At 45.3% G+C, this 1,153,433-nt stretch overlaps 15 protein-coding genes, 3 long non-coding RNA genes, 1 other non-coding gene and 3 pseudogenes across 41 annotated transcripts in view; 9 read left to right on the plus strand and 13 right to left on the minus strand.

Annotated features, from left to right (window-relative positions):
* The window catches only part of LOC118534657 (uncharacterized), a 7,404-nt gene extending 6,717 nt beyond the window's left edge, over nt 1-687 (plus strand). The window contains exon 5 of the mRNA XM_078066752.1: nt 1-687. This exon is cut by the window's left edge and continues 275 nt beyond it. Coding sequence (XP_077922878.1) covers nt 1-645 — 645 coding nt within the window. The 3' untranslated portion in view covers nt 646-687.
* Nucleotides 688-24,438: 23,751 nt separating this feature from the next.
* Nucleotides 24,439-33,287, plus strand: GPX3 (glutathione peroxidase 3). The gene is made up of 5 exons (XM_036090652.2): nt 24,439-24,605; nt 29,576-29,729; nt 30,926-31,043; nt 31,511-31,610; nt 32,214-33,287. Exons 1-5 carry the CDS (start codon nt 24,519-24,521, stop codon nt 32,433-32,435), a joined length of 681 nt encoding a protein of 226 aa, XP_035946545.1. The 5' UTR covers nt 24,439-24,518; the 3' UTR covers nt 32,436-33,287.
* Nucleotides 33,288-33,822: 535 nt separating this feature from the next.
* On the minus strand, nt 33,823-82,550 carry TNIP1 (TNFAIP3 interacting protein 1). Of its 4 annotated transcripts, none has more exons than XM_078066755.1 (18): nt 82,531-82,550; nt 62,392-62,563; nt 61,078-61,212; nt 59,633-59,718; nt 58,206-58,289; nt 55,419-55,610; nt 51,725-51,819; nt 50,028-50,148; nt 46,072-46,161; nt 44,179-44,244; nt 43,887-44,018; nt 41,730-41,858; nt 39,706-39,837; nt 38,288-38,413; nt 37,767-37,832; nt 37,267-37,458; nt 36,339-36,429; nt 33,823-34,576 (listed from the first exon to the last, which is right to left on the minus strand). In XM_078066755.1, the coding sequence occupies exons 2-18, from the start codon at nt 62,525-62,527 to the stop codon at nt 34,542-34,544; spliced, it is 1,908 nt and encodes a 635-aa protein (XP_077922881.1). In that variant the 5' UTR covers nt 62,528-62,563; nt 82,531-82,550; the 3' UTR covers nt 33,823-34,541. The 4 variants fall into 4 exon arrangements, with proteins under 4 accessions (XP_077922881.1, XP_077922882.1, XP_077922880.1 ...); XM_078066756.1 differs by lacking the exon at nt 82,531-82,550 and adding an exon at nt 76,976-77,151 and having other exon boundaries at nt 36,339-36,425; XM_078066754.1 differs by lacking the exon at nt 82,531-82,550 and adding an exon at nt 76,976-77,150.
* Nucleotides 34,861-46,588, plus strand: LOC144381082 (uncharacterized). Of its 2 annotated transcripts, none has more exons than XR_013445564.1 (3): nt 34,861-36,283; nt 37,082-37,736; nt 40,540-46,588. It is a non-coding gene; the product is annotated as an uncharacterized LOC144381082 (long non-coding RNA). The 2 variants fall into 2 exon arrangements; XR_013445563.1 differs by lacking the exon at nt 34,861-36,283 and adding an exon at nt 36,424-36,573.
* A 10,818-nt stretch (nt 82,551-93,368) lies between the features above and the next one.
* On the minus strand, nt 93,369-139,461 carry ANXA6 (annexin A6). 3 transcript variants are annotated; one of them, XM_036087685.2, is made up of 26 exons: nt 139,329-139,461; nt 130,188-130,231; nt 125,379-125,469; nt 124,566-124,660; nt 123,905-124,018; nt 122,852-122,942; nt 121,862-121,941; nt 119,990-120,046; nt 119,073-119,166; nt 118,552-118,647; nt 117,379-117,437; nt 116,206-116,328; nt 115,114-115,172; nt 113,431-113,509; nt 111,702-111,783; nt 110,445-110,539; nt 109,738-109,851; nt 107,737-107,827; nt 107,003-107,082; nt 106,407-106,460; nt 100,998-101,015; nt 100,121-100,214; nt 98,859-98,954; nt 97,364-97,422; nt 95,919-96,041; nt 93,369-94,163 (listed from the first exon to the last, which is right to left on the minus strand). In XM_036087685.2, exons 2-26 carry the CDS (start codon nt 130,203-130,205, stop codon nt 94,104-94,106), a joined length of 2,022 nt encoding a protein of 673 aa, XP_035943578.1. In that variant the 5' UTR covers nt 130,206-130,231; nt 139,329-139,461; the 3' UTR covers nt 93,369-94,103. The 3 variants fall into 3 exon arrangements, with proteins under 3 accessions (XP_035943578.1, XP_077922879.1, XP_035943580.1); XM_078066753.1 differs by lacking the exon at nt 139,329-139,461 and adding an exon at nt 130,380-130,461; XM_036087687.2 differs by lacking the exon at nt 100,998-101,015.
* An 11,200-nt stretch (nt 139,462-150,661) lies between these two features.
* On the plus strand, nt 150,662-150,761 carry LOC118532848 (U6 spliceosomal RNA). The gene has a single exon (XR_004915916.1). It is a non-coding gene; the product is annotated as a U6 spliceosomal RNA (small nuclear RNA).
* A 9,198-nt stretch (nt 150,762-159,959) lies between these two features.
* CCDC69 (coiled-coil domain containing 69) lies at nt 159,960-195,184 on the minus strand. The gene is made up of 9 exons (XM_036087681.2): nt 195,024-195,184; nt 179,381-179,450; nt 176,766-176,872; nt 176,169-176,256; nt 166,618-166,691; nt 165,543-165,644; nt 164,920-165,039; nt 163,942-164,039; nt 159,960-163,215 (listed from the first exon to the last, which is right to left on the minus strand). Exons 1-9 carry the CDS (start codon nt 195,069-195,071, stop codon nt 163,038-163,040), a joined length of 885 nt encoding a protein of 294 aa, XP_035943574.2. The 5' UTR covers nt 195,072-195,184; the 3' UTR covers nt 159,960-163,037.
* On the minus strand, nt 190,838-195,011 carry LOC118532847 (uncharacterized). The gene is made up of 2 exons (XR_004915915.2): nt 194,493-195,011; nt 190,838-193,802 (listed from the first exon to the last, which is right to left on the minus strand). It is a non-coding gene; the product is annotated as an uncharacterized LOC118532847 (long non-coding RNA).
* A 23,135-nt stretch (nt 195,185-218,319) lies between the features above and the next one.
* Nucleotides 218,320-231,629, plus strand: GM2A (ganglioside GM2 activator). The gene is made up of 4 exons (XM_036087680.2): nt 218,320-218,628; nt 223,857-224,009; nt 229,424-229,606; nt 229,960-231,629. Exons 1-4 carry the CDS (start codon nt 218,539-218,541, stop codon nt 230,113-230,115), a joined length of 582 nt encoding a protein of 193 aa, XP_035943573.2. The 5' UTR covers nt 218,320-218,538; the 3' UTR covers nt 230,116-231,629.
* Nucleotides 231,630-243,801: 12,172 nt separating this feature from the next.
* On the minus strand, nt 243,802-267,894 carry SLC36A3 (solute carrier family 36 member 3). Its single transcript, XM_036087663.2, has 10 exons — nt 267,640-267,894; nt 264,504-264,594; nt 262,013-262,101; nt 259,093-259,188; nt 254,250-254,334; nt 253,090-253,308; nt 250,695-250,793; nt 250,149-250,315; nt 247,182-247,351; nt 243,802-244,070 (listed from the first exon to the last, which is right to left on the minus strand). The coding sequence occupies exons 1-10, from the start codon at nt 267,777-267,779 to the stop codon at nt 243,802-243,804; spliced, it is 1,425 nt and encodes a 474-aa protein (XP_035943556.1). The 5' UTR covers nt 267,780-267,894.
* LOC118532840 (rab9 effector protein with kelch motifs-like) lies at nt 257,127-258,713 on the plus strand (annotated as a pseudogene).
* A 3,963-nt stretch (nt 267,895-271,857) lies between the features above and the next one.
* LOC118532834 (proton-coupled amino acid transporter 2) lies at nt 271,858-348,181 on the minus strand. Of its 2 annotated transcripts, XM_078066761.1 has the most exons (17): nt 347,902-348,181; nt 335,643-335,776; nt 323,910-324,125; nt 317,703-317,869; nt 308,425-308,572; nt 306,445-306,530; nt 305,956-306,121; nt 295,756-295,962; nt 292,661-292,751; nt 292,003-292,091; nt 291,387-291,482; nt 287,880-287,964; nt 284,873-285,091; nt 283,415-283,513; nt 278,316-278,482; nt 276,187-276,356; nt 271,858-273,294 (listed from the first exon to the last, which is right to left on the minus strand). In XM_078066761.1, the coding sequence occupies exons 8-17, from the start codon at nt 295,917-295,919 to the stop codon at nt 273,023-273,025; spliced, it is 1,452 nt and encodes a 483-aa protein (XP_077922887.1). In that variant the 5' UTR covers nt 295,920-295,962; nt 305,956-306,121; nt 306,445-306,530; nt 308,425-308,572; nt 317,703-317,869; nt 323,910-324,125; nt 335,643-335,776; nt 347,902-348,181; the 3' UTR covers nt 271,858-273,022. The 2 variants fall into 2 exon arrangements, with proteins under 2 accessions (XP_077922887.1, XP_035943562.1); XM_036087669.2 differs by lacking the exons at nt 306,445-306,530; nt 323,910-324,125; nt 335,643-335,776; nt 347,902-348,181 and adding an exon at nt 323,403-323,818.
* Nucleotides 348,182-348,266: 85 nt separating this feature from the next.
* Nucleotides 348,267-624,003, plus strand: SLC36A1 (solute carrier family 36 member 1). Of its 7 annotated transcripts, none has more exons than XM_036087674.2 (11): nt 348,267-348,414; nt 355,518-355,665; nt 362,092-362,182; nt 363,050-363,138; nt 363,595-363,690; nt 365,919-366,003; nt 366,406-366,624; nt 371,331-371,429; nt 374,155-374,321; nt 379,055-379,224; nt 408,809-409,042. In XM_036087674.2, exons 2-11 carry the CDS (start codon nt 355,523-355,525, stop codon nt 409,018-409,020), a joined length of 1,371 nt encoding a protein of 456 aa, XP_035943567.1. In that variant the 5' UTR covers nt 348,267-348,414; nt 355,518-355,522; the 3' UTR covers nt 409,021-409,042. The 7 variants fall into 7 exon arrangements, with proteins under 7 accessions (XP_035943567.1, XP_077922889.1, XP_077922890.1 ...); XM_078066763.1 differs by lacking the exon at nt 408,809-409,042 and adding an exon at nt 623,954-624,003 and having other exon boundaries at nt 348,269-348,414; XM_078066764.1 differs by lacking the exon at nt 408,809-409,042 and adding an exon at nt 557,886-557,999 and having other exon boundaries at nt 348,269-348,414.
* LOC118532838 (small ubiquitin-related modifier 2 pseudogene) lies at nt 377,832-378,727 on the minus strand (annotated as a pseudogene).
* On the minus strand, nt 402,218-483,999 carry FAT2 (FAT atypical cadherin 2). Its single transcript, XM_078066758.1, has 24 exons — nt 483,760-483,999; nt 459,928-463,207; nt 458,076-458,390; nt 451,995-452,053; nt 450,286-450,597; nt 449,118-449,328; nt 447,437-447,576; nt 446,545-446,826; nt 445,253-445,463; nt 437,825-441,883; nt 434,070-434,266; nt 431,556-431,709; nt 429,266-429,499; nt 426,458-426,841; nt 424,204-424,418; nt 423,093-423,230; nt 422,346-422,489; nt 419,850-420,047; nt 415,779-416,589; nt 412,098-412,243; nt 407,840-408,281; nt 405,759-405,912; nt 403,850-404,307; nt 402,218-402,779 (listed from the first exon to the last, which is right to left on the minus strand). Exons 2-24 carry the CDS (start codon nt 463,184-463,186, stop codon nt 402,247-402,249), a joined length of 13,056 nt encoding a protein of 4,351 aa, XP_077922884.1. The 5' UTR covers nt 463,187-463,207; nt 483,760-483,999; the 3' UTR covers nt 402,218-402,246.
* Nucleotides 544,284-567,429, minus strand: SPARC (secreted protein acidic and cysteine rich). Of its 2 annotated transcripts, none has more exons than XM_036087684.2 (10): nt 567,269-567,429; nt 556,997-557,066; nt 555,652-555,714; nt 554,940-555,027; nt 553,327-553,448; nt 551,228-551,348; nt 549,217-549,350; nt 548,379-548,527; nt 545,947-546,095; nt 544,284-545,481 (listed from the first exon to the last, which is right to left on the minus strand). In XM_036087684.2, the coding sequence occupies exons 2-10, from the start codon at nt 557,051-557,053 to the stop codon at nt 545,453-545,455; spliced, it is 912 nt and encodes a 303-aa protein (XP_035943577.1). In that variant the 5' UTR covers nt 557,054-557,066; nt 567,269-567,429; the 3' UTR covers nt 544,284-545,452. The 2 variants fall into 2 exon arrangements, with proteins under 2 accessions (XP_035943577.1, XP_035943576.1); XM_036087683.2 differs by having other exon boundaries at nt 555,652-555,717.
* ATOX1 (antioxidant 1 copper chaperone) lies at nt 593,560-619,914 on the minus strand. 2 transcript variants are annotated; one of them, XM_036096113.2, is made up of 4 exons: nt 619,772-619,914; nt 613,532-613,607; nt 610,832-611,000; nt 593,560-594,713 (listed from the first exon to the last, which is right to left on the minus strand). In XM_036096113.2, the coding sequence occupies exons 1-3, from the start codon at nt 619,775-619,777 to the stop codon at nt 610,876-610,878; spliced, it is 207 nt and encodes a 68-aa protein (XP_035952006.2). In that variant the 5' UTR covers nt 619,778-619,914; the 3' UTR covers nt 593,560-594,713; nt 610,832-610,875. The 2 variants fall into 2 exon arrangements, with proteins under 2 accessions (XP_035952006.2, XP_035952005.2); XM_036096112.2 differs by lacking the exon at nt 593,560-594,713 and adding an exon at nt 608,208-608,333 and having other exon boundaries at nt 619,772-619,913.
* Nucleotides 624,004-625,106: 1,103 nt separating the features above from the next.
* Nucleotides 625,107-633,768, minus strand: LOC118538256 (uncharacterized). Of its 3 annotated transcripts, none has more exons than XR_013445568.1 (5): nt 633,634-633,768; nt 632,572-633,165; nt 632,011-632,374; nt 626,827-626,885; nt 625,107-626,373 (listed from the first exon to the last, which is right to left on the minus strand). It is a non-coding gene; the product is annotated as an uncharacterized LOC118538256 (long non-coding RNA). The 3 variants fall into 3 exon arrangements; XR_013445569.1 differs by lacking the exon at nt 633,634-633,768 and having other exon boundaries at nt 632,011-632,140; nt 632,221-632,374; nt 632,572-633,351; XR_004918530.2 differs by lacking the exon at nt 633,634-633,768 and having other exon boundaries at nt 632,572-633,351.
* A 56-nt stretch (nt 633,769-633,824) lies between these two features.
* On the plus strand, nt 633,825-745,553 carry G3BP1 (G3BP stress granule assembly factor 1). 5 transcript variants are annotated; one of them, XR_013445565.1, is made up of 15 exons: nt 633,825-633,953; nt 645,834-645,946; nt 650,565-650,646; nt 651,090-651,263; nt 653,445-653,535; nt 655,128-655,221; nt 656,442-656,643; nt 657,885-657,986; nt 658,418-658,529; nt 658,734-658,862; nt 659,682-659,791; nt 662,697-662,808; nt 677,024-677,137; nt 677,430-677,545; nt 744,344-745,553. XR_013445565.1 is itself a non-coding variant. In XM_078066760.1 (13 exons), exons 2-13 carry the CDS (start codon nt 645,852-645,854, stop codon nt 674,173-674,175), a joined length of 1,320 nt encoding a protein of 439 aa, XP_077922886.1. In that variant the 5' UTR covers nt 633,826-633,953; nt 645,834-645,851; the 3' UTR covers nt 674,176-674,336. The 5 variants fall into 5 exon arrangements, 2 of the variants coding, with proteins under 2 accessions (XP_077922886.1, XP_077922885.1); XR_013445567.1 differs by lacking the exons at nt 677,024-677,137; nt 677,430-677,545; nt 744,344-745,553 and adding exons at nt 674,159-674,328; nt 675,750-675,837; nt 676,492-677,014 and having other exon boundaries at nt 633,826-633,953; XR_013445566.1 differs by lacking the exons at nt 677,024-677,137; nt 677,430-677,545; nt 744,344-745,553 and adding exons at nt 674,159-674,328; nt 675,750-677,017 and having other exon boundaries at nt 633,826-633,953.
* GLRA1 (glycine receptor alpha 1) lies at nt 683,227-764,003 on the minus strand. Of its 2 annotated transcripts, none has more exons than XM_078066766.1 (9): nt 763,948-764,003; nt 731,171-731,298; nt 725,204-725,271; nt 705,339-705,562; nt 702,525-702,607; nt 701,191-701,328; nt 698,888-699,102; nt 689,553-689,699; nt 683,227-683,517 (listed from the first exon to the last, which is right to left on the minus strand). In XM_078066766.1, the coding sequence occupies exons 1-9, from the start codon at nt 764,001-764,003 to the stop codon at nt 683,227-683,229; spliced, it is 1,350 nt and encodes a 449-aa protein (XP_077922892.1). The 2 variants fall into 2 exon arrangements, with proteins under 2 accessions (XP_077922892.1, XP_035952011.2); XM_036096118.2 differs by having other exon boundaries at nt 683,227-683,541.
* Nucleotides 744,603-745,553, plus strand: LOC118538252 (transcription initiation factor TFIID subunit 9-like; annotated as a pseudogene).
* A 7,864-nt stretch (nt 764,004-771,867) lies between the features above and the next one.
* COA5 (cytochrome c oxidase assembly factor 5) lies at nt 771,868-778,943 on the minus strand. Its single transcript, XM_078066509.1, is given in 3 exon segments — nt 771,868-771,947; nt 771,950-772,069; nt 778,931-778,943. Coding segments are annotated over 3 exon segments (213 nt in total).
* Between the last annotated feature and the right edge of the window lie 374,490 nt (nt 778,944-1,153,433).

Below are 1,153,433 nucleotides of genomic sequence, written 5' to 3' on the forward strand. Positions count from 1 at the left end.
TTCCAGAAGTCAGACCTCATTATACATAAGAGAACTCATACAGGAGAAAAGCCCTTTGTGTGTACGGAGTGTGGAAAGGCCTTCAGCAAGAAATCCAATCTTGTTATCCATCTGAGGATCCATACTCAAGAGAAACCGTACGAGTGTACTGAATGTAGAAAATCTTTCGCCCATAAGTCACACCTCATCGAACATCAGAGAATCCACACTGGGCAGAAACCCTATAAATGTGGTGAGTGTGGGAAAGCCTTTTTCCAAAAGTCACACCTCAACATTCATCAGAGAACTCATACTGGAGAGAAACCCTATGGGTGTGATGAATGTGGGAGAGCCTTCAGCATGAAGTCACACCTCTTTGTACATCAGAGAATACACACAGGAGAGAAACCTTATGTGTGTACCAGGTGTGAGAAAGCTTTCAGTGAAGTGTCATGCCTTATGAGACATCAGAAAATCCATACTGGGGAGAAACCTTATGAATGTAATGAGTGTAAAAAAGCCTTTTCTGAGAAGTCTGACCTCATTATACATCACAGAACTCACACAGGAGAAAAGCCCTACAAATGCAATCAATGTGGAAAAGCCTTCAGACATAGCTCAGCCTTCTGTCGACATAAAAGGACTCATCAAGAAAAAATTCCTTAAAAGAAACTAATATGGGAATATCTACAAATAAAAGCCTCAGTAGAAATCAAATCTTAGTATGTATCAAGAAGTCAAGCCTATTCAACATATTTTTAAAGTATGTAGCTATGTTTTTGTAGAAATCATATTCCATATGTGATGCCAAAGCATTTCTCAAAGATATTACAGAAAGTACACCTCGTTGAAGGATAAACGCTCACTATGGCCTACAAAGACCTTTGGAATATTAGTAAGTGGACTAGTCAGAACAAAATTAGAAAAGCATATGTGGACAATTTGCAAAGTATGAAAGCATTATAGTCCTAGTTGTATTATAATATGTTATATGCCACATAACATAAATCATATATTGGAATTGTATATTTGCAGTTAACATAAATATGAATATAAAATAAGTATTACATGTACAATGCCATCTACCAAGATCTTCCACATTGAATAATACTATTTTTCTTCTATTTAACAGAAAATATGTCATTCAAGAAGAATTTAAAACTAATATTGTATGTCAACTATACTTCAATTAAAAAGATTCTGAAGTGTAAAATTAACTTTTTTTCCTGTTCATTGCTAGTACATATGTGTGTGTGTATGTATACACACATATATATGACTTCTGCTCATTTTGATCAATGAAAGAATATGAAAAGGTGTTGTTGTTGTTCATATGTACATATGACATAGGTATATGAGAATGAGCGAAAGAAAATAGCCATGGCTTCTTACGGCATTCACTATGATTTAAATAATTGTTTTTGGTGACTAAATTACCCTCTTCTTACATACTGTTATTGTCTTCCCTAATTAAAGCCCTAATGCCCAGTACCTTAGAGTGTGACTGTATTTGGAGATAGGGCCTCTAAAGCACAATGAAGTTAAAATGAGGCCATTAGGCTGGCCCTTACTCCAATCTGACTGGTGTCCTTATAAGAAGAGGAGATTAGGACACTAGGGATGCAGGTGACAGAGGAAAGACCCTGTGAAGAGGCAGCAGGAGGGTAGCCTCAGAGGAAACCAACTGTGCTGGCACCTTGATCTTGGACTCCCAGCCTCCAGAAGTGTGAGAAAATAAATTTCTGTTTCTTAAGCTACCCAGTTTATGACATTTTGTTATGGCAGCCCTAGCCCAAGCCCTAGCCCTAATATATACACTACTGCTCTTTTTCACTGGATTACTTCATAAAGCTGAAGATACAAATTATAAGTACTCCATAACCCAACAACATGTTTGGGGGTTCATTTTACTGTGCACCATTTCTGTCTATTTGGCATTTCCTAATTCACCTTGTGATAGAATAGTAAGAAATACTTTAATAAGGATTTTACAATTCAGAAATGTAGGGACTTTTTTCAGAGAGAATCATTCATTTTTATTTTATATTTTTAAGATTTTATTTATTTAGCAGAGAGAGAGAGAGAGCGCACAACAGGGGAGCAGCAGAGGGAGAGGGAGAAGCAGGCTTCCCGCTGAGCAGGGAGCACGACGTGGGGCTTGATCCCAGGACCCTGAGATCATGACCTGAGCCGAAGGCAGATGCTTAACCAGCTGAGCCACCCAGGCACCCCAGAGAATCCTTCATTTTTTAAAATAAAATTTGCGGAGATATCCTGCAAATTTACATATGACTATCTACGGCATTAGAAATCAACTTGTTCCTTATTTATTAATTCAAGATGGAACTTCATTCTTTGGAAGTGAGTTTTAATAGAGATTTAGGAATACAGACAGGAAACATACAAGAGTTGGTGTGAGAGGTCTCGTTCTGGAGCCAGCTAGATCTAGATTCTGGATTTGCTTTGAGCCTCATGTTCTCTTCTGTGAATTAGAATCGTGCCATGATTTCTTGGGTTATTGCCAGGATTATACAATATAATATATGTATGGTCCTCATAAGATGTTAGCTATTTTTGTATTTTCCAAGGGTATAATTGGAGTTCCCATTGTAATTAAACACTTAAGGAAACAGTTCACTGTGATCAGCGCTTTGATGTAGGGAGATTGGCCTGTGGGGGTTGCATGCATCATTCTGTTTCATTCTCACAAGGGTATGGGGCTGGAATCACTGCCCTGCATCGTTCCTGTATTAAGCTACTTTGTTTAGAGGTTGTTCCTAGAAGTGTACTGCTAATGTAACAAAAACTAAAAGAGGTGACATTCGCCAAATACTGGGGCAGTGAGAAAACCGATGTCAGAGCCTGGAAAGATGGTGACACACTGGCAAAACATATGGTAAAATTGTCTCCTCTACATAAGCCGACTGTGCTGACACCTCTAGAAGATACTAGAAAACAGAATATTGGCAATATTTGCTGATTGATCTTAGCTGTCTTTAGCAAACTATTACAAGAAAGAGATAAACTCGGGCAAAATTAATGATTGACCAGCCAAAATGAAAGCAAATAGAGTCCAGACATTTGGAGTCTTACAGAGTTAAAGAAAAACCAACTATTCTAGATTTCAAATGACAAGAGAATGATTTAAAAGACTTTATTTTCTTTATTTTCTTTAAATAGGCCCCACGCACAGCGTGGAGCCCAACATGGGGCTTGAACCTTACAACCCCGAAATCAAGACCTGAGCCGAGATCAACAGTTGGACGCTCAACTGACTGAGCCAACCAAGCGCCCCTAAAAGACTTTAAATATCAACAACCTGATAAACCTTTTCAGTGAAATAAAGGGACTCAGAAAAAAAAGATCCTATTAAGGGGCTAAAATCTCATTCAAGCCTGTCATCCTCAAAGGAGAGCCTCATCTGCCACTCTGGCTGCATATTACAGAAGCTCAATTTTAGTCAGCTGCAGCTGAGAAGACTGGGGCTTCCATGCCCAACCTAGCTCCTGCCTTATACAACAGAGGCTTTACCCAAGGCAAGGAAGGCCAAGAGTCCTGGGGCCCTGATCCCACCCCACCCCCCATACTCTAGTTTGTAGGGCAGATGTTTCATGCTAGGGGCCAGGATGAAAGGACAGCAAGCTATCATTCTCCCAGGTCCCACTTATAGAGCAGAGGTTCTATCCTGGAAGGAGTGACTCAAAAAGACCTTGGGCTCCCATTTCTCCTCCAAAATCCCACTTGTAGGGTGGAGTTTCTATGCCAAGAAGAGAAGCCAAGAAGTTTCCTCCACTCCACTTGTAGGATAGATGTGTCACTCCAGGAAAAATAGGCTGCCCCTTCCACCTCCTCTACTGATCTGATGCAGTAAATGAGACACCTGTCCAGAGGGAGAAGAGGAAGGGGTGGCTGGAGCTCCACAGCTCCATGGAAGGAGCTGCCTTTATTTGCTACACAGTGGGGGGAACGCATGACTTAGGCATTGGTGAATATAGAGACCTTAGTTGTAAGCGATTATAATTCTAATAGTCCTATAAAACAGCAACAAATGAAACAGCAGGCCATCCAGAAGTTTAACAGAAAGAATCAGGGAAATAGCTAAAAAGTGCCCTGTAAGATCGTAGTTATAATAATCCATCTGGAAAGCTGTGCACATGTCTAGGTATTACACACATATCAAGGACCAACCGGAGCAGGCACTTGAAAGGCACTAGTCACTCTTAGACATGGGGCAGGCTTGAAGGAATTCCCAAGTCCTACACAGATCCATGAACAAGGAGTGGAAGCCTTACTGGCTCAAGGGGCCTAAGCTCAGCCTCTCACCGATCACTGGCTAAACATTACGTTTTTTTGAGCCTGGGTGACTCCTAGGAAGCACATGGGGAAACTGAGCACTGACATCAGAGGCTACACACTGTTGGGGAAAATAGACTCCACGGAAATTAGTCCAGGGAAGCCATGAAGCCAGCTAATAAAATTAACAAAACAGAGCAACATCAATGAGCCCTGAGAGGGATGTATCATAATCCAAAGTTGCCACACTGTATTATCTCAAAAACTATGAGAGATGCAGAGAAACAGAGTATTATCACCTTCAATACAGGAAAAATAGTGGCAATAGAAACTACTTTGAGGAGGCCCAGATTTTGAACTCATATGGCAAAGACTCCAAAAAAGCTATTATAGTTTCAAAAAGCTAAAGGAAATTACGTTTATGACAGTAACTCATCAAATAGAGAATATCAGTAGGTAAACATTATTTGAAAGAGCCAAGTGGAAATTCTGGCATTGAGAGGTAACAGTACCTGAAATGAAGAGTCACTATAGGGGCTCAACAGTAGATTTAAGTTCGCAGAAGAATCAGTAAATTTGAAGCTAGATCGTTAGTATACATTCTGAGAACAGAAAAAAAAAGAACGAAGAATAATTAACTGAGCAGCCTTCTGGTTTCTTGTCTGACACGGAAGAGTCTTAGAGTTATCAATCCCATTTTTTAAAACAAGAAAAACAATCTGAACAAACTGGAAACCAACAACTCTTCTTGGATCTTGCAAAGAATTGAGGTCACAGGACAAACCACTGCTGTGAATACTAGCAAGGAAGGCAGACACTGGGAGGTTAGAGGGGAGGATGGCTAAGGGCTATAGAATGTGTTTCCCAGGGGATGGTGACCCGTGTCTGTGCTTTCACTGAAACCCTTGAATGCTATGCTTTGAATGCGTGAATTGTATGATATACAAACTATATCTCCATAAATATGCTTTCAAAAATTGAGTTGCTGGGTCTGTAACATAAAGAGATATAATATTACAATACAAAGGAGAGGAGAAGAAAAGTTATGGGGAAGTAAGGAAGTATTAAGTAAGTGTGTGTGTCTTTTCTTCTCTTGGTTTCTTCAAAAGATGTAAAATTAGGTAAAGCAACAATTACAACACTGTATTGTTGGGTTTTAATATATAGAGACATGACAACAGTAGCATAAAGTGGGGGGGTGGGGCAAATGTTCTATATATCTTGGAATTAATATTAATCTGAAGGATATTATGACAAATTAAGAGATACTGTCTAAGCCCTAGAACAACCACTGAGGAAATAACAAATAGTTTAAAAATCAGTAGAAACTCTGCCCTCAAGAATGGAGAGCATAGGGCCCCTGGGTGGCTCAGTTGGTTAAGCGACTGCCTTTGGCTCAGGTCATAATCCTGGAGTCCTGGGATTGAGTCCCACATCAGGCTCCCGGCTCAGCGGGGAGCCTGCTTCTCCCTCTGACCCTCTCCCCTTTCATGCTGTTTTTCTCTCTCTCTCTCAAATAAATAAATAAATAAAATCTTAAAAAAAAAAAAAAAGAATGGAGAGCATAGCTTTTCTGTCCTTAAGTGTGTGCTGTGATAGTGAGCTCCAAAGTGGACAGTGTAGAAAGAGAGGGGGAAAGAGTAACTTTACAATGGAGAAACGTGACAAACACTATCGCAGATGATCAGTGTTGATACCAACACTGCTAAGTCAGGCTGATAGCGGGTACCCTTGCTATAATATGATGAAACGGTACTTTGCCTCTGTCATCTTCCTCCCTAAAAACACACAACTGCAGTCTAAGCATGAGAAAAATATCAGAAAAATCTCAATAGAGGGGCATTTCACAAAGTACCTGACCAGTCCTTCTCGAAACCGTCAAGGTTCTAAAAACAAGGAAAGTCAGAGAAACCGCCTCAGCAAGAGGAGCCTGAGGGGACATGATGACTAAATGTAATGTAGTATCCTGGAGGGAATCCTGGAACAGAAAAAGGACATCCGATAAAAGCTAAAGAAATCCGAGTAAAGCATGGACTTCAATTAATAATGTATCAACATTGGTTCATTTATTCTAACAAAAGTTCCGTAGAATGTAATCTGTTAATAAAAGGGAAACTACTTAAAATAATAGAATCAACAGTATATATAATCTTGACTATCAATCTACATGCTAGAGAATCCACAAATGGTATCCGCCCACAAATGGAATCATCCACTAGAAGTTCTTGAGAAAGCCCTGTGAAGTGGAACGAAATTTATAACCAACAAGGCAGGGTAAGAGGTTTCTGGCCCCCTTCCTTTTTCCTTAATAGAAATTACTTGGGAAGCATCCTGACACCTCCCCATACACAGGGCATGATGGAAAAAGACAGAGTTGGCAGGATTGGGGGAGAGTGCAGGGGAAATGGGGCAGGGTAGGTACCATACATCTGGGATTGGAGTGATTTTGAAACATTTTTGAAGCTGAGGGTCTTACCGTCTGTTCACCTCACAGAACAGCAAATTCCCTTGGTAAGAAAATTCCCAGGGTAAGAAACCCTGATGAAAGACCAGACCTCCATCTCTTTTTCTCCCAGGGGACTGGTTTTCCTTTCCTGGTTGGCTGCAAGACAGAATTCTGCTGGGTCCTCTCCTCTTCCAGGGAGTTATACCATCATCCAGCATTGGCCCTTGAGAAGAGTCACCATCTTGTATTCAAGATGGGTTCCTTGTAAGAGGACGTATTGACCACTCCATCCATATTTGCATCTTTCTCCACAAACTCATCTGAGCCTAGTGGCCAATAGACTATGTCTCTTTCTAAAAAAACTTAGCTAGGGTAGTTTTTCAATGTCCTCTCTCCTCACTGGAACTTGCCTGCCTTATTGAGCATAAGGATGGTTTTTGTGGCTGTCTTCTCCTTACAAGGTAGGTCACATAGACCCACAGGTGGGCTGTGTTTACTTTCTTGAAGAAGATATCACTTGGCTTGGGAATACCCGCCAGCCATGTCTGAAATCCCAGACACAGGAGACCAGAGAAGAGGGTGAGGCTGCCTGTAACTGCCTTGACAACTAAACCACCAATGGATTAGAATCTTAAAACCATAGCACCATGGAAACAGAGTCACAGAATTTTGGATCCAGGTGGTACTAGAGAGCTCACGTAATCTAACAATTTAACAACAACAAAAAATTATCACTTACCTGATTAGAAGAAGTTTTTAGACATGTGGCTTATTTTCTTGAACCTGAACACACAGGACAAGAATAGTAATATCTTCTTGGTTGCCTGATGAAAGCATAAAATAAACCCAAAACCCTGACATACCAGAAGCTATGGGAAAAAGAAAGATGATTTGATGAGGAGAGTCAGAAGCATTTACTGGATCAGGGTTTGAAGGTGTTGAAAGTGGAGAATGGAAGGTGCATGAGGTGGGGTGGAGAGATCAAGACTGCTACTTCCTTTATCTTTTCCCTTGAAATTTCTTCATTATTAAGACTTTCATTCACCTGCCTTTGGTTTTAACATATAAGGTACAAACTTTAATACAGATGTGAATGCTGCTACTTCTGAAATCAAGTTCTTATAATCTTCAGTCTATTGACAGTTAACCTGGCATATCTTCATAACCTTGCATAAGACAATAGATACTTAAATATTACACCAAAAGCATAAGCAACAAAGTAAAAAAAAAAGATGAATTGGATATTATCAAAATTTAAAAATTTTGTGCTTCAGAGGACACTATCAAGAAACCAAATAGATATGGGACAAAATTTCAAGGAATTTTCAATTCCTATTGAAAAGAAAAATAACCCAACTTAAAAGTAGATATAGGAGGGGCACCCGGGTGTCTCAGTTGGTAAGCTTCTGACTCTTGATTTCAGCTCAGGTCATGATCTCAGGGTCATGAGATCAAGCCCTGCATCAGGCTCTGCACTGGGCATGGATCTTGCCTAAGATGCTCTCTCTCCCTCTCCCTCTCCTTCCCCCCACCCAACTCACGTATATGCTCTCTCTCTTAAAAAAAAAAAAAAAAAAAAGTAGATACAGGATCTGAATAGATGTTTTTCCAGAGAAGATATACAGATGACCAATAAGCCCATGAAAAGATGCTGAACACCATTAGCCATCAGGAAAATACAAAGCAAAGCCACAATGAGATACCACCTCACACCCCTTAGTGTGTCCATAATTGAAAAAAATGGGCAAGAGCAAATGTTGGAGAGGATGTATAGAAACTGGAACCCTCATATACTTCTTTGCTGATGGAACTGTAAAAAAGCAGCTGCTTTGGAAAACAGTCTGACAGTTCCTCAAAAGATGAATTGCACTCGTAGGTATCTACTCAAGAGAAATGGAAACATACGCCCACACAAAAACCTGTACACCAATGTTCATAGCAGCATTATTCATAATAGCCAAAAAGTGAAAAGAGCCTAACTGTCCACAAACTGATGAATGATAAAGAAAAGCTGGCATATCCATATGATGGAATATTATTTGGCCATGAAAAGAGGTAAACTACTAATACATGATACAAGGATGAACCTTGAAAACACTATGCTAAGTGAAACAAGGACCACACGTTGCAATATTCCATTTATATTAAATGTCTAGATTAGGAAGATTCAGGGTCAAAGTATATTGGTGGTGGTCTAGAGATGGGAAGGTTGGGGAGATATGGGGAGTGACTGCTAATGGGTACAGAGTTTTGGGGGGGTGATGAAAATATTCTAAAAATGGTAATGGTGATGGTTGCACCAAGGATGTGAATTATATCTCAAACTGTTATATATAAAAATGAAACCAGATCTGGGATTGGGAATGCTTGTTGCTATTGGAGCATCACAGCTTCTAGGCCCTGTCAGCTGAGAGAGGAAAGAAATATGTTTATATTAACTCCTGTATATCCACAAACCTGTAAGTATCTCTGTACGTATCTATACCCACCGTCACTAAGCATGATTTCACAGTCTCCAGCTCTAATCCAGTATCATGTAGACCATCCTAACCTTCCCCACATACTTATCTATAACCTGGCACTCCAACAATGAGAAACCTGGCTCCCCCATCTGCCACCCATTTATTTGATTGTTCAATCCAGTATACATGTGTAGTGGTTCAGGATTATTATCCCGTACCTCTGTGGAAAACAACATTAGCAACCAGGGTACAGTGTGTATTTGCCTCTAGTCTTACTCTTCCACCCATTTCCCAAGTTAATTTAGGCTAATACTTTTTCCCCTCACCCCCTGCAGTGAGGTTACTTCATACATGTGTACTACAGTTAGATTCTTTTGTCAAAGCCTAAACTCCATCCTGAAATCCTCCTACTGCCCAGATTATGTTTTTAATTGATTACGTTCAAGTTCATGGTTTGTGCTAAGTTCTATGGGTTTTTACAATTTCACAGTGTCATGTATATTCTTCATTACAGTGTCACACAGAATAGTTTCATACCCTAAAAATCACCTGTGCTTCCCCTGTTCAACTCCCCTCCCCTTCTCTGAATTCCTGAAAGCCACTGATATTTTTACTGTCTGTGTAGTTTTCTTTCCCATAGTCCTATCAATGGAATCATACAGTATACAGCCTTTTCCATTTGGCTTCTTTCACTTAGCAGTATGTATTTAAGATGCAACCATGTTTTTGTGTGGCTTGATAACTCATTTCTTTTTTGTCACTGGATAATATTCCATTGTATGGATGTAGCAGTTATTTTTTAACATATTTTATTATTTATTTATTTTATTATTATTTTTGACTGAAGTTCAAAAGAGGGACAAGAATGAAGAGTAGGAGGGACGCCTGGGTGGCTCAGTCGTTAAGCGTCTGCCTTCAGCTCAGGTCATGGTCCCAGGGTCCTGGGATCAAGTCCCGCATCGGGCTCCCTGCTCGGCAGGAAGCCTGCTTCTCCGTCTCCCACTCCCCCTGCTTGTGTTCCCTCTCTCGCTGTCTCTCTCTGTCAAATAAATAAATAAAATCTTAAAAAAAAAAAAAAAAAAGAATGAGGAGTAGGAGAAGCAGCCGTCCCACCAGTCAGTACAGGATACCATCAGTAAAGCACTAGGAGCCGGGCTCCTGTCCTTGAGAGTGAAGGGAGTACAGGAGAGTCACGAGCAGCGACGTGAGAATGTGATGGGAGGAGAGCAGGTGGGCAGTGACAGGGCTTGATGTCTTACTGACCCCTGAAAGAAAATCTCAAGTTGTGTCCATTTTGATTATCATCTAACAGGTTCCAAAATTCAGGCTTTAGAGGCATGTGGGAGGAACAGCCTGGAAGGATACCCACCAGGTATTTTTAGTGTATCCTCGGACAAGTGTTCTGAGGACCCAGTGGTCCATTTGTCATCTACCCCAGGAACCTCTCTGCCATGCAACTGAAGGGAACCCACATGCACTTTCTTCACAGGGTTTACCCACCTTCTGAACCCAGATAGAAGATACCAAACAAGTACTGAATTTCCCCCAGATTTCGCCCCCATGTGGAGATCGTCAGCTCGGGAAGAACATTGCACAATAGCCTGGTCTAAGCAGAGGTTTTTGTAGTGACCTAGTCCAGCCCTCTAACTCCTCCACACCAGTGCTCAAGTGGCTTGGGGATCCTCCAGGAAAGCCCACCAATTCCCCATGCTCAAGGAGGTATTGCTGCCCTGGCACCCTTCAGAACTCTTGAGAAGGAGCACAAGGAGAGCCTCATTTCCATGAAACAGGGACCGTGATCTCAGAATTCTAAGTCACAGACTTGTGTAAGCAGCAGAGTTGACTTACACTCCAGAGTTTATGGCACAGTGTCCTCCTGCCCTTCTTCTGTCCAGAACATTGAAGATTCAAGATAATATCTGCAAGCCATGGAAATCTTGTAAATTCATCATGATGTTTGCACCAAAGGCGCCAAGCCTTTTAAGCTTGCCCCATGTATTCATGGCTCTGTAAATGGTTATTCTGCCCAGAGCCACTGCATGTAACTGTCATTTAGATTTTCACTTGCCTTCTGGTACTAATGGGGTCAGTTTTTGTCATTTAAGTTTTAAAAACTCTCTGGATACCTGGGGAAGTAGTATAGCTCAGTGATTAAGAGCACAAGTTTTGGGGTGCCTCATTCCAGTTTATTTAGGTATGTACCTAGAAGTGGAACTGTTTGGCCATATGGTAATTCCATGTTTAATTTTTTGAAGAACCACCATACTGTTTTCTGCAGTGACTTCTGATGTACAGTTTTAAGTTCAGACTTTCTAATATGATAAAAAGAAAAAGAAAAAAAAACTGGAAGCAGAAAACTGACCTTCCCTCATAGAGCCAGATATACAGGCCCTGGTTAAAGACTGAAAACAGTATCGTCACCCTTCCTGCCGATGATATGAGAGTGTTACTTTTTTATAATTTAAATTTTGTTTTAAGTCGTGATTATTAAAACACTTAAACTGTAGAGTCTTCATGTGCTCTGGATGTCCGTGAAGTGGCCCTTGGGTGTGGAGTCTTTTGAGAAATGCTGAGTAAACACTGAACCCACATCTATTAAACTTATTTAAGCCATCTCCTCCAGGAACTTTTCCTACCCTCTGCCCCAGGAGATTCTTCCTATCCCCTGAGCTCCTGGAGCAGACCCAAGGAGCAGATAAATGACTGTTGACGCTGCCACTCTCGGAGGCCCACGTGTCCCGGGGTGACTTTAGCGTCAGCTTATGGTGTGTGTGCATTGTCCTGGAGCATGGAATCTTTTTTAAAAATATGATTCAGAATACTCCCCAAATCAGCTTGGCTTGTCACAACAGGTAACTCATAGGTATCTGGTTTTACTGACAGGTTCCCCCACGATTAAAGGAGCTATATTTTTCTTTATTTTTTTTTTTAAGATTTTATTTATTTATTTATTTGACAGAGAGAGAGCTATCACAGGTAGGCTTGGCGGCAGGCAGAAGGAGAGGGAGAAGCAGTCTCCCTGCTGAGCAGGGAGCCCGATGCGGGGCTCGATCCCAGGACCTGGGATCATGACCTGAGCCGAAGGTAGATGCTTAACCAACTGAGCCACCCAGGCGCCCCAAAGGAGCTATATTTTTCTAATAGCAATAATTCATGCTTATTGTGAGAAATCGGACATACAACTGTAAAGAAAGTGAAAAGCAGCTGTATTCCACCACCCAGTGTAAACACTATTAACATTTAATGGGTTATCCTTTCATATGTGTATAGATATTTACAAAAAACAGGGCGTAGTTTATATGTTTTTAACTAGAGTTTTACTTAGCAGTACACCATCGACATCTATTTCATTATATTCAAGTGGCTTGATAACATTCCTCTTTATGGATGTGCCACAATATATTTAGCCAAACGCCTGTTTGGAGGCCTGGTTTGTGTTCAGTTTTTCAGTAATCTAAACAATGCTGAGATAACCTCTGGCTTCTAGATTATGAGCTTAATATGCAGTTTGAATTTTATCCACAAGGGGGAAGCAAGCTACTGTGAGAAGACAAGCTAAGCTCTAAAAGCAAAAAACAACTAGAAAGTTCTTTGGCATATATAAGCTCACCCCAAGCTTGCGAGGTGGATATTAATATTTTCCCCATTTTCTACGTAAGGAAACTGGGTGTGAGGAGAGTCATTCTCACCAAACAGTAAGTGCTGAGGTGGGATTCAAAGCTGTCTTCTGATTCCATTCAGCTTGCTTGCTTCGTTTCCCTGCGCTTCCGAAGTTGACAGCAGTAAAACTTTCTCCCCACGTTCAGTTCAGTTCTAGGCACTGGGCTGGCACACTATGCAGAAATAAATGGGAGGATCCCTGCCCCTCAGAGGGTCATTATCAGGTGTGAGGACAGATTTATACATAAATAACTGAGTGACTAAATGCCCACCAGAATAGAGAGCCCAGGAAGGCAGGAAAGTCACTTTGTAGTGAGACTAGGAATGGCTTTATGAAAGAGACTTGATAGTTGTAAGAGCTAAGGTTTATTTAGCTTTTACTCTCTAAGAGGCACTGTGCTAAGTGCTTTATATGCATTTATTAGAAATTCCCCCATATGGGGCACCTGGGTGGCTCAGTCTCAGGTCACCTTCAGCTCAGGTCATGATCTCAGGGTCCTGGGAGCAAGCCCCACATCGTTGGGCTCCCTGCTCAGTGGAGAGTCTTCTTCTCCCTCTCCCTCTGCCCCTCTCCCTGCTTTGTGTGCTCTGTCTCTCTCAAATAAATAAAAATCTTTTTTAAAAAAGAAAAAAGTTCCCCCATAGACCTGGAAGGTGTTATATCCTTTTTACAGGAAAGAAAATTAATGGTCAGAGAGTTAAGAAATTGGCTACTTGTAGAAGAATGCTAGAATCCACATCCTTCAAGTCAGTTGATAGGACCTAATAGGGATGGTAGACCTTCAACAGGCAGAGCTCAGAAAGAGACTTTTAGGAGATGAAACATGGAAACAATGTCTTGGAGTCAAGAAATACCAGTACGTTTGCAAATGCAAGGTGATCAATGTGCCTGGAGGGTGAAAGAAGAGGAATCTGAGGAGATCAAAACTAGAAGAAGACTGAACCAGATTGGAGAAGTCTGGGAATAGCAAGCCAAGGAGATCCTAGTGGATTTTGTAATCGGGGGAACCAACCAAAGAGAATGACATGACCTGTGCTTTATCAAGATGAAGTTATTGCATTGCATAAGGGGACAAGGAGACTAGGTAGGGAAAATCCATAGGATTTGACATATCATGAGATGTTGGGGAGAGAGAAGGGAAAGCTATGATTAAAGTTCCAGGTTTGGGTAACGGAGAATGTGGATGTGTATTCCAGAGGAGAGGCTGCGGGGAGGGAAAAGGAAATGACGTCACTTTTCTTATGTGAGATTGAGGGGCCTGAGGGAGCTCTGGGTGGAGATGCTCACTGAGGAGCTGGAAGTAGGAAGCTTGTGCTTTAGATATGGTACCTGGGAATCACAAGAAATTGCCCCAGGAACTGGCTAGGGAGAATTTATACTTAAGATTCAGCAGCGGACATTCATACCCTGATAACTTGTAATTCCACTGCCAGATTTCTGTCGTAGAGAAACAAAATCACCTGTGACAAGATGTGTGAAGGATGTTCAGGCAGCATTGGCTGTCACAGCGAAAGGATGCGTGAGGGGAGGAGTGAGCAAATAAACCATAAAATGTCCACATTGTGTAGGGGTTAATAATTCAGTAGATTTAAAATGCTCACATGGACAGATTTCTAAAACACACAGTGGACAAGGAAGGCAAATTGTAGCACAATAATAATGTGCCATGAAAAAAATAAAGGAGAGGGACGCCTGGGTGGCTCAGTCGGTTAAGCGTCTGCCTTCGGCTCAGGTCGTGATCCCAGGGTCCTGGGATCGAGTCCCGCATCGGGCTCCCTGCTCCGCGGGGAGCCTGCTTCTCCCTCTGCCTCTGTCTCTCTCTCTCTCTCTGTCTCTCATGAATAAATAAATAAAATCTTTAAAAAAAATAAAATAAAATAAAGGAGAAAAATGCCAAACAAACAAACAAAAAAATGCTGTCACGTACGTATTTTAAGTGATGGGTGTGGGTGCACAGAGAAAAATTCCAGAAGGATAAACAGACTGCTAACTATGCTAGAGGAGAAGAGTTGTGACAAAAATGGAAAGCAGAAGGGGTGGAATGGGATTTTTGCCTTAGTTATCAAGTTTTGATTTTACAAGAGGAATGTAATCGTATATTATGTGAATGAAAATTCTCAAACTATTAAATCTATAGGTCCAATGAGAATAAGAGAGAATGGAAGAGACAGGGACATATTCCAAGACTCAAGGTAAGTCAATATTAATGGGAACACTGGGAGAAGTTTCTGGAAGTGCAAGGGGGTGGGGGGAGGGGGATCCTCTACACTCACCAACTCTGTAGCGACAACCAGCAGGATGAGCCCTGTGAGCTTAGCTAGTTTTCAACAGCTTTCAATTATAGCCAAGCTCCTGTGTCCTTGAAAGGTCACCATGTCCTACCACTTGCCTTGGAACAAGCTGGTGTTTTTCTGTTCTTTCTGACTTGTAAATGTCCTAAGACATTTCATCCAGTTCTTGTGTTTGGACATACCCTCCTTTCCCAGAAATTCCACAGGGTTCTTGGTGTTCTCATTCCAGTCTTTCAGACTATGAAAACCCAGTAAATACCTGCCATGTCTCTTGTCCCCCATTCAAAAATATTCCTGTTCCAGGTCACTTGCCATGGGAGGTTTTTAATGGAATTTCTCAAGGGACACCTGGCATGGATGTAGCTAACACTGATTGAGCACATGGAGGTGCCATGCATGGTGCTAAACTTCATACAAGTATCTCATTTAATCCTGCCAACAACCTAGTTGGTACTATTATAACCCTCATTTCTGGGATGCCTGCGTGGCTCAGTGGGTTCAGCATCTGCCTTCGGCTCAGGTCATGATCCCAGAGTCCAGGGATTGAGTCCCACATTGGGCTCCCTGCTCAGCGGGGAGTCTGCTTCTCCCTCTGCCCCTCCCCCCCCCCCGCTCGTTCTCGTTCTCTTTCTCTCTCAAAAATAAATAAAATCTTAAAAAAATAATAATGACCCTCATTTCACAGCTGAGACCTGGTGTGTGGTGGTAAGCATGTGGTGGGTGAGTGTGTGTGTGTGTGTGTGTGTGTGTCTCCTTGTGTTAGTTTGTCCTAAGGGATTAAGTAGGGACAGTGGTAATTGGAGAGGCATGAGGGACTGGACTGGAAATAAATTCTCAAGTGCTCAGGGGGGTTCAGTTTGCCAAGTGCCTTTATAACCACCATTTCATTTGTTTTCACCATTAGTGCTCTAATGATGGTGGTCATTAGGAAAAATAATGAGATGAGTCAAACTTTAATTCCCTTGAAGTGGCAGCCATCGGGTCAAGGGTTTTTCGGGCCCATTAACCCACCATGCAGCCTTGGACAATTCTGCAAGGGGGTGGATGTAGACAGAATGTGTGCTCTCTGTGGCTTCTTTTGACCCACCTATTTAAGGATCATTGAGTTTCCAGCAGCCGCTTCTGCCAGTCTGGACACTCTTGGCCAGGCACCCCGTGCTCTCCAAGCCCGTCCATCCCAGGAGATAAAGCTAAGTGGTAGAGGAGCCAGTTTTCTGGAGTTAGTAAACAGGCTGTTTATAGCCAGGAGCAGTCACGAGGCAGGAACAGGCAGGCTGGGAGGTCATGCTCCTTCTGAATGTTGAGATTTCTCATAAACATCCCCCGTCAGCCTTCTGGGATGCAAGGACAACTCTGGGCCCATTGCCCTTGCCTGGCAGAGCGCCAGGGCCCCCACACCTTACTCCCTTCTTCTTTCTCCCTGCCATGGCTCTCCTCCTCTTTCCTTTCTCTTCTCCTATCCCCTTCTGTCACCCTTCTTCCATAATGGAGAGAAGATCCATTTCCACATTAGACACATTTAATAACTTTGGGCAGGTAATTCATCCCTCAGAGTCTCCGTTTCCTCCCTTGTAAAATGGGGGTAATAACGGGGCTCTCCTCAAAGAATATCGGAGAAGGTGCCTAGCACTGTGTTTAGCACACACAATGGGTATTTAAAACATGTTTGCCTTTCCCTTCTCCCCCTCCACCCCATTCCTTCTCCCTAATCCTGGTCCCCGCCCATGTTGTTTACGTTGGAGTTGGGAGAACGGGATAGACCTTACTTAGATAGGTAGATAAATAAATGAATGAGATCACTTAAAATTGTGAAAAGTAATAAAAGAGTAACAAAACAAAGTGATGTGGGGAAGGAGGCTGCTTCTGTCTGCTGTCCTCAGGATAGAGTCCAGGGTCATCAAAGCCCATCTCCATCTGCCTTTGTTTACCTCTCCAGCCTTACCTCTCCTCACTTTTCACCTTGAGCTCTCTGCTTTAGCCATGAAGAGCACAGAGTATCAAAGCTGGAAGAGGCCAGGCCAGTCAGCCTTTGAGCCAGTGGTTCCTTCGGCTCCCGGCTCCAAACACTCTCTCCTGTGTCTCACTCACCGTGAAGGAGTCCTCCTACTCCTTCCCAGATTACTAGTTACTTCTACCTGGAAGTCAGCCCTGCAGCCACCGAGCTGAGTTCAGTTTCTCACTCTGTATTGCCACTTTCCCCTGTGAGAGTATCCATCACCCTGCACAGCCGGCTTATGGTCACCTCCCTCCCCAACTGTGAGCCTCTTGAGGGCAGGAATCACTCTTTATTCACTCTGAGTCCCTGAATCCTCAGCAGTTGGGATAGTGCATAGCACCCGGTAAGTGCTTAATAGACACCTGTTGTTTACTAATGTGCTTATGGAATACTTGGTTTAGTAAGTTTAAGAGTTCAGTAATATGAGGAAAAGGCACCGACAAGGCATGGCTCGAGAGAGAAAGAATGAATTGGAAAGGAAAAAAACCTCCTCAGTTCTTGTTGAAGTTCATGTTCTAGTGTCCTTCGGCTCCAACACTCTATCAGAGCCCTCTAAAAGGCTTACTGAGCAAGCAGGGCAGAAGGCGTTGACCCCATTTAACACCTCCCAGGGGAGGGTCATGCCCCAGAGGGGTGAATCTGCTTTGGCTGAAGTTACCCACGCAGATAGTGTTAGAGTATGTCTGAATAAGGTTAGGGCCCTAGAGACTTCGGCCCAACCTCTTCACCTTGTGGGGGATGTCCATGGGCATGGTAATATGCAGACTCTGAACTACCCATGTCCTAGCATTTCAAATCAAAATAGCCATTTGAGAGAGACAAAAGCCATGAAGGAGGAGACCATATGATTTACCCACAGTACCCCCTCGCCCTGTAACCCAGCCCAGATTCTGCTAGGCACCACCCCATTTGTCCTCATGGACTCCTCCCTGGGTTCGGTTCATGAGAAGCTGCACCCTCTTAGACTGACCAGGATGGACAAAACCCCAGAATTCTAATTTCCTCATTTCTGAATTGGAGGGACTGCAAGGATCAGAGAGAAGGGACTAGTCTATGGCACCTACTGAGAAAGGACCAGGACTCCAGACTGTCACTCCAAAACCTTCTCAAGTAGACTTCACAAGCCCCCTTGACATGAACCTTCTGAGTTGGGGAAGGGGTAGGAATGATATGGACCTGACCTGGCCATTTGTTAGCTGTGGTCATGTTGGGAGAAGCCAGTGGGGGAGGGGCAGGGATAAGCTACTTACCCCATCTTGTTCTGCTCTGGAGTTTACCAGTTCCTTCCAATCCTTATTGGTTTTGTGCATTGTTAGTTAACCCACAGGAAGTAGGATGTGGGTTGTTCACTGGTAAGTGATTATTTATGAGGGTTACTACTGCTCTTCCAGCACTAGAGTTTCTCCCAGCCCAACAATAACCTAGAAAGGATAGAGGTGGGCGGGGTGAGGCCAGCAGAGACATAGGTAGGACTCCCTACTACTAAGAAATGGGAAAAAGAGTTTGGGGTTCTAGCAGCATATAAGGGCATTCAAGAGAATGGAAGGGGCATTTTGGCTGAAAGCCTGCAGCTGCATTTAGCCTAGGTGTCACCCTTATAGATGCTTGTATTTGCTGTGGGACCTTAAATCATTCAACCTCTCAGATGAGAGGGTTGAATGAGATAGTCTCTAAGAGGGGCTCTTCCCCTTTTTATAAGTCTCCCTCCCACTAAACAGGCTTTGGAGCAAATGGGAGTCATTCACTTCATGTCAGGTAAACTCAACAAACCTGGTCAAATTTGTCAGGCCAAGTCCTGGTCAAGTTTAATTGGGAGATCTGCAGAAAAGAGTAAACATAGCAGGACTGCTCTGCTTAGAAAGATCTGCTTGCACAGTTGGCCCTTGGTTGGCTTTGGGAACTTCAGTTTCAGAAGAATTTCCACCATTCCCAGAATTGGTAAGAGTGGGTCACTGTGCCCAAACTGTTGATACAAACAATGTGGTTTATGCTGAACACCTGCTCTCCTCCTGGGAGTCTGGAACTTTGGTACATGCAAAACAGCGGATGCCTACATGGCTAGCCCCCAGGAAAAGCCCTGGGCATTGAGTCTCTGATGAGCCTTCCTGGCAGATAACATTTTACATGTGTTGTCACAGTTCATTGCTAGAGGAATTAAGCACATCCTGTGTAACTCAACTGGGAGAGGACTCTTGGAAGCTTGTTCCTGGTTTCCTCCAGACCTTGTCCCATGCATCTTTTCCCTTTGCTGATTTTGCTTTGTGAGCTTTCACTATAATAAGTCATAGCATAAGTATGACTATATGCTGAGATCTATGAGTCCTTGTGAATCACTGAACCTAGAAATGGTCTTGGGGACCTCAGACAGGTGATAAGCCAAGATTTCACAGGCAACCATAATCCTTTACCAATCTCTTAAGATTATATAGCTTAAACTAGTGCTGTCCAGTAGAAATATAACATCAGTTGCCTATGTAATTTAAAGTTTTCTAGCAGTCACATTTTAAAATGTAAAAAGAAGTGAAATTAACTTCAAGAATATATTTTCAGGGGGTCCCTGGGTGGCTCAGTCAGTTAAGTGTCTGCCTTCTGCTCAGGTCCCAGGGTCCTGGGATTGAGCCCCACATTGGGCTCCTTGCTCAACGGGAAGCCTGCTTCTCCCTCTCCCCCTGCTGCTCCCCCTGCTTGTGCTCTCTCTCTCTCTCACTCTCTCTGTCAAATAAATAAAATCTTTAAAAAAATATATTTTTTTTTTCAGGGTGCCTGGGTGGCTCATTCGGTTTAGCATCTGACTCTTGATTTTGGCTTGGGTCATGATCTCAGGGTCGTGGATCAATCCCCACATTGGACTCTGCGCTCAGTGCGGAGTCTGCTTGTCCCTCTCCCTCTGCTCCTCCCACCACTCACAGGCTCTCTCTCTCTCTCCCTCTCTCTCTCTTTCTCTCTAGCTCTAAAGTAAATAAATAGTCTTTTTAAAAAAATATGTTTTCTTTAACGCAATATATAAAATATGAACATTTCAACATGTAATGATATAAATATTTATTGGGATATTTTACATTCTTTTTTTTTCATATGAAGTCTTCAAAAACCCATGTGTATTTTATACTGGTGGCACATCTCAACGTGGACTAGCCACGTTCCAAGCGCTCACTAGCCACACCTGCCTCGTAGCTGCCATGTTGGACAACACAGGCTGAGAGATTAACGGCAAGGGCTCTGGAGACAGAACATCTGGGTCAGAATTCTGGTTCTACCATCTACCAACTGCATGACCTTAAACAAAATTACTTAACCTCTCTATGTATTAGTTTCTTTATCTGCAAAATGGGGATAATAATGTTAGCTACTTCATGAGGTTGCAGGGATTTTTCAAAAAGTTAATAAATCTAAAACAATACCTGGGACATGTAGGATGTTGGGTGAATGCTGGCGGTTACTCTTACTGTCCAACAGTTTTGCCCTTGAGATCAACTTGTCCAACTCCTCATTCCATAGATGAGGAAACTAAGGCCCCGAGTTTGAAAGGCCCTAGTTTCAAAAGTCAAGGCTCTAGCTATGTCTCCTCTTGACGGACTCCCTGCCTCCTGGCTGACTCTCAGATTGGGTCGGCCAATTAGTCAGAAAACCAGCAGCAACAGGCCATACCTGGGTTCTGCAATCTCTTCTTGATTGCAAAACAGGGCTACTGTTTGAAATTGGCACTGAGGTGATGGGGGCTGGGCCTCCCCTCTGTTGCCCCCATGTCGACCCATCAGTTGGGCTGGCTGACCCCATCGTCAAGTCCAGTGCCTACTCAGCAGTGATAAGGCTGGCTTCCATTGTTCTGGCTTTTTACAGCCCTTCTTGTTTATTAGCTCATGTTCTGTCTTCCTCAAAGACACAGAGCATCAGCACTTTTTTAAAAAACCTTCTTTAAGTCATCTGTAGTCCCTACCTACCCACCAAACAGGTAAGTAGTAAGCTCCCTGTGTATGTCTCCAAAAAAAATGGTCAAGAGGCACTGGGTGCCCACTTGTCTAGGACTCTGTAGAGCACATTCTCGGGCTGGAAGCATAACTGGCTTCTGATTCCTCTACAGCATCTGTCTCTACCCTTCCTTTCCTGAAACCCAATGCAAATCATTTACTCTCCTGTGATAAGCTCACTTCGCATCACTCACATGTCTCAGATCTTCCTAGCTGCTAGAATCCGACCAGTTTTGTGGGCTCAAATTGTTAGCACGTGCTGACCTGAAGCTCTGCTTATTCTAGATGCTAAATAGTGTTTTATTTGACATTTATTTAATATTTACTGAGCATCTACTATGTATTAAGCCCTGTGCAAAGTTTTGGGAATGAAGCCTTTGTGGACCTTGTGACTTGGTGTAGAAAGTAAAAAAGAAATGATGATAAAGGACAACAAAGGGTTGATATAGAAAGTATCAAATATTCTAGGAACAATACTAAAGCAAGGGGACCTGAACAGAAGTGGAGACCTGAAACATGGTGGAAGTGAACCAGTTAGGGAGAGAATGTGGAGTGCTCCAGGCGGAGGGAACAGCCGAGACAAAACCTGGAGATAAGAGAGAATTAGGTATGTTGGAAGAACGAGAAAAAGGCCCAGTACAGCTGGGCTAGAGAGAATGAGAGGAGTGTGGCTGGACTTTGAGGACATTGTCTAAAGCACTAAGGAATTTGGACTTCAACCTGAGGCCAAGAGGAAACAGCCTGGTGGAGAATAACATCTTTCAAAACATACGGTTCTGGGAACAAATCAACTAAATGAGCTCATAAGGTGGGCAGTGAAAAGACTGGGGCATACTATTTCCATGTTTGTCTTCATGTTCTTGGTGCAAAGGCTCAGCCCTCTTGAAAGTAGCGTGCAGGCAGTCCGCAGTGCCCGCCATGTTCCCCCAACCCCCAGCGGTCCCCCCACCCTGTCCATGAAGCCAGTACTCATGAGTTTCTTGTAGACACGCTTTCCTTAGACCCTTCTGGAACTGTAGAGCCGCAGAGACCATCACCGAGAGACTGCCAAAGACTCTTGATTAAGAGTTGGACCAGTTGAAGCCCAGAGAAGGAAAGTAACTTGTGTGTGGCCCCACAGCAAGCCTCAGGCTTCTGACTCCTTCTTATTTCCCCCAAAGAAACTGAACACCAGGGCTGGGACTAGGATGAGGCAAGTCAGGCACATAGGGTGCAAAATTGAAGGAGGCTCTCACTCTCGGCTGCCAGTTGAGCACTTGCAAGACCCTAGGTGGCCACTGGCCTCCTCCTACTCCTGGCTCTGTGGGACACACCTTGAGGACGGAGATTGCAACTTCCAGAAAACTCTCTGACGTCTCTCATGGTGCTTACATGGTGCCAGGCACATATCTGGAGGGTCGCTAGATGCCTACTGAGGATAATGAACAATGGATTTCTGACAAACTGATAGGTGTACAGACATTTGTATCTTTGGGTAAATACGACCTTCAAAAGACAACAGAACAAAGGGAAGACTGCCTGAGACTGGAGTCTAGAGATCTTGGTTCTGGTCCCTGCTCTGCCACCGATTTACTGTGGGAACTTGGGCAGATTGTTCTTCGTCTCTAGGCCTCAGGGAAATGAAGCGGTTGAATAACATTTATTGAGCACATGCTCTGTGTCAGCTGCTGTTCAAACGCTTCTGCGCTTTAACTCACTTAAAGACTTTCTGGACTTCAAGGTTGCCTTCCTTTCAACAGGCTGTGGTTTGAAGAAAGGCTTTATGGAGATGTGGGACTTGAGACAGAACTTCCAAATTCCCACGGGGATAATATCGGCAGTCAGAGGAAAGGCATGCTATCTCAAGGCACTTCTCTGCCAGAAGACAGGATTGCCTGCCTCAGAACCACCTTTGGAACATGTCTGAAGGCAGATTCTCAGCCTCTGCCCCCAGAGATTCTAATACAGTGATTCTGGAGTGGGGTCTGGGAATCGACTAGAAGCTTCCCAGGTGACTCTGGTAGTCGGGCAGATTTGGGAAGCACTGGTCCCAACACATTCCCCTATCTATGAACAGGATCATACCAAGATAGCCCAGACCTAGAGTTGCCTACCTCATCAACAGTATCTCCGAGCAGAGAAATGAATTCTTTGGTTGATTAATGCAACAAATATTTAGCACCTGTGCTCTAGGCCCTGGGCCAGGTGGTGATTATGGTCCCTACTCTCAAGGAACTTCTGTTCTAGGTCTCTCACTTATTTTAGAAGCTAGCCAGAACCAGAAGGGCATCAGGAGGTCATCAGCTAATCCCATCATTACACAGTTGGGGAAACCAAGGCCCAGAGGGGGAAAGCAACACATTCAAGACGACACAGCAAGCGGGGCGCCTGGGTGGCTCAGTCGTTAAGCGTCTGCCTTCGGTTCAGGTCATGATCCTGGGGTCCTAGGATCGAGCCCCACGTCGGGCTCCCTGCTTCTCGGGAAGCCTGCTTCTCCCTCTCCCACTCCCCCTGCTTGTGTTCCCTCTCTCACTGTCTCTCTGTCAAATAAATTAAAATCTTAAAAAAAAAAAAAAAAGAAAAGACTACACAGTGAGCAAATGTATTTTCTGCTCCCAAATCGGCTGAGGTATCCCAGTGTTCTTTCCAGGAGGGGGCTGCATTCAAAATCTGTGGCATCCACTCTTTGCTGCTTTTTTAAAAAGGGGGGGGAAAGGATTTTATTTATTTTAGAGAGAGAGATGGTACACAGGGGGAGCAGCAGAGAGAGAGCGAGAATCCAAAGCATACTCCTCCCCAAGCATGGAGCCTGATGTGGGGCTTCCTCCCACTACGGTAGATCATCACCTGAGCCCAAAACAAGAGTCCCATGCTCAACGACTGAGCCACCCAGGTGCCTCCACTCTTTGCTTCTTACTTGCTAAACCTGCATGGAGCAAATGTTCCTAGCAGTCTCACTTCAGATCTTGCTGTCATTTTTAATCCTCAACATTCCTTCGACTGGAATGGAGGAAGGAGGAAAGAGGGAGCACCACGGGGTGTTTCAAAACCTAGGAGTAAGAAATGTTTCCTAGGATTGAGGCTTCCATCAGTTCTTCAGTGATATTTTAAAGCCCTGTCCCCTGGCTGTGCTGGAGGACGTAGTGCCTGCCTCCTCTTGCACTTTAGAGCCCAAAGAAGAGAGGGCAGCCTCATGGGTTGACAAGGACCGGCTCCCATTTCTGCCCAGACTTGCTTATGTCACTGTCGCCCGGAGCCCAGGGAGGAGAAGGAGGGTAAGTTGTGCCCGCCCCTGAAATGCCAGGCGCCCTGCGATTGGCTGCAGGGGCCCCGGCCCGGCCGCGGATTGGTCATCGCTGAGGGCTTGAAAGGTGGCTGAGAGCATCGGACACCTCAGACGGCGCTGGCCCGGGCTCAGACCGCAGACGCGCCCCCTGCCCGCCATGGCCCGGCTGCTGCGGGCGTCCTGCCTTCTCTCACTGCTCCTGGCTGGCTTCGTCCCGCCGGGCCGGGGGCAGGAGAAGTCGAAGGTGAGTGAGCCTCGGGGGTGGGGGCCCGGCGGGACGAACAGAGCCCCCAGGTGTCCATCTGTCGGTGGCGAGGCACCTCTCTTCCCGGACTCCCCTCCAGGAGAGCCAACACCTCGTGCGCTGACCCTTAACTCCGGTACCTCCCTCTCCGCCTCCGGGACCCCCACCCGGCGCGCCCGTGTCTTCGCAGTTTCATCTATAGGAGATCTGGGTGCCCTGGGTGGGCAGAATGAATAGGGAGGAGGGTCACTCTCGCCGAGTTGACCCCGTCTGCCCCAGGGCTACCTCAGTGTCGCCTTGCTACGTGCATGCCAAGACTGTCCCCAGCTAGTCCCCTCCAGGAGGGCCTGAAGGGGGTGGGGGCACAGAGAAAGGCTAGAGACTCGGCGTCTGGGTTGGCTGCGGAGGTTCCCCGGGGAGATTGACAGGCAAGGAGAAAGGGAAGGAGCTGGGTGGTCCCCGTCTGGAAGAATTGCGACGAGGCCTCTTCTAGCCCAGGAATTAACGCAGGTAGATATGCCCACTTGGATTCCAGGGCGTTGGTAGAAGAGGCAGCGATCTGTGACAAGAAGCACTCTGGATTGGCAGTGCACAACCCCCAGGACCCTGGCTAGACCCTCAATCCTTTCTGGCCTCCATTTGTCCATCTGTGGGGGGCGGGGTGGAGTGGGGAGGGTGGGGGAGGGGCACAATGAAGCTGATGGTTTCAGAGCGAATGCTGGGAGAAACTGCAAAATCCACACGCTGCTCTGTGAAGGTCTGTCTGCGGCAGCCTCACTACCCACCACCCACTGCCCACAGCAGCCTGAGCAAACCTGGTAGTCGGAGAAGGTTGGGGACTGCCAGCTCAATAGTAAAGGCAGAATTTTCCTGAGCCTTCATCTACCCCCAGCAGTGTGTGTGACCCTTAGCTAGAGTGGGGATGCTGAAGCCAAGAGTGGGGTGACCCAGCATGCTTATCTCCTAGGATAGCACCTGCAAAAGTGGGCCCAGTAGGGCGCCTGGGTGGCTCAGTCGTTAAGCGTCTGCCTTCGGCTCAGGTCATGATCCCAGGGTCCTGGGATCGAGTCCCACATCGGGCTCCCCGCTCGGCGGGAAGCCTGCTTCTCCCTCTCCCACTCCCCCTGCTTGTGTTCCTGCTCTCGCTGTCTCTCTCTCTCTGTCAAATAAATGAATAAAATCTTTAAAAAAAAAAAAAAAAAGTGGGCCCAGTAGACCGCTCTTCTCACCCAGGGTGGGAGGCAGAAGCCAGGCTTAGGTATAGACCCAAAGAGAGAGATTTGTCTCCACCCTCCCAACACACAAACACACACACACACACCCCACATGCTTGTGTAAGCTCAAGAGAAGCTTTGAGCTTCTTTCTAAAATCTTCTGGGTCTTTATTTTAAGATCTTAGGAGTCCAATTCTATTTCCAAAGTTCTATCTACTGTTCAATTAGCCCATTCCATGCACAGGGTTCCTTCTGCATGTTTCTAACCTCCCATCCTGTCCTGTCCTCAGCTAAATCCTATTCAGTCTGTTTCTTTTTGGAGTAATCCTAGAAACTGGATGGCTATGAAGGCATTTCGTCCCCCACTTCCCCTTTGTATCCAGCCCTGTTCATTATCCCCAGCTCAAAAGGCATTTTCCAGGTTAGGGATGGGACTGAGTTTCAAGATTATGATGTGGGGTAGAGGTAGGCGTAGGCAGGCCAGCACCATGGAGTCAGCCCTTGACTCTCAGTCTGGGGAAAGCCATAGAAGATTGGGCCCTGACTCGAGAAGGCTGGAGGGAAGAATGTGGACCTCATGAATAACTCATCATAGCTGTGTTTTCTTTGCAGGACTCTGGGGGAGGAATAGGTGGATTCAAAGAGAACAGGATGGGTATGGTCTAGAAAAGTCTTAGGGTGAGGTATGATCCTATCAGATGCAGCCGGTTAGGACTTGCTTCCTAACGACAGTCTGGGCATGTCCATCTCTGCTCCCAGGCCCTTAGAGTCGAGATGTCATAGCTCCGGATTCTAAGACTCAACCATCTACCTTACCTCCAACTCCCAGGGCCAAGGGTAGGATGGTGGGGCATGTGAGGAATGGGATGGGCAATAGGGGACAGTCTTGGAAGGATGTCTGCCTCCTCCCAGCTCAAAGGGAGGAGCCGGATAATGAAGGAAATCCTCCTTCCCTTGCTGTGTCCCCTCTGCAGTCCAGCTTCAAGCTACTCAGGCTCCCTGTTCTTGCTGTGCAGAAGGACCTGCAGAAGCTGGAGAGGGTAACAACAGCTGACGTGCACGGGATCCTAGTAACCGCTGGTTTCTAGGTGACTAAACGAGGCAGAGAGAATCATGGAAGCGCAGGCTGACAGAGCTGAAGAGCCCTTAAGACAACACTGACTCTGAGCCCATCTGACAGGCGAGCAGCCAGAGCCCCACAGAAGGGAAGGGAGTGGTCACACAGAGTCAGAGTCCCAGCCAGGCCCAGAACTCAGGTCTCCCGCCCCCAGGCCCAGGCTCCTTTCACCACCCCACACTTATGGCAGTGGTAGATGGGAGAGGAGAAAGGTCCAAGCGCAGAAGTCCAAGCCAGCCAGGGTTCTGGCTGAGACCCCCTCCAAGGCCAAGCCAGCAGCACTCTGCCATATTGCCCAGCCGTAGCAGGACGGGGGCACCTGCACTGCCCACCCCCCACCTCAGTCCCCCGCCTGCCGCCTCCTCTGGCCTCCCTGTTTAAGGTGCAGGGTCTCTGGCATTCATGGGCCCCAGAGGAGGGAAGGGGGCCCACAGCTCACCTAAGGAGAGCTCACAGCTCACCTAAGGCTCAGTCCTGATCTAGGCCATGGCTTCCACCACCATGGGCCACCCTCTGACCCCCATCCATCTGAACCCACAACCCTGGTCTCAGTGGCCCCGGTAGACAGCTTGGAGGCTCTGTCCTCATCCCTTCTCCCGGAGACACCTTGCAGCAGCATCTTCTCTACACTGGCTGGGACCATCAAAGCTTCTTCACAATCACGGAGGAAACTCAGGGCTTTTCACTCTAGCTGTAGGCAGAATAATCACTATCTCCTGATGTGGGGATTTCTCTCCAAGAGGGTTTCAAGACTATTTTGATTTGCACATAGATTCTTACAGCCATTTGGGGAGGCAGGTGGCATTATCCTCGCCTGTCAGCCTACTGAGGCTCAGAGAGTAAAAGTGACTCACTCGCCAGGGCCACAGAGCCAGCAAAGACTAAAAAGCCTAGTGAGAGGAGATTCCCCTCGCCCCACCCCCATCCCGAAGCTGTGCCCAGAAGTGGATCGTCCTGTTGTTTACAAGCTTCTGTTATTTCGACCTCCTCTTGGCTTTTGTTCTCTTCATTTCCCAGAATCTGTCTTTGGATCAGGGTGGAGGGGTGAGCCGGGAGGCCTTGCCTTCCGGCTGCTGGACCTCTGCGGCCAGCAGGGCTGGGTTTGTTGGGCTCTGGTTGTATTCTGTGGGGGAACGGACCCAGCTGGGGCCAGCGAGGCACAGGGGCTAGAGGAATTAAGGTTTGGACCTGCCTCCAGCACCCACCGGAAGTCACGGGGCATGGAATGCCAGTCTCACGGAAAACAGGGAGTTAGCACTGAAGCCAAGAAGAGAGCTTGCAGCTCTCTGGGAATGGCTTGTAGGAGGCCTGCGACAAGGCCTGGCTCAGCAGGCCTACGACATCTTCCAGACTGAGATGGCTTTTCTACACCCTCCTGGGGCCACACCCCGCCAGCCAGATGACTCCCTTCACCCAGCTGGGCCCAGGTACCTCACCTCAACAGCGAGCCTTCCAGGACTGATGGGGAGGAGAGGGTGTGGATTTGCTTCTCTAACTCCCACCACCTGTCTCTGTCTCTCCTGATCTATAAGGCTAGTTTGCACTTCATTTGCTTATTGTCTTGGCACCTCTCTCCTCCTCCATCACAGCCAGAGATGACCTGATACAATGCTGGCAATCATCTTCCTTGCCCGTCATGACCAGCGCCACTGCTGACTGCGTGATGGGTGCCAAGACACCCTTTCAAGAGTAGACCCGGCTTTTCATGGCCTGTACCAGAGCTGGGGTGGGCGTCGAGTGGAGTGGGATGCAATGCCCTGCTGGTTGGCAGTGGTCCATTCCTCCTCCCCCACTGCTGGCGACGCTGGGAGCCATCACGGTTGAGCGTAGCTGATCCAGCTCAAGGTTCTCATCTTAGAAAAGAGGAAACTGAGGCCCAGAGAAGAGAGAGGGCTAGCCCCCGACCACACAGGGAGTTAGTGGCAGAGCTGGACGTGGAATCCAGGTCCCCCACCCGAGTCTGTCGTCCGATACTTGTTCTAGATTTGACTGGGGGCAGCAGCCGGGCACGGAGGAAGCCATACCGGTCATCCCAGCTGCACGCTTACAGAGAACGTGTCCCATGGGCGAGGCCCTGTTGCTTTCCCCTTGCCGCCACACCGAATCCTTCTGGCAGGCCTCTCCCCTTCCTGGTTCCTCCTGCTTCCCTGTTTTATAGCAACAGCCTCAGCTTTCCAGTCCTCCAGATCTGAATCACCCCTCTCCACACGGCCCCTTCCTCCTTTCTGTTCAGTTCCTCCTCCACAATGCTGTCATTCAGGCCCACATCGTCACCTGCCTGGCTGGTTGCGACGGCCGCCCCAGGAGCCTCCAGCAGCGCCTCCGATGAGGCAACCGCCTGTCCCGGCACGGTCTCTCTCCGGGCCTGGCGAACGTTTCCATGCGAGCACGGGAGGCGAAGTAATGGTCACAGTAAGCAGTACGGCAGGGTTCCGCACACTCATCAGCAGATTAAGTGCTTTCATAAGCATTCCCTTGCACAAGGAAGTAGACCTTGGTTCTGGTCCAGTTCCGGTTCTCGGAGTGGTCTTGGGCAAGTCACTCTCCCTGTTGGTATCTTTCATGATCCCGAAAATGGAGATGCCCAGGTTCCCTTCCGACTCTCACCGCTCCCTGGTGCTGGTCTTCCTCTGTTCCAGACGGACTGCCACACTGACGTGAGCGGCACCATCTATGAGTACGGCGCCCTCACCATCGACGGGCAGGAGTACGTCCCCTTCAAGCAGTACGCTGGCAAATATATCCTCTTTGTCAACGTGGCCAGCTACTGAGGCCTGACAGGCCAGTACATTGGTAAGAGCCCAGCCCCGCTCCCCTGCTGTAGGGCTGTTTCTGCCAGTTGGGCACATTTTAATCACAGGAGCTTTTTTGGTGCAAGTGGGAAGGGGTGACCGTGATCATGAGATTCCAAGCCCTGTATCCCAAATCTATTGTCTTCAATATTTCCGTGAAGATGACTATATAAGCCTGAGGTCTGATTGCCTTCAGATTATGTTCTAGAAGATTTCCCAGTGACCTTCATCCCTGGGCACCCCAACTGCCCTGAAAGCAGAGGGATGGAGGAGATTGGTTCTGTGCCTGGAGTGTTCTTCCAGTGGAGTAAGAAATGGTAGCTTTATCCTGCTGAGAATTTCCCATCTGCCCTCAGCCCCATCTGCCCTAGTGCTTCTGTTGGCCCCCATCTGGAAACCAGGCAGTTAGACCGAGGCCCCGAGTACGTGTGTCAGTGGCAATCCCAGGTGTTTCACCCAGGTTTCGTGATCCTGGTATCCTCACTCCCCTCTGCCGAGCCAGGGCAGAGGAGCTAGCCGGAGGGGACAGGCAGGCCAGAGGCATCTGACCGCACCCACAGGAAAATGTCGGGGGGCTGGCACAGTCTGCTGGCGGGGTTGGGGGGAAGCAAGGGCAACCTGACCCTGAATGTCTGCCCGGCAGTCTCAGGCAAATTCCTGGAAGTGGAATGATGGTGGGCCGGACGGCCCAGTGGGCACTGGGTACTCTTGTCTAGAATGCTTCTGTCCAGCCCTTGGAATAGAGCAGAGTGTGTTTGTGCAAGAGATGGGCTGGTTGCTGGCACTGACGGAACTGGGGAGCTGGGCCAGGGCCTCCCTTCGATTCCCAAACTGCCGGGAAGTCCTCTGCCTTCTGCCCAGGGATGTATGGCTCTTGCTCGAAGAAACTCAATCCTGAGAGTCCTGAAGGAGCCCTCAGCCTACTGGCCCAGTGGCAGCGGGCAGCTGACTGACTCCTGATTTGAGAAAGGGTACTGCTCTCTTTCCTCCCAGACCTCCAACCCAACCAGATTGGTCAGGAGAATGGGGCTTGTATCCCAGCATTGTCACACTCCCTGGGCAATCTTGGCCAAGGCCCTTCCCCTGTCAGGCCTCGGTGATTTCAGCTCACAGTGGGTGAGCAGGTAGAGTGGTGCGGACGAGGCAGGGGTCCTTGATAGTCTACCTTCATCTCTGCTCTCCTTCTCCCTGGCCCAGAACTGAATGCACTACAGGAAGAGCTTGAACCATTTGGCCTGGTCATTCTGGGCTTCCCCTGCAACCAATTCGGAAAACAGGAGCCAGGAGAGAACTCGGAAATCCTACCCAGCCTCAAGTGAGTGCTTGCTTGCTTGGTGTCCTGAGAAAGCTCCTCTGAGAAAGCACAATGCCCCTGTGCCCCAGCCGAGGCGCCAGGCCTCTCTTGCATTGGCCCCTACTTATGATGGGTACTTAGCCACCAAGAACTACACTCCCCTTCCAGGAACCCCGTTCACTGGCATGAACGGAAGAGGGGTTGGACACAGGGATGACTGTGTGTGCGTGCATGATGGGATGGCGGGGGGAGGGCGTGGGTGGGGAGAGTGCAGGCAGGGGACAGGGTTACTGAGAAGGTACCAAACCAGAAAAAGAAGCTTGCACACCCACACTATGCCTATGCCCATTCAATACTCATCAGCTCCCACTGCCTGGTGAGGAATAAAATCCAGATTCCCAGCGCCCCCTCCCTGTTCAGTCCCTTCTTGTCATCTCTGAGCCCTAGGCCCCATCTCCTTGGGACCCACATAAGAACATTCCTTGTAGGTATGTCCGACCGGGCGGGGGCTTCGTCCCCAATTTCCAACTCTTTGAGAAAGGCGACGTGAACGGGGAGAAAGAGCAGAAGTTCTACACGTTCCTGAAGGTGAGAGCACAGCCGCCCCTGTGCCCAGCCCAGCTGACCCTGGTTCTGGACAGAGCTGCAGTCACTCCTGGCTCCAGCCCACGCGGACACAAGGCCCGTGCCACCCGCCGCACTTCTGGGCCCCTGGGGGGATTTCCTGGCATCTCGCATTCCAACCATAAGGCTTGGCAGACTCTAGGATCTCAACAGCCCATTTTATAGATAAGGCCCAAGCAGGGCCCCAGAAGGGACAACCTGCTAGAGCCAAAGCCAGTCCTGGGATTCCATTTTCTTTTTCTTTTTTTTTTTTTTAATTCATTTGACAGAGAGAGACACAGCGAGAGAGGGAACACAAGCAGGGGGAGCGGGAGAGGGAGAAGCAGGCTTCCCGCAGAGCAGGGAGCCCGATGCGGGGCTTGATCCCAGCACCCTGGGATCATGACCTGAGCCGAAGGCAGACGCTTAACGACTGAGCCACCCAGGCGCCCCTGGGATTCCATTTTCAACTCAAAAACTGGTGCTCTTTGCTCAGTGCCAGGCTTCTCCTACCTCCACCCCGGAAGGCCTGGAGAGGGAGGGTGGGAAGGGCCCAGAGCAGGGTTGACGCTCTTCTCCCCGCTGCAGAACTCCTGCCCTCCCACCTCGGAGCTCCTGGGCTCACCTGGCCGCCTCTTCTGGGAGCCCATGAAGGTCCATGACATCCGCTGGAACTTTGAGAAGTTCCTGGTGGGGCCGGATGGTGTACCCATCATGCGCTGGTACCACCGGACCACGGTCAACACCGTCAAGATGGACATCCTGGCCTACATGCGGCAGCAGGCGGCTCTGGCAGTCAAGGGGAAGTAAATCAGACCTGCCCCCCCACCCCGTGTCCCCCGTGCGGGGGCTGGGGAGGGGCTCCGTTCAGGAAGGAATCCATTTCTCCAACCACACCACACTCCCACCATAGACCCCTCGCTATTCCACAAGGCCCCGGCCTGACGCAAACATGTGCGTGCGATTGTGTCTGTACTGCCGTGCACGTGGGTGTCTGCACGCATGCCCGCAGGCGCGTGTGACCACGTGTGCGCGCGAGTGAACAGCCACCTGTGTCCACCTGCAGGAATACGGGCAACGCGTACCATATGTGTACGCACAGCTGTGTGCTGCAGAGAGTGCGAGAAAATACCTCCCCTTTCTCTCCAATTCTGACGCTAACCATTCACTTTCAGCTGAGCCCACGGTAAAACCAGCTCTCGATCCAACTGTTCTGTTCTGACCTACACCTCGACTTCGGGGCCAGCATCTCCCATTGCCTCCAAATACCACCACTGAAGGGCCCAGAAGTTTCTGGGTCTACCACACTGCCCAGTCTCCCTACTCTCCACCATGCAGCCCCTCTCCTTCCTGAAGGGCCCTCCCAAGCCCCCTACCCCACCCCATAGTGCTCCCTGAGAGCAGCCAAGGCAGATGTGAGAGCAAGGGCCACGTTCCCCGGGTCAGGAATGGCATCTCCATGAAGGAGGGGCCCGAAGCCCTTATGGGCGGACCTCCCCTGAGCCTGTCTGAAGGGCCAGCCCTTAGTGCATTCAGGCTGAGGCCCTTGGGCAGGGATGCCGCCCCTGCTTTTCTGGAGGATGTGCCCTCTCCCCTCACCCTGGTCCCTGGCATTAGACTCCCCCCACCCCCCGTCTGCCCAGTAAAGGCCTTTCTGCAACAGCTGAGCCTACTGTGGTGCTTCCTCCATGGGGCCACCCTCGGTTGGGGGGGGTAGCGGGGGGAATTGGAGGAAGAAAAAAGAAATGGAGGGAATGCTTTGGGCCCCTGCTGTTTGGTTTCTACCTAGACCCACTCTGCTTCTCTAACTTGGCATTTGGAGTTGACAAAACCAGTTCCCATCCACGCTCACTCCCTCCCACAATTCTCCAGGCAGCCGGGGCTGAGACGAGGTAGTCCATGTGACAGGTGAGGAAACAGCCTCACTGAAGGGCCGGCCTTGCCCACTGCCCCCTGACGTGTGAGGGGCAGGACTGGAATTGAAACCCAGGTCCCCTGACTCTCGGCCCAGACTCCTTCCACTGGCCCTGGGTGCCTCACCTTTGGAGAGGCTCAGAGCAGAGGCCCGGGGCTATCTGCCCAGAGCCCTGGTGATGCTCTCAGGGGACTAGGGGGAATGGGACACAGAAAGCAGCACTCTCACTCATTGGGAGGGGAACGCTAGCCAGGGCATAAAAGAACACAAATCATAGAACACTGATCTTCAACTTGGATTTATGTCCAAGATTCGTGCAAACAGCTGCCCAGGGACAGCCAGCCGCCTTGATCTGGGCCTCTGGCACCCCAAGCCTCCAGCTTCACGGTGGGCCCCTCAGCACATGTGGCTGGCGGGGCCTTTATCCCAGGCTGCCATGGTGCTGGCAAGGCTGCCGTGGGTGGAAGTGGCCCTGCAACAGGACGCCTGTCATTCTCTCCTGCTTCTGGGAGCAAACCCGCTCTTCCCGCAGCTCCTCAGAGGGGAAGGCTTGGGCACGGGGCGGGTCCAGCTACCATAGAGCTTGAAGCAAAAATTAAACACACACGTGAATGGGACATGTTCCACCGAGGGGCTGGAACCACTTCCAGGGAAGTTTCGAAAGGAAGGGGTCTCCACTGCACCCCACTCTTGAGACTGAGGTTCCCCAGTGATTCCACAAAGCATGGCAGGTCAAAGTCGGATGAGGCCTCTCGCCACTTGGCTGCAAGGTAGTGAGTTTCTCCTGGGCACCCCAAAGGAGGGGCCAAATGGAAGCCTTCCGGGTGGAGCCTCTCCAGTCCGGAAACAGTTTAGTTCGGGCTGGGGCACAACCCAGTGGCCCATCAGCCTCCCGTCCAACCAAGGCTCTGGCCACACAGAGAACATGGCCTCTAGTTTTTCAGCAATCAGATCAGGTGGCTCTGTAAGACGAAGGTGGAGCCGAGTGACATAATCCGGTCTCACTGAGGCCCCTCACGGTCATTTTTCGTAGACTCTAAATAAAGAAAAACATTGAGGACTTTAAAAATGATGGGGTACACGGGGCGCCTGGGTGGCTCAGTTGGTTAAGCGACTGCCTTCGGCTCAGGTCATGATCCTGGAGTCCCTGGATCGAGTCCCGCATCGGGCTCCCTGCTCGGCAGGGAGTCTGCTTCTCCCTCTGACCCTCCCCCTTCTCATGTACTCGCTCTCTCTCATTCTCTCTCTCAAATAAATAAATAAAAATCTTTAAAAAAAAAAAAAAAAAAAGAGGATATTTAAAAAAAAAAAAAAAAAAATGATGGGGTACAGGAGGTTTCAAAGGCCTACAGAGACCAGCAAGTAACCATGGAAATCACAGAGTTTGCTGCCGAGCACCAGGCCCTGGGCTAGGACCTCAGGTCCATCTGTCATTCAATCCTTGCCCTGCCCTTTGAAGCAGGCAGATTATTTTCCCTTTATGGAGGAGGGAATAAGGACACAGAGAGATTTTTAAGAATTTGCCTAAAGTTCCAGATCTAGGAAGCGTTTGGGCTTAGCCCGTCTGGCTCCAGATCCCAGAGGCGGAGCAGTTCTCGGGGTGGGGAGAGCCCTGCCCATTCGCCCCTCATCCCAGCAACATCCCAGGGGCTCCACACAACCTCTAGGGCTCTGCCAGGAGCCATGAGAAAACAGCTGAGCAGCCCGGTGCCTCCTCCCACCCGCACTGCCTCCACGTCCTGCTGCAGCCCCTGCTTGCATCCCTTCTGTGAGGGGCCCTCTCCCTCCCGGCACGGCCACAACCCGTGGAAAACACCTGTTTGTGCTGAGAAGGACTCGGCTCCCCTGCTCCCCCCCAGGAGGCAAGGGAGTGCCTTCGGCCCTACAGAGCCCTGCAGAGCCCCGCAGAAAGCAAAGGCAGTCACTGGGGCCCCGGAGTCCTCCTGTGACCTGTGAACCAACCTCCGGTCCTCAGCTGCTGCTGGCCGGCACCATGACCGGATGGAGCTTTTCAAAATGCATATCTGATCTGTCACGCCACTCTGCTTTAAACAGGTCCAAGGGGAGCACATCGTCGCTAGGATAAAGACCAGCCCCCCTGTCCATCATCTGCAGGTCCCTGTTCAGCCTGGACTCACCTACCTTCCTGACCTTGCCTCGCCCAGCTCTCCTTCCCCACCTTGTCCTCGGCTTCTCCAGTCTTCTCTGGCCTTCTCTCGATCCTCCAGTTGGCTTCCCTTCTCCCCTCCCTTCCACCCACCAGGGCCTTTGTATTTGTCATTTCTTTGCAAGAACATCCTCCATTGTCCCCCCTTCACCTGGTTAATGCCATGCACTCTGAGGGTCCCGACTCCAACATCACTGCCCCCCGGCCCAGGTCAGGCCACCCTGCTATCTGCTCTCATAGAAACCTGCTCTCCTTCCTTCACGGCACCTAAGTGCAATCAAAGGCCCGTCTGTGTGACTTTGTGTGTGCATTTTACTCATTTCTTCCTCCCTCACTAGGCAGTAAGCTCCGCAAGGGCAGGAACCATTATCTGTTTGTACTCACGTGGCTTCCCTGGCACCCAGCAGAGCACCTGGCATTTGGACACCACACTCAGATAAATGAATGAATGACTTCAACCCCCTCCCTCCGCAGTCACCTCCCCATCCTCTCAACACTGTTTTGGAACGTGAGGTCTCTCTTCCACCAAGAGCAGAAGGTGGTGACATCATCCCCAGACTGGGGCGTTCCTGGCAGGTAAGACGTTATCTCCCCAAGGGGAAGACAAGACCCAGGACTAGACCACGCTCACCTGGTTCCACAGGCCTGGCTGTGGGCGAGTCCATCACTTGGGAGCTCTGATTGCGCATGCCTCCAAAGGGCGGCCGCCAGGTGTATTCTGGCTGCAACGAAAGTGGTGCTTAGTAGTCAATAATCACACTCAAAAGTTAGAGTAGTGGCCACCACGCCAGCACGGCACTGAGCACGTGCTAATCCAGGACAACTGAATCCTTACGACAACCCAGGGGGCCATCCCCATTTTACAGGTAAGGAAACTGAGGCTCAGAGGGGTTAAGAAACTTGCTGAAGGTCATCTAGCTAAGAAGGTGGCCAAGCTTCGGTTCTAGGTCTCTATGACCCCAGAGCCCTTCTCCTAAGCCCCGCATTCCACTCCAGTGTAGATTGCCAAGAGGATGTGTATAAGGACTGGGCAGAGCAGAAGAAGCTGGGAGAGGCCAGGCAGGAGGCCCTGCCACTGTCCAGGTGGGAGTGGGGACACCGAAGCAGATGGAGAGGACAGGACAGGTGGCAGGAGCTCTTTGCAAATAAAAGGAAAGAAAGAAGAGAGGGGAGGGGACAGGAATGCAAGGGAAACTGGAAAAGGAGAAAAGAGAAGGAAAGCAAAGGAGGGAATGCATGGTGAGGGCCTGGTACCTGGTTACAAGTGCAAGTTCTAAGAAAAAGTCAAACCCAAACTCTGATCCCCGTGGCCCGCTTGGTTGGAGGGAGCCCTCCTTCCTGGCCTCCCTCTGAGCCTTTCCCGTCCTACACCAGAGACCCTGAGCGGCTTTGGGCTGGACGGTCCTGCCTGGCTCTGGACATCTGCCTGCACACCACAGTGCTGTTCAGCCAAGAGCCAAGGGTGCAGCCTCAGACCCCCTCACTTGGCCTCGCCCTCCGCAAAGTGCGTGGGCTGGCCACTCCGTGTGTTCTGGACTGAAGGGGGGACACAGACTCACCAGATGGAAGAGGCGTGAGTTTGGGAGCGGGGGTGGGTGCTCCATGGCCATGGGGGGCGGGGGGTAGCGGATCTGGGACCAGTCCTCAAAGCCGTGGTGTGGCACCAGGGCTGGCATGGCCGTGTAGGCATACTGGTAGGCCCCGCACACGTGCTCTGGGGGGGGCTCCATGTGGTAGCGCTCGGCCGAGGCCTGCAAGAGATGTTGACATCGGGCTCTGGCCTGTGACAGGCCATCCCCAGTGACACCCGTCTCCTCTCCCTTTCTCTACTTGGTATCTTAGTTCTCTGAAGGCTGGTCGATGGGCACAGATGGCTACCCACCGATGACAGCGCATGTGTCCCGAGCGCCTACTCTGTACCAAGCACTGTTGGAAGTGCTCGACCTGCATCACCTCCGTAATGAGCTGGGCGGCTGAGCAGACACTGCCTCTCCCCTCAGACGGCAGCTCCCTGAATGAGTAAGATGAGGTGAGTGCTGCTTCCTCCCTCAAACCTCACCTTTGCTTTCCTCTTCTGCTGTTTGAGGGCTTCTTTTGTCTTCTCCTCATCTTTGAACGCTTTTAGCTGAGAGAAGGAGGGAGGGAGAGAAGACTGCTGGCACAGGTGCTTCCCGGCCAGGCCTGCACCCAGGCCGGCCCAACGCACTGACGCACGGGGCCGGCACTCTGGGCGCCCGCCTGGCCCAGCCCGGGGAGGGAAGGCCCCAGGGGGCAGAGCACTGCTCACCGTGGGGGGTCCGAACACAGGTCAGGAGGGCTCACACGAGCCTCCTACTGCTGTGCATCCCTATTAACACCCTTTAGTTCCACTCGGTGAGAGAGTGGGGGGCTCTGACTGTGGGGGTGGGAGTCAGAGGTCAGAGAGGGGAAGGGACTTGCGGAGGTACGCAGAAATCTGGTAGCAGAGCTGGAAGAACCAGTGCGTGTCCTGACTTCCAGTCTCACCAGGGACCCTCCGATCCACACCCCTACCCTGTGAGGACAGGCTGGTTGCCCCTTCCTTGGCCCAGCTGCTCTCACCTGGGCATTGGACAGGGTGACCTGGGCCTGCAGTTTCTCCACCTGCTTCTTCAGCTCTTCCTTCTCCTCATTCATGCGTTCTCGATCACTGCGCTCCCTCTGGAAGTCCTCCTCAAAGATCTTCACCTGGAGGGGAACAGAGAGAAGGGGAGGGGTGGGGAAGGTGAGGGAGGAGGGGCTCAGGCCGCTCTGGCCTCCTGCTGGTTTCACCCCATCCTCACAGACATTGTGAAGAGGGGAACGGGTGTACCTCTGGCTCCCCACCCCCCACCTGCAAACAGGGTAGATCTGGGTCCCTCTATTTTATATTCTGGGCTTCAACATAGGGCTTTATTTAAACAAGGTATCTGGGGCTTAAAAAAAAAAGGGGGTCACAAGCCCCCAACCAGTCCAATCCTTTCATTCTGCTAAGGCCCCCACGAGAGGCGAAGCCACAGGCCCAGAGTGTGGGTGCAAGACTGGAGCTTGTCTCCTGGCTCCCAGAGGACCTACAGAACTCTCCCAAGGCTTCGAGGGTGCCTCGCGGCTCCCTGCTTCTGAGCCTGCACTTTCATATCCCACTGCAGACCAGTGAGACACTGGCCGGGTTAGAGATGGTTTACGAGGCTCCAGAGCATGACATCAAATAGAAACACATGGGCGAGCCCTAGCCTTTCCAGTTTCCTTTCAGTCCTTCTGTGCCCCTCAAGGAGAAAGTCTCCATTTATGCTCTCATGTCTTTAACATCTTTCCAATACTTATTAATTTCCCTTCCCTTCCCTCAAAGAGGACTCAAGTTCAGAGTCTTCATCAGGCAAGAGTATCCAGTTAGAGTTTAATAATACTGTTTTTCTTTTATTGTATTTATTGCTTACAGTTACTTTCCATTTGTGGCAAATTATAAATAGTGTTTTCCATTTATAGTAGTGATATAAAGTTCCTTTTTAAATACATTTATTGAAAGTAACTAATTTAAAATTTATTTTTTTATTATTTTTTAAAAGATTTTTATTTATTTATTTGACAAAGAGAGAAAGAGCACAAGCAGGGGAAATGGTAGAGGAAGAGGGGGAAGTAGGCTCCCCGCTGAGCAAGAACCCGACACAGGGCTCGATCCCAGGACCCCGGGACCATGACCTGAGCCAAAGGCAGATGCTCAACCTCCTGAGCCACCCAGGTGCCCCTAAAATTTTTTTTTAAATATTAGGTAAATAATAGCACAACTGGGGTATAGAGATGGTTAACTCAAAAAGGTGGCAGAGGAATGACCCAGTTAGGGACACAGTGCTAGAAAGAATAAACCTATAACCAGACAGGGGTCCAGGCCAGCAGCCAGAATGTGGACTACTAATTAGAGCTTCCACATGATGCCAAGCCCATTGTGGGTCCTCAGGAATGCTCCAGCTCCCCACTCAGCACCTCCTACCTCTCGGGCTCACCTGCTGTTTCAGCAATTCGTTCTGTGTGACCAGCTCCTGTTTCCTTAGGAGGCCACCAGCTCCTTCTGGGCCGCCAAATGCTGCTGGTGGAGAGGAGGGGGAGGCCTGGATGCTCAATGCTTCCTCCAGGGCCTGGGATTGGGAAGAAGGGAGACAGGCCCATTAGCAGAAGCCCTGGAAGTCTGGCCCCATTGGAGAGGTCATCTTCAGTGACTGCCTTCCTGACATGAGTGACAATAATAACTGCCACCACCAGGACTATTTAATAAGTGCTACCGTATTTATTTACACTATACACACATCATTTCATTGGATCCTCTCCACGGTCCTATGAAGAAAGACTATGACCGTCAACCCCATTTGACAGATGTGAAAACTGAGGTTCAGAAATCCATGACATGTCCAAAGTCACACAGCTTATAAGCAGACTAACTGGGGGGTCCTCACATAGAAGGGAGAATCTCCCCTTCCCCGAGCAGGTGTAGCTCAATTCCTAGCACCCAGACCTAGAGAGAATATTAAGCCCTTCGGGGAAGCTTCCATGTCCTCAACCACTGCCTTGCCCTCTGATTCTTGAGCTTTCCAAACCTATGGTTACCAAGCCAACCTTTCTGTCCCCAGCTCTTCTCTAATTAGATTACACTGGAATTTAATTTTGACTTATTTAGTATTTTGCCTATCTAAGCCTGAAAATGGGCTGAAACATCACCAACCAACATTTTGAAAACAGAAAAGAAAAGCACCCTTCTTCTACCATGCTCACAAAATCCTTTCCTTTATGGAAGCAGTGTGCTCAGAACTTAAAAGGTCTCTATTAACGGGTTTTCCCTTCAGCTCAGTGAACGCGGTATTCGAGAACTCTGGAACGCTGCTCAGCACCCACCACGCTCACCGCCACCTGGACTTTAGCCCCCGGCGCAGCGGGGCTTCTGCTTGCCACACATTAGCAGTGCCCACAGCGCCTCCCTAGACAGTGGGGGGACAAAGAAAACCTCCCCCAACTTGGACTTGGGCCCCGCTTAGTCTCTTTGACTCTCCCAGAAACCCACGGAAACTGCTGAGCCGAGAGTAAGCCCTGGATGCTGCAAGGGGAAGTCATGGCTCTACTTTATCCTCCTGCTCCATGTGCCTATTTTTTAGATGAGAAGACTGAGGTCCAGGGATGGGGAGAGACTTGCCTGAGGTAACAAGCAAAGCAGTCACCCACAGGTGTGTCTCTGTCCCCCGCAATGCCAGGGAAACCTGGAGGGCAGTGATCCAACCTGAGTGACCTCTAGGATCTGGCACCATGTGCAATACCGTGCCCAGATTTAGGCCCCCAAGTCCCCCAGCTCGGGACAGGTCATTCTTTTCCTGAGAACAGGTCCCAAGGTTCCCCAGACTCGGCAAAATCAATGCTTATCAAACCCCAAAACCAAATAGAAAGGGTTCCCCTAGCAGGGCTGGGGCCCAGTGAATATGCCAAACTCATGACAGAGCCTACTGTGGGCAAGGTCAGGAGGCGGGGGGAAGGCAGACAGACAGGAAAGGAGGCAAAGATGAACCACGGACAACTCCTCCAGGCTTGCAGAGAACGTTTCCTTTCAAAGCTTCCTCTTGTTAGTTCGCATCTTTAACCCCTGGGCTGGAAGGTAGGCAGGGCTGGAAGGTGTCCAACCAGGGTTCAGATGGCAAAACTGAGGCCCGGAGAGGCTGGAGTGGGTAAGCTGGGACTAGAACCAGCCCCCAGAGCCAGCCTCACCCCTACTCACTCACCTTGGCTCAAAACAGCAGGCCTCTGCTTTAAAATCCAGCCTCCACCCGGATGCCCCATCTCCCTGGGTCCCGATTCTCAAGGGCAGGAACCCTCGGGCCTCTGCTCATCCACTCCCTTCAGCAGGTGTTTCCTGAGCATGCGCTTGGTGCTAGGCACTGTGCCGGGTGCTGGGGGCACACAGGCTGGTGAAGAGGAGCACCTCCCCCCACCCCCCGGAGGGGAAGACAGATCATCAAACAGGCCATCAAAGGAGATGCAAGGCGCCCACCTTGTTGAGCCTCTGGATCTCCTTTTCCTGGTATTCCCGCTGCCGGGTGAGCGGGCTCAGCTGATCCTGCAGGTACTTGACCTTCTGGCGCAGCTCCTTGGCCTCTGCTGTCAGCTGCTCCTTGTCGGTCTGTAGGGAACACAGGGCTGGTCAGCAGGGAGCCCCTCCAGGAGGCCTGAACGCACCGCACCGCCTGCCCCAGCCCCCCGTCAGCCAGGCCTCCTCTCTGCCTCTCCCTCAGCAGTCCCCAGTGCTCACGTGAAGACACCATGCAGGGCATCAGAGCCGTAATGCCCATACCGTCCTGTCCTCAAGGAAAAGGCAGCTCGGTTCATTGAAAGACTCTGGGTTCTGATACCAGCAACTCTGCCAACGAGCTGAGACCTTGGCCACTGTCACAGTACTCTCTGGTCTATGTTCCCCTATCTGCCATGGGTCGGGGTCTCTTAACAGGAGTCACGGATAGGTGTCAGGAGGTCTGTGGGCCCCAAAACGGGATGCAAAATTTTGCCTGTGCAATTTTCTAAGGAGAAGAGCCATAGTTTCCACGGGATTTGCACGGGGTCTTCTGTGATGCACAGAAGTGATCAACCACTGAGAACACTGATAGGACCTTTTAGCTCTTACAGCCTCTAAGCCTAGGAGAGAAGACACTTAAACAAATGCAGCATAAAAGGTAGAGAGTGTTCCTCCGCAGAGGAACAAAGTACTGCGAGGTGAAAAGAAAGAGCGCCACAGCTAAGAAACCAGGGAGGGCTTCCAGGTGGAAGCCCCGCTCCCACACCCACTATGGAACAGGCAGGGATCCTTCACTGCAGAGGGCCACAGCTGGACTGGCCTTTAAGAGAGCATCAAATCCTAATCCCTGATGTGATGGCAAATGAATGTCCAGAGAGGAGACGTGACTTACCTAAGGCCACACAGTGAGCTGGGGCTAGAAGCCAGGTCTCCTAATTCTGGTGCTCCCTCTCCCCTTGCAAGTCAAAGGAAGTGTTTCAAATAGGGGAGGTCAGCCAGAGATTGGGGAGAGCAGCCTTGGGAAGACCTTGTGGGAGGTGTTCTGGACTCCCACTTGAGAGGCTCCAGGATTAGCATGGCCTCTTATCACCATGTGTCCTTAACACAGGGCCACCTCCCCCCCAGCTAACAGGGAGGACGGTCCCATCCTGGGGACTTATCTCACCCATGGATGCAAGCTGGGGGAAGGGACAAAAGAGCCAGGGGTCCGGTGGACAGTCGCAGATGTCACTGCACTCGGAGAAAAGACAGGCAGGGTCCTCCCTAACTAACACACACGTTCAAGGCAAGGGGTGGTCACTGAGGCAGGCTGACCCCTCGGATAAAGCCCCTGGGCATCACATGCTGACAGAGGGAACTCTGAAATGCAATCCGTGTTGAAAATGGCCATTCTTAAGCTAGGCCAAAGCAGCCTGTGCCCAGTTCCCACGAAGGGGAAGACACTATGACACAAATACAATCTTTCAAGAGTCTGGGGGCCCCGTGGCCTTTCCTCGTTAAGCTGGCCCAGGATCCTGGAGGCCTTGGCTGCCATCGGTCACACACTGACGGATCAGATGCGATTTCTTCAGGGCACCTGCTCCTGGCCCCCCTCAGACTGACCTGGTTCCCCTTTACGCCCTCCCCCTGCTCCCTGGAACTTCTCCTGTGATACTTGAACACACCTGTTCGTATTTGTTTCTGCAATGACTTGTTTCCCACCCGCTGATCTGCTCCCTGCTGAGTCTCTGCGCCCAGCACGGCGCCAAGTGCACGCTCTGTTGAACAGCGGCTGGACGAGTGAAGAAAGGGAGCTCTGTCTAATATTTGAGCCCCCCCTCCCCCCCAAACAGCCACCACTACTCTAAACACTCAGCAGCAGCCCACTCCCATCAAGCACCCGGGCAGCCTGCGTGTGTCCTTTATACTCTGTGCTTCCCTGGTCCGCACCATTTTAAGTGAACAAACAGCTCTTCCGCGTGCAAACACGAAAATATGGAAAGCGAGAGCTGATCCAATCTCTCAATGTTCAGATGGGAAACTGAGGCACAGGGAAGGAAAGTGCTTTCGCCTGTGGCCACACAGCCCTTCGCGCTTGAGCCGGATCTGGAGCCCCCAGGCCTCCCGAGCGGAGCCAGCAGGGACCAGCAGTCAACTTGCCTCCTCCATTTCGATCTTGGACTTGGCCAGGAGGAGCTTCCGGTCAAAGTCACGCTGCTTCTGCTCCCGCTCAGCCTCCAGGTCAGTCACCTGCTTCTGTAGGTCAGCCAGCTTCTGGCGAAGCTCAGTGATCTGGGTTCAAAGGCAGAGAGCGGGAGTGCGTGAGGGAAGGGGTGAACCTCCAAGGTTCCAAGCTCCTGAGAAGGAAGCAACAGGCCAGAGACTGGGGAGGCCCCGAGAGCACAGCCGGGAACCTGGGGCTCAGCCTTGAGTCCCCATCACCCCACACTACCTTCTGCTCGTACTGCTGCTTCATAGACCGGAAATGCTGGTCCCACTGCTTGTTCACTTCGAGCAGCTGTGGGGAGAGACGGGTTAGCAGGAGATAAGCTGCGAAGAGACAAAGAGGGACAAGTCCACACAGACCAGCTGCCCACGGTGCGCGCGGCGTGTGTGGGAGAACGGTGGCCACGGACGCTTTGCCTCAAACCCTCCCTCCTTGAAGGCTCGGTGATCCCCAAGGAGGAAGCTTCATCAAGTGCTCTATTTTATCCTCGCCAGAGAAGCAAGGCTAACACCAAAGGGACAGCACGTAATTTTGGTGTAGTTACACAACACACGTGCGACCTGGGATTGCATACGAAAGCTTCCTTCGTCTCTGAAAATGAAACCTGAAGAAGCACTTGCACAAGTGTGTGTAAGTACACGCGTACCAGGCTGGCCGTCTCAGCAACGTGTGTGTGCCTGCAAAATCTAGAGGACTACCACCACGTAGGAGGTGGGTTAAGAAAATCATACTACAGACTCAAAATGAGGTGCTGTGCAGTTATTAAGAAAATCAGGCCCCCGATACACGGCTGCATTTCTAAGATGACCCCAATTATTTGCCATACGTGACAGAACACTTCCTCAGGGAAGAAAAACAATCCTATACCATTAACTACATAAAACAATGGGAAAAGCTATCCCCATTTCAGACATGTTAACATATGATAAAAGAGTACTCAGAAGTGAAGAAATATAGTGTATGCTTGATACATAAATAACTACCCTTAAAGATACAGCTAATCTGGGAGGAGAAAAGAAAAACAGTAATCTGCAATCATGCAGTATCAAGGATATAAATTTTTCTGCTTATTTTAAAAAACAGATTATAGGGCGCCTGGGTGGCTCAGTCGTTAAGCGTCTGCCTTCGGCTCAGGTCATGATCCCAGGGTCCTGGGATCGAGCCCCGCATCGGGCTCCCTGCTCAGCGGGAAGCCTGCTTCTCCCTCTCCCACTCCCCCTGCTTGTGTTCCCTCTCTCGCTGTGTCTCTCTCTGTCAAATAAATAAAATCTTAAAAAAAACCGATTATACATTAGTAAGTACATAATAAAACTTAGGACTGTTGCCAACTTGTGGGCATCCCTAGGTGGTGAGGTTCTCAGTATTTTTCTAATGAGCATTATGTTACTTTTGTCATCATAACAAAGACCTCACAGCAATACAAAAAGAAAACTAGAACTGATATGCACACGTAAGCGAAGACTGATGGAGGCCTGACCTGCACATGTGCTGGAGGCCCAGGGAGGGCAGCAAGGCCCAGGAATCCGGACGAGAAGCTGAGCTGTGAGGGGAGGAGTGGCTAACACAACAGACAGGATCGGGCTTCCACCTCCAGTCTGGAAATACTGGCCCGGGATGGGAGATGGAGGAGGCACATGGGCACGGCCTCAATTCTGGAGGCTTCCAGCTGGTGAGAAGCAGTGCTACTAGAAGGGGTCGGATCCTCTCCTTCTGTGACAGTGCCCCCCCGCCCCGGACCCAGCTTCCCCGGTGACAGAGGAGCCCCAGGCTCCCCATCCCTGATGCTGCCACCTGCCTACCTCATCACAGCCTCCTTCCACCATCCAGGGTGTACCACGGGAGCCTTCCTAAACTATCCCCCTGCCAACAATTTTAGGCCAGGCCCCAAACACCACCTCTTCCGAGTGACCCTTGTAGGCAGGGGAACTGATTAAGAAACAAGAGCCCAGGACAAGGCAGCAGGTCTCTCCCACGGACAGATGGTTCCGTGGTCACCATGGCAACTAACCACGGTGACCTGGGATGAGACAGGGGGCCAGGAGGGCCTTTGTCCTGCCAGGCCCAGGAGGGAAGGAGGGTCCTCCCTGACCACCACCACCACCCCCTCCAGCCACCTACCTCAGTGCGTTGTTGTTCCAGCATCTTCACCTTCTTCTCAGCCGCACCCAAGGCCCCCACCTCTGGGGTCTTCCCTGCTGCCACACAAGCCTGGGGAGCACCAGAGAACGGCCCTCAGCAAAGCCTCAAAGAACAGTTCTGTCGCCCACTCGGTGCTCCTTGAAGGCCTACACCCAGGGACTCAGCCCTTGGTCTCCCACTTCTCTAATCTGCCCACCGGCCAGGACACCACTATACATCCCAGCCGTGACTAAGCCTGCTCTGGAAAGTCTACCCAGATCATCATTCCTCCTCCCCTGCCCTCCTGCCCTCCGCTCACTCCCCTTCCCATGGCCACCTCTTCCCCTGCTCACACTCCATCTCTAAGGTCCTGCCACCGTCCCCCACCCAGCATCAACCAGAAATCCTCTGACCTAGAAGGCAAGAGTTACAGATTTTTTTTTAACATTTTCTAAAATGTTTACTTATAAAGCTTTTTAGAAAGATATGGAATAAAGACGTGTATGTGTGATCAGTACATGTATGTGTGTTTCCTAGCTCTGTCCTTTGCGAGAGCCTAACACGGTGACACTCCAGTGGCAGTGGGCACACCTAGTGCCCAGATCTTGGTTTCTAAGTGCTGTTCTCCAACAACAAGACATAGGGTTCCTTAGAGAAGTGGTTGATTCCAGGGGCAGGGAAAACGTAAGCAAGAGTTTGGAGTATCTTGTACCAGAAAATAAAGTGCCTGGACACCTGGGTGGCTCAGTCGGTTAGGCACCAACTCTTGGCTTCGGCTCAGGGCATAATCTCGGGGCTGTGAGATCGAGCCCCATGTCGGGCTCTGCACTGGGGGCGAAGCTGGCTTGAGATTCTTTCCCTCTGCCCCTCCGCCACCTCTCTAAAATAAATCAATCAATCTTATTAAAAAAAAGGAAGTGCTCAATAATAATATGAAGAAGAAAGGCATGTCTTGTGGGTACAGGAGACAACGTGAAAGAGCGTCCCATGGCCAAAGCTGGAACAATCTGAACAAAAATATAAATCATGGTTGTATTGGATTATAACCCAAAGAATAAAATAAATATCCTTGAGTCCATAACTGGTGGAAAGGAATAGCTGAATAAATAAATAAGTGGGGGAGAAGGGATGACTCTCCCCTACAGAAGAATTCCAATTACTGAATATAGAAGGAGCGAGGGAAATTCAAAATCTATGACGGTAATGATGATCTCTGCGGGTGAGATCCACCATGGATACTAAAATTAGTGAGAAGTATAAGGAGAAACAGGATATTTGCACAGACTTAAAGTTTCTCCTCAAAAATAAGTATTTATTAACTACAAGGGTAAAACTGTTCCTTTAGTATGGAGAAACTGACACACACCCCCTCAGCCATGCAATCAGGTGGACAATGGTAAGACACACTGACGTCACGTGCCCTTGCCAGGATGCACCGGGAAGTGCACAGCGTCACTCCTGTGGTGTTCTCGTCCAAGTGCACACCCTTCATCTAATCACAGTTAAGCCCACATTGAGGGACGCGCTACAAAATCACTGGCCCGTAGAACTCCCAAGTGTCAAGCTCGTGAAAGACAAGGCGTGGCTCGGGACGGTCACAGACTGGAGGAAGCTAAGGAAATGTGGAGTGCCGGACTGGCAGCGCCCACACGGAAAGTGCAGGAGGAGGACGCGAATGAGAAACTGGTGAAATCTGAACAAAGTCTATAGTTTAGTTAATAGTATTGTTTATTTTCTAGTTTCGATCATTGAACCGCAGTTATGTAACTTGTCAAGGGGGTATGGGAATTCTCTGGACTACTTTTGCAACTCTTCTGTAAATCTAAAGTTATTTCAAAATAAAGTTTAGAAAAAAATTTTTTTGAACTAGGAAATGCTGAGGCGAAAGGGCAGAACAAGCTCAGGAGGCCAGCAGTGGAGTGCTGGTTCTCGCTCCGAGTCCAGCATGAGCCCAAGACCCACACACCTTCTGGGCCTTGGTACCAGGAGGTCAAACAAGATGGGCTCCAAAGGCCCCAAACTCTGATATCCTATGGGCTTGTCAGCATCTGTCCTGGGGTCACTGCCCACATTCTCTCTATCCCCTGCCTTCCTGCCCTCTCTGCACTCCCCCAGTGCTGGCGTGGGAGTGGAGGGTGGGGCGGGCCATGAGGGCAGAACTCGTGAGGCTCCAGTGCCCCCTGCAGGCTAAGGTCTGTCAGCACACCACAGAACCAGGGAGAAAGGGGAGCTGGCTGGGGAGCCCTCCAGGGACCCTCGCCTTTACGGAAGGCAAGAGATGGGCCTGCCCCTAGAAGCCCGCTGCCTCCTTACAGGGCAAGGAGGAAGAAGGGATGGGGGCTCCTGGGGGTACACCCTTAACCTCCACAAAGAAGAGAAGAGTCAGCCCACCCGGCTGCTAGCACCAAAGCGGCCATTAAAAGCAACAGCTAACGTTCATGGGTTACCACGCGCCCAGCGCTAAACCTACTTCACGGGTATCACGTCACTGAGCCCTCCCACCATCCTTTGAGGCCAGTGTTACCGCTTCCATTTTACAGAAGAAGAAACTGAAGCCACATGGTTGGTTTACGTAACTCATCCAAGGTGGCCGTGCTGGCCAGAGGTGGAGGCAGCATTCAAGCCGCGTGTGGCTCCAGGGGGCCAGCTCCGCCACCGCCCGAAACACATGCCCCCCACGGGCCCTGCCTCCCCGGCAGGCTGCTAAGATGAGCTGGACCTCCGGGGAGTCGAGCGGCATGAGCGGACACCGAAGCGCTCGGGAAAGTGAAGAGGCCTGCCCACTGAATCCCACAGCCGTGGTGGCTCCGGGAACCCACGGGAGACCAGGGGGCTCCGCCAGGCACTTCCACAAGAGGACGGCCAAGGCAGGCTCTGCCCTGAGGGGTAAATGGAGGAGGGGAGGGGCTTCACGGGCTGGAGTGCAGACAGTCATTTAACAGCATGGGTCTCTGCCGCACTGCTGGTCGCCTGCTGGCAGGTGATGCAGGGATCTTGATGACAGGAAGTCACGTGACCTCTCCACACCTCCTGCCACGGCTGTGTCATGGAGTAATTGTCCCGGCCCTGCCTAGCATACGTGCAGAGCGGAGATCCAAATAGGAGGACAGATTTGCAAGTCCCAGGTACGTTCCACATTGCCACATAGTAACGAGGAATTAAGTTATTAAGGTAATTGTTGCTATTACATAGGTATGGGGTTTGTTAAAGGTGTTGAGTCCTGCTGTGCAGCCATTAAACCCCATTAAAAGGGGAAAACGTGTCAGGAAAAAGCTGGGACTCAGCTCTGCAGGACGGGAAAAGGCACAGACCGGGCAAGGGAGGAGAGCCAGCTCGTGCCAGCTCGTGCCAGCTCGTGCGTGGGAACTGGATGTGAGCCACAGCTGGGAGCAGCCGTGGGAAGGGGTGCCCGGCCATGGCAATGTCAGCTAACCCCTACTTCTCTCCAGGTCAGAGGCCCCAGGACGCAATCCCAGAGGCTTACCAGAGTCCCCTGAGGGGCTTTCTCCACCCAACACCCTAATTCTGCCAGGAATATCTGAGATGTTAAACTGACTTTTGAGACCCACCCAACAGAGATCTTCACAAACGGGAACACGTTTAGGGAATGTGCCCAGACCGAGCGAAGGACTCGACACCACTTTCTATGAGCAGTGGCCGAAGGAACTGGAGCTACTCAGCCTGGAGAAGAGGCCTGTGGGGGCCACCGAGCCATGGTCATGGCCAGCAGCCCAAGCGTGTATGCCAGGGGATGGGATGCGGAATGAGGGCTGAGGAGTAGAAGCTCCAGGGGCGCGGGCTGTCAGGCTAAGCTAAGGAGACACGGTCTATCGAGAACCTCGTAAGAGGGATGCTGGCTGCAGCAGGAGATGGTGGGCTCACCGCCGTGGGAGGCAGCAGCAGAGGCCTGGCCCTGGTGACCGGGGATGCCGCGGAAGGAGCTTCTGGGCACGTACCTGCTGCTGTCCGGCCACTCCCCTCTTGCCTGAGCCTTCTGTCTTGGGTGAGCCTGGCTGCCCACAGGCATTCTCTTTGCCACAGCTCATCAACAACTTCTTGAGCTCCATGTTTTCCTCCCTGCGTCAGAGGCAAACAGAGAGGTCACATTGCTGGCCCTGCGTTAAGGAGGCTGGGGTCCTCGGACCTACTACTCGTCTGAAGTGTAGCTGCATCCTGGAGAAGAAGCAGGACCCTGAAACCTGCCCTTGGGGAGAACAAAAGAAGGCACCCCTAGGCCCCTTTGCTGGCAATCTGGGCTTCTCTAGAAGTCTCTGGTCATCAACAGCAAGATTTCCCAATTGTGTGAGGTCTGCATACATGAGATCTCCAGGATGCATCCAAACCTGCATTAAATGACCCTGATCGCACTCCAGGGAGAAAGGTACACCCTTTCCAATCAGCTTCAAACTTCCTGTGTGGAGCAGGGGAACAGTCTTAGCTGAGGCTAACAGGTCTGGAGCTCTCCTCCAGGACATGCTGGTCTGTGTTGTTCACAGGGAGAGGGCAGGCTTCAGGCTCAGAGCCTCCCGTGGGTCGCGGCACTTGGCCAGAACTTAGTAACACCCCTCCATGTTCATTTTATTTATTGTTGGGGTTGTCTTCTATTCATTGCAGGTAATGCTGTTTTCCATTAACTCCAGGGCAAGTTTTCTTTATCATAATTTTAAGTAAAAACATGATTCAAATCAAAGCAAATTCTTAAATCAGTAAGGTAGGTGACATAGGACATAATAAAAAGTGTTGATGTGGGTTCAGGTATGACTGAAATAGGGAAAATATTTACGTTGTATCTGCCAGCTAACTTTCCATGTAATAGTAGAAAAACAGAAAAGTAAAGTGGCTTTCCAAAGGTCACACAGCAGGGACTTGCACTCTTGCCTTCTAGTCATGAGTCTTTCCTCCAGCCTGCGGTCTTAGATCCATGGATGGAGTCATTATGGCTCTAACACTCCCAACTGTTAGGCCATGCAGAAGTAAATAAACATATGCTGACTCAAAATGGCACAATGGATCAGTAGTTACACATTGCGCTCTCTGGGCCTCAGTCTCCCCTCTGCACAATGCGGGGTCTGACCTGCTTAACCTCGAGGGGCCCTTCAAACTCTGACAGCCAAGAGCAGTGTTTCTCAAGTGTGATCCTGGGTCTACCTACATTGGAATCACAGAGGCCCTCGGGAAAATGCCTAGGCCTGCCTCATCCACTGAATCAGGATCTCAGCAGAGGAGGGAGGGGTGGGAGTGTGAACGTGTAATGCCTTCCCTGACCCTCAGTGATCCTGAGGCACAATGAAATCCAAGAGCCGGCAGGCAAATGAGGGACCCCCGACGGTCAGCAGGAAGACGGCAGGACACGATGGTGACCAGCAGAGGGCAGCAAAGCGCTGAGCCCTTGCCCAACAGCAGGCAGGCCGCTGTTACCAGGCTAAGGGGCCAAGTTCCCAAGGAGCACAATTTGTGCGGACCTTCTTCTGAAGCTCTCAAGGCACTCTAGAACAGTATTAGAAGGGTCGGAGAAGGTGCCCAAGGAGAAGGACCAAGAGACCTGACATCCAAAGCCTCAGAGCCCTCAACCCTCAGCCCAGAAATCGGTGCCAGGCACTACCCCTCTCCTCCTGCCTGTCTGACTCCTCACTCCTGAGGAGCCTGGACTTACCACAGCCTCTCAGCAGCCTGATCCCGCTGTTCCAGGCCCTTGTCCAGCTTGGCCTTCAGGGCCTCATTCTCCTTCCGCAGCTGCTCACACAGGGTCTGCAAGGCAGAGGGGTAGACAGGGGGCAAGGTGAGGGAAGGGGTGCATCCCAAATGCAGGCTGAGGATGGAGGACAGGGGAGGGGCCATAGACACACCAGGTCCCAACACATTATCCCCTTTGCGTGGCCCTCACCCAGGCCCTCTCAGGACAGCTGGGAATCCAGGTGCTAGGCCCATGCAGGCTCCTCTATGCATCCTCTCCCTCAGGAGCCAGCCATGAGGATGCCTGACCAAGAATCAGCCACAGGACCTTCTGGTCTTGCTAGGCAGAGGGCTCCATCCTTCCTCCTCCTCCACTGCTATTCCCACAGCGTAGAACACTCTTCCTCACCAGCCCTCCCCCAGCTGACTTCTACTCCTGCTTCAGGTCTTAGCCTAAACATCACGTCGTAGAGCAATCCTCCCCGGCTCCCACACCTCGGGTGAGTGAGGTCACTGCCATTATCCTTGCTCACAGGCCCCGTTCTCACCCTGCTTAGGACTTGTGACAAGTACAGCTGAAGAACCACCAGTCTGTGAGCGCCCGGAGGCCTAGGCCCCCCTCCCCGCTCTCCTGTCCGCTGCCAGATCCCCAGCCCAGCTCAGGACCTCACGCAGCCAGCGTTCAACTCTGTTGAAGGAATGCCCGACCGCATGACCGAGGGGTCCAGTGAAGGAACCAACAGTGAGGAGCGGAGTCCTAGGAGGCCTGTGAGCTAGTCAATCTGGAGAATGTCAGAGGCTTCTGGTGTGGCCAGATGGCAAGACAGGGCATTCGGTCAAGACCTCAGCAAGTTCTCAGGTGCAGCTCGGGCTTGCTTCACTTCGGAGACACAGATCCCCCGTCTCCGCATGGGGACAACGTTCCTCCTCTGCCTCCTTTACAGACAAGCAAGAGCCCTGGGGTGCAAGTGCCCTGTGGCCTGCTGGTCCCCTGATGCTATCTGAGGACTCCTGCTGGGAGCACGGCGATGGGGTGGGGCATGGAAGATGGCCGGCCAGGCCCAGGGAGGGCAGGGGTGCCGACTAGGAATGTGCTGCAGGTGTCCGTACGAAGTTACTCCCTCTTCCGACAAATACTCGGTGAGCACCTAGTACACGTCACGTCCATGGCCAGGTGCTCTTCTGCTCGCTGCTCGTGGGAGCTGCACGGCTTCCCCAAAGCTACTTAACTCATCTCTGTTTCAAAAGCAGCCAGTGCAGGTGATGTGATGTGCATGAGGTTGCACAGCTGCTAAGAATCACCACTGGGATTGTACTCCATGTGGCAGACGGAAAGCGGGGTGCCCCCCCGCCCCCCGGCCCCCGCCATGCCGCAGGCGCAGAGAGGGGCAGGAAGGCCTGTAGCCCATGACAATCACCGCCTTCCATGGCTCCCTTCCGGTTCCAAGCCCCGGGCTCTCTGCCATCAGCTGACTACTCCTGGCCCGTGAAAGTGCGCAGCCATGACACGGGTCCACTTCTGGGCTGGCCCAGGCACAACTCTCCGGTCTCTCTCTCTTGTGCCAAAGGGCACGAGATGCCGGGCTGTCTGTCGGCATGGGCCGCTCAGTAACTGAGGAGCAGAAACAAGCCCCAGCCACACGGAATCTGAGAGAAAACTGCACAGTAGCCAGGGAGATTTCAGAGTTGCCTGTTTCCACAGCAAAACCCAGCCCTTTCTGGCTAACACAGGGGAGACCCGGGAAGGCTGCGTGGAGGAGACAGCCTGGAAATGGAGGCTGGTAGGACACGAGGGATCCGAGGCCGAGAGGACAGAACACTACCGTGACTGGTTCCAGTGTCTAGCAGAGGCCTTGCACCATACGTGCCTTTGACAGTGTTTGTTGAGTGAACCAAGAAACAAATCAATGAATAAATGAGGAGGAACCAGATTAATGTGCCTCCACCTAGAGGCTAGACAAATACCCAGGATGCCACAGCCCTGGGTGGGAACAGAATGTCCTGCTCCCAGTCACTAAGGGAAGGCCGGGACGAGGACTCGTGTGCTGTCGACCTCCCAGTCCAGAGGGCTGTTTCCTCCACGTCTCTGGGCAAATGCCCCAGAAACAAAACAGCCGATGGAGGGAGGATGTCACTAAGATCATCACCTTCCATCAGAGGGGCCAAGAGAGCTTACCTGTGAGGTCCTTTGATCACTCACTCACTCACCCGCTCAAAAATGTGCACGAAACACCTGCTAAGTGCTGGGCACTGGGATACAGTGGTGAATATGACAGAGAAGGTGCCTGCCCCGCCTTGTGAGCCTTATATTTGAGCAGGGAGCGCAAGGGAAAAAAAATGAAGCACAAAGTAGATAAACCACCCAAGAAGATAAAGTTATTAACAAAGTATGGTAAGAGCCAAGAAGGCAACACACACAGGAGCTCGAGATATAAAAAAAATACTAGAGTTTGGCAGGACCCTCTTTTATGAGGCCTGGTATCAATCGCCATTTCAAAGCCAAAAAGTTGACACTCAAAGTGATCTCACTGCATGCAGTGCACCATCTTCACCTCCCCAGAGCTCGGCTTGGACACCTCTAAGCCTCTGTGATAGCAGAAAGACTTCTCCCTCAGCCTGGAACCCCCAGGCCCTCACAGTGTCCCCCACTCACTCCCCTCAACATGCCCTTCCCTCATGGTGGGACGGGAGTCCTGCGTTCTCCCTGGAGTCCTCTGCCCCTCACCTCTCTCCTCACACCTGTCTCCAGCCTGGACGCCCCTCCTGCTCTTGTCAGCCCAGCCCTTCCCGAGGTCACACACAGCAGACTACCCCCTCACCACTGCCCCCAATCAACTGGACCATCTTGAATGTCTGCTGACACGAGTGAGACCATAGATCTGTGACCGAACAGTGACTGGCACAGAGGGAGGAAGGAGACTTCAGGTTATGCCTTGTCACTAAGGTGACAGGCACTCAGGTCCTCCTAGAGCCTCAGTTTCGCTATCTGGGAATCCTTCCCTACCCAAGGCCCTTGAGGCTAAGATCCCCTGCCCGGTACAGATGACTGATCCCCACGAAACCCTACCAGTGACCACTTGCTGTGTTTGAGGCTGCCCTGGGTGCTTCATTAATACAGCAATCCCAGGAGGCAGGCATTCCCAACTCCATGTTACTGAAAGGGACAGTGCGGGACAGAGAGGATAAGTGACCTGTCCATCGTCATACAGCAAAAAACCCCAAAAAGTCACTACTAGAACCAAGGACCATTCTATTCCAAGGCCTGGCCTGGCCTAGGAAGGAATCTGACTTCACTCCCACGGTGCAGGGAGGGTTGGGAGGCAGGTGAGGATGATGCTTCGAGCATGGGATTTAGAGCATGACAGGGCTGAGGTCTGAATCCCAACTCTTCCACCTACTAGAGGTAGGACTGCTGCCGACCTGCCCACATCCACACCCCGGTGGTATCCCCAGCCATGAAATTTGCATTGCCCACCCACATTTTCCAATTTCCTTCCTCTTCCTTGTGCCTTCCCACACCTTCCTGACCTTGCTCACCACCCTGAGGTAAGCCCGGAGTCAGCCCCCAACGTCACCCTCAGAGGCGCCTGTTGTACCCCTGGCTTCCCAGGAAGAACGGGGGCAGGTGGGGGGGCACACCTGCCGTCCGCGGCCCCCCTCCTAGCTGGCCTCACCTGGAGGATGGAGGTGCGCTGCTCGTTCTTGTGTACTTTGGAGGCCAGCCGGTTGAACTCGAGGGCCATGCGGCCCAGGTGCGTGAAGAGCTGGCTGCGGTCCGGCTCCTCGGCGCACACGCTCAGGGTGGTCTCCAGCCGCTGCAGATGCAGCATCAGGTTGCTGTCCTCGCGGGGCAGGGGGTCGAACGCCTGGCAGGGGGGAAGGCACACCGACCGCTCATCACCGGCCATTCTCCCTTGGCTTCCCCATGCCTCATGACTCAGTTTCCCCTCTAAGCCTCGCTCAGCCCGGGGAAATTCTCTAGTTACACAGGTTCCCTGTCTGGGGCTGACTCATGGGGCAGGACCTGGGACTCCCAGGCCACAGGCTGGCTTACCAGCAGCAGGCCACCTTCCTCCCACACTCTGGGCCTGAGTGCCTGTGGGTAAACCACTCATCCACCAGGCCTCTAAATCCTCCTCTACTAAATGTACACACACTCCTCCCTTCCCTTCTACCTCATAGGGTTCTTATGAGGGTGAATGACATGTGAAAGCTGCAAGCCCAGGAGAGGGGTGTCACTCTATAAACAGCACTGCTTCTTCGGTTCCGGGACCCTTGAGCAGGGAGCCATGCAGAGACCAAAACTGTCTGACTTTTATGTCTACAGGTGTGTCTTCTAGGGAACGGTCCAAGCATTTACCAACTCATCAGAGAACCCCAGAGTCAAAACGGGTCAGGAACCATTGCTTTAGAGGGTTCAGAGAGTCCCAATCTAGTAAAGTATATAAGAAATGAAGCAAACTGTGGGAGTCCAATCTCAATAATCAGTCTCTCTCTCTCTCTTTAGCCACCTCTCCTCTGTCTAGAACATTCTTACCAAAGACAATGGTGCCCTAGTTATGCCAACACCATGCCCAAGGATCCTCACTGGCACCTTACAGCTCACCGCATCGAGCCCCGCTCCCCTGACGGGTATCTGAGTCCCCACCCTCTCCTGCCTGAGCCTCCACACACCAGGCCCCGTGCCTCCTCAGTCTTCATTCCCGCAGTGTCCCCTCTGCCCATCCTTCCCAGCCCTGCCCACGTTTCAGCTCCTCTAGCAGCCTCCCCGAAACATTTATGGAAGTCACAGACGTCAGTGCCATGGGAAGCCTCAGGGCTCAGGCTGAGAAACCACAGTACGGGCAGAAGGAACTTGCCCAAAGTTGCCCAGTGATTCAGCAGCAGAGCCAGGACTGGAATGTAGGCTTCTGACTCTTGATCCAGTTCAGTGCCCTACCACACTGAGCTCCCTTGTCTCTGTGCTTCGCGGCCTGGAAATGCCCTACGGCCACAATGTGGTGTTCAGTGAATGCCTCCGTAGTATTGTTAGCACCTTATCCTAACAGGAGGGAAAGCTGCTGCTTCAATTGGGCATTCATTCCCCCACTGCCTCTTCCCACAAAGGATCTGAGGTGGTGAATGCTGCTCTATTTAAGGCTCATGAACTGCTTCATGCCTACGATTTCTCCCACCAGCCTGCAAGCTCCCAAGGGGCAGGGAGGCCGTCTTGCCTCTGCTTGGCACAGACTAGGCACATCGTGGGGCTAAGAAGGAACTTATTAACAAGATGGTTAACTACTGGTCCAAGTGAGAGAGTGAAATACTCTCTGAGCCGGGGCGGGGCGGGGGAGTGTCTTTCCTCCTCAACCAGCATCTCAGAACCTTCAGGGATAGAGCAGGAGAACCCTTCTGATACTCAGACCTACCTGATACAGTGAGGAGCCGCTTGTCACTGAGGGCATGCTAGTGTAAGCCGGATGACCACTTAATGGGGACCTTGCACTGGGGGGGAGGGGAAACTAACAGATACAACATGCCTCCAGTGAACTAAGGAGCAACATCTGCCCCCTAGTTCTTGGTGGGAGGAGGAAACAGAGACCACGGGGAAGAGTCAGGCCACTTACTGCCTTATAACCACCACCAAAAAATCTCAAAGTGGACACGGAAGGAGAAGGAGGAGAGGACAGCACTTTAAGACTTTTCAAGAATGTTCTAGACCAGGGGGCGCCTGGGTGGCTCAGTTGGTTCAGCTCGGGTCATGATCCTGGAGTCCCGGGATCGAGTCCCGCATTGGGCTCCCTGCTTGGCGGGTCATCCTCTGACCCTCCCCCCATCATGCTCTCTCTCTCAAATAGATAAATAAAAATCTTTATTAAAAAAAAAAAAGGATGTTCTAGACCTTTTACATGGTTCTCCACCAAGTCTGCCACTTTAAGAGACAGCAGAGGGGGACACAGTTGGAATAAAGGCAACAAGTAGGGTAAGGTAAGGAAAGAGGATGCTGGACAGACACCTCCAGAGCTGAAGGAGTGTGTGTGTGTGTGTGTGTGTGTGTGCATAAATGCCCTGAAGGGGTGCCTGGGAGGAACAGAGAGCCTGCACAAAAGGTAAATCACCTGCCTTAAGCTGTTCTGGGCTTCTCTGGCCGTTTCTACTCCAGCCAGGCTAGGAGCCCACAGGCCCAAAAGCTGAGTCATAGTGTGTGGAGGTGCCCAGCACAAGGCCGAGACCAGCAGGGCTGGCAATGTGCCCAGACTTTCTCAATGGTCCGGTGCCTGTATGGCCCCAGTAGGGGAAGTCACCAGCCAGGAATTTGCATATGTTAGCGAGAAGCACCCCCTGCCCTGGCCCCTTGTGTATCCCCAAGTGACTCCAGAGTGCCCAAGGGATCCGAGTGGATCCTGTGCCTCTCCACCAGGGCCAGGTGACTGAAACAGAGAGGAGACGTGGGATGAGCCGGGGACCCGCCATCTACTCACCATGGTGTTTCTGGGGTGGCCGCCGCTCGCTGGCGAAGAAGTCTGCTCCTCAGCGGGGACCACTTCAAATTCAGAGGAGGTGCCCTGTACAGAAAGGGAGTTAGGGACTGCCTGAGAGGAAAACACCTCGCCCCTCCTCCAGGGCCTCGTGACAGAGCAGCAATTCATCCGGGCAGCCCCTCCGTGTGGAGGCTGAGCTCACGGGGCAACTCCATATCACTTCCTGTGAGACCACAGAGCAGGATTCCCGCACCCCACTGTGTGATCTGAGGTCACTTTCCCCTCCGTGGCCAGTTCCCTCATCTGTAGAACAGGGATATGGGACTAGTGACCTTGAACCGCTAGCACTTTACAGCTGTATTCTAAGGACCTTGCACTTTTTAAATGTTTTCACAAATTCCATTATTTCTCAAAGCAACCTACAGAGAGGTCAGAGGGCTATGTCCCCTTCGGACAGATGCGGAAACCGAGGGCATGTCGTTAGTTCATGCGAAAGTAGGCAACACAGAGAGCAGTTAATCTGGCCCCCACAAGGTAGTCCCGTGCCAGCCTTGCCAACCCAGTGCCAGGGATCCCAGAGGAGTGGACCAATCTGCAATGAGTCCTAAGGGTACACCAACAAATTTGGACAGACCTCCAGGGTTCACCCAAAAGCAGGGTGGTCAAGGACTTCCAGACGATTCACACCTCTCAGCCATACCAAGTGGAATGCACTGGTTGTGCAACCAACGGATAGGCCACTGATTCCCCTCAACCTGGAACTGGCTATGGGATTGCTATTAAGCCTGGTCTCCAAGGACTATCCCAGCCTTCCCTCGTCCCAGGAATGGGCAGACGCATAGAAGGATCTCTGCACTCAGCTTTGGCTGAGCCTCCCGGCTACCAAGAGCCCAGCTCTGGATCTCAGCCCTGCCCGAGAAAGTCTCCCTTTCACCTCCACTTCCCAGTGGTCTGTGCGACCTCACGACAAAACTCTCTTCCCTCTCTGGACCTCATCTGTAGGATGAAGACCCTACACAATATGGCCACTAGGGTCCCTTCCAGTCCTAGGATACCAAGAAGAAATTCTCAAGGCAAATCTGGAGAAGACACTTTCTGAGCCCCCTTGGAGAATGAGAGTTCCAGGTCACATCTATCCATTCTCCCAGCACTGTGCACGGTCAACACAGGGTTGGCATTACGCAACTCAGCAGATGGGAGGAACGCCTGTGCATCCCGGGGTCTTCCTGGTAAGTGTTAACTATGACCTTCGTTTGAAAACAGGGAAACCGAGGCCACAGGGAAACAGAGATCAACTCGTCCAGTATCACCTAGCAAGTCAAAACACAAGTTTTTTGACCTCAACCCTCTCTCTCCAAGTTCTCGTATCTGCCAATGGGCCCTTGAGGTCCAGACAACTTTCAGCCATGACTCCAAATGGAACTTACGCTGGATGGAGGTTTTTGGACCGGCTCTGGTTTGTCGCTGGGGTGTGCAGGGTCAGCGGGCGGTGCTGGGCCACCTGTATCCTTTCCTGGAAAATTGAGAACACATGGATAAGCAGCAGGAAAAGTGGGGAAAGCCCACATACCACGCCCTCGAGGACAGCCTGGGCCAGAAGAGTTCTCAGCATTCCCTACATGAGTCTTGGAAAATGGGAGGTGGTCCCACCAGGGACAGGTAGCCTAGGAAAATGACTGAAATGATGAGACGGAGCCTGGGAAAACAGACCATCTTCTTTGGAGTTGCTGGGAAAATCCCAAGGTGGCCACTGCTCCTCGCTACCCTGGACCTGCCTTGGTGATGACAAGGGGGACACTTTACGATTAACAAAGTATTTTTATATTTATCATCTCAGCCAATTCTTGGGTCAGCTTGGTATCTCCATTTTCAAGTAAGAAAATGGGAGGCAGGGAAAGGTCACCAACCAGCGCACAGTCACACGGCCAGCCGCGGCAAAACCAGGGCTCAGACTCGGCCCTCCCCCTGACCTCCTGGAGCCGCTGGAGGGTGGCTGCACCTCTCCCTCGGGGGGTGGGCCCGGCGCCAAGCTGGGACTCTGCAATCACCGCTGAGTGGACCAGTGGAGGCTGGAAGCGCCCACTGACTGCAGCACAGTGGACTCTGGTCTCATCACTTTCCTCCACTTGTCCATTAAGCAAATGTAACCACCAGCCAGCGGAAGGCCAGCACACCGGCCTGGGCAAAGACTGGAGGAGGGCTGCAGCAGAAGGCACCTGAGCCTCATGTGTGGGGACCTTTTCTTTCCTTGTCCCTGACCTTGCCCTGTACTCGGAGACACGCTGAGGAATGCACGGTGACCCCACTCAGGACTGCAAGCCTTCCTCATAGCCAATGCTTTCCTTTAATAGGTAGTATGTGTACCTTACACCTGAAATACACTGCAGCAGGCTAATAGGAAATCCAGATTCTTCCAGGGGCCTCAGCTTCCCCCGTGGTAAAATGCAAAAAGGGGGGCCAGCCCAGAGAGCTTTCAACCCATGTGCCAACTCTGAGCGACCCAAAGTAGCTGCCCGGAACTCTATGCCTGGCACATAGTAGCTGCTCATTAAAGATCTGCTGAATAAATATGCTGCTACAGATACTGAGGCCACGTCCTGGGTGCAGGGGATTGTGATCCATCACTAATGTCTGCCAGGGCCTCAGGAGTGCTGAGTCACCAGCCATTTTTGGACAGAATTATTCTGAGGTCCCTTCCATGTCTGACCTTCCGAGGGATGCTGTAGACAAAACATGACTAGGAGGAGGGTCTATGGCCTCAGGATCAATGGAGGAGATATGGGTTTCCAAATGAGGAGGGAGACCACTGTTCAGCGTCTAGAGAGTTAGGAGTCTGGGGAAAGGCAGAGGTCCACCTGGGCCCCCCTCGTACCTGTGAGCTCAGCCAGGTGGTCGAAGGAGGCCAAAGAGGGAGATGGTGGTGGGAGCAGCTCGCTGTCCTTGACCAGCTCCTCTGCCTTCTGCCGCAATCTGGAAGCTTCCATCTGGGACTCTTCCAAAAGCTCCCCTGGGGAAACGACGGGGAGCAAAGGAGTTACTTAGCTCAGTGCACCCGTTCTCCTGGCCCCACACCCCTAAGCCTGCTTCTGTGTGGCTCCTGATGCTGCGGGCCCTGGGCTGTGCCCCCACCATTGCCCCGTGGGCTGAGTGCGACACACATCATTCCAGCCCCCAAGTAGAGATGGGCCAGAGAAAGAAGGGGCCCCGCAATCAGGGAAAATGGAGTAGAGGGGAACCGAGGACAAACTCCTGGCCTCCAGGCACTGTCCTCCTGCCCCACTCCTGCCATACCTGGCCAGGGACTCTACAGAAAGCCAGGGGCTCTCCAAGACCAGCCATCATGGCCCCTGGGGGCTACCCACAGCCTACATCCCCCAGTCAGGGGCTGCCTGAAGGGAGGAGACATTTGGTAATACCACCACCCCTCTGGGCCTCAGTTTTCCTTCTACAAGTGGAGAATGGGAAACTCCATTCCTCCTTCTCTAATCTGCCATTCCAAGCAGAGATCTGCCAAGCAAGGAGTAAGCAGTTGGAAAATCAGGGACCTATGCTCACCCCCAAAGCCTAAGGCCAGAGAAGGTGGCAGCAAAGCAAAGGAAGAGTTTTAGGGGTGTGGAGAGCAAAGAGACTCCTCTGGACAGGGTATCAGTGAATCCTGCACATGGAGGACGAGATGGCATCCGGGCTGGTTCAGTCATGGGGAGATAAGCGGACATGCTCCAGGCAACGGGGACAGCTCGAGCAAAAGCCAGGAAAAAAGAAACCAAGGGACCTATCCCCGCTTTGCTTCAAGCCAAGCTCAGCTCCCTGCTCCAACACTTGGGGACTGTGCCCTTGTTGCCCTGGTGAGGCCAGCTCTCCCATTGCTGGTGCTTCCAGAAGACGACACCATTCTGTTTCCACGTGCACAAAACGGCCATTCCAGCCCCTCCTCCCTCCCCCACCCCACGCCTCCTTCTAGGTCCCTCGGGTATCCTGAGTCCTGCCATCCTGGTGCTGGGGTGCTGAGAATCAGGGCTGGGGATGCTGCCAACATGCTACAGAAGTGCACAAAGACAGAGCTGCGAGGCAGGAGCCAACGCCGGGCCAGGAGGGACAGAGGGACGACTCGGGTGGAGGCAGATGCCAGCTAGCATGGCAGGCTGCAGGGAGGAGGCTTGCAGGGAGAGCGCAGGCTCTGTTTTACCTAACATCTTTATCCCTTGCATTTTTTCCTTCAGTCGGGAATTCTCCTCCACTAGGCGCTCAAAAGCCGCAGAAGCCTCTCCCAGAGGTACGCTGCCCCCAGGGTCGTAGATCCGGTATGGTCCTCTCCCTTCCATGAGGGTGGCTCAACCCCTGCCGTGGCGCCCACCTGGCTGTAAGGACAACAGCAGTAGATGAGGGGGCTGGCCAGGCCATTGGCGCATCCTAGTCCATCCGTGCCCCCGGAAGGCGGTCCCCATCACCCAGAAGAGAACACAGCGCTTGAGGCTGCTCTGGCCACAGGATGGCGGAGCGGCACGGTCACCTCCTTTGAGCTGGACACTGTGTCTCTATTAAGAGACAACCCCAGAGAGGCAGCAGTTCCTTTCAGCGGCCTCACTGCACTGCTGGTTCATTTGGAACAGCAATCTGCTTGAGCTGCCAGTGGGGTACAAGAAAGAGCAACGGACTTGGGAGTCAAACAACCTGAGTTCATGTCCTATCGGTGGGGTCCAGAAGGATGGGGACCCTGCATCGCCGCAGCCCCAGTGCCCAGCTTGGTATAGCTAGAAAGCGAGTGCCCAGTGAACACTTAGGGAATTAATCAATGGTCTCGCCATTAATTCACTGCGGGACCGCGGGCAGTCCCTTCCCCGCTCTGAGGGGAAATGAAAGTCTTACACTGAATCAGTGATCTTTAGAGTAACACGCCTGGGCCCTAAGGGATAAGCAAGTCAATCCAATCCCAAGTTTCATTTATAGGTACATTCTCTTCTCTAAAAGAAAGAAGAAGAAAAAACCCTGACTAATATTTAATATACTAATTGACACTGTCACCCTTGTCCTTCAGTCCCATTTCGTGTACGGTCTGTCCCCTCCAGTTCTAATGAACAGACGAATTTTCCATCCAACCACTATCTACTCATGCAGCCAGGGTTTTGCATCAATCTGTTCAATTTCGTCTGCTTTATTTCATTTGACACCGCCGTGCAAAGTGACTTCAGAATCCTAGTTCTGTAACTTAGTAGAGAAACGTCCTTCTTCCATTCATCCAGCAGTTATTTACTGAGCATCTACTCTGCACTAGGTACCAGTCCAGGTGCTGGGAAATGATCAGCTAATAATACAGACAAAAAGCCCTCATGGAGCTCACCTTCTAGTGGCCAAGATAGACAGATTAGAGAGGAAGATAAACAGAGCTTTAGGAGTGATTAAAACATCTATGGACAAAAGTTAAGCAGGGAAGTATGACGCAGGGACTTTAATTTTAAGTGGAGCTGTCAGGAAAGGCCTTGCAGAGAAGGAGGCATTTTAGCAAAGACCTGAAGGGGTTGAGGGAACTAGCCATCTGAGGGAAGAATATTCTAGGCAGAGAGAAGAGTTAAGTGCAAAGGTCCTGAGGCTGAAAAACTGATCCAGCTTCCAGCCCTGCAAAGAGCTGGCCAACGAGAAAGAGCTCCAAAGGGCTCCACTGGGGGCCTCAGAAGGACTTGGGGCCCCAAAACCTCCCTCCCAAGGTCACCACCCCTAGGGCAAAGACTGTTTCAGTCAGGAATCCGCAAAGCCCCTCTGAGCACCCACACAGGGCTCACTGAAAGAAAAGAAAAGAGTGAACAAGGACTAATAATGTCAGCCCCATTCATTAACCGGGACTAATCATGACAGGCCCCCTTGCCAGGCACCGCACTCACCGTTTCGGGGGCATTATCTCCGTTAAGCCATTCAACAACCCTAACATATAGGCCTTATCCTCGCTGCGTGAGGGAGGCTCCGTGAGGTGACGTAATGCAGCCAGGATTACGTGGCCGGCACTAGAGAGTCAAGATGCAAATCTGGTTCTGCCTCAGAAAGCGAGTTAAATTAACCACCACCACCCCCGCCCCCCCCCCCCCCCCCCCGCCCCGCTACACTGGCTCCACATCCCCAACAAGACTCAGGCCCCAGCGAGTTCCAGCCTGGGGGGTAATACCTGCCCAGCCATCAGGTACCCTCTGGGCTGTTTCCCTTACCTTGCGGCGCAGGAAGTAACAAGGATTTTGCCCCGAGGGTCCATATTAGCGCGGAATGACGTGGGCCAGAAAGAAAAACAGAGTTCTCGTGAGCGGGACCCCTCCCCCAAAGACTGAGAAGCAGAAGATGAATACACACTTTGAGAGGCACCCACGCCCGGCTGGGCTCCACAGAAGCAAAGGACAGCTGCCCACACGCCCAACACAAAAGTCATCACTTAGCGTAGGGGGGGCTTGTTTTCAACTTGAGAAGGTCAAAGTTACACAGCAGAGCAGTTCAAGCACCCAAGTGTTCACTGAAGTATGAGACGGGGTAAGGCACTTAGCACATTGACTGGCATATAGTAAGGTGCTCAGAATGTTGGTAGACATGGGGGGCGGGGAGTCCTTCCTCTGTGCTCCCCACTCCTCCTCAGGTGCCTCTCCAGCAAAACCCTTACTGCCCAGGATGCAGTGCAAGTGACTGGTGTAAGCACCTGCGCATTTGACAGAGAAGGTCCTGGAGGGGGGAGCGTGCTCTGCTCATCTGCCACCAGCACAGGTCTGGTGCTTGGAAGGTGAGCCATGACTGAGAACTGAACGGAGTTCCCAAATGGGGAGACAGAGGGCTGGAAGAGGCTTGTAGCCACTTTTGGTGATAAGCAGTCCCATGTGTCCTGGATCCTGCTCACCCCTCTACACTCGCCCTGAACAGAACTCACAGCTGACATTACGTGATGATGTGGGTATGTTTTTCACTCCACATCTGGCTTGCCCAGTAGACCAGGAGCTCCCTGAGAGCAGGGCCAGGTCCACCTTGTCCGCCAGTGTATGTTCCGAGTGGCCCAGAACAGAGCTTCAGTAAGCCTCTAATCAGAGAGACTGAAGGACCAAAGGAGCCTGTGACCTGGCTCTGTCACAAGAGGCCATGTGAAAGCATCCTGAGAGCCCGGCTGTGACCCACCGACCAGTGGTACTCTGGACAGCCATATACTTCTGGAACCAGGGCTAGCACAACCGTGCTCCCTCAGAGATGCCCAGACATACGGCCAAGCGACAGAGCAGGATGTGGGCTACAGGAATCGAAACCCCATCTCCATGTCCTCCAAATTGTGTGATGCTCAGGTTCTCCTTCAGCATTGGGGAGCTGACATGGAAGGGGGGTCAGGGAAGCCAAGGAAGGAGCAAGCAGGGCTACTCCCCCGGATTCCGGCCTTGCAGGCGGAGCTGGGGGGCAGGGCACGGACACAGGATGGCAGGCAGTAGGCCAACAGAACCCACACAAAGCAGCCTGATGTGAGAAAACCCTCTCTGGAGCTCAGGGGGAGCCACCCCAGGGAGGGCCTGGGCTTCCGGAGGGAAGAAACACAAATAGAGAAACGGGGAATTTCCACGTCCTGCTGACCTCATGCCCAGATGGTCAGGGACAGTTCCAGGATGACTTCTGGGCAGACAGGAACTCTCCTCCTGTCAGTGTAGTTTCTAGAATGTTTCCTGAAAAGGGGAATCATTCCCAGGATGACAGAGCTGGAAGGGAATCTCCAAGAGCAACAGGATGACCATTAGCAGGCATCCAGAGGCCCTCTGAGGGAGGGGCTGCGTCACTCCCCTGCCTCCTGGGCGGACGGCTGGCCTCTGCTCGTCACAGACGGCACAGTGTGTGTGGAGGGGGGAGGAGGTGCGGACCCCAGCCCCTACACGGGGCAGTACCGGAGGTCAGTGCCCAGGCATCCAGGGCATCAGCTCACCTGACTCTCCCTCACGGTGTAAGGGCAATGAGTCAGGGCCCAGAACATGAAGACCAAGGTCACCCAACAAGTGAGGATGGAGCTGGGACTGAAGGTCCTTGCTCTCTCTCTAGTCTGCCCACTGCCCTCGCACTCCGTTTCAGCTCCTGCACTGAAGAGCTTTGGCCCAGCAGAGACTGTCTTGTGATCAGCCACGTGCTGGTGCCGGGAGGGGGGCTCCCAGGCCCTCCAAAGGAGATGAGTTTGCAAGGCCTGTAACATCTGCAAAATACCTAGTATCTTCCCAAGCTTTGTTTTCCCATCTGATTGTCATAACAGTCTTGGGAAGAAGGCAGGGCTGGTGTCCGTTTGACAGATGAGGAAACTGAGGCCCACTTGGGAACGTTAATAAGCTCAAACTAAGGCCGCCGGGCACTGGCAGCACGCTGGGGGTAAATGAAGTTCTCCCCGCCCCAGAGGGAAAAGTCCAAGCCGATCTCTGGTACCGGGAGCCAGGAGGTCCCAAGAGGTCCCAGGAGGTCGCCAACGGCCACCTCCCCAGGCAGAGGCCGGGGCTGCCCGGGATGCCAGTGGGAGAGGCTAACAGAGGGCTGAAGGGAAGTGGTCTCTAGGACAGAGAGTCAGAAGGTGCTAGATCTACTCTGCTGCCTTTCATGGCCATGGGCAAGCCTGTGCACTCTGCACGTCAGTTCCCTCGTGTGCAAAGGGAGGAACCTGGACTAGAGAAACCAGGTGATGGTGTCGAGCTGGCCTAAGGATCCACAGAGACCCAAGCCTTGGGAGCCAGCAGCAAGGCAAGGAAAGAGAGGGGATCTGACATACTCAGGATGGTACAGCCATGGAGTCCGGAAGAAAGGGTCCCGACGTGCCATTTTCTTCAGTCGGGAAGAAAGGGTCCCGACGTGCCACACCCGGGTGTGGGGTGAAGCAGGTGAGGCACGCAGCACGACACTGAAAGGGGTTCTGGGGGGCAGGAGCCCTGCTCCTGGGCTGCACCTGGGGGCCTCACCAGTGTCTGCCCCTCCCTCATCCCAGCCCTGTCTGCCCCTGTCCACTGCTGGAGGCTGCATGCCTTTTCTGAGCCTCCACTGCGTCTGCTGCAAAACAGGGATAAGGAGGGCACCTGGGTGGCTCAGTCGTTAAGCATCTGCCTTCGGCTCAGGTCATGATCCCAGAGTCCTGGGATCGAGCCCCGCATCGGGCTCCCTGCTTGGCAGGAAGCCTGCTTCTCCCTCTCCCACTCCCCCTGCTTGTGTTCCCTCTCTCACTGTCTCTCTCTCTGTTAAATAAATAAATAAATAATCTTATATAAAAAAAAAACACAGGGGTAAGGAGAGAACCTACCTGCTGTCAGATTAATGAAATTAAATGCAACGATATGTGTACGGTGGGAAGGGAGTTCTCACTTTCTACTTCGTACTTCCTGATTACTTGATTTACTCAACAAGAAACACATTCATTTTATAATAATAAAATTTCCAAAGTAATAATGATTTGTGTATAGCACCTAGTTAAATGCCTAGCACGCAATGGGTTCTCAGTAAAAGGTTGGGGCAGCCCCACAACTCTGCCCCACTGATTTAGGGCCAAGTCTCCCCCACTCCCATCTACTCCCCCTTTTAACGGAGTTTTTAGGTTCCTCTGCGGGCTCAGTAAGCTAGGTTGTGACCCCCACTTAATTTCTGGTAACTGCAAAAAGCCATTAAGCAGGGACACTGGTCCAACCACAGCCAGTGAAGATGCGGCCCCAGCCCCATTCACCATCAGGGGAACTATGGACCCAGGGTCATCCATCAAAGAGCCCACCTTGGCATCCTTGCCACGAGCCCAGGGCTTACTCGGTCTTTACAACAATTCAGTAATAAAGAGGCTGCAGGTATATCATGTAATACAAGGAACTGGGCCCAGAAGCTGTGGGATCTAGGCAAGGACCGCCAGAGCAAACATCTGCCCCTCACTGGGCCTCAGTTTCCCAAAAGGAGGGGTTTGTATTTGCAACACTAGCAATAACATAAAGGATCGACTAGACAACCTTTACGGCCCCTTCTAGTTCTGACATTCTGGAACCTGCAATTTATTATCACCCCTTTCTATAACCTTCTGACCTTGAGAAGGCTGCTCTCCTCAGCTCCAATCCCTCCTAATGCCCAGGTGGATTTCCCTGAACCAAGAGGCCTCCTACAAGTGCTATCCGGGTGCCTTCACCTCCCCCAAGGGCAGTCGGAAACCCACAGATGATGTCTGCAGCCCTTCGCTGGGTGCTCCCCCCACTCCCTAGCATGCACCCTGGCTCCAGCCCCGCTTGAGGACTGTGTCCCTCACGCACAGCATGCATCTTCTCTGTGTCCTCCTTCCTTCCCTCCCCTGCGCGGACTCACCCTCCGAGGGAGGCACACTGCCTCCACTCGACCTCCAACACCCAGGCTCCATACCACAGCCTGGGGCCAAGGGGGTGGACCAGAGCCATGAGCCAGCTGGAACCACTGGGAAAGAAGGACAAGGAGCCTCTGCTGAGGGCTGGGAGAGAGGCCGGCAGTCAAGGGCCACCAGAGGCCTGGCGCTGGGCTGCATCATGAGGCACATGGCCTCATTTTCTTCTCACTGCATAGAGAGGAAAATTATCCCTGTTTTCCAGCAAGGAAACCTCCTCCCAGCTAGACAGTGGTATCTCTATTTTTCAGATAAGGAAGCGGACTCAGAGAGGTGAAGTCACTTGCCTAAGAACACACAGCTGGCGAGCGGCAGAACAAATAATTTGGCCTCAACGTGCCAGGCTCCAGCACTGCTCCCCCCACCCACCCCACCCCCTGCTCCCTGCACGGCCTGAGAGACAACAGGCTGAAGCTCAGTGGGAGGAAACCAGTCCTGCCACCTGGCTATCTGGAACAGACTCCCAAGTTCGCAGCCCCTGCCTCTACATATCTCTAACTTTGTGTACAGTCGGGTCCCAGTCTGCCCCTGATCACCTGCAGTCACCGGGGCTTAGAATCTCAGGCTGCAAGGAAGCTCAGGGGAAATGCAGCCCTGTGCTTCTCCAGTCCCCAGGGGAGCCAAGGGACTCCGGATAACCATCTTTGGTGACCCAACTTCCTCCCTAAGGGCCTTCCCCTGGGGAGCCAACACTGGCTATAGTCAGACAACTCCCAGCTCTCCTTCCACCAGCCCTCACTCTGCCCTCTGGGGTTCTGCAATCAGGAGTCTGGAATCAGTTCAGCCCTGAAGACACGTGGAACCTGCAGCATTCTCTTAAAGCTAATCAGACCCTGTTCCCTGTGCTGTTCCTTGAAGGACTGGCTTGCAGACCCCTCCCTATCCACCCCGCTCAACCCTCTACCCCTACCCTATCTGTAGTGGGTCCTGAAACTGGACACAACACTCCAGGTGTGGTTTACCTGACCAAACAGAGGAACTTTCACTTCCACCTTTTTAGGTATTATGTTTCTTTTGATGTAGCCTTGTATACACTTGTTTTTGTTAATAGCTGGGCCACCCACAGCAAAGAATGTCCTTTCTCAATGATGTCAACACCTGCTTGCACACCTGATTAGCTGAGAACAAAGTTCTCTTACAGAAAAGTATGCTTTGAGGTTTTAGTTATCTACAGGGCCAGAGGATACTGCCTGAATCAGTAATCCTCTACCTAAGATTCTAGAAATCTCTTCGTCACTGCCCACAGGGGCTGAACAAAGATCTGCATTGCCACAGCTTTATAACAGCAAAAATGTCCTATATGTCCACCAGGGAGGCACTGGTTTAATAAACCACGGTGCGGACACTCACTGGAATACTATGCAGCCATCAAAAAGAATGGGGCACACTGCTTTGCAAGGAGATGTCCATAAAACATCATTAAGAATAAAAAGCAAGGGGCGCCTGGGTGGCTCAGTTGGTTAAGCGGCTGTCTTCAGCTCAGGTCATGATCCCAGGGTTCTAGGATTGAGTCCTACATCGGGCTCCTTGCTCAGCGGGGAGCCTGCTTCTCCCTCTGCCTGCCGCTCCCCCTGCTTGTGCTCTGTCTCTCTCTCTGACAAATAAATAAATAAAATCTTAAAAAAAAAAGAATAAAAAGCAAAGTATAATAGAACACTATTTTTTTAAGTTTATTAATTTTTTTAGTAATCTCTACATCCAATGTGGAGCTCCAACTTATGACCTGGAGACCAAGAGTCGTATGCTCTTCCAACTGAGCCAGCCACACACCCCAGGATACTTTTTTCTCTAAACATACAACTACATACATGTCTATATGTATGTATGTGCATATATATGTATATATACATATACGTATATAAAATCTTAAATGTGTATAGGAAAAAGTTTGGAAAGATACACACCAAACTGCTACTGGTAGATAGCTCTAGAGGAGGACCTGGGATAGGGACTGGAAACAAAAGAAACATTCATTTTACCTACAAAATTTAAACTCTTTACAAGGGAAATCTAGTCCTGTTCTATTGAAAAAAATTAATTTAAAAATATAGTGGCAACAGGGGCAGGGGAGAAGAAGGAGAGAGAAGACAGCTTTCACTTTTTACTTTATATCTTTTGTATTGCTTGAGTTTGGGGGGGTTTTCCTTCAATGAGAATGTTATTTTGTAGCTTTTTTTAAAAGGGATATTTTAAATTAAGTTTTAAAAATGTAAGTGTCTTGACAAGGTCAGAATAATAGGGAAGGCCCCTTGTTCTAGCACCAAATGAGGCTGGAGGGCTACGGGGAAGGGTGAGAGCTCATTATGTACCTGCCTCATACGGACACACAAGGCTGGAGGGATCTGATCATCAATAAGGAGGAAAAGTCTAGAAACAAGTTTTCTAGTCAGAAAAGCCAGTGGGTGGAGAGTTGGCAACTGCAGAGGAGAGTTTCAACCTGGTACCTGGATCTGGCTTCAGGAAGGCCAGGGCTGGCCTTGAGGTGACAAAGATGGGAAGAGAAGCAGCGACTTTGGATAATCACCCTCAACCGGGAACAAGTACAAAGCTCCCCGCCCACTGCCTGTGGGTCCTCACACCAGGTACACCTGCTTTGCTGGAGAGGAAGCCGAGCCCAGACAGGTGCAGGGCTTGGCTCAAGGCCACACAATTCCCAAGGGACGAAGCAGAACCCACACCTGATCATCACATCACTGGTCCCACCCGGTACTCCCCGTCGCCAAAAGCTCCCTGGGAAGACAGCCCAGCAACCCCAGCCCACCTTCCTTCTATTCCATGCATGCCTCCTCTCAGCTTCTGGGATCCACAGGTACACAAAGTCCACACCTAGAAGCCGGCTTTCCTCCCAGCAGCTGGGACCTCACTTAGCCCACAAGGACTGCCTCGACTATCAGCTAGGGGGACAAAGGGCACTAGGTCCACTCTTAGACAAAAGGGATGAAGGACTTGGCTGTCCTTCTGTCTCCCCGTCCCCAGTGTGCCCAAAGCTGGTTTACCCAATGAAGGGTTTCTCCAACCCTGTAACTCCCCCCTCTACGGGGGAAGAGGACAACTTTTAAGAATTCCCCGTCTCTAAATATGGTGGAAGGAGGGCTCATTGGGTTCAAATCCTGGCTCTGCTCCTTGCCATGTGACCCTGAGCTGGCCTCACTTCCCTTGTTCCTCCCTATGGAAATGCTGGGAGGACCAATTAGGAACCACAGAGCTCTCTATAGACCTAGAAGTGCCACCCCAACAGAAGCCATAATGGCTAGCAAGGGGACAACTGGACAGGGGTAAGACCACTCAGATAAAAGCCAAAGATATCTTGTTCTAGCAGCAAAGGCTAGAAACTCCCTGATGAAGACGAAAACAAATAGATACACTGGGGCAAGTTCATACCAGGGAATACGATGCAGCCGTGAAAATGAATGAACTACAGCTAGAGATATGAACATCACTGAATCTCACAAATATAATATTATGCAAAACAAGGAAGTTGCACAATACGGACAGTATGATGGCACTTAAACAGCATTCTTAAACATACAAAACTGTACTACGTATTGTGTAAGGAGCCCTACGCTTATAATACAAGTATAGAGAAATATAAGAGAATAAACTTTAAATTCAGAACACTTGCTACTTCCAGATGGGAGGGAAAGGGGATGATCAAGGAGAAATTTCAGGTGTACAAAAATGTGTCATTTCCGAAGCCAGATGGGTGGGTGCCCGGTGCGTGCATGTTACCCTCTACGTCTGAAAGATTCCTTCGTGTTTTCCAAAAGTTAGTGTTGCTCTCCTTCGGCTCCTGTTCTTCCCCGGGGTTGGGCCTGGGGAGGGGAGAGCACTGGCAGGGGCAGAAGTGGGGATGTGGAGGCACCAGGGTTCCCCAGAGCACTGCTGAAGCTGGCCACAAGAAGGCCAGGATGATGGCCTGCCAGACGGTGGAAAGCGGAGCGAGCACTCTCCAGTGTGGGTGGAGACCAAACCAAAGGCCCCTGACTCATGGGCCACCCCCATGCCCGCCCTAAAAATACCAGCTCTGGCCTCTGAGTATGACTCCTTGGTGACACAACTCCCACGGCGCCCCCACCCCCCCCACACACATACATCTGCTGGGCCACCTGGTTTGTCCACCCCGTAGGTGTTCAAGGGCACAGGGAACAGCTTCAGGGTGAGGTCCCTGGGGAGAGAAGAGCTCAGCCTTGCCTGGAGACAAAGAGCCAGCTAGCTGCTCCTCAGGCCAGTCATCTGTTCCTTTTGGAAGAGTGACTGTCCTGGGCCAGTCACGGGGGGAAAAACATCAAAAACTTCCTGCAACTAACAGGCTGAGGTGACTGCCAAGGTCTGTCTCTGGAGGCTGGGGAGCTCTGCTCCGTGGAACAAAGCGAGCTTCCCCCTGCCTCCCTGAGCCTTCCTTTTGGCAACTCTCCAGAGGGCCCCGGACACCTTCCCTTCCAACAGGGACAGGGCAAAGAGGAGCAGGCAGTGCGGGCCGGCAGGGGGGCAGCAGCAAGGAGAAGTGGGGAGGGAGGGGGCGCCCAGAGAGGCCTGGCCCCCCGGGAAGAGCTCAGGAATGGATGGAGCCAGAGAGAGGGCAGCCCGGTCACTGGGCCACAGAGTTTTTAAGAGCTGAAAGAGAACATTCTAAGACGTCAGCCAGTGCAATCTCCACGCTGCAGCTGGGACACCAAAGCCAGCGAAGGAAGAAGACCTGCCGGAGGCTGCACAGGATGGCAGTGACGCAGAGGGGAGGCAAACCTAGGCCTTCGGGTGCCAGCCGTGCACTCTCTTACCGCACGGCACCGTGCCCTTCCTCCCTCCAAGTGGTCAGGTGGGCAAGGAGGGAAAAGGGAGGTGAGATTGGAAGAAGCTGCACCTAGGGGGGCTCACTGAAAGCTAACCAGCCATGACATGGGAGGAGGCTGTCTATAAGGTACAGCACTCCCTGACTCTGGGGGTGGGGGTCAAGCCAAGACTGGATGATCACCTGCGGAGGGGCTGGGTGCTGTTGAGGGGACGGGGGCCAGATGTCCTCTGCGCCCCTCCCACATGTAAGTGTCCACGTTTCCAAACAGGGATGGAAAGACATCGGACCCAGAGCAAAGGACAACCCATCCAGAGAGGACACAGCATGGTCCATAGGTGGCAGAGGGGTTAAAGGCGAGTTATCCCAAAGCATGAAAAATCGGACCATCCCCACCATCTCCTACTGAAATCCCATCAGCATGCTCACGATTATCCTCACTCCCAAGATCAGCAGCTAGCACTGATCAGCCCTGTGCTGTCCCATTCATTCGCAGCACCAGAGAAGACAGCACTGACATGGGACGACCTTACAGACCAGGGAGCAGGGGCCGCACCCACTCAGGTGTGCCAAACTCTGAAGCACACGCTCTCCACCAGGGGTTCCCACAGTGCACCACAGCCACGCAGCAGCACGGCCACCGCCCTCTGGATTAGCCCCTCTGGGGACACGGTCCGATATGTGTTTAACAAGCCGCCCAGGTGCTTCACGTGCACGCTTACGTTTGCCAACCAACCACTCTAATCACTTCCCGATGCTGCCACAGGGAGAAACCACAACTTCTCTGCCCGGTAGCCAAGACCTTAGGGTTTTTCCTGGTCCGGCTGGCCAGCTCCCCCAACCCAACAGAGCCTTACCCCAAACCCTCTACCCAGTCTACTACGTTCCAGAAGGCACGCAGGCCCCACTCTGCACTCATCATCTTACTAGAGCCTGGCCTTGAAGCTACCTCCCCCGAGAAGCCCCCTGGCCCCCTGGTGCCCCCGAATTGCCCTGCACTCCAGTGAGACTTATGCTGGGCACCTGCTGGCATGCAATGCCTTCCAGACCACACTCAGAGCACATTTCTCCCCATTCCACTACAAGTTTCTGGAGGGCCAGGCTCGTTCCTTATGCACCTGAGCATCATGCTCCTCTAGAAGCCTGGGCATGAGGCCAGTCGGGGAAAATTTGCTGACTATAAGAAAGAAAAAAAAAATCCCCTCGGGGAGCAAGTTCTGGTTCTCATCCTGACGTTGCCACTACCCTTCTGGGACAAGCGCCTTCCCATCTCCTGGCCTCAGTTCCCGCATCTGTGAAATGCACCATTATTCTTGTTTCTTCTACTCTACTCATCCACTGAACAAACCCAGCAGAGCCTTACCCCCAGACACTGTGATCCAGGATCAGAGATGCACATGCACTAAAGTGGTTCCTGCTCTCCCCCTTCTGCTCCAGGAAAAGAGAAAGGCAACAAACAAGGAAACTCTAAACGTTATTATATTCTAGACACTAAGTTCCATACATATACTTTCTCATTCGCAAATAAACAAGATTATTTCAGAGCATGATGAGCGTACAAAAACACAATAGTAATATGACAGAAAGTGAAAAAAGGGGCCACTTTGCATAGAAAGGTCAGGCAAGGCCCCTCTAAGGAGGTGATATTTGCGCTGAGACTTGACAGATAAGGAAGAACCAGCCATGTAAAGAAATGAGAAAGGCGTTCCAGGCAGAAGGAACAGCACATACAAAGGCCTCAAGTCAAGAACAAGCTTGGCACGTTGGAGGGAAAAAAAAAGCAGGCTGTCCTGGCTAAATAGCAGAGCAAGCAGCTGCCGTACCCAGGAGTACTCAGAGAGACAGACAGACAGACGACCACCTACAATTGTGAGGTGCTCAAACCAGGTGGGCCTGACCCACCCCAGGACATCTGGGCCCCAACTCACAGGCAGCATTAGGGGTAAGGGTATGAGTCAGACCCCACGGCTTCCTGGGGCCCCCAAAGACCTGGTGTGGGCATAGGGGCGGGTACCACCCCTCAGCATGAGAACCTCACCGTACCCCCAGGACACCCATTGGTGGGGGAAAACAGGATCACAGAAGTATGTAGAATATAAGACACTCACAACTGCAGCCCCCAGGGGGCCATGATCAAGTGCTTCCATGAAGGGCCAGTTCCTGATTACACTATTTTCCCAGGACACAGAGAGGACAGAAAGCTTGGTCAGTGGAAAAGGAACAGAGTGATACTATTCAAGGCTTATTGGTCTTGGCCAAGTCTTAACCTTTGTGGGCCTCAATTTCCCCATTTGAAAATTGAGGCTACTATTAGTGACTCTCTCCCAGGGTTGTTGAAAAGATTAAATGAGACACTGAATATAAAGCACTGTGCCTGGCAGAGGTAAGTGTTCATAAATGTACGCTGTCATCATTACCGCTCTTGGTTTTTCACTACCTCGGTTCTGTCTTCTGTAAGGATATTAATACAACATCACAAGACTCCTATGCCTTTGTACTAATAAATATGCCGCCTCCTAATGCAATATCCATGATCAGGAATAAAGAAAAAAATTGAGATTCATGTTTCCTGACCTCTCATCCGATGCTGAATTCCCCTCTACCATACCCTGCTGTTTGGAAAATACATGCTGATTAAATTCTATTTTCATGATACTGTGCAATTAAAATGATGCATTAGGAATCCACAGATTTCTCTGTACTGTCATTCTGCAAGAAGGTGGGGATGGACGTTGCTGATTCTTCTGCATCATCCACAAACCACCCCAACCAAAACACAATCTCTCACCCGGTCCCACAAAATTCACGCCCACCTCCATACATACAATTAATGAATGTACAATGTAATCACTTCCATATGTACCATCACACACACACACACACACAAACACACACATACACAAATGTTCTACAGTGGAAAACTCACCCATACCTAAAAACTGCACACCTAAAATCACTCCCAGGAACTCACTACAGCTACCCTGCACCGCACATGCACACAAATGTTGCCTCCAACAGTGTGCCAAGTATGTTCAAAAGAAACTGGACAGCAGGAACGCTGGAGCCAAATGCCAGGCTTTGAATCCTGACTTTGCAACTCCCTAGCTGTGTGACCCCAATCTCCAGGTGCCTCGGTTTCCTAAACTGTAAAATGGGGATGATAATAACAATATTCATTTTAAAGAAAGATGTGACAATTACAAGAGTTTAATACACGAAAAGGGTTTAGATCAGCACTTGGAAAGCACCCAATAAATTATTATTTTCTTCTTCATTCCGTGCGCACACTGCTTCCAAGCTGGTCTCGCACACGAACCCAGACCCGCGCCGGCCCACTTCCCCCACCCGGCTGGTCCGCACGCCCTGCACACCGCCTGCACGCCGTTCCCAGACGCGCTCGCCCACGCAGTGCGCAGGCGCGCCCACCGCCCTCCGCGCGGGGCAGGGATTCGCCGCCGCCGGACCCCGCCGCCGGGACCTCGCGCGCCGGGGCCCAGGAGCCGAAAAGTCCAGGCCACCGGGCCGGGCCCGACCAGCCCCTTCCTCCGCAGCCCGGTCCCTGCCGAGGCTGTGAACGGCCGGGTCGCGGACTCCCTTCCGCCCCAGCCCCGCTCCGGCCGGCCGGCTTACCTCAGGTTGGGGGCCCTGGAGCACACCGTCCCCCTCTCTGCGTCCAGCCCCGGGTCCCAGGACGGGTTATCGGCCGCGGCCAGTATCTGGCCCTCCTGCGCTCCGCGGGCTCCTGGGCCGGGGCGGAGGACGGCGCCGGGGACGAGGAAGTGTCAGGGGCAGGGCCGCCCTACCCCTGGGAAAGTCCCCGGCGATTGACAGGCCGCTCGCCCAATCGCGCTACGCCCTGGGGGCGGGCCCGCGGCCGCGGGGGTGGGACGGAGCGAGGTAAACAGCAGCCGCCCGGGGAGGTCCGGGGCTGAGAGCGGCTGAGCCGGCGCGGGTACCCCTGCCCGCGGGCCAGCCCCTCGTGGCACTCCCCGCGCCGGAAGCCCCAGAGTCCGGGATGAGGCCGGAATTTCAGAGCGGAGACGAGCCGCAGAGACCACCCCATCCTTTCCTTGCTGCCAGGGGCTCGTGGACCAGAGCGGGGAGGGGACTTGCCAAAAGGCACGTAAGCATCTGGAGCTGAGCCAGAGCTAGAGCTCAGGGCCCCAGAGTTGGGTCCAGGGCGCTCCCGAACAACTTCGCAGAGCTCCCAGAAATTCAAGCTGAAAGGACCCCCTAAAGAACTTTTCTTTCCTTTTTTTTTTTTTTTTTTTTTTTGCATACTTACTGCCCCAGACATTGTAAGCATTTTGCATGCTTTACTTTATTTCTTTCGCAGGGCCACCCTTGTTTACTGTAAATAAATTAACATAACAGGCACTGAGAGGTTAGTTGACAGTAAGTGGCTGAACCAAGATTCAAACCCCGGTGGGCAAATCTAGAGTCCGCCTCCCACCCTGTCTGCGTATTTGTGGGACAGATCGTCCAAACAGCTGTGGGATTTCCCAGACCCTTAAGGAGCGGCTTGGTTTAACGGTGGGAACACTTTCTTTGGTTTCTCTTTAAGCCCATCATTTTATTTAAGAGAGTTTTAATTTCAAAGAAGGACCTAAACTGGGAATAAAGGACAGCTCTGTAAGTGGGGGTAAATATAGCTTTATGAAAAACCAATTGCAAAAGACTCATTTCCCGGGAACTGATGAAAACTTAGTCATTGACAGGCCCTGGTCCTCAGAAATGACTTGGCGAGCTATTTCATACAGGCCCTCATTTTACAGAAGAGAGATCTGTCAATCAACTGCGACTGTGAACAGACACACACACACCCCTATCCAAGTAGAAACCTAATTGGAGGATTCTCCTCTCAGGCCTTGTGACTTCGATTAATTCAAAGCTGTGTTGAAATTCTGGGATGCCTTTAGTTACTTCAAAAGTGTTACCACATTCTCAAAACAATACTAATTTTTGTTCATTTTAACTAGGAAAAGAAGTACTCATAGACTCTGATTTTAAAGAGGGTGGGGAGAGGGGGATGCAAGGGCCAAGCAAAGCACCTTTGAGTGTCACCAACGGGCGGGTACAGAAGGATTAGAGTCTGGGGCTGGTTCACCAGCGGCTCACAGGAATCACCCCTACCCATTAGGCTTCCCCAAACTGGCTTTCTTCCTGCTCTTTGTCTACAGCTCCCAATTTGCCTCCTTCTGGAATGCTGTCTTCCTAATCTCAACCCAAGTCTTCTCACGAACACTGAAATTTACTTTAAAAAAATGAAGAGTCTCCACCTATTTGCATTTTGCTTCCAAACAATTTCAGCTGTTTTTGTAAAATGTCTGACCTTCGAGAGTTAGGCAAATAGCTTCATCCCTTAAAGTGCCTGATGACCCCTAAGTGGACTTGCTGGACAGTACTCTGGTATGACATAAAAAGGTCATGTGGTCATTTTTTTTTTTTGACTGATTCCCTATTTTGACATAATTTTTCTTAACACAATGTTTGAGAAAATGCTCTTCAAAGTCATGACCACACCCACCCCTTCCCTCCTTTTAAGTCTTAAATTGAATTTAGAGTTTGAATTCAGAACTTCCTACCATGTTAGAAGCCATGGAGACCATTGTTCACTATCCCCTATTTGACAGATAAGTAAACTGAGGCCTCAGTATAGTAAAGGATTTGTTCAGGGCCGCATCCATTGAGTGATGCCTGTTGGAAGCCAGGACCTTGGTTTTCCAGTTATATGTGCTCTTTCCACAGCACCATGTTGTCTTTCCAGTGTCATGATTTTTCCTACAGAAACTCAACACTCATTATGAACACAGGCTATGAATTTAACTAACTGGGTTCTAACCCCTACTCAACCACTTGCTACCTGGGTGGTCTCCCTAAGCCTCAATTCCTCTCTGAAAAATGGAGGAAATTGTATCTTACCCCTCAGGTGATCATGAGGATAAATGAGTTAATGCAAGGAAAGCTTGGCACCGAGTAGGCATTCGAGAAACGATAGTGGTGTATAGACACAGATTGCAGACACTGGACAGAACTTCACTGTTAAACCCAGGAATGCACCCTCCCCAAGTTCCATGTCACCATCCACATCCTCAGTGGTCCCCGAGACCCCTGGCAGGATAGAAATAGGGCCCCTAGCCTGGCACCCCCTGCCACCCCCAGGTCTGGAAGGAGATGTCCGAGCCAAGAGCTGAGTGACTCAGGCAGCTGGAAATTTCTTGCTCTTCCAGAGTGACAATAAGCACCTGCACAAAGCCCCACCTGGGAGGAGAATCAAAGGCCTGTGTTTTATTTTGTTTTTGTTTTAAAGCATGCAACTTCCCAGTCTCCTTTCCACCACTCCCTCCCTCTGCATCCCCTCCATAAGGATGCTCCAAAGTAAGACCGAAGTCCACATTTGAGGGAATTAAAAAACATACCAAGAAACTCACCCATAACCGACTGAGCTTTAAATCAAATGCCTAAAAAGGAGTGGCGGTGACGTATTAAAAACATTAAGAGGTAACATTTACGGAGTATTTGCCGTGTGCTGGGTCTGCAGTTTGACATAACAGGGTATCTCCCAACCACCCTGAGGTCATTACCCCTGTCATCCCCATTTCACAGATGAAACTGGGGCTTTGAGGTGTTAGATGACTTGCCCAAGGTCTTACACAGCAACAAGTCCTAAGTTCTTTCCGCTCTTAAGCATTAGGTGATGGAGTCTTGCCAGCCAGTAAGACAGAGCTCAAAATGCCAGTCCTTAAAGGCTCGTTTAGAAAGGATCAGACCCAGGCTTTCTCTCACAAGGATAAAGCCACCAAGGGCTCGAGAAGGGTAGGGACTTGCTAGAGGTCTCACAGCAAGTTTGTGATCAGTACTGATGGCTAGAACCCAAGGCTCCTTCTCCCAGAGCAGTGCTATTTCCACACACCCCACGGCTGGGAAGACGAGCTTCAAAAGCCAGCCAGCTCAGCCTTACTCTAGTAGGTGAATTTGTGAGTTGGGGTCTTGGCTTCAGGGGAATGAAACTCAAGCTGAGAGGCTAATGAACTAGGAAGAGAGGGATCCCGGGTCTGGGTCCCTTCCTTCCACCCAGTCTCCCAGCTCTATAGCCGGAGGCAATCTGGGGAATATAAAACCCATGGTGGATTCTAGCTGCTTTTTGGTATTGGGTGTGTGCACATGAGAGAGAGATTTGAGTGATAGTTAAATGAGAAATGCATGTCAAGCCCATGATGTTGACTGAAATTGTGGTAGGTAATCATATTTTTTTGGTAAGAAATAAAGAAGTGAGCAGAACCTATGGTCCCTGTTTCCCACCCTTGGCCTCAGAAGCCTTTTTAACTCTATCTTCCTCCCAAATCACCGCATAAGGGGTGGACAGACGGCTCTGAGAGATCCCTAAGTTTTCACGTTCATTAGGCACCTGAAGGTGAATCAAACCCTATCATACTCACAATTTGCCCCTCCTCCAAGAGGATGTGGGTCATGCAAGGGTTAGGGTATGGGCTCTGGAGTCAGACAGATCTGGGTTTAGGTCACTGGCCTGCCCGCCCTTACACCTGTGATTGCTCTCTGCCTCTTTCTTCACCAAGAACACGAAGGGCAGAGTCCAGTGCATAGGGTAGAGAAAGAATGAGGTGCCACAGGGACTGGCATGAGTTAAAGGCAGCAAAGCCCAGGGCCCAGAGCTGCGGAGGAACTTGCCCTAGACCTCACAAAGTGTTCTCAGAAGCACCGGGCCTAGAAGGCATGTCTCCTGACTTTTTCTCCAAGGTCTTTCCTGTTTTCCTCCTTTTCCCTCCCAGCTGTTTCCACTGTGGCCCTGGGCCTGCCATTTACGATAGAGTTTCTAGGATGCCACTGGTGGATGGAGAAGAAAGAGCCAAGTGACTCTGGGAGGAAATTCCCGGCCCCAGAGCATATGTGGCCGGGCACCTCCCACAGTTCCCAGGAGCCCCAGGCTTCCCCTAGTGCACCTCCTCTACCTCTGGCCTCCCTGTCTTCAGGTCACGGTGTCAAGCCAGATCTGAGTTTGGATCCAAGCTTGCTTTTTGTCATCCTCCTGGAAGTGGGGAGAGGTCAGCCCAGCCCAGCCCAGCCCCTGAGGGAGGCAGCCCCGTGGGAACCAGACATTTCCCAATCCTGGGAAGCCCTGACAGGGCCCAGAGAGCAATCCTCCTACAGCCTCACCCCACGTCCTTTCTCATACTCCCCCTTCCAGGGTCCCCCCCCGCTCCCTCCATTCTTCTCTAGCCCAGAAGCCACTGTGACAGTGACTTGGTCTCTACACCTTGCCCCTCCTAGCCAGGGACTTCCCTGGGCTGGGCCTCTGACCAGCTCTGGAAAATCTGGACTGTTGGTGATTAAAGAGGAGGCCACCACCACTGTCTGCCAGCAATCACCCCCTCCCAGTGCCTCAGACCCTGTGTTGAAGGTTCAACCACCGAAGGGCCTGGCCAGCCCTAGGAGGAAAGCAGGTGGGAGAGCCCTCCAGAGATCCCTTTGCTCCAGCTCTGAGGAGGGTCCCAGCCCTCCATCGTGTTCCCCAGGGAGGCAGGGCTAGGCTCCCACCTGGTTTCTTCCTACCTCGCTATATAGACCACTAACGTGCCCAGTACACAGGCACACACCCACCCTCCAAAGCTCACATTCACACAGAGACACACACACATTCACGTAATGACCCAGACACAATGCAAACATAGACATGCTTGTGAACTTGCACTCACACGTATGCCTCAACAGGTCTGACACATGCTCACAAACATAGACACACATTCTCACACCAACACAAATCCACGCTCACACTTGTGAACCCAATCCCTTTCCTTCAGGGAAGGATAAGACAAAAATAGACTTTTCTTTTTTCCTTCCCTTGGGAAAAACTAGCAGCGATGAGAAAGAAACACAGTGGCTGAGGAGGGGGCAAGAAGAGGAGGGCAGGAAGAGGAAATAAGAAATGGAGGGAGAGAAGCAAGAGGAGAATGAGGCCAGGCAAGGAGGTAGAGAGACCCAGAGCCGAGCCCCGGGTGGGGGAAGAGGGAGCTGGCCCAGGGGAGCAGCCGACCCCAGCTGGCAGGAAAGTAGGAGGCCAGGCGGCTCTTGGCGCAGAGCTGGGGGGTGGTCTGGCAGCCCCGGCACCCTCGTGCAGTGAGCCCTAGCCCTGTCCTGGCCCGCTGCCCCTGGGCTGGGTCACTTACCTGGGGCAGGAGAAGACGAGGGTGGGTATAGCTGGGGCTGCCACCCTGTGAAGGCTCCTCGGCTCACTGTGCTTCTGCAGGAAGGAGGGCTGGGCTGGGCTGACTTTTAGGCAGGAGGGGAATTCCCCGAGCTGGAGGAGCCAGCCGCCAGGCAGCCCCACAAGGCCCAGCTGAGGCCCCATCCTGCCCCCCTGGCAGAGCACAGGGCCCTTCTTTGTCAGTGCCCCACCTGTCACTTCCCAGACTGGCTATCACTTGCCAAGCATTCTGGGAGGGGAGGGAGTTCTGGGGAGTCGCTGGAAGCCTGATGGTTCTGCGGCTGGACCAGGAACTAGCACAGGGGCAGCCCGGTCTGCCCACCCAACAGCCCACTGGCCCCCCCGCCCCCCCCCACTTCTCCCGAAGACTGCTAATTCCTTCTTTGCCTGAGGTGGGGGATTCCAGCACCCAGGGCCTTCAGGAAATGGCCAGATGCCCAGCCCATATCCTCCTCCCCCCATCCCTATTCCATCTGTTTCCATTTAGTGTCTGTGGACTCTCCACAGGGAAGGAAAAGGCCACTCCTTCCCTCTGTGCTGGGTCTCATTTCCATGTCCAGTGGGCCTTAGCGACCTACCCACCAAGGAGCAGCCCAGCTCTACACTAACCAGGTGGTTCTCCTGCGCCTCACTTCCCCATCCCAAGGGAGCCTCAGTAATCCCCTGCTGTCAAATGGGGATAATGAGTCCTTCTGGGCCTGCCTCCTGTGAGGGTGATTAAAATAGAATAATTCGCAGACATCCTTTCTAAAGGATTGAGTACTTTACAAACATAAGATCTTAGCTCATTATCCACCGAAAAGATGCTTGGTGAGGCCATGGGTTGGCTGTGGATGAGTTGGCCTTTCTTGATCATTGCAGATTCCGGAATTTGTTTGTTCTTTTTTTTTTTTTTTAAAGATTTTATTTATTTATTTGACAGAGAGAGAAACAGTGAGAGAGGGAGCACAAGCAGCGGGGGAGTGGGAGAGGGAGAAGCAGGCTTCCCGCGGAGCAGGGAGCACGACTCGATCCCAGGACCCTGGGATCATGACCAGAGCCAAAGGCAGATGCTTAACGACTGAGCCACCCTGGCGCCCCTGGAATTTCTTTGTTCTTAACAGCAACATTACAGACCACTGAGGATACAGGAATGGACAAGTCAGACCCACTTCCTGCCCACTCAGAGGTCACAGACCCTGGGGCTGCCCTGTCCAGTACGGTAGCCATAGGCCACCCATGGCTATTTAAATATAAATCAGCTAAAGTTAAATAAATGAATAACTAGTTCCTCAGTAGAGCTCGCTATATTTCACGTGCTCAGTAGCCACATGTGGCCATCCCATAGGCTGCACATGTATAGAACATTTCCATCACCACAGAAAGTTCTACTGGATAGCATTGTTCTGGGGGCTGTAGGCTAATAAGTAATTATAATAAAGAGTGGTAGAGATGTGTTATGACAGGAGAAATACAGGGAGCTACAGGAGCATCTAGTCAGGATTTTGGGATCTGGGAAGTCTTCCTGGAGGAAGTGACACATCAGCTGAGAACTGAAAGCAGCCAAGCAAGAGCACAGGGAAGAGTGTTCTTAGCAAAGGGAATAGAATATGCAAAGAGAGAATACATTCATGGAACTGAAAATTGTTCACTCTGAGTGGAACATGGAGTGTGAAGCAAGGGGGAAGTAAAGAGGTGAGCCTGGAGAGATAAGCAAGGCCAAGTCACAAGGGGCCACACTCAGCTTGAGCAGGAGGTTGGGAGGTGGAGGATAGGAGGTGAGTGCACTGAATCCAATCCTCTGCTGCTTCTGTGTTCTCCAGACTGGGATTCCATGGGGAATGCTGGAAAGAACTCCTGGCCCAACAGATGAGGAAGGGAAGGCCAGACAGGGGAAGTGACTTCCCAGGTGAGTAAATGAAGGGACTTCCTGACTCCTAGTCCAGTGCTCTTTCCCACACTGCACTCAGTCCCTTGGTCGCACTGGCCACTTTTTCAATGTTCAGTAGCCCCATGGGCAAGTGCCTGCCATACCAGACTGTGCAGGTATTTCCATCAACACAGAAAGTTCTACAGGACTAGCAGCACCAATCCTCGAGCTAGATCAGGTGCAAAGGATGATACACTTCCCAGCACATAGACCCTTTTCTCTGCAGGGAGTAAATTACACCACACGCTGACAGTATCAGATGCTCCCCTCTCTGTCCTCTGATACCAGCTTGCAGGGTCTTCCTCACCCATGTCCCCAACTGGGCAGGAACAGGATGGTGACAGGACTCAGCATCAGGGAGAATGCTCTTGTCCCTGGCTCCCTCTGGGAAGCCTCCTGGTGGCCTGTGACCAGCCATCTGGGTCAGCCAGGGCCTTCTGTGAAATTGAGAAATGTCCCTTCCTTGAGGAAAACGGGTTTCAGATTCCTCATCAATATAGTGTGTAATTCAGCCCTGACGTTCCTGGATTGCAATGTTTCCTCTAAACATGACATTTTCTCTCCACAGGCCATGGTAATCATAGATCCTCGATGAATTCACAAGGCCTTGCTTGGACTGGTTCCTGCTCATGGCATCTTAGATGGTGGAATGACCTTGAAGGGCTAAGGAGGCTCAAGAAGCTGGCCCCACATGAACTAGAATCTCTAGGCAGGAACACTTGGCTTGCACGTCCTGGGGAATGATTGGCTCTGGGCTCTCTGTGCTGAAATGCTGAGCACAATTAGCTTCTCCCACCTTCTCTCACACCTCTTCTTCTTTCAGCCATGGATTCACTGAAGTTGCCTTCCTTGTTCAGGCCGTGGGATGGACATCAAAGAGGAAGGGGCCCTTGGACTGCGCATCAGAGGAGCTGAGTTTGAGTCCTGGCTCTGCTGTGTGGCCTGGGCAAGTCCCTTCCCCTCTCTGGTCCTCAGCTTCCCCTTCTATAATGTGAAGGAATCAGACTAGATAATCACTAAGGGACCTTCCATTTTGACACTGTAAGGAAGTCCAAAAGTTGAGAAAAAGGAGAAATCAGGGCAGGCCAAGATGGTTAGGAAATAATAACACTAACAGCTAATTTTTTAAAAAAGGTTTTATTTATTTATTTGAGAGAGAAAGGGAGGGAGAGGGAGAGCAGAGGGGAGGGGCAGAGGGAGTGGGGAAGCAGACTCCTCGCTGAGGAGTGAACCATGCTGGACTTGATCCCAGAATCCTGGGATCATGACCTGAGCCGAAGGCAGACACTTAACCAACTGAGCCACCCAGGTGCCCACTAATAGCTAATATTTAAGATTAACGTGTACTGGGCGTGATACTAAGGGCTCTTAAACTGTTTCATGCTTTCCTCATCAGAACTCTATGACATAGGTACCCCTGCTTTATGGATGACGTGGCTTAAGTCACACCTAGTACATAGCACAGCTAGAGTTCAAACTCAGGTCATGTCAGCAGAACTCACCTTGGGGGAGACATGATCCATGCTGGACCTCAAAAGATGGCTGAAATTTGGATACACACAGGGAACCTCTCACAGGCCCACTTCTTTGATACCTAATTGCCCAGCCCCACCGCTCCCACCCTGACATCTCTGGTCTCGCTGATGTTGTGAGAACAGAACTGGGCCAGTCTCATCACAGTCAATCAATATTTATTTAGCAAATGAATGGATTTGATTCCATGGGTGTTCTGATTCACCAAGTCTGCTGAATGCTCCCCAAGGATGGGAATTCCTTTTGCCACAGGGACTTAGTCCAGGACTCTGGGCAGATTTCTGGAACCCACCATAGACCTAAGAAATCATACTTTCTGGGGAGTAGGGCCCTAGAGGCAGCATTTTTAGTAAACTCCCAGGGGTTATCGTAGTACTTAGTAGTTTGAGAGGCCCAAGCTCCCTTACTGGGTCTTCCAGCTCCAAAGTAAGCATTAACTGCTCATATAAAGGCAGCCAAGAATTCACTGTCATGGACCAGTGGGAGATACCTAGCGTCCTGGTACTTCTCTGGGTCACCCACGCATCAAATCCATGACTTTTGCAAAAATGCTTCAAGTCTACAAGTTTCCACTAGGGGCCAGGCCCACTACTGTTACTACCTCTCTGTGTGACATGAGCAGCGATTCCTCTCTCTGTCCCTCACCTTCCTCATCTGTGAAAGGGGGTTGCGATTCTCCTTGCCCATCTATAATCCTGGGAATACCTGTGTGCATAGAAGTGCCCGTGGAGATCATTTCATAAAGAATATCATAGGTCAGGCGGTCATCAATGTGAGCGTCTGCCAGAATCATCTGACCCATTTAGTCTGGAGTGGGGCCTGAGATCAGAGGTTCTCAATCCTGACTGCATGTTAGAATCACCCGAGGAGCTTTGTAAAAATACAGATGCTCAGGCCCCGCCCCAGACGAATTATATCAGGATCTGGGGGGGTGGGGTGTGTGGCCTGGGATTGGCATTTAAAAGCTCCCCAGGTGATTCACAGTTGTGAGTCCTGCTCTCAAAGCTGCCTTTCTAACCGTTGTTTTTGATACAGCTGGTCCCAGGACCTCACTGCTCCCCTTTTTGTTCCAGGGAATGTGCCTTCTCAGTACCAGCATCAGAGACTAAGAGGACAACAGATCTTAGAATCTGGAGAGAAGAGAGCTCTATTCCATGTTTTGTGGGCCACAGGACATTATACATAGTGGATTTGAAAGGAAATATTCAACCTCAAACCAAGTCACTACGAGGAGAGGAGGTACATGTAATTCTGGCAGCATCTGAAAAAAACGGGATTCAGGAATGCATTTTGCAAAATTGTGCTTTCCAAGGAGAGGAAAGGAAATGGATTCAAGGCACTATGTTGCAAGGTTCTTGTCAAAGGAAGAAGATCCAAGGACAAATGTTGCAAGACTGTGCTGCTAAAGGAAGTGGCTTTTTAGCTCATTTGATCTGGAACAAAACATAGAGATTATCTTGACCACTCCCTTGGCTGGACAGAAAGGGAAACTAAGGCCTGGGGAGGCGAAGGCATGTGCCTAAGGTCAGGTAGGGCATTGCTGACAGAGCTAGTATTACTAGGCTTCTCAACGGCCTCCTGCCTACAGTCTTTCCTCTAGGCCTCCAGTATCTATCATTTCTGACTTTGCTCCGGCCCCCAGCCCAGCCTCTACGCTCACATTCTCTTGGACAGCACCCCCAGGTCACATGGCGGGACTAAATCGGTGAACCTGGATCTCCACCTGCCAGATAATAGGGGCCAAAGGCAGCGGGAGGCTGGGGCAAGCTGGAAAGGAAGGCGCTGCGTCTGATGATGTGGCCTGACCTCAGAAAGGAAGCCTGGTCACCAAGGGGAATTTCCCCGGGGGTGAGGTCTCATGTCTATGCAAATAATGCAGTCCAATTAACCTGGACCCCAGGATGGGAGAGGGGCTGGGGCGAGAGGCCTGGGAGACAGGGAAATGGGGAAGGCAAGCGATAGAGCCTGATCACAGAGCCCTGTGCCAGGATCCTCGTATGCTGCATCTCATTTCGTTCCTGCAACAGCCTCCCAGCCCAGGAGAGCTGGGAGCCTGAGGCCCGGTGAGGGGAAGGTACATTTGCCCAAGAGAACGCAGTACCACCCCGAGGGGAGAGCCGGCCTGGGAGAGCCACGAGGAGGGTGGATTTGGAGCTGCCGCTGCTGCTGCTGACCAGAGTGACAGTGACAAGGCTAGAGTCAGAGAACTGCAGCAAAGTTTCATTTTGGGTTTCCATCTCACTCACCTGGGGAGTTTTATCCTGTGGACAGCTAAAACGCAGATGGGGAGATAGTTGACCCTGACCTCCCTTGGGCAAATCCCTGCACTCAGGTTTTCCAAAGCCCATGGGTGGGGTGTGTGGCCTGGGCACTGTTAACCCTTTCACTGCCAGCTTCTAGAACATTCCTAGAAAAGGGAACAGAATGGGATGGGGGCTTTTGAAGGAAAAACCTCTCCCTCCTGTCTCTTGCCATCTCACTCACGTTGAGCCTCACTACTCCAGGAAGACCTCCCTGGGGATTTTGTTCCTTCCGAAGGCTGACCCCACTTGCAGCCTGGTTCTCCGAGAAGCTGCTCCTGCCTCCTCTGAGCAGGGCTGCAAGTAGGAGCAGGGCTCAAGTCAGAGCAGTTGGGTGCTAAGTCTGCCCTCCATAGAGTCCGGTGGTTGGCTCTCCTGTGGAAGAACGTACGTAAGAGAGCAGGCAGGTCACTGATGTCTGGAGTTGTGTGCTAGACACGAAGGCTGTGTGCTGAGCAAAGTACAAGTGCATACACGCCCTGGTGAGTGCATGTGAAAGGCAAGTGTGTGAGAGGCAAGTCTAGGTAGCTGTGCGAAGAGATTCCTGTATGGCCCGTCGTACATGCATGGACGACAATATCTGTACTTCCGAGCAGTGTGTTTGTGGGCGCAATCACTGTATTTTTCCCCACGTGGTCTGCAGTGTGTGTTTCTGTGTGTGTGTTACCAGCAGTGTGCTTCTTCCTGATTCTGGATACACAGTGTGTCCCTGTGGGTATGACTGGCAGTGAGTTGGAATTCTGCGTGTGTGATAGATAGTATTTATGGGCTTTGAGTGGATACCAGCTGGGTGGGAGAACAGAAATTACTGGCCCGGCACAGGCGTGGGATCTCTAGGTCCATTCCCCACCCTCCCGGCTCCGCCTGTCAGGCCATCCTGTCCCCACCCATGGCTATCTCCAGGTCAAGGTCCATGGTGATGGTAATGGGGTGGCCGCTAGGTGGTTCTGACTGCAGTTGGCAGCACAATAGGCAGATGGTGGTAGCTGGGAGGGGTGAGACCATCCCACAGAAGGAAATGAATGTTCTGGAAACTGCTACAATAGCTGGGCCTCAGGGGGAAGGGTTTGGTTCTGGTTTAGGACTTCTTCGGTCCTTACCTGAGAAGCAGGCACCGGCGGCCTCTGGCATCACATCTTGCTTTTTAAAAGCACTTCCTGCCTCTGGGTCCCCAGGTGATGACATCTGGCTTTGTATCTCTGCCTCCCTCTCTAATTCCCCGCAGCGGGTAGGGCAGCTTCCTGGGTTTCTCACACCGCCACGTCTTTCTTCTCTTTTCTCCATGTCTGCTTCTTCCGTCCTGGCTCATGTCCCCATCCCTCCATTTCTGAGAAACACTGCAAGCCTGTCCACTGGTCTCCCGGCCAGTTTCCTTCTCCACACTGGCCGCAGAGACCTCTTTCTAAAGACAGCTCTACTCACGCTACCCTTGTCCCTGGTACCTTCGGAGCTGGCCGGGGCCTGGAGGGTAAGGTCCACACTCTAGCCTGGACTCTCTGTGACCCTCCCAGACCGTGTCCTCACGCCCTGGATGTGGGGTCCAAGGCCCCCAGGGGCACTTCCCATGGCCTCCACTTCCCACCTCTGGGCCTTTGCTCCCACTGTTGCCTCTGCCTGGAACTCCCTTTCTCCTTCAATATCCTTTACTGTTGAAGGCATCTCTCCTCACCTTTTGAGGTGCCTCGCACATGCCCCTTTTCCAAGGATCCTGTGTCAGTCCTTCTGTGGTTATCTATGGCCTCTGCACGAGGTACCCCTTGCTCTGTGTCTTGGTTGTATTTTTCTCTTCTTTCCCCACTTAGCTCTTGAGGGGTTAAGGGGCACAGTGTAGGGACTCAGTGGTCATCAGAGGTTGTTGATAGAGACTCCCCCTCCGAGTCCTTCTCTAGGACATGGAATCCAGCCTATGTATTAATACCAAAGACCCAATATGGGGCCCTTATTATGTCCCAGATAGTGTGCTCAGAGGTATCCATGCGTTGCTGTATTTAATCTTCACAAAACCTTGTGAAATAGAAACTTTTGTGATTCCCATTCTACAGATGGGAAAATCAAGGCATAGAAAGGCCAAGTGACTTAGCTACTTCTAAATGGTTGGCTGAGTTTCCAATCCAGCCAGCCTGCCTGCCTCCATAGATAACTGCTGAGTAGAGGGCTCAGTTAGGAACTAGAATTTCCTGCTTGCCTAACTCAGCTGTAAAGTGGGGAAGTCTGCCTGGGGAAACCTGAGGTCTCAGAGCCCTGCTAGAAACACCGATTTGCTGCTTTGGGGTTCTGAAATTCGGGTTGGGCAACTTGACACTTCTCCCTCCCATCCTCAGCGCGGTCTGGCTTCCCTTAATCAAGAGGAGGAGGAAGGGGACATGTCAGTAGTGAGCACAGCAGGAATCAGGAGACCGGGGTGCTGACCCCAGATCCAGCCTTTAGCAATACCATGGTCACGGGGCCTTGATTTTCAAACTCGTGAAACAAGAGCGTTGGTTTGGATGAGCTCTCGGCCCATTTCCGGCTCCATCCATAGCAGTTATCTATGGAGGCAGGCTGGCTGGCAGGATGTGTCGCCTGTACCTTCAGGCAGTTTGCTTCACTGCTTGGTCCCTTGGATTCCTCATCAGGAGAATAAGGGGATCACCCCGGCACTACCGCAACTGAAGTCTCGGCTGCGGAGGAGAAGCTCCTCCCGCGGGATTACGGGATTACTGGCTGCTCAGCAAAACCGGGGCACCGGACAGTCAGGGGGTTTCGGACAGCCAGCTGTCCCCACGCTGCTCTCCAACGGCTGGAAATGTGGCCACGGCGGTTCCCGGCAACCCCCTCCCAGCCGGTCACTTGGGACATTTCCTTGTGGCCCCGAAGACCGAGGTCGGAGCACCCCGGTCTAGAACTTCTGAGAATTGCTCCCTCGTTAGGGAAAATGCAGGAGTGGAGGCAGGAGTGGAGGCAGGGGGCGGGGCGAGGAGCTAGAGGCGGGGCGGGGCGGGGCTGCGGGAGGGAGAAGCCGGGGTCCAGGGCAAGAGGGAAGGCAGTGGGAGGTCGGGCCGGGCAGGACTGCAGGACTCCAGCTCGGTCGTCCGCTGAAATGCCAAGTGCCCCGGGGCCAGTCGCTTCCTCTGTGGAAGTGACAGTTGTCTGTAAGTGCGAGAAGGAGGTGAGACTTTCCGAGGGCCCCTTCCACACTGAGAACATCACCATCCTCCTTTTCTCCCTCTTTGAGACAGCAGCGGTCTGGGCTTCTGCTTTCTCTTTCCTTTTAGTTTTAATTTAGTCCCTGCCACTTGTCTCCGTTGAACTTTGGCCACAGAAACGATCTCTGGTGTCACTCAACACCGCGTTTTGGAGAAGGCTGGGTGGGAGGGACGCTCGTGTGTCAGCTCTTGGGGATCAGGACACAACAGTCTCCCGTGTTACAGCTTTAGCATCAGGCAGGGCATTCGGTCAGTATACGCTGCCTGCGTGAATGACCGATGGAGGTGCCCGGGATTTGGAATAGCGGCCACTCCGCCCTCTGCCACAGCTCTAAGGGGGAAAATGTGGCTTGTTCTGCAGGCACCTGGGTCTTACCCCAAGTGGGATTGTTACAACAGCCTCCCAACTGGCCAGCCCTCCTTCACACGTTTTTCTCAAGTGGGTGGCTAGCCACATACTTTCCCTCTCAAGAACCTCCGAAGGCTCCCCCTGCGTTCTAAGAAAAAACCCTGACGGCCTCTGTAACTGGAGGGAGCAAACTCCCATTTCCAATCTCATCTGCCTTGCCCGACAAACCCTGAGGGTCTCCCTCCTACCAGAGACCAATCCCAGACGGCAGCCCACCATAACTGAAAAGTAAGTGAAAACTGCCCGGTGAGGAATTAGAGCGGTCTTGTACATTGCAAGCGCTCCGTTTGAGCTCATTCCTGGTTTCTGGGAATTCTAGAAATTCCTGCTCTGCCTGTGTGTTCCCCTTGGCCTCAGGGGGCCTCCCAATTCTATTCCCTCAGATTCCATCACTCTTTCGACTCCAGAGCTATTTTCCTCTTGGCACAAATTTTTAAGGCACTTTCGTGCTTGTCTTTGGATGTCTCTGTGATGTGCAGCTGACTTCTGGACAAGAGAGCTCAGAAATCATCTCGGGATCCACTTACCAGCTCCTACAATGGGGCCTGCCCCCAGGCTGGTGGTGCTGACAGCCAAATCCAGGCAGGGCAGCCCCCTGCTGAGCGGGCTGCCCCTGCTGAGCGCTTGCAGGTGTCACCTCATCTCAAAAGGCTAGGGGATGGGTGTAACCGGAGGCTCAGAAATGCCATGCTCACGGTCATTTGGTGGCAAAGATCTGACTCCACAGCTCTTAACCACTTTGTTAATTCTATCTTTTGGTAACAGTTGCGTGAAGTTGGGTAAATCCCCCCAAAAAGCTCTCAGCGGACCCTCCTGGTGTCCGGGCTCACAGCCTGGTGAAGAACAAGGTAACCTTCTTGCTTTCAGCCTCATTATGGCAGAGATGAAGATGGGGCTCTTTAAAACTGGTGGGCCCACCCCCGCTGTCCAGATGCCCACGGAGGACAGCGGCTGGCCCAAACCCCCTGTTCCCTGGGCAGCTACTACCGCAGACGTGCTCTGAGTTGCCAGCAGAGGTGAGGCCAGTCAGGCCAGGGAGAAGGGCCCTCCAGCCAGCCCGCACCCTCACGGCACTCAGGGGACAGCTTCACACCCAAGTGTCAGAGCAGAAACACAGCTCACAGAAGGGAGACCGAGAAGTTGCAGTTGAGCCTGCTGCTTATCAGTGATCTTCACAAAGGAGAAACTTTCCACAGGCCTCCCCAGATCACGATCGCATCTGGTGCCCTTGAAGAGCTCAAAAGAGGAAGTTTGGGTTGAGTTGTAATGGATGAAGAACGCAGAGAAACATCCAGGCAGCAGAGGGATGAGAGGGAAGCCGAGACCTGGAGGGGGCTGGGCCAGCTTTCGCTCACGCTCTCACTTGGGATTCTCAGGCGACAGGAGGAGGCGAGGACTTACTCCCTGGTGGGTGAATACCTCAGGCTGCAGGTCGAAGTCAAAAACACAGATCCCCCCTGGAAATGTGTTTGTGAGTCTGTAGGTCTGTTTTTATTTCAAGAGGGAAGTGGAAAGGGGATGATTTGGGGGCACATCCTACAATGTCAATGTTAAAAGAGAAAGTCAACATCCTTTTGTCCAACTCTCTCATTTTGTAGATAAGAGAAGTAGAGACTCAGGGAGGGAAGGAGATTGGCCAGAAGCTGGAAAGCACGTGCGTGCGGATGCAAATCTGAACCTCGGTATCCAGACTCCTGCTTCCATCTCTCGCGCAAAAACCTGGATGGGGGCGGGTAGTGAAACGGTGGGAGGCCTGGCAATTGGCGGGAAGACACCGACCGTCCCTCCCCTCCCCTTGAACACTCAGCTGGTACCGGCCACCACACCCCACCCATTCAAAGCACACACTCCACTCGTTTCACAGACAGAGGCTCAGTATGTTTCTGGATTTGACAAAGCCCAAACCAGGGCAGTGGCTGCAGCGAGGGACGGAAGCCAAGAAGGGCTGAGGAGGAAGACGGGGAGTGGAGGTGGACGGGATCTGTGGCTACGGTTCTTCAGCTGCTCTCACGGGAGCAGGGTGACCGTGCTGGGCCTTTGGTGGCCTGTGGGAGCGGAAGCCTTCCCTAAACCCCAGTTGAAGACAAGAGCCCACCCGACCCCCCCCCCCCCCCCCCCGCCGTCCCTTCCTTCGTCTCAACAGCTGGAGCAATCAGGCTCGGTCATGGCGGCTGGTGCTCCTGACCAACGCCGGTGGCCCTAGTCCTCGCCTCCACAGATAGCCAGCAGGGCCTTCAGGAAGTCTCCAGAGGTGTCACCCTGGCAGGAGCAGAGGGAGAGCAGTGAGTGAAAACAATCCTGATGGCCTCAATGCCCCTTCCTCCCAGCTGCTGTCAGCGTAATGTCTCCCAAACACACAAATGTGACTGCGTCCTTCTGTGGCTCCCCACTACCCTCAGGAAAATGGCCAAGCTCTCAGCTTGGCTTCAAGGCCTTTTGTGGTCTGGCTTCACCTCCCCCCTCCCTTCTGGGAGCATCTTGCTTCATCTTCCTACTTTAATACCTACCACGCCTCTGACCAGCACGCCCTCTGCACCGCCCCCAAATCCTGCCTGCCCTCTGATGCCCCCTCCTCTGCGACGTGTTCCTGCCCTCGATTCTTGCCTTCCTCCTCCCACAGCCATTAACACAGGTATGAACCAGACTCCTCATCTGAACAAACACTATGGAACACTTACCGAGTACCAGGCCCTTGCAGGAATTTAGGGGAACCTCACTGTACTTATGACACATCATAATGTCTGGCCTACAGTAGAGCGATGGGAGGCCAGACTCCCCCTCCTTTACAGTGGCTCCTGTCATTTTTATGATATATGCTGTTTTTCTTTTCTTTTATAATTTTTGGTATTTGATTTAAAAAATCATTATTATAAACAATGTAAGTCAAAGGAAAGATTATACGATAAAAATCTCCCATCCCTGACCCCTTTTTCCCCAAATCAAGAGAGGGGCACGGTGACTATTTTCTTGTCTGGGTTTCCAGCAACAGTCTGTGCATCTAACAAGTGTAGGTGTAGAATGTCCCTTTTCTACACACATGGACACACAGCACTCACTCTTCTGGGACATACATTTTTGACTTCGAGAAGATCCCAAATCAGCACATAGAGCCTCCACGCACTTTTTCATGGTTGTATCGTATCCTATCCTATGGATGTACCACACTTTCTCTAACCAGTTCTGTAGGAAGGCTTCTAGTCTTTTGCTCCTGTAAACAATGCTGGCATAAATTCATAAATTCTCCACATCTTTGGGAACATGTGTAGCTATGTCTGTAGGATCAATTCCCATATGCAGAATCACCAAGTTCAAAGTGTATGCGTTTAAATTTCTGAAATCTGCCAAATTACCCTTCAAAGATGTGCTACCACTATACATCCCCACCAAGTCTGGGTGAAGCCGCTGTGAGATTTCTCACAGCCTATCTACCAAGCACAGTATCAAACTTTAAGATCTTGGCCAACCTCTAAGACAAAAAAAATGGGCTCTGTGAGTGAGAGAAGCCAGACACAAAAGATCACATATCACGTGACTCTATTTCTACGAAATACCCAGAAAAGGCAACCCTACAGAGATAGAAAGTCACCTGATGGGTGCTTACCAGCAGGGGTGGAAATAAGTAAGCAGGGACAAGGGATCTTAGTGCGGTGATGGAAATGTTTTAAAACTGCATTGTGGCGATGAGGCATGACTCCTTCAACTTACTAAAAAATATGAAATGCACCTTAAAATAGGTGCACTTCATGGTATATAAATTATGCTTCCATAAAGTTGTCTTTAAAAAGCCCCCCCAAAATGGGCTATTTTATTTAGAAGTCCTTCATTATAAACCTCTGAGCCATCTGGAATTTATTTTTGTATACACAATGAAGTAGTTCTTTCATTTATCAACATCTCTGTTGTCAGAGAGAACTCATAGAGAAAAAGACTGGAAATGGAAAGGACTCGTAATCCCATGGTCAGGGATGTGACGCTCACGCCCTTCCCCACTGATCTCTAGCCCTTCCCCCTTACTTCAATGGCTTGGTGGAGAGACTTGTCGTATTTCTCAATGAACTCCCGCCGGATGTTGAGCAGGTCGATCTCACTCCGGGAGACCATGATCCTGGTGAGGGCCTTCTCATCTGTGCCAGCACCCTGGTGGAGCCAGGGGAGAGGGAGACACAGAGCAGGAGGGGAAATAGGGTCAGGTCAGGCAAGAACTCGTGGGTGTCCATCTGCTTGTCTTCCTTTTCCCTCCCAAACCAGGTGAGATATTCTGCCTCAGTCTTCCACAAATAGTCACCCAGATTCCCCTGTGCCTAGGACTGGCCAGACACAAGAGTTGTAAGAGTTGAATGGTGTGCCCCCAAAATTCTGTCCACCTGGAACCTTACAACATGACCTCATTTGCAAATAGGGTCTTTGCATATGTAATGAGTTGAGGGCACACTGGATTAGGGTGGGCCCCAAATCCAACAACCGATGTCCTTATAAGAAGAGGACACATGGGTATACACACAGAGAAGGTCATGTGAAAATAAAGGCAGAGCCTGAGGGACGCATCCACAAGCCAGGAAACACCAGGATTCCCGGCAACCACCAGGAGCTAGGAGAGATGCACGGGAGAGTTCTCCCCTCAGAGCCTCCAGAAGGAACCTAACACCTTCATTTTTGACATCTGGCCTCTTGAACCACGAGAAAGTAAAATGTCCATCATCAGTCTGTGGTAATTTGTTAAAGCAACCCTGGGAAATGAATAGGGGGCTCAAGGAGCAGCCACAGGACATGGAATGTGTGGGCCCTTCTGCTCCGAGGGAGCTCAGCAACACCATCTTAGGAGTCAAAGCTGGCAAAGGCGAGTGCTCAATGAATGGCCGTCATGTTTGGGGACTGTAGGCGGAGAGGGGTCTCAGGCTCGCTCCCACCAAACAGCCTGCCCAGGCTCTGTCAGCAGCTGAGTCTCCACTCACTGGGCTGAGAGGGTGGCCAGAGCGACCTGGGTTTTCAGGAAGCCAGGGCTAGTCCCGGCGTCCAGCACTGGCTACCTTTGTGATCATTTGTCACAGGAGACACTGTGTCACCTGCTCAACTGTGAGCTCCAAGAGGGCAGAGACTGAGCCCTACTCAGCCCTGTGTCCCCAGAGCAAGTTTCTCAACCTTGGCCTCTGGGGCCATGTCATTCTTTGCTTTGGGGATCCGTCCTGTGCATTGTAGGATTTAACAGCACCCCTGCTCTCGTCCTACCAGATGCCAGCAGCAACACTCCCCAAGTAGTGGCGACCAAAATGCGTCTGAACACGGCCAAATGTTCGCCAGGGGACAAAATCACTATCCTAGAGCCAGATACGGGGCAGATGCTGATAAACATCAAGGGGGAAGAAACAGTGGCCACCAATCCTGACCTAGGGGACTGCACACATCTGTGTTTGTGGGTGGGCAGAAGGGCTGGAAGGGAAAGGAACAAACAGTTTGTTTACCTTCATGGACTTGTAAAGTTTGTCGGCAAAGAAGAGAGGCTTGTTCTTGACACTTTGAACTGGGAGGAAGAGAGAGATGCAGGAAACTTGGTCAGAGGCGGTGTGCCCAGACTATGGGCTGGGCTGTCTTCTCCCACCTCCTCTCCCTCCAGCCTGGGCTGCAGGTCATGGCCAACCCCAGGCTCATACTCAGGGCCTGAGACCTTCACTCCTCCTTCCCGATGCCACCTCCTCTGGCTCGTCCTTCCACTTGGCTCTCACTGGGTTGCAACTCACTTCCTGCTAAGGGGCTTGCAGCTAACCAAGGTCAGTCGAGGACTCAAAGGGAAGAAACTCCTCATTAACCCCAGGCACAGGGCCTCAAACTTCGAAGCGCCTCAGAATCACTGGAGAAATTGATTAAAACTTGGGTTTTAGGTGCCACCCCACAGATTCAGATCCAAGAAATATTCTGCGAAGTGGTTCGCAAAGCGTGGTTCCTGGACGGCTCCAGCAGCAGCATCTGGGAGCCTGGTAGAAATGCAAATTCTCATGGCCCATCCCAGATGTGCTCAGACTGCAACTCTGAAAGGAGGTGGCCAACCTGTCCCACTCCGCCAGGGACATCCCTGGTTCTAGTACAGACCAGAATGGTTGGTCTCCCTACTCGGGTGCAGCCTCATGTTGGAGAGCGACTGATGTAGAGGAAGACTAGGCCAGAGAATGACTGTCTGTAGGTGTAATTTAAGGCACTGTGCCCATCCCTGGGGCTGAGTGTTGCCCCAGAGCCTGCCCACTCTAGCTGCATTGGCAGCCCCGGCTCCCCACGTACCCCCACCCCACATAATGCTGCCTGGCTCTACCAGTCCCAGCCCCTTCTCAAGGCCTGGGGGGGGCTCCAGCCTTCGGCAGCTGCTGAATTTCAAGGCTCCAGGGCCCACACAGGGATGTCTCAGGCAGCTTAAGGAGCAGGAATCAGACACCTGTATCAGAAATCCAGAATGACTCTGGATATAAAAGTATCTCTGTGAGGAGGGCAGGGGCCAAGAGGCTGGGGTTACACACTCCAAGGGCACAGTCACTCGGGCTATGTGTCATGCACGGGCTCAGGAACCCACGGGAAAGCTCACATCGTACACCAACCTTCCCAGCTCCTCATGTATAGTATGTGTGTGTGTGTGTGTGTGTGTGTGTGTGTGTGTGTATGCACGCGCATGCACACCCTAGTCCTGCAGAACACTGGGCCCCTCCCCGCCTTGCCACCGCCTTCCCCGTGACCTCTCCTGGGGAGAGCTGTTCCGTCATCCTGCCCCGCAACCTGGAACAAGTCTTCACGATAACCCCCGCCCCCAACCACATGCCGGCAGGACCCCCCCCAGTGCTGGGGTTTATTCTCTAATACTAGGAGCTCAGGAAGCTGCCAAGGCCACACTTGTCCAGTGAATCTGGCCACGTTCCCAGCACCCCCAGCCTTTTCCCAGGACATCCATCCCCTTCCCTTGGTCCCATCAGTTACCGATGGCCACAAACACGTCCCTGACGTCCCCGGACATCTCCTTCTTGATGGTGTGCTCCACATCGTAGTTGGTCATCTTGACAAACTCCTGGAAGACTGGCCCCAAGAGAAGCCCCACAGGTGGGGGGTGAACTTCAATTCAGAGGGAGGGGAGAGATCACCATTTCCCTGCCCACCCAGCTCCCCTCGCAGGCCGTGCCCCAGGAAAGGGAAAAGGGACAGCAGGTATGGTCGCAGCCCAGGCCTAAGGCAGGATCGTGGTGGGAGGGAAATTCTGACCTCAAGGCTGCCTTGGTCTCAGAGCCAAATCTGTGTCAAGTCAGATGCTGCCCCAGAGCCTTAGACGCGTTCTAGGAACCTCAGCTGGGGTAGCAAAAGGAGCTTGGGTCCTGGTAAACGCTCTGCCCTGAGCTCACTGAGTGACCTTGGGAGAACCCCTCCCCCCTTCTGGGCCTCCCCTTCCTCCTGTGTCAAGTTGGGATAGAGATTAATGTAAGTAATCATAACGAGGACACTGAGGAAGTTACCATGCGCCAGGCATTATGCTAAGTGCTTTTCATGCATTATATTTTTTGTATCTTTAGAACAATCACATGAGGTAGAACTAAAATCCCAATTGACAGGTAAGGGAATTAAGGCACAGATATTCGCTAACTTGCCCAAGGTCACACAGCTGATAAGTGGGAGATTCAAATCAAGGCAATCCGGCTCCCAAGTCCATTCTTCCGGCCACTATGCTAAAGCACCTTAAGTATTTTACTCAACAATGCCAGGCAAATCCATGTTAAAATATAAATGTCCTAGTGACCAGGGCACTTCATGAGCACCTAATGTCAGGTGCGCCCTGCGCATGTGGCCGCCTGGGGCTCCAAGACGTGTAGGTGGTCCTGGTGCCATCAGCACACCTCATTGCCTTGTTCCTGGCAGACATCACCAAAGGGCCATGACACTGAACCTTTGAATCCTCAACACAGCACTGGAGGCAGCCACCACCAATCTACTGGAGTGGCCTTGGAGGTGGCACCCACCTGCCATCCGTATCCCAGGCATCCCACCTGCTTCCCTAAGGAGGTGAAGGGAGTTGGCCCCAGGCTGAGTGTTAGAGCCAGGACCAGACTCCCCACCAGCCACAATCTTCCGTTGCTGGGGTAAGGAATGGGTGGGTGGACACCTGGCTCCTCTTGTCATAGAGAGCTGAGAGGCTCCCATCAGATTTGGGGACCTTCCTGCTGCATCGGGAAGGGGAGGGATTGAGACCTCACCTCTCCGGAGGTGCGGATAGCTACGTGTGCACAGGATCGTCATGAAACGGGTCTCCAGGGAAGTTTTGTCTCCACTGGGTGTGTCTGCTATTTCCTGCGGATCCCAGGTGGGGGCAAGGATTTGGGAGGGAAAACACCAGAAAGCCTTGGTTATTATGCACTTTCATGTCTTTGACTAGGCTGAGGGTGGTCAGAAGCTGGGCCAACCCACCTAAGGAGGCTGACATTGGCCCCTTCCTTCCTCAGCCTCTGCATCCCCTCCTCCAGTTTCCAGGAACCCTCTGGACTGACACAGGGCGGGGCTTAGCACAGGGCACTTCCACTCTGGCCTCAGGACCTCAAGACTGGGGCCCAAGGGAGGGCAAACAGGCACTGGGCACGGGGACTCGGAGTTCTCCTGTTCTCAAGCCCTTCTGAGAGGTCCTCTGGGGACGCGGGTCTGTCATTGCAAGGAAAATGGCTGAGCCAAGTGTTTCCCCCAGTGTGGCAGACGGGCAAACATATTGTAACACACCGCATATATATGTTCCCACAAGCATCTTCCAGCCAGTTACTAGCTCCATTCATATCGACACTAAACTTCCCTTCAGAAGAATTCATTTCAGATTAAAAAGGATCCATTTAAAGAAAAATACCCACAGCTGGTGGTATATAGCACAAATCATGTGGGAGGTAAGTGGCTGAAATTTGGGAAACACTTGCCTGGCCCATTTTTTACCCAGTGGGGCTCCTAAAAAGTCATGAAAGGGAGAGAGAGAACCTATGGGCAAGCCCCCCAACCACTGCCTGCCTGGCCGCTCGTCCCGCCCAGAAGCACAGCCACTCAGCCCTCACTCGGAGAAGCCATGGAAATCCCCTTGAAGAACAGGACACTCACCAAGATCTCAGCAGCCACCTGAGAGCAGGGAGGAGAGAGAGGAGGGAGAGAGGGAAGGCTTGAGTCAGAGGAGGCCGAGGAGGCTGGGAGAGGGGCAGGGGCAGGGGTCTGGTGGGGGGGCAGGAAGGAGGGAAAACACCTTTCCCTGATCTTTGGGCTGGAGCCCCAAATGGGGATAGGCCTGGGAATTAATTTTAAAGTGTTCGCCTGAGGGGTCGGGGAGGACACAGAACAGGGCACTCTACCTGTCACTCCCGGCCACCTAGGGCGACTCCACCCTCAGCCTGCTGGTCTCCACAGAGCTGCCCAGAAGTGAGAACAAGAGAAGTGCTGAATCCCCCACACCCTTTACCGCAAGGGGTCTGAGACCTGCCATTTTACCCCTTTATGTTATGGGCAGGAGAGACAGGGAAGCTGAGGCTGGAAGGGGAGGGGACTTGTGGGGGGGCACACAGCCAAAATCAGGTGGGAAAATGCCAGCTCTCCAGTCATTTTACAAGGGTGACTTGATCACTGCATTATGCTGAGTCCTTAGGACGCGATTCTGTTAGGCAAGCAGCAGTGCCTTGGAATGCCTGGGAACAAAATCTAGGCAGCCCCGTGTGCCCCAGATTGGGTTTTGCCCTTGCCTGTCTCCCTACAACTCTACTGACCACTTGATTCTATTGGGCAGACCCAAACCATCCTCCTTGTAAACTTCACAATAGCCTTATGCTTTAAAAAGCTCTTTTCAGGGCACATGGGTGGCTCAGATGGTTAAGCGTCTGCCTTCGGCTCAGGTCATGATCCCAGGGTCCTGGGATCGAGTCCCGCATCGGGCTCCCTGCTAGGCGGGGAGCCTGCTTCTCCCTCTGCCTCTGCCTCTCTCTCTCTCTCTCTCTCTGACTCTCATGAATAAATAAATAAAACATTTTTAAAAAAAAAAGCTCTTTTCATTATATACACTAGCAATGTCTTTCAAAATTTTAAATGCACGTGACATTTGATCAAGCAATTACGTTGCTAGGAAAGCCTTTCAAGATATCATGCAAGGGTGCTCACTGCAGCATTCTTCGTAATAGAGAAAAACTGGAAACTACCAATAGATGATCTGTTAAACAGACTATGGTTATTCAATAATGGAAATCCACACAGCTATTAAAAAGAATGAGTCTACAGTGCCCATAAGGAGAGTTTCCCCTTAAATTAAGCAAAAAAGTAAAGTATAGCATATTGTTTACAACAGTGTTCCTTTTATCTAGATAAGAAAAGATAAATGCACTCTTGAAAAGACAAATGTCACTCTTCCATATTTGATGGGAAGTCATGCTAAAGGCATGGTCAAGATGCCATGGGCAGTGGTGTTACCTTTGAGAAGGACTGGGAAAGCTTTTGCATTTGATTTTTCCTGAAATGTTTACATTTTCTCAACATGCAAGTATGTTCTTTTGATGTTTTATTTTAATGTCAAATAGGAATTATCAGGGCCACTGGGATCATGGGATACCTCTGGTTTTTATTCATCCCTTTCTGTATTAAAAACCTAGTTGAAATTTGAGGACATTATGGTAAGTGAAAATAAGCCAGTTATAAACGGGTAGATACTGTAGGACTGCAATTACACACAGTCCCTAGCATAGTCAGATTCGGAGATAGAAGGTAGAATTGGTGGTTGCCAGGGGCTGGGGGAGGGGGAGGGGCAGTTACTGTTTAATGAGAACAACACAGTTTCAGTTTTACAAGATAAAGAGAGTTCTGGAGATGGATGGTGGTGATGGTTGCACAACAATGTGGATGTACTTGATTGACGTCACTAAACTTTACACTTAAAAATGGTTGAGATGGCAAATTTTACTATGTGTCATGCTTTATTATGTATTATGTGCATTTTACCACAATTTTTAAAAAGCGATGCTAAAAAATACCTGTGTTTTTTTTTTTTAGAGAGGGAGCAATTTTAAAAATCAAACAAAAGGGGCACCTCGGTGGCTGATTCGGTTAAGTGTCTGACTCTTGATTTCAGCTCAGGTCGTGAGATCGAGCCCTGCGTAGGGCTCCACACTGGGCGTGGAGTCTGCTTAAGATTCTCTCTCTCCCTCTCCCTCTGCCTCTGCCCCTCCCCTCCCTTTTTTTCCTCTCTCTCTCTCTTTCTCTCTCTCGCCCCCTCTAAAAAAAAAAAAAAAAATCAAACAAAAAAGAATCTAACGTGCCATTCTTCATTTATTTGGGTCAGAGAACCCCAGACATATTTGTTTTGTCAGAGCATCTTTAAGACAATAATATGTGTAATATGATAAATGCAGTAGGCTACTAAAACAAATATCCAAATACTCAACATTAAGGCTTTTCCTTATTAGCCTAGCTACTTCACGCAAAAATTAACCTGGGAAGTTCCTCCAAAACCTAAACATAAGAGTTATCCTATGACCCGGCAATTCCACTCCTATCTACCTGGGAGACATGAAAATATACATACACAAAAAACATGTACACACATGTTTACAGCAAGTAGCATTATTCTTGAGAAGTACCTCAAATGTCAAGGAGCTGCTGAATGCATACCAAAAGCTGATATGGCCATGCATTGAAATATTATTTGGCAGCAGAAAGGAATGAAGTAGCAATACAGCCTAAATACGAATGTTGGAAATAGTAAGTGAAAGAGACCAGTCACAAAGGGCCACATACTGTATGACACCATTTATATGAAATAGGTGAGCCTAAAGAGACAGAAAGTAGATTAGTGGTTACGCAGGGTGGGGAGGAAATGAGGAGCGAGTACAGGTTTCTTTGGGGGTGATGAGACGTTCTAAAATTGACCTGTGGTGATGGTTGCCCACGTCTGTGAGGACGCTACAAGCCACTGAAGTGTTTGCTTTCAATGCGCTGATAGCATGGTGTCTGGGTTCAATTTCAACAAAACTGTTATATTACAAAACAGCCTGGGGATTGAATCATCCTGAACTGGCCACAGGTCTTCACTTCCCTCTGGATTAGACTGCCTATGTTATTTGTTGCTCAAACTGGAACACGGAGAAAGGGAAGTGGTCAGCGATCCCTGTGGGACCATGGGTGAACATCGCGCACTCGTATGCACTGCGGTCGCAGACCCGGACCTCCAAGAGCTCGGGGGCGTGCTGGACGCCCAGGGTAGAGTGTGGGAAGGAGGAGGCGTGACACAGACTCTGCCAAGTCCCCCTGTGCGTCATCTTCCTAGGAGGAACCTGGCCCTGCAGATCGAACGCCTTCCCTTTCTGTGCACATCCTCCTCTGGCATTCACATTTCGCCTCCAGAAAACCTATCTAAGGAAAACACTCCTGCATACGAGGGAAGAGTTGGTGACCAGGAAGAGGGCTGTTCAAATAAAGCTTGGTAGTAGCTTCTTAAGTGGAATAGGACATGGCCATTAAGTGACGTCGGTTTTTAAAAATAGTATGAACCGCATTCACGGCACATTACTTTCTAACTGTTCTAAATCAGGGATCCACTTATATATACGCATAAAAAGACAACTAGAGTGACATATTCCAAAATATTAACAATGGCTGTCACCAGTAGGTTATGGATTGATTGACTGATTGGTCTGTTTATTTATTTAGGCTTGTCTCTATTTTCTAGAGTTTCTACAAAAGGATAGGTCTTACTTTAGAAACCGAATATTCTGGCTCTAAGAAAATGAGTCCCCACTAAGACTAATCAGGGTCCAGCGTCTGTGAATCTGGACAGGCAGCTGAGTTGGGCAGGGCTCCCTTGTTTCTGCACCCCCAGGTTCTCTCTCACCCCTTCTCCTCTGCAAAGTGTTTGCCAATGCAGCCCACCACTGCCCCCTGCTGGCAACAACTGGAAGCACACCCCCCAGCACAGCACCCAGGTGGAAGCATTCCCTAGAGGGTGAATTTCAGGGTAGAGGATGGCTTTGGGGTGAGCTCTAGGGAGGAAGCCAGGATCAAAGACCTTCAAGGGCGCAATGAGACTACTACAAAGTGTATTTGTAGTAGTACTTAATACATATATGTTGAGTAAGTGAATGAAATGTGGCCTCAACAGACCACCCTAGGGGCTGGGTTCCCAAGTGAGCCCTCATAAACACACTCACATGCAGCTGGAAAACCACATTTAAATGCAGCCCTGCAGCTTCAGACAGCTGCATTCCAAACCGGGGGCTGCATAATTGGAGAGTAGCAGCTACCTGGTCCAGAGGCTGTAGGGAAATTGCTGTACTGGGTCCTGGAGGATATCAAATAGTAGGAACCTAGGCTTTGGAGTCACGCGGGCCTGGGTTCAAATCATACCACAGCCACTTAGAAACCATACCCTTGGATAGGAGTTTCATTTTCCTCCAGTAAAAAAGGGGGCATAATAAAGTATAAAATAGTCTTAGCATCATGCTCAGTACTTAGTACGCACTTTATAGTTTTGTAGCTGTCGGGTTTATAGCTAAGGGTTCTTGCAGCTCAGATGCTGCTGTAACACTCCACACTTCTCTGTAAGTGGAGCAGGGCACGGAGCTGGTGCCTCCACTCCCCATCCAACAGGGCTCTTTTCAACCCAGCAACTGTCGAGGGAGGGGGCCGGATCTGCAGTCGGTGATGTCTGTGCCCAGCGCCTGGACCTGGGCCAGGCCAGAGGGTGCGGCGAGCAAGGCACAGGCGAGTGGGGACGGTGCACGGGGCCTGAAGAGGGACTGCCCAACCATAAGGACCCTTAGGGGATGTGGGGTTGTCCAGCCTCCATGAGAAACCATCTCCAGACCTCAAGCTCCTCAGCCTAGGGGGCATGGCAGAAACAGACCAGCCAAGTGACCCAAGAGAACCCCTGACTCCCTTATTCATTTAATAACAAATATTTACTGAGTTCTGACCATGTGACCACCTGGGATGCATTAGTGAGCAAAACAAAGATCCCAGCCCTTGATGAACTCACTTTTAGGCTCTCTCAGAACACTTCCTTCAACCTTGGTCCCATTTCATAGATAATAAACTGAGACCATTAGCACCTAGGCCCCCTTCCTAGCAAGCTCCCCAGACCTGCTCCCTCTGGCTCAATTCTACCTGGGCCACTGATTTGCTGTGTGACCTTCAGAAGTTATTCCTCCCTCTCTGGGCCTCCATTTTCCCACTGTAATATAAGGAGTTTGACCTGGCTGATCTGTAAGTCCCTTCCAGCTCTGAAGGTCTGGGGGCTCTCAGCCTACTTTCCACATAGGAAATGCCGGTAAGACCAGCACTGCACTCATGAGAATCTTTCTGAAAGTTGTGAAAATACTCAGTCTCGCTTCTAAGGGTAGAGAGGTGCAAGGGGTCCACAAGTCTAAGGGTTCACCAATTGAATCAGCCATGTCCCTGCCAGGAACCTTCCCCACTCCTGGACAGCCAGGGCCTGGCATGGACAGACATGAGCTGGAGCCACTTGGAGGGGGCGGTTCTCACCTGGGCATCTTCCCGGGCCTGGTCCCGGTCTTCTCCTGCCTCCTCACGGTTCCCCTGCAACAGGACCAGCGAGAAAGGTCAGTCCCCAAACATCCACCCTCTTTGTCCCTCAGCAGCCACAGGACCTTGGCTCAGCCACTCTGCCTCTCTGAACCCTCTTCCTGAGCTATAACAGGGGGACAATGATCCTGCCCTCATGGGGGAGTCTGTGGTGAACATTACATTTGAAGACACTCAGCCCAAGGTGACTCAGACACAAGGATCTTCAATACTGGGCGTCAGAGCCTAGTGTCTGGGCTGCAGGAATACAAGTGATGGCGAAGGAAACCTGCAGGTAACATGCGGGTCACGCACACGGCCTTGTCCTGTCAGCTGGGAGCCCAAAAACCCAGGCTGAGGGCCATCAGGGAGGGCTGCCCGGAGAAGTGGCCAGCTTTGAAAAGTAAACAGAGGAAGAAGGCCTTACACGAGCCAGTCATGGCCTCAGCAGTGGGACCGAGAAGGCAAGTGGGGAGGACACCCTTTCTTCATTAGGACTGGGCTCCTAGCTCCCTGCCCCTCTCCCAGCCAGGCAGGCATTGGGGCCACGAACTCACCGTGGCCAGAGAGATAAGGATCCTCTTGAAGTGGCCGGACGTGTCTGAGCTCAGAGCATCCTCTAGGGACTTGTGATAGTCTGAAACAGAGAAAGGGGGTGTGGGCAGCTGCTGGCTAAGGATGGGGGGTGCTTCTAGAAGCTGGTTCTTGGCAGCAACCTGCCATGCCACTGCGGATCTTGACACACTGACGCCCCAGTCCATCGCCTCCCTCCCCGTCCCAGCTGAGGGCTCCTGGAATCCTGCCTCTCCTGCTTCACAGCCACCCTGTCCTCCCTCGCCTACCTTCCCTCCCGTAGGACAGGCGCCGGACCCACAAGCTCTGGCCACAGTTCTGGCCAGGTCACTCCCCCACTCAAAATTTCTACCATTTTAAAGCTGCTTACCAGGGGAAAAGTTTAAACATTTCTGACTGGTACTTAAGATTCTTCAAAATAATATTCTGACCGAGCACAGGCCTTCTGAACGAGGGCCTGGAGTGACTGCATAGGCTGCCCACCCAGGAGGCCGCCCTCCGGCTCCCCAGCAGCCTGGACACGCTCTCCTCTCACTCCTCCCCTCCAGCCGGGACTCTCTGCATGGGGTGCCCTTTTCTCAGGCACAGGGCTGGGCATCCCCAGGGGCTTATCAAAGCCTCATGCCTGAGAGAAGGGAGGTGGGCAGTGCTGTGGGGTGAGCTGGCTCTTTCGCCACCACCTCCCAGTGGTGCTGGGCCCAAGGCCTCCCACACTCACCTTCCTTATAGGCCTCACAGATGGCCCGGATTTCTGCATTGGTCCGAGTAGCGAGGATTTCAATGAGAGCCTTTTCATCGGTGCCAGCCCCCTAGAATGTCAAGACCAAGAAGACTTGAACCACAGCCCTGACCCCCATGCAGAGACCCGAGGAGCCCTGGCCAAGAAGGCCCCTGTTCAAGAAACCACCCAGGAGGCAAACGCTCAGACCACCAAGCCTTCCTGGATTTTCTCCTTACCCCCAGACCAGAGACAGCACAATCAGGGCGGAACATGCCAGCTTGTCAAGATTTCCAGAACCTCCCATGAGAATTGCTTTGGACCAAAAATTAAAAAGGAAAGAATATATGGTCTATAGGCATGTGTATATTAAAAGGCATACACACATATGTATCTGAGTAGAAATATTTATGTTTAAGTATATAACAAGAACAGAGATCATGCATTATAGTGTAACAGTGATTGTGGTCTCTGGGTGGGCGAAGGATCACAGGCGATTTCTCGTTTCTTCTTTTTTGCTCTGTGTAGACTTTCTCACATATTATTTTGTCAGAAGAAAAAAGGGTTTTGTGCTTTAAGGGAAAAACATGCTGTGTCTGTTGATATTTGCATTTGAGGAGTGATCTAGGGACCGACACATTAGGTCCTCTAGACTGAGACAGCTCTGGGAAACAGCTGCTCAAAGGTCCTCACTTTGGGGGAGGGGAGGGAGGCAAACGAGACGGACGGATCGATAGATTCAAGTATCTGTTGAACACCTGCAATGTGCCCGTTAATGCACAAGCCGCTGCGGCCACAACTATAAAAAAAAGGTAAGGAAGCACATTCACTGCCCTTAGAGGTCAGTGCCTGTGCGGCGGCCAGTCCCCACTGTGGGAATGGAAAGGGCTGGGTCAGTTTAGCTCACTAGTCCCTTTAACGTCTAAACTCCATGTTTTCAAATCCTTTGTTTTTTTGTCTAGGCATTTTAAAAGGACGAGAACCTCAATTTGCTTTGCCCAGGGAAATGTCTGTTCTTCCCTGAATCCTCCAGGGGCCCAAAGCCCTAGTGGTGTCATGTGGTTTTCACGTCAGGCTCCAGAGTCCGACAGATTGGGTCTGAACCCTGGCTGTTAAACCTCGTAATGCGGTGACTTTGATCAAGCGATTTAGGCTGAGCCTGACTTTCCTCATCTGTAAAATGGGGACAAAACGATAGCCTTGCCTTGTGGGTTGATGAGACAAGGAGCTGGGCCCAGGACGGGTCTCTGTATGCTCTAACGACCGAGAGGAGCCCCGGACAGCTGGTGCCTTGGGAAGCAAAGCAGCTGCAGCAAGAGCTGGGCCGGGACACCATGTCCTTTCTTGCTAAGCAGTCGTCAGAGTTAACAGTGACCTTCACACCCATGACCTTGCTTGACCCACTCCAATGCTTGAAGGGCAGGGATGATTGCCGAAGGCATGGAAGTTTAGAAAGTGTAAGGGGCCCAACATCACAGAGTGAGTTAGTGGCAGGCCTGGACTAGAATACTGACTCCGACTGCTGGTGTTTCCCTGCCAGACCCATCCTGCTTCCTCCAGCTGCTCCTTGAGATCCCTCTGACACCACTGATTACTGGGCATGTGACCTCACTTGAATCAACCAGAGTAGAAGCCAAGACTGGTGGAACTCCTGGGGAGAAGGAACAGAGGTGCTCACTGGTAGGACATACAAGCACGAGGAGAAAGGCTCTCTGAGAGTGAGGCCACCACAGGAGAGAGCCAACCAAGGTAGGGGAGAAACAAGAGTCCATATAACATTATTCGAGTCCCTGGATTCAGGCACGTCTAAAACCAGATGGAGTCCTGTATCTTTCAGTTATGGGAACCATGTCCCCTTTGGTGTTCATGCCAGTTTGAACTGGGTGTGGGAAGGGCTCTGCCAAGCAGCTACAGCCAACCCACACCTGGGCTTGTGGGGAGCATCTGTGTCGCCCCAACACCTGCAGACTGGATCCCATCCCTTTGGTGCCCCCACCATACCTCCATGGCCTTCTTCAACTGCTTGGCATCGTAATGGGCCGGTGGCATCATGAGCCCTAGAATCAGCCTCGCCAGGTCTCCAGAGATCTCAGACTTCAGGTCAGCCATCAAGTCCTACAAAGGGCAGGGCTGAGGTCATGCCAACATCAGCACATGCTCCCGTGTGACCCAGGACAGGGAGATGCGGAATGAGGAAACAGGGGCTCCGTGTGAATGCAGGGGATGGCGGGAGCCCGCATCTGTCTCTGCTGATGTTTACTCCTTAGAGGACAGCAAAGAGGGCAGGGGAAAAAACCCAAGCAGCGGGAAGATCCACTCTCCTTGGTGGCAAGGAGACAGGACAGGAAAGGGGGCAGGGCTGGAGGCCATCATTCCCACCCTGGGGGTGACTCGCCAGCTCCCCACGAAGGCACGGTAATCACTGACGCTCAACCTTGAAGCCTCTGGAACTTCGAGATCCAGAAAATGCTGTGTGAAAGCAACTCATGTCCCTCATCTCAGCCCTGCGCTGAACCATTCCCACAGGCATTGATCCCAAGGAACTGGGGGATGGACAGAATGTGTTGCAGGCAGCCCAAAACCAATGAGGGTGGTATTCCAAGAACAGGTGACCGTGAAGACCCGGGCGCCCAGGTGCACGGAGCTGGCTGTCACAGGCCAAGCCCCGGGGCGGGGGAGGGGGTGCAGGGCCCCGGCTGAGGCCTCACCCGGCCGAAGTGGGACTTGAAGATCTGGCGGATCTGCTGCCGCTGGGCGTTGCTGCGGTGCGTGATGATGTTGATGATGGTGTCCTCGTCAGTTCCTGAATCACCCAAGCCGCGTGGCTCAGAGGGAGGCCATGGCCCAGCTTCCCCACATCCCCCTGCCCATGGGTTGCACTGATCTTTGTGAGGGCAGAAGCCTGGCTAGAGCTCCAAGCGCCTGCAGGAGCCCTGCTTCTGGCCCACACCGCTGACTTAGCCCAGGCTCCTCCCTGCACTGCCTTCTGTGGGGTCACTGCTGAGAAGACCCCCAGGGGAGCAGAGAGCCCTGCCTGCGGTGAGTCAGGGCCCCTGTTCCAGCCCTGCTTCTGGCCGTGGTGGAGCAAGGCCTGGCCCCTGTCTGGGGCTCAATTTCCACACCTACGCCACGAAGTGGCCGAGTGGCTACTAAGGGATCCTTCCAACCTGGCATTCTAAACCCCATGGGGACCCCGGGTCCTTTCTCTTCAACTCCCCGGGAGCTGGAGCCCAAGTCCTTCTAACCGGTGCAAGTCAACTCTGGAAGACGGCAGGACGCCACTGCCCGCCTCTCGGATTAATGCCATCGACCTCAGAGCCGGCACAGGACTCTACCTTTCCAGTACGCCTGTATTCTCACAGTCCTACATATGCTCGGTGGGTATTACCATTCCCAAGAGACAAATGAAGATGAGGCCCAGAGGGGGAGGATTTAAGCCAAGGCCTCTGGGAGGTGCCGTTAGATGGGCAGGGGCGAGGGAGGGGGAGTGACAGAGGCCAAACCTGGACGCTCCGTCCCCGCTGGCCTTTCTGAGAACAGGGCATCCACCCATAGAGTAGCTCTTCCCACTAGTTCCAAATGGAGGCCCTGAAGGGGGAGCCAGCAGGGGGCGCTCCCGTCCCAGAATTGGGTCTGTATCTCTTCTACACTTGGGGAAATGGACGCTTGGAGGCACTGAACGACCTGCCCAAAGTCACACGGTGAGTCTCAGGCAAAGCCAGGGGGAGAACCCAGGCCTTAAGCCCTAGTACCTTCTTCTACACCAGGACACTGGTCCTGACAGGCTGGGGACATCGTGGTCTCAGGGAAGGGCTTGTGCCCAGTTCCTTACAAACTCCCTCACTCCCCTCCTCCCCAGACTCAGGGAGCCAGGACCCTCCCTCGTTCTGTGGACCCTAGTTTGAGGCCTCAGCTCCCACACCCGCTGCCCCAGAGGCCAACCCGCCCCTTTCCTGTCCCCTTACCGAGTCCTTTCATGGCCTTCCGCAGTGCTTTGGCGTCAGCGTCAGGGTTGAAGTTGTCGACTGGACGCACAGTTCCCCTCAGCTGGGAGAAGCAGAAAGAGACTCAGCAGGTGTCTGGAGGCCCCCCTGGGGGCCAGGCCAAGAGAGGAGCATGCAAGGGAGGGGAAGCTTTCCCCACGAGCTCCAAACCAAGCAGCTTGAGGGGAAAGAGGCGGGGGTGAAGGCACAGCAGACAGACCCCTGCCCTAGAGCTGAGAAAGGAGAGGGGGAGAGACAGACCCAGGCCTGGGAGCGTGGCAAGTGCTGGTCAAGCCAGCTTCCTGCCGCAGGAGTCGGCTCTGGCCTAGCTGCCCTGGGGCCTCCCCAGTCCCTCAGAATCCTGCCCTGTCCCCAAGGCCCTCCTGCCTCTTCAAGAGCCCCTCCCCTTGAAAAGGCAACCAAAATGTCTGAAATACCAGAGCAGAATCTCCCAAATTTCAGTCACTCCTTAAGTGGGGTTCTCAGTGTTTCCCTATTTGCATACACCCTGTGCTATTTCTTAATATTTTTACTTAATTCAACATCTGTTCTGTTTTACTTAAATGCATTCATTTTTAAGTGTATTTAAATACTCCTAAAGGGCAAGAGGTTTTGTTCATTTTGTTCTTGGATAGATCCCAAGTGCCTACAACAGAAGTAAGCACTCAAGAAATATTTGTTAAATGGATTAATGAATGAAAATAATTTTATATCACTATCATAAAGAGAAAACTGGTATTATGTGCCATCAACAGATGATAACCCATGACAATAAATGTAATAAAGAGAAAAAACTGTGTTGTCAAATATCACCAAATTTAACGAGACGTTGTTGCTTGTCAAAAGCTCTGCACTTAAAGCTAGCTCTCTCAGCTCTGTTTGTGAAAAAGGAAAGCTAGTGAGTGTAGCACCAAACCAGACTCTGACAGAATGAGGAAGGTGGATGCAATCGAAAAGGAGTCACTCCCTCACTATGTGAGGTTCCGTGTTACTGAATACCATGGAGGCTCCCCTCACCCAAAAGGATTCATTTCTTACATAATTTAAGGTCATCTGCAATGACAGTTCTGCCTTGTCATTTGGGAAATGCTGTTCTGGGACATCAGAGCTCAAGAGCCCTCGGAAGACACTGGGCTTGCCATGTCTAACACCTCATTCCGAAGATGGAGACAGAGGCCCAGAAAGGGGCAGGGACCTGCCAAAAATGGCTCCGTGAGTCACAGAGAGAAGGCAAGGTTCCAAATATTTTCATGTGGACCAAGTGCTACTAGTCCCGGGAATGGTTTGCCCCAAGTCCGTCTGTGGACCCTGGGTCTCAGGATGGTCAGAACAACCTTGAATCATCCAGTGCACCGAGCAGTGGCCCTCTGTTCGTTGTCATGCCTCCAAAGGCCAACTGTCCGACCCAGGATGACACAGGCCCCTCCACAGAACCAGACATGCCTCCATTCAGCAAGCCCTGTTAGTAGTCAGGGGGCCAGAATGCTTCCCGGCGCGTTAGAAGTTGCAGCAGGAATCAGACGCCCACACCCGAGTGCCCGCCCACCAGCTCCTCACTCCTAGAAGACAAGGAAGCTTCAGATGTGAGAACCAGTGTCTCAGGTTGGCAGCCAGGGGGCAGCTGGGTGCCGACCAGAGCAGCAGGAAGGTGCGAGCAGAAGACTGGAAGCTTGTGGTCAAGAGGTCAAGCAGGAGGAGGGGAGGGTCTGACCTCTACTCGGGCCACTGCACTAAGCTCCCACATCTGATAGGCCACCTGCGCTGCCTCCGGGAAGAACTGGCCAGCGGCACTGGAAGGGAGGGGGTTGGGGAGAGGATAGGAGGGCCCGTCATCGTGGGCAACACTCCACACATACAATACAGCCACGTGTGCGCACGCGCACGGACACACACGCACACACACAGCCACATGTGCGCACGTGCTCGGACACACGCACACACACAGCCACATGTGCACATGCGCACGGACACACACGGCCACACAGCCACGTGTGCACACGCGCGTGGACACACACAGCCACGTGTGCGCACACACACGGACACACAGCCACGTGTGCGCACACACACGGACACACACAGCCACGTGTACGCACACACACGGACACACACAGCCACGTGTGCACACACACACACACTTTAAGTGAATGCGTTTGGCTTCACCTTCTCTCAAGCCTCATCCATTCAGAGCCCTCCCCTCCATTTCTGAGAACCTTCTATCTTCTCTTGAGACCCCCTACAATGCTGGCTCTCCCCAGCAGCCTTCTTGGTTCCAAGTTCCAAGCAGGACAGGAGTTCTCGAATCCTCTGACTTCCCCTTTCTTCCTCATGATCTGAGTGATTTCTATCCACGTCTCCCCTCTCAAGTCAGTGACCACCTTACGGCCACGTCACCTCGATATCTCCTCCTGCAAAGCATCTGGGTGTACCACATGCTGAGTAAACGTCTGAGGAACTGAAATCAGCCCCCAAGGCATTTGTCAAAGGTTAACAGGAGGTTATCATATCCCTTACTTAACTGGATCCTTATAAGCTCTGGGAGGGAAAATCAGAGGACCCATCGCTCCCCTCCTAGGGCACAAATCTGGTCAAGTTGTGTCCAGTGTAATCTCTTCCACAGCTCCCCACTTCCCCTAGGAGAGGTTCTTCTGCCAGGAGGCCCCCAGGCTCTGCCCACCTCTCAGCCTCCTCTCTTCCCCAGCCTGCTGCAAAAGTGCAGCATCAGTTTACAGAAATGAACCAGGCTGAACCTGCACATCTCTAGGCCTTTCCTCCGCCCACTCCTTCAGACCCTGTCTTCTCCTCCTCCTCAGGCCTCTGCTTCTTTACCCCGAGGAGCCTCCCCCAGTCTGGGATAATGCCCTGATCTGTGCGTTCCCAGGCACAGATACTTTCCCCATCCCAGGACGGCCCCACGTGCAGGTCCTGGTCCATTTGCCTCACCGGGCTGGGGGCTTGACCAGCCCTTCCCCACAGGGCCTGCTCACAGAACGTACTCGGTACAAACATGCTCAATGAGTAGGCAGAGCAGGCAGGCACCTGTATTTCTTCCATCAAACAGATGATGAAACGGAGAAGTAGCTATGAGGTAGCAGGGTCTGGACCCCCCTAATTCCCAGTCCACACCCCCAGACTGCCTTTCCAAGTGCACGGGAGCAGACACCTCCCTGTCTGGGAGAGCACATTCCCGTCACACACACACTGGGAGAGCACATTCCCGACACACACACACACACACACACACACACACACACGTTCACCTGCGCGTCGCTCCTGGCACCGAGGAATCCCCAACTTCATCCAATCCATCCATCCATCAGGATGAGGGCCAGGGGAGCCCAGGCCTGCCACCCCCAGAGGCCACTCCCTCCAGCCTGGGGCCCTGGGGGCCACTTACTCATCATCACCCCCACAGAGTTTCAGCAGAGCCTTCTTGTAATCGCCAGACGTGTCATTCTGGGGAGAAAGAGAGAGAGAGAGAAAGGTGACCTCACTCATCCCTGGGCTCCCCTCAGACAAGGAGGGGACGTTCTGCAGAGCCCAAGATGGGGAAGGCTGAACACTTTTTCGTAGCTGCCCTGACTCTCCTCTGGTCCGGGGGTGGCTGAGACCGCCAAACAACGGTGTGCTGGCAAGTATTTAACAACCGGCTCTCGGGGGAAAAAAAGTTAAAAAGCCCCGATTTGTAACATTTGGCAATCTCTGTGGGGTGAATACATCCAACCAGGGATACTTTCAAGCTACCAAAATGATTTCACTGAACGTGGAGCCAGCGCGGGCCAGGCCCAGCACACCACTACCCCGGATAATCCCCAGCCCGGCCCTCCCAAGTGAAACAGTCCATGAAAATAGGGCTCCACGAGCAAAAACACCGGGAAATGCCAAACCCAAACAAATGGATGTAGCGTATTTTATACCCCTGTTAGAGCTTCATGAAGGATTTAACATATTAAAGGCTGTGAGAAGTTCTGAAGTTAACAAACTGGCTTGTCTTTACTTATACTAGTTTTTTCGAAACATTTCCCATGAACCATTTTTGCATGTAATACCTATAAAATTCCTCTTTGGAAACATAGTTCAGGGGACATAGCTGGAACTCATAAAGCTTTACCTCACCCACCCCAAAAAGAAAAAACCCAACTCTCTGTCTCTTGGCCAAGTGTCATGGGCTGGACACCCCAGTCATCACAAGTCACCTGGCCCGGGGCCAAGAGTTCTACCCCAACCGCCCTTGGGATGGAGTCCTCACCCTTAATTCAGCCTGCATGCCCTTCCTGACCCAGGCCGGCCTTCCTTTTGAGCTTCGTGACTCACAAGCACCGCCAGACACTTACTTCTCTGTTGAATTGTCTCACATTCCCTGAATGTGCCATGAGACAGGGGCTCCTGGAATTCCCAAGAGACTCCCAGCTTTCCGGGACAGTTCTTTTCCCCTGGGAGTGGTTCCCAAGCCCTCTGCTCCTCTCTGTACCCTGTTAGCTCCGCTCACCTTGATCATGTTATACAGGGACTTCTCATACTTGGTCCGGAATATCTCCCGAATGTCAAGCATGTCCAGCTCACTACGGGAGACCATGATGCGGATCAGGGTGTTGTCCCGAGTCCCCAGGCCCTGGAAGACAAGTGGGTTAGGGGGACAGGAACTTGAGAGGAGGCCAGAGTGCTAACAGCCCCCAGCTGAGTTGGAAATACAATTTTTGTGGTAAAACATTAAATTTAAGAACAAAAGAAACACAACATTGTCATTCCCCCAGAAGCTCCCCATGTGTCCCTCTTGCTTTGATTTCCTTCCTCCCCTCATACATCAGCCCATCCTTGGTTTCCCTTGTAATTTTATCATAACTTTGTAACTCTAAGCATAGATTATTTACGTCTGTATATCTTGGAATGCTGTAAACACACCACTTCGCATTTATTTCTCCTGCTACTCCGGATGGACATTGGGTTGTTTCTAAATTTTTCCTAACACAGATAACACTGCCACATTCTTAGGAACGCATGCACACAGGAACCTTCTCTCCCGGGCTGAGCGGCCTGACCTCACTCTGGAAGACAGTGAATGGGCCATAGTTCCCTTGCCCTTGTGGGATGGGCAACCAGGGCCAGGAAGGCCTGAGCTCCCGGGCCTTGGGTCTGTGGCCTCTGCATTCATGTACCCTGTTGTGCTATGGAACTATCATCAGTTTCCATGTGTCCTGTGTGCAAAAGAGTGGGAATCACTGTTCTCAAGTATACATCCAGAGTAGAATCGCTGGGTCACAGGGACAAACATCACGAGCCTTAGTAGACAATGACAAGTATCTTCCAAAGTGGTGTAATCTACATACACTGTACAGAAACATTCTGGTCAATTAATATTTTTGAAATGTGTGGGTTTCCAGCCCATCTGGCTGGATGAATCAAGCGCAGGCTGTCATAACACTTGGTGATCAACCCTGAGGTTGGAGCAGGTATTTGGGGGGGCAGGTGTGCGACCAGAAAGCATCCCAGGCTCGGGAGCTCACCTGGGAAAAGGGCCATCCCTCTCTCCTGCGGCCAATCCCGAGGGCTCTCTTTGGCCAGTGAGTGGGCCCTACAGACTTGTCAGAGCGTCTCTACAGTCCCGTGGGGATGGGCAGAGACCCCCTCCCACAAGCTCATTCCCACCGACCCTACCACACACCTTCATGGCTTTGAAGAGCCTTTCCGCAAAATACTCTGGGGTGCTCCGGATACACTTTACTGAGAAGAGGGAAGAAGAGGTAGAGTTATTCTGGCTGCCTCAGAATGGGTTGGGGTGGCCTGACCCCTTCTTTATCTTTACCTCTTGGGGACCACCAAGTGCAAACCAAGGAAGAACCCAGGCTCCTGATAACCCGAGGCCCCACCCCCTTTTAACACAAACCCAGAGCATAAAGAAATCAGGAACCGGGCTGCTGAAATGTGGGTTGTGCATCTTAAAGACCCACTTCACCTTTCTAGTCCTCTGGGGGGTTTGCGGAACCGGGCCGGGTGGGGGGTAGCGTCTGGGGCGGAGCTGGGAGAGGTGCTTCTTTAGATCCTGCCGCAGCAGAAAGTACTGGCAGCTACAGCACTCTGGATCCTGCTGGCAGAGCAGGCCAGAACCTGACTGCTTGAAACAGAGTTGGGAGCGGGACAGCTCTGGGCAGGAGGATGAGGCTGGGGATACAGCTCTCCCCCACAGAACACACATACAACCCAGCCCAGACTCAGACATACTGATTCTTGCAATGTCTAGCTTCTAAGGGCCTTGGGGTCAGGCAGTCCCTCACCCCTGCCCCCATTTATCAGATGAGGGAGCTGAAGCCCAGTGAGGACAGGGGACTTGCTCCAAGTCAACAGCGGATTTGGGAGAAGCCCGGAGTTTGAATCTTGACTCCACCACTGGCTAGTCAGCTCCTGGCAAGCCCCGTACCCGGGACACCCCCAAGTCATGACAGAACTACCCCTTGGCAAGTGACACAGCCTCTGTGAGATGTGGTTTCCTCATCTGTGAAATGGAGATCATGCCCCCCCCCCAGGGCTTTTTTAAAGATTAAACACCCCACGCAGCACCCAGCACACGGTACGTGTTCTACACAAGCCTGCTCTCCTTCTGGTTCTTTCCCCGAGCTCGGGCTCACAGCTCTACCTCGCCCTACCACATACACCCGGGGAGGAAGTGGTGGGAAGTCAGTACCTGAGCCTCCACTCTGCCCCCCTGACCAACCTGCAGAATTCACTGCCTCCTGCTGCCAGATCATATAGTCCCCCTTTCCCATTCTTGGCCTCTTGTTCCTGGGCCAGAATCCCAGAGTCCCTCGAATGCCCCTGGGAATGCAAGGTCAGGACGTACCCACAGCCAGCATCAGCTTCTCAAAGTCCCCAGACAGCTCCCCTCGGATGCTGGCTTCGATCGGCTTCCCCGTGGTCTTCAGATACTCATCAAACACTGAGTCAGAAAGACAGGGATGTTGAGGGTGACCCAGAACGCAGGAGAAACCAGGACCTCAGAAGGGGAGGCCAGGACCAGGGCGCCCAGCATGAAGGTAGGGCCGATCTTTGGGGAGCTAACTGGCAAGGAGGTCATGCACACCACCAGCCACCGTGCACTCAAGCCGGGTATGATGTGAGGGACTCTGTGTACCTCACACTCCAACAGGAAGACAGGACTGGTACTCAGATGGGAAGGTAGAGCATCCTGTCAATGACTTTGCTGAGGGACTACACAAACCACCATCTAATAAAATCAGGACTAGTACTTGCATTGTAGATGAAGTAACTATCCTGCTCTATTAGTAGAAAAGGAAGAAAGAATGGAATTCTTGGCACAACCCCCAAGGGAGCAGCTGTAGGTCTTTCTTCTCTGGAACTTACCCAACCGAAGATGCTGTTTGCTGCGATTTCCCAAAATGTAAATGAACTGAGCTTCATCTGTTCCCCATTTCAGTTCCCCTGCCTCGTACAGGTCCTGAAGGGGAAGAGGAAGGACTTCATTGAAAGGAGACAGAACTTGCTGGCCAAGCTAATCAACTGCTGCTGGATCCCTGAACATACAAGTAACTGGTAGTCTCAGGACCTTTGCATACACCTGTATACCTTCCTTTCTTTCTGGGGAAACTCCTACTCAACCTTCAAGGTCCAGATTAAATGTCCCATTTGTTCTCGAAGTACTTCTTGATCTCCCCAAAGCAGAGTTCGCTTTCTTCTCCTCCTTCCCTCTTCTAGGCTCCTATAGTTTTTTGCTTCTTTATTGCTTGCTCCACTGTATATTATAATGACTTTATGTGCCTGGCTCCCCACTATGGCATGGGCTCCTCAAAGACAGGGACTCTGTCTTAGCCTTCTCTGTATCTACCCCTGCAGTATCACGGGCACAAAGTGGGGCTCAAAACACCTGGAATGTAATGATATATCCCAGAGAAGGTGTGTACGATGAACCTATGCCTATCTCTCCCAGTACTGATTTTGTTCATTAGTGATTCCCCAGTGCTTGGCAGAGTGCCCAGCACATAGTAGGTATTCAGTACATATTAATTAACTGAATGAATAAAGGAACAAATGACAAAAGCTCCAAAATATAGCTCACCAACTTTATATATGTTGTGTACCTTTGAAAAACAATTTAAGTCCTTTCTTCAACAAAGCACTGTATAAAATGCTGGCCACGAGTCAGTTATTTCTGGTATTTGATGCAAATTACTCGGCACCCAGCCCTTCCCCGGATCCCCAAGCTCCCTGCTCTCGGGGCTCCCTTGCTGTGCCCCAAGAGCCCTCGGTCAGTGCTGGTTTACCTGGACGTCCTGTTGTACCAAGTCCTCGCTCACCACATCGTCCTCCTCCCTGGTTCCCTGGGCAGAGACACAGGGACACAGGGTTCAAACCAGAGCCGGGCGGGGGGGGGAGGGGGGTTGGCGGGGAGAGGCCTGGATACCAGGGGTGGAGACTGTGAGGGCAGAGAAAGCGTGGTGGCCCAGACGTATCCTGGAGCAGTGACTTCAGCTGCCACCGCATCAAGACCGAAGCATCTGTTTTGCGGGGAATCATAGGGTCCCTCTCATTGGCTTTTCCCTTCATCCTCAGAGTTGGGACCAAAGAGGGGAGTCCTGGGAATGACCAAGGTCCCTCCAGGAGCCCCATCCCAGAGCAAGCCAGAGCCTGTACTGAGAACAGGACCCCGCACAAGTCCCCGCATGGCTCACGATGCCCGCCAACAATGATTACCGCAGGGCTAAAAAGTCTGCACATTTGCGTTCTACCGGGGGTTCCCAGACCTTAACCTAGAGAACTCACCAGGGAGGATCTGAGACTTGGGCCCTGAGATCCGAGCTCACAAGCACTGAAAGCACCAAATCCTACTGGTATTTCTGCTGCCCCACCCAGGCCCTGTGCCCCATCCGGCAAAGAACAGAACTCGTAGGGGACGGGGCCAGCCCTAGCGGGCATCGTGCTTCCGTGGGCACGGGCATGCTTCTCTCCTCCTGCCCCTGGACTGGGCACCTCAGGATCTCCGAGCCCCTGGTTCTCCTGAGGACTGAGCTTCAGAAGACAGAGCCCGCACATTTATAGTGCATGCTGCGGCACTGCCCATCTGGTGGTAGATGTTGAGAAGGAGCTGGAACTCTCCAGAACAAACGGCTTTGCACTTGGGGGCAAAGGTCACACTTTCCCATTCCTGATGTTTCTGGTAATTCCCCAGCTGCTTAATATGGGATATGGACTGCTATGGCAATGGAGAAAAGACCTGGGAGCAGCAGGGGTACACTGTGTATGGGACGGGAGCAAGTGAAAGAAACAAAGAAGTGGCTTAATTTCTATACAAAGCTTCTGACAAGTGTCGGCTTGAAACTGATCGATGCCTGAGGTCAATGCCAGAGATTTCCGGGGAGCCAGGCAGGTGAAGGGGAAGCTGCGGGGGTGCGGGGAAACGACGTTTTCCAGCCCCCTGCAGCCATTCAAAATGCAGGCCTGCCAGTGCCAGAACTTTCCATGGTTCTAAAGCACCTAGAAATCTGGCTTTCGAGCAAAAACTCCCCATTTTTAAATGTTAGCAACTAACTCAGAGTATTTTTTTAAAAACACACTGTGTAGAAAACCAAGGGGGAAAAAACCAGCTTGGCAGACGGAAGCCACTCTGCAGCCTCTTCATGGTCCTTTTTCATGTCTCTGGGGGTGGGAGAGAGGAGCGGCGGGGCTTGGCTGTGGGAGATGCAGCGCAGGAAGCCCCAGAAATGCCACATCCCTGCTGGTGACTCGCGGGCCATGCCGGCTGGGGAAGCAAAGGCAGGAGGGAGGCCTGGAGAGCAGGGGGAGCGGTGGGGGTGAAGAGAGGACGGAGGTCACAGGGGGGGATTTTCCCGGGGAACAAAAGTGGAGGGATGCGTGCAAAGGGAAATGTGGGTCACCTGCCTGTGCAAACCAGGGGCGGCCCAGCAGACCCCTGGGTGCTCGGATTCTACACCCAGGTGAGAGAGAGAAACCATCTCAGGTTCGAGGATAAATGGGCAGTTGGGGAGTGGCCACGGCTTATGGGGACTTTACACCTGAGGAGCCACCAGGTAACCCCTCACAGGCTACGCTGTCTGGGGCAAGAGGAAGAAGGTGCCGCCAGCCCTCTGCCCGCGCTCTGCTAGAGAGCTTCCGGGAGGGCCCCAACGTGGACCCACCTGGAGCAGGACCACGAGCATCTTCTGGAAGTGGCCAGAGGTGTCGCCAATGATGTCAGCCTCCAGGTCTCGCTCATAGGCTGCAGGGAAGGAACAGAAGTTCTAGTCCCACCCCCGTGAGACCTCGGGGATCCAGGATAAAGGTCGCTGCTGCCCCCTATATGATCCCAGCACCCAGTCTCTGGGCTGGTCATGGAAAGACCCAGGGGGTACCTCCACAGGTTTCTGCACGGACCCCTGACACACTGAGATGCAATCTGTCCACTTCCTCCATCCCCACCTGTGCCATCCTACTCCAGATACCGTGGTCGACAACCTGGACGGTGGCTACAGCCTTCTAACTGTTTCCCCTGCTTCTGCTCCCCTCCCTCTCCAATCCACAGCAACAAGGGTGACTCTTAATGCCCTCCCTGATCACAGGCTCCCTGGCTTCCCGCTGGACTTGGAATCAAACATCGCCTCTTTCTCTTGGCCTGCAAGGCCCTGTGTGACCCTGCCCTGCCCTCTACCACTCTGGCCTCACGCTAGCTACCAGGCTCATTTCCGCCCCAGGGCATTTGGGCTTGCCATTCCGCTGCCAGGATCTTCTCGCCACTCCTTACACAACTGGCTCCTTCTCATTCCCTCCCAAGGGACACGCTTTCTCTGACCACTTGTCTGGAGCAGGTCCACCCGAATTAAAGTCTGATTCTTGTTACTCCATCGTATAACAATGTGTCATCATCGTGTTTACCTGTGTGTCGTCTGTATCCCTTGTTACCTCATTAACCTGTAAGTTCTAGGAGGCAGGGACTACATGGGCTCTGCCCACCACCATATCCTGAGAAACTAGCACATTGCTGCACAGAGCTGCTATTTCTGACATGGAGAAACGATGGACAGATCAGAGGACAAGAGGAAAGAAGGTGGATGGATAATCTTAGGGTCCCCACCCTTGCAATTACCCTCATTTCATATCTAAGTCCTGAGTGGCCCCCCTGCCCATCTCACCATCTTTGTATGCTGCCACGAGCTGGTGGATCTGCTCATTGGTCCGAGAAGCCAAGATCTCAATGAGACACTTCTCATCAGTGCCGATGCCCTGGGGGAACAGAAGAGACGTCGGAGTCAGGCTGGGCTGGGAGGCCACCGCCAGCCATGGGCTGGGTTCCTGGAGTGGCCAGAGCTATGACACCCCCAACACTCAGGGTGCTCCTACCACAGCTTGCAGGCACCACACTGGAGCCACTGCCCTGAGAATCAAAAGACATAGGTTCTAGTCCTGCCTCTGCCAGCAGCTTGCTTTGTGACCTCTCATTAAGAAGCGTCTTTCTGGGCCCCCGTTTTCTCATCTGTAAAATGGAAAGGCTGCCGGTGGCTCTGCCCAACTCACAAGGACATTGAGAAGGCAATCTCTCACATCGCGAAACTTACCAATGTGTCAAGTAAATCCATGCTGAATAGCTCATCTGAGGCAAAGTTCACAGCACCTTACACATTGTAAAGTGCAGGTACACTCGAGGGCTTTGATCCCTCCCTGCCTGCTAGGGAGCCACCCTCTCCTTCAACCGGACCAAGCCGCACTTCTGCCCCGGACACACCTCCACCACCTCTCCTGACCTCTTACTCAGCCTGGAATGACCTTCCCACTCTGATCAACCAAATCTTCCCTGGAGCATCTGGGCCCAACCTGATCTCTCATCTTCTGTGACACCCTCTTAAGCCACCCTCCTGCCCTCCTTTAGTATGCCCTTGGCCTTGGGGTGTCGGGCACAGTTTGTCTTTATGGCCCTGTATCCTGCTTCCTCAGGGCTGTAGGCTGCCGTGGTGGAGTCTAGGCCAAGGGCCCCCTTTATGAGGTCTGTCTCACACCAACATCTGTCCCACATCTGGCCATCTGGAGACTGTGGCACCCCTCTGGGACAGGGTTTGAGCAAGCTGCCTCTTACCTCAGGGCACCTTGCTGGCGGGCGCAGGGCTCGGTGAGTACTTGCTGCAGAGACCAGAATCTTCCCATTCATCACACCCCCACTCCCAACACACACACAGATCCACACTTCTTACCGAGATGGCGTCTTTAATTTCTTTGGCATCGCAATAGGAAAGTGGCCTCATGAGACCCACAATCAGTCGTTCAAACTTTCCCGTCAGCTCATACTTCAAGTCAGCAAGGAGGTCCTAGGTCAGGGGTCGGGGGGAAGGAGGGAGGGAGGAGATGGAGGAGGGAGGGGAGGAGTGCTTATAAGAACTGCATTTAATGAGCACCTACTCTGTAAGGCACCAGGCTAAGTAAGCCCCTGGAACTGTCACTCTGGGAGGTATGGGCTCTCATCAACCCTAAGAAACGGGTGTAGAGACGTCAGGTGACTTGCTCAAAGTCACGCAGCGAGCAAATGGCGGTGCAGGATTCAAGCCCATGGCACCGTGCCTCTCCCCCAGCACCGTTTGTTCGCTTGTTTACTGGGTGTCTCTCCCACTATCGTGAGTCCACAGCGCTGACGCCTCACAGGTCTCGTCACCTGCGTGCGCCAACACCTAGCCCAGCGCCCAAGCATAGAGCAAGTGCTGTAGAATTATCTGTGGCGGAATGGGGCCTGACTAAAGAGCAGAGCAGAAGGAGCGCAGAATCGCCAGCACGGAGGCTGAGCCGGAATACAACGAACACACAGGCAAGTGAGACCAGCCCCCAGCACCACCCCACCTGCCCTGTGGTTGCCACGGTTACCTTTCCGTAGAGGGACTTGTAACTCTGGCAGATCTCCTGCCTCTGCCTGTTGCTCCGAGAAGTGATGAGCTCCAGTATGGCCTCCTTGTCACTGCCTGGAAGACAGGAGGGCACCGGTGACCCCCCCCAACCTGCCTCCAGGAAGCCCACCAGGGCTGCTCCCCGCAGACCTCAGCACCAGCCTTCTGTTCATCAGGCGGTGGTGTCGGTGGTGGAGGATCTGTGGGGACCTGTCAAGCCCCTACTGAGAAGGATCATAGCATCCACAGTATTTGCGCTCAGAGGGCCTGTAACCCAGCCCCTCATCAGACACATAAGGAAACTGAGGCCCAGAGAGGAGCAAGGACTCATCCAAGCTTTCACAATGAGATCTGGCTTAGAAAAACTCAGGTATCCTAACACCCAAGTTAGGGTTCTTTCAACAAGAAAAGTTAAAGAGAATAATCAGCACCAAGTTTGGGGTAGTGGTTACTCCCAAGAGGAGAGCCGGGCCTGATGCTTCAGGAAGGGACCCACCAAGGAGGTTTCAACTCTATGAGGAAGCAAGTGCTATTTCTCAAGTTGGGTGGCAGGTCTGTGGGGGAAGCTTCTATTACTCCCTAGACCTTTGGGCTGGTCTGGAATATTTCATTATAAAATGATGAAAAATAGTAAGAAGAGGTGACAAAAGAATGAATGAGCACATCTCAACACTTCACCCCCACCCTCACCCCCAGAAGGGCTCTGGGCTGAGCCCACATGTGGGAACACCCCCAGCTCCAGTGAGTCCTGCTCCCTTTCCTAGGGCCTCACTGCTGGTGGCCAAGCACCCACCAAAGCCCTTCATGGCGGTATACAGGGCCTCGGCATCCTGGCTGGGGTCAAAGCCTGGGAAGTCATGAATGGAGCCACGGTACTTGGCACCCTGTGGAGAGACAAAGCAGAAGGTAAGCTGCTGACCTTAGCCTTAAACGGGGCTCCCAGCCCCAACCCCAGATCACACTGTCAACCCTGGCCATAGGCAGAGTCTAGGCTGCGTTCCCTTCCCCGAAAATTAAGCCCTGACTACAGAAAGCCCAGGCAAGGGTAGGGACGACTCTCCCTGTACCTCCTGCCACAGCCTGCCCCAAGGACTGTGCCCTTTCCCTGCGGGACGGTGGCTCTGTCCAGCCCACAGCACCGCACAACCTTCCTAGGACCCGGGAGAGAGGAAAAAGCCAGGCTGAGTGCAAGGGGTAGAAATGATCCCTGCAAGGGTAACAAGAGCTCCTCATACCTTTATGGCACTTTACAGTTTACAAAGCCCTTTTGCCTCCATTAATGTGATTCCAACTTGCAGAAGCACTTAAGATGATCTGTATCACAGAAACAAAGAAACTGAGCCCAAAGAAGAAAAGCCTCTTGCCGAGGGTCCCACAGAGCCCAGATCTCTGGCCTGTTCCCCTCTGCTCTCCAGCTCCAGAAATCTTGCAGCGGCCAGCTTCTGAGGGTGAGGTTGTGGCCCAAGGGAAGCCCGGAGCCACCCTCAGACTCAGTGCCAAGACAAGATGCTGCCCTTTGGGCCCAGTAAACTGAGCTAGCAGCTGGCATCTGAGGACAAGCTGGCTGGGTCCTCAGGCTGAAAGGGAAGAGAGGCAGAGCCAGAGGATCCCAGACACTGAATCTGAGTGCACAATGGGCTGGTTCACAGAGAAGTCAGATGTGGGTCAGCTACGTGGCCCCAGAGAAGTATGGGGCCAGGAGAGTGGCCAAGAGCTGGGAGGGCTGGGGATGCGGGAGCCCAAGCACTGAGCCGACAGCATGGTGAGAGGGCACTTAGCCTAGGCCAGGCCCAATGCTAAGGGCTGAAGATTCAGGGAGAAAGAAGACCTGACCCTGTCTTTCCTGAGCTTCGGACCCAGAGGAGAGAGACAAGCACACAAATTAGCATAGAACTCACCATAAATACCCTAAGAGAGAGGCAGAGTAATTTGGGAAAACAGGGGAGGCCAATTCCAGCGAGGGGAGGGAACCAGGAAAGGCTCTGTGCACGGATTGGGGGTGGCCCACACACACGGTGCCTTAAAGGAGTGAGAAGCAAACGCAAAAATGAGCCTCCAACCATCTCCTGCGTCCCCTGCTGCCCACACTGAAGGACCTGGCCAGACGTGTGGCTGACTCCTTGGTTTATGTTTGCAGTTGCTGTTCCTCTGAGGTATGCATGCGTGGGTGCAGGGCTGCTATTTAAAGCTCTGACATGGCAGGTGACCAGAAAGGGACACGGCCCTCTTCCCGCCATCCGTGAGTCCCCTGCAACCTGATCACACCCCTGGGCACAGCAGGAGAAACACATGCCAAATACCCAGACCAGAAAGAGACAGTCCCTTTAGAAAGCCCTAGGAGTGCTGGTCTTTCTCACCGACGCACCCCTGCACCCAGCAGAGCCTAGCACAACCAAGCACCCACTGAATATCTGTTTCCTGGACGGACAGGCACATGGATGGATGAATGACTGAATATATTCTGAGCAGAACAAAGACGACTTCCTGGAGGGGAATTCTACCTAAGTGCTAAAGGATGAGAGACAGCAGGGCCCCAAGGGCTGGGGGCGGGGACAGAAAAGCAGAGACGGGAAGGCTTCACACAGGAAACAGACGGTCAAGTCCTGGAGGCAAGGGCAAGCGAGAACATTCGGGGAGGCAGCTCAGATGCTTCAGGGCTCAGTGCAGACGCCCCAAGTTGGCAAGACCACGGGACTCCAAGTTGCCAGGAAGGAAGGAGAAGAGGAGAAGGTGCAAGGGCAGAGGCCTCCGCAGCAAGCTGAGGACCCTCCCCCTTGCAGCCACTCCTCCACCTCAGCCTGCCCCCCCTCTTCCCACAGCGGGGGGGGGGGGGGGGGGGGGCGGTGCTCAGCACAGGGCTGCAACTGAAAGATGAGGCAACGTCCTCCAGGGGGAAGGGCAGTCTAATGACTGACATGGCGCTGGATCCGCATGTTCCCTCTGCCACCGTTTAGTGAGGAGCGGGGGGCCAGCTTCCCAGGTGTATCTTTGCATAAGGATAATCAACTCTCCCAGGGGCCCTCGGGATCACGGCCACTAGAAGAGGCGGACATGGGGGTGTCTTAGCACTGGTCACATTTAGAGGCACAGAGACAGTCCTTCAAATCACCCGGGCCTGGTTTCCCATCGTCGGTCATCCTCACGCCAACCTGATGAAGTCTGCGTCCCCTCCTCACCTAGCCAGCCTGTTGCTCCTCTGGCAGACAGGCTCCTGGCCACAGGTACCCAGGGCCCAGGGGAGGGGCGAGCACAGAAGGGACTTTCCACCGTGAAATATTCAGCAGGTCCTGCTGCCAGCTGGTGAGCGGCCTGGCCCCTGGGGCTCCGAGGTCTCGGGACCCACCCCAGCAGCTGCTAGAGTTAGGAGCCTGCGGCCTCTCCTGAGAGACGCTGCCGGGCCAGGACCCCAGCGCAGAGCTGCCCTGACCACACCTGACCGGGGCCTCATCTCTGCAGCTGCTGGGGTGCCGGGCACCAGCCCCTGCCCCTCTCGCCTGGTCCTCAGTGTTCTCATGCCCAGCAGCAAGCTCCAATCCAGAACATCCCTGTGAACTGAACGCCACAGAGCCATGCGTCCGGGACCTTTCTGACACCACACTATTTCTTCACATCTCTGGGCCCCAAGTTCCCCTCTTCTAGAAGGAAAGCCAGGGAGAACAGCACAATTAACACAGCAGAAATAACCGGGGGTAATCTGCACCGGAGAAAAGAGTGAGTGACTTGTTCTGTGCATGTGTGCGTGGGGGTATGTGTGGGTTGGGAAGGGGGCGCACAAGATGCAGAATTGGGTGTTAATAATTGGAAGCAACAGATACAAACTTCAGCTCAAGAATGGAAGGAAGACCTTGCTCAAACTCCCCCGTTTTGTCTTCTGCAACCTCCTCCCTTACCCAAACCCTTGCACGCCAAGCGTGCCAAATTAACCTTTGCTGCCCCTCACACACCACGCCATCTCCTCTCTGGCCTTCTGTTCCAGCATCCCGTCCCCCTGGAGCACATCAGCCCCTTTCCTCTCCTCCGGTATTTCTCTCCAGGCACCTTTCCCAGCTTCCCTAACCTGTGTGCCCACAAAGCTCCTTTATTGCCTCCGCCAGAGCATGAGTGCCGTGTGTGTGGGGGGTTCCAGCTCATCTCATGGGATGAGGGACCCCTAAGGCTCTGCCACTCTGGGACTCTTGCTTGCAGACTGTCTCCTGGCCCCTGGTCCATCCATGGCAACAAGAAACCATGGGTCAACCAGGCAGAAGCATGGCCAGGAGCACTGGAGCAGGATTCCAAAGATCCGTGCCCTGGGTCCTGGCCCCTCTGACCTCCCAGGATCTGCTCTGTCCACTCAGGTCATGTGGAACCCTGCAATTTGAATGCCTCCCAAGAAGTAGCTGCGGTATGACTACATATAGAAAATGGGGAACAGCAAGTTCTGCCTTGGGCCTTTGCCCATAACCACTAGCACTTTCTCCTCCTGGTCAGAGAGGCCACTTGTGCAAAGTACGATCCTTAGAGGCTGATAGGAAGGCCACAGCTGGGACTCTTTTGAGGGCTGATCCTATATCATGTGAGACACTGTGCTCTTCAAAAATTGTGAATAGATATCCTTAAGGCCCTTGTTCACTGGCAAGTCGTGAAACCTGAGGCCCAGAGAGGGTAAAGAACTCTCCCAAGATCACACAGCATTTGTATTATGTCTGTGGCCAGTAGCTCTGTGACTGAAGTGAGGAGCAAAAGGGGCCTAGTCAGACATCCCTTGGTTTCATTCTCCCTTCCCCATCCTATCACTGCAGTGGCCGTATCTCCTTTTCTAATGCTAGCCAACAGGGGTCAGTCTCGGGTGAAGCCTGGCAGAGAAGGACACCTAGCTCTGCCCAAGGACAGAACCCGATCCTGACCACACCCAGGAGTAAAAAAGCTCCACCACACCTCAATTTCTACTGCCCAGCCAAACGGTCCTACAGCATGAAAGACGGAGGTCTCCTAAGCAGGGAAACTTAATCCCAGATGCATGTGACAAGGGACACTTCCATGTCCAGAGCAGAGAGAATCCTCTCATGCTTTTGCCTGTCCGGCAGCCTTCTCCTTGGGGAACCACTTCTGGACCATGCAGTTCAGGTAGGACCAACTCTACCGCCTGAATCCAAGTCACCATTGGCCCAGCCAATGAGAACCAAACCTAGGACTCGCCCTGGAATCACTGGGAATAAAGTATATTGTGTCCTCCAGGCTGCCCAGGAAGCAGAATGGAAGCCTGGGGCAGCTGGTGGCTAGAGTGCCAAATCAGGGAAGAACCGCCCACGAAGGAAGCCACCCAGAGGAAGTTCAACTCACAGAGGCAGAATCCTGACAATACCATCTGGGTCCCTGGAACGAGCCAAACCTGAAGCTCTGGGCTGTTCAGTCACGTAAGCCAATACACATCTTTTCTGCTTAGAATGTTGTGTGCTGTCATTGGGCACGTGCAACGGAAAAGGTCGTGACTTGTAACGGGAGCAAGCAAAGCCTGAGAACCTCTACTGCTCCCTTCTAGATGAAGAGGAGAGCGGGCCTAGTGACTCTAGGAGCCCACGTAAGGCGGAGCACAGTCTTCAGGAGGGGAGAGGCTCCTTACCTGTGCTGGTTTGGCCATGGTCTCAGGTTCTGCAGCAGGTAACACTGTGGAGAAGAGAGACCCATGAGATCTGGTCCCCTCCATGCTTTCCCCCAATTTCCTCACCCTCCTTGCCTCCCAAGGGAAGGTATGCTCCCCCTGCTGCTTTCCAGCTGCCCCCAGCCCTTTAGGTTAAATTACACCCAGACCTGCCTCAGGGCCAGACGCATTTTCAGAAGACAATGGATAGACTGGCCTGGGTCCACTCACACCAGGATGGGAGAGGGACCTGGAACTGAGAGGGAGACAGGGCATGATCACTGACCACACGACTCCTCCAGGCCATCCAGGGCACTTTCCCACATGTCCCACTGAATCCTCGTGGCAATCTTTCCCATCATCAGATTCTCCCTTTCCCCAGGGGAGGAAATGGAGGATGGGGAGTCAGGGAGGTTGCATCATCTACCCAAAGTCACACAGCTTAAAACGGAATTCAACAAAGTCCAGATTCCAGAGTCCAAGCTATCTGCACCAAGCATGCTCTACGTCTAAGTCACCAAGAATGGTTCCAGAGGCCAGGGCTTAACGTTCTGCAGGTGAGAATGCTCGAAGGGCTCTGGGCCACCTGCTGCAAGCATCTGAAGGGCTAGCGTTCCCATGTAAGTCCATGAGCATTTCTTGAGCATCTGCTCTGATTAGGCACTGCTCTAGGCACTGAGGGTATAGCGATCAATAAAAGAGATTTTTTAAAACTCTTGTTTTTCTGCAGCTTACTCTATAACGGGGAAGAATAACAAATGCATATGGCAAAAAGTAAGGAGAAAAGACAACGCTTGGTCGTCAGGGGAGAGTGACAAGCAGTAGAAGCCCAGGCCAAGTGGTCAGAGGATCATGAACCACATGGCTACCTAGGGGTGTGCGGTCAAGGGACTCGGGCGGCTAATGCGGCAGCAGGGAATGGGGGCTGGGGACCAGTGCCTGAGGCCACGGTAAAGGCTCTGGATTCTTCCCCGTGAGGACAAACAGGACAGAGGATCTTATCAAAGGAGGGTGTAGGAGACAGGGTTTAGAGGGAAGAAATCAACAAAAATGTCTTACACCTAAAAAGAAATGGAGAAAGGGCCGTCACTGGTTTGGGAAGATGGAAGAGAAGGGGGCGCGGGCCGGTGAGCACTCTCAGCAGGAAGAGCAGGAAGGCAAAGGTGGAAGTGAAGCAATTTTCCCAGGACAAGAGGAGAAAGAAGGGCCGGTGCTTTCCATTTCAGTCAGGGCTGTACCATTTGATCTTTTTAAGCCATGTCTATGTATTACTTTTTTAAAAGTAAGAATAATAAACTCTATCTGGCTTATTCAGTAAGACCTACAAGGAGCTGAACTAGAAGAGGAGAAACCAGGGCGGAAAGCTCAGTGCTTTCCAGTTCTCCACACACCCCACCACCAAAAAACAAAAACAAAACCAACAGCTTAGGGGAAATCGGCCCTTCTTGACCTCAGCCCATAACCCTGCTGGAGACGGTGCGACACAGCGGGGAGAACACAGGTTTTGGAGTCAGATGGACAATCGCTTCTTGGCCTTTTGGCTAAGATCAAGTGTGGAGTCAGATGGACAGAACTGGATTCAAATACATTCTGTCACTTATTAGCTCCATGACCTCGGGCACATTGCTCATCTCTGAGTTCAAGGTCACCTCAAGTACAAAACTGGGGCTTTCCCTTTCCTGCCTTGTAGGGCTCTTGGAGGATGAGACATTAACATACGTCAAGGGCAGAGCCCAGGACGCCAGGCGTTCACTGTACTGGTGGCCAGTTCTGACCGGGCTTTGTAGTGTTTGCCCGTAGCCCCAGCGCCTGATCATGAGTCCCCCAAGCTGCAGTCAGCAGACAGGCAGGAGGTGGGGCTGGGGATGAAGGGCAGAGGACAGAGATCTGCCTGCAACCCCAGCCGAGCTGGAGGAAACCCTGCTGTTTCCCTGACAACCAGGGGCCCCTCTGTACAAATGTGCAACTCTTCCCAGAAAGTGGAAATTCCCCCCGCAGGGGGCGGGGAATCACATCTACCCCAGGGTCTGGCCAGGCTCCGGCTTCCCCGGCCTGGGGCACGGTGTGGGCTGGGGATGAGGGACCCCCCAAGGCGAGCACAGCAACAGGGACCAAAGGAGGGCCGGGAAGTCCCCTGGGCAGGGAGGGCTGAGGCCTGTCACCTGCACCTCCAGTCTGGAAGCATTTTCCTTTGGCCTTGTTGCTGGAAACTTCAGCTGCTGGCTGCAGCCCAGGACCATCTGGACAAGAGCCTCTTTCCAAGGAGAGACAGCTTAGAGGAAGGGCCTCTGAGTCTTTGGGAAAATATTCTCAGTTCAGAGAGCAGTTTACATGGGCTTCATGCGAGTGCAGGTCTTGTGTACACACAAGCTTCTTCCAGAACTAGATCTGGAGACTGCAGTTCCAACAGCCCCTCCTCTGTGGGCTCAGGGAAGCTCTGGAGGTAATCACAGCGGTGCCGTTTACCTGGCTTTGCAAGGGTCTCTGCTCCCTCCCAGAGCAACCCAGACCCTACCTCTCAAATTGGCTGAATAAATGTTTTCTATACAATGTTTCAGAATCCCAGAGGGCTCTTAACCATCCACTACACCAGGCCCCTCATTTTCTGGGTGAGGTAAAGACATCTCAGGGAGGGTAAGTGACTTGCCAAGGCCCAGACCATGGACCGTATCTGTGCCTCCGAGCTCCAGGTCAAAAGCCCCACACAACCATGGACTCTGGCTGCAACAGGAGATTAGGAAGAGGCCAAAGAAAAAGACCTAGGTCTGGTTCCCAATCTGTCTGTAACCTCAGACAAGTCAGGTTCCCTCTCTGGACCTCAGTTTCTTCATCTGTAAGATGGGGATAATATCACTCTCTCCTTGGGAAAATCCAGAGTGGATGAGAAAGGTTTTTATAGATTCCAACCATGGATTTTCACAGCAGAATCTCAGAATATCAGTCCCAGGAGGGGTCTTCCCCAAATCTCCCCCTTATCCAATATGCAAGTTTTATCATCCTGGCTGAAACAGCTTCTCAAGACTGGCAGGTGTGGCCACTCTAAACCTGTGCCTCTCTCCTCCGAGGAACCCTGAACCTCTTCTGACCTGGATATCCATGAGGGTTCATCCTGGCTGATCATTCCAGAAATCCATTTTAGGGTAGAGTCTCCTAGTGGCTTTGGGCTACTGTGGGCAGCCCCTGCCTTAGTTCTTTAGCCCACAAGCAATCATGTTTCCTTCCTTTCCCTCTGGGAGCTCCAGATTGATTCCAGGAGGAACGCTCTGGGGGAGAGAACCACCACTTGTGGCTTGCTGCTGACCAAGTGCAAGAGTTGGGGAAACCAAGAACTGGACAGGGGAAGGGTCTTGTCCAACTCATGTAAGAGGCATGGGCTTTGAGGTCGGGCCTAGCCGTGAGTCACAGCTCTGCCCTCCCCACCCCCGTTTGTGATTTAGGTAAATTACCTTCACTGAATCTCAATTTCCACATCTGCAAAATGCACATAAAAATTATCTCCAAGTACTGATAAACAAATGAAACAGCAGATGAAGAGCCCTAAGCCCAGTGCCTATTACAGAGTAAAGGCTCAAGAAATGATAGCTTTTATTATGATAAACCCAAACATTTACAAGGGAGGCAGCCTGGCATCATAATAAAGAATGCAGGCGGGCGCCTGGGTGGCTCAGTTGGTTAAGCGACTGCCTTCGGCTCAGGTCATGATCCTGGAGTCCCAGGATCGAGTCCCGCATCAGGCTCCCTGCTCGGCAGGGAGTCTGCTTCTCCCTCTGACCCTCCTCCCTCTCATGCTCTCTGTCTCTCATTCTCTCTCTCTCAAATAAATAAATAAAATCTTAAAAAAAAAAAAAAATGCAGGCTTTGCAGTCCTGGCCTGAGTTCAAATTCAGACATTCCAGAAAATTCCTAGTTCGTGACCTAGGGCAAGTTCTGTCATTTCTCTCTGACTCAGTGTCTTCATCTAGGAATTGCTAATCCTAAGGTTTTCTGTGAAAATTCAATGGGCTAATGCAGGTAAAATACTCAGCATGGCCAGAACACATTAAATGTCTAATAAGTGGTGGCTTCTGTCATCCCAGTCACCGTTAGTGGGTTACTGGGCACAATGAGCCATCGGGGTGCAGAACAAAAATATTACAACTTTCTGACTTTTTTTTTTTACCTTGTCCTTTTCTGTTGCATGTGTGATGCGTATCAAGTTACAGACACATGTTAGGGGTTCAGGCTGACAGGTGAGCACAATCAGGAGTCTGGCATCACGGAATGAAGCAGACGGAGGAGAGAAGGGATATCAGACGCAACGGAAACACCAGCCTAAGAAAAAGCATTTCTGTCCTCTAAAGCTATCTTGCATGCTTTGGAGGAATAGAGCGTGCTTTTAGGGTGGGAGGAGATGCTGAGTGTAAGGGGGTGAAACCAGATATGTGTGGGGAAGGCAACTGGAGAAAAATAAAAAAATAACGTGGAAGGTCATGCAAAAACTCACCCAGACCTCTGTGTGGCAGGGGAGCCCAGGGGACTCTAACTTGAGCTGAGTCACTGCTTGCCCACGTGATCCCAGTGACCCCCTTCAATGTAGGCCCTTGCAGCTCAGCTTTCAAGGCCCACGACATCCTTCCTGATTTATCTGCCTTCCCCTCTTTCCTCTTCACCCACCACCACCCGCCCACCCCCCCCCCCCCCCCCCCCCCCCCCCCGCCTCTAAGCCAAGAACCTCTTCCACCACCATTTTCTATCCAGCCTTCGAGCATCAAAACCAGCGCTTTTCGATTCTGGCTTCATTAATCCCACCTGGGGAGTTTTTCCAATTTACCGAAGTGTAAGATCAACCCTCCGAGATTCTGATTCATCAGTTCTGGGGTGAGGCCTGAGCTTTGGTAATTTTCAAAAATTTTTCTAGGTGATTCTCCCAACTCTTCCAGGAAGCCAAAAGGGATTTCTCTCTCCTCTGAAGCCCCACGGTACTCAGAAACCACCTTACATTTGACTGGCTTGGATTCAACCATTGCGGATTTACCATTCCTCGAGTAGATGGAGGCTGCCTGCCTCCAGGTATTCTAGGAAAAAAAAATCTCTACTTCCAACTCTCCAGGTTATGATTCCAGTCTGTCTGAGCAATTTTACAGCTCAGTAATTTGTAGGTAAATGGTGGTAATGTAAAATAATTCTTACAGACATGCTCATACTGTTCTATTTGGTGACAGCCCAATTAATCTCCCTCCCCTTTGACCAGAAAAACCAGTCTGCCTCCATTTGCACATTCCTTTTAATAAGTGTCTACTTATTCTCTTTCAAGCTGGCCATAACATCTGCCTGTCCAGTCATTAGTAGGTGAGTAGAATCAAATCTTTAGCACATGATCATTTTTCTATCTTTTGAATCATAACTTTACTGTCTTTCTTAAAAATTACTGTGTCTGCTTCTTTGCTGCTCCCATGACCACAGGGTGGCTTATAAAGATTGTTGGGTGAAACGCACTGAGTTGTTTTAATGCCTCTTTAGTGACCCCCCTGGAGGGGGGGAAATCACATAATAAAAGAACATCCAGCCTAGGGGTCTTCAAAGTGTGCTTTATTCCTCATTATATAGCCAGGAGAGGAAATAACTTGAGGGGTTAAGTATAATTTGTCCAATGTGATAAAGAAAATTAGTGATTAAACAGGAGCTCATTTTTCAAAAAAGTATTTACTGAGCACGTCTGTTGGTAGGAGATGGGGGAGGAATAAAAAATGAGACAGACGAGTCTCCCACCCACACAAAGCTGGCAATCTACTGCCGTAATCTGTCATTGCTTTGATCCTATGTACCACCAGTAACCAAGGAAAAAAAATTGAGTATCCATCATGATAAAAATATATTTTATAAGCATGAGATTAAAAGCATATGTAATAAGAGGCCTAATAGTTTCTTCCAGAAAATCATCTTAGTGCCTCCCAGGATGTGTGCACCCGACTTCAGAGGCCCCTGGCCTATAAGGTCATGATCCTTCCCCTCCCCCAGCCCGCAGGAAGACACCAGGACCAGCCCCACCGTCCTCCAGGAGCTAGCCTCTGATGAAGCCCAGGTAAATGCCATTCCTGGCCCTGTGCCTGGGCACACCCCCCCTCCAGCTCCAGACACTCGGGTTTCTTAGAGAGCAGTGTCTTTCCCTCTCCTGACCCAGAACCATTGATCTCTGGGCTGGGCAAGGCCCCAGGAGATCATCAGGCTGCCCCAGGCTTGGAACTGCATGGGCCCGGGTTTGATTCCCAGCTCAGGTCACTTTTGTGAGGCAGAGAAGCGTTGCGTCTAACAGGACAGAGGCTGCAGCCACCTTGCCTGGGACTGAAGCCTGACCTGCTCTTTAGGAGCTGTGTGGCCTTGGGCAAGTACTTAACCTCATATGTAAAACAGGATAAAAATAGCGCCTATCTCAGAGGAGTCGTGGTGAGGATGAAAAGAAGACACACCTAGAGCTTAGACGTGGCCTTGACACACAGGAAACACATGGGCATTTAGTAGTATTTCTCCCCTAAACTTTTGAGGGCTGACTTTCCACATCTGCAAAATGGGCATGGTAGCAGCATCCAATCTACCAAGGGTTCAGCCAGGGCCTGGCAAGTTGGAAGGTTCAGTAAGTAACGGAGGTTATGATTTAATTATTATTTAAGAGGTACCAGGACACCCCTTTTACAGATGAGGAACCTGAGGCTCAGGGCACCACACCCTTTCCACGATTACAACAGCAGCCCCGGCCTCTCTGTGCACAAGTACCAGCCTCGTCTTCCTTTGACAGGTGCGCAGTCTGAGGCTCAAAGAACCCGAAGACAGTCATTCCTCCTTAGCCAGTGTCTGTGGGAGCTTCTCAATTCCAGGAAGAAAGGAAATGCAGTGTGGCCAGGATTCCAAGCCAAGAAGTTTATAAGCATAAAGGATCCCCCCCCCCCAAGACTTCCTCTCCTCTGTTGCGGGGGCAGCAGGGATGCAGATAAGACCCGGACTTGCATGCTCAGAAATCAGGGTACAGACCACATCCTGCACTTTGTCCCCACCCAGGAAGTATCTTGGTGAAGCTGGGTGGGGTGAGGCTAAGTGATACCCCTGGGCCTCCCCAGAAAATCCTAGAATAATGCAACATCAACAGTCATGGAGCCCCAACCCACTTTACAAGCTGGGTGCCCTGGGCACATCTCTTGCCCCTCTAGGGAGGAAGGAACTAAGGCCTAGAGGGGTAGGTGTGCCCAGGGCCCCTGGCTGCTCAGAGGCAGGGCAGAGCCTGGGGCCGGGGCTGGAGCCTGGTGGCCCAAGGCTCCTGCTGGGTGCTGCAGTGCAGATGCTCCAGACGCTGGCAGCGCACCAACACTGCAGAGCGTCCCCCACCCCTTCCCGGGGTCAGCTCCGACAGGCAAGGTCCTGCACTTCCCAAGGACAGCCCCCTACTCTGCACACTGGTATCCACATTCTGCCCCAGCAAGAGCTATGGCCCTAACCCAGAAACCGCAAATATTTTCTGAATCCAAGCAGCCAGTACCTTGGGAACAAAGGGTGGAAGGCAAAGGAAGATGGATGAATGACTGTCACAGCTGCAGAGGGGGATGCAGGCCTGGGCCTCCCTCCCCAGCCCCACCCAACTCTCAGAATCCTAAGTCTTTCGAACAGTTGAATCCTAGAATACCAGCGCTGGAAGTGGCAGCTGGTTTAGCAGCCTTTGCTACTGATGGTTAATGAAGGTCCAGGCAGGGAAGGACCTTGCCCCAGGACCCCTCCAGGACCTGGAACGGTAACCCTGCTTTCCACAGACTCCCAGGCCAGTGCCCTCTGCCTGGCACAGGGCCTGCCAGCCAGAAGGGCAGGGTTTTTATGGGAGCTGCAGCGGGAACGGTCATTCACCTGGAAGGGCAAAGCAGGACAGGATATCCCTTCAGGGTCGGTGGGGCCAGCAATTTCAGGTGTGCTTTGTGTGCGGCAGGAGGGGGAAGTGAGTGAAAAGGGCAGACTGAGGAAACCAGAATCCTTTCACCAACCCCGGAGCCATATGTCCAAATTTGGAATTGTGAGAAAGACCCGCGGGGGTTTAGAGAAAGGGAGGGGTAGGAAGGAAGCAAAGGCAGGATTCTCTTCCCAAAGGACCCCTCCCCTCCCCTCCCCGGGCCTACAAGGGTAGCCCAGGCTTCCCAAGCCTGCAATCAAGACTTCCCAAACTTGAAATGATTCCTTGCAGCTGACAAATAAATCAATTTTAAGGGCAGCCATCATTTCCACGGAGAGGGGCTGGGTTTATCAGCTCTGGACTTGGAAGAGTAAGCTGAGACTCGGAGAGGGAAAGCTACTGATTCAAGGTCACACTGCAAGTCGATGGTGGAGCTGGGATTGGATTCAGGGTATTTCAGTCCCATGCTGGTATTCTGGGAGTTATCTGAAGACCTAAGTTTTGGGAAGGCCTAAACTGGGCTTCAGGAGAGCAGGAAGAAGGGTGGGGCGTCTGCCCTTAGGGCCCAGCTGCTTTCAAGTCTCCCTCAGGCCAGCGGTGGTCCAAAGGGGACGCGAGGGTCCCTCGGGTGTGAACCAGCCAGTTCCCCACGGGTCTGCACACCGAGAGCCCTCCCCCGCAACGACACACACAAACCACTTCACAGGCGGCTGGAGGGGTCTGCCTCTTCCTGCAGCCTCAGTCTTTGGCCTCAGCCACACCCTTCCCTGCGGGTCCTTAGACCCCCGTCCTGCTGCCCCCAACCCCAGGTCTTCTAAGTCTCTCCAGCCCCCGACCCCTCCCAAAGCACGGCCAGCATCCTGCGCTGCCTCCGCCCGAGAGCCCCCGGCCCCTAGACTACACCCGCCGCAGAGTCCGGGCCCCCTCCCTTCCCCTGTTCCCCTCCCATCCCCCAGTCTTTGCTTCTGCGCCCGCCACCCTAGATTTGTTCCACTGCGCTCCCCCAGACACATTCAGCCCGCGACCCTCTCGGGTTCCCACCCCCGCGGCCCCCCACCTGCCCGCGCCCGCCACCTGCCCGCGCCCCGCCCCGGAGCCCCGCGGGAGGCACGGGTCAGCGATGACTGGGCGTTTATCGCTCGTCCCCGCGTCCCTGCAGCCCTCGGGGGGTGGGGTGGGGGCTGATGCGATCCCCTCTCCGGCCGCAACGCACTCACCGCGCGGCGGAGGCTTCCTGTCGCGACCGGGCAGACGCACGCGCGGACGCGGAGCTCGCGGGGTGGGAGCCCGTTAGCCGAGCAGAAGCAGCCGCCGCAGCGCGGGGGCGGGCCTGGAGGACAGCTGGCGGCTCCGGGGCCGGACACGTGGCGCGCAGAGGCCAATCGGGCTCGCCCCGCCTTCCCTCCTCCATCCCCACCCCCCAAGTTCATTCGCTCCTGGAATCTTAGAATGTCACCGGCCGAGAAGGGCCCCGCCAGGAGAGCCTACGTCAGTGCTCAGACCCCGGCCGGGACCTAAAGAAGGCAGGGGGATTTGGCCAAGGACACATGGCCACTCAGAGCCAGAAGTCAGGGCTTCCGAGTCCCTGATCTGGACATTTCCCCCCAAATTCCTACCACTCGCCAAAGCTTTGTTGAGAAACAGAACATTGAGGCTTGACAAAATTGAGGCCAACCACTTTATCTGCCTGATTAGATTACATTCCTCAATAGCCCCACCAGGCTGGTGACATTACTCACCCACTTTGCGGAGCAGGAGAGCCCAGAGACGTCCAGTTATTTGACCAATGTGGCACAGCTAGTAAGTTGTGGAGCTGGGATTCGAACCTGGGTCTAGTGACTCCAAAGGGACGCTTATTCGAGCTTGGCTCTGGGGAGTGCATAGTTCAGAGGAAAGGCAAAGAGACCAGCAGTTAAAATCTAGGGCTGTGTGGAAAATGCTAGAACACAGAAAATGATAAACTATTTGGGAATCCAGAGGAAACAGAATGATTGTCCCCCAGGGTATTCGGTAAGACTTCCTGGAGGAGGTAGCCCTGCAGCAAAGGTGGGTAGTATCTCCCATCCCCTACACCGCCTTAGAAGTTCTGCTTGGGTGAAAAGATAGACCTATGGCAACCCTGGGCTGCCATTCACCTGCTTAGTTTGCATGGGCAAGACACTTACCTGTGTAAGTGTCTTGATTATCAACTTGCTCATTCAAAAGATAGCGATAATCAAAGCTTTTTCCAAGGGTTGTCCTCAATCCGTCACTAGTTCAGAGTCCTCTAAGCGTCCCACAAGGAGACCTGGTTGGAAAGTATGTCCTTTCATCTATTTGTAGGGGCCAAGGCAGGCTGCTCCAAGATAGACCACTTTGGCATGAAGATTATTTTGAGTTAAAACCAGATTCAGGAAGGGTGCCTGGGTGGCTCAGTCGTTAAGCGCTTGTCTGCCTTCGGCTCAGGTCATGATCCCAGAGTCCTGGGATCGAGTCCCACATCGGGCTCCCTCCTCGAGGGGAAGCCTGCTTCTCCCTCTCCCACTCCCGCTGCTTGTGTTCCTGCTCTCGCTGTCTCTGTCTCTGTCAAATAAATAAATAAAATCTTTAAAAAAAAAAAAAAAAAAAACCAGATTCAGGAAGAGCTCTTTACCTCCCCCTCAACTGCCTAAATTTACATAGGAAAGAGCCTGTACCAAGAAGAGAACTCTTTTTAAAAGATTTATTTGTTTGAGAGAGAGAGAGTGCGTGCTTGCACGAGTGGGAGGAAGAGCAGAGGGAGAGGGAGAGAATCCTTGTGCAGACCCCCCCCCCACTGAGCGTGGAGACCAACAGGGGGCCAATCCCAGGACCCCAAGATCATGATCTGAGCCAAAATCAAGAGTTGAATGCTCAGAAGCACCTGGGTGGCTCAGTCGGTTAAGCGTCTGCCTTCAGCTCAGGTCGTGACCCAGGGTCCTGGATCAAGCCCCTCATCGGGCTCCCTCCTCAGTGGGGAGCCTGCTTCTCCCTCTCCCTCTGCCGCTCCCCCTGCTTGTGCTCTCTCTCTCTGTCAAATAAATAAAATAATTTTTTTTTTAAAAAAGAGTTGGGTGCTCAACCGACTGAGCCACCCAGGCACCCAAGAAGAGAACTTTTAACAAGACATTCCAATTTACCTAAGAAACTTATCTTCATAACAGGGCAAACTTTATTTTCCAGACATCTCTCACCTTCCTGCTAATGGTCTTCCTCAGACCCCTACCCACCTCCCTAGCTCATATAAGTGTCATGTTGCCTCAACGTCTAGAATTTCCATATCTGTATGGATTCCCCTTACATATGAAACTAAATTTGATTTTCTCCTGTTAATCTGTTTCATATCAATTTGATTCTTAATCCAGCTAGAAGGATCTTGAAGGGCTGAGGAATTTTTTCCTCCCCAACATATTCATTCCCCCAACAAAATGTATTGAGTCCCGGCTGCATGCCAGGCACTGAGCGGGGAGACTGAAGTGAACACATAGGAAGTGGGGCCCTGACCTACCCACATGGAGCATTCACTCTCACAGAAGACAGATGGTTAGGTCATTGTTACAATAAAGTTTGGAGAGTGGTAATCTATAAACTATAAAGTGCAATGCTAGCCCACAGCAGATGAACCCAGCCCAACCTGGGCATCTAAATGAGAGTGATGTTAAGTTGTGACCAGAAAGATGAATGGAATCTAGCAGGAGGCTAAGAAAAAATTAACATAATTACCTTATGATGAGATCTGTTCAAAATAAAACCACTGGCCCAAAACAGTGTCATTGAGACTGAATTCACAAACCGTGGCCTGGGGATTAATACCTAATCTGTTTCAACCTCCCCCAGAAATGTAGTCTTAACCGGTCAATCAGGAATTTTTCAATCAGTGCCAATGAATCTGCCATTGGGGCCCTCCAGAGAAAGATGAGATAATTTGCAGGGTAAGACCCCTTGCCCAATGGGAGGGGGAGATTTGAACAACAATGTGGAAGAGGTAAGGAAGGTAGCCAAGCTGTAGGAAGAGTCTCTCAGCCAGAGGAAACAGCTGGAGCAAATGCTTGGAGGCAGGAGTAGTCCTGGAATGTTCCAGGAACAGCAAGGAGGCCAGTGTGGCTGGAGTGGAGTGAGGGGGAGGGAGAGTACAGGGAGAACAGAGATAAGGAGGGACCAAATCAAATGGGGGTGGGGGAGGGGGCTTGTGGGTCCTTGTAAGGACTTAGTCTTTTACTCTGAGGCATCTGGGGAGCTGTTGCAGAGTGCTGAGTAGAGGGGGGACATGACATTTATTTTCTTCTTTCTTTGGGAGTAAAATTCATGCAACATAAAATTAACCATTTTAAAGTGAACAATTTTGTGACATTTAGTACATTCACATTCTTATCTAACCACCACCTCTGCATAGTTCCAAACCGGTTTCATTCCCCTAAAAGAAAACCCGAACACGTTAAGCAATTACTCTCCATTCTCCCCTCCCCCAGCCCCTGGAAATCACCAATTTGCTTTCTGCCTTCATGGATTTGTCTATTCTGAACGTGTCATACAAATGAAATGGTACTATGTGTGGCCTTTCGTGTCTGGCTCCTTTCACTTCACATAGTTGTATTAGGGTTCTCCAGAGAAACAGAACCAACAGGGTATATAGAAATAGATATAGGAGGAGATTTATTATAGGAATTGGCTCAGGCAGTTTATGGAGGCTGAGAAGTCCCGTAATCTGCTGTCTGCAAATTGGAGAACGAGGAGGGCCAGTGGTGTGATTCTGCTGGAATCTGCAGGCCTGAGAATAGGGGAGGTGGGGGTGTGAGGGCAGGAAGATAGACATCCCAGCTCAAGAAGAGAGAGAGCTGAATTCACCCTTTCTTTGCCATTTGTTCCATTTGGCCCTCGATGGATTGCATGATGCCTGACCACATTGATGAGGGCAGTTCCTTAGTCTACTGGACCCTAATGCTAATCTCTCAGTGAATCAAATGCTAACCATCATGGACACACCCAGAAAGGATGTTTTATCAGCTCTCTGGGTATCCCTTAGCCCAGTCAAGATGACATGTAAGATTAACCATCATGACAATGGTCTTGAAGTTCCTCTGTGTTGACACATATGTCCATAGTTTATTCTTTTTATGGCTGAATAATATTTTATTGTACATATATATCACCTTTTGCTTATCCATTCATCAGCTGATGGACATTTAGGTTGTTTCCTCTTTTTGGCCATTGTGAACAGTGCTGCTATCAACATTTGTGTACAAATACTGGTGTGAGAACTTGTTTTCAATTCTCTTCCATATTTACTAAGAGTGGAATTGCTAGTCTGTATGGTAATTCTATATTTAACTGTTTGAGGAACCGCTGAGCTGTTTCCACCAGCAACGCACAGGGTTCTCCATGTCCTTGCCAACACTTGTTATTTTCTGTTTTTTATTTTTTGTTTTTAATGCCATCCTAGTCAGTGTGAAATGTTATCTTGTGATTTTGTGTTCTGTTTTTATAATTGAAGTATAGCTGAATCTTTTCTTTTCTTTTCTTTTGGTATCTCCTGATTTTGATTTGCATTCTTCTAATGACTAATGATGTTGAACCAACCTTTCCATGTGCTTATTGGCCATTTGTACATACATCCTCTCTGAAGAAATGTCCTTCACCCATTCAAGTTATTCAAGTCCTTTACCCATTGTAGTTTTTTTTTTCCTGTGCTCATCTTTAAATTGGGTTGTCCTTTTGTTGTTGAGTTGTAAGAGCTCTTTATATATTGTGGAGATGATATATTTCTGTGTAAAGAATACTGAATACTAATAGGGGGCAAGCGTAGGAGCTGGAGATCTGGTAGGAGGCTTTTGGAGTAATCTGGGTGAGAGATGCTGGTGGCTCAGCCAGAGTGGCATAAATGGAGTCAGTGAGAAGTGGTTAGAGACTGGATATACTTCAAGGTAAAATTAACATGATTTCTGGAAGGATTGGATATAAGATGAGAGACAGAGAGGGGAGCCAAGAATGACTTCAAGGATCTTGGCCTGACCCACTAGAAGGATGGAGTTACTATGAACTGCAATGAACAAAATTGCAGGAGGACAAATTTGGGGAGTGAAAGTGGGAAAAAACTGACTTCTGTTTTTGATCAGTTTGTTTAAGATTTCTATTAGATATCCAAGAGGAGAGGTCAAAGAGGCAGTCGTATAGACAAATATGGCATTCAAGAAAGAGATCAGGGCTAGGGATACAGATTTGAAAGTCACACACATAGAACTACTGTTCAAGGCCAAAGAAAGCTATGAGCTCATCAAAGGAGAAGAGAACCAAGGGTCACTCCTACATTAAGAATCAGAAAGGGGGCACCTGTGTGGCTCAGTTAGGCATCCGACTCTTGGTCTCAGCTCAGGTCTTGATCTCAGGGTCATGAGTTCAAGCCCCACGTTGGGTTCTGTGCTGGGCAAGGAGCCTACTTTAAAAAAAAAAAAAAAGAATCAGAGAGAAAAGGGGTGCCCGGCTGATTCAGTTGGAAGAGCATGCGACTCTTGACCTTGGGGTGGTGAGTTTGAGCCCCATGTTGGGTGTAAAAATTACTTAAATAAATAAAAAACTTAAAAAAAGGAAAAAGAATCAGAAAGAGGAGAAGAACCCAGCACAGGTGACTGGGAAAAACTTGCAGTGAGGTGCAACAAAACCCAAGAGTGTGGTGTTTTGGAAACCAAGTGGAAAAAAGTGTTTGAAGGAGGAAGGAGTGGTCAGTTGTGCCAATGCTGCTCTTAGGTCTCGTAGGACAAGACCCAAGAATCCATCATTGTGTTTAGCAATATGAAGGTCAACATTTCCCATGAAGAGCAGTCTCAGTGGACTGTTGGGGGCAAGGGCCTTATAGGAACGGGCTTAGGATAACAAGTACCAACTACTTATTTCAAGAGTTTTGCTGCAAAGGCCAGCAAAGAAAATGGGGCATCCTTGGCAGGGGGTGGGGATCAAGAGGAGGATTTTGGTTGGTTTATTTGTTTAGGATTGGTGACATCACAGCATATTTGTGAGCTGATGGGAATGATCAGATAGAGTGAAGAAATGAAGAGAGAGGGAAGCGATATTTGGAGAGAGAACGGGATCTAATGTACAAGTGTAGGGGCTGCTAGTATCCTTCATTTGCAGTAAAGATGACTGAAGTTCAGAGATAATATGGCATTTGCCCACAGTCAGCCCTGACGACTGAGGCAGGATTAAAAGCCTGGTCCCCTTGACTGCTGAGCCCAGGCCCTTATTCCCTGAGCTGCAGAAGAAAGGCTAATAGACTGCTCGTTTTCTTTGACTGATCATCTCATTTCTGGGAATCAGTCCTAAGCAAATAATTTGAAATACAGAGAAAGCTCTTTAGGTCCCACACGGTATTTTTAACCACAGAAAGGAACAACGTAAACATCCAGGGGCCATGGAATAGCAAGTAAACATAGGTCACATAACCTCACTGGCTGGTGGACACAAAGCCTGAAGGAGGCAAATGTGGGACGGAAACACGCTAAGATGACTTCATCTTTTTGGTGCTGTTCCAAGCCCCTTCCTACATAGAGTGGCTCTTCTAAAGTGTTTGTAAAAGAGACAATATGGTGTGGAGATGTGGGCAGAACAATGGATTGGGATTCCAGACTCTCTCCCCTCCTTTGTCTGCGCTGTAGTTTCTCTGATTTCAGAGGAGAAATGTTCCAGATCTCGGGGTTGCCCTCTGGGAAAGCTGCAAGTGGTCAGATAATGCCACCTGCTGGCAGATTCCAGTTCTGCCGGCCTCCATCAGGAGAGTGTGCCCGGTGTGGCGCATTCCCAGTCTCACTTTGACCAAAGGAAGGAACCCCCAGGGGTTACTGTTCACAGGGCCACCAGGAAGACCCTCTTCTTCCACAAGAAAGTCCTGTCTCAGTGCCTGGTATTCCTCTGAAAGACTTGGGGATTGCTCCTCTCAGTGGGAAAGAACATAAGGAGTTTCTAACCACTTGGCATGAAGCAGATTTTCCCCTATAGGGTCTCAGTGATGTGAGGACACTTAGTTTTGAGCAGGCAGGTCACTTGGAGGGTGGAGAGATGGAGAAACAGCAGGCAAACAAAAAATAGGCTTAAAAACCACAGAATCACTTTTCTAATGATTTTTGTTTCTCTGGTTTCTCTTATTGTAAAAATATTGAGTGTCAATAATCAAAAGATGAAAATTATTTATTTATTTATTATTACTGTTTTTTTAAAGATTTTATTTATTTATTTGACAGAGAGAGACACAGCGAGAGAGGGAACACAAGCAGGGGGAGCGGGAGAGGGAGAAGCAGCCTTCCCGCCGAGCAGGGAGCCCAATGTGGGGCTCGATCCCAGGACCCCGGGATCATGACCTGAGCCAAAGGCAGACGCTTAACGACTGAGCCACCCAGGCGCCCAAGATGAAAATAATTTAAAGCCATAATCCGACAGTCCGAAGGTAACTTACAGCAACATTACGATTAACATCATTCTTCTATTTGTAACAACGATAACAGCAATAATTATAATTGCCACACTGCTGGAGCATTTACGTGCCACACACGTATACTTCCATTCACAAAAACCTGGAACTTACCGTAAATATTATTTTATCTTTGATACACCTTAATTTGTTGTGGACACTGTTTTGTGTGATTAAATATTTTCCAAAACATTGAAAATAACTATATCAAATTCCATTCCATGGTAATAGTATAATTTATTCATCTCATCACCAATTATTGGACATTTAGGTTGATTCTGAATTTTTCAGCCCAGCTTCGATATTGTTTCATAAAACTTGAATTCAAGATAAAAGAGTAATCAATATTTTTTGAGGCTCCTGATATTTCCAAATTACCCCCCGTATAGAGGAGATCCATCCACGCTCTTATGCACAAGGTAGAAGAGAAACCACTGAACCTTAGAATGCTTACATATATTTCATGAATCACAGAGCGTGTTTGCATGCATTATCGCTCCACACTGAGGTGGACAGAGCAGGCACTATCCGTAAAAGACATGGTACCTGGGACCCAGGGAGGCTCCATCACTGAGCCGGCGTAACATAGCTATTTAGTGCCTACCTTAAGATGGGAACTAGGTTTCCTGATGCCATGCTGTTTCTTGGATCCCATAAACAGACTCACTTCTTTTAGGTTTAACAGCACATTTCGGTTTCAGAAGGCTCCTTTGACATGAGGGTGTTCTACAGACCTTCTAGGATGCTTATCACCCCACAGCAGAGTCCCAAGAGATTACCTTGACCCCTAAGGTGGAAGTTACAGGAAGGCTGGGGTCCCTGTGAAAAGGCCTGAAAGCAGCTGTAATAAGAAAAAGCTGCGTAGCACCATGCTTTAAAGCACAGTGTTTAAAATAAAAAGCAAATAAGCAAAAAAAAGCCCTAAGGTTCTGGTTCTACCTCTTTCTAGCTGAGTGACCATTAACCATCCTTATTCCCCCAAGATTCTGTTTTCTTAGTTATAATACATGGGTATTATACAACATCTACCTCATGAGTTTGGTGTTGGAATTCACTGATAGTAATGATATAAATTACTTAGCAGCAATTAGCATCTAGTAATGAGACAATAAATATAAGCATTGTTGCTATTATTTTTATTTATTAAATGGTTAGAGTCCTAATCTATTAATAATAAGAGGCGAGGGTTCTGGCTGGGTTCTAGGACTGTGCACTTTTGTTCTGTTACTGTCTGTACAATAGTAGAGAAGGGGGTGGGATAAACTTTCTCTTAAGATTCCCTTTGCTCGGGGCGCCTGGGTGGCTCAGTTGGTTAAGCAACTGCTTTCGGCTCAGGTCATGATCCTGGGGTCCTGGGATCAAGCCCCGCATCAGGCTCCCTGCTCGGCTGGAAGCCTGCTTCTCCCTCTCCCACTCCCCCTACTTGTGTTCCCCCGCATGCTGTCTCTCTCTCTCTCTGTGTCAATTAAATAAATAAATAAAATCTTAAAAAAAAAAAAAGATTCCCTTTGCTCTTACATCTGAAGACTGAATCTCTAACACTCAATTCTAAGGTTCCATTTGCTGTTGAAGAGTCTGTAAGTGTTTGTTTCAGGATTCTGCGGGATTAAGATTCTGTAACTCTGAGATTCACTGTCTGGAATTCTAAGATCCCATGACTCACTCAAAATTCTATTGAAACATTCCATTTCCATGGAATGAAAGCTCTTCTTGTAAGCCTGGTAGAAGCTTAACTATTCTTGTGGGTTTCTCCTTAAATAGCACTTCTTCAGAAATTCCTTCCTAATCCTTTCTCCAGTGTACTTTATATACCCCTCCCCATCATCTCTCCTAGGATCCTGTTCTTTCCCATCATAACACTGTCCTCACTGGTGATTAGATATTTATTTGTGTGATTTTGGCAAATACCTGTCTTCATGTCTCCATTGCTTGGTAGAGTCTCAGTAAATATTTGGTGAATGAAATAAATGAATGAATGGATGAATGAATGCATACTACAATTCAAAGCTTCAGTGAGTATTTTTTCCCCAAGGACTACTATTCCAGACCACTCCCCACCCGAGGGCTGACACTCAGGAAGGGAGTGACCTTTCTAATTCCTAGATGTTGCCTAGACTGTTTGTACCCTGTCCCTTCTGCTCCCCACTCCTCCTTATTTGTCTCTTTGGGAGCCCTTGGTTTAGAGAGAAGGCTATGTCTCTGTTGTTGAGACCAGGCTGGAGCAGCTCATTTATTCATTCAGCAGAGGTTTGTCTAGTGCCCACAAAGAGTTAGGCACTGTGCTAGTGGACTGGGATAAAGGGTGAGCAATATAGACCTGGCCCCAGCTTTCACAGAGCTCCTGCCCTAGAGGGTGGGAGATGGACATTTATGACACAATCACACAAATTCCCATGAACAACAAACTGTGGTAAGTGCTGTAGGATGGAGGCAAACAGGGTGCTCCAGGAGTATATAACAGCCCACAGTCCAGATCCAGGACCCTGGGCTCAAGGCCACAATGGCCTTGGGCTCAGCTGGGCTGCATGGATGCTCTCTTCATGCAATCTCTCCCCTGGGGAATGATCAGTGACAGCGTGGGTTCAACATGGTGCCCTGCCTAGCTCCCAGCACCTCCCTTGACAGCACTGTGCCCATGCGGGGGCGCCTACACCACCACTGCTCAGAACTCCTCTGCTCCTTTAGGGACTCGGTCACTGAAAAGAGGCTGGTAGGGCCCTGAAAGGCCAGGGAGCTCTAAGAGTCCCATAGCCTCCTTAAACAGCTGGGGAAACTGAAGCCCAAAGAGGCTGCTCAAGGTCACACTGAAAGTGGGAAGGTGAGAACGGGGCCCCCAAGCTCCCAGGCTCCCCATTCTCTGCTACTTCCCACCCCCACACACTACCTTCCAAGAATAACCATTGAGTTTGTACAGAAGGAATCCTGTTTCAACCGGAAGCCAGGAGGCTTTCTACCTGCTTACAACCAATAGTTGGCGGGTACACAACACTCTGCAAGGAGAGCAGGAGGCTTCCGGCTACATTGGGAGGGACTTGCCTGGTGGTGTGTCCTGAGTCACAAACACAGATGAGTAAGAATACATCCGCTCACATGTCTGTATGGAATACCATTCTTTCATTTAACAAGCTTTCCATGTTCAAGGACATGTAGCTAGTTGAGCCTTGGAATGCTCCTTGCTCTTTGCAGCGTTGTTTCCAACAGCAAAAAGGAAACACGCTTTGTGTCCTTTGGTAAGGGAATAATAAACCGCAGAGCCAAGTCATAGAATATTATGTAGCATTTTAAAAAGTATCAGGGTAGGTCTCCACAGGGGGCCAAGTTCACAAAAAAAAGCAAGTTTAAAAAAACTATGCAGGGGCGCCTGGGTGGCTCAGTCATTGGGCATCTGCCTTTGGCTCAGGTCATGATCCCAGGGTCCTGGGATCGAGCCCCGCGTCGGGATCCCTGCTCCGCGGGAAGCCTGCTTCTCCCTCTGCCACTCCCCCTGCTTGTGTTCCCTCTCTCGCTGTGTCTCTCTCTTCAAATAAATAAATAAAATCTTTAAAAAAATAAAAAATAAATAAATAAAATAAAAAATAAAAAATAAAAAAACTATGCACAGGCACCATCTAAAACCATCTACAGAAAGAAAATTCACCAAACGATCCTTTATTTTGCTATGGATATGCACAGATGCCGATGTAAATGCAGGAGGAAGTCTAGAAGAAGGCGCACCCAGGCTGTGACTTCTGAGGAAAGTGGGGGGAGGGGGTTGGTCAAAGGGAACTTAAGCTTCATCTGTCATCTTTTTTGAGCATGAATTTTATTTACATATTATTTACTTCAGTAAAGTTATTTTTTAGAAATACCAAGCTTTCGAGCAAGAGTTGACATTTTCTACAGAGGGCCGGACAGTAATATTTTGGGCGCTGTGGGCCCCGCGTCTCTGTGGCCCCTACTCCGTCCGCGGCTGTGGTGTAAAAGCCGCCCTAGGCAGGACGTACTCCGGTGAGTGTGGCCGGTTTCCAGTACTGCTTTATATAAGGACACTGAAATTTGAATTTTATATCATTTTCACGTGTTGCCAAATATAGATTTTTAACCATTTAAAAATGGTAAGTGCTCCCTTTGGCAGCACATCCCCTAAAATTGGAACCGTACAGAGAAGACTAGTGTGGCACAAGGATGACAGGGAATTCATGAAGGGTTCCATATTTTTTTTTAAAAAAAATGTTAAGCCATTCTTAGCTTGGCTATGCCGAAGGGGGCTGCTGCCTGCAGATTTGGCCCCCAACACCCCCCCCCCCACCCCGCCGCGTTAAGGCCACTTCAAGCCCCACCTCCTGCCGGCCACACTCACCTGCTCGGTCCTCAAGTAGTCCTGTCCTTCAGGCCCCCTCGTGACCTTCCGAGGCCCACCAGCTGCATCCCAGCTCTGCCTGTCTGCCCTGGGGGACACGCCTCTCCTGGCTGCAGGACTTTTTTCCTGAACAGGGAGGGCTCGGAATAGCTCTGCTCACCTTGGCAGGGGGAACCCTGAGAAAGGAATTTTGTTTGGAGTCCTAGAGAAGCCAGGACTCAGGACTTGGATTTGCCTTTGAAATCAGGCCCCTCCTCTCCCATTCCCAGGGGTCCCTCGCCAGTTCCCTGCTCCCACCCTTTGGCCCCATCAGTGTCTCCCCTGCAGCCCCTGGGCCACATCGCCTGAGGTCTGAGCTGCGGGTCCTTCACAAGAGACCCCCGAGCCCTCTGCTGGCTGTCCTGTTGCCTGCTCATCTGTGTCATTTCAGGTATGGACTTCTATCTTGAATCTTTTTACTCCCCTGGGGCATCCTGAGACCCCTTGTTTCTGCCTTTCCCAGGAGTACCCTGTGGACGGCATGGTGGGGGTACAGGGGAGAGTGAGCACTCGAACCCCTAAGCTCAGCTCTCCCACAGATTGTCTGCGCTGCCTTGGCAGAGTCCCCTCTCTGAGCTCTGCTTCCTCATCTGCACAATGACAGGATTGGGCTGCGTGATCTTCCAAACCCTTTCCAGAACCCTTTGTGAGCATTAAATAACATAATGCATGCAAAGCACTTTGCACAGCACCTGGGTGCCCACTAGTTTTTAGTTAAGGTCATTATCATCATCCTCAGATCCTGAGAGCAGACTTGATATCTTCCGTAAGTTTTCCTACGTGACTTGCTGGCTCTGCAAACCCAGAGGCTCCAAAGCTGAGGACATCTTGATGGCTCTCAGAGAGTCACCTCCCCCCCGGCCCAGCGGCCCGGCCCTGGCCCTCGTGCTGGGAGGTGGAGCCCCTGCTCAGGAAGATGTGTTGGCAGCATGCTCCCCCAAAACAGAGGTCCTTGTGGGCCCTGTCAGAATCCAGCCAGCGCAGCCCCAGCTCTGGGGGCCTCTTGAGCCCAACCCTTGGTTGAATTTCAACTCCAGATCAAATAGGATTCCAGACCCAGGACCCAGAGATACCTCCAGCTAGCGGCTCTAACAACAGCTTCCCAGTCAGGGCAATCAAAGAACCAGCAGGTACCCCCAAACCTCTCTTATCCTGCCCTGTGATTGACTTGCTTCTGCTTCACGGAAGGCCTCTATCTATGCAAGTTTGGCTATGAAAGCATTAGCTTTATATTTGCATTTAAGAAAAATATACTATTTGTGGCAGAATAATAGCCTCCCAAAGATATCTACGTCCTAATCCCCAGAACCTTCCATGGCAAAGAGGCATTAAGGATGAAGATGGAATCAAGGTTGCCAATCAATTGACCTTAAAGTAGGGAAGTGGTCTTGATTATTCATTCATTCAGATGGGTCTTTGAAAGCAGAAGAGGGGTCAGATGGCGGATCCAGGGAGGTGGTGGCATGAGGAAGATTCCATCCAACAGCACTGGCTTTGAAGATGGATAAATGGGCAGCCTCCAGATGCTGGAAAAGATAAGGAAACATTTTCTAAGAGCCTCCAGAAGGATTGCAACCCTGCTGACACCTTGATTTTAGCCCAGTGAGACCCAATTTAGACTTCTGACCTCCAGAACCATAAAATAATAAATTTATGTTGTTTTAAGCCACCAAGTCTATGGTAATTTGTTACAGTGACAATTGGAAATGAATACACTATTCTTGACGACAGGGATTTATTGAGCTTCTGTTATAAGCTAGACACTGCACTCAGTGCTTCATTTATATTATCTCATTTAATACACAGAACAGTCCTGCAAGGCAGGTGTTTTCTAAATGAAGAAACTGGGCCTCAGAGAAATGAAATGACTAGGCCAAGGTCATACAGCTAGCTTGTAGTGGAGCAAAGATTCAAAGTCTAGCACCATTGGCTCTAAAGTCCATATTCCATCAGCTCACCCGGGCTCCCCACCCCTTCTCTGGAGCAGCCTAGATAACTGCTTAGAGAAACTTTGTTTTCAGATGCTAGACTGCAATGTTCTATGTCACCTCATTAATATGCTGAGCCCAGCTGTTCTCTCTGATGCTTAGTTTCTCAACCTTTAAAAAGGAAATAATAATGCTTGCTGGGTGCTTTTTCCAGGCTATGGCAAGGATTAAACCAGACTATGCATTGGAAAAATTCTCTGGGAACTAAGTACTCCTCCCATGTAAGAAATTCACAATAAACCTGCTCCCAAACTACCAAAACTTCCCCAAACTATTTGGGGAGTACCCTATCCCTCCAAGGCCAGGCAAGGCTCCCATGATAGATGTTCCCACTAGGGAGACTTTTTACATTGTTGTGAAATAATAGAAGATAAATATATTGGTCTCTGCCCCCAGTTCCTGGCACAGGGCTCCTAAAACCTTTGCAATTTCCTAAGTGTTAAGAGCACTAGGAGCATCTTTTGTTCTAATATTTGTCTTTGACCCGGGTTCCTGACTCAGAGTTCCTAAATCTCCTGGAATTTCCTGGGTGATAGGAGTGTCTTTTGTTCTAATGAGGTGACTCTGGGTGGGCTCCTGGAGAGCTTCAGGATGGGGGCTGATCACCAGGAAGACCAAGCCATGATTGGAAGCTTGGAACTTTCAGCCCCACCTCCCATCCTCCAGGAGGGGGAGAGACAGGGGCTGGAGACTGAGGTAATGGTGGATCATGCCTATGTGATGAAGCCTCCATAACAGTCCCCAAAGGATGGGGTCTGGAGAGCTTTCGGGTTGCTGAACCCATCGAGGTTCTGGGAGAGTGGTGTGTGGGGAGAGGGCATGGAAGCTCCGAGCCTCTTCCCACACACCTTGTCCTGCGAATCTCCTCCAGCTGGATGCTCATCTCTATCCTTTAACCTAAGTAAATGTAAGTATTCCCCCAAGTTCTGTGAGCTATTCTAGCAAATTATCGAACCCAGCCTGGGGGTCATGGGAACCCCAATTTATAGCCAGTCAGCCAGAAGCACAGGTGACAACCTGGGACTTGGGATTGGCATCTGAAGTGTGGGAGGGGCAGCCTTGTGAGCCTGAGCCCTTAACCTGTGGGGTCTGACGCTCTTTCCAGGTAAATAGTGTCAGAACTGAGTTGATTTGTAGGATACCCCTATGGTGTCTCAGAGAATTGCTTGGTGTGGAAATCCCCCCTCCCTCAATCTGGTGTCAGAAGTGTTGTGAGTGGTAGTCGTGTGCGAGGAAATGACACACACACAGAAGGTGTGTAGTTTTTTCTTAACAGCTGTGAAAACCAGAGGTCTCAGGCTTGAAAGTGGCGGTTTGGGTCCTTTCTTTGTTTTGTTGTTTTGTTGGTTGTTTTGCCCATTGGTCCCTGTGTGTGTTGGTGATGGTGGTTTGGGGCCATAAAAAAAAGACAGTTGCTAAACTCCATTGGGATCTTTTCTGTTGCTGCTGCCCAAACACCATACCCGCCCCTTGCCCCTGCCCCCCCCACACCCTGCCCGCTCCCCGTGATGGATGGGGTGGCCCAAGGCTTTTGTAACTGGTCTTAACATGATAGTTTCCAAAGAGGTGTGTGATGCGTGTCACATTGGAAGCAAGAAGACCAGCTGGGAGCTACTGCAGTAGACTAGATGTGATCTGACCAGGGTTTGGACTGAGTGGTGGTAGCAGTGGGGACGAAGAGGGAAGGATGTATCTGGGAGCTATCAGGACAGAAAAGAAAGAGCCTCGGAACTTGGTACAAATTGCACAACCTTCTCGGTGTGAAGAGAAAATTGGGGGCTGGGTGGCAGGCAGGCATGTGGAATGGCTGTGTCCTCTTCCACGGGGAAGAAAAATTAGATCAGCAGTAAAAGTTGAAGACAGGGGGTCTGCATCTGAAAGGTCTTTCTAGCAGTCAGAGCCATTCAGCCTGAAGATACGCTTTTGGTGGAACTGTCATGGGCTCTGGAGCCAGGCTGACCTGGGTCTAAGTTCAGGGTCTCCTGCCCCTTGGCACAGCACCTGGGGAAAATGAGCCTCTGGGAGCCTCAAGTTCTTCATCCGTAAAATAAGAATAACACTTACTTTGCAGTCATTAGGAGGATGAAATAAGAAAATGTATAGAAAGGGGCCAGTACTCTTCCAGAAACACTGTAGGCACCATCAATGGTAGCTATTAGTACCGTTAAATACTGAGCTCCCCATCGCTGGACATATCTAAGTGCAGGTTAAGTGACCTCTTTTGGAGCGTGTCCTAGAAGGTTTTGGCACTCGGATAAGAAAGTGTGTAAGTTCCCTTCCATAGCCCACCAGCTATTCCATTTCTAAGGAATTCATTCTAAGGAAGCAATCTGATCAAAGGTGCATGCAAGAAATAATTTTTTTTTTAAAGATTTTATTTATTTGACAGAGAGAGCACAAGCAGAGGGAGAGGGAGAAGCAGGCTCCCCACTGAGCAGGGAGCCCGATGCGGGACTCGATCCCAGGACCCTGAGATCATGACCTGAGCCGAAGGCAGCCGCTTAACTGACTGAGCCACCCAGGCGTCCCCATGCAAGAAATAATTATTGCAGAACTGATTATTTTGGCTAAGAATGTGGAAAAACCCAAATACCCAACAACGAAGAAATAAATTGTTACATCCCTACCATGAAATACCATCGAAATCGTTCAGAACGTTTTGGTACACGTGTGTTTATTGACATGGAATGGTAATCACAACATATTACTAAGTGAAAAAACAGATTATTAAAAATATGTGTTCTATGGTTCCATTTTATTTTTTTAACAATGTCTTTAAAATATTTGCATTAAAAAGCCTTGGAGGGGCACCTGGGTGGCTCAGTCGTTAAGCGTCTGCCTTCGGCTCAGGTCATGATCCCAGGGTCCTGGGATCGAGCCCCACATCGGGCTCCCTGCTCAGCGGGAAGCCTGCTTCTCCCTCTCCCACTCCCCGGGCTTGTGTTCCCTCTCTCGCTGTGTCTCTCTCTGTCAAATAAATAAATAAAATCTTTAAAAAAAAAAAAAAAGCCTTGGAAAAATATGCTTCAAATAATCATGGTGGTTATTTCTGGATGGTAAGTTTGGGGGCAAATTTAATCCCTTTTTCTTGGTTTGTCTGTATTTTATAATTTTTCTCGAAAGAGTGAGGATTCCTTACAGAGCTCTGAGGTTCTGCCAACTGCTGGGGGGAGGAGAGGACCCCATGTGAGATGAATGGTGAAGGCTGGTGGCCCCACACTCACCCCGTCTACCTGCTGCTGAAGTCCAGGAGCTGGCCAGAACTCCAAAGGCTCCGAAAAAGAGAGGCCTCAAAGCCACCAGCCCTGGAGAGGTAGCCCTCAGGAGCCACAGGCAGGAGGAAACCCAAATCAGACCTGAGCCAGAAGTCCCTGTAGATGAAGACTCCCGCAGAAGCGGAGGTGGCAGCCCAGCGCTGCGCCCCCGCCCCCCCCCACCGCATCCTGACCCAGGGGCTGGGGAGGGGCCGCTTCCAGAAGGCGGGGGACTCTCTGAGCCTGCGGGCTGGGGATCCCCTGGAGCTGCGCTGGCGGGGCAGGTAGCTCATTGGAGGGTACCTGCGAACCTGGAGGAGGAAGGCGAGGAATGCCTGAGGTACGAGGTGGAGGAACTCCTGTGACAGCATGAATGGGTCCAGGAGGGGGCAGCAGTTCACAGACAACTTGAGGACAGTTTTTATGGTGATTAGAGTGGTCCAGAACCCACGACGGGCTTCCAGTAGGTACAACTGCAGGCATCTAAAAGAAACAGGGGGCGCCTGGGTGGCTCAGTCGGTTAGGCGTCAGACTTCGGCTCAGGTCATGATCCCAGAGTCCTGGGATGGAGCCCTGTATAAGGCTTTGTGCTCAGCGGAATCTGCTTGTCCCTCTCCCCCAGCACGCCCCCCTCCCTGCTCATTCTCTCTCTCTCTCAAATAACATCTTTTAAAAAATGTTTAAAAAAAACCCAGTAAGATGGGCTCACAAGACCCATCAGATGCATAGTGGTTCAACAGAAGGGGAGACATGGCTTCCCACAGTACTGGATGTCATTTCTGGGGCAGCACATGGTGCCTGTAGGGAGAAAGGTGGCCGTGGGAAGGGAAGGAGGCTGACTGTCCTGCCTGTGTTTGAATGTCAGGCTGAGACACCCTTATGTCGGGGACACCAACATAGGGAAGGCAGAAATAAAAGCAAAGTTGACCCCACCAGCATTGCTCACCCCAGTCCAGAAGAAAATCAGGCAGAGGCTGGGATATAAATCCGGGTCAGGAGATTTGTCTACCCTCTCTCAGCTCAGCCTCTTAAAGTGAGATTTGCTGGGACACTGCCTCTGTTAGGGGGTGGAGTTGCTTAGAGGGCATTTGCCGGCCTGAACAGAGGGACACATGGGAGGAGCCAAGGAGGGAGCACAGAGCAGTTTGGGGCATGCCATTTGCAAAGGAAGGACAAGCTCTGTGACGAGTAGATGGACCCATTAGGAGATGTGCATGGGGCTGGTGAGAGGCGAGCAATCAGAAACCAGGTGAGGCCACTACAAATCCTCATGGTGTCAGTGGGGAAGGGCGAAGACTGGGTGGGCGGCGTGCTGAGCACGGGGGAGGAGGGCTGTCAGCCGGCTAAACGCTGCTCACTAGGTGTCCCCGGCCACCCCCATCTGCAGCCCGCCGCACCCTGGGCCAGCCTCACGACTGTCTTTTGGAATCAAGCCCTTCGGCTGGCACAGCCCGCAGCAGCTGGTGAACTCCACGGGCGCGGACGCCAGGACTACAGCTGCTGCGCTCAGCTCGGCCAGGACAGCGCGTGCGCCGAGGGCGAGGCCGCCAGGGAAAGACCTTCATCTTCTTCGCAGGTGCCCTGAGGTCGGGGTCTCCAAGAACGCCAATCAAAATGACGAAGCTGGAACTAGCAGGCTGGGCTTCAGTTCTCAGTCTAGGACTGAGAATGGGCAGGGAAAGTGGGATTTTAAGTCCCCATGACGGACCTCTTGCTCGTGGGTGCTGGAGCATCAGGAAACAGCTAATTTAGGCCATGCTCGTTCTTCTCTATCCCGCCTTCCTTCCCAGACCCAGAGGAGCTCTTTGTCCCCACTGAGGATTCTTATGAAGTGGTACAGTTGCGCAGCCATCAGCCGTTCCTGCTTCCCTGCCAGGTGACCAATCCTCTGGCCCAGGTGACACTGCGTTGGGAGTTCCCCCCGGAGGAAGTCCCAGTGGATGGGATCGACATCTCCTTCGATGTGAATAAGGGCTTCACCATCGACTGGCCCCGAGATTCCTTGGCTGGCCCTCTTCTGCTTGGCCAGCCTGGGCAGCTTGAGACAAATCTCTACCAAGTACATGCTGATCTACATCAACTGCGTGTGGGCCTGGGGCCTGGGTGGGCAGGGCAAGGGAGGATATGGGGAGAGATGCCTCCTTTAGCGACCTCAGATTTGGGTTCTGTGGATTATGGAACTCTAAACAACCAACCAGCTTTCAACAACACCCCATGTAGTCAACTATCTTGTTCCAGCCAGCCAGCCAATCAGCTGTTGAGCGACCACCAGCCTTTCTGTCCATCCATACTCATTCTCAGTCATGCCACACCATTCTACTCATCCATCTTCCCCCAAATCAACCACTCCATTCACCCATCCTCCATCTGTTCCATCAGCTACCCATCCTCTATCCATTCAACCAACCCAACCGTTCATCCTCTATGAACGTAACCATTCCGCCCATTCATTTAATTCAATTGTTCTAACAATCAGTTCAACATGTTTGTCCCCATTTCTCTCCCATCTTTCCATGGCAGACCCGTCTTCCTCCCCCACACCCACCGTCCAAGCTTCAGCCACATCAGTCCAACTGAGGGAGAACTTTGGTGTGACTTGTACAGTTCTGGGTGAGCCGGAGATTGCTGTGGATTTTATCTGGGAATATCCAGGGCAGAAGGTAAGCAGAGGGGAAGAAAAGGCTGCGTATGTGTGTCTGTGGTGATGGTGTGTTGGCCAAGAGCATGGGAGTGAGGAATTAGGATGAGGGTCGGGCGCGATTGTGGCGGAGTGGAACCACTGCTGGACTGCTACTCTGAGTGACACTGGGCAAGTCACTTCCCTTTTCTGGGCCTCAGTTTCCTTGTTTAGGTTACTGTATAAAATGTATAATGTGTTCCTTCGTTAATTTATCCAACGATAATTACTGAGCACCCACCACATGCCAGACACTGTGCTTAGCGCGGAGACCACAAGGATGAGGCCAAAAGACCTCTGACTTGTGCTGTCTTCCAGCTTACAATCTACCCAGGGAGGAAGAAGTGGGGAATGAACATGATCATGGAGAGAATACCAAGCGCTACATCAAGGATACAACAGGGCAGTGTGATAGGGTCTTCTTAAGAGAGAGTGGTCAGGGAGTCTTCTCTGAGGTGACATTCAAGCTGAGGCTGGACTGGCCCGTATCTCATGAGCATGGGGCTGGGGCAAGTGCTCAGGCCCTATGGCTGGTGTGTGTGTAATAAGAGATGGACAAAATCCTTTAGCAACTGTTTCCTGGGCACCTGCCGTGGGCCAGACCTTCCTAGAGGTGTTACTCGATAGGTGGTAGTGATGGTCCTTCCTCTCAAAGAACTTAGCCCCATAACCTCAAACACCTGGAGAGCAGCTGGGTCACACAGTAGATGCACCAGTACTGACAACTTCAGGAATTCCTAAAAGGGCTTCTTGGAAGAGCTGGAATTTGATCTGAGCCTTGGAGGGAGGGCTGGACCAGCAAAGACATGGTGAAGGTGAGCTCCCCAGAGGCCTTAGGAGGGTAAGAGTGGGGGATCATTCTCCCACTTGTCCACAATGGAAATGGGGACCCAATAAGGGGAAGAGGACACACGGATGGTTGGGAAGACATGGCTTTGCTGTGCTATAGCCTTGCCCCAAACACGTTCCTTGGAATGGTGGGATACCAAAAAATCCAGCCCCAAACCCAGAAGAAAAGTGTTTTCAGGAAAACACTGCCTCTTATAACCATCACCTGCCTTGGAGATTCAAAACTCACATGCACACGTGACAGACTCGGTGCTCTGAGTCTCTCCAATTTAATTTTGCTTGACTCAGTGTTTTCCAAACAATTTTCATAATAGAACCCCACCTCCCGCCCCGCCTTAGGGGGGTAGCACCCATTAACAACCACACAAAACCAGAGTGCCATACTGGGGGGGGTATTGCTCCCAGCCAAGTTACTTCCTGCATTTCCTTGGGTCAGGGAGGAGACCCCAGCTTCTCCTCAGGGACTTGAGAAGCTCACATTTGCCACAAAGAACCTGGCCTTTCAGGTGCTCTGATCTGCATGTATGACCTTGGACGAGTCCCCATCCCTGACAGAATACACAGTGCCTCTCATTTGCCTGAGTCAGAGAGGACACCTGGGCTGGCTGATGGACAGTTATTTTTTTGTCCCTGCAGTTGGGCTGACCCCCCTATGTCAGCGAGTGGGCCAGCGTTGTTCGCCGAGGGGGCCAGGTGCTGCAGGAGGCAGGGAGCACCCGGTATGTGGAAGAGGCCCGGGCTGGGGCCTCTGGCATCTACACCTGCCAGGCCACCAACTTGCAGGGCCCGGGGCTTGCCACCACCCGTGTCCATGTGACCAGGAGCCCTCATGTTCCCCCTGTCCCTTCCTAGCTCCCTTGCTAGCTGCAGGCATGCTGGGAGCAGTGGGCAGGAACAGGGGTAGGTAACGGTGTGAACCTTGGTGTTTTTGATGCCAAGGAGTTGTCACTCCCAAAAGAGTGCAAAAAGAGCCTTTGCGCTCACCCCTTATACTCTGCCCGCCCGTCACTGCTTCTATGCCTTGCATCAACCTCACAGCCTCCCTCCAAGCCCTGACCTGTTCTGATGGCCAGCCTTCACTCCAACAGCAGACCCCACTCCAGGGCTGGGCAAAGCTGGGCCAGTGGGGCACCAGTACCCCAGGAGGGAGCGCAGAGCCAGGGGCAAGTCACTCAGGCCCGGGACATACTCCTCAGTGGTCCCTGCCACCAGCAGGGGTCCTCAGCGAGGAGCCTCCTCCTCCCTCTCCCAGGAAAACACAGGGGCCAAATAAATAAAATACCATAATTTCCATGGCTTGTCTGCCGCAAGGTGAGGGAGTGACCATAGTTTATCTCCCCGCCTCCGCCATAGGCTACATGAGGGAAACCCTGCTCCCCAAAACTTGCCCGTTCTGCAGCCTAGCCCTTCTCATCTTTCTAAAGTGCATTCTGCAGCCTGAAGTGCTTAGGTTGGGGTAGGAAGTTGGTCGAGGGAGTATAGAAAATGCTGGATACTCTGCTTCCTTCTTGGAAATTTGCAGTTCACATTAGCATATTAAAGGTTCTGAGAAGTCCTGCACTTTGCAGATCTGTTTAACTTGACTGAATCTAGAGTTTCTCAAATTACTTGGCTATCAATTTTTCTCTTGGTCATGCCTATTAATGTGCAACGAACTAGTGTATCCCAGACAAACTTTGGGAAAAGTTACATGAAGAAGTACATGTGTACTTCACTCCAGAGCTGTCCCCAAGGCTCCCAGATAGATAACCTGTTTGCCCATGGCCGGAGAAGCAGCTCAGCAGTCCCCTAGCCCTCCTAGGGGAGAAATGGAGAAACAGAGTCACATCTGAACTCCTCGAACAAGAAATGGCTGAAGACCAGATCCAGGGAATGAAGAAGGCAGTCTGGGATGATGGAGCAACCTTAGTTCTACTGGATTGACCTTTCTTACTTGCTAGTCTGGGACCTGGAGCTGGAGCTGGGGAGTCTCAGGCAAGGCCCTTCGACTCCTGTGATCTCAGTTTGCTCTGCTGCTGAAGAGGGGTAAGAACTGGTTTCAAGAATCTTAGGTAGCTGACGGGAGGGAGGTGTCTGTGAGAGCATTGAATTAAAATGCTCTGGGCAGGGGAGGGGTTCTCATTATAGTGTCCAGCTGACCCGAAGCTTCCTGAGAAGAATAAGTCCACAGACGGCCAGGGCTGGACAGGCCTGCTGAGGTTGCTCACTCTGGCCACCCCTCTGCATGGATGGGGAAGCTGAGGGCCAGGCTCTGGGGTCCTGGCGCCTGGCATCAGTGGTGGTAGAAGGAGTAAAGGTAGGAAGCAGGAGGAAGAGAGAGCCTGGAAGTGGGTGGGGGCAGGTAGAGGAAGGAAGAGAAAGACTAAGTCATACATCTGATCTTTCCAGAGCCTGCGGAGAAAAACAAGCACAGCAAGCTATGAGCTGGATGACAGATGAGGTCCTAGTCCTGGCTTTGTGGGTCCCACTCCCCACCTTGGTTTCCTCATCTGTACAGGGACGAGGTTCCCCACTCTGGCAGTTAGGTGTACCCAGACCCACGAGGTGGCCCCGTGCCCAGGTGGCACCGAGACTGAGAGACCCAGAGGGCTGAGGAGTGAGCCTTGCCTGGTCAGGGAGGAGGAGCTCTGGCTTAACCCCTGGGCTGACCAGACTCTGGGACCAGGAGCAGTGGCATGCCCTGGGTCATGCCCAGCCCTCGCCTTGGCTGGGTCGGGCCCTGGCACCGTCAGCCCCAAGGGCCTCCAGTGACCCCCTTTCCAGCTGCCCACCTTTCCCTGTTGGTTCTCAGGGTTTGGCCCACTTCCTCTCCTGTCCCCCAGCCCCTCGTCTGATCTTTAAACAATCCTAGAATGGGACACTGTAGTGACTCAAGGATCATTCGTTCAGTCCCCTGGCTGTTTTAGAGGAGAGGTAAACTGAGGCTAAGGGAGGGTCTGAGCAGAGGCGAGAACATCTGGGGGAAGCTAACGAGTCAGGAGCAGGGGGTTGTCTCTTTGTCAGGTGGCCTCGGCGGCACTGGCTGCCCCTGGAAAAAGCTCAGGACTTCCCTGATTTGAACAGAGAGAACAGGGAGGGACGGAAGGACTCCTCTTGCTTGTTCCCTGGGCCAACTCAAGGGAAGGCGCATCTGGGGCCTCGAAGCCCCATGGGTGATCCTGCACAGCCCAAGCCCCCGGGGCTCCCTGGGCACACACCCTGGCTCCCACCTCACCCCTGCCCTCCGCCCTTCCTGGGAAAAGAACGAGAGGCTCCTGCTGTCTTCTCTGGTAAGTCCTCAAGAGGGAGCTGTGACCACAGGCGTCATGGCGGGCCCAGGCCCTGGGCCCTAGCTGGCGAGGGAGGAGACCTCGGTGGGGGTGACAGAGGCCAGGGGGAAGGCAGGGGAGGCGTCAGTCCCCAGGACCCGGTACAGCAGCTCCTCCTTCTCCTGCTGGAGCTGTCGCCGCAACTGGGACTCCTTCTCCAGGGCCTCGCGGGCGAGAAGCAGGTCGTCCGAGAGCTGCCTGTGGATGCAGACAGGGGCCCGGGTTGCCAGTCAGCGGCTGCACCGAGCACCCCGGTCCTCTAGGAGGCCTTCCTCAGATGGGCCGCCAGCCCGCATCAGGGCCCCCACGGCCCTGTCGTCCGCCTGGATGCAAGAGGTCACTGGATCCCTTGACGGAGGAGCGTGGCCCTCACAGGCAGACATCTCTGGGTTCAGATCTGCCCCACCACTTAGCTGGGTAACCCTGAACAAGTTCTTTACTCCTGCCAAATTTCAGGTTCCTCATTTGTAAAATGGGAGTGATACTAGGTGGACCGGTTCTTTGAGTAATTATGAGGATTAGGTGAGATAATATGTAAAGAATTCAATGAATTATGTCTGACACATGATCCTGGCTCTCATTTACCAAGCCTTTAGAACAGGTTCATTCATTCATGTACATTCATTCATTCATTCGTTAGGTCACCCCAGCTAGAAATTTCCTGTCCCCTCTTCCTGTATTGGGCTTTGCCATGGAGTCGACTCAGCCAGGATGGGGACAGATACCAGTCAGGGCACTGAGACCTAGGTTTCTGGGCAGAGCTGGTCCGTTGGGATTCTTGCCTCTCAAGGAAAGAGGGAACCACATTCCCCGGAAAGGCCTGGGCCCGCCTGTCAATCCATTCCCTGGGTTCTCCGAGACCCTCCCAACTGGAGGTGTGGACCACGGTGGTGATGGGAGGAGAGGAGGCTGGGAGACAGCTACCTTGACATAACCATCTGGTTGCGGGCCCGGACATGGAGGTCCTCGTTCTCCTGCTGCAGGGTGCTGATTTTTTCCTCCAACATCAGATTTTTTTCTTTCTGTAACAAATCAGAAGGAGCTCAGAAAGCCACCGACCGCACACGGCACAACGGAGGGCATTGCCTCCCTCTTATCTGTGGTTGTGAAAACACTGACTCATTCTGGACTCGATGTTACATTTCGCGAAGCAGTAAGATTACTTTAAAAAACATAACCAAGGAGTGAACACAGGGCTGCCAATTTTTAATTTTGCCACATGAGACGTAACAAAAGAACACAGCCACTCCCATCTAACGTCTCCATCGGTGCGTAAGGGAAAGGATATTTTTGGTTCTCCAAAGTCAGAAGGATATAATCTATATAAATAAAATTACATGTGTCTGTTATGCTATTCCACAGAAATGGCTGGACAGAATTCACAGGGAACATCGGAGATGGTCAGATTAGAATAGAGGCTGTGTGGCACACACAAGCAGGGAGACTTCTTCTGGAGTAACACAATCTCTGTTTGGATTCCACCCGAGGTTCCCAAGGCCTCCCTTTTCCTGTGAACAAAGCCATCAGTGTGTTCCATGCCCACCACTCCCCAGGCCTGTCCTTGATGATTCTGGCCTCCTCTCTGTCTGATTTTTCGGCCTTGCCTTCCTCCCCAGCCCCTGCCTGATTAGCCAGGGTACCTGCCCTCGTGTCCCCCAAGTTAGAGCGACAGGAGTAGCCAAGAAAGCACAGGGCCCAAGTGAGAAGGGGCCACTGGTTGACCCATCCTGGCCACAGACCAGCCTCAGCTGTCTCAAGGGCCACCATGGGTGGCAGGTCAAAGCAGGTGTGGCCCAGGCTGGAACCTCCTCAAAGTGCCTTCCCTCCACACGCTTTACAGAGAAAATGCCCAGGAAGGAGAAGCCTGGGGCCACATCCCCCCAGCTGCTTCTAAGCACAGACCACTGTTTCCATGAGGAGCAGCCGCTTGTCCAGCTCGTGAATGCGCTCGTTCTTCATCTCGATGACAAAGTGTAGGCTCTCCAGTTCCTGCTCCCAGAACAGGCTGGGGCTCCCATAATCCTAGACAGGGACCCAGAATGATCGCATCAGACCAGCAGGCAGAGAGAGAGGGGCACGGGCTACCTGCCGCTTTCCCATTCTGCCTCCAAATCACTGTCTGCCTCTCACAAGTCACTTCCCTCCCTTGGCTCACGGTAAGTGAGCTTGATATGCTTGATCTCCTTCTGGCCTAATAATACCCTCTGTGGCAAGCCCTGTTCCCACCATAGATGAGGAACTGTAGCTCAGAGAGGTTAAGTTGTTTATGCTAACTGGTAGGTTACTCTTTGTACCTAGTTCCTTCCGAATCCAGAGCCCAAGCACTTTACTATCCCCTATGCTTCTCTCTCAGCCTTACCTGCCCCCTCAGTGACACGCGGACCCTGTTTCTTCCAGGCCCTTGTGAAAGTAAGAGTGTCAGGTCTAGCCCTGGCCTTGAAGAGGGCCTGGCCTTTCCTGTTGCCCGGGCCCTGACCTCCCCGGAGATTTGAGAAGGAAAAGCTCCCAGGTGTACTGCCACCTGCCTGGATGTGCTTCTTATAGTCTCGGCTCAGAATGGACTCTTCTACCCTCTTCATCTTGGCCTGGAAGACCTCCAGCTGTGAGGACAGTCCATCTATGGTCTCCTGGAGAAGGGGATGGGAGGGAGATGGTAAAGCCTGGTTCATAAAGGCTGGAGGTGGACTTCTGCACATCCCACAGAGGGGGCAGTTTGGGTTCTTCCATCTTTACTCTGCCCTACCCACCAATGCAGGCTTGATTTGCTTTAACTGCTGCCTGAAGCATATGAGCCCCATCTCTGGTCATAAAGCCTTTAATGACTCCCAATGCCCTCGGGGACAATGTCTGGGTGTTCAAGGCTGGTGGTGCTAGCTTGGTATTCAAAGCCCACCCAAGGCGAGCTCTGCACTTTCCCAGTCTTCCCTCTTAGTCCTCCCACTGCCAGGTGCATTTTTGCCTCCTACATTCCCCTCCCAAGAGCTTCCCGCACCCAAACCTTGCCCAATACCTTCAGGATACAGCACGCCTTTCATGTGGCTCATGGGCCCTACCACTGGGCTCTCGCCTCCTCTCCAGCCTCAGTTCCCTCCCACTCATACTCTTCATCCCAGGACATCTTAGACTTCTTTCAGTTCCACAGGTAATCATATTTCCCCCTCTTCTCTATGTCTTCAAGCACAGTTTTTTTTTTTTCCCTACCTGGGGCACCCCTCTTACCCTTCTTCATAGGAAGAATTCCAACCCATCCTTCAGGTTCCAGCTAAGGTTTCATCCCTCTGGGAAGTCCCTGACCTGATAAATTGGCTCAGATGCCTTCCTTCATGCTTCCGCAGCTCCCCGTGCATCCATCTGCCAGTCTGGTTGCACCGTGGTACCCGGCCCATGGGGTCTCCAAGATCCTCCAACCACAGTCCTCAGAGAAACAGGCCAACCCTGATCTCACACCAAGTCCTCTTGAGCTAATAGCCCAGTCACCACCTCGAGGGGCTGGATACACAGAAGACACTCACCTCTGTCCCTCACACCTGAGTAGAGGCCAGGCGGCTTTCCCGCAGGTCCTCCCCTCCCCCGCAGAGATGGCCATGAGACTCCTCTCACCTGCAGGGTCACCTTGGCCTCCTGGAAGGAGTGGGTAAGGGCTTCCTTCTCTTGCTCATGTGAGGCCTGGAGGACTGTAGGGAAAGGAGATCTCTGTGAGTTGTGACACCCAGGCACTTTACCCTAAAGCCTTCTGGCAGGCCCCATGAGGCCCAGAGAACCTGGGTGATCAGCTGGGGCCCATGGGGGCCAGGGGGCTGGGGATGGTCTTATTCATCCTACGTATACTGGGCTTGCAGCTGTGTCAGAAATATAGTAGATATTTAATAAAAGCTCATGGAAATGGAAACAAATTATATCTTGGGAGGAACTGTGAAAGCTTCCAGATTATGGGAGCCACCCACGCCTCACTGAGGCTAAGACCCAAAGATCCTGCAGCAAGCTTGTTCACCATGCCATGAAAATGCATAGGGCCGATGTTTTGCAAGCTGGGTTACCCAAACTTTGAAACCATTAAATCGTTATTTCTCAAACCATGGCACAAAACTGCAGTAAGTACATTCGATCTGGGGCCAGGAAATCCACCTTGTCCTCGTTCTGCTTCTTCCACAACTAAGGAAACTTGAGGAGATCACTTCAAATATTGAAACGTTCTACTGCCTCAACTGTGAAATGAGTTGTTCTAAGGGATGACCAAGGATGACATGAGAAAGGGATGCACGAGTGTTTTCCAGACCGGGCAGTGCTGTGCAGATTTGCTATTATCCCCCCAAATCAATATAGTTCTGTTTCTTATCCCACCTCCTCTATAGAGGTCCTTGTGGAAAATTCCAACCTTGTCCCAGCTGAAAGAAGACAACTAGAAAGTGACCAATCAATGGGTGGGATGGAAAATAGGACAGAGAGGACAGGAAAAAAAGAAGTTTCATACGACCAAAGGCCCGGGTATACGGTATACAGTGGGCCTGTGTCATAGTGGTGAGAAAACAATGTTCAGTAGTAGTATAAATGTGATAGACAGTCAAAAACTCAAGAGATCAGCTGTATAAAAATTACAGGCTGAATTTTTTCCAATTATGGGCTGGATTGAATTTGCCTATCAAGACAGTTTCTGATTCCAGGTGAGCTAGAGGGTGTGCACTCCATGCAGTCTGTCCCACTGAATGTAGCTATAAAACCTGGACAGAACGAGTGGAATAGCTATTTGCAGACTCTGAAAAGTAAATGGTAGCAGGGAGACTGGGCAAGAAGACCAGAATTTGAAGTACCATGAAACCAAGAGTTTTAAACAAGACTCAGAATCTCATGTTTTCAAATATTTCAGGATATAATACAAAATTGCTCAGCATATGAATCCAAACGGCCCAGCATACAAATCCAAAATGGCTCAGCATACAAATCCAAAATGGCTCAGCATACAAATCCGAAATGGCTCAGCATACAAAGAAGCAGGAAAACCTGAACTTGGCTGAGACAGACATTCGGCAGATGCCAACACTGAGATGCTACGGATGTTGGAATTATTAACCGAGACCTTAAGACAGCTGATATAAAAATGCCTCATGAAGTAAGGGTGAGGACTCTTGAAAAGAATGGAAAAAGAGAAAGCCCTGGCAAATATATAGTAGCTATTAAAAAGAACCAAAAGGAAATTGTAGAACTAAAAAAATGTAATAAATGAAATTTAAAAAACCTCACTGGGTGGGCTCAGTAGCAGAATAGCGATGACACAGATAAAGAGCCAGTGAACTTGAATATGGATCAATAGAGATTATCCAGCCTGAACAACTGAGAGAAAAATGATTGGGAAAAAATGAACAAAGCCTCAGGGACCTGTAAAACAATCCAAAAATGTCTAACATTTGTGCATCAGAGTCTCAGAAAGAGAAGAGAAACAGTGTGGTACAGAAACTGTATTTGAAGAGAGAATGGTTGAATGCTTCCCAAATCTGGCAAAATATAAACCTACAGACTGAAGACACTCACTGAACCCCAAACAGCAGAAACCCAAAGAAATCCACACCCAGACACATCATTTTTGAAAACTAATGACAAAGAAAATATCTGGAACTGACCCAGAGAAAAATGGTGCATTACTTAGAGGAGACAGCAGTTTGAATGACTGTGGATTTCTTATTAGAAACCTTGGAGACTAGACAGAGTAAGAACATAAATAAGGAATAAAAACTGCCAAAATAAAAGAACTGTAAATCTAGAATCCTATAGCCAGTGAAAATATCCTCAGGAAAGAAAGTGAAACTAAGACATTCTCAGATGAAGAAACGCTAAGATAATTCCTCATCTGCAGACTTTCTAAAAGAACTGCTTAAGGAAATTCTTCAGACAGAGAGCAAATGATACCAGAGGGAAGCTCGGAACTTCAGGAGTATAGGAAGAGCAACAGAACTGGTGAATGCCTGGATAATATAATAGACTAGTCATCATCTTCTTCTCCCCTAGTGCTCTTTAAAATATGATTGATGGTAAATCAATGTTATAAATGGTATAACATAGTCTGATGGGGCATTCAATGTATGTGGACATAATACCTAAGACCAGTACAACAAAAAGGAGAGAGGATAGGGATCTACAGGATGGTAGGCTTAAAAAGATTTTTATTTATTTTTTTGAGAGAGAGAGCACAAGCAGGGGGGAGGGCCGAGGGAGAAGCAGACTCCCCACTGAGCAGGGAGCCCAATGTGGGGCTGGATCCCAGGACCCCAGGATCATGACCTGAGGTGAAGGCAGATGCCCAACCAACTGAGCCACCCAGGCATCCCAATGGTAGGCTTTCTACATCCCCCTGGAAATGGCAAAATGTGAATTCTAAGTAGACTCTTAAGTATTTTTTAATTCTTAGAGCAATCACACATAAAAAAAGAACTATACAAAGAGATATAATAAAAAAGACCAGAGACAAGTTAAAATGGAATACTAAAAAATGTTCAAATACTCCAAAAAAAAAAGCAAGGAAAGGAAAGTAGGGCATAAAAAAACAGAACAACCAGAAAACAAATACAAAAATGACAGACCTACATCCAACCATATCAATATGGACACTAAACTAAGTGGTCTAACCATCCTAAAGAAAAGACAGAGATTGTCAGACTGGATCTTCAAAAAAATACCCAACTATGTGCTATTTACAAGAAACCCACTTTAAATATATGTCACGGTAGATTAAAAATAAAAAGGTAGAGAAAGCAACATGAATCAAAGGAAAGCAGTGGTGGCTATATTCATTTCGGATGAAGTACACTTAAGAATAAGGAACAATATCGGGGATAAAGACGTTGACATTACATAATGATGAAGAGGTCAGTTCTCTAAGAAAACATAACAATCCTAAATGTTTATATAGCTAACAAAGGAGCTTTGAAATACGTGAAGCAAAAACTAACAGAACTGAAAGGAGAAATAGACAAATATACACAATTATAGTAGGGGATTTCAACACTCTTCAGTGTTCAGTAGAAAAAGGAGGCATAAAATCAGTAAGAATTTGGAGAACTGAACACTGTCAATACCCTGATTTAACTAATTTATAAACTACAACTTACAGTAGCAGAATACACATTTTTTCAAGTGCCCATGAAACATTCACAAGATAGACTATATCCTGAGTCATAAAACAAGCCTTAACAATTTATAAAAGGAGCAAAATACAAACTATGTTCTCTGACTATAATGAAATCAAACTGGAAATCAGTCACAGAAAGAGAACTATAAATCTCCAAACACTTATAAGTGTTCAATGGCCAAAAAGGAAGTCTCAAGGGAAACTAGAAAATATTTTGCACTGAACAAAAATGAAAATACAAAACATCAATCTGTGGGATGCAGATAATGCAGTGCTTAGGGAGAAATTTATAGCACTAAATGCTTCTGTTAGAAAAGGAGAAAGGTCTCCAATCAGTAATCTAAGCTCCTAGTGTAAGAAATCATAAAAAGAAGAGCTAACTAAATATAAAGCAAGCAAGCAGAAGGAAATAAAGATAACAGAAATCAATGAGATTGAAAATGGAAAAATCAGGAAAAACATCAATGAAACCAAAAGCCGGTTTTTGGAAAGGATTAATAAAGTTGATAAACCTTAAGCAAGACTGACAAAGAAAAAAGAGAACACACAAACTACCAATATCAAGAATTAAGAAGGAATATCACCACAGACATAGAAGATATTTAAAACAATAGTAAGAGATTATTACGAGCAATTCTGTGCATATACTCTCGACAACTTAGATGAAATGTACCAATTCCTGAAAAACCACAAACTACCAAAACTCACCCAAGGTAAAATACATAAGTTGGGCATTTCTATAACTACAAAAGAATTCAAATTTGTACTTAAATACTTTCTGGAAAAGAAATGTTTGAGAACAGATGGTTTCATTCACAAATTCTACTGAACATTTAAAAATGATACAATACCACTTCCATACAATCTCTTCCAGAAATGAAAGAGGAAGGGACAGTTTTCAACTCATTCCATGAGGCAAGCAAACCTTGAAACTAAAACCAGATGGTACAGAACAACAGCCCTCGTGAACACAGACACAAACATCTTCAGTAAAATATTAGGAAATCGAATTCAGCAATATATAAAAAAGAATAATATAATGTGACCAAGTACGGCTTATGCCAGGAATACAAGGCTAGTTCAAAATTTGAAACTCAAATCAATGTAATCCACAATATTAACAGTCCAAAGAAGAAAAATCACACAATAATATGGGTCATGGATCTAAATATAAAACTTATAATCATACAAATTTTGGAAGACAACATAGAAGATCTTTGTTACCTGGGGTTCAGCATAGAATTTTTAAGATATGATGCCAAAAGTATAATGAATAAAAGAAAAAATAATAAACTGGAATTTATCAAAATTAAAAGCTTTGCTTTATGACATACATTGTTAAGAGAATGAGAAAAAAAAAACAACAACCCTACAGCCTAGGAGAAAATATTTGCAAATACAAAGGACTTGCATCCAAAATATATAAAGATCTCTCAAAACTCAACAGTAAGAACAAGCAACCTAGTTAATGGGTAAGAGATTTGAATGGACGTTTGATCAAATGATATACAGACAGCAAGTAAGCACAAGAAAAAATGGTCAACATCATTAGTCATTACTGAAACGCAGATCAAACCCATGATGAGATATCACCACACACCAATTAGAACAGCTAAAATTTAAAAGAAAAATTGGCAAGTGTTTAGTGAGAAGGAACAGTGGAACTCCTATATTGCTTATGGGAATACAAAATCATGGCCACTTAGGAAACCAGTTTCCCATTTCTCATAAAGCTGAACATATATTTATTATATGGCCTATCCATCCTAGTCCTGCATTATTTACCCAAGAGAAATGGAAATTTATGAACACACAGAAATATGTACGTGAAGGTTCAGAAGAGGCTTTATTCACATTCACCTCAAACTGGAAACAACCCAAATGTCCTACAAGTGGATGAGTAAACAATGGAATACAACTCAGCAGTGAAGAAAAAAACCCTGTACTATTAATACACGCAACTTGGATGACTCTCAAAGACATCATGATGAGGGGGCGCCTGGGTGGCTCAGTTGGTTAAGCATCTGACTTCGGTTCAGGTCATGATCCCAGAGTCCTAGAATGGAACCCCACATCTGGCTTCCTGCTCAGTGGGGAGCCTGCTTGTCCTTCTCCTTCTGCCCCCCCTTCCCCCTTCTCAATAAATAAATAAATAAAATCTTTTAAAAAAAAAAGATGCCATGATGAGTAAAAGAGGACACGATCAAAAATTAGGTATTACTTTGTTTATAAAACAGCCTTGATAAGAAAAAACTATAGTGACGGGGAACGAATCAGTGGGTGTCAGGAATTGGAGTAGGGTGGAGCTGAGTACAGGATGGCCTGCGGGACACCTGGGTGGCTCAGCCAGTTAAGCGTCTGACTCTTGGTTTCTGCTCGGGTTATGATCTTGGGCTTGTGGGATGGAGCCCCCTGTCAGGCTCCTCACTCAGTGCGGAGTCTGCTTGGCATTCTCTCTCTTCCTCTCCTTCTGCCCCTTCCCCTGCTCGTGAGCTTTCTCTCTCTTTCTTTCCAATAAAAATAAAATAAAATCTTACCCAAAAAAGGATAGCCTGAGAGAATTTGGAGGGGGGTTGGAACTGTTTTGTATCAGATTAGAGTGATGGTTATGTGAATGTATACCTGTGTTAGAATTTATGGAACTGTACGCCAAAAAAAGTCAATTCTACTGTATGATAATTTAAAAAATAAAAACAAAAAGAAAATAAAAGACAACAAGGGGTCATCAAAGGTGAAGAACCACCACTAGCTTCTCCCAGTTATCTATGTACTGTCCCCCAAACACATAAAATCCTATTTTTTCCCTCCCACTATGCTTTTATTCATTCATTTAACACACACTTATGTACCACCTAATATAAGCCAAGTGATTTAGAAATAACTGTGAAGGAATTCTGACTGATGGGAAGAACTCAAGACTGGCAGTGTCTTCTCCTCTGGGGTTTTTACAGGAGGAAAATTTTCTTATTAATTTATTTATAATACTAAAAATAGTATCAAAGCAATGCACGGAGAACAGAGCTGTTTTCCTACCATAGCCTCATGACAGGGGAAGATAGATTTTAGAGATATGGAAAATGACCTGAGATTCAAGGTAGCTTCTAGAGATGGAGAAACTTAGCTGAGGTTGAGTGACAGGCCCAACACTGCACAGCACAGTAGAATTAAAACAGCTCTTCAGGCTTCAAATCCATTCCAAAACATTTTGTGCTAATGTTGCAATATGTTTCAAGAATCTTAAAATTGTTCAGGCCTCTGTTCTAGTTATTCCATTTCTGGGAATCTAAGGACATATCGTGAAATGTGGGCACATCTTTATGCAAAAGACGTTTAGTGCGGTGTTATTTACAGCAGTTAAAATCTGGAAGTCTAGACTCACAGGATATAAGGAAAACCATGTATGCAATGGTCTAACTTTATCAACATTTACAAGCAGCATAATTATTTGGAAACATGTTGGAAACAATGTTAAATGAAAAGAACAGTATCTAAAATTTCTAACTGGGGGCACCTGGGTGGCTCAGTGAATTGATCATCTGACTCTTGGTTTCAGCTCAGGGCATGATCTCAGGGTCTTGAGATCGAGCCCTGTGTCAGGCTCCGCATGGAGTCTCCTTGAGATTCTTTCCCCCTCCTACTCCCTCCCCCCTGCTCCTCAAATCTATCTATCTTAAAAAAAAATCCTACCTGTATTTTTAAAATATAGTTCTCGGGAAAGATCATGCAAATACCAATGCTTAACGGAAACACTGGTATAACATTTTCTAGGTCTGCTTCAATAACATTAAAAATGTATATAACCTTCTCCAAAGAAGATATACAAATGGCCAAAAAGCACATGAAAAGATGCTCAGCACAATTAGGCATTAGGGAAATGCAAATCAAAAAAAACCATGAGATACCACTCCACACCTCACTAGGATGGCAACGATAGCAACAATAACAACAACAATGGAAAATGACAAGTGTTGGCGCGGATGTGGTGCAATTGGAGCCCTTGGGCGTCGCTTCTCGGGATGCAGAATGGTGCAGCTGCGGGGGCAGACTGTTTGGCCGTCTCTCATAGAGTTGAGCACAGATTTCCTGTATGACCCCACAAATCTACTGCTGGGTGTACACCCAGGGGAACCGAAAGTGCTCGTTCTAGTGGCACTATTCACGTCGCCAAAGGGTGGAGGCAGCCCAGGTGTTCATCAACTAATGAATGGATAACAAAGTGTGGTGCGTCCATGCCAACGATAATGGAATATGACTCTGCCATAAAAAGGGATGGAGTAGCTTTTAAAATGGGAGAGAAAAAAAGAAATAGTTCAAATGTACAGTGCAGCATAGATGTGCCCTGCAAACCTCATGCTGGGTGAAGAAGCCAGACGTGGGGGTCACAGATGCCATGATTCCATTTAGTGAGTGTCTAGAATGGACAAAACCATGGCCAGTGAGTGGATTGGTGGCTGCCAGGCGCTAGGAGGTTGGGGAGGGGCAGAGTGACTGCTTGGTGGGGATGGGGCTTACTCTCAAGGTGATGAGTGTGTGCTGGAATGGGATGGGGTGATGGATGCAGGGCACTCTGAATGTACGAAATGTCACTAATGGAAATGGTCTTATGTGTATTTTACCAAAATAAAAAAATATGTATATAAACTTTGTCACACCAACTCTACTAGTTTCTAAAGATAAAATCATGAATGTGGCCAAGATTTTACAAAACAGGGTTCACTGTGTAAGTATCATTGCTATTATAAACAATGGCAAAAGTTTGAAATTACCTAAATGCCTAACCAACTGGGGCTCAGCTAAATGAACAAGGGCTGACAGTGGAATGCTGAGTAATTACTAAAACTTATGTTACAGAAGTTTAATGACAAGATGTTAATAGAATTCAAAGTGAGAACAATTTATCTCCTCCCCCCAAAGTCTGTGTGTGTATGTGTATAGATGAATATCCCAGGTAGACACACACACACACACACACACACACACACACACACACACAGAATGAAAGGGATCTCTAGGGGCCCCTGGGTGGCTCCGTTGGTTAAGCGTGTGCCTTCAGCTCAGGTCATGATCCCAGGGTCCTGGGATCAAGCCCCGCATTGGACTCTCTGTTCAGCGGGGAGCCTGCTTCTCCCTCTCCCACTCCCTCTGCTTGTGTTCCCTCTCTGGCTATTTCTCTCTCTCTATGTCAAATAAATAAAATCTTAAAAAAAAAAAAAGAAAGGGATCTATGTCAAAGGGGTAACAGTGACTAGTTCGGGGTGGAATTACACACAATTTTAATTTTCTCAATAAGAAAATAATAAGTACTAATAATTGTTTGCTAAGTATCTTGTGAAATATTAGGCACTGTTCTAAATTTTATCTACCCATCCATCTATCTGTACATTAAATCATTTAATTCTCACAAAGACCCTATGAACGAAGCTAACCCAATTCTTCAAGGTTACACAGCCAGTAAGAGGAAGAGGTGAAGCTGGGATCCAAACCCCAGGACTGTGGCTGCAGAGCCTGAGGTCCTAACCACGATGCTATAAGATCATTTTGTTTAACCCATAGGTTCTAAATTTTTATGATGGTCATATCACATATAAAAGGAAAAAAAGTTATTTGAAAAAAATAACCTAACTATAAATTTTAAGAGCTGTCATTGTTGTAGGGAAGGAGTATGGATATTTAAAAATTATCCTATTTGTCTAGAGTTTTCAAATTTCCTTTAAGGAATGTGACTTCCTTTTAAAATGGAAAGGGGAAAAAAACCTCTCAATTAAGGTTAGCCAAAGCATGGTGTCAGTTTTAAAGTCATGTCCAAAAGGACAAGTCCCAAGGACCCTGAAGACTCCAGCCCTGAAGCAGCCAACTATTTGTGGACCAGAGGCAGGGGGAGGGGCCAGTGATAGGAGGGAGGGGCCAATGGTCGGAGGGAGGGGCCAGAGGCAGGAGGTGGGGGCCAGTGGGAGACCCCTGTGAACTCAGGAGGTGGGGACAAAAGAAGGAACCTTCCACACCCTTGCTAGTGAAGCATCTCCATCCTTACCTTGCAGGGTCTCCTCATGCTCTCCCTCCAGGACTCTTCGCTGTTCATCCAGTTTCTCTCGAAGCTCTAGCTCCCTCTCCTTCTCCACCTGGGGGCGGGAGGTGGCCAGCAGCATGAGAGTGAGCTTCAGCGCAGCCTTGCTTATTCACACACCAACCGCTGGAGCTTTGTAGAGGTTGGTGATCAGAGTCCCACCCCATTGTCTGTGGGACGGGAACGACCTGAGCTCAGCGGGCACAAGACCTCCAAGACCCAGCAGGTGTGGCTGACCCTGCCTTCTTTAGATCTTAGAAGGGGGCTCCCAGAGAATTGTCTAGGAGAAAGGGATGTAGGAGTCTTCTAATCCTGACGCCCGCTCCAGGAAGGAAGTCTTTCTACTGTGTTAGTGTTTCCTGATCTTTCACTGCATACAATGAATATAATGAATTATATGCAAGCAATTACAACTATTTATTCAAAAGATAAAGGACTTCCTTCTTGGTAAAGGAGTAAGAGATACTTAGAACACCTAAATCCAAAGGTGATCCTCGTTCTGGCATTGAGCAAGGTTAGCTATGCAGGAGGAAGAGAGAAGGGCCGGGTGTCACCTGGACTTACCTGTTGTGCCCATTTCTTCCTGTCCTCTTTGTGTTGCTGGAGAATTCTGCTTATCTCCTTCTGGCACTGCTCAGCCTCCTCGGATGCACGGAGCTGGACAGCTGTGGCTACACGCGAGGAAGCAAAAAATTCACACAGAGCAGAAGTGAGGCCAGGGCCTGGCGGAGAGATGTGGGAGGCCAGGGCTAAGGGGTGAGAACTCCAGTCTCCACCACAAGAATGGTTTCAGTTGGGAGATCAACCTCCAGCAGCAGTCACTCACATCTCTCCAGCTTTGGAGACCCTCCTTAGTGCGGAAGCCAGGGGTCTCATTCTGCCCCCTACGGTCTACAGCAGAGCTGGTAACTCACAGGACGGACTCAGCCCATAATGGTGTTATTTGCTCTAACTGATATCTAAAGTAAGAAAAAAAAGGTGGGGGGGGGGCGCCTGGGTGGCTCAGTCGTTAAGCGTCTGCCTTCGGCTCAGGTCATGATCCCGGGGTCCTGGGATCGAGCCCCGCATCGGGCTCCCTGTTCAGCGGGAAGCCTGCTACTCCCTCTCCCACTCCCCCTGCTTGTGTTCCCGCTCTCGCTGTATCTCTGTCTGTCAAATAAATAAATAAAATCTTAAAAAAATAATAAGGTAAAAAGAATTTGCTGAGATTTAATAGTTGCTGGGCAACTTTTACTTCATACACAGATTTCCAACTTTTCTTCAAGAAGCCAAAGAACTGGTAGCGTGTACCTTCGTGCCAGCCAGGAGCTGAAGCCGAGGCACAGCTGAGAGTCTCCCGCTTCGTCTAGGACGTGGCTCTGCCGTCGGCCACAGGCACTTGCTCTACCTGCTGGGGCCTGTGAGGGGCTGGGTGTGTGACCCCTGACCTTAGCATCGCCCCCCCCCCCCCTCCAGCTGGAGGCAGAGGGGCTGCTGTGAGTGGGAAGGAGATGCAAACAGGAAGTCTAGCCCTTGCTTAGGGAGACTCCACAACAGGCCCTGCCAATGCCCCTGTGAGTCCAACAGGCTCTGGGTGTGCCCTGAGGCACGACCCGCCCTCTCTGTGCCTCAGTTACCCAGTGTGGGAAATCGGGATAATAATACCTAGCTCACAGGGCTGTGGAGATGATTAAATCAGGAAACGATGGCAACAGAAATAATACCAGCAAGGTAAAGAGTGCTGAGAGCTTACCGTGCCCAGGAGCATGCCAGCCCTGTCCCAGGTGCCTCACAGGGAATACGCAGTCCTCACAACAACCCACTGTGGTGGGTACTATGTTTAACCCCATTTCACAGATGAGGAAACTGAGGGACAGAGAAGTTACGCAACTGGCCCGGGATCACGCAGCTCACAGTCGGGGGAGGGGCCGTGAACCTGCACAGTGTGATCCCACGGCAAGTCCTCCTATCACCTTACTCTGCCTGCTGACGCACACAGAGCAGGAAGTGTCGTGCCAGGCATTTAGAGATAGCTCAATAAATGTGCCTTATTGTTGACTGAATGCTCTCTAGAGTCATCGTTGCTCCTGACAAGCATTAGAGGGGTTGGCATTACTGGTCCAGTTGGCATTATTACTGATGTTAGTATTATTATTACAGAGTGCCATAGACAGGGTTGGCAAAGGGCATGAGGAGAAAGGTGAGGAGTGGGGCTGCTAGCCAGGAAGCTGGCCCTGGGCTGCCTGTCAGGATGGGGGCTGGGAGGAGCGAGTCAGTGCCCTGGGTCCTGGGGAACCACAGGGGTCAAGTTCAGAGAACCCCAGACTCTCACAAACCATTTGGCTCAGGGTCCCAAACGTTGGTCCACAAGACCAGTACCCGGACTGGCGCCTGCCAGGGAGAAGCTTATAACAAAGACAGATCATCACTACCAGGACAGAGTCTTCAGCCCCACTCCCAGAGACTCTTGTCGAGTTGGTATGCGGTGGGGCCCAGAATGTGTATCTTTGAAGTTCCCCCAGGTAATTCTTGTGCACAGGCAGATTACAGAGCCTCTGAATTCTGATCCAATTGCTTATCTGGTACTTAAACTTCGTCTACAATGGCCCTGCCAGTCTCCAGTCTGTAACTGAACACTTTCCGAGAGAGCGCTCATTTCATTACTAGGTAGCTCTGGTGGTTTTAAACCAACAATCACACAAAAAATCCTTTGAGGTTGAACTGAATTCTGCCTGCCTGTTTCTGCCACCTTGAGGCCCTTGTACGGACCTCTGGGTCACACTGAACAAGGCTTATCTTTCTTCTCTATGAGGGTACTTCAGACACTTGGAGAGAACTGTTGTTTTATTGCAACATCTTCTTTCCAGGTAGAACAACCTCTGCTTCTTTAACTGCTCCTTACAGGACTGGGTTTCCAGATTTCTCACCAGCCTGATCTGTCTCTACTGTACTCCCTCCAATTTTTCTGGATTCTCCTGAAAATGTACTTTCCAGAAATAAACTCAACCCTCCAGGTGTGGCATCAGTAGCCAGGAACAGGCAAGTACAGGTCAGGAGTATCACCTCCCTGATTTTAGACATGATACTGCTATTAATGTAATCTACTTAAGGTCTCATGAGATAATTAAATATCAGCTTTGTTGATAAAGTAGCAAACCTCATGGATGGTGGGGAGGGCATTTATAGGGCTGGCTACTCACCTGTGTCCCCATTGAGGGGACCTAGTTCCTGTGGCTCTGGTCTGGGGGGCTGATCTGGTTTTTGGCGCCTCTGGAAGAAATGAGACAACAATGAGGTGAAGGTAGAGGGTAGGAGGTCAATGTGAGGATGGATGCTGTAGCCGGATCCTTCCAAAGGCAAGACAGGACTGACGTCCAGCTATACCAGACCTTGCCTTGGATCCAGTTACTTAGGCTCCCTCCCTCACTAGCCAAAGGCAGCCCTCCGTCTGTGGGGAAGGGGTTCCCAGAGCAGGATTTCTCATCATTGCCACAGAAACCCTCAGTGGGGGGTTTGATACTCGACCTCTCCTTAGATTTTTGTGGTTTGTGCCACCACCCATGAGGCCCTCCCGGCCCACCTCTTCCTTCTTCCAGCTCTTGGCCAGACCTTTTGCTATTACCCTCACCCCAGTTATAGCTGAAACTTCCCAACCTCTAGTTCAGAGACAATTACCCTTTCCTCTCAGGACCTATGGTTACCACCTTCCAAGGAAGTTGATCCTTCCCTGTATTCGGGGCAAAGCATCAGAAGTCCAAGCCATGGGGGCGCCTGGGTGGCTCAGTCGGTTAGGCATCTGCCTTCGGCTCAGGTCATGATCCCAGGGTCCTGGGATCGAGCCCCGCATTGGGCTCCCTGCTCAGCGGGGAGCCTGCTTCTCCCTCTCCCTCTGCTCCCCTGCCCTGGCTCTCTTGCTCACTCTCTATCTCAAGTAAATAAATAAAATATTAAAAAAAAAAAAAGAAGTAAGCCATGGGGGGAGGGGAGTGCCTGGGTGGCTCAGTTGGTTAAGCGTCTGACTCTTGGTTTAGGCTCAGGTCATGATCTCAGGGTCCTGGAATTGAGCCCCATGTTGGGCTCCATGCTCAGTGCAGAGTCTGCTTGTCCCTCTCCCTCCTCTCTGCTTTTCTCCCTCCCTCTCTCTCTCTCAAATAAATTCTTTAAAAAAAGAAGAAGAAGGAGAAGGAGAAGGAGAAGAAGAAGAAGTCGTTGTCATCCAAGCCATGGTTTTACCATGCTTATTCTTTGTTAGAGGGGGTGTTTCGCCAACTATAAGGAGGCAGTGGTACTTACGTTGACAGATGGGGTAAGACACCGTACTCAGGATGTACTGGGCACTATCATGTCTACACTACCTCAGCTAATCTTCAGAATGATCCTGGGAAATATTAATATCCCCAAGTTACAGAACAGGAGGCTGAGGCTGAGTGAGGCAGATTATTCACTAATCAAGTTAGATTAGTGCATACCTGGCAGAGTCAAGGACTTGAGCCATATTTGGCCAGTATTGGTTGAATCTGATCAAAGGAGGCAAGAGACGCCAAAGGGCTGAATCCTGAAGCAGTGTCAGTGGCTCCCAGATTTTCAAGTTTCGTAAATAATATTTTTTAATAGGAGAGTTGATATGGGTTGACAAGCAAGGATGCTGAAAAACATTATCTGCAGACTAACACTATCATTTCATAAAATAGAGGATATTATAATCTTCCAAAATATAGTAAGGAAAGCTCAAGACACTTCTTCCAGGAAAGGGGAACTGACATCCTTACTCAATGTTATACACACACTTACACCTTTAATTTTCTCATTTCACCCCAGATAGGTGGAAAGTCAGCCAAGGCCTGGCACTAGCCACTGGACCAGAATCTGGGGTAGAAAAAATAAATTAAGCCATCCTGTAACTTTTTAAGATGTTCTTGGATGTCTTTTTTTTTTTTTTATAATAACATCACTTTTTTTTTTCTTTTTAAAGATTTTATTCATTTATTTGAGCAGAGGGAAGAGGCAGAGGGAGAAGCGACTCCCCGCCAAGCAGGGAGCCCTATTTGGGGCTTGATCCTAGAACCCCAGGACCATGAGTGAGCCGAAGGCAGACACTCAACCAACTGAGCCACCCAGGCACCCCAAGATGTTCTTGGATGTTAACTAGACGTATTGTGGTGATCATTTCACAATACATGCAAATATCTAATCATTGCTGTAGACCTGAAACTAATATAATGTTTATATGTCAACTATCCCTTTAAAAAAAAAGATGCTCTTAAAAAAATGGAAAAAAAAATTCTAGATCGCATTTTAAGAAACCTTAAAAGGGGCGTCTGGGTGGCTCAGTCAGTTAAGAACCCGACTCTTGATTTCAGCTCAGGTCACGATCTCAGGGTTATGAGATAAGAGTCCCATGTTGGGCTCTGCATTCTCAGGGGTCCACGCTGGGTGTGGAGCCTGCTTAAGATTCTCTCTCTCTCCCTCTGCCCTTCCTCCCTTTCTCCCTCTCTAAAAAAAAAGAAAAAAGAGAGAGACACTTAAAAAAATAAGTCAGCCTGTGGAAAGGCTATGAAAATGTTCAATTAACTGTACTTTTTACTATAGTCACAGATTTTTAAAAGTACATTATTGCATAAAATTATTAACAATTTCCTGAACTCAAGAATGATTGAAATGCTGCTGGAAAGCATACTTCTGGCTGGGGAAGGAAGGTAAGTCAAGGGAAGGCTTCTACAACCTTCTGCTCCTGCCCCCCAGTGCCCGGCACAGAGCCCGCTGCAGCGTGAGCCCCTGGCAAATGGAACAAGACATGGCGCCTCCCCCCGGCCCTCAGTGGCTGGGCATGCCTGACAACTGAGTTCTCCTTCCACCCTGGGAAGACTCGGCTCTCCCCGCCCAGGGCAGAGGGGATGCCCGACCCAGGCACATGTCAGGGAAGCTGTCCAAGCAAGAATCTGGGGAAGTGACAGGAGCCAGCGTCTCTACCCTGGGCTGTCAGAAGGACGGAGATCAGTGGTTGTCTCATCCCCGTCGCCACCACTGGTTATGCTAATCCGGGGATGCTTTCGTGGGACTGAGAATTCCTGGATTCCAGTCCCGGCTCTCCTACAAAGCTGGACAAATCTCTCCCCTCCTCTGGGCTCCTGTTCCCTCCTTTGCCGAGTAGAGTCAAGAAGGGCTTAGGGGACCCCTGTGTTCTTCCAGCTCTGAGCCTCTGACCTCAGCTCCTCTCAGTAGCACTGACAGGCAGGGTTATTACAGCGAGGAAACCCAGGGCGGTAAGACACGGTGACACTGCGCCTTGATGGCAGACTCAACATTAGAACCAGGTCTCAGCACATTAGAGACTGGAGCAGTGGGGTTAAGAACGTCGGGATTCTAGGAGTGCCCGGGTGGCTCAGTCGGTTAAGTGTCCAGCTCTTGGTTTCGGCTCAGGTCATGATCTCGGGGTTGTGGGATTGAGCCCCACGTCAGGCTCTGGGCTCAGTATGGAGACTGCTTCTCTCCCTCTGCCCCTACCCCCCATCTCTAGCTCTAAAATAAATAAATAAATAAAAACTTAAAAAAGAAAAAAAAAGAACTCTGGGATTCTAGAATTACCCATACCAGGATTCAAATCCTAAATCTAACACTGCGTGAATGCATGGCCTCTCCAAGCCTTGGTTTCCTCATGAGATTGTTTTAAGGATTAGATGGGATAATGCACCTATAATGTCTGGCATATTCTGAGAGCTCAAACATTGCCTGAGTTTATTACTTTCTGTTTGAAAAGCAGGGCAAGAACAAAGGCCCTACAGTGCTTTGGTAGATCTCCCTCAGACTGGCCTGAAGTAAGATCATAAAGCTCATGAAAAACTGTCTTCTGCTAAACAACCACCACAGAAAGGTGAAAAACTTTCCTCCACTAACAGCTTCCAGACCACAGACAGGATGGGACCCTGCGGTTGAGTCCCCAGATCCTGACAAAACCACTCCCAGGACTACGGCTTCCCGTGACATTCAAAACTTAGCACGGGGCGCCTGGGTGGCTCAGTTGGTTAAGCGTCTGCCTTCGGCTCGGTCATGGTCCCAGGGTCCTGAGATTGAGCCCCGAATCGGGCTCCTTGCTCCGCAGGGAGTCTGCTTCTCCCTCTCCCTTCCACTCCCCAGGCTTGTGCTCTCTCTCTGTCAAATAAATAAATAAATAAACTGAGGAAAAAAAAGACTTATCACAGTCTGTCCTCAGGCGAGGATCCTCCTCTTCCTCCCTGTTTCCTTAATAAATATTTGTAAACATCTTCCTCCAATTACAGTAGTAGTAATAATAGATCTATTTATTCATAATTGGAACATTACATATACTTCCTTATGTTTTATTTTTTCAAATACATTATGAGCTCTTACTACATGGCATTAAATATTCTGTAGATATGTTAATTTTAATGACTCAAATATTACATCCTTGTGAATGAATTCAATCATTAAATAATCTGCATGAATACTTCAATTATTTCCATTTCTTAATTTCCAAATTATGCTTTCACTGATCACTTACTGATTTATACGTATTTTTACACATCTGAAACTACTGATTCTGCCCTCCAGAAAGGTTCTACCAATGAACACACCCACTGTTGGCGCACGAGAAGGTCAGTTTCACGGCAACCTTGCCAACACGGAATAGTATCACTTTTAAAAAAAAATTGGCAAATTTGCTGGGCCCAAACCAAACAAGCCTATTGTACTCCTGGCCCCAGTAGGCGCATCCCTGTGTTCGAGACCATACTCATCCCAGCATGACGCACCCTCCACAGTTCCTCAGGCTTCCAGGCTGAGCTCACGTCCCGTTTCTCCTCTGTCCCTCCCCAGCGCTGAGTTAGTCCCTGGCAGCTCTGTGCCCGGGTGCCTGTTCGGACACCCATGTGAGGACCTACCTGGTTACCTGTGCTTTTCCAGCTAGGCCAAGGGGCTCCTTGATGACAGGGACCATGTTTGAAACCCGCTTTGAATTTGTCCCAGCATCTGTTATGATGCCCAGAACACTATTTCTAGGAGTGTGGTCTCTGGGTCTCCTGTATTATTAGAAGCACCTGGAATGCTTGCTTAACACAGCCCCCGGGCCCAGTTCTAGACCCACAGAATCCGAGGGTGGTAGATGTGCCGGGAAGCCCCAATCTGCCGATCTATGCAGGCAGCTCTGTTGCTCACAAGAGCCTGAGGACACATAGCCCAGAGCTGAGTAGGAATTGATAAGCAACTACGACATGGAAAATCCCCAGGTTGGGGCTCAGGCAGCTCCCTCCTCAGAGGCTACGGAGCAGAGTTCACCCCGCAGTGGGAGAGGACAGGAGCTGGGAGGGGGACATAAGAATTTCCCCTTCCAAAAGCAGAGTGGGGAGGCCCAGGGCTGGGGTGGGGCATCCGGATTGAGCTCTGGAAGAGGGGGAGCGGGGTCAGTGGGGTTTCCTGAGTCGACAGAAACTGGGAGAAGAGAGCGAGGGGGGGGAGCTGACAGCACAGGACGTAGGGAGAACCCAGGACTGGGGGAGACACCCGGAGACCTGGATTCCAGCTTTCCTATGAGACTTGAGGCGAGTCCCTTGCCCGCGCTGGACCTGTTTCTTTATCTGCCACGCGTCAGGGTTGGAACAGGGGTTCCATTCAGTTCTTCTGATTCCAGGACAGCCCTTCCACTACGGAGGCTGGAAACAGGGCCCTTGTATCTTGGTAACACACACAGTTCTGGGGCCCAGCTCCTTGTTGTCAAGCAGACCAGAGCCCCGCTTTGGGTTCAACCTGGAGCAAACCTGGTCTGCAGCAGGATGCGGCTGCCAAATACAGGCGCGGAGTCCGGGTAACGTGGGAGGACAGTGGCCAGAGCTGTGGAGGAGCCAGATGAACTCACGTCGGGTCCAGTGAGACCCCCAGAATATGCTTGCATTTTGAAGGGTAAATTGACAAACTGGAAGGCATCCAAAGGGAGCTGACAACATGTGGAAGGAGGCCCCAAACCAAATTATAGGAGGTACTGCTAACAACAGTTGGTCAGCCTCAAGAACAGGCAAGAAAACCTGGCCACTGCCTTCAGATCTCTGCGGGACTGTCATGACGCAGAAGCTGTGCGGTCCACAGCCTTGGAGGGCAGGCTAGTGGCTAAGGGCTAGAAGTTTCAAGAAGTTTCAGTTCAACATGAAGAAGAATTTCAGAACTGTCCCAGACAGAGATAAGCTGCCTGACTAGAGGTGGGGGTTTGGTGGTGGTAGTGAGATCTCCATCACTGGTAGCAGGCAAGAAGAGGCAAACTTCATTCTGCAGGTTGGACGGAGTGATCACAGAGGACCTTCAACTCCAACAGTCTGTAATTCTATAAAGTATCCTTGATGTTGAGCAAGTAAAGACCTCTGATAAGCCTAAAGTGCAGGTGGAGAGTGAAAGCCACCAGCATGAACACGGCCTTGGAGGGCTCTGTTGAGTATTCTCCAGGTTGTAGTACTTTGGGGTGAATTTCCATAGTCCTGTACTGAAGCCTTTGGGGCAGAATCCTCAATTTCCCTCAAATTGTGAGCTGCACCAGGCAAGGGTGAGTAAGGCAGAAGCAGCTCAGATGGAAGCTGCTCGGTTATTCCTTATGTTGGTGCCCTTGTTAGGATGGAAGCCAAGAGCAGCCCTGAGGATGGCTCAGCCTTTCCTGACCACACTTGGTCTCACCTCGTCGGAAGAACCATCGCTCCACACTTTCCATGGGCCTTCGGGCTTTGTGTATTGCTGATTGAGTGGTATCATCTATGTCATTATTCCTGCTTCGCTTAGACAATTCAGTAATCAAAGGACCCTCAGGAGTTCCCTAGCTCCTTTCCTGTCCCCTGGCTTCCCTTGGCCACAGAGTTCTATCACTCCCATTCTGGCTGAGGGATGCTTCCTGGGATCCAGCAGGCAGGGCTGGAAGGGCCCCTGGAGAGAGTTTATTCCAATCCCCATCTCCTATTTCTAGATGGAGAAACTGAAGCCCAGAGGTGGGATGGACAATACTTGTCAGAGGCCACAAAGTAGGGGAACAAGTGCCCTCACGAGAATCCAGATTCAAGGTGGAGCCTGGAGGCCCTTCCATTTCCTTTCCTGTATGCATACACCAGATTGATCCCAGTAGCCGAAGTTTAGGGGACAGACGATTCTGGGCCTCATGGGACTCAGGTCACAGCCTTCTGCAATATCAGAGCTGCCTTTCCGGCATCTGGACTCAGCGTGGGTGGGGCCCCGCACCAGTAGTTTCAGAATCTTAACAACCACAGGCAGAGCCTATTGGCTGAGGGTAGAGGCAGGAAGGAGGTGGGGGTGGAGGCCCAAAGGGCCCCCTCCAGAAGGCAGAGGAAAGGCAGGGCGTAAATATTCAGGGCTGTTGAGAAATATTAGCGTTCACACGCAAATCACAGAGGCTCCGATGGAAGATCCCCATAAACACAGGTCTCAGCTTCCCTATCTCTAAGATGGATGGACAGAAGTATTTTGGCAAAGTAATGCCTGAATCTGATTTCATTTTCACATGAGATGAAGATTTAGTTCATCTCATTCACACTACAGAGTGTGGCGTCAGCATCGCCCACTGCCTGCCCGGGATGGATGAGCGTGGCTATGAGATCAGGGTGGCCTAACGGTGGGAGGGCCAGCCTGCACCACTCGGCTGTGCTGGGGGCACCGCCCATTCTCAGAACACCTGTGATGCCCCCAGCGCACCCCACTCAGGGGCGGATGTGGTCTCTAGCGCTTCTATCTGATTGACTGAGGAATGAGATCTTAGAGGAGGACAGAACCACTTCCCTCTTCAGCGCCTACTGAGCCGGGCCATGGCAGACTGTTGGGGGTCCCTGAAGCACCGGGCCCAGCCTCGTGCACAGATGGAGAGGCTGAGGCCTAGAGAAAGGCTTTCCGATATGCAATATTCCTTGTCCTTCTCCCCAGAGCCCACGTTTTCCTGTCCCCCACCAGCTTCCCAGGATGTCTGCCAGTTCTAGTCTCTTCCGAGGGCTTGGAGCTGGCAAAAGCACTCAGCACCACCTCTGGCATTCGGGTCAGCCTGGGACCCTGAAGGAGTGGGACAGGAAATGATAGCAGCATCCGGGGCAGAGGAAGAGACATGCTGAGGGCACAGATAATATGCCAGACATCCACCGGTCTCCCCAACACAATGGCAAACTCCCACATGGGGGTCTAGAGTCGAAATCCCAGCTTGCCACTTGCTGTGTGACCTTGGGAAAGCACCCAGCCCTCTCTGGGCTTCTGTTTTCTCTTCTCTATGGCATGGAGTTGGGCAATGGGATACATCAGAGTCTTTCTAGTGTTGACATGCTTTGGATGTAGAAGAAGGGGCAGGGTGAGGTCATCCTGCCCCCACCATCCTGTATCAATCCTGTCACACTCGTGTGCTCGGGGCGGAGCAGGGCAGGCGATCTACACACGGCTGTCAACCCCTGCATGAAGAGAGCTTCTCCAGAGGACAAGAAAAGAGGCGCCCTTGCTCAGGAGGGCCCGGGTAGGTGTCCTGAGCCCTTCACACCACCCTCTGTTCTCGAGCAGCCCCTATGGGGAGGACATGCCTGGAGCAGAGGGTGACAGGGAGTCAGTGGCTACCCGAACCCCCAGGTTATAGTCAGCGTGCCCCACCACCCCACAATTGCCTTGCTAGCAGAGAGACACCCACTCGCGAGGACAGCAGCACCTCCCCAGGGTGCTCAGGGCAGAGTTGCTTGTAAGAGGGAAACACTGGAAACCAGCCTCATGTCTGTGGTGGGGACTGGCTTGATACACTAAGGTACATAACACCACGCAAGGTCACTCATAAGTCTAAACAATGAAGTACATTTTACATACAGAGTTGGGAAGGCATTTGGTAGAATACCAGTATGCAAAATAAACTATTTTCCTTGGTACATCAATGCACACAAAAGAACAGAGAAAAGTACCTAGAATAGCACCGACTGATGGCACTTGTCATTTCTAGAGAAAGGACTAAGATTCTTGTAGCCGAGGAGGGGGAGCTTTAGTGTTACCCGAATTCTTAGAATTTTTTAAACAGTGATGTGGTCAAGTTTTCTTTGTGTGCAAAGACATTAACAAGAAGAAGAAATACCTCTCTTGAAACCTACAAGCAGCCAAGGCAGTCATTTTACAGATGGGGACGTCCAGGCCTAGGGAGAAAACCTCCTGGCTCAGACCCCCAGCAAGTTAGGGGAAGAGGCAGGAGTCAGACCACAGTTGACTCCCAGGGCGGTGCTTTCTTCCACGGATGCTACGGCTGGTGGCTGAAAGCCTCTGGGCCTTGTCCAAGCACCTCATTGCCTGCCACTCTCCCTACTCTTCCAGGGAGCCAAGGGTCCAAATGGGAGGCTTTGGGTTTTGGCTGCCCACCTTGATCGATGGTGGAGGGTGAGAGCGGGGGTCATTAACCTGAAGATATAGGTTTCCCAGGGCTGCTCTAAATTACCACAGAGTTGGAACCCTAAAACAAATTTATTCTCTCACAGTTCTGGAGGCTAGAAGTCCAAAATCAAGGTGTCGGGAGAGTTGGTTCCTTCTGGAGGTTCTGGGAGAATCTGTTCGATCCCTCTCTCCTAGCTTCTGGTGGGTGCCACAATCCTTGGTGTTTCTTGGCTTGTGTTTCTGCAGCCCTCTGATCTCTGCTTCTGCTATCCCATAGCCTTCTCTCTGTCCAAATTTTCCTGTTCTTATGAGGACAACAGTCATTGGAATAAGGCCCACCCTAATCCAGTAGGACCTCATCTTAACTGGATTCTATCTCCAAAAAACCTATTTCAAATAAGGTCACATTCATAGGTTCTGGGTGTACCTGAGTTTTGGGGGGGGGGTGCTCACTGTTCACCCCGGTACAGATAACTTTCCTAATCTAATGTCAGGGCTACATACTTAAGGAATGGGCAGTGGGTAGGGTTGTATGGAGCTGTGGAGAAATGGCAAGGAGGTCTACGAGGTTCCTCGTATACTTGGTGAAAGAAGAACTCCACCACTGGGGGAGAGGGAGAAGTGGAATTAGGTCAGGTTGTACATCACTTACCTGGGGGAAAGCATGGACGTGGGATGGATGTTTTATGTATTGTAAGGTGTTTGGCCTAGATGTTCTGGAAGATTCAGGTTTGAAAATAAAGTGACAAGATAAATGATTTTTAGGGATTAAAATTCACCTGGCAAGAGAAACAGGATGACCTGTCTTCAGGTAATGGACAGATTTAGATCTACACATGCTAAAGATGGATGGATTTTTTTTTTCCTCTTGCTCCTACTCTCTGCCCACGGCGGGCTCACAGGAGTTCCTCCTCCCCCGCCTACGGGTCCTGCTCTCCCTGGTCATCCAGCAGGGCTCACAGGGCTCTGAGGGTGGAGGACACTGAGGGGACAAAGGTGGGAACCCAAGTGCCCCCAAGATGTCAGAGCCAGAACTCGGGCCAGCCATCAGGCTCTCCCTTTTACTGGGGGGGGTGTCCCTATATTTTCCAGGTTTCTTCTTTGAACATGAATGTTCATGAATGTTATACTAAGACCCTTTAGAACCCCCTTTCCAGGTAGATTTCAGGCTGTGGTTTACTAGCTGATCTGTGACCACTGAGAGGTCAGGTGGCAGTGCCCAGCCCCTCCCCCCCCAGGACCGTCACCATCTTGACTTGCATAGCAGCCTGCTTCTGGGCAACTAATTTGAAGTTTTATCTTTTCTGCCCTCTTTACAATAAAAAAAAAAATGAAGCATGGGCCCCAGACTCAATACCGAATTGAGGCAAAGATGGAAGTCTTTAGGTGGCTGGGGACATATCCTGCCCTTGGGGGACCTACATTAGCCACCTGGGAATTCGACTACAAAGGAAAAGAACAGAATTAAAACCACATACATGTGCAGAAAACGTGTTGCCAAAGATTGCGTCTCTAAGGCGAGGATTATCAGAAGGTTTTCTAACGTCTTAGGTCACTGGGTACAGATGTCCTTTTATAAAATAGAAATCTGGCTTTCGACCTCCCAAGATTTTCAGAGTGCATGCATATGGAAGCCTATATTGGCTTTAGCTGTGGTGATTTTATGGGTTGGGCAAAAACCACCAGCTCAGAGGTTCCATACACACCAATGTCTCCATGATGCTTGGGGCAGAGGGCTCAGGGCCCAGGAAAGTCCTCTCAGGTTCCTTAACCATCCCACCCTCAGCAAACCAAGCTAAAAGGTCAGATTTGCCTTGTTCCTATTGACGAGGTGTCAGGAGCCCGGACTTTCCTATATACCACTCAACCCAACACAACTGTCTAGCCCCACCCCACCAACCTTCAAAACCCAGCCAAGAGGCCAGCTCTCTCAGGAGAGGCCTTCTCTCAGCCCCTCCTCTCCCCTCTGAGCTCAGAGCCACCCCTCCCTCACCCATTAGGATGAACATGCGAGGATGCTCATGAAGAATGAGGGTAAGAGTGGGGAATGCAAACAACCAAGTGTCCAAACTGGTTACATAAGCCACAGAATATTAGGTGGCCATTAAAAATCATGTTTCCATGGAGTATGTAACAGGAATGCCTCCAGCAAAATATTAACTAGAATATAACCACTTTAAAATATAGTCCCAGTCGTGTAAAAATAGTCACCCTCATGTATATTATATATATAGGAAAAATAGAAGGACAGTGAAATGTGCACAGAGACTAAGTCTTAATGGTGATTTTTAAACATCTTTATATTTTTCCAAGTTCTGAAATTTTGCCTCAAACATTATAATAATCAAAATTAGATTTCTTAAGCGGAATCCTAAACATTTACTAGTCCTAGGCTCACATCCCCTCTTCTAGTCTTGCCACAATGTCACCTGCCCTCTGTTTGAACTCCTCCGGAGATGGGGAACTTGCTACCTCTCTTCCTCACGAGAAGTAGAATCTGGCTTCCTTTAGCTTCCCCTCACCGGCCACAATTCTGCCTTCTGGAACAACAGAGAACAAGGCTGCTCCCCACGTCCCCTTGGCAACGCTTCAGAGGTTCAAAGGCAACAGCCAGGCTCCAGGCTTCATGTCCCCAACCCCAACAGCCTTCCGAGGACATTAATGTCCCCCTGTCTCCCACACCCCGGTACAATCCAGGCAATGATGTCCGTGAGGTATAATTATGTCTCCCTGGCATTACCCACATCACCTCTTATCAAAGGCATGCCACTTGCCAGTCAGTGTCTCAGGGGCTCTGCTGCATGCCTTCTTTCAACTAATCTTTAGAACAACCCTATGACCCAGGAGCGAATCTCACACCTATCTCACAGATGAGGAAACTGAAGCATGGAGAAGCCAAGCCCTTTCCACAGCCACTTAATGGAGTGCGATGGAGCCAGGACTGAAGCAGGACCTAGCACCCTGCCCACTGTGCCCAGTGAGGAAATGAACGCATGAGCCCAGCTCTAAAGCCCACACGCTCGGCGTCCATGGTTTGTTTCAGGGTTCTGTATGCCTACGCCGGGCTCTTCCGGTCATTCACTTCTGCATCCGTCCCCCTCTCTCACCGGGCCTGCTAACTGGAAGTGCTCATGAAGGGCTCCTGAAAGCCGGACCCATTGAGAACCCGTTGCCCGAGGCCCAGCTGTGGGAGCAGCACTGAGTGGGTTCTCTGACTCTCCGCTCGGCGCTGTGGTGCCGTGGCCAGAGCCAAAGTCCTGGGGGCTGGGGAGGTCGGACCTCATACCAGGCACACACACAGGGGGTTGGCCATGAGGCACTAGGTGCCCCTCCCCACCCCTGCCCAGGGGGGCCTCTGGACTCCCCTGTCACTCCTACAGGCAAGTCCCTGGCAAATTTGTTTCCTTGGCCCCTCCCCTCTCTGTCCATCCTCCTCCCAAGTCCTCCCGGGGACATGACCACAGCACCCATGGTCTCAGTCAAGACGGGTTTAGGAAGGACCAGACAGTGCAGATGGCTCCTGAGCACCCACCTGCCAGGGATCCCCACTCAAGCATCCATCAGGATTTCAACTCATCCCAATAAGGCAGTGACTTAGCCTCAGGTTGGGTCTCCTGGCTAAAGCCACCAGGCACAGGAGACTACAGAACTCAGCAAAGCCTCTAATCCTTGAACTTGGAAGGACGGAGAGGTCCTAGCAGTCAAGCCTCTGTCCCTAGCCAGGGTAGTCCCCGCTAAAAGCTCCGGGCTCATTCCTTGCTGCCTGCCACCTCCACTTTCCACAGTGAGCCCCGTCATCCTGCACTTTCTCTGGCTCAGCCTCAGCTCAGGCTCTTCTCTCTGCCTCGACTGTAACTCCTACCCAAACCGTCAACGTTCAGTCAGGGCATCCCCACCCCCATCTTCCCCCATTCAAGGAGTCTTCCTGTCTCTCTTGAGGCTGGGTGAGGTACTGCTGCTCCGGGCTAACCCCTAGCCTGGCTGTCGGGCCCCCATTTGTTCACTCAAACAGTTCCGCAGCACCTGCTCTGTAGGGGGCTATGAGCACCAGATGGGGGGTGCAGAAAACAGGCTCAGGTGAACAACTTTGTCGTCACCTGGCTCCATGACTTTGAACACATCACTCCTCCCTGAACCTCCGTGGCCTCACCTGTGGAGTGGCAAAGATTTGGCAGCTCAGCCGAGCTTCCAGGGCTTTTGTAAGGCCCGCGGGACGTGAAAGCTCTCTGTAAACTGCCCTTCAGGGTGAGTCATTGTTGCCATGACCTAACCCTTCTGTGGTGTGAGCTCATTTTTGTACATCCCATCCTTACAGCCCTGTGTCCCCCGGGGGACTGACAGCTGGTGGGATGGCCTTGGGAGCTCAGGCCTTCCAGGGTTTGGCATCTGGATGAGAAACTGGGCAGGAGCACAGCCTGGGGAGATGGAAACAGGCGTGAACTTTAAATGAACTGGATTATGGATCCTGCCACATGGGGGCAGGGGCCTGGCATTTCTGGGGCAGGAAGACATGCCGGACTGCCCTGAGGCAACGGAATGAAGGCTTTAATGCCAAAGGGCTTTGGAATCAATAAGAAGCCACTGGAAGCTCAGAGACAAAGAGCACCGGACTAGGGGGCCGGATACTGGGGTTCCACTCTAAGTTACTCTGTGACCTCAGTCAAGCCCCTTCCCTTCTCCAGGCCTTACCCTCTGATCTGCGCATCAGCCCAGGTGGTACCCAGGGCCCTTTCCCACTGGGATCATCTGTGCGGGCTTTACTTGCCCTTCACAGCTTGTGTGGAGGGGGTATCGTCCAGTTCAGACTGTGCCAGGGACAGACAGGGACAGCTGGTAAGGCTCTTGGAAGGGCAAGGAGGCAGGGGAACCCATGCTCACTGTGGAAGGGTCAGGCCTGGAACAGGGCCCCTCTTTCGGTCTCCTTCCGCCCCTGCCTAGATGGAATTCACTCTTGGCCCACTTTGCAGATGGAGACGTTGACACAGGTACAGAGAAAACAGACTCTCAGACCCTTAGAAGTCATCCTGCTCATCTCCCTCCCTCTCCATGTAGAGGGAGAAACTGAGGCCCCGAGAATGGTACGGGCTTGCTTGAGGTCATGTATCATGTTCACGGCAGAGCCAGGACTGATGTCCACCTATCGCTGGCTCCACTCTGGGTCTCAAGCCAGGCTCAGCTTTCTCTGCCCACCATCCCCATCAGCCAGCCCTCGGCTTCCACGGCTGCAGGCAAGCCTCAGTTTCCCTGTTGGAGTAAGGGAAGACAGGAGGGTTTCCCGGTCAGAGCTTGGTGAGGTTTCTTGAACTAGGAATAAAGGAGGAGTAAGAGGCATTGTACTTAGGGTGAAAACTCCTCTCCCTGAACTAGCACAGGGCAGGGAAAGCTTGCCTTGGCCCCAGTAAAGCAGGAGGGGGAGAGAGAGAGAGAGAGAGAGAGAGAGAGAGAGAGATTGATTGATTGATTGGAGTTTTATGAAAAATAACGACATTTGGTTGCAGTGTGGGGCCTCTCAGGGTCTCCGGAGGACTGCTCATCAAGTTTATGGGACCACCTCCTCCCACCTGGCTGAAAAGCAGGGAGTAGTAGGAAGAAGGTTTAGAACTTGAGGGTCCTTCTTTCCCCCTCTGCGCCTCGGTCGTCCCCCCGAAGGAAGTTGTCCTCTGGCTCCAGGCTCTGACCTTCTGTGCTGGTCAGAACCCAAGGGGCACCTGGTCCCACTGTCAGAAACCCGAGTAGAGTCTCCTGGGCCCTAACCCAGCTCCGAGGCCCCTCGGGGGAGGGACAGGAAGGAAAGGAAGGGCAGCAGCAGGCGGTAGATCTCCTCCCTCTTTGGCCCCTCCCAGCTACCCCCAGGACAGCCCACACGCACCGGCTTTGGGGCCTGAAGAGGCTCGAGACCCGCGCTTCTCAAACTTTAAAGCCTGTTGTCATTACCTGGACATCTCGCTAAAAGGCAGGTTCTATTTTAGCAGGTCCGGGGCACTGCCTGAGATTCTGCATTTCAAACAGGTCCCGGGTGGTGCCGCTGCTGTAAATCCGTGGACCACTCTGCGAGTAGCGGCCTCAGAGATTGTGTGCCTCAGAACGGTGGGAAAAGCGGAAGGCCCAGAGAGGTCAAGTCATTTGTCCGTGGCCACACAGCGAACAGCCCCGGACGGAAGGAAAAGGGCACCTGCCATAGCGCTAGACGTTTCCCCGCTCGGGCCGCCGGAATTAGCCGCGCTTCCCGGGCCCAGGGGCCGTGTCGGTAAACTCGGCTGCCCCGCGCGGCTCAGCCCGGGGCCGGGGCTAAGAGCGCCGCCCGGCCGAGCTTTCCCCGCCTCCCTCCGCGCCGGCCTCTCGCCGTCCTCCGCCCGGCTCCCCGGGACGACCGGAGGGGGCCGGCGGCGCCGAGAGTCCCTGCGGCGGAGCGGTTCCGCACCCTCCTCCCCTCCCGAGGCAAACTTCGCCGCCCGAGCCCTTTACCTTTTTGGGGGCTTTGCAGCAGCTCAGCCTGCTGTGTCCGCAGCCCATCCTCCTCCGGGGACTCCCGGACGCCGCCTCCCAACTCCGGGGAACCCCCCGGAGGACCCAGCCGTCGCGGCCCCGCTGATCGCCGCGCGCCCGCCGGCCGGGGCTGCCGGCGAGACCCTGAAACTGAACCTGGAAGCGCAGACTTGAGCCGGAGCTGGGGCGGCCGCGCGCCGTAAATACCCGAAGAGCAGGGCCTCCGCGAAGCCCGCCGGGTTCGCGGTGCCGCCGCCCGAGGCAGGTGACCAGAATCTCGGTAAATGATAACAACCTTGGGCCAGGGCAGAAGAGATCCCTAGGAGCAACGGATGCTTTTCCGGGCCCTTGGCGGAGAAAAGGCCAGGAAAAAAATTAAAACAATTACTTAGAAAATACAACAGCTACCATTTCTTGAGAGCTGTTTCTGTGTCGGCTACATTGTACATATTACTTTATTTTTTTCCATCTCCTTGCAACAAAGGTATTATTCCTTCCACATTACAGGTTAGGAAAATGAGGCTCAGAGACGTGACTTGCCTTAAGCTCATGTTGCTAGTGAGTACCAGAGCCCAAATAAATTCCACTTCTAACTCCTGAACCTAAGCTTTGAACCACTTCCCTACAAATACATAATGATACTTATTTAGTTTAATTGTAATGCCTCTTCACTTCTGGGTCAATAGTTCTTCCCAGCTCACAAGCATCTGTAACACTCTGTCCATCTTGGATAGATGTTACCCATTACAACACCTCGTGAAGCAGACCAGCAGATGCAGTAGGAGTAAGGGACAGAACAGGTCACTACCTGGGGAAGAGGACTTTTATTTACCCTCACTCTGTTACTATCTGAGGTTTCTGAGAGTGGCAATGCAGCAAAACCACACCTAACTTTGAAAATCAGTGTGCATGTGTATCTGTGTGTCTATTAGCAAATGATACCAGGCCAGAGACACTTGGGAAGGTATGCAAATGTGAAAGGGACTTACAGTCATGAGTGAGGAAAGAGTATGAGACTACAAAGGAACTTCCCCCTCCACAGAGTATAAAACCAATTGTAGTAGGTTCTAAGGAAGGAAACTAAGGACACAGATGATATGAGGTTCTTGGAAGGAAGAATAATATAGGACAGTGGTTCACAAAGTGTGGTCCCCAAATCAGCAGGATCCGCACTACCAGATAGCTTTGTTAGAAATACAAATTATCAGGCCCCACCCAGACCTACAGATCCTAGACTCTGGGGATGGGGCTCAAGAATCTATAGTTTCACAAGGCTGGCAGGTGACTCTGACCCCTGCTAAAGTTTGAGAATCACTGCCGTAGGATGTGCTAAACAGATAATGAGGAAAAGTGTCTCCTTAAATTTACAATGTTTATTGAAACAGTGCTCAGGATTTAAAAACAAATAAATAAACCAACAAACAGGCAAAACCCAAAACAACCTAATATCCAAGAAAAAGGAGGTTGGTTAAATAAATTAGCATATATCTATAAAAACAGAAAGTCATGTAACCAGTAAAAATACTCATGAGGGTGAATTTTTTTTAATTAAAAGAAGTAACAAATCCATTATTATTTTTAAAAAGTATTAATAGTGATTACCTCTCTATAGGTGAGATTTTAGATATTTTAAACAACGAGTATATACTTATGACTATTGTTATAAGAAAATCATTATTGTGAGAAGAAAGTTTTAAAAAAAATATGTTTCTAAATCCGTTTGTGAGACTGAGACCAGTTTTTCACCATCAAGTGAATACATGGATTAAAAATATATGAAATCCCAAAGAAAAGGACAATGTGAATTAATTAGGTAGAAAAGAAAAGAAAAAAAAAGACAAAATGGCCAAAAATGTGTGGGGAGATCATAACCAGGAGTGCCCTGTTTGATCCTCAACCAGTTGCTTCCCTTTTTGGAGAGTTTCCCATCTGAACACTGAAGAGTTGCACTTTCCAAAACGGATCTGAAATTTTAATGCCAACAATCGAAGTCAATGGCTTGGGCTGGTGGGTAGGAACTAGGAAGGCAAATTCTATTCCTGGAGCCTCTGTTCTCAAGAGCTCTTGCCTCCAGCTTCTTTGAGCTTCCTGGGAGACCCGGGCTCAGATTTCCCACTTCTATACCACTGGCTCTTTGGTCATATGCTTTAAAGCTCCTGCCTAAGAAAAAACTCTAAAGAGTTCTTTTGATTTAGTAACTTGAGTTTGAATAATGAAATTTTCGGTGGTTGATGTGCCAGTCAGGTTAGGTTAGGTTTTGCTGAGGTAATGAAACATATAAAAATGCAGTGACTTATCATGAGTGAAGCTAAGTTTCGCTCCCACTGCATGTCCAGCATGGGGAGGCCGGGGACTCTGCTGCACACAGACGTTCTACACCATCCTGTGATGCAGGCGTCTCAACACTAGGCCTTCAAGTTTTGCCAGCGCATGAGAAGAGCGTATACAGAGAATGAGGCATAGGGTCTTAAATGCGTCCACTCAGAAGTGACACACATTAAGTCCACTCACATTTTATTGGCCAAACCAAGTCACATGGTCATGCTCAACTTCAGGGGGATGGGAGAGGACAATGTGTACCCAGAAGGAGAGGAGAACTAGAAATACTGGTGAACCGCAGAAATGTCAACCATCAATGCGCCCATTTCTTGGGCAAGTAGGGTGACTGACTCATCCTGGTGTGCTCAGGATTTCTGCACTTTTAGCTCTGAAAGTCCCATGTCTCCTCAGTCCTAGGTCCACTGGGATGATTGGTCACCCTTTGGGCAAGGCATGGTGAAAGTACAAGGGAAGGAGACTGAATTAGTTATAATCTGCTTTTTTTTCTTACATTAGAGTTATATATAGAACAAGAGGGGGAACAATATAAAACAGGTTATAAAGCTAATGTTAAGTTGTGGAAAGTATTAGTATTAAAGGAAGATAAGAGACTATGGTGGATAGGGGTTAGGGAAGGAGGACTTCCTGGAGGAATACCAATGCCAAAGGATGTTCATGCTGAAAGGAATCCTACCATCTCAGGTTGGTGTCTGTTGCTTGCAACTAAGACAAATTTGTTTAATAATTTCCCTTCTAGGTGTTTGTGCAGTCTCTGATTTTGTACTTCTAGTGATGGGGAGATCACTACCCATCTTCCCATATCTAGGGGGAGAGGAGAAGCAGAGAGGAGCCATTACAAGGGGAGGAAGAGCATGAGTCCAGTCAGGGTAGAGGGTGAAGGTTGGGGAGCTGGGGGATGAGGAATTAGAGTTGGTGGCTAGGTTGTGTGTAGGGGGACAAAAGTCAGGGACAGGGTGGGCTCTTTTGGGAAAGATTGGAAAGAACACTATGGGGATTATCCTGAACTTCGTTCATAAGAGAAGTACAATATACCTATATATAAAAACTTCTGTCTAGAATTTCAGGGACCCTCGAAGCCCCTGCAGTAAGGGCTGTATGTGCATCTCTGGTTAAGAACCTTTGAACTCGGGGCGCCTGGGTGGCTTAGTCGGTTAAGCGTCTGCCTTCAGCTCAGGTCATGATCCCAGGTTCCCGGGATCGAGCCCCACATCGGGCTCCCTGCTCAACGGGGAGTCTGCCTCTCCCTCTGCCTCTTCCCCTGCTTGTGTTCCTGCTCTCGCTGTCTCTCTCTCTGTCAAATAAATAAATAAAATCTTAAAAAAAAAAAAAATAAAGAACCTTTGACCTCAGTGATGCTAAATGTCTTTCTAGCCCTGAAAGCTTTTTCTGTTCGGGTTCTTCCGACTGAGCTCAGTTGTTCCCCAAGCGTGTGGTGTGCCTGGAGTGACTTTCTGTGCCACCCTTCTGTGTGGGTTGTGGTCCCGCCGAACACCCAGCAGCAGACCGAATGCCCTCCCCTCCCGAAAGCCTGTGGCACCCGATCTGCAGCTCTCTCGGCACACGTGCGGCTTTCCTCTGACTTACACTTGTTTGTGGGCTCAGTGTGTCCCCACTCCTGACTAAGGGTTACACAGCTCCATCTCCTCCTTCCTTACCCCAGCCGGTACTTAGTAGATTGTGGCAGAGACTTCCAGTCACCTTACTCAGCTTCCATTCTTCCCTCTTCCTTAGTTATAGAATCATCCTATTCTCGGGGCAGCAATGTGTGGGCTAGCAGGCTACTTGCCCAGCTTCCCTTGCATCTAGGGTCTACGGGTGGCTGGTGATATGTAAGGAGAAATTACTGGTTGGGGCTTCCAGGAAAACTTTTTTTTTTTTTTTTTTAAGTGAGAGAGAGAGGAGAGGCAAAGGGAGAGAGAGAGAGAGAGAAAATCCCAAGCAGGCTCCATGCTCAGCATAGAGCCCGGCATGGGATGGATGCCACGATCCCGAGATCAGGACCAGAGCTGAAATCAAGAGTTAGAGGCTCAACCCACTGAGCCACTCAGGCGCCCCTCCAGGAAAATTTCTAATAAGGAAATGACTCAGCTGGGAAGAGGGCTCCCCCTTTTCCTTGACCCCCCTTTTCCTGCCTGGAATACAGACATGATGGCTGACTTCCAGCAGCCATGTTATTCCCCTGAGCAAAAAGATAGGAGCCTGGATCTCTGATGAATTTATCAAGCCCCCATACCAGCCTTGTTCAATTGCTTCCTAATTTTTTCACACAATAGAATAAAAAACAAATTTGTTTAAGCCACTGCCATGGAGATTCTGTCACTAGCAGCAGAATGCAATTTCTAACCAATTCATAGGTCACTAATTAAGGTTTATTATATTGGACTTAACTGGAATGTTTTCCTTTTGGAGACCCCAGCTTCAGTTCTGGAGGTAGGAAGTGAGGCTCTGTTGAGAAAGGTTTGCCGGACCTTTGATGGAACTGTTGGTTTTGCTAGCTTCCTCTTGAAATTATATATAAGAGAAAAAAAATAAGAGAAAACCTAAAGTTTTTGAGCCTTTAGGATTTTTGTTGTTGTTAAGTAAGGTCTACCCCAAGGTGGGACTTGAACTCATGACTCTGAGATCCCGAGTAGCATGTCCTACTGACTGAGCCAACCAGGCACCCAAGTCTTTAGACTTCTATTGGAGTATTTCTCAAGGAATGGGCAGGCTCATGTGCTTTGGAATCCTCTGGAGTCCTCCCTCTTTTCCTATCTATCAGGAACTGGAGAATCCAGTCTAAGGAATTTTCATACTGAAGTTGGAGCCTCATGACTCCAGTGGTTGTGGTGGATCATCATCTCTGCAGGGAGTCAAGTTGCTACATTAATTATATTGAATTGTGTGGAACTGAATTAATGGGGAAGTTTTGGGAAAGAAGAAGGGAGCCTGAGTAATGCTAATGAGCGAGAAGCCACCCTTGCCTATTTTCCCAGGAGCCCCGGAGTTTGAGATTTGGGGCTGCCTTGGGAGAGCAGGCAGGTGAGATTCACTTTACCATTTTCTTTACCAAAAGTTGATTCGTGTCAATAATCATTGGTTCCTGTTATCTCTGTTGGATAAAGTTCAGATGGAAGTTCTCAAGAACCTTGTATGTAATGCAGAGTAGGAGAGGATCAGCATCATGCAGGGATTTTCTCGGTTCCATTCCGTTTCAAACATATTTACTGTATATCCTTGTTCAGTGGGATCCCAGTTTCTCAGGGCCCATCTCATTCTTCAGTTTGAAAAATGAATACTTGTCCATCTATGTCAACTGCTATGTACTCACAATTTAAGCCACCCTTTCCCAACAGATAACTGCCCCATCCCCCGCCTCCCAGTCCTCCTGGCCCTGATGCCACCCTCCTTGCTCCGTTCCAATGAGAGCATCTTACCTGTAGGAAAGTAACTGGATTGAGAGTCAGAGGATGGTGAGGACAGACACTCTGCTTCCCAAGTCCAAAACTGGAGCATAAGATTTGACAAAGGAATGTGTGACATTTATATTTTTTATTGACCTGATTCTATTCATTCATTTACTCTTTGCCAACAGACTGGAGTTTCTGGAATACCTAAATAGATTATAGGGACAAGGAAGTCAAATATTGGTAAATGGGAGTGGCCCAGAACATATGTAAGAAATGATGTAGGTCCAAGGCTTAAAACCAAAATGTCTACAGGGCTGGGTTGGTACATTAATTAGGAGGGGGCCAGCAGGAGACGGGGGTGGGGTGCAAACTGGGGACCCCCATCGCCATCTAAAAGGAGCACCGGTGGGTGCGCTGCAGTGGATGGGCATCAGTAGGATATGAAGGCCCAGGCTGGCCTGGCTTTCCAATTGTTCAAGAGAAACTAGAAATCTGTCTTTGTTTTATTTTGTTTTTTTAATGTAAAATCTGCCCCCTCAAACCATCATGCAAGCTAAACAAAATATTTGCAGCGGATTACATTGCAGGGGCGCCTGGGTGGCTCAGTCGGTTAAGCAGCTGCCTTTGGCTCAGGTCATGATCCTGGAGTCCTGGGATCGAACCCCGCATCCGGCTCCCTGCTCAGGAGAGAGTCTGCTTCTCCTGCTGCCCCTCTCCCCACTTGTGCTCTCTCTCTCTCTCTCTCTCGCTCTGAAATAAATAGATAAAATCTTTTAAAAAAAAAAGGTTACCTTGTCTCTGGTCCAGGAGACATGTAATGTAACAAGGGGTGTGGAAAAATACCATGAAGCAGGAGGAATAGCGAATCCCATCTGGGAGAGAGCAGTGCAGGGCAGGCTTCACCAAGGATGTGATGTTTGAGGGGGGCTGGGCAGATTTAGTAGGGGTTCTTCTTGTCAAGAAAGTGATGGATGTAGCTAACCTTACTGTGGTGATAATTTTGCAAAATATACGTGTATAAAATTAAAATTAAAAAAAAAGAGAGTAGAGAAGATCTTTCAGTCCAGGTGCTGTGTGGGTTTTCAGGGGGGCTCAGTGGCTCAGTGTGGCCGGAGGGCTGGCGAATGCAGGGAGCGAGGGAGGTGCAGATAGGCAGGCAGGAGAGGCCTTGAAGGCCCAGCTTTTACTTTGTCCTGTGGGCAGTGGGAGCGGGACGATGAGACTGGTGTTATAAATGGTCACTGGGGGCTCCAGTGGAGGGTGGACAGAGAGCTCTGGCCTAGAGCCGTCAAATATCTACCTGAATGGTTCGGGAGAGAACTGGCGCAGGCCCAAAAGGCACTTCAGTCCGGAAGGACCGCAGCCCCCAGGTCCAGCTCCGGCCCTGCCCTCACTGAGCTCCCAGCCTGATATAATACGGGAACTACGGGAACTACAGTGGCGGGCGCTGCAGAGCGTGGGGTGCCTCGGGTAGGCGGGCAGGCGGAGAGCAGTTTCCTCCCCTCTTAGCCTGGGAGGTGGCAGCCAGCAGCCGCAGTGTTGTGGTTACCAGGGCCTTGGGTTACAACACATGTTTGTTTTTTAAAAAACGTTGCAATACCTTTTAAATCAGGGCCCTGGACAGGATCCAAGGACAGTAGCAAGGACCAGCCCCTTGGCACTTCTTAAAGAAGCAGCTGCAGAGGGTGGCAGCCTCGGGAACCTGGATTTCTGCGGGGCTTGGAAGCTGGGGCAAGGCAGAAGCAGATCGCATCTCCAGCTCACCCATTCCCGCTCTTCCTTCCTCAAAGCACTTTTGCATCCAGAGGACTTGAAGATGATCAGTCTCCCAAGCTGTCTTGAAAAACCAGAGGCAGCGGGTGGAGGCATCCAGGAATGTCAAGTCCATCTCCTTGGGAGGAAAGATCTGACTGGTCCAAGATTCAGGGGTCTGGTTTGACAAGGAGTGAGTGCCCCATGGCAGGAGGTATGCAAACAGAAGGGAACATTGGTAGGGCATGTTGGAGAAAACATGCAAGGATCTGCTGGGGTAGAGGTCCTGAAACAAGGGATGCTTAGATCCATTTTCATTGCCACGGGAAGAGATCTTTGTTGTGGTCCCTTTTCAGAGACAGAAGTTATTCCTCAAACGAGTCAAGATTGGGATTCAAGACACTTTTTATTCTGGTGCACTGTTGGTGGGGTTGTAAAATGGTGCAGTCACTACGGAAAACAGTGTGGAGGTTCCTTTAAAAATTCAAAATATGGTAATATGATCCAGTAATCCCACTTCTGGATATATACCCAAAAGAACTGAAATCAGGATCCTCAAGAGATGTCTGCACATCCATGTTTATTGTAATATTATTCACAATAGCTAAGATATGGAAACAACCCAAATGTCCACCGACAGACGAATAGGTAAAGAAAATGTGGTGTGTGCATACAGTGGAATATCAGCCTTGAAAAAGAAGGGCATTCTGTCACTTGTGACAACATGGATGGACCTGAAGGACATCATGCTAAGTGAAAGAAACCAGTCACAGAGGGACAGATACTGCCCGATTCTACTTATATGTGGCATCTCAAATAGGCAAACTCGTAGAAGCAGAGAGGAGCGAGGTGGTTCTAGAGATCTGTGGTACACTATTGTGCCTAGAGTTAACAATCCTCAGTGGTGCACTTAAACATTTGTTAATAGGGTGGCTCTTATGTTAAGTGTTCTCACCACAAAAACAAAAGGAAAAATAAATGGGCACAAGGAAACTTTGAGAAGCGATGGATATGTTTCTCACCTTGATTGTGGTGATGGTCTCAGGGGTATATGCATATGCCCAAGCTCATGGGATTGTATACATTAAATATATGCAGTTCTTTCTATATGGATTATACCTCAAGAAAGGTGTTTTTATTTATTGTTTTTAAAGATTTTATTTATTTATTTGTGAGAAAGAAAGCACAAACGGCAGGCAGAGGGAGAAGCCAGCTCCCTGCTGAGCAAGGAGCCCCATGTGGAACTCGATCCCAAGACCCTGGGATCATGACCTGAGCTGAAGGCAGACGCTTAACCGATTGAGCCACCCAGACGTCCCATGAAAGTTGTTTTTTAAAGAAAAGACTTTCTTTCTGATCCTTGGCTTGCTACTGATTTGCTTTTGACCCTGGGTAATTCACATGCACTCACTTCACTGGCCTCACATCCCTGCCCCATGTTTGACCCAGTGCCTGGCACGGAGTGAACTCAAGCAAAGATTTGTTGAGCAAATGATGAATGGATTAATTGACTGGATTGGGTCTGATGTTGGATCGAGATCCATGGGCTTCAGAGGTTACGCGAACCTCTTGAAATTTCATTCACAATTGTGTATGTATGAATGACCCCATTTTTTCCTGGATAGGGTCAATCGCTTTAATCACCATTACCATCATTTATTGATGATTTATTATGATATGCTAAAGTCTACATCCTTTATCACATTTAATCATCAGGAACCACCCACTGTACTAAAGTGAAAACCCAGGTTTGAGGAGTGTTAAGGCCTTGCTTAGGGTCATATGCTGGATCAGATGGACGTCAACCAGACTTCCCAACCTGAGCTCTAAACCACTGTGATGAATGACTCAGCTTCTCAAAGAGATCTGTGACCCCAGAAGGCAAAGAGGAAACATTCTAAGACCCCAGAGCTTTATTTCTTTTTGGGACTGTGGGGAATGGGGGACAAAGGGCGGAGGTGGAGGAGAGAGCCAACAAGCCGGAGCAGGACAGCGCCCACGCGGGCAAGGCTGCTATTTAGAGCCGCCCCAGAGCCCCCAGAAAGGATGATAAGGGGGCAGGCAGGGGAGAGCAGTTGTAAAAGGAGCCCGAGGAGGGGGAGGGGGCTATCTCCTCTCCCGCCCCTGCTGCCTCCCGCTCACTCTGTCGCCTGATGTCTAAATAAGGCTTACAGGCACATTCTAGGCAGCTAAAAATAAACTCCTGCTCCCCCTCCTGCCCTTGGGCTCTGGCGACCTCCCCAGCCCCGTCAGGGTTCCCCGGGGCAGGACCAGCTCTCTGGAGCACGCCGTCTGAGCTATAGAATCGGGCTTCGCTGGGGACCCCAGGGTTCTGATGGGTGTTCTTCCTACCGTGAGAGAGACCTGAGCTAGATGTCAGGATTCCTGAGTCCTAGTCTTGGCTCTGCCCTAACAAACCTGGACAATTCCCTCTTTTCTCTGAACTCAGTCTCCACACAGATAAAATGCTGGCGTTGAAATAATGATATAAAGCTCCGGCATTTTTGAATGAAGTCAGGATCCCACACTCTGGGGTCAAACTTCAGTTTGTCCACGGAGGTTGTTGAGGGTACATCTGTCTTGCAGACTTATTTTTAGCTCACTAAGTCTTTTATAACGATCTGAATTTGCTGCCCACACTTAACGATTTGAAGAATTCACATAAAATTCTGTATTTCCAGCTTCCCTTGAAAAATCAGACCTGTCCACTCTAGGCCCGCGTGTCTGCCAACAGAAGCTCGAATTGGGTAACGGCCGCCCCCTGCCGGCTGGAGGAATGTACTACAGGTGGCCGCCGAAAGCTCACCCAGATTTCCACCCAGCCCTGCAGGCAAGAGCGTGCGAGGTGCTCGGAGTGATTGCGGTGAGTACTTAGAGCGCAGGCCCATTCAGTTTTGCATCCCGGGCATGAGACCCTGGCATTGCTCTGCCCAGTAAATGCTTGAATGAATGATCGAAAGAGCTAATGGAATGCTTTGGAAACTGTAAAGGACCTGTGTAGAGGTTGTGACGATGGTGTTGGCTAGAGGAAATCTGGTGCCAGGCAGTGCATTACTAGCCCCTGTCCCGGAGTCCAAGTCCCAGGTCCTACTGATGTGGGAAAAAAAGGCAGAAGGAAACGTAGATAAGATTAAGTGGCCTTATAACCTGCAGCCCATGGACAAATACTTGAGGAAGTCAGAGTATAACCTTCCTCCAGGAAGCTCCCAACTGTCTTAATGCCTTGCTAGAGGGAAAAACAACCTTGGTTTGACTATAACAAGGCCTCAGGTTTCCTGCATCTTCTTTTAGCATATGAAAATCCTTTTGGAACTTCCCTTATCTTTACTTCCCCCAACCCCAAAGTATATATACAAGCAGTTGCTCTTTACCATCTGGGGCGGCAGCAGCTCTTTCTGCCCATGGGTCCTGTCCCTGTGCTTTAATAAAACCACCTTTTTGCATCAAAGACGGCTCAAGAATTCTTTCTTGGTCTTCGGCTCCGGACCCCACCAACTTCACCTGTATTCCAAAACTACATCACTAGGAAGGGGCAAGATTCTTATACTCCCAACCTCAACCCCCAACCCTGTTGGGAGTTACCAGACAAGGTTCTTTTAAAGGCATTGCCTGGACCTCCTGAGAAGTCAGTGGGATTGTCCTTGGTTGGAAAATTACGGACAGAAACAGCCAGGGTCTGTTAATCCTTCAGAGCTACTTTGGAGACAAGCAGGGGAGCAGAGAAGGAAGCAGGAGGGAGGAAGGGTAGGAAAGGTAGAACAGAGCTTTTCAAAGAACAGGCTTCTGGTCAGCCTGCTTGGATTCCCCCAACTCACTGGAGTTGGATGCTGCCTTTGGACTGACCCTCAAACATCACGAAATCCACCTCACCTCAACATGCAGTAGGGTGATGTGCAGAGATGAGAACCTAGGAACGCCAGGCCTTGTCCTTCCTGCTCTAACTCGGTAAGCTAGGAGGAGTCACCCGATGCCTTCCTTGGAAGGAAACAGTGACTCCATAGCCTATCTCTGCCCCTCGATAGCAGAGGAAAGTCCATCAGTCTGGACCTTGCTGCTCTCATCGTGGTCCTCTGACCAGCAGCATTGACTTCAAGGAGACTTTGTTAGAAATGCACATTCTTGGGCTCCACCTCAGACCTGGGGAATCACAATCTGCATTTTAACAAGATCCCAGGTGTTCTGCATGCATTTTACCATTAGATAAAAGCATCTTTAGACCAGCGGTTCTCAATGTTGGCTTCACCTTGGAATACCCTGGGGGACTTTTAAAAATGCTGCTGTCTGGGGCTCCTGGGTGGCTCAGCAGGTTTGGCATCTGACTCTTGATTTCAGCTCAGGTCACGATCTCAGGGTCGTGAGATCGAGTCCTGCATCCCGCTCCGCCCTCAGCGCAGAGTCTGCTTGAGATTCTCTCTCCCCCTCTGCCCCTCCCCCCATTTAAATACATAAATAAATCTTTTTTAAAAAATGCTGATGTCTGGGTCCCACCCTCTGGCGCAGCCTGGACATGGGCTCTCAGGTAATTTGTTTAAAGCTCCTCAGGTGATTTCAGTGTGTGCCAGTATTGAGACCACAGCTCTAGGCAAAGGCTCTAAGGTGATGAAAATCTCTGGGAATCAGAGCCATGCATATTTGTACAGGGGCCTCCCACCCTGGGCCCTCAAACTCAGGCTGGCCGAGGGGAGGTCAGGTAGGCCGGGCTGGTGCTCAGAGGCACCTTCCCCAGCACAGGCCGCCCCCCCATCCCCCCCCCCCGCCTGCCAGACCAGGCCAACCCCTATCCCCCAGGGCATTGTCAGGCCACCAGGTGCTCAGGTTTCAGACAGGTGGGGTGAGAAGCAGGTGATGCTCCTCTGAGTTCCAGCAGTCCCATCCAGGGGTGTGGCCCTGACCCAGGAGACTAGAAGGCATTGCCTAAAGTCAGAAATACCATTCACCATTTAGAAAAAATTCTTGGCTTCAATGCAAAACTGTTTATTGCCTAGAGTGTCCCCTTGCAATATGTGCTTGTGATTCTATGGGTGGGCTCCATGCCTTTCATTGCCTCTGAAATTGTAGATAACTCATGACACTGGAAAATCATCTTTGCTTATGGACATGTAAATGCTTGTCCTGCAGAGGTTAAATGGACTTCTCTCATCTACCATGGAAGAGGCAGCTTTGCCTCCATTTGCACATTTATCTCAATATTCCTGATCTACAAGTGTGTTTGTTCTTTAGACTTTCCTTTGCACTGGTCGTAGCATCCGTATCCCTCCCTGAAGAAGTTAAATAAAATCTCTCACGTGTGCTCATTTTCTATCTGTATGAGAGCTATGATTTTACCTTCTTTTTGACAATGACCCTTTACTAACAAGCATAGCCATGATTTAAAACTAGATGTCCAGACTACACTTGGGTTGAAACCACACAGAGACCAGGCTATAACAGAAATGAGAGATGCAAACCGTATACCCACAGGGGCTGTGGAGACTGCTGAGCTCAGATCCTACAGAAGGGGGCAATGACAGCTCAGCTTCAATGGACTGTTGCCTGTGGGAGTGCAGGCTGGTGCGTCCAGATTCTCTGATTTTTCCGAAAAAGTTGGAAATCCACAATCTAATGAGGAATCACTTGTTTTTATTGTACACTGCCAACCATGTAAATTTCTAAGAAATACCATACAAACAAATCGTGAGTTTGAGGCTGGTGTTGCCTGTCTGGTGACTTCTGATCTGACTCAGTGCCTGCTTCGTATACATGTAAAGTGGTAAACACTCCTCATTACATTGAGGGCACTCACCATACCAGCCTGTATGCACCTGCTGGGTCCCCAGCAACACTGACTCACCACACAGGGTAGACGGTAGGTCATCCTGGGCCATGTTATGCCAGGGCTCAGACCCAGTTACTCCTCTAGGAAGCCCATGACCATGAACGTTAGAGCGATAACAATTTCCAGTTTTCCAGCCCGTCACTCCTAGGATGCAATTTCTTCAAGGACAAGAGCATTGTTTTAATAATTGCCACTTTTATGTATGTGTGCACCTGTTGTCGGCCAGGTGCTTCATGTCACCGGATGTCACTTTTGGCTACATATTTGAGTTGTCTGGAATTAAAAAATGTGCTGAGGCCAGAGATTTAGATGTAATTGGTCTGAGTGTGGGCCTGGGGATGGGGATTTTTGAAAAGCTGCCTCGATGATGGTGGTGTGCAGCCCTGTCTGGGAACCACGGCCTGATGGTCTTGACCATGTGTACGTTTCCCGTTGACTCTTACCCCAGATGTTTTTCACTTCTCCCAAGGATGATCGTCTGTCTCTTCAGAGAATTCTTACCAGACTCAAGAAGCCCTGTCACACTTTGTATTTTTTGTCTTCCGGTATAATTACTCTTAGATAGTATCTTGTTCATGTCCTTACTTGCTGATTGCCTTTCTGGAATGGACTTCGTTGGGGGTAGGGCTGGGATTATAAGGGTGGGGGCAGGACCTTTATATAGTTCAAATCTTTCTATAGTTTAAATCTGTAAGTATTTGTTGAATGAGTGAATAGTTTAGCACTAACAAGTAGTTGTTTATTATTAATTATTATTATTTTAATCTTTGTTTTGTTTTGCAAATGAGGAAACCAAGGCCAGAGAGGATAAGGCCCCTTCCTAGGCTCTCACTGGACAAAGACCTGGGTCTGCCTGACGTGGAGCAAGTGCTCTGAACAAGACACTATCCTTGTGGTTTCACCTTCCACCTTGGTTATGTTCTTGGTTTCTAGTCACTGTGTCTGTGGCCTTCCAGCATCTCCTCCAAAGCCCTTCAGATGGAGGTCAAATACTCTCATCCACAAGGAGTGTGCCAGCTCACTGAGAGATCCTCCAAGATGGCTGAGAGCATTAACCTTTGATGCCCACGATCAATAAGGGCTTGTGTGAAAGAGTGTGCCTGAGGCTGAGAGACTAGAGTATTCAGGAGTGGGGAGGAAGTGGGTAATGGGGTTGAAGGGTCTTGGCAGGTGCAAAGATGGAAAAAGAATGATGCTGGAAGGGAGTCGGTGCTGCCCCTTTCCTATTTCCCAATGAGGTTCCAGGGCAGACTAGCATTGGCTTCCAGTTCCCCTTTCTACCACACACACAACCACCAAGGAGTATAGCCACATGGGCATCTCTCATACCACTATGAGATTAGCTTCAGGAGAAGTGAGTTCTAAATTTTCTTTTGCTGTGGGTCATTGGGCAAATCCTCTACCTCAAGGGGACTGAAAATGCCCTTTGCATATAATGAGGACGCTGTTGTAGATGAGAGAAGGAAGAGCTTATCAGAATGGGAGGAAGGTGTGCAATTTAAAAACCATATTAATTTTAGCCATTCTGACAGGTGTGAGATGGTATCTTTTTGTACTTCTGATTTGCATTTCCCTGATGATGAATGATGTTGAGCATCTTTCCATGTGTATGTTGACTATCTGTATGTCTTCTTTGGAAAAATGTCTATTCTTGTCTTCTGCCCATTTTTAATTGGATTATTTGTTTTGGGGGTGTTGAGTTTGACAGTTCTTCAGATATTTTGGATACTATCCCTTTATCAGATATCTCTTTTGCGAATATCTTCTCCCATTCTGTAGGTTGCCTTTTAGTTTTGTTGATTGTTTCCTTCACTGCACAGAAGCTTTTTATTTTGATGTAGTCTCAATAGTTTATTTTTGCTTTTATTTCCCTTGCCTCAAGAGACATTATCTAGAAGGAAGTTGCTATGGCTAGTGTCAAAGAGGTTGCTGCCTGTGTTCTCCTCTAGGATTTTGATGGTTTCCCGTCTCACATTTAGGCCTTTCATCCATTTTGAATTTATCTTTGTGTATGGTGTAAGAAAGTGGTCCAGTTTCATTCTTCCGCATGATGCTGTCCAGTTTTCCCAAAACCATCTGTTGAAGAGACTATCTTTTCCCATTGAATATTCTTTTCTGCTTTGTTGAAGATTAATTGACCATATAGTTGTGGGTTTATTTCTGGGTTTTCTATTCTGTTCTATTGATCTGTATGTCTATTTTTGTGCCAGTACCATATTTCAGCTCCATAATACAGGTTGAAGTCTGGAATCGTGATGCCTCCAGCTTTGCTTTTCTTTTTCAAGATTGCTTTGGCTGTTTGGGGTGTTTGTGGTTCCATACAAATGTTAGGATTGTTTGTTCTAGCTCTGTGAAAAATGCTAAACAACAGGCGTTGGCGAGGATGTGGAGAAAGAGGAACCCTCCTACATTGTTGGGAATGCAAACTGGTGCAGCCACTCTGGAAAACAATACGGAGATTCCTTAAGACGTTAAAAATAGAACTACCTTATGCTCAGCAATTGTACTACTAGGTATTTACCCAAAGAATACAAAAATACTAATTCAAAGGGATACATGTACCCTGATGTTTATAGCAGCATTATCTACAATAGCCAAATTATGGAAACAGCTCAAGTGTCCATTGACTGATGAACGGATAAAGATGTGGTATATATACACGATGGACTATTACTCAGCCATGAAAAAGAATGAAATCTTGCCATTTGCAATGATATGGATGGAGCTAGAGGGTATTATGCTAAGCAAAGTAAGTTACTCAGAGAAAGACAAATACCATATGATTTCACTCATTTGTGGAATTTAAGAAACAAAACAAATGAGCAAAGGGGGAAAAAAAAGAGAGAGAGAGTTAAGAAATAGACTCTTAACTATAGAGAACAAACTGATGGTTACCAGAGGGGAGGTGGGTGGAGGAATGGATGAAATAGTGATGGGGATTAAGGAGTGCACTTGCTGTGATGAGCACAGGGTGATGTATGGAGGTGTCGGATCACTATATTGTACATCTGAAAGTAATATTACACTGTATGTTAACTAACTGGAATTTAAATAAAAACAAAAGCGTATTAAAAGATCAGGTAAAGTCTGGAGCTTACTTAATAGCAATGTACCAATGCCAGTTTCTTAGTTTTTATAAAAATCCCTGATCTTTTTTTAAATTTAAAATCAATAAGTTAAGGCTGAAGAGTCCAAGAAGGTGGAGGAGTAGGAAACCTTAGTTTTGTCAGGTCCCAGGAATTCAGCTAGAGAGCTATCAAATCATTCTGAATACCTGAGAACTCAACCAGAGATCTAAGAAAACAATAGCTGCAACTCTATGAATAGAAAAGTGACACTTTCTGCAAGAATGACAAGACAGAAAAACTTACCTCAAAAAAGAGAACAAGAGGCAGTACTGACTGCCAGGGACCTAATCAGTATGGATATAAGTAAGATGTCAGAGCTCGAGTTCAGAATAACAATTATAAAGATATTAGCTGGGCTTGAAAAAAGCATAGAAGACACTAAAGAATCCCTTTCTGGAGAAATAAAAGAACCAAAATCTAACCAAGTTGATATCAAAAAGGCTATTAATGAGATGCAATAAAAAATGGAGGCCCTAACAGCTAGGATAAATGAGGCAGAAGAGAGCATGTGATAGAGAAGACAAAATGATGGAGAAAAAAAAAAGCTGAGAAAAAGAGAGAGAAACAACTACTGGATCATGAGGGGAGAATTCAAGAGATAAGTGATACCATAAAGTGAAACAATATTAGAATAATTGGGATCCCAGAAGAAGAGGAAAGAGAGAGAGGGACAGAAGGTATATTGGAGCAAATAATAGAGGAGAACTTCCTTAATCTGGGGAAGGAAACCGGCATCAAAATCCAGGACCTTTGAACTGCCGTAGGAACCCCACCTCAAAATCAATAAAAATAGGCCAACACCCCATCATATAATAGTGAAACTTACGAATCTTAGAGCCAAAGAGAAAATCCTGAAAGCAGCTCAAGACAAGAGGTCTGTAACCTACAAGGGTAGAAACATTAGATTGGCAACAGACCTATCCATGGAGAACTGACAGGCCAGAAAGGACTGGCATGATAATATATTCAAGGTGCTAAATGAGAAAAATATGCAGCCAAGAATACTTTATCTAGCTAGGATGTCATTCAAAATAGGAAGAGTGATAAAAAGCTTCCAGGACAAACAGAAACTAAAAGAATTTGTGATCACCAAACCAGCCCTGCAAGAAATATTAAAAGGGATCCTCTAAGCAAAGAGAGAGCCTGAAAGTAATACAGACCAGAAAGGAACAGAGACAATATACAGTAACAGTCACTTTACAGGTAATACGATGGCACTAAATTCATATTTTCAATAGTTACCCTGAATGTAAATGGGCTAAATGCCCCAAATCAAAAGACACAAGGTATCAGATTACATAAAAAAGTAAGACCCATCGATATGCTGTCTGCAAAAGACTCATTTTAGACCCAAAGGTATCTGCAGATTGAAAGTGAGGGGGTGGAAAACCATTTATCATGCTAATGGACATCAAAAGAAAGCTGGGGTGGAAATCCTTATATCAGACCAATTAGATTTTAAACCAAAGACTGTAATAAGAGATGAGGAAGGACACTATATCATACTTAAAGCGTCTATCCAACAAGAAGATCTAACAATTATAAATATTTATGCCCCTAACATGGGAGCAGCCAATTATATAAGCCAATTAATAACAAAATCAAAGAAACACATCGACAAAAATACAATAATAGTAGGGACTTTAACACCCCCCCTCACTGCAATGGACAGATCATCTAAGCAAAAGATCAGCAAGGAAATAAGGGCTTTGAATGACACACTGGATGAGACGGACTTCACAGATATATTCAGAACATTCTATCCCAAAGCTACAGAATACACATTCTTCTCTAGTACACATGGAACATTCTCCAGAATAGATAACATCCTGGGTCACAAATCAGGTCTCAACCAGTACTAAAAGACTGGGATCATTCCATGCCTAATTTTGGACCACACTGCTTTGAAACTCGAGCTCAGTCACAAGAGGAAAGTTGGAAAGAACTCAAATACCTGGAGGCTAAAGAGCATCCTACTAAATAATGAATGGGTCAGCCAGGAATTAAAGAAGAATTAAAAAAATTCATGGAAACAAATGAAAATGAAAACACAACTGTTCAAAACCTTTGGGATGCAGCAAAGGTGGTCCTAAGAGGAAAGTATATAGCAATACAAGCCTTTCTCAAGAAACAAGAAAGGTGTCAAATACACAGACTAACACTACACCTAAAGGAGTTGGAGAAAGAACAGCGACTAAAGCCTAAACCCAGCAGGAGAAGAGAAATAATGAAGATCAGAGAAGAAATCAATGAAATAGAAACCAAAAGAACAGTAGAACAGATCAATGAAACTAGGAGCTGGTTCTTTGAAAGTATTAATAAGATCGATAAAACCCTGGCCAGACTTACCAAAAAGAAAAGAGAAAGGACCGAAATAAATAAAATCATGAATGAAAGAGGAGAGATCACAACCAACACTGAAAAAATGCAAACAATTATAAGAACATATTATGAGCATCTATATGCCAACAAATTAGGCAATCTGGAAGAAATGGGATGCATTCCTAGAGATGTATAAACTACCAAAACTGAACCAGGAAGAAATAGAAAACCTGAACAGGGCGCCTGGGTGGCTCAGTTGGTTAAGCGACTGCCTTCGGCTCAGGTCATGATCCTGGAGTCCAGGGATCGAGTCCCACATCGGGCTCCCTGCTGAGCAGGGAGTCTGCTTCTCCCTCTGACCCTCCCCCTTCTCATGTGCTCTCTCTCATTCTCTCTCTCAAATAAATAAATAAAATCTTAAAAAAAAAAAAAAAGAAAAGAAAACCTGAACAGACCCATAACCAGCAAGGAAATTGAAGCAGTCATCAAAAATCTCCCGACAAACAAGAGCCCAGGGCCAGATGGCTTCCCACCAAACATTGAAAGAAGAATTAATACCTATTCTTTGGAAACTGTTCCAAAAAATAGAAACAGAAGGAAAACTTCCAAACTCTTTCTATGAGGCCAGCATTACCTTGATCCCAAAACCAGACAAAGACCCCACCAAAAAGGAGTATTACAGACCAATAGCCCTGATGAACATGGATGCAAAAATTCTAACCAAGATACTAGCCAATAGGATCCAACAGTACATTAAAAGGATTATTCACCACGACCAAGTGGGTTTTATTCCTGGGCTGCAAGGTTGGTTCAACATCCGCAAATCAATCAATGTGATGCACTACATAAATAAAAGAAAGGACTAGAACTATATGATATTCTCAATAGATGCAGAAAACACATTTGACAAAGTACAGCATCCTTTCTTGATTAAAACTCTTCACAGTGTAGGGATAGAGGGAACATACCTCAATATCATAAAGCCATCTATGAAAAACCCACAGCAAATATCATTCTCAATGGGGAAAAACAGAGCTTTTCCCCTAAGGTCAGGAACACGGCAGAGATGTCCACTATCACCGCTGCTGTTCAACATAGTACTGGAAGTCCTAGCCTCAGCAATCAGACAACAAAAGGAAATAAAAGGCATCTGAATTGGCAAAGAAGTCAAACTCTCACTCTTCACAGATGACATAACACTTTATGTGGAAAACCCAAAAGACTCCACCCCAAAATTGCTAGGACTCATACAGGAATTCAGCAAAGTGGCAGGATATAAAATCAATGCACAGAAATCAGTTGCATTCCTATAAACTAACAATGAGACAGAAGAAAGAGAAATTAAGGAGTTGATCCCATTTACAATTGCATCCCAAACCATAAGATACCTAGGAATAAACCTAACCAAAGAGGCAAAGGATCTGTACTCAGAAAACACTCATGAAAGAAACTGAGGAAGACACAAAGAAATGGAAAAACGTTCCATGCTCATGGATTGGAAGAACAAATATTGTGAAAATGTCTATGCTACCTAGAGCAATCTACATATTCAATACAATCCCTATCAAAATACAATCACCTTTTTTCACAGAGCTGGAACAAATAATCCTAAAATTTGTATAAAACCAGAAAAAGGCCCAAATAGCCAGAGGAATGTTGAAAAAGGAAACCAAAAATGGTGGCAACACAATTCTGGACTTCAAGCTCTATTACAAAGCTGTAATCATCAAGACAGTATGGTACTGGCACAAAAACAGACACATAGATCAATGGAACAGAATAGAGAGCCCAGAAATGGACTCTCATCTCTATGGTCAACTAATCTTCCACAAAGCAGGAAAGAATGTCCAATGGAAAAAAGACAGTCTCTTCAACAAATGGTGTTGGGAAAATTGAACAGCCAAAAGCAGAAGAATGAAACTGGATCATTTCCTTACACCATACACAAAAATAGACTCAAAATGGATGAAAGACCCTAAATGTGAGACAGGAATCCGTCAAAATCCTTGAAGAGAATACAGGCAGCAACCTCTTTGACCTCAGCCACAGCAACTTCTTCCTGGACACATCGCCAAAGGCAAGGGAAGCAAGGGTAAAAATGAACTATTGGGACTTCATCAAGATAAAAAGCTTTTGCAGGGGCGCCTGGGTGGCTCAGTCGTTAAGCGTCTGCCTTCGGCTCAGGTCATGATCCCAGGGTCCTGGGATCGAGCCCCATATCGGGCTCCCTGCTCAGCGGGAAGCCTGCTTCTCCCTCTCCCACTCCCCCTGCTTGTGTTCCTGCTCTCGCTATCTCTCTCTCTGTCAAATAAATAAATAAAATCTTAAAAAAAAAAAAAAAAAAAAAAAGATAAAAAGCTTTTGCACAGCAAAGGAAACAGTCAACAAAACCAAAAGACAACTGACAGAATGGGAGAATATATTTGCAAATGACATATCAGATAAAGGGCTAGTATCCAAAATCTATAAAGAACTTATCAAACTCAACACCCAAGGAACAAATAATCCAATCAAGAAATGGGCAGAAGACATGAACAGACATTTCTGCAACGAAGACATACAAATGGCCAACAGACACATGAAAAAATGTTCCCCGTCACTCGGCATCAGGAAAATACAAATCAAAACCTCAATGAGATACCACCTCACACTGGTCAGAATGGCTAAAATGAACAAGTCAGGAAATAACAGATGTTGGCGAGGATGCAGAGAAAGGGGAACTTCCCTACACTGTTGGTGGGAATGCAAGCTGGTATAGCCATTCTGGAAAACAGTATGGAGATTCCTCAAAAAGTTGAAAACAGAGCTACCCTATGTCCCAGCATTTGCACCACTGGGTATTTACCACAAAGATACAAATGTAGTGATCCGAAGGGGCATGTGCACCCCAACGTTTATAGCAGCAACGTCCACAATTGCCAAACTATGGAAAGAGCCCAAATGTCCACCTACAGATGAATGGATAAAAAAGATATGGTATATATATACAATGGACTACTACTCGGCCATCAAAAAAATGAAATCTTGCCATTTGCAACGACATGGATAGAACTAGAGGGTATTGTGCTAAGCGAAATAAGTCATTCGGAGAAAGACAATTATCACATGATATCACTGATATATAGAACTCAAGAAACAAAACAGGGGATCATAGGGGAACAGAGGGAAAAAAAAAAACAAGACGAAACCAGAGAGGGAGACAAACCAGAGAGGGAGACAAACCATAAGAGACTCTTAACCATAAGAAACCTAAGAAACCATAAGAGGGTTGCTGGAGGGGAGGAGGGTGTAAGGATGGGGTAACTGAGTGGTGGACATTAAGGAGGGCATGTGATGTAATGAGCACTGGGTATTATGTAAGACTGATGAATCACAGGCCTGCACCTCTGAAACCAATAATACATTATGTTAATTAATAGAATTTAAATAAAAAATGTTTAAAAATTTAAAAAATACAATAACGCTTTTTTTTTTTAAGATTTTATTTATTTGACAGAGAGATACACAGCGAGACAGGAAACACAAGCAAGGGGAGTGGGAGAGGGAGAAGCAGGCTCCCCCCAGAGTAGGGAGCCCGATGAGAGGCTCGATCCCCGGGCCCTGGGATCATGACCTGAGCCAAAGGCAGATGCTTAACAACTGAACCACCCAGGCGCCCAAAAAATACAACAATGCTTTTAAAATAAGATTTTAAAAAAAAGTCAATTAGTTAACATGTAGTGGAGTTTAGTGATTCTTTGGTTGCCTAGAACACCCAGTGCTCATTACACCAATTGATAAAAATACCCTGATAGCTTAATGTTAACAATGGGGAAATTGGTAGCATTCTGTACTAGTTTTGCAATTTTTCTGTAAATCTAAAATTAATTCCAAAATTAAAAAAATTATATATAAAAAAGATTAGGTAAGTTTTAAATTCTACTCATGCGTTCATTTATGCAACCAAGATTGATTGCTTATTATGTGTCAGGTCCTAAGCACATGTTAGTGCCACCCCTTGCGGGGTTTACAATCTAGTGGTGATTTGGCAGGAATAATATCCCTATTGTTTTTTTAAAAAGCAAAACTCAACTACAAAGCATTATAGCTTAACAAAATCTTGGCTGCGGGCTCTATAAGCTTTGTAACCTTGGCAAAGCTAACCTCGCCGTGTGTGTTTTCCTCAGTGTTAAGAAGGGGCAAAAAAAATAGATTCCCTCATAGGTGTTTAACAGTGCTTAGCATGCATTAAAGCACTTACTCTCGGTTATTACAATTATGATTATAATCATTAAAAAGACACAGTGATTCGTAACACAGATACAGGAGAGCGTACTATGAACAGGGAGCGCGACATTTGCTCAAAGAACGCACCCGGGTCTGAAAACCAAAACGCTTTTCAGGCAGCAACGGTCACTGCCTGCCTGGGTTTAGAAACAGCAGCTCCTCCCCGCCCCCGCGCCCCGGCCCCGCCCCTCGGCCCCGCCCCTTTCATCCTCGGGCTCCGCGGTCGCCGGTCAGAGGGAGGGGCTTGACGCCTACGCCAGAGGGAGGGGCTGAAGCCGGAGCCTCAGCCGGGCTGAGTCGGTAGAGGTCTGTCCGCCGCCAGGCCTTGAAATCTCACATCCCCCACGGGGCGGAGCAAACCTGGAAGTGGCCGCGCTGTTTTGCATAGCAATGACCAGCTTTGCATAACCGGCGTAGGCAAGCATTTAAAGGCGCTGCCGCGGCCACAGACCTGGTAATCCGGCGCAGACCCACTGCTCGAAATGATCCCGAAGATGCAGGCTCCGCTCCTGATGGCCTTGGGCCTGCTCCTCGCCGGCCCTGCGGCCCGTGCACGCGTCCATCTGAATCAGGTGAGCCCCCCTCTCCTTTCGGTGGCTGCTTCCAGTTTGCCGGCCCAGTTGGGGTGGGATTATGGGGGTGGCTACTCCGCTTTCTAGAATTACTTCTCTTCAACAGAGCCTCCCAAAGTCACTAACTGTGGGACTCTGAGTGGGTCCTTTTCTGTCTCTGAGTTTCGTTAAGTCATCAGTATAGTGAGGGTGGGCTATTAGGCCTTGTCTGCTCCAGACTTTTGGGGAAGGGTTAATCTCCCTCAGGTCTCTACTCTCTTGTCCTCTTCTTTCTGAACATCTGAGTGAAATTTGGCAGAACTGCAAGGCTAAGGAACTGCTCCCAGGCCCAGAGACTCAGCCTTGTTTACCAGCCTCCCCTTCCACCTCCCATAAAAAGGCCTGGCACCCATCCCTTCCCCTCCTGTACTGATCTGTGGCTCAGCTTGTCCTGATGGGTGGGTGGGTTTGAGAGGCTTGTTCTTCTGGTGATTGAGATCCAGCCCTGTGACCCACTGCTTCTAGTTACAGGCCACGAAGAGTCTCCAGCTTCCTCCTTCACTTTTCACTCACCCCATGCTCCAGACCCTTGGAAAAGGGAAGTTCTGTCATTCTAAGACCAGAAGAAGCCTGGTTCCATTGCCTCTTTGCTGCATAGCTGTGGGCAAGACGCAGATGGTCTCCTCATCTGTAAAATATGCATGATGATATCAACCTGCCTTTCTCAGATGCATATGGGCATCAGAAGCATCTGGAAATTTGAGTTGTATTTCCTTTTCTAGCATTAACCAGTCTCGTGTCACCGGGCTGAGAAAGGCAGGTTGAGAATGTCTCTCCTGGCTCCAGGCTGACCACTGTGAGGTGGAGTCTGGCTAGAGCTCCAACTTGCCCTACATCCCCATTCTCTTATATGTCTTGGCCGTGGATGCCCTCCCAGACCAGAAGGCTTTAGATAGATCAGCAGTTTTGGGGAGGCCCTGAGACATCATGGAGTTCACCCACCTCGCTCAGGCCCCTAGAGAATACAGGCGCACCTACCATTGTACAGCAAGAGGTACTTTGTTTTTTCTGGGCTCATGGTTATTCAGAGCCCTGTGCCTGAGACCCTGGTCCAGATAAAGGCAGTGGGGCGATAGTGAGCATTTAAGCATCTAGAAACTTGAGTTTTATTTCCTTTTCTAGCATTAACCAGTCTCGTGTCACCGGGCTGTGGCCAGCATTAGACAGCGGGGAGAATGTCTAATCCTGTGCTACGCATACAGTAAGTGCTTAATAGGCTCTGTGACACTGTATAATGACTGTCATTTATTGTGCACATACTCTGTGCTATGTGCTGAGCTGTGTGCTTTTTCTTCTAATAAGCTTTCTTGGGGGAATACTTTTATTTTTTTTAAAGATTTTATTTATTTATTTGTCAGAGAGAGAACAAGAGAGAGAGCACAAGCAGGGGGAGTGTCAGGCAGAGGAAGAAGCAGACTCCCCGCTGAGCAAGGAGCCCAATGCAGGACTCGATCTCAGGACCCTAAGATCATGACCTGAGCTGAAGGCAGATGCTTAACCAACCAAGCCACCCAGGCGTCCCTGGGGGAATAATTTTAGATTTATAGGAAAGTTGCAGAGATAGTATAGAATTCTCATATACTCCTCACCCCGTTTCCCCTAATGTTAACATCTTCTATTACCATTGTGTGTTTGTCCAAACTGAGAAACTAACATTGGTTCATCACCATGAACTGAACTCTAAATTTTATTTGGATTTTACCAGTTTTCCCACGAATGTCCTCTTTCTGTTCCAGGATCCAGTCCAGGGCACCACAGTGCATTTGTCATCAGGTCTCCCCAGCCTCCTCTGGTCTGTGACAGCTTCCCAGTCTTGTGTTTTCATGGTTTGACAGTCTTGAGGAGTGATGACCTGTATTTTCTGTACAGACTTCTCTTTTTCCCAGTAGCCCTGTGAGAAGATATAATTGTGCCCATTTAATAGATGAGGAAACTGAACCTCAAGAGGGTAACTTCACCCATGGTCTCAGCTGGTACGAGTGGCTGAGGTGTGATTGGAACCCAGGTCTGTGATGTATACCCATATTTTTGCCTCCAGAGCTGTGCCTTTCCCCTCTGCCCTATGTTGCATCTTCCCACGTGTTGGCCTCTATTGGGGATGGTAAATACAGTGGTCTCCCCCTTATCCGTGGTTTTGCTCTCTGTGGCATGAGCCCAGTCTGGAAGCAGATGATCTTCCTTCTGACGTCGTCGGAAGGTTAATAGTAGCCTAATATTCTATCACAATGCCTGCATCATCCCCCTTCCTTACTTCATCAGACGGGCACTTTCTCGACTTACATCATCAACAAGAAAAAGGGTGAGTGCAGTATAGTAAGATATTTTGAGAGAGAGAGGCCACATTCACAAAACTTTTATTATAGTACATTATAATTGTTCTATTTTGTATTAGTTATGGTTGTTAATCTCTTACTGTGCCCAATTTATAAATTAAACTTGATCATAGGTAAGGATAAAAGAAGTATGCATAGAAAAAGAAACCATAGAATATATAGGGTTCAGTGCTATCTCTGGTTTTAGGCATCCACTGGGGGTCTTGGGACGTATCCTGCACAGATAAGAGGAACTCCTGTGCCAGGTCTGGCCCGCAGTGGGCATTGCTAATCCTTCATGCCTCTGTTTCCAGACGAGGCTGGACCCAGCTGTAGAAATCATTGCCACAGAAACCTCTAGTCGGGCACTGGGAAACCGCATTGTTATGCCTCCCCCAGGGCCTGAAGGAAGGGAGCTTAGGAGAAGGGAGGGAATTCTTCATCTCCAACAGGACACTCGGGATACCTGCCCCAGCCTGGAATGAGTCCTCGATGTGAAACAGGTTGCCTTACAATCTGTGAAAGCAGCCCCAGAAAATGGCTAGTCCTCCTACCGACCCTCCAGCCCAGCTCTTAAGTCCAGGCCTTCTTTCATTTGACAGTGGCCTCCGAACTGGTCTCCCCCTTCCAGACTTGTCCCTCTCCAATCCATTCTCAACCATAAACCAGAGCGTGGCACTCTCTTGCAGTGGGATTCCATTGCATTATAGTAAATCCAGGGTCCCAATTGTGACCTATGAGGTCATACATTAAATGACCTTGCCACCCCTCCAGCCTCATCCGTGTCAGTCATCTGCTACACCTAGCCCAGTAGCCTTCTTGTAGTGCCCAGACCGGCTAAGCTTCTTACCACAGGGCCTTCGCCCATGTTGTCTGCCTAGAGAGAACATTCTTTCTCTCTGTACTTACATGGCTGACTCCTCATCCTGCAGAAGTCCAGCTTAAGTATCATTTCCTTACCACCTTATTTAAGTAAGCCCTTTATTATTCTCAACATGACCTCTGTGCATTTCTTTTCTGGCACTCAGAAATCATGGTGGGTAATATTTATTGGCATTAGACTCTAAGCTCCTCAAGGCAGGGCAAGAACATTTCAAATTGTTTACCACTGTTAACACAGACTTAGCCCAGGGCCCGTGATCATTGCTCCCTAAATATTTGTGGGATGAATACTGAAGGAAACATTTATTGGTACCTACCCTGTGTAAGGGGCTGTGGGGCATGCGGGCATGAATCAGACCCTATTCTGTTTTTCTTACTCATGGCATGACATTTCATTCCAAGGGACAGAAACCCATTCTAAGAAGCTCAAGTAAAGGGAAGTTTACTCCAGGTATACAAGGAATCTCATGGAGCTAATGGCAGGAAGTGGAGGCTGGGCCATATAGTGGCTTTCATTCTGTGAGCCAGCCCATTCTTTGGGCCTGGCATTGTTTTAGGAGCCTGCACGCTCTCATGCACGCTCTCATCCTCACAATCACCCTAAGAGGAAAGTATAAAGCCTTCACTCCAAAGATGTGGAAATTGGGGTGCCAAAGGGGAAACTGGCCTACAGAATCATGTGATAAGGTGGCTGAGCCACGCTTGTTGACTAAAGCTCTGCTTTACCCCATATCTGTCTCAGAGTCATGCCTTTCACTGCTACCCCGTACTGCCTATTTAGACAGGGGTGGGGGTGGGGAGGGGACATTTCTGTTCTCTCTTCCAGAGACCAGCAGAGCTCTTAGTTCTTGTCTCTTCCCAAACTTCGGCTTGGTCGTGAGTCTCAGGTCTAGGTGTTCTGGCCTCATCCCAAAGGTTATGACCCAATGACAGCACAAAGTTCTCTAAGTGATTTTTGCCTCAACCTCCATTTCCCAGAGGCAGAGAGAATCTGTCAGCCTAGCTTGGGTTACGTGTTTCCTTTCAGCCAGTTGGCTATGTTGATGATGGGGTCAGCCTGGGGATGTGGGGCTGGCCGGTTTTCCTTCTAAGATGGGGTGTGCATGGTGGGAGTGCCTAAAATGTGTCTTAGATGGCCTTCAGGGGGCTGGGAAAGGGGTGAGTGGGTGGGCAGAGTCTGCACGGTACATAGACATAGACAAGTAGGCAGGGTTCTGTGGGAATGGGGAGTCAGTGGTCTTGTGTAGCCAGAGGGGGGATGGTGGAATCCGGAGACCTCTGGGGGATGTGGAGGAAGAAGAGGAAGTAGCTCAGCAGAGGTGAGGAAGGTGATGATTCAGATGGGGCAGGGCATGGGCAATGGGATGGGAGGCAGGAAGCACTGGTTTGGATTGGGGAAGCTTGTTCACTGGGGTTCATCAACAAGTGCCCCACTGGGGGTCTCTCGACATGTGTCCTATTCCCTCCCCAGGCTGATTGCATACCCCTTGAGGGTGGGGTTTCCCACTGTGTTAAGTTTCCTTTTATTCCTGGCCCTGGATTGGGCATGAGGTGTGGCATGAATAAGGTCCTGGGCATGGGGCTGCAAAGGTGAATCCTCCAGGAGCTTCCCTCTAAGGAGATACCAGGACTGGCTAGAGAGAGGGAGGGGGCCGGGGGTGGGAGATCAGAGAAGGTACCTACCAAGGGCGATGTGGTTAGTCACCTGTTTTGAAGCTCAAGGTCTGGTATATTGTGCTCTATAGTTTACAGCACACTTTTGGGAGATTATGTCTTTGGAGGCTTTTAGTATAGTACTATCTAGGAAATGGGTACCATAAGTGTTATCCCGGGCTTCCAGATACAGAGTTGCAGATAAAGCTCAGGGGAGGGGAGGAGGTACCTCGCCCAATGTCACACCATCAGTAGCCTGTTCTGTTGGTGCTTCTGACCTGTGAGGGTTCCTTTTGTCAATGTTTCTTTTCTTTCTGCCGGATTTTTCCTTGGCCGTCCCAGCTGGGTAGCTTTTACTGGGAGAACTGCGATGACGAGAAGGACCCTGTGGTGCTCAAAAGCCTGACTCTGAAACCTGACCCCATTGCCTTTCCTGGGAACATGACTATCAGCACCGAGGTCCAGATCGGTGTCCCCCTCAGTAGTCCTCAGAAGGTGAGCCTGGGCATGGGTAGGGTTGGGGAGGTGCTGGAGGGAAGGTGCCGGGGCCAGCTGGCAGGGGCCCTGAGGGATGTATGTTCAGCCTGTGAGTGATTTTGCAATCCTGGATTTCCCAGAGCAGCAAAGGATGCATAGATTCGTCAACTGTCTAACAGCTCCAGTTGGGCAGTGTTGTTGTGGTGCTGTTGTTAATTATACAACAGACACATCACTTAGTAAATACCATGTAGTCACTTTAGAAATCACAAATTGTCAAAAGGGGGGGGAGAAATATATCATCTGAAATCTCACTACCCAGTGATAAGGGGTAAGCACTTTTAACATTTGGTAGGCGAGGCTTTGGAACTGTCCCCCATGCAATCACATATAACACACATATTAATTTTGAATGGATAGGTATGAAAAAAAAAGCAGTGCTCCTTGTAAATGTCCTGCAATGTGACTCTTCAGGAGATAGTCATTGTTAGCTATTTACATAATTGTCAGAATGTTTTCTACATTTGTAAATATATGTACATTTACACTAGTGGGTTTTTATGGCATGTGCTATTAAACTTGCTTTTTTTTTGGCATCATCTTATAGGCTCTGTACCTCGTTCTATCGCATTTGGCAGCAATTTACCTAATTTTTTTTTTTTTTTAAGATTTCATTTATTTATTTGACAGAGAGAGCATAGGCAGGGGGAGCAGCAGAGCGAGAGGGAGAAGCAGGCTCCCCGCTGAGCAGAGAGCCGGACATGGGACTCGATCCCGGGACCCTGGGATCATGACCTGAGCCGAAGGCAGACGCTTAATGACTGAGCCACCCAGGCGCCCCTACCTGATTCTTTTTAATGGCAGAAATATTCTGTTGTAGATCTGTCCTGGTGCACTTAACAAATCTACTGCCAGACATTTAGTTTGTTTCTGTGGTAGTTTTTTGTCTGTTTGGCTTTATTTTTTGGCTGTTAGAAACACCTTTGCTAAAATTATCCTTGTAATGTATCTTTTTGTCCTTCTCTGATTATCTAGTCACAGCCTTTTTAGGTCTTTAGATACAGATTGCCAGAGTGCCTCCAGATATTTGAACCCATGTATCCTCTCCAACAGATGTGCCAGCAACAGATTTGCTTTTTTCACACATTTGATGATTCTGAGCATTTTCCAATAATGTTTTCCACTATTTTATGTCATCCCTAGTGAGGTTTGATGTCTTTTCATTAATTTTGTTGCCTTTTGTATATACTTTGGGATTGGCCAGTTTGATCATGTCTGTTTTCCTCTTTTGGGGTGGCTATTTACATGCTTTTCAACAGAACAATAAAGGCTTTTCATATGTCTATTGTAACACCATACACACTGTACTTCTTCTCACTACTTTGAATTGCTGCCTTTATAGCATATTCTTACATGCCCTTCAGCTTGTCCCGATGCAGATCTATTCTGGCACCAGTTTTATTCTGATTCTTTAAAAGGTTTCTTATCTGGAATCTATCCCTGTAACTACCCTTCAGCCTGGCCGAATTGCAGCCTCTACCTCATAGGTTGCTGGTGGACAATTACTGGGTTAATAATGTGGAGAGTGCTTTGCACAGGACCTGGCCCACAAGACCTGCTCAGAACATGTTAACTCTTGTTAATAGTTCAGTTAGTGTCAGTCTTTTCCTGCCGCCCCTGGGACCTGGACAGAAGCCCCGGATGTGTGTGGACCACTCTCGGGCCTGCCTTCCTCGGTACCTCCTTCCAGATCTTCTCCGGGCGAGATCATTGCATTTTCTTTAGCCAAACTTCAGCTGATAATCTAGTAGGGTCACACAAATGCCATTTCCCTGCTCCTTCTGCTGAGTCTGGGGTGCAGGGCTCTCTGGCAGGTGCTCTCCTGCCACTGTTACGTAAAACGCTGGCTTTTCCATGACACTGTGTGTCTGACTTGGAAGGAAAAAACTGGCGATCTCCTTCTGCCCCCAGCCTGCTTTTCTTGGCTTCTTTGAAGGCCATTAAGGACACCCCCCTGTCCTATTACTTAATTACCTGTCATAAATTTGGCCATTGCACTTTTTAAAAACTGCTCAGATTCCCTCTGCCCCTCCCCTTCCCCCTACCTTTCTCCTCTATATTTTTGGTTTAGTTCTTTTACTTTTCAGGTAATGTGCATATTAGCCATTAAATGAAAGCCTCTGAACACTTGTGTAGGAGAAACAATGATTAACCTCATTTTACAGATAAGGGACACTGAAGCTCATAGAAGGGTGCAACCTGCCCCAGGTCACAGGTTATTAGTACATTCAAGGCCGGGTGTCCTTATGTTGTGTAGTTCCCTCTTCCTGAACTCTTTCAGGCAGGGAGGTGGACTTAGTGCTGGGTGTGTTTGTAGGAGAGTGCTCCAGAACTCTCCCTTGCTCAGCAGAGACCCCCTTGGGACAGTACCGACTCCAGCCCCGTATGAGCCTGGAGGCCTCAATGGTTCCACCTCTTGTTACTGAGGCCCAGAGGGGAGAGTAAGTGTCCAGGCCACTGGAGAGCCAACCCATCCTCTCTTCCTCTGACCTTGCTGAAGTGGAATTTTTTTAATCCAGAGTCTCATCTCGGACTTGGATGGATTTAACCCCAGCTGCAATGCTGAGAAGCTGGATGCCCCAGATTCCATGTGCCATGGGCAAGACAGGGGCTACCCAGGAGCTCCCTTTTCCTCTTTTGACTTGCTTCATAGGATTCGGCATAATTTATAACTCCCTTCTGTGGGCCCTCTCTCAAGTTCCAGCCTCTGGGACCCTGGTTTTCCCATTCTCAGGAATCAAATTGCTGTTTTATTTGGCATATACGCTTATTTGGGGCTTTTAGACATGGCTTTCAGGCCTGATGGTTTGGCCTTCTTTCCCCCCTAAAATCATGTACCTGCAGTGCCCCTGCCTGAGGCCTGTGACCTTTATAACATCCGCCTTCCCAATGCATCACATGGCTCCCCTTCAGTTGCTATTAGTGTATCTTTATCTAGAGCCTTTGTGTGCCTCTCCGTGTGGGAGAGGCCAAGAGAAATCATTTCAACCTGTAAGAAACAACCTGTAAGAAATTTTTACTGCTAGAATGTCAGAACAGGTAGGTGTCTTTGAGATCATGAGATCCAAATATTCCATTGTCAGGGTGGAGGAGCGGAGAACTGATGGGAAAGGGACTTGCTTACAGGCCCTGGCAGGTGCAGGGCTCCTGCCCTGATTACCTCTCAGTGCCTCTGTCTTGCTGTCGGGATAGGTCCCATGACAGAAGTTTATTTAAATCGAGCTACCTAACTGCCCCGAAGTCTTGGGCTAGAGAGATGGACGGTACCTTATTATCCAGCCTTGTTTGCTTTCCTGAGCCATAGGAGCAAGTAGGTTGAGAACAAGGGCTGGGAAAAGAGCCATAGTTTGCAGTCCCCAAATGGTAGGCACGGCTGCTACCTCAAAAGTGCCTGTTGCCTTATGCTCTGTGCACCCCCACTGAGCACCTCTGATGCTGTGCTTGTCCTGGGTGGGGGAGGCATGGCTCCTTCTGGTAGATACAGCCCCACAGGCTTCCAGCCTGATGGACGGACCCCAGACAGGACTTGGCCCCCACTGGTCCCCTCATCTGGGTGTTTCTGCTCAGGGCATAACCGACTCAACCGTTTTCCTGGGGATACTGGTGAAACAAGGGGAGGGGAGACGGTATTGGCTGAGGGAGAAGGTAGGACAGATAGTCCTGCAGGAGTTAATGTTTGGATTTCAGGCACAGTGCCAAATGTTTTATAGGCACTATCTCACTGATAGGATCTTGTGAGAGAGGTAGGCATATCCTGCTTTTGGAGATAAGGGAATGGAAACTGAGAGAAGTAGCTCCAGGCAAGGGCACAATACTAGGAACTGTCAGGAATAGCTTTCCAATCCAGGCCCTGTGACTCTTCCTAGGCAAAGGGCCTGGAGCAGGCTTGGCAGGAGAGCAGAGAGGAGGACGGGGAGGGGACTGTGTGTGAGTGGGGGTGGGGGTGGGGGATACTGTGTGTGTCAGCAGAGCGGGATGAGGTCAGCAAGGGAGGCAGTTTGAGTTTGTCCACTCAGGATCCAGAGTACACTGATGTCTCCCTTCCTCCTGGGCCTGGATCCTGACATCTAGGGCGGTTGGAAGACTGAGTCCACAACCTGGGGAGCCAGCCCAAGCAGCCCCCCAGCAGGCTCTGGGGGGAATAAGCGCCCATCCAGGATTTGTCTCTTAAACACAAGAGTCCTAAATCAAGTGAGCCTGGAGGCTGGGAAACATGGAATTGCTAGGATGTCAGAACCGAAAGGGGTCTTAAAATTGTGGTTTCCCGCCATAACACCCACAAGGAATCAGATGCTCCAGTGAGCTAACGTCCTCCTGCTGTTTTCCCTTGATACATTTTGGGGGGTTGAGGGCACGAACATGGTCAAGAGAGACAACTCACTTAGTGAATGCGGGGCACACACCAGGCACAGCTGGGACCGTCCCCCTTGAGATCCTGGCCACTTCTGGGTCAGCTGCAACCTCTAGAACAGGAATAGCATCATGGCAGCGGGAGGCGTGAAGCACATCATAGATCTTCTCGTCCAGCTTCTCTCTGGATGTAGAGCTCCTTCAGTGGCTTCCCCAGCTGAGTCCAGGGAGCCCACCACTTTTTGGGGTAGTTCTTCTGTTGTAACCTAGCTATGATGGTTAAGAAGATCTTGCTTTATATCAATCCCAAAGTGACCTCCCTATAAATTCCTGTTGTTTTAAATTCTGTCTTGGGGCACCTGGGTGGCTTAGTCGGTTAAGCGTCTGCCTTTGGCTCAGGTCGTGATCTCAGGGTCCTGGGATCGAGTCCCCACATCAGGCTCCCTGCTCAGTGGGGAGTCTCCTGCTCCCTCTCTCTCTGTGATCTCTCTTGTTCTCACTGTCTCTCAAGTAAATAAATTAAAAAATCTTTTAAAAAAATAAATTCTGTGTTTGATGGCTATACACAGGAAATTTGATCCAAGGATAGAAAATGGGTTTCTGCTCCAATTGGCTGGCAGTAGCTGAGGTCCTACACAGACAAGGGCTCTGAAGCCAAGATTGGACTGAGAAGGGAAGTCTAGGAAGTGATGCTAGTTAGCCAGTTAGCAGTTAGACAAGTGCATTTCAAATCCAGTGTTAGCTTCCACCGATGATGGTAGTGACTACCTAAAGAATTCTAAGACTGTGGTTCAGTGAAGGGGGGAAGAAAATCACAGCAATGATTAATACCTGCCATGGGCACAGGAAAAGGTACCAGTGCGGTATGTGCCACAATATTGTCTCTTCTGGATCAGAGTGTCTCCAAGACCCCATCTGATGAAAAATTCTGTGATTAAAATAAAATGCTGACCTTTTGGAGATGTAGAGGGTCTGGCATGTTTGCCTTGGAATTCATACTGTGTCAAACTCTTTCTCACCAGCTGGAATTAACTGTGGAGAAGGAAGTGGCCAGCTTCTGGGTCAAAGTCCCATGTGTGGAACAAATTGGTAGCTGCACCTATGAAGACTTCTGCCAAATACTTGGTGCTTTCATTCCCCCTGGACAGCCCTGCCCAGAGCCCCTGCACACCTATGGGCTTCCCTGCCACTGTCCCATCAAAGTAGTAAGTACTTAGTAGGGAAGGAGTGGCTGGAGTAAAGACAGGGGTCTTGCATTCTCCTTCTGCAGATCTGGATGTCTGTGGCTGTAAATCGGTGTGATCTATCCCAAATTGCTTATGTTTGGAGGGCCTTGGTTTATCCATCTGTGAATTGGGAGACTTGAACTGCAGTGTGCCCTCCAGTGCCCGTGAGCTGTAACATTCCATGCTCTGTAGACCTCCGGTGATCTCTAATCTCACGTGGCTCTCGGGAGAGTGGGAGGAGGGGCAGTTCATGACTGCAGTCTTACAGGAGAGTTCCAGGAGAGTCCCATCAGTAGGGTCCCACTGACTGTGATCCATTGGTTTTCCCACAGGGCATCTATTCACTGCCCAAGACTGAGTTCACGCTGCCCGGCACGGAGCTGCCCAGCTGGCTCAGCTCTGGGTCCTACCGCATCAAGAGCATCCTCAGCAGTGGTGGGAAACGCCTGGGCTGTATCAAGGTCTCTGCCTCTCTGAAGGGCAAATAATGTGGCGCCAGCCACAGCAGAGTGAAGGGGTATGAGGAAGATGTCCCTCTTCTTCTGTCTTGCATTTGCCAAGGTCAAATTCTGACTCTCTGTCCCCCTTCAAGCTCCTTTCTACAATGATGCCACTTCCCTCACTGAAAATCCGTTTGTGCCACCTACGTTTTAGGCATGGGCAGGCAGCCCTAACCTAGGGAGGAGCTTGGCAGTTCTTGATAGCCCACGACACCTGCCAGGCCGGCTGCTTCATTTTCCTCGTCAAACCTGTGATTTTCTCTCTAAGAGCTTAACTCATTTTCTAAATAATCAAGGAATGGGACGAATATATTTTGTGACCCCAAGTTCAGACTGACCCAATCTTGGTTTCCTGAAGTACCTTCATGATTTTCTTAAAAAAAAATTTTTTTTTGGTCACTGACTTAAAAGCAGAATGAGAGTATTAATAGTTTTTGTTTTACTCCAGGCCCCTCTTACGATGAAGGGACTGAAGTAGTTCATCTTAGTCTATTCCTCCATTAACTTCTATGATTAATTCAGTATTCTTTTCTAGATTTGCCCCATGAACAGTGGGGCCTAGCGTATCCTGGGGAGGTAGGGCATGTGGTGGAGGGCTTCACTAGGAGAGGTTATTTAAGAATGCTCTATGTATTTAAGGTAGTTTACAAACTCAGGCGCCTTCTGGGCCAAGCACAAGACCCAAACGAGTGAGGATGACCACAAGGAACCTATTGCTTCCAGGTGTGTCTTTTTTTTCCCCCTTTGTATAGCAGCTCATATCCACTGTTACAAGGCAGCTGATGTCCAGGCTTGAGCTTGGTAATATTAGCAGGGAAGACGGGGCCTGAACTGAGTTAGAGAGGGTGCGTTCAGCCCTTGGGGGCACCTGCTGTAGTGCTCTGGCAGTTGGTGCCACGTGAGAATGTTGTGGGCCCAATATTACCAAACAGTCTTCATTGTTTTTCCTTGGAAATCCAGACTTTTATATGAAATCTTATAGTTTTTAAATATTGGCAACTAATTATTTTTTAAAACACTGTGCAGGCCAAAAGGGCCAAACAGACTTGTCAGTGGGGAAATCTGGCCCAATGTGGCCAGTTTGCGACCTCTGACGTAAGAACATGCATTCCTTGTCCTTTTGGTCTTGAGACAACTCCTCCAGTGCCGTTTCTCCCTCCCTAGGGCCAAATCCATAGTATCTGACCCACGGAGCAGGCTCTTCCAGGGCTCGAGGGGGGGGAGGCAGCCTCTCAGAGATGTGAGCTGCAGGGATCACGAGGCTGCCTGCCCCAGCCTAAGAGTGTTGTTGGGGTGAATGGGGCAAACACTGAAGAGTTGGAATCCAGCAGCAGCTCCTCTGTGGAGCAAGGATCCCACGAAGAGGGGTGGACTCACATCAGGTACCTGGGTTTGTCCATCATCCCATCCTCCGTGACAGCCTACTGACCCATGGATTGCCCCCAGTTTCTGGGCTCATTTGAAGCCTGGAATGGCAATAAAGCTTTTTGACTTGCTGAGAATTCCTCCTTTGTCTTGGCTGCATATTTGTCCATCTTGGGGTTTTTGGAGCTTGTTCATGGTGGGCTGTTCCTGCTGGAAAGTTTTGTTGTGGGTGGCACAGACGAGCCGAGGTGATTCCAGGGACTGTCCCTCTGTTTCCGCCTTGTGAGCTGCTTGTTATCCCTGCTTCATTCGGCCTCATCGCCGTACAGTGTCCTTGGTTTGCTTTTTTGCTTTCCTATTGCTCTGTGACCATGCCAGCCTTTTCCCCTTTTGGCTTTTTTGACCTGATTCTCACAGTTGTTCTCAGTTCGTATCCTATAATGGAATCTCATTAGCTCGGTGTATCTTTCCATGTCATGCCAGGCTCTTGGGTCCAATGTTCCCCCCCCGGTATCACTGAGGAGGGGGTGAGAAATTTCAAATCACAGGCAAAATAGACTTTTTAAGGAATGGTACTGAGCCAACTGGAAAGCCATTTGGAAGAAGTTGAAATTAGATTCATTCTTCACACCATATGCAGAATAAACTCCGAATGGATCCAGGGTCTAAATGTCAGAAAATGAAACCATACAAGTACTAAAAGAAAACATAGGTGAAAAATCTAGAGGTGATAAAAGACTGATACGTTTGGCTACATTAAAAAAAAAAAAGTCACTTAAGAAATACCATAAAGTCAAAATACTGGAAGAAAACATTTACAGCACATATCATAAACAAAGTGTTAATATTTCTACTATATAAAGAATGAAACATTGAAGGGACTAAAAACCTGATAGAAAAATTGAGAAAAGACAACTCTCCTCTCTTTCCCCCACACATACTCACACTAAGATGTAAAAATGGCCCTTAAACATGAAAAATGTACACACTTACCCATGATTAGAGAAATGTCAATTGAAACAATAGAGAGAACGTCACGTCTCAGACTGGTGAACAATGGAAATACAACCACACTGCTAGGCAAGGCTGTAGGGAGACAGGCATTCCTACACAGCTGGTGGGAATGCAAAGTGGTACAATTCTTGACAAGAATTTGTCAGTACCTACCTAACCAAACTTCAAAAACACTTACTCTTTTTTTTTTTTTAAAGATTTTATTTATTTATTTGACAGAGAGAGACACAGTGAGAGCAGGATCACAAGCAGGGGGAGAGTCAGAGGGAGAAACAGGCTTCCCGCAGAGCAGGGAGCCCGATGCGGGGCTCGATCCCAGGACCCTGGGATCATGACCTGAGCCGAAGGCAGACGCTTAACGACTGAGCCACCCAGGCGCCCCCAAAAACACTTACTCTTTGAGCCAACATTCTACCACTGGGATTTCCTCTGAAGTTACACTGCCAACAATACAAAAATATGCCCACATGTGATTATTCATTGCAGCGTTGTGATTGTAAAGACTGGAAATGTAAACGTCTACAAGAAAGTGACTGAATAGGGGCACCTGAGTGGCTCAGTCGTTAAGTGTCTGCCTTTGGCTCAGGTCATGATCCCGGGGTCCTGGGATCAAGCCCCACATCGGGCTCTCTGCTTAGCGGGAATCCTGCTTCTCCCTCTCCCACTCCCCCTGCTTGTGTTCCCTCTCTCACTGTGTCTCTCTCTGTCAAATAAATAAAATCTTAAAAAAAAAACCAAAAACAAAGTGGCTGAACAACAAATTAGATAATCTGGAAGAACTGGATGCATTCCTAGAGATGTATAAACTACCAAAACTGAACCAGGAAGAAATAGAAAACCTGAACAGACCCATAACCAGCAAGGAAATTGAAGCAGTCATCAAAAATCTCCCGACAAACAAGGGCGCCTGGGTGGCTCAGTTGGTTAAGCGACTGCCTTCGGCTCAGGTCATGGTCCTGGAGTCCCTGGATCGAGTCCCACATCGGGCTCCCTGCTCGGCGGGGAGTCTGCTTCTCCCTCTGACCCTCCCCCCTCTCATGTGCTGTCTCTCTCATTCTCTCTCTCTCAAATAAATAAATAAAATCTTTAAAAAAAAAAAAAAATCTCCCGACAAACAAGAGCCCAGGGCCAGATGGCTTCCCAGGGGAATTCTACCAAACATTGAAAGAAGAATTAATACCTATTCTTTGGAAACTGTTCCAAAAAATAGAAACAGAAGGAAAACTTCCAACTCTTTCTATGAGGCCAGCATTACGTTGATTCCAAAACCAGACAAAGACCCCACCAAAAAGGAGTATTACAGACCAATAGCCCTGATGAACATGGATGCAAAAATTCTCACCAAGATACTAGCCAGTAGGATCCAACAGTACATTAAAAGGATTATTCACCACAACCAAGTGGATTTTATTCCTGGGCTGCAAGGTTGGTTCAACATCTGCAAATCAATCAATATGATACACTACATAAATAAAAGAAAGGACAAGAACCATATGATACTCTCAATAGATGCAGAAAAAACATTTGACAAAGTACAGCATCCTTTCTTGATTAAAACTCTTCACAGTGTAGGGATAGAGGATACATACCTCAATATCATAAAAGCCATCTATGAAAAACCCACAGCGAATATTGAGAATGCTCAATGGGGAAAAACAGGGTTTTTCCCCTAAGGTCAGGAACACGGCAGGGATGTCCACTATCACCACTGCTGTTCAACATAGTACTAGAAGTCCTAGCCTCAGCAATCAGACAATAAAAAGAAAAGGCATCCGAATTGGCAAAGATGTCAAACTCTCACTCTTCGCAGATGATACGATATTTTATGTGGAAAACCCAAAAGACTCCACCCCAAAACTGCTAGAACTCATACAGGAACTCAGTAAAGTGGCAGGATATAAAATCAATGCACAGAAATCAGTTGCATTCCTATACACCAACAACAACAGAAGAAAGAGAAATTAAGGAGTCGATCCCATTTACAATTGCACCCAAAACCATAAGATACCTAGGAATAAACCTAACCAAAGAGGCAAAGGATCTGTACTCAGAAAACTATAGAATACTCATGAAAGAAATTGAGGAAGACACAAAGAAATGGAAAAACGTTCCATGCTCATGGATTGGAAGAACAAATATTGTGAAAATGTCTATGCTACCTAAAGCAATCTACACATTTAATGCAATCCCTATAAAAATACCATCAACTTTTTTCACAGAGCTGGAACAAATAATCCTAAAATTTGTATGGAACCAGAAAAAGGCCCAAATAGCCAGAGGAATGTTGAAAAAGCAAAGCAAAGCTGGTGTCATCACAATTCCGGAAGCTGTGGTCATCAAGACAGTATGGTACTGTCACAAAAACAGACACATAGATCAATGGAACACAATAGAGACCTCAGAAATGGACTCTCATCTCTATGGTCAACTAATCTTCCACAAAGCAGGAAAGAATATCCAATGGAAAAAAGACAGTCTCTTCAACAAATGGTGTTGGGAAAACTGGACAGCCACATGCAGAAGAATGAAACTGGACCATTTCCTTACACCATACACAAAAACAGACTCAAAATGGATGAAAGACCTAAATGTGAGACAGGAATCCATCAAAATCCTTGAGGAGAACACAGGCAGCAACCTCTTTGACCTCAGCCACAGCAACTTCTTTCTGGACACATCGCCAAAGGCAAGGGAAGCAAGGGCAAAAGTGAACTATTGGGACTTCATCAAGATAAAAAGCTTTTGCACAGCAAAGGAAACAGTCAACAAAACCAAAAGACAACTGACAGAATGGGAGAATATATTTGCAAATGACATATCAGATAAAGGGCTAGTATCCAAAATCTATAAAGAACTTATCAAAATCAACACTGAAGGAACAAATAATCCAATCAAGAACTGGGCAGAAGACATGAACAGACATTTCTGCAACGAAGACATACAAGTGGCCAACAGACACATGAAAAATGCTCCACATCACTGGGCATCAGGGAAATACAAATCGAAACCACAATGAGATACCACCTCACACCAGTCAGAATGGCTAAAATGAACAAGTCAGGAAATAACAGATGTTGGCGAGGATGCAGAGAAAGGGGAACCCTCCTACACTGTTGGTGGGAATGCAAGCTGTTGTAGCCACTCTGGAAAACAGTATGGAGGTTCCTCAAAAAGTTGAAAATAGAGCTACCCTATGTCCCAGCAATTGCATTACTGGGTATTTACCCTAAAGATACAAATGTAGTGATCCAAAGGGGCACCTGCCCCCCATGTTCATAGCAGCAATGTCCACAGTAGCCAAACTATGGAAAGAGCCTAGATGTCCATCAAGAGATGAATGGATAAAGAAGATGTGATATATATATACAATGGAATACTACTCAGGCGTGAAAAAAAAAAAAAAGAAATCTTGCCATTTGCAACGACATATATGGAACTAGAGGGTATTGTGCTAAGGGAAATAAGTCAACCAGAGAAAGACAATTATCATATGATCTCACTCATATGTGGAATTTAAGAAACAAGACAGAGGATCATAGGGGAAGGGAGGGAAAAATGAAACAAGACAAAACCAGAAAGGGAGACAAACCATAAGAGACTCTTAATCTCAGGAAACAAACAGGGTTGCTGGAGTGGAGATGGGTGGGAGGGATGGGGTGGCTGGGTGATGGACATTGGGGAGGGGACGTGTTGTGGTGAGCGCTGTGTATTGTGTAAGACTGATGAATCACGGACCTGTACCCCTGAAACAAATAATACATTGTATGTTAATTAAAAAAAAAAAAGAATGAGGAAGATCTTTGAATTGATACAGAGTTATTTCCAGGGTATAGTGTTAAGTGCAAAGCAAAGTGCCGAGAAGTGTAATGTGCTACTTTTCAGGTAAGACAGAGGGGTGGGTATAAATAAATATGCGTGCATTTGCTTATTTGTAAAGATGAGACAGGACTAGTGAGATTAGTTATTTACAGAGGTTAGGTAGGAATAATGTGGAAAAAGGGGGAAATGATAACAGGGTGTAGAGAACGAAGAGGGTGGGACACTTCTGAGTATATCTTTTTGTGTAATTGTGACTCTTAGAACCATAATAATGTTCCTCATACCCAGAACATGATTAAGATCATCCAGGAGATGAGTGGAATTCAATATGAAATACAAACAATAACGAATGGTATTTCAAATGAGGAATGCAACCACATTGAAGGAGGTGATAAGAAATATAACTAACTGATGTTACAGTATTTTGATGGGATACTATACAGCTAAAGACCAATGGATCTGCACACAAATATTGGACTTGAATTAGTCAATCTGTTTTTCATAGGAGTAGGGATTAGAAATTCTGAAAATATTTGGAATTGAAGGATTGAAAAAAATAAATATATTGTGGATAATGAGATCATGGGGGCATACTGAAAGGACAAAGGAGCCAACTTGAAGGAGCTCTCAATAGCCAAACTTGGACATTTTGAGCAATAAAATAAATAATGACAATAATGTATTCTAATCCCAGAATAAAAAAAAAATCCATGAGTCCATACACAATAGAATACCAGTTAAATGTAGAAGGAATGTCAGGAAGAGAAAAAAAATCACCTATGAATGCTAAAATTATTGGGTCAAAATATGATTAAAAACAGGATTTCGCAGTCAGTTCAGCGACCAACTCTTGATTTTGGCTCAGATCATGATCTCAGGGTCATGAAATCAAGCCCCGCATTGGGCTCCACACTCAGCAGGGAGTCTGCTTGAGGTTCTGTCTCTCCCTCTGCTCTCCCTATCTCCTCCTACTCTCCCCATCCCAGCTTGTGTGCTTGCACCCTTTCTCTCTCTCTAAAACAAAACAAAACAAAATAGGATTTTCATGGTTTCAAGGTATTTCCTTACAAGATATCAACTGCAAAGGGGAAAATAGTCACTGTGGTGAGAAAACTGGCAGGTGCCATCTTAACCAAATGTACATCACCAAGTTAACATCACTAGTAATAAGACATTGATCATGTGCACCTCCTGATATGATGCACTGATAAAGCACAATGAGACTTCTGTGGTCTTGTCAAAAATGGGTTAACCTCAGTGAGGAGGAAAGAGGAGACAAACCCAAATTGAGAGACCAGTACAAAATAAATGGCCAGTATTCTTCAGAAGTGTGGGGCCATGAACAATAAGGAAAGACTGAGGAACGGTCACAGATTGGAGAGAATAAAGAAACTGTGGGCTCTTGAATTGGTTGCTGGATTAGAAAAAGGCCCAGAAACAGGATCTCACCAATGTTAATTACTTGGCTTTGATCATTGTATTCAGGTTCTGTAAGATGTTAACATTAGTGAAAGTAGGTGAAAGGTATATTGGGAACTCTGTATTATTTTTGCCACCTTGAAGTTTTTTCAAAATAAAAAGTTGTAAAAATATATTGCTGAAGTTTCCATTTTGAGGGACAAAAAGGGTATGAGCTAGCTCTCATGCAACTTCAGTCCAGGAAGGGAGATAAACATGTATGCAAATAAATACCGCAACTGTGGTGGGTTACAAAATAGAAGTTCCTGGGGACTGCAGAGTCTGGGTCGGTGCATGAAGTCAGAGAGGGTTGTCTTTAGGAAGTGGTAGCTGACATCTGAGACATGAGGAGGAATGAATCAGGGAAAGAGAGAGAGGAATAGTGTACGTGGAAGCTCTGCAGCAAGGGGGAACATGGTGCTTTTAGGGAATTGCATGGGGGCCGTTAAGACTGGAATGAAAAGGTGCTGCTGGTGCAGGAAGAAGCTGGAGAGGTGGGGAGGGACCAGATCACCCAGGGCCTTGTAACTGGGTCCCAGTTTTTGCCAAAGCAGCACAGACAGCAGAGAATTTATCCTCCATTGTTGCAACTAGACTGATCAGTTTGGGTCCTATCGGTGATCTTCAGAGTGCTGATTGCAATCAGCCAGTGTACATTGTACCCATCACATGGCGCCTGAGGTTCCTTGTCTGGTAGCTTACCTAACCTCCCTGACCTGTAAGTCTAGCTTCTTAAGTTGGAGTCCTCCTAAAGATTTTCTCTTTCAAGAGTCATATCACCTCAATTTCACTTTTAAGTGGTATTGGCATACCAGGCAGAAGTTCTGCCCCCTCACCCATTTTTTTTTATCTTTGAACTCAGGGACTTGCTCGAGGCTCTCCTATGTAGGTCTAAGTCAGCCTGGACATTATTTGCCAAGAGCAAATCTTGTGCGTCCTTAGGAATTTGCCTTTCAGTCTCATTGCCAGGAGCACTGTGGCTTATAAACTGTTGCACTTGTGTCACTAATGTCCACTTGGAGTCAACTCTGAATGCCTCCATTTCACATGGGTGACTTCTGCTGCCCGCCACCCCCACCCACCCAGGCAGGGCTTGTGTTGCTTTAGCAATCTCAACTTGAGTTCTGTAGCAATCCCAGTTCTCTTATTGCTCCTTCTTTCAGTAGACTTGCTGAAGATCCAAATTAAGCCTCTCCTTAAAATGATTTTGTGTCTCATTCCACTCTATGCCCCAATCGTAGTCCAGCTCTATCATTTTAAGACAGATCACATTTGTCCAGCAGAGAACTGCAATGGGAAATATTTCTGAAGGTCCTGGGGCGGGGGCAGGAATCCCCCTCCATCCTCGGTATCCTCTAAAATATCTCTATTCCAGCTACCAGGTCCCAGTTTTTGCCAAGGAAGCACATAGCAATAGAGAATTCAGCTTACACTGTTGCAACTGGAATGGCCAATTTGGGTCCTATCAGTGATCTTCAGAATGCAGGTTGCAATCAGATAGCGTGTGTCGCGCCAGTCACATGGTGCCTGACGTTCATTGTCTGGTGGCTTACCTCCCTAATTTGATTTTGCATTGCTTTATTTTGCATGCAAACCTTTGTGCCAAGGTTGGCTATCCACTATCTGTAGATTGTTCGATGTTATGAGAAGCAGAGATTCTTGCATTTCTTTTTCCAGAGGTTCTTTTGCAACCCAGGGTCTATTAACTTCATGGACTTTGTGATTGTTCCTCAAATTGCATGTAAAACTTAGCATGTGCGCATATATGTGAATTTTATGAAGGAGGATCTATGGCTTCCATTAGAATCTCAACAAGGTGTATGACCATCCCCTACCCCAAAGTCATAAACCACACTGTCTTACCTGCATTTTATTGCTCTATATTCTATAGGAAGGCTTCCATATATTCCCCAAAGCCTCACTTTCTCCACACTTGTGGTCTGGGTCTCAAAAGGGCAAAGATTTTATTATTGGCTTATAGTTTTCTTATCTAGTGATAGGATGCTTCTCTCTACTTCCCTCTCTTTCATAGCTACTTCACATCTCCTCCAAGAGCTTGTTGCTTGACATCTGACCATTGGTAAATGGATGATGACGCACAGAGGATGAGAACTCTCCTAACTCCAGCTGGGATTCCTGGTGTTCCATAGCATCAATCATGTTATAGAAGGGGAGGTTGAAAAGTGACATTACTTATAAGTATTCACTATACTGTACATTTGTGGGGCATTGGTGGTTCGGTGGTAGAATTCTCGCCTGCCACTATACCGTACATTTATGCTTTACATATTTTCCCATATGGGTTAAAAATAAAAAGTTTTTTTAACATTGTGTTTCCATTATAGTGAAACAAATCATCATTAAAATTTCCCCTCACATGAAGTTTCTTTAGCTGTAAAGTCAATACATTACTGTTAAAAATATAATAACACAGGCAAGCAAAAAAAAAAAAAAAAAAAGCATAAAATTTCACTCCTAACTCAACCAACTTGGTGAAAATTCCTATAACGTTTTATGTTCTGCATACCTTTCAAAATTGCTCGACTATATGCAAATGACCTCTTTTTTAAAAAGAACCAAAATGGAATCATGCTTCACATTTTATTTTTAACAGCTGTATTGAGGTATAGTTAATATTAAACTGCACATATCTAAAGTGTATAATTGGTAAGTTTTGAAATATATACACACTCCTGGGAAACCATCCTCACAATAAAAATTGTGAAGACATTATCCGTAACATCCAAAAGTTTCCTCATGCCCCTTTGTAATATCTCCCACTCACTCTACCCACTCCTCCTTTTAGAAACCAGATTTGCTTTCTGTCCCTACAGAACAGGTTGCATATTATCTACTATGATAAAGCTACCATGAACATTTATGTACAAGTCTTTTTATAGGTATATGCTTCCTTTTCTTTTATGGGAGTTCCAGTTCCTCCACATCTTTGCCAACACTAATATGGTCAATCTTTTAAATTTTAGATATAAAGTAGTATCTCATTATGGCTTTTATTTGGATTTCCCTAATTACTAATGATGTTGAACATATTCTCATATGCTTATTTACCATCCATATATCTTCTTTGGTAGTGGGTCTATTCAAACCTTTGCCTATTAAAAAAATAAGTTGTTTCCTTATCACTGGGCTTTGAGAGTTCTTCATGTATTCTGGGTATGAGTGTTTCAATAGACATAACTTTGCAAAGATTTTCTCTCAGACTGTGGCTTTTCCTTCCATCCTTTCAACAGTGTCTTTTGAAGAGCAAAAGTTTTAATTTTGTTGAAGTCTACTTTAGTGATTTGTTCTTTAATGGATTGTGCTTTGGGTGTTGTATCTAAGAAATCTTTGCTTAACCCAAGGTCACAAAATTTTTCTCCTATGATTTCTTCTAAAAATTTTATAGTTTTAGGTTTTATATTTAGGCCTAAGATCCATAGGTCTATTTTGAGTTGATTAATAAATATAATATAAAGTATGGATCTTTTTTTTTTTTTGCATATTGATATCCAATTTTTGTAGCTCCATTTCTTGAAAAGTCAATCCTTTCCCCACTACTTTGCCTCTGCATCTTTGTCAAAAATCAGTTGCCCACATATGGGTAGAATTTATTCCGGGCTCTATTCTGGTCTATTCATCTACTTGTCTATCTTGGCACCAACACCATGCAGTTTTGGTTATTATAGCTTTGTTATAATTCTTGAAATCAGTGTTAGCCCTCGATTTTTGTTCTTCTTTTTCAAAGATATCTTGGCCATTCTAGGCCCTTTACATTTTCATATGAATTTTAGAATCAGCTAGTCAGCTTATAAAAAAAAAAAAAAGCCTGCTGAATTTGGTGAGAATTGCTATCTTAACCACAGAGAGTCTTCTGAGTCATGAACAAGGTGTATCTCTCCATTTATTTAGGCATCAATTTCTTTTAGCAATATATTATTGTCTTTATAAAGATTATATATGATAGTCTTTAACAGGTGTTTCGTATCTTTCATCAGATTTATCCCCCATTATTGCATATTTTTGATGCAATTATAAGTGCAATTTCTGATTGTTCTCAGCTAGTACAGAGAAATACAATTGGATTTTGTATATTGACCTTGTGTCCTGAAGCATTGTAAACCAATTAGTAGTAGCTTTTTTGTAGATTCCATTGGGTTTTCTACATTGGTATCATGCCATCTTCATAAAGACAGTTCTTTCTTCCTTTCTGATCTGGATGCCATTTATTTCTTTTTCTTGCCTAATTTCATTGTCTAGATATCTGACACAATATCAAATAGAAGTGGCTAGAATAGATGTCTCTGATTTGCTTCTGATCTTTCTTACAGGAAAAGCATTCAATTTTTTCCATCAAGTATGACATTAGCTATATGTATTCATAGATGCTTTTTACCGGTTGTGAAAGTTCCCTTCTATTCCTAGTTGCTGGGAGTTTTATATGAGGAGTAGATGTTGGATTTTGCCAAATGCTTTTCTGTGTCTATTGAGATGATTATTTATTTCTTTTTTTAGTTTGTTAATAACGGTGAATTACACTGATTTCAAATATTAAACCAACCCTGTATTCCTAGGATAAATCCCATTCTGCAATGATGTATTACCCTTTTAATATATTGTTGAATTGCTAAAATTTTGTTTACAATTTTTACATGTATATCCATGAAAGATTTTGATCTGTAGCTTTATTTTCTCATACTGTCTTTGTCTAGTTTTGGTTCGCATGTTTTTAATAAACCAGCTTTTTCCCACTGATCAATCACAAATATATTTGCCTATCAATAGATGCATTTTTGCAGTGTGTGGGGGCATCACACCATTTTATTTTGGATGAGTCATAATTTAACCTAATGTTGGATGTTTGTTTCCAACTTTTTAATATTATAAAAAATACAAGCTCTCCTTTTGCATAAACTTCTGCAAACACAAAATATTCTTAGGATAAATTCCCAGGATTAGTGGGTCAGAGGGCCACTAAGTATCCCTCAGAAAAGCCATAACAATGTATACTCCCAACTGCAGAGTACAAGATTGTCTGTTTTTCAAAACCCTTCCCAAAACTCGGTATAATTTTTTTAAGTAGGTCAGTAGTCCTTGCACATGATGAAATCCTCTCTCACACAAATCGCACAGCCTCTTCAGCCTAAATAGCTCTAAGTGGCCTTGAGATATGAGAGAAAAAAGAGAGAGAGAGAAAGAGGTAATGTCCTTCTAGGTAGGGAAGTCACCATAATAACAGATGGCTAAGAAATATGTTTGTATCCCTTACCCTACTTCTGGTAGGCCCATATCTCCAGGGCAATACTGTGGCTTGCTAGATGGCAAACACTTTGATTTTCACACATGTGGTTAAAGGATAAATTAATTTCTTGGTTTAATATTTGAAATCAGTGTAATTCACTTTCAGAATGTTAGATCTAGATGAATCCTTAACAACCAATTCTTCCAGTCCCTCATTTCATAGATGGGAAAACTGAGACAGAGAGAGGGAAGAACTTGCCCAAGATCCCATAGGAAATTAGTGGCAGAGCCAAATGGTTGGATAAAATTACTGCTAAGTTCTGTTTTTGTTCTGTCTGTGACTCTTCCACTTAGAAGAATATTCGAATAGAAAACTTCACTTGCCCAACATATACTTCTCTAAATCCTATGCTTTAAGAGAAGCAACTGTAGAATAGAGAAAAAAATTGCTTTTGCATTTACATTTATGCTTGGTCTGTTTCCAGGGATATCATGGGCAAATGGCATCCCTTTTCCCAGTAAATGAGGCTGATGGTACAAATAGTTGAATGTGGTTTTGGTTCATAGGTACAAAAGACCTCCGAAGAAATCCAAAACCAAAAAAGGCATAGTCTGAGAGGTATGAGTACTGACTTGTGTCATGTACATTTCTCTTGGAAAGATAAAGAAGCCGCTAATTAATATAGAGATGTTGGGGTTTGATGAATGTATATAACATCCACAATGGCAGTCAAGTTGGGGATGGGAGGAAGGGAGAGCTATTAGAATAAAAATAGATAATTATACATAGACACCTGTGGAGTTGGCTATGGAATGGTTGATGGGTTGGATCAACTCATAGAGGGCTTGGTATGTTCCAAATACACACCCCAGAAGGCCCAGGATACTGATCATGATGTCCTTTGCAACGGTGACATAGCTCATGTCTTCAGCATAAAAGGTGATGAGCTCCAGGAGGGGTGGGATGATGAGGGCCAGGGCACTGCTGCTCACGGAGCCCACAAAGGAGATGACCAGGTCCAGGCGGGGGATGAGGATGGCTGAGACACCTGCAGAGAGAGAAGAAATTTAGAATCACTGATTGTTTCTGCAGCAAGGAAGTTCAGAAACCAACCACTTCCTTGTGGCCTTATAATCCCACAGATGCCAGACCATTTTGGAAATGTGGGAAAGAGTCCCAATGCAGATGTGAGCAGTAGGTCAGGCACTGTGGTTCTGGATTCCCCCCTCTGTTTTAAAGGCCAATATAGATGCTCTCCTTTTATGTCTTATCTATTGGGTTTTTCTCATATAATGGTTATTAGAAAGGCTCCTCTACCACCTATCTATTATCACCTTCTCATTAAAGAGATGGGAGAATCTAGAGCTCTAGAGGGAATGGGATGTGGCCAAGGTCACACATTCTCTGAGGTGAGAATCCATTGAAATGCCTGTCTAAGGCTCTTTCCACTCTACTATGCTGCCTCCCTTATATATGAAAGAACTTGTACATCATAGGTGCTCTTACTCAGACACTGAATCTACTGTGAATCTGTACTACTCTACAAGATACAGCCACCGTCTAGAAGCAAGAATGAATAAAAAATGAGAGATGGTTTTTTTGTCAGAATCTCAACTATGTGTTTTCCTACTCCTAGAACGATCCTGGTAATTAAAAAGAACATAAACATGAAAACAGCAATAGGCTGCTTCCTCCCCATTTCTTCTAAACACCATTTTCTTAAATCTCCATCTTTTATACAGATGATGAACATACATTATGAATTGTCCAGGGGAGTCCAATTTCAATAATGTATGAATGAATAACTATACCACTTATGTGATTTCACTTTGCACAACGGTATGATTTTCCTATGAACAAATTAGGGAAAAACTGTCCTGGAAAGCACTCATACTAGCTTGCTGGATTTGAAGAAAACCTCACCTCTTTCTGAAATTGCTGCAGCACATCTAATCAGAGAATGAGAGAGACTCATCAACTCTTGCAGTTGAGAATTTGTCACCCCTCTGATGGGATGGTCCTGTCCACAGCTTTCCCTTCTCAGATATTTAATAAATTGCTTACTGGACGAGGCACAGAGAAGAATCTGTCTGTTCTCCAGGAGACCTCACACTGACAGGGCAGAGAAAATATTTTAAAGGAAAACTATAATGCAAGTTAGACTGGAGGAGTTCTCTAGAAAGATCCTATCTGGTGATGCCAACCCATTGCTCACAGACCTTCCATGGCTCCCCATTTCCAGATCTCCTAAGCACAATGTCTCTGACAACTTGGGCCCTGCCAGGTCCTCTGGCCTCATGTCTTATCCCTCCCCACTGCTTTTAGTTCTCAAAGAGGCCATACGTAAGTACTTGCCTCTGATCTGTGCACAGCCTGCTTCCTACATGTGGTACATTTTTCATTCCTCCATCTACCTTCTACTTATCTCTTAGGTCATTTTTAAAAAAAATCATTTATTTATTTGGGAGAGAGAGAAAGAAAGAGAGAAAGAGCACAAGCAGGCAGAGGGGCAGAGGGAGAGAGAAAAATAGACTCATTGCTGAGCAGGGAGCCTGACTCAGGGCTCCATCCCAGAACCCTGGGATCATGACCTGAACTGAAGGCAGATGCTCAACCAACTGAGCCACTCAGGTGCCCTTATCTCTTAGGTCTTAACTGAAATATCATCCCACTGAAGAGGACTCCCTGATCTGGCCTCAGCTAAAGTATAGGACCTTCTAATGTGCTCTCAGAGCATCCTCTTCTTATCTGAACCATTATATGGTACATCATTAGGTACCATCTTAACATTCATCACAATATGTTGTAATTATTTCCTTGCATATATTTCTTACTCAACATGTCTTCTTTATTATTCATTATTGTATCCCCAGTGCCTAGCACAATGCCAGGCATACAGTAGGTGCTCAACAAATGACTGTTGAATGAATGAAGGATAATGGAATTGACAGCTGAATAAAGGAGGAGGAAGTGGTCATCCGGCATATAACAGAAACAGGGCCTCTCATTAGACGGTCAGCTCTGTCTAGCACTGCCTTCCCTGACCTCAAGTGGCCTGAACTACTCAGTTTTACTCTTCAACTTAGACCCTTCCTATTAGGAATGATCTCAAAACAATAGAGCTACAGGTCCCTAATGTCTTGGTACAGACCGGAAACTCTGTAATACCTTAAACCAGCAGGTGTGTTGTTTCTGCTTCTAGAAATCCATTTATGTGAAGCATAACATCTGATAGCATATTCTTCTGCTGAAAGGCTCCAACAATTACACACTTTCTCCAGACCTTGAACTGAAACTGCATTTCCTCAACTTTAAACTCCTGGAATCTTTAAGACTAAATTTTCTCTCTCTCTTGCACAATATACCACAGGTGTTTGAGGACAGATAGAGAAGTTACCTTTGCTTCTCCAGGCAAAACGTCCCTAGTTCTTCCCCTCTTTCCTCATGAGGCACCTTTTCTGATGTTCTTTCTCTGGACATGCTTCAGAGAAAAAAGTCCCCAGCCCTGTTCATGATGTTCCCCAAACATCTACAACAGTGCCTAATGTAGAATGAACGAGTGAATCAGTGAATGAAGGAAGCATTAAGGAAGGAAGATGGCAAGAGGAGAGGAGAAAAGATTGCATCCAAAAAATGATCGCCAAGGCTTTAACAAATCAGCCCCTTGTTTTCTCCTACAGTTCAAGGCCACTCTATGATAAGGGACTCGATCTTAATTTATAATAGGAAGGAATATGGCACACGATGGAAGACAGGCTTAGGTGCTCTGCAGCCTGCGCTCAATTCCCAGCTCTGTCACTTAGCAGCTGTATGATTTGAGTGTGTTACCTAAACTCTCTGGACCGTCGTTCCTCCAGTTGGTAGTATTACGTCGCTAGGCTGTCATGAGTATAAGGCCATGCCGGTACGGCACCTGGCGCCCAGCAGGCACATAGGAACATAGCTGAATGAATGGTACTTCTTCCTCCCATAAACCAGCCAATGGATACTTTCCATGTGTAAGCCCATTTTTCAGGTGGAAAGTTGAGGTTCAGGGAGGTGAAGTATCTTGCCCAAGGTCACAAAGAAGGTAAGTGGCTGAGCCAATGATAGCGGGGTAGATGCCCATGTGACTAGCAGCCACAGCTTTGGGCGACGAGTGCCCTTCTACCCTACTCACAAGTCAGACAGACCAAGGCTGTGCGGACAGACAGGTCTATAAACAGTGTCCAGCTCTCTGACCCCTGGGAGATGACGAAGGGGATGATGATCTCAGCCGGGACATAGAACTGGAGGGCGTAGGTGAAGAAGATGCCGATGGAGTACAGCAGCTTGACCGACTGGTACAGCCTGGGGACAGACGGATAGGACGTGAAATGTGACGTGGCTCCTGGGCAGGGCCAGTCAGGATTCACTCATTGCTCACAAGTTGGTCCCTACCCCTGAGGTACAGCACTGGCTCAGGCCTGACCTGCCATCAGGGCCACCGGGGAAGCTCATTAAAAGTGCACATTCCTGGAGATTCTGATTCAGTAGGTCTGTGGCTCAGGCATCTGTGCCTTTTATTCTTTTACTTTCTAAAAAGTTCTATCTGTATAGAGTAAAATTCCTGGTTCAAAAGTCATACAGTGAAAAGCTTTCCTCTGACCCTTGATTCCCATTCTTCTTTCCATAGGCAGCTCCTCTAAAAAATTTCCTGTAAGAATTTTCCTGTAGCCCTTTCAGAAATAACCAGTGTATATAAAGGCTTATACCAAATGTAGGTATACTACACACACTGTAGCATCCTATACACACTGCTGAGCTCCGTTTCTGTTCATGAAATACTCCTTGGACATTGTTTCTTATCCGTGCACATAGATTTGGCTCCTCTATTTAATAGATGCTTGGTATTCCAATTGCATAGATACACTATAATTTTTTTTGACCAGTCCCCAATTAACGGATATTTAGATTATTCCCAGTCTTTTGCTAGTAAACGATGCTACAAAATATATCCATTACACAGATATCTATGCACATTTAGCATACAACCTGAGAGGTAAAAATGCTGGCTAAAAGTATATGTGATTTAAACTTTGGTTAGCTACTGACGTATTTCCCCTTTGTTGTCCGAGCATATTGGAATGCTTGCTTCCCCACATCCTTATCAAAACACAATGTGTGAAAATGTGTTGGTCTCTGTCATTCTGTTTTTTTCTGGCATTTCTGTTATTATGAGGGAAACAAAGTATTTTTTCAAATATATAAAATGCCATTTAAAAAATCTGCCTGTGAACTGTGTGCTCGTGCCCATTTCTTCCTTGGGTTGTTGGTCTTTTTCTTATTGGGAAGGGGTATTTGTCTAAGGCTCCTCTGGGGAATCTGGTGGCCAGCCAAGTTCAGAGTAGATGTGCAGTTCTCATGGTACCTGATGCCCACGTTTTCCAGCTGAGGCCCCCACAAGAAAAGTGCCCTGCCCAAGGTAGCCAATGGCAGCCTGAATGGCCCGGAATAGGAAGAGCATATTAGAATGATATCTTACTTGCATAAAGTAAGTTATGACTTCAAAGAAATTCCACATTATTACCCCACCTAGTCATTACCACAACACAATGAGGTGGGTGGGGCTGGTGGTATTTTTCTCATTTTATAGCTGTGGCCTTGTGGGAAATGCATACCCTACCACTCTACTCACCTCTGAAAGAATAAGGCTGTGGGGAGACCTAACAATGACAATAGCTAATATTCGACGACTACTTACTATGTGCCAGGCACTTTTCTTTTCTTTTTTTAAGTGGGCTCCACACCCAGCATGGAGTCCAACGTGGGTCTTCAACTCATGACCCTGAGATCAAGACCTGAGTTGAGAGGGGGACGCTTAACCAACTGAGCCACCCAGGCGTCCCTGTGCCAGACGCTTTTCAAAGCACTATATATATGTTAAAGCAGTTAATCCTCACAATCACTGCCCCCCCCCCAAGACAATGCGACAGCCATTTCTTTACGATGTTCATCAATACTTCCTGTTCTTCCAGGCAATGGTAGATTTTCACTTCCTTGCCCTTTGGAGTGGGATGTGGCCATGGGACTTGCTTTGACCAATGGATTGCAAGCAGAGGAGATGTATGTCACTTCCCAGCAAACCTTTAGCAGCTTCATGGTGAAGGGCATGATTCACTGCACTCTCTGCCATGGCAACATTTGAGGGAGCAGCTGTCATCATTCTGTGTCCTTGAGTGGGGATGGTGCGGAGCTGAGCCCCAGCCACCCCATAACGGGCATGTAGCATGAGCATAGAATTAAGTGTTTGTGTGTGTTCAGCCATTGAGATTTTGGAGTTGTTTATTACTGGAGCATAACCAAGCCTATATACATAGGCATTAGTATTATCCCCATTCTACTGACGATGGAAATGAGGTCTGCAAGATTAGGTTGCTCGTCCAAGGTCACGTAAGAACCAGGATGCAAATGCCTTTACCTAGCTTTAGAACCTGTGCTCTTCAACACTTGGCTCTACTGATTGCTTAGTCGCAATGCACTCCATATACTACCAGCATAATGACAAAAGCTAATACTCGATGAGCGCTGCGAGCCGGCCCCGAAAACATTACCTGGATGAAGGAGGGGACGAGCAAGTGAATGAATGATCAAATGTAAGAATTTCAAACTAAATTCCAACGGGGGCATAACAGTGGCAGCCTAGGTCCATTTCTGGAACTGGGGCCTGAGGAGTGGTCCATCTGCAGGACTCGCGATCATTATTCTGGCGTTATACTTTTGTTGTTGCTGTTTGTGTTTCCCAAACACTCCCAGATCATTCTGTTTTAGGGTCTCTGAACCATAGAGTCAGACAAGTTCAGTGTCAAGTTCCAGCTTCTCACAAACAAGGTGAGCTGAGAAAGCTCCACAGAGCTTCTCCAAATAGCAACTTCCTCATCTAGTGAATGGACTTGATAATAATCATGCTGACTCATAGGACTATTGTGAGAGCTTAACCAGATAATGCACAATGCCTGGATTATCAAACCTATCTGTTATCATCATACCAATATTGGCAGTTAATATATGGTGCTAGTGACAACCCAAGGGAATGCCACATTCTGTTGCTCAGGCTCAGATCCCATGACTCTACTCCCCTCGTCAACCCAGGCAGGCAGGGACGTACCAGCAATTGGGCAAGTTGAGGGTGATGCTGGCCTGGGTGTTGGACCCAAACTTCATGTAGCCCAGCGTTCCCAGGCAGATGTAGAGGATGATGACAAGGGACATCCCCAAGTACAGAACAAAAGAAAACTGTTGTGGATGCTTCATCTGATTTTTGAGAGGCAGAACCTAAAGGTGAAGGAGGTTGAGAAAGAAGAGGTAGTCAGAAGTGTGGCCCCTCATGAAGAAGCAGGCTTCCCCCTCAGGCACAGATGTCCTTCGCAGGGTGGCCCAGGGTCAGGAAGGGCCACACTCCTTTTTATTTTCTTCCTCTCTCTTTTGCCAGGGGTGCCCTACTCCAGCTGGACTAATGAGTACATTCGCACTCAGTCTTCAAGGCTTAGTGTGGTGCATGGAGCAGTTGGTGCCCGGGACGAGTCCTGATTTTCCCTTCCACCAGGAGAAGATCATATCCTGCACTTTTCATAAATACTTTAAGACATCTGGAACAACTGGCTTCCCCGGAGGGCACCAGAGACCATTCACGCAAATCCCACATCCATCTTACCATACCAACGCCTTCAAATGTGAAGATGGCTGTACCAAAGAACAGCAAGAAGGTCTTCCAGCTTGCCATCAAGGGGAGGCTGCTGGGATCTGGAATCTCCTGAAAGGAAGTAGAAGAAGGGCATTGGTTTTGCCATGGTAGAGGAGTCATCCTCAAACTTTTCCTGGTAGAAAGCTGGGCCACACCTGTCATCATGGGTGTCACGAGCACCTGTGAGATAGCTAGAGCTGAATCAGCCTTCTTATCTTTGAAAAAGTTCTTGGGGTGCTTGGGTGGCTCAGGTTAAGCATCCAACTCTTTTTTTTTTTTTTGAGATTTTATATAATTATTTGACAGAGAGAGAGAGCATGACCATGGGGAGCAGCAGTGGGAGAGGGAGAAGTAGGCTCCCCGCCCAACAGGGAGCCCGATGTGGGGCTGGATCCCAGGACCCCAGGATCATGACCTGAGCTGAAGGCAGATGCCCAACCAGCTGAGCCACCCAGGTGCCCAAGCATCCAACTCTTGATTTCGACTCAGGTCATGAACTCAGGGTCCTGCAATCGAACCCCACGTTGGGCTCCATGCTCAGTGGGGAGTCTGTTTGAGACTCTCTCCCTCGTCCTCTGCCCCTCCCCCATTTGTGCTTTCTCTCTCTCTCTCTCAAATAAATAAATCTTTAAAAAAATTAAAAAAAGTTCTTTCTTTTTATTGTGGTAAATTACACATAGCATAAAATTTACCATTTTAAACATTTTTAAGTGTACAATTCAGTGGCTTTGAGTACATTCTCACTCATGTACAACCCTCACCACGACCCATCTCCAGAACTTTTTCATCCTCCCAAATTAAAACTTTGTATTCATGAAATAATAACTCTTTATTACCCTGCTCCTGGTCACTCCTATTTTACACTGTTTCTATGAATTTGTCAACTCTAGGTACCTCATGTAAGTGGAATCATATAATCCCTGTCCTTTTGTGACTGGCTTATTTCGCTGAGCATAATGTCTTTAAAGGTTCATCCATGTTGCCACATAGATCAGAAGTTCATTCCTTCTTAAGGAATGCATTGCATGTATTTAGCACATTTTGATTTACCTCATCTTTACATGTGGGCAAAGTGGGACCCAGGGAGGAGAAGGGAGTTGCTTAAGGCTACTCTGCAAGGTGGTGGCCCAGCCCGGATGAGAATTGAGGTCTCCTGTTTTCCCCATTCTCCAACGCCTCTTTTTCATCACTTGTACTACAGCGGCAACGTGCATGCAGAGAGAATGGTTATTTTAATAGACTCCTGTGGTGGGCAGAATAATGGCTCTTTCCCAAAGATGTCCATGCCCTAGTCCCTGGAACCTGTGAATATGTTATGTTACATGGCAAGGGAGAATTAAGTTTTCAGACTGAATTCAGGTTGCTAATCAGCTGACCTTAAAAGAGGGAGATTATCATGGGTTATCTGGGTGGGTCCAATGTAGGAACAAGGGTCTTTAAAAGTGGAAGAGGGGATCAGAAGAGAGAACTAGAGAGATGGTGGTGTGGGAAAGACTCAGCCTTGCATTGCTGACTTCGGAGATGGAAGGTGGCCATAAGCCAAGACATGTGGGCAGTCTCTAGAAGCTGGAGCAGGCAAGAAAACAGATTCTTCACATAAGCTTCCAGAAAGAAACCCAGCCCTGCTGATACCTTGATTTTATCCCAGTGAGACCTCCAGAACTGTAAGATAAATTTGTGTTGTTTTAAAAGGCTAGATTTGTGATAATTTGTTACAGTAGCAATAGGAAACTAATATAGCCCCAAAGACTTTCAGATTCAAAGAAATTAAGCTACAATGGTAGAATTTCAGGGCCTGTGATAATAACAAAGCATGGGCTTGGGAGGCAAACTGGTGGGAATTAGTGTAAAAATTACTTTCTGTTTATCAGTTTCCTTGTCTATAAGCTGAGTACTTACAAAATATAAAACATATAAAATAGTATCACTGGAAAGATTCAATGAGTTAATATATGTTAAGAACTTGACACCAAGTAAATAAAAATTCTTTATCATACATGTATCCCTTGTCAACCTTTTGTTGGTTATTAGTTGAGGTTTATCTCCCCCGAATGAATGTGACCTCCATGAGAGCAGATATGCCACCAGTTTCACCTACCACCGAATCTCAGTGCCTTGCACCATGCCTGGATCACAGAAGGTATTTAATAACTAATTGTCAAATGACTCACTGTTATCCAGAGTGACGATGATGATGATGACGTCGACTAGCTCTTATAGCTTGTGGGGCTGAAGCGTTTATGGATGTCACTTTAGCAGGGGCTGCTCAGAGCAGGTGACCTTCCTCACCTTCACCTGCCCATAATGATACTAACCTTCCCCAGGTGTCTCAGAACCCCTTCTGCCGTCAGTTTCAGGCACAGACCTGTATGATATACTCAAAGATCAGAGCCATGCTCCCCAGGGTGGTGACGTTGGCCAGCGTTGAGAAGATGGACAGCATCCTGAGGTTCTGGATAAACACCAACAGGACCAGGAAGGGCAGGATTGTCAGCATGTAAAAGCGGATGTTCAGGATGGGGGTCAGCACCAGGATCTTCCTGGGTTGGCAGTTGTTGGAGGTCATGTGGGCTTCTTCCACCATCTGATGTAGACATAATGAGGGGCAGTGTAGTTAGAGTTGTCAGATTAAATACAAAAGGCCCAGTTAAGTTTCTTTTTCTGATAATTATCAAGTGACTTTTTAGAAAAGTATGTCTCAAATATTCCATAGGACATACACATAGTAAAAAAATACATATATTTGCTGTGTATCTGAAATTCCAATTTAACTGGGTGTTGTATGTATTTTTTTTTTTTTTTGCCAAATCTGGTAACCCCAACTGTGGTGCCCAAGACTGTGACAATAAGAAACCCTTAGAATCTTAAAATCTCCTTTTGTCATCTAACCCAACCTCTTCTTCTCTGTCAAATGGTTTCCTTTCATATACTCAGAGAATGGAAGTTGATTACACAAGAATATCTTCTCTAACTTTAGATAGCCCTAAAAGTTAGAAAGCTCTGAATACTGAGCAAAATCTATCTGCTTGAATATTTCATCTACAACACTTGCCATAGTTCTAGCTGTTTGAATGCACAAAACCGATTATGCTCCCTCTATTCCATGAAGCCAAGAAAGAATGCTATGATTGATTCATAATGCCTCTTGGGAATGCAATGAGGGCAAGATTGCAGCTTGTTTGTCTCATATGTAGTTAGTCATCTTCTATGTGACAACCCTGAGATACCTAAAGTGAATCTCACCAACACTTTTCAGGTTAAAAATTCACAATTATTTCTGATTGGACAGGATTGCAAGCCTCTCTTTCCATCCTGGCTACACTCCTCAGATGTTGCTTTGGCTTCTGAATAATCCTCTTTTTTAACAAGTGATTTCCAGGACTGAGAGAACTCCTAAGTAGTCTGATCAGGAATGACAAATGAAACCATCTCCTCCCAAGATCTGAACACTATACTTTTGCTAATGCAGCTCTAGCAGTGGGATGTCTGCTTTTCTCCCACTCTGCCCAGAAGAATCCTCTTCACCTGTTGTAAGTTGTCTGCCATAAACATAAAATAAACGCTGCAGAATCCCAGTTGGGTGGTGATTAATAAGAAGTTGACAGTGTACCTGAACAGGAAAAGAAGAGACAGAGGGAGAAAACAAATTAACTTTTAAAATGTATTTATTTTTATTTTTTGAAATGATTATTTCTGTTATTATTTTTAATACTTTGCTACATTTTTTTATTTTGAAAAATTTCAAGCCCACAGAAATAGTTGGTATAATTAACATCCATATGTCCTTTAACTAAATATGCCAATTGTTAACTTTTGGCCCTAACTGCATTATATAAATATGTATGTGTATATGAATGTATGTATTCATCTACACACACATGCATTCTTTTTCAGAACCACTTGAAAGTCAATTGCAGATTTCATAATACTTCAGCCTTAACTCCCTCAGCATATCCCTCTTGAGACTATGATATCCAGAATATCAACTTCAATGTCCTCAAATATATAGTCCATATTTTAAATAACCCAATTGTGTCAAATATATCTTTCAAACTGTTATTTATTTTTTGGATTCAGGATCTAATTGAGGTTTATATATTGCATGTGGCTATGTCCCTAGTCTTTATCCACGTAGACCAGCCCTGTGAACACCTGCATTCTTTGGTTTTCCATGATATTGGCTTTTGGGGAAGAATTCAGGCCAATTGTCTTGTAGAATATCCCACACTGTGGACTTGGATGATTGCTTCCTCATGATTAGATTCAGGTAAGTATATTTGGCAAGCATACCACACAGGTGATATTTGGTACTTTTTCCATCACATTGGGAGGCCCATGGTGTCCCCTGGCCCCACTGTGATTATGACTGTCAGATGACTCCATTGCAAGTGCACATTTCCCTCGTTAAAATCTGGAAGTAAAGCTTTGAGATGTATGAGTATTCTGCTTCTCTCCAACTGAGGGTTTTAACATTCATTGGTGATCCTTGTCTGAATCGGTTATTTCATCAGTGACAGGGTGATGGTTTTCTCATTCTATCTGGCATTTTTTTCTAAATTTATCAGTTGGCATTTAAGAAAGATATATTCTTCCTCTTTTTTGGTATTGCAAAAAAACCCCTCACATTGATTTTTAAAATTTAGTATATTATACTCTATTATTGTCATAATTCTTTTGAATTCTTCAATTGTCCCAAATTTGGAGATGCATTTGTTGTTTAAGGGAACAAAAATATGTTCCTCTACTTAGATCAGTTTAGACCAGATTGAGTGCGTTCAGGGTAGTATGGCCTTAGATCAGTGGTTTTCAAAGTTGGTTTGCAGTACCACTTGCATTAGGATTACCTGAGGTTTATGCAAAAAGTACAGATTCCTGACTCTTGTGTCAGCCTATCAAATCAGAAGCTTGGTATCATGTGAGACCAGAATAAAGATGGTTTCTCTCTTTATTATGGAAATTTTCAAACATATACAAAAGCAATGACAACAATCCATGACTCCTCATCTGCCAATTGTAGCTTCAACAATTATTAACTTTTTGCCAGTCCTCTTCTATCACACCTTTACCCCTACCACACATATGCTTATTTGTTGGAGTATTTGTAGCAAACTAGAGAATTTAAGGCACTTCATCTATAAATAATTCCATACGCAACTCTAATGGATAAGGACTTACTATATATATATATCCAACATGCCATTATCATCCCTTGCAAAATTAGTAATAATTTCTTTATATCATTTAATAATAGTCCATATTCAGATTTCTCTAATTGTCTTAAAAATATCTATTTTACTGCTAGTTTCTAAACAAGTCTATACATTGCATTTTGTTATTTCTATTACATCTCTTAAGTTTTTAAAACGGCTACATTCCCCTTGCTCCGCTTTCTTTTTTTTCCCTTGCAACTTTTAACTTTTTAGGGGGTGTTGAAGATACCAGATAATTTACCCTATAGTATGTCCCACTTCCTAGATTTGGTTGATGACTTCTTCATAATGTCAGTTAATGTGTTTCTCTATCCCCCGTCTTTCCTCTAAACTGATCTTAGATCTAGCAGCTTGACTACATTGAGGTTCTTTATTTATCTCTCTGGCAAGGATCTTTCTGGGGTGATACTCTGTACTCCCTACTGTATCCCATTATAAGACACATCGTGTCTGGCTACCCCATGTCTAGACATGAGATGCTATGATTAATACCTGGGGTCAGGTGGTATCAGTGTTGTCTTCCTTTATAAAGTCTCCCAATGACCTTTCACCTAGAAGCTTGAGCATCCATTGATGATTGTTGCCTACATCAAGCTCCCAGGTATCCCTCAGCACACTAAAAATAACAAATCATTGTTTAAAATATGTTCCCAACTCTTATTCAGTTACTGGGCCTCTCAAGAAATGGTACAATGTAATGGGTGGGAGCTAGATGTTCAGGATTCTAGTTCTTGCTCTGCCACTCAATTCCTGTGTAACACTGGGCAGCTTTATTGCCCTATCTGGGCTTTATATTTCTCCATTGACTAGGCATGGATATGGTGGTCTCTAAGGACGCTTCTTACCCAAAAGTTTTATTCAGGAGTCGTCAGAAACAAACCTTGGTGAGAAAGGATGAGCATTTGTGAGTCATTCATTATTACTGCCCCATGACCTCACCTGTCTGATAATCAGAGTGTCTCCTGATCAAGAGAGTGATGACCTACTGAGAGTCCCAAGAGAGGAGCTGCAGAAGGGATCTTGGCAGCCACAATACTGACTCACTACCTCCTGAAGGGCTCTGCTGGGAAAGGCTGAAATGTTAGGTTTGGGTCGAGTTTCTATGCAACCGCTATCTATAGCTGTTTGTGGACATGTTATTTTTTTCCCTTATGAGCCTTGGTCATCTCATATTTCCAGGACGATAAAGACCCTCCCTGCCTATCTACAAAGTCAAGGAGATGATCAGAGGAGCTAAGACACAGAAAAGCATCTTGTATACCAGGCACTTTTTATCAAGCAAGGGAGCAGCCTGAATGCTCACCATTAAGAGAAGGCTTAAATGAAGCTATGGCACATGTCCCCACTGAGGAACATCGTGAGCCTTAACAAATAACCAGGTAAGCCCGGGACCATCCTAAGCTGCCACAGGACACCATGAAGCTGCTGCCAGTCTTGGAGCCTGGATACAAGCCCAAGAAAGCAACATGTACACCTTGGCCATACCCGCCCCCCTGCCCCCGAGATAGCTCCTGTGCTCGGGTGGGCCACAGTTGCTCATATTCACCCCCAGTTGGTGATTCCAAGAGAGGGAAGGTCTTCATTGTTGGGGGGGCAGATCCAAGCAAGAGCTTCTCAGATGTGCACACCACAGGTCCAGGAACACACCAGTGGGATTTAGCCACCCTGGAGGGCCTCTTACCCCATTACAAGCATGCCAGCTCCATTTCCTCTTTTTTTTTTAAAGATTTTATTTATTTATTTGACAGAGAGAGACACAGTGAGAGAGGGAACACAAGCGGGGGGAATGGGAGAGGGAGAAGCAGGCTTCCCGCAGAGCAGGGAGCCCGATGCGGGGCTCGATCCCAGGACCCTAGGATCATGACCTGAGCCGAAGGCAGATGCTTAATGACTGAGCCACCCAGGCGCCCCTCCATTTCCTCTTATGCACCTCATAGCACCTGGGTATTTGGAGGTGTTGACTAGTCAGGAGACTGAAATTGCCTACAAGTTCTGAATCCTGAAACTAGGACTTTGGACCATGCCAGAGGTGAGCATCCCCCACCACCCCGAAGAACATTGCACACATCATCTGCAGCCATTAGAAACCAGTTGTATGTCTGTGGGTGGAGAGAGAGGTGCCCAGCCCATCCAGGGTGTGAAGCCGCACGTGTCTGACACAGACACTCTGACCTGGTCGCAGACAGACACTTGGAAAGCCTCCATCCCTCTGGCATGGTCATGTGATGGCGTCAGCAGGGGACAAAGCTCTTCATCCATGGAGGCTTGGCAGCGGACAAATTCTATGATAATGTCCATTGCACTGATAAAAATGACATGAAGTGGCAGAAGCTAAGTCCCACTGGGGCACCTCCCATAGGCTGTGCTGCGCACTCAGCTGAGGCTGTGGGGAAACACCTGCGTATCTTCGGAGGGGTGACTCCCCTCCAGAAGCACTGGATACAATGTACCACTATCACATAGAAAAGCACCATTGGATGGACCTTGCTTAAATTTGAAAATTTTCTACCACCTGGATGTTCCAATCATTTTGTGTGTGTCATTCCATAGCCAGTGATATGTACTTCTGAGAAAGAAGATTCAAATTCTGTCACTCTGAACTGTGATACTAAAAAAGGGGCTTCCACTGACAAAGGAGTGACCCAAGGTGGTGATTCACATGAATAAAGTCAGACTGCCACAGGGCTCTGTTTTGCATTTGGTGGGATGAATACAGAATACAGTGATTGTATTGTGACTGTGGGTTGACTAATAAATCCCATATTTTTATTAAATGACAAAAAAAATAGGTAGATCTCTATGTCCCAGTGTGGAAAGAAATTAGAGACATATTGCTAGATGAAAGAGCAAATTTCAAAAAAAAATTCGAATTAGTGTACAAGAAAATGCAAAATGAAATCTGTACATATATTTATGTACATGCAGAGACAAAGCCTAGAAGAATATTTACTAACTAGGTATCAGTGGTTACTTATTGGATGAAGAGTGGGATGGGGATGGAGAGATCAGAGGAGATTCTCTGTATTGTTCGATGGTTTGTAGTAACATCATATTCACTTAACCCTGTGTAACTCGGAACAAAGGAAGATCAGGTGAGGATTATTATTGTTCTGACTACTCACTCCCACCACTACTGCTACAACATCTATGAGTACTACCTGCCCCACACCGAGTGGGTCCTCAGCCAGGCGTTTGGGCAGGTTTCCAGGCTGTACATCATGGCCTCTCCATAGTTCACAAAAGTCTTTTGCGATCTAGGGAAAGGGCAAGCAATGTATAACTTAAAGCATTTTTGTTAAAGGTAGTCCTTACTCTCAAAGTGAGTAATTATTACATATTTGTGTGTTAGCATGGAATGTTCTGGAAATTTTCTAGCAATGGTATTAACAAGATATTTTATAATACACTTTCACAACTTTCAGGAGGACTGCCTTTTTTTCTTTTTTGTAGTTGTCTTCTTGAACACTAATATTTAAGTGAAAAAAGATTTTTAAGGAAACAGTAGCTTTGCATTGACTTAAGTCTACAAACCAGAAAAGAGGGGTCATGAAAGGTGTGAGGTGTGCAAACCAAGTCAGGGGAGGAAGTAGAAGAGGGGGTGTGAGTATGGCCAAGCCAGCGATGGTCTTTTCTGGACTTTATTCCCTCCCTCCCACTGCTGAGGGCGTTGGAACATTCGAGAGGCCTGCCCCAGACGAGGTCCCATGCAAACGTGGTACTTAGGCTTCTGCCCAGCACCCCTGTAGGATGTGACACCCAAGTTGCCGTCTGTCTTGTCCCTCTGCCCTAGATGGCCCTTCCTAAGGGCAGGCAAGGCCCTACTGAGGAACCATCTGCAGGCGGTGGGAGCAGCAGCGGGTGGCCGAGGGACGGATCCCCGCTGCTAACTGCGTGACTGAGGGGAGTAGCTGGGAGAGGGAAGGAGACCCAGACTTGGGTCTTGGGTTTAAATCCCAACACGCCCTCCCCCCTCAGATGACTGAGAAACCTTGAGCAAATCTCTTTAGACTTCTGAGCCTCAGTGTTTTTCACACACTGTCTGGGCTTGGGGGAGGAGCCGGTGACCGATGAATGTGGAGATGCCACTGGAAACAGGGCATAATCCTTCTATTTTTATTATTGTTCATTGTGCTTGGCACTCCCATATAAATGAGGTCATGTTGCATAGGAGTGGCAAATTTATTAGTCTGAGGGTTACAAATTCAAAAGCTATGGGGCCAGTCAGATATCAGTGATATGGGGAGAGGGGCTGGGGTACCACAGAAGGGGGAAAAGTAGAGACCATGGCAAGCCCCTGGTACACATTCTGTTCTAAGAGGGATCGACCGGGATTCGGTTCCCCCTGAGCAATGAAGGAATGAGACCCCAGAGGTGCCGGATTGTCTAACTGGCAAGGAGAAGGTGGAGTTTGATTTTTTCTCTAATGTGAAATCTCCAGGTTTGTAAACATAGGCTAAAACAAAACAAAACAAAAACTGCAAAGCTCTTAGGCCATCAGTCTGTAAACTTTATATTAGAAAAAAAAAGAAAAAATGAGTCAAAAAAAAAAATCAGGGGGCACCTGGGTGGCTCAGTTGGTTAAGTGTCTGCCTTTGGCTCAGTTCATGATTGCAGGGTCCTGGAATAGAGACCCGCATCGGGCTCCCTGCTCAGTGGGGAGTCTGCTTCTCCCTCTGCCCCCTCCAACCCTCCATGCTCTCTCTCTCAAATAAATAAAATCTTTATTTTTTTTATTTACTTTAAAAAAGATTTTATTTATTTATTTGAGAGAGAGTGAGAGAGAGAGTGCATGAGCCGGGGTAGAGTCTGGGACTCCAAGATCATGACCTGAGCCAAAGGCAGTCGCCCAACCAACTGAGCCACCCAGGTGCCCCAGAATAAATAAAATCTTAAAAAAAAAATCAGGAAAAGGCTTATCAGGAATGGCTTAGGCATCAGAAACCTACAAGGTGATATAATTGTCCTAGCAGGTGTGAAGGGAGAGAAGATTTGCAGAATGGTTGGAGTGGGTCCCACAGGCCTTTGAATACCAACTTTGCCCTTCCTAGCTGTGTGACCCTGAGCAAGGCATTTAATTGACCTAGGTCTCAGTTTACTCATGTGTAATATGGGGATAATAATAATGCCTGCCGTAAAAGTTTACTGTAAGGAGTAAATAAAAGGCGGCTTGTAAAGCTCTGGCCATGTACCTTGCACATGTAATTGCGCAATAAATTTAATTGTTGAATAAGTAAATGCTCTTAAAAGTGTTTTGCGAGCTGGAAAGTGCCCTACAAGTTAGGTGTGACTGATGTATACTCCAGACACACCAGTTTGGGTTTGATAATTTGGCTTTATGAGGAGTTTCAGTTACTATCTCTACTTTGACCTATGAGGAGTCTCTGCATATCTACAAGGACCCCTTTTGATTGGCATGCCTTGGGAGCAGCTAAGTGTTGCAGATAGAGAGCCACCAGGCAGTTGGCTGTAAGGAATTACTAATCATCCATGAATTGTTGGTTTGTAAATATGAAACTCTCAGCATTGTTTGTCTTCATTGCATTTGTCTTCCCTTTTGGGAATTTTTTTTTCTTTGTGCTGGAGTTTCAAATATGGAAACATTGAGTATTGTATGTATGCTTTATTAATGACTGGAGCCATTGTGAATTATTCATTTCAACTATATGTTTTTTGCTTTTACTAAATTACAAATTACCCTTACAAGGTGCGTGTCTTGGAGTTAGGGGGAGGGTGGGTGTGGGGAGATAAGAGGGAAAGAAGGACATCCTAAGTATCTCGCATACTCATGGCAGTTTATAAAGCATGCTTGCATCTTTTATCACTTTTGATCTTTCCAGGTCAGATATTTAGGGTCAGAGGGTGCAGGAACTTGACAAAGTCATCCAGCAGGTTAGCAGAGTTGTGCCGGGACCTAGGAGTTTCCAGTTGCGATTGTATCACCCTCTCCACCACCTCTATAGAATCTAGAGCAGTAGGTGAGGTGGCTGGAGAAGTGGCTGGTTAATCGGGTCAGTGGCCAAAGGAAACTCAGCACAGATGGGGCCGGGCACTGGGGGGAGAGAGAGGCAGGATTCTCACCTCTGACTGAGGTGATGGGCGCAGTTCAACAGGATGACCATGCAGTGCACAGTGAGGATCCCAATGGCCAGCAGGCTAATAGGACCCACCTGGAGGGGAAGGAGAGTGGGGACAGTGAGCCATACACTGATCATTCCCATAACTGGCCCTCTCCCAGTCTGGGTGCTAGGGCCCCTCTCATCATAAAGCTGCCTCTGGGATGGAGGTCCTTGCCTGAATGTCCTTGTGTCCCTAGACAGTCTAGTTGGAATGCCCTTCTTCCCACTACCTCCACAGATAGCCCATGTCTTTCCTCATCTGCCTTGGGGTCTGCCTTCTAGATCCCTCTTTCCTTCTTCACACCCCAGCCCTCACCTCCTCCAAGATACTTGAAGACCAAGGTTTCTCTTAGGACTTGGTTCTCTTCCTCTAGCATAGAGTTGCCAACGGGGGCTTTAGTGAAATTTTGGACCAGATGATTCTTTGTTGTGGAGGCCCTCTTGTGCATTGTAGGATGTTTAGCATATGACTTGGCCTCTATTCAAGGGTCAGCGGCACTCATTCTCCCCATGAGTTGTGACAGCTGAGAATGCCTCTAGACACTGTAAATGTCTTGGGACGTGTGTGTGCAAAATTGTCCCCAGTTGAGTATCATTGCTCTAGCATGTCTAATTTGTCATTAACCCTATTATTTTTTAAAGATTGTATATATATAAGGTGTACAACATGACAATTTGACATACATATACATAGTGAAATGCTTATACTGCAGTCAAGCTAATAAAACTATCTTATCCTCACATAGTTTCCATTTTTTTGTGTGATGAGATTAAAAAACAGAACTCATTATTAATCCTAATCTCTCAGATATGATTAGAGGGGCATAGAGTAAAGAGGGACTCCCTCACCTCCTCTGTGCTGGACACCTGTGCCTTTATAGATGTGACCTGATGTAACATTATCACAAAGTAACAAATGAGAGATCTAGATTTACTAGAACATAGCCTCCATATAACAGAGACTTCTTTTGATCTTGTTTACTTCTATATTCCCAGGGCCTAAGAATGCACATAGTAGGTTCTCAGTATGTATTTCTCAAATGAGTCATGGTCAGAAGTTCTGGTGGGAGATGGAGGGCAGAGAAATCATCAAATGACTCTTAGGGAGCAAAAATCAGAGGATAACAGAGCTATCTTCAACAGCAAATATCACATGGCTGAGGGCCATGTGGTAATAATACTCTTCAGAGGTTCTAGAACCCTGAGGATTTCAAAGTGGGAGAGTCTCATCTGTGGGTCGGAACTGCTACAGATTACAAGTCACGTCAGAAGAAGCCAGAGTCTGGATATGCCCTCTTTTGACATGCGGGCCACTTACGAGGCCTGGAGAGAAGGAGAAATTAGCATCATCTAAATGGAAGTCATATATTTGGCATGAATTCAATTCAATAGACATGAATTGGGACTTCCTTTGTGTCAGTCTCTACAGCAGGTATTGTGAGGAGGTGTAAGAATACATCAGAGAGTTCCTGCCCTCAGGGCTTTCAGGTCAGTGAGGAAGGTAGGTATTCTAAAAAATTATGTCTCATCTTTGTAAGAATTCCGGGTGTGGTACATATAAGTTCTAGAAAAACACAAGGGGAAGTTGGCATTAATTTTAGTAGGAAACAGTAAAGTTTCACCGAGGAGGCATACTTCAAAAGACAGAAACAAGGGAGAAGAAAGAGCAGAAGCCAAGAGACAGAGGTGGGATGATGCAGGGTGTCAGGGGACTGGCGAGGCCTTCACTATCCTCCTCTTTCCAGCCACTTTCTCAGTCAACCTCAGGGTTTGAAACAAGAGCCAGCACTCACATGTCTGCAGGGACCAGGCTGCTAAGGTAAATGAGTGAAATGAGCTGGGGACGTTCTAGGGAGTGGGGAGGACTGTGGCAAAGTGGATTGCGCATCAGTATGTGAGTATGGTGGGTCTTTAAGAACAGTGGTGGGGTGGGGGAATTGGATGAAGGGGGTCAAGAGGTACAAAATTGCAGTTATGGATAAACAGGTACAACATGATGACCATAGTTAACACTGCTGTATGGTACGCCTGAAAGTTGCAAAGTATATGATAAATTATATATGTGTATATGAAGATACGGATGTTAACCAAACTTATTGTGGTAATCATTTTGCAATATGTGTATACCAAGTCGTTATGTGGTACACCTTAAACTCATGTACGTCATTTATATCTCAATATAAAGGTGTGGTACAACTTAAAGTACTGTCTGTCATTTATATCTCAATAAAACTGAGGGGGAATAAGAGTAATGGCCTGTCCCCTCTAGAAACACTCCATTTGGCTCCAGGCTGGCTCCATGGGATGGATGCCAAGAGGCACATTTCCTATTGCAGAGGGTACCCCCAAATTGCCCATTGATAAACAGTGCAGAGGCCTTAGGGGCCTACTACCTCTTCCCCTTTTCCCCCCAAATGGGTAAACCTAGTTTTCATTGCACAGGTCCCTCTTACCAATAAGCCGGCATTTTTCATGGCCAGGGGAAGCCCCAGGAGCCCTGTGCCAATGTTGCATTTCAACAAATGGATCAACGTTTGCATGATCCTGTAGGAGGAGAGTAGGGAGACAAGAGGTTATGTTAGTGGATGGGAAAGGTGACCCAAAGCTCAGGTTCCTTCCAGCATCTCCAGCACCCTCTGTTCGGAAGAGGGACAAAGCCAGATAAAGTGGACCCTGGAATATCTGATGCAGGGCTGGTGCTAGTTTAGGTGACCCAACAAATATTTAACACACAATAGGCTCTAATGAAAAGATTCACAATTGCTACCATTCTGGATAACTCCCTAGAAGCAGCTTATGCATTGATTCATCCAGTGATCTCTTTCACAACTTATTCACTCACATAATATTTATTGAGACCTACTAGCTGCTTAGCATTTAGATGAACAATGAAAAAAACCTGATAGTAATTTTCTCAATTTCTAGAGTAATTATTAATGCCAGGTCATTTGTTAATTTCACTCACTAGAAAAAGCATAACTTCTCCTGACATATGGAGTATTTACTGTAAGTTCACTCTATCCATTTACTCAACCAACATTCCATGAATTACTCCATGCTCTGCATTGGGTACAATTTAATAACGATTGTTACTGTGCATACAGAATGCTTACTACGTGCCTGGCTGGGTGCTGGGTACCAGGGTTCTAAACACTCTCCATGCCTGTGCTGGCAGCTTCTGCCCAGGCACTACCCATCCATTGGGAATGAGAAGGTGGGACAGGATCATGAGAAGAGAATCAAGAAGGAACTGAAATGAAAAGCTGAGTGTAAGAGCAATGAACTCAGAGGTAAGGAGCACTGAGTTCTGAGTTCTAGCTCTGCCATTAACCTATGAAGTTTGGTCACTACTTTGGAAAGACCCTTAGCTGCTTACATCTTCTGTTTCTTCATCTGCCAAGAAAGAGAGAGAAAAAGGGAATAATTCTTGCCCTTACTTCCAGGGAAGTGGTAAGAATCACAAGGGGTATTGGCATGACGAATCTTGGAATCATGAAGTGCTTCTAAGATGTGACCATCGCCACCATCATCACCATCCTCTTCATCATCAGCATCACTACCACCTTTGGTCTGAACTTATGGTGCTCACCTGCTAGAAGGGCCCCCTTGAAGGGGAAGCCGAGCTGGGCTGATAGAAAAAAAGGCAAGTAAGGGCTGCTGAAGCAGGTAGAGGTGTCCCCTCCTCTTGGAATGAAAGGCACCTTGAGGAGGCCATTGCAGGTACCTCCTTGTGCAGTCTTAGAACTGTCTAGAGGCAGCCTGCCTCGGTCACAGAACGAGTCCCTTAGAGACCGTGCTCATGTCTCCAGGTCTTTGTCCCATCGGTTAGGGAGTTAGGGCTGTGTCCAATTTTACAATTCAATACTGACCTGGGAAAGGGTTGGGGCTGAAAGAACAGGGTAGGCCCTTGGGACCCCCCTGACTTCTTGCTTCTTCATTAATTTGGTCTATTCACCTGGGGATGGTTGGGGGGGGGGCACCTATTGTCCTTTCACTTCCAAGAGGACATTTTTATGACTTTTATTTCTTGATAACTGTAATTACTGGAAAACATGTCAAAGCAAAAACACAAAATACTACTTTTTATGTTTTGTCATTTCTTAGTAGCAATTTCTCCAACAGATGTGCTCTTCTCCCCGCTTCCTGCCCTCTGTCCTTCCATTCCTTACTTCTTGCCTCCAGCACCATCTTATCCAAGTTGAATCAGATCTCTTGGCAAAGGTGAGATCAACTTTTGGAGAAACCAGATGCCCTAGCTAACAGCATTATAGATCAGGGCCTTGGAGAGTAAAACACATGTTGGGATTAAAACAAATTTTTTTTTATTTTTCTTTGAGAAATGATACATTGCCATTGTAAAACAAAATACCAAAATTCCACTAATTGGAAATAACCACTGTTAGCATTTTGACTAGCATTCCTCTGGGCATTTCTGTTTGTTTTTGAAGGTACACACTTTTAAACATGCAGGGCCATTATAATACTGTATCCTAAATTAATTTTCTTTATGAATAGTATGTCCTACACATTTTCCACAGATTTCCTTCATCATTTGTAATGGCCATATTGCATTCTACTGCATGTGTGTACCATACTTTATTTAAATAATGTCTTATTGTTTCCAAATCATCAATATTATAACCGGTGCTTCAATAAAATTATCATGCATACCTGTGTTATTATCTCATTAGGAAAAAATTCCTAGAAGTGGTATTTATTGATCAAAGGATATATTTATTTACATCTGTACTTAAAAAATACTAAGTAACACACAGTATGAAATTCAAAAAGTAAAATAAAAACAAGAACCGAAAAACCTTATTAGTGAATATAAATCTCTCTCCCTCTCGGTCTCCCAATTTTCTCACCCCCAAGCTGTGTGTGTGTGTGTATGTGTGTCCTTTCAAAGGAAGCATATGCCAAGTAAGTATTTGTATGTTTTATATAAATAGGTGTTAGGATTTGACATACATTACAACATCGCCATTTGGAAAGGTACCAGTTTCATTCTTCCTAGAAGGACATGAGTGAGGGCATTTCCTGACATCCTTATTGACACTGGCTATTGTCATTTACAATCTCATTATGCCCAAGGCTATTATCTGATCTGATTACTGGATAATAGTCTAATTGGCAATAAAGTTCTAAGAAAAAGTTCCATCTGTCTGAGTTTACAGCAGTAAAAGTAGGGAAATGGGGCTAGGAGGTGTTGTTTCCTGGGTGGGTTTGTAGGAAGGAGGGAGGGAAGGAGAGAGAATGAATAACAGCAGATGCAGAAAGAGAGGAAAGCAGTCTCAAACTGTGGAAGAGCACACGGCCAGCCTATGATAAAAATCGTTCCTAGAACCAAGTTCATGTTGGGATGGCTACTCTGTTTGGGTTCTCTGCAAAAACTGGGAGACAAGTGTAATAATACCCAGAGCCACATGAATCAACCTTCTTAGATCTGGCTTTCATTTTTCCTCCATGCATCTCCTGTTCAGTCCGGGGCTAGAGGTGTTAGGAAGAGAGAAGTAGGCTGATGTGGCCCAGGGTTGTGAAGGCAGCGGCGCTCGGCCTCAGGTCGGGAAGGGCAGTGCGGCCACTTACGAGAATCCACTGGCTTCCTCAGCAGGATGCACGTTCTCTGAAGCTAAGCTGCCCCTACTCTCCGAGAATGACTTGGACCTGTCGTCCAAGGAGCCGGGCTCACTGTTGAAGTCCTTTCCGAGCAGTGACGTCTTCAACATGGTGGGTAGGTGGTGCCAGCTCAGGGTGAAGGCCTGTGACAGCCTTGAACCAGCCTCCCATGAGTTTTTCTCCAGAGAAACTAGGGCTGCAGGCCCCAGATGCTGGTTCCTGTTTCCCGAGGGTGCCTGACCTAGACTGAAGCCCAAATGTGTGAATCAGTGAAGCGCTGGTGGCAGAGGAAGCTGATGTTGACTGTGCCTCACCTGGCTTTTGGGGGACTTAGGAGAGTCTCAGCATGACCCTCAGTGCCCCTCAGAATTGGTCGGCCACAGGCCAGGACTCACCTGGGCTTCCAGTCCCTCCCAGGTCAGCCCTAAGCGCTATAGGGCACAGGGAACAGTGTGACTGGGAGGAGGAAGTCACCATGGGACTGCAGGTCCTGGTGCCTGGACGTGGGGCCAGGTTCAGCGCTTGTCTACCTCTGAGGAAGAGGCCAGAGCTACCTCACAATGAAGGCTGCCCGGCCAATAAGGTGCTACAGAATCCCAGGAGGCAGGTGTGGCCCAGCCGAGACTGATTGGCCACCACCTTCCCTGGGTCAAGAGTGGCTTTTAAGCCCAGTTCAGGTGCTACCTGCTCAGAATTCCCGCACAGGAAGGGCGTATGTTCTGTACCTACTTGGAAGGGAGTAAAAGTAAACTTTTAAAAAAAATCATTTATTCAACAACTATCTATTGAGCACCTAAGATATACTAGGCAGTGTTGTCCCTACTGGGAATACACTGGGGGAGAAACTTACTACAATCTCTACCCTCATGGAACTACATCTAGTGAGGAGACAGACAATAAACAAATATGTCAAGTTATGTTAGTTGGTAGTAAGTACTATAGAGAAAAATAAAGGAATAAAGGGGAATGGGAAGTGCTGGCTTGTGGGGGGCGGGGGCGTTGCAATCCTAGATGGGGTGGTCAGAGAGAGCCTCACTGAGAAAGTGACATCTGAGTAAAGGGCTGAATGGGATGAGGGAGCATGTCTCGTGTATGTCTTGGGTAAGAAACTTAAAGCAGAGGGAACAGTAAGTGCAAAGGTCCTGAAGGAGAAGAGGGCCTGGACATTTTGGGGATGGTAATAAGGCCATGTGGCTGGCTCAGCATGCACAAAGGAGAGGGGAGATGAGTAGAGTCGATATATGTCTGGTTTGTCCAGGACTGTGCTGGTGTGTGTTTACTGCCCTGGCATAATTACCAATAGTGCCTCTTTTCATTATCAAAATTGTCCTGGTTTGGATGATAAATTACATGGTCACACTAGAGATGCAGTTAATGTAAGTAGAAGTAATGGCAGAGGGATGGAATGGGATGGGTAAGATCTTATAGGCCACTGTAATGCCTTTAATTTTTACCCTGAGATGAGGAATCACAGAGGGGTTGAGAAGAGAAGTGACATGCCTTGCATTTTAACAGGATCTCTCAGGGCCATTTGGTTGGGAGCAGACTGAAGGAGGGCAAGGGCCAACTCGGGGAGATAATTAGGAGACCACTGTGATGAGCCGGGTGCCTGTCAACAGTGGTTTAGACCAGGGTGGTAGCTAAAGAGCTGGTGAGAAGCGCCTGAAGTCTGGGTACCTTTAAAAGATAAAGCCAAGAGGATGTGCTGATGGACAGATGAGAGGTGGGTTATAGAAGAGAGGGAGGGGTCAAGATGACGCCAAGAACTTTCATGTAAAGGGAAGGATGGCGTTGGCGCGCACAAGCCTTGTCTTGAAGTGCATTTTGCAGAGCAAGCCTGGGCACACCGTACTTGGCCCGCATGTTCATTTGGGATGGTCTAGACAGGCCACTTATGAAGATTATGGGAGCCACGTGCTGCCCATGTCAACTCAGTACTGCTGCAAAATCTGCTCCAAGGGCCACTTCCTTCCTCCGAATGTCCAATGAGACCTCTCCTTCCTCTGATGCCCCAAAGGCTTTTCCTCACGTTGGAAAGAGTTTCCCCTCCCCCACTGCATTTACTCACTGCTTTAATACTTTCCAGTGAATGTCTACTCCATGTTGGGCACTGCAGGCTTAGCAATGAACACTTTCAAGGAGTCCGCACTCGAGTGGAAAGTAGGAAGATGACACTACACATGTAATCTAACAGTGAAAGATTATAGTAAATCTCCCCACCATCCAGGGAGGACAACTGTGAACATCTGGATGTGCCTCATTATTTGCACACATCCCACCACCGACTTACCGTGTAATAAAAATAATTGTGTTATGCATAACGTAAAATCCATCATCTTAACCATTTTTAAGTGTACAGTTCAGTAATGTTAAGTAATCCCCAATGTTGTGCGACTAACCTCCAGCCCTTTTTTCTTCTCACAAAACTGAACCTCTTTCCCCGTTAAACCGCTGCCTGCTCCTCTCTCCAGCCCATCCCCACCATTCTGTTTCTAGGAGTCTTACTACCCCAGGTACCTCATAAAACTGGAATAATGCATTGTCTTTTTGTGACTGGCTTATTTCACTGGACATAGTGTCCTCTTTTTCACTTTGACCATCACCCTTCAAGGTCCCTCTTGGGCCCTACAAAGTGAAGGGTGTTGGTGCACAACTGTGAGTCCTGAACCCAACTACATGTTTGATCATCAGCCACTTAATTCCTATGTCTCAGCCTGTTTCCTTATCTGAAAATAGGGACAATGACAGGACATATCTCCCAGCACTGTTGTAAGGATTAAGTGAGACCCCATGCAAAACACAGTAAGTGCTTGGTGAGGGAAGTAAGAAAGGATTTTCTATGATTCTTGATTCAAGAGCAAGCTCCAAAAGTTAAAGAATCAGTTGGGATGGGGAGGGTGTGTGTGTGTGTGTGTGTGTGTGTGTGTGAAACAAACAACAAAATTTAATACCCTCACCACTCAAACACAATTCCAGCAATTGGTATTCTTTAGTGTTGCTGACAATTACTAATGAGTCTCCCCAGCTTACTTTTCTTAGTTGCATCTATGTTACTAAATTTATTTTTTTCTTCCCCAAATTGAACTTTAGCCAGATTAGTCTAAATGATAAGATTGACCTGAGTATCTTACATGGTAGGGGCTAGTCCCTGGACAATGACTGTGACCATTTTTTAATAACGGAGGACAATCTTAAACTGAGCAAGCCTGGTTGGGGCGATGGAGGAATATGGCGGGAGAGGCAAGCACAGAGAGAGAAAGAAAGCTTTGCCACAGCTCTGAGCCCCTCAGTGGAAGTGCTTTGGGTCTGCTGATGACACAGAAGTGCAGGGGGGAAATGATCAGCCAGCTCTCTGGTCGGGTGGGCTGTGGACCACTGCATAGGCTATGAGTGCCCTGACTCCCAGCAGGTACTCTGCAGTCTAGGGGATCTGGGTGCGGTCTGCTGGCCCTTCTCTTACGTGAGCAGGGCTGGTGAGCATGAAGTACCTCCTTGAAGTCTAGCAGGTAGAAAGTAACACACAAAAGGAGCAGACCAGGATTTAGGAACTGGGACAGACACTCTCCCCCACCATCTTCCCTAGGCCATACAGGAAGGCTCATGGTTGAAAATAAGCAGGAAAGGGCTTCTTCAAATACTCTCTTAAAATGGAGGCAGAAACAAGCATGGGGCATTCCCATAAATTACAGGAAGTATGATGCGAAACTCTCTCCCCTGGGATTATAGATCTGCCCTATAATATCTACTCGGTTATTTGGGGGCACTTTCCTAATTTTAGTGATTTTAGGGAGGAAGGAGCAAACACTACCTGGAAGGCTGAGATGGTGTTTCAGGTTGGCTGGCTCCTGCTGCCAGCCAAGCTCAGACATGAGAAAAGGCCCAGGACTGTCAAGGAAGCAGGTCGGAGTGGAAGGAGGGCAAGATTCAGTGTCAGGAGACCCAAGTTCTCCTCGAAATCCAGGTCAATGGCGCCACCTGTGGAAAGCCATACTCAGTACTCCAGAGCAGTCAGCGTCCCTCTGCCCTTAAAAGGACCAATGATGCTATCGACTTAGTTGATTACCTGTAATTCTCCCCCAGTGGATAGTGAACTAGCTTTTGAGGGCAGAGATGCTTTTCTCATTGGTATATCTCCTTTAGAGTGAGTATCAGTTAACTTTTGCTGCATAAAAACTCCCACACTTTATGGCTTAAAACCACATTTATTATTTCTCACAATTCTGTGGATCATCTGGGCAATTCTTAGGATCTGGGTCAGCCTGGCTGGGGCTGGGTTTGGTCTAGGAGGCTTCCCTCATGTGTCTTGAAGTTGGCAGGCTGGTTGATCTGAGGGATGGGTTCAACTGGGATGATTTGCTTCTGCTCCACATGGCCTCTCATCCTCCAGTAGGCTAGCTCAGGCTTCTTCACCTGATGGTCATGGCTCCACAGCATAGCGAGAAATGAAAGTCCTGATGCACAAGCTATCACCAAACCTCTGCTTGCATCACATTTACTAAAGTCCCATTGGTCCAAATAAGTCATGAGGGCAAGACCAGATTCAAGGGGTAGAGACATAGATTTCACCTCCTGTTGAGAGGAGCTACAAAGTCACATTGTCAAGAGGAATTTGTGGCCATTTTTGCAACTTACTCTAAGGACCTTTAACTATGCTTGACACACAGTAGGTAGAATGCTTGTTGCAAGAATTAAGAGGTAAATGTCAGATACTGTAATGGTATTGTCCACTCCCCTCCCCCCTGCCACTGACACATCTACATCCACACCTCCTATCTGCTGCTGGCATCTCCGAACTGGGCTAAAACTTTATCCAGTGGTTTAGAAAGTTTATTGCCCTTGACTTAAATATGATGGCTCCTTTCTGAGAGTTGCAGCTCACATTGGACCTCTTTGCCGTATCTATTTTGTCACAGGAGTTGTGTATTCCTTGTTGGATTATAGGTTATGTCCCCTAGTCTATGCTCTTTGAAACCCTTTGTCTACCAGCTCAGGGTCAGCATTAGCCAGCTGCACCTCCTTCTGCCCGTTGCTGTCACTTGGTTTCCCCCTGGTGGCCTCTTCTTGCATAGCACCACTCAAGGTACAAAATCCACCTTGTCAATTGCCAAGAAGTTGGATGAATCAAGAGCCTTCCATGGGAGACTCTCAACTTAAGGGAAAGCTAGAGATGGAAAGAAAAGTAATTAAAAACAAATCTGTAAATTACCATCTAGACCCTGTAGCTGGTGAGTCCTTGCTTGCTTCACCATGACTTGGCCCAGAAAAAAGAAAGAGGCAAAATAAAGATAAAGCATACACAAGATATCCATACCAGCAAAAGTCAGGTGCTGGTGGATAAGGTGCAGTGCCATTCTCACTGAATAAAAACAGTGGAGTTGGAAAAGGTGAGGGGTTGTCCCGAGAGGATCAGCTCGTCCAGGGCCTGGTAGGTCCCCACCACAAAGCCCACGAAGCCCAGGATGCTGATCAGGGCGTCCTTGGCGATGGTGAGGGGGCTCATGCCCTCCGAGTAGTAGGTGGTGATCTCCAGGAGGGGCGGGATGATGAGGGCCAGGGCACTGCTGCTCACGGAGCCCACCAGGGAGAGGACCAGGTCCAGGCGGGGGATAAGGATGGCCAAGGTACCTGTGGGAGAGGATACGGGATATATGGATCTTCGGGACTTAGTCAAGCTTCCCAAGCTTGGTTTTAGAATCCTTTTCTTAAAACATAAACCAGTTGTTTCTCAATTTTAGTTACATAAGGAAAACACTGAAAGTCCTATAATACTCCGATCACGTCACTAGTGGCTATGAATTAAAAATCTGGTGTGTCTCCTAATCATTTTTCCAAAATAAGCATTCATATTGTTGGGAAGAGAAATCTTCCCTCTTCCTACTATAGGTTCAATGATGGGGGGCAGGGAGGGGCTGGGGATTTACTGACAGTAGACAAAATTCACACGACAAAAGACAGTTTGCTTAGGGCTAGGGAGACTTCAGAGGAGTTGGCTCCCAGAATAGCCAAAGACAGGGGTTCACATGCCCATTTCATAAGGGGAAAGGAGGGGGCAAAAAGAGCATATGTAAGAACAAGTGGAAGTTATGACTGGTTCAGAGAGTTTATACAAGGAATTAGTCTGTGATGATGGTTAGTCTCCTTTCTGGCAGAAAACCTTCCAGAGAGGGGATTTATGGAGGCTGTACTTTGTCAGAAGGTCCTGCTTAATTCAGCAAAGGAAGTTCAGATAAGGATTTATTTTTCCCCTCCCTGTAGCTGCTGTTTGTTCAGATGTTTTTAGCTTAAAATAATTTTTATGCCACCAAGGCGCACTTCAAATCCCCACATTATTCAACAATGATTAAGGGGTGCTTGGCGGGCTCAGTCGGTTGGTGTCCAACTCTTGGTTTCAGCTCAGGTTGTGTTTCGGGGTTGTGGGATCCAGCCCCACATTGGCCTCCCTGTTCAACAGCAATCTGCTTGTCCCTCTCCCTCTGATCTCCCCTGCCCCTCAAATAAATAATCTTTTTAAAAAGACAACGATTAAGCTCTAACTTAATAAATAACATTAAATAACAGTGCCGGGAACTGTCCCATCTGTTTGGGACACATCAATGTACAGAAGATACAAAAACTAAAAAAAAAAAAAAAAGCCTTTATAGAGCTAACATTTTAATAATGAACATGACTACATGCACCTCTTACTTGCAAATGATTAGAATGTGAAATTATTTATAGGAGAAAGGGGTCTTCAGTTGGAACAAGATCGCAGGGTCTCATTAAAAGAATGTCTTCTCCAGGTTTTACATACATGTTAGAAAACAACAAACACCAGAAGCTAAAGATTTTGAAATTATCTATTTTTTACTAGGATGCTTTATAGGCCTGGGCTTCCACATTTTTTATTTGACTTGTTGGAAGACTTTCACCAATAAGGCCCAGAAGCCTCTCCCAGGCCTCCTGTGGAGGAGGAGTGTGGTATATCAAAACCAAAACAGGTCTGGGAGGCAGGATTCTGGCTTCGCCTTGTGTGGCCTTGGGTTAGGTCCCTATCTCCTCCTCAGCTTGTTTCCTCCTCTGCAAAATGGGGATAAATGCTATTTATCCTTTTAGGTGTTATGGTTCACACTGCAAATGGCGTTCAAGTTTTAAACTCATTTATATGCCCCAAGATAACTGAGTTAATATAAAGCACTATAATATAATATAACTCAGAAAAGTTTGTTATTTCAATTTATTTCCTCATTTGTCTGGATTGGGGCAGTGCATGCAGAAGCTGTAGGCTTCAGGGATTATTATCTTCACATTTAGGACAAATGCCTTGATCTCTCTGGAGTCTCTTAAGATTCCGAATGGCAGTGTCCCTGCTTCCTGGGCTAAACTGGGAACAAATCATTTCAAAGAAAGAAAACTGGTGTCCATTGAACTGCATGGGTTGGTCTAGCGCAGCAAGAAGCAAGAATCTCCCTGAGGGGGGCACCTGGGTGGTTCAGTCGGTTAGGCGGCTGCCTTTGGCTCAGGTCATGATCCCAGGATCCTGGGATCGAGCCCCACATTGGGCTCCCTGCTCAGTGGGGAGCCTGCTTCTCCCCCTCCCTCTGTGTGCTGCTCCCCCTGCTTGTGCTGTCAAATAAAATCTTAAAAAAAAAAAAAAATCTCCCTGAGGAAGTGTTAGAATCGCAATTAAAAGGAGCTAGGGACAGCTGGGGAACACCACACTCCGTACAGGAAATCTCTATCTTCTCCTTCACCCCTGCTAAAACACTTGCACAAATGGGGTGCCCTGGATTATGGGGCCTGGGGCATAAGGAGGACTGTGAGGGGGTGAGCAGGGCCAGCTGAAGCCTAGGGGGCAAGTCCAGCTCACTGCTGCCAGTGGGGAATGTGATCCTAGGCTTGCCAAAGCATTTTAATTGAAAATGTTAGAAATCTGGATTTGTATGTGAGATCTTGGACGTTTTAAATGTTGGCACAAGTTTATACAACACTCTGAGGCTCAAAAACACACCTCTGCTGTTAGATTAGACTCACTGGCCACTGACCTCTGTCTCGGAGGTGAAGGGTGCTGACTCTGGACTTAGATGATGTGGGTTCAAATCCAAGCTCTGGCACTTCCTGGCCAGTTACTTATCGCTCTCTGCTTCAGTTTTCTCATTTGAAAAGGAAAGTTTATCATAGTCCTACCTCCTAAGAGTTCCTGCAGGGCTGAATGAAATACTATGAAATACGGCCTAAAAGAACACAGTGGCTGGTACACAGTAGGTGTTTAATAAATATCAGGTATTATCATTATGATTATTGTTCAACCAGCTGTGTCACTCCCTCAGGCTGGACACCTGTGAATCCGACTAATTAGGTACATAGAAGAATTAGTTTGTCCCCGAGGCTTACATGAGTTACACTTGTAAAGCTTTAGTGCGGTCTTTGAGACGCAAATGGCGCTCAATCACTGCTGGTTATCAGGACTATCCTTCACCATCTGGCGGACTCCTGACAGCCTCGGGAAAAGAGCAACATTTCGCTCAGCCTTGTACTCACATGTCAGGCAGACCATGGCGAGGCGGATAGACAAGTCCAGAGGCAGCGCCCAGCGCTTTGATACCTGCGAGGTGGCGAAGGGGATGATGATTTCTGCAGGGACGTAAAACTGCAGGGCATAGGTGCACAGGATCCCAACGACGTACAGCAGCTTGACTGACTGGTACAGCCTGCAGGACAAACCACAGCAATGCTCCCTAAGGCCACCACGCTCAGGCACCTGGCCTCCTGGAAACATTAACCTCTGATGGTGGAATCGCCCCTTGGGCTCCAGTCTCCTTGTCCGAAAATGATGGGCAGGGGACTTCCCAAAGCCAAGAGAGAGTCACAGCAGAGCACGCGGTGAAAAGAGAGTGAGGGATCATGGATCCAAATGGCAACAGGGGGTCATCTCTAAAGAAAAAGAATCTTGAGCGTGGCTACGTGTAACCCCTTCACAAACCACTATCACTTGATGGTCAATTTTAGATTTGAGGAACTAGAGGCCTAGGCCAGCTGCCTTGCCCAGGGAGACACAAGTGGTAAGTAGTGAAGACCAAAAAACCTGGGTCTAAAACATGTTAGTCCCTTGTGATCTAATGCCAGTCCTTAGCAATTCTCTGGATTCCCCCCAGAGCTCGTGGCACATAACAGGCCCCCAGCACATGCTTCTAGTAGGTTGAGAGAACTGCAGAGTCCTGAACCCTTGGGGAAGGAAGCAGTCTACAAACAGGGTTGCGTGGGGGTTGGGAGGTAAAAGGAGAGGCAGGGTTACTTGCAGGCGTTGGACTAGGGGCAGAGACAGGGTGTGATGGGGGGTGTGGAGTTTTACCAAAGCCTTTTTTGACCTATGGAGATAGGACTTTTTCCTTGATTCCACTAATGTGGTAGCTGCATCTCACACGTTTAGTAAACCTGTATGTATATGGGGGCTGGGGAGCCATTCCTTAGAAAGATTAACTTCCACATTTCTGAGTTTCTTGCTCACACTAGTCCTGCTGTCTGAAACACCACTTTAGTCCATTTCCATCTGTCCCATCTTTTGAGGTACACTGCATGCCCAACTTAATCCCCATGGTAACTCCGCTTTATAGATGAAGACACTGAGTGTCAGAGAGGTTAGGTAAATTGTCCGTGACCACACGCTAGGAGGTGGTGCAGCGAGGACTTGGGCCCATGAATGGCAGAGTTGTCCTTGTCTGGACAGAGTTGTCTTGTTGCACACAAAGATTCTCATTCGGATGGATTTCTTTCCTCAAAAGTCCCCAAAGCCTCTTTGCTACTCTGGAGGGCTCCTTGTTCTGTTCTATTTGTGTATATACACTATTCCTCCCCCATTGTCACTGGATCATGAGGTGGGGAATGTAGTGAAGTTCAAGATCACAGCCTACTCCATCAGTACCCTCCATGCCGTGTATGTCTAGACTGATATCTGCACATAATTGGCGTGCAGTAAATGCTTGATGAATGACATTCACCACCTTGGGAAAGGAGCCCCATTTAGGCAAATTAAGCCTCCAAGTGACCCTTAAAAAGACAGGCATCCTATAATTAATGACATGCCTCCGTGTGGGAGAGTGCTGCACAACGCAATATGGGTTCATGTGTCTATTTAAATATGGTACTGTTGAAGTCTGGGTCAGCTAACTGTTGCATGAATTAGGTGCATTTGAACATAGAGTTTTTACAGTGGTCTTCCCAAATTGGTTCTTGTTTTACTACTTTTTTATCCTAGCTACTCTAACTTGGAGGATGTGCACCCTTGTCTGTGGCAAGCAAGCCTTGTAGCACAGGCCTCAGGAAATGTAATCAGAGATGACTGTTGCCACCCACCAACTCCTCTCTCTGCCTCTTGTTCTCCCCGAGGGCCCCTCCCTTCTCTCCTTAGGTGACCAAGAACTGTCACTTCTCTCTCTTCCTAAATCATGTCCTTCTTCATCCTAAGCTATCAAGGCTTCATTCAACATGGCAGGCTATTGAAGGAGGAGCTCCTTGGACAGAGAAACCAGAGCCCAGGGTTCTAATTACAGCTCCGCCTATCACTGTGGAGGCTTTCTAGACCTTAGTTTGCCATCTATGGAAGGGAGGCAGTCACCCACACATTCCCACCCGGCCCTGAGTGCCCACCACCTGGGGGCCTGTGAAGTTACCAGCAGTTGGGTAGGTTAAGGGTTATGCTGGCCTTGATGTCATTTCCAAACCGCAGGTAGCCCAGAGACCCGATGCCGATGTACAAGGCAGTGATGATGGACATTCCCAGAGACAGGATGGCTGGGAAGCGGCGGGCATCCTTCATCTTGTTTTCCAGGGGCAGAACCTACAGAAGGATCATAGTGTAAAAAGACAGAAGGAGAAAGAGGAACATGAACAAAAGAAAGGCATGCCACTTCTGAGTATATCACAAAAAAACTGGAAGCAGGGATTTGAATAGATATTTGTACAACTATGTTCATAGCAGCATCATTTACAATAGCCAAAAGGTGGAAGCAACCCAAGTGTCCACTGATGGATAAATGGATAAACAAAGATGATATACATACAACAGATATTACTCAGCCTTAAAAAAGAAGGAAATTCTGACCCATGCCATAACATGGATAAATCTTGAGGTCATTGCGCTGAGTGAAATAAGCCAGTCACAAAATGATACATACTGCATGATCCCATTTACATGAAGTACCTGAAGTTGTCAAATTCAGAGAGTCAAAAAGTAGGATGGTGGTTTCCAGGGACTCATGGAGGGGCAAATGAACAGTTATTGTTCAATGGGTACAGAGTTCCAGTTTTGCAAGACCAAAAGATAGATGGTGGTGATGGTTGCACAATAATGTGAATATACTTAACGTCACTGAACTGTATGCTTAAAAATGGTTAAGATGGTAAATTTTATGTTAGGTATATTTTACCACAATAAATGAGAAAAAAGGGAAGAAAGGAAGGAAGGCCTGGAGTCACAAGATGAGCCCTGGATCATCAGAGCTGGAAGGGCCCTTCTTCAGGTTGTGCAGATCAAGGAACTCAGCCCCTGGGGCAGCCTGATCTGGCCAGCAGATGCATTTTGTTTGGCCAGCATTGCCTTTTAGACAATTGAAGGCGAATGCCTTTGGGCACACTATTCTTGCCCCATTCACCGGTCCCACCTCTCCCCCTCACACGGACATATACCTGGTTTCTTCACTCACATTGCCTTCTAAAGGCATTTGAGTTTGAGACTTCCAATTCTAGTGCATTCGCTGCTCTCTGTTCAGATGGGAAGGCTGCGACTCAGGTTTACACAGCAGACTGTGGCAGAGCTGGGACTGGAGGTTCCTGGTTCCCCAGCAGGACATTTCCCTATACACCATGTTCTCTGGATCCTTCTTCCCCAGATGTATACCTGGCTCTGAGAGAATCCAAGTTGAGACAGACTACCTGGAGCCTGCTGGGCATCCCAAGGTCACTTCTGTTTTTGGAACCAACCTTCTGGCCTCTCATCCCATAAATCCCTTCTTAGGCTTCTATCGGCTGAGAGCCCCCCCTCCACCTTCTCCTTCTCTTTGATCAGGCCATGGACTAAAGCACCCTTTGCATGCATCATTAGGCTGATCTGTGCCTCAGTTTATCTGAAAACTCACCTATTGCAATTTTTTTGAGATTTATATGAGCACCATAATGGCATACAGTAAAGGCTTAGTAAATGTCAACTGTTATTTTTTAATACTGTGAAGATTACATCTCTATGAAGATGGTGCTTGTATAATTCTTATTTTACAGATGAGGAAAACAAGACTCTGAAGATGGAGTAACTTGCCCCAAGTTACAACGCTTGAAAGTTGCAGAGTGAGGCTGCAGACTGGGGCTGTCTTCCAAAGTTCAAGTACTTGCTTCTCCCCACTCTCCAGCATTGGATATATTTATTACTCAGTAGGACCTGGGCGTCTACTCCCTTGTACTGTTAACTCCTTTGTTGTCCTATATGCATCTCAACCCCATGCAATGGAAATGCTTGAGGGGAATGCCATGTCAAGGTCATCACTGTGCCTTTCCACTTTCTTCCAGATTAAAGGCAGGTTCCTAGTAGCAGCTGGTGCTCAGGAAAATGTCTGGGGGGATTATGTGGAGAGTGAATGATCCAACCTGAGCTTTCACACCCTGCAATACATTTTCGCTGCATAAATTCTCCAGGCTAAAAATTACCTTTTTTACTCGGTAGCTGGCTTTCTTCTTCTCTCCTTCCCACAATCAATCAAATTGATAAATTGATAAATTTACATAAAGTGCTAAGGTCTCTGGAAGTAGCATCAGGCTTTAGCCACAGCTGCAGGTGTTCCCAGCTGGTGACCTGGCTCAAGTCCCTTTCCCCTTCAGGGCTTAGGCTCTTCAGAAAGTTCAGAGACTGGGCTAGAAGTTTCTAGAGCTAATGTGAACTCTGATACTAATCATCATTAGCACATAGTAGGTGTTCAATACTTACTGAACAATTACTACCATCATTTAGTGGGGAATTAGTGTGCAGAGAGTAATCCATGGCCAAAGTAAGATTCCAGCATATTCTGCTTCCAAAATCATTTGCTCAACCATCGCACTCTGCTTTTTGCCATGAGTATCCAGAATTCTAAATATAAAGTGCTTCTACTTCCATTAAGATGGTGTAGGCACATTCCACCATAGCTCTCTTACTGATTAAAACTAAAAGCCCTGGACAGAATACATAAAACAACTATCCATGGACTCTGAAAAGTACAAAATAGCACGTGGATTGATCAAAACCAGTAAAAATGACCATTATGGTATTGGGTTTCTTGATTTTTTTTCTTCCTGTATCTCCCAATTTAGACTCAAGAGGACCTCAAATCCTAGAATCCTATGCAGTAGATGGAGACAGAAAAAAGTCCAAGAGAAACCCTCTTTCCGGCCAGAAGACATAAAGCAGAGGCCTCTGTGGGACAGACAGTATGGAGGGGGCCCCTTTTTTACTCTCTCAAGAGCACACTTCCAAGGCAAGTCACAAAGCAGCATCCTGGTGTATCAGTGACTGTGGTGGTCATGCAGGCACCTAAAAATCTGACACAAATTTTTCTCTTTGAGCAAAAGAACTAGGAAACGGGGTTTGGGAGTCCAAAGAATGTGGGGATAAATCAGCTCTGCTACATGATTTATAGGGTCCTATGCAAAAAGAATTTTCATTTGCAGGGCTTCTTGTTCAAAAATCAAGAATTTCAAGATGATGAAAGCAGAGCATTAAACCATGAATAGGATCCTTCCAAAGACAGGTCCCTATGTAACTGCATAAGTTGCATGTCTATGAAGCAGGCCCTGGAAGGAATCGCTGTTAGTTCGTTCGTTCATTCATTCATTCATTTTTATTTTAGTTTTTCCTTCTCTCTTTTCTCTCAGTGCTTAACCCCAGTCAGACTCAGTCACAGGAAGTGCATAGCACTATAGGGAGGCTATAACTCTGGCTTTCTAGCCAGAGAATCAGAAAAAGAAGCCCCTGGAAGCTGGTGACTGTGCAAGAAAACATGGATAGGAGGATGCTGGAGAAAGTGATCCCCTAAATCTGTAAGTGAAGTCCTGGGCTCTGCCCTAAGTTGTGAATGTGTGGGAATGATGTGAAGCATCAAAGCATTGTTTAAAGAAATGAAAGAAGACCCAAATAAATGGAAAGACATTCCATGTTCATGGATTGAAAGACAATAATGTTAAGTTTTTTACAAAGATGCAAAGGCAATTCAATGGAAAATGGGCAGTCTTTTCAACAGATGATGCTGGAACAATTGGGTATCCTATTAAAAAAAGAACCCCAACATACACTTTTATCAAAAATTAACTCAGAATGGATCATAGATCTAAATGTACAATGAAAACTATAAAATATTTAGAAGAAAATATAGGAGAAAATCTTTGTGAACTTGGGTTAGGCAAAGTGTTTTTAGATAAAACACTAAAAGTGTTTATAAAATGAAAATTTTGATATACTGGACTTCATCAAATTTAAAACTTTTGCTCTGTGAAAGGCACTGTTAAGAATGAAACAGACAAGCTACAGACTACAGAAAATATTTGGAATTATATATCTAATAAAGGACTTGTATTTGTAATATATAAAGAATTCTTAAAACTCAACAGCTCAGTTTTTTAAAAGTTTGCAAAAGATTGGAACAGATACTTCACCAAAGAGGATATACAGATGACAAGCCCACAAAATGATGCTCAAAATCATTGGTCATTAATAAAATGCAAATTAAATCACAATCAAACACTACTATGAACCTATTAGAATGGCAGAATAAAAAAATGCTGACAGGACATACAAGAACTAGCGACAATGAGAGCAACTGGAATGTTCATCCATTCCAGTGGGAAAGCAAAATGGTATAGCCATTATGAAAACCTGTGTAGCAGTTTGTTATAAAGTTAAACAACATACATTAATATGTGACTAGCAAACCTACTCCTAGAGAAATGAAAACATTATGTTCACATAAAATCCTGTACACAAATGCTTGCTTATAGCAGCATTATTCATAATTGTCAAAAACTAGAAACAACCTGTTCTTCAGCAGGTGAACTGATAAAAAAATCCTGGTGTTGCCTGTTCAGCAGGTGCTCAGCAATGGAAAGCAAGGAGTTACTGATGCATGCAACAACATAGGTGATCTTACATGCAGTCTCAACAGGTTACATACTGCATGATCCCAGGTATATGACATTCTGGAAAAGACAGAACAATAGAGACAGAGAACAGAAGGTGGTTGCCAGGGGTTAGTGGGAGGTGAGGAGCTGACTACAATGGGACAGCACAAGGGAGTTTTTGGTGGTGAGGGAGCTGTTCTGTATCCTGATTGTGGCATATCTATGATTCTATGCATTTCCAAAACTTACAGAAGTGTATACACTCCCCCCACCGAAGTGAATTGTACTGTATGCAAATTTAAAGTAAAATAACATCACATACACAGCACTATCCTTCCTCAAGTGTGGAAACACAAACTATGTAATAATCCATTGTAAATATATAGTACTTCCCAGCTTAAAACTCCTTTTGTTTGTTTCATTAAATCCTGTAAATTGTATGCCTCCACTTGTCTTGATTTTAAAAGATTAGGAAACACATGTTGGTATGAAGATAAATGTTTAATAGATGTATTGGGACAAGAGGTTACTTTCCCCTGTATGCACACAGAAACCCAGAAACCTAGAGTTCCTGGATCCTGTTCAAAAGGCCACCCACAGCACGGGGGAAAGATCACCCCAATGCAAACCTTACCACACCAATGCTTTCAAATGAAAAAATGGCTGTTCCAAAGAAAAGAGGGTAGGTCTTCCAACTTGCTATCAGTGGCAACCGGCTGGGGTCTGGAATTTCCTACAGGAGAGAGAAATGTAGTAAGACCTTAACTCTCATAGCACGTTTCAGTTCATTTAAAAGGGGAGTATTCTGAGAGTAGACCTAAATTAAAAAAAAAAAAAAAGGGAATGTCAAGAAATTCGGAAAACTTCAAAAGGAAGTAGGCATCAAAGTTGATTTTAACACATACAACACCGAAGAGCCAAAGGACAGAAACATTGAGGTATTGTCCAAGTACTGAATACCTCATGGGGGGAATACGGTTTACCAGAATCCTCCAAAAGAAAATCTCATGCACCACAGGTTGGTACCAGCCTGAAGTGCCCACGGACAATTGGAATGTACCAGTGATTATGGGTGACAGAAATTGCTGTTGACTGTAGTTAGTGATATTCTTGGGAGTCCAGAGTAATTCGTTAGATATGACAGTCCCCTTTTCTTCAATGAGCTATAAACTGAAGGGAAAGAAAGTGTGTGGAAAAAATATCTTATGTACCCTGTGACCTGAATGGGACAATAATTACAGAGCCATTTCTCTAATTGCGCAACTTCAGGAATGGTCCAAAAATGAATCAAAGGTAGCTATCTTATTAGGAAATTCAATTTTGTAGAATTTATCAATGTTGCCTTAAGGAAGATAAGACCTATTTGTAGTTATCCTAAAATATTTGACTAATTTATAATTTTTACTAAATTCCATGGACACAGTAACTTTTCATGTGACTTCTGAAATATAAAAATATCTGAATGATACGAAAGATATGTCAAGGGCCTTCTGGGTTTAAATTTCTATGTAGTCTTGTCCAGTAAATAAACATTAGAAAGGATAGAAAAGTAGGAAATTGAGGGAAAATCAATATCCACGGCTCAACCTTGAAGGTGTTGTAATTTGCACTGTGATATATTTGCTTGTGGTCTTCTGAGACTATGCCTCTGTGACTAAGTATTATTATTTTTTTCTCTTGAGTTCCTTTGGGTAATTTTGGACACCTGGAATTGCAGCCTAGAGGATGTAAGACTATAGGGAATTGGTAAGTTTCAGCTTTAGTAGGAGATCCTGCTTTTCATTTGCCCTTTGCTGCTATCCAACCATTACAGGAATGGTCTGTGGTTCACCCATCAAGATGTTTTCCTTGCAAAGCAACATTTTTTTCAAAGGCCAGAATTTGACAAGGACTGGAGCAGCAACATAAAAGAGGACCTATCCAGAAGAATGAGATGGCACAGAGACATCTTTGTGTAAATAATGGTACAACGGCATGAGGCTGAAGAGTGAGGTACACACCTACCCTCAGGGCTGGCCCTAGGTAGGTATTAGTCTAGTATTGATAAAAGGCTCTGCTCACTGGAGGAGTCGGGTGCGTCGTGTGCACTAACCTGGACGATGTACTGGGTGATGATGATCAAGCTAACCAGCATGCTGATGTTGGCCAACAAAGAGAAGATGGTCAAGACCCGGAGGTTCCGGATGAGGACCAGCAGCACCAGGAAGGGCAGGAAGGAGAGCATGTAGAGTCGCGAGTCCATGGTGGGCGTGAGAAACACTGTCTCGTTGTAATGGCAGTTGTTGGTGGTCCCATTAACTGCTTCCACTACCTGAGGAAGGAACAGGAAAAGCAAGAGGGGAAGATTCAATACATCTACTGGCCACAGGATTTGCTTAGTGCCTGGCCCATAAACTCCCTCACAAAAAGCATGTCTCACACGCCAGGGCCTCACAATGAGTTAGTTAGAGTTTCTTTTGCTTATAACCAAAAAACTCATCACTTACTGTTTCTCAATCGGACTCACACTGTCATTTGAGTGAGAGAATTATTCCTTATGAGGACTGGACCATTCACTGCAGGACATTTAGCATCCCTGGACCCCACCCAATAAGAGCTATTTGCATCCCCCAATCACTGTGACAAACAAGAAACACCCCCCTGCACACAGTACAAACACCCCCTGGCAAAGTCAGGGGAGAGGGGGAGGAGAGGGATGGTACTACCCTTGTTCAGAATCAGCCTGACTTAATGGGTAGTCTTACTGTGCAAGCAGTATTGCGGAACATTGCGGAACAATCCACTGCAGAACAATTAGAGACTAGAATGAGGCAAGAAGAAGATGTAAAAACAATGATGATCTCAGTACGCATTGGTAGCCAGGGTGATGTCCTGGAATATATTCATCTCTGCATTTTCTATACCATATCACAAATTACATGTAGTATACTCATCTTTTTTTTTTTTTTTTTTTAACAAGATTGCAATCCATATACTCTTATTTTGAAATCTCCTTTTCACTTAAGAACATACCAAGGTTACTTAAATGAACCATTAAGTCTTATTTTTTTCTGATTCCTCACCTTCTGATTCCTTTCAATAGGAAAAGTACTTGAAACATTAGCAGGCATTCATGGCCCTCCATCATGGGCCCCATTCAACCTTGAAGGCTCTTCCTCTCCCAAAGTCCACACCTTCTTCTACAACCAATTTTATTGCCTCTCCGGAGCCAGGCCTGTACATTCCTGCCTCCAGTGTTCACTCCTCCCTTCTTGGCTGCCACCCCTTCTTCTCGAACCCGTCCTTCAACACCCAGCTCAGATGCATCTCTGCAAGGGAGCCTTCTCTTGCTGCAATGATCTTTCCTGCCCCCGCACATTTTTGCCCCTTAAGTTCACCATGAAGCGGCCCTGCCTTCAGAGAGTTGTTAGTGGTGTCCTGACCCAGCACCAAAATATACTGAGAGCTAACTTGTTTTAGAACACATCCTACTTAGCCTGCAAACTCTTAGAAAGAATGCTTGCCTTATCTCTAGACAGATGATAATGTTCTGTTGATAGCTGATTGATTTCCAAGCGGCAATCTGGCCATGTTTAAGAGCCTTCAAACAATCAAACTCTTTGTTTTTGTTGTTGTTGTTTGTTTGTTTTTAAAGATTATATTTATTTATTTGACAAAGAGAGATCTTTGTGGGAGGGGAAGTGGGAGAAGGAGAAGCAGGCTTCCTGCCTAGCATGGAGCCCGACCCAGGGCTCAATCCCAGGACCCTGGGATCATGAGGGGAGCCGAAGGCAGACGCTTAACGACTAAGCCACCCAGGCTTAAATTTAAATTCCTTAAAATTTTACTTTAAGGAATATATGCCAAAAAAATAAAGGGGTGTACAAAGACTTCCACGGATTATAGTAGAAAAACAAAGGGAAACAAATAAAATATCCAACAAGAGAAGATTACGTCCTGGCCAATCTGTGTGATTAAATATTATGAAGCTGGTAAAAATTACATTAAAAAATGTAAGGACAAAAAAAAATGTAAGGACATTACAAAATGCTAACCAGTTAATACCAACTCAAAATAATAACCACGAGTGGTTGAATTAATAATCATTTTTTCTTTCTTCCTTCCTTCCTTTCTTCTTAACTTTTTAAGTAGACTCCATGCCCAGCATGGAGCCCAATGTGGGGTTTGACTCACGACCCTGAGATCAAGACATGAGCTGAGATCAAGAGTCAGATGTTTACCCATCTGAGCCACCCAGGTGCCCCAATTTTGTTTCATTTTGAAAAGTAATATAGCATAGTGTTCAAGAACTTGAGCTCTGATGTTGAAAAGGCCTGGATTTTTAACCTTGGCTCTGTGATCTTCTATACATTATAGAGTTTATAGCTTCGGTCTTCTCATCTGCAAAATAGGAATAACCACAGTACCTACAGTGATAAGGCCACAGAGAGAATTAAATGGGAGAAAGCATATATAATACTCCCTGTTCCTAACATAGAATAGCAGCTAACTCTGAATGCATGCTATTTTTTTCCTTCTAATTTCTTTACGTTTCTAAATTTCTGGTTATTACTATAAGCGGGGGAAAAAAAAAGAGAGAGCCCTAAAGAATAATTTCTTTTTTAAGCTCACTGATTGACTAAGGATGGCCTTTGTCATTACCTACAATATTTTGCTTAAATTGCTACAAGATAATTTCTGGGCTAGATCAAAACAACTTCCTGGAGACAACTGTTAAACCAGAGGTTAAGCAGCTAAAGGTAGATAAAGATGGTCCAAAGATTAAGTATCATCCAAAAAGAGCATATCAGTCTTAGGAGAGTTAAGGATGATTAAACTCCAAGGCAGGACAACTGACAAAAATCCAAGGTTTCTTCCAGCTCAGTTTTAGAGACCGGCTTTGCGAACAGGTGCAAGATACTGGAAAAAGTAACCACTTGTAGAACAGATAGGCGAACTGGGGAAGTCTGGATTCTTTCATAACATCTAGTTTAACTTCCTTTATTGTACTGTTGAGGACACTAGGAGCCCAAAAGAAGAAGCCACATTTGCTGAACAACTCACAGAGGACCCTCCTTTTCCATGTCCTTTCCCTTTCCACCTTCTCTAGACGACTCTACCTGTTTTAAATTATCAGCCAGAAACACAATGTACACACAGCAGAAGCCCAGCTGGGTGACTATAAGGAAGAAGCTCACGATATTCCTGGAAGAGAGGAGAGAGAAAGAAAACGTGTTATAAAAGAAGAGTTGGTCTGTCATTTCTATTTCTGTCCCCAGGGGTCGGTGACCCTGTACTAGCACCCTTGCTTCTGCTAACACAATCAGCAATGGGGCAGTAAGAAGTGAGGTAACAATAGTTCTTTAAAAAAAAAAATGTTTCTCAACCACCCTCACACTCCCAGCTCAGCAAGTGGAGGAATTATTTATGGTTGGGAACCTCCCCCCACACCTGGCTCTGCGGCATTCCTCATAATTGATACTAATTGATGTAGGGAAGTAAGCATACCATTTTTATTAGCTATCATTAACATGAAAATTTGTTCTACCATGTGCCAGACACCGTATTAGGCTCTGAGGAAACACAAATAACACATGGTCCCCTCCTCGAGTGGTTCATAGATTAGTGACCAAAAAAGAATATGGCACTAAGAGCCACAGTGAAAAGGATATTTTATCCTAATTATAGAGCAGATAGCCTTCATAGAAAAACCAATACCTGAGCAGGAGTCCCTTGGGAAGGGGAAGAAAGAAATTTTTAAAAAGACGAGGAGGAGAACATGGAGAGGAGTGAGGAAAGCATTTCAGCAGAGGGATTAGGCAGATTTCTCTGGCTGTGGGGAATCCACTGGAGGGTGCAAGACTCAGGATGGGTGCGCCGCATAGCAGATTCTTAAAATAACAGAGGTGTCCAGCAGCCTGGACAAAAACGTGGTCATTAGGAGGAGAGAATTAAAGCAATTTAAGAGGTACTAGGGAGCTAGAACTTAACCGAACTTGGTCACCACTAACATGTGGGGGAAAGGGAAAGGCAATGATCAAAGGTTCCTACAGGCTTTGGCTAGGACAACGAAATGAACTGGAAGGAAGGAACAGGTTTTAGGGGAAGGTGAAGAAGTGACACATTCAGTATCTGAATTGTTGAGCCTGAGGCTCCTATAGGAGACATTCAGGAGACGACTGTGTATGAGGGTCTGGAACATTGATTTGTCAGAAATGGATAAAGCCTTGAGAAGGCAGGTCAGTGTTGGGGAGCATGCAGAGGGAGAAGAAGAGAAGGTGGTGTTCCAACCCTAGAGAACACCAACATTTAAAGGGAAGACAGGAACAAAGGAGCCTGCAATGAAAGCCAAGGACTGGCCAGAGAGGTAGGTGGGAAACCAGGGGCAGGGGAAGGGTTTAATAGAAGCCAAGGGAGGAGAAAACATCTGGAGAAGAGAATAGTTCATTGTACCCACACTGTTGAGAGGTTCTCTAGGGCAAAGAAGGTGCAATAAGGAGGTCTTTTAGGACATTGGTGGAAAGACCTTCAACAAAAGTCTAAGGACAGAAAAGCCAGGTGACCCACGGAAGAGGTGTGAGCCAGATGAATGGAAGTAAAGTCAGAGGGTGTGCTGTTCTTTCACAGAACTAAGTGTGAGCTCCAGTCTTGATGGTGCCCATTCTGGTCATCATTGTAGACCCATTGCCACGACACATCCTGACACACTGTAGGTATTCAATAGATATCTGTTGAATAAGCAGCTGCTGAACAGAAGATTGGATAGTGGCTAAAGGACGGTGTGAGGTCCAGGAAACTTCATGAGTTTATATTACTATTTTTTAAGATGGAGACACGTGAATGCATTTAATTGTTGAGAGGAAGAGCCCACAGATCCAAAAAGAAGTTCAAATTATAGGAAAGGAGATGATTAGTGGAGCAAGGTCCCTAAAAAGAGCAGGAAAAGCTGCTTTCTATGTCCAACGATGGGTAGAAGGATTTGAGGAGTAAGGGACAGGCAAAGCCTCCTCTTGGGTCACACACTGGGAAAATACTGGTTATCGTCCCAAAGCCTTCTTCGTCTGCTCAGAGGCTCAATTTATTGATTCAGTATGTGAATGGGCTTTGGGCCAAGGGAGGTGCCAGAGCCATGATGCTCTGCAGACTACATTTCGTGAGAGGACACACAGCAGGGCTGTAATGGTTCAGGGTACACGATTCAAGAGAGACTTTGACCTAGATGGTACTCAGAAAAGAGTAGGCAGATGGAGTGGGCACAGGCCTGAAAACAAAGACAAAAGAGCAGATTTAGTTCCAAGTACCGAGGATGGAGGGGGTTGACTTGTTCTGTGTCAGTCCGGAAAGCAAAAGGCAGCAGTTTGCAGGAGGAGGACGTCAGTTCAGCAAAGTGTCCTTAACGTCTTGTGTGTGTGTGTGTGTGTGTGTGTGTGTTTTAAAATACACTTTTCTTCTTACTATAAACTCTCTCCCTAAGGGACGTCTTCTGCTCCCTGGCTTCATGGCTGATGACGTCAGTTCTGTATGTCCTGCATGAAGATAGGTTCAAACCTATACATATCACTACCCACTTGACATCTCCACTTGAACCTCAAACCCAACTTGTCTAAACTAAAAGTCATCAGAAATCTGAGTCAACCTTGACGTTTCTTTTTCCCACAGTCCTGGGATCCAAAGCATAACCAAATTCACTTTTCTCCATCCCCACTGCTACCAGCTTGGTTCCAGGTGTCATTGCTATCTGCCTGGACATTGCCAATAGCCCCCTCATGGGTCTGACCTAATCTATGATTGCTTGCTTACCATGTATTCTCCTAACAGAAGCCAGAGAGATCTTTAAACAATGCAAATATGATCACTTGCCTGATTAAAACCCTCCAGTGGCTTCCTTGTTGTTTTAAAGAAAAAAACAAAAACCTTTAGGAGGGTCTAAAATGTAGTTTGCTTGGACCCCTGGATTCTTCTTCAGCCTCATCTCCTTGACTCTGCCCTCAAGCTCCCTGTCGTTCTGTACCTTGAAACTGTCACGCATTCCATCTTGCTTCAGACCTTCATGCTCTGTTCTTCCATCTTCCTGGAAGGCCATCCAGGCTCCTGCCCACTTTCCCCTAGGTAATTCCTTATTCTTAAGAATTCCTTCCTTCAGGGCTCATCTCAACTGTTCCATCCTAGGAAGCCCACATGAGCCCACACACATCGCCTTACCTGCTCAGTAGCAACTAGTATTTCCTTCCTTCATCACACTCATCCCAGTGGTTATGAATGACTATCTCCTAAACTGTGTAATGCTTGTCTTTCCCACTGGATTATGGGTTCTGTGAGAGCAAAGCCTGTTTGCCTTGCTCCCCACAGTATTTCCAGGGCCTGGTCCATAGTACAACAGGATAAATACAGTTTCATAAATAAGTCAATAATATTAAAGCTGCATAACAAAGGAATGAGCATGCTGTCACTGGAGGTATACAAGGAGGGGGGCTGGGTCAGGAAGGTTGCCAGTGAACCCCTTCCATGTGGAAAGCCCAACATTCTGTGCCACACGAGGCAGCTTTCCAGGGAAGAAGGCAACCCTGAAAGCCGCATTTCCACCTCCTGTAGCTCACTCCACTTCCAGCAGAGCAAGAACAAGGTACCTTCCCCAGTGGGCATGGGTCTGGAGCCAGGCACTGGGGCTGGCTTCCAGGCCGTGCATCACCGTGTCGCCGTAGTCCATGAAGGGCTTGTTAAGCCTGTAGGAGAAAGTGCACACAGAGTTACCAAGAGAGGGTTTAACCTCAGATCCTGTACTAAAAAGTCAGGAGACACACAGCAAGGCAGGACCCAGGGGAGTAGAAAGAACACTGGGGCAGAGACCCAAGTTCTAGTTCAGACTTAGACACCTGGCAGTATTTCCTGTGGGTGGTTCCTATATAAGCAGGGCAATAAAGCACACCTCACATGGGCACAGCAGTTTTCGTATCCATGATCCCAATGGGTTCTCATCACAATTCTCTGAGGCAGGGTTAGGCATGGATTGTTTATGCCCGATTTACAGATGAGCCAAGCAGATCATCACAGTGGCCTGATTGAGATCACCTAATGAGTCACATGGCAGAGCCTCATCTTAGGTCCCTATCCCAAATGCTTTTTCTCTTTTTCTTAGCCTTGTTGGAAGAAAGAAGTAAACTCTTGTTTCATGTAGGATGTTTCTGGGACATCCCTGAGAACCAAGTACCAAAGCAATCGACATGAAGATGCTGTTTTCCTCACCTGTGGCAGAAGCGCTGGGCACACCTGACCAGGATGTGCATACAGTGGCAAGCGATGAAGCCCATGGCCAGCAAACTGAGCGGGCCCATCTGAGGGAAGGGGGAGCCAAGGGAAATGGGAAGAGAGAAGAGAATGGATTTATGAAGAACAATGCAAGGACAGATTTGGTAGCACAGATACCATTTGGCACTCAAGGAACTTTCTAGCAAACTGCTTTGCAAGTCCTTTTTGGCAGCAATACCCATTCTTTCAAATATAATCTCAAGTAGTACTCCAATAAAGTACATAAAGCAATTACAATGGGTGTTGTGGTGGGAGTGGGGGACTCAGGATTCTGACCCATAGTGGCCTCTGAGGTGTCCCTGAGAACTAGTGCTTCACAGGGCACAATAGGAAAACTCAACATCATCCAACCCCTGCATTCTCCAAAGGAAAAACTGAGCCCCAGGGAAGGGACAAATGACCTGCCAGGGCCACTCAAAGTCTGTAGCAGAGCCAGAACTCAAACCCTGGCTAGATGTCTAGACTCCAAGTCCGGACCAAGCTGCCTCCTAGAAAGACTGCTTCTTGTAAGCCATTATAAACCCTGAGAGGCTCTCCTCCTACTTCCCTGCTACAACTCGGTCATGCTCGCCCCACCTGCAGCAGCCCCTCTTACCAGGATGCCCGCATTCTTCACAGCCAGGGGTAGCCCCAGGATCCCTGTACCCATGTTGCCTTTCACCAGGTGAACCAAGGTCTGGAATGCTCTAAAGGAGAGGAAAGAGACATAAGGGTGTAGGTGCGTGAAGGTGAGGAGGTCCAACCAGCATTCCCTCACAGCATGCCAACACCTGAGTTCAGCTGGATAGGTGGGCTCCTGGCCATCTCTCAGTCCCTGTGGCCTTGATCGGCACCTCTGGGTCTCCTGTAGGGTGACCAACCATTTCAGTTTGCCTGTCCTGGTTTTAGCAGCTAACACTCAGTATATGCCATGCTAATATTTACTATATAATAGATACTATGCTAAGTACTTTACCCATATTACCTCATTTAATCCTCTCGTCAAGATTAGGAAGTAGGTTATTGCCTTTATTTTGCTGATGAGGAAAGTGAGGCATAGAGATTTTTTTTTTAATAACTTGTCCAAAGATATACTGGGGAGTCAGGATTTGAACCCAGAAATGCCTCAGAGTCCCTGTTCTTCACCCCATTTCTACTGGACCACCTCCTGGTAATAGGTCCAGAGAGATATATAAAAGGAAAAATCCCATTTTGTAACAAAGGAAATGGAAGCTCAGAAAGGGGATGGCCCAAGGTCATAAAACTAGTAGGTGAGACAGGATAAACTCAGAGAAAAGGGAAAAGGGCCAGCAGCAAAGACACTTTAGACACTTCATGGTGACTTCTGAATTAAATAGGTCAGATGACTTGGGTCCCCAGATGGGATCTGTTGAGACAGGGTCATTTGGGGATTGGGCTCCAGAGGAATTTTTTGGGCCCTCAGGCCAGGACCTCAAGCTGGGGAAAGGCAGGTCTCCTCCCACCCTCCAAAAAAACAAAAATAAAAACTGAGACCCCCTCTTTAAGACAGATGGGAAGGTGGTCTGAAGGGCACCCTCAGGGATAAGTTCCAGGGAGGTACCCTCTGTGTTGATGAATTACAGAACAACTTATTACTATACCTCTTTGTACCTGGACCAGGTTCGACCAAGGTGAGTGTTGGGTTTACATCCACAACTTTTGGGAAACATTGGAAATTCCCTGGGTGAGCCTTTCAGTGAGGACACTGACTGTGAGGGGCACCAGAGGTATTCTGGAAGGAGCCTGGTCTCTGAGGTTGGACGAACCAGAGATTAAATCCCAAGGCCACTACTTAACTAGCTGTGTCATCTTGGGCAACAGGTCTACTTTGCTGAGCCTCTGTAAATGTTGGGAGGAATGATATTTTGAAAGAATTGCCCCAACCACCCTTATCTTTATGTTAATCCCTAGATCCTCTAGCTTTCAGAAGGATCAGCCCATCGGCCCATTGATTTGTTATGGGTTAAAGAGAACAATTGAGGGAGAGAGTGGGCGGAGAATCGCGTGCCCTTCTCTTTCCCTGTGGGTGTCAACATCGCTGAGCAAGCACTTGTGCCCTACGGCCCTCCAATAATGGGCTTGTTTTGCAACAAGGAAAGGGTCAACAGGTCACTTTAGAAATTTCTAACCAAAGGACTTAAGAAATCAGAATTTAACTTTGGGCCACGCAGCCAAACGTAAAAACTTAGTGTGGTGAGCTGGGCACAGCACTGGGCTGGGAGGCAGGACACCGGTGTTCTAGCCCCAACTCTTCTGGTGACCTTGGACCTTCAAGGTATTCGCAGTGGCCAGCTTTTAAGGGTGCTGTGTTTGGGGGCTTTATGCACAAATCACCTTTGCAGCCATCCTGGGAGGAGTGAAATGTCATTTCACAGAGGAGAAACTGGGGTAGAGAGTTCTGCACTTGCTCGAGCCAGTTAGCAGCTAAATGGGCATCTGAACCCAGGTGAGCTGACCCGAGTTCCATGCTTGCCTGACTTACTTCTCTTCTGCTCCAAACCGGGAGGGCCCCTCTAGTTCTCTCATGCTTTCTGTCTGATTCTTAAGTAGTTGAAATTGCCACCAAACCATGTTGTCAGTTTAGGACACGAGAGCTATTCGGTTCCCCCCAGGCCTCTGATTGAGAAATAGCCCTGCTCCTCAGTGGATGGCCCCAAGGCCTGGAGAGTTCATTCTCAGTGTCAGCAATTCACAGCCCCAAGGACTAGTCCCTGGGGGAACCGAACCCTGTCGGGGCCATCCTGGTGCTGACCAATAGAAAGGGGCTTCGCCTGCCCTTGTGGTAACATCTCCCTCCTAACTGCACACCCCCACCCAACAGATGTAATGCCCACAGGCAGCCTCTTTAAATTCGCACTGCCACCTGTTTACCCCTGTTTTGCATCTGGGGGACACCGAGGCTGGGGGAAGGGAAGGCGCAGATCACTAGTTGAGTGCAGGTGTTCTCTCTACCATACCAGTGCTGTCAGCATTTTCTTCTTGAAGCAGCAGCACGCTCCAGCAGGCCACCCACCCACATGTCCTAAGTAAACTGGCCACTCTGCTTGAGCAGTGCAGGGGGAGGCTGCTGAGCCCCGCCCGTAGCGTGGCTCCCCCACCTAAACTCCTTCTGCAGACCCTTCCTGGCCATGGTTTGCAAGCCTCCCCAACCCCCACACACACCCCAGGGAGGTGGGAGAAAAGTCTTCCACACGCTGTGCTTTTGATGTCCTCACAATTGAAGTACAGGCCCAAGGCGAGGCCAGAGTAACTGGAGGAAGGAGGCAGAGAGGAGTCAATGCCTGGTTGTCAGTGAGGCCAAGGTTTTAAGCTCAGATCTCACCTCCTTGGAGAAGTTAGGGATTCTGCCAATGATCAGGACTGACCAGCAACAAAACTGACTTAGGGCCAGCACTGGATTCCAGCGCCCATCCTGCCAATGACCCAGTGCGTGGCCCGGGGTAAGTGGGCCTTAGTGTCCCCATCTGCACCTGTTGAGTGCGGGACCATGAGAGCCTAGGGCTTTCTGGAGTCTCCGCTCCTGCCCCTGTAAGCTCTCACCTTGACTCAGTCTCTGCCTGCACTTTTTTTGACCTTGGTTTTCCCATCTGCATAATGGGATGGGGGTCAGACACGCGGCGCCAGGGTTTCAGTCAGTGCAAGCTTGCAGGCTTGGAGGCAGAAATGGGGGTGGCAGAAAAAAGCACTCACGTTATGCCCTTGGTCTTCTCTAAGCCTGGTGACTCGGAAGGGCGTCCATCCCAGAAACTGGAGTCCTTGTTCTGCAGCTTCTTGGCACTTTTGGGAGGGGACCTGAGGTCCAGTTTGAGGTCTACAGTGCCCTGGGGGCCCCCGGCACTTTTTGTCACAGGCATGACTGCTTCCGAGAGAGGGCTCTGGGTGTTGAGGAGGCCTGCTCTGGAAGGAGGCAAGCAGGAAGGTGTCCGTCAGGTGCAAACCCCAGCTCAGCTGCTTGTGCCTCGCTCTGGCCGAGCTGGAATGAGGCCCCGCCTACCTCCCTCGGAGAGTATGCTCCTCCTGCCCGAGAAGAAGCTCTGTGCAAGAGAAGCTGGAGCAGGAGAGGCAGGAAGGGGTTTGAGAGGGGAGTCATCCACTTCACCTAATAGCAGTGACTACAATACCCATCATTTTCCTAACTAACATGTATGAGGCACTTCACTAAGAGACAGACATTCTCCTGAGTGCTTTACCTTTTTTTCTCATTTAATCCTATAAATTAAATAATGAGGAAATCAAACTCTGGACTAAAGGGACCTGCCCAAGGTCACACAGCTAGAAAGTGACAGAGTAGGGACCGGTGCCCAACTCGGCAGGCTTTTTAACTAATACCCTATGTTTGTCTCCAAGAGAATACCTCCATACCCCATCTCCTTATTCATCCCAGGTCAGGGGCTCACTTCCCACTGGCTGACATCTGTTATAAGGCATCCTTCCGGGAGATCCCCTTCCCGGGGAAAAGTTGGGGGGAAAAGGAGCAAGCCCTCACTCACCTCTAGCTGCTTCTTAGCTTTTGTGAGGCTCCAGGGAGAAAGCAGTGGGGGTTCTTTGGGAAAAGGGCAGAGATTGTACAACCCCCAGCCACATTTCACTGGGTAGGACACTGCCACCAGGAAAGCACGTGATTTGCCTAAGGTTGCACGTGACATTCAGGATAGAACTCTGCAGCTAAAGAAGGCCTTTTGGGGGTTTCTCTAGTGTTTCATTCTCTGTCATTATCTCTGCTTTAGTGACAGATGAACAGGCCAAGATTTCCTCCTTCCTCAAAATTATAGCATTTTACTCAAGCCAGACCACTCTCCGTACCACCATCTCATGTGCCAAGGGCTTTACTCCAATGGTCTCTCAGCTAACTGGTAGCATCCAAGACAGATTTGTCTAGCCCCTCCCTTAGGTGGGACCCCTTCCAAGGTCCTGTATGCAATTTTGAATTTGTAATTTTGTATTCCTTTTCTTAAAGAGGCCCTCTCCACCCCTTACCGGTACCCCCCTACCCCCACCCAAGGGGTATAAGCTTCAGGCTCCAAAAAGCCTGGCCACTTCTCTGGGTAGCATTGTCATTCTGTTTTTACAGATGTGGAAACTGAGGCTTAGGGAGGTATAGAATAGCTTGCCCGAGGTCACTGCTAATCTTTGGCAGAGCCCCAAATCTACCCTAGCCAGATCTTTCTGTCTCTGAAGCCTGTGGCTGTGACCACCACAGTGACCTCCTGGTTTGAATCCTGGCCCCACCCTGCGAGTTTCTTGCCCTGAATCAACTGAGACACTTGCTGTGGTTTAAGAAACGTCCTCTCTTCACTCGTCTGGCAGCATTACGTGGCGGCATTCCTGGTCTGTGGGGCGGCAGGCTTCATCCTTGGGTCTGCTCATTCGCAGCACGAGATTCTATAATTTGATTCTAATCTCAGCTCTCATCTCACCAACAGATCTTTGTTCCCGCTTAGGCAACAAGATGCATGAATAAGATTGTCAAGGAGCTGGAGATATTTAGATATGGGGCTAGGTCCTGTTTTCCTCCCCAGGTTGTGAGAAGCCTGAGTTAATCTTCAGACCTTTGCTGGAATACGGGAATTTGCTGGGGCCCTTCCCAGACGTCATCAGCCACAAGGAAACTCACAGAGCACTGCCTGCAGACATCCAACTTGCCGTACCACCTGTCAGCAGGCAAGAGGGCTCCATCCAGGTGGGGGCCTCCAAAGCAAGCCCTTTAACACTGACCCAGGCATCTGTAGCTCTTGGTTCCACTGTGGCTCTTACCATGAAGCTGCTGTGACCCTGGGAAAGGTATTGCTTCTCTCTCTCCCAACTTTGTGAAATGGGTGCTAGTTTGTAGGGGACTTCTGAAACACTGAGGACCCTGGGGCCTGTGCTTGTCATCCCCCCCTGGCCACTGAGCTGCAGGCCCAGCCTTCCTTGTGTTGGAACCCATGGCACTTATGTGAGCACAGCCTACTCACTTGCCATTGCTCTGGTGGGTGGAACAAATGGGATTTAAATAATGATAATCATCTTTTATGACCATTTAGAGTAAACTGAGGGCCTTGTTTCTTTCACTCTTTGATGGCTCTTCTGAAAGCTAGCGTGTATCAGAATCATCTGGGAAGGTGATAAGGCACAGAGAGACTCTGACTCACTGAAGTACGGGGAATCTGGGCCTTTGCATTTTGACCAAGTTCTCCAGGTGGTTCTGACACTGGCCAGAGTTCGAGTTCCACTGTGCTATGGGGTAAAAGTCATTGCCCGCCTTTAATAGATCAGAGGCTGGGAAGTGCTTTGCCTGAAGGTGTAGGACTTGGCGGAACGAACACAAAGCACTCCTTCAGGCAGGAAGTTGGAGACTCCAGAAGCAACACTGAAACCCCTACCCAGGTGGGAATTCATCGCATCCTCGTTCCCCAGGGTAGCTCTTCCCAGCCTGTGGCTGATTACTCTGACTCTCTCCCTGACTGCACAACAGTGGCGATAATCATAACTCACTGTAGTGAGTCTCTTCTGTGCGCTAACTCAAGACTAAGTGCATTACAAAGAAGGCACTGTTATCACCCCCCTTTACAGATGAGGAAATGAGGCTCAAGCGGGTTACTTGACTTGCCTAAGGCACTAGAGGCTGAGCTCTGATGTGAATCCGGGCCTCTTGGAACGTGCCTTTGAAGCTGTAGTTTATCCCCGTGTGCCTTGATGATGCTTAATGTATACTAGAAACTCCATAATAATAATAATAATAATAAATAATAAACCCTTCCATGTACATAATTTATGTGGTTGAAGACTTTGGCATTTCATGTAGCTATCAAATTTCCAGATGAACTTTAGGGATTGGCATAGATGTCCAAATTCTCAGTTTTCTCTGTAAGTATCTTAAAAGGGTCATTTCTTGGGGCGCCTGGGTGGCTCAGTCAGTTAAGCGTCTGCTTTCGACTCAGGTCATGATCCTGTAGTCCCGGGATCGAGCCCTGCATCGGCTGAGCCCCGCATCGGTGGACTTGCTCAGTGGGGAGTCTGCTACTCCCTCTGCCCCTCCCTCTCTCTCCCTCTCTCTCTCTCTCTCTCACGCGTTCTCTCTGACAAATAAATAAAATCTTAAAAAAAAAAAAGGTCATTTCTTAAAAGAAAGAATATTTCAATCCCCAAAAGCTGGAAGGATACAATCTCAGGATAAAGGACAGTGTTTTTAATGCTGGAAGCACTCCTCCCCTTTCTGGCAGGTCACTGTTCTGGGCCTTGGTGTTGTTCCTCACCTGTGAAATGCTGACAAGGGCGTCTGTACCTCTCCGGGCAGGAGTGAGGAGCAACAGAGAAAAGGGACAAGTGCAGTGCCTAGATCACCATCAGTGCCCCAGAGAGGGGAACTAGCTATTTTTTTTTTTTTTTGGGAGAGAGAGCGAGCGCGCGCGCGTGCACGCGCACGTTGGGGGAGGGGCAGAGGGAGAGAGAAAGAATCTCAAGCAGTCTCCTTGCTGAGCATGGAGGCCAAAGCAGGGCTTGATCCCACGACCCTGAGATCATGACCTGAGCTGAAATCAAGAGTCGCCGACTGAGCCACCCTGGCGCCTCTTAGGGGAGCTGTTTTTCTCATACCATTTTATCACTAGGGGGAACTCGAAAGGTCATCTTGCTGAGTTGTACTATCTTGCCAGTCAGGAAACTGAGGCCCAGAGAGGGAAGGGACACAGTGAATTAATGGTGGTACCATAGCAGGGCCAAGACTATGACCCAGTCTAGGTCTCCTGATTTCCCAGCCCTGCTGCTTTCACCACTTCCCAGACACCTTGAAACGCAGTGCAGAAGAGAAGTTTCATTCATTCATTTAACCAGTATTTACCAAGTCCCTGCCATGTGCCAAGTGCTACGCCCTAATGGGAAGAAGGTAACGAACAAACAAAACAAGTGCCTGTGTCTTAGCTAGAGCTGCACGACAAAATACCAAAGGCTGGGTGGCTTCAACACACACATTTACTTCCTCACTGTTCTAAAGGCTGGAAGTCCCAAGGTCTGGCAGGTCAGTTCTTGGGAAAAGCTCTCCCCCTGGCATGCAGACAGCCTCTTTCTCCCTATGTTCTCCCATGGTCTTCCTGGGTGTGTGTGCATGGAGAGAGAGTGAGTTCCCTCTCCCCTGTCTCTTAATAAGAACATTAATCCTATTGGATCAGGAACCCACCCTTGTGACCCCGTTTAACCTTAACTACTGTGTTGGAGGCCCCATCTCCAAATACAGCCATACTGGGGGGCAGGGGGTTAGGGCTTCAAAATCTGAATGTTGGGGGACCCAAACATTCAGTCCATGACAAACTGCCAGATGACTCACAGTCTAGTGTGGCAGCCAGACGATAAAGGAGCAGCAGATAATCATAAACTGTGGTCAGTGCCTTGAAGGGAATGAGCATGGTGCAGTCAAGGAAGATGGGGGGGCAGGGAGGGAAGAGGCAATTCAGGTAAATCTGTCAGGGAAGGACTTTTGAGAAGGTGGCACTGGAGCTAAGAACCAGAAAGAAGGGGCCAGCTGTGGGAAAATGGGACATGGGTGAGGCGAGGAGTTAGCAGTGTGTTCCAGGCAGAGCTGGTAAGGGAAGGGGCCCTGAGGAGGGGGTGGCCGAGAGTTTGAGCAGCTGAAAGGAGGCCAGGGCAGGGAGTCGTGTGAGTGCAGGGGACGGAGGCCAGAGGAGGGAAGAGGCAGGCGGGGGCCGTGCAGGTCATGGTAAAGAGTCTGGGTGTTATTTGAAGTGTGCTCTGCAAGATCTGTGTGGAGAATGGGTCACCCGAGAGCAAGAGAGGAGGCAGGGAGACCTCCAAGAAGGTGACTGCGGTCTAAGTGAGGTGGAGGATCCGGGCTTGGGTTGCTGGGGTGCTGGTGGAGATGGAGAGAGGTGTGTGTGTGTGTCTGTGTGTGTGTAGAGCGAGAGAGAGACAGACAGACAGACAAAGGCCCAGGCAATGATACCGTAAGTTTTCATGATAATATTGTATCAGGTCTAATCGCCAAAGGTCCACCAGCCTTACCATGCCATTTTGAACATTAAAAACTATCCCTCAGAACTCCTTGATGGCCTAAGAATGTATTTGTGTCAGCGGGCATGGGTTCTGAGACATTCTAGGTTTCTGAACTTGCGGGGGCGGGCAGGTCAGGGAGGGAGAGAAGGTCAGTGGCTTCAGGGAGTGGCTTCTGGTGAGCAGGAATGAGGACACAATGGCGCCTCTTTCACCGGCTGCAGGTGTCAGCTCTGCTCGCACTACCCTACCCAGTGTGCGTTGTGTTCAGCCCAGTTTGTTTTCAGTAGCTCATAATGATAACGATGGTGATGGTGGTGGTAATAATAATACCATAATGAGAGCTTCGCTTATTGGCCATTTCCTAGGTGCCAGGTATTTAGCACTCATTATGTTACTTAATGCTTACAGCAGTCCTTCACCCTCACGGTCCTCACCCTCATCCAGGCCAGCACCGCTTCTCACTTGGAAGATAGCAAGAGCACCCTAGGGAGTTTCCTTGCCTCCCTCTTCCCCACCTAAAAATCTATGTCCTCACAGTAGCAGTGATGATGCCAATTCCCTGCCTAAAACCTCCCACTGCTTTGAATTGCCCTGAAAATATAATCTATAGAATCCTCACCATGGCTCACAAGGCCCTGCATGTTCTGGCCCCTGCTGCCCTCCCAACAACCTCCCCTTGTTTGTCCCTCTCTCTAGAACAGGACACCCAGCCACTCCAACTGCCTTTCTGTTCTCCAAAACTCTTGTCCTTTCCTCCTTTTGCTCCTCCCTATGCCTGCACTGTTCCCTCTGCATTTTGCCTTGCTGGTCTTAGCTGGAGTTTCTTCTCCTCCAAGGGCCTCCCCTGATACCCCTCTGCCACCTAGTTACTGCGTCCCACACCCACTGTTTACCCTCAGGTTGCTTCCCACAATCTGTAATTGTCTTGCTTATGTACTCACTTCCTCTCACTAGAAGTTCAGCTCCGTGAAAGTGGGAAGGCCTTGGTCCCCTGCTGTCCCCAGTACTTAGGGCTAGCCCATGGTAGGCTCTCAAAAAACATCTCATGAATGAATGTGTTATTGTTCCTATTCAACAGATGGGAATAAGGCTTGGAGAGCTAAAGTTCCTTGCCCCTGCCTATATTAGTTTCCTTTGGCTGCCTTAAGACATTGCCACAAACTTAGTGGCTTAAAACATCACAAACTTATGCTCTTAGAGTTCTGGATGCCAGCCTAAAATCAGTTTCAATGGGCTAAAGTCAAGGTGTCGGCTGGGCCACGTGCCCTCCAGAGGCTCTAGGGGAATCCGTTTCCTTGTCTTTCCAGCTTCTAGAGTTGCATTCCTTGCCTTCCTTGACTCCTGGCCCTTCCTGCATCTTCATGTGGTGGCTTCTCTTTCTGACTCAGCCTCTATCACATGCTTTTCTTCTCTTCTGCCTGTCATCAAATCTCCCTCTGCCTCCCTCTTAGAAGGATACTTTGTGATTCATTTAGGGCCACCTAGATAATCAGGATAATCTCATCTTGAGTATCTTAATTTAACCATGTCTGCAAAGTGCCATATAAAGGAGCATTCACAGATTCTGGGATTTGGACCTGGATATCTTTGAGGCCATTATTCACCTGATTACCTTACCCAGCCAATCACCAAACCCGGATCTGTCTGACTTCAGAAGCAAACCGCCGACCTTAAGCTGTAGTGTTCGTATCTAGGCATTTCTTTTCCCTGGCTGGGTTAGTGTCCCTAGCACATGGTTGTGCACACAATTACCTCTCACTTAGTGCTCATCAAATAAATTAACAGTCTCCCTTGGGGCATTAGAGCTTTTCTCATTCAAGTAAGACTAAAGACTCAGATGTGGCTTCTGGGCCAACCCATTTTCCTTGTCTATCTACCCAAAGCTCAACTTGCCTTCTTCCTTAGTTCCTTATCTACCACTTGATGACTCTGTGGTTTTGTCCCATTTTCCTTCCCCTTTCCCTCCTCTTGCCACCTCCCCTTTCATCTTCTGCCTGTTTCTCTCTCTTCCTCTCTCTCCTTCTGTCCTTCCTTTTTTATCTTAGATGTCACAGAATTGTACAATCTGAAGCACAGACTAGTTTCTTCATTCTATCGATCATGAAACTGAGGCTCAGAGAGAGGAAATGATCATACACAAAGACCCACTGTGTTTGGGACAGAGCCAGGAAAAGAGCCTAAAATATGGTTCTCAGTTTAGGAACTGCCTACCTAAACCTAATATTGTCTTAAAATTTATTATTATTATTAATAGACTTTATTTTTTAGAGTAGTTTTAGGTTCACAGTAAAACTGAGTAGAGGGGCGCCTGGATGGCTCAATCGGTTAAGCATCTGCCTTCGGCTCAGGTCTCATGATCCCAGGGTCCTGGGATCAAACCCCGCATCGGGCTCCCTGCTGAGCAGGAAGCCTGCGTCTCCCTCTCCTACTCCCCCTGCTTGTGTTCCCTCTCTCGCTGTGTCTCTCTCTGTCAAATAAATAAATAAATAAATAAATAAATAAATAAATAAATAAATAAAATCTTAAAAAAAAAAAAAACTGAGTAAAAAGTGGAGTTCCTATTATAACCCCTGTCCCCAAATACTCACAGCTTCGAGCCATCCCCACTATCAACATCCCCCACCAGGGGGGTACATTTGTTACAATCAATGAACCTACAGTGACACATCATTATCACCCCAAATCCATAGTTCACATTAGCGTTTAGTCTTGGTGTTGTACATTCTGTGGGTATGGACAAATGTTTAATGACATGTATCCACCATTATATTATCATACAGGAGAGTTTTTCTGTCCTAAAAATCCTCTGCCTATTCATGCCTCCCTCCCCCTAACCCCTGGCAACCCCTGATCTTTTTATGTGTCCATAGTTTTGCCTTTCCCAGAATGCATGTAATTGAAATCATTCAGTATGTAGCCTTTTCAGATTGGCTTCTTTCCCCCAAGTGATATTCATTTAAGGTTCCTCCATGTCTTTTCATGGCTTGATAGCCCATTTCTTTTTAACACTGAATAATATTGCACTATCTGGATGTACTACAGTTTATTTATCCATTCACCTACTGAAGGGCATTTTGATTGCTTCCAAACTCTTGCAATTATGAATACACCTGTTATAAACATCTGTGTGGATGTTTTTGTGTGGACATAAGTTTTCAACTCCTTTGGGTAAATACTCTCATCATAAAATGATGTCCTCATTTTATTAGGTCTGGTTTGCGGAACAGCTGTTCTGGAGGAAATGATCTTTTACCTAGATAAATACCTGCACTTCAGACAAGTCCCTGTGCTTCTCTGTGCTGAATCACATGAGCTAAAATGACCTTGGAGAACAGAGTCTAACCTCCTTATTTTATATATGGGGAAACAGGCCCAGGGAGATTGACTCTGCCCTGGACCTGGGGCTCCCCACCTCTCAGCTGGAGCTGGGGGTTGCTGGATTGAACTCTATTTTGGTAGGACAGGAAGGAGGGATGATTCTAGGGCTACTCCCCCTCTTTCTCAGTCGCTCTAGAAATAGTCCTGGCACTAGCTGCTATTGACCGGACTGGGACACACACACAGCCCTGAGCCAGCTACTGTAACTCTGATGGCCCAGGATTGGGTTATCTGTTCACCCCTGGAGTGGGGGACAGAGTCAGCCTCAGTCATGGGGGGTGGCAGAAGTGTTTTTCCAAAGGAAATCAGGGAACAACTACCAGAAGAAGGGAGGATGGATGCTGGGCAGCAGAAAGAGATGCTCATCACAAAGGAGAAATAAAACTTGAACATTAGGAGCTGTAATGCAAGAGACAGCATTGTAAGACCTCTCTACTGATCAAAGATAGGCCCACTAAAATAACACTGACATAGCACTGGAAGTTAACTTGGTCATATTTATTGAAATTTTGAAAAGCACATTCCCCTTAACTCAGCAATTCAATTTCTAGGAATCTATCCTGCAGAGATGCTTGCACGGCTGTACACCACGGTGTTTACTATAACATTATCTGTACCAGCCAAAGATCGGAGATATCCTGCAAGTACATCAAGGGGATCATGATTAAATAAACTACTGTGATTCTATTGAGTAAAATGCTGCTGCAGCTGCTAAAAAGATTCAAGTACATCCGTACATACTAACATGGAGGGATGTTCAGGGTATATTATTGTGAAATATGAAATGCTCACCTAAGTATAATATAATCCCTTTTTTTTAAAAATAAGAAGCCACATACACATACAACCACAAATACCCACCCACACATAGAAAACACACATGCACACACACACACTGCTATGATCTGAGTGTTTGTGTCCCCCTAAAATTCATATGTTGAAATCCTAATGCCCAATGTGATGGTATTAGGAAGTGAGGCCTTTGGGAGGTGATTAATTAGGTCATGAGGGTGGAGCCCTCCTGAGTGAGGTTAGCGCCCTTATAAAAGAGACCCCACAGAGCTCCCTTGTCCCTTCCACCACATGAGGATACAGTGAGAAGTCTGCAGCCTGGAAGAAGGCCCTCAGCTGACCATGCCGCCACCCTGATCTTGGACTTCCAGCCTCCAGATGCGTAAAAAACAAAGTTCTGTTGTTTAGAAGTCACCTAGTCAGTGGTGTTTTTGCTACAGCCCCGTGCATGGACTAAGACACACACATATCACATCCATGTGTGTATGTGCTTGCAAAGGTCTGGAAGAATTAATAATAGTTCCTCCTACATTGTAGACGTGTAAGTGGAGACACAGGGCTAGAAGCAGGGGTGGGAACTTCACGTTTTAATTTCAGTGCTTTAATTTTTAAAGACATATATGTTATTTTTGCAACAAAATTCAAAATTTAAAAAGGGTATGTTAAGAGTACAGGGCAGCTCTGATAAAGTGCTGGAAGAAAAACAGAGGAGTGAGAAGTCTGTCGAGTACTCACGTCCCCGCCGAGCAGGAGCCATTCAGCTCTAAGGGGAGAGGGGCTGTGTGCTGGTGGTGACCTCTGCGTTCCTTTCCGTTTTGAGGGCCGTGTCCCACACGTAGTACACGCCTGTGCTGCACCGTCTCTTCCCTGCAGTTCCAGGACCGGCTCTCCTCCTACACTTCTGCAAGGAGAAATGCACTCACTACAGTCTAGCTTCAAGCCACTCTCCCATCTACTCAGACAAAGACGAAGAAGGAAGCAGGTCAGCAAAATCCTCCCATAGTGAAGTTAACTGCTGGGTTTTAGGTTGTGGGTAACCCGTCTTGTTGGCCGTAGTTCTCTGCTATAAATTCAGTAAAAAATGTGCTACCAAACCGGGGACAATTTTCTTCCTCAAATTTAACTTCAGAGGTATCTTTTCCCCTCTACCTGCTTGTGATTCCTTGTTGAAAGGTGAGGATCATTAAGGAAGAAAAAAAGAGAGATCCGGCAGCTAATATTTACCCAGGCAGGGTGCTCCTGTGGGGACAGGACTGTGCAGTTCCCCAGGAAGTAACCCATCCAGAATCCTGTTGATGTGAACAACAAACCTGGGAGGAAGAAGGGGAGGGGTTATAGTCCCCTTGTTACAGATGAGCCACTTGAGGCCAGAGAGGGTTAGTGACAGGACCACATGTGTTGGTGGACAACCAGAAAATCCTCATTTCGGTCTTCCATTCACAAAGCCACAGAAGGTCTGTTCCTAGGTCAGCTTTAGCCACAGGCCCACATAGCTAAGGAGTTTATTGCTGTGTGATAATAGGCAGTAGTAGGCAGCAGGAGAAATATTGTTGGCAGCCAGTATCCGCGGACAAAACTCATCACTCTTCCTTGTACTAGAAGGAACATTCTAGCACCAGCCAGGTGGGGTGTGTATTCTGACACGGGAGAGATGGAGCTTCCATTGCTGATTTTGTAGAGTAGGAGACTTTAGTGACTTGTACTTTTTACAAGATGAGTGGGATGCCAAGAATTGCTACTGATCTTGTTTGATTTCTCTTTTTTTTTTTTTTTTTTAAGATTTTATTTATTTATTTGAGACAGAATGAGAGAGAGAGAGCACATGAGAGGGGGGAGGGTCATGCGGGACTCGATCCAGGGACTCCAGGATCATGACCTGAGCCGAAGGCAGTCGCTTAACCAACTGAGCCACCCAGGTGCCCCTGATTTCTCTCTTTTGTGACAACCTAAAGCAGGGATTGGTAAACTATGACTTTGTTTTGGCCAAATCTATCCTGATGCCTGTCTTTGTAAATAAAGTTTTATTGGAACACAGCCATGTCCTTCCATTTACATATTGACCATGGTTGCTTTCACACTAAATAGCAGAGGTGCTTAGTTATGACAGAGATTGTAGGGCCCACAAAGGTTAAAGTATTTGCTATCTGGCCCTTCATAGGAAATGTCTGCCAACCTCTGACCTAAGTCAATCAATCTTTTTTGAGCATGAACTCTGCGTCTTCTTACTCTTCCACTCCCAGAAATCCATTGCTATTTTATAGGATCAGAACTTGAATTTTGTGACTTGTTTTACATGGTCCCTGAGAAATTTCCTTCATTCCCACCTAACTAATAGCCATTACTGACTGGAGCAGTGGTCCTCAAGCTTCAGTGGGCAGGCAACTACCTGGGAAACTGGTTAACATACTGATTCCTGGGCCCACCCCCTAAGGTTGATTTAGGAATCTACATTTTTACAATCACTGAGGAGTGATTCGAATGCAGTCTTGTGAGAGACAGTATATGTGACATTACTCAGTCCTAGAACTTTAAAACACATATCAAACTGATGTCCTTTTTCCAGAGCAATGACAGCTGCTTAAACCACGATGCTTTCAGCTTCAAACATTTCCACACTTTGCTGAGTTGGTTAACTTGGGCACAACATCCGTGAATGTTCTAGATCTCTCCTGGCCATCCCACTCAACCTACATCTCTACTGCTGCTCATCATGCTGCTCATGTTATTTAGATGTTATACTAGTGCCCAGCTGCATCTTCATCTGGCTGAAGTGACCAGTGGCTGCAAACCCATTATCATTCTGTCTCTACTTGATAGGCTCAGGGAAAGCAACCAGTCAGGGGGCTACAGAAGGCTGAAGGCAAGGCCACAACTGGCCCCAACAACTGGGGGCAGGAGAGGTGGAGGCCAGCCTCTTGTTAAGAAGACTTTGAAGTGTGCAAAGATGGTTTAGAATGGGCCCTCAGAGATCTAGCCAACCCTCCCATTTTACAGATGGGGAAATTGAGTCCCAGAGAAAAATCACTTACGTCACACAGCTGAGGTAGTTTCAGGGTGTAATGGTTATGAGCATGGGCTTCAATGCCTACTAGGCCAGTGTTTAAATTCCAGTTCTGCCACTTACTAACTGTGTAACTTAGACCATAACCTAATCTCTTGGAGCCTAAGTGTTCTCTCTTATAAAATGGAGGAGATACCATTTACCTTATTGGGTTCTGAGGATGACTTAATGAGATAACGTATGGGATGCATTTTGTACATTGCCTGGCCCGCAGCAAGCCTGGATCAATGGTGCCTGCTCCTGGGGTTGCTACAACCAGGTCTCCTGGATCACGGTTCAGTGTCTTGTCAGCTGTTAGGACAAGAGATAAGTTAGCCTGGCTTGAAGAAAGGGAGGTTCCCTTCCTGCCTCTCTGGCCCTCAGAGGAGGAAATAGCAAAATAATAAGAATCACTGACATTGGTAGAGCACTTTATCTTTTCAAAGTATGCTTGTCCACATACCTTCACTTGTTTTCCACAACATTCTGAGGTAGGTTATGCTAGACTCTTTAACCACATTTGTAAAACTGAGGCACCTGAGGGTATGTGGCCTGGCCCAGATCAGGGGGAGTAAATGACAGAGCTCAGGATTAAAACTCAGATCTTCTGACCCCATTTCTGCCCAGCACCATGGAGGTCTCATAAAAATAGATATTAGCAATGAAAGGAGGATCTTTGCTCAAACAAGGCTAAAATGTTAGTTTAAGGATTGAAGGGAGAAGTGTCAAGTTGAAAACTAGTCACTCTTCCATGGTGCCAGTGGAATTGGGAAAGGTAAAAGTGTCTCCCGGCTGGATCAGCTTGTCTGGGGCTTGGCAGGTCCCTACCACATAGCTCACAAAGCCCAGGATGCTGATTAGGGTGTCCCTGGTGATGATGACGGTGCTCACCCTCTCTGAGTAGTAGGTGGTGATCTCTAGGAGGGGTAGAATGAGGAGGACCAGGGCACTGCTGTTCATGGACCTGACTGGGTCCAGCTTGGGGATCAGGATGACCATGGCATCTGCAGGTGAAGAAGACACCTGATTTCCAATTGCCCTAGAGGGAACACACCTACAGTAACAGAATCTTAGCATGGCGGGGCATTAGAAAACATTTCACTAGACCACATCCTGCTAATAACACTTTACGGGGACAGGTTATTTTCATGGGGCAACTTCAATGTGGCTATGTTGAGGCTGCGATTTGATAAACTCTGAAATACAAATCAATAAACTTCTGGTCTTTTGTAAGAATACCAAGTTATGTAGAAAATATTTCTCACCCTGTTCCTTAGCTTTATTTCGTCTTCCCCATACTTTTTTCCTGTACTCCCTGGGGTATACCTGGGAGTGAGACACACTCAGGAACGAGGAAAGAAACAAGTCTCTTCAACCATCACATGGAAAGAAAAGGTGGTGTTTGTGGATTTTGATGTATTAATAACAAAATGCCCTCTGAGTCAAAATGACTACAGAATATTTGTGGGGCTTTTTTTTGTTTTACTGAAATATAATTGACATATAGCACTACGTAAGTTTAAGGTAAAGAGCATAATGATTTGACTTACATATATCATAAAATGATTACCACAATAAGTAAAATTCATCATCTCATATAGATACAAAAAGAAAAAGAAAAAAGTATTTTTTTCCCTTGTAATGAGAACTCTCAGGATTTATTCTCTTAACAGCTTTCACATACACCACACAGCAGTGTTATCTATGGTCACCATGCTGTGTATCACATCCCCAGTACTCACCTACCTAAAACTGGGAATCTGTATCTTTTGACAACCTTCATTCAATTCCCCACCCCCTGCTCTGGTAACCACAAATCTGATCTCTTTTTAGATAAGTTTGTTTTTTGTTGTTGCTTGGATTCCACATATAGGTGGGATCGCAGAGTATTTTCTTTTTCTGTCTGACTTATTTCAGTTAGCATAATGCCCTCAAGGTCCACCCACATTTTCATAAAGGGCAGGACTTCCTCCATTTTTATGGCTGAATATATTCTATTCTATATATGTACCACATATACCAAATATACATATATATATACACACACACCCTACATATACACATATACGTTATTTTTGTTGCAAAAGGGAGCAGGGATCACCTCCAGTTGAGAATCACTGGTGTAAGTAAAGAGGGAAGATAAATAAATTCAACTCAGGGAGGGGCTCTGTATGGACCAACAGCAATTATTTCTTGTATTTGTAAAGAACTTTTGAGTTTTTATGTAATCTGGCTTTCTAAAAAATATATTCAATGTAGAAAAGTTGGAAAATATACATAGAAAGTGTATACACAATTCTGCCACCTAGAGATCAACTGTTATCCCCCTCTTTGGACACACACATACAAAACACACACCCTCACCAATCCACACACACACATACATTCATTTTTTACAAATGGCACTGCAAAATATTCTTGTCCTACTATATGTTTTTCTCAGTTAATATATCATTAGCATTTTAAATGTTATATTATGGTATTTTATTTTTTATTTTTTATTATATATATATTTTAAAGATTTTATTTATTTATTTGACGGAGAGAGACACAGTGAGAGCAGGAACACAAGCAGGGGTAGTGGGAGAGGGAGAAACAGACTTCCCGCCGAGGAGGGAGCCTGATGTGGGGCTCGATTCCAGGACCCTGGGATCATGACCTGAGCCGAAGGCAGACACTGAACGACTGAGCCACCCAGGCGCCCTCATTATGGCATTTTAAAGCCTAAAAAGGAAACAGAACAGAAATGGATTCCACTTTAGAGAGAGATCATTGAGGCTTAGTGAGGTTAAAATAACCTCTAGTTAATAATCTGTCTTATTATTGGTTCCAACTATCAACAAAGATTTGGAAAAGCAAATTCAAGAAAAAGAGATGTTCAAGAAGGTTAGGGCATAGTCTTGTTTTTTATCCCTTCCTTTTGAGAAGGAACTAAGACTCCATATCCAGTAACATTATATAACACTTTAAAGAAGACAAGTGTTTATTGATATTCCGTAGATTTTCTTCTTCCTATCAGTGGCTATGTCATTCCTGGTATATGCGGGGGTGAAGGTCAGGGAGAGGGGAGATCCTACTTTTGTTGTGACTGTGACACTCTGATCAGGGACTGACCTCCCTCTAGTGGTGCATTAACATCATCAATCCGCCTGAAGGAGGACAGCATCTTCCCTTGAACTCAGCTGCCTTGTGAGCTGGTGAACGCCCTTCCCGGGAGGTATTCAAGTTCTAAAGTTCAACTCTAAAATCCTATGAATTTTTTTTGAACCCTAGCTTCAAGATTCCAAGCTGATAAGCTTCTAGAATTCTGAGATTCTGCGACTCTAGCGGAGAATCCCTAGGTTGTTGTCCTGGTTGTCCTCTACAAAAGGCTGCTTTCACAAACTGATTCAGCTCCAAGACTGCTCCCCACCATCCCAGAAGGCCAAAAGAATTGAGAACATGACTATTTCTGAGTACTTCATGGCATTTCTGAAATTGATTTGGACAAAAGGTGTGAAAAAATGGAGAATTCAGTGGAGAGATGGAAACTATAAAAATAGTAAAAAAAAAAATGCTATGAAGAATTTTTGATAGGATATTAAGAATTCTTTTGATAGGATTAGCAGTAGACTAAGGAGAGCCAAGGAAAGAGTCTGTGAACTTGAGGACAGGTCAATGAAAATTACCCAAATTGAAATACAAACAGAAAAAAAGAGTGAAGAAAAACCTGGAACATCAAAGAGCATAAGACAATATAAAACAGTCTAACATATCAGTAATTGGAATCCCAGAGGGAGAAGAAAGAATCTGGCAAAAGAAATATTTGAAGAAATAATGGCCAAGAATTTTCATAAAATAAGACATAAAACTACAAATCAAGAAATTCAGAGAGAATCACCAAAACAGAATAGGATAAACACCAACACCCCCCCCACCCCCTACATACACTCTCACTCACCTAGACACATCATATTCAAACTAATAAAAACCAAAAATAAAGAGAAAGCCTGAAAGCAGCCAGGGGAATAAGACATGTATCTACCGAGGAAGAAATATAAGAAATGTAGCATCCTCATCAGAAATCATACAAAACAAAAGACACGAATGACATCTTGAAAGTGCTAACACATAAACACTCTCAACTCAGAGAAAATATTTTTCAAAAATGAAGGAGAAATAAAGACAAGCAAAAACTGAGATAATTCCTTACCAGTGGATCTGTGCTATAAGAAGTGTTAAAGGATATTCTTCAGGAAGAAGGAATATGAGGACAGGCAGTTATGGATCTACAAAAAGAAATAAAGATCTCTGGAAATAGTTAAAGGAAAGGTAAATACAAAAGTTTATTTTTTCCTTATTTTTAAAGAGACTGGATTATCTAAAGCAGGGATCAGCTAACTATGGTCTGTGGGCTATTTTCATGAGTAAGCTTTTATTGAACACAGCCATGCCTACTAGTTTATGTATTGTCTGTGGCAGCTCTCAGCTATAACGGCAGAGTTAAATAGTTGTGGTACAGGCTATATGGGCTGAAAGCCTAAAATATTGACCATCAGGCCTCTTAAGAAAAAGTGGCTATCCCTGGTTTAAAGCAAAAATAGTAGCAACATATTATGGGTTTATAGCATATATAAAAACAAATATATGACAAAAACAGCACAAAAATGGGAGGAAGGACTTGGTGGTACACTGCTGAAAGATTCTTACACTACACATGAAATGGTATAATATTACTTGAAAATACCCTGTGATTAATTAAAGATGTATATTATAAAACCTAAAAAAGTTGAAAGAGGTAAACATAATTTATTTATTTAATATATTTAAATTATAAGACATTAATCTGTTAAAATTACGGGGGAAAATGTATTCCATGCAAATACTAATGTAAAGAAACCTGGAGGGGCTGTGTTAATATTAGACAAAGTAGGGGCACCTGGGTGGCTCAGTCGTTAAGCGTCTGCCTTCGGCTCAGGTCATGATCCCAGGGTCCTGGAATCGAGCCCTGCGTCTGGCTCCCTGCTCAGCGGGAAGACTGCTTCTCCCTCTCCCACTCCCCCTGCTTGTGTTCCCTCTCTCGCTGTCTCTCTCTCTGTCAAATAAATAAATTAAAATCTTAAAAAAAAAAAAAGACAAAGTAGATTCTGGACAAGGAATATTGTCAGAGATAAAGAGAGACATCATACAGTGATGAAAGGGTCAATTCATCAAGACAAATCCAAATGATGTAAATGAGCACATATCTAACAATGAAGCTCCCAAATATATGAAGCCAAAACTGATGGATTTGAAAGAATATAAAAATCCACAAGAGTATTTGGAGACTTCAATACTCCTCTCCTGGTAATTAACAGAATAAGAAGGTGGAAAACCAATAAGGAAATATAAGACCTGAACAACACCATCAGTCAAGTTGACCTACTTAATATTTATAGAGTGTTCCATTTAACACCGGCAGAATACACATTCTTTTCAAGTGCACATGGAGCACAGACCCAGATAAACTATATTCTCGGCTGTAAAACAAACCCACATATTGGAATCATACAGAAAGAATGTTCTCTGACAAAAATGGAATTAAAGAAATCAGTAATGGAAAGATAGCTGAAAAACCACCAAATATTTGCAAATTGAACAACACACTTCTAAATAACCCCCATGCATCGGAGAGAAAGTTGTAGGGATAATCAGAACCCTATTTTTGCTTTGAATGCCATCCCTCTCTCACTGGAAGGGGGTCTTGGAGGCAGTCAATCTGAATGCCCCAACCTCCTTCACCCAATGAGTGGGCCTGTGTGATTGAACTTGATTTCCATAGAATTTGCACAAGGATCGAAGAGTTGGAGGAAATTCATCCCAGAGGCATTCTCTTAATTCCTCTGACTTTAATCTCAGGCTCTCCCTGGTTTCTGTCTTCTTCAAGGTTTGCTTCTGTAGCTTTTCCTTTGACTCTGTGAGCTACCTCCAAATCCCTTTGTTTTAGCTTAAGTTGTCCAGAGTTGTATTCTGTTTCTTACCACTAAAGCTCCCCTTAGGTTTGGCTTAATTCCACAAACATGTACTCTGCCTGAAATTTTATACTGCCCTGGGGAGGCCCTGGGAGCCTGACTTCTGGAAACTTTTGGGGCCTGTGAGGCTCCCTGCCTTTTACTCACATGTCAGACAGACCACAGCAGTGAGGGTGCCCGGGTCTACCATGAAGGCCCAGTGCTTCAGTGAAGGGCATGATGATCTCCACAGGGACACAGAACTGCAGGGGTATGAGGCAGATACTGCCCAAGGAGAGGAACTTGACATACTGGTACAACCTTTGGAAGGCAAAGGGGATCAGAAAAGATCTATCTGTAGATACCAGCAGCCTCTGGAGAACCTGCTGAAGGACAGCAGGGAAACCAGTTTTGCCAGAGTGAGGGGCAGAAATGGGGAATTGTCAAAACTGCCCTGAATAATCCCTTAAACACCCTAAAATACAGCAATGTGTTTAGAGGCAATATAGTATAAAAGGTTATACACATATATCTAGGCCCTAAAGTCCTACTCAAGAAAGAGTAGCAAAGAGCCTCAGTCTATGAAGGGCACAAAGGGACCAAGACCTACAGAGAAAGTGGTGGATTCACATTTCCCATCTCACCTCCTTCAGGGACATCTACCCAATGAGTGGGGATGATGGGTGAAATGGTCAGCCCTTTAAAAATAGCACACTCTCCCTCTTTCATAATCAAATTTGCATGAGGTCAGAGTTATGATGTGGATGTTCAAAAAACTAGGTAGAGTTGCAGGAGCTCTAAATCCTAACTCATCCCCTATCATTAATTATCAAGGTCACTTTACTTCCTTGAACTTCACTGGCCTCATCTGTAAAATGGGGATATACTCTGTACCTGCTAAAAGGCAGGGAGGGGCTGGATCTGATGGGCTCTGATCATAAAATATTAAACACATGGGACTCCTTTTTATCAAGAATAGAAAAAAAAAACCGCACTACCTTTTAGTGGACATAAGACAAAGAAGAGATGAGTGATTATGTTACTATAATGCTCAAAAAGACCTTAATAGTATCTTATCGCCCATAAGAAAGACTGTCAAACCCGAGCCTGGGATTAAAAGCCCATATTTCGAGTGCAATTTCCCACCGCATCATCTCAAACAGTCCCTGCCTCGGCCCCCACGCCCCATGCTCAACGCTGCAACCGTACCAGACAACGAGAGCTATCCCGCTGAGCGTGAGACATACTGTCAGCCATCGGTGCCTCTCCATAAGTTGTTCCCTCCACCAGGGATGCCTTTTCCTCCATTCCTAATCCGTCACATTCCTGCTCATTGTTCAAGTGTCAGAGGCCCCTGTGAAGCCTCTCTGTTCCCTGGTCAGGATTCACTGTCCTTTTGAGTTCTCATAACACTTGGTCTTCGTCCAGGTTCCAGAGCCTTTCACACGCAATACGAATTGGTTGTGTGTGTGTCAGCCTTTCCACGAGGCTAGGGAGTGTGGCCAAACGGTGTCAGGACTCCTTGACCCGGTACTGTCGTCTCCCCTGGCAGATGGGGCTATGTTAAGGACAAATGAGATCATGTCTGTAAACCACTTGGGAAGCACTTAGTAAATACCTGTATTCTTTCTTCGCCATTGTATTAACGATGAGTGTGAATTACTCATTCAAAATGAAATCCAAGCTATCACATCAGATGTTTCTAAATTTTTATTACTTATACATTAAATTAAGCATTTGAATTTCTGTTCTTTTTTTTTTTTTTTAGAGTGCAGGCGAGGGTGGGGGCAGAGGGAGAGGGAGAAAATTTTAAGCAGGCTCCACACCCAGCACAGAGCAGGGGGCTGGGGGTGGGCTTGATCTCAAGACCCTGAGATAATGACCTGAGCTGAAATCAATAGTTGGACGCTTAACTGACTGAGCCACCCAGGCGTCCCTTAATTTCTGTTCTTTAGGCCCGTAACTTACAGTAGCCAAAAGTCAATTAAGTGGTCACACACAAGGGAAAAAAATGTATCTTGGTTTAGATTTTTTTTTTTAATATTTTATTTATTTATTTGACAGAGAGAGACACAGCGAGAGAGGGAACACAAGCAGGGGGAGTGGGAGAGGGAGAAGCAGGCTTCCTGTGGAGCAGGGAGCCCAATGCGGGGCTCGATCCCAGGACCCTAGGATCATGACCTGAGCCGAAGGCAGATGCTTAACGACTGAGCCACCCAAGCGCCCCTAGATTTTTTTTTTAAAGGGAATCTCATGTATGGGATTGTATTTACAGGGGAAGATAATAATGAAAATTTATTGAGTCGCTTCTATGTGACCATCACTGTGCTAAGCTCTTTATTTAAACTTACATAGACTATTCCTGAGGATGTCAGTGTAAGGGTATAAAGCAGGGAGCAGAATCCAAGAGGGGGTCTGTGTACCTGAGAACCTGAGCACTTCCGGGAAGTCAAGATGGTGAGCAAAAGGGAAAAGAAGCTGTTAACCACCCTCTAGTGATATCCCATTTACCACCTTTGTAATGATCACCTTCTCTGGCTTACTAAGAAGTTGTAAGAATGTCTATCAAATAATCTATGGTCCTCAGATTTGACCACAAGTCTGATCTGTGTTAATGCACTTGGTTGGATTAACTGACCCAGCAGCCAGCCCCCCATCAGTAAGCAGGGGTTACCCCGTCCTCACTCTCAGTCCGCTAGGTTCAGGGTGCTCCTGACCCACTCCAGCAAGGCACAGGATCCCGGCCAGCCAATCAGCAAATTTCATCTACCGGCCATAGCATTGATTCAGAATGGACATGACTCCAGCTGCAGGGATCAGAATTCATTCCAAGGATTTTATGGCCCTTTTGGAAGAGAAATTCTCTTTACATGGGGCTGATGGGAGAATGGCCTGTCACCGAGAGGCTGTCAGCAGTTATCTGCCACTGTATACTGCATTGAAAAGTCTATTTGATAAAGTCCATGCAGAGGAACACAAACTGAGAGATGAAGACAAAGTCCTGCTGATGCTACTTAAACAGCTGGATCTAGCTGTGCCTAAAGTTAGATATATGCATGGACTTCTCTTTTCTTTTTTTAAAACTTAGGCCAGACTGATTGGTTTTCAACCACTTGCAAATGAAAGAGATCTGGTTAATACATCGATCAAAGTTGGGAGGGCACTTAGAAAGCATTTAGTCTAATCCCTGTGTTGGGTAGATGGGGAAACTGGAGTATATAGGAAGAGGAAAATATCCTGTCCAGAACATAGAATTAATGGCTGTGCTGGACAAGAATTCAGAATCCAGATCTACACACCATAATCCAGAACCCAGTCCACCTCTCTCCACGGTGCAGTTTCCTGGCATCTCTTCTCCACACTGAAGACCCGATCCACATTCATGCTCTTGCTACTCCCCTCTGATAAGGGGAAACTAGGCCAGTCCCACCCTGCACATCATCCTTTTGGCTCTGAAGCCTGAACTCACTCACCGGCAGTTGGAGAGATTGAGGGTGATGCTTGCCTGGGTGGTGGCCCCAAACTTGAGGTAGCCCAAGGCCCCTAGGCTTTTGTCCAGGGTGGTGATCTCGAATATCCCTCCATATAGGATGAATGGAAACTGAGCATGGTTCTGCATCTTGTTTTCCAGAGACAAAACCTGTGAACAGAGGGGCCATAATTGCACAGTGGCCCCCATTTATGTAGAGACCCCATTTACCACTGTTTATTATTCTAAATTCCTTCATCTCAGCCATCATAAAGCTTGAGAGAGAAAAACAAACTCAAAGACATGGCACCACTACGTACAAGGAACTACTGAATTATAACAGGATCAGTTACTGAAAAGACCTTAAAGGTCTTCTAGTCCAGCCATCCATACTTGAGTGTCCTCTTCCATGCTCAGGAAAGGCTCCACCTCTGAGCAGCTTTGTGGCCCATGGATGATGATGATGATGATTGCCATTACTGAAAACCTCACAATATAGGAGCTGGTGTCTTTGCGGGAGTTGTGCTTCTGCAAACAGCCCACCAGGGGGAGCACCATCCCTAATTTCACATCTGGAAGGTGACCTTCCAGCAAGAACAGGTGTATGGCCTGCAGGATAATTTTGGATTCCTTTTGCCTGGAGTGTAGAGGGGAGACTACCTTACACACCATAATATGCAACAACTCCTGACTGAAGGATGGAAAAAGAATATAGATTGTACTGAGGAAATGTTTCCTAATTTGTGGTGTTAGCGTCTAGAAAAATCTATACACAGTCATGCTTTAATCCAGCTCCAGCTGTCTGTGATCTGTGATTCTGTGTCTCCGAGTAGTAACATGGGGACATCAGCTCTGGACAAGAGTTCAGGAAGTCTTACTCATGTGTGTGTGTGTGTGTGTGTGTGTGTGTGTGTGTGTAGGGAGGGAGGGAACGGTGGCGGAGTCGGCGGCAGGGAGACCCAGCGACACTCCTGTCAAAGGAGAACTAACAGGGAAACTGTTTGAAAAGAGGAAGATCAGAAGCAGCATCTGAGAGGAGAATGCATTGATCTGTAGGCTGGAAGGTGAGGGCTTGAGCCTTGGCTTTGGAATTTCAGAGCCTTATGTGCTCAGACAAGCCTCGTCGCTTCTAGTCCCTGGTTTCATGACCTGTGTATAGATGTGAGCACCACTTCAAGCTGGGGATAAAATTCTGATCTGTCTCTTTATTTATTTGGAAGTATTTTAGGCTTGTGGAAAAGTTGCAAGAATATAGCCTTATACCCTACCCATATAATCTTCACCAGTTCCCCAAAGGTTAGCACATTTACTATTTACTTCTCTCTATATGTGGGTGTGGGACATATATATCCCCACACATGGATATAAGTATGCGTGTATATGTATAATTTTTTTCTGAGGTATGTGAGGTAACTGGTTTGTATTAAATACTGTGTTCCTCTTGTGATTTCATTCACAGGGTTCTCAGGATAAAAAATATATTTGAATACCATTGCTAAATTCCCTTGTAGTGCTGGTTTTTCTAGTAATTTTTCTCAGGCTGCATTAAAATATCTCCAGGACCCAAAAGTGAGGATGAAGGACATAGCAAAGTAAATAGTAAATTTTTAATATGAAGACCATGTGTTTAAGTAGGGTGACTTGTTGGCTGGGATTGTCATAAAGAGGTTTCCAGTTCTCCTATTTTACAGATGGTAAAACAAGGCTCATTGAAAAGAGAAGATTTGCCTAACATTCCACAGCTTTCTGTCAGATATTTTTCTCTAGCATGTTAGTATTCTCTCACCCACACTTGGTGAAGGACTGGTGAAACAAAATAATGATAGTGACTTACTTTGTGCCAACAACATGCTATTTTACCTACATTATCTCATTGAGCCCTTACAACATCCTTGCTTCGTAGGTATTATAAACCCATTTTACAGATGAGGATACTGAGGCTCACAGAGGTGTTAAATAGCTTGTCCAGGATCATACAGCTTGAAAGATGAAGCCAGTCTCAAGCCCATATCTGTCAGCTCCACAGCCAGTACCCTTCACCTGGACTATCCTGCTTCCTCACTCTCATCGGGGGTGGGGATCCTCACGCCATCTCCAACCTTACCACCTCAATACCTTCGAAAACAAAGATGGCTGTCCTGAAGAACAAAGGGTAGGTCTTCCAGATTGCCACTAGGGATCTGGGATTTCCTGACAGAGAAACCCAGGAGGGGCAGGGGGAATGATAATGGTTATGATCAAACCAGCCTTGAGAAAACACAATGGAAATCCAGCACACAGAGAGCCAGCCTGCAGAGTTCTACAGTGTGTTCAACCTTCTGCTGACCCAAATCCTTGGCGGATGGACTTTAAGAGGACAGAGGCAGTAGGAAACTCAGGAAGAACTGAGAATAAGCGGGGGAGGCGGAGTTCTAGGACAGAAATCACCAGGCAAGGGTGTGGGCCTCAGTATCTACATGTGTAGAGTGTGCTGGGGAGCTGGGTGGAGTGGGGGTAGAGGTTGGCCTTCTGCCCTCAGCCACTCTGTGGAACCAATAACCTGCGGTCAGTGAGAGAACGAGGGAGTTGGGAAGCCACAGATGCCAAGCCCTCTGATCTGATGCCTTAATTATACAGACGGTGAGCCTGAGGCTCCGAGAAGTGCTCCTATGAAGAAGGTACCTCTCTAACACATATGTGAGCCGCTAATATTTCTCAGGTCTTTATGAGGGGCCAGGCATGGGCTAAATTCTTTAAATGTACTGTTTAATTCTCATCATGACCCTACAGAGTAGGGATTATTATCTTCATTTTAAGGATAAGAAAATCCAGGCTTGGGACCTCTCTAGCTTTGGTTTCTCCTTCCATAAAGCAAGGAAGTTGAAATAAAACAGCATGTGTTCAGTCATTTATCATATGTGTGCTCCACCTATATAATTTTTCTCAGGAAGTCAATGTTTTAAAACAAAATTGGTTTTAAAAAGAAGTATTATAATGCAATTCTACATTGCTATAAGTAGAAGAGAACAAGTATCACCTAACCCTCTCCCCGCTAAACTCATGACACACACAACACCAGAGGTATGGAAACGTTTTGAAAAACCAATGAGTTAGGGCGCCTGGGTGGCTCAGTTGGTTAAGCGACTGCCTTCGGCTCAGGTCATGATCCTGGAGTCCCTGGATCGAGTCCCGCATCGGGCTCCCTGCTTGGCAGGGCATCTGCTTTTCCCTCTGACCCTAACCCCTCTCATGTGCTCTCATTCTCTCTCTCTCAAATAAATAAATAAAATCTTTAAAAAAAAAAAAGAAAGAAAGAAAAACCAATGAATTAAATGATCACTCAGTCCAGTCCTATCTCTGACTCTAAGAACACAGAATCCTAGAGTCTGGTGAGGCCTGACAGCTTAAGAACAATGTTCTTCAAGAGACACCAGCCATGAAAAGGAACACCTTAAAAATCCACTTATAAACAAGATGATCTCTAGGTTATTTACAGCAAATGGTCTCCAGGAACCTCTGAAGGTACTTTATTCTTTCTGGAAACAGAGAGACCTTCCAGCCAGGGTGACCTGAAGAGGTGAGTAGGGGCTTCCACTGTTGTTCAGGCTTGGGGAGTGGGGGGTGTTCCACAGGAGATAGAGACCATCTGGAGTTCACATGCAGTATCCTTTCCTTACCTTGCTTTTGGCTACTGAAAAAAAGAAACAGTGGCAGCTATCTGAGCTCAGTCCTGATTGGAATTCGACAGGCTTTGAGTCTACTATAGGGCTCAGACACCATAACATGCATGTATATAAAGTGCTTTGGAGCTTTGTGATTCAGAGTGTGGTCAGAGGACCGGCAGCATTGGCCTCACCTCCCCACCTGGGAGCTTGTTAGGAGTACGGATTCTCAGGCCCCACTCAGATCTCCTGAATCAGAACCTGCACTGTAACAAGGTCCCCAGGTGGTTTGTATGCACACTGGAGTTTGCGCGGCCCTGCTCTGAGAGGCTGCTGATGCTTCTGGTCCCAACTGGGCATAGCAATGCTTCAGAGCAGTCACCCCAATGCTTGGCCCATCATCAAAATCAGCTGGGTAATTAAAAACAAAAAACAAAAAACAAAAACCCCAAAGATTCCTGGACTCTAATTCCAAAGATTCAGATCCACTACAACTAAAGGAGGGCCTGGGAATCTGTAATTAAACAAGATCGCAAGGTGATTCTGCTGCTTAGCCAGGTTTGGGGGAGGTAACAGCTTACATTTTTAGTGGTACTTACTAAGTTCCAGACAGGGGCCCAAGCTCTTCACATCTCTTAATCTGTTTGACCCTCAGAACAGCCTTAGGAGAATGGCTACTAGTATCAGTCCCATTTCCCAGATGGAAAAACTGAGGCACAAAAAAAATGAGATAACTTGTCAAAGTTGAAATGGGGGAGCTATAAATAGAATTCAGGTCACTTGTCCTGAGCACTGCCAGATGTTTAACAGCATCCCTGGTTTCTATCTACTAGCTGCCAGTAGACAGAACCGTCCCAGTTGTGACATCCAAAAATGTCTCCGTGAGTTGCCAAATGTCCCCTGGGGGGCAAATTGCCCCTGCTTAAGAACCGCTGCTCTAGAGTCTATACCTGAACACTCTAAACTTGCTCTGTTGCCTGTCTGAGAACCACTGGGTTTTCACAAAGTAGTTTTACACAAGAGCCTAACAAGGTAAGAACTGTTAGCTTGATTTTAAAGCATGACTTCTTCAGGGTCACATGGCTTGTGAGTTGCAAAGCTAGGACTCAAATCCACATTTCAGGCCATTCCTTGATTGACCCTACACATGCTGGATGTCTGGGGGAAGGTTTTATGCCTTGTGGATGAGCAAAGTTGAAGGCTAGGGATGGACTATACTCAATCTTTATTCTTCATTTCCTTTTTCTTTCTTCAAGGTTGTCAAAGATATCTATGGGATCATCTGCTCAGCAATCCTCCTTCCACATTCTGAAGTGGCCTGAACCCTTTGTATCAGTTATAGTTTCTATGAGTGCTTCCCCCCACTACAGTTAATAGGTTCAGGGGTGGCACCTGACCCAAGCTGAACCAGTGAATTCCTCCCCTGGATTTTTGGGATCAGCTAGAACTCAGATTTGTTTCCTTCTGGTGCCCAAAATGGTAAAATCTAAAATTTAAGATCTGTGGACAGAGCTGGTTCACATCAAGAGAAAGAAAGCCAATACACAGAGCCAATCTGAGCAGAGGCATCAGAAGCCCTGATGTGGCCTGACTCCTGGGTTTGTGCTACTCCCAAAGCATAACTGCCTTGGGATCTTTCTTGGGGCCTGGCTGTTCCATGGAAGTTCCCTGTAGGATATTTCTCCTATACTCTCCTTTCCCCCCAATTACTTTTAGTTGAGTTGAATAAGAGTCCTTATTACAGTTTCTCCCTGATGACAAAATGCCTATTTGCTGTGGGGGGGCGGGGGTGGGGGGGGTGGAGACACCCTTTCTGGTATCAGTAATCTGCTCCTAAAATTTCATGTTCTGTACAAACATGCTGATGATCAAGTTCCTATTATTTTGAATGGGAAAAATTATGTCACATGACACATCGGCGGCAAACACACAACCAATTTTTGAAATATAAGTAAAACTCAGTAAAATGTTTATATGTAAGCAATAAACTATGGCTATAAATGCTTACAATGTGATATTCAGCACAAACTAATGTGGCTGTTACAGAAAGTTGCTTTATTTACAGTAGCATCTTCCATATCCTCTTTGTGGACACTTGTTCTGCTTTTTGAGCTGTGTGGGATTCTAACATTTGATTGTGTCTGCAATATAAAACACCGTAAGAAATGCCTCAAGACTTTTCTCACAGATTGGTTAAATCTGTTATATTGAGTTTGGGGACATAAATGTAAACGTTACCTATATAAACAGAGTACAGAAAAGTTGGAGCGGCAGAAATGCATTCGTTCTGTGCAGTTTGGGCTTAAAAAAAAATTGAGAGGTTCTCTTAAGAAAACAGAGGAAAAAATGTTCTGAGACGATCCTGTATACATGGCAAACAGTGCAGACACAAAAAACACATCCCAACCTGAAATTTCCTCCTGCAGAGGAAATCATTTATAGTCTGGACGGTGTGTTTCCAGACTTTTGTTCCACACACACCTGTGTGTGCACCTGCATGTGCGCACGCCCACACCCCCACCCCCACAAGACACATCTAGCAAGAGGAAGGCCTGGGCTGGGGAACCTGCCTGGGAGAGGCGCTGGAAGATGAGGAGGAGGATTCCAAGCATGAGAACGTTGGCCAGCACCGAGAAGGTCCGAAGGCCAGGGAAGTTCTGGACGAACACCGGCAGCGCCAGGAAAAGGGTGCCCCCACTGCGCAGATGCGGGCGTCCACGGTGGGCGTGGGAAGCTCCGGCGCAGTGTCCCGTCGTCGCTTGTGGTCCGATTGGCTGTTGGATAGCCTACAGATAAGAAAAGATGACGTAAACCTCAGCTAGACCCGCCAGTCCCCGCCCCCACGCCCTCCGGCCTTTCCTGCCAATCTTCAGCCCTCAGAAGGGCCAAGCCACTGGAGGAGGTTTCCTTTGTAGGACATTTCCCTTCTCTCTCAACCTTCTCTTAGTGACTGCTCAGCCTTCAGACACAATGCTTGGCAAACTAGATCAGGCCTCTCAACTAGATGAGAGCCCCTAGCCCATTTCCTCAATGGGGTTTATCACAAGCTGTGATTTTACACTGGCTTAGTATGGCTAAATGTTGATCTTCCCCACTAGAATGTGGGTATCCAGTTTGCTCAGGGCTGTATTGTCAGCACAGTGACCAGCCCATGGTTGATAGTCAATACCTATTTGTTGAATGAATGAATGAATGAATGAATTGAAAGAGAGTATTTAATGAAATTCTGAACAGAGACAGAGAGGTGGCCCAGATACTTCATTTTTTTAAAATAAAGGTTTTATTTTATGATGATAGAAAATATTTGTAGTTAGAAATTTAGAAAACAAAGAAAGCAAAATTATCTCTAGAGATTTTGTCTTGTTTATAATAGCAATAACATAAACTAAAATAGACATAACCCAAATGTCAATAAGGACTTGGTAAATAAACCATCTGTGATGAATTTAGGATATATCATTAAGCAAGAAAGAAAAGTAAATGGCAGATCAATATCATAGTTTGAAAAGAATGATTATTACATAGGATATTTGAATATTCATAAAAAAACTTGAAAAACAATTCATATAACTTTTAATGGTGTGTTTTTGCAGGGGAGAGATTTATAGGGATCTTTAATTCAATAATGTTTATATTATGGTTTGATTTTGTTTACGAAAGAGCTGTGCTGGTTTTGTGTTCTGAAGGGATAAAATCAATCATAATGTTTTAAAAATGAAGATAAGGGATGCCTGAGTGGCTCAGTTGGTTAAGCGTTTGCCTTCAGCTTGGGTCATGATCCTGGGGTCCTGGGATCGAGTCCCGAATCATCGGGCTCCTTGCTCAGTGGGGATCCTGCTTCTCCCTCTGCCTGCCGTTCCCCCTGCTTGTGTTCTCTCTCTCTGTGTCTCTAACAAATAAATGAATAAAATCTTTAAAAATATAAAAATGAAGATAAAAGATACACCTGTAGGTTCATCTCAGAGAGGTGACTGCTGTTACTATTTTAGAGTAGATACTACATATAGTTAGACATTTGTAGATATACACAGGCAGACATAGATATTTACAAAAGTGAGACCTAAATGTACACAGTACCTTGTAGCCTGCCATTATGGCAAGCTATATCACTTGAGTTTGTTTCACCACTAGGGCCTGAAAAACTATGTACTGAAAATACACACCTAACAAATATTTATGAGCAGATACTTTGTTTTAATAGTTCCAGAGGAAATATCCTAATCTCAGTGAGCTCACAAGCTAGTTATAAAAAAGGAATGTGGACAGAGAACTATATTTAAGGGAAGCTATATACATATATATATATATATACACACACGTGTGTGTGTGTGTATATATAGATATATATAGATGTATATAGTTGAATTGAGAAGGGAAAAATAAGGTAGCAATTCTGCTGTGTGGATCAGGGAATGATACCCAGAGGAGGATGGGTGTGATTGAGATGCCTGGAAATGTGTGGAGGAGGAAGGACATTGCATGTGGGAAGAATAGCATAAGTAAAGACTCAGGGGTGGGAAAAGACAGGATATATTTGGGAACAGTAGATAGCACAGCTGTGTTGGAGCATACGGCACATATAGAAGAGAAGTGGAAGATCAGGCTGGAGGGTAGGTGAGTGCCAGGTGACCCAGAGTCTTGTGAGCCAGATTAAGGTGTTTAGAATAATATCCTCCCCAAGAGAACGACCTTGAATATTTTCAAGTGGTGCTTGGTTTTATCTGTCGCTGCTCTGAGGTAGGGACCTGGAAATTCCAAAGCAAAGGCTGAATTGTTTAAGCTTTCACTAACTTGGTTGATTTGGAGAAAGCTGCTCAAACTTAAGCTGGGCTATCTCTTGCCATCTGTGTTTCTGTTCCAGGGCTCTGCCTGCTTACAGTTATCTGTCAGAAACAGAAGGAACGCACAGAAGCCCAGGTGATCCACAACCAGGAAGAAGAACACGATGTACCCGGGTGTTGGGAGGAGATTATTTGTTATAAAAAGAAGGAAGGCAGAGAGAATATGGGGCCACCTAATGTGCTGTGTTATCCGCCCCTGCCTCACCTCTCCTACGTGGGAGCTCTTGCTACCCTACAGCCACGGCAAGGAAGTCTTGCAGCAGCCTCAAACCTCCTCCAGCTCCAGAAGGGACAGGAATGACCCTGGCAGGCTCATTACACCTGTGTCCAGGTATGTTTTCAGCCAGAACCTTTGTGTCCACATAGTTATGGAGTCAAGAGGACCTGCCTTGGCCTCCCTATCCCAATACCTGCTATCCAATCTCATGTGCTTGGAGAAGGAAGTCTCTGTCCCCCTGCAAATTCCAACTGACTTGACTTGGACACTGAACACTTGATCAGTATGGGCCATCCCTTCTCCCATGGAATGAATCTGCTTCCACTTTATCCCTCCAATCTGTGCTCCACACAGCAGCTCCAGTGGTCTTTTAAAAATTTATTGATTCTAGGGATACCTGGGTGGCTCAATTGTTTCAGCATCTGCCTTCGGCTCAGGTCATGATCCCAGAGTCCTGGGATCGAGTCCCACATTGGGCTCCTTGCTCAGTGGGGAGCCTGCTTCTCCCTCTGCCTGCCACTCCCCCTGATTGTACACATGCTCCCTGACAAATAAATAAATAAAATCTTCCCCCCAAAAATTTATTGGTTCTATCATGCCCCTCTGCTTAAAGAGGGGGCTTTTCTCTGCTCTTGAAATAACATTCTGACACATGATTGGCTCCTGCCTGCCTTTCTATTCTTTCCTTCTATCTCTTCCTCCTCGGAATGCTTCGCCAGCTTCTGGACTCTGAGCTCTTCCCACTTCATGGCCATTTGCAATACCATTCCCTAAGGAAGCTCTTCCCACACCTCTTCAAGTGGTTGCTTTTACTTGTGCTTTAGATCTTAGCTTAAACCCCACCTCTTTAGACAGGTTTTCCCCAACCCCCTATAACTCTTATCCTAATTCATAATTATACTTCTTTTCTTATTTATTTTCAATCTCTACTGATAGGTCATAAAACTCCATCAATGTAGGGATCATAGCTGTATTATTCACCCTTGTCTCCTTAGCACCTAGCATGGTGCCTGGGTCTAGAGTGGGTACTCAGCTGATACTTGTTCAGTGAGTGAGTGAATGAATTAATGAGTGAATGGGACCCTGATTTCTCAGTGAATGGACTTACCTTCTAGAAAGTAGATGGAGCCCATCTGACTTTGAGTCATTGTGTGCTGGCTGGCATCCCCTGATGTTCAGGGTCATGAGCCATCTCAGACTCGCCCAAGGCCTCCTCAGCCTGACCCCTTTCTGCTTACATGCACCTTCTAGTTTCTGAGCCCTGGTTACTGCAGCCATTGGAGATGGAGGGTCTCCAACCACCCACATCCTACACCCTGGTCCCAGCTTGCCTTGCACCTATGCTCTTTCTGTTTATCCAAGTTCCTGATTTACAGAACCAATAGCATTGAATAAAGAAGTTCACAGAGTACCCCAAATCACAATTACATCAAAATGGGATATCAAAATGTATTTCTTACAAATGATTGCCAGTAAAGGTTTTACACCAGCATAACATCCACTGAATTGAGAGTGATTTATTTCACACTGTGAAAGCAGTATCCAACAGCTTCATCATTTAAACTTTTGAATTCCAATGACTATGGAATAGTGGGCAGTGGGATGAGGGGGAGGAAGAAAAGCTGGCAAAGGCAATATAGCTCTGCTCTCAGAATGTCCCTGACTGCCAAGACAGGTGACTCCAAACTCTAACCACCAAGAATCAGTTCATCTACACTCAGAGTAACTAACAGTTATTCTTTTTCCTGGGAGCACTAAGAGCTGACAGCATTTATATATAACATGTTTGCCTAGAGTTGTGGTTTTCAGTCTGTTATGATTCACTGTGTACCCTTGGGCAAGTTGTTCCCTGTCTTGAAGGTTCAGTTTCTCCATCTGTACTTTTAGGGGACTGGGTTCTAGAAGCTCCTGTCTCGGAACCTATAAGAATCCATCTGGACCCATGTGCAAGCCTTGAGTCTTGGTTATTGTTCCATTGCTATCTTCCTTTTAGGATTGAAGAAAATTCTCCAGTTAAACACGGGAAATGTCAATTTTTTATATATTAATTTGCTCCTAGAAGCTTTCTACAGTCAACACAGCACAGTCATTTCTTTAGGGCTGAGTTTCTCAAACTTTCACGTGCATCAGAAGTATCTGAAGGTCTTGTTAAAATAAATTGCTGGGCCCCATCCCCAGAGTTTCTGACTAGTAGGTCTGGGATGGGGCCAAAAAAATGTGCATTTCTAACAAGTTTCCAGGTGACACTGATGCAGCAGCTGGATTGGGGACCAACTTTGAGAACTGCTTTAGGACATCCCAAAGTGTTGATATTAATTAGGTATATGTTTCCAGAGGGACAGATATCAACATTGGGCCAGAAGCCCTCTGGGACCTCATTGGGACTCACCATCCTACCCCATTCCAGGCAAGGAAAAAACAAGGTACCTCCCCCAGCGGGCATGGTCCCAGAGTCAGGTACAGAGGCTGGCCGCCAGTGCCGCATCATCATACCCCCATGGTTCATAAAGGGCTCATTAAGTCTAAGGGAGAGAGCGCAGGAAATGGGTCTTTGTTGGGTTCAGAAGTATATTGTGGGAAGAAAGCAAGGCAGGTCTTTCTTTAGCACAAAGCTGAATGGAAAGATGAATGGTAGATGTATGGCAGAAATGATAGGTACCAACACCCACTGGTGCCCACTCTGCCTCCTCGTTTTCCCTGAAGGGTTCCAAAAATCATTTACAACTCACTAAACATTTAGTGAGTAGCCACTGAGTGTTTGCAGCTGTGCAAGGCACTAGGGTACATGTTATTGAATAAGAGACACAGGGCGCCATCCTCCTGGAGCTGTTGGCCAAGTGGATTAATGAGTCACATGTACTCACTGAATGCATGGGGACACTTAGTCCCAGAGGGGGCAGGGCACATGTCCAAAGTCACACAGTGAGCTGGGGCAGCATCAAGACTTGACCTCATGTGTCCTGGCTCCCACCACAGTGATTTTCCTTTTATACCCTGCTGCTTCCTTGAGAGCACACAAATTGCTGGTCTTTGTGCTAGTGATGAAGATTCTCATGCATGCTACCCCTTGGTACAATGATTTTTACCAGGAGTACAGGGGCTCATACTCCTATGGGCTTATCAGAATTTCAGGGAACTATAACAAGGAATATGACTTGCTTTCCATTTAATTAAAAAATACAGCAGTGATGAATGCCTATTATAAAAAGGTTAAATAGTATAGAAATATATAAAGAAAAAAGGAACATCCCTATTCATATCCTCCCCTGCCTCATCCCAATTTAATTCTCCTTACTTCTTTCCTCAAAAGTAGCTACTTGTAACAGTTTGGTGTGCTCAAATCCAGACCTTTTCTATGTATTTGTAAACATTATATACAATAATTTATAAATGTTATATGTATAAATAGGTTTTTAAAAACGAGTTTAAACAGCATACTTAGTATTATTTTTAAAATTGTGTGTAGAAAGTGAAAAAAAGGACACTGCTTTTGTGATAGAACTGCAAAGAGAAAAACTGACTAAGTTCTTGGCTGGTGGGGCATGATTGAGTGGCCTTGTTCTGGAATGCACATAAAGAAAGGTGGCAGGACACTGGGCAAAACATGGCAGTGGAACTAAAGCAAAGGAAGTCTTGTTCACGAGGAGGTTTGAAGGCTCTCACTTGTGGCAGAAGTGGTGGGCACAGTTACCAGGACACCCACTGCAGTGCATGGCCACGAGGCCTATCACTAGCAGGCTGACAAGACCTAGCTGGAGATGGGGGTGTGAGCAGAAGGAATAGAGTTGAATAGGTATGTTAGGATGAAAACACAGGACAAAAATGGATTTTTTTTTTTTTTTTGAGAGAGAGCATATGTGGGTGGGGAGGGGCAGAGGGAGAAGGAGAGAGACAATCCTAAGCCGGCTCCATGCCCAGCATGGAGCCTGAAATGGGGCTTGATCTCACAACACTGAGATCATGATCTAAGTTGAAATCAAGAGTTGAACACTTGACCGACTGAGCCACCGAGGTGCCCCCAAAGTGGATTTGTCAAGAGAATGGGAAGACAAGCCACAGATTGGGAGAAAATATTTGCAAAAGATATAATGGAAAAAGGACTGTTACCTCCATTAAAACTCAACAACAACAAAAAGAACAACCCAATTAAAAAATGGGCAAAAGACCTGAACAGACACCTCACCAAGAAACATATACAGCAGGCAAATGAGCATACGAAAGATGCTCCACATCTTATATCATCAAGGAATTGCAAATTTAAACAACATGGAGATACCACTGCACACCTATTAGAATGGTCAAAATCCAGAACACTGACAACATCAAATGTTAGCAAGGATGTGGAAAATAGGAACTCTCACTCATTGCTGGTGGGAGTGCAAAGCGGTACAGCCACTTTGGAATACAGTTTGGCAGTTTCTCACAAAACTAAACATATTCTTTTTTTTTTTTTTGGTATTTGCTTTTTATGCTTTTTTCAGTTTTGAGTTTTATTATGTTATGTTAGTCACCATACAGCACATCATTAGTTTTTGATGTGGTGTTCCATGATTCATTAAAACTAAACATATTCTTTTTTTTTTTTTTAAAGATTTTATTTATTTATTTGACAGAGAGATAGAGAGAGAACACAAGTAGGCAGAGAAGCAGGCAGAGGGAGAGGGAGAAGCAGGCTCCCCGCAGAGCAGGGAGCCTGATGCGGGACTCGATCCCAGGACCCTGGGATCATGACCTGAGCCGAAGGCAGCCGCTTAACCAACTGAGCCACCCAGGCGCCCCAAAACTAAACATATTCTTAATATATGATTCAGCAATCATGTTTCTTGGTATTTACTCAAATGAGTTGCAATTTATGTCAGTACGAAGATCTATACATGGATAGTTATAGCAGCTTTATTCATAATTGCCAAAACTTGGAAGCAACCATGATGTCCTCCAATAGGTGAATAGATAAACTGTGGTATATACAGATAATGGAAAATTATTCAGCACTATTAAGAAATGAGCTATTGGGGCACCTGGGTGGCTCAGTTGGTTAAGCATCTGGCTAGTAATTTCAGCTCAGATCATGATCTCAGGGTCCTGGGATTAAGCCCCCATCAGGCTCCCCACTTAGCAGGGAGTCTGCTTGGGATTCTCTCCCTCTGCCCCTCCCCCTGCTTGTGCACTCTCTCTCTAAAAAATAAATAAATCTTTAAAAGAAATGAGCTATCAAACCATAAAAGACATGGGAGAAACTTAAATGTATATTACTAAGTGAAATAAGCCAACATGAGAAGGTTAGTTACTATATGATTCCAACTATATGACATTCTGGAAAAGGTAAAACTAAGGGGACAATAAAAAGATCATTGTTTGCTAGGGGTGAGGGGAGGGAGGGTTAGGTAGAGCACAGAGGATTTCTAACACAGTGATATTATTCTGTGAGACAACACAATGGTGGACACCTGTCATACATTTGTTCAAACCCATAGAACATACACCACCAAGAGTGAACCCTAATGTAATCTATGGATTTTGGGTGACAATGATGGGTCAATGTGGATTCATCCATTGTAACACATGGTAACTCTGGTGGGGGATGCTGACAGCGGAGAGACTGAGAATCTGTTGTGGTGGGGGTATAGAGGAACTCTGTACTTTCTGCTCAATACTGCTATGAGCTTAAAACCGCTGTAAAAAAATAAAGTCTATTAAAACAAAATAAAACAAAACAAAAAGCCTGCATATTTAAGAAATGTATACAGAGGGATTATGAATTCTGCAGTTTGATATTATTATTGATATGAGTATATAACTAGTCAGTCTCATGTGGACCGAAATAAGACACTACAGAGAGTAGACCAGAGCTGGAGCAGTTAAGTGGCCAGGAGGAAAGGAGGAATAGGATAAAGAAGGGGCCTAACCCCTTCTGTCATGGGCTCCATCAGAACACTGGAAACTCATAAAATACCAGATGGCTATATATATTTGTGCTTCTGATAACTGCAAATAAAATTAAGCTAACCATTGTAAAAAAAAAAAAAAAAGTGGGGGATGAGGCTAGGATTTGTAACCCACGCCACCCTGTGCAGCTTGTGGGCCAATAGAACAGACCTTGTGCTGGGAACTCAGTGCCTGGTCTCTACCTGGCACTGCCTCCGGTTTCCTGAGTCAGGTGAGGTGGTGCTGGTGGGAGCAGGGGGTGGCCTAGCTCCTACTTCACTCTCTAGGCTATGTCTCCAGGCCCTGGCTGGCACAAGCAGACGTGAGTTTGATGTGCAGTGACTCTCCTGGATCCATTGTTCATTCTTGTTTCCTTGGCACAGAGGCTGACTCTGGATCTAATTGTACTCAGGGTTCCAGGACAGGAGGCCTGATCTTAACTTGGGATGTTCTGGGGACAAGTGATAAAGAATATTTCCTCCACCTTCCTTGTGATCTCATAAAGATGGGTCAAGTTGTGACAGAAAACCCATGGGAAGCCAGCACCAGACTCAGACCTGTCCTGCACAGGATCTGAGGGAGAAATCCCAGGTGTAAGTGCTACCCACACGATGCTTTATATCCAATGCGTCATGTATCTGTTCAACACCTGCAAAAGCAATAGGATTTATTCTCACAAGAGCTTGCCCAAGGTCACACAGCTACTGTGGGAATAGCAGAGCTGGGAAGGGAGTGAACGCATTTTTCTGTGGTCTTAGCACAGGTCGTCTGGCAACCTTAGAGGTCATCTTGCTCAACATTCTCTTCCCTCACATAAAATGCCTGAATTGTTCCTACTACAGCCAATGCTCAAACCCTACTAGAGACAAACCTCAGGCAGACCAGTGCCTTAAAGGACAGATGATATTTTATCTTCTTAAAAAATCTTTGGCATGAACACAGTCTTCTTTAAAACTCCTTCTAAAAAAAATTAAAAAAAAAAAAAAAAAAAAAAAAACTCCTTCTAAGATTCAACCATACTCATTCCCCTAACAACCTTCCCTCACCTGCAATTTAAGAGATTGATAAAGAGGATGTCTCCTCTGTCCAATCATTCATTTTGCAAACCTTTACTGGCTCCTTGTGCCCAGTAATAAGATTGGGAGGATTCAGAGGTAATTGAGGCCTGGTCACTCTCCTTAGGCTGCTCACTGTCTGGGCAGCCAGTCAGACCCATGCTACAATTACCTAACCTTTTCAGCAAACAATTACTATGTGCCAGGCACTGTGTTAAGTGCTTTGCATGGCTCAACTTAATTGGTCCTTAACAACAATCATCTGAAGTAGAAACTATTGTTATCCCCATTTGACAGATCAGAAAATTGAGGCTAAGACAGGTTTAGTAACTTGTCCCAGGTTACACAGCTAGTAAGTGGCAGAGCTGGGATTTGGAGTAAGTTTTTTCTGACTCCAAAACTGGTGCTCATTTCCACAATGTTCTACAGACTCAGATAAAAGTCAAACCTGAGATTCTTTGATTCTGCTGACAAAGGCTTGGTCTGTCTTCTTCAGTGTCCTCCCTGGCAACACCATTTCTCCAAAGAGTACCTTAGATGCTACCTCTAACACAAGACTTCCCTGTTTTCACCATATGGAAAGAATACCTTTCTCTTCTGAACCCTTGTAGAACACTGACTTCACTCATGCCATTCCCTCTGGGATTTCAGCTATGTCTTTCTCTGTGAACTCTGAGAGCCTTAGAGGCAGGGACATAATAGTGTCTCATGTTCATTGTTGTAACCCCACGATGCCTGGGTCCTCAATAATGTTGAATGAAAGGATCCTTAAAAAGTTATGCTTATAATTAGAAGCATTATCATCAAGGTACATTATCTTTGCTCCTAACACAACTTCTCTACATCTCTCTTTGCCTGTCAGAAATGGAGAAGAGCTCAGATTTAGATTCTTTGAACTACTGAAAAGAAGGAAAGAATTCCCACAAAAGTTTCAAGGTACAAGATCCTAGACCCAGGAGCTCCTGTTGGGGAGGAAAGACACTTACAAGATCCTATTGACCTCCTCCAGACAACAGGGGCCCTGGTGGGAGAGTTGCTGAGCCCTGCCTGGGAGCCCCAGGGGCATTTCTTGGGCTGCACCATTCAGGGACTGGCTGCTGGTGGAAGTGCCCCCAGCCCCAGGTAGGTGAACACCTCACTCTTTAGCTCCAAACACTGTTGTGGGTGTGGGGTTAGGAGCCTCCGTGACTTTGGCAGAAGCTTGAGCAAGAACAGCTTTGGCATGTAGGAGCAGCAAGACCCAGCTTTTGGCTGCTTGAGACTTAGCAGCCTCAGGAACCTAAATACAGCTCCATCCCCATGGCCTGGAGTGATGCAGGCTCTCTGCTCCTTAGGAAGAACAAAAGACCAAAGACATGAATGGGTGGATGAATACACTGCTCTTCCACTCATACAGAGAATCCTCACAGTTGCTCTAAGAGTATGTTCTTTTCCTTCTTCCTTCCTGCCACCAATACTGGTTGAGTCCGCATGTGCCAGGCACTTTGCTTGATGCTGAGCACCCACTGGTTCCAGGGAGTGTGGTGCCTGCTTTCCATGAGCTTAGTTGGACATCATGAGTATTTATCAGGGCTTCTCATAAATAAGTAAAAAATTTCAACTATAGTCAGTGCTCTGAAGACTTATATGTAATAAAGCAGATACTCTTGCAAAGGGGTCAGCAAAGGTTTTCCTGAGGAAGAGGGAAGTCCCCTGCGTGGCAGTGTTCTTTTCACCTCTTTGCTCTAATTAAAATGTGGCTCTCCTGAGGTCACTACTTCCTCTGCAGGTCACTGCTTCTAAATAGTTTACCTTCCACCCTACCTTAGACACCCACTGCCCTCATCATACCCTAGACTTTGTCATCACCAAAGATTTCACCACCTTCAAAATTTCTACTGCAAGCATCCTGTTCTCTGGGTGGCTTACAAACTCCTATCGGTCCATCTTCTGTCCACTAGTTTGCAGACTGTACCAGATCTTTATTATCAGGGCCTCTAGTGTACCAGGACTGTTCTGCTACCTATCTGCAGCTTGGCCCCTCATATCCTCACTCCCATTTTTATCCAGTGATTAGACAGTCACTTCTGTCACTTCTGCTACACTCTCACACCCCTCTTGTCCTTCTCCTTGTATTGTGCCTAACTTTCAAAGCCACAACACATCTAACACTGGTTAGATGCACCTTTGTCTCTACTTTGAGACTGTACCCAAGCAGTTGAATGTGTCAAGAGAAAAATACACAGATTTGCCAACTGGTTGCATCTTAAATTTATGAACACAAACCTCAGGTGGGTCCTAGCACCGCTGGGCAAATCTATAACTTGTCTTGTTCATGTTGCTCTCCCATTCTTCGGGAAGACTATTTCTCTTCTCTTGATTCAAACCTCCATGACTCTCAGGTGTTGACATTGTTCTTACTTCATTGAGGAAATAGAAACAATCAGAAAAAAACTTCCTTATCCTCTGGCCGTTAAATCTAACCACTGACCTATTTCTGACTCCATATACCAGGCTTTTTAAAAAAAATTTTTTTATTGTTATGTTAATCACCATACATTACATCATTAGTTTTTGATGTAGTGTTCCATGATTCATTGTTTGTGCATAACACCCAGTGCTCCATGCAGAATGTGCCCTCTCTAATACCCATCACCAGGCTAACCCATCCTCCCACCCCTCTCCCCTCTAGAACCCTCAGTTTGTTTTTCAGAGTCCATCATCTCTCATGGTTCGTCTCCCACTCTGATTCCCCCCCATTCTTCCCTTCCTGCTATCTTCTTCTTCCTTTTCTTTTTTCTTAACATATATTGCATTATTTGTTTCAGAGGTACAGATCTGTGATTCAACAGTCCTGCACAATTCACAGCGCTCACCATAGCACATACCCTCCCCAGTGCCTATCACCCAGCCACGCCATCCCTCCCACCCACCCCCCCACTCCAGCAACCCTCAGTTTGTTTCCTGAGATTAAGAATTCCTCATATCAGTGAGGTCATATGATACATGTCTTTCTCTGATTGACTTATTTCGCTCAGCATAACACCCTCCAGTTCCAGCCACATCATTGCAAATGGCAAGATCGCATTCCTTTTGATGGCTGCATAATATTCCATTGTATATATATATATATATATATATATATATATATATATATACCACATCTTCTTTATCCATTCATCTATCGATGGACATATTGGCTCTTTCCACAGTTTGACTATTGTGGACATTGCTGCTATAAACATCGGGGTGCACATACCCCTTTGAATCCCTACATTTGTATCTTTGGGCTAAATACCCAGTAGTGCAATTGCTGGGTCGTAGGGTAGCTCTATTTTCAACTTTTTGAGGAACCTCCATACTGTTTTCCAGAGTGGTTGCACCAGCTTGCATTCCCACCAACAGTATAGGAGGGTTCCCCTTTCTCCGCATCCCCGCCAACATCTGTTGTTTCCTGACTTGTTAATTTTAGCCGTTCTGACTGGTGTGAGGTGGTATCTCATTGAGGTTTTGATTTGGATTTCCCTGACGCCAAGCGTTGAGCACTTTTTCATGTGTCTGTTGGCCATTTGGATGTCTTCTTTGGAAAAATGTCTGTTCATGTCTTCTGCCCATTTCTTGATTGGATTCTTTGTTCTTTGGGTGTTGAGTTTGATAAATTCTTTATAGATTTTGGATACTAGCCCTTTATCTGATATTTGCAAATATCTTCTCCCATTCTGTCGGTTGTCTTTTGGTTTTGTTGACTGTTTCTTTTGCTGTGCAAAAGCTTTTTATCTTGATGAAGTCCCAATAGTTCATTTTTGCTGTTGCTTCCCTTGCCTTTGGCGATGTTTCTAGGAAGAAGTTGCTGTGGCTGAGGTCAAAGAGGTTGCTGCCTGTGTTCTCCTTTAGGATTTTGATGGACTCCTGTCTCACATTTAGGTCTTTCAACCATTTTGAGTCTATTTTTGTGTGTGGTGTAAGGAGATGGTCCAGTTTCACTCTTCTGCATGTGGCTGTCCAATTTTCCCAACACCATTTGTTGAAGAGACTGTCTTTTTTCCATTGGACATTCTTTCCTGCTTTGTCAAAGATTAGTTGACCATAGAATTGAGGGTCTACCAGGCTTTTTTTTGAAAATAGAAGAGCCGTCCTCATCTGTCTTAAGTCTCTTTACCTTGAACACTGATCTCATCCCCTTTCCCTTACTTACCCAAGAGGTTTGCTCTTGCCATGATCCTTCCCTCTCTCTTGGACCATTAAAATTCCCCTTCCTATTGCATTGTTCCAATGAACATATAAACATAATAGAGTAACTTTTCTCTCATCTCTCTGTTCTCTTTCATAGCAAAACTCCTTGAAAAAGTTCTCTCTACTCATTCTCCAATTTCTCATTTTCCATTCTCCTGAATCTACTGTGGCAGGCTGTGGTCCTTATTACTCACTGAAACTATTCTTGTCAAGGGTAACAATACCTCCCGTTCCAAAATCCAATGGCTCAACCTTAATTCTCTTTTTGTCTTAGCAGGAGTTAAAATTTCAGTTCTCTTTACACTTAATTTAAGTAGAAGTAGAAATTTCAGTCCTCTTTACACTTATCTATCTGGTGGATAAACTCTAAGGTGCCACCTCTCTTGATACGGTATTTGTGCTCTTGTGTATCTCCTCTTGAGTGTGGGTGGGACCTGTGCTTGCTTCTGACCAATAGAATGTGGCAAAGGTGATGGGAATGTCACTTTCATGATTACATTATGTCATATATGATTTTTCTCTTACTAGCAGACTCTCTCTAGAGGCCTCAAAGTCTAGCTGGCTTCAGGGAAGTGGCAATATTAGGAGTGGCTAGGTGGCTAGGTGCTGAGGGCCAGCAAGAAGCTAATGGCCAATGAGAAGCTGGGGCCTTCAGTCCTATAATAGCAAGTAAATTAAATGTGCCAACAACCTGAGTGAGCTTGGAGGAAGAATCTTTGCCAGTTGTGCCTCCAGATGAAAATGCAGCCCATGGGGCACCTGGGTGGCTCAGTCATTAAGCGTCTGCCTTCCGCATCGGGCTCCCTGCTTGGTGGGAAGCCTGCTTCTCCCTCTCCCACTCCCCCTGCTTGTGTTCCCTCTCTCACTGTGTCTCTCTCTGTCAAATACATAAATAAATAAAATCTTTAAAAAAAAAAAAGAAAATGCAGCCCAGCTAACACCTGCCTGCAGCCTTGTGATCCCTGTAAGCAGAGGACCCAGTTAAGCCATGCATGAACTCCTGACCCACAGAAACCATGAGACAATAAATGTATGTTATTTTAAGCCACTAAGCTTGTGGTAATTTACTACACAGCAACAGAAAACTAATATAACCACTCATCTTTTATATACAGTTATTGCTATGTTTTTTTCCATAATGGCATCTTATATGGGATTTTTTTTAAAAACTCAGATACAATTTGTTTGCATATTAAACAGGTACCATTCTGTGCCTTCATATGGCAAATGATAACCATGGAACCCTAGGGTACAAGTGAGGAGTCATAGGAGAACCTAGAGGTTCTCACACTTGTTACCAAGTGTAACCGTGAATAAATAACTTTGTCTCTCTGGGGCTGATTTCCCATGTGTAAAATGAGTGGGTTGCAGCAGACCATCTCAAAGAACTCTGAAACTCTGAGGTGTGATATATGATGATTCTGTGGCTGACTTAGGACCCGCCCAGTCATCTTTGGAAGGAGGAAGGCAACTGAAGCAGGGTAAAGGACTCACAGAGCTGGAGGATTTAGGAGATGAATTTCCTTCCCCTATTCATTTCATTAGTGAGAAGCTGAAGCCCAGACTGAAAGGGACTTGCTAGTCAATGGCAGAGCTGGCCTCAGCCTTTTCCTTCGGGCTCCTACGTCAGTGCTTTTTCAGTGGCAACAGGAGACCCTTCTCTTTTCTTAGCTCTCCCAGGCCCTTTGTTAGCATTGTGAGGTAAACCCAACGTCTGCCTGCCCTACAGATGGGGCTTGAGGGTTTGCTCCAAATCTCTTAAAGTGCTTGGGCCCAATCCTGGGAACATTCCTCATCCAGCAGTGCTTTCTCCTGCCTTATTTCAGGAGAACCTACCAGTTGGCCCTGTCTTGTGCCAAGGAAGCTGTTGGCTGAGTAAAAGGTTAGGGGAGGGTCTGTGGGTGAGGTGGATCTGTAAGCAGGTAAGGGTGGGGGCTACAGCTTTGGAGAACCTGAGCCCAATAAGCTCTTGGAGGCTTCCCCCAACACAGTCTTACTTTAAAAATTAATACTCAAAATAAAATATACATGCCCGGGGTTAAACTATTAATTTTTTAACCAAAAGATTTATAATAAAAAACTAGAGTCTCCATATCTAACCCTCTCCATGCAGAGTCCCTCTTTCTGGGGCTAAACTTTTTTAAATCAGTTTTTTTGTTCCAGTTCTTTAGTTTTCCATCTCTCTATGCAATATACTTTAATGATATTTTTCAACTTATCAATACGATGTTAGATGAAAATTTATACCTGTTTTAGTTATTACTTACCTTTGTAACTTAAAATTATATAAACATAAATATAAACGTATTGTAAATTATAAATATTTGTATTGGCTTCCTTTTGCTGTTGCAACAAATTATCACAAACACAGCAGATTAAAACAACATAAACTTCTTCTCATACAGTTCTGGAGGACAGAAGTCCTAAAATCAATGTTGGCAAGGCTCTGTTCTTTCTGGAGGCTCCAGGAAGAGTCCGCTTCCTTGTTTTCCCAGCTTCTAGAGGCCTCCCACGTTCCCTTGGCGTGTAGCTCCTTCCTCCATCTCCAAAGCCATTAGAATAGCATCTTCTCTCTTCTCTGACCTTCCTGCCTCCCTCCTTTAAGAACCCTTGTAATTACACTAGATCCACCCAGACAATCCAGGATAATCTCCTCACCTCCAGATCCTTAATTTAATCTCATCAGCAAAGTCCTTTTTGCTATCCAAGGTCATATATTCTCAGGTTGTGCAGATTAGGATGTGGACATGTCTGGGGGCCATTATTCTGCCCACTCCACCATACATCCCAGTTTCTCTGGAATAGTCCCACTATATGCCTACTGTCCTGATGCAAATATGAATACAGCCCCTTTCATTCTCAAAAGTGTCTCCATTTCAAATGATATCAACACCCTACTTCACCAGGGTTTCCCAATCTTTTTTATATCATAACACATGTAAAAAATGATAGCGTTTTATAGATCCTCAGGATAAAAGAACAAGCCTGCTTATAGCTAGAGGTAACTGTCTCAGGAGCTCCAGCGGCCTTAGGACCTGCCTGGCTGCTTCAAGGGGCAAGAGGATCAGTATCTCAGCACCATATAACCCATTTATGGTACCCATTGGCCATCGCACACCATTGGGAAAGTCTTCCTTACATTAAAACAATTAGTTTAAAGTCTATTCTTGTGATGCCCTCCTGTGTGAGCAGCATTTGGTTGCAATGAATATAGCTGGGGCTCACTCACGTGACTGATGCTCCTGCCATTGTAATCCCGCTGGTTAATTTAGGTTGTCAGACTGATGTACCCCTTGCCATCTTTTCACATATAACTCCCAGTTCCGTGCCGGCAGAATTTGCTGTGTTGGCACTGGTGGAACAGTAGTCCTACTAGATTCACACGAGGGGCTTCTGACGAGCTCACACAATTTTTCTCTGGGACTCCAGAGTCCATAAGTCTTTTAGCTTTGTGGCATATTTTTCTTCTTTAAACATACTTTGCTTACCACAGAAATATTAAGGGTAAACATCTTATCATCATTCCTGCCTTTCAGATCATTAAAACAAAAAAAAAGCATAGTAGCTTGGCCAAGAGGCACATTACAGTGTGTCGATCGGGCACCAGCACTTTTCCTATGTACTTGAGCTGATATTTGTTTCCTTAGCAGGGTCCTTGCTTTAATTGCTGCTTTTCATTTCCACTCTGTTCCTCCTTTACTTTAGGGGATGCACTCTCCTTAGTCATCAGCATGTCATGTCATGATGGTGTTTGGCCTCTGTTATTTTTATCTCTTCTAATATCCATACCCAAATTAAGGATTTTAAAATTAATTTTCAGCACTTGTGCCATTTAATGAATCCTTGAATTGTATTGTTATGGCTTACAGAATATTTTAAATTATACTGATGATGAATGCTTATACTACAGCTAATAATTACCCACACCACCCACAGAGGTTCCATGTGACCAGTGGCATTTCTCTGTGGATTTCACAGGAGTGGGTGGGCACCTCTGTGTGCCAGCCAAAGTGGCCACTGTGTGGTAGTCATAGCATAATGCCCTTCATAGCTTCCTTCTGAGCATTAGTCTGGCTATTATGAGATACTTTGTGAAATATTAGATTTGGGTGGGATACTAATGTTGTAAATTCTGCATATGAAGTGGAACTTTACTACTATTTTTATATCCCACTATCTTAAATTCATGTAATTCAGATTTGCATGCAGACTGTGTTGTGTATATATGCACCCTGTTTTATTTTTCTTAACAAAATGTGATCATTCTCTGTTATTTTTTTCCTCTTGTATACCTCATATAAGGGCTCATACAGGGGGCCAAGGGCTCGGAAGCTGGAGTGAAGAGACACGTGACGTGTGTGTGACTCTGGGTGTATCTTTTTCTCTCTGGGCCTCAGTTTCTCCACCAAAGGATGAGGGACTGGACTCACTGATCCCTAGAGGCCTGCTCTTGCTATTGTCTTCCGGGTCTAGTAGAAGGAGGCTCTATTCTTCCTGTGGCTCAGGCCAAAGTATTTGTCTCCCTTCTCTCATACTCCATTTCCTATCCATCGACATTTGACTTTTCCAATCTACCATAAAAATATTTTCAGAAACTGACCACTTCTCACCACCTCCACTGTGGTTATTCTTGTTAAATCATCATACTCTTATTCCGGATTATAGCAACTGCCTCCTGACTGGTCTCCCCTTTCTGCCCTTGCCTATATCAGCCCAATAGACAGAGCATCCTTCTAAACCCAAGTCAGAGCACAGCATTCCTCTGCTCCGACTCCTCTAATATCTTCCCATCCCACTCAGAGTAAAAGCCAAAGTCCTTAAAATGGCTCACAGAGCTCTACAGAGTTTTCACCCACTTGTTCTTGCTCTTACATAATTTACTTCTTTTCCGATAGCATAGTCTGCTACAGCCACACTGACCGCCTTGTATTTATTTAATTCCAGTATATTTAATGTACACCGAGTGCACTATTAGTCTCAGGTGTACAGTGTAGTGATTCAACACTTCCATACATGACTCAGTGCTCATCATGGTAAGTGTACTCTTAATACCCTTCACCTATTTCACACATCACCTCACCTACCTCCCCTCTGGTAACTATCAGTTTGTTCTTTATCGTTAAAAATTCTTGGTTTGTCTCTCTTTTTTTTTTTCTTTGTTCATTTGTTTTGTTTCTTAAATTGCACATATGAGTGAAATCATCATAATGGTGTCTGTCTTTCTCTGGCTTATTTCACTTAACATTATATCCTCTAGATCCATCCACATTGCCACAAATGGCAAGATTTCATTCTTTTTCATGGCTGAGTAATATTCCATATTATATTCCATATATATATTACACCTTCTTTATCCATTCATCTGTCAATGGACACTTGGGCTGCTACCACAATTTAGCTGCTGGAAATTATGTTGTAATAAACATAGGGCTGCATATGTCTTTTCAAATTAGTGTTTTTGTATTCTTTGGGTAAATACCCATAGTGGAATTACTGGATCATACGGTAATTCTATTTTTAATTTTTGAGGAGACTTTCCACAATGGATGCACCAGTTTGCATTCCTACCAACAGCACATGAGGGTTCCGCTTTCCCCACATCCTCGCCAATAGTTGTTTCTTGTGTTTTTGATTTTGGCCTTTCTGACCAGTGTGAGGTGATATCTCATTGTGGTTTTGATTTGCATTTCCCTGATGATGAGTGATGTTGAGCATATTTTCATGTGTCTGTGGGCCATCTGTATGTCTTCTTTGGAGATTTGTCTGTTCATGTTTTCTGCCCATTTTTAAATTGGATTTTTAAAATGGTGTTGAGCTGGTAAGTTCTTTATATATTTCAGATACTAACCCCTTATTGAACATATCATTTGCAAATATCTTCTCCCATTCAGTAGGTCGTCTTTTAGTTTTGTTGACTGTTTCCCATGCTGTGCAGAAGTTTTTTATTTTGATGTAGTCCTAATGGTTGATTTTTGCTTTTATTTCTCTCACATCAGGAGACATAACTGGAAAAATATTGCTACAGCCGATGTCAGAAATGACTGCCTGTGCTCTCTTCTAGGATTTTTATGGTTTCAGGTCTCACATTTAGGTCTTTAATCCAGTTTGAGTTTATGTTTGTGTAAGAAAGCAGTCCAGTTTCATTCTCTTACATGTAGCTGTCCAGTTTTCCAGCACCATTTGTTGAAGAGACTATCTTTTCCCCATTGGATATTCTTGCCTCCTTTGTCATAGATTAGTTGACCATATAATCTTGGGTATATTTCTGGGCTCTTTATTCTGTTCCATTGAATTATGTGTCTAATTTTGTGCCAGTACCAACTGTCTTAATTACTACAGCTTTGTAGTACATCTTGAAGACTGGGATTGTGATACCTCCAGTTTTGTTCTTCCATTTAAGATTATTCTGGCTATTTGAGATCTTTTGTGATTCCATGCAAATCTTAGGATTTTAGGATTTTTTGTTCTAGTTCTGTGAAAAATACTGTTGGTATTTTTTATAGGAACAAATAACAATATTTGTTCTCCCAATCCATGAGCATGGAATTGTTTTCTGTTTCTTGGTGTCGTCTTTAATATCTTTCACCAATGTTTTATAGTTTTCAGAGTACAGGTCTTTCATCTCCTTGGTTAAGTTTATTACTAGGTATTTTATTCTTTTTGGTGCTATTGTAAATGGGATCATTTTCTTAATTTCTCTTTTTGCTGCTTATTATTAGTGTATAGAAATACAACAGATTTCTGTATATTGATTTTGTGTCCTGTAACCTTACTGAATTCATTTATCAGTTCTAGTAGTTTTTTGGTGGAATCTTTAGGGTTTTCTATATATAGTATCATGCACACTGACCTCCTTTTAATTTTTCAAATAGGCTAGGCACATTCCCTCCTGGGGCCTTAGCACATGCTATTCCCTCTGCCCAGAATGCTCTTCTCAAGAAATGCACAGGGTTTGTTTCCTCACCTACTTTAGGACTTTGTTTAGATACCACCTCTCAGGGGTATCTTCCCTGACTGTTTAAAGAGACTGCAATCCCTTCTCTCTGCCCCCAGACTCCCTCTCCCACTTTCCTGATTTTTCTCCATAACAGATACACCTGCTGACGCGATATGTATATTACTTATTTATTTGTGTTGTCTATCTCCACTCACTCAGATGTAAGCTTCAGAAGGGCAGGGATTTTTGTCTCTTTTGCTCACTGTTCTATTCCCACTGCCTGGCATATAGATAATAAATATTTATTAATGAAAAATAACAAATTTCCTTATCCTTATCTTCTTACTCTTCCATTTGATTCTTCATTTTTGTCATTACATTTTTAACTTCCAAGAGCTGTTTTTCCTCCTCAGAATATTTTTTAAAAGCAACATTTTTGCTGTTGTTCTTATGTCATGATTGCACCATCTTATCTTTCTGAGGGTATTTGGTTGTGCGTTTGTTTTTTGCACAGTCTCCTCCAAAGTGCTTCATGGGTTTGCGCATTTGATTATTATATCTTAGAGACTTTCCTTGGATGTCTGATAATCTCTTTAACATTTTAAAATTAACCTTAAGGGGTACAATTTATTTACAATCAAGTTAACATATTTAATATTCCAGGTAATGGCTTTTGACATGTGTATAAACCCACATAACCAGCATCCCAATCAATATATAGAATATTAGCATCACTCCAGAAAGCTCTCTGTGTCTCTTTGCAGCCAATCCCCACCTGACACATCCCAAGCAACCATTGTTCAACTTTCTGTCACTGGACTCGGTTTTGCTCATTCTATAAATTTATATAAATCGAATCATATAGTGTGCAGTTTTTTGTGTCTGGCTTCTTCCATTTAACATAATGAGATTCATCCACATTTTTGCATATATCAATGGTTCCTTTCTGCTCTACATGCCATCGTTTGTTTATCAATTCACCTATTGGTAAATATGTGGGTTGTTACTAATTTAGCTTTATTGAGCTGTCTGCTGTGAAAATACAAGTCTGTGTGGACAACAGCCTGGATGAAGGTGAGGCAAGCCAAGAAGCCTAGGTCACAAAATTTAAGGAGGCACTCACTCTTGGGTTCGTGTAAGTGCCAACCCTGCACTTGTAGAACCCTGAAAGTGAGTGCCTCATTAAATTTCCCACTTGAAGCACTTTGCTTGCCTCACCCTAGTCCATGGCCCTGGTGTGGACAAACATCTTGATTTTTCCTGGGTGAATACCTAGGAGTGGAATTGCTGGATCACAGGAGAGTTATGTGTTTAACTTCATAAAAAAAGAAAACTGTCAAACAGTTTTCCAAAGTGGTTGCATCATTGTACACGCCCACCAGCAGCTGATGAGACTTCCAGTTGCTTTACATCCTCACCAGCAAGTGTATTTCCAGTCTTTTATGTTCTGGTGCCACAGAACAATTGCTTCTTGTAAATATGGCTCATCCCTGTGATTCTTGTCATCCTCATCTTCTTGGCTTCCCTAATCCAAACCAGATTCAGGAGAGCTTTTGCTGAACTGTTTCCATGTGCATTGTTGTAAACAAAAAAATACAGCCATGCAGCTCTAAGTGAGCTCTTCGTCTTCAGGAAGAGTGTTTTCACTGGAACGTTTCTGAGATCTGCCCCCACTGGGTCCCTTTACTTCTCTTTGAGTTTCTTTTCCATTCTCCTTCATAGCTTCTATCTGATCTCAGCTGCTTTTTTTAGCCCTTACACGTGTTTTGGTACCTGTGGATTCTATCTTCTACCTTCGCTGAAAATAGAGTTTTCAAAGTTTTTCCTTTTTGCTTTTGCATAGTTTTCTAAGAGTAAAAGAGTCAAAGTGCTTATTTATGTATCCATATTGAATAGAAAATCTTTATTTGTATTTCTGAGTAAACTGCGGAAGCAGAGGTGGAGATTTGTATAGTTGGAAGGAGACAAAATTGTGTTAATTTCTAATTAGGACTGCATAATGATAAGGTTGATAGAATCTAAACAGTATCTGAAAATGATGCAACCTTTTTTCAAGGGTATCTCCAGTAAGAGTGTGGTGACCAGGTATAAGAAAAAATCCTTATTATAGTCAATGCACCCCAGGAGCAAATTGGGGAAGGTAAATTCCCACTTGCATCAGTAATTCCAACAGGGAGTTCTGTGGTTCTCATAAGATTTGGCTTACTTTACTAAGATTTTAGAAAGAGCCATAGAATCAATGAAATTCAAGGCCTGGAGGTGATATGGGCTCAGAAGCATTCCAAGCACAGTTCCTGGCACTTAGCAATGAACTGGTGGGTTCTTCCAGGGATGGGATGAGCTCACTGCCCTTCCTATTTTAAACTGAGCATGAACCTGCGTTCTTTTCTCTTTCCTTGGTGAAATGAACCAACTGGGGTATATTTTTAAAAACATATGCATAGGTTATAGAACATATAAAGATTTTAAATGTATGTATATAAAGTAATGTATGTTTATAAAATAATTTAGACTGTATGGACAGTGAAGAGTAAAAGTCTTAAGCAAAACAGTAAGTACTGTTATTCATAATTCTAGATTTTAACACCACAAATCTCTGTATGTCTCTATATACAAACATTTCTATAAATACATAATATAGGGTATGGAGAGTAATACTCATATGCTGGTAACTGTAATTCTTTGGAGAAGAGTGAATTTGGGAGAAGGGAATTTTTCACTATTTATATACTTACATATTGTCTAACATTTCTAATACTAAGAATATATTAATGTATTATATAATTTTTATTATCTTAACAGCTTTATGGAGGTATAGTTGACATACAATAAACTAACGCATATTTTAAATTATTTATTTATTTATTTAAACTGCATGTATTGAATGTGTATAATTTGATAACTTAAAATCTATATTCACTTGTGAAACCATCACCACAATCAAGGCAGTGAAAATATTTGTCACCTGGAAAGTTTCCTTATGACCTTTCATAATCTCTCCTCTCCTGACCTCCCCACCCACTCCCAGGCCACCACTGATACGTTTTCTGTCACTGAAGATTATTTAACACCTTCTAGAATATGAAATTAAATGGAATATGTTTTCTGACTTCTTTTACTCAGCATAATTATTTTAAGATTTATCCATTTTGTAGCTGTATCAGTAGTTTATTCTTTTTTGGGGGTGAGCCATTACATAATTTTTATTTTATTTATTTATTTTTTAGTTACATAATTTTTCAAGGGAAAATTCAGGGAGAAGGAAGCAAGAGAAGGCTACATAACACATACGCCTCAAACATACTGAAATGTTGCCATCCATTTTAAAGTGTTACTTAAATTTTTAAATGTATTAAAAAGATAATGTTGCCTTACCTCACACAGTCCCATTTCCAGGAGCAACCACAAATGAGTTTGTGCAAGCTTCAAAAAACCTGACTAGGTGATTTTTTAAAGATGTATTTTTTTAAATTATAAAAGCAACATATGCTCCCCACGACGTGTTAAGGAAAACACGACGTGTGTAGACAGGAGCCCAGGGCTCGAGGGACAGAGCTAAAGGGACTCGCCGGCCGCGCTCAGTTGTCCCAGGCCCCAGGTCCCAGGTCCCCGGAGCAGGGCCCTGCCTTGCAATGGCAGCAACAGGTCGCCAGGTGGTGCTGTGGCGCCGGGCTCCGGAGCTTCGTGACAGGAGGGGAGCTGCCGCGCGCGCGGGGACACGTGACCCAGGTCTCTGGCTGGGGCGACGGGATCACGTGACGGGGCCCGGAAGCCGCGGGCCCCGGCAGCTAAGGGGGATGGCTGGGGCTCCGCGCTGAGGCGAGGACCGGTGGGCTGCGCTGCTGCGGGAGCCGGAGCCGGAGCGGAGCCCAAGCCGGAGCTCGAGCGGTGAGTCCTCGCGCTGACGGGCCGGGGCTGGCGGCGAGTCACTGCCTCAGGCAGGACCCACGTCGCCTATCTGTGGGGCGCAGCGGATGCTCCGGGGCAGGCACTGACCGGCTCGGGGTGCGGGTCCGAGTGTCCTCGGCTTCCCCGCCTCAGCCGCGGTAAGATGCGGGCACCCCTCCGGGGATGAGGCGAACTGCAGGCACTGTCTCCCTTGACCTCTCCTTGCCGTTTGACAGGTGGGGAAACTGAGGTACCGAGATGGGAAAGGTCACCCAGACGACCAGCCAGGGCTTCTTCCACGCTTCCCAAAGGGGCCCAGTCGTCTCGGGCAAGTCACCCGCCCTCTGGGGAGCCCTGCTGGGGACTTGCGAATAGTGGGTCTTTGGGTCATAGAACACCAGAACTGGGACCCTTCCCGGGAAATCATCTGGTGCAACCCCCTGCTAGGACAGTTGGGGAAATCGAGGCTCGGGGCTTGCCTAAGGTCACCCAGTGAATTAGTGGCAGCCCTGCGACTAGAATCCAAGTCTCCCCAAGCTCCAGCAGCTGTTTGCTTTTCAGCACACTGCCTCCTGCGGACAACTTGACATGTGAAAAGGCACCCTTTTCCTGTCCTCTCCTCTTCTGGCGCTCCCTCTTTTAGCTCTGCATTCTCCATCTCCCAGATTGGCTCGGCTCTGGGTGTGGTTCCCTGTTCCAATGTTCACGATTTTTTCTGCAGCCTCATCACTCTGTAGGTTTTGCTTCTAACGCCCTGCTATTTTGTGTAAATGGTGCTGAAATATGCAATAAGAATTGGATTATGCTCCTGGGAGGGTAGGTGGCTCCCAGCAGGAGTTGTGGAGAGCCCTGGCATTGACCTGAAGAATGTAAAGACCTGGGCTTTATTTATTTATTTTTTTTTAAAGATTTTTTATTTATTTATTTGACAGAGAGAGACACAGCAAGAGAGGGAACACAAGCAGGGGGAGTGAGAGAGGGAGAAGCAGGCTTCCCGCTGAGCAGGGAGCCCGATGCGGGGCTCGATCCCAGGACCCTGGGATCATGACCTGAGCCGAAGGCAGACAGACGCCCAACGACTGAGCCACCCAGGCGCCCCAAGCCCTGGGCTTTAGTTTTTCTGTAGCTTGCTTGTCTCATTTGGGGAATATTGGTTATTTGGATGCAGTCATTTGAGGCTTGCTGAAATGAGATAGCGGCATGGTGTAATGGAAAGAACCGAGATTGGGGAATTGGGAGATTTTGTTCTAACTCTGACACTTTCTTTGCAACCTTGGGTGACTCCCATCCTCGAGTGGGTTTGGGTTTCCCAGCCTGTACAATGATGGAGTTGAATCCCTCAGGACCTCTTCTGCTCTGACATTCTGTGCCTCTAGCTCTGTCTTCTAATCCGAGTGGGCTTCCCCCCGTGTACATTACTGTCGCCTTTCGACAAAGGTTAATCCAGTTGTCCAGGAAGCAGTCTCCCTACTTCACTTATTTCTAGGTTACCATGGAATCCTCCTCCGTCTTATCACTGTATTAAGTCCAATCTAAATGTTGACAGCTGAAAATGATTTTGACTGTCTTTAATTACTTTAACCACGATTAAGGCCCTCTTTGACTCTTGTTGAGAGCCTAGTCTACAGTAATTAACTTGTACATTTAGAGTACGTTTTCTTTAAAGATGTTTTTGTGGAGGAAGTAAAGGGGACACAAAAGACAGTCTTTTGCTCTGAGTTTGAGACTGTGGGGTGGAGGCTGTATGAAGAAGAGGCTGCTATTTTGCCGGTATTAAGTCTCTCTTCCTTTGTTTTCTGATTGTGCCATTTATAATGGCCTGCTGTTGAGTCCTTATTTTCCCTTTAAACCATGTAGCTGTTCATTCAGCCCCATCTCTCTGGCAGCTTGAAGTTGCTCAGAGCTGTCTTTGTCTGTTTTAAAGGCAGATTCCATTTCTTCTGCAGTATTCCTGAGACTACAACTAGGACCAATGGATGCAAGTGCCAAAGGGAAGTGGTTTTTGGGTGAGCGTAAGAACTTTCAAAGAATAAGAGCTCTTTCATGTTGCAGCACACAACCTGTCACTGGAGGTAATTGTCACTGGACAATTACATTTGGCAATGTTATAGGTTATGTTTATTGTGTTGGGTAGAGCTTTGGACTAGATAAAGTTTGAGGTTTTCTTCCAACTCAGGGTTCTTGTGAAATTCTAGGACTGGACTTCTTAGCATGTAGAATGTCAAGTAGAGTGGGTGTCCACTTTTGTGACTGCTTTATTTTTTCCCCTTGCCTCAGACAACTACTTTCTCTTGTGTTAAGTACTCTTGTGTGTGTGTGTGTGTTTTTTTTTGTTTTTTTTTTAAAGATTTTTTATTTATTTATTTGAGAGAGAATGAGAGAGAGCACATGAGAGGGGGGAGGGTCAGAGGGAGAAGCAGACTCCCTGCCGAGCAGGGAGCCCGATGCGGGACTCGATCCAGGGACTCCAGGATCATGACCTGAGCCGAAGGCAGTCGCTTAACCAACTGAGCCACCCAGGCGCCCTGTGTGTGTTTTTTTTTAATTCCTCCTCCCCTCCCCAGGGAGTGTCTCAATTCTTAAAATGCTTGCTATCTCTTCCAAGATCAGATGCTGAAGAGTCATTGTGCTGTTAATGATACATTTCTTCTTTCCACCCTGACCTGAAAGCAAGGTCCTAGAACTGGGCTGAGTGAATGGACTTTGGTTTCTACTTTGGCTGGCCTGGCTCTGATAACCCCTTCCAGAAGTGTGTGACTGACTGACCACTAACATCTAGGCTAGCTTTTCTCTTTGTTCCGCAGAGGAAACTCACACTGAGTCTTTTTACCTCAACCCAAACCTTGGAGGAATCCTGAGCCTCCCTCCTTCAGCCAGGCCTTACTGGGTCTAAGCACACAAAGCTAGCTCTGTTTTATGGGTGTGGGGTCCCATGGATGAGACATTCTAAATGCGCCAAAATAGAAACCTCATGATGTTGCATTTGGTGCCATCTCTTCTTTTATCTCCCAAACATTTCTCTTGGAAGCCTTGACACCCAGGGCCAGTTCTCAATGACCCTCTATAGTACGAAATACTCTTCTGTGCTTCCCTATTCCGTGAAGTCAGGAATCTATCTGTGTTCCTGGGATGCTCATGGCACATAGACCACCATTTCCAAGATGAGGACCTGGCTCAGCTCTCCAGAGTGATAAAATGGAGAAGAACTGCAGAATTGCACATTTGCATAGTGAACTTTCTGACTTCCTGCTCTTGAACTTCTCTATAGTGATAATTGCATCTAGCTCTGAACTCAGGTACTTTTTGTCATGCAGAATTCCCCCTGCACACCTAATCTTGCCCCTGTTTTGTTCCAAGGGAGATTGCAGGGAGGATAGATAATTTATGTGTGATAGAAGCATGGACTGAGAATCTTGTATGTTGTATTCTAATCCCATGTCTTTAACAGCTGGGGCCTTGGTTTTCTCGCCTTTGATGAGAAGCTGGGGCTTTAGATCTTCTGTAAGTCATGCATGGTACTAACATTTTAGTGGTTTTTAGGATTGTGTGTAAAAAGTGAGCGTGTTTGTCTTGTCAGCCCCTCCTGTGCAGAGCCTGCTGAGGTCAGCAGCTGCTTTGCGGCTGCCCTCTCACCAGACTCTTTTAGGCAGGAGTCAAATTATGGAATGTATTTCTGTGGTAGGTTAAATGGATTTTTATCTGATGCCCTTTAAAAACAAATCATGTGGAAGTTAGAAATTTTCACTTTCCTCCTTGTAGACCACACATAGCAACACAGTCTGTGTCCTTATTCATGACTTTGGAATTCCAGCGATAGAGAAAAGTGCATCTAGAGAATTTGCTGTTTCCTTGGGTTCCAAAGTCTAACGCAATGTAATTGTTTCAGAATAATGGGTGGCACTTGCAGTCTGCAAATATCACCTATCCATGAACTCTGGTAGGAGATGAGGCCTGGGGTGTACCTATCATGATAAGATCATATGTATTTTTCTAGTGCCTATAAATCCACCTGTAATCAAGATCATTTAGGAAGATGGTTAAAAATAAAAATGCTTAGGTTGAATCAGATTGGGCCGAGAAATCTGTTTGGTTTTTTAAAGCAGTTTTATTGAGATATAATTCACATGGCATGGCATACAGTTCAACCATTTAAAATGTACAATTCAGTGGCTTTTAGTATACTCACAGAGATGTGCAGCTATCACCACAATCAATTTTAGAACCTTTTCACCACCCCAAAAGAAACTATTCCTTAGGTGTCCCCTGCTAATTCCTTTTAACCCCGTACCCCAAGCCCTAGGCAACTACTACTCTGTCTCCTTATGTCTAGCCAAAGACCTGCCTCTCTCTACTTTCCACCTACTGATCCTATTTCTGAACTCATCTTCGCCATCCCACAGGACAAGTCTTATCCATAGGACAGCTTTTAAAAGCAGTTTTTATACCTGCCAAGTTGCCAGTTCTCCAGTTTGAACCTTCTCAGTGCCTCTAGTCATCCCTCCTCAGGCTGGTGCTGAGCCCTGGCTACACCACAGTTTATTATCCCCTTAATAGTATACGGACTGGAACAGAATATAATGCAGAGCAAAACAAATGGTGCTGTCATTCTACCTGTGGTTCTCATCCTCGTGCAACCTAGAATTAGCTGATTTGGCATCTGTTACTAAATCAAGGACTTCTGTCGAGCTTATCATCAGCTAAAACTCATAAGTACTGTTATTTTTTTCTTTTCAACATGCATACAGTTGCCAAGCCACATTTGCCGGATCCTGCAGTTGTTTCTCAGACCTTGGATCTATAGATTTTAGCTTCTATTTGAGCAGTTTCTTAGCAATATTCTGCTGGGGGTAACTTCAATTTTTATACAAATGTAAAGAAGCCTCTTTGCAGTATTTGAAATAAATTGAGTGTCTGGGCCAAGTAAGCAATAGAGTGGCTTCTTCGTTGTTGGGGAGGGGTAGGGGAATTTGTCAGTCCCTGTATCCTGTCCCTTCTCCCTCAGTAATATGCAGGATTCACCTGGAAGGCTCTATTCCTCAGACACTTTGCTATGTTGGAAAATACTAGAAATTAGCTGTTGTTTGCATAGATGATTACATTAGTTGATTCCTGGAATATTAGCACTAGAGAGATGCTGAGAGGTCTTTCAGTTTATTGCCCCTTACCCCTTGCTGCACATTTGGGGTAAATAGAATTATTCCCTGTTACTAAAGAAACTGGCGATAGAGTCAGCCTCAGAACCCAGGCCTTCTGACATACATAGATGCTGACCTATTAGCTTTGCTTGGATAGCAGCTTTCAACTGTTCATATTAAGATACTTTATAGATATTTTCCCCCTAGCCGTCTTATGAGTTTAATTCCCCCAGAACTAGATGACTTCTTTGAATCCTTCCAGCATGCGAGTAAATGATGCCCTCTTAGATATTTAGCAAAGTCACTCTGGTAGTGAAGCTGGGCAGCATCCTCTCTGGGACTTCCAGAGCCTTTACTGGCTTTCTGCCAGGCACTTTCCCTGTGGGATTATGTGGGTCCACTCTTCATTATGGTTGGTGGGGGAAAATGAGATACCCTGGATCACTTAGGGGCCAGAGTAGGGCCAGTTTCCAAAGAGTCCCCTGGGACTTGACCCATGGGAGCCTTCAGCACAGAGCTATCCTCTGGCAGCTAGTGTTGGGGGTTGGGCAGGATTGTGATGACCCACAGAGATCCTGTCTCCTCACCAGGTATTTGAGACAGCGCAGCAGATTTACAGTGGGCTTCAGCTGCATGCTGGGGGAGAGCCTGCTTATAGGCAGGCAGTTGTGCCCGTCTGCCAAGTGTCAGAAGGACTTTTTTTGTAATTTTTAAGGTACATGTACTTTTCTTTCCTCACTTGATTGCAGATTCTTGGAGGGTAGGAAGTTGGCTCTCTCTCGTTGTAATATTCCCTCATTGCAAGTGGCAGTGCCGTCAGTAGATGTTTCCAGGTTCAGGCAGGGCAGCAGGATCTATGTTTACTGCTTTGCTGCTACCTGCCTGTAGCAGAGCAGGTTCCTTCATTTTGGGGGTTGATTCTTCATTTGTAAAATGATCACTTTGGAGTGTCCTCTGAAGGCTCTTTTAGTAATAGTGTCTAGGGTTCTGGGGGCTTACAGAACTCCCAAAATGTATCCTTATCATGTGGCTCAGAGAAGTTGTTCTTCTCTTTTCTGTAGTAACATTACTGAGAAAGTCCACCCTGGAGACAATACCCTCACCATCCTTCCCCAGCACACAACAGAAAGGGTTTCTTCTTTCACCATCTTTACAAAGTTGGCAAATCCGTAAAAATAAAAAAGAAGAGTCTGGAGGGGAAGGATTGAAATGAGGGCCAGTGGTGAGCCCTCTCATACTCCTGCTCTTCCTCTGAGCTGCTTGCAATTCTGGCTTATTGCAAGATAAGAGTCCTGGGGTCAGGGAGGAGGGTCACTGGTGACCTCCAAAGAGTACAGGATGGGCCAGAGGTCATGGTGGAGAGAGAGAGAGGAAGTCATCTGTTGGCTCTGGAACCTGGTGGGGAATCTGAGCAGAATTGGATGATTTGGAGGGGATTTTTTGAATGCAACAAGGTCCTTTTTCTAATGCATGCAGGAGAAAAATAAGATGCCGTGAGGACTAGTCAGGTTCTCATCCTCTGAGAGCTTGACTCCTGGGGAAGATGGACATAGATACAATATAACTGTTGTTCAGTGTTCAAAGAAATCAACTCAAAGGAGGGGATAGTTACTCCCAACCAAAGACACAGAGAAGGCTTCCTGGAAGCACCTGTCTCCATCTTCCCCCACTCATCCCACGCAGTGCCTCACCTTTGCTCTGTCCAGGTGTATGGTGGCAAATTTAGAAATTTATGAGTGGGAGATTGAGAAGGTTGGGAGACAGAAGCCAAGTGAGCTCAGCCCGCCCATGTGTACTTTGCACTTTTCCCATTTCCCTTGGTATGAGCCACTGTCACTGTACTTAATTCATAGTGCAGCGGTCACTGAGCTGCTGTGACAATGGCTGCTTCTGCCCCAGAGCCCACCACAGGCTTGGAGCTAAAGGCCCCAGCTGCTGGAGGTCTTAGCAGTGACCCTGTCCCCCCAGCTACCATGTCCACGCAGAGACTTCGGAATGAGGACTACCACGACTACAGCTCCACGGATGTGAGCCCAGAGGAGAGCCCATCCGAAGGCTTAAACAACTTCTCGTCTCAGGGCTCCTACCAGCGGTTTGGGGAAAGTAACAGCACAACGTAAGTAGCTATTTCTTCTTCCCTCCTGGGTGTGACTCATGTTTTTACGTTCTGTATTAGTAACATAGTCTCCCTTAGAGGTATTTTTGCTCCCCTATTTTATCAATTCCCCGTTTTACAGATGGAAGGAAGATATAAAGAGATTGGGTGAGTAACAGCTCTGAGATTTGAGTTCCTTGCTGGCCACTGTCCCTCCCATATGTTTTATATTCTTTGCTCCTTTCAGCTGTGTTGGTCCCGGAAGGCTGGTGCTGAACATAAGAGAAACTTCTAGAGAGAACATTCTCTTAATTCAGGACCATGGGTCATCTGTGCTAGAACCTCAAATACTTCTAGGCTCAATTGGAAGCTTCATTTGCAGAGTCTCGCCTAGACTTCTGTCCCCATCACCAAACAGCCAGTTCATTTGGCTGAAGAAGTGGTAAGAGGGAGGAAGGAATAATTTCTCCTGCACTTAAAAAATTCGAGGTTGAGGGGCGTCTGGGTGGTTCAGTCGGTTAAGCGTCAGACTCTTGATTTTGGCTCCAGGTCATGATCTCAGGGTTGTGAGATCGAGCCTCACATTGGGCTCCACACTGGGCGTGGAGCCTGCTTAAGATTCTCTCTTTCCCTCTACCTCTGCCCCTCCTCTCCCCATTCCCTCTCTTTCCTCCCTCCCCCCACCTAAAAAAATTCGAGGTTGAGAAGAAGAGGTCTGCCTAGCATTCCCTATGGAGGGGTAAGTCTTATCTCTAGAAACTGAATCCCATTCATGACTCATTTGGGTGGAGTTTGGCCCTCTCTGGGCCTTAGTTTCCCCAAATGTAAGAGAAAATTGAGGACCCCACTGTGAAGCTGTGCTGACTGCTAATCACCCACTTGAATTAGAAGATTCAGAGGAGGGTTTTCTACCCCATTGATTTCTCTGACTCAGTCCTGAATCTCAACAGACCCCTGATATTTTCTCTAGATCCCAGCATTCCATCTTTTTTGGCCTTTCTGTTTATTCCCCAAGCTTAGCTATTATCCTTTCTGCGTTCCCTTGTGGGTTGGGTGTGACTTATCGAGGGATCCTTCATGTGCTAGACTTACGCTTTCCCATGTGACTGCCCAAGCCGACTATTGAAGCTTCTCTTGGAGGTCATTACTGGTGAAGTTCCCTCTGGCTGCAGTCTCCCCTGGAGCAGGGCATTTTCTCTTGTGAACTGGGATAGAACTAGAGGATATGGTCTGTCCACATTAGCACTAGCTGATTTCTGCTCCTAAAGATTCAGTCTCTATAGCTTATTTCTCATGTGGCATGCTTTTATAGATTCCCCCATTTGCTTGCAGTGTTCCTGATGGAAAAGATTGCATAGAAAACAACTGGCAGCAGTGAGGACCATCTTTCCCCTGTTTTCCTAACCTGTCCACTCAGTTGGCTTCTCCCAGGTAGGAGGAGCTCCAGATGCAGCCAGTGGCATGTGATAGCTTCCCTTCAGAGGTGAAATACTTCTGAGCTTCTGTCTCCATAGTTTCCTTCCAGTTTTTGCTCCTTCTTGTTCTCAGGCATCAGCTTGTCTGTGCAATGCTTGCCATATGGGGTCTAGATTTTCATTTTTAAAGGGACCTCTCTGAAGTTCAAAACCAACCACTAGCAACTTCAGGATGGTAGTTCACAGGTTTTGTACGTATTGAAAGTAATGTGTGCTTGTTAGCTATTCTGATTACCTTTTTTTCACATTGGGTTATAACTGGTAGTCAACCTAAAATTATTTCTCCTTGCTTGTTAGAAATTGAGAAAATCAGGAGATACCTTCCTTGGGCTTGTATTGGCATATTTTCCAGGGTATGATTTGTTGTGAGGGCCCATCCTGCCCTGATATTGTGGTATATGGAACCAGGAAAACCCATCTGTAAATGAGATTAGGTATCGCAAGTGACCCGGGGAAAGTTCTCCCTTGGACTTGGAGGGTTGGTTGAGTACTTGCTTGGGGCCCGGATCCACGTAAGCATTTAGGTGTAGAAAACGTGCCAGGTGTGCTTAAGGTATAAGCTGATTCAGGTGTGTGCTCGCTTCGGCAGCACATATACTAAAATAATAAGCTGATTCAGGTGACCATGTTAGCTCTCATGAATCTCTGATATGTCAGACTGTTAGAGATAAGTTTTTGAGCTGGATTTCTTGTCTACTGTGCCTTGCTCCACCCTGTTACTAGTTTGCCAAGGAGCAAAGAATGCAGAACAAAGTACGAGGAACAAAATACAAGGAATAAAGTACATACATGCACATAACTGGCTGTTCTAAGGGTTAGGGATTCAGTGAAAATCCCTAATCGGGGGTGCAGATAGGAAGCCCAGACACTTCCATAATGGTGTGTTTAGTGAGGTTATTTCCTAACACTTGATGTTGTCAAGCTATTGACTGCTTTGACAACAGCCTCATTTTATTCTATTGGGCAAGTTTTTCTTCTTGTTGCCCTATTGGGTCACATTATACCAGCTGTTGATCGAGCTTTGGTACTTTTTCCCAGGCTGGCAGGCTGAGAATCCAGTTGACCGAAACTGCTTTCTCTAGGTTATCTAGGGCAGCTGTTTGCAAAGTGTGGTCTTCAGACCCTTTGGGGTTTCCGAGACCATTTCAAGAAGTCTGTGAAATTGAAACTATTTTCATAATAATGCTGAGATGTTATTTGTCTTTTCACTGTGTTGACGTTTACACGGATAGTTCAGCAGCAGTGGTGGGTAAAATTGCTGATACATTAGCATAAACCAGGGCAGTGCCACCAACTTATGCTAGTCATTGTATTTTTTGCTGCCACACATGTACGAAGAATAAGCCAGTTTCACTTAAGCAGGTCCTTGATGAAGCAGTCAGATTACTTATTTTATTACTTAACCCTTCAGTATAGAGTTTTAAATAATCTGCGTGACCAAATGAGAAGTAGACATGAAATACTTCTACTGCCTACCAAATATGATACTTGCCTCAAGGACAAGACTTGAGTGATTATTGGAATTGTGAACTGAACTAGTTGCTTTTTTTATTTTTTGTAGAGCACTATTTTTGCTAGGAAGAACTAACGAACTGTAGGTTATTCAGACCTGAGTATTTGGCAGTACTGAGTACTTCATTTCTTGAAAATGAAAGGAATGAGACCATCACCTCAAGAAAAAACAATCAATGGTATTTGTTGCCCACAATAAAATTTGAGCTTTCAAGCAAAACTAGAAAAAAAAACTAGTATCCAACACTGAGCTTGACAGCTTCCCTCTACTTAAAGACTTCTGATAAGATCAGTGATATTAATAAATGGGATTTTTTTCAGATACTGTATAATGAAATATGCCAGCATTTGGAAGATCTGCATAATTCAGGGAACTAGTATCTTCCAAATGGCCAGTGTGATACTAGAAAATTGTGCATGAGTAAAAGATCCATTTGAAGGGCAAAATCACCAGTACGTTTTAATGTGATAGGATCCTGAAAAGTTCAGACTCCACATTATAACTAACTTCTAAGAAACAACCACGTGTCGAATTTCGGTGTAGTATCAAAGGAAAATTACCACAATTGTCTGAAGAGACTATTAAAACACATTCCAACTGCATGTCTGTATGAGGACAGATTTTCTTTATGTACTTCAACCAAAACAACATATCACAACAGATTGAATGCAGAAGTAGATAATCCAGCTATCAAGCAAAACATTAAAGAGGTTTGCAGAAAAGGTAAATTAATGCCATTTTTTATTTTGGAAAATAGAACTACTTTTCATTAAAAATCTGTTATTTTAAAAAATAATAACAATTTAAGGGGCACCTGGGTGGCTCAGTCAGTTAAGTATCTGCCTTTGGCTTGGGTTGTGATCCCAGGGTCCTGGGATCAAGCCCCGTGTCAGACTCCCTGCTCAGCATTGAGCCTGCTTCTCCCTCTCCCTCTACCCTTCCCTCCCTTGTGCTCTTTCGCTTGCTGTCTCTCGCTCTCACGAATAAATGGATAAAAATCTTCAAAAAAAATAATAACAGTTTAAAAAATCTGTTATTTATATTTACATGTAATTTCTTATTATAAGTAATTAATATTTTTTTAATTTCTCAACTTGTAATATATATCACCAGACGTAATTCATATAAGCAAAAGCTATTTGGTATCCTCAATAATTTATAAGTGTATAAAGGGCTCCTGAGGAAAAAAAGTGTAAAAACTACTGATTTAGAACATAAACAGAACTATAGAGATTTGCAAGGTTCCCTTCCTATATCCCCCATAGTTAAAACTTTGCAGTCCGTGGAGTTTATTTTTTGATACCCTGTGGTTTTGGGTGATCCAAGCTTGGGGCCATTGATTAAAAAGAATAATGTTAGCCAGTTGCCTAGAATCCTGGTGTTTTAGAGCTGAAGAGATGTTGGCAAGTATGCTGTCCTATCCAGTCCCCTCATTCTACAGCTGAGACAAAGGTCCAGACAAGGGAGGGGAATTGTCATATGGAGTTAACTGGCAGAGCCAGGGCTAAAAGAGACATTATCTCCTATAAAACCCAGCTCAGAGACATTTTGGGGAGGCCTCTGGTAGGCAGGTGAGTTTTGCTACAATGCTTACTTTTGCCTGGAGTGGATTAAACATTTGCTAAGATAGACATTTGTTTGGCCCATCGCCCTGCCCATAATCTCTTGGTCACTTGGCTGCTGATAATGAAGGAGTCACCCCTGTACCCTTGGTCCTTAAGCTGTTTCCCCAGGATAGTCCAGGAGAGTGCTCAGCCTCTTCTCATTTAGATTCAAAGACATTTTCTTGATCTTTCCTGAAAAGCTTTGGGACAGTAGGAAGGTCAAGAGGTTTTCTTCCTGGAGGTAGGAGAAAGGTTACCAAAAGTAAAATTCCATTTCAGAGAGTGTAGATAGGTCATATTTATTATGGTCTTTAGGAGTTAACACATCTTATTTGCTTTCAGTTTCTACTGAATTGCAGATGTGAAGAAATATATGGAAGCATCATTTAGGAGGGATTTAGGGTATTTGTGCAAAAGAATTTCCAGACAGTGCCAGGGGCCAAATCTTGAGTGAGTCTGTGATTGGGGGCAAAGTGATGCTGTATTTGACCTGTTTTGTATCCTAGAGGTAACAGGATAGAAAATGCAGCAGATGAGGGTACTTCTCTGCTGTCAGTCCTTTGAGGAGTTCCCATTCTCTACAGATTGCTCACCGTCACCCCACCCAAGTGGCCACAAAACTGACACACTCCTCTGTGTTGGTGCCCCGAGTCTCTCTCTGGGCTTGTGTTCCCAGGCCTTTCTTCCCCATGGGCACACTGGCAAGCTCTGCCTATCCTGCTGGGCTGGGCTCAGGTCTCCCCTCTGTGAACCCTCACCTGCTTCCCCCTCCCCCCTCCCTGAGCACTGTTCCTGGGCATTTCTTAAGAAGACATCTTTCTGTCTGGGTGGTTATTAATGTATCTGCCTTATTTTCATTGAGACATTATTAATTTCTAGAGACTGAGGTCCATATCTGATTCATACTTACTTCTACCACTGTATTAACACAATGTTTTACATATAACGGATAGTATTTGCTGAGTGAAAAAATGAATGAGGATGCATGAAAGGCTTTATAATTACAGCTTGAGGTGGACAGTCTGTATAACAGGTGAGGGGAAAATCTGTCCTCAAAGCAGAAGGATAAATTAGGTGACATTTGAAGAGGCCTTCTCCAATCCTAGGACTCTGGCATTTGACTTTTTTTATATTTTGTTTTATTTTATTATGTTATGTTAGTCACCATACAATACATCATTAGTTTTTGATGTGGTGATCCACGATCCATTGTTTTCGTATAACACCCAGTGCTCCATGCAGTACATGCCCTCCTTAATACCCATCACCGGACTTTTTTTAAATGCGAAGTACACCAGGGACTGGCTGATTGTAGTGCCATATTCCTTTTGATCTGTTTACTTTGCATAAAATTTTCTGTTATGGGTTCTGGGCTTCTATTTTTTATTTCCCTCATCTTTCTCTCACACCAGTGTCTGTACTTCACACTTATGCTTGTCATCCTCTGTTGCAGTTTTGGATCTGAGTCTTTACAGTGGACAGCTCCGGTGAAATGTAGGCCAGAGCCACTAGGAAAGGATAAAGTGCCTACAGAGAGCCCTGGTGTCCCTCTGGTCTAATCTCCAAGAGAGCTGGGGTTCTTGGAGATGCCACAGGGAACAGAGCTTATAGCACAGAGGCCAGGAGAGGACTCGGGGGTCAGACTGCCTGGGTTTGAATCCTGACTAAACTCTTTACTAGGTGTGTGACCTTGAGCAAGTGTCTTCCTCATGCATAAAATAAATACATATCTCAGGGTTGTTGTGGAAATTGAATGAGATAATGCATGAAAGCACTTAGCACAGTGCGACATGATTAATAAATGTTAGTTATCATTATTGTTAACATGCCCTTGTCTACTTTCTTCCCACTTCAGATGGTTCCAGACTTTGATCCACCTGTTAAAAGGCAACATTGGCACAGGACTCCTGGGGCTGCCTCTGGCAGTGAAAAATGCTGGCATCTTGGTAAGGGTCTGCATTGGCAGAGGGAAGAATCATGACAAATTTTAGGAGATGGTGTGTGTTTTTTTTAAATCTATCTCATTTAAAACATTTAAAAATGGAGAGCTTTTTAATTCAGCTGCAGAAAGAGCAAAATTCAAGTGTTCATTCACTTAAACATATTTATTGAGGGCCTTCTGTGTGTTAGATGTTGTTCTATGCTCTGAATATTATTGGTGAATAAAGAAGAGATTCTTGCCCTCATGGCGCTTACTCTGTGGTGAGGAGGATGTACTTAAAATGTCTCAGAGAGTTTCTATCAATAATATTAACTAATGAATTAGTAACAGAAGTTTGTTAGTTTTCTACATAGTCCTTCCACACCCCACCCCTAGGAGGCCAACTCTGAGAATTTTACTTTTTCTTTTATGATTCATCCCCTATAGGCTATAATCTAAAGCCATTTGGTTTCTCTAGAGCTGGAGATAGCTCAGAGATGTGGATGGCCCTTAGCTAAGGGCCGTTTTTCCTGATCTGGCATTGCTCTAATGAGAACTTTCCCCTTCCCTCCACCCCTTCACCTGTCTCTTCTTCCCAGACCACAGGAGCCTTCTGTTTGGCTGATTTATAGCTGTTTTAGAACAGCCTTATCTTGTGTCATTCTTTTCCACGAGGTTAACTCTTTCGAAGGCATGCTAAGGTTCAGATGGTGCCCTTCTCACCAAGCTGATCTCCATGATCACATTTCTCTCTGTAATGCTGTGCCAGAAGTTCTGTCACTGGAAGGTGCCTTAGTAGCGTTTTGATCATTTCCAAATCCAGTCTCCATGGACTCACTCCTAATTCTACCTGCTTGTCTCTCTCTTTCTTGTCCGCAACACCTGTCTCCAGATGGGTCCCCTCAGCCTGCTGGTGATAGGCCTTGTAGCTGTGCACTGCATGGGTATCCTGGTGAAATGCGCTCACCACTTCTGCCGCAGGTGAGAGCCCTCTGAGCTGCCAAATTGTCCTTTTGGGTTCTGTTACTAGCACTGAAAGAGAGGACTTAGGCAGACCACTCTAAATTCTTTGTGCTAGCTAAAGGTGACTGCTAATTATTGCAGCACTCCCTTTCCCTGGTTTTTTTTTGTGTTCTTTTTCAGTTTGTTGTCATCTGTCATATTTACTTATGTCCAGGGGACAGAGACCACATTCTACTTCCATGCGCTTTGTAGTATTTACCCCACTGAAATGATTCTACCAGATGGCTGTTAATTATAAGAAAGTAACTGGCCTGTCGACTTAACATTTTCTGGTCCTTGAAAGCATTAGATGCAGGACTCAGTGGTTTCTCCAGGGTGACAGGTGGGGAACTGGTCCCGGTCTCAGTGAGCTACCTTTGTTCTGCCACTTATTGTCAAACCCACACACTCTGCCCTTCCTCTCCCCAACCCCAGGCTGAACAAGCCCTTTGTGGACTATGGGGATACAGTGATGTACGGACTGGAATCCAGCCCCAGCTCCTGGCTCCGGAACCACGCACACTGGGGAAGGTAAACAGTTTTCTCTTTTGTTGCTGCTGTGAACTCCCAGAGTGGAGGCCTTCAGACAGGGAGGAGAGATGTGGCAGATAGTATGAGCAATGGAAAGAGCATTGGGTCTGTGGATTTGGCTTCTAGCTCAGATCTGCAAGCACTCTTCTAAGGTGGCCTTAGCTCTGTGACGCCTTTCTTCTCTGGTCCTTGGTTTCCTCATTGGTAAACTGGCCGTTCTAGCTTTGGCAGTCTATGATGAGTGATTATTTTTTAATTCACTCATTTGTTCAGTAAAGATATTTAATCACTCTCTTATAAGTGGTGCACTTATTCTAGGTATTGGGAGGGGGGCTCCTCCTGGGGTAAATTATGTGATCCTGGTCCTCTAGGGACTTGTAGTCTCTGTAAGGAGAAGGATGTGTGGGAAGCTTGAGGACAAGAGATCAGGAATAGTCTATACCAGTAGAGAGAGTATCATGAGCTAGCAGTGCATCCTAGAAGCTCAGACAGGGAGGAGATTTAAGGACTATTGCCTGTGCCAGATGAGAAGTGCACATGATAGGTGCTTTAAGGGAAGGACACTGGGCAGGAGAAGGAAGGCTTAAGGAAGAGATGAGCTGAGCTAGAACCAATGGTTTATTGGGGAAAGACACATTTCAAGAAATGGGGGGGTGTTTGGAAATTTCTCCTTATGGTAGCTTTTCATATGCCTAGAGGGAAATATCTAATTTTTGTTTCCTGTTTGAGTAAATGATATGTGCATAGATAGAGAATTGATATCATTAGGTGCCAATTCCTTTTCTATTCTTTTTAATTTTTTTTAAAGATTTATTTATTTATTTGAGAGAGAGGTAGAAAGAGAGCGCACTTGTGTGCATGAGGGTGGGCAGAAGGAGAGAGAGGATCTCAAGCAGACTCCCCGCTGAGCATGGAGCCCGAGGTGGGGCTCCATCTCACGACCCTGAGATCATGACCTGAGCCGAAATCAAGAGTCAGATGCTAACTGACTGAGCCACCTAGGCGCCCCTCTGTTCTTTTTAAATTGAACTACATTAAAGCTCTGTTCTCCAGGAAAACTTCTTGTGGTCATCGGGAGGCTTTTATAGTTCCCACGTAGTCAGCTTCCTCCTGTGATGCAGGTTTATTTTGCGATTCTGTCAGCAGGATCATTCTTTGTGACTGGGAGAAGCCCTAGTGCCAAGTGGCCACCACTGGTTGGCTGGTTGGTTGTTGATTGATTCTTTCTTCCCTCCCTCCTTTCCATCCTTCTTCTCTTCTCTCCTATCTTCCCCTCTGTTTTCTCTCTTTATCCCCAACTCCCACCCCTCTTTCCCCATCCCTCCGCCTTCCTTCCTTATTTCCTTTCTTTCTTTAATGAAGTTAATGTGTGTTCATGGTAAAAAAAATTTTTTTTGAACAAAATAGGCATTCATAAAGTGAAAAATAAAAGTATATGCTGGTCACAGTTGCATGGGTATACTTCTGGAATTTTCTGTATGTATACAAACATACACATGTTCTTAACCTTTTTTTTACACAAATTGACCATACTGTGCATACTATTTGGAAATTTGTTTTTTTTTTAAAGGTCCTAGACATATCTCTATCAGCACATATAGGTGTAACATATTCTTTCTCCCTGCTGTATACTGCTCCACTTAAGAATGGTCTGTCATTTAATCATTTTCCTTTTGATGATCCTTTAGGTTGTCACCAGTTGTTGTTGTAACAGTGCTTCCACCAGCGGTCTGTTCTGGTACATCTATTCCTGTGTATTTATGTGAGAGTAGGTTGGTTCTTGGATCCAAGTTAGAGAAAGAGATGGTGAAGGGGTCTACTTCCTGGACTTTATGCTGAGGGCTCCCTGTAGTTTTAGAAGAAACGGTGTGAGATGGCATAGGCAGGCCGTGGGGAGGAGGAGGACAAAGGGACTAGTCTGTGGTCCTGGTGTGTATGCTCCACTCTGGCCATTCTGATTTGGGATTGCCTGACCCCGTGCAGCATTCCACACAAGACATAGGAAGGGGACCTCAGTCACCACACAGGACCTTCTTCACCTTCCTCCAAAGCTCCAGACTGGTGGCACCTAGCACAATTTCTCCTTTTATCAGGGCACACTCATCCTTGTCATCTGGTGGGAAGGGTCTATGATGACCTGGGAAAAAGCACTGTTCAAACACATATCTCTCTGGGAATCTTGCTTTTTATCCTCCTGATCTTTGTATTCTTCCCTTCCCCATCTGCAGGCACATTGTGGACTTCTTCCTGATCGTCACACAGCTGGGATTCTGCTGTGTCTATTTTGTCTTTCTGGCTGACAACTTTAAACAGGTAGGGCCCTGGTTTAAAAAAAAAATGGCAAGAGATGAGTGGACTTTTAGTTTAGGATTCCTTCTAAGCCAGTTTTGGTCAACAAAAGAATTAAGATTTTTAACATCTTACATAGAATAGTGTCTTTTGCTTAATTTCATCTAAAGACCTAGGGCACTGAGAATCTTCAAGATACCATGTCTAGCCTCCTGTCTTTAGGTAAGATATGATCAAACCCAGCTGAGACAGTTGGGTTACTGATGACAATTATGAAGATCTTGGAAGATGGTTCACCGGCTGTGGACTTCTGTATGGCCTTGTTCACATACGGAGCCTTTAGTTAGGAGCCCCTTTTGGTGGGAGGTACACTGGCCTTTGCCATTTGAGAGGCCTTTTCTGTTGCATTTCTTCCCCTCAATTTAGGTGATAGAAGCAGCCAATGGGACCACCAACAACTGCCACAACAATGAGACAGTGATTCTGACGCCCACCATGGACTCGCGACTCTACATGCTTACCTTCCTGCCCTTCCTGGTGCTGCTGGTTTTTGTCAGGAACCTCCGAGTCCTGTCCATCTTCTCTCTGTTGGCCAACATCACCATGCTTGTTAGCCTGGTTATGCTCTACCAGTTCATTGTGCAGGTAAGAGCCAAGGCTCTCCCTCTGCCTATTATATAATCAAAGAAGCAAATGAAACAAGTAAGTGGAACGTGAATACGGATATGTAACTTATGTGTGGTATATTTATATCAGGGGTTCTCAACTTTGGCACTAGTGACATTTTGGGCCAGATAATTTTTTATTATCTGAATTTTTTATTATTATGGGGGGGGCTATCCTGTGCAACATGGGATGTTTTGCAGCATCCCTGCTTTCTACCTACTAGGTGCTAGTAGCAGCCATGCCCCAAGTTATGACAACCAAAAATGTCCCCAGACATTGAGAAATGTGCTGGGGGGTGGGGGTGGTGGTATGTGTGTGTGTGCAGAATCATCCCCATTGAGATCACTACTTTAGACTTTTTTCCAATTGGATAGTTAGTACATGAATCATTGTATAATGGGAAAATAGAAGAATATTAAGGTGAAAACAAAAATCAACTTCTCTGACTTAATACTTAGATAAAATAATGCCTTACCACTCCAGTTATGTATTTATTTGTCAGAATTATAAATCCAGTTATTGTCTCCCCGCCTCTTACAGAGCCCATGTGGGCAGGTGTGTAGGTAGTCCAAGAGAGGACATCTGTATGTTGATGGGTAGAAGACCAGGCTGAGAAAAATGTGCCCTCAAACACTGTGGCTCTTTATAGATGAGACAGTGCATTTTGCCAAGACTTGAGAAGAGGAAAAGAGTGAAAGCCAGGGAATAAAAGCATAACTTTAAAAAAGATATTTAAATTTAATTCTCTAAAGAACTCATCAGTACCTTTTCATTAAGATGCAGACAGCACAAATGTTGAAAACCACATGTCCACCCTGAGTCTCTTTCTGTCAGGGACCCACTGTATGTGATTGGTCTGTCTCTGTCTAGGTCTTATGAATGTATCTACACACTGTATTAGTATGTAGAGAAATATGTAAAACAAAAGTATGTCTTGTTTTTTTTTAACATGGTTTTAAAAATTATTAGATATAGGGGCACCTGGGTGGCTCAGTCAGTTAAGCGTCTGCCTTTGGCTCAGGTCATGGTCCCAGGGTCCTGGGATTGAGCCCCGCATCGGGCTCCCTGCTCCACGGGAAGCCTGCTTCTCCCTCTCCCACTCCCCCTGCTTGTGTTCCCTCTCTCGCTGTCTCTCTCTCTGTCAAATAAATAAATAAAATCTTTAGAAAAAATTTATTAGATGTAGTGTTCATCTACCTTGCTTTTTCCCCCCTGACAATGCCTCAGGGAGCTTTCCATGTTGATACACATAGTTTTACCTCATTCTTTCTAATTGCTACATAGTATTTCAGAGAATAGATGCACCACAGGTTATTGAACCAGTCCCCATTCAGTGGACTGTTAGGTCGTTTATAATTTTTAGTGTTATTTTAGTATTAGGACAGTGAGTATTCTCCGGCCTCCCTTTTTGTAGACACGTATAAATACTTCTCCAAGGTATTTATGTAGAGGTGTAGCTGCTAAAGAGTGTGCACTTTTGAATTTTTATTTTGCCATGTTGCTTTTTCCAAAAGCTACTTACCAATTTCATATAGACTCCCTCCTATAGTGCATAAGTAGATGTATTATCAATCTTTTTAATTTCGGTCAGTCTGACAGGTGAACATTGACTCATTTTAATACGGTCTGCTTAACAGTGACCCGGTCGCTCACTGATACGGTTTCTAGGAAAACAGTGCATTGTAAAACAGCACTTCCTGCACTGAGGATATGATATAATGAATTTAGATTAACATTGTACTCAGTGAGCATTTACTGGTTTTCCCCTGTCTTAGGAAGTCGGATGGGTGGCGGATAATTGACTCTTCTTCTGCAGAACTGGTTTTTAAAAATAAAATAAACTGCTGTCCGTTACCTGTTTTTTCTGTGAATGGAAGGAGGTCCCGTGAACGCATGATTGACCATTTCCAGAGAGTTTCCATCTCTACCTCTGTCAAATTAAGATAAAACAAGGAAGGGTAAATAAATGCATGATTTAACTTTGTAATTAGAGATCTCAATCAGTGCCTGGGACACACCGCAGTGGACGTTAAAGTGAGCGAGGCAAGCTCACATGGACGCGCACAGGTGCTGCATTTAATTTGAAAGCACGGCAGGTCGTTGGACTGCGGTGGTTGCCGTGAACGCAGGGCTGGGATGGGAATATGGGTTCCGACAGTGTCTCAGTCCCAGGTGAAGACAGTGTCCGTTCAGAGCATTGTCTGTGTGTCATGCAACTGGCATGTGCGGATGAGGCAGCCCTGCTGATTTCTTCAGAGCGAGTATGAGCCTGCCTCTGGGCCCAGCCAGGAGCCGTGTGTAAGATCACACAGTGCTCTCTGCTCTGGGGGAGCTGGGGAGGATGGTGGTTTGGCTGAGTGTTGAGTAGCTTCATTTTGATGTGGTATGTAGGTGTGTAGGTATGTAAGATGCTCCGTTTGGGTCACTTTTGTTGCTGATGCTGTTGTTACTGCTGTCTTGTCTCAGCATCTTCTCTCGCTGTCCAGTGTTTCTGAATTTTTTCCCAGTCCTGAGCACGTGTGTGACTGGTGCTCTTGCTCCTCATGCACACGCCAGCCCAGGAAGCTGACTGAGGCCTTCCGCCTGTGCAGGTTTCCCCTTAGCTTCATCACCTGGACTGACAGATGGCACCCAGAGGGGGCTCCCAATAAATGTATTTATCACTGCATTTCCTTAATTCTGAGATGCAGTTTTTTCACAGGTATAATATTTCCAAAATTGAGTACATCTTGCAATCCTATGTACATTTAACAGCATTTTCTCAAAAAGCTATTATCACTGAAATTGATAGTATCCTAGAATTGAGGAGACAATATGTTGATAATGAACTGATTTTAATGTGTTTCTTTCCCATTAAACTTTTTTCATTTAATGGGTTGGGCTCTAAGTCAGTAGCAATCATTAAGTATGTAGAATTATAAATTCCTTCTGCTGGTCTCCTTCACACCAGTATCCCCAGACATGTGTTCTGAAATTCCCTCTCTGATACTTCAGCCAGATATGATGTATGAACCGGGGCAGTAGTCATCCACTAACCAACAGATTGCTCCTGTTTCCAAGAACTTAAGTTGCACTGTGATTCAGGAATAATTACAGGGCAATTTCACTCTTTGTCTCATTGTAGAGCAAAAATATTTCTTAGTCTGTCTTCATTCCAGATACTGAAATATTTATTTTTCTTTTCTTTTTTTAAAGATTTTATTTATTTATTTAACACAGAGAAAGAGAGAGAGAGAACACAAGCAGGGGAAGCGGCAGGCAGAGGGAGCGGGAGAAGCAGGCTTCCCGCTGAGCAGGGAGCCCGATGTGGGACTCTATTCCAGGACCCTGGGATCATGACCTGAGCTGAAGGCAGACGCTTAACCAACTGAGCCACCCAGGCGCCCCTGAAATATTTCTTATAAAGAGATCTTTATAGGCAGGGGCTCAGGAAAAAAAAAAATTTTTTTTTAAATTATTTGTATTTTAGGGAGACTATAGTATAATTGCTTTGAAAACTTTCAAAGAGAAGCTTATTACAGAGATTGGTATTAGATCTTTTGTTCACTGATACTATTCTGTTATACTGTTGGAGTGTGACCCATATTTATCTAAATATCTCTATAGTTAAATCAATTTTAAAACATTGTAAAGGCAGTTTTAAAATCAATTCTCATTTTAATGTAAGCAGTGTATGCACATCTTTGAAAAAGCCACACTCTGAAAGGACAGAAGCTTCTTTCCCATGCTGAGTCCTGTTCCTCTGATGCTATCCATCACTGGGGCTATTGTTCAGTGGTGAGCCGGGGAGAATTCTGTGTCTGCACCTCCTGCTTGTACCTCTTTACATTGTACCTGCAGTTAACAATTGCCTTGGTTTTTATTTGCCTCTATTTTTAAATGCTTTTTTTTTTTTTTTTTTTGCTATTTTGTCCCTAAATGTTCCAGTACTCCTGTCAGGTGTTTATCAATAAAATTTTTCAAGTGTCCACTCATTCACAAGAATTAAGAGAAGGAAGGAAGGAAGGAAGGGAATTCCTCCCTTCTCTTAAGGAAGGAAGGAAGGAGGGAAAGAAGGAAGAAAAGCAGAGAAAAAAAAGAAAAGAGCTCTTTTAAAAATCTTCCACCTTTCCTTCCAGCTTTATCTGTGTGGAGTGTTTATGTAGTTGTATTATAGTGAATATGTAAATTTAAAAAGTTAATGTTCTAGTATTTCATAAGCAGTTTTTCATTTGCTACTTAGTTATCTCAATTTTTACTTTTAAAATAGTGCATAATATTCTGTGGTATGGTTGATGTGCAGTAAACTAACTTGTTTCACTTGTTTGGGAATATTTAGGTTGTTTTTAATTACTATTAAATAACTTTGCTCTAATTTTTTTATATTTTGATTTTTTTTCCTATTCGGATTAAATTTCTGGGGATGGGATTACCTAATGAAAGAAGGTAACTATTTTTATGCAAGCTTCAGCATTTGAGTTTTTTATAGTACACTGGGCTATAGTCTTTCCCCAATGCAGGTAGGGTTTTCTCAGCCTGAAGGGAAAAAAATACAAAAGCTAAATGTCCCCCAGATCATCTGTCAGATGTCAGACTTTCTCCCTTCACAGGATCTTGGATTTAGGAAGAGATGTGACCTCTCTGATGTTGGAGTTCAAATCTCAAATCTCTGTATAATCTTTACTTTGTTTTATTTTCTCTTTCAGAATATCCCAGACCCCACCCGCCTCCCCTTGGTGGCGCCCTGGAAGACCTACCCTCTGTTCTTTGGCACAGCCATTTTTGCATTTGAAGGCATTGGGATGGTAAGAGTTGCATTGTGATGATCTGTTGTCCTTGGTGTCCTTGAGGTTGCTTGATGGAAGGCTGAGGAAATGCTATTAGAAATTATCTTCTGAAACTTATTGGCCAGTTAACGGACAGCATTTCAGGGATTCCACTGGAGTTCCCCAGCTCTAGCTTTTGAAAATAAATTGTATGTGATTTAAGAACGTTTACATTCAGACCCCCTGTGTTGCACAGTCATCCCCTGTGTGTGCAGTAAGCAGTAATACGTGGCAATTGGGAACCCAGGGTCTAGAGTCAGACTGACTAGGGGTGAGTCCTGGCTCTGCCAAGGAGTAGCTGTGTGACTTTGTAAGGACATAACTTCTCTGAGCCTTCATTGTTTGCTTCTGAAAAGTGAACTTAATCATTAGTATTTGTTAGGATTAAGTAAGATATGTGTGAAGTGCTTCACATAGTCCCTGACACATAGTGAGTATTAAATGATTTTTATTTTTATTAATAATACTATTGATTTTATTATTAAATCACTAAACACGCAAATTATCTCTCTGTCCTGGAACATTGATGTGCTGTATTTTTTTGTGTGTAGATAAATAGCCTTAGCCTTCATTCCTGGCTTAGCTTCCCCCATCATTGCTGTGATTTCACCCAATTATTCTCCTTAAGGAGAGGAATCTGCCACTCAGTTGTACCTAATTTGATTTTTATTTATATTTTTCATCGTAAAGGTCCAGAATTCTTCTTTGAAGAAAATTATTAGTTCTGCTGGCCAAGAGCTTAGGAAAAGGGAAGACACTTTTCCTTTCATGGAATATCTTTTTATCCTCTTTTGATTTCTCTATCACTTTATATACTTTTAAGAAAACCTAGAAGCTGGAGAGTTTTTTTTTTTGTCAAAATACTAAGAAATTGCCCCGGTGGTATTGATGGAATGGGTTAAGGCTCTAACATCATAGCGAGGCTTTCTAAGTGATCAGTGTGTAAGTTGTTGTCCTGAGTTTTAACACCTTTCGCTTTGCTCTTTCTTTGGGCTTCTCAGTGCCCAGGAAGAATGTCTCCCCTTGATTCACAAACACAATGTTTTCCTGCTGCTGGGGTTGAGGCCTGAAATGGCCCATATTGCACCAGTGAGGAAGAGGCCCCACGTATGTGGGACTGGAAAGAAAAGATTGAGTTAAGTGTGGAAAGCTGCCCGGAGACCCTGGGTTCTTAAGGAGCATTGTGCTGAATAGATCATTTTTCCCTAACAGCGCAGTGCAGAAGTTGCTCTTTGCATCATTTCATCAGCCAAGGCTTGGAAATGGAGTCATTCTATAATCATCATTATCTGTTACTTTAAGGTTTCTCTGTTTTCTATTTTTATAAGGGGGGAAAACAATGCTGTTTTGACTCTTAGTTTGGACTTGAGGGCTACTGGGTGTGACTGGGTGAAGGGCCCCTGTTCGCTGTTTGTTTGTTGTGCTCTTGCTCTCTCTGTGTTTGTGCCACTGGCCCAGGCCTGGCAGACACGGAGGAGATGGGCTTCCTGCCCTCTGGCTCTCTAGACTCTCCATAAAAGGTAATGGAAGGAAAGCTTACAAACTGTTTCTAATTGGATGTGCATCAGCTGCAGCTTGAGCCCCCTGAGCTGGGGAGGGGTGCGGTGCTGAGGCCCGGTCGGAAGTGCGGAGCTGTGGCGCCCCTCGCGGCACCAGGCCTGTAGCAGGCCCGCGGCGTCTGGCACCGACCCACTCCGCCTCATGGCCGCAAGTGTTTGAGGAGAAGGAGTGTCATGACAAGATCAAAGACGGTTTGTGGGGCAGCTAGACATTGCCCTGCGTTGCTTTTCCTTGCCAGCCATGCCAGATGCAGTTGATAGCAGGTTGTGAAGCCTGTCAGTCACAGCTTCTGTTTTCCCTGTTCCTAGAGGAACCAGTCTTCAAAGGGACCTTTGCTTTGCTTTGGAATGTCCTCTGCTGTGAGGGAAAGGGCAGCAAGGTCAGTGGTTTGGAATAGGAATCTGGAAAGTGGGTTTTGTTTTACATTTTGTGAGCCTGGATCTCTCCGTCCTCTAACTTTGTGTGACTTTGTAAGGACATAACTTCTCTGAGCCTTCATTGTTTGCTTCTGAAAAGTGAACTTAATCATTAGTATTTGTTAGGATTAAGTAAGATATGTGTGAAGTGCTTCACATAGTCCCTGACACATAGTGAGTATTAAATGATTTTTATACCCTCAGCACCCCCGTTTCTCTAAGTCAGAGGTTTAACATGTCACTGCTGGCACCTGCCCTCTTGGAGGTAAGGAAACAGTTTCTGGGAACTAGAGTGGCAGTTTTCCCTGACCTACATTTTGCATTCTTTGGACAGGTTAGCAGAGCTGTGATCTCAGACGAGGTCTGTTCTCCATTGCGCCGGGTGGGCATGAAGCAGCTGCCACGTGGCTGTGCCAAGAGGCAGAGAGCACCCCCAGCCCGTGGGGACCCTGGAGCAGGAGTTCAGAGCGCTGGCCTGGGCAGGAGTCCTGGGGCCAGTCCTGCCTGCCCTCGCCCTCAGGACTTTCCCCGCTTCCACGTGGGAAGCAGGATATCTCCTCCAACTCTGAGGAAATAACTTGCCTTTGTTTATCTGTCTGGTAAAGGATAGATGTGCTTTTGGGGAATCCTGGGGATAAAGCAGTTACTTTTTCTGAGAAGATTACAATTTATTTTGGCCATTAATGTTACTTTTTCCCGTTTTCTCTTCTCTCTCACTACTCTCATAGGTTCTGCCCCTTGAAAACAAAATGAAGGATCCCCAGAAATTTCCAATCATCCTGTACGTGGGAATGGCCATCATCACTGCCCTCTACATCAGTCTGGGGTGTCTGGGGTACCTGCAGTTTGGAGCTAATATCCAAGGGAGTATAACCCTCAACCTGCCCAATTGCTGGTATGTGGGGGAGAATAGAAGCCTGGGAACACTGGATGATGTTGTTGTTGTTTTTTAATTAATGGGTCAGAATGTGGATTTCCCTCCTCCTTATACCTTTAATCAGCTCACTTCACTTTAGCCCACTGCTGCCACCCCCACCCCCAGGCCAGCACCATCCCTCCTTGGCTGTGCACTGAGCCTTTGGACCCATCCACCTGTCTCAGTCTTACTCCTTCTCCAGACCTGTTCTCTGTTACCTGTATGAGCCATCTCAGACTCAAGTCAGTTGTGCATCTCCTTGTTGAGAGCCCTGAGGAGCTTCCCTTTGCTCCTCTGATTGAGGCGAAACCTTTAAGGTGCCTGTTAGTCCCACTCAGGTTCTAGCCCTACCTGCACCTCATTCCTACTCGGCCAGGAAGACTTAGTCTAGGAGTCACTCTTTTTTTTCTTTTAATTGTATTATGTTATGTTAGTCACCATACAGTACATCATTAGTTTTTGATGTAGTGATCCACGATCCATTGTTTTCGTATAACACCCAGTGCTCCATGCAATACGTGCCCTCCTTAATACCCATCACTGGGCTAACCCATTCCCCCACCCCCCTCCCCTCTAAAACCCTGTTTGTTTCTCAGAGTCCATAGTCTCTCATGGTTCATCTCTCCCTCCGATTTCCCTCCCTTCATTTTTCCGTTCCTTCTCCTAATATCCTCCATGCTATTCCTTATGTTCCACAAATAAGTGAAACCATATGATAATTGGCTTTCTCTGCTTGACTTATTTCACTTAGCATAGGAGTCACTCTTTTTGAGAAACTTTCTCTGCTGTCTTACCCACAACTTCCCGTCTAGGTCTGATGCCCCTTTCTTCTGCTCTTGTGGGATCCCATTTGGACCCTAGCCTAAATCTTATTCCATAGTGCTATAATTGCCCGTTTACCCGAACTGTGATCTCCCTACATGATCAGCTCTGGGAGGGCAGGGCTCCATTGCACCCCAGCACCCGTCATAGTGCCTGGCACATGATCATCACCCAGGGGATGACTTTTGAATTAAAAGGAGGACTAAATGCGGGGACTGAGCATTTTATAAATGAGGAGATGTTCTCAGGAAGCAACTGGTGTGTAGAGGATAGAGGTGGTCTGCCACGTCCAGCTCTGTGGACTTGGGCATGTCACAGCTGCTCACTGCCTCAGCTCCCACTTCTGGGAACCAGGAATAGTCATTTCTTTCTGCCAGGGTTGTCATGAAGACCAAATGCTATTCATGAGAAAGCACTTTGTAATACTGTTCTGATGCTATCAGAAGGAGGACACTGCCCTGAGCTTTCTACTTGGGAAGAGGAATTCCTGTGAAGGTGTACGCCAAATGGATTGGTTATCAGGTGACTGAAATACCATTCCTCCCTAGAAATCTGAGCCTGGAAGGGCCAAATATCCCATCAGTTCACTTAAACATTCCAAATAGGGAGAGAGGAGGGAGAATTGGCTAGGTTCTCAGGTTCTGCTGTGCCTCTCCCATGGCAGTTACTGGCTTGATGTGCAGGTGGAGGCCTGTCACCATGGACGAGGGCTTGTGGGGAGCCCTTCTGTATCTCACTTTGCTTAGCTCTTGGTTACTGTATTGCAGGGCAACACTAAGACATACTGAAATGCTAACTAAAAAGGTAGCTGTCAGGGGACCTGGGTGGCTCAGTCGGTTAAACATCTGCCTTTAGCTCAGGTCATGATCTCAGCGTCCCGGGATTGAGCTCCGTGACAGGCTCCCTGCTAAGCAGAGAGTCTGCTTCTCCCTTTCCCTCTGCCTCTCCCTACCACTCATGTGTGCTCGCTCTCGCTCTCTCTCATATAAATAAATAAATAAATAAATAAATAAAACCTTTAAAAAAGATGAAAAGGTAGCTATCACAGGGTGTGTCTGAAGCAACAGTTCCCTTTTGAAGATTAGAATTTCATTGCGGAGGGCAGCTGAGCAGACACTGAAAAGCTTGTTGAGTGCCTTGGGGATCAAAAGGACCTTTCAGGCTGGCCTGGTTGACCTGCCTGTGCATGTTTTTAGAGCTCCGATCAGTGAGGCATTGTGCAAGGACAGGTGGAGAAAATTGGGAAAAACATTTATTCAGCTTGCCGTTGGTGTTTAACACAGGACACCCTAACTAGCAGGGGTCTGGGGACAAGATCTGTGGGGTGGCCAGCCAAGTGGTAGCCTTGCAATGGGCTAGTGTTTTCAGAAATCTTTCACTCTGATGCCTGCTTTTAAATTTCCAAATGTTCCTGTCCTTTCAAGAGCCAGGTGGTAGCTTGGCATAACTGGAGATAAATGGATCAGCAGGAACAGAAGCAGCCCACATAATCCGAAGCTATAGATAAGCACCTGTCTTCTTTCCTCTGATGCTCCAAACCCAGCTACTCTAATCTTCCTCCCTCCATTCTGGTACAATTTATTTAGCTGTCCCTGCAGGTGACTATCCTGCTTCCAGACTTCCTGGCACTCCAGAAGGCTTTGGTGTTGTACTGAGTTTAATTATAGAACCACCAGCTGATTTTTCCAAAGCCTTTTTATTATCTATTCTTGGAGCAAGTAAGACCTTTTGTCAAACTCAGTCTCTCCCAGGGTGTTCTCCTGTTTATAGGGTAAGAACATCTTCTAGGTATTAAGTTCAACCACAGAGAAATTCAATGCACATTATACACAATATAGTTACCACTTTTAAATAGATTTCCAACGAGGTGGGGGAGGCCCATGTTTCTTGCTGCCTAATGCAATGAGGGTCCTGTTTGAAGTGGAGCTTTGCTAAGGGGCAGGGTGGCCTTCCCTTTTAATGATCGTGTCAGATCCATGAGTACTTATGGATCAGACTTGTTTTCTACTCTGCACAGTCCTAGGCATGAGATAAGATAGAGATCCCAGATGGTGACGTAATGGTCTCCCTGAGAAGCCGCATGTGAAGCCGCAGTAGGGAGACGGCCACAGTGGAGTGGAAAGATGGGTTTTGCTCCTGCTTCTTGGCTGTGTGGTCGCCATCTGATTCTAGGGAGCACTGAATTGGAGGAGAGGCTATAAAAAGGCCTGTTATATTTTAATTGTTTTAATTTTTGAAAGGATATAGGTCCCTGGTAAAGATTGCAGATGTTCAAAGTCTATACAGTATATGTTTATTTCCATTTGCCTCCCCCAAGTCCCCGGTGTTACAGTTGCCCATTTCAGAGGCAATATCTTGTATTTCCTTTTGGAGATGTTTAGAATATGTAAGAATATCATATGTATGTGTGTGTGAGGGGGAGTGTTTTCCCCTTTTTTCTTTTTTTGGACAATTTATAGCATACTGTAGACACTGTTTCTTCACGCGGTTTTCACTTAATAATATCACAAAGCTAGTTCCATATCAACACCTATAGTTCTGCCTCATACTTTTTCTTTTTTTCATTTTAAACAAGAAGTTTATTTAAACAACAAGACGCTTGACTTGAAGGGAAAACTATCTAGGATTCATTTCTTTTATTAGAGTAATTTATCCCTAAAGACAGATTGCCCTACATGTAACAGCTATGTACAAAAAAGTTATAAAATTGTCCTTCGTTTTACAATGATAAATGAAAAACATTAAAATTCTGCAATCGAACAAGGTATGCGAGGATTTTTATGTTGTTCTTTTTTTGTTAAACAGTGAGAGCAAAATAACTTACTGGAATATAAAGATAAGAGCTGACTGAGCATGCCACTAATGGAGAGAGGGGCTATTTTCACAGAAGCAGTATTTTCCCCCCATCCCATCTCCATTTGATGTCGATCAAAACATACCATTGGCCATTTGGTTTAAAAAAAATGCAATATGCTTGTGCACATACAGTTACTTTATGTACAATAAAGGAATGGGGAAGGGGAAAATGAAAGAATAGAGAAAACTATACTGTAGTAGTCAGGATATGGTGGAACCAAATTGCAGCTTTCTAACTGAGAATGTCTTCTTGGTCTGGAGGAACAGAGTTCTGGAGTAAAGTAGCAGGTTTTTTAGTAGACACCTCCTGTCTGCTGCTGGAACACATCAATGTATCTTCATCCTCCATTTCCAACTGTGCAGGTGTGTCTATTTCATTGATTGGCTGCCCATCAAATCGGAATCTGATCTGCCTCATTGACAAACCCTGTCGTTCACAGTAGGCTTTCATTAGTTTACTAAGTGGTGTGTGCCTCTTAATCTTAAACTGCACCACAGAGCCATCCTGCCCCACCACCTTCAAATTAATATGATCGTTGTTCTCAGTCTTGACTCCTTCCTTGGGCTTTTCGTCGGCCATGGCGAGCGCCGGAGTCTCCTCAGCTGCCGCTTCACAAAAGAGGTACCAGGTGCGCACCGAACGAGCACACAAGCAGCGCCAGGAGCGGAAGAAGAAGGAGGCAGCAGCGGTGGAGGAGGGAGAGGGCGCGCCCTGCCTCATACTTTTTAACAGCTATATGGGACACCATGATTTATTTAACTAGTTGCCCACTGGTTAACATTTAAACTGTTTTTAGTCTTTTGTACTTAAATAATGCAGCAGTGACATATGTTGAATGTCAATTTTTTGTGCACATGTGCAAATATATCCGCAGGATAAATCCCTAGACATGAAATTGCTGGGTCCAAAGGACCACGTGCATTTGTGACTTGGATAGATATGGCCACTTCACCATGAGACCATTTTGCCCTCTCGCTGCTAGTGCACATGGAAGCAGAGCAGGCTTTTGAACATGTCTTGGCTCTCTCCCCAGGCTGTACCAGTCGGTCAAGCTGCTGTACTCCATTGGCATCTTCTTCACCTACGCCCTCCAGTTCTATGTCCCGGCTGAGATCATCATCCCCTTCTTCGTGTCCCGTGTGCCCGAGCACTGGGAGCTGGTCGTAGACCTGTTCGTGCGCACCGTGCTGGTCTGCGTGACATGTGAGTAGAACACAAGATACTTGCTTTGTTTGCTTTCCCAAAGGGCACCCAGTCCCCAGGCCTTTCTTGAGCGAGAGACTGTTGGGAGTGAAACAGTTGTAGCGTGTGAGCAGGAAACTTGACCTGTTGTCTCAGGTGCAGATTTGAGGCCTGGCTAGGTGGTGAAGTGAATTGATTATATACGTGCTCTAAAGGACGTGGGAATGAGAACAGTGGTTTATTTGTAGATATGGCATAAAATACTACGGTGATGGTCATAATTCATAGCAAAGATATAAAATTACGATCCCATGTCCTTGCGATAGAGTAAGGTAAAAGTCTATAGAGAGCGATTTAACTCATCTATATGAGTGTAGGTTACTTTGATAGCAGGTGCATGTTTATTGGTGTTTTCAAATAATCATTTCCCAGTGTGACAATCTATTCCTTTAGATTTCATTTTTGAGCCTACCTGATACTATACTAGACATATACTAAATGTGTTTCTTAGAAAATCTGTATGGATTAACCTAGGTGTTTGATTTTTTACTTTGTGTTTTATTCTTCCTCCCTGACCACACACCCAGGAGTGTGAGTTAAGACATAATATGTTACTCTATTTGCTGTTGGTTGAAACCAGTATACATTTTAATTTTTTTTTTTTTTAAAGATTTTATTTATTTATTTGATAGAGACACAGCGAGAGAGGGAACACAATCAGGGGGAGTGGGAGAGGGAGAAGCAGGCTTCCCGCTGAGCAGGGAGCCCGATGTGGGGCTCGATCCCAGGACCCTGGGACCATAACCTGAGCCGAAGGCAGACGCTTAACGACTGAGCCACCCAGGCGCCCCGAAACCAGTATACATTTTAAAATAAAAATAAATTTTTCTTTTTTTCTTTTTCTTTTTGGTAGCTTCTGTGAGTTGTTAGAATAGAGAACCCCTGAATAAATTGATCTATAATATCCAATTTAAATTTGCAACTTCTTTCCAGATTGAAGTGCTGGAATCTAGATTTCACTTTTTGGCTATGTTTGGCTTTTTATTTTATTTTTAAAAATTGTATTGTTTTGGGAAAAGAAATGTCTTGGTTTATTATATTGAGACTTCTCTGGGAACTTCTTAAATTATCCAGTCCAAGCCTCTGTCTTTGGAATAAAGATAGGTCTCTGTGGTTTTTAAATTGAAGCAGAATGGAGCGTTTTAGGGATAAATGATGTGAAAGTTGTCTAGCATTTGATCATAGTCTGGAAAATCAGAAATGACTTTATGGGTTGACTGATAGCAAGGGGAGGGCAGTAGAGGTTAGACCTGGGGAATAAACTAGTGCCTATCCCAGAATAAACCTCTTCAAGGGAACAGACAAGTGCCCATCCAAGAATGGACTTCTTCCAGGGAATGGACTAATACCTATCCCAGATGGGCCTCCTCAAGGAAACACACTAGTGCCTGTCCCAGATGGACCTCCTCAAGGGAATAGCTTAGTGCTTATCCTAGAATGGACTTCTTCAAGGGACAGCCTAGTGCCTATCCCAGAAACAACTTCCTCAGGGAATAGACTAGTGCCTATCCTAAAAAGGGCTTTACTTCTCTTTAGTGCCTATTCCAGAATGGACCTCCTTGAGGGAACAGCTTAGTGCCCATCCCAGAATGAACCTCCTTAAGGGAACAAACGAGTGCCTGTCATAGAAGGACCTGCTCAGGGGAAGCAATAGTGCCTATCTCAGAATGGTCTTCTCAGTAGAGCTGAGAACTCAGTAGAACTGATATTGCTTATCCCAGAATGGACTTCCTCAAGGGAACAGACTAGTACCTCACCCTAGAATGGTCCTTCTCCAGAAAATAGCTTAGTGCCTATTCCAGAATGGACCTCCTCAGGGAATAGCCTAGTGCCTATCTCAGAATGGACCTCTTCAAGAGGACAGACTGGTGGCTATACCAGATAGGACCTCCTCAAGGGAACTGAATAGTGCCTATCCCAGAATGCATCTCCTCAAGGAACAGACTGGTGCCTATCCCAAAATGAACTTCCTCAAGGAAATGGACTAATGCCTGTCCTGGAACAGATTTCTTCAAGCCACCTGCAGTTCTCTTTCTCATTGTACTTCAAGGATGTGGGTGAAGCGTAGTGTCCTGGATCTTTGTATGGAAGGAACTCCGTAGAGCAAAGGAACTTAATGCCTTCCCAGGACCTTCTGATTTAATGTTGGGCAGCATTCTATCTAAGGATTTATTACAGGATGGGGCTGGGTAGGAGCCAGGCAGAGGGTGGACTGCTTGGTTTTGCCAACTCCAGCAAGTTGATGGCAATCAAGAATCTCACTTGTCCTTGTATGTAGCCTCTGTTTTGCAGACCTTCTGGCCCTGTCTAGTCCAGTCCATAGGAAAAGCCCACTCAGCAGCTAATCCAGTGCCTGGAGCTACCCATAGGCCACTATTGCCCTAGAGCAACTGAAAAGGAAAGAATGTGATGTATCTTGCTTTTCCAGTAATTTGCCTTAATATATGCTAAGGTACTCTTGATTTTGCTTCTGTCTTCTGCTTGCAATTCCCAATGCTTTGACTCAGATATATATGTTTCTCTGTGGATGGATTTCCAAGTGTTGAAGAGACACTTTCATGTGTACAGAGTTTATGATGACAACTTTCAGCGTTCCCATTCTGGAATCCAAAGGGCGCTGGAAGAAAGGGTGGGGGTAGTTCATTCAGATAATTGGCTTTTTTCAAAGTGATTCCTCTAAAAAAGGTAAGTCTGTCTAGGTAAAATGTGCTCTAACTGCCTAGACACCAACTTACTCCTGCTCGAAGAGCTGGGGCAGTGATGCTGGGCCTGATTCCTCTCCTGGCCCCATTTTCTTCTCAAGCCTGGCTTAGCCTCCAGTAGTGTATGTCTTGCTTCCTGCCAGGTTTCTTTCCACTGCGCCCCACAGGAGCCAGCAGTCTCTGATTCACAGACCTTGCGCTATCCTTAGATGTCTCTTGGTTTTTGCTTCGCTTTTCCTGACTCTGTCTGGGGGTTTCATCTCCCTTAAAGAGTGTGACGCTCAGAGGATACAAGCTGGTTTTGATCTTCAAGCTTACTCAGTTATTTTCCCCTTCTGTGATCTGTTGTGACTTAGCATTGCACAGTCAGCCTATTAAATGATGTGGCCTCTTCGTCTCTGAGCACTCGGCTTTCTCTTACCTTCCCTGGAGACTTTGAAGTGATTGTGGGATTGAGGAGAGGCATTTCACTGTAGCACCAACTTAAATGTATTTATGTGAGTTTATTTTGTTTTTGTTTTTTTCTGTACTTTCAGATCTTTTTTGCATAAGGTTAATTGGTATATGATTTTAGAACTTTGCTAGAACTGATTATTTTCAATTATACCCATAATTTTAATAGCAGTTTGTTTTATTGCTATTTATGGTGTTTTCTTGTCCTTTTTCCCAACTTTTCCTCCTCTTCCTCACCCTCCACCCCCCAAGGGGAACAGGGGAATTTGGTCCAGACTCATTTTTTTTTTTTTTCCATTTGTAATTACCTTTCTTACCACTCTCTTTAAGGGAACAAACCCAAAGACTGCTGTGTCTACTTTTTGGTGCTTAATTCAGACTGTTGGAGAGGAGGGGAAAGGGGAATACGCATGTCAGGGAATGGTGCTCATTTTGTTGTGATTGCATATGGAATGGTATTTATTTCCGGCCCATATGTTTGAATTGCACTTAGCAGGTCACCTGTGTGCAGAGTTTGTGTAGGAGAGGCTGGAAGAGGCTGGCTCCATAGGGAGTTCAGAGGTATAGGAAGAGTCGTTTCTTCGGGTTCCATGAGGCATTAACCTGTCCTTCAGGGGTTTGTGCTAATTCTCTGTGGCATTTGCCACATGAAATATCTTAACTTCAGTGAAGTATGAACATTTCAAAAACCTATTGTTGAAGATGTAATAACATAAAACTATATCAATTAAAAGGCCTGTTTGGACTGGAATGCATAGTTGTAGAACATTCCAAACAGCCAGACCCAATCGAGTATGAAGCTCCCAGGTCCAAACAGAGTGGCTTCTCGGCACCTTTTGGCCTCTCACACTTCTCCATCCTGCAGCTGCAGAGACAGAGGGCAGCAGTGTTAATGAGCTGTGCACCATGGGCCCCTGAGAACCCTCCTGAGAGAGGCCTCAGGTTCCTCAGCTGTAAGACGTGCAGGGTATCTGATTGCTAAGGCTTCTCTCAAGTCTAAACTGTGATTCTGCACAACTGCTTCAAGCCTGATTTTAAATTTCTACCAAAATATTGCTAAAAAAAAAAAAAGCTAATGTAAAAACATTTCAAGAATGTCTAGATCTGGGGTTACTGAAGAAGAAATTCTGAATATCCCACTGACTTAACAAAATGATATTTTTTTTTTTTTTTGCGTTTTATCTTCTGTGTTACTCCTCATGGCTGCATGTTGCATAGTATACACAGAACTTTGTCTTTTGCTTTTTATTTGATATTATATCATGAATATGCATATCCTTCATAAATATTTTCACGGCCACATGATATTCCATTATATTGGCGTATTGTATTTACTAAGCTATCCTTTACTGTTGGACATGTAGGTTGTTTTCCTTGCTTTTGTACTTCTTAATTTATACTCCCACTAAGTGAGATTATATATTGTGTTCAAGACTGTTGTTAATTTTCAAGGTAGATTTCTAGACATTTGAGAGTAACACAGGTAGGCTTCACCATCATCAATCACAGTGAAACAGCAGAAAGAGCTTCTGGACACAGGGCTGTAGGTGTCCAACATATTTCTCTAAGTGTGTGTTTGTTCTCTTAAGTGCTTTCTCTTCTCTAGTGCATAAGTCAGCTTTTCTGTTGCTGGTCTAAAACCACAGGCTCCAGAATCCCAATCAGTTCCTTCTCTAAACATGGTCATTTGCCTTGTGTTGCTTCAGCAGTTAAAAGATCATATTTTTAGTGTCTCTTAACCCTAAGGGAAGATGTTTTGTAATACCAGTGGGGCCCTCTTGACTAATCACATGGGCTAGCTGAGTTGTCCTCGGTCCTCCATTGCTGTACATGCCACAGCCAGGCTGCTGCAGACGGCGGTGACTTGCTAGTTAGGAGTGTGCTGTCTTCCTCTCTGTATGGGGTGTTCTTGTGAGGGAGCGGGGAGAAAGTAGGGGCAGGATATTCCTGGTTGGCTGCTTCCTGATGTCTCTACCTTCTTTCTCTTTCTAGAGGGCTTTAACTCAGAGTAAAGACATTTAATGCTAGAAGAGGTTTTGGTTGCTCCCATATCTTTCTTAAGTACCTGATTCTCTCTCTGGAATTAGCTAAAACTAGTTTGCCACATTTTGCATGGGGGCAAAATAGGTACCCCTGCTGTTTGAGCCCTTGGGGCTATTTGTGCTAATTTGGTTGGGTCCTCTTGTCTTCCTCTTTCCCCAGCATATTAGTGGGAGGCTCACAATTCTTGCCTTCTCCCCACCCCTCCCCCATTATCTTTCTCCAGTGTCAGGCTTTATTTGGGGTTCAGTTGTGGTGTCTGGTCCAGCTACGACAGGAAGAGGGCCTTTGCGGCCTGTGATCCTGGCTTTAAGAGAAAACTTTAGCCACTTTTAAAAGATATTTTTGTTAAGCAAGCTTATCTTGTATGTCCTTTATAGTAAAAACAAGGACAAGTTTTTAGATTGCTTTTAAAATGTCATGATGAAGTGGAACATCTCTGTCTAATCTGAGAAAAGATTCTGATCATATAAGCTTCTGTTGCTGTTTCCACTTAATTCTTATCATAGAGTTGAGCACATCTGACCTCACTTAAGTCGTATCATGAAGTACCATATGTCCTCCAGGTTAATGGGAGGGAGAGAGGGGGGATGGCAGACTCAGAGCCGGGAGGGCCTGGGCAGGTCATCTGACTTCTCTCCTCCTCAGGCTCATTGTCTCTGATAAAGGTCTCCCTTCTCTTGAGTGGGCTGGAGCATTCATGGAGACTAGGGGCTGGTACCAGAAGACTAATTCACACTCCCTTTAATGACACAAAACCAGGCAGGCTGGAGGCTATGTTTTTGGCACAACCATGTGTCCTCGGAGAGGAATCCCATTGCTCTGCTGTGCCACCATTGAGCAGTACATGGTGCTTCCCAGTTGACAGTGAGCTGAGGGACATATCCCAGAGCACATTCCTAAGTGACTAAACCTACATTGTGTAGTTCCTTAACATTTCAGAGCTGGGTGAGACTTCAGTGACCACCCAGTGTTAGTACAGTCACCTGACCTCCTGGGTGACCGAGCTGAGGCTCCGAATGGTGAGCTCATTTGTGCTAGGACTGGTGGTTGCATTAGCTCACATTTATGAAGCATTCATTGTGCACTTAGTGCTGTAAGTTCTTTATGTGAATGATCTCATGTGACCATCCCTATTCAGCAGTAGGTTAAATAGCTGGCTGGTTAGTGGTGGAGCTGAGATTAGAGCCCAGGTTCTGAGTCCAGAGCCCACACTCTTAGCCACCTTCCTGTACCAGCTTCTCCTAGGGCTCAGTTCTGATTGCTGCCTCGGTGCCATTGCCACCTCACTACTCCCTTGAATTGGAACCATGGGAGCCATCACTATGATGTTGACAGTAGGCGGATGCAGACCCAGACCCCAGAGAGGGCAGGTGTCCTTTTCCGGGTCACACAGCAGATCAACTCTTGTTGAGCATTCGGTTGCCCATGATGAGAAAGCCATCATTTTGTCATCAGCTTTCTATATTTTTAACTTTCCTCCAAATTCAATCCTGAAGATCTGAGGGAGGTCACCAACTCTATTTAGAAAGAGCTAACGGCTGAAGCAGACTATTTTTAACTTGGAGGGCAAGTTAAAAGCCTATACATTCTGTGGACTTTCTGAAGACTTCAGAACACTGAAGGTGTTAATGGATACTTGCCATTATGGTTGGACACTAGAATAAGGAAAGAGGAAGGCATTGCCCCCGGGGCTGTAAAACCGTGGCAGAGGCAGATCTGAGACTCAGTATCCTTGTATTCCCTTTTGTCATCAGGCTTCAAAACCCTTGCCCTACTTCCTTTACAGAGCAGAGAGAGGTCAGGGCTGGTTGTATACCGGTTCTCTGCTAAACAATTGCAGTGTATCCCTGTGAGTGTTAACCCACCATCTGACTCCTCCCGTTCTTCACAGATAGGCTCTTTCTGCTGATCAGCCAGCTCCCCTCTTCTCCCTCCTGCGGGTATCATTTTGCATTTTTTCTTAATCGTCAGCTCTGTGATGTGACTGTACCAGGGGCTTGAGGCCCTGGATTCTAGTCTCAGGTCTGTCACTTTCTATCATTTAGCCTCTCTGGGGACAATAATAATGTTGTAAAGTTATATATCCGTGGACCCGAGGCAGATTCAGCCAGTGAGGGGCTGCCTCACAGTGCTGTCTACCAGACACTGAGGTTCTGCCGTGATGGAGGTGCTCTGGGTCTGTGCTGTCCAGGATGGTAGCCATTAGGCATAGGTAGCTGTTAAATCCTTGAAAGGTGGCCAGTGTGAATGAGGAACTGAATTCATTTTAGTTGACATAGCTTCAGAATAAATGTGAGACAGGTGATGAATCTGTCCCTCCCCTGGTAAATCTTGGACCCACCTGCCTCTCCTCTTACTGCAGGGAGTGCTATTCCAGTTTAAAAGCAAGTGCTTCTCATAAAACCTGGCTTCGACTAACATAACATAATAAAATAAAATTTAAAAAAAATTTTTATTTTTAAAGTTAAAAACAACAACAACAACAACGACAAAACCTGGCTTCTAAATGCAACCCAGTCCTTTTATCTGTAGCTCAGCCAAAGAAGCAGTGATCAATGCAGGCAGTCCATCAGAGGAGTAAAATTGACCTGAGGGAAGATTGGCACCCTTGGACTGAGGTGTTCTGGCAATCTCACCACTGTGGTGCCTTCCTCAGAACGACTTGGCTACATTGCTTTATGAAATGGAGTTGGAACAGAAGCTCCCATATAAGACGTAACTGATGGGAATCAGTGAGGTCAGGGATATGCTCTGGATCCCAGTCTCAATGCTGAGGACCTCCAGTTGGAGTCTGTGGGGAAGACAATTCATCAAAATACATTTGATTACTAATGAGTTAATGATGCACTTTTCATGGGCGGCAATGTATATACTAGCAATGATTATATGACCTGTATTAGGAGCCTGTTGTATGCCAGGCCTTGTGGTAAGTGCCTGTGTCAGCTCATTTCATCATCATGATCTCTCTGTGACTCAGGAGTCATTTGTATCCTCATTTTGCCAACGAGAAAACCAGGGAATAAAAGGGGGCTGTAACTTCCCCCAGTGTCACTCAACCAGAGCCAGGATTCAGAGACAAGAGCCTAATTCCAGAGCCCATAATCCTCCATCAACTTGTGAAACATTGGCTTTCATTCCGCACCCCCAGTGGAAGGCTGAGTCCGATGGGCATGGTGGGACCAGCGGGCACTGGAGTAAGTGCGGTCAGTGGAGCCTCCTCCCCGTAGTTGGATGGCGGGGCACTTGGGGCTGGGGTGTGGAAGCCGACAGGATTTCCTAATGCAGCCCGCCATTCTGTGTTACTTCCACGTCCCTCTCATATGCCCGGGCCTACATTTCAGGTGTGGGAGCCGCTTGATTGTCCTGGCATAGGCATGTAGTCATTGTGTGGGGCCTGGCTCCTCAGGTCAGCCTGCACCCTGAACTGCTTCTACTTCTGTAGGAAAATACTCTGTGAAATGGGGTTTATCCGTGATATCGTTCCAGGACGGCTTTTCCCCCTGTTTGGTCCTTGTCAGTTAAGTAGAGATGTTTGTGACGGAGGTACCCTCAGTGGTACGAAAATGACCAGTCGCTCAGAAATAGTCCACCTCCGTTTCTGCTCCAGCCTCTCTCCCCTGGTAGGGACCAGACTGCCCTGGAATGTAATTTTGTTCGTTTGCTTCAGAAAGATGGAAGTCATGTCCTGTAGCAGAAAAAGCTGAAAGCCAGGAGATCTGGGTTCCAGTCCCAGTTCTGCCGACCTTGCAATGAGACCAGGTTGTTCCACACCTGTGGGCATTTGTTTTCTCATCTGTGGAATGAGAGATTGGACTGGATAATGTCTGAGTTCCTGCAGAGCTCTCCATTTGAGATGAAGGACACTTTAGCTAAATTTGTTCAACAGTGAGGAGGTTTCTTCCAGCTCTGGGCAGTCTTGAACAGACATGTCCTCTCTCCTGCAGGCATCTTGGCCATCCTCATTCCCCGCCTGGACCTGGTCATCTCCCTGGTGGGGTCCGTGAGCAGCAGTGCCCTGGCCCTCATCATTCCGCCCCTCCTGGAGATCACCACCTACTACTCGGAGGGCATGAGCCCCCTCACCATCGCCAAGGACGCCCTGATCAGCATCCTGGGCTTCGTGGGCTTTGTGGTGGGGACGTATGAGGCCCTCTACGAACTGATCCAGCCAAGCAGTGCTCCCATCTTCATCAACTCCACCGGTGCCTTTGTATAGTGATCTGGGTGCATTCCCTACAGCTGCCCACCCCACCCCTGTGTGTTCCCCAGCACCTGGCCCCAGAGCCTCTGGTAGGGTTCAGGCTCTGGGGAGAGGCAAGGTTGCTGTCGGGGAACCCCTCTACCTGATACCTCGGCACCCTGGACCAGGTGGGGCTGAGGGCAGGGGAAAGAGTGGGTAGCAGATATGCAGAGGTCCCTCTTAGTGGCCGTGCCATCCCTGTTCATTTGTACTTAATTTAACCTAGAACTTTTTAACTTTTTTCCCTCATCATGTCTCCCTTACCTGCCCCCCTCCTTCTGACCCAAATTATTCCTGTTGCACAGCTCACTTTATTTAAAAATCTTAGCATCCCCCACCTCATGTTTTCTCCTTTCCAGGCCCAGGCCTGGATTAAATGAGTGGGAACCCCCTCTCCTTATAAGGCTGGACCTATCTCTTTCTCAGACCTCTCCCAAATATTTTACCTCAGTATCCTCCTACCTATTCAAGTCTCCAGGAGATGTCTGGACCTACCTAGTAGTTTAAAACCAGCCCCCAAAGCTGGAGCTTTTAATCTTTACTCTCTCTGGCTTGTGACCCTCGGCAACACCTTCTCTGAATTCCTCGTGTGGGTCACAATGTTGTATTCTTAGTTGCTTTAGCTTCTGAAAGGTATCAAGTGCTGCCTAAATTGAAAATATTTATATTTTATTTAAAATCAGCTTTTGTTTTTAGACTCTGTCTCTAGATCTGGGGTTATTGTGAGTTGTTCCTTCCTCAGTAAACTTTTACTAGGCTTCTCCTGCTGAAAAGAAACTTGCTCCAGGAAATGTGTGCTTAGGTCCTCAGCATTCTTGGCTGAGTACCCCCAAAGGTTTTAATCAGGATCACCTAAATGTGTACCTCTGTGGGGAGGCGTGTACTTTACCTCCCACTGACCAGCCTGATTTCATATTGAGAAGATATGAAGGACTCAGGATATGTTTGCCAGTGCACGAGGCCGAGGAAAGGATGGCTGAGTGGGATGTGCTTCTGTCCATGGGGGGCTTATAAAATGGGCCACTTTGTGCATTCAGGCCTGTTTTTCAGCCTCAGCCCCTGACAGGCACAGGGCACGGTAGCATTCAGTTGCCAGCATGTCGGGAAGACACCCACACTTTGCCGTGGGTGAGAAGATGAGGCCAGTGTGCACAGAGAGTGTGAAATTAAGTTCATAGAATTAAGAAGCAGCTGGTCTGACACTATGTGTGGTGCTTGGTTGTTTACAATCAACGAGCCCAGGGCAGCAGCAGTGCCTTGCCCCGAGCTGCCTCCACGACCTAGACTTCTAAAGGGAACCACTTGGTAGGGACTTCGGTCCCCTGTGTTCTAGACACTAATTGTGACCCCGTCCCTCCCCTGCATGCCTCCCTGAGTGTCAGAAATAGCCTCGGGGTGGCTCACCTCAAGGTCAGCCTTCAGATTTGGGAACAAACTGCAGAGAAAGCAGAGAAAGGTGCATTGCCTTCGTTTTGGCTGCCTCTTCTCCCCTCTTGGTGTGAGAATTATTTCAGGAGGGCATTCATTAGCTCCCCATCCCCTGAGCTCTGTGTGTGTGTGTGTGTGTGTGTGTGTGTGTATGTGTGTTCATGCACATGGAATAGGGGCGTGCTGTCCTCCACTCCTGTCCCAAAGCTCTTCCTTCCTTAGAGATGCAGTTCACCCTGCAAGTTAGAGAGCAGCACAACTTCATCAGGGGTCTTGTTCTTCTGTGTTTCACCAAAGCTCATAACCTCCCCCACACACACATCCTAGCCCTAGCTTTTTCTTTCTCTTCTTTTCCAAAACCACGTTCTCATTGCAGTGACTCCCAACCTACTCATAATTTATTAAGTTAGAGAGATGTGATCAGTTGTGACTTGGTCTCCCTTAGGAGCATGATACTTTTCACCCACCCTTTCTGTGGTCACCAGCAGGTGCTTATATGACTGAGGCTCTAACTGGAGGTGGCAGTGGCGCTTCCCTGTGAAGCCTCAGGCCTAGAAGTTACCAAAGTGGGTTCAAGGATTGTCCTCTTCTCTGTGCAAGCCCCAGGCTCCAGCTGTCTTTCCACCGCAGTCCTGAGAGTTGTTCACAGTGAGAAGGCATGGGCCAGTAGAAGGATCAGATGTGTGTCCTGCCCACAGCTTCTGTGACCTGGGGAGCTGCTAGAGGCTGTCCTGTCCAGGTGGGTTGTAAGACTGGATCTGAGGACTGGGCAGTACAAAACTGTGCATTTTGCAAAATGCAAATTATTGCTTCAGGGTCCCTGGCCTGGAAAATGTGGTGTGTAGGAGAGATGGCACTAGCTTTGGGGCTTCTGGAAGCTAATTTGGCATGGCCCTCTCCCTGTTTGTTCTTTTTCTTGTGCTCCTGCTGCTTCAGAAGACCTAGGCAGGGTGCATCCTGTTGGTGGGCCTTTCCGGTTGTGCACTTAGGTGTAAAGTCAAGGGCCAGCCAGAAGACGGAAGTAAGAGGAAGCCCTTTCTCTTCTCCTGGAAGCAGCCCTCTGCGCCAGCTCAGGGAAGCTTACTCTTCTGCCCACGAGGCTTCTTCAGTCAGGGAGCCTGCCCTGGTATCTTCCCAGGGCTCTTTAGGAACCAGCTGCCTGGGTTCTCCCCATGCCCCCGCCCTGGTGCCTGGTAAGAAGGCCCAGCACGAGCAGAAGTCTGGTCAAGGAGCAACAGAGTGAGGCTCTCTGCAGTGCGAGGCTGCATCTGCGGGGCCACAGGCAAAATGTGCAGCTTTCTGGCCCACTACTGTCAGGTGCTGTGTCCCTCCCCCAGGCTCCCCAGTGCAGCCTCAGACTTCCATGAGCTCTGAGGTAGCTTCTCCGAGCCCCTTGTTCCCTCCTGTAAATGCTGCTGTCGGGAGGTGTCCACCTCTCTTCTGGCAACGTACCTCCCCTTACATGCAGGTATTTGCTGGGGAGAGCATGATCTGGCGTCTTCTGTTTAATTTTCCTAGAAGTTGTCACCATTCACAAGTGTCATTATTTATATTGTGCTGCTCTCTGGCTGCTAGGAGCCCTTCAGCTGTACAAACGCTGGCCAGATGTATGTGAATGTGTGGCGGCTCTTAGCTCAGAACCTGCAGCTCAGCCTTCCCTCTCTGCCACTCACCTCTCCAGCCAAATTCATTGGCTGGTGCTCACTACTTACTCCACCCCCATGAAAGGTACAATTTGCCATTTTTTCAGTTGTCTTAAAGCGATGATCTCAGGAAGGAACCTTAGGAAATCTGTCCCTCTTCCCTGTTCTCCTAGCTTACTTTTTTCTTCTCAAATGTCTCCCTTCCTAAATTATAGAATATCATCTCTGTTTAACACTACATATTCACCTCATGTTTTTTGGAAGTGCAAAATCTCACTTTGTGTCTGTTTACAGCTCTCTCTATTCACTCATTACTCACAGCCAAGAGGTCCATATCAGTGGGTTTTATTTCATAGCTGATCGGATGTTAAGGCGAGCCCCAGCATCAGCCCTGATCGGAACTCGAAGCTACTTCCTGACAGCAGAGACACAAAGTGTCAGTGGCATGACGTGATTAGGGAGTCGGCTCCAAGTCTGCCTTAGAATTAAATTTTCCAAAGTACATTACAAATCTCCAAGACCATTAGGGGAAAAGGAGAGGGTGTGGTTTGTCTTTGAAAATCATGGTCAACACTTTTAGACAATTTAATTAGTCCTGCTGTTTGCAATGCTATTTGCTCTGACAGCATCAGCTTGTGATATTTCTTCCCTGTTCTTTGTACCACTGGGCCATTCTCAGGCCAGGGGATGTAAGTGGTGCTGATATGTGGTTACCAGAGTGGGGAGTGGGGGATGAGGGTGGAGGGTGCCTGTTTTAAGCCGTGTTCTTTTGTTTAAATCAAGGTGATGCTGGGGAAGCTGTTTTGTTTTAGTGAACAATAAAATCATGTAACTCTCTTGTAAACCATGTCAATGAGTGTGTGAATAAGATGAATATGAGAAACTACCATCCCCAGGTCTTGGTAGCCAGACAGGACCGCATGTATCATCCTGTGTGTGTGCCTACGTGGGTGTCTATTTCTCACATGGTATGTGTAGAGATGGAGACCATGCAGGAGCTCCCAGAAGAATTTGTTTTGGGTTCTGCAAATGGATCATGTGTTAAACTTTTCTTTTATCAATAAATGAGTTTTATTTTTTATTTTTGAGAGGTTTCGGTCTGCATCTTTGTTTTCGCCTTTTTTTCTTTTTAAATATCACTCAGATCTCTTTACTAGATCTTACTAGGTCAAAATGTTTGTAGTTTATGTCACAGAGCTCATCCGGGGGAGTAGTGCAAACAGTGCAACCACCTATGGAATTGAGAGTTCCCAAGAAAGGGAAGTTGTTTTTTTGTTAGACAATCCTGCTTTTCTTGAAAACTTGAGTAAGAACTCTCAGCCCTGTCTGTGTATATCAGATGACCGTAGTTGACAGGGATGATGGTTAGTTTCACATGTTAACATGGCTGGGCTATAATGTTGAATAACCCAGTTATTCAATCAAACACTAATCTAAGTGTTGCTCTGAAGTTATTTTGTAGATGTGGTTGATGTCTACAATCAGTTGCCTTTAAGTAAAAGTTTATCCTCAAAATGTGGGTGGGCCTCATTCCAATCAGTTGAAGGGCCTTAAGAGGAAAACTGAGGTCTAAATGGGGAAGAAGAAATTCTGCCTCAAGACAGCAGCATCAGCTCCTGTACAAGAGTTGCCAGCCTGGTAGCCTGCCCTATAAATCTTGGACTTGCCAGCCCTGACCATCACATAAGCCAATTCCTTGAAATCCCACCCCCTCCATGTATATATATATATATATATATATATACAAGTGGGGAGATTGATTTCAGGACAGTGGAAGAGATGACTCCTGTCCCCTGTTGTCACATTAAGAGGGAAAACAAGACCATCTGAGCTGCTTCTTAGGTGATCTGAAAACCAATCTTGGGTGGCTACTGAATTAGACTCGTTTAAAAGCGGAGGCCTCGAGGCACACTACTGAAGTATAGCACTTTACGGAGAGAGGAAGGCAGGGAATGTGTTATGACTCCTTTTGATTACCAGTATTATTTCTGGAACTCGGGGTCACAGGGGTTCAGTGACTGTTCCAAGTCATCAAGCCTTAAGTGGCAGCATTAGGATATACACTGCAGCAAGCCCTGTGATTCCAGAGCCCAAGGGCTTCCCAAAGGCACTGACTGCCTCCCCCTCTGTTACAGCCTCAGGAGGGAGGTCCGCCTTTAGGGATTATTGTGAGGGTTAGAGAGAATGTTCTGAATTCCTTGGCATGAGAGCTTATGAAGCATTTTCTGAAACATTAGCCGAATTGAAGAAAACCAAGACTCAGAAGCAGTTTTACTTGTTTTGTGGTTTTGCGTCCATTCGTTATAGTCATATCTCACTCACTTCCTTTGTGGAGAGCATTCAAAACTTTTTAGATTGTTCACCTTTTCACGTGTTTGTTCCTGCTTATGTTTACACTTAATGGCTATAACCCCTCCTTCCAGGTAACAAGGGCCCTCAAAGTAAGCCACTGCACTGCTGGAGGCATAAATTGAGTGACAGTGGACTGAATTTGGACCCTAAACTTAGGGCTCTTTGCTAAATAGGCTTGCTTCCTCAGATTCCGCCCGTTGCAGACATATGCAAGAAACTGTGTGTATCTTTAACTGGTACACTTTACTAGACCCTTGGTCATTGGTCTCCCTCCCCCTACTCATTTTGGGGGAAAAAATTGGAGTATAATCTACATGTAGTAAAATTCAGCTGTTTCTTAAGTGTACGGTTTGATGAGTTTTGACAAATGCATTTGACTACCATTTCAATCAAGATATGGAATGTTTGTTTTACCCTAAAAAGTTCCCTTGTGCCCCTTTGTAGTCAATTCCATCCCCATGCTCACTTGACCCTTGGCAACAACGGATATGATTTTTCTGTCTCTCGTTTTGCCTTTTCTAGAATGTCATATAAATGCAACCATTAAGTATGGAGTCCTTTGTGTCTGGCTTCTTTGACTTAGCATAATGCTTTCTATATTATCTGTATCGTGCCTTGTATCATTAGGTTTATTTCTTTTTATTGCCAAATAATATTCCATTGTATGGATGAACCATAATTTGTTTATTCATTCACCGATTGTTGGACATTTGGGTTGCTTCCAGTTTTCGGCTATGATGAATAAAGCTGCTATAAATATTCATGTACAGACCTTTGTGGAGACATATGTTTTCATTTCTCTTGGGTAAATACCTAGGAGTGGAATTGTGGGTTTGTATGGTAAGTGTATAATAACTTTATAAGAAATTGGAAAATTGTTATTCCAGAGTGACTCTGCTATTTTGGATTCCTACCAACAGTTTTTAAAAGCTCCAGTTGCTCCATATGTTCACCAATACTTCATATAATGATCTTTTAAATTTTAGCCAGCTTAATGGGTATATAGTAGTACTTCTTTGTGGTTTTAATTTGCATTTGCCTAATGACTAGTTATGTCCTGCACCTTTTCCTGACTTATTTGCCATTGGTCTGTCTTCTTTAGTGATGTATTTTAAAATTTAGCTTTCTTAAAAATTGTAAAGCTTTTTGTTTTGAAGTAATTATGGATTCACAGGTACAAAGAAATGTATGGGGAAGTCCAGCACACCCTTCTTCCAGTCTCCCCCAATGTTAAAATCTTGTATAACTATATTACATGACCAAAACCAGGAAACTGACATTGACACAATATATAGAGCTCATTCAGATTTCTCCAGTCACATATGCACTCATTTGCACATGTGTGTGTGTGTTTGCGTGTGTAGCTGTAAGCAATTTTATCATATGTGTAGCTTCCACCACCCCAGTCAAGATGCTTACCTGTACCATCACCACAAGACTCCTTCATGCTGCCCCTTTATAGAGACACACTCACCTCCTCTGCTCCCCCTACATCCCCAAACCTGGGCAACCACTAATCTGTTCTTCATCTCTATCATTATGTTACTTCACAAATGTCATATAAATTGAATTACACGGTATGTATCCTTTTGAGATTGGCTTCTTTCACTCAGTATAATTTCCTTGATGATCATTCAAGTTGTTGCCTATATTAATAGTTTGTCTTTTTTTTATTGCAAAGTCATATTCCATGGTATGGATGTACCACAGTTGTTTTAACCATTCACCCATGGAAAGAAATCTGCATCATTTCCAGGTCTGGCTATTACAGATAAAGCTGCTATGAATATTCACTCGGGTACAAGTTCCTGCATGAAAATGTTTTTATTTCTATGGGATATATATCCAAGAGTGCAATTGCTGAGTTGTATGTAAGCCCATTTTTAGTTTTAAAAGGAATTTCCGAGCCATTTTCCAGAGTGGCCATACCATTTTACATTTCTACCAGGAATGTGTGAGTTACTTAGTTTCTCCACATACTCATCAGCATTTGGTATTGTCATTATTTTTTATTTTAGCCATTTATCAGATCTTGTAAATGTTTTGTTGGATATACACCTAAGTATTTAGTTTTCTTTGGAGCAATTGTAAATGGTAATGTGTTTTTAATTTCGATTTCCATGTGTTCATTGGTAGTCTGTAGAAATGCAACTGATTTTTGCATGTTTATCTTGTGTCCTATAGCCTGTCTATACTCAGTAGTTCTATGAGTTTTTGTCTAGATTTCTTGGGATGTTCTGTGTAGACAGTCATGTTGTTTGCATATAGAGATAGTTGTATTTCCTTTTTTTCCCATCCTGTATACTTTTTTTTTTTCTTACTGCAATAGCTAGAACTTCTAGAACTATGTTAAAAAAAGGAGTTGGTGACAGTAAACATTCTAGTCTTGTCTCTGATCTTACAGAGAGAACATTCAGTCTTTCACCCTTAAGTATAATATAAGCTTTAAGATTTTTATGGAACTTTCCCTCTATGTCTGTACTGAGAGATTTAAAAAAAAAAAATCATGAATAGGTGAATTTTGTCAAATTTTTTTTCTTCATCAATTGACATGATCTTATAATTTTTCTTTTTTCACTTATTGATATGGTAGATTAAATTGATTGATTTTTCAATATTGAACCAGCCTTGCTTACCTGGATTAAATCCTACTTAGTCATGGTATGTTATTCTTTTTATATATTGTTTTGTTCTCACCCAGACTCCAGAATGGTGCCTTTTTGTAAATAAGCAAAACCATATGCCATAAGTGCTATTCTTGGCATAAGTGTACTTTTGCCTCAGGCCAGGTTCCCAGCTGCTAAAGTGCTGCATAAAGCCTGCACGTGTTTCCTTAGGACAGTTTCTCAACTTTGGTATTATGTACATTTGGGGGTAAATAATTCTTTGTTGTGGAGAATGTCCTGTGCATTGTAGGATGTTTAGCAACATCCCTGGTCTCTAGCCACTAAATGCCAGTTGTGGAATCCAAAGTGTCTCCAGACATTGCCAAAGGTACCCTTGTGTGGGGGGTTGGGGGTGGAAATCATCCCCCTCTCCTATTGAGAACTACTGCCTTAATACATTTAAGCTCCTTCTTACCCCTAGCTGGAGGGATTTTTTTTTTTTTATCTTGGCCATGGAACAAAGGTAAGTGTGTGGTTATGGATGCTGCAAAAAGATCTGCCTTTTTAATAGTAGTGATAAAATATATAACATCTTTTGAGCCTTTACTATGCCAACTACGCTAAGCACATTACCTATATTCTCTTCTAGTACTCATGTCCAGTGAGGGAAGGTGCTGGTAATATCCCCACTTTGCAAACTGAGGCATAAAAGGTTAAATAACCGAGAACACACATTTTCTGAGTGGTGGAGTCAGGTCTGTCTGACTGCAAACCTCGTACTGCCCCTGAGATCTGCCTCCCTGCCACTAACTCTGTTACTCACAACCCTCAGTGGACAGGGGACATTTCCAGGCCCCAGTCTGGATGCCTAAGTCCTCCCACACTCCAACCCCAACATGTCAGGACTACCCACCATTGCCCAAATACTTAAAACCTCTAGGCCTTTGCCTTGGGCTTTTCCCTTAGCCTGGCTGGCCCTTCTCTGTGCTAAATCTGAAGCTCAATTTTAAGATCCAGCTCAGATGGCTGCTCCTCTTTAGAATCTTTCCTGGCTACATCAGTCATAATTTATGACTCCCTCCTCAGCAGAGCAGTAACATCCCTTCTCTGGCTAGCCTCCTCTCTACTTATGCTAGAAAGCTGTGACTACTTGGTCACTCCCTAGATCACGGGCTGCTGGCGGCATTGATCGGATCAGGCTTGATCTTCCAGTCCTTGTCTGTGGGGGCTAATCTTGTATCTGGAATTAGCTGGTTACTAAATTCAATGTGGTTTCCTTTAGTAGGGAATGGTGCCTGGCCTCTAAGGAGTTGACATCGTTATATATACTTTTAGTTTTGTATCAGTCTAACCAAGCACTTTCCTTGGTTGGACCCTGTAGATTTGTTGAGGAATCTTAAGAAAATTCTAAAGGCTTGTCTTTTCCCAGCTGGGTCCTTGAGAAAGTTCCTGCTCTTCACTTGGTGAGACCTCTTGTGCCTCTCCTCAAGACAGAGCTAGCAGAGGCTGCCCGAGGTCTTCTAAAGTCTGTCCTTAGACGCTGAAATGTGGGTTGTTGTCCAGCACCTGGGCCCAGATGCCCTCGTAGGCTGGCATTCACCAGTTCACCATGGGCTATCAGGAAGGGCCACCTGTTCTATACCAAACCAGCCGTGGGCCTTGGGCAAATCACTCCATATCTCAAAACTTTATATACTGTATTTTTCTCTTTCTGTCTTTTAGAATCTCCATAATCTTCAGTCCAAAAGAGAATGGTTTTCCTCCCCAAGGTCTAGGGCTCTGCCCTTCTTCACCCAGCTACTCATTTTGAGGTTCTAGCCCTGGCCTAAATCCTCCCCGCCAAGACCTCAATGTGTCCCCTCCAGAGCACTGCTCCAATTTCTAGAAGATACATTGGCTTTCTCTGTTAGGCCTTGATAAACCCCATGTGATGGTGTAGTTGTGCAGGCCTCCTCCACAGCCCTCTGAATGAGCGGGCTCACAACTCCTTTGCTGTTGTCCAGTGGATTCCATCTGCCCTCCCACCCTGGACATGGTTGTGAGTCCTCACTTCCACCCATCCTGCTTGCTGTCTAGCAATGCTCAAGGTTGCTGCGGCACTCTTAACATCCAGTCTCAGAACTGGATATAGGATCACACAAGTGGCTTGGGGTTGAGCTGACCCCACCTCCCAGGATCCAGACACTTTGTCTGTTAATACCACTTAGAATTACGGTGACACTCTTGGCCTGTGAGCTCATTAGACTAAGCCCTCTCAGTCCTCCTTGCTGCTCTTCCTCCATCCCCTGATGTCCTATGTCAGGAACCCAAATGTAAGGCAAATATCGGGAGTCAGACAGCCCCAGATTAAATCCTGGCCCTGTCACCTGTGAACCGGGTGACCTCACTTTAAGTCACTAACATAAGTTACAAACCACGTAATTTATGTGTGTCTCTGTCCCTCTGCCTGTGAATGGAGACAACAGTACTTACCTCATGGGGTTTCTGTGAGGATTAAATGAGACAAGACCTGTCAAGTGCTTGCACAGCACCTGCCATATAGCAAGTGCCAGCGAGCAGTGGTAGTGAAGAGGATTATGGTGAACTGTAAAAATGCCCAGCCTGGAGGTCAGGAAACCTGTGTCTTTGCCTTTCTTTGCCACTGTTATGCTGTGTAAGACTCGGGACGTTTGGAACCAGAGCCCCAGGGGCTTGAGATGGGAGAATTTCCCTGAAAACCTTTGAGTCTATCACAGCCCAGTAGGCTGTCTTGATCCCAGAGCGCCCTCTGGTGGTTGACAGGTGAAGGTGCAGGCTCGGGAAGACAAAGGGAAGGAGGGGCCTGTTCTGGAAAGGTGGGCTGGGTGGAGAGAGGCTCCCCCTTCCTGAAGGTGGAGAGCAAGTTGTGTTTTAGGGAGATAACCAGGCTGGGTGCAGACCTGAATGTGGGTCTTATCTCTGTGAAGTGTTAGCTGCAGGACCTCAGACAAACCCTTCTCCTCTGTGGGCCTTGGGATGAGGAACATCAGGAATGAAGATGCACTAGATCAGAATTTCCCAAAGATGATTGAGCAGACCCTGGACAGTCATTTTAAAAGTCTGAATGTTTATGTGTTTTCATGTGTTCTAGAAAAAATAGTAACTTTCAAGGCCTTTAGTTTATGGATGTGTCATTTTAAGGTGAATAAAAATATTTTTTTAAAGTTGGAATGCACTAAAAGAAAATTATTAAGTATATAATGATACAGGTGGTATTAGAACAAAAATCGTAAAAGTGATAAGCCAAACAGAAGTCGGGGCAACACTGGACTTGCTTATATGTGCTTTCCTGCACAGTTCTGATAAGTTAATCTTACCTACATACTATCTGGTATTATTTCCTAGTATAATGGTCACCGTTTATTGTTTATGCTTCTAAACAACAGGAAGCCAATTCATACCTGCCTGAGGCCACACTGGTGTGTGGCAGAGGGGGTTTGGAACAGAGCATGTCCAGCCCCAGAGCCACAGTGTGCTGGGGTGCCTCTCATGGATGTGCCTTCTCTGCCCACCTGCACCGGGAACTCAACGGCAGGGACTGGGCTTTCCAGTCTCGGTGTCTCCTACAAGGCCTGTGTCACAGCTGCCCGGTGATGTTCACCTCCGGCTGGGCCTTGGGAGTGAGCCGTGGAGCAGTAGCCGTAGGCTGGCTCTGGGCACCAGGAGGGCTGGCTTCCCAAGGCCTGTGCTATAAAGCTCACTCTCCCCGTCCAGTGCCATGTGGTGCAGAGGGCGCTGGCCAGGGTCGGCAGTCCTGAAGTCTTGTCCCAGGCCATTCACGCACCTGCTGATTAGTGGACTTGTCCACTAACTGTGGGCAGTTGTGTTGGAATTAGAGGTGTTTTCCCTGAAGAGTGTTCTGGGCCCTGCCCCCAGAGGTTCTGATTTTTTTGTCTGGCTCTGGGGCTCACAGATCTATATTTTAGCCATTTTGCTAGGTTTGGGAATCACGGTGCTTGATGACCTCAAGGGTCCCGTCTAGCCCCCAAATTCCTTGAACCTCAGCTTGGCAGGGCTCATAGACCCTCGTGCCCTTCCCCTGACCCAACCCCAAGCAGGACAAGTGACATACAAAATAACCGTAAAAAAGACTCTTTATTATTAAAAAAAAATAACAAATGACCAGTGAAACTGTGCATTCTGTCACTCACATGCACAGTTACACACACAGCTGTGAGCCATTTGAATGAATACGCCCTCACCCACAGAGCTCCCTCTGTCAGCAGCAACCCTGTGGGTGAGAGTCTCTATTGCTCATCCTTTTGATTTGCTTCCAGAAACAACACAAATGAAAAATCAGTGGACCGGAGAAAGGGATTGGTAGGGGCGGGAGTGGCAAGGCCACCAGAATTCTCTGGTCCCTGCCACTCCTGGCTACATACACATGTCTACACATGTACACACATCTATACATGAGGTGCCCACATGTGCAGACATGTGCCCACATTGACCCTCCATGCATAGGGTTGAGTCACTGCAGGTAACACTTAGATTGGCAGGCATCTGAGATGGAGGGGCAGGAAAAGGCAGAGTGTCCAGCCTGGACACTGAAGTCCAGCTCCACGCCTCCACCCTGCCCTGATGCCCTGAATGGGGAGTTCTTAGTTCCTTGTGTCTAGGGAAGAAAAATCCCTTTGGGGCAACTCATCCAGACAGCAAGGTTGAAAAGTGCCTAAGAATTTTAAAAAATGAAGAATTAGGTCCTCCCTGCCTTTGGCCCAAAGTGCTTGAGAAACTTGGGCTGAAGAACCCAGAGTTCCATGAGGTCTGAATTCCTTAACCAAGAAGGTTCAGGGCTGCAGGAATCCTGGCAGGCCCTGCCTGGTGGAAGGTCATATGACTTAATAAGGCAGAGCAAGTTCCTTGGACTCTGCATTAGAGGAGTGGGGCCCCAGGAGACTGGGGCCAAGTGATGCTCCTCGGGAGCCCTTGTCGCCCCAGGCCTAGCACAGTGCCTCACACGGAGCAGATGCTGCAATTATGTGTGAACGAGGCAGGGTGCACAGGTGACTTGGTGACCTGCCCACCTGCTGCTCACCACTCAGCCCCTAGAGGATGCCTTGTGGCCCTCCAGGGTCAGAGGACCCTGGACCTTGTCTCTGTAGCTGATGTAGTAGGTGCCTGTCGGGTGGATGGCCTCCAGAATGGAGCTGTGGGCAGCTGTCAGAATGCTCCCTGACAGAGCCACCTCCCTGGGGACTGAGAGATGGCGGGCAGTGAGACAGACTGCCTCTTGCCCATCCTAGGAATCAGTTTGTCCTGGTTTCCCAGGGTTAACTGTTCTGTACCTCCCCTTCCTGCCGAGGGCCCTTGTGCTGTTTTTGGAGCTCCACCCTCAGCTTCCCTCCATCCTCAGGGACTCGCTGGGGGTCTGCAAGAGCACATTTCAAGGTATGGCAGCCTGGACTGGGGATGGGGGCTTCCCTCCCACTTTTCCAGCCATGTTCAACTCACTCCTCCAAGTCCTTGGCTTCCTCCCTGCCTTCCTCTGAGGATAGCTAGAACATAACCTCCTCACAGCTCCCATAATCACTCTCCACCATATCAGAGCCCTCATAGTTGGGGGGAGCCTGGGTCTGGCCCCGCCCTGTGAGATGCCCGCCCCCAACCTCACAGTCAGCATAAGAGGGCCCAGCCCGGCTGAGGCGCATACTCACCCCTTTGTAGCCCCCCTCTGCCAGGCAGGGCCCTCCCCCTCCCTGCTGGAACTGTGAATGGTAGTAGCTGATGGCCGTGTACTCGTTGAGACAGGGGGCCAGCAGGCGTTCCCGGGGACTGGGGGGCCGTGGGGGCATCAGATCTTCCAGGTTCTGGTTGCTGTAACGGGGTGGGAGGGGTGCCCGCTTGTTTTCCAGCTCCAGTGGGAAGGGGAAGCCCCCATAGAGGCCAGTGGAGTCCGGCATCACGGGTGGAATCTGGTGGTGGTGAGGCGACGGCGGCAGAGGGCCAGGCGTCACTTCCGAGTGGGGGTATTCCCAGCGTTCCTTCCTGGAGTAAGTAGGGGGCCAGACCGTAGCTCCGCCTGGGCACACTGAAAATGACAAGATAGGGTGAGCACTGAGTCTCCCTGGTGAAGGTTTCAGCAGGCCTTTTAGCTGCTATATATGATTCAGCATGTGGTAGAACCGGGCAGAAGAGTGCATGGGTATGTGGCCATCGATGTGTGTTTGTCTGGCAGCTTAGACTGGTATCTAGAATTCAATGGGGCCACCTTCAAGGCCAGACGTTTAACCCAAAGCCAGCTCATATTGTAAACCTGTGCCAATGGTCTAAGAGTCAGTGAATAAGGGAAGAATATGGATGACTCCATGTAGCCTGCTCGCCTCTGCTGGAAACAGCAGCTCTGTCCCAACTCCTGCTGGTGACTTATGTCTCCTTAACAGAAGGAAACGGACACAGTTTGGACTGGGGGAGTGTGATGGCATCTGTTACAGAGGGTGATTAAATGAGATGTGGCTTGGAAGATTGGGGACCAGGCTTCCTTGGTCCTTCTCTGTCCCTGCTACTGAATAGTTGGGTGAGTTAGAAAAAGTTACTGTGTCTTTATGGGCCCCGATTACCCTATCAGCAAGAAGTTTATGAAAATATCTTTTTTAACTATTGGTGAATAAGCCAGAAAATATAAAGTGCTTTACAAATTCATCTCCTTTTGAGCCAAAGAGGAGAGTGAGGTGAAGACCCCTCCTCTAGGTCAGTCAGGTCTGGCCCAAGGCTGTCATACCTCTAGACCAGGTGGCCAAAAGCTTGGACTACTGCTCTTTCCTTTCCCAGAAAAGCACAAAGGAGCAGAAGCCTCCCCTTTCACCCCGGGGTTCCCATTTACCCCTATCCAGGGTCTACAGGTTTCTGCCGTAGATATCAATCCTATGGAGTGAGTTGGAATTTAGAGGAGGGGGTCATGGTGCAGTGGAATGAGCCACAGATTCTGAGTCCAGAGACCTGGCATCTGGTCCAGCCCACCAGTGCACTGTGACCTTGAGCACATCCCTTCATATCCTATCCCAAGGGATTGGACGGGATGGTGGCCTCACCTAATGGAGTGTTTAGGTCTACCACCTATTCCATCAATTCCAGAGGCTAAGGGCCTCTGGCTATACTGACCCATCTCTTCGCCTGACCATGTCCTCTTAATGACAGGCTCGTTGTCAGAGTGGGAAGGGGCCACAGCTGGTGGGAGTCTGGGAGGCACACTGCAGACCACTGGCCGCTGCTTAGAGCTGGGTCCAAAAGTGACCAGTTCATTTGGAACTGAGGTCTTGCTGGGCTCCAGTTGGTTCAGGTTGTTGCAGGAGCTGGTGCTTAGCGGGTTGAGCTCGATGGCAGGCATAGTTTGGGTGTCAACACCAACACTCCTGGCCAGGAGGTCTGGGTCCTCCATGGCCACGGGCTTGTGGGACTTGCAACGGCGGCAGTAGAAGAGGAGCCCGACGGTGCTTAAAATGATAAACAGCAGGGCCACTATGAAGATCAGAATCTCTTGCTGCCCCCAGTCACCCCTTGTGATCTCAGGGGTGACTAGGCAGTGTCCTTCTGAGCAGCCCCTTGCTTCCATTTCACACCTGCAGAGACAGAGAAGTAGTCAGTATACTTCCCTTTCCATGTCCCCTCTCACAAAGATTTATGGACCCCTGCACTCAAGCCTACCTTCTCCAATTTTCAACCAAAAAAAAAGAAAAGAAAATGGATGATAACGATCACACATATCAACATCAGAGCCTTCCATCTTCCACGAGGAAGGTGTGGCAGTCAGTTACAACTTCATTCATGACCATTTGGAATCTAGGCTCTGGGCACTTCTGTTATTTCCCATTCATGTGATCTAGGCATTGGATATATGCTCCACCACTGGGGTGAGATTTGCAACCACATACTGTGGTGGAGGCAGCCAACATACCCAGCTGTCCTCAGCATTAATGTCACAGTCCCAGATACAAGTCAGCAGCACCCAAACATGACAGCTGGGCAACAGTGTTGCCCACTGTTCTTCAGGAGATCACAGGAACCCGGCGTGGTCTTGCACAGACCTTCCATTGGACAACTGTTCAGAGCGAGCACTTGGAATTGTATGACCTCCCAGGTCACCGTCAGCTTGGCATTCCATGGTGTAAGGCTCCTAGGAGGCTTCCATGGCCAGTTTCATTCACTTTTGAGGGATATTAAGAAAGGCTCCCTTCATTCTACTTGAGTCCCAGTGTCTACATATTCACCACCAACACTTTGTCCTTTTGGGTTAGACATTATCCTCCCCACGTTCCTCTTTTAAATTGCAAACACCACCACTTTCAGCCAGGAAGTATCCTGCCAACACATCGACTGCAGAGCGAGGTGTGCAGTGGGGCCAGAAATGCCAGGTGCTGAGAGAAAGGACTTGGTCACAAACACATGGGGGGATTTGGACAAGCCCTTTCCTTTTCTGGGCCTCAGTTTCCCCATCTGTAAAGTGAGCGGGTGGACTACATCATTGGCTCTCTTATGCACACGCTGACAGCAAGGGGATCGCTTGAGAGCTTGTTATAGATAGAATCCCAGGCCTCATTCCTTGGAGATTCTGATATAGTTGGTCCAGAAATCTGTATTTTTCACAAGTATCCCTGATGATTTTTTAAAGACTCCTAAACTGGGGAGCCATAAAACCAGATAATTACCAAGCCTCTTTACCTCTAGGATTCTAGGGATCTATGGATTCTTGCAGTCCCCCAGGCCAGCATAATACAAGGCACAGGTAGCTTGCAGTGGGGTTTGAGACCCACAGCAGTGTTTGTACCTAGTGGAGTCATTGTCCCCAGGCCACTTTCTGGGAAGTTAGAACCCTCCTTCCCTGAGTGTTCTGATGCAGGTGGTTGGAGGGAGAAGCCTTGGCACGTGGAAAAGGCTGAGAAGCCAGGTCGCTGGAGCACTGAGCTCCTGGTCTCCCATTGGCTTCTCTGGAGATCAGAGTGTGGAGATCATTCCCTAATGGTGCCAAACCCAGGGTGAGGAGCCAAAGGCAGGTGGCCTCCCCTGTGCTTACCTGTCTCCCATATAAGGGTGAGGGCAGTTACAGGAGGCGCCTTCAGGGGACAAGACGCAAGTGCCACCTTCCAGGCAGGGTGTTGAAGTGCAGTTCTCCCTTCTTTGTTCACAGTGCCTCCCGGAGAACTGGGGGGGACACTTGCAGACATAGCCTGGGAGGGAGGGCAGAGGGGAAGAGAGTCAGGCAGCTGCAGGCTGAGAGGCCCTCCAGGACAGAGGGGGGCCTCGGCGTGTCTGCAGATCCGTGTGTCCGTGTTGAGTTACTGAGTGCCTCCTTCTGTGACAAGCACCATGCGGGGCACTGGTGCCCTGCTAGACAAGAAGACATGATCCCGGCCTCAAACCACGTGTAGTCTACAGAGAACAGGCATCTAAAGAATAGTAATCATCCTAGACAACACTTATTCAGTGCTAGTCACCGTGCTAACAATCTGCATGTGTCAGCTCATTTGAGCCTCATGACAACTCTGAAGTTGGTTACTGTTATCCTCATCAGGGGACAGGTACAAGTTGATGGCAGGGGAGGAGATGAGGCACAGAGAATGCGTGACATTTGCTCAAGATCACCCAGCAAGTAAATGGTAAATTTGGGATTCAAACCTATTGAACCAATTGTGTATAATATCAGTATATTAGTAATTATCATAAAACGACAGAGCCTAGCGAGCCAAGGGAGAGTGGGGACTGCAGGGCGAGGGAGGTGGGAGGGGCCAGAGCATCCCTATGAGCCAGATGCAGGAATTAGGAATTAGGACTCTTAATTCCTAATTCCTAATTCCCCTTCTTCCAGCAAGGGGAAGCCACTGCAAGGTTCCAAGCAGGAAAGTGATGCACTCAGACCTGCTTTGTATAAAGGTCACTCTGGTGCCCTGCTGGAAGGCGCAGGTGGAGGGCAAGAAGGGAGAGAGCAGGGAGACAGCTGGCCCAAGGGTGAGAGATGACAGCTGCCTGGTAGTGCGGACAGACAGAAGTGATGGACCCCTTAGATATTCTGCAGATGGAAACGACAGTACTATTATCCAGGCAAAAATGAGAAAATGGGATAATGCTGAGTGTTGACAGAGAGAGATACCGGATCCTTCTGCGTTGCTGGTAGAAGCACAGCTGCTGTGGCCATGCTGAAGAGCAATTTGGCCCTAGTTAGTCAAAATAATGATTTACATCCTCTGGGTATGTGAGTTCCATCCCTGAGTGTGGTGTGTGTGTGTGAAGGAAGTTCTCGTGCAGGTTCACAGAAGATGTGCATGAGGATATTCATGCAGCATTGTTAATGGAGGTGGGGTGTTGAAGCCGCCAGGGTGTTCGGTGCTAGCTGAGTAGAGAGGGAAGATGTGACTGCATGCACACACATCGGGGTACGGAGCCACAATAAAAGCAATGAATATGAATTGTGGCAGCGTGGATGGAAAACTATAAAAAATTATATATCACTTATATGATTAGAAATTCAAGCATGTGTAAAACCAGTAATGTACATTTTGCAAGAACTCGTTTAAAAACTTTAAATGTTTGCCTATTGGTTTGGGGAAGGGAAAGGCAGCTGAGTATAGAGTAAAGGGGAATATAAAAGAGAAATCTGGCATGGACCAATCATAATACTAAGGTGTGTGATGAAGTTAACCTGTGGCATCAGAGGTCCCTGTTCATGCTGGTCCCCCATCCATACAAGTAGAAAGTCAGTCCTTGTTGAGGGAGAACAAAGACTCCTGCTTCCCTTAGTGTAGTGGATCCCAACCCGTTACTCATGAGATAGTAAGGGGAAGAAAGAGACATTTGGCATCAGGGGGAGGATTGCTCCACTGAGATCTGCACGCCAAAGGCACCTCTCTCACTTAACAGCCATGTGACCCTGGGTGAGTTCCTTCACCCATCTGGGTATCCCTTACGTAGCCCAGCAGTTTCCTATGCTGTAAAATGGAGCCATTGACGGCTTTCTTTCAACCCCTCTCTCCCTCATGGGGCTGTGCTGAAGGAATATACTTGGTAAACTCTCCAGTGATACATGATTGCTAGTACAACATGCTGGGGTCTTCTGAAGAGCCTTCTGGGTTAAGCCTTGGAGTTATTTCCAGCCCTTACCTGCCCCGCGGGTCTGTGAGCACTTGCCACCATTGAGACATGGGTTTTGGCTACAGTCATTGCTGTGTGAGCAGCACTGGGTGAGGGCCTGCCTCTCTTGCAAGCCTGATGCCTTCTTGCCACGGACGAGCAGCTCCAGCGCCTCTCCATTGATCACGACCGCATCCAGGCAGCCTTCAAAACCCTGGGACACGATTGGGGAAGAATGCAAGAGAACAAGGCCACCCAGAAAGAGGTCTCCTTCGGGCCTGAGACCCTGGCAATTCTCTGGGAGCACAAGGGAGGCGTTGCCTGAGCTGTCAACCAACAGGCGAATGGAAGTGTCTGTCTCCTCCACCACAATGGAGTGCCACTCTTGGTCATTCACGTGGAGCCCGGAGGAAAGATTTCCATAGAAACCACCTGGGCAACGGTATTCCAGCTGGAGCACTCCATCAGCCAGCTGCAAAGAAAACCCAGATGGCCATCAGCAAAGCCAAGAAGTCCTTATAAAAAGTACTGCTAACAGGCTACCAGTGCAAAGAATGTTGGTTGTATTTTCATGGGTGGGAGAGGTAGTGTTTGGGGATTTTCAAGGCTGTTTTAAACATTGTCTTTGTAGAGTATTAAAGCCCTCAAATTGCTGTTCTGTCTGTGGTCTCATTTGGCCCTTACCATATTCCATGGGATGGTCCAGGCAGGGATGGCATCATTTCACAGATGAGGAAACTGAGGCCCCGAGAAGCCTTGCTGACCGAGACTGTCTCTTTTGGATTCTTCTTTGTAGGCCTCTCCCGTGTTCTATGCTCCTCAAGTTGGCCCTCAAGGACACCAAAAACCTCCCTCCCTCCCACTCTCTTATTCAGCAGTTCTGCAGTTCTCAAAGTGGGTCTCCAAGACCTTTCCAGGGGACCCACAAGGGGAAACCATTTTTATAATAATCCTAAAACATTATTTGCCTTTTCTACTCTATCTCTCACAAATATGCAGTGATTTCCAGACATGTGCTATCACAACAGATGAACGCAGAAGTAGATGTGAAAATCCAGCTGTCTACTATAAAGCCATACATAAGAGAGATTCGCAAAAATGTAAAACAGTGCCACTCTTCTTTTTTCTTAATTTTGGAAAATGTAATTATTGTTCACAATAATATGGTATTTATGTCAACATGTAATAGGTTTCTTGCTATTTTTAAATGAATAAATAAAGATTTTAACATTTCCCAGTTTTAATTTCTAATACTGAAAATACTGATAGCTCTAGCCCACATAAACAAAACTTCCCTAGGATCTTCAATTATTTTTAAGAGTGTGAAAAAGTCCTGAAATCAAGAAGTCTGAGAACCACTGGGTTAAATCATTTTAGTTTACCTCAGCCCAAGAGGTAGGACTACTGTGGTCACTCTGGGTTGTGTAGAGCTTTCTCTGGGCAAAATTTGAAAATCCAATCCAGTGTTTTACAGAAGTTAGCCATTTGTACATCACCTTCCCAATTTTTGTCCTGGTTGAATACTACCTATACAGTTATTTATGTAAAAGGAAACTTACTATTGTTCCAGTATGTAGACTCAAAACATTGTCCTTAAATCACTCCTTTCACTTAGCTAGGACCACAAATCCATTGGTCCCACCATCTTTTCATTGTCTCTCAACCTCTGTAAGGTTCTCACCTCTCTCCTTCTCCAGCTTAAATTCCATAGCCAAACTCCTGTCCTCACTTACTTGGTAGAACTCATTTGGCAAACACACAAATCTGGTAAAATCCAACTCTCTCTCTGCTGTATGTGAGCATCATTGAGCTGAACATAGCTGGAGAAAAACACGCAGCCTTGCTTATTGATCTCCCTTTAATTTCATGACTGCAAGTTTCAAATGAGCCCTTTGTGGTGCCTAATTATGGTGCTATCTTCCTTGGTTTACTCTCCCAGGTGACTATTTTCACAACCTCTCTCTCCTCAAACCCCTGATGCTCGCCTCCCCATCCTTGCTCTCAGCAATCAGATGGGGACTTGCAGGCACTCTTACCATCATATCTGTCCACCTTGGTGGAAGCCAGTCTCTCCATTCATGTACTTGGTCTTACCTCCTCAAGGACAAGTTTCCATTGACCTCCTTTCTCTTCCCTACATCTTTGTTTGTTCATTCTCTACTGTACCATTCCAGTCATCACACAAACATGCTGTTATTGCTCTAATCTTTAAAAAAGTTGTCTTGAACCCACTTCTCCCACCAGAGATCACCTTCTTTCTTTGCTCCCTCTTTGCAGCAAAATTCTACCCCCAACCCACCGACCCACCACAATACTGAAACCACTGGTGTCAGGGTATTTAGTGGCCTCTGTGTTGCCACGTCCAGTGATTAATATCACTTCCCATCTCACTTGACCTCTCAGCAGCACGTTATCAGCTGGTCACTCCTTCCTTCATGATACATGTTCTTCGTTCAGCTTCCTGGATACAATACTCTTGGTTTTCCTCCAACATCACTGGTTGCACCTTTTCAGTCTCCTTTGTTGGATCCTTCTCTTCCCCCAGACATCTCAATTTGGAGTGTTACATGGATGAATCCTTGGTCTACTCTTTTTACAATCTATACTCCTTGGTGATCTCATCCAGTTTCATGGCTTTCAATACTAAGTATATGCTGAAGGTTCCCAGATCTTCATCTCTTTCCCAGACCTTTCTCACAGACACTAGGCTTGTTTATCCAGCTCCACTTGGAAGTCTAATAGGCATCTCAAACTTATATCTCCAAAACTGAACTTATGATCTTCCCCCAAACCTGCTCTCCCCATAGCCTTCCCCTGGTCTGTTGGCAGCAACTCCATTTTTTCTAATTACTCAGGCCCAAATCTTACTCCTTGCTTTCTCTCCCAGCCCTCATTCAATTCATCAGAAAGTCCTGTTGTTTTTGCCTTCAAGAATCTATCTAGAATCTCAATTCTTCTTCCCAGTTCACTGTCATTACCCTGATCTAGACCACCACCATCTCTCACCTGAATTATCGCAGTACCCTCTTGGCTGGGTCTCTGCTTTTATCCTTGTTTCTCTAAAGTTGTTTATCAACAGAGGAGCCATGATGACCCTTCTGAATATGTCACATCATGTCAATTCTCTGCTCAAACCTTCTCATGCCCTCCATTTTGCTCAGGACAAAAGCCAAAGTCCTTCAATGGCCTATGAGAACTTTATAGATACTCCCTCATCCCACTGTATCTCTGACCTCAACTCCTACTACTACTGTCTCCCTTGCTTACTTTACTCAGTCCATATACACAGCTGGACTGTTCCTTAAACATGCGAAGCATTCTCCTACCAAAAGGAGGAGAATTTTACATTGCTATTCCCTCTACCTAGAATGCTTTTCCTCAGATGTCTACCTAGCTAATTCCCTTACCCCCTTCATATTCTGGTTCAGTTACCAACTCAGTGAAGCTTTCCCTGATCACCTTACTTAAAATACCAACTTCCCACAGTCCTGATCCCCCTTAACCTTTTTTTTTTTTTTTTTTTAAAGCCAAAGCACTTATCACATTTGGACAAACTATAATTTTCTGAGTTATTATTTTTATGTTTATTGTCAGGCTTCCCCTGTAGGGTGAAAGCTCTCAGAGGGATTTTTGTATTATTCACTGATGAGACCCAAGCACCTAGAACAGTGCCTGTCACTTAGCAGATGCTCAATAAATATTTATTGAATAATTAACTTCAACTAGCTGCCAAAGTCTGCTTGTTCTTTGTCAAAGTGGGAGATTGGCTTTTGTGTTGGAGGTGTTAAAATCAGACAGGCAAACTGAGATAGTCTACAAGATGTAATCAGTAGGACTGAAAGACCATGAGAAAGAAAATTCATTTTCCTTCCATGTGATTCCATGTAACTTAATGCCAGGTTTGTAGTCTTGAGAACCCCAGTGATAGCCAGCCTCCCACCCATCTTGGAAAACACTGGTCTGTTATTCAGCAAAAGTGATAAAACAAAACAAACCCACCATGACTAGATGGCCTCCCATTTCTCCCTCTATCTTCAGAGGCTCTCTCTCCTCCCACAGAGCAGCCCAACCTCTGGTTGTCTTTCGCTATATATATCTCCAGGTCCAGGGCTTGGGCCATCACAACTGGAAAGTCTTGTGTCTTAACCCAATAGTCACACCAGCATCCCTGAAAAGCATGCAGGGTTTCCTTTGCCAGAATTTGGGCTTCATGGCTGTTCCTCAGGCTGTCCCCACCTCCCTAGCCTGGCACGCCCACGTGAAATCTCTCAGGCTGGCAGTGCCTTACCTTCAGGGAGACGTACACTGTCTCATTGCTGAACAGGACAATAGCCTGTGATTGGAGTGTTTTCAGGCGGAAATGGATGTACCAGTTCTGTGCCTCAGGAAGCCTGTACCGCCCAAAGCTTCGTCCACTGAATCTTGTGGCAGTACCTGTAGAAGAAACCAGAGATGTCAGCTCTCCATGAAGTGGTCCCCACAAAGTCCTCCAACTGACTTTGTCTCATTCAACCTTTGGGTGACATTGCTCACATTTTATAGATGAAGAAGTGAGGCTTCTTGGCGGGTGGGGGGTTACCTGTCGAGGATCATGCAGCCAGACAGAGGCCATCACACTGCACACCTTCTTTTGGCCCCAAAGACCCTTGCCTCGGGTCCCAGCTTGAGTCAGGAACTATGAGCTCAAACCATTAAGAAAACAAGGATCAAGCCAGAAATGTTACCAATGAAATGTGTGGAAATCAAAATTTCTATCCTACACAGTTTCTGTGTTATTTCTGACATCACTGGGGGAAAGAAGGAAGCAGAATTGAAGAGGATTCTGCATATATGTGTGATTTCAGGAATACCACAAAGGTCACTTGCCTCAAGATCTCCCCTTTGCAATTAGGAGTGTAACCATTTGAGAAGCGCGTAACCAGATGAAGCGCTGCTGAGAGGTCGAGAGTCACTGCGATCAAGGAAGGGGTGCAAAGTTCTGGGAAGTCCTGCATGTGCACCCCCCTGTAGCAACTGCTAGCGCATAGTTGCAGAGTCAGGAGGCTCCACTTCAACTTGACTTTCTCCAGCTTATTTAACCATGGGACCCTCTTATGTGGACTACCTCTTCCAAGCCCTAGGAAATAGCATTCTGCAGCCCGCCTTGGGGAATGCTGAGTTATGTATATTAAGCACTACCCTCCCCAGAAATGAGTTCAGTTGTTAAATCCCTAAAACCTCAGTGTGAATAAGCTTATCAGTGGTCAGGCAAGGGGAGGAGCTGTATAGGCCCCAGATACCCCAGATTGTTGAAGAGAGGGAACAAAGGCCAAGAGGAGAAAGAAGCACCAGGAAGCCGGAGGCGCATAGAATTTCAAGATCCTAAGAGTCTGTCACACCTTAGATCTAAAACTCTCTGCTGCGGGCAATTCTGTTGTAGTAGGTCGTTACTGGAAGGGATATTGAAGATGATCTAGATCGTCTAGGAATTCCCAGACCTGGCTGAATATCAGGATCAGCTGGAGGGAGTTTTAAAATACAGAATACCAGACTCTACCCTCAGAGAATATGACTCAGTAGTTCTGGAGGCACATGAGAATCTGCATAAAAATCTCCCTGTGATGGGTGTGCTCCTGAGAAGCTGGTCATATGGTGATCCTTGGTATAGGTGCCAGTTACACGGGTGTATTTGGTTTGTGAAAACTAGTTGAGCTGTACACTATAGCACATGGACCTTTCTGTATGCCATATGAATTTCACCAAAATGTTTTTGAAAACAACAACAAAACCCTCTCCTCCAAGTGATTCTGGCAAGCCAGCCTCTCTAGTATTTCTCAAAGTGCAGCCCTTGGGCCACCTGCTTCAGAATTGCCTGAGGTGCTGGTTAAAAATGCCAATTCAAAGGAAAGAGAGAGAGAGAGAGAAACCAAGAAACAGACTCTTAACTATAGAGAGCAAACTAATGGTGTACCAGAGGAGAGTGGGTGGGGGATGGGTGAAATATGTGAAGGGGATTAAGAGTACACTTATGAGCACTGAATAATGTACAGGATTGTTGAATCCCTCTATTGTACACCTGAAACTAACACAACACTGTATGCTAATTAAAATAAAATACTTCATAAAAAATGCCAATTCTAGGCCTCACCCAAGACCTTCTGAGTAATACACTTTGGAGGTGACACCCAGGAGCAGGTCTCTTTAAAATCACACTCCCCATGGTTAGCACTTAGCACAGTGCACATAGCGGGTGTGTCACAAATACTAACTGAATGAATGATGTTACTGTCTTCCACCAGTGTACATGTAGTATGTTTTCCTTCTCTCCTGTTTTCCAGTTTTATAAGGCAGAATAATGGTTCTATAATGTAGTTTCTTATATTAAGTTGTTGGCATTCCACTTTTTTTCACTTCATATTTCTTCTTTAGCGGAAGTTCATATAAGACACTCTTCTTGGGTTGCACAAAAATAATCATCTTTGTCAACTCTTCCAATGAGCTAACAGTCCATGATAAATTTAATTCACTGTACTATTTTAAACACTAAATTGTACTTTATGTTCATATCTTGTGAGTGTCAATAGATCACTGGTTTAAAAGAGTGTAATAAATGAGTTCTTAATTGGAAAAAAAAAAAAAACACTCCCTAGATGATGTTGCACAAGCATGAATTTTAGAACCTCTGCTCTTTGGCCAGGTGACCAAGAGAGAACCTTCGGCCATCACAGCTTTCCTTGCAGGCAACTCTGGAGCAAGAGACACAGAAGGGAAGCACTCCCCCACCCTGCCCCATAAACACACACACACATCAAGAGTAGCTCACCCAGCCAATATACAGTGGGACCTGGAGAAAGTCCACAAATCTTTAGAGAAAGAATTTCCCTAATGCAATCAGGGGGAACCCATAAAGGGTAGGCCAGGCAGGGGGCGATGGTGAATGGGACACAGTGTCATTTTCCTTTTGCCAATGCTCCTAAGCTGGTCCAGGGCATGGATTCTTGATGCCAGGGGTGTTGGAGTGAGTCTGCAGGAGGAAACTGACTTCCTGTAGAGCTCAGTGAAGAGCTCAGGCTTTAGAGTGGGACACACAGGTATTTAGATAACCAGCCCTTCACCGGAGGCCATGAAGTTTCAGGTAAACCAATACACTCCCCATCCCTCAGTTTCAACTGTAGTTAGAACTAATGACCCTGCTTCGTAGGGTGTTGGTGCCAATCAGTTTAGGTAACATATACAGTGCCTGGCACATGGCAGAGTCCTTCTAGCAACAGCTGCTACCATGTGAATGACGGCCATCATGGACAGGGTGCTTATGGGCCAAAGGCTAAGTGCTTTTATAACCATTAAATAATATACTCCCCAAGCCAACTCCAGAAGGCAGGTGATAGTATTTTCATTATTTTATAGATGAAAATCTACAGCTCAGAGAATTTAGTAACCCATCCAAGGTTACACAGCTAGTAAGAGATAGAGCTGGAGTTAAAACCTAAGCTGTCTAAGTCTTAAGGTTATAGCCACCAGGCTGTAGTAATAATAGTAGTACTATTAGTAACTCATGTTAGTGACCACTTTCTCTTTATATGTCAGGCACTTTTCTAAGCAAGCCCTTGATATTTAATACTCATTTAATCCCTATAACAGCCCAAAGACACAGAGAGGCTAGATAATTTTCCTAAGGTCACTTGGCTCTCAAGTGGCAGAGCTGGGATTTAAACCCAGGCAGTCTGATGCCAGAGTGTGTGCTTTCAGTCGTCATGCTAACTGCTTCTTGTATCCTTACTGTTATTTTCAAAACTCCAGAAAGTGGCCAGGAATAGGGTGCTATTCCATGACTAGATTTTGTGAGGCCACTACCCATCCCATGGTGGCCTGTGGCCCTGCTGAAACGCCCCTCTTACTACCCCACAGGGCCTCCCTGGGATCTCCATCCCTGCAGTCAGTCTGGCTGAGCCCTGCAGTGCTGATTGTTATGGGGAAGCCCATTCCTCACCATTGCAGGAGCAGCTCCTCTCCAGGCGGTGCCGTGGGGTCAGGATGCTGAGCCTGGCTGTGCTGTACGTGGGCCCCACCCTGGGGTCCAGGTGCACTGTCTCTTGGCACATTTGACCCTGGCAGCTTGGGCCCTGGCAGGGCACCACGGGCATGGCTGACCTCATCTGAATTCCCACTGAGTGCTCCATCTCTTTGGCTGAGCGAGTGATGACAGATGCCAGCTCCTGGAGCTTGTAGAAAGTTCCAGAATGCCCCTCAAAGACCAGGAGCACATCCACCCCAGCTGTGGCCTCTGCAGGCTGAAGGCTGGCCAGGTGGATGTTAGCTCGTTTGATGTCCAGTTTGTTGCTGAGGAACCTCTGTAGGTTCCTCCAGTGGTCGCTCACCAGCTCCTCTGGAGTGAGCTGGTGGAAGCCCATCCACATGGCCTGCTGCAGAGCCTCTCGCCCCACATGCCACACATGGACGTGGACCCCAGCAGTGGCGGCGAAGGTCCCGTCACTGACTGTGACGTTGAATGCATAGCGGCCACGAGGCAGGCCCTGGGCGGCGATAATCTTGCCATCGGGGGCGCCCACTGAGAAGTGCCTGGCCAGGGTGTCCTCTCCTGCCAGGCTATAGGTCAGCGTGTCCTGTGGGTCTCGGTCTGTGGCATGGATTTTGCCCACCATGCCACCCTGGAACTCCTCCTCCCCGATGGTGATGAAGATCTCCAGTGGGAGGGCGGAGGGTGGGTAGTGGCTCTGCTCCGTGACACGGACTCTGACAGATGTCGAAGACGAGAGGGGAGGGATGCCGCTGTCTGACACCTGTGGGCAAAACAAGCACTGCTGTTAGCCCAGGACTGCAGCTGTCTGTGGCCCGAACGCGTCTGGGCCTCCTGGGGCAGCCACGTCTCTCTGCTTGAGGCCAGGCTCAGCATGTCGTCACAATCGAAAAAGAGGACAATAACTCCAAAGCACCGAAGGTCTTGTGGAGGGAGTTATATCCCATACCTCCCAGTAAAACTTAACTCCGTTTCCTCATCTGACAGCTCTCTGAGCCTCTTCCTAAGTCTCTCCAGCCACTTGCACTCGTGCCTCCTTCCTCTCCAATGTCCCTCATTCTGTCTCTTTCCTTAAGTGAGTCATCAAGTGTCTCTTCATGATTCCAGTGTGCATCCTTCGTGGCCCCTGTCAGCCGAAGGAGGTTCTCTTTGGGATCCCCCTTTACTATGTGATTGGGGTCAGGGTGGGCATTGCGTCCTCAGGTCAGCCAACAAGTACTTACTGAGTGCTTTCTACAGGCCCTCTGCTGTGATCGGGAGAAAAGAGACCGTCAATACGTTACCAAATAAACAAGAGAATGTCAGACATGGATAAAGTGCTGTGAAGGAGATAAATGGAGCATGGGACAGAAATCTGAAGAGTGAAAGGGTCCTAACTCAAATCAGGTGGGAGGGAAGTCGTGACACTTGAGGAAGAGGTGACCCTTGAACTGAGTCCTAAGGGATGAGAAGAGGTAAGGAGAGGAGGTGACAAAGGGAACAGCAAGTGACCAGCCCCAGAGTAGAAAGAATGTGGTGAGCTCGACGGGGCGGAAGGGCCACGGCTGCTGGAGCGAGTGGGCAGGGCTGAGGACCAGAAGGGGGCGCAAGGGAGGCCACCCTGTCACTGATGGGCTGAGGAGCCCAAGGTCGGGTTTTATGTCAGAGCCGTGAAAAGCCATTGAAGGTTTTAACAAGGCCATGCTATGACCTCAGTTAAGCAAGGAAAAGAATGTAAATAAAAAATGCCTTTTCCTTTCATATTTTGCCAAGCGTCCCTGCAACTTTCTGTCCAGATTAGCAAGGACGAAGTTTCCTTCAGTGACTTGTTCACTTTCCCGGCTGTCACCAGGGGCCTCCACAACTTTCCCTACAGTAGTATCTTGTTCACGTGTGTTCCAGTGCTTTGAGTGGGCGAACAAGTTGTGAAATTATACCTAGTGCTGGGATTTGTGCATAACACAGGTGGGATATCAATAGCAACAGCAATAATTAATACTACTGCTAAGTATAACATACAGCTGGCATCAACTGAGTGCAGACTGTATGCTGGTCACTTCTAATGCTTCTGATGCATGATATGAGATATCCTATCAACCCTAACTGTAACCTTAACCTTTCTTAGGAGATAGACACCACAAAGTCTCCCATTTTACAAAAGCTATCACTTAGGCTCAAAGAGGTCAAGTAACTCGCCCAAGATCATATGGGAGGTAAGGCCAGAGCAGAATCTGTCCTCCTACCTGTGTCCATGGCCCCTTTCTTTGCTGGCCTTTAGTGCCTCCCAGTGAACAAAAGCGGAAATACAGGACACGTGCAAGAGATGATAGTTACTGAGTGATTGTCTGGGTCAGGAGACAGAGTTCATTGTTTCCTAGGCAATCGTGTCCATGCCCTTCGCTCTGAGAACCCTCTGTGTTAGCCCACACCTGTCCTCTGAGCTGCAGACTTCCATTCCCAACTACCTACTGGACACCTTCATGTCGATGTCTCATGGGCACCTAAAAGGTGACATGTGCAAAACGGAGTGCTCATTTTACCCCCATAAACCTGTCCTTCCCCCATCTCACCATCTTTCCAGCCTCAGCAATGGCCACACCTGCCCAGTCTTCACTAGAGTCTGGAACCTGGGAATCACCCCTGATTCTTCTCTCTCTCCCCATATCCAGTCTATCACCAACTCCTGTTTATTTCCATGCAGAGCTTGTCCCTAGTCTATCCACTTCTTGCATCTTTGTTATCTGCTCAAGGTTTCCACACCACTCTCTCCCACTGGGATTGGAAGTAATACTAAAAGTATTACCAAGGCTTATAATTAGGATGGCTGTACTTCCTGGTTTGCCCAGATCAGTCTTGATTTTCACTAATTGATCCTGTTGTGGCTCAGTGGTCACCAATTAACTATTTTTAGTGCTTCTCTCCCTCTCAAGTGCCTCAGTTTGGACCTCAGGTAGTATGGTCACCCAAGCTATGAGGCCTCCATGATCCACCCAACCCATCTCTTCAGCTTTATTCCCATTAGGATGACTATGCTGACCACATTGGCCCCATCTCAGGCTACTTCAAGCTCTTTCCCAACTCAAGAATTGGCTTATCTTGTTCCTGCCTGTGACACTCTCCTGCCCATTTTTCACACGGCTGGCTCCTCTCAGGTCCCAGCTCAAATGTCCCTTCCTCATGAGGGGAGCCGCCCTCCGAATATGTCTCCTCTGTGCCTTTCATAAGGCACTTTCTTTCTTCATTTGTTTATGGTGTATCTCCATGACTAGAATCAAAAGCCCACAGGGACAGGGATCATCCCCTTCTTTCCCCCTGCTATATTACTAGCAGCGAGTATAGGGCATGACACAGGATGGCTGCTCAATATTTGTTGAAAGACAGCAAATCACTGACTGGCTGGCTGGATGAATGGTTGGATATATCATCCTGAGCTCAGAAGAAGTTCACAGAATAACAGGGTCCACTAGGACTTGAGATTTAGGAAAGGGATTTTGAGGGAATGAAATGAAGAAGAAATGTTTAACTACCATCTTGACCACTTCCCTTCGGCTATTCTTACTCTACCCTTTGCAATACCACCATGACCCCCTAAACATGTATATCTTCTCCAGTTTGGACCCCACACCAGTTCCTGTGAGGTTCAGAGAGCTGTCCTGGCCAAACTCAAGCAGTTAGAGCCAGGGTGAGGGTGTTTGTTGTTCTGCCCGGACACTATGCAGGAATTCAGAGGTTAGGCTCCAGGGTCAGAGTATTTGGTCTGAGGCAACCCACCTCTGCCACTTATTGGTAGTATTACTTTAACCCAGTCACTCAACCTCCCTGTGCTTCAGTTACCACCTCTATAAAGTGGGGGTGCTAATTGCACCCACCCTAAAGCCTGTTGTGAGGGTTTAATGCAATAATGCATGTGAAGCACTTAACCCAGTGCCCAGCACCTAGTAAGAGCTCTGTACATTTTCTCCTAATAATAGAAGCACTGATAGTGCTTTTGCCAGCACATTACTGTCCCCATGGTCACCACCAGTGGCCCAACACAGCTCTCACCTTGATCTGAAGCTGATACCATTCCTGAACTCTTCTGCTCAGGCCCACAGCAGTCACTAGCCATCCATCAGGGGTCACTTGGAAGGCAGAGCCGTCATTCCCCTTGGTGATTTGGAATGAGTAGGGTGGACCATTCTCTGGGGAGTCCAGGTCACTCAGGATCAGCTGCAGGACTTTGCTACCAATGGGTGAGTTTTCCTGAGATAGAGAGTACCAGGAAAGAGCAAAATGAGTTCCAGTCCTTCCTTTTGCATCTTTCTGGATCCCCTCATCTGGGATGAGTCCTCAGCACTCTGGCTGCTCTCAGGCCATGTCTGGACTTAGAGCTATCATTCATTCATTCTGTGAGCCTGTGAATTAGTTGTTGGCTTCGCCAGTCTAGACCAGGAGCTTCCTGAGGGCAGTGCTAAATCTTAGAAACAAAGCCTATTAAGGCAGGAAGGGTCCTTAGAGTCCCTTTATCCTATAGAAGGTGACTTGACCAAGGTCACATAGCTGATATAATTCATGTACATAACTTAGTTAGTGCTTGGGATCCATGTGGAAGTTTTGTGATTCATAGGGTCAACTGAACACCTATAAATGGTTTCCTGCTTAGAAGGATGGAACACCCATCCTTGGATGGAACACCCAACTCAATGAGAAAATTTAAAAATGAGTAAGCATGCAACTAAGAAAAATTGATTCCCTGGGTATAATTCCAGTCTCTGTTCTATAACATAGGGATTCAGTATCTGTATCTTTTTTGCAACAAAATCCTATCTACAAATAGAATCTTATGGACAGAAATTAATGGTTGCCTATCCAACAGGCATTCCTTCCTTCCTTTCTTACAAAACCTGACTTTTGTGGGGTGGCAATATCCTCACAAAAGATATGCCCTTATTAAGAGGAGATGGACTGGGACACCTGGGAGGCTCAAGTTGGTTAAATGTCCAACTCTTGATTTCAGCTCAGGTCACGATCTCAGGGTTGTGAGATTGAGCCCTGCGTCAGGCTCTGCTCACTGGGCATGGAGCCTGCTTAAGATTCTCTCTTCCTCTGCCCCTCCCCACTCATGCTCTCTCCCTCTCCTTCTCAAAAAATAAAAAAAAAAAAAGGAGAGAGATGGACTGTGATTGGTCTAAGTCAGTTATAAAATCTGATTCCCTGTGCTAGTTTTTGGTGTAATGGTGATCATGTAATCTGATTCTGATCACTGGAGAAGTCAACCAGGTGAGGGTTCTGAGAAACTTTCTTTGATAAAAACAGAGCCTGGGGTGGGGGGAAGTCCTTTTCTGTTTGTCTTTGAAGATGGTTAGACAAGGATGTGATGCTGGAGCTGCAGCAGCCATTTTGTAACCATGACAAAGAAGGTGAGGGAATTTCAAAGAAGCTAGCCCAAAGCTGTGATACTGTTTTTCTGCTGAAATAACCAGTTCTGGAATAGAACTTCCCACCATCACACCTTTTGTTATATGAAAAAATAAGCCCTTATTATTTAATGACATTTTAGTCAGATAATCTGTTATTGGCAGTCAAAACATCCTAACTAATAATATACAAACAAATAAAAGTGGAGAGACTCTGTCTGATACATAGCAGGACCCAGGATTCTGCCTTCCTATCCTCTTCATTACCTCCCTCACCTCTTATGGTCGTAATTCCCATTGAATCCCTAGGCCCTCTCCAGATCCCATTTGTAAACCACTGGTATGGTGGAAATAGTTTGGGGATCTGGAAAATCATCTGGGTTTAAATCCCAAATTTGCCACATTCTAGCTAGGGTACATTTCTGCACCTACATTTAAAAAATCTGTGAAGTGGGCAGAGTAGGCCTCCTTATCCACAGGGATATGTTCTAAGACCCCTAGTGGATGCCTGAAAGCATGGACACTATACATACATCTCTATGATAAAATTTATCAATTAGGCACAGTAAGAGATTAACAGCAATAACTAATGCCAAAATAGAAAATCATAACAATATACTATAATAAAAGTTATGTGAGTGTGGTCTCCCTCTCTAAAAATATCTGTACTCCCCCATTCTTCTTGTGATGATGTGAGGATAGTAAGATGCCCATGTGATGAGATGAAGTGAGATGAATGACATAGGCACACAGAATGTGTGATGTACATTAGGCTACTATGGACCGTCTGATGATATGTCAGAGAGGGATCATCAGCTTCTGGACTGTGGTTGACTAGGGGTCAGCCTGACTGAAACCACAGAAAGCAAAACCATGGATAAGGGAGGACTACTGTACCACCTGCTTCATGCAGCTATGTGAGTCCCAAATGAGGTACTGGATGTGGAAATGCCTAGCACAGTGCCTGATTATTTTTAATTCCATAATTCATAGTCCCCTTTAGCAGGCTGTGTTGCCATTAGGGATATCAGTGGCAAGGTCACAGCCACTGTTTTGGTAGACTGATACCAGTGATGAGCACCCTCCACTAGGAGGGAAATGAAGGGAGGAAGGCTTCAGGATGTCTTTGGAAGCTCAAGTGTACCTGGACAGAGGTGCTGTAGTTGAGCTGGAAGAATCTCGGTGGGTTATCATTGACATCAACCACTTGGATAGCAATGTCTGTGTCCTCATGCAGTGGGGGCCGCCCGCTGTCTGTGGCTCGGAGCCTCAGGGAATAGCTAGAAGTCTGTAGCAAGATGCCAATGGAGAGTTAGCAACAAGACCCCTCAGTTCTGCCCCATGACTCATCACTAATGTTTTCAGAAAAATAAGATGGAGACATTCCCTATGCCCACCTCCACTACCCACCCATGCTATTTTAGGGTCCAGGTTTTGGAGTCAGGAAGAAATAGGTTTGATTTCCAGTTCCACCACTTACCAGCTGTGCGAACTTGGGAAGGTGACTAAACATCCGTGAGGATATCAGGACCCACCCCCTAGGATTATTTTAAGGACCAAATGGCACAATGTAATAAAGCACTTAGCAAAGTTCCTGGCACAGAGCAGGCGCTCAATAAATGATAATTTATTATAATGATCTAATGATTCCTGGTCAATAGTAAGAAGCTAGCCCGACCTCCTCCAGTGAAGGTTAAGGGTCACTTAGTCCCTCTCCTGCCTCTGGCCTCACAGGTCACAGAGACCACACAGAGAAAACAAGTGTGGGATGCTGAGGACAAGTCTGGAGAAGTCAGCATGGGGTGTTGACCACAGTTCATCCTCTGGACCTGCATCGGGGCCATATCTCTGCTCTGATAAGCTCAGATTGGGCCCCTCCCACATGACTCACCTGTTCCCAATCCAGGGCCTTGGCGACTTGTAGCTCCCCCTTCTTGGGGTGGACAGCAAAGTGCCCGAGCTGGTTCCCTCCTACCAGGCTGTAGGTGATGGCACTATTTGCAGGTCCATCTTCATCAGTCGCTGACACCTGCAGCAATGGGAGGGTAGTTGTGAATGGAGGGCAAGAGGGACCAGAAAGGAACATTGGCCCCTGGGAGTGTAAGGGGACAGATATGTCCCCATTCCAATGACTGCCATTGGGCTGGCAGTCCCTGGACCACAGTCATCCCTATGAAAGGAATCTCTTCATTTTATATCCTAGTATAGATTTCAGCATGCCATGATTCATTCATTTACTCATTCACTCACACTGACAGGGTACTAGGTCCTGAGCCAGGAGGTGAGGGATGTGCCAAAATGAAGATGCCCACAGGAAGTTTAATGTCTAATTTTATGGGTAATTCTAATTTGGGGCAAAGTATGATCAGCTTTACGAGAGCACAGAGAACACAGTGAATCTACCTGGGGAGATTAGCAAAGCATCCCTGAGTCTCAGAAGGATAAGGAGGGCTTCTGGGAATAGAGCCAGCGTTCCAGGCAGGAGCCCAGAATGTGTGAAAGTGCAGAGACTGTTTAGGGAAAGGCACATCTTCCTGTGTGGTTGGAGCATAGGATGCATGTCTGAGAGTGGAAGCAGATTAAGACCAGAAGGCAGAATAAAGAGGGATCATAGAGAACCTTGAATATGGGCATACAGAGTTTGGTTTCACTCTATGTAGCAGGGAGCAATTGCGTGTCTAAATGCAAAGAGGTGTTATTTGGTGCCCCTCCTCCTATACACACACTAATATTCCAGGCCGTTCCCAGACCTTGGAGCCTCTGGCGGTCCTCTGGGGTCTCTCCTATGTCCCGTTCTATCAGTACCTGATCTAGACCTTATCAAACATAGCCCTGAGACCCTCTGTCATGAGAAACAGTTTGGCCAAGTGGCTGCAAGTCAGAGTTAAGTCTATAGTGTATAAATTGATAAACTAACCCATGCTCGTAGACATCTGACAGAGGGGGGGATAAAAGCCCACCCAAGTCCATGCCCCCTGAAGGGCAAAGTTGCAGGTCCTTACTGTGAGCACGACGTCACCCACAATGGCATTCTCTAAGACCCTTGTGCTGTACAGATCCTGGGGGAATCTGGGTCGGTGTTCATTGACATCAGTGATGTTGACCACGATTGTGATCATGTCACTGAGGGAGGAAGAGCCTTTCCGGCTGCATTCTATGGATAGGAAGAACTTGGGGCTTGTCTCAAAGTCCAGGCTCTTGTTGACATACAGGATCCCTGAGGAAACAAGAGATGATGAGAACAATGAAGCATTTGGGACTGCAAAGGCAGAGAGCTGAGGGGTTTTGAGCCAGACCCCAGGAGAGGCAGCTCAACAGGGTTGGGAGAGACAGATCTCCTCCATCATCTCCTCTGTCTCCTCCATAATCTCTTCCATTTTCTCCTCCACCATCTCTACCATGTCCTCCATCTCCTCCTTCATCTCGTCTATCATCTCCTCCTTCCTCTCATCCATCATCTACTCTGTCATCTCCTCCACCATCTCCTTCCTCTCTGTCATCTCCTTCATCTCCATCATCTCCTCCTTCGTCTCTTACATCACCCTCTTTGTTTTCTATTTCGCCATTACCTTCCCCTCCCCTCCCCCTCCATCTCCTCTCATTTTTCTTATTGTTATTCTCAACAGCAATGTTTCCCTCACTTATTTCTATAATATTTCATTGAAATCTCACTTAAGTCTGTAATATTAAATCTTTCTCATGTAGATCAATAATTCTGTAGAGTAGGAACAACTGTGGTTCCCATTTTCTAGGTGAGTCAACTGATACTCTCAACAGGTAAATGACCTGCCCAAGTTCATCCAGCTAGTAAATGAGAAAACTTAGATTATAAAGAGTTTTATAATACCCCAAATTGTTCAATGAACTACTAGGGCATAGATTTATTTTTCTGAAAATTGGAAAAGAATAAGGATTTATCATGCTGTTCCTGGATAACCAAATATTTAATGGTAGAAAACTCTTCTTTATGAAAGAATTCCAGTTAGTAAATGAATGAGGAATGATAAAATCAGAAGATCACCATTTTGCTGCCCCTAATGAAATAATGTATCTAGGAAATAATCATCTAAGGTTGCTAAAAGCATTAGAAGGACAGCTGACGAAGGACTCTATAATGGATGGGTCAGGCTGACAACACGCAAGCCCATTGTCAATCTTAACCTCAGAAAAAACCTATCAGTTTTATGCCTCCCAACATAGTGACAAGTACAGCCCAGCATCATCTATGAAGCACTGTTGCCACAAAATTAAGCTTGAACCTGATCAAGATCATTAATCCAAATGTCATTTATAAGAAATATAGGGGCTAAAGAGATATATGACATCAAAAAGATATAGCCAGTATTCAATCCAAAATAGAAAAAGTTCTGCCTGACACATGACCCAAGTTTCATTAGTTAGATGGTGGGGGAAATAGAGAGGGGGAGGAAAATGTTAGAGATTTAAAGAGACTTAAAATACTGCCTATCAATCAAATGCAATTATGTGTGAATGGGGGTGGTGGTGAAGGGCAAATGTGAAATCAGACAGGCACACGTTGACAATTCCTGAAGCTGGGTGATGGGAACGTGGGGTTCATTACACTGTTCTCTCTATTTTTTTATGTTTAAAGTCTCCATAGTACAACCATTTAAAAGTACTGCTTAATGATAAGACAGCTGCTCTGGGAGGTAGAGAGTACCATTGCAAGGGTGCTATGGGGAGGAATCTGACCTGGGCAGCCTCTGAGGCCCTTCCACAAGGTTCTGTGAGTCTGACTTAGACTCTTCTGTGGCTAGGAGGAAAGAAGAGACTGTTTCCTAGTTCTCTTCATGAGAATAAGGGGAAAGTCAGGGGTGCTGGGATATTTGGGAAGGGCTGTAGGAGGGAAGCAGGTAGCCCTGCCCTGGGAAGCTTATGCCCCAGATTCCAGCAAGTGCTTTGTCAGCCAAGGACAGAGAGTGGCCTCAGCCTCCAGGGGCTGGGCCTGAGCTGGGACATCTACAACAGCTACAAACTGTGGAAGGAGAGTGGGTTGCCAAGCATCCTGGGTGGGGATGTGGAGGAATAAAGAGGGTCCCCACAGGAGCCGGCCCCAGGGTGGAAGAGGGACTTGGGACCTGGAGAGATGCAGAGTGGAGAAAAACCAAAGGAGTTTTGTCCTGGGAAGGTCTGCATGGGGCACACACACCCCATGTGTGAAGAAGTCACTGTTCCCCAAGACCCAGTGTGTGCAGGTGCATGTAGGGGGTGGGGTTGCCTCAGGCACTGGCTCACCTGTGCGGGCATCCAGGCGGAACCTCCCCTGCTCGTTTCCGCTGACCACGCGGTAGCCGGTCTTCTCGGCAGTGGGGCGAGTAAGGGTGGCCAGCCGCAGCACCTCTGTGCCAAGCTGGGCGTCCTCGGGCACCTGCACACTATGCTCAGTGTTCAGGAACACAGGCAGATAGTCATCGAGGCCTACCACTGAGACAGTGACTGTGCCCAGAGTGGACAGTGGTATCGGGGTTCCCAGGTCAGAGGCACGGACAGTGAGCTCCAGTGCTTCCTGTGGCCTGACCCGTAGTGGCTTCTCCAGCCGAATCACACCTGTGGTGGCCTCAATGGAAAAATGGCCTTCGGCAGAGTCCGTCAGAGAGTAAACCACCTGGGCATTGGCACCTGTTGGGGAGACCAAGGGTATGGTTCATATTGAGAGACCCTCTTCTGGCCCCATCTAGCCACAGGAGGGCCTGGGATGGAGGGTCCCCATAAAGGCTAACATGCTCAGGCTGCGTTAAGAGTGAGAATCTCTCAGTGGGAGATTCTTCATCAGGGAGTTCAAGCCTCACAGAAAGGTTTCTGGGGGTAGGGCATCTGCAAACCTATAAAATTATCTGAAAATGTTTATGTGGGGATTAGATTCCAAGGCCAGCTCATAAAGTGAAAATTGTGCAAGGTCAAAACCATCTATAGCGAGTTCCTTGGTTGTGATAGAACAATTCTATATCTTGATGGTGGTGGTGGTTACACGGCACTCTGTGGGATAAGATTGAATAGAACTATACACACAAAGCCATGCGCTTACATGCACACATTCAAATGAGTGCATGTAAAAACTGGTGAAATCTGAATACAGCTTATAGTCGAGTTACCAGTAATGTCCCAGTACCAATTTCCTGCGACAACTAAAATGCCACCATTGGGGAAAGCTGGGGGAAGAGTGCAGGGGTCTCTCAGTACTATTTATGCAACTTCCTATGAGCCTATAATTATGTCAAAATAAAAAGTTAAGGAGGGGCGCCTGGGTGGCTCAGTCGTTAAGTGTCTGCCTTCGGCTCAGGTCATGATCCCAGGGTCCTGGGATCGAGCCCCATGTCTGGCTCCCTGCTCCGCGGGAGGCCTGCTTCTCCCTCTCCCACTCCCCCTGCTTGTGTTCCCTCTCTTGCTGTGTCTCTCTCTGTCAAATAAATAAAATCTTAAAAAAAAAAAAAAGTTAAGGAAACACACATACCCATGGGAAGTTCTTAGCAAATCAAAACACACAGTGTTTCTTCACCTTTGACTCAGATTCTATTATGTTCTTTGGTTGTGTAACTAGATGAAGCATTAGTGGTCTTTGTGTATGAAGAACACCAGTACCGAATGCTCAGCTGTGAGATCCTTACCCAGTGGGAGGAGTGCGGGCTCTGAGCCTGAGGGAATCACATCTCACATACACATGGGACATACACCCTTTTGGTGGAATCACATCTTACATACACATGGGGACACACACCCTTTTGGTGGAATGGTGGCAGGAACTGCCTAGTAGAATAGGGGAATTTACATAAATTAAATGCACATACCATGCAATTCCCCCATATATACATTTTTCTGGAGAGACCATAATTTTTCTAGAGAGAGGGAGCTTCTGGTCAGGCCACATTTGGAATATCTGAGTAGAATATTTGGATTAGAATTATAACAGTTTTGAAGGGTTAATGGTAAACTGGTACAAGGGCCACAGGATGTGTCCTAGAAAGAGGATGTGAGCAGAAGCATGTAATGGAAGAAACTAGGTCTCCTTCACACAGAAAGGAAAGCTTGGGGCTGGAGCAGATAATTACCCCCTGCCCGCCTTGGAAGGGCTGTCATGGGCAGAAATCTAGGAGATGTGTATGACTACAGGAGGCCAGACAAGCACTGGTGGGTGCCAGCTCAAAATACGTAGCACCTGATAATTATCTGAGGTACCACAGAAGGTCGGTAGGGAGCTGCTAGGAAGTAGGGGGGCACCATGGAAGGTAGGTGAGTAGTTGCCTAGGAAGTAGGGAGCTCCTTGTCCCTGGGAGTGTGCAAGTACGAGCTAGTGAGCACTACAGGGCCTTGTAGCCGTTAGATGCCTCTGCTCTATTTGCCCTCTCTAGAACCCCTACATCCCTCCAAAAATCTCCCATCTCCTTCAATGCCAAGCAAAAACTCAAGAAAATTGGACATATGTACTGTATATATAAAAATATATATACACATATATATGCACACACAAAATGCTTCATGGTGGCAGAAGTTATAATTGGTACAATATGGAACAAATACTCGTGCATGAATCTAATTTGCCTTGTCAATTCTAAAGAAAAGGAATTAACTCTAGTGCAAATAATGTCATTAAAATTCAAATGTAAAATACTGAAAGTGATTCCACTTTATTGTCTAGAAAATGAATCAAGGAATTTAATAGGCTTAATAGAGTTTGTGCCAAAAATTCCTTTCTTGTGACAAATTAATTGGAGTTGAATAGTTCCGACTGGCGTATTTCAGATTAGATGTTTGTATTTTAAGTGTCCTTGAGGGTAAATGGCAGAATTGAAAGGGCTCCAGGCCTGACAGCCAGTGAGAATCAATGAGGCTGAAAGGCCCTGTACCGGCCTCAAAACATTGCCCAAATCTTTTGTCACCTAGCACTTAGGTATGTCGTTTGTGGGCAAACATTTTCCTCTTGTGAGTGTTCATACACTCAGCAAGGAGACAGAGTCCTTGCCACGTCCCAGAGCAACACACAAAGAGCCAAACCCTCACCTCAGGTGACCCTGTGAGCAAATGGCCTCCAATCTTTCTCCTCCTCACCTTGGTCAGGATCCCGAGCCAACACCACAGCCACGGGGGTCTTAACTGTGGTGTTGTCGAAGACAGCCACAGCACAGTGGCTGGGGAAGAAATGGGGGGCGTTGTCATTCACGTCCTCCACATGGAGGATCACGTCTGCCTGGCACGACTGGCCACCTCCATCCGTCGCCTTGGCAACAAGGCTATACGTATCCTTCTTCTCGCGGTCCAGGGCTATAAGGGTGGTCAGCTCCCCTGGCCGGAGAAACGACAGCAGGTGAGGTTTCCCTGGGGTACATTACTCCAGCACTTGCATTCTAGGTATCTATGTGAGACAACCACAGGCACACAGGGGTTTGTCACTTTGTGACAAAAAGGGGTTAAAGAAAAGGGGTCAGTCCTACCTACATACAGTTAGGAAAGAAGTTCAGTCCCACACCTGCCTACCTCTCTAATTCTCCAAATGCACTCCACCCCCACATCATCGATTTAAGATCCTCACCAACAAGCTACAAAGAGGCACATTTTTATTTATTTTTTATTTTTTTTAAAGATTTTTATTTATTTGAGAGAGAGAGAGAGAATGAGAGAGAGCACATGAGAGGGGTTATGGTCAGAGGGAGAAGCAGACTCCCTGCCGAACAGGGAGCCCCATGCGGGACTTGATCCAGGGACTCCAGGATCATGACCTGAGCCGAAGGCAGTTGCTTAACCAACTGAGCCACCTAGGCGCCCAGGCACAACATTTTTAAAGGGCAAGGAGGCAATTTCTAACAACACGTAAACTGTGTTTATCCTTTGGTCCACGATTACACATCTAGGAATATATCCTACAGAATAATCAACCCAAGGATAAAAATGTATATATAAAGATATTCTCTCCAGCATTGTTTATAATAGCAGCATACTGAAAATACCCTGTATGTCTTTCTAAAAGGGACTGGTTGAATACATCATGATTTAGCCATACAGTAAAATACTGTGCAACCCAGAAGGAATTATGATAGAGCTTTATGTAATGACTTGTTATAACCTCCAAGGTGTTGCTATGTGAAAAAAAAGTAAGTCACAAAATAATATTCTAGAGTGCTTATCTTTGAGGAGGGGCTGGTTATCACATAGACTTTCCAATTTCTGCATAATACATGCCTACAGTGTTTGAATTTTTGTACAATGAGCATGTATTCTTTCCATATTGAGAAAAACCACCCAGTTTTCTTTTTTAAGACCTCACCAATCATCCTGCAGCTGAATAAACAGCAGCAGAGAGAGATTAGGTAACCTACCTGGGGTGACTCAGCATGCCCATGCTGGAATGAGAAAGGACACTGTTGTCTCCTATCTATCCAGACAGCTTCCTGGGACACCATTCTCACCTGCCACCTCCCTGCTCAGGAATCTCCAAGCCATCCTTTGAGCTACTGGTTCCTAGTCATATGTCAGCAGCTGGCTCTCTGTGACCTGGGCCTTCTGTGCTGCCTGTCCCCCACCCTCCCTGTAGCAGCAGGACAGGGATCCCACTGTGGGGCTGCTCTTCCAAAGAAAGCAGACCTCACCCTGTCTTCTCCATCAGACTCTCACAGCCCAACCTCTCCCAGGCATTGGTGGTCTACCCTGCAGGCTCTCTGCTTCCACCTCTTACTTTGTCCTCTAATAATAATGACAATGGCAACCACATCTACTGAACTCTTATTATGTGCCAGACCTGGGCTAGACTTCTATATACTTCATCTCTTGGGATTTTTACAATAATACATTGAGGTCTGCAACATATGCATGTTGAGATCATGTCCTTGACCATGAAGCTCACCTGCCTAAATCCTCTAGTGGCTCTAAAGGAGGGGTTTGCACCCCCCACCCCCACCCTTTGGCCTCTCTCCTCCCCTCTGTGCACTAGTTTCTGGCCTTCCATCAGGACCTCAGATGTATGCGCTCTTTCCTAAAACAAAGTCCTTGTATAAATTCTCCTTCTGCCTTGAGCGTCCATCCCTACTACTCCTTTAACTCTGCTCCTAAGCCTCCCTCCCCGCTCCTATCGAACCTCCTCTTCATCCTGCATTTTTTCTTAACTCAACACATTTCAAACCACTGATTCAATGACTGCCTTTCCCACAAGACCCAGATCTTATCTGTCTGTTGATTATGTCCCCACCATCTAGTGCAATGCTTGGCACATGGTACCAATATGTTTGCTGAGTGAATGGATGGATGGGTAGGTGAATTCCTATTTTTTCTCCAAGGAACCCAACATGGTATTGGGCACTGGTATTCATTAAGTTCTCGGCTTGATCTTGAAGCTCAGGAAACCCACCTGTATGAGGATCCAGCTTAAATTCATCTGCCCCAGGACCATGCAGAGAATATGTGATCTGAGCATTGGTATCAGAATCCAAGTCTGTTGCAGAAACTTTCAGAATGAAGTGTCCTGGAGATATATCTTCACTGACTTTGCCAGTATAGAGAAGCTGGAAACAGAAGACAAAGAAGAGGGAGATTGTGGGAGATACACCTAGATCAAGAGAGAGGCAGAGTGACAGAGAGGGAGACAGAAACAGAGAGATCAGAGAGCAAGATGGGGAGAGGGAAAGAGAGAGAAACAGGGCAGGGGTAGAACAAAGAGAAGAAGTTAAACATGCAAGGAAATTGGGAATAAAAACAAGGAGCAGGAGGCGCCTGGGTGGCTCAGTCGTTAAGCGTCTGCCTTTGGCTCAGGTCATGATCCCAGGGTCCTGGGATCGAGCCCCACATCGGGCTCCCTGCTCAGCAGGAAGCCTGCTTCTCCCTCTCCCACTCCCCCTGCTTTTGTTCCCTCTTCGCTGTATCTCTCTGTCAAATAAATAAATAAAATTAAAAAAAAAAAGGCAGGCTGACGAGAGGACTAGTCAGAAAAGACAGAATGAGAGAGAAGTTCCACCATTGAAAACCCACACTCAGAGCTAGAAGGACCTGCTACCACCTACTCCACAGGGGCCTTTTGAGCTTCTGGATGATGAGATGGGCCTGATATGAGGCATTCTGGAAGGTGTCAGGTCAAGCCACTCAGCCCAGGCCAGGCATCTTGGTGAGGCCATGCTGTCAGGCTCACCCCCTGCCACACCCCAAGACAGAGCCTTGGCTGTTTGAGTCAGGTCTGGACCCCCATGGCCCACAGGGCCCCTCCCTCCACTACAGGTACCTTCATAGTAGGGGACGTGGCACAAGGGAGAGGCTGGAACTCCTTTGAAGCCCAGTGTTCCTATAGCTGCTGTCTCTGGGTACAGGCTCCAAACAAACTGGTTTCCCCCACTGCAGGATGTGGGTGAGCATGAACCCCTGTATGTGCTCTGGATAAAGGCTTTGGGCCTGGGTGGGATGTGTAGAAATGGACTCCCCAGGCTTCTTCTCCCTGGCTCTAGTGATGTGGTTGACCACCCCTGGGAAGGCCAAGGTGGGCTTGATCCTGGCCTCTTCCAGCATGGGGAGGATGCAGGCTGGTTGTAAGGATGGCTAAGGGGGAAGAGGAAGAAAGTGTGGCCACCATCCTCCCCAAAAGGGCTGCCCTTCTGAGACCACCCAGAAGGTCGTCATCTTGGATCCTGCAAAGGCATTTTCCATGCCTCCTGATAACATAGGTTCTCTTTTTCTACTATGATTTTATGTGGTTGGAGTGTAAAAGACAGAGGAAGAAAAGGTGATGGAATATATGTATTTTTTTGTGTTACAATGTCTGGGTTGCATATATGTATGCAAATAAGTGAAGTGTATATATGTAAATGCACATATAAGTATGTATGAGTTATATACATATATTTCCATGTATGGATGGGTATACAGATGGATGAATGTTGTGGGTATGTAGGTATATGCTTCTGTATCTGTGTGTATATATGTATAAGTACTTGCATGTATATATAGAGTTGTAGATGATCCTTTGTGTATGTATATATGGGTGAGTATGTGTAAGTTTGCATTTATGTATATATACTGAATGGCTGGATTTTTTAATGCAAATTTGAATTATTGTAATTTAAAATGTTATAAAAGTAAAATAGTAATAGTTTAACTTTATCTGAAAACTTTGAGGTAATGCAAATCTCCCAAAGTTAAAAATTATTTACTGTATTTAAAAAAATATGTTTAAACACAAAGCTATAGGACAATGATTGTTCATTTATGTCCTCTAAGAACACAGTTCCTTCCCCAACACACACAAACATGCACACAAGCATGCACACACACACACACACACACACCACCACCATTCAACATTTGTTTTCACAGGAAATGTAGGGTTGAATTAAATGAAGTCCTCAACAAAAATGTAACTGCCCTGTCTGCATGTTTGTGTATACATATAACCTCAAGGAGGGCATCTGTGGTGGTCTGTATCACCCATGTAGATGTGGGGATATGCATAATATGGGCATGGGGGCAGTGCAAGGTGTCTCTGGGGGCAGTACTCTTTGGATGTATTTGATAATGAGCCCAAGCTGAGTGGTGGAGGGGTTTTCCCACTGGGCACAGCAGACTGTTTGGAGAATGAAGAAGTTACTTTACTTCTGGATATATTTTGCAGAGAAGTAGACTTTTGAAGGGAGTGTAGGGGGAGAAATATGGACCAAGGGTTCTAAAGAGCTTGGTGACCTCCCTATGCCGGGGGTGGAGGGGAGGAATTACCTAGAATGTACCCTGCCGAGGGCACTAGTCTGAGGCTAGCTGGGGAGAAGCAAGGGCTGATCAGTGATGCCCAGCCTCAGAGAACGTCCCCTGAGTCTTCCTCCTTCCTCTTAGCCTTCACTCCAGCTTCTTTGCCTCCAATGCCACCTCACCCTCATGAGGCTCTCACCTGTGAGCACTGTGGGCTGTTATCATTGATGTCCAGGACGAAGATCTCTACAAGGACTGAAGCCTGGAACTTGCCATCGGAAGCTGTGATTCTGAGCAAGTACTTGGCCATGTGCTCACGGTCCAGGGTCTTCCTCGAGAAAATCCTCCACTCATCTCCAGCTTGGCTGATGCCAAACTGGCCCAAGGGATCTCCCTCTAAAAAGATGGAACAAAGCTTCCAGAAGTCAAGGAATAGGAATGAACCAGGCTATGTGCCTAAGGTGGCTGCCCAGATGACCCTTTTTTTAGGATTGCTAGGAAAGACAAACATTTCCTTCCTTAACTAGTGACGCACAGTTCTATATTGAGTCAGTTGTTTGGTGTTTTGAAGGTTCTTCTGACTTCAAAGGCCTCCTATTAAGTGGAATTATCACTGTGAGAAGCACCACTCTAAAATATGTAGTTGAGGGGCAGGTTTCTTATTTTTTTGTGTGCTTTGGAAAGCACTGGGGGAAGTTAAAAGGAAGCATATTTCAATTTTGTACAAGAACCTTCTGGTATCTAGTATCTGTTCAACAGTAGGAGAGTGGGAAGTGATCAACAACACTAAGCTCTCTGAGGTTTTATTTTACAAATGAGGATAAGTGGAGGTTCCCATGGATCACTAAGTTTGCTTCTGAGTCATCTTTCCTTGACACCAGTCACTGATAGAGGAGATGGATTTATGAGATTCCAAGATTCCAGAGTTCCAAGACTCAACTATTCCAGGAATTCATGATCTATTGACATTTATCCTATTACTCAGAGATGTTAAGACTGTGTTTTTCAGAGTCTGTTATTATAAGATAATAAGATTCTATTTCCCTAAGTTTCCATATTTTGAACGGCTCTGATCCAGGATGTTTCTATAGGAGTCTATGATTCTTGGTTGGAACTTCAGATTCATTAACTTCCTGTCAGAGAGCTGTGATAGCAGAAAGAGCCATATTTATGGGGATGGGATGACATGGAACCCAGGAGAGGGGGAAAGGGACATTGAGAAGTAAAGAAACTCTTTTTGGCCACTGGCTAGCTGGTTCAGCCACTGGACAGGGGTTGGGATAATTTAGGTTTGCAATAGGTATCCACTGGGGAAAATAGCTCATAGGGTGTGGTTTTAATCCCAGACCTCACTCAAGCTTGGAGTGTGACCTTGGTTGAGTTTCTGCCCCTATCTGTGCTTTGGTTTTCCTGTGTGTGAAATGAGGGGATTGAGCTGGAATCATACCTATGGAAGTGTTTTCACTCTGACACTTAAGTCCTGTGATGACTTAAGGAACATTTCTAGTATCCATAACTTGCTCTAGGCAGAATACACTCCACAAGGACAATCATCTGACAGAGTTTTCAGGGATCACACCATTATTGACATCTTCTCCATCCTCTAGAAGCTAACTGAGAGCAGTTACAGTATCTCCCTTCTATTCTGTCTACTCCACCTAAAGAAATAAGAAATCCTCTCTGCAAAACACTTTCCAATTTATAGGAGGCTCTCAAGAAATTTTTTTAAGTTAAATCTTACCAATCTAACCAAAGAGGCAAAGAATCTGTACTCAGAAAACTATAGAATACTCATGAAAGAAATTGAAGAAGACACAAAGAAATGGAAAAACGTTCCATGCTCATGGATTGGAAGAACAAATATTGTGAAAATGTCTATGCTACCTAGAGCAATCTACACATTTAATGCAATCCCTATCAAAATACCATCAACTTTATTCTGAGAAACAAACTGAGGGTTTTAGAGGGGAGGGGGTGGGGGGATGGGTTAGCCCGGTGATGGGTATTAAGGAGGGCGCGTATTGAATGGAGCATTGGGTGTTATACTCAAACAATGAATCATGGAACACTACATCAAAAATTAAGGATGTAATGTATGGTAACTAACATAACATAATAAAATAAAATAAAATAAAAATACCATCAACTTTTTCACAGAAATGGAACAAATAACCCTAAAATTTGTATGGAACAAGAAAATACCCCAAATAGCCAGAAGAATGTTGAAAAAGAAAAGCAAAGCTGATGGCATCACAATTCCGGACTTCAAGCTCTATTACAAAGCTGTAATCATCAAGACAGTATGGTACTTGCACAAAAACAGACACATAGATCAATGGAACAGAATAGAGAGCCCAGAAATGGACCCTCAACTCTATGGTCAACTAATCTTCGACAAAACAGGAAAGAATGTCCAATGGAAAAAAGACAGTCTCTTCAACAAATAGTGTTGGGAAAATTGGACAACCACATGCAGAAGAATGAAACTGGACCATTTCCTTACACCACACACAAAAATAGACTCAAAATGGATGAAAGACCCTAAATGTGAGACAGGAATCCATCAAAATCCTTGAGGAGAACAAAGGCAGCAACCTCTTTGACCTCAGCTGCAGCAACTTCTTCCTAGAAATACTGCCAAAGGCAAGGGAAGCAAGGGCAAAAATGAACTATTGGGACTTCGTCAAGATAAAAAGCTTTTGCACAGCAAAGGAAACAGTTAACAAAACCAAAAGACAACTGACAGAATGGGAGAATATATTTGCAAATGACATATCAGATAAAGGGCTAGTATCCAAAATCTATAAAGAACTTACCAAACTCAACACCCAAAGAACAAATAATCCAATCAAAAAATGGGCAGAAGACATGAACAGACATTTTTCCAAAGAAGACATCCAAATGGCCAACAGACACATGAAAAAGTGCTCAACATCGCTCGGCATCAGGGAAATCCAAACCAAAACCTCAATGAGATACCACCTCACACCAGTCAGAATGGCTGAAATTAACAAGTCAGGAAATGACAGATGTTGGCGAGGATGTGGAGAAAGGGGAACCCTCCTACACTGTTGGTGGGAATGCAAGCTGGTACAGCCACTCTGGAAAACAGTATGGAGGTTCCTCAAAAAGTTGAAAATAGAGCTGCCCTATGACCCAGCAATTGCACTACTGGGTATTTATCCCAAAGATACAAATGTAGTGATCCGAAGGGGCACGTGCACCCCAATGTTTATAGCAGCAATGTCCACAATAGCCAAACTATGGAAAGAGCCTAGATGTCTATCAATAGATGAATGGATAAAGAAGATGTGGTATATATCTATACACGATGGAATATTATGCAGCCATCAAAAAATGAAATCTTGCCATTTACAACAATGTGGATGGAACTAGAGGGTATTATGCTAAGCAAAATAAGTCAATCAGAGAGAGACAATTATCATATGATCTCACTGATGTGTGGAATTTGAGAAACAAGGCAGAGGATTGTAGGGGAAGAAAGGAAAAAGTGGAACAAGACGAAACCAGAGAGGAAGAGAAATCATAAGAGACTCTTAATCTCGGGAAACAAACTGAGGGTTGCTGGAGTGGAGGGGGGTGGGAGGGATGGGGTGGCTGGGTGATAGACACTGAGGAAGGTATGTACTATGGTGAGCACTGTGAACTGTGTAAGACTGATGAATCACAGACCTGTACCCCTGAAACAAATAATACATTATATGTTAATTTAAAAAAAGTTAGATCTTAACAGCATCCTTGTGAGGTGAATGAGAACAGGCATGCAGAGTCTACAGATGAAGCACCTGAGGTCCTGGGAGGTTAATTAATATACCCAAGGTCACATTGATAATAGGTAGAAGAGCCAGGACTTAAATCCATGTCTTAGGGCACCTCTTACTATACTTTTTTCAATGTACCCCAGTGCCTCCATTCCAAGACAGTTATCCTTACCTGTGATATAGCAGTTGACCTGTCTGTTCTGCTCAGAGATATCAGCATCCAAGGTTTTAAGAGTGACCACAAGTTCACCAGGTTCACTGTTCTCAACCACAGATCCTCTGTAGTCTTCAGAAGCAAATCGGGGAGCATTGTCATTCTCATCTGTAATGGAGACTTCAACCAGAACCTGAGAAGATAGCTGGATGGTCCTTCCATGGTCATAGGCCACCACATAAAAGTGGTAGGTCTGGTGGGTCTCACAGTCAAGTTCCTGGAGTGTGGTGATCCAGCCAGTCTCACTGTCAATGGCAAAGAGCTCATGGATATTGCTACCAGGGTCCACTGGCAGCCTGTAGCTCACCTGGCCATCATCGCCAGTATCCTGGTCATTGGCAGTCACTTGAATGACTGAGGTCCCCACTGGCATATTCTCAGTGAGAACAGCCTTATAGGGATCAGCCTCAAATATAGGCCTATTGTCATTGACATCCTTCACTTGGATATTGACAGAGACCAAGGAAACCAAGTGAGTGTCATTATGGGGACAATGTGCCATTAAATCAATCTGGTACCATTTGGTGGACTCATAGTCTATGGCCTTTCTCACCTTTAGAACTCCTGTGTTTCGGTCCAAGGAGAAGACACCATCCTTGTTGCTCTCTGGTGTGGTGCCCTGCACTAGACTATAGATGACTGGATCTTGCGCAGCCACTGCTTTAACAGAACCAATTTCAGACCCTTCTGGAAGATCTTCAGATGCAGAGAAAGTATACAGAGGTTCAGAAAATTTGGGCAAGGATACTTCATTAGGAACCACCTGAAGTCGTAACAGCACCAGGGAGTTCCAGTGAGGAGGGCCCCCATCTTGGGCTTTGATTTTTAAGTCAAAGGCCCGATTTTCCAATCCCAACAAGCTCTCCTTCACCTTGACAACACCAGTAGTTGGGTTGACTTCAATGACCTCTTCATCCAAGTCCTTTATTGAGTCCACTGAATAGGTGACATCTGCATTCTGACCCTCATCTGCATCGTAGGCCAACACCTGGATAACTGGGGAATCTTTACTGACATTGGATTGAATGGACACTGTGTACTCAGATGCTTTAAATTGTGGAGGGTTGTCATTTTCATCTGTCAGGATGATCTTCACAGTGCAGAAGGCCACTCGTCCTCCTCCATCCTGAGCCATGACTTTAATAGCAATAACTCTTTCTGTTGAATTTTCCCGATCCAGTTTCTGCAGAGTGGTGATCTGGCCATTGGGGTTTATGGAGAACTTCTCACCTGCTAGTTTATTGATGATGGTATAATCTACAGTGCCATAGGGACCACTGTCTTTGTCTATGGCTAGCAACTCAATCACCTTCGTTCCCACCTTCGCATTCTCTGCTAATTCTGCCTCATAAACATGCTGCTGGAACTGTGGGCTATACTTGTTGGCATTTGTAGTGTTGATATACACTGGCACAGTTGCTTGGAAGACCCCATCAGAAGCACCTACCCTCAAATTGTAAGAAGAGTCCAGGTGCTTTTTGCAAAGGTTGAACATAGAAATTATTCCTGATGAGCTGTTAATGGAGAAGTGCCTGTCCTGATTGCCAGAAAGGATCAGGTACTCCAGATGGGAGGCATCCCTGCTGTCGGGGTCAAGAGCTTGGACTTTAAGAACCAGGTGTCCACAGGTTGCCAGCTCACTGACATTGGCTTCGTACTGAGGTTGCCTGAACTCTGGGGGGTTATCATTGATGTCAGATACATTAACAACCACAAGGGTTTCACCAGTGAGTGGGGGGTCTCCTCTATCCATGGCCCTGACCTTCACATGAAAGTGTTGTTGAGTTTCATAATCCAGCTCTTGAACTGTGGACATCTCCCCTGTGCTCCCATTGATCTGGAAGAATTTGGAAATATCTGAGCCATCCTCTATGATCTGATAGGAGACATCACGGTTCTGCCCTGAATCCTGGTCAGAAGCCAACAGTTGGATCACAGGGGTCTGAGCAGGCAAACCTTCTGAGACTGAAGTAGTATAGACCAATTGAGAGAAAGTGGGAGGATTATCATTGACATCCTCCACCAGGACTTCCACTGTGGCTTCAGAAAATGACCCCAGAGCTGTGTCTGTGGCTCTGACCGTGAACACATGTTTGGTCTTAGATTCATAGTCCAAAGGGCCTGTTACTGTCAGAACACCAGTCTTAAAGTCAGTGGTGAACAGCATCAAGGGCTCTTCCTCCACAATGTTGTAAATGAGTCGGAGTCCCTCTGGACTTCGGGCCTGGGTGTGGAGAATTGGCGTATACAGTGTGATATTTTCAGGCACTCTCACTTTGTAGTAAGGACTCTGAAACAGTGGGTTGGATTTATTTCTCACGGTGACAAGTACCTCTTCCTCAGTCTGGAGGGATGGGGTTCCTCCATCCCGAGCAATGACTTTGAGGTGATACTTATTTAAAGCTTGATAATCAAAGGGTTTCTTCAGTGATATGTCCCCAAGATAGGGGTCAATTCGAAAATATGTGTAATCTTCTGCAAATGCATATGTGACAGCACCATTTACCCCCAAGTCCTGGTCAGTGGCAGATACCTGAAAGAGGACATCCCCGGGCTCTGTGCCATCTTGGATAATCGTGTAGTAGGGCAGATGCTTAAATTGAGGGGGATTGTCATTGACATCCTCAACAGAGACTCTGACCAGAGCCTGAGCCACCCGCTGAGGGGTCCGATTGTCCCTCAATTCCACTGCCACCTCATAAGTGTCCTGCTCTTCTCTGTCAAACACCACACCTCTTGTCTGCAACACACCTGCTGACTTGACCATATGAAACATATCCGTGCCATTCAACAGGAAGTAGGAAAGAGTGTCATTCAAATGATTGCCCTGGGCGCCAAGAATCACCAGTGCCTTTCTACCCTGTAAATTCTCCTTCACGGTTGCCCTATAGATAATCTGATCAAACTGTAAGCTTGTGTTAAGGGCTTGTGTCAAAAAAATTTTTATGAGTGCAGTGTCTTGATACAGGCCATCAGAAGCCCTGATGGTGAGCTCCCGAGAGACCCCCAGGAAAGCAGGATTCAACACAGATATATGACCCATGATGGGATGGATGGCAACAGCTTCATCAGCATTGCCAGTTTTGATGCTATAATTGACTTCTGAGTCATCATCGCTGGCCTGCACGATGAGGAGCTCCATACCCCGATGGATGGGCTTCACTACGGCTACTTCATATACATGGTCTGAGAACCTGGGAGGAGAGTCATTTACATCCCTGATGTTGATGATGACCTGGACAGGCCTGGATGCAAATAAGATAGGGTTTCCTTGGTCATGAACATAGACACTGAATTGGAAAGAGGGCATGCTCTCATAATCCATCTCTGATATGATGATTAGGGTTCCCATGCTGGGATCAATTTTGAAAAACTTCAAAGCCTCTGGCTCCAAAATTTCATAGACTAACAAGGAATTAGCTTCTTCATCACGGTCAGAGGCACGAATCACAAGGGGGTTGTTGTTTTCATCCATGATCATGCTGTATAATGGAGCTGCTTCACTAACTTGGCCCACAAAAATGGACTTTAAGAACATGGGAGGATTGTCATTTTCATCAATGATGTAAACAAGAGCTATGACATCAGTAAATGCACCTGCCATATTGCTGCCTCGGATTTTCAGCTGGTAAGATGAAATTTTCTCATGGTCCAGTTTCTTCTGGGTAGAAATGAGGCCAGAATATGAGTTCATGGAGAATACACCATCCTTGTTTCCCTCTCTTAACTCATAGGTAACTTCTGAGGAACTTGTAGCTGACACAAGAAGGATTGGGGAGCCAATAGGGATTGATTCAGGGATCTCTACAAAGTACTCAGCTTTGGAGAAGATGGGGGCACTGCTATCTGAGGGGTAGACATTAATGATCACTGTAGCCAGGTCATGCCACTGTGGGGAGCCTTGATCTTCTGCCTTGACTGTCAGACTATACCGGGCATGATTTGCCTGATCAAGTTTCTGGGCCAGAGTGATGATGCCTAGCAGGGCATCGATGTTGAAGAAACCCTCACTGTTCCCTGAAACAAAAGACAAGACAAACTGAAATTCACAACATGTTCAAGAGATACTTTCTAGATCAGTAAAGAGGCTATCACACAAAACTTGTACAGGACAAAAATCTATATCCCATGTTACCCTGATGTAGTTTATAGGGAAGATACCTACTTTATAAAATACCTTACATGAGGCACATAGTAGGTACTCCATAAATGGCAGCTTCAGTGATCACTCAGTTTTGGGGTCACAACTTAAGCTGCAAACCAAAGCTGCAGAAGGTCTTGAAAGCAAAGGAAGGAAATGTATGGTTTGTAGGAAAATACACTCCACTCTATTTCACTGGTGGCTTTTATAGGAGAGACTTTATAATACACTGCCGTGTCTGCTCGCAGTATAGTCTATGGTGGGAAGATCCTTTCCTGTCCAGCATGGGAGTTGAGTGGCACAGAGTTAAGTGGGGAGGTCGTGGATAGAACACCCAGACCTTGAGGCTCCTGATCAAATGCCCTTTCTACCACACCTGGATTTCCTAAACTGCAGGCATTCTCACATTGCCTTTACAATTTTTTCAATACCCAGCCCCTACCTTTACTATTTTGTACTATTATTGAATGGATATTTTCCCTTAAATGGACTCATTTTCTTAAATTTAAAATATTTGAACAGGCAACTTTTGTGTCGCTACTTTAGAAAAGAAAATCATTATTGCTTGCCATAGATCAGAGGTTACCATAGAAACAAGTCAGTGGGAAAAAATATCTTATTAAAATCTGGGTAAAATCTATTGCTTGTTATAGGATGTGAGCCTGAGACCTATCCTCTTTCTATGGTAAAAACAAAGAGTAGCAAGTGTTAGGGAAGAATTAAAGAGATTCTAGTACCCAGGGAAAGCGTTGTCCTTGACTTATCAGGAAGCCCAAATGAGAATCAAGGGGGAGTACTTTTTCCACATCTGGTAGCCTATTTTTTGTAGGCCTTTTAAAATTTAATAAAATTAAAATTTAATATTTATTTTGATAAATGCATAATAACATTTCAAATTTAAGTTTTAAAGAAAGTTACAGTTATACATTATATGATTCACAAAAAATAATGTGGAAAATTAATTGTATTTCCCTAAAAAATAGTGTCTCAAAGTTATCACAGTTTTAAAAGTCTAACCTAACAACAACACTTCCTTCCTTCCTTCCTCCCTCCCTCCCTCCCTTCCTCCTTCCCTCCCTCCCTTCCTCCTTCCTTCCCTCCCTCCCTTCCTTCTTCCTTCCCTCCCTCCCTTCCTCCCTCCCTCCCTCCCTCCTTCTCTCTTTCTTTTTATGGTAAGAACAGATAACATGAGATCTACCTCTTAACAAATGTTTAAGATTATAGCACAATATTGTTAACTATAAGCACAATGTCATACAGCAGATCTCTAGAATTTCATCTTGCATAACTGCATAACCCCCCCCAGTTTTATTGAGATATAATTGACATATAATATTGTGTTGGTTTAAGGTGTACAACATAATGATTTGATGTACATATATATTGTAAAGTGATTGCCAAAATAAGTTTAGTTGACATCCATTATCTCCCATAGGCACATTTTTTTTCTTGTAATGAGATGATTACCTATTTAATGCCATGACTCAGTAACACCTGAATAATTCTGCTTACCACCAGGGGTACAGGTCTTCCACTCAGGGAAGTATTGCTCTTTACTATTCTTATGCTGTTTATCCCTCAGGTATGTATTTTATTATTTCAATGGGAGACAAATAGCTAGGCTTCATCACAAAACAGTCCATCTGATTCCCCCCACTCATGGAAGCCATTCTCCAGCTGACTAGTGAGGTGGTTTCCCAATTTGCCCATGTGATACAAACCCTAAGTTCTGTCAAAGAACACAGTTTCAATAGGTAGACTGCAGCTTAAAAATAGTTCTATTAGAAGTAGCCAAGGAAACTACCTAAGCATAATTAAAATTTATGTTATATTGCTGAGAGAAAAAATTGGGGCACAAAATTGTATATTCACTTCAATCTTACTATGGCAAAAAGATGCACCAAAAAGATAAGAGGGGCGCCTGGGTGGCTCAGTCGTTAAGCTTCTGCCTTCGGTTCAGGTCATGGTCCCAGGGTCCTGGGATCGAGCCCTGCATCGGGCTCCCTGCTCCGCGGGAAGCCTGCTTCTCCCTCTCCCACTCCCCCTGCTTGTGTTCCCTCTCTCACTGTGTCTCTCTCTGTCAAATAAATAAATAAAATATTTTAAAAAAAAGATGGAAATACACAAAATTATTTTGTCTGTGCAGAAAACTATGGCTGAGTGCTATTTTCTTCTTTATATATTCCTGCTTCTCTCATGTTTTAAAAAATGAGCATGTGTTATTTCTATAATCAGAAGAATAGTTTAAAACTAATCTTAACTTATCTGGAAAATAAAATTAATACCTCCATCAATGGGGTTGTCAATGAGATAAAATGAGATAGAAGACGTGAGTATGCTTCATAAATCACAAAAAGTAAGCAATTAATGGGTTAGAATTTGTATTATTGTTCTTCAGTGATGCAGATTTCTGTCGCATGGCGAAGTATAACAACTTCTGTTTCTTAAAAAAAAAAATGCAAAAGCTCTGATTTCTGGAAAGCATATAAGCAATAAATGAACATTATACTCTGTGAGAGCAGAAAGCAAGTCACGTTCATTTTGTCCCTCCACAACATCTAGCTCTATGGAGTATTAACTTTATTAAAGATAATAATAATTATTAAATATCATTGATTATGAATTATCAAACATTAAAACTATCATTAATAATTAGTTGGATACTAGATATTAACATTTTAATTAACACTCATCAATGATAGCAATAAACCCTTGGCATTCATATAATATTTTACAGTTTATAACATGTATTAACATACATTTTCTCTAATCTTTACAAAGACTTTCTGGCACAGGGAATATTGTTCCAGTTTTCGAGAGGGGAAAACCATATAACAGATATGAAATCATGATATGGCCTTAACAGAAAATGTTACTCCTAAATGTAATTCCTAAAACTGTGCCATACATCTTATAAGGTATCTATAGGTCCCTTCTATTGTAAAGGCACAAAGATACTACATGGACTTCATAAGCATCTTTTACAAATATGGTTGTTAGTGAATTTATATAATATGTATAGAAATTCTTCCATAACTTAAGTAGGCCCTTAGTTATTATTCTTACCATCTTCGGAAGTGTATTAAGTTAGGTTATTATAATCCCAGAGAATGCTCTAGAAATGGTATTTGCCAAAGCTTAGAGAACCTGGCATTTGATTCACTTGCAAATTCATGCCTCTGGTGCTTTTTCTTATTGTCAGAGACTCTTCCCTCATGCTCTGGACTCATGGCCAAGCCTCTCACCTTTGAGGAGGGAGTAGTGGACCTCAGCATTGGCTCCCCGGTCACCATCCATGGCTCGGACCTGGAGCAGCTCTGTGCCAGGGGCCGTGGTGTCAGGAACACTTGCTTCATAGTGGAGCTGGGTGAAGTGGGGTGGGTGGAGGTTTCCATCCTCTACGTAAATGGACACCCACACAAAGTTCCTCTTGATGGGCATCTCCTGGTCTCGGGCCTATGGGCCCAAGGGGATAATTCCATGAGCAGCAAATGGAATGGGAGGAGGCAGGGTTAAATTAAGGTCAATGAAATACAAGGCCAGTGAAAAACATACCTAATTGTAACTTTCTGTATTCATTTAAATTTTGCTCTCATTTATGCTCTCTTTTTTAAAAAATAAATTTATAAATTAGTGATTATTAGGCTTAGCTATTTTCATGGATAATCCCACTTTAGGAGAAAGGCAGAAATAAGCACAGAAACAGTATTTTCCAAATTAGGTCTCAGAGACTATTAGTTCCTCAAGATGTTAACATGTTACGCAGGGAAAAAAAATTCTATGGTCGACTAAATTTAGGGGGCACTAAATTAAATGAAGTTAAAGTTTTCTTTGCTGCACTACTTTGCAGAGCCTTTAATGTATATTTATATGCCCAGAGGATGATAAACTAGCACATAAAACCCTGCACCTTGAGTCAGGGAGGCTGGCTTTGATTCTGGTTCCATCATAAAGAACTGTATGATGGTGAGCAAGTCTCTGTCCCTCTGTGGGCCTCAGGTGTAAGATGAGAGAAGTGGGTCAGGTCAGGGCTGGGACACAGTGAGACACATGAGGCACACAGGGCATAGATTGAAGGAGGCTCCCTCTCAGGATCACAAAAGTGCGGGCACAGAACCCTGAAAGGGAGTCCTTCAACGTTAATGCCCCGCACGTCTCACTTCCTCACCCCAGTGCTTGCTCTAGGGGGGGATGGTCTTCGGTCCTTCCCAGCTTGACACCATGTCAGTCCCCATTGTGGTCATGCAGTCATGGAGTGGGGTGAAAACTTTTGGGGGGTATTTGGAGTGAACCCAGAGAAAGCTGGGGTTGTGGGAGATTCCTTGGCAGCTCTCCCCTCTTCTTTACTCTCAGGCATCCCTAATGGAAGGTGCCCCTGGCTGGCTGTAAAATGTCACATTTCATGTCATGGGTCATCATGAGCATCAGTACACCTGGCTTGTCAGGGGAAAGGGAACCTTCAGCATGCCTCTGTGCATGTCCACCCCCACACATCCACATACAAGTACATCTTTCCCTGATCTCTCAGCTTACTCACCATAACTGTCAGTGTGTGCTGGGAGGGGCCCAAGCCCAGGTCCAACCTCCCCACAGTTACCAAGACACCACTACTTGGGTCCAGCTGGAAGAGGCTGGCACTTTCCGGGTCTTCGCTGCCATGTAGGGTATAGATTAGGCCCTTGCCCTTGTCTGGATCCGTGGCCTGGACTCGGAGGAGCTCCACCCCAGGCAGTGTATCCTGGGGAACTCTGACTTCATAATGAGCCTCCAGAAACTGGGGCCGATGGTGGTTAACATTGGCAATCATGAAGATGTAGACCTAGGGAGGAGAATGAGAGAGAAGGTAGACCGTAAGCTCTAGGGGGTCAGTGACCTTGTCTGTCTGGTTCTTCACCATATCATCTGTGCCTAGCACAGTGCCTGGCACACAGCTGTTACTCAATAAATATTTGTTGAATGAATGATAGGATTTCAAAATCACAAGGCTTTGAAATAACATGCAGTCTAGTGGTTTTCAAAAGCAAAATTCTGATCCAAAGGGCCTTTTCTTCAAGTGAATTTTTTTGTGAAATTCCAAAAACATCTGAAACAGATAAAACTCTGGCTGAAACCATGGTAGAAATCCAGAGCCCCACTTACTGTCCTTTCTCGTACCCCTGGTAGTCCCTATGGAACTCTATCCTTAATTGAAAACTGCTCATTTAGACAAAGCCCTTGATTACACAGAGATCCACACAGAGAAACAAGAATTGTCCCAAGAGCACAGAAGTAGAAAGTGTATCAGGTAAGACTGGAAGGCAAAACCTTGATTCCAAATTCAGTGCCCTCTGAGCTATACCACATCCACTGAAATTCTTCTGCAGCTTCATCCCAACCAAGGAGGCCTCCCATCCCCTCTCAGCTCAGGGGTCCCCGGGGCGGCCTCTAACCTGAGTGGCAATGGTGTGGGACCCATCGGTCACCTCCACGGTCAAGTTATAGCTCGACCTCCTCCTTGTGTCGAGAGGCTTGGCGATGACGATGCTGCCCGTGGTCTTCTCAATATCAAAGTCCATGTCCTTGTCACCACCTAGAGTGGGAGCAGGGGGTAAAGCACATGCACCCTCAGTGATGGGGGCGGTAGTACTGTCCCGGCATTCGGCCAGCAGATTGAGAGGAGGTGGTAGTAGATCCTGTCAAGTTATTGTCAAATTTTTTAGCATCTAAGTGATTATACAGAAAAAGATAGACTTATAAGGACTGAAGAGTACCAGAGGATGTCCAGTATTTGCCATAGAACGCGTTCTGCTGCCAGGACTGAAGCAGGCAGGAATGATGGAGCTCTACCTCATGGTTTATAGGACAGTCTGCAGAGTCTAAAGGTGCCTATATGCAGGAAAGAATGAAACTAACTCTGTTCAACATGAGGGAATTGATTTCATAAGCTATACAAATCTAAAATATAGAATCAATATGCAGCTATTTAAATGTCTACTAAATAGAAATCTGTTTAGTGGCATGGAAATATGTTCACGTTATATTATATTTTAAAAGGTTATAAAACAATACTTTAATATAATCCTAAGTGCACGTGTGTGTGTGTGTGTGTGCGTGAAGAAAAACAACTAAACGGAAAGACATCAACATTTTAGCAGTGGATTATCTTCTAACTGGTTGGAGTTTTTGGTGATTTTAATTTCTTCTCACATTCATTGGTGCTTCCTAAGTGATCTACAGAGTATACATGTTAATTTTGTATGAAAGAAAGAAAGCCAAACAGGAAGAACAGTGAATCAGAATTAAAAGTAGATCCAGGAGGTCAAAAAGCTTGGGACAGGTGTACAACCAATCTCTGAACCAGGCTGGGAATCTCTATAATAAGACTCCATGGTTCATGTGGTCCTGAAACTCTCAGAGATTCTCAACCTGGAATCCCTGGGTGGGTTTCAGAGAATCTATAAATCCTTATATTTGTATGCAAACGTGTGTGTGTGTGCACATGCAAATCTTTCTGGGAAGAGGGCCTGAGCATTCATTAGATTCTCAAACGATTCATCAGATTCCCAAAGGGATCTGTGATTCTCCTCTCCCCAGATATTTTAACAAAATCTTGGTTTAGAGACAGAAAGAAATTTCAGAGAAGACCATGAGAGCTTGGACCCAAGTTGTTTCCTATAAAGAGAATGGATCATGAGGATGCAACCTGGGATTAGAACATTAAGCATGGCCCCAGGGTACAGCAGTCCTCAGACTCCTGGTGAATGATGTCAGCTCTGCATGGATCTCACATTGAGGCAGGAGAGGAAACACAAAACTTGTGCTTTCTCCTGAGTCTCCCAGGCCCTTGGGGTAATTGAGGTTCTGTCCAACTCTGGTTAGGGGGGGCACCAGCAAGGCCATGGAGGCTCTCCTCTCATGAGATCATAGCTGGTGTGAAAGGCAAGTTTGGCAGAAGTGGTGCTTCTACTCACCTGCTCCCCCGGAGAATAAGGGAAGAGACAGTCACCACTCATAGCCAAAGGGGGGGTTCTGGGGAGCATGACCTGAATGAGAGCACTGAGAAGGACTGTTCTGTGAGGACCAGGGCTGGGCTATAAGGTTGGGAGGGGCTGGCCCTCCCAGGGCTCTCACCGGAGATGTTGAACCAAAAGAGACCTGGTCGGCCCTCCACACTGATGACGCCCACCATATGGTTCACGGGGTCTGTCTCCATGACTGTAAAGCTGTAGTGGGGCTCGTCAAAGGCCAGTGGTATGGAGGAGGACCGGGGCTGGGGGATCCACTCGATGTGTAGCCGGACACTGGCTGAGAGTGGTGGCTGCCCACTGTCTGTTGCTTTGATCTGAAAAGAAGCCAAACCTGAAATTGAGGCTTTGTCTGTAGGGTTGGGGCCAAGAAAAAGAAGACCCGGGTGGTCAGCCAAGAGACAGAGTGCCCTGTGACTGGTGGAGCTGGACTTTTAGCCATTCATCCATTCATTCAACACACTGTAAACAGGCACCATGCTAGTTGCTGCAGGCACCGTGGTGAACAAAACAAATAACCTGTGCTCAAGAACTCCATGTGTAGGGAAAAAATAGTCAGAGCCACCACTAACTGAAGCCTTACTGTGTGCTAGTTCCCAAGCTGGACTTGGCATACACGGGCCCTTCTTAACAACCATAAACATAAACTAAATAGAATTTATGGAGCTCTCACTAGTATCTGGCCCTGCTCTAAGAGCAATATGTGCAATATCTAATTTAATTCTCATGACAACCCTGAGAGAGGTACCGTTATATCTCCCTTTGGCAGGAGGAAATGTATTCAGCTGCCAGGGATTATCTGCCTGGCCAGCAATGAGGCTGGGGTTGGATTCAGGCTGTCAGACGCAAGAGTCCATGTCTTAACCACTTGTTATTTGGCTTCCTACAAGGAAAATGTTCTTATCCCCATTTTACAGATGATAAAACAAAGTCTCAAAGAGGTTCAGTGACTTGTCCAAAGTCACACAGGTGGAAGATGGCAGAACTAGGGCCGGAACGTAGGCTTACCTCCAAAGTCTATGCTACTCTCACCAAAATCCTTACCTCTAAGGATAGAGCAGATTTCCCAGGCAAGGACCTTATTGCCTTCAAAGAGAAAGGCCCAGAACTCTGATGCTTTGGCTGATGTCAGGGCTCCCATTTCTCTCGGAGAGAGCCAGGGAAGGTACCACCTCCACCATGCCTGATGACTGTTTCCCTTCTCCTGTATCCTCAAGTAAAATCCCTTAGCAGTTATGACACTCCCCTGTCCACAGCCTCCATCCCCTCCTCACCGTGAGGATATTGTACTCTCCGGCTGTGAAGGTGCTGCTGGATGACACCACGCCTGTGACTGGGTCGATACCGAAGCTCCCCTCGTCACTTTCCTCGATACTGTAGGTGACCCTGCCGTTGAGACCCTCATCAGGGTCTGAAGCCACCAGCCTGTACACGGGCCCGGGGGTGGCTGGGCTCAGCCTCTCTGGAAGGCGGACATTGAAGAGCTTATGGGAGAACACAGGGGGGTTGTCATTGACATCTAAGATGTGTACCACCACCCTGGAGGTGGACTTTAAGGAGGGCTCCCCGTTGTCCAGCACAGTCACCTGGGGACAGAATAGAGGATGAATTGCCAAATGCAAAGCAGTGAGTATGCATCTCCACCCACTGCAACCCTACCACTACCCCTGCCTTCCACAGCCTGGAAACATTAGTCAGTCTGTTCTTTGGTACATGCTTGTGATTTTTATTATCATAACTTCACCTACTTGGAACCCAGCTCTCTGGTAACCTCGCCCACAGGAAAGCCAGCAAGAACAGAGAAAGAAACCAGAAAGAATTGGAAGAAAACAAAGCCACAGAGGCTCTAGAGAAAAGCTGGTGCTCTTTACTCAGGAGGCCCATGGGCCATTTTCTCGGAGACCATTTACTTTTTATTTGCTTGTAACTCTTATAAACTTTGTTCTCCTGCTTCCTTAAGCTACTGGAGGTTAGAAAAAAACAAATGAGAAGATGTTTATTAAGGAGTGGGTGGTACCTTTTGAGTCAGACATGTGGACCAATGCATGAAATGAAATCCAGAGGGAGAGAAAAGGCACTAAGACGATTTCAGAATTAGGGGCTATTACATGTAGGAGCAAATCGTCCCATGCATCAATAGCCCCAAGGGCATCCTACAAGATACGACATTTCCACTCTAAGTGGTTCTGAATTTTTAAAATATTTTGGTATTTAAAGAGAAATACCTCTACTGAACTAGGGAGAATGCCTCAGTCCCAGAAGGCCATTTAGCAGCTGCTTACTAATAATACCTATTTCTGACAAAGGGAATGTGCAGACCTGGGAGGATAGAAGGCCAATTTATTTCAATTCTGCTGAAGAATGTGTGTCCCTCCCACCTGATTCTTTAAGACTAGAAGAGATGCCTGTTCATCAGTTATGAATCGCTCCAGAGGGGACATAACTAGATTCCTTCTGATTTATTCCCCTCTTATCTGATTTACCGACTCCTCTTGTTGGAATGGGCACCAGGGATGTTTATGTGATTTTAGAAACATCCTAGAACCCACAGATCTAGAGAACAAAGGTCTGGGTTTTCATCTGGCCCCAGCTACTGACCTAGTGCTTGACCTGGGGTGACTCTCTCTCTGGCTGTAAGGATGAACTGGAAACCAGACTCAGCAAGTACATAGCATGTGTGCACCACTCCCTCTTCTTGCACTCACTGCAGGCTTTACTAATCAATCAGCGCTTCCTGCCCAGCCCAGACGTGGTTTCAGATTCCTTCCCTTTCCAGTGCTGGAAAGCCACGGAAGCCCCTGAGAGTCTTTGCCACCAACCACAGCAAGATTCAGCTTAAGAAACTCCCCCGCGCTAAGCCCAGCACCCTCCTCAGCCACAGTGCCTGGAGACACGCGTGTGGCCCCAAGGCCTGGCTCAGCTTCCGCTTGGAGTTCTTCAGGAGGTTTTTGAATCCAGTGAATGAGTTCACACCACTACTCACCTCCAGGATATGTTCGTCCTTGTTCTCTCTGTCCAGCTGCCGGGCTGTGGTTAGGAGACCTGGGGGAGAGGTGGAAGGAGGGAGACCTGAGCAAAGGGCTCCCAGGGCCACTTTCTTGGGAGTGAATTGGCAGATACATCCAAATCTGGATTTGGGGCAGAATTTTTCTGGTCTTTGGAGAACAAGGACATTAAGGGGGAATGGGACTCTGGAGAAGGAGAAGGGCAAGTGAGGAAGTGAAGAAGTGGGAGAGTACAGCAGAGATCATGGGATCAGCAGAGGCTCCCACCTACATCCCACTTTCACCATTAGGAGGGATGCTGTGCACAATGTACTGTGGGGGGAGGGGAGGCAGCTTGTGTCCTCTGGGCTCCTCTCAGCTTGCCTGTAAATTGAGGAAGGTGGATTTGGTTATCTGTAAGTCTAGTTTTAATTTTCTGAGGCACTACGGCTATAAACTGAGGGGGAAGTCAAGATGGAGGTTATGCGAGATGGGGCATCCAAGCCCACGGACGGAGCAGTCAGGGCTGGGTAGGGAAGGTCTCTTAAAGGAAAGCAGAGCAGATAGGGGTCAGTGGATCATCTGGAACTTTCAGTAAGTTTTTTTTTTTATCTTGTTTAGGCAATTAAATGATGCAGTAATGAAGTGTGGGGATGGGGGCTGTGAGGGGAGAGGGGAGGGGGTTCGGTGTTGGGGTGGAGTCTCCAATGCTGGAAATGGGAGCACGTGTGAGGAGTGGTCTCTGTTAGTTAAGTGTTCTTGCCTTTTTCAGTAGAACCAAGTCACCAGTACAGCCAAGTTCCCTCTGTCCTCTGAGCAGTCTCGGCCTTTTTCTTCCCTGACTGAGGGCAGGCATGAGGGGGAGCAGAGAAGGTTTCTGGAAAGCCCCACAGCCAGAGGCCCTTTCAGTCAGGGAAGAAAGACACATTCTGCTGGGACAGTGTGAATATTGTCCCAGGTGACCCCACCCAGCTCATCCCCAAGATGAGGGGCCTGACAAGGAAGAACCCAGGATCCAGGGGGCCCAGGAAGAGTGTAGGGACAAGAGGGCCTCAGCTGGTAAACCATCGCTTTGGCTGCGTGCTGGCTTTCCTCCTGGCACCTTCTCTGTCTCCATCCCCTCTTGTCTCTTTCCCTCCTGTCTCTCTCTCTCTCTGTTTCTCCCTCACCATCCTCCTTCTCTCTCATCCTCCTCCCCCTCTCTGCTGCTCTCCCTTCCCCCTGTTTACCTCTCTGAATCTCACAATTCTTTCTCTGTCTCTCTGATTTTTCTTCTTCCTTTCCTTTCTCTCACCTCCATATACCCTGACCTTCTAAGAGCCAGTGTCCCTATAATTGCTGCCTGTGGCTTCTGGGTCTTTGCCTGGGTTGTCAGCCTCATTCCCCTCTCTGAGGTCAGTGTCCAGATTCCCAGGAAGCACCGTGCAGAATGGGGACGTGGCAGAGCCACCCCAGAGGGCTGTGTGAGGGCCCACTGAGTGTCCTTCCTGGCATGAGGTGGGCCCTCATAATTTCTCCTCTCCAAACAAATGTTTCCCATCACCCATCTCAGGCCCATCTTTGACTTTTCCTCATCCAGTGATTTTCCAACCGCTGTCGATTCCACTTCTAATGGATTCCAGATCCTTCTACGCCATTCACCCTGACCCACCACAGTCTAGGTCTTAACCCAACCACCTGCCCAGCTCCCTTTCTATCAGGATCCTAACAGCCAACACTCATGGAGATCCTGCATGTCCAGATGTTCTTCCAAGCTCTTCATCTCTCTCTCTCTCTCTCAATCAACTCATCTAATCTTCACAACCACGTGGGAGGGGGCCATTATCATCTGCACTTCACTGGTGGGAAAACTCAGGCATAGAGCAGCTGAGTAACTGTCCCAAGATCCTATAATGAATAAGTGGGGGGAATGGGATCTGCCTTTAGACAACTGACCTACTAGCTGGCTCCTCCTCCCTGCTGGCTATTGCTCCTGTGGCCCTCCCTGCCCACGTGCCCTTGCAGACTGCTGCCTGTCAGTCCTCCTCACCCTTCAGCTCAGCATGACCACCCCTGCTCCATGCAGCCATTGCTACCCCACCACGCTGAGCAGCTCCCTCTCTCCTCTGAGCAGTCGTGGCCCTGCATCTACACGTATATTATAACAGGCTCCTTCGCACTGGCTCATTCAGTTTTTTACGTTCAGATCTTCATGCTTGTGATGGGTCAAATTCCTCCAGGCCTAAAACTGTGTTTCATTATCTTCACATCTCAACATAGCACATATTTTAAATGCTTCATAAGGGCAGACACCTTTAAACATCTGCTGAACAAATGAATGAAGCTCTGACTTCCCTAGAGATTGTAGATGCGGCAGAGATTCATTCATTCATTTCCTTCTTATTTATTGAGGTCCTACTGTGTGCCAGACACTAAAGATACTATAGAGGGCAAAAACAGTCAAGGTTCCACCCAAAGAACAAACAATCCAATCAAGAAATGGGCAGAAGACATGAACAGACATTTTTCCAAAGAAGACATCCAAATGGCCAACAGACACATGAAAAAGTGCTCAACATCACTCGGCATCAGGGAAATCCAAACCAAAACCTCAATGAGATACCACCTCACGCCAGTCAGAAGGGCTAAAATTAACAAGTCAGGAAACAACAGATGTTGGTGAGGATGCGGAGAAACGGGAACCCTCCTACACTGTTGGTGGAAATGCAAGCTGGTACAGCCACTCTGGAAAACAGTATGGAGGCTCCTCAAAAAGTTGAAAATAGAGCTACCCTATGACCCAGCAATTGCACTACCGGGTATTTACCCCAAAGATACAAATGTAGTGATCCGAAGGGGCACATGCACCCCAATGTTTATAGCAGCAATGTCCACAATAGCCAAACTATGGAAAGAGCCTAGATGTCCATCAATAGATGAATGGATAAAGAATATGTGGTATATATATAAATGGAATATTGTGCAGCCATCAAAAAAATGAAATCTTGCCATTTGCAACAATGTGGATGGAACTAGAGGGTATTATGTGAAGCAAAATAAGTCAATCAGAGAAAGACAATTATCATATGATCTCACTGATATGAGGAATTTGAGAAACAAGACAGAGGATCATAGGGGAAGGGAGGGAAAAATGAAACAAGACTAAACCAGAGAGGGAGATAAACCATAAGAGACTCTTAATCTCAGGAAACAAACTGAGGGTTGCTGGAGTGGAGGGGGGTGGGAGGGATAGGGTGGCTGGGTGATGGACACTGGGGAGGGTATGTGCTATGGTGAGTGCTATGAATTGTGTAAGACTGATGAATCATAGACCTGTTCTCCTGAAACAAATAATGCATTATGTGTTAATAAAAATTTTTAAAACAACAACAACAACAACAAAAAATAGTCAAGTTTCCTTTTCTAGGAAGCCTTTGAAGTTTAGTGGAGGACAGGGATAATTAATGGAATAATCACACGAATGAATATAATATTCTATGTGATAAGTGTTTAAAAAAAAAAGGAGTGGATGGTGCTAGGAGATGTATTGTAGTATCAGGAAAAACTCCTCTCAAGAAAGAACAGCTGGGCTAGGATCTGAAAGAAGAGCAGGAGTTAGACAAAAGGAGAGGAGAAGAAACTTCTGAAAGAAAGTACAGCGTGTGCAAAGGCCATGTGCCAGGACAGGGCATGGACTGAAACAGGCCACATGGCTGAAACCAGAGAGTGGCAGGGTGAGAAAGGGAGGATGAAGCCCGAAAGGTCAGCTCGGGCCATGTCAGACCCAAGTGTGTGAGACATGATAGGATCTGACTTTATCTTAAGGATGTGGGGAAACCATCCGAGGTATCCAAGCAAGGAAGTGGGACAATATGATGGTGGTAAGAAAGGTGGGCTGGGGGCTCCATTGCTGACTTATTATTTTTATTTATTTATTTTTTTTGTCCTTAAAGATTTTATCTACCTGACACAGAGAGACACAGCGAGAGAGGGAACACAAGCAGGGGGAGCGGGAGAGGGAGAAGCAGGCTTCCTGCCGAGCAGGGAGCCCGATGCGGGGCTCGATCCCAGTACCTGGGATCGTGACCCGAGCCGAAGGCAGATGCCCAACGACTGAGCCACCCAGGCGCCCCTTATTATTTTATTTTTAAATGTTCATGCTGATTAAAATTTCTTCTCCTCCACTGCCGGAAGACTAAGAACATCTCTGTTTTGTGGGGCATTTTGCCAGACCCTGTGTCAGGGAACTGTTGACAGTAAACAGAATAGGGATTTGGAAGATGCTGAGAAGCCAGTGCCTTAGGTGAGAAATCTCTTCTTTCTTCTGAAAGGGGAAGGACAGGATGAGCCCAGGTAGAGAGCCAGCTTAGGCCTATTTTCCAGGGTGAAAGGGTCCTTCTAAAAGGACTAATCCATTCCCTAAGGTCAAAAGTTAACAGGAAAGACTCCAAAAAAATGTCCCTGTGTAAAGATACTCGTGTCCTCCACCCACTGTCTGTCCCAGGACTTCCAGGCTCATGCTCCTCTTCGTTTCCTTTTGTCTTAAAGATGGGGAACTAATTTTCTCCCTTTCCACCTCCTCCAATCTCACCAGGGTGCTGTTCTCCCAAGAGCCAGTTGTTGGAAGGGCTCCTGGGTGGCTCAGCGGGTTGAGTGTCTGACTCTTGGTTTCAGCTCAGGTCATGATCTCAGGGTCATGGGATCGAGCCCTGAGTTGGGCTCTGTGCTCAGCGGGGAGTCTGCTTGAGATTCTCTCTCTCTCTCCCTCTGCCCTTCCCCATGCACATGCGTGTGTGCTTTCGTGCTCTCTCTCGCTCTTGCTCTCTCAAATAAATAAACAAGTCTTTAAAAAAAAGAGTGAATTGTTGGAGCCAGAGAATAGGATCTTGGGTTCAAAGGAGAAAGTGTCAGCTTCCTCTGCTATAGGATTGTTGTTCATCCTTTAGGAGTAAGATGTGGCCTTGGAGACATATCCACAGTAGTGGGAGCTAGCTCTCAAATTCCAACACCAACAGGAGCCAAGCAGATAGCATAGATTCGGGGAGCAGGCTGGGAATAATACAACAGGGAGTGAGGCAACCATGGGGACTGGAGGACATGCACCTGCTCTGCATAGAAAGCTGCCGTTCGCTCCAGGCAGTTGTAGCCCTGTGCAAATGTGGGGTCAGTGTGGCCAGATCTCCTAGTTTTTTTATGAACAACCAGAAATATGGTGTGTTTTATGGAATTTTCTAATTTTTAAATGTTGTCAACAACTTGAAAAGTCGTTGTTTAAAACTCGTGCAAGCCAAATAAAACACCTCTGTGGGCTATGACTGGCTCACTGCTGCAAGCTCATGACCTCTGGATTCCCCTAAACCATCCACTGTCCTTGCCCCAGATGGCCTTGGGCCAAGGATAGTTATTTGTGAGATGGTTGACTCCACTGAAGTGGCTCTCCATTGCCACCACTCTGTGGGCAGAGTTTAGAACAAGGATTAAGAGATTCAATCTGGAGGGGTGCTTGGGTGGCTCAGCCGTTAAGCGTCTGCCTTCGGCTCAGGTCATGATCCCAGGGTCTTGGGATCGAGCCCCATGTTGGGCTCTCTGCTCCTCAGGAGGCCTGCTTCTCCCTCTCCCACTCCCCCTGCTTGTGTTCCCTCTCTCACTGTGTCTCTCTCTGTCAAATAAATAAATAAAATCTTAAAAAAAAAAGAGAGAGAGAGAGAGATTCAATCTGTAGCTGTGACTCGGGAGGGGTGGGTATGGAAGCAAAAGGAGGTCTGAAATAGTCCCAGCTTGAACACCAGGCAACCTGCTTAGCTTCCTAGGCCCTGAGGAAAGAAAGCCAACATACTCTTATTTTCCCAGAGACATAGAATTTATAGAGCAGTGGTTCTCAAGCTTAGCACACATAAGAATCCCTTAGATATTTTGTTAAATAAAATATGGATTTCTGGGCCCCACCCTGTGTTCTGATTCAGTAGGTGTAAGGTGGGGCCTCAGAATTTGAATTTCCAACAAGTTCATAGGTGATGCTGATGATGATGCTAGTCTAGGACCAAACTTTGAAAAACACTCTTGTAGAGATCCCAATTCACCCAGATTTCTGAGGTCCTTACCTGTGAGAGGGTGGATAACAAAGAATCCCATGTTGTTCCCACTGGTGATGTTGAAGGTCAACTTCCCTTTGGAGCTGGAATCCGGGTCCCGGGCATCCAGCTGAAGCACAGAGGTGTGCAAGGGTGCATCCTCACGGATGGAGGGGTAGAACACGGGTCTGGACATCTGAGGTGGGTTGTCGTTGACATCCGTAACCTCAATGTAGACTTCGGTTACAGAAGAGAGAGGTATGGAACCCCTGTCCACTGCCAGTACCGTCAGCCAGTAGCAGGACACAAATTCTCGGTCCAGGGGTGCCAGAGTCTGAATCATACCTAGGGACAGTTGATCACCAAACCCAAAATATTTTAGAGCCCACACCTTACTTAATAGCCCCCAAATGGTACTATGGAAATAGGAGTTCCACAAGAAAAGGTGCCAAGGTGGCATGGGAGCTGCTGAGTCAAACTCAGGGAATTCATATCCTTTTGTAGAGCCTCTAGGAGCCCATGGCAATTGTCCTTAAACCAGTTCCTTCAAGTTTCAGATATTATAGGTACCAACTTAAGAGTTAGGGATTTGATGAATAAATTGCTGTCCCCCTTTCCAGCATCTTCATGATTTCAGAGTCATTAGTTCACTCACTCCACAAATTGCTTACTACAGGCCAGCACTGTTCTAGAAGTCACGGGTCTAATAGTGAGCAAAAGAGGCTTACACCTAAGTTCTCATGGGTCACTCAGCTGGAAGGACTTGTGCGAGAGGACAGGGCCCAGGTCCACAGCCATAGCGTGTCAGAGCTGAAGGAACCTCGTTTCTTTTCAGGTGGGGAGATGGAGGCCCAGAGAGAGAATGTGATTTGATCAAGATCATGTAGCAAGTGGGCGGAAGAGCTGGGTCTATCATTGACTCTCAGTCTAATGCTCTTCCTACCACATCACCCTGCCTTTCACCCTGGAAATAAATTGCCCATCAGATTATAAGCTCCTCGAGGACAGTGACCTACCTTTATTCACCAAAGTGCTTATCTCCAGAACCTCACAAGCAGAGGGTGCTTGCAAGTGTTTGTTGAATTGTACTTATTTTCTATGAAGCTTAAAATGAATAAATAAGTTGGTGCTACCTTTTTGGAGGGCAATTTGGAATTATCTATTAACATTGAAAATATGCATTATCCTTTGACCCAGCAACTGCATTTTTAAGAGTTTTTCCTATAGAGATTCATGCATATGTGCAAAAGTATATGATCAAGGATATTACATCTATATGATAGAATAAAATGCAGCTATTAAAAAAGAAGGGAAAATATTTATAATCACTGATATATAAGATATCCTGGTGTTATGTTATGGGGAAAAAAAGTATTGCAGACTTAGTGTGTTTTGTGTTATTTTCTCATACAATAAAATAAACAGTGATGATATATCAGACTCAAAGAAGAAAAATTTACAAGATTATAGACCAAATTGTTAATAAAGATATCTGGGGAGGTGGGACACACAAAAAAATACATTCATTTTAAAATTATATATAAAAATTTATAACCATGATGCATTACCTCTATAAGCACATACATATAATATGTTATATATATAATAGTTACATATAACATATAATATGTATTATGTAATATATGTGTGTATATAAATATATACACAGATGCCAATGAGTTGGGTGATTTGACTTAAATGGACACACACACACACACATCTCCAGTATGACAAATTTAAAACAAAAGGAACAAGAAGGAGAGTCCCTATTTATTGCCTTTCTTTTTAGCCTGCAGCCTGCCTTCTTTCAGGACAGCACCTGATCTCCTTAGGCCCATTGTCTCCCAGCACCTGGCATTCCCATCCACCCCACTCCCAGTACCTGTGTCTTGGTTGATGCTAAAGGCTGCAAGACTGGTGCCAGCCCTCAGGAAGTACTGGAGCTCCCCATCCAAGCCACTGTCATCATCGTGGGCAGCCACTACCATCACCTGGGTGCCAGAGGGGCTATTTTCCTGCACCTGGCCCTGGTGCACAAAGGAGGCAAAGCGGGGAGGGTGGAGATTCTCATTCACATCCAGGACTATCACTTCCACATGGCAGAGGGTCCTGCGGGCCAGGGGCCTCCCACTGTCGCTGGCCCACAGGCTCAGATTGTATCCAGCCTGCCTCTCAAAATCCAGCTCTCTCTCCAGACTGAGTGCGCCAGTCATCAGGTCCACATGGAAGGTCCCATGGGCATCATCCAACAGGACATAACGCACTTCTCCCGCAGGGCCCACGTCAGGATCAGAGGCATCCAGAAATGTTAGAATAGTTCCTGGAGGCATATCCTCTGGGACTTTCAGGCTGCTGAGTTCTGTGATGCATTGAGGAGAGTTGTCATTGGCATCTTCCAATGTGATTATCAGGTCAGTGACAGAGAAGAGCTGGTGGCCCTTCCTGGGCTGATCCCTGCCCTCCACCTTGAGTATATATTGTGGTTCTGATTCCCGGTCCAGGTGTCCTGTGACAGCCAGTTCCCCAGTGAGGGGATGAAGGGCGAACTTATCTGTGGGGTTTAGCAGGGTGTAACGAACCCTCCCATTGTCATCCGAGTCAGCATCTTTTGCTTTCAACTCTGCAATTGTGGTTCCAACTTCTGTGTCCTCTGAGATGGTTATCTGGTACCCACCAGGAGGAAATCTGGGTGCATTGTCATTCCAGTCTTTCACATTCACCGTCAGCAGCTTCCAGGATGACTTCTGGGGAGTGCCCAGGTCATACACTGTTACATTGAGGATGTAGAAATTGGTGGCTTCATAGTCCAAAGGGGCAGCTACAGTGAGCAGCCCTGTCTCCAGCTCCATGTCAAAGCAGCCCTCGTCATTGCCATCTGCAATCACATAGACCAGTTTGCCATTAAAGCCAGTGTCAGGGTCAATGGCTGCCAGGCGGGCCAGGGAGGTATTGACAGGAACCCGCTCAAGGATGTCAATGGACTGTGGGAAGTGGTCCTCAAACTGGGGGGTATGATGATTGATCTGATATGCACTTAAGGAAATGAAGTCCTCATCATTGGAGTCCTGGTTCTGAAACCCAACAGAATGGAGGATGGTCTTTGTGAAATGTGTCAATACTCCTGTTTTATCACATGTTATAGGGACCTCAAAACGAGGGTCTTTTACGACAGTAATATTCAAAGTTGTGGGTGAGGCATAGTGTTTCCCATCTGAAGCTGTAATTTTCAGGGAATAGTTGATGGGTTGACCAGAAGTATGATTGATAAAAGAGCGTTTGAGTGATATCACCCCAGAGAAATGATTTAGATCAAAATACTGTAGTTCATTGCCTGACACAAACTCATATTTTAGATTCTGAAGCTCATCCACATCTATAGCTGACATGGTCATTACGGATTTTCCTACTGGCCAGTCTTCACGGATAGACCCAGTGCAGTTGACTTGCTCAAACATTGGCTTGTTGTCATTCAAGTTCTTGAGCCTAAGAGATATAGACACTTCCTTTTCCTGGCGAAATGGGGATCCCCAATCTGATGCCCGTACTCGGAAGGTATAAATTCTTTTCATGAGCTCATAGTCCATGGGTTTGGAGGTGGAGATGATCCCCAGGTAAGGGTCGATAGAAAAGGGCACAGCTTTTGGACGAGTGATGGAATAGGTGACGTATCCATTCTCTCCATGATCCTGGTCTGTGGCACTAACTGTCAAAACACTGGTGCCTGGTGGGATGTTCTCATCAAAGGTACCATCATAGGAGGACCTGCTGAAGATGGGGGCATGGTTGTTACAGTCCACGATATTGATGACCACGGTGGTGGAAGCCAGGCCCGGTGAGGTTCTGATGTGTAGCTGGTAGTGGGTTCGGTCACGGAAGTCCATGAGCTTTGTGGTGGTGATGAGTCCAGTGCGAGCATTAAGTCTGAACCCCGCATTCCCTGAGGATGGCTTTAGAACATACTGCAGGTTGGGGAAGGCTCGGGTTACTTTCACCATCTCCACGCGGCTCCCAGGAGGGGAAAACTCACTAAGCTGCACTCTGTAAACAGCCTTCTCAAATTTAAGGGAAGCCAGTTTGGAAGGTGGTAGGTGAAAGCCCCTAATTTGGGAATAAAAAGAAGGCCTGCTCCCACTCCTGGCCTGCAGGCTGAGGTTGAATCCATGAAGGTGCTCCAGCCAGTCGATGTCTTTGACCGACACCAAACTGAACTCATTGCTGAAGGTGTAAGACTTGATGGCTTTGAAGTACTTTCCAGGGTCACCACCAACAATTTCCAGTGAGTCCACTTCAGCACCTGAGCTGTTTGCATCTACCATAACAGTGGCATAGGTGGTACCCACACTGCTGTCTGGTGGAGCCACCACCACGGAGGTGATGGCTGGGGGCTTCCTGAGGGCAGGCTCCACGTGGATGATGAGTGCAGCCAGATTACCAAAGCCATTGCCCTCTGAGATTTTCCTCATGCGGTCCACAGCCATCACCTGGAGCTCATACCTCCCTCGCCAGGTGACATTGAGCTTCCCAGCCAAGGTGACCACGCCGCTGGTGGGATGGATGGCAAACATCTCCGACCTCGTGTTAAAGGCATAATAGAACTTGGCATTTTGGCCCAGATCAGCATCTGTGGCGGTCACCTTGCAGATGGGGCTCTTGAGGGGCATGTCCTCAGAGATCGTGACTCGGTACGAAGGTGGGGAGAAGAGGGGCTTCAGGTCATTCTGGTCCAGGATGTGGACCACCACGCGGGTCAAAGCTTCTAACTCCAAGGTCTTCTCCGTGGCTTGGATGATGAGGGTGTAGCTGTCTCGCACCTCCCTGTTCAGAAGGGCCGTGTTGCTGCTCTTTGTCCTTATTCTCAGAAAGCAGAAGTTGCCCACCACGTACTCCTCTGTTTTAAACACATTGGCCACATCCCCGGAGATAATCCGGTATCTCACTGCCCACTGGGGCTCAGCCAAGTAAATGCCCATTTTCACAGAGCTCTCCACGTAGGTCTTGGGGGCAGAGTTTTCATAGATGGTTGCATTATAGAGAGAGTGTGTGAAGCGCCAGGTGGAGGAGGAGAGGAGACCTTCTCGGGGCTTTTCACAGGTTGTACAATGGAGCAAGAAAATGAAAAAGCCCAAGAAGGCAATAATCATGATGGAAAAACTCCCGAAGCCCTAGGCAAAAAAAAGGAAGGGTGTAAGTTAGGAAAGAAATGTCTCTTACTGCTGTGGTTCTTAGCTGGGGTGATTTTGCCCCTCAGGGGACACTTGGCAATGTCTGAAGACATTTTTGACTGTCCCAGCTTGTGGGGGAGGGGGAGATACTGGCATCTAGTGGATAGAGGCTGGGGTGTTTACTAAACATCTTACGTGACACAGGACAGCCTCCCAACAACAAAAAATCATCCAGCCCCAAATGTCAATAGTGCTGAGGTTGAGAAACCCCATATTTGAAGACTAACAGACTAGTTTAAATGCTTTCTCAGGGGTACCTGGCAGATACAACACAGTCCTGACCACTTGACTCCTTTTCCCAAAAAACCTTCAATGGCTGGATGGTGGAATAGTTTCAACCAGGTACCCAAGCTTAGCAATCTGGCTCTAGGTACTTCCTACAGGACCCCTCCATCAGGGCTAAGGTCCAGCCAAACTGAGCTGCATCTGCACATGCAGGGGCTGCAGAAAAGCAAAGTGACCAAGATCACGGGCCTGGCATCAGGCTGCTTGGCCATCAGCCCTGGCTCCACCACTTACTAGCTGGGTGATTTTCTGGGCAGGTTATTTAACCTCTATGAGCCTTGATTTCCTCTTCTGTAGAATGGGGATAAGGATATTATCTACCTCATTGGATTGTTGTGAAAATTAAATGGACTAACAAAGGTAAATGACCCAGCAGGGGGCCTGGGACATAGAAGTTTTAACTTAATATTGGCTATTATTAGTAATAAGAAACTCAGTTTCATAAAGGGAAGGGACCCATCCAGGGCCTTACAGCTAGATAGAGGCAAAGCAAGAATTAGACCTGGGGCTCCTTGCATCATTGGCCAGGGCTGCTTCCCCCATCCCAGGCTTGCCTGCACCTGTCACACCACTAGTCCCTTTGGATGGGGCCTGATTCTGACTCGTCCGGTAAGTTCAAATCTCCTGGAATGTCAGAGCTACAATGGACCTTTGAGACACGGAGTTCTGACCCCACTCTTCTGCACAGATGGGGAAATAGAGCCCCAGAGGGGAGATGAGTCTTGCCCCATTTCACATATTGGGTGGCAAGGAAAGAATTCATCCCTGGGAGTTGTTGAACTAGCGCTGAATGAGTACTTCTCCCCCTAAGACCTGCTGCAGCTCCCATTCTCTCCCATGCCATTTCCCACATGGCTCATCCCTGAACTCCAGCCTGGGTTAAAGTCCAACTTCAGGGTTAAGGACAGGGAGAAGATAGAATGGGAGTAGGGGAGGGCAAAGTTTCGTTGCCAAATTAGGCCTTCCAGAAGCAAAGTATGAGGCTGCGTACACCAGGCTGGTGCCTGGCCTGCTCGTGAGAGTCCTGACTCCAAGGAGCTTCATGGCTGGCAGCCAGATGTGCAGAGCATTCCTGGATGAAACAGGCAAGACTTGTTTTTCCAGTTGCCTCGCTCTTCAAAGGCAAGGAAGAGTTAAACTCCTGGGGCAAGAGGGGAAAGGAGAGGCTTGCATCTTTGTCTTTCCAGAGTCCTGAGGGAGCTGAATGCAGCTTCTTCAGGACCTTGCAGGGAGCATCCCAACATGGGAGGCGGGAGTAGAAAAGTCTGCCTAACTTGGGATCTGCAAGCCTGTGACAGGAAAGAATTTGAAAATGCCCCATCCTTCCAGCCTCCCTACCGCCATCCTTCTCTTGAAATCCTATTGATGGCACCACAGGCCCAGCACCTCAGAGAAGAGGGGGGCAGGAATGGAGGCAGATTCTACACTTGGGGTGGCTATTCCCCATCCTTCCTGCCCTTTACTCTTACCCCTCACTTACTGCTGCAGCTCACAATGGAGCTGACCCCAGGCAAAAGCCATATTCCTTCCATTCCACTCACCCCATCCCTGACACAGTCTCCTGCAAGAGGGGGTGGACCTCTGAGTCACGGGGACCCCAACCCCCCAGGGTGGCATCGCATTGGAAGTTGAAGCCCCAAGGAAAAATGAGTTCTTACCCTAGTCCCAGGTCTGCTCACTCTGCAGCCCAGCGAGCCTGGGGTGCGTACAGCCTCCCTGCTCAGCCTGCCCTGCTTTGCACAAAGCTTCCTGCTCACCAGGTCAGCACCTGTGTAGGGCAGGCCCCAACAAGACACACCACTCGGCCGCTGCACAGGCGTCTTGCAGAGATGAGCTCAGGGAAGGGAGCAGGGGCAAGGTCTCCCTGGAAGGGGATAAGATGCAAAGAGAATGCACCCTTGGATGAGGGTTTGGTGAGCAGGGCTGTGTTCAAGCTGTAAGACCCACAGACCAGGCGAGTGGTTTGCTGAGGAAGGGCCTGTGTCTGGACATTTGTTTCCTAGCACTATGCCTAGGCAAGTGAACAGGTTTGCAAGGTGCAGAGGCATGTTGGGTTCCCTGGGCTGCCCTCCCAGCCCACAGCACCTGGGACCATTATTTTGAAACACCTTGTGAGGGGCGCCTGGTGGCTCAGTCAGTTAAGCATCTGCCTTTGACTCAGGTCACGATCCCAGGGTCCTGGCATCGAGCCCCATGTCCTGACTCCCTGCTCAGCGGAGAGTCTGCTTCTCCCTCTGCCCCTCTCTCCCACTTGTGCTTGCTTTCTCTCTCTTTCTCTCTCTCAGATGAATAAATAAAATATTTTTTTAAAAAGAAACATCTTGTGAAAACATAAATCAATTCAGATCACTTCCCTTCTTAAAATTTTCCAGTGGCTTCCCATAGCATTCAGATTAAAATCTAAACTCCTTATTATGGCCTACAAGGCCATGTGGGCCCACATGCCTGCCTGCTTTTCTAATGATACCTCCCAGCACTCTCCCATTGTTCATCAAGCTGCAGCCACATGGGCCGCCTTTCTCCTCCACAAACATGCCAAACTAGAGTCTGCCTCAGGGCCCTTGCACTTGCTCTTTCCCTTAAGATTCTCACATGGCTGGCTCCTTCTTGTTATACTTCTTCCTGGTTCAGCTCTCAGATGTCACATTCTAACACCCAGTTTGATGTAGCCTCCTTCCTAGCACCCTTCTTTATCATACCACCCCATTTTCTCCATGGCACTTAGCACCACCCAGTATGCTCTTGCTAATTTGTTTAGTGACTGTCTCCTACACTAGACACTGGGCTCCATGAAGACAAGAGCTTTGTGTATCTTATTCATGCATGAATTCCCAGTGCCTAGTACATAACCCTACTTAATAGGTGAAAACTGGAAGGATCTGGACTTAGGAAAAGCCATGACAGAATGAAAACTGAATTAGTGATTATCCTTTAGTGATTATCCTTTCCTTTCTGAAGCTGGAATATGAAGTCCCCCCAAAAGAAAGGGACTTGCCCAGGATGCCCAGGTGGCTCAGTCGGTTAAGTGTCTGCCTTCAGCTCAGGTCATGATCCCAGGGTTCTGGGATCGAGTCCCACATCTGGCTCCCTGCTCAGCGGGGAGCCTGCTTCTCCCTCTCCCTCTGCCTGCTGCTCCCCCCTGCTTGTGCTTGCTCCCTCTCTCTCTGACAAATAAATAAATAAAATAAAATCTTTTAAAAAAAGAAAGAGAAAAGAAAGAAAGGGACTTGCCCAAAGTGACAGGGTAAGAACCAGAGCCAGGTTCTTTCCTCCAGACCACACTGCCAGAAAGAGAAGCTGTGGCTCCTTGTGAATCCGACCCTTTGGGGTTAAATCCAAGCTCCACTGCTTGCCAACTACATAACCTTGGGTAAGCTAACCTCCTCAAACCTCTGTTTTCTCATCTGTAAGATGGAGCTATTAAGAGTACTGCTTTCCTAGGGTTTTATAAAGACTAAATAAATAAGATCATGCCCATTAATGTACTTAACACAGTTCCTGGCCCGTAGAAAAGCACTCAATAAATATTAGTTATTATTAGTTTGCAAAGCCAAGGCCGAATCAAAACCTGAGGTTGGGGTAAGGGTGGGGCCCACTGAACCCTCTGGAGAAGGTCCAGCCTGTGCCCCAGCAGAGCAGGAAGCTGCCGGTCTCTGGTCGAGTCTAAGCTTGCTGGCCCAGCCACAGGCTGTTCTGGTAAACTGCGAGCAGGTGCTTGTCTGGGGTGGGGCCTCCTGTTCTTGGCTCCCCAGACTCAGAGGAAAATCTGCATGTGGGTGAATGTGCACATTTGCAAGAGAGCACACACATACTTAGGTGGCAATTTTGGAATAGTTGTATGGATACATTAATGGTATGTGCCTGCTTGACAGATGAATATGATATGAGCAAATGAGTCGGTAGCTATAGGGCTTGTGTGTGCACAGGTGTGAGCAAGTGCAGGGGTGAGGGTTCATGCATGGACCCTTTTAGGATATATGTCTGAATCAAATCTGCCTCCTTGGAACTCCCAGACCCATCTCATAGATGGGGAAGACAGCAGAAAAGTGGTTCATAACACACAGTTTCTGGCTCTGTGACCTTGGGCAAGTGGCTTACTGTCTCAGATTTTCATTTCTCTCCTTCATAATACCATTTTGAGAATGAAATCAGTTAACGTACGTAAATGCTGAATATAGTAGGTGACACAGTTTTCAATAAATATTACTGAGTACTATTACTTTTAGCAGCCAGCTCATATACTGACTGCTGAGTTTGTAGGTAATGAAAACGCTCAGATGTATTATCATGCCATCCCAAATCTGTTCTTCATGAGCTGATTTCCTCCACTTCAGTGCTGTGGGGCTTAAATGAGACCATGATGCACTTGACCCTGTGCTTCAGCTCACTGCTCCGACTTCTCAGAATCTGAATTCCAACATTCAGAAACTTGGTGGTTGTGACATCCATGTCTTTATCCAAGTCACTGATAAAAAGTCTAAGCACAAATGGGAGGAGAAATGCTCTAAGATCTTTCCTCATTCTTTTGGTTAGTGACCTCAAGTGCAATTCTGGACTGAGTCATCTCAGAATACAGAGCTGCCCATCACTGAGGAGCCCCGGGCAGAGTCTGGGTGGCCACCTGTGAAGGATGGTGCTACTGTAGGGGGATACTTGCCCTTGGGGGAGAAGAGGAGAGCTCTAAAGTCCCTTCCAACTCATACAAGTATGATTCTTTGGGCTGTGCAGCCCTGTGGTCTCTACTACACCCTAAAAGAGCCCTCAAAGGCAGGGAATGGATTTCCTCTGGCTGTGAATGAGGCTTGCACACTCGCCAATGCTTGCTCAATGGTCCTTGTAGCAAGCTACCCTGGCTCTTGGGAGACCTGGATCAAAAGTCACTTGTTCCCTGGTGGCGTTGGTCAAGTCAGTCACCTAAGCGCTGTGAACCTCTTTCCTCCTCTGTAAATGATGTGCTGTCTGTTGGGTGAAGGGCTGGAATAGATCCGTGATTTCAAACCCCTCTATTGCTTTCAGGGGCAGAATCTCTTTTTTCCTAATGAAATCGTAAATAGATTAAAGCAGAGTTACACTATTAGGAGCAGGGGTGGAGGGCTAGGGCCCTGCCCACAGGCTTGCCCCTCACCCCACTGGGAAGCGTAGGTTTGAAAAACTGGATAGATGGCCTCTAGGCCCCTCCAGATCTGACAGGCTGGAGCTCTGCTACTCTAACGTCTTGTGTCCTGTCATTAAAAAGTCCTAAGGCACACAGTTGGATGTGCTAGGATCCTAATGCACTATGATCTATATTTGTAAGGCCCATGTGCAGTGACTTTAGTCTTTAGTTCTAGAAGTCTGTGACTAATTCTGTTCCTTCCATGGGGAACCAAATGTACTTGGAGGAATTCAAAGCCAAATCAAACTCCCACTAAAGAAGCTTTTACTAGATTTCTTCACACTGTCAGGCTTTGTTTCTGGCAATGAATTCACCGCCCCCCCCACCCCCATCACTCCCAGAAGTACCCAGGCACAGACCAGTGATGACATTCTCCCTCATGGCCCAACACCTTCCCTTTTCCTAAGCATGTCCCAGATGTTCATTAGCATCCCACCTAATACTCCTAGGAAGCACATCTGCCCTTTTACTCCCACTTTGCAGATAGGGGGCCCTGAAATTTGCACAGAACCCCCAAGGCCACCTAGAAAGTGGTAGCTGAACTGAAAACACGCAGCCAGACTTCCTGAACCTGGGTGCTCTTGATTTCCTAAGCTGTAGGAAGAAACAATGAGATGGGATATTATTTTAAGTTTAGAGAGCCTTTCATTTAAGAAAGAGTCCCTGGATTCATTTTTTCTGGATTGGAGAATGTCCACACTCCCCCCAAAATCCAAATGTAAACTTACCGTGGATTTGGATGCCCTCGGTAAATATGATCCCATTCCCCTCCCCTCCACAGAGTCTGCCTCAAGCATCAGTGTTAGGGCTGGCTCTTGCTACCTCTCAAGAATCCTAAGTATATTCTATTTGTGACAACAACTGAAAGGCGGGGAGGGACAGGAGGGATTGTGCCTTTGAACCGGAATTAAAATCATCAGTGAAAGAATATTGACATTCTAGGTACCTGCTAGTCATGAAGTCTTTAGCTACTAAAGTTATTTTTCCTCTTAGTAGTAGGGAGCCACTGAAGAATTTTGAGAAGAAGCAGGACCAGAAGAGAACTACATGCTGAGATCTTATGTCAGATCAAAGGGAGATATTTCCATTCAAGACTCCCACTCTGGTGTGGACTGGGCTTGAACAGCAGCTCTACTGGGTTAAGCCAACTGGAATTCCCTGTGGGGAGAGAGGCTTGATTTACTTCTCAGAAACTTGGATGAGCCCTTGACTCACTAGCTAGTTTGTAGGCAGCCCCTGCCAGATCCTCCTGTAACAGAACAAGTCAAAGAACAGGATAGAAGCATGAAAGGAGCCAGTGGCTTGAGCCCTTGATGGGTCATGTGACCTTGGGAAGGCCATAGAACTTCTTCTGAGCCTCACTTTATCTGTCTGAAAACTGCAGATGATAATAGGTACTCCTACCTATTTCCCAGGGCTGCAGGGGAGACAGATAATGCGATAGGTGAGCACGCAGGGAGGAAGAGACGCAGAGGAACACCTTATTAGGACCAATAGTGGCTTGGTAAATGGCAGCCTGAACCGCCAGCGGACTGTGAGGCTCTCAAGAGAGCTGTCAAAGGCCAGGTCTGCCCACGCCTAAAATTAGAAGGCAGAGATGACTGACAAAGGAAGTCCTCACCTAGGACATGGGGGAAATGGAGCTGGGACTGGGGGGTCCCTTCATCATTAGTATTCTGATATTATTGTTGATGACAAAACGTATACTGTCATATCTATATGTAATCCTTAAGTTTAAAAAAATCTGCATGCATTATCTCACTTGGTTTTGAGGGAGGGGGTGCAGCACTGGGTAGAATTGATAGTCAAGAAAGTGGGCTTTCTGGGGCGCCTGGGTGGCTCAGTCGTTAAGCGTCTGCCTTCGGCTCGGGTCATGATCCCAGGGTCCTGGGATCAAGCCCCGCATCAGGCTCTCTGCTACGTGGGAAGCCTGCTTCTCCCTCTCCCCCTGCTTGTGTTCCCTCTCTCGCTGTGTCTCTGTCAAATAAATAAATAAAATCTTTAAAGAAGGAAAAAAAAAAGAAAAAAAGAAAGAAAGTGGGCTCTGGAGTCAGATAGACCTGGCTTCAGATCCCAGCTCTACCATTCACCAGCTGTGTGACCTTGGGCAGTTATGTCACCTCTCTGGTCCCAGTAAAAGGGATATGGTCTAGGTACCTATTTCACGGAGTTGCTGAGAAGGCTAAATGAGTCAATGCATGACAAATAGCCAGCACTGGAATACACTCAGTGCAAGTTAATTATTGTACCAACATCACCATTATTATGAACTTATTATGACCCTCATTTTGTAAATGAGAAACTGAGCCTCAGATAATTTGAAGGCTCTGCCCAGGTTCATCCACCTAATAGGTGGTGGATTCAAGTGCCAGCCAATATTTGGAATCCATATTCCAAGAAGAGACACTCAGAGAGGGCTGGTGTAGCTGGAGCCAATTATTTAGAACAGCACTCTCCAAAAGAACTTTCTACAATGGTGGGAATGTTCTATATCTCAGATGTCCAATATGGGAGCCACTAGCCATGTGTGGCTATCAAGGACTTGAAATGTGGCTGGTACAACTGAGGAGCTGAGTTTGTGATTTTATTTAATTTAAATTTAAATAGCCACATATGACTACTGGCTACTGTGTTGGCCAACTCAGCTCTAGAGAACGAGGCACAGAAACCAGGAACCAAGGATGCTTGGGATTCAGAGAAGGATGCAGGGTCCCCCTATGTGGTAGGCACAGTGGGCACACCCAGGGCCATGGTACTTTCAGGGACCCCTGAAAATGTTTTAATTTCTATTAAATTCAGAAGAAAGAAAACAAACTTTGGGGTTGAAGAGAATATTTTCATATAGAAAAATATATTTATCTTTATACTGACATTACCATAAGATATAACTTCTAATATTTTTTCATGGATGAAGCAGCTATATTGCCTGGGACCCTTGGATATCTTAATGGGACCCTGGGGAGATGAATATGTGATGGAAACAAAGGACTTCCGGGCACCTGGATTTTGAGGACACAAAGGGACAAAGTGGGGAAGGATGAGAAGATGTTTTGTTATTGGGCCTCCTCTGCCAAAGTCATTCATTCATTCATTTATTCGTTCAGTGCTTATTTACTGAGGGCCTACCTTGTGAGGGCATTCCAGAACAGAAAACAGATGAGGTCCCTGGTCTTATGGGGATTCTCTTCTAGTAGCAGAAAGAAAGAGATGATAAATCAGGGTAACAAGTGTCATTAGAGCAGGGCGAGGGACACAAAGTCTTCTTGAGAAAGGGTTTTAGGTAGAAGAGAACAGGCAGTTCAGAGTCCCCAAGGCAGGAACAAGGAGGTTGTGCACATAGACCAGGGGGAGCAAGCACTCTCCAAAGTCTTGAGAGTGCTTCCCAGACACTGAGGGTCTTTCAGCTACTGTTTATCACCAAGGTCCATTTTCTAATGGAAGAGAAACCCATTTGTGCCCACATCTCTCTCCACATCGTGAGACGATGGCTATAGGCATTCTAGTTTGCAGACCCTGACACTCAGTGAGGCCCAGAGGGAGCAAGGTCTCTTCCTTTTGGGATCCCATATGGATCCATGGGCTTTGCATTTGAAGCTGAAAACTCCCTAAACCAGAAGCACCCCAGAAGCAGCGGGCTCAGGGTGGAGAGACAGGAGGGGAGGAGTCCTGCCCCATTTCTTGGGGGGCTCTCTGGCCAGAGTAGTTTGTAAGATGAAAACCAGCTCCAGCTCTGCAGAGCAGAGAATATTTATCCATCAGAAGCTTGAGAGACAAGCAGGGGAACAGAGCATGTCCTCTAGGTTCTACATTTGTGCCCTGGAACAGATGGGGACGCGAGTGTGAAGTCAGCCTTGTGGGAAGGCCCGTGGGAGCCCTCGATTTTCTCCTTCTGGCTGGAAAGGCACTAGGAGGTCCCATATGGGAGGAGGGGTAAAGAGAGGGGAGAAGGGCTGTCCTGAAGGTCTGGGTTTGGGGTGGCTCTCTGGGAGGGAGGAAGGTTGTATTCTGAAGTTATGGGATAGACTCCCCCAGAGGACTGGAGAGCCTCTTTCAGAGAGTAGCGCATCTTGCAGAAGCCAGAATGTCCCTGCTACATAGCCTCGTCTAGTGGGGCACTTCCTGTCTGTGCTTCCTGCCACTCTGATCCAGTGGAATTCTTTGAAAAGGGTGAGTTTTCAGACATGTTGACACCAAGTTCCAAATTGAGTGACCTTGGGTAACTAACCTAACCCTCTGAGCCTCTGCTTTTCCTCATCTTTAAAAGAGAGATACTAAATGAACCCACCTGAGACAGTTGTTCGGAAGGTTTGACTAGATGGTTCATATTAAATGTTTAACACAGTACATGGCACCCAGCAGTCAAAGTAAATGCTAGCTGCTGTTACTGTTAAACCATCATTATCATTATGTAAAGTGGATTCAACAGAGCTGGTGCTGCGATAGATGTGAATTGGGGGTACAGAGCCCTGTCTCCCATTTGTTGCCACCTCCACCCTCCCAGGCATCTCTGTGACAGTCCCAGGCCTCCTGAGGGCACAGGTGAAAAAAGACTGGGAGTCTAATCTGTTTAGAAAGATGGGAAAACTCTGCCCAGGGAAGGGAAGGCATTGTATTAAATCACATAGGACGGCAGTGGCACAACTAGAACCAGAACCCAGTCTCCATGTCCTGGGCTCTCCACACTGACCAAGCTGCTCCCCCAACCCAGCCTTTCTCCCAAGGTGCAGGCTCCTCGGGAACCCACAAAGTCACCAGCCAGAAAGAGATTGCAGGGGAAGGAGCCAGGCCTCAAGGTCAGACCTGACCTCCATCCTGCCTCTGCTTGCATCTAGGGGCATGGCTTTGTCTGTCTCAGCCTCAATTTCCCCATTTGTGACATGGAGATAGCAGTTCTTACCTCATGGAGGATTTAATGAGCTTCTGCATGGACGGCATTCAGCACAGTGCCAGGCACACAGAAAGTAGCTAATGTTATTACTATTATTAATTATTACTATTGTAAAAATCCAGTAATGTTACTACTATTACACTAGGTGTTCAAAAAGTACGTGTGGAAAGAGGGAACTATTCTCTGTATGTGTACTGATCCCAGCCTATGTCCCGGAGCTCCTTGCTAAAGCACCCTTCTACACACACACACACACACACACACACACACACACACACACACACGGGTCTTTGTGACTTCCCTTCTCTTGTGCAATGATCTGTAACAAAGCACAAGCAGCAGCTTGAACAGCATCAAAATAATAAGAATAATTTCTATTCTTGGGCGCCTGGGTGGCTCAGTCGGTTAAGCATCCAACTCTTGGTTTCGGTTCAAGTCATAATCTCGGGGTCATGAGATCAAGCCCTGCTTCGGGCTCTGCACTGTGCGTGGAGCCTGCTTACGACTCTCTCTCTGTCTCTCTGCCTCTGCCCCTCCCCCTGCTCATGTGCACACACACACTCTCTCTCTCTCTCTCTCTCTCTCTCTCTCAAACAAGAAAAGAAAAGAATAATTTCTATTCCTGTCACCCTTTCCCCTGCAGTGGGTGCAGAGAGCTATTTGGTGTGATGTCATTCAGAGGCTGAGGGGGGCAGTGTGGTGGGCCTGAGGTGGCAGTGAAGACAGAAGGTGGAGAATGTTGTGGACGTACCCCAACAACATGAATTTCCTGATCTTTTTCATTCTGACACTGGCATGCTGGGCCGGCCTCTCCAGGCCCCATCCTCTGCGATCTGTATAATGAGGCCATTCAGGACAGCTCCCCTCTCTATCCAGGACACAGCAAGCTGCCTTGCCAGGAGCTAGCAGCCCCATAGCCACCAGTCAAGTGGACCCTGTTCCTCTTAGCTGGCTCTGAGAAGCTGCTGGAATGGAAGCTTCTCATTGTTCTTTGTGCACGATACCATCGGCCACCCATGGCCACTCGCAGTCAGGTCTACTCTAACACAGGCACCCCGGGGGCAGGGAGGCTACTGTCAGAGCCACATAACATGGTGGCCACCGGCTCAGGCTCGGGCCTAAGGCAGCCTGCTTTTGAGTCCCGCCTGGGTTTATGACCGTTGCTGACCGACTGAACCTGACTGAGTTTCAGTCTCTTCACATATAAATTGGAGAAGATAATCATCAGGGTGTAGTGAGGCTCAGTTCAGATGAAGTGCCTAAAACAGTCCTCACAATGGCTCACACATGAGCCGTCACCTGCAGACACTGTGATGATGAACCCCACTCCTTGGGTGTCAGGGGTCCTCGGTAACCCATCAGAGGGCCAGACAGGGGACCCAGTGGGAGCTGAGCAAAACCCCCTCATTTTATGGGACCTCTACTTGTTTATCTGAGAATTGGGACTGGTCCCTGCTCTCCTGCCTTAGTGGAGCTGACCCTCCACTGAGCTATTGTCGAATGATGCCCCAAGGATGCTGAGGTTTGGGGAATATGAAATGTTTACAGAGGTACAAACACTGGCCACAGCTGACATTTATTGAACATTGGAGAGGCCCCGTAGTAAGCCCTTGGCATGCAGTATAGCTTTTAAACTCACTCACAGCAACCCTATAATTATCCTCATTTTGCAGATGAGGTAAATGAGACTGAGAGAGGTTCCCTAACTTCCAATGCACACAGCCAGCATGTGGCCAAGGCGGGATTAAAATTCAGATCCCCTGTGTGTGATCTGATCACCTGCCTCTCCATGCTCGGGGGTTGGAAATAGCACTTGGGAGAGGGGAGGGATCATATAACCGTGTGTCCTCTCAGCCCCGCAAACACAGATTCTCAGCAAAGGCTCTATCTCTGGCTCTCCCTCTCCATCCCATTCCCTCTGGCCGGGCCCAGCCTCGCCATGCTGTCTGTCCAGCGAGTCCAAACCCCTCTGAGCAGAAGTGCCTGGGACAAAGCTGGCAGGCGGGCAGGCCTGGGCAGGCAGGGAGCAGCATTCTAGCGGTGGGGCACGACAGGCAGTTCCGCTCTCTGAGGCCCCTGTCAGTGCAGTGCAGCTCGCTGAACCTGACCTCGGGGCTAGAGGCAGGAAAGGGTTAGTGATGATTGCGAGCAGCAAGGTGCATACTAATGAGATGTAAACCAACCTCTGCTGGTAGGCTCTGGGCCAAGGCCTGGAGTTCCACACTCAAGCCCCCTGAGCTCAGTCCATACCGATTTCCTCTTTCCCACAGTAACTCTGTGCTCCACTCCTCCAGGGCAGACACAGAACAGAACCACTGGGCCCACTGTGTTCTCCCCAGACAGAGCTGGCCATTGAATGGAACCAGTGGTTCCCACCACTGGGAATTCCCTAAGGGGGTGGGGTGCCAGCCCCCAGCCCCACCCCAGATCTACTAAACAAAATCATTAGGGGTGGGGCTCAGGAATAGATGTTTAACATGTTCCCAGGGTGATTTTGGTGGGACTGGTGTTTGGGATCTGCTGAACAAGGTCATCTCTTCCTTTAGAATCCTGTGTTCTACCATGCCTCCTTTCAAAGTGGATATCCCATACCTGGCCCTCTCCTAGGTCCCAGTGGAGAGGGGTAGGGAAGGGAGGAAAAGACCGCAAGGTCCTAAGAAGTGCTTCTCAAATGTCAGTGTGTTAAAAATCACAGCCTCATCTCTGTCTGATTGAGTAGGGCTGCGGCGTGCTCAAGTGCACGCTGTCCCCTGTAGGTGGTCTGCTGACTACTGTGGGGGGAACACTGGCCCCCCGGGCAAAGCAGACACAAGGTTATCTCTAGAGTCAATTAGCAGAGCAGACAGAAAGGGAAAGTGACAGGTCTGATTCCTGTGTCCGACTTTCACCTGAGAGTCTCTGAATCTGCAGATCTCTCCGTGCATCAGCATCTCAGACCCCGGAGGCGATTGTTTATCTTGCTGTGGTCGGGTCTGTCTATCTTCTGGATAGACACTCAGCCCCATGAACCATGTTCTACTTGCAGTAAATAGAACTGAACCGGAATAAAGGGTTTCCAGCCACATACGTGTACACCTCATGACCCAGTAGTCCCACTCTTAGGAGACACAACAGAAATGTGCACACATACTCACCAAAGGCTCACACAGAATGTTCAGAGAAGTGCTATTATAATAGCCCCACAGTAGAAACACGCTGAAGGTCCACCAAGAGCAGAATGTAGGATGCTCATCTAAGGGAAATACTAAGCAGCAATGGAAATGAAGTATTGCTCCAAGCAACAATGCAGCTGAATCCCACTGACATAGTGTGCAGCAGAAGCAGCCATATGCAAAAGAATACATACTGTACTCTTCAGCTATATCAAGGCAAACTTATCTGTGGACTAGAGTAAGATAAAGTTGCCCTTGTGAGGGTATTAGTGACTGGAAGGGGCACAAAGGAGGTTTTTGCAATGGTGGTAAGGCTCTGTTTCTTCATCTGGGAGCTGGTTAGTTTCTGGAAAGTTCATTGAGCCATACACTTATGATTTGTGCATTTCTTGTATGCATATTATACTTCATTAAAAAGTTTTCTGAAAATGCTAGTAAAGGACTTCAAAGAACTTTTAATAAAAGGGAAGACATTGAAATAATAAAAGCATTCTGACTACGGCACATTGCGCGGGATTTCATTGCTTATGGGATCTTGGACTCTTCCTGCCCCAGGACCAGGAAGGAGATAGTTCTCAGAAACCAAGAAGCGCGGGAGCTGTGCCAGGGCATACCAGGACCATGGAACACCAAAGACTCAGCAGCTCCCTCTCCCCACCCCCACCTGGCCTGCCCTCCACAGAACCGCAAGGACAAGGCAAGCCCGCTTTCCACCGGGTTCCCAGGCTCAGCTGAGTCCCTGTTCCCTGGGGTTTACTTCCTGAAGCACTTTCTATCCTCAGAGCAGTTTTTGATCCCCTCAAAGACCCTATGAGGGGAGCAAAGAGTATTTCCATTTTATAGATAGGGAAGTTGAGACCTGGGGGTGGGGGGCAGCGGTCAAAAGATTTGGCCAAGGTTGGGGCGCCTGGATGGCTCAGTCATTGGGCGTCTGCCTTCGGCTTGGGTCATGATCCCACGGCGCTGGGATGGAGCCCCACATGGGGCTCCCTGTTCAGCGGGAAGCTTGCTTCTCCCTCTACCACTCCCCCTGCTTGTGTTCCCTCTCTCACTGTCTCTCTCTCTCTCTCTCTCTCTCTCTGTCAAAAAATAAATAACATTGAGGGGCGCCTGGGTGGCTCAGTTGTTAAGCGTCTGCCTTCAGCTCGGGTCATGGTCCCAGGGTCCTGGGATCAAACCCCGCATGGGGCTCCCTGCTCAGTGGGAAGCCTGCTTCTCCCTCTCCCACTCCCCCTGCTTGTGTTCCCTCTCTCACTGTGTCTCTCTCTGTCAAATAAATAAAATCTTTAAAAAATATAAATAAATAAATAAATAAAATAGGGGGAAAAAAAAAAAAGATTTGGCCAAGGTCATACTGCCAGCAAGTGGCCCAGTCAGGACTCAAACACAAGTCTTCAGATACCAAGCCCAACATTCCTTTGGCTACACCACAGATGGGCTCTTCTCAGGAATAGCCATGCTTCATTACTGCGTGAGCACTTGGCCTGTGGATGTCAGAGTCCTTCAACAACCCAAGGATGGAGGTACTATCATTTTATCCCCATTTTACAGATAAAAAAACTGAGAGTCAAGAGGTCCAAGTGCCTTAGTCAATGGCCAGTAAGATGGCATGTGGATTGGAAAAATGGCCTCTCCAGAGTCCGAGCTCTTTAGTGGTTCCCAAACCCAGCTGGACCTCACCTAAAGTTCTACTGGAGCATGTAAAAATACAGATTCTCTGGTCCCACACCCAGATCCCACATTCTAGTGCTATAGACTCAGGATGGGGCTGAGGAATCTGTATTTTTAAAAACAGCCCTGGGACACCTGGGTGGCTCAGTCAGTTAAGCGTCTGCCTTCGGCTCAGGTCATGATCCCAGTGTCCTGGGATCGAGTCCCACATCGGGCTCCTTGCTCAGCGGGGAGTCTGCTTCTCCCTCTGCCTGCTGCTCCCCCTGCTTGTGCTCTCTCTCTCTCTGTCTGTCCCTGACAGATAAGTTAATTAAAATCTTTTAAAAAATAAATAAAATTAGTCTTTTAAAAAAAAAAGTAAAAACAGCCCTAGGCATTTGGGTAGCTCAGCCCTAAACTAGGCTGCCACTGAAATAGGACAGTAAAAATAAAACAACTTAAAGGTAAAGTTTCATTTACAACTTCCAAATTACCTCACTGAGCCTCTCTAATAATTAGAGTTCTTCTAACGATGGTACACAACCCCACAAGAAGGTATTTGACAACAGCCCAGCTGGCTGGGTAATCACTATGTCTGTGTGTGTGAGGGGGTGGGGGAGTGACTGGGGAGAGGCATCAGGAGGGCTCTTGGGGAGCTGCGGGGTCTGCTTTTGCCCTGGTTGCTGGTTAGCCACTATTGTGTTCACTTGGTAAAATTCATCAAGTTGTAACTTACAATTGATGCGCGTTGTTCTTGAATGTTTACAAGAAGAAAAAAGAGCACAGTCAGACACATTGTATAAGGAATCTTTAGAGTAGAGACTTATATAAGGGATCCAATAGGGTTCTTCTAATCATGTGCTTCCAAGAGTTTGAGATTCTAGGATTTGAATTTTCCAAGATGCTATGATTCTCTTGAGTCAATTCCCAAGACTTCAGGAGCCCCCCAGTCTGTCATAGTAGCTAATGTCTAATGAGCTTTGAACGTGTGCTGGGCCCTATGCTAACAACTTCTGTGAGGCAGATAGCATGTATACCCTGCACCCCCAGAGAGGGAAGTGATGTGTCCAAGGTCACACATAGACAGCAGTGCAGGCAGGACCGAGGCCGAGCACCCTGGCTCCGGAGCTCATGTGCCCAACCCTGGCGCAGTACTGATATCCAGCTCTGCCCCTTCCCAAGGCTAAACTCCTAGGCATCTAAAATACTGCAGTTTGGGGCCACGCAGTCATGCATTTGCTGGGAGGATCCAGAGGGAAGGGGATGCTGCAGGTACGGAGAGCAGCCCTGACCTGGGACGCGTGAGCACGCGCACACTAACGTTACCCCGCAGCTGGCCCATGTACGGTCCTGCCCCGCTTGCACCCAGCCAGGCCAGCTGCTGTGGGCATTGGAGCCAAATGGGAACTGGAAAATGGAGAATTCTCCACTGCGGGCTCCCTGCCCCCAGCACGGGGATGGACAGGTGCCTCACAGGGGCCACTCCAGTCTCAGGAACTGGAGAAGACTCAGGACTGAGAGAAGGGGAGGGATTTCTCTCTTCCACGGGCTCCGAACTGGAAAATGTTTGAGGCATCACCTCTTTCATACTCCTTGGCCTGTCACATAAGGCCTGCAATGACCTGGCCCCAGCCTACCTCTCAGTGCACGCCTCCAGCCGTTCTGCACCCAGCTGATAGTCTCCTGCATGCACCTGCTGCACCTTGACACATGCTACTTTCTCTTTCTGAATTGCCTTTCCTACTTGTCGTTATTCAGACTTCAAAACTGATGTTTAGTACCAGCACCTCCAAGAAGCCTTCCTTCGCTGACCTATAACTGGGCTGGCTGTCGCTCGTGTGGGCCCCCAGGCCAGTCCGAGTTTGTCTCTATATTACCACCTCCCTCAAGGTACTAAACCGTCCATTTATAGGCCTGCCTCCCCCAGCCGTGAATCTCTGGGGGCCTGACACACCGTTGGCGCTCATTAGGTGTAGTGAGTAAGTGCCCGGAGGACAGAAGCTGTGGGACAGAGGGGAAGTGGCTGAGCCTCTCTGGGGGTCTCTGTCTCCACACGGAGAACAGCACGGACGGCAGAGGAAGCGCTCCCGGGCCATGCCTGCTGACGTCCAGGGCAGGTGTGCAGAGCAGGAGGTCCTCGTGGAACGGTCTAACCTGGCGACAGGCACACAGGAGGGCCGGTAAATGGGAGCTGCCCTTTCCGTGTTTAAATCCCGTGCTCAGCAGTGGCTCCCCGCGGCTGCAAACGACCCAGGACACCGTTACAAACTGGTGGCTTGAGGCAAGAAATTCAAAATCTATGGTTCCATCCGTAAAATGGGACCAACGATTCTTGGAGACTCCAGGGAACTCCTGAGGCTCCTCTAGGTGTACAGTTATGATACCTGCCGACTCGCTGGCGGGAGTGACGACGCGGCGGGCTGGTGGGCGTCAGGGGCCGGGTCCGATCAATGAGGTTTATGTCCCCTGTCCCCTGAAGGGCAACGCAGAGTCTAGCCATCGGCCTGGTTGTGGATCCCAAATTGCATTCTGAGGATGTGAAGACGATTCGCTGGCCTCCTAGATGGTTGACCCCACTAGGAAGCAATACCCTTTCCTGAGCCAGACGCTGAGAGAGGGGCTGAGGTGAGTGAAAAGGTGTGGGGAGTAGTCCTGCCTTCCCCGCTCCCTTGCTGTGTGACCTCAGCCAAATGCTCAGCGTTCTCTGGCCAGGCTGCCGTGTCTCCATCTGTCTGATTCAATTATCTCTAAGGATCCTTCTGCACCCCCGCCCCCCACTCTTATTGATCTGTGATTGGGTCAGGCTAATGCTTAGTTCCTCTAAGTGACAGTTCTCATCTATGAATTAGAAATGAAGATTCATTTGTTCTCTCAGCAGCTATGCAATGAGCATCTTTGATGGGCCAGGCACTGTGCTGGACACGGGGGCCAGAGCAGTGAGCAACACTTGGTAGGAGAGACAGTACCCGAAAAAAACCCCTCAGATAATTAATAACTGCAACTCTGATTTGTTTTACGAAGGAAGACTTCAGGGCACTGTGAGCTGGTCTCCACCCAGGGGAAGCAGAGTGAGCTGGTTAATTGATGACCGTGAGCATAATGAATACGACCTTGTGTGCTACATGCATGACCTCATTTAAGTGTCACATCCATCTCTGAGAAATGGACTATCATTAGCCCTCTTTCTCATATTAGGAGACTGAGGTTTAGAGAAGTTGAGGCCCAGGTCATATAACTAATAATATCCAGGATTTGGATCCACATGTGTCTTTGTAAGCCTGTCTAGAAACCCCCATTATAAATGTAAGCATTAAGACCATTAGCCATAGAAATAGTAGCATTCAGATTCTGAGCCAACTCGGCTTGTGCTGGCGACCCAGGAAGCATGGGAAACTTCTAGAGGCTCTGCCCTGTCCATTTCCAAAGGAGCCCAAAAGGCAGGGCCCATCCAGGGGGCATAGAAGGTCCCTGATTGTACCGACATCATTGCCTGGTTTTCTTTAAGACATGGCCCTTACCCCACATTCTCCTACCTGGCCCCACCTGGCCAGCAGGAGTGCCAGCACCATGGCCTGTCATGGGGTAGCTGGAAGGAGAACTTCTAGCCTGAGGTGAGTTCATTTGAACCCAGGGAAGAATGTGCAGGGAGCGGAGCATGGTGGCCCAACTCACAGAGGACTGGTGTAGAGCAAGCCTGGCCGCCCCTCCCTGTAGAAAGCACAACCGCAGCTGACACAGAGGGGCTGGAGAATGTCCGTGCCCTTCTGGGTCTGTCGCCTGAGTCCTTAAAGAGACCACTAAGAGTCATGGAATCATGGGGGGGCGGGGTTCCAGGGAGACCTTGACTCCCTCTAGCTCCTCTTCCATTTTACAGATGATAAGCCGGAGGCCTGGGCAGCTCATGGGAGAGGGGGGTGTCACTGCTGCATTCTGTCAGGCTAGCCAATGTCATGGACTCAGCACCTCCCTGCCACAGTGTAACCTGTGGTCCCTGGAGAACAAGGGGGGAAACCTGAGCTTGCCCCCAGGTTCCTCACCTGCAAAATAGACAGCCATTCCTACTTTGCTTACCCAACAGGCTTACTGGGGTGAATCAGTTAAGAATGGATCATAACATTAATCTAGCCACCTTTATTTTATATGTAGGGAAATAGGCCCAAAGAGGTATGGAACCATCTTACACCACACAGCCTGTGAGTTTCAGAGACATGAATAATGAAATTCTCTTTCCATCCTCCTTCAAAAACTCACAATTTTCAAATGACCATGCATACTCAGCCCAGTCCCTAAACACAGGAAGCATTCAGCCAGGATCAACAGTAACAGTAACTATTAGGAGTGCTCTGCACGGAGGGCTCTGTTAATCTGCCCAGGTTCAGCTCCCCATCTGTAAAAGGAGCCCCGAGCCTGCTTCTCTACCTCTCTCTCCTGAACCAAGGCCGCCAGCGCCAGAGTGTGGCAGGGAACAGAGGCAGCCCTTCTGAGCCCTCAGCAAACCCCAGCATGCTCTGCTGCTCCCCACAGTTGGGGCATATAGCACACCCTCTCTGCAGTGGAGGGCTGAACTCTGGCCTGGTGGCTCTGCTCAGCGTTCCACTTCAGCTCACCTGCCTCCAAAGATATGCATCGGATTCCTGCTTCCCCCAAGACAGGGGAGCAGAACTGTTCCCACTCACCCCACGCCGGGGCTGCCTCTGCTGTCTCTCAGACTCACAGCCTTTTACAACCCTCAGAGATGGTGAGCACCCTCATTTTATAGCCAGGACAGCTGAGGTTCTAATCAGGGTGCCTCAAGAGCCACACAAGAGCCAGGGCTGGCCAGGTTATCTGACTGTCCCGCAAGCCCTCCTTCCCTCCTCTACACCAGGTGGCTTTTCTGTAATAGGACTCCTTTGCCCCCCTGGACACACACAAGAAGCCAGCACTTCTTGGTTCCCTGGCCCCAGCACTTCCCCTCTAAAACCATGCAAGAAAATGTCACCACATCCCCCGGAAGGCTCATCTTCAGAAAGCCTATGCGGAGACTTTCATTCTTCCAAGGACACGACTCCAACTTTTCACACGTGCAAATATGACCTTGCTCCTTCATGAGATCAAAATCCTGGCCTTGTCCATTCCTGGGCCCCAATCCCCAGCCCGCAGGCTTGGGCTGGCTACATCTCTGGCTTCATTCAGCGTACCTAGGCACCTGGGGCCCAGGTGTCCCTGCCCTACCCCCACCATGCCTGCCCCTTTCAAATCCTGGTCCTGTCCCCACCGTCCAAGAGCCTTGGAATGCCCCCACCTGCTCTGGAACAAGGCACAAGAATGGATTCGCTTTGCAACCCCCTCCCCCAACCACCCATCCTCCAGCAGTCCTTACCTATGCCCTTCAGGTAGGGGAGGGTGCCCCAGGGTGGGCTGCTGGGCTGGAGCCCTTTCCACACGAACCAGGCTGACAGGCTCCCGAGGGAGGTGCAGAGACTCAGAGCAGGAAAGCCCGAAGCACTCGCACTCCGGAGAGGCTGCTGAGAAAGTTGGAGTAGGTGTGTCCCAGCCCAGGAGGGGGAGGAGGAAAAAAGAGGTGGGCGAATTGAGGCGGATCATCCCCTCCTGCCAGCTCTCTGTCTCACGGAGAGGGAGGGAGGAAGCCAACTGGTTTGTGGCCCAGAACTCACAGTGGGGAATCGAGTCATGGAAAATGACGGCTGGAAAGTTGCTGAGAAATCAGGCGCATCTCCACCTCCCTCCTGGGTTTGACAGAGGGATAAACTGAGGCCCTAGGCAGGTAATACTCGCGGGGGGACCAACAGAGACCATGAGGGGACTGGGGAAGGACCCGGGTTGCTAAGCTCTCAGCCAGTGTTCCCTCCACATTCCTCCCTGACACTACAGGTCTGAGACCACCCCCACACCCCCACTCCTGCCCCAGGCCCAGTTCAAAACCCTGGTGCTCCCACCTACAAGCTCAGTAACCTTGGGGGAAATACTGAGTCAGAGCCTCAGTTTCCCTTTTTGAAAAGATGGGGATAATAATAACTCTTACCTCATGAGGAGTCAATGAGATAAAGGTTAAATGGAAATCACTTAGCAGGGAAAGTCTCCTGTAAGAGGTGATTCTTCTTCTTACTGTTACTAGCTGTGACTTTCTCCATAAGCGGCTTAACCTCTCCAAGCTCTGGCTGCCCCATCTGTGAAATGGGGGTACCAAGAATCCCGGCTTCATAAGGTTGTGCAGATTCATGGGATAGATAATGTGTGTAAAGTGCCAAGCACAGAGCCTACATCTCACTGGGAAGCAAGACATCTTAGTTTTGGTACGATTTATGGGGTGCCTCTCTGCTGTGGTTCCCCAGATGACTCTAATGTGCTCCCTGGGTTGAGAACCAGTGTTTTAAGGGAAGGGAAGAAAAGTCAGACAGGAATTAGCCCTCCTCCCTCTCTCGCTGCTGTGCTTCTTAGTTATAGAATGCATTCATTTGCTTGTTTTCTGTGAGACTCTATACCTACCCTCTTCCAGGGACTGTAGCTGGTGCTGGGGACATAGAGGTAAACGAAACAGTTCCTGGCCACCCCCCACCCCAAGTTGAAAATGACTCTACAACCATCTATCCAGTCCCTTCCCCGCTCCCCAGGACTTGCAGCCCCTCTGCAGCTTCCCTGGTGAATAAGTGAGACTTTGCTTGCATACCTCTAATTATAGGGAGCTCATTACCTCTCCCAGCAGTCAGTTCTGACTCTTGGCATCTTTATTTGATGTTCAGCTGAGCCCCAACCCTTGAACCTGCATAATAAACAAGAATTCTACATATCTCGGGGCGCCTGGGTGGCTCAGTCGTTAAGCGTCTGCCTTCGGCTCAGGTCATGATCCCAGGGTCCTGGGATCGAGCCCCACATCGGGCTCCCTGCTCGGCAGGAAGCCTGCTTCTCCCTCTCCCACTCCCCTTGCTTGTGTTCCCTCTCTCGCTGTCTCTTTCTCTGTCAAATAAATAAATAAAATCTTTAAAAAAAAAATTCTACATATCTTTATTATTACCATTATTATAAGCTATGTGATCCAAGGCAGATGATTTAAATTTGCCAAGTCTCTGTTTCCTCGATTTTTAAATGGGCTGACAATTCCTGGGGCTGCTCAGAACAGGTCTGTTTTCTCTGCCATGTGACCACAACTGAGGTCTGTTTTTATGGCTAGGATGTGGTTTTCTAGGAGTTTAGGCTGGACCCTAAGGATAACTGGAAGCATTAAGGTTCTGGTCTCGGTGCTTATGAAGGAGTAATGAGGCTCTTGGCTCTTTCCCAGCTCTCAGGAGCTATTCGTTCATGAAGCCACTGTGGACTGCACGCTTGGGGATCTGTCACTAGCACTGGGGAGGACCACGGTGCCAAGCAGGCTGCCATGGTATGTTGCCCAAGACGTCCAGAGGAGAATCCCCCAGGCCTCTCTCCTGCAAGCTACCTCAGCCCTGGATGAGAGGCCTGGGGATAGGCAGCATGAGGGGAGCTCCAGTGGGAAGACTAACCTGGGCAATTATCCACCTGACTGATTGCCGCCCAAGTCTCTGAGTCTCGGCCGATTAGGCATTAACCCGAGGGAAGGTGGCTGAGTGGCCCCATGAGCCCTTTGACTAGTCATGTGCGGAATAGCAGGCGGCTGTCTTCCCTCAGGTCCCTATCTAGGCCAAAGCTGGCCTTCAGCCTGTCCAGTGCAGAGCAGCCTGCAGCCTAGGGAGGGAAGGGAGGGATGAATATTGGTATGGATTGCAGAACCCTGTAATGCCACTGACATTCATCCCCTCTCCACTTCCCCGTCACTCCTGACCCAGGCCCTGGTCCTTCTTCCTTCTGGCCCCAGGACCTGACCGGGGCATCTGCTGGCCTCTAGTGCCCTGTGCACCAGGGAAATTGGACTCCTCAGGGTCCCCCAAGCATACCTGGAGACTTCTTGAAGACAGCTTTCTGGACATCTAAGATTGTCCCTATCCTAGTACAGCCCATAGGCCACCTCCCCTCCGTGAGCTCCCCCAACCATGCCCCTGACCTGAGTGAGAAGTAATAATAACAATAATAGCTAATCTTTATGTCAGGCACTCAACTCAGCACTCTGCGGGGATTATCTCATTTCTCTGAACACCACCATAGTGGATTAAGCACTGTTATCATGCTCTATTTTTCAGATGAAGAAACTGAAGCTCAGAAAAGCTTTAATTACTTGCCCAAGGTCACAGGTCTAGACTAAGCTAAGTTTCAAGCTCCCTTCTGTCTGAACTCCTGAACCACTGGGCTGCACTCTCCTGGGTCTGTCCGTCCCCGTGCAGCCCTCTGACGGAACCTCCTGTGTGACCCTCTGCTTTGGGTTCTACTTCCTATGTGCCTCTCTTCAGCCTGGCCCGCTCCACTGTAAGCTCCTCAGGGATGGACCTCTGTCTAACTCAGGGGTTCTCCACCAAGACAGCACGTTGGCGTCACCAGCATCCCCGGCATCACCTGGGTGGGCCTGGAGCACCAGGGTTTCCCACACAGCACCAGACACATTGTATTAAAAGGAATTACATGTGATCTGAATCATCTGTAGGCACCTAAATTTCCCTATCTCAACAAAGCAGGTGTTTGAACTCAGATCTTTAACTCCTAGCTCTGATGTTCTAAAATTCTAATATTCTTTACAAGGATGTTGTCAGCTTCTAAAGAGAGACCTAGCGAATAGTCTCTGTCCACCCCCCTACGTGCCTGAGGAAAGCCGTATTACCCTGTGGACTGGATGAGCTCTTTCTCCTCCCTCCTAGGTTTTCCTTTCCAGAACAATCTATCCACATTTGCCATGGGACAGAGTATAAAGGGGGGACCTGAGCAGTGATGAAAACTCTGACTAGGTGGCCAACTTCAGGGCGCCCATAAAGTCTGAAAGCACAGGTCGTATTATTTTCATTTTCAACAGACCGCACCCTTTTGATTCCTTTTGGGGCAGGCTAAAGTCTCAGGTTTCTTCAGTGAAAATCAGACACACATCATCAGAGACAGACAGCATATCACAGATGTGTGTGCAGGGTCAGCTGACCAGCATCCAGGCTGGCCCAGGGCTGAGGGGTTCCCAGGGATCAGGACTTTCAGTGCTACGACCAGGACAGTCCCAAGGAAACACCCTGGGACTGCTGGAGGGAACTGCTGTGTTCCTGCATTATGCGTATGTGTTGTATACCCAGAGTAGGTGCCCAGTGAGTGGGGTCCACCTGGGAAGACCAGCCTCGAGAGAAGATTCAGCTCACTGGGGACAGCTGGCTGAGGGACTGGCTACTTTGAGACAGCATGTCAATGAACTTGAAATGCACCTGTCATTTCCAGGGCTGGGGTCCCTTCCATCACACTGCCTTCTCCCTGGAGAGGGTCACACAGCAGGATGGGAGTGAGGCTGGGAGATAGGTACAGAGCAGAGACCCTGGAGTCTGGGCTGTGGACCTGTGGACAGGAAAGGCTCTAGAGGCCTGGCTGTCAAAGGGACACGATGCCTTTAAGGAGGATGAAGTCATCGGGGGCCGAGGCCACCTGGCTCTGTGAGGGCTGCAGCCTGCAGCCGAGAGGGGGAAGCAGAAGGTGGAAGGCAGGTGGGCCGTGGGGGCCGAGCTTGGGATGTCAGCTCTGCAGCGGACAGACGGGACCCAGCAGGAGTTGGAACAGCCAGCCCTGGCATTGCCTGGGGTGCTCGGGAATGTAATCAAACACTCAGCAGACCTGCTGGCCATGGGCACCTGGGCACCACCGGGCCCTCCAGCTCATCCTGACCCCCAGCTGGCAGTTCTGACAGGCTCCTGCCAGGAGAAGCGTCCGGCCTTGTTGGCCGAGCCGGTGAGCATGAGCTCATCTGCTGCCAATCGGCCCTCAGTCAGCCTGCCCCAGGCTGGCGCTGGCAGGTGGGGCTCTGGTGCTGAGAGCTACTGGAGCCGGGCTGGCTGGTTCAGTGGCCTTGGTTAGGTCACCCCATTAGGAAGCTGGGAGGGGGGGAGTCACTCTGAGGTCTGGAAACAGAGCCTCTGCTGTTATCCCCACCTTTACCTGCCCCCAGACTTGGGGCTCAGATGTGCTTCTGGCCAGGGAACCAGTACCCCTCCCATGTCCCCTTCTCCACAACCATGTGCTACATTTCCAGACTCATCTCCCCTTTCTCCCTCTTGTGTAGTAACAACAGCAATAATAATGATTGTGGTAATAGTAACTCACATTTGTTATAATTTATTAAGTGCTAGGCTAAGCATCATCTCCTATGATCCTCAAATAAATCGTCCTGATGAGATACTATTATTTTCATTCTCATTTTGCAGAGGAAGGAACTGAGATTCAGAGAGTTTAAAGTGACTTGTCCAAGGTCGTCATACCCTTAAACGGGAGATCGAGGATTTGAACTCAGTTTATCTACTTCTAAAACCCATGCTTCTATCATGGACATATTTAACCAAGTGTGAAAGCAAATATTGAGGCCACTCCATCTACCATGAAAGTGGGATGTGTCCCCACTTCAGGCCTGAGTCTGTTGATGGATCTTTTTGCTGCTGCTGATGGGGATGGTGGTGATAGTGGCTGGGTTTTTTTTCTTCTTATTTGTTTTAATTTTTAAACTGTTTCTAGGAAATAATTGTTGGGTGATGGCTTTATTTAATTCTGGAAGGCAAAAGGGACATAACTGAGGACTCATTCCAAGGCATATTTTAAGATCTCTGTGTCAACATTTATGGGATGACTTATTATACTTTTCTGTTAAAGGTTCTTCAAGTAAAACAACTTCATTTATTTAAAAAGAAAAACAAAAAACAAGAAACACATGCTTCTAGCCTCCCCCTTTATGTGATGCTCCAACCAAATCACAAGATTTGGATCCAAGGACTTGCCACCCGCATTTAGAAAGGCCTCACACTCGATTCAATGCTCCGCTGTATCTGTCTTGGAATCTCAATTAATTTGGCATCAGGTTCCCATCATCGCCACTTTGCACTGGGTCCGGCAGGTGATGCAGCCGGTTGGGCCCATGGGCCCGCCTGCTGCTGCCCAGCCTTGACCGAACCCCGTCCCTTTGCTCATGCTGGGCCTCTGTGCAGACTGCCATCCCTCCTGCGTCTACCTGGTTGTGCACCCACCTGGTCCATCACAAGGCTGCCTGCTCACGGGCATCTCTTAATCTCCCCCACTGCGCCTCCCCACCAACTGCGAGGGTTCCCGGGCCCTTGTGGAGCAGACTGCCTTGTTCAGGTCTCACAGTGAGGTCAGGGCGGGAGATCACTGTGTGGTCCTCATCCCCCTTGCCGTATTTGTCAGGGGGAAGGGAGCACAGGGTGAGGTTTGGATTTGAAATTAGATAGATGGATTCAACCCCAGCGCTGCCATCTGTATGTGCAGCTGTGTGGCCTAGGACAAGTTACTTAGCCTCTCTGGGTAGCAATGTCCTCATCTGCCATACGGAGGTAGTAGCGGTTCTTATCTTGCAGGAATTGTCGGGATTAAATAAGGGATGAATCAATAAAACACTAAGCAGGATGCCTGAGGCAAAAAGTGGTCGTTTTCTGGATCAGTCTGGTGTCTAATTCATCTGTGAATTTCCCATAGCTCTTCACATGGTGCTAAGGAAATGTGTGCGATGCGGAGGATGGATAGATGTGAAATTGCTTTGGGGATGCTGCAGGGCCATGAGTGTCGAGAAGGAGGATGTGATTTTACAGATGAAGAAACTGAGGCCTAGTGTCAGCTTTGCTGACCTGTTCAGGGTCTCACAGCCTCCCTTCCTCCCCGCCCTTGGTGCCTGGGTCCTGCTGGGTCACTTGAAGGCCATCAGGGCAGAGGCCCTCAGGGGCAGGAGTCTACTCTCTGCTGCCTGAATTCCAGAGGCAGCTCTGGCAGCCCAGGCAGCCCTGTCTCCCTCAGCAGCCACATTCCAGACATTCTGCCCAGGTTATGAAGAGGCTGGCCCTCAGGCTGGAACCCCGGAACCAAGGTGGCAGGGAGAGGGGCTCCGGTCTCCTGGGAGCAGGGATCGCTGGCCACTCTGGCTTCTTCAGCACCCCAGGCCCTCCTCACAGGCCAGACCTCAGGACTGGTTGTCCAGGGAAGGCTGCTCAGGGAAGACAGACTAGTAGCCCAGTAGTTTTCTAACTTCAGACCTGTAGGAATCATCTGGTGGGAGGGGGGAGGGGGGATGTTAAAAAGGCACATTCCAGGCCCCACCCCCATTACAGAGGGGCCCAGGATTCTGCTTCTTAAATGAGCCTCCAAGAGGGTGCACAGCCAGGTTTAAGGGCCGCTGATTCAGTCCCCTGTACAGGTGATCAATGGCGCAGCTGAGGTCAGGAGACAGAAGGGGTTGCCTACAGTCACTGGTTCCAAGGCCGTCCTCCCAAGAGCCACTGTTCCTTCTGGAAACAGGAAGCGCTCAGACGAAAACTGCACAAGGGCCGGGGAATGCAGAAGGGTGAAGGGCTAGAACAGGGCAGCTCAAAGAAAAGTTAGAAAGATGGGCAATATTTGCCCTTCTCACTCCACCACTGTCCTTGTGTCCCCTACCCACACCCCAGAGGCTGCCAACTGGTCTGACTCAGGGGTGCACGGAGCCCCAGCCCCTCCCACTTTGCTCTGGAAATTTGTCTACTGCCTTCATGTTCACTCTCCTGGTGGCTTTCCTTCTCGAGTCACCATGTGTAAGAGAGAGAGCACCGCCTTGGAGTAAGCATCCTGGGCTCAGGTCCCAACTCAGTCACTGCCATGCTGTGTGGTTTTAGGCAAGTTCCTTACCCTCTCTGCCTCCCAAGTTACTCATCTGTACAATGGTGGGCTAGACTAGCTTTTCTCAAAGTGCACTTCATGGATCAGCTGCACAGAAGCCCCCAGAAACTTGGTTAAAATGCAGATTCTCACACTTCCAACCAGATAAAATGGGCAAAAAAATTTGGAGAAATCTTATTTAAATTTTGCATTTACACAAATAAAACATGATACATTTTCCTCGTGAAATAATAAAACAGTACACTGAAGGTTAAAGTTCTCTTTGCCACCACCACAAATACCTTCTCCAAAGGCAACCAATATAATCATTTAGGTGTGTAACCTTTGTAGATATTTATATTCATACATAAATATACCAGAATGAAATATATAGCATCTGGAGGGTTCTGTTTGTTTGGGGAAGGAGGGTGGTTGTTACCATAGTGTCTTGTGTGTCATCCTGCAACATATTCACTCAACGGTTTGTCTTGGGGTCTTTTCATGGACTACACAGAGATCCACCCACACTTGGAGCTCTCCAGGTCATTCTGGGGCTCATTCAAGTTTGAGAACCTCTGAGCTAGATAAACACTGACATCACATCCTGTGAGTCTGACTGTAACATAGAGAAGGGGCAGAGTTAGCAGGATATTTCCCAAGAAGGATGGAAAGTCTGGCCTAATTGGAGTGTCCTTGGAACTAGACTCCACCACTCGGATGGGGCCCCCTACTTCCCTTCCCTTCCTCCTATTTCCCTTCCCTTCCCTTCCACTTCCTTCCCTCAGTGCCACACCCTCCTTCCCTTGACAGCCCCTGGTCACCCTGATGTCATCTGTGCAGGCGAGGACTGACTCAGGCTCTCCCTGCCACCCAGAAGGCGGCTCTGCACGGCTTTTGATGAGGCCTGACTGGTTTGACTTGGTACGGTAGTTCGTGGTTTCCCAACACCTCCCCTCTAGGGACTTTCAAGCACACACCATCTGTCTCTATGGGGAACTCAGGAGCTGTCTGGGTCTAAAGTAGTAACAATCTCTTCACTGTCCTCAAGGCTCTGCCATAGCTGTGGAACCTTGAGCAAGCCCCTGTCCTTCTCAGAGCTTCCCTCTCCCCAACTGTAAAATAAGGCTGTAGTCCGTAATCTCTGTGCCTGCAAGTACATCTAGCAAGCGAATCTATGCAAGTTTTGTTGAATGAATAAAAGTTGAAAAGTCCTTTCCAACTCCCAAGGACAGTGAATTCAAAGCAACCATTATGAATAAAACATTTACCATGTCCATGGCCCTAGACTGGGAACTGAGGAGGACAGAACCCTATAAAAGAAATGATGCAAACAGCCTAGTTGAGGGTCCAGTCATCCAGTCAATCAGTATTTCCCTGGAGTCTACCATGGGGCAGGAATAGAGGAACCAGGTCAAAGCAGTCAAGAAAGGACCAGGGGTCTACTCACATGCCATTGGGGAAGAGTGGAAGTCAGGAGAGAGGCAAATGGAGATTGTGGTCACACAGATTATGGGTCCTGCAGAAAGGTTGGAGAAGAAAGCATTCAGGGGGAAGATGAGGTATATAGACAGTGAAAGCAGGAGATATAAGTAGGGAGACTGTATGACACATGACGGGCTCTGAATAAATGTTTGCTAAATTGAATAGATAGATTATTATAGAGACAAACTCATGATAAATGGATACATAGAAATAGATGAGGGCATTAAATAGATGACAGAAATAAGCAGATGAAAGTAAGTTAGCAATGCATGGATAGATGGACACACGGATGGATGGGTGGATAGACGGGTGGATGGATAGATGAGTGGGTGGATGGATGGGTGAATGGATGGGCAAGCAGAGAGATAGATAATCTTGGTCCAGGATTATTGAATTTTGGATCAGGTATCTAAGTTTAGATTTGAGCCCCTCTGCTTATTGACTCTTACTGGCCATGTAACCAATGAGGGTTTTGTGCTACAAGTAGAGATGATCAGTCCAGTCTGCCCCCATCTCAGGAAATTATGAAAATTGCCTGAAATACTAGATGACAGCTCTGCATAAAGCTGCTTGCAGTTGTCAGAGTATAGTGTTTGTAAGCGAATCTAAAGGACTTCTCAGGCCTAGTTATACCTAAATAGGACAATGTGAGTGATTCATAAGGAATATAGTCAATGATATTGTAACAACATTGTGTGGTGGCAGATGGTGGTTACATTGGTAGTGAGCATAGTATAATGTATAGAGAAGTTGAATCATTATGTTGTACCCCTGAAACTAATGTGACATTGTGTGTCAACTATACTCAAATTTTAAAAATTAAAAAAAAAAAAAGAGTGACTGATAGAGGAATAGATGTGGGAGCTGGAATTTATATGACACACAGTAGGTCCCACTCCAACAAGTAACAGTTGAGCAAACCAAGGGCCTGGTGTTTAGGGACTGCTTCAGGTCGGTGTCTGGCTTACACACTTCTGTCTCGCCGTCCAAAGCATGCCATCTTCCCTGACGCAGCCCCGGCTATGATGCTCAGCTCTGCTTCCCTCTTCAGAATTATCCTGATAATTCAGCCTCAGGGACACGATGCAGAGCCCAGCAGCCATCAGGATCATCGGGGTGCCCACGGATTGTGGGGGCCCTCCCCTGGCCTCTAAATCAGAGTCCTTGGATGTGCCCAGGTTGAGGGTACCAAGCTGCTGTGGCTTGCACAGTTTCACTGGTTGGTGTCTGGCAGGGTTGAGACTTGAACCCAGCTGTCCTGCTGACTATTCCAGGGCCCCTGCCAGTGCCTCCTGCCCAAGGGCCAGGAAATGGCCCAAATGACCTCTTGATGGCCCTAATCTCTGGGATTTCAGACCCCTCAGCAACTACCAGACACAGCCTCCTCCAATTGCCTAAGGATTTTGAGCTAAGCCCGCTGGCTTTCTCGCGGCTGCTGGTGGGATCCTTGAAAACCCAGGGATAAGGGAGGCCTAAGGCAGATAAGTGGTTCTTGCTCCTCTTCCCATCTGGCTGGGCCCAGATGAAGGCCACTGTAATGCCTATAGTAAAGTCCCAGGCATGGAGCCATGGAGCCTTGCAGAAGTACTCGCAGAAACCCCAGGCTTGTTTCCCACAGTTGTTCTCAGCCCTGGGTGCTCGTTATAATAACCACCAGGGGGAGGTGCAGGTGGGGTCTGCCTGGGCCCACCCCCAGAGACTCTGAATGCATCAGGATGAGATGCCAGCCTGGGCATCAGACTGTGAAGACTCCCCAGGGAGCCAGAGTTAGGAAGCAGGGCTCAGAGGCATCCCCTCCCCAGGGACTTGCTGTGTTCCCACCTGGAGTGCTAAGCACTGAATCCCCATTTTCCAGATGGAGAAAATGAGACTCAGAAATGTTGGGCACCATGTCCCAGAGCACATAGTGTGCTCTTTAAAAGGTGCAGAAAAAGGGGCGCCTAGGTGGCTCAAGTGGTTAAGCACCCGACTCTTGATTTTCGCTCAGGTCATGATCTCAGCGTTGTGAGATCTGTGCCGGGCATGGAGGCTGCTTAAGATTCTGTCTCTCCTTCTCCCGCTGCCCCTCCACCCCCACCACCCCCACTTGCACTTTCTTTCTCTCAAAAAAAAAAGGTACAGAAACCAACCCCACCTGCCTACCTGGTGCAAAAAGGGAATTTAATGCATAGATATGAGCAACACAGAGAATGAATGAGAGTGCAGGGGTTATAGTTAGACCTCCCCAAAAGAGAAGAACCAGGTGGGAATGGGCAATCCACTCAGGCTGTCACCCCCAGAAGGACAGATGCCCCTTCTCTCAAGATCCAGATTGCTTAAGGAGGGTGGAGCTGGCTGAGCTTGGGTCCCTTGCCGGGCTGGGATGAAGGGAGGCTGACCCTGTACTTGTCTGGCCCTGAGAGTCAGTGCATCCTTAAATTTTGCACCCTACGGGCGCCTGGGTGGCTCAGTCGTTGAGCATCTGCCTTCGGCTCAGGTCATGATCCCAGGGTCCTGGGATTGAGCCCCGCATCCGGCTCCCTGATCAGCAGGAAGCCTGCTTCTCCCTCTCCCACTCCCCCTGCTTGTGTTCCCTCTCTCCCTCTGTTTCTCTCTGTCAGATAAATAAATAAAATCTTTAAAAAAAATTTTTGCACCCTAGGTGTCTTAGACACTTGGTGCCCTTCACCCTAGTGCTCGGCCGGGTCCCAGGCCTGCACCTTGGCCCAGGGTGGAGGGCACTTAGAGTGACAGCCCACTGAGACTGCATCAGATAGCCACTGGATGCCTCCCCAAAGGACACTGGGATGCCGTCAGTGAGAGGAGAGAAATAGATGCTGGGCAGGTGAAAATACAGGGGCTCACGCCCAGGCTTTAGAGCAGAGCAGTTAAAAACATGACTCTGGAGTTGACTGACTCTGGATTTAAATGAAGGGTCTCCCCTTAATATTTACTTGGCTTCAGACAAATCAGCTTGCTCTCTGAGCCTCCATGTGGTTATCAACAAAATGATGCTAATAATGGTACCGTCTATTGGTCTCTGTCTTCTGGCCCTTCATTCCATGCCCTTACCCCTACACCAGTGTTCTCAGATTTTCCAGTGTGGTCACCTAACTGCCCCTTTTAAAGAGCACACTATGTGCTCTGGGACATGGTGCCCAACATTTCTGAGTCTCATTTTCTCCATCTGGAAAATGGGGATTCAGTGCTTAGCACTCCAGGTGGAAACACAGCGAGTCCCTGGAGAGTGGACTTGGGTCCCTGGGGGCCTGGGGGTAGAGTCTGAAGCCACACACAGCAAGTACTACCTCCTCTGAGACATACAGCAGCCGTACCACCAGCAAGTGCACGTGGGGCATAGACCCCAGGAAGCCAGCGCCTATGTCCACACATGGTCATAGCAATGTCACTCGTAAAATCCAAACACTGGACACAAGTCGAATTTCCATTGGTAGTAAGATAGGTAAACAGAGCAAGACTGCATGACCAGAAAACTAGCAAACCCCCGCCACATGTAACGACACGGACGTCTCTCAGACAACATGTGGAGAGAAGGAAGCCAGACCCCAGCCAGCATCTGCTCTAGAATATGTGGAGCTCAGGATCAGGCAAAACTAATACTTCGAGCTGTACTATAAGTTCAGTGAACTTTACTGTATGTAATGCCCATGAAAAAATTTCTTAATTTAAGGAAAAGGAAAAGTATATAATTTTTGCAATCTATCCAAATACGTTTGTGCTTACTGTAACAATGATTTCTTCTGAAACGTCTCAGTAAAATGGACTGTCCTGGAATATAGGTCTTGTTTGTTGGGTGTATTTCAGCACCCCCTTCCGGATGCCCACCAGCCCTTGTAGGCACACTCCCTGGTTAAGAAGCTCCCCGCCCCCACTCCAATTGGCATGATTTCCATAAGCCTAGGAAGCCACGAGTTGCAAACTAATGATCCATGAGCCACAATCACCCCTCCTCATGTTCTATTTGACCCGCTCTTTTTTTTTTAATTTTTAATTTCAAAAAAGCCTTAATTCATTGCCAATTTTTAAAAATCGGGAACTTTTACAGAAAAACCCAGGCTTCTCTTGAAAGTTTGGATGATCTCAAAAGGGGGCATGTGGGCAGCAAAGCTCTAGAGCTCAGATGCTGCACATTTTCAATGGGACGCGAGTGCGTGAGTCCCCCCCAGGCTCCCAGTCCCACCCAGCCTGCTTTGCTTATTCTCTTGGAGTCTTCCCTGGCTCCTGCTAGTGTTTGAGTGTGTGTCCTTGCTCTCACCTCTGACTCAAACCTCTGCTACTCCCCCTCCAAGTCCTTCCCTGGCTTCCAAGTCCCTCCTTCTGAAAGCCTCCCAGAAAGGCCACCCGACACTGTCCTCTCCCCACGCGTTTGTGTACTGCCTGTAAGCTACGCACGGTGTTACATTTGTAAATGATTGAAGAAATCGAATCAAGTGTGATATTTTGTAATGTATGTAGTTGAAACCTCTGCATCTATACATAGTTTTATCGGAAGGCAGTCACGATCGTTCATTATGGATTGTCTGTAACTGCTGGTACCACAGCGAGGTGAGGAGCTGTGCAGACACAGTATGGCCCACAAAGCGTAAAATACTTACTATGTGGCTTTTTACAGAAGAAGTGAGCCAAGCCCTGCTCTGGCTCCCGCCTTCCACACAACTGTTGCTGGGTCTCCCTTACATACTTTATTGTTTGGCTCATGTGATAATTTGCCCTGTCTTACAGTCTTTAATGAGATTGTGTCATAGGTCTCCTTCATACCACTCCCTCACGGTCTTCACTCTGGTGGAGCAAATTGTTATCTACCTTAGGGGGTGGGAGAGCAGGAAGAGCCTGAACCCCTGAAGTGGATTCAGAAAGACTCTGAGGAAGATGTTCAAGCTAAAATACCTACTTCCTCTTTTAATTGTCCCTGCTTACAGGAACTCTAGAACCCCAAGTCACTCGCCCTGGAAGGAACTTCAGAGCACCTTTCTTTCTTTTTATTTTTTTAAGATTTTATTTATTTATTTGGGAGAGAGAGAGAGTACATGGGGGGAGGACCAGAGGGAGGGGGACAAGCAGACTCTGTGCTGCACTTGGAGCCCGCTGCGGTGCTCCATTCACAACCCTGAGATCATGACCTGAGCTGAAACCAAGAGCCAGATACGTAACTGGCTGAGCCACCCCGGCGCCCCTTCAGAGCACCTTTCATCCATCCATCCATCCATCCATCCACCCACTCACTCACCCGACACTATTAGTTGCCTCTGGTGTGGTGCTGGTTTAGACTGCAGGCTAAAACTTGGTTTCTGCCCCCAAGGAACATAGAGCTAAGTGGGTGAGACAGATGTCTAAAGACAAAGTTGTATTTTGGTGTGAAAATCCTTAGAGCGAGATGTGAGCACACAGCCAAAAGAGATGGTAACTCTAATTCTTTAACTTTGCAACTGAAGAAAATGAGGTTAACTAGAGAAGGGCAAGAAGCTTGCCCACAGTCACACTGCACGTTAGTGACAGAACTGGAAAAAGATCCTTCCCCAACTTCCACTTCTTGGCACTTGACTTTTTTGTTCCTTCTTTCACTCACTCAGTCAACAAATAGTATGGAGTTCCTCCCAAATGCCAAGCCCTCCTTTGGGTGCTGGGCATGCAGTCGTGAGCAAGACAGACGCACGTCCTACCTGCCAGAGCTTCCACTGGGGGCTGAAGACAGAAAATAGACACATCAGCAAATCAGTCAATCAGTTGATTTTAGTGAGCTGTGTGCTCTAGAGAAAATAAAGCAGAGGGGCGCTGGGGTGGCTCAGTCGGTTAAGTGTTTGCCTTTGGCTTGGGTCATGGTCCCAGGGTCCTGGGATCGAGCCCCACCTTGGGCTCCCTGCGGAGTGGGAAGCCTGCTTCTTCCTCTGTCCCTCTCCCCACCGCCCCCCACTTGTGCTTCTCTCTCTCTCAAATAAATAAAATCTTTAAGAAGGAAGGAAGGAAAGAAGGAAAGAAGGAAGGGAGGGAGGGAAGGAGGGAGAAAATAAAGCAGAACCAGGGCTAGAACAGCTTGGGACTGCTCGGGTAAGACGGCCAGGGAAGGCCGCGCTGACCAGAGGACCCGTGAGGGGACCCGGAGTGAGAAGGAGTCAGAGAGGTGCTATTCCAGGCCAAAGGAGGAACAACAGCCAAGCCTTGTCTTGTGCTACCTCCAAGATCCAACCCCTTACTCCACTCTGACTGAAGAGAACCAAAAACTGGAAGATATCTTGAGAGTATTTCTCTTTTTGGGTTTTGCTCCGGTTTTTGCTTGTTTGGCGTCCGACTGCTGTACTAGATGAAAGCCCCACAAAAGGCGGTGCTGTGTGGGTCTCGTTCACCACTTTGTCCCCGCGGCACAATGGGGGGTGTTGACGTGAACTGAAGGGGAACGTGGAGGGGAGAAAATGCTGGTGAAGACGTGGAAAGTCGGAGGGTTTATGTCTAAGTACTCCACTGACGGTAAATGAGACTGCAAGATGCCAGTTGGTTACCAAAAAGTAACAAAGCCTCCTTCTCCCCTCCCATAATTGCCCCACTTAATTCATTAAAGGATTATCCCTGAGACTGGGGGAGGGGAGGGAGCCCGACCTGGGAGTTCTGGCGGCAGCACAACCTCTGAGGCAGCAGGGAGACCTGGGGACCCCCAGGTGGGGCAGCAACAACCGGGTTGGGATCAGGGAGCCAAGGGTCTAAGCTCTGCCCGAGTGACTGTGTACCTTGGGTGGGTACCCCCCCCCTTTCTGGGCCTCAGTGCTCTCCTCTGCACAATGAATAAGGATGGGGTAAGAAGAGTGGCTTCAAACTATGCTTCGAGGAGCCTTGGGGTGCCAAAGAGGAGTTCTTAGGGTCTGCCTTGCAGGGAGGGGCAGCAGAAGATAGACAGGACAGTTTGAAGTGGGACCCTCACCCCCCTTTTCAACCAGAACAGCCGGCTGTAATTTGTTTCTCCCTCTGGGTTTCCTCATAAGGAGGTGATATGTGGAGTGATAATGAAAGCAAACATTGAGCCCTCACACCTTGTTGGGTGGATTCCATGCCATAATGCGTGCCAAATGCTTAGCACAGTAACACTGCACAGTACGTGTATCACGAGGACGCACATCTTACAGGAAACCGAGGCTGCTAGATACCTCGTCCAGGATCCGAGCGAGGATGCAAACACTTGCAGTCAGGCCCCTTTTAACTGCCCCTTGATCAAGAGTACGGATGTTTTGTATTAAGCTGGCAGGCTCTTGAGGGCTCCGCTACTGGCTAAACTGTGGCCCGGAGTACCTCGAGGGTTACTGAAGGAGACGATACGCGTGAGACGCTTACCATCATACTTGGCTTGTGGCACAGGCTGAAGAATCGTTAGCTATTACTATGATTAGTAGTATCTTAATGTCACGTGAAGACTGATTCCATTCCTAAAATGTGTTTGGGTCCCTACAGCTCTTCCAGCCCTGGAAGTCTCCTGCTCAGAGGGAGGGATGATGCTGTGGGTGGGCAGCACCCTGCTCCCCCAGGGGGGGAGGGGGGAGGGGGAGGGTTGGGGGGTGCCGGCCAGTACAGAAGCCTTCACTAGTTTTTACAAAATGAGAAAAAGAAGGACAAGCCAGTGAGATTTTCATAAAGCTCGCTTTGTTTCATTTAAAGGACTGTCCTTGAAGCAGAGATGAAGGCCTATCTAACAACAAATATGTCTGGCGAGTTTTGAGCACTCGCTGTGTCCCAGACCTGAGTCACCTGACACAGATGTTCTTGTTTATTCCTCATCGCATCCCCCACGTAACTCAGGAAACTGAGGTCACGGTTACTAATTTGCCTGAGGTCCCACAGCTGAAAAGCCGGAGAGCTGGGACTCACCCTGAAGACCTTGGCACACCAGAGCACTGCCCTCCCACCTAATATGCTGTCCATCCTCGGGCCTGCTCTTATGTTTAACAGCTCTACTGAGAAAGAATTTATATGCCATCAAATTCACCTGTTTAAAGGGTGCAAGTCAGTGGTTTTCAGTTTATTTACAGAATTATGCAACAATCCCCATAATCAAATTTTCGAATATGTTCATCACCCCAAAAAGAAATCTCATACCCATCAGCAATCTCCCTGATCCCCATCCTTCATCTCCAGCCCCTCCCAACAACTAATCTACGTTCTGTCTCTGTAGATTTGCCTATCCGGACATTGTAGATAAATGGAATCATACTGGATGTGTTCTTTTGTTACTGGCTTATTTCACTGAGCAGGTTTTTGAGGTTCATCCATGTCATAGCATGTATCACTACTTCATTCCTTTCTATGGCTAAATAAAACTCCATTGTATGGGTATACCTTACTTTGTTTATCCATCATCAGTTGATGGAGATCTGGACTTTTTCTACTTTTTAACTATTAGGAACAATGCTGCTATGAACATTTGTATATGAGGCTTTTGGGGTTTTTGTTTTTTTCTTTTTTTTTTAAGTAGGCTACTTGAACTCACAACCCTGAGATCAACAGCTGAGCTGAGATCAAGAGTCAGATGCTTAACCAACTGAGCTACCCAGGCACCCCTTTTTGTTTGTTTTTTATGGTGTTTTTTTTTTTTTTGTGGACATATGTTTTCATTTCTCTTGGGTAGATACATAAGAATAGAAACATTGTGTCATATGGTAATTCTACCCTTCACATTTTGAAGAACTGCCAAACTGTTTCTTAAAGCAGCCATTTTCATTCCCACCAGCAGAATATAAGGGTCCAGTTGCTCTACATCCTTGTCAACACTTGTTAGTAGCAATCTTCTTGATCATTGCCATCCCAGTAGATGTGAAATAATATCTCATTGTGGGTTTGATTTGCATTTCCCCAGAGACTAAAGATGCTGAGCATCTTTTCATGTACTTATTGACCATGTGTATATCTTCTTTGGAGAAATGTCTGTTCAAATCCCTTGCCGATTTTTTAGTCAAGTTGTTCATCTTTATGCTGTTGAGTTGTAAGAGTTCTTTATATATTCTGGATACAAGTCCCTCATCAGATACACAGTTTGCAAATATTTTTCCCATTCTGTGGCTAGTCCTTTCACTTCTCAATCATGTCATTTACAACACAAAAGTTTTCACTTTCATTTCACTTTTCATGCACATGGAAGTGCATCACTTTCATGATGTCCAATTTGTCAATTTTTTCTTTTATGGCTTATGCTTTAGGGGTCGTATCTAGGAATCCATTACCTAATCCACGGTTGCAAAGATTTACCCCTATATTTTCTAAGAGCTTATAGCTCTTTAATTTGGGTCGAGGGCCCATATTGAGCTAAGGTTTGTGTATATGAGAAAGAATCCAAATTCATTCTTTTATATTTGCATATCCAATTGTCTCGGCTATTTGTTGAAAAGGCTACTCTTGGGGCGCCTGGGTGGCTCAGTAAGTTAAGCATCTGCCTTCAGCTCAGGTCATGATCCCAAGGTCCTGGGATCGAGCCCCGCGTCGGGCTCCCTACTCAGTGGAGAGCCTGCTTCTCCCTCTCCCTCTGACAGCCGCTCTGCCTATCTGTGCTCTCTCTCTAGCTCTCTGTCAAATAAATAAATAAAATCTTTAAAAAAAAATAAAAAATAAAAAAAAGGAAAGAAAGGGCTATTTTTTCCACATGAAATTGTCCTGGCACCTTCTGCAGAATCAATTGACCATAAATGTCAGGGTTTATTTCTGGACTTTCCATTTCCTTCCATTGACCCAGATGCCTATTCTTAGTCAGTACCACACTATCTTGATTACTATAACTTTGTAGTAAGTTTTAAAATTGGGAAGTATGAGCCCGTCACTTTTGCTCTTCTTTTTCAAGCTTGTTTTGGGTTTTCTGGGTCCTTTACATTTCTGTATGAATTTTAGAATTAACTTGTCAAACCCTGCAAAAAAAAAAAAATAACTCCTACTTTAAAAACTGTTCTCTTATAAAATATGGTGATAGGAGACAGTAATTTTTTTAAAAAAAATTAATGACCCTATTTGGGGAAAAAAAAAAGCAATCCTGTATTGAGCCCTCAAAAATTGTGGGGCATTTTACCAATCTGTAAAATCCAAAAGTGACTTAGAAAGTCCTGGAGTGTGGGCCAGATTTTGAGGTAGGGCAGAGTGTGCCCTGCTGGGGAGGAGGAGGAAGAAGGAATAAGATGACATCGAGTGGAGCGTTGAGGGGCCCCTGGGCCCCTGTTGTAACATAGATCTAGGGGCAGCGTCCTAAGGACAAGAGGTGGGACATGGAATGCCCTGTTTGCATAAAAGGCCCACAAGGCTCCTGGGGAAGAAGTCACGGTCAGCAAAGGGAACCAGATGTTGGCGCTGCAACAGGCTCTGCTTGTCAAGGTGAGGGAAAGGAGTGATCTGGAGCTCCGCCCCACGTCTGAAGGTCAGATAGAGCTCACACTGACTGAGTACTTCCCCCGAACCAAGCCCTTCCTAGGCAGCATTGCATTTACTGCTCCCTGCAATCCTGGGAGTCGGAGCTGACCGTTGAGGTGTCAAACACAGCACTGCCCAGCAGTGAAATTCAACAGGTGAAATTCATTTTAGTAATATATTTTTATTTAACTCTATGTATCCGAAATGTTATTTCCAACACATAATCGATACCTAAACATTTGTTAGTGTAGTATTTTTCGTTCCTCTTTTCTTTTTTTTTTTTTTTTAAAGATTTTATTTATTTATTTGAGAGAGAGAATGAGATGAGATAGCATGAGAAGGGGGAGGGTCAGAGGGAGAAGCAGACTCCCTGCTGAGCAGGGAGCCCGATGCGGGACTCGATCCCAGGACTCCAGGATCATGACCTGAGCCGAAGGCAGTGGCTTAACCAACTGAGCCACCCAGGCACCCTCGTTCCTCTTTTCTTACTGACACTTTAAAATCCAATGTGTTTTTATACGTGTCCAGCACATTTTGACTTAAATGCTAAATGGATTTCACAAAATTTGCAGTTGAAAAGTAGCTTCGGGGCGCCTGGGTGGCTCAGTCGTTAAGCATCTGCCTTCTGCTCAGGTCATGATCCCTGGGTCCTGGGATCGAGCCCTGCATCGGGCTCCCTGCTCGGCAGGAAGCCTGCTTCTCCCTCTCCCACTCCCCCTGCTTGTGTTCCTGCTCTCGCACTCTCTCTCTGTCAAATAAATAAATAAATAAAAATCTTAAAAAAAACAAACAAAAAAGAAAAGTAGCTTCACATTCCCATTGTTTCAAGCACCCTTAAAAGCAAACCAAGTATCTGTTTTTAAATTTAAATTAATAAAAATTAAATAAAATGTAAAATGTTCCTCGGTCACACCAGCCAGATGTCACACGTTAGTGGCTCTCCCATTGGACACACAGGCATTCCTGTGGCACCGTATCATGAGGGCAGTGACAAAGTCAGCTTGTTGAACACTGTACCCCTTGCTTTGTGTGGGCACGTAGTAGGTAGTCTTAAACATTTATTGAATAATGCATAAATGGATGAGTCAACAAACAAACTGAGCTAATGAACAAATGAAATAATGAGAAAAAAAACAAGCAAACTAGGCCAAATGCTTACAACAAGTAAGTGGCAAGGAAGGAATTCAAAGCCGGGTCTGACTCATTCCAAAATCTATTGGCTGCAAGAAACATATGTGGACATAGGAAAGGAAAGCGGAAGCTTAGGCCATCGAGCCAAGGATCATCAGGGTGTCCTCCAGGCCCTGCCAGCCCTCCATAGGCCCCCTCTGGTCCACCTACCATGCCTAGCCTGCTGCGCCACCTTTCCCCTGGCCAAGCTCCGGGGATGCTCCAGGAGCCCAGAGGATGAAAGGCTGGTAGGGGCAGGTGACACCATGAGCATGGTGACAGCTGGCTGCACCAAGCACAAGGACAGGGCTCTGGGCACAGGAAATGGGCACGAGCTGCACAGACAGAGCCCTCGTTTGTCTTGAAATCGGCAAGACTGACCTCATATCTGGTCACAAGTCCTGGGGCTGATCCAAAACCAGAAGGAAAAGCCAAGGGAGACTTTAGTTTCAGTCACAGGACTTCAGAGCTGGAAAAAGTTGGAGGCACCATCTCATCCAAGACATTTATTTTGTAGATCAGGAAACTGAGGCCCAGGAAAGGCAAAGTCCCACGCACAGTTGCACAATGAATGGTCTCTTTCAAAGGAAAGGCCACATCTTACTTCAGCTATGGCTGATGCTACTATTATTTCCTTTCTCTAAAATGATACCAGTTCCAGGTTCTCTTCCAGCACCTGGCAGTTCTTCTGCTCCCTGCATAGTGCTGGACCCCAGTGTTGTAAGGGAGTAGCCACGGTGCCAGAAAACTGGTCCTGCTTTGAGCTTGTGCTGATTATTTTCTCTGCATGAAATGCCTGTCCTCCCTTGCTCTTTACTACTCGATCCCTCACAGTCTCAGCCCGGCTAGATACCTGTATGCCAGCATAATAATACTAAACTTCCTCTGTCCCACTGAACTAGCACATCTCCTCCTGCCCTTACTCCATGGCAGCTGTTGGACAATGGAGAAAACCAGGTGGCTTTACCTCCTTCGTCCAGGAGAATGTCCGTGGCTGAGACCCCAAGTTTTGGAGGAAGTTGTGGAAATTAAGATTGGAAAGCAAGGGTGGGGCCAGATGAGAGAATGAGGCAGGTTGTGAATAATTAGAAGGGAGGACCTGGAGGCCCCACTGTGTCTGCCTGGAGTGGGAGTCTGGAGATCCGGTCCTATAACGGGGACATTCTTTGGGGGATTCCCTTGATCCCATTTTCACAAGAGATGGAAAACAACATCGTTGAAGACAGGCTCCCTGGCCTCCCGAGCCTCAGCTGTAGTAGAGGCTTATTCATCCATTTAATAAGTGCTGAGAGTTTACCTCGTGCCAGCCACCGTCGTAGCACTGAGAGTAAAGGTAGGTTTGTGAGTGTGTGTGTGTGTGTACGTGCACATGCACGTGTGTTTGCAGAGTGGAAAGGATAAACACGTAGCTATTAATTCTTTCAATGTGCTAAGCACTGGTCTACATACTGGGGATACAACTGTGGATAGGCAAGTATGTTCCTGCCTTGGGAAGTTCCTGTTCTGGTGTGAGAAGACAGATATTGAATAAGTCATGACAAGTTTGACAAGTTCAGTGCATTTTATGAAAGGAGAGTAAGGAGCACCTTGGGAACACACAGCAGGGGAACCGATCTTGATCCAGTGCCTCCACAATGAAGCGACATTTCATCGACACCTCAGAGATGAAGTACAAAGATTTCACAGACGAAATGTGAAATGTAAAGTGCAGGGTGCTTTGGGAGTACATCAGGAGGGCACAGAACTTTGACAGCGTTGAAAGGAAGGCCCCTTGGAGGAAGTGACATCCAGTGATCACCTACATAGATATAATGATAGATGGAATGTCGATCCAAGGAACAATGAAAACCGGTCACAGCAGATCTGAGCTGAGGAAGTGATATCTGAGATCTGACACCTATATGGCAGTTAACTGGTGAGAAGTGAAAGACAGTGCAGGTGTCCCCAGCAGTGGGACGGGCATGTGCCAAAGCCCTGAGGTGGAGGGAGGACGGCTCTCTGGGAACCACTTTTCTTTCCAAGCCCTTTGATGGGGATGTGCAGGTCCAAGCCGTCAGTGTACCCAGAGAGGACTCAATGTGTTTGCTGTGCTCTGTCCATGGGGCTTTCCAGGCACTGAGAGGCATCTCCCCCGGGCCTAATCCTGGGTTAACGTCATCCCTCCCTTTCCTGAAAGGGAGTTGAGATGCAGAGAAAAAGCAAGGGACTTACCGAGGTTAGACATAATCATGCTAGTTAGTCACTTACTATGTACCAGATACTGTGCTCAGCTCTTCACTGTTCAACACGAGGTAGAGACAATTATTGGTCTCCTGTGACCAGTGAGGAAACTGAGGCTCACAGAGGGCATCTTGTCTCGGGTCACATGGCTAGACAGCCCCAGAAATTTGGAAGCCAGGTAGCTGACCCCAGAGGCTCCTCTCCAGTGGAACTCTTTGGCAGAAGCTGGTGAGAGTCCAGGTTCCCTGACACTCAGCTTTGTGCTTCTGCCACTGGGAGGCCTCCATATCCCTGCATGAGGACGGACTGACTTCAGGCAGGGCACTAAGCAAGAGTGCCATTGGACGGCCCCAGGGCTTCAGCCCACCTGCCTTCCCTGCCTGCCCCTTGCTCTCCCACAAGGAAGGGGCTTACACCTCTCAGCCCAAGCTCCACCCACACCACCCTAACTCCTGCCCAGCAAACAGCAGCAATTTGGCCCCCCCACGCCCTTTAGGGGTGTACAGCCTGCCCTTAGAGGAAGATGTCTGGCAGAGGCTTGCTGCAACGGCCTAGGAAACTAGCTGGGGGTCTTTGAACAAGAAATCTAGATCCTGGGTGCCCAGAATGTGATCAAGAAGTGGGGGTCATAGGCTTGGGGTGAACCATCCCATTGGCTCCACAGACTCTCGATTCCATGGGGAGAATGCAGCTGCAGGAGGGGCAGGCGGGCCCAGTAGCTCCAGGGTGAGGGGAATCCGAACTGCAGACAATCCTGGGGTTACTGCTAGGTTCCCCTTTTGCCCCCATAAGGCAACTTTCCAGCAAGACTGTTGGGTACACATTCCTTGTGCCCCTACGAGACACACAGCCCATACCCATACTTCCTCCAGGGCCCTTACCTAACAGTGACCCCCACCCCACACCAGAATCACCCCATCCCCGCCTTGGGTCATGCCCCAGCTTGTGCAAACCACAGGCCTCATACGGCGCGAAGGCAGGATGAGTCAGGGGCAGAACTCGAGGTGCTGAGCCTGGGAAGCAGCTCCGAGCAGGAAGAGGAAAGCTCTGCGGCCCCGAGAGGAGTGAATCAGGCAGGAGTGGTTCCGATCCTGGGTTCCAGCCTCTACTCAGCACACACTTGTAGCAGCAAGGGATGTGGGGGAGGGACCCAGGCACAGCCGGTTTGGGGTCAGGCGTTGTTGAGGAAGTGTTTTACCAGGAAAGTATGTAGATGGCCTCTCCAATGTCGCCAAAACTGCAATTTGCTCATGGGGGGCAGGGAGGACTGCAAGAGGGCTCTGTGTGTGTGCACACGTGTGTGCCTTTGCGTGTGTACATCTGTGCCTGTGTCTGTGTGTGATATGTATGTGTGTGTGTCTCTGATGGGGGCACATGTCTATGCATATGTCTGTGTGTGCGTGTCTGTGGGCTTACAGTGTGTGTGTGCGTGTGTGTGTCTGAGAAGGTCTAGGTCACTGCCTACGCCTATGTGGCTGTCCTGTAGGTCTATATGTAGGTCTTTGCGTCTGTAATTTAGTTTGCGTCTAAGTGCAGCAAGCAAGGGACCCCCAATCTTGGTGCCTGGCAAACAATACCAGAACCTATCACCTCAACACTACACTTGACTGTTAGCCCCTTGAGGACAGGGAGCACTTGTGATTTTTCTCACTATTATGAGAACATAGTAGATACAAAATACATGTTTGTTGAATTAATATCTCAGAGAGGCCCCCACCTGGTTCAGCTGCCTGGGAAGCCCCGGAAGTCCCAAAGAGGAGGCCCAGGAGGGGAGAGGAACGTCAGCCAGGCTGATCCCATTCCTAGCTCTGGACACAAGTCTCAGAGGACTTGTCCAACCCTCAGACTTTTGTTTGGTGTTTCCCTCTGCCCTGGTCTAAAGTCAGGGATCAGGGCTCTGAGCTCTGCAATAACCTTGCTGTGTGAACTTAAGAAGTCCCTTCCCCTCTCTGGACCTCAGGTTCCTTATCTATTCACAGAGCAGGGTGGATTGCAAACATCAAAGGCCACATCCAGTCTCAGCATGGTGTGGTTTTTACCTTCAAGCACTTTGTTCAGTGGCCCCTGCCCAGCTGGACATTGGGTCCATGTAATTGCCTCTCAGAGCACACTCCTGCTCCTTGTGCAGCCTCCCGTGGTCCCCGCTCAGGCAGCAGGCAGAGCTCCTAGCAGGTGCTGCTCTCCAAGGCTTCACACTGCTGCTGGGCTCTCCGCCATGCGTGCCCATGGGTCACCCCCAGGCATGAGAATTCAGAGCACCTTGCTAGAAACACACAGGCTGACATTTATAGGCTTGAGGAGGGCACATCTTGGGACAGTGGTGATGAAAAATGCAGTCCCCTAACACCTTGGCCTCTGGGCCTCTAGGGAAGGAAGCATTCTGTGACTGATTTTTCTGGAGAGTTGGGTTGGGGAGGGGGGAAGTGGGAGGTATAGCTGATGAAAATGCTAAAATTTTCTTTTAAGTGTTTCAGGTAGGAACCTTCCCTAGATGTATTACATGCTTCCCTGCCTTCTCAAACAAGAGGTGAAGCACCATTTCATCTTTCTTTGATGACTCAGGGCCATTATAAAACATTAATGATTGAATTGAGTTTTAATACAGCAGTGTCCTCAGGGCTGTGCAGGTCTGTTAGGCTATTTTTGCCTATACTGAAAAAGCCAGGCCTCCTTTTTTTGTATTTTATTATTGCTCAGTCAGTGACAGAATGTCAGCTGTCACTTATTTCAGGGGCCCTTATCTCTCCCGTCTTTACAACAGTAAATCTGTTAGATCACTACATGCCTACACTGTGTAGAAAATGAGTCTATCAACTCCGGGCAATGGGGCTCTTTTATGAATAAAATACATAGTAGAATCCACTGTGGCTACTCAGAAGCCTTTTTGTCTCCAGCACTTCTTAGCCAAGTGACCCTAAAAAATATCTTTCTGTGGCTCAGTTTTCTGATCTATAAAATGAAACTAATAATAGTATCTGCCCATAGGCTATTGCAACTGAACCTAAGGTTATATGCTACTAAAGCACTTAACACACTACCTGGCAATAATAACTACTCGATAAATGTTATTTGTTTTTCTCTTTTGTTTTCCCCTAAGGAGCAAAAACAGACTGGGTTGTTTTATTCTTAAATAGCATTCTTGTCTGAGTTTTGGATCAGTGACATCACTGGATAGCTACTTGAGTTCTGTGTGAATGAAGTGACTCACTCCTAATGACTGCTTTGAGCTGCAAATAACAGAAAATCCAACTAACAGTGGCTTAAACAAATAGGTGTTTGTTTTATTCTTTTACAAGAAACACACAGGCAGACAGCTCTTGGCATTAGTTTAGTGGCTTAATGATGTAATTCTTTTGGTCTCTGCCTCATGGTCACAATGTGGCTGCTGCAATTCCATTCATCACATCCTTTTTCAAGGCAGAAAGAAGGAGACAGGGTGATGCTAGCTATCTACTTTCCCAGACACCTACTTTCCAGCAGTTTTCTCCTTGTTTTATGGTCTAGAACTGAGTCACATGGTCACTGTTAATGCAAGGATTTTGAAAAACAAGAAACAGGGTTGTTACAATTAACTTAGACCAAGTATCACATCTCTCCTGGGACTTAACCACACTCTCTCCCTGCTCCCATCCCCCATCCAGGGTTCTATTAGTAAAGAAGAAGGGGAAATGGAAATTGGGCCACAGTTAATATTATTTATTCCAGTAACTATCATAATTCTTTCATTGTCTTAATTAGGAAATTTTGATTGCAAATGACAGAAAGCCAAATCAGACCGACTTAAGCAAAAATAATTGGATAGAGAGAGCAATTAATAGAAACAGGACAGAAAGAAGGAAAGGAAATAATATTTTATTATTATATATTGTTATATATATTATATATAAATAAATTGACTTCTATTCCTGAGAAGTCCAGGAATAGTTTGGCTTTCGGTAAGTCTAGGACTGAATGTGCAAACAACACTGGCAGAAGATTGCCCTTCTCTGCCTTTTGTCTGTTTTGCTTTGCATTTGTTTAATGATCAGGTAGATTCTCCTGACACCTGATGGTGCCTGGGAGCTCCAAGTTCTCATTCTCCCAGGCTCTTGTCCAGTAGAAAAAAGGGTGAGTCATTTCTCCCTGTCTCTATAAGCCAAAGTTCCAGGATAAATGTTAGTTGGCTGTGATTGGATCACAGTCCCATCCCTGAAACAATCACAGTGACCATAGGGAGTTCAGAGCTCTGATTGGTAAGGCCGGTCTTAGACCTAACACTGGAGCGGAGGTTGGGTCAGCTGCCCCAAACCTCTGGTCAAAATTGGAGGTCAGAGTGGGCTGGATGTCTCATAGAAATCAGGTGTGGAACCAGAGGAAGGGGGAATGGACACAGAGCAGGCAGAGAGCTTTGCAGTTTCCAACATAGACCTATGAATTGGGAAAAACAGGGATTCTGGCCCCATCTTGCAGTGGGCCAAGCTGTCTTAGAAAAGGCAAAGTGACATGCCCAGATCTGTTTAGCTCATGGATGGTTAGGATGAATCTGGTGCATCTGTGCTCCCAGTGTTTCTCCTACACCACATCCTGAGTGGCTGGGCAACTGGTCAACCCAGGGATTGTTCAGGAGCCATGGGGCCATGGGACAAACTAGCCAGAGGAACCACCAAGAGAGACCACTGGTTCCACATAGTATGAAGCTCCTTTACCTCCATTGTCTTATTAGGGCTTCACAGTACCCTGTGAGGAAGGCAGGCCCAGAGATAGGTCCATTCTACTGAAAGAGAAGACAAGAAAGATGGTGATAGAGCACCCAAGGCAGAGGAATGCTGGTAACCACTGCCATTTCTTTGTGCCTGGCCCTGCAGTATCTCATTCATCTCTCCATGGTGCTGTGAAGAAGGTACTATTAGCACTACCATTTGACAGACAGGTAGCTCAGATTCAGAAAAGTGAAACAATTTGCCCAAGATCACACAGCTAATAAGAAGAGAAGCTGGGGCTTGAAGCAAGTCTGTTTTAAAAAACTGGGCCCTAAATAAATAAAGGAGGCTCCACCCAAGCTGGGGTCTTAGTAAAAACAAACTGGCCTACTGTGATCTGAAGATCGAAGGGATAGACATTTGGGGTGCCTGGACAGCCTGGCAGAGGCAGGATGAGTATCAGGAAGGTAGCCCCCAAAAGCATTAACAAAGAGTTAGTCCCTTTTTCCTGCTTCAGGACACCTGGGGTTATACCCCCCTCTGCTTTCCTTCTGGGCCCCCTCCCAACGTTATCCATTCATGACAGCTTCAGCCCAAAAGACTGTCCCCCAAAATCCAGGTATCAGCCCAGGAGAAAGGATTTGGTCTGGGAATCTTGGAACCTGCATTTGTGTTTATCCCTCAGTCACTGGGTGAGCCTAAGAAAAGCCCCCTCTCTGGGCCTCAGTTTCCCCACTTGCAAAAGGAGCTAGCTGGACTCAATAATTTCCAAAGGCACTTCTGGCTCCAGCCAGAATCATTGTCTCAGGTTCCAAGATTTCTCCACCCCTCGTGGTAGCTTCAGATTTCTTGCCTGGGGGAAGAGCCTGGGCAAGTTGCTACAGTTCAGCTCTCTCCCAGCAGAGAGGCAGAGAGGCATGGCTCCCAGCCCAGCAAGGCGTTTTACCTAACCTCAGCAAGCTGAGCAAATCCCTGAGAACAGAAAGGGGAGAGGACCCGAAGAGGGAGGGGATTGAGTGAGTCTATTCCTGCCTTGCTGAGCCAACTTTAACCCCTTCCACCCTGTCCCAGCAGCAGGAAGGCCAGCAGAGATTCAGGGCAGGGCATGCTTGTGCTTCTAGGAACCGCTCTGCACCCAAAGCCACCTTTCCCTAAGGGAGGCCTCCCAGGGAGCAGCTGTAGCTGGAGATGCCATTTGTCCTTCATAGACCCAGACACAGTATGTCACTGTTGGAAAGAGCTGGGAAGAGCCCCACTCCCATCATTTGCAAGTCAGGAGGCTGAGGCCCAAAGATGGGGAATAACTTGCTCACAACCATATAGCTTTAGACTCAGAGGGAGGAGCCTGGATCAGCACAGTGCCAAACACATAGATTACTAAAATTTGTTGAATGGCAGGAACCTAGGCCTCCTTGACTATACCATATTGCCTTTTAGGATTCTTAAATCAAAGTTTCCATCCCAAAATTAGAAGCAGATTGTTGAGGCCTGTCTATAAATTCCTCACTTGAACCTGCAGTGACTAATTCGCCCAGGAGTGTAGGATCAAACCCACCATGGCTATTAAAAATTTAATACAAAGCCCCAGTGCCTTGGGGCTGTGCTTTTTTATTAGCCCTGGAACAGGGTGAAGCCTGCATAATCAGTCAGGCTGAGCCAAGAATGCTCAAAGGTCCCATCCCTGAGAAGCTCTGGGGGAGCACTCTTCCCCTCTGGAGGCATCCTGGGGAAGACCTTCTGAAAAAGGGATCTCTTTTTCCTGTATCAGCCTCAATCATAGGCAAAGTGGGGATCTCCTCAGCCAAGAGAAGTATGTATTAATACAGACCACACCCCTGCCCCTAACATCCCCCCCCACCCCCCGTACAACTGACATTTCACCTTTAGTATGAGGCAGACTCTCAGGTCTCCCAAAAGCCTCTGTGAATGTGTGTGTGACCCACAAGGGAAGAAGGGGATGGGGGTCCAGACTATTGGTGAATTGTAAGCAGGGGACATATTTTTGAGCTGGAAAAGCAGCCAGACTGCATCAAAATTGGGCTCCCGGGCTCCTGCAGCCAGTGAGGGGGCACAGGGCAGGAGAGGGCTCTGGGTGACCTGAGCATGGCCGTGGGAATGCAACACAGCTTCCTTACCTACTCTGATTGGTTCATTGTGGGACTGATAGCACTATGAGACAGCAGGTGGCTTGTGAGCCCAAGGATGCCTTCTCTCTGGCCCAGTGTCCCTGGGAGGTCCTTGGGAGAGACACAAGCTCTAGGGACTATTCTGACCATTATGAGCGTCACTCTCTGCCTGGCATTGTGCTAGGCATCAGGGTAAAGCAACAAAACCCACATGGTTCCTGCCCTCAAGGACAATGACAAGTAGGAAACACAAAGGTCGCCCATTATAGTTCAGATGTGCCCAAACCCCAATGCTGAGCTCTTTGGCAAACTAGCACCCCACAGGGATCACTGAGCCATGTTTATTATTCATAGCTTATTAATTGTATCCCACATGCCTCCCCCTCTCTCACAAGCACATCTAATCCATCACTGAGCCCTCTCAGCTCTACCTCCAAAACATACACCCTGAATTCCACCAGCCCCTCTGCCCTTGATCCAGATGCCCTCTTTTCTCCCATGGGTGGCTGTTCTTCCTGCCTCTTCTCTTGTCTCCCTTTAGCCTATTCTCCAAGAAGTAGCCAGAATGATTTGTTCTAAGATATAAGTCACTCTCCTCCTAAAACCCTCCACCCTAGCATGAAGTGCACACTGTGTACCAGGGCCCCTGGACAAGACCTTCATCCCTTATGTCCTGCCCACCAGACACTCTCCCCTTCTGCACAGGCCTTCCTTCTGCTCCTTGAAGATAACACCCTCGTTTCTTTCTCTGCGCCCCTGTACCTGCTCTCCTCCTTGGAATGTTTGTGTCAGCTCACTGTCACTCAGGTCTCAACTCAAAAGTCACCTCCTCAAAGAGGCCCCCCTTGACTATTCTAACCAAAGCCTCTGCCATGGTTTACTCTCCATCACATTCCTTTATTTTTATTGTTACAGTACTTACCAGTAAAGCTGAAATCATCTTGTTTCTATGTTTATTGTCTGTTAGTCTCCATCCACTAGAAAGTATGCCCCTTCAGGGCAGGCTTTCCATCTTATTTTTTCACCACTATTTACATAGCCCCTAGAACCCTGTGCCCAGTAGGGTCTTCAAAAAATTTTGTGGCCTCTGGGTACCTGGGTGGCTCAGTCGGTTAAGTGTCCGACTCTTGATCTCAGCTCAAGTCTTGATCTCAGGGTCCTGAGATCAAGCCCCGCATTGGGCTCCACACTCAGTGTGGAGCCCACTTAAAAAAAAAAAAAATCCAAAAAAAAAAAGAAATTTTGTGGCCTCATTAAATGACTTGCCTAATGCTCAGACATATATTTTTGAAAGGAACATAGAACTTAAATCCATCTCCCTATTTATCAGATGGGGAAATGAAGATACAGAGAGAGACCAGGACTTGCCCAGTCATATGATCCATTCAGTCATTCATATAAACTACTACATGGATAAGAGGAGGCAGCTGTGAGGATCTGAGAGGAACAGCTAGTGCCAATGGCCTGAGGCAGGACCTGAATAGGGAAGCAGGTAAGAGATGAGTGAGGAGAGACACATGAGGTGAGGGGGCCAGGCAGGCAAAAGCCAGGCCAGGCAGTTGCAGCTTGGATGTCGTTCCCCCTGAAGCGGGGAGGGGAATTATTCTGCGCCCTTGGGTAGGGTGCAGAGAAAGCCTGGAATCGGGGAGACCAATCAGGCACCCACGAGAAGCCCAGAGTGAAGATCCCAGGGGTGAGCAAGTCCCCCGGCATATCTGCCGGGACATCAAAGGTGCTGTGGGCAGTGGAAGCCACCTGCCTGAGCTCCACATGGGCAGAAGGCTGCACCCAGAGCCCAGTCAGTGCGAAGGCAGCGGTGTCCACACCACCCCATTGCTGCTGGGGGCGCACCGCGTGCCAAATTGCTGCACGCTTAGTTACTCATGCCACGGGCTTTGGACCAATTTAGTGAGCAAAGAGGGTGGTTAACAACGAGTAAACAATCTAAATGCCCATAATTACACTGAGGCTTTGCTGTAATACATTGAAGCCAAGGGGTGGGAGTGGGAGCAGGAGGAAACATGGGGTCTCCTCTTCTTTGTTCTCTGTGGTCTGCCCTGCTGAAATTTCTTCCAGCCAGCCCGCCCTGTCTCATAGTCTGATACGGCAGTCTGCAATTTTCTTGTCTTTTTATTGTCTATTGCTTTTATTCTGGTGGAGGAGGGTGTGCATGCTCCGTTCTAAGCATGAGGATTACAGCAGAACAAAGCAAAGTGCCCGCGCTTGTGGAAGTGACACTGTAGTCAGATAATCGACAGGTAAACAAATAACTATAAAATGCATACGTGCAACAAAGAACACTGGCGTGGTGTAAGGGGAATAGGAGAGCTCCAGGGGTAGGACACATAGAGTGTGTCCAGAGAAGGCCTTCCTGCTAAGGTGACATTTGAACAGAGATGGGAAGGAAATCAGGGCCCAGCCGTGCAGTTACCCAAGGGAAGAACATTCCACGCAGAGGGTGTAACAAGTATGAAGGCGCTGAAACGGACTTGCGGGCCTGAGCCAGCTGGGATGCAGCAGAGCAAGGCACACTGTAGGACCACTTGGGGTTACACTGATACACGGCCAGAGCGGGTTCCAGGGAGGCAGATCAGCATGCGGGAATTCCTCCGGAGAGAGACAAGCACTTTCTGTTTTTCAAAGTTACCTTATTTGATCCCTAGAACAAAGCTGTAAGGGTAGGAAGGGTCAATTTCTTTTTCCATTTCACAGCCGAAGACCTGAAGCTCTAGAATGTCTACCCATTCAGCCAGGCTCACTACCTTGCAGGTCAGATCTGAAGCTCGTTCCTTTTGACACAGCGCCATTGTGAGTTTCCAAAACAAGAGCAGCTCTCAGGCAAGCCTCTGCTTGGGTTACAAAGTTCAGAGCAGAGCTAGGTGAACCACATCACCACGCATAATACAGAATGCTCTGTGGTGCATCTACAGAGTATTCACACATCCCGTAAGACTATAGTAATTTAACCAACACGGCTGAAAAACATAGCTCTCGTCTTTTCAAGAAACCTTTATAGAAGCACTGAAAGTTAGAATCATGTTCATGTCAGATCCTAACTTAATATTTCTGGAATGAAATTCTTCTCAAATGTTTTTGTCCTTCGGAAATTCTCCAAGAAGTTTCCTGCAGAGTTCCAGATAAAAGGTAATATGAAAGATTAAATTAAGATCACCATCCAGAAGACCAGATTCCCCTGCAAGTGACACGTATACAGATCTTGTGAACATTTCCAGAAAGTTTTCTCTAGATCTGCCATCTGTCTCCATGCCATCCATGTTTACTGAATATCTGGTATTATTGTTACCATCATTTTCATTATTCGGTTTCTATTTGTCACCATAGCAAGTGAGAACAACTAACCGGGTGGTCATAAAATTTGGCAGAAATGTTTGTGAGCATCTTGTGTAGAATACAGGCTGTGTAGGAAACAACAGCTTTTGGCAGGGCTCAGGTTGGGAGGGGTGCACCTCGAAGAGTAAGGGAGTCATCTTAGACACTGGCGGGGTTGCTGATCAAGAGAGACAAAGCCACAGCCCTCAGGAAGCTGTAGAAAGAGAAATACAAGGAAGGATTTACAATTTAACTCCCATATTGCAAGTCACAAGGGTAGAACGCTCTGAATCACAGGCATTGATCTGTGATAGGGCTGGTTCTCCCATGGGCCACTCCATGCAGCGTGATCCAAGGATCTATTTCTTAATAATGTTAATGATACTGGCAAGCAGCCCCAGGACCACACCCCCAGGAGGCCTCGCTTGGAGCGTTATACCCATGTTACATTGATTGTGGAGTGTTTCTGTTTAGTGAGTACAAGCTTTGTGGTCTCTGGACCCCTTTACATTCTTACCTTATTAAAACTGAGAAGAACATTCTAAGTATTTATGTGGCGATGTATTTAAAAAGTAACAATAAACTCATCACATATTCATATAAGTATCCCTATGAAAATATTTTCAAAATTAAAAAATAGAAGAGCGGCATTGTTGTACATTTTTTCGAACATCTAAAAGAGACACCTGGTTCTCCTGTCTGCTTGCTGTGATATCACAAGTCATGCAGCTTCTGGAAAACTCCATGGTGCATTCATGAGAAAATGAGAGTAAAAAAAGGCAAGCAGTTTCTTAGTAATAATGAAATTTATGTTGACCTTGTGGACCACATCCAAGGGTCTCTGGGACCCCAGGGGTCCCCAGACCACTCCATGAGAATCTCTGGTGTAGTAGTTGAAGCCAACCTTCTGGAGCTTTGGGCGAGGCATCTAACCTCTCCATGCCTCAAGTTTCTTGCCTACAAAATATGGATAGTAATAGCTGTCGTTGTAAGACTCTTATGACAATAAAGTGACTTACTATGGGTAAAGGGCCTGAAACATAGTACCAGTTCAGTAAACACTGGCTGTTCCTATTAGCCTCTCAAGACTGAGCGCATGGATTCATCAGTCCTCTGGTACATAGCACAGAGTAGGCACATGACAGGACTCAGTCATGAATAAAAGACACACATGAACCATTCTCTTATGTGAGAGGACTCTGCAGCCCTTCCTGGCACTGAGGAAAGTCGGCTTTCCTGCCCCGATTAAATAAGCTAAACAAATCAGAGAGGCCAAGTGACTTAGTCACTCAGCAAATCCCACCGTACCCGCTGTCATAGCTGAGAGCAATTCTCCTCCACCCACATCTGGCCACCTCTAAAGGCCCCCGCACACACTTGGAACAGAGACCCCTGTAGTACCTGATTTTGTCCTGATAGGAGATGTGCCCCCTCTGCAGACGTATGGGCCAAAGCAAGCCTGCAGAGGGCTTGGTTTAAGATGCCCGGGCTCTCTCCTCCCTCTGCCACGCCATCCAGGGAGCACTTCTTGGTTATAATTACTGATTAACTTATTTGAGGGGACGGGCTCTTTTGTTTCCATGGTTGCCATGCCTGGGATGTGAGAGGGGCCTCTTATAAATATTTGGGTGTTTGTTGAAGGAAAGAAGGAATAAAACTGTGTCTTTTTAATTGACAAAAAAGAGACAACTTGGATAGTTTTTCTAGATAAGTAGATGTTAGGGATAGTGGAGAGAGGAGGAAAGAATGGTAAAATGTTGAAACAGAAAATCACACAAAGATAGGGTCTCAAGAGTTAAGGTGTTGTCTACCCAGAGCCCCGGCTCTGCTTAGCTTTTAAAGCAATAATGATAATAATTGCAAGAATGGCTTACGGGTATTGAGGGCTTGCTGTGTGCCTGGCACCATGCTAAGCACTCTGCATGTCTTGTCTCACTGAATGCTGTCAATACCCTAGTCAGCAGATAATGCTGTTATTTCCATTTACACACGGGGAACCTGAGGGCCCGAGTGACTCGCCTGACGTCCCCCAGCCAGCGAGGGGCACAGCATCACAGTGGTGTGTCTCGCAAGGCTTCGGGAATAGAATGCACACCTGAGCGGGTGGAAGGAGGCTGGGATGAGAGGGCGGCAGTTTGCGGCACTAAGCAGTAGAGGAGGCCCCAGTGCAGGTGCCAGAAGTTCAATGTCTCTGGTGCTACCCACAGGTGAGCCAAAGGAAAATGCTGCTGATTTCTTAATTCTGCGACTCAACACTGACTCAGGCACCAGGTGCAGAGCCTGAGCACATCTCATTTTACAAGAGAGAACACTGAGGCTCAGAGAGGGAAAAGGACTTAACCAAGGTCACACAGCAAGTTAGAGCCCAGCCCAGACACTTCTCCCACCCCCGTGATTTTGGCGCTCTGCCAAGTGCCCCTCTTCCGACTAAGATTCACACACTTCCACCAGCCACCAGCTCTCCTGAGTCCCTGCGTCTCTGCAGAGAGGGTGGCGTGGGAAGGAGCAAAGCAAGGCCTTCACTCTAGGCTTCCCCTCCCAGGGCCGGAACGAGAGAGTGGTGGGGGCATGACCAGGCCTGCAGTGGCTGCCTGGGGTTCTCCACCACTGCTCCCCCTGCCCCTCCAGAACAAAGCACTCTTAATGAGAGCAAATTACAAGGGCTCTGAGAATGGAAGGGGCCCTTTGATGGCTGGGGTAGGAGCTGCGATGGGACGAGCCCCTTCTCTGTCCTCTCGTGCACACCCTTTCACCAGGGAGCAGGCTCGCACAGGATGGTGCCCACAGAAGCATCCATCATGGCAGTCGGTGCTAGGGCTCCAGGTTGGGTTTCTATCCCCCAGTTCTCCACCCCCAGCTACCATAAAAACGACAATTTCTGAAAACCAGGCACCTTGGCAGAGTTCCCCAGCCATTCCAGACTTAGGTCTTAAAGCAGATTTGGGGGAGAAGCTCCAGGATACCTCCAAGCCCCTGGAGAAGGGATCAGGGCTGAGGATCGCTATGCGTCATCCCTGTGTCTGGTTAGCTTTTCTCTCTGTGGTGAGGGAGCCGACATAGTAATAATCACTAAGATCTGTTAAGTTCTTAGTCTGGTACTAGCACAATGCTAAGGGCCTACATACCTTAATCCCCACATAAACCTATGAGATGGGAATTACCAGCGTCCCCATTTTAGTAGCTTAGCACAGTGGTTATCCAAGTATAGTGCCCACGCCAGTATCACATGGAAACTTGTTAGAAATGCAAGTTCCCAGGCCCCACCGCCTTCCAGAGACTGAGCACCGGGTCCGAGTCAACTAACAGGTGGTAGGGCCAGGAGTCAGACCCGTTCTGGCTGCTCTGGGGCTCCCACGTCTCACCTCCAGGTTGTACTGCCTGTGTCCTGCCATCCCCATGTCCCTTCTGTGGGACATCATGGCTCAGAGAGGCTGAAAGGAATTTCAAAAGGACAGCATGTTCCCTGGGGCACCGCCTCTAACTGGGAAAGATTGCCGACAGCCTAGATGTCCACCAGCACCCGGCTGGTTAAATCAGCTATGGGGCGTCCACGTGACAGAACATAGTACAGCTTTTCGTAGAAATTGAATGGGGAAGTGTTTTATATACTCTATGGAATGACCTCCGTATTACAATATTAAATAGTAAGAAGCTAAATGCAGAACTGTATACGTAGAGAGAGAGAGAGAGAGAAAGCTACCATTTGTGTAAAGGAGAGAATTTCTAAACCAATTTGTTGATACACACACGTGTCTCTGAAAGAGCCACCGGCTAACCTCTTTACATGCTTTACCTTCTCTAATCCCCTCAACAAACCTGTGAGGTCGTTACTCTCATTAGCCCCATAAAAACAGAGTCACAGAGCTGGTTAGTAACAGAGCTGGGATTTGAACCTCCCTCTGTGTGACTCCAGAGTCAAGCTTTAAATCACTTTATTCTATAAACATATACATTTTATTTTAATGTATATATTAAATATTTATATTTATTTTATATATTTGTTCACTTAAAACTCCCAACTCCCTTTTGAGGAAGTTATGATTTTTCCCCTTTACAAATAAGGAAATAGGGGCCCAGATAGGTTAAGTCCCTTGCCAAAGGTCACACAGCCGAAGCATGACTAACCAGAAAGAGAATCCCTAGAAAGGATGAAGGAACCTTGGGGCCTCTATTCCAAGTTCCCAGTGGAAGAGACTCCTCCTCAATAAATTACAGGTGAAAGGCTGTGATGTCCATGTTTATAATGGTAGGGAGTGTCCATCATGTTAGCTGTTTCCCCAGTTCCAGGCACAGCACCCAGGGCATGCTGAGCACCTGAAACATTGGGAGGAAGAGAGGAAATGAGGGATAACAATACTGACCAGTGATCACCTGGGAAGAGGTTTTGTAGATCAGCTAGGCCAGGTGGGCAAATCCAAGCTAGAAAGGCAGAGGCACTTGCTTAAACTGGTTCAATAAGGAATTCTAAGGAGACTGGACATGAGGGTAGATGACATTTCTTAATGATCCACTTACGTTGAGGATTGTCACAATCTCCTTCTGACCTCCTCCCCCGCCCCAGCGAGGATGGAAGGGGACAGGAATTAGCCATTTTGATTGGGGCAGGAGGAAATAAGGTATCATAAGGTTCAAGCCTGTGGGGAGGAGGGTCCCTCAGCAACTGTGGGGTGAAAGGAGGCAGTGAGTATAAGCAAGAAGCTCAAAGGAAGACAGCTGAGATACAGACAAAGGCCAGTGGAATCAAAAACAAGGGACCTGGTTCTGGTCTCAGTTTTGCCTTTCACTAGCTGTGTGGTGTGGGCGGGTCACTTCACCTCTGACCCTCAGTGTCTTCATCTGTAAAGAGCCGGATTATTGTGGGACCCAAATGAGAGTGCGTAAGAATGCATGGTGCAAAGTAAAGAAAGCAAGAGGTTAACACGAGGAGTTATTAAGGATGCAGAATGGTGCTGCTGACAGTCAGTGCATGTTGGACAGCTTGCTTCTCACCAATGTCTATTCTTTTCATTCCAAATGTAGTGTGGAGCCGAATCCATGCAGATATCCCTTACTAATTAAAGGGAAATAAACTGTCTTAGCTTGTGAGGCTTTTGCTGACCTCCCTTCCCCCAGGACGGCACTTACTACATTCCTTGCTTAGGGGTCTGGCTCCTTCACGAACAGCTGATAGAGGGCAGTGACCATGCAGTATTCATTACTTAATCCTTAAACCTAGGACACAGTAGTGGTGGTGGATAAATGGATGGATGGGTGGATGGATGGATGGACAGTTGAATATTTTCAAAACCCAAAGGAAAAATAATTTGGATTCTAAGATAATAATTCTTTTTTTAAAATTTTTAAATTTTATTTATTTGAGGGAGAGAGGGCACAAGAGGGGGTACAGTCAGAGGGAGAAACAGACTCCCCGCTGAGCAGGGAGCCCGATGCGGGACTCGATCCCGGGACTCCGGGATAATGACCTGAGCCAAAGGCAGTCGCTTAACCAACTGAGCCACCTAGGCGCCCTAAGATAATACTTCTTAGAGAAGATAAGTTTGGACTGTCTTCCAGGGTGGGTAAAATTTCAGCCAGGGAAGGACAGGAGGTTAGAGAGGAGTGTTTGAGGAGGTGAGAACAACCCGAGCTGAGGCATGGGGCAGGAGAGCTCAGGTGCTCGGCAGCAGTTGTTAGCGGTCTGGGGTTGATGGAGCACAAAGAGGGCTGTGGTCCGAGATGCAGCTGGAAAAGTAAAACCAGGCTAGGGCAGATCCTGAAAGTTGGGCTGAAGTGTCTGGACTCCTCTACCCTGCAGGCAGGGAGGAGTGACCTGCTGGACCTGAGCTCCCTCCCCCGGCCACATGTGAAGGGACAGGCTCCAGGCCAGGGCTGGCTCTGGGAGTGGGGGCCTCACCGCTCGCTGCTGTTGGCCAGGCCTTCCTGAAGAGCTGCCCAGAACCGGGGTGAGAAGGGTTCCTGGCCAGGCCACACAGCTGCACACGGGCACCCGTGCCTCCCCGTGGGGCAAGACGCAGGGGGCTGGGGATCCTCCCGCAGGGAAGGCCTCCCCCTAAGGAATGGCTGGAGTGACACCACGTCGCCCAGGTGCCCCCGGGCATCCACCCATCTGGCAAGTCTTACCCTCCCCATTCCCCCAAAGCACACCAATAGGGCTGTCTGGGCTCCAGGGGCCGTCCTGACTTGGAGTGGCTGCGTGACGTGGGCTAGTCCCTGCCTCTCACAGGCCCTGCATTTCACAACTCTGAGAAGTAACTGTCACCTGGAACACAATGAAAGGGTGCCCCCAGAGTTGTGCAAGCCAGCAGCCCTGCCCCTGCTCTGTTTCCTCAGCTGTACGAGTGAGGACAAAGCTTGGCATTCCAAGTCTCACCATGTCGCAGCCTGAGCAGGGCTTTGGGACAGGAGGAGGGATGGAGCCACGGCCTTTGTCCCAGGCCAGAGACGGTGAGCAACAAGAAGGTCTAGGAGCTGGTAGGAGCTGGGAGATAGCCAATCCCCGAAAGTAACAGTGACCTCTTCCTCCAAGAGCCAGACCTGGATTTGCATCCCTGACCCCATCCCTCCTCCTCTTTCCAACTACATATAACCTCTCTAGCCAGGTTTCCTGCAGGAATAAACCAGGGAGAAGGAAATATACCTCATGGGGTCACTGTGAGCATTCATATAAGTAATGGCAGTCAAGCGCTTAGCAGAGTGCCTGACCGAGGATAACAGCTCAAGAAGCATTATGGTCGCCACTAGTTCTGTTTTATTTTGTAAGACAATTTAAATGTATCCACGCTTAGGCATTCTCACTTTGACCTACCTAAGGCTCACAATAAGTTCCATCAGGGATGGGTCCAGAGCAGAACTCAGATGTGCGCTCGAGAAAAGCACAAAAGGGGTTCTAGGGAGTGAGAAAAAGAAAAGCAGGACACCTCCCCTCCCGACAAACAGAATGACTCCAATCTCCTGATAAACTCTAGAGGTAGACATAGCTACCCATGGAATTTGGCCAAAATTTAAGTTAAAGGAATGAAGCACTAACTGTGAAATTCCAGGTAGGACAATGCACAGAGGTTTTCTCATGCTGGCCCCCCAAAGTCAGGTTCTATGAGTGGTACCCAGTCCTTGGGCTAGCCCCAACTCAACCTCCCATGGGGGTATGAGAAAGAATCAGCAGGGAAGACTCAGGGCCTTGGTGTTTTGCTGATGGCAAGCCGCTAACACCCTGCTGAGGAGCAGAGTCAAACCCTGCCCTGTTTTGCCCTGCCCTGCCCTGCCCCAGCTGCTGGATGGAAGGAAGGGCCAGGTGGGGGGCCCAAAGGCAGAGCAGAGAGCTCCATCTGGTCTCTGGAGATCCTTAGAGTAGGAAAACCAGCTAGCAAATCCAACAGATTTGATTACTCAGACTTCTCTGTATTTTCAGATCTTAGGAATTTTTTACATAATTAGAAAAAGTAACACTGTATATAGTAAAAAAACAATATTAGGCTGGTCTGAAATTCACAACCACATGGTCTCGAATCCTGACCCTGCCATCAGGGGGCATCTTTGTAGTGTTGAACAAGTCAGCCCCCCAACCCCCCACCTCACCCCATCCCTGCTTTGAGCCTCAGTTTTCCCCCACTATATGGTAAGTGGGGATTCCCTCCTATTCTAACAGCCTGTACCTGTCAAACTGGTGTCAACATTAGGGTAGTGGGATTATAGATGCCTTTGCTTTTTGCTTGTCATTTCCCTATTTTCCATACTTAAAATTTTTCTATTACTACTTTAAATCTGGGAGAAAGGCAACCATTGGAGAGTCACCGCCTCCCCTCTCTTTCTCCTCAGTAGGAAGCAAACCCCATACCCCAGGATATTTGACAAAAATGGGCAGGTTAAGGGGCGCCTGGGTGGCTCAGTTGTTAAGCGTCTGCCTTAGGCTCAGGTCATGATCCCAGGGTCCTGGGATCGAGCCCCGCATCGGGCTCCCTGCTCTGCGGGAAGCCTGCTTCTCCCTCTCACACTCCCCGTGCTTGTGTTCCCTCTCTAGCTGGCTCTCTCTCTGTCAAATTAATAAATAAATAAAATCTTAAAAACAAAACAAAACAAAAAAACGGGCAGGTTAAGACAGAGTGACCCCACACTTTGTCAGCCACTCAATGGGTCACCTGGTTGATCCCGTGATTCCACAAACCCAGAGCCTCAGGTTTCCAGAAAGCCAGAGCGACTCTGTCTCCAAAGACCATCTGCCATCCTGTTTCCTCACCTACACAGTGGAGCCTTAGAACCAAAGAGAGACAGGAAGCTGCTCAAGATCATACTGTTCACCAATGTCAGAGTGAACACATCCCAAACCCAGGCAGGTCTCAGACACCATTACGTTCTGTCACTTTGTACCTTGTTATCATTTCAAACTTACCCCCCAAAGTTGAAAGAATAGTGCAAAACATTTTAATAAATCCTTTACCCAGATTTATCATTTGTTTATAGCCCCATTTTCTCCACTATTTTCTCCTCTGCACGCATGCACACACACACGTCTATTTTTATCTGAACCATTGAAGAGTAAGTCAAACACAGCATCTCTCAGTGTGTCAGTGTGTATTTCCTAAGTAAGAACATTCCCTGACATAACCGCAGAATAGTGATCAAAATCAGGAAATTTAACTTTGATACAATACCATTATTTAATCCATGGTCCATATTTGAATTTCCTTACTCGTTCCCCACTCAACCCCATCCCAACCTCAGCACTGGTTATTATTTTTACTCAGTACCCCTGTGCCCAGACACCCCTCCTTTCCACCGCAGGCAACATGAATAAGACCTTTCATCCTTTCTCTCCCACCCCCTACCTCCTGCTTCCTGCCCCTTTCCACTGCCCTCTCCACTGGGGCATGCCCAGACCAGACCGAATGGGAGGTGCTGCCATGAGCCCTTCAGCTCGCCTCCTCTGACCTGGGAGCACAGACACTTAAGCCTCTGCCTCCAGCATGCCCAGCTGGGAGAGGTGGGTGGAAGGTCCCGTGGAGCACATTCCAGTCCTCATTAATGCTCACTGGCCTGCCCTGTCTGTCCCGAGGGACAAGGTAGGCACGGCACATTGGCTGTGCTGAGGAGCTCAAATTCTATCTAGTTCTAGAGACAAAACCCACTCCTGCGAAAAATCCACACACTCCAAAATGTGTTTCAGTTAAGATGGGTCTGTGACTACCAGTCAGAATGGCTAAAATTAACAAGTCAGGAAATGACAGATGTTGGCGGGGATGCGGAGAAAGGGGAACCCTCCTACACTGTTGGTGGGAATGCAAGCTGGTGCAGCCACTCTGGAAAACAGTATGGAGGTTCCTCAAAAAGTTGAAAATAGAGCTACCATATGATCCAGCAATTGCACTCCTGGGTATTTACCCCAAAGATACAAAAGTAGGGACCCGAAAGGGTACGTACACCCCGATGTTTATAGCAGCAATGTCCACAATAGCCAAACTGTGGAAAGAGCCAAGATGTCCATCAACAGATGAATGTATAAAGAAGATGTGGTATATATATACAATGGAATATTATGCAGCCATCAAAAGGAATGAGATCTTGCCATTTGCAACGACGTGGATGGAACTGGAGGGTATTATGCTGAGCGAAATAAGTCAAACAGAGAAAGACATGTATCATATGACCTCACTGATATGAGGAATTCTTAATCTCAGGAAACATACTGAGGGTTGCTGGAGTGGGGGGTGGGGTGGGAGGGATGGGGTGACTGGGTGATGGACACTGGGGAGGGTATGTGTTCTGGTAAGCGCTGTGAATTGTGCAAGACTGTTGAATCTCAGATCTGTACCTCTGAAACAAATAACGCAATATATGTTAAGAAAGAAAAAAAGAAGAAGAAGAATGTAGCAGGAGGGGAAGAATGAAGGGGGGGAAATCGGAGGGGGAGAAGAACCATGAGAGACGATGGACTCTGAAAAACAAACTGAGGGTTCTAGAGGGGAGGGGGGTGGGAGGATGGGTTAGCCTGGTGATGGGTATTGAGGAGGGCACGTTCTGCATGGAGCACTGGGTGTTATGCACAAACAATGAATCATGGAACACTATATCTAAAACTAATGATGTAATGTATGGGGATTAACATAACAATAAAAAAATTAAAAAAAAAAAGATGGGTCTGTGACTGGGGAAAGAGCAAGAAGGAACTTTCTGGGTACTAGAAATGTTCTGTATGTGAGTGGTGGTTACAGTGACATTTTGGAATTTATGGAAAAATTGGTCAAGCTGTTATCATGAGGTGTTGACCCCTCACTCTATATATATCTCAATAAACAGTCATATTTATCTAAATTGTATGTGTGTGTGACCAAGAATCTACAAGGTGGGGCACCTGGGTCGCTCAGTCAGTTGAGCATCCGACTCTTGGTTTTGGCTCAGGTCATGATCTCAGGGTGGTGAGATCGAGCCCCGCGTCGGGCTCCCCATTCAGCACAGAGTCCACTTGGGAGTCTCTCTCCCTCTCCCTCTGCCCCTCCTGTCCGTGCTCTCTCTCTCTCTCAAATAAATACATAAATATTTTTAAAAAGAGAGAGAGAGAGAAAGAGAATCTACAAGCCAGAACACAGCGCAGTAGAGCGATGAAGCAGAGCTCCAAGAGGAAAGGATAGCTTCTCGTGGTGTCCAACCCACCTGGAGTAGCTCACCTCTATCACTGTTTAGACACCAAACAAACTGTTGAATAAACGAATGAATTTGGTACTATGACCATATTTCTTAGCATGGGAAGATGTTCATGATATTTTGTTAAATGGAATAAACAAGCTATGAAATAGTATGTGAGAATGATTCCATTTGGGGGAATACTTGTGCTTGCGTATTTTCTTAATATCTGGTCTGGAAGAATGAACCAATTTTCTAATAAGGGTTCTCTCTGGGTGAAAAGATAAGGACAATTTCTTTTTTATTCTTTTTTTGGTCACTTTGTACTTAAATTTTTTTCACAGCAAATATGAGGTATTTGAGTGAGAAAGCAAATACTTTTTTAAAATTATCCGTAAAAAGTGCCAGAGAAGCAGTGCAGGTCCTGAGCATGCTGGGGTTGAATGTGAGTCCACCTCTAAAGGGGGCTTATAGGTAGCGTGGCCCAAATTTATCTGACCGAAGACTTTGGGGAAATGCTGCCCTAAAAAGAAAAAGATAAAAGGATTCCAGATCCCTGATAATTGCACAGCATCATCACATCAGTATGGGACCCCTTGTGTCAGACCTCCTTACAAACAAGAAAAACAAACCTGCTATGTGTCAGCCATGGTTACTTGGCTTTTTTGCTATGCAGTGGAGCTGAATTCTGGTTGACAGGAGTTTGTACAGGGCCAGGCACGCAGAAAGTGGTCGAAGACCCAATGGCTGATGTTCTCAGCTCTCCAGTGGGACACTGGCATCTTATACCCAAATAGAAGCTACTTTCCCAAGCCTTCCACGTGGGGTTCCTGGGGTGGCTCCTGAGCACAGATGAACTCCTCCTCTCTCTCTGAGCTCCAGGTGAACTAGTTAGGGATGGAGTCCAGCTCTGGGGCTGCAAACGGAAAGCCTGGAAGAAATCCCAGGCTGGGCATGTCAGAACCAGATGCATATGGACTCGACGGAGCCTGGAGAGTTTCAGAAACTGCAGTGCCCAGCTCACCTGGGGCTGGCCCCCACTGAGTGCTGACAGCCCCTGGCTTCCTGAGCAAGAGGAAAACTTAAAAGGCAACCACTCCAACCTCCAACTGAGTGCTTATGCCTTCCCTAGTATCCCCTCCAAGAGGTCCTCCACTCTCCATCTGAGAACTCAGTGATGGGTACCTCCCCAGACAGCCTGGCCCTCCTTCAAAGGATCCAGAGAAAGTTCTTTCTCATATTGAGCTGTGACTTCCCCACTTTGGGCCCTGGCTCTGCCCTCCAGGACTGCACGAAGCGAGTTGTCCCTTCAGAATCACTCAGACGTTGTAGGTGTTCCTCCTTAATTAAAATAATAATAACAATAGCTACCATGAATGTGGTATTTGCTGCGGCTGGACACTGTGCTAAGCACATTACATGCCTGATCTCATTTACCCCTCACAAGAGTACCACGAGGGAGGGGTTACTCTTGTCCCATTTTACAGGTGAGGAGTCTGAGTCTCAGGAGAGATGAAGAGCCTTACCTAAGGTTGCTCTACCAGTGAGTGTGCAGAGCTGGGCTAGGAACTCAGACTTTTCAGAGCTTAACCACTGTAGTCGGCTACCTCCCGTGCACACACACGCATGCACATGCACACGCACGCACGCACATAGAATCCTTCTCCAGCTATATCCACACTGACAACCCTGCAATGCAGCAACAAAAATTCTCATGTGGCTCTGAAGGGCGCAGAACCTTTTAGGCAATTCTATCTGCCTCTCCTCTGGCTCACCCACCGCTCCCTACCCTCAACACCTCCTAATCCAGCCTTCGGTTTCTCCTCCCATCACTCCAAATATCCCTTACTGGAGGGTAGGTGTGCTGTTCCATCCAGCAGGCCTTCCTCCCTCCCTTGCAGGTGATTCTCAGGGGCCCGCGGGTCACAGTGCACCCGCCCAAACCACCTCCACAGACACATCCCTCAGGCTGAGCAGCCGTTCTCATTTGCCTGTTCTGGCACCAGCGATTGGTACAACAGTCCCATGACCTGATTGTGGCCAAGGAGAATCTTTGGCAGTCTCCTGGGGACTTTGGGAGAAAGGAACTTTCTCCACCCCCATAGACTACTTGGATTAGTACCTAAGAAGATATAAACCTGGAGACACAAGCCCATTGTATTAATTTCCCATTGCTGTGGTAACAAATTACCACAAACTTGGTGGCTTAAAAGAACATGCATTTATTATCTTATAGTTCTGGAGGTCAGAAGTTCTAAAATCAAGGTGTCTCTGGGTCACATTCCTTCTGGAAGCCTTAGGGAATGATTCATTTCCTTGACTTTTCCAGCTTCTAGGAGCTATCTCCATTCCTTGGCTTATGGATTGCTTATTCCTCCATCTTCAAGGCCAGTAGAGTGGCATCTTCAAAACACTCTCTTTCTCTCTGACCTCTGCTTCTGTCTTCACATTTCCTTCTTCTAGTATGACCCTCCTGCCCCCCTCTTATAAGGACTTACATTATTACATTGGGCTCACCTGGATAATCCATGATCATCTCCCCATCTCAAGATCCTTAACTTAATGATATATGTAAAATCACTTTTACCATGTAGGATAACACATTCACAAGTTGAGAATTAGGACATAGACATCTTTTGGAGGCCATCATTCAGCCCACCACACCCATCCATGCAGAGGAAGTCTAAGAGCAGCAAAAGAAAGAGGCCAACACCAATAGGCAAAGAGAGAAGAGCTAAGAGAGAGAGAGAAGAGAGCCCTTGATCCAGCTATACCTGAAATCCCAACTTATTGGTTACATAAGCCAATGAATTCCCTTTTTGCTTAAGTTCATTTGATCTCAGTTTCTGTCACTTGCAACCTAATTTATTCTGACTGCTATGCATGCTACTGGCCAGGATTTCCCTAGCCAATTCAGTTCTTCAAGGGCAAGCTTGCTGAGTTATTGCCACGATGACCTTGTTTCACAAGTCCAAAATTGACACCCATAGTACAACAAGTACACATAGATGTTTGGGGAGGAAGGAGGACGGAATAGACAAATTGAACAGAATTACCCTGGGAACTGAGATGGAAGAGTAGAAACAGCACTGCACTGGGAGTCAAAAGACTTGGGTTTTATTTGCTTTCTGGTGGGAGAGATCCACCATCCATATGAAGGATTATGTGGTTGAACATTACAGCTGCATCCCTTCCAGCTTCTTTGTTTTCTAGTTCATGATGCTGTTGACAGAGACCTCAGTGCTAAGAATACCCTTGTTGCTCTGTGTTTCTATCACACACAAAGGCATCACACCAAAAGGGAATGAGAAGGCTGGGCTTTTGTGGTACATAGCCAGGGGCAGTCACTCTATTTCTTTCCTATCTCCTTCTCTTCCAGCTTTTGGCAGCAAAACAATGACTTTGAGAGAAAGCCAAGAGGGGAAAAGGAAAAGAGGCAGCTGTTAAAAAAAAATTACACATATACACACATATAAAGCCCATCCACCATGCAGACACCTGTACCCCTGACTGATTCACAATCCAGACAAGGGAATAGTCTATGCTTGCTTAGTACGTTTCTCTATTTTTAGAATTTTTTTTTTTTTTGCAATAACAACTTACTAATTTAGGGAATTTTAAGAATAAAGTTTTGTGGGCTTTCTTTCCTCTTTCCTCCTTCCCTCCTTCCTCCCTCTCTCTCTCCTTTTCTCTCTCTCACTCTCTTTCTTTCCTCCTTTTTTCTTTTTCTTTCTTTCTTTCTTTCTTTCTTTCTTTCTTTCTTTCTTTCTTTCTTCTTTCTTTCTTCTTTTTTAAGCAAACCATAAGATGATCAGATCTTTAAGGGCCCTTCTGGCACAATCTTGTTAAGCTTCTTGGGAGTGTGTTGTCAGGGGGAGAGGCCAGAACAGAACCCTGGGAATGGCCAGGGTGTAGCAACAGTCCCACAAAGAGCAGGTACAGCCCATGCCGTGACTTCAGCACCATCCAGGCAGAGGGGAATTAGGGGCCCAGACTGTTCCGCTCCATAGGTGCTTGTGTGGCACTGTAGGGGGTGTGTTCCGTGCAGGAGACGTTGCACTTTGTCATCTTGGAACAGTCATTTTCCCTGTTGGGCCTTAGTTTTCTCTCCTGCAAAATGGAAATATTGGACCAGAAATCAATAAGAGTCTTTCCAGGAGACACGAAGGGACTTCTGGAGAGCTGGTAATGTTCTGTTTCCAAAACTGGGTACTGATCACATGGACGTGTTCAGTTTCCGAAAATTTATCGAGTTGTACATGTATGATTTGTGCACTTTTCTGTATGTATATTTTGCTTCAATAAAAAGTTTACATAAACAATAAAAAAGGGGGAAGTGGGTGTGAGTAGATATGAAGCAAATGGAAGTGAATTGTGTAAGAATGCAGAAGAAAGGATGACAGCAAGTCACAGCTCCCCACTTCGAGTCAAGCATATTGGGGAAGAGAAGGAATATGGCCAAAACAGTCACTGTAACAGAAATGAGAAGTATTGTGCCCTTCGGACATAGTTATTTGTTTGGTTTTGTCCAGTTTCAGATATGGTTTGATATCTTCATGTCTGATAGGGCAAATTAACAAAGAGTGCTTTGAGACATGACTCTTTATTTAAGTTCTCCATAGGAATGCTAGTGAAGTCTGGCGCTGGATAGGTTCTGGGTTATCACAGCGCACGCACAGTCAGCTCCCTCGCTCTGGCACCAGCTGCCCTAATTCAGCTGGTGGCAAGACGTAGGGGAAAGGGCAAGTCCCATAGGACCGGCTGGAGTTTGGCTTGACATTCAAGCAGTGGTTGCGATGTCACCATCACACTTACAGGGGTCATGAATAGGGGCGCCCGGCTGGCTCAGTCAGTAGAACATGTAACTCTTGATCTTGGGGTTGTGAGTTTGAGCCCCACATTGGGGGTAGAGTTTACCTTAAAAAAATTAAAAAACATATATAGGGATGCCTGGGTGGCTCATTCGGTTAAGTGGCTGCCTTTGGCCCTGGTCATGATCCTGTGGTCCTGGGATCGAGTCCGGCATCGGGCTCCCTGCTCAGCGGGGAACCTGGTTCTCCCTCTCCCTCTGCCTGCCACTCTGCCCACCTGTGCTGTCTCTCTATCTCTCTGTCAAATAAATAAATAAAATCTTTTTAAAAAATTTAAAAAATAAAGGGGTTGTGAATAAATCATCAGTGCAAAGTGGCTAGGGTTCACTCACTCCCTAAACATGTTCTGAGCACCTGCTCCATGCTGGGCACCCTTCTAGAGGCAGGGAACACAGCAGTGCATGAAACAGATAAAAATCCTTGCCCTTGGGGAGCATCCATGATTCACTACATCACTTAATAGCTTTAAAGACTTATTTAATTTTTTTAGTTTGTGATAAAAAATATATAACATAAAAATTACCATTTTAACCATTTTTGAGTGTGTCCAGTTCAGTAGCGGTAAGGATATTTACATTGTTATGCAGCCAGTCTCCATAACTTTTTCATCTTGCAGGACTGAAGCTCTGTCCCCATTAGACAGCAACTCCCCTTTGCCCCCTTATCCCAGCCCCTGGCACATCCCACTCTACTTTTCTGCATCTATAACATGAGGGGAATAGACAATCATGGTGACGTGGGTTCCATCGGGCTCCAGGCTTTTATCAGGGGGTATCCTCTTGTGTGCTCAGCATTGTGCCTTCAAGGAGCTCGAGGAGGATTTGGGGATCCAACAACCAGTGGAGATATGGGGCCACCTGTGCAAAGTGCCAAGGGAGGAAAAGAGCCCTTGGAGCTTAAAGGAAAGAAGCTGCCATGGACCAGAAAGGACTTTAGCTGTGCCTTTTCGAACAGATAGGCTTTGAATAGGGAGAGAAGAAGGAAAAACACTATGCACTTTGGAAGCCTATTCAGCCAACCTCAAACTAAGCCTCGGAGGCAGGTCCTGGCTTCATTTCCCTCCCTGGAGCCGCAGAGGTTGAATGAACAAGCCTTGCTGACGGAACCAAGGGATGCTCAGCCCAGGTCTACTGGTGACATTATTTTGTTCCATTGTGCTTCTTGGAGGTGTTTCTAGTTGATGACTGCAGGGAGTAGGGTGTGGACAGTTCTGAGCTTTTTAGCTAGAATGTCAAAGTCTTGCTGAACTTGCTTGTTTTCTGCCTGTTCCAGCTGTCCAAGCACTCTAGATAGACCCCCTGGGTCTCCCTCACCTCACCCTGCAGGAGGGCAGGATGAATGAACAGGGGCTCCGATGGGGTGGTGCAGCCCCCGGGGAGGTGCCTCCAATGCAGACTGTTCCGAGGCTCAGGGGTGATGGCCAGGGTGGCCTGGGGAAACAGGGGATGGCCCTCTCCTCAGCTTTCTAAATGCTGTCTGTCCCAAAACCTGAGCCTTGCTTTCCGCTACACCCAAACCACCCGTGGGACTGGTTCTCCCCAGCACAAACAGCTCTTTGTTTGCTGCTGGTATTCGTTTGTTGGCATCCGAACAGTTCTCTGTGGTTCCCATTTGAGGCCAGCCTGAGGCAAAATGAGATTGGCGGAGGCTGGCAGGGGTGCCACACCTCGCTTCCACTCTCCCGCCCCCAAGCCTAGACCCCCCAACTTCCCCCTTTACCACAAATGCCGCCTCCACCACCTGTGGAATTTTCTCCCCACTCAGGGTCCCATCCTTCACTTTTCCACGTCTGCTTATCTAAGAAACAAATCGCTTCTAAGGGATGAGATGTTGATAAAGTATTTCTGTTTTCAGAGGAGTCTTCCATAGATGCTCTACCCTGACCCTGATGAAAGAAAAATGGTTAGGAATTTTGGGTACCGTGACAGGTTTCTCGGAGCAGATCAGGCTGCCCCCTAAAGTACATTACCCACTCAGTTCTTTGCCTATACAACGGACACCGGGGTACACTGGTCCAGCAGCTCTTAATTTCAGCTCAACTACTAATGTCTGTGTCTTCTTCCCCTTTGGGAAGGTCTCAGTTTCCCCCACCATTACAGTAAAGGAGCTGGATTGGGTCGTTACTACCAGCCGCACCATTCAGAAGCCTGTGCAGGCAGGGAGGGATAAAATGATGCACTGACCCCAAAGAAAAGTTCTCCGTTTTTTAAGAACTTATGAAACTAGGGGACACTAAGTTTCCTCTGACTTTTTTTGCTCTCAGCTACCTGGGATGGCTTTCATCCAAGTACAACACTTTACGGTTTCAAAGGTGTCATCACTGCCCTGACTCAAGTCAATATTTGTTAAATAAATAACTATGAATGTCTGTAAGGTCCCATGCATTGTGCTGACTCTATGGATATAAGCTTAATCTGTCAGCTGCTGGGAAAAGGAAGAGCATATTCAAAAGGAGCACAGCTCCTTGTGGATGGGACCTCGAATGTAAGATGGGAGTTAACAGAAAGAGCCCATGGCTGAAAATAAGATGAACATTCAATAACAAGAAGCAGCCAACCTTGGGAAGGTCTAGAGGCAGCCTGTGCAAAGGCCCTGAGGCAGGAGCTAAGGCCACTAGACCTGTCTGGGGATCAGCAAGGTCAATGTGTTCGCAACTTAGTGAGCCAGTGTGATGGTAGGACATAAAATCAGAGAGGAAAATGAGGCTGGATCATGCAGAGAGATTTGTGGGTTTTATTTTCGGTATAATAAGAAATCATTAGTTTTTTGGTTTGGGCATTAGTTTTTTGGTTTGGGGTTTTTTTTTTTACATTTTAAAAAGATCATACTGGCTACTGTAGAATGGTCATCAGCACCACTTTGTACCTCTCCTGGGCACCGTTCACAGCACCATCAGTGTAAACAGAGCCCCCTGGAGTTGTGCAAGGTAAAGCAGCCCTGATTGTCCTCCCCAATCCCCACGAAACTTCAGGCGCTCACAAGCCCCGATGCTAAGTGGCTCTGGGATGGAAAGAGTCCGAGTCTTCCTCGGGGGCTTTGATGATGTCAATCCTCTGTCATCTTTGAGAAGCGGAGGGGAACTTGGGCCCCTCCGGTGTGTCTGCCCTGATCCCTGTAAACACTCGCTTCTCCCAAACCCTTTCATCTGAGAGGTCGAGCCAAGTGGCAGCAGACGCTCCCTCACTCTCTCCTCCCTTCAAGCTGACACCCTCTAAGCCTTTAAGCAGCATGTAACCCTCTCGTCTCAGTGCCCCTTGGAAGGGAGTAGCCAGCAGATTAAGTGATTCTGGGATCCAGGCACTGAGGAATTCAGGGCCTCTCAGGTTTCTTGGCAGGATTTACAAGTACATGCAGAGACTCTTCTTCAGAACAAGTGAAAATAATTCCTTCCAGGGGCAGAAAAAGGCGTGCTTTTGGCAAAGGCCTTCATAAGATGTTATCTCAAGAGCCCCTCATAGGAGCCCCTGCGAGGGAAGGCAGAAGCTGCTAAACCAGGTGGGAAAATGGATGGGCAGGCGGGGAAGGACTTACAAGGTTCCCACAGTGACTCGGGAACTGGAACTGGGGTGACCTCACGTGATTTCCACACTCCTGGGACCGGAGGGGGACAGGCAGAGAAGGGGCATTTAACTGTGGGACATTTGTATCGTGGAATGGGGTACAGGCACTGGAAAGAAGGAAGGAGGCAAATACACATCATTGCTGTGGAAAGATCACTAGTGACACTTTAAAGTACAAAGCACATAATAAAATGTATAATATAATCCAATCTGTGTAACAAAAGGTATATATCCAGGGGTGCCTGGCTGGCTCAGTCAGGAGAACATGGGTCATGATCTCAGGGTCATGAGTTCAAGTCCCACAGTAGGTGTAGAGATTACTTAATAAATGAAACTTTTTTAAAAAGTATGTATACGTATATATGTACATACAAATATCTTTACATATTATATTACAATATTTCTCCAGAGGGACGCCTGGGTGGCTCAGTCGGTTAAGCGTCTGCCTTCAGCTCAGGTCATGGTCCCAGGGTCCTGGGATCGAGTCCCACATTAGGTTCCTTGCTCAGCAAGGTGTCCCTATCACACTTTCATTACAGACAGAAAGTTGGGGGCTCAGAGATAGGAATCAGGTAGTCCTGCAGTTATTGCCAGGGTTGGGACCAGGACCAGGTCAGCTGGCTTCTCTCTTTCTCCTCTAGCACACCATCTTCTTTGCTAAACCCAGGGGCCAGCCTTGAGCACAGGAGGGCTCGGACGCCTGGCTGTGTGTCCCATGGCTGAGAACCAGAGATGTGAAGTTAATGTTTCTCAGGGCGCCTGGGTGGCTCAGTCGGTTAAGCACATGCCTTTGGCTCGGGTCATGATCCCACAGGGTCCTGGGATCGAGTCCTGCATTGCATTCCTTGCTCAGCAGGGAGTCTGCTTCTCCTCTGCCCCTCCCCCCGCTTGTGATCTCGCTGTCTTACGCTCTCTCTCAAATAAATAAGTAAAATCTTAAAAAAAAAAAGATAATGTTTCTCAGAGCACAGGGATGATGGCATTACAGGGCTTTGGGCTTCCGCTTCTCAAATTCCTTCATGTACTATACCACTGAAGTAGATGTGGAGCAAATCTCCAATCCCTCTTCCTCTCTGAGACTCAGTTTCCCTCACTTGTAGAATGGTGTGCACTGGGGGCGTGTAGTGGAGCAGAAGATCCCTCAGTGTCCTGAGAAAGGACAGGCCCTTCTGCTCCTGGCAGACCCGGGGAGGAGTTCACCACAAGGCGTAGGATTTCCCATTTCTTGAGTCAGGCTTCCCCCTGCTGGTGTCAGGTAGTACTCAGCAAGTTTCCAAGAAACCGCTTCTCAGGGGTGGTCATTGCCCCCCACCCCCGGGGGGTCCTTTTGGAGTTGTGGGGTCCACCACAGTTTCGGGGTCACAGCCGGCATTTAGCGGGCAGGGACGGGGACCCAGGCGTCCCGCAGGGCATGCAACAGTCCCGCTCCATGAAGAATTGTCTCACATTCCGCATGGCTTTTGAATGAACGAATGAAGAAATCCTGTTTCTAATGATCTGAGCCCGGAACCTAGCTCTCCTTTGCAAACATTAACAAAGCTGTTTGGGTTTTTGTTTGTTTGTCATTGCTTTGTTTTGCTCTGCTTTTAAGCTATTCTACAGTGCAGCAACTCTGAGGGTTGATGGATGCTCGCACTTCGCTCTGCCTGGCACTCCCCCGGGCTCCTGCACCGCCGCATAAACTCGAATCACCAGCAGCACTCGGGCTGTTACCGTCTTGACCTACTTGTACCGCCGGCTTTGTAGCCCTTCTCTCGGCAAATGCGCGACCAAAAAGATCTGAGGCTTCTTTTCACAGTTGGAGAACTATATATTACTAAATTATCAGAGATCTAGGAAAGGCAGAGATTTTGTTTTGTTTTGTTTTTTCCTGCTTTGTTGAGATTAGTATAGACAAATAACATAGGTAAGTTTAAGGTGTACAATGGGAAGATTTGATGCACGTATACATTGCAAAATGCTGACCACATAAGGCTAGTTAACATTTCCATCCCCTCACAAAATTACCTCTATTTTCTGTGTGGCGATAACATTTAAGATCTCTCTTAATAACTTTCAAGTATATCACACAGTATTGTTGATTATAGTCACTGTGCTGTACATTAGATCCCCAGACCTCACTCATCATATAGCTTGGCATTTATACTCTTTGACCCACATCTCCCCATTTCCCCCATTCCCCTGCCCTGGGCAACCACCATTCTACTCTCAATTTCTTTGAGTTCAGCCTTTTAGATCCCAGATATAAGCGAGCACCTACAATGTTTCTCTTTCTTTGTCAGATTTATTTCACTTCAGGATAGTGTTTCCATTTCCTTCAGATCTATACCCAGAAATGGTATACTTGGATCACATGGTAGTTCTCTTCTTAATTTTTCAAGGAGTCCCCATACTGTTTTCCAGAGTGGTTGCACCAATTTACATTCCCACTACTAGTGGACAAGGGTTTCCTGTTCTTCACCTTCTTGCCAATGCTTGTGATCTCTTGTCCTTTTGGTGACAGCCACTCTAACAGGCATGAGGTGATACCTTTGTGCTTTTGATTTGCATTTCCCTGATGATGAGTGATCTTGAGCACCTTTTAGTGTACCTGTTGGCCAACTGTCTATTCAAGTACTTTGCCCATTTCTAAATCAGGTTGTTTGGTTTTTTGCTGTTGAGTTGTATGAGTTCCTGATATATTTTGGGTATTAACGCCTTATCAGATAGACTGTTTGCAAATATTTTTGCCTATTCTGTAGGTTACCTTTCCATTTTGCTGGTTGTTTCCTTTGCTGTGCAGAAGCTTTTCAGTTTGGTGAAGTCCCACTTGTTTATTTTTGGTTCTGTCACTTGTACTTTTGGAGTCAAATCCAAAAAATCTTTGCCAAGACGAATGTCAAGGAGCTTTTTCCCTGTATTTTCTCAGACCCCATTGTCTACCTTACCCTTTTCCTCATTCCAAAGGCTTTCCCTATGCAGGCCTTGCCCCGCCTCTCATTCGTTCATTCATTCATTCACTCATTTAACAAATATTGAGACAGGGAGAACTTAATATGTTCCAAGAAATGTGCTCAGGGCTAGGGGCACGGCAGTGAGCAAAAGAGATCAGGTGCCTGAGTTCACAGATTTTACATATTGCATCGGGGTGAGGGTGTCAGGCAACAAAAGTGAATAAACAAGATAATAACTACAGGTTGTGATTGTTGATATGAGGAGAGAAAATGGGAATAAGAAGGGTAGACAAGCAAAGGTCTCTCTGAGGAGGCAACATTTGAACTGAGACCTGAGAGTGATGAAGAGGCAGGCACTAAGGAAAAGCTGGGGAAAGAGTGTAGTTCCGATAAAGGCACAGCAAATGCAAAGGCCCTGAGGCAGGGCAGAACTTGTCATGTTTCAGGAACACAAGGAAGGCCACTGTGGCTAAAGTGTAGTGACTGAGGGGGTAGTGATAGGAGACAGGGCTAGAGAGGTCATTTATTGGACACCAGCTGTGAACAAGACACAACCCTAGTCTCCTGGCACTTACCGTCCCATTTGCTCAGACTACTTGCTCCCTGACTGTGATACTTACCTCTGCTTCTCTGAATCTTTCCCACTCTTCAAAATCAGGCCCTGTCAAGCTTACCCCAGAAATTCCCCTGATTCTCCCAACTCTTAGACATGGAGGGCAACCAATATGTATTTGGAAGTAGGCAGCTCTGTCCACTCTCTTGCCTCCTAAGCCAGTGTTTCTCAAACAATGGTCTTCTGACCACCTACATCAGAGTCCCCTAAAATGCTCCTAAGTTTTACAAGTATTTTTAGTGAAATATTTATGTTACAGCAAATAGAATATTGTATGTATTCACATACTCACTATCTGCTTTAAGAAAACCTTATCATTCATCCATATTTGCTTCAGTTCTGTTTTTGTTTCCTAAGGAATAAAATACAGGGACGCCTGGGGTGGCTCAGTCGATTAAGGGTCTGCCTTCAGCTCAGGTCATGATCCTGGGGTCCTGGGATCGAGCACCACGTGGGGCTCCCTGCTCAGCGGGGAGCCTGCTTCTCCCTCTCCCTCTGTCACTCCCCCTGCTTGTGCTCTCTTTCTCTATGTCAAATAAATGAATACAATATTTTTTTAAAAAAGAAAAGAAGTATGTCTGAAGTACTGCATGGGATGTACTTACACAAAAGAAAAAAATCATTGTTTATCTGAAAACAAATTTAACTGGGGATCCTGTGTTTTATCTGGCAACTCTACCTGAGGGAGTATCTTTCACTCCTGTGAGCCTCAGTTTCCCCATTTGGAAAATGAGGGTGTTGGGCAGGATGATTTTATGGGTCCTATGGCTTGGATGCTCCTGCAGTCAGTTCAGACCCATCCCACAGCTCTGAGAGCCTTTCTCCCCAGTCCCGCCAGGAGGCGCCCTCACCCTCCTCAACAGCCTGGCGGGCTTGTGGTTCAGCCAGGAGACAAATGGGTCCCGCTGGCTCTGGGGAGCCATCTGGAAACCAGGTTGTGAGGCCTCCATGGCCCCGGGGCCTTACTCATGCCTAGGACAGCCTGTTCACAAGAAAAGAAGGGGAAATCTCATAGACTTTGTGAAGATAAGAACCGTCTCATCCAGCTCCCCTCTACCCTTATTTAGAAGCAGAGATGGACCCCTAGAGGGGAAGGCACTTGTCCAAGCCCATACCACTGGTCCAGAAACTAGACTCCTATCTTCCTGACCAGGACCCCTTTACCCCCTTAGGGGGCCTTATTTCTCTGTTTCCTGCTGGACACGTTTAACCCTTGCAGTCCTGTAGCCAAGACCATTAACAGACACCAGGCAGCCCAGCACAGCCTAACAGGGAAGATCCCTCAGAGCCCCTTCGCAAAGGGAGTCTAGCCTTGAAGCTGCAGCCTTTACAACTGAGAGAGGACCAGGGACAAAGGATCAGTAGAGGGTGGGGGGGAGATGGGGAAGGGCAGGCACCTCACATTTAAGTTGGAAGTAGTAGTCTTTTTATTATTATTGGCTCCCTCTGTGTCAGACACAATGAGCTATGAGGGACCGCTATCATCAGACAAGAAACAAGCTCAAAGTTAGGTCATTGGACTCGAAGGGCTCAATCCAGTTCTGTAGCAGATATTCAGAAGGAAGGAGCCTTCTGTTACCAGGGACTCAGATGGTCTCCAAAGGACCCACACTCCTTTCACTGCGGAAAGGAATTGCCCAAAGGGGAGGGAGACCCCTCACTCTGGACCAGGAGATGATTTTAGGAGAGTCACAGATTTAGCATTACTTAACACTGAATTAATTATAATTCAGTTCTTTTTGGGGCCATCTGGTTATCAAAGAGAAAATCTCTTAGTTTTTTTTTTTTTTTTTTAATAAGAAACCTACCACCCTTCAAGCATGGGACACATTCATAATTGCCTAACATTGTTCTTTCACTGTATTTATATTTTTACTGTTTTTATCTTTAAGGTTTATCTCTAGTTATGGTAAATAATACTGATTTTCTACCTAAGGTAATGAAATAATTTCCTTTAAATGTTAAGTTGTTTTGCTTTAAGTGATTTGATTTAAAGGTAGGGAAAGCACAAATAGCAGGAGGCTATAGAAACACTGCCTTGAAGATTCTAGATTTGGAGGGCCCCTGTTAACTGAGCTGATCAGCGGTTCTGCAGCAAGCAGGGGGGCAGCCCTGCCCTCCCAGGGCCCTGGGCTGATTCATGCTTCATACCCCTCTGAGGCCGCCTTGCCCTGGAAAATCTCCCAGAGGGAGACATTTCAATATGGGGGAGACAGCTCTGGGTTCCAGTTTCCTCTTTTTCTCATTGTCTCATCTCATGACCAAGTCACTCAGCTTCCCTGAAGCTCTTTGCTCATCTGTAAGTTGGTGGCAGAGCTGTTACAGTCGTGGGCGCCAGGCCTCTCACGGCTAATCTGCCCTTCGGTTAATCAAGGCATAAGGACTACACCCTGGGGTCCTGAGGTCAGAGGCCACATCTCCCTCCTTACCCAACAAACGCTCTGTAAAGCCATGCTCCACCGTAGCTCCCTGCTTTATTTCCTTTATAGTTTGTGTTTGCACCTGAAATGGTATTATTCCTTAACTTGTGCGTTGTCTGCCTAGCTAGAAGGAAAGCTCCAAGGCAGCAGGGACCAATACCTGCCCTACTCACGAGCCTGTAGGACATGCTTAGCACCCTGCGGGCACCTGATAAATACCATCGAAGGAATGAATTAATGAATGAGCCAATACCTGAATTGACTTGAATCTGTCTCTGCTTGGATCCCTAGAGATTGAGACTACTAGTCATATGGCCAAGACCAAGCCAGTCAATTCCTCTCTCTTGAAAAAAGAGAACACCAGAATACAATTTGATTTTTTTATGAATTTGTATTATTTTAGTGATTTGAAAATGATTTCAAATAAAAGGGGTGGGAGAGAACAACTTGGCACCCGAAGACTCAGCTCTGTGGCCCATTGTAGTGGAGCATACTTCTTGAGCCTATTTTTCCATCTCTAAACGGGAGTCTTTAATTACCAGCCTGAGCTATCACACTAGCACGATGAACATGCATGAACTTTGAAAAGTGCTCTGTGGACTTACAAGGTCATTAACTCTTTCCTGAATCAGAGTGCTCTTTTTAAAGCAAATCTAATCCTGTTTGTCTCTATGGTTTAAAACCTTCCAATGACTTCCCAGTGCACAAAAAATAAAATCCAAACTCCTTACCATAGCTTTTGAGACGGCATTGTCTGGCCTCTGCCCACCTCTTCAGCTTCATCCAATATGACCCACCCCTCACTTTGTGCACCAGCCATACCAGCTTGGGACTCATCTTGCTCCCCATTTACCTCCAGGCCTTTGCACATGCTGTTCCCTCTGCCTGGAATGCTCTTTCCCTGCCCTTTCCCTGCTCTCTCCCTCCTCCACACACTTCATCCCTTCTGTTCCTTTGTGACTCAGCTCCAGTTTTCTCAAGAAAGCCATGGAACAGCCTTTCCAATAGAACTTTCCACGATGATGAAAATGCTCAGATCGACCATGTTCAACAGGTAACCACTATTCACATGTGGCTAATGAGCACTTGAAAAGAGTCTCATGTGACTAAGGAACTAAAGTCTTAATTTTAATTAATTTAAACTTAAATCTAAATAGCCACACATGGGTGGTGGCTACCATGTGGACAGTGAAGCTCTAGAGTAATGCTGTGTCCTCCCATTGTACATACTCATGGTTTCTCTTACTCTTCCTTTACCGCACTTCTCACTTCTTGTCATTTATATTTAGTTGTGCAATTGCGGTTTTTTTGAGGTTTTTAAATTTTATTTTTAAGTAATCTCCACACCCAACATGAGGCTCGAACACACAACCCTGAGATCAAGAGTTGCGTGCTCTACTGACCAAGCCAACCAGGCACTCTTAGTTGTGAAATTGTTTAATCTATTCCCCGCTAGACTAGAAGTTCTAGAACAAATGCTTTGTCTGCTTTGCCACAATGGAGTCTCTATCACCTGGCATGGGACCTGGTGCATAGTAGGTATTTCATAAACATTTGTTGAATGAACGAATGAATGAATGAACCATAAGAGACTCTTAAAGATAGAGAACAAACTGAGGGTTGATGGAGGGAGGTGGGTGGGGGATGGGCTAGATGGGTGATGGGTAGTAAGCAGGGCACTGGTTGGGGCGCCTGGGTGGCTCAGTTGTTAAGCGTCTGCCTTCGGCTCAGGTCATGGTCCCAGGGTCCTGGGATCGAGCCCCGCATCGGGCTCCCTGCTCAGTGGGGAGCCTGCTTTTCCCTCTGCCTGCCACTCCCTCTGCTTGTGCTCTCTCTCTCTCTGGCAAATAAATAAGTCTTAAAAAAAAATAAAATAAAATTCTTAAAAAAAAAAAAAGGAGGGCACTGGTTGTGAGGGGCACTGGGAGCTGTATATAAGTAATGAATCACTGAATTCTACTCCTGAAATCAGTAGTGCACTGAATGTTAACTAAGTAGAATTTAAGTAAAAATTTAAAATAAATAAATCGCTGGGTGGCTCAGTTGGTTAAGCGACTGCCTTAGGCTCAGGTCATGATCCTGGAGTCCCTGGATCGAGTCCCGCATCAGGCTCCCTGCTCAGTGGGGAGTCTGCTTCTCCCTCTGACCCTCCCCCCCTCATGTGCTCTCTCTCTCTCTCTCATTCTCACTCTCTCAAATAAATAAATAAATAAAATCTAAAAAAAATAAAAAAAATAATAAATAAGTAAATCGGTATGAGGGGGTGGAAAAGAGAATGGATGGATGGTGGAAGGAGATATTTGCTTAGCCTGGTGCTGCTCATAATGAAGTACAGTAATGAAAAAAGTTCAGCACACAGTTCATAAAATTAAAAGTAAGCTTGGGGCGCCTTGGCGGCGCAGTAGGTTAAGCATCCAACTTTTGGTTTCGGCTCAGGTCGTGATCTCAGGGTCATGAGATCAAGCCCTGTGTCGGGCTCCATGCTCAGTGGGGAGTCTGCTTGAGATTCTCTCCCTCCCTCTCCCTCTGCCCATCCCCCTGCTCTCTCTCTCAATAAATAAATAAAAACTTAAAAGTAAGCAGAACTTGTGCTTATAGGAACCGTACATTCCCTGTGTACAAATACATCCCCCGTGTATAAAGACACGGTGTGTGCACCAAAGCAGTGTGTTTGCCAGGGTTTGCAGCTGTACAGTTGTGTGTAGACACGTCCATCCTTGTGTCTGCATGTCAGGGTAATGAGGTGTCTAAGACTGAGACACATGCAAAATCACTCAGGAAGGCAGTTTCTAAGTCGTTACTTTTTATTTTGAAAGATTTGTCAAACTCCCCACGTTGGGGTGAGAGTTTGCACGATTAATAAGGAGCAGCTTTTTCATGAAATGCTTGGAGGTGAACAAGTTCTCAGCCTGTGAGATCTGACCATCCCATTGACTTTGAAGTTTCTCTTGATTAATAGAAGGAAAAAAGGTGGGGAGGGGGAGAAAAGGAGGAACGTGCTAGAAACCGAGGGAAAGACCTCTTGTGACAGCTATCCAAATGTGAAAAAACAAAACAAAACAAAACCAATTCACCAACTCCACTTTTTCTACTTTACAATTTTCTACACCTCGCTCTTGACCTTGGCCTTCCCGGTGGAAACAGCCTCCCAGTCCTGCATTCCCCAAAGACAGCTAGGAGGGGAGAAGCCCTGCAGGGTATGGTGATCCACCCTCCAGGGGCCTGGTGGATTCCAGAGTGCTGATGGTCCACCCCGGCTCCCAAAAGTTTGGACAAACAGCCTAACATGAAAAGAAAGGGCACTGAAAGATGAGGGGGTGGGGAACGGTAAGGAACTGGGCTTATGTGAGAGTTAATACGTTTTCCTAACACAGACTCAGGTCCTTTCTCTGGGTGACAGCCTTGTTATCTGCGGTTCTGGCTGGTGGGTTCTGCAGGGCTTTCTCCCACTAGTCCCCTTGTCCCAGAAACATCTTTGCCAGCATCACGTGCCTATTACTTCCCTTTGCCCTCCTTCCGGCCATGTGGGGATGACCCCCTGGCAACCAATACCTTGAAATAAAATGAACACAAAGACTAACTTGGTGAGTATTAATTTCAAACTGAGAAATGGAGAGAAAATCTGAAGATGCGGGATGTGTTGAAGGCAGACTTGAGCAGATCAAAGTTCCCACCCATACACCACTAGGACACGGGGCAGCACAGCAAATGGCAAGAGAAAAATGGGACCATTAGTGGGTGAGCAAGAGGCGTCGGCAGCCGTGTTACAACTAAGAATGTCATGACTTGGGTTACAATTTCCATTTTTAGCACCGTTAATGTATTCATTTAAATCTATATTAGCACCTTGTCCCCAGGCAGAACAACAAACCATCCAAACATTTTAAACATTGGGGGAAACAGGAAGGGGAAGATCAAAGAGGGAGGATCCGGTACTGCGGAAGGAGGCGTGGATTTAGATCACCAGATCCTTGTCAATATCCTCTGCAAAGCAAGACAAGAAAACAGGATTAGAAATGAGCCCTGTATGGAGGAAGATGCGCTTCCCCAGGAGTCAGTGGGTCCCACCCATCCCCGGGCCAAGGGTCAGGGGACCAGCCCAAGGTCACCCAGGAAGTTGGGGACTGAGGACCTTGGTCTCCCTGCCCCTGGCCTGTTCCTGTCACTTACACACGCTGCCAAGTTACACTTCCTGTCCCCTCTCTAGGTGCCTGCCAGCTCCCAAAATAGCACTAGGCACAGACTGAGCGCTATGCTTGAGGAAGGGAAAGAGAAAGCGGATGAACAAGACTGCCGGAGACAGCAAGGCCGGCCCAGACAGGGAGAGCACAAAAAGGAGTTAACTAGGCACAGAGAGCAGAACTGGGCAGAGAGGATGGACACAGAGATGACAGAGAAAACAGAGGGGAGTTGGGGAGAGGATGGTGGCCCCTTTGCTCAGACACTCACGCTCCTTGATGCCAAAGCAACCGGCCCACTCGTCCAGGGCGATGTACTTGTCGTGGTCCAGGTCACAGGTCTCAAAGAAGCGGGTGGTGCAGTGCTCCATGGGGATGAGTGGCGCACGCAGCGGGGCCAGCTCCGTGTGGGACAGGTACCTGCAGGCGAGAGAGGGAGGGCCTAAGGACACTCCACGAGAGACAGGAGAGAGCGAGCCTGCCCCACGGGGCAGAAGGGAGGGACGTGAAAGCAGAACAGGAAGCCAGGATCCCGGTCTACCCCCTTGCTGTACCACTGACCTGCTGTGGGACTTAGAGCAGGCACTGCTCACTCTGAGCCTCAGTTTCCCCTCCATCAAAGCAGGGAGAGTTGACCATAATGTCTTAAGAGCTCTTCCCGTTCTGAGATCCCATGGATTCATAACAAAGGTCTCTTGATGCATTTAACTGCTTCCTAATTGGCTGCGAATTGGGGCATAGAAACTTAAATAGAAAATAGAAAATATACTGCCATTGGTAGCTCAAAATCTGCCATAAAACACAATGTGTGTTTCTGGTGAACACACATTTATGTAGCTACAAATGCACAGAAAAGAGTCTAAGGGTACCTGGGTGGCTCAGTCGGTTAAGCGTCTGACTCTTGATTTCAGCTCAGGTCAGGATCTCAGGGTTGTGAGATCGAGCCCCACATCGGGCTCCGTGCTGGGCATGGAACCTGCTTAAGATTCTCTCTCTCCCTCTGCCCTACCCCACTCTCTCTCTTAAAAAAAAAAAAAAGAGATACATCAAAATTATGACAGTGCTGCCTTCTGGGGAGAAGTGGGAAAGGACTGGGATTGGCAGGAGGGTCAAAAGAACCGAAACCTTCATAGAGCTTTAATTTTTGTATATCATACTGTGCGAGAGAGGCCTTCTCATTTCTCTCCCACTGTCCTCCATTCCTGCTCCTCCAGCCAGCCTTGACTCCAGAGCACATGTATGAATTTTTTCCTTATTTCCCAGAGCCCTCAAATAGTTTTCCTGAAAACACTCTTCCCCAAGGGGCTGCACTGCAATTCCAACTTTCTCTCTAATCCCCAGACCCCCTCGCCCCACCCAACTCATGGAAGTAATCACACCATGTTTGAACCAGAAGGAACACTCCCTCCCTTTACATAGTATATCGATGGGAAAACTGAGGTCCCCAGGGGGCAGGGACTCAGGCAAGGTCACCATGCAGCTCTGGGATAAGAAGAGGGGGCGGATGGATCTCCTGGCCTAGGCTGGAGCACTTTCCCAGATGCACAGTGCGAAGCCTCTCTCCTGGTCCTTTCATCCTGGTGGAATCCAGTTGCTCAGCCTGAGCTCCAGATGTCCCCCTGACTTTTTCCTTCCCCCTCCACAGCGAGTGACTCAGTTGGATCCCAGCCATGGAACGAGCCTGGGAGAGAAGCTGCAGGGAGTTTCCCAGAGCTCAGGAGACCCCAGCCCCGGGGGGTTGCCGACAGGGTGGACGGGCTCCAGGCACACAGCCTGGACCGAGAACGAGGGGTGAGCCTCCAGAGAGGAGCATCCCTGTACAGAGTGTGCTCCCCCAGGCACATAAACAGGGTGGCCCACCTTTCTATGCTCCTCCAAGAGCACACAGCTAGAGGAGACCAGAAAGCTGCGGTGAGGGTCGTGACAACCCCCGCGGGGCCTCCCATGCAGCAAGCCACCCCTGCGCCTTCTGGGGCCTTTTCGCTTTTTCCTTCTATTGTGAGCAGCAGATCATCAGCCACGTTGTGAGCGTCCCGGGGGCAGGGACCGTGCCAGCCCTGACTACTGTTAAATCCCCTGCCTTGGAATAGCGCTGAGCAGGTAATAGATGCTCAGTAAGTGTTCGTTCGCTGACAGCCGCCTGCCTGCTCGGCCGTGGGGTTGCACGGCACCTTCAGGACTCATTTGGACAAGAGGCAAGAACAATGAAACCAAGGGCTTGCAATGAGGATGGAATTGGCTGTGTGGATTTTTTAAGAACTCCCCGGGCCCGTTCGCCCGGTTGGGGCGGGGTCTCCGGGCTTGCTGAATGAAGGACTGAGAGCATGCAGGCTGCCCCCTCCCCGCTGCACCGCGCCATGGAGTCTGCGCTCCTTCCTAGCTCGCTCTCCCTCAACTCGTGGATACCCAAGGCCAGCAAGCCCAGGGGTCAGGGGGATTTTCAGTTTCCGCCGACGTCCGCTTCTTCTGGCGTGCAAATGTACTGTGGCTTTCTTCCCCTCGGGTGTGCATCTTTTCTCCTCTGCCCGGTCCTTCCCGCCTCGGCCCCCACACAGACTGTGGGCTCCGGGGCTGGGGGCAGCAGAGGCTGCTGAGAGGTCTTCGGCCAGACCCAGCGCGCCTACCGGCCCTGACCTGTGACGCCGTCTACTCCAGCGCCAAGCCAGAGCAGCCCCCTGGGATCCTGCCGGCCGGAGGCCTTACCCATCAATGGGGTGCTGGTCCAGCTGGCCAAACTGCCAGTGCACGGGGAAGATGTACATGTTGTAATTCTTCTCGAAGTCCCGGGCCAGCAGCTCCACGGGGTGGTCTCCGGCCTCCAGGCGCTTCTCGTTCTCATGGATCTTCTTCACCTGTGGGAGCAGATGCCATGTGACGAAGGGTCCAGGGGAGACGGTCCAGGCCAGTCAGGGCCCCTCCACCGCGGACAGCAGGCCAGAGCCAGAAGAGACCAGCCACGGCCAAGGTTCAAAGTGAGGGAAGGAAGTGGCAGACATGGATACCAGGCTCTCATCCACAAGAGTGGAGGCCTGGGGTGATCTCAAAGCGTTCTATCTGCACAGAGCGGCCCCATCAAACTCATCTGGGGAGTTGGTTAAAATGCAGCTTCCTGGGCCTGGTTTCATGGAGACACTGATTCTATAGGGCCCTAGGCAGGGCTCAGGAACCTGCACTTTATCAGTACTCCAAGTGCTTGATAGATCAGTAAAGTCTAAGATCCACAGACTCAGAAGGAAAAAGGAATAGGGCAGTTTCTGTCCCTTTTGTTTGACACTGGGCTAAACAAAGTGAGCAGGTATCTTCATTACAGGACTTCTCAGAGTCTTTAAGGGGTGAATGCATACTCTTGGCCTCCAAAGGCAGTGAGAAGTCTGTGTCTAGCACCCAGGATAAGGGCACTCATCAGAGCAGGGGTGTAGGCTTACCCTTGGGGGTCTAGTTCTAGGAATGGGACTGTGGACCTCAGCCAGCCCGGGGCCAGGAGCCATCTCGCTCAGTGCCAGGCAGGGACCCTGGGACAGGCCGGAAAGAGCGCACTTACTCGCAGCTTCTGCTTCTCGGTCAGAAGGTTGTTGTCCTCGTCCCTTTCGTACAGAGTGACCAGGACGTTCTTGAGCCAGTCCCGCATGCGCAGGGGGAATTCAGTCAGCTCGGAGTCCAGGCAGGGGGGGATGTCTGGGGTCCAAAACACAAGAGTTGTCAGCACAGACCAGGACTCTCCATGCGTGAGGGCCAACATACTGGCTAGACCACACTTCCCACCCCAGGGCCTCCTCCTACAGCTGTTTCAGTCAGAGGCTTTGGCACAGAAGAGTGGCTCGGCCTTTCTGGGCCAGTTTCTTCACACCACAGTGAGCACAGGAGAGTCTGTGGAGAGAAGAATGCTCTGCAAATGGAGACACAAAGACATGTCTGCTCTTCCCTTGACCTGATCTGACTTGCTGAGGTGACCCCTGCATCTCTCTGCATGATGGGGCCTGAAAGCAGAGGCCCAGGTCCCACGCCGGGGATGCCAACCATTGGGAGGGGTTCGAAGCTGTGAGGCTGAGGAATAACATCTATCCATAGGCCCAGCTTAGCTGGGGTGGGGAGGTCAGGACTGCTTATCCACCAGAACGTTCTTCGTGATAATGATTCCATCCTAATCTTTGGAACTTAGAATCCCAGAATGTCAGACCAAGTCCACTCTCTTGTTGGACTTAATTAAAGGTCAGCATGGGGAGAAGGGGCTTACTCAAGGCCACATTATCAGAACTCATCCGCCATCCAGGGTATGTGGTTGTCCCAGGGCTTAGAGGCCTGTCCTTCCCTCATCCTAAGTCCAGGGAAAGTCCCCTCTGAGGACCACTACCTTCTCCACCACCAGCGGGGGAGTGGAAGGGAGCATCTGCGGGGGACACACTAGGAGTTGGAGCAAGGGAGCAATATGCCCCAGAGGACAGCAAGAGCCACTTGGTAAAAGTCCCCTTGGCACATTCCTCAGTCTCACTGCCTAAAGATTCCTGTCAACCTTCCTCCCCCAGCCTCCTTCCTGTGCCTTCGCATTTCACACCCTGGGCCCCGTAACTGGGAGAGTGGGGCTGACCACAGGAGAACCTGCTTTTCTCCTCCACCGTTCTGCACTCTGCACACCCGAGGCAGGTGAGTGGCTCTCCCCAGCGCCATCTGGTGCCAGAGTGTACCAGACACACAACATGGGTGTTATCTTGGAGGACTGGATGTGGCCTTGGGTGTTTCAGATGGTAAGGAGACGGCCAATGCTGAAGGAGGCACCTGGGCCAGTGGCATCTGCCCCTGGCATCACTAACAAAAAGCTAGACAGCATCCTGGCTTCCCTTCCCGCGAACACCTGACTCCCAGGTTTCTAGAAGAGGGTGGTTAATCATATGTCTTAAGTAGACAGATAGGGATGTGATGGAGTGATAAGGCCAAGGATGCGGCAACACTGAGTAACAGGGCCTAACGGGGACTGGCAGGCATGCCCCCTATCTTAAAGCATTCAAATTCAAATATTTTAAAAATAAACTTTATAGGCCCAGGGCTGCCTGGCTGGCTCAGTCAGAAGAGCACGTGACTCTTAATCTCAGGGTCTTGATTTCAGGCCCCATGTTGGGTGTAGAGATTACTTAGATAAATTAATTAAATTAATTAATCAGTAAATTAATTAAAAACAAAAACCACTTTATAGATCCAGATAGAACATCATTTTTGCTTTACAATGTTGAAGCAGTAAAGATTTGGGTTAGCCCTACACAAGAACATCCTCATCATTAAAGAAAAAGAATGAGTTGTCTTGGATGCAATGAGAGGCTCCAAAAATCCTCCCTGATCTTGTGCTTCCACAACTGCTCAGTCCTTCCTGGGAAGTGTCCTGAATGCAGAGTTGAGAGGAAGCTCCTCATAGACAGTCCTCTCATTTTGTAAACGGCAGCGCTCTAAGAGGCTCAGAGAGGGGAAGAGCCTTGCCCGATGTCACACAGCATGGGACGGCAGAGCCGCTCAGTGCTCTCTCTGTGAGCTGGGAGGCTGGCAGTGCCCAAGGACAGACTCACATTTGCAAGGCCCAATGTAGTCCAGGTGGAGTTTGTGGCCCTTCTTGGTGCCCTCCAGGGTGCACTTGGTGGCAAAGAAGTGGCAGGAAGAGTCGAAGGTCTTGTTGTCATTGCTGCATACCTGTTGGCAAAGCATAGAGCACCTCGCCTTCATTCCCAAAGCCCGTCGCTGGCACCACCGTCTTTGCCCATTTCAGAGATGGGGACACAAAGGGCCAACAAGGAATGTGATTAGCCCAAGATCACACAGGGAGTTAGTGGTGGGGCTGCAAGAAGAACCCACTCTTGGGGCTCCCAGACCAATGTTCAGCCCCTGCTGAGAGCCTCTGTTGGTCTCTGAGCAGAGGTACGACTGAATCTGGCTGAGATAGGGGAAAACAAACCTGGCATCTCTGGAAAGGATGAATTAAAGATGGGGATGGCAAAAAAGCAGAGCGTACAGGGGAAAGTTAACACAGCAAGCCTGGGATTGTTATGCTTAGAAAGGCCTGCTTGCGATGCTGGCCCTTGGCTGGCATCCGGGAACTTGGCCGGTAAACAAGTCCCTGCGCCGCTATAAAACTTTCCACAGATGATAAGGACGCCTCACTGTGCCTAGACCGCTTGTACAAACAACACGGTTTATGCTGAATGTCTGCTTTCCTTCTGGGAGTCTGGAATTTGAGTACGTGCTAGGCAGCACTCAATGAAAACTTTGAGTGCTAAGTCGCTAATGGGCTTACTTGAGCAGAAACATTGCTCACACGTGGCTGCATCTTCGTAGCTGGGGAAAGACTGCATTTTGTGAGACCCCTCATGCAGGTGGAGAAAGTTAGCAAGCCTGTACCTGGATTCTTCCAGACTCTCCCTATGTCTTGTTCCATTATTATTTAGCTGTGTATCTTTAACATGTCACCGTAATAAGTCTTCGCTGTGAGTACAACCCTACATTGAGTCATGTGAGTCCTCCTAATGAATCTCTGTACGTGGGGGTGGCCAAGCAGAGGTGCCGAGGGCTGAACAAGGACAGTGGCAGTGAGTATCTGTGTTAGGAGGCAGGAGCCTTGTCACACGTCCTGTACTTACTTAGAATTGCTTATATATCACTGCAGAGGGAGAGGTGATGGGCACTGGTGACCAGTGGGATGGGGGTAAAGGGATAAGGAGGAGGGAAGAGTTGACAATGATGCTAAAATTTGGAACCCAGAGGAGAAGTTGTACTGGGGAGAGACTAAAGTTGGAGAACCCAGATAGGAGGTTGTGGGAACAATGCTAATCCCAGATTTTCTGTCCTGAGCTAGGTCATGACTAGCACATTGGTGGTCATGAGCGGGCACTCAATAAATAACTGCACAGATGGATGGATGGATGGTTGGATGAAGAATGGATGGGTTTGAAAGATTTTCTAAATAGCATATATTGGGGGGCGCCTGGGTGGCTCAGTTGGTTAAGTGTCTGCCTTCAACTCAGGTCATGATCCCAGGGTCCTGGGATCGAGCCCCGCATTGGGCTCCCCACTCAGTGAGGAGTCTGCTTCTCTCTCTGTTGCCCCCCCGCTCATGCTCTCTCTCTCTCTCAAGAAAATAAAATCTTAAAAATAAATAAATAAATAGCATATATTGGGTACTAAGTACTAAGTACTACCTAACAAATCCCCACAACAGTCCTAAGAAATAAAGACTATTTCTATCCCCACTTTAGAGATGAGAAAGCTGAGACTTGGAAAGGTTCTGCACTCGGCAAAGATCTCACAGATAACAAGGACGGAGATGGGGTTCGAAATCAACTTCAGTCTGAGCCCAGAACCCATGTTTTTGGACCTGATGCTTTGCTAGGCTGCTCCCAAGCCGAGAAAGCCCCTATCTCAGTGTCTGATGTTCTTGATGTATTCCTTTCTGGATCTGGTGTGGAGCTGGGAACCTGCTGGTGCCGAATAAATTCTTGCTGGTTGCTGGAGGGACCCAGTGACGGGCAGAGCCTTACCTCCACTTTCCTGCCGTGACTATCTAGCAAGGGGACTTTTGAGACTGGAGCTGCCCCTAGAGCCACGAGCCACCAGTGTTCTGGGCAGCCACCCCCCATGTTTGCAAGGGCCCAAGCCCCTAGCCCCCTGCCTTTACCTTCTCAAACTCGCCAATGGGGGCAGGGCAGCTGGTAGGGTCCTGGCACACGCACATGGGAGTGTTGTTCTCATCCAGTTCACACACTTTGCCATGTTTGCAGTGGTGGTTCTGGCAGGGGTCTGGTAGAGTACAAGGTATGTAGTTAGCACCGCCGGGTCCACCCCAACCCACCCAGATGGATCCTTGGGCAGAACTCCTCGCTCTGGGCAGCCCTGAGTCCTCCTGTCTCTTCTGCTGAGCCCAGCAGTTGGCACTTAAGGGAGAAATTGGCTCAGTCTGGGGATTAGAGATTCAGTGTGAGGTCAGGGTCAGGCACATTTTGGGGAGCTGCAGGCTTAATCTGGGACCCAGAAGCACTGGATACCATATAACTCCCTTGAGGATTGAAGCAATCACTGTGTTTTCAGCTCTCTGTTCCTCAGTGATAGTGAGGCATTTTTGGATCATAAAATGAAGTTTCAAAAATAAATAAATTAAATTAAATTAAATAAACTTTCTAGAATGACTTGGAAAATCGGCTGTTGTCAGGGAGCCAGGGAGCTGTGAGGCCAAGCAAAACAGACTTGAGTGGCTGTAAAGGAAGAGGGAGAAGTGCCCTGAGGCCCACGCTGAACAATAGAGCCCAGCTGTGTCTGGTAAACACCGGATGAGGGTGGGCCTGGAGGAGGGAAGGAACGGACTCAGTAGATGCCCCTCCGCTCCAACAAAAACTCTATGCCCTCGGGATGACAGCTCAATCCGGCCGTTTCCTCCTGATGCATGATGTGGGGTATTTGAGTCATTCTTTATTGGACGCCTGCCCTGCCAGGCACTGGGCCAAGTGCTCTTGTGCCTCATCTCATAAGCCTCCAGCCGTGGGGTGAGGGTCTACCGTCCGCATCAGTCCTGTGTTAGAGACGAGGAAGCTGGGCTCAGAGGAGCTAAGTAGGCTGTCGGAGGGCGCTCTCAGCGGGAGTCAACGAGTTTAGAGGCAAACCTAGGTGTCTTTGCCTCCCAAGGCCATGCTGTGAACCCCTTGGGTATGATGCCTCTCCACTGTGTGGGATGGAGATGCCAGCACAGTGGGCTGGAGGCGGAGGCCCTAGGACATTTCTCTCTTTCTGGCACCTACTCCAAGCATAGCATTATATGAGCTCTATCAGGTTCCCAGGCCTTATTTCCTCGCAGCTGTATGCAGATCAAATAAGCTAATGTGTGTGGAAACTCCTGGAGTCCCTTCAGGTCTGCACCCACTTGGGGCATGGGCTGAGACAGAGGTCGTCTAGGAGCGCAGTGACCACATGGGACCTGTGACCTCTGTGGGAACATGAAACCCAACTTTGGCATCAGGGCAAATAGCTGTGAGGGGAGAAGGCCATTTCCACCTTGGGAACATCCCTTCCTGACACTCAGAGCATAGATAGCCTGGCTATACGTAGATCATGCCCAGATTCCAGAGAAGATTTCCAACTTCCAAGTCAACACTGTTTCTCCTCCACAGCCCACCCTGCAGGGAGGAGCCCACCCTGAATTTCCTTAGGAAGGAACCTCACGTAGGCTGTCCCCATGCCCCAGGCTCAAACGGCAGAGGGCAAAGACTGGATATGACAAGACATGAGAAAGGGACCTACTTTCAGCCACCACCTCCTCTTCAGTTTCCTCAGCACCTTCATCAAATTCTCCTACTTCCACCTGCACGGGGTTGGCTCCCACAGGTCCCTGGGGTGGAGGGAGAAGGGTGAGTCAAATGGCTCCTACCCTCGGGGGTAAACGCTGGAGGGGACTTGCCTGGAGCTTCAGGTCCCACAAGAGGAGAGACAAGCTGGAAAGGTGTGTCAGGCCCAGGGCGCAGGGCACACAAATGCCCCCCAGGGTCCAGAATTTAGATGGACTTATACAGGCCTACCGAGATGCATCAGAGGCCACCAGGGGTGTTGGGACAGGAGGGGTACCAAGCCTGCCACCCCATCAGCCATACCACAGCTGCTTCCCCTTTATGTTTAACATATGGGGAGACTGTAGGTGATCACCTAAGAAAAATTGTCCTGCAGCTTAAAAATAAAAAATTTCAAAATCATAGTTCCCAACTCTAGGGTGCCATGGAAGGTTTGGGAAGCATTCAGGAATGTGTCAGGATTGGGGGACATACAGGATTCACGTCTATGATTTTATGAGTGGAACAGAAGAGAAAGCATCAATGGAGGACTTGTCTGCCAAAATGCCAAAATGCTGCGTGTGCCCACGGGAAGGGGCAAATGCCCCGTTCCAGAGTCGAGACCCCACAGCACCCATTGGGTTTCTCCAGGGAATGAATGTGGAGGTCTGGGCTCCCCACCCACCTACCTCTGCCACCTCAGCCACGGTTTCCTCTACCACCTCTGTCTCATCAGGCAGGGCTTCCTGTTGCTGCTGGAAAGAGAAAATGGAGTTCAGAGAGGTCAAGGCCAAGGCCAGCTTGAAGTGCCTCCAGCCAGGGGAGCTAGGAGAGCGGCTCCCTAGAGATCCCCAAGGCTGTGCCTCAGGGACTGCCATGGGTGGGGTGATGAGGGCGAAAGATAAGCCAAACACAGGGGTCCTATGGAACTCTGGAGCACCCCCATTTCTGTATTTTATATCTGGGGCGTCTATCGAAGATTTAGCTTAGAAAAGCATTTCCATTGCTTTGAACTCCTATGAATCTGAAAACCACTGATGCAGACGAACTCCTTTCAGTTTAGAGTGGGAAAACAGAGACTAATGGGGCAGGAACATCATGCATGTTAACAGATGTCGTTATCTTTCCGACAAGTATGATACTATTATTGTGATTTTGTGATTCCTTCTTGCCATGTCAACTTGGGAGTAAGAAGAAGCAAGATAACATACAAGTTTGAGGTGCCTGGCTGGCTGGGGCTGCTTCTAAAAGTAATGCTAACCCTGCCCAATCTTTTGGCAGAATCTACCTGCCAGAGTCTACCATCGCTCACACCTCCTAGTGGAGAGAGGACGAGGGAATCAGGGGTTGGGAGAAACGGTCGGTCGGCAGCATGCTGCTTCCTCCCTCTTCCGGTAATGGCTTCTGGTTTAGCTTTGGATGACCACCACTGGCCCCCTGCATGCAAGTCTTGGAGGGACTGTCTGTCCGTCAGTGTGCTCCACACTCCCCTGGCCAAGAAGCAGGGCCAGGACCCAAGCTCAACCAGATCGGTTCTCCTTGAATTGTTTTTAAATCTTCTCGGCACATTTTCTCAAGATGTGAAACTGCTGGAGCAGATCTATTCAGATGGCTGCATCTCCAAGACGGTCTGTTTGTTCTTACCTCCCAGATCCTGAACCTGCCCTTTTCCAGTCCTCCCCAACACCTTTGATTTTATAATTTGCCCCTGTCTCCTTTCTCCCACTAATTTGGCCAGATTGGAGCCTATTGCTTGCAACCAAATAGTCCTCACTGATTTGGAAACTAACCAGCCCTCTCTGTTCACTTTCTTCTTACATGGAAATCTCTCTTCCCCAGACTCTCCATCCAGTGGTCCTCATCTTAATTTTTCTCCTGTGCTTATTAGTGTAAGAAACAATCTTTTTTTAAAATAAGTAAAATAATGAGATAGGGACGTCCCTGACCCCTCCAAGCATCCAAGGCCAGCAGATTTGATGCCACTGAGCTGATGGTGGGAGGAAGACCAAGCAGATATGCTCTTTGGGTACTTACAGGGGCTGCCAAGGCCTTCCCGGCCAGGCAAAGGAGAAAGAAGATCCAGGCCCTCATGGTGCTGGGAACCCTGTGAGGGGACAAAGATTGACAGTTGAGTGAGCGGGGGGCTTCTTGATGGAGAGCTTCTTCTGACACTGAATTCCTGTGATATGCGAGGTAATTTTAGATGGTGCATGTTAAGTTATAGTGAAAGATGAGAGAGAAATTTGCTTCTACTCAATTCTCTTCCAATCCCAACTATATGAAGAAAAAGCCTCAGTTTGGTGCTGTCTTTAATACCTTTTTAGCACTCATCTATCTCCTTGTAACAGAGAGCAGGCCTCTGGCTCAGAGCCTCCACAGGAAACTATATCCAGCTGGAATTCAGCGAAGTTGTTTTGTCTTCTTTGTGTTTATTTTTATAGTTTCCTTCCATTTATGACAAAAGACAAAGATTTTTCCATATATGGTAAAGATATAAAGTCTCTTTTGTCAGTACACTTATTGAAGTTTTTAAATAGTGGTTCACCTAAGGTGGTTGGCTAACTAGTCAAGCCTGGGCGATGCTGAGGCAGATCATCTTCAAGGACCCTTAAATCCCTGATGTTCTAGGGTTCTTTTTTTTTTTTTCTTATCCCCTTAACCCTCCTCCTCTTCCTTTTCCTCCTCCTTCCTACCCCGTCTGAAAGAAGGAGGGGGGGAGTTAATAGACAGAAACCTCCTGTCAATTTGAGACAACGAGATCTACCTTCTAAAACAAAGAACAATAGTCTCGGAGTGTGACCAGTGGAAACTTGAGGGTAGCCACATTTTTCTCTGCTCTGCCCAGAAGGGACAGCACTTCTCTGGAGGGAAACTATCCAAATACTTGCATGTGTTCATGTTTTCTCCTCTTTCCCCTTCACAGCTAAAGGATGTTAGCTGAGATCTAGAACATTCTCCTGCCCTGGTCACTGCTGAGACCTCACTCTCCAGATGCTGAGCTCTTCACTCCAAAAATCTCATGACTGAAAGGGATTTGGGAGCAGAATCTTCTCTGATGGTTCATTGCTAAAATGCCTTCTCGAGGAACTGTAGTGGGGACATTTTATTTCATGTTCTCACTAGATGGACTTCTATTTCCAAATGGCTTTAGAAAGCTCTCCCTTGTATGGATCTAAATTTGCCTCCCTCAAACTTCTGGTCTACTCTGTTCCTCCTCCTGTGGCTACACAAAACAAGAGTGCTCCCTTGGCCCCCGAGCAGCTTTTAGTCAAGGTGACCAGTGGCCATGTCTTCCCTCTTTTGCCCCCACAAACTTCTATATTGGACTCATCATCCCTAGTTCTTTCCAAGACTTTTCAACCAACCAAGGACCTTGGAGGTACCCTGGCATCATGGAAAAAAAAACAAAAAAACAAAAAAACCCAACATTTGGCTTGGAATTAAATGCCAGGGGTCCTTGATCTGCCTCAAAACTATCTGGGTATATTGGCTAAATCACTTGTCCTCTCTAGACCTTGTCCCCACTTCCATTATTGAGGGTTAGACTAGGTAAGCCTTAAGGTTGTAGGCTGGGTTCGTGAAATGCCCTTAGGATGTTGCAGGCACACGCTGGTCTCGGCGTGTGTCATCCTGTGGTACAACCCTTCTTCACTGTAGTAGGTGAACCACAGAAATAGGCAGAGGGGGGCGCCTGGGTGGCTCAGGTGGTTAAGCGACTGCCTTCGGCTCAGGTCATGATCCTGGAGTCCCTGGATCGAGTCCCGCACCGGGCTCCCTGCTCGGCAGGGAGTCTGCTTCTCCCTCTGACCCTAACCTCTCTCATTCTCTCTCTCAAATAAATAAATAAAATCTTTAAAAAAAAAAAAAAGAAAGAAAGAAATAGGCAGAGGAAGAGCAGACTTCATACTGGCCCTTTGTTGTATTAAAACAGACACAAAACCTCACCTCCTATTTCATGGCATATGTTTGAAATAAAACTAACAGAAATTTAGAGGAATCAGCCTGGGGGCCTGGCATTGTGTCCCCCTGGCTCCAGCTCCCAAAGGAGTCCAGTCTTCCAGTCTTCCCTTTGCAGGCAGCTGTAGAATGTTCCTGCCCCACACAGTTGTATGCTTGTTCCCTCCCAGGCCTAGAGGTGGAAAAATCTCCCTGCTTGCTTTCCCATTTGGAAGATACAAGCAAGACAACCCCGGCCTATGATTTTATGAATGGAACAGAAGAGAAAGCATCAATGGAGGACTTGTCTGAGACTGTTTGAAGTCAAAGCGGCAGAGTGAGACTGGTAGCTAGAAACACAAAAAGGTGTTGTATGAGCTCCAATGACAGAAGTCATGTCATGGACTTGACTAGTCCATGCTAGGGCTGGAAATGTAATAAGCTTCTGGTTAAAGAGCCAGGAAAACCAACATCTCCAGAGTCCGTGTCCTTCATCTGAGCGGAGCAACCACGCTCCCCTCTCTGACCGTGCTCCCCCTTCTGACCAGCTCTGGTCAGCTTTTTTGTGTGCCTCCCCGCCCCCTTCCTGCACGTCTTTCCCAGGGGCACGCTCACCCTTCCTGCCGCTGGTTTTGCAGCCAGAACTGAAAAATAATTCTAAATCTTGTAGTGCTCATGGTGTCTAAAGGCCCCACATACATGCTGTCCCCTGGGAAGCTCTGACACACTGGCAGATAAGGCACGGGAGGGCCCTTAGTCCCACTTTCCCGATGAGCCTGCAGTTGAGAGCAGGAAACTGTGCAACATTCAGGCCTCCTGCAAGTCAAACTGCCTTGACAAACTCCCTTCTCGTGCGTGGAGTTGGGTTGGGCCTAACAGGGACTGTGTTCCATCCGGCGTGGGAGTGGAGGAGAAAGGCAGGAAAGCGGTGACAGTGTTAAGAAAATGACCCGAAATCTCAGAGAAAGAGTTATTTTCCAAATCTGGGGTTCTGCCCGGTGCCCAGTGCTCCATCACCAGTCCCAGAAGCCTTTCTCTCCAGGTGATGGGATGAGAGGAAAGGGTAACAGCTGCACACCCATTCTTCCTACACGTGCTTGGACGCCTCCCTGAGGCTCTCTGAAACAGGTCTGGCACCCATCCTGCACAGCTCGTGGGGGGCAACAGTAACCCCAGGGAGGTCACAACACAGAGCCAAACCCCAGCATTCAGAACACATCCTTTGCCAATCAAACCTAAATCTGGTATGCCCAGTGAAAATCTCAACAGCTTTGTAGAAATGACTAGTATTAAATGAAAACTCCTTCCTTTGTATCTCTTTAGTTTGTGATGATGCCTGTGTCTATCCTTTCCAAAGTGTTTTGACAATCAGGCATCCCACTGGAGGCTCAAGGCGTGTCTTGCGGTCCCATAGTGCAGGTGAGAAGACTGAGGCCCAGAGAGGGGAGGACACCTTCCGAGAGCCCCAGGGAGTGAGCGGCAGGGCTGAATGAGGCCCCGGGCAGCCCAGTTCCACCACGGGCCAGCTCTTCATCTCACACGGTTTCTCTTGGCAGCTGATCCCTCCCAGGTGCTCACCTGAATAGAGCCCAGTTGGGCTGTGAACCGGCCCGAGGTGCAGGGAAAGCAGCCTGGGCCAGGGCAGGAACACGGGGTGTTTCCCTTGGCTTGGTGGTCATCAAAGGCAGACACTGCTTACCCCCACCCCACCGCCACCTCCTCCCCCTGTTCCGTACATCAAGTCCCTTCCCTTTGCCTTTATTTGCTCTGGAGACGGCTGAAAACCCGTCCTTGGCTGCCAGCAGGACCCGAAGCCGAGGTCACTTCTTTCTCTTTAGAAAGACTCTGGGGATGGAAAAGTACAGCCAGCCCCCCAGTTCATCTCCCTCAAAATATAAAGGGCCTCCTTCGGGCTCTCCCTGGACACTGAAAAGTCCCTGAATGTCACAACTGGGGGAAATCTCAGACTCATGGAATTTTATAGATTTTGAGTCTTGGAATCATGGGCTCTTAAGAACGGGAAGCACAGGATCTGAGTTGTAATCATCAAATCTGATTTGGGTAGAAAGAGGTTTATGGAGCAGTGCAGTCTCATAGAACCCTTTGGAGATGATGAATTTATTCTATATCTGCATCGTCCAGTATGATAGCTACTGGCCACATGTGGTTGCCGAACACTTGAAATATTGCTAGTGTAAATTAACTGAATTTTTAATTAGATTTCATTTTAATTGATTTAAATTTAAGTAGCCACATATGGCTAGTGGCTACCACATCAGAGTGGTTATAAAGGTAACCAGTGGTCAGGAAGAGTGGTTATGCAATGTAGCAGAAAGGCAAGCACATGGGCTCCGGAGACGGAACGTCCAGGTTCAAATCCTCGCTCTGCCACTTAGCAAATGTGTGACCTTCAGAAAGTGACTCTCCCACTCTGGGGCTCAATTAATTTCTCCATCTGTAAAATGGAAATAATACACCTACCTTGAAAGGCTCTTGGGTGATTTATATGAGAGAATACAAGAAGTAAGCAGTGTTGTTTGGAAGAGCATCTTAAAATCCGCTGATCCCAGAATCTCCATCCCCCTCAAGAATCCAGGGCAAGAATCCTGGCTCTTTGTCTGTGGCCCAGGGAGAAAGGGTGTTGGGGTGGAACAAAGGAGACATTGCTCCTCTTGGTCAAGGGGACACCAGCCCAGCCTCCAGAGAACACAGTGACGAAGGCTGGGGCCCGGGCTGGCCTCTTAGTTAGGCTGCTGACGCACACCAAGCATCTCTCTCCCACTGTTTGGCTTGGAAACAAGGGTTCCTAAAACACACGTTCCTGGTAAACAAGCTCAAAAAGAGAAAAACAAGTCTGGAGGCTAATAAAGGAACCCCCTCTGTGAGCCAGGCCCGCCAGGGAGCTGGGACTTGGAAGGAGGTCCGAGCCAGGCCAGAGAGGCGCCACCACAGCTGGTTCGGCCACCCTTGGACTCGCCGGGGAACAAGCACAGCCCCTCGGAGGTGGTCTCGTGACACGGACGTCGGCAGTCCTGGGATGCAGTCTTGGCAACGCTGCTCCCAGCTCACTGTGCAAACTTAGGGAAGGCTCCTCTCCTCCCCGGACCACACCTGGCCCTGCTCATCTGCACAATGAGGAGGTTGTTTCAGATCAGTGGTGGTCAAAATTATGTAAGCCCTCTCTGTCAATGAGGTCTTCTGCGGAGTCCAATATTTGAAGTAGCTAAAAGCCTTTCGCATTTGTTGAAACATGAGTTCATTATAATCTGTTCAATGAATCAGCTTGAAATTAAAAACAAAAAACAAAAGCAGGTACAAGGGGAGTTGAGATGAGGGCTGAAAGTCCTCCACACTCAGACACTGCTGAGATGCCTTGGAGCATCTCTGGGGTCTCCTATGAACACACTTTGAAAATCCCGGGGCAAGGTGGTCCCTGAGGTTTCTTTCAGCCCTGGCTTTCTAAGTCAGCTCAGGCAGAAGCCTTTCAGAGTATCATCCCTCCCAACCTGTCCCTTGACTCTGCTTCCAATTTTAATATTTCTTGCCAGAAGGGAAGAAGCTAAGGGAAACTTTGAGGGTGTTATGGGTGCTCAAGCCTAGGAGTGAAGAGGTTCTGGGGCAATTCCAAAGCAGCCCTGCAGTTCGGGACTAGAATCAGCCTAACTAAGGTTCCACAAAGTCATCTAACATGCCACGTTTCGCTCTTTCATGGTGGTTAGGAGAGGCCCAGGGTGGAGCTTCAGGCTTTCCTCCTTGGCTCCCTCTATGGGCCACTGCTGCGTGGGGGTGACCACAAAAGGAGGGGCCGAGAAAGAACATCAGAATGCAGGTTGTCACATACCAAAGATAGCAAATACATGGTGAAAATGTCTCCACCTGCTCCTGCAGTGCATGTGGCAGACATTACTAATCGATCACATGACCCTTCCCCCTAAAGTGCAGGGAGGCATCTGAATCCTGAACACAGTTCTTCTGGCAGCCGCTACCAATGACTGGTATCATCAAGCCACGTGAAACCTCTTTGCCATGCTTCTGATTTTGAGGAATTGAGGCTCAGAGAGGGAAAATAACTCACTCGAGGGTCACACAGCAGGCTGGTAGCGACACTAAACTTCCAGATGTTCAGAAACATCCAGATGTTCACCTTGTTTTGCCCTGTTTCTTTTTCCATCTGATCAGTCTGGGATCCTAATGCCATGACTAACATAAGATGACCCAGAGGGATCCCCAGATGAGATAGGTTAATATCAAGTTTCTGAAAGAACCCAGTTCTGGACAGAGTTGTACAGTCTACATCCTTGTGGGTTTGTGTCTGTCCCTGTTGATCTCTGCACATTTGGCTCCATCCATATTTTTTTCTCTATAGACACCAAGCTCTATGTCTTGAGAGTGAGGGTAGAGCTAATTTCCTGTCTCAGACATCTCTTCCTCCTGGATAAGAGGAGGCTGCTTTTCTAAATAATTCTGCCAAGTCACTGCTTGCTGGCTCTGGCTCTGCCCAGCCCAGCCATCCCTGAGTTCAGGGTTGGGGTCAGGATCCAGGCTCTGTGCTGCAGAGAAAAGGCAGTAGCTTCATTAATCCCCAGGTTCGGCTGAAGGCTCAGCTCCAGCCCTCTCTTTCCTCCTTTAAAGACGGGTGAAGTGAGGAGCAGGGGGAAGCAGCCACTATTAGCCCTTCGTGCTGCCCTCATGGCAAAGGCCACACTGGCCAGCCAAGAGAGAGAAAGTACTGCTGTCACTGATCATCCGTAGGGCTTGGTGCCTTCAGAAGGAGGTGTACGGGCGTGAAACCAAAGTGACCAGATGAAAACCAACAAAAAAAAAGTGAACATTTGGACAGGTCTGAACATCTGGAAGTTACGCACAGACATCAGTTGGCTGTGTGACCTTCGGTGATTATCCTCCCTCTCTGATCCTCCGTTTCTCTGCCTGTAAAGTACAACCAGTGATTTGGTCGTGGATGCCTCCTCTTCGTAACCTGTAGTCATGTCTGGATGTGCACATTCGCGTGCGGCTACAAACGGCAGTCCCGTCTGCACTGCCTGGCAGTGTGTCTATCACGGGGACCTCTGGCCTTGAGGACCTCTACGTGAAGCCGTGTAGGGGTCTTCGAGTGTCCACCTGGCTCAGCATCTGTCTGTTGGGGCCCGGGTAAGTCAGCGCCAGGGTTTGTATGTGCATCGAGTTGTATACCTGGAACTTGTCTGTGAGTCAACGAACGGCTCAGGGGGAGGCGTGTGAGGGCGTGACCCTCTGGACTGGCGCACGTATGGAGGCATTTATTTTTAGCTGTGCCAGTGGGTGCCTGTTGGTAAAATCGATGTTTACAGTCTACATCCTTGTGGGTTTGTGTCTGTCCCTGTTGATCTCTGCACATTTGGCTACCTATCTAAATAACCTCGAAAGCCAGATAGTCTCCCGTTTACCTCACATCCTGAGTTCTTGCCTTTTCTCCACCATCCTTTGCCTTTTCTCCACCATCCTTTCCTATTTATAGCTTATTTTCAGCAAGGAAAGCTGCTCTTGTAAATAGCAAACCCCAGCCATGCTATTGGTTGACAAGTCTCTACAGAGGGATAAAGATTTTAGCAGGACTGTTACACAACCCAAGATCCCTTTGCCCCTCCTCTCATTTCCTTTCCAACTAGGGGCAGGGGGTGGGGGTGGGGGTTAAAAACGTAGGCCAGCTATTTCTTCTCATGAAAGCAATCTCTGGGATTTAGGTTCGCAGGACTTCAGACCTGGAAGGGCCCCTGGAGACCATCTAGATTCCCCATTTAACAGATTAGGAAAAGGAGGCCCAGAGAGGGGAAGGGTCTTACCCACTGTCACTCAGTGCGAGTTATGACTCGCCTCTACCATCGCCTTGGCCAATGCTCTTTTCACACTGGAGGATACAACACTCTTGGGAAATACGAAGGTGCCCAAATCAAAATGGATTTAAACACTTATTTTGTTTAAATGTGCCTATTAGCACTTTTAATAAAGAGAAGTTATATACAAACCCCAAGATGACAGAGCTGCCAGACAAAAAAGATGGAAATGATTTCACCAAGTCTTTGGATACTATGTTTATCGGTTCTAAAAACCCACCACTTGGGGGGGTTGGGGGGCCACAGTGTACCAAGTGCTTCCTGTGTATCATCCCATTTCTTCCACACCATACCGCCTCGAAGTGACCATTGTTATTGCTCTTTAACCAAGGAATAAACTGGGGCTCAGAATGGAGAATCTATTAGTTCAAGGTCAAAGGGCACCTCCCGAACAGCCGTGCAACTAAAACTCTGGTCTTCAAACACCGGCTAAGGGAGGCTCATCACAGCCCCACAGCTGCCCCGCGATCCTGGGAGATCAGCAGGGCAGGACCTAGAGTTTGCTGTCCTGATATTTGGGGAGTGAGTGGGGTGGGGGACATTCAGACTGAGCCTGATGTTCTGAGTGTTTCAATGTCCCCTCCCAGCCAGCAGGCAGAGACCCTGAAAAAAGGTTACCGTGGCAACTCACATTCCTCTCAGAATGAGTCATGGCAAAGAAGAGCCTTTCTGTGGGTGGGACTTGGAGAAAGTTTCAAAAGTTGATTCCTTCTCCAGGCACCCCTTCCCCCTCCCCCCTCCCCCCTCCCTTTGCTTTGAGCTTTGTCGATGTGGCAGCTGAGCACTGTGAGTTAACCCTCTCTTCCCCCAACCACTCCCTTTCAAAATTGTTTATCCTCCTGCAAATATACATCTGCTTCCAGTCCCACACTCCATCTTCCACATCATCATGCCCTCTGGCTCTTTGGGAAGTAGTACATCCATTTGAGTATATCTTAAGACTAAAGGCTGTGAATACCTCTTGTTCTCCTTCTCTCTCTCTCTCTCTCTCTCTCTCTCTCTCTCACACACACACACACCCCACTACTACCACTACTACTATACATAAAATTTTACGTGGCTTGCAGATGTCTTAAAGCCCATTCATAGGCCAGTCTGTGGATTCTGGTTTAAAAGACTTTCCCTTGAAAGTTTCAGATGACGTCAGGCTCCCCAAAGACCATCAAGTCCAACCTTCCTAGTTTACAGATAAGGAAACTAAGTCCAAAGGACTTACTTACCTAAGACAGCACATAGAATGTGTGCTTAAGTCTGCCAACCTACTTCTTATTTGCTTCTCACTCTCCCATCAGCAGGTGGAGAAGACAGAAATTTAACCCTAGAGAATCGCTGGTAAGAACATTCTCCCTGTGTTCTCTGTAGAATGCTGTCCTTTCTGGAGGAAAATGTGTTCCTCTCTGTTCTCTCTTGGGCAGACTGGGCTTCCTTGAAGACATGCCTCATCTCAGTGCCCCCTTTTCCCTTGGTGTCCCTCAGACCCCAGAAGTCCACTCACCAACTGGCCAATGGAGCCAAGGAAGGTAAAGACAGGAAAGAGTGTGTCCAAAGAGGACTTAACATCCTAAAAGGCTAGACCACCATCTCAGTGTAGAGTTTGGGTTTTCTAAACAAGGAGGTGTGAGAAGGTTGCCCTGGGAGTCTCTCTGGCCTGCCTTCCCCCCTTCTCCCTTTCCTGGAGCATCCTCCACCACACCCAGCCTCCCAGAGGACCCAGAGGCTTGGTTGGATGATATCAAATGTCTGGGGTCTTCAGATCCACGTACACTAAGGGCTACGGCCAGTGAGTTCCCGTGCTTACACCCCGGCAGCCCAGGATGGGAACAATGCCTAACCCAGGAGTCTGACGGTGCTATTTCAGAGTGCGTGTGTTGCGGGGGGAGGGGTCAGTGGGGGAGAATTCCAGGGAAACAGGCGCCTTCCCAGAGGTGCTGATTTGAGGTAGAGACCCTCCATTTGCCTTCCAGAGCTGAATTTATCATTCATGCAAAGTTCCTTTTGGAAAACAGAACCCCTGACCGAAAACCAAGTCTAGGAAGAGTCTTCTCCTGGAATGGGGAGCAGAACAGACCGTGGCTGCCAGCCAGCCCCGTGCAGCTGTGAGCAGATCAGATTCCTAGGAAAGCAGGCTGCCACATTTGCGAAGGGAGCACAGCGGGGAAGCCGGCAGCCTCTGAAACCAGAGAGGCAGGCACAGAGACACACACACACACACACACACACACAGAGAAAACACTCCCCCAAAGACACAGTGAGATTATTTTCTGCAAACCTAAAAGGGAGACCAAGTTACACCACCTGAAAAGCAACAGGCAGTGAGTCCGTGGCTCCTGCCCTTAGCGGGAGGAGCGCGGACGGAGCCCGAAGAGATGCGCGCCCGTCCCTGACCCAGAGACCTCCCCAGCACAGCTCCTCTTTCTGTACACACACTGCAGGAGGGAACTAGGGGGTCGGGATGGAGCGACCAGAGAGGGAAAGGCCGGGCAGGGGGCGTGCGTACCTCGGCGGCAGGCGGGTGGCTGGCGGAGTGCGCTCCGGTCAGTGTGAAGGTCTGCGGGAATGCGGCGGGTTTAGAGCCGGCCAACAGGAAACCAGTCGGAGCTCTGGGCTGGGTCTGTCTCCCCTCCACCCCTCGGGCCCTCCTCCTCCTCCTCTGTCTCCTCCTTCTCCCCCTCCCCCTTCTCCCCACCGCCGCCGCCGGCTAGGTCTTGCATTTCTCTCCTCCTCTCCTTGTGGTGGGCTGTCCTGACCAGACTCCCCAACCCCGCCTGCCTCGTGGGTTCTGGGGCTGCTCCCTACACAGACTCGCGGAGCACCAGGGCTGGAAGGGTCCACAGGAATCATGGGGAACCACCTCCTCCTTGTTCAGACGGAACGGAGGCTTGGAAGGGGCAAGCGATTACCCAAAGGCCCCCAGGGGCAGAGCCGGGCCCAAGGGTCCTGACTTCCTGACCAGTGATCTTTACAAGATGAGGCAATGTGGAGGAGGGCATTGCCAATTCGAGGGGACCGTATCTGTGACAAAGGCAAAGCCAAGCCTCACCTCTGTACAGACAGAAGCCTCCTCTGGTGGCATCATCGCTGATGATGGCGGATATGATCTAAAAATAACAACTCTGATTCTCGTTGCACCACGCATAGACATATAAGAGATTTGCTTTCTAGCTGGGGAGTCTGTATCGTTAATATAGAACAGATGAAGTGACTGATGATAATCATCATAGCAGTAACAACAGCCGAGGCTTACTGAGACTTCGTAATCTTCACCAGCAACCCCTTGACTTAGATATTGTTATTGCGCCCCTTTTACTAATAAGGAAACAGAGGCTCCATGAGGCTAAGTCACTTGCCCAAGATCCCCTGGTTTAAAGGGGTCTAGGCAGGCTGGGTCTACTACAATTCAACTGGTTCACTCTTGTGCTACATGAACTTCTTGGTGCAACAGGTCTTGGTTGAAAGTTTATGAGAATATTGATGAATGTATGAATGTTTTTGAGTGCATTCCTAGAACTTTGAGGGATACAAGAATTACTATCTGGTCCTTGTCCTGCAGGAGCTTTGGATCTTGCCAAGAGGGCACGCCTTATGCATACACCCACTCACACGAGTGCTACAGAATGTGAGGCTTATCCCAAGGTTCAGAGTGGAGGGATGCTTGGACTGGGGCAGTGGAGAAGGCTTGCCGGAATAGATGGTTCTAGAAGCCATGGATTTGGTTTGAACAACATGGAAGGGGAGAAGACAGAGAACACTCTCATGAACTTCTACATGATACGGCCTCTGCCTCTCTTACCATCCTGTCCTCCTTGCTTGCTCTACTCCAGGTCACTGGCTCCGTTGGGTTCTTCAACGACTCCAACGTCGTTCCTACCCCTGGTTCTTCGCACTTGCTCTTAACCTCTGCCAGGGTCAGTTGTCTATCTGAATGTCCTGTGCCCGGACTCTACTCATGCTTCAGGTCTCTGGTATTACATCATCCCTAGAAGAGCTGCCCCCCGCCCTGCGCCCTGCCGACCACCCAAGGGGAATCAGCCTCCTTGCCTCTCCCACAGGCAGAGTTCACTGACTTACACTGTCTTTCTTCCCTCCTAGCATTTGTCCTGCTCAGAAACTCTTTGTCTCCCCCACCAGACAGATGATCCACCAGAGCAGGGGCTCACGTGTCGCGTTTGGGCAAGGCTCAACGTGGCTAGAACAGCGGCCAACATCGAGCTGGCATTCTCTCAATGAGGGGTTGTCTTCTAATAGCGATGCCACCTGGAGTAGTGCCCAACACTAGTCTTCCAAAGACCCTCAAACCTACAAAAATTGATCATAAAAGTTTGGGTGTCTGTGCATTTTTCTGCGGAGAAGTCCCATGGCTTTCTTCAGGTTCTCAAAGGCACTAGTCAGGAATCCAAGAAAGGACCTCTGCTCCCCATGATCCCCAAAGCCTCTCCCTGGCCCAGGGGCCAAGAGCTGATGCTCGGCCTTGGCTGTTCAATGCAGACTGCTGGCAGCCTCCTCAGATTTGTTTCACCATCTGGACAGATTGGTTGCTATAGCTCCCAGGCATCGTGGGGACTAAAATTAACTTAAGTGTTGTGTTTTTTCTTTATAAACTAGGATAATGTTTCTGATGAGAATGAGCCAATGGAACCATTCCCATGTGGCCTTTGCTTCAGGAATTGGAATGCTGGCTGGAACTAGGCTAACACTCTGGGACAGAGGTCCCATTCAGGGGTGACTCACAGGCCCCCGTGGGGATACCTTGAGCCGGGATCCCTCCGAGGAAAACTAGGTAGAGTTTCTATCTAGGGTAAGAGCACCCTTGGGGAAGCAGGAGCCTCGGAAGCAAGAATGACTTTGACCTAGGAAGGGAAAGTGCTAGTACTGAGGCTGGTCCTCCTGCCACCACCAAGGGCTTTAGAGGAAGGGAAAGAAGCACAACTGGGCCAGGGGTGGTCGACTGGGGTGTGAGTCCCTGCTCTGCCACGGAGTCAGTGAATGACTTTGGGCTCAACACCACCCCCACCTGAGCTACACCTTTTCCATTTGTAAATAGATTGGACAGCATAATAGTAGTATTATGAGCCAGAATTTATTAAACACACTGAACTAAGTCCTTTGTATATATTTTCAGATTTAACCTTTATGAAATAAGAACTTTTATCATCCCCATTTTATAGATGTGGAAAATGAGGTTCAGATCAGATCAGTAGTACACCCAAGCTCATGCACCCAGCACGTGGCAATTCAGAAATTCAAAGGCAGGGTTAAGGGACACCAGAGCCCAAGTGCTCAACCACGACACTCTACCTCCTCCTAAATTTCCCTCCAGCTCTGACATCTGTGGACCCTAGACCACACAACCATTTGGTACCCCTCTTCTTAGTTGAGAATGCGGCTTACCCAACATCAGCTTGCAAAATGAGACGTCAGTACCTTGGGATCCTCGCTACCTTCCCACCACCCCGTCCAGCCACTCTGCAGCTTTGCTGTCTAGGTATTACCTGCTCTACCTCGATCCTGCCCTTTCTGACCCTAGCACCCAGCCACAGCCTGAGAACTCCAGGGGGCTTTACTAGCCACTGCCTTGGGAATGCCAGGTGCATGACAGATGCGTGACATCCAGGCTCTCCACACGTCCAGAACGTCAGCTGATCAGCTCCCTCCTTCATCGTTTATTGACTCCACTGCATGGGGGACGCAGCAGTAAGTAGGACAGAGACATTCTAATAGCTAAGGCGGGTAATACACCTGTTTCAGGTTGTGATCAATTCTATGAAGGAGAGAAACAGGATGAAATGAAAACGTAATGGGGGACTACTTCAGATAGCGTAGTTAGGGTAGGCCTCTTGGAAGAGGCAAACATGGAGAGAAAAGTTGATGGTGAGTCTGTGAGAAGGGCTCCAGGAGGAACTTTGTCGTCAAAGGGAGAATGAGCGCCAAGACCCTGGGGTGGGGACAGCTTGGCCTCTTCAAGTACTGAAAGTGCACCTAAAATGGCCCATCGGAGGAGATCCCCCTTCTCCTCCTGTTCCTCCTTGTCTCCTTCCTCTTTCCCCTCTTCATTCCTACCATTTTTACAGCCTTTCGGCCATTCTAAGGTTATTTCCTCGTGTAATAGCTCAGTGAGTGACAGAGCAGTCCGGTGAGGGAGTCACAGTAGGGCTTACAACTCATATTGTAGATCTGGGGAAACTGAGGCCCCAACCCCCAGGGGAGCTGGGGCTCAGAGCCAGGTCTCCTGACCCCTGACTCAGAGGCAGATTCTCAACTCTGCTGAGAACTTGCTTGTCTTTCTGCTGGGTAACTCCAAAGTCTCTGTCACCTGAACCACCTGGGGGACCATCTCTGGGAGCTGGACTGGGGCCAGGTGGGCAACCAGTGTTCCCATGTATGGTTAGGAGTACCTGGACAGGGAGCAAGAGGTCTGAACTCTGGAAGTAGATCAGGGTGTCTCTGTTGCTTTGGCTTCTGGCAAGAAGGAAAGCAACCAAGAAAAAGTTAAGTAAATAAAAACAGTGCCAAGAAACATCCTCTAAAGCCTTCCATTAGAAACAGGGTCAGAATCTCAGTGTTTCAGATATCCAGGCCATAAATCCTGAATGGGCCTTGCAGGTAGGAAGATTGACAAATTGTGTGTGTGGGAACTTGAAGCCCCCTGGGTACCAGGTCCTGAAGGAACAATTATGACTAACAAGGAAGAAAGATAATAATTCCACTAAGACTGAGCAGACACTGGGCCAAACATTTTATATTCATTATCTCATTTAATCTTCACTAAATATACACACTTAGGTAGTGTATTAGGTTTTCTCTTATTGCTGTAATAAATGACCACAAACTTGGTGACTTAGAACACACGTTCACTACTTTAACAGTTCTGGAGGTCAGAGGTCCTAAAATCGAGGTGTTGGAGGCTTGAGGGGAAAAACTGTCTTTTTACCTTTTTCAGCTTCTAGAGGCCACTTGCATTCCTTGACTGGTGACCTCTCCTAGTCTTCCAAGAACATCACTCCAACCTCCGCTTCCTTATCGCACCTGTTTCTGGACTTTGCCCCTCTTGCCTCCTTATAAAGACTTGGGATTACATTGGGCCCATCAGATCATCTAGGGTAATCTTCCCATCTCAAAACCCTTAATCCTTGAAGTCCCCTTTGACATGTAAGATAACATATTTACAGTTATGGGTATTGAGACATGGACACCTTTGGGGGGCTGTTATTTGGTCCACCTGAGGTAAGTACAATTACTATTCCCATTTCAAAGATGAGGAAACAGGGACGCCTGGGTGGCTCAGTTGGTTAAGCGCCTGCCTTCAGCTCAGGTCATGATCCCGGGGTCCTGGGATCGAGCCCCACATCGGGCTCCCTGCTCAGCGGGGAGCCTGCTTCTCCCTCTCCCTCTGCCCCTCCCCCTGCTTGTGTTCTCTCACTCTCTCTCTCTGATTAAAAAAAAATTCAAAGATGAGGAAACAAAGGTTCAGAGAACTAAATCACTTGCTCAGAGCCCCACAGTGTGGCTCAGCTCCAGAGCCCCTCCTCTCCATTGCTTCTGTACACACACCTCTGCCCACGCCACACTTGTGGTGAGGCTGCCTCCCGTCCCCCATCTGCCCCAAACCTACCCATCCTTCAAGAGCAGGCTGAATCTCTCCTATTCTTCAAAGCTTGGAGCTGATAAGCCCGGAAGCCCTCCTCAACCCTACACCTTCCCTACAGGGCTGAGGAATTTGAGGATCATAGAGCCCAGGGTCACAGTGCGGACAACCGGGCTAGAGCCCTGGTCTCCCAACTCCAGGCCCAGGCTGAGGCCAGCTCTGACTGCTCCAAGTCTCTGGAGGCAGGGACTGGACCTGCTGATCCCTTTGGGCCGAAGATTATGTATCAAAACTCTGCAATGCCCTCTTTGTGTGTCGGGCTCAAAGTCAAGGCTGCCGAGCTCGCAAGGCCTGGGTACACACAGACGGACTCAGCCTGTCGTCCTGTTACTGTATCTATCCCCAGGAAGGCCCTCCATTGGCTGAAGGGCACAAAAACCCCATTGTCATCTGGCCCTCGGTCCCCTGGGCAGAGCGGCTGCCGACGGGGGCAAGGCCAAACGGAGAGGACGATGAAATTTCACTTCAGCCCTCTCCCCACTTGTAACACTCCCACCGAGCGGCTTCAGGCTTTTTCCCTCAGCTCTTTACAGTTCACAAAGGACTTTTAAATTTTCTTTTAAGATTTTATGTAATTATTTGTTCATTTATTTATTTAGAGAGCTTGAGTGTGGGGAGGGGCAGAGGAAGAGGAGAGAGAGAATCTCAAGCAGACTCCCCGGGGAGTGCAGAGCTGGGCTTGATCTCACTACCCTGAGTGAAACCAAGAGTCAGACCCTTAACCGACTGAGCCACCCAGGCGCCCCCACAAAGGACTTTATACCCACAATCTTATTGAGTGGCACCGTTAGTCTGTAAGGTAGAAAAGGCAGGATGTGCTAAGCACGTGTTGGGCTTGAGCAAACAGTGTCCCTCTGGGACTTGCCCAAGATCACACAGCTGGCCCATAGTGGAGCTGAAATGCAAAGTCCAAACTTCACAGCCAACCCAAGTCTCCTTCCATTGCATCTGCTGCCTCCCCCGGGGTTCCAGGGAGAGCTTGCTGAGGCACACCTCACAGAGCCCCCTTCTTCACTGAGGTGACAAATGGCTGCACTTTCTCACGTTGACACAAACCCACCCGAGGAAAAGTGCTAACCTGAGTTCCCAGTTAGATTCTGCCCTTAGTAGGACCTGTGTCCTCGAGCCCTACCCATAGTCTGTCCTTGAGCAGCTCATCTCTCCCCCTGGCTTTCCTTATCTGTAAAATGAGCATGATTACACCTGGGTACAAAGTCAGCATAACTCAAATGAGCATGGGTTTTAGAGAGTCGGTAAGAGGCCCAGCTTTGGAGTCGGATCTCTGGGCTTGGGTTCTATGGCAAGTTATTGAACTCTGGACACTTGGGGCATGCTATTTAACCTCCAGCTGCAGTTCCTCAAGTGTACAGCGTAAGCCCCCACTTAATAGGGTTCTTGTGAGGAGTCATGAGATCATCTATGCCATACATTTGGCTCACTGTTGCATATCCTGAGCTGCCCATAAATGTTCGCTCTCTTATCATTAGAGCATGAGATTATTCAACATTTCTCAAAGTGTCTTCCACAAAATATTAGTCCTCAGGAAAAAGGGGGACCCTGGCTGGCTCCAGTGAGTTTGGGAAATGTGGCGTTCATCGCCTTGCTCATGGATATTCCTGAGGCACATCAGAACATTAAAGCCTCTGAGAAGTTCTGCAGAGGAGAAACCAGTTGAACTCTGTTGAGCCCTCTTTTTCGTAAATTTGCAAATGCATCCCACAGAGCTTGTGTTCCATGAAGAGCTCCTTGGGAAAAGTTTATTTGATCCAACGCCCTTGTCTTTTTTAAAAGATATTTATTTATTTATTTATTTAAGAGAGAGAGAGACACAAACAGAGAGAGAGCATGAGCAGGGGGAGAAGCAGGCTCCCTGCTGAGCAAGGAGTCAGATGCGGAGCTCAATCCCAGGACCTTGGGATTATAAACTGAGCCAAAGGCAGATGCTCAACCAGCTGAGCCAGCCAGGCGCCCCTTCCAACGCCCTTGTCTTAAAAAGAAACTAAAGTCCTTGAAGGTGAAGGGACTTGTCCTGGCCAGTAAATAGCAGAGCTGGGGCTCGACCCAATCTAATGACTTGTTTGGCCTCTTGCTCTTTCTATTAAACCACACTGAGAAAATGCCTTCTGCCACTGATGTGGACACGCACTCCCCAAATGTTAAAGATCTGTACAGTATTGTGTGGAACTGGCGGGTCCTTCAGCCTTTCTCCGGGTTCTGGTTCCTGACTGATGGTGCCGGGCTCCCTCTGGCCTGGGCGGGGTTGGAGGAGCTCGGCGGTGGATTGCTTCTGTCTCCTCCCATCCCTGACTCATCTGTCCTACTGCCGAGGCTGGTCCAGGTCCAGGGAACACTCACACGCAGGCACCAATTTTCTTCTGAAACCCCACACGCCTGGAAGCCTTCCCTGAAGGAGGGGGAAAGCCCAATAACCCAACCCTCCAACGTGGCAGCTCCCAACTGTTGCCTGACGTGGCCCGCAAACCAAACCTCTCTTCAGTTTTGGTAGCTCTGCAACCAGGAGTGCGAAGGGCCCACCAGCCCAGCGACGTGGCCGCAGTGACTCAGCCGACCTAGGGGACAGCTTGGGGGATGAGGAAGGAGAACTGGACTAAGCGGCTGAGCCCCTACCCCTCTTCTCCACTGACGGTCTCTTTTTCTCCACCATTTCCAAGGCGGAGGCCTCAGTGCCCTCTTCTGAGGCTGGTCCAGCACTGCCTCATGATGTCCTCTCTCCCCACTCCTGGATCTGACAACTTTCCTCAGACAGGAGCTTCTAGTATGGAACCTTCCTGATGCTCCATGCGGTGGTGTTCAGACTGCCTTCTGTGCCGCTCTAGGAGCCCCTGCAGGAGCCTTAAGGGGGCAGATCTCCAGGCCCCCAGCCCATCCCTGCTTACACCAGAACTGCTATTTTCCATCTGACATATTGGACTTTTGCCTAAGATTTCATTTCTTAAAATGGTTTCACTACTTAAGAAAACACCCCTGAAATGCACAAATTTATTTTCAGCCCACTGGCTCTACCAGTGAAAAAAAAATGAGCATGGAGAGAGGGTTATCTGTCCAAGGATACAGAGTATCACAAACACAAATGGTACTGGGCACCGTGGGAAGGGGCAGGTTCCAAGAGCCATGTGTGAGCCCCAGAGGATGTCAGACCCACTCCCCAGAAGCTTGCAGTCTGCTCACCCTGGGCAGACAGCTGGTAGTGCCTACCTCCTCCCAGAAGCAGGAGGAAGGGTCTCCATCCCCCAGCCCTGTACATCCCTGGAGGACAAACTGGGGTTACCAGCCAGGCAAGCTCAGTGTCTTCAGGGACAGGCAGGTGACAGATGTGAGCATCCCTTCTAAGAAATACACCAGGACTATACCAGTGGGGCCTGAGCCCACCTGGAGAGAATATGCCCCACCCAGAGGCTTTCAGATCCCTCCTTGCCCTTTTTAAAGGTTTTCTCCTCAAACAAAATTCATGCACTGGAGAAAAATCCCCATGGGCCACCAGTTTGGTACCTTTACTTATGGGGGCTGGATTCACCTTTCTTTAAGGGGATTAACCATCCCTCTTCTGTATTCTTCTGGGAGAAAAGCTAGCATTTAACCTCCTGGTTTGGAAAACTTGAAAGAGACCAAGCCTCTTGCTTCCTTCCCTTTCTAATCTGTTCTTCTTCTCTTTCATCTCATATCTCTTCTCTCCTTCCTTTTCTGTCTGGACCCCTCCTCTTTCTATCCTTCCCATCCTTTTAAAAAGAGCACTGAGCAAGTAGGGAAGAGACCCAGGCTCTTTACCCACTCCGTAAATGCCTTGGGAAATCTTCTCCCCTCTCTGGGTCTTAGTTTGCTCATTTGTAAAAGGAGGGTGTTGGATTGGGTCATACAGTGAGTGATGAGGACCAAGAGGACCAAGAGGCTCAGGTTCTTCCCCTAGAAGTTCCAGAGGCAGCTTGCTTGGCTATTTTAATAGCAGTCCCTCATATGAGCAAAGGGTTCTGCAGCTAATACAACTTGAAATTCCCTAGGTCATTTAATTGAAGGCCTTCCAGTCTTTAGATTCCGTGTTTCCTCTTCTCTTTCTCTTCTGTCTCCCGCTTCTCTTCCCCCCTACCCCCCATCCCCGCCCCTGGATCCCTCGCTCAGATCCTCAGGTTTGCTAGCAGAGCTTATGATCCTTCAAGGTTGCAACCCTGAGTCTAACTTGCTATCTCTCTCGAGGCCGGGCTCTGTGATTTCACTTGCAACATGAAAGAAGAGAGCCTTTCTTTCCTGAAATCCCAGAACAGTGAGGGACACCCAAGGGCCACGATGAATTATAGTCAGCCATCTATCTTGGCCCCTGGTCCCGACATCGATCTCCAGCCCCCACTCCCCCACTCCACTGCCTGCCTCCCAGCCACATCCCAAGTTGGGTTATTCTCCTGATTCAGACATTTTTGTGGTGTGAAATCATCTCCACCCCAGCCAGCTGAGGCCGGGAGCTCGCTCACAGCCCACGGCAGCTGGCAGGCCCTCCCTTCCCCGCCACGTCCCACACCCTCAGCTCCTCTCCTCCGAGTGCTCAGAATTTCCACTTGATTTCCTTCCAGTTCTGGAAAGAAATGCAGACAGAGCGCAAGGGCTTGTGGGACTCGGCTCTGTCCTCTCCCAGTAGCTGCCGGTGCAGGTCCTGGCACATAGTTGACTCCCGGGCCAAAGTGGCTAAAATGAGCTGGTGAGATCAAGAGAGAACAGTAGAGCCAAAGGGAGAGAGAGAGACACCGACGGTCTGTCACGATCGGGAGGCAGACAGAGCCGAGGAGGTAGACACGGGAGGAGACACACATAGACACAGGTGTGGGGACACTTACCCCCAACTTAGCCGTAAGACAGGTGACTGCGTGTCCCCTCCACATCAGCCTGGAGCGTGGTCTGACGGGCCCATCGGGGACCACCTGCCCCTGTCGGGACGCACTGTTATTTGACTTGCGACTTACTACTGATTAGGACTCTGACTCTGCAGGTACATATTAACCTATAGGTTTCTGTCCAGTTAAAGGCAGAAGAAGCTCAGAGGTTACAGTTTTGGTGCCTTCCAGGACATTAACCCGTTTTGTAGATGAATTCTCTTTGAACCAGCTTTACCATCCTTCGTCCCTCTCTAACCGGGTAAAGAAATCATTGACATGTGCTCATTTTTTATCTGATAAGAGTTGCGTTTTTAACTTTAAAAAGAAATTTTTTTTGGCAAGAGAGGCAGAAATAGAATGAGAAGACCGACAGACACTGAGAGGGAGCAGGAGAAAGAGACAGAGACTCAGACAGAGAAGGGCAGGGGGCATGGGACCCAGTCAAACCCACACAGAGTCAGAGTCTGGGGCGGCCGCGCACGCGCACAACCAGAAATAGCACCGGCCTCGGCGGGGAGGGGGGGAGGAGGGAAAACAGAGGTGAGGGGGACCTTCAAATTCACTTCTTATGAGCATTTATGCTTTTTAAAATAGAGAATCAGGCATAAAGGGAAAGACAAAGAGCCTGGGAGAGAACAAGAAAGCACTAAAGAGAGGCGACATCAGAGTCGGAGCAGAGGCAGCCAGATTCTGATGGATGGCTCCTGAGGGCAGGGACCGTGCCTGGTTCCGGTGCGGGAGGCAGGGAGGAAGACAGGGGAAGCAGAGGAGGCAAACCTGGAGAAGGCAGGCAGAGGGAGACAGGGACAGAACAGGAACAAACAGGGCCAGGAGCAGGCAGAGGGGCAGACGGGCGGGGGGCTGGACCTTCTCCCTCCTTCTGGAACCCGGTGCTCAGGCTTGAAGGAGGACAGGAGAGCCACCCAGAAGAAATCCAGGAACTGGAGATGCTTCTCCAGGGCCCAGACCCAGCTCTGAGAGCGGCCAGGCCCACAGGCAACCATCTCTAGGTTAGCCTCATAAGGAGAAATGAGCTGAGTGCCTGTCAAATCCAACCCAATTTAAGAAATGAGGTAACTCAGGCCCAGGCAGGGGGAGAGACTTGTTCAAGGTCACATGATTGATTTGTCTAACATCAGGACCAGGAACCAAGTCTGTGACTTCCTCTTTGATATTCTTCCCACTCTTGCCTCATTACTGTCCATTATACACATCGCAGCTAGAATGATCCTTTTAAAATGCAAATTGCTTCATGTCCCTGCCCTGCTTAAAACCCTTGCAGAATCATATCCCCCAATATCCATTTTCTAGCCAGCGAGATGTGTGGAGCTGGAGAGGGATCCTTTCAGGAATTTGACTCCCCTATAAATTTCATCTTGGTTTTTTTTTTTAAAGATTTTATTTATTTATTTGACAGAGAGAGACACAGAGAGAGAGGGAACACAAGCAGGGGGAGTGGGAGAGGGAGAAGCAGGCCTCCTGCCGAGCAGGGACCCTGGTGTGGGGCTTGAACCCAGGACCCTGGGATCATGACCTGAGCCGAAGGCAGATGCTTAATGACTGAGCCACTCAGGTGCCCCCCTTTTTTTTTCTTTAAATCAAATTGTTGGGACGCCTGGGTGGCTCAATTGGTTAAGCTTCTGCCTTAGGCTCAGGTCATGATCCTAGGGTCCTGGGATCAAGTCCCACATTGGGCTCTTTGCTCAGCAGGGAGCCTGCTTCTCCCTCTGCCTGCTAGCAGCTCCCCCTGCTTGTGTTCTCTCTCTCTCACTCTGACAAATAAATAAATTAAATCTTTTAAAAAATAAAAATAATTGTTTTAAAAAATAATAAAATAAAATAAATCAAATTGTTTATATAGATAGGGGCCCCACTCCTCCCACCAAAAAATTTGACCAAGGCTATGTACACCCTAAAGGCAGCTCTGCCTCGGGCTAAATCCAAATGTCTCATGTATTGTGGACTCTCCTCCTCAGATTCCTCATGCTCACTCTTGGCGGGCAGAACAGACAAAGCTGGGCCTCTTCATCTCTTCTCCCTCCCAAGATGGCAGAGACTCACTTCTGGTGGGATGAAAAGGGACTCCAAAGGACAGAATTATTGTTAATTTCAGTAATACTTTGATTAGCATGTGGAAGTTCACCTCTTTTGCCCTTCCTTTCTTCCTTTTTCCTGCTGCCTGGAATTCAGACACAATGGCTGGAGCACCAGCAGCCATCATAGACCACAGAGTGACTTTAAGGATGGAAGCCATTAGCTAAGGTGATAGAACAGAAAAAAAAGAAAACAAAAAAAACAAAAAACACAACAGCTTGGTGCCTGATGACCAAGGAGCTGCCATATCAACCCTGGAATTTTACCTGAGAAAGAAATAATTTTTAACTTGTTTAAGTCATTATTATTTTGAGGTTTTCTATTGCATGCAGCCAAACAAACTTAGTTCTAACTGATTTACCCTTAGTGCTGCCTATTCCATTAGAATAAAACCCAAATGCTTTCTCTTGACCCTCAAAGCCTTGTGTAAGCTGGCCCCACCTTATCAGGCTTCAGGTCCAGCCACTCCCTCCCTTACTCCATACTCTTTACATACCTTCTCTATGCCAAGCATAATGATTGTTTCCTACCATCCAGGGACGTGGCACTTGCTGGTCCCCTGCCTGGAATGCTCCTAGCTAAGGTCTTCACAGACAAGCTACAACCCCTCCCTCCCATCCATCTGATCTCAGCTTGACTAATTCTTGAGAGAAATCTTCACTAGGCACCTAATCTCAACGAAATTCATTACGCGCCCACAATCTCCAGTCATTCTACTATACCACCCTGGGGTATTTTCTTTATAGCACTAATCACAAGATCAAATGAATTTGTGTGTTTATTTATGGGCTTGTTGTCTATCTCATGCTCCCCAGAATCTAAGCACCACATAAACAGGGACTTTATCTGTCTTCATCACTGATATAGTCCTTGTGCTTCACACAATACGTATATTGGTTTGGCACTGATGATTTTTCCATTATCAGGAACTCACCATATGAATTTTGTACGTTTGCTTTATCACCATTTAACAAAATCAGTCTTCATTGATGCAAAGGTTAGAAAGTTTAAGCCTTTTTTTAAAAAATATTTTATTTATTTATTTGGCAGAGAAAGAGATAGTGAGAGCAGGAACACAAGCAGGGGGAGTGGGAGAGGGAGAAGCAGGCTTCCCGCTGAGCAGGGAGCCCGATGTGGGGCTCGATCCCAGGACCCTGGGACCATGACCTGAGCCGAAGGCAGACACTTAACGACTGAGCCACCCAGGCACCCCAGAAAGTTTAAGGCTTAATGCTACAATTAGTATCAGGAAATTTACGCTAATGAATGTTCGAGTTAACTGGAATTTTATCTTGATGTTTACCTACTGGCAAGGTCACACAGTGTAATCTTTTCTAAGGACAATACATTAATTTTTTAATGTATTTTTTCCCTCCTTATTTACATTGAAAATGATTTCACAGAAAAAACGAATTCACCGTACAGCAGGCACGTGCTATGGGCAATAAAGGCAGGAATCAGACAAGAATTGTGCCCATGAGTGACCAATCTCTGTGGGTGAGAAAAGGCAAACATACACATAGTTTAAAGACACTAAGGTAGTCCAACCAAACCATGAAAGCACTATGCTTAAGTGAAAGAGGCAGTCACAAAAGACCATATATTGGGACACCGGGGTGGCTTAGTCGGTTAAGCGTCTGCCTTTGGCTCAGGTCATGATCCCAGGGTCCTGGGATCGAGTCCTGCATCGAGCTCCTTGCTCAGCAGGGAGCCTGCTTCTCCCTCTGCTGTGCTCTCTCTCTCTCTCTCTGACAAATGAATAAATAAAAAATCTTTTTAGAAATTAAAAAATATATATCTACAAAAGACCATATATTGCATGATACCATTTACATGATATATCCGGAATAGGCAAATCTATAGCGACAGAAAGAAGGATAGTAGTGGTTGCCTGGGAAGGGGGTGGGGGCGTGGGCCTAGGGGGGATGGGAAATGGCTGCTAATGGATATGGGGCTTCTTTTTGAGGTGAGAAAATATCCTAAAGCTGCCTGGGTTGATGGTGGCACAACCCTGTGAATATGCACTGACTTATACACCTTAAATGGGTAAATGGTATGATGTATTACTTTGCCGGGGCTGCCACAACAAAGTACCACAGGCTGGGGGCTTAAACAACAGAAATGTATTTTCTCCTAGTTCTGGAGATGTCTGAGATCAAGGTGTTGGCAGGCTTGGTTTCTTCTGAGGCCTCTCTCCTTGGCTTGTAGATGGCAGTGTTCTCCCACGTCTTCACTAGGTCTTCACTCCAAATTTCCTCTTCTTATAAAGACACCAGTTGTGTGCGATTAGAGCCCACCATAATGACCTCATTTTATCTTAATTACGTCTTTAAAGACTCTGTCTCCAAATAAGATCACATTCTGAGGTACTAAGGGTTAGGACTTCAACATATGGATTTGGGGGGGACATAATTCAGACTATAGCATATGATATGTGAATTATATATCACTAAAACAGAAAGAAAGAAGAAAGAAAGAAAAGAAAGAAGAAAGAAAGAAAGAAGAAAGAAAGAGAGAGAGAGAGAGAAAGAAAGAGAGAGAGAAAGGGAGAAAAAAGGAAGGGAGGGATGAAGGGAGGGAGGGAGGAAGGGAAGGAGGGAGGAAGGAAGAGGGAGGAAACAAGGAAAGGATGGATTCACCCAGAGCAGAGGCACAGTGTGCTGGGGGATTCAGGAAGGAGAACTTGCTATTGCCGAGGCCCAGGGAATGACAGTAAGGATAGAAATGTGGGGACAAGTTGAGAGCTACCTCCAACGTACTATGAGAAGTCTCTGGAACACAAATCTGATTATGTCACTCCCCTGCCTAAACATTTCATTCCCTGCAGGCTGCCCTACAAGCTCCATCAGGTGGCTGCAAGTCCCCGAATAAGCCGGCCTCTCTAGCCTCCCCACCTGCTGGAGCAGGCACCTCCCCGACGGGCTCTGTAACTGTTTACTCACCTGGGAAACAGAGGGGGAACAGACCTTGTCCCCATTGTGTCCCTAGCATTTGCACAGGACCTAGCGCAGAGGGCTCAGTCACTCATGGGAGTGAGTGCGATTGTATCTAGAGATGGAGGCATGGACAGGCAAGAGGAATGCCTCCATTTAGAACTGTCTCTTTTATCCCATCCCCCCCCCCCCACCCAGTTGCGCATCTTTCTGCCTCCCTGGGTTCTTGGAGAGAACCCAAAGCTTCTCTGAGGTCATTACTCAGCCCTTAGGCGCTGGCTGGCTCGAGAGGGAGGGCCAGGGAGGGCTGGGATTGAACACAGGCAGGGACGCTTCCACCCTGTAAGGTCCTTCTCCAGTTTCCCACCCAGATGTTCAGCCCCAACGACAGGCAGCGTCTCAGCTGGCCAAGGAATAAGAAAGAGGTGCCTGTGCTCCCTGGGAGGGTGGCCAAGGGCGTGGGTTGCAAGGTGGGGGGAGCAGTCGGTGGAATACCCAGGAGAGCATGGGTCCATTTCAGGGGCTCTCAAACCCCTTTACCCCGTGACCTCCCAGGGCCTCTCCTGCTCTTTCAATTAAAAATATCCTTTCCCTAAAGTTTCTCCGCAACTCTCAAAGGTCCCAAGGAAAGACGGCCAGGGAGGGGCCAGGAGGGAGAGGAGGCCGTTACCCAACATACAAGAGGGCAGTGGGGTGCGGAGCAGGGCTCCCAGACTTCTGTCACCTGGCACCACGTTCCCCTTTCTGCCACAGCCTCATAACACCTATCGTATTATTTGCTTTACTTCAATTTATTTTTTTAAACCTAAGGAAAGCTTTTATCACTATTAAGTAGAAAAAATAATCACTTGCTGCGCGGGCTGTGTGCTGTTTGTCCCTCTGATCCACTCTCCACCACTCCGGTCTGCTCTGGGGCAGAGAGGCTGAACTGAAGCCCCGCATCAGCGATCTCCCATGGTCTCTGTTGCCATCTGGGATTGGTCAACGGGGAGCATCAGTGGGAGATTGGGTAGGGAAAGCAAGAAGAGTGTGGTTGGAGGATTTGTCCCCCCCAGCTCGTCCCTTGGGATCAGCACAGGCTGGCTGTGCCCCTCAGCCCGAGGGCCCGGCTCCTGTTGACCGCCCCTCTCTGGTTTGAGGAACCACTTCTCCCCTGGCCCCTCAGGCCCCTTGCATTTGCTGGCCCCGAGAAACTGCACCATCCCTGTGGTTTACCTACGTGGGGCCCGCATCCGTAGGAATAGTTCCTTGATTCACTTATCAGATTACTCATTTTGAAAGTGCCATTCGTCCCTGCCAGACACCTGACTGATACACTTTTCATAAATAGAAAGCAGTTGACACAGTGCTAATAAAATTATGCTATCAAATTCTAACTCAGCGTAAAAAGAATGAAGAAGAATTTCTACACAATGCTATAAAATGATCTTCAGGACATATTAGGTGGAAAACAAACAAGCAACAACAAAAACCAAGTTGCAGAACAATATTTAGAATGCAAGGGAGAGAGAAATAAAAATATGCATAGTTGATCCTTGAACAACACAGGTTTGAACTGCATGGGTCCACTTACACATGGATTTTTCTCGATAAATACGGTACAGCACTGTCAATGTATTTTCTCTTCCTTATAATTTTCTTAATACATTTTCTTTTCTCTAGCTTACTTTATTGGAAGAATACAGCATACAATACATATAACATGCAAAATATGTGTTACTCAACTGTTTATGTTATTGGCAAGGTTTCCTGTCAACAGCAGGCTGTTAGTAGTTAAATCTGGGAGGGAAGTCAAAAGTTATACTTGGATTTTCGACTGTGTGGGGGAGGGTGCCCTTAATACCCACGTTGTTCAAGGGTCAACCGTATATGTATTTGCTTATATTTTCAAAGAGAAACAAAAATTAATAGAAATAGTTCCCGGGGCGCCTGGGTGGCTCTGTCGTTAAGCGTCTGCCTTCGGCTCAGGCCATGGTCCCAGGGTCCTGGGATCGAGCCCCTCATCGGGCTCCCTGCTCAGCGGGAAGCCTGCTTCTCCCTCTCCCACTCCCCCTGCTTGTGTTCCTTCTCTTGCTGTGTCTCTCTTTGTCAAATAAATAAATCTTTAAAAAAGAAAAAGAAAAAGAAAAAGAAATAGTTCCCTTACAGGGAGAGAAGAAAAAGGTTGTTGATAAAAGCTAGTTCTCTGAATATATCTGGTTATATAGTTCTAACTTTGTAACTATTAAATGTCTTACATAATTAAAAATACTAAAGCATATCAAAGAGGTAAAGTAAATTCTTAAAAAAGTACAGAAGCAAATGAGCCTAATTGTATACCAAGTTGGTGGCATAACCATCCTGAGAATCATTATTTCAAGTAAATTTAACAGTGTTTTAGCCACTCATCCTTAGTGAGATATATACTGAGGAATATATATATATATATATATATATATACACACACACATATATATATATTTAATAGTCTTATTCCCAGTATTAATTTTAGGATAAACTAATTATATATGATAAATAAATTATGTTAATATCATTAGCAACCAACATGTACAGCCTGAGAGATTGATTTTAAAATAAAAAGTTAATAATCTCAGGAAACAAACTGAGGGTTGCTGGAGTGGGGGGTGGGGTGGGAGGGATGGGGTGACTGGGTGATGGACACTGGGGAGGGTATGTGTTCTGGTAAGCGCTGTGAATTGTGCAAGACTGTTGAATCTCAGATCTGTACCTCTGAAGCAAATAATGCAATATATGTTGAGAAAGAAAAAAAGAAGAAGAAGAATGTAGCAGGAGGGGAAGAATGAAGGGGGGGAAATCGGAGGGGGAGAAGAACCATGAGAGACAATGGACTCTGAAAAACAAACTGAGGGTTCTAGAGGGGAGGGGGGTGGGAGGATGGGTTAGCCTGGTGATGGGTATTGAGGAGGGCACGTTCTGCATGGAGCACTGGGTGTTATGCACAAACAATGAATCATGGAACACTATATCTAAAACTAATGATGTAATGTATGGGGATTAACATAACAATAAAAAAATTAAAATAAAATAAAATAAAATAAAATAAAATAAAATAAAATAAAAAGTTAAATGAAAGCCTCCAGTCATCTGAGCTGGGAAATCAGCAGCCCTGAGCTCAGGATTTTCTTTTCCTCCCTTTTTTAGCACCCTTAGAAGAAACCAATCCACTGCATTACATTCCTTATTCTAAGACATTGTAGGACAGCAAATGCTCAGTCGCTCAGAGCCTTGCCTTCTACAGGTACTTGATTATAGCAATCTGTAGCTAATAGTTTGAGTAACTGTTTTGCCACCACATTCCATGGACTACAGGTATCCCCTTTAGCCTGGAAACAAGGTCATGAGTGCCTTTAAATCTAATCCAACCAGAAAATCAACTCAGAAAACCCATCTTTAAGATTCTGTTCCTCAGGAGCCACTTTCAGTACCCATCTGAATCTGACTCTACAAGAAATACAAAGGGATAGAGGAACATATTTAAAATTACCACAAGGGGCACCTGGCTAGCTCAGTCCATAAAGCATGCAACTCTTGGTCTCAGGGTTGTGAGTTTAAGCCCCATGTTCGGTGTGGAGATTACTTAAAAATAAAATCTTTAAAATAATAATAAAATAAAATCACCACAAGTATCCGACCAGGCAAATCAAGAATGTGGGAAATTCTACAGGATAAATACATAGTATCTTTATTAAATAAATGGCATGAAAAGAGGTGGGGGGGGCGCAATGTGTGGCCGGGAGGAACTCCAGTAGATTAAATGAGACATAAGAAGAAAGTGTAGGGGCGCCTGGGTGGCTCAGTTAGTTGAGGGTCCGACTCTTGATTTCAGCCCAGGTCATGATCTTGGGGTTGTAGGATAGAGCCCCAGGTCGGGCTCCGCGCTCAGCAGGGAGTCCGCTTGGGATTCTCTCTCTCCCTCTCCCTCTGGCCCTCCCCCTGCTTGCATGCTCTCTCTTTCTCTAAATAAAATATATAAAATCTTAAAAAAAAAAGAATAAAGTGTAGTGTGTGGGTTTCTTTGTATCTTAATCACATCAACCAAATGTAAATAAACATTTTTGAGAATCTGGAAAATTTGAACATAGGCTGGGTATTGGGTGATATTAAGAAGTTACTTTCAGGGCGCCTGGGTGGCTCAGTCATTAGGCATCTGCTTCGGTTCGGGTCGTGATCCCAGGGTCCTGGGATCGAGCCCCGCATCGGGCTCCCTGCTCAGCTGGAAGCCTGCTTCTCCCTCTCCCACTCCCCCTGCTTGTGTTCCTGCTCTCGCTTTCTCTCTCTCTCTGTCAAATAAATAAATAAAATCTTTAAAAAAAATAATAAGTTACTTTCAACAGTGTTAGGTGAGCTGAGAAATTGTAGCGAGTTTGAAAAGAAAGTCCTTATCTGCTAGCGACACATACTGAACTATTTATGGGTGTAATGATATCATGTATGAGATTTGTTTTGAAATATTCCTGAAAAACTGTGTGACGGAGTTGGTACGTAACATAACCTTGATAAAATGTGGAGAGTCATTGAAGTCGGGTGATGGGCACATGGGAGGTTAGAGATTATTCTCTTTGCTTTGAAGCATGCTTGAATATTTCCATGAAACTTTAAGATAACAATATTAAATTAAATTCTGTTGCTTGTGAAGGCTCTTAGCCTAAGGTTGACTCCCTTGCTGTTAAAACAACGCTTAGCAAGTGCTAGAAAGGTGTTAGCAATTCAATAGCTCCAAACTAAGACTTTTCTCCTTGATGTGATTGGAAGGCTTGGAAAAGATTTTAAAGGGAGATAATTTCCTTATCTGTGGATTCCGTGCAATTTCATGCTAAAATACCCTTGGGAACAAAATGTGGCAAACTCTGACCTTGAGAAGCTCTGGTGTTATAAAGCCAGCCCTGGACCAAGGGGCGGGAGGCCCAGGACCCAATTCTCACTCGGTGCTGGTCTCACCGGGAATCCCCTTGCCTTGGTTTCTTCTTCCGCGAGATGAGAGTCATCAGACTCCAGGACCTCCGGGATCTCTCCAATCAGGTCAAGCTGTGATTCAGTAAGTGATCAAGGTGTCTAACAGCACATTCAGTTGACCGGCAATCATCTCCTAAACACTTACTGTGCACTGTGCTTTATGCTGCGATGCACCTGGGCTTAGTGCCTGCTTTCCCAGATGCACCTCATGGTCTAGCTGCAATCCGCCATTGCCAAGAGCATGTTAGCTCCTTTTTTTTTTTTTTAGATTTTATTTATTTATTTGTCAGAGAGAGAGAGAGAGCACAAGCAGGCGGAGCGGCAGGCAGAAGGAGAAGCAGGCTCCCAGAACCCTGGGATCATGACCTGAGCCGAAGGCAGCTGCTTAACCAACTGAGCCACCCAGGCGCCCCATATGTTAGCTCTTCTGAAAATAGACACTGGCCTAGTGGTACATTTTGGAAGGAATATGAGGCCGTTTTCTCCCAGAGCTCCTGCCTTCTCAATGTCCTGACCTCCTCCCCAGACCGCCTGCACTTCTGAACAGCTGAGGGAGCAGCTGTAGCCTCCTTGCCACCAGGGCATGCGATGCTCAGATCGGCCACACTGAGGGGCATTCTGGTCCTGCAGCTGGGGAAGGGCCTTCCCATCCCCACAGGTGCTAGCAGTGGGAGGAGGGGTCCCCCAGGGGAAAATCAGGGTGCTGTGACTGGAGAAGGAGTCAAGCCCCACTGCCCTTCCTATCTAACTGAGTACTAGAATAAACATAGGGAATTTTCCTATTTCCTCTGAGAAGAGACAACATAAAGAAATCCAGTTATGGGGCGCCTGCGTGGCTCAGTCGTTAGGCGTCTGCCTTTGGCTCAGGTCATGATCCCAGGGTCCTGGGATCGAGCCCTGCATCGGGCTCCCTGCTCGGCGGGAGGCCTGCTTCTCCCTCTCCCACTCCCCCTGCTTGTGTTCCCTCTCTCGCTGTGTCTCTCTCTGTCAAATAAATACATAAAATTTAAAAAAAAAAAAAAGAAAGAAAGAAATCCAGTTATGCTTTTTAACTAACCCCATCAAGAGGAATCAGTCCAAAAAAAATTTGTTAGCCTCTCAATTTCAGTTTTATTCTCTGTATTATAGGGATAATGCTATCTATCCCCATATAGCAGTTAAGAAGATTCGGGGAGATAATTCACGTAAAAGGCTTAGCACAATGCCTGGTGCATGAAAAAGGCTCAGTAAAAGGCAGTGGTTTCAGTACCCCTTGTCCACCCAGTCCAGCTCAGCAGACCCAGAAAGCAGCTCCTAGGCTTGCCCTGGAGGGTGACCTTCTTGTTGATTATCTGTGACCCCTGCTCCCAGACTCCCCAGAGGACCCAGCAAACCGTGCCTTTGCTCATTCAATTTATGGTTCCTGAGTCATTCTCTAGGTTGAATGCCCAAGCAACTTTGCTTAGAACTCTTAAGAAACCTGGACACCTGGGTGGCTCAGTCGGTTAAGCGTCTGCCTTCGGCTCAGGTCATGATCCCAGAGTCCTGGGATCAAGTCCTGCATCGGGCTCCTTGCTCTGCAGGGAGCCTGCTGCTCACCCTGCTTGTGCACGCGCTCTCTCTCTTTCTCTGACAAATAAATAAATTAAAAAAAAAAAGAACTCTCAAGAAACCAATCAAATTCTTGTTTATGTGTGTTCATTAAAATACTAATGGCCATCCCTGCAGATGCTGGGCTAGATCTGCCCCATTGTTTTTCTCGAAGACTTTCCCAGTCCCTTGGGCAGACACACCTAGCCCTTCTCTCCATTAGTACTAACCTGGTCCTATCTGCCTTGTTTTAAAAAAGTGCTCTACTCTCCTTCCCAGAACAGATTATTTTACCTTGGATTTAAAGAGGCACTCCCCAGAAACTCCCTAACAATTCTAAACTCTGAAATTCCAACATCAGTGGTTTTTTCATCACCCACGTGGTCAAGACCAGTATTCTCAGCTCACCTCCAAAACTCTCCAACACCTGACCTCAACCACCACCATTATCTTTTTATGTGACCTGTGCCTGATTCATACTTTGTGATTACTCTCTGTAAGAACACTTACCCACTTCTTGGTTTCTCCCAAGTTCAACAAATCCTTGCTGGACTTTAACTGTTTCTTTCTTTCTTCTTCTTTTTTTTTTTTTTTTACTATTACTTTTTTTTTTCTTTCTTTTTTTTAGTAAGCTCTATGCCCACCTCATGACCCTGAGATCAAGAGTCACATGCTCTACCCACTGAGCCAGCCAGGCAGCCCTCCTTGTTGGACTTCAGGCAAGTCCCTTCTGTGTTATAATCTGATAGGCATTTCATTTGCCTCCAGAAATCAGGCAAACCTTAAGATTTTGTAAGTAGGAAGTTTAACTCACAAGGGTGGGGTGGAGCCTGTGGTAAAGCTGAGAATACCTGGCCTATCTCAAGCCATTCAAATTCAAAATGCTTAAGAATACATCACTTCTTGGCCTTTTGGCTAAGATCAAGTGTAAAATGCTTCAGAATACAGTGAAAGCTAGGCAAAATACATCTTCTGCCCTGGGACCTTCAGAAGATCATTGTTATCAAATTCATTAATAATATGTCCCAATTCCAAATGAAATTAGACACAGGATCGCATTATAAAAATAAATAAAAGTAGTGTTTTTTTCAAAATAAGTTTATTTTATGATTTTAAACATATTGCTTTATTTTTGTTTTAAAACCAGCCAAAGAGAAGAATAGGCATTGATGATCACAAAAACTTGAAACTGAAGCTGGGTTTTGGATGACAATTGCAGACTTGAATCAGCTTCAGCAGCCAATTCACTGAACAATAATTTATTGTTCTGATATTGAGAAAAATACCAACTTGAAGAGATAATAGATATAGTTGAAAATGGTCACCATTTTTAAACAGCTCGCTTTGAAACAGAGGATATTTTGCAATTAAACAGGGAATAGAGGAGAAATTTTATTCCACGGTCTGCACAAACAAGTTAACTTCATAGCTGACCCCTGATATTTTATATACTTTTCTTTCTTGGGAATAAAAACTCCGATTTTAACTGGGTATATGACAAACTGAATTTGAAAAACTGAATTTTTCAGACTCCTTTGCGGGTAGGCCGCATGACTATGTTCTGGCCAAAAGAGTATAAGCAGTGGTACCATATGCAATTTCTGGAAACGTCTTGCTGACAGAATGTAATTGGGGTGGGTGGAGTTTAAGCAGCTATCTGGAACATGAGGTTTAACCCCCAAGCTGAGTGTGGCAGAGCAACAAAATAGAGTAAATCTAGGTGGTTGTGATCATGGAGCCACTGTCCTAGCCCTTGATCACTTTCTTCCACATTTTGTTTATATGAGAGCAAGACAAATTTTTACATAAGACATTGCTACTTTTGGTTTTCTGTCACTTGCAGTTAAACCTGACTGATGGGAAAAGTTAACCGATGAGGGCCTAGAATGTGGTAAAACTTGTTATGTAGGGATGCCTGGGTGGCTCAGTTGGTTGGACTTTTGCCTTCGGCTTGGGTCATGATCCCAGGGTCCTGGGATTGAGCCCCAGGGCGGGTTTCCTGCTCAGTAAGGAGCCTGCTTCTCCCTCTCCCTCTGCCTGCTTAAGTTCTCTTTCTCTTTGTCAAATAAATAAATAAAATCTTAAAAAAAAAACAACTTATGTGACTTTACTTAAGATTTAAGAGTGTCTTATTTGAGATTTTCAAGTAAACTAAATATCTAAAACATTAAAGGGTAGCAGAAATATGCTACTTCAAAATAGGCCACAGTGATGTGGGGTGGTGTGTTCTGCTACCCTTCACAATGGTTCTCAAACCTTTGGTCTCAGGACCCCTTTATTTTCTTAAAAATTATTGTGGCCCTTAAAGAACTTTCATTTAGTGGGCTATAAACATCAATATTTACTGCATTCGAAATTCAAGCTAAGATCTTTTTTAAAACACAAGAATGTGCAAACCTATCAGGTGTCAGAGCTGCGTGTCACGTAACCTCTGGAAAACTCCACTGGACACTTGTGAGAGCAGGAGAATAAAAAAGGCAAACAACATCTTAGTAGTAGTATGAAAATAGTTTGGACCTTCAAACGGACCCCCAGGTACCCTGGACCACACTTTGAGAACCACTGATCTAAAACATGAAATTTTAATCAAATGTTTAGGAATCTCTCCCACACCTTCATGATTTAAGAATCTCTGAACATAAGGATGCTGAGGTTTGGCAGGAGAATATTTGTTTATGATTTGTTGGGTTTGATTTGGGGCCACCAGCATCCATTTCCACTTCTCTGGGAACTACGCCTTCATTTCCTTCTCGGGTAATACCTTCTCCTGCACTCTTAGTCCAGCTTTAAAAAAAGAGCATGAGACTAGGCTAAGCCATCCCATTCTCCACGGCCGCAGGAACAGTTTCAGGGAGGAACACGAGGTGGAATGCAACACAGAATCTGGCCTTTTCCTCCTGGGCTGGACTAGGAGTGGAGGTCAGATCCAAAAGTAGCGGCAGCCTTCCTGAGCTCACACGGAGGCCTGCATGAGCAAGAAGCCCACGTGAAGGAGGACAAAGTGGAGAGAGACAGAGACAGAGATAGAGATTGGCCCTGGGACATTGGCCTGGGCCCCTAAACCGGCCTGGGGCAGACGCCGTGACTTGTCTGCTCTTTTGCTGACTCATCAACAGACCCTCAGTTTTGCTCAGGGAGCTCTATGTCCAACCCCAAATACTCCACTTCCTAGACTCCGTGGCAGTGCAGGGAGGCCATGTGACCTGCTTCTGGCCAACGACCTGCAGCATAAGTCAGTGCCTGGGGCTTCTGGGGAAGCCTGTGCAGGGAGACTTCGTCCGTTGTCCCCTTTCTTCTGGGGTTGCAGACGGGAGTGTGCGGGCCACCAGGGCTGGCTGACCCAAGCAGCTGTGGCAGCACCGTGGACTTCTACTCTGCAGCATCCCAAGACGGCCCAGTGCTTTGCCAAGTGAAATACAACCTTTTGGAATCGCGTTTCTGTGACCCACAGCCGAGGGCAATCCTTATGTGGTATACAGCCCTGTTCTCAACTTCTTGCTAACAGAAGCCGATCAATCCCTTTTTGCTTCTGCTCTTTTGGGTTGGGTTTCCTGTCGCTTTCAAGAGAAGAAACCAGATTTCTGGCTCTGAGGAGGTCTCATGTTTATTCAGCAGGCATAGAGCCATTTCTCGTTGTCTATGAGACAAGGTGAGCCACAGTGAGACCTTTAAGAGAAAGGAGATGACCTTAGTGGCAGAGGAGACTCACCCTCTGGCTATAGAGAAACATCAAAGCAGGCTGGGAGAGAGGAAGAAAGATACCAGGCAAGGAGCAGCCTTAAGGGGAGGAGAAAATTGGTTCCAGCTTCGGAAAGGGGCTGATGCAGTGTCTGGAGCTGCTGTCTGAGTCACAGGCATAATTTTGATGACTCCACAGCCAAGTTATGTAGGGGAGGCTCCTCCAACTTTTAGCAAACTCTGGCCCTTACTCTTTTGAGGCATGTGAAGAACTACATTCCTTCAGGGGCTGGGCCTCTAGAATTTTTCCTCTTTCCTGGAGAGGGTCAGGAGGGAGGGGATGGGGGAAGAATTATTATAGAGGCACCTGGGTGGCTCAGTCAGTTAAGTGTCCAACTCTTGATTTCGGCTCAGGTCATGATCTCAGGGTCATGAGATCCAGCCCCACGTCAGGCTCTGAGGCGCCTGTGTAAGACCCTCTCTCTCTCCCTCTCCCTCCTCCACTGATGTGCGTGCTCTCCCTCTCTCTAAAAAAAAAAAAAAAAAAAAAAAAGAATTCATGTAAGCATGGACAAATTCTGGAGTCAAGAAATCTGATTCTAAGTCCTAATTCTGCACCAAATTGCTAAGGATCTTGAACAATGTATTTAATTTTTCTGGGACTCAGTTTCTTCTTATGTGAAATGGTCATGAGAATAGTGATCTCATGGAGTTGTTGCAAGGATTAGATGAGCTATTAAAATTTAAGAGGAAAGAATTATGTAAGATGTGACCATTGTAGGACACTGGGTAAAGGATACATGGGACCCCTGAGTACTACTGTCTTTTCAACTTCTTGTGAATCAATGGCTAGTTCAAAATAAGAAGTGCTAAAGAGGTGTTTTTTTTAGTTAATAGGAAGGAAGGAAGAGGCAAAAATCCACAGGTCCCATGTGTGGGGTTTTGCAGTTTCCTGGCAGTTAGGCAATAGGAATGAAGAGATGAAGGAATCTGACAGAACAGAAATGGATTTTGTATGGATTATTAATTAGATCCTTTTTAATGCTCTTAGAGATACAGAAGTAAAGATTATAGAGCTTCTAAAAATGACTTGTGACTGTGGGACTTTGTTTTCTTCCACTGGGACTCTGCACAGACTGGGCCATGTGAAGCTCTGGGATTTTCCAGGGTTATGCTCTTGACAGAGACAGGTCAGTGATGCTGATGGCCTTTCACTGTCCCAACCCCCCGTCCTCTGAAGGGGCTGCCCAGCATGCGCAACCCCCACCAACATTCCTCTCAGAAAGGTGGTCCGCCTAAGGACAAAAACAATACCTTCAGCCCCTGGGCCCTTCCAGAACCTTCTCGAAGATGAAGTCTCTCAGGCCCATTACCTCATCCCATCATCCTTCCTTGGCCTCTGGAGTGGATTAGAAGCTTCCTGTGCTGGAGGACAAGGAGAAACCTGAAGAGCTGGGGTGAGCTAAACAGCTCAGGTCTCCACAGCAACTCCATGGTGCTCCAAGTCCTGAAAGCTTCCTGTTGTCCATTAGGTCGGACAATTCCTCAGCTCCTTTGCCCAGGGGAAAAGTGAGTGATAACAGGCAGAAAGGCCCTGGGCTGTGGTGTCCCCGTATACAACACGGAAACCTGTCACAGAGGGGGACCTGCTGCAGGCGTTCGGGCAAGGTCCCAAGACAGTCCAGAGATGGGGGAGGTCATGAGATGTGTCCCCACACCTAAGGCCAGGACGTTTGCAGAGCCTGATGCTCCATTTGGTCACCTTTGCAGTGTTGGAGGATAGCTCACACAGACAGCGTAGGACATACAGGACAGGTGGTCGTGGTAAATTTGAGGGACGGGCTCTTGCTCTGCTGGAAAGTCTGGTATGCACACCTCAGGGCACGTTATTCCCTGTGCTGAGACATCTTGAATTAGACATCAAGCTGCTGCCGACGGAGCACAGACTGGGGGCAAAGGGGGTCTGAACGGATGTGATACCCGAGTGGTGATGAGGTGCTTCTGCTCCGTAGTAGTCTGTCCTCCTCACTCCAACACCATTAGTGGAAGGCAGTCGTTCTTAGCATAGAGGTCAAAGAGCAGGCTCCGCGGGTGCACTGTCTAGGTCCGAACTCTGATCCAACACCAAGGAACAGTGAGGCCTTGGGCAAATCGAGGTTGCAGTTTCCTGGTCTGTAAAATGACCAAAAAAGAAAAAAAAAAATTGAACCTATCTCTCAGAGTTTTCATGAGGATTAAATGAGATCTTGCATGTGATGTGCTTAGCCCACAGCCTGGCACATGGGACACGTACATTAAATTAAAGCTATTGTAATTAGTGGTGGTGGAAAGCATCTGGACAAGTCAGTACGCGGCCCCGCCCTGCTATAAGTTGCTGGTGACCTCAGATAATCTTCTCAACCTCTCTGGATCCGTGCCTCTTCCTCTGAAAATATGAAAGAGTTGAACCAAAGCTAGGCCCTTCTACTATAAAGATCTCTGAAAATCTGGAGGAAGTCTGAGCCACTCGCAGCTAATTCACAGCTAATTCACAGGCAATTTCAGTGCCTCAGTAAACTACACCTCCTCTGGGGAAGCAGCTGAATGACAGGGTGCTTTTCAAGATATTTGGCCAGGGTGTGATGACTCAGAAGAAACAATGAGCACAATTCTCAGTCCTGAAAGTAAGGAGAAGTCCCCTGCCAGTCCCCAGAGAGAAAGCCCTTCATAAGCTCATGGAAGGGGGCAGGGCTTTCATAGAATTCTAGAATGTCAAAGCTGGAAAAGCGCTTAGGGAGTTTCTAGTTCAGGGGGTTTTAAGCTGCGTTCTGAGTGCTTCTACAGTGCCATAAACTATTAATATTCATCTCATTTTGTATACCTCAAGCTATATTTACAACTATGACTGAAAAACAGCAAAGACACCCACATTACTCACCCATTAATTTTAACACATCAGAAACCATAATCCATTAATATATTGTGGCAGATTCTGCCGGTAGTCCCCCTAAATCTACTCTTTCATTTTTACCTTTGTTGTGGAAACTACAGTTGGGCGGGTCCATGGCCACTCAGATTAAAGACTACATTCCCCAGCCTCCCTTGCAGCTAGGTAAGGCTTTGTAATTAAGGTTTGGTCATGGGATGTAAGCAGAGGTTGTGAGTGCTACTTCTAGGGGTTCAAGTGAGAAGGTATGCCTTTCTTCTCATCCCTCTTCTTGCTGGATCTAACGTGGACATGATGGTGGAGGTCAGTCAGCCTCTGGATTGGAAGTTTAATGTTGAAGATGGGGGTGGACAAAAGAGAGAAGGAGCCTTGGGTCCTCGATGATCACTGAGCTCATCCCTGTTCACCTGAGTGCCTTGGACGGCTCACCTCAGACTTGATTTACATGAAGGAAACATAAACCTCTATCTTGTTAAGCCACTTTTATTTTGGAGTTTGTGCCTTTTGCAGCTAAACCTAACTGACACAGTTGTGTTCTCAGTGATTGACTTTATAACATATTAGTAACATTTTTCTAGTTTACTGAAAGATTCTAAGGAAAACACCACTTGTAACTCCCACTCAGGTCAAGAAATTTGCAGCCCTCTGTATGCCTTGACCCAATGACAACAAACTACTTGCTCCTAAAAGCACCTCTATCCTGACTTTTATAGTAAACACTTCCATAATATAATGATGTTATACCTTAAAAACACTTTGGTTAAAGAGCACTTTTATCTGTTTTAGATGGGATGACTCTTAAGACTTTGACAGAAGTCTTCCTCTGATCAGAAAGTTAGAAAATGATTGAAATAGTCTGACCACCTCATCTTACAGAGGAAGAACGTAAGGCTGGGGGAAAGGAAAAGCTTTCTAGTATCAATCAGCAAATTAGTGGCAGAGCGAACGAAGACTCAAGTTCTCTCTGACTCTTTAGCATTTCATTTTCTAGTTCTTTCCAGGAGAAAGGACCCTAGATACAAGGTACCAACCTTATCCAGTGACTCAAGGATGGGAAAGAATGGCCAACACAGCCTCTATTACAGGACATTCCATCCTCCAACACCGAATCTGGCTCTTGCCACATAGATGTCAGGGCAGAGAGGTTGCTAAGGACCTTGGCAATGGTTCTTCCCAGATGGCTTTGCCTTTTAACCTAACAAAATGCACCAGCAAAGGTCACGGAGGAGTCACAGACAGAGGCCACACAATGGAGATGATAATGAAGTGGGGCATCTCTCCCATGGTGCTATGTGCGCTGAGCCTCACACACAGAAGCCCCAGAGATCACTGTGGTGAAGTGTGATGCTGAATCTCTGGGACCAGAAGAACTGAGAGGCAGAGATGCAGGCTGAAGCAAGCCCAAGCTCTTCTGCCATATTCACTCAACTGTTTTCACCAGCGTGGGGCTGCTCCTAACTCAATTCCAGAGAAATCGCTCATGCTCATGAAAGTCAATTATTTTTAAAAAAGATGCCCATCACACTTTTTTGTAGGACACGGCAGAACCCGATAGCTCTCACTGGCCAGATTCCATAGCCCCCTCTGTCCCAGAGTTTTGGATGGTTTACAGGTAGGCCTGTTGGCTTCTGCCTTTTCCTATGGACTAGAATTAGCAAACACCATTTAGTAAAGATGTTACTATGTGTTCCCTAAGGGGGCAGCGGATATTCCAAGGACGCAACGTTTAGGAAACAATGTATACTTCATCTCCCTTTTAAAGAGTCAGGAAGTACAGTGTCAGCAGAGTGAAGGCTCTGAGAATCCCCACAGTGAAGAATTTTGCTTGATTTTGACTGACTTGCCATTTCCAGAACTTTTTTGACTTTTGGATCTGGTGTTTCACTAATAGCATCCTGCATAGAACATTTTGGCAAGTGATGCTGCAGCCCCTTTGAAGGATAAAGGATGCATTGATACACATGTATCACACACCCCATGACTAGAAAATCACCTTTCTGGCTCAGGTAGCCCATCTCTCTGGAAAAGTACTGAATTATCCCCTACTCCGTAAAACTCCATTCCTTATAGTCCCAAAAAGCAATTGCGGAACTGACCTAACCCTGCCCAGTCTGGGGTGGGATCCCGGGGGATGGCTGGCTGGGCCTCGCCGCCTGGCACCGGCCTTGTTGTACCAAGAAGCCTGGCCAGCCGGCAGCCACCCAGTGTGTGTCTGGGCTTGTTTTCCCTTCCTCTCCCTGCTCTTTTTGGAACACAGCTGAATGGCTCCAGTCTCTCAGCCCTACTCCTGGCCAACATTGGACCCCTCGAAGTCTGGCCAACTCCTCTCCCACTGCCCTTGCTAAACACCCCCCTCCGCACTGGGAAGCACAGCATTGGGCTGTTTTTCTCCCTCGTGCACCCCAGGAAGCCTCTCCTGTGCCTGGGCTTCTTTCCCAGACCTTGGCTGCCAACCCATTTTAAACTCATCCTTAGCCCAGTCAGTCACCTGAAGAAAAAGAGACTCACAGAGAGCCCAAGATGAAAGAGTCTTTAATCTTATGGCTTTTTGAGTTTTGTTTTTAGCAGGAAAGCCTGCTCATTCTCAAAACAAACTATCATGTGGAATTTACCAGTTTATAGAACAAATAAGCAAGGACATTTATGGAAGACTTGTTTGTTCCAGCAAAACTCTAGAAAGAAACAAAATGTCCATTAGTAGCAAGCAGGCTTAATAAAGTTATGGTAAAGTCGTACCCCGGAATACTACACGGCCACCTAAAAGCGTGAGGGAACCCCCAACACTAGCAAACGTCCTAGGAAAATCCGTATTTTGGATGGACAATATTTGGCTAATGATTTCATTTTAGGACAAAAGTGAAGAGGGGTTTCCGGGACACAGGACTTTTAAGTGATAAGATTGAGAAAAATCCCAGGCAAAAAGATGAGTTGGTCACCCTACACTTAACAGAAATTAAGACTTTGTTTTAGAAAGAAAAGATACAAGTATATTTGTATATTTGTAAATTCACAAATGAAATTGAACCAGTATTTATACTATAAATACAGAGGCAAAACTGTGTGGACTGATAGGAAACACAAAACCATCTCAAGATATAGTAATAAGTAAGAAAAAAAGGCAAGGTACAAAGGTCAAGTGTGCTCTCGTTTTGTAAGTTTTCTCCCTCTCTCTCTTTTTTCCCCTAAAGGTCAGAGTGGGGGAGCAGTGGGAGATTTATTCATGTAATAAAGTGAAACTTGTGACTTCTTATCTACTTGTGTACCATATCATAAGAAAATGGCCGGACTGGGGGCGCCTGGGTGGCTCAGTCAGTTAAGTGGCTGCCTTCGGCTCAGGTCAGGATCCCAGGGTCCTGGGATCGAGCCCCGCGTCAGGCTCTCTGCTCAGCGGGCACCCTGCTTCTCCCTCTCCCTCTGCCTGTCGCTCCACCCGCTTGTGCTCTCTCTGTCTCTGTCAAATAAATAAATCTTTAAAAAAGAAAAAAAAAATGGCTGGACTGATTTTCACCAAATTCTAAGGACACGTTTGGGATGGTCTGACTTAAAATATGGGTTGTCTGGCATATGAAAACTTCATCCTAAGGAGCCTGAGGAGGACACTTCAAAGGGATAAGCCATCATTCTCCAGAGAAGCTGATCGTAGTTAGTAAGAGAGGCCCACATAATCACCAATTGGGAAAGACACACAATATGGGTTCAGGTCCACTGACAGAGAAAACAAAGAGTGGCTTATAGTGAGTGTCCAAAATAAAGGATCACAAAGGATCCTAAAGGCCAAACAGAAGGCCTCATTGTGCAGGTCTGCTCCCCACATGGGTGAGTAGAATCAGACATCTAAATATGTTAGGATGTAGGTATGTGTATCCAGATGTGTAAGGATGTAGGTGTGTGTATCCAGATGTGTAAGGATGTAGGTGTGTGTATCCAGATGTGTAAGGATGTAGGTGTGTGTATCCAGATGTGTTAGGATGTAGTTATGTGTGTAGGTATGCTTCCGAGTGGAGCGGCTCTTCTGGTTATTAAAGCTTGCATTTGCATACCCCTGAAATTAATAATACACTATATGTTAACTAACTTGAATTTAAATTAAAAAAAAAGAAAAAGCGGGGCAGCGTGGCTCAGTCGTTAAGCATCTGCCTTCGGCTCAGGTCATGATCCCAGGGTCCTGGGAGCCTGCTTCTCCCTCTCCCACTCCCCCTGCTTGTGTTCCCTCTCTCGCTGTCTCTCTCTCTGTCAAATAAATAAATTAAAAATCTTAAAAAAAAAATCTATTAAAAAAAAAGAAAAAGCTTACATTTTTGCAGACTACCCTGAAAGATAAATACGAAACTGGTAATAAGCAGTGTCTCTGTGAGGAGGAGGATCACAGATCTAAAATGAACAGGTACTTATTTTTCATTGCATAGCCTTTTGAACTGTTGGCAATATTTTCCATTTTTATATAGCAAGTGCTTTTTCTTTTAATTTATGAAATATTTCAATGTACAAAAAAAGATATAGAGGATAATAAAGTTAATATTTTTGTGTTGGGGCCCCTGGGTGGCTCAGTTGGTTAAGTGTCTGACTCTTGATCAGCTCAGGTCTCAGGGTTGTGAGTTCAAGCCCTATGTTGGTCTTCATGGAGCCTGCTTAAAAAAACAAAAAACAGGAGCCCCTGGGTGGCTCAGTTGGTTAAGCGTCTGCCTTCAGCTCAGGTCATGATCCTGGGGTCCTGGGATCAAGCCCCGCGTCGGGCTCCCTGCTCAGTGGGAAGCCTGCTTCTCCCTCTCCCTCTGCTGCTCCCCCTACTCTCTCACTCTGTCAAATAAATAAGTAAAATCTTTTAAAAAAATAAATAAAAATTAAAAAAACAAAAAACAAACAAACAAAAACCTTTGTATCTACCTGCAGGTTTGACAAATCTTAACATTTTGCCATATCTGGTTGTACTAGAAAACCCTACAGCCCCCTTCTTGTGTCTTTCTCCTCTCATTCACACAGAACACCTTGGACACTTCTGGTCATCAGATGTGTGGGGTGTTGTGTTTTTTGGTTTTTTTTTTTTCCCCCACAGCAAGCAATTCTTTGACACCAGCTGAGTGTCCTACAATGTAACTCAATTCTGACATTATCTATCTGAAGATAGTATCAGATCCCAGAGGTGAAAGCCTCAGTCCCACAAGACTCCCCCTACTCAAATGCCAGTCCCAAGCAGTAGATCTGTGGTAGACCCCCAGGTGACCTACAACTTCTATTTGACTTGGCTACAAATTGGAGGTTCTCATCACTCCCTCCCCTTTGGATGTGGTTATTTACTACAACAGGGAACTCAGGGAAAAACTTACGTTTACCAGTTTATTAAAGAATATGATAAAGGATGCATTTGAATAGCCAGATGAAGAGATACATAGGCAGAGGCCTGGGAGAGTCCCAAGCACAGGTGCTTCTATCCCTGTGGAGTTGGGGTGCACCACTTTCCATTCCATGGATGTGTGCACCAACCTGGAAGCTCTTTGAAATGCAACTCTTTCAGATTTTCTACGTGGATGATCATTCATCTGTAAATAAAGACAATTTTATTTCTTCCTTTCCAATCTGTGTAACTTTTTTTCCTTTTCTTGCCTTATAGCGTTATCAAGAACTTCCTGTACAATGTTGAAAAGCAGTGGTGAGAGAGGACATCCTAATCTTGGACCTGATCTTAGTGGGAAAGCTCTAAGTTTCTCACTATTAGGTAGGATGTTTGCTGTAGGTTTTTTGTAGATATTATTTATCAAGTGAGGGTGTTCCCCTCTGTTCTAATTTATTGACAGTTTCTATCATGAATGGGTGTTGGGTCTTGTCAAATGCTTTTTCTGCATCTACTGATATGATCATGTGGTTTTTCTTTTTTAGCTTATTGATATGTTGGATTACATTGAGTGATTTTCAAATGTTGAAGCAGGCTGGCATACCTAGAATAGATCCCTCTTGGTTATGATTTGTAATTCTTTTTAGACATCATTGGCTTTGATTTGCTAGTATTTTGTTGAGGATTTTTGCATCTGTGTTTGTAAGAGATATTGGTCCATAGATTTCTTTCCTTGTAATGTCTGTCTGGTCTTGGTGTTAGGGTATTGCTGGCCTTATAGTATGAATTAGTATTCCTTCTGTTTTTATCCTCTAAGAGAGATTGTAGAGAACTGGTATAATTTTTTCCTTAAGTGTTTGGTAGAACAACTAGTTAATTTTAATAAATAAGGGGAGTAGTCTTGGTAGAAAGATGCCCCACCATCTACTACTCTCTTTTTCCTGAGGTACCTGCATGGAACCTTAGATTTCCATAGAACACAGCTCGAAATCACTGATCTAGATCATGAGTCAACAAATTTTTCTATAGAGGGCAAGATAGTAAACATTTTAGGCTTTGTGGGTCATATGGTGTCTGTTGCAACTCTTCAACTCGGCCAGTGCTGTGCAGAAGCAGCCCCAGATAACAGACATTAGAGATAAAGGCGTGGCCATGCACATTTAGTGAAATAAGCAGGCTACAAAAATACTAATAAGATGGTTAATGCTCGTTGAATGCCTACTACACACTAGCCGCTGTAGTAAATGATCTACCTGGATTATCTTGTTTAATTCTCAGAACTGCCCTGTGATATAAATGCAATGATCTCTAATTTATGGATGGGGAAACCATTTTTGTTTTTCTATATATACAGTTGACCGTGAACAGCATGGGGGTCAGGACACCGACCCTCTGCGTGCCCCGACCCCCTGCACAGCTGAAAAATCTTCGTATAACTTTTTTTTTAAGATTTATTTATTTTAGAGAAAGTTCACGGCGGGGAGGGGCAGAGGGAGAGAGAAATTCAAGGAGACTCTGTGCTGAGCGCGGAGCCTGATGCAGGGCTTGATCCCACGACCCCGAGATCAGACCGGAGCTGAAACCAAGAGTCCCACTCTCAACTGACTGTGCCACCCAGGCACCCCGAAAATCTTTGTATAACCTTTGACTCTCCAAAAACCTAACTTCTAATAGCCGGCTGTTGACCGGAAGGCTTCACCTCTCCCTCCAGCCCTTCCTACCATCTCAATGGCTTTTCTGGCCTCTCTAATTACCAGGAACATAGAGGGAACCACATCTTCTGTTTAGAGCAAAAAAGGAGTTAGATACCCACAAATGACTGCCTGGTGAGGGCTATTTCCAAATTGGATCCTGGGAGGGGCAGTGACTGAGCACAGTCAAAGCCAGGTCTGCTGGTGGGTGTGGCCTGACTGGGCAGGCCCGGTCCTTCTACAGAGTGGAGAGTGGTAGGATTCAGGGACACGTCCTCAAAAATGTGAATTTTGAGATGCATTGCTGGGCACTCTGTGTGTATTACCTGTGGATTAGGTGCCACCTGGAGCCGCATCTCCCAGATGAAGAGAGATGGAGTTAACTTGCCCAGGTTCCCTCTGTTTGAGGGACTTGTCTAGCTCTTTCCATGCTGAGCCAGGAACCATGTGGGCTGGCATAGGATCGGTGGGGGTCCAGAACTGCTTGGCCTTTTCCATGTTTTCTCAGCTCCCACTATCAGGAAGGCATCAACAAAGAGGCTAGTGACCAGATGGTCCGTTAACTCCAGCTCTGTCCCTGAGGAAAGGCTGAGGAGGGAATTCGGGATACTCCTCGTGAGGTAGGCCAGGGAGGGGTGATAGGCATAGGAAAGGAAAAGCATGTTCTGCCTCTGAGGAGCCACCACAGGGAAGGGCTAGACTGATGCCCCACATGGCAGGACTAACCCAGCCCCAGTCGTGAAAACTGCCAGGAACGTAAGGATGGGTTCAACACCAGATCCTTCCCTCACAGAGCTGTCCAGGGCAGAACAAGCTGCTAGTGGTGCTCCCTATCAGGGATGGTGTGCAGGTCAGGCCCTGGGGCCACCCATCAGAGTTAGGGGACGTGGACATTGGGTTGGATGACCACTTAGGTCTTCTCCTTCCCTAGGATCCTGTGATGGTAAGGATAGCCAAACTGAGTACCCTTTGTGTGTGTGCATTACTCACTTCACTCTAAGAAAAAGGTATTGTTATTATTCCTATTTTATAGATGAGAAAACTGAGATCCTGGGCAGTTAAGCAGCTTGCCCAAGTTCACACAGTTGGTGAAAAACCAGGCTGGGACTGAACCCGTTTGCAGAGCCTGCGTTCTTATCCAAGATACAGCCGGCTTCTAGCTGTTGGGGATCTACCACTCTAAAAGGATCGGGATGCTAGGAACCTCTGATAAGCAGACCAAGGGGAGATAGATCCTTATTTCCAGAGACTTTGATATTTTATTTCAAGGCCTTCATGAGATTTGTAGATCTCCCCCATCCTAGGTAGCAGATGAGGAAACTCATCTTGTCCACTTAAACTAAGTAGCCACAGCCCCTAAGGACATGGAAATCTAAAATCAGCTCTGACAGACACTCCCTAGAAATTGCAGACTTGAGGTTTTTAGGCGACTGGCACTAATTCAAGGAGAACACAAGAGAGGACCGCGACCCGAACCAACTGCTCACACCCACACGGTGCAATGCTGAGATTCCGTTTTTACTTTTTGTAGTCTGCCACGGCCAAAAGGAGGGAGATCGGATGTTTTTCAGATTTCAGTTTTCAAACTTCAAATTGTATAATGGTGAAACTTCTTGTTCAAACAAAAAGCTTCATTTGTGGAATGCCGTCAGCAAGCATTTGGCATGTGATGATCTTAAGCCTCACAATAGCCACATGGGGTAGGTACTATTATGACCCCCATTTTACAGGTGAGGAAACTGAGTTGCACAAAAGAATCAGTAGCTTTCCCAAGTTACCATGGTTATTAGGTGGTGAAGGAAGAATTTGAATCCAGAGCTGCTGAAGTCTAGAGGATGTAGGCCTGGGCTGAAGGAGAAAGCCAAGTTGATAGAACCATCAGCTGAGCTGCCTTGGTTTGGGTCTGGGTGGGTTGGGTTGGAAGAGTCCACCCCCTGAGACTCTCCCTTGTGCACTGCGGAGCCCTTGGGGGACCTTGCCAGTACCAGAGAGCAGTATAAAACACTGGAAACAACCCAAATGTCCATCAATAGGTGAATGAATAACCACTCATGGCTTGTGGTACAGCCATACAATGGAATACTTACTATTCAATGATAAAGAGACACGAATTGTTGATACCCATTAATAACAGATGAACTTCAAAATAATCATGTTGAATGGGAAAAAAACAGGCAAAAAATGAGTATATACTGTATGATTGCACTTATATAGAAGTCTAGAACATTTAAACTAATTGTGACAGCAGAATGGTAGTGGCTTGGGGTGGAGGGAGGGGTAGAAAGGATTACCAAGGGACCTGAGGAAATTTTCTGAAGTGATCTAGTCACTGTCTTGATTGGGGTGATCATTTCATGAGTATGTGTTTGTTTATTAAAAAAATCATACCTTGGGGTGCCTGGATGGCTCAGTCGCTAAGTGTCTGCCTCCGGCTCAGGTCATGATCCCAGGGTCCTGGGATTGAGCCCCGCATCGGGCTCCCTGCTCCGCGGGAAGCCTGCTTCTCCCTCTCCCACTCCCCCTGCTTGTGTTCCCTCTCTTGCTGTGTCTATCTTTGTCAAATAAATAAATAAAACCTTAAAAAAAATCATCATACCTTAAAATGAGTGCAATTTATTGAATGGAAGGAATCATACCTCAATAAAGCTGATAAAAAAAAAAACAACAGTCAAAAATAAAAATCTTGTATTTAACAGGAGGTCAGGACAGAAGGTGACTAGCTCAAGCTCACTCAGCATGTGGAGGGGCTCCCTCTGGGGCCCACACCACCATGGCGGACACAGTCTCACTCATGTCCAGCCCCCAGGCTCTACCTCCAGCCCCTTGAGGGGTAGACGGCTTCTCTGTAGCTGTGGGCTCGGTCAGCACGGGACAAACCAAGGCTTTGGCCACAGGATGGATGGTTGACAGAGGCAAAGTGGCTGGGAGCTTTACCCCATCAGTCCCAGAAACAATGACAATGACAGTTACTGGGACCACCGCAGAGGCCACTCTAGGCTGCTGTACTCACCACCAGGGACCTTTGACAAAAATATAAGCCTGCTGAAAGGATTAGACCAGGCAATCTCCTCCTCTGAAAGATTTTTTTTTTTTTAAGATTTTATTTATTTATTTGACAGAGAGAGACACAGCGAGAGAGGGAACACAAGCTGGGGGAGTGGGAGAGGGAGAAGCAGGCTTCCCGCTGAGCAGGGAGCCCGATGTGGGGCTTGATCCCAGGACCCTGGGATCATGACCTGAGCCGAAGGCAGACGCATAACCGACTGAGCCCCTCAGGCGCCCCTCCTCCTCTGAAAGATTAACCCAACAAACACCTACTGCACACCTACCATGCACCAGGGTCTGTCCTCGTCCACTGTCTCGTGGGGACCCGACAGGATGGAATGACATTAACTAAGGGCACGACGCACAATAAACACCCTCCCAACGGTACCTATTACACAGCCAGCAAATATTCGCTCGGTGCCTGCTCTGTGCTTTGCCTGATGCTGGAGGACAGGAAAGACACGTGGACAAAGAGCTGTGTCCCAACCCTGAAGCTGGTGGGATCAATGCTGTGAGGGCCAGGAGAAGAAATAAATTACTTCCAGTTGTGGAGAGGTTTCATGGAAGCTGTGGTATGTAAGGGAGGGAAAGGAATTTCTACATGGAGACAGGGTGGTGGTGGGGAGGCAGGCGGAGAACATTCCAGTTACAGGGGGGCAGCACGACCCACAGCCCGATACCTAGGGGACCCGGGAGCGGTTTGGCTGTGGCGAGGGCTGGCTCAGGCGCTGGAGGCCCTGCGTCGTACGTGGACACATCGGCTCCCCACTCCCACCCCCACAGAAGCCCGCACCCTGCCGGCTGATCTCACTCTGTGGGCGGCCAACTGCGTGGCTGATAGGCGGGGCAGCTTCCCGGCCCTTCTGGAGCCTCAAAGAACAGAACCAAGGGCCTCAGCTGGAAACTCGGAAGGGGGGCAGGGGGTGGGGAAGAACTCCTCCCGGGCCCACTCGTCTCAAGCGGCACCGGCACCTCAATCCTGGGGTGTTCTCAATGGGCCAGCCAGCCTGAACCAGGTCTCCTGGGAGGCGCCGAAAATGGAAAAACCCTCAGGTTCATCCTTCCAGAACCCACAGGACCGGTCTTAAACTTCTCCTGATGGTCCAACCCAAAGGACACTGCCATCTGGTGGCCATGAAGGCCAGCTACCATGAGGGCCGGGAGCGTCCCTGTGCTGAGGGCCACTAAAGGCAGAAATGGTTGAGAGTTCATAATCTCGTAAGGGGACCAAAATTATGCTAGCACACAGCTTAGAGTTGAAACAAAGTCTTATTTCTGGCTACAAAGCTCCCCAAGGTGCAGGCATTATCCACGTGCAGAGGAGGGAACTGCTTCTGGGGACATGAGGGGACAGATCTAAGGTCACAGCTGGGTCAGCTTCAGAGCTGGGTCGCATCTGAGCCCAGCAGCGCTGGTCCCCCATCAGTGCCCCATAAATGGCTAAAGCGATTCTCCACATGGGGTACCCAAAACCCTTTCAGAAGGTAAAGGGGGGGGGAAAACGATTGTCATGAGATGCCTTTTCCTTTCACTTACAATCATACAGTGAAATTTTCCAGAATCTAAAGATGTGCAATGGCTTCATCTAGTCCCAGTGGCTAATGGGATATGGGCTCGTGTATTCTTGCATTTCAAAAATTTGATTTCTGGGGTGCCTGGGTGGCTCAGATGGTTAGGCGTCTGCCTTCGGCTCAGCTCATGGTCCCAGAGTCCTGGGATCGGGCCCCGCATGGGGCTCCTGGCTCAGCGGGGAGCCTGCTTCTCCTTCTCCCTCTGCCTCTCTCCCTGCTCATGCTGTCTCTCTCTCTCTCTCTGTATCTGTGTGTCTCAAATGAATAAATAAAAAATCTTAAAAAAAAAAAAATCCCAGCAGGTATTTAAAAAAAAAAATTTGATTTCTAATAAGGCATAACCTACATAAGCAAAAGCTCTTTGAGATACACAATAATAATCTTTAAGAGTGTAAGAGGTTCCTAAGACAATAAAAGTTTGAGAACTTCTGGTTTAAAGAAATATATAGTTTTTAATAAAATAAAGCTACACACAGTAAAACATACCCTTTGTTTTGACATGATTGAATGAACTCTGTGAGACACTATTTTTAGGCTGACTGGAATCCTAACTGCCATTTCTATAGACCTATGATTAATGGAATACACACAAATGAGTGAATAAAGAATGTTTACTAACTGGTAAGCACCACTTGAAGTGATTTACACGTGTCACCTCATTTAATCCACACGGCCGCCATTTGTAGTGGATGCTATTACTACATTTTAAGCCTGTGCACACCGAGAAATTAAGTGGCCCAGCTGGGAGGTACTGGAGCATGGACTCTATCCCAGGCAGTCTGTCTACAAGCCTCTACCCACTTTTCTAACTGCTCTAAGATTTAACATCCCTTCAGTGCAATGCACTTGATGATAGAAGTCTTTCAAAATATTGAAAACAAAGGGGATCACCCATCTGGCCCAACATCTTCACTCTGCAGATGGGAAAAGTGAGGTGCAGAGAGGGGAAATGACTTGCCGAAGATCACAGAGCAAAGAACCACAATCTGTCAGGCCTGGTGCTCCCAGTGGGGAGCCCTTAGAACTCCAACCCCATTAGGCACTGTAATTATTCCTTCAGAGCATGTGAGCAAGTAATATCCAGACACTGCAAGAGACAACACCTCCAACAAGAGCGGCTCAACTTTATTGCAGGGAAGCTAGGGAGGAGCAGGGCAAGTGAGGGTCACTGCCATCGCTGAGCAGGACTGCCAGGCCCCTGGTCTGTCTGGAAGGCAGGAGATCAGTGCCCTGGAAGAGACGAGAAGTTAGGTGGAAGGAAAGCACCATCTGCTGTGCACATGAAGGCATTGCAAAAGCAGCAGAGGTTCCCTAAGGGGCAGTTGTGGGAGGTAAGTGGGAAACCCAGGCGCTGGAGCAGAACGAGCACCGCAGCATTCAGCCCTGCACTCTCCTCCCACCAAGTCTGTAATAGTCGGGTTGGCTGGAACCCATTAATCTCGCCAAAGCCAATCTCCACCAACGCCTTCTCCTGGGGAACCTCCGGGGCTGCTGGGATGGTAGGTTCTCCCTGTCCTATTTCAATTCCCACTGGGAAGAGAATGAACAAAATCACCAGCAAACAAATCTGCCGATGAACAGACAGTCGAGGTGACTTTATGACCCAGAAACACTCTCTCTCTCTGAGTCCCAAACCTGGCTTCAAATCCGTCACTGGGGAGTGTCTGAAAACAGACGGAGACAGATGCTGCAGGGATGTGGCGGGGGGAAGCTCGCTTGACGGGTGAGAATCACCAAGAGCTGTCCATCTGAGTCTGCAGGAGCCTTTCCATACTATACATTGCTTGCTAACATGCTTGCCCAGATAAAATTAGCTGTTATCTAGAATTTGCTTCAAAATAATGGGCATAGATGAAATAGAACAATGATGGCAATGACTTATCAGTGGATCTGGATAATGGGTACACAGGGATTCATTTTACTACTTATATGTTTAAAACTTCCATAATAAAAAAGCAAAGATAAATTAATTAATTAAAAACTGTGAGAATTACTCAGCCACAGAAAGGAATAAAGTGCTGATCCGTGGTACAGCTTGGATGAATCCTGAAAACGTTATGCTAAGTGAAATTGTATGGTTCCTTTTAAATGAGCCATCCAGAAGAGGCAAATCGAGAGGCCGAATGCAGATTAGCAGCTCCCAGGGGCTGGGAGAGGGGGCAGTGGAGAGTGACCGCTTAATGGGTTCGGGGAGTTTTTCTGGGGTGATAAAAACTTTGAAACCAGAGCTGCACAACATCATGAATGCAGGAAATCCACTAAATGGTACACTTTAATTGTATGTTATGTGAATTTCACCTCAATAAATATAAAAACTACTATGAGAAGAACACACATCAAGTTACCCATGGTTTACAACTGGCAGGAGTTGAACAAGATTCATATGCTGGGGCCAGGAGTCTCCAAAGGGAGGGGTCTATGTTGGGGCTCCCCCATGTGGTTCGCCTACTCAGGAAGTTCTGGCTCTTCCCTCCTTCCATCCTGTCTTGTCAGAGCACTTTTATCAACCACAATCTTATAAACTGACACAGAGGCCCCTTACGAAACAGGGCAACCAGGGACAGATGGAGGGGCCCAGAGTGCCACCCATCATTCTCCTCCAAAACCCCTCAGGGTTCAGGAACCATGTGACCAACACTGATCCGCAGCATGGTGGAAACATATCTTCTCTTTGAGGATCATCCTTCATTTTCAGAGGGATTTCCCAGTAACCATCCCCCACGGCAGGAAAACAGGATAGAGGTTGTGGCCCCATTTTAGAGACGAAAGGCCTGAGTCTCCAGAATGTAAGAATTATTCAAAGTCACAATGTGAAATGAGGACATCATTATTCATCCTGGGCTCATTCCTGACCATGGGCTGTGTCCATGGACAGAAAGGGGATGAGGAAAACAGATGCATCTGACATGATTTCATGTGATGTCACCCCCTACACAGGACACAGCCACAGCCCACCAGTCAGCTGCGGCTGGCCTCTGCCTGGGGAGCTCTCGTGGGCCCACACACAGGGACAAGGCCACCGGCCACGACAGAACTCTGATTCAGGACGCCTCTCATCCTGCCTCTGCCACTCGCCTGTGTGGGGCTTGGGTCAAGTCCCCTCCCCTCTCCAGGCCTCATGTTTCTCAATGGCACTGAGCCCTGATCCACGGCAGGGATGTGGCAGTCACTGTAATTCAAGCACGACAAGGGCAGTGACAGCCAGGGAGGGAAGGATTCTGTGCCGTGAAGGATTCTGGAGCAGGGTACAGAGGGAAGGAGCGCTGGATCAGTCAGTGAGGTCTGTCCTGGTTCCACAGCGAATGGTTCGGCACAGTGCCACACTTACGTGCCTCTCTGGATTGTGGACATTTAAAGGGGACATCCAGCCTGGACATGACGATTGCTTTTGTACCAGTCGGGGCAGAGGGCATGCTCAGGAAGCTGACACCAGTTCCGAGTGGGGAGAGAGGCCAAGTTGAATTAACTTACCTGGTCAGGGCACAGGAGCATGATGCCCAGGGCATAGGGTCCTCTTGGATGGGACAGTTTATCAAAGCATTGCTCAAGCTCTACGCTCTATACTTAACCCCTGCTGATCACGAGATACACTCCCCAAGTCATAAAAGGGACCCTGGGAGACATAACACAGTGCTCTGTGTACTCTCAGGGGGCTGTAAGGATTCCCGGAACATGGGATTTGCATTAGATAATGACATATTTTGTACAAGGGCTGGGGCTTTACCCACCTGCTCCCTTTGGTCCATCTTGGGCCCGGGGGTCTGGGCCCTCGCTACTTGGGGCCGAGGTAGGAAACAGCCTTTCCTGTTTTCTCCAGGGTCTCCAGCAGAATGTCCACGCTGTGCTCAGAGTTGATGCAAACCTTCTTGTTGGGCAGGTCAATGTCAAACTCAACTCCTGCAGGAAAAGGAAGTGAGGTGTGTAGGGAGGAAGCAGAGACCCTCCCAATCAGAGCCAGAGAGTTCAGGCTCTAGAATTCTTATTCACAACCACCTTCCCCTTTCCTCCATGCCAGGGATCAGCAAACTCTTCCTATAAAGGGCCAGAGTCATGTTTTAGGCATCAGGGGCCACATGGACTCAGCTGCATCATCTTCTCTCTCTGTGTATCGCTTTTACGCCCCTTTAAAATGAAAAACCATTCTCAGCTGTACAAAAACAGACTGGGGGCTAGATTTGGCCCACAGACGATAGTTTGCCAATCCCTGCTCGAGGCTGGGGCTTCTTTTAAATTTTTTCTTCTTTTTAATTTCAAAAGTAGTTAACACAGACACACCACTGAAAAAAAAAAAAAAAGCAAACATTTCTGAATAAAACTAGAAAGTGGAAGGCCTCCAGAAGTCACTACAAACAGCATGGCATCTACCCAGTCTTTCTCCCAGACAGACAAGTGAAAAGTAATTCCCCCAAACGGCATTGCACTCTATAAACAGGTCTTGCTATATTTCACTTTCCAGTGTCCAGGGGATCTTGCCATCTCAGTACATACAGACTTACATCATCCTCTTTTTAACAGCTACACTGCATTCCGCAGTGTGGACGCCCCGTACATCCACTCAGTGCCCTGCTGCAACGCTACAGTGAACATACTTGAACATATAAAACTTGTGAAAATATTTCTATACCATGAATTTACAGAATGGAAACGGGGGCGCAACGGACTGGCACATTTTAAATGTTGATATTGTAAAACCACCCTCCTAAAGGGCTGTGTCAATTTCAAGCCACCCTCCCTTCCCCGAAGAGCAGTCCATGGGAATACCTAGGATGTGTCTTGTTGAGAAAATGGGATGCAGAGGGGAAGCCCTTGACAGGTTCTAGGCCTGGCTTCACCACTGACTTGTTGGATGATTACAGGTGGGTCCTGCCCCTTCTAGGCCTGTTTCCCCATCTGCACATGAAGGAATTCAGGGTGGCCAGCCCCTATGGTCTCTCCAGTTCACATATGCCATTAGCTGCGATTCCTCAGGCCCAGCACTGCTCATCTAAGGCTCCAACTAATCCTTCTGACCTCAAGAGGCCACCCAAGTGGGGACAGTAGTCAAAGATGGGGAGAAACCCATCCAAATTCAAAGGGAGATCCCCAAACATCAAACAGCCTTAAAAAGCCCAGGGCACAGGATTTAGTCATAATGTCTGCAATTTGTACCTAACGGATACTGAGGGAGAAAAAAACGTAACGTGTCCTTGCTGCACACTGGATTTTTGTGTTTTGGTTCAGAAGTGTCTCCCTTCTCTTTGGAACAAATATTTCGGTGGCATCATAGCGCTGGAAGAAACTCTGGGATCATCCAACCCAGTGGGTTTCAAAGGTGTTCCTTGCAGCCCAGATTCCTGGTCGGGTGTCTTCAAGCTGTCAAGAGTGAAAGCAGGCCCGCCCTCACCCCTCACTTCATCCGGAACGTGCCACGTCATACTGGAGGGGCTTTCGAGCAGAGTTTCACTCTTACAGGATCCACAGCAGAAGCTGAAAGAGGCTGACACGCCCACACACAGCTAGGGTGGCCCCAGTCACACGGCAAGTCAGCAGCCAGGTTTTTCCTCCTGCTTCAGATTCTTTCATATTAAGATTCCAGTTTCCAGGACTAGAAACCAGCCATTGACTCACTTTGGGCAAGTGCCTTCCCCTCCCGGGCTCTGGTGTCAACATCCCCATTCCACAGACGGAAAGGCCAGCTCAGAGGAATGCTCCAAGTGCTAATGGGATCCCATCCACGTGGAAGCCCTTTGAAATCTGGGTATTATTTGGGTTTTAAACGTGAAAAATCTTAGAAGACGGACTGCCCAGCACTACCAGAACTCTGATCACAGCTCAGTCATTACCTCATGGAGCCCCAGAGCCAGACCCCAGCCCTCTTTGGGCCTCAGTTTCCCCAGCTGAGAACCAAGGGGGCTGGATGAGAATAACGGTTTTCTAAATATGTCCAGAAGAGGCGCTTTAGGACTTCTGCATGTGACTTGAGTCAAAGTCCATTTTTAAAAAATATTACAATTTTCTAAATGTTAATAGAAAATGACACTCCAATGTATCATCTGCAAAATGATCACACCGAAGATCACCAACATGTTAACTAGTACTGCCAGGACCGTGAGCTGGACTATGTGGCCAAATCCCAGCTCTGCCACTTTGACTGTGAGATCTCAGTGAAGTCGCTCAACTTCTCTGAACTTCAGTTCCTCCTGCTTATAATGGAGACAGTCTAAGGAGCCACCTAAATGGCTCTGGTGAGGAACAGATGATGTGGTCCACAAGAAGCCACCAAGCAGAGTACTGGGCACATGCTACGTAAGTACTCAATACATTTTAGTCGTCCTGTTATTATCGGCTTCAACTCAAGCCTCTCCGGCTCCGTGGCTGCATGCATTTGCACGCAATTTAAGGGCACCGGCCTCCCCCACCTCACCCCTACCCGCGGGCCACTCACTCACCTCCCAGCTTGTTGAGCACCCGGCTGACGGCATTTGAGCAGCCTTCACAGGTCATGTCCACGGAGAACTCGTGCTTCTAAAACAAAGGGGACCGTGAGCCAGTCCTGCGGCACGACCCACACCCCCCACCAGCATGCAGGCTCACCCAGGGGCCAAGACAGAGCGCAGAGAGACAGGGCCAGGCTGGCTGTCATCAGACTTACCAGCAGCCTGTTTCTGAGTTCCACTCTATTAGAGTGTAAAGTGGAATTAAGAAAGGGTTCCTCCATCTCACAGGCTGTTGTATTGAATGAGATAATCCCTACAAATCCTTCAGCAGTGTCTAGCACACGATGAGTAGAATCACCTGGGAAGCTAGTTTAAAGTCTTACCTTCAAAATCTTGGTTCTTGAGACCACCGACAACTCTGACATAGGTGGGCCCATGGCCTCTGAGCAATGCTGATCTGGTGGTCTTATTTATACATCAGAAGATCATCATCTGCATTAGAATCACCCAAGAACTTGCAAAAACTATTCTGATCAACGAGCGTGGGCTGGGGCGTCTATCGTGGCTAATAAGCGTCTCTGGTATTCTGATACACGGAGATCACTGTGCTCACCCACGTGCCTCACGGTCCAAGGCAGCACCTGAGTCCCAGGAAGGGATTTGCCTGGGCTCCCAGTGGGTCGGAGGCTGGGCCAGTAAGGGGGCCCAGACTCCTCGACTCTTCATATGGGCTCAACATCCTATAGTCTCCAAGGGCCTGAAGGCAAGCTTTGTTCAGTTCACTGCTGTGACCCGATCCTTGAACAGCGCCTAGCACACAGTAGGTGCTTACTACATTTTGTAGAGTGAGCAGATGATTGACATAGCTGGTTGAGGACTTCTGGGTCCTTCCTTTGCTTTCAGACAAAATTTACTATACCAATACATCTTCTATTTTAAAATCTCTGGAAATAAGCCCAGCCTCAGTCCCCAGCTCTGGCACTTACAAGCTGTACCACCACGAGTAAGTTATTTAACTCTTCTTGCCCTGGTTTCTACATCTGAAAAATGGGTATGAGAGTCCCTTCTCCAGGTTAGTGAATGGGACAATCATTTTAAGTGTGGGAGCCAGCCTGCAAGATGGCCCCAGTGACCTCCACCTCCTGAGTATTTATGCCCTTGAGAAGTCCCCTTCCACAATGTCTCAGGGTTGGTGTGTGTCTGGCAGAATATGGCTGAAGTGATGTTATGTGACTTCTGAGGCCAGGTCATGAAAGACACTGGGGCTTCTTCCTTGCTCTCTCTCTGGAGGAAGCTGGCTGAGACGTCTTAGAGACCCTCAAGCAACCCTATGGAGAGGTGCTCACGGTGAGCAACTGAGTGTCCAGCCAACAGCTATGTGAGGGAGCCATTGTGGAAGCAGACGCTCCTTCAGATGACTACAGCCCGGCAGACATCTTCATGCATCTTCATCAGACACCCCGTGCCTGGGACACCCCGCAGAGCTACCCCCAGATTCCCGACTCTCAGAAACTAAGAATTAATAAACGTTTACCCTTTTCAACCACCGAGATTTGGGGTCATTCCTCAGGAGCAAAAGGTAACTAAAACATTAAGAGGTTGGAACCTACTAGTAGTCTCCACTGGGTGAAAAATTAGCTGCTGCATTATTATTAGTTTGTTCCACAGCTCTCTTTTCCTTCACTTCAAAAAACAATGGCTACATGCTTCATGGAGCATTCCAAAGTATTTTTTTTTTAAGATTTTATTTATTTTAGAGAGAGAGAGGGAGAGAGTTCGTGAGCTGAGTGGGCGCAGGGGCAGAGGGAGAAGGAGAAGCAGACTCCCCGCTGAGCAGGGGCAGGCAGACGCTTAACTGACTGAGCCACCCAGGCGCCCAAGCATTCCAAAATATTTCAACTTTGTTACCTCAATTGGAATTCTGGACATATCAATGTTTCTCGCTGGAAGACCTCAGGCAAAAATCCCTGTGCCTTTAAAAAAAAAGAAAAAATCCCTGCGCCTTAAGGGCCCCAGTCACCTTATCTTACCAACAAGGTATTAGCCAACTCAAGTTTTCTCAAGCTCAGTGCACAGAAGAATCACTTGGGGACTTGAGGACATGCAACTCTGCAAGCAATTACCTCTACCAGCTCTGAGGCTCTGGGCTGGGCCCTGGGACTCTCTCCATTTTTAACCCATTGGGGAGACACAGGGAGGCAAGGCCACACACCTAGAAAAATTGGACTAATGGCTTCTCAAGCTCTTTCCAAGTCTCAGAACATGTTTGGGTTTGGCTTCAATCATCATGCTGTCCAGGGGAAACTAAGACCAAGAGTTAAGAGTTTGGTTTTCCACTATTTTACTGAGGCCAAATCTGCAAAACCTGCCTTAAAGAAAATGGTTAGTTTTTCTTTTCTTCTAGTTAAACACCTCTGATTCCTTTAGCTTGTATGACTACTTAACAACAACCACAACAAATTCTGGAAAACAGGATTTGTAGCAAGTATTCCAAAATCTTGTCTTTAAGGTGTGGTCCTCAGACCAATAGTATCAGCGTGACCTGGGAGCTTGCAAAATGCAAAATCTTAGGTCCCACCCCAGGCCTCCTGAATCAGAATCCTCGTTTTAACAAGAAACCCTGGAGGGCTCAGTCCGAGAAGCGTGCAACTCTTTATCTTGGGGTCGTGAGTTCGAGCCCCAGGTTGGGTGAAGAGATTGCTTAAAAATAAAAACTGAAAAACAACTCCAAGACACCCAGTTTATTGCTGCCCACATTACAGTTTGAGATGCTGTTCTAGAATGTGAACTGGCAAACTACAGCCGGACTCTGAGCTGGTTTTATGAAGTTTTACTGGAACACTGCTAAGCCTGTTGGCTTACTTTCACACTGGAATGGCAGAGTTGAGTAGTTGTAAAGGGACCAGATGGTTCCTGAAGCCTAAAGCATTTCAAGCATTCACCTGGCCCTTTAAGAAAAAGTGTGCTGACTCCTGCTCTAGAATAACCAACAGACAATCCAGATTTGTCAATGGTTTGCACCTGGATACCCACGCAAAGACTTAAAGGGTCTGCAAGACCGATATAAGACCTAAGTCTACTGAGTGCCCCTGTGCGCCAAATGCTCGGTACACAGAATCTCAGTTCTCACTGGGCTTGGGAAGGGAGCTAGAGACCCTATTTCACTCCAGAGGAAACTGACGCTCCCAGGGGTTCACGGAGCGAGTCTGTGCCGCGGCTGGGATGCGAACCCAGGCCTTCCTGGCTCCAGGGACGTTTTGCTAGTGAGCTGCCAACAGTGCTGCCAGGTGCCATCCTGTGACCCTGACTCTCAGCAGGAGCTCCGGGAGTGGGACAGCTCATGAAGAGGTACAAGTGTATGCTGCCCAAGAACCTCAAGTCAACAGAAGTGAAGCTTTCTGCTGCTACCTACAGAGCACGGGTCCCCTTTCATCCTCCACAGTACAGAGGTCAGAAGCCAGGAGGCGGCTTCTGGGTGGCCAACGTTACAAGTCGGTGCTCTTTCCCTCTACTCGGACTTGCACAAGTCCATTTGGGGGTGGTAGAAAATCTACTTAAAGGACAGAGTAATCCATTCTTTACAGAGAATCCCAAGGCCAGCCCCCTATTGCCTCAGCCCCTCAGACAGGCCTGTCACCTCTAAGGTCCTTTAAAGCAATGAAAAAATCCAGTAAACTGTAAAATTCTTTAACAGAATCTCAGAACTGGAAGGGCAGAAATGCAGTGGAGTCACCTTGTCCAGCCCCCTCCCAGAGAAGGAAGTCTTTCTCAAATATCCAGGATATTTAGTCTTTGAACACAACGTCAATTAGTTTACGAATACTAATATTTGAATAGGACTACATGCCAGGCATTGTTCTAACTTTGCACACATTACCCTGTTTAAACATCACAAGGTCCCCATGAGATGGCCATTATTATCCTTTCCTGACAGACAAGGGAGCTGAGATTCAGAGGTTAGGTCACTCACTCAGGGTGACACAGCTAGTGAGGAACAGAGCCCAGACTGAAAATGTCTTCAAAGCCTAAACTCCTAACCACTGTGGTCCTTGTTAAAATGGGGTTAACACTTGCCTGCCTCTAGTTCTACCCCACTTGTCCTAGGTTGACACAAGAGCTACCATTTCTTGGGGACTGGCTATGCTACGTATTTTACTGGTGTTTTTCCAGGTAATACTAACAATAGTCCCCTGAGATCAGATTTTATCCCCATTTTACAGATGAGGAAATAAAGGCAGAGAGGTAAAGCGGCTTGCCCAAGGTCACGCAGTTGACAAGCAAGGGCACAGATTTTTTCAAAGAGGCTTCTGAGATTCCAAATTTTTGTCTGAGAAACCTCTCAGGTGACATGCTGACCAGTTTTGACCACAGCCCCTTGACTAATACCCTCCTCTCTTCAGCTTCTCATCTTGTGATGTGGTGCCAAGTGCCCTCTTCATTCTGACCATCTGCTCTGGAGGGTCTTTTGCCTGTCAAAATCTCCAGAAGTGAACACAGACTATAGAGTGATCCTCAAACTGGTCTTTCCTTCACTGCCACCCTCTACAAAAACCTAGTGACCTTGACTATCCTAGTCCCAGGGTGATTAATGCTGTCCTCTTAACATTGCCACAGGCAGATTTGCTCAAGTAGGAGGGCTGATAACGTCAGGTTCTTTGTCCATACTTTGTGCTGAGGATTTGTCTCAAGGCACCTGGCAAGACCCAACGGAAATGACACCTGAGATGTTTGTGACTTGGCCCAGGGGGCCTCTGGCTTACCTGCCAGCTCCCCAAAGCTAGGCTGCTAAGACACAGGGCATCTGTGGGACACCTCTGGGTATCCACTTGAAGCAGAACCATAAACCAGGCACCCTGGGGGAAACTGCTAACCACCACATGACCCCAACCAGGCTCTACAGGACGGGCTTGGCATCACAGCTTACTCTCAATCCGGTATAACTACTTTTGTCTGGCATTTATTTCCCAAGTGGTCAGGCCAGGAGAGACTGGGAGCCTGAAGATAAGGGGCTCAATCCTGGCTCCACCCAATGCCTAAAGGAGACCTCCAGTAAGTTCCTGGGCTTTTTCTCTTTTTATCTGCCAAAGTCCTTAATTTCTTATCTACAAAATGAGACCCTGAGCAACCACGTATGTGCATTAAGACTGAGTGAGTGGCAAAGGCCCCTAAGACCTGCTCATTCCTCCCCAAACCCTGTCTTTGAGCAACTGGCAATTTTTTTTTTTTTAAGATTTTATTTATTTGACAGAGAGAGCACAAGCAGAGGGAGAGAGAGGGAGAAGCAGGCTCCCTGCTGAGCAAGGAGCCCGATGTGGGACTCGATCCCAGGACGCTGGGATCATGACCCAGGCCGAAGGCAGCCGCTTAACCGACTGAGCCACCCAGGCGTCCCTCAACTGGCAATTTTTTTTGTTTTTTCTGTTTTTTAAAAGATTTTATTTATTTATTTGAGACAGAGAGAATGAGAGAGAGAGCGCACATGAGAGGGGAGAGGGTCAGAGGGAGAAGCAGGCTCCTTGCTGAGCAGGGAGCCCGATGCGGGACTCGATCCAGGGACTCCAGGATCATGACCTGAGCCGAAGGCAGTCGCTTAACCAACTGAGCCACCCAGGCGCCTTCAACTGGCAATTTTTGAGCAGGTCCCTTAACCTCTCATGGGCTCATGGGTTCAGGTTCAGAAAGTGATCGGTAGGAAAGGTTAAAAGCACTGTTGTCTCCAGTCGGTGTCGCCCAGGGCTGAACTGAAAATGGGCGAGTGGGCAGGTGGTAGGAAAGAAAACCGCGGATCTCTGAAAACCTGCCCCGCCCAGGAGGCAATAGCCACCCCACCCCCTCCCCCACTCCCCCTTTCAAGCCAGCTCCGCAGACAGGGGCAAACAGGGGTAAGGCACAGGGACTAGACGTCCCAGCTCCAGCTCGCCACCCGCTTCCTGGGTGAACTCGGCGACTCTGCCCCCTCCCTGGGTCTCAGTTTCCCCGTCTATGCAGGGAAGGGTTGGGCTTGTAACACCTGGAGGCCTTGCAGCTCCGATGTTCTGAGGCCTGACTCCTACATAAAACCCCTTTCGGATCGGATTTTCTGGAGGGTCGCAGAAGCTGGAAGTAGATGGGGAGGGAAGGAGTGAGAAGAGAGGCAAAAGCTCCGGCGGCGGCCTGAGCCCTTGCAGAGTGACGTGTGGCCGATCGGCGGTGCAGCCGAGGCGCAAGCCGGGGACCCGGGTCTGCCCGGGGCGGGAGCGAGCAGGCACTCACCGGCATGACTGTGGATGTGGTGGTGGCGGCGGTGGCGGTGGCGGCGGCTGCGGGAGCGACGCTTCTGCCGGCTCGGAGAGCTCGCGCGGCTGTGCTTCCGGGGCTGGGTGCCGGGAAGAGCCGCCTCTCCCGCCAGGCCCCGCCCCCACCCGGCCCGCCGGCAGTTAGGCCCTGCCCCCTGGCCCGGTGGGCGGAGAGCCGCCTGACCGCCGTTGGCCGTCCCGCCTCCTTCCGGTGGGCGGGGCCGGAGACCCCCCGCTCTCCTGCAGCCGGCTGGGCCAGCCTCCAACGCCTACTGGTCATTTTTCGGCCACCTGCTTCGTGTCAGGCCTGTATTAGGGGCTGGGAATGCAAGGTCCCCGGAGTGAAGACGACAGACTCCGCCCCTCCCTAAAGGGACAATCACATTTACTGGTGTAAACGAGTCCCAGCCGTGAGCCAGCACAGTGCTAGGTATCCAAGATGCACTAGTGAAAAGGACATGGCCCAGTCGGGAGCCAAGGGAGCAGGCGGTGAAAACGCGGTGTTAGACGGGCTGTATCATGGGAGCTGAGAGAGGATCTCTAACTCAGACTGGAGTGTGTTGGGGGCGGGAGAGGGGTTCCGAATGCGGAGGTTTCGGGAGGAGGTAGTCTGAGTCAAGGTTGGAGAGTACACGTTCATATAATGAAGAGGAGCTATTTGGGAAGGAGGGAGGCAGAGGGAACAGCAAGCACAAAAGTGGGAAGACAAGAGTGGGCTTGAGAGGCAGACACAAAGAGGTGGAGAAATGAAGCGACGAGGATGTGAGATCCACAGCCATGGGTGAAGATAGATGAAGGCAGAGGTGCTCTAGGACACTAACAGAGAAAGAGGCTTGCCAGGACTGGGAATTGCAGTCACACACACACACACACACACACACACACACCTCTACATACACAGGAGCATGGGGGTGGGGGGTGGGGGGACGGACACACACTCTCCTTGGAATATCCAAGGAATCTGCCAGAGGGGCCCAGTCTGAGTTAGTAGTTTCAGAGAGCTCTCATCAACAGAACTGTTTGGACAGCTTATTAACAACCCGGATTTCTAGGCTTCATCCTAGATTCACTGCCCCTTAATCTCAAGGTATACTTTTAGTACCCCTCCTCTGCTTGGTTGGGGGAACCCCTGGTTGAGGTATAGTCTTAATACATGAAACCTTTTTGAGAGTGTGCTCATTATTGATTTATTGTCTCACCTCCAATTCCTTTTTTTTTTTTTTAAGATTTTATTTGACAGAGACAGCGAGAGAGGGAACACCAGCAGGGGGAGTGGAAGAGGGAGAAGCAGGCTTCCCGCCAAGCAGGGAGCCCAATGCGATTCGGGGCTCCATCCCAGGACCCCGGGATCTTGACCTGAGCCGAAAGCAGATGTTTAGCGACTGAGCCACCCAGGTGCCCCAATTCATCCTTTTTGTTTGCTCTATGAAAATAGATCCGGGGCTCCCTGCTCCGCGGGAAGCCTGCTTCTTCCTCTCCCACTCCCCCTGCTTGTGTTCCCTCTCTCGCTGTGTCTCTCTCCGTCAAATAAATAAATTCAATCTTTAAAAAAAAAAGAAAAAAGAAAAAAAAGAAAATAGATCCGGACCCTTTAATTTTTTTAAAAGATTTTATTTGACAGAGAGAGAGTGAACACAAGCCAGGGGAGCTACAGAGAGAGAAGGAGAAGCAGACTCCCCGCTGAGCAGGGAGCCCCATGCGGGACTCAATCCCAGGACCCTGGGATCATGACCTGGGCCGAAGGCGGACACTTAACTGCTTAACTGACTGAGCCACCCAGGTGCCCCGATCTGCACACTTTAGATATTTTTTTTTTTCCTTTGCCCACTGGCAGGATGTTAAACCTTGTCAGTAAAGGTTCTGGAGACACACTGGAAGGGGAAAGGTTTTCCTTCCTGGTTCCAGTGTGCTCACTTGCCAGGCCCTTGCCATGTGGGCGGTGGCCCCATGCCCATCTTGTGAGGATGGCTCCCTCAGCACCAGGCTCCTGCTGTGTACAGGGACTGGCGGCACCTAGCAGCCAGCAGCTTCCTCCATTGTCTGTTCTCCCTTGTGCACTTTCATAGCAGAGTGCCTTCAGTGAAGTGCCTCTGTGAATAGCTTTTTCCAGCACCTGAGAGGGAAATTTTTCAGCCCAGAGGGTGGATTTCTAGCAAGATCCACCAGCATGGCATCATAGCGACTTCTCTGCCATTCAGTGGGCCCTGAGGCCTGGATCCCAGCCTAGTGGGGGTTGAGAGATTCTTCCTTGGATGCTCTTACTATCTTGGCCCTACCAGCAGTGGCTCCTTCTTGTATCTGCTGTTTTTATATTCTTTAGAGTTCTCTTTACTTGTTACTAGCCGATCCCTCATTATCCCAGACTCATTATAATCTTTAAACTGCTTGTTCAAGTTATGGCGTGGTTTCTCTCTCCTGATTAGACCCACACTTATACAGGGAGTGACCACAAGCTGCCTACTTCAGTTTAGAGAAGAGGCTAATGGATCCACCCTTGGCCTAGGTTCAGGGAACAGGAAATGGAAGGGATAAATCTAGGCCAGGACCAGTCACTGACTCATACTGACTGGCCCTGAATGAGGAGGCCCACCTCCAGCATGGTGAGCAGAAGGAGCATGGAAATGAGAGCCTGTCTTAGTCTGCTCAGGCTGCTATAACAAAATATCACAGACTGGGTGGCTTAAACAACATTTATTTCTCACAGTTCTCACAGTTCTGGAGGCCGGAAAGTCAAGGTCAAAGTGCTGGCTGATTTGGTCCTTGGTGAGATTTTTCTTCCTGGCTTGCAGATGGCTGCATTCTTGCTATGTCCTCACATGGCAGAGAGAGCTGGCTCTGTTATCTCTTCCTCCTTTTATAAGGGCACCAAACCTATTGGATTAGGGCCCCACTCTTAAGACCCCAGTTAACCTTTATCAACTCCTCAAAGGCCCATCTCCAAACACAGTCACATTGGAGGTTAGGGCCTCAACATTTCGGTCCATATACACCATACAGAGCCACATAGACCAGAGTTTGGATTTTAGCCCTATCATTTGCCAGCTGTATAACCTTGGGCAGATTACTTTCTCTCTCTAAGCCTTAATATCCTCACTTAGACAACAGGGATAGTTAAGGTGACTATACAATTTTTTATCCAAGCCTTCTGAGAGTGAAAGGGGATGCCAGGACAGTAGGCAAATACCATGACTGTCACAGGCAAACCAGGACACATGGGTTCCTTAAAGACACCTATTGTGTGGTATTATTGGGAAGAATATATATGATACTGTATGCAAACTCCCTAGCACATTATTTGGCACAGGATGGGCATCAAAAAATATTAGAATTCTTCTAATGGCTGGAATCACTCCTGGCCTCCCTGGCCCTGGCTCCTCCCCTACCAGCAAAATGCTCATCCCTTAACCCTTCACACCTCTTTCCCACCTGCCAGGCACTTCCTTAGGTCAAGTGGAGGCAAGGCTCAACATTTTGGTAGCACTGGGCACAGCTGTGTACTGGGACTGGGAACGCAAGATCACTGCAGAGGGGTACGGGGTGGGGGGCATTAAAGGGAAAGGAAAGGTAGAGAACTGGGGAAGAGGGGAGGTGAAGCAGAGAGAGAGCACAACTTCATGAGAGGCAGTGTTATGGAAACTCATTAGATATGACAAATGAAGAGAGGAAAATGTGCAGGATTATAGTTCCTGTATGTAAATATCCACATAAATTCCAGTTATTTACTTACAAATAAGCCTGAAATGAACTACAGCAAGTGTTATAGAAGTTATCTGGAATGGATGCAGGATTACAGGCTCCCAATGTACGTACTATTTTAAAAATTTCAATAGCACAAAAGGGTGTACAGGGAAAAGTCTCCCTCCTACCCTGACTACCCCTTTTTAAACAAAAGGCGACTATACAGAATTTTGCACCTTGCTTTCCTTGTTTTACAAAATATTGTAGAGCTTATTCTTTAATTGTACATATCCCCTTCATTCTTTTTAATGATACCTAATGCTGTATTATTCAGTTGTACCATACTTTATTTAACCAGGCCCTGTGGCAGAACCCATTGGTTGGCTAATCCAGTGCTCATTCCCAGCCTTTTTACTCTTGCTACTGCAGAAGCCAGATCCCTAAGAACCCTCAATATTTGCTTTCCCATCTTCCCTTGCAGCCAAGTGTGCCCACATGATGTGGCCTGGCCAATGAGTCAGAAGCAGAAGTCTGCTACGACGTTTCTGGAAAGCTCTTGCTTTCTTCAGGGGAACAGATACCACTCCTTTCCCCTTGCTGTGGAGAATACTGACGTGATATCTAGAGTACAATCATGAGGGAAACGCCAAGAGAATCACAGAGATGCTGGTTCTGTGTGTTCAGCTGCAGCTTGTCTGCAGACTGGTTAGCTGGGAAATGTAAGCCCCTCTTCATTTCAGCAACTGCTACTCAGATTTTCTGGTACTTGCTCCTGACCCATTCTTGATACATTCCCCCACTTATAGACATACATGTGGCTTCCGATCTTTTACTGCTAATAATGATGATGTAATGACAGTCTGTATACATAGATCTTTGCTTAAAAGTTTACGTAGAATAAATTCCTACTGTGGAATTGCTATTCATTTTCAATTTTGATAGAGTCAGATTGCCTCTCAAAGAAGATTTATTAACTATGTTTTCATATCTTCAGATCTACGTGTACTACCCTGACCCATTCCAATATTATAGGTGATTTTTAGTTCTGTTTTTCTACTTCTCTTTGCCATATTTTCTATAATAAATATGTATAGGAATCGCAGAGAAAAATATTTTTAAAAACAGAATTCAGGAATTCCGAGTTCCAGACTACCCAGCAGTCTCCTTAGTAGCCTTGTAAACTTGGGTAAGTCAATTTATCACTAAGCCAGTGGGCTTGGGAAATGGGCCCTTTCTGGCTGAGAGTGCTGTTGTGCGGATAGTAGTCATGTGCAGACGACAGGCTCACAGACAAGGGGGTGGTGCCTTCTCCCTGGTATGCCCTACCCTGGACCCCACCTACTGGAGTGACCCTTCTGTAGATGCTGGGTCAAGCTTTGCAAAGAAAGGCCTTTGTACCTGTTGTCTACTCCCTCCAGAATGCCAAGGGGCTGTTTGTTGTGTTATAACACAGGTGCACGCTGCTGCCTCATTGCTTCATCTGCCAAGGAACTCTCAGCTTGGGATCAAAGGTTCTGAGCTGAAAGGGCCTTCAGAGAAGCCCATGCAAGGGAAGAGGGGGGCTGCAAAGCACAAGGGCTTGGGGTGCAGGCTTCGCCCAGGCAGCCTGGCATCAGATGGAGATGCAGATTGGGTGAAGCTGGTCTGCAAACATATTTTATTTAGTTCCTAGTGTGCTCAAAATATTTTTTGATTAGTTGACAACATTTACAAACACGGAGTTTGGTTGCACAACAGCGTGAATGTACTTTTAATGCCATGGAATTTTACACTTAAAAATGGTTAAAATGGTAAATTTTACGTTCTGTATATTTTACTACAATTTAAAATCTATTTGTAGACTGACATGTAAATGTAGTTGTTCCTTTAAGACCAAGAAAAGCATTTTTTAAAGTATTTTTATGAATAATAAAAATTCCAAATAGTTTAAAAAAAAAAATCCAACTATAGTCCTCTTGTTCTTTTTTTTTTTTTTAAGATTTTATTTATTTGACAGCACACAAGCAGGGGGAGCAGCAGAGGGAGATGGAGAAGCAGGTTCTTAGCTGAGCAGGGAGCCCGGTGTAGGGCTCGATCCCAGGACCCCAGGGATCATGACCTGAGCTGAAGGTAGATGCTTAACCGACTGAGCCACCCTGGCGCCCCAACTATAGTCCTCATAGAATGAATATTTTCATTATAAAATATTTAAAGGTGAGAGCCAAAGGGCATCTGGGTGGCTCAGTCGGTTGAAAGACCCATTCTGGGTTTCAGCTCAGGTCATGATCTCAGGGCATGAGATCGAGCCCCACACCAAGCTCCGTGCTGGGCATGGAGTCTGCCTGAGATTCTCTCTCTCCCTCTGTCCCTCCCCCCACTCGTGTTCATGCTCTCTCTCTCTCTCTCTCTCTCTCTCCAAAATAAATAAATAAATAAATCTTTAAAAAAAAAGCGAGGACCAAACACTTTTATACCATTAATAAAATGTTAAAAAAGAACAGTGAGTAATCCAGATTTTGAGTGCTAAAACACTGGAAAATCTAGAAACTTATCTGTAACTGGCAAGAAAGGCCTGGTAATGCTATGGCAACAAACCATCACAAAACCTCAATGGCTTGAAACAACAGATTTCCTTCTTGTTTATGTCATATGACCATTGCAGTTTGGGCAGTTTGGAGGATTGGCTCTGTGCAAATGATTTTTGCTCAGGGACCCAGGTTGAGGGAGATTCCCCAAGCGGAATGATATTGAGTATGGGGGCTAATGTGGGGAGGGAAGACCTCAGCAAATAATCACTAACTCCAAAGACTTCTCTTCCTGGAAGAGGTATGTGTCACTTCTGCTCACGTTGTGTTGGCCAAAGCAGGGCATGTGGTCATGCCTGTCTATAAGGGTGCAGGACAGAATAATCCTGCCAGGCACCTAGAAGGAGGGGAAACAGCTATGTCAGAAAACAATACAATACAATAAGTCATCAAAATGAAAAGAACAGCATAGGGAATACAGTCAATAATATTGTAATAATGTTATATGGTGACAGATGGTGAGAACATTTTTCATGGTGAGTATTGATTAATGTATAGAATTGTTGAAGCCCCATGTGGTACACCTGAAATCAATATAATATTGCCTGTCAATTATACTTCGATAAATACATATATATATATGTACACAAATGACTACCCAGGACTCTTCAGATAAGGCATGAGCTCTTTGGGCCACCACAGTACCCAGGACTCCTTGGGGTGCTCCCAACACTGCAGCCAAAGATCAGAGGACATGTGTCATGCTGTCCTCTGGCTCCTTTATTCTCTGTCAGACTTCTCCAGGCATCAGGGACTTAAAGCTGTGTTTAATGAGAGATACTAGACAAACCTGTGTTCAATTCCTGGCTGTTTTGGGCAATAAACCTCTCCGAACCTCAGTTTCTTTCCCTGTAAGATAAAGATAATAATTAGACCTATCTCAATAATTAGCATTATTGTGAGAAATAAGACAATTTTCATAAAATGTTCAGTTCAGGGCCTGGTATATAATAAGTACTCACAAGCCACTCTTAGGGTTATGCCAGGTTACTTTTTTTTTTTTAAGATTTTATTAGAGAGAGAGAGAGCAGGGGGAGGGACAGATGGAGAGGGAGAGAGAGAATCTCAAGCAGACGCTGCACTGAGCAAGGAGCCCAATACGGGGCTCGATCTCACAATCCTGAGATCATGACCTGAACTGAGATCAAGAGTCTAATGCTTAACTGACTGAGCCACCCAGGTGGCCCCCAAGTTACTTTTTAAATTATATAATACATGGAAAGGTTTTTTTTTAAAGATTTATTTATTTATTTATTTATTTATTTGAGAGGGAGAGAGGGAGGGAGCATGAGCAGGGGGAGAGGCAGAGGGAGAGGGAGAAGCAGGCTCCCCGCTGAGCAGGGAGCCTGATGCGGGGCTCCATCCCAGGACCCCGGGATCATGACCTGAGCTGAAGGCAGATGCTTAATCAACTGAGCCACCCAGGCGCCCCTACATGGAAAGTTTAATGTAAAAATTTTTAAACAATCCAGATAAAGTGAAAGTTTCCTTCAAACCCTCATTATCCATGTCTTCCACAGAGGAAGTAACTACTATCAGATTGCTGTACAGACTTTTTAAATTTTATTTTTATTTTTTTTTAAGATTTTATCTTTTGAGAGAGAGAGAGAGTGAGCACAAGCCAGGAAGACAGGCAGAAGGAGAGGGAGAAGCAGATTCCCCGCTGAGCAGAGAGCTCAACTTGGGGCTCAATCCCAGGACCCTGGGATCATGACCTGAACCGAGGGCAGACGCTCAACCAACTGAGCCACCCAGGTGCCCCAATTGCTGTACATTCTTTTGAGACCTTGTTCTGTGGTTTCACAAACACTGATAAACACATATGCATATATTGTTTTTGGTATTTTTTAAAGCATGCATGACATACTGTACATAATTTGTAAGATGCTCTTTTTAATAAACTACATGCTCTGGGGATTTATGTTATATATGGGTACTATTGTAATATGTGTTTTAAAATTTTTTAAATCCTGCAGATTACTAGGATTTGCTATGGATCCCAGAATTCTCAAATCACCTGGAAAGCTGTCTCTGTAGCATTACTTGATGGTATGCTTGAGGACATGAAAGTATATTCCAGGCTTTCAGGCATTTCTGAGGAGGCCAAACCCCTTTTCTTACTTGGGGCTATATTCTTCTTCCCTGGGCAGTATTGACAAATAGGTAAATGAACATGGGCTTGAAGTCAGAGAGTTCTAGTTTCCAGCCCCAGCTGTGTGACCTTGGGCTAGTTGCTTACCGTCTCTGAGCCTGTTTCTGAGAAATGAGAAATATGGTTGTTGTCAACATTAAAGGAGATCATCTTTATAGAGAATATTCACAGGGTTGCCTGGCTCATGGCCAGTATTCCATAGAGTTTCAGGAAGGTGATGTTGGCAGACAGTCAATGCCAAAAAGAAGAAATCCAATTAGGCACGTGTTTCTACGCCAGTAAAGGGTCTCTTTAGATTTTTGTATGGTAAAGAGCAAAAGGAAAAGGTGTTAGTAGTCTGGTAGGCAGGCTGATTAAAACTTTGATGCTTCGGGACGCCTGGGTGGCTCAGTCGTTGGGTGTCTGCCTTCGGCTCTGGTCATGGTCCCAGGGTCCTGGGATCGAGCCCCACATCAGGTGCCCTGCTCCCCGGGAAGCCTGCTTCTCCCTCTCCCACTCCCCCTGCTTGTGATCCCTCTCTCGCTGTGTCTCTCTCTGTCAAATAAGTAAATAAAATCTTTAAAAAAAAAAAAAAAAACTTTGATGTTTCATTTTCAAAATCCCTCATATACCTAAAGGGATATTTTTTTTAATTCTACTTTATTTTTATTAAAGATTTTATTTTTAAGTAGTCTCTACACTCAACATGGGGCTCTAACTCACAACCCTGAGATCTAGAGTCACAGGCTCTACCTACTGAGCCAGCCAGGTGCACCTATTTTATTTTAATTCCGCAGTAGTTAACAACAGTGTTATATTAGTTTCAGGTGTACAATATAGTGATTCAGCAAATCTATATATTACTCAGTGCTCATTAAGGTAAGTGTACTCTTAATCCCTATCCTGTTTGTTTTTTTAAAGATCAAAGTCCATATTTGTAGTTCCTTTTTTTTAAAAAGATTTTATTGGGCACCTGGGTGGCTCAGTCGTTAAGCGTCTGCCTTCGGCTCAGGTCATGATCCCAGGGTCCTGGGATCGAGTCCCACATCGGGCTCCCTGCTCAGCGGGAAGCCTGCTTCTCCCTCTCCCACTCCCCCTGCTTGTGTTCCCTCTCTAGCTGTCTCTCTCTCTGTTGAAAAATAAAATCTTTAAAAAAAAAAATAAAAGATTTTATTTATTTGACAGAGACACAGCAAGAGAGAGAGAGAGAGAGAGAGGGAACACAAGCAGGGGGAGTGGGAGAGGGAGAAGCAGGCTCTCCACTGAGCAGGGAGCCCGATGCGGGGCTCGATCCCAGGACCCTGGGATCATGACCTGAGCTGAAGGCAGATGCTTAAGGACTGAGCCACCCAGGCACCCCATATTTGTAGTTCCTACCCTTAACATCTACACTTAACAATGAATTTCTTTTGAAAAAGAATACATGCACATGTTAAAAAAAATTATCAGTATCAAAACGTACTTTGGATGAATGAAAACTAAGCTGTTCTCCTACCCTGGCCCAAGTTCACCTCCCTGTTAGCAATCATTAACAGTTTGACTCCTTCCGGGCATGACCTGGGCATGCACAGCAAAACCATCCAGGAATGTGCAGAGATAACTAGAGCAATACAGTATATCTTAATAGAAATAATTGCCCCATGGCATCGCTCCCCCTTTTTTACTCTTTCCATGATTCTGCACTTTGCAGATTGCTCTGTAACTGTACACATAGATCTGCCTCATTTTCTCTATGGTTGTATGACAGTCCCCTGTAAGAGTAGTTCCATATAGCTCCATATTTGGGTCGTTTCCTGTGTCTTTCTAGTACAAGCAGTGCTGTCATGAATGTTATTACACTAGATCTTTGTTCACAGGTGAGAGTTTAATGGTTAAAGACATATACAGGCATGTATTTTTAAGCATCCTGCATAAATGATTAGCTATGTTTGGGAAACACTGATCAAGTTGATATTCTTAGGATCATTCCTTACCTAATATTCCCCGCCCCCCAACCCCCCCCCCCCCGGCCACTAAACTGTGTTTTCTGGGGTCTTGGCCATGTTTCTTCCTACCCTGATTCTCATAGCTTTGGGGAGAATTGGCAGAAAGAGAAGGGGGTGAAGTAGTGTACAGGAGAGGTTTGCAGACTTTGCTTGTCGGTGGAGAGAAAGACCAGCAGGAGGCTAGGGACTCTCTCCTACGTGACCCAGGAAGCCAGATCAGGGTCTCTCAGCTTTGGCACTGCTGACTTTTTGCCTGGAAAATCCTTTGTCATGGCAGGGGTGTGGGGAGGGTGGAGGGTGTCTCTCCTGTGCACCTGTGCCTCCCTGGCCTCTGCCCACTAGATGCCTGTAGTCCCTCTACCCAGTTGTGACTGAAGCCATAAGTCTCCTGGGGGTAAGATCTCCCCTGACTCCCCTGCCTTAGAAACAGTGCTCCAGACAATTCATTGGTGATAAATTACTCACTAAACATTTACTACGTATCTAGCACCTGGGGCCTGAGGGTTTTATGATCTGAGTGGGGAAGCTACCACAGAATGTCAACTTGCCCTTTCCCATGGAAGACAGCAATGGCCACATGAGGGTTCTTGTCCACGTTCTCTCTCTGGTAATCCAATTCCCCTTCCTTTCTTTCTACCTCCCGTTACGCAACACAGTACACGAACACAGTCTCATTGTACAACTTCAAATAATACATTATCCTTATCACTCCCAACCTAGGGGATTCTCTTGGGGGAATAACTATTGTTTTAAATTTAGAACTCTTCCTATGCACTTACATATTGATTTTAACATACAGAAATCAGGAGTTTCTTGCTTTTTTAACCTAAATGGGAATTCACTGTATATTTTGTTGAACTTGATATTTTTCAATTAATCCAAATAACAAACGGAAACCCGTCCATATCTGTATAATTCTACCTCATTCTTTGTTTTTTATTTTTTTTAGAAGATTTCATTTATTTATTTGACAGAGACAATCGCGAGAGAGGGAACACAAGCAGGGGGAATGGGAGAGGGAGAAGCAGGCTTCCCGTGGATCCCAGGACTCTGGGATCACCACCTGAGCCAAAGGCAGACGCTTAATGACTGAGCCACCCAGACGCCCCTACCTCATTCTTTTTTAAACTGCTGCATGGTATTCCATATTATATGCACATCACTGGTTAATCAGTTTGCCAATTGATGAGCAATTACATTTTCAGTTTTTAAGTATTTTTTTTTTAAAGATTTTATTTATTCATTTGAGAGAGAAACAGAGCACAAGCAGGGGGAGAGGTAGAGGGAGAAGGAGAAGCAGACTCCCCACTGAGCTGGGAGCTGGACATGGGGTTCCATCCCAGGACCTGGAGATCAGGACCTGGGCCAAGGGCAGACGCTTAACCATCTGAGCCACCCAGGTGCCCCACTTTTTAAGTATTCTAACAAAGCTGACTGCTGCAGTTGCAAGTGAGGGTATACACTTCTTTGTTTTAAAAAAAAAAGGTGTGGCTATATACCAAGGTACTATTATTGATTTGGGTGATATACACAATATTAATAGTGATTGCCAAATAGCCTCACAAAAAGAGCAGTTATCACTTAAAATTCGCTCCAAATGTGATTAAGAATAGCCCTGACTCTCATCATAAACCATTTGGGTTAAATTACCAATCTGTAAATTTTAAAGTTTTGCAAGTCTGCTCTCATTAGCATTTCAATTTCGAAAGTCGTCTTGTAAAAGGAAATCTCTGAGTCCAGCCTTTAAGAACCCTTCCAGGGGCTCTTCTCTGCCGTCAGAATAAACTCCAAATGCCTTAGCAAAGCCGACCCGATCCTGGGGGTGGGGGTGGGGGTGGGTGGGGATGGGTGTCCTTACTCTAGAAAACTTTAGTGGATTCTCTCCTCTGGGTTGAGTTCCATCCGATGCCTTTTTAGTCCCAGACGCTTAGTCCCAGACGCCTGCCTTTGCGGGGCTCCCGGCATCCAGATCATCTCTGATCCCAGTCCTTAATAGGAGTTTCATAAATGTTGAATGAGCTGGGCCGATGGGGCAGTGGGACCTGGGGGGCCAGAGGGACGCTCTCACCAGGCTCCTGGGGGCGGCCGCGAGTCTCGTCTCGGGCCAGTCCCCGCGCAGGGAATGAGAAGGGACGCGCCCGGGTCCCAACAGGCTGCTGCCGGCGCCCCTTCTCCCCCAGTAGAGACGCTCCAGGTGCTTCATTCCCAAATTCTCTGCAAAACTTAACGGGAGATCACATGCCTGGAATGAGAACCGACCGAGGCATCTGTGTATTTCCTTACAAAATGCTCATGGTGACCAACAGAGGGCCCAATAAAACACCTAGAGACGTGGACAGGACCGGGCTGGTGCGCCACTTAGCCTCTGAAGTGCTTCGGGAAACCTCTGGGGTGTCCGTGTAGGAGTGTGACAAATTACCTTTTAAAGACGTAACGACGCGGGGCGCCTGCGTGGCTGAGTCGTTAAGCGTCTGCCTTCGGCTTGAGTCATGATCCCAGGGTCCTGGGATCGAGCCCCGCATAGGGCTCCCTGCTCCGCGGGAAGCCTGCTTCTCCCTCTCCCACTCCCCCTGCTTTTGTTCCCTCTCTCACTGTCTCTATGTCAAATAAATAAAAATTAAAAAAAAAAAAAGACATAACGACGCGAAAGCAGCCCCCACACCCCCAGCTATTGGAACAGTAAATGGCAATGGTGGTGACGCACAGGATGTTGCATTAAGGACCAACCAGAGCGGAGACTTTACGGACTACGGTTCCTTGGCAGCAACAGAAGGGGAAGACCTCAGCGAGCTCCCACCAGCCGGCCATCCGGCCAGCCCGCTGCAGCACTTGCCACGAACAGCAGGGTAGAAATCTGTGTTCTCAAACTCAACAGCACTTTTCACGTGCGGCCTTTTTACACGATCTTAGGTACACGACGGGCGCTACTTTCCCCTCTCGCCTTCTCTTAAACTGTTGTCCGACAATAGTGCTGACTAATGGTGAGAGCCAGCAAGTACCCTTAGGCGGCCGCCTGGAAATAAAAAAGTTGCTATAAGAAGAAGAAAAAAAAAACTAAACAACGGGAACTTTCCCACTTGGTTTCCCTGGTACTAAACAGTGCAGAAAAGGCGGGAGAGGGGCCTCAGGGAGGGAAAGAAAGTAAAGAGGACGGGGACAGGAGAGCCTCCGAACCTGCCCAGAGGGCACGGCGGCCCTGGGGCTCGGTCTCCTTGGCGCAGTCCAACCCCCGCGTCAATCAGATCTTTCCCGCTTTGCGATTGGCCAGGGGCTCCCTTGGCCTCCCTGGCGCCCACCTCCTAGTTGCTTGGGGTTTACTTCCCCAAAGTACACGGGCCCCACCTTGTGGAGCAACCGCTCCTGTATGGAAAAAGGATCTCCGCCCAAGGGAACATATTTTAACGAATGGGAGCGGCCCCACGCATTTATTGGCTGCTATGGGTATCGGTCAAAGAAGTTCCCACCCTCTTTTCCGAGGTACCTTTAAGTCATTGGTCTATTTCAGTGCCAATCCGTTACTAGGGAAACGAGATCCTCACAGTCTCATAGGCATGAGTCAAAGCCAATCAAGAGCCACGCCTTCATCCTGAGTCAGTACCCAATTGCTGCTCGAAGAGCCCAGAGGACGCAGTCGGGATTGGTCACCAGCCTGCTCGACCTGGCCGCAACAAGTTAGGCTGAGTCGCGGTTATATAGACCGGCGACGGAGCACGCGTGTGTGCGGACGCAGTTGCGTGAGGTGATTTTGCCTTCTGCCGTACTGTGGAGCAAAGCTTGTTCCTCTCCCGCTCAGCCGCGCAGGTACGCCGGGGTGTGGGCGGGGCGGGGCGGCCCAGGGACGAAGACGAGCTGGGACGCTTGTGAGACAGAGAAGTCGCAGCGGCGGCGGCAGTGGCCGCCGCGCGAGGCGTGCACCCTACCCCCCCCCCAACGGCCGCAGGCGGGCGCACGGGCGCGCGGAGTTTCCCCGCCCCCTCTCGCCGCGCTCCCACCGGCCGGCGCGCGTGGCCGTGTCCGCGTCCGCCGCGTGCGCGTGCCACGCCCAACGGCCGCGCGGGGGGAGAGCGAGCCGCGGCCGCCGCCCGGGCCCCAGGGCGATCTTGGGAACCCGGGGCCCCGCGTGGCCCGCTCGCCGGCCTTTCCCGCCCGTCTTCCTCCCCGCCCCCCGCGCGCCCGCAGAGCCTTTTCTGCCCGGGCGACGGGCTCCAGCTTGGCTCGGACCGGAGGAGGCTTTTATTTAGCGGCGGGGGCGACACGAAAACGCGAGGAGGTCTTTGGCTCGGGAAGCAGAGGTGCTGCTCCCGGGATTTACAGGGAGTAAAGGGGGAGCAGCGAAGGCACGGGTAATGAGTGGAAGTAATGATTACTGTTTTTTCTGAGCCCTCGCTGTGTGCCAGGCACTGTGCTGAGCAACTTGTGTGGCTCTCCGGTACTCCCACAACGGTCCGGTGAGGTAGGTACGGCGATTTTCCTTTTTGCAGTGGATTCGGACGCCCAGAGGTGCAGAGATGTGGGCCCAGGCACGCCGACGGTAAGGGACAGGTATCGGGTGGAACCCAGGCCGTGTGACTGCTAGGCCCCCAGCCTGTTTGCGTCCTTGTGCCAGCGCCCTGCGGCCTCAGCCCGGAGAGGCCAGCTGCTGGGCGGAGTGCGGCGGTATTTGTGCTTGAGCCACTTGTCGGCTTCCAGGGAGACGCGGCTTGGAAGTGGGATTGTGACAAAGGACACCAAGGGCTTTGGGCTTCCTTTCTACAGTGTTCGCGCGGAAAGCTGATGGATGTGCCGCCTTCAGAGCTTTCGGAAAAGTAGAGAAAAGACGAATAAGTGCAAATGAATGTGGACGGTGTTCCTCCTCCGATTTAATACTCAAGAGCGCGATGGTGGGAAATTCCTGGCAGCCCCAAGTTAGGCTCTGCTCTTAGACCCTGAAACCTTTTTTCGTCTTTTCTTTACCGGGGCAGACTTTTGAGAAAGACCTTCGGGAAGATAGTTTCACTTCCTCGTTTTGTAGTTGGAGAAAATGCGGGTCAGAGCGATGAGTTTCAGATTTCTCCTGCATGTGTGAGTTGAAATGTGAAGTTAGAATGGAAAGGATGGTGCCCAGTTACAATATAAATTTAATCCCTGGAGCTTATGCTAGGTGAATTACGGGTGCTTGAGGTGTGTTGGAAATCTTGCCCTTAGGGCAGTCGGGATCTTCTGTGGATGAAAGCCTCTCTACTCGCGGTTACTGTTAGGCTCCTATGTATGTGGAAGATACCTTCGAAGACGAGCATATATTTGCGATTTTTAAAAGCCAGTATGCTCCCTTGCTTTAGAAAATCGTTGCAGATCCAGACCATTACTTGACATCACAAATGTCTCTACTTGAGATAAAACTAATAAGTTTTGGCACTAGCTCTTCTGAATTTTGCTTGGAATGGCTTTCAACCTTTTATTAGAGCCTTTAGGATTAGTCTTTTAAGAAGTTATTGCAGTCAGAGGGAATACAAAATTTCCATCCTTGGAAGTAAATTAAAAAACTACAAGGAAGCTTAATATTTGTGTTTCCATTTACCCAGTACTTGCCATGTTTTTTAACAAAGTAGCAATAGATAAAGGATCAAAATACTGTATGGCCCAAGTTCTTTAGTTGGTGTTGCCATAAATAACAGATTGCTTTAGAATATAACATTGTTTTTACTTAGAACGTGCCTTCATGTAGCAATTCTAGTTTATTTAGATGGCGTTACCTTACTGAATTCGCATTTTAGGTTTAAAATTTTAAAACATAGTGACAACATTTAAACTTGGCAGTCCACCTAATGGTGTTATTCCTTGGAGTAAAATATATCAGAATGAAATTTTCTTGTGCATTGAGAATTTTGATTCCCTTTCAAATATTTCTTAGCCTGTTCTTTCCCTCAGGTGAATGGTTATCCGTTGGGTAGGAATATGAAAACTGGTATTTTACAATTGGTAGCCTGGCATATCTCCTGTGCATGCATTTATTAAGAACAAATGAAGCAGATTGTAATAATATAAGACTGGTGTGCCTTCCTTCTGCCCAGCCAAGTCAGATTACTTTTATTATTGTTAAATCCTTTCTAAGTTTTTGTACTTCTAACCGATAGAAAAGTAGGCAGTTCTTTGTTCTTTGCTGTTCTCAACTGACAGTCTGCTAAGGGTGCATCAGAAGAGTTGGTAATGTTTCTTGCTGACCTATTTCGCAGTAGTTCTTTTTTCTTGTAATTTTCACTATTTTGGTACTTTCCCTTGAAAGTAAAAGGTAAAGGTTAAAGTTTTTATAGGTTTGTGAATTGTGTATGGTTCTTAGGATGGGTGGGGCAATGTTAAAAGATGAAATTTAATATAAAGCCTGAATTTGTGACAAACCAGTTTTTTTTGCCAGTTTAATAAAATTACCTCTTTGATCTTTCAACATTTTGTAATTAGATTTTTTTAAAATGATATTTTAGAATTCAGATATGCATTATATGTTCATTTGCAAAGGGAGAGAATTGTTGGAGTAGGTGGGTTGAAAAAGTGTGCACTGACCCCCCCCCCCCCCGCCCCCAAGTTAACAGCTAGTGGGAAAAACCTTTAGTTGCAACACTGTCCTTCCAGCAATGGAGTTAAATTTAGACTCAGCAATTGTAATCTCACTTGTAGTTGGTGATCACACTGGTGTTAATTAGGTTTATATGTTTTTAAATCTCAAAAATCAGCTTTTTCCTTTTTTTATTTAAGTATTCTTGGACACCCTGTTTGTCCTTGGTGGGGAAAGCTAAATTGCAAGCCAGGTGATAATGGTAAAGAGCTAGGAATAATCTGCACATGAAGAGGGGGCTTTATAAAACAGAAAATAATTCAAAAAATTTCACAGGTTGTGGCCTTAATAAATGTCTTTAGATGACTTTGATAGATTTCTGCTTTTGTCCTCTGGCAGTCAATCATGTAATATTGTTAGCTGTTCAGCTTGCTGTATTTCAGTTATTTAATAATAATTATTTTTTAGAGATTTATTTGTTTTAGTACGAGTGAGCTGGGGGGGGTGGGGTGGGTGGGGGGAGGGGCAGAGGGAGAGAGAGTCACAAGGAGACTCCACAGTGAGTGGAGCCCCACTGAGGCTTGATCTCACAATCCTGAGATCAGGACCTGAGCCCAAACCAGAGAGTCAGCCGCTTAACTGAGCCACCCAGGTGCTCCAGGTATTTAATAATTATTAAAGTAAATTTTAGGGGCGACTGGGTGGCTCAGTCGTTAAGCGTCTGCCTTCGGCTCAGGTCATGATCCCAGGGTCCTGGGATCGAGCCCCACATCAGGCTCCCTGCTCAGCGGGAAGCCTGCTTCTCCCTCTCTCACTCCCCCTGCTGTGTTCCCTCTCTCACTCCCCCTGCTGTGTTCCCTCTCTCGCTGTCTCTCTCTCTCTGTCAAATAAAACCTTTAAAGTAAATGTTAGAGATGGTTCAGAGAAGGGCGCTTCCTAGATGGGACAGAATTCTACTTTGTAGGGATGTCATCCTTGGTGGCTGTTAATTTAAGTGGCTATGTAACGGCATCATTGTGTATTTGTATAGCTCTTTTATGTTCTAGTGTTTTTGTTTATAAAGAGAACTGAAGCTCTGAAACCCAAATAGTTGTCTAAATTATTTTGTAAAGTTTGTGTATCTACTAGGGGACTGTAGACCATTATTTGCTAGCTATTTCCTTATTCAAAAAAGTTCGAAAGATTCAGAATTTGGAAGGTATGAGTGTGACTACTTTTCAGGCATTTTTAGACTGTGCCTCGAGTATAGCCTATGTGGATTCTCTGAGCTTGCTCAGTACTGCCTCATCTATATATGGAGGCATGGATTTTTTATTCTTTGGGTTGTAATCCAGTGTTATCTAACTTACTTTGCTTTTTTACTTATTTTATTGCTCACACAGTTCCATTTTTGGCCCTTGTGTCCTTTTATTTTTATTTATTTTTTTTATTTTTTTATTTTTTTTAAAGATTTTATTTATTTGACCGAGAGAGACACAGTGAGAGAGGGAATACAAGCAGGGGGAGTGGGAGAGGGAGAAGCAGGCCTCCTGCGGAGCAGGGAGCCCGATGCGGGCTCGATCCCAGGACCCTGGGATCATGACCTGAGCCGAAGGCAGACGCTTAACGGCTGAGCCACCCAGGCGCCCCGGCCCTTGTGTCCTTTTAATGGTGCCCCGTTTTTGTTTTGTTTTTTTCTTTTTAAGCATTTTCTTTATCAGGCATTTAAGGCTCACCTTGTATTTTGCCTTTCCCAGCCCTAGAGTCAACTGTTTCTCCAAGGAGCTACCACAAAGAATTTTGAAGGGAAGTGACAGGTGGTAAATGTGAATAGTTTAGAAAATAGATTGAACAGTGATGGTGATACAAGCGAGTGCATGGGCAAGGGGGAAGGACAGAGGGACAAGCAGACTCCCTGCTGAGCAGGGAGCCTGACTCCCAGGCTCTTGGGGCTCGATCCCAGGACCCTGAGATTATGACCTGAGCTGAAGTCAGACCAAGTGAGCCACCCAGGCACCCCATTGAGTTAAATTTTAATATGTGATATATGAAGTGAGGTTCATTTTCTTCCCTATATATGGATGTGTAATTGTTCCACCATTTGTTGACCAGAGTATCCTTTTTCTGTTGAATTATCTGCACTTAATATTGAAAATCCCAGTTGTCCATTTATGTGTGGTATATTTCATAACTATTCTGTTCCGTGGATCTATTTGTTTTTACACCTAGGCTATTTTAAAAATAAATGTACTTATGAGCAATATCTGATGTTTTTATGTATACTAAAAACACTTCTAAACATGTTGAAGAGCATACAGTACATATTCAGCAACTGACTTTTCATTTTAATATTGTTTTTGAGATCTATTTCATGCTGACTTTGACTGCTATAAATAGGATGACTTTATGTCTTGGTTTCCCAGGGACAGTCCTAATTCACTCCAGTTAACCTGACATAATTACAAATAGTACAGCTTTTTAGTCTTTAAGTGCCTCATATAATTATCTTAGATACAGGTTTGAATGATATGCATAAAGTGCAACTTAGTCTATTTCCTGTTTGACAGACACATAGGTTGTTTTATATTTTAGATATAAGGTGGCAGTTAATTTCTCAGTTTATATCTTACGTACATGGGTGAGTTTCTGTGTATAAGTCTAGAAGGGAATTGCTAGATTCATTGGAACATTTTGGATTTTATTAGATAACTGCAGAATTGTTCTTCACTGTGGTGGGAGCAGTTGACACTCCCTTCAGTTTCACAGGGCCTCTTTTCCCGACTTCCTTGCCAGTGTTTGATACTGACTGATAATGTATACTTTTTTAAGATTTTATTTATTTGCGAGAGAGAGAGAGCCCTAGCTGGGAGGAGAGGGAGAATCAGGCTCCCCATTGAGCAGGGAGCCTTATGCAGGACTCGGTATCAGGACCCTGAAATCATGACCTGAGCTGAAGGCAGATGCTTAACCAACTGAGTCACCCAGGCAGCCCATATATTGACTGGTATTTTAATACTTCGGGGGATTTTCCGTGAGAAGTGATAGATTTTATCTTTTTAATTTTTTTTTTTTAAAGATTTTATTTTTTTGACAGAGAGAGGGAACAGAAGCAGGGGGAGAGGCAGAGGGAGAAGCAGGCTTCCCACTGAACGGGGATCCCGATGCGGGACTCGATCCCAAAACCCTGGGATCATGATCTGAGCCAAAGGCAGACGCTTAACGACTGAGCCACCCAGGCGCCCCTAAAATTTATTTTTAAAGATTTATTTAGAGCATATGCAAGTGCAAGGGAGCGGCAGAAGGAGAGGGACAAAGAATCTCAAGCAGACTCTGCACTTAGTGGGAGACCACACTTAGTGGGAGACTGACTCCAGGCTGGATCCTGTGACCCCGAGATCATTGATTTTGCCAGAGTAAGCTCTACTATTAATTCAGGTGGATTATGGTTGCCCTTCATGCTTCCCTGCTCTTGGAACGTAAATGCTCACAGCTTTTTAGACTCAGTTATAGGAAGCCCATTTAACATTCTTCGTGAACTTCAGCAAAATTATTGATGGAAATTTCTTTAAAGTTGTCGTGCAGTCTAGTAACTTGGGATTAAGTAGACATTTTGAAATTTGAGTATTTCAGAAATCGGGGTCAGTCCACAAAAAAATCAGTGATTATGTTCATCTGTGAGAGATCGTTGACATTTCCATTGAATGTTATTTTAGAATAACATTTATTGATGATGTTATGTGCTTTTCAAAAATTAGGTAAGAAAAGGATGAAAATTACACTTTTCATTCCATGTAGGCAACTAATAATTGTTGCCTCAAATTTTTTTTTTTCTGTACTGTACCTTAATCACGCTTTCATTGTTTGCTCTGAGGGATCTGAATGCCAACACAAAATGGTACTGTTGGAAAAAAGATAGTATTACAAGCCAAAAGTGAATTCTTTCCTAAAGTTGGAAAACTTGAATAGAAAGTATTCTAATACAACCCTTTCAAAAAGGAAAGTAAATAGATATTTAAGACCAATTTGAAGGTGAAACTAAGAACTTTTTAGGAGAATGCTTAGCTCTTAGACCTTAGCCCTGAAAGTTCTGAGAAAGTAACCAAATGGGGTGCCTGGGTGGCTCAGTCGGTTAAGCTTCTGCCTTCGGCTCAGGTCATGATCCCAGGGTCCTGGGATCGAGCCCTCCATCGGGCTCCCTGCTCAGCGGAGAGCCTGCTTCTCTCCCTCTGCCTACCTTTCCTCCTGCTTGTGCGCTCTCTTCTCAGTCAAATAAATAAAATCTTAAAAAAAATAAAGTCAACCTAGAAGTTCTCTGAAAAGTTAGTGTTACATTAAGTGCTTGGGCTTCTATAATCCAAGGTACTCTGTACACAAATTCTTACTCACAGGCATCCTATATTTTAGTACTGCTAGCAGAGTACTTAAATAGTCTTCTGGGGACAGAGAAGGGTGGAATGTGGAAATGCTTTCTTTAGAGTTAGTTAATAATTATACTAATAGTAATAACAGCTGACATTCAGTGCTTGCTATTTAATAGACAATTCTTAAGTTATTTCAGTTTTATAGATGAGAGAACTGGGGGCACAGATTGTTACTACCCCAGGAGCACAGCAAGTGAATGATGTGGGAGAATTTTTCACAGTGAGAATTGGTTAAAGAAAATTTGGGGGGGGGTTTCTTTTTATTGCATCTCAAAAAGTTTTTCACTGTTCTAAACTAGAGCACTCAGTTTTAGATTTGCCTTATTAGACTTGGATGGTTCAATGAAAACTGGTAAACTGAAGGTAATGTTTAGTATCTTCCCTCCTTAAGGATTTCTTTTTCTTTTTTTAATTTTATTTATTTAGGGAGAGTGCGCGCAGGCACTTGCAAGCAGGGGGAGGGGAAGGGCAGAGGGAGAGAATCTCAAGCGACCCCGCACTGAGTGGGGAGCCTGATGCGGACCTTGATCTCACGACTCTGAGATCATGACCTGAGCCAAAATCAAGAGTTGGACGCTTAACTGACTGAGCCACCCAGGCACCCCTGAAAGCATTTTTTATATAGAATTTTGGAGGCATAATTTACAAATGATGAAATTACAGAATTTAAGGATTCACTTGAAAAGTTTTTCTATTGTATATTTATAATCATTACCCTGAGAAACAGTTGACCCTTGAACAAGAGGAGTTTGAACTCTGGGTCCACTTGTACATGGATTTTTTTTTTTTTTTTTAAGATTTTATTTATTTATTTGGCAGAGAGAGACACAGCGAGAGAGGGAACACAAGCAGGGGGAGTGGGAGAGGGAGAAGCAGGCTTCCTGCCAAGCAGGGAGCCCGATGTGGGGCTCGATCCCAGGACCCTGGGATCATGACCTGAGCCGAAGGCAGACGCTTAATGACTGAGCCAGCCAGGCGCCCCAGGAAATAAAATCTTTAAAAAAAAAAAGAAAGTATTTCTATTCTTTGTCAGACACAAGTTTTTGGGGCTAGAAAGTTACATAAGAAATGGTCTCTAAAGAAACATTTAGGAAGAAGCTTGCATTCTTTTTTTTTTTTTTTTTTTTTTTAAAGATTTTATTTATTTGACAGAGAGAGACACAGCGAGAGAGGGAATACAAGCAGGGGGAGTGGGAGAGGGAGAAGCAGGCTTCCCGCGGAGCAGGGAGCCCGATGCGGGGCTCGATCCCAGGACCCTGGGATCATGACCTGAGCCGAAGGCAGACACTTAACGAGTGAGCCACCCAGGTGCCCCGAAGCTTGCATTCTTTTTTCAAAATGTTTTTATCTGACCTTGACTAATGTAGAATTCTTGAAATTTTTGGCTGTTTTAATTTAGAAATCAGTCTTTTTTTTTTTTTTAACAGTGATACAATAGTTTTTTAAATTTTTCTTTTTAAAGATTTTTTTATTTTATTATTTATATGACAGAGAGAGAGAGAGAGAGCGAGAGAGGGAATACAAGCAGGGGAGAGTGGGAGAGGGGAGAAGCAGGCTTCTCGCTGAAAAGGGAGACCGATGTGGGGCTCGATCCCAGGACCCCGGGATCATGACTTGAGCTGAAGGCAGATGCTTAACGACTGAGCCACCCAGGTGCCCCTATAGTTTCTTTTTAATAAAATGCTGTACATATTTAGTCACATGGAATGTTACTCTTTTTCAGTTTTATTGATATGTAATTGACAGGATTATTTTATTTTTTATTTTTTTGACAGGAATATTCTTTTTAAATAGTGCTACCATTTGCCTTCGAACTCATTGGTCCATATTATAGAAGAGCTAAAAGGAGAGACTTTAAGAGCCAGAGCTTCTACTTTAATGGAATCATAAAGTGCTTGTAGTATAAGTGTAAGCCTTAGGAGGCTGCCAAGGGTATTTGAGGCAACGCTGATGACTGACATTAAAACTTATAACTTGAGTAGCAGACTATTGAAAATTTGGTTTCACCATAGCTATTGCATGTTTCTCAAGTTGAAAATTTCAACCCCAAATAAAGTACCATCTATTTGGAAAAAAATAAAAAATGCTAATTGAGAACCTAAAATATTCAATTCTATTAAACCATTAAGATAATAAAATATTGGAAACTTGATAAATGATAAGGATTTTAGTATTGGTTTCAGAATTAATAACTGTTAAGAAAAGTCCACAAATGAGGAGCTCCTGGGTGGCTCAGTTGTTCAGTGTCTGCCTTCGGCTCAGGTCATGATCCCGGGGTCCTGGGATCGAGCCCCGCATCAGGGTCCTTGCTTAGCGGGAAGCCTGCTTCTCCCTTTCCCACTCCCCCTGCTTGTGTTCCCTGTCTCGTTATGTCTCTCTCTGTCAAATAAATAAAACCTTTAAAAAAAGAAAAATCCACAAATGAGATGAAGATCAATTTAGCATATAAATGTTTAGGTTTACTTTTTTCTTGGCTTTAGGGGGATCTGAAATAAAATATTTATAATGGTATAATCAAACCAATAATGATCTTTCTTTATTCTTTGAATTATATAGGTAATCTCGAAGAAAGGGAAAAGAGAAGTTCTAGAGGTCTACAGATTAAAATTTTTCTTACCTTTGATATATAATCTAGAGGATTTTTATTATATTGCATAGGAATATTGGATGAGGAAGTAGTATTTGGTAAAATGATTTTTAGTAATTTATCTTATAATGAGACTACTTGGCAGTATCAGAGAATGCAGTTAGGTTGATAATACTGGCCTCATAATGACATTTGTAATATTGACTGGGAAATAAGAGCAGGTGGTACTCAAGAGAAGCGAGTGCAACTAGAATAGAAAAATAGGGGTTTACTTAATGTGTATTGTTTTCTTTGATTTATCTATCCTGTTGTGAAGGTTCCCTTTAAAAGATTGCTTTTTTTTAAATTGTGCGATGTTTAGCATTTTTTTCTTTTTTGATTTTTTTAAAAAATTTATTTATTTGACAGAGAGAGAGACAGTGAGAGAGGGAACACAAGCAGGGGGAGTGGGAGAGGGAGAAGCAGGCTTCCCGCGGAGAAGGGAGCCCGATGCGGGGCTCGATTCCAGGACCTCAGGATCATGACCTGAGCCGAAGGCAGATGCCTAACAACTAAGCCACCCAGATGTTAGTGATTTTTGAAGAGAGTAGCTAAGTCCTTTTAAGAAAGGAAAATTTATACGGAAACTAATATATAAAAAAGTGCAGTTCTGGTTTAAATGAAGTAATGGGATATATTAAAAACTTGAAAATCACAGGCTAGATGACTGTTAATATTTTCTGGTGTCCAACTGTAACTTTGAAGTTCTGGAAAATTTAGGATCATTAAGAACATCTGAAATTCGTTTTTTTTGGACTATGAGCCATGGAAGAAAGAGAACAATTTCTCATTCTGCATTAGTCTAAGTACATTAGTTTAAGACTTAAGATCCAGATTCTTGTTATTGATGCTCTCTTAACCATACGTGCAAGGTAAACTACTCTCCAGTATGACTGGGAAGGTATTATTGATCTAGTGCCTGCAATCTGGAGAAAGTACGGACCGGCCTTGAACTAATTTCTTAGGTTTTGGTGAAGAATAATGCAGATGCACTAGATAAGGATAAATAAATCTCCACAAATTGTTCAGAATTGACCAGTCTGTTTTGCCCATCCTTTGAGGAAACTGAAATAAAATTTCTTGCCTTTTATACTGTAACTGATCTGTTCACGTCTCTCCGTTTGCCTGTATGTTTAACTTCAGGATGATTTTATCTCCTCAAATGAAAAGTTGGATTATCTCATGGCAAATATTTTTTCCAAAAAGTTTTATTTTGATAATAACTGACAGTAATTGAGGACTTACTGTGTGCCAGCTGCCTTTCTTAATACACAGAGATACTAAAGATACTAACTTTAAATCATCATGATTTTGGGGCACCTGGGTGGCTGAGTCGTTAAGCGTCTACCTTCAGCTCAGGTCATGATCCAGGGTCCTGGGATCGAGCCCCACATCGGGATCCCTGCTCGGCGGGAAGCCTGCTTCTCCAAGACTCTCCCACTCCCCCTGCTCGTGTTCCCTCTCTCGCTGTGTCTCTCTCTGTCAAATAAATAAATAAGCTCTTAAAAAAAATAAATCATGATTTTGAGGTGCTGAGATCATTTTGTTGAGTAAAAACATTGTGTTCACCCATTTTCAGATTATTTTTGGTTTCATCATAAAGTAAGCTTAAAATTTTTAGGTTTTGTGGTTCTCTATTAAAGATACAAAAAATTTTCCTGATTTAGTTTGACTGAAAATGTGATCATATGTGCCTGTATGTCAAAGCTTATCACCCTTGAATCTAATATTGCCACAGATAAGAATGTGTTTGGGAATCTTAGAACTGGAACACTCTTGAGTTTAAAAATACAGAGAAGTTATGATAGGGTGCATGCTGGAAATATGTACCTTTGACGTTCTTATATTCATTTTAAAGAAATTGACTCTTGGGAATAATGAATTCTTTATTGGCAGTCCCCTCCCCCCCAATTCATCTCCTTGCAATAAATTTGACTAAAAATTTCACCTGATCTGTGTGGGGTTTATTTGTTTTATGGTCTTTATTTTTTAAAACCAAGAACTGTTGACGTGCCTTGTCTTACTTTGTGTTGGTTTTAGTTGAATGATTCAGTTTTCTCCCCTGCCGCTTTTCCCCCTTGTACTTGATATTTCAGGTTGAACATATTTGACTTTTTTTTCCCCAGGTTGAATTGACCAAAGCAATGGTTATGGAGAAGCCTAGTCCCCTGCTGGTCGGGCGGGAATTTGTGAGACAGTATTACACGCTGCTGAACCAGGCCCCAGACATGCTACACAGGTAAGACATCGTTTTTATCCTGCATCTAAAGTTTTTTAGCACGTAGGTACTTAATACTTTAGAACCTCTTATGCATCATGCACCTTGTAGGGTTGTTGCATATAGTGCTTGGTACATAAGAGCCAGTAAATGATTTCTGTTAAAATTTTTATTTTTAAGATTTTTAAAGATTTATTTATTTGAGAGATCGTGCGCGTGCACATGCGCTAGCCAGGGGAGGCGCAAAGGGTGAGGGAGAGAATCCCAAGCAGATTGTCTGCTGAGTGTCCAGCCCATGGTAGGACTATCCCACAACCCTGAGATCATGACCTGAGCTGAAATCAAGAGTCAAATGCTTAATTGAGCCACCCAGGTGTCCCTAAAATTATAATTTTAAGTAGAATATACAAGTAGGGGGCGCCTGGGTGGCTCAGTCATTAAGCGTCTGCCTTCGGCTCAGGTCGTGATCTCAGGATCCTGGGATCAAGCCCCGCATCGGGCTCCCGGCTCAGCGGGGAGCCTGCTTCTCCCTCTCCCTCTGCCTCTCCCTCTGCTCATGCACGTGCTCTCTCTCTCTCTCTCTCTATCTCTGTGTCTCAAATGAATAAATAAAATCTTAAAAAAAAAAAATGTGTTGAAGACTATTCCCGTAATAATATTTTTGTGGCGTTGTGCTTTTAAAAATTGGGGAAACTTCAGTGGAAATGGTATAGGCATTTAAATTGAGTTTATGAAATAAACATGGAAAGCTTTAGTAAAAACCATGTTTACAATTGTTCTCTGTATATGCAAACATTTTTTACCTACTGTCTTTTAGCTTTTTTACTTGGTAATCTGGGGTCCTCTTTAAGGGTACTACATGTATCACATTAATTTTAGTATCCACATTCACACAGTTTTTATTTTAGAGATGTAGCATACTTTAATCCCTACTGATGAATTTTTGTTGGTTGCTTCCATTATTTGCTCTTACAGACAGTCCTGCGTTATACAGAACTATAAATATATTTATGTGGACTTGTTAGAATAATTTTTTTTTTTTAAGGTTTTTTTTTTATTAGCGAGCGAGAGCCTGCGTGTGCATGCAGGGGCAGGGGGAGAGAGAGTCCTAAGCAGACTCTGTGCTGAGTGTGGAACTGGGCTCGATTTCGTGACCCTGACATCACGAACTGAGCTGGAACCAAGAGTTGGGACGTTTACTGACTGCGCCACCACAGGCGCTCCTAGAGTATCTCTTAGAGATTCTAAAATGTGTATTTGCTGGACCAGACTCTTTTCCTCTATACTTTGACCAGCCCGCATATTGGATATTACATGCTTATTGGGTGCAAAAGAAAATTTATACATTTGTTTTGAGTCCTTGGTCTGAAAATGGAAAATACCTCGTATATTTTTTTTTAAGGCTTTACAGTTTTCCAAACAGTTTTGCCTGTTTCCTATTGATCTTTACAAAAACCTTTTTAGTAAGGCATGGTTAGGATAACCTTATTTTGCAGATAAAGATGGTAAGGGGTTAAAAATTTGCTGGTGTTGGCATGACTATTAAGTGATTGAACAGGTTTTCTTTTTTTAAAGATTTTATTTATTTGAGGGAGAGAGAATGAGAGAGAGAGAGACACGTGTTCAGCAGGGAGCCCGATGCGGGACTCGATCCTGGGACTCCAGGATCATGACCTGAGCTGAAGGCAGTCGCTTAACCAACTGAGCCACCCAGGTGCCCGAATGGGTTTTCAGCCCTCTTCCTTTTTTCTTATTATTTTTGTTTTTTATGTCAAAATTTGATTCTATGCCCTCAGAGGTTAGATAAGTTTGGAATTTGAAAAGGAGCAGGAGTTGAAAGATAACTAACTAAATTAATATGTTTCTTGTCAATATTGATATTTTTTCACATTTTATCTCTGAAGTGCAGCTTAGATATACAGGCATATCTCATTTTGTTTTGCTTTATGATGCTTTGCAGATATTTTTTGCAAATTATAGGTTTGTGGCAATCTTAACACGGAGCAAGTTTATTGGTGCCATTTTTCCAACAGTATTTGCTCACTTTGTCACATTTTGGTAATTCTCAAAATATTTCAAACTTTTCCGTTACTATAATTGTTAATGGTAATCTATGATCAGTGATCTTTGTTATTGTTATAGTTATATCGGGTCTTATGCCCATCCATATAAGACCGTGAACTTAATGTTCAATAAATGTTTTGTGTTTTCTGACTCCACCAATGGCTGTACCCCATCTCCCTATTCCCTGAGACAGAACAATAGTGAAATTAGGCCAGTTATTTAACCTTATAATGGCTTTTAACTGTTAAGTGAAAGGAGGAGTCCCATGTCTCTTCTTCACATCAAAAGCTAGAAGTAAGCTTAATGAGGGAATGTTGAAAGCTGGAATGGACCAAAAGCTAGGCCTCTTGGGCCAGTTAGCTAAGTTCTGAGTGCAAAGGAAAAGTTTTTGAAATTAAAAGTGCTACTCGAATGAACACACGAGTTATAAGAAAGCAGAGCAGCTTTATTGTGGATATGGAGAAAGTTTGAGTAGTTTGAGGATTGAACAAGCCACAACATTCCATTAAGCCAAAGCCTAACCCAGAGCAAGGCCCTCACTCTTCAGTTCTTTGAAGGCTGACAGATGTGAAGCAGCTGCGGCAGTAGAGTTTGAAGCTAGCAGACGTTGGTTCATGAGGTTTTAAGGGAAGAAGCTGTCTCCGTAAAATAAAAGTGCAAGGTGAATCAGCAGGTGTTGATGTGGAAGCTGCAGCAAGTTCTTGAGAAGAATTAGCTAAGATAATTAATGAAGGTGGCTACACTACGTAATAGATTTTCAGCGTAGATGAAACTGCCTGATATTATTAGAAGCGATTCATGGGAAGATGTCAAACTATCAAGGTGAACAGGAGTTAAGAAGTTGATTCTAGCCCTCATGGATGATTTTGAGGGGTTTAAAACTTCAATGGGGGAAGTAACTGCAGATGAGGTAGGAATAGCAAGAGATCTAGAATGAGAAGTGGAGAAGTGCTGCAATCTTATGATAAGACTTTAACAGATGAGGAATTGCTTATGGATGAGCAAAGAAAGTGGTTTCTTGAAATGGAATCTACTGGTGAAGACGCTGTGGAGATTGTTGAAATGACAACATGCTAGGATATTACATAGACTGAGTTGTTAAAGCAGTGTCAGGGTTAACTGAGAGGATTAACTCTCAGTTTTGAAAGAAGTTCTGTGGGTAAAATGCTGTAAACAGCATTATATGCTATAGCAAAATTGTTAGTGAAAAGATGAGTCAGTTGATGGGGGAAAACTTCATTGTTGTCTTTAAGAAATTGGCACAGCCACCCCAGCCTTCTGCATCCACCACCTTGATCAGTCAGCAGCCATCCACATTGAGGTAAGACCCTCCACTAGCAAAAAGATTAGGACTCACTGAAAGCTCAGGTGATGGTTAGCATTGTTTAGCAATAAAGTGTTTTTTTAATTAAGGTAGGCACACTTTATAGAAGTACTATTGCACACTTAATAGACTAAAGTATAGTGTAGACATAACTTTTATATGCACTGGAAAACCAAAAAATCTCTTTGACTGTTTATTGCAGTATTCTCTTTATTGTGCTGGTCTGGTACCAAACTTGAAATGTCTCTGAGGTATGCCTGTAATGAAAAGTGGATTAGCCAGGAGTGAACTGATTCACTGGCTGACATGCAGCCTTTTAATAACTTTAAAATTTGCAGGGTACACTTGGGGTAACTGTGGGCCCAAATCTGTCCTCTTTTGGGGGCGCAGGCAGGATCAGAATGTCGAATGACGTGTATGGGTTCATTTGTGAAAAGTTGTATACCTGTAGTATAGTTATCAAGAAATTCTAATAGCAGTCATCTCTGCATTGGGGCACTTTGTGCCTGTGTCAGGTTTTCCTGATCCAGTATTAAAATGAAAACAAAACAATTGAGGATATAGATGAATTAAAGCTATGGGGAATTAAAATTTGAAGCTCTTAATGCATCAGCAGAAATTATTAAAAGTTACTCTTAAACTTCACCTGCTTGAGTTACTGAGTTTTATTTTAAGTAGGCTCCATGCCCAGCATGGAGCCCAACGTGGGGCTTGAACTCTCAGGACCCTGAGATCAAGACCTCAGCTGAGATCAAGAGTCAGACTTAAATAACTGAGCCACCGAGGCGCCCCAGTTACTGGGTTTTTAGTGGAAACCCTTCATATGCATTCTCAGATATACAGAAGGATTGGACTCTCCAAGCCTGTGGGAGGGTACAGATGTCCTTATCTGTATCAAAACTGCCTGTTTTTTCTAGAGTGAAAACAGGAACTTCTGTTTCATTCTAAGTAGCCTTCCTGACATGAACTACAGGATTTTTCCCAACACAGTCATCCTGCTCTGAAATCTGGAGCTTACTTACGTCTTGTAAACTAAAGTGTTCTGCCTAATTGACCAAATCTATTTCCATTCAGCAAATATTGAGTGACATGAAGGGGGTAGATCTATGATTGCATACAGAAATGAAAAAGCAAACCCATTCTTGCTTCCAGGAGTCTGTCAGTGAGGCACGTGGGTACCAAACATGAAAAGCAAGTATCTAGTCTTAGGCTACTTGAAACTGACAAGTAAATTATCTCTCTGTTTTTCAGATTTTATGGAAAGAACTCTTCTTATGTCCATGGGGGGTTGGATTCAAATGGAAAGCCAGCAGATGCGGTCTATGGACAGAAAGTAAGCATCTCAAGTTTTCTGTAGGTTGTTATGCAGTTAGAAAATAACCCATACAATTGAGGCAGATACATATTTGGTAGATTTACTGATATTTAAAGATCAAATTTTTTAATTTCTTTTTTAGAAATTTCGGTATTCATAACGATTTGGTAAATATGATAGCCATTGAAAAGCTTAAGGTTTTTTTGTTCAGGATGTAATTTGTTTTAGCATGGGGATCATTCATTTACTATACACATTTTTTAGGTCTGTCAATTCAGGACAATTTTAAAAAGTTCAGGGTGGTCCCTGGGAATAAACTGTTCTAAGGCAAATTAGAGTAGGGGCTGTGTAGTTTGTGATTTAAACATGGAGATTATCTCTACATCTGTTGTATTAGGAAGTTCTTTGTTGTTGGAGATTTTGTAAATTTTACGTCATTAACTCTTGCCTTGATTCCTTAGGAGATCCATAGGAAAGTGATGTCACAAAACTTTACCAATTGTCACACTAAGATTCGCCATGTTGATGCTCATGCCACTCTGAATGATGGTGTAGTGGTCCAGGTGATGGGGTTGCTCTCTAATAACAACCAGGCTTTGAGGAGATTCATGCAGACATTTGTCCTTGCTCCTGAGGTATGAAAAAAGAAACAATGAAAGGTTATGCATATCTTTTAGAAACTATTCATTTTTAAATTTCAAACTTAAAAGTTGTAATTACCTAGAACCACTGCCAACACTTGCCTATATGTTTGTAATTCTTTTTGTGTTTACCTGTCATTTTAATTCAAAACCATTTGAAAATATGTTGGAGACAATCATGCCTAGTCATCCTTAGATACTTTTCCTAAGTGTAAGGAATACTCTTTCATAACCACAGCACAGTTATCAAATTTAGGAAGTATTGATGTTAATACAGTTAGCAATCTGTAGCCCATATTTAAATTTTGTTGATTGTCCCAATAATAATCCTTTATGGTATTTTTTCTTTTCCTGGTCCAAGATTCAATCCAGGATTACACATAATATAATATAGCTGTCCTGTCTCCTCAGTCTCCTTAAACATGCAATAATTCTTTAATTTTTTGTTTTTCACGATACTGACATTTTTGAGGAGCACAAAGTACTTTGTAGAATACCTCAGTTTGAATTGTCTGATATTTCTTTATGATCGGATTTAGGTTATATTAGGAAGGCACTAGATGTCATTTAGTCCTATCAGTGATGTTAACAATTGATTACTTGGTTAAGGTGATGGTCACCATGTTTTGCTGCTGTGAAGTTAGCATTTTTATTTTTCTTATTAGTAAATTGTGGTGGTTATCCTTGAGACTATGCAAATACCTTGTTCCTCATCAAACTTTTGTGTGCTAGTTTTAGCATCGTTCTTGCTGGAGTCAGCTGCTACTCTAATGGTTATAAATGGTGATTATCTATTTCTATCATTTGGTATTCATTAGTTGGCATTTTACAGTAAAGCACTCTGCCTTCTGTCTGCTGTTATTTGTGGAGTGTTTGTTTATTTCATGGATTTAACCCACTAATTAACTTAATGTCTAAAATGTCCCAGATCTCTTAAGTCTGAGCTCCTTCAGGCTGGCTTCTGTTGTTTGTTTTTGGCGAGGGGAGCACTTTATAACTTTTGTGGAACAAGATGTTTCAGGCTCATCTTGGACTTTCCTGCTCTAGCCCCAGCCCCCGTTCTGGTATCTGCTGTTTCTTCAAGGAGCCCTGGTTCTTTTTAGTTACCATGCTCGTCATGAAAGGGCCACAGGTTTATGTTGAATAATTATATTTGTACTGTCTTTCTGACTGGTGCAGACTGAACGGAGTCAGGACGCCTATCTGCTAAGCATGTGGATGGAAGTGGCTCAGTAGTGATTAGATGTTTTCTTTAGCATTACCCCTAAGATAATTTTCTGTCCAGAATGATGAATCTAAAACCCCTATCCTTTTACTTTAGAAAAATTACAGGTTTCATTTTAGTTATGAGTTTTAGAGGATGGCTTAGATTATCTGTAGTATAAAACTTGATGGAGTTCTAACTATACAAAGAATCACGTAGGATATGATTACCAGTTATTTCCAGTTTGCTTAAAGTTCCTTTTCCCATTAAAGAGGAAGAATCTAACATTACCTTAGTATGATGCATTTTTACATGAACTGTCTCAAAGCAAATACTAATACTCAAAGCTGTGAGGTGGTATTTTTTTTTTTTTTTTAAATAGATGAGACAGTATTAGTAACTGAATAACTAGTTAATAACATAGTTGGATTTATATTCTGGTGTGTCTTGTACCTAGTGTGGGCAAACGTTTTCAGCTCTACCACCATTGAGTGCTTATATCAATATTGTTGGACACAGATTAAGGGAATTTTAAATACCCACTGCAGTTGGTATTATGTTTTTATTGTTCAAAAAATGATTTGAGGTGTGTGGCATCTTACATACTTAGAGCTTTACCAGTGTTTGGGTGTCCGTCTGCTGGTATTTTAAGGAAGCAATATATTTGAGTGTAGTTTTTAATGGCTATAATGTAGAGCAGGGTTTTTCATCCTTGGTGTTATTAACATTTTGGGCTGAATAATTTTTTTGTGGCTAGCTGTTCTGTGCATTGTGGGATGTTTAGCAGCATCCCTGCCCTTTTCTCAGTAGTTTCAGTTGCACTCCCCCATGTGGAAACTGAAATCTCTCCAGACACTGCCAGATGTCTTCTGGTGGTGCAGTATTTTCCTTAGTTGAGAACCACTGGTGTAGGGTGACTTGGCTTTTTCAAAGTCTGCTGAATAAATGAAAAGTTTTTGTTGGCATTGCAGGGCTCTGTTGCAAATAAGTTCTACGTTCACAATGATATCTTCAGATACCAAGATGAGGTCTTTGGTGGCTTTGTCACTGAGCCTCAGGAGGGTAAGTTACTTGTCTAAATTTTTTTTTGATGGCATCAGGTTGACTTGAAGACAGTATGGGTTTCTTGAAAAAAATTTTTTTTAAGATGTTATTTATTTATTTGACTGAGAGAGGGAACACAAGCAGGGGGAGTGGGAGAGGGAGAAGCAGGCTTCCTGCCAAGCAGGGAGCCCCATGTGGGGCTCGATCCCAGGACCCTGGGACCATGACCTGAGCCGAAGGCAGATGCTCAACGACTGAGCCACCCAGGCGCCCCATTGAATGTTTTTATTATACTCTATATTCTTCATCAATAACTTCTAATTGTCAAGACGGAGGAAGGGTCTGTGTTTTTAACCTACATGGAGCTAATAGGTTAGCCTATTTCATGGAAGACCTGGAACTCCTAAGTCAGTAGTAGGTATACTCACTGCAACAGTGTTAAGCATTTTTGCCACAATTTCCACAGGACACCATGAAGTCCAGATGATAACCTGCATTGGAGTAGGGTGCATTATAGTGGAACCCTAAGTTTAAGGAATCAAAATCTTTTATAATGGGCAGTAAACATACCTGCCCTTTGCTCTAGAGGGAGACACTGTTTTTCTGAGGCTGTTTGCTGTATAAATGTTCTTAAAAGATAGTTTGAAACAAAGGGTAGCCATTGCCTTAGTTGTAAGATGTGCAGATACATGAGAAACCCATGACGAATTGCCTCTAAACACTAATAATAATCAGTTTATTAGTGTTTTCTGTATGGCTGAAATGATTCTAAGTGCATTATATTTATTGTGTAATACAACAGGTTTATAGATAAGTACTTTAAGTACTATTCTTATTTAATGGATTAGGGCAGTGAGATGCAGAGAAGTAATTCGCCTGATATTGTATATCTAGTTAGGTGGTAGAGCCTGCATTGGATTATGGACAATATGACCTCAGACTCCCATGTTCTCAGCCCAAACACTATAATTAAGCCTTAATTCTGTCCTTAAAGCCTTTGCCATGATATTACCAAATTGCTGTGCTTTATCTATATATATGTGTGTGTGTGCTTATTTCATTACTTCTTTTTTTTTTTTAAGTTTCGTGTGTAAGATACAGTGATTCCATACTTCCATACAACACCTAGTGCTCATCACAAGTACATCTTTTAATCCCCAACACGTATTTAACCCATTCCTCCATCCACCTCATTACTTTGTTGATCGTGATGAGCATTGTGAAAGTGAATATAAAGCTGACCTTTGAACAACATGGGGGTTAGGGGCACTGCCACTGCCCCCCCCCCGAAAATCCCCGTGTAACTTTTGACTCTACAAAAACTTAACTACTAATAGTCTACTGTTGACTGGAAACTTTACTGATAACATAAACGGTCAATTAACACATATTTTGTATGTTGTATGTATTATATATTCTTCAGGTAAGCTAGAGAAAAGGAAATACTATTAAAACTCTAAGGAAGAGAAAATACATTTACGGTACTGTACTGTATTAAGAAAAACCTGCGTGTAAGTGGACCTGCACAGTTCAAACCCTCTTGTTGAAGGGTCATGTGTATTTGAGAATTAAATAAGCACTAATTACTTGAAATTTGTTTTTTTATATAGAATCTGAGGAAGAGGTAGAGGAACCTGAAGAAAGACAGCAGACACCTGAGGTGGTACCTGATGATTCTGGAACTTTCTATGATCAGACTGTCAGGTAGGAAAAGCTTTGTTCATCTGTCCAGAGCTGCATGAGAATTTAGGTTGTCTCGTCTTTCGCTTTGTTGGAGGGCAATCATATTCTCTCAGAATTATTTCAGAATATAACAGTAATTTCCTAGAAGAAAGGTTTTGCTTTTGATATCACTGAGCTAAGAAAAATAACTTGCTTGGCAGTAAGTGAAAAATAGATTTTGCGATCTCTTATCAAGTATTTAATATATCAAGGCATTGCATTAAGTGCTTTGGGGGGAAATAAATATGTTCAAGAACTTATTTAAAGATCAGGCATAAATTGATAGAAATTCAGACATGAATTAAATAGCAGTTAATTTCAATAAGTAACTCAGACAACAAACGTGTGACTGTCTTAAGCTGTGTTTTTTCCTCTGCATCCAGAACAAAAATGTTTGATAGGAATAGAAATGAATATTTACTTGTTGCCATGTGATATGAAACCGTTGGTGTTAGTATTTAGTGCTTAAAGGATATTTTCATGTATTTATTTCTCAAGGTGTGGTGATGGACTAACCACATTTACTCATCTGGGTTGCTGGTTGAAAATCTATTGTCCCATCACAGACATGCCAAATTAGAATTTCAGGGGGGGAAACTGCAACATTAACAAACACTCCTTGTGATTTATGTGGAAGTTTTAAGAGCTAGTATTCTGAATCATAAGTAATGTCTTTTTTTTTCTCTAAAATTGTGATTTATAATGAGAGGCTTTTTTGATGGTAAAAATTGCATAATATAAAATTTACCTTCTTAACCATTTTTAAGTGCATTGTGTAGTAATGTTTAATTATATGCACATAGTTATGCAACCAGATCTCTAGAACTTTTCATCTCTCAAAACTAAAACTATACCCATTAAAAAACTCTTTTTCCCCTTACGCACAGCCTATTAGTCTTTTGTTATGTGTGGTAGGTAAATTGTCAGAGTTTTGGGATTATAACAGAAACCATGATTTGATTCATTTTGATCTATTTTGATGTATTTGCTTATCAGAATTTAGCAAATCTGATTGCAGTTAAGATTTGCTCATTGAGTGCTCTTCTGAAAAGTTGTCTTTTTTTAATATTCAGATATGGAATTCCTAGATTTTTTTTGGAGAGCTATTTTTTGGTTCAGGTTTCTATAGTTAATAAATACTTGGGAATTTCTTGCTAAATCAGTAGAGTCAGAATGATATTTCTCTCATTTTCCTGTGAAAGCAATGACTTAGAAGAACATTTAGAGGAACCTGTTGCTGAACCGGAGCCAGATCCTGAACCAGAACCAGAGCAAGAACCTGTATCTGAAATCCAAGAGGAAAAGTCTGAGCCAGTATTGGAAGAAACTGCCCCTGAGGATGCTCAGAAGAGTTCTTCCCCAGCACCTACGGACATAGCTCAGACAGTACAGGAAGACTTGAGGGTATGCAATATGTCTTTCTTCTTACTCTATTTCTGGTTGATTTTTAAAATCTCTCTTCTCCTTTATTATTGTTACATTGACTTTTGTAGGTACATTTTTTTGGTTCAGGGAAATTTCTTACATATTGAGGCATCCCTCAGATAAGTAAGATGCATATTGTTTTATAAAACTAACTCTCCTCCTCTCCCAAGGAAACTTGAATACTTTTTATTAGACCAGAAATTTCAGGTGTTACTTTATCACCATATTAATAACCCCTCATTTTTAAAATATTTTGTTTCAAATTATGACATGCTTGTTAGAACCAGTAAGAGAGAATGTATCTTTTTGAAAAACATCATGGCACAATAGACTTACTCCTGCTTTTTTTCTGAAATCTAATTGAGGATAACTTTACAGTAGAAGTAGAAATAAACTATGAAATATAGCTACTTTTTTATTTAGAATACTTGATTTCAAAAGTTTGAAGCTTTTCAGTTAGTCCTGAATCTCATCAGGGTGATGTTAACTGAAATCATAGAACCTTTACATTTGTGAAGGAATATGTTTTAATGCTTTATTTATGGGGTCAGGGTTCTTACGTCATTTATCTAATAGTTAATTCAGGTGCTTCTGTGCAAGGCATTGTTCTAGGTATGGGAACTATTGGTTAAACCGATAGTGTTCTTGGTCTCTCTCTGGCAGTAATGAGGTGAATAGGAAAGAGAAATGTGAAATGACTTCAGCTTGCCAGTAGAAAAGTAGGTTGGCTGGATTGGGAAGGAATGACTAATTAGGTGGCTATTGTAGTAGTCCTGGAGATAAATACTGATAACTTGGGATGAAGGTTGTGGCAGTGAAGATAACGAGGTAAATAGCAAGATTTGGTAAGTTTGATATGGATTAAAAAGGTGTTCAAGGTAATTCTAAAGTTTGTCATTGAATTGATGTTTGTGCCATCAGTTGGAATCATAGGAGGAAGAGCTGGTTTTGGAGGAATTTTCTTTGATTCACAAACTTTAAATTGAGTGAAAGGAGCTTCTTAGGACTAAACTTTTCATATTTTGCTGTACTTGATGACTAGTTCTAGGGAATTTTAGTACTAAATTTTGTAAGTAGGGGGAGAAAAGGAATCTCGAGATACTTACAAAGTAACTCCATTCTACCTGTGAAAATGTGATTCATATGTACAAGAAATGAAGAACTAATAGCTTTTATATTGTTTTGATATGGGTAATCAATTAATGTTGTTGTTCCCTTAGACATTTTCTTGGGCATCTGTGACCAGTAAGAACCTTCCACCCAGTGGAGCTGTTCCAGTTACTGGGATACCACCTCATGTTGTTAAAGTACCAGCTTCACAGGTGAGTTTCTAAGCTTGTATATTAGGCCCATTTGCTTGTATTTCATGTAATTTGGTTTCACATAGGTTTAGAGAATGTGGGAGCTGGTACATAGAGTAGAGAAGAGGTGGTTTTTAATAATTTCTTTTGTGAGAGAATTGTCATTTTCTCTTTTATTTATTTGAGAGAGAGCATGAGCGTGCACTTGTGCGCGAGGGGAGGAACAGGGACAAGCCCACTCTGCACTGAGTGCAGAGCCCCACATCAGGCTCAGTCCCAGGACCCTAAGATCATGACCTGAACTGAAACCAAGAGTCGGATGCTCAGCCGACAGCCACCCAGGCACCCCTGTCATTTTCTCTTTTAAACCTTATTGTTAGCTAAGAAACTTTACAAGAAAAAAGGTCAGCTTGCTTTGTTTTTACGTAGACGTTGACTTACAAATTTTTCAGCCTCGTCCGGAGTCTAAGCCTGAGTCTCAGATTCCACCGCAGAGGCCTCAGAGGGATCAAAGAGTGCGAGAACAACGAATAAATATTCCTCCCCAGAGGGGACCTAGACCAAGTAAGAGCTCAGAAGGGTGACTTGTCTAGTTTGGGGGAATTTGAGGTGAGAGCTTGTGTCTTAGGGGTGGTTGATATTTTCTACTTTAAAAAATTCTGGAGCTGGGGGAATTACCTGGGTTTAGGGGTGGAGAAAAAAAATTATTGAATGAAATAGTCACTGAAAAATGTCTTTCTCTGTCTTTCATTGCTGTTTTTGTTTAAGTCCGTGAGGCTGGTGAGCAAGGTGATGTTGAACCCCGAAGAATTGTGAGACACCCTGATAGTCACCAACTTTTCATTGGCAATCTGCCACACGAAGTGGACAAATCGGAGCTTAAAGATTTTTTTCAAAGTAGGTTGAGTTTGTTTTATGTATTAATTTATACATTTTTTTTTTTTTAAAGATTTAAGAGCGAGAACAAGAGGGGGGATTGTGAGAACGAGTGGGGGCGGGCAGAGGGAGAAGCAGATTCCCGGCAGAGGAGGGAGCCCAATGTGGGACTCGATCCCAGGACCCTGGGATCATGACCGGAGCCGAAGGCAGATGCTTAACCGACTGAGCCACCCAGGTACCCAAGTAGGTTGAGTTTTAAACACTAGATTCATCTAATGCAGTGTTGTCCAATAGAAATAGATGGGCCACATACATAATTTTAAGTTTTCTAGTGGCCACATTTTTTTTTTTTTTAAAGATTTTATTTATTTATTTGAGAGAGAGAATGAGAGTGGGGAGCGGCAGAGGGAGAAGCAGACTCCCCGCCGAGCAAGGGAGCCCGATGCGGGACTCAATCCAGGGACTCCAGGATCATGACCTGAGCCGAAGGCAGTCGCTTAACCAACTGAGCCACCCAGGCGCCCCACATTTTATTTTTTTTAGTGGTCACATTTTAAAAAGTTGAAATCTGAATTTAATTTTAATATTTTATTTAACCCAATGTATCTAAAACATCATTTCAACATGTAAAAATGAGAGAGATTTTATGTTTTTCTGTACTAAAAGTTTTTGAAGTCCAGTGTGTATTACACTTAATGGCACTTCTTGTTTCGGAATTGCCACACTTCAAGTGGTCTGTATCCACATGTGACTAGTGGCTATCAGTGGATAGTGTGTATGTAATATTTAAAGGAAATGTTCTAATCATTTATTTGAGAGTCTGCGTTTCACTTGCAGGTTATGGGAATGTGGTGGAGCTACGCATTAACAGCGGCGGGAAATTACCCAATTTTGGTTTTGTTGTGTTTGATGATTCTGAGCCTGTTCAGAAGGTCCTTAGCAACCGGGTAAGCAGTTTCTCATCTTGATTTGTTTTTTTTTTTTTTTAAACAAGAGTATCTTGGATCTTTGAATGTATTCATCCTTAAAAGTATGTCTTCTGAGTAAAGTACAGTTGATTCCAACATGTTTGGGTAATATATTCCATGGTGATTGGCCATTACTGTTAAAAGACTTGCCTGGGAGTTTAACAAAACTTATGTCTAAATATCTTAATTTTGGAGCCATTGAATGTGAAGAGATGAAATAACTAATAGTTACCAGTGCACTGAAATTTATGCAGATTTCTTTCCTTGCGGGGGGGTTCTGGTTTAGGAGATGAAATACAATGTTAACTTTTAGCTGAGATAACTTAAAAGTCACTTTTCCCCGGGCAGTTTTGATATATGGCTGTTATCTGGGTCTAACTATGAGGAGCTTCTCCTTTTATTCTATAAGTTGTCTAGGTTTGGAGTCACCCTGCCTGGAACCACTTTTATTAACAGATCGCTTCTTAACAGTACTTTTTAATCATAAGAGGGATTTTGTAGAATTGGAGTCTTATTACTTTGTATTTCTTAAGGAACCCTTCCCTTCCCCCACATCTTTCATTAGCCAAAAAAAAAAAAAAAAAAATCACTTTTTAGTAGTAATAGAGAAGAACAAAAGTGTAAATATTTATTTACTGAGATGGGTGTGGGAGTTTAAAAATCCCACTTTTTAAAAAAAAATTGAGGTGAAATTCACATAACATAAAGTTAACCATTTTCAGGTGTAAAATTTAGTGGCTTTTAATACATGTTGTTGTGCAACCATCACCTGTCTTGCTACAAAACATTTTTATCAAAAGTAAACCATTTATCCATTAAGCAGTCCTTTCCCATATCTTCTCTCCCCAGCCGTTGGCAACAACTAATCTTTCAGTCTCTGCAGATTAAAACTATGTACATTTTATTAACCATGAAATAGAAATGTTGTAGATCATTATTTCCCAGAGGTTCTATAGAATCTCTGATGTTCTTCACAGTGTTGATGGCTATACTGTAAAATTTAATGTTGTGGTTCTAATATTATATGAGCCTCAATCTGCAAATGTGTATTTAATCTTACAAACTATTTGACCACTGTTTTTATGAAGCATCTCCTGCAAAAGACTTAGAAATGAGGAGAGGACAGTGGCTTATCTTAGCATAGCCACAGAATACTGAACCTAGAAATGTCGCATAGGCTTTGTGCATAAATCCATCATTCAGCATGCAAAAAAGATCCAGTGGCCAGCCTTTTTGGTGCAGACTTGAATTGATCCTTAGAGGGTCTGATATTCCCAGTGGGCCAAAAGAGGTCAGACCTGATAACTGGCTTCTTAATTGTTCAAGGTAAGGAGTTTGTTTCATTTAATGCACCTGGATAAGCTGTGGCATCTTTATGCTTAAGAATATTTTGAAATAAAATTTCCTCAGAAAGGAGCTATATGTTTGGTACATTTTTCTCATTCAAATTACTTCTACCCTTGTGATAACTCCTCAGAGATGTCTTCAGTTACTACCTTTTAAAACATACCCAGCCCCAACCTCTCTCTCCTTATCTTTCAGACTTTAATATGGTCTTTTTTTTTTCATTGTATGTAGAATATTGCCTGGAACAGGGCTTCAGATTAATGTGTGTGAAGAGGTTTATATAGTGTGAATATTAACATGTTAAACAGATTTTTAATATTTTAGTGTTAATGTACTTATGAATGTATAAATACAAATATGCATTTAATCAGAATTTTATTTTTTATTTTTGTTTTTTTAAAGATTTTATTTATTAGAGAGAGCGGGAGTGGGAGAGAGGAGAGTGCAGGGGGAGGGGAGAGGGAGAAGCAGGCTCCCCATTGAGTAGGGAGCCTGATGCAGGGCTCAATCCCAGGACACCACGATCATGACCTGAGCAGAAGGCAGATGCTTAACTGACTGAGCCACCCAGGCACCCCTAATCAAAATTTTAAATATGTTACAGTTAGAGTTCTAAAGAGGCCTTTCTGGGGCGCCTGTGGTTTAAAGTGTATACTTGCCTGTCAGGATGCCTTCATTTACATTCTGCTTCCATTGTTCATTATGTTGTGACCTGTGGGTTAGTTCCTTAACCTTCTGGCCCTTGGTTTGCTGGTCTCTCAAGTAGGTGTAATGACAGCCCTCATACGGTTGTGAATGTTAAATGAGATAATAGGTGTGAAGTATACAGAACACTTCTCTCCATAGTAAGCACTGTTAGATATTTACTTTTAAAAAATATGTCACTTAGAAAACCAGTGCGTGCCAGTGAGGAGCATAAATTGAATTCATTGTAATCTCGAGTAACCCTTTATTTTCTACTTTAGATCTGTTGGGCTAAAAGGCAGGCCCAAGACATAGGATATATCTTTTTTTCTTTGCTGAGCTCTGTTATCTTTATTATCTTCAGTATTTCCCAAAAGTTTGTTAAGGCAAATAGCATTTTGTTACAGTTTTATTTAGTTGGAATTAATGATGTTTTTGAGATGGATATGTACTTTGCATAAATAATGTGCAGCACAGTCTTTCCACATTAGGTGATGATGGAAGATTATTCTAAGCCTTCAAATCCATGGGGAAGGTGGCAATTCTTATTTATATTCAATAATGTAATTTTATGGGAAAGTAAGATTTGCTCTAAGAAGTACGAGAGTTACTTGTGCTGCTGTGTTGTAAATTGTCTTTTTTTGAACTAGCTTGCATACCTAACTCCTCCCACCTTTGCACGTATTTGTTAATTGGGAGAATTACGTGTTCTGAGTTGGAAATAAAAACTGAACTGAGAACGTAGCTGATTTGTAAGCTGCTGGTTCTTCGTAATAGCTTTCTTGATATTTGGTAGTTGGAAGCCCATAAGCACATAAGCACTGTGTAAGTCTGCTTACCTTGATTCCTGCAGCCCATCATGTTCAGAGGTGAGGTCCGTCTGAATGTGGAAGAGAAGAAGACCCGAGCTGCCCGGGAAGGGGACCGTCGAGATAACCGCCTGCGGGGACCTGGAGGCCCTCGAGGTGGGCTGGGTGGTGGAATGAGAGGCCCTCCCCGTGGAGGCATGGTGCAGAAACCAGGATTTGGAGTGGGAAGGGGAATTGCTCCAAGGCAGTGAATTGCTCTTCAGTTGATCTTCACGCAGCAGTACAAATCTCCTAGCTCCTGCAGAATGGTGAATTTCTTACACCAGCGTTTGGTATCCTGGAGTTTGACCGTAGTCTATTATAAACTGCTTAAGTTTGTACAATTTTACTTTTTGTGTTAATTATGTGTGCTCCCTTTCCCGCCCTTCCCTCTCCTCACCTTTTAGTCCTTCACTTCCAATTTTGTGGAATGATATTTTAGGAAAAACAGATTTTTAAAGAAGAGAAAAAGACTGAATTTCCTTGCTTTACTTTTGCATATACAGACTGGATTTTTTTTAACAGCCGTTTCCCCAAAGGAATGTGTCTTGCTTATTACTGACATTTGGTATGTTTCATTCATTGGAATATTTCTTATTTTCTATGTGTTTCAAAAGCCTGTGAGAAACACAGGATTTGATAAACATTTTGAAGGCAGGAAAAATCCAAATTGTTTCTTCTTTGAGAGTCATGACTACCTTCTGGTGTGTAGAAATTGCCATTGGAAAAATTGACAGTTTTGATTCTTGCTGGTATGGTTAAAAAAATAAAAGGTGTTAGTAGAATTTTTTTTTTTTCTTTTGATATGTGATCACAAAACAATTATAAACCTGTTTTTACCATTTAAATTGTGAGAAAGGTTTTAAATGTCTAGAATGCAACTGATCTAGATTTCTTTTGAAGTAGTTTTTTCATGTTTAATTTGTATTTGTAAAAAAAAACAAAAACCCCAAAAACAAAGAAACCCCAAAATCCAAATAACACAAAACCAGAGCAAAACTGTTGTGCCTTCTATTTATCTTTGATTCCAGCCTTGGCAGTTGTTTAAAGAAAAAAAAAAAGTCTAGATTTGTTTTATCAGGTGTAGAGTATGTTGGGAATTGAAGAATCCCTCTTTCACCTGGTATGTCTTCTGTTGATTTGTTACGCCTTATTCTTAAAATTGAGTCTCAAACTGGAATGCCTTTAAGGACAGATACGCTTCTATGAGAGGTCCTTTGACCTAAGTAGTCCAGCATTTGTATTAAGTTTTATTTCGGTAAATATTCAGAATCCTAATCATAGCCCATAAAAAGGAATATGACTTTAATATTGGACTTTGTGCTTGAGTGTCTGCCCGTTTTTTTTTCTTTAAATCATAGCCATATGGTAAATTTTCTATTTTGTTATGGTTTTCTTTTATTGATGGGCATGCAGTGGGTGTTTCTTGGAAATGGCCAATTTTTATTAAAATATTTCTGGAAGAAAATTTAATCTGGCAGTATAGACTAATATTCGTTTTACATAGTATGTTAATTTTTTGAGTGCCGTGTGTGAGATGGGTGAAGGTTTTGTTTACACATTTGTGAAGCAAGCCTTTGTGTGATAAGTTGTCATACTAATTGAAGGGCAACGAGGTTGTCAAATTTAACTTATTTATTTTCTTAACAGTGTTCATCATTAGGACTGTTTGAGGATAGTATATGAGTAGGAATAGGAATGTTTGTTTTGCTGTTACTGGGAAACTCAAGGATTGCTGAAGGGTGTAGTCTTAAAATGAAGTTCGATATTATCGGTCCTCCGTACCTGAAATATTTGAAAATTGGCAACATCTCCTTCATAAAGAAATGTAACTGAGTCACATGGCTGTTTTTGGGTCAGCTTAAATAACTATTTGGTAACCACTTCATTTGGCCCAGGCCAGTGATAATTGGAAGACCTTCAACTTGTACTTTTGTAGCTTATATTAAGCCTGTGGTGAAAATAAAAAAACTTAGCTGGAGTTGTTTTTGAAAAAAAATATTAAGTTGTAGTAACTGTAAGGTCATAAATTATGGATAACCTAGAAATCATTTTTCACAAGTAAATGTTAATCCATACATTTCACTAGGCATTTTTCCTACTCAGTAGTTTAAGGGCACCAACTGGATGCCGTGATTCTCAACCCAGGCTGTTAATACATCCTAGAGGACATTTGGAAATGGGTGAGACTTGGGGAGGAGGGAAGAGGAGACACCACATCTTGTATTTAGTGGGTAGGGCCAACAATGTCAAATGGTCTATAAAAATAAAGCAAACGCCATTGAGATCATGGATATTCCTCATTCCCTATAATACATGGAGGATGGAGGGGAGGGGTGGGTGAGGACAACTGGAGTAAAGACTCAATCCTTTGAAAAATAGCCTCAGATAAATGAATTAGCAAATAGAAATCTCTTTCAGGAATTAATAGTAACATCTGCAGGGACTTTCCTTTGTACCCATGTGTGATTTTTTTATTTTATTTTATTTATTTGAGAGAGAAAGAGAGCGCGCACATGAGAGAGGGGAGGGTCAGAAGCAGACTCCCTGCTCAGCAGGGAGCCGGATGTGGGACTCGATCCCAGGACTCCAGGATCATGATCTGAGCCGAAGGCAGTCGCTTAACCAACTGAGCCACCCAGGCGTCCCCCCATGTGTGATTTTTAAAGAACTATTTGGAGAGGTAGTAACAATATGCTAGATGCTTCTTGCAACTTGTTGCATAAGCTTAGAAAACAAAAGGGTTGCTTCAGTAATTTCAGGTCATCAGAATGGGATGATTGTGGAGTTTGAAATAGCATTGGACTTTATATGTCAGATTTGGCATCATGGTTAACACTATGAAGAATCCCAGTATCATTGTTTACGTTACTGCTGTTAGAATAAACATGACACCCTAGATAGTATATATTCACACAGGTAGAAAGTGAAAATAGGTTAGGGCAAGATTTTGTATAGGCAGCATAAGGTCATCACATTCAACCTTTTCGGGTTTTAAAATGCAACTTTTCATCTGTAAGAATGGCCCAATATACAGTTCTTTTCTCCTGAGCTTTAAACTTCACCCATGAGTATTTTAGCTAAGTAAGATTAGTTTGGTTCAATGGGTCTTCCTCTTTTAAGATCTTGGGCCTTACAAAAATACATTGTGTTCTTTTGTGGTGAGGCTGGGCGCCCATTTACTTGTGTATTCCTATGTTCTCAACTTTTTGAGCTATTGCGGGAAGTAGTGAAATGGGTAATCCAAAAATCATTAATTGGCTTTGGGTGGTGGGTAGGTTACTACCACAGTATTGGTTGAACTGCACTTTGGTTTTAGGTTAGAAAACTAATTTTCACAATTACCCTGTGGATTAGGTGCTATTTTTCCCAAAGTAATAGATGAAGAAGAAATTGAATCAGAGCAGTTAAATTTTAGGTCTCTAAGTCATCCATGTAGTAAGAGCAGATTGGCTTCCAAAATTGATGCTTTTTCTCTAGAGCTCTAATGCCTACGTATTTACATTTGAGTGATACGCTGAAAAATAGGACATGACCATAGTAAGTTACTACAGTACAGAGACCGGAGTCTGTAAAACATTCAGAGAAAGGTTAACATTACTCTTCTCCATTTCCTTTAAGGTAAACAAGATAAGGAAACACTGATTTTGCAGGGCTCCTTTTGATTTGTATAGACTGTGGTAACACAGTAACAATGACTTGTTCTTCGGGTATTTTCTCATCTGGTTTTTTAATACATGTAGTACAACCTTGAAATCTGGATGTAGAAGGTAACAATATTTTTATAATACTTAATGCAGGTGGGTTTATAGCAGTGGTGTTTTCTGCTTATAACTACCATCCTTTGATACTTTTCTTCATCCCTTTATTTGAAAACCCTTGTAGAGTTTAATAATTTAGTCGGAAACGTGGCACTTTATAGAAAACAATTTGTTAGAATCTATATGGAAATCTTTATGAGGTTTAAATTTATAGACCATTGTTTATGCTGAGTGGCTTATTCCTTTTAAGTAAATGGTTGCATTTGTCAAATCTACTGATCTAAAGATAACTTATTGAAGTTTTATTTTCGTGCTACTTAAAAGAATCTCTGCAGGAACTGCATACAAATGAGATGATTGACCCTTTTGTTCAGCAGTTTTAAACCTTGTGAAAAAAAAAATAACTTCAACATTTATTTGAATATGGGATTTTAGATAACCGCTTGCCATACCACAGATGGGCAGTGGACAATTAGATATAGTCTTACACAAATGTTTTAGAAATCTGAAAGAATGTGTTAGAAACTTAGCAACATTTTGTGTGGGAAGTTGCTGATCAAGTAATCGCCATGTGGCAGTAGATCAGTAAAGATTTCTGGTTTTAAGGTAGTAATACCTTTTGGGATTTGTATTTGTTTACTGTGATACTGAGGTTCTGGGGACCATAGGTAGGCTTGTGAACTCTTAGGAGACTATATTAAAAGAGAAATGGTAGCACATGTGAGATAAAACTTATTTACTTCTTAGTGGATATGTAGCTAGCTCAGGATAATGCTGAAATTAGTCTGCTTTGCTCATGCTTTCATAAAACAGTCTCATTATGGCCAGAATGAGTAAAAAGTTGATTAGCAGTGGTCTAAAAAGCCCATGGTTTTGGTTTTGATTATATTTATATATTGGCTTAGAATTAAGCTTGTTCACTTTCTGATTATATGACTTGCTTTGAAAACCTTGGACAGTCTCTGCTTCTCTAGTTTCCCCTTGAACCTGGTAGTTTTTTTTTTTGTTTTGTTTTGTTTTGTTTTTTAGTTCCCTACAAGACGTTCTCTTGTAGGGAACTAAAATAGTATTGGAAATCAGTTCCACAGTTACTTCCATAGACCATGTGACCTGGCCAATTACAGAAATCTGTACACGTTGAGTACTTTGGAATATGGCCAGTGTCACAGATCCCTAAGGGACTTACAGCCATCCAGTGTGTCTTCATCTTTTAAGAAAGCAAATTAAGGGATTTTTACCAAAAATTCACTGTTGAATTTAACAAATATTTATTTTTCAGAACCCTGCTTATGGGAAGTTTGCCTGTGTTTTTGGTAGTAATTAGATGATTATATCTTATTCTGGATGTAAACAAGTTTTAACTATTGCTGTAATTAACCACCTTAGTTACTGATTTTTCCCCAAGCTTTGATGTCACCTGTTGGATTTTGGATTTGGTTTAAATTCTGAAATGTTTTTATGAAGTGTATATACACTGATTTGGCCCTTTTAAATGAAGACACTATACTAAAAAACTGGCATAAAGAAGTTAGGGGAGAAGAACAGGTCTTCCTTTCTTTAAAGATTCAGTGTATGCTTAAGTAGATTATGTAGAACACATCATGTTACAAATAAGTTTATACAGGTAGATGTTAGATTTTGAAGAAAGGATGGAGATGGAACTTAGCTGATGGGATAGCAATCATTTGTGATGTATATGGAAAAAAATCATAATTCTAAGTGAGAAACATCAGAATATTGAAAGTTTTTCTTCCCATTCTGATTATTAACCATAAGAGGCAGGAGAGAGTCCTAGAATTCTTTGAATCATAGAATGCTAGTGCTGGAAAGGACTAAAGAGTTTGTACATCCCCTTCATCTTTCAAAAGAGAGATGGCTCAGGGAATGGATTATTAGCACAGAGTCCCATATTGGCTTGTAGAAGTAACATGGAGCACCGTCAGGGTCACCACTCTGCCCTAGGTTCACTGTAGGAAGCCAGAACTGTTAAAGGTCAGGATGTGGGGAGAAAAGGGATGGAGCCACATTTTATATGCTTGTTCAGTTGCTTCTATAGCTCAGTTTTCATACCCAGTTTTTCTCTTGTCTTAATGCCCAGTTCTACCAGGGCCTGTTGTCTAAGGACATTACCTTATGCTCCCCTCAGGGATGGGTTTACTACTAGCTGTCAGAAAGCTATTGGGTATCCTAGTGTGTTAATAGCTGAAACTCAGCTGTAATTTTCTCCTAAATCCTTCAGCATTTTGCATTCTGTACATTGTGGTGCTTTTCCCACCTTGTATTGTTATAACTGTAAGCTCCTAAGGGGCAGCAATTTGGTCTTAGGCATGTACCCTGTTCAGTGCCTGGCAGCGCCATGTTTATATCAGGGTCCTAATCTTCCTTTCCAGTGATTTCTCCCATTCTTCATGGAGATGATGCTCCAGCCATGCTAAACTGCTTAGGATTTTTCTAATAAGCCTGACATTGCTGATTTTGTGGCTTCAAGTGCCTTCTTTCTTCCCTGAAGATAGACTTGCATCTATACCCCCCCTTCCCCAAATCTCTTGCCATCAAAATTACTTTTTTCAAGACCCAGTGCAAGAGCATTTTTCTTTTCCCTAAGAGAAAAGATTTGCAACAGGAGTGGGGAGCTCCCTTTTCGGGGTTGATTTGGCCAGAATTTGAAGTGGGGAGCAAATTCTTGTCTAGTTCCCTTCTACATTGTCCTTCCTGTTTGAGATTCTGTCCCATCCTTCATTTTTAAAAATACGTGTTCATAGAGCACTTTATACATTTCTCGTAGCTCATAATTTACCCCTTCAACCTACAATTAGAATGATCTGTATCTGTTTTACTACCTTATTAGACCATAAGCTCCTAGAGGCAAAGGACTGGGGGATTATCCCTGCATTTCCCCAGAAGGTACAGTGACTTCCATGAAGAGAGTCCTTAAAAGATGACTCACTGGGTTGAATAAATTAATGTATTTGTTTTCATTCTCACAAGTGAGGCATGCCTGAGATAGGACTTAATAAATTGTAGGCACTGTGACAATTCATAGTGGAGGGATTTGTTGGGGAAATTTGAGGGGTGGGCAGAGGAGGGAGGAAGTCACTGGTCATTCAGAGGTACTTCCATCCTTAGTCTGGGTGATAGGCCATTTTTTTCTGTGCCCCGTATATCCCAGACACTTTGTTCTATGCAGAAGGATTTTATGTGCCAACTTTCATTTCTTTACACAAACCGAGTCCATTGTTCTCTGAGTTCATGTCATCACCCATACCACAAGTCTAAATCCTCTGCTGCTTTTTTTCTTACTCCAGCAAAGTCCTGTCAGTGCTACCTCAAGTCTTTCACATCTCTTTTCTCCTCACTCAGATAATCTCAATGGCCTCTCAACTTCCTTTACCTGTTCTGACCCCCAGGCTACCTTATACACAATATTAGATTCATCTTACTGAAACATAGCTCTGACCATGTATCCCATGTATGTGTTCTATCTTCCCTACTAGACTGTAAGCTCCTTATGGGCAGGATCTGTGTCGGAGTCATCTTTGTATCTCCCATAGTACGTATCAATAAATATTTCTTGAATGAACCAACATAAAGTCTTGTCTTAAGTGAAATGATGTTTTCCAGGTTCATTGTAGGTTCCTCTCTGAGGTAATCACAGTACTGCAGAAGTTTTTTCACATACAAAGTTGGTTAAACAGTAACAACTAGGAGTTAACCACAGAGAAAATTTCAGAAAACTTTAATTTTTTTCCATTGGAATCAGCATGGATATGTGTATATGGATGGTTCAACAAATATATTTTTATATACATGTATCACAGAAATTTTACATTACATCTTCAAACTGCAGAAATAGATTTTTTTTATAAGCCAAAAAATAACTGCCATAACTTTTATGACTTCATGCAAAAAAGGGGGAAGAGTTGACGGGTAAAAGGGAATTGGTTGTTTCAGGTTAAGAGTCATAAGAAGTAAAAATGTTACATTAAGGAAGCGATTGCTTAACACGCTGCTTAAGGTGGTAGCCAAACAAATCCTTAACTGCAGCATTAAGGCCATACCAAGTTTATACATATATACAAAGAAATTTCCATATAAAAGACATACTATCACATTTTCTTCTGGGAAAGGATGAGGAGCTTTGTGAGTAATTCTGACCCAATTTTCCAGGCCAATTAATTGTTGAAGATGTCCCCAGGATCCTTCTAAATCTCTTCTACTTTGGCTAGCTGTCAGTTGCTTTTATGTGGGCTTGTGACTTTTGTAGTCTTTTACGTGGAAGTATGAATCATCTTGAACCTCTTCCACTATGGGTGATGAAGCACTTTGTAGTTTAACTCACCCTGCCCAATAGCCCAGCATATTTTTTTACATCTCCCGAAAGTATTGGAATCACAGTTGGAATTGTAACTTGTAGTTGTCTTACCTGTAACAGACTCCATGGCCAATGCTGGCATTGTGACCTGAAGAATTACACAGTGCCTGTTCTTCGGGGTTAAAATACTTTTTTGAGTAGTTAAAGTTTAATGAACCAAATTGTGAGGTTTCAAGGTAACATCCCCTGGACCTGTTGAAAATTAACACTTTTACTCCTTGTATGTCATGACATACTTAAGTTCCTTTTTGGAAAAAAGGAAGTGTAAAGTCATTTGCAGAAAAATAACATGGGGTTTGCTCTTCTGTCTAAATATCAAATCAGGCAACTTTTAAGACAAAGGGTAGGTCTGTTGTGCAAATATCTAAATGCGTGAAATGGGGAAAATCTAAGGGCAAGTCCTTTGGAGATGACTTCCAGTTAGGCAGAAGTCATTTGCTTTGGCAAGGTTGGGGTATGACCCTTGAGAGTGCACACTCTGGTTCTTTTGGCAGAAATTGGCCTATCTTAGTGGATGAATCTTGAGCAAAAAGAAGGTTACTAAGTCTAAGATAAATTATGTAAATAAAATACCCTTTTCCCCAGTGACTGAGCCTTTATTTGATAATGTTATAACTCCTTTAGAATGTTTTAAATCAGTCTAATACTGCTTTTTCATTAATGTTGCCTTAGCTGTGAATTGGAAATCACTAGTAGTCCTGTTTGTCCCCATTTTCCAAGTATGGCTCCAGCATGTTTACAACAGTTATGGCTGCAAGGTAATTCATTCTCCTCCTATGGGTTCCCTGGGCCAGTCAAGTTTGAGAATGAGGTCTCTGGAAATGGCCTATCTTGAGAGGACCAAAGATTGTGATTTGGAAGCCCTTTAGTATGTTTGAATACTTAGAAAGTGAGCACTCACTGTCCTTCCCAGTCAGGCACCAACCGCTCTTAACGCAAGATGATGCTAGCTATTTACATTGCAATAATTTAATCCGTTCTAGATAAAGTGATTTTAGTCAACAGGTCAGTTGTGATGCTGATCTACACAATGAGACATGGACATCCTTTGGCAGTCTTGTTCTTACCTAGAGAGCTTAGAAGTGTTAAGGGTTTTGTCTTGGGCACTTTGTGGTTCACTTTGTACATTTCAAGTCTAATGACAGCAGTTGACGACATGTGTCCAGCTTTTAAAACTTATTTGGAGGCCTCTGCGGTACCTGCTGTATTTTAGTTTTGGAAGTAGAACTTGGCTGCTTAGCTTTTTTTTTTCCTGTAGGTAGTCATTTTATCTGTGCCCAATATACTAACTAGCAGGGTGCACCTATGGGAATTTACACTCATCTCATTTTAACTGTCATTAGTGCTGAAAATATTACAGTGGATTAAGTCATGGAAGATTGGACCATGAAACTATGAAATATGAATTTTAAGTGTTCTGAAGTGCGTTGTGGGAACATCAATTTTTTAGCTTTTTACATGCCATTCAGGCATATTGAGCATGGTACACCTTTAAATGAGGTAGAAATACACCTAATATGGAAACAATTGGGTTTAGCAAATGGCTTATTTGATACTTAAGTACTACTTTTAAACAAGAGTTGGGGAAGTCTTTCATTTACAGGGTAGGTAATACCTATTGTCCCACAGTATTCTTTCTAAAGAATTTGCCTAAGAAAGGTAAATTGTTCTGAGAAAACAACAACAACAACTATTTACATACTTCCAGTAGCAATGACTTGATTAAAAACCAGTGACATTTTGTCTTTATTTTTTTCTATTCATATTTGGCTTCTCCCCTGCCCCGCCATACCCTTTTTACTTGTGGACATGATCTCATGGTTTGAATAGGGAAGTTCTCTCTATAGAGGTTGGGAGGAGTCATTTCAGATGCAGCTAAGAAATAAAAAGAACATGCTAGACTGTATTTTCCTTCTAGGTCAGCTCTGTTTAATATTTCAGATCACAAAAGGTAATAGTATTTGGACCACAAGCTCTCCTTTAGAAACATGTGCATTGTATTAAGTATTGGCTTGATAGTTGACAAAGATAAACTCTAGAAGTAACTTTAGAATCACTGTAGAATAGTGAGCTTACTGTAGAACCATGACTTTACCATACCTCTGTTATCCCCTTTCTAGTGCCTACCTAGCACAACTAAATGCTTAATACTTGGGTTGAATTGATGCCCGTGAAGATGTGAATTTCTAGTAGGTATCGTATCTGCTTCTTAGATGAAGGAAAAGATAAGTTCTCCCAAAATAAGTACAGGGAAATCTGAATTAGGCTGGAAGTGTCAGCTCATGGGAAGAAGATAGAATGAGCTGCTCTGCCCGTGAAGGGAATACTGTGTTGACTGGTCTTTGAGAACTGCCATGTTCCAGAGTCCTGATCCCTTCTTCTATATTTAAGGGGTTAGATGTACTTCAAATCCATCTTTCCAAACATGCCTAGCATTCATTACACTTAGCCAAACAGATAATCACTGTACCTTGTATATGCCCCTTGTTTTTTACCTCCAAATTTTTACTCACGGTGTTCCTTTCGCTGGAATACTCTCCCCATCCATCAAAGCCTCCTCCTTAGGGTACTGCTGCTCAAATGGCCCATAAGCCTTGAAATGTCCCGTGGTTTATTTTCTGCCTGCTCCATGGCACCCTCCTTTCTCTGCTAATATTTTCTGCACTTGTATCATCCCCTCCTATACTGAAAGAAAAGAGGCTGTGTTTTATTCGGATGCCCTGCTTTTAAGGCATACTGCCTTGCCATAATAGATTTAATAGGCAGGTGCAAGGGATGTTAAAAACAAAGCTGATAGACTGGAAGGAGCATACATATTCTAGTCCCGACTGACACTTAAGTTTTGAGACTTGTTCCCTGAGCTTCCACTTGTAACTCAAACCTTGAAAGGCTGAACTGCTTTCTCCAGGCTGGGACATTGCACAAAGTCATCTAAAGGCGAGTCTGTCGCAGCTACCGGGAGACTCACTGGATCTGACTTGAGGTCACTAAGTAGGGTCCATTCAGAGTGCCCCTTTCCTCAGCAGCATCCAGAGCTGCACAGAAGGGGTGCCCTGGTCCTCAGAGGTAGCTAAGACCTTCCTGGTGTCACTGCTGTAGCTTCTGGATACAGCTGAAGAGACGTACATGAAGCCAAGTGGGACCGAGAAAATGTAAGCAGAGGCCTTGTCCCATGAGCTCCTGTCTGGCTAATTAGGACACATCCAGTTACCCAGGGGATTAAGTCAGGAACAAAAGGACTTGGAGACAAGCTGCAGTTTCTACTTAGAATAATTTTTTTGTGGGGTATGTCCATATATTTCTCTGTAATTCCATTTTCCCACTTTATTTCCAGAGCCTGGATGGGAGTAAAGAACCATTAGAAGGCCCTCCTTTACTGGAACATTGGTCAGCCTGCCATTTTTAATACTCTTGTCACAATGGTATCTCGTATGAAGAGATGCTCCCACTTTACCTGAATGCCTGCCTGAAGGAAGTGGTTTACCTGTGTTAACCCTTTGAAAGGTGGGTGAGACCACAGTTCTATAACTCCAGATAGCAAACTGCTGTGGAAAATAACCTTTGGTTTTAGAGTCTTAGCTCAAATGCCCTGTTCTCCATGAGACCGTGGATTGTCCCTATGAGACACCGTTTCTCTGAATTCTGTCTGTGCCTCTGTCACTGTATCTCCCCTTGATGAGTTATTCATATCCACAATCACATCTCACTGCACTAAGTTGTAAGATCTTTAGTTAGGGATGGTGTTTTTCTTTTCGTTCCTGTGCTTTGGCATTGTTTGTAGTAGGTTCTTAGTCGAGTGGATGTTTTAAAGGAATTCCGAACTTAGGAAAGACTTCCAGAAAAAGTTGAGTCCTTAGTCTTGATGCTGGCCCAATCCAAGCCATTCCAGGCACCCAGTGCTCTCATGCAGGACTACAAAGCGGCGTTTTCTCACTATCCTCCAAATGGCATATATTCTACCCTGCCTTGTTGCTTACTCATTTTATTCTATTCCACAATTCTACAGCCAGGAAATAGCCCCATATCAACTCTAAATCCCTCATACACCCAAAAGTAGATGAGTAGGCTCTCAACTTTTAAGGTGGGCTGAGAGATTTATATTGTTTATATCCAAGTTCTACCTCCAAGTTCTGAGAAGAAGGGGCCATGGATTGTCTTGTTTGGTTCTTAAGAAGTTTGATTTCTAGTCTAGTACAAGATAGTATTCCTTGGCATTTAAGAGATTATAGGAGCGTAAATTTTTGTATAAGTAGAATGTACCAAGGCAAAAGGGTCCATATTTCTTAGCAGTTATAAGATTCATTTAAGTTAAAATGAACTAATAAACACCTATATACTTTTTTTAATGACAGAGTAAATTACCACATCAATCACTTGATTTTATACTCAATATTGGGAAGATAGAGCTTTTTACAGGGGAGGGGTGACTAAGGTCACAGCCAAATAATTTGTTGAAGATCAAAAACAGGTTAAGTGGAAGAGGTAAACACCTATCATGCCTCGTTCCAAAACTTAGCTTCCTGTTGTCCATAGAATCATATCTGAACTTGGGCAAGACTGACTTGGGCTAATAAAATAAACTTTCTGAGCTTCGGTTTCCTCATCTATAAATTGGGAAGATCAGGGCCATTGGGGGAATTAAATTATGTAATTTAAGAATTGATATATAGTAGGTGTATATCAATAGCTGTATTGTGATATTCAGGGTTCATTCACAGTCTTTTACTAGTCCACGTGTAAGTGACAACTGTTTACAGAGCTGTATGTGCTTTCTGTGTAGGTGGTATTCAAATGATACCTGGGTGAAAGGGATGTAGATGCTTAATAAGTGGGCTAGAATTTAGGTCTTTTCAGTGTGTGTATAAGCTCTGAGGTAAGCACAGAGGGGCTGGTCCTGAAATGTCACTGAATAGGCTGCTCTGTAGGGCAGGTGGATTGGGCTTTTGGGGAGCCAGCCTCAATTCTGAAAGCAAGCTCTTGGATGACCTCTTCTGGCAAACAGAGGAAGACGTGGTAAGAGATCATTACAATGCTTTATACGTTGTTTACAGTGAGGGGGTGGGGTTCATACGTATTATGTCATTTTATCCGGACAGTGGACCTGTGTCGTGGGTTTTATTGTCCCCAAATACATACAGAAGCTGACTGCGTGCCTGTAGTAGTTGCATCTCTGCCTTCTTGGAAGCGAGTGCCCTTTCTGCTGTACTGGAAAACCATGAGTGGGTATAGAGAGGAAATTGGAGAGGGTAAGAGGAAGAGTGGGACCCCCTTAAGTCTGGGGGAAGTGCTCTTCTTTTTTTCAGCAGCTAAAAGACAACTGGAGAAGTGGCTTTAAAAGAAAACTTCACTGCTGGGGAAACCCTTCAAGCTCAACGAATTCAGCACTTCTGTTGTACAGACAGGAGAGCTGAAGCCTGGAAGGGAAAATACGTAAGGATTGTACAGAGACCATATAATAACCACCTAGAGTGTAGAATCACCATTTCACGGTAGTCGTGTCATCACACATGTATCCATTCTAGAGTAGGGTAGGAAACGACTGGTTTACAGCGTGGTTTCTATTTTATTATGGGAAATCTAAAATTGTCTTTTTAAAAAAATGTCTATTAATTCTTAACCTTGGAAACAAGAAGAAAGTTCAATCTGCAATATTCTCGTTAATTCCAGGGCCAGATGAAGAGAGAGTGAACATCATTTGTCATAATGTCAACCTATGAACGTTTTGAAGAGATTCCATCGATACAAAGCATAAATATGTCCTTGTTGGGAAAGATAAGAGCAGTGTTTTCTGATTATAAGGAGTGTTTGTTGGAGCTACAGGAGTGTGGAAGCAATTTCAGACACATCATTGCCAGCGTGTGGTTTTGTTTGGGGGTGCAGCACGGAGTGAGCTGACCCAAGTCCAGCCACACCTGCTATATATATTTTTTCTTTTTATTAGTATAGCCTAGCTAATGATATGAGTTTAGATGAATCTCTGTAGTGGTCTGGAGCAGTCCCGCTTTTTCTGCCTGTAACTGCAGCTAGCATAATGGACAAATAGGGGAAAATTGTCTTAAATCTTGCTGGAAGTTTCTGGTTAGGATTGAATTGTATATATGGGGAAACAGGCTGGGAGGGGACTTGGAGTCATTGGGGTTACCTCCCTAGGGCTGTCTCACAAGCCCTGCCCTGATGTGTTTCTCTTTGATTCTTCCAGGGGCTCTGGCAGAGAGAACTCCACTGCCATGGGAAATGGGTTACAGCCTTCCCAGGACATACAGGTTAAAATACCAGAGTGGAATGTTGTCCTGGTGTTGGATGGGATTCTCAGGTGAGAAGCCAATCTAAGACGCAAGTCCATCAGCGCTGCCTTTCATGGCCAAAAAAACCCCACCAGAACAAAACAATTAAGATTGTAATCTCCTTGAAGGCCAAGACTCTCCTCTTTCTTAACCTCTCTCTACCTGCCCACCAAAAGGCCTGGGATGGGGTTCCAAGCTTGACACTGAAACGGGGAAATAGTGGAATCTTCTCTAACACATGGTATATACCCTTTTCTTTAACCCATCAAAGTGTCCAGGGTTTGCCTTTGAAAAATCTCCTTCAACTTCCTCTTTTTACAGGGTAGTGAGCAGGCCAAGAAAGGCCAAGTAGCGCCCCTGTGTTCCCATGATGAGCCTGAGGGAGCACCACAACAAGGACTCACTTCCTGTTGAACTCTGTCCACCTCAGAAGGCAGGTGTGTTTAAAAAGGATACTGAGTTTCTGAAGTTGCTTAAGAAAACAGTGGAATCTGAAGAAAGGCAGGCCGAAAACAAGGCCATGCAGGAAATTGTGCAGCAGGGCAAGTGTAGGAATGGGAGACCCATTTTGCTTGCGTCTGTATGAGACAGCGAATGTCTTTTGTCCTCATGTTAGTTAGCTGGTACTGCTCTGTAACTGGTTAATGGCCTTATGTAGAACATAATTTTTATCACTGGGCTCTTGAAGGGTATATTTTTGGCTTGCCATTCTCTAGACTCTGACTTTCCGACCCAATGTTCCAATGGAAATTTTCCAGAACAGTGAAATTTCAAACTGCACAGGCAAGAGGAAGAATGGACATCGCAGCCTTAAAACAAACGAGACAGGAGCTACTATGTCCATTCTCGTCCCCTCCACCCCCCACACCCTCAGAAATAAACCAGCATCTTCTGGAAGTGTTTGGCTTCACAAAATGAGATGCACAAGCTGATGAGACCGGATATGCTGGCAGGGAGGCAGTGGGAGGAGGTAGGGGGAGAGCACAAGAGGGAGAAGTGATGGTCTGGATGCTAGCTGAAGAAGCCTTAATGATCCTAAAAATTATTGGGCAATAATTTCTACTTTGGAACTCATTTTGCTGTTCTAAAGAATGATAAAGCACCTTAATTATTGCTTTAAATAACCACACAGCTCCATCAAAACAGCGTGTAATAGCACCCACGTTTGAACAAACCTATCTCCTGCCATTGCTGTCTTTACAGCTGGAGAGATCCTGAAGGAAGCAACAGGATACTAATTTGGTAGCGGCAACATCTATTCTGGGCCCTCAAGATTCTAGATTACTTGGGCCCGGCGGATTTTTCAGAGTTCTCTATTTCTGCTGGGATTTCAACCTGCCCAAGGATATTCTCCTTATTCATTGGGATTTCAGGATACTGTGAAACAAAAACCTTTCCAACATAGGCTTTTCCTTACACCGATACAAGTAGTTAAACAAGCCAGCTCAAACAAAAGGCGTATTTCTTTTACTCCTTCCTTTGGTCAGGATAAGCTCCTATTTCTGTCTTTGTAGAGCTGCAGGAAAATAGGAAGGTTCTCAATTCAAATTTCTGGAGTTGGTTTCTGAGAGAAGGGGCTTAGTGGAGGACGAAAAGATAAATTATATTTTAAGAACATGCTTGTTCTTAATTTTTGGTCTGGTCGGTTCTTGAATTAAAGACGCTTTATATCAGAGGGTAGAGGCCCATTCGACCTTCCTCAGCAGACCTTACCAGCCCCTCAGAGTGCAAGCTTTCTAGTCCGTCTGAGAAACACAGCCCATAGAGAAAACCCAATCTTGCCTGCCTCTTCAGAGTTGGGGTGGAGGGCGGGCAGCCGTACAGAAGGTGCTTGTGGAATAAATCTGAGAGCTGCCAGAGTGCTCCTCGTCGTCCCTGGGCTGGTATTCAGTCAGCCTGGGGAAGAGTGGCCAGTCTCAGCTCGGCCCCAGTCCTCAAGCCCATACAGATTGTACCACAGCAAGCCCTTTTCTTGCCAGCTTCTACTAAGGAGGCAGCTACTGCAGACATGATGAGAACGCCGCTCCTTTCAAGTTCAGTGTGCCGCAGTTAACTAAGGAGTCTCATTTTCACAAAAGACCGACTTATCCGTGATGGTAGCAGCCTAGCCGGGGCACTGGTCTCTGCAGTCTAGTATCACGGAGCCTCACAAAACACAGTCTCTTTTTAATGATGCCCATAACAATGTGTACTCTTTTTTTTTTTTAATGTGTACTTTGAAGGAAAGGAACCAACTCCTGTCATATTTATTTTCTCCCTAGTGTGAAAAAATAGTCTATGAAAAATACTGATAGACCTCTTAGAGGGATACATTTCTTATTTACTGACAGCTTAGAAGAAGTAAGAATTTGGATCAGATGACCTTCTCTTATCTTTCTCTCTCTGTCTCTCTCACACACATACTCTGCATCTTTCTATTCACTCCTGTCCTTGGTCACTCTCTATATAGCATTGGCCAAGGCGGACTCTTGAATGTTTGAAAGGACCAGGGGGTGGCAGAGCTGAGCCATTAATTTTGGCTGCTCTTGAAACTAATCTAGTTAAGTTGTAAGCTAAGGTGAGAAGTTATTGGTATCATCTGTCTGCTTAGTTAATATTTCTTAAATCTGACTCCTAGGAATAGCTGTAGTTTTGGAGGTGGGTGAACTCACCATCTGCTCTATACCAGTATCCAATTCTACCTTCGTGCGTAAATACTGGTCTAGCCATGGAGAGAGTTTGAAAACCAGTAAACCACTCATTACACCTCAATCAGTTTTCCCCCTACCATAACATTTGGCATATGTAGTCCCAAAGTGTGATATCCTCTGTGCACAAACTGAAAGGGAAATTAAGAAAGCATTGTCCTATTTGTTGGAGCCACCTAAAAAATGTTTTTGGCCTAAATTATCTAGTTTGATTTTTTTATAATGATAAAATCCATGTAATTTATTGCTAAATCCTTTCTACATTATACATTGATGATAATGCCTTCTCTTTGAGCATGCTCCATTTCTAATTCACAATGGTATTTTTGACTTTATCATGATGTTCTTTTCCCACCACTGCTCATCTTTGATAAAGTAAAGCAAAAAGAAAAATCTGTAAATGTTCCAAAGAAGGTAGGTCCATGTACATGTGTATATATATATATATATGTGCACGTCTATCTAGAGGGTTCAGAAATTAAAGTGACATTAAACTTTTCATTGTGTAAACCTCCTATAGTTCAAGCACACGGGACAGTTAGAGCTGGAAGGGGTTAGAGATCTGTACCACTCTCCCCATTGTGTTTGTAGAGGAACTAAAGCTAAATCATTTACCTAAGGTTCCCCCGCACATTAGTGGTAGGACTAAAATTCAGGTGCTTTTCCACTATAATGTATTCACTCACATTTATTTTCCATGAGGAATACCAAGTCTGGAATAGTTGGAGCAAAGATTTCAGTGACCTTTCCTTTCTGTGTCTCAAAAAGATGATACTGTTGACTGGACCTGGCAGCTCCCAGTGGGCCCACAAGTTGAATATGGTGGCAGAAGTTCAGGGACCCAGCAGAGGTTGGGCAAATGCCCCAGCGATTTCTCTGTTTCGGAGCGATTCCAGACGCCTCACACAAGGAGCCCGGTTTGAAATCTGCAGATGCTCCTGTTCGAGTGGAGGCAGAGTGTCTTGGAACAACTGGTGTTGTCTTCAGTCCCTGACATAGGCCTAATGCCTTTGCTGCCGGATCACCTCGATTTCAGACATTCTGAATTTAGTCTGGTAATGAGTAAACTGGAGAAAAGGGCTTCTTTAATTTTTTCTTTTTTTATTAAATAACGATTTTCCCCTTAAAGTGAATAAAGTGCTAGTGAAAGGGGCAAATAGCCTCCCCAGTGACTCACGCGCCACTGAGGGATTGAGGATTTCCTCCCTTAAATAAAGTGAATGTCGTGCTAATAGCAGTTCTGAGACTGATCCTCGAGTCTTGAACTGGTGGTACTTATTCAGATCCCTCTGTTTCCCTTTTCCTCCTTTAGACACGGTTTGTGGTGGGCAAAAGGATAAAAAGATAGTCGTGGATGAGAGCGCCCCACTCAGGATTCTGGGCTCTATCCCACATCATCCAAGGCTAGAATACAATTTAATTTTCTGGTCTACACACGCCAAGAGAAGGGAAGGCAATGACTTACTGACCTTGACCCTGGATGTAAACAATTTTTTCATTCAAGCCTCAAAGCCAAATCCTTTTTTGGCTGCACAGTGCATTTTCTTTACCCAAATCACTCTAGATCCTTGTCTTTTGGCTTGGTGTTTTGGGCCTCTAGAGGTATTAGCCATTGTGCCACAGGGAATGGGAGAAATTTCCCTCGGGGAAGGGGCTTGAGGGAAGAGTTAGGGTCCCAGTGTCTCCCTTCTCTTCTCCCCCACACTGGGGATACTCTGAAGACCCCTGTGAAACTCCAGGCCTCAGGACAAACCGACTGTCTGCCGTGTCCCACCATCTACCACTACTTTGATCCAAAGCCAAGACACTAAAGTGCAAAGGAAGAAACGTAGCGCAGTATACCGGTCACGGGCTGCAGCAGGGAGCATGCCCCAGACAGCGGTGCCATCATTCAAGCACGATGCTGTTGGCAGAGAGGACAGAGGCTGCTCCTGTCTTTAGCAGTCCCTGTTGCAGACCCTCCATCAGTGAACATCTGTGTCCTTCAGCAGGGTCCCCCACCCCTCACAATTTATTTCCTAGTCCCTCTCCTTTTTTCTGGAGTGCCCTAGCTAACCTGGGGTAGTTCTGGCACTTCAGAGTTAGAAGGAAAGAAATATTTGTCTAACTTTCCTAAATGTTAAAGCTAAGCAAAGCACCAAAAAGGAAAACAAAAAGATTTATAAAAATATAATGGGGTCATCTCCCCATGCTTCCCACATTATTTGTGGCATATGAAATGTCAAAATATAATGAACAGACTTTCTAAACATTACTATTTCTTTCCACCCGTATATATCTGAGCTGCGGCAGCCTCATTACTACCCTTTCACCTCTTAAAACTTCACTCTGTAGAGCCATTATAGAATAAATCTACTTCATCCCACCGACCCCACCTTCCCAAATACATACCCACTTGCAGTTCCAAAGAGACTCTCCAAAAAAATAGACATTTGAAAAAAGTGCATCTGTTTATACTCAGTCTATCTGCATATTACTTCTTGAGATTATTACTTTTTTTTTTTTTAACCGTAAAAAAGATTGCATATTGGCAATATAATGGGAAAACCATGGCGGCCATTTCTGGGTGGCAGTGGAGGGTAAGTGGGGTGGGTGTTGAAGCATAGAAGCGAGAGGGCTCAGAGAGGGGCAGGTGTGGTCCTTAGCCTTGAGACCTGAGGATTGAGGTGGAGTTGTCTTGATTATCAATCCTTGGGTCTCTGAGATGTCCCATCTCCTTAGCCATTCCCTCTCTTCTCTCCACCTTTCCCCATTTCCACTACCCATGGCCAGGCCGCATAACCCTCTGGAAGCAGAGGTGGGATGGCTTTTTGGCATGTGTCCACCCGGGCCGGTTTGAAGACAGGCATGGCATTTGGAGGGCTGTGATATGGGACACATACCAGAGCAAGCTTTGTGACTGTTCCCACTCTGGGAAAAATTGTCCATCACTTCTGTGGCTTTAAAAATTTAAGCAGTTACTAGGCTGATAGGTTTAGAAACAAATCTTTTGTTCTTGTGGTTTTGCATTAATATTAAGCATGAATATATATCATATATTACATTGCTTTCCTTCTGCTCTGGGGCAGACTGCACTCTCCTTCCAAATAGGAAAACTGCCCAGCCCATGGACTCAAATTTTTGAAAGCTGTTATTCCCCCACTCCCTACACCCCCCCCACTAACCCTCCCCTTCCTCCCGACCCCTCAGCTCCGATATTAGAAAAGCCCCTCCCTCCCCCCTCCCAGCAGCCCACCCACGGTTAGAGAGTGCCACATTCTAAGATTCATGCATCACTGCATTTTGCTATTGCACATAGTGCAGAGAAAGAGGGAGTTGTGTATGTGTGCCCCCTCCCTCTCTTCTCCTCCTCTTCCTTAGGCTCTCAGATTCCTGTGCTATTCCCACTCTGCCCTCTCCCAGCCTCCCCACACCCCTCCATCCCAGACCCATCACTGGTTGTGAACATCCTCCCTGCGGACGATCTTATAGATGATCCAGTAGAACATGTTGAAGATGAGGAAGGCCATGGGGAAGCCAATGCGGGATATTTTGTCGATCTTCTTGGCCCTCTGGATGAAGAGTTTTCGCATCTCCTCCGGGGACTTAGATGGTGCAGGAGGGGGGTTGGTGGTGGTGGTGTTGTTGGCGCCTTTGACCGAGATGCCATCTTTGGCCTGCAGACAGGCTGGGCCCATCCCGTAGGCAGAGAAGTTGAAGCGGCCCTCTCCGGCCTCATCCTCCTGGAACAGATTCAGCATGGGGCTCTACTTAAAATAAGACAGGGGCTGGGCACCCTCCCTGCAAGGCACTCCCCTGGGGGCCAGGCCAGGCTCATCTGGTTCTCCCTGCCCCCCTGCCTCTACCATTCCAGGTTTCTTAAGGCTCTTAGGCTGGCTGGGGAGTTACGCCTTATAGAGGGGCGCCACTTGCATGCTGAAACAGATGCAAACCAGGGGATAGGAATGTGGCCTAGAGTCTGCACACCAAGTCCGGCTTGGTCACTTGCTGGCCATGTGGCCTTAGGCAAGTCACTTCTCTATTTGAGTCTCAGGTTTTTTTACTTCATGTTTTCCTATAAATGGGGGGAAAGATTCACCCCACTACAACCAAGGGTTGTTTTGACCATCAGAGGTTATAGATGAGCAGACTTTCCGAATGCTGTTTTTTTAGAAATCGGGACGATTTGGAGAGATCCCCTGCTTTGCCTCTGTTGCCTTCTTGCCCTTCTCCCCCACCCCATCCCCCCAGTTGGTGTGTTCTCGGGCATGGGTTGGGGGAGAGAGCAAATGCTGTGGGCCTCAGCCCTGTTTTACACGCCGCCGGGGAAGCCACAGCTGCTTTCTCCCTCACATTCCCACAGCCCTGGCACTTGTGACCTCAGACATAGCTCTGGATTAAGTTATTGTTCAAAGCCCGTCATCGTTTGGCTCCAACTTACCTTTACAGGCCTTTGCCCTTCCCCTTACCTTATGCTTGGCATACCTGCCAGTTTGGTTGCACTTTGCCAGTCCCCCCTGTGCATTTCTCTCACCCTGCCTTACGCTCACTACCAACACGCCTCTGCCCGTATTCTTCTAATGTCTCCCTTTCCCAGCTCGTGGTGATCTTCTGATCTGACTCGTGCAGACACTGTTGTCCGCTCTCATCATGTCTAGCTTTGTGATCTTCCCCTGTGAGCTCCGTGCTGGCACCGAGAGGCTCCCATTGTCCTCCTAGGGAGGGAGACAGCCTATCTTCCGCTTGTTCCTATGTAGGACAGGGCTGACAGAGAACAGGAGACACCGTGTATGAGCCCCTTTCCAGCTCTGTTCCTGCCACCCTTGCTTGGGCCACCCCACAGGCTTGTTGTGACAACTTCCAGCCCAGTCTTCCTACTGCCTCCCGGCTGGCCCCTTCAACCCAGCTGAGTTGTCTTAACACACATCTTATTGGTCATCTTTTGCTTGAACTCTTTAATGGGCTGTCACTGGCTTCAGGATAATTAAGGTCCTTACGTGGTGAACAAGGCCTTAGATGGCCCGGACTCTGTCCTCTCCAGTCTCATCTGTGCTATTCTCTTTCCAGCACCATATGCACCAGTCATCCCAAAATATTTACAGATATTCAGACGTGCCATGCTCTTTCTTTTTTAACCATGGGCCTCTGCTCAGATTGTCCTCTCTTCCGGGAACGTACTCCTAACCTCTGCTTCCAACAGCTTCTCTTTCACTGAACTAATGTCTTACTTGGAAGCCTTCCCTGAGGGCAAGAATAGATGAGGTGCCCCTGCTATGTGCTCCATGAGCTCCCTATATATCCCGCTCTGTTGTTTTTTTAAAGCTCTTATCACATTATGTTTCTTTAAAAAAATATATATATATAATCTTTATCTCTTGCAAACCTTTTTATTTTTTATTTCTATTTTTTAGAGAGTGGGGGTGGGGGAAGGGCAGAGGGAGAGGAAGAGAGAGAATCTTAAGCAGGATTCACGCCCAGTGCAGAGCCTGATGTGGGGCTTGATCTCAGGACCCTGAGACCGTGACCTGAGCCGAAATCAAGAGTCAGACTCTTAACCGGCTGAGCCACCCAGGCGCTCCACATTGTTTCTTGATTAACGTCTGTTTCTCCCATTAGACTCTAAGCTCCATGCAGGCAGAGTCTTTATTCATGTTCATTGCACCCTGAACACTGAACATATGAACAGGGTTTCTGGACATAAGCTCAAAGCTCAGTAAGTATTTGTTGAATAAGTAAATGTTTACCAGTATATCTTCACTACTCCTAGCTTCCTTTTTTTTTTTTTTTTTTTTAAATGGGGTTGTATTCTTGGCACCAGGAGGATTTGAGACATGGAAAATGCTCAAGAAATCTTTGGCAAATCGTTGAATCTGGTCCAACACCCTCATTGCAGAAAGGGGGAAAGAACATGTGCTGGGCAAATAGATCCCAGTAAATATTTGTCTATGAGTAGGGCAACAGTAGAGGGTTTGTGCCAGGACCAAGGAAAGGAGTTGGGGGCAGCTCTCCAAATTACTGGACCCTGTGGCTGGAAGGGGGTCTGGGTCCAGCTCTATTGCTGCCCTTGCTGCAGGATTGGGTGCTTGAAAATGTTTTCTCACCGGGCTCTAGTTATGCAAGGGAAGCACCAAATTAATTTTATATACAGCTTTGGGCGAATTTTTCTCTGCCTTCCTCATCAATTAAACATGGAAGTGTAAGGAGTGGAGGTGTGGCCTGGAGGCCCCATCTAGTTAGATGATCATCAATTTCACACTGTAGCCAGGAGAAAGGAAATTCCCTAGAAATGACAGAGAGAGGCTTGCTATTCCTGTTCTCCCCAGCAGATGGCAGGAAGTGAAGGCTTGGGGATGGAGCGGTTACAATCTGGTCGTCTGCTCCTCCCAGGGAGGTTGGGAGGGTGCCTGCCCAGTCTGGCTCGCAGATTTCCTAATAATCTGACTAATGAGGCCGGCCAGGGAATTGGAGGACCAGATGCTTTGTGCCCAACAAATGAGGTAACATGGGAGGATGGTGGGATTTGAGGAGCCTGGCCAAGATCACAGGCTCTGAGAAACTCAGGCATGGAGCTAGTTCCTTTTCACTCACCATCTGGGGCTGAAAACCCCCTCTGCAAACTTCCTACTGAAGGGAGGTTTCTGCAGCCCAAGCTTATACACTGCTGATGTACACGCCACATCCAGAGGGGCTTACTCCACAGGAAGCACTGCTTTATGGTGAACCCAATTCTGCATCCTTGTAGTTTCTGACATTTGGGTCAATTTCAGAGCCCTTAGGAACAAGGTCACACTGATTCAACCACACACAAGGGGCCACGCAGGAGAAATGTGAATGAGGAAATGAGCCAGGGCTGACAAAATCTCCAGTCAGGAGGGACTGTGGCAAGCAGAGAATGCGTTCCCTACCTAAGGGCAGTTCCAGTGCCCCAGGATCAGGCGGGACGTGAATCCAGTGGGACCAGAGGCTGTGACTTTTTGAATGAAGATTAAAGTGTGATTTTTAAATGCTGGCACCTTATTCTAGACTTCTGAGACACTGCTAGTGAAATTAAAGACAGTTGCATGTTGAATTTGATTTCTGGCTACTGGTTTTTGACCTCTGCCTTGGGATAAGTCTTAGTTCTTATTTGTGATCTAATAAATCGCAGGGTTGTTTTTATCTGCTTCAGGATGGAAACATTGGTGAACAGATAAGCAGCTGATGGTGTCTGGTCAGTGGGAGCCATGGGACCTCCAGCACCTACCCTGCTTTTGCCACTAGAGCCTCTGTGATCCTAGTGACTTGCTCCTCCTTGCTGTTGTCATTGGCGTGGGAGGAGTGGACAGGATGCCCTCTAGAGGGCTCTTTCAACACGAACATGAGCTATGAGAGAGCGAGGAGGGAACCGAGCAGGGATATCTGATCAAATCTGATAGTGGCTTTATTTATATTTCACCTGGCCCTCGAGAAAGTTTAGTTTTTCTCTGGTGTGTAAAACTGGTAGGGAGTTGGCGAGGGTGGAGGCAGCCTTTGGAGGTACTGTAGGCCCACCATACTGCACGTCTGCAGGGGGGCTCCATTTATATTTTTGTCTCTGCAGATAGTGCCCTCTGGAGTTGTGCAGTGCACAGTCTAGTGGCCTGATGCTAGTCAAATATTATGGACATAGTTTCCCCAAATAAGTGTCTCTTCAACAACTGTATTAACCCTCTTTTAGCGGAGGAAAGTGCAAAAAACAGCTAGCCAGTGGGGAAAAAGGAAAAATAATAAATTCCCAAGATTGTTATGTTTGGTCCATTCCTTGCTTAGATTATTTTAATAGTCAGAGGCTAAGTATCCAATGGGCAGTTAGGACTAAAACTAGAAGTCTTTTGAGAAGTCCTGTCTGGCTTGCTGCACCTAAGATAGTTTTCTCTTCCAATGCAGATTTAGAAGGATGGTTATACCTGAACTCCCATGGACATCTTCTGTCTTGAAATGTCTGCCTCTTGCCTATGGTAAACTGCTAGAAGTTAATTGAATCAGATTGCTGATGTTTAAGGAACATTCTGATGGAAATCTGTGCGTGTGTAATCATTTTATTCCCTGGCACTTGTGTGACAGGAACAGAATTTAAAGCTACTTTGTAATCTGATTTAATCCTCACCACAGTCCCCCACTGTGCCAATTTAGTCCACTTTACAGATGGAGAAACTGGGCCCAGAAAAAGGTGAGTTTGAAGTCACATACTAAATGGTGATAAAGAGACAGGGTCCTCTGACACAGCACATTGTAGCTGGATAGACAGCTATTTGATGTAGGTCAGTCTAAAGCTTGGGGGGGCCTTGGTGTGTGGCAGGGATGTGGCATGGCCTGACAGGCCATAGTGTATGGGTTCTTGTTTGCCCTAATCTGTTGCTGGAAAAACTTCTGGCTAGGCTCTCTGACCAGAAGGGCTCCTCTGTGTTCATGAGTTTATCCCTTTGTCCATAGGTTCAGTCAATGCCAATGGCATGTTCACTGTATGTCAGGCATTGTATTAGGCACCAGAGACATAGCACTGAGCCAAAGCTGACATGGTCTCCACCCTCATGGAGCTTATAATTCAGTGGGAGAGATAAGCACAAAACAACTACATCATGAATGTATGATTATAAATCAAGATGACTGTTCAGAAGGAGGGAAACTGAGTTTTATTAGAGCATGACCTTTGCTAGCTCACACAGCATCCTTGTGCAGATGAGAAAAATGGCACCCCTCCTTTCTAGACATATAATTAGAATCCTTCCTCTGGCAGATACAGTCCATGCCAAAGCAGGACCTAGAGAAAAGTGCCTCGTTGGCAAGGGGGCCCGTGGAGGATACAGTCTGCATGGCCATACTTGACAGCTTTGCATGAGAACCTCACTACAGGACCTCTACCTTGACCCAGGTATCAGGGAAGATGCCTCAGCTGAGAACCTGAAAATGAGTGCTTGGTTAACACTAAGTAAAGTGCACTGGGAGGGCATTCCAGGAGAGAACAAGACATCTGAAGTCCTGTGTGTATGTTTGAGCAACAAGGGAAAAAACTAGGGTGGTTGGTGCTCAGAGAGCAAAGGAGAAAGTGAAGATGAGGCTGGAAAGAAAAGTGGGTTCTCTGATCTCCAGGGGGAGAGGTCTTTTGGGGAAATATTTATTGACCAAGGTGTGCAACCAGTTTGTTCCCACAGACGGCACTCTCCGCAGTGGCATTTGCTGGTTGGAACACAGCCTCTGAGTTAGCAGAGGTTGGTGACTTCGTATAGATGGTTGGCCAAGTAGTTCTTTACTCACACCTTCATAAAGTGAGAGAATTCACTCTAAGGGAGCATCTTGCGTGATGCTCCTTTCTTGCAAGTAAGGAGCAAAGGCCTGGCACCTGGACATTCTACTCAAAGATCTTACCTTTTGTGGTGCAATTCCCTTCTGGAACCAGACCCTTGGAAATAATGCAGGCTTGCCAAAGACACCAATAAACGTCTTTCAGCCTGCCAAGCTTCAAGGTCACAGCTAGTTATTATCTTAGCCCCATCAGTGTTTGCTCCATCGGTTCTGTCTTCAGGTGTAACCTGATCATTTCTATAGTATTATGGTTGGAAGAGTAACTCTCTACAGACCCAACAAGGCATTATTTATGGGAGGGGAAGTTAGGAGTTGTAGGCCTTCAATCCCTATTTTATGTCTGCCTTACCCACTGAGAAGGATGGTCCAGTGAAACAAGTATCACAAGACAAGGCTGCCTGGAACTCTTCTGTTGACCACCAGCTGTCCCTCCTTAGGTAGCGATCCAAAGGCCTACCTTGTGATGTCTTCGCTTCCTCCTGAATCGGAGCAGCTCTTTGTGCTGCCGAGATACAAAGTTGACAGCGGCATACTCAAGCAGGGCTGAGAACACGAAGAGCAGGCACACTGCCATCCAAATGTCAATGGCTTTCACGTAGGACACCTGGAGTGGGGGTGGGGAAGAACACAGGGGCGTGAGGGCAAGGGAGAATGAAATACCTCAATATTTCTACTCGTCAGTAACTCCCCCATCACTCACTGCTATTCCCTCCTCAGCTGGGATATTAGGAAAGTACAGAGGAAAACAGAAGAAAAATGCACCAAGAAGACTGTACAAAACATTGGAGAAAATAGAATATGGTACCTAGAAGAGTAGTGAGGAGAGGAGGATGGGATATCATCATCGTTGAGTGAAACAGAATGGTGTGTTTAGTCTAAGGGTGATAGGAACAGAACATTAAAAGTAAACAGAGAATGTTAGCAAAAGTAGCAGAGTAGGATCTTCAAAAACTCTTCTCCTGTATAAGAGCAATGAGGACAACAGCAAAAATGGTCAGAATCAACTTTCTCAGAAGCTCTGTTAACCAAAGGCTAACAGCAATCTTGAAAGCATTTACTTAAAAAGTCAGCTGAATGCCAGTAAGAGCATCAAAATTTGTGGCATTAAAAAAAAAAAAAACCAGCTTCATTGAGATAAAATTCATACACTGTACAATTCACACATTTAAAGTGTACATTTCAATAGTTTTTAATACATTCAAGATATGTGCAACCATCATCAGAGTCAATTTTGGAATGTTTTCATCACCTCCAAAAGAAATCTAGTAACTTTTAGCCATTATTCTTTTTCTTATTCCCCCAATTCCTGTCTGCCCCCACCATCCCAAGCAACCATTAATCTACATTCTCTCTCTATAGACTTCCCCATTCTGGGCATTTCCTATGAATGGAATCATATACCATGTGGCCTTTTATGACTAGCTTCTTTCACTTAGCATAATGTTTTCAAGATTCATCCATGTTGTATATATCTATATTTCATTCTTTTTTTTTAAAGATTTATTTATTTGAGAGCAAGAGAGAGAGTGTGTGCAAGCGGGGGGAGGAGCAGAGGGAGAGGGAGAAAATCCCAAGCAGACTCCCCGCTGAGCACAGAGCCTCTATAGGGCTCTATCCCATGACCCTGAGATCATGATCTGAGCCAAAACCAAGAGTTGGACGCTTAACTGACTGAGCCACCCAGGTGCCCCTATATTTCATTCTTTCTTATAGCCAAATAATATTTCATTGTATGGATATACCACATTTTGTTGATCCAGTCATCAGTTGATGGACATTTGGTTGTTTCTACCTTTTGGCTATTACAAATAATGCTGGTATGACCATCTGTGTACAAGTTTTTGTGTGGACTTATGTTTTCATTTCTCTTGGGGCCTTGTGGTATTTTAACTTGGTGAATTCTTGTTCTCCTGTGCTAGCCTTGAAAACCAACAGACTGCGAGCATAGTGAAAACCAGCATCCAGGCAATCAGTGGATGGGGCAGAACAGAGTTGGAGTTTCTTTAAAGCCCCATTCTCAGAGAACTGTCATTATTTGCTGAAAGACCGCACTCACAAGGAAGGCTGTCTTTATTTGACCTGACTTGGAGCTGGCCCAGTGTGAACAGCCTATTCCCTGGGGGCATCTGTTGAAAATAGTCAATGGCAACTGTTGAACATCACATCAACCTGAGGCATTAGGTAAAGTTGAAGCAAACAGTAGGTTGATTAACAAGCTTAAAAGGAAAATCTGGGGGAATGAGATGTCCATAGGGGGCTTTAGAAAGCTTTCACATATTTCTGGGAATTGGTGTGCATGCTTAGGCCTGTGTGCTCCTCAGGAAAGGCCCGAGAAGGCCCCTTAGCTCTCAACTCTGGGTAACCTTGACATACTGAGCAAGCTGCAAGTGAAGGGTAAGGCAACACTGTACACTGCCTGGCTGAGTTGTGTCCTAATACATCCGTAGAGCCCTAGAAAAAGGTTGGGAGGTTTCTAGGTTCTATGCATTTAAGCAAATTTCTGTCCAATTTTAGCTAACCACCAAGCTAACTGAGCAGAGACTTCAGTGGTCCCACACAACAAAGAATACAGACCTTACAGAATTAGTCCACAAGCGTTACTAAACAAACAGCAACAACAACAAATCTTGAGGAGGGAGAATCTGATTTCCAGAGATGCCACATTACATTATGTAAAACATGTAATTTGCAACCAAAAATTATAAGATATGCAAAGAAATAAAGGATGGCCCTGCAATGGACTAAATGTTTGTGTCCCCACCCCCCACTTCATAGGTTGAAATCCTAATTCCAATGTGATGGTATTTGGAGGTGGGACTGTTGGGATGTAATTAGATCATAAGAGTGGAACTCTTGTGAAGGGATTAGTGCCTTTATAAGAAGAGGCCAGCTAGCTGGCTGTCTTTCCAGCCTGTGAGGATATAATAATAAGTTGGTAGTTTGCAACTGGAAGAGGGTCCTCACCAGAACGCTACTATGCTGGCACCTGATCTCAGACTTCAAGCCTCCAGAACTGTGAAAAATAAATTTCTTTTATTTATAAGGCACCCAATCTCTGGTACTTGGTTATAGCAGCCCAAATTGACTAAGACAGGCCCATACATAGGAAAAAAAAAAAAAAAAGCAGTCCAAAGAAGCTGCCCCTGAGGAAGCCCAGATACTGGACTTAATAAAGGCTTTATTTTTTTTTCAAATTTTTATTAAATTATTTTATTTTATCATTTTTTAAGGATTTTATTTATTTGTCAGAGAGAGAGAGAACACAAGCAGGGGGAGCAGCAGGTAGAGGGAGAAGCAGGTTCCCTGCTGAGCAAGGAACCTGATGCAGGACTCGATCCCAGGACCCTGGGAGCATGACCTGAGCTGAAGGCAGATGTTTAACCAACTGAGCCACCCAGGCGTCCCTTAATAAAGGCTTTAAATCAATTATTTTAAATGTGTTCAAGGAACTAAAGGAGACCTGTACAAACAATAAAGTATGAGAACAAAGTCTCACCAAACAGAACATAAGATAGAAATGATAAAAAGAACCAAATAGAAATTCTGGAGTTGAAAAATAACTGAACTGAAGAGTTCACTAGAGGGGATAAATAGCATATTTAAGCAGACAGAAGAAAGAATCAGTGAAGTTGAAGAATCAGTGAACTCGAGGTTATCTTGTCAGAGGAGCAGAATGAAGAAAAATGAACAGAGCCTCAGAGACCTGTGGGTAACCATCAAGTACACTAACATATGTTTAATGAGTGTGCCTGAAGGAAAGGAGAGAAAGAAGCAGAAAGGGTATTTGAAGAAATAATGGCCAAAATTTTCCCGAATTTGAAGAAAAACACTAATGTACACATCTAAGAAATTCATGAACCCCAAGCAAAACAAAGGGCTCCACACCTACACACTTCATAATCAAACTGTCAGAAGACAAAAGAGAGAATCTTAAAAGCTGCAAGAGAGAAGCAACTCGTCATGTGCAAGGGATCCTCAATAAGAATGACAACTGACTTATCATTAGATTGATTATATACTTTTAAATTGGGGGTGGGTAGAGATTATTTAAATTAAATTAAATTTAAATTAAAGCATAGGGACAGGACTGGTGGGCATAAAGAGCTGCATTGTGATTGTGAGGAGTGAGATTTCTCATTAGAATCCAAGCAGTCTGATACAAATGGCTAACAGACACATGAAAAAATGCTCAACATCACTCATTATGAGGGCAATACAAACCAACACCACAATGAGATAGCACCTCACACCTGTCAGAATGGCTAAAATTAACAAGTCAGGAAACGACAGATGTTGGTGAGGATGCGGAGAAAGGGGAACCCTCTTACACTGTTGGTGGGAATGCAAACTGGTGCATCCACTCTGGAAAACAGTATGGAGGTTCCTCAAAAAGTTAAAAATAGAGCTACCCTATGACCCAGCAATTGCATTACTAGGTATTTATCCAAAGGATATAAGAATAGTGATTCGAAGGGGCACCTGCACCCCAATGTTTACAGCAGCATTATCAACAATAGCCAAACTATGGAAAGAGCCCAAATGTCCATTAACTGATGAATGGCTAAAGAATATGTGGTATATATATATATATATATATATATATATATATATATATATATATGGAATATTATGCAGCCATCAAAAAAAACTCCCTGAAATCTTGCCATTTGCAATGACGTGGATGGAACTAGAGGGTATTATGTGAAGCAAAATAAGTCAGAGGAAGACAAATACCATATGATTTCACTCGTGGAATTTAAGAAACAAAGCAGAGGAACATAGAGGAAGGGAAGGAAAAATAAGATAAGGAAAAATAAAATAAGACAGGGAGGCAAACCATAAGAGACTCTTAACTACAGAGAATAGACTGAGGGTTGCTGGCAGGAGGTGGGTGGGGGGATGGGCATTAAGGAGGGCACTTGTGATGAGCAATGGCTGTTATATGTAAGTGATGAATCACTACATTCTACTCCTGAAATTAATCTACACTATATGTTAACTAACTTGAATTTAAATAAAATCTTGGAAGGAAAAAAAAAGAAACCAAGCAGTTTGGAGGGCAGTGGGATGGCCTATATAAATGAGAAGCCATCCTGTGTTTATGGATTGGAAGACTTGATATTAAGATGGCAACACTCTCCAAATTCGTCCACAGACTCAGTGCTTTTTTTTTTGGATGGGCAGCAAAGCAACGTTTATTGAGTGATAGCAAAGTGCTAGTACAAAGCACCCAAGGAGGAGGGGACTCAAAGGGGTTGCCACAGACTCAGTGCATTTTTAATCTAACTTCCTTTTTTATTGTTGTTGCAGGAATTGACAAATGGGACTTAAAATTCATATTCAGGTTCATATGGAAATGCCAGGGACCCAGAATAGCCAAGCCAATCTTTAAAAAGAACAAAGTTGGAGGACTCACACTTCCCAATTTTAAAACTTACTACAAAGCAATGGTAATCAACAGTATGGTACTGACATAAGGATAAATATATAGATCAGTGGAACAGAACTGAGAGTCCAAAAATAAACCCATACATTTATGGCCAATTGATTTTTGACAAGGATGTAAATTCAATGCAGGGAAAGGATAGTCCTCTCAACCAATAGTGCTGCAGTAACTGGACATCCACATGTAAAAGAATGATATCCCTCCCTCATAGCTATATGCAAAATGCAAAATGGATTAAGGCTTATATTTAGGGCTAAACTACAAAACTCTTAGGAAAGAACATAGGTACAAATTTTTGTGACTTTGGATTAGGCATTAGTTTCTTAAATATCATACCAAAGGCCAAGCAACAAAAGAAAAAATAAATTTTACTTCATCAAAATTAAAAACCTTTGTGTATTAAAGGACACTATCAATCAAGTGAAAAGACAACCCAAAAAATGGGAGGAAATATTTGTAAACCATATATTTGATAAGGGATTAAAACCCACAATGCACAAAGAACTATTACAACTCAACAATAAAAAGAGAAATACTTTTATTATAAATTGGGCAAAAGATTTGAATAGATGTTTCTCCTAAGAAGATATAGAAATGGCTAATAAGCACATGAAAAGAATGCTCAACATTATTAATCACTAGGAAAATGCAAACCTAAACCACAGTGAGGTAAATACTACTTCACATCCACTAAGATGTTTATAATCAAAAAGACCTCAAATAATAAGAAGCATTGGTGAGGAAGTGGAGAAATTGGAACCCCAGTGAGATTATGAAGTGGTGTAGCCACTTTGGAAAATAGTTCGGCAGTTCCTCACAAAGTTAAGCATATAGTTACCATATGACCCAACAATTCCACTCTTAGGTAAATACCTATGAGAGTTGAAAACATATGTCCACACAAAAACTTGTACACAGATGTTCATAGAGCATTATTTATAATAGCCAAAAAGTGGAAATAACCCAAATGTCCCTCAACTGATGAATAGATAAGCAAAATGTGATTGTCCCATACAATGGAAATATTATTCAGCCACAAAAGGGAATGAAGTGCTGATACAATGTACAACACAGATGAATCTTGAAAACATTATGCTCAACGAAAGTGCACGTATTAGATGATTCCATTTATATGAGATGTCCAAAATAAGCAAGTTCACAGAGGTGAAAAGTAGAGTAGGGATTGCCAGCGGCTGGTCAGAGTGGGGAATGAGGAATGAGTGTTGATGAGTTATGGGGGTTTCTTTTGGGGTGATGAAAACGTCCTGGTATTAGATAGTGGTGAGGGTGTGCAACTTCGTGAATATATTACTTGCCACTGGATTTTATGCTTTAAGAAAAGTGAATGGAGAAGAATGTGAGGTTGAGTGTTAATAGCGTATGAAGCCAAATACCAAGTCTGGTGTTAACAATGAGTGGAGCAGAACGTTGAGTCTAGTGTAAATCATAAGTGAAAGAGAGTGTAGCATCAACTCTTAATAGACAGGGGAGCAGGATGTTGAGTCTAACATAAGGAAAAGGAAGCAGAGATATCTGCTGTTACAATTGCACAGAGCAGAAGTGTTGTCACGTGGTAACAGTAAATGGGGTTTGGTTTCAAGCATTTATAGTGAATCTAGAAGAATGCAAAGTCTAGTGTTCATAGTGCAAAGGGCAGATTATTGAGTTTTGTTTAAGAGTGAATAGAGGTGAGAGCAGTGTCTAGTGTTAATGGCAGATGAAGCCGAATGTCATCTCTCACATTAAATGTTAATGGAACATGAAATATCATGAAAACAAAACAAAACAAAGAAACAGTGGGGAGATTGTTCTAGATTAAAAGAGTAGCCATATACAGAGGCGCCTGGGTGGCTCAGTCGGTTAAATGGGTGCCTTCTGCTCAGGTCATGATCCCAGGGTCCTGGGATTGAGCCCCACATGGGGCTCCCTGCTTCGTGGGGAGCCTGCTTCTCCTTCTCCCTCTGCAGCTCCCCCTGCTTGTGCTCTCTCTGTCAAATAAATAAATAAACTTAAAAAAATTTTTAAAAAAGAGTAACCATATACAATATGAATCTTGAGTGGATCCTTGATTGGATCCCTCACCATATTTACTGATGATGTTTTTTGACATTTGGGAAAACCTAAAGTTTCTGTATTAGATGATATTATGGAATTATTTCTAATTCAATAATTATTGATATAAAATTGATATATAATATATAAATATAATTGATATAAATATACTTATTATTGAACTAATGTTAACTTTTTTAGATGTGACAATATCATTGTGGTCCTTATTCCTTATTTAGAGATGGCTTGTCATGTTGTCTGTAACCATTAAATGATTCAGCAGAAATTATGTCTCTCTACCTACCTACCTACTTACCTACCTACCTACCCACCCACCTACCTATTTATACAGAGAGAGAACTAAAGTAAATGTGGCAAGATAACAGTTGGAATCCAGGTGAAGGATATTAGAGTGATCATTGTATAGTCTTCCAACTTTTCCGTATCAAAACAGAATGTTAAATGAGGCATTAATTGGAAATGGTACAGAATGTTGTATTTAGCATGAGGCTGAAGGGAGCAGAATATGGAGTCTGGCATTAACGGTAGAGCTGCATGTTGTGTCTGCTGGTGAGTGATTAAAACAGAATGTGACTCAAACAGTAGTAGTGAGCGTGGTAGAATGCAGGGCCTAGCGTTAAGAGAGAGTAAAGCAGAATGAGGCATCAAGCATTCATAGTGAAGGCAGCAGAATGTTGTACCTCACGTGTGGGTGAATGGAGGAGTATGTGGTGTCTGGCATTAATAGTAAATGAAGCAGAACATTATGTCTAGTGTTAAAAGTGAATTAAGCAGAATGTGAGGTTTGGTGTTAACAGTGAAAGGAACAGAATGTTGCATTTATTGTAAGGGTGACTGGTGGAGAATTAGTGTCTGGTGTCAGTAATGAAGTGGAATGCTGTGTCTGGTGTTCGAAGAATGGAGCAGAATGTTGTGTCTAGCACAGAGTGAATGGAGCAGAATGTGTATCTGGCTTATATAGTGAATGGAGTGAAATGCTGTGTCTAGTGTTAATAGTGAATGGAGCAGAGTATGGTTCAAGAGTGAATAGTGAAAATAGCAGGATGTGGTGTTGAACGTTAGAAATGTGGAAGAAGATTGAGGTATGGCAGAAAAGGGTTCACGTATGATGTTTGGGATGAGGCTGCAATCTTACAAAGGACCTACTTGCAAGGTTGGCCCTTGGTTGACAGCTGGGAACTTGGATTTTGGGAATGTTCCCACTTTCCGTAACTGATAAGGATGCCTACTGTGCCTAGACTGCCAATACCAACAATATGGATTGTGCTGAATGTCTGCTTTCCTTCTGGGAGTCCGGAGTTTTGCTATGTGCCAGGCGGAGGGGGCCTATGTGACCAGCACCCAATAAAAATCATCCATACTGAATCTTAATGAACCTCAAAACAATGTCTCTATCTCCCTGGGCAGAAACATCCCACGCATGTGACTGCCTTTTTATTGTTAGGGTAAGAATGTGCTCTGTGTGGTCCCTCATGGTGGGGAGAAAACAAGGAAGCCTGCAGATGGTTTCCTCCAGACCCTGCCTGTGTCTTTTTACTTTATCACCTAGCTGTGTATTCTTTTTTTAAAATTTTATTTATTTTTTTTATTTTTAGAGATTTTTGTTTTTATTTTTTTCAAGGATTTATTCATTAGAGAGAGAGAGAGAGAGAGTGAGTGCTCAAGCAGGGGGAGGAGCAGAGGGAGAGGGAGAGGGGAAGCAAACTCTATGCTGAGTGTGGAGCCTGATGTGGGGCTCCATCCCATGACCCTGAGATCATGACCTGAGTGAAACCAAGAGTCCCACGCTCAATGGACTGGGCCCCCTAGGGGGCCCCCTAGCTGTGTATCCTTAATGCAACACTGTAAGAAATCTTAGCCGTGAGTACAATGATATGCTGAGTCCTGTGAGTTGTATCAAATCTCTGAACACGGGGGTGGTCTTGGAGACCCCCACCACAAAGCATCTACTGTTAATGGTAAAAGGAACAGGATGTTGTATTTAGCACTAAAAGTGAATGGAGGAGGAGGTGGAGTTGAGTGTGAATAGTAAGTGAAGCAGGATGTATGTGGAATGTTGGTAGAGAATGGAGCAAAACCTGGGGTTTGGCAACTGTATACAACATAGTGTTCAGTCTGGAGGAGAGGTTTGATGCATCAGAATGCTGGATCCTGCCAAGTGCAGCAGATGAAGACAGAGTGACTAATTCCTTGTGCTCCCTTTATCTCAGGCAGGTAGGGAGATGACTGTCCTTCTTTCCAGGTGTTCTGTGCTCTTGGGCAGTAGGACTTACCTTGGGCAGGGATGCTCGGGAGCCAGAGCTCTGGGTGGTCATGGTGAGCACAGTGGTGATGCCCAGGCCCACACGGGCTGGTGCGGCATCCATGTTGATCCAGAAGGAAATCCATGAGAGGATGACAATGAGTAGGCTGGGAATGTACATCTGGATCAGGTAGTAGCCCATCTGTCGCTCCAGGTGGAACCGGGCCTCAATGCAGGTGAATTTACCTGTAAGAAGTTAGAGTGAGAAGGCAAAGTAGCCTGGTGGGTAGGAACATGACTCTGAGGTCAGAACAACCTCAGCTGGAGTCCTGGTTCAGCCTCACACTAGCTATGTCCTCAGGCAAGTGATTGGATCTCTCTGTGTCTCAGTTTCCTCATCTGCGGAAAATTGGGGATGATGATGATGATGATGATGATGATGATACCTACCTCACATGGTTACCTGCGTGGTTACTGTGAGTATAAAATGAGATGATGCCTATAAAGAACTTCGCACAGTCCTCACATCATTTATGCTCAGGGATGTCAATTGCCATCATCCTCATCAGCCCTGTTTTGTTGCTAAGAGTGGGCCTCAATGGATCAGTTATCTTCCCAAAGCATGACTTGATCCTGTTACTTCCTCTTGTGAAAACTTTCTTTCCTTCCTTCTCTCCTTATACTAGAAAGTCCCCATTATCTCCAGGGAAAAGTTCAAACTTTTCAGTCTGCTCTTCATAGTCATGCTCTGGCCTGTTTTTCCATCCCACTTCCCTTCTTTCTTCACCCTAATCATGAGCCCCTCCACTCTATCCCTTGCCTTGAGCATGTCCTGCACTTTGACCTTTCTGAGCTTTGGCTCCTGCTAATCCCTCTGCCTGGGATGCCGGGACTCTTCCCCACAACCAGCCAAAGCAACCCTCCAGCTCCTCCGCGGTGCTTTGAATGTCAAGTCTGCCCAGGCAGAATGACTCTTCTCCCCCGTGAGTTCCTTCAGTTCTGTTCATGCAGTCATTGCATGCCCCTTTAGGGCATGATGTACTGAGGATGTAGGTACATCGGTCTGTCTCTCTGTCCTCCGCACTGGCCTGCGGGCAGCTGGTCTCCTGCCCCTCTTTGCTTGCCTGGAACTGGGGCGGGGCCGGTCCCATGGAGGGGGCTGGTTCTCAGCTCCAGCCCCCTGCAGCGCGGTTACTAGGGGAGTTCCTAGAGCTCCCTGGACTGGCTGCCCTGTGTGGGCAGGGCCTCGTCAGCCTCTCCCCCTCGAATCCACAGGGCCTAGCACAGAACTCAGCTCTCACTGAAGTGGGAATAGTGAAGAGCGAATGAGATCATGAATGAGAAAACGCCATGTGAACAGTTTCGGGCTGTGGTACGCGAGTCAGTGTGACTCTGTGATTGTGGGAAGTCACTGCTCTCATGGCTGCTAATGGGAGTCCCATGACCTCTCTGCGTCTCAGCATGCCCAGGGATCAGGAGAGTATCTCTGGAGGTTCTGAGGCATCTCGGAGGTGACCCAGGAAGGGGCAGCTGTCCTCAACAGACCAGAGCCCACGCTGCCTGCCCTTGCCCTGGGCCTTCTACTTGCAGCAGAGCACCCAGTGATTTCTCTCAACCCCCCGGCTTCACGTCCTCCCCTCCCTGGCCCCTGTCAGCAGCCTCTTTCATGCCTCCACTCTCCTCAGCTGGGCTCAGCAGCAGCCTCCTGCCCAGCCCTCCAACTTGCGTACTGACTGACTGCCTTTCTTCCGCTGTGGCTCCGTGAGCTCCTTCCCAGCCTGCAGCAGGGCAGGCAAGGCCAGTCTTGGTCCGATCCCAGTTCATTCCTGCATCCCATCTTCCCACAAAGGCTGTGCTATGCCTGGGAGACAGAGCTGAGCAGAACAGCCGTGGCTTCTTCCCCCTCTTGCAGCTCGCAGTCTAGGGGGACCCTTTCCAACTGCACTGTTTACGAACCTCAGTGCCACCTCTCAGCTTCCTCCTTCTGGGGTCTGACGAGAGCACTCTGTGTACTGTGTCCTGTCAGAAATGCCAGTTCCCCTGTGACTGACAATGCTAGATGTCCTAATAGTAGCTCCTCCCTTCCGCCTTGGGAATAGGATTCATTTTGACCTGGACATGCTGCTACCTGGAATGAAGACTGTGTCTCCCAGCTTCCCTTGCAGTGAGCTATGGCCTGAGCTTTACTTATGTGCCCCAGGACATCTGGGAAGAAAGTATCAGAGTTTCAAAGACTATGCTCTTAACCACTAGGTAGTAAACACAGAACTGTGTCCATCACGGGCACCTCATAAGATCTATTGGATCAAAGTCTGAATGAATGTTTGGACCTACCTGTGTTGTAATGCTTTGTGCAGTATCTCAAGTCCTTCTCCTCTTTCAGGATAAACTGGGGTAGAGTTAGTCCATCTGCCACCTGCACAGCTCCCTGCTCCTGCCACTCGAAGATCAGGTCATTCATGGTATATCCAACTGGGATGGGGGATCAGAATAAGGAGCGGTCACCACCCAGAAGCACTTATTTGAGGCATGTCAGAGTTGGTTTGGGTTAGAGACTGAGAGGCATCAGGTACTAGAGGGAACGCATGAGACCATGTTGCCTCACCACCACCCCTCCTGACTCCTCTTCCACCCTCTCCCCACCTCCCCTGCAACTAAGGAGGTTAAAACTGGTTTTATTGTTTATATCAACCCCCTGCCTTCTACCTCCCTTCCTGCCCCTCCCACCATCCTATATTGGCTTGTCCTTTCGCCTCCACCTCTTACCCCTGTGGTCCTAGTCAGTTCACATCTGCTATTTGGCCTGCGTACCATCCTTGCAAGCTCCCTGCTCTGCTCACAGCAGCTTTTCCTCTGGGGAATGACTCTACAGAATACTGTTGTGGGACTATCAGCTGGGGGCCGAGGTGTTAGATAATGACTCAACTAGACCAGTCAGACGCTCTGTCCCAGGACTTGACTCTTGAGTCAAGTGACAGAAGATTCAGGAGTTGGCTGGTGCCAATTCCGTTCAGATGTGGTGCTCCACCTAAATCCTCTGCCCTGGTTCCTGTACTTTCAGTTTCTCTTTCAAGTCTGTGAGGAAGCCCTATGTCCTTCCCTTGAATTCCACCTTTTAAATTAGATTGGCTTCTGTTTGCAGTCAAAGAAGTCAGCTCCTTCCTCTAGTAGGTTCACTTGTGACCTCCGACATAAAGCCCTCTCCAGTGCCCCCTCTCTTTCCCAGTCAGAAGGAAGCACTCTTTCTGCCGGGAGTCACAGCATTCAGACTTCCAACAACACACTTAACCACCTGCTGCCCTGTGTTAGAGTTATTTGTGCAGCTAGCTGTCTGTCTCCCCAGCTGCAGGGAGCATCCCTGTGAGTTCAGGGACCGTGACTTATTCAAGCTCTTTCTCCTCTGTTCCTGGAGAGCATATTCACAAGGGACATGGAACAGTGCCTCTTGGGAGAATACTGCTGGCTCCAAAGCTGGGCCTCAGCCAGCCAGTAAGGGGGTTTAGATTTCTAATGCATTTTCGAAAGCGAAGCCTCCCATCTGGTATTTTGGGCTCAGACAGTCATCTCGTGGGGTCTAGCAGTTAGGAGCAGCTGTATGGGAATTTCTGCAGGTCCCATGGGTAAAGGGGAGTCTGGTTCTTTCTAAAGCCCTCATGCAAGGGACTCACAGCTTTCCAGTTGCATGATACACGTCTGGACATCCATAGGGAAATTCTTCAAGTCCATGGGGCAGGCCAGTGTTAGGGTGATTCTGAGAAGAGAAGGGAGTTGAATGATGCTAGAGCCACAGACCAGGGAAGCTGCACCTCCATTCTAGTTATTACCAGAAAATCAGTTATCTTGGAGAGGTCAAGGAGGTCAGGGAACTAGTGTTTATTGAAATAATATATGTATTTCTACATTCCAGATATGGAAATGGAGGCTCAGAGAGATACAGTAGGTTGCCTAAAGTCATACAGTCGGTGGAACTTCTGGGTTTCCGTGGAGTCTGTCTGGCTTCTAGACATCTGCTTTCAGCAAGTGAAATGAAGGCCTGGAGGACAGGCACTGCCCCTGATCCCTACTCTTCTGCAGAGGCTGACTTCCAAGTTGAGCAGCCCCAGGCCTCAGGCATCCAGATGCACTTGCAGCAGGGGCTTCAAGTGGTTCTTTGCTGCCTCCCTTCATACACTGGACTCATCAAACGTTATTTTAAAGAGGCCCTTGCCTTCTGGGTGTCCAAACAGAGCTGGCTCACACCTGTGGGCTCGTGCTGGGGTCAGCTGGGAAGTGGTGGGTGCCCCAGGCTTCTGGGAGAGCTGTCTATTTTGGTTTGTTCCACTCTTGCCGAGGCTGAGCCTTAGAACCAGAGGGAGTCCCCCAACAGAAGCAAAGTCCACAGTTCAGGCTAGGATGCAAGGCTTCAGCTTCAAAGGCTGTGCCCACATTGGAGCACCTGCTGCAGAGAATAGAGAAGAAAGGCTCTCAGAGCCCAAAGAGGCTTAGATCATCAGACCAACTCCTTCATTTGACAGTTGAGAAAACTGAGGTGCAGAGAAAGATTGGTCGGGACTCCTGCAAGGTCACACAGCGCGTGATGGCTCAAAGGCCGGATTCAGAACTGTGTTTCCTGGCCATTGGATTCTGAGCTCATGTGTTTACTTTCTGACACTGCTCTCCTAGAAAGCGCTTCATTGGTGGTGGTCTAGGGACACTCGGCTGCCGGCACCTTACTGCACATGGTGAGCACACAGCCCTGTGTCAGCCTCCTCCCTCCAGCTCACACCCACTGCTCTGGGTTTGGGCCCCATTTAAGCACAAGGTACAAGCAAGTGGGGGGAAAAGGGAAGGGAGAGGGAGGGGGAAAGTGAAGAGAAAGTGAACAGAGTTGAATTTCTGAAGATAAAAGCTCCAAAGTAGGGCAGCTGTCACACTAGGTTAATTTTCTGAAGTTGAATGACCTTGGGAACATCACTTTCTGCTGATTTGTCCTTCTGTCATGCTGCATGGGGCTTAGCTTTGTAGAGATACCAAACCAGCCTGGCAGCAGCAAAATCCAGCAGAGTAACCTCTCCTGCCCCAGCCATCAGGGCACTGGTGGTCATCCCGAGCCCACCACCCTTCCATCTGGATGTGCACTGGCAGGATGGGCTCCAGGGTGAGGAAGGCCACGTCCACCTCTGGCTCCTCCCAGCCGTCCTCTCCTCAGTGCCTCCTTTCCCTGCTGAGGTTCTTAAGTCCCCTCTCCCACCTGGCCTGCTCGCAGGAGTCACCCTGAGTCCAGTCACATCTGAAGGTTAGGATGGTTACAGCCTCGCCTATGGGCCTGGACATTTAAAGCTCATCTCCTAATGGAAACAGAAAGATTTATTCCCTGAAGAACTGGAGGGGGAGGAGGAGTCATTTAGGGCCAGTGTCCCTTTGAAGCTCTTTGAAATAAACACATACTCATTCATTCATCAAATGAGTGCCTATTGAATGCCGGGCACTGTTCTGCTAGGCTCTGAGTGGGCATCGGATGCACACCAACAGATTGGAATCGGGGCTGTGCTACTGGGTGGCTGTGGGAACTTTGGCAAGTCACTTAAATTTTCAGATCTTCACTTGTCTGATCTGCAAAATGGGCGTAATAGAAACTATTTCATGGAATTGTTAGGAGGACTACAAATAATATATGTAAAATACCCAGCCTGGTCAGTAAATTCTCAGTGAATGCTATATATGTAAGAATCTAGCATGGACGTTGGTCATTTTCTCCATGACTTGGGGGTAGGAATGGGGAATTACGTGGGAAGAGTTGGCAGGAGACTCTGAAAGTTTGCCCCTAACCAGTATCTGCAGGATACCTCCCAGCTGGGAAGGGGGTCCCAGCTTCCTAGACTCAGTGCAAGGTATGGAGGATGGAAGGGGTTCATAGAAGGGAGGGAGCAGCCCTGGCTTGTACCTGTGAGTAGCCTGGCAGGCCCATTTTTGTTGAAGCTGCTATGACTTTTCAGGCTTTGTGCCTTTGCTCCTACTATTTTTTTTTTAATTGTGATAAGAACATTTAACATGAGATCTAGCCTTTTAACAAATGTTTATGGGTACAATATAGTATTGTTAACTCTAGGCAAAATGTTGAACAGCAGCTGTCTAGAACTTACTCATCTTGAGTAACTGAACACCCCTGCTACTGAGCACTGTCTTTGAATACTCTTTTCCCTTCTTGTTTTATTGAAATGCTGGGTAAGCTTAGGGGCCTAACCTTAACCCCTCTGTCTCTAAGATGCTTCCTCGGTTCCCCTGGTTATAACGAACCACTCACCCCTAGGACTTCGCCCAGTATGTTATTCTTGCTCCCTGAGTGTAATTTACAGAGCTGGCTCTGCACATTGTGCAAAGGTGTGGGGTTGCCCGGGCCTGTGCACCGTCGTTGGCCCACCTCTTAGCGTCTGCCCCCAGGAGGCCATGGGACCAGGTGCATCCTGAGGAGGATGGCAGGGGTGAACCTGTGTGGAGCTCACCTGATACTGTAGAGGACATTTCCATTCCGGGAGATCCTCAGCAGTTTGTTGTCGGTGGTGATCTCGTGGAAGTGGGCCCCCTTCTCGTTGGCGAAGAACAGGTCAGGCTTCCAGATGGAATCCAACATGGATGGGTCCAGGTCCAGAGAGTCATCCGGGTATTCATTGTAGGCCAGCCGGGGGTCGTTCCACTGCTGCCTCAGGAAGATGTTGACCCTATAGTCCTACAGCCAGGAGATAAGGAGGTGGAGTCAGGGTCAGGCCCCGGATGTCCGCTCTTGGAGGGCCTGGATGCTTTCGTTCAGTGCTCCCCGAAGTCCCTTTTGGAGAATTATGAGGATGGTTGCAGCTTATGTGGATGAGACATAAAGTCTGTGCCTCAGGAAAAAAGTCAGGGGATTCATCCCTGAAAATCCTCTCCATGCCCTATGAAGTATATTCAGCTCTGAACTGAGATTATTTAAATGGTATTCTTTTGAAAAAATTTAAAAATAAAGTTCCACCTGATAATAATAAACACCTGTTTTCATCCTAGTGACATTTTGTCACGTTTGCTTCATGTTTTTGACTAGAGAAATAGCACATCCCAGATAAAGTTGAAGTCCCCCTTTTATTATGGAGGCTGTCAGGGCAGTAATTCTCATGCACAGTGAAGTTTGAGAATCACTCTTCCAGGTAGATTGACGGAGCAAAAGGAGAGGCTGAAAGCTGCTGCCTGAGCATTCAAACTGTTCTGCTTGAAGAAAACAATTAATTCCCAAGCAGTGAAGGAAGGATGGGTGAATTCTGTGGTGCTCCTCCTGGTCCTAGAGTTCATACCACTCTGTTTCAATCCCAACCTTCTGCAACCTTCTATCACACATGTTGATTTATTTGTTTGGGGAGGATTTGCTTTTTAATTTTTTTTTTCCTAATGTAAACTCTATATGCAACGTGGGGCTTGAGCTCATGCCCTCAAGATCAAGAGTCGCATGCCCTACTGACTGAGCCAGCCAGGCGCCCCTGCGGAGGATTAATAGACGTGGAGTCACATCTTACTGGGTTCTAAACTCAGTGCTAAGTCTAATGCTTCTCGGATGGGACTGCAGTGTAGTTATTCTGCTGGAAAAAAAGTCATGATCAAACCAATTAGGGAAATGTTGGACTAAACCAAATGCAACTGATTTTTTTTATTGTGGGAGTTCTTGGAGACCATAATATGCTAATTATTTGTATGTATCTCCGAGAGGGGAATAGAATATATATTTCCCTGATTTATTTTGAGTACAGAACTCTTGCATTTTGTGCATGATGCTTGCCTTCTACAGAATGTATGTAGGAATTGCCGGCCTAGTCAAAACTCCCTCCCCCACCCCCCACCTTGGTTTCTTTTCTGGATGGAGAAACTGAAGTCCAGACAGTTAAGACTGACCCAGGATCACTCTGAAAAGGCAGGTCAGAGCTGACTGTGGAGTGCAAGAGTCCTGACTCCTAGCTGAGGATTTGTTCAGCTGGTCCTAGGATTGCTGAAAGAGTCCATTCAGCAACCAATCACAGTCTAAGAAGCAGTTAGTGGTATGGGTAGGTCTCCGTGCCAGGAAAGTGGGTCATGAAGTTAAGAAATATTTTCAGGAAGAAATGTTTTCGATTTTGTTAGGGAGGCATTGTAAACCTGGGATCTATGAATATTATGATACTGCAAGTAGAATTTGGGGTTTATTTGTGTTTTCCCAGGAAGAAGAACATGGCTGTCTATGTTGGATTCTCAAAAGGTCTATAGTTCCCCAAAAGATCAATAACCTCGGTTCAAGTCCAACTTGGACTGCTGTCCTTCCAGGAATCATCTCCACACAGGAGTGCCTGCTGCCTCCCCTGAAGGTGCTGGAGAAATGAGGTCGTGCTACATTTTCTCTTCCTAATCACTCTCGATCTGTCATCAGCAGGGATGGACTAAAACAAACAACCCTCCTCGCCACCCTCACCCTCACCCCTACCAGTTCCCCCCACAGTACGTGCCTCATTCTGTTTGCCTCCAGAAATATCAATAGCTTCATAAAGTGTTCCAAGGTATTTTATAGGATTGTGCTATAATTTAATTGAAGCCTCTCCCTCCAGCCCCATAGAAAATGACATTTGGTCTCATAATCTCATGTCTTGTAAGTCCATTGGTGGAGGGAGGACTCTAGGCCAGACCTGGATGTTGATACTTGGTCTTTCCTGCTGACAGTAATGGACAGCTCCCAATCTGGCCACCTCTGATGGGGGAATTAGAAGTAGCCTCTCTTCCTCTCTTCAATTTTATGTGGAGTGTGTGTGTGTGTGTGTGTGTGTGATGGGGCACTGGGCAAGTCATGTCATAGGAAACAGGCCATGAGTGGTGGGGCAGGAAAAGCCTCCAGTCCCCAAACCCCAGCTGCACTTTTGAGGTTCTTGCCAGTGACATGTCAATCCTGTTTATGTGGCTGGAAGGAAGAAAAGAAAGTGGCATTTCTTAAAATGGTCTGTGAGGTACCAGGCGCCGTTCTAGATACTGTCTCACACACTTAATCCTTGCAAAACCCCTGCAAGCTAGACATCCAAGTTCCCGTAGTGAGGGGAAGGGGACCGAGGTTTGGAAAGGTTGTGAAACTTGTCCAAGGCCCAGAGCTAGTAAGTGGCAGAGCTGGGCTCCGAAGGCCCATCAGCCCCACCCGCCTTTCCGTCCCACAGGGGCAGATAGCCAGCTGGGTGCCGGGGATACTCCTCTCTCCTCGCTGCCTCCGTGAATTCTGCCTGCTCAGCTTCAGCGGCGTCAGCTTCTGCAGGAGCCTCGATGCCCCCAGGCTTCCATGGCCTCTTCCTTTTCTGATCTCCCAGCAAAACAGAATCACTGTATGTGTCTTATCTCCTCCACTTGATCAGCAACAGTTTGAGAGGATGAACCTGACCTTACATTTCTCCTGCACCACCCAGTCAGTGCACCTAGGAGCCACCCAATACCCAGAGGGAGGAGGAGGCAAAGCCAGAAAAAGTTCATGCAAAAAGAGCTTTCCTCATTTGAGAGTGGAGAGCCTGAGACCCAGAGAGGGAAGGCATTTTCTAAGGTCAAATAGCAATTCAGTAAAGGACCCACGATTGGAACCTGAATTTGTGTCTCTAGTGTTAAAAGGAGTTAGGATAGATGGTCTCAAAGAACCCTTCCAAATCGAATAGCTAATTGCTACTAGTTTAATTTTTTCCGGCAACATTTAACTGAGCATCTACTGAGTGCTAGGCACTGTTCTAGGCAATGGAGGATCTGCCGAGAACAAGAAAGACATGTTCTTGCAGCCACAGAGCCTAAGTGTAATGTTGACAGCACACGGACATAAGGGCTCCCATAAGGATTAAGTATAGGGTGCCAGGGAGGTGTAGAAGACAGGCCCTCCCGCTAGACTGGGGGCTGGTGGTCAGGGAAGGCTCCAGAAGAAGTGATACTCAAGGTCAGACCAGATATGGTTGAGCCAAAGAGGACAAGCCCTCTGGGGCAGGAGGAACTGCATATGGGAAGGCCTAGAGGCAAAGCAGGGCGTAGCCCTTTGGAAAGGAGAGCAAGCAGATGAGAAAGGGTCGGACCGTTTGCAGGGCCTCGCCAACTGCCCTGAGGAATTTGGGCTTCATCCTGAGAGTCATGTGGAGCCTTGGAAGAATTTTAACTAGGGGAGGACATTATTACATTTGCATTTTATGACTGATATTTAAAAAATATTTTTTCTTATTATAAAAGTAAATGCATGTTGATGGTAAAAAAAGGTAAAGGCACATCCCTTAAAAGAAGAAAAACAAAGTAGAAGCCATAGGGTCTCGTGATGAAATGGCTGATGAACAGTGAGAGCAGGAGACCTGGAGGATGTATCTGGTGTCCTCGGGCAGCTTGACTCCTCCTCCCGGCAGCCCCCGCTCTGCCCGCAGCAGCTGCTGCCCAAATAAGCTGTTGCATCGATTTTCTCCCCTCTGGTTGGGAAACGGCAGTAGGAAATGCAGTTTGGAGGCGATCGATGTAATTGGTGTAATAGGCTGAAGGCTAAAGGCTGTTTTGCTTAGTTAGCCCTGCAATCACGCTGGTCAGTGTTCGACATGCTGGGGGGCCCTGTTCAGGTTCAGGGGCCAGAGGAGCAACATTTGAGTTCTCTACCTTAGAACCTCAGGCTCCAGCTCCGGTAGTTGGCTTCCAGGTCTCAAGCTCTCAAGGGTGGCCCATCTAAGTCTGAGGTGGGAGGGATTTCCAGAACTCTAGCTCAATAGTCTTTAGCATCAACTCACCCATCCTCCCTGTGAAGAGTCCCTGATGGTCTGCTTTCTGGTACCTGGGCAGCTACCTTGCTTCTAAGACCAAGGCAGAGCATTAATCCCTTCATTCACTCATTCTGTCATTCAATAAACATTTATTGGCCGCTTTCTGTGTGCCACCTGCAGTGGGATCTGCCCCCCACTGCCACCCCCACTGTGTCTAATTTCAGATTCTAACCTTTTCCAGTAAACTCCTCTAAACTCAGTGCTGTGGCAAAAGAGGAAGCATGAAGCGTTTTAGTAGGAAAGAGCCTGTGTGAGTGTGCTGGTGAGAAGGGGATGTGGTGGGTGGGATGTTGTTACCATTGCAGTCAGAGCCAAGAGACAGCGCCCAAGCCATGGACAAAGAACCAGATTCTTAGACCTTCCTAGGTCTCAGCATTCTGGCTCTCAAGGGATGTCTCTTCTCTAGACTCATTTCTACTCTATAAACGTGTATTAGGCCTAGAATGGTGACGATGGAAGCATAAGGTCTTGTTCAATTATCTAGCGGGTGAGGCAAGATATGGACACAAATATCTACCATACAAAACTGACAGTGACAGAGGTCAAAGGGGTTTTAAAACATTGCTATTAGATATTGCTCTCAAGCCATTGAGATAGTTTCCAGCCAGGTTGGATGAATCTGGAAAAGCTTTCAGAGAGAAGGTGACATTGGAAATAGCCCCCCCCCCTCCTTTTTTTAAGATTTTATTTATTTATTTGACAGAGAGAGCAGCAGAGGGAGAGGGAGAAGCAGATTCCCTGCTGAGCAGGGAGCCCAATGTGGGACTCAATTCCAGGACCCTGGGATCATGACCCGAGCTGAAGGCAGATGCTTAACCGACTGAGCCACCCAGGGGTTCCAGAAAATAGCTCCTTTCAGTTTGCCTCATCTTACTGAAGTTAGCATCTCTAGGTCCGGTGTTGTTCCGAGATGGGAGCTCTATCTAATTTCAGCTGGAAAGGAGGACAGGGATGTGTGAGGAGGAAGTGCAGAGGTGAGGAGTCAGGCTTAGAGCAGGACGGGACTTGAGGACTGGGATGTGGCCTCCTCAGAGTCTTTAGATTAGGATGTATATAGTTGCAGGTAGAAGGAATCTCATGTAGAAGGAACAGCACAAAGAAAGATGTGAAGGTAGGGGCATTCCGACCGTTCAGCTTAGCTCAACCACTAGCCGTATAAGTAATAATAGGTCCCCCTTATTGAGGACCTACTATGTTCTAGGCATTGTGCTAAGCACGCCACACATTTCATCTCATTTTATCTCTAAAACAATCCTATAACATAGGTATTTTCAACCTGAGTTATAGACGAAGATTCATAGAGGTTAAATAATTTGTCCAAACTTACACAGTAATCAGTAAGGTTGGAATTTGGATCTGGTTTGTCTGATTATACAAGTTCATGCTCTCAACTACTCTGCTGTGATAAGGCTGTAAAATGGGTTGATTTGAGACTGCAGATATCTTTAACTGCCAAACCAAGGGGTTTGGATTTTGTCATGTAGTCAACTGGGCACCGCTGGGGTCTTAAGCAGTGGAGCAATATCTCTGTTTGACTTCAGAAAGGTCAGTATGGCAGGAAGACCATGAAGTCCTGGAAGTGAGAGAAACAGGCACAGGGGACCTGTTTTGAGGCTGTTGTGGCAGCCCAAGAAGGGCGAGCTAAGCTAAGACAGCAGGAATGGAGATTGGGATAGATGAGAGAATCATACTTCTGTCACCATCATCAAATATTACAGTTAGAAAGAACCTGTGGAGAATTCTGTCTCAACGTTTTCATTTTACACACGGCCCAGAGAGGGAAAGGGACTCTCCCTGGGCCACATAGCAATTCAGCGACTAAGGTGGGACTTGCATACAGACATCTTGACCCCATCCCACTTCTTTTCCTATCTCCTTGTACACCTTTGAGGGTAGGAGAAGGAGAACCAAGTTGAAGGTGCCATTGAGCAGGCTCTGCTCTCCTTGGAGAAGCTCGAATGTGAACTTGGCTCTGACAGGATTTGGGATTAGCATGAGAGCTGGACCAGTCTGCTGAAAGCCAGGGACTGAGGGCATCAGAGTAGAGGATGCCCAGGCTTGGTTTATGAGCTGCTGCTTCCTTGCCCACCTGCTGCCCTTCTTCCCAAGCACTTCCTCAGACCTCTGAGAAGCACTGGGGAGCCAAAGTCATAGACTTTGTGGGACAAGTCAGCCCCAGCTCTTCCCAGTTCTGTGAGAGTAAGGACCTGGCTCATTGGCATATGCAGAGTTTACTAAATCCTGACCGAGTGCCAGGTCCTGTGCTAAGAGCTTTAGTGAACACTCTCTCTCTAAATTCTCACAGTAGTGCCATTTTACAGATAAACTGAGGCCTGGAGATATCAAGGGCTTTGTGTAAAGTTAGTGACAGAGCCGAGACTTGAATCCATGACTGGCTGACTCCAAAGTCTGCTTTTAAGTAGTATATAGCATTGGCTCCTTTTTATTAATAATGCGTCATACTTAGTTGCTGTTCTGTGCCATTTGGCATGAAGAGAAGATTCTTCTCCCCACTGGACAGGTGAGGAAATTAAAGCCCTAAAATCTTGAGTTCCTACCACTAGTTACTGGTAGATCCAGAATTGATAACAGCGGTGCAAATAATACTAATACTTAAGATTGAGACTTTATCACATGTAAGGAATGATGCCAAGAGTGTGATGTGTGTTATTTTATTTTCATAATAATCCTGTGATGTAGGTTCTATTACCATTCCCATTTTATAGTTAGATAAATCAAGGCACACAGAGGTGAAAGTACTGTTTCTGACATCACACAGCGAGTAAGTGCCGAAGCTGACATTCGGACCCAAGGTTTTCATGCCAGAGCCCATGCACTTAAGTCCTAGACTGCACCGCCCAGGATCTCCTAGAATTGCCCCAAGTGAGAGTTTCATGTCACCTGAATGCCATCGGATACTGCCTCTGGCTATGGTTATGTAGCTGTGGGTTTGCAGAGACCCACAATTATCAGGAAGTATTAAAAGGACAAAGCTTCTGCCTCAAGTCCAGCAGTCCACTAGTGCTTCTACCTCAGTCCTGATCTGACCCTTGAGTTTGACCCATCATCTGCTCTACACTCAAGTCCAGTGCTGGCAGACTCCCCAGATCCTGACCCATTGACTCCTTGGCTCCAGATGCCGGCTCTGTGGCTTGAACCTCTCCCAAGTCACCACGCTGCCTGGTGCATTCTCATTCGGATCTCACGCAACCAGAGATACATTTGTTGTAAAGAACTGTAGATGGTTTGGACCAGTGGAGCTGAGCGTCTTTGTTTGTCTTTAGGGGATCACTAAAACACAGCATGAGTTTAATAATTACATAAAATGCTAATAGCAGCTACTTTTATTGGGAGTCTAGCATTTGCTAGAACTTTATATGCATTGTATCTCTAAACCTTTCATCAACCTAGCACATTGGGTATTATTATCCTCATTTTACAGGGGAGGAAACTGAAATCCAGAGAGATCAAAGAGAGGTTAAATGTCTGGCCCAAGCTCCCATAGCTAGTAGGTGCTAGAGCAGGGATATGAATCCAGGACTGTTTGGCTCCCAATTTCATGTTCTTTTCACGACTGCATGCTGCCTCTCTAGTTCCTTTTTTTTTTAAACCCAATTCCTACGTGGGTAGGTAAAGAAATATAATAGACATAGTATACTGGGATGCCACTGAGCCCATGTGACAGGTTGGCTCATGCATGTCCTTATAGTCAGTAGCAGGTGGAGAACTTTGGATTGGGATATTAAACAGTGAGGTGGCTTCATAACTGGTTGCCAAAGGGTGCAAATTGGGGGTGGATGTTAAGCTGGAAAGAGGAACGAGGACAGTGTTGGCAGCACGGGGCGCAGTAGTGAGACATGCCACGAGCACATTTGGCAATATGGAAACCAGGTTGCTCTGTGTGGGTTAAACTAACAGCAGAGAAGAATTTTCAGTAGAGGAGTTTGGCAAGGCCCAGCATCAATCACAATGTCCCACGTGTAATCCTGATGATTTAGAACAGGCCTGTGCTTGTAATTTAATAACTGGAACCCTAATTTACTGGACTGTATCTCATTTAGAGAACTGTTTTATAAACCTATGGGAGATATTCATTTAGTAGTATGAGAAAGGGTGTTTTGAGGAGCAGGAATTTGGCAGTTGGTAATCTAGCATCATCTGGTGGGGGGGAACACCAACATTTTCATTCCTGCAGAGAGGGTTTCTGTGTGGTGAGGCAGGGATGCTTTCTTAGATCTCTCTCTGGCCTGGATGAAATTTTCCCTAAAGCCTGTCTGTCTTCTTTTCCTGTAGTTCCAGGTATGTCTAATGTGACTCCTGATTGGCTTCCCCGATATTCAGAGAGCGGCAACGGAGTGCTTTCATGGAGGACATTAGCATTCTTGTTACTCAAATGGAAGGCCCCATTGTAAATTAAATAACGTGGCAGTCTTATTTACCAACTTCAGTCTTTTGTGGGTTTGATTGTCCTGAGTCAGCCTTTCTGAATCCGATGATAGGGAGCCAACTCTGAGCTGTCATAAATTCCCTATTGCGATGCCCCCCTCGGTGGTGTGCTGGGAGAGAGGCATCCAGCCCCGTTTTCTGTCTGTAACAGACTCTAATGGCATTTCTGAGCCTTCTCTCTTTGGCCTTCTTTTAGTATTCAGTTTATCGAGGCTTTGTGGAGTGTTGAGCTGTATCTAATTGGATGACATTTAATAGACTTTCTCTTGGATTCCCCCAAACCCAAGAGTATAAAAAATGACCTAGCATTAGCTGTGTAGAGAGACTGAAAGTGTAATGGAAAAAAGCAACAACAACAAAAAGGATCTCATCCAAAATAGCAGCCAACCTCACAAAATATCCACGAATAAACCTAACAAGAATCTGTGACTCATAGATATTTAAGAAAAACCCCAACAACTCTAAAACTTTACTGAAAGGCATAAAGGAATACCTAGATAAATGGAGAGACGTACCGTGTTTATATGATATTGTAAAGATGTCAGTTCCTCCCAAATTAATCTATAAACTCAGTGCAACCCCAATAAAAACCTGAGGCGATTTTTATCAGCCTCAACAAGCTGATTCTAAAGTTCATATGGAAGGGGAAATGGGCTAGAAACATCAGGAAAACCTTATAAAGAACAACAGAGAACTTTTTCTACCAGACATAGAAATATAACGTTAAGCCATAGTAATTAAAATAGTGTGGTACTGGTGCAGAAACAGACAAATGGAGCAACAGAACAACACATTGAGACTAGAAACAGATGTAGGTATATATGGGGATTTAGTTTATGAGAAGGATAACATTTCCCAGTGGAGAAATACTGACCACTTAAGAATAATGATGGGGAGGGGCGCCTGGGTGGCTCAGTCGTTAAGCGTCTGCCTTCGGCTCAGGTCATGATCCCAGGGTCCTGGGATTGAGCCCCACATCGGGCTCCCTGCTCCGTGGGAAGCCTGCTTCTCCCTCTCCCACTCCCCCTGCTTGTGTTCCCTCTCTCGCTGTGTCTCTCTCTGTCAAATAAATAAATAAAATTAAAAAAAAAAAAAAGAATAATGATGGGGAAATTACTATCTAATTGGAGAAAAATAGAGTTGAACCACCACCAAATACTTTACAGAAAAACGAAACCAACTGTATTAAGGAGGTACATGTAAAAAGGGAAACCTATAATATTATTGATAATGCCCAGCATGCAAAGAATATGCAAAGATGCTCAAATTCGCTAGGAGTCTGGAGTGAAAATTAAAAATGACAATGAGGCACCATTAAAAAAATCCCATTTGGTAAAATGAAAAGGCTTGATAATATCTTGGGTCGGTAAGGATAAAGAGAGATGAACACTGTTGTGGGGACAGTGAATTAGAAGCTTCTTTGGAAATGAGCTGGGCAGTGCGTCTGTCAAAATCACAAAAAGTTGCATGTCCTTTGATCAAGTCATTCCACTTCTGGAACATATCCTGAGGAAATGTGCAGAGTTATGTACAAGAATATTCTTTGTGGCATTGTTTGTAATAGTAAAAAGCTGCATAAACATAAAAGGTCCATCAGGAAAAGAACTTTTTTTTTTTAAAATCTTATTTACTTATTTGAGAGAGAGAGAGCACAAGCAGAAAGCGGCAGAGTGAGAGGGAAAAGCAGACTCCCCACTGAGCAGGGAGCCCGATGTGGGACTTGATCCCAGAACCATGAGATCATAACCTGAGTTGAAGGCAGACGCTTAACCGACTGAGCCACCCAGGCATCCCAAAAAGAGTGGTTTAATACCACAGAATGATGGCCTGTCCTGAGCATGGGATTTTTTTTTAAAGACTTATTTATTTATTTGAGAGACAGAGAGTGCAGGGGGAGGGGCAGAGGGAGAGAGAGAATGTCAAGCAGACTCCCCCTGAGCATGGACCCCGATGCTATGTGGGGCTCCACCTCACGACCCTGAGATCATGACCTGAGCTGAAATCAAGAGTCCAACACTTAACTGACTGAGTCACCCAGGTGCCCCATGGAGCATGGGATTTTACAGGCAGGCCCTACAGCTTGGAAACAGATTAGAATTATTTGTCATATCTGGCATGTGGTAATAATAAACCAACTCATATTCCAAGTTGGTGTTGTGCAGAGAGGTAGGAATGAGTTAGACCCATATGTAGTCACGGGGAGAGAGATTCCAAGACACGGTGGGAAGGGAAAGAACACAGTCCTATTTATACAACGGCTGTGCATATGTACATAAATGTATGTGCGATCGAGCGAGGTAGTAGGATGTACATGACCTGTTTGTCTGTAGTGCTTAACTCAGGATAGGGCAGTGGGAGTTGGAGGAGAGTGGGAAGCAGGGGGCATTCCTCTTTTCTTTCTCTCTCTTTTCTTTTTTATTGGACTTACTACAAAAGCTTGTTTTCGTCTGTTACTCAGGTACTTAAAAGAATGTTCCAGAGTCTAGCTGTCTGTAGCATAGTGTGAGTTAACACTGGGACATGGCTACCTAATGGGAAATGCCTTTGAAGTGGCATGCATAGAAATGATTTTAGAGTTCTGAGGAGGTTCCCTGGGGTGGCCTTGGGGAGGCAGGGATTGAGGGAGAAACCAAGGGATAGCCTTGTTTTGGTTTGTTTAATCAGTTTGTCAAAGTGCTACATAAGATTTAGCTTAAAACTGAACTGAGCTGCTGTTAAAAGCAATGCTTTGAAGCCCACTAACCCAGAATTGGGATGGCAGTGGCCTCACCTTGTTCCGCTCTGAGTATCCTGGGGGCTGGGGTTCATTTTTTGGCCTTTCATCTCAAGATGAAAGTCGATGGCCCTGGATGTACTCGGCAAGCACCATGATGGTAAAGGGACTGGGTACCATGGGGGATGGTTGAAGAGGCCAGGTGTGGGCAGGGGGCAAGAGGACTGACCTCAGTTATCTAAGGACTGTCAGGTGAATAGATTGGTTCTCTGTGGCCCTAGGAACAGAATTGGAGATTTCAGAGTTGTCTAAAGGTGGAATGGGCTGCCTTGGGAGATAGGGAGATCCCTGTCTCTGGAGGTATACAAGAAGAAACTACTTGGCCACAGTGTTTGTGGCAGAGATTCTGACAACAGATGGCCGTTCAACTAGAGGACCTCCAAGGTTAATTCTTTCCCAGTGTTGATTGAGCTCCTATGGTTCAGGCAGTGTGTTGGGCACTGGATATATGGAGATGATTGAGAGAGACAAACAAACAGGGTTTTAGGGGGGGGGGGATGGGTTAGCCTGGTAATGGGTATTAAGGAGGGCACATACTGCATGGAGTACTGGGTGTTACATGAAAACAATGGATCGTGGATCACCACATCAAAAACTAATGATGTATTGTATGGTGACTAACATAACATAATAAAATTAAAAAAAAAACAAAACCCCTTCAAATAAAAAAGCAAACAAGACAACAAACAAACGAGTGACTGTTTACATTTGAGACGTTGCTTCAAGGAACATAGTGATGTGATAGTGACTGGAAGGGAGATCATTTTTAGATAGGGAGTCAGGGAAGAGCTCTCTGAAGAGATACCTGAGCCCTGCAGGATGAGAAGGAGCCATTTCACACAGAGATCTGTCTGGGTGGAGGGAACAGAACAGAATAGAGGAAGAGAAGCTGCTGCGGGGCTTGAAGCAGGAGAATGCTGTGATTGGATTGAGGGCTTCAAAAGATTCCTGTAGCCACTATGGGAAGCAGTAGGGGACAGGACGAGGGGAGGCTCGGAAGCCAGGTAGGAGGTTGTTTTAGTCAAGTAGGAGAAAGATGATGTCACCTAGACTGACATCAGCAGGGTTGGAAAAAAGTAGATGGATTTAGTTTTATCTTCATGACTCAATGTATCTGCTTTATTCAATCAGTTGATCCCAGAAGTAGGTTGGAGTTGTAAAGTACTGCTTCCCAAACAATGTATTAACATTTAGGGTTGGACTAAGGGGTAGTGGTAGCTGTCCTTGTGTATCTTGAGGTCTCATTTGCAAATATCCAAAGGGATGGATGGACAAGGTCTTGTTGTGATGCAAGTTCTGATAGAATTGCACAAATCCTACTGATTAACCAGACCACAGTGCCGAAGACCAGGATGAGGTCATGTCCTCTGACGGCCCATCGTCCCCTTCGCTCTGCCACCTTTCCTCTTGCCCCATGCTGAGCAGGTGGGCTGGGCCAAGAGCAGGGCTTTAGAAGTCAGGCAGCCGGGGGGGTAGTAACTGGTGAGGACATTTATCGGCTGGAAAGGCTTCGGTGAATTAAGCCCCCCTGAGCTTCGGTTTCCTCTTCTATAAAATGGGATTGTTGGATTACATGGGATAATCCCCATAATTTGCTAAGCACAGATGCTTGGTTTTCCATAAAGTGGTCAATAAATGACAAACACTGCCACCTCACCTTCTCTTCACAGCCAAGCTTTTTGGAAGAATTATCTTCCTACTGTCTTTGCTTCAGTTTGTCTTCTGCTTTCTCCATGCCCCTGATGTTACATTCCCTAATTTCATACACGCTCCCCTTCCTGCAGCCCCCACTGCCAAACCCACTGGATACTATTGTCTTTTCTTACTTGACTTTCCCCCTCTTTTAGCACCGTTGAACACAAACAGGTTTCTTAAAACCCTCTTACAGTTGGGTCATTCCGTGACATCATTCTCTGCTGGAAGGTTTTAACATGGAGAGTACCATGAACAGATTTCCACTTTAGAAAAATTACCCAAAGTCACACAACAGCATTTTCACAGTACCCGGCACATAGGACCTAAGTGTTGGCCAATATTGCTATGGGTTGTCATGATTCGCTATGTCCCATAGTGTCCTGTGATCTCTCTCATCACACTGTGTTGTCACCTTTGGTTTTGTTGTTCACCGTCTCCAAACGAGAAAGCAGAGAACTACTATTCCGTTTACTTCTGGGGATGAGGGGGGATCACACTTTTCTTCAGGCAGGGCCACGTGACTTCCTTTGGAGAATGAGGTGCTCAAGCCTTCAGTGCTTTCTTCCCTTGCACGACAAATGTGAAATCACATATTGATATGGAGATGTAATGCTCAGCCACGACATCCAGGATAGTAGTCTTGGAGAATCCCCTGGATCTGTAGCAGACTTGAGATGAGTGATAAATCAATCTTTGTTGTTTTAAGACTTTGAGATTTGGGGGGTTATTTGTTGCAGCAGGAAAGCCTAGACTAATATGAATAAAACAGAACTCTATTCCTAGAGCTTAATGCTATGTTCAGCACATATAGGACCTTAATACATGGAGGTGGAAAGCATAAATGAATAAATAGGGAACAGAAGGAAAAAAACCAAGAAGGCATCTCCTCAGGCTTATGTATTGGAGTCCTTGGCTGATTGGTTCAGTAGTTAACAATCCTTTGCCTTTCTATAGCATTCATGAAAGTCTTTCATACCTATTACTCGTGTGTTTTACACACCATTCTTGGAGCCAGATACCTAGCAGGGACTGAGTATCAGTAGCATGAAATTGTGGCAGAGTTAGAACTCAACTCCTGGTCTCTTGACTTCTGGGTCAGGACTCTGTCCATTGCTCCTTAATACCTACAAATGAGGCCAAACTTGTGGACTATAGTTGGATAGGCTGTCACCAATCCCTGGGGGTCCTGGACAGAGTGTGCCTGTCTCTATGGCAGGCTAGCCCAAGACTTGGCAAGAGAGGCCGGAGCACAGGTCCTAATAATGGGCATACTGGGATTCATGCCCAAAGGACGTCCATACACACACACAGACACATATATACACACATGCACACACTCTGTCTCTCTCACATTTGTTTACACATGAATTCCAGCTCTCGGTGTGTCCCCACGCGTGCACACTCACACCTGCAGCTGCACACATGCATACACATACTCGTACTCACGTACTGACACACATTTAAATACTCCTTCACTTATTCACATGTAATTGTGTGTACACACATTCACACGCACGTGCATACACACATAAATGTGCTCACTCAAATGCTGACGTACACTTAAATATGTGCTCATCTACCCACAAATCCCCATATACAGTTGTGTAACTGAAGACAAGACACTTCATGTACATTCACTCTTAAGTACTTGTACATATTCTTACATATATGTGTGCACACAGAAACATGCAATCCGTACTTACTTACGTGTACATTTATGACCACAGAAGCAGACATACTTATGTTCATACCTGTACTTGGTCATACACGCTTCTCTTGGAGGTTACCTGTTTCAGTATCTAAGCTAGTGTATACATGTACACATGCCTATGTGCACACACATTTGCACAAATACACAGTCCCACAGTGTATACAGGGGCATACATACTACACAGACACATGGATGCTGTAGTGTAAGCACTTAGGGCACACTTCCGCGTGTCCAGACAAGCTGGATGGATCCCTCTGGCTTCTAGCTCCCAATCTTTCTCTTGTAGCCTGCCAAGGGGGCTGCTCTAGTTCAGGACCCCCTTCCCTCTTCCCTTTTTTCCATTCCCGTTCCAACCCTACCTTTGTTTTCTGCATCGCCTCAATGAAAGTCCCTGGAAAGGTCAGATGAAGGGCTGGCAGCTTCAGCCCTCCCCTCGTCGGGAATGGGTAGAGATCCCTGTTGCTTTTCTGGCTGCCTCTCTCTGCTTCAGGTCTGTTAGCGCCGGTGAATAAAGCCAGGCGCTGGGACGCAGATAGTCAGGCCTGGGGACTCCAGCTGTTTATACTGCTGCTCTTGGAGAACAGACACAGCCTGGAAAGTTTCTGGCACTGGGACTACATCCATATCACCACGGGCCCAGGAGGCACAGCTGGCTCTTTGCGTGGTCGGTGAGACTGAGTGCTGGGCTGGGAGTCCATTCAGTGAAGCTCCCTTTCATCTCTGATTTCCTTATGATGAAAGGAAACAAGCAAGGGCTGGGGAATGCCAACATCCAGGAATTAAATATTTATATATTTGGCTCAGGAGAAGATGGGCTTTGGGGGGAGATAAGATCTGAGTTCAAATTCCACCTCTGCCACTGATCAGCTGTGTGACTATGCAAGTGACTTAACCTTTCTGAGCCTCAGCTTACTTATCTGTAAAATGGGGATAACATTTCTGTGCCTCATGGCGGTTGTCGTGAGCTCTGAATGAGATGACATATGCAGAAGTGCTCTGCTCGCTGCCTGGCCCGCGGTAGCATTTAAGGCGTGGATGTGGCTCTTGTTATTAATATGGGTCCAGTCTTGCTCTCCAAGCATATTCTGAGTGACAAGGAAAGAGGCTTGAATGGGAGAGTGGTCCAAAGGGTTTGGTTGGTGGGATCTAGATGAGAAAGAAGCTGAGGGTGAGGGGAAGCCTTGGCCACGCGAAGAGCATTAGACCTGGGTTTCTGTCACACCTGCTTCGTGCTGTGTGACCTTGCTCCTGCTGTCCCCACTCTAGCCGTCAGATTCCCTCTCTGTAAAATGAAGGACTGCCTTAGACAATTTCTTAAAAGTTTTTCTAGTTCTGAGATATTAGGTTATGTTTTTCTGAAATCATCTGCAAAGTAAATTAAACACATATAGATAACTAAGGACCCCAGTGGGGGGGAAAAATCACAGTATTGTGGAATGTACAAGCTGAACATGGTAACTCCTATTTTGGATTAACATTAATTAAGAAGGAGAAAACTATATCACCTGTGGACCACTCCCAAGGAGGCACATCATTGCCAATTCTTCATTCTTCGTCTGTGGATTCTGCTTCTCCACCGCAGGGGGCCGTGTCCCCCGGGCTTACCTTGTGGGCTATCTCTGGTTTTAGTATGTACTATTTTCCCCTGAGGTGTCCTGAGCCTGGCACGAGGTGAGGTTGGATTTCCGCTTTTGATACTGCTTAGGTGGTTGCTTAAGCATGCTGTGTGGGTCTGTGGCCCCTCGATTTCCTGAGTCTTTGCCCTTTGATGTAATGCCAGGGTGGTGCCCAATGAACACCTTCTATGGGTCAGGAGAGCTGGATCTTTATCCGTGCCTGGTGTGTCCGTATCTGTTTCCTCAGCTGCACACTGGGGGACATAGTGTCTACCATGTCTACTGTGTAGACAGTGGTCGGAAGACCAAATATTTAGTGAAGGAATCAGATGAGAGAGTGGGTGTGAAATGTGTTGAAAATTATAAGCTGTATTTAATAATAATGGCTGATATTCACTGCGTGTGTACTTTGTGTCAAGCACCGTGCTCAGCATTTTCTATGCTTTATCTCTTAATCCTCACAACACGTCACAAGGTGGATGCTACTGGTACCCCACTCTACAGATGAGGAGGCTGACTCAGGCTACCCCGCCCGGGGTCACAGAGCTGAACCTTAAGTTTTGTCTGGCCAAGGAAGATTGTGTCTTAATTGCTATGCTGTCTCTTTAGAGAGCAAAATGCAGCAGGACTGAAGTCTGGAAAGGTAGGCAGGAGACATGGGGGAGGGGAAATGGAGGCTCAGGATCGTACAGCTGATCAGTTACAGCTTTGCAGGCTCCATTGTCGTCATCGTCGTCGTCATCAGCATCATCATGGGAAACATTAAGAGCACTGACAAAAGGCATTTACTGTGACAAAAACTTTCTTGCACATAATTTCCACCCATGATACCTCGATGAAGTCAGTATGTTAAGTCACCACTGGGATTTCATAGATGGGGAAACCGAGGCTTGAAGACATGAAGCAAACCGGCTCCTCATATATAGTGAGTGAGGCCAGAGCCTGGCTTGTAACCACCACACAAGCTAAGGGCAAACTGCTATTCTTTTAGGAGGAATCTGTGCCCAGGAAATAAATCTCTGTGCGGCCATTGTAGGGAAACAAGTTGAGATGGGCTTGGAGAGCAGGTATGTACACCTGTTCTCAAAGAACCAAGTTCTTTACATAACTGGGAGGTCCCTGACTTGATCTGATGACTATGTACCATTCCACAAGGAGAGTGTCACCACACCGAGAGTATGAATAATGTGCTTCTGATTTGGGAGGGACAAGAAGAAAAGCATTGGGAGCTCTTGAGACATCCATTCGAAGTGTGGAAAAACTTGTTTTTTTGACCTGGATACCCAGTGAAAAGCAGCCATGTTTGTTCCTAGTCAACAGGTGGGATCATCTCGGTTTGGAGATAGTAGGCCTATTAAATTTTAGGGAGTTTGATCAGTTGTCCTTTGGAGGCGGGCAGGGTCTACTTGACCCTATCAAGACAGGCCTCTTTGCAAAAGGACAGATTTTGGACCATTTGCCCCATGACCGATCGAGCTCAGTGATTTTCACCAGTCCGGGACTGAAAGATTAGATCTAATCTCCATAAATGTTTAGGACCAAATAATTGTGTGAGTCAACAGACACTATACTTGATGACTGGTTTATTTATTTTAAGAAGTTATTGAGTACCCATTATTAAATCACCGCGCCAGCTGCTGAGGTTACCACAGGGAACGAGACAAGATTCCACCCCAGAAATAAGTTACGTTATGGCGAGAGCAGGGATGAATAAGCAGACGGTTAACCCTGTTACATGTTACACCCCGAGTGGTAAGTGCTGTTACAGCCACTGTAAAATGTGTCACGAGAATGGGTGGGAAGAACTCATCGTAGCCTTGGGGCAAGCACACAGGTGAACTCACACGTGTACCCGTGTGTGAGAGTGTGCAGGCTTCCTGTGCGGGCAATTCCAGCATAGACTTAGAGGAGCATGGGAAGGAGTCAGCAAGGGAAGGGGGGCTGGTCTGGTGCTCTAGGCAGAGTCCTCAGTGGCACCAGACAGAGACACACCTGTCTGGAGAACTCTAGGGCTTTCCATTATCCAGAAGGGGAAGCGAGAGAGAGAGAGAGAGAGGAGAGATGAAGCAGGGTAGAATCACCAAGGGTCTTCTATGCTTTGCAAAGGAATTGGGGCTTAATGCTGAAGGTGAAGGGGAGCCACCAGGGAGGCGTTGAACAGGGCAATGGTGTGATTGGATCTGTATTTCAGAAAGACCAGTATGTGGGAAAGAAGGCTCGAAGTGGGGCTGGATGAGAGTTCAGACTCTTCTGCAGTAATGTGAGCAAGCCCCATGGAAGCCTGAACTTGACTAGGGCCAGGGGGATGTCCAGAAATGGGTGGTTTAGAGGATTTCCTGGCAGTAACATCTGTCTATAGGACTTGGTGACTGGCTGGCTGCTCTCACTTGGCTCATAAAGAGATGACTTTAGGCTGCTTTAATTCCTTTCTCACGAGCTAGATCAGTCCCTTCAAAACAAGTACAATTTATTTTTTGTTTTGTTTTGTTTTCAAGGATTGAGAAAAAATTTTTAAAGTATCATTGCATTTATTTATAATCACAAATGTAGTATTTGCTCCTTGCAGAAATTAAAAAAATAGGGAAAGACTGAAAGAAGAAAATTAAAATTATCCGTAAGTCTGCAGTCCAGGGATAATTGCTATTAATGTTTTGGTATTTTTTCCTTCTGGTCTTTTTTTCCAGTATAGTTGATTTATTTTAAACTTTTTACTATGAGAATGTTGAAATGTATACAAAAGCAGAGAGAGGAGTTGAATCAACCCAGTAGACCCACTGAGGCTTCTAGAAGCAGCCTTCTGCTCTTGCACAGTTGAATTGTAAACTTACAAGCAGCTTTTTACATTTTCTTTTTTTTTTTAAGATTTTATTTATTTATTTGCCAGAGAGAGAGAGAGCACAAGCAGAGGGAGTGGCAGGCAGAGGGAAAAGCAGGCTCCCCACTGAGCAGGGAGCCCGATGCAGAACTCAGTCCCAGGACCCTGGGATCATGACCTGAGCCGAAGGCAGATGCTTAACGACTGAGCCACCCAGGCATCTCTACATTTTCTTTTCATCTAAAACTTCAGCCTGTTGCTATAATTTTGTTTCTGTTATCCTGGGTGTTTGGCATGTGCTAGCTCTGCTGTCTCTTTGGCCATTTGCAGATGTGTGTCTTCACCCAAAACATTGAATAGGACAGTAAAAATGCCCAAGTCGCACGGTATGCACTGGAGATCTGAAAAAAACACCAGATTTCCCCCTCCTTGGGGAAGCCCAATGCAGTGGGTACATATTTCTGGGAGTGAGATGTCCCCAGCAGGAAATAGCAGCCTGTATTTTGACTCACTCACCATAGTTGTCTCAGCAATGGAACCGAAGCTGTTGATGAAAATGTTGCAGCTCACATTCACCGGGGGACCTGCCAATCAAGAGAGATTTCCTGCTTAGCTCCATGGCCAGGAAGGAACCCACAGGATAGAACCCCTTCCTGGAACACTGACTTCAGGGATGGATCCCTCTTGGTGGAGGAGACCCTTACATGCCCTCCACCCCACCCCTGAGCAGCAGGGACTCCCAGCCACATCACTGTGCCAGATTCCCTGGTCCCCACGCGAGCACCAGGTACAGAACACCAGAGGCTAAGCTAGGATGTACTTTTATTAACATAGGATGATTCATTGTCCTGCCATATGGCTGAAATCCCTTCCCCAAACCCCATCGGCTGCCTTCTAATTTGTGGCTGAAATGTATTTACGGCTCCAACATTTGGAGGCCATCTTGGGAATCGCAAGGAACAGCAAGTTCCTTGCCTTGAACTTATGAACCAAGGATGATTGCCTGAAAGGGTGTTGATGGGAATTACCAGCTGAGGAATCCAGAGGGAACCTCAGGGGAAGTCCATAAGTCTTTATTAAATACTTTCCAGGCAAGCTTTTTGAATTCTACTGCAAAGGATAGGAAAGACATGGAGGAATATTTGCTCTTTGGGATCTCATTGTCAGGGGACCTCTGTCCAGCTGAAACCCAATCTCTTCATTTTTATACTATTAATTGGAACAGTTACCTTCTACTGAGCATCACAGGGTTTGCTGCTGTGCTGAGAATGTTACTGATACTATCTCATTATATCCTCTCAACAACCCCAGAAGATATGGTTATTACCTCCATTTTGCAGATGAGGAAACAGAGGCTCAGAGAGGTTATTTGTTCATGACCACACAGCTAGTAAGTGGTTGAGCCAGGGTTGGAGTTCAGATTTCTCTAATTCCAAAGCTGGTGACTGGCTGTACTTGGAGGAGAGAGGTTTGGAGAGAGGAAGGGGCATGCTCAAGGTCACAGAGTGGTAGAATGCTGGATTTTAAGCACTGGGCTTCCCCATAAGCTGACAAGGGGGCCAATATAAAATAACCAGAGAGGAGTGTGAGACTATGGGTAAGATTGCTATAAACAGTAGGCGTCTAGGTATAAGAGAGGTTCTGGGGAGCAAGGCATTAGGAAAGACCTCGTGACGGTGATAAACCTTGAGCTGACCTTGAAGGTGGGAAAGACTTGGATAATAGCTCATAATCCTTCACATGAAGATTGCAATGTGCAACCTGTGAATTTTTTCAGGTCTGCTTTCTTGTTGATCCCCATGAGGTCCTGAGGGAGCCAGGCCAAAATCACTGTCCCTGCTGTGGAGCTGAGAGTTTTAATAACTTACTTGGGCTTATTTAGCCAGCAAGTGGTGGAGCCAGGACTCACACCCAAGTTTTCTGATTGTGGAAAGAAGGAAGCAAATGTCTTTGTGTCCCCTGTTACCCATTCCTCTCTGTCCCTCTTTAAAAAGTAGCCCAAACATTTTACCCAAACTCAGTCAAGGTTTCCTTCTTTTCAGAAATCTTGGTGTGCAGGAAGGGACCCAGTCTTGTGGGAGGAATCCAGGTTTTCCCTCCAAGGGAGTGCCGGGCTTCCTGGGTTTTTGAAGCTCCAATACTCACTGGCTATTTGATTCAGGCACGTCCCTTCCTGTTTCTGGGTTACAATTTCCCCATCAGTCTGGGAGAGTAGCTCTTGATCTGGGTAGACACTCTGCGCTCCTTTGGTTTGGAATTCCCTTATGGAAGCTATCCATGTGAACTACAAGGTTACAGGATTTGGGGGCTGGAAGGTTTCTTAAGGGTCACCTCATCAATTTCTTCCCAAACTGCAGTAGAATCACTGGTGAACCATTTAAACTGCAGATTCCTTGGCCCAACCCCAGACCCAGTGAACCTGAATCATTGCAGCTTAGCCCAGAGTGTATTGTTTAACAAGCTAACAGGGTGATTCTCACACATAGCCAAGTTTAGGGACCACTGCTGTAGTGACACCAGCTGCCCACTCAAGGCTGAGTGCTTGAACACCTCCGATAGTGGGGAACTCATTTCATCGTCAGCAGCTCTTTCCATAGCTGGATACTTCTGTCTGCTAAAAAATTTCCCTTTTGCTGAGTGGAAATCTGCCTCCTTGTCACTTCCACCTAAACAAAGACCCATTAAAAATTTTTTTCCCCCTCATTTAGACTCAGACCCAGGCTTTTCTTTTCATTCGGTCTCATGCCATTAAAATGCCCCAAAGAGTTACTGCCTGTGCCTTGAAATGACGCACTCAGAGTTCCCACCAGGCCCTGCAAGTGTCTGCTGCTGTGACACCCATATAAATTAGATCCTGATTTATGTGTGTGAGAGGGCGCCAGCCAAAGAGACCCCATGGGGAGGTGCGGTTCATTGATATAAATCTGAAATTAAATTATCCTCGAGAAAATTATAATCCGGCTGCCTTTGGCAGCAGGATAATGTATATATTTCATTAAATATTAAAGTTTAATTTTGCTTTTGTGTATGTGTTTGTATTAGGCTGTGCCCCTGATCCTGGGAGCCATTATCCTACACAAAGTCTTAAGGAAGATTCAGACTATCAGCGCTAGAAGGGCCTAGATCCTACTGGATGATTTTACAGATGCGGAAACAGAGGCCCAGATATGTCAAGTGATGGCCTTCGGGTCACACTATCAGGTCAGCAGTGGGAGGACTGGACTCCAGTTTTCGCACGCTTTCCTTCTGTGTTCTGGTTTGTATTGCCACTGTGTTCTGCAGACCGAGCCTGCTGTTTCTGCCACCCCATCTTCAGGACAGTCAAGAGCAGGCAAGGTTTCTGGTGCCTGAAGAGAACTGCTGAGTGATTAATCACTCTGTGGAGTTTTCAAACAACACAGGCCTCTTCCTCTTGTGTTAGGGTCACAGGGCCTTATATATACGGCCTTTTCGGGAGCTCTGTGGTTTGTATGGGGCTTTTGGGAATGCTGTTTGTGCCTTGAGTGGAAGTGTGAAGGGACCGGAGGACTCAGGGGCAGGAGAACCCTCATGGCTCTTACCACGAGGGAGAACAGAGAAACCTTGCTTCCCAGTTTCTGGGGCATGGGGGTGGGGGAGGGGGTGTTCTAGAAAGATGTACCTTGCTCAGAGCCCGACTTGGAGGGGACTGAAGGGGGTAGAGACACTGCAGGTTTGGGAAAAACCTCAGACATTATCTAGTCCTGTAGATTTGGGGCCCGGATGTTCAAAGTAAGGCTCTCAGACTGGGGAGAAGGGTCTTCATTCAATAATTTTATAGTCTGGGTCAAAGTTTACTTCTTAAAACTGTCCACTGCTAAGCAAATAAGTAAGTAAATAAATGAATGAATAAACAAATCAATAAATCACTAGCATTAGACAAAGAATTGAGTAACTGTAGCTGAGTGAAAATCCTAGTCTTGACGGCATCCCTTGGAAAAGTCACTTAACTGCTCTAAGCCTTAGCACGTATTTTGGTTCATTCGTTCATTCATTCACCTTTGAGAGGTTTATTGAGGGCCATCTATGTGCAAGTGCAGTGCTATGCATGAAGGATGACTAACACATGAACCCTGGATGAATACACATTCAACAAACGAGTTCCTCCTTTCTCTGGAGAACTAGACCGCGGCACTCAGGATGGAGTTCTGAGAGAGCCCAGCAGGGGGCGTGGTGGGCTGGAATTCCGGAAAATTGTCCCAGGGGCGGGAGGCAACCTGGTGGTCAGCTCTTGAACGTGTTCGATTTGGCCAATGGTGTTTCTAAAAGATGTCATTTAGCTGCCAACTTGGAAGATTTCACAGAAAACCCTAGACTCAAGTCTTACCTCGGAAGGCCTGCTGCCCTGGGCCTGCATTCCTACCTGGCAGCTCCCTGAGCCTGTGCTTTCTGGTTTTCTCTTATCCCCATCCAGCTTCACTCATGTGTCATACCTGATCCCTCTGGGTGTCTGAGGTTGTGACCCTGGTGAAGGGCTGGGGTCCAGACACTATAGCAGCAAACTTGGTCCTGACTTACCTGCCCTTGAGGGAACCAAGGTCATGCTAAGGATGTTGGAAGATCGGGCCTCAGGAGAAGGGGCCAGGAGAGCCTGGAGGTAAACAGGAGTGGGAGGTGGGCCCCAACGACCCACCCCAGTGCATCTCACAGGCCACTTTCCATTTGCAGAGCTCTCTGAGAAGGGTACTTAGAGAATGGGGAGCAACGTAAGCAAATATTAGGGAGCTGTTACCAGCTGTCACATCCCTTGTTTGGTCTTGGACTTGAGCCAAAAGAAACAGTGAGGAAGGGCATCTGGAATCAAGAATTGATTAGAAGGCTGGCAGTTGGTCCTTGAAATAAGATTTCTGCAGGGGTCCTGGGAGGACGGTCGGAGTGCACAGGATCCCCAGGAGCTCCTCAAGACCACACCTGCAGAAGTCTGCTCAGCGGCTTGAGATTACTGCAACTTCTGGGGTGTCCCCGGACAAAGGGGCCCTGCCTCCTCTCGTAACAGACGTCAGGACCTCGTAGGACCCCAAGAGCTCAAAGAAACTTTTCAGATCACTCTGGTGAGGATTTGTAAATTGGTTGCCCACAGGACATATCTGGCTCACAAACATGTTTTGTTTGAATTTACATGTTTTCAGGATCAGGAAATTTTGCATAAATCTTGATTTCTGGCTCTTCTTAGAATATTGGATGATCTGGCAACATGGGGCCCTGATTCCTGCAGGGTAACTGTGGGCTGGGGCTAAGGAGAGGCTGTCCCCTTTCGAGGGACCTGCACCTCTGTTTCTCCACAGTTGCTACAACTCCCTTTGGCCTTACTTTTGGCTCACCTCACTCATTTAAGTGACCTGCCTAATCCCTGTAGCCATTTGAAATTGTGACTCTGAGTTAGACTAGAATGTTTCAAAATTATATATCAATCCCTGGGAACTTTCAGCTGATGAATTTTAGTTGGAAATTTCTTCTCTAAAACAAATAAAAGTAGGATGGCTTGGGAGAGAAGCGAGGGTGGGCTTGCTCATTATTCCCTCAGCTTCCTTTTCGGGCACAGTTTAAAACCCACAGGTAGAGCCAACTCTATCCCCGTAGAGATGAGGAACTGAAGCCCAGAGAAAGGAAGAGGCTTATCAAAGTTCAGAGCATACGTTTGTGCCTGAGGCATAACATGGACTTATTTCTCCACATTTCATGTTTGTCTATCTGTCCATTATACCAGAGGGAGCCAATAGTTGTTTTTTTGTTTTTTTTTTAATTTTATTATGTTATGTTAGTCACCATACAATACATTATTGGTTTTTGATGTGGTGATCCACGATCCATTGTTTTCGTATAACACCCAGTGCTCCATGCAGTACGTGCCCTCCTTAATACCCATCACCGGGCTAACCAATCCCCCTCCCCCCCTCCCCTCTAGAACCCTGTTTGTTTCTCAGAGTCCATAGTCTCTCATGGTTTATCTCTCCCTCTGATTCCTGCCCCCCCATTTTTCCCTTCCTTCTCCTAATGTCCTCCATGCTATTCCTTATGTGCCACAAATAAGTGAAACCATATGATAATTGACTTTCTCTGCTTGACTTATTTCACTTAATCTCCTCCAGTCCCATCCATGTTGATGTAAAAGTTGGGTATTCATCCTTTCTGATGGCTGAGTAATATTCCATTATATATATGGACCACATCTTCTTTATCCATTCATCTGTTGAAGGGCATCTTGGCACAGAATGGGAGCCAATAGGTTTTAATTCACCTACTGACTCCTGGCAACCAGAGGTACTGCTGAGGGGGATTCTCTGAGGCTTTGTTTCGGGCTTGGTGGGGAGGAGACAGAACCGACTAACAATGTCTGCCTGTGGGCGAGGAAAGAGTCACGGGATTCATACCCTGTGTTTACCATCTGCATACAAAACCATGTTGCTTGCTTCTGTAATATAGGAAAGCAGACCCCTGAGGATCTGGAAGGAAAGTTTACTCTACCTTTAAAGTTGGGCCTGATCCTGGCGTCATATCCAGAGGTTCTCCCCATTAGCTTATCCAGGAAATCCGAGGGTGACATAGGTTTGGGCGCGGAGCGGGCAGCTTCAGCCTCCTTGGAAGCAGCAAGGCTAAGAAAGGAGAGAGGAAAGCAGAGGGTTAATGATGGCTGTGTGATCATATGCCAGCCTTGCCCAGACCCAAGAGCCACCAGAGTGTTCTCAGCCTGAGAAATAGGCAGTGTGGGTCCTTAATGAATGAGGAAAGGCCAGGTTAAATTGTTTAGTTGGCCAGATACCCGCCAACATGGGATCCTGGCAGGCAGCTATGTGTCTCATGCTTCGGAGAAGCTGCTACCTCTTCAGGCTGCCTCTCTGGGGTTTTGTGCAATCACACTCAGCTGTGGGGCCTCCCTGGGGAGGAGATCGAACGGTTAACTTCCCAGGAGGCCCAGCCCTGTGTTTTAGGTGCCTGCACTCTCATGGGTCTGGGGAATAGCACATCCAGAGGGAGTCTTAGAGATCTCATAGTCTAGCCTTTCCCCAAAGTTTCTCTTCAGAATCAGCCACTAATTAAAAAAAAAATGTTGCCTGAGTCAAATACATTCGGGAACAGAAATTTAACCAGGCATCTTTACCTCGAGTCTTCTCAGAAGCTTTAACAAGCTTAGAGGCCTATACTTAGGGGACTACCATCTCATGAAACATACAGTTTAGAAAATGCTCAGTTGGGAACATTGAGGTACAGTTAGTGGAAGAGGCTGACGTAGGTCCCAGAGTAAACCAGTCTGCCTCAGTGTATCCAGACCGGGGGATCTGAGATCAGACTGCTGGGGTGCTTCACACTGTTTCTGTCACCAGCCCCCACGCAACAAAGTACTCTCAGGTCCTCATTCATGCCACGGCATGGATTACCGATGTCTAAGAACAGTGGCTGTCCCCCTGCCATACTCTCAAAGGTGTGCAGATTTCTAGGAAGAGTCAAGATTGGAAGCTGAAGGGTTAAAGAACAGTCCTTTGGGTTGCTTTGGGCAAATGAGATTTCCTAGTCCTGAACTGATACCAGGAGATAGCTGGGAGCAAGTGCAACTGTGGTGTGTGGTGCTGTCAGGGGCTAGTACGTTGAAGGACGCGCATGCATAGAGGGATGAGTGTGTGCACGCACTTGTGTGTGTGTGTGTGTGTGTGTGTGTGTGTGTGTGTTGCATAAGATGGGAGCTTCTGTCACCTAGCCAAGTAGGACATCATGTTCCTCAAGGATCTGCACTCAACCTCTCTTGTTCTTCGCCTTGGCTTGTTTCTGATCTCAGTTGTAACAGTTTAAGTGATCACCTCTAATGGATGGCTCTCAAGTCTGTCTTGCCTGGCCGCTCCAGAAGCCCCCTTTCTTCATTTGCAAACACCTGCAGGGCGTGTCTAGCTAGATGTCCTGCCTGTGCCTAAAATTTATCTTGCAAACTGAATGCCCCAGCTTCCTCTCTGAACTTGCTCCTCCAGAGCCCGCTTCCCCAGACAGCACCAGCATTTGGCCACTGTCTAGCCTACAAGCTCCAGAGCCATCTTGTCTCCTCGTCCCCCTTTCCTGTCACATCCCTCACTCACCAGGTCCTGGACCATGCTACCTGGTAATATAATTACTTGTGTTTGTGTTTGAAGACCAGGAATCATGGTGTTTTTATTTATTGTTTATTTGTTCTTTTAATCCCCTGCTGTGTCTACCATGGTGTCTCAGACATAATTGATACTCAGTGATTGCACAGTGAATGAATGAATGAATACGATGCTACTTTAATCAAATATTCTGGTTAGTAGGGTATTCATAAATATTCATGTACGGATTAACAATTTTAAAGTAATTAGACTATTATTTCCAGTAAAAAGAATACTGAAAGCAATCTGGTATTCCTGTGCAATTCCAGAAGGTATTTCAGGATTATTTAGACACTCATGTTATGTAACCTGAAGATCCCTTATCCATATACTTAAGAGCTCATTTTGATTGATAGGATGAGGGGCAAATGCATTTTACTGTTTTTTTTTGTGTGTGAGTCTGGATGTTTGTGAGTGGGTGTGATGTGGGCAGGTTTCTAGATGTGATGTGTTCAAGTGGGTGGATGTGTATGGATGTGTGTGGGGACTGGGATGCGATGAGGTATTTGTGGATGTGTGGTGGATTGTGTTACATAGATACAAATGTGCAAACGTGAATACCTATGTTCATGTGAAAGTGTTAAGTACAGCATTTGTGTGTGTACATGTGGGATGGATGTACATGTGGGGTATAGGGTGTGAGTGTGTTGAAGGCTTGTGTGGATGTATGTATGTGGTATGTGCATTGCATGTATGTGTTTCCGAAATGTACTGTGAGATATAATATAGGCTAGCGCAAAAAGAGTGAAAAGAACAGATGACTGGAATTTATCCTGTCTCACTTATTTTTTTTTTTAAAGATTTTATTTATTTATTTGACAGAGACACAGCAAGAAAGGGAACACAAGCAGGCTCCCCGCTGAGCAGGGAGCCCAATACCGGGCTTGATCCCAGGAACCTGGGATCATGACCTGAGCCGAAGGCAGCTGCTTAACCAACTGAGCCACCCTGCCCCTATCCTGTCTCACTTATTTATAAGCTGTGTGACCTTGGGGAAGTTACTCAACCTCTCTGAACTTGAGTTGCCTCATAGGTCAAATTAGTTTTACATGAGCAGTAACCGTGGTAGCACAGCTAAAAAACACCTAGGACAGTTTTTGGTACATAGTGGGCACTCGATATATTGTCTTGCTCTTGCCTTGCTCTGTGTGTGTGTACATGTGTGTACGTGTGTGTGTGTGTGTGTGCGCGTGTGCGCGCGCTTGAAGCAGTTCGGAGCCCGTCTGGGGGCATCTTTGGTCTCACTGCTGCTCTCAGCTGCACCGTTGGCCCTACACGGCTGGGGAGTCGTGCCGGATGCCTCCCATGGCCCACAGTTAGTACCGCAGTCCCAGCCTTTTCCCCATTCTGCACCAGACTCACGGCTGCTCTGTGGCTCTGGCGTGTGCAAAAGGGACCACAGGCCTGCAACTGGTGATTCACGACTTTTCTGCTGCTGTCATTCACTTCTAGAACCTTTCTAGGAGTGGCGGTTATGAAGCTTTCATAAGCTCCTGTTCTCTCCACAGCCCCTCCTCTCAGACAATAAGATTTGAGAACACAGTACTCCCTCCCAGCAGCTCCGAGAGAACCAGCCATCTCTTGGCCCTTAGGCCTCTTTCATAAGCCTGAATCCTATTATGCTGTATGGGGAGAGAATGAATGTGCCCCAAAGTGTCCCCTACCATTTGCTATTAGCCAAATGTGCCATTTAATACCGGAATCCTCCCCCAAGCTGAGGAGTCCTCTGGTCCCCCTAGCTCTCACGTCTGCAGCATTTGTGGTCCGGTTACCTGGCCACTGACCCACTACAAGCTCTGGCATGGGGAGCTGAATTGAGGGCACGGAGACTCTGAGAGGTTAAGTAACTGCTCTCAGGTCACACAGCACTTTAACGACAGAAGGGTTTAGAACTCAAATTTTTAAGTGTTGCTTCATCCAAAAGTTACAATGTATGGGAAAGCCTTGTAAATTGTGAAGCGTATCCATAATGTTGCTGCTATTATTACTATTTGTTTTGGAAGCTTGTGATATTCTGTGACATCCGGGAACATCAGAGCAGGAGTCTGACTCCACAATTCTGATGCATGCAACTGCACTCACCACACTGAAACATGGAGAAGAAAGAGTTGTGGGTCGCCCCATGACCTGTTTCCTCAAGTGATTCATAGCAAAAATCTTTGAAATTCTGAGATTCGCTAGTCCCAACTGGTATCCCATACCAGTTGGTTTTTTGGGGGTCGCTTTCACATTTTCGGCCCTGTTCTGCACTACCTCTCCTCGTCAGCTACAATATTTCCTTAAATTGCCTCACTTTCTTCAAACTTAACTCTTTAAACACCCAACTTGATATTTCATGACTTGCAAATGAAAAAGCAGTATTATTTGCTGTGATAGACATAACCCCGATAGGGAAAGCAGTGAAAACGAAAGAAAAAGAGAAATCTAAAATTCTAGTTACTCACTGTTGATTACCAACATTCGAACCCAAGGCCTGCCTGGAGTCCCAGGGGAAGACCAGCAAGTATTGCGAAAAGGTTGGAGACACATTAACACCTGACTGAGACCTTCTTCTCGAGATAATGAGAACTTGAAAGAGAAAGATCTCAATCATAATTCACTGGTATTGCGTGTGAACCACCTCCAGTCATCCCCCATCTCTTACTGTCCTAGACCAAAGTTTCCCTCATTCTTTTTCACATACAAAGCCTCCATTTGAATGTCAAACTAGCCATGCCCCTCCACTTGACAATCATTGTACATTTCTGTCTATATTTAGAAAGCACATTTTGCACAGAATTAGTTCACGGGCCCCTATAGTAAATCTGTGCTCTGTGCTCTTGTGCGGAGTAAATATGCATCAAGGAGGTCTTGTTGCACATTTAGAACCACTACCTCTGGGGAACTTGAACCTTTGCTTGTCAGCTGTGAGCTACTGAACAGAGAAGCTGGGGATGAATTTGAGAAATGAGACATTGGATTGTTAGGATTTGCTGACCCTATGAAAGTATTTGGAAATGATGCAGATTGTTTCAGGGATTACTGCGATGTAATGGAGTGAATCAGACTCGGTTGAGACATATTTGATTAATAGTAATTTCAGAAAGACAGTGAGGTCTTCTGGGACCAAGTGGTCTGTCCCTCGCTGGGAAGGCTTTATGGCCAAAGCTGCAGTGACTGGACAGAGTATTAAACTCCCTGTCACCTTTAAGTCAGGAGATGTGTCCCACAGGGAGACTTTGGTAGTTAAAGGACTCAGTTTTGACTCCTAATGAAAGAGACCATGGAAAGATCCAGGAGTGGGTTTCCAAGCCAGGGGTGGGGGAATGGAGGCAGGGGGACACAGTGAAGTGGGGGTTGTGTGATCTTCAGAGAGTCACTTTTGTGGCTTTCACAGTCACCCTTTGTGGCTTTCAGTTTTCTAAGCTATAAGATAAGGGGTTTAGTATAATCTCTAAGAGTCCTTCTGGCCCTAAACTATCATTTTATTAGTCTGTAATATTCCCTCTTTTTTCTTTTTCACACATCTGGTCTTGGCATCTAACTTTGTCTGGAATCTTTTGAAGGAATGTGAACATGTTTGTGACTTGGTTTTTCCCAATCCAGTCTCGAGATTTCTCTCCAATGGAACAACTCATTTTTCAGGGATTTGTTGGAAAAAAGGCCAGATCAATGCTCAGATTCTCGTTCTCCTGTTGCAACATCAATTGGAAATAGGGAATCAATATGGAGCTGTCAATCCGAATTTCAAATGAGCTGGGGTTGGCAACAATACTGGGGAGAAACAGTTTTCAATTATACCCTGCATGGCACCACATTCTAGGTTAGCAGAGGGGGTTCCCCCGACAGATTCCATCTCCTTGGTTCAACATGGGTAGACAAGTCGGGAGGTCCAGGGTGGGAAACGGGGAGAAAGAACAAGGTGAGGGGCAGAAGAGAGACTAACAGGCAGAGGGTAACCTAGGGAGAGGTGTGCAGGGCTGGAGGAGAAGCTGCAGGTGCAGGCTGAGAAGGGGAAGGGAGGTGGAGCGGGGAGAGGAGAACGTGAATGTGAAGGTGCCTGGGTGCGGCCAGTGCTATTATCAAGGGGCTCAGTGAGCACCAGGGATGGGCACTCGACTGCACTTAGGTGAGGGTGGGGGCTTTCCAAGAGGCTTTGCGGAGAAAGCGATTTTTACAATAGAGCTTGAAGGTGGGGTGTGGGGTTGGCCTGGAAGAAATAGGGGAGGAGGAGTGCTTTGAGTAGAAGGAGCAGCACGTGTTCAGTCTAGAGGTGAGAGAGGACTTGGAGAACTAAAAGAAGTTTAGCGTGTGTGAGGGAGGGCGGGGCGGAGAGAGAACAGTGACAAGAGGTGAGCATGAAACATTGAGTCTGTGAGGTTGGGAGTAGTAGGGATTGGCCGCCCTGGTCTGTGTCCTTATGGTGGGTCTAAAAGTTAAGGGACGATTACCCCTCCCTAATCCCTTTACAGTAAAAAGAATCCATCCTGATTTCTCAGCTGTTTCTGGTTATACTGAATTGTGGTCTGGCCAAGCTTGGGGAATGGGCCCTCCAAAAACATCTCCAAGTGGGGGGTGTCCAACTTGGTTTCCAGGCAACTTGTCCTCTGACTTGGGCCAGAATATCTCTCCCCTCTGTCTTGGCAGGGAGGTGATCCAATGAGAGGGTATTATTCTGTGCAGAAAGCACCTGGTCAACTAGTCAAAGGTTGTTTGAAAGTCTGCTCTGTGCGTCCATGGGTATTTACTATGACACAGTTTTGAAGGTCGCTGTGGAACAGAGGAAAACACATTAAGGTGGGAGCTGGGGAACAAGGGTGTAGTTGTAGTGCCGCTCTAACTTCCTGTTTGGTCTCGGGCTAGTTCTTTCTCATAGGTGGCCCTCAGCTTCTTCATCTGTGGCATGGCAGATTGGCATTAGATCAGGCACAATGAACTGTTTTGTGTTGTGTGCCCGCTCCGTTCAGCTGGTGGTGGCTGCTCAGAGAGCGGTTCTGGGACTTGACCCAGCAGGGAAGGTAGGAGGATGGATCATCAGTCTGTTGAGGGACTAGACTGTGGAGTGCTAGTTTGTCTCAATTTTGCAGGTCCCCTTGCTGTGAAATCCTCTGATCTTTCTGACTTATTGAGCACCCACTATACGTATAAGGCACTATCGGAGAGATGCGGATGAACGTGTCATGGCCTACAGAAGAAGCCCTCCATGTGGGCACAGTTTGTGTCTGTATCGTTGGGTGCTTGGCATGTGCTAGCAATCAATAATCATTTGTTGATGAGTGGCCTTTGCCCTCTTGTTGTTTATAGTTGAGCAGACAGAACAGATCAGGTACATAAACAATAATCGGAGGTTGCCACCCAGCTCAGGTGGCATAATTGGATTGCTATGGTGCTTCAGAGCAGGAAGGCAGTGTTTAGGGGAAGGTGGGGACATGAATCAGAGAATTTTTCTGAGTTTTATTAATTTTAGCCTCTGCACTTTCAGAGAGAACCAACATTTGCCATTGTCCATGTTGTGCATTTTGCGGGGGAAAGCTTTCTTTCTTCTGCCTATGGGCTGTCTTGGGGAAAGGAAGGGGGAGAGGTGCTGAGGAGGGCTCCATGTCCTAGGCTCCTGGGAAGAGGTGCGACCAGCATTCTCTGGCCTTCTGGACTTGACCAGTTTCCTGGACCCTGGCTCTGACATCCGGGAACCTGGGGGTTGCTATGCAGTGTGGGCCCTGCTGGTCACCCTCAGCTTGGCCTGGGTTGCATCCTTAGGTCAACATCTGGCTTTTCATGGCCAGCTGTGCAATTCCAATTTGATTTGATTGCAGTAAGGGGCTTAGGCTGGCCAGGGAGGGCCTGACATCTTATTACTCTCGCTTCATGATCTGCTAAGCACCCCTGGGAGCAGAATGTCACATTTGGCATGCTCGGAGCCCACTTCTCCCCAGGGACTTACGGGAGAACACCTCTTTCTCCCTTCCTGGCCCACCTCCCCCAGCTATATCTGCTCCCTATAAGAAAACCTTATCTGTGTCAGAAAGCACATGTATTTGAATACGATTCTCTTGTGCGGGAAAGATAAAATCTTGGATCCTTGGAGCTGGAAGGAACCTTGAGACTCCATCTGGTTCTTCCCCTGCCCCTAGGGAAGTGGGAATCTCTAGGGAGCTTTCATATACCTTATCATTGCTTCTGGTCTGTTCCTCTGGATAACCTCCCATCTGTGAACTCTTCTGCTTTACTTTCTGTCTCTCCACAAAGCAGGCTGGCAGCAGGGAGGAGGGGAGGAGGCTCCTTGGGAAATTGAGGGAGGCACTCACTCTCAGGGTTGTGTGTGCCCTTACAGGGGCCTGAGAGTGAGCCCCTCTTTAAATATGGTGTTCTGGGTGCCTCACTTGTCTCACCCTAGTCCTGGCCCTGCGATAGCATCACAGAGCCTCAAACCCAGTCCATCGAGGGTAGAATTTCCTGTAGGTCATCAAATCCTGTAGGTAATCTCCTCTAGGAGAGGGAGTCTATACTCCCCACAGCCTCTCATTTTATTTCCAAAAAGCTGTGTTTTTATTTTTCTTGTTTGGTGACAAGAAACAGCATTACATATTTTATCTCATTTTATCCTGCCAACAGCCCGAGCAGTAGGATGTGTGTCCCATTTTAAAGTAAGACAATTAAGGCTTCAAACTTGTGTGGTGATCTAGCGGTGACACACCACACTGGATTTGCCTAACTGACATCTCTCCTCACTCCATGTGTCGGTTTCAAGGCTGGAATCACAGCAGCCCTTGGTGTTTTCTGGTTCAAGCTCAACCTTCCACTCTGTAGCCTTCCTTTTCCTCGGGACTGGGGCAACCGAGGGGTTATGTAGGCAAGACCCTGCTAGAATGGTGTTTGCACGCTTCCTTCCAGGCTCTTTCCATGATGCATAGAGCCTGGCCCATGGTCAGGGCTTAACAGATAGCTGTTAAATGGGTGATAAGCACTTGGCATTCCGGGGGAAGCAGAATGTAGCTGTGCAGGTACTGGGCCTCAGTGATGTGATCTGACTGAGTAAAAAAGTGCCCAGTCCTGGCCCTGATACCTTTAGTCAGTCCCAGGGGAAAAAACTTGGCGTCCTCTGGGAAAATCCAAGACAGGAAGATAGGAGAAGCCATCCTTTTCTTTTGGGAGCATCCACAACCCTCCCATGGGTTGATTCAGGCCAGTGGCCTAGGTCAAACCCATGTCTGTGCATACACCTCACATTTCTCCCCACTTAGGTCCCTAATTACGATTCAACAACAACCATCTCACTGACGGCCCCCAAATGTCTCATTTGGGGAAATTTTCCCGTGCCTCTGACCATCGTGTCATTCTGCAATGAGTTACAGTGTGAGGAATCCTGGGGGATCCTTCAGAGACTTGAGTGCTAAAGAACAGGCCTATGGGGTTTGCTCTGCCACAGTCAAAGCTCTTAGCAGGCCCTGCGTAATCAGCATGCATCCCATGAGCTGGACAGGAGAGCAAATGGCTCTCATTACCTTCAATGCAGTTTTCTTTTTAATCAGATAAATCTCACTGGAAAAGTATGTCTTTGCAGAGAATGGAGCTCAGGGCTTCTGGACAAAAAGTTTCGGGAAGAAAAATTGCACTGATCAGCAGGGATTGGTCATTTGAGGTTGCCAAGACCTGGGAGTGTAAATATTGAGGAGAAATAATAATAGGATAAAAACAGATAAAGACATGGTATTAGCTCAAGGTAGGGATAGCTCCCAATCACTTAGCACTTACCGTGTGCTGGGTACTTTACATGTGTCACTGGATTTGATCTTCTCAACAATCCTATGAAGATGACATCATTACCTCCATTTTACAGATGAGGAAGCTGACGCTTGCATTTTCAGAAGTGTAGTCAAGGTTGTATAGCTTATAAGGGCACCGCCACCATCAGCTGGCCTCTAAAGCCCACGCTATTAACTGCTACACTCTGTTGACTCTTCCAAGTGATAATGATTGCAAAGTTCCTCTGAGGAGCCACTGTGGTTCATGATAAAATGTTTGCATGACTCTTGGAACTACCGGTGGGAATTCCTGGAACTCTGAGAATCAGAGAGTGTGGGTTGAGAACAGTATGATGATCACTCTCATACAAATAATGCTTTCCATGTATGTGGCACTTCCAAATCGGTCGCTGCATTTGCTCCTTGTCCCATGCCCATGACAGCATCCCCGTGTACAGGTGATGACTTGGAGGTTCCACTGGAAGGTTGAGAGACCGGCTCAGGGTCTCGGATGGCAGAGCCATAACATGACCAGGATCTCCAGTTGTGGTCTGGGGCATCCTGACAATTTGGCCATTCACAAAAGACGGGAAGGGGATGGGCGATCCCTTCTTGGCTGTTCATTAAATTGTTTCTCAGAATTTCTCTGGCATTAGCTTGACTTTCATTTAATTTTTTCCATCTCAGTTCACTCATCTTTAAAATACACCTGCCTTTACCAACTGCAGGTGTCGTTTGAATGGCCAAAGGCCCCATGCTTTTACAGATGCTGTGGAAACAAGCTCTTTCCCTTCACAGGGCAGTCAGCCTTTTTCATTCTCTAGGCACTTTGAGGTCATCATCATCTCCTTTGAGTTACCATTAATTTATTACTTCATTTGTTTACTTATTTATCCCAAACTATTTACGTAGTGCCTACTATAAGCCAGAGATTGTACCAGGTGATTGAGCAAAATATGAATAATATAATAATAACAGCTGGCCCATGTTGAGTAGTTATAAAGTACCAGGCATTACACTAAGAGCTTTATTTTCGATATTTAGTCCTTAATATAATCCTATGGGTTGGGGGTCATTATTTCCATTTTACGGATGAGGAAACTGAGGTTCACAGAGGTCAAATAACTTTTCCAGGTAGACCTGACCTGATAAACTTCTCTCTTAATTGTATCAGTAGTGAATATGCCTTAGCCCTTACTTTGTGTGAACTCCCAAACTAAAAGAGGAAGGCCTACGTGAAGACACGTAAGTGCTTGAATATCTGGGCCTATTAGAAAAAGACATATCATTTTTCCCTCCCCAGTCGATACCAGCTCAAGCCTGTAGTGGAAAGTAAGCCATGTTGCAATGAAGCCATAGGAAATGCATTAACAAAAAGGGGCTATTTATCTCAGAGAAAACAGAGGTTTTCATGAATGGAGCTTGGATGTGTGTGGCCCTCAAGCAGCCAGGAGACTGATTTCAAAGGAGGATGTTGAGAAAATAAGCAATCCTTCCTGGGCTCAGAGGAAGAATGACCTTAAATTGTAGAAAGAGCAACTTGGATTCAAAAGTGAAGCTGCCTTTAATCAACTGAGTGACTGGTCTTCAGAAAGAGAACACTTAACTGTGAGTTGAGAGGGTTTAGTTGAAGTGGGTATTTGTATGTAAATACAGTTTTCCAGAAGCTCCAGGGCTCTAATACTTCTCTAAATAGCCCTTGTTCATTCCCCTGAATCCTCTAAGACTGAGAGATGCAGCTCTGCTCAGCGGGGTGGAACTTCTTTGTCTCACTCAGCAGGTTCCAAAGTCTTGGGGAAGACGAAGGAAGAGGAGTCATGGAATTATGGGACCTGGTCATCTTGTGCATTAAAAAAAAAAGACATTTATTGAACACCTGCTGTATTACGGTTTTACAAAATCAGTAGGGATGATCATCTCCATCTTAGAGAGAAGGAAACGGACTCAGAGGTTAGCTAACAGTGATAGCGATCGCCATCAATGCTTCAACTCTTTCTAGGTGCCACGTACAGAGCCAAGAACTTTTCCATACATGCTTTCTAATCCATCCAGCAACTCTATGAAGTTGGTACCAGTTTCTCCTCCATTTTTCAGATGAGGACACGAAGGCTTGGAGAGCTTAAATGACCTAATCAAGGTGCTCTGATGGCAGAATTGGTACACGACTCTAACTGAGGTGGAATTTTGATGTAAGTTTTGGAGCAGCTGTTCACATGTGCTCAAACAGTTCACTCAACTGGAATATGCATTGTGTTAAGTTTCTGTTCCTCTGTGGTTTAGTATAAGCTTCTCTAGGAAGCACTGACTGAGGAGAATTCAGGAGATGTGTCAGTGAAACCCGTGGGACCCAATGAGACGAAAGGAAGATAGATGGACGATGAGGGAACGACAAGGTGCCCCTTCCTGGTTTGAGGATGAAGGAGGGCTAATGGCAGAAGGGATGCAGGGTCACTGCTGCGTCTTTCTTTTCCTTCTGGGGTTTCTTTCCTTTCTACCCTGTGGGATCCTCCAGCAGGGTCACCTCTTTGTAACTAATAGGGGGACCACCCAGGAGGCCAAATTCCATTGCCTCCTGCTTCTTGTTGCAGGTGTCAGAGGCAAAGAGAAGCAGCCAGGAAATGGGGCAGGCTACAGATGCGGAGTCAGAAATTCCCGGTTTAACTTCTGCCTGTTCCTTTCTTGTGTGACCTTGAGCCAGCCCTTCATCATATTTAAGCATCGGTTTCCTCATCCTTAGAGTGTAGATACCTTCTGTCCTAACTTATAAATGACTATTTGAAACCATGTTGAAGAAAGCATAAGGTGCTACCCAAATAAGAACTCCCTTCCGGACTGGAACAGGGGTGTGCTCCATGGACTCTGCCATCAAACTCAGGCTCTGCCATTTATTAGCTGTGTGGCCTTGGACACACCACTTATCCTCTCTTTGTTTCTGTATCTGTAAAATGGGGTTAATAGTGGTTGCTTCTCATAGGGTTGTTGTAAAGAGTAAAGTAATTCTTTTGAATACTTGTTTTGGTACCTGGCACATCATAAATATCCAATACAATTTTTATTGATTCAGAGAGAATTGGTTGATCTAGGCTCTTTGATGAGGGATAAATAGATGGACTTCTAGAAGCTTCTTTGGGCTTTGTGCTTGAATGTTCGAGGACCACGCACTGTTACACCTAAAGGAGTACTCTGGGGGATCCTTCTCCTATGCTCCTAGTAATTTATCTGTTAAGAAGTAAATTAATAGCATTACTTTGGCATTTCAATCAATAGGATTAAGATGATCTGATGGTAACAGAGTAGTAATTGGTGCTGCACAGATGGAAACTGTCCAGTGGCAAAAATTGTTCTTCACAAGCTGGCTGGCTGCCCTCAGACCAGATTCTTTCAGCCCTTTTAAAAAATAACATTTTCCTCTGATGGTTAAAACAATAAATGCACACTGGAAAAATACAACGAGGTTCAAAGAAAAAACTAAAACCCACCTGGAAATCCCATTATCTAGATACCTACTGTTAGCATATTAGTAAATTTCTTCTGGGTTTTCTTTTTTCCTCTGTAGATTATAATTGGTTTTGTTTCCTGCCTTTTTTTTTTTTTTTTTACTGAAGATTCTAAATGAGCATTTTTCTCTCGTTATTAAACCTTTAGAAACACAATTATAAATGACTGCCTATGCCAGTGTGTGGCTGTATTAGCTTTCACTTAGCTATCCCTCTGCCGATGGGCATTGGTATGATTTTCAATTTTTAGCTATTATAAATGATGCTGTGAAAACCTCCCTTGGTCACAAACCTCTGTTCATGTCCTAGAAGCAAAATTGCTGAGTCAAAGAGTATGACTAGTTCTAAGGCAGAAAAACTACACCAGTGTGAAGGAGCTTCCATCTCCCCCAACCCCAGGACCAGCAGGCTCCTCATTGAAAATTCTTTATAGAGGACCATGTTGCTTCCGAACATCCTGCTCACCGGTACACCAGGGGTTGGAAAAACCACGCTAGGCAAAGAACTTGCATCAAGATCAGGACTGAAATACATTAATGTGGGTGATTTAGCTCGAGAAGTCTGATCAATGGATATCATGGAGTCTGGCAAGATGGCTTCTCCCAAGAGCATGCCGAAAGATGCACAGATGATGGCACAAATCCTGAAGGATATGGGGATTACAGAATATGAGCCAAGAGTTATAAATCAGATGTTGGAGTTTGCCTTCTGATATGTGACCACAATTCTAGATGATGCAAAAATTTATTCAAGCCATGCTAAGAAAGCCACTGTTGATGCAGATGATGTGCGATTGGCCATCCAGTGTCGTGCTGATCAGTCTTTTACCTCTCCTCCCCCAAGAGATTTTTTATTAGATATTGCAAGGCAAAGAAATCAAACTCCTTTGCCATTAATCAAGCCATATTCAGGCCCCAGGTTGCCACCTGATAGATACTGCCTGACTGCTCCAAACTATAGACTTAAGTATTTACAAAAAAAGGCATCTACTTCTGCGGGAAGAATAACAGTTCCACGGTTAAGTGTTGGTTCAGTTACTAGCAGACCAAGTACTCCCACGCTTGGCACACCAACCCCACAAACCATGTCTGTGTCAACTAAAGTAGGGACTCCAATGTCCCTCACAGGGCAAAGGTTTACAGTACAGATGCCCACTTCACAGTCCCCAACTGTAAAAGCATCAATTCCTGCAACATCCGCAGTTCAGAATGTTCTGATTAATCCATCATTAATTGGGTCTAAAAACATTCTTATTACCACTAATATGGTGTCATCACAAAATACTGCCAATGAATCATCAAATGCATTGAAAAGAAAACGAGAAGATGATGATGATGACGATGATGATGACGATGATGACTATGATAGTTTGTAATCTAGCCTTGATGCTTGTAACATGTATACTTGGTCTTGAAACCATTGTACTGAGATTAAACATGCATGCTGGGTATTTTCAAGTTGTGTTGTAGAAAACTTAAATGGCATTTAATGAGTAAATATGGTTATCTTTTCCGCTTGAGATGTTGGGTTTTCTTTAATAGGATTAGTAATGGTTATTCATCATCCTTTAAGTGTAAAAATAAAAATGTTCATCAATTTGAAAAAAAAAAAAAAGAAAATTCTTTATAAGGCGGAGTCTGCTCGGGGCAAGGGTTGAAGGAAATGGTGGGACAGTGAAAGTTAAAAGAAGAGAGATGACCACTTTTATCTTTTTCCTTTTTCTCCCTTAACTCAGATTGCCCAGGAAGCCGTAGTCAATTGGCATGTGCTGGAGGGGAGAAGGAGAGATCTTTGTGACAGTGTATTCAGAAGTCCAATGTTGCAGGTGCCAGACATTTCTTTTTTTTATATTAAATTGCCCCTGCCTATGTCTTCTGCCTGTATCATATCCAATTTTTTATCCCTGAAAGTACTTAGATATAATAAGCAGCCCATACGTGCTTGCTTTGAGAGGGAGGATGGCATAGTGGGCTCACATCTGTCAGACAGCTGAGTGATCTTGGGCAAGTCACTTAGCCTCTTCAAATCTATTTCCTTATCAGAAAAAGGAGGGCAATAATGTGCTCCTGGGATTGTCGGGGTTGAAGCAGAAAATGCGTGTCAGATGCTGATGTGGTACCAGACACAGAGAAACCACTCGGTGTGTTCACTATTATTACAAATAAAAATTAAAGTTTTTTGAGATTCAAACATTCTTCACTAAAGTTTTATGCCAGTCTGGCTTACACCTAATAATTCTGAAGAACTCCAGAGAAATATAAAGACTAAGAGAGGCAGGTATGGCAGGAAAGAAGGGATGTGGGCTGCGCTTCAAATCTGGGCTAATTTATTATATTCCACTGTAGGCCCTGCATTTTAAGAGGGACATTAACAGGTTGGAGCAGGTCCAGAAAGGAACAACTGGGCTGGTAAACAAACTTGAAATTGACCTGTAAGGAATAATTAAAGACTCTGTGGGTGTTTGGCTCAGAGAAGATTTAGGCAGAGAGATCATTTTTTACAAATCTCTGTCGGGTGTCGGTGGGGAAGAGGGACTCCGTAAAATAATGTTCTTGAATATTTACTGTTTGCCAGGCACTGAGTTCAGCCCTGTGCAAGTATTATTTATTTTATCCTCTCCCAAACACTAGACGAGGAATATAGTTTTGTTCCTCTCGCAGAGATGAAGAGACCGAGGTACAGATGGCAGAAGATGGCAGAAGTGCCTTGGTTGAATGTGCCATGGCTGGTAGGTGGTAGGTAAGAATAGAACCAGATTTTTCTGATTCCGTAGCTGAGGTACCTTTTACGGCCCACTGACTTGTGCCAGGCGGCCAGGGAAGGTGGAGGGGACTTTCAGAGAGGGAGGCGGCTGCCTGATACATGGGAGGAAAGACCATGTTGACCAGGATGGCTGCCCAATAATGGAAGGGGCAGCATCAGGAGGTGGCATGTTTCTTGTTGCCAGAAGTGTTCACAGATTAGGCTGAACCCTGAGCAATGTGCTGTAAGGATGAGTCAGCGGAAGAGTGGACCAGAACTGTGACTTTACCCCTTACTTAAGGGCCTTGAGAGTTGCTTAACATTTCTGAGCCTCAGTTTCTTCTTCTGTAAGCTAGGAATACTTAATTCTAATTTTAGGGATTGTTGGGAAGAATAAAAAATTCAGATCAATTGCTTAGCCAAGAACCTGGCATACAGAAGTTGCTCATGGTCTGTGAAGCGAACAATTATCTATGGTCTTTTCCTTTGCACCTGTGGTTCTCATTTATATCGTGCTGCTGTCTATTCACGTCTTCCCGGGGGTCAAGTCCGGATTTGGCGCTGTCACCTGCAGAGTGGGTATTCTCCCTCACTTCCACAGAGGCCCGTATCTACCAGGTTCTGTCCTCTCAGGCAAATGACAGGTTGGACTTTGAAACAGGGGCAGTGGAATAAACAAAAGGAAGAACGTTTAGACTGAAATGTTAAGCAACAGAATAGATATTACTGGGGGAGAGAGAAGAGAACCATTTCACCTACTGATCAATTATTGGAGAGCCCACTGTGTGCCCAGCACTGTGCCCTATGCATTAAGGGGGTAGTCCATTGGTCAGAGGTACTGTCTTTGTCTTCAAGGGCCTCAAGGCCTGGGACGGCTCAGACAACTCTGAAAACTGTAGAATAGGACTGAGTGTCACTCTGTACTAACTCCCTTGGCACAGGACTATTAGCGAAGGGATGCTTACAGGCAGGAGGTTGGAGAAGATGACCTTGGAAGATCTCTTGCTGGCCTGGGATTTTCTCTGTTGGGTGGCTCCCAGGATTGCATCCTTGCAGGCACAATGTGATAATGTTACAGCTGTAGCCCCCTTGGGCACATCCTCTAGTTTCCCCAGGACATCCCTCAGACCTGGGAATATGCTAATCATCGTTGTCCATTATCAGGCCCAGAGGAGGAGGGGCTGCCCTCCTTCCTAGACAGGGAGAACCAGGCTGCCCCCACCCGCCTCCCAGGGCTGCTTCTGGCCCCTGTTCTTCAGACAGCACTGGCCCCCACCACCCCCAGCCATGGCCCCCACCAGGGGGAGGCTTGGAGCTGACTGCCTGAGGATAAAGCTTTTATTGCTGTAATTCTTGATAGGAGAATCCTTTCTTCTCTTTCAACAAGAAGGCCGACTCCAACTGATTTGGGAAATACCTCTTTTCTTTCTCCTCTTGTTTCCCCGCCCTTTCATCATTCCTCCTTAGCATTTGCGTCTTCCTGCCTACACTTCTCTCCCCTTCTGGTCTTCTACCTTCTTCCTTTTCCTTCGTTTGTTTCTGAATCCTAGAATGATGGATCTGAGAGAGATCTTAAAAGTCAGCTAGTCCAGTCCACCCATCCATTTTACAGATGAGAATACTGTGGTCCAGAGAGGGAGGGAGACTCACACAGAATGGTCTTGGCTGAACCCAGAGGAGACTCTTCCCTTTTGATTACTCTGCTTATCTCCCCTTTTCTCCACCCCCTCATCTTGTCCTCCCTCTTTATGTCTTGCCCCATATTATTTCTTATCCTCTTTTGTCTCTTCATGAATCCATGGTGACAGATGGAAACAAAATCAGGAATTTGGGTGGCAGAACAGAGGGAAGCATGTTGTCATGTTCTCCCCACCTCCTTTCCTCACTGGGAAGGGCTGTGATTTGGGGTGAGTCTCTCAGTTTTCTTCCTCAGAGACTCTACTCCCTCCACTCTTCCCCAACACATCTCTGGATGTGAGGTTTGTACAATGTTTTCTGCCTATGAAGACTTTGAACTGGATTGGCCTCAAGGTGTCCCAGATGGTAAAATCACTGCTTTGGCACAACCTGGCATCAGCCACAAAATGGGGATGATAATAGTACCTACTTCATAGAGTTGCTTTAAAGATTACATAATTAATGCATATGGAGCTTTCAGAAAAGTACCTGGCATATAGTAGATTCTAAATACATGTTATCTGATAATATTATAAATATTATTTAGAGGAATTTCTGTTCATAGGCAAAGGATTGGGAGTCACAGATGTTTTAACATGAGAAGGGAACAGAAAACTACGAATATAGTTTCAATAGATACTTGTTGGTGACCTCATCCCTGCTGTGCTCTGTTTGCTGAATGTGCCCACTTTTTACCCAAATGTGCCATCTTTCCTCCAACTATTTGAATTCTTAGAGCAGCCCATGTCCATGACTCACACTGAGAAGCCATTTGAGACTTAGAGGTACGGTTAGGCTTTGCTCAGAACTGAGTTTCACAAGTCCTTCTGGTATTTTCCATTCAGTTGATTGGCAGTGTCTAAGATGGAATGGTAGAGTACAGCATTCTTCAAATCCAAATTGCCTATATATCATATGACAAATTTTGCCTGATTCATATACTGTTACTTAATTTACCCTTAATTTGATTTTTTAGCATAACAGAGACTACTAGTATTACAATGAAAGTGGTAAATTCCAGTACCCAATAAAATAAAATTCATGATAAGTAAAATGAAAGAAAATTATTCTGTACCATTGAAATTTGTCTTGCACACTACCAGTGGAACAATCTTTAGGTTTAAGGGAAAACTGTCATAGTGATAAGAGACTTAAGAGTCCTTAGTCCTTGTCTGGGCTGGGCATTAAATCACTGTTGACTTTATAGACAAATCCCTTTCCCTCTGGCCTCTGTTCCTCCCTGGGAATTGAAAGGATTGGGTCAGATAATTCTCTCCATCTCTAAGTTTTGTTTTTTTTTTTAATGACCAGGAGGATTTTATGAAATTACAAAAAGAATTGGGTAGGGCTTCATTTACCCTGATGAAAATACCTTCCATCCCTCACTTGTTCTAAAAACCCAAGTCTATAACATAACTCTGGCCTTCCATTTTCCAGTGACATCTCACTTCTAGCACAATCACTTAAGTGGGGGAAGCAACTTCCATTTGCTCAGAAAATTCGTCCAAATACACCACATAGTCTTAGCCTCTAGGCTCATTTTTACTTGGAGAAACCAATCAACGGGATGCTGGTTCAGACCACTCCAAATGTCTTTTTTCCCTACCTGGTGCATGTGTCTTTTATTTAGGTGGGCTCCAAGTTTGATTGTGATACCCTCTTTTGAAAAAATCTTTTTTTTCAGCTTTCAAAAGTAATATATATTGTGAAACATTCAAGCATTACCAAAATATTTAATGTAGGAAATAAAAGTCCCCCATAGTCTCATTCTCAAGAGATAAAACAACTATAAACAGTTTTGGGTCCATTTCTCTAGACTTCTTTTTCCCCATATAAAAACAATAAAACATTAAAAAATAGAAATGGGATCTTACTGTACATACTGTTTTGCTACTTGCTCTCTGCATTCCCCCTCCATTTTAATCTTTTATCCTGGATATTTTTTACTTTTCTGCATGGAATGAGGTCACCTGCCTGTGGCACTTATTGGCCATGAAATTTTAGATGAATCATTGCTCCTCTCAGGGTTTCAATTTCCTCATCAGTAAAAAGAAAGGGACTTTCCCCACCTGCCCATCTCCCTGTGATACGTCTTTTTTTGGTAAGACTTTATTTATTTATTTTAGAGGGAGAGAGCATGAGTGGGGCAAGGGGCAGAAGGAGAGGGAGGGAGAGAATCTCAAGCACACTACCCACTGAGTGCGGAGCCCGACGCGGGGCACAATCTCATGACTCTGAGATCATGACCTGAGCCAAAATCAAGAGTTGGATGCTTAACAGACTGAGCCACCCAGGTGCCCCCCTATGATATAAGTCTTAAGGGAGATGATGTGTGCATGTGCAAGCGTAAGCAGCCTGGGGTGGACTCCAGTGGATTAGTCTCTGTCCCATCATCTGATTTACTGGGTTTGTAGCAGTGCCCATGACCTGAAAATCTATAGTTTCCCAAGTTGTTTGTTTGTAGACCTCTCTAGAAGTTAAGCTGCATGAGAGCAGGGACTACATCTGTTCTGTTCATCACTGTGTCTGTCTCCAGAACTTAGAACAATTACTGGCTTATGGTAGGAATTCAGTAAGTACTTTGGGGATAATGAGCAAATTGTCCACTCTCAGGTAGGCTTCCGGTTGATAAAAGGCCCATTGGGAAGGAAGAGGGCAGAGCAGGACTGGGCTGAGCCTGGGTGCCAGTGGATAGCTGGCCCCTCCAGTGTCCTTGAGCTCCCCGTCCTCCAGCTTGCCTGTTCTGCAAGCCTTCTCTCTCTGCCTGCAACATTCTCTCTTGGCACTATTGCCACCTGGTGAATTAGTCATTCTTTGTGGCCCAGTTTGTGTCCTGGCTTCTTGAACTTTGTGCTGTCTCCCCACCTCCAGGCAGAGTGAAACAGACTCTTCCTGATGCTCCATAATGCTCTGCACCTATCCCCTTTTAGTAATAGTCATCATGGTTTTCCTGCTTTGCACGATTTCTTTGTGCCACATGTGTGGCTAACGCTTTATACACCTTCTCCCATTTAATACTTAGGATGATTTTTTGGGGTGGGGGAGTAGATACTAATCATTGCCATTTTACAGATGAGGAAAACTGAGGCTTAGGAATCTTAAAAACAATGTTTGTCCAGGACATACAGGTATCAATCAAGTGATATAACCAGGATTCCAGAATATATCTGACTGATTCACAAGAGTTTTTAACTGCTGGGTCTTCTATGAGCCAACTTAATTTAAGAATTATGCAATGACAGCTGGACAGACCCATAGTCTTTACACAGTCCAGTCTACTTATAGGCATGGAAGAACTGAGACTCAGTTACAAAGGCAGAGCAGGAATTGCAGGGGGAGGAAAATCCTGTTCTCATCTCCAGGATGTTCAATTTTGAGGCAGCATGGGGGTTACACCTTTTATTGAAACTTGTCACCCTTTTTTCTAGGAAGCGTAGCTTTTTATATTCCAAGGCATATTCAACAAAGTCCTCCAAGCTCCTTCTCTCTGGATATGATGCAGTCTTTTCTTGGCTCCTGTCAAGAGTTTTTCTTTTCTGCTAAATGTTTTAGATCACACCAAGAAAATGATCTCTAATGAAGTTCATGCTTTCTGCACCATTAAAAACCATTGTAGGAAGTTTGCCTTGTCCTATGAAAGGGGCCTCTCTGCAGACCTGGGTCATGGTGGGAAGCAGCTTCATCGGTGATGGCTCAGATGTTTTGAAAGGCCCAGAGTTTGCACATGCTCAGCCAGATAGCAAGGATAAAGCTGAGCAACTCACCTCACTGGCTACCGAGCCAGGGCTGAGCCGCCATGTCCAGCTCACTCTCACTGTGACTCATGTCTTGGAGCAAAAAAGGGGTCACAGTGAGACACAGCAGTGCTTTGGGGTTGGCTGGTTGGAAGCCTTCTGGTCCTGGGCTTCTGCAGTGCCAGTAAGAAGATGATGGGGGAGCAGGCATGCGGGGACCAAGTAATTCAACTCAAAGGCACTGAATACCTAATATACATGAGCCACAGGGTCGATGCTATGTATGAGGAAGAAGTAGAACAAGTTGAAAACTCTGGGAAGCACCAGGGGTGCTTCTGTCTTCTTGTTGGGTGTCTCTATCTTCTTGTTGCCCTTCCCCATGTCCCTCAAAATACATTAAGTTCCTGGCCTTGGAAGGGCTTACAGTCCAGTAGGGAAGCTAGAAGGGCACCCAAATGCACGTAAGGCCACTGTGAGTGACCTGAGTGCTGAGGGGCATGCCTACATCTCCAAGGGGACTCAGGAAGGAGAGTCTATGGCCAGTTGGGGGATGGTGGCGGTCCAGGGGCTGCCTCGCAGAGGTAGTGAGGCCAGAGCTGGACCTTGAGGCATGGATAGGATCTCAGAGAGGTGAAGAAGAAATTGGCATTCATTAAGGGCTTATGCTCTGTGCAGAAAAAGTGCATGAAAGGTAACTTCATTGATCTATTGGCGAAGCTCTTATCTTCAGTTTTTAAGATGAGTGAACTACCAAGATCATACAGCAAGGAAGTGACCGAGGCAGGATTCAAAGTCAGATGAGCTTGAATCCGGAGCTGGTTGGTGTGCCTTTCAGGGCAGAAACGAGGGGAGGGTTTTTTCTGGATTTACGGAGAGATAGGGACCAGTGTGAGAACAGTACAGGGATGAAAATAAGGGGCATGCTACAGAGACCAGTGAGAAGTTCAGTTTGGGCTGGAATTTTGTTTGTGTGAAGGAAAGGGCTGGACACGGAGGTGGGGGCTTTATGGTGGCAAGTGGAGTTTGTGACAAGTGGAGTTTTGTCCTGCTAAAACCTGGCATGCTTAGCAAAGGGCAGCGTGAATGCAAACAGGAGTGAGATAACTGCATGCACACTGACAACGTATTGCTGAGTGAAAAAAGGAAGTTGCAGAACATGGTGTTTACTATAAGCCCATTTCTGAAAAACAGAAACAGCTCCCTAGTGTAGCACGGCAGTTCAAGGCTCTCTGAAGCCAGACTGCTTGGATTTCAATCCGGCACTGCCGTTTCCAAGGTGGGTAACCCGAGGAAAATGACTTAGCCTCCTTGTTTCCTCATCTGTAACCTCATCTCTACAGTGGGGTGAAAAATGCTTTATAGGATTGTTCTGAAGCTTACGTAGCTTAATACACAGCTTGTAGAAAGATATCAGGCACATAGTAAGCACTCATGTTTTTGTCATTGTTATTAAAATCGTCTGGAAGGCTGAATATCAAACTGTTAAGTGATTTACCCCAGGTGGTAAGATTTCTATGGATTTTAGTTTGAATCCTATTTTCCTATGTGGTTTAAATATTTTATAGCAAACCTGTAATGCTTATAATGTAAACAAACCAGCAAGTTTATTTCAAGAGTTGATATTAGGAGACTTTGTTTTTATTGTATTTTTTCTTCTATTAGCAGCAGGCCTGCTATGGATACACTTGGAGAAGTCTCTGGTGTCACTCAGAGAGCTATTGAAAACAGGTGTCTGAGACAGCATTGTTCGGGCTTCCCACAGGCCAGGTCTGAAGTGCCGCTCATGATTACAGAGGAGTGCTGGCCCAGTCCTTGCTTCCTGTCCCCATTCTGCTCCTGCCACCCTCGTCAGGCCTGGGCATGGTTTCTTGGATTAGAGATGTTCTGAGAAGCCCTTTGGCCGCGCTTTGGGAACAGCCAATCTGGAGTCTGTGGCAAGACCTCCAATGCTGGAGCTTGGGCTGCCTCTCCAACCTCCCTCCCTGGAGAATAAGGGAAACTGAGTATTCTCAGTCTTGTGTGTTTGTGGGTTAGGATGTGAGGCTTTGGTCTGAGGAGTAATGCCTGGCAATTAAAAATTTTTAAGGGCACCTGGATGGTTCAGTCGGTTAAGCATCCGACTCATGATCTCAGGGTCGTGAGATTGAGCCCCTTGCCAGGCTCCGTGCTGAGCGTGGAACCTGCTTAAGATTCTCTCCCTCCCTCTGCCCCTCCCTGCCCCTGCTCACATACACACTCTCTCTCTCTAAAAAAACTTAAAAAAAAAAAATGGGCCACAGATTGTGCTGCTTTTCTTCCTGGCCTCCCAGCCCAGGCAGAAATTGTCTTCCAGAACCCTCGATAGCTCTTTCAATCGAGGGCTTTTGTTCATTAGGCAGGTGGGATGAAGAAGAAAGGTACTGTAGTGACCTGTCTGCCCTTAGAGCCCTGACCACGTCCATCTGTGATGGGGGCAGAAGTCAGTACCATTCCCCTCCTCTGTGAAGGGAGGAGATTGAAAACTCACATCTATTTATAGATGTACGTTAACTTTATGATGATCTAGAACCATCTGAAAGAGATTAGCCCTTGATTATCTAGAGAGGGAAATTAATCTCCTTTCTGCCTCTGTCTTCATCATCCACTTCAGTCCCCTCTCTCCTCTCCCTGGTGCATTCTTGGAGTAACAATATCAGTGCAATGGTTAAAAGAATGTTTTCTGGAGTCAGCCTGGTTTTGAATCCCGACTTTGCATCTTACTAGTTATCTTACCTTGGGCAAATTATATCACCTCTTTATGCCTAAGTTTTATCAGCTGTAAATGGGAATATAATAGTACTTATGTCTGAAGATTTTTGTGGGGTTATGAGATGAGGCACATGATGTTGTTAACACAGGACCTGGCATTCAATAAACGCGCAATAAATAGTAACAACTATTATTAGTGCATTGTTGCGGCCCAGGTTGAGAGGGAGCATCATGAGGGAGGAAGAAGGGAAGAAAGGAACGTTAGCCCGCAGCATCTATTAGCATAAAAGACGCACATACTCTGTGCCCCAGCAGTTCCATTTCTTGTTCTTGTTATCTGCCTGGGAAGACGTCACATGTGTTCACAAAGACGTAGGTACACTGTGATTATTGCAGCACTGATGGCAGTGGAAAATTGAGAACAAAGTATAAATGCCCATCAGTTGTGGGATGGCTGGAAAACAAGGGGATATACATAACATCAAATGCTCTGCAGTAGTTGAAAGAATGAGGTGGAACTGCGTGCCTCAACAGGTGAAGCTTCCCAAGACATGGTAAGACGTGCACAAAACAAACTGCAGAATGATACAGGCAATATGATTCCTCAAGATGATAGTATATGTGTCCTTCAATAGTTACGCATTGTGTGTATGCATTCTTACACACACACACACACACACATACGTAGATGAATAAAAATTATCAAGTACAATACCCCTTAAAGGAACAAAAGCTGGGATGGACCTGGAGATCCTATCAAAGGGGATTTTTAGGCTGAAGTCTAGTATTAGATTTTCTTAAAAAGGAATATATGCATATATTGTACAATTACAAATGATCAAGAACAGAGAAAGAAATACCTATCTGGCTAAGAATCAGAAGAATATGGCTGTCAAACTGAAGGCCTGATGGAGAATTCCCAGCTCTTCTCTTGTAGGCTTCTTTCCATCCTCCCACTGCGGCCCACTGGGGGAGGGGGGCTCTTAGCCTGCGGACTGCACCAGCTCACCAGACCTGCAGCTTTCGGAATGTATATATATGTGTGTGTGTGTGTGTGTGTGTCTATATATACATTCTTAGGCAAGTCACTTCCCCAAACCTCAGTTTTCTCACTCTAAAATGGGGATAGTAACCACTGTCTTGTATCTATTTTTTAAGGTGACTGGGAAGCTCCTATGGGATCGTGAGTGTGAAACACTCGATAAGCTGCTGAGTGCTCGTGTAGGAGAGTGCTGCAAGTCCGCCTGGCTGCCAGGGTTGCTGCGGCTGTGCCGCATTCCTCCCGAGCTGGGCAGTGTTGCAGAACTGAGCACACGGCCATCAACCTGCAGCTCTCCAAGGCCGAAGACCATAGCGGTTACTTTATTTGATGTCTAAGATAATAATATGCTTTGCAGAGGATAATAGGTCGAAGGGGGTAGAGAAGAAGGAAGGACGTGGTCCCAAGGTCAGACAGATGGTAGCAGGGGGCAAGACTGAACATCTGGGAGTCCTAAACGGTACACTAGTTATGTGGGGCTGATAGTGTGATGTGCACAGGGAGACTGATCAGTGAGATCATCCTTGGAGCGAGAAACCACAGATTTCCTCCTTCTGATCACCTTGATCTACCTCCTCCATCAGTCCCGACAGACTCTCAATGCTGTGTCCTCGGGCCCCCCAGGGCTGGGATTCACAGCCCATTCCTCAGGTGCCCCTTCTCCTTATCCAGCATCGCATGGTCGGAGTACCCAGGTACAGTAGGACTCCAGGGCCCAGACCACCAGTTTGGGAATGGGGATAGCTCTCTGAGGTGTGTGTCTGTGTTTATGAGCCAAAGGAGGAAAGTGCAGAGGCAGAGCCCTTAGAGATGACATGCAGGGGAATCAGTTTAGGGGCTGAATAGAATTGTGCAGGACTTGGGGAGCTCCACCATTCACTCTATAACCTTAGGGAAGTCATTTGTCCTCTCCTCATCTGCAAAATCAAAGGGTTGATCTATGTCAGGGGTCCCCAGCCAGAATCATTTAGAGCCCTACTCCTCAAACCTTGGGTGCATGGAAGCATCAGCATCACCTGGGGGCTGTTAGAAATGCAGCCTCTCTGGCCCCACCCCTGACCTCCTGAGTCTGAATCAGCATCTCAGTGAGATTCTCAAGTGATTCACACACACACTGAAGTTTGAAAAGCACTGATTTAGAGACACTTGCTAACATTACAAGTTTCTGGGTCCCCCTCCTGAGAGATTGTGATTCAGTAGTCTAGTATGGAGGGGGGAAACTATATGTTTGACCAGCCCCTTACAGCTAGATTTGAGAGCTGCTGAATTATAGACCTGCCTTAAGTCTCCACGATTCTGTTGGCACTTAAAATACTCTGAAGGAACGTGTGACTCTCTGGAGGTGAATGGGTGGGAAATCGAGGAGGACCTTGCCGGGAAGGGAGCAGAGGCTTATACTCTAGGTGCCTCTGGGTTGCCCCGTATGCGAGGCAAGAGCAAACGCTGCCCATTTCATGGCTGGGATTAATGACTGTCAGCAGCTCCCTGTTAAGACGGTAAACTCATTTAGCAACGGACACCAAGAAACAGCCGGATCCAAAGGCAGAGAGTGGTAATCTAATTGCACTGAATTAGCCTCAGGAGACTCGGACAATATCAACTTCAGAAAGCCACAAAGGGATCCTTTATAAGGCGTTTCAAAAGCTTTGGGGCCTCGGCACCCCTCATCAGGGCTCGCATTACAAAGCAGAGGCACTGCGGATAAGCCCCTCTTCTCAGCATCTCCGGGCATTGTTCCCTTCCAGTGTGCTTTCTGCATGAATTTGCTGGCTGGCCCTGTGGTGTTTTCAGTTGTGTGTTAGGCTTAACGGGGCTGGTTCAGGAGGGACAGCTGGCGTTCAGGGCTGAGAGGCCTTCAGCCATACCGGCCACCGGTCCTGTGAACGCTGTCCGTGCCCATGGACTTGTCTGGAGACCAGTGCACTTTCTAGTGGTCTTTCTGGCTCTGACATTTTCTTATTCTGAGGTCCTTCTCATTTCTTAAAACCAGCCTCTTACATAACCAGGTGATTTCCTTTTAATAATCCTTTGTTGCATCGTGTGTGTGCGTGCGCATGCTCGTGTTCATTGCCCAATTTATTCATCACCAATCCATTTTAAAGAATGAAAAGGGATGAGTGAAAGTGTGTTTATGGCATGGCCCAGAGAGCTTACAAAGATTGGAATGGTAATTTGGGGGTCAGGAAAGGAGGGAATAGAAGTATTGTGAAGATTTGTCTCTGACCTGCATTCATTTACTTTAATGCAGTAAATTATAAATCTCATTCCACAAAAGCAGCTTGTATTTCTTCTACATCCTTCCTGGGAGGTGGATTTCTCTGATTTCATACCTCCAGTGACAGGGACCCTTACTACCACCGAGGCAGCCCATTGCACCACTTGACAGATCTGCCAGAAACTTCCAAATTACATTGAACTAGAATTTGTGTGTGTACATTAAAATAATTATCCATCAATTTGCTCCAATTCTTCTCTTGGAGCTGTATAGAATAAATCAAATTTAATGTTTCCCAAATGGGGTCCCTGGATATCTAGGGGGTTCATGAAATAGTAATGAGGATTCAGAATCCATTTTAAACATTTCAGAGACTCTAACAAATTGCATATTTACTTCTGACAAAGCTCTATGGACTCACTAAAAAGCATCACGTGTCTTTACTTTTGTTTTAGGTCAACTCGTGTGGCGATATCGCTTATCCCATAATGTTCAGTATTTCTGGCAGTTATGTATGCCTTTGATTGATAAAGATGGGGAAAACAAGTTAATGATGAATAGGATTTGGCAAACAGATTTTTACAAACATAGCTTTTATGGGCGGAGGAAAAAACCCAAACGGAATCCCTGGTGAAAGTATAGAAACTTTTGGTCTCTTTCTCATGCCACTCCTCAGCTCTGTGGGGATAGTAATCAAGCACCATGTTTTCTCATCATCCAAAGCGCTTCCTGGGGAAACGGACATATTTATGTGACTTGTCAATAATCTAGGTATCACTATCTAGGGTGGATAACCCTCCACAGTGAAGTTGCTTAATGAGGTCCTCAATTCTTTCAGACTTTTGAGCCCAAATATAATGCAACATTGCTATTTCTTATAACAATTGAAATACGCAGCAATATTTGTAACCAAAACTATTCTATCATGGAGGAGATTGGAAGAAGATAATCCTTAACTGGCACAGTTGAAAATGATTTTAGAGAGAGTGATTTGTTGATTCCCTTCATTTTACAGCTGGGGAAACTGAGGGCCAAAAAGGTCACGGAACCCTCTCAAGGTCATGGCACTAGCTAAATTCTGGATCCCAGGTCTCCTGCCCTTTGGGCCAAGGCCGCTTTGCCTAAAGCAGCAGAAAACCTGCAGAATAGCGTCAAGATGGCCAGGCGGGAGACAGTGCCATCCATCTGAAACATCATTCTGGCTTCTGCCAGCTGATGAAGGAAATAAAGTTAATGACGCCCACATAAATGTGATGCTGTCGCAAGACATGTGCATGGGCTGTCTGAAGAGGAGCTCTGTGGGCCCCCTGATGAAGGAAAAACATTTTCATGTAGCTTTAAAGGGAGCAGTGTCTCCCCTTTCTGCAAGGACAGGGACTCTGGCATTTGTTACCTCTGTCCCCTCCGCAGAGTGCCCGGTTGTGGACTGGACACTTCCATACATGATAAATACATGCCTGGTGAAGAAAGGAAGGCAGCGTCGGCACTGAAGCAAATTCATTTTGAGCCTTTGTGGGTATGGGCCTGTCTTTTATAAAGACCTTATCCCAGGTGGGAGGGAACTTAGAGGTGTTGGAATCAGTCATTTGAGTTGATTGGTGAGCAAATTGAGTCCCCATGACGCAGAGACTTGTCAAAGCCATGCTGCAGGACAGGGGCAGAGCTGACTTTAGAACGGGGGTTTTTCAAATCACAGCCCAACTGCTCCCTCCACTGTGCCACATGTTTGCAACCTCTTTCATAACAAGTTGGTCTCAAGAATAAATTTCCTAAATATCCCCTGAGAGGTCATCACCAGTTTTGTGAATATGCAGAAGTTATGTGCCGATTCATAACTCTATTTACCAGCCTAGGGTCCTCGTCTAAGCTGTCCTTCGGGAATAAAAGACGTGATGCTTTCTTTTCTCTTACTCAAGGTTCCTAAGCTCCCCGAAGAGGGTAGACTGACATTTTGATTGGCCCTGGTGCAAACTCGCCCAAGAAACTTCTTTCCTTAGGAAAAGAATCCTTGGTCCATTTCAGAAGCTCTTAGATACTTTCTGCGTGCCCAAAATGCAGCGGGTAAGATTTGAGGGAAAATACAGCTGTGCTACCAGGAGGAAAAGATTGAGGTGGGCATCTGCCCCTCTTGGCCAGCTTGGAGACTCAGAAGCTAGAGGGGCCACCTCAAAGGAAAATTCATTCACCTGGTTTTCCAGGATGATATGAAACAATCTATTTGCCATGTTTCTTTTGACCCAAGTGTGCATAGAAACATCTTTCCTTCAAGGTTTTAGTGACCTTTCTTTGTAAATGAGTGCCATATTTAGCACAAAACCCTGTGCAAGGAAGCATCTACTGGGATGGCAGGTAGAAGTGGCACATAAAGAGAAGCTGATCATCTTCTGGGAAGGCCAGCCATGGATTAGGCTTGGTTTATCTCCTCTACCTTTATTCCCTTTGCATGCATGGGCTAGGTCCCTTTTTGCTTCATTGGGGTGCTTTGTGTGTTTCTTAAGGAGCATTTTCTCAAGGAAACTAGACTTTTTTCTTCATTAAAAAAATTAGTACATCAGAACAGCAGATTAAATATTTGGTCATTCTGTACTGGTGGTTCTCAACTGCAGATAATTTTTGCACCCCAACCCCCACCGCAGGATTTTTGGCAAGGTCTGGAGACCTTTTTGATTGTCATGACTTGGGGGGGGGTGCCACTGGGGCCACGGCACTGCTAAACATCTTATAATGCACAGGACAGCCCTCCTAATAAAGATTATCCGGTTCAAAATGTCAATAGTGCCAAGACTGAGAAACATGTTTTATGCTATAAGTCTATTTGAATTACTCAGAAGATAAAAAAATTTTGGGGTCTTCCTGGGGCCCTTCTAGCCATAAGGCACTGTAAAGGCTCTGGGAATCAAAGCAAGTTCCCTTTGGCTTGAAAAGGAGGTTTGAAAGGAATGTGCTTCTACCATAAAAAAACCATATCTTTGCCTATTATTTTTGACCAGTCTGGATATAAAGCCCCATCTCCAACTGAAAATAAAGAGACAAAATTTAGGTTATTGAAACCTAGAATGTCACTCATGGAATTTTAGAACCATAGGCTTTTAAAATACTAGAGCAGGAACTTCAGCCAAATCACCTCATTTTACTTATGGGGTCACAGTTGATGAGCACTGCAATGCTGTGTGCCTCCCAGTGCCCTATGTGTCTCTCCCCTCAGCTCTGTCTAAGGCCTCGATTTGTTCTCTCTGTTGGCACCATCTGAGATTTCTGGCTCACTTTGATTGTTGTTTTGTGTTACCGTCATTATTGCCAGTTTGCTGGTTATGTACTGATGCAGCGGTACTTCTCTTATTGATGGCCTTTCCTTTTCTGGCCCCCAGATTTCCCCAACAAGGTGATCAGCTGGCATCATTTAATCTAAGGAGTACCTGGGTGCCTGAGATGCTTGGACTGGCTTATTCCAACATGGGTGCCTGTCCCTTGGGGGAGAAAGGGTTATTCACAAGGAACCTGCTAGGGAGCTGCCCATCTCCATTTACCCCCACATACAATTCTATCGAGTCCCCAGATTTTAATGCTTCTGCATTTTCACCTAAAATTTCAAAAATGAGAAGAGTTAGAAATGAAAGTGCCAATTACACAAAGACAATTCTTTCCCTCCTTTTGACCTTTTTTTCTCCATCTGTCTGAAAAATTCCTGAGGGTATTTCCCTAGTTCAGTTCCTAGTTTTATTATTTTATGTTTCAGAACATTTCTGAAACAACATTTACTCCTCAGATGATGTAGCCATTCCTGTATTTTGAAAGTGCAATAGTACCAATCCCTTCCCAGCTCTCCAAAGTCATGACTCTTCTTCCCTATAAACACAGAATCCCATATACATTGTAGCTCAGATATGCCTTGACACACATAGGGGAAGGAGATGTAGAGTGAGCCTTTCTGACGGGCCACCACCAGTTTATTAAAGAATTAACACGGTGGATTCATAGTGTTATCAAAATGATAACAATGCAAACCTTTTAGACTGTGTCTCCCTTTTGTGAAAGACAAGGTCGGGGAGAAGAAAATCAAGCATAGTGTTCATCAAGAAAAAAGGAATCGGGTGTGTGTATGGGAGGTGATGTGCTTCGTCCTATTAATTTGCTCTTTAATCTTTCTGGTTCAGTTCTGTCTCGGTAAGCCAAACAGAGAATCAATTTGCATACAAATGTTACCAAGTACCCCACCTCCAAGCATTTTACAGTTCTGTATGTATGTAGGGGAGAAAGGATTTGATATTGTTAAGAGGATACTTCCTGCCCTTTCCCCCATAAAGTAGCTACATTTCACTACAATTCACAAGGCCCTGGATTGTTGCACTTTTTTCATTCTATCTGACTCCCTGACTATTTGCATTCTGAGCTGTGGGCAGGACTATGGCCTATCAAAGAATTATTTGAGCTGGACATTAGAAGCTTTAGCATTGGGTATCGCAGGGAAGGAGGGGGTCTTTTCTTCATCTCAAGAGAAAGACATGAAGAGTGGTTGACATATAGATCCTTACAGTCAGGGGTCTGGGGGAGGTGTCATTCATTTAATAAACCAATCGACAGGTTAGTCAAACCAACAATTCATATGCAGAATTCTCTACAATGTTAAAAGGAAAACCAAGAATTAGTTGCTGGTTTATGATGGAGAGAATATTTGGTGGTTACTTATTTTTAAAAATAACCTAGAGTGGGTTTTTCAAATGACTGTTAATACCATGCCGTGGTAAAACATGAGAGGCAGGTATCTAAAATGAGAAAGATTAATGATCCCTGCGGGTCATGGAAGAAGAAAAATTTTTTTCAATTCATATAAATGGAATTTATCATAACCATCTCTGACAATGGCTGATTCACCCACTTACAAAGGACTATCTATTCCAATGCTTCCCGAAGAGGTGATTTTTCACTTTTCACTTGTACTAACATAGAATGCTAAGCCTGTAGGCAGAAAATTTTAACCTGGGAGATAACGGGTGAGGGAACTCAGCTACAGACTGAGGGACAGACATAAATTAAACAAAACAAACAAGAATTGTCCATCAGTTCAGGATCTGCAGCTAACAAAGTAGAGTTTGAAAAGGTGAGTGGGTGAGAGGAGGAAGTCAAAGTTTCAAAAGGGGATGTTTCCCAGGATCTGTTCCTAAGTAGATTCACTCTGCACCCAAGTTCAGGGCTTTACAACCTGAGGTCATAACACTATTGTTTCCAAGCACTAAGCCTCAGCAATCCCTCCCACCCCCCACCCCCCCGCAGAAAAAGAAAACAACAACAAAAAAGGAGAGAAAAATAAAATGTTCTGTGTCCAGCAAGTTCGAGTGCAACCTTCCCCGTCACCGCTAGTTGTCACTTGGCTCCCAGACCGGAGAGCTGAGGTTTTCGGCACTGCGGTTAGAGAGAATGCAGTCCTAATTAAACTGAGTAACTCCTAAAGCTTCCCCTTAAAGTCCTCAGCCCAGTGAGAGCCAATATGCAGAGGGGCTGGGGGCCAGTGATAGGGCAGGGGTATAGCAGGTGGAAGGACAAACAAATCACAAAAAACAGGCAAACAGCTGCCAGAGCAGCGACAGTCTCAGACCTCCACGCACAAGCCAGACACCCTGCGGGCGGGGTGGGGTGGGGGAGCGGGGGATGGAAAGACCCGATTGCAGCGGTATACAACAGCCCCCTCCCTCCAAATGGGGGGGATCACGGACAGAGTCAGCCTCAGTGCTCCTTTCCCCCATTTCCATTACAGCGATGTGGTCAGTAGAAAATTGCATACCTGAAGAATACAATGGTCTCCCAAAGGTAGAGTCGAAGAGTATTGAAGCTGTACATTTTTCAGGTCCTTGTGCTTTGTAGTCCACGAGTTATGGGGGCAAAAATGTTTCAAATCGGCACTTACAAAACCAGCGAGCGCTATTGAAAAAATAATCCAGATGCTAAGGGGAGGTGGAGAACCGGGGCGCGGAGGAAGAGCCCCAGGGGAAATTGGAACGAGGGGTCTGTAGGTACCACGGACAGAGGCAGCCGCGAAGCGTTTCAGCACCACGGAGAGCGTCCAGCCCTGCTTTTCAGGAGCGCGAAGAGTATTGCTGTTTGTTAAACTCCAGCTTGTCTGTTGGCTCCCTGCGGCGCTGGGGAGGCACGTTTGGGGGTGGGTATATTTTCTTTTTTACCCCTGTTTTTCTGTTTAAACGGCCAGCTCCATGCAAGGAAAAAAAAAATCTTCTGTGGCGATCAGAGCGCTGGCCTCGGACCGTTAGGTTGGGCGAGCATTTGGGTAGAGAGAGCTGGGCTTTGTGCCCCTGGGCTGGCCTGAGGGGGTTAGGGGCGAGGGGAAGCGATTGACGGTGCTGCCTTCAGTTAAATCCCGGAGAATGTGCCAGGCTGGCGCATCGCGACCGAGTCCCGGAATCTCGTTCCCCTGCCTGCGTGCTGGTCTGCTGTCGCCTTGCGATCCCTGTTCTCTGGTCCCCGCCGAATAAGTTATGATCGTTGCAGGAAAGGTGTCCCATTGCTTGGGGCTGCAGGCGTGAGAGAGCTCAGGGCAAGTTTCAGGGGCTGCCGGGGTCCATGGCGACCCCCCGGGGCTCAGTAGCCCAAGGCTTCAGATGCATCTCGATTTTCTGAGCTCGCCCATCTTCCTTTGGCCAGGACTCCTTCAGATCTTCAGACTTTCTTACTGCATTAATTTAACAAACTGGCGGCATGGGGGTTGGGGGGGGGGGCTGGCGAAGGCCGATGGGAGGGGGTGGAGAGGAAAAAAAGGGGGGAAAAACTCCTTAGTATCTTCAAACCCTCCCACTCGAGGTGCTCATTGGCCCGCGGCTGCGAAAACCAGATCTTTTCTCAGTGTTTGGCCAATCGCGTATTAGACTCTGGGTTGAGCTTAACGCTAAAAGTGCTGGACGAGAGCCGCGTCTCTCCTCTCCTTTGCAAGCGGGCGGTGGGGTGGGGGAGATTATGGAGTTAATCTCTCGAGGTCTCCCAAAATATTGCCACGATATTTAAAGAATGTAGTTGTATGTGAGTAAAACAAACACCACGGGCCCCAGTTCGAACCTGCTTCTGGGCTCAGTTCATCATCTTAAAAGGGAAGAATTGAACCAGATCCCTGAGTTTCTTTAGAGCTCTGAAGTTATAATATTTGGTACAGAAGTAAAGGAGAGGTTTCAAGAAGTCTGGTCCTAAAAGCCCCCGCCTCTTCCCCTGGGCCACTGCAACAGGAAGATGCAGGAGAAATTCCTTGACCACTGTCCAGGGTCAAGAGGGAGCAATCCTGACCTCACTGCTGGCACCCTTGGGGGAGAAGGAAGGAAGGAAGATATGGAAGATATGCCCTCTTCCAACTGGACAGGAGACAGTTTTATTTACACGTCACAAGCTGGGGCAACAGAGCCTTAGAGAGCTGTGTCTTGTTTCCAAATAACGATTGAGCCAAGCTGTACACACAGTTATCTAGTACTTAACCACTCCTATCCACGCCCCCCCCTCCCCAGTTTCCCACCTTAGTTGAGTCTCGCAAACCAGCTATACATTTCACTCTAGAGCCCAGCTGGGGAGGTGGAGTTAATCAGATTTTCTCCAAGCTACCAGACTTTAGTGGATTAATAGCCTCTGCAGGATTTTCTGGCTTATTTGAACTGGCTGGGACTCTGGGGTCTCCCCTCCCAGCCTATTGAGTGGGGACAACCCTTCCCTCTTTCTCAGCAGTGTTAGGAACTCCTTCTTTTGAGGTTTTGGAGGTTGGTTCTCCCTAGAACAGCTCAGCTGTCTCCAAGCCCAGGCTTTCTCCCAAAGAAATCTGGAAAGCTTTGTTCACCAGTCTCCTACCAGCAGGGATCCCCACCTCCAACCTCCACGCCACTGTTATGACACACCCCACATTACTCTTTTATATTGACTTCCACACACAGTGATGCGCTGCTTAGTATTTCCATGAGTTTCTGAGTAGTGGCTGAAAAGGAAATTTTGCTTGAAGGTGGTTATTCATATGAGTCTTATATACATTTATGTTATCTATCTATTTATCTATCTATATCTATTGCTAACCTTTATTAGCATGCCTTTTATCTGTCAGGTACTAGTGTGCACTTCACATAATCTCATTTACTTCCCATGGTAATACTTTGAGGTAAATATTATCTTTGTGAATGTGTTTCTGTATATGTGTGTGTACATTTGTGAGTAGCTTGGGCAAGACAAACATGTATATTTCTGTATATATGAATTGATTTGTGATTTGGTATCCACCTGTCCATCCAGGTATTCTGAAGCAAATGGGCAGTACACATGTGTATTTGTACATTTGTGCTTGTAAATGGGTCTCTATCCACATGGGCATATATGTATGCATCTACTTGTGTCATTGTTGTGCCCCTGAAGATTCTAAAACAAACTGTGATGTCACAACTTTGTCCTTGTTCCTTACCTGGCTAGGAAGCAAGTGAATGCAGTGTGTAGAAGTTATGTTTTCTTTTCCTTCAAGGGACGCTGTGTGTGTGTGTGTGTGTGTGTGTATGTTGTTGTTGTTGTTGTTGCTATTGTTGCTGATGTGGGTGTGACTGGCTCCAGGGCTTTGGGCTGTGCAGGAGAGGAAAATATTTACTACCTGGGGCTCCCTGTTTTCTAGTAGGCTTCTGTCTACGCTGAGGCTGCTACTTTTATTTAATCAGCGTGCATGAAGTCAGAGTGTGCCAAGCATTGGGGATCCGCCAATATGTAGGATGAACAGTACTTTGAACCTCCGGACATGAAATCACTTTAGAGGTTCAGTGGGAAAAGTTCCTCATTGTTGTGAATCTACACTTTTTACCCCAAATCTCATGTATTTCTTATGCCTATAAGCAGTATACTTGGATCTTTCTGTCTTGTGTAGGTCACTATTGAAATACCTGCAGGCTTGGAGGTCAGAGATTTATGTTCTTATTTTATCTCTGCCTCAAAAAGGCTGGATGATGTTGGTTAAACGACCGAATCTCTTTGGGCCTAAGTTGTACAGGGAGAGTAGCATCCATTCTTCTCATCACAAGAAGTTGCATAGAAGATATGGCATTCCAGTCTAATCTTATTGTGACTACCATGCTTTGAAATAGAAATCTCAATGGAATGGAATGGATTGGCTCCAGCAGATGGTTCATTTTGTAATGGTAAGTATTCTGTGTAGCCTAATTCCAATACTTGGGGTGGCCCCTTATAGGTAGCCAGATTTGAGCTCTTCTAAGTATGAGTACATTTTGACCTACACCAAGACTTATTTTATTCCTAGAGGCGATTCATGCTTTAATTTCATTCATTCATTCATTTATTCATTCAGCATTTACTCTGTGTCACTATTCTGGGCACTAGGGATATAGCAGGGAACAAAACAGGTAAAGATCCCTATTCTAATGGAGTGTATCTTCCAGGGGAGGGGAGAGCAGATAAAAAAGTAAATTATGATGTATTAGGCAATCATATGGTTTATTTATTTATTTATTTATTTATTTATTTATTTATTTTTAAACATAAGGTTTAAAGAGAAAAAATCTGTCTAAGGGCAGAAAATGATATAGCGGTACTATTTAATATAGGGTGGTCAGATCAGGGAGCGTTTTCTGAAAAGAAGACATTTGAACAGAGGATGGAAAGAAGTGAGGGAATGAACCATGTGAACCTCAGGGAGGGGAAGAAGAGCTTTCCAGGTGGTGGGAGAGCAAACATAAAGACCCTGAGAGGAGAGTATGCTTGGAGTATGCAGGAAACAGCAAGGAGGCCAGCAAGCCTGAGTGGAATGAGTGAAGGTGAGTGTACCAGCAGAGGAGGTCAGAGAGTGCTTGGGGACGAGGCCGTGTACTGCCTCCGGGGCACAGTAAGGACTTGGGGTTTTATTTTGAGTGAAACCCTTTTGGAGGGTTTTGAGTAACAAGATCTGACTTAACATTTTAACAAGATTAGTCTGGCTACTGTGTTTAGAGTAACATGTGTAGGGATGGGAGGGGAAAATGAAAACAGGGAGACTGGTTAGAAGCTACTGAAAAAAGTCCATGTGAAACATTCTTAGAGACTGTTATGGTTCAACACTTTTATTTACAGAAGAGGAGAACGATATCCAGAGAGGTTAACTGACTTACCCCTTAGACTAGTAGTAGAGTTGGGATGAGAATGCAGGTTCGTAATTACAGCTAACGGGTCTTTCCACTGTTTTTTGCTCCAGCTGAAATGAAGGGCATGGAGAGAGAAGGTAAAGGAAATCTACAGAGGAAGGGACTTCACCTGGCTTGTTACTGATCTATGTCTATCAGCGGGCATGGTGCCCGGCACATAGGAAGAGCTCCGTAAATATTTCTTGCAAGGATGAATGACTGAATAAATGAAGGAAGAACAAAAAGATCCCAGCAGAGGGCCTGAAGAGAGAAAGAGGAAGGAATAGTGTTAATCAGGTGAGATTATGCAGGCCTGAACCCGCTAATGTAATTAACACAATGCCAAGCCTCTGACCATAATGCCATTCACAGAGGAGAGTGCTGGATGTTTCAATACTGCTTTGACAGGCTTCAGTGATACTTTGTAAAGAGAGATGGATATTCGGAGCAACTGAGCAGCTTGCCTAATTGTGCTGAAGTATTTTGATGAATATGGGTCTTCAAATGGTACTGTGGAAGAGCCTTGCCTCCAAGGAGTGGGAGGCTTACTGCCAGCCTTCCCTAACCCGATTTAGAGAATGAACTTGCTACCTTTTCTTTTTTTTTAATTGCAAAGCAATAGTATGCCCTCTGTGCTTTAAAGAAGGGACCTCAGAACTACTTGGGAAATCTCAGTGGCACTAGGAGAATTTTTAGTCATGAGCAGTGGATGCTTAAAATATTGAGGGACCTTTCCTCCCATTTTTCTAATTAGTCACCAAGAAGCCTGGAAATTGGAATGACTGGCTTAAGGTATCCCTACAAAACTGAGTCTAGAACTTAGGAATCCTGTCTCTCAAGTCCTGGCTCCCAACACCTTCATTTGGAGACCTAAAATAAAAGAAGAGGAGGTAGGATCAGTGAAGAAGAAATGGCTCATATCAAGACTGATCAGCCCCTGGCTTTCTGCCCAGAGACTCTCCCAATTTAGTTTTGCAGCCAAGTCTCTACTTGTGCGCTGGACTCCAGTGGCTTGACACCCATGTGAGACTCCATGATCCCCTTGCGCTGCTTTCCCGTCTTTCCATCACACCACCTCGGTCTGTTTTTTCCTACTTTCTTCTTAGCCTGTCCTTAACTCTTATTTCATGTTTATTTAGTCAGTTCCTCTTATTGGGTCTCTCACTGCCTCCACAAGGAGTTTTGGCGTGAAGAAGGTTTGGCAGAGGATGTGTTTTTTTTTTTTTTTTTTTCTTTCTCTTCTGAGTTTTCAGTCAGTGGTTCATTCGTTTAAAAAGTACATATATTTTGAACACCAACTGGGTGTCTGACACTGTGCTGAGGCTTTACGTCTCTAATAAAAGAATTGTTCATTTTGTTTTTAACAAATGTTTATTAACTACCTTCTCTGGGCTAGGAACCACGGCAAATGGGTCATAATCAGTGTTGGTTGAAGGAAGGAGGTGATGCAAAGAGATTCTTGTATTGTGTATTTAAAAACCATTTAAAATGGAAATACACATATATAAAGTGAGTAAGTTTTGTTAAGTTACTTACAAAATGGATGCTATCTATATCATGACACAGAACATGGCCAGCACTCTAGAAGCCTGCCTCATATCCCCTCCCAGTCATTATATGCCAAAGATACCAACAATTCTAATTTCTATTACTTCCATTTTGCTTGGTTTTTGACAAAATGATAGTCTTTGTTCGTGAGAGGGATTAGCCTAGAACTTAAAAATGTCTTTTTCAGGTTTTGGTATAAAGATTGTGGTGGCCTTATCAATTGTTTTCTCATTTCTATTCTTTAGAAACATCTATTTAAGATTGGTGTTATTTCTTTTTTAAATGTTTGGAAATGTTCATTGGTGAAGCCATTTGGGCCTGGAGGTTTCTTAGAGGAAAGTTTTTATTTACAGATTCAATTTATTTAATAGATATAGGACTGTTAAGATTGTAGATTTCTTCTTGTGGTGGGTTTAGTAAGTTGTATTTTTCTAGGCACTTGTCCATTTAATATAAATTTTCACATTTATTTGCATAAAATTGCCATAATTCTCTTACTTTGTTAGTCTATAGAATCTGTAGTGATGTCTTCTTTTCTATTTGTCATAGGATAATTTGTGCTTTCTTTTTTCCTGATTATTCTTTCTAGGGGATCAGCCATTTTATTGGTCACTTCAAATTACCAGCTTTAAAATTTTTTCTATATTATAAATTTGTTTTCTATCCTTTCTTTCCTTTTTTTCCCTCTCAACTTATGCATTTTTTGCTTGTTTAATTTTTTTTTCTGGCTTCTTGAAATGGATGCTTAGATAATTGATTTTTAACTTTTCTTATTTTCTAATATACATTTAAGACTTTGTCTTTTCTCCTGAGCTTTACTTGAGATGCATCTCACAAGTTATGTTTTCAATATTATTCAGTTCAAAATATTTTCTAGTATCCTCTCTGCTTTAGATTTTGATTCTTAGAGGTATTTGGAAGTATACTGTTGATTATGTCATTCCATTCTTTTCTGCCCGATATAATATCTTTGAAAAGTCAGCTATATGCCTTATTTTTGATCCTTTAAAGATAGTGCATCTTGGGCGCCTGGATGGCTCAGTTGGTTGGGCGACTGCCTTCGGCTCAGGTCATGATCCTGGAGTCCCGGGATCGAGTCCCACATTGGGCTCCCTGCTCAGCAGGGAGTCTGCTTCTCTCTCTGATCCTCCCCCCTCTCATGCTCTCTCTCTCTATCTCATTCTCTCTCTCAAATAAATAAATAAAATCTTTAAAAAAAAAATAAAGATAGTGCATCTTTGTTTTCTGGTGGTTTTACATATTTTACTGACTTTGGTTTTATCAGTTTTATATCATGTGCCTATGTTTGTTTGCTTTTTTCCAAGGAGTCAAACACTATTTTAATTAATTAATTATTTTGTGTGTGTATGTGTGTATATATATTTTTTACTGAGTATAGTTGACACAAAATATTACATCAGTTTCAAGTGTACGACTTAGTGATTCAACAAGTCTATATGTTATGCTCTGCTCACAAGTGTAGCTCCCATCTGTCACCATACAACACTGTTACAGTACCATTTACTGTATTTACAATGCTGTGCCTTTCATACCCGTCAAACACTATTTTAGAACTGCACAGGAAAGACTGAATAAAGTTTTATGCTGAACTTTCCTGATAGACATTTTCTCATGGGGCTCTATGTAATGGATTATATCAGTCCCATTAGCCACATTTATACCATTCACAAAGGATGTACAAATTGTGTCATTTGGTTGAAGAGTCAAGTTTGAAAATAATGATCTTTCTATTCTTTCTGCTTTTAGAACAATTCTCAAAACACATTTATTATGCTCCCAGTCCATAATTGTTCATTTAAGTGCTTCTTCTAAAAATAACTTAGAGCAAAGGAATCATTTACTTTATAGTTATTAAGAAACAGAACTCATCCATTTTCTCCAGTGTTCCATGGAGGGAAAAACTGGTTCAACAGATATAGTAGAAAGTATGTTTTCCATTTTGGCTTCTCTGTTTTAATGACCAGAGAAAATCCTCTGTCATTTCACCTTGTTCCGACACAGTGGTATCAATATCCTTTTCTTCCTCTGAATCTTGATCTGGCATCCAACACTGGTATTTTACATCCAAAGAATGAATATTTCAAAGGTTGCAGGGTCCCTCCTTCCAACACTGCTGATGGGATTTCCCTTCCTGGAGCACACACTCTGGCCAAACTGATGTGTCCAGGCCCTCTTCCAGGCCCGCTGGGCACCATCCTCTGCCCAGTCCTAGGGATCCCCAGACTGAGCTTCCCACCCCCTGCCCACTGCCGCCTCGACCCCTGGCAGTCCACAGTGGCTGCTGAGGTTCTGTGTTCTTTGTGAATATCCTGCTGAGACTCACAGAGCTCTTTTGAATTTGTGTCTTGGTCTAGTTCATCAATAGTCAGTATTTCTTCATTATTGTTCCTTCATTCTCTCCTCTCCACTAGAATCCCAATTCACACATAGGCTAAGACCTTTTTGTGATGTTTCTATGCCACTTCTGCCTGTTTCTGCATTCTCTATTCTTTTTTCCCCCTTTCTCAGAATCTATCTGGACCTTTTCTACTTTTTTCACTAATCGTCTTTTCTGCTGTGTTTACTCTAGTTTTACATTATATACTGAATTAATTTCAATTGTTTTAATTTTCAGGCTAGCACTTTCACTTCTTTTTTCTTTTTAAAAAATAGATTGCAGCACTCTGGAGAAATTCCCCTTCTTTTCATCTATTTTCTGGAATATAATCATCATAATTATTTTAAAATTCCTGACTGAGAATTCTAGAATCTGGGCTATCTACTGGTATCTCTCTATTGCCTGATATTTTAAAATTGGATTTTGATCATTTGTATCTGTTTACTATCATGCCTGGTATTTTTGCAGTAAATACTTGAAATTATATATGAAAAATTACACTGGCTCTGAATCATGTTATCTTCTAGAAAGGATTACATTTCCTTCAGGCTGGCAGAGTGTGGACAGATCATCTTGATTCAACCATGCATTGAGATGATTTCAAGCTTTGTTTCAGGCTTTGTAAGGAGTGTCTATTTCCTCCCCCTACTTTTTTTTTAAGTGTAACTTTTTTGGGCATAAAATTGGTATGTAACATATAAATTTCAGTGTACAACATTATAATTTGACCTCTGTGTGCACTACAAAGTGATCACCACCAAAAGGCTAGTTACTGCCCATCACCATATGAGGGGTGTCTGTTTCTGATTTGCTTTACTCCTTGGGCATAGCCCATCAGGCTCTCCGCTGAAAGCCAGAACATTCTCTTTCGTGGGTCCTGACAACTCCAGCTCTTGTTTCCACAGCTCTATGGGACTGCCAAAATCATTACTTAGTGTTTTCACCTCTTAGCAGCTGCTTTTTCAAAAATAATCTTTTAAAATTTTATTTTGTAATGAAGCCCTCCCTGACCATCCTCCCTGAAATACCACCCCCCATCACTATCATTCATTTTGTTTTATTTTGGAATTTACAGGAAATTTCCCATATACCCTTCACCCAGTTTTCCCTAATGTTAACATCTTACATAATGTGATACATTTGGGAAAAAAATGATACATTTGTCAGACGTTAAGGAAGCGATATTGACATATTACTATTTGCTGAACTATAAGCTTTATTTGGATTTTTCCAGTTTTTTCCTTTTTTGTCCCTTTACTGTTGCAGACCCCAATCCAGGATACCAGGATACCAGGATACCACATTACTCATCATGTCTCTTTAGTCTCCTCTGCATTGTGCCAGATTCTCAGTCTTTCCTTGTTTTTTCATGACCTTAATGGTCTGAAGAGTGCTGGCCAGGTGTTTTATAGAATGCCACTCAATGAGTTTGTCTGATTTTTTCTCATGATTAGACTGAGGTTATGAGGTTTTGAAAGAACATCATAGTGGTGAGGTGCCCTCCTTGTCATGTGACCTCAGTGAGTACATGTTATTCCATGACTTATCACTGTTGATGTTGACCTTGGTCATTTCATTTAGGTGTTATCTGGCAGGTTTCTCCACTGCAGAGTTACTGTTTCTCCATTCCCATACTCTGTTCCCTCCCTGTGTCATTAAGTCCCGCTCTCACTCAAGGAGAGCGAAATTAGCTCCACCTCCTGGAGGAGTTTATCAGCTCTGTTTGCTTGGCTACTTAGACTGTCACCACCTACATGCACATCTGGGAATTTGGCAAAGGCACAGATAAGAAATTGCACGTGGGATGTTGGTCTTGCTTCTCTGTGGTTCCTTTTTCTCTAGGGTCTTATCTCTTCAATTTCTGGCTGCCTATAACTATTTTTTTTTTTTTTTTGGCCTTATACCCCAGTGAAACTGCTAGGCCACTGTTTTCTCTTTCGCCTTTTTGTTCTGCAGTGAGAATCAGAAAATGCCCTGAGTAGAGAAAGCACTTTTTCAGCCCCTCGTGTCATGACTGCCTTGGTGGCTCCCACTGCCTTGAAACACTAATTTTATTTTTGTTCCAGTTTTTGTAGTTTTTCTCAGTAGGAGAGTTTGTCAGACACAGCTTACTTCTTCACAGTAAGGAGGCAATACGGAGCCACGGAAGCGTTCCCACCACTACTCTGCACCATGCTCATGGCTCCCTCGATTGGCTCCCTTAGGACCCCGCTTTAGCCCTGTCTTACTTTATGCTTTCTTCAGGGATCGCTGTTACTTTTTCATTCTATTCTTCCATCAAGCATTTTTTCTTCTCTAGCTCTCACTTTAACTTTTTACACCCAACCCATAGTCCATTCTTTATACAGAAGCCAGAGTAATCTTTAAAATATTAAACCTTTGCGTTGAATTCCCTTTGTACTTAGAATGAAATACAATTCCTTAGCACGGACTTCTATGATCAGCCCTGACTCCCCGCTGTGACCACACCTCACGCCACTCTCCCTTTATCTCACCAAGCTACTGATGAGCCCAGATCTTCACATACTTAGTTCTTTTTGTCATTCATATCTCCGTTAAAATGCTACTCCTTAACAAAGCTTTCTCCGACCATTCTCCCTGAAGTACCTCTCTCCCATCGCTATCGTTCATTTTGTTTTATTTTTCTTCATGGCTTTTTTTGTTCATTTATGTATTTACTTCTTCATTTTAAAATATAAGCAGCACAATAATAGGACCTTCCTTCTTCACTGCACTGCCAGGGCCTATAGTAGTTCTTGGCACATAGGAAGCATTGAACAAATGAATCAAGTCCTACAAGATTTATTGACTATGTGACATGCACTGTGCTTCATGCTTCCGATAACTCTCTTATTAAATTATCACAATGACCCTACGAAATAGAGTTGATTATTGCCCCCATTTTAGAGAAATGATGTTTAAGGCACAGAGAGATCAAGTGTCTTGCTCAGTTATAGCAGCCAACGTCATTTTTCAGACTTACGATCTATAATGTACGCTTGAGGTTATTTGTTATAATCAGTTAGGTTTTCTATTAATTTTATATGTGACATCTTTCCTCAACTGAAGAATGGTTTCCTTGATGAAAAAATACGGCATTGTTGTGGCTTTCCTTTTTGGATTTCCACCAGAAGAGTTCTGAGAATAGACATCTGTTGTTTTTGCCCAACTGGCATCCATTTGTCATTCTTCTGGTGACAGCACCTGGGTTTTCCTTGAGGTATACCCCTTACCTCACCCACTTTCAGTCTAGGTGGTTTGGGTGGGTTAGCCCAAGATCCAGGGGTGGGAGGGCCTGACAGTCTGCTTCATCAATATACTCCAGCTGCTGAACATGGACTTGCTCAGGAATAAACATATGACTCAAATCTATCCAATCACAGCTAATTAGACTTAGTGCTTTGAGGATGTGAATAGGAGACCCACTCCCCCTTCCCCCCACCAAAACAAAACAAAGAGGATAAAGCCAGTGTGAGGAAATCAGAATTAAGAGTTGGAGAAAGCCAGTTTCCCAGTGATATTGTTTGAGTGCCTGCATCCAGCCAGCCTCAAACCATGATCTCCTCTGGCTTTCTTAGCTAAATGGACCAATTAATTGATTTTGTGCTTAAGCCAGTTATAGTTGGATATCTTTTTCCTTTGTACCTGAAAGAGCCCTGATTCATAGAGTGCTCAATATCTGCCTCTTGATGGTTGATTGACTATGTGCACAAGAAACTTGTACCCAACCCAAGTGTGTGTCCGTGTAGCCTGATTAGAGGCAAAAGGGTGTTTCATGTGACCTTGCAGAAAATCTCACCATGCACCTCTCTCTGCTTTAGGCCCTTGAGTCTGCGTGAGGGTGGGCTTTCCTTTCTCAGGTGGAGGTAATAACGAGCCAGGCAGTGTGGTTGCCAATGCATGGATATCAATTAGTGAAGCTCTAGCTGCAGGAAAACCTCTCAGACACGTCCTAAGTGTCTTAATCTCTCAGTGGGCCTTCTCCTCTCAAGGCTTAGGTGGCTGATAATATGTTTGAGCTGTTGATCCTTTCTTTGATCATGCCTTATAGGATTATTCTGTAATGAGATGGTGCCGAGGAGCTGAGGCTGTTATTGGTTGCTTTGCCTCACGCTCCAGCCATGTTGCTTCTCTCTGGATTTCGGTTTTCCTTCTTCTCTTTCTGCTTGTGCTGGAATAGAAGCCCCTCAATGGGGCTGTCACCAAAGCATGTGTCTTCTGATTCTTCCAGATCTCACCAAAGTGTGGAAGAGTCAGAGTAATCTCCAGATAAGAAAATAGGGCTTACCCATCCCTTGCATACGCGGGGCATTTTCCTCTCATTATCGTCTTGTTTCAAAACCCTTGCACCTGATTCTCATGGCAACTTGGGGGGATAGTCAGGGCAGGTGCTGTTAGTTCCATTTTATAGATCCTTGTCTGACTGAGGTGCAGGGCGTTGGATGCCGTGTAGCAGGTCTGTTCCCAGCCCAGTGCTGTCGTTGCTATACCACCCCAGGACCCACCATCCACTCAGTTCTTTGCAACGGCAGATGGTGAGTAACACTTCTCAGTTTTCAAGACCAGGCTCAAAGAGCATCTCTGTGTCATCTTTGCATACCCAGATGGAAAAGCTCTCTCTTCTGAACCCATACAGCTGTCCTTCAGGTATTCTTACAGTTTCATAATTTTCTACCTTGTAATGTAATCATTTGTGTGTATTTTTATCTTCTCACCTAGAATTTAAGCTCCATGGTTCCCGCGGCACATAAATAGCAGAGTGTTTGATCTGTGGTCGGTATTCAGGCAGTGTTTATTGAGAGTGTGAACAAGTAAATAAATGCCTTAATTTTTTTTTCCCTGCAGTGGTAGGGAGAGATGGGGGTGGTATATCTGAAGAGACCAGAATTGTTGTTTTCAAAGTACGCAGAGGGCTGTTAGGTGGAAAAGGGTTGAATTGGCTCTGTGACATCTCAAAGGGCAGAAATCAGAAGGCAAAGTGAAATATTTCAGTGAGATGTATTTCATCTCAATGTAGGATTTCCTGTAGCCAGAGCTCCTCAAGGGTGAAGGGGTTACCGTGTAAGTTAAAGTTTGTGTCATTGAAGGTATGAAAGCAGGTATTGGGTGATCGCTTGGCAAAGATAGTGCAGAGGAGATCCAAGCATCTGAGGAGGGACGGGGCTTCTAGGCTCCCTTCCTCTTCACACGCTAGTATTCAAGAGGTCTTCAGTGTAGTTGGCTGTGGAATGCTCCTGGGAGCAAAGCTTCTACTCAAGAGGTAAATCCTCACTCATTTAATATACACACAGGGAGTAGTGACAGTGATTAAGTGTGTGGGCTCCAGGGTTCAAATGCTGGCTCCCCTAGTTACTAATGTGTGACCTTGGCAAAGCTACTTAACCTCTCTGAACCTCCGTTTCCTTATCTGTAAAGTGGTGTTCACAGCACCTATCTCGCTAGGATGTTGTGTAGTAATGCACGAAGAGCACTTAGCCTGGAAAGTGCCCCACCCACATTGTTCCTGTTACCCACCACTTCCCTCTCCTGCCCTGATCCCTATTCTGGGTGTGTGACCTGCGCTTCCTGGGGGGTGGCTCTGTCCTTCCCTCTGGTACTATCTCAGGTCTCAGGCAGAAGAGGTTTGAGGAGGTCCCCCAGAGACCCCGGAGCTTGTGCCCCCGAGCACTGAGTGGACAGCTGACTGTGAGCCTAGAGATCTGAGCCTTTGAGGCCTCCGGCCACTCTCCAAAGCCAATAATGTGGGATGAAAACAATATCATTTCTCCAGTCTCTTCTGGGATCCTGGCTGCTGGCACTCATTAAAGGCAGTTTTCTCCTGAATTTCAGAAGCAAGGGGTCCTTTTTTGTTTTAAAAGCTTGAAGTCGAACATTAGGTTCCCAAAAGATTGATGGCAGTTTCTTCAGTTTACCCCTAAATCCCTGACCTGAATTTCCAGTGCCTGGGTTATATTAGTGCATCAACAAAACCTGTGCCCTGGGAATAGAAAATCTGTTCTTGTCCTTTGGTCATTGAGAAAATGGCAAGAGGAGATCTCAAGTCCTCAGCCCACCCCTTGGTTGAGAGCAAAATTGCTCCCTAATTCTCCGTCCTGCAAGTTTTGAGATTTAATAAAAGTGCAAAATTGACTCAAAGACTCTTATATAAATTCTTTTATGCAAGCTCCTCGATAAGAAATTATTACACATGGTAGGTACTTGAATATGTTTTATTTCTTAATATCATCTCCATTTTAAAGAAGAGAAATGAAGTACCATTTTCACTTCCACTTAACATAATAAAACAAAACAAAAAATAAAGACAAACACAGGCATGCTAACTCCCCCCCACCCAGCTAATAAGGCAAAGAGTTGAGATGAAAGGCAGATCTATCTGACCCCAAAGTATGGACCATTGATGGCGACTCATATTGCCTTCTGTTAGGAGGACTATAGGAGAGGACTTATTACTTATATAATAAATCTAACAAATTAGCAAAAACGGTTGTAGAACTCTCAGACAAGATAACATACATGTCCAACGAGCCAATGTATCCATCTTCATATCAAGCAGTCAGGCCAACCCTGAGAGCTTGATGTTCATATTCTTGATTTATAGATAGGAATAACAGGCACCAGGAAGGTAAGGGGTTTGCTCAAGAAAGCAAAGCTAGGATGCAAACCCTTCTCTGGGCTCAACGGGGCGGATGCACCTTCCATCGTCATGGTTGTTGCCCTACAAGAAATATATTTTAAAAACCATGCTCAAAATATGCCGCCTTTAATTTTTTTTCAAAGCATGTTAAGGAATCTTCTTGAAGTCTCTCAGTGATTCAACCAGCTTGGCAGGGCAGGCTTTAAAAGGTGCTCTGTTTCAGTGATGACGGCCCTGAGGCTAGAAGTTTTGCCTAATGTCAAACAAAGAGACCAGGGAGCAAGATGGGTTTGAACCAGCTGTTCTCACTTACGAGAAGCTCTGCTTTGGTTCTCCTTCATTTCATGGTTTGTCCTGCCTGCCTTCCTGATTCCTTGAGTTAAGTTTCCCTTGACCACTCAGGGTCTTCAGTCTGGTGCTTCTTTGAGTCTCCTCTTCCCTGTCTTTCATTCAGTCCACACGTCCTATGCCAGGTAGTTGCCAAGGGGAGAGGTGACCTGAAAACTGGGTAGCCTGCTTTCCCCCTTGCTTCCCTACTCCTTCTCTCTCACCTCAGCCCCATTTACTGGTACCTGTCCTACCCCTCAGGGATCTCAGACCTCATGAACAAATTGTGTTTTATAGATGTTTATGTAAACTTAAGTGTGACTTTTGTTTAACAGAGGTCAGCGTGAGGGTCGGAAAAGGTCAATGGCAAATTCTTAAAGACAAGAAGAGAGCTTGGTATTGAGAGACCAGTCTGAAAAAATGTATGTTCAAGTGTCTGTTTGGTCCCTTGTTAGCCATGTGACTTCAGGCAAGTTAATTAACTCTTTTCAGCCTTGTTTCCTAATCTGTTAAATGAGCCTAATTTATAAGGTTATTGTGAAGATCACAGGAGATAATTAATATGAACTGTTTAGCATAAAGCATGTGCTCTTTTATTATTATAGTAAGTGCTGAATAAATGGGTAGATAAGACTTATATAAATTAATTAAAATACAAAGCAGAGACTGTATTTTAACGACTGAACCACCCAGGCGCCCAGCAGAGACTGTATTTTAATGACTGCAGAATCCCAGTGCCTATTTCAGGATTTGGCATAAAGTCAAGGATCTAGGTCTATAGCTGTGGGTGCCATCTATTGAATGTTTTTCTTGCTCCAGGCATGTGCTAAGAGTTTAGCATGCCTTAGGTCATTTAATCCTTCCAGCAACCCTTGGGGAGGATAGTCTGGCTCTTACAGGTGTTATAGATGATGAAGTTGAGGCTTGGAGAGTTTAAGTGACTCACCCACTGTCATGAGGGTTATTCTAAAGTCCAAGTTTGAGGTCAGTTATATCTTAACTCCCAAGCCTGTGTTCACTTGTTTATTCCATGAGTGATTTATTAATTCAGGCAGCATTCTTTGAGTATCTCTCTTGGGGGAGGTCCTGGATCTAGTGCTGGGAATGTAATGGGGATGATGGCATAGTTCCTGCCCATAAGGAATTCATCATTGGGGAAACAGACCCCTCTAACATGGGGAGGAGAGGACCAGTGTCATGAGGAGGGCACTCATGTGGGGACTGTGGACACACTCCAGAGGGACTTGTTGCCTCCTGAAGGAGGTGGACTTCAAACTTTGGGGAGGGCCAATGGTAGATCAATGAGGGCAGGGTATTCTAGAGAGTAAGCTGAGTGGGAGCCAAGGGTTGGGAGAACTCCCTTAGAAGATGGCCTATGGATCTTGGCCAAGGGTATGGAGGAGACCAGTGGGGGAATAAAGCTGACAGGAAACGTGAAGTCCAAACTGTGAAAGTGCTAAAGAACAGTTTAAGGATGGTGAAGGTAAGGTAGGCAAAGGTGAGTTAGAAATGAACCCAGGGGTGCCTGGGTGGCTCAGTCGTTAAGCGTCTGCCTTCGGCTCAGGTCATGATCCCAGGGTTCTGGGATCGAGCCCCGCATCAGGCTCCCTGCTCAGCGGGAAGCCTGCTTCTCCCTCTCCCACTCCCCCTGCTTGTGTTCCCTCTCTCGCCGTGTCTCTCTGTCAAATAAATAAATAAAATCTTTAAAAAAAAAAAAAAGAAAGAAAGAAATGAACCCAGACTTGGGTCCATGGGAGCTCGCACACTCAGGAAGCATTTGCCAGAACGTGAGAAGGCTATGATGAATTTGTAGTGTTTTTGTTTTTCATGAGACAATCTTCCAGGCCAGAGTTGGAGGCTATGAATTTCAGGGAGGTAGGCAGGGTCAGAAAGGTCTTTGAAGGCAATGGGAGTTTGGGGATCATCTCACATCAGGTACTGGGACTCAGCTGTTCTACTTCTGTTTCAGGAAATTGTGAGCATGGAATGAGATAAGGTGAGCTTTTTGCAAGCCCCAAAGGCCTGTGTTCACTGGGGGGTTGACTATCAATCAGGAGGTGCGAGGATGGGCCTTGTTTCTCTGCTGACCCTGCTGGGGCCAGTCCTGCTGCTTCCGTGGAGCTCCTCAGAGAGGCCCTGCTGGGCATTTTCTGCAGCTGCATTGCAACCACGTTGCCTTACGCTGCTCTTCCACTGGCCGCTCCGGAGGTTATCGAGTTATCCAACACTCTGGGAGCGCCGCAGGTGGGAGGCAGCTCCCATAAACTACATTTGCTTCTCGGTGATTACATTGCAGTCTATAAAGGAAGAACAGTTCCCATATTTACGTATGGGTTTCCAGAGGAACGTGAAAGCAAGCAATTGAACATATGATGCTCTATTTTCTTCCTTTGTGTGTTTCTTTGTTTCTTTCTATTTATTAAATATTTTAAAAATTGAAGCACAGTTGACATACAAGGTTCTATTAGTTTCAGGTATACAAACAGTGATTTAACAATCCTATACGTTAAACAATGCTTATCACGGTAAGTGTAGTTACCATCTGTCACCATACAAAGTTATTATAATATTATTGACTACATTTCCTATGTTGTACTTTTCATCCCCATGACTTACTTATTTTATAACTGGAAGCTTGTACTTCTTTTTTTTTTTTTTTTTAGATCTATTTATTTATTTTAGAGAGAGAGCAAGTGAACAGGGGGAGGGGCAGAGGGCAAGGGAGAGAGAGAATCCCAAGCACACCCCATGCTGAGCATGGAGCCCGACACAGGGCTCGATTCTAGGACCCTGAGATCATGACTTGAGTTGAAATTAAGAGTCAGATGCTCAACCAACTGAGCCACCCAGATGCCCCTGGACGTTTATACTTCTTAATCTCCTTCATCTACTTCACCCATCCCCCCATTCCCCTCCCTTCTGACAACAATGAGTTTGTTCTCTGTATTCATGAAACTATTTGTGTGTTTGTCTGTTTTGTTTTTTAGATTCCACATATAAGTGAAATCATAAGGTATTTGTCTTTCTCTGACTTATTTCACTTAGCATAATACCCTCTAGGTCCATCTATGTTGTTGTGAATGACAAGATTCATTCTTTTTTTTTTTTAAGATTTTATTTATTTGAGAGAGCATGGTGGGGGGAGGGACAGACGGAGAGGGGGAAGCAGGCTTTCCGCTGAGCGGGGAGCTCGACCTGGGGCTTGATCCCAGGACCCCAAGATCATGACCTGAGCCAAAGGCAGATGCTTAACCGATTGAGCCACCCAGGAGCCCCAAGATTCATTCTTTTTTATGGCTGGGTAATATTCCATTATGTGTGTGTGTGTGTGTGTGTGTGTGTGTATAACACATCTTTAAAAAAATCTTTTGTTGATCAGTGTACACTTAGCATTCTTTCTTTTTAAAAATTACCATCAAGGTTGTTTCATTCCCCTTCTAATTGCTATTAGTTCTGTGTGATGTAGTGTACCTGGTGGCCCTGAATTCCTATTCTGTGCGTGGCATCAGAGTAGGGCAGTGGGGTTCACTGTTGGAAGCACTGGATTTGGAACCAGCCGGGTTTCTTACTACAGTCACTCAGGTGAGACTATCCCAGTTAATTCTTCTGTCAGAGCTCCTTCTTCACTTTGGCTGGAATTAGAGCGACTCAGTGTGGTCAATACCGGTCTCTCATGACAACTAGGGAGAATTGGTTAAGAAAACAGAGGACAATGATCAGAACTTAAATCATGTGGTTTTAGGAGATCGAAGTATTTTGAAGCCAGACATAGCACAGGGGTGAATGTGAAATGGGTCCTCTGTGGTACAGAAGTCAAGAGCCACCAGTCCTAATTAATCTCTCTATGTGCATGAGCTCCTTCTAGGGAAACTTTATCAGCATCTCTATCTCCCTCATGTAGAAGAGCCTGCAAATATAACCTCGAGCGTCTGTTGACTTGGGGAACATGTGAGGAAATGGGGCAGGCTGTATCTAAAGCGTGTAGCATACTTTTTCCAGACCACTCACAATTTAGCAACCACAACTCATCTGAGTGTCCTCTCCCTTCACTCCTTTATTCAGTGAATCTGGACTGGTCTTCCTGAATTTGGATCTAATGAAATCCCAGGCATTATTCAAAGTCCTGCTGAAAGGCCATCTCCTCTCGATAGTTTTTCCTGTGTCCCGTCTGGATGTTTATCTTCTGTTTGTACAAACCCGCAGCACTTTGCTTGTGTTACATTGATTCCCAGTATGTGGGCTTCATGAGCCTAGTGGCCAGGAGGATGTTTCACATAGCAGAGACATAGGTTGAAGTACATGGCACAAAAATTACTCCCTCTTTGGTATTTCTGGTTACATCAAGAAGGTCTCATGTTGGTGATGCTATGTCTTTAACACCTTTTTGCCCCTTTCCAGTTTCTTCTTTCAAATAAAGGCAGAGGGCAGGGCAGGCCTCAGGCCCAGAGTCTTTGACAGTGGTTGTAGGTAGCTATAATTAATAGAGCTCATTTAATAGTATTGTTTTTATTTATGTTCATTTTCTACTTTTGGTAAGTAACCTGGGTTTTCCATTTATAGAAGTATTACAACATTGAAAAATAAACTTATTTAGGTCAAAAAGTGAGTTGGTGATGGAAAAAAGGATTCAATGATAGAAGTTTCCCCACAGATATGGCCGGTATTGTTGAAGTTGTACTGTGATGATTGAAACGGAACTGAAGCTAATTCTCTAGGAATAGAATTGGTTATGCCTTTCTTTCTCTCAAGTCTATGAGGACAGGGGCTATGCTTCCTTCCTCTTTGAGATATTCTGGAACAGGAGTTGGCAAACTACCATCCATAGGCACATCTAACCCACCCCTTGTTTTCGTGTGGCCCCCCAGGAATGGGTCTTACATTTTTAAAAGGTTGAAAAAAATTAATAATATTTCATGAAACAAGGCAGAGGATCATAGGGGAAGAGAGGGGAAAAATGAAACAAGGTGAAACCAGAGAGGGAGACAAACCATAAGAGACTCTTAATCTCAGGAAACAAACTGAGGGTTGCTGGAGGGGAAGGGGGTGGGGGGATGGGGTAATGGGGTGATGGACATTGGGGAGGGGATGTGTTGTAATGAGCACTGGTTATTATATAAGACTGATGAATCACAGACCTGTACCCCTGAAACAAATAATACATTATATGTTAATTAATTGAATTTAAATTAAAAAAAATATTTCATGAACATGAAAATTACATGAAATTCAAATTTCTTTGCCAATAAAGTTCTCCTGTGAACACCACCATGCCCATTTGTTTACATACCGTCTGTGGCTGCTCTCACACTGGAACAGCCAGCTGGAACACTTGTAACAGAGACACACAACTAGTGTTCACTGTTTAGCCCTTTGCAGAAAAAGCTTGCTAACCTCTGTTCTGGAGGGTCATCGGGCATGGAGTCAGGAGGCCTGAGGTCGACCCCCGGCACTCCAACTGTCATGGGGTGACCTTGGGCAAATCAAGTCTTCTCTCCACGCTTCAGTTTTCCATTTATAAAATGGAGCTAATACTAGTAGCTACCATAGGGCCGTTGTGAGGACTGGATGCGTGTGCATCCACATCATAGATGAGGAAGCATTAGAAAAGCTAGATATTTTTATTTCCCTCAACAGTTGTAGCTTTTGTTTTGTGAGAGACAGTGTGTGCTCCTAAATACCAGCCCCATCCAGTCCCTTATCTTTTCTAGTGGAATCTGGAAGCCTCTTCTATTTTTAAGGTAAGGAGAGATTATTCTCTCCTTGCTTTCCTGCTTCTAACATTCATTACCTTGCTGTTTTCCACATTTTTCTTCCCTGCCCACCGCCCCCCCCACCCCCCCTCGCTGCCCCACTGGTGACTAAGAAACATTCCCTCCACACCTCTCCCTTTGACTGCCGCCATCTTGGCCATTGTAATCGACTCTGATCCAACCCCAGGATTCTCCCTCCAGAATAAACTGTACTTAAGGAAATACCATCAGATCAGAAGCAAGAACATTTCTATTCAGTATTGTTCTAGATCTGCTGGGTGCTATAAGAGCATACTGACTTTTTTGACTTTTCAAATAGAATTTGCTCCGGTCAGGGAGGGATATGGGAATGAAATTTCAAGCGTGTATGTGTGTGTCAGAGACAGGCTTTGGGTGAAAGATGCTGCAGGAAATTATTTGGCATGTATTGAGCATTTATTATGTGTTGGGCACTCTGGTGAAGCGTTTTACCCTTATTGTCTCATTTAATCTGCTCAATAGTACTAAGAGGGAGATAAAGTTATTATCCCTACTTCATAGACTAGGAGACTGAGGCTGAGGGTTGAAGTCCCTGCCTGGGGTCTCCCAGCAGGAAAGAGATGGTGCTGGGATGTCTCCACATCTGATGACTCCGGAGCTGCTACCCGTGCCCAGCAAGCTCCCCCTGAGCCCCGATTTGTGCTCCCGTGTCCCGGCTCCAGTCCTCATGACACTACATTGCGGTTGCTGTGTAGGGCTCTGTCTCCCCATCTAGCCTACAAGCCCGAGGAAGGCAGAGACCTATTCGTTGCTGCATCGTGGCACCTAGCCCGGGACTGGTACAGAGCAGGCGCCCACGAATGTTTACGAAATGGATGAATGAATACGTGAGTATAATGAGCATTTCTATAGCTCAAAGCATTCACCTGGAACTTAAGGGGAAGGAAAATGATATACTCCTGCAGCTCACCGGCCTCAGGGGAAGCCTTGGGAAAGGAAAGGAGAAAGGGAGTGGGAGAGCCCAAGTTTTCATTTCGGTTGGAAAAATGAGGCAACAAGATGTATTATTTATTATTTAATTTGAGAAAGGAAAAAAGTTGCACGTCGTCTACTCCTTTCCAGCTAATCCAGTGCTTTGCCAGTGTTAGACTTTTGTGTGCCATCTTTGTGAGTTTTTTGCTATACCTATGTGCCAGCCATATTATTTACTTAATATTAAAAAAAAATCAGCCCACTTTAAGAATCAGACATCTATTTATTTTAAAAAGGATTTTTATAACACTCCAATAAATGGGAAGCTATTACCACTTGCTTTCAAAAGTAGATGATGTGGGGGCACCTGGGTGGCTCAGTCAGTTGAGTGTCTGCCTTTGGCTCAGGTCATGAGCTCGGGGTCCTGGGATCAAGCCCCGCATTGGGCTCTCTGCTCAGCGGGGAGTCTGCTTCTCCCTCTCCCTCTGCCTGCCGCTCTGACTACTTGTGCTCTCTCTCTCTAATAAATAAATAAAATCTTTAAAAAAATAAAAGTAGATGATTTGAAAATAAATACAGCAAACATAACAGTAATTACATCCTAGCAGGTACTGTCGCCCTGTGGAAGGACCCAGGCCAGGGCGTGCTTTTTGTTGAAAAGGATGATTCAGAAGTGGGAGAACAGGGTTAAAGACACACTGGTACCAAACGGAGGCTTTCTTCTTCATAATGAGAAGAATTTAAAGAGAGTTGGGAAGGAGATAACCTCCTTACGGAATGAGTCACTGTGATTTAAGGTTGTGTCCACGTCTTACCTAAAGTCCTCTGTACTGTGTAAAGATGGTGTCACACTGGTTGGCAAATACCGAATCAGTGGAAGCAGGCCTCTCTTCTCGGGTGTGAGATCTTAGACAATTCTGCTAAATTCTGCGCTCTTCCTCCTGAAAAGAATCACGATGGTTTATTTCTTCCTGTCTCCACATACAGTTCTGTCCCAGGGCAGGGAAGAGAGTAGAGGGCAGGCTGCCAATGGTCAGGGCCCTTCCGTCCAGGCCTTCAGAGGCTCACCCTAGGCCACACTGGAGGGCCTGGAAGGCCAGCCATGGTCCCAAGCTGGAGCCCGCAAACCAAGGGGGTCCGGGAGCCTCTGCCAACAAAGCATATCTACTTCCAGTCACCTCTTCAGCCCAGAACATTTTATTCTAGTGAAATCTCTCTCCTGCCCCAATTCACTCACTGCAAAAACCAACATAATTTATCTTCTGGAGGGAAGGGTGCAGACTTCAGCTTGGTGGTTCTTTTTTTTTTTTTTTTGGCTCAAGCAACAGCTCAGCCTAAGTCCTTTGAAGAAAAAGGTGGGAAAAGGCTAGAGTAGGTTGCCAAATTGCAAGTTTGAAAATAAAAGCCCACGTGGATACCATCTCAAAGGTTGGAGAAAAGATTGCCTTAGTGTTCTGGAGAGGCAGGAAAGGAGGTTTCCAAATCCGTGTTTTGTTTGACCTATTTCTGTTGGAATCACTGACTTTTAACACTTTTATGAACCTTACGATCAGGGGATCTTGGAATTTTGTATATTCCCTTAGAGGGAGAGAGGGAAGGAACTAATGTTTACTGAGTCCCTACATGCCTGGCAGGGGGCACCCCGTGATTACCCAAAGAGGTAGAGGAAGGGTCAGCCACATTCTACAGATCAGGAACACTTTTCCCAAGGTCATCCAGCCTCTAAATAGCAGAGCCAGGACTGAACTGCAATATCCTTATCCTAAAATCTATGCTGTTTATACTGCTGCCCTCCACGAATCATGGGAATAGAACCTGAGATTTGGAAGGACCTTCAAGGCTTCTATTTAATGTTCTCCCCACATAGGATCTACTACAGGGGCCCCTACAGATTCAGCCTGCACCTGACTCCGTGTCCCGTAGAACCTAACCATTCCATTGGCAAAGGACCTTAGTTGTTAATGGGCTTTCGCTGAAGTCAGAATCCCCTCCCTTCTCTGCTTTCCCCAAAGACCTCCTTATTCTTCATGGACATCTCATCAGAGACCTTGGGTTGGGGTTACCATCCTTAACTTCCATAGCAGAGGGATCCCAAGAGACTGGGCATTTTAGAATCTCCTTTTGTATAAAGACAGGCCAAGCTGTGATTGTTTTCCTTTCAAACCTATAAACCCTACAAGATTTATTTCCTTCTTTTCTTACTGTCAGGATTTTAAAAAAGTATTTTCCTGACCAAGAAAGCTATTCATTACAGAGCAGATGAGAGGAGTCTAAGGTGCTTTATTTAGGCCATGCAGGGGCTAAAGGCCTGTGTTAGGTTAGGCCAAAGGTGCTCACTTGCTGCGATTGGCACACAGCTTGGCCAAGACACCAAGAAATCAGTCCTCTCATTAAGGCTCTGTGCGGGTGGTGGTAGCCAATCTTCTGGCACATGGTGTGTTTGTCTGCAGAGGCTGGGGCCACGCGGGGCCAGGGGCCAGATGGCTGGGGTTTCCCAGGCCGCCCGTCCAGTGAGTGACGGTCCCCTGCCCAGGGCTGCTGGGTGCTGCAGATGGTGTTTCTGGTGAAGAAAGGCTAACGGGAGGATCTCAGGGTTTGGTTCTTTGTGTTAATTTACTCTGTTGTCAACACCTTCTCCTCTCTGGGCCTTGGTTTTATTTTCTCTAGGAAGGGAATGACTGTATTGGCTCTTTGGGATCGTAGAGTCCCTGCAAAAGAGAAACACACACACTAAGTCCATGTCCTTCATCGGAGACTTCGGGTGGATGGGCAGCCCCGAGCTAAACACAGCAGCCTCACGCCTTCCACTGGGGTGAACAGAGTCACCAACACTTGCTCTCCCGGGACCTGCCACTTCCTCTTCTCTGCATCCCGACTTTGGGCTATAGTTTCTGGCCACACTCTGGTCTCCTTCCTGGTCCCTGGCCGTGGCCCCTAACGACAGTTCTTTGGTCCTGGTCGTGCCTCTGGGAGATGTCCTGGTGTTGGTTGTAAGAGTCTCTGGCGAGCCCGGCTGGGGGTCTGTCAGCCTGGACTCCTGGAGCGGTCACCTTCTGAGTGTCTTGTTCTGGCGAGTCCCCTGACTGACAGCTTTGTTGCTCTCTTTTAAGATTTCTCCCTTTTTACATTTGCGGGTAGTTATGAGTCTGAGCCTGAGCGGAAAGTGAGGAGCCGTTTGTAAAGCAGCGTGGAAGCGGGAGGCAGGGCATTGGGGTGCTAGGGAGGGAGCGCCGGCTGGGACTGACCGCCTGGGTTTGGGTCCTGTCCCCGTGCGGCCTGAGCATGTGACCTGGGAAGGGTGGCCTGACTTGCTGTTGTCGGGAGGTGCTCTTGGGACTCAGCTCACAGGGCTGTTGTAAGGAGGACGTTTTACGTCGGTGAAACATTGAGAACCGAGCCTAGCATTTCAGTAAAAACTATTATCGCTGGGACTGTCTTCTTAGTTTTATTGTTAGTGTGTGCTGCAAACTGTTTAGAGAGGGGACTTCAAGTGGGGGCAGAGAGGGATGAATCAGCAAGACTTCCCGGAGGAGGGAAGCTCTAACTGGTCCTTGGAGCCTGGCTAGAGAAAAATTCTAGGCAAAGACAAGGGTGAAGTCAAATGCCAAAAAATGGAAATGGTGGTGGTGGTGGAGAGAGTAAGATGCCCTAGAATGAGATCTAGCTCTGAAATGCTAAGTTGTTGAGTGTATCTGTTCTTCGGGAGCCTGTGTGCGTGGCATGTGTGCGTGCGTGTGTTTGTGTGTTGAAGGGGGTGCCTTTTTGTTTTGCTCAGTCAGGGCCAGGCTGACCCCGTGGGGGGAGATGTGGAGGAGGAAGAGGGCAAGGGCTTCTCATTCGCACACCCAAGGCCTGGGTTGGAATCCCGGCTCTGCTCCTCGTTGGCAGAGGGACTTTGAGCTGAATTATTCACCTTGAGTCTGTTTTCTCACGTGTAGCGATATTGGAAATGACTTAAATGAAGAGATCTCTTTTCTCCGCCCGGGCCCCAATCCACTCCTTGGGAGAAGGGAATCTCTTGGGCCGCTGCTACAGCTGCCTCCCGTGAGCACGTCTGGTTGCCAACTCTGGCAGGGTGCCACGGGGATGGTGCTGTGGGAGAAAGTGGTAGGTACCACTGAAACGAGCAGCAGGAGAATTGCCTAGAATTAGAAAGGCCCTAAGTGGCTCTTTAGTGTGGATCACAAACAAGGAGACACATGGGAGTTTTGTTCGGCTGTGTTTTCGTTCTACCCTTCCGGAGTTTTGGTCAGGTGACAGGATAAGCAGCTTAGCCCCATCGCCATCTGCCCACTCCTTCTATGTATGGCTGTGAACTGCCTCCCCAGCCCCAAAGCATGGGAAGGTGTGCACCCTGATCTCATCTACATTTTTCTTTTTAGAGACGAGGTAACTGAGGTCAAGAGGGCAGAAGCCACTTGCCCAAGGTCGGTCACACACTGGTTGGGCTAGAGCACTTGGGTCTTAAATCTGAGCTCTTTTCCTTGCACAGAGAGCAGTGTCCAAAGCTCTTGGTATGAGGAGATGCTTTGTAGGAAAAAGGGAAGTTGTCATATAGGTGAGGTCAAGTTTTCCTAGATGATTTTGACTGTTCAGACTAAAATGGGTGTTCCTTTTGGATCATGCTTGTAGAATCCTGCGGATTGGATGTTTCTCTCCATCCTTTTAGGCTTGGTGAAAAAAGAAAAAAAATGATCACAAGCCCTGAATTTCTCTGAGAACCTGCGGCTTCGGCTCCCCTGCCTCCTTCCAGGGCCCCTCCCTCGGGCAGGTTTTTACACATGATGAATTGCCGTGGTCAGCCACGGCAGTGCGCTGTGCCCGGGGAGCAGCCCTCGGCTCCTTGGCCAGCCGGCATCTCTCCAGCAGGCCAGCCTGCTGCATGCATCCCTGCATAGACAATGTCGCCGCTGCTGCATTCCCTCTGTCCCAACGGAGGCGTCGCAAATCAGCGAGAGGGACGTGTCCACTCCCTGGCCCGGCACAGCAGAGAGAAGAGGTGGGTGTTGCAGGGTCCGGAGAAATTGCTTCGGGTCACTTGGGGCTGGAATGACCCCCAACAGGACTCAGGTTTTGCTGTGTTTCTTGTAGGAATGAACTCAATTGGAGGCTGGGTTATGAACACGCCTGGGGCCCTGGACGCTGTGTCCCATACACGCGGCCAGCACTTCTCTGCTCATTTAGCTATTTCAGCAAGCACTCGTTGAGCCTCTAATCTCATACTGCATGAAATGGGGGATACAGAATTGAAAGATAACTTCTGACCTTCGGTTTACATTCTAGTTGAGAAGCATGTATAAAAGTTACTGTTATAAGCCTGTGGGAGAGACAGCAGGTAGCCTATTGATACATACGTAAACGTTTATTGACTGCCTACTGTGTGCCAGGCATTGGCTTATTATAGTTGAAATTCACTGGTCAATGAGCTCAAGGGGTCTGGAAGAAGGAAAAATCTCAGCAGGGTAAATGTCCTCTAATAGCAGTTAACATTTGTTTATCACCTGCATGGTGTTAAACACATTATGTGGAAACCTTTCATCCCATTTTACAGATGGATCCAAGGCAAAGAAAGTCTGAACCCCCCGTCCTTTCCCAGAGGCCACTAGCTGGAAAGTGGTGGGCTAAGATTGAACCTCACATCTACTTGACTCCAAGGCCTCAATCCCTAAAGACTTGGCTCTCTACAAATCGAAGACTAGGCAGGGCCAGGGAGGAAGGGTTCTCATGGGTTAAGCATTTTCAGAGGTTTATACTTTCCTGAATGTTTCAAGCTTCCTGTTCCAAAGATAAACTGGTACTAGTATAATCTTCTCAGTGGCCCCTGCACCTTCCAGGCTGCCCATTTGTTCAAAGCAATGACATTAACTTGTTCATCATTAAGCTTATCCCTGTAGAGGAACAAGCAAGGAATGATTCCATCTTCCCAGGCACATTTTCTTCCTATGTCCTATGATGGCCCTGGGGTCGCCTGGCTCCCCACTTGCTACCTGCAGGACTTTAGCTGAGTTACTTGACTTTATTGAGACTCAGTTTCTTTATAAATGGGGATAATAACAGCTACCTTTAAAGGTTGTGAGGATTCAATTAGGTAATATTAAGTGAGTAGTTTCTAGAGTAAGGGCTCAAACAAGTTAGCTTTTTTTTTTTTTTTTTTTTTTTTTAGAGAGGGAGGTGGGGCAGGGGTAGAGGGAGAGAGATAATTTTTTTTTTTAAGATTTTATTTATTTATTTGAGAGAGAGAGCACACAAGCAGGGGGAGGGGCAGAAAGAAGCCGACTCTGGCTGAGCAGGGAGCCCAATGCAAGGCTCGATCCCAGGATCCTGGGATCAGGACCTGAGCTGAAGGCAGATGCTTAACCAACTGAGCCACCCAGGTAGCCTGGAGAGAGAGAATCTTAAGCAGGTTCCACGCCCAGCCTGACACAGGGCTTGATCTCATGACCCTTGGAATCTGTGGCTGTGCTTTCCTTTGCTGATCCTGGTCTCCCTCATTGCATGAACCTCAGAAGCTTCAAATTGCATTAATATCTGATTCCTTTGTGCCTCTTCCCAGTCTAGATCTAATTACTTGGAGCTACTGGGACTTGAGCATGATGACAGAGGATTTTCTAGGATTATGCTCAACATGTGACATTCAATTACTACTCTCCAGGAGGGTAGGGGTTTAGCCAGGCAGGGAGCTGGTAGGGATGGATAGGATTTCCAGTTAAGAATAGTAAGGGGCTCAATTTCTGGAGGGAGTCTAGAGTAGTGCTGCCTAAACTTTGGAGCAAACTTGTTAAAAAGCACACGCCTGACAATAGGTTTTTGTAGGTCTGGGGTGGAGCCCAGGAGTTAGCATTTTTTAATAAGCTCCCAGATGATTTTGATGTTTGAGGCTTATGAACCTTGGAACCTCACTGCAGTGGGCCCTCAAAAACCTTTGGAGACTGGAGGCTCAAAGGCATCCAGAAAAGCAGAGAGCAGTTTAGAGCATGTATCGACCTGGACTTTAGGAGACCAAGTCCTAACCTAGCTCTGTCAGTGACATGAGCAAGCCCTCCTCCTCCCCAGGCAGAACTTGCCCTTGTGTAAAATAAGGGAGTTGGTTGGATCTCTGATTTAATTTTTTTTAAAGCACTGGACTGTTTTTGCACTCTCAATATTTCGATGGGGGCTACTCTGGTGGAAACAGGGGCAGGGGGTTAGTTCACTCAGCATAAGCACTTGACTCTCTCATTAGACTCTGAGACTCTTGCCTGCCAATATCTACACACAGCGCTAGACTTTGTAGATCCAGTTTGAAAACCACTGGACTGGGTGATGGCTGAAGTTTCTTCCCACTCTAACATTTGATCCTCCCATACATGAACACAGACCTAAATCCCAGACAGTGCTCTTATGAACTTCATGAGAGTGAGAATGCACTCAATGCTCACTCCTCTGCTGGGGAAGGGTGGGTGGGAGGGGCGGGGCTTTCTAAGTTCCTTCTTTGAACAAGGCATGTGGTGCTCGGCATCATGGAACAAGGTAGACCTAGCTCCTTCTTTCAAGGAACTTTCATTTGGGAGGTTCTTTTATTTATTTATTTATTTTGATTGAAATATATTAGGCATATAACATTGTGAAAATTTAAGGTGTGCAACATGTTGATTTGATACATTTATATATTGTAATATGATTGACATTTAGAGATAATGAGCACCTCTATCCTGTGACATAATTATCATTTCTTTCTGTGGTTGGAATAATTAGGATCTAGTCTTTTACCAAGTTTGATGCTTATAATACAATATTGTTGTCTATATTCGCTCTACAGTGCATTAGATCTCTAGGATTTATTTATTACTCATTGCAAGTTTGCACCCTTAAACACCTCCTTTATTATTATTATTATTATGTTATGTTAATCACCATACATTACATCATTAGCCTTAAACACTTCCTTAATTCCCCTGCCCTGCTCCCTCCCCTGGCTCATGGTCACCACCATTTTGCTTCCTGTTATAAGTCTGGCTTTTTTAGATTCCACATAGAAGTGATATAGTATTTGTCTTCCTCTGACTTACCACACTTAGCATAATGTCCACAAAATCCATTCATGTTATTACAAATGGCAGGATGTCCATCTTTCTGATGGCTAAATAATATTCTATTTATATGTATTTATCTTTATTTATCATCTCCATTCATCTGTTCACAGGCATTTAAATTGTTTCCATATCTTGGCTATAGTGAATAATGTTTCAATAAACGTGGAAGAGCACAGGATCTCTTCCATATTGTGTTTTCATTTCCTTCGGGTATATCTCCAGAAGTGGAATTGCTGGATCATATGGTAGTTCTATTTTTAATTTTTGGAGGAACTGCCACATTGTTTTCCATAGTGACTGGATTAATATACATTTCCACCAGCTGTGTACAAGTTTTCCCTTTTCTCCACATTCTCACCAAAATTTCTCCTTTGTCTTCTTGATGTTAATCATTTGAATAGGTATGAGGTGATATCTCATTGTGATTTTGATTTGCATTTCCCTGATAATTAGTAATGTTGAGCATCTTTTCATGTATCTGTTGGCCATTTGGATGTATTCTTTTTTTTTTTTTTTTTTTTTTTTTTAAGATTTTATTTATTTATTTGACAGAGAGCGACACAGCGAGAGAGGGAACACAAGCAGGGGGAGTGGGAGAGGGAGAAGCAGGCTTCCCGCCAAGCAGGGAGCCGATGTGGGGCTCGATCCCAGGACCCTGGGATCATGACCTGAGCCGAAGGCAGACGCTTAACGACTGAGCCACCCAGGCGCCCCCATTTGGATGTATTCTTTGGAGAAACATGTATTTAGTTCCTCTGCCCTTTTTTTTAAAGATTTTATTTATTCATTTGAGACACAGAGATAGAGAGATAGAGAGCATGAGCAGGGAGAGAGGCAGAGGGAGAAGGAGAAGCAGGCTCCCCGCTGAGCCAGGAGCCTGATGTGGAGCTCGATCCCAGCACCCTGGGATCATGACCTGAGCCAAAGGCAGACGCCCAACCATCTGAGCCACCCAGGCGCCCCAGCCTCTGCCCATTTTTTATTTGGGTTAACATGAAAAATGAACTAATTAACAATATGTGGGAATATGGAGTGCAAAATTGGTGCTATAAAATGAGAGAAGAGGGCACCTGGGTGGCTCAGTCATTAAGCGTCTGCCTTCGGCTCAGGTCATGATCCCAGGGTCCTGGGATCGAGCCTCGCATCGGGCTCCCTGCTCCGCGGGAAGCCTGTTTCTCCCTCTCCCACCCCCCCGCTTGTGTTCCTGCTCTCACTAACTCTCTCTCTTTGTCAAATAAATAAAATCTTTAAAAAAAAAAAATGAGAGGAGAGAGCTTTGAGCAATACACTGATAGCTTAAAGAATGATTGGGTTCGCTTTTGCACTGTTGGTGGGAATGCAGACTGGTGCAACCACTCTGGAAAACAGTATGGAGGTTCCTCAAGAAGTTAAAAATAGAGCTACCCTATGACCCAGCAATTGTGCTACTAGTTATTTACCCCAAAGATACAAATGTAGTGATCTGAAGGGGCACCTGCACCCCAATGTTTATAAGCAGCAATGTGCACAATAGCCAAACTATGGAAAGAGCCCAGATGTTATCAACAGATGAATGGACACACACACACACACACACACACACACACACACACACACACACTGGAATATTATTCAGCCATCAGAAAGGATGAAAGCTTACCATTTACATCAACATGGATGGAACTAGAGGGTATTATGCTGAGCAAAGTAAGTCAGTCAGAGAAAGACAATTATCATATGTGGAATATAAGAAACATGGCAGAGGATCATGGCAGAGGGGAAGGGAGGGAAAATGGAATGGGAAGAAATCAGAGAGGGAGACAAACCATGAGAAACTCTTTAACTATGGGAAAGAAACTGAGGGTTGCTGGGAGGTGGGTGGGGGGATGGGGTAACTGGATGATGGGCATTAAGGAGGGCATGTGATGTGATGAGCACTGGGTGTTATATGCAGCTGATGAATTACTGAACTCTACATTTGGAACTAATGATGTGCTATATGTTGGCTAATTGAATTTAAATTAAAAAAGAATGGGTTTATTTACCATTGTTCATAAAAAGTAATATAACATGTATGGTTGTTTATTAGAAAACATACATGTTAGTTCTATTATGGAAATCCAATTCACATTAGTTTAAGAAGGGATCTATTGGATGACAAGGTTAGGAATTTCAGGCATCAGGCATGATTGGATCCAGAAGCTCAAACCATGTCCTTAGGGCTCTTTCTCCACTTTTTGGCTCTGCTTTCTGCTCTGTCTTGCCTTCACTTTAAGGCATGGTTTCTGCCTTAGATATTGTGAAAGCAGGAAAATAAGTCTCCCAACAATTTTTGGCTTATTATGATCTTTTCAGCTTGAAATTCCAGAGGAAAGGCAAGGCTCTTTCTCTTACAATGTTCAGATATTAAGTCTTGGAGGCTCAGGCTGGGCCATGAGCTCTCTCTGAACCATCTACTATGTCCAGGGAGACAGAGAACTTTCCTTGGCTAGCCTGAGTCATGTGACAGTCTTGAGGGTAGGGTGGTAATGATGGGGGTGGTGACAAGAGCACTATGATTGCCCTACCACAGCTGTTTGGGCAGGATGTGTTGTTCCCCAAAGAAGAAGGAGAATGTGGGTGTGCTAAATCAACAGCTGTCCATAAAAACCATGGAAATAAGAAAGAACACAATCACTGGTAATTAACACTGAGGACGTTCATGCACACAGATGTGTGTGCATGTGCAGAAAGATGTTTATGCTACTTTAAGGGAAAAGAAAATCACGATAGAAAAGAGTTCTATAATAACATCTCATTTTTAATTTTTTAAGGTATGTATATTCTATTTGCATATGCACAAATATATACGCTTTGACAGTATAATAATGAAATATGCTATTTTTTGTTTTGTTTTTTAAAGATTTATTTATTTGAGAGAGAGAGAGAATGAGCGGGAGGGGCAGAGGGAGAGGATCCTCAAGCAGACTCCACGCCGAGTGCAGAGCCTGACACGGGGCTTGATCCCAGGACCCCGAGATCATGACCTGAGCCGAAATCAAGAGTTGGCCACTTAACCAACTGAGCCACCCAGGTGCCCCTGTTATGTTTTGTTTTGTTTTTAAATCATGAACACCGTTCCTTGTCATTAAGTATCACCCTATACTATCCTTTCTGCAGGCATATTTTGTAATATGGTTGTAGAATGATCCAGCTGATACCTGAGCTCCTTTTGGAGAGTTGGACAGCATGCGTAGAGCTGGTGTTGGGATTTGCTGTCCCAGCTATCCCTGCTAACTTGTGTTTCAGGTCAGAGGATGTCTACCTAGCATCTCCTTTTTGGGTCCTTTCTGATGGGACCCAGTCACTCAGGTCCCAAGCAGGCTTGGTGAGTTGAGTGGGACCTTTAAGCAGTAGGGTATCGACTACATCTGAAATAGGAATGTCAGTGCCCAGGCATTTATATATAGGTCTTTGTCTCAGCAGCCTGTGCAGAGCTGGCACTTTTCGGGTCAAGGCAGGAAAGATCAGGGACAAGTAAAAGCTGCAGGAATTGGTTGGTGGAAAGTAGGTTGTTCCAAAGCTGAGGTTTGGGTTTGGGCTTGACAGTCACTTAGTGTGACCCCAGAGAAGTCATGTGCACATCTCATGTGCCTTGTAGAACCATGAAAGATGAGACAGCTAGCTGCAGATGAAGTGGGGCGGGGGGTGGCAGGAAGGGAAGCAGGGAGTGGGCTGAATACCTGCCATTTGCTTTGGGCTCTCAGGAGCCCTGACTGGACTTGGTGCTGGCTTCGATGGCAGTAGAAGACCCATCAGGTCACTAGCATGTATCAGGCTGGTGGAGGGCCCTATGTTGGTGGGACCCTCCACTGGTGGCCCTGCGAAAGGCCCCTCGCTTCACTTCTGGGAAGAGGTGGACCTGTTATCTGACTGACTCACCCAAGACATAGGTGGGAAGCTTGGAGAGAAGAGAAGCCAACCGCTCCTCCATCTCAGGGCAGGGCCTTTCAAACTGTGGGCCCCTCTTCTTCAAAGGAAGTGACATTTGGGTGGGAGAGCCTGGGGGTTGTCAGTATAGGCCCCATGGATTTGACTTTGGCTCTACTTCTTGCTGACTGTATGGCCTTGAACAAGTTCCTTAATTTTTCTAATGCCCAGTTTCCTGGGAATGAAAACAACAGCTATCTTGTAGGCTTGTTGGGAGTATTAAATGAGATAATGTATATAAAAATGCTTAGCATAGGACCTGGCGCATAGTCAGTGCTCAATAAATATTAGCTGATGCTATTAACAGATAATAGAGATAAAGGTGGACTTGCTTTGATTGAAGCAGAGATGAGAGATGTCACCTTCTAGAACATCGTATTTAATATCATACACATATAGTTACACAGAAGCAAAAGAACGAGCATCCCGGCACATTGTAGAAAGTGCACTCAAATTGGAACTTTTGTGATTCCTGCATTCTAGCTGGGATTTTGGCCCAAGCTCATGTTAAGACTTTGAGTTAATTCACTTCTCTGGGCCTCAGTCTCCCCATTTGTAAAATGGGCTCTCAGATGGCTGGTCTTCAGACTGTTCTCTGGTGTGTTCAGGTTTCAGAGAGGTGCTAGTGATTGCTGGGGTGGGGGTGGGGAGTTCCAAGCCGACAGCTCTGTCACAACCAGAGCGGTAGTCCAAACTTTATCAGTTTGACATATTGGGGTTCTACATAAGATTCCTTTTGAGAATAGGGTTCCACCACTTACAGTCTCCGTTGCCAGTTGCTTTCTGAGTGTTCTTGGGGCTCCAGCCCTGTGCAGCATGAGACTAGAAATCTAAGGGCAATTCCATCTTCTTATTACAGCGTTGCTGTGACAGTGCCTCATAAAACTCCTTATTTTAAAGATGAGCAAAGTGAAACTCAAGGGGTTCAAGCAGTGGGTCCAAAGACCAGCAGCGGATGCCAAGGCTCCGTATGTATTCTGGGCTCTCTGCTCTTATTCCAGTGCTCATTTCAGTCCATTGCTCTGCCTTTTGTAACCCTAGACACTGCATTTTATAAAATGGGACCGCCACAGGCTGGGTAAATTCAGTGTCCCTGATAAGCCACCCATCTTAAAATATCGCCATCTGGCTGTTCTCACATCTCAGACACATTTGTCATGAAAGAAGGACAGATAGACATCCAGCCTTCACTTGACCTTTAAATTACCTCTCTTATCAGCTGTGGCAGATCAGCTGCTCTTTTTGAGAGCAGGTGGGTTGACATGAGACTGATTGGTTTTCTCTGCAGGGGATGTGACTTGGCCCTCTCCAACCCTTTGACCTGCAGAGGTCCTCTGAGCTCTGAGAGCTTAGCCAGAAACAAGAGCATGGATTAATAAGGCGGGATGGTGGGGTTCTCTGTGCCTGGATCCGGGACAAGGAGCGAGTAGCTGATGAAAGAAGAAGACCCGTCTTTGGGACCTTGGACAAATCCCATGGTTTCTCCCTTCCCAGGATTTAGGATCCTTGTGACAATTAACTGAGAAGTTAGACAAGTGGACAAACTCAGCAGCCCAGGATGGACCAATGCAGAAAGTTTGAACTCAGAAGCTGTTGCGCTCTGGTGGAAAAAGTGGGAGCTTTGGATCCAGCAGATCTGGATTTGAATCCCAGACCCGGTGCTTATAAGAGAGAGAGTAAAGTGGTAAGGTGGGCTGTGAAAACCTTGGGCAGGTCACTAAACTCTGTGGTTCAGTTCCATCTGGAAAAAAGGAAAGAAGCATGCCAAACTTTCAGGATTATCCTAGGTGTTAGGATAATCACCTTGCCTGGTGCCCACCTAATAGTAAGTACTCAAAATGGTAGTTTTGTTGTTGATGTGAAATGCTTTATAAAATAAAGCCCGAGGGGCTTATGAGGGGTGGTGATTATTTTATTGGTTAATAGGATAATCTGTTCCTGTTGGACCAATTGATAGGAATTAGTCACCTCACAAAGAGAAAAGATTTTGAGTGGGCCAGAACACATGAGCTTCCTTGGTGCTTTTGTCTGGTGGAATGTTTGGTCGCATTCTGCTATGAAACAACTAGTTGTTGAACTATGGAGCTGAGTCCTGCGCTGGCTAAAGAAGGCCACATTAGAAAAGACTTAGAGACATCTTTGGGAGCAAGCCCATCATGAGCCAGTATGTGATCTGGCTGCCAACACAGGTAATAGGCTCTTGGAGTACATTAACAGAAGTAGCACGCCTAGAATGAGGGAAGAGATGGTCCTTCTTCATTCTCTTCTGGCTGGGATACACTTAGAAATCTGGGTTCAGTTCCCATTGTCAAACTTGAGTGGTGTCCTGAAGAAGGTGGTTGAGATCAGAAGGGTCTGGAAACCTTGCCAAATGGGGAACAAAGGAAAGAGCTGCAGATATTTATCCTGGAGAAAAGAAGTATCAGGGTGAGCAATGACTTTAAATCTCTGAAGGGCTACTGGTTCTGTGGGACGCCAGGGTTGCAGGGCTGGGGGTGAGGGGGTGGCAGAGTCAGTGTCCTTTGGACACAGTCACAAGGAGGTATGTTCAGCTCAATTTAAGAAGAGGCCTTGTAGCAAAGAGACCTCTCGCATGGAACTGGGCCACTTTATGAGGTGGTGTGTACCCTGGCCATAGAAACATTCAAACAGGCCAGCTGGACTGAAGCAGTGCGGGGTAGAGTTTTGAGAACAAGATTTGGCATCAGATCTGGGTTCGAATCGTGGCTCTGCAATTGCTCAGCTGGGCAAGGAAATAAGCCCTCTCTAGATACAGTTTCCATAGCAAAAAGAGGGAGATAGTGCTTATATTCCTGGATTGTGAGGATTAAATGAGATAATATATGTAAAGCCTTTAATCGTCCCTGTTACTATTATGTGGTTACTTGCAGAGAAGGTTGTGCTCACCAGGGTTTCCTTCCCGTCCCACAATTCTGGGATTCTATGAATAAATAGACCACTGCTTCCTCTTTGGTTGCTCTTTGTTCTGCGCTTTGAACCAATTGCTGTTTCATCACATTTTGTTCATAATATCACTCTAGTGAAGGCTGGACTGACATGATTGTTTTTTTAGCATTTCTTCCTCATTCATTTAGATCGTCTTCCCCAGCTGATGAATATTTTTGCTTAGCAGAAGTTTATTATTCCCCTCCCCCACCCATCCCAGTGACACAATTGAAACAACATTAATCCGGTGTTTAGTGAGAAAATAGTTTCATAATGGGAAACACTCACTTTGAGAGTTAATCTTTTTTTTCCCCCTCAAACAACATTTTTTTCTTAATCCTAATTTAATGACAAATTACCATCGCTTGTCTTGGAGGAAGGTTCGAGAGGGGATAAGAGATGAGTGTTATGGAATTTTAGAGCCAGACGGACTCTCCTCCAGCCCCTCGTCTTCTAGAGGAGGAACTTGGACCTCAGGGAGGTTGAGCTATGGACTCCAGATCACCACAGAGTAAATGGCGGAGCCACTGGGACGTGAATCTCTTCTTGCTGTACCAAGCTGTGTTTGTTTGCTGTGGATCCTGTTCCTCCATGGTCTAGCGTGCACCTGACAAGTTGTTAACTGCCTGAAGCTCAGTGCTTTGATCCATAAACTGCTGGTGTGGTGATAGTTCCTTCCTTGTGAGTACTAGGGGTAGGATCATGCAAGTAAAGCTGGTGCCTTATGCATGAAAATGTAGCTGTGGAATGAAGGGGAAATAATTTAAGGTGGTTACTATTCATGCATATTATTTACCTGAGTGGTTCCCAAAGCTTTGCTGAGCTCCCCAAACAACACCATGAAGTAGGTTTTATAATCTGTCTCTACTGTCGGGAGAACTCCGGAACTTCTGTTATTCCGCATTCCTGTCTTATTTGTTACTCCTCAGACTTCATCTGTTTCCTGCAGGAATTAACAGTGAAACTCTTAACCTGAGCAGTTTCTTAGGGACTTGTTTCAGAACGGCAGAGAAGCGGCTCCTGGAGAGATGTCTCTTGTTCCACAGTCCGGGCGGAGACACCCTACCGTGTAGCGTGGGGCTTGGCAGCGCCCAGAGGCAGGGGGAAGCAGGGTGAATCACCCTCTGTCTGTGAGGAGGAATTGGACTAATTATACCTTCCACATGTGGAGCCCAGCCAGGGACAGTTTTGTCCCCCAGGGGACATCTGGCAATGTCTGAAGACATTTTTTTGTTGTCACAGCTGGCAAGAGGGGGACGGTTGAGTGCACTACTGGTGTCTAGCGGGGAGAGACCGGGGTGCTGCTAACTGTCCTGCAGTGCCCAGGACAGCTCCCCACACCAAAGAATTATCCGACCCCAAATGTCAGTAGTGCTGAGGTTGAGATACCCTTCCTTATACGCATCCTATGATTGGATCTTCACAGCAACTTGGCAAAGTCTGGGAGGAGGGAAGCTAATGTTTAATAAGGGTAATGGGACCTCTTTGGTGCCAGGCATTGAGTTAGGCTAGAGTGGGGAAAATAGATTTTAATCTGCATGTCAGCTCGGTCAGTTGGAAGGCTTTCTTGGATCGGTCTATTGACACGGATTCTGAGGCTCAGCAGGAAGGGAGGTTGTAATCAGTCGGCTCCCATTTCTGCCACTATGTAGCTGTGCAGCCCTGGGCAATTACTTAACCTTTCTGTGCCTTAGTTTTCAGATTTACAAAATGTTAATGGTAATAGTATCTACCTCATTGGATTGCCATGAGGATTAAATTAATTAGTATACCTAATATCCAGCAGGGTCTGGCATGCTGTTTGTTATCATCAGCATCATCTTCATGGTTGGGGACAAAACAATCTTGCTGTATACTTACTTGTTTTTTTTCAAATTATATGCAATCTCTTATTTAGGTAGGCAAGACATGTATAATTGGTTCCACTTTTAGGATGAGGAAGTTGTGTTTCAAGTTGGTTACTGAGTTCAGAGAAATGATTCAGAGCGTTAGAGACCCTCTACCGAGAGTGCCATCCTAATTTATGAAGTGTTTTCTTAGCCAGCTTTATCTCTTGCCCAATTCCAAAATGTGTGTACAGATCCTCAGGGGCTAGTCTTGGCTGCGCATTTGTATTGTTCAGGTTTGTGGTGAGCTGTGCTCTTGTCATCAGGCAATGAAAGGCACTCTGGCACTTGCTGATATGACCTGCCCATAGGGCTTCCAGAACAGGGAGACGTGAAGTCCTTGAGACCAGAGGTTGACCTATAAGTAGCCCACATATAACATTATTTTATTTGTTTCTCATAACTATTCAAGTTTGAATTTGTGGTCAACATTTAAAAATCAAAAAATAGCGCCTAAAAATTGAAGTCCCAATGCCCTCGAGAATGAGAATCTCTGGTTAAACTAAGCTTATATTACTGCACATCCAGAATTAGCTGGGGTTGCCACTCTCCTCCCTTCCAATGCCACACTTGCTAATTTTCCCCACTCCCCACCACGCCTCATTGCATTCTCGACGGTGAGACTGAGTGGCCACCTGTTCACTCACACTTGGCTTCCTTCACTTGTTTCCACTGCCTGCCTGCCCTGTGGGCACTGGAGTTTGTAGCTGTTTGCACAGAGCTGATGATAATAACCCCTTACATTCAAAACACTTTCACGTATGTTAACCTCTACCACCTGAGAAGAAGTCAGGGCAGGAAATCATTGGGCCCATTTTCTAGATGGGGAAATAGAGGCCCAGAGTTAAGCAACTTGCCCAGGATCACATAGCAACTCTAGTGCTGAGGTGGGAATAGTTTTATGGATGCTCAAGATTGGATTTGGTTTGTAATAGACTGTGAAAACTGTTGACCAAGAGAAAACAAAAATAAATGTATGCGTTTATTTGGGGTCTTAGAGATTGCAAACCAGGAGATAGAGTCGACCGAAATCCAAGTGTACTCAGAAGAGACAAAGGAGGTTAAGGCTTTAAAGAGGAAAGAGAAAATTTACATAAGTTGTCTTGAACAAAATGCGATTGGTGCTAGTTAAAATAATGCTGAGCTGTTAGGACGTGATCGGATAGTCAAATGCAATGGTTGGAAAAGAGGTGTTTTGTTTTTTTTTTAAGATTTTATCTATTTATTTGACAGAGACAAAGTGAGAGAGGGAACACAAGCAGGGGGAGTGGGAGAGGGAGAAGCAGGCTTCCCGCAGAGCGGGGAGCCCGATGTGGGGCTTGATCCCTGGACTCTGGGATCATGACCTGAGCTGAAGGCAGACACTTAACGACTGAGCCACCCAGGCACCCTGGAAAAGAGTTTTTATGGCCTTCTGGCCAAAGTGCATGGATGTTTTCCAGGATGTCGTTCCCACTCCTTGGGTTCAGGTTCCATTTGAGGGAGGATGTGCTTAAGGTTCACTTCCCAATGGCTCCTGGCTTGATTCTATGGCCCCTTAACATCTCTTACTCCGTTTTAGGAATTTTCTTTCACAGAACACGACACTGTTTTAATTTCTCTAGGGCCTTCTGGTCCCACAACTGTAAAAAGAGAAAGCTGGTATAGATCAGTGGTTTCCAGACTTAATGGATTTCTAAAATTTCCCCAAACTTGGGGTACCGAAACACAGGGCTGTCAGCTTTGTTGTCAGTTTTCATTTTGCTGGTAAGAATATTAAAAACAAAACCCCAAACCAAGTACCATCTACTGTCACCACCATTTTATAAAAGCAGTGATACATAGTGACTATAAAGGAAAGAAGAGCATAGTGTCAGGATAAAGGATGGTCTTTCTCGGGAAAGGTGTCTGTGCATACATACAAACATCATTAAACATTTCCTAATTTTTTCACTTCACCATGGCAGACTCAGGGACTAGTTTTTGGAGAATCACGGGGTTGGGAGATCTTTAAATTTATTTCCAGCTTATTCATTCCAGAGCTGCCTTTTCCCCAGTGTTGGAGGGAAGGCCGGTTCACCGACCCAGCCTCCAAACATACACCAGAATGTCAGAGAATATCACGGGTAGGTTATTTGGGCACATGCCCTTTTGGTCTCTGTACTGCTCCTGTTTCCAGAGTCTCTGGCTTGAATGACAGGAAAGAAATCACCTGGTCCTTGTGAAAAGGTTTTGAAAGGTTGAAAGTTAATTTCTAGTCACAAGGGGAGTTTCCACCAAGTAGAGCCATGCTAAAGGCTCTCCATAGGAGTGACACGAGAGAAGCTAGACACACAGGGCCTGTCTGAACTCAGAGAGCACCAACTCTGAGAAAGCAGTCTTGGAGAATTTTCGAAAAATAAGGTTTAAATAAGAGATTGGGAGGTGGCGGGTTGAGTTCCAATTTAGTACCAATTTACTGTGCAACCTTGGACCGCCCCTCTCTGTGCCTGAGTTTCCTTCCCTATAAAGCAAAGGGTTTGGATGGAATAATATTTAAGTTTCCTCCTAGTTCAAACATGCAATGATTCAATCTAATTCAATTCATGAAATCAAAATATAAACGGGGAAGGCTCTCAAAAGGTGTCTAGTAGAAGTGTCCTTCTGTCTATTCAGTTAAATGCAAAAGAACGCTGTTCTAGCCCTTGGAGGAACACCCAGCGTCTCTTCTGTTCCTCCGAGTAGCACTTGTTCTGGGAGGGGACAGGGCAGTGGGAGCAGAGGGGCGGGGGGTGGAGGGGGGTGAGGTGGGGATGGGGGCGGGGTTAAGAGAGGACCACCTTGTTTCACCAGCTTTCCTCCATCACTGGGCTGCCAGGCTCTTGTCACGGCACAGCAGGGGTGGGGGTCGTCCCCCTTTTGGATTGTATTTGTTAAAACTCCAGTCCATCTTTTTATTCTCAGGAGCAAATTATGACAACCATTGTGGGTCTACTTTCCTGCTGAAGTGCTCTTTGGAGCCTCTGGGAATGAGGGGTAGGAAGGGGTGGGTGGAGCCTTAGACTCTCAGGGTTGGAGGGACACAGAGGGACCATCGGTTTGGATCCCCATCTGGAGCACCAGTCTCTCCAGGTACCATCCTATCAAATGCTTATCCATCCTTTATTTGACTACCTCTAGGAAGCCCTCTATATGTTGGCATAGCACTGAGTGATGGTCTTTTTCCTGAGCTGAAATCTTCTTTCTGTGATTTTTTTTTTTTTTTTACTAATTGCTTCTGGCTCTGTCTTCTCTAGCCTCTCAGAAGAAATCTGTTTCCTTCTCAATTTTCAGGTTGGCCCTGCATCTTTTCCTCAGCTCGGTATCCTCTTCAACCTCACCCATTTCTCTTGTGACCTAATTTGTAGACTTCTCATCATTCCTTGGGCCCCACCCTAATCTATTCATTCAATTACTCATTCAGTGAATATTCACTAAGTGCCTGCCATGTGCCAGGCATCGTGCCGGGTGCTGGTGATGGAGGGGTGCATGGGACCTGCTTCCTGGCTTCTGGAGTATGGTGGGAAAAACCATACATTGAGCAAAGAATTCTGGAGTTAGATTGGGTGGGTTTGAACTTGAGCTCTACTACTTACTATTCGGTGACACTGGGTAAGTTGTTCGGCCTTTCTGGTCCACAGTTTCCCCCATCTATTGAATGGGGGGAAATAATAATAGTAACTACCTCATTAGGGTTATTATTAGGAATTAATGAACGAAAAGTGCTTAGAGTCAAGCGTGGCGCTTTTAAACGCCGAGAAAATGTTAGCTGTTGTTACTATTACTATAGTGGAGCAGAAGACGACACTCAGGTGTGTAGCCTGAGGAATTGTGGAGTCACAGAGAAGTTTGGTAAGGAAGTAGCATTTGGTTGAGGCTTGTAGGGTGAGCAGGGGCTGGCTAGGTGAAGAGGGAGAGGAGAGGAAACAGCACGTGCAAAGGTCCTAAGGAGGACAAGGTGCTGGGCATGTGGTAGGAGCTGAAAGCAAGCCAGTGTGGATGGAGCTTAGCTAGTGAGGGGGAGAAGAGCAGGAGCTAGGAGCTGGAGGGGTGCTGAGGCTGTGTTGTGCAGGACGTCTGAGGTCACTGGAAGGACTTGGGTCTTCTAACAGTGATGAAAATCACTCTGGCCGCTCTGTGGACTCTGAATATATGGAAATCTTTGGGGTCATCATCTCTCTTAATTTGTACCCTCTACTCTTACTACCACAACCAAGGGTCACCCTTGCTCTTTAGATGGTTTTATAAAACCAGTGGCTCACATCCAAGTCTCATTCCAGAGACCTTGCTTTCACTTACTGGTCTTCAAACTCCCCAAAGAATTACATGATAAAAGCTTAAAGTATTATCCCATACAGAAGACTGAAAATCCTTTAGGCTGGAAATCGCTAGATTACAAGAGCTCATTAGATTCCAATAGTGTGGGTTCAGGCATCGTAGCAGATGGTGGGGGCGATAGCTTTGGGCAGGGGCTCTTCACGTTGTCCTGAAATCCCGAGGCAGTCCTAGCCCTCTGCTCTCCAGGCATGGACACCTACAATTATGTTCCCATGGAGTCCAGCGAGGCCTCTGAACCAAGACTCAGGTGGGGAGAAAATTCTTTGACCTCATTCCTTTCCAAGAAGCTGAAGCCCTGCTCCCAGGATCTCTTCCTCTCTTTCGTCAGTGGCACTACAAAAACAGGGCAAGACTTAGGTGGATTGTCAGTGACCTGCTGACATCAGAGTGACAGATCAAATAATTTATTTTCTTCTAAATCCGGATTATGCTGCTGTAACTCCCAGGAACTATTTTTAGTGCCCATCAGGCTTGTTCGGGTTGTGAGCATTTGTTGAGGTGTGCACACACGCACACTCACACACACACGCACTGCTCCAAGAAACGCACACACTGGGATGGAAGTGGGTGTGAGTGTCTGTTCATGGACCGCCTCAATCCCAATCGCACACACAGGCCCCCAGCTCACAATGTCTCAACTTTGCCTCCGGTCCCATCCCATGCACCAATAAACACACCCCACTCAGGCCTGCCTTTAGTTCTGGAGAGGTCGTTTGGCCATCCCTGTGTTCTCTCGGTCTGGTTAACTGCCTGAAAAGTGGTTAGGATCTTGCTGTTTACGGTGATGTTGGTGGACCAGCAGCATTGGCATTACCTGGGGGCTGGTAGACATGCATCTTGGGCCCCACTGCAGGCCTCCTGAGTCAGGATCTGCCTTTTAATGAGATCCCTGGGTGATTTGTATGCGTGCTGAAGTTGAGAAGCCCTGGGCTAGAATATTTGCCTTCCTTGGCAAACACAGCAGTGGCTCCAACCAGAGTAGCTCTCCTTTTATGTTTTACGTTAATGGCTTCCACAGAGGATTTTACTGGAGAAAGAGCTCCCCTACCAGGGTGTGTGTAAAAACGGCTACACCACACTGTGCTTGTTGGCTTTCAGGCTTGGAAAATCTGTCCTTTGTGGCCGCATTTTTCCATCTGGGGCCTTCTAGTATACTTTTCCTTGAACTTTCTCTCCCACCTCCTGTTCCTTTGCATGACTAAACCCCATCCAGCTTTCTGAGCTCTCAGCTTTAACTCATCCCTCTAGGAGGTTTCCAGTCTACAATGAATGTCTCTTTCCTCTTAGCACACTTGGAATTATGTGCTCAATATCTGCCTTCTCCAAGAGATTGTAAAGTCCATCAGGTGAGGAATCACTTGTCTTTTTTTTTTTAAGATTTTATTTATTTTTGAGAGAGAGAGAGAGAGAGCACATAAGGGGGGAGGGACAGAGGAAGAAGCAGACTCCCCACCGAGCAGGGAGTCCATATGGTACTTGATCCCAGGACCCAGGGATCATGACCTGAACCGAAGGTAGGTGCTTAACCAACTGAGCCACCCAGGCACCCAGGAATCACTTGTCTTGTTACCCGTACAGGAACAGTAAATATGCACTGAAAGAACAAATGATTTAGGTAGCTTACTCAAAGAAGAGTGGGAATAAAAGGTATTCATACAGAAAACACTTTTTAAAAAGATTTTACTTATTTATTTATTTGAGAGAGAAACAGTGTGTGAATGGGGGAGGGGGAGAGGGAGAGAGAGAATCTCAAGTAGACTCCATGCTGAGCACGTTGTGGCGCTCGATCTTACAACCCTGAGATCATGACCTGAGCCAAAACCAAGAGTTGGACGCTCAACTGACTGAGCCACCTGGGTACCCCATGCAGAAAACATTTCTTGGGCATCTACTATGTGCCAGGCAGCGTACTGGGTCTTGAGGACACACACAGTTCAGGCCTGGGTCCTGATTTCAGTTGCTCATGGTCTAGCAGGTAGAGATGGACATGTAGACTCCTAAGTATAGGTGGGAGTTCCTATCAGTTGCCATGAGACACAAAGGAAGAATGGGGTTATTATACTTCGTCCCTGAGATGATTTGTTAGTATCTCAGCCAGGACTTTGGGCTCCTTTGTTTCCCTCTGAGGAATTGGCTGCTTCAGGGAGCTTTCTCAGAAGGAACCCTTGGTTCAGAGGACATTTGGAATCTTGATTCTGGATTTTTCTTAATTTCCATGGGTAAATTTCTTTCAGATATTGATTTTTTAAAGAATAAATATTTGATTTAACCTCTCTTGTTAACAATGCTCCTCTATTTCAGTTTGTTGGGGATAGTTCCCTATCCTTCATTTTTTCCCAAAGGTCAGATGAAGAAGAAAGACAAAACAAGGGCCTGAATAAGGAAAACCTTGGATAGGGAAGGCAGTTTCTTTTTCCTTTCCTGCCTTTTCTCCTTCTATCCCTCCTTCCTTCCCTCTCTTTTCTTCGGTTCCTGGGATTCAGTATCATCTGTCTCCACACATGACTTAATTATTTAGTGGAGCAAACAGATAAACAAACAATTGCAGCAAAGTGTGGCATATGCTCTGAAGGGAGAGAGAAGTTGCTCTGGGAGCACGTAGCAGAAGCTTCTGTCCTGGCCTATAGTCAGGAAAGGCTCCTGGAGGACGTGACATTTCAGCTGAGAGCTGGGGAACGAATAAGTGTTAAGGGAAGAATCAAAGGTTGAGGTCAGTGTGTGTGTGGGGGGCAGTCAGGGTGGTGGGAGCGTACCAGGTAGGGCACAGCACGTGCAAAGGCCCGGAAGCAGAGGGGGCCCAGGATGCTGGGAGAGCTGGGAGGAGAGCTGTTGTGGCTGGACCAGAGAGAGTTTGGAGAGAAGGGTTTGGGGCTGAGGGAGTGAAACAGCGACCTTACCACCAGCTCTCAGTAAACCCACTTTAAGTTGTTTGGACTTAATCGTGGGCAAATGGGGGGCTAATAAAGGGTTTTAAGCTGAGGAGTGGTATGATCAGCCTGGAGTAAGATTGTTAGTGTGGAGAATGTATCATGGGATGTTTAAAGTCAGGGCAAGGGGTTGGGGGCAGTTGTAATTGCTCAGGTAGAGAGCAGAGTAGGATGTGCGGTCCTGGAGACTGGGTCTAATGGTGCTTCAGGCCGCCTAGACCCCGACCACCACTCAGGGAGCTCTGATCTGACGTCATGCCTGTGCTAAGTGCTTCGTAATTTGACTTCATTCAACCCTTGCCTCATCCTGCCAAGCGTTTTCACCTTCTCTTGTCAAAGGGGACAAGGATCCATGCCTTGTGTTTCCCTAGGGAGTCTAACAACTACCAAAATCAGATGCTTTTTAGGAGAGGGCTTTGAAAAATGTAAGCTGCTCTCATACGGAGGATTATAGCTGGGAAGTGAATTAATGGCATGTTACGACTCCTGTCCCGACATGGGCAAATTGGGGGTGAGCGATGTGTAGGAATTTCAGAGACCTCCAAAGGCCCTCAGCCCTGAACTGCTTTCTCTGACACCTGCAGATATCCAAGATTCTACCGTGAAAACACAAGGCCAAAGGAAAGTCTGCTGTTCAGGGGCCATGAATGTATTCATGTTGCAGAAGAGCATGATGTGTGCCTGACATAGGTACTGACATCTTTCTCTGGCCTCAGTTTCCTTGTCCTGAAATGTGAATTTTCACGCATTCACCTACAGTCCTCCTAAATCCCACAAGAGGTAGGTGGAGAGGGCTGGGATTATTGTTCCCACTTAACAGATGGGGAAACAGGGGAAGGCACTGGAAAGGAAGGGACTTGCCCAAGGTCAGCAGCAGCATTGGCTGTAGAGCCTGGGGCTTCCCAGTGCTGGCAGTCCAAGGTCTGAGTCCGCCTTAGCTGAGCCAACCTGACGTGGGAGGTGGGAGCGAGCAGAGGACTGGGGAGAGGATAAAGGTAGGCAGGGCATTGGTGTCCCGGTGGGAGCCCACCTGCCTGAGACTTCCGGCACTGCCCTCAGCTGCAATCTGTTTGGGTGATGGGCTCTCCCTCTCCCAGCCCTGGGGCTGTCCTCTGTGCTCATTCACTGTATTTGCCTTCTGCTTTGCCATTGGGGCAGGGAAGTCAAGAAGCATTTGCTTTAATTTTGCATATTTACTTTTTAGACAAGTGAGAAATGGAAGTGGATCAAGGGGACATGTCAGGCCAGAAGAGGGGAGGCAGGGAACGTCACTGATGGAATATTAGCCAACGCTCTTCACCAGGCCTGTTAAAGGAGGCCAGTGATGATGACATTCAAGATATTTTGTGGGACGAGAGTTCTCTGTGGCTCAGATAATTCTTCTCTCTCCATCATCACACTTCACCCCTTTCTGGTACTTTCCTGGTAGGTTTGGTGTAGGGACAAAATGTTATGAAGTATATAGAGGTGCCCAGCTATCACGAGCAACTCCAGTCCTCCTCTCCCTCCTTCCTTCCTGCATTGTACCAGGTACCATCTTAGTAATAATGCTCAAGTTGCTTGCATTTATGGAACACTCGCTATAAGCCAAACACTTTGTTGAACTCACATGGGTGTGTCATCCCATGTAACCTCCAGAACAACCTTCTAAGGAAGGGAATGTGACTCTCCTTTTGCAGATGAAAACACAGAGGCCAGAGAAGTGAACTTGCGAGTTAACACAGGATGTGGGAGAGCTAGATTTTGAATCCAAGGTGTCTCCAAACTCCTTGCTACCGCTCAGCACCCCCTAAGTATCGTCTCCTTTCTCAAATGTGTCTGAGTTCCCTCTACTAGCTCGCTTTCCCCTAACACAGCGGCTCTCCACCTTGGCCACAGGTTGGAATCACCAGGGGAGGTCTAAACACATGGATGCCCGGGTCCCACCCCAGAGGTGCTGATGTAATTGGTCTGGGCCTTGGGATTCTGAAGAACCCCCAGGTGATTCCAGTGTGCAGCCAGGATTGGACTCGGAGCCGGAAAGTGCTGGTAGCGGCACGGGTCGACTAGGTGTTTGCTTAATCACGGGATCTCAGACTCAAATACCTAGAGGGACCACGCAGGGAAGGTAAAAACAGTATGGTTCAAAATGCAAAAAAAACCCCAACAGTGATAGTATGCTTATATAGGCAATTGGCCTTGACCTCAGTGTTAGGAGGACAGAGGGGGTGGTGGGGGCAGCTGTAAACTCAAGAGCTCTTGTCCATCTAAGGAGAAGCCACTCTACTATCATCAGTTACTGTCCTCTGGGCCCAGTATGGCCAAGTCTTATTTTTCTCAAGAGAAGATGAAAGTCAGTATTTATTATGGGAAATTTCCCAATTTTTAAATGTTGACAATCACTTTAAAAATATTAAAACACCATATGGATTAAAGAGGCCTAGGACTCAGATGTACCTTGTGGGCCACCAGTTCAGGTTCTTTGCCTTAATTTTTCTTTTTTTTTTCCTACAAACTCTCAGAAACATGGTCCTTAGGGCTTCTTTATCTGACCACAAATCACCTTGTGTGGTTAATTTACATTAAACTTAGAATTTTTAAATTGATAAATGTAATATGTGTATTCATTATAGAAAATGCAAAACATGCACATCAAGGACAAATAAAAAGTATCTATAATTTTCTACCCAGAAAAAAATATGTTCTATGTACTTTCATTCTTCATTTCTCTCTCATGTACAGATCTTTATACATGGAGCATTGTTGAAAATACAGATCCCTGGATCCATACTTGGACTAAGTGAGTAGGCCCGAGTGAGGCCTGGGAATCTGAATGTGTAACATGTTTGGAGATGATTATGATGTACATCTGGAATTGTGATGCTCATTTCTTAAAAAAAAAAAAAAAAAGCTTTACAAACTTAAGCTGTGGGGCACCTGAGTGGCTCAGTTAGTTAAACGTCTGACTCTTGATCTCAGCTCAGTTCTTAATCTCAGGGTTGTGAGTTCAAGCCCCATGTTGGGGTCCACACTGGGCGTGGAGCCTACCTAAAAAAAAAAAAAAAACAAACCAATAAAAGGGGCACCTGGGTGGCTCAGTCAGTTAAGCATCTGCCTTCAGCTCAGGTCATGATCCCAGGGTCCTGGAATCAAGCCCTGCGTCGGGTTCCCTGCTCAGTGGGGAGCCTGCTTCTCCCTCTCCCTGACCCTCACTCATGCTCTCTCTTGCTATCTCTTTCTCTCAAATAAATAAATAAAATCTTAAAAAAAAAAAACTCCACAAAACTTAAGCTGTAATAAAACTTTTAAAATGACATTTAATATTCTATATAATTTGTGCTTCTATAATATTCCATCATTCAGACATATCACGTTATTCTTTATCATTGGACATTTACAGGGTAAACAATATTTTATGTAATAAATAGTAGTAACATGAACATTTCTCTAAATAAATTCTCTTGTATACCCATTTCATTAGGATAAATTCCTACAAGTAGAATCATTGGGTCAAAGGATATGTATATTTTCAGACTTTTAAAAAAATATTTATTTATTTGAGATGGGGGAGCACAGAGGGAGAGTGAGAGGGAGAAGCAGGCTCCCCGCTGAGCAGGGAGCCTGATGCGGGGCTCAATCCCAGGACCCTGAGATCATGACCTGAGCTGAGGGCAGACGCTTAACAGACTGAGCCAACCAGGTACCCCTAATTTCAGGCTTTTGATATAAATGGCCAAATTGCTTTCTAGAAAGGACTTAAAAAGTTAAATATCCATTTTTTTGTAGAGAACATCTATCTCTCTTCACCTCTATTAAACCTGGGAATGATCATTTAAAAGATTGGTAGAGGCAAATAGATCTTATTTTTATTTGAATTTGCTTGTTGCATGCCAGAGAGATTGAATATTTTTTTCTTTTTTTGCCTTTTATATGTGTTAGTGATTGTCCCTTTCTTATTCTTGTTTATATTAAGGGTATCATGTCTTTTTTTTTGTCATGTGTTCAAGGTACTTTTCCCAGGTATTAAATTTGCCTCTTAATATTAAAGATGTTATTCATACTGAAATTCTAATTCAGTGTAGTCGAATCTGCAGATTTTTTCTTTATGTTGTGGATGTTTTTCCTCTATATGATTTTTTTATGTATATGAGGGTTGATACATTTTCAAGTTAAGAAACATTTTCTTCGGGGCGCCTGGGTGGCTCAGTTGTTAAGCGTCTGCTTTTGGCTCAGGTCATGATCCTGGGGTCCTGGGGGGGACCCCTCCCCTCAGCAGGGAGTCTGCTTTTCCCTCTCCCTCTCCCTCTGCTTGTGTTCCCTCTCTCGCTGTGTCTCTCTCTGTCAAATAAATAAATAAAATCTTAAAAAAAAAAGAAACATTTTCTTCTAAAGAATTACATTTTGAGTTTCATTCTTAAATCCATTGCAAATTATTTTTGGCATATAATGCAAAGTAAAATTCAAATTTTTATTTTAGTTTCTTCCTTTGCTACTGGAATAGTCAAGTTTTTAAATAGTCACTCTTTTTGAGTGAGGTTAGTTGATTTATTTCTTTCCTAGAAAATAGTCTATTTCAATGAGATTTAAAAAATTTATTAGCCTGAGTTACACAAAGTATTGTTTATAGTGAAGAAGAAAATCTTTCTCATTTCTAATATTTTATACTTAAAATGCTTTAGCTTTTGTCTCAGATTTTCTAGAACTATTTTTATTTTTTTATTAAAATTTCTTTAAGTTTTTATTTAAATTCTAGTTAACATACAGTGTAATATTAGTTTCAGGTTAATAACAATCTAGTGATTCAACACTTCCATACAACACCTAGTGCTCATCACAAGTGCCCTCCTTAATCCTCATCACCTGTTTCACCCATCCCCCCCACCTCCCTTCTGGTAACCATCAGTTTGTTCTCTATAGTTTCTTGGTTTGCCTGTCTTTTTTCCCCTATACTCATTTGTTTCTTAAATTCCACATATGAGTGAAATCATATGGTATTTGTTTTTCTTTGACTGACTTTTTTCACTTAGTGTAATACTCTCTACCTCCATCCATGTCGTTGCAATCCAATTAAAAAATGGGCAGAAGACATGAACAGACATTTCTCCAAAGAAGACATCCAGATGGCTAACAGACACATGAAAAGACACTCAACGTCACTCATCATCAGGAAAATACAAATCAAAACTACAATGAAACATGACTTCTAGAAGTATTTTTAAAATATTTAATAGTCCCTTGGGTAATTTATCAAGTCACTTTATCAATCAATTAAATTCTTTAGTTTTTGCTTTTATATTTATTCTTCTTACTTTAGTTTATTCTTCTAACATCTTGTCTTCAATGCTTAATCTATTCATTTCCATTTTTTCTTATTGAATAATGACATGTGAAGTGATACATTTTAATATGTGTACAGATTTGGCTGCTGCATCTATGTACAAGTACAAATTTTATTATTTTTGAAATAATTTGTAGTAATGATTTTGACTTTCACCTCAAGTTCTGTAAGAGAATATTAATTTCTAAGAAGTTGGTATTTTAAAAACTGAAAACTCTGGTTTCTACTTGTATTGCTTTATAATCTAGAATGTGTTCTATACATTTATTTTTGCAGCTTATTGAGCTATTGATTGTGGCGTATTAAATGATCAATTTTTATGACTTTCCTGAGTGCTAGAAGAAAGCCGCATTCCCTTATTGTACCATACCCAGTTTGTTAAATCAACATAATTAATTGATATTATTCACATCCTTCTTGTCTTAATTTGTGTTCATTTGCCCAGTCAAAGATTTAAGTGTATTTAATTTTCTCACTACTAATTTTGCTCCTCAATATTTATAGAACAATTTACTTCAAAGAAATTTCTTGGTGCATAGAATTCTAATATTTTTCATTATGTGTTTTATCCTTTATAACATGATTTGCTTTATCTTCCTAAAGGCTTCTTTTTTGAATTTTGAGCTCTACTTTTCTGGTAACAATATTGTGATCCTAATTTTTTCTTAAGTTGCCCATCCTGTATTTCTCCATTTCTTTCATTTTTCAACTTTTTTTGGGTGTGTGTTTCTTGGTTTCAGAGAAACCTCTTTTCAGTACCATGGAACTTAGTTGTGTGTGGGGGGAGAGTTTACTCATTTTTAAGAGTTTTTGTTATTAAGAGAATTGTTAAACTCATTTGAATTTATGTTTTAATGCCTAGCATGATATTTTAGTTTCTATTTTATACTTTCTTGTTGTTTTATTATTTTCTGTGTTTTATAGAGTGTTCTGTGTTTTATGTTGTTATTCTTGGTGTTTTTGAACAGTAATATTCTTTTTTTTTTTTTTTTTTTTTGAGAGAGAGAGAGAGATGGCACATATGTGAGTGGTTGGGGGAGGGCCAGATGGAGAGAGAGAATCTTAAGCAGGGTCCACATCCAGTATGGAACCTGACTCAGGGCTCGATCTCATGACCCTGAGATCATGACCTGAACTGAAATTAAGTCAGATGCTTAACTGACTGAGCCACCCAGGTGTCCTGCTTTAAGGAATTTTTTTAAAGATTTTTTTATTTATTTGACAGAGAGAGACACAGCGAGAGAGGGAACACAAGCAGGGGGAGTGGGAGAGGGAGAAGCAGGTTCCCGCTGAGCAGGGAGCCTGATGTGGGGCTCGATCCCAGGACCCTGGGATCATGACCTGAGCCGAAGGCAGACACTTAACGACTGAGCCACCCAGGCGCCCAGGAATTTTTCAGAAGTAGTGAACATGGGGACACCTGGCTGGCTCAGTTGGTAGAGTGTGTGATTCCTGATCTTGGGGTTGTGAGTTCAAGCCCCATGTTGGGGGCAGAGATGACTTAAAAATAAAAAAGTAAAAAAGGAAGTGAACATGGATAGCATTTTTTTTTTTCCTGAGCCCTTACCTTTAATGAGGGTGGCTTTTAATTGAGCTGATCTGCAAACCAGTGGAGATTTTCAGTGTGTATATATTCATGAGTCTTTTCCATCCGAGCACATTTAATTTTTATTTTATCTTTGGTTATTGCTTCTATTTCTTTTGCTCTAATGCCATTTTCAGAAATGTTTACTATCTGCATATTCACCTTTTATACTCTTCCTCCCAGTTTTCTTGTGGTTTTTGTCTTTTCCCTTTCTCTGGGCAGTCTGGGATAGCATCTCCCATTACTGTTGTGATTTTCTGCTTTATCATTTCTGTTTGCTGACTGCCTCACCTGTGTATTTTAATTCTATGATGATGATTTCAGTTTTTGTTAAAGCTTAAAACTCATCCATTTAAATTTCATTCTATCCTTTTATCTCATTGGACAATATCGTATTTGTTATCTTTCCATATTGCCTGTCTGTCCTAACGGCTTCCTGCTTATTTCATGGATGGCAGATCTTTGTACTCTGTCGAGAACACAAAATAGTTTTCTGAAATTTTCTTCTGTATCTTGCAGTGCATTGTTTCTGGGGTCTTTAGGATAATCTTCCTTTTTTTGTTGTTGTTGTTCTGCATTATTTTTTACCCCTAAAGCTTGTAACTCTTTTCTGCACTAGTGTCCCACACTTAGTTATCCTTCTAAGTATCTCCGAACCTTCAGTTTGTCAGTATTCAAGGGTGCAGTGTTCTCCTGGCTCTTGTCCCGGGTATATTGGTGTGGTGACCGGTCAGCTTTACAACTAATGGCCAATGTAATGTGAATAGCTCAACACACAATTTGTAGTTTTAAATATTCATCTATGACAGTGCTTCTCAATGGACAGTGACTTTGTCTCCCAAGGGACAGATAATAATGTCTAGAGACATTTTTGCTTGTTGCAAATTGGGGAGGGGTGTGTGCGCTCCTGGTGTCTAGTGGACAGAGGCCAGGCGTGCTGCTGAATACATTGCAATGCACAAGGAACTCTCAGAAAAGAATGATGTGGCTCCCAGTGTTAACAGTGCCCAAATTGAGAAATTCCGAGTTAAGACACTCTGTTATGCTGAGGTGGCATTTCACCCTCGTCCCTCTACCTTTTTTCCCCTGAGCCTCTGAATCAATGGAACACACGTAAAATCCAATTTTCAGCATACATTGCTACCAGAAATATTTTTTCCTTTTTCTAGATTGAATTACTTTATGTATAAGAAAGACATGTTCCAGGATGCAGTTTACCATTTCCGGCTCTCCCTGCTTCAAGCCCGCAGAATTGCTGTCTCTCAAAGGATGCCGGACTCAGGGCATTAGGAGTAGCAGTGTGAGAATGGGTGGGTCGCGCAAGGCCTTGTTCATTCACTCAGTCATTGTGCGGATATTTAATTACTGTGCACCATGTCCTAAGCACTATGCGCCAGCCTGCTCAGAAGGCAGCGTCCGTGTAATAGCAAGGTGACTATTTGGTGGTTTGCTTGAGTCTCTGAGCGGGGCAGACAGTGGGGAGATCCTTTTCAGGGTTTCTTGAGAAGAAACCTGGGTATCTTTTTTTTTTTTTTCCCCATTAGTAGGGAGAGGTTTATTTGCTTATGGCTCCTGGAATACAAGAATTTGATATTTATTCTCAGGCAATTGGAAAACCGATTCGACCCATTTAGGAGTTTAACAATGAAACCTGGGTATCTTGAGGCCAGGCTCTGGTATATTTTTTTCCTAGCAACATCAGCTGCCTCACAATTAGTAAACCTTTCTGTCAGATTCTGTCTTTTTCTGTCCTTTTTCATGATGAATATTTGTGTGTTTTCCTGTTTTCTGGACATTTTAGTGGAAAGCTGACAAAGGCTGCATCGGGGCTAATGGGCAGATGCATTTTAAGACTTTTGTTTGATTTTTAGTAAGTACCTATTATGTGTCCCCGAGCTCTAAGCTCCGTGGAAGGAGGAACTACATTTTATTTGTCTTTGCAATCCTTATGGAATCCTGTAGTTATGTTTGGCAACGACTTGTTCAATGATTAGATTCTATCTGCATTCATAACATAAGGACCAGAGAGAATTTTCCGCATATCTCTTCGGAATTTATAATGAGCTGAAGGGGGGGTAGTGGTTTGACTGTAAAGGTGGGGTTTGTGGAGAATCTGGGCTGTGTTGCCTGCAGGTTTAGTGTGGACATTTGGGCAGTCATCGCTGCAGAACCTTTTGAGCTGCTTTCCCTAACATCATCTGCAGAAAAGCCTGTATGAGCGCCAACAGCCGCAGCAGTGAGAGCTGCTTTCTTTTCGTATTTTATTGGATAGAGATATATTAACTCCAGTACCATCTGGCCAATAAGAAGAAGCCAGAGCAGGTGTCATAATATGGGGATAGCTCATCTTTTGATAGCCACAGAGTAACCTTTTTCTTTCCCCCGTAGCTGTGTCGGAAGCTCTCTCCCCCTTTCTGGGTAAGCCCTGCAGCAATTATACCAATGGCATGGACATCTGGAGCCCTTCGGGGGAGCATGGCACGGGGACATGATATAATTCAATGGGCTAGACAATCTTTAGGGCATGTCTGCAAAGCACTGGGGCATAGAAGCTGAGGAACAACAACAGCAGGGAGGGTGAAAGGCAGATGAACCTCTCTCACCCAGATGTGGGAGACGGGGCACGCCTGGTTATTCCAAACACCACTCTCCTGGGCATTTCCCTCTAAGAAGACCTGCTTTAGAGCCTCAGAGTCCCTTCCCTGTGTCTTCATTTCCATCTCTAAGCACCTGGGCTAGTGGATATAATCTTGGATTTGAGTTTAGAAATCCCGGTTCTAGTCCTGACTGCCACTCGTTGGCTGTGTGATTTGGGGTAAGCCCCTTTCCCTCTCTGGGTCTCAAGCGCCTCATGTGTAAGTAAGGAGATTGGATAGAGAATGCACAAAATTCTGATTCTGTGTCACGGAGAGGCATTTCTTATCATTGTATAGAAGTAAGTGTTTTGGTCAGCAGCTCTGGCCGGCTGCTGAGAACTTTGCGGCACGGCAAGTAGACGTCAGCGGGGGCCACTCCTGCTGCAGAATTCAGGCGGGAGAGCGAAGCTGCTTCTCTTGCTTTCTGTCTCTCTTTTCACAACTTCCTTCCTTATTTCTACCCCCAGCATATCGTGCACATGACTGATTCTACCCACCACTCCTTAAGCATGGCCCTGCAAGTCACTGAAAGTCTGTTTTTTTTTTTTTTTTAAGATTTTATGTATTTATTTGACAGAGAGAGAGAGAGAGAGCTCACAAGCAGGAGGAGTGGCAGGGAGAGGGAGAGGGAGAAGCAGGCTCCCCACTCAGGGATGTGGGCTCGGTCCCAGGACCCTGAGATCATGACCTGAGCTGAAGGCAGATGCTTAACCGACTGAGCCACCCAGGCGCCCCTAAAAGTCTTAAGTATGCCTCAGTCCCACCCTGTCCCTTTGATTTTTTTTTTCTTTTTAAGATTTTATTTATTTGACAGAGAGAGAGATAGTGAGAAAGGGAACACAAGCAGGGGGAATGGGAGAGGGAGAAGCAGACTTCCCGCTGAACAGGGAGCCCAATGCAGGGCTCGATCCCAGGACCCTGGGATCATGACCCGAGCCGAAGACAGACGCCTAACAACTGAGCCACCCAGGCACCCCTGTACCTTTGATTTTTAAGGACCAGGGTCCTTCTCACATGGCAGGGTGGCAGGGCCAGAAAGATAACAATACGAGGATGAAATTGTTTTAATTTGGATATTATAGTAATGATCATCATGTGTTGAGTACTTATTATGGGACAGGAATGGTACCAAGGGCTTTACTTAAATAGCAACTCTAATAATAGCTAATACTTATTAATGCTTATTATGTGCTAGTGCCAGGTACTACTGTAAATACTTTACATATATATTAAATCACTGAATTCTCATAACTCTCAATTGCAATACATGCTGTAGTGTTTTATAGATGATAAAGGGAAGCACAGAGAGGGTAAGTGACTTTTCCAAGGTCATGCAGCTACTGAATAGCAGAGCTGGCCTTAAACCCACATAATCTGAATATAGAGCCCATGCTTTTAACTACCACATTATACAGGCTCCATTGTCTTTTTTTAGTTCTCTCAACTCTGTGAAGCATCTAAAATTTAATTGCCCTAGAATGACAGATGGACAAGATGGGCCATAGAGAGAGTAGGTAATTTGCTTAGGTCACACAGCTAGAGCTAGTATTTAAACTCGGGTGTGAGTGACTTAAGCCCAGGTTTCTAATCACTGGATCTCGTTAACAAATTCTCCTTGGATGAAACAACCCTACAAGATAGTTCTGTCTGATCTTATCATGCCCACTGGTCAGATGAGAGTGTCGAGGCTCAGAGAAGTAAAGTATTTCTTTCAAGTCACACAGGACTCCCTACTTCTCCAGTCCGTGGTCATTCACCAACAACTCATCGTATGCCTCCCCCCGCCCCGCCCCCCCCCCCAATGACCACCTTCCATTCCACATTGAGAGATGAGGCAAGGCGTGGAAATAGCCAGAACAGAGAAAACACAGTGACTGACATTCTCGCTTTGCCGGAAAGGACAGCTAGGAGATGTCTTTTCTGAAAGCAGCCTTTGATAACGGGAGAGGAGGAAAACATGAAGATATCACGTCCCCGGGTGGGAGGAGAGGGCATGATGGATTGCGGAGAGTTTGCACCGAAGGGAAGGCGGAGGCTGAGGTCGTTGACGTCAAACCTGCAGCTACGCAGTTTTAACTGGCACTGGCTTCATTTAATGCACACCTTTTCTGCATTGAATCAATTTTCTCTCTGTAAATTTGGGTTTCTTGCAGCATAGATACATTTCCAACCCAGCCTCATTGCCAGGAGTCCAGTTTCCATCCAGGAAGGGGGAGGGCTCGGCTGTCCACGCGGGTGGCGGAGGGCTAGTGAGCAGCCCCACCGCAGCGCCCAGACGGCCACGCACGTGCGCGGGAGGGACGCGTGGGTTGGGTGGCTGTGGGGGGGCCGTGGATGGGGAGGTTGCCGGGCGGCCGTTGGGGCTGAGCGACGAGCTGAGTGCCCCCCCAACCCCCCATCAGCCACCCCCAGCCTTGCCTGGCAGCCCTGTAGCCCCGGGTGTGGGCAGCCGGGAGTGCTCCGCACTGCTGCTCCCGGTGATGCGTGGACTGGGAGAAGGCGACAGAGGACCGACGCATTGCGGAGGCGGCCGAGGCCGTCCTCAGGGCTCTCCTGCTGGGGCGGAGGGAGGTGGAACAGAGAGGGTGGGTGACCTTTCAGGAGCTGGACAACTGGTCAGCAAAGGCGATCGTTCAACTCGTTTTCTTTTATGGGGTAGAAGGCGGGGGGGGGGGGCGGTGGTGGTGTGTATGGACAGAGCATTATTCCCAGAGATCTGGGGTGATTCAGAATGAGGCAGAGGTCAGGGATCAGGCAAGAGCGGAGGATGTCAGGAAAGGAGAAGTCCATAAAGACTTGAGTTATTAGGGCATTTTCCAGTCACCATAGAGACCCTGAGGTATTTTGGACTGAAGGCTGGGGGTGGGGGGAGGATCCTTTATGTTTGGTGGCTAGGAAAACAAAGAACTAAATTTAGAATTACGGGGATGGGGTTTGTCTTTTTGCCGCTGCACTCTTTTGCTCTGTGACCTGTGTGATCACACCCCTGGGTCATCTGTGGTGGGGATGCTGTTTGCTCTGCTTCCCTTGCAAGGTTAACAGGAGGATCCAGCAAAGTGCATCGCAGAGATTCGTGATAACCTCAGAACATGGCAAATCCCATACCCTGCTCTCTGTGGAGAGCTGTAAAGTGGGCTGGGGTCAGAGAAATTTCACATCTCCCCAGCTTGGGATTCATCTGTGTCCCTCATGCGGCATTGCATGGGAGGCCTCATACAGGTAACGACAGAGCCAGAGTGACTTGTCCAGGTCACACTTGGTGATGGGCAGTGACCAGAATCCAGACTTCCGGTTCTTGGTGGTGGGGCTGTACCCGTTAGATCATATTGCCATCCTAATCTTTTGACTGGGGTATTCTACTTCAAGGCAAAAGTTTCCTTGCTGCCCCTGACACAATCAGCAATTTCCCTTAGATGGTAGTCTGAGCACGTGATTGATTATCAATGACACTTGCTGCTGATCGACAGTCGACAAACATGATTGACCAGAAAATGGGCAGTAGACCCAGGGAAGAGTGGAGCTGGAGGCTTAGGGGTCAGCTGGCCCAACTCTCTCATTTTATCCTAACACTGGCTTCTGTAACTCACTTTGTTCATGTGCTGCTTGTGTTCTTTCCATGGGTTAATCTTATATAATTTAGTGAAGTCAGACCTTTATTCTTTCTCCTCTACCTTGGAGGAATTTGAGTCATAGAAGAGGTTAAATAGGGCTAGAGGTCACATAGCTCGAAGAGGAAGAGCCAGAATTTGAGCCCAGGTAAAGGAAGCTGGTGGCCATTGTTATCCAGCCAATGGTGGAGCTGGACCAGAAGCACAGAATTTCGGAACTGGAAAGAAAAGCAGGGTTCCTCAGCATTAATCTCCTCCTTGTGTGGATAGAGATGCTATGTGTAGAGACGGTGAGGCTGCCCCACGTGTCCCCTATCAGTCGCAGCAGAACTGGGATGTGACCTCAAGTCTCCTATCTTCCAAAACCCTTTCTTTTCCTTAGGTTCTCCAAGTCCAGATACCTCCAGATTCAGTGACTTCTCCAGGAAACTAGGGAGTAAAAGAGGACTGACAAATTCTTTCCTCTAAAGACCCATCGAGGCAGCTCACGAAGCTCACGAACCCATGACCCACTCTGTCAATGTGGAATTGTAGCAGGGACACAGCCAGAACTGTGCCTCTCCAAAACAGAACAACCCAAACAGTAATAACAGAGGCATGCATGAGAAAACTATTTAAATTATAAAGGTCTTCCTGCCTACCATTCCCTCCCAGGATGGAAAGCTCCAGAATAAATACAAGATGAGAGACCTGAAAGACAGGCACTCAGTTGGTCTTGATTTCTGCGGTGTCTTTTATTGGGAACATTTTTGTCACACCGAGTGATATGCCAGTGTTTCAAGATTTGAATTTTTACATATAGCATGGCGGCTGTCTATACATATTGCCATCTAGTGTTGATACAAAAGATCATGTTTATTCTACTTGTGAGAGTTCTATGGGCTTTTTCAAAGATAATTTTGATTAGGCATTATTTTCACTCTTTGCTCTGACGTCAGAAATTAACTCCATCTACGAGCATCCCTGAAATGCTTTTTCTGCTGCCCAGATGTTCCTAAGCCAGACTGCTGTGGTGTCTGATACTATTCACTTGTTTAAGGCAGTGAAGACTCATGTTAAGAAAAACCTCAGTAAGTCATTAATACTTTAGTGTGGACAAATTTTCAAAAGAACTCAAAGCCAGTGAGTATGGGATATGGTACAGATATATTTTGATTATGGGGGATTAATGAAAAAAGCTATCCTATGACCCAGCAATTGCATTACTAGGTATTTACCCAAAGGACACAAACATAGTGATCCGAAGGGGCACCTGCACCCCAATGTTTATAGCAGCAATATCCATGATAGCCAAACTATGATAAGAGCCCAGATGTCCATCAACAGATGAATGGGTAAAGATGTGGTGTGTGTGTGTGTGTGTGTGTGTGTGTGTGTGTGTGTATACACACATACATACATATACACACAATGGAATATTAGCCATCAGAAAGGATGAATACCTACCATTTACATTGACGTGGATGGAACTGGAGGGTATTATGTTGAGCAAAATACATCAATTAAAGAAAGATAATTATGATTTCACTCATATGTGGAATTTAAGAAACAAAACAGATGATCATATGGGAAGGGAGGGAAAAACAAAATAAGATGAAATCAGAGGGGGAGACAAACCATAAGAGACTCTTAACTCTAGGAAATAAACCAAGGGTTGCTCGAGGGGCGGTGGGTGGGGGTGGTGGTGAAACTTGGTGATGGGCATTAAGGAGGGCACGTGATGTAATGAACACTGGGTGTTATATGCAACTGATGAATCACTAAACTCTACCTCTGAAATTAATGATACACTATATTTTAATTAATTGAATATAAATAGAATTAAAGAGAAAAAAGGGATGAGGAATATGGAAGACTATATTAAGGACAGCAAGCTATAAGATTGGATGCAAGAATATAAAACCAGTATCCCCCATCTCCTAGTTTCCCTCAGGGCAGCCCTCCCAGTGCTCCCTCCCCCAAATACTTCATTTATTTGTTTTTCCTTCTATCTCTAAATCTAGTAGCTGATATTTGAGTCCAACTTATTTCTGCTATTCCTTCTGCTTTGGGAACTGAATTACTCCCTGTTGTAGGCAATGATTTTTAATATTCATTATCTATTCCCTTGACTATGTAATGAAAACTGTGGAACCTCTTTTGGGAAGTATGCACGTCTTTCTGAAGTTTTACCTAGAAATTCAGAGGGTCCTCTGACCCTAAGGTTAGATGCCTCTAGTCCATCTAGTGGAATGTATAATGGATGTGAAGTGAGGAGGGTTAGGTATTCGGAGAAGTTTCTTCTGTAAGCATGAATTTTGTCATTTACAGGATAGGGGGTGGGGTGACCCCCAAGATGATGTGGACAGTGCAGTTCAAATTCTAATCTTCAGAAAAGCCCTGGGAGAAAGAATTGGGGCAGGGGTAGAGTGCTGGTGGTGATGCTCGCTCTCCATTCTTGAATCTGAGCCACCTCTGACCAGTTGAGTTCTGTCTGATTAACACTGGAAATCCAAAAGGCTCCGTGTTATCTGGCTGGTCCTCTTAGCTCCTTACCGAGTGGGAGTGGGTAGTCAGGCTTCCCTTTGGGGTAAGTGACTCTCCGTGCCCCTGAACATGTTTGAATATTCATGTGCTTGCTTCTGCCCACCGTATTGTTCCTCTTCCCAGCTGGCTTGTCTCCCGTGTCTGGGCCCCCAACTCTTATAGAAGGTCAGGCTCTATTACTGCTGGGTGGAACAGCTTGGTTTTGTTTGACTCCTAGAGAAGAATGGCGCCCAGGTTGAAGAGGCAGGAGGCGGGGAAAGGCTGGAGGAGGGGCGCTCTAGCTCAGCTGTAGCTCTTTTGAGAAGTGAAAGGAGGATTTATGATGCTGTTTGTCAGCTGAAAGATGGATGGAAGAACCCAGACTGTGAACTCCATGTTTGAAGTGGGAGGTTATGGTAATAAATGGGGCCCCTGGAGATGGAGCTGTTGGTGGTGGGGATCGCGTCCATTAACAGAGATGGTTCCCAAGCCCCTCCTTTCTCTTGCTCCCCTAATGGGCATTCTTTGTTCTTCTGCTGAATGTGTCACTCTGTTTTGAGCATAGTCAACTACTGATTGATTATCTGTGTTCATGAAGGGGAGTGTCATCATGCTGAGAAGAAATCTTTTATGTTGGTGTCCTGGAAAAATGAGACAATGGAAAATGCAAAAGCAGCTTATTTTTGGCTTCAGAATTCTCATGCTTTGCTTGAACTATTGGGAACAGCCTGATGCATATGATCCCCTGTATTTTATGTCTACCTTTGATCCCCCCCCATCCCACCATCCAGGGAGCTGGAGGACAAGGAGGGGCTGGAAATGCTCTCAAAAAATGCCTCTGGAATGCTACATGCAATACTTCTCCTGGGGAAAAGGTCTTTGAAAACCAGGACTCCGTGATCAAATACTTTTGGAAAATGCTGTACACATATCATGGCCTTACAGAGTTAAAATTAAAATGCACACTGGCATATGAAAAGGTTGGGAAAGTTCTGTAGTAAAGAATACAGTTTTTGTTTAAAGTTTTCCATCATTTTTGATCACAGAACTTTTTTTAAAATTCCATATATATTCCATAACACTTACTAAACCCCTACAGACTTAGCGTTGTGCTGAGCTTCCTTTGGGAAGCCTTGATGGTAAAAAGAGGCATGGGCAATAACTAATGTCCAAGGCGGGTGTGGAGCAGAGATTGGATGTTTTTCAGCCCAGCATTGGTGCAGACTTGATGCATGACTTTTGTAAACTTTCCATATCTTGTTTTCGAAATAATCTCCGTACGTATAGTTGATCCTGCTTAAAATGGGCCCTTACTGGTGTGGTTATAAATGGATTTGTTGCGGTGAAACTTTTGTTTAAAATCTCTATTGAGGTGCAGTTGACATTGAATAAGCTGCACATACTTAAAGTGTACAATTGGACACATTTTGGTATGTGTGCACATCTATGAAAGGGTACCGAAATCTCTGACTGTAATTGTGAATTTCTGTCTTTCTCCTTGCAGTTCTGTTTTTGCTTCATGCACTTTGAAGTTCTGTTACTAAATGCATGAACATTTAGGATTGTTACGTTCTCTTAATGAATCTTACCCCCCTATCATTTTGAAGTGATCCTCTTTATCCCTGAAAATATTCTTTGCTCTAGAATATATTTTGCCTGATATTAGTAACCATTCCAGGTTTCTTTTGATTCATATTGGTGGGATATATCTTTATCCATCCTTTTATTTTTAACCCATCTAGTCTTTATATTTAAAAAGGTTTCTTATGGGCAGAATATAGTAGGTCATATTTTTTTTTTTTTTGTCCAACCTGATAATTGCTGCCTTTTAATTAGGAATTTAGACTGTTTATGCTTAATATGAATATTGATCTGGTCAGGTTTAAATCTGCTTTGTTACTGTTTAGTATTCGATTTGTCCCATCTGTTATTTGTTCTCCTTTCCCTGTTGTTGTTTTTTTTTTAATCTTCTTTTGGGTTAATTATTTTTTATATCTTCATTGGTTTGTAAGCCATACCTCTTCATTATTTTAGAGGTTGCTTAGGGATTATAGTATACATCTTAACCTTACCAGTCTACCTTCCAGTGAGACTGTGTTACTTCATATCTTGTATAAGAACCTTACCATAGTATACTTCTATTTCTCCCCTCTCAGGCTTTGTGCTAATGTTGTCATATTTGACTTTTCCTTGTTATAAGCTCCAAATTATTTTTGTTTGCAAAGTCAATTATCTTTTAAGGAGATTTAAATAACAATAATAATAATATCTCCTCTATTTATGTACATAATCACTATTTCCAGTGCTCTGTATTGTTTAGTTTTGACCCATTTTCTCATTTGCTATTCTGTCCTCTTGTGTGAAAGACTTCTTTTAACATGTCTTATAGGGCAGGTCTGTTGATAATGAATTCCTTCAGGTTTTGTGTGTCTGGAAAAGTCTTTATTTTATCTCCATTTTTTAAAAGATCTTTTTGCTGGGACTAAAATTCTAGATTGGCCATTTTCCCCCATCACCTTCAACTTGCTTGCATTGTTTCTGGGGGAGAAATCTGCTGTTGTCCTTATTTCTGTTTCTGTGTATGTGATTTTTTTTTTTCCTTTGGCTGCTTTTAAGACTTTTCTTTTTATCATTGTTTTGGGCAATTTGATTCTGATATGCCTTAGTGTAGTTTAAAAAAATTTTTTTTGTACTTGGGGTTTGTTGAGCTTCCTGGGGGCTATGGGTGTTATGGGTTGAATTGAATATTCCAAAATTAATAGGTTAATTAAATTTATGTTAATTTGTTAAGTCCTAACTCCCAGTATATCAAAATATGACTTTTGTTGGAAATAAGGTTGTTGTAAATGTTGTTATTTGCTGTTGATGTTCTGAGGGTGGGCCCTAATAATATGACTAGTGTCCTATAAATGGGGGAAATTTGGGCACAGGCATACATACACAGGGAAAATTTCATGTGAAGATGAAGGCAGAGATTGAGGTAATGTCTCTACAAGCCAAGGAATGGCAAAGATTGCCAACACACACCAGAGCTAGGAGAGAGGCATGGAACAGATTCTTCCTCACAGCCCTCAGAAAGAATTAATCCTGCCAACAACTGGATTTCAGACATCTAGACTTCAGATCTGTGAGATAATAAATTTTTTTTTTTAAGGATTTATTTTTTCATTTTAGAGAGAGAGAGAGAGCATGGCAGGCTGGGGCAGAGGGAGAGAGGCAGTCTTAAGCAGACTCAGTGCTGAGTGTGGAGCCTGACTCAGGGCTCAGTCTCATGACCCTGAGATCACAACCCAAGCCAAAACCAAGAGTTGGATGCTTAACCAACTGAGCCACCAAGGCACCCCTAAATTTCTTTTTTTTTTTAAATTTAAATTCAATTAGCCAACATATAGTACATTATTTGTTTTAGATGTAGAGTTCAATAATTCATCACTTGTGTATATAACACCCAGTGCTCATCACATGCCCTCCTTAATGCCCATCACCCAATTACCCCATCCTCCCACCCACCTCTCCTCCAGCAACTTTTAGTTTGTTTCCTATAGTTGAGACTCTCATGGTTTGTCACCCTCTCTGATGACTTCCCATTCAGTTTTCCCTCCCTTCCCCTATGATCCTCTGCCGTGTTTCTTAAATTCCACATGTGAGCGAAACTATATAATTATCTTTCTCTGATTGACTTATTTAGTTCAGCACAATACCCTCCAGTTCCATCTACGTCAATTTCTTTCTGATGGCTGAGTAGTATTCCATTATATATGTATGTGTATATATATATATATATATATGTATATATACACACACACACACACACACACACCACATCTTCTTTATCCATTCATCTGTCAGTGGACATTGGGGCTCTTTCCACAGTTTGGCTATTGTGGGCATTGCTGCTATAAACATTGGGGTGCATGTGCTCCTTCAGATCATTACATTTGTATCTTTGGGGTAAATACCTAGTAGTGTAATTGCTGGGTCATACGGTAGTTCTATTTTAATTTCTTGAGGAACCACCATACTGTTTTCCAGAGGGGCTGTACCAGCTTGCATTCCCCTTTCTCCACATCCTTGCCAACATTTGTTGTTTCCTGACTTGTTAATTTTAGCCATTCTGACTGGTGTGAGGTGGTATCTCATTGTGGTTTTGATTTGTATTTCCCTGATGCCAAGGGATATGGAGCATTTTTCATGTGTCTGTTGGCCATTTGTATGTCTTTGAGGAAATATCTGTTCATGTTTTCTGCCCATTTCTTGACTGGATTATTTGGTTTTTTTTGGGTATTGAGTTTGATAAGTTCTTTAAAAGATCTTGGATACTAGCCCTTTATTTATATGTCACTTGCAAACATCTTCTCCCATTCTGTAGATTGCCTTTTAGTTTTGTTGACTGTTTTGTTGCTGTGCATAAGATTTTTATCTTGATGAAGTCCCAATAGTTCATTTTTGCTTTTGTTTCCCTTGCCCTTGGAGATGTGTCTAGTAAGAAGTTGCTGTGGCCGAGGTTGAAGAGGTTGCTGTGGGATTTTGATGGATTCCTGTCTCATATTTAGGTTTTTCATTAATTTTGAGTTTATTTTTGTTTATAGTGTAAGGAAATGGTCCAGTTTCATTCTTCGACATGTGACTGTCCAATTTTCCCAGCACCATTTGTTGACTGTCCTTTTTCCATTAGATATTCTTTCCTGCTTTGTTGAAGATTAGTTGACCATAGAGTTGAGGGTCGATTTCTGGGTTCTCTATTCTGTTCCATTGATCTATATGTCTGTTTTTGTGCCAGTACCATACTGTCTTGATGATCACAGCTTTGTAATATAGCTTGAAGTCCGGCATTGTGATGCCACCAACTTTGGTTTTCTTTTTCAACATTCCTCTGGCTATTTGCGGTCTTTTCTGGTTCCATTCAAATTTTAGGATTATTTGTTCCAGCTCTGTGGAAAAAAAAATTGATGGTATTTTGATAGGGATAACATTGAATGTGTAGATTGCTCTGGGAAGCATAGACATTTTAACAATATTTATTCTTCCAATCCATGAGCATGGAATGTTTTTCCATGTCTTTGTGGCTTCCTCAATTTCTTTCATAAGTGTTCTGTAGTTTTTAGAGTACAGATCCTTTACCTCTTTGGTTAGGTTTATTCCTAGGTGTCTTATGGTTCTTGGTACCATTACAAATGGGATTGATTCCTTAATTTCTCTTTCTTCTGTCTCATTGTTAGTATATAGAAATGCAACTGATTTCTGTGCATTGATTTTATATCCTGCCATGTTGCTGAATTCCTGTATGAATTCTAGCAATTTTGGGGTGGAGTCTTTTGGGTTTTCCACATAAAGTATCATGTCATCTGCGAACAGTGAGAGTTTGACTTCTTCTTTGCCAATTTGAATGCCTTTTATTTCTTTTTGTTGTCTGATTGCTGAGGCTAGGACTTCTAGTATGATGTTGAACAGCAGTGGTGAGAGTGGGCATCCTTGTAGTGTTCTTGACCTTAGGGGGAAAACTCTCAGTTTTTCCCCATTGAAAATGATATTTGCTCTTGGCTTTTCATATGGCTTTTTATGATATTGAGGTATGTTCCCTCTATCCCTACACTGTGGAGAGTTTTAAGAAAGAATGCTGTATTTTGTCAAATGCTTTTTCTGCATCAATTGAGAGGATCATAGAGTTCTTGTCCTTTCTTTTATTACTGTGATGTATCATGTTGATTGATTTGTGAATGTTGAACCAACCTTGCAGCCCAGGAATAAATCCCACTTCATTGTGGGAATAATCCTTTTAATGTACTGTTGGACCCTATTGGCTAGTATTTTGGTGAGAATTGTTGCATCCATGTTCATCAGGGATATTGGTCTGTAATTCTCCTTTTTGGTGGGAACTTTGTCTGGTTTTGGGATCAAGGTAATGCTGGCCTCATAGAATGGCTTGGAAGTTTTCCTTCCATTTCTATTTTTTGGAACAGCTTCAGTAGAATAGGTATTACTTCTTCTGTAAATGTTTGGTAGAATTCCCCTGGGAAGCCATCCTGCCCTGGACTCATGTTTGTTGGGAGATTCTTGATTACTGTTTCAATTTCCTTGCTGGTTATGGGTTTGTTCAAGTTTTCTATTTCTTCCTGATTCAGTTTTGGTAGTTTATACATTTCTAGGAATGCATCCATTTCTTCCAGATTTCCTAATTTATTGGCATATAGTTGCTCATAATATGTTCTTAAAGTTGTTTGTATTTCCTTGGTGTTGGTTGTGATCGCTCCTCTTTCATTCATGATTTTATTAATTTGGATCCTTTCTCTTTTCTTTTTGATAAGTCTGGCTAGGGGTTTATTGATCTTATTAATTCTTTCAAAGAATCACCTTCTAGTTTTGTTGTTCTGTTCTGTGGTTCTTTTGGTTTCTATTTCATTGATTTCTCCTCTGATCTTTATTATTTCTCCTCTCCTGCTTTGTTTAGGCTCCATTTGTTCTTCTTTCTCCAGCTCCTTTAGGTATAAGGTTAGCTTGTATATTTGAGACTTTTGTAGTTTCTTGAGAAAGGCTTGTATTGTTATGTACTTTCCTCTTAGGACTGCCTTTGCTGCATCCCAAAGGTTTTGAACAGTTGCATTTTCATTTTCATTTGTGTCCATGAATTTTTTTAATTCTTTAATTTCCTGGTTACCCATTCATTCTTTAGGAGGATGCTCTTTAGCCTCCATGTATTTGAGTTCTTTCCAACTTTCCTCTTGTGATTGAGTTCCAGTTTCAAAGCATTGTGGTCCACAAATACTCAGGGAATGATCCCAATCTTTTGGTACTGATTGAGACCTGATTTGTGATCTATTCTGGAGAATGTTCCATGTGCACTAGAGAAGAATGTGTATTCTGTTGCTTTAGGATGGAATGTTCTGAATATATCTGTGAAGTCCATCTTGTCCAGTGTGTCATTCAAAGCCCTTATTTCCTTGTTGATCTTCTGCTTAGATGATCTGTCCATTGTAGTGAGTGGGGTGTTAAAGTCCCCAACTATTATTGTATTGTTGTTGATGTGCTTCTTTAATTTGGTTATTAATTGGTTTATATAATTGGCGGCTCCCAAGTTAGGAGCATAAATGTTGTAATTGTTAGATCTTCTTGTTGGATAGACCCTTTAAATATGGTATAGTGTCCTTCCTCATCTCTTATTACAGTCTTTGGTTTAAAATCTAACTTGTCTGATATAAGGATTGCTACCCCAGCTTTCTTTTGATGTCTATTGGCATGATAAGTGGTTCTCTACTCCTTCACTTTCAGTCTGGGGGTGTCTTTGGGTCTAAAATCAGTCTCTTGTAGACAGCGTATCAATGAGTCTTGCTTCTTTATCCAATCTGATACCCTGTGTCTTTTGATTGGAGCATTTGGCCCATTTACATTCAGAGTAACTATTGAAAGATATGAATTTAGTGCCATTGTATTACTTGTAAAATCACTGTTTCTATAGATTGTCTCTGTTCCTTTCTGGTCTATGTTACTTTTGGGTTCTCTCTTTGCTTATAGGATCCCCTTTAATATTTCTTGCAGGTCTGGTTTGGTGATCACAAATTCTTTTAGTTTCTGTTTGTCTTGGAAGCTCTTTATCTCTCCTTCCATTCTGAATGACGGCCTTACTGGATAAAGTATTCTTGGCTGCATGTTTTTCTCATTTAGTATCCTGAAAATATCATGCCACTCCTTTCTAGCCTGCCAGGTCTCTGTGGATAGGTCTGTTGCCAATCTAATATTTCTACCCTTGTAGGTTCAAGACCTCTTATCTTGAGCTGCTTTCAGGATTTTCTGTTTACCTCTGAGGTTTGCAAGCTTCACTCTTATATGTTGTGGTGTTGACCTAATTTTATTGACTTTGAGGGGGGTTCTCTGTGCTTCCTGGACTTGAAGGCCTATTTCCTTCCCCAGATTAGGGAAGTTCTCAGCTATAATTTGCTCAAATATACCTTCTGCCTCCCCCCTTTCCTCTCCCTCTGGGACTCCAATAATTCTAATATTGTTTCACTTTATGGTGGCTGATCTCTTGAATCATCCCCTCATGGTCCAGTAATTGTTTATCTCTCTTTGTCTCAGTTTCTTTATTTTCCATAATTTTATCTTGTATATCACTTATCCTCTCTTCTGCCTCATTTATCCTAGCAGTACGAGCCTCCATTGTTGATTGCATCTCAGCAATACCCTTTCTGATTTCAACCTGATTAGATCTTAGGTCTTTTATTTCTCCAGAAAGGGATTCTCTAGTGTCTTCTATGTTTTTTTCAAGCCCAGCTAGTACCTTTATAATCATTGTTCTGAATTCTAGCTCTGATATTTTACCAATATCCATATTTATTAAGTCTCTGGCAGTGAGTACTGCCTCTTGTTCTTTTATCTGGGAAATTTTCCTTCTGGTCGTTTTGTCCAGAGAAGAATAGATGAACAAGAGAACAGAAAAGAAATAAAAAAATAAAAAATAAAAATATCAACCATGACCCCAGTGAAATATACACTCAGTAAATCAGAAGAGATCAGAAAGCCAAAAAAAAAAAAAAAAGAGGGGAAAAAAGAGAGAACATAATCAAACAGGTAGACAGAACAGGGTGATACACTTGGTCCTAGGTGTATTTTGGTCTATTTGTTAGAAGACACTTGATCCCAAAATTGTAAAGAAAGAAAACTTACACACACACACATATATATATATATATATATATATATATATATATATATATATATATATATATTACATATATACATATATATATGTATAAATATATATATATATATATATAAAATCGAATACAGTAAAAAGTGAAAATACAGTGAAAAGAAGCCAAAAATGAAGAATATATCTATAAAATGTAAATGTAAAAATGAAAATTTATTTTTTTCAATTTATTTTTTTTTAAGATTTTATTTATTTATTTGACGAGAGAGAGAGAGCACAAGCAGGTGGAGCGGCAGACAGAGGGAGAGGGAGAAGCAGGCTCCCCGCTGAGCAGGGAGCCAGATGCGGGGCTCAATCCCAGGACCCTGGGATCATGACCTGAGCCAAAGGCAGACGCTTAACCAACTAAGCCACCCAGGTGCCCCTAAAAATGAAAATTTTAAAAAGACTTAAAAAAAGAGTTGATAAAATAAGCTATCTGAAAAGGGAAAAAAAAAAAAAGAAACAGAAAACTATAAACTGAAAGACTAAAGACTCATGAGAAAAAAACCCTCAAATTCTAGGTACTATTTTCCCCTAGTGCAGGAGTTTTTCAGTTCTATGTGATCCATAAACTTGGTATTTGCCTGATGTTCGTGCTGGTCTTCTGGGGGAGGGGCCCTTGGGGTGATTCTCAGATGTCTTTGCCTGGGCGGACTTGCACCGCCCCTTGCCAGGGGGCTGGGCTCAGTGTAAGCTGCTTTGGGTTACTCTATGTGGCTTTTTTCCCCTGAAGGCTTTTTGCGCCGCTTTAGAGGATGAATAAAAAAATAGAAATGGTGGCACCCCGATCTCCAGCCCTGGAGCTGAAGGATCATGGCCCCCACTCTTCAGTTCACCCTCATGGAAAAAGAGTCCATCAGTTTTGTATGCGCCAAACTCTGCAGACTCCTCAGTGCACACCTGCACCAATCCTCCCAGGGAAGGGAGGGAGGTCTCACTGCGGCCCTACTGCTTTCTGGGCCCCTGCTCTGGAGCAGTTGCCCTGATCATGCGCACACCCAGGCCACTCCTTCTGGGAGAAGAAGCAGGTTCTCATGGTTTTGCTGCTTCCTGGGCTCCTGCTTGGAGAGTAGTCGCCTGATCCCACTGCAGTTTGTGGTTTATGGCAACACCGAGCTGAGAGCCCACTCTTGGTCTCACTGTTTGCAGCCGGCTTCCCTACTCCAGTGCTTAGGAACTCTGCCCACTCAGGCACCCCTGTTCTTTCTGTGACCCCAGGGATCCTGAGGCCACACTGTCTTACCTGGGGTTCTGCCTCACTTCACCACCTGAGCACCTTTCAGGCAGAGATGTCCCTCACTGGAGCAGACTTCTAAAAGTTCCAATTTTACTCTCTCCTGCTATATCACTTCCTGGTATCTGGCTTATGGAGGCTCCCTCCGCCTGCACTTTATCTTCCAATATATCCCCTCAGATTCACTTCTCAGCACCTCCTACCTTGAAAAAGTGGTCAAATTTTTATTTGTAGAATTGCAGCAATTCTTAGATCTTGGTTGAATTCACAGGTGTTCAGAATGATTAGATAGATATCTAGCTGAATTCAAGGGACCAGATGAAACGAGAGTCCCCTACTCTTCTGCCATCTTCCCCTGAGCCCTAAATTTCTGTTGTTTAAGCCACCTAGTTTGTGTACTTTGTTATGGCAGCCTTTACAAACTGATATAGTGGGTTTATAGCTTTAATAAAATTTTAGATATATTTTGACCATTTTTCAAAATTATTTTCTGTCTCCTCCATCCCATCCCCCTTCCAGGAACCCTCAGCACATGGATGTTAGGCCACCTCAAATTTTGTTTTGTTTTTGAGTCTTTTTTTTTCTGTGCTTCATTTTGAATTGTTGCTATCGATATAGAAGTTTCCTAATATTTTCTTCTGCAAAGCCTAATCTGCCATAATCCCAGCTTATTTTATATCTCAGATATTGTAGTTTTCATCTTAAGAAGTGTGATTTTAGTCTTTTAAACATTTTTTTCCACATGACTAATTAACATCTTCAATTTTTTCTCTAGCTTTGGACACATATAGAATATGGTTATAATGGTTCAACATTCTGGTCTGCTAATTCTAATATCTGTGTCAATACTAGGTTAGTTTTGATTGGTTGATTTTTCTCCTCATTATGGGTCATGTTCTGCTTATTGCCATGTCTGGTAATTTTTGATTGGATGATAGACACTGTGAGTTTTACTTTAAGTGCTGAATATTTTTGTATTCCTGTAAATATTCTTGAGCTTTGTTTTGGGAGACTGTTAAGTTACTTGGAAACAGTTTGATACTTTTCGGTCTTACTGTTAAGATTCGTTAGGTGAGACCACTGCAACTTTTAATCTAGGGCTTATTATTCCCCACTATGGAAGCATAAGTCTTCTAAATTATCTACTCATTGCCTCATAAATTGTGAGCTTTTCCAGTCTTTTCTATAAATTATGAGTTCTTTTCCAGAATGACTCTATTCCCAGCCCTCAGTGGAAGCCTTTCAGTTGGTTCCCTGGCCTTCCACAGTTTCATCACACACATGTGCTAATCAATACTCTGCTGAATAATTGAGGAGGGCCATCTGCCTGTCTCTGAAATTCCCTCTCTCTAGCTTTCTCCTTCCAATTCTCTGACCTATGAACTCTAGGCACCTTGGCCTATGAATTTCTCCACTAAGTTTCCTAAATGAGGAAACATCCTGGGTTCTGCATGCATTGCCTATAACATGGTCTAGAAACTCTTCAAAGCAATAAGCAGGGGTAATTATAGGGCTAATGTTTATTTTCCATTTCTTGAGGATCATTGTTCTTCATTGCTTAATGTTCAGTGACTTGAAAACCATTCTTTTCATGTATTTTATCAAGTGTTTTAGTTCAGGTGGAAGAGTAAATCCAGGCTCTATTACTCCATTTTGGATGAAAGCAGAAGTTGATAACACTTTTCAATCAGTAGTAATCATATCTTGAGTGATTATCATGGCCTAGGACCTGGTCACTGCACCAGACTCATAAGAAAGATGATTTCTTAAGAAAAAAAAAAAAAATTGCAGTAATTCTGGACTAAAGACTTACTTATGGCATAAGGATGTTGAAAAAGTTGCCATAGATCTTAGATTTATAACTGTAATATGAAAGGCCAATATCCTTGGTAGTTTGGGCATGACATAATAAGTGAATAAGGTTATGAACTGAAGTCACATCTGGAATATTCACTTTTCTCTCTCCATGGAAGTGGATTGTAGCCCTGACTCCAGCAGCCTATCTCAATTGAGTGGATTAGGGTGAACCAATATGGTGTATTAGAAAAAGAATCAAATCAAAGAATTGTGAGTCAGAAGGCATGATTTTGAGTCCCAACTCTTTTACTTACTAGCTCTGTGACCTTAGATGAGTACCTTATCATTTGCTGAACTGTTTGCTGATCTGTGCAAGGGGAATACTCATTTCAGCTTCTGTAATTCTCAGTTGATAAGAGCTCCTGTGAAACAAGGGATGTAGAAGTGATTTGTTTGCAATAAACCACTAGTGTATATGTTATCATTAAAAATCAGAAATCTGACTGCACCCTACTTGCATAATAAAGCTCAAAGGCACAATCTTCAGAGAGGGGTACTAACCACATGAGTCATCTTTGAATTCCTCCAGGGCCTCCAGCATGATGCTTTGCACACGCCACATTTCCTCAATGAGGGCTCAGGCTCATTTGCACAGTACTGTGCTAGGCAGGGATGAAAATTTCAGAAGAACCCTGGATAGTACTCCTTCTCAATCTCAACCTTGAGTAAAGAAATTCACTGCATGTCAGAGCTGGAGAAATTTTAGAAAAGAAATTACAAACTTGCAGCCTGTTGGCTACATATTCATAGACATTTTTGGTTTGGTTTATATGGTTATTTTCTTCCAGCTTGAGATATAATTGACATACAACACTGTGTAAGTTTAAGGTGTATGGTATATAATGATTGGATGTAAACAAGTATCTCAAAATGATGACCACAATAAGTTTAGTTAGTATCTACCGCCTCTTATAGTTACAAAAAAAAAAAAAAAAAAAAATGTTTTCCTCCTTGTGATGAGAACTTTCAGGATCTACTTTCTTAGCAATTTTCAAATATACCATATAGCAATGTTGGTATATGGTACCATACTGTAGTCATCATGTTGTACATTATACCTCTAGTAATTATCTTATAACTGGAAATTTGTTCCTTTTGATGACCTTTATCCAGTGTACAATATCTTAACATATTTGAAGCAGTTGATAATGTTTTAAAATTGGGAGATTCTATACAAAAATACAGATTTCTAGCCTCTCCTGCAAAAAGAAACTAGAACAGGAAACATTTCTCTAGAAGTAAAGAGCAGCTGCTCCTTTTGGATGGGTTAGGTAGGGACTCCATTTGCCTCCATCTTCATTTTGGTCTTGCCAACATTGAGGCCGAGTGGCAGTGACATTTATTATTTTGCATGTTTTTTTTTTTTTCCTGTTAGAGTTAAAAAGAAAATAGCATATTTCTTACATGTATTTCTCTACCAAAGTGGGAAAATGAATGATGAACTTGGGAGGGTCTTAATTTTCAAGAAAAATGGGAGAACATACATTATTTATGGGAACACAGAGAAAATATTTAATTTGTATTGGGAAAAAAATATAACTTAAGATATCCTTGCAATAAAACTTGGCTACTTCATTTATGTGTACTACCTAGGTATTTGAGTTTGAACCATGCACTTTAGAGATTATCTATAGTCCTATTTCCTTATTCTTCAAGGAAAGAAACTAGACTCCAAGGTCCATGAACAGTTGAGACTAGGGTTCAGTTGTGGACCTTTAAAACTTATAAAATATATTTAATATTTGATGACTATCATGTTTCTAATATTTGTAATCTAAATATTCATTAGTGGTAATAACCCTCCACCTTGTAAAAGGGAATTGAACCAGAGTGGTATAACAGTTGATAATAAAGACAGGAATAGAAGCTATGTTTTCTCACCAAGGACTGATACACCAATGTTCTCTGCTGGTCTATACTTCTATGCAGGCAGTGTTTCTAGGAATTCATTTTTTATTTCATTGGAAGTGCTGGGCAATATGCTCAGCATTATGGAGGATTTAAAACATAAGACCTGATCTCTTCTTTTGGGAACCTATGTCTGGTTGAAAAGAAACAGTACATGATGAGTGCATGATGAATGGAACTGACATCACATATTGCCCTGAATGGAGAGCTGTCAGTGAGCTTAAGTGGGCTGGCAGGGCTTGCTGTAGAAAGAGGTGGGTGTATAGGCAGAAGAAAGAGAGTCACATGAATAAGTTATGGGAGGAAATTTTGGGGATAGTGAAATGATCTCTGATATAACCTAGTTTATCATGTTCAATTTAGTGACAAACTAAGGCCCAGAGAAAGTGTTTCTCATGGACAAACAATAAGTTAATGCTAGAAACCAGATCTCCTAATTCCTGCTTCAGACAAAGCCATGCATCATTGCAATCACAGAACCTGCCAGTCTAGGCTCTGTTTTTATTTTTGTCCTTTTCATTTTCTTATTCACTATGCATATGCTCTGACAAAGGGGACCTTGTTTATCTCAGTTACTACTGTATTCCCAGACCCTAAAATACCCTCCTTCCCTGACCCCAACATAAACACACTTCTTAAGCTTCAAAGGCAAAAACCAGAGAACTAAATTCTCATTTGATAAATTCTGAAATTAATATGTGAAAAGGCTTAGCTGTGAATAAAAATTTTAGGGAGAGAAGAAGATAGATTTTAGGTCATAGTAGTGCAACTCACTTAAGGCAAATTAATAGCCAGTAAAGTTGTTCTTTGGGTATACACTCAATCTCATTATCTCAAGTGTATAAGAATGCAAGGAGTCAAGATTTGTGGGTGCTTGTTGGAAAAAAAATGTAGCCCATGAAATGATGAATCAAAATGATGAAATTGTCTATAGAGAAGCCCTGGTTAAAGGACAAGTGGTGAACGTAGATGTAGAATGAGGACTAAGTAACTGAAAATTGTGATTGCAAATTAGAACAGAAATATTGCACTCTTTGACAATATGAAGTGATAAAACTAACAAAAAACTTGAATGTGCAGGGAAAGAATAAAATATAAGGGTATGAATTCTAACTTTTAAAAGTTAGACAAAAAAAAAGATGACACTATCCAAAATTAAACATGGTAGGAAAAAAAAAAAGACTGTAGTTTCTTCTTTTTTTTTTAGATAGAAGGAGCATTTGAGCGGGGTGGGGGTGGAGAGGGAGAGAGAGAATCTTAAGCGGGGCTCCATCTCACAACCCTGAGATCACGACCTGAGCTGAAATGAAGTCAGATGCTTAACCGACTGAGCCACCCAGATGCCCTGACTGTAGCTTCTTAAAGATATTTTATACTTTCCCTTTTAAGAGATACCATTTCTTGGAGTAAAAAACCTGTTTTCTATAGTTTAATAGTTCTAATTGCATACTTATTACATTTAATTTTAAAGGTAGATCTACATTATAATCATTTTTTGTTACATACATTTTGTACCCATATACAAAGTCGTATATACATGAAATATTTGGAATTATGTTCATCTAATGTTAATGGTAATATAGTGGAATAGTGGAGTAGTTTAGGTGACTATTTTTTTCTAATTTATGTTTACGATATACCTTAGATTCTTCATCATCATAATGTTTTAATAAAAATAATAAACTTATTTTTTTAAAATAGCAATCCAGAGAAAATTAGGGTGTGTTTCCTACCATTATCATTTATATTCATGTACATATATATTATGCATTCTGAATCTTACCATATGTATGTATACCCTCATTTTTTGTACACCAATTTTTCCATGTGTTATTCTATTGTACTCATATTCTGCTATTATGATTTAAAAAATAAAAATATTCCTTTTATATACAGTAATTTAATTTCTTTATTTGGAGGCATTTATGTTGCTTATAAAATTTTGCTATTGTAAATACTATAGTAAGCATATATATTTGCCTATATCTTTATTTTTTAATACAAATTCCTGGAAGAAAATTTATTGTGTAAAAATGTATGAAGCTATTTCAAGCTCTTGAAATACATTACTGAATTGTCTATAATGGTAGTAAAGAGGAAATATCTGGAAATACAGATAAGAGCCTTTTAGGCAGAAATGAATCAGGTAAGCAATATCATGGGAGTTTAAAAAATTAGGGTTTTACATAGGGATCGATTCTGTATGGCTAGTTGTATTTTTGGGGAAATAAAATTTTGATAGAATGGAGACGTATTCATGAGGGACAAGTCAAATAATATCTTTACAGTTACAAAAGTAAGAACTTTGCGTATCTTCTGACTTTAGATGGTGCATTAGTCTTACTGTGTTCGGATTCTCCATTCATGTCTTCATTGGTTGGATTTAATTTTGCATTAATTTTTTTTCAAGAAGAACTTTTAGGTTTTGTACTCCCTGAATTCTTTCATGTTAAAGAAAATGTCTCTATGCAGGAAAGATGATTTGGTAGGATATAGTATTGTTTGGTTATATTTTTTTCCTCTTAGAACTTTTTACATATCCTTTTGTTATCTCCTGCCAATGGATGTTGCTGAGGAGCACTATTAGACCAGCTTGACTTTTTGCCTTATAGAAGAAAAAATACAGAAAATATATGCATTACATAATATGTTATATATTATATAATTTATGTATATACATTAACTCCTGGGTTTTGATACTTGTGGATCAATTTTTATTTTAGTATGGCATATCTTTTTATTATACAGATATAGTTCTTCATTTTAAGGATAGTTTCTGTTTTCACTGTGTTTTTATAGTTGACTATTTTTGTAAGGGTACCAGTTATCTTTAAGTTAGGTCATCTTTGTCCTCCATATTGATTATCTTTTAATTGTTTTGATTTTGTTATTCTTTTTCTACAATTATATTAAGCCTGTTTCATGTCATTAATTCATTTTACAGCTGTGTCTATCTGATTTGTATGTAATTTACTTAGTTTTATAATAGTGGTATCTTGGCTCTTAATTTGTTCTTTTATCATTTGGTATCTGAATTCTTGTTTTATTCTTATTAAAATTTTAAGTAGGGGGAGCATTTGTGGGTTATTTTCCTTTGTTTCATAAAGCATCTTTTCTTCCAGATGGGGTTCTTCAACTCTTTTTTGCATACCACCTTCCATTCTTTGATATTTTACTAGAGCATGTTTGCATACTTGCTATGCTCTATTTTATTTTTAAAATTTTGCTTACACTTAGTGTGAGAAGTTCTAGTTAGTCTTCTGGTTGTTTGTTAGAATATGAGTGAGTTTTCCATGACTTCTTATAATCTATTTGTCTTATTTGAGTAGTGGTAGAACCAATATTTCTAAATTGAATTGGCTTAAGTGTGACAGAAGATTGGAAGCTGGGGCTAAGGGGGTTGCTCATACTTAGATTTTATGTTGCAAATAAAAATAGGGTACTTAATGAAGTACAAAATAAATAATTGCCATAACACCGGATAAAGCCAATATTTGCTTGTTATACATAATATGATCATATAATGTCTACTGATCATGAGAAAATGAAACTAGATCCTAATCTCTTTTCTGAGATTTTGTTCATCTCATTTGTGGTAGTGTTTCTTAATTTCATGGCAGGATGGAGATAGCAGAATATACTCTTGGGAAACTTGGATGGCTCTCTCAGTTGAGCGTCTCCCTTTGGCTCAGGACTTGGTCCCAGGGTCCCGGGATCAAGTCCCACATTGGGCTTCTTGCTCAGCGGGGAGCCTGCTTCTCCCTCTGCCTGCCACTCCCCCTGCTTGTGCTCTCTCTGTCTCTGACAAAGAGATAAATAAAGTCTTAGAATATATTCTTGAACCTGGAATTGTTTCCCCATTTCCTCATGGAAACTTGAATATTTTTTTCTGGAAAAGGATTTAACTCAGTTTCACCCTCACTTTCCATCAATCCTTTATACTAATTCCCTCAACACTGTTTAAATCTGAAGGAGGGAAATAAGAATACTCTTCCATAATTTACTGCTCTTCAAATTGGAGATATTCATGAGAATTATTGGGATGGTGTTTGTTAACTCTTCTGGGGCTGGGACTTAGGTGTCACGGGATGTGGGTATTAGAATTTTTTCTCTTCTCTACCATCTCACAGGCCTGGATGCTACTATTATCTTTTACATTTTAATTGATTTTTACAATAAAAATATGAAAACAAAATATATTTTGAAGATTTAGGGAGACATATATTAGGTATTGGGAGAGAGAATGTCATTGAACCCCTTTCCTGCCATATCCATCTAGACTTCTTGGTGGTGGTTATATTTATGAATAATTTAAACATTAAAAACACTTTTATGTGTCTAGTTGTTTCAAGATAAGCTTATATTACCTTTTTTTTTTTTTAGTTTTTTTTTTTTAAAGATTTTATTTATTTGACAGAGAGAGAGAGACGAGGAGAGAGGGAACACAAGCAGGGGGAGAGGGAGAGGGAGAAGCAGGCTTCCCGCGGAGCAGGGAGCCCGATGTGGGGCTCAATCCCAGGACCTGGGATCATGACCTGAGCCGAAGGCAGACGCTTAACGACTGAGCCACCCAGGCGCCCTTTTTTTTAGTTTTTGATGTAGTGTTTCATGATTCATTATTTGCATGTAACACCCAGTGCTCATTACAACACGTGTCCACCTCAATACCCATCGCTGGGCTAACCCATCTGCCCATCCCCTCCCCTCTGAAAACCTCAGATTGTTTAGTCACTTTGTAAATTTTATTTTTCTATTTCTTTTTAAAATTTCTTTATTTTCTATCTCTGAAGGTCTAGTTCAATTGCCACTTCTCATAAATCTTCTCTGATATCCCCAGCCAAAATAGCTTCTCTTTTCACTGAATTTCACAACATCTCTCTATTTATTTAAAAAATATTTTATTAACTGTTATCATGAGCCAGGCACATTTTTAGTCACTTGAAATATAAAATGTAGAATACAATTTCTGTCTTCACAATACTACTATTTCAGTGATTGGACATGGTAGGGGGACTGATCTATCATCTATTTTAATTGTTTGGTTCCATATATTTTAGTTTACTGAAGTTAGAGTATTTTATTCACTGACATATCCCCCCACACAATCTCATGCAATGCATGGTACACAATAAGAGCTGATAAATGTGTGTTGAATTAATGAATGCAGAATGAATGTCTTATTAGCTGGGATATGGAAAGGCAATGCTTAAGAGAGAGAAGCAGGTAAGATTTTAGGCCTGTTTGGCTGAGAAGATGTTTTATGAAGGCAATTTTAACAGCCTCTCAGCGGTATAGGCATGTGAAAATAACAAAGTTAAGCTCAAATGGGTGGTTAAGGCTAAGAAATGGTGGACACAGAGAATATCAATAATTTTTAGAGTGGGAGGAGCCAGCCCAGTATCACTGAAAGGGTCCCTGGAACCTGGGGTAGTAAGGCTAAGCCATATTTCATTGTTCTATTCCCCCTCCATGCTGTGAATTTTTTACCACATTACTTAGCACAGAAAGTGCAAAATCATTTATAACTAACCCTTAGGGGGAAGGTATGAGCACTCAGAGACTTAGAAAGAGTTGAATTCTCACAATTAATTTCAATCCGGAAAGGCTAAGCTAGGAACTTTTTCCTTTTCTTGTTATGAGGCTGCCACATGACTAGCTTTTGGCAAGATGCAGTTGACATTTTTCCAAAATAGGGATCTTTGCAGGCATCTCATTTAGAGCATTAAGTAATGAAACATCCTTCTTTGTAATTATATGATCAAGAGCTAAGAGGTACCAGGCATGGGAACGAAAGAAACCCATGAAGCTAGGCTAATATAAATGTTTCCTTATATTTTGTTTTAAAAAAAAGAGTATCTAGGCTATATATAAAGCATTTTTATGGGGCCTAGCATATAGTTACTGTTCAATAAATGTTGTTATTTTTTATTGTTAAGGAATCTGAATGTTTCATCCATAGGGATTTGTCAATATAGAGAACAAGAGAAAGTTTAAGGGAAGAAGAAGACATCGACAAGACCTTGAGAGAAGTGAAGAGAGCTGACTCAGGCTTTTGGAGTGAATGAGATTTTGAATAAGCTAAAATATTTTGAGGACTATTTGACCACAGAGTTGGAAGGATCATCTAGTCCGGTGTTTTGACAATTGTGATAATTTTAGTTAGTCTACAGTTGAGTAACATTTTAAAAATTGTGCATGTATTTTGGAATGTATTAGGGGAAAAAATCAACTCCAAATTTATTTATATGAAAAAGTAGTCTAAAGGAAATATTGAATAAATGACAGTACTAGCAAAAATTTAAAAGTCGGTCTTGAATTAAATGTAAAAAATATGATTTAGACCAAAATCATGTTCAATGTAGGAAGACAGTAAGCAGAGAGTAATGGGTGGGGGTGGATGGGAAGTAAGCTCACCTCCTTAAAATATAGATCACCTCATTATTATTATATTACAGTATTATTTTACAGTATCTGGTTGTGTCTTCTCCCTTTGGATCAAACATTCCTAATTCTCACTACCATTTCTCATTTGAAATTTTCTTTCTCTCTCTTTTTTTTTTTTTGATATCTAGGGATATCATCATAGAAAGCTAGTGATAGAAGGAAACTTAGCGATCATCTGGTCTGGGGTTTATGAGACAAATAGTACTAGAACTCCCTTTTTTATCTTCTTCCTCCTCTTCTTTCCTCTTCTCTACCTCCTTTCCCTCCCCCCTCCTCTTCCTTTTAAAGCAGTTCTTTGTAGGACTGCAATTATAAGAGATAAGGATGGAGCTTTCCTGGCTGAAGGGGGTGATGAGAAAAGCATAGAGCCTACAAGTCAGTCTATTTCCCAGCAGGGGTTTTCCTGGGGATTCTACAGCTCTACCAATCACAGTCTGAAAAATATTGGATTCAGTTATCTATTGCTTGTTGTTTCTGATTGGCACATAAGCCATCCAATTTTTAGTAGCTTCAAACAATAATTTATTATCTTGTACTTTTGTATGTTGACTAGGTTCAGCTGAGTAGTTCTTATTTGAGGATTTTCATAAAGTTGAATTCAGATGACATTTATTGCTGGATTCATTGGGAAATTTTTCATATCTCCTACCTGAGCTGTCATGGTCTGAGGCATTGGGGGTTGATTGGATATCTCTCTTTTAACCTGGCCTCTCCACATGACAAGACTGTGCTTCCTTACAGCATGGTAGTCTTATATGGTGGCTGGCTCCCCCCAGAGTAAGCATTCCAAGAGACCCAGACAGAAGCTGCAAGACTTCTAATGACCTATCTTTAGAAATTAACACGATATTAATTTCACCATTTCTATTTGTCAAAGAAATAATAGACCAGTCCAAATTCAAGGGGGCGGGATGGAGGAATAGATTCCACCTCTCAGTGAGGAAATAACGTGTGTATAGAAAGAGAACATATCAATGGCAGCCATTTTGAGATAAGCTATCACAGGTAATATTCAGCTCAGAGAAGTCAGGGACTTAACTCAAGACCACAATGCCAGCAATGGCAGGCCCAAGATTAGAGCCAAAAATCATAAAGGTGAAATCCACCTTCTGAGAAAGTTTCAGTTCCAAGTCTTCCTATCCAATACTGAAAATTAAAAACTTTCCCTTGCTGATTATAGTTCAGGCAGGCTTTGTATTAAAAACTGTCATTACAATGGGCATGAATTTAGATTTTTATTTATTTTTTTATTTTTTTATTTTTTTAAAGATTTTATTTATTTATTTGAGAGAGAGAGAATGAGAGAGAGCACATGAGAGGGGATAGGGTCAGAGGGCAAAGCAGACTCCCTGCCGAGCAGGGAGCCCGATGCGGGACTCGATCCAGGGACTCCAGGATCATGACCTGAGCCAAAGGCAGTCGCTTAACCAACTGAGCCACCCAGGCGCCCCTGAATTTAGATTTTTAAAAAAGTTATAAGATACATTCCACCTGTGAATGAAACCATATGATAATTGTCTTTCAACCACGAGAGACTCTTAACTATAGGAAACAAACAGGGTTGCTGGAGGGGAGGTGGGTGGGGGGCGGGTAATTGGGTGATGGGCATTAAGGAGGGCATGTGATGTGATGAGCACTGGGTGTTATATACAACTGATGAATTATTGAACTCTACATCTGAAATTTATGATGTACTAAATGTTGGCTAATTGAATCTAAATTTAAAAAATTATACAAAAACTGATAAAGAGAATAAACCAATTGTACTTGTATTAAAGAGTACCAAGGGCCTGGAAAAAAATCTAACAAAATATGTGTAAGAATTATAACAAGAAAAATATAAAACTTATTAAAGAGATAGTAAAGAGTAATGAGATATTTATTTAGGAGAGTTATGCAACATTCATGGATAGGAATTCTTTTTTTTTTTTTTATGTTCAGTTAGCCACTGTATAATACATCATTAGTTTTTGATGTAGTGTTCAGTGATTCGTTAGTTGCATATAACACCCAGTGCTCATCACAACACGTGCCCTTCTTAATACCAATCACCCACTCTCCCCACCCTCTTCCCCTCTGAAACCCCCAGATTGTTTCCCAGAGTCCATAGTCTCTCATGGTTCATCTCCCTCTCTGATTTCTCCCCCTTCAGTTTTCCCTCCCTTCCCCTGTGGTCCTCTGTGCTATTCCTTATGTTCCACATATAAGTGAAACCAGATGATAATTGCCTTTCTCTGCTTGACTTATTTCACTTACATAATCCCCTCCAGTTCCATCCATGTTGATGCAAATGGTGGGTATTCATCCTTTCTGATGGGTGAGTAATATTCCATTGTATAAATCTACCACATCTTCTTTATCCATTCATCCATTGAAGGGCAAATGGATAGGAATTCTTAATATCATAGAGTCATTTCTCCTAAACTTGTTCTATAGATTCAATGGATTTCCAGTGAAAATTACAACCAATTTTTTTGCCTCCACAAAACTTAAGGTAATTCTAAAATTTATGTGAAACAGCAAAGGGCTGAAAATAACCAGGACAATTTTATAGAATAAGAGCAAAAAGATATGTAAAACAATGTTCACAGCAACACTGCTCATAATGGCAAAAACCTGGAAATGGTCCAAATGCCCATTTGAGGGAGTGTGTATGAATAAATAGTGTTACATGCACACAATTGAATTTTATACAACAGTCAAAGCAATGAAGTACAGAGACATGCAACAATATGGATGAATCTCAGCAACTTGATACATAGGATTTGAAACACAAGTACATTTCATCCAACTTCTAATCATTTTATAAAATAAAAACTGCAATAAAAAACTTTAAAATAATTCATATAGATATAACAACACTATGCAAAAAGGAAAGCAAGTGACTAATAAACAGAAGATTTAGAATGATGCTTATTTATTTTTATCTCTGATGGGGGAAAATAGTGGAATGAGATGAAAGCTCATATGATTAGAAGTGAGATATTATTAAAAGTGTATTTGGAAACAGCCCAAGAATCCATGGACTGATGAATATATAAAGGAGATGTATATATAATGGTATATTACTCAGCCATAAAAAATAATGAAATCTTGCCATTTGCAATGATTTGGATGGAGCTAGAGAGTATTATGCTAAGCAAAATAAGTCAGAGAAAGACAAATACCATATGATTTCAGTCATATGTGGAACTTAAGAAACAAAGGAGCAAAGGGGAGAAAAAAGAGAGGCAAACCAGAAACATCTTCTTTTTAAAATTAGTTTCAGAGGTAGAATTCAGTGATTCATTAGTTGCATATAACACCCAGTGCTCATTACATCAAGTGCCTTTCTTAATGTCCATCACCCAATTATCCTTTCCCTCCACCCACCACCCCTCCAGCAACCCTCAGTTTGTTTCCTAGAGTTCAGCATCTCTTATGGTTTGCTTTCCTCCAAGTATTCTTAGCTACAGAGAACTGATGGTTACTAGAATGGAGGAGGGTGGAGTGATGGGTAAAATAGGTGATAGGGATTAGGGAGCACATTTCCTGTGATGAGCTCCAGGTGTTGTATGAAAGTGTTGAATCACTATATTGTACACCTGAAACTAATATTACACTGTATGTTAACAGGAATTTAAATAAAAACTTAAAAAAATTAAATACTAAAAAAAATAAATATGGGTCCTTTGCCTATTTTAAAATTGAAATTTTTTTTATTGACCTATATGAGTTCCTTATATTTTGGATGTTAACTCTCTTATTAGCTATATAGCATGTAGATAATTTCTCCCATTCCTGAGTAGACGTTTTTCCAAAGAAGACGTACAAGTGGCCAGTAGGTACATGTAAATGTACTCACTAATCATCAGGGAAATGCAAATCAAAACCACAATGACAAATCACCTCACACTGTTAGAATGACCATTACCAAAAAGACAAGAGATCAGTGTTGGTGAGGATGTGGAGAAAAGGAACTATTGGTGGGAATGTCAATTGGTATAGCCACTATGGAAAACAGTATGGAGATTCCTCAAAAAATTAAAAATAGAACTACTGTATGATCCAGCCATTCCACTCCTAGATATATGTCCAAAGGAAACAAGATCAGTATCTCAAAGATGTATCTGTACACTCATGTTCATTGCAGTATTATTCATAATAGCTGAGATATGGAAATGACTTAAGTATTGATAGGTGAATAGATAAAGAAAGTGTGATATATATACTCAGTGGAATATTATTCAGCCATAAAAAGAAATCCTAACATTTGCAATTATATGGATAAATGTGGAAGGAATTGTGCTAAGTTAAATAAGCCAGAGAAAGACAAATATTGCATGGTTTCTCTTAGATGTGGATTTTTTTTTTTTAAGCTGATTTCATAGAAATAAAGAGAATGGTGATTGCTAGGGGCTGGAGGTGAGGAGAACATGGGGAGATGTAGGTCAAATGATACAAAGTCAGTTTTAGGAAGAATAAGTTCTAAGGATCTAATACATAGTATTGTGACTATTAATAATATGGTATTGTATACATGAAATTTGCTGAGAGAGTAGATCTTAAGTGTTCTCACCACATACACACACACAGAGTTAACTGTATGAGATGATGGAGGTGTTAATTATCTTGAGGTAATAATTTCATAATATAATAAGATGTATATCAAATCATCATGTTGTATAGTTTGAATATATGCAATTATATTTGTCAATTACTCCTCAATAAAGCTAGAAAAAATTTTCCAAACACTCAAAAGCAAGTCATGCTAGGGCCAATAATGAGATCAGGTATTATGATTAATTATTTGCACTTAAGTCCAACCAACCAATTGACTTAATCTTGATAAGTATTTCTCAACCTAGGTATTCCATTGCCTCAGTTGAAGAAGGTGAGCTGGCCTTTGGAAAAGTCATGACTTTGGGTAGGTTTCTCTTTGTTACTAGCCCATTGGCAGAGATTGTGCCTCTTTTTTAAAAAAGATTTTATTTATTTATTTGTCAGAGAGAGAGAGAGCACAAGCAGGGGGAGAGGCAGGCTCCCCTCTGAGCAGGGAGCCCGAAGTGGGGCTCGATCCCAGGACCCTGGGATCATGACCTGAGCTGAAGGCAGATGCCTAACTGACTGAGCCACCCAGGTGTCCCAGGTGCCTCTTTTTTTGTATCTCACAGGATGTAGAATGACTGACATTTAGAGTTGGAAATCTTCTAGTTACACTCCTTGTTCTTATGAGGAGTAAACCAAGGATGGGAGAGGTTATGTGGCAGTATGAGTCAGTCAAGCCAGGAAAAGGACATGTATTACTCCTTATCTCACTTTATTGTTTTTTTATTAATCAAGTTTTAAGTCAATGACATGCCATCATACAGCTAACCCTGTCAATTCTGTGTACTTATGTCTAGTAGATAATGACTTTATTTGCTGGTATACTTTCTTGGGGTCAAATTCTAGTGTTTCTTTAAGGTTATAATTGGAGTACCTCAATCCTCTTTCACTTTTGCTTTACATACACACTTTTAAATTTTTTTGCAGGGGGGAGAAAGAGTGAGAGTGAGCACGGGGAGGGGCAGAGGGAGAGAGAGAGAATCTTAAGCAGGCTCCATGTCCAGCGTGGAGCCCACACAGGGCTCGATCTCATGACCCTGAGATCATGACCTGAACCGAAATCAAGAATCAGACACTTAACTGACTGAACCACCCAGGGGCCCTGTCACACTGGGGTCATGCTTTTTTTTTTTTTAATTCAAGTATAATTAACATACAGTGTTAGTTTCAGGTGTATAATATAGTGATTCAACAATTCTATATATTACTCAGTGCTCATCGTGTTAAGTGTACTCTTAATCCCCTTCACCTATTTCACCCATCCCTCCAGCCCTCCTTACCAAACTGGTAACTACCCGTTTGTTCTCTATAGTTAAGAGTCTGGTTTTGGGGAGTTTTTTGTTCATGTGTTTTGTTTCTTAAATTCCACATATGAGTGAAATCATACAGTATCATGCTTTAATGAACATCATGAACAAAAAGGTAATATCTCAATCTCTACAGAACAGCTATGCTTCTAAATTTTATCACCTCTTTAAATATGGGCCAGGGGGCGAGGGGGAGAAATAAATATGGGTTCTATCAAGTTTGATTGTGCTTGCATTAAAACTTTCAAATAAGTAATCAGTCTTTAAAATATGTGTGTGGGAAAACCAGGTATCTGAAATTCATCCAAAAGTCTGGCGCTGTCTCAATCAGCTGCATGCTCTGAACCACATTGTCCTATTTTATTGTCTTCACCCCACTTAACATCACCTGACATTATTTTGTTCATTTATTTATTTACTTATTTATTATCTGCCTCTCTAACCAGAATGTAAGCATTTGAGAGCAAGAATTTTATCTGTTTTTGGGGCACCCGGGGGGCTTAGTCAGCTAAGCATCTGCCTTCAGCTCAGGTGATGATCCTAGGGTCCTGGGATCGAGCTCCACATATGGCTCCCTGCTCAGCAGGGAGTCTGCTTCTCCCTCTGCCCCTCCACCCTGCTCATGCTCTATCCCACACATACACACACACACATACACACACACACACACACTCTCTCTCCCCCCCTCTCTCTCCCTCCCTCTCTCTCCCTCTTTCTCCCTCTCTCTCTCAAATAAATAAATAAGATCCTTTAAAAAAAAGAATTTTATCTGTTTTACTCACTGTTGGATCATCAACTTCTAGAATAGTTGGTTCAATATGTATTTGTGAAATGAATGAACAAATGAAAATCTTTTCTGCAGGGGACATCTGAAAGACACCAGGTAACTGATAGAGATGTAGAAAAGTTTTGTTCTTTCCCTTGGCCACTGACTAGACACATTTTAAGCTCACGAGATTATAGGGGAGATGGGGAAAGTTGGATTACAAATGACTATGGTACCTTCCCAATCTAAGCTCCAGTACACTATGATTTGTCTTCTAAAAGTTCCCTTCTTATGCTGGTAAATGATTTTACATGCTTGAAGTTTCATGCTTAAAGTTTATGGAGTTATGGAGAGTGGCCAAGGAAAAGAGGGTTACATTGGTCACTCAGTAATTTAAAAATGAGTGTGGATAGTTTTATTCAGCCTACCCATTCCTCCCCCTGCAATAGCTGGGACACAAAACAACCAACTTTGAGTGTATGGTTAAGAAATCTAAGCTCGAGGGCGGCTTGGTGGCTCAGTTGGTTGGGTGACTGCCTTCAGCTCAGGTCATGATCCTGGAGTCCCGGAATCGAGTTCCGCATCGGGCTCCCTGCTTGGCGGGGAGTCTGCTTCTCCCTCTGACCCTCCATCCTCTCATGCTCTCTCTATCTCATTCCCTCTCTCAAATAAATAAATAAAATCTTAAAAAAAAAGAGAAAAAAAAGAAATCTGAGCTCGGGCCTTGTATCTATCACCAGTTCTCTGGATGAGCTTGGGGAGCTTGCTCTGCCTCTCTGGATCTTGGTTTATATTCATCCCATAAAGATTTGTTGAACACTTACTAGATGATGTATTTCAATCTAGGTGACTGGGGATTCATCAGTGTGTATGTGTGTGTGGGGTGGGGGGCAAGTTTTGCCTTTATTGAGTTTACCTGGCCAGGTTTGGGGATGGGTGAAATAGAAAGTAGAAATGTAAAGAAAAAAAAATTTAGGATAATGATGTTCATAGTAAGTAAACCAAGATAAACACGTTGGCTGGTAGGGAAGAGGCTCGGGAATGCTTCTCCATGGAAGCAATGTAAAATCTCTGACACTTGAGAGACAAATCAGTGATAAAGTCTGAAAGAAGATCTCCTCAGGCAAGTTCAAAGCTTCAAATAAAGAATGAGTTTCACTTATTTTAGGGACAAGATGAAGTCCGTTGTGGCTGGTGCTTAGTGAGCAAGGAAGAAGGCAGGGGATGAAGTTGGAGAGAGAGAAGGGGGTAGATTACCTAAGACCCACAGACAAGGTGTTGAGTTGTTTTCTCCTGTGTTGGGAAGTTATCCATCTTCTTTCTCATTGATTCTTCTTTTCTTCAACATCTCTTAACTTTAGAGTATCCCAGAGCCCAATCTGTGAACCTCCCTCTCCTCTTTTCTAGCCAGGCTTTCTCTCCAGGTGATCTTATTCAGTCCTCTGACTTTAAATACCATCCATGTGCTGATTATCCCCAATTTTATACTGTAGAGCAGACCTCTTCCCTGCATTTCAGACTTGCACACACAATTGCCTACTCAGTGTCTCCATTTCGATGTCTTAAAGGAAACTCAGATTTAACATGTAAATCTGAATTCCTGATCTTCTACTTTCCCACAGATCTACTTCACCCAGTCTCCCCTGTCTCTGGGAAGAGTGAATCCACCTGTCTAGTTTCTTGGGCCACAATACCTGGGGTTGTCCTTGATGCCCCAGCCCCAGCCCCCAGACATCTATTCTGTCAGTAAACTCTGATGGTTCTGCCTTCAATTTATATCTAGGGTCCCATTGCTCATCACTCTTCTCCTTAGCTACTCCTTAGTTCAAGTCTTGTAGTTCATCTCTTGCCTGGCTTATTGCACTAAGCTCTTATCTGATCTTTCTACTGTAACTTTTTTCACCGTATTCTCAATACAGCAACCAGGGTGTAAGCCAGATCATGTCACTCTCAATCAATACCCTCCAGGTTCTCCTCATCTCACTCGGGGTAAAGGCCAGAGACCTCACAATGGCCAACATGGACCTGTGTGACCTGGTATTCCATTACCTTCCTGAGCTCATGTCCGACTGCTCTCTCTTCCTCACTCACTCTCCTCAAGCCACCTTGGGTTCTCCTCATCCTTTTTGAATGTGCCTCAGCTGCTCCTGCTTCCAGACCTTTGCCCTGGCATTTCCTTAGTCTAGAGAGCTTTCCCCAGATATCCACATGGCTCATTCTCAAACTCCTGCCCAGGGTTTTGCTCAGATGCTGCCTTCTCCTTGAGGCTGTTCCTAACTGCCCATGTAAAATGATACCCCCAGCACGCCCCCTTCTCTGCTTATTGTCTGCCTTCCTGAGTCTGTTGTAAGCCCAAGGGCAGGCATGTTTGTTCTGTGTGTTCACTATCACTATATTTATAACAGCTCAGACAGTACACCCCAAACGCTGACTCTTGAATGAACGAGTGAGTTTTAAGCAGGGGAGTTTATATATTTTACAAAGATTGTCTGGCTATTGTATGCCAAGTGGACTGTGAGGGAGGATGGGAGGAAGCCAGGACCTCTGTTAGTGGTTACTGTAGTAGTTAAGGAATGAGAGGAGGGTAGCCTATTCTAAGATGCTTAGAGGGAACTCCTGAGAAATGGGCACACCTGGAATATATTTTGGGAGAATGAACAGGACTTGCTGACAGATTGAATGTAGACTGATGATAAAGAAGTAAGGATGACTCTTAGGTTTTTAACCTAAACAATTGGCTCAGGGTGGTACCATTATCTGAGATGAGGCAGGGCTGGCTTTTATTACTCACTTATTTGAGGACAGATGAAGAGTTCTTTGAGGGGCATATTCAAGTTTATTTGTTTACCTATCTATTTATTTATATTAAACACCTAGATGAAAATACAGAGTAGGAAGCTGGATATACAAATTTAGAGCTCAGGAGTGCGATCCAGGCTGGAGATAGAAATTTGGGAACAGGAGCATGTTTAAGATAAAGGAAAGTGGATGAGGGTGTCATCCCCTCTTTGGAGGAGTTTATGTTCTTGGGAGAGAGGGCTGGGGTTGGGGAGTAAAAACTAAAAAGTAAAATAGGTGACAGAGAAATGGTACTGTCAGTCCATCAGCCGGAGACCTACTTATGGAGCACCTGTAACGTGCCACGCACTGCCCAGTCTGCTGTTCATGGGGTAGATGAGATGGACGCAATTCCTGCCCTTAGAGAACTTATGGGCTATCAATTCTCCTGCTTGCTCCTAGTTCAAGAGCTATCAGGGCATAAGGGACAATAAGGCTCTCTCTCTTATTTTGATATGGATTTTCTTCCCACCCTCCTAGGCTAGAGAATCCCGATAATTAAGTTTGGAGTATGTCCAAAATTTATCTCTGCATGTGGCTATGCAGTGATTGTAGCCAGGATGCGGGTTGCACTCAAGAAATGGGATAAAATCCTGGGGTCATCCAGATTTCTCTTAGGTCAAGGCTGTGGTCCAGAGTAATTGTCCTTTGTCCTTTGGATAGAGAAGGAACAAACATTTACTGAACCCTTAGTGTGTATCATGTAGTAAATACCCTTTATCTACATTAATTTAAGCCTTCCTGTAATGCATGAGATAGGTGGCACTATCCCCATTTCACAGGCCAGAAAACTGAGGCTGAGAGGCCCAATAAATCTTCCAATGTCAAAGGGTGAGGCACTGGCAGATCCGTTACCCACCCTGAAGTCTGACGTGAAACATTGTGTTCTTTCAACTCAAAAGCTCAAAGAAACACAAAATAAAATTAGTATTTCTTTCACATTAGAGCATATATTTAAATTCACTTTACTTTTCCTTCCCAAGCTGCCTTTCCTTGGGCCAAAACATCTTCAGTTCTTTCAACTAATCTACATGTGACATGTTAATTGTTAAAATGCTTGGCACAGTGCCTGGTACATGCTAAGTGCTTAACAATTACTAGTTAATATGATCATGCCTTTGGCAGCTAAGGAAACTGAGTCTCAAGAAGGGAGGAACTTGCCCAGTGTCCCACACTTAATCCTTTGTTCTACTTCCAAGTTCTAGGACCCTGAGATCATGACCTGAGCTAAAATCAAGAGTCAGATGCTTAACCAACTGAGCCACCCAAGAGCCCCATATCAGTGTTTATTTCTTAAATGTAGTCCAGCTAGAATAAAGCCTTTCCTCTCTCTTCTCCTTTATTTAGGCCTCTATACTTCTTTTAATATGGTCCTGCTTGTTTTAGCTTTCAGAGAACTCTCCTTGTATCCAAGGCTTATGTCTCCTCATTTGGTTTAGCGCAGCAGTTTATTTATTCATTCACGTTCTGAAACTGGAGCTGGCTGGCTGGCAGAATTTAATCAGAAGATTGTGTAACCATGGCAAGAGGCTGCCCAAACTCATAACTATAATGAGAGAAAGGGTGACAGGAGAATTGGGCGAAGAGGCAGCTCACTTTGCGAAGGGGGAAACGAACTCCTTCCTCCCTTCCACTTCTTACTGCCCCCTGTGAGAAGAAGAGCTCAAACTAAGTTAAAAATGTGGAGTGAGGTCAGCCCTGAGCGACCCCAGGGAATTTCTAAGTGAGGGTGTTAATCAGACATGGGGAGTATGTCTTGTTTGAGTGGTGGAGTCTCTGAAAGAAAAGAGATGGGTATTCGAGTCAGATTCCAGAGAAGTGGAATCAAGAACCAGTGAAATCCAGGGTGCTCTGAGAGGAACCCCAGCTCCTCCCTGCGTGCTCGCCCCTACCGTGGTGCCTGTGCTGGATCCACTTGGCATTCGTTGCTTTAGTTCAAGATCTACGGCAGTATGTACGCAACAGTTAGGATTACGAAGAGATGTTCTTACTTGAATCTCACAGAAGTTCTGTGAGGGGTGCAGGGCGAGGAGACATGGTCTGGTCCAGGGCATATGAGCAAAATTTCGGGGCCTAGAGGACCAACTTGCAGTGGGAGTCTTGCCGTGGTATTAAGCCTCTCCACCTTTTGGTTTTCTCATCTGTACATTAGATATAATGGTACATATATAGCTTGGGGCTTTGGTGAGGATGGATAACAATACAAGTAATAGTGCCTGGCATATATTAAGTACTCAGTTCATATTTGCTATTACTATTATCCCCATTTGATGGATGAGAAAACTGAGAATCAGCTTCCGAAATCGCCTTGCTCAAGGCTGCCAGGGCTGGACGGGCTCCCATGCCTCCTGACTTCCAGCCGGCGCTGCGTGCTTCAGCCCATCGGACGGCATCAGTTTATCTCCCTTCGCAGTCAGGACAGCGCCCTTGGGGCCAGGATGCTGTCAGGTTAGAAGGTAAACGTTTTTTGTTTTTTTGTTTTTTTCCTAAACAGGGTTTTACTTCAGGGTCATTAAAATGCTGCTATGGTTTGCAAGATCGGTTGCAGTTTTTAAGTATCTTTTAATTGCTAAGGTTGCTTGAGGTTCTAGGGCAAAGGGGGTTGGGTTTCTGTGTTTTAAACAAGATGAATAAGCAACGAAGTAGGAACATGACGTGGGAGGAAGAGGTTGGACTGGCTGGGGGCTGAGGTCCTTTACAAACTGACATGCTGTTTGTCTTACTGCTCATCTGTCACTTCCCACCACAAACCTGGTGGGGAATTGATAAGTACCCTCAGCCACACCTCTGTGTCCCCAGGCATCCCAGGGGAGAAAGTACATGTTGGGGTTAGGGGACAGGTTGGCTTTTGGGCTACCCTCGCTTCTCAGGAGGGTCCTATAAGGGGGTGCAGACAGTGCGGAGTGGTTTGACTAAGATCACACAGAGGAAGTTGCAGAGGCAAGGCTAGAAGGCAGGTCCCTGAATTCTCAGGTGTGCACTATCCGCTGCACCTCACAAATGTCCCAAGAACCCTCAGAAGAGTCGAGTGTGTGCACGTGTGTGTGTGTGTGTGTGTGTGTGTGCATGAGGGGGTTACTGGCATAGGAGTGGGAGAAGACTAGCACATTGCGGGCTCTCTCCAGCCCTCGCTTCTCGTATCTGCGCGTTCAAGGGAACAACACATAGGAGGCATTGGCGGCAGCCTTGGGACAGGATTGATGCTCCTGAGGGGAAATCTGCAACCTGAGGCTCACATACACAGGGGGTGGGGCATCTCCATCACGTCACCTAGGAATTTGTTCCCCCCAAAGTGTGGTCTGGGGACCAAAAGCAGAGGTAGCACCTGACAGCGGACAGACAGCTAGGTAGAAAGGTGGCATCTTGGGCCCCAGCATGGACCCACTGAATGAGAATCTGGATTTTATCAAGGTGCCAAAGGTGACTCGTGGGCAGATTAAAGTTTGAGACGCACAGACCAGGGGCTGATAGGAACTTCTGGTCTAGGTGGGAGAAACCAATGAGTTTGTTCCATGTGCAGCTTTGACTGAGAGTTCATTGGCACACCCTGTGGAGAAGAATTTCTAGACTCATCATGGCCAATTAATGATATCTACTGTAGGTATGGGATGGGGAATTGGGTTCTGAGGACGAGGTATTAGCCATCACCAACTAGACTACTTCAGAAGGCTCTTTCCGCTCTGACATTCTCTAACCTTAATGCTGCCAAACCCTCTTGGACCAGAGACTGAGTGATGTCTTTTGGAAGTCACAGTGGTTCTGCCATTAGCTAGCTCTGTGACCTTGGGCAAGTCACTTATGCACCCAGAGCCTCCAATTCCACATTTGCCCCTGCCTAATTCTAGGGTATTGGGAAGCTTACATGAGAGAGAGAATACCAAAAAGCTCTGTGAACCAAAATACGCCGTAGAAATAAAAGGTATTTTCATAATAATGATGAGAATAATGAAGACAATTAAAAAGGCCCAGAGAATATCAGTGACATTTCCAGAATACAGCGAGTCAATGGCCAAATCAGGGTTGGAATTCAAGTTTCCTGCTTCCAGTCCTCCGTTCTGTTCCTGAGCCCTTGAGCAAAGAAATCATGTATGTGAACACATCCACACTTAGTGATGGTGATGCTTGTGTGGTAACTGCTAATATTTATTGGGTATGTATTTTGTAAAAGGCACTCGGATAAGGCTACTACATGTATTCTCTTGGTTCTCACATCAACGCCTTGAAGAGGGTGTTCTGCATACCCCCACTCTACGTGAAGAGACTAAGGCTGAGTGTGTTACTTCTCGTTGAACCTTTTGCTTTTTAATGGGGGTGATGCTTTAAAAGTCAAAGGGATACATTCATAATGGCAGAAGTTCAGGCCCCATGATATGCCGGCCAGTTGGGGGTGGGAGGAGAGGTATGTTTGGGGTGGACAGCAGATTGCTGTGCTCCTGAAATTGCACCACAAAAGTGGTGGCTGGCCCTGCCAAGAAGACTTGGCATGAGCTGAGTTTGTCACCTTGTAGCAATGAGTGCTTTCTTGGCCCCCCTCAGCCTGGAGACTGTAACTGGCCATGCTGGGGCAGGGAAGTGCCCAGCCAAGTTGGAAGGCAAGACCTAAGATGAGGTGACTGGCAAAGGTGGGGCCACGGAGCTGGGCACAACCAGCCTGCTGTGCTTCGTGTTCACAGCACAGAGCCCATCTCCAAATTAAATCTCCTGGAATTCTCACTTGGGGAAAGGGAAGGAGAGCAAATCAACAGAACAGAGGTGAGAGAACATGAACCATTTTACCATCCTCGACAGCCAGAGGCCCAAATAATCCTGGGAACAGTGCATTAGCTCTGAGTTTAATTTAATAAGTAGGGTCCATAAATGGATTTTCTCCCACTATGAAGCAGAGTAGCATAGTGGTTAAGTGTTTGGGCCCTAAATCATTGACCGGGGTACAAGTCCTCTATCATCATTTACTAGTTATGGGATAGTGGGCATGTTTATTACTTGCTAAATTTCAAGTTTTCTCATCTGTGATGTCGAGATGACAATAGAACCTGCCTCATAGATGTGTCTGGAAGATTCAGTAAGGTAACACATTTAAATTCATCACAGTGCCTGACACAACAAATATTTAAAACATGATAGCTTAAAAAATTTGCTACTGATGGTTTCATTATCGTCGTCGTGACTGTTGGCGTATGAGGAGGTCCAATATGTAACAATCCTTTTTCCTGCTTGAGTTCTGAGTCAGCTAAGAAATAAGATAAGGGGATGGAAATAAAAGGTACAGCATAAAAAAAATAAAGGTACAGCATAGGGAATCAAATAAAAAAAACAAAACAGGTTCATGGGGGGAAAAAAAAAGAAAGAAGATAAAGGAGCAAACAAGATGAGAGACCAAAATGTCACCTTTGTCACTGAAAAGCTGACACTGGAGGCTGAGGCTTGGGTGGACAGGATTCCAGAACTACTGCCCGATCCTGACCAGCACAAGCCATCTTGGGGAAACCGATTTCTGTATGTTGGGGGCAAGCCATCTTGGGGGAACCGACTTCTGCCAAGAGGATGGGAGTGAGCTCCCTATAGGCCACTTGGCTCTCAACGAGTAAGAGAGAAAAGCTAGAGCTTTGTATACCTTCCCCTCAAATTGGTTCTCAGATGAGCCACTCCTGTTGGAGGTGGAGATTAGGATGGGGAAGAGAGGTGAGGAAAATCCTGGGATTTTACAGTAACGGAGCCTGCCCCAGATGGAAGGAATGTCTGGAGTGGACAGGAAGGGTTCCCCCAAACTTCAGCACGTAACAAGAACAGTGTTGTATTTGGCATATTTAACACTTGGAGAAGATCATTTAACACAGCCTCCACCCTTAGACAACAGAATTAATTTCAGTGATAACTATGTAATGATCAGAAATAATCATTATTTTCTTGACTCCATCTTTAGTTTTAAAACAGTTGAGAAACAAAAGAGCAGAATCTTGTTTTCCACAGTGTTATTCAAGCTCAGTAAATATTTCACATCTGAATCGAACTTTTCACTTACCAAACGAAAATACTACTTTGCATTTTATCACCGTTTTGCTGTTTGAAATTTTAAGCCCAGACAAAATCTTCAAGTGGTCACGTAGAATGACAGAACTGAATTAGCTCAAATGCTATTCTTCCTTTGCTGTAATCACTGTGCTATCTCCGTTTATTTCTGATCTGCTGTTCAAATGCAGGGGTCTGTAATATAGCAGGGCTTGGAGGCAGCCACGGTGCCTACGGTGAGCTCAAATGATTTCAAACAGTCACACACTTGGGCCGGAAATTAGTGGGTGAAGCTGAGCCCACATTTCAGACTTACGTATTATCAAAATCCAGCAATAACCTCGGCAATTGTTTAGAACTTGGACCAACCAAAGATTTTTTTATTTGTTTGTTTTGGGAAAGGGGTATATATTTCATCACTGGCATTGTTTGGAATTTCAGGCATGTGGTGATGATAAAAAGAAGACTGATTTCCGATTACTTTAAAAATTACTGTTTTAGGGCGCCTGGGTGGCTCAGTTGGTTAAGCGACTGCCTTCGCCTCAGGTCATGATCCTGGAGTCCTGGGATCGAGTCCCGCATCGGGCTTCCTGCTCAGCAGGGAGTCTGCTTCTCCCTCTGCCGCTCCCCACTCTCATGCTCTCTCTCTCTATCTCATTCTCTCTCTCAAATAAATAAATAAAATCTTAAAAAAAAAATCACTGTTTTAAATTCCCTGCAGAAAATGCCTGTCCTTGTTAGCCCCACCGGCCACACTGATTGCCCCCATTGTCTGGCTTGTGTTACACCACTGAGTAAAAACTACTCTGGGTTGGGAGGTAGGATTTCTGGGTGCCCGTCTTGTTCCTGCCTATAACTGGCAAGTCTCATTTGCTAATGGGGCAAATCTCATTTTCTTTTGGGCCTCAGTTTTCCCAACTGTACAGTAAGGGGACTGGACGGGGTCATCTCTAAATTTTTTTCTCCGCTCCAAACTCTGGTTTGAAAAGTCATCTTTCACCAGGGAGAGGGAGACTGGAGAACACATTTGGAATCTGAATGTGTCTCTGTCCAGGGAGCTGCACTGATTTATGGGAACAAGTCAGTGAGAGGAGATGATCTGCCTTTGATTTATGTCACAGGCATGCTGTGCTCTGGCTTCTGCTGTTTGGGAGGAGCTGGGGCTGAAGGAGAGAAGTTTCTGGGTTGGCTATGGGAAGGATGGAGAGGAGGAGGCTGTGGCCTGGTGGGGGCGGTGGCGATACTGCCAGCACGCATTTACTGAGTGCTTATTACCTGCTAGGTCTAGCGGCAATTGTCTTAATGTGCTAATGTCATCTTGGGGAAGGCTCTACTATTTACCCCTCCTTTACAGATGAAGAGCCTGAAGCTGTGCTCAAAGTCCTACAGGGTGAATAGTGGTTGTAGGATTTGAACCCAGGTTGTCTGGCTTCGGATTCCATCTTTTACCTAGGGTGGTAGAGAGTTAGGGGTGTGAGTTGCTGTTCTCCCCTAGATCTTTGTGTCTCTGTTCCCAGGTGGCCATGTCCCAAGCAATCGGTTCCTGGTCCTGGCATTATAAGAAGGGCACAGGAGACTCTACTGAGGGCGGGGTTTTGCTTTGTTTCAGGTCTTTCCTGTTCCTGGCACAGTGTATGACTATAAATTGTTGAGTCTGATCTTGAGTCTGATTTGTCTCTGACCTGAGGCTAGATCTAGAGACTGAAGTTCCAAGCAGGGTGAGGGACTTGTTGAAGATCACCGAGACTTCAGTGCACAGGTGGATCCGGGATTCCACTCTTCAACCTGCCTTCACGGGCCAACTGGTCCCTGTGTGCACCAAGGGTCTGGCCTGGCTTCTTCCCATGATCTCCATCTTGGACTTTAAAGTTTCCAGGCCACATCCAGGAATTATCCAGGCCTGTGTCCTGATGTGGCACTTGGCTACCCTCATCTTTTGTCCATGGGTGGTCTGTACTGTTTCAGTACTAAACCATATTTCATGAGGATTTTGAAATTTATCTATTTTACAAAGCATTTCTCTCTGTGAAGAATCTGAATGTGGATATATTACACATGATGATTCCATTCATTCAGCAAATACTTGAGCATTTATTGTGTCTTTTCTAGGCCCTGAAGTCATAGACAGACCCAGTCCCTGCCTTTGTGGAGCATATAGTCAAGTGGGGGACGGATGCTACATAAGCCATGAAATAATGATTTAATTACACTTGCCATTACTTAATTCACATCTGCACGTGAGGGTATGGAGGCTTATTTTCTGAGTGTTACAGGTAGTTCAAAAAGGACTATGAGCTCTTTTCTAATCATAGTTTTCCACTGAAATCTTATATTTCATTTTTATTATATCTCACTTTGTTTAAAAAATGTGGTATATTTTATACTACATTGTCAAAAATGTCACATTGTTCTTTATCCAAAACAAATGAAATTTACCTTGTAACCAGGTCTGTTTCTGAAATAGCTATAGATCTGAGCAGACAACAATAGAAGGTAATACATCTTCTACTGTGATTGCCCTAGCATTCATCATCTTCCCTCAATATTTTTTTTTTTATTAAAAACTAAAGGTTAGAAAGTCCGCTTTGTTTGTATTGGCAGTCAAAATTTGTTGAAGATTGCAACCGGCTGGGGGTTCTCCTCTGCATCTGGGTGTAATAAGTTGTAATACCTGGTATGGGTGATAGAACTTTCTATTTTCTCTCGGGATGTTTCAGGACTTTCCAATCCAGCCTCACCGTACACGGTAATGCCACAGGACAGAGTAAAACAGGTGAGGTGGTGCTTCTCACGTCACACAACCGAGAGTAGAATTGCTGACCAGAAGTTTGAGAATCTTCGCACAGGTGCTGTTTTTCCTGAAACCTGAGTTAGAATTCTACCATCTCCACTTCCATCCATTCATTCAGCCAACAAATATGGATTGAGCCTCTTCCACGAGCTTGGTACTGTAGCTACTAGATACCGAGAACACACAAAACAGACCAAGTCTCAGCTTCCATGGAGCTTATGTTCTAGTTGGGTTGACTCCTCTGAATAAGTAAATGAATGAACAAGGTAACTTCAAATTGTGATAAGGACAATGGAAGAAAATACCAGGGTTACGGGAATAAGACTAACTTGGTGGTGGCAGTGGTGAGGGGCAGAGCATTTTTGAGAAAATGACTTTTAAATGGCATCTCAAAGGACAAAGAAGAAACCGGCCTGGCAAGGACCAGATGGAGAGCATTTCAACAGATGCAGAGGCTCTGAAGCAGGAAATGGCTTGTATGTTTGAAGACTGGAGGAAAACTAAAGCACATGGAGTCCAGAGAGCAGAGGTGATGGTGGGGAGTAATGAGATGGGAGAGTGAAGAAGAAGCAGGTTGGACCCTCTGGGAGCTTTAGGGCAAGCTAGACAGTTTGGACTTGATTCTAAGTACAGTTGGGAAGCCAAGGAAGGTTTGACAAGGGAGTGATGATTACATTTTAGGAAGTTCATTCCATGTGACCGTTTGCTCTGAGAGGGACACTGAAAGAAGGGAGGCTGTCACAGTGGTCCAGGCAGAGATGATGGTGGCCTGGCCTACGATGGTCGGATGGAAATGGTGGGACAGAAAGTTTCAAAATAAACTGGGGAGTGGGGGCCAGGGCAAGAGAATCAAGGCTGTCTGGCATGGGCAATTTATTAGTTGTACAGTCTTGGGAAAAAGTCGTACCTTCTCTGAGCCTGAGGATTGGCTGGGGCATGGCAGAAGACTCTGGGTCGAGACTGAAGACGTGGCTGAGATAAGTCCAGGGGATAGTGAAGGAAAGATGGGAGATGATGCATGTGCCTGTGGTGTGCAGTGAATCACTCCCTCCACCAAGAATCTCAAAATGTCACTACTTGACAAAACCTTAAAATACCAATAGCATAAATTAGCCGGGCAAGATGACTGATATATATTGCTTCTGCTTACACCCACAATGCCTAGTTAAGAGAAATTAATAAAGACTTGTTTTCTGACTACAATATGTATTATTCAAGACTTTTTGGGCTACAAATGAAAGAAATGCAGCTTGAACTCATCAAAGCAAAAAGAAAAATTATTGGCTGGCATAATGAAAAGATGAAAGTGTAGCTGAATGAGCTTCAGGCATGGTGAGATCTGGATGCTCATGTCTTGGGATTAGTCATCTGATTTTCTCTGAGTATGGGATCTGCCCTCCTTTGTGCTAGCTGCTTTCTTGGGCAACTTTTCTTGAAGGAGTAGAAAAGATGTCAACCCCTACTTCCAGGTTTATATCCTAGCAGCTCCAATAGAAGGTAAGCCCCTGTTTGATAGTAGTTAGAACAAATTTGGGTATAGGTTCTGTTGACCTGGTTTGGATTACCTGTTCATCTCTGAAACAAGCTCTGGTCAGAGGGTGGATGGGCCAAGCTCTGGCTGGTGAGTAGAGTCATCCCCACCTAAACCATATGAGAGAAAGTGAGCAATTCCCAAAGGAAAACTGGGTTGCTCTTGCTGGAGTATATAATGCATGCTGGGAAGGCAAAAACAACAGACCCAAAAGAGTCCCCTTGGAATCCATGTCAGAATCTTACCTGTCAAACAGGTAAGCCCTCATAGCTCCATTCACCCATTGCTTTCCCTTGGAAGTGGTCAGAATGGGGAAGCATACAGCCTTAAAACTCTCAGAAGGCAGAAGCAGTGCTTTTCATTGTACCTTGTGGTTTCAAACCTGCCGGAAAGCTAGGGAGATGCTGTGGAAATCAAGCCAGGTATGGGAACCTTTGGAATCAAGTTGGGTAGCTCAACTTTTTTGGCGTGTGGGAGCAGGTAGCTGTGAATGGCACTGAGGCACTTTTACTCAGCTCTTTTCCAACACAGGCATTTCTTAAATCTTCCCAGTGCTCGTCAGGTTCCTCAGAAAGAATTTTATCACAGTATCGCAGACTGTCAGAGCTGGAAGGCATCTTTCAGTCTTAGACATCTTTCAGTCCAAACTGGTCTCTCTATTCAGATAAGAATATTGAGGCCTGGAGCACTGAATCGAGAGAAAGATCTTGATTCCCAGGCTTTGTGGTTTTATTTCTGTGAATAGTGTACTGAGTTTCTTATTGCTTCCCTCGTGAGTGTGCTTCACACATGAGCTGTCCTCTCTTTTTTCCTGTAGAGTCTGTTTAGTTTCCCATGGGAAAACTCTTGGCCCAGATTTCACTTGGTTTTCTAATTCTTGAGTTTAAAAATCCCTCTGAGGACCGAAGGTTCTTTGGAAGATGATGGGTAGGTGACCTAAGTCACCCTTGAGGCACTTTGTGCCTGAAGAACATAAGATCATGGATAGCCCCCTTGATTCAGTGACAGACCCAGTCCTTGCCTGACTCCATCAGCGCCCAGAATTCATTTACGTCTGAACCTCTGGGAATGTCTTCCTATAAAGTGTTCACTCCTATGGCTCATGATGGAGCATCTACTCCTGAATGAAAACTTGCCAGGCTGGAAGAGAAACCTGAATAAGTGTCCTGATAAAAATTCTGAACGCTGGACTCAAATAGCCTTGCATACAAATCCAGGCTCTATCATTTCTAAGTTGTGGGAGTGTGATCAAATCATTAAACTTTGCTGAGCGTCAGTTTCTTTATTTAGAATGAACAAACTCATGCAAGCTTACCTCATTAGGTGGAGAGGATGAAATGAGAGTAATGCATAAGAGTCCTCAGCCCAGTGCCTAGGAAAGGCTAAGCGCTCAGTGTGTGTATGAGCTGGGGGTGGTGTTCTCAATCTTATGATTCCAGGTAATAGTGGAGGAGAGCTTGAAATACTGTGTAACTCCAGGTAGGTGGCCATTCAGAGGGAAGTAGGTGCCATGTGGATTCACTGAAAGATGAACTCCACTTGGTCCAACTCCCACTCCATACACCTCTCTTTAGAGTCCCCCAAATGTAGACATTCTGCACTTTCTTCCAGAATACCCCTTTATTTATCACTTAGTTTTGGTGATTTTTACATGATTCCCTGAATTTGCTGACTAATTTTGATATCTTTCTCTCCTTCAGTGCCATAGATTTCTCCTCTGATCAGTACTTCTCACTCATCAAGGACTCCGTGAAATAATGCACATAAAGCACCTAGCCCACAGTGGCTGGCACATGGTAACTAATCAGTAAAATGTTAGTTACCAAGATTACTTTTCTGACCACTTCTGGAATTATTATCAAGTACCTGGCCCAGGAATAGTGATGAGGCCATGAATGGTAAGGGATGTCTGGGGCCACACACCTCTTGTCCTTTTGAAAAGGCTAAGCCTTATTCACATTCATCATCCTATTTTTTTTTTTCTGGCAGGAGAAATAATTTATTAGGTCAACTTCTTCTCATCCCTCTTTTTAAGGTCAATTCATGTCAATTTTTTTTTTTTAAAAAACTTTTCTCATAGATCCCATTAGTTACCTGCTGTTCCCAATCATTTCCTCTTCACTAATCTGTTTTGGTGCTTAGAATAGATCTGAGAGGCCAAAAGGCACCCATTACAGAGACAAGATTTGCCACTAAGAGTTTGATTTCATCATCATTGTCAGTTTGCAGGGCACTTTCTCAAACATGCTCTCATTTAATCCTCAAAATAACCCCGGGTGGAAGCATATTATTGTCCCTGTTTTTCAAGGATGGTGTCAGCGAGGAGTTAAGTAACTTGTCTAGTGCCAAACAGAAGCAAGAGTTCGATCTTTGGATCAAAATTTGTTCTGCTGCCTCACAGAGGCCCTCACGGGGTTTGGTGTCAATTGGTTCTTATAATGGGTCAGCATGGGGGTGAAGTCATTACATCTATCTTTCATATTGGCCTGGGGAACGAATGTGGGGAGGAAACAGGGCGTAGCAGAGACACTGACATTCGCCAGAGGCTGAGCATGTGGGCTGGACCCTTAGCTGTAGGAGTTTGGTTGGCATCTTTTACGGCCACCTCAAGGTTACTTCCACTGGCTAAGCTCTCTGCCTTGTATTTGTCTGGTTCAGTGCTATTTGTCCCTCTGGGTTGTGACTGTGATGGGCCCAGTGAGGGCAGACTATGAGAAGTATTTCTGAAATCTGAGATACCTAGGTGTAGAAGCAGCCATTTACCGGCTGTATGACTTTAGGCAAATATATATTCTAAACCTCCACCTCTGCATTTGTAAAGACAAGAATGCTTGGGTCTTCTCATCTGTGTTGTGGGAAAGAGTAGTTTAAATTTGCTAGTTTACCTAGAGTGCCTAGGAAATCATCAGGCTGAACAAGTGCAGCTTACCATCATCCCTGGTTTTATTGTTTTAAAAAGGAGAGCCCTTCAAGCACGGAGTTGAATAGGGAAATGTTAAGTTCTGCAAGTCCAATCATAGGCCCTTAAGTCCCACTTTTTGTGTGGTGGTGGCATGGCCCTCGGATTCAATTACTCATTCTACACTAATAATGTCCAGGTGTATATTTTGAGCCCCAGATATGCACACACAGTTGCCTGATTAACGTTTCTTCTAAGCTGCTTCAGATGTGCTGCAAATTCAGTATGTCTAAAACAGAACTCATACTCTCCTCCAAACCTGATCTTCTTTGGGTTTTTTTTCTCCCCCAGAGAATGGCCACTCTGTCTGGCCCGTTTTGCAGGCCAGAAATCCAGGACTGTCCTTGAAACACCCTCCCTGATCTAGTCCATCAGAACGTTCTGTCTATGCTGCTTCTTCCATAAACATTGAATCTGCCCATTTCCTGCCATGCCCAGTACCATCCAGTCAAATAGATCATCATCTCTTGTCTGGACTGTGACACTAGCCGCCAGTTCGTTGCCCTACATCTACTTTAGCCTCTTCTGGGCCATTCAGAGTGATTATTTTGGAAGGCAATGATCCTGTGTCCTCCTCCATCCCCATCCTACCCCCAAACACCTCTCTAGTGGTTTCCCATTGATTTTTTTATTATTAATTTTATTATGTTAGTCACCATACATGACATCATTAGTTTTTGATGTAGTGTTCTATGATTCATTGTTTGCATGGAGCAACCCAGTGCTCCATGCAATACGTGCCCTCCTTAATACCCATCATCGGGCTAACCCATCCCCCCACACCACTCCCCTCTAAAACCCTCAGTTTGTTTCTCAGAGTCCACAGTCTCTCATGGTTCGTCTCCCCCTCTGATTTCCCCCCTTCATTTTTCCTTTCCTGCTATCTTCTTCTTTTTTTTTTTCTAACATATAATGTATTATTTGTTTCAGAGGTACAGGTCTGTGATTCATCAGTCTTACACAATTCACAGCGCTCACCATAGCACACACCCTCCCCAATGTCCATCACCCAGCCCCCCATCCCTCCCACCCCCCTCGCCTCCAGCAACACTCAATGTGTTTCCTGAGATTAAGAGTCTCTTATGGTTTGTCTCCCTCTCTGGTTTCATCTTGTCCCATTGATTTTTAAGTCAAACATGCTCCAGAACATGGCCTATAAGGTTCATCATGATCTGGCCCCCGTCTGTCTTTCAGGCTCATTTTTCATCATACTGTCACTTGAGTTTTCTCTGCTCAGACTTAGCAACTGCCTGGCCAATCTTCCCACTCACTGTGTTTCTACTACAGGTGCTTTCACCATGGTCATCCTTCTGCTGGGAGTAGTATCTTTCCATCCCATTTTCCCGTAAACTGAACCTACTTTTCCTTCAGACTCGGATTAAGCTTTCCCTGACCTCTGTAATGAGTACACATCTCCCTTTTGTAGGATTCTCTGTTACCCGGAATCTCTCTCTCATGACACTTAGTACAGCTGCAATTATGCATTTGCTTGCATGATTTTTGTTTTATATCTGTCTGCCCAGACTAGACTAGAGTCTGGGCAGTGTGCTTTGTGGGTTACCCTGTTCCAGCAGCTAGCACAGTGGCTGGTACACAGAAGGTGCTCGATGATTATTTGTCCCATGCATGAGAATCCTCAAGGAGGATTCAAGTTTCTGAAGCATGGATCCAGGACCATCATTCTAGTTCATGGATCGCTAAGCAGCAGTTTATGCATCATTAGCTAATTTGCCCTTGCTAGTAAGTTTCAAAGCTGGGATTTGAATCCACAGCTTCTGTAGGAAAAAAATTTTTAGGAGTCTGACTTGCTCAGAGGGCTCCCTCTTGAATTCTGTTCAAAAAGGGACAGAGACCTTGCCCTGGGAACATTTCTGCTCCAAAGTCAGTGATCTAGAACTGTAGGTTTAGAAAGGTGGATGAGTAAATTATTCATTTGGAAATGACTCAGAGCCTTCTAAAAACCTTAGGAAACATATTCTTTTTACTCCTGGCTGGTCATGCATAAGACTTAGAAACCAATGGAATGATAAGGAACATATTTTCTACCCTTGTTTGACAACAGCCGAGTTTCAGTGCAATCTTACCTTCTGTGACGGGAGGAGTAGAGTTTAGAGTCAGCATAGTCTGCTCTCCTATTCCATCCACTAACCGAGATTTATGTCCCTGTCTGCTTATTAAGTTTTGAGGAGGAATGCTCTCAGTAGAACCTGCATTATATGTTTCCCTGATACTATCTTTTCTACTGCATTCTCACTGCTGTCATCCTAAGATGCTTATCACCTCAAGTGTTCGGTTCGATTTGAATGTTGATACTATTTGGGCTAGAGCATCAGGCTTTCCCTTAGCTGGTCTATTTCTCCCCCTAATATGAGAGTCTTCCTCTTACAGATGAGCTCAAGAACCTAGGGTGGCTTCCCAACATGAAGCTCTTCTCCTTGGTCTTCAAGGAGCTTCTTGATAATGTTCCATTTGTCTTCTTTCCTTATCACATGCCATCAGGATGTTTTTTCCCATTGCCTTTCAGTTATTTAACTCACACATTCAAAAAATACTTACCGAGCCCCTGCTATGTGCTAGGCACTCTGTCACACACTGGAGTGGAGCAGGAGAGAGATGGTCATGGCACCTTCCCTTCTAGACCTGTGTCCCGTGAGGACAGACAGACATTTTACTAACTCCATTCACCATGGCTTGTGTAATGAAAATTATAACAAGTGCTCAGGGTGGGGGAGAGGTACTGAGAGTGTGTGGGAAGCGACCCTCACTTAGGAGAAGCATGGAAGACTTCTTTGGGGAAATGGTGCTGTTCAGTCTGAAATCATGCCCTGTGTTCACTCCCATTTTCTTCCTCATAGGAAAAATGTTCTTTCTTCTCTCTCTGTATTCAAAAGTATTCCATTCCTGGGCGCCTGGGTGGCTCAGTTGGTTAAGCGACTGCCTTCGGCTCAGGTCATGATCCTGGAGTCCCTGGATCGAGTCCCGCATCGGGCTCCCTGCTCAGCAAGGAGCCTGCTTCTCCCTCTGACCCTCTTCCCCTCTCATGTGCTCTCTCTCTCTCATTCTCTCTGTCTCAAATAAATAAATAAAATCTTTAAAAAAAAAAAAAAGTATTCCATTCCTATAGTAGCAACTTGTTAAGCTAAAACAACATACTTTAGAGCTCAGATACTCAAATCAAATGGAATTGGAGTCAAATCCCAGCTCTACCAATTCCTGGCTTGGTGTCTTTATGCAAATTATTCACTTTGCTATGCATAGTATTTGCTCAACTGTCAGAGAAGGATTGTAACACCTTCTCCGCAGGGTTATTCTGGGTTATTCTGAAGTACTTAGCACAGTGCTGGCACTTAGTTAACATGACCAAGGTTATTATAAAGACTCATTGCTGGATTGGCTGCCGGTACCTGCTTCCTTCTCTTTTTCTTTCAATCATTCTATAGACATCAGCCAGGTATTGTGTCAGATATTAGGAGTATGTCAATAAATAAGGTGGCCCTGCCCTCATCCTTGAAAAATCCCTTTGATCTCAGTGCCGCCCCCATCCTCAGGGCCATGCCCACTCTCAGGTTTGGGTACGAGAGCAGCCCAGGCCCCAAAGTGGTGTGACTCGGCACCCATCCCCTCACCTGCTCTAGAGACTTGGTTCTGAGAACTGACACTGGTGCCCTGTGCCTGGGTCCTTCCCAGGCTTACCTGCCTCTGCCTGGATTTCTCCCAGCCCAGCAGCAGCCTTTTGCTTCCTGGCACCTCCCTGTATCACCCCCAGCACATGGCTGGGCTCATAAAGGGTGTCCAGGAAAGGCAGGTTCACGAGTTGTGCTGAGAGCCCCAAGACTGATGTCAGACCTCAGCCGATGTTCCTCAGTTGAAGGATCCACTTGATGCATGAAATGTTTGCCAAGCACCTCACATTGACTTTGTAGCTGTCACTGCCCGGGATGGGGGGCACCAAGGGGAAGCCAGGAGTGCTGCCTTCTCGATTAGACAAAACACACAGGTCCTTGGGCCTCCTCCATCGTCCACTGACAAGAACTAGCTCTGTGCAGAATCTTCCTTTGTGGGGGCAACACCCATAGGGCCTCACTTGGAGTCCTGGATTCTGTAGGAGAAGCAAAACCGCAACAGATAAAATGATTCTGTTCTGAGTGAAGGAAGGCAGATTTCAACCTGTGGACTCCCAGATTCTACCTTCCTTGTCAACCTTAGGCCTCTTTGATATATGCTAACTTAGGACTTGGGAAAAAAACATTCCCTCCTCATTTGACCTCAGATTCCTCATCTGTGATCTGGGGATTCAATCATTCATTCATTCATTCATTCAGCCACACTCTTTTTTTTTTTTAATGTAGGTTCCACACCCAGTGTGGGGCTTGAACTCACAATCCTGAGATCAAAAGTCGGATGCTCTACCTGACCGAACCAGCCAGGCGCCCCCATTCAGCCACACTCTTTTTTTTTTTTTTTTTAGATTTTTATTTATTTATTTGAGAGAGAGAGAGAGAGAACATGAGTAGGGAGAAGGGGCAGAGGCAGAGGGAGAAGCAGATTCCCCCCTGAATAGGGAGCCCGATGTGGGACTCAATCCCAGGACCCCAGGATCATGACCTGGGCCGAAGGCAGACACTTAACCAACTGAGCCACCCAGGTGCCTTCAGTCACACTCTTAACACCTGATATGTACCTGGCATCATGCTTGGGCTGGAAATACAGTGATGTGCAAAGCAGACATGCCCAGCCCCCCCTCCCCCCCGCCCCGGCTCACTGGGGCGAGGGAGGCACAGATGTGAAAATGAAATCTGTGACCAACACAGTGAAGTGAGTTTAGCCGTCCCAGGAGAGGTGTGGTGTGGCAGAGCAGGCCCTGTAGGCCAAGGAAAGAGTCTTTGTCCTAACAGTTCAAACAGGGGCCAGTGACACTTGTCCCCCTTCTCACCTTACACCTAGCATGTAGCTAAATGAGATGTTCGAGAAATTTTTGGCTTCAGACACATGTAAAAACTGCCTCTCAGCTCAAATATCTTCCTCAGGACAGCTGTCCTTCATTCTACCTCATTCTACTTAGACCTCACCCTCTTGGCTCTCACGAGATCTGGCCTTTTCCTTTATAGCTGTAATGGTGATGGTTAATTAATTAGTTTAGCCTCTGTTTCTTCTCCCGCATCAGAAGGACAGGAATTATGTCCGTCTTCTTTGTCTGTGTAACCTCAGCCTGAAAAGACCTTAGGAGATGCTCAGTAAGCACCTATTGAGGGGCGCCTGGCTGGCTCACTTGGTTGAGCATCTGCCTTAGGCTCAGGTGGTAATCTTGGGGTCCTGGGATCGAGCCCCCGTGTCAGACTCCCTGCTCAGTGGAGAGTCTGCTTCTCCCTCTCCCTCTGGCCTTCCCCACCGCTTGTACTCTCTCGCACGCTCTCTCTCTCTCAGATAAATAAAATCTTAAAAAAAAAGTTAGCACCTATTGAATGAATCAATAAAATGACTAGAGATGACGCTGAAATCTAACTTATGAATGTCAGAGCAATCTGCAGATCTGTGAAATGTCTCAATGGGGATTTAGGGACCATGAAGTCAACCTCATCTTATGACTGGGGTAAACAAGACCCAGAAAGGGGAGGTGACTTAGCCAAGCGACATAGCAAGTCACTAGCTGAGTCCAGGTCATTGTTCTCTTAGTTTGGACTCTTTTTTCTATCATTATGGCTGTTTTGTCTGAAGCCAGAGGAGCTCTTAGAAGCAGTGTCTCTTAAGGTGTAGGTCTTCACCTCCATGTCAGGACTCAAGGCAAGCCAAAGAGCAGCCCTTGGATCTCTCTCTCCACTGGCCTGCCATTAATGTCCGGCATGCTGCCATTAGGGATTCATCACATGGCGTTCAGTTTTGCCCCCTACAACTGTCTGTTTGAGGAGGCATGTTTGATTGGGGGATGTGGCCAGAGCCCCATTTGGCAAAACATGTATCTAAGCAATCTGCTGCTCGGAATACAGAATTAATATTCATGTGAGTGTTTGTTTGGAGAATGCTAACACTGTAACAGCAGCAGCATGCAGAACCCATCACGGATAGGGAGGGAGGAGGCCCGGCGTACGTGACCTCGGTGGGGTGCAGACGGGGGGCCAAACGGACACAAAGAACCGAGGGAAATGTCTGTAGAAATGAAACCTTGGCAAGCGAAGTGTGTTGCTTCCAGTTGAAGGAATTGCACGATGTGGAGGAAAAGGAGGGCTTCGATGAATCAGAGGCAACTCAGTTATTTCATTTTTATACTCTCCAAATCGTTATTGGATGTTACAAGGCCCCCAAGGCCTGTGCTAATTGCTGGGACTGTGGGGAGAGCACAACAGGGCTGGTCCCTCTTTGTCGTGCTTATGGAGCAAAGAGAGAGACAGATATTAAGCAAATAAGGACTGTAATGAATGAGTAAATATAAACTGAGATAATTGCAATGAAAGAATCAATCAGGTCCCTTGAAAGCAAATAGTAAGGGAACTTACCCAAACTGTGTGTGTGGGAGATAGAGGGGTAGGGGTGTGTGTGTGTGTGTGTGTGTGTGTGTGTGTGTGTGTAGGAGATAGAGGAGTAGGTGGGCTTGCATGTATGTGTGTGTGGAAGGGAGATGGGAGGGGTAGTTGTGTGTGCATGTGTGTGTGCATATTTGTGTGGGGGACATGGGGGGGTAGGGGTGTGTGTGTGTGTGTGCATATTTGTGTGGGGGACATGGAGGGATATCTGTGTGTGCATGTGTGTGTGGAGATGGAAGGGTAGGTGCATGTGCACGTGTGTGTGCATGTATGTATATGTACGGAGTTGGAGGGGTACGTGCGTGTGCGTGTGTGTGTGTGGAGATGGAGGGGTAGGTGTGTGTGAGTGTGTGTGTGCAGAGATGGAGGGGTAGGTGCGTGTGCATGTGTGTGTGTGGAGATGGAAGGGTAGGTGAATGTGCACGTGTGTGTGCATGTATGTATATGTACGGAGTTGGAGGGGTACGTGTGTGTGTGGAGATGGAGGGGTAGGTGTGTGTGAGTGTGTGTGTGCAGAGATGGAGGGGTAGGTGCGTGTGCATGTGTGTGTGCCTGTGTGTGTGTGCGGAGATGGAGGGGTAGGTGCGTGTGCATGTGTGTGTGCACGTGTGTGTGTGGAGATGGAGGGGTAGGTGCATGTGCATGTGTGTGTGTGAGTGTGTGTGTGCAGAGATGGAGGGGTAGATGCATGTGTGTGTGTGTGCGGAGATGGAGGGGTAGGTGCGTGTGCATGTGTATGTGTGTGTGTATGTATGGAGATGGAGGGGTCGGTGTGTGTGCACGTGTGTGTGTGTATGGAGATGGAGGGGTATGTGTGTGTGCACGTGTGTGTATGTATGGAGATGGAGGGGTATGTGTGTGTGCATGTGTGTGGGGGCGATGGAGGGGTAGGTGCAGCACAGGTTTTCCTGAGGAAATAATATGTGAGCTAAAACCTGACGGGTGAGTTGAAGCTAACTACATGGAGGGGGTATAAGGGAAAAAGAGAGAGTTCTGGGCAGAGGAAAGAGCGTGTTAAGAAGCCACGAGGCGGTGGGAAGCCGGTAGCGGGAAACAGAGGAAGGTGAGTACAGTCGCCGTGAAGGGGGTGAGGGAGCGAGTCCCGTGGAATGGTGCTGGCGATGCTTGCGGGGGCAGGGGGGAGATCTGCCCAGTCCTCGGTGCCCGAGCTCCCAAAGAGTGGTCCGTGTGCTGCGACTGCACCCGAGCTGTTAATTACAGATCTGTGACGATATCCGCCCAGAATGGAGAGTCAGCTTTTACTGAAAAACTTGACAGTTATTTTATGTCTGCTGAATCTTGTATTTTGAATATCTTTTTCATTCATTTTTCAAGCAATTCTTTTATATACATATATATTTTTTATTTTTTCAGCTGGTCTGGGTGAGGAAGCATCTTGTTCCTTGCAGGATTTTAGGTTTTATCTGAAAGCCTCTGAATGCTTTTGCATAGGAACAAGACAGAATCAGATGTCAGGTTTTGAAAGGACGCTCGTGGCTGCAGTGGGAGCCTGGAGAGAGGCTGGGAAGCAGCACGGGGCTGACCCGGGGGGCTTAGGGCATTGCGGGCCCAAGGATGCATTTGGAATTTGAGTGGCCCTTGAAGCCAAGGGACATTTGCTGGCAGGATTTTTGTCAAGGCAGACCAAGAACACAGAGGGCTTTGCTTGGGGAGAGTTTGGTGAGTTGGTAGCAGGAAATATCATTGCTAGGGGTACAGAGGGACCTACATTCCCCAGAAAGAAAGAACCTCATTCCCTCCCTGATGGGGGTGGGGAGGGCTGGGGGTAGAAGCAGGTGAGTTGCCACTCTGGGCCCATCCAGACAGAAGTGCTGCGTGCTGGCCCGCAGATGGCCGCAGGCAAGTTTGGACCCTTAACGGAGCTTAGAGCTCTCTCCACACCCCTGCGGCTTCATTTCTTAATGAGCCTTCTAGAACATGTGGGTGAGTGGAGCATGTAGCAGGCTGGGCTGTGAGAGTCACAAAAGACCTTGTTCTAAAGACTGGGTGCTCTGAAGTCATCAGAGGGGGAAAAAACATGAGACTCTTAACTCTAGGAAACAAACTGAGGGTTGCTGGAGGGGAGGTGGGTAGGGGATGGAGTAATTGGGGGATGGGCATTAAGGCGGGCACATGATGTGATGAGCATTGGGTGTTTTATGCAACTGATAAATTATTGAACACAACATCTGAAACTAAATACGTACTGTATGTTGGCTAATTGAATTTAAATAATAATAAAAAAATAAAGCCTAGGTGCTCTGGGTGAAGGGGGCACTCCACTCCAGCTTTGCCTATGAAGCACCATCGCTGAGACCCTTCTCTGGGATCCCAGGTGCTGTTTAGCTGTGCTCTAACCAGGGTGCTGGGCGGAGGAGAGGCAGGAATGATGGGTACACCTGAGTGCCTCTGGCCCGATCTGAACCCCTAAAAGGCTCCAGGAGATTGGCTTCCCCTAACCGTCCTCAGTGAAACATCAGCCCTTCTGTGGCTTCCACTCCACTCAGGATTTTTTATTTATCAACTGTGTCACTGCTATAAATCAAGTTCACTTCTGGTCATAATCCTTGGGTAGTGGCAGTTGGGACACCAATTCTGGTTTTTGCCAGTTTGACCTCAGAGCAGATCTGGTGACGGTAAAGCTAAGAGGGTGACAGAGCACAGGCCATCTCCAGAGCAGAGGGGGACTGGTTCTATCTGGGAGGAGTGGGAGGCAGTGGTTGAGGGAAGGCATGGGTCTCTGCCCACACTTCCCTGGTCCCAGGACGTTTACTCCTGGTGGGGCCTATGGATTTCGGATAATAGAATCATATATGATCATTAAAATCTTAAAAAAAAAAAAATAGGGGCACCTGGGTGGCTCAGTCGGTTAAGTGTCTGCCTTCGGCTCAGCGGGGACCCTGCTTCTCCCTCCCCCTCTGCTGCTCCCCCTGCTCTCTCTCTATCTCTCTGTCAAAAAAATAAATAAAATTGGGGCGCCCGGGTGGCTCAGTTGGTTAAGCGACTGCCTTCGGCTCAGGTCATGATCCTGGAGTCCCAGGATCGAGTCCCGCATCGGGCTCCCTGCTCAGCAGGGAGTCTGCTTCTCCCTCTGACCCTCCCCCCTCTCATGTGCTCTCTCTCTCAAATAAATAAATAAAATCTTTAAAAAAAAAAAATAAATAAAATCTTTAAAAAGAAAAGAATCATATATGATCAGGGCATAAAGAGATTATAATGATTAAGTAAGGGACAGTTTGAGGAGGCTTGTGCTAGTCTCCTTGGCCGGCCATAACAAAGTACCACAAACCGGTGGCTTGAACAACAGAACTTTTTCTTTACAGCTCTGGAGACCGTAGCTTTGGAAATCAAGGTGTTGGCAGAGCTATGCTCCCTGTGATAGCTCTAGGGGAGACTCCTTCCTTGCCTCTTCTGGCTTCTGGTGGTTTCTGGCACTCCTTGGTGTTACTTGGCTTGTAGATGACTCACTCCAGTCTCTATATCTCCACGTGGCCTCCTTCCTTGTGTGTCTGTCTCTTTTTATTTTTTATTTTTGTTTTTTTTTTTTTAAAGATTTATCTACTTATTTTAGAGAGAGAGAGAGAGCAGGGAGAGGGGCAGAGGGAGAGGATCTCAAGCAAACTCTCTGCTGAGCTTAGAGCTTGATATGGGGCTGGATCCCAGGACCCTGAGATCATGACCTGAGCCGAAATCAAGAGGCTGATGCTTAACTGAGCCACCCGGGTGGCCCTGTCTCTTTTTATACGGATACCAGCCACTAGATTAGGGCCCACCCTCATCCTGACCTCATCTTGACTACATTTGCAAAGACCCCGTTTCCTAATAAAGTCATAGTCACAGGGTCCAAGTGAGCATGGATTTTTTTGAGGGGGTGTTATTCAACCTAGTGTAAGACCTATTGCTACTTAGACCCCAGTCTAACTTCTTATTTTGTAGATGAGAAATCTGAGGCCTAGAGAGGGGAGGAGACTTATTGTTACACATGGCTATTACTACACAGCTTATTACTCCAAAATGAGAATCCAGAATTCCAGACTCCCAGTCTAGTATTTTGTGTAGTTGAATGAAGCTTTAAAATTAGCATCTCTCCTTTTCCCTGTGACACACTTAAATAATCCAGTTCCATGGCTTGGTTCTATAGATCTGTATCTTCAAGGATAACCCAGCTGAGCCTGGAGAGATGGTGATTCTCCCTTTTAAGTTATGATGCATTCTGTGAGCCTGAGTTTTAAAGGGATTGGTGTAAGGCCAAGTCCCACATGCTAAGTGTCCCTATCCTGGTTCCCAGCCCCACTCTGGACATGCAGGAATAGATGCTCAACAGATTTTTGGTGAATTTGATGTGTAACAAAGGTCTGATAAATGAAAAATCCACGCATCTGTTGCTTTCATCTATTTTGGATACAGGTAGAGCTTTAGAATAAGAAAGCAGGTTCAGAAAAGGCAGAGAGAACTGGAAGTCTGTCTCAATAGACAGTGTTGAAGTTATAGATTGGGGAGACATGTGAGGTGGCAAAAGGGAGGACTGCCTCTGTCTATTTCATTCACTTCATGTTTACTATAATTCCAGTTCCTGGGGAAGGAGGAAAGAAAACTAATACAGAACACTCTCCCTGGTGATTCTGGGCTTGCTTTGTGTAAGGCATTGTGCTGGGTGCTTTATAAACACCACCAATTGAATTAATCTCAGTGAGGTCAGTGTTATTATGCCCACTTTACAGGTTAGAAAAAAATAATTTGTCATATAATAAAGTCATATAGCCAATAAATTTTGGGGACTGGATTGGAACCAATTCTTTCTGACCCAAACCCATTTTATTTTTAAAATTTATACCCAAGTGGGATGTGGGTCTTTCTTTCATTTCCGGAGTAAGGTATGAGGAGCTCTAACTTTGCAAAAAGTTTGGTTTATATGAAGCTGTTTCTTTTGGCCATCAGGTCATCTGAGTGTGTTTTAAGAACATTTTTATTTCCCTGTATCCCTTAGAAATTCTCACAAGACAGTTCTGTCATATAGCCTCCCACTTTCATTAGACATAGTGATTGTCAAAATCACGTGGTGGGGACTCCTGGGTGACTCAGTTGGTTAAGCGTCTTTGGCTCAGGTCGTGATCTCAGGGTCCTGGGTTCGGGTCCTGTGTTGGCTTCCCGCTCAATGGGGAGTCTGTTTCTCCCTCTCTCTCTGCCTCTTTCCCTGCTTGTGCTCTCTCTCTCTCAAATAAATAAAATCTTTAAAAAAAAAAAATCACATGGTGGAGCAGGACAGCAGCGATGTCAGTACCCATTCACAGATTGGTCAGTGGGGCCTCAAAGAGTGGAGGTGACATGGATGAGGTCACACTCGAAGATGGTGGCAAAGTGGACACTTGACCAGGTCCTCTGATCCCCGTGCATTATCCTCTTATGTGATCAATGATGTCACCCTACACTTAGGTGTGCCCAGTGGGATTATGCCCCCAGACCCCACAAATCTTGGAAAGGGAACAGTGGGGCTGACCTTCACATTTTGGAGTAAATGACTCCTTTCTTCCTTTGTTCTTTCTTCCTTTTATGCACACAGACATGAATTAATCATCTAAGAGGATGGAGAGGTCACTCCAGGTACAAGGGATAAGTAAAGGTGTAGGGGTGAGGATGTAGAGGTTGTATGGGAGGAGTGGATAGCCCCATCTAGTTGAGTATAAAATGAGTAAAAAGGGGAAAGAAATAATCCCAGAAAGAGATGATGACAATGATGGAATCATTCCCAGAGAGCCGGTGTGGTGGGGAGAGACCTGTTGTCCAGGGTCAAGCTGGTGGGGGACAGGGGAGGGGTGGTTAGAGACACGATTCTCTGCTGCCCGCCGTACTGCAGAGGGCACCCCCCACAGGACCCCCAGTCCAGCTAGATGAGAGTCCTTTGCTGAATGATTAATTGGCTGGATGACCAGTTCATGGATCCACTGAGGATATTTTCTCTTGGCTTGCTTGTGGCTCTATCTGGGAGTGGGGGGCTTTCTCTGACGAGAATTATGCTGTCTCTTTCTGGTTTGCCACTTATCCCCAACCCTGCTCCCTATCTTCTGCCCCATGACCCTCCCCTGCTTGTCCCCCTGTATCTGCTCCTTCTGTCCACACCCTGGCGGTAAAAAGGCAATGGCCAATTTTCCTGGAGTGAGCTCAGGATTTGTCTGACAGCTGTATGTAAATCAATATTTTGCTGAATTGATTTTCAATGCGTTGGCTCCTACCGATGGCTTTTGAGCCCAGACAGTTGGATTTGATGGATACCTTGCTGCTCTGTGATTTCTGCATTGACCCCTCAGTGCTTCCCTTCCCCATGCATATAATGACAAAGTGCTCAGCTGTCTTCAGCAGGTCCCAGGCCTCAAGAAGGAAGAATTGTAATAACCATTGTGAACTTCTTTGGCCTCCTCCAATGCAAAGGGTGAGGTAAATGGAAGGCGTTGCTACAGTTATTATGTGATACCATATATATTGGTTTTTCTCTCCAAATCATTGTCTGGGGCTCTGTTTTGAAATTGGTTTTTACCCTCCTTGCTCTTACTGCAGCCTTCGGGGCTCCCATTCCATATTTAACTTTTCTGCAATTCAGCACCTGCTCTGTTAGCACACTTCCCTTCCAGGCTTTTAGCACAAGGCTCCTGCATGTAGATCAGCCTAAGCCGTGGGGGTCTCAGGGTGCCTTCACAGCCAGGCCTTCTAGAACTTCTTCTTGCTCCAAGGAGGGTTGGGGTCAAGGAACTTGGATCCCAGGAAGACTACTCCTCCCACCCTATTTAATGGAGTGATTAGGAGCATGAACTCCAGAACCAGCCTTCTGGTTTGAATCCTAGTTCTGCCACTTGCCTGCTGTGTGACCTCAGACAAGTACCTTGACCTCTCTGTGCCTCAGTTCCCTCATCTGGAAAATGGGGGCCACTCTAGAACTAACGTCATAGGGTTGTAAGTAGGATTAAATGAGTTAATGCATAGAAAGCACTTAGAACAATGTCTGGTATTTAATTAGCACCATGGAAGTGTCCATTAGTGTTGTGTTCCCTAGTTCTTTAGCCTTGGTTCCTTTTTGGTGTGTTGGACTGGCAGCAGGGGGCCTGGACTCTGTTCTAGGCACAATTGTTAAGCGGTCGTGTGTTTGGGGTACATCATTTCTCCAAAATTCAGCTTCCTCCTCAATTAAATGAGATGAATAGTCTCAGCCTCACCCTGTTCACCACCTGGGGTTACTCTGGGGATGAAATGACATAATGGGCTTGTGTGGGCTTTGTAAATATTGGGTGATGCCTGGAAGAATGCCTACGGCATGCTAGCTGTTCTGTGAAGGGTCATCTTTGTTAAGATCATTTTTTGGAAGAGGAGTCTTGCTCTCAGAGAATGAGCTCAGCATGGAAACAGTGAGCTCCTGATTACTCTGAGTGCTGATTGGCTTAGTGCTCATGTGCGTGCAGCACCATTTTGAGGTGTCCCCTTCCTGGGGATCTCCAGGGAGAACAGTGGTTGTCCTACCTGTTGGCATCAGGTTCTGGGTTGCAAACAACAGAAACCAGTGCTTGCTCATTTAGGTAGTAAGGGGATTTATTAAACAGCATTGGGTAGTGCTCAGAGTGTTCTGGAACATCAGAGAGCCAGGAGGCTGTGCAGTGTCCAAAATCACACAGCAGAACTGGTTCAGAAGGGATGCCTTGGTGGCCAGTGCCGCTCATGCTCACATAGGGCAGGGTTCCAGCAGGGGCACCTGGGACTGGGAACTCGTCATGGCCTAGAAATCTATTACCGCTGCTCTCTGCAGAGTGGCTTCATGCTCTCCAACCCCGGACTAGCTTTTCTCTTGCTTGGGGATTGTGGCCACAGAGAGCTCTGTACCCGTGTCTTCCATCCTCCACCACCTTTGTCTGGTTCACACTCAGAAAGACATCCTAGGAGAGGTGCCTGGGTGGCTCAGTCAGTTGAGCGTCTGACTCTTGATTTTAGCTCAGGTCATGATCTCAGGGTCATGAGATCAAGCGTGGCTTCAGGCTTCACACAGAATGGAGCCTGCTTAAGATTCTCTCTCTTCCTCTCCCTCTGCCCCTCCCCTCTGCTCACATGTATGCATGCTCTCTCTCTATTTATTAAGAAATAAAATAAAAATAAAAATAATAAAAAAGATATCCTAGGAAAAGGACTGGCTATGATTGGCCAAGCTTTGGGTTATTACCCATTCTTGTACCAATCACTATACCATTGTTGGCCCAGCTTGACTCCTATGCCCACCCTTGGGGAGGAAACCATGATTGGCAGCCCTCAATGGAGTACATGGTTGGAATGGTAGGAGTAGGAGGGTGGAATTCTCAGAGGCAGGGGTGAGGGATGAAAAAGGCTAGTCTCAGTAATACTTTCATCTTCTGGCTCTACTGGGAGATTTGGGTTCTGGTCTATCACCTCTTTCTGTTCATACTGTGCTACTGCACTAGACCAGGCCTTCATAACTAACTATGTGATGATCATCTCCCTTTCTCCACTGGGATGTCTCATTGTGTCTCTCTTTATGTAGAAATCTTACTTGCTTTCAGACTAGAGTCTGATGCCTTGCTATACTTAAGGTACAACCATCCTTTTTTTAAAAAATGTGTTTTTTTGTAAAAGTTTTGGTTTAGGTTTTCAAACCTAAAGATAATAATATATTATAGACATACATGTGTCCGTAAACCAGCTTTAACAGATCTTAACGTTTTACCTTCTTTGCTTCCAATTTTTTAAAAGAAGGAAAGGATTACAAACCTCTACCGCTCCACAGACCTCTTCTTAATCTTATTTCTTTTTTTTCTTCTCTGGAGCTTACCACCATCTTAAATATAGTGGTTAGCATTTTCATGCACGACTTTATGAATTTTCTGCGTGTTCGAGTCCCTGTGGAATCATGTTTTTAAACTTCATAGAAGTATTGTCATATTATATCCTTTTTCAGTTTGCTCTTTACACTGAACATTATTTCTAAGATTTACTCACACTGGTATGTGTAGCTCTAGTATATTCATTTTAACTGCTATATAATGATTTATTTATTTCCTATTGGTGGATTTTTATTTTCTCTTTTCTTTTCTTGCCACTATGAGCACTGCTGTGGTGAGCATTCTTGTGTAAACCCCAAGTGGTGTACCTAGGAGTGGAATCACATTAGGGAAGGACAGGGAAAAACAAAGTCATAGTCCAGCAACTTCCTCACTGTCCAGAGCCAGCAGGCGATTAAGCCCAGGAAATCCCTGGCAAGGCTGGTCAAATAGGATTTAGCCGCTTGTGAAATGGGACTTTATTTCTTTAATCCCTTGCCTGGAGAGATCTGGGGTCTGACGTCAGCTTGGTCAGGACTAGAAGGGGCAGGCAAGCCTAGACTGTTGAAAATACTTGCTGATTACAGGGCTGGGCCTTTTGGACAACAGGGGATTGGCAGCGTGGATCATTGCTCCCCTTTCTTTCCTTTGAGTCATGCCACAAATGCTTGGGATAAAAGCCATGGTGAGGAAAAGCATGGAGTGTGGAGTCAGAGAGAGCCAGCTGTGTCCCTGGTTCTGCCACTCACCAGCTGTGTGACCATGTTCATTACTTACGTTCTCTGGACCTCAATTTCCTTATCTATATCATGAAGCGCTGTAATGTCTTCTTTTAGATCCAGTAAGACCACCATCTTGAATTGTCTGGGTTGTGCTGGAACCAGGCCACGGTTCCTTGAGTCAGGTCTCACTGGCTAAAGACCCTCGCGGCCTCTGAATCCAGTACTCCTTCTTTACCCAGGGCTCACCCCACCTGCCAAGCGCTCCAGCTGTTTGCCAAGACCTGAGTCTTTCCTTGGGATTCTCTAGCATGACTGGATGCCCACCTGGTATTTCCCAGGCTTCTTCTTGGTGAGGTTGGACCTGATTCTTATGTGGCTCTTTGCTCCCAGCCCCTGCCTTTGGACTTGGGGCTGCCAGGAACCCAGATCCCATCCTCACCATTATGACCCACATATTGGCAGCTACATGCATGGAGCCCTTGCCCTAAAGCTGGCAGCGAGCCACGCCTTCTATCTGTGTTCCCATGGAGGTTGTAAAGGATGAGTTGGGAGCACACTTTTTAGAGCCGGCTAGATTCAGGTTCAGAATCCCAGTTTCCTCAATCTTAAAAGGGTGATAATAGTAAAACATTTCTACTGGTATTATTATAAAGAGTATAGATATGATACGAGTCAAGCTTTTCGCATTGTGTCCAAGTCATAGCCAGCACTCATTAAATTGTAAGTAAGTGTGCTGCGATGTGTTGGAGGCTCAGCATAGAAGCAAGAGAGCAGAAGTAATGGAGAACGTGGGCTCTGCAATCAGGTGGCCTAAGTTCAAATGCTGCGCCCTTCTCTCTGTGATGTAACCTTGGGCAACCTCATCTAACCTTGCTATGCTCAGTTTATGCATTCCCCAAAGGGGATGGTAAAAATCCCGAGCCCATAGGCCTATTACTGTGAGAAATAAATCATGTCATCTCTAGAAAGCTGTGAGAACAGTGCCTGGCACATGACAAGCCCTCAATCCATTTAGTTGCTACATTGTTTTGATTATCATTATTATTATTACTTTCAATATATATGTATGTGTGTAAATATATAGGTCTGTATGTCATGGACTCAGGTTACCAAAACAGTTTTCTTTATTTTCCTAAAACGAAATCAACTTTTTTTTTTTTTGAGCTTTGTTCCACCAGAAGGCAGAAAGTGTATTCTAGTCACTTCCAGGAGAACTGAGCCATTTCAATTATTAGTTGGGTCTTAGGGGTTTAAACTCAGGAAAACTCAGGATTTCCATGTCTCCTTCCTTTCCTTTGGAGTTGATGCTGCAAAGTGGCTCAGAGAGGCACACTTGTCCTGACCTGGCTTCTGTCATGACCACCAGTGTTTCCTGGCTGGTGGCACTGCCCCGGGCGGTCACTTGGTCCTCTTTGCCCTCTACCCCATATGGCCCTCTCATTTCTACTACTCTCTGATGGCATGGAGTTTGATCGGAGGGGTTTTCTATGCTCCCAGAACCTCAGAGAAAAATCAGCAAAGGGGAAGAGGATGGTCAGGCAGGGAGCATGGGGTTTGTCATTAGTGCCTGAGATGTCGTCTTTTCCTTCAGCCATCCTCTTCCTCCTAGGCTCAGAGAACTCTATAACATCACGGTAGGGGTGTGTGTGTGTGTGTTGATCGACATTCTTCCCTTTCCTGTATTACACTTAAAACATAGCTGAAAGGGAAGAGTTTTGCTCTTTTTCCTCGAGTTCTTTGGTGATACTTCTCATGCTTGGGACAGTCTTGGCCTCAGAGGTTCTGACCCACTCAGTGGGCAAGGGAGGGCCCTGGACTTAGGGGAATGAAGCAGAAAAGAACATCACTCAGTGTCTCACACACCATTACCATCAAGCTGGTTAACTAAGCACTGTTCCTGTTTATCCCATTTTCCAGCTGAGTAAACAAACTCAGAGAAGCAAAGGAACTTGCTTAAGGCCATCCAGGTAGAAAGAAGTGGACTTAAAGTCAGGTGTGTCTGGCGCCAACTCACACTCCACTGCCTCCCTACTCCGTGGTGGGTCATCTGAAGCACAGCATCCATTCCCCCTGACTGTGGTCACTGGCACTGTCCTGAGCCTTCCTCGGCCATGACCCGCCACATGGCTCACCTCCCTCCCCATTCGAGATTGGCTGGGCCATCCCTGAAATTGTGTGATGTGCTAGTCACTGAACACTGGACCATCCAACTGCTGTGGCTGAACAGCAACAATAATGATGTAAATTTTCTCTTCTCTTGTCCCGGATTTCTCCATTTCCTGCTTCTTCAAGGTATTGAGGTCCTATCATGTGAAGCACATGGAAACATTCGAATTTTGTGAATTTATAACAGGGATTTACATAACAGAGACCCATAACATGGGTCTCAAAGGGTTAAAAGCCTTTTAAGGCACTGGGCCTTCTGGGGTCTGTGGTACAAGGGGGCTCCGTAGCTCCTGCCCCCCCAGCCGTCAGACTCATGGCCAGAGTCCTCTCCAGTGACCTCAGCCACGCATACTGCTCCTCCTGTGTGACCCAGAACAGAGCTCAGGAAGAGGTTGTACTGATTTCATAGGAAGCCGGACCTGCATTTTTCTTTCACTCTGGGTTTGCTGGCTCCTTCCTGAGAGATGGCTGAAGGCCATCATTTTTGTGTGGAGGATTAATTGGAACAGATTCCTTTGACTCAGGCTGCCAATAAAATCTGCGGTCCTCAGCTATGGATTTATGATGCTGAGCAGGAAACTATGGGTCCCCCAACAGTCCCCAGGAAAGTTGTGGTGACAGGTCTTTTGATGCCCAGGTGGTTAATTGTGGCAAATGGGAACGAATAAGAATGCATGAGGAGATTTGCGGTGTGGGGTAGGGCAGGGAGATGGTACCAGGGCCACTGTGATTCAGTAAATGAGAAGAGAATCTCATTTCCTATGAATGATGTGGCTGAGAAATTGAAAGGGACATTTGTGAACTTTGGAGGCCGAGATGATTATGAGCAAATTAATAGCTAGATATCTGGGACGTTTGTTCTTATGCAGATAATTGAGTTCTGAAGAGAGAGGTCACTGGTCCTTCAACTTCCCCATCGTCTCAGAGTCCAAATTATGATAAAGTTCTAGCTCTTATCCCCCAGATGACATCTCAATTGAATTCAGTTCAACAAACATTTATTAGCACCTGCTGTGGTGGTGGAGGGATAGGGTGTAAGGAGCAGAAGCAGAAGACACGTTCCATTCTCTTAAGGACTTTTTTTTTTTTTAAAGATTTTATTTATTTTTTTGAGGGAGAGAGAGAGCGCACGTGCGCAGAGGGAGACAGAGAGAGAAGCAGGCTCCCCGGTGAGCAGGGAGCCCGATGTGGGGCCCGATCCCAGGACCCTGGGATCATGACCTGAGCGGAAGGCAGACGCTTAACAGACTGAGCCACCCAGGCGCCCCTCTCTTAAGGACTTTATCACACACAAGACAGACATTAAAAAAAATAGACTTTATGTTTTAGAGCAGTTTTAGGTTCACAGCAAAATTGGAGGGAGGTACAGAGATTTCCATGTATCTCCTGCCCCCACACATGCACAGTTTCCCCGACTATTAACATCCCCCACCAGAGTGGGACATATGTTAGAGTTGATAAAGCTACATTGACTGACACATCATCATCACCCAAAAATCCGTAGTTCACATTCAGGTTCATGCTTGGTGTACATCCTCTGTGTTTGGACAAATGTGTAATGATGTGTGTCCATCGTTATGGTAACATACAAAATAGTTCACTGTCCTAAGAATCCTCTGTGCTCTGCCTATTCATCCGTCCCCTGTAACCCCTGGCAACCTCTCATCTTTACTGTCTCCACAGCTTTGACTTTTCCAGAGTGTCATGTAGTTGAGATCATATAGTATATAGCCCTTTATACTGGCTTCTTTCACTTAGCAATATGCATTCAAGGTTCCTCCATATATTTGCATGGCTTGATATCTCATTTCTTTTTAGTACGGAATAATATTCCATTGTCTGGCTGTATCACAGTTTATTTGGCCATTCACCTACTGAGGGACATCTTGGTTGCTTCCAAGTTTTGACAATTATAAATAAAGCTGCTGTAAACATGAGTGTGCAGATTTTTGTGTGGACATAACTTTTCAGCTCCTTTGGGTAAATTCCAAGGAGTGTGTTGCTTGATCATATGATAAGAGTATGTTAGTCTTGTAAGAAATCATGGGATGGACCCTTTCACACATAAAGTACAGAATATAATACTCCTGGGGGATGGGCAAAGTGTAGAAAGATTTAGACTGAGAGGTAAATGAGGGAAGTTTTCATGATGGGTGGCATTTGAGTACAGCCTTAAATAGGCAAAGGGTTCCAGTGGAGGAATCATCAGAAAGAGGGGGTGCATAGGACTTTCTTAGGTTCTTTCCTTGGGTACTGTTGTGGCTGGAGCTTAGGTGTACATAGCAAAGGTAAGACTCAAAGTGTACGCTGTGGCCAAGTCATGGAAGAATGGAAGAACAGGCTGGGGAGTTGGGACTTGATGCTGTAAGTCATGGGAGCTATTGAAAGTCTTTGATGAGGAGAAGGTCATGATTAGAACCGTGATCCAGGAAGCAAAGCTCTGCATCTTGTGCAGACAGGATCAAAGCAGCAAAAAAAGGGAAGAAAGATGCCAATGAAGAGGTTTTCACAGTAGGAGAGAAGAAGATGTGGTGTGGGAGGCAGGACAGTGAGGAGACCGCTCAAATTTCAATTTTCTCATCAGTGAAATGGGGCTTTATTATTATCGCCTCTGGGGCTTGAAGACTGTAGGCTTAAGGGGTGAAGGACAGGATGCATCAGAGATGTCTGTTAGATTTGCAGCATGAACACTGCCTTTCTTTCTTAATCTTCCTCCTCTGGCTGTTTCTTTCCCTGGGGAGTTTGTGGCTGTAAGTAAAATGTCTGGGACTCAGGGTACATGGCTGAGTGGCCAGTTTGCAAAAGTAGCCATGTACTACTTTTCTTCATAGGTAACTGGGCGAGGAGTTGCAGGAGAGCTAGGTGATGTGGGAACAGAAAGGGGACATGTGGGCAGAGGACCAAGAGGCTCTGCCCCTGGCCATTAGGTGACCATGGATAAGTCATCCCCCTCCCGGACCATCTGTCTCCAATTTGTCCTTTAGGGATAACTTCCTGGCCTCAGGAGACTTCTAAAAGAATGAAAAGAGATCCTGTTCTTTTTTTTTTTTTTTTTTTTAAAGATTTTATTTATTTATTTGACACAGAGAGAGAGAGAGAGGAATCACAAGCAGGCAGAGTGGCAGGGAGCGGCAGAGGGAGAAGCAGGCTTCCCGCGGAGCAGGGAGCCCGATGTGGGACTCGATCCCAGGACCCTGGGATCGTGACCTGAGCCGAAGGCAGACGCTTAACGACTGAGCCACCCAGGCGCCCCCTGTTCTTTTTTTTTTAAGCATCTAAAATGTTAAAAAATGCAAGGGGTTACGTTTGGGAGGTGGCGCGATGGAGTCGGTTAAGGGTACTAGCTCCGGAGCCAGATAGCCTGGGTTAGAGTCCTGCCTCTGTTACTTACCAGCTTTGTGATGATTATCTAACTTCTGTGTTCCTTATTTTTCTCCTGAGACACGGGGCATAATAATAGTCATTATCTGATAGGTCTGTTGTAAGGCGGCCTGAGCTAATGCTCGGAGGGGCTGGCATGCTGGAGGGGCTGAATGCACGTTTGCAATGATGATAATGATACCATCACTGATGCGTTGCCCTGCTACTGAGGGGCTCCCTGAGTACTCCTAGCATAGCCTTCAGCGTCAGATAAGCCCACAAAACTAGGCTGCTCCCCTTCCTCCTTTTAGCTTCCGCCCACATTCACACTTAAGCTTGGAGTCTCATTGTATCACTGAACATCATAGCAGTTCAGCGAAGAAGGACCTTTGGAGACAGCTAGTCCAATACTTGACGTGTTCCTTGAACTCCTGTCCAGAAGCAATCTTACCTCCTGGTTAAAGGGAATGCCCTATTCTCTAGGCAGCCCAACCCATTTGTAGATACCTCTGATGGTGGGAGCCCAAGTGTATTAACTAATATCTTCTTGTGTGTGTGTGTATGTGTGTGCACTAAGCACAGTTACTTTCAGGGCTATTTCTTTGGTATTTGCACTAACACAGGAGGAGGGTCCTTACTAAAACATGGACTGTTGAGGGGAAAACAGTGATAGAAAAAAAGAGTAAGATAAATACTCAAGATTTGGAAATGTGGATGAAGAAATGAATTCGATTGAGAACAGCTCCATCCAAAATGAACGACGTCTTTTTTTTTCCTCCCTCCTTAGCTGAGGGAGCTTCCAAATTCAATGAGAGGGAGTGGGCTTCACACCGCAGGAAGGATTTGGATCACACCGCCAGGAACTTCCTGCCTGGGAAGTGATCAGAGGAAGTCGAGGCTTCTCTTGGTCGCTCATGTGTCTTCTTTCCGTGTGCCAGGTTCTCTCTGGCCTGGAGACAGAAGTAAATTGGAGGCATCTGGGAGGTGCTTATATCCCAGGAATTTACTAACTGCAGGAAGGGATGGAAGGAAGAAGGAGAGGAAGGGTTTGTTACATTCCACTCTGTTAAGGAGAAGTTCAACAGAGAGGTCAGCATCTTGCAATGACTCGTGCGCCCTCTGTCTGACTTCTTGACTGTGAGAGGGGCTTGGCTACCTTGGGTCTCCCCCACCAGAGGAGACTTCTGACTGGCTTCCAGATTGACCTGGTTAGCACCAATATCACCTACTGTTGGTTGTGAGAACTCTTTGGTAATAAAATAATAACAATACAGTAAAAATCCTGCTATCTAAAATGCCTCAGGAAATGAAGCAATTCGGGTAGTGGAATTTTCCATAAAGCTGAGAATTTTTCCATTTAGGTAGAGACTCTTATTGTTTTTTTTTTTGGATGGATTGAATCAATATAACCTAATATTTCTCATTTACTTGGAGACAAGTGAATGATAGTTGTTCTATGCCATTAATATAGTAATTCCCTAGGGGGTTAATGAACTACACTGTTTGCCCCCACACCGAATGCTGAAACCTTTGCACTTCTTGAGTTCTGCCTGCTTTTTAGTTTTTCTGACCTTCTTTGCTTCAAGATATCTTTGCCTCTCATTTTCTTGCTGATATCCATGCATCTGACTCTAGTGGTCTCCTTTTTTCTTTTCATTTCTCTCTCTCTCTCTCATCTCCATTTGTAGATCATGAACTGCTGTGGATGTTGCATATCTTTGTCGAGTAACTGGTACCAGACCATTCCAAATAGAAGCACCATATTTATATTTAAACTAATTTATTTGTTTAGTAAACAAGTGTTGAGCATCTACTCTGTGGTAGGCAACACGGTGGGTGCTTGGGGTACAATGATGAAGAACACAGAGGAACTGCCTTTCTTATTTTCACCATCTGGCAATTCACCTCTAAAGGATGCATTGCCTCAACCCTTCCTACAAGTCCACTCTTCTCTTTGTTCTAGCCTAGTGGTTCTCACACTTGAGCATGCCGCAGAAGCACCTGGAGGACTTGTTCAATGCGCATGGCTGGGCTCCATGCCCAGAGTTTCTGATGTTTGCGTGAGACCCGGGGATGCTCATTTCTGACAGGTTCCCATGGAATGCTGGCATTGCTGGTCTGGGAACCACATTCGAAGAACCACGTGAGCCACAAGACCTTCACTCTGCTCCTCAACTGCCCGTCTTGCTTCTCTTTCCAGCTGTTAACCTTTGCTGCCCCCTCTGTCTGGTCGAGGCCCGGCTGCCTCATTTCATCACCTCCTCAGAGAGGACTTCCCTGGGCATCCTAGTTAATATTGCCCCCCTCTTCCCAGGCACTCAGTGTCACATTCTGTGGTTTTTGTGCCCTTCTCGACTTTTCTCACTCTCTGAAATTATCTGTGTGTGGTTGTCTCGAGGGTGGCCGTGATTGATGAAGAGATAATAACAGACCGAGGCAAAGGACACATGTTTCTTTAGTGTAATTATAAGAACTGAGAGTTTCAGTGCGCGAAACCAGCTACACAAAGCTGGGGACGGAGTGGCATTTTCTTTCATTGGAAGTCCCAGCCCCTCAAGTCCCTGTGGCTGGTATATCAGCCAATCGAGGTGAGGATCCCTTCTGTCTCCTGAGAGCTCCCACTCATCCATTCTCAGGGTTTTCCCACCCTCCAGACGCCTGTTTACTGATCTGCAGGTGCAGAGTGTTTCCTGCAAGGTCAGTTTCCCAGGTGCAACATCTAGGCACGTTGTGATTTCAGGCTTGGCTGCATCTACTCCTGTGGTCTAGATTATGTATCTCTGTCTCTATCTATCTCTGTCTTATCTATCTTATTTATTTGTCTCTCTCCCCACTAGTATATATGCAGCAGGAGAGCCAGGGCACTGGCTTTCTCCTTTATCAGTATTTTGTTGGCACCCAGTGCAGAGCCTGGCAGAGAAAGGACATTTACTCTCTTTAAGCCCCCTCCCGCTTCCCTCACCTAATAGGGAACTAAGTATGTGCCTCTTGAATGTAATGAAATTCTTTCAGGGACCCGAACAGACGCATTCCCAGAGAGAGCCTCTGGAGTTGCCCTGCAGCTCATTTCAGAGAGTGCCACAGAAGGAGAAAGGCAAATAGGAGTGAGAGGGACGGTCCCTCCCTCTGTATCTTAATGTAGAAAGTGCTCTCAGGCAAGAGGCCGTCTGTTCCCGTTCCGCTTTCTCTTCTCTTCCTCTCATTTCCCCCGCTCTCGGGTGTCGCCTGACTTCAGAGCTATAATAACAAACCTATTACTGCAGTAAGACACCAGAAGGGGAAAATGAGACAAAGTTACAGAGGCAGCTAGAGACGCAGTACCAACCCGGAGCCCAGCCCTAGAGCCTGCAGGCTGTTGAATAAGGGATGTCAGTTTAATTGCAGCTTTCCCCCCTCGGTGTGGTGTAGATGCGTCTGTTCTTTTCCTCTCTGCATTCTCTATTAAGTTCACAAATTATTTTGCCATAAAATGCTAACAGTGTCTGTAAAGACCAAGTATAGTTTTAGAGTTGCTGTTGTTTGAGCTTCTCTCTCTCTACCCCCCAGCCCCGGCTCCTTATTTTAACTGTTTCTCCAGCCAGATGAGAAGCTCTTGGAAGACGGGGACCACATCTTGCTGTGGGTTACCTGATGATTCTGTTTTCTGTTTTCCTTTTAGAAGCATGCACAGGGCTGGTATATTATAAGCATCTGCAAATTCTCATGGAAGCAAGTTCTCCATTTCTTTTCCTAGCCCTTTCTCCTCCCTCTTTATCGGTTGCCTCAACCAAGAGAACTAAAAAGCGATCCTGACTTGCCTTCCTTGTTTTTCCCAAGGAGGGCTGACAGGTAAGTGCCTAGATTGTAGTGACTCATTCATTTATCCAGATGTTTTTATTGAGAACCCTGCTAGTGTCAGGCTCTGTGCCAGGCATGGGGAAGATAATGGTGATCAAGACAGACTTGGTCCTTACTCTCTTGGAATTTATATTCTAGTAGAGGAAGCAGACGGAAGCAAGTTAGCTAATAAGTAATTAAAAATTTGATAAAAACTATGAATTAAAAACACGGTGATTAAGACAGTGGATAATGAGAGAGGTGACCTCCTTTCCATGGGCCAGTCAAGGATGGACCCTCTGAGAGTTAAACTGGGAACTAGAAACTGAGAACCAGCCAGCTGTGTTGAAGAATGATAGGACACACACATGCAGATGTCCTGAGGTGAGCAATGTCCTGTTGGAAGAAGTAAAAGGAGCTCAATGTGGGTGAGGTACGAAATGGCATGAATCCAAGCTAGAGGGACAGGCAAGGGCTAGATCGTGAGTCGTATGTTCATTTTGTTTAAATCCAGTATCCTGCTCTGTTTCCCTTTTTGTCATTTAGATCCTGAAGAAGTAATACTTTGATTTTCAAACTTTGGTGTGCATCAGATTCTCCCAGGGAGCTTGTAAAAGTGAAACACTTGCATGTAGTAGTTAGGGCTCTTTCTGTTACAAGTAATAGAAATCCAACTCAAACCAACTTAAGCAAATCCAACTCAAACCAACTTAAGCAAAAACAAAACAACAGGCTCTCCTACTTGGGAATCAGGGGTGGAGTGGCTTTAGGCGTGGCTAGATCTAGCAGTTAAAATATTAAAACTTCCTCTCTCTCGGGCGCCTGGGTGGCTCAGTTGGTTAAGCGACTGCCTTCGGCTCAGGTCATGATCCTGGAGTCCCGGGATCGAGTTCCCACATCGGGCTCCCTGCTCGGCAGGGAGTCTGCTTCTCCCTCTGACCCTCCTCCCTCTCATGCTCTCTGTCTCTCATTCTCTCTCTCGCAGATAAATACAATCTTAAAAAAACAAAAAAACTTCCTCTCTCTCTTTTTAAAAGTTCTTCTTATGTATATATTGGCTTCATTTTCAGTAATGCTTTCTCGACTTGGTGGTAAAAATAGGTATGGGAACTCCAGGCTTGTATTATTGATACAAGACATTGATCACAGGTATTGATCCAGAGGAAAGAGTGCCACATTCTCTCTTTACATTTCATATCAAGCCCTAAAATGGACTCTGATTAGCCTTGCTTGGGTCAAATGCCCACAACAGAGGTGTTCAAAAAGAAGGGGTATATAAGTTGGCTACCTGAGTGGCAGAGAAAACAGGGTCACGGGTGATACCATCACCAGAATCACTTGTGGGTAGGAAAGGGACAGTTTCCATAAAAAATAAATGTAGAACCAGAAGCAGCAGATATTCACTCCAGAAGGCCTGGGCAGGACAGGATTCTGACTTCCTAACACTAACCCCAGTTGGTGCTCTAAACAGATAATGCTTTGGAAAACATTGCTGGAGATCTCTTTGCAAATTGAGAAACCGAGACCATGGAGAATGGGGAATCATAACAATGACAGACATGGATGCTATGAAAATTAAGTCTCACAAGAGTCTCATAGTCACTGTCCTGGTCGCTAGGTCTCCTTTCTTAAATTCTAGTATTGTCATGTATGATACAGTTTTCTTCCCTTACTTATAGGAAACATAAACCAACTTACTTATTTTTAGGAAGGGAAGAAGATTTATTTGAATATTGTCAAATTTCCCAGGAAGTGCTACTGGAATTTTAATTAGAATTGCACAGAATTAATAGATAAATATGGGAAAATCAAGATAATCACAAATGTAAATTAGTGCCACCTGTGAACACGAATCTCTATTTTTTCAAGTCTTCCTTGATGCTATTATTGTATTTTAAAATCATGGTATTGTACATCTTTCTTTATGGTTCCTAGCTATTTTATTATTTTTGTTACTATTATGAATAGATTTCTGTTTTCTATTGGTTATTGTTGGCGCAGACATGTGTAGTTGCATTTTACACATTTACCTTAAATCTGGCAATCTTACTAAATTCCAATATTAGGTTCTATTGATTTTTTTCTTGATGCTGTGGTTATTTTATGTATAGATGATTCTATCATCGCTAACAATGACAGTTTTGTTTCTCTCCTCCTTATACTAGGCTTTTATTTTTTTCTTGTCTTATTAAATTGGGCAGTTTCCAGTATTATTTTGAATGGTACTGGTGATAGAGGAGATCCTAGTTTATCCTTGATTTGAAGAAGATTTCAAGGTGGTATATCTAAAAGGTTTTTATTAGGTTGAATATTGGATGTAGATTTATGGAATATAGTTTTTATTAAGTTAAAGAAGTTCTTCAACTTCCAGTTCTCTGGGAATTTTCATAATTAGTATAAAATTTTATAAGATGTTTTTTCTGTGACTATGGAGATAACAATGCAAATTTTCTTCTCTTGTCCTTGATTGTAGAGAATTGCATAGTTTTTTCTCATGTTAAACCATACTTCTTTGAATAAATCCTACTTGATTACAATATAGTTTAGAAAAAAAAGCTAACATTTTACTCACATTTTCATATATGTGTTTGAATGAATAGGCATATAATGTTCCTTTACTTGTGATGTTCTTATCTAGTTTTTTGGTAAAGTTTGTATAAGCTTCATAAAAATTGTTGGGAAATCTTTCCCTGTTCCTGCCTCCCTCCCTCCCTTCATTCCTCCCTCCCTTCCTTCCTCCCTTTCTTCAAAACAATTTGTATAAGAGAAGGATCATTATCTTTTTCTTGAAAGTTTGTGGGGCACCTGGGGGGCTCAGTTGGTTAAGCATCTGCCTTTGGCTCCGGTCAAGATACTGGAGTCCCTGGATCCAGTGGCATTGGGCTCCCCACTCAGCACAGAGTCTTCTTCTCCCTCTGACCCTCCCCTCTCTGATCCATCCCCCTCTCGTGCTCTCTCTTTCTCCTAAATAAATAAATAAAAATCTTTAAATAATAATAATAAAGAAAGTTTGTTAGAACCCTTCTGTAGAATTATCTGAGCCCCAGGATTTTTTTTGGAGAGTCAGAAAGACTTTCATTATCATCTTAATTTCTTTTTTTTTTTAAGACTTTATTTATTTATTCATGATAGACAGAGAGAGAGAGAGAGGCAGAGGCAGAGGGAGAAGCAGGCTCCCCAAAGAGCAGTGAGCCCAATGCAGGAATCGATCCCAGGACCCCAAGATCATGACCCGAGCCGAAGGCAGATGCTCAACCATCTGAGCCACCCAGGTGCCCTCATCTTAATTTCTTTAATGGCTAATTAGATTATATATTTCCTTTTTGTACCAATTTTGGTAATTATATATATTTTAAGAAATTTACATATTTAGTTTTTTTGCTTTTTCACATATTTTTAATTTTGAAATAAATTCTATATCTGTTAAGAATCTACAGTTTTAAAAATTGGCATGCTATCTTTTAATTTTTTGAAGTATAATTAATGTAGTGTTATATTAGTTTCAGGTGTACAATATAATTCAGCAATTCGAAATGTTCCTCACTGCTATCTTTTTTATGTCAGTCGTTCCAGAGGTTTGTCCATATTATTGCTCTTTTCAAAAACTCGCTTTTTGGAGTTTTTCATTTTTGGAATTTTAAAAATTTCTTTATTCATCGGTTTCTATATATGATACTCTTTTATTTTCTTGAGTTGAACTCTTAGCTGGGTTATTTTTAATTTTTATTGTTTTCTGCTAATTATATTTAAAGCTATAATTTTTCCTTTTTGTACTGCTTTTTGCCATTATCTACACATTTCAATATATGTTGATTTCATTGCTTTTTAATTACAAGTGTTTTGTCATTTCCTTTTTATTTATTATTAATTTTATTTATTTTTTGTTTTGTCATTTCATTCATGAATTTCTCTTTAACCCAAACATTATGCAGTAGCAATATTCTATTTTTTTTTTAAAGATTTTATTTATTTATTTGACAGAGAGAGACACAGCGAGAGAGGGAACACAAGCAGGGGGAGCGGGAGAGGGAGAAGCAGGCTTCCCACCAAGCAGGGAGCCCGATGTGGGGCTCGATCCCAGGACCCTGGGATCATGACCTGAGCCGAAGGCAGACGCTCAATGACTGAGCCACCCAGGCGCCCCAGTAGCAATATTCTTGTTTTAGTTTGCAGGTGAGTGGAATTTTTAAGTTGTAATAAAAATTATTAATTTTATTCTGCTGTGATCAATATCTGTAAGATAGTGATTCTTTGAGCTATTTGGACCCTTCCTTTGTGTCCCTGAGTCAGCGCTTGAAAGGCATTGATGTTCTTCATTTGATGGGTGTAAAGTTTCGTATATTCTACTAGGTTGAGCTTATTAATCATATCAAGAAAATCTTTGCCCTTATTTTCTGTTTATTTGATCCATCTGTTTTGATAGGCGTGTGTAAAATCTCTAATATCTCTCCATTTAATTCTGCATGATCCAACAGTGACATATAATGTCTACTTTCAAACTTTATTTTTTAAAGGCAGCAGAGTCCAGTTGTCACATGAACTCTTATGCAGGAGCCCAGTTTAAAAATGGATAAAAGCAGAGCTACCCTGGCTGGAGCAGCAACATCTCGGGGGCACTATAGCCCCTCTTTCTTTCCTTCCATGTTCTGTAGGAACTTCCCCCAAACTCAGCAAGACTCCAGCACTCCAGGGAGCAGGGTTTAAAACCCCAAGGGAAGAGAAAGGAGAGCCAGACTTGAAGTCAACCCCAGTTTTGTTTTTTGTTTGTTTTTTTTTCTTTATTTTTTAAAATTTTTATTTTTTAAAATTTTATTTTGTTATGTTATGTTAGTCACCATACAATACATCATTAGTTTTTGATGTAGTGTTCCATGATTCATTGTTTTCGTATAACACCCAGTGCTCCATGCAGTACGTGCTCTCCTTAATACCCATCACTGGGCTAACCCATCCCCCCACCCCCCTCCCCTCTAGAACCCTCAGTTTGTTTCTCAGAGTCCATAGTCTCTCATGGTTCATCTCTCCCTCTGATTACCACCCCCTTCATTTTTCCCTTCCTTCTCCTAATGTCCTCCATGCTATTCCTTATGTTCCACAAATAAGTGAAACCATATGATAATTGACTTTCTCTGCTTGACTTATTTCACTTAGCATAATCTCCTCCAGTCCCATCCATGTTGATGTAAAAGTTGGGTATTCATCCTTTCTGATGGCTGAGTAATATTCCATTGTATAGATGGACCACATCTTCTTTATCCATTCATCTGTTGAAGGGCATCTCAGCTCTTTCCATAGTTTGGCTATTGCAGACATTGCTGCTATGAACATTGGGGTGCATATGGCCCTTCTTTTCACTACATGTTAAAATGTCTATGCTAGGGGTGCCTGGGTGGCTCAGTCATTGAGGGTCTGCTTTTGGCTCAGGTCATGATCCCAGGGTCCTGGGATCGAGCCCCACATCAGGCTCCCTGCTCAGTGAAAGCCTGCCTCTCCCTCTTCCACTCCCCCTGCTTGTGTTCCCTCTCTCGCTATGTCTTTCTGTGTCAAATAAATAAATAAAATCTTAAAAAAAAAATGTCTACGCTACCCAGAGCAATCTATACCTTCAATGCCATCCCGATCAAAATTCAAATGACATTTTTCAAAGTGCTAGAACAAACAATCCTAAAATTTGTATGGAATCAGAAAAGACCCCGAATCACCAAGGAAATGTTGAAAAAGAAAAACAAAGCTGGGGGCATCACGTTACCTGATTTCAAGCTGTATTATAAAGCTGTGATCACCAAGACAGCATGGTACTGGCACGAAAACAGACACATAGACCAATGGAACAGAATAGAGAGCCCAGATATGGACCCTCAACTCTATGGTCAAATAATCTTTGACAAAACAGGAAAAAATATGCAATGGATAAAAGACAGTCTCTTCAATAAATGGTGCTGGGAAAATTGGACAGCCACATGCAGAGGAATGAAACTCGACCATTCTCTAACACCATACACAAAGATAAACTCAAAGTGGATGAAAGACCTCAATGTGAGATAGGAATCCATCAAAATCCTAGAGGAGAACATAGGCAGTAACCTCTTTGACATTGGCCATAGCAACTCTTTCAAGATACATCTTCAAAGGCTAGTGAAACAAAAGCAAAAATGAGCTTTTGGGACTTCTTCAGATAAAAAGCTTCTGTACAGCAAAGGAAACAGTCAACAAAACAAAGAGGCAACCCACAGAATGGGAGAAGATATTTACAAATGACACTACAGATAAAAGGCTGGTAGTCAAGATCTATAAAGAACTTCTCAAACTCAACATCCAAAAAACAAATAATCAAGTCAAAAAATGGGCAGAAGACATGAACAGACACTTCTCCAAAGAAGGCATATAAATGGCTAACAGACACATGAAAAAATGTTCATCATCATGAGCCATCAGGGAAATTCAAATCAAAACCACATTGAGATACCACCTTACACCAGTTAGAATGGCAAAAATTGACAAGGCAAGAAACAACAAATGTTGGAGAGGTTGTGGAGAAAGGGGAACCTTCTTACACTGTTGGTGGGAATGCAAGTTGGTACAGCCACTTTGGAAAAGAGTGTGGAGGTGCCTCAAAAAATTAAAAATAGAGCTGCCCTATGACCCAGCAATTGCACTACTATTTACCCCCAGTTTTGTTTTTAATGAGTTTTGTCCTTAACCTCTGTTTTAGCACCAATAACCCCTATGCTGCGTCAAGTGCTTTGATTCCATTGTCTCCCTTAATCCTCACATTAGCCATAGGAGGTGTGCTGATGTCAGCAGGTGGCCCCTGCCCAGAGATCTCTGTCTCCCACTCATTTGGAATGCTTAGCAAAAAAAGAGATGAAAACTTTGTAGTTAAGACAATGGGGTTCAGGCTCACATTCAATCCCTGCTACTTACTGTGTGTCCTTGGGAAAGCTACTTAAGCACTCTGATGCTGAGACTCATTTTCCTCATCTTTAAGATGGTGATAAAATGGCATCTAGCACTGTGCCTGACACCAGGTAGATGGCCAGTAAGTATGAAGGTGTCTTTCCTTCAGAACTAGAGGTTCTAGCTTGGGAGAGAAACAACGCTCGTGAGCCTTGTGACTTCTAGATGTGTAAGTTTCAGAAGTTTCCCTTGGGACCTGTGGCCTGCGTGTGCATGAACCTCCTTCAGCTCTGAGGCCTGGGCTTTGATGGACAGGAGAAAAGGCACGGAAACTCCAGAGGCCCTGGGGGCTGGTCTCTCTGTGGGTCCGCCCACCACACACCCCTGCTCAGGTTTATTATGCAGTCATGAGGCGACTTCACTAATGAGCTGATCTTGTTAGAATTAATGGATGGTGGGGTAATGGGTCTGTGTGACTCATTAGATATAGGAATGGGATCCTGCTTTCCTACATTTAGTTTAATTGAAACTCTAAAACATTTATTACTTTGGGCACATGACAGAAGCTTTCGTTTTTAAATAACAAAGTGATCATTTCAGCAGTTTCCAAAGAGGAAACTGGGGTCGTAGGGGACAAGGCAAGAAGCGAACAGACTCTAGGGAGGCAGTTCTTTTTTTTTTTTTTAAGATTTTATTTATTTATTTGACAGAGAGAGACACAGCGAGAGAGGGAACACAAGCAGGGGGAGTGGGAGAGGGAGAAGCAGGCTTCCCGAGGAGCAGGGAGCCCGATGCAGGGCTCGATCCCAGGATCCTGGGATTATGACCTGAGCCAAAGGCAGACGCTTAACGACTGAGCCACCCAGGCACCCCTACTTCAGACTTTTTCCCTCCACTCGCAGCCAACAGACCTTCTGAGAGCGTGCTCTTACATCTGTGATACACTATGTGTTCTTTTTTTTTTTTTAATATTTTATTTATTTATTTGACACAGACAGTGAGAGAGGGAACACAAGCAGGGGGAATGGGAGAGGGAGAAGCAGGCTTTCCAAGGAGCAGGGAGCCTGATGCGGGGCTTGATCCCAGGACCCCGGGATCATGACCTGAGCCGAAGGCAGACGCCTAACGACTGAGCCACCCAGGCGCCCCTACGGAGGCAGTTCCGGGCCAGAGAAAGGGAATTTGGAGGCTTGGGGTCTGTTTTGATTGAGTTCTGGTGAGTGACTTGGACAAGTCTTCACCTCTTAAAGTCACAGTTTACTCGCCGTGTGATGGAGACACTGGGAAGGCCATGTTTTCACCACAGTCAACACTCTTCACAGTTGCTGAGAACTTGTTAGGTGCAGCCATTCTCGCTGCATGTATCGTAAAGGTAATCTGCCTTCTGCCAACTTACCTAGAGAGGTTTAATCACCTGCCTGGGGTCACCCAAGGAGTAAGAAGAGTGCAGTCTTGGGACTTGAACGGGGTTGGTCTTACTCTCCAACTCTTGCTCCTCCCCCATCTCCTCTGATGCTTCTTCCTGCCTTACAGTTCCATGAGTTCTGTGGGCAGAGGGCTCTTCTGGGCCCCCTGTTTTAGGAAACTATCATCTGCTTATTCCCTGAAAGTATATGTACCTTAGAACTTATTGACCCCCTTTGAGATGTAGGTATAGGAAGAAGGTATTAGCTAACACTTGGTTAGAATTTCTTCCAGGCTTCTCCACACCCCTGTGGTTTTTCACCACAGTTGAAAGTAGGTATGTATAATCTTGTGTGCTTTCTACCCCCTAACTTAGGAACATGGGTATTTCCAAAAGTTTTTAGAATTCCTCAGGATCATCGTTTTAAATTTCTGTAAAGTACTCAATCACATGGAGGCATCCTCATTTACTTAGTCAACCATTATGGTTGTACATTGAAATGATTTCCAGTTTGTCACTATTCTAAATGATAGTATGAACATCTTGGGCATTAAGCATTTAAAAAAATTTTTAGATTATTTCTTTAGGATTGACATCTATATTATATTTTTTTCTGGTTATAGATATAATGCAAAGCTATTTTAGAAGGTTTAAAAAGCTAGGGAATTTTTTTTTAAGTTTTTTAAAAAAGATTTTATTTATTTATTTGTGAGAGAGAACAAACACAAGTTGGGAAGAGGGGCAGAGGGAGAAGGAGAAGCAGACTCCCTGCTGAGACGTGGGCTTGATCCCAGGACCCTGGGATCATGACCCGAGCCAAAGGCAGACGCTTAACCAACTGAGCCACCCAGGGGCCCCAAAAAGCTAAGGAAATTTAAAGAGGACAATAATAATAGTTATTAGTATTAGCTTATAGTTTTACAGGGCTTTTTAGGTACCTGGAACTATTTTAAGCACTTTACATGAATCAACGTATTAATTCCCACAAAAACCACGTGAGATACTTATATACGTATTTTTGGTATTTCTTGATTATTTTTTAGAAAAAAATATTGCTTAAAGGACATGAACATTTGTAAGACTCTTCAGACATGTTACCAGACTGCTATTTGGAGATGTGGTAGCTGTTTATCCTCAAGCCAGCTGGGTCTGAGCATTCTCTTCTCTCTGTGTTTTCACCAGTACACGTTTTATCATTTTAAAAAGTGTTTGAGTCCTGAGTGCTTTCTACTGCATTTTGTTTTTAAAGATTTTATTTATTTATTCATAAGAGACAGAGAGAGAGAGAGGCAGAGGGAGAAGCAGGCTCCCTGCTCAGCAGGGAGCCCGATGTGGGACTTGATCCCAGGACCCTGGGATCACGACCTGAGCTGAAGGCAGACGCTTAACCATCCGATACACCCAGTCGCCCCTCTACTGCATTCTTTCTACCTCCAAGGACCCTTGAAGCTGTCAACATTTTCAACTGGTAAAAGCTCAACAGCTGCTGTGGTAGCTACTAAAATGTTTGCACTCTGCTGGTGTGGAAACTGGGAGCTGAGCTGAGGAAAGGCCAGGGTGCTGGGAGGCAATGCATGGGCACACGTATCTGGTGTCGTGCTGGCCAAGGGCTCAGAAATATAGGATCTCCCCGTGTCTGTTCCAGGGAAATCTCCAAAAAGCTCTAGGGGGATGAGAAACTCACATATCAGGTAGAGAAAGATAAAGATGATAACCAAAGGGGGCGCCTGGGTGGCTCAGTTGGTTAAGCGTCCAACTCTTGATTTTGGCTCAGGTCATGATCTCGGGGTCATGGGATCAAGCCCCACATTGGGCTCCATACTCAGTGGAGAGTCTGTTTCAGATTCTCTCTCTCCCTCCCCCTGCTCTCTCTCTCTCTCAAATAAATCTTTAAAAAAAAGAAAAAGGTGATAACCAAAGGAATTTCACAGTTGAGATTCAAAGGAGTTGCCTGGACATTCAGCTTAGAAAATAAAAACTCAAACTGAATTGGAACAACAAAGAAATTTTCCTCTCTGGACCCCTAGAACTTGGTAGGCTGAAGATGGAGAGAATAGGTGGTTTGACTGAGTCACAATCTATTAGGTCAGTGCCATGTCTAAAAGTCCTAATATCCATGAAAAACCAGGCAGGATCCTGGAATCCTTGTAAGACTATAAGGTGTTTTTTCTACTTTGATCAAGGATCACAGATCTTTCTTTTTTTCTCTCTCTTCCCCTTTCCTCCAGCTCTATTAGGTTATACACATTATAAAAGTAATGTGGATTTATTTTTCTATGCCAAACAATCCAGAGATGCAGGAGGGAAACATTTATAATCTTCCTCTATCTTTGTTTAATCCCACCCTCCCCAGATAACCAATGTTAACAGCTTGGTATTTTCCACACTTTTAAAGAATGCTCCTATAAGCATAAAAATCTCTTCCCCTTTTAATTTTTTTTAAATAAAGGAATAAACTCAAACTCTATATACTATTTGCTTTTCTGATTTAAAGATATATCAGGGAAAATGCTCTAGGTCAGGTTATGTAAGTCTAACACAAATAATAATAGCTTTATAATATCCCATTGTATGGATATACCATAAATTTATTTGGCCAATCCCTTATTGAAAGACAATCAAATACTTTTTAGGTTTGTTTTCTTTTTCTCTCTCTCCTACTTTCTTTCCTTCCCTCCCTTTCCTGTTCCTATACCAATTGAAGTGTAATAAATATCCTCATTCATAATTCCCTTCATACAGAAGCTTATATTTTTGTAGAACAGAGTTCCCCCAAGATGAGATTACTGGGACAGAGGAAATATAAATTTTAATTTTCAATCACTTCTTTTGCCTCCCTTAATTACTTAGTTTTTGTTGAGCACTTTCACCTACATAATTTACCTTGATACTCATGACACCTTTGTGCAGTAAGCAAGGTGAAGGGTAGTGCCTTCGTTTTGCAGGTGATCCTCAGTAGGTTGAATGACTTGTTCTAGGTCACAGCCAGCAAGTGGCTGAGCTTGTTCTTAAAGTTCTTGTGTCCTTGAGCTTGATCCATTAAATGTTTCTCCTCTGCTTCTCCCAGGCCAGCCAGTCTGTTTGTCTGTCTGTCTGTCTATCTATCTATCCAGCCAACTATTATCTATCACCTACCTACCTACCTATGTACCTACCTACCTACCTACCTATTTTTGAAAATTCCCTAGGAAGAGAAAGTGAGGATCCATCACAAAAATGGCTGCACTTATTTAAAGAAGATGATGGTGATGAAGATGGTACTGGTGCTTAATGAAACATTTGCCAAAGAAAAGAGAGAAGAGACTATCTCACAGTTTAGTGTTGGGTTGTTAAAGTAGTTTTTAAGTTTTAAGAATTTTCAGTGGTCCTGTTGCTGTTAAAGTGGTCCCTGCATCTGGTCCTCTTAGCTTGAATGCTCAGCAGAATTAGGAGACAGCAGGTAGTCTCAGGTCTCCTTCCATGTCCTGTTTGCGGGCCCCTCTTCCTCTTAGTGCATCGCCAGTGTCTAGTTCCTCACATTCAGGAGGCTGTCGATGGAGGCCTGATCTCATCTGAAGGGCTGCTCCCTCCTGGAGATGCTCAGTTTCTAAGTCAAGAGTAATATGAGGCCCTCAGGGGTAACAAGCCTGGGTTCAACCCTGAGGAAAACTGTGGAAAGTGAGCATGCCTCCAACTTCACTGATGTTCCTTTCCCCTCTAGATGTGGCCCGGCTTCCTTCCCTGCCTTCACACACACAATGTGCCTTGTGACCCCTCCTCTTTCCGTCTGTCAAAATTAGCCCTCAGAAGAGCATCTTTTCTTAGTCTTTATACCAGAGTATGATTGCCAGGCTGTGGTCCCCTCTGTCTGATGGACTTGCATTTTAAGACTTGTATCTCTTTGGGAAAATATTCATTGTTAAAGGAAGAATCAACAAAGAGATGAGGAAAGGATTTGAGGAGGAGGGGGCCTTTTTTGTGTTCCTGAAATAATTGTTAGGATGGCTAATATTCACTGAGTGCTTACCTCGTGCCAGGCACTGATCCCCACATCCCTATGAGGTAGATAATATCCCCATTTTGCCAATGAGACCACTGAGCCACACCACGGTTACGTGACCACCTAAAAGTCATATACAATGTTCTATCAATCTTGGTAAGTAGTTAATGGTGTGTTAATTTTAAGATGTACCATTATTTTATTTATACTAAGAAAAAAATGCTACCAATTGAACCAAGACATGTAACTGACTTTCAGAAATGATAAATGTGAAAAAATACATTTTAGAATCAATGGCTGTATGTGACGGAGCTGGGATTTGAACCCAAGAAGATCAACTGCAGTGCTTACAGCTTGTCTACCATGCTTTGCTTATGACATAATGTAGAGTCTGTCTTGGCTACCAGGTGTTTTTTTTTTTTTTTTTTTTTTAAGATTTTATTTATTTATTTGACAGAGAGACAGCAAGAGAGGGAACACAAGTAAGGGGAGTGGGAGAGGGAGAAGCAGGCTTCCCGCTGAGCAGGGAGCCCGATGCGGGGCTTGATCCCAGGACTCCGGGATCATGACCTGAGCCGAAGGCAGCCACTTAACCGACTGAGCCACCCAGGCGCCCCTGACTACCAAGTGTTTTGAAAGGGTTGTAGATCTCATGGAGAAAAATGTTCTGTGAACCAAGTAAATTTGAGAGAGTATTCATTAAACAGAATATAATAGACTTTTCTACTGTTTTTTTTTTTTTTTTTAACTGCAGGACTTCTTTTTACTTATTTATTTATTTGAAAGAGAGAGAGTGAGCACAAGTGGGGGGGAGGCAAAGGGAGAGGGAGAAGCAGACTCCCCGCTAAGCAGGGAGCCTTACGTGGAGCTCGATCCTAGGACCCTGAGATCATGACCTGAGCTGAAGGCGGCAGATGCTTAACTGACTGAGCCACCCAGGTGCCCCATATTGAAGGACTTCTTTAAGCCTTCAATATAAACATTCATTTTGTACCTCCAAGGAGGGAGATAGAATATGCATAATTTCCCAAACATTTTTTGGTGGTGGAACATTTTATGGAACTTGCTCTTTGGAACACGTTTTTGAATACTCAGTAGTAGGTCATTTCTCTAATCTTTCAACAAATGTGTACTGAAGGTCAAGTTTCATTTTGCTTAATGACTCCAGTCTTTGGGGGCAATTATTGTGTATCTAGCATGATGGGTCTATGAAGACAAGTTTGAAATTAAGCCTACAACTGTAGGCAGTTTTTTTTTCTGGTCCCTGTCTTTCATTCAGTATTAATTTAAAAAAAACACACGTATTTAATACCTAGAATAGTGTTTCTCAATGCATACTTTATGGCAATGAACTCCAAATTTTTTTAATAAAGCATGGCTACTAGAAAAAAAAAACTTTTTTTAAAACTAAAAGTCATCAAACTACTTTACTTTTATTGAAGTGTAGTTGACATACAATATTATATTAGTTTCAGGTGTATAGCGTAGTGATTTGACAATTCTATACATTACTCTGTGCTCATCACAGTAAGTGCAGTTACCAACTGTCACCATACAAAATTGTTACAATATTATTAACTTTATTCCCTATGCTGTGCATTATATCACCAAGACTTTATTTTATAACTGGAAGTTTGTACCTTTTGATCCCCTTCATCTATTTTGCCCATTTCCCCAAATCCCCTCTGCTCTGGCAACCACCAGATTGTTCTCTGTATCTATAATTCTGTTTCTGTTTTGTTTGTTCATTTGTTTTGTTTTTAAGCTTTCACATATAAATGAAATCATATGGTATTTGTCTTTCTCTGTCTGACTTATTTCACTTAGCATTATACCTTCTAGATCTGTCCATGTTGTCATTAATGACAAGCTTACATTCTTTTTTATGGTTGAGTAATATTCCATTGTGTGTGTGCGCGCGTGCGTGCGTGCATGCACAGTACATAAACTTATTTATTTTTTTAAAGATTTTATTTATTTATTTGACAGAGACACAGCGAGAGAGGGAACACAGCAGGGGGAGTGGGAGAGGGAGAAGCAGGCTTCCCGCTGAGCAGGGAGCCCGATGTGGGGCTCAATCCCAGGACCCTGGGATCATGACCTGAGCTGAAGGCAGCCGCTTAACGACTGAGCCACCCAGGCACCCCAAACTTATTTTATTTAAATTCAATTACTTGACATATATCATCAGGTTCAGATGTAGAGTTCAGTGATTCATCAGTTGCATATAACACCCAGTGCTCATTACATCACTTGTCCTCCTTAATGCCCATCACCCAGTTACCCCATTCCCCCACCAACTCCCCTCCAGCAACCCTCAGTTTGTTTCCTAGAGTTAAGAGTCTCCTATGGTTTGTCTCTCTTTCTCTGATTTCATCTTATTTTATTTTTCCCCTCCCTTCCCCTATGATCCTCTGTTTTGTTTCTTAAATTCCACAATTGCATGTAACCATATGATAATTGTCTTTCTCTGATTGACTTATTTCACTTAGCATAATACCCTCCAGTTCCATCTGCATCATTGTAAATGGTAAGATCTCATCATTTTTGATGGCTGAGTAATATTCCATCACATATATATACACACACCACCTCTTCTTTATCCATTCATCTATCAATGGGCATCTGGGCTCTTAGGTATTTACCCAAAGGATACAAACGTTGTGATCTGAAGGGGCACCTGCACCCCAGTGTTTATAGCAGCAATGTCCACAATAGCCAAACTATGGAAGGAGCCCAGATGTCCATTGACGGATGAATGATAAAGAAGATGTGTGTATACACACACTACCTCTTTATCCATCCATCTATCAATGAATGGACACTTAGGTTGCTTCCATATCTTGGCTTTTGTAAGTAATGCTGCAATGAACATAGGGGAGTATATTATCTTTTCAAATTGGTGTTTTCATTTTCTTTGGATAAATACTGAGAAGTGGAATTGCTGGATCCTATGATACTTCTATTTTTAATCTTTTGAGGAACCTCCATACTGTTTTTCATAGTGGCTGCCCAAATTTGCATTCTCACCAGCAGTGCACAAAGGCTCCTTTTTCTCCACAGTCTTGCTAACACTTGCTATGTTTTGTTTTTTGATACTAGCCATTCTGATGGTTGTGATATCTCATTGTGGTTTTGATTTGCATTTCCCTGATGGGTGATGTTGAGCATCTCTTCATGTGTCTGTTAGCCATCTGTATGTCTTCTTTGGAGAAATGTCTATTCAGATCCTCTGCCCATTTTTTTTATTGGATGCTTTATTTTCTTTGATATTGAATTGTGGGCGTTCTTTATATATTTTGGATATTAACCCCTTATTGGATATGATCCAATAATTTCACTACTGGCTATTTACCCTAAGAAAACAAAAACACTAATTTGAAAAGATATGTGCACCCCTATGTTTATTGCAGCATTATTTACAATAGTCAAGATGGAAGCAACCCAAGTGTCCATCCATAGACAGATAAGGAAGATACGGTATACACACACACACACACACACACACACACTGGTGTACAGCCATAAAAAAGATCAAGAGTGTGCCATTCGTGACACCACAGATGGACCTAGAGGGCATTATACTAAGTGAAGTAAGTCAGACTAGAAAAAAAAAAACAACTTTTAAATCTAACATCATTGTTACCCTGGGACTGAATGTACAAATGAATGTGAAGGTATACTTTGCATAATGAGAGGCACGTTTCCAATGTTTGATATTTTTGAAAAATTGTTTTGCAAAAACCTTTTGTATAGGTGACAGTTGCTTTTAACTCTGAATAACAATCCACCTGACCAATGATGCTTGAGTAATAAAGACATTTGGTTGCCTTACTTCCTAAGATAAGATGTTCAGAGGTAGTTGGTCCAGGACTAATGTGGGGGGCTCAAATATGTCATGAGTGAGCCAGACTTTTTTTTTGCCCCGCTGTCTTTTCTCTCTATAGCATTCTCGTGGTGCCTCATGGATGTAGGATGGGTATTGCAGTCCCAGGCATCACTTCTCTGTCCAGAGCAGAACAAAGGGGATGGGGTAGCACAAACCATACTTTTCTTTTTTATCAAGAAAGCAAAATGTTCTTGGAAGTCCCAGAAGCCTTCTCCTAACCTCTTACCTTCCAAACTGCTGAGATCCACAGCCACACCGGGCTGCAGGGGAGTCGGAGATCAGGGTTATCATGATTAGTTTCAGCCAGTGGTTCTCTAGGAGAGATATCCACACCAGCAGCAGCCCCATCGCCTGGGAACTTGCTGTACATGCAAATTCTTGGGCCCCACCCTAGACCTACTGAACTAGAAACCCTAGGAGTCGAGCTAGTGATTTGTTTTAATGAGCTTTTTGGGTGATACTGGTATGCTCAATTTTTTTTTTTTTTTAAAGATTTTATTTATTTATTTGACAGAGAGAGACACAGCGAGAGAGGGAACACAAGCAGGGGGAGTGGGAGAGGCAGAAGCAGGCTTCCCCGCGGTGCAGGGAGCCCGATGTGGGGCTCGATCCCAGGACCCTGGGATCACGACCTGAGCCGAAGGCAGACGCTTAACGACTGAGCCACCCAGGCGCCCCCTGATATGCTCAATTTTGAGAACTACTGGCCCAGACCAATGATTTGTTGTCTGGGGCGGGGCTTCTTATTGTCCTGAATAGAACTGATGTTCCATCTGTAACACAAAAGTGAGGGATGGATATTGTGCAGCCCTCTGTGTGTCTAACAGCCATATTAGCCTTTGGCTGTAATATATGTTGCAAACAGGAACTGTTACTGTTAATGAAAAAGACTTGCATCAGAAGTCAGTATCCTTAGGCTTGAGAGCTGGCACTTGCTATCTATTTGCCATGTGATCTTGGGCAATCACTGAACCTTTCTTATTCTGCTTCCTTTTCTTTTAAGGAGAGATATCCTTGCAGGGCTACTCTGAGAATCACCCGGTACAATGTATATGGGTGGACTCTGAAAACCTTAAGGCTTCGTATGGTGTCTGTTCCCATGCATGAGTGCCTCACTGTCCCTCTGCTCCTTAAGCCTCTGCTCTGCTGCCGCCTCCTGACAGACAGTCCCCGAGCAATCCTAATACAGGTCTTGCAGGGAGAGCACACTGGACTTCATCAACAAAGTCCAGGTCTCCCACTTGCTTGAGGCAGGGGGTAATGTCTTGGGCAGGGATGGAGAAGGGGAGGGAAATTTTCTGTCATGTGCCAGGGTAAGTCTGTGGGTTTTTGTTGTTGTTGTTGTTGTTGCTGTGGTTGGTTTTCTCTTGGCTTCTTACATGAGTTCCTTGAATTTAACAACCTGGGGGCTTTCAAAATGGCTTGCCAGATAGCTCGCAGCCAAACAGTGACGATCAAGAAGTTTGAGATGGGATACTGACGGTAGACACGGGTAGGTAAGTCTCTCCTCCCTTTCAGCTCCCTGGCCCTTTTGTGGTAAGAGGAGGCAGAATGGGATTTCTTTAGGATGTGCTAAGCATTTAAATGGCAAGAAGCTATTTCTCCCAGTCTTCATTCATATAACATCATCTACTGTACTGTAATCTCAAGCATGTTTACAGGCTTTGGAAGGATTATAACCATAAAGACCAACTGAGCATAGCTCTCCATATTCAATCAGTTCACTGGCAAGGATTTGTGTAGTGCCTGGGAGGGGACATATGCTGGAATCTAGGCCAAAAAGGGCACAGAGGGTGATTATTTTGGTATGTGGGCTGGTTGCTGATGTATCAATAGTAGCCTTTGCACTAGTTGTAAAGAGCCATCCTTGCCTAACAGCCATGAGTGGTAGGAAGTGGAAGAGAGAATGGCAGCCCTGAGCACTGGGACTTTCCTCTACAGAAAGGCTTTGATATACAAGGTGCCCATGTGAGATAAAGATGGTCTTGTCAGTCAGAGATGTGAGGTTGTACTAGGAAAGAAGGTTGGTGAGTCCAACTCTCATAGCAGAAAGAAGCCCTATGAAGCACCAAGTTACCTTCTCAAGAGGGAGTCCAAAATTATGGAGCAAGGGCCATGATCATGAATTTTTGTAAGACTCTGGAATTCTTACAAATTTTGTTAACTCCTGAATGTGTCCACCTAGCAACTAGCAGTTATCCATAGGGAGAAAGGCTTCTGGGCTCTTTTTCCCTCCTCACTAGGAAAAGCTAGAGAAGGAGCAAGGAATTAAGGAGAGGGTGAATTGAGGAGATGGTGGTAGTTACCGATGGAGAACCATCTGGGAAAGGCTGGAGGAGTGAACGGGGAACTGGTTTGCAGTGAAGAAGGGTCCTTGAGTTTGAGCTGTAGAAATTCCTGGGAGGAGTCAGTGTCCCTTTCCTTTCTTGATGACTGCAACGGGCTAGGGATTGGAGATTTGTCTCATGCCATTCGCCAATTGTTGGGCCAGCAATTCATGTATTCAATGCATATTTCGTATTTGTTGGGTACCTACAAGTGCTGAGTGCCATATGTAGTGTTGGTCAATAATGTGAAAAAAATGCAAATTTTCTGCATCATAGAGCTTATGTACTAATAAGGAAGACATATGAAAACTCAACAAATAAGTATAACTTATCAGAAGTGACATGAAAAAAGTAGAATGGTGAGGGAGAGCGTTGCCAGTGAGGCCATGTTGAACAGGGTGGTCACTGGGGTCCTTTTGAAGACACACATTTGATTGAGATTTGAAGGATGAAAATGGGCAAGACACAGGCGTTATCAGGAGAATATTTCTGGGGGGCAGAACACCCGACACAAGGGCCTGAAGGTGGGAGAGAGATTGGAGGTTCGAGGAATGGAAAGATGGCTAGGCTGTCTGAAGCATGGTGGGCAAGGGCAGCACGGGGACAATGCTGTGAAATAGGCTGGGGAGTTGGGGAGTCCTCCAGATTATGGAGGACTTTGCAGGCATGGTGAAGAGTTAGGCGTTTTTTCTACAAGAATGAGAAGAGAGAGCTGAGAATGTGAATTGAGAACGAGAGGGAAGAATTGAGAATTTATTCTATGAGAATGAGAAGAGAATGAGACTGGGAAGTCACCAAAGAAAAGGCTTTGAGCAGCAGGTTGACAAAGACCGTTGACAAAGGTCACTCTGGCTGCTCAGTGAAGAATAGATGAAAAGGTTCTCCAAGAAGAAGCTGGGACAAATCAAAAGCTGTGTAGCTGGGCGTGAGAAAGTATGGTGGCTTGGAATGGCGGGACAGCGAAGATGGAGAGACGTAGATATGAGCGGCTCTGCAGGTGGGATGGCAGGTGGACTGTAAGAAATGAGGCAGGCAGTGACAGCTCCTGAGAGAGTCTTTGGGTTTTTTTGTTTGTTTTGTTTTGTGTTTTGTTTTTTTTTTCCTGATGGTCTTAAGAAGGACGCCATTAGGGAAGAACTGAAAGGAGACCTGAGGAAGTATCTGTACTTGAGAAAGGACCCTGGAGTCTGAAAAGCCAGGGTGGAATCCCCTCCCGAGTTTTACACTGTCTCCTCTCGTCACACTTCAACTGTGTCAGCTGTCACTCCAGAATCAGTGATGGATGGGCTGTACAAAAGTAATTCAAGCAATCATTGAGCACTTCCTGTGTCCAACGGTGTGCTAAATTCCTCAATTTTCACATCAAAACTATGGAATGGATCTCTTATGGATCCCCGTTTTCTAGTTGCAGAAGCTAACGCTCTGAGAGACTAAGAAATTTGTGTTAAGTCACCTAGGTAGAAAGTGGCAGAGCAGAGCACAGAAGCCAGGGCTATGTGATTATAAGTTCCTGTGTTTATTACCACACTCTGTTTTACAGGCTGTACTTGACATACAATTAGTCAAATAAATGTTTCCTGGGGATACCTACTGTGTGTCGTATCTAAATAAGAGGTATGACATTGAGTGAGATGCAGGTCCCGTTTTAAAGAGTTGACACTAGAGCAGAGGGATCAAAAGTGGCCATGGTTGACTCTCGTACCAACTAGAAATTGATGAGTAACACACAAGAAGTAAAAACAAAGGACTTTTCGAGTTCAAAGAGGCAGAGAATTTCTGCCACCTGTGTGTAGGGGGATGAACAATCAGAGAGTGCTTCATGAAGGAGGTCACATTAAAGAAGGGCCTGGCTATACCACCCAGAGCAAAGCCAGAGGGGGCAGCACAGAAACTTCTGGAGTATGTGTTATGGGATTGGCTTAGGGCAGAAGTTCTCAAAGTATGCTCTGGGGACACTTTGATGTGTGAAGTCCAAATTATTTTCATTATTTGCCTTTTTCACTCTCTTTCTCTCATGAGGTTGCAGTTGAATTTTCCAGAGGCACTATGATGTAGGATATTGCAACAAACTGAATGCAGAAGCAGAATGGGAACCCAGCTGTCTTTGACTAAACCAAACATTAAAGAGATGTGTGATGAAAGTAAAACATACCATGTTTCCCAGCATGTTCGTGTGTGTTTGCTTTGAGAAAGTTATTTTTCATAAAAATGTTATGTTTTCATAAAAAAGTTATTTTTATTAATGGGTTCATTATAGATTGTGTTAAATAATTTAAAAATTGTTTTCAATTTTAATTTTTTTTAAAGATTTTTTATTTTTTATTAGAGAGAGAGTACAAGCAGGGGGAGTGGCAGGCAGAGGGAGAGGGAGAAGCAGGCTTCCCGCTCAGCAGGGAGCCCGATGTGGGGCTCGATCCCAGGACCGTGAGATCATGACCTGAGCTGAAGGCAGACACTTAACCATCTGAGCCACCCAGGTGCCCCTTCAATTTTAATTTTTAATACAATAAATATTGACCGGTATAACCTGCATAAACCAAAATTCTTTGGGATCTTCAATGATTTTATTTTTTTAAATTTATTTTCACTTTTTAAAAAGATTTTATTTATTTATTTGACAGAGAGAGAAACAGCGAGAGAGGGAACACAAACAGGGAGAAGCAGGCTTCCCGCCGAGCAGGGAGCCTGATGTGGGACTCGATCCCAGGACCCTGGGATCATGACCTAAGACGAAGGCAGCCGCTTAACCGACTGAGCCACCCAGGCGCCCCATGGGATCTTCAATGATTTTAAAGAGTGTAAAACTTAATCCTGAGACCAAAAAGTTTATGATCTGGGGACTCCTGGGTAGCTCAGTCTGTTTAAGTGTCTGACTCTTGATTTTGGCTCAGGTCATGATTTCAGAGTCATGGGATGGGCTGGCTGGGCTCTGTGCTCAGCAGAGAGTCTGCTTCTCCTCCTCTGCTCCACCCAGTGCGTGTGTGTGCAAGTGTGCTTGATCACTCTCTCAAATAAATAAATGAATCTTAAAAAAAAAAAAGTTTATGATCTGTTGGTCTGATGCAACAGTAAAGCGTAACCAGGGTCAGGGAGAAGTTGAAGGATCTTTTAGGGTAGAGTGTGTGTTGGCTTTGTTGCTTCTAGGTGGGAGGAGAGACAGGCTCGTCTCTGGCCTTTCCTTGGTGGGGCTGTAGGATTTGGTAGGGTTCCAGGCGTCATAGTGTGGCAGGATTCTGTTCAACTCCTGTCCTACATTGCGCGGAGTCCTGGAGGGCGGGGCCGCTCTGGGCGGGAGCTACTGGAGTTCTCACATATCACCCCCTGGCCTGGAGGGAGAGTCGTGAAGTGGATAGTTCTCACTGCCTTTCTGGGTCTCACTCTGCTACCTACATATTTTAAAGTGCATGCCTTTTTTATGCCTCAGTTGAAATCAGCAGTTGGATCTCTCCATTACAGCAGAAGCTAAGACCTTTTAGTCACTAGGATGAGGTATTGCAGCGTGGTCAACCCCATGGGCTTTTGCATTAGCAGTCCTGGTGTTTAGTCCAGACACTTCTACTTATTGTCTTCTTGTGCTAGGTATTTATCTCCCTTAACTTTTTTATTGTAAGGGATTTTATTTGTTCATTTTAAAGAGAGAGAGAGAGAGAGCACATGAGCGGGGAGGGGCAAAGGGAGAGGGAGAAAGAATCTGAAGCAGACTCCACACTGAGCACAGAGCCTAATGTGGGGCTCAATCCCACAACCACGAGATCATGACCTGAGCTGAAACAGAGTTGGATGCTCAAGTGACTGAGCCATCCGGGCAGCCCTGCCTCCCTTATCTTTATTGGTAAGTAGAGATGATGATACCCACTTCATAAGTTTGTTGAAGATACTACATTTGAGAAGCTCTGTAAAGTATGCAGCGTACTGTCAGGCACACAGCAGGGCCTCAGACGGCAGCTGTTAGGGTAGGACTAGGACCAGTGTGTTGAAATCATAGGCAGGCAAATTGCAGCCCAATGACAGAATGCACACCAAGGCATTAGCATAGTGCTGGGCATCTAATAATCATTTGATAAGTGGTCATTGCTGTTACTGATGTAATTATTTTCAATGTGAATTTTAAAGTTTTATGATGTAGAACTTCCTTATGCTTAGAGCTGTCCTCCGAATAAATTCGGATATGTTGGATTTGATCATTTGTCATTTGTTCGTTCATTCATTCATTCATTCATTCATTCCACATGCATGTTGAATGCATCACCAGATACCACTCTAAATGCTGAGGATTCAGAACTGATTTAAAAAACTGGAAGAAATGTAAGTAAAGGGTGGGCAATGAATGAGTCATGGGATGCTGTCGAGGAGATTCATGCATTGGATATGCTGAGGTAGGACTCTGGGACTTATGAGCAATTACCCTGCCTGGTGACTTACGAAATTACATTCTGGTATGACATTAGCATTGTAGAATGTCAGAGCTGATATTCCACAGTGACTTTCAGCCTGTAGAGATCCCTTAGTCTGAGCAGTTCCTTACACATATGGAGAAATTGAGGCCCTACTTCCTAGTCCAGATTCTGATAATGTTCTCTTTAGTGCTAAGATCCCCAAAGAATTCTGGTTTAGTTGGAAAAATACAAGAAAGGGGGAAGATGATGAACTTTATAGCTTTACAACAGCTAAATCAGTGGCTCAATGAGTAGAAGTGTGTTAGACACAAAGTATCCAACATAGGGGAACCAGGAAGGAAGCAGTGTAGCCACCTGGTTAAGAATACTTAGTTACATTCCTAGGTTTTATGTGTACTGACTGTGTGACCTTAGGAGGTCATTCATTCTCTGAGGTGGTTTTCCCAACTGGAAAATGGGGATGTAGTTAGAAATTGCATTCAGCTGGTTGGAAGAAAAAAAATCTCTCAAATAATCTCTTGAACATATTAGGTTTTCTTCCCCCTCTCCAAGAAGTGAGCAGACCAAGGTTTGTAGGGCGGTCATATGGTCTCCTGGTGACTCAGGCTTCTTCTACCTTTCTTCTTTGCCATCCTTAGTACATGGCTCCTTTCTTCATTGTTAATGCATGCTCAGACATGGCTGTTCCGCTCCAACCACCACATCCAAGTTTTTGAGGGCATAGAGAGGACACTTGGAAGGGGAAAAAGTCACCTGTACATGAAGTCAGTCCTCTTTGAAAGACTGTTTCTCACATATGCTGCTCACAAACTTTTTACATCTTATAGCCAGAACTTGGCCATGTAACCCTCCTTACCTGCAAGAGATGTTGAGAGAGAAACTGTTTTGTCTGGGTGCTCTGTGGCCCTGAATAAAACTGGAGTTTACTTAGTACGGAAGAAAGGGATAATGGATATTGACTAGGTAAGTTTGCCACAGGAACCAAATAACATTGCCTATCCCCTTTGGTTTGGGGAGGATTGAATGAGATGATGTATGTAAAGCACTTAGCTCAGTACCCAAGCATAGAGAGAGTCTATTTAAGAGAATGTGATAATCCCTGCCCTCAAGAAATTTCCCTCTCTATAGGCGGGGTGGAGGGAGGGGGGCGGATATAGGTATATAATGAAGTAGTGATCTACTATAAGACAAATGTACAATTCAGTAACTTCACAGGGTCAGCTGTGACACAGCCCTTTTTTTCTTATGCCACCTTAGGACCATGAAACAAAGATCATAATAGCCTACCTTTGTGGAACACTTCTCATTAGTCAGATTCTTTCTTGCTGCTGTTCAAGCATGACCTCTTTTGACCCTCAAGGCAACCTAATGTAGGTGGGTGATAGGAAGTAGGTACTTTGGTGGGGAGATGGAGGCTTTTTTAAAAAATTGAGGTATATTTGACATGTTATATTAGTTTTTATTAGTTTCAGTTGTACAACATAATGATTCAAAACTTATGTCTATTGGAATGATGTTTTATATTAATTTGAGTTGTACAATGTAATGATTTGATGTTTGTATATATTGTGAAATGATCACTATCATAAGCCTGGTTAATACCTGTCACCACACACAGAGAATTTCTTTTTCTTGTGATGAGAACTTGTAAGATCTACTCTTTTAGCAACTTTCAAATATACAATATGGCATTATTTTTTTTAACTTATTGGAACTTTTTTTTTTTCAAGATTTTATTTATTTATTTGACAGAGAGAGATACAGCGAGAGAGGAAACACAAGCAGGGGGAGTGGGAGAGGGAGAAGCAGGCTCCTGGCTGAGCAGGGAGGACCCTGGGATCATGAACTGAGCCGAAGGCAGACGCTTAATGACTGAGCCACCCAGGCACCCCAAAATATGGCATTATTAACTGTGGTTGCCATGATGTACATTACACCCCCATGATTTGTTTATTTTATAACTGGAAGTTTGTGTCTTTTGAGTCCCTTTACTCATTTTACCCACTCCCCCCACCCTCCCTAGCCTCTGGAAACTACCAGTTTATTCTCTATATCTATGAGCTTGGTTTTGTTGTTGTTGTTTTTAGATTCCACATGGGTGCGATCACATGGGTATTTGTATTTCTCTGTCTGATTTATTTCACTTAGCATAGTGTCTTCAAGGACCAACCATATTGCTGCAAATGAAACAGGCTTTTTGAGGTAAGGGACTTGCCTGAGTCATGTGCTTGTCAGGGACAAGCTGGGACAGGAGTCCACATCTGTGGGTCTGGTAGCCCGGTCCCATACACTGAACCATGTGAGCTTGAAGGTAGTTTCTGCTCTGACAATGCAGGACTCCCTCTCCAATGGATTGTTAAAAGAAAATTAAAAATAAAAGATAAAATCATGATTCTCATACAGATAAAAAATGAACACATTTCATAATTAAGATTTTACTAAACTTATTTAATGAGGAAACAGCTGTGTTGTTTCAACCAATTCAAAGGAGAATCCAAAGAACAGGAGCATTTAGAAATCAGGGACATTGACAGGGCGCCTGGGTGGCTCAGATGGTTAAGCGTCTGCCTTCGGCTCAGGTCATGATCTCAGGGTCCTGGGATCGAGTCCCGCATTGGGTTCCCTGCTCAGTGCAGAGCCTGCTTCTCCCTCTCCCTCTGCTTGTGCTCTTCTATCTCTCTGTCAAATAAATAAATAAAACCTTTAAAAAAAAAAAAATAGAAATCAGGGACATTGAAATAAATTTGCAAATGGAGACAAAACTCATTTTTTTCCACAGGGCGGGGAGGGTTGCTTCCCCCCCCCCCTTTGGACAGAATTCATTTGCATGTCTATAGACAAGAATTATTTTGCATTGCTATCAATTATCTACAAGTTACAGAGTTAAATATTTCCCAAAGTCAGAATCAGATAAAGTGGAAGGGTGTGCTGTAGATAATGCATAATTTCCCATTGAAGCACACATTGTCCCTACAAAACCTTCAGGGAAGTTTCTAGTCCAGGCCCTCTGATGCTGTTTCCTGCCCAGGCCTTATGTTTCTGCCTCCCTCAAACATGACTATCTTCTTCTCTCTGCTACTTCATATGTTACAGGATTTGTGTCCCCTTAGTGCCCGTGGTTCTTGGTCACGCCTCTTGCGAGAATGAAGAGGTAGACCAGACGAAGAGTAGTGCCAGCAAAGCAAGGTTTATTGAGCAAGAATACAAAGCTCCTGGAGAGGGAGGGGGACCCGAGTGGTTTGCCCTCAGAGTCTCTTAAGTTTAGGGGTTTTTATGAGCTCTTTTGCGGAACTTTCTTAAGCAATCAGGGTGTGCTGAGTCGTGCCAATCAGGGCTTTGGTCACATATCTGTCTACGTATTAGGTTCATGTCCACGTGCTGATGGTCTTTTTTTTTTGCTGACATCTGGGGGCTTAGGTCTTAATGGCCCCTTGCCTGTGATATTGACAAATGCTTTTGTGGTTAATTGTCTTATTTTAGAATGTTTTGCATAAGTCACTTCTGCAAAGGTTGCAAAGCGGAGTGTCAGTGTGGTCCTGTCTAAGCTGCAGAACAGGATGTCAGTGCTGTTTTATTTTAGCCATCCTGACTCCATATGTTCTTGGGGACCCTGCCCTGACTACCTAACTGTCCAACTAACTCCTCACACATAGACCTCTGTTCCCTTTGGGTTTGGCTTAGAGTTTGTTGCTTCCAGGGTCTTCATTGATTGAGCCTACTCTCCTTAAATGGGTGCAGGAGAGCCGATTGGTGGGCGGTGGCTGGGATGGCCCTGGGAACTGACTGGATCCGGAAACCTCAGAACAGGAAGCTTCTCCAGCCAGTCTGCATCCAGGACTTGGCTCCCATGGAAGCGGTTCCTCAGACAGCCTATCCCACAACTCCTGCCACAGGGCAGCTGTTAAGTAGCCTTGGGCAAGTCACTTGACTTTGAGTCTCTCTGGAATATTCTAGAACTTCCCCACACAGACTGAGCTCTCCTTGAGAGCTGAGGAGAGGTTTTTGTTTATTTGTTCTTTTCTTCTCTCTCTTTCAGAGGGACATTTGGGAAGCCATGTGATGTGAAGTGTCCTGGATTTAGTGTTCAGATTTGGTTTCCATGTTGTCTCTGTTAGTAGCTGGGTGACTGTGGGCAAGTCCTCCAACCTTAGTTTGCTTATCTGTAAAATGGCAACAGTCATTCATGTCTGCGATAGGCTGAAAAAATGCCCTCCCCCCGCCACACCCCTGCCCCTGAAGATGTCCACATGGAATCCCCGAAGCCTATGAATGTTACCTTGTTTAGAAAAAGGGTCTTTGCGGAGGTAATTAAATTCTCTAGTGTCCTTGTAAGAGAGAGGCTGAGGGAGGTTGGACACCCAGAGGAAGGCAGTTGTGCAGGGGGAGCAGAAGACCCAGCTTGGGAGTGCTGGCTGCCCCCAGGAGCTCAAGGATCCTGCAGCCCCCACGCAGAGCATGGCCTGGGCAGATTTCCGCCTGCTGGCTTCCAGAATTGCGAGAAAATAAGTTTAAGTCATTAAGTTTGTGGTCATTTGTTGCAACAGCCCTGGGGAAACGAATCCAGTATCCCACTGGCTTCACAGGTTTGCCCCGGAGCTCACAGGAGAAAGAATGTAACAGTGCTCTATAAATGGTCAGGGGCATGCTAAGGGCCAATACAAATAATTGGTAAGTAACATGTATATATCCATTCATCTATTGCGCGTTTAGGCAGAACTTTGATAAGCTACAATAAAAATTCCGTGAAAAAAGTAACTTTTCAAGTAAAGATAACATTTGGAGCAAATATTCCTGGTTGACCCCCCTTTAGATATTGGCCTCCTGCTGGCAGGGTAAAGGACAGAGACCACGGTCTCTCCCTGCAGCTGCCCTGTGCCTGGAGGTGTGGGGTCGGCTGTCTGAGGATGATTCAGTCCAGCCCAGACATTGCTTGCCATACTGGAAATAGTGTTGTTACCATGAGCAGGCTTCGAGTGACAGCGAGAACAAGCGGCTATTGTCTGGTGGGTCCCATGTCAGGGTGAAAACTGGCACAGCAGAGAGACAGTTGGAGGGGGCTGGTTCGGCGCTGCCAGGGCTCAGTGCAGCCGAGCACAGCAGCTGCAGTGCAGCCCAGAGGGACCGGAATGCAACGGTGAGGAGCTGCCTGCCAATGCCGATCGCATTCCGGAGGTCCGCCAATCCGAGGCGGATGCTGTGCGAGGAGCAGGTGGAAGGACCCCGCTTTACCAGAACAGAGCTGGGTCCACCTTCCTCTCCGAATCCACACACACTGTCCAGCCAAGGTGCTGTGTCCAGGGTGTGGTGGTCCGGCTTTGCAAATGCATCCCCTTGGACCTTTTTGTGTTCACGCCTTGTTCTTGTTATTCTCAGCACTTAAGCCAAGACACTACTTGCCAGAACCTCTTCTTTGTCCACTAACCCTGTCATATATTCAATTTCCCATCTCTGGCATGTTCCCACCTATATGCTCTGGGAAATCACAATTGTCACACCATTATTATAGTCTCTAATTAATTACTTACTGAGCATTGAGCACCCGCTATAAGTCAGGCAGATACCTGCTGGGGACACATGGTAGACAAAACAGACAAGACCCCACAATCCAGGGAGTATGTTAGTGGTGGGTAGTCTTTAAGCAAACAATCACATAAGGAACTCTTTAATTATAAATTATGATATACGATAGCTTCAGATAACATTATTTTATTAAAAGCAAATACATGTCTGGCATATAGTAAGTGTACAATAAATGTTTGTTATTTGAATGGGGATAGTGATGATGATGGGGCGCCTGGGTGGCTCAGTCGGTTGAGCGTCTGCCTTCGGCTTGGGTCATGATCCTGGGATCGAGCCCCACATCAGGCTCCTTGCTCAGTGGAGAGCCTGCTTCTCTCTCTCCCTCTGCTTGCAGCTCCCCATGCTTGTGCTCTATCACTACCTCTCTCCCTCTCTCTCTCTGTGTCAAATGAATAAATAAAATCTTAAAAAAAATGAATGGGGATAGTAATGATGATAACGTCGGTCTACTTAATCAAAGAGAGTATGTCCTTAAGGGGCAGAAGACTTCAAAACATAAGTCCTTTCAGAATGGTTACTTAATTTCACTTTTAATTATCAGTTCAATAAAATTTATTGCATATCTACTATGTACAAGCAAGGGTCTGTCCCAGGCACAGTTCATGCCCCCAAGGTGTTTAAGAGGGGAGGATAAGAGAAGTCTATAAATAATTCTAATACCATGTAGAAATCATGTCCCCTAGAAGAGATGCTAAGTAAAATGGAGGTTCAGTGACAGAGTTGTACCATGCAACTGTTGGAATTTTGAAAGTCTTATGAAGAAGATGTCTCCTGAAATGTGGTTTGGAGGGTGGGTAGATTTTTATTCTTTTGAAGATAGGGTAGTTACCATTTTGGATATTTTCTTTTTTACTGAAAAAGTTATACCTGATCTATTTAGAAAATTTAGAAAAAAAATCAGTAAGCGAAAGAAAGAAAATCAAAATTCCCTGTGATCTCACCAGCTGAGATAATTAGTTACCGTTGGGTTGTATAATTTTAAAACATTTCACTATGCAAGTATATGCACACATGATTATACAAATGGGATTGTATTATTTTATAGTCAGTTTTTTCTTTTTAACTTTAAACACATTTTAAAATGTGTTTTTTATTCCACTAAAGTGTTCTCTTTTGTGTTCTTTTATGAGTCAGGTGCTGCCACAAGAGGGGACATGAGAGATGCAGAAAAACAAAGTCGATTATTGGGGAGATCCCAGGAGAGGGGGCTCATTCAGGCAGGTGAGGAGCCAAGAGAGAGCAAGGACCTGTGTGGACAAGGGCCTTTATTGGGGGTCAGGGTGGAGTACACAAGCAAAAGGCATTAGGGGGTTTCACTGGTGCCCTTGACTGTCACTGGATCACAGGGCAGGGCAGGAAGGGAGCTGTGGCAGGGGTGAGCCTTCTCACTCACTGCTGCACCTGGATGCTCACAGCCAGGGTGCTCACGGGCTGTTCATGGAGATGTTGAGGCAGCAGGGAAATGCATTTTAAAATTTATAGTACATGGTCTTAGATTTTGTGATGGTTGCTTAGCATTGGACTCTTGGAGATGCCATGGTATATTTAGTCAGGCTTCTATCATTGGACACATAAGGTATTTCCTCGTTGCTGTCTGGTTTATTTTTTGCCTGTTACAAACAATACTACAGTAATCATGGTGGTAGCTAAGTAATGCCATCACATGATGATTTCTTCAGGCTAATTTCTTTGTAGTAGAATTTCTGGGCCAAGGGGACATGCACTTAAATTTTTTTTTTTTTAATTTTATCTTCTAAGTTCTGGAAATGAATAGTGGGCATATACTTCAAAAAGGCATTTATGAATGGATAAAGAAGATGTGGTTCATATATACGTTGGAATATTACTCAGCCATCAGAAAGGATGAATATCTACCGTTTACATCGACATGGGTAAAACTGGAGGGGATTATGCTAAGTCAAATAAGTCAATCAGAGAAAGATAATTGTCATATGGTTTCACTCATATGTGGAACATAAGGAATAGTGCAGAGGACAATAGGGGAGGCGAGGCAGGGCTGGATGGGAAAAGATCAGAGAGGGAGACAAACCATATGAAACTCTTGACTCCGGGAAACAAACTGAGGGTTGAGGGAGGTGGGTGGGGGGATGGGGTAACTGGGTGATGGGCATTGAGGGGGGCACGTGATGTGATGAGCACTGGGTGTTATACACAACTGATGAGTCGTTGAACATTTTATCAAAAACTAATGATAATAAATACGTTGGCTAATTGAATTTAAAGAAGAAAAGGCATTTATAAAGTTGTGTTATTCAAATTTTTATTAACCTGAGATACTACATTAGTAATAACTCCTTACATTTTTGTATCATCTTACAATTGTGAAAGCATGTTTACATATGTTTGATCATTGGATTCTCATAATGACTCTGGAGGCAGACAGGTAGATACTGCTATTTCTCATTTTTCAGAGGAAGGTGAGTCTCAGCCAGCTCAGTAATCTGCTTAGGATAACACGGCTAGCGAGTGACCCCGAGCCTTCTGACGCGGAGTCCTGAGGCCCTTTGGCGTTATACCCTGTGGCCGCTGTGCCTCCTCCCTGCATATCAATGAGCATTTCATCTCTCCATGATGTTAACCTGAGACTATTAGACCTATGATATTCACTGGACTTGGTTTTCCAAGTTTTATGCCGCTTTTCCCTAACATAATATTTAAAAAAAATACAACCGTGAGACATTGTTTTTGGCATTGTGCTACTTTCTCAGGTTATGAATGGGTAGGCTTTTAATAGGCAGTAGAGAAGGGGAGGCACTATTTCAAGCAGTAGGAGTAAGGCTGTGTAGGAAGAAATTAGACACTGGCTTTGAATGGGCCAATGTCAGGCTAGCATTGGCACAACAGAAATACCTTGTTTAGCCTGGTCCATGTTTAAAAAATTATTACCTTTTCAGGATATTTCATATAGATCTGTGCATTGCCGGGCTCTCTTCATTCAGGAGCTCTGGCAACCCTTAGCCTGACTTTATCTGGGCCGTGATTTTTTTCCCCAGCTTTATTGATATATAATTGACGTATTACATTGTATACGTTTAAGGTGTACAAATGCTGACTTGATACACTTATATACTGCAAAATGATTACTGCCGTAGCATTAGCTAACATCGCATCATGTCGCATAATTCTTTTCTGTGGTGATAGTATTTAAGATCTACTCTCTTAGCAACTTTCAGGTACAGTTGACCCTTAAGCAGCATGGGGTTAGAGGCGCTGACCCCCTGTATAGTAGAAAATCTATGTATAACGTTTGACTCCCCTAAGACTTAACTACTAATAGCCTACTGTTGACAAGAAGCCTTACTGATAACATAGTCTTTTAACACATATTTTGTATGTTATATATACTGAGCACTGTATTTATTAAAAATGATCCACGTATAAGTGGACCCATGCAGTTCAAGCCAGTGTTCAAGGTCAGCTCTATATAGCAGAATATTATTAACTATAATCACTATGCTGCACATTAGATCCCCAGAACTGATTCAGCTTATAACTGGAAGTTTGTATTCTTTGACCAACATCTCCCCTTTTTCCTCACCTCCCACCCACTGTTAACCACGGTTCCAGTCTGTTTTTTTGTGTTTGGATTTTTTAGGTAGCACATACCAGTGATATCATATAGTATTTATCTTTGACTTATTTCACTTAGCATAATGCCCTCCAGGTCCATCCATGTTGTCATAAACAGCAGGATATTCTTTCTCATGCCTGAATAATATTCCATTGTGTAGATATACCACATCTTCTTTATCTATTCATTCATTGACGGACACTTAGGTCCTTTCCATATCCTGGCTGTTGTGAATAATGCTGCAATGAACAAGAGAGTGCAGATCTCTCTTTCAGATCTTGTTTTCCTTTTTTTTCTTAAGATTTTATTTATTTATTTGATAGAGACAGACAGTGACAGAGATAGCGAGAGAGAGCACAAGCAGGGGGGAGAGGCAAAGGGAGAAGGAGAAGCAGGCTCCCCGCAGAGCAAGGAGCCCGATGCGGGACTCAATCCCAGGACCCTGGGATCATGACCTGAGCCCAAGGCAGACGCTTAACCGACTGAGCCACCCAGGTGCCCCTCAGATCTTGTTTTCATTTCCTTTGGATATACTCCTAGAAGTGGGATTGCTGCATCGTATAGTAGTTCTATTTTTTTTAGTAGTTCTATTTTTAATCTTTTGAGGAACCTCCATACTGTTTTCCATAATGGCTGCGCCAATTTACATTCCCACCAACAGCACACAAAGGTGACGTTTTTCCACATCCTTTCTAACACTTGTTATCTTTTTGATGATATCTATTCAAAACTGTAGTTTTGATTTGCATTTCCCTGATGATTGATATTGAGCACTTTTCATCTACCTGTTGGCCATTTGTATGTCTTTTTTGGAATAATGTCTATTCAGATCCTCTGCCCATTTTTAAATTGGATTTTTAAAATATTGCATTGTATGAGTTGTTAATATTTTGCATATTGATCCCTTATCAGATATATGATTTGCAAATATTTTCTCTCATTTGGTAGGTTGCGAATTGGATTTTTAAAATATTGCATTGTATGAGTTGTCAATATTTTGCATATTGATCCCTTATCAGATATATGATTTGCAAATATTTTCTCTCATTTGGCAGGTTGCTTTTTCAATTTGTTGACGCTTTCCTTGGCTGTGAAGAATCGTTTTAGTTTGATGTAGTCCCACTTGTTTATTTTTGCTTTTGTTGCCTATGCTTTTGGTGTCATCCAAAAAATAATTGCCAAGATCTATGTCAAGGAGCTTACCTTCATATGTTTTCTTCTAGGAGTTTTACAATTTTAAGGCTTACATTCAAGTCTTTAATCAATTTTGAGTTGATTTTTGTGTATTGTATAAGATAAGGGTCTAGTTTCATTCTTTTGCATGTGGCTATCCAGTTTTCCCAGCACCATTTATTGAAGAGACTGTCCTTTCCCCATTATATATTCTTGGCTCCTTTGTTGTAAATTAATTGATCATGTATGCATGGGTTTATTTCTGAGATCTATATTCTGTTCCATTGATCAATGCATATGTTTTTATGCAAATACCATACTGTTTTGATGACTGTGGATTTTTAATATCCTTTGAAACGAAGAATTTGATACCTCTAGCTTGTTCTTTCTTAAGTTGCTTTGGCTATTTGGGGTCTTTTGTAGTTCCATACATACTTTACGATAGTTATATTTCTGTGAAAAATGTCATTGGAATTTTTTTTGTTGCTGTTATTCTATAGTCTGTTTTTTTAAAGGTTTAATTTAAGTTCTAGGTAGTTAACATACAGTGTGATATTAATTTCAGGTGTACAATAAAGTGAGTGATTCAACACTTCCATACAGCACCCGGTGCTCATCACAGCAAGTGCCCTCCTTAATCCCCATTGCCTACTTAACCCATCCTACCATCCACCTTCCTTCTGGTAACAATCAGTTTGTTCTCTCTAGTTAAGAGTCTGTTTCTTGGTTTGCCTCTCTCTTTGGATTCTTATCCTTTATTTTGTTAAGGTGGTGCATCACATTGATTGCTTTGCAGATGTTGAGTCATTTTTGCATCTCAGGAGTAACTCTCACTGATCATTGTGATGATATTTTTAATCTACTGTTAAATTCAGTTTGCTAATATTTTCTTTTTCTTTTCTTTTATTTTTTTAAAGATTTTTAAATTTTTATTTATTTGACAGAGAGCGACAACAAGAGAGGTAACACAAGCAGGGGGAGAGGGAGAGGGAGAAGCAGACTTCCCGCGGAGCAGGGAGCCCGATGCGGGGCTTGATCCTAGAACCCAGGATCATGACCTGAGCAGAAGGCAGACGCCTAACGACTGAGCCACCCAGGCGCCCCTGTTAGCTAATATTTTCTTGAGGATTTCTGCATCTATGTTCATCAGGAATATTGACCTGCAGTCTTATTTTCTTGTAGTGTCTTTGTCTGGTTTGGGTATCAGGGTAATGCTGGCCTTATAAAATGAGCTTGGAAGCACTCCCTCCTCTTCAATTTTTTTGGAAAAGTGTGAGAGAATTGGCAATCATTCCCTTTTAAACATTGGGTATAATTTACCAGTGAGCCACTTGGTCATAGAATTTCTTTTGCTGGGAGGTTTTTTGTTTTTTGTTTTTTGTTTTTTTTTTTAAAAGATTTTATTTATTTATTTGACAGAGAGAGAGGGAACACAAGCAGGGGGAGTGGGAGAGGGAGAAGCAGGCTTCCCGCGGAGCAGGGAGCCCGATGCGGGGCTCGATCCCAGGACCCCGAGATCACGACCCGAGCCGAAGGCAGTTGCTTACGCGACTGAGCCACCCAGGCGCCCCTTGTCGGGAGGTTTTTGATTACTACTTCAGTCTCCCTACTGGTAATTATTCTGTTCAGATTTTGTATTCTTCTTTGATACAGTCTTGGTAGGTTGTATGTTTCCAGGAATTTATTCATTTTTTCTGGGTGGTCCAGTTTGTTGGTGTTCATAGTAGTCTCTTTGATCTTTTGTATTTGGTATCAGCTATAATGTCTCCTCTTTCCAATTTTATTTATTTGAGTCCTCTCTCTTTTTTTTTTCTTGGTGAGTATAGCTAAGTATTTGCTTATTTTGTTTATCTTTAAAAAAGCGCTGTTTGTTTCATTGATCTTTTCTATTATCTTTTTAAAAAGTCTTTATTTCTGCTCTGATCTTTGTTATTTCCTTCCTTCTGCTAACTTTGAGCTTAGTTTGTTCTTTTGTTTCTAGTTCCTTGAGGGGTAAAGTGAGGTCATCTAAGCTGGGCCATGACTGACTAGGGATGGGTAATTTCTACCCCCTTTAGATGGGGCATAAATATTCTAGTTTGTTTCAGGCTTTTGCCTCATTTAAATGGGGCAAAAATGTTCCAGTTTTTCTCAGGCTTTACCATTCTCTGTCGTTTTTCTGAGGGTCAGTAGTGATTAAAAATATATCTGTCATACTGTTTTTCTTATATCCAGCTGGTTTTACTCCGTCACTTTGCTGGCATCTAAGTATGAACCCCTGAGTATGTGCAGGGCATAGCCCATCTTGGTTAGGGCCTAGAGAGGATCCAGGAGAGTAGTGGGAGAGAAAACTGGAAAGGCAGCTTATGGTCAAGAGAGGGAGAGTATTAAAATCAGGGGAAGCACCTGGACTTTATTTTTTAGGCATTAGGAGGCCACCAAGGGATCTAGAACTCTTAGCTGACATCCTGGTGCCCTGTCCTGGGGCAGCTGCCTCCTGGTCTTTAAGTGTTCTTTACTTTTGCCGTGTTTTTCTCTTCGCCATCTCTGCTCCCAATGGGGAGTGTTTTCAAAAGGCTAGACAGCTGTTTACATCTTCTTTTTAATGAAGGCGTTGTGGTTCTTCCCTCCCTCTGAGGACATCTTGTAAATTGCTCGCTCTTGTGAGAAGAGCCGCCCTGCTTCTTTCTGGGCTCCGTGTCCCTGCATGGAGGCCTGGGCAAATAAACCAGGAGAATATCACTGCCTCAGTGTCTGATTGATTCCCCAGGATTCGGGGAGGAGAAGGAAGCCCTTCATTGATTGTTGCAAGTGGTTCCTGGTTGAAATCGATTTGGGTGGGGATTGGCCTGGGGGAAGTCTTTGCTTGTTCCTAGGTCAGGTCCTTGGGTATAACCTGGATGTGATGGAGAGAAATACTGATGAGGAATTTCAGAACTCGACTTCTAGCCCTGGCTGTGTTGCTCATGGGCTTTCTGACCCTGTTCACCATCACTCTGGTGAGTCTTCCTTTTCTCATCTGTAAGATTAGATTAACCCCCATCCTGTCCGTATCACAGGGGTGGTTTGAGGCTTGAGTGGGAGCATATACAAGAAGAGTGCCGGGGTGCCTGGGTGACTCAGTAGGTTAAGCGTCTCCCTTTGGCTCAGGTCATGATCCCAGGGTCCTGGGGTCGAGCCCCGCGTTGGGCTCCTTGCTCAGTGGGGAGCCTGCTTCTCTCTCTGCCTGCCGCTCCCCCTGCTTGTGCTCTCTCTCTCTCTCTGACAAATAAATAAATAAAATCTTAAAAAAAAAAAAGAAGAAGAGTGCCAAGTGTTACACATACTCTAGCAAGGTTACCATTAAGGGAAGAGAATTATTTCCCTGGAAAGAAGTGGGTCCTGGCCAAGCACCTTTGTAGGGTGATGGGGAGTATTGCCTTGCCTTGAAGTGGAGTAGATGATTCAGGTGGCTGAGATAATTCAAGCAGTTGATTCCATGGGCTAGAAAAGCCCATTAGGGCAATATGTCCCTGCTAGCTCGAATGCAGTAGCCCTGGTTAAAATGAAAACTTAAGCATGGGCTCTGGGCCATGGCTTTACTTTTGGATCACACTCTTTCTAGCTTTGTGACATGTAGGCTGTGTTTTTCTGATCTGCAAAGTAAGTACCTTAACAACAGTACCTGTGTCATAAGTTTGTCGTGAAAAGTAAGTAAGGCAGCGCAGGTAAGGCCCTTAGCAAAGCGCGCGGCCTGTCGTGGGTGTTAAATAGAACTTGATGTCGTCAGTAGTTCTCAGCTGCTGTGGCTCACTGTGGGAGGAGGGTGAACCAGGACCCAGGTACAGGCCTGCTGGGGGGCAGACCTAGAGAAGCAGAGGCCCAGGCCTGGGACAGGGCATGATGGCGGAGGCCCTGGGAGTGTGAGGAAGGGGAATGTGGGGAACTCAGTTGTCACCATCTCCATGGTGCTGTCCTGGAAACCTTGTAAAGGTGACAGATCTCTGCCGTTTAACCCTCCTCCCCCCATCTCAGCAGGTGCTTTCCACCTTTGGTGATGATGAGGAGGAGGAGGAAGGTAGTCAGGTGCTGGCGTGGGACCAGGCCGCGGTCCCCTGGGAGCCCGTGACGCCTCTGCGGCAGCTTGGCTCAGAGCGGGGCAGGAGACCGGCTGGGCAGGCGAGTCGTAGCGCGCTGGTCACGGGCTGTGGCGGCGCAGGCTTGCTAGTTGCTGTTTGTGGAAGGCATTATCACTTGCCTTCTCATTACCTGCATCCCACACATTCTCTCTTTAGAGCTTGTGCCCTCAGCCCAAAGTCTCCTTCCCTTCTTCCCTGCTCTATCAGAAACAGACATCAGTGGAAACACAGAAAACATATGATACACATTATATGCACATGCACTCATATAACCCTTGTGACTTACCTCTAGGACTCCCCCACCCAGAGAACAAGGGAGTGGGCCCTGGGGAGGGGGGCATAAAAGAAGGCTTGCAGTTTAGCATGCTCCCCATAGCTCAGCCTCTCCCTGACCTCTGGTCTCCTTTTCCCTTTCCTCCGAAGATCTGATAAAAAATGCAGACATGGTGGTGGGGCGGGGGTGGGGGGGGGCGCCTGGATGGCACATTTGGTTAAACATCTGACGCTTGGTTTTGGCTCAGGTTGTGATCTCAGGATCATGGGATCCATCCCTGTGTCTGGCTCCAGGCTCAGTGGGGAGTCTGCTTGGGATTCTCTCTCCCTCTGCCTCTGCCCTCCACCCTGCCCCCCCCCACCTCGGTCAAATAAATAAATAAATAAATAAATAAATCTTTTTAAGAAATGCAGACACGGAAATAGTCAGCTTTGCTGGATCATTAATCCACGTATATTGAATCTACAAATTCAAGGCCCAGCATGCTTATCACAAGAGCAATGCAGGTGACAGTCAACTTGGAGCTGTGGGATTCGCAGTGGGACAGGGGAGCGGGATGTGCTGGACAGGGACCTTAGTCCTTGTGTGGCTACTTCCGCAGCTCTGTGACCTTGCCTCTGTCCCTGTCCCTTGCTGGGTTTTAGTTTGCCCATTTAAACAAAAAATATTTCATACTCAGTGATCTCTCTGTTCCATTGAGCCCTGACATTCTGTGATTCTGCAGAATTTGTCATTTTGGTTTCCCCAAACCCCCCTCTTTAGAATGAAGCATTATTGGTAAAAACCCATCTTGCAGTGCCTTTCATCTGCACCTGCTAATGCAGCATCTCCAGCCCCCGGCAAGGCCCTTCAAGCTATTTCAGGGGGTCCCCAGGGAGAGTCCCATATGTGCTAACAAATAAATCTGGTCAGCTATTACCTGGCATCTGCCATTTTCCCCTTCTAGACGCCCGCTATCATGCTTATAGCTGATGTTCTGTAGTGTTCATTGCCAGGGGCGTTGCTTCCCCAGTTCTCCCGTGCCCAGAGGCAAGCCACCTGCTGCCAGGCTCTAATATTTCCCCAGATCCTGTGGGCCTCCAAGGGAGTTCTCTAGTACCACTGCCCCCACCATGCTCAGCCAGACCGGGGCCCCTATTGGAATCAGTTCTCATTCTGTGAGTTACTGATTCTTCGGCCAGTGCAGTGAATGCGTTAGGGTACAAAGGGCCATTGCTGTGCAGGGCTCTGGGGCAAAGTAGGGAAGGAGGTACCCCATTTCCTTTAGTTCCCTGCTGGGGTGTCTGCAGCTCTCCTCCCAACAGCTTCTGGAGTTTTTAGTGTTTTCTGTTTGTTTACCTTCTACACATAACCTGTGAGACGCTGAGCTGAGGAAAACTTGGAGTCTGAGATATTGTACTGGACTCAAAATTACTCTACCTTCCAGTAATAAAGGATTTGGTTAAGGGAGAACATTGAATTTGGAATGTTCTCATATAAAGTTTGCTTAGGGGACACTGCAGTCGTACCCTTCAGCCCTCATGGCTCCCAAGGGACTTGGGTTCTAGGGGACCGTGGCGGATGGAAAGCGGGCATAACTCTACCCAGTGCAGGATGCTAGCGAACTAAGCTGGAAGTGCTCAGCATGAGCCTGAGATCTAAGCAAACTCCTTCTTCCTCCTATTCCAAACCCAAACCTTGAGATCTAACTACCTGCACAGGTCAGGAGAGTGAGGTGACGGACCTTGCCCCGAGCACCGAGCACAGTACTTTACGTGCAGGGACAACCAGTACATAGAGGAGGCTGAGTGAGGGACTGAATGAAGGAGAGGAGAGAGAGGTGGAGATGGAGAGGGTTCAGGACAGATCAAGTCCGTTGTCCGGGCAGACTGATGCGAACCTCTGGTTCTTTTCTCTTGGACTGTCTCTCATTCCAGACTTGTCTTTATAAGTGACTGATTTCTCAACATATACACACCTGACATGTCCCTTCCTTCCCCAGTGGTAGCAATGGGAATGTGTCCTTTTAGCTTCTGGAAATGTGTATAAGTTAGGCCAAGATTAAGAGCTGTGCTAATGATTTTAGTACATGACATTACCTCCATGCAAGCTCCATCAGCTTGTCTTGTATAGCTAAAGCTTCTATCTCTTTTAAAATTAGGGCAGTAAGTGGGCAGAGATGACAGGAAGACAGAATTCCATTCAAATATTAAAAACAATTTTTAAGAAAAGGTAGTTGGTCGTTGGGAGTAGTGAGTTCCCCATTACTGGAAGTATTCAGTAAGAGACAGGTTGGCTCTTTGGTGAGAATATTATATGGGAGATTCAGGCACCAAAAGGGAGTTAAACTGACCTCTAAATTCCTTTCTAAATGTAGGAGTCTATGTTTCTTAGTTTCTTTCTTTCTTTCTTTCTTTTTTTAAAAGATTTTATTTATTTATTTGACACAGAGAGAGAGAGAGAGAGACAGTGAGAGAGGGAACACAGCAGGGGGAGTGGGAGAGGGAGAAGCAGGCTTCCCACCGAGCAGGAAGCCCGATGTGGGGCTTGATCCCAGGACCCTGGGATCATGACCTGAGCCAAAGGCCGACGCTTAACGACTGAGCCACCCAGGCGCCCCTGTTTCTTAGTTTCTTATATACTATTCTCACTATATGCATGTAAAGGAGATATCATCCAAACCCATGGATTAGACTTCCTCTTTAAGCTTGATACATAGAGATGGGAAGGGTGAAGGGAACCTGCATGGCCAGCAAACCATCTAATATCATCACTAATACTCTCAAAAAATGGGGTTAAGGGATTTTAGACTATCAACTCTAGCTCATAATCCCAGTTCAAGTCTACTGTTTTTTTGCACATCAGCTTTGCAATGGACACTCTCTTTTTCTCTTATTGACCCCTTCATTGGTGATGTTATCTTTGGTAAGATGGACTTTCTTCACACTGTACTGTATGTGAGGTTCACAATAGCAGGGACTGTATCTGTTTGATATACGGGTGCATCCTGAGCTCCTAGTATAGTTTTTGGCATGTAGTAGATAGATAAAAAATTTACTGAATCAGTATATTGGTTGATTGAATACCTAACCTCTCCATTTAAGTCACAATGTGCTGACTCTCTTGAATTCAAGGGCAGAAGGTCACGGACCAATACCAGAGGTAGAAATACTTGCCACTGCATTTTAGCTTTTGACCTAGAACATCAACTTCATCTTAAGATTAATGAAGGGCCAAGTTAAAGAGAGATGTAGATATGTGCTTGAATATCTGCTGGACCTTCTGAAATCAAGGGTCTATTGCATTTGGTAGCAAATGCAGTATATCAGTGCATTTTGGGTTTGTGTGGCTGATGGTGAAAGGCTAACATTCCCAAATAATGTGCTTTTGAGAATACTATCCTGGAGAGGAACCAGTTATCCCGAGCTTGTTAGCTAAGGAGGATAAAGAACCATTAGAGGGTCTAGTCTTCATTAAAAATTTCTTAGAAACACTTCTTTCATGGCCAAATATGGTTGCCTTAAACCCGTCCCTCTCTTGCAAATGCATGTCCTTGACTCCAAAAGGTTGGGCTCAGAGAGTAGCAATGATTGCAAATGCTCTATTGGTGACAATCTAGAATATAAGGCATTACCTATTTCTAGTTTTTAAAAAATTTTGTTTATTTATTTTAGAGAGAGAGAAAAATGCATGTGAGAGAGAAGAGAGTGGGAGGAGGGGCAGAGGGAGAGGGAGGGAGAGAATCTGAAGCAGATTCTAAGCTGAGGGCAGAGCCCCACTCGTGGCTCGATCTCAGGACCCTGAGATCAGGACCAGAGCTGAAATCAAGAGTCACACACTCAACCCACTGAGCCACTCAGGCGCCCCTAGGGGTTTTCAAATCTCAGTTGGATCCTCCATGCAGCTTGGTGATCCCTCCACATGTTCTAAATCACATCCCTTCTCTGGTTTCCCTCCACGATTCTTGTCCAATTTTAACCCTTCCTGGAAGTGCCCAGTTCTGTCATGTTTCTTTTTACACTCAGTGGATGACCTTAAATACTTCAGTGAGAAGCTGGATTCCATCATTCTAACTCCATCAGTTGCCTCTCTTGATATCTCCCAGCTTATCTCCTTCCGTGTAACTTTCCTCTTTCCTCCCTATCTAGAGAAAGAGAAATTCTTTCCCCTGGTCAAGGGTAATCTCTTTGTCTTTCGAGCCCCTCCTCCATCACTCCCTGGCGGACCTTGGTCTGCCAGTCTGCCACTTTGTGGTCTTACCTTCAACTGCCACCTCCGTAATACTTGTTCTTTCCCTTTGGTATGTGAACATCATCTATCCCACATTCCCCAAGAGCTATAGTTTAATTTCTTTTCTGTTCTTTTTTTTTTTTTTAAGATTTTATTTATTTATTTGACAGAGAGAGAGACAGCGAGAGAGGGAACACAAGCAAGGGGAGTGTGAGAGGGAGAAGCAGGCTTCCCGCTGAGCAGGGAGCCCGATGCGGGGCTCGATCCCAGGACCGTGGGATCATGACCTGAGCCGAAGGCAGACGCCCAACAACTGAGCCACCCAGGCGCCCATCTTTTCTGTTCTTAATGGTCACTTTTCCTCAAAAGTAAACACTAGTTTTCAGCCAGTCTATCAGAACCCATTTACTTCTCTACCAGTGTAATGCCCTGTCTTCTCCTACACGTTGAAATTGTTCCTGATAACTGGTAATAACCTTTATATTTTCAAGTCCTATGGGTGCTTCCTGCCCTTTTCCTTCTCGGCTTCTTTTTGTCATTTGCCATTGACCATCTTCCTTGGTTTCTGTGGCACGACTGTCTCCTGATTTTCCTCCTCTCTGCCTAAGAGTCTTTCTTAATCAGAGATCCTCACCTGAGACACAAAATGCAAAATAGCATTTTAGGGACTATTTGCTCAATTCTCCCATGGAAAGTACATAACTAGTACCATTCTAGGTGCATAGGAGAGAAGTTAAATTATTAGATACAATGGAAACCTTAGAGCATTTGTTTAATTTTTTCCATGCCTGAGAAAAGAGTGGTATCATCTCTACTTTTTTCAGTTACTTTTTTCTTCCCTCCTCACTCTGATCCCTTTACTTTTCTAACCCTAAACATTCCTCCTGGGAGTGACCTTCTCTAAGCCTATGGTAGGAACTATCAATTATAATCTGATGGCTCTGAAAACAAAACTCCAAACCACACCTCCCACAACAAACTCAAGTGAGGTATTCAAAATAAATTCATCATCTTTTCTCTGGACTTTCTTGAGCCCCTTAATGGTGTCCTCTTTCACCCAGGTACCCAGCCATATCGGGAGTCGTTTTTAGATTCTCTGTCATACGTCCTATCCCAATGTAGTTATTCAAGAAATTCCTTAGTTCTTGCTTCTTTGATATTTGTGATTTAATGTCTTATTCTAAATTTAATTCAGGACCTTAATTCCTAGATTTCAATCAGGTAGAAGCTTCCCAGGGGTCTCCCTATTTCAAAGTGTACTGCCTTCCTCCTGTCTACCCTCAAAAACCACAGAACGATTAATGTAATATTCAAATATGCTTATGCTTCTCCCTGTTTAAAGATTTTCAAGGTTCCCCTCTTCCGCCCCCTCCCCCAACCATGGCTTTAATCTGTCAGAATGCATTTTGAATTTCTTATTTATTAGGCAAGGTCATCCATGATTGGTCTCTGGCCTCATAGTCTTCCCACACAGCATTTATTCCAACCACTTTGTCTACTTACCCAGTGCCTACTCTTTCCCTGGGGTCCCTGTTCACTCTATTATTTTATTTATTTATTTATTTATTTATTTATTTATTTATTTATTTATTTATATTTATTTATTTATTTGACACAGAGAGACAGCAAGAGAGGGAACACAAGCAGGGGGAGTGGGAGAGGGAGAAGCAGGCTTCCCGCTGAGCAGGGAGCCCGACGCGGGGCTCGATCCCAGGACCCTGGGATCACGACCTGAGCCGAAGGCAGACGCTTAACGACTGAGCCACCCAGGCGCCCCTCTATTATTTTTTTTAAAGATTTATTTATTTATTTTAGAGAGATAGCAAGAGAGCGAGCAAGTGAGAGAGAGAGCAAGGACAAGCAGAAGGGGCAGAGGGAGAGGAATCTGAAGCAGACTCTGTGCTGAGTGCAGAGCCTGACGGGGGGCTCGATCTCATGACCCTGAGATCAGGATCTCAGCTGAAACCAAGAGTTGGCCACTTAAGCAGCCATGCCACTGAGATGCCCCTCACTCTATTTTTATTTACAACAATTTTTAGCTTTATTGAGATATAATTGACATATAAAATTGTATAAACTTAAAGTTCCTTATGTATTTTGGAGTTTAACATCTTACCAGATAAACTGTTTGCAAACATTTTTGCCCATCCTGTAGGTTGCCTATAATCTGTTGATTGTTTCCTTTGCTATGCAGAAGCTTTTTAATTTGATGTAGTCCTACTAGTTTATTTTTGTTTTTATTGCCTGTGATTTTGCTGTAATATTGATGAGATTATTGTAAAGACTTATGTCATGAAGAGTTTCCTCAATGTTTTTTTCTAGGGTTTTCCAGTTTCATGTCTTAGTTTAAGTCTTTAATCCATTTTGAGTTGATTTTTGCATGTGGTGGAAAATTAAGATCAATTCCTCCCTTCCTTCCCCCCTCCCTCCCTCCCTTCCTTCCTGTGGCTAGCCAATGATCCTAGCACCATTTGTTGAAAAGACTCTTTTCCCCATTGTGTATTCTTGGCATCCTCATTAAAGATCGTTTGTGGGGCGCCTGGGTGGCTCAGTTGTTAAGCGTCTGCCTTGGGCTCAAGTCATGATCCCGGGGTCCTGGGATTGAGCCCCACATCGGGCTCCCTGCTCGGCGGGAAGCCTGCTTCTCCCTCTCTCACTCCCCCTACTTGTGTTCCCTCTCTCTCTCTGTCTCTCTCTGTCAAATAAATAAATAAAATCTTAAAAAAAAAAAAAAAAAAGATCATTTGTTAGTATGTAGAAATGCAACCAAGATTGTATGTTGTTTTGTATCTTGTAACTTTACTGAATTTATTTATTCTAATAGTTTTTTTTAATGGAGTCTTTATAGCTTTCCATACATAAGATTATGTCATTTGCAAGCAGGGAAGATTTTACATCTTCCTTTCTGATTTTGATGCCTTTTATTTATTTATCTTGCCTAATTGCTCTGGCTAGAACTTCTAGTACTCTGTAAATAGAAGTGTCAAGAATGGGCCTCTTTGCTTCATTCCTGATCTTAGAGGAATTTTTCACTGTTGACCATGGTGTTAACTGTGGGCTTGTCACATGTAGCCTTTATTGTGTTGAGGTATGCTTCTTTTATATCTAGTTTGTTGAGAGCTTTTTATCAGGAATGGGTGTAGAATTATGTCAAATGCTTTTTCTATTCCATTGAGATAATTATGTGATTTTTATTCTTTATTCTCTTAATGTGGTGTATGTCATTAATTAATTTTGCCTGTTGAACAATCCTTGCATCCCAAGGGTAAATCCCCTTTGTTCATGGTGTAAGATCCTTTTAATATGCTATTGGACTCAGTTTGTTAGTATTTTGTTGAGGATTTTTGCATCTGTATTCATCAGAGATATTGACATGTTTCCTACCCCCTCCCCCAGCTTTATTGAGATAAAATTGCTGTATAACATTATGTAAGTTTAAGGTATACAACATTATGATTTAATGTATTTCTTGTGAAATGATTACCCCAATAAGGTTAGTCAACAGATCCACACCCTCACATAGTTATAATTTGTGTGTGTGTGTTGAGAACTTTATGAAAGTTATTTTTTAATTCTCTGTCAGATAAATTGTATAACTTCATTTTATTAGGGTGAATTTCTGGAGATTTATCTTGTTTCTTTATTTGAAGCATCTTTGTCTGATTCTCCTTTTTTTTTTTTTGACTCCCTGTGTTCGTGCCTGTATGTTGGACAAAGTGAACACCTTTCCCAGTCTTCACAGACTGGTTTCATACAGGAGAAGATCCCCACCAATCAGCCTTTCCCAAGGAGAAGCAGATGGATGTGGTTTTTATATGCTTACTCTGCTGGGAGTGGGGCCAGGGAGCTATGGCATCCACCAGCCCAAGCTGTTGCCTCTGTTATCTCTTAGCAGGCTAGACTCTGCTGGACCCATCAGACCTCTAGGACTGGTGAGACAGATGCTAGTTCTCTGGGAAGTCTTGGAGAGGTTGGGTGCTGGTTCATGGATCAATTCTTTCTTTTCTCTGGAAGAAAGCTAGAAGCTGGGATTTTTTTTTTATCTACTCACTATGCTGAGTTTGGGATGGGAAAAGGGATTTAATGGCATCTACCAGCCTAAATTACAGCCTCTATTCTCTCCCAGGACATTAAGCTATGTTAGACTCATCAGAGCTTTAAGACTGGCAAGACACTGGGAGCTCCCTTGGAAAAGTCAGGTTGCTGGATACATGGACCAACTACTTCCCTCTCCTGATTAAAAGTGGGAGCTAGGGGATCTCTTCCTGATTATGTGGTGCTGTGCTAGGGGCAGTGTTAACACTAGGAGGTTGTCCTGAATCTCTCTACTGGCTTTGGTGTGTCTTGTTCCACATTCTCTTGGGGTGCGGGAGCCATTTAATTAGTTTCTGATTTCTCACAAAGGAAATTTGTCTAGGAATTGTTGCTGAATTGGTATGTTTGTGGGGCGTGGGGAAAGGCGAGTACTGATCACTTTGCTGGTGTCACTCTCTACCTGTCCACTCCTCATGCTACCTCGGGCTGTTTGCTCCCCACAGTTAACTGAGATCCTTCTCCTCTGTGCACCCCACTCCCATATACACTATGATTATGGCACACAAATCATACTGTGAACTCACTGGTAACAGAGATAATGCTTATTCAATTTCTTCTTCCATACTTGGCCCTGAATACATGCTTATTTCATGAGCAGTAAGTCTTAAGTAGAATTTCCACAGACAGAGTGGTGGATTATTTGTTTTAACTAACGGTGAAGAGAAGAGTCCTAGATTTAGAATCAGACACCTGTGATCCCATTCTGGCATATCACCAATTAGTGATCTGTCCTTGGGCAATTCAGTTTACTTATTTTAGCCTCACTTTCCTTCCCTCTAAAGCGGGGCTAATACAGAGTACCTTCTGAGGAAGATCACCTAAAATAAAGGGCATGAAGGGGACTATGGAAATGTAAAGGATTATTATTATTTTTCCATATTGAAGGTTTTGTCCCTTTGAAGGTTTGGAGGTTGTCTGTCTTCTGTGCAGGTTAAAAAAGAGAAAAGAGTTGTGAGCAAAGAAAACACTTCTCAGTTCAAGTTTTCTATACCTTGGTACTATTCAAAGCCATACATGCATGAGTTTAGTGTTCTAGAAATACAAGAATAATCTAGCCAAGTGTCTTGCTAGAAAATATCATCTATATATGCTATTATTCTCCAGAAACCACAGCAGAGGAAAAGGTGGCCTCTCTTCTATAGTATAAATTAGTTCATTCGTCCCATTAATCTTTATTGAGAAACTATATAGAATGAGACACTGGGCAATGGGAAAGAATTTCCTCAAATGGCATCAGCTCCACTTGTGGAGTTTCAGGAGCCTGTGGGGTTGATTCAAGTGGCAGCCGTCAGAGAGGCACACGGAAAACAAATAACAGTAAATTGGATGTTTTAGGCTTATACTTGCGTAAAGTAGGTGCATAGAGGGTGTGGTCTTGTAGCTCCCTGTTGTTGGAATTTTCCTCATGAGGAGAGTGAGAGACCGGGTAACACCTGAGAAGGGAGCCCAATATTGCTTTGCTACCCTTGCTGGTGTCATTCTGAACACTTCTGGTCTGCCCTGACATTCCATTTCATAACCCCCATTGTGGACTGCTGGGTGAATGTCATAACACTTACCTTGCCTCTCAGGGGCGTCATGGAGTATAAATGGATACATCCTGGGCAAAGCATTAATTGGGTTCTTCAGGTAAAAGGTGCTCCGTAAGTGAAAATGCTAATGTTGTTATGAGTTTCCCCCTTCACTGTCATCCTGGGAAGCAGAAATGATGTTTACACAGCTATGCAAAACCATCTTCTTCAGTGCTCTAACCTTTTGGGAGGATAAAAATCTGTGCAGTAATAACCATCAAGCTGGGTCTGAAGCATTGAGATAAAGGGCCTGCCCACCAGATGGTTCCCTGGGGTAGGTGACTGGTAAACCCTACTTTCATCTTTATCCACAGAAGAACTGTTTGTTTCTTGGTGGTTCACAGTAAACCAAAGGAGACAGCCTTCTCTTGTATTTGGCACCTCTGTGGCCCTGCTAACATCTACCTGCCTGGTTGTTTTCATAGGAAGCTCTCCAGGTGTGGACAGCAGCACGAAGCGCTCATTTCCGTCAGGGAAGCCCGTTAGGATCCAACTCTCCGTGGGTCTCTTGTAGTTCTGCCTATCTTTGAGTGAGAGACATTGGCAGCTTTGTTCAGGACTGTCTTTTCAAGGATATGTCTATAACAAACAGCCTTGGAAGACTGAGATAGCCTCCCTGTCTAGGGCGGAGGGAAGATTTCTTACCTGATCACAGAAACGAAGGGAACATCTCACTCTGGGACAAAGATTGGACAGGTTTGCTAAGTCCCCACCCGCGCTCCCCTTAATGAGATTGGAGGTTTCCTGAGGTGTGGGTTCCTCAGCTACGTCGCAAACACACTGTGTTGGCTGCAGCCCCCCGGGCACATCTCTGTACTGCCCCACAAGACTCGCAGGACAAGGGAAATGCAAGCGAGCATGGAGCTCATGCCGCCTGCCGTTCTTTGAGTAATAAACTCCATTGTTTCAGACCCAGGAGTCTCACGTCTTCTGTCAGCTTCTGGAAATTGTGGCAGGCTGAATTATTGTCTTACAGGACCTCATACCCTTCCCAGTCCTTGATGACCTATTTCTTATAAAAGTAAAGAATTTAAAATGCTCTCACATCTACCTCCTTTCTTTTCTTTCTTCTCACAACCACGGGAGCTAGACACTGCCTTAAATCAGTGCCTTGTTACGGCACCCTGGGAGAGGTAATGCCGTAGCCTCCTGACTGCTTTCTTGCCTCCAGTCTTTCTCCACCCTGCATTCATATCCTGCATAGTTGCCAGGCTCAAGTCTCTAAAGCCCAGCTTTGATCACGGCACTCCCTCACTCCAAAGTATCTAATGGCTCCCCATTGCCAGCATGAATGATAAATCCTTTAGACAAAAATAAATGCTTGCTGAAAGTCAGGCTTCACTATCTGTCTCCAGTCTTCAACTTCTATGACTCCTCTTTTAGCACTCTGTCCTCCAACCAAGCCATGTCACCCCTGGCACTCACGGTCGCCATTTTCTGCTGCATATCTCCTTCATGTTCATGTTTCCTTTCCCTGAAATAATTCATTTCACTCTTCGTGTCTGCCCTTGAAATTTTATCACCTTTTCCTCCATGCTTCAATACTAACTTTTCCAGGATGGCTTCTCAATTTCTACCCTGACCCAAACTATGATTTTCCCATGGCACTTTTCTTATTTGATTTTATATAATAATCAGGTAAAGGCAAAGATCACGTTGTGCTCTTCTTTGTATAACTTTATCTTGCTTATTAGTGTCTTTTAAATAGACATTCAATGAAAGTTGAGTTATATGGATTTGATAGATGATTTTGCTGGAGTTCAGAGAGGTGAAGGTGTGTTTAAGGTTTCACAGCAACTTAGTGAGAAAATGCTTGGACCAGAATCTCAGTCTTTTGATTTTAAGCCAAGGATGTTATGCTAGGAATATTTCACTTCTTGAGAAGCCTGATTTTGGCATTATATGCCTCAAGGGGTGGCAATTATATACTAGAGGGGAAACTATTTATCACAAAGGTCAGACACCAAAATCTAATCGAGAATTTTACTTTATACCAAAGCCATCAAATATTTATTTTGGTTCTACCTGTAAATTAACAAGAGGAAACCGGTGGTGTGACAGTCAGTATGGACTTGCGTTGTGGGAGGAGTGGTTTTCCAGAGGTCCCTAAAAGCCTGCTCCAGAGGTGGCTGCTTCGGCCCCGCCTGTGCATGACAGCCAGACTCTGGCTCTTTTGACTCAGAGAAAGTCAAATCCTTACTCTGTCCTATTTCCTGTTGGAGGTGAGGATGGATCAGCTGACAAAACTGTCCTGGGGGGCAGATCTGCTGACATCCCGCGCTTGTTTAGGAGCAGGCGAAGGAGGACGATTTCATCATGTTGGTCTGCAGGAAGGGAGGGGTATGGCCTTTCCTTGCTCTGTGCCTTCCCTGGGATGAAGACTGCCTGGCTCGGAGTAAGTCTTTCCTTGCTGGGTGTCCCTAATAATGAGGTGAACCGATAATTCTCCTGAAGTGTAACATTCCTGGCCATCAGCATCTTTTGCATTTGGTTAAACAGAGAGCTAGTTCTCTGATGGTAACAGTCACTGGATGTTCGTCACAAGCCGATCCACAGTCTATTAGAGAGGTGAGAAACCCTTGGGACTGTCTAGCCCAACTCCCATCCTCTCCTGATAAGGAAACAGGTCCAGAGAGTCCTCTGGACTCTCACACCTTCTCTTCTCCCACCCCAAGGTCACGGGCTTTAGGGTGACCTTGAAAAGAGAAGGTAACGTTAATTTGGGCGATCATGGATAGAAACACGCTACGAATATACTTCTGGAATCTAGGCAGTGTGTGCTGTAGGTGGACACACCTCTGTTCAGAGAAATGGAGTGCATTCCCAGCAGGGCAAGGACAAAGAAATAAGTCTTAAAACAAAAGTGATTCATTGAACCTGTAACCTAGATAGGACAGTATTTTTTTTTTTCTTAAGAACAAATTAAGAAGCACTTCTTGCTGTCCACACAAAAAGCTGGAAAGGAGTGATAGGGTGAACATGAGGAACTGACTTTGCAGACTTATAAAAATTTAAGGACTACTCTGTGCTGTATTAGGTTTATTAGGGAGAGTCTGGGGGAGCTTTCGTTCGTGCCTTGAATCACAATGGCGCAGTAGAATCTCTGTCATTAAAATTTGAAGGTAGATAAACAGTAAATATTTCCAGGGATAATTACTTAGCGCTAGGCAAACCTCAAAGTGTTGGAAGTTGCAGCTCCCGTTGGATCAGTGCCATGGGGGGGCGGGGGTGGTATTTATCTAAAGCTTATCTGAATCATCTGAGCAGCAGAGCTAGGTGCAGTTTGGCAGGCGCTCTTCACATGGTTATGTTTGAGAGGCTTACTAATAACAGTTAAAGAACACTCCTTCCCTAAGGAGACATTTATTATTTCTACAGTGTCCCCACTGGCCTCCCTGCTCCCTTTGGCCCGCCCCTCTCACCCTACCCGTCCTCATTTACAAATCCCTACCAAATCAGCGAAGCCCGGTTTGCAAGATGGAAATCTGCCCTGGAGTTTTGGAAGATTCACTGGAGCCAGGGGCACGGCTGTGTGTTCTCGAGTATTTCAATTCTGAGTTGTATTTATTAAGTGCTTTCGTATTCTTCTCGTAGAGAACAATATAGGAAAAGTGAAAGGTCCCTGACCACCAAGAGGCCCTGGGTTCAGACCCCAGCTCTGCCGTCATCTACTGTAGGGTTTAACCTTGAAGAAGTCATTTTAAACCCTGAGCCTAAGCTTTCTTAGCTATCAAATAAGGTGACGGATCAGATGATCATTAAGATATTTTCCAGTTCTAAAATATAAGAAGCCACTGCCAGAGCTGGCCTGGATGTTAGATGTTCTCCAGTTTACTTTGCAGATAGGGAAACTGATGGATTGGAACAGTCAGTTTGCCCGTTTGGGTATCAAGCTTATCAAAGTGAGAAGAAATCTACACTCAGTAAATACCTTATTGTCTAAATGTTTGCACGCAAAACAGCACTTTAGGATTAAACCTTTCCGGAAAGTTCCATGAAGGAGAAATGGGACTGGCTAAAAGAAAGGGAAGGATGGTGGCATTATCAAGGGTACAGAGGTAGGGATGTGGCAGGACTGTCTGAACCAAGCTGTTTGCCAAGGCAGCAGTCCCACAGTACAGGCTGTGTTCTGTTCCCCTGCTCGGACTTCCGCCATGATTCTAGGGGGCACATGGTCTCAGTATTGAGTGATGTGGACACGCACTGTGAGAAAGTTACTTCCTTTTCATTTTTCCTTTAATCCATCTGATCATGCCAGGGAGAAAGACTTGTGTTTGAGCTAATATGTTTCTTTTTAAAGATTTATTTATTGGGGTGCCTGGGTGGCTCAGTTAAGCGTCTGCCTTCAGCTCATGATCCCAGGGTCCTGGAATCGAGCCCCCCATCGGGCTTCCTGCTCCGCGAAAAGCCTGCTTCTCCCTCTCCCACTCCCCCTGCTTGTGTTCCCTCTCTCACTGTGTCTCTCTCTGTCAAATAAATAAAATCTTTAAAAAAAAAAAAAAGATTTATTTATTTGAGAGAGAGAGAGAGAACCTGTGAGTGGGCGGAGGGGCTGAGGGAGAGAGAAAATCTCTAGCAGACTCCCTACTGAGCACAGAGCCTGACACGGGGCTGGATCCCCTGAGATCATGACCTGAGCCAAAATCAAGAGTTGGCCACTTAACTGAGCCACCCAGGTACTCCTGCATTTTTAAGATCCTTGATAACTCCCTCCCACCTTTTTGGTTTTAATCAAAGGAAGAGCAAGTCTTAACCTCAGAAACATCATCAGGTAACAGCGTCTCTTAAATTAAATAATTTTTTCTGTTCTTCTTGTATTTATTTTGAAGTTTCCTTCTATTTATGGCAAATAATACACTTTTTCCATTATGTGGTGATATAAGGGTTCCTTTTAAAATAATTTTATTTTTTATTTATTTATTTTAAAAATAATTTTAAATGGAAATGTGCCATTAAGATTAATTGCCATTAAGTAAGAAACAATGCAGGTAGTATAAGGGTCTAGAAAAATCCAGAATGTGATATGGGATTGATGACATTTGGGAAACCCCGAAGTGTTTGTAAAGGGCCGGGGCTCCTGGAGAAAGACAGGCCTGGGTTCAAATCCTGCCTCTGCTGTTTACCAGTGCTGTGAATTTGAGTCTGATCTCCAGGGTTACATGGAGGAAGAAAAATGAAGAAGGATAATGATGACTCCAGAAAAGCACCTGCAGGATTTTCAAGAAGTGAACATGGCCTGCTTTATGCCCTCCTTACCGTCAGACTTGCCCCACAGGATCAGGTGCTTCCCCGTAACCACTGGCGCCCACCTTACCTTCAGGGTTGGCCTGTTTTTATTTCTACCTCATTTTGTGCTGTTAGTGCTTTAGTGAGCTCCCTCCATTCTGTGGAGGGAGAGCTACTATGGCATGGTGGAAGGGACATTGAACTTGAAGCAGGAGACCAAACTTTGAATGTAGGATCTACCACTTACTAACTGTTGATGTCTTGGGAAAGTTATTAATCTCTCTAACCTTTAATATCGATATTAATAAAATAGACATGAGTATACTGACTACCTAGGACTATTGTGAGAATGGACTTCAGTGTACCAGAATGTTCTGGGCACACAGTAGGTCTTCAGTAAATGGCTGTCACCTATCCTTGGGCACATACTGTGTAGAACCTATCAGCCTATCTCTTCGGAGCATTTGTCTACCTAATGCTGTGTTATCACAAGAGGCAGAAACTTCTCTTTAGGCAGCTACATTTCTCAGGAGCAAACTGCAGTCTGTTAAAAATGCTCAGCACGATCAGACAAAAAGGCATTTCAACCAACATTTCCGCAACCCAGTCTGGCAGATTCTTGACTTTGGCATGATCTTGCCTCTACAGTATCCCCCCCTTCTGACTCTTGACCTATAGAAAAGAAAACCTGTGGAGACATCTAAATCTAGCCTTATTTTATGTGCTATATGTAGCAATCTCACTTCCTAGATTGTGTATCCTCAGGTCTCTTTCAGTTATAAGTGCTAGAAATGGAATGCAGTGGGATTAATTGAGACAGGAAAAATTTCAACCCCTTTAAGTTAAAAAGAAAAAAGGAAAGTGACTGATTGATTTAACTGGAAAATCTTGGGGATTTTCAGCTTCAGGCATGGCTAGATCTAGGTGCTTAATGAATTATCAGTATTGATGAGTAATGCAAATGTAATCTTACCCTTAATTGTCCAGGTGGAATAAAAAATGCTGCAGTTAGACATGACATATTAGAGTGTTGGCAACTGTTCTGTGAATATCCACTGTGTGGCCATCATTATTCCTAGTGGATGGCATTGCCGAGATACTCACCATGTCAAGCGCTAGTGAAATGGACATGGTTAGAGATTTTAGATAGTTTACATTGTGAAGGAGAAGCTGAAAATCCAAAATCAGAGTGCCAAGGTACAGTCCCTTATTTATAAGAACTGGAAAATGCTACGATGTCAGGGCTGACAGTGCCAGAGAGAACCAAACGTTCCCCTTGATTTTATAGGAGATAAAATGGAGGCTCAGAGAAGTTAAGTGACTTTCCCAAAATTACACAGAAATTCAGAGACATATCTAGTGTTATAACTCAGATTTTCTGGGTCCCAGTGAAATATACTACCTCCTCCCACACTTTGCTACACTTCTGGATGGCTTAGCCTTCAGCTGCTGAGTGGCTGTTCTTCTTATTTAACCAAAATGCATCTGCTATGGATTTAGTCTCCTCTAAAAACTTCTAGCCTGGCTCCAGGTGGACCTCTGCCCTAAGACAAGAGCAGTGGGCCAAGCAGAGCAGTGCTGACAGGACAGACCCAGGCAGAGGGGGGCTGTGGGGCACAGAGCACTCTCCAAGTTCTGACCCCTCCATCCCCTGGAGGCCAGAGGCCGTGTGACCTGGTTTGCTGAGATGGTTCTTGCAAATGCATATTGTGCTTGCTGAAGTGTTACTCGTCCTGCTTACAGTCTCAAAAGTGTCCCCCATTAAACGGTACCCCTACTATAAGCCCATCTACTGCAACTCTGTATATCTGGGCCCTGGTTCCACTTTGCAAAACTCTTAGTAGTGCAGACTCCCAGAAGTTTGCCTCTGTTCTTTTTGACTCCTGGCAGCAGAATTTGGAGGCTGTTCCTCGAGGGATCACCTTGTCCATTCTTTTTCATTACAACGGAGGAAATCAGGGCTCAGATGCTAAGGGACTTATTCAGGATCACCAGTGATAAGGGATAGGCCTTCAATCATGTGTTCAGTCCTTTTCCACTCGATCCTGCTACGTATGTTTGTACCCTAGACCTTGCTACGTATGTTTGCACCTGGACCTTGATCCAGAAGACTTCTTCTGTCTAACGTGGAGCCTGCCTCATGTTTTGCCATTTTCTGGAAAGGACCATCTGACTATGTGCACTGAGACCCTTGGTCATCATTGTAATTCTTAGATTTTAAGAGATGTGGCTGCCTGTTCACACAGGGCTGCTGTTCTGGAAGCAATGCCAGTAGACTCAGGCATTTTGGTAAGTAGGTAATGTAGGGACAACAAGGGCCACGCACTTTATAGCACAGCCACATGGTACGTGTGGTTCAGTTCGAAAGTCAACACGGAAGCAGAAAATTCTGCATCATCAAAGTTACCCTAGAAAATAATTTAAATTGTCTATAAAGTCTGAAATAATTCCATCTCGTCCTATGTTTGACACAGCCGGTTTGTCCTTGAGCACTGGAACAGATGGCTGTTTGGTTGAGCACCACATGAAATGGTTGCCTTGTGTTTAGAAACCAATTAATACCAAAAATAATACCGCGTCTTTAAACAGAGCAATGGCAATCATCTTACTAAGGCGTCCATGCTCAGAGAGCGATGTGGAGACAGATGCTGCCCCGGGGACCAACAGGCTAGTGTCTCATGCGGGGGCACCTCTCAACTCTTTAAATTATTTCCCTTTCTCTGCCAAATGCATGCCAATGAATTAATGTATATTAAATATGGATCCTGCATAAATCTACTCTACAAGATAGGTAATAAGAAATGGCTAAGCCGTTTGGGGCCCATAATACTTTTGACAGTTGCGTTAAAGGCTGAGAAGACAGCCACCACCCTCAAGGAATTCTCCCTGAGCACCATGTATATCATACTTGCTCTCTGCACTCTTTTCTTCCATTTCTGTGAATGGAAGGAAAGCTTATTTTTCTCAGTGTACTGTAAGCCCCGTATGCCTGAAATTGTGTCCAAAGTGTCCCTCTCACCTCCACACGTGTGTCAGAAGGCTGAGCACACAGAGCACATCCCATAAATACTGCGATAGCCTTATTGAAGGCGCTGTCCTAAAGCACAAGGACGGAGGGCTCTGGGTTCGGGAAGCCCTGGTTGCAGATCCAACCTCTCCCCTTTTCTAACTATGATGAACTCTCCAAAATTTTATCTCCTCAGCTGAGTATCAGATTAGATAACAACACCTCGTTTGCAAGTTTTGTGAGAGCTTAGACACGGAGCGTCAGGATCCGCAGGGGTCGTGGTTGGTATATGGTGGTGTTCAGTAAATGGTGGACACTCAGATTATGATTGCCGATTGTGTTGGAAGAAGCTCGGTCTCTCATGATTCTCTTTTAGACATATTCTTAAGCATTTGAACTAGAACTCTGAGATTTGGGGATTCTGGTCTTCATTTGGTCACCTATTACTAGTCTTAACTAAAACCTCACTAATGAGTTTGACAAACTCATTAGACTTCTTGGGGCCTCTGTTTCAACACTTGCCAGGCAGTGCTGATAACTGTTCATTTTCCTACCTGCCGGGATTTTTGTTAGGAAGTTTCACATGTGAGAAAACATCCACGAAAGTGTTTTACAAATGTGAGGGTGTGGGTCCATGGAGAGGTCTGGGTTTGAGCTCTAGCACCCTGACTAGCCCGCTGAGTGACCTCCCTCCCCAAGTGAGCCTCTGTCCTCATCCCCACCAACCCCTTCAGGTTATTTTGAAACACAAAAGAGGTGATGAATGTGAAAGTAGGTTATAACCTCTAAAATATATTCATGTAAGGAACAATTATGTCATTATTAATAAAAACATTAAATGCTCTAAAATACCAGGGACATTATTAACATCATCTCTCAAAGGAAAAATGACATCATGAAGCTCGCTGAAATGTCCAAAGATCCATTTGGACTCATTTTGTCCTAGGAGGAGAGAGGGATTTAGAAAGATCTCACTTTGGCTCCATGGAGCCTCCTCAGGTTAGGAGTGATGTTTTCATTTTTGTTTAGTTTTGTTTTCTGGGGAGTCAGCAGCGGGTCTAATTAATGCTATCAAAAGCATGACATTTAATTAACTAAATCACATGTTGAGCCTAATGATAACATATTTCAGCACCCGGCAGGCAGTGATGGTCTCTTGGGCCATTTCTAAGGAGGCTTGTGATTTGATAAGGAGAAACCCTTCTCAACAAAATCAGGGCTCCCCTGAGAGTAGCCAGAGAAAACACAGCAAGAGTGCGGGCTAGCACATTCTCCCAGAAACAAAGAGAAGGAATGACAGAGAGGAATGGGGCCACTGAATGGCCTCTTCATCTTTTAAAAAGGCTTGTTGGAAATCCAGAGGCATATAAGAACAAACCTAAGTGCCTAAATTGCCTATCCCATGTCTGGTTCATTCCAGTTACCACTGGCAAACGGAACAGGGAAAACAAAGTGGGACAAACAAGGACCTCACTGGGGGCTGTCTGAAGCCAGACTACCAAAGTCCCTCCAAGCAGCCAAGTATGTGGACGTGGGTGCCCTCTGCTGGACACTGGAGTATCTATGACGGTGCTTATCTGGGTACTCACCCAGGGGGCAAGCGCCTTTCCCTCTGGAGTTGAACATTCTGAGTAGAATTCCCAGGGACCCGTTAGTCACAATAGAGCCCACCAGTTTGTCCCAAAGAAAATTGATTTCCGGATCATTCTGTGCCTTGGTTTATGCACATCTCCCTCCTTTGCCGCCCTATTTCCATTATGTTCACTAAGACATTTGTATCACGTTGACTCTGGCATGCATTTCTGTTTTCTTTCGACTCTTCGGTAAGAAATCTGCATAAAATAACTTATGTACGGTGTCGTGAATTGCATCAAGCTGGGTCATCCAATGTAAACACTCATTTCAGAGAAGAGGGAAACAGAGGCTTGGAGAGATGAAGTGACCTGTCCAAAGTGTCCCAGCACATCCATGACAAGATTGCCTGACTGCCCTCCTGTCTCCTTTCCCTTGATATGCTGTCTCCCACACTGGCCCCCAGGTGTGGTGGGCAACTGAGGTTTTCACTTGCATGGAATCCCAGAGGAGGAGAGCCTATCCTGGTGGTGAGGGTGTAGGTTCTGGAGACAGGGGTCCTGGGTTTGAGTCCCTGAACCTGTGTTGGCTGTGTGACATTGGACACTTTACATGACCTCTCTGTGGCAAGGTGTGCTCATCTAATACGGAGGTTGTGAGGGTTGAATAATTGAAAGCAGGTAAAGCGTTCAGTGTACTGCTTGGTCCATAACTGGTGTTCAATAAATGATGTTTATCATCACTTCTATGATTGCATGGTAGTGTTGGTTGGAAGATATTATCAGTGATTATATAATAGAACTGCTAGAACTGATATCAGGGGATTTTGCCTAAACTGTGTTTTGCATTAAACATGAAAACATGCCTCCCTCCAAATGGAGGGCCATTCTAGGCAGAGTGAGCAAAGTGGGAGCAGGGAGAGTTTAGGGAAAACACATGACTGGTGTTCCTTGAAGGAATAGCATAGTTGAGGAGGAGACTGGAAAGAGACTGGTGCTAAAAGACGGGTGGCCTTGAATGCCGGGAGCTTGGCTTTATTCGGCGTTCGATGGGGAGCCATGGCTGATTGTTGAGTAGGGCAGTTTTCCGTTTCTCTTGTATGACTCGTTTCTCCGGCTCCCGGGACGTGAGGGCTGTCAGGAGCCTGCCTGACTGATTGCTGCCCCCATCACGTGGGCGCGCGCACATACGCACAGGAACACCCCCGCTGTGTGGTATTCAGTATTCCAGTCACCTTGAGGTTGTCGCCAAGGAGCCTGGTGTCGCTTGCAGCCACGTCACAATGAAGAATGAGCCCGGCTGTCACGGTCGGCCGGTGGCGGGGGCTTGTCGCTTCTAGATTGAGTGCCTGTTTCCTTGCATGGAAATCTCTGGTGTGGGTACAAAGATGCTGAAGGTACTGGCAGAGGGGAAGGGGGGGGCAAGAGGCTGCTAGCATGCAGAGAGAGGAGAGAGGAGAGAAAGCCCTTCCCGCACCTGCCCCCAGAAAAGGGTGGTCGGTCATTTGAGCAAATGCTGCCTCCACCTGGTCAGGGACACCTCGCCTCCTGTGGCTGGCTGCAGATCCCTAAAGTCCATGCCTCCCCCCCCTTCTTTGCTTGGCACTTTCTCTCCTGCGTGTTGCCAATTCTTATTTGCTGGACTGAGCAGGAGATGGGGCCGAGAGGGAGGGAACAGGCACAGTTCTCATGGATGTTGCAAATGGAAACTCAGTGGGGTTTGGCCTTTGGGTGTTGCAGCCCCTGGGGCCCCCATCAAGGCCTCAACCGCGTGGAGCCGCACACGTCTCTGTGACCCTCTCAGTTAGGGGTAGCAAACGGGCAGGCTCGTACGCCTCTTGCCAGTAGATTCAATTTGGCACCAGAATGGTTTCCTTTCCTTTTTTTTTTTTCCCCCAATATTAGAATGAGATGGCAAGATTTTAAAATTGGACCTTTTTTAATATGAAGATATGAATTCTGGCTTCTCTTGAAAACCAGACCATCTTATGGCACCGGTCTGCATTCCCCCTTGGCAGCAACCTGTAAGTAAAAAGAAGACTCCAGCCCTGCTTTTAACAGGGCAAGCGTTCTCAAGTTTCCCACTATTCCCACCTGGTCCCTGATCCATTCACTTGACCAACCTGGCCCTGTCAACATTAGTTTGTGACCCTCAATCTGGATTCACCCCTTCATCTTAAGAGTAAGAGCACTGAGGTTCAGAGAGGGCCTATGATTTACCCAAGGTCACACAGTCTCCCCCATGGACAGAGTAGGTGCCATTTACATGATGAGATTTGAGAGGTGGTAGAAAGGACTTACTTTTTCCCCACTTCCCTTCTGCTCTGTAACAGTCTGCAGTGGGTCCCAGAAAGAGGAATCTTTGGCCATATTACATTTCTGGCCTCCTTTGGGTCATTTCCCATATATATCTTTGCTGCTTGTTCTTCCTCATCCAGGCAGCTGGGCTGTGCCCCTTCGGCTCAGGTACACCAAACGGTGTCACCGTTGGGAGCTGAGTGGTGGAGCCCAAGTTCTAGAATCCTCAGCAGTAGTTCAGGCTCACAGGGTCTGAGCCCAAGTCTCCTTACCATAACCTCAGGTGGTTGTTGTCCAAATTAAAAGGAAGGAAGTGTAGAATGTATTTAGCATGGTAGTAGCCACGGTGGCAAGAAATAGCCACTCGAGGTTAGAGGTTATTATTCTAGAGAGACTCAAAACTGCAGGTGTCTGAAGAGATCATCTTGTCCAACTGGCTCGTTTTGATGATTAAGGTGATAACACGTGCTTGTGGTAAAAAACAAAGGGTAGAGAAGGAAATCAAGTAAAATGTAAGAGTCTTTCTCTCTATCACCACCTCCAGATAGTCTCATCTCCCCAGAGGCAACCGCTGTTCAATTTCTCATGTATCCTTCCAGAAACTTTATTTGCATCTGCATCATAAATAATTCGCATCCTGTATTTTGACATAAATGTGATCAGACTACTCACGCTGTTTGGATACTCACAGTTTTATTTAACAATATGTAGCCGGTCTCTTTTCAGAGCTGCACAAAAGGGTCTCTTTTTTTCCCCATTTTCAATGGCTGCTGTTTCATAGGAAGATTATAGTATAGCTTGCGGGTCAACAAACTGATTCTGTCAAGAGCCAGTATTTTAGGTTTCATGGGTCAGAGGGTCTGTACCATCTCCTCTGACTTGTTCTTTAAACAATGCTTTAGAAATACAAAGACCGTTCGTAGCTCATAGGCCATCCCAAAACAGGCCAAATGTGGTCTGTGGCGGTAGCTCTCGGGGTGAGGGGGAGGGGCAGTTAGGTTGCCACTGTAAACAGTGCTGCGAGGAGCATCTCTGTGCTTCGTCTTCTAGTGTTCGCTGAGTTTATCTGGAGAATGAATTCATGGCCGTGAAGTTGCTGCATCACATTTTTAAGTCATGGAAGATATTGTCCCAACCTCCTCATTTTTATAGATAGTTCAAGAAATCCAGTGAAAAGAAGAGTCCAGTGTCCCCCAGCAAGCCAGCGGCAGGAGGAGGACGAGAAATTACTTTCCCAGTACTTGACCTGAGCTCTTTCCACTGTAGCGCGGGCTCTGTCCCTGGCTGAGGCCTTGCATGGAACTTGTTTTGGGATGTGGAGTAGGAAAGACTCAAGTGTCCTTGAACCACAGAGCAAGGTTGCAGAGCCTGGGAACTTGAACGCTCTCAGATCTCTTTTCCTTTCTGTCTCTTATTTCTGCTGCTTGACTCCACTATTGCTCCTGTTATAGACCAACTGGTTTCCAAGATGAAGGGCTGTTTGTGATGACTGCCAGCATCTCTAGGATCCGCATGGCAGAAAGGAAAGTAACATGAATCACAAAGGAGGCTTTTGGCTGCAATTCACAGAAGACCCAGGCACAAAGTAATTTAAATAAAAAAAAATTTATTACGTCACATAACTGGAAGTCCAAGAGGCTGGGCAGGTTCTTATCAACATGGTGAGTGGCTTGATGAGTCCTTATGGACCCTGGGTCTTTCTATTTCATGTTTTTATTCTCAGTGTTGGCTTCATCTTCAAACTGTTGTAGGGTGGTTGAACAGGTTCCTGGTGTCACATGCAGACCCAGGAACAGTCTGTAGTTTCTCCTCAGGAGAGAGGAAACTTTCCTAGCCGCACCCCAAACACACTTCCCCTCGTTGGCCAGAATTGGGTCACATGCCAGTTTTTGACTCAATTACTGATAGGAGGGATGAGGTTACTATGATTGGCTTATAAAAATTACCTGAGCTTCAATGGCTGTTGGGACATCTATCATCCTGTCTATGACAGAGGGCTTATTTCTCAAATCAGCTATAGAAAATTGCAGAAAAGGATTTGTGTTGACTTGTCTTGACGCCTTGATCAACTGCTATGGTGTAAGAATGGTATAAGTTTTGAGAGTGGAGAGAGCATGAGGAGAATGTGCTTCCCCCAAAGAAATGTACCCCCATTGTGTCCACTACAACCTTCAGGAGATCTCAGATCTTAGGAAGTGACCTATGGAGTGGAGGAGTGCTAGAATTCAAGCCAGACTTCTTGGATGAATGTCCTGACTCTGTTTCCCACTGGACTCGGCTCACTGTGTTTCTGTGCTTGAGTCTTTCCATGGGGGATAATCAGGCTGAGGCAGCCTATCTTATAGGTGCCTTGTGAGGATCAATGAGGACATGGTGAAACCAAAGTCAGGGAGCCTTCAGACACATGATAACCTAAGTGAGGGATCCTGGCTGGTCCCGTGGTGTCTCTGGGAGGCAGGAGGGAGGGCTCTTCTCTCTTGGCTCTGTGTCCTTCTAATCCAGGGCTGTGGCACAGGGGTAGACTCGAACCGGACAAGGCCTGGCGGAGGCACTGAAACAGAGATGGAGTCACAGGGTGAGGCTTCCCTGGTTCTTCGTTGTCCCTGCAGAGCTGCTCCTGCCATATTGCTTTGCCTTCTCTCCTTCCCATGTCTCTTTACTGTGTTTGGGCACCTGAATGCCCTTTTTGAGACTAGACTGCTGGTTCGCAACAAATTGCTCTCCTGTCCTCCCTGTGTAATGATTGCTTTGTTAACGTTGAAAAGATTTATTCAACTAAACTCTGCTTTTGACCTTCTGATTTTCTGCTTATACATGTATGTGGGTGTGGGTGTGTGTATATATATGGTTAAAAGTTTCCTCCTCTTTTGAATGTTTGAAATGTATTTGGAACATAACTGGAGAGTTCAGATAGTTTCACTGTGCATTCATCTCATTCATTCATTGCCCCATTCCTTCATTCAGCAAATATTTGCTGATGGTCTGTGCCAGGTTTTAAGCACATAAGAGAGAGCAAACAGACATGGTTCCAAATATGTGGAGCTCACATTCTAGTGAAGTCAGTGAATGGAAGGCCCCTGCAATTCCTCTTGCTCCTGACCTAGCACTCACTGCCTTACCTGGGGACCTGGACCTGCCTTTTGGAGCCAGTCTCTGGGACAGGGTGGTACTCCCAGTACCCTCTCCCACAAAGGTGACAGGAAAGGTGACATTCCAAACCCTACCACTTGCTAGCTGTGAAAACCTGCGTAGGACACTTTCCTCCCTTAGCGTCAGTGTACCCATCTGCCGAGTGGAAACAGCAGGACTAGGTCATCAGGTCACAGTGAAGATGAAGTTAGATCATCCAAGGGAGGCTCTGCATTGTCCAGGTAAGGGCATGGGTTCTGGGGTCAGGCTGCCTCGTTCACATCCTGGCTGTATTTGTCTCTAGCATTGTGACCCCATGCAATTTGGGCCTCGGTTTCCTGATCTGCAAAATGGGAACAGTGATCATTTCCACCTCATTGGATTGTTGTAAGGATTACGTCAGTCCTGTGAAGTCTTTGGTCCAGGCCTGGCGTGTAGCAGTGCTCAGCAAAGGTTATTATTAGGTCTACCTGAGAGTGTTCCCCGCCCCCCCCCCGCCCCCCCGATAGGACTCTTTTTATAACTGGTAAGGCATTATAATGGCGTTTCTTTATTTTGCTCTTTAGAAGAGGAGACCCACAGAAGGTTATGACTCATAACTGGGCCTTTTAAAGCCCTGCCTTGTCCTGTCACCGATGTGCTGTCACTCAGTGCTCGTCACTCACGGGCCACATTGTAATTGCACCTGAACTCCTCACACCGACTGTGACTGGTGCAGGCGGATACACATGGTCAATGCCGGGCAGAGAAGGACAAGGGAAATGGCTCTCAAAGAGAGAGACGACAAGCACGTGTGACTATCAACAGCAGTAAAAGGTACCCTGGAGCTGCCCAAAGGAGGGTAGCAAAGGGCTTCTTTTTTCTTTTTTTAAATTTTTTTTAAAGATTTTATTTATTTGACAGAGAGAGACACAGCGAGAGAGGGAACACAGCAGGGGGAGTGGGAGAGGGAGAAGCAGGCTTCCCGCCAAGCAGGGAGCCCGATGCGGGACTCGATCCCAGGACCCTGGGATGATGACCTGAGCCAAAGGCAGACGCTTAACGACTGAGCCACCCAGGCGCCCCTAGCAAAGGGCTTCTGAGAAGGGAAAGAAGTCCATTTCACTGTTAGCAATATTAACTGGTCATCTGATTTTGGGCAACTCGCTAGACTTCTCTGTGCCCCTGCTTCTTCATGTGTTTAAGAGAGAGAGAGAATATCATACTTTATTAGAGATTCCAAGTTGGTACCATGGATGGGTTTTGTTTGGCTTACAGAGGTTTTACAATTCAGAATTGGTTATCAACACTTAAAACCTCAGAGGTTTCATAGAAAACTCCAGACATCCAGTTCTTTTAGAAAACCAGAGCAGTTGGCAATAGGTAGATGGGGTTGAGTATCAGCCTCCCACCTTCAGGTGAGGCATGCATGTTCCAAGCCTCCCACTCCCAGTAAACTTGGTTTCCACTCATCCACCTGGCTCGTTTAGGTTTGCGGCCTGGATCTTGTCAGCACTGGAGTTCGTGACACCTTGAACAGGTGATCTCCTTAGCATCTTTTTGTTCTGCCACGAGTTTACTAAGTAGGACCAAAGTTACTCTATCCTTTCAACTGAAGAGGAGTGAGTCGGAAAGAATGCTATTTGAATACTCAAAGAGATGGGGAGCATTGGTGAGACTTGAAAACAGGTCTCAGCTCCTTGTTTATTACTTTCTACCAGGTGCATTAACTTTCTTCTGGACTCAAGGTGATCTATTCACTCTTCTCGATGACGATGATGTTAATAATAGCTATCGTTCAGGGAGGATTTCGTATGTTTTAGTTACCTTCTATCACTTAATTATTTTGAGCTATTGATATTAATATTCCCATTCTGTAGAAGAGGAGACAGAGATTGAAGGAAGCCAAGTAATTTGTCTGTGGCTACATGTTTACTGAGTAGTGATGCCAAGATTTGAGCTCAAGTCTGTCTCACACCGACCCCCCATCCTTAACCTCGAGAGTCACACAACTGCAAAGGTAGGGCCAGAGACTTGTCTCATTAAGTAACACTGATCTGTGAATTTTAGAGGGATTAATATTTCACCCCAAATGGATGCTCATTTCACTTGCTTTAAGCATGAGACCCTCTGAATACACAAATCATCCAATGTGGTGCTCATAGCAATACACCCACCAAGGAGGAATGAGAACCCTCCAGAGAGGTCAGAGGGTCTCATTGTGGTGAGAAAGGAGCTTCTAGCTGTCAGGCTGGATATGGCAACGTAGTAACATCACTCCCAATGTCAGGGAGAGGCGAAGGGAGAGCCAGGCTGGGCATCATTCGTGGAGTCCTGAGGCTGCGCTCCGGGCACAGTTTGACTCAGCGATCTCCTGAGAGAGGGGGCTGGCCTGGCTTGTCATAACTTCACACATTTATAGGGTCTGAGGTTGGAAGACACTATAGAGGTTGTCTGGACCCATTTCTATGCTGGCCTCTTTTCTATAAAGCCCCCAACAGGCAGTTTCTACCCTATGCTGGAAGATTTCTAGTGATGGCAAATTCAGTACTCTAAAAAAACAGTCCTTTCTGTATTTGTTAAACATTTCTTTATATCAGGTTCAAGGCTACATACATGTTTGAGCTATTCTTCATTGTTTTGTTATACTACATTTGTCCCTCCTCTGTACCCATTTCTACTGTTTTCTGTCCTGTTTCCTGCCTTGGGAGATAGACCTGTCCGGGCTACTTCACCTGAGCTCCTTTGTGGACTTGGGCCATATTGGGGTTAGCCGGTAAGAAGGAGAGGCAGGTGCTTGGAAGGAGGAGGAGAGGACGGGGTACTTTCCTGCACCCTTTCCCTGCTTCAGCCTGACTCTCGGGTGGTGACTACATCCTTCCATCTCTGTAGCTCTTGCTGGCGGTCCCTCCTGTAGGGATCTGGCTCTCACTGGAATCTGAAAACACTACTTCCTCCCTCGCCCTTTCAGCTGTATGGGAGAAATGGCTTTCCCCTGTTGCCGGTCTCCAAGTGCCTCAGCGTCCCTTGCTTGTCACTTAACCCTGCCTGTGCTTCTATCCTGGTGGCTTCCCCTTGTTCAAGTTTCCATTGCTGTGGATTCTGTTTCCTGCTGTGACCCTGAACTCTCTTGTCTCCTACTGCTAAGTTTACTCGTGGGTGCTCTGTATTTGCTCTTCTTCTTGTTGATTTCTCAACTGATCAGGCCTGGCACAGTTGCCAAGGTCATTGCATACGCTGTTAGCCGCTGCCACACATTGTCGGCTCACCCGGGTTTAACTAAAATTGTTAGGTCGTTTTTATGGGATCAGGTTTCAAGCCCATCTTTGGAGCCAGGTTATCTGGCTTCAAATTCTGACTCTATATTCAATAATGTGTATGAGCAAGTTACTTTCCTCTCTGGTCCCCAATTTCTCCTCTGTAAAATGGGATGATAATAGTTTTCATCTCCAAAGAATTGTGAGGATTAAGTGATTTAATACATGCTAAGCACTTAGAACAGTGCCTGGGGGTGCATGGGTGGCTCAGTTGGTTAAGCAACTGCCTTCGGCTCAGGTCATGCTCCTGGAGTCCCGGGATCGAGTCCTGCATCGGGCTACCTGCTCAGCAGGGAGTCTGCTTCTCCCTCTGACCCTCCCCACTTTCATGCGTGCTCTCTCTTTCTCAAATAAATAAATAAATAAAATCTTAAAAAAAAAGAACAGTGCCTGATGCATGGAATGTTACTTTCATTATCAAGATAATCATCTTTTACATACACAACTGGACATTTTAATCTAAATGCAAAACTTTTCATCTTTACCTGTTTTTTTTTTTCAGCTTTCCTTTACCACTACATCATTCTGAATGCCATTGGTATTGCAATCTTGATACTGTCCCCTAAAACTTCATTACTTAAAGGGTGGGCTACCGACCAGCAGCATGGGCATCACCCAAGAGCTGGTTAGAAGTCAGGAGTCTCAGACCTCCCTCTAGCCCTACTGAATCAGAATCTGCTTGGTCACAAGACACCAGGTGATTTTTGAGAAGCTCTGATCTCCCACATCTATTGATCCTGAGTCATTGCTCTCAGCTGGGATGGAGAAGGTCTCCCGCCTCTGACAGGGAAGGCAAGCCACTCTCCACTTCTAAGATTGCCAAAGACATTGGTGCTGTAGCTCAAGCAAGCCAGGCAGTGCATCCAGGAGCAAAATTCTCCTGGAAAGAAATCTGGAGTTGTGTTTTTACTCCTGGGGTCTGGAGTCAGATTGAATAGGTTTTGAATTCTACTCAACCACCCTCTCTGTTAAGCATGTGTGTGTGCGTGCGTGCGTGTGTGTGCGTGTACATATAAATCATACGTGACAGACGTATTTACCTTGCAGGTTTGTTGTGAGGATTGAGATAACTCTGTGAAGCATTGAGTGCATAGTCTGGCACACACGATGCTAACTTCCTTTCTCCTTTCCATGACTCAACATGATTTATGTCCAAAGGGTAACCCATTCCTTGAAGGAAAAGCTCTACTTGACATAACAGGAAAATTTGCTTCAGATAGATCGGAAAGATTGGGTTCATTTCAAAGCTGCAGCAAATGCCTCACGGTGACGTCAGTGCCACTGCTCATTTCTCTGGCCGTGTGTTTCTGAATAAATTGTATTTGACTTGATAACTGTAAATGGAAGCATAGTGTAATTAAGAAGTGAAGAAAAGATTACTGGTGTAGAAATTTGAATTAAACACCACTGGCATATGTTGTATACATGTAAGTATTTGTGTTGTGGCTAAAGTCCCAAAGAGGATAATGTTGAGGTTGCTGATGAACCTTGACATTAACTAAAATGCACCAATAATAGAGGAAGTGAGATGGCTTTTCGTGATCAATAGCTGAAAGACGTTACTCTTTGGGCTCACCCCGATGCAGCTCAGAGGACATGGTATAGCTGGCCTTTTCCAGAAGTCGTGTACCAGGTCAGAGTATGGCTCTGGAGTCTGGGGTCAAAAGCCGTCTCCTGCCGCTTACTACTGGGCCTCTGGACAAGTTACCCCACGTTTCTCAAGGCCTCAGTTTCCCTTTTTATTTTTATTTTTATTTTATTTTTATTTAAAGATTTTATTTATTTGACAGAGAGAGACACAGCGAGAGAGGGAACACAAGCAGGGGGAGTAGAAAAGAGAGAAACAGGCTTCCGGTGGAGCAGAGAGCCCAATGTGGGGCTCGATCCCAGGACCCTGGGATCATGACCTGAGCCGAAGGCAGACGCATAATGACTGAGCCACCCAGGCACCCCTAGGCCTCAGTTTCCTTAACTGCAGAATGTGGAAGGTAATAATTTTAGCTAAGGGATGCATCCCTGAAGACCATGTGTGCTCCAAAACTCACATATTTCAAAATCAATTTTCCCGTAAGACTGACAAAGAAAGAAGAAGGTATTTCTGTCTGTGATACTGTGATTTATATCAAGATATCTACATTTGGTCTTGTTCCTGGCACAGAGCTCCTAAAACCCTTGGATTCCGAAGTGATGAGAGTTATAAAGGTATCTTTTGTTACGTTAATGAGGTGACTTGTGGCCCCACCTGAGGATGGTGGCTGGTTGTCAATGGAGCCAACTGTGTGATTAGAGGGTTAGGACTTTCAATCCCACTCCCAACCTCTAGAGAGGAGAGAGGGACTGGAGGATGAGACAATCACTAATGGCCAATGATTTAATCACCCACGCCTATGTAATGGAGCCTCCATAAAAACCCCAAAAGGACTGGGTTCACAGAGCTTCCAGGCTGATGAACAGGTGGCAGTGGGGTGCTCTGAGAAGGCATAGAAGCCCCTTTCCCATACCTTTCCCTAAGCATCCCTTCCATCTAGCTCTTCCTGTGTTATATCCTTTTATAATAAACCAGTGATCTAGGAAGCAAAATGTTGCTTTGAGTTCTGTGAGCTGCTCTAGCCAGTTAATCTAACCTGAGCAGGGGTTCTTGGAATCTCTGATTTATAGCCTGTTGGTCATAAGTACAGGTAACAATCTGAACTTGAAATTGGTACCCTGAGTTGGAACTTCCATTTGTACCCCTGGATCAGAAGCTCAGATGATAATAGCCTGGGCTTGCGACTGGCACCTGAAGGGGGTGGGAGTCTTATAGGACTGATTCCTTTTTTTTTTTTTTTTTTTAAAGATTTTATTTATTTATTTGAGAGAGAGAATGAGAGAGAGCACATGAGAAGGGGGAGGGTCAGAGGGAGAAGCAGACTCCCTGCTGAGCAGGGAGTCCGATGCGGGACTCAATCCTGGGACTCCAGGATCATGACCTGAGCCGAAGGCAGTTGCTTAACCAACTGAGCCACCCAGGCGCCCATGTAGGACTGATTCCTTAACCTGTGGAATCTGATGCTTTCCTGGTAGATAGTATCCGAATTGAGTTGAATTCTTGGACGTCTTGCTGGTGTCTGAGAATTGCTCGGTGTTGTGTGGGAAGCTCCCCCAACACACACACTGGAATGGGTGCTCAGGCACCAAAAGTCTTTGAGCTAAACTGACACCACTGTCATTTTAAGACTTAAGAAAGAGCATAAACATAATTTATAAATCCCTCAGTTCATAAACTTTAAAATTATGTCATATTTGACCAACTTGGGGAGGAGTGGAGATTGGCATTCTATTACATTTGTGCATAAAGTGAGATTTTATCCCTTTATCACAGTATTTCAAATATGTATCAAATGGGGCTGTCCTATACTGAACTCATGGTTTGAGAGATAAATGAGATTGTACATATGAAATACTTTGCATGGTGTCTTACCCATAATATTAGCGGCCACTGTTGACTGTCTGTTAAGTGCCAGGCACAAAATGCTTCAGGTATATCATCTCCTTTACTTTTTTTTTTTAAAAGATTTTATTTATTTATTTGACAGAGAGAGGCACAGCGAGAGAGGGAACACAGGCAGGGGGAGCGGGAGAGGGAGAAGCAGGCTTCCCACCGAGCAGGGAGCCCGATGTGGGGCTCGATCCCAGGACCCTGAGATCATGACGGGAGCCGAAGGCAGACGCTTAACAACTGAGCCACCCAGGCGCCCCATCTCCTTTACTTTTCACAACAACCTAATGAGATGGGAGGATTAGTTATTTATTACTGGGTAACAAATTACCCCCAAACTTAGAATCTTTTTTGAAAAATTTTATTTTATTATGTTATGTTAATCACCATACATTACATCATTAGTTTTTGATGTAGTGTTCCATAATTCATTGTTTGCACAAACTTAGAATCTTTAAATGACAAACTTTTATTCTCACAGCTTCTAAGGTTTGAGAAATCAGCGGGGCTTAGCTGGGTGGTTCTGGCTTAGGATCTCTTGTAAGGTTGTAGGCAAGCTGCTGATGGGACCACCATAGTCATCTCAAGGTTCAGCTGGGGCTGGGGAATCTACTTCCAAAGTTGCTTGGGTGGTTTTTGGCAGGTGTCAGTCTTCACCGGCTGTTGACAGGAAACTTTGGTTTCTTGCCAGGTAAGCCTTTCCATATGGCTGCTCACAACACGGTGGTTGTTTTCTTCCAGAGCAAGAGATCTGAGAGAGAGGAGACAAGATAGTGTGTCCAAGATGGAAGCCAGTCTTTTATAACCAAATCTCTAACTTGGCATCCCTTCCTTTCTGCTATATGTTAGTGGTAACACAGACCAAAGCTGGTATGACATGTAAGGGGACTTTACAAGAGTGTGAATAGTGGAACAGGTTGTCTTAGTCTGTGTGGGCTGCTAGAGTAAAAATGTCATAGATCGGGTGGTTTAAATAACATTTATTTCTCAGTTCTGGAGGCTGGGAAGTGCAAGATCAATGTGCTGGCAGATTTGGTGTTTAGTGAGGACCTGCTTCCTGATCATAGACAGTTGTCTTTTTGCTATGTCCTCACATGGCAGAAGGGCCAGGGAACTCTCTGGGGTCTCTTTTGTAAGGGCACTAGTCCTATTCGTGAAGGCTGTACCCCTCATGATCTCATCACCATCCAAAGGCCCATCTCCTAATACCATCATATTGGTGATTAAGCCTCAACATATGAATTTTAGAAGGACACCAATATTCAGTCCAGAGTATAGGTATTAGAGAACTATCATGGAGGATGGTTTCCATAAATGGATACCGTTATTATCCACCCCGCTTCAAAACGAGAAAACTGAGGCATACAGAGCTTATGCAAGTAATCCATGGTTGCCCATTAATAAGTTTATAAAAAAACAAAATGAAACAAAAAAACAACCCAAGTTCCAAATTTAGGCATTTTTGTGGCAGGTCCCGTATTCTGAACAGTACTGTTCTGTCTACAGAGTAAGTAGCACATTAGCAATAGTCACAGCAACACTCCCAACAACCAGTCTGCAAATCCATGACTCTAGACTTGGACTGCATTTGACCGTTACTCCTTCCCTTTAAAGACAAGTCTGTAGTGAGCTTCTTTCTTCCTTTAACCTGATGGTGTGGGTATGTACAGAGAAGCAGAAAACAAGACTCTCATCTGTGTGAAGCATCCAACCTTGCTGGGGTGATAAGACCAGCAGGAATTTTTGCCCTCCGCACTTCTATAGCACTTGTTGCCTTTACATTGATAATAATATAATAGATATTTATTATAATAATGAATTATATGTATCATTATTATTATTATTGACACTTCATTGTCCTGTCCTGTCAATGACTTTTTCCCCATGAATTTTTGTCTCTCAACTGGATTCAGATTCCTCTGGGGTTGGTCTCTGTCCTCTACTTCATTGATTTTCACCCAGTGTGTCAAGTAGAGTTAGTTAATGATAATGGATATCCTCAACCAGTGTTTACTAGTGAAGATTATGTAAAATTATTGGGAAGCCAAGGCGATGTATGATGAAGTGGCAAAGCACACAGCAGAGACCGTGATTGCTCTTTGATGTCAAAGAAGGGAGAATTTGGAGTTTCTTCTTGAAATATATTCTTTTTTTTTTGATGCCCCATCTCTGAGCTGTCTCTGAAGCATGCCCTTCTTTCATCTACAACATAACACACTCTTCTCTGAAAATATCCCAGCCCCTGACCCACCCATACCTCTCATTCCCACAATAGCCTTGGTATTCTTGAGTGTCTGTTCCATCAACGTAAAGGTTTTTGAAAGGGGTCCCTACTTATTGTTGCACAGAAGAACCTTCAAGTTTTGAAATCTGAAATGTCGTGAAGATCCTTTATTCCACTGCCTTCCCTTTGAGGTAAATGGGCATCCATGTCAAGGAACAAAGGGTTTTGATTCTATTGGCACATTTCCCCACAGATTTAAAGAGTATAATTTCTCTTTCTCTCTCATTTCAAAGTCAAATTGCCCTCAATTTCTTACTTCTCTGGTTTGCCTTTGCTTCAGCATTACGTTCCAGATTTTGGCCATTGCTTGTAAAATCTTGGAAACTGACACAACTCATTTCTTTTCTCTCCAATCTTCTTTTCCCTAGGCCCAGCCAAATTGTGCTATTTCAATTCTAATGTTTCCTGAGGGTCACTACTCCCTTTTAAATCATTCCCCAAAGGTGGGATTTTGTTTGTTTGTTTTTGTATCTACTGTCTTCCCTCAGGAAGCAGAGACTCCTGCAAAGCAAAATGAATAAGGACTCCAGTGATAGTTCCTTGGTGTGGCTCCTCTTTTCCCTCATCTGTCGCCTCCTAATTTCTGGTACTGGTACTTCAAGTGGAGGAATGATTTCCTTGAATAGTTCTGTCCCACTGTCTAAGTTCAGAGAATGTTACACAGCAAAGGTGGGAGGGAGGCGATTGCATGTCGAAGTTCCTTGTTGTCTAGCCCGATGAAGGTGATTAGTAGCACAACTCAAGGAACCTAGACCTTAGCCTTTCCAAAATGCCAACTTTCAAAAAAGTCCTCAGCTCTGTTCTGGCTCAGCAAGCTGTGACATTTTTCTAGCTTCATTTGTCTTGTCCATAGAATGGGCAGATCCATGTGTTGCATGAACAGGTGCTTACATGAGCCATGACCAAATTCAAGGCATGGTGTTAAGAGGTATGATCTGGCCTCTGAGGTCCACTCCAACCTCATGCTCATTGACTTCACTCCTCAGGCTCTCTGTTCCATTCAGATTGTCAGTTCCCGAGAAGCCAGTGTCTTTCTTCCCATCTCCAGGACTTTGCACTGGTTCTTATTAATTCTTCAGATTTTCTAAGCTTAGATGACACTTGGCCTGGAAACCTTTCCTTACTCCTAAGTCTGGTTCAGGGTCTCTTCTATGGTCCTTCATTGCCTGTATTTGGGTATTCACTTTGTATCACTTGTACTTTTTGTAATCAATCCTTTTCTTGTCTGTGTCCCTTATTACACTGAGAGGTTCTCAGAGTGGAGATCAAGTCTTGCTCACTTTTATGTTCCCAGTGCTAACACAGCAATAATTATAAATAATATTTAAAGATCACTTTCTGTGCTATTTGCTAAGCATTTCATATCTACGACCTCAATGAGATGTTAGTCCTTTTAAGTAGGAACTGTTTTACTTCATTTTACACATGGGAAGATTGAGACTCAGAAAAGTTACATTGCTTGTTGTGGATGACTCAGCTAGAAAGAGGTAGAATGGGGATTCATACCCAGCAATCTGGCACCAAAGTCTCTACAGTATGGCTTAGGTGCATTATGGTTAGATGCTGAATGAATGAATGAATGTTTCAGTCAGCCCTAGGGATGGATGAAATAGCCATGAATTCTTGCTAAAGAAGTGCATGATGTTGTTGGAGTATGAGACATGAACACATTTAATCTCAGTGTCCCATGTAATAAGACATGAACACGTATATTCTCAGGGTCATCCTATGCTTAGAGCTCACAGACCAGCCTAGCATCTTCTGTTCTGAGTGTCTGGTCAGGGGTAATACCCTCCCTCACACTGCCCCAGCTGTGTGACTGTGTTCTGTTCTCCCCTGGGGGCTCAGAGGAATGCGGCTGTCACAGCTTAGCCCATCAGGAAACAGGGATGGTCAGGGAAGGGCAGAGGAGGAACTCGTATGTACTGGCCATCCACCAGGCAAATCTTCACCTGTGCTCTCCTTTGCTCTTTCCAACGGCCCTTTGGAGTAGTTGGTATTATCCAGATTTTGGAGATAAGGAACTTAAAGCTTATAAAAGAAAACTAACTTGTCTAAGATCTCACAGCCAATGAAGGGGAAGGTCTGGCCTTGAATTTGTGTTCCTCTAATTGCAAAGTAGATTTCCACTGGGGGGTGGCAGTTGCAGTGGTGATGTAATAGCAAGAAAAGACTAGCACCTAATAGTCCCTTCCACCCCCACTCTCATCATCCACGCTACCCGAAATTCTTGCCATGAATTACTGGTTTGGATTTTGGGGTGTATTTTTTTCAAGTTACTATTCCTTGGATAAGAAACCAAAAATCTACCAATTTTTCAGCAGAATTGGATTTTAATGGGAAGTGACTTGGAGCAGATGTGTGGTGAGAAGGACCTGCTTGGGTCTTTAGGGGAACTCTGGCAAAAATGAGGACAGGCATTCTGTCCAGCTATCCTTCAAACCTGTTTCATTGGTTTGGCTAATTCTCTAAGATAAGAAATCATACACACTACTCTCCCTGCTCTGTAACTTCCCACACTTTCTCTGGATATCTAAGCCTGAATTTGACGAGAAAAACCTAACTGCTGGGGGATTAGACCTGTGGTCTTCTCTTTGGCAAAATGCAGCCCAAAAGGGGTTAGGTTCAACAAGAAAAGTCTTGACTCCTAGGTTTCAGGGCCCCTCTCCCAGCCATGTGGTAGGGGAAGGATGGGCAGGTGGAAAGAGCAGAAGACTGTTTTTCTCCCTCCCTCATTTTAATTATGACTGAAATGTTACAACCGGAAGGAGGGATTTCCAGCTACCCAGCAATTAATTAATTGCTCTCCAGCAAGCACACATCCCCTAAGACTTGGATGAGTCTGATGGGCAGGGGGAATGCTTGGTTGGGACCAGCTGTGTGTGTCCATCATAATCCCCTTTGGTCCCCAACCTAATCTGAAAGTGCAGCTCTGAGTTAGTAGTCTTGGCAGCTAGTGGAGTTGGACGTGGGGAGAGAATGAAGGAAGAGAATGAGTAGCAGCAACACTAAAAAAATAAAGTGTAGAAAAATCACCCTTAGAATGAACTTTAGAAATTCAATAATCTATGGGCTTTTATTTTTCAGCCCATGAGTGGGCTTCAAGGAATCTACCAGCCCCTTGAAATCATATGCAAAACTCACTGTGTATGGGCATTTTCCATGGGTTTCATTTGAGTCTCAGAATGCTTCATGATCCCCCAAAGTTCAAGGCCAGTGGTCTAATCTACTTACCATTCTTTACAGATGCAGCAACTAAGGCTGAGGAAGGGCTCATAAGATGTCCAAGGTCAGAGTATAAATTAGTGGTGGGTCAGAATTTGGACCAGTATCTCCAAACACTTGATCCTGTATATTTCCTTCTCCCACCGCATTTTCTCTTTGTTCTGGCTTTAGGCTTAGAACATGAATGGTATATTTGGTGGAGGTTTAAGGATATGGGTGGCTCCAGAAATACAGTGCATTGGTATCATTGGTCTGTGATATCTGACCACGTCTCCTCTCTCTCACTCCACTCCTTTGAGGGTTTTACCCTACACTAGAACCCAGTTCTATTATTTAACCTTCTAACACCTGGTATCATTACATTATTTGATCTACCTGAAGACATGGTCACTCTAAGATTGTGGGAGTCTGCAGCCGCAGAGAAGTGGCTATGGACAGTAGGTCATGGTAACCCTTTTCTTCTGGAGAAATCTTTCCTCTTCTATCTTTGGGTCAGCCTTAATATCTTCAACCTTTGGTATCCTTGGTTATTTTTTATTTACTTTTTTGTTGAAGTACAATTTCTCATACTAAAACATATAAATTATAAGTGTAGAGCCTGGTGGATTTTTACATATGTATATATCTATGTGACTGCCATCCAGATCAAGGTGTAACACATTCACAGCAGCCCAGAAGGTTCCCTCATGCCCCCTTCCCAATTAACATAAACCTTTTCCCTCCTGCAGGCATGCATCATTCTGACCCTTTATTTTGTCAGTTCTTTCACATCATATAAATAGAGTCATATAATATATAGTCTTTTATATCCAGCTTCTTTTGCTCAACATAATGTCTATGAAAGTCATTCATGCTGTTAAGTTGGCAGCTGTTCATTCTTTTTCATTGCTGCATAGTGTTCCATTATTGCAATCTACCGTGTTTTATTTATCCATTTTCCTGCTGCAGATCATTCAGATTGTTTCCAGCTTTTGGAAATTGCGAAAAAAGTTGCTATGAACCTTGTACATGCCTTTTGTTGGATACAAGCTCTCATTTCCCCTAAGGGATGGAACTGTTGGATCATTTTACACACATACACTTAGATTCAGCAAATACTGCCGAAGTGTCTTCTAAAGTGGTTGTATCAAACTCCCCTGATTTTTAAGCCACCTTAGCACCTACCTCAGACCTTCCCCACATCAGCTGCCTGCATAGCTATCTGAACTCATTCCTGCCCTAGTTTCTGCATTAGCCCTTGCCCTAACTCCAAATCCTTTTGCCTTGGCTTTACTGAGTTACAAAAAGTTAGGTCTAGAAGAGCATGCAGCAATCATGTGGTTCAACGTCAGGGTTTCAGAGGCAGACAAAATAAAGCTTGAATGTGGCGGATGAGGAAGTTGTCCAGTGACACTGAAAGGGTCTCAGCTGACCTGGGATGACAGAGCATCATTGTAAACTCTTTGATAGCAGCAGGGGACATTTCTTACTCATCTTTTTGATTTCCCAAGCTTAGTGAAGCACCGGCTACATGAAAGTACTCAGAATATTTGTCAAAAAAAAAAAAAAAAGAAAAACGAAATGGAAGGATTCTTAGAGATCATTGAGCTTGGTGTTTGGTGGATTGTGAGACCCTGTAGGCCTGGTGCACAAAGATGATTCTAGGTGGTACCCTGTTAAATATGAGTGACTCTGTTGTGAGAAGGGTTTTCCTCTTCCATCCTCTTTTAATCATTGCAGTTAGAGGATGAGAATTTCGATTTGGTGCCGTATGTCACTTCATTAACACTTGCCAGTCTCCCTTCCCAAAACTGAGAAAGCAAGAGGCTCTAGCTAGATTTTCATGATTTTTTTTTTAAAAGTATAATTGGCATATAGCATTAATTTCTGGTCTACAACATGATTCGCTATTTGTATTTATTGTGAGATGATCACGATAAATCTAGTTAACACCTCACCATGATGCTTTGTTTTTGTGGCATTTTTTCTTTGCCTTTTACAGGGGTTACCTTCTGTTAGAGCTTTCCTATTCATGGCTGTGGGAGAAAGGTTCCTTCTTTTCACATAAAACAAAAACGAGTGGGTTCACTGAAGAGAAAGGTAAATAAACAATAGTAAATGGCATATGTGGATGTGGCAAAAAACCATGAAAGTGCTCAGGGATTGACTGAAGGCTGATTGACATTCATCTAACTCAAACTTGGTCTTGACCAGAGAAGAACCAGGTGGAAGAGCCCTGAACGGCCCTTGGAACTGGCTACGAGGGCTCTCCATACAGTGCTCCTTATGTATAGGTCTGGTTGTGGCACCTGTTCCTGGGGGAGGGAAAGAGACAGCTGTAGCCCCAGGCTCCCCATTTTATAGTAAGAGAGACTTGAAGGATCACCCGGGGGCATTTTAGAAGCGCATCCACTGAATAAACTTGTCCTTCTGCAGAGCCTCTGTAGGCAGCTTGTTGTCTCCAGAATTGACATCTGTCTGGGAATAGGGTGTGCCGTGACACCGCTGTCTCTGTGGTTTATCTGCTATGGCAGCTCGATGCCCAGGGAGACGTGGCCAAGTGCTTCCTTTAAGGTGCAGCTCAGCTCTTGCCTCGCCCCAGCTTGCACAGCTCAGGGGGCTCCCCGCCGACTTCCCAGCTGTGTTCTACTTCCTTAGCCCGGCACTCAGAGTCCTCCCAGCCAGCCTGCCTTCCCACTGTCATCTCCTGTCATTCCCCAGACCGTCCACCCGCCCCACATCCCAGCCTTGCCGAGCCGTGCATCAACCCTGAGGATGTTCCCTGTTGTCCTTCCCCCCGTGCGTTCCTTTGTAGTGTTCCCTATTTTTGGAATGCCCTTCCTTCATCTCTGGCATTTAAGAAGACTGTAATGATTCCTCCAAGTGGCTGTGATTTCTTTGCCCTCTACTTGAAGCGGGATCCTTTCTTTGCTTGAAGAGCCTACCCAAGTGTAAAATTTGTGAAGTCCCGTTCAGATGGATTATCTCATTTAATTTTCACAACAGATCTATGAACTATGAGCCATCCTATTATCATTAGGATTGTCATGTTATAGCTGGGGAAATTAAGGTGCAGGGAGGTTAGGTACCTTGTCCAGGGTCACACTGCTGAGAAGCAGCAAAGCCAGGGCTGAGACATGGGCCTTTGGAGTCCAGAGCTCACGCTCTTTCCCAGTGTTCCCTCCTGACCGCCCTTGCTGCCTGCCGCATTCCGCCTTAGAGTTGGCTAAAGAAATTCTAGGAAGCTCTCTGCTCAACTCGTCCCGAGATGTGGCAGGGGTCAGGCATCCGTCTGAGGCGAAGATAGAGCTAGTGAGTGCCTTTTTTCTCGCCGTCACTGGTTTAGGAGGCTGCGTCTGGCAAAGATGTCTGCCTTGCACCTGCCCGGGCTGTCCGTGGAGTCACTGTGTCCTGGTAAGAAAGCCACGGGTGGGGCCTGGGGGTGGCACCAGGGTACGTTCTTTCTGCTTTGACGCAGGGAGAGCTCCTGGCCCACAGGAGAGAAGGTTCCAGCCTCAAGGAGAACAAGAGCTTGGCTCCTGTCCTTGGGCTGCAGCGGCGGCAGCCTCGCCCAGACTGCTCCGGCCCACTGACGCCGTAAATCGCTGGGCCATGGACTTGACAGCCAGAGCGATGTGATCGGAAAGCCAGCAGGAGCCACGGCCAGCCTTCGGTGACTGCTTCCCTCGTGGTCCTCTCATCCATCATGCCAGACATAGTTAGTCACTGGGACAGTCACCTTCTTTCCAAATGGGGACTCAGGGGCCAGACAGTCGAGTCCCAGGTGGGCAGAGTGCATTAACCCTTTCAAAGGAGTAATCCTTTATCCCAGCAGAGCATTTCATAGGCATTATGTCCCTTAGTGCCCATTCACTTATTCCTCGAACAGACTATGACACAACCACCAGGCGCCAGGCATCTTTTTCTGACATCTGCTAAAGGAGAGGGAAGAAGGGTTCCCATTTTACAGATTAGGGAATGGAGACGGGAAGCCGCGGAAAGTACGCTAGTGCAGTAGGCAAGAGCCTCACATTTCACTTCCAGGACTGCCGTTACCATTTGAGGGAAGTTAGGAAAATCACTTCAGTTATTCACCCACTGCTTTTCATGAATTATCTATCTTTAAAATTCACTGTTAAAAAAAATTATACTTGCATATGATTGGAATTTAAACTTTCTAAAAGGTATAAAACCAAGCAAAGCTCTTCCTCATCTCTCTTCTTTTTTTTTTTTTTTTTTAAAGATTTTGTTTATTTATTTGACAGAGAGACACAGCGAGAGGGGGAACACAAGCAGGGGGAGCAGGAGAGGGAGAAGCAGGCTTCCCGTGGAGCGGGGAGCCCGATGCGGGGCTCAATCCCAGGACCCTGGGATCATGACCTGAGCCAAAGACAGTCACTTAATGACTGAGCCACCCAGGCACTCCTCCTCATCTCTCGTCTTAAACTCTAGCTCTTCTCTCTGAAGATGACAACTCTTTTTCTGGAAAACAATTTGTGAGAGAGAGAGAGAGAGAGAGAGAGAGAGAGAGTGTGTGTGTGTGTGTGTGTGTGTGTGTGTAAAACAAATGGGAATATAGGATGCTGAGCCTTGCTGTTTTAACTAAACATTATATCTTGTAAATCTTTCCATGTCAGCAAGATAGATCTAACTCATTGTTTTTAAAGGTTATTTATTATTACATTGCAAGGATATACAATTAATGATTTGACCAGTTTGCTATTTATAGATACTTGTTTTATTTTTTTCCTTTCTTGCTGCTTCATAAACAATTCTGCAGTGAATGTCCTCATACATATCTCTTGGCATACTTTTGAGTAAATTCCTAGCAAAGAAACAGCTGAGTCAAAAGGTAAGTGAATTTTAATTTTGGAGAGCTGTTACTATATTGTTTTCCAAAGTTTGCCTTGATTAATATTCCAACCAACAGTGTTCGAGGTCTATTTCCAACATCTTCCCTTTTTCTTGGCCAACCTTATAAAACCTATTTTAGAATAGAAAAGTAGAACCCTATTACCTATTAACCCTATTACCTCTGAAATCCCCCTTTCAATTTGTGTATTTGTTGTTGTTGCCTTCTGAGCTGTTATTCTATTGATGTTTGGCTTGTTTTTTTTAATTACATATGAGGCTAGAGAAAACATAATTGTTCATATGTGTAATAGCAAAGATTTATTTATTTTTTAAAATTTATCTAACATGGTAAGAAAAAAAGGTGAGTCCACATATGTAAACTTCTCTGTTGGCCAAAGTGGTAATAACCCAAATGTGTGAGGACAAAAGGGAGAACCTGGGGCCAGAGCGTCAGGAGCACTTGTCAAGAACAAGTTCCTAGGGCACTTAATTATGCTACCACGGTTTGGCATGTGCAGGTCCTCATCCTCTGTAAGCTCCTAGACGCAATGTTCAAGCCTCTTGTGGTGCTTGTCCTTACAGAACTCATTCAGAAATGATCAAAGCCCAGGGACTATTTGGGCAGATATGTGTATGAGCAGGGTGCAATAAACAAAAACTCTGTAAGTTTGTAAAGTGTTAAAAGATCTGATTTTTCTGTCAATGCCACTAACCGTGAGCCCCCCTCCCCCCACACCCCATCCTCCCTGACTCCGCACCAAGGTGATTCTGGGCACATCACTTCACTCCTATGGGTCTCAGATAATATTACCTGCAAAGCAGAGTTAGGGATTCAACTAGATCAGCTGCATTATTTGAAGTGCTATATATGACCCAATAATGGACCACAACATGATTTTTCTGTTTACTTTTATTCTTAATGTAGTTTTTATTTTTAAATCAAAATTTAGAGTCAAATAATTCTATCAAGGTTATTACAAAAAACATACCATCATGCCCAGTAATTTTACATATTTTTAGCTATTAAAAAATGTATCTCAAAGTAACATGCATATAAGTACTTTTTTTTTTTTTCAGTTTAGAACTATCTTTTAATAGCCCATTATGGAAGATAAAAAGTTACCTATCACCCCAAAGCACCACCCTCGAGGCACACAAACACATTTCCCATTCCTCTACTCCCTAATGCAGTTATGGTATAGTTAGTTGTGTGAATGTTCCAAGTTTACATTATATAAATATTCGCTGCTGAGCCATGTAGAATACTGTGATGACTTTTCCTTTTCGCTCTAATTTTCTGTTTTCTGTGGAGCTAATGAATGTCTCTCTTTTATTAGTTTAGTTTTTTAAGATGTAATTTTTCCAAAATTTGTGCTCAGGTGCATACCCTCTCCTCCTTTGCTTGTCACAATCCCTTCTCATTATGGTTTACCCATATTAAGTATTCTTCCTTTTCTTTTTTAAAGATTTTATTTATTTATTAGAGAGAGAGAGATAGCAAGAGAGAGCAGTGCAGGAGGGAGGGGCAGAGGGATAAGCAGGCTCCCCACTGAGCAGGGAGCCTGATGCGGGACTCCATCCCAGGACCTGAGGCAAAGGCAGACACTTAACTGACCGAGCCACCGAGGCGCCCCTTATTCTTCCTAATGAAATATTCTTGGAGACATCACTCTTAGAAACTTCTGACTTGGGGCACCTTGGTGGCTCAGTTGTTAAGCGTCTGCTTTTGGCTCGGGTCATGATCCCAGGGTACTGGGATCGAGCCCCACATCCGGGCTCCCTGCTTGGTGGGAAGCCTGCTTCTCCTTCTCCCACTCCCCCTGCTTGTGTTCCTGCTCTCGCTATCTTTCTCTCTGTGTCAAATAAAAAAAAAAAAAGAAAGAAAGAAAGAAAGAAACTTCTGACTTGCTTTAGCCTGGATGGTGCTCTCTGAATCTGCTATACCACTCTCACTCTGGGGTTTTCTTCCTGAGTTGTTCCTTCCCTTCTTTCTCGCATTGAATCCTGTGTCCTCCTCCTTCTGGTTTCCTCCTCATTCAGTCACTTTCTTATAAAGGATGCACAGGGTGAAAATTAAAGTAATTTGCATATCTGAAAATACCTCTAATTCATCTTTATAGTTATTTGACACTTTGGCTTGGTATAGAATTCTGGATTGGAAATAAATTTTCCTTATGATTTTGAAGGCATTGTTTCACTTTCTTTAAGCTTTTAGAGGATTGCTGTTGACAAATCTGAAACCTATCTGCTTGTTGATTCCTAGTAGGTAACCTGTTCATTTTCTTTTTCCTCTGTGGATCTCTCAGATCTTTATTCCCAGCATTCTGTTGATGTTCCTTGGCTTAGCTGTATTTTCACCTTTTGTACTGAGTTTTTTAGTGAGTCTTACAATCTGGAAACTCAGGTTTTTTGGTCATGGGAAATTATACTGAATTTATTCTTGGATGATTTTCTCTCTACTATTTTTTCTTTTCTCTGTTCCTGGAACCCCTATTATATAGATGTTGCATCTTCTGGAGGGATTCCCTATTTTTCTTATATTGTCTTCCCTGTTTTTATTTTTGACTTTTTGCTCCTCTGGGAGATATCTTCAGCTTCATCTTTGAGTCCTTTCTTTAGCTTTTCATTTCTCTTACCACAGTTTGAATTTCTAAGAGTTCTTTCAGGTTTTCTAATTCTACCTTGAATAACATTGTATTTTCCCTTTATGGATGTAATACCTTCCCTTCTCTCTCTCATGATATTAATGGCAGGTGGTGGTGGTTGTTGTTTAAGGTCTTCATTTTCCTGAATAGTGTCTTTGTCACCAAGTTGCTTTTTTCCTTGTTTGCTGTCTTGTTGTGTGTCGTTCACTTTAAAGGCTTTATTTAGATACTTAGTCATCACTGGCTATCTGCTCATATTTAAGAACGAGAACCAAAAAAAAAAAAAGAATGGAAAGCCTTGTGTGTGTGTGCATACTTGCATTTTAAGGTTACAGGTTGGGCTACTTTATGAGAAATCCTGGTGTTGGTTTTTTCAAGTCTTTTATTCTTGAGCTGGTTAGATTCCTCATGTAGGATTCTTCCAATATCTTGCCTGGAGAATATGACTGTCATGTTTTGGTAGTCCAGTTGGAGAGTAAAAGCTGGAAGTCGCAGCATTTAGGTTGCGACTATTTGCTTAGTACCCTTGCTTTGAGTATAATACCCTCTTCCTCATTTCTTCCCAATGCCTGCATATTCAGAGATCTTGAGTTTATACATTCCTCACAATAACTTTTTCATTTTCTGTCAAGATCAGTTAGGGGTAGTTTCCTCGCCATGCAAATTTGGGAGAACATCTGGAAGCCTAACCATTTTTAAACCCTCTATAATGGAAAGTTTCCAACATAAATCAAAATGGAGGGAAGAGTAAAACAACCTCCATCTTCCCAACACCCAGCTTCAACACTTGTCAGTATTTTTTCAATTTCAATACTTCAGACATACTTACAGCCCACCCTCCTATATTCGGCCCTGCCTTCCCGCTCTCTAGATGTCCTGGTACTACCAGTCCCTGAGCTTTCTGGAGTTTCTTTAGTACAAACTGGGTTGCTTTCTGTGTTTTGTTTCCCTGCACAACCACCTTAGAATTCTGCTGGTTTAGTTTTGCTAGTGCAGTTTTCACTTTTCTTTCTGCTTTACTAGGTTTTTATTGTTGCTCCCTCCAGGTTTGGTCTCTTTGCCACACTGAAGTTCCAGTTCCCCCGTACAGATCACACCCTCTCTGACAGCTGAGATGTTAGATGCCCCCACCTGGAGTCTTCCTTCCCCACCTACTTGATGGGCTCGTATGTTACATCTCACTGCAGCCTTCACGTTCTCCTAGAAACTCCCCTGACCCTCCAAATCTGGGCTCACAGCCCCTTCCCTTCCTTCTCCTTTCTCCTCCACTTTATCCCACTAAAGTGCTTCTCTCACTGCCCTGGAAATGCTGGTCTCCCTCTTTAGACGGTGAGTTTTGGGAAGACAGGCATATCTTCCAGCACAAATTATATATGCAGCAAAGCGTTACTAGATATGTACCATATGCCAGAAATGGCTGAGTGTTAATTCTCAGACGTAGGCGCTATTAGCATCCCCACTTTATAGATGAGAAAACTAAGACACCGTTTGTTCAATAAGTTGGCCAGGTTCACATCACCAGTAAGTAGAGGAGGAGCCAGGAATAGAATCGAGGCTGTCTGCTTCCAGAACCTGCCAGGCCAAGGGTATTTCAGATCTAGTTGTAGAATAAATGTGCACACAAAGGTGTGATTGAACTGACCAGGCAGGCCCAGTACAGCAAGGAGGTTAGGAAGTCCCATCTGACAGCCTCATCAAAAACAGTTCTGTCTTACCCTGTAGCACTGGATATTTTCCAGTCTGTGACAAAAGGATTGAAGGTCATTGCTATTCATAACTGCAAATATTCCTCTGCGGCCTGCCCTCTGGACACCCAAAGAAGAGAACTCAGAATCATAACACAGTAGTGTTATGAGTTAGCATATGAGCAGATTCTGTCCTCTGAAGAGTCTAGAAGAGTGCCTGGCATTTAATAGGTTCTCAGTATATGTTGAGGGTTGCAGTTAATCAGTCAATATGTCAAATCAATTGAATAATCTATCCTTCAGTCCCTAAGTGCCAAGTTAAAAGGCATTTTAGTCTACCTCATACCTGGGGAATAAGCATTAAAAAATTATAAGGTCAGAGTTTCTCTCTACCCTCCTGTTCCCTTTTATTTTTATTTATTTTTTTTATTTTTTATTTTTTTAAAGATTTTATTTATTTGACAGAGAGAGACACAGCGAGAGAGGGAACACAAGCAGGGGGAGTGGGAGAGGGAGAAGCAGGCTTCCTGCCAAGCAGGGAGCCCGATGCGGGGCTCGATCCCAGGACCCTAGGATCATGACCTGAGCCGAAGGCAGATGCTTAACGACTGAGCCACCCAGGCGCCCCCTCCTGTTCCCTTTTAGTATCTACTCTTCCTTGTGGTGGTACCAGCCTCAAATATCTAGAATACTAATGCCGTCCGTCCTGTGCCCCGCCCATTTCCTCAGGATACTCTACCTGAAATATCTTCTCTGCATTATCAGTCAACTAGTATATATTTAAAATTTTTCTATAGAGTACCTACTAAATGCTAGGAGTTTAGTGGTGAGAAAAAATGGCTGTGATTCATGGGGATCCTCAAGTTCTTGAATTCCTGTTGTGTGCTTTGTCCTGGGCTTGGCTTTGTAAGAGATACAAAGAGGCAAAACAATGTCTGTGCCCTCCAGGAACTTATAGTCTAGCTGAGAAAGCAAAACAAGCATACACAAAAAATTAGAGCACAGGTAGGAATTAAACTGTAGGAGACTTTGCATAATGCAGTAGGCTCTCCCAAAAGGGAGATAGCAATGTGAGGCAGGGGTTAGCATGTACCACAGGAATGTGTACAAGAAGATTAAGGATAGGGAATCAAAGAGTAAAGAGTTTCTTTTTAACTGTCTAACTTTTCCACTAGACTGTCAAGACCTTACCTACTTTGATATACTGTATCACCAATGACTAAGACGGTACTCAATAAATAGTTGTAGAGTGAATGAATGAATGAGTTTTAGGGAAGAGGAGGAAATGAAGGTAGATGGATGAGACAGATCTGGAGCATGGGCTGTAATTTTCTCTTCTGAGGATATTGTTCCGTTGTCCCAGATGTTAGTACATTATCTCATAAACTAACCTTTAAAAATCCCTTTCTGCCTTGAGAACCTTTGGTTCTGTGATCTTATCCCTGCTGAAATGCAAATTGTTGATAATGGCTTAATGTTGGATTCCTCTTAGAGCTATTTACATTTTAACACTGGACTCCAAAGATGCCTGCATTCCTAACTGGAGGAATTTTAGGCACTTAGACAGAACCAGGGGTGGGAGAGGTATTTATAGACTGCACGGGATGCGTCCCTGAGTATTAGCTTACATGATGTTCTCTGCTCTACCTACCCACAAGGGTGACTCAGGAAGAATGGTTTTGGCAGCCACTTTCTTAACTCAGGGGAAGTGGGAACTTTATAGACTTTTTTCCAGTTTCCTCCTCCTCTCTCCTGCCTCCCCCTCCCCCCTTCTCACTTCCTTCCTCCCTTTCTTTTCCTCTTCTTCCTTTGTCTCTGAGTCAACCAATGGGCATCTCAACTACTCAACCTTGTGGCCTTCCCTAAGTTATGTTTCCATAACTTGTATGCCAGATGTGATTTCCATCAGGGATGGGCTTCTCTCTTAGCTCCTGGTTGGCAAGTGAGTCCCCAGGTTTATATGAGAGCAACTGGGCAGGTGGTCCTTTGTAAGGTGTGTGTGTGTGTGTGTGTGTGTGTGTGTGTGTAAGAGAGACCACAGGCACACAGGTGATATGGGGTGAGGAGAGGGAAAGAAGGAGATGTGGGATATAAATGGATAGATATATCAGTTAGTTGATCGATTGTTGAATTAATAATTTAGGTCAGGGACTTGGGCTCTGTTGTATTAGGACTCATCAATGTTTAGAACAACTTTCAGGCCTCACTGGTGTTAGTGTATCATTCCCATCGTATCTTCCCATGTTTCCTCTTACCATAGGCCATGAATGTCCACCATGGTTCCAAGTAGGATCTCCACTTCCACTGTGTGCTTTAATTCATGTTGTTTTTTTCACTTGATGTGCCCTCTCTGTCCTGATCTCTGTATTATCAAATCCTGCCTTTTATGAGATCCTAGCTCCTGATAGCCTTTTCTCATCCCCTCTTTGAGCAGAAACCTGAATCAACTGAAGAGCAGGGCGCCTGGGTGGCTCAGTTGGTTAGGCGACTGCCTTCGGCTCAGGTCATGATCCTGGAGTCCCGGGATCGAGTCCCGCATCGGGCTCCCTGCTCGGCGGGGAGTCTGCTTCTCCCTCAGACCCTCCCCCCTCTCATGTGCTCTCTTTCTCATTCTCTCTCTCTCAAATAAACAAATAAAAAAAAATAAAAAAAAAAATTTAAAAAAAAAAAAAAAAAAAAAAAAGAACAATCTATGCAGGAATCTGAAGAGAAGGGTTCTAGGCAGAGGAACAGCAAAAGGGAAAGATTCTGAATCTGGAACCTGCTAGGTAGATTTATAGACCAGCACAGAGACCAATGTTTGATTCATCTTTGTATTGTCATTGACAATGATAACATTTGGTTGAAGGAATCAGTGTTATTTCAGTGTTTTCAGGGTTGAGTTCTGAGTGAGAAAGAAGACATTTATTTGGTACTGCTGAGGCTCCAAGTGTTTCTCACCTTTTCTCCCTTATTCTTAAAATATCCCAATGAGGTAAGTGTTATTCTCATTGTAGAGAAGGGATAACTGAGGCTCAATGAGGTTTAGTGACTTACTTGAGGTTACAGAGCCAGTAAGTGTTGAGAGGGGATTCTCTTTGGTGGCAAAGTCAACAAGCTAGCCTTTGGTTATGTCGTTTCCTTTGTTGCTTACATGTGGACAAGACTCTCTCTGGTCCTTCAGCGTGCAGCAGAGATGAGCTCAGTTTGCCCCGATGACATTCTTAAAATCCACAGCTGCTTCAAGCAGACATCATCTAGAAATATAGGAAGTGTCTAAAAAAAAAAAAATATATATATATATATATATACATATATATATATATATAGGAAGTGTCAATTTGTGGGTGCACTGCTCAGCTTTTGAGTCCTCTTCCCTCATCAGCCCTCATCTTAGCCTCTCCGCCTGTCCCTAAGACTTTGCACTTGGGGGTGAGGAGGGAGGAAGAGCACTGACCAACGGACTAAGAGGCTTGGGTTCAAGCCCTGCTCAGCTACTTGTTTTTTTTTTTTTTTTTTTTTTTTTGACTATTCTGATCCCCTTAAACTCTCTGGGCCTCAGTTTCCTTTCTGCAAGACAGATGCCCTATCTAGTAATATAATAAAAATATGATAATAACCACAATAATAGTCACAACTGCTACTTTTTGAGCAGTTACTGTGCAGATATTACTTTGCTAAACCTTATGACAGATTTATAAGATAGGGATGATCAGTATCTACCCCCATTTAACAGATAGAGCGACATTAGAGTTAAGTGACTTATTCAAAGTTACCCAGGTGCTGACTCTTAGAATAAAGATTCAAATCCTTACCACCACCTCCAAGGCCCAGTATTATTTCCCTTTAAGCTGCTGCCCCTCCACCCCATCCCCCATACCTCACTTTCTGTGCATCGGCCACACTAGCCTTCCCATTATTCTCCAATACGTTGTGTTTTCTTCTGCCACTGGGCTTTTCTTTGAACAGGCTATTTACAGTGGATATAATATCTCCTTCCTCTTCTGCCTGCTTAAAACTCCCTACTCATTCTCCAGTGTTAGTTCAACTCTCATCTACTGAGGAAGTCTATGGAGGTTTGAAATTAGGCCCCTACATTTTTTGACATCTTCTCCATTGAGAGAAGTCTATATGCCTGCTCATGGATCTGAGCAGTTCTGTGGCCGCTTGGAGCAAGAGCAAGGAGGAAGTGTTGCTGCATAACTTCCGAGGCAGGGGTCACAAGATACCATGCCCGTTTCTACCTTGCTCATTGGAACGGTTGTACTTGGGGCCCTGAGCCACCTCACAAGAACTCCACCTTTCTGGAGACTGTGCCGGCAAGGCCATGCATTGGTGCTCTGGTCTGCAGGAAGCTGAGCTCCCATCAACTAGCAGCCTTGTGAGTAACCCATCTTAACTACCCAGCTCAGTCAAACCTTCAGATGACCACGGCTTAGCTGATATCTGATTGAAACCCCACGAGAGACACCAAGAGAGAATTCCCAGCTAAGCCTTTCCAGAATATCTGATACATGAATCATGACCAAAATAAGATGACTGTCTTAAGCTATTAAGTTTGGGAGCCATTTATTATGTGGAAATCAAGAACTGTAACAAAGTTTTCCATGGGTACTGCCTCCCCCTTTTGTAACCGACCTGGGTCAATTTCCTTGTTCTGTGTCCTTACACAACTAAATTCCTTTCTTCAGAGCACTTTTCTCATTGGCAGTTACACGCTCATCGGTGTAATTATTTGGTCACTTGTCTCCCCCACTAGACTGGCTTCATGAAAACAAGAGTTGTAGATGTTTTTGCTTGATTGTTGTATCAGGTTGGAGTGAATTTGGCTACAAGTAATGGTGTAGTGGCTGGTTCCCAGCAGTGGTTCCAACCTCTTTGGGCTTGTTTCCCTCAGATGTGGAGGTAGGTGGCTGTTAGTTTAGTTGCTCAGGCTCTCGAGAACCCAGAAATGTTTCCCCTTCTTTTTGGCCATATTCAATGGGTTGTGTGTTCATTCTCATGCTTATCCCCTCACTGTTGCAAGATGGATGCCTCAGCTCCAGATATTACATCTTTACTCAACACCTCAATAAGCAGGAAGTAAATAGGATAGAAAAAAGGGCTTTTTCCTCATGCAGATCTATTATTTTCCCAGAAAGAAAGTTTCCAGCAGACTTCTTGTGATGTCACATTGCCCAGAACTGAGTCATATGTTATGCAGAAAAGAGTAAACATAGCAGGCCATAGTCTGCTACCTTTTCAAGAGCCTGCTTGCAAGCTTGGCCCAGGGCTTGCATCTGGGAACTTAGTATTTGACCCATTCCCTAATGGATGAGGGTGGTTTATGGCTCCAACACTGTTTGTACAGATCATGCAGTTAATGTTTAACACCTGCTTTTCTTCTTAGAGTATGGAATTTTGGTACATGCTAAGCAAAGAGTGCTGATACGACCAGCCCTCAGTAAAAGCCTTGGATTTTGGGTTCAAATGAGCTTCTCTAGGTGGAAACATTATAGACATGTTACTGATTTTTTAAAAATTGCTGGTGAAGGAAGCACACTCATGTGTCCTCTCATCAGAGGGAGATAGCAGAACATAGCCCGTGTGTGGATTTCGCCAGATTCCACTTTTGTGCCTTTTCCCCTTGCTGATCCTATTGTGTACCTTATTGCTGTCCTAAGATTTAGCCATGAGAGCTTCTAGCAGACCATCAAATGTGGGCATGGTCTTGGAGAGCCCCAGAACACATGCTCACTGTGAACCACATAACAATCAAGGGAAGGATGAGAATGCCTAGTGTAGATCAGCACAATTTACTGTTTTGGCCTAGGAAGGGACCTACGGCCCTAAGGTTCTGTGTCAGTCTCCATGCATGAGGCACACGGCAAACTTGCTTTGTCTCCTCGGAAAACGGGTCAAGTGGCACCTATTTCCACTCCATCTGGTGTTGTGTCTGGAGTGGATTGATTTGTACGGGATTTTGGTCTGTTTCCTTAAATGATTCCTGCAGCAAGCCAAAATAATTTCATTTGGAGAATCTTTGCTTTTAGAGTTTTAAAGAGCTGTTTTTTTTTTTTTTTTTCCCCATGAAAAAACAAACGAACAAACCTCAGAACTTGCAGGTAGGGTTTTCTTTGTTGATTGAGACACTGGGGATCTACACTAGAGAAGGGAAGGGGCTTGCCTCATGTCACCAGGGAAATTAGCGTCAGAGCCACAGTGAGGAACCTGAGCTGCTGAGTCTCAGCTAATGTGCTTTTCCTTACATCTCAGGATCACCAGGATCCTTATGACTTTTCAAATTTTCAGAGCTATGTCTCTATTTTAATAGTAAGGAAACTGGTGTAAGGCGTTCGAGGGAGTTACTAGGATTTGAGGCTTGCTCTAACTGAATTTTTGCTTTTTATACTACTCCGGACAGTAGAATTTCAGCAATGATAATAGCAGTTATTATAGCTTTTGCTCTTAGAAGGCTGTTGGCTACAAGGAACAGAAACTGCACTAAAAGTCATTTAACTAATAGTGACTTATTTTCTCATCTAGCAGGAGCGAGCAGTCTGAGAACAGAGCAGATCCAGGGTTGTGAAGAATTTGGTGTCTTGATGACATCATCGCTAACCCCAGGTTTCTTCTGTCTCTTTGCTCTGCCACACTTGGTCTATCAGTATGTCTTCCTCATGGGCACAGGATGGCTTAAATTAGCATAAGAACTTTAATGAGCAAGAGGCTTGCAGGTACCTCTTTTGTGTAGTTTTTTTTTTTTAGTAAGGAAAACTTCTAAAAAGTGACCCAGAAAAATTCTTCTCAGGTCTCCATGGCCATGGGTGGGTCACATGCCGTCACTGGCGAGCAGAAAAGGCCATGCCATGGAGCCCCGTCCAGATGCACGCCCTGGGACAGTGGGGTAGGGTCCGCTGCCACTGAGAAACGTGTTCAGAGATGTGAAGTGACAGGACCAAGTTAATGCAGCTAGAAAGTGGCAGAGGAAGGAATAAACCGCAGATGTGTCTGATGCTACAGCCAGTGGTCTGACCCACTACACAATTCTGGTTGTCCATATTCGCTCTCCCCTCCATAGTAGCACTTGCCAAACTCCAGCCCGCATGCCTAAGTCACTTTGGCTGGTGATTGCAGGATCGTCTCCTTGCCAGGTCAGTGTCAGCAATCAATCGTCATCTCCTGGGCGTGAAAACCAGCCGATTAGAGCTGTAAGTAGGTGTTTAACAACACGGAGGCAGCCAGCCATCCGTCAGCAGTTTTCCCCCCTGGCGGCTGGGCATTAGCAAATATGCTGAGAGAGGCACCCCTGGTCCCTGGCTGCTGGGGGCAGGGAGTGTCACCAGAGCGGATGATTTGAGAAAAGTAGAATGACAGGCTGTCAGAGCTGAAAGGTCTCTTAGGCTTGGTCTAGTCCGGCTCCATCACTGTAGTGATGGGTAAACAGGCCCAGAGGAGGGAAGGGATTGCTTAGGATCACACAGAAAACCACTGAGAGATCCAGGAAGAGAGCGTGCCTGGATTTATCCGATGGTATTTCCAAGGTTTTCTGAAGTCTAACTCTATATAGCACTGCCTTACAATTCTCACTCATGGAATCGGTTCTTTATTCAAATGACATCTGAAAAACAAAGGCTTTTTTTTTTAATGTTTATTTATTTCTTTTCTTTTTTTTTTTTAAATTTTATTATGTTATGTTAGTCACCATACAATACATCATTGGTTTTTGATGTGATCCACGATCCATTGCTTTCGTATAACACCCAGTGCTCCATGCAGTACATGCCCTCCTTAATACCCATCACCGGGCTAACCAATCCCCCCTCCCCCCTTCCCTCTAAAACCCTGTTTGTTTCTCAGAGTCCATAGTCTCTCATGGTTCATCTCTCCCTCCAATTCCCCCCCCCCATTTTTCCCTTCCTTCTCCTAATGTCCTCTGTGCTATTCCTTATGTTCCACAAATAAGTGAAACCATATGATAATTGACTTTCTCTGCTTGACTTATTTCACTTAGCATAATCTCCTCCAGTCCCATCCATGTTGATGTAAAAGTTGGGTATTCATCCTTTCTGATGGCTGAGTAATATTCCATTGTATATATGGACCACATCTTCTTTATCCATTCATCTGGTAAAGGGCATCTCGGCTCTTTCCACAGTTTGGCTATTGCAGACATTGCTGCTATGAACATTGGGGTGCATATGGCCCTTCTTTTCACTACATCTGTCTCTTTGGGGTAAATACCCAGTAGTGCAATTGTTGGGTCATAGGATAGCTCTATTTTTAAATTTTTGAGGCACCTCCACACTGTTTTCCAAAGTGGCTATACCAACTTGCATTCCCACCAACAGTGTAAGAGGGTTCCCCTTTCTCCACAACCTCTCCAACATTTGTTGTTTCTTTCCCTGTCCATTTTTGCCATTCTAACTGGTGTAAGGTGGTATCTCAATGTGGTTTTGATTTGGATTTCCCTGATGGCTAATGATGATGAACATTTTTTCATGTGTCTGTTAGCCATTTGTATGTCTTCTTCAGAGAAGTGTCTTTTCATGTCTTCTGCCCATTGTTAAAATGCCCAATGTTAAAATATGCTACCCAGAGCAATCTATACCTTCAATGCCATCCCGATCAAAATTCCAATGACATTTTTCAAAGTGCTGGAACAATCAATCATAAAATTTGTATGGAATCAGAAAAGACCCCAAATTGCCAAGGAAATGTTGAAAAAGAAAAACAAAGCTGGGGGCATCACGTTGCCCTATTTCAAGCTATATTACAAAGCTGTGATCACCAAGACAGCATGGTACTGGCACAGAAACAGACATATAGACCAATGGAACAGAATAGAGAACCCAGATATGGACCCTCAACTCTATGGTCAAATAATCTTTGACAAAGCAGGAATAAACATGCAATGGAAAAAAGACAGTCTCTTCAATAAATGGTGCTGGAAAATGGGACAGCCATATGCAGAAGAATGAAACTCGACCATTCTCTAACACCATTCACAAAGATAAACTCAAAGTGGATGAAAGACCTCAATGTGAGACAGGAATCCATCAAAATCCTAGAGGAGAACATAGGCAGTAACCTCTTTGACATCGCCCACAGCAACTTCTTTCAAGATACATCTCCAAAGGCTAGTGAAACAAAAGCAAAAATGAGCTTTTGGGACTTCAAGATAAAAAGCTTCTGCACAGCAAAGGAAACAGTCAACAAAACAAAGAGGCAACCCACAGAATGGGAGAAGATATTTGCAAATGACACTACAGATAAAGGGCTGATATTCAAGATCTATAAAGAACTTCTCAAACTCAACACCCAAAAAACAAATAATCAAGTCAAACAAAGGCTTTTTGGACTCTATTGTCTAGTCCCGGTTAGGGGTCTCCTGGCGATCGCGGAGAGAAGTGTTCATTGACATATATTTGCATGGTTTAATTGCTCCAGGTAAAGCCCTGCCAGGTTACTAGTCACAGACGGGCAGTCATGAGTAGCAAATCCCCACTCCTCTCCAGCCTCTTCCTTTCCAGCCTCTCTGGTTTGATCATTCAGAACAAGTCCTGATATTTGGAAAGATCTAAAGGCATGGGAACCTTGGAGCCTCAAGCCTTAAAAGTGAATGTTTCCAGCTTGAGGAGAAAAAGTTAATCAGGTCAGAGTGCAGGAATTCCCTGTGACAATATGGGATGGCTTGAGATCTCCACATTTCTAATAACTCACATATGTAGGTTTGGGGAAGTCATGAGAATTTCAGCAGTATTGATTGAATGACCACAAAAGGAATAGAAGCAGCTGTTATTTACTGAATCCTACTCTGTGTCTAGCACTGTGCGGGGTCCTTCACATTCATTTTTAACTTGAGACTTCCCAATACATGACATTTCTTATGTTTACTTTTTTATGTCTCTCTCTCAGAACTAGGAAGTCTGATCCATAGTTGAAAGACCCTTTAATTTACTGCTATGTTCTCAACTCCTGGAATGGTGTCTATCCCATAGTTAGTAGGTGCTCAGTTAATATATACTGAATTAATAAAGTGACAGAGGGATGAGGTGTAGGTATGCTTGTTTTTCATTTTATCGATATGACAACTGAGGCTTAGAGAAACTGATTTGTCCAAGGTAACTATATCAGCCTTCCTTGGCTGCAATTAATATAAGAACAACTAATTCTTACTTAAATGAATGGGAGTTTTGTGGTTTTCTTCCTCACACAAGAATTCTGGAGATGCTGTTATACTGATTCCATGTCAATGATGCCATTAAGGACTCAAATTTCTGCTCCGCCTCTGCTGTCTTCACTGTGTTGGCTTTTCTTCATTATGCTTGCACACTCCTGGCCACAAGATGGTTATGACCCCGAGTGCTTGCTTCAGGCAGCAAGTCTGTGTTAAAGAAAGAAGCAAGTGGATGGGGGCAGCATCAGGCATGTGTGTTTCTTTAATCGTAAAAAGAAAACATCTTCTCAAACCCCCCTACCCCCCCGCCGCTGATTTCCACTTACATCTCATTGCCCAGAGTTATGTAACATGACTACCCTTAGCTGCAAGGGATGCTGGGAAAATGAGTATTTGTCTTTCTTTGGCCTTAGAGAGGAGGCAGGCAAGGGAGGTAGGGATTGGCAGTAAATGTATGTTGGGTATGAATGTCTCTACTACAGTCAGGCAGATGGTAGTGGTGAAGTCAGAACTGGACCACAGATTTGCCTCTAAACTCCATGTTCTTACTGACCAAGCGTTAGCTAATTTGACTTTTTCTCCTGATCTCAATAGAAAATGGTCAGCTTGGGAAGTCTGGTTCAATTCTGAGTCCTTGTTCTGTTCTGAATCCTAGTTTCTTTACCTGCAAATTGAAGGAATGCGCTAAGTGAAGTCTGTACATTCTGCTGTTTACAAGGTGGTATGCTCGCATGTCTCAGTCTGGCTGATGGCCACTTTTAAAAGTCTTATTCAAAACCAAATCAAAATCAAAGTCACCATGTCAGTGGAGTAATGTATTTTCCAGGATCCAAATTCATAAAATAGAATTGATTTTTTGGTGTTTGTTTTAGTAGATGGTGGTGTGTGTGTTTATGTGTGTCCCTTTGAGATATCTGATTTGGTTTTAGATGGTGAGTAAAGATTGATTTTTGTCTCTTGTGATCTCTAAAGCCCAATTATTGTTGAGGTTCCTATTTAAATAGTTCTTCCTCTATCCTTTCATTTTTAACCTTCCTTAGCGGCCCAGTCTGTGTAGTCTATATATTTCAGGGTTTGCATTTATTTATTTATTTATTTATTTATTTATTTGAGAGCACCAGCAGGGGGAGGGGCAAAGGGAGAGGAAGAGAGAGAATCTTTTTTTTTTAAATTTTTTATTGTTGTGTTAATCACCATACATTACATCATTAGTTTTTGATGTAGTGTTCCATGATTCATTGTTTGTGCGTAACACCCAGTGCTCCATGCAGAACGTGCCCTCCCCAGTACCCATCACCACACTAACCCATCCTCCCATCCCCCTCCCCTCTAGAACCCTCAGTTTGTTTTTCAGAGTCCATTGTCTCTCATGGTTCGTCTCCCCCTCTGATTCCCCCCCTTCATTCTTCCCCTCCTGCTATCTTCTTTTTTTTTTTTTCTTAACATATATTGCGTTATTTGTTTCAGAGGTACAGATCTGTGATTCAACAGTCTTGCACAATTCACAGCGCTCACCATAGCACATACCCCTCCCAATGTCTATCACCCAGCCACCCCATCCCTCCCACCACCCCCCACGACTCCAGCAACCTTCAGTTTGTTTCCTGAGATTAAGAATTCCTCATATCAGTGAGGTCATATGATACATGACTTTCTCTGATTGACTTATTTCGCTCAGCATAACACCCTCCAGTTCCATCCACGTCGTTGCAAATGGCAAGATCTCATTCCTTTTGATGGCTGCATAATATTCCATTGTATATATATACCACATCTTCTTTATCCATTCGTCTGTCGATGGACATCTTGGCTCTTTCCACAGTTTGGCTATTGTGGACATTGCTGCTATAAACATCGGGGTGCACGTACCCCTTTGGATCCCTACATTTGTATCTTTGGGGTAAATACCCAGTAGTGCAATTGCTGGATCGTATGGTAGCTCTATTTTCAACTTTTTGAGGAACCTCCATACTGTTTTCCAGAGTGGTTGCACCAGCTTGCATTCCCACCAACAGTGTAGGAGGGTTCCCCTTTCTCCGCATCCTTGCCAACATCTGTCGTTTCCTGACTTGTTAATTTTAGCCATTTTGACTGGTGTGAGGTGGTATCTCATTGAGGTTTTGATTTGGATTTCCAATCAAGAAATGGGCAGAAGACATGAACAGACATTTTTCCAAAGAAGACATCCAAATGGCCAACAGACACATGAAAAAGTGCTCAACATCGCTCGGCATAAGAGAGAGAATCTTAAGCAGGCTCCACACCTATCTCGGAGTCCATTGCGGGGCTTGACCTCACTACCCGGAGCTGAAATCAAGACCCACCCAGGTGCCCCTCAGGGTTTGATTTAATTTACTATTGCATCTTGCTAGCAATAATTTTCTCCCATAGAATTCAGAACCAGAGGGGGACCCAAGTGCTGGTCTCATATCTTTAAATGATCAGCTCTAGGACCCTGAGGAAGTCCCTCTACTTCTCTAGGTCTCTGTTTCCTCATTTATAAAATGACCAGATTAGACAAGATGGCTTATATCTTAGGATCCCCCCAGCTTTGATATTTACATATTATCTGTGAGTATATGAGGACAAAGCAGATTCTGATTAATGAACAGACCATATTAGTTTTATTTCTTTCCTCTATAAAGTAGTTATAAAGATCAGAAGGGGAAATAGAAGATATTAAATAAATACATAAAATAATAATTACTATTTTTGTAATCATTCTTAAAATTTCAGGCCAGACTATTCTCATTTTCCTAAAAATAGCCTATTAGGGCATATTGATAATCTTAGCAAAACGTGATGCCCAGTGATGTGAAAAGAGCATTGGATGTAGGGGTTGACCAGTCTGGGTTTACATTCTAACTCTGTCATGTAATAGCTTTTTGACTTGAGTCATGTTATGTATTTCCATGGTCCCCAAGTTCCTTGTCTGCAAAATCAGAATTAAAGATATTTAAATTAAAAGGTTATGGTGAGGATAAAATAAACAGTCTTATGAACCACACTCAGCACAATGGCTGGTGCATGGGGAGGGTTCAACAGAACTTACTATTCATCCTTCCTTCTTACTGATGCATTTAGAAACAAACACAATTTTGGTAATTGTCTATTTTCTGGGTATAAATTTTTCTCTCTGGTGGTAGAGCCACTTTAGACTAGATGGGACATACAGCCTATGCATCTTTAATATATCGACTATCTGAATATTGGTTGTTTCATAAGGAAAAAGTGAATCCTTAGCAGTCAGAACCCCTAGGTTCTATTCTGTTCCCTTTAGCTTATGAGATCTGGGACACTGGGAACTTCATTTATTTTTCCAGTCTTCAGTTTGCACATGTGTAAAATGTTAATACCCATTTCAGAGGGCTTTTATTAGCCCTCTAATAATTTGAAAATGCTTGGTAATCTCTAGAGCATTAGGAAAATATAAGATATCATTTCTATCATTAATTCACCAATATATCTTCAAACTGGTCCCCTCTTTTCCTGTTCAAATTCTTTCTGAACTTCAAAGTCAAAGTCCTGCCTCCTGTTCTAGGAAAACTTTCTTCTGCCCCACCTCTCCAAAATCTCTCCCATCACTAACTTTCCATGGCCCTCACTGCTTGGGCCACTCTGTTGGCACTTAGAATGTTGCCATGTATTATTAATGATTTCTAATGATTTCTTCCTGTTTGTAGATGATTTTCCCCTGACTTGATATTGGTAATGCCTTTTGCACATCATTCTGACTCATAGCCTTTATCGTGCATCTCTCTCACACGCATGGCTTAAAATTCAAAGGATGAAATGAAAAATGGGTCTCCCTGGGGTGCTGGGGCGGCTCACTTGGTTAAGCGTCTGCCTTCGGCTCAGGTCATGATCCCAGGGTCCTGGGATTGAGCCCCTGCATGGGGCTCCTTGCTCAGGGGGGAGTCTGCTTCTCTCTCTCCCTCTGCCTCTCCCCCAGCTTGTGCTCTCTTGTGCTCTCTCATGCACGTGCCTTCTCTCTCTCTCAAATAAATAAATAAATAAATAATAATTAAAAAAAAGAAAAATGGGTCTTCTCTCCCATGTCTGCTCTCTGGTTCCCTCCCCAGAGACAACCACTATTGCTAGTTCTTTGACTGTCCTATCCAAGGCTGGTCTACATATCCCCCTTCTCCTTATAATGGTAGTCTCTCTTATGTACCTGTGTTTTTATTTACTATCTCATGGATAAGTGAAATCAGATAAATATCTGGTATCTTATTAGTATAACAACAGCAGTCTCTCTTTTTTTAATATTTTGGTTTATTTAAACAATCATTTTTTATTTGGAAGTGTTAATGAGATCATTGTAGATTTGCATACAGTTGTAAGAAATAATTTAGAGAGATCTTAGGTACTCTTTATCCACTTTCCACTGATGGGAGCATTTTGCACAACTTTTAGGTTAATATCACATCCAGAATATTGCCATTGATTCGGTCTACTGATCTCATTCAGATTTCCGATTTTACTTGTATTCATTGTGTGTGTGAGAGAGTATGAGTATTCAGTTCTATCCAATTTCATCATGTGTAGTTTTGTGTATCCCTATCACAGTCAAGACACGGAACATTTCCACCACCACAGGATCCATTACAGTCCCACCCACCTCCCTCCCACTTCTCTGTCTCTAGCTCTTGTCATTCACTAATCTTTTCTCCATTTCTAAATATTTGTCGTTTAAAAAAAGTGTTACGTAAATGGAATCATACAGTATGTTACCTTTTGGGATTGGCTTTTTTGTACTGAACGTTATTATTGGCTGTGTGTATATGCACTACGGTTTGTTTTCCTGTTTATCTGTTGAAGGACATCTGGGCTGTTTCCAGTTTTTTATTATTATGAATAAAGCTTCTATGAATATTTATATACAGATTTTCATGTGAACATACGTTTTCAATTTTCTGTGATAAATGCCCAAGTGAATGATTACTGGTTTGTATGGTAATTGCATGTTTAGTTTTATAAGAAACTGCCAAACTTTTCCACAGTGGCTGTACCATTTTACATTTCTATCAGCAGTGTGTAAGTGATCCAGGGTCTCTGGATCCAGGCCAGCATTTGGTGATGTCACCATTATTTATTTTAGCCATTTTGTTTGGTGTGTAATGATATCTCATTATGACTTTAATTTGCATTTCCCTGATGGCTAGCGATGTTGAATATCTTTTCATGAGCCTCTGTCATCTGCATATCCTCTACGTTGAAATGTCTGTTCATTGCCAATTTTCTAATTGGATTGTTTTATTTTTTATTGTTGAGCTTTGAGAGTTGCAAAATACATTTTAGATACCAGTCCTTTGTTGGCTATGTGGCTTGATAATATTTTCTTGTGGTCTGTAGCTTATCTTTTTGTCTTCTTCCCCTGGACTTCTATAGAACGAGACTATATAATTTTGATGAGATCCAATATATCAATCTTTCTTTTTATGAACTGTGCTTTTGGAGTCAAGAACTCTTTGTCTAGCTCTAGATCCCAAAGATTTTCTCCTATGCTTTTTCTAAAAGTTTTATAGTTTTACATTTTACCTTAAAGTCCATGACCCACTTTAAGTGAATTTTTGTATAAGATGTGAGGTTTAGGTTGAGGGTTTGTTTGTTTGTTTGTTTGTTTTTAAGATTTTATTTATTTGAGAGAGAGAGAATGAGAGAGAGCATATAAGAGGGGGGAGGGTCAGAGGGAGAAGCAGACTCCCTGCCGAGCAGGGAGCCTGATGCGGGACTCAATCCAGGGACTCTAGGATCATTACCTGAGCCGAAGGCAGTCGCTTAACCAACTGAGCCACCCAGGTGCCCTGTTTGTTTGTTTTTTTGCCTATTGGTATCCAATTACTGCAGCATCACTTGCTTGAAGATGCTATCCTTCTTCTAGCAAACTGCTTTTGCACCTTTATCAAAAATCAATTGCACATATTTGTGTGGGTCTAATTATGTGTTTTCTGTTCCCTTGATCTATGTATCTATCTCTCCACCAATAGCTCATTGTCTTGATGACTGTAATATATAATGAGTCATGAAATCAGGCAGACTGATTCTTTCTACTTTATTCTTCTTTGTCAAGATTATTTGCAACATTCCACATTAATTTCAGAATAAGATTGTATATGTATACAAAATCATTGCTGGGGTTTTGATAGTACAGTTGATCCTTGAACAATGTGAAAATCTGCTTATTACTTTTGACTCCCCCAAAACTTATCTAGTAATAGCCTATTATTTTTTTTTTCAATTTCTTTTGAAATTGTTTTTATTTTATTTTATTATTTTTATATGTTCAGTTAGCCAACATATAGTACATCATTAGTTTTTGATGTGGTATTCAATGATTCATCAGTTGTGTATAACACCCAGTGTCCATCACAACACGTGCCCTCCTCAATACCCATCACCTGGCTACCCCACCCCCCACCCCGCTCCCTTCTATAACCCTCAGTTTGGTTCCCGGAGTCCAGAGTCTCTCATGGTTTGTCTCCCTCTCTGACTTCTTCCCATTCAGTTTTCCCTCCCTTCCCCTATGGTCCTCCGTGTAGTAATAGCCTATTATTGACCAGAACCCTTACCAACACAGTTGATTAACATACATTTTGTATGTTATAGGTATTATATACTATATTCTTACAATAAAGTGAGCTAGAGAAAATGAAATATTATTAAGAAAATCATAAGGAAGAGAAAATACATTTACAGTACTGTACTGTATTTATAAAAAAAATCTGTGTATAAGTAGACCTGTGTAGTTCAAATATGTGTTGTTCAAAGATCAACTATAATTGCTTTACACCTGTAGATTAATTTAGGCAGAAGTGATATCTTTACTGTGTTGAATATTTGCTGTGCTCTCTATTCATTGATTTATCTCATCAGCATTATGTAATTTTCAGCAGACAGCTATTCTGTACATGTTTGTAGCTAAGTTTTAATATTTTTGGAGTGGTTGTAAATGATACTGTGGGGTTTTTTCCCCAGCTTTATTGAGGGATGATTGGAAAATAAAAATTGTATATGATTTTAAAAGATGTACAACATGATGATTTAATACATGTATACTTTGTGAAATGATTAATAGGATGGTATTGTGTTTTTAATTTCAGTTTCTACAGGTTCACTGTTAGCATATAGAGATGTGTTTTTATGTGTGTGTATGTACTTTGGTCTTATATTCTGCAAGCTTGATGAACTTACCATTGCTTATAAATTCTAGAATTTATTTTTAATAAATTCCCTGGGATTTTCTACATTAGACAATCAGGTCATCTGCAAATAGGGATAATTTCTTCTTACCTGTATGGATTTTATTTCTTTTTCTTGCCTTATTGCAGTAGCTAGAACTTTCAGCACTGTATTGAGTAAGAGTGGTGAGAGTAGACATCCATGCCTTGTTTCTGATCTTAGAGGGAAAGTATTCAGTTTTCACCTTTATGTATGATGACAGCTGATTGGCAAAAGGTGGCTTCCTTTTTTTACCAGATTACTGAATATTATCCCACTGTAAGGTTGTACTATAATTACTTCTACAGCTCTTTATCAGTGGATTTTTATTGCTATCAGTCTTTTGCTTAATAATGTTCCTATGAATATTCTTATATATAGATATCTTTTTACATATCCATGAATGTATGGCCCTCTTTTCTGTTCTATCAAGGCTTCCTCACTCGAAGATCTTGCTTGGTTTTGTGGTTTTAAGCGCCAGTACAATGACGACTCCTAAATATATGTTCCCAGCCTGATGTCTGCTCTGAATACAGATTTGTGTATTCCTTTGCCCACATAATTATTTCCAGTTGGATGTCTAAAATGCTTCTCAACATCAACAAGTGTAAAGTTGAACTACTAACTTGCCTATATCCATCTCTCAAAACCCCTTCCTTTGATGCTTTCCCTATTTTGGTAAATGGCATTCCAGCCTTCCAGTGGCTCAGACCAAAAACCTTGTATTCATCCTTGATGCCTCTCTTTCTCTGACATCCAAACTATCAGCAAATCTGATCAGCAAATTTTGTCACAACTATGATCAATTCTTTTCACTCCATGGCTACTACTTTGGTCCAGACCACCATCCTATCTTCCCTGGGTTATGGCTTCCTAACTGGCCACTCTCCTTCTGCATTGCTTCCCTACAATTCATTCTCCATACAAGAAGTCACAGTAAAAAAAAGAAAAAAAAAAAAAAAAGGAAGTCACAGTGGTTGTCTAAAACATTACATTGTATACTCCTCTGCTCAGAACTTCCTAGTGACTTCCCATCTCCGTTAGAGTAAAATCAAGGTCCTTACTCTGGCCTGGGGAAATGGTACAATCTGATTTCTAACTCGTGCATGCTTTGGGTCCTGCCACCTCTCTGATGTTTCTCACTCTGCTCTGGCCACACTTGCCTCACTTCTGCTCCTTTAATTGCCAAGTGCACTCTGACCTCAGAGCACAGATTGTTCCCATGCTTGGAACATTCTTTCCCCAGGTATCTACATAGCTCACTCCCTCATTCCCTTCAGGCATCTGCTTTGTTTTCACTTCATCGGAGTGGCCTTCCCTGAGTACCCTCATCCCACCTTGGCACTCCCTTCCTTTTAACCAGATTTATTTTTCAGCATACCATTTATTATCATCTGAAATATTATATGTTCACTTGTTTGTTTGCTGTATGTCTTTCTACCAATAGAATGTAAGTACCATGAGGGATGAAACCTTGTTTTCTTCACTGCTATATCTCCAGCACCTCCACCAGTATGCAATAAATATTTGTTGAATGAGTTAATGAATGAACTGCTGGGTCAAATGGCATGTGCATTTGAAATTTGATAGATATTGGCAAGTTGCCCTATAAAGAGCTTATACTAATAATATATGAGAGTTACAGTCCCACTCTTGATACATGAGAGCTCATTTCTTTTTGTACACAGCCCATTAAGAGATTCTCTCAACTCTTAGTTTTATACTCCAACTCCCTGAGGTAGACATAATAGATTCAACCTCCATGCAATTATCAGGATTCCAGGACAAATTTCAGAAACCTCCCATATAGTGTTGGTGGCTTCAACAAAACAACTTAAACAGTTAGGCTCTCAAGTTTCATATGTTCGCAGAATTTCATAGATAAGAAGAATCTGGCAAAGCACTCACAGCTTCTGTGTCTTGTTTACATTGAAATGTGAATAGAGCTAACCTTATTTTTCCATTGGATTTTCTCTTGAATCCTAAGTCAAGAGAGCACAGGAGAGCCCTCTTCCTGGTGGCATTTTTGTTCTTTAGGATGATTTGTAGTTTTTTCCTCATCAAAGAGCACCTTCCCAGCATCCTGCACCACTGAGGATGTTTTGGTGGGGATGGGAGTGGGGATAGGTGTGAAGATTAGACTATTTCAAGAATTAGACCAGAGAAAAGCCACCTTGTTGCTTGCTGTTAGATTCTTACTACTGACCCCCTAGTAGGCACTATGTAAATAGTTCTTGAGTATTGACTTAACATTTATGTGATTGACACATCTGCCCTAAAAGCCCTGAATATCAGTATCATGCTTTACAACCCATAAAATGGCTTTATATGATTCCCAAACAGTACCCGTTTCTTGAGCAGAATCTCAAGAAGGTAGGGCAGGAAGGATGAGGCAAAACTTGGCCATGGTCATGTTTCCCAAAGTGAGTACTATGGAATGTTAATATGTTAAACAGATTTCTTAGCAGCAGGGGTTTGATAAAGCCTCTTCAGAGACTCTTCAGAGACTCCTAAATATGCTTTGTGAATGCCTAAGAGGGGAATAGAATGTGTGGTGTTTGCCAACTTATTTGAATCAGTCTTCGATTCCCTAAAGCACATTATGGGCTTGGGGTTTCAGAGAACAGGTTTTCAGGAAGATTTGGCCTAGGGCCCTTCTGTACAGGTTAAGCACTTGGAGACAGATGACCTCTTATTCCAGGCCCGATTCTTTTTTTTTTTAAAGATTTTATTTGACAGAGAGAGAGAGACAGCGAGAGAGGGAACACAAGCAGGGGGAGTGGGAGAGTGAGAAGTAGGCTTCCCACAGAGTAGGGAGCCCGATGTGGGGCTCGATCCCAGGACCCTGGGATCATGACCTGACCTGAAGGCAGACACTTAACGACTGAGCCACCCAGGTGCCCCTCCAGGCCCTATTCTTTACTGGGCTTTCAGTTCAGAGCTTTTATCTTAAGAAAGAATATTGACATTTTGCTTTGATTTTCAGGACAAAGTGTAAAAGACCAATCTAGAGGGCCCATGATTTATTTAGGACATCTGGAGCAGTGGGACATCTCCAGAAGGTCTGAGTTACTTAGTTCTGCGGGTTGTTTGGTCTTCTAATTAACTGTCCTTCTTAATTCATTTTTCACTGGTTGGCATAGCCATCCAAGACGCGTGTTTGGCAGAACCTGTTCAGGTGAGATCAGCAGAAAACATGAAGGAGCTGGAAGCAGCTAATGAAATGCTGGGATCCTCACTTCACACTCCTTTTCCTCTCACCCAACCTTCCTGTTCCAGGTGCTGACACCAGGAGAATAATAGAAGTCAGCTCAAATATGGGGCTGCCACTGAGGAGAAAGAAGATCAGGAGTAGGGTACTGACAAAAAGTAGCAATGTTTTGAGAGCAAGGGCTTATTTCCAGCTGCAGAAATCAGGGACTGCTTCAGGGAGAAGGTGGCCACTAATTTAAAATGTCCATTTAGGAGAAGTTAGTATTGATTGAAGTTTTGAGGGCAATTTGACTATCAAATTTTAAATGTATGTATTCTACTGTATGATTCCATAGAATTCCATAACAATGCCACTTGTAGAAATTACAGAAGTATTCACATAAGAACAAAAATGCATTATTTATAAATAGTGAATGATGATACATCACCATAATAGAATCCTGTGAGGACAGGAAGAGAAATGAAATATCTCTATGTGAAAATATGTCCATTATATATTCCAAATGAAAAATCAAGACACCCAACATTTTGTGCATACCATTTTTGTATGAAACAGTTAGTAGGGGGCGCCTGGGTGGCTCAGTCATTAAGCGTCTGCCTTCGGCTCAGGTCATGGTCCCAGAGTCCTGGGATCGAGCCCCACATCAGGCTCCCTGCTTGGCAGGAAGCCTGCTTCTCCCTCTCCCACTCCCCCTGCTTGTGTTCCTGCTCTCACTGTCTCTCTCTCTGTCAAATAAATAAAATCTTAAAAAAAAAAAAAAAGAAACAGTTAGTAGCTTATAATACAGAATATAGACTAAAATCCATAGAGACTTAGAATAAAAATTAAGCTGCTAGTCGTGTTTATCTCAGGAGGGGTGGGAAACTGGCAGACATCTCATGCTCTACATTACATTTTTCTGTAATACTCATTTTAAAAATAATCATATGTTATCTATATAGTTAGAAAATAATGAAAAGGATCTTTTTTAAAGTACAGTTTGTTTTCTTTGTGTGACAAACTTTTTTCTCTTTATTTCTCGAGAGACTCAAGGCACACGGGAATCCCCAAACATAAAGGAAATGTTTGTCTTTTTCTACTTTTTCTACTTCTTTTGGTCTTCACCTCCCTTTCTAGAGCCCTCATTTCCACCTAACCTACTTTCTCTCTTCGACCCTCTCTGTGCCTCCAGCCCTCTCAAGCCCCAGTGGATAGCCCATTTGCCTTCGTCTGATGCCTGAGCTTGCTTCTCTATAGCTCCCTCTGGAGCTTTCCCATGTAATCGCACGTTCGGACCACTGAGGCATCCAGTATTTTCTTTTTATTTTATTTTTTTATTTTATTTTATTTTTTTAAAAGATTTTATTTATTTATTTGACAGAGAGACATAGTGAGAGAGGGAACACAAGCAGGGGGAGTGGGAGAGGGAGAAGCAGGCTTCCCGCGGAGCAGGGAGCCCGATGCGGGGCTCAAACCCAGGACCCTGGGATCATGACCTGAGCCGAAGGCAGACGCTTAACGACTGAGCCACCCAGGCTCCCCTGAGGCATCCAGTATTTTCTCCAGTGCAGTGGCGGATAGGCCACCTTATGGGTGAATAGGAGGGAAATAGTCTGGCATACTCTGCTCTACAAATGCATCTACTTTGTGGCGTGGGCCACTCTTTTTTCCTCATCTGTTCAAAATAATTGAATTATATTAAATAATCTCTAAGGATCTTTCCCAAGATGGTATTTTATGATCACTTAAAACATATTTACTTTCTAACTTTAAGGTTTCCTGACTTTGTGCCACTCTTACCTGCTAGAGGAGAGAAACTCTTCTCACATTTCTTTAAAATGTGCTGACAGTGAGGCAGCATTGGAGGTAAAAAAAAAAAAAAAAAAAAGTGCCAACTCTGGACTTCGCCACCACTTTATTTTGTGGCCTTGGGCCATTCGCTTTCTTTCCTTGGGTCTCAGTTTTCTGAGCTTAACAGTGGGTGTGTCTACCGAAATCCTCCTCATTATAAGGAAATATTTGGAGATGAATGTGGATATTGACCTGGCTTTTCTCCCAAGGGCATGATAAGAATCAGATGGGTAAACAGATACACAGGTGTTTTTATCAGTGTAGAGCAGGGTTTCTCAACCTAGGCACTACTGGCATTTTGGGCCAGATAATTCTTTGTAGGAGGCTGTCCTGAGTGCTGTAGGATGTTCAGCAATATCCTTAGCCCTACTTACTAGAAGCTAGCAATCTCTCCTCCCCAATTGTGACAACTAAAACTGTTTCCAGATATTGTCACATGTCCCCTGGGGGGCAAATCAACCCTGGTTTGAGAACCACTGACGTAGAGTCATATATTGATGTCAACCATTGGTAATTCTATAACTGCTTTGAGGAGGAACAAATAAAAAGGAGAAAAAGTCACATAAGTGGAATTCCAGAGAGTGCCAGAGATGTCTCCAGTGAGGAACAAGAAGATAATACACGAGTGAAGATGGTGCCAAATACAGCATCATTTCTGGGCAGTCATATTTCCTGTGGGAACAATCTGTACCCTAAAGAAGGATGGAGAGATCAATCTTGTTGAGGAACCCTTCTACCATGGCACAGGAGAGTAGGGGTTTATAGATCTTGCCAATTTCTAGTTATAGATGGGGATAGAAGGGGGATTTGAAAGAAAAATGAAGGATACAGCTTATTCCACAAGGTCAGAGACATGCAGGAATTCATGGATATTAAAGCATTTAGCCACATCTCTCATTCAAGTGCTACACTGCTCTGTGTAATATTCTTAATTCTGCTAGCTATTTGATCTTGAACAACCTACTTGTCCTTTCTGAGGGTTTGTTTCCTCCTTTCTTCTTTGGCTCCAGAAGAATGTTCAATTTGTCCAGTTTCTTAATACCATAAGTTGTGAGCAAGACTAATCATTATACTACACGGGGTTCACTGCACTTTAAATACGTGCCTCAATTAGGCACATGGTAACCCTGTACATCTTGTTATTGTCCCATTTTGTAGATGATGAAACTGAGGATGAAGAGAAGCTTTAAACCCCGTTCTTCCTGTCTCCATAGCTCACACTTGTACCTACCATTGCTTCGCGGCAAAGAACTCAATACACAGCACAATAACCTGGGTCACTCTTACTCATTTCTGTCTCATCTTCTAGACTGTAAACAACTTGAAACAACTTGTGAACATTCTGAACAATCCCTGCACCTACTCCTGGACTCCAAGGGCTATGTCATGTACATGTACCGTTCTCAGGCCACTATGCCTTAATCTTAAGGAATAAAAAACTGATAGAAGAATTTTACACATCAGGACCCAACAGGGCAGCAGGAAGGCAAGAACCTGAATAAATCAGAACATGTCAGTCTTTCTAGGCAGCAAGGGACTAAAACCTATTCCTAGGTTTATTAAGTAGGAATAAGTGGAAACAGAATTCATCTTTCTAGTGCCTTGGAGTTTGAAATAAGAAAGTACAGGAAGGTCAAGTTCTTGTCTATGCTCACACAATGTGTTGGTAGCAAACCAAGGGTTGAGACCGGGCTCTGGTTCCCAGTCCAGTTTTAGTGGGATGCTGTGCAGGTTGATGGATCAGAATGCAGCACTGGAGATATGTTACCTGAGCCGGGAACTAAGGTCAGAGCGAAGATATTTAACTTCTCTGACCCTCCTTTTCCTTATCTGCAATTAGGAGTCACGGTAATTCCTACCTCAAAAGGTGGTTGTGAGGATTAAATGAGATAAAGTACAACAAGCCCTTAGCACAGTGTCTGTCACATTATTATTTTTAAAGAGATTTCTAGCTACATGTTTTTGTGGCTTTTCTTAGAATACAACATATATTCACTTAAAAATTTTTTTTAAAGATTGATTTATTTATTTGAGAGAGAGAGAAAGAGAGTGCAGGCAGCAAGGGCAGAGGGAGAGGCACTGAGCGCAGAGCCTGACTCGGGGCTCGATCTCATGACCCTGAGATCCCCAAGTGGAAACCAAGAGTCAGACGCTTAACTGACTGCACCACTCAGGCACTCTTCCACTTTTAAATCATGCAATCGTTTTTCCTTTTTTTTGCATATTGTTCTTTGAGTTTTGGCAAATTCATGCACAATCAAGATACAAAAGAGTCCTATCATTCAAGAGATTCTCAACTTTTTCCCTTTCTAGTCAACCCCTGCACCTTCTAGACCTGGCAAAAATGGATGTTTTCTGTTCCTATAATTTTGTCTTTTTCAGAATGTCATTTAAATGGAATCATGTAGTATATAGTTTTTGAGACTGTCTTCTTTTTCCTAGCATAATTCATGAGATTCATCCATGATGTGATATATATCTATATAGATATATAGAGGGATCAATATCTAGATTTATCTATATCTCAGTGTTTCTTTCCTTTTGATTGCCGTATAGTATTCCAGTGTATAGGTATACCACAGTTTGTTTATCCACTCACCCGCTGAAGGACATGTGTGTTGTTCGCAGTATGTATGGAGTGATTATGAATAGTGATGCCCTAAACATTTGTGTAGGAGGTTCTAGGTAAATATAAGGTGTCATTTCTTTTGGGCAAATACCTAGAAGTGTGATTGCCGGGTCATATGATAAATGTATGTTTATAAGAGATTGTCAAACTGTTTTCCAAAGCAACTGTTAACATTTTAGGTTCCCATCTATGCTCTATGAGGATTGCAGTTTCTTCACTTCCTCGCCAGCCTTGGTATAGTCAGTCTTTTTGGTTGTAGCCATTTAAACAGGTATGTCATGTTATCTCATTGTAGTTGTAATTTGGATTTTCCTAATGACTAATATTCTTGAACATCTTTTCATGTGCTTTATTTCCGTTAGTATATCTTTGGTGGAGTTTTTTTTCAAATCTTTTGTTCATTTTTTAAATTGGGTAATCTGGTTACTTAGTATTGAGTTTTGAGAATTCTTTATATATTCTGACATTCTGTCAGCTAGATGTTTTGCTAATATTTATCCCGGTCACAGTTTATCCTTTCATTATCTAAACAGTATCTTTTTTAAAGTAGAAGTTTTGAATTTTGGAGGTGCCTAGGTGGCTCAGTTGGTTGAATGTCTGACTCTTGGTTTCAGCTCAGGTCATGATCTCATCGGTCGTGAGATTGAGCCCCATGTGGGGCTCCGCACTCAGTGTGGAGTCTGCTTAAGATTCTCTCCCAGTGCGGGCGCCTGGGTGGCTCAGTCATTAAGCATCTGCCTTCGGCTCAGGTCATGATTCCAGGGTCCTGGGATCGAGCCCCAGGTCGGGCTTCCCTGCTCAGCGGGGAGCCTGCTTCTCCCTCTCCCTCTGCCTGCCTCTCTGCCTACTTGTGCTCTTTATCTCTCTGTCAAAAAAATAAGTAAAATCTTAAAAAAAAAAAAAACTTAAAAAAAAAGATTCTCTCCCACTGCCTCTCCCCTCCACTCCCACTCTCTCAAATAAATAAATAAATAAATCTTTTTAAAAACAAATTTTGAATTTTGTTGAAGTAAAAATTTTGACAAAGTCAAATTCCATTAATTTTTCTTGTATAGATCACGCTTTAGAAGGTGTACCTAAGAAATCTTTGCCTTATCTAAAATCACAGAGATTTTCTTCCTTTGTTTCCTTCTGGAAGTTTTATAGTTTTAAGTCTAACATTTAGGGGGTGCCTGGGTGGCTCAGTCGTTAAGCGTCTGCCTTCGGCTCAGGTCATGATCCCAGGGTCCTGGGATCGAGCCCCGCATCGGGCTCCCTGCTCCGTGGGGAGCCTGCTTTTCCCTCTCCCGCTCTCCCTGCTTATGTTCCCTCTCTCGCTGTGTCTCTCTCTGTCAAATAAATAAATAAAATCTTTTAAAAAAAAAGTCTAACATTTAGATTTGTGATTCATTTTGAGTAAATTTTTATGTGAGATGTATGGGTTGAGAAGTTTGTTTTGCACGTGGGTATCTACTTATTAAATTCATAATGCTAGTTACATGTAAACAGTTAAGGCTGCCACTCTGGATGATCTCTCACTCACCAGTATCTTAGGAATATTGATAACTTCTATTACATGATTATGATTGTAATTATGATTATTCGTCTGTCCATCTATCATCTTTCCTCCAACAAATGAGTTAAAACCATGTAACAGTCACTGTACTAGGTAAAGAATTGTCAGTATTATTGACTATTATCTCAAACAACCCAGGCTCATTAAGAAGGTCAGTTATGGGGAGCACACATTTATAGTGATGTTAAGCAAGATGCAATGTCTATTTGTCAGTCTGATGAAGAGTTAATTTCTTGGGTCTGAGAAGGGAGGAAACATGAAACCTAACAAAGTCAATTCTCTTAATTTCATAGCTTACTTCAGAGCTTAGGGACAAAATAATCAGGTTTTAATTGAACCAAAAGCATCTCCAGAGACTTTGAGAATGTCTTGTAAACAATTTTGCTAGTGGACCAAGTGCCCAGAGGCAGAGAGAGTTCTAGGAAGAAATTGTTTACTCATCTTACTTTTTCTCCCGTATTAGCAATGCATTGTCTCCTTTGTCTCTTTGAATATCTACAAACAAAACTTTCCCACAGATAATTTCGAAAATCTACTTGAAATTTTCAGGCCTGTGTCACATCAATTTCTTAATATGTATGAAATAGTAGAAAGCACATGGGAATGAATCCATGGTCCATCTCTCAGTAGGCAAAACATACGGTATGTGATTTTGTTTCTCTTTACCATGATCCTCTTGTCTGTAAAAATAAAATAGTGTGCCAACATTCCAGGGTTTACTACCTTATAGGGTTTTCTTCTTTGGACAGTGAAGGAATTAAGACGATGACTCTTTCTACAGTATCCTACTGCAGATATGTTGGGTGCGATACTTCCCATGACATGAATTCATGCAAAAGCACCACATACGTAGTGAGTGATTTCTATATGCCAGGCACTCTACTAGGTTTGGAGATAAAACGGTAAGTTCAAAACAGATATAGTCCTTGCCCATATGGAGCTTGTGGTTTAATGGGGAGGGTGAGACTAAAGTAGATAATCATAAACATAGACTGTACAAATTACAAACTGTATTACATCCTAAGAAGCTATATGATAAATTGACTATGCTGAAATAAGTCCCCAGATCATCTGACATATACCCAATAAATTTTATGGGTTATCTCTTTTAAAATAATTCTGTGGTCCCTAGGGAAGATGTGTTTCTCACCTAGAAATGAAGAATGTTTTCATCTAGTTAAGAGTCAGAAAATAAAGTAAAGTAGCTTCAGTGAACAGTCTTTGATGGAAAGTCAATGTCATCTTGTTACCAAAAACAATAATTTAACATTTTTAGAGATCAAACATAATTTATGTTTACATTTCTGTATTAAGATTTAAAGAGAAGGAGTTAATTTGTGTTAAAAAAAAAATGACATATTCTCTCTAGAATTGATTCTCAAGAAGTGGAGTCTTCTGATGACTCAGAATCATGAGTGTTGACCTTTTGCTCTGTAGGACTCATTCAGTGGGAAGAACTAATATGCCCCTTCTTTGAATGTCTCCTGGCTATAATTTTCTGACTTCTAATACCCACTTTTATAATATTTTTATTTTTTCCATTATTGTCAGCTGTCAACCTTCCTGTTTTCAGTGTATTTGCTTTTAGTAGCTCCTCTACCCCTTTTCATTTCTATTTCCAGTCTGTTATGGTTTGGGAAACAATATAACCACATTTATTAGAATTGTTTGTGAAATAAGAACAGGCTCAGAGGAAGAGCAAAATTCTTCTTCTTTAGCACAGTGCATCGGCTTTACGCATGAAAGATTTTGTATGTTTGAATGTCAATTCTAGATAGTTTTAATAATTCACGTCACCAAAAAAGCATCTTTAAACAAATGAAGTGATTTATGTAAACCAGAGAGAATGGTAGCAATTAAAATCTATTATATTTGCACAGTGCTTTTCACTTTTTAACATGCTGTTTTGCCTTCTAGCTTAACTTCATCCTCACTAAATCAGGGTGGGGAGAGATAAGGTGAATATATAAAGAAACTCAGGTACAAAGATGTGAAGTGATTTATCTCAAGTTGCTTGGTGAATTGTTGACATACTTATGTCCAGAACATAGGTCTCTTGACTCACGATTGAAGGTTTTAGAAGGGCAGGAAAAACAAAGAGACTAGGACTCAAGAAGCAAACATTTTACATTAACCCATACTTGTGAATTTTACTGGATGAAATCTCAAGTGTTTGGGGAACAAACCTAACATCATTTTGGGCAAATATGAGTTTCTAGACATGCTTGAATCACCCATAAATGCACAGTGCTGGCTCTCTTGGCCCCTTGGATATTTTAAAGTCTTATTTTCTCTGTCAGAGCAAATTAATCAAGTGACTACCATGTGGGGAAGTTGGTGAAATGTCAGAGAGGATGAAGAATGTGTATGAAAGTGAGAGCTTCAAAATTAGTTTGCCATATCTGATAAAGAGAAATGCAACATGTCATAGTTTTGACATTAATTTTTTCTTTTCATTTATTTTTTATTTGTTCAACAAATACCTACTTGGTGACAGATGCTATGCTATGCCTTGGGGGTCTAAAGATCAACAAAACAGGGCATCTCCCTCAAGTTGCTCACACCCTAGGAAGAAGGGTGATAGGAATGTCCTAAAATTAGATTGTGGGGATTATACTACAACTCTGTAAATATACCAAAATTCATTAAATTGTACACTTAGAATGGGTGAATTTTATCATGTGTGAATTACATCTCAATAAATCTGCTTAAAAAGAGCCAAATTGCAAACCAAGAAAAAAGACTCTTAACTGTAGAGAACAAACTGATGGTTACCATAGGGGAGGTGGGTGGGGGATGGGTTAAATAGGTGATGGGGATTAAGGAGTATGCTTGTTGTGATGAGCACTAGGTGGTGTATGAAAGTGTTGAAACACTATATTGCACACCTGAAACTAATATTACACTGTATGTTAACTAACTGGAATTTAATTTTTTTTTAAGAAAATAAAAAGAGCCAAACTAAAGCACAGAGTGATTTGTGCCATAATAGACATAAATTCAGGGTGCTATGGGAACCCTTAAGAGGCACACTAATTCAAAGAGACAAAGGGCCTCTAGAAGAAGTGATATCTAAACAGAGATCTAAGGAATGAATAAGGGATACCTAGGCAAGGAGAGGGGAAAGATTGAACTGAGCAACCAAAAGAGCATGCATAAATATCTGAGGGTGAGTAAGAGCATGCATGGTCTATATACTACAAGAGGTAGAGTTGCTTAGCTTTGCTAAAGCTCAGCTTATGAGGGGGACTAATAAGAATTGAGGCTGGAGAGATGAGCAGGAGTTAAGCATTATGATCTTCTATACCATGAAGAAGAATTTGGAATTTATTTTAAAGGTAATTTGGAGCCATAAAAATTTCAAGGCATGGAAATGTCATGAATATATTTGTGCTTTGGAAAATCAGTCTAGCTGTAGTGAGGACACTTGCTTAGGAGGAGAGGGTCTAGAGGTAAGAAGATCAGCAATGCAGGTAATTTTATAAACTTGGTGAGCGGATTTGAACTAAGTAGATGAATGTAGGAAAAGGTAGAATTAGAAAGGCTTCATGACAAATTAAATGTAGGCGGTGAGGAAGTTGAAGATGTTGAGCAAGATTCTAGTTTGTATTTGGGTGGCTATGTAGTTGAAAGTACTATTCACTAAAAGAACGAATGTCAGGTGTAGATCAAACTTGGAAAAAGTAGAAAGTAATGAATTCAGCTTGGGGCACTTTAAAATTTAGGTGTTTGTAGAATATCTATCTACCATCTATCTATCTATAGAGAGAGTGAGTTGCAGGCTGAGGACACAGATTTTGGTGTTTACCAGCCCATATGTGATAATTGAAGTCAAGTGGTTGAATGTGGTTTCTTAGAAGAATATATAGCAAGAAGAGAAGAGGCCAAGGATAAAACACAAATGGACATAAAAATTCACTATGTGGGCAGAGGAAGAAGAAACTTAGAGGGAGATTTAGAAGAAATATATGGATAACAAGGGAATTATAATGTCATAGATCTAAAAAAAAGCCATTCAAGGATGAACAAATGTTCAATGTTGCACAGATATTAAGGACTGATCTTAGCAATGCCCTAAAATATGTCATTTGGATTTAGTGGCAAAGGCCATTCCTACCCTTGACAAGAGTAATTTCAATGGAGTAATAGGGGAGAAGACCATGTTATAAGATGATGAAGAGTGGGTGGAAGGATAGGAGGTAAAAGAGTAAAGATAGATAGTGTAGACAAATCCTTGACTCCAAAAGAGAAGGGAGAAATAAAATGTTTGATATTGGGAGGATAGATTTTTGTTTGTTTTTAAAATAAGACTGGAAAGACTTTTATGTGTCTAAATGCAGCTGGAGTGGATCTAGGAGACTGGAGGTGATAATACAGAAGAGAGCGAGGGGTTACTCAATAGGAATATAGGAGAGGATGGAATCCAGAGGCCTCCATTGTCTCTGTGATAGGTGATACAGTTGTCTACTTTGAGTAAGAGTCAGGAAGAGTGATGGGGTAGGTGGTTTGGGAGGTCAAAGGAGGTTTGGAACCTCACTTGCATTAAAACGGAGAGAACATTGAACAAGGAAACATAGAATAATTGCCAGGCAGCACTAGGGACAGTGGATTTTTTAGTGATTCTAAACTGGATTTTTTCCTAATAGAGCTTCCTGGATGTAGGAGAAAAGAAGGCCAACTATTGGATAGCTCAGGGCTGAGGATTTGGGATAAGCAAAGATAATTCAGAATCTTGGTTGAAAATCAAGGTTTAAGTGATGAATCAAAGTCTTCATTGAGTATGTATAGAGGAGAATATAGGAAGAGACTGGCAGAGGGGATTCCAGGGGCCAGACATTTCAGGAGGAAGAACAGGTGTGGATGGAGGCCATGCAGAACGAGGGGGGATCTAGGCATAGTGAGGAATGATTGAAGTTAATATCATTGGTGAAGCAGTTATAGGAGACTGTGCTGGCATGGCCAGGAGTATATGGCTGAAGGAGGGGAGATGAAAGTCATTGTAGTTAAGGAGCTAAACACATTAAGAAGGCAGATTATTGGATTATAGTCCAAGCTCTGACCCTTTCCATATTATCTAAACCAAGGCAGTCAATCAGCATGTATACTTTGTTTGTATACTCTGTGCAAGCACTGTGGGTGCAGCAGTGAACAAGATAGAGGCCCTGTCCTCCAGGAGTTTACATTTCAGTGAACAGAAATTTAAAAACATAAACATATAAATGAGTGAGACATGTCTGGTACTGTTATGGGCTTTGAAGAAAGTACCATCAATAAATAACATGGAGAGGGGCTACTTGAGCTCAGGTGGGAAGGGAAGGCCTCTCCTCAGGGAAGATGATGTTGAACCTCAGTGATGTGAAGTTGGTGGCCTTGCCAGGAACTGGGGAAAACGCGTGCCAAGCAAAAGAACAGTAAGTGCACATATTCTACTGCAGGGATGAGTTCAGTTTGTTTCAGTGACAGGAAGACCAACATGGTTGAGCTGCAGTAAATGACAGGGAGAGTGTTGGGACTTGATGTAAGAAATTGGTCGATTGGGTCATGTAGGCATATTAATGGCCATTCTAGGGATTTACATTTTGTTCTATGTGCTATAGGAAGCCATAGGCAGGTTCTAATGGGGGATATGCTGGTTTATGCTGCTATGTGAAGGATAAACTATAGGCTGCCAAGAGAGGAGACATAGAGACCACTAAGGAGGAGGTTGCAGTTTCTGAGGCAAGAGATCATGGTGACGTGGACCAAGTTGTTAGCACGGGAGGTGGTGAGAGAGGGTGGGGTTCAGGATAGATTCTGGAGGTGTCACTGATGAGGATTGCTAATGAATGGGATCAGAGGAATGAAGGATGACTCCTCGGTTGTTGACCTGAGAAATGAATGGATAGAAATATGGGGGGCAAAATCCATAGTTCTCTTTTAGCCATGTTAAATGCGAGATGTCCGTGACCTCTTCATGTGCCTGTAGAGTAGGTAGGTAGATATTTAAGTCTGAATCACAAGGGAATAGTTAGAAGAACTAGAGTTGTAGATTTGGGTGTCTTGGAACATTAGATAGTTTTTAAAGTCATGGCACTGGGTAATGTACGGAAATGTTGAGTCACTATATTGTACACCTGAAACTAATATAATACCATATATTAACTAATAGGAATTAAAACAGCAACTTAAAAAATAAATTTAAAACACTTATATCTTCGGGGCGCCTGGGTGGCTTAGGTGGTTAAGCGGCTGCCTTCGGCTCAGGTCATGATCCCAGAGTCCTGGGATCAAGCCCCACATTGGGCTCCCTGCTCAGCAGAGAACCTGCTTCTCAACCCTGCCTGCCACTCCCCCTGCTTGTGCTCTCTCTCTCTCTCTGTGTCTAATAAATAAATAAAATATTAAAAAAACACTTATATCTTCAAAAAAAAAATAAAGTCATGGTACTGGATGAGATCACATAGGGAGTAAGAATAGGGAGAAATAAGAAGGGTCTGATGACTGAATCTTAAAGTACTACATTTAGAATCTTGGAAGAGAAGGAAGATCATCAAAGGAGACTTAAAACAGCAAGTGAGTCTGGAAGAAACCAAGGAACATGTAGTATCCTACAAGCCAAAGGAAGAAAATGTCTCAAAACTCTATAAATCAGATTAACTGTTTCTCTTCTTTGGTTGGGAGTAGAGGTACAGATTATGCATAAAATCGGGGATTTGGGGCTTTCTCCCTTTACATCCTTCCTTGCATTCTCTGTGAACCTGCTAAGCTTAATAGCCAAGGCTGTGAAGAGTAAGCCACCCCTGTGGCCCTCACCTTTAGGAAGAAGATCAACATATCTCAAGAGTGTCTTGTATAGACATGAACCGAAATAATTCAAAGTGGAGGGTAATGTGTCATCAAAGAGCTTCAGATGAAACATCCTGGGGGTTTTGTATTGTCTTTTTGAAAGGGAAGTTAAGGAAATCTTCATGTAGGAGGTTATGCTCACATATACATAGACACACACACAAAAGCAGGGTCTCGAGCATATGGAAATAGGCAGGAAAGGTATCTTAGCCAGGGGGACTAGCATAAGTAGGCCGCAGAGGAAGAAACTTGCAGCCTGTGTGTCGAGGATCCCAATCAGTTCAGTTTGTTTGGCTCAGAAATTGGTTGGTTGATTGATTCTGTGCTCCACCCATGCCCAGAGCTCACACAGGAGACACGCAATGCCATGGTTCTTTGCCACAGATAAAAATGTAGATAGAGGGCGCCTGGGTGGCTCAGTCGTTAAGCATCTGCCTTCAGCTCGGGTCATGATCCCAGGGTCCTGGGATCGAGTCCCACATCGGGCTCCCTGCTCAGTGGGAAGCCTGCTTCTCCCTCTCCCACTCCCCCTGCTTGTGTTCCCTCTCTCACTGTCTCTCTCTCTCTCTCTCTGTTGAAAAATAAATAAAAAATCTAAAAAAAAAATAAAAAAAATGTAGCTAGAGCCAGAAACTCAAAAGATTAGCTTTCGGTTTCTAGACTCCTCCACTGACATTGTTCCCTCTCTGACCTTTAATCCAAGTTCGTAAAAATCCCTGAAACTTCCCTGGTCTCCAAAGGGGAAGGATAGCAATGAGATTGTATTGAAATCCTAAATCCCCAATGGCCCAGCTTAATCGAATGGACATATTTCATTAAACAAATGCCTCCACCATCTGCTATATTCCAATTAGGAATGCATGAGGAACATATTTCTCAATTATGTTGGAGAAGCTGTCTGGGCTCAGAGGCCCTGGCAAACAGCCTCTTCTCAGGCAGCGCTCAATGGGGAGAGCTGCCTCCAGCTTGTAGGGGCCCTCGTGTGTTTTCATGTCGTTTCTCAACTCCACCAGTAACTTTGTATTACGGCATTCTCTTCTGGGTTACAACTGATCTGATCCAACACCCCAAACATGCTGCATGCTGGGTTCAAACCACTGCATTTATTATAATAAATAATACTTGCTGAGATTTTTGTTATGACCAGGTGCTGTGCTCAACATTTTGCATGGATTACTTTATCTATATCTTAAAACTTCTCTATTAAGTAAGTAGGATCCCCCTTCTATCAATGAGGAAACAAAGGCTTAGCAGTCTTACAAACTTTTGCCAAGGTTCCACAGATTGTGAATGGTGGAGCTGGGGGTTGAATGTAAGCAGCCTGGCACCAGAGCTCATGTTCTTAGCAGTGAGTGTTACTAGAAGAACCATACACTGACAATGTGCAGAGTGTGATGTGGGTACTGTCCCATTTCCAGGGACCTCACAGTTTGAAGTGGGGGAAACAAGGAAATTAATCAGGATGGGTGGAGTCAAAGGAAGAGCCGAGTATTGGCTGGAAATGGAAGAAGGTACCCCAGGATTCCAAGTCAAAAGACTGGTACAGTATACTCACAATTTTATATCCTAACCCACAACTGTTGACTGCAGAGCAACCTACCACATCTACTTATCCACCTATTCCCTCAACCCCCAATCCTGTTTCTTATTTAACCAGTCAACTCTAGGCTATTCTAGGCCTGGCTCACACCATCAGGGTTGATGATGATATAGGAGAAAAATTACACAGCACTGTCATTTTCTAGTTCTACACATTTATGGGTGCCCACCTCAGATGCCTACCTCATACTACACAATGATCCTTCTACTTGTCCCTAGTCCCTCATTGCTCAGGGAAAATAGAAGCCATCAAATGGTGATGTTTCTAGCTATGGGTACTTCTGACCAGCTTCTACCCCTCGCTCATTCCCTGCCATCTCAGACCAATAAAAATTAACCATTGACATTCATTTAGCATATTTTATAAACTGGAAAGTATTGAATGTCTACATGTATTAGCTCATTCAATCCTCGTCACCAAACTGTTTGAATCTTCATTTTACAGACAAGAAAAATGAGGCTCATAAAGGTTAAGTAAGTGTTCCTCAGGATTACATTCTTACAGCTTTTGTCTTCTCATTATCATATATATTGTTCCTACAAAACTGCATCTTCTTCTATGATGTCAGTCACCATCTATAGATTCATGACCAAATCTATATTTCCAGCCCAGAATTCTCCTTGAGCTCCTGTTTACTCATCTGCCCAATAGATGTCCACTGGCATCTCAAAAGGAAATTTAACCTCCACTGCCATTACTACCCATCACCAGAATTGTTCATTTTACTGCATTTCCTATCTTCATGGATAATACCACTATTAGAGGTCATGGTGAGATTAAGATAATAATATGATGCTGTTTGATTATGTGGGTAAAGAAGGATCCTATCCTCAGTGGGCCACCAGTCCCTACAAGATCCTCAGAGAAGATTTATGTGAAGCAAAGGGAATAATCTAATTATTAGCTGTGGTTTTGGACCCCATACCTGGCCTAGAACTGAAAGTGAATCAAGCTGGACTTGTGAAGGATTTGTTTCTCCATCTGATGAATTTGAGTGGTCTTGAAACAAGGTAGTTTGAAAGATTTGTTCTATTTCTAGCCCCAAGGCCAAACTGGAATCCCTCTTCTCATAGGGTAGCACAGAAAGCTAGAGATTGTGTGTAAAAATTTGTAGTCACTTGCCCTAGGTCCCAGATGCTCTAGAGACAGAGGAAGAAAATATACTAAATCTGGGTTTTCTTGTAGAATAGTCTTCAGCAGATATTCCTTTCTATAGGCTCTTGGGCAAAAACGGATTAGCCAGACTCTAGCTGTGTGGAAAGAGACAGAAGGAGAAAGAGTCCATTTGTTTATATAGCAGCCTGTCCATCATTTTGTAAGCTGACACTGGAGCACCATACAATGTCCTGGAATTTAGCAGTGCAGACCAGCATTCCTCCTCTTTGGGGATGGATTAGCTCATTCCCGATCTCAGCCCTATAGGAGAAGTGAGGTGGAGGTTTATGTGAGGAATTGCAAGAGACTTTGAATTCCTTCTTTTAGAAATCCCCCCCTTTTTTTATTAGCCGTGTGACCTGTTTTTTTTTTTTTTTAACCTCCCCAAGCCTCAGTTTCTTCATCTGTAAGATGGGGATCATGCCTCTACTTGGTGCGTAGTAAACCATCAGTAAGCGGGATGTGTGGTGGTGTGGGGGAGTGGGAATGAGACTGCTGAGGTGCTGGTAGCAAGAGAGGCATTTGTGGTTGTGGTCAGGGGGTTGTAGATGAGATGGAAGTGGTCACAGTGGTGACAGTGATGGTCCTTGTGGCGGGTGATAATCATCTACTGGTTAGAATATGGAACTGTCTGATTTTTACTCCTCTCTTCTGCTTATTCCATTTAACCCATCAACATCTATAAATATTTTATTAATTTATTTTAGGCCTCATAGTCATCATCCTAGTTGGAACCTGTGCCTTCATTTCTTTTGGCCCAACAGGTAAAATGACTTTCCCAGGGTCACACAATGAAGATCCAGTGCTGGTCTAAGGTTTTCTTATTTCATACTCTTTCCCCTCACTCAGGGGCAGTAGAACAGAACAACAAAGAGCCAGGATGACTGGGTTTAATTGTGGCTCCTACTCTATTATCTGGGCAAGTTACTTAGCCTTTTCTACCCACCAGCAAAGTGGCCAATGATAGTAGCTCCTACCACGTAGGATTATTATGAGGATTAAATATGGTGGTGGATTTGAAGTATGCATTAGCTTCCTAAGGCTACTATAACAAAGTACTACAAGCGAGGTGACTTAAAACAAGAGACATTTATTGTCTCACAATCCTGGAGGCTAGAAGTCCAAAGCAAGGTGTTAGCAGAACTATGCTCTTTCTCAGGGCGCCTGGGTGGTTCAGTTGGTTAAGCAACTGCCTTCGGCTCAGGTCATGATCCCGGAGTCCTGGGATCGAGTCCCACGTCGGGCTCCCGGCTCAGCGGGGAGCCTGCTTCTCCCTCTGACCCTATCCCCTCTCATGCTGTTTCTCTCTCTCTGTCAAATAAATAAATAAACAAAATCTTTAAAAAAAAACAAAAAACAAAAAAAACTATGCTCTTTCTGATGGCTCGAGGGGAGAATCTGTTCTTGCCTCTTACAACTTGCTGTTGCCAGCAATCCTTGCCCTTCCTTGGCTTATAGATGTCACATAGTTGTCTTGTCCCTCTGTGTTTACATCATCTTCCCTTTGTGTGTGTCTGTCTCTGTGTCCAAATTCCATTTTTTATAAGGACACTATTCATACCAAATTTGGGTCCACCCTAATTACGTCGTTTTTACTTGATCACTTCAGTAAAGACCCTATTTCCAAATAAGATCACATTCTGAGGTACTGCGATTTAGGACTTCAACCTATCTTTTTTAGGAGGACACAATTCAGCCCACAACAGAGTACGTTACCGGTCTTGGATACAGAGGAAATCCTCAATAGATGGTCTTTTTCTCCTTCTCGCCAAGGAGCCTCTTCTGTCAAAGGAGAGCTCTGTGCTGAGGAACAAGACTGACAGCTTTGGCTCAGCAACTGCTTGCATCACACAGTTACACATTCAGCTCTGGAGGCAGGCGGCCCCTGGGTTCCCAGCGAACATCATCAATATTGTGACACTGCGACATCTGTCAGCCACAGGGTTCTCCAGGTCTCCTTCTCTGGGGATTCTTATAAAGATGGAAACTGAGCCTCCAATCTTGGGCAGCGTGAGTGATGGCCTGCCCAGAGGCGGGAGGGTGAGAGGGTCAGAGTGTCAGAGCTGCCGGAGACCTCAGAGACCTCAGAGACCTCAGATCTAGTGCACGCAGCCCCCTCACTTGAGCGATGAGGAACCTGCAGCGCTGTCCACAGCCCCCCCCCCCACCAGAGACACTCACCTGGTGCACGTGACGCAGAGCCAAGACCAGAGCCCCTGGTTCCTAATTTCCACTCGATGCTCTTTCAACCATATCCATAACCCACTGCCAGCATTGTCTTTTTTCTTTTGTGGTTTACTTTGTACAAAGATTCTCTCTGAACTTCTCCATCTGTACAAGGGAGAGTTGCTCTAGGCCAGCCCCGACTGACAGAGATACAAGGTGAGCCTCATAAGTGATTTTAAATTTTCTAGCGATTACATTAAACAAGTAAAACAGGGGAAGTTAAGCTTAATAAGTTGTTTAACCCAGTATAACCAAACTATTATTTCAATCTGCAATCACTGTATGATAACGAGACATTGAACACTTTTGTCTTACTGAACCTTTGCAATCTTCTGGATCTTAGGGCACATCTTAATTTCAGCTCAGCACATTTCAAGTGCTCAGCGGCCCCACAGCCAGTGGCTACAGCAGTGGACAGCAGGGCTCTGGGTCCCTGGTTTCCAGTGCTGGTCTGCCTGTCTGTGGTGAAACTGTTGGTGTGAGTGTATCATTTCTTCTTCCGGAGGAAAGATTATTCATTCTTAAGTTTATGTTCTTTCTCTCTTGAAATTTTTGGTCAAAATGTCTCCTCCGTCTTTAAATGAAATGATGGCGATACACAGATGGAAATTTTTTTGTTTTTGTTTTTAAAATGTCCTTATTTGACAGAAAAATAGCTGGGAATGCTAAACCAGTTAAGAAAATATATACATATATTAAGAGAAAATATACACATATATGTGTGTGTACATATATGTGTATATACATATACATACATATGTCTATATATGTATATGTATAACATGCTGGTCTGTGAAATCATCATCATTAAGCCTTTAAGGTTTTTTTTCCACTCTGGTCTCCTGTAATTGTCATTAAAAATCAGGTAGAGGTAGGGGCTTCTGGGTGGTGCAGTCGGTTAGGCGTCCAACTCTTGGTTTCGGCTCAGGTCATGATCTCAGGGTCTTGAGATCAAGCCTCGCATGGGGCTCTTCACTCAGTGTAGACTCTGCTTGAGATTCTCTCTCCCTCTCCCTCTGCCCCTCCTGGTCACGCACCTCTCTCTCAAATAAATAAATCTTTAAAAAAAGTCAGGTAGAGGTAAAATGTCTGTGCCTTTGGGGACTAGGAACTGAAAGCAAAAGTACCAAGAAAGATCTACTTGGCTTTGGTTTTGTCAATTGTGGAGCATTTGGACTTTGCATCACTGAATTGAGTGTATTTAAAGGCTCTTACTAGGTCAAGCCATTGCACTGGACACTGGTTTTCTCTGGCTCTAGGAAAGATAATGAAGGGGCACTGAGAACTTAATTTTTTTTCTTTCTTTCTTCTTTCTTTCTTTCTTTCTTTCTCTTTCTTTCTTTCTTCTTTCTTTTCTTTTTCATTCTTTTCTTTCTTTTCCCTTTCTTTCCTTCCTCCTGTCCTCATTTCCTCCCTCCCTCCCTCCTTTCCCTTCCCTTCCTTTCTTTAGAGAAATTATTTCTTCTATATTTTGTCCTTGAGCACATGAACTCTCGTGCCTTCTGATCACTCCCTCAGGAATGCACCTGATGTGGGCTCAGGGCCTGGCTCATCCAGGTATTTCCATATGGGGTGGGTGGGCTGATGTTCCTTGGGAAGGCATAGTCATGATTAAAGCCCCAATTCTTTACTGTTAGCTTCTCAGTCGTGCAAACTCTGTGTTCTGCCTCATTGTCATCTCACCTCTCCACACCTCTACCCTGTTCTCCATCCATGAAGGTCTGCTTTCAATTTCTTAGGTTTTCCATACTTCTTCATGCCTCAGGGTCTTTGTGCATGTTGTTCCCTCTGCCTAGAAAGCTCTTTCCTCCTTCTGGCTTATCTTTCTGGGCTCAGCTTCAATGTTACTTCCTCAGGGAAACCCACCTTTATCCTCCAGACTTGGTCAGGTCTCCTGTTATAAAATCCCTTAACTCCTACACTTTATAGCATCTAGCCCAATTATAGTTCAGTAATTATTTGTGTGATTATCTGTTTGATGTCTGCCTCTTTGACTAGACTATAAGCTCCAAGGGAAGTTTTTGTTCAAAGATGTTTGCCTGGTACCTAACGCCATACTTGATTCAATAAACACTCAATAAATAAATATTGGTTGAACAACTATAGGAATGTTCTCCATGTATCATTTAATTGGGGGTAGTTATTTCACATACTGAGAAAGGAACAAGCCATATCCATTTAGTCCTTTTTTACCTGGACATTGACTCGTACTAGGCCAAAACTGGCCTCTCAGGCTTGTGATCCCTTGGTATTTGGAAGCTCTAGAAGATTCTGTGTACTTTCTTCTGGGCATACTTAACAAAGAAGGTGTCAGGTGAGTCTGCCATTATTCTCACACTAGGAATCACATGGTGTGACCTGGTCACATCTGCACTATTCATTAGCTAAGAGATCCCTGGGAAAGCCACTTAAATTTCAACTCAGTAGACTAACTAGTTGTATTTCCAGTTGGTGGCTTCAGCCTGAAATAGGTTTGTCAAAATCTGTCAAATGTAGAGGGCCTGGATCTGTTATCTCTGGAGGGCTCATATAGGTTTTGGACAATGGGGAAATCTTGTCAGAAACTGTGTTGCTTGTGACTCTGGGTTCTGAGAAATAGAAACTTGTCAGAGGAATAAAGGTTACCTCTTTTTTGTCCAAGGTCGCCAGTGAGTCACTGACTGTGCCTAGAATAGCAATTGGCTGAGGAACACAGTTCTGACCATTTTTGAATGTCACCCAGATATTTGTTAGACAATAAATATTTTCCTTCTTTTATTATTTAAAAAAATGGATATGGACTATTGGCACTGAGGAAAGAGGACCAAACAGTTGGGGAAGAAGAGTCCAAACAAAACCTAGGAACATCTGGCTGGGTCTCTGGTCCCTCTGCCTGGGCAAACCATGCTAGAGTGGAGGGAGCACTGCAATGGGAGCCAGAAACCCTGGGTTTTGTTCCAATGCTAATGAAATGTGAGGCCTAAGCTATCTGGACCCCAACCTCCTTTCCTGCAAGGTGGAAAGAGTCCACTTTGATCACCTCGATGGAACGTTGCAAAGTTTCAATGGTGTTTGTGTTAATTGATTTCATAAACACAAAGCCCTCTACAAACAGAAGGATTCCAGTGATTGTTTTTGTTGCCAATGAGGATATCCTATGCGTTAGATGGAGCCATGTAGGGTGTGAGCCCTCTGGGCTCAGTCATTTGCTGTGAAGAGCAAGTCATTCACTTTTCTGGAACTCAACTTTCCCATCTGTGAAATGGGACAAACAAATCTTTCTCTGCAGGCTCACTGAGTTGCTATGAAAATGAAATAAGCAAAGTGATATGAAACACTCTGAAAAGTGTAAAGCCGTTCTTCTCTTGCTTTCTAATCCTTTGCCTTCCTTCCTTCCTTCTCTCTCTCCCTGCTACCATCTTTACTGGACATCTGCTGTGTTTCAGGCACAGTATTGGTTATGGAGGACACAGGTGTAAGACACTTGACTCATATCATGCCTTCAAGGGATTTTAGAATTTATTGGGAGAGACACGGACATGCAGGAGTGTAGTAGAGTGTTTTGTAACAACACTGAATGAACACTTACTATGTGTAAGGCACTGTTGAAAACATTCCAATAACTCTAGTCCTCACACTAACTCAGTAGTACTCAAGGGTACTACTATTTTCCCCAGGTTTGAAGAGGAGGAAGCCAATGCCGAGAGAAGCTGGGTATCTTGCCCCAGGATGCAGAGCTACTATGACTCCAGGTGCTCTGGCTCTGGAGCCGGTTCCCTTACCCATCAAGCACAATATGTACCAAGTATGGGAGAAGCAGGAAAGAAGAGCGTCGTTAGTTGAAACCTAGAGGAATCAGGGGAAGCTTTACAGAGGAAATTACAAAACCAAGTTTTCAAGGTGGCAGGAACGGGAAGGGCATTCCAGGCAGATGGAACAGCTGGAGCAAAGACACGGTGGCGTGAAAAAGCCTGAGAAACCGCGAGACCCTCTGTGATTTGTCTCCTGCCAACATTTCTGAGCTCATCTCCTTACTTCTGCCCTACTGATTCTGCTGTAGCCACACTGTCCTTCTTGCTGGTTTTGCTCCATCAGACTTTTCTTGTTTCACGTCTTCCATGTTTGCTCTTCTTTCCTAGGACCCTCTTCCCCTTCTTTGCGTGGCTGTTCTCCTGAAGCAGATGTCCCCTCCTCAGAGGGGCCTCCCCTGATCACCCTGCCAATTACAATCACTTCCCTTCCCGCGGCTGGCAGCTCACTTTTTTGCTTCTTTTGCTTTTCCTGCTAACATTTAGCATTACCTGAAATAATCTATTTATGAGTTCACGTTATCTTTGCCTGCCTTTCCTGACTTCATTAGAATGTCCACAAGGGTGGGGACATTGTCTTTCCTGTTCACCGGTGTGTCTCTAGCACTTAGAATGCCCCGTGGGTGTTTGTGGAGGGGGTGAGGTAGAGTAGGACATGGGGCATGATGGGATAAGACTATTCCAATGCACAGGGTCCCTGCGATGAAGATCTTGAATAGCTTGTAGACCATTCTTACTCCTGCTGTCCTGGCAGGGTTCTTCGCCAGGGTATTCTTGCCCTCCCGACACCGGGCATCTGGAATTGTTGGAGCCATTTGGTTGGTCACAACAGATGGGGGCGTTGCTGACATTTCATAGACAAGAAGTCAGTGATGCCAGGGGCGCCTGGGTGGCTCAGTTGTTAAGCGTCTGCCTTCGGCTCAGGTCATGATCCCAGGGTCCTGGGATCGAGCCCCGCATCGGGCTCCCTGCTCCGCGGGAAGCCTGCTTCTCCCTCTCCCGCTCTCCCTGCTTGTGTTCCCTCTCTCGCTGTGTCTCTCTCTGTCAAATAAATAAATAAAATTAAAAAAAAAGTCAGTGATGCCATTTTCCTGTGATGTATGGAATAATCCTGCCCTATGCAACAACAACAACAGGTTCCATCCAAAATGACAATACCCCCAGCCCCCATTAAGAAACACAATGAATATTTAATAAGAGTAGCCTTTAGGGGACTGGGCAAGAGCACCACTCTAGTCTTCATCTTTGGCCAAAAGAAGGGCTTGAAGTGGAGTTTGGGTTTATTCATCTGTAAAGTACAAATCTTTTTCTTTGCTGCTGTGTTACCTGTGCTAATGAAGGAGAGAGAGCATCATGAACTGCAAGATGTTTTGATTTTTAGTTAATTAGGGGCTCATATTAAGCATCTCTTCACAGGTATAAAGCTTATTATTATTACCAGTTGCATGAAAAACATCTCAGCTATGATTTCATTTGAATCTGATTATTTCCCCTGTGAAGTAGCAGGGCAATAAAATAAAACACATTACATATCTGTAGGTCTGTTTCCTTCCTCCCTTCCTCTCTTTTCCTTCCTCCCTTCCCCACTTCCTCCCTCCCTCTCTCCCTTCCTCTCCCTCCTTCTCTCCTCCCCTCTCCCCTTCCATAATTGCCATGATGAAAATAAAACAGGAGCTGGTGTCTGTGTGTCAGGGGGAGGAAGGACACTGTTTTAGATTCATAGAACCCATGCACTGGAAGTTGATTTTATGGGGATAGGAATAGAAGTTTATTCATTTCAAAGAACAATTTAGATGTTAGCAGGGAAAATATATAAATGCATATATATTTTTGTTCAACCTAGGCCTTGAATGGGTAGAGCTTAATTGAAGGTGGCCAAAACATTTCTCCACAACCCAAAGAATCGTAACATTCATTCAGGATTTCAAAAGGCTTGGGTGAGATATTTTTAGTGAACGAGGACTGTGTAATGGGCGCTACGTGGCATGGTGGGAGCAGAGTGGGGTATAGCACAGAATGTAGGTTTTGCCGCCCCCCCCTCCCCCAGTCTCTGCAGTGCAGTGCAGGGAATTCCATCATCAGTGGTGCAAGATTAGACTCGTGGCCAGGATTTCATGCACAATTCTTTTTGTTTTATTTTAAATGTCATCAGATGATTTGAGATTCTCTCTCCTCTCTCTCTCAACAGAAGGGAATCAGTTTTTACCTCCAAGGAGCTAGCATTTTCATTTAGGGGATTGGTAGGCTCAGGGCTTTGGGTTAGATGAACCCCGTTTAAACCTGACTCTGCTGCTTAAGTCAGCCACTTCACCTTCTAGGAAATCAGTTTTGTCATTGTGAAGTGAGGCTAATTTGACCTCTGCTTTGGGTTCTAGGAAGAAGGAGTGAGAGGATGCGTGGAATGCTCTCATGATGTCTGACAGAGGCAGGGTGACCAGCCTTCCCAGTTTGTCCAGGACTATCTTGGTTTTGGCAGTGAAAGTCCTACATCTCAGAAACTCCCTAGTACTAGGAAATCTGGAACAATGAGTTATCCTGGAGCAAGTAAGTGTTCCAGAAGTTGTAGTTATTAATAGCAACCACAGTAATAATTTCTTTCCTAGTAATGGGGATGAACTCTACGAGGCCCTTGTTCTCTGTTTCCTGACCTCCCACGGATGGCCGCACTCTCATACTTAATGGAGGCCCATTTCTTTTAAAATTTCTGTTCCAAAGCTGGTAAGTGAGTTCTGATACCCAATACTGACACATTGGGTAGAAATCATGTCTCTTGTTATTACGGAATTTATAGCTTTTTGATTTAGGCTAACAGCAACATTAGACCTGGCTCAACCTTTACTTTGGCTCTAATTTAAACCTCTGTAGCTTCAGTTTCATCTGTAAAATGAGACTAATTTCCCTGTCCTTCTGGTTGCAAGGCAATAGTGAAAATCAAATGAAATCGTAGGAGTGAGTCTGCAGAGTAAGTTGAAAAGCGTATTATAACAATAAAGAATTATTTAGCTGTGAATTCGAGGACCGGGCAGAGTCTCTGCATTCCTGGGCCCCAGCACAGTTCTGTCTACAGGAGGTCCTCAGTGTGCTTACTTGGTAAATGAATGAATGAGTGAGTGAGCAAAGGTGTGAGCCAACACATGAGTCTCCTCTGGTGTCAGTTGCTCGCAGGAGGGGAGCGGACATGACCTGCTCCCTAACACCGGCTGGTGGGCACCAGTCCTGCGATGGCCCCGCCTCCCACCAAGAACAAGTGTGCGTCTCTGTGACCTGCTTGTCCCAGGGGGGAGCAGAGGCAAATTCTGCCTAGGGTAAAAGCTGGATTAACAGCCCATGAACGTTTTATTTCTCTGCTGGCTGAGCACAGTTAACAATTGATGGTAATATAATGTTCTTTCTCATTGAGGGGAGAGTGAGGGAAACAAGAGAGGAGGGATTGACCTTTTAGCTCTGAAAGGAAAGAATACTGGGGAGACAGTGGTCCATCTCACATGCATACTCAGAGTTGGCAACACCTCTGGGGTAATCTTCTCTCAGTGGATCAGGGGTTTTTAACCTTTTCTGGACTATGGAGATCCCTAGAAGAGTCTAATTGGAAACTCTGGAGCTCTCCCCAGGAAAACACATATGTGCGCATATGTATTAAGTTTGCCATATGATGTCCTGGAACTCCGAGACCCACTGAAGAGTTTTTCTGAATTCAGTAAACAAGTATCATGATGCACATTTTGAATTTAGTTTGCAGATGTCTCTTGCTTGGCTGAAAGGTGACTTAAAATTGTACTAAATTAGTTGCCAAGAGCTTAAATCAGAAGATTTCCATGTAAAAATCCAAGTATCTGTCTTCTCTTAAAAAGCCGAAATGTCTGGTATTCTTGGGCGGACATGGTGGCTATCAGCTGGGCTGCTTTTTTTTAAACAGGGAAAAAGGCTTTCTAGTTATTGACAGTCCTTTCTTCTCCCCCTTTTAGGCCTTTGAGTTTTGTCCCCTACTCTAAGAGGGGTTAAGATCAAGAAAACCCTGCCTCTTAAAAGTTCATGTTTAGGCTTCCAGAAAGAGAGATCTTCGGGAAGCCATGAAGTCAAGTATTCGTGGAACCTGCCCTCAAAACAAATCCCACCTGACACCCAGTGTATAAAACCAGTAAAGGAGAGGGTGGTCTGTTTAAATGGGGCACGTGGGCCCTACCTCCTGTCAGTTAGTTTGGCCTGCCCCGTCTTACTTCAGGGCCCCGAAGGCACCATTAGGGAACTTCCAGGACTCTTCAGGGTGAGTCTGAGAACTTTTTATCAGTCAGAGTTCTTTCAGTTGCATGTGACACAAACTGGAGCTAGCTTTAGCTGAGAAGATGATTTACGGGCTTAGGCAACTTTGGGTGTTTGTCCTCAGGCAGGGCTGGATCCAGGAACCCAGATGATGTGTTATCAGGGATCCCCCATTACTCTTTGCTTTCCTCTGAGTTGGTATCATTCTCAGGAAGCCTCTTCCCATGCAGGAGACAGATGACTACCAGGAAGACTCCAGGTTTGTATTATCGCTATGTTTTATAATCCCTTAGGAAAAAAGCTTCTTCCTAAGAGTTCCAGCAGAATCTGGGATATGGTTTCAATGAACCATTTTGGGTGAATGCGCATCCCTGGATCCTGGCCAATCACTATGGCCAGGAAAATGGAACCAGCATTGGTCAGGCCTTGATTGTATGTCCCAGGGATCATGGAGGTCCAGGGACTGGGATTAGTGCCACATGAACCACATGGATGAGGACTAGGGCAGGGCTAATTCTCCAGAAGAGCAGTGGGAAGTTATCACAGAAAAAGGCATAAATGCTAGAGAGGCATAAACAGCAAAGGTCTGTTCCACTGTGATTTAGCCCAACTTTTCTTTTTACTCATGAAGATGTGGAGACTTGGAAAGAGAAAGGAACCAGCCTAAGGCCACAGACCTAGGGACTGGCAAACCTGAGGTGCAAATCCAGAACTTTTGCCTCGAATCCTAGTGCTTCTTTCATTTTAGGCATTCATCTTTCTTACCTATTTTTCTGTGATCCTGACTGTGATATGTTGTGGGGTAACAGTAATCGTATTTGACAATAAATCAATCCTTGAACTATAGAATTTTAGTGATAAAAGAGGCCTAAGTGGGTTTATTACTTAAATAAGAAAACAGGCCCAGAGAGACTGACTGACCTTTAGAAGGTCAACTGACAATTTACATAAGACTATCAAAGAGCCCTCACATCTCTTATCTCATTTGACAGTAAGAATAATCCTATGACATGTTTAACTTGGGTTTCTTTTTTTTCAAGTATTTTCTCATCAGTGAGATCATTTTATCCCCACAACAATCCTGTAAAGTAGGAGAGGATAAGAATTATTCACCTATGTTTATATAAGGCACAGGGTCATAGAGGGTAAGAGACTAGCTCAAGTTCCTGCAGACATATGAGGGGCAGACCCAGTTCTAGAATTCATTTGTCTGGCTCTAGGTACTTTTTCTGTGTGACACTTGAATCGAATAGTGAATTTATACTCAAGGACCTTCTACTTAAGTCATAATCTAAAGCAATTGGACAACTGATCACTGTTAAGGTTTTCAAATCTTACCATTATAAAAGTTATATTTGTCCTATACCAAAGACAAATATGAGGGCCAGAGAGCTTTAATTCATAAGAATAAAATTTAAATAAAAGAATTTGGGAAAAATAATATAAATGGCAAGATGAGATTAAATATAGAGAATTTTAGATCTGGAAGGGATTATAGAATAAAAGAAAGAATAGTTCTCTTCTTTATAGGTAAGGAGACTGTGGTTCAGAGGCACCCGGCTGGCTCAGTTGGTAGAGCAGGTGACTCTTGATCTCAGGGTCGTGAGTTCAAGCCCCATGTTGGGCATAGAGATAACATAAAAAAAAAAAAAAGAGAGAAAAAAACCCCTGAGATTCAGAAAGTTGATATAATTTGCCTCAGATCCTATCACTGGTGCATGGTAGAGACCAGACAACAATATGGGTCTCCCAACTGCCTATCACTCTAAGGACTTTGGTCATGGTGACTCAGAGGGAATGTATTGTTGGTAAGACACTGCATGACTATCTAAAAGATTCTGTGGCACTTGAGTGTGTGAGGAACATCAGCCACTGGTGATACTCAAGGTGAATTTTGGCGTCACCCAGACATGGAATTAGGTAACATTGATTTGAGCTCCAAAAAAGTAATTCTCTTTAATTTTCTTTCATTCTTCTGATTCCATTAAAGGAAAAGTCTCTGTTGGATTCTAATTTGACCTTAACACCTCTCTAGCACTTGTTTGTGTCCTTTTTTTAGCAGAATGTATGGGTCTCAGGGTCAGAGCTTTTGGTAGGCAAGAGTGCCTGGCCAGAACTTAATGACATTGTGTGCTTTCCTTGTCTATATTTTGCACATATGACAAATGACACTCATTTTCAATTCATGAATTGATCTAAAATTTCTTCAAAATTTTACTTCAGTTCTACTTAAAATTTATTTTTAAAAAATGAATTGATTTATAAAAGAAATCTTACGTATATAATAGTGCAGATTATGGTAATGGTACACAGATCCAGCAAAATCAAGATGACGTTAAGTAAATGAAGTTGGAGAATTACTGCTGCAGGAACTAGGTCCAAGGCTGTCATCTGGGGCATGTTGAAGAGTGCACCATTTTGACCTTAGAGGAACACAGATTTGACTCCTAGTCCTACCACCAAAGTGAGCTGTGTGACCTTGGGCTAGACACTTCACATCTCTGAGTCTTAGAGAGTCAAAGCAAACAACAGTGCTTTCTTTGCAAGGCTGTTATGAAGGTGAAGAAATAGATATGACAAGTACCAAGCACAGTGTCCAGCACTTGGTAGGTGCTAAAGGAATGATAGCTCTGAGGAGCCCTGTGCTTTAGGTCCTAATGAGTGAAAGAGGAGAAAGTGAAAGGATGGGGGAGGGTCCCAAAGCAGCAAATACTGTCTTGCTTTGAACCTCCCACCTCCTCTTTTGTTTCTCCTCAAATGGCCGGGCAACATCACAGCCGGTTAAGGACATCTATGCTCCAGGAGGTCTGTTTTGTCACTTCCTGAAAAGGCAAACTCTAATCCTTGAGGCTGCTTTATCACTAGAAGACTGACTGCAAGTTTTCTTGATGGAAAAGCAGCCTTCAGGGCATGCTGGGAGGTGGATTCATTTGTTATTCCAGCGTAGGAAGCCTTAGCTTCTGGGTTGTTAAAGAACAAACAAAAATATCCCTTAAAAAAATACGCTATGGTTTGGTGAAGCTTGAAATGTAATCCCGTGGTTCAGCCCTAAGAGAAAATCTTCATTAAGCTTTTTGAGGTTTGCCCTGGTGGGCTGTGGTTTGCTCTGTGGGCTGTAGTTTGCTTATTTGATTTCTGAAAATATTGCGTGAAGATACTGTTTGTCTTGTTTACTGGGTTTTTGCCTCCTCCTCAGATATGGCCCCTGAGGCAAGCCACCTCACTCACCTCAGCCTAGTCCTAGCCCTGTTTCTGTTCCACCATGGCCAACAGCAACCCTGCCATGAGGAAGAGAGCGTGTCATTATACTGTGAGGTCCTCTGCTAGGCCTAAACGTAAATATTAGAGAAAGGGATTTTTTGTTCAACATAAGCTGGACCACAATGAAATAGTTTGCCTGATGAAATGATGATTGTCCTGCTGTGTGCATATTATATATTTGTTATGGAAATAAAACGTACATATAGTGAAATCCCCAAATCATATGTGTACAATTTGATGTTTTGAAAAATATATGTATATACACGCATGTAACTGTGATCCCAGTCAAGAAATAGAAAACGTTTCCACCACTCCAGTAAGTTCCTGTGTGCCGCATGCCAGACAGTCTTAGTTTTCTCAAACTCAGCCTCTGCTTCCCTCTCTAATACCATATAATAGTTTTGCCTGTTCAAAGACTAAATCTATGTGAAATCATAAAGTGCATTAGAATTTGAGTCTGGTTTTATTAAATCAGCATTTTTTTTTTTTAAGATTTATTTATTTTAGAGAGAGTGTGAGAGCAGGGGGAGGGCTGGAGGGAGAGGGAGAGAAGCAGACTCCCCGCTGAGCTCGGAGCCCAATGTGGGGCTCAATCCCATGACCCTGAGATCAGGACCTGAGCCGAAATCAAGAGTTGGATGCTTAACCAACTGAGCCACCCAAGCACCCTTTAAAAACAGCATGTTTTTAGGGGCGCCTGGGTGGCTCAGTTGGTTAAGCGACTGCCTTCGGCTCAGGTCATGATCCTGGAGTCCCTGGATCGAGTCCCGCATCAGGCTCCCTGCTCGGCAGGGAGCCTGCTTCTCCCTCTGACCCTCCCCCCTCTCATGTGCTCTCTCTCTCTCTCATTCTCTCTGTCTCAAATAAATAAAAAAAAAAAAAAAAAAATCTTTAAAAACAGCATGTTTTTAAAGATTCATCCATATTATTGTAGGTTTTAATACCTTTATCTTATTGCTGAGTAGTATTCTACTGTATGAATATGCCACATTTTTTTAAACCATGCACCTGTTGATAGATAGTTGTTTGCAGTTTTGAGGTATTAGAAATAAAGTTGCTTTGAAGATTTTATATCATCTATCTATCATCTATCATCTATCTATCTTTTGGTTCATATGGGGTTTCTTTTCTGCTGGGACTTGAAGTGAGACTATGTTTAACCTTTTAAGAAAGTGTTGAATAGTTTTCCACCAACAGTACATGAGAGTTTCACTGGTTCCCATTATTGCTAGTATTTTTTGGTGACGATATTTTAAATTTTAGCCATACTAGTAGGTATGTACTGGTATCTAACTGTGTTTTTTTCTTTTTTTTAAGTTATGTTTTAAAGTCACATATAGTAACTTTTTTACTGGTGTATAGTTCTATGAATTTTAACTACTATAGATTTGTGTAACCACTCCCACCCCCCCAATCAGGATACAGAACAGTCCCATCACCTGAAAAAACTTCCTCTTGCTCTCTTATAGCTAAATCCTCCTCTCGCTCCAACCCTGGCAACAGCTGATGTGTTCTCTCTCCTTATAGCTTGCCTTTTCCAGAATGTTATATAAATGGAATCATATATTTAATTTTTGAGACCAGCTTCTCTCCTTGAGCAAAATACCTTTGAGATTCATCCATATTATTGCATCAAGAGTTTTGCTTATTATGAATAAAGTTACTGTAAGCATTTCCGTAGAGGTTTTGTGTCCCACATAAATATTCATTCTCTTGGGTGACTAAGAGTAGGGTTGCTAGAGTCATATGGTAAGTATATACCTAGCTTTATAAGAAACTGCCAAATTCTGTTGCAAAATGGTTGTACCATTTTGCATTTCTACCAGCACTCTCTGAAAGTTGTAGTTGTTCTGTGTTGTGGGTTGAATTGTGTCCCCCAAAAGATATGTTGACAGCCTAACCCCTGGTACTGATGAACATGACCTTATTTGAAAATAAGGTCTTTGCAGATATAATGAAGTTCAGATGAGGTCAGACTGGAATAGAGTGGGCCCTAAATCCAATGACTGGTATCCTTCTAAGGAGAGATTTGGAGACACACAAATAGAGGGAAGACACTCATGTGAAGATGGAGGTAGAAATTGGAGTCATACAGTGACAAGCCAAGAACACCAAGAATTGTCAGCAATGATCAGAAATTAGTAAGAAGCGAGGAAGGATTCTTCTTGAGAGTCCTCAGAAAGGACATGTCTCTGTTAACACCTTGATTTTGGACTTTTAGCCTCCAGACTGTGAGAGAACAGATTTCTGTGTTTTATACCATCAAGTTTGTGGTGATTTGTTATGGCAGTCCTGGGGAATTAGGAACACTCCACATCCTCTCCAGTACCTGCCTCTTTTTTTCTCTTTTTCTGTGGGAGGGTATTATTCTAATAGATGTGTAGTAGAATCTTTGTATAGTTTTAATTTACATTTCCTTCATGGCTAATGATGTTGAGCCTGTTTTCCTGTGCTTAGTTGTCATCCACATGTCTTTTTTGTTGAAATGTTTATTCAAATCTTTTGCTCAATTAAAAAAATTGGCTTGTTTACTTTTATTGAGGTTTGAAGGTTCTTTATATATTCTGGATACAAGTCTCCTGTCAGGCATGTATTTTGCAAATAGTTCCCCTGTCTGCCCTCTTTCATTCTCTTGCCAGTGTCTTTTGCAGGGGAGACATTTTCAATTTTGATAAAGTCCAATTTATCAATTTTTTTCTTTTATAAATCATATTTTTCTTGTTTTGTCTAAGAAATCTTTGCTTAGCTCAAGTTGCAAAGATTTTTTTCCTGTATTATAGTTTAAAATGTAAATCTAGAATTCATCAATTTTCTTTTAAAGAAATTAGAAGAAGATAAACATCTAAATTTTATTTTGACCCACATATTTACCAATCTGGTATTCTATACTTCTAGAAATCTAAGGTTTCATTCAGTCTTCATTTCCTCTGTCTTCAGCCTGAAAAAATTTCTTTACCACTTGTATGTATAGATGTACTAACAATTAATTCTTTCAACATTTATTTATCTGAATAATGTATTTTATTTTACCAAGAGTTTTGAAGGATGTTTTCACCAGATATAGATTTATACATTAACAATTTTATTTTTCTCAACTTTAAGATGCCATTCCATTGGCTTATAGTGCTTCTATTCTCTCTAATGAGAAATCAGCCATCATAATATTTTTATCTTCTGTATGTAATGTGCCTTTTGCTTTTTGTCTTTGGTTGCTTTTAAGATTTTTCTCTTTATCTTTCACTTTTAAGAGTTTAACTCTGACATGTAGTTTTCTTTATATTGATTGTACTTGGGGTTTGCTGCGATTTTTTATCTCTGATTTGATCTTTTTCACAGTATTTGGGAAGTTTTCAACCATATTTCTTCAATTACGCTTTCTTCATTTTTCTCTTTCATCTCCTTCTGAGTTTCTAATTATACACATTAGGCTGCTTAGGTCATTGAGACTCTGTTCATCTTTTTCCCAATACTATTCCCTCCTTTTTAAAATTGAATAATTTCTATTGATCTCCTTCCAAGTTTGCTAACCCTTTTGCCTGTAGTTTTCATTCTGCTGTTAATTTCATTTAATGAATATTTCATATCTAATATTACATGTGTCATTGCTAGAATTGTCACTTGGTTATTTTCTATAGCTTAAATTTGCCTTTTGATAATTCCCCCTCTTTATTCATTATGACTATATTTTTTCATTTAAGTTTTTGAACACATTTCTAATATTTGTATTAATATCTTGTCTGATAATTACTTCTAGGGCACTCTGGGGGTCTATTTCTATTACTTGCCTTTTCCCTTGATTTTGGGTCATGTTTTTCTCTTCTCACATTAAGTAATATTGGATATTGTGGATACTTATTATTTAAAAAATTTTCTCCTAGGAAGTTACTGAGTGATCATGTTGAACTTGTGAAGGATTGGTTTTATATATCTTTAGAGTGTGTATGTTTCTGATTTGCTCTTAATCCTTGTGAGAATCCCTTAATTCTGAGAGTCTTTACCATATGTTATAGCTCTTCTGGAGCATTAATGGAAAGCCCAAGGTACTTATTTATTTTTATTATTATTATTATTTTTTTTTTGTTAAAGATTTTATTTATTTATTTGAGAGAGAGAGTGAGAGAGAGCGAGCGAGCGCACAAGCAGGGGGAGTGGCAGGCAGAGGGAGAAGCAGGCTCCCCACTGAGCAGGGAGCCTGATACGGGACTCAATCCCAGGACCCTGGGATCATGACCTGAGTCGAAGGCAGATGCTTAACTGACTGAGCCACCCAGGCATCCCCCCAAGGTACTTATTAGGCATTTCTAACATGGTTAAACCCCCAAGCACTGTCTCCTCTGAAGTGGGCAGTAGCTGAAATCTCACCTTAGGCCTGTTGCCTTCCATGGTTGATTTCAGCTGGGTTCACTGAGCCTCTCCTCACATGTTCTATTCTGGAGTTGGCCAAAGATTGGAGAGGTATTTGTACTAAGGTTTTAGTGCTTCCCACTCTGTAGGTATCTTCTTTCATGGATCTTTTCCATCAGGTTTTAGCCACTCTGATAGCACTGAAATCCTCTGGCACATTTAGCCAATAAGACTGCAGGTTTCTGCTGGACTACTAGAATCTGCACTGTGTGAACCAGAGATGCCCTCAGGAAAAAAAGCTAAACAAACATGGATCTTACCCCTGTAGTTTCCTTCTTTTTTTTATTTTTTAATTTTTTTTTATAAGATTTTATTTTTATTTTTTTTATTTATTTGAGACAGAGAGAGAGAGAGAACACAAGAGGGGGTAGGGTGAAAGGGAGAAGCAGACTCCCTGTTGAGCAGGGAGCCCGATGCGGGACTCGATCCCAGGACTCCAGGATCATGACCTGAGCCGAAGGCAGTCGCTCAACCAACTGAGCCACCCAGGCGCCCCCCTGTAGTTTCCTTCTTTCATGGAGTCAATACGCTCCAGTTACTGCCTGCTTTTGATCACTCTCAGTACCTTAAAATAATTATGTTTTTAAAAAAATATTTCATTCACAGTTTATTATTATTATTTATAGCTGGATTAGTCCAATACAAGCCACTTATTATTACTGGAATTAGAACTTCTCTTTATAATTGTTATATTTTTCCTCATAATAAGATAATAATTAGCAGTTATTGTTACCATTGTTTTCCTGATGAGCAAAATAAGGCTAAGAGTGATTAAATGACTTTCTCAAAGTTTCCAGCTTGCAAGTGGTAGACTTTGACTTTAAACCCTTTAGTTTTAGTTACAAATCTATGGTACTGCACATTTATAGGAATTTAGGGTAAAGAAGGAAAAAAAAAAAACATCCCTTGATCTCAGGGAAAAACTCAGTATGTTGGTGGTAGACACATTCTGTGCTCATTTAATCCATACAATATCCAAAGAGGGAAGTTATCATGATGATCCAGGTATTTTACTCATGTCAGTATTGATAAAACATATGCATGGCTTGCAGACCAGGTGTCTTCCTGACTTCACTTACCTGGATGTGTTAAACCACTGATCCTTCTCTTACTAGGCAGATGAGCTAGCATTAGATGACCCAGGGGTGGAATGGTATTTTATAGTCATCAAACAGAAAAATAAGTCCTGGAAGAAAGGTAAAGACCTTGAAGATTCTATAGCTAATGTATTCATCAGCATGGGCTGCCATAATAAAATACCATAGACTAGTTGGCTTATACAGCAGAAATTTATTTTCTTACATTTCTGGAGACCAGAAGTCCAAGATCAAGGTTCTGGCCAATTTGGTTTCTGATAAGATCTCTGCCTGGCTTGAAGATGATTGCCTTCTTGCTATGTCCTCATATGGCCTTTCCCTGATATGTGCATGTGGAGAGAAAGAGTTCTGGCATCTCTCCCTCTTAAAAGAGAGATATCAATTCTATCAGACCAGGGTCCTGCCCTCAGGACCTCATCTAACCTTAATTTACTTCGCAAAGACCCTATCTCCAAATGCCATCACACTGGGGGTTAAGGCTTCAACATATGAATGTTGGGGAAGACAATTCAGCTAAACACTGGTCTCAGTGTAATACCTGATATGACTGAGGCCACACAGTTAGAAGCAAATCTGAGAGAGCTTCTCAACCTTGCTGAGTGCTTTTCCACCAAAGGGTAATTCATTGAGTTTGTCAATGAGGAGGACTCTTCCTTACCTGTTAAGTAGTCAGGAGACTTGTGTAAGAATTGTCTTTGCTTATGAGTAGAACAAGTGATTACCTATCCAGAATAATTTGGCATATACCAACCACTCTAAAATATCCCTAACTTTGTGCCTGAAACTTCTACCATGAAAGGATTTCCACTGGATAAATGCATGGCCTTTAATAGCATAAATAGCCTGGTTAGAGGTAAGTCATTTAACATTTTAGTGTAAATTAGCTGATATAATCTTTTCTGATATGAGAGCTTCTATGGATAAATATTAATTGGAAAACCGTCCACCATGTGTGTTCTCTTCATCATGTCGTTAACTTGAATCTGTTTCCTCATCTGTCAATGGGAGTATTGGCAGCATAAATTTCTTAGTTGCTATAAAGAGAAATTGAGAGGCTGTACCTAAACTTCATTCTAGAATGTCAGACAGCGTGTAAGCTTACAATAAGAGATAGCTGCTAATAATCATGATGATGATGGTGATGATGATGATAATGAAAGAGAAAGTAGCTGAACTAGGGGGCACTGATGCTATGAGGAAGACTATTTGGAGCCAGTTGGGTATTCAGGGATTAGTGTAAATGCATTGAGAATATGTGATCTGTGAGGGGAAAAGAGAGCCACGTGCAAAGAAGAGAAAGACAGGGGCATTAAAAATAGATTAGAAAGACAACCAGGATGGGGTGCCTGGGTGGCTCAGTTGGTTGAGCAACTGCCTTCAGCTCAGGTCATGATCCTGGAGTCCCGGGATCGAGTCCCGCATCAGGCTCCCTGCTCAGCAGGGAGTCTGCTTCTCCCTCTGACCCTCCCCCCTCTCATGTGCTCTCTCTCTCTTCTCATCCTCTCTCTCAAGTAAATAAATAAAATCTTAAAAAAAAAAAAAAGTCTCTCTTTAAAAAAAAAAAAAAAGAAAGACAACCAGGATGGAAGAAAATATTTGCTAATCATATATCTATTTAAGGGTTAACGTCCAGAATATATAAAGAACTTCTACAACTTGATAACAAAACCAAAATAACCCAATTAAAACTTGGGCAACAGATTTGAATAGACATTTCTCCCAAGAAGATATATGAATGACCAATAAGCACAGAAAAAGATGTTCAACATCACTAATCATTAGGAAAATAAAAATGAAAACCATAGTGAGATAGTGCATCACACCCATTAGGATGGCTATTATAAAAACAAAACAATAACAACAACAACAACAACAACAACAACAACAAAAGACCCAGAAATTAACAAGTGTTAGGATATGGAGTAATTGGAACCCTTGTGTGTTGCTGGTAAGAATGTAAAATGGTTCAGCTGCCGTGGAAGGCAATTTAGTGGTTCCTCAAAAAGTCAAACAGATTTATCATATGGTCCAGCAATTTCACTCCTAGGTATATACTCAAAGTAATTAAAATCAGGGACCTGAACAGACACTTACATTACCCATGTTCATAGCAGCATGATTCACAGTAGCCAAAAGGTAGAAACAACCCAAATTTCTATCAGCGGATAAACAAAATGTACATGTATTGTACATACATACAATAGACTATTATTTAGCCATAAAAAGGAATGAGAACAGATATATGCTACAACATGGGGTTTATTTATCCCAACCTCATGAACTTTGAAACATCATGCTAAGTGAAATAGGCCAGATACAAAGGACAGATATTGTAAGATTCCACTTACATGAGGTACCTAGAATAGGCAAATTCATAGAGACAGAAAATAGGTAAGAAGTTACCAGGGCTTTCGGGGAGAGAAGAATGAGGGATTATTGTTTAATGGATACAGAGTTTCTGTTTGGGATCATGGAAAATTCTGGAAATGGATAGTGGTGATGCACTGGATTGTGCACTTAAGAAGTTAAAATGCTACATTTTATGTTATTTACATTTATCGCAATAAAATATTTTTTAAACATAGATTGGAAATATTAGAGTTGAATTTTATCTGCACAATTTTGCCTAGGAGTGGTATAGATTATTCAGAAATTTGAATTCCCATTTACAAGGTGAAATTACAAGAGGTCCAAGATAGCAGCACAACATATTGGGGTAACCTAGAGAGAAGGGTGAGGCCAGTACTCAAACTCCATGTCACTGGTATATGCATTGAGTCTTACTATCTAAGACGTAGTGTTATCAGTAACGCATTTTAGCAGATATTTTTTTGAGCTCCTACCCTGTGCCAAGCTCTGCTCTGGGTATTTCTGGGGGTTGTCTATAGAAATCCAAAGCATAATTCCTAATCTCAAGGATTTTGCAATCTGGTTAGGAACAATAGTTTAATTACACATAAAATGACTTTTGAGAAATGCAAGATTAAAAATATATGAGCTGGTTTGGGTAATGTAAAACTGTGAGGATGAGATTCAGCAAGGGCTAGTGATGTCTGGGAAGTCTCAGACCCTCAGTGGGGTCTTGGTTTCGGCTAATGTGTTGATAAGCCTGACAAGTGTCAGATCTCCTGCATTATTGATGGATATCCTCATGAATGCTGAGCTGTTCAGGGAACTGTGGTCCCAGCAAGAGGCTAAAGGATTTATCAAAGCTCCCCATGAAAGCTGTACTAACTGGATTAACTGCTAACATGGATTGAGGCTTTGAGTGGGATTAATCCCAATTGCAGTGAATTAGGTTCTCTTTTTTATCCTTTTCCTGCTTTTCTCTATAACTGGACTCTTTGTTAGAGCCAAGTGGGACAGTGGGTACAATACTCAAGGTGAGTTTCTTGGAGTTAAAGGAATCTGGGAAAGGAGCTTAGGAAGTGACCTTTCCCTGGTTTTCACACCCTGATGGATTCAATTCAGCAGTGAGGAGGACTTACCTCTCAACCTTTCATCATGAGTTTGTCTATCCCCCAACCTCGTAGGCTCAACTACTGCTTTAGTAACCCTGAACATTTGGGGTAGGGATGGAGGTCAAAACAACAACTCCAGATAGTTCCAGCGTGGAGGCTGTAGAGTTGCTTTTTATGAGACAGTTCAAAGTTGTTTAATCAATGAAATCTATTTTTAGAGTTTTCCAAGTTTTTGAAGGTACTGTCATGGCTTCATTGATGGAGAATTGTCAGCAGAAACTTCTCATCATCTTCTTTTGCCTTTTCCTCTTCCTTGACTCCCCTTGTTCATGTTCCTTCTGTGTTAATTGAGTATTGCTGAAAGATTAAATTCTGGGTATATAAAAATAAATAAAAAGGTCATAGCTGATCCTTAAGTGTTTTCCAAACTGAGCTGAATGTATAAGCATATTCTCTTGCTATTGGGAGCCTCTGCCTGGCGTTTAAGTCTGGCCATAAAATGACCCCACTCACTCTTCCATATGCACCTGCTCCCATAGTATCCTCTAATCCAAACATGGCAATCTCATCTATTAAACACAGTGTGAGCATTCTACACTCTACAGCCTGACATGCTGATCTCTGTGTGTGGAATTCCTCTTCTTGATCCCTATTTTGATGCGTCAAATCCCATCACCTTCCTAGACAGTTTTTCACGCATAACTGTCTCCTCTAGTTCTCTCTGTCCTCTCCCTCCATATCATTCTCTGTATTCTGTTAATAATTAGTGTGCACACAGCAGACTTTATCACCCACTCCTGGCCAATGCTACTAAACTAGAGTGTTTCCACGTGTGTCTGTCTCTGTCTGTTTCAATATCATTGGGAAATTTTATTGGCTTTTCTGCACATCACCACACACTGAATGACTGCTTTTGTAGCTTGTCAGGTCTTTATTGGGCACCTAATCCGAGTATTGCCTGAAGTGGTTCTGAGAAGCTCTTTCTGTAATTCCTCCAAATTTTTATTTGGCATAGATACTCAGTCTTGGCTCTGGCTCAGTTTGTGGCTGGAATTAAGACTCAGTTTGTGCCTGGGGGTTATGAGTCAATCTGTGACTATGTCTTGAGTCAGTTTGTATTGGAGTTAAATCATCACAGCAAATATGTACAAAAATTGTACTTGAAATTCAACTTTTTGTCTGTCTTGCATGAATATTTTATTACTTGCCATATCCCTATGGCTCAGCAGAGAGCCTGGCACATAGTAGGCACTTTAATAATTGTTGACTAATAATTAATGAATAGCCTCACTCTGTGGCTGATGTGGGCCCAGTATTGGTTGGGGTTAAGGCTAATTCTGTGCCTAGGGTTTGGATGGCAATCTGTGGCTAGTTTCAGGAGTAAGTCTGGTCATTGTAGCTGAGGTCAGGTTTCATTCTGTTAGTGGGAGCAGGGCACAGCTTGTGGTCACATTCAGAGGCTGAGGGGGAGGCTAGGGTTAGGGGGCAGTGCCCCATCAAGGGACATATTGGCATACTGGCTCAACTGGGATCAAATTTTTTTTTTTTTTAAGATTTTATTTATTTATTTGACAGAGAGAGAGCGAGAGCAGGAACACAAGCAGGGGGAGTGGGAGAGGGAGAAGCAGGCTCCCCGCCGAGCAGGGAGCCTAACGCGGGGCTCGATCCCAGGACCCTGGGATCATGACCTGAGCTGAAGGCAGACGCTTAACGACTGAGCCACCCAGGCGCCCCTCAACTGGGATCAAATTCTTGATCTCAGGCTCATTGTTATTGAGAGCTGAACCCCTGCATTAGCTATCCATTGGGAATGGGAAGTTTCACACTGGGCAAATCTGCCAGAACACACTATGTGATCACAACCTAGGGTAGTAGATGGACTCTACAACGTCTATACCACGTTCTGCATGGACTTCAGAGAATTTTCAACTCGATTTTACATGAGGAGATTTCTGACTTCATCATCTACTGAAGGCTTTTCTTCACAGTTTGGAAATGAATGGCCTGACTTCAAGACCTAGAATAGGGATTATCCTACAGGGATGGTTGGGTAGGGAAGGAGTTGATGAATTATGATTTTAAATTGTTCAGTGGTCCTATGTGCTCACTTGCTCACTGTTCTATTTAAATGTCAGTCCCTGGCACCTCTATTGAGGTGTCTCTCTGACTCTGTTGCTGTGTCTGTCTTGAGTTCCGCTGGCTGGCTGTCTCACTGCCCATCTCCAGTGTTTTTTTTTTTTTTTTGTCCTCTCTCGGTTTTTAGCAGTCACCTTGTTGGGTTCTTGCTGAAGCAGCACTGCTCCCAAATGATTAATAACTTGGAAAATGGCTCTGAGTCTAGTGATGGATTAATCCCAGTGGAGAAGGAATAGCTGGGAGGCCAGATGCCCTGGAAAGGAAACAACCATTGGAAGCCTTTTACCCAGATCTGGGCAGATTTTCTCCCCAACCGAAGCAATTGCTTGGATATACAGAAACTTCTCTCTCACTTCTGTACCTTCCTATATAGCACCTCGGCTTCCAAGTCCTATCACTATTTCATGATCAAAACTTACCAGTTTAGGGTCCTATGCTCTGATCTCTCCTTTGAACCAAAATACCCAGGTTTTGATCTTGGATTTTTCATAAATCAGCTCTTATACTTTACAAAAACCATTTCATCTCTCTAGACCTCAGTTTCCTCATTTGTGAAATGGAAATGCTAGTCTTTGTAAGGATGAAAAGGAGAGATATATTTGTCAGTGCTTCAGAAATTGAAAACTTCTGTGCAAAGGTAAGAATCAGTTTTATGGATTATCCTCCTATATAATTTTTTTCATCTTAGAAGAGAGATTTTAATATGATAACTTGGAGTCATGAAGAAATATGAGATATTATAGGCACCAAGAGAGCTCAGGGAGATATATATATATATATATATATATATATATTTATATATTGGCTGGGATATTGGGCACTTTTCAGTTATTTTTATCAGAAACTGATTTTTGCCTACATGTGTAGATACTCCCTCTCTTTTGGTTGAACACACACACATTTATTCATGTATGTCTATATACATGCAAACACAATGCAGACTTATACATGTCGGAGGGAATAATTTGAGGATAGAATCTTTGATCTTTCCTTGAGAGTACCATTATTCTTAATGAGGCACATTTTTCTTTGCTAGAAATTAATAGAAGGAAATACAGGCCTATTTGATTCTGCTCTGTCATTACTCTCTTTGAATCTATTGTGAGCAAGATGCTTCGCCCATGCTTATTGATCAGCCATCTTGGATGAGGGGCCCATGCCACACAGAAAGTATTCCATGCTTGTGACCCATCATCTTGGATGAGGAATCTTTCTCAGAAACCTCATTCAGCTGATACTCTTGGAGCACTACAATATTGCCATTGGGGATCAGCTAGAGCAAAATAGACACACTCTCTGCCCTCATGAAGCTTAACTTTGCCATTCTGACTACTTGCTAGGTGCTATTCTAATCACTGTGAATGGAGTGGTAAACAAGATAGACAAGGTTCCTGTTCTCATGGAGTCAGATAATCCACAAATAAAAATAGGTGAGTTTCATAAAAAGAATCAAACCTGGTGATGAAGCATAGGGTACCTGGAGGGCAATTATAGGCAGTTTGGTCAAGAAAGGCCACCTCAGATCATATGCCATTTAAGTCCAAGCTTGGATGGCAAGAAGGAGCAAGTCATGCAAAGATTTAGGACAATGAAAAAAACAGAACAAGGTCAGTGTAGCTGGTGCCCAATGGGCAAGTGAAAGGGTAGGAGAGGGTGAAATTCATAAGGTTAAAATTGTCTAGAATGTTGGAAGCTCTTGATTCTAAGTGCAGGAATCTACTCATTTTAAGCAGCTAAAGTGATATGCTCTCATAAATGTTTTTAAAAGAGCAGTTATTTATTCTGGCTATTTGTGCACAATGGATTATAGGATAGAAATGATAGCAAACTCAGGGAGATGTGGTAGGAGGTATTTCAGTAACCCAGACGAAAGGTGATAGATATTTGCCCTGGGGAATGAGTAGTGGAGATAGAGAGAAGAGGAAGAAGTAAAGGTATATGTCACATTTAGTGGAAAATTGGATGTTGGGGTTAAAGGGAAAAAGAGGAATTGCTGTCATTGTATTTTAATGTATTTACTCATCCATCTCTGTAGACTGTAAGCTTCTTGAGGTCAGAAACTGGCTCTTTCAATATCCCTTGATCTTAGCACAATGTTGGGTATAATGAATATACGTTGAACGATTGAGTAAAAGCCCTCATGCATGGATACAAGAATGTAAGTAGGAACAAATGATCTTAAAAGTTATCCTTTTCCTACTTAAATTTTAAAAGTCCTGTATTTGTATTTGCTATGTCTTTTGTTTTGTTTTTCCTCTTTGTAACTGAATTTTAATAATATCAGAGCAGCAGAATGATATTTATATTAAAGTCAACTAACCCATGACTGTTCAGTAGGAATTTAAAAGCCTCAACTAGCGGCAACTTGACTTCACCAAGGTAGATTCCGTGAACTTCATTTTCCGTTTGTCTTTTATTCTGTTGAGGCCTGTTCCTCCCAGAAGCCTAGCTTCTGGGCACAGGCCAGCTGTAATTGATTAAAATTGAATGCTCATTGAGAAATGAGGGCTAAGTAATCAAGACTGGAAATTCGAGCTGTAAGTTCCATCAAGTCAGACTTTTCGGCAAAGACTCCTCAGCCTAGGGAGCACAACTCATCCAACAGGAACTGGTATGGAGGAAGATTTAAATTGGAGCTGCTTTTCCATAGCCTTTGGAAAGCTGCTGATTCATCTTCTAAACTGGGCCAGATCAAAAGCAAAGCTGAAGCAACTTTCTCAGGCATTTGCCCTAGAAGAGGAATGAGAGTCTGGCCTTCCACATAGAAAGAAAGTGGTTTGCAGGTTGTATCATCTCATTGGGAGCACAGAGATCCTAGTGACTGCCTCTGGCCCTGCGAGGAACATTGAAATGCCCATTTCTTCCTTGATTGAAAGCATCAAAGTTTCCCTTGGAGATGCCAATGTTATGATGATGTTTGATTCAATGATCTACTGTCTGTGTCAGTGCTGATATTTCAGGATATTACAATTCTTAATCTCTGAATAGAAGTCCTTGGAACTGTAGACCCTTCTCCAAGTTAAAGTCGGGTGTAGGCAAATAAATCCATTCCAAGTTCTTCCAACACCAGCCGTGGTTCTTCCACGGTCATGGTCCTGAAACAGCTGTTCAGCCAGAGGAGAAAACCTGGTCTTCCTGAGACGTGGAGCTGATAGCACCTTGGAGGTTAGCTACGTTTATTCTTTATGTGTGCATTCATTCCAGCATTCATTCACAAAAAGTATCTATCCAACATTTCAGCTGTCTGGATGGAAAAATCCAGGCCTAGAGAAAGGAAAGAGACTTGCCCGAAGTTAGCCATTTGGTGGCAGATCTAAGATGAGCTAGAAACTAGAGATCTTAATTCTGTTTTCTTTTCCCAATTCTTGCACTAGCAAAAAAAATGCCCCTTTGTTTAATGCAGTTTCATCATGATGCAACCATCTTCCTAATCACAGAACAAGGATGTACCAGCACTACTCTAATGAAGAAAAACCATTTTATAGTCAGTCCCCCATTATTGGCTTCGTAGAAGCTTGGAGAATTAACAGTAAATCACCTTTGTTTACATCTGATGGGTTTAGGATCATCAGAGTAAGAAGCAGGGGAGACTCACAAATCTGGAGCTAGCTAATTCAAATTAGTACCTTCCACGGACATGTGAAGAAAGAGTTTGCTAAGGCAGTCGACATCGTATATTTAATTCCAGGACTCTCCCTCCTCTAAAGATTTTTAGAGCAATTTCACACTAAATGAGAAGACTAGCCCAAATTAGGAAACACAGAGACTTTCAGTTTTCTATTACCTACTAAAACCAGTCTAAATAAGTGGATATCCGTAGTTAATTTCATTGAAGTAACAGACGAAAATGTTATGGAATGAACATATAATTAAAAATATAAGTGCATGTGCACCTAATTTGTATGAGAATGTGTGAAAAATAATTTTAAGGTTTGTTAAACATTTCCTCTGAAAATGTTAAAATGTTATTTTGTTTAATAAACTTGGCTTTTATACAGGAGGCATTTTAGCTTATGACTTAAGTTAAATTGAAGTCAGAATGATCCTGTTCCAACACTTACCAGCTATTTAGCCCTAGGAAATTTTATCAATATTGTGGAGCCTCACTTTTTTCAATAGTAAAATTGGCATAATAATACCAGCTTTGGTATTTTAGGTATTTTACCAACTTTGTAGGATTGTTGTAAGATTTTAATTAGGCGATACATGGTAAGTGTTTAGTGCACTGCCTCTCACATAGGTGTGAAACAGTGCTCAATGAAAACCAAGATGATTATTATACTTATTAACACTAATATCTAACATTTCAAATATTGACTTCCCACTTTCGCACTATCACAAATTTCCTATTAGCAGATGACAAGAGCTAAGTAAGTGAAGGATGCCATCACAGTAGATATTGATAATGGTGAGCCTTGTTAGGAAAGGAACATACAACTGTTACACAACAGCCCCTATCCCTAGCAAAGTCTGGAGCAGTACTCACTAATTAAACACAAATTTTTCTTTGCAGACACAAATCCAACTCTTTAAGTGAGAGACTGGATTTTCATTCTGTGAATTTTGAATTATTTAAAACCACTTACCTGAAAGGACATGAGTCCCTCATTGACATCTTAGGCCATTATTTTGATATACAGCTCTTTCCAAAGCTCTGTCTCAGTGTAACCTGTGTCCCAGCCAGCCTGCAGGCTAGTCACACTCTCGCCCTATTGACTTGCCAAGGAGAATTATTTGTTTGGCACCAATTATATGCTCTGTACTGTATGGCACTTGGTGATAATAATAGCTTGGGTTTATTTGGTCCCTTTCCTCCAAGGAGTTGAGAGGACGTTCAGATGCACGAGGAGGGATAAGCTGCCATATTGCTCCTTCTACCTGACAACACTTGGCCTCCTACAAACCACTTCGGGGTGACGATAATGTGGAGATGCACGTTGGAGAAAAGGACAGTGGGAATGCAGATGAAGAACAGAGGAAGAGAAAGGAAGGAGAGAACTGAGAAGAGGAGCAGGGAAGGGACAAACAGTGAAAGAATTCTATTTTAATTGCTGCAGGGAGGCAAAATGTATCTTTCACTGATGTTACAGGGAAACTGCAGAATAAGAGATATCTCAAAAGTATAGTCACCCTTATTTCCTCTGGGAGCCAAATCCTCATCCTGGCATTCAAGTTTCATCCAACCTATAGAACTTTCTCTCTTTTGTCTTCAATCTTGATTGAATTAGACCGCCAACTCCAGGGCCTAGAATTCCCCATCTTGCAAGGAAAACTTGAATTAAAATGAACTCCAAAATAACTCATCATAATCTCTAATGATAAAGTATCAGCCCTGGAAAGGAATGCGAGTGGGTGGCAACAGTCTTGTCACCACCCCAAACAGTAATGGCTTCTCAAATAAGTGAGATATTTGGTTCTCAAACACCTGTGGCTGTGGAAATCTTGATACCTGTTAAGAGGCTCTGGCTGTAAGAAAGATCTTCTTTACGTTGTACTTGAAATCTGTTTGTTTCCTGTAACGGCTAGTGTTATAGAAGACTGACTAGCCCTGTTCTTTGTGTTTCACATACATAATTTCCAAGCCTCCGAATAATTTTGAAAGATAGATCTCTTTACCCTCCTTTCTTTACATAGGAGAAAATAAGGCTCAGGGAGGATAAATGGCTTGTCTAATCTCACACAGTTTATAAATGCTAGAGCCATATTCAAAGCCAAGTCTGTAATTCTGTAAATATTCTCTTGCCACTTTTTTTTTTCTTCAAATTTTTATTCAAATTCTAGTTAGTTAACATACAGTGCGATATTAGTTTCAGGAGTAGAATTTAGTGATTCGTCACTTACATACACACCCAATGCTCATCATAACAAGTACCCTCCTTAATGCGCATCACCCATCTAGCCCCTCCCCCATCCACCTCCCTCCATCAACCCTCAGTTTGTTCTCTATCTTTGAGTCTCTTACGGTTTGTTTCCCCCTCTCTCCCTCTTTCTTTTTCCCCACCCCCATATGTTCATCTGTTTTGTTTCCTTTTTTTTAACCCGTTTTGTTTCTTAACTCCTACGTATGCATGAAATCATATGGTATTTGTCTTTCTCTGACTTATTTTGCTTAGCATAGTACACTCTAGCTCCATCCACTTCGTCGTAAATGGCAAGATTTCATTCTTTTTGAAGGCTGAGTAATATTCCATTATATCATCTTATCTATTCATCAGTCAATGGATATTTGGGCTCTTTCCATAGTTTGACTATTGTTGATAATGCTGCTATAAACATCGGGGTGCATGTAATCCTTCGAATCTGTATTTTTGTATCCTTTGGGTAAATACCTAGTAGTACAGTTGCAGGATTGTAGGTAGTTTTATTTTTTAACGTTTTGAGGAACCTCCATATTGCTCTCCAGAGTGGCTGCACCAGTTTGCATTCCCACCAACAGTGCATCTCTTGCCACCTTTTAACTGTTGGCATTCCCTTCCTTTTTAGCTATCAAAACCCCACTTGCTTTTAAGTTTACCTTAAATCTTGTTTCTTCTATGAAATCTTCTTTTGACTACCCCATCTTGTGGTGGTCAACTTTCCTTATGAGGCACCTCAGCAATTTAGTTCTATAAAATTCTTATGGCAGTTAGCTGTAAGATCATGCATCATGAAATCTCTTCTACAGTGAGCTTAAACTTTATTTAAATATTGTTTGATTATTTAGACTCATGGAATACCAGAAGCAGAAGAGACATAAGGGATAATAAAAATGACAATAGTTGGTATTTATGAGTAATTACTATGAAAGATTACTCTAAGTGACTTATTTGCGTTAATTCATTTAATCCAAACACAGCCTTATAAAGTATGCACATATATTATTTTCATTTTACAAATGGAAACAAATACAAAGATATTAGTTAAATTCCTCATGATTAACAGCTACAGATTCAGTTAGTTAAGTCGACACAGATTTGAAATGGAAAGTTACTTTTTTCTTAAATTTGTCAGCAAAACCTCATCTAACATGTACTGATTTTGTGGCAAAGCTTGATCTGACCTGAGATCAGACTATAATTATTTTACTTAAGGTTAATATTCGTATATTTTGCTGCAGAAATATTTGTGTTTCATTTTTGAGCACTGCTCCAGACCTTGCTAGGGTTGGGGGGGGGGGTGTTATATTTGTATATTACTTTCCTAGCCCTGCCCCACAGCCATGCATATCTGACATTTGGAAACACATCTGCCTCTAAAGCCCTTTGTGTTTTTTTTTTGGTTTTTTTTCTGTGCACAAGGTGTTTTTATTAAAGCATGGGAACAGGACTTGTGGGCCGAAAGAACTGCACAGGGATTATGAGGAGGGATTGATATTGATTATATAGTTTTATGTTGCGGGGGAGCTGGGTAGAGGTAAAGGAAGTTTCCAAAAGGATTTTCATATGTTAAAGAAGACTTACAGGATGCTGGAGGTCTGGCTATTGTTCAGCTAATGTTGCTTTTTGCCCCTAAGGGCTTTTGCAGAAAGAATTCAGATCTGTATTTAGTGGTAAAAGAGCCACATTTCAAATCAGACTATTAGATACTAGAGCCTGGATTCATAACAATGACACAAACTTTTTTTATTGTTTTAAAGATTTTATTTATTTATTTGACAGAGAGAAACACAGTGAGAGAGGGAACACAAGCAGGGGGAGTCGGAGAGGGAGAAGCAGGCTTCCTGCCCAGCGGGGAGCCCAATGTGGGGCTCGATCCCAGGACCCTGGGATCATGACCTGAGCCGAAGGCAGACGCTTAACGACTGAGCCACCCAAGCACCCCGACACAAACTTTTTAACACTTCCCTGCAAAATATAAGAAAACCAAAAGTCAAGGAAGAGCAGAGAATTGACTAATACATAGGTGATAAAATATGTTTTTCATATTTCAGCAGCCTCTCAAAGGGTTCATGTCTTGTCTCCCATCTGAACTCTTTGCTCTTTGGGGACAGAGGCAGAAATGGAGATGCAGACATTTCCTTCTGGGACCAACCATGGCACAGTGGTTAGGGGAACCCAAGCTTTGTGGTCACAGGGACCCGTGGTTGGATGGTGGCTTCACCACTTACTGTCCATTTTGTGTCTGGGGCCGTGTCCCCGACCATAAAACACAGTGAAGACAACATTATAGGGGCTGAGGGAATGATGGATTTAAAAATGTGGACAGAGCAAAGAGTAAACAAATGGAAATTTTTCTTCTTAATGAGTTTTTGATGACTGAGTGAACATGACCAGCTTTGGTATTCCGTTCTCTTATACTCTCCTGGTATTAGCAGGGACACCTTGGGGCCTCACCTTTCACTACAATGGGAAGGGCAAGGCCTTATGAGGGCTCTTTGTTTTGTTGCCAGCTAGCGGCTCATCATCCTAATTCAGTGGGGCAAATGGAGTGAAAATGATTAATCCTCCATTCCAAAAAAGCATGAAGTTTGGAGCTTGACTTGAGAAACATCATTTTTGACAACCTTACAGAAAAATCATTCATAGTTATAGAGAATGAATATTCGGCCATTGATGAACTCACAACTATCCAGTTATTCTCAAAACAGACCTGATATTTATGTGAGATAATTCTTTCCTATCCTTTTAGGTAAGTCATCTCAAGATTGAGTCACATCACCTGGACTAAAATGCCTTTTGCTTTCCGTTAGATAGAATGTACTAGGTATAAACCAATGGTTTGGCTTAACCAGAATGATGAACATCAGTTGTAAGACTGCCTAAATTAGAATCACCAGGGAAGCTTTTTAAATATTGGTTCTTGGCCCACTCCTAGAGATTTTAGATCCAGTAGCTTTGCTAGGATCTAGGCATTTCTATTCTGTGTTCCTCAAGTGGTCTTGAAATATAACTAGGTTCTAAACAACTTCTCTAGACAAAATACTGGTCTGGGGATGAAAGCTGAGTTAGTATTTAACTTATTAATTTGTTATTGGGCCTTATTCAAGTCTTGCCAGCTTTGGTTCTCAGGTTTCTCATTTGTCAAATGGGAGATTAGTTAGCCTGTCTCTTAAGTTTTTTCTAGTGTTGGTGGTTTATGATTTTATTCCTGAAAGCATAGCAATTGTAATATATGACTCTAGACTTTTTAGAAAGATAGCTTTTGTTGTTGTTGTTTGCCAAGATAAGCATTGTACTTTAGCACAAGACATAATAAAGTGTGGATAATTGATCCCCAAAATGAGAACAGCTGTGGAGAGGGCCTTGTTTTGTTTTGTTGTTTTTTGTTGCTGTTCTTTTTTAATGAGTTTTTTGTTGCTGTTCTTTTTTAATGAGTGGTTAAAAGCACATGATGTCTACTCTCTTGAATTTTAGAGGGAACAGTATTGTTAACTACAAATACAATGTTGTACAGATCTCTATAACCTTCCATCTTGCATGACTGAAACTTTATATCTACTGAACATCATCTCCCCTTTTCTCCTTCCTCCCAGCCCCGGACAACCACCATTCTACTTTTTGCCTCAGTGGGTTTGACTACTTCACATACCTCATGAAGTGGGGTCATGTGGTATTTGTCCTTCTGGAGACTGGCTTGTTTCACTTAGCATAATGTCCTCCAGGTTCATCCATGTTGTAGCACGTGGCAAGATTTCTTTCCTTTCATGGCTGTATCATATTTCATTGTATGTGTTTGCCGCATTTTCTTTATCCATTCATCTGTTGATGGACATTTGGGTTATTTCTAGCTCTTGGCAATTGTGAATCATCCTGTTAGGAACATGAGAGTGCATAGATCTTCTCAAGAACCTGTTTTCAGTACTTTTGGATAAATACCCAGAGGTGGGATTGCTGGATCTTATGGTAGATCTATTTTTAATTTTCTGAGGACTCTCCATACTGTTTTTCATAGTAGCTGCACCCTTTTACATTCCTACCAACCATGCCCAAGGATTTCCTTTTCTCCACTTCCCCACCAACACGGTTATTTATTAATTTTTTTTTTCTGTTAATGGCCATTATAACACATATGAAATGATACATTACTGTGGTTTTGCCTTGCATTTCCTTGATGATTAGTGTTGACATTTTTCATAGACCTATTGGCTATTGGAGAAATGTTTATTTAAATCCTTTGCCTGTTTTTAAATTGGGTTATTTGTTTTTTCACTATTGAGTTGTAGGGGTTCCTTATACATTTTGAACATTAACCCCTTACTAGAGATGTGATTTGCAAATATTTTCTCCCATTCCATAGGTTGCCTTTGAGGGAGTCCTGGTTTTGAAGCAAGAACACCTAGTCTTTTCTTCTTTCTTTCTCTAAAACCTTATGGTTAGTAGTCAAACCCTTAACCTTTGTTGTCTTAGTCTTCATATCTGCCAAAAGGAATAGTAACACCATTCTGAGCTGATTTGTTATCTTGTGAGTACCACATACATGACTTACCTTTACTAAAATGCTCTGCACCATTCACTTAAATTATTGACATTTTATTTACCATTATCACATTTCAACTCGTGTAGTAGAGTTTATAGAGAGTTGGTTTATCTTAGATTTCTCCATAACAAGAGTTACCGAGAAGATCTTTTCATATTCTCTATTAGATGGTAGGGAATGTGCTTGTGTGTGACTTTTGCAATGCCCTATCATTCATCTCTCCAATTATTCATCTATGTATCCAACCTCCCAGTTAAGAATATTTAACTTACCATAATTATTATTATCATAATAATCATAATGGAATTTTAAATAATTATAATTGTAATAATGATTTACATGGACATGGTGCTTTACAGTTTACAAAGCACTTTAGTACACATTATCATAGCAGTCTTGAGGGACAATGGTTTCTCCCTATTATATGGCTCTTTACTGAAGGTGGCCCACAGAGCCAAAGTTTTAGCTGTATCTTTGCTAATGAGAAGCAGAGATGGTTGTCTTAGTAATTATTTATCTCTCTAATGCATTAATCATCTAACTTCTATCCTCATGTTAATATCATCTAGGTAGTTAGAGGAAGTGGTTAATTACTTAGGAGGTACCCAAGGCCCAGAGAAAGTCCATGACTTGACTAAAATTAAATAAAAATTTCATTTCTCACGTCTGAGTTTCCTGATGCTGTTCCTCTCCAGACTCTGAACCCCTCTACTCCTGATGAATCCCAGCATCCCCAGTCGCAGAGGCGTCCTTGTTTACCTCATGCCAGAGAGCTACCTGCACTGGCTCCTTGCCACCTCCTCCCCAGCAGGGCCTCAGATGAAAAAAACCATGTCACTCTTCTCCACGTCCTAACCCCATTCTGTCACTCCTGCCTGCATGCTGGTGAAATATGCTTTTGGCTGGGGGATGAAAATTTGCAGGCCGCCAACCCAGAGATGGTCCTATCGGGGGCTGGAGTCAGGCATTTGACCGGATTCCAGGGGGGAGAAACCGTGCTCTGGGGAGAGCACTTGTCTCAGTGGTCTCCGTACCGAGAAAGGCCACCCTGTTTTCTGTGACGGTTTCCTTAAATCCGTTTGATAATGGATTATATATACACACATGCGGTATTTATGTATACTCACAGGTATAAGAATCAGTGTAGTAAACATACAAGGATCATAATGTAATGAAGACACAGTCACGTGCATGAGTGCAGCCTTACCATTTCACAGATAGGCAAACTGAGGCCCCGTAAGTCTGAAGGGACTTGCCCAGTAGAATAGTCATACATTTGATCCAGGGGCAGAGCCAGCTCAGATCTCAGGGCAACCTTGCTTGATTCTGCATAGAAAACGTACAACCACCAAACATTTTCCCGTCAGCTTGTGTGTCTCCTCCATAGCACTTAGAAAAACTGAAACTGCATCATCATTCACGTTTTGTTTATCATTTTTCTCTTCCACTGGATGGGGAGCTCCTTGAGGGGATGAACTGTGTTGGTCTTGTTTACTGTACAATCCTTAGTGTTTAGCGTGATGCCTAGCACACGGAGAGCTCTTAATAAATATTCGTTGACTGGGTGAACAAATAGATGAATATATTAATGATAAATTAATAAACAAGCCAGGAATAGAGCCTAAGTTTGGAGATTTCAGAGTAGTAGTCTCCCCTTAGAGCAAGCTGTCCCTCCATATTTTATATCTTGTAAGATATTTTATATTTAACGATGGCACAAATGCATTTTTCATTCATTTTGTGTGCAAAGGCAAAAGGTCCCCTTGCTTTTAGGATGACAAATACAAAGTGATTTAAAATTATATCGTATATTCAGGACTGGAACAAGACCAAGGGTTGGTCCAAAGCTGGTGACAGGGTCTGACAGCACAGCTGACTGACTCAGGAAAGTTGGCTGTTCCCAAAGATTTTTTTCTATACTTTATAAAATTCTCCATCCCCACTCCTGTTCTATCTTCTGTCTTTCATCCCTTCTTGTCCTCTTTATTCCACTCCTCTCCCACCGAGTTAGACAGACCCTTGGCTAGTTTTCCACAGAAAGGGCAGGAGGACGGATTCCCAGAGCTTGGCTACACTCTTCACCACTGGGAATCACCTGGGTGTTGAACACTGGGTGTTAGAGCTAATGTTTGTCCAGCTGACTGAGTCAGAGGAATCCTTTTTAGGACCGACAGTCAAGCCTCTCCCCTTCCCCATCCCCAGATGTTAGTGATCAAAGGCAGCCACATGGCCTGGTGACACGTTTCTGCTGTTTTGATCACTCCTAGGTCACTAGGTTCGGAACAGGAAGATCGTCCTCCTATGTTACTTAGTCCAGGTGAGCATCCTGGAGTAGCAGGCCTTAGAGGTATTTAGATAGTTTGTGAGGGACTGTCTGACCATTGGCCAAATTTTGTCTTTTCATCTTCTTGCTTGGATCATGGGCTGATAAATTCCTCTGGTTTAGATTCTTGCCCTCTGAACTATGCGGCAGCACTAGCCCTTACATCAAAGGGTGCTGTCTTAATTTAAGCACTGGGATTTGAAAATTGGTTCATGTTAGTCTGACATAATATCCTATTTCTGACCTAAACCTACTTATAGTTAGAGAAGTAACAGACCAAGAAAGGAACTTGGGCTTCACTTTCCTTGCTATTGGAAGAGCAAACTGAGGTGTAGAAGAGGAGCATGACTTTGCCAAGTTCCCACAGCAAGTTTCCTTATTCCAATTTGTGATTTTCCAAAGCCAGCTGTGAAAGTAACAAATTATGAGTAAGAGGCAGGCATTTGGGAAGGTGGATAAGAATCACCTGGGAGGCTTGCTAATATATCCTGTTTGGGTTGATCTGTGGTAGGGCCCAGGAACGTACATCCCCTGCCCCTAACGATTCTGTTGTAGATTATTTGAGGACCGCATCTGCATTGGTGTGGGCCTCTTTGTTGCTACAAAGAGGTGAGAGTAACTTTCCCACAATCACTCAGCACATGAGGGCACCCTGATTAGTAAAGCAGGGACAGCCAGGCAGAGAAGTGGCCACTGAAGTTGCTCGAGATGATTAAAGAAGAAATGGACAAGGAGAGGATGAAGAAGGTTGCACGAGTCGTGGTGGAGGTGGAGGAGGATGTGTTAGTGGTACGGCTTGAACAGGGTTCGTAATAACAAGCAGCAGAAACCAGCTCGGGCTGCCTCTCTCCATTTGCTGGAGCTTCCATAACAAAGTACCACAGAATGAGTGGTGCGCGCACATCCGTGGTGTCTCTTTGCGTGTCCAAATTCCCTCTTGTTGAAAAGGCACCAATCAGATTGGGTTAGGGTTCACCCTAAAGGCCTCATTTTAACTTAATCACCTTCTCAAAGATCTTATCTCCAAAGAGTTACATTCTGAAGTACTGGGGGTTAGAACTTGTGAATTTTGAGGGGATGTAATTCATCCCATAACACTGCTCTAGGCCCACGGGGTTGAGAGCAGGGTGAGAGATCAAGCTCAGTAATGGGTAAATCTGAGTGGTAGAAGTAGAGAGGAAGGTGGTCCTAGGGATGGGAGAGCAATCTCGCCTGCTGAATTTAAGGATTTTGTACTTTTCATTTCCCCTTCCTGGAATGATGGGCACACTTTCAGTCCTCCCATGTGTCCATGAAATGAGATAGAATTAAATGTAAGCCTTTCATCCAAGGTCAAAAAACTGAACAGATCCATGTTGAAGACTTGATTTAACAATAGTAAATGAAAGATCATTATTGTTATTTAACGCTCTCTGAGGCAGCCATGAATAGTACATAGGGGCGTATACTGAGAAATCTAGACTTAAGTCCTTGCTTCTACTTTTTTACTGTGATGTGGATACACAGAATGCAGACAGAGGAAAGCGACCAAAAAATTAAAACTGATAATACGATAATAGATACAATAAATGTACCAACTATGTGCCAGGCACTGTTCTAAGTGCTTTATGTATACTCACTAATCTTTACAGCAACCCTGTGAGGTACACACTGTTATTATATCCATTGTCCAATGAGGAAGTTGGTGCAAAGAGGTTAAAATTACCTTCCTGGGATCATCCAACTATTCGGTAGCACAGCTGGGAGTTGACCCCAGGCAGTCTGACCCTAGAGCTCTGCACTATGCTGCCCCCCAGGGAAGAGTTCAGGAAACTGGAGACTTGTCTACAACAATCAATTTACAGATATGCCATAAGTTACCATTTGGAAACATGCTTATTCTGTATGAGGCATCAAAGTAGATCTAGGTGGCTGAGGAGATGTGGTGTTAAGCAGTTACAAACTCAATGTTATGCGATGCTTTGAAATAATTCAACAAAGGATCGGGCTACCATAGCAGATATAGTTGATTGCCTATACCTAATAGCCATGTTCCCTTTTTCTTTGCTTATAAAACTATCCTTTGTTCAGAGTCAGTGGGTCCAACTCTAAGGCATGGCTCACAATTGGCCAAGGCCAGTTTGACAATCCTATACCCCTCTGCCAGTGATTGGTTTAAGGGTGGGCATGTGATCCTTTTCTGACATATGAGATGCTAGGGAAGTCTTCTGAGTAACTTGAAAACTCTGAAACCTGAGGAAGGTTTTCCACTTTGATTAACAGGGAGAGACACATGAGGAGAAAGCCTCTGGTGTGTACCACTTTTCTGTTTGCTTTGACAGTATCAGATGAAAAAAAGATAATTGAGCCCATGAAGAAAACCATCACTGATTTCCTGCAAGATGGAAAAGGCCTTGGCCCTTGGTGACTCTATTGAGCCACTAACCAACCCTGGTGCCACCTTGCTTCAGATTTCTCACTAAGTGAGATGTTAAAATTTGTAGTGCTTACATACGCTGTTTCTTGGGGCTCAAATCATCCTGATATAGCTACCTTGGAAGATAATGAGCTCCATGTCTTTGGAGATCTGCAAGCAGAATCTGGAGGCCCACTTATCACAGATATTGTAGCAGGGCCTCAGGCATCTAATGGTTTTTACTAGAGGACAATTAAGGTCACTTCCAGGCCTAATAGTCTGTGATTGTCTTCGTGACCCTACCAAACCCTGGCACAAGTCACTCTGCATGACGCCCCAAGTCTGTGTATTGAGCCGGGCTGGCATCCACACTTGACATTCTCCATGAGTCACTTGTAGGGCCAGGCCCTTGTAAAAAAGGCAGAGGCTGTGACGTCACACGTCCTCCAATGACACAGCATCAGGGGACAGCCAGAAATAGACATGTAGAAGCCCTTGCCACTGGCGCGCTCTTGTACCCTGACACGGTCACATTTCTCTTAGCTCAGACACTAGGCTGCTGGAGGATGGGAGAACCAAAATAGACTGGGTGTCTAGTCACCCTCCTAGAATCCCCCATCTGCTCTGACAAAGTTCTGGAGACACCCAAGGTGAAACTCATCCAGTAGAATGTTGAGAACGTGGCAGACATTTAGCTGGGCTTTGATTCCTAGTCATGGTGGCCCACTCCCATATGAAAACCCTGAGAAAATGTCTTGTGTCAGCTTTGTCCTCAATGCATTCCTGCGATCTGACGCTGGGAAGTTGGAGACTATGGTCGGTTTCATCTCTGGCTTCTTGGTGCTGCGGGCTGTTGGTCGTCACTGCTGAATGGAACAGCCAAACCCTGCAGGATCGGGTCAGCCATCTGATGGAATGCAAAGGAGCTGTAGACCTCTGGCACTTCTGCTTAGAAATCGTTTTTGCAGAATACTGATTATCATGGAGGCCGCTAATATTTGTTGGGATTTCAGGGGGTCAGTAGATAGTACCTACCTTCTTCCCTAAGGCTGAACTAACTAAGAGATAGATGTAAGAATCAGAAAAATGGATCTCAAAATGTCATATCTATTACTGATGAAAGTGAGGTTGGGGGATTTGGCTTAGGAATGAGACAACAATGGCTATCTTTATCCTGCACCCTAGAAGAGAACGTTCTCAGACTGGTGTGGTTGTACGATCATAGGCCTCCTCTAAATAGAGTGGGAATCTTCTTTTTTTTTTTTTATAAAGACTTTATTTATTCATTTGAGACACAGAGATACAGAGAGAGAGAGAGAGCATGAGCAGTGGGAGAGGCAGAGGGAGAGGGAGAAGCAGACTCCCGGCTGAGCCAGGAGCCCGATGTGGGGCTCGATCCCAGGACCCCGGGATCATGACCTGAGCCGAAGGCAGACGCTTAACCATCTGAGCCACCCAGGCGCCTCAGAGTGGGAATCTTCTTTGTAGAGCCTGAGAACCTCTCATGCATGGCTGAGAGCAGACCCCAAAGGACCACTCCAAGTGCACTGTGATAAATCTCTCCTCTCCCTTGGGAAGTGTAAGTGAGAGCGGGAAGAGAGGCCAAGAGCGTTGGCCTAGCTGAAGTCCCTGCACATGGAATCATGATGCATGAGAAGTGTTTCTCCCATCCACATCGGCTGAGTCCTTAACATTTGCTGGTAGGGTGCCAAGTATCTGCAGAGCCTGTATAGTTTGACTGTCATTCAACTTTATGGGGAGGGTACTTCGGATTATCTTCATCCGATGAAAAAAAGGTCAGGGGCTTTCCTCAGGTGACGCAGCCAGTATGTGGTGAGATAGGACCCAGATGGAGGTTGGGATGAGGCCAGAAGCTACCTCATAAGCAGCAGGCTGCAACACCTCCTCCCCATTACTGCTGTGAGGAGATGGAGGAACCCAGGGTTCCTGATCGGGAGACTGGGGTTCTGGCCCAGGCTCTGCTACTTCTTAGCCTCCACAGCTACGGTGTTCTCACCTGCAAAATAGGGATTGTGGTGCCTCTTCTGAGAAGCTCAGCAAGCCCCTGTGAGGGTCAGGTGAGATCATGCGCATTAAAGCGTGTTGTGACCGGCCAGCCCAGGGCACTGGTGTGCATCAGGGAGCAGGATAGCTGAGTTCCATTCCTGCCTCCCATAAAAACTTTCTCAGGCGTGTGGTCCAACCACTTGACCTCCAGTACCTCAGTTTTGTCATCTGTAAAACGAGAGCACTAGTCCTTGGCTTACTAACCTCTCAAGTGTTGTGGTGCTTAAAGGGGGTTAAAGTAAAGAAAATGCTTTCTTTGTATAGTGTAGAAATGCAGAAGAATGTTGAGGGCTGTTATTTTGCTTGAGACGTGGTATTGTGGACAGTTTTATTTTTGTGATAAAATTGTTTCTTGGGTTCTCGTAGACTCATTCGTGTAAAGAATTTATTTATTTTTAAAGATTTTTTGTATTTATTTGACAGAGAGAGACACAGTGAGAGAGGGAACACAAGCAGGGGGAGTGGGAGAGGGAGAAGCAGGCTTCCTGGTGAGCAGGGAGCCCGATGCGGGGCTCGATCCCAGGACCCTGGGATCATGACCTGAGCCGAAGGCAGACGCTTAACGACTGAGCCACCCAGGCACCCCTGTGTAAAGAATTTAAATCTTGATATATTTAGCTTTGCATCTCAGAAATTTATTATTGAAAATAAAATAATCTTCAGCTAATTCAAATAATTCCACTTGGAAGCAATAACAAATATCAGCTTTGTACTCAGTCTTACATGCTAAGGGGCATGAAGTAAAAATGCCAAACCCATGCAGTGCTTACCATGTGTCTAGTACTGTTTTAAATGCTTTGAATATATTAATATATTAATTTATTTAATGTTCACAACAGACTGAGTAGGCATATTACTGTCTGCATGTTAGAGGCAGAGGGCAGGGGGAACAGAGGCTCAGGGAGGTTAAGTGACATTCCCAGGATCTCAAAAGCAGCAGAACCACAGTTGGAACCTAAGCGGTCTAGTTCACAATCTGTGGTCTTCACCACTAGAACAGGACTTTGGAAGCGCAGTCCCTGCCTTCACACAGCTTGCAGAGTGGCTCACAGATTAGCTGAGAGTCATGACCTGCACAGAGAAATTAGAAAGCAAATACAAGACATTGCCGTATTAGATGAAATGTCAAAGGATGCTGTCTGGACTACAGGTTAATAGAAAGGATTCAAAATAGAGCAAGGTAGTGGAAGTGTTATGGGAGAGGGGATGTGTGACCTGGGCCTCTTAGGGCAGTCAGATCTGAATAAGGAGGTGAAATGGTAGGGACCATCCACGTGGTACTCGGCCCAGTCTAATGGGACTCGTTACTCGAGAAAGCATTGGTTAGAAAACAGCACTAAACAAAGAAAAGAAATATGTACCATACAAAGAAGACAGCTCTAGGAATAAACGAAGGACACTATTCCAGACCACTTCACTGATCGTATGGCAATTTGTGCCTCAGTGTCTTCCTTTGTGAGATATGGCTATTAATTCCTATTTTGCTTTCCTTACAAAGTAAACTCATTCTGGAAATCAGAACGTATACATACATATACAATGGGATAATATTTTAAACAAATTATTCATATTCTTATCTTTTGTCTTCCCAATGATATGAGCTTTGCCCTAGTTGCCCAGAGAAGGGAAGGGGGAGGTGAGGGCTGCCAGAGGAGGGCTACTGACCAAAAGGAGCATCCACACCAAATCAAGTTGTCAGTCTTTAAAGCGGATTGCCTAAATTCCTTTCGCTCCTGTTTAGCATATCGGGGGCAAGCTCTATCTCAGGAAGGCCACTGTGGAAGAGCCTGCCCCTTTCTGGCTTCAAAGTTAGGGGGATACAGGAGAGCGAAGAGACAGGGTCCTAACCATCTCATCCCTGTGCTAGCTTTGGCACAGGGGGCAGGGGGCTCAGTAGATAAATTGGGGCAACACTGAGAGTAGGTTTGCTTTGTCACCAGCCTGGGACACAAGATGGACCTGCTCAACCCTCATGGTGCGGTTTGTTCCCCAAAGTACCTGAGAGTGTTGGGGTCTTGCTCCGGGGGGTTACAGTGGTTGGGGCCAGCTGGCCCTGCAATGAAGATGGGAGGTCAGACTCACCAGGTGGGGAGAGTGGAGTTCCAGCCAAACCTTAGAAAAACCAGCTGCTAGCTGTAAGCAAGGGGAGGCCCAGGTAGGCAGGGCCCCCCATTCTGTGTCCTGGTGGAGACAAGAGAGCAAATGAGAGTGTCATGCCAGCTTCCATTTCTGCTGTGCAGGCCAGAGGGGCAGGCAGAAACCACATGGACATGGGATGTGATCCCTGGACAAGAAGGAGCAGGAGGCCATCCCCCTACCCTGCAAATCACTGTGAATACTTATAAATCACATATTCCTTTCTGTCTCCACACTTGCCTCATACCCAGAATTTATCTTGATGGAGAAGCAGGGAGAGGTTATTTGAGAGATTAAAAAATTTTTATTCTAGGGAGACTGACGCTACCTGAAGTGACTGTTTAGATAATAAGAAAAGACAGAATTTAAACTAGATTGATCATTTAGTTCATTTTTCTACCAACTGTCAGATGGGAGTTATAGACCACTGAAAGCTCAGGTATAGACAAAATAAATTCATTTTCTGTATTTATCTAGGTTGAAGTGTGAATGAAATTGTGTGATCCAATTACGTACAATGTTATTGTTGTTAAACATTTCTGACTGAGAGTAGCATGTCTACATACTGTGTTCTTAAATATTTAAGGGACATTAACTTTGCCTGGAACAAGGTAATATATGTAAAAGTGCCTGACACATATTAAGTGCTAGGTGAATATTAATTATTTTAATGTTGTTTGCGGTCAATGTCAGGAAACACAACAACCATGTTCTTTGGATCACAGCTCTGGGTTCTGCATTTCGAGCCTGGGTGTGGGGCAAGATGGACCCAGCCTAGCATCAGTGTTTTTCCTCTGTGTGATGATGTAAGGAAGTGTGGTCCAGAGCAGAGGTTCCCAAACATGGTCCTGCATTGGAATCATCTGGACAGCTTATTTAAAAATATAGATTATTTCTCCTCGGTTTCTCCTTGTGATTATGATTCAGTATTTCTGGGGAGGTGCCAAGGCATCTTTTGAAAACCATTAAAAATCTGTTCAGATGGCATTGTAAATGCCAAGAGGTGCTATGGTACATCTTTGGTTATTTCTTCTTTCTTTGTTGTTGACTCTTACACACGTATGGGTAGACTAGAGAAAGTCAGGTTTAATTGTTATTTTTTAAGTTTCTGTCTCTAATAAAGTTCTGTGTCTAACCAGCTCAGCTCTGTAAATTCCCCAAATTTCAAAACAAAACAGATGTGAGAGATGATGAGGGTTTTTTTTTTTTTTGGGGGGGGGGAGAGGGGGCAGGTCAAAGAAAACGGCATCTCCTCTTTACTTGAGCAGGACACTAAGTCTCCATGCCAAGAGCAAAGATTAGGTGGGAGTAAAAATCCCTAATTTCGGCAGAGCCATTTTCTTATTTTTCTCTCCTTTTTATTCCTGTTTTCAGGTCCCAGAGGTATATTGCTCCTATCAGCTCTCGAACAGAGCATTTTTACTACAGCACAAACTGCCAAGCAGGAAAGGTGTGTGCTCACATTCCTTTAAGAAAATCTTCTTTCTTTGGGGTCCTAGCACTTTTATCCCACTTTTAGGGTGCTGTTGCCTTCATGGGGCCTCCCCAGCACTTTCTGAGTCATCCTTTTCTGTTGGTCACCTGACCAAACGATGCCCTGGCTGAAGCTGGCAAATGGCCATGGTGCTGAACATAATCGTTCCAGTAAAACGTGGCTGATTAGCATAGAAATCTCCATAAGCCTTTCTATTCTAATTTTGCTGTTAGAATTCTGGCCCCTCTCGGAGGTCATGCTAACCTAGTTAAGGCTCTTGGAGAAAATACTGTTGTTCCAGCTCATTGCATTTGCATTAAAATATATTGTCCTTCAGCTGACATGCTAACCAGCAACCCAACATCTGCAACTTTGTGCAGAACCTAAACTGCAGGGCATCGTCCATTGTTTAAGTTGGAATCCGGAAAGCTCAGTGGAAATATATGATGGGGCACCAGGACATGAAGGTCCTTAAAGTTCTGACTGTGCCTACTTCACTCTGGATAAAGTGAAAAGATTTTGATGAAAAGCAGGTTATTGCAAAGTGAAGGATGCTGACTGCAGGGGTCCCCTCCAGTGTTGAAACCCACAGAGACAACATGGTATTGTGAGAGCATGGATGCCAGAGTCAGACTGTCTGGTTGAAATTCCTGCTCCACTGGGTATGAAGTTTGGGGATTTGGGCAGGTTACTTAGCTTTTTCATGCCACAGTGTATATTTCTATAAAACAGGAGTGATAATATGTTATATATGCTCAATCAATGTTAGCTGTTATTATTAATAGTTAACTATTAATATTACCTACATTCAATCAATGTTAACTCTTTTTATCAATAACAAATAACAATAACAAATCTATGGAACGGCTAATCCTTCACATGTCTCATTGCTACAACTCTTAAAAATCTATTTGAGAAAAGATATCCAGGTGCTGGGACTACAGTGATAAACAAAAAGGGATGATTTCTACCTCTGCAAATATTACATTCCAGAGAAAAAGCCTGGAAGTTAATGAGTTACCTATGATAGGTCCAAGAAGAGGGTGGGAAATTGTTTTTCAAGAATGTTACAGATTTGTTTTTATTGGTTGGGAGGTTGTAAATTGCTTAGAACAATACCTGACACCACATAATAAGTGTGTAATAGTGTACTTTATATTGTTATTATTACTATGATTTCCACCTGTAATAACTTGTATTATCTTGCTTAAATCTCATGACTTTTTGAGAAAGGTATTATGATTATCCCATATTACTGATGAGGAAATTAAGGCTGACAGAGGGTAGCTAATTTCCTCAGTGTCACATAGCTTATATGTGGCAGAAGAACAATTTAAAACAATTACATAGGCTCTAATTCTTATTTGCTTGACTTGATTTGTCATAGCCTGTGTCTCTCAAAGTTGGTTTCTTTTGACTTGTACACTTGAGATCATTTCCTTTTTTTAAGGGAGGATTGGACCTCTCAGATGTTTAGACATGGGCAGTGAGTTTTGGAAGATCCTTGGCTATGACACGTTACAATGGACTGAATGTTTGTGTCCCCCTCCCGCCTCCAATTCATTTGTTGTACTCTTAACCCTTGACATGATGGTATTTGGAGGGATGGGGCCTTTATGAGCTGGTTGGGTCATAGAGGTGGAGCCCTCATGAATGGACTTAGTGACCTTGTAAGAGAAACCCTGAGCACTCCCTTAACTCCTTCAGCTACATGAGCTTATGGCAGGGAGATGGGTATCTATGAACTAGGAGATGGATTCTCACAAGACCTCGAATTTTCTGATGCCTTTATGTTGGACTTTCCATCTTCCAGCCTAGGAAAAATAAACATTTATCACATAAGAGCCCCAGTCTGTGGTATTTTGTTAGAGCAGCCTGGACTGACTGAGGCTCAAAGCCTGGTCTAGGAATTCCCTATGAGTTCAGCTATCACTCTTTATTTCTTGACCTTGAGAACGTACCCACTTCACTTCCAGTTTCAGGCAAGACTATGTCTAATCTTTCCTCAAGAAAGCATCTAGTTTAAAAATATTCTCACAGGGGCACCTGGGTGGCTCAGTTGGTTAAGTGTCTGCCTTCGGCTCAGGTCATGATCCCAGTGTCCTGGGATTGAGCCCCACATCGGGCTCCGTGCTCAGCAGGGAGCCTGCTTCCCCCTCTCCCTCTGCCTGCCTGCCTGTCTGCCTACTTGTGATCTCTCTCTCTCTCTCTGTCAAATGAATAAATAAAATCTTTAAAAAAAATATTCACGCAGAGGGACACCTGGGTGGCTCAGTCGGTTAGGCAACCGACTGTTGGTTTCAGCTCAGGTCATGATCTCAGGGTCATGGGATTGATCCTCACATCAGGCTCTATGCTGAGCATGGACCTGCTTAGAATTTCTCTCCCTCTGCCCCTCCCCTGATTGAGCACTCTCTCTCTCAAAAAATAAATAAAAATAAAAAATAAAATAACAAAACACATTTAAATAATATTCTTGCAGAAAAGGGAAAATCTATACTTTAAATAAAATTAGGCTAAAGAAAAGATCAGAGTTGGAAGAAACTGTGAAGATCATTTAAACTAACTCCTCCATTTTGTATTTGAGGCAGAGACCAAGGGAAAGGATGAGAATTGCCAATGTTTACTTGACTAACTATTGTCATGGTGGCTAAGGGTGTAGATTCTGGAGCCAAATGGCTTGGGTTTGAATTCCAGGTCTATTACTTCTGGCTTTGTAACCTCCTTATGCCTCAGTTACCTCATCTGTAAAGTGGTGGTAATAATGGTCTCTACTCTTGGGGCCATGGTGAAGATTAAGTTGACAGCACTGGGGATTGAGTCCAGATGGCTTAACTCCCTGACTAGTCTTCTTTTTATTTCCCTAAATTTTTTTTCCATTAAGATCTTCTTTGTATCTATCTGAGGTTCATCCGGCTTTAGTTTGACACAGGCCCACTTACTCTATTTTTAGTCTGGATGTCTATGTAATCACACATTATGATCATGTAGACTGGGATTGAATTCTAACTTTACAGCATATAGGTAGTTAGCCTCTTTGTACCTGTTTTTTCATTTGTAGACTAGGGTTAGAAAAGCATATGTACCAAAGCTTCTGCACAGCAAAGGGAATAATCAACAAAATAAAAAGGCAACCTGCAGAATGGGAGAAAAACATTTGCAAACCATATATTAGATAAGGGGTTATTATCCAAAATATATAAGGAACTCCTACAACTCAATAGCAAAAAACCCAAATAATCCAATTTAAAAATGAGCAAAGGGACTGAATAGGCATTTCTCCAAAGAAGACATACAAATGGCCAACAGGTACATGAAAATGAGTAATCAACATTACTAGTCATCAGGGAAATTCAAATCAAAATCACAATGAGCTATTACCTCATACCTGTTAGGATGGCAATTTTATATATAAATATATATATAAATTATATATAATTATATATATTAATATAGTATAATATATATAGTGGAGAAAAGGAAACCCTTGCACACTGTTGGTGGGAATGTAAACTGGTACAGACAAAATTTATAATAAATTTGGAAAACAGCATGGAGGCTCCTCAAAAAATTAAAAATAGAAGTACTCTATGATCCAGCAACTCCTCTACTGGGCATATTCCCAAAGGAAATGAAATTAAGACTTCAAAATGATATCCGTGCTTACATGTTCATCACAGCATTATTCACAATAGCCAAGATATGGAAGCAACCTAAATGTCTGTCAAGAGATAAGTGGATTTTTTAAAATGTGATATATAAAATGGAATATTACTCAACCTTAAAAAAAGATGGAAATCTTGTCATTTGTAACAATATGGATGAACCTTGAGGACATCATGCTATGTGAAGTAAGCCAGTCACAGAAGGACAAATACTACATGTTAGCATTTATATGATGAATCTAAAAAAGTCAAACTCACAGAAGCAGAGTAGAATAGTGGTTGCCACAGGCTGAGGGCAGCTATCTGTCAAAGGGTATAAAGCTTCAGTTATACAAGGTGACTAAATCCTAGAGATCTGCTATACAGCGTAGTCCCTGCCTTAGTCCCTTCAGGCTGCTTTAACAAAGCACCAGAGAGGGGGTAGCTTATAAGCAGCAGAAATTTATTGGTCACGATTCTGGAGGCTAAAATTCTGAGATCAGGGTGCCAACATGGTCAGGTTAGGGTCCTTTTCTGGATCACGATTTCTTGTTGTATCCTCATGTGGTGGAAAGACTAGGGATCTCTGTACCACCTCACACCAGTCAGAATGGCTAAAATTAACAAGTCAGGAAATGACAGATGTTGGCGGGGATGCGGAGAAAGGGGAACCCTCCTACACTGTTGGTGGGAATGCAAGCTGGTGCAGCCACTCTGGAAAACAGTATGGAGGTTCCTCAAAAAGTTGAAAATAGAGCTACCATACGATCCAGCAATTGCACTACTGGGTATTTACCCCAAAGATACAAAAGTAGGGACCCGAAAGGGTACGTGCACCCCGATGTTTATAGCAGCAATGTCCACAATAGCCAAACTGTGGAAAGAGCCAAGATGTCCATCAACAGATGAATGGATAAAGAAGATGTGGTATATATATACAATGGAATATTATGCAGCCATCAAAAGGAATAAGATCTTGCCATTTGCAATGACGTGGATGGAACTGGAGGGTATTATGCTGAGCGAAATAAGTCAAACAGAGAAAGACATATATCATATGACCTCACTGATATGAGGAATTCTTAATCTCAGGAAACAAACTGAGGGTTGCTGGAGTGGGGGGTGGGGTGGGAGGGATGGGGTGACTGGGTGATGGACACTGGGGAGGGTATGTGTTCTGGTAAGCGCTGTGAATTGTGCAAGACTGTTGAATCTCAGATCTGTACCTCTGAAACAAATAATGCAATACATGTTAAGAAAGAAAAAAAGAAGAAGAAGAATGTAGCAGGAGGGGAAGAATGAAGGGGGGGAAATCGGAGGGGGAGAAGAACCATGAGAGACGATGGACTCTGAAAAACAAACTGAGGGTTCTAGAGGGGAGGGGGTTGGGAGGATGGGTTAGCCTGGTGATGGGTATTGAGGAGGGCACGTTCTGCATGGAGCACTGGGTGTTATGCACAAACAATGAATCATGGAACACTATATCTAAAACTAATGATGTAATGTATGGGGATTAACATAACAATAAAAAAATTAAAAAAAAAAAAAAAGACTAGGGATCTCTGTGGTGTCTATTTCCTGAGAGCGCTAATCCCATTCATGAGGGCCCTATCTTTATGACCTAATGACCTCCCCAAGGTCCCACCTACTAATACCATCACTTTTGGGGGGTTAGGATTTCGACATATGAATTTTGGGGGCCACATTCAGACCAAAGCAGTTCTTATAGTTAACAATATTGTGTTGTATACTTAAAAATTGGTGAAGAGGGTAGATCATATATTAAGTATTTTTATCACAAAAATAATTTGTTATTAAGAGGGTGGGAAACTTTTGGAGATGATGGATATAGTTATGGCACAGGTGTAGTAAATATACCACACAGATGTGGTATATTTATGGCATAGATTGTGGTGAATTGTGCTAATACAGGTATATAATTATCTCCAAATTCATCCAGATGTATACTCTTAATAGATACAGCTTTTTGTATGTCAATCATACAATAATTTTTTTTAACATTTAACAAATGTTAAAAAATGTTTGTTTTTTTAAACAAAACTCTTATTTGGTTGCTGATAGTATAAAATAAGCACATATTGATAAAGGACTTAGCAAAATGCCTGATACTTGTTTAGTACTTAATACATGCCAGTACATTATTAGTATTTATTACAGCTCCTTGTGGAGATTTCCAAGTTATAGGAGTATTTTCCTTTTGTAGGTTATTTGAATAGGCTGAGCCATCAGTGAAAAGAGAGGTTTGGCATCTCACAAATAGGACACTGGGGAGTATGAAGCCAATGTGACACTCAGGTGAGTTAGATTTATAATTCCCAAGCAGATGTTTAGGCATCCTCTGGGAGATTCTGGGGGAAACTCATTAAAATATGGATCACTGGGTCTCATCTCATAACTGTTGAATCTGAATGCGATAAGGAAGTAGGTCCCAGGAATATATATCTTTCAAAGCTCCCTAGGTATACTTTATGGGCTACCAGATTTGGGAACCACAGAATTAGGCAGCCACCGAAATGGAGTGACTTAAGGAGAGCCCAAAGATTTTCTTTTATACGATTCATTCCTCTCATGACCTTCCATTCCTAAATCTGTTCATCCACCAACCAAACACGTGTTGGTGCTCAGTGTTTGCTTCGTGAGCGGCTGCTGCTATGATTGGTGGAATAAGGAATGATCAGTGTTCTTAAAAAGTTGATAGTCTGGGAGAATGGGTAAAATAAGTATAAATAAGATGTGATGAGCTGCAGAGTGGGATGGGGAAAATGAAACACCCCTTGCAGGGTGTGGTGGGAGAATCAGGAGAGGTTTCATTGTATCCAAGGGCATCACCTCCCCTTGGGATGCTTCCCTGATTCAAGCTTCTTTTGCTCCTGACTGCATTAGCTACCAATCCTATGGGTTTCTACAGCTTTCTGACTTACTCTTCACATATTAGATTAGTTATGTGGTTGCTTATATGCTTTCTTAGGAGCTGAGAACTTGATGAAAGTGATGGCTGCATCTTAATCATCACCTCCCCCTGCCCTCCACCTCCTAGCTAGGTGCCCGGCTATGACTGAGCATCTACAGTAAGTGAGCAGTAAACATCGAAGAAGTTGGGTTGTCATACTGGTTATGTCAAAAGAGGAAGCAGTGGGAGTAAGCTTGGAGGGGCAGGGCTGGGACCAAATCATGGAGCACGTGGAATTTGAATCAAGTTTGGGCTCCAGTTTTTAGGCAATGAGCCCAAGACCATTTGGGAAGTCATATCCATTGTCTACAAAAATGGTGAAAAGGGCAAGAACTGTATCTCAAAGTGGGAGAAAGTACAGAGATAATTTTAAGTATAAACTATGATGGATTACATCAAATTATGAAGTGAAACAATTATTTCCTTCCTAGGTCCATTTCAATCCACCTGATTACTTCAATGAGACATTCTCAATTAGGTGCTAGCAGTTAAAAATCTCTCTAATTCTCTCTCTCTCTTTTTAAAAGATTTTATTTATTTGACAGAGAGAGACACAGTGAGAGAGGGAACACAAGCGGGGGGAGTGGGAGAGGGAGAAGCAGGCTTCCTTCAGAGAAGGGAGCCCGATGCGGGGCTCGATCCCAGGACCCTGGGATCATGACCTGAGCCAAAGGCAGACGCTTAATGACTGAGCCACCCAGGCTCCCCTCTCTCTAATACTTTCTAATCTGCCTTTTTAACAAAGAGAAAACACACTTCAGGTTCAGAACCTTGGCAGGTGTATTAGTTATCTGCTGCCATATTAATGTATGTAATAAACATTCAGAAAAACCTCTGTGCCTTTCAGCAATAAACCTTTATTTAGCTCAGGAGCCTGCAAGTCAGCCATTAAGGTCAGTGGTTCCTTTGGTCTTGGACTGGATTTGCTGTCAGATTTAACGGTTAGATTCTCAGCTGACCCTTAGCTGCGGTAACTGGACTCTGCTTCGTGTATTTCTCATATTCTTCCAGCAGTGTAGCCTGCACATCTTCACTGCAGAGGGGTAATTCCAGTCATATGAGAGCTTTTCATGCCTCTGTATGGGTCAAGTACACAATGCAACATTGGCCAGGGCAAGTCATATGGCCGGATGCAGAATCAAGGAACGGAGAAATGGACTCTGCCTACTTAGAGGAACTCAGTCCTGTGACAAAGAGACATGGAGACAGGAAGGGATGAAAGAATGATTAACGGTCTCAGTGTATCTAATAGAGCAGGTAAGATTAGCTAGAGTTTAAGCATGTTTTTCCTTATTATTTTTAAAAACTATCTTTTCGTGGCAAGTGATGTAAGTTTTCAGTGAAGGTAGTAATATAAAGTTTTCTTCTAAAACAAATGTATTTGAGACAAATAGAAGTGGCTGTAAAGAAAAAGTATTTTCTAAAAAGTAGCCCATATGGTACACAGGTATGGGAAAAATCATCAAAGGAAGTGGCAAGCTTGGAAAACTCTGAGCCAGGATGATTGCAGTTGGGACTCTGAACAGAAGATGCATGCAAAAGATGCTGCAGACTCAGCGAAATAGATTTAATAACCACATGCTTCCAGTCGAGTTTGGTTAAATAAGCGTATATTATACGTGTCAGCAAGCTGCCTGACAGAATGGCAGGAACCAGAGATACAGAGATGAAAAACTCCAAGGATGGGGCGCCTGGGTGGCTCAGTTGGTTAAGCGACTGCCTTCGGCTCAGGTCATGATCCTGGAGTCCCAGGATCGAGTCCCGCATCGGGCTCCCTGCTCGGCGGGGAGTCTGCTTCTCCCTCTGACCCTCCTCCCTCTCATGCTCTCTGTCTCTCATTCTCTCTCTCTCAAATAAATAAATAAAATCTTTAAAAAAAAAATAAAAAAAAAAAAAGAAAAACTCCAAGGCTTTGTTCTAAAGCAGTCCATAATTGAGTGGGTGAGAGATGCGTGACAGATAACTTGGACACCCTTGAGTAAATTGCATAGGTAGTTGATGTGCTCTGGGTGCCCACAGAAAGGGCACTACACTGAGGCTGGGAGTGGGCATTGGAGAAGAGCTCCCAGCCAGCCCCCTGGAGGAGCCTCTGGAAGGATGAGTAGAGGTTCCCCGGGTAAGAAGGGTGAACAGAGGCATGGAGACTGTGAAATTCTCCTTGGAAAAGCTCATTCTTCTTGAAGCCTGAGGTTCGAGACAGGAGAGGAGTTGGAGGAATTGGGGACAGTTAGGTTGTAGACAGTTCCGCAAAGCTAGACAGTTTAGAATTTACCCTGCTATGGACAAGGGCGGGGGGGGGGGGTGTCAGTGAAGGTTCTCAAGCAGAGAAAATACATATGTGTGTGTGTGTGTGTGTGTGTATATATATATACATATATATATATATATATATTTATACAATATGCACACACAATATATACACATTTTTTCTTCTTCTCTACAGTAATTCCTGCCAGGTGGTTTTGCAGTTTCTGTCTGCAAACCTTCAGGAACAGAGGGCTCATTATTCCACAGTCGAGGCTATTATAGACCTGATTATAGCCAGATACAAATAGACTTGAGGGACACACAACTGGAAATGGGAAGTGTGCAGCAATAGAGACGAGGGACACGAAGGGACTGAATAGAGTAGGGAGAGTCCAGACGTAAAAACAGAGAACTTCTTTGGTTAATGCTAAGTGCTGTAAAAATGTGAACTGTGGTTGTGCTCACTTGAGTGCCCAAACTTACTGCACAAACAACTCCCAAACCACACAAATAGCTAGTTTTCCTTATAATTGGGCAAAGCAATGCTGACACCCAGTGGCTGATTCAGATTACCCACAGCTCCCAGAGAGGATCCCTAGGTGGGGGGAGATGGAAGTCAGCTTGCCCAACCTGGCCGTGAGAGCATCCCAGGATCCTTAGCTGAAAGGGCAAGTCTAAATTCAGCTAGAAACGGCTGACCATGTGATGTGCTTGGCACCACACAAAGAATAGTTCCCAGTGAGTTTAATGCAGACAAAAGAGCTAAATTAAACCTGCAGGTGAGAACTGCATTGCATCAAAGTCAGCCCCTTCTAAAGCAGAGGCAAAAGCAATTACCCTCAGAGTTCCCTGGAGAGTTCTTAGCCAAAGCACCAATAAGAACATGGAATATTTGAAGGTCAGTTTCTTAATCAAATCAATACTGTATGTGTATGGCTGTGTCCCAGACTCCCTGCTTTGGGTGGAAGTTACTCAGCCCCTATTCTGACAGGGTCACGACATGTTAGAGCAACAAGGAACTTGACAGATCAGATGAGCAAACAGATCCAGGGAGGAGAGACAAGCTTCCCAAGGTTTCAGAGCAAACTAATAGCAGAGCTGTCTGGCCAGACTTAATGGCTGGAGCTCCTGCAGCCATCCTGGACCATGTGATGGGCCACATTCTACGGATGGTGGAGTAGAAAGGTGGAAGGAATCTGGGTCATAGACAACTTCAGGGAGCTGCCAACCGACCCTGGATTGCAGACCTTCAGATTTTTGTGAATTCTCATTCATTCCTGCCTTAGTTCATTCAGGCTGCTATAACAAAAACACCATAGACTGAGTGGGTTAAATATTTATTTCTCACAGCTCTTGAGGATGGGAAGTCCAAGATTAAGGTGCCCTGGTGAGGGCGTGCTTCCTGATTTGCAGATGGCTGTCTTCTTAATGTATCCTCACATGGTGGGAGGGGCAAGGGAGTTCTGGGGTCTCTTATAAGGGCGCTAACCTCACTCAGCAGGGCTCCACCCTCATGACCTAATCACCTCCCAAAGACTCTAGCTCCTCATACCATCCCACTGGGGGTTGGGATTTCAACATATGAGTTTTGGAGGCATATAAACATAGTCTATAACAATGCCCCAAACTTCAGTTTCTATATCTGTATGTTGTTGATGCCCATCATCTACTCGGTATTACTATTTTAGCATCACATAGAAATGAATGTTTAGAACCAAACTTAGGATCTTCTCCCCACAAACTTGGTTTTCCCACACTGCCCCCATCTTAGTAAATGACACCTCCATCTATTGCACAAACCAGAAAAAAAGAGTTCTCCCCGACTCCTTCCTTTTCCTTATCCCCGTAACTAAAACATCACAAGGCTTGACTAGAGATTCCTTATATTAACCCACCTCTTAACACCCTTCCCACCATTGTTTCACCCCCTTCATGCTTTATTTTTCACTATAGTGCTTCTTACCACTTGATGCATATTCTATTTGTTTGCTACTGTCTCTTTCCTTCCTACCAGAGTGTCAGCTTCCATGTCTTCCCTAGTTTATGTCCCACTGCCCCTCTTCAAATACGCTCTGTTGTATTATATCCTATTATTTTTTTTTTTTTTTAAAGATTTTATTTATTTAACAGAGAGAGACACAGCGAGAGAGGGAACACAAGCAGGGGGAGTGGGAGAGGGAGAAGCAGGCTTCCCGCAGAGCAGGGAGCCTGATGCGGGGCTCGATCCCAGGACCCTGGGACCATGACCTGAGCCGAAGGCAGACGCTTAACGACTGAGCCACCCAGGCGCCCCTATGCTATTAGTTTCATCATAGCCCTTATCCGCTTCTGGAATTATATTTATTTGCTTACTTATGAGAGCAGGAAACTTGTCTGTCTTATTTACAGTTGTTGACTATTTTAGCAAGAAAATAGTTTTATATGTTTGGCTCACTACCGTATCCCCAGTACTTAGACCAGGGCCTAGGACAGAGTGGGTGTTTAGTAAATGCTTGTTGAATGAGTGAATGTGTGCACATGTATGCATCTCCCATCCCTCTAGTTCTTGGGCAGTGGCTGTTTCTAGCAGAGGGTTAGCAAGTGCCTGGTTACTGACTCAAACGCAGCTACCTGTGCCTTGTAATTTTTGTAGTTTATAATTATGAAAGCAAATGTGGCCTATCTGACAAGGACTTAAAAAGGCAATCTTGTCTGATGGAGAAAAAAATTATTTCTTTTAAACCTGGCTTCTGAGAAGGGAGGTCGGATATTGTCTGGAGGGTATCGTCTCAGACGTTATAACCTGGTCTGCTACTTTTCATGAGAGCCAACATCTGCGAGGAAGATAGTTGGTTATGGGTTCGTACCATAGTTTAGCTGGTCCTTGACTGTGTCCACTTATTTACTTAAAAGAAATTACCCAACTCTATTCAAAACCCTGTGAGGGATGCAGATAGAAGGTCTCCTGCTTCCACTGCTTATTCTCAGACTCCACATTCCTATTTTTCATGTAGCTGCAGGAATATTCTCCCTTACTCCCTCCCCACCCCCTTCTCCTCTTTCCCTCTCCTCCTTCTTCCCTCCCTCCCTCACTGGCTTAATACATAACACTTACTTTTACTCCATAACAATCCAACATTAGTGTTCCTGGTCCTGGACACCTATGAGATTATCGAGGGACCCAGATACCTTCTATCTTGTAACTCTGAGCCCTCCTAGGGCTCTGGGGACTTCGACAAATAGGGAAAGAACAGAAAGGATCATGCATGGGAGGTTTTAATAAGTCAAGCCCATGATCTCTTTAAAATGTAAATTATACACTATCTTACCTTGCTAAAACCTTCAGTGGCTTCCCACTTGCCTTAGAATAAATTCCAGATGCCTCACCGTGGCCTACAAGACCCTCCGTGATTGGACCCTGCCTAGTCTTTGATCTTATCTCCCATCCTTTCTCTCTCCTCACTTACTCTGCTCCGAGACACACAGGACTTCTTTCCCCCCTGTTTCTTAACGTACTAAGCTTTGATCTGCCTCAAGGCCTTTGTGTTTGTTATCCCCTCTGCCTAGATGCCCTCACTCAGCATGGCTGGTTTCTTTCTTGACTGGGGAGAACTCAGCCCAGAGAGACCCTCTCCATCTGCCCCAGTTAATGTCCCTTTTACCCTTTCCTCCAAGACACTCTATTTTATTACATTCTATTATTTTCTTCATAGCTCTTATCAGCATGCGGGAGTATAACGTATGTGTTTACTAATGAGAGTAATGGATTTATCGGTGTTGAATGTGATTGCCCATTCCTGTAGCTTAGAAGAGTGCCTGGCACCTGGTAGGTGCTTACTCCATGTCTCCAGAGTGCTTCCCATGTGGCAAACACTCCTTTATATACCGCATAGGCATCCACGCATTTTATTCTCACAACACTCTATACAGTCACTACTGTTATAGTCTCCATTTCATAGAAGAAATTGAAGCCCAGAGAGGTTAAGTAACTTGTATAGGGTGACACTTAATAATAATTTGGAAAGCTGGAATTCTGATTCTGTGACTTTAAAGCCAATCAGAAGTCCAGCTTTGGAATAGAATTTGCTGTCATCTGATTATCTCACCACCATCAGATGCAGAGATATGCTCTGTGACCTTTCATCGCAGGTTCCCTAACTTTTCTCGAGGATTCTGGGGCACAGTGCCCACTTCCTCTTGAGTGAACCCACTCCATTATGGAATAATTTCCCCTTCATATTGAGACACTATCTGCCTTCCTATAGATTCTCCCCAAATGTTCGGTTTCCACGTGCTCCCTGTGCCCGAGGGAGGCCCATCAGCAGTGACGAGGTCCTCCTCCTGACCCTTCTCTCCTCCCAGGTGGATGGTGCCAGGTTCTCCATGGGCATGGTTTCTCTTCCTTTCCTTGCAAGGGAGTGCAAAACTTCTGTCTGGACAATCTATGGCTGAAACCATTCTTTGCTCCTGGACCTCTTCCGGGAGGCTGTGGGTCAGCTGTGAGTTAGCAGCGTTTCTAAGCCCATCACATCTGATTTCTCTGAATCTCATCTCACAGCCAGGATGGTAACAAAACAACAACAACAACAACAACAACAACAACAACAAAACCCATCTGGCACAAAGGCAATTCCTCTGTGGGACCGTGGGAGCTGTTATCTGCCGCTCCTTGGATGATGCTATTAGCATTACTTACAGTTCCTGTTCCTCCTTCATGGCCTGAAATCACAAGCATGGGAGAGGCAGATAAAGAAACTGGCTTATATACGCCTTTCCTTTCATTGCTGATAATGCTTGTCCCTTGTGGATTTCTTGCCAAATAATGGATTTGTGAAATGAGGAGAAAAGTTATCACTTTTGGGTTGGGAATATGGAGATCCATTGTGATGGACTTTCTGGGGGTTACCGATTCAGGGGATGGAGGTAGGCAGCATTTATAGGCAAAATAAAACATTTGCCAACAAAACAAAACAAAACAAAACAAAAAACAGTGACACTGTATAGGTGAGACTGGAGGACCTGTGCAGAAACACCAGCTCTATTTGTTTGTTGTGTGACTCAGGCAAGTTACTTTACCCAAGTCTCCTTAAAATAGGGAAGCAATAACTACCTGTCACAGCTGTTATAAGGCTTAATTACACTTTTGTGCTTTATACGCCGTAGGTCCTCAATACACATTAGTTCAGATCAGTTGGACTCAACTGAGGTTTCTTTTATTTGTCAAAAGTCTGTGTTCGTGGGATTTAAATCTCTATTCCAGGCATCTTGGCTAAATCTGCATATTAAACAGGGTGGCACTACAGAGCAGTAAGAAGAATTTCTAGTAACAGGAATTGAATATGCTGAGTGCTTTACAGTTTTGTAAAATGCTTCCCCATTTGCTATTTCTTTTTTAAGATTTTATTTATTTGACACTCAGAGAGAGAGCGTACAACAGGGGGAGCAGCAGGCAGTGGGAGAAGCAGGCTTTCTGCTGAGCAGGGAGCCCTATGTGGGGCTTGATCCCAGGACCTTGGGACCATGACCTGAGCCGATGGCAGACGCTTAATGACTGAGCCACCCAGGCGTCCCCCCATATGCTATTTCATTTAATTCCTGTGGCAGCCCTACGAGGTGAAGATAATAATTCTACATTTTGTAGATGAGGAAACTAGAACACAGGGAGGTTATTTAACTTGCCCAAGATCACAGTCAGTGATTGATTGATCACTATTGTTGGCCCAGAAGACCTGGATGAGGAATTTGCCTTGAACTTAGGTTTTCTGATTTTTTTTCTTTAAATTTTAGGCATTTAACACGCAGTGCAATATTGGTTTCTGGAGTAGAATTCAGCGATTCATCCCTTACAAACAACACCCAGTGCTCATCACAACAAGTGCCCTCCTTACTACCTATCACCCATCTAGCCCATTCCCCACCCACCTCCCACCAGCAATCCTCAGTTTGTTCTCTATTGTTGAGTTTCTTATGGCTTGTTTCCCTTTCTCCTTTTTTTCTTTTCCCCCTTCCCATATGTTCATCTACTTTCTTTCTTAAATTCCACATATGAGTGAAATCATATGGTATTTGTCTTTCTCTAACTTATTTCACTTAGCATCATACCCTCTAGCTCCATCCATGTTGTTGCAAATGGGAAGATTTCATTCTTTTTGATGGCTGAGTAGTAGTCCATTGTATATATATACCACATCTTCTTTATCCATTCATCTGTCAATGGACATTTGGCCTCTCTCCATAGTCTGGCTGTTGATAATGCTGCTATAAACATCAGGGTGCATGTACCCCATTGATTCTGTATTTGTGTATCCTCTGGGTAAATACCTAGTAGTGCAATTGCTGGATCAAAGGGTAGTCCTATTTTTAACATTTTGAGGAACTTCCATACTGTTTTCCAGAGTAGCTGCACCAGTTTGCATTTCCACCAGCGGTGTAAGAGGGTTCCCCGTTCTCCGCATCCTCACCAACACCTGTTGGTTCTTGTGTTGTTAATTTTAGCCATTCTGACAGGTGTGAGATGGAATCCCATCATCAGGTTTTTTGAGTTTAAACTCTGTTCTGGATTTCCTTCACTGAACATGCTGGGCTTATAGAACTTAACCTTGGGGCACCTGGGTGGCTCAGATGGTTAAGCATCTGCCTTCGGCTCAGGTCATGGTCCCGGGGTCCTGGGATCGAGCCCCACATCGGGCTCCCTGCTGGGCAGGAAGCCTGCTTCTCCCTCTCCCTCTCCCCCTGCTTGTGTTCCCTCTCTCACTATGTATCTCTCTGTCAACTAAGTAAATAAAATCTTTAAAAAAAAAAAAAAAAGAACTTAACCTTGTGTTAGTCTTCGCTGTATCTTCTGCTTTAATGCCTGGCATACAAAGGGCACCAAGCGGGCATTTATAGAATTTAAGCAGTTTTAAGCAATACAGATAATAAATGAACTTGCAGGAATGGAGCTTGATGGGCCCAGTGTACTAAATAAGACAATTTATAAATGAGCTCCTCTCCACCCACCCCAAACTTTGTAAAGGTTAATTCTGCTCCCATTTCTTAGCTTATTTGTGTCTTGGACTGGAGCATTTTGAAACATCTACTATGACAACAATTATGGGAAAAAGTGTCTAGTCCAGAGAATCTGTGTTTTTACAAATAAAGGAAGAGAAATGTTGTGAGGATCAGACATTGCTTAGAGGAGTGGCATGTAGTAACAGCAAAGGCGTAGGTTTGGGGACAGTTCTGACCCAAGCCATATAGATCTTTATGGATTATATATCTTCATGCAGCCAGCCCACCCCCTACACTGTGGGCCTAGCATGTCCTTAGTTTATTATCTTAGTTATTTTACTTTCTCTTCTTGATCTTTCTGGCACTTTGCTTCCTTACCTATTCCTAATCTCCACAGCTCCTGACCCCTGGCCTCATCTCCCATTCTTCCCTGGGCCTGGCCCTTCACACTACTTCTCTGGTTCTGACTTTTGGCATCCCTCATTGACTAGGATGAATTCTGTTTTGTTTTGTTTTTCCTGGCTGCCCTGAGCAACACACATTCTCGTGACGATAATTCCCTTCAATTGGCGCCATTACTTCAAATAGGAATTGACCCCATAGAATCTGTTTATTCATTCCTGTACTCCTTCACTCCATCTCGGTCCTTTTGGGCTGCTATAAGAAAGTATCATAGATTGACAACAGAAATTGATTTCTCACAGTTCTGGAGTCTGGAGGTCCAAGCTTAAGAGTGCCAGCACATTCTGGTGAGGGTCCTCTTCTGGGTTGCAGACTGCTGCCTTCTCTCTAACCTCACACGAGGGAAGGGGCAATGGAGTGATCTCAGGCACAAATCCCATGCCAAGGGCTCCGTCCTCCTAATGCCATCATCCCGGGGGTTAGGATTTCAACATCTACATTTTGGGGGGGACACAAACATTCGGTCTGTGGCACCTTCATTCGGTCAACCAATACACCTTGAGTATTACGTACCTGCCTGGCACACCACTGCTGGAATATGTGAGTGGGACATGGTCTGTGCCCCATGGAACCCAGCACGGAGCAGGGAATGTGTTAAGGGCATGTGGGTAGATCCGGCTTCTAAACACAGCTCTGCCACTTGCTAGATGCATAACCTGTGTTACCTTGGGCAAGATGCTTAAGTTCTCTGAGCCGGTTTCTCCATTTGTAAAATGGGGATATTACTTTATAGAATTATTGTGCCACTAAGTGAAATCTTATGTGTTAGATGCTTCGTGCGGTGCCTCACACAGATTCAACATTCAGTTGACACTAGCTGCTGTTTTTATTAGGGAAGGACAGATAAATAAAAACAATTTGAATATAGTGTGATCTGTGCTAGGATAGGGAAAGTATAGGAAGCCGTTATGCAGGTTTTAGAAGCCTTTCTGGAAGAAGTGACACCCAGATCATACCTTAAGGGTGAGTATGAGTTAGTCATGTTAAGCAAATACGGAACATTCCGGGGGGGAGGAACATCATGTGCAAAGATCTGGATACAACCAACAAGTCGCTTAGTATGGCTAGAAAAAAATTTTGAGAATGAGTGGCGAGAGATGAGTCAGTGTCCTGCTTGCTTCCTTTTTCTTGACTCTTCCTCCTGTCCCTTTCCAAGTTATGGCCTCATATCTTTACCTTACTTTTCCTCCTTGCACAGCTGTGATTTGCTAGGGCCAAAGGATGCCCGAGAGAAAGTTGCTTCCCCTCCGTGACTTACTTACAGAATTGCTGATGCAGGTACCCCATGGAAAACTTGGAGCCATATTCTATTTAGAGACATTTCAGCCTTACACAGCAGATCCAGCTGCGGCAGTTTGCCTCATTACCCATTAAGGGGACATTTGCATGGAAATAAATGGTTTCTTCACTTTGTTCCCCTGGCAGATTTTGTCCTGCAGGGGGGCACGTTGGGGGAGGGAGTAAGAGGTCACTGAGGTGTGCTTCCAGCCAGCCCCTGGTAGGAATGTCAGGCTGGGGGTCACTTTATGAAGCATTTCTACTTTACTGTGACACAGAGAACTGTGAACATTCCTATCCTCGACCCCTGGAATGACAGGGTGTAGGAAATGGGTGGGGCTGGTGAGAAGACCGTGATGGTGGTGTTGACCCTGGGAGAGTAGGTGCGAGACTGTGAAATTGGCCTCTCTGATCTTCCATCAGTGGCAAACACATCTCCATCCCTCCTTTATGCACCCATGGCAGGCATTACTAGCTGATGAAGGCACGTATCTTTTGAGCCCACACAGGGCCTCTGAATCCTTCTAAATGTGGCGCTGAGTGTGTGGAGTTGGGACAAGTGATAGAACACACTACCTGCTCTCATTGCCTCTCTTTTGATATGCAGGGAAAGTAAGCCCATCAAAGTGAAGCATTTTATCTAAGGTAAATATGCAAATTAATGGCAGAGCTTAGCTCACAGTCCTGTGCTCCTGACCTGGACCCCTGAAAGGATTTGCTCTCCCTAAAGGCATCATGAAGCCCAGTTAAAGAGCCTTCTTTGCCAAAAATATGCTGTTAACATGCTACCCCCCTGCTTGGCATCCTCCAGTAGTTCCCCATTGTTTCTGTTTTGTTTTGTTTTTTTTTAAAGGTCTAAACAACACAGTGAATCATTCTAAGTTTTCCATCTTCTGAGCCCAACTTCCGTCAAAATGGATTCCAGTACCATTGTTTATACCTTCTCCATCCCATTTGTCTACATTTATCCTCCAAAGCTTGGGTCAAGCCTTTTTGACCTCTCTGAAACCTGCCAATTTCAGTCTTACCTGATCTTCTTCCCCTGAACAGCTTTTAGAGTTATGGTTCAAGCCACATCACTTATAGGAGTTTTGGAGATTCTGATGGTGGAAAAATGACATCTGGCCAATAATGCTCTAGATCTCACTCTGGCCCTAGATGAGAAAAGAGAAAGCTATACATAAGGGCTGACCTTTTAGTGTACATAGACCCTTTTTTATATGCAAACAGCCTAGCTGGGGTCCCAGCATCAGGCCAATCTGATTAAAGTTCCATTGGTTTGAGGCTGATGGAGAAGGGGTCAGTGGGTGTGCAAGGGGCTTAGAGAAGTCCCTTTTTCTCTGGAGGCCTTCTCTTCTTTTCCCTTTATGTTCCCTTTTTTCAGTCTATCTATAAGGCAGTATCTCATTAATGAATTAGTTAATTAAATATTTATCAAGCACCTTCTATTTGCCTGGTACTGTTTGGAGTTGGGAATATAAAAAATAAGACAAATTCCCTTCTCTCGTGGAGCTGGTATTCAGATAGGGGAGACAAACAAGACACAAGTAACAAATAAATAATGCTTTTCTTGTCTAGCGCATTCTAAGGGAATGCATTGTGTACTCAGCAAACACCAGTTCTCTTGGATTATTTGATATCTATTTGGATTGGTGCCTAGATGGTACACTTGGTGGATGTGTGTGCTCATTTATCCAAGTACATTTACTAAATGTTGGAATATCCAGCAAGAATCTCTTTAATTAGATCCGTGCCTGCAGTCAACCAAATGGTCCAGAAACATGGACTGTGGGATTATGTAGTCTTAGAGTCAGTACCATACTTCTAAAGGCACCTGTATTTAGAGTACTGTGCCCCATGATGGACACCACATTGGAATCTAGAGCGTGTCTGACAGATTTGGTGACCGATTTGGTATGAGGTCTTGGCATCATGTTACCTGAAAAAGCTTTGAAGGAACTGGAACTATTTTGGAGAATAGTCTAGGACTTTGGTTGAAAGGTGGGCAATGGTAATAATGTAGACATGCTGTAAACACTTGAAGAGCTAATATATGTAAAAATGACTATATTTTTGTCTGTGCATCCCAGAAGATAAAATCAGGACCTCTGAAAATGCCAAGAGGCAGCTCTTAGTTCAACTTAAATTTTCCCCAAATAGGCTATACAGTCTTTGCGGAGGGAAGCTCCTTGAGACTGGAGAAGTTGAAGCAGAAGTCACAGAGTTTGTGGTGGGCATTCAAATATTAAGACAATGTTTGTACCAGGCTATATCTCCAAAAGTTCTGTTAACTTTGTATCTGATAATGATTTATTATAGGGATCATTATTCTGTTTTATGGTCTAGAAAGCATTTTTATGTAAATTTTCTGATTTGATCTTCATAAAGAAGAGATTTGTACTATCCCCATTTTACAGATGAGCAATCAGATCTTAGGAGTCCAGTCATCCCTGGACAAGCTGAAACTGTGATACACGTTTTATGACCCCACAAACAGTACTCTTCCTATAATGTTTAAACATGCTTGTTGATTCATCTTATCAATCAGAAATGATAGGATCATGGTTGACAGTTTCTTTGTACCCCATATATTCCTGCTTTTTTTTTTTTTTTTTGAGACAGCCACTGTTGTACTATTTCTAATTTTCTGTTCTAATGCCCATTTTTTTAACCTTTCAGTTTTTAAAAAAGATTTTATTTATTAGAGAGAGAGAGCAAGTAGGGAGAGTGGCAGGCAGAGGGAGAAGCAGGCTCCCCACTAAGGGGAGTCCAATGCAGTACTTGATCCCAGGACCCTGGGGTCATGACCTGAGCTGAAGGCAGACGCTTAACCAACTGAGCCACCCTGGTGTCCCTAATGCCTATATGTTTCTTGCTGCTTTTGACTTTTCCTTTCCAAATTTGAAAAGTATATGTGTGTGTGTGTGTGTATATATACCTATTTCCTCTCTACAAGTTACCAGGCACATTAACTGGTTGATCTAAGACGTAGTTCCTAAGGGGCCAAAGGTTATGGAATTATTTACATATTTCCTAGAGAATTTCATCTTTGTGTTTCTTTCCATGTTGTTACTCCAGTATCTTATTTATCCAGTTTTAGCCCATCCTTCAAGGTCTGGCCTAAATCTTATCTTTTTCTAGAAACCTTCTATAACCTTCTCAGATCATGGAGTTTTTTTGCCTTATTTGCCCATGTGTAGCATTTATTATGTATTCTGTTCATTTCAATTCCTGTAAATTCTATTTTTAAAATTGCCTTACATTTGTCAGTTACTTGTTCCTGCTTGGATTATGAAATCCTCAGTTGTATGTTTTCCTCTTGCTTTGCATACTCTGAATCTCTTACCACAACGTTGGGTACCTACCCAGGAATGTTGAATAACTACTTGATGACTTTGAAATTACCTCTGTGGGGGGCGCCTGGGTGGCTCAGGCGATTAGATGTCTGTCTTCGGCTCAGGTCATGATCCTGGAGTCCTGGGATCCAGCCCTGCATCAGACTCCCTGCTCAGTGGGAAGCCTGCTTCTCTCTCTGCCCTTCACCCTGCTCAGGCTCTCTCTCACTCTCTCTCTGTCAAATAAATAAATAAAATCTTAAAAAAAAAAAAGAAATTACCTCTGTGGACATCAGTCTTCTCATTGATAAAATGTTAAAACATATTTTCCGTTTGCCCTCAAAAAGCAGAAGTAGCATATAGCTTTGTCTTTAGGACCCAATGACCTTGAATTAGAATCTTGGGAATTTCTTTACTCTTCTAAGCCTTATCTGTAAAGTGGGGGTTGTGATAGTGTGTACCTTCAGGGGACATTGTGAAGGTTAAATCAAGGGATGAGTGAAATTCTTAAGCACAGTGCCTGGCACATGGTTAATGCTCAGTGAATGTTAGCAGTTATTGTAAACGCTGTTGTTATTCTTACCACAGGATCTGTCAGATAAAATGACACGAATTTGTTTAAATGATTTGGTGCTCTGACTCTAGGGATATATACTAGTAAATCAAGAGCCCTATTTTAGGTATGTATGTATACATTTGTGTACTTATTTATTTATACCTAGCCTTGTCCTAAAAAGGATTTAAGGCAGCTTATTAAGATGCAGAGCATATAGCAAGGTAAAGTATATTTTAAAATAAGAAAAATGATGCTCAAGGAAAACCAGGAAAGAGAAAATCAAAAGTTAGAAATGAGGATCGCATATAAAATACATATTGTGAAGTATTTTACCTGTGATGGAAGTGGGCTACAAATCTGGTTTAAGTTTCTGAGGAGCAAAGAGTAAAACAAAATCAGCTATCCAATTTACAGGGCACAGGAGGTAAAAACAGTCAAGCTGCTTATGAAAAGTGTTAGGATTTTTCCTGGTGGCATTGGAGAAGATGCTCTTTTTTTTTTTTTTTTTTTAAGATTTTATTTATTCATTTGAGAGAGAGAGAGAGACAGAGAGCGTACAAGCAGGGGGAGAGGGAGAGGGAGAAGCAGACTCCCTGCTGAGCTGGGAGCCAGATGTGGGGCTTGATCCCAGGACCCCAAGATCATGACCCAAGCCGAAGGCAGACGCCTAACCATCTGAGCCACACAGGTGTCCCTGGTGAAGATGCTCTTATGGCTCAGGTGGTGGCCGTGCAGTGGAATGGACAATATCCTTGTGGTGGTTTTAAAATAGGCTCACAAAATTTTTGAGACTCCATTCTTCCAGAGGGGGGCGCTAATTCTCCTCCTCTTAAGTGTGAGACTTCTGACCTAAGGACACAAAAGGCATCCTGGTCTTCTTGCTCTCTCTCTCTTTCTCTGGGATGCTCACTCTAGGGGGAACCAGGTGCCATGTTGTGAGGACACTCGAGCAGCTGTGCGTGCAGAGAAGTCCTTGTGCTGAGGGATTGGGGCCTCCCGCCAACAGCCATGTGAGTGAGCCACCTTGGAATCAGATCCCTCAGCTTCCGTGAGGCCTTCTTGTCTGCAGCTCTGCCTGATAGCTTGACTAGAGTCCTAGAGACCCTGAGCCAGAGCTGCCCAGCTCAGCTGCTTCCAGATTCCCAACCCTCAGATCCCGGTGAGATAATACTTATGTGTTGTTTCAAGCTGCTAAATTTGGGGCTATTTTGTTACACAGCAGTAGATAACTAATGTAACTCTCAACACCTCCTGCAGAGATCCCAGTGAGGAATTTCAGGAGGATACTTCTCATGGTGACCCTCAGTTTATGAGTGCCTGCTATGTGAGCATGGTCCAGTGAGACATAAAAAGACTGAGAGCAGACAATTCCATGGAGGGGAGGTGGATACAGTCCATCAACCATAAAGCGAGGAGGAATGGATAAGTTACATGAAGGTACAGTGATATGATCTGGGAGCTTAGGAAGAAATACTTGTTGAAGCTTGTATGCAAGAAGTGGCATTTGGGTTTGTTGGTGTTATTAGGTAGGACTCCTTTGGTTACAAATGCACAAACCCACTGTCTTAGATAACATTCCCCAAGAAACAGACTCTGAGATGTAGCCTTGCAGGCAGGGCATTTACAGGGGACTGTTCTTGGGGACAGCACCTGCAAGGGAGCAAGAGAAGTAGGACTAGGCAGAGGGAGGTGTTGAACTGCAGTTTACTTGTGACAGAGGCCTCAGCCAATATCATGGGGAATTCTGGAGCTGGGGTAGCATTTCAGAATTGTGTTGAATTCGGACAGGGGTCTGCACCTGAGTACCTGGCATTGATCAATCATCAGGTGTGAGCTGCTTCTGGGGAGGGAACATAGCCTTGGGTGAGACAGTTTCATGCAGCTAAGGGCACTGCTGAACCATCAGCAGGCAGCACTCATGGCTACTGAAAGAACAAATGCCTCATTTCTAAAGAGGGATGAGGGTAGCACACCACAGACAACCATCATTATTGTTTAGCATCATTAGCAACATTTATTGGGTCACAGATCTGAAGAGCCAGTGGATATGGCTAGTTTCAAGCCTGGCTGGATTCAGAATCTCAGAGAATACTATCAACAACAGGTCTTCTTCTCTGGACTCTACTTTTCCTTTCTGTTGGCCTCATTCCACTCTTGGGTGGTGGCCGAGAAAGGTACTGTAGGTCTAGGCTTACCTCCTGCCACTCGAGCATCTCACTGGAAAATGCTGTCTTTCTCATCATTCCTAGAAAAAGTTCTGGGCTGTCATTGGCCTCCTTGAATCACCCGCACATCTATTAACCAATCATGGTGGCCAGGTGACTATAGGCTCTGACTGGACAAGGCCGGATCATGACCCTGTCCCAGTGCTGGAGGGTGCTGTCACTCCAACACAAACCACATGACCTCAATCACATGAAAGAGTGGGATCTCAAGGGAAAATTGGAGTTCTGTTACCAAGGGCTGATAAATAGAAGACTTCCATAGGTGGGTGTGATGTCAATAGGAAGTAGAGGAAAAGAAGGTCCTTCTAAGCCAAGGGACTAGCTTGAGCAATGACATGGGAGTGGTAAAGTATATGGCTAGTTCAGTGACTGCCAAGTGGCATATATTTACACACAAAGACATTCAATATGTAAAAATCTGTCTCCCCTAACTCAGATCTAGATCCAAACCCCTTCAGTCAAGGGAGGAAGAATACATTGGCAGGGATAAGTTTTGCAGATATATTTCCAGATGCACACAGAGCCCAACCACAAGAGACACTGAGCTCCCCTGGGAAACTTATCTGAAAGCCAATGGGCTAGGAGAAGGAAGAGCGCAGGAAGAAAGAAGGAGAATGAGGTCTGGCAGGTTTTGCTTGCAGCTGGAACAAGGCTGAATGAGCCCACGATTTTCCCCGAGGCTGTTCTGTCAGGACCAAAGTGGCTTGGGCTGGCTGTGGCAGCCTGGGCAGTCATCTCTGAGGCACATGATGACTGAGTGTGGACCTGATAGGAATTTGTGTCGCTCTCTGAAGGGTGGTAGCTTTGGTGATTACCACAGCAGCTGGGAGTGAGGAATCGGTTGGCCCAGTCAAAAGGCCATGGTGCCTAGGAGAGGGTACTGGGCAGAAAAAGGGGCTATCTGTGCTGGGCGACTCATGTCTCGTAACCATGTGGGCCAGTCATCTTGAAGACTGTCCTTTGTGAAAAGACAGCAGGGCAGCCTCAGAAGGACGACTCCTGACTCTCCATCTGGTTATGAGGAGACATAGAAAATGTGTTTGGATAGGTATCCGGGTGGCATACCTCTCAGGGGCAGTGCACAGTGTCCCCAAAGGGAGGGCATGGGCATTCAGTGGGGAAGTTCCAGTTCAGTTAAGTCACTGACCTGTTCTGACCTTGCTAGGAGAGATCAAAGAAACTTTCACCATGACACTGACTATACACATAGAGCTGGAAGGAGAGATGATCTGGTTATACTGAGAAAAAAAATTAAGCCTTAGCTGGGTTATATTTTTTTATGATTACAGTAAAAGATATTAACAAAGCTGGGGTTTTGCACTCAATCTTATAATTCTACTTTCCTTGATTTGAAAATCACTTTCCCCACTAGGGGATCAGAAGTGCAGACCAGCCAAGTCTGAACTACAGGAAGTGATAGAAGAAAAATTAAAGGGAAAAGAGTTAGTTAGAAAAATATGTGGGCTCTAAGAAGGTTTTCTGAGAGAGGCACAAGGTGGGGCATGTCTGCTCAGAAGATGCAACTAATTCACTCAAGTAATGAGAGGCAGTGTGATCCAGGGAAAGAACATCGGACACCCAGTTTCCCAAAGTATTTTTCATGAAACAACAAATCCTAAAAAAATTCTCTACTCCTTGTGAAACATGTTCATCTCACTCTGGAAGATTTACAGGGAACATCAGTTTATTAGAGGCTCTGAGAAGTCCTGCAGCAAACAAAGCTGCTTAACTATTCAATCAAGTGTTTATTAAAACACATTTAGGAATCTCTTTTCTTCACTTTTTTTTTTTTTTATTGCACAATACCTGTTAACATCCCACAGAAAGTACTTTGAAAAATGCTACGACAGATAAATTGTATGAGTTTGGGAATTTCTCTTACCCTCAGCCTTTCCCCGTAAAATTACATGATTAGGTTAAATGTGTTCTCTCTTCCCTCTGAGCTCCTTTGATTCTAATTATTGCACATTAGTGTTGTGATTAAAACGAGCAGCCAGGAGGCAGGGTGAGCTTCTCTAAGCTACTGTTACCTCTTGCCTGGATCACTGCACTAGTCTCCACCCTGGTCTGCCACTTCCAATCTCTCCTCCCTAAAACATTCCCACCACTGCCGCACAGACGCCCTCTAAAATGCAAATAAGATCATGTCCCATCTCTGCCCCCAGACCTTCAATGTTTCCTCCCAAGCTCCAAGGCAGAAAGTCCCTAAGAATGCATTATACCAGAAAGCCTTTGCTAAATATCTCACTAGCCACACAGTGAAATCAATTTTTAGGTTAGAAACAATACTTATTGTTTAAAAGAAATGGAGGGCATCAGAAAGAAAAGTTTTCTTAGGCTAGCTGCCGAACGTGCAGTCTGCAGACCCCACGGCAGCTCGTCAGACGCGCAGGACTCAGGCCCTAGCCCAGACCTTCTGAATCACAATTTGCATTTTAACAAGATGGTTTGTGTGAACGGTACAGCTTGAGAGGCACTGTCATAGAGATAATCCAAGTCGCTGTACGAGCCACAGTGAAGCCTCAGGGGTCAGGATAAAGGCACGGGCTCGAGAATCAGGCTGGGTTTTGAGTCCAAACTGTGTTGTGCCCTTGACCAGGTACTGTGGCACCTCTGAGCCTCCGTTTCCTCATCTGTAAAATGGGAGATAAAAATACTAGTACCTAGCTCACTAATTTATTGCGAAGATTAAGTGATACCACATTAGGGGCAGCCTTTATCAGTGCGTTGGCATACAAACCTTAATACAAGCTAGACTAATATACCGGTCAATTCCTGTAACTCACAGAGGGTCTCCAGCCTGCAGCAGCACAGTCCAGGGGTCAGAACGTAGTAGGGGTGAGACAAAGATAGGAAACGGGTAAGATTCATGAACTGGTCCAGGGAGTAATGGAGCACGCAGGGTGGGCTTGGCCCCGGAAGGAGCTGGGCTTACCCCATGCTCGCCCTCATGGAGCCCACAGCCCGCGGTGTCAGGGACATCATTAGTGGGGAACCTAAGTGCCACTGAAAATAGACCTGGCTGTTCTCTGTCCTTGTTTGGCCCCAAGCTCGCTGTAGTAGAGCTGTGGTCCCAGCTATTCCTTCTCTCTGGGGAATTCATAAAAGTCTCATTTTGCCCTGTTCTTCAAGGTATTATTTTGTCCGTTTGGAGGGGGAAAAACACCCATCAGCTGTTTTTGATGGAAAATATGTTTTTCTTTTACCTGTATAAGACCGTATTTTTTTCAGGGCTTTCTGGGTCACTGAAACCTCAGAGTGTGTCTATTTATCCCAGACTCTTGGGTGACCCCTTCATTTGCCGAGCAATCTCTCCTGTTTACACAGGGCTTGGCTGCCTCTGGGATGATTTTTCTAATGAAGACATCTCTCTGTCCTAGCCTGGCGGAGCTGGAGGCCCTCCATGGTAAGGCTTGAGGCTTGACTAGAATTGGTGAGTGAGGTAAATGCAGGGATGAGGTAATTGTCAGATCTCCCCCACCCAGCTGGCGCCCTCCACATTACCCGCACATTAGAGAAAGTTCTGGGAATGCTCCTAATGCAACTTTGATACAATAATTCAAAATACTGGTGTGGGGAGGCTTCAAAGAACCTGCTAACTCATTTCTCTAATTGTGATGAACTTTAAGTGTTAGTATTTGTATAGGAAAGCTTTGTTGGAATTTTCCAGCAAATAATTTCGGGAAAGTAGGGACTTTACCTGTCAGTTGAAAATGGTGCTCGGTGCCATCTGACTCGGGGTGGCAAGAAACAGCTCTCTGAGTAAGCCAGGAGAACAACAATCCTTAGTCTGGGAGAAGCCCCCCACCTGCCCCCAGGCCAGAGAAATAGAATTCTCTTTTAAGTGAAGCTATCTTTCAAATTATCATCTGAGGAAATCCTGTGGAAGACTTGTGATCAGTTAACACTAGCTACACATTCTTGTTCCCATAAAACAAAAGAGCAGCGAGGATGGGATTCAGAGACTGATCTGAGACTCGGTGACCTCTTGGAAATGGGGAGTCAGTGATTGTTCACTTTACTGAGATGGAAAACACAAGGTTATGTGAGTGTCCTGCACAGTGTCTGCCCAAATGTGTTTCTGTTCTTTTCTTCCCTTTCAATGTTTTTCTTAAATCTCTGGTTTGTCTTTTGTTTATAAATGCTAATGATACAAAGTTCTTATTTGTGTAATTTTAGCTGTGAGATTTGAGAACAAATGCTTAATCTTTTAAGCCTTGGTTTCTCTATCTGTAAAATGATTCGTTTGGATCAGATTATTTCTAAAGCTTCTTCCGACCCAAAAGTGTTATTTGATGACACTTGCAACAAGTTGGCAATTAACAATTAGCCAGCAGCTAAAGCAGAGCGTAAAGTAGAAGATACGGTAGCTGAGATCTTAAAAATACCTGTGACTGGGGCGCCTGGGTGGCTCAATTGTTAAGCGTCTGCCTTCAGCTCAGGTCATGATCCCAGGGTCCTGGGATCGAGCCCCGCGTCGGGCTCCCTGCTCAGCAGAGAGCCTGCTTCTCCCTTTCCCTCTGCCTGCCGCTCTGCCTACTTGTGCTCTCTGTCAAATAAATTAATTAAAAAAAAAATCTTAAAAAAAAAAATACTTGTGACTTTTTAAAACAATGTGAGCCATGTTGCACTTTTGTCTAGGGTGTGTGGGTGTGTGTGTGTGCACGTGTCAATGGGAGACACTAGTGAAAAGTCTGCATGGATTTAGGGATGATTATGCAGTAATATAGGGCAGGAAGGAAGAACACCTGGCGTGGTGCCATTATTCCTGTGGGCCCTTCTGATGCCCAAGGGCAGATATCGCTAATCAACCTTATCACTCATTTTAGTGCTTCAGGGAGCCGTTAACAAAGCTGTGATGGAATCTATTTGTCTCTCCTAGCAGAAGGCATAGAACCCGTAACACTGGCCCGCTCAGCAACATTCTCTGTCCTTTGAGATACTGAAGGTTCTTTTCATTTGAATATTCCTCTGACACATATTTTTAAAGCTGCTACTATGCGCCAAGCACAGTTCTTGGTAAAGTTTATAAGCAATGAAAAAAGCAGACAAGAAGTCCTTGTCCTCGTGGACCCGTCATTCTAGTGGGAGCAGGGGAGAAGAGATGGATAATAAACAAGTAAGTAAATAAAATATACAGTATGGTAGGTGTTGGTCAGTGCTATAAAGAAACCAAAGCGGGGGGGCTCCTGGGTGGCTCAGTCGGTTGAATGTCTGCCTTCGGCTCAGGTCACGAGGGATCATTGAGTGAGCCCCGTGTTGGGCTCCCTGCTCAGCGGAGAGCCTGCTTCTCTCTCCTCTGCCCTTCCCACTGTTTGTGCATGCTCTCTCTCTCTGTCAGATAAATAAATAAAATCTTAAAAAAAAAAAAAATAAGAGCAAAGGACTCGTAATGTTAAAAAAAAAAAAAGAAACCAAGCAGAAAAAGGGTAAATGGACTGAATGTGTATGGGTTGGAATTGGACTACAGTTTTTTTTTTTTTTTTTAAGATTTTATTTATTGATTTGAGAGAGAGAGAGAAGATGAGCAGGGGGAGGGGGAGGGGCAAAGGCAGAGGCAGAGGGAGAGACGTGTGGCTCGACCCCAAGACACTGAGATCATGACCTGAGCCGAAGGCAGCCGCTTAACCGACTGAGCCACCCAGGCACCCCTGGCCTGCAGTTTTAAATAAGATTGTCACCAAAGTCTTCATGGAAGGGACATTTGAGGGAAGACCTACAGGGGATGAGAGAGGTTGGTGAGCATGAGAGGTTATCCAAGGCCATATAATGTTGAGGTTGCACAGAGAAGCAAAAATTGTCTTAATGTGGAAATATTCACTGATGAATGACTACTTGTAAAATTAGCCCCACTCAAGCATTCCTCTCTGCTTAGCAATTGTTTCCTGACCCATCACGTCAATATTTTTGTTGGCAAGTTGCTGATAATTAATAGATATAAACATCAAATAATATAAGCAAGATTAATTCAAAGTAGTTGTAAAGTAAAATTACCAATTATAGTAAAGATGATGATTTCATGAAGCTGTTAAAGTTATGTTGGAAAAGTGCTTGATTATAAGCAAATAGGATCTGAGTTTTTACAGCAGTTTACAACTGAAGAAGAGAGAATCACTGAGGATTAAATGTGATTAGCTTTTTCAAAGAACATGTTTAATTGAAGGACTGTTAAAGGATTTTGGGACAATTTTTATTATTCTTAAACATTTTTGAAAACATGACCCCGTTAATGAGCACCTGTGGACGTTAAGCAAAGAAAAGGAGGTTGCATCTTGCTTTGTAATGTTTTTGAAAAAGTGTGCCCCAAACTCTACCATTCTTGATTTACTCTTTGTTGCTTTTTAGAATTACCATGGAGTTACAACAATATCCTAAATATGAGCTAGAAATAACTTACTTTAAATATTTTGGTTTTATTTTTCAGTTGAAGTCCCAGTAGTACCTCTTCTACCCGTTTAGCATGACATTTGAGGATTTGTTTTAAGTGGATTCACTTTAAACTGGCTGATTTCCGTCATTACCAGTAAAATTCCCCTGAGGAGGCAAGTTAAGTTTGGAAGGATGAAGGAACTCACTCAAGGTCACGTGGCTAGAAGGTGGCAGAAACAAAGCAATACTTTTTTCTTTGCTTCCCAAAGGAGATCAAAGTCATATTCAAGTAATCTTCTAGCTGATTTGTGGTTTTGAACCCACATGGGAAATTAGGGCTTCTAGACAATTCATTGGAAAATCAGCATAGTGACTTTTTTTTTTTTGAGTTTTTTCCCTTTTAATACAAATTTATTGGCACCTAGAAAAAAGTAAGTGTGGACGTGATTCTGATTTAGAAGACATTCCTCATAGCTTATGGCAGTCTTGAAGAAGGAACGTGGCTTCCAAGGCCTGAGAAGGAGGATGAAATGAACATCTGCAGAATGTTATAGTGATGTCTACTTCTCTTAGTGTATAGGTAGTATAAGGCCTCTAATTTTGAGTAGGAAACAGAGTACATACTGCACGAAATAATGAACAAGCAATTTTAGGAGCCATATTTTTCCTTTTACTCTTGGGCTCTTAGAGAAGAAATAGATACTTTCTTGAGTTTCCAGCCTGTTTACTTTGGAAACACCCTGCATTTCCTCATTTGACGCCAGAGCTTGAGATCCTTGGGGTTTTGAGGAGTGCTAGGGGATTTTTGAATTTGCATGTTGCTTAAATCCCCATGAGGAGATACTTTAATTGCTATTCACTTCTAACTATAGATTTATAGATGGATAGGATTGAATTCCCGCGAATATGTAAACACTTATGGAACTGACATTAGGGATCATCTCATTTCCTTTTTTCACCGTACACTGAGGTTGTACACAAAGGGAAAGCAACATACCTGGGTCACACAGCAAGGCAGTGACAGATCGCACACCAGAATAAATATGTTCTAAATTATGGTTGGGTTCTCTGGTTCATCCCTATATGAATGTCATTCCTATATACATTTATGCATGACTAGTCAGCATATCTGTATTTAAGATGTCTGCTAGAACTATTTTTTTCTCCATTAGTCCCAGTACCCTAAGAAGAACACACCATGTTCTGCAGTTGCACCCAGAAAACTGGTCACATGGGGTGGTAGTTCAGAGTATGTCATATAAAGCAGTACTGAGAGAGCCGACTAGCTGTGTGACTTGGGGTGAGTCTTTAAAGTCCTCTCTACCTTGATTTCCTCATTTGCTAAATAAAAGTAAGAAAAGTGCCTTCACAGGCTTGTTTTGACGGTTAACCGGGGTAATTGATATAAAGCAATGAAGTACTTGAAAATGCTTATCATCAGGTAGGCTGCAGCTCAAGAAATGCTAGCCATCCTTGCGGTCATCATTGTGAGTTCTGGGGGCGCGGCATCTTCATCATTAGTTTTGCTATTGTTATTGGCAAGTTGAAATCAAACCAGTGAATTGTCCTTTGAGCACATCCAGCCCAGCCTTGGTCTGACCACTTAATCTTCTTTCCACCATCCCTGCTGCGGGACCAGCCAGTCTTGACTTGAATACCTCCAGGGCCAGGGAGCTACTTTCTTAGGATTTTATTTTATTTTATTTTTAAAGATTTTATTTATTTATTTGAGAGAGAGAATGAGAGACAGAGAGCATGAGAGGGAGGAGGGTCAGAGGGAGAAGCAGACTCCCTGCCGAGCAGGGAGCCCGATGCGGGACTCGATCCCGGGACTCCAGGATCATGACCTGAGCCGAAGGCAGTCGCTTAACCAACTGAGCCACCCAGGCGCCCTCTTAGGATTTTAAATACAACTACACTGGGCCTTAAAAGTCTCTAAAATTGAAAATAAATTGCCTGTCCTGGTATCATTACTCACATCTGAAATGATTCATATACCATTCATGTAAAGAATTTGTTTTTGCTGTTTCTCGTAAAGATTATGGATCAATTAGGGCTTGTTTTTCCCTTGTGAAAGCATGATGGTCCCAGGCCCAAACTCGGAAATTGGCTGACCAGAGGAGGAGGCAGAATGCCCCAGCGGTCTTCGTTTCCAACCTGACCTTTGTTACTAGTTGTCCTCTGGGCTGAGGAGCCCCTACTGTTCTGTCAGATCACCTTTCCCTGAGCCTGTCACTTTTGTCACTTCCTCCGGCTGGCTGATGGTGGGGGTTTGGGAATACCTACTATGTGCCCATTATTGCTTTTGATCCTAAGGATACAAAGGTGAACAAGATAGATAAACAAGCTATGTGGTCTCATAAAATGTACAGCCTTCTATGGAAGACATGGCAAACGAGTCAATACAGGACGATGATAATTTCAATGAGTGGGTTGTGCTATGCAAAATTAAAACTGAGCAATAGGACAGATGCCATGTGGGGGTCAGGGAGACATTTAGATTGAGCAGTCAGCGAAGGGGAGACATTGAAGTGGAAGTCTTCATAATAAATAGAAGACAGTCATGTGAAGACCTAGTAGCACAGTGTTCCAGGTGGAGGGAACATCAGGAAGGAATGAGCTCGGTGAGTTAATGAGCAAAACGGTTGGAGGGAGCTTTCCAGGCATGAGGTTGGACAGGTAAGCAGACCTGAAGGCCATGGAGAGGAGGTTGGGTTCTCTTCTAATGGCATTGAGGTACATCGGAGTGTTTTAAGAAGTGGAGTGATACTATATGATCGACGCTTTTCAAAGATTATTTTGGCTGGTAGATGGATAAGAAAGGGTCAAGAGTGAAAGCAGGAATTCAGTTAGGTTGTTGGAATCATCTAGGTTAGAGACAATGGTGGCTTGACCTGGGGTCTTAACAGTGGTGATAGAAAGAAGAGGACAGACTCAGGGAATAGTTTGGAGGTAGAGCTGACAGCAGTTGCAGGGGGTGAGGCAAAGTGAGAATCAAGGAGGCCTTCAGGTGTTGGGCTTCAGCAGCTGGATGCCTGGGTGGTACCATTTACCGAGCTGGGGAAGTTTGGGGTTAAACACACTGGGGCATGAAAATGGAGAGTTATCTTATGGACATATTCCATTTGAGATGGGTCTTGGGCCTCTAAGAGGCTAGATAATGCTATCGCTCAGCATACAAGCCAGAGGTAAAAATACGAACTGAGAGTTATCCACCTAGGATGCTATTGAAGGCCATAGGACTGGAGAGAGTGTTGACAATGTGCTATAGCAAAAATCCACTCACAAACATTAGCTGACAGCAGTCATTGGATTAGCAAGTGCGCCATTCAAATTTTCTTACTTTGTCTTCCTTCAATTGAGAAAACATACCCAGAGGGCCAGGAGGGAACAAGATGTTGGCTAGGAATAATTACAGAGATGCTCTCTCCTTTCAGCTCAGTGAACTTGAAATCATCAGATGAAAGAGAGACGCACAAGTTGCTAATTACAAAACAGAGCAGGTTGAAACGGGTATGAAGTGCAGGGATCTGCAAGCATTGGGCCAGGGGACAGGGAGGGGCGGTTAGTTTGGTGGGCATATCAGGAAAGACTCCACAGGGAATATGCAATTGGTAGGGAACCTGAAAGATAAAACACATTTTAGAGGTTTAAAAAAAAAAAGGGTAACAGCACATTACTGGCAGAGGGAGACTGATGGAGAATGGATTGGGGGTGGGGGAGGTACAGAAAGGGGCACAGAGAAGGATGACATGGTAGGATCTCAAAACAGATTTGTGGAATGAATGCACAGTATCCCACTGATGCCATGTCTGGGGATGGCCATTTCTCCTCTGCCTGAAGTCAGCCCTTGAAATGCATTTGGTCCCGTGTTCTGAGATGTAGATCTCGCATAGCCCAGGGAAAGTAGCAGGAGCCTTTCACCTTGTGCTGAAAAACCAAAGGGCAGGGAATAAACAAACTTCTTCCAGAAGGCCAATAATGATGACACTCAAGACTGTAGATGGCAAGCTTTTTCCGAAGGTAGCATTGGGTATCCAGGCCACCTTGCAGTAAATCACACCGCACCGGGCCTCACGGCACATTACGGGCTGGCTTCACGCATCCTCTCCGGGGGGAATAAGGACAACAGATTCAGGAGGTGAAATGCAGGTCCTCAGAGAATGCCAGAGCCAGACAGGCACCTGGCGTTGCCCATGCCCTCACTCACGGGATAGGGGGAACTGAGGCTCTAAGAGAACCATCTCCCACCTAGCTGACATAACAAGTTAGGGGCAGTATGAGCACCAGAGTGTGGTTCCCCTGATTCATGACCTTGAATGAATTTTCCACTCTGCTTTCCACTTGCTCTCAGGAGGAGGCAGGTTGAATGCTGGAGAGAAGCTTGATTGTTTTCCCTCTGCGAGGAATCATGACATTTTACAATAATGAGGATGGTCAGTACAGGGAATGGTGGCCCTTCAGGTGTGGTCATTGTTGAGCTGTCTTTAAAGTCCCCATCTCTAGGCAAGTCTTCTTCACGCCAAGTTTGACTGGAAGGGACTGTAGGTATCCTTGGAACTTGATCGATTTATGTTATGCCTCCCCAGAAACCAGAGCATCCTTTCTGCCCCTCCCCCCGCCCTGCCAAGCTGCTGTCTGACTTGCTTCCCAAATGACCTGAGGGCAGACTGTTGGCTTTGGCTCCTGCTCTCTCCCTGGGTCTCCCTTGGAACCTCCTCCTCTTGGGGCTGGAGTGGTTCTTTGTCTTGGAAATGGAAAACTAAGATGCTGTCAGACCACAGGGAAGCTGGGGGTGGGGGCCTGTGTAGGAGAAATGAAAGGGGTGTTGGGTGAGGGCATGTGGCTGGGACCACAGGGAGGATAGTGGTGGGAAGCTGGCAGAGAGTTAAATTTAAATGCAAGACAGTTAGGCTGATGTATGACCGTTGTAAATCCACGAGCAGCTTCTAGATGCCTGGCAGACTAGTTTCTTCAGTGTAAATGCCTTTTTTTTTTTTTTTTTTTTTTATGAGTCTGGAAGAGCGGCCCTGCAGTATATGACAGCAGGCCCTTTGTTTGCAGGCGAGTAAGGTACTGAGGATGAGAAAGAAGGAAGAGAGTTGCTACTTCTGGGAGGTTCCAGCTCCTTGACACCTGGGATCCAATCCATCCTGCTTACTGCTCTCTCCTCACTAACACATTACGTGGCACATCGTAGGTGCTCAGTAAAAATTTGTTGAATGAACAAATGATCTCTTAGAAGAGAATTAGTCCCTAAGAGCACCCCACATCCAAGCTTATCAACCCTGAAATTTCTAGTTATCAGAAGCTTCTGCATAGTATTACGTGGAGAAGGAACTCAGTAATAGTTTATATCCACATAGCATTTACCCAGGTGTCTCACGTTCATTATTCTTCTTGTGCTTCTCACCGGATCAATGGTTTTTAAGGTCAGGCATCTGTCCATTTCCTCTCCGTAGTGCTGGCGGCCTCCCGGCACTGGGGTGGTGACTGGCATTCGCTGAGAACCCACTGGGTGCCGGGGCTATAGTGGGGCCAGTGCGGACAACAGATGCACATAAAGTAACTTACCAAATAGACTGTGACCCGTGCTAGGCGGGGCAAGAGCAACCCTGAGAGAGAATGGCAATGGTTGTAATTTAGACTGAGATGGGGTCAGACAAGGTCTCTTTGGTTCTCTGAAACTTCACCTACCTGAGATTTATATCCTGTACCACCTTCCCATTCTCCTATCCCGTCCATAGCACCGGGAACTGAGAAGGTGTACCTGCAAGGTGTTAGGACATTGAATGAGCCTCCCTGATTGGCGACCTGGCTTGTTGCCCTCTTCCCTCCCCACCCCCCTTCCATTGTTCATTCCTTGTATTCATTTGTTTACTCATTCAGTCAACCAATGTCTATTCGGTACCTATAACTTTCAATGCACTGCACCGGTATAGGGAATATACCAATGAGCAAAACTGACATGGTTCCCACCTTTCTGAGCTTATGGTCTTCTAGGGAAAAGCACATGAATCAAATAATCCCCAAATGTCCTATTATGGACAGTGAAATTTCCGAGAAAGATGGATTCCAAGGTTCAGTGAGTATGTTAACATGGAGACTTGATCCAGGGTAGGGGTTCCAGAATGGCCTCCCCAAGGAGGTGACATAGACTGAGGTCTAAAGGGGGCATTGGACATATACTAGACCCCTATCAGGGGAGGATGGGGAGCACTGCAATCGCTTGTAGGTAGGCCCTGAAATCAGGGTGGGGAGATCAGTGACCTTCATGTCAACCCCGTGAAGTGGGCTGGGCTGACTCTATTATAGGAATATATTTGTATAGATGAGAAAGAACGGTGGCTTGAGAAAGCTTAGTAAGTCACCCAGTCTCCTGGAGGCAGAACAAAATTGGGATTTGGGCCCAAAGGTGCAGACTCCAAGTCTCTCTAGCATTTTCCACCCCCTCCTGGGCCATAGTCATCTGGCTATAAAGTATCTGATGCCCAGTTAGTTCATCATCGCTGTGCAGGCTTCCGGCAAATGGAGCACATCCTAAATCATGGTTAGAAATGTCACCTTCAGGCTCCATTACCTTTTATCCAAATGAAGAAAGAGAAATAGTAGTAGTCTTATAATCCCCAGAACTGAGGGTCTAGCCCCTGCCTGTTTGGTTTTTAAGTCTCTGTATCTTATCACTATATTAAGTGTCATGTCCAAGGTCAAACTGACAGTGACACAGTTGAGAGTCTAGGCTCCTTTCACCTGTTCTTGGACCTAGCAAATATTTAGGCAAAAAAAATCGAGGCCTACTTAGTATCCCTGGCTCTCTTTCTGTAAAGTTAGGGTGAGTCTCTTGGGCAAGAAGGAGCTCAAATTAAACAAAAGTATCTTATTCAATGCCTTCTCTTTCTTACTCTTCCTTTCAGCTTTCTAAAAAGCATCATCTCCTAAAGGCTAATGCATCATCCAGGGGAAACTACAGTTTCACACTTACACCTCCTGATCCTGTGGAAGTTTAGTCCCCACCCTGCCCACCCAATTCATTATATGGGTTTCCCTGAGGACACCTGTTCGGACTGGAAAGGCAGCAGGGGTGAGGGCTTTGCGGCCAGGCACTCCGCTGCCCCGCTCTGTGCCCACAGGCCTGTCACTGAGCCATTCAGAGCTTCGGACCTGTCCTCCATGCCGCTGATGTGGTGGCCGGGAATGGAGTGGGATCAAAGGAAGAAACCGCCGCAAAGCACTGAGCTGAGGCAGGCCTGGGACGCGGTCGGTTCTCACTAAACTTTGGTTCTTTTTTTTCTTTTTTTTAAAGATTTTATTTATTTATTTGACAGAGAAGAGACACAGTGAAGGCAGGATCACAAGCAGGGGGAGAGGGAGAGGGAGAAACAGGCTTCCCGTGGAGCAGGGAGCCTGATGCGGGGCTCGATCCCAGGACCCTGGGATCATGACCTGAGCCGAAGGCAGACGCTTAACGACTGAGCCACCCAGGCGCCCCTAAACTTTGGTTCTTACATCATCATTGTCTGCTGTCACGGATGAAGCAGTGTGGGGCCCAGAAAGCAAAGGGGACGTGCCTGGGGTTGCACAGCTGGTTAGATCCTGAGTTTGGGGCAAAGCCCATGTACCAGGCGCCCTGTACTCTGTACCTCCATTCAACTACGTATTCCTCAGTCAAAACACAAATCTCAAGTGTCATTGGGACAACAGCATTCGTCCCATTGCCTGCTTGTGACCTGAATTCCTGGGATCTCAAGTCCTTCTCCCTGCCCCCCAGCCCGGCCCCTCTCTGCCGTTCCGGGCTTCTGCAGCCTGCTGTGGTGTGCAGTGATATTACCAGCGAGAACATGCTCATCACGTTTCCCCTCTTCCTTCTCTCCTCTGGGGCAGCCCGTTTTCATGAAAATAGGACGGGGAGGAGGAGGAGGAGGAGGATCAGTATGATCTTTATCATCATTTATCTGGAACAAACTTGAATTGGTTTCTTTGAGAGGAAAACTTCCTCTGAAGACCAACAAGGAAGCAGAAGATAGTACAGCTACTCAGGCAGCCCAAGGGAGGCTGGAGATAATAAGAATCCCTTACATTCCTGCCGGCTATTGAGCTCTCACAACTTTTCATTTATATCACCTAATTTGATCCTCTCAGCAATCCTGTGAGCCAGGCAGGATAGGGAGTCTTTTTTCTTTTTTTTTTTAGCTAGGTAAACTGAGTCACTGGGGAATCCTGTATGTCAAATCACAACAAAACCATTTGTGCATGCATTCACTCAGCAGATATTTCTTGGGTAGCCACTGTGTGCTGAGCCCACATTAGGCATGGAGAAAGATACCAGACACCAACTCCTGGCTTCAAGAAACACACATTAGTGGAGAAGACCAGCATCAGCACATAAATAGGAAATTAAAATAGAGTATGGTGAGCACAATGATAGAAACATGCCAGGAAATTAAACGGGGAAGGGGAATACCCAGTGTGGCCTGAGGGGGAGTGGTATCAGGGAAGGCTTCCTGGAGGAGGTGATGCCTGAGATTTGAAGGCTGTAGAGGTATAATCCAGGTGAAGGGGTTGGGGAGACAGCACAAGCAAAAGCATGGCCTGGAGAAATGGTTTGAGAATAGAAACCCAGGAATGAGAAGTCAAAGAGATCACACAACTTCGATTTAAAAGTACCCTGTATGCATTGCTAATGACCTTGATGTTATCCTCTGGTCAATGGGGCAGGGAGTGGGGGCAAGGCCATTGAAGGTGTTTAGGTAAGGGGATAACAGGCCTAGTGCCGCTTGGGCTAGAGGAGCGATCTTTATTTTCTGGTACAACACGCTGGTGCTCCAACTCCATCTCTTTACAACTAAGGCTAGTTGTTCAGTCCTCAGCACTAGCCTAAGCCTTCCTCAGGCCCCTGGAACCCACCAGCCTCTAGTCAGAGAACCCAGGGTGGGCCCAGGTAGAAGACAAAGTCTCTAAGACCCTGTATCCTCCCTCTGATCTTATGCCTTGGTTCTACTTATAGGACCACTGTCTTCTTGGGAGCCTCAGCTCAGCCCTTAGCAGAGCCCTCTTGCGCGCCCAGTCCTTCTCCTGCATCCGCTCTGAGGCTCTGCTTTGACACCTCCCTTTCCTTTAGCCCCCGGGGGTGCAAGGCCTGGAGCAAGGAGGCTTGCATCGCACCAGCCTGGACTCTGTACCTTTTGCACATTCCCCCTTCTCTGACTTTCTGGTTTACGCACAAATCTAGCTCCTCTAAAAACCCCTGAGCTTGGGATGTGCTGATTGTGCTCTGTTGTGAAGAATGTGAGCTGCTCTTGGGTCTTAACGATTACTAATGGTACAGCCTTATGAAACCTCTACAAGCCTCATTTCCTCATCTGTAAATTGGAATATTATTAATACCTACATCAGATGATTGCTGTGAGGTTTAAATGAGATAATGCATGTGAAGCGCTCACAAAGTACTTAACACAATAAATATGCAATAAATCATTGTGGGTTTTTTTTCTCATTATTATTGTACTGACTTTATAGGGCGTCTGACTCAGGCAGTAAGGAAAATGGAGCAGTGATCAGTCTCTCTTATGGCAGCAAGGGCAAATACCATTTAATTCATCCGAAGGGGCTTTTAGGTAGGTAGAAGGGAAGGTGGGACAGCTTCAGAAAGAGGGGCGTGGATGTCATTTGTCAGATAACCTGGGCTCTGATCCACCTTGGCCACTGACTTTGACCTGCGCTACACAAAGCTCCCCCCACCCCCGCTGCCATTTCTTTCTCCTATAAATGAATGGAGTAGTACTAGCTGAACCTCCCTGCTCTCCTAGTCAGTGACTCCGCTACTGGAGTCTACACCAAGTCTACTTTCGCCTTCTGCAAGGTCTGGAGACATTCAGGGCTGAGATGTGTGGGATCTGCAGTGTCCACCTGCCATTGCCCTGGGAAAGGAGCTGATGTGTCCATTGCCTGTCAGTCAGATACCAGCCCTTTGTCCCCAAGCTGGTGACCCCTGTGCTGTCACTGGAGGCTGGCGCTGGGGGTCTGGCTCTGTGGTCCTTTTTTGCAGTCCCAGATACTTTTCTCAAGCTCCAGACCAATCTGGGACATTTGCCATAAGTTTTGCTGGACTCGACACTCTTGTTCCTACTTTAGCTCCTTAGAGGGATTTTATGCCTGATCAGCCAGCAGTTGGCAGGGGCAGAAGATGGTCCAGGGTAGGGGCCCAAAGAGGGAGATGGAAAAGAAGTAGGGGCTAAGTGCTGGATGGATGAATGGTGGGGTGGAGAGAGGTAAAGGAGAGGCAGTGGGGAAGACCAGCACAAATGCCTTTAACTGCAAGGCAATGAATAAATATGTGCTAAGTCAGTGTTAAAAGAAGTCAGAAGAGAAAAAAGAAGATGGAAGACTATAAAGAGAAAATAGAGTTGGGGCGCCTGAGTGGCTCAGTTGGTTAAGCGACTGCCTTCGGCTCAGGTCATGATCCTGGAGTCCCGGGATCGAGTCCCGCATCGGGCTCCCTGCTCAGTAGGGAGTCTGCTTCTCCCTCTCATGCTCTCTCTCTCAAATAAATAAAATCTTTAAAAAAAAAAAAAAAAAAAAAAAAAAAAAAAAAAAAAGAGAGAGAAAATAGAGTTGGGGCAGAGGAGAAAAAGATTGGAGAGAAAGAAATACAAAGAAAGAAAGGAGGACAAAGAGAATGATGTTAATAGGAGAGGAGGGGGCGGGAGGGGCGGGAGGGAAGAATAAAGGTAGATTTGGTAGACAATAGAATGAAAGACATAGACAAACTCTGGGAAGTCTCCTGCCTGTGGTTTCTTTCAGACCTTTCTCTAAAGCTGCTTGAGGTTCCAACATTGGAATTAGAAAGTGTGTGTGTGTGTGTGTGTGTGCGTGTGTGTGCGTATAAGCACTGCCCTCTATTAAAATCCAGAATTTATTGAGCTGGGACAAAACAAGAAGCTGCTCTCCATCAGTCCTTCTCAGAACCCAGCTGAGAGCAAGGTTGGGATGGAGGTGCCCAGGAAAAGATAAGTAAGCAAGCCTAGGCCGACTCTGGCCTGCACGGCAAGGGCAGTGGTGGGAAAGGTGAGCCCAGCAGAGAACTAGGCCCTGCAACCAGGAGGTGGGGACTTCAGAAGATTCTTGTATGTGTGAGACCCTCTGACTTCTGCCCATTCCTAAGAGCTGTAGTGTGTTGGAACTGGAGCCCCAGAGATCATTTAGCCTGGAAGTCTGAGACAAGACGGCATCACTAAAGTTGGGGAAATGCATTTCTGGTTCAAACTCCTCAAATACAGATAGGTGAACAGGGCCCAGGGAAGGGTAATGGCTGGCTCAAAACCAGGGGCAGAACTGGACTGGAAACCCAGGTCTCCTCCTTTTTACTCTCTGTGCTTTCTACCTGCCTGTACTGCTTCCATAATCCTCCTCTGATAATCCTTCTTAAAGTCCCCAGAAATTGATCTGTTAACTAGGGGTCTGCTTGACAAATTCTAAACCTCCTACTGCTTCCTTTCAAGGATGAAAATAATGTATTTGCCTCATGATTACTTGTCATGGTAGCTAGCTTGGAACTATACAGCTATTAGACATGGTGTGATTGCTGTGGGTGTCCTTGATTTATAGAATGAGTAAATGTTGAGAAAAATGGCATATAAATCAAATTTGTATAAATCAAATTCCATTTTTCTATTGATTTACTTTATCTCAGAGGTGTTTTATCTTAGGTTTGGAACTCTTTTCAGTTGGTAATTGCTCCAAGACTTTTTCCTTCCTTCCTTCCTTCCTTCCTTCCTTCCTTCCTTCCTTCCTTCCTTCCTTCCTTCCTTCCTTCCTTCCTTCTAAAGATTTATTTATTTATTTGAGAGAGAGAGAGAAAGCATGAAGTGAGGGGAGGGGCAGAATCTCAAGCAGACTCCCTGCTGAGCTCAGAGCCCAACTCAGGGCTCCATCCCAGGACCCTTAGATCACAACCTGAGCTGAAACCAAGAGTCAGACGCTTAACCGAAGGTGGCTCGGTTGGTTAAGTGACTCTTGGTTTTGGCTCAGGTCATGATCTCAGAGTCGTGAGACGGAGCCCCATGTCGGGCTCTGTGCTCAGTGCAGAGTCTGCTTGAGATTCTCTCCCTCTTGCCTTAGTTCAGTTTGCCATCATGTCATCTGAATTATTCCAACAGTTTCCTAACTGGTCTCTCTGCTTCCTGAATTCTCCTTAAATTCACCCTGCACACAACTGCCAGAGGGATCTTTCTGGAATGCAGAGCAGAGTGTGTCACTCCCCTTCTCAGAATCTTCCAGTGGTCCCCTCACTGCCCTCAGGATATAGATGGGATGGTGGGATGGCACACAGGATCGGTCTTCATCGGGTTCTGCTGCTCTAATCTCTCACTCCCTCGTACCAAGCTGCTTACAGCTTCCAACATACAGCGCGTTGCTCTGTGCCTTCTTGCCTTTGCTTATGCTGTTCACTCCTCTTGGAATGACTGTGCCCTCTCCATCCACCTAACTTGTATTTATCCTTGAAGACATGGCTCCCTCCAGAAAACAATATTGCACTCTTGGGCTTCCCAAGCATTTGTTCCACAAAACTCATCTCTGTGTGTTCTTGCATTTGCTTTTTATTATTAAAAATCATATTATAATTCTAAATAATGCTTATTGACAGCTGACTTGGTACACTATGCTGAATATCTTATATAGTTGATCTCATTTAATTCTCAAAATTACCTTATGAAGTTAGTATTGTCATCTCTATTACATAGATGGGCAAGTTGAGCCTTGATGGAGTAACTTGTTTGAAGTCGTGCAGTTAGTATAGTTGGAATTTGAAATCAAGGCTGTCTGATTACAATATTCTTATCTTTTCTTTTTTTAAAGATTTATTTATTTTACAGAGAGAGAGTGAGCATGCGTGTGCAAGCCAGGGAAGGGGCAGAGGCAGAGGGAGAGGGAAAAGCAGACTCCCCACTGAGCAGGGAGTCTGATGCGGGACTCAGTCCCAGGGCCCTGGGATCATGACCTGAGCTGAAGGCAGCTGCTTAACCGACTGAGCCACCTGGGTGCCCCAGTATTCTCATCTTATTAATCTTTTAACCTCAGTACTCAGAATGGTATCTAGTGCATAGAAAATACTTTTGAACTAAACCTGGCAGAGTGACTAGATCATGGTTTGTTTCAATAATTGATTTTTTCCATCGTATAAAGTATGTTGAAGTAGGTTGAAAGTTATAATAGCAGTAACTACTGTTTGATATAATTTTAACCAGTATAAAGGAAAGCAAATGGAGGCTTTTAATTTGTTTAAAAGAAAAAGCCAGGGCTAGAGACCACAGAGAGGAAGGACACTAAGATTTGGCCTGGAATTTCATTTGTTTTTCATCTCAGCAGAGGTGACACGATGCCTGTTTGTTTTTTCATATCAAGATCGGTCCTTATCATTTCTCTTAATTTTCAGGTCACGAACAGATGTAGCATCTTCCCAAGCTGGCAGGGATCCAAAAATTAAAGAAATAGCAAACACATGTCAAGTGTCTCCTATAATCCCCTCTTACCTCCCCCAACCTCCGCAAGGTATTATAGGTTTTATCATCTTGATTTTACATTTTTGAAAACAGAGGCTCGGGAAGGTAGAGTGACTGGATCAAGGTCACATAGCAATGTGGAGGAGTGTGGAGGAGTCAGGATTCAAATTCGGGTCTGTCCAACTCCAAGCTCTTTGCTTGGCCATCACCCTGCAGTCCTGCCCACCTTTGTTCCTGAAAAGCCGGGCTTGTCCCCAGAGATCTGGATAGCTTCTAATGGGTGCTAATGTTCTCAAGCATCTTCAATTGCTGGTGCAATGACCCCCTGGGGGAAGGAGCTGCCGGTTGTTCGCTAGCTCCTGTGATTTTCAGTTACGTAATTAGCAGGTAGCTCCCTGGGGAGTCAGATGAAAATGCTGTGGCAGAACCTTGAGTAGAAAGGGAGCTGTTGCTTTCTTTTCATTTCTTTTTTTGTTAAATATTTTATTTATTTATTTTAGAGAGAGCTTGCAAGCTGGAAGGAGCAAGGGGGGAGAGAGGGAGAAGGAATCTGAAGCAGACTCTGCACAGAGCGCAGGGAGCCCTACACAAAGCTGGATCCCACAACCATGAGATCATGACCTAAGCCAAATTCAAGAATCAGATGCTCAACTGACTGAGCCACCCAGGTGCCCTGGGAGCTGCTGTTTTCTGAAACAGCGATCTTTCAAGGGTCTTTTCAAGAACATTATGCAAGAGGGAACTAAGAGAGTTTGCATAATCCATAGGGATACAAAGTAGACTGAGGGTTAACAGTAGGTTAATGGAGGGGAAGGGTCCTGGGGAGTGACTGCTTAATGGGTACTAAGGGGTCTTCTTTTGGGGTGATGGAAACATGCTAGAACTAGGTAGCAGTGATGGTTGTACATCACTGTGAGTGTACTAAAGTGCCACAGAATTGTACATTATAGAATGGTTAAAATGGTAAATTTTGTGTCATGTGTATTTTACCACAATAAAGAAAAATGTCCATAAACATCCAGGCCAGACTGTGGACCATTTGCAAACAGGTGCAGTTCTCCCACCCATCGCTGTGTCTCAGATGATTTCTTACAGCCACTTTGGTAGTAAAATACAACAGTGACATCCTGCTATAAGTGGGCCTGTTGCCCGAGTGTTGGTGTGGCTGGCTTTCACCCTCCACTCCTGCTCAGAGACTTCTTTCCATTCATTGAGGGAGGTAGCGTGACATGGGAGAAAAAGCATGGGCTTTGGAGAAAAAGCATGGGCTTTGGAGTCAAGTGGACCCATGTCTGACGTCCAGCTTGCTATTTACTGACGTGCCGTTTGAGAGCATTACTTTCTTTCTCTCCGAGCCTTGGTTTTCTCATCTATAAAACAAGAATGATAACAGCAGTTTCCTCCTAGGAAGTTGGTGAATTACGATCTATAAAGTCTGGCTGATAGATGATGATCACTCACTGGTAGCTGCTTCTCCTCTTCTTTTTCTTCTTATCCCCCCTCCTCTTTCTTTTCCTCTTTTCTCCTTTTTTTTCTCCTTATTTTTTCTTCCCATCCTCCTCATTATTATTAAACAAAAAAATCTAGGGCTAGGAGAAAAGGAAGGGCTTGGTAAAACAGAATACTCTAAATCCTAAAGCTCATAGAGACAATAGTATTCATTCTTCCAATGGACATAGCACTGTGAGGTCTTTTTTTTTTTTTTAAAGATTATTTATTTATTTATTTGTGAGAGAGAGAATGAGAGAGAGAGCACATGAGAGGGGGGAGGGTCAGAGGGAGAAGCAGACTCCCTGCTGAGCAGGGAGCCCGACGCGGGACTCGATCCAGGGACTCCAGGATCATGACCTGAGCTGAAGGCAGTCGCTTAACCAACTGAGCCACCCAGGCGCCCTGTGAGGTCTTGAAATCTTCCTTCCATTACTATCTCCTTTATTCCTCACTATTATTTGAGTAATTTAGCATAGATTTCTTATCCCATTTGGCAGGTGAGGATACTGAGACACAGGCAGCTCTGATCATTGGCTCTGAATTTCACCAGAAATGGTAGAGCCAGAATCAAAACAAGAGCGAGTAGCTATTGGCTTCCAGCTTGCTGCTTTCTGTAGCCAAAGCTGCTGTCAGAGTTGTTGAAAGTGTTCACAGCATCTTTCATAAAACACCGTTGTTGAGTTTTGTCTTACTAGGAGTCTGTCTTCATGGGGCACCAAGAGATTCTGTGGGAGTATCACACACAGCCCTGAGACCCTTCACCAAGTGGCATAATCTGAGTAGAGATTATTAGCGTTGTCATCAGGAGTCCTGAGTTCTGGTCCTGGCTTGGCCATTAATCCAGCCTTGTCCTGAAGCCTCCAGAAGACAGCTCAAAGTCATGGCAATGTCATCCACTTTCATTCATTCATTCAACAATTCTTTAATAAACAGGTATTCAGCTAGGTACCAGGAATAAATACAACAATGAACAAGCCAGATGCATTTTTTTCCTTCCCTTGTGGAGCTCATATTCTAGTGAAGGAGAAAAAGAAAAAAGAAAATAAACCAATACATAAATAATTACATGTGGTATTAAATGTTAGGAAATAAAAGGGGCCAAGATTGGACATGAGAGGGAGAGATCTGTATGTAGGGTGATCAGAAGAAAGAGACAAGAGCTCTTTAAGCTGAGAGCTGAAGACCCACAAGGAACCAGCCAAGTGAAAGAAGCCAGGTGAGGGGGGGTGGCATTTCAGGTAGAAAACATCATGGGCAGAAGTGCCGGGGCTGGAGAGGATTCAGAGCATTCTAGGAACCTAAAGAAACCAGCATGGCCAAGCTTAGTGAGTAAGTGGAGAGTGGCCTGAGCTGAGGTTGGAGAGCAACAGAGCCTAGACCATTCAGAGCCTCTAGTCCTCAGTAAGGAGTTTGAATTTTAAGGGCAATAGGAACCCTTTGAAATCTTTTCTAGCGAGGGTGCTACATGATCTGATTTGCATTTTAAGAATGCCAGTCCAGCTGCTATGTGGAGAATGGACTGGAGTTGGAAAGCCAGAAGCCTAGTTAAGAGACTGCAACAATGACTCAAGGAGTTGAGTGGCTCTGAATAGGAGCAATGCTAAGGAAGATGGCAAGATGTGGGCAGATTGAGGAAATACTTTGGAGATAGAATCGAAAGGACTTGCTGCTGGGTTGGCTGTAGAGAGGGAAGGGCACAGAGCAATCAAGGATGACCACTGTAATTTTGGATAAGACCACTGGGAGTTGGGGGAGATGGGGGTGGGAGTAGAGGAAGAACTAGTTCTGCTCTGGATATGTTGGGTCCCAAAGAAAGAGCAGAGTGACAAGGAGGGACAGTGAAACCAATAAAGGGACATGGGGTTGAGAACCTCGTATAAGGTTCTGGAGCCACCATCAATTCACTGAGTGGCTGTAAATTCTTTTCTCTCTCTGGGTCCCAGGTTCTCTGTCCGTAAGTTAGATTAGATGATGTGCTGATGTCTTTTGCTTGTCCTAGTTTTGACATTCCATGATCCTGATAACACGTTTACTTGTCATTCATGGGTCTCTCTAAAGTCCTATAAATCTATTTATATTTGGAGTCTCTTCTACCTCTTATAGGTTGGTGAATTCCTGCTGTAAGTACCACTTCCTTTAATTTGTCCTGAAAAATTTTTTCAGGTCTTTACATGGGGGCCCTTCATTCAACTTTGCCAGGATTGGGTGAATGCTCCACAGAGTTATAAGCCAGAACTTTGGTTCTGGTAGCCCACCTTTTGTTACCTCTGTGTTTCTGGCCACCACCTCCATCTCACTTGCTTAGATATTAGCTCAGTGGGTCCCAAACTTTGCACATTGGAATCACCTGAGGATCTTTTAAAACCAGCGATGCCTGCCTCCTACCCACAGTCATTCTGATGTACTTGGCATGTGACCTGGGCATCGAGAGTTCTAAAAGCTCCCTAGATGATTGTAATGTGCAGCAATGTTTGAGGACGACTGTGTTACTGATACTTAAGATATTACCTCATAATTAAGGAATGAATAAATGGCAAGCTAACAGGAAAAGAACCAAAGCAATCACTCTTCTCTCTGGAATTTAGAACTTCCCCAAAGCTCTAGTGGTTCAAAGTAAAGAACAGAAATGGGGGGAGGGGGCGGGTGGTAGGACAAGGAAGTCATTATTGTAGGGAAGGGAAACAGCTGTGTGCCTTGTTCGGCATGTCAGGTTGGAACCTCCTCAGGAGCTTCCCAGGTATAATCTGAAACTGGCCCCCAAAACTGAGGGCACGGAGAGACTGAGGAAAGAGGCAGGCCGCTCCAGATTTGTAGGTGGCAGCTTTCATAAGCAGGGGAATTTACTATAAGGCTTGTCTTGGGTGGCTATGCGAAAATCAGATCTCCATACCTGCCCCCAGAATCTTAAAAATTTATATAGAGGCCACAATGGGGTTCAGTCATATATCCTGTCCAGATGGTCTCAACACCACATCACTATCTCGAGGCTATGTCCTTGGGGCAGCTTCTAGGAGCGAGGAAGGCACTTGGGATGCACATTCCAAGGATAAGGGACGGGTGAGAAGCCCTTCTGTTGCTGGGGTCCAGCTCACTCAACCAGCTGTTATGACCTCCCCCATAATGGTGACAATCAACTATGCAAGTCTACTTTTCTGTCGTTTTCCCTCCCTTGACTCTTAATGGATCTGAGACTCTGATCTTAATCTATTTTGAATCAGAATCTTGCCGTATTACCCAACATGTAGTCAAAATATATTCCAACATTCCTGTGGCCACAGCAAACTGTCGGAATCACACTGGAGCTATTCCTTCTGGACTCCCAAGCTGTCCCTACTCAGTGATTCAGAGAGTCACTGTACCAGTGGGCCAGAGTTGGTAGGAAGATACCTATTTGTTATCTGGACTCTAAACTAAGGAATCACATGGGTGATGCGTGCTCATTTTTTGGGGGGGGAGGGGGTGTCTATTTTCATATTAGAAGGTGCCGTCTTCCTGATGGTTAATTTTGACAAAATACCTCTACCTTCTGGTTTTAAGTTTTCTTATCTGAAATAGGATATTTGGATCCTTTAGTCTACTAGTTGGGAAAGCACAAGAGGCCTGTCACTGCAATGGAATTTTCTGTGGCTCAAATGAATGAGAGACGAATCATAGATTCAATTGAAAGCTACACACAGAAAATTCAATATTTGAGAAAAGGGAACCTCGAGGCCATTCATCCTCACCTCATAGGAATGAAGCAGAAATAAAAACCACCTTTCAAAAGGAGAGCTATAACTTCCAGCTTTTGGAGGTGGGTTTCAGATTTTTTCTCTCCTTATTCAACCTGGTTTCTTTATGGAACACAAATAAACCTTAAGGAGTGGAAGCATTGGAGAGGATTGAAGTGTAATTGCATTTTCTCTCCCTCCCCAGTTTTGGAGTTTAAAAGTCATAATTGCTTTCTTCTTTTTATTTATCAAAAAGCTATAAACTTTAAAAGCTTGGTAAAAGTAACCAGAGGTATGAACTGTGTTTAGTGAAGGGTGAAGTCTCAATACCCCCCATGTATCCCTGAGGTTCCTTCTTGGTCTCCAGGCTCTCCGCTTTGGAGGGGATGATGCTGCCTAGAAAGACCAAGGCAAACATTTTGATTCAAGCCCTCAGGATTCTGGGCCTTGCCACATCCAAGCCTGGAAAACATCCCTGGTCCTTTACTCTGTTAATACAGAGTACAATGAATAGGGTCAGACTTTGGAGCCAAATAAATATATGTTCAAATTCCAGTTTTGCTTCTTAGTCACTCTGTAGCCTTGAACAGCTCACTTAGGCTCTTTGAACCTTGGTTTTCACCTGTCCAGAAGGGGTTAATAATGCTCTCTCAGAAGCTGGAAAGCCAACAGAGGGCTTGGCTCAGGATAGATGTTCTACTGGGAAAAACTACACGACAGTGATGACCTAACTATTTCAGGCCTGAGAGGACAAACTCTAAGCCTTTTCCTTTCATATTAACTGGTAGACAAAATCTCACAGTTTGCTGTGCCTTCTTGGTAGAAGTTGAATTTGTCCAGTGGACATCAGGCTACAGAGGGACTCCCTTTTGTTGGCCTCAGGAAGACCACCCTCCTCTCCTTCATATGGCTTTGTGGGGTTGCCAATCACAGGACCCTATGCTTCCCCACAAGAGTGGACAGGTTGCCCAAAACACACTGATCAGATTCTCCTTTCTCAGAGCTTAAATCTTCATGGAGACATGTAAGAAAGGCAGGAAGTTGGAACCAAGTCATTGTAAGGCTGCATGGGAGAAAGACAGTGCACAGATTCTTTCCATGGAAAACTCTAGACTCTCCTTCCCTGACTTCACAAAGCCATGACATTCATGATAGTCACTATCCTCCTTTAATTCTGAACACTACCCAGTGCTGATCTATTTAACTTCCTTTTTTTTTTTTCTATGCAAGAGTTGGAGCAGTGTCTATCACTGCCAAAGAATCCAACTGATATATGACAGAAATGTCCCAACATGGGTTGGGGTCTCCACTTTTAATGTAATACAACTGCTTACTAATTAACTTACCTTGAAGAGCAAGTGACTTTCTTTTTTTTTTTTTTAATTTTTTTAAAAGATTTTATTAATTTATTTGACAGAGAGAGCGAGCACAAGCAGGGGGAGGGGCAGAAAGAGAGGGAGAAGCAGACTCCCCGTGGAGCACGGAGCCTGATGTGGGGCTCGATCCCAGGACCCTGGAATCATGACCTGAGCCGAAGGCAGACACTTAACCCACTGAGCCACCCAGGCGCCCCACAAGTGACTGTCATACAAGCATTGGATCCACTAATATGGACACACAAACTTTGGGCCAAAAGGGGCCTCAGAGGGAGTCCAATTGACTGTTTTCATTTAATATCCAAGAAACCTGAGGCCGAGAGATGAAGTGTGACTTGGTCATTATTCCACAGTCATGTGATGGCTCAGTCCAGAATTCAGATCCTGTGACATTGTGCCTAGTGTTATTCTGCCTCCCCCCTTCCAGCATCCTTAACTTGTGCTTGTGGACTTAATGCTTTGAGCTCAGCCTCTGCAAGGCCATGAGAGTATTTTTCATCCTCACGAAAGCTACTGGGCTTTTTCTTGAGTCACTGTCCACACCTGCACCCCTGACCGGGTCTCTGGCATTGCCGGCTCCTGGTTGAGAAGAGGGTTTGGAGTGGGCATGAGAGAGAGGCTGGATCCCGCAGCCCTGACCCACTACTCAACAGACAGACCCCAAGCCCCACCAAAGCACTGGCTTTGCATGAGGGGTTGCACCCTTTGCCTTTCTTCTTTGCCATGAAGATTCTGACCCTAATCAATAACTTTCCTACTTTAGAAAGGTGGAAGGGTTCCACTTGTGAAATAACAAAAACTAGGAGAGAAGTCCATTGAACACTAAAGGATATAGAGAAAACTGTTTGCTTTTCCCTCTAAAGATTTTGGAGAATCCTGAAACAAAGTAAAACAACAAAAAATACAAACACAAAGACAAACACTAGTCCTTTGTGAGAAGCAGGAAAGAGGAAGGAAAATAGCTTGGGTGGTCCTTGTTCTTACAGAGTGAGAGGAGGTTCTTAGTGTGGCTCCTGTAACCCAGGGAAGAGAAGAAAAACACTGGCTAAAGTATACCGAGCACTCCTGTGGGCCAGGGACTGGATTCCATTATTTAAGACCTACAGCCTGCTTGGAAGGAAGTATTCCTGTTCTATAGATGAGGAAACATGCTCAGAAAGGGGAGTCCCTTTGTCCAATGTCATACAGGCAGTAAGTAGGGGAGCCATGGTTTAAGCCAGGATGATTTGAACCCCAGACCCTTATTCAGTATGCTTTACAGACTCCTACCCAGAAGGAATCAGTCCCTAACACATGTTTGAAGTCTGCAACAAGCCGCACGGTTCCTTCTTTCTGTGTATACAAATTGGGAGAGAGATGCGACTTTGAACATTTAATCGTTCCTTTCTCCTCCTCCCCGGAACCAACCTTTACCAAGTGCTTGGAAAGGGCCACTTAAATCCATAGCCCAAGAAAAATGTATCTTTGTGATTAATATGTGTTAAAATGAGGAGTGACACAGTAATAAAATGGGAAAGGTTTGGGGGTCTTTGGGGAAATCCATCTGACTTCAGGCTGTGGTTCTAGTAATGAGGCTGCTACTTTGCGGTCAAGGAGGTAATGTTTTCTGATGCAGGTAGAATGATTAACAAGGTGAATATATCTGCCTGGAGGAAGGAGGGGTGGAGAGGAAGTGCCCGTGGGAGAATGAATAGCTCAGGATGGAAGGCCACACGACTTTTCTTCTTTGTTTTTGGGAACTCTGAGAATTTCTTAGTCTTTTGTCGTTCTTTCTTTTTTTTTTTTTTTTAAGATTTTATTTATTTATTTGACAGAGAGACAGCGAGAGAGGAAACACAGCAGGGGGAGTGGGAGAGGGAGAAGCAGGCTTCCCGCGGAGCAGGGAGCCCAATGTGGGGCTTGATCCCAGGACCCTGGGACCATGACCTGAGCCGAAGGCAGACGCTTAATGCCTGAGCCACCCAGGCACCCCGGGAACTCTGAGAATTTCAAGTAAGCTCAGATGGCCAGGAGTAGTTTGTTCTCTTGCTTCTCTTTTGCTCTCAATCTAATTCATTCAGTGTTGTGTGGGGCAGGGTGCTGGAAAGGGGGCAAGAAGAACATAAGAAAAGAGGCAAGAAGAAATAGAGGAATGCATTTCCTTAATCCATTGTTCCCATCATCTGGAAGTTTAGGTCAGGTAATTCTTCCTCTGTTTACCTGTATGGCTGGCTTGCCTGGCAAGCGGAGTATAGCGGTTAGGGGATACTGGGGTGTCATGAAGGGGAGGCGCTATGATTATATTTGACCAGGGGACCCAAGAGTATACAAATCCTGCTTTGGTCCAGCTATTCTTCTTCCCACGACCTTCCTAAAAAAGATATAAGCAAAGTAACTAGGTGGGGCTTTGGCCTTAAACCCCAAAGTAAGGATAGGCTGGATCGGGTGTTAAGTTTCTTCTTGTTGAGGCCAGAGGCAGTCCAAAGGGCAAATGACGTCCAAATGGGCTACTCTGCCCCCAAATTCAGATACCTGTCAGTTCAACACACTATAATACCTCATACCTGCTGATAACAAAGAGGAAGGAGATAAGAGAGATGGAAAGGTGGCATCCTGCTCCCCTTGTCACCTGAAGCTATTCCAGGCTAGATAAAGCTAAGGCCTGGCTACTCTTCTGGAAGAAGAGAGAACGTCCTGAAATGGAGGTGGCTGACCAGAGGTCCCCCAGGAAATGGGGAAGCCTGAGTGTTTCTTGGAGAGTACCAATCTTAGAAAAAGTAGCCCAATCAGTTTTCTGGACTCTGACCAACCAAATAATCATGACTCTTTCTCTGTGTACATGTGGGGGTGTGATGGCAGAGATGATGCTGGGTTCATACCATTCATCTTGATTGACCCTTGGGAGGTTGACAGCAGCTATGGAGGCACCCAAAAGACCAAAAGGGACAAAGCTACTGATGCTCCCTGTGTTCATCATCTTCTGCTTCAGTTATGTCTTTCTAGATGAATGCAATGGTCTTCCTCATCCCTCTCTTCTTTATTTGCTATCAGAATGATTTTCCTGAAGCACAGCTCTTAGCATGGCACTAAATACTCAAAAACATTCCATGGCTCTCACTGTCTAGAGCAGCAGTGGGCAATCTGGCCCAACTTCTGTTTTTGTAAATAAAGTTTAATTGGAAAAGCCACACTTGTCCATTTATATATTATTTATGGCTGCTTTTATGCTACAATGCCAGAGTCAAGTAGTTGCAGCAGAGAGCTTATGGCCTACAAAACTTAAAATATTTACCATCTGGCCCTTTACTTAAGGAGCTTGCCGTATCCTAGTCTAGAGAAAGGTGCTGAACATTCCTGGCATTTGAGGTCCTTTTCAATATGGTCCCAACCAATTCTTGTTTCATTTACTTCTACTCCCCTTGAAGCATCTCATGTTCCTGCCAAAAAGGCATCCCCTACTTCATGCTTTTTGAGTTGTTTTTGAACTTTTTATTGAATTATTACATGCCCAAAAATATCAAAATTCTATGTATATAGCTTGATGAATTTTTAAAATATCAACATATCCTTATAACTGACACAAATGTTCTATAACTAGACATCTATGTTTTGTGACTAGAACATTAATTACTAATAGTCCAGAGGCCCCGGAGGCCCTTGTCATTCTTTCTTTTAACCTGATTTCTAACATTATATATCACTTTTAGCTCTTTATGAGTTCAGTGTATGTACACAAGTAAGTATTCCTTTTGTCTGGCTTCTTTTGCTCAAATTACATTCATGAAATTCAACCATGTCATTGCATATAGTTGTAGTTTGTTTATTCTCATTGCTAAAATCCATTTTGTATATTATACCACAACTTATTAATTCTACCGATGATAGGCACCTAGGGTTTCCACTTTGGAGCTATTATTAATAATGCTGCTATGAACATCCTTTTGCTTGTTTTCTGGTTAGCTTATGTACATACTGGTGTTAACTTAATACCTAAGTATGTCATTGTTGAATCAAAGGGTATGTGTTACCTAATTATTTTCCAATGTATTTAATACTGATAGATACTCTATCAGGAGTGTTTGAGAATTCTGAATGCTACTAAATGTTCTTGTCAACACTTGGATTTTTGTCAATGCTGATTTTTTTTTCTTTCTTAGCAATTCTGGTAGGTATAATGGTGGAATCTCATTGTAGTTTAAATCTGTATTTCCTTAATGACTAAGAGGTAGAGCACCATTTCATACGTCTATTGGCTATTCAGGTGTCCTCTTTTGTGATGTGCTTGTTTTAGTCTTTTGTCTTTTTTCCTATTGAATCATCTGTTTCTAGTTTTTTTGTAGAAGTTCTTTTTATATTCCGGATATGAGTCTTGTGTCAGATATGTATCTATGAATATCATCTTTTATTCTTTGTTTTGTTTTAAAGATTTATTTTATTTATTTGAGAGAAAGAGAGAGAGAAAGAGAGAGAGAGAGAGAGAGACTATGAGCGGAGGAGGGGCAGAGGGAGAGGGAGAAGCAGATGCTCTGCTAAGCAGGGAGCCCGACGCTGGGCTGGATCCCAGGACCCTGGGATCATTCATGACCTGAGCCGAAGGCAGACACTTAACCAACTGAGCCACCCAGGCACCCCCATCTCTTACTCTTTGGATGGCTTTTTCATTTAAGAGTTTTTCTTGATGAACCGAGATTTCTAAGCTTACTATATTCCAATTCATTATTTTTTCTCCATGGTTAGCGCTTTATGAGCCCTATTTCAGAACTCTTTGTCATCTGTAAAATTATAAAGATGTTCTTGTAAATTTCCTTCTATAAGCTTTATTGTTTCTTTTTTTCTACATTTAGATCTTAAATCTATCTAGAAACGATTTTGTGTGTGTTTGTATGGTATGTATGAGGAGGGATCAAGATTTGTTTTTTCCCTATATGGCTATCCAGTTGATTGACTTTTTCTTTAATTAAAAAAAATCCTTTGCCCACTAACCTGCGGTGCCACCATTGTGCTATATTAGTTTGCTATTTCTTGCATAAATACTGTGCAAAGAAATCACTATGTATATATTAAAAGAATACAGCATTTATAATAGCATCAAAACCCATCCAGTTTCTAGGAATCAATGTAACAAAAGTGCGCAACCCTCTGCACTAAAAACTTTAAGCAAAAGATAAGAGAAAAACAAAATTGTAGTAGAGTTGTATGTATTTTTCCTACTCTTACGCCTTTTTGTTCCTTGCATTATTACAGTAGCCAGGACGAATACAGTGTTGGATACAAGTGGGCATAGTGGGCAGCCAGTTTCTCCCCTGCTTAGGGCATGTGTCACTCAAACCAACATGACTCATTTTACTGATGTGCTCTCCATAAATCATAGAGTGAAAAGAATTAATGATCTGGTAACTGTTTGCAAGGGTCTCTTATGGCTGGGCAGAATAATTTTTTTCTTTTCCTGTGCAGTATTTTGGAACTATTCTTCAACTGTACCTGAAGGACCAAAATCTACTTATTAGATTATTTTGGGTTCAGTGAATGTAGAGCTCTTTTATTGGTCGACAAAACAAAGATATGATCATAACTTGCATCTATTGAATATTTATTAAGTGTTGATGGCTTTGTTTGCATTAGTTTCTTCGGTGGTACCAACAATCCTATAAGGTAGCCATCATTATTTCTTCTGTACAGGCAAGTAGTCTGGGGATTAGAAATTACAAATTGACCCAAATCACCCAGTTTGGAAGTAGCAGAGCTGCTTTTGAACCTAGTCAGTTTGATTCTGGAGCCCTTTACCACTGTGCAACACGGATTTGCTCATACCAAGTTGAAATGTGCCTTTTTTATAATTCCTTTGTGCTCACACAGAACAAGTGTGCCTTCTTTTTCCTGTGACTCTCCTGCAGTTGCATGAAGATAGCTTTTATCAGCCTTCTGAGTGTTCTCCAGATTCAACATTCCTAGTTTCTGTCATTCCCTGCATGACAAGGTTTAAAAATCTCCTTTGCTTTTCCAGTTAGCAATTTTCTTCTTGAAACTCCTCTTCAGGCATGGTGCTCAGTGGGGGAGTACATTGCTGTGTTTGAATGATTAGCACTGTAATGACAGCAGAACTTTGCCCTTCTTTATTATGAGCCCTATGCTCCTTCTAATGCATCCTAAGATTGAAACAACTTGGTACGGACTTTGGAGTTCGAAGATCCCATTCTAATCTTGGCAGACCTGTTTACCAGCTGTGTGATGTTGGGCAGGTCACTGGATCTCCCCAAGCCTGTTTTCTAACATAGAAAATATGGGGCCATAACTGCTACCCTGGTTACCCCCCCAGTGAATGGTAAGAGACTCATTTGAGATAATGGATGGGAATGTTGTTTGCAAACTATGAAGAGCTCCATCATTGCCAGTTATTTTTAGCAGACTCATCATGCTGTTGACACGTACTGAGTATTTGTACAGAGTGAAGCTGAATTCAGCCATTAAAAAAGTGAACAAAAGGGAATGTTAGTGGCATTCAGCCAACATTAGGAAATGCTAGTTGGGCTGCTTAGGAGAGAGACTGGGGGGGTGGAGGGGGCGAAGTTAACCCCAGAAAAAGAGATACAGACCAGAATATTCCACCGAGATTTGGGAGAAGCTGCCGTGGTCCTTAAGGTTAGTTGGGACCAGGAAATCATAATCAGATCTGGTGACCTGTGATGCTGATTGTGTTTTTCCTTCCAGTGAAATCATGAGGCAGAACCATTCCCTGCCTCCCTTCCCACCCCCCATCCCACAAGGCTAATTATTATAAAAATTCTCTGTCATTGCTTTGCAACGGTCCACAGCCTAACTAATTTAAAAATGCAAATGAATGCTAAATTACAGTCAGGTTTGGAGCTCATTTCCTGCCTATGCACCTAGAGATGGTAGGTGTCGTGTCTACAGCTGGAAATCAATCTCAGGCACCCTGGGTGATTTGATAACGGCCACTGGCATCGCTGCTGATGTCACAAGATGCCCAGTTGATGGTGGGTTTCAGCAGCGCTGTGGCCTGTCCATCTTGGGCCTGCCTCTGCCTCTGCAGTGACATGCTGCAGCACCGTGTTACTCTTCCTGAAAACCAAGGGGCCCTCCCTCGGCCATCTGTCAGCTCCATGATGGGCCAAGTGATGAGCCTGATTCTGGTGGCTGGAGAGCTCTGCCTTAACCACCTAGCTGTGAGCTTGGGGTCTGAACGCCTGTTTAATGATTATGATGATGATGAGAGATGGAGTTCTGCCTGTCGGCTAATCCTTAGGGTAGAGTGCCTCACAGTGTAAGCCTAGGACCTGCGGTGTTTTAAATGCAGATTCCTGAGTCCGTCTCAAACCTATGGAATTGGAATCTCTACACATGGACCCTAGAAATGTATTGTTTAACTCAGCCTTCCCAGGTGATTCTTATGCATATTAAAGTTTGAGAATTACTATCTTATATTGTAAAATTATTGTATATTGGGGCTGAAAGAAGCCCTAGAGATCTCCTAGCCCCGTGGTTTTCAAACATGGATGTTGTACATTAGAATTATTTGGGAAAATTTTATTTTATTTTATTTTATTTTTTAATAAAAAATTTTATTTATTTATTTGACAGAAAGTGAGAGAAAGCACAAGCAAGGGGAGCAACAGAGGGACAGGGAGAAGCAGGCTCCCCACTGAGCAGGGAGCCCGATGTGGGGACTCGACCCCAGGACCCTGGGATCATGACCTGAGCTGAAGGCAGACGCTTAACTGACTGAGCCACCCAGGCACCCCTATTTGGGGTAATTTTAAAACTCCCAGTTCTAGAGGGCTTACCCCTCACAAATGTCATCACAGTCTCTGGAATTGGGGCCAGGCTATCAGTGCCTTTTCCTTTTTTTTTTTTTTTTTTTTCTGTTTATTTAAAGCCCCCCCAGAATTCCAACATACAACCAAGGTTGAGAATCACTGCTGCACAGTCCAGCCCATTGGCTTTACAGTTGGGGGACCCGTGGCTTTCCACAGAGGTACTGTCTCAGAGGGGAAGCAGGAACCCAAGAGAATCAGTGGCCCACACAGGATAGGCACTCAGATTTCCTGACTCCTGATTGGTGCTGCTTCTACCGTATCAGATTGTTTTTCTTTGTTGAGCCAATGACAGCCCTGTTTCCCCATGTTCTATTTTATCCTAAAGTAAAATAACACCAAGGGGTTTGATTTCCTTATAAGCCAGAGATCAAGCCAGAGATTATTCCTCTTCTCATGAGGTGAGCCTGTGGCTCCAGCCGGATTAATGGCTGTTTCAAGCTATGGCCTAAAGCCCAGCCCCAGCTGAAGACCCATTCTCGCATCACTCGAAGTATGCTGTGTCACCTCCGTCAGCAGGAGGAGGTTTGCTGTTTGCTGGGAAAACAGGCTTCTAGTTTTGGTATTAGCCATGCACATGTGACTTTTGAGCAAGCAACCAAACATCTTTGGGTGTTCATTTCCTTGCCTTATACAGAGTGCACGTAAACAGACCAAAGCACTTTGCTGAGAAAGGGACTGTGTTTCAATAACATAGCCTAGTGCTAGACACAGAGCAGACAGCCAGGAAATACTTGATGAATTAAGTAATTAATTCAGAAATGCAGGTAGAAGCATCACATAATCATTTTCCCCAGCTTATCTTCTCCCAAAATGATTTACATATGAAATCTTATTTCAAAAGATTAGGTTACAGTGAAAATTTCTGTATGGTGCATCTATTTCTAACCCTAGTAAATGGCTTAATGATACCTAATACAGGTTTTTCCCCGCTCTCTGAAAATTTGCTTCATGCCACTTTGCTTTTATAAAAGATCTACATTCGTTCCTGTTTTTCACTAACTGAAAAAACCCAAAGAGGGTTCTCACTTTTACAAAATGGTAGTTGATTCTTGGCTTTACGTCATTTTGGCTTTCAAAAGGTTTCATAGGAACACTCTACTTTCAGATAGTGGGGCAAACCTGTATTTGTCTTTGGTGAACAAAATAATTTTAATGCTCCTTTACAATTCTATATAATGACATTTCCTTTAGACAGGTTGTAAAGCAATCATGTCTTTACTTACCAGAAGTCCTTTTGACATTATGTAAGAAGAGCGGGAATGAAATTTAAAGGATGAGGAGTATGCCAAACCAGTGGAAACATCTCCTGGGTTCCATCGATACACGAGCTGAAGTTCTAGATTTTTTAACCTAGTAATAATGTACTGTCTTTCATGTAGAAAAATCATTCACTATAGGTAGGACCTACACCTTGAATCATTTCATGATTTTTGAACTTTCACTCAACTATACCAATATACTTATGTGTGAGCTTTGAACCATAGGAATTTCCAGTTTGTGGCCAGGATGAAAGTTCTGTGACTGTGATTAGGGCATGGTTTACACATTCACTGACTAATGTTTTACTTACAAGGCAGGTGCTTCTCTGGATAATGGGGATTCACTGTTGTCCTGCAAGGGACATGCCCCCTTCGGTCCTAGAACATACGGTCTGGCAGGAGAGACAGGTGGAGATACGGACTGTGAAATAGAGATGTGGCTCTGGAAGAGTGTTTAGTAAAGAAACCTGACCCAGACCAGAGGGTCCAGAAGGCACCCCCAAGCAAGTGATAGCTGAATTGATACTTAGATGAAAAGGGGCAGGGACATGGCTCAGGCAGAAGGCACAGCCTTTGCAAAGCCCTGGGGGTGGAACGAGCTTGAGTTTGAGCTGTGGAAAGAAGGGTTTTCAGCGGGGCAGGGTCACAGGATAAGACGCATGGAGGGTGGTGAAGAGTTGGCCTTTGACTGGAATCAGGTGGTCGCCTGACTTAGAGGGTTGGTCTAAAGTTGTGATTTGGATTATGTGATCCAGATTCGGGCTTAATCTGTGCATAGGGGTCAGACTAGGGGAGTAAGTATGAGGCCATTCATTCATTCATTTCTTTAACAAACATTTAATGGGTGTGTACTATGTTCCAGGTAGGTTAGAGGTGGGCCAGGTGAGTGGAGTCAAAGTCAGTTTCCAGTAGTGGTTAAACATCTCAGCTATGGGGAGACAGCCTTGGGATTGCATTGGGACTACAAAATATGAGAATTTGTTCACGTCATTTCATTTCCCTGAGTTTCCGTTTGCTGACCCATTAGGTAAAGAATAATAACAGACTTTTCAAAGGATGGTCATGAGGATCAAAGGAGTTACCATGTAAAAAACACTTAGCACAGTGCTGGGCACATCATAGATATTTAATGAATATTTTGCTATATGCAAACCAGCTAGAAAGGATAAGAAAAAAATCAATCTTTGTTTCTAAGTCTGGCTTTAGACACTGAGAAAACCTCTGGAGCATCCCAGGGGACAGTTGTGGGGACAAGGAGTGGTTTCCTGCTAGCTGCATCATCCATGCAAGAGACTCGGCTGGCTCCTCTCTTGTCCCTTTAGACAGCTTGCTCCTGGCTGGGACGGCAGCAGTGGGCCAGTCACTGAGTTTAAATAGAATTTTCTTTGCAAATTGACATAGCAATGAAATTACCAAACTGCTGTGTTTATCTTTCCAAATAAAAAACAGATTTTAGGTACATTATACCAGTGTAATTGAAAATCAGAAGCAAATGAGGGGGGGTGTTCTGTAACTTCTGTGCTAAAGAAGGTGTGCTTGCAGTATCCCTGTGCTCGGAACTGGTCAGATGCGCTGGATTCTCGGAGTGATAGTGGCTCCCCATTTGGGGAACCTGAAGGCCCCAGGTTCTCCCTAGGGTTGCAAATATAGCAACTTGGATTTCAGTTAAGATCCTGCTATCCCCAAGACAGAGTCCTCTTAATCCTTCTTCAGAGGTGCTCCAGGCTGCAGGTGGTTTTGCTTAACCCACACTTCCCTGCTGGAGCTCTCTGAGACAGGCTCGCCGGCTTGGGCTCCCCGTGCCACCGCTCTACTGTCTGCATGTGGAGAATTGCAGCGCCTTCACGTGGTGCAGGAGCGTGGCTGAGAACAACAAGGTACAAACGGTAATGGGATATCCCAGGACGGGCTGGCCACCCGGCTTCATGTTTTGGGTCTTTTTCCTTTGCCTTAGTGCTTGGGAGCTGACCGTGGCCACGAGGGAGGTGGAGGTGGGCTTCTCTCCCTAAAACCTCATCTTCCTCCCACTCAAGTCACCCCAAATTAAAATATTTTTTTGATGTGAACAACTGCTGATATATTTCTTCAACTTTAAAAATGTGAAAGAAAGCAGCATCTTAAAAAAAAAAAAGAAAGCAGCATCTTTTTTTTTTTTTTTAACTTTGCTTTTTAAAAAAAACTTGTCAGGCACAAACTAGGTAAGATAAATGTAGTTTAAGACAAGTGCTGGGCAGATTACCACCCTAAGCCTCTCCTATGTTGATTCTTCCCCACTGACACCTGTTCATCCTTCTTTGCTTATTCAGCAGCATTCTGTGCCTAACTGCTAAGCAAGAAGGGGTACAGTTCAGTCTAGAGATACAGATCATCCTCACATCCAGGCAGAAAACAGGCCAAAAAATGAGTATCTGTGACAGAGGGTTGGTAACTGTGTGCCGCCTGAAGAGAGTGCGTAATAGAATTTTGCTTGAAGGACATTGGCAACTGAGTATGATTTGCAGACTATTGACAGTTGAGTGATGTTAAGGCAGCTTTGTGATAGAATGGTTTGGTGTAGCTCATCTTTGGGCTTTCACTGTGGACTTTCACTTGGGTTTTTTCTTAGGCCAACACCACTGATGGGCAGCAAAAGGTGCTGACTTAGGGTCCCTTTGGATTCCCCTGTCCTTTCCATGTTGAGTTGAAATTTTCCGCCCTGGTTGTCCTCACTTAATGAGGACCTCAGGGTGACCTAGAGAATCCAGCGTGTCGGTTTTTATTGGGGAACATGCAGAAGTGAAGTAATAGTCAAGATAAGACCCAGCTCTCACTGCAAAATGCCTTTGGTGCTGAAAGAAGTCAAATGATGTGGGAGTTATCATCCGTGATGTGGGTGGGATGGTCTCAGACAGAAATGCAATAGATAACATTTCCTTTTTTCTTCAGTGAAAAGCAATGGTAATGAACCTTTGTCTTTATACTGAGCACCCCTGGGCTGGGTGACCTGCTCTCTTTGTGCCTCATTTAGCTCAACTATAAATGAGGTGTTGGACCAGATGCTCTCTGAGATTCAAATGTAGTGGAGAGGGGCTTGGAGTCCTGGGGCCCGGGCTGGAATCCCATATTTAGCATTGACTGGGCAGGTCCTTTCCCGACTCTGGGCCTCAGCTTCCCAGAAGACAGGGAGTTTGGACAAGATGTCCTTAGGATCCCTCTCAGTTTTAAAGAGTAGAGGGCCCATCTCTGTAGCAGGAAGGCAATGACTAGCCCTTGAAACACAGTGATGTCATGGTGAGAATCTAATAGAATGGAGTTAACTTGTAACAGAGAGGCTGGTTCACCCTGTTCCCCAGTAGGCACTTTTCCCTCTGTTTCCTTGGACTACTTTGGGCACACTCAGAAGCTCAGCCCATGCTCACTGCTCAGTACAGCCGAGCAAATGCAGACAAATGAAATGACACAGGGAACCCTATTTCTGCCTGCACCAGATGTTTTGAAGTTACCATATCCTGCAGGAGAGGAAGGGGATGTGTACAGAGGGAGACAGATGTGATAAAGGCAACCTAGTTTGATAGCCGATCAAATGAAAACGTTTTGGGATGGGGTAGCAAGCTCACTTAAATGCATTGTAAAAATAGGTAATGGGGTCTCAGCTAGATTTACCTGTTATCAGTAGAGAGAGGGATGGTTATAGCTCTTTGTAGGAGGAAGAGGTGCCTTACTCTGAACAGGTGTCCCTGGAGATGGGCTTCAGTTTTGTTTGGAAGGGGGAGTATTAATGTAGTAGGGCACATCTAGGAAAAGAGTTAAGAAAGGACGTTGGTTAAAAACACATGTTGTATAAGGAATAATGGAAGATCCTGGGGGGTGGGAATGACCAGCTGAAAGTGGTAGGGGAAAAACCCATGAGGAGGGGCCATGTGGCTCCTAAGAGGAGAAGGGAGAAGATTTAGGATAAAACAGTAGTCAGTTGTGAGGAGGCAAATACTGGCTTAGGATAAGGAAAATCATTTGAGTTTTACAATGGTGGAAGGGGTTTTTGTGTTAAGCGTGGACCTTCTTATCACTGGGGGGCTTAAGGAGAGCCTGGGTGGTCTACCTTCAGAAGTGCTGTGTTAGAGGGGAGGTTTAGCAAGGAAACTTTTTTTCCAGTTCTGTTATTTTATGGTGATCATCACTATGATTAAACCGTGAAGTTCTAGTCGTGGTGCCTCTACTAACTTGCTGTGTGACCTTGACCAGGTCATTTAAACTTTCTGGACCTCAGTTTACTCATCTGTAAAATGGAGACAATAACACCCATCCAACAATATCCAGTGATGCTCTTACAGAGAAGCCTTGCGAGAGGGGAATAATGCATGGGAAAGTGCTTTAAAGAACGGGATACACTGTGTGTAAATGCCACAAGATCATTCTCCAGCCATTGTCTGGCCTGGCAGTGCATCATGGTCGTGGAGAGTGGAGGCTAAAGGGCTCGACCCCCTGGGTTAGAATCCTGGCACTGCCCCTTGTTGGATACGTGATTTTTGGCAAGTTATTAAACTTGCTGTGACTCAGTTTTCTGGTCTAAATAATGGGGCTGATAAGGATAATACTGATTTTAGAGGATTGTGAGGATGAAAGACATAATACCTGTGAAGTGATTTCTACAGAGCCCGGCACAGAGTATCCCCCCTTTCCCCCCACGAAAGGCTTTGTTCTCCTCACTGTTACTGTTGGCCTCAGGCAGTCCTTATGCCTCTTGCAGTGGACCGTGACACCAGCTGGCTGAGTTGCTGGCATTTGTTCCAGACATGTCTTAGAGGGACGTTAGCCCTTTTCCAATGTCCAAGGCTGCAGAGAATGCCCACATAGGTCCCTCATGGGAGATCTAAGCACAGCTACCAAAGTTTGTCAATTTGGCGACCCCAAATGTTTTCTTTTATTTGGAAGCTCATAATATTCCATCATAAATGTTTCATAATTGCACTCATGAATTATTCACCTGCAACTTAATAACCTTAAATTTTATGGGATTATGGTTTTATGGGAGAAAAACATTACCAACCTGGGACCCAGCTGTGAAGAGAAAGTGCTGACGTTACCAATTTATTTTCACTATGCTACATGTAGAAGAGTTTTTTTTTTTTGTAACTATGAAATATAGAATATTAATGAAAGAGCAAATAAACTAAAAAAGGAGCAAAAAATCCTTACGTTGCTCTTTCTAAAAAATTTAATCTCAAAGCTACGTTTGCAATATTTTTTCCTATTGCCAAGAAGCTGATCTACATCCGTTATGGTTGGTGTCATTTTCTTTGGTGAAACCAAAGAAAAATTATTCTTTGTTTCACTTTCTTTCTTATCTGGGCTTTGGCCTTCCTTATACTTTTATCCATTACACAATTAATTTTTTAGTCTGTATTCATTAGTAGTTTTTAAATTAGTATCACATTTCCCTATCTTGGACTGTTAGAATATTAGTTTTGGGATGTCCCTGGAGTTGTCTAAGCAGAGTGTGGTAATAGAGTGGAAAGAGCAATGGGTGGGAGATTTAAGCATGGGTCTAGACTGCCATTTAATTGATGTATAACATTAGCAGTTTAGTTTTCTCAGCCTCACTTTCCTTATAGGTAAAATGAGAATAATCATGTCCATTCTGCCTACCTCCCAGAAACCTTGGGAAAGTTAATGGGTGAGGAAGCCTTTTATTTTTTATTTTTTTTAAGTTTTTATTTTAATGCCAGTTAATTAACATAAGTGATATTAGTTTCAGGTGTACCATATAGTCATTTTACACTTCCATACATCACCCTGTGCTTATCACAAGTGCACTCCTTACCCCAATAGGTGAGGCAGCCTTTTAGAGAACAGAACACTACATGAATGTAAGGAACTGGCCCAGCAACATAGCGGAGGGAAGGCCAGCGTGTGGCTAGCACTGCGCCCCATGAAAGGATGAGCAGGAAGGTCCTAAGAGGAAGCTGGTTCATATCAAGCAGCTGGCAAAGAAGCTAATTCCTTTATTCAGGTTGGAGGTTTCACTGGGAGCGGAAAAGAATAAAGCAAGATCATCTTGTCCTTTAACGCTAGGTAGGGGTACAACTGTTGTTCAAACTCTTGTTGCAAATCATGGGGTATGAATACACTTTCTAGAATCAAAGACTAGTAGAGATAATGAAAGGTCCAATGTCCCCATTTTACAGATGAGATCTAGTGGGGAATGTAGATTTTGATCAAAGTTCCACAGTGGATTAAAGGCAGAAGCTGGGACCAAATGCCTGGTTCTCTGATTTCTAATACCGGGCCCTTGTCTGTCACAGAAAGTGCCATGGATGTGAAGTAGTGCCCTCTGCAATAGAGGGCGGGGGTCGCTAATGAAAGTGGGACGGGGCAGGTGTTGGGCAAGGTGGGCGCTGGAGGAGAACAGCTAAGAAATGTGATTCTGCTCTAGGCAAATGAGCCTGACAAGCAAAAACCTAGGAATCAGTGGGGCATTTTTTTTAGACCAGCTAGACCTGAGTCATCCAATTAAAACAGGAGTAGGTGCCCCAGAGACTGCACCTCCTCTCCTCCCCACAGTTTGTGCTGACTTCTAATAACATTTTATTAAAATTCTCTGGGTCCTGATTAATTTTCTTGGCTGCTTTCTTTATTATTGCTCTCCTGGCCACAAGATAAGAACAGTGAGTGCTCTAATGAATGGAGTGAACAGTTGGGCTCAACTCATTTGGTTGGTATGGCTCTCTGTCCTCTGTCTAATGAAGCTTTGGGGGATTTCTCCCCTTGCATTCTGAGTGGATGATGGGACATGACACCTGCTGGTGTCTGAGAAGACAAGCATTACCTAGAATTTACCCTCTAGGGTAAATAAAGATTATTGATTTGATTACTGGAGGGCCTACCTGTCAGCTCAGGAAGAGAAGTCGTACTTGCTGAGTGCCCGCTGTGTGCTGAGCATTTTTCTGTCTTTTCTCTGGGTTCCTAGAGCATCCTGTGTATTCTTCTAACACAGAGTTGCCAAGATATGTTTTCCCAAAAGCACTGTGGGTAATTTGAGGGCAGACACTGTATCTTTCCCTTAGATGCATTCTCAGCCTCACCGTGATGGCTAACTCACAGCAAGTGCTCAGTAAACAGATGTTCAGTTGATGAATGGCTGCTGGGGATAAACATAGGCTTTCTCCTTTTGGTGCTCACCCCCACACTTACTCTCATTCTTTTTTTTTCTTCACCCCCACACTTACTCTCATTCTTTTCTTTTTTTTTTTTAAGATTTCTTTTTAATTTATTCATTTGCCAGAGAGAGAGAGAGAGTATAAGCAGGGGGAACAGAAGCAGAGGGAGAAGTAGGCTCCCCGCTGAGCAAGGAGCCCAATGCGGGACTTGATCCCAGGACGCTGGGATCATGACCTGAGCCAAAGGCAGACGCTTGACCAACTGAACCACCCAGGCATCCCAACACTTAACTCTCATTCTCAGTTCCATTTAACAGATGACTAAGGCAAGGCTCAGAGGACTAGCCTAAGGTCACACATCTATAATACATATAAGTCTTTGTGGCATGAAAAAGACCATGATCTTTCTACTGATTAAACATGCTGTATACTTTTATAGACAGTGCCTTATCACTGGGGACCTGCTAAATTTCAGCTAAATTTTGGACTTATCTTTATGGCAGACAGGATGCTATAGATTCAAGCTTGCCCTGTCCTGAAAGTATCCTTATGAACTGAGAAGTGGCTTTAGAAATGGCAAAAGTGGAATGGTGGCATTTAAATTAGAGGTGTAGAAATCGTGGTTGTTAGAAGGGGCGATAATTCAGGATCTTTTCTGTACGGTATTGCAATTCTCTCTAGCATTGCCAATGTACACTTAAAATGTATGTTCCCAATTATTTTGATTCTTAGTGGTTAGGGACGTTGCCATTGGATGAAGAGCTATGTTAGTTAATAAGGGATGGAGGCAGGCAAGAAAGGGAGGCTGAGAAACTCTTGCATGTAGAAAGAATCAGAGAAAACCGGGGGGAGATAAAGATGGAGCAGGAAGATGCAAGGCTCTGGGAGCCAAATCATGGATGGACGAACTGAAATGGAAGGCAAAGAATTGTAGCCTGGTAGGCATGGCCAAGGATGGGCTTCACAGGTCAAGGTAGTCCACTGAAAAATAGATGTAAAATTTGCATATGTATATTTCACTGGGAATAGGGTATATAGCTTTCACTTTTCAAAGGGATCAGTAACTTTCCAAAAGATTAGGAACCACTGGTTTGGGTTAAATACAAGCAAGTCTGGGTGATGGGCATTAAGGAGGGCATGTGATGTGATGAGCACTGGGTGTTATAATGCAACTAATGAATCATTGAACACTATACCAAAAACTAATGCTGTACTATATGTTGGCTAATTAAATTTAAATTAAAAAAATATATGAGCAAATCAAGGAGTTCTAGGACCAGAATTCCAGAATGGGAGGATGGGGCCCAATAAGTTTTAGACTTTTACACTTGGAGGATGGTCAGGCTGTAACAGTTAACAGTTAAAGAGGGAGGGGGAAGGGGCAGTGGTGAGAGAGAGAGAGAGAATCTTAAACAGGATGTGAGCCTGACACGGGGTTCGATATCACAACCCTGAGATCATGACCTGAGCCAAAATCAAGAGTCGGATGCTTAACTGACTGAGCCACCCAGGTGCCCCAAGTGTGTTACATTTTTACAGTATTACTTTAATCCCCCTTTCAGGCCTTTTTCAATATTATTTTAGTGAGTCCTCATGACAGTGCTTTGAAGGGGACCTGTATCATTTCCATTGTACAGATGAGGAAACTGAAGCACATGGAGATTATGTAAATTGCCCAAAGTCACATCATTAACAAATGACAGAGCCATAATTGGAACTGAGCAATCTAATTACTGAAACTGTCATCCTAATTATACCCATAGGGTCTCTCTAGAGTAATAAATGGAGAATGTCCATCAGGGATGGTGAAAGACTTAGCATTTTTTGCATGGCTTCCTAGGTCATGTGACTGTATGACTTCATGGGTGCAGTTTTCCTAAATGGCCTCAGGTTGGGTGCTTGAACTTATTCTGTGGGAAGGACTCTAGCGAATAAGGGCAGAGGATATTGATAGTCCCAGAGAACCACTGTGGGGAAGTAACCCCACAGGGCAGCATCAGAAAGGTCCTGGAAATTTGGGTGCCTGGGGGAGCCTTGTGTTCATGGAACAGCTTGAAGGATTCATCCTTTTTGGAGCAGGCTGTGGAAAAGAGTGTGGATGTCAAGGACCCACCTTTAGAATTTACCCAAGAGAGTTCCAAGGACGTCCCTTTCCACCCTTAAGGTGAACCAAGTGCCTTCCCTGGGTATTTCTCTGTTGTGTGAGCACCAGCACAGAGAAGTGGGAAGAAGTCACACAGGCCTAGGCTCTGCTCTCAGGTCCTGCCCCTCCTGCTTTCTATTCCTAGACAGATTTTGTATATCTTGGAGCCCCCTTTCCCTCTTCTGTGAACCTGGGGCAAGGACCACCTAGGACCACCTACTTCAAAGGGCTGTTGTGAGGATTACAGGAAAGCATGGGGGTAAAGCACATTGCATGTAATGAGCACGCCATCTGTGATTGCTGCTGATTTCCACTTACCCCAGGGAAGATCCATGTCTACCGCTTGCAGAAAACTCTCATCCCAAACAGATTCCATTCTCTTACCAGCCTTTCTTAAACTCTTTTCAAACCTGTTTCTTCTAGAACCATGAGAGACGATGGACTCTGAAAAACAAACTGAGGGTTCTAGAGGGGAGGGGGGTGGGAGGATGGGTTAGCCTGGTGATGGGTATTGAGGAGGGCACGTTCTGCATGGAGCACTGGGTGTTATGCACAAACAATGAATCATGGAACACTATATCTAAAACTAATGATGTAATGTATGGGGATTAACATAACAATAAAAAATTAAAAAAAAAAAAAACCTGTTTCTTCTACAGAATATGAGCTTGGCTTCTCTCAATTCTGCATGAGCTCCACTCCTTCAAGGGACCAGGAAGACATCTGCGGGCCATCTCCAGTTAGCACTGAATGACCGGGGCTTTAATATAGGGCTTTGCTGGAGCTGGCTTGTATCATCTCAGGAAAGCTGATTGTTAAGTTTTTAGGAATTTTGTGAGCTGGTTGGCTTTACTTTGATAGCTTGACATTGGCCAAGATGACATTTATACCACAGAAAGTGTCAAATACTATAATTAGACTTATTTTGCTGCTTTAGGAGCTGGTTTTAAGACATTGACCAGCATGCCACTGAATAGCTAACAGTTATGAAGTATATTATCTGTCATCTGTTATTGGAATAGTTTTATGTGTACTAACTCAATCCTCACAACCTCCTTTGGAGGCTTTATTATCCCCCTTTCACAGACTGAGAAAGTGGGTTGCCAGAGGTCATGTAGCTAGTTAGTGACAGAACTGGGATATCAAGTAAGGCAGGCTGGCTCAAGAGCCTGCATTCATAGTCAGTGACCCTGCCTCTGGTGGGTTCTCGTGAGGATCCTATGATTTACATGAAGGACTTGGTCCAGTGCTTGGTACCTAGTAATTGGTTGATAAATATTAGCTGTTATTATTTCTATCAAGGATTCTTAAGTTTTTTGATGTCCAATGAGAATCTGATGAAAGCTGTGGATTCTTTTCCCCTAAAAGATGCACAATACGTACAATTACACACATACACATACACGGTGAGGATATAATAGTGAATACAATATTCATGGATTCTCCAGCATTCAGCAATCCTAAGTCTACCTTCTTGGGAAGGTAGATCCAGAGAAAGGGATCAAATTCCCTTTGTGTTTCTCTTTCTAGCCAATCATTCCACGTTGTTTCATTTCACCTTCATGGACTATTTGTGTACTTTTCCCAAACCATTCCTTCCCCTGTGGATGTGCTCTGATTTATTTTGTGTCTCTCACAGCGTGGGGTCCAGAACTGTGTTAACTCATAGTCTTCCTCCTGTTTCCTGATCTCTCTACCAACTGATATTTTTTTCTAGTCTCATTTTGCCTCTGGTGTCCTACCTGCAGGGAACTTTATGTCTGAGATCTGGGATATAAATCTGACCACTAACATTACACACACACACACACACACACACACACACACACCATTACACACCCTAGAAACACACAACAGGGAAAGGACTCTGAATATGTGCACAGGCATGTTGGGGTTTCTTGACTTGCTTTGTCTGGACACTGATGAATTAGCGACATCTACTTTGGTACCTCCTGCCTTTTAAACTTCCCTTGTACTCTTATTCCTCTTCTTAAACTCCCAAACTCCACAATTATGTTTGTTCTCCAGGCCTTAAATTCAGCTCCTACTTTGACCCAAGAAAAGAATGATAACTAATAAAAATTACTTAGCCTGTTTATTGTGCAAAATTTGTATATGGCATCTCATTTAACTAAACTCACGCAACAAACCCATGAGGTAGGGGTTTAAAGGAAACTGAAGCTCAGAGAGGTTAAGTAGCTTGCCCAAGGTTCACAGCTAATAACTGGCTAACCTAAAATTCAAACCCACATCTGAGAACTCCAGGTTTGCATGCCTTCCCTTGTTGTGGTCTGATTTCCTTTTCTGCATAACAGCATCTAATAGCGGCCCCCCATGCGGTGCCCTCCCTGGATATCCACGTGTATCAGTGGGCTTTAGACGTTTACAGTATGTATAAGACTTAAAGGGATTCCAATCGCTGGGCATTGGGGACATTCTTGCAGGTGGAGATTCTCCCCGGATTTCCCAAATGCTACCACACAGGTGTTTTTTTCCTGACCAGCCTTGTGGCTCACTGACTAGGTAGGAGCAGGCTATGGCCCATCTTCCTTTCCCTTCAGGAAGGAACCTCAGGAGGAAATGAGGCTCACACCCTTATAGAAAATAAAGCCATCCCTCCTTGCAAGGGTCCCTGAGCTAGATTTCTGATAACTCAGAAAAGCCCCTTAAATAAGAAATACAGTGTTTAAAACCTGACAGGTAAGCATCCTTCCAGCTTTCTGTGGCTCACCAGCGGCCTCTAGTGGCCAGCGCCTCTTCGTGCCATGAGCTTCAAGCCTTGGCTTCTTCCAGGGATCTTTGGCTGCGTGCCTTGCAGAGTTTTAAAACACAGCATTAATTCCCAATCAACATGTTTTGCAATACTGGGACAGAAAAAAAATGGTGGAATCAAAAACTCTGGGTAAAGAGAGTTTTACAATGGGTGATCGAATCCATAAAATCTGGAGTCAGGTTTTCAGTAAAGCCTCTCTCTTTTTAATATTCCAGGCTACAAGCCCTAGAAGGTAGACGATACTATTATCTCTGTTTAGCTGCTAGGTAAACCGAAGTTCAGAGAGGTTACATAACTAGGCCACACACTGGTCAGTGGGAAGAACACCCAGGTCTGCGTGAGCACAGGCTTTAAACTTGCCCAGGCAGGCTGAAGTCAGCATGTGCCGAGTTGATCGGCATGGCAGTGGTCTGGTCTTGGGAAGAGTAGTGGCAGCTAGCATTTAAGAATTCATTCTGTGCCAGGCATGTGCTCAGTGCTCTTATGTGGAATACTTGATTCACTCATTCTAGCCACCAGGTAGGATAAACATCTCCAACTACACATGAGAATGTAGACTTAGCAAGGTCAAAACTGCCGGAGGTCATACAACTTAAAGGAGAAGAGGGGAGTTAGGACCCAGTTTGTTCAAATCCAAAGCAATTGCTTTAATTTATCTGAATGTATTGCATGCGTGTCCTTGTGGCAAGGCTAACTTGTTGGTCTTTGGTGCTCACTCACCTGAAATATTCTCTTCTCCTTCCTCATCTGGCTCCGTGCTAATGAGAGTTTTGGCCAAAAAGAGTGTAAGGGACTGTGGAAGTCTATTGGTCAGTGTCCCTCAGAGCAAAGACTCTAGTTGGGAGGAAGTCCACTCTTTTGTGTGTGTGTGTGTTCCATACTCTGACTGCTGGCAGGTGGTGGCTGGAGTGAGACTCTGTCATTTCCTGGAGCCTTGGAGGCTTTCAGTAGATGGAGACAATATAGTGTAGCGCTCATGAGACAGGCTTTAGAGTCAGGAGACATTGCAACAGTTCCTCCACCATTCAAGACTCAGTTTCCTCATCCAGGAAATGGACACAATAGTGCCTACCTCATAGGACCATTGCAGGAATTAAAGAAGACAAATGCATATGATATTCTTAGTATAGCACCCGTCTCAGGGTTAGTCTTGCTGCTGTGTTCACGAGGAAGGGAACACATGGTGACTTGGTATGGTTCTCTAGGAAGGTTATCACCAACAGCACTAACCATCGAGGCCCTGGCCCCTTGTTAAGTCTTAGCAGGTGCAATCAGGTGTGCTGTTCCCCTTGCAACATAAACAGTTCACTTAGCACTTGAAGCAAGAACAATGTGTTGATGGAAGACAGCCAAAGCAATGAAGTGCCCCCCGCCCAGGGATAAAAAGGGGGAGAGGAGGTCACGAAGCCTTTATAGAGAGCCGTGCTAACCAAATCCCTTGCCAGGAGAATATTGAGTCTTGGGAGCCACAGGGGACACGGCCACGGAGGAATTAATTTACCTCAAAAGGAATCGCCGTGCCTTAATGGCTTTATTGAATCCACGGTTTTTAGCCCGTTGATTCCCGTTGACTTGAATTCAGGGCTGTGCCATTACTTTGCCTGTCCATATCGATTAGCCAGTATCCCTCCTCCTCTGGCCTTGCCTTCGTCCTCCTTCACATATGTCACTGTTCCTTTCCTGCCCCCTGCTTTCTGTCCTCATTTCCCCCATCCCAGTGACTGGTCTGGACATACGCACGTGGTCCAGGCAAACCCTCTGGATTCCTTGCTCATTGGAAGTAATGGCATCAGGCAGATCGATGATGCTGCCTTGCATTAGGGCTCTTTGTGCTAGTTATCACCATGCTTTTGCTCTAGGATTTGTTTTCTTACAATTGAGCTTTGGAAAACAAAACAAAACCTTAACTTTTGGGCTCTTTTGGATGATTGTCTTATTTAGCTGTCCTGGGTTTTTTAAGGAATATTTTCAAACTTTAGTGTACACCAGGATCACCTGGGATCTCGTACAAAAGGACATTTCTGAGCCCAGATATTTTGACTCAGTAGGTGGTTGGTCTCCCTTCTTTTTTGAGACAAACTTCACATGACATAAAATTAACCATCTTGACGTGAACAATCTAGAGGTATTTAGTCCATTCACAGTGTTGTGCAACCATCTCCTCTGTTTAGTTCCAAGACATTCTCATCACCCTCAAAGGAGACACTGTGTAGTAAGCAGTCACTCCCCATCCCCCAACTCCTCCCCAGCTCTTGGTGATCACAAATCTGCTTTCCGTCTTGGTGGATCTACCTACCCTGGATATTTCATATAGATGGAATCATCCAGTATTTGTCCTTTTGCATCTGGCCTGTTTCACTTTGCATAGTGTTTGGAGGTTCATCCATGTTGTAGCATATCTCAGTACTACATTTCTTTTTATGGCTGAATAATATTTTATTGTAGGCACATACCATATTTTGCTGATTCATTTAAATAAGGACTTCCTTTTGTTCTGTAGCAGGTGACCTTTGGTCCACACTTTGGGAATCACTAGCAGTGGAGATTATTGGGTTTGCCCCCAGGCAGTCTAATGCCTTGTCAAAGTAGTTTGGAGAGTGCCAGGCCCCAGCTGCCCATTGCCTTTGGAGAGGGTCCTAGCAGTAGATGACCAAGGAATACCTAGTCAGGCAGGACAAAGCATTGTAGCAGGGCACACACAGAGACCCAGGCAAAGAGGATAGTGAATTGCAGGTAAGAGAGATTTGCATTTGTGTCCTGGCTCTGCTGTCTGATTGTCAGAAATTCTCGGATCCTCCTGCTCCTTATTTGTCGGTTAGAATAACCACAGTTATCACTCCCACTGCATTGCTGTTTGGACTCCATGAAATCATTTATATTAAGTGCCTGGTATAAGGCCTGGCACAGAATGAGTAAAGCGAGGCCCGAAGTGGTCATGATTTTTATTCCTTTTCCAGAACAGGAATAATATGCAGGTGGAGTCCGGCACAGGTAGCTTGCACAGACACAGGGAAATGCTCTCAGCTGGGGGGGCTCTCCCAACACCCTGTGGCATCTCCAAGGGAACTCACAAGAAAAAGACCCTGGTATGGGAAAATAAGACTCAGTGTGGGACTCTTAGTCTCAACAATAAGGCAGAGACCTTGTTTTTAAATTGAGACATAATGTCAGAATGGAAGCAGTAATAAGGCTAAACTGGTCAGTATTGTCATTGCTGGTCTGATTTCTCTACTAGGATGTGAGTACAGGGAGGGCAGGAGTTATGTTTGTCTTTTTTACTACTCTGTCCCTAGCACATGTGTAGAGTACGCACTCAATAAATATTTGTTGCATGCATGGCTGGTTTGACGGCTGGCTGGCTGGCTGGCTGGCTGGATAGATGGATACTGTGTTATCTCTATGAGCTTAGGACTCCTTAAATTCTTCTGAATCAGTCTCATGTACTGTTGGAGGAAATACTCTACCCAAGGTACCCTTCTATGAGACTCTTTGGAAATCGGCTCCGTAATTCTTAAAAATATGCACATCTTTTGATCCAGCTGTTCTATATCTTAGTATTTAACCTAAGAAATCCCTGGAGGCTCAGAAAGATGATGGCTCAAGGACATTAATTGTGAGACTATTTAGAATAGCAAAACAGTAGAAGTAACTTGCTATCCAACAAAAGGGGGATTGGTTAAATATGTTATGATTCTTCCATTCAGTAGAGATTTCAAAGGCACAAAAATAATGTAGAAGATTGTTTATAACATGAGAGAATGCTCAAATTATGTAGTGAAAAAAGCAAGTCACGCAACCGTATTTTGATATACTACCACTGTGTATGTATATGTTTGTATGTGAGAGTGTAACACTGGAAAAATATATGCTTAAATGCTATCTTGTTCCGAGTGATTTAATTAGAGGTAATTTTAGTTTTGAGCTTTTTGAGCTTTTCTGTAATTTCCATTGTTTTTACATTGAACATGTAATCAAATACAATAATATTAAATATTATTAAGGATTATTTCTGATAAAAATTTGACTCTTAGATTTCTTACATGTGTCTGAACCTGTGCAGGATATGGAATGGCTTTAGTTATGGGGATTGGAAAGCTATGGGAAAGGGCTGGGGACAGTAAAGCATCAGGCAAGGCTTCTGCAACTTTTCAAGAGTAGGGCATGTTGTTCTCGTTTTGCCGGAAGAGAGGATGTTCTGCACCCCCTTTCATGCCGTGTACTCTATTCTCTCCTATATGCCACTATCAGAGGTAAACTGAGGCAAGCTCGAATGACCAAAAATTGAGTTTATTTGGGAATAGCAGAGGAGTTGCAATTTGAGAAAGTCATGCAGTAGCAAGCTATAAGCAAGTCCACTGAGGGTTTGGGGCACACTATATTTATGGGCAAGGAGTGCAAAGAGAGGAAAATCCAACCAGAGTCCAAGCTGTAAGTTCATTGGCTTGAGGAAGGGGAAAGGTTCTTGATAGATGGTCATTGGTCAGGAGGTGAGTCTCAGTCTTCTGTAAATCAGGCATTCATGAGAAATGAATCTCTTAGTTCTTAAATTCTGTTCTTCTGAGGGTACATGCATGACATTCTCCATTTTATATCCTCTGGTTCCATTTTAGATTGACATCCCTTCACATTATCTCTGAATACATCCAGGCTGTAGGAGTCTTTTGGTCTACATGGAGACTGGATCCATGTTGTGAGCTTATAACTACTGAGATAACCAGCCACACACTGGTTTCAAGAGGGTAAGTTGAAACCTTGCATGGGCTGAATTGGTCATGCAAATTAATTCTGTCGCATGTTCCAGGAAGTTAAAAGAAGGAAATCTGGGCTGAGAAAGTGCAAAAGGAATAAGTATTTCTAAGGAAAGTAAGGGAAATAAGATGATAGCTCTTGACCACTGGCTTTTTAGATTTTTAGGTAAATATGAAGTTAATTGTAATACCCTCCTTTCCAGGCCTGAGGCTTTGTTCCTGGGTCATCTTCTTTAAGGTTAGGTTCTCCCCAGAGGCTCCTGGACCCCTTACACTAGCATGTGACCTCTGGGTGCTCCTCCAGAATTCTTCAATGTTTTGGCATCCTAGATAGGGATGATTTGGACTCATGCTGGGACCTCTACAGGATTTGAAAACCAGCAGTGATGTTGGACTATGGAGTGTGCTTTAAAGGAGACGGAAAGGTGCTAAAGGGAACACGTGTAGAGGAGCATCTGAAGTCACATAGAATTCAGTTGGACAGATGAAGAGGAGATTTTGGGGAATACAAAGAGAACACACATCATCAGAGGCAGAGGTGTGGTGTCTGAAAGCCCGCCAAGGTGGGAGGGAACTCAACGTGTGACAGGAAAAGACCATGTCAACATGACATGCAAAGGTATTCCAAGGACTAGATAAGGAAGGGGCTTGTATTCCATACTCAGGAGTCAGCTGTTCTATCCTGTAGCTCATAGGTTGCCATTGAAAGATTTTAAGCAAGAGAATAACATTTAGTAATATGCACACCCTATCACTCCTATTAATCTGTGAGGTCCCTGAAGGCAAATGTTTGATTTTGTGTCATCTCGGTGGTGGCCTCCTCCGAGGCCTAGTACAGTCCCTTATTTATAAATAATTGCTATCCTTGAATTAGGTGCTCAGTATGAGTCTGACACTGTGCTAAATGCTTTATGCGCTGTATTAGTTAGAGTTCTCCAGAGAAACAGAACCAGGGTCTCTCTATATCTATCTATCTATCTATCATCTCTCTCTCTCTCTCTCTCTCTATCTATCTATCATCTCTCTCTCTATTCTGTCGGGACACTGATTTATTATAAGGAATCAGATTATGCAATTATGGCAGCTGAGAAGTCCCAGATCTGCAGTCAGCCAGCTGTGGAGACCCAAGAGAGCCGATGCGTTGCTCCAGTCCTATGCAAAAGTCTGAGAACCAGGTAAGCTGATGATGGAAGTGTCAGTCTACAAGCCAGCCATCTTGAGAACCAAGAAGAGCAGATGCTTCAGGCCAAGTCTGAAGGCCAGACAAGGCCATTGTCCCAGCTCAAGTAGGTTTTGTTTTGTTTTCAGGCGGAAGGAGCTCCCTATTATTTGAGGGAGGGTCAGCCATTTGTTCTATTCAGGCCTTCAGCGGATTAGATGAGGGCTACCCACCTAAGAGAGAGCAGTCAGTTTTACCCAATCTCCTGATTGACATGTTAATCTCATCCAAAAACATACAGGACACACCTGGACTAATGTTTGATAAACTATCTGGGTACCCCTTCCCTCCCTCCACCACCATGGCTCAGTCAAGCTGACACACAAAATTAACCCGCTCACATGGATATCATTCAATTTACACAATGATCTCACCAGGGTATTTCGATTTTCATTCCTATTTTAGGGAGGAGGAAACTAAACCTTAGAAGGTTTGTGTCATATCCATGAATAACAACAGCTGGTGAGTGAAAAGGCTAGAATTAAAACCCAGGCAACTGACTCCTGGGGCCACATCCTTAACTACTATGCTAGAGCAAATGTTTTAAAATTGTTTCTAGAACTCTCATACAGAAATTTAACAAACATATAATCACTGATAATAGGTTAATTATATTAAACATCCATTAATTCCTATGTAATGGAGTAAATAAATGTATTGTTAACACCTGCCTTCCAATAAATCCATGTTTTAAAACTTTTTTCTTGTTCTGGAGAAGAAAGACAAGATACAGCGAGGAGAGTGTTGTTCAGCAAACACTGGTGAGTCTGGTGGAGAGTTCAGATTCCCTTTCACTTCGAGTGTCCTAGGTCGTCCTAGCTGCATTTCAGTAAAGAAAGAAATCAGTCCAGTAAGAGGTGGAGGTGGCCAGGACTCTCAGCATGCAGTCAGCTGGGGATTGTCTTGAATGTATTTGAATGAGGTTAGTCAGCTAAACTCATTCCAGAGTCTCAGGAGTCCTCTGCTCTGTGGGTTGACCATCACTAATAAGTGGCATGTCTTGGAAATCTATGCAAATCAAATCCTGCTTTCCTCTTGATTTTTATGGATTATGAAGGTATCAGTAGGCACCACTATATTTCTCACTCTGCCACTCCATTTTCCTGAGCAGTTCTTATCTTTGAAATACATGCTTACACGTAGGAGGAGAGTGCTGCGAATTTGAAGAGTTGCTTTGGAAAAGCAAATTTACCCTCATCATTTATTGTAAGTTGCAATGTTTGTTGTTATAAATTTCCTTAGATCAGGGCACATATGGATTTATAAGAAAGCGTGGTGGAAAATTCTCAATTAATGTGCTAGGATGCATTTTAATATTCTGTTTACCCAACTATTTAATACTTTGTCAAATAGATATTGACTGATTGTTTTAATACTTTTTCAAAAGTAGCAAAAGAATAACAAAGCTATTTCAGTTTAGGAGTAGGACAAAATACAAAGTAAAATCAAACAGATGATCTTGTTGAAATATTGGCATGATTAGTATTTGGGAGGACATCACCAACATGACAACATGGGAAGCTCCTGAATTTCCCTCCTTACATGGATTCACTGAATATTTGGCTACACACCGGTCAATTTCCTCTGAGAGAAATTTAGAAACCAGTTGAATGACTCCTACACATCAAGAATCTGAGAAAATACCCACATCAAAATGGGTAGGAAAGGTTGAGACAGACTCTTGCCATAAACCTCACCCCTAGCATGGCATCCTACAATTAGGAGGGAAATCCCAACTCCCAGCTTCTCCCTGACCGCAAGGATGTGGACCACACATCTAGCACCCCAATTTTAAGACTACCACCAGAGGCACAGGCCCCCAAATTACCTACCTCTGAGAGACATGGGGGCTTGCATTTATGAGCCCCATGGGACTATAGAAAACAAAGAAGCAACTGGTAAGTGGGTACACAGTCACTCCCCACAGCTATCCCCTCTAGGCTCAGTGAAGAGGGAGCAGGTGAAAATGCTGATTCAATGCAATTCTTAGCAAAATTTCAATGGCACTTGTCAGAGAAATAGAAAAAAATATAAAATTCATATGGAACCACAAAAGACCCTGAATGCAATCTTGAAAAAGAAGAAAAAAGCTAGGGGCATCACACTTTATGAGAGATCCTAAAATCTTCTGTTCTAATGAGGTGACTCTTGGGGGGGGGGACTCCTGAATAACTTCAGGATGGGAGCCAGCCACCAGAAAGACCAAATCATGATTAGAAGGTCAGAACTTTCATCCCTATCCCCATCCTTCAGGAAAGGGAAAGGTTCTGGAGATTGAGCAATGATTAATCATGCTTTTGTGAGGTAGCCTTCATAAAAATCCCCAAAGTACTGGGTTCAGAGAGCTTCTGGTTGGTGAACATATGGCAACTGGGGGAGACTGGTGTATGGCGAGAGAGCATGGAAGCTTCTCACATCTTTCCTACATACCTTGCTCTATGTATGTCTTCCATCTTGCTGTTCCTGAGTTACATCATTTTTAATAAGCCAGTAATTGCATTAAGTACACTTTTTTTTAGTTTTGTGAACACTTCTGGCAAATTAATCTAACCTGAGGAGGTGTCATGGGAACTTCTGATTTATAGCCATGGGTTGAAGCATAAATAACAACTTGAACTTGGAATTTGCATCTGAAGTAGGAGGACAGTCTTGCAGGATTGAGTCCTTAACCTCTGGGATCTGATGCTATCTCCAGGCAGATGGTATCAGCATTTAAACTGTAGAACACCCAGCTGGTGTCACTTAGAATTGCCTGATGTGTGGAAAATCAACACATTTGGTATCAGAAGCAAAGTGTAGTAGTGTGAGAGTAAAGGAGAAACACAGAACGAATGTGTTTTTCCTACTCACAAACCAAATTACAAAGCTATAGTAATCAAAATGGTATGGTATTGACATAAAAACAGACACAAGGCTCACTGGAACAGGAGAGAGCGCCCAGAACTAAACCCACATAAAAATGGTCAATTAATTTTTTTGACAAAGCCACCAAAAATAAACAATGAAGGAAGGCTAGTGTCTTCAATAAATGGTGTTGGGAAAACTGGATATATCCATGCAAAAGAATAAAACTGGGCCCCTATCTTATACCACACACACAAATTAACTCAAAATGTATTAAAGATTTAACCTAAGACCTAAAGCCCTAAAACTCCTAGAAGACAACGTAAGTGGGAAAACTCCTTGACTTGGTCTTGGCAATAATTTTTTGGATTTGACACCTAAAACAAAGGCAACAAAGGAAAGAATAAGCAAGTTGGCACTACATCAAACTAAAAAGCTTCTGCTCAACAAAGAAAACCATAAACAAAATAAAAAGTCAACCTATGGAATCAGAGAAAATATTTGCAAACCACTTATCTGATAAGAGGTTAATATCCAAGATACATAAGAAATCCATACAACTCAATGGCAAAAAACCAAATAATCCAATCAAAAAGGAACAGAGGACCGGAATAGATCTTTTTCCCCCCAAAGAATATATACAAATGGCCAATAAGTACTTGAAAAAGTGCTCAACATCACTAATCATCAGTGAAATATAAGTAAAAACCACAATGAGATATCACTTCACACCTGTTCATTGTCACATTATTCACAATAGCCAAGAGATTAAAAACAAACAAATCAATGGATGAATAGATAAAGAAAATGTCATATACATATACATATATATACCTACTGTATATTCCAATAAGGTGTGTGTGTATTTCACACAATGGAGTATTATTCAGTCATAAAAAAGAAGTAAATTCTGCCATTTGCAACAACATGATGAACCCAAAGGGCATTATTTATACTAAGTGAAGTAAGCATGGAGAAAGACAAATAATGCATGTTATTACTTATATGTAGACTTCATAAAAACAGGATAGAATGGGGGTTGCCGGGGCTAGGGGGTGGGGAATATGGGGAGAAGTTAGTAAAAGTGTGCAAACTTACAGTTGTAAGATGCATAAGGTCTGAGGATCTAATGTCCTACATGGTGACTATGGATGATTGTACTGTATTGTGTAATTGAAATTTGCTAAGGAAATAGAGCATAAGCGTGCTCATAATAAAAAAAAAAGATAAATATGTGTTGTTATGGGTATGTTAATTAGCTGGATGATGTGAATCCCTTCATAACGTTCAAATCATCACATTGTATACTTTTAATATGTTACAATTTTATTTGTCAGACATACCTCAGTAAAGCTGGGAAAAAAGAGAAATATTTGCATAATTAAGACTGACTCAGCTGGGAGTAATGTTGGGGCTTTATTGACCCAGGCTAGTAGGGCAGGATGTCCTAAGTCTGAATAGTAGTCTGATTTGCCACACCCAAAAGGAAGCTCCAGGCTAGAACAAGACCAGTGTTCACCACTTAAGGGAATTCAACATAGGAATTTTTTTTATTTGCAAAGAACTGAACTCACTCTAGCTGGTTCAAGTAAAGGAGAGTTTTGAAAGTTTACAGGGACATTTTACAAAAATGAAAGACAACTTACTTTGCTTCAGAAAAGCATATAGTTTGCTGTAAAGGTCCTAAGGATTGAGTTTTCTCTTGTGTCTGTATTTTTACTCTCTAGCTGCATTAAAAAATGTTGATTGGTTTCTCTCAGTAATACCACTAAGACAACTTGTCTGTAAGTGCGTGGCTAAAAATGACCATCCTGTCAACGACTCACATGACCTTACGAAACTAATGAATCATTCAACACTAAAAAATAAATGAATAAATATTATGTAATTTCATAAACAAAGCAAAAAAAAATTAAAAAAATAAACATATCCGTGTCTGGTTATACCCCCTTTTTTTTTCTTTGTTCAAACTCTCAAGGAAGAGCAGATTCTTTCCTAGCCAAAGAGTGGATTGGCTTTTCTTGTGTTGCTTTTTTATGTGTGTTAGGTGTGTAGTTGGCTATGGCTTTCAGTAGATCACATGCTGAAACACGCTCACCCCTCAACAGGTTTGGGGAGGAAATTTTTCTGAGAAGGGAATGTGGGCTTACTGGTATCCCAACACTGTATTCCAAAGTGAGTCCCAGCAGGACCTCTTTTTAAGCAGTACAGAGGTATCAAGTGTCTTTCCCCTGTCATCTCTGTTAAGCAGAACTCAAACCAGTGGCTGGGAGTTTGACTGACAGGATTCATTTACCAGAACAAAGGGATTGGCATGTGTGTGGTCAAGGCTCCAGCCCAGTAAGCTTAGGTTCAGAACAGAATCCCGATCTCAGAACAGGAGTAGGTATGCAAATCAGGAACCAAGATACAGGTATGTCAACTGGATGGGACAACATGACATGTGTTATGAGATGGCTTATGACTTCGAGCAATGTCTGCGTAAGCTACATGATACAGCGGAATCTGCTGAGGAGCTTAATTTCAGTACACCTGCCCAGACCTAGTGATCTGCTAAGAGAATTCTTTGGACGATATCAGGTGGTGAATGTAGTGGAGGGTTAGGTTTGGAAACCTGTGATGTACTGGGCTCTTAGATGCCTGCATGTACCTGATTCTGAGACAATCTACAATAGCAGCAAGGATATAGGTCCTCTTACTTCCAGGCTCGGGCTCTTTCCTTTGTATCCCATGCTGCCTTTATAGTTGAGACATCACAACACTCTTCTGTATCCTAGAAACAGGGTTTGTCTTGCTGTGACTATTAGACTTTATTTTATATGATCAGGGTAGGTAGGACTTAGGTGGGTATCATGAGATTGAGTTTTGAATATATGTGTTCATAACAACTGGACTCTATCAGTCAGAAAAGGTTAGATTTTAATATTTTTTATCAGTGACATACGATAACATATAAAGATGTTACATATCTATGCTGGATCTTCTGGGGGGCTCTCCTATGAGCTTTTCTAACTCTAGGATCTAGGCTAATTACTGAGGCAGAAGGAAAGGATAATGTGGCAAAGCATACCTTGACTTTTAAGCTTCCACCTCAAAGTGATACACATCAGTAAGTTCATAGTTCATTGGCCAAATCGAGCCCTTACTTCACATAGGCAGGGAAGTGTGATCCTATGATAGCCTTGGAAGAAGAGACCCATTTATAAAGTCCAGCATGGGGACTTTTGACTTGTTTACCACTACGTCTGCAGCATTTAGAACAGTGTCTGGTATGTGGTAGGTATGTAAAAACATGCATTGAATGGACAAAGGAAAGAATAAATATATGAAAGTAAAATAACAATTCACATCACCCAGGATTAACCTTGGCTCTTGGACACAGTCCTGACATTATCTTTGCTAGAACCTTTTAGGGAAATAGCTACAGAAAAAACTATATTTGGGAAAATTGTCTTCAATATAGATTATTCATGATTGGGAAGCCCTGAGCTGTGTGAGTCCCTAATTGCATTTTATATTGGTATAGGCGGTCATCTTTTCATGTTTTTTCAAAGGGTGTTTGGCAGGTCAGTTTGAATAGTTGTCTGATTCTCAGGGTATGAAAGTGTGGGATGTGGAATTGGAGGATCATTCAGAGATTTCACTACAGAGCTGAGAGTAAAACCACCATATTGACAATTAACTTTGCAGAGGATGTCATGGGGATTCCCTTTTCTCCAAAATGATGGCTCCTCTTGGGGTTAACATTGGTTCTTACGTGAAATGGCCAGAAGACTGCACTTAAGTGGCTCTCCTGAGAGGCCTGGTTCCCAAATCTGTAGGCACATTAAGATTAATGGCCACTTCCATTTCCCTGCTTTGTCCTCAGTAAGCATGGGTCCTTAGAGCCACTTTATGCCAAGAGAACAAATGTCTGTAAGTGCCGCTTCCATTTCTGGGCAATATAAAACCTGCCCATAATTTGGCTAATTTGTAGTTGATCATGGGGAAGATAATGAGTAGGGAAAATTGAGGGAGCAGGGGACAGAGTTGCTAGGAAACAGATTTACTTCTTACATCTAGACAAATAAACTAAAAAAAAAAAAAAATGGTGTGAATGAGTCCGGTTACTAACAATTTCAGTTCCAAGGAAGCACAACTACGAAAATCGCGTTCCCATGAAAAAGCACCAGTCAGAGGCAGAGGCTCTGGGGAAAGGAGTGGAACATGGAGATTCAGAACAGAATAGTACTTCCTAGAGTAGATTTGCTGATTAAATGAAGTACTTGATGGAAAGGCCTTAGCACACTATCTGCACCAAGGAGGTGGTCAATAAATGTTAGTCAAAATGATTATTGGTATTATAAATACATATGACATCGATTTAAGTTAGTATTAGTCTCATCATCTTCTTACGGGTTCTGGTTCTATCTCTTCCAGCAACTGCTAACATGTCTTCCATTACTAGTTTAAATCATTTCTGAGTCTTCGTCTCCTCATTTCACCTCCTGTGCATCGATTGCTGGAAGGGTCAATGAGGGAAGGTGTGTGTGAGCAATTTATAAACTTCAAGGAATTTTATGTCTGCAAAGGGCATAATTTGTCAGCTTCATTATTGCTAACAGCAACTCCCTGGACCCAAGAGGGATTTTGACATAGATCTTTGGGGTTCCGTTTCTGCTCTTCTCTCCTTTCTCTGCACTTCAAATCCCAGTCATTTTAGCAGCTGTGAACTCTGATCTCTGTTTCCCCAACCCAGCAGAAATGCTGCTGTCTGCTTGACTCTATTTTTCTGCATCGTGATTTGGGAAATGCCCTCACAAAGAGAGCTGGTGTGTGAATTGGGAGGGTTTTACGTCACGTGCTTCCCTTCTCTTGAGGCTCATAGCCTTACATTGGTTATTGTTCAGTGTCTGAAAACAGTTGTTTTATATATTTTCTTTAGCTTTTACAGCAGAGATTAAATCTGATAGCAGCTACTCCACAAAGGCTAGAACTAGAAGTTATTGTAGCTTTCTTAAAGCTTTTATTTTGCTGGGTGAGAAAACAAACAAAAATCCTTCAAGTAAACCAATTAATAAAATAAGTACAAATTGTGATATACTCTATGAAGAAAAACAAAGGCACTGAACTAGAGGTGAAAAACAGGGAGGGAGGGCAGGATTGAGGGTATGGTGGTCAGAGGAGGCTGCTTTGAGGAGTCTGAAGGAGTCTGAAGGAGTCTGAAGTTATAAAGGATGAGTAGGAAACAAAAATAAAGGATGAGGGCGCCTGGGTGGCTCAGTCGTTAAGCGTCCGCCTTCGGCTCAGGTCATGGTCCCAGGGTCCTGGGATCGAGCCCCACATTGGGCTCTCCGCTCAGCGGGAGGCCTGCTTCTCCCTCTCTCACTCCCCCTGCTTGTGTTCCCTCTCTCGCTGTGTCTCTCTCTGTCAAACAAATAAATAAAATATTAAAAAAACAAAACAAAACAAAGGATGAGTAGGAAACAAAAATAAAGGATGAGTAGGGCCTTACTTATGTGGAGCAGAGGTAGGGGGGGAAAACAAAGGAGAATTCTAAGTAAAAGTATAGATTCTGAATAAATGATGCTTGCCAAAATTTACGCTGCACAAACAAGAGCCAGAGTATTGCATTAAACCTGAGTGCCATGATTTAAAATAGATAACTTGGAAGTGTTGTTAAGCTGGAGGCCTCCGGGGACCATGAAAGGGGAGAAAGAAAGAAGTCAAGGCTATAGCTGGGGACTGGGTATGGGGCAGCGTTTGGGGGTATGCTACTCTGAGTGCTACCTTCAAATACCCAAAGAGCTGTGATAAAGAGGATAAGCAACACTCTAGCACAGGGGTTAGCAAACTACAGCCCAGGGGCCAAATCCAGCCACACAGCCTACAAACCAAGAATGGATTTTTTACATTTTTAAATTATTACATTTGAAATGGTTGTATTAGTACCTGTATAATTGCTTTGATTTTGTTGCTTGGCCCACAAAGCTTAAAGTCTTTATCTGGCCCTTTAAGAAAAAGTTTAATGACCTGTGCTCTAGAACAATCGCAGGAAATTAATTTCCTGTAGCAAAGGAAATGAGCAGTAGATTGGGGATACAGATTCTTTAAGGGAAAAGTATTTCCTAGATGGGGTCCTGGAGGGGTCTTCCTCATAGGCCTTCTCCTTACCCCTCATTTCACACTGGCTAGTTTTCCACCTACTCAGCCCACGCACGAGAGGACATTGTTTGGCTTCTTGAGAAAAATGTGGAAGTGCTGGATCAATTGGCTAAGAATTTGAGTCTGTGAAATTGGACGGTTTTCTATTTAGCTGAGACAATAGTTTGATTTGGAAACACCCAGTTAGTGACTGTAACTAATATATTGTATCACTAAATTAAATTATTTTTATTATCCTTCCAATTGGATTTAAAGCATAAAGTCCTTGAGTAACAGATGAGTATCTGGAATTAATCTGTCGTAAGTCATCAACAACCAGGGGAAGACTAGTTCATGGTATAATAAACCAGGCTAATTCTCCAGAAACTAGGCTCTGGGCCCAGGTACTTCAAAAGGAAAATACTAATTTCAGAGCAGTCTTTCCTAGCAAAAACCAAACAGGTGATGGAATATCCTGGAACACAGTATAGGTATTGTTCCTTTACCTAAGAAGGAGTATAGTCTGATGGGGAGATAGAAAATAATAGGATGTATATAGGACATTCACTTAGTTTTTTTATGTATAGTGTTATGTCCATAGTGCTGTAAAATGTAGGCCAGACATGTAGCTTGGCTTTGAAGGAAGTTAAAGACAGTTTTCTAGAGAAGATGACACCTAGGTGAAAAATTTTCCCTCAGTTTTATTGAGAAAGAATTGACAAATATCACTATATAAGTTTAAGGTATACAGTATAATGGTTTGATCTACATATAAGTTCAGCTAACATCCATCTTCTCATATGGATAAAATAAAAAGAAGAAAAGAAGAAAGGAAAAAAAATCTCTTTGTGATGAGAACTCTTAGGATTTAACAACTTTCTTAACAACTTCCCTGTATATCACAACAGCAGTGTTAACTAGATAGTCATCACATTGTAAATTGCATCCCCAGTACTTATTTATCTTATAACTGGAAGTTTGTACCCTTTGATTCCCCTTTCTCCAATTTCCCCCTCCCCTCCCCCCATGCCTCTGGTAACCACAAGTCTGATCTCTTTTTCTATGATTTTTTTTTAGATTTCGTATATAAGTGAGATCATATAGTGTTTGTCTTTCTCTGATTTATTTCATTTAGCATAGTATCTTCAAGATCCATTCGTATTATAACCGATATTAGGATTTCCTCATTTTTATGGCTGAGTAATATTCCATTGTGTATATATATATATATATATATATATATATATATATATACCACAAATTTTTCATCCATGCTCCCATCAATTGACCTTTAGGTTGTTTCCATGTGTTGGCTATCATAAATAATGCTGCTATGGGGTGCAGATATCTTTTTGAGTTAGTATTTTCATTACTTTTGGATGTATTCCCAGAAGTGGAATTTCTGAATCATATGGTAGTTCTATTTTTCATTTTTTGAGGATCCTCTATACTGTTTTCCACGGTGGCTGTACAAATTTACAATCCTACCAGCAGCGTACAGGAGTCCCTATCCTCCAAATCCATGCCAGCATTTGTTATCTCTTATCTTTTTTTTTTTTTTTACAATTACCAGTCTAACAGGAGTGAGGTGATATCTCATTGTGGTTTTAACTTGCATCTCCCCGTTGACTAGTGATGTTGAGCATCATTTTATGTACTTGTTGGCCTTTTGTATATATTCTTTGGAGAAAATCTATTCAAGTTCCTTGCTCATTTTTTAATTGGGTTCTTATTTATAGTTTGCTATTGAGCTGTATGAATTCTTTATGTCTTTTGGAATTAATCCCTTAATCAGATACATGGCTTGCAAATATATATTTTTTCCTATTCTGTAGGTTGTCTTTTCACTTTGTTTATGGTTTCCTTTGTTGAGCAGACACTTTTTAGTTTGATGTAGTCCCACTTGTTTGTTTTTGCTTTTGTCAGCTTGTGCTTTAGGTGTCATATCCAAAAACTCATTACCAAGACCACATCAAGAAGCTTTGTTCCTGTGTTTTCTTCTAGGATTTTCATGGCTTACAGGTCTTGCATTATATCTTACAAGTCTTACATTTTATGGCTTACAGGTCTTACATTATATCTTACAGGCCTTACATTTTCAGGTCTTACATTTATATCTTTAATCCATTTCAATTTAATTTTTGTCAGGGGTGTAAGATATGGATCCAGTTTTATTCCTTTACAGATGAATATCTAATTATCCCAGTACCATTTATTAAGGAGACTATTTTTTTCTCCACTGAATATTCTTGGCTCCTTTGTCAAATATTAGTTGATCATATATGCTTGGGTTTATTGCTGGGCTCTTGATTCTGTTTCATTGGTCTGTTTGTTTCTGTGCCACCATCACAGTTTTGTTGACAGAACAAACAAAAAAATGGCAGGGCCATTCTATACTGAGGAGTTTGAATTTCATCCTGAGGGCAGTGGGGAACTACTGAAAGATATTAACCGTGACATGATTATATTTGAATTTTAGAAAGATTGTTCTGGTAGCACATTGGGGAGTTGAGTGGAACAGAGTAAGACCAGAGCTTGGGGTTATGTTAAAATTGCTGTTGCAGTTACCCAAGTGACAAGTGACAGTGATGCAGGCAGTGGTGGGGGCAATGGGAAGAGGGGAATGAAATACCAAGGGAGTGAAATTATAGGATTAATTATTGCTTGGATGTGTGCAGTAAGTGAGAAAAGAGAGGTCAAGAATACCATTTAGATATCTCTGGAATAAGATGACCACTGCAGGAAAGATGCACAGAAAATTAAATGCCAAGGAAGGAATGATTAGTAGTATAAAATAGTACTGAGAACCATGAGAGTATTGACTTGAAAATTGGGGAAGGCTTCATGGAAGAAGTGGTATTTGAGATAAGCCTTGAAAGTTGGGTAAGTTTTTATAAGGAGAGTTGGTTGTGCTCCTTATGAGGAGGGTGACAGTGTTAGAAAATGCTTGGAAGAGAGTGATGTGTCTAAGAGAGCCATTCTTTACTTTCATAGGTAGGTAAGTGTTTGTAGTTCAGTGTTATTGCCATCCATCTCTTTATTTGACTGTGATGATGTTCTCATGAGAAAGCCATGGTAAGTAAAATGATCTCCTTTTCAGTGGTAAGATGCCAACTCTGGGGTAAAAGGATGCTTCCAAGCTCCCCACTTTGTAAGGAGAAGAACCATGGCTTGAACCCACACGGTACTGAGTACAAGGCAACATGAAGCTGGATCCAAATGGAAACCCAATCAATTGCTCCTCACCTGTCAGCAGAAATAGCTCTCAAACAAGAGACATTTTAGCAATAGAATCCAGTCATGCTTGAACTGTGTATCAGGGAAGAACAAAACCTGAGATTGGGATAGCTTCGTGGGAGTTTTAGAAGAAACTTCAAGGGCACTGTGAACCAAACAAAACCACTGAAGGGCTTGAGTGACCATTCTTCTGCTTCTGGGAGGCAGTTGCTTGCATATGGTCATTTGGAAAGATATGCCATGAATCCCGGTATTATAATTATAATTATTATTATAATTAATTATAGTACAATATGATTTTATTTTGTTGCTCAAATTATTCTACCTTTGGCCATTGGGAACTTTTCAAATTGTCTTCTGTGTTCTTTTGACATACCTTCATCATTGTGGATATTAATTTTTTTTTTTAGTACTTTCTTACTTTCTGGCACTACAGGATGTTTCAGGCTCATCTTATAGATTTCCTGCTTATGTATGTAGTTCTTTTAGCTTTTGCTCTTATAGACCCCACTAATTTCTAGTTGGGTTTATCCCATCCTCATACATTTGTACCACAGTTAGTTTCCTTGGCCACATTATGCATTCCATCCTGACATTCCCTGATCCTAACTCATTTTTTTAAATTTGCATATATTAGTTTCATTCTTTGTCCTATAAAGTTTTATAGGTTTTGACAAATGCATAGTATCACATATCCACCAGTATAATACAGAATAGTTTCACTGCCCTAAAAAAAAAAAAAAATCCACTGTGCTTTAACCCTCCTCCCCAGACTTCAGGAAAGAAACAACTTACATGTTTACCAACTCTATGATTTTGCCTTTCCGGAATGTAATATATATTGGGGTCTCTTGGACCATCCCTAGGTTTGATGATTCACTAGGAAGACTCACGGAACTTAGCAAATAGCACTCACAGCTAAGATTTTATTACAAAATACAAAATAAAATCAGCAAAAGGAAAAGGCACATGGGAGCAAAGTCAGGGTAAAAGGCACAGACCTCCAAGAATTCTCGCCCAGTGGAGTCACACAGGGTGTGCTTAATTCTCTCAGCAATGAGTTATGACAACATGCATAAAATGTTGTCCACCAGGCAAACTCGTTAACGACTCTGCCCCCAAGGTTTTTGTCAGACGTTGTATAGCATGTGCCAAAATCCTGGACACCTGGGAGAAAAGGTGTCCAGCTCACACCGTATTGTTTGCACAAGAAGTTTAGACACAGTGATCCACTCTTACGGATTCTTGGAATGGTGGGAACCCCCCTGAAATCCAAGTCCTGAAACACCAGCCAAGCAACAACTTGCAAGCAGGCCTTTCTAAGGACAGCAGTCTTAGAGGCCTTTGTTAACCCTTTTATGTACCCCCTGTGAACGAGGTCATACAATGTGTAGGCTTTTCAGACTGACTTCTCACACTTAGCAAAATGCATTTAAAATTCACTCATGTCTTTACATGGTTTGATACCTTATCCCTTTTGATCACTGAATAGTATTCCATTGTTTGGACATACCACAGCTTGCTTACACATTCACCTATTGAAGGATATTTTGGTTACTTCCAGGTTTTAGAGATTATTACCAAACTTCTCTAAACATTTGTGTGTAAGTTTTTGTATGGACATAAGTTTTCTAACCAGCTGTGTACCTAGGAGTGTGATTGCTTGATTCTGTGATAAGACTATGTTTAATGTTACAAAAAACGACCATACTATTTTCTGAAGTATGTAGCATTTTGATTTTTTTTTTTAAAGATTTATTTATTTATTTGAGAGAGTGAGAATGAGAGAGAGTACATGAGAGGGGGGAGGGTCAGAGGGAGAAGCAGGCTCCTCGCTGAGCAGGGAGCCCGATGCAGGACTCGATCCCGGGATTCCAGGATCATGACCTGAGCCGAAGGCGGTTGCTTAACCAACTGAGCCACCCAGGTGCCCGCATTTTGATTTTTTACTAGTAGTCAATGAGAGGTCCCATTGCTCTGCATCCTTGCTAGCAATTGGTATTATGTATTTTTAAATTTTTGTTTTAACTATTTTGATAGTGCATGATAGTAACCTTGTTTCAGTTTGCACTTCCTTAATGACAGGTGATGTTGAACAACTTTTCAGGTACACAACAAAGTGTGTACCTCTTTAAAACCTCAGTGAAGTGTATATTCACACATTTTGCTCATTTTTAAATTAGGTTGTTTGTTTTTTTTTGTTGAGTTTTAAAATTTTTGTGTGTTTTGAATACAAGTCCTTTACTAACTCTCCTAGTCTTTGGCTTCTCTTTTCATTATCTTTTTTTTTTTTTTAAAGATTTTATTTATTTATTTGACAGAGAGATAGAGAGCACAAGTAGGCAGAGAGGCAGGCAGAGGGAGAGGGAGAAGCAGACTCTCCACCGAGCAGGGAGCTTGACGTGGGGCTCGATCCCAGGACCCTGGGATCATGATCTGAGCCGAAGGCAGCCGCTTAACCGACTGAGCCACCCAGGTGCCCCTCTCTTCATTATCTTAACAATGGTTTTCATGGATTGAAAGGTTTTAATTTTAATAAAATCTAATTTATCAATTTTTCTCTTTTCTAGATCATACTATTGGTGCTGTATCTAAAAACTCATCACCAGACTCAAAGTCCCCTATATTTTCTTCTAGAAGTTTTATAGTTTTTCTTTTACATTTTTATGATCCATTTTGAGTGAATTCTTATGTAAGGTATAAGGTTGTAAATTCTATGTGTAGGTTTTTTTGTTGTTGTTTTTTTATGTATAGGTTTCCAGTTGTTCCAGCATCGTTAGTTGAAAATACTATCCTTCCTCCATTGAACTGCCTTTGCGCCTTTGTCAAAAATCAGTTGACAATGTTTGTTTGGATTTATTTCTAAGCACCCTATTCTGTTCCATTGATCTGTGTTTCTATTCTTTCACAAATAGCATACCATATTGATTACTATAGTTTATAATAAATCTTGAAATAGGTTGTATGTCTTGAAGATGTTCTTCAGTATTGCGTTGGCTACTCTAGGTCTGTTGCCTGTCTATGTAAACTTTAGAATTAGTTTGTTGATATCTAAAAAATAGCTTGCATAAGTATGTTTTTTTATTACAGGTCTTTGCAGAACCATTAGTATACTAAAGTGCATTCTGAATATCTAAGAAGGATATATACTTTGCAGCATTTCCCAAACTTATTTGACTTCAGTATTCTTTTTTTCTAGACTTAAAGTTGCATGACCTCTATGATAATTCCCTTCTTTTGACAAAAGGTTAAGCTCATAGAGGAGAAAGTATCTTGCTCTAGACTAGGATAATAATTTTATTACGATCAAGGCCTGGACTAGAAACTTTTTTTTTAAAATTTTGTGGCTATAATTATATTTTGGTCACATCCATACATGACATACATCTCTACCTTCAGATAATTTTGTAGTTAGTATAAAAGCTCAGAGAAGCGTAAGATAGATATTCTCTGTCTTGAAAGATTTCAATGCTTCATGCTAGATGAATTTTTTTTTAAAGAGTTTATTTATTTATCTGAGAGAGAGAGAGAGATAGCGAGAGAAAGCACGAGTGGGGGCCGGGGAGAGGGAGAAGCAGACTCCCTGCTGAGCAGGGAGCCCAAACTGGGCTCAATCCCAGGACCTAGAGATCATGACCTGAGCCAAAGGCAGACGCTTAACTGACTGAGCCACCCGGGCACCCCACAGATGAATGGGTTTTCATTCAACTTATTCTCTCAAACAATAGTGAGTAAATGTGATTATATATTATATATAATAATTTTTTCTCATTCAGATTGTTTAAAATTGTATAATTTAATAGTAGGGATAATAATAACAAATCTTAGTATCTCATGCTTTTAATGTCTATTGATACCTATCCAATAAACATGGTGGGATTGGGGGCACACTCATTGAAAATCATAAATGGCAGTGGATTGAAAATACTAAAGTGGGTCTGAAGCCCACCAATCTCACAGAGCCTTTATTGGGTTTGAAATTCATTCTGTTGACACTTCTCACTCTCCTCAGGGTCATGGGTTATGTTTTGTTCCTTTGTTTACTTAAATAGAGCTGTACTAATGAGTGATTCTGAAAGGATTTCCCTAAGAGGGTTAAATATTGCTCTTCTTCTAAAGCTCCATCAGCTTATTCAAGTACTTCTGAAGGGTCACTGAAGTGATCCTCAAGGTCCATGGGTTAGTGGTTTACAGAAATGACAAAGTGTGTACCTCTTTAAAACCTCAGCTCTCTGCTTGGTTTATGTCTTTTTACATTAGGTTTTGGGAGCAACTTGGG

The sequence above is a fragment of the Halichoerus grypus genome, chromosome 2 (genome assembly GCF_964656455.1).
Source record: "Halichoerus grypus chromosome 2, mHalGry1.hap1.1, whole genome shotgun sequence".
NCBI lineage: Eukaryota > Metazoa > Chordata > Mammalia > Carnivora > Phocidae > Halichoerus > Halichoerus grypus.

Bases quoted from the DNA above. Each gene is read 5' to 3' on its own strand.
- TNIP1 (XM_078066755.1), bottom strand. From the start codon at position 62,527: ATGGAAGGGAGAGGACCATACCGGATCTACGACCCTGGGGGCAGCGTA. The intron at 58,290-59,632 runs GTAAGTTCCATT...CTTTCTGTACAG, and splicing joins TCCAAAAACCTCCATCCAGC to GGCACCTCCTCTGAATTTGA. The intron at 37,833-38,287 runs GTGAGAGCAGCT...TCCTTCTCTCAG, and splicing joins TCACCCTGTCCAATGCCCAG to CTAAAAGCGTTCAAAGATGA.
- ANXA6 (XM_036087685.2), bottom strand. The intron at 121,942-122,851 runs GTGAGATGGGCA...CCTTCCCTGCAG, and splicing joins CGTGGCAGCATACAAAGATG to CCTATGAGCGAGACCTGGAG. The intron at 113,510-115,113 runs GTAAGTGGCCCC...CCTCCCTTCCAG, and splicing joins CTCTGTGGGGGTGATGATGA to TGCCGCTGGCCAGTTCTTCC.
- CCDC69 (XM_036087681.2), bottom strand. From the start codon at position 195,071: ATGGGCTGCGGACACAGCAGGCTGAGCTGCTGCAAAGCCCCCAAAAAG. The intron at 176,257-176,765 runs GTAAGTCCAGGT...TCCCGCCCCCAG, and splicing joins GGAAGAAATGGGCACAACAG to GTGGAGAAGGAGAGGGAGCT. The intron at 166,692-176,168 runs GTAAGGATGGAG...CTTTCCCTACAG, and splicing joins GCATGAGGAGACCCTGCAAG to TCCTCCAGGCCTCACATGAG.
- GM2A (XM_036087680.2), top strand. From the start codon at position 218,539: ATGATCCCGAAGATGCAGGCTCCGCTCCTGATGGCCTTGGGCCTGCTC. The intron at 218,629-223,856 runs GTGAGCCCCCCT...TGGCCGTCCCAG, and splicing joins CACGCGTCCATCTGAATCAG to CTGGGTAGCTTTTACTGGGA. The intron at 229,607-229,959 runs GTAAGTACTTAG...GTTTTCCCACAG, and splicing joins GCCACTGTCCCATCAAAGTA to GGCATCTATTCACTGCCCAA.
- SLC36A3 (XM_036087663.2), bottom strand. From the start codon at position 267,779: ATGTTGAAGACGTCACTGCTCGGAAAGGACTTCAACAGTGAGCCCGGC. The intron at 253,309-254,249 runs GTGAAGAGGATT...TGTCTACATCAG, and splicing joins TGGCAGACAACTTACAACAG to ATGGTGGAAGAAGCCCACAT. The intron at 250,316-250,694 runs GTAAGATGGATG...CTTCACCTTTAG, and splicing joins CATTTGAAGGCGTTGGTATG to GTTCTGCCTCTCAAAAATCA.
- LOC118532834 (XM_078066761.1), bottom strand. From the start codon at position 295,919: ATGCCTGTGACAAAAAGTGCCGGGGGCCCCCAGGGCACTGTAGACCTC. The intron at 292,752-295,755 runs GTGAGTGCTTTT...CCTCTCCTTTAG, and splicing joins GAGAAGACCAAGGGCATAAC to AGCATTCCAGACCTTGGTTC. The intron at 285,092-287,879 runs GTAGAGTCGTCT...TTCCTTCCTCAG, and splicing joins TGGCTGATAATTTAAAACAG to GTAGTGGAAGCAGTTAATGG.
- SLC36A1 (XM_036087673.2), top strand. From the start codon at position 355,523: ATGTCCACGCAGAGACTTCGGAATGAGGACTACCACGACTACAGCTCC. The intron at 363,139-363,594 runs GTGAGAGCCCTC...CCCCAACCCCAG, and splicing joins GCTCACCACTTCTGCCGCAG to GCTGAACAAGCCCTTTGTGG. The intron at 366,004-366,405 runs GTAGGGCCCTGG...CCCTCAATTTAG, and splicing joins TGGCTGACAACTTTAAACAG to GTGATAGAAGCAGCCAATGG.
- FAT2 (XM_078066758.1), bottom strand. From the start codon at position 463,186: ATGATTATTGCCTTCTTGGGCTTTTTCATTTTCTTGCTCCATTGTACA. The intron at 441,884-445,252 runs GTGAGAGGCTTG...CTTTTGTTTCAG, and splicing joins CCACTACTCCCTCCTCAAAG to GGAACAGTGAGGGTTTCTTC. The intron at 416,590-419,849 runs GTGAGAGCTGTG...TTTTGCCCACAG, and splicing joins GGTATCAGCTTCAGATCAAG to GTGTCAGACAGCGGCATCCC.
- SPARC (XM_036087683.2), bottom strand. From the start codon at position 557,053: ATGAGGGCCTGGATCTTCTTTCTCCTTTGCCTGGCCGGGAAGGCCTTG. The intron at 548,528-549,216 runs GTAAGTGCGCTC...CTGCTCCCACAG, and splicing joins CCGAGAAGCAGAAGCTGCGA to GTGAAGAAGATCCATGAGAA. The intron at 545,482-545,946 runs GTGAGTGTCTGA...CTTGCTTTGCAG, and splicing joins TTGCTTTGGCATCAAGGAGC to AGGATATTGACAAGGATCTG.
- ATOX1 (XM_036096113.2), bottom strand. The intron at 611,001-613,531 runs GTGAGTGAGTGG...CTTTTCCTGCAG, and splicing joins GGTGCTCAACAAGCTGGGAG to GAGTTGAGTTTGACATTGAC.
- G3BP1 (XM_078066759.1), top strand. From the start codon at position 645,852: ATGGTTATGGAGAAGCCTAGTCCCCTGCTGGTCGGGCGGGAATTTGTG. The intron at 656,644-657,884 runs GTATGCAATATG...TTGTTCCCTTAG, and splicing joins CAGTACAGGAAGACTTGAGG to ACATTTTCTTGGGCATCTGT. The intron at 658,863-659,681 runs GTAGGTTGAGTT...TTTCACTTGCAG, and splicing joins GCTTAAAGATTTTTTTCAAA to GTTATGGGAATGTGGTGGAG.
- GLRA1 (XM_036096118.2), bottom strand. From the start codon at position 764,003: ATGTACAGCTTCAATACTCTTCGACTCTACCTTTGGGAGACCATTGTA. The intron at 705,563-725,203 runs GTGAGTGAGTCA...TCCTGGCTGTAG, and splicing joins CCATTGCTGAGACAACTATG to GACTATAGGGTCAACATCTT. The intron at 699,103-701,190 runs GTAGGTCCAAAC...AACTTCTTACAG, and splicing joins CACAAAGCATTACAACACAG to GTAAATTCACCTGCATTGAG.